This window comes from Lissotriton vulgaris, chromosome 4_1, assembly GCF_964263255.1.
Source record: "Lissotriton vulgaris chromosome 4_1, aLisVul1.2, whole genome shotgun sequence".
Lineage (NCBI taxonomy): Eukaryota > Metazoa > Chordata > Amphibia > Caudata > Salamandridae > Lissotriton > Lissotriton vulgaris.
The window spans coordinates 702,323,907-703,477,339 of NC_141691.1; the positions used below are offsets into that span (position 1 = coordinate 702,323,907).

General features: G+C 43.8%; 3 protein-coding genes and 1 non-coding gene across 4 annotated transcripts; 2 read left to right on the top strand and 2 right to left on the bottom strand.

Annotated features, from left to right (window-relative positions):
- Window positions 1–68,113: 68,113 nt before the first annotated feature.
- BMP6 (bone morphogenetic protein 6) lies at window positions 68,114–576,488 on the top strand. The gene is made up of 7 exons (XM_086965002.1): window positions 68,114–69,002; window positions 458,067–458,259; window positions 487,382–487,530; window positions 492,178–492,375; window positions 526,802–526,878; window positions 564,322–564,432; window positions 575,556–576,488. The coding sequence occupies exons 1-7, from the start codon at window positions 68,525–68,527 to the stop codon at window positions 575,703–575,705; spliced, it is 1,356 nt and encodes a 451-aa protein (XP_086821128.1). The 5' UTR covers window positions 68,114–68,524; the 3' UTR covers window positions 575,706–576,488.
- Window positions 121,804–121,877, bottom strand: TRNAN-GUU (transfer RNA asparagine (anticodon GUU)). The gene has a single exon. It is a non-coding gene; the product is annotated as a tRNA-Asn (tRNA).
- An 83,684-nt stretch (window positions 576,489–660,172) lies between the features above and the next one.
- On the bottom strand, window positions 660,173–722,160 carry TXNDC5 (thioredoxin domain containing 5). The gene is made up of 10 exons (XM_086965003.1): window positions 721,683–722,160; window positions 709,610–709,759; window positions 693,402–693,507; window positions 690,228–690,324; window positions 687,228–687,343; window positions 685,623–685,709; window positions 683,746–683,889; window positions 682,800–682,882; window positions 673,950–674,079; window positions 660,173–661,760 (listed from the first exon to the last, which is right to left on the bottom strand). The coding sequence occupies exons 1-10, from the start codon at window positions 721,877–721,879 to the stop codon at window positions 661,638–661,640; spliced, it is 1,233 nt and encodes a 410-aa protein (XP_086821129.1). The 5' UTR covers window positions 721,880–722,160; the 3' UTR covers window positions 660,173–661,637.
- A 1,623-nt stretch (window positions 722,161–723,783) lies between these two features.
- LOC147722476 (uncharacterized) lies at window positions 723,784–728,100 on the top strand. Its single transcript, XM_086966849.1, has 2 exons — window positions 723,784–725,023; window positions 728,078–728,100. Exons 1-2 carry the CDS (start codon window positions 723,784–723,786, stop codon window positions 728,098–728,100), a joined length of 1,263 nt encoding a protein of 420 aa, XP_086822975.1.
- The last annotated feature ends 425,333 nt before the right edge of the window (window positions 728,101–1,153,433 follow it).

The window sequence follows — 1,153,433 nt, forward strand, 5'->3', positions numbered from 1 at the left end:
AGGTGACTTTTAGCTGGATTTATTCTTAATCCATGGGAACCTAGGGTCTGAATAACTTGGAATAGGTGGGACAGATGTTGGTCCCATGTATCGCTGTAAATCACGATATCATCAATATAGGCACCGGCATACCTTTCATGGGGTCTCAATATTGTGTTCATAGCTCTTTGAAATGTGGCGGTGCACCCTGTAAGCCGAATGGAAGCATTTTGAAATGGTATAACCCATCGGGCGTTGAGAAGGCAGTTTTTTCTCTATCTTCTTTTTTTAAGGGTATTTGCCGGTACCCTTTACATAAATCCAGGGTACTGATATACTCCGCTCTTCCTATTCTCTCTATCATTTCATCTACCCGTGGAAGGGGATAGGTGTCAAACTCAGATATTTTGTTAACCTCCCAAAAATCTATACAAAATCTGACCGAACGATCTGGTTTTGGTACGAGTACAATGGGAGAATTCCATTCACCCTGAGATGGTTCTATAATATCCATCTCCATCATTTTTCTGACTTCTTCTTTTATGGTTTGGCGGCAAGACTCTGGTATACGATAAGGCCTCAACCGAACTCTTTTCCCTGGAGGTGTTTTGATAGTGTGTTCTACCAGAGTTGTTTTTCCAGGGACTGTGGAAAACACAGAGGTAAGGGTCTCTAAGGTCTTGATCAGGTTGTTTTTCAAATCTGGAGGAAGTTCATGAGCAATACACTGATGGAACAAAGGAGCTTGGGGTTCTACGCTATTTACCGACACAGATACCAGCCCTTCCCATTTTTTCAGTAAATTAACGTGATAAATCTGAGATAATGGCTTGTGGGGATCCATCTCAATTCGATAAGTAGTAGGGGTCACTTGTTGTATCACTTTATACGGACCCTGCCATTGTCCCAAAAGTTTCTGATCTGAGGAGGCCATCATAAGTAATACATGGTCCCCCACTTGGAAAGTCCTCTGCTTGGCTCCTTTGTCATATTGAGTCTTTTGGGCAGACTGAGCGTTCTCTAGGTTGTTACTAACTATCTCTCGGATTTGTCTCAAATGAGTTTTTAGGTTCGAGACATATTCTGGAAGGGTACGTGTATTGTCGGGTTCTTTCTCCCATTGTTCTTGGGCCATATCCAATAAAGTGTGGGGTTTATGTCCATAAAATAATTCAAAAGGGGAATATCCTGTACTTTTCTGCTCCTTACACCTGATGGCAAATAAGGCTAAGGGTAGTATATCCTCCCATTTTCTAGCTTCGAGAGCCAACAATTTTTTTAAAGTAGCCTTAATGGTGGCGTTATATCTTTCCACCAGTCCATTCATTTGGGGATGGTAGGCTGCGGTCCTGAGTTGTTTGATTCCTAACTGAGTGCAAATATCTCATCATTTTAGACACAAAGGGTGTCCCTTGATCAGTTAAGATCTCTTTAGGAAATCCTACTCTTGAAAACACACCAATCATTGCTTTAGAAATATTGGCAGTGTCTGGTCGACGAAAGGGTATGGCCTCAGGGAATCGTGTGACGTAATGCACTAATACTAGGACATATCTACATCCACTTCTGGAGGGTAGTAGAGGTCCAATGATATCCATGCCTACACGGTGAAAAGGTTCGTCAATGATAGGGATGGGGGGTAGGGGTACTCTGGGTGGCTGGTAACAACTATTCCTTTGACAAATAGGACATTACCTACAATATCTTTTGACCTGCTGATATATCCCTGGCCAATAAAACTTTTCCAAAATATCTTTCTCAGTTTTCTCAACCCCGAAGTGACCTCCCAGGAGATGGCTTTGTGCAAAATATAATACTTTCTCTCTGAATGGTTCAGGGATTAATAATTGCCCTTTCTGATTAGGATCTCCTTTCCTATATAACAGACCATTTTTAGTAAAGAAATGAGGACATACATGTTGTGGATCTTCCTCGCTGAAGGCCTTATTCCATGCTTCCTGAAGAACAGGGTCCTCTCGTTGTGCAGCGTGGAAGTTTCTGTCTGTTTCCCTTGGGTTTTCGATTGGTATAACTGGCATCGCCATGGTGTTTCTACCTCTCTCTGCCCTTCTCTGTCTGCGACTCTTCCGGGGTTTGGATGACGGCCATTCTCTATCAATATCGCGGGGAAAAAAGGGCGGTTGCTAGCCACTCCTCCTCAGGTAACCAGGATCCCTCTAACAACTGTGGCAGTTTAGGATAATCGTTTCCTAGAATAGCCTGTTCAGGTAGCTGTGGTATTAATCCTACAGTTAAAGAGGTCCCGGTATCGTGGGGATGTTGGATTTGTACCCGGGTAGTGGGATATGGTTTTATATCCCCATGAACACACTTGATGGCTACCACCCCGTCTATAGGACCGAGGTTGTTTCCAAGCTCTTGTGGCCTGACAACGCTATGCAGACAACCAGTGTCAGCTAAAGCAGTAACGGGCTGTCCGTTTACAGATACAGTACACCTATATGGTGGAGTCTTCCTTTCTGTGGGGGAGCAGTAAAAGTTACGGGCCATCCCTATCTCCATAGGTTCCTCTTTTTGTGGACAGAACTTGGCAATATGTCCCATTCCCCCATACTGATAACATTGAGGCCCCACTGAGGGTGGTCTGATAAATGGGACGGCGGGTAGAGGGCCACTTTGTTGTGGAAAAGTGACATTCAATTGCCATGTCACACCTTATAACCCTTGTGTAAAATGAACGTATTGCCAGGTCTCACCCCATATCACATGCACTGTGAATACGTGTATGTTCACTATGATATGCTGCAACACTAACCTTGCACTGTGTTTCTCTATTCTATATATGGGGTGAGACCTGGCAATACGTTCATTTTACACAAGCGTTATAAGGTGTGACATGACAATTGAATGTCACTTTTCCACAACAAAGTGGGAACGCGAAACGGTTTATTAATAATTTTGATGATGTTGACAATGTTGATGAGCTATTACGTGTTTGTATACCGAGGTGGTATTGTACCGACATATTACTATATTGTTTCAGAACAAAGTCCCCTGAGGAAGAGCAGTATTGCTTGAAATGCATCGGGCATTTAAGAAATGTGAAAAACATGTGATTCATTTGAAAAGTTAATGATTTAACAATTAACATGCTAACGGAAATTAAAAAAGAAGCAAGCATAAACAATATGTGAAGACAATTATTTCATAAAAATACAAAAAGTCAATTTTGAGTGCCTATGAGATTGTGGAGCTTGGGTTCAAGTAACGCGCATTTATACTTAAATTATCTCCCATGCTCAGTGGGAGTATCACATGAGGCACCAACTACAGTGCTGAACAGACTACAAACTTTAAACACCATAATCAAAAATCCACAGAGTGCGGAGCCACACCCCTAGTGGTTTTCGTGTCTAAATATATCTTGGCCATGATCCCATCCTTATCGGTAGTTGCGGGTTTTAGCCATCTATCTGCCATGTCATTCACCCTAAAATATAGAGCACAAGGGGTCTTTTGTGATCCTTCCTTCATGTGTCGTAACTTTATCCTATATGTTTCATCGTCTATTCCTAACCTTTCTAGAATACACTTCTTGAGATAGGCATAAGGTACTGTTCCTTGGAGAGTGGCTGCTTGATAAGCTGCTTGTAGGCCTCCAGATTATAGGGGACCCAGATATTGGCCCCATTTGTCTGCCGGCCAAGATGCCGCGGTGGCCATTCTCTCGAAATTGCTAAAAAAGAAATTGGGGTCTTCCCCAGCCACATAACGTTGCAAGACTACGGATGGCAAGGTGGTAGGTCCTCTTTGATAGGTAAGCTTATCTAAGGCTGCTCCTTGGGTTTGTCCCTGACCTGCTAATACTTTCTGGATTTTGTCACGGTCTTCTTCTACAACCGATAGAAAACGTTCCATAACTTTCCCTAGGTGTTCTTGATTCTCGGCCATCTTTGCTAGAGCAGCCTCCATTTTGCCTTTCAATCCCACTTCTGACACCACTTGTGGGAGAGCAGGTTTGATATACAGGCGAGGAGGCTTTAGAAGTGGTATTGAAGCAAGTGATTTATTGAATACAGATGAGGTTGGGGTTGGATAGTTAGGTAGTTCCTTTGGTTCTTCCTCGTCAGATGATTCTGCAGATGAGCTGGTTGTCTTGTTTTCCTTCTCCTGGTCTCCACGGTGATCGCCCCGGAGGCTCATAGGAGGGGAATGAGACAAAGAAGGGAACCGTAAGTATTCTGTTTTCTGATTTAGTTTCTTGGTTTCCTACACCACACCGTTGTGCTCACTATTGGGCTTAATTTGTGAGAAGAAGAAATGAAAGTAGGACTAAGGTTCCTGAGAGCCCAATAGAATTGAGTGGTTTATAAGGTTCAAGAAGGGAGGAAAAGGAGTGAGGGTTAGGGTCCTAATGTCGTGTTCAGGAACAAATATAGGTTCTCCAGTCCGGCATCAGTAACAATAGAACAATGGCATAACTAGTGGAGTAATTCAGCACAAAGTCAGGTGGTCGATAGTGGTCTTAGGGGTCATGCAGCGTTAACAAATACGTATAACCTTAATGCCTTTGTTTTCTGCTACGAAGCCCACCCGACACCACCTCCCGCTTCCCTCCCACTATCACAAACACATAGAACAAGATAACTTACAGGCCCCGCGGCAATAATAATAATAATAGGGGGTTTTGTAAAGCGCTTGGTGACGCACAGCGGCGTGTCCCCATGCTGTGGAGCGAGTGCTTGCCGGGAAACTGCAGGGGGGGCAGAACCTGTTACCGGCTGAATAGTATTGTTTTTAACTTGGCTCTAAAGATTGGTTCGGATGGCTCAAGACGCAACGCTGCAGGAAGTTTATTCCAGCTTAACGCAGCCAGATGCCTGAAAGATCTTTCGGCCATCCTTGCTTTAGACACCTTGGGCATGGACAGACGCCCCAGCCGGAAGATCTAAGGGAACGGGAAGGCTCGTATTGTGTCAGCAGTCCCTGCAAAGGAAGGGGTGCCCTACCATTGACGATTCGATGGCAAGTGCAGAGTGCTTTAAATTCCACCCTGCTTCTTACCGGGAGCCAGTGCAGGGTCTGAAGAGCCGCTTTAGAGGCGCCCTTCTGGGTAGTCTGAGCACCAATCGGGCAGCAGCGTTCTGCAAGACCTGCAGGCGGCTCAGATTCTTCTCTAAGGTCCCTAAATAGAGAAGGTTGCCATAGTCCATCTTAGATGTGACTAATGCATGCACTAGCGTTTGGCGTGCTTTGATGGGTAGAAATTTCAGCACCTTCCTAAGGCTCTTGAGAGTCCCGAAGCAGGATCCAACCACCCGATTGATCTGGGGGCCAAAGGTCAGGTTGGAATCAAACCAGATGCCCAAATTCCTCTCCTCCTGGCAGGGGGTAAGTGTTGGTCCCAGGCATGGCGGCCACAATGCCGATGTCCACGCCGCCTGGCCACCCCCTACGACCAGCACTTCAGTCTTGCCTCCGTTGAGCTTGAGGCAGTTGGCGGGCATCCAGACTGCAAGATCTTGCATGCACGATCTGAAGATGTCCGCCGCGAGACTGGGCGCACGTGACAGGGAGATGACCAGCTGTGTGTCGTCGGCATAAGACACCATGGGCAGGCCGTGACTCTCCACTATAGTGGCTACCGGAGCAACGTAGAGATTGAAGAGAGTTGGACTCAGGGATGAGCCCTGCGGCACCCCCTGGTCCAAAGCTACACGCTACGAATAGAAGTCCCCCTGCCTGACTTGAAAGCCTCGGCCAGATAGGAATGATTGGATCCATTTCAGCGCTGCGCCTCTCACCCCTCCTTTACTCAGACACTGTAGCAAGATGGAGTGTGCCACAGTGTCGAACGCAGCGCTGAGATCCAACAGTATCAAGGCCATAGTTTGACCCTCGTCTGCACCCTGCCTGATGGTTTCAGTTGCCATAAGGAGCGCTGACTCCGTGGAGTGACGTGGCCGAACCCCAAATTGGGTGGGATGAAGAAGATTGGTCTTCTCCACAAAGTGCATTAACTGCATATTGGCCAACTTTTCCGCCACTTTGGAAAAATAAGGTAGCAGGGAAATGGGACACAGATTGTCCAGCTTCTCAGGGCTTATGTTGGGATTCTTGCGGAGTGGGAGCACCACAGCCTGTTTCCAGTCCTCTGGCACAGAGCTGGACCGGAAGGAGACAATCAGCAGATGCCTGATGTAGGGTTCGAGTGGCAACTCTCCTCCGAGTTGCGGCCGCTCTTCAGCCTCCTCCGGGCACCACCAGTCTTCACACCAGCTCTCATCTCCGTCCTGGCTCCCTGGTATCCCGGCGTCCCGCCTATCGGTCTCCCGGTGCAGTATCGGGTCCTGCGTCTTCTCGGCGTCTCCTCTCTCCTTCCGCGCCACTGACGACATCCTCCCCTTGACCTCTGAGCCTTTTCATTGGTTCGAGGCCGCCGATTCCTGTTGATGTCGAGTCCACTGCCGGGTCACGCCGCCGGTCGCGTTCCTGTGGAAAAACAGTAGAGCATGGTGGAAGTCCCGTATGCTGTTTCCGTGCTAGTTCCCGAGTAAAAGGTGCTCCATCCAGTGTGTTATAGGTGAGCCCCGGGTCCTCCTCACAGTGCTTCTTCTCCTTCTTTAGAAATTTTATACTGAGGCAGTCTTGGCAAAGAAGCACTCTCCTTGACACTAATATGCACTGGCGGAATAACCATTTGCCCTACATCGGTGTCTGAAGTAGCCCACAAAGTACTAGGGAATGAAGCTAATGCAATGTCCTCTTGTAACAATACAGGATCTCTCAATCACAGGGCAGTTGTCATTCAAAATAACCCGTACTCCTTCCGGAGAAGATCGTATCGGAGCCCTGAAATATTTGAGCATATCAAGACCCACAATATTATCTGGTGTGTTTGGAGAGAGCAAAAACGGAAATGGAGAAGTAAAATAATCAACATGAAATTGAAATGGTTGTAACAATGGGCTAAGGGAAGTAGTTCAATCGAAACCTATCGATGTAATGTTTAAGCCAGACAGGGGCGCCCTGGGAACCAGTTGTTTAGACAAGGCGCTACAAGTAGCTCCTGTATCAACCAGAAACTGATCAGTAGAACCCAAAACATGTGCTGTAACATAGGGACCCCTCTGATCTACTGGAACTTCAACTGATTCCTTACCCCATCCTAGGCAATCCTATGCATAAGCAGAATCTTGTAAATCAGATGGCACATAGTCGGACATTTGATATTGGTTCCCTCTATCAAAAGTGTTAAACCCATCCTGCCCACGTGTATTTACATCAAACCTAGCACAATCATTCATGCTTCCTCTAGGCCCTGAATATCCTGAGCGATTTCTCATTTGTCCCCGACCACGTGGAAACTGCTGAGCACGCAGTACTGAACAATCAGAAAGCCAATGTACAATTTTCTTGCAGTACGCACACTGGTCAACAGATAAATTAGAACGAGTATAAGAAGGAAAAGACGAACCATAAAATCCACGTCCGCCTCTATCATTACCTCTAGAAGGCAGTCCATATGCTTGAGCTAACATAACCTTTGTTTTCAACTCTTTAACTTTTTATCATCATTAACTTTAGCTTCTAATTCTTGTTATTCATAATACTGAGCCATGGTTAGGAGAGAAACCGGAGAAGAGGTAGTCCATGAACTCTCACTGGCATTTAGGCAACTAGCTTTTCCTGGCAAAATGTTTGCAACATATTTATTGACAAACAGATGTCTACCCGTGTCATCTGTCAATGACTTGCCACTAAAATCGTGGAATGCTTCTTCAAAGCGTGTGAAGAAGTCAGAAACTGATTCATCTACCTTTTGCTTGCAAGAAACTAGCACTGTCCAATCTATCTTTTTAGGGGGAATAATCGTTTTCAACTTAACTAATATAGCTGCCGGAAGAAGTAAAATTAACTGACACGGTTTCTGTGCAGGTTCTCGATCTTCATCTAACTGCTCTAAATCTTTCCACAATGCTCCAAATGTTACACGATTATCAACTTTACGCACCGTTCTCAACATATCAGGCGGTAATATTAGTCCAAAAAACAAAATCAATATAAGGCAAAGTCATAGTACAAGAGCTAATGGCACCCTCAACTTCCTCATAAAAGGCTGCTGGATTCTTTTTGCGGATCAGGCAATGCATTTTAAGGGCCAAGAAGTGTAAACCCAATTATGAATAAAATATCCTTTAGCATCTACAGAAGTCTTGTCATCATTTGTGCCCGTTCCTTTAGGAGGAACATATAAAGGCGCGGCTTCCCGCATGGGTTTCACATTAATTACAACATTCTTATCTGTTTCAGAAGTAGAAGTTCGTGCCATGCTGATTCAGGATGTTTGTGCAGCTGCGTCTGCTGCCTTTTTCTCTTCTCCCAAACGGGCTGCTTTAACATGCAGTTTAACCAAGCATCTGATCGTGTCAGCCACCTGGAAGAAGACAAAAAGACCTTCACGTTGTTTTTTACAATCAGCTGCTACATCATCGAGCTCTATTTCTACCAAATATTTTCTAAACCGTTCGATAACCTCTGCGGCAAATGTATCGGTAAAATATATTTGCTCACTTTCCTGCCAATCTTTTATACTATCTAAAAGTTCAGAAGCAGTGGCAGTACTACGAACGGCTTTACGTGCAGCAGATCTAACCTGAGACGCACGTTCAGCAGATAACATCGAGCGAGTTTCTCTAGCTTTGTCCTGGTCTGTAGGAGAGTCCTCATCTGACTCATAAGGAGCAGAAGGAAGAGTATATGGAGGTGGACAACGATCTAATAAGAGAGAATAATCTTGGGGTTTATTAAGAATAGGATAAAGAGGTCTACAAACAGCGTATTGGCCTTTTACCTGTAAATGACGATCCCTATCTTCCCTCTCTTTAATTTCTTTCATTTCCCAATTTTATATTTCCAATGCTTTTGCATGAATACTCTTACGTTGTTCTTTTTCAATCAAGGCTTGTTCAGGTTTCATTCGTTCATGAACTTCTTTCTCCCACATTCGTACACAGTCAAACATATCTTGCCTAGCCTTTCGCTTAAACAACCGTTGCTCCACATACTGAATCTTTCGCAAATCAAATGACCCATGCGTAGGCCAGTGCAACTCAGGATCTTTACAAGTGTATTTATTCCATAACGTGCTGTAAATTATGGAAGAAATACCATACTTAACATACATGTCCCTATTAGGTGTCCTCTCCGGGGGGGCCAGTTGTGCTTCGTCAAGTCTCAAATTGGTACCACTAGAAAAGCAGCACATCCTACGAAGTGTGCTGGAAACAGGTATGCCAAAAATAGTGCAAAATATGCAGTATTATAATCAAAGTAGCGCTTAAGGTACTCTTCGTACGTTGCGCCGTTCAAACAAAGTTAAATAGAGAAAAATCTCCTCATTACCTGCCTATATGAATTGCAATACATATATAATTGTCAAACAGATTTCAATATTGGCCAATGGTACAAACAAAGTCGCAGTAAGTGTTACTAAACTACCTTACCAATCAAAGGCGTCAAACCAACAGCAAGTGCCGCAGAACAGCACTTACCAATCAAATGGTGTCCAGGTTCCAACTGCCAAGTTCTCAAATCAAATCGACCAAATGGTCACTGCACGGCGAATCAACAGAAGAGATCTCAGTCGAGGACCGGCGCCACCTGGATGGTCAGATCAGAAAGAAAGGAAAAATGCTGTGGGTGCCAAGACTCGGGTCTCCTCAGGCAGCGATCGCGTCCAAAGCGAGATTCCAATCCTTCGTCGCAACCAGTCCTTCGGGCATCCGAGTCGCCGATGAGCCCCACATTGGGGACCAATTTGTGATGGTGAGCCTCAGCAAGGCCTACCAGTGCTAGGGGTTCTCCCTTCTCTGCACAGAGTCCTCAGACCATTAGGAAGAAGTTGGCACAGTAACTGGATTAGGAAAGACAGAGTTTATTAAACCTCATGAGGTGTAACTACATTCACACAGCACCCTTCGGTTATTATTATTATTATAATTAAGCTTGTAAAGCGCTCAGCTACCCGTAGGTTTCCCGGCGCTAAAACCAAAGATGAGAGGGGAAGGCAGAAGAAGACTGTTAGATGTTAAATAACCAAGTTTTTGCCTGTCTGCGGAACCTAAGGTAATTGGGTTCAGTTCGTAACTGTAGAGGTAGAGAATTCCAGAGTGAGGGGGCAAGCCAGGCGAAAGAGCGGCCACCCATTCTGGCTTTTTTAATTCTGGGAACTGAAAATAAGTGTTGGCTAGATGATCGCAGATTGCGAGGAGGACAGTATTGTTGTACCAAGGAATTGAGGTAAGGTGGGGCTAGGCCAGCATTTATTCTGTGCATAATGCAGAGGGCCTTGAATTTTGTCCGGTTTTCAATACGGAGCCAATGCAGAGTGCGTAGGGAATTGGAGGTAGGGGATGTAGCGGGTAATTTGCAGAGTAGGCGCGCTGCCATGTGCTGGACAGTCTGCAGTTTACGAATCACCTCTTTACCGCAGACTGTCCAGAACATGGCAGCGCGCCTACTCTGCAAATTACCCGCTAATGCATGAAGTAGCACACTGACTGGAAGGAGCTTGGTCATTTTATACCCACACAGGGGCTCAAATGAAGGCGGTACAAGTACAGAATGGTGGGTTTAAATACATATAAGGTCATACAGAGAGTGTGCTGGCAACAAGTGGGAGGGGCTGACAGCTAATTCAGGTGGACACATCCTGACAGTTACAAGTTGGGGACAGCTGTAAGCTCAACTGAGCATGTGCGAAGCAGAAGAGGCTAAATATATCTCGTCTCTAGGCAGATTTCAAGAGCAGTTGACAGGAAGGTAGGACAGAGCACATGGCAAACAAAATGGCTGCCAGAAATACAAAATGGATTCCACACAACGGACAAGATAGTCTCTAAATACAAGATGTCTTCTGCTAATGCTTAACCTAATCGCTGCTAAATTACAACACCCCATTCACAGTAGTGGGCTTGCTTCCTCAAAGACAGAGCCAATCAGCACTTTTAGCAGAGTTCAGGATCCGCAAGCCTTGCCCTGTCTTGCCAGGGGAGCTGTAAGTCAGACACTCCAGCCCTGAGGCTCAGTAGATAATTTAGGCACACTTCCTTGGGCTTCCTTTCTTGATCACACATATCCAGGCATCTGGACCCAAGGTGTATCCCAGGCAGGCCGACGCAAATGTGAATTTCAGAACTCCTCTCGGTTTGATCAGACATTTAGCATGTGTGGGGAAGTTTTTCTGGTTTGTGGGTTGTTGGGGAGATTCACACAGATTGTCCTAGTCATCGTCTTTTGATGTGCAGAATCGGCAGGTAGAGGGGATTATGTTGTGTGTGCTGTGACAGGGGTTGTTATGCAAAGTTACGAAAGAGGGAGAGTTATTCCCCTCAGCAACTGTACAAAATTGTCTGCAGGGACACATTTGGGCAAAGGAATGTGAGAATGTGTCAGTAGCTGCCTTTCACTCCAAAGGATGGCCATTGATTCCCCTTACCCTCCAGCTGCTGGAGTCGGGCTCACTTCATAGAGACTTCCCTCCATCTAAAAATAGCATGAGCAGGTTCACATCTACTATGCTTTTTATCAGCCAACCTTATGCTCAAACTCCAAAATGGATTTTGTCGCCTTACAGTACAACACAACACTCACTCAACCCTCACTCATACTGGCAGAGTAAACATGTACCCAGAACCCAAGTGGATTGAGCGCAAGTCGCAGTTGAGGAGGACTAGTCTGAAGGAAGTAAGCCCAGTTGGTTTAGTAAGGACCTCTCTAGGCACTGACCCTGCTGTGATAATTAAATGCAGGATGAGCAAGTAAGTTGACAGTAGTGATTCTCAAAAGGAGCTGTGCAATTTGTATGCCACTTCTTGTCACAGAGCTATGCTCAGAGGTTTCAAGTGATAACATAGTAGGCACTCAATGGACAAGCATGATTGTCATTCCCTGAGGCAAAAATCCAAACTTACAGAGACTTGACATAGGCACATGGCAGGAGTGCACCCTCTCATGAGATGTGCAGTGGCCACTTCCGGCGCATTATGCACCACTGCATAAACACATTTTCTCCTGATAGCTCATCTCCCAGTGAGTGCCATTGAATGAGCAGACTTAGAGGGCTGGCGATTGGTGTGCAGCCTGCTTGTTGCAATGTGCTTGTTCTTCTGGGAATGTGGGCTTTCTGACAGTGACAAAGTCAGTAGTAGTGCTGCTTGTGCCATTGTGTATAGAACTCTGGAATCGTAGGTTTGATAGTCTGCTATACTTTGGTTAATATGATTAATATTTGATGTATTAGATTCCCAAGGTCTAGGATTGCCAACTATTATCTGTGCCGGAGAAGCAGAAACAATTATGGGTTAACTATGGCTCAATTTGGTTTAATGTATTTATTGATTGAAAAAGGTTCTCTGTGGTCATGTAGGTTCTTTGGAAGGTTATTAATAGCAGAACGCTTGTGATATGCTACAGCAGCTGGCCATCTTGCACCTTTCCTACTACTTTTTCCTAGATCCCTCCTATGTCAACAAAGACTGCCTACTCTAGAACTCTGCCTTAGGAAGAGTTGTTTTTAGGTCTCGCCTGCATTGCATTGCAGCGCTTGCGCTGCTTTGCCTTGGCGAGATCTATTGTTGTTGCTTTTGTGTCCGGCTTCTCTGGAAGCAGGGTTGGTGTTCGCCCTGTCTCCCTTAGGCCCCGCCTACCCTGACTGGATATTTTTCTCAAACGTGTGCGTGCTTATGGAAAAGCATTCTCGGCGTTCGTTGTTTGCATTTTTATACAATAACATGTATCTCTCTTGTGCGCATGCTTATGAAAAAGCATTCTCGGCGTTCATTGTTTTATTTTTATACAATAACATATATCTCTCCCTGTCTCCTGCTCGGAGTACTTGGCCGGACAGGAGATGTGCACGCATACTGTGTGCGTGCATGGCGCACTTTCACTTTCTTTTGCATTGTATTGCATCCGGAGTCTCACATCTCTTTTGATCATGGAATGCGCGCATGGCACACTTTCACTTTCTTGTAGACACAGATTCTCGTTTGCCCCTCGCTCGCTTCCTCCCCCGTCCCGCCTCTCCTTTCTCCATTGTGTGCTGGTCTTGTCTTTACGAGGGATACAAAATATTCAGTTAGGCAACGGGCTGATTTCCAATCAGCCTCTTGTGTGTACCCAGCTCCAGGCGGCTGCGGATAGACTCTGCAATGAGAGCTGCGAGGCTCGAGTCTCTGCACGTCACAGACGATCCCTGGGAGGAGGACACGCGAGGACACCACCAGGTAGGTTTGTCTGCGTGCAAAATGGCAGAGACGGCGGAGGTGAGGGGAGGTAGACCGACAGGGACGAGGGGGGCAAGACATCGCATCCATTTCACAAGGCTGAACAGAGTTACTTTTCTAGTTAGAGAGCAGTGAGAGTAATGGGCCACACATGGTAATACTTTGTAGAAACAAGTTTGTTTAAAGGTCACTGACAGCAGATTCAGCCGTGCTCTCGGGGGTGGTGGTATTTTCTTTGTAGACTCACTGTTCGAAGCCCAGGGATCCTTGGCTAGGATAGCACAGGGTGACGTTTCTCCTGTGCCCCCCATTCCCCTGCTCCCTGGGGTGCATACGTAATAACTCTGTATCCATTGGTCAGTCTTTGTGTCCGTCATGTTTCAGTGTGCCTCAGCATGCTGGATGGAGCTGTAGACTTCCGCAAACGGCTGACATCACTTTAAGTGATGTTACTGCTGATCTGCCCTTTCAGATGCACCACATCCCCACACACAATGTAATTCTCATCAGTGCCAGGAACTACATACACCCGCCTGCTGGCACTGGGCCCTCCAAACCCAAGCTTCATTCGAGCTTTGGAACAAATAAACATTACAGAAAGGTTATATACATTGGGTGGTGTAATACTTGAAGCTCTCAGAGCTATAAAGACACCAGTATACAGGTGTTTGTGGGGGTCGACGGGTTGCCAATGAGAGAGTGTCGTGGTTTGTGCTTCGGTGCGCCCTGTCCGACCCTCTGATGGTTAAACAAGAAGAATCCTACTCAGAGTGCACACCTCAGGGATGGGGGACACTCAGTGTTGTGAAAAATACCCCTCACACACCAACAGGCCCCTTGGTGTCATGCTTCATCATCGGGGTTTTCGCATCCCGCTGAAGGGATGCGGCGTGCTACGACCAGCGACTACGCGGGAGCACTGTCAAAGTTGACTATGTGTGGTGTGTGTTAAGTGCAAGTGATGGGATATTGAGAAATGTGAGTGAAGGGTGTGGTGAGAAATTAAAAAGTACCTGGCTAGTGGGTTCTGTGAAAAAACTTTATTTGAGACCCCTAGCTGGTGCTATTAAAAGAAGTGCAAAGTGAGGTCATTTGTCTTTATTATGGACACTACCTCTGGTGTGACAGTTCGTCAGTGTTACTATATGTGTCCTCGGTGCTATGGACGCACGTCACTGATTCTGAAACTCTGTGCATGGGTTCTTACCCCATGATTTACAGGTACTACTAGAACGTTTAAGCGCCTCGAAGTACTGGGGTCCCTGGCTCACCTCAGATGCAAGTGACCACAAAACTACTAAAAACGGCTTTATTCTGGAAAGGCTGCTGGCAGTTTTGTTATCCCAAGGCTGCTTGGTATCAAGTGGTCCTCCAGCCGCCTGCTGGCACTGGGCCCCTCAAACCCAAGCTACGTTCGAGCTTTGCAACTATGTACGCTAGTCGCACCGCATGGACTCTTATGGGGCCGTAGAACCCCCTCTGCAACAAGAGAGCGGGCTCCTGGAAATGATGGGCCTTCTCGTCGACGAAGGGTCCGAACTGTGGAGTAACATTAGCCCCAGCCGTGTTGGCGGGGGTGAGCTCTAGGGTCCGAGAGATGCGATGCGAAGACACCTCCGGTGAATGCAGGGACTGGAGCCCTTCCGGTACTGCAAGGACCTGGGGCACCTCCGGTGATATAGGGACTGGGGTTCTTCCGGTGATGTAGAGACTGGAGTCCTTCTGGTGATATAGGGACTGGGTCCTTCCGGTGATGCAGGGACTGCGGTCCTTCCGGTGATGTAGGGACTGGGGTCCTTCCGGTAATGCAGGAACTGGGGTCCCTCTGGTGATGCAGGGACTGGGGACACTCTCCGGTGAAGGGACAGGGTCTTCTGTGCGGGGGTTGTGGGGCCAGCACCCAGCCGGAGCCATGGGGCTGTGAGGTGCCTAAGGAGGACATAAAACGTGTGCAGGACTGGAGCGAGGTGGAGGGGCGCAGATGGTCACGGATCACTGTGAACCTGTGGGGCCGCGTTGTCCATGAGGTACGGTACTAGTGATTACATTAAACGTGTGCAAGACGAGGGGATGGGGGTTCAGCGGGTCACTGTGAGCCGATGGGGTGGTGGTGTCCATTGGGTACCAGTGATTAAATTAAACGTGTGCAGGACAGGAGTGCAGTGAATCACTATGAGCAGATGGGGTGGCGGTATCCACGGGGTACCTAAGAATGACATTAAACTTATGCGGGGCGCAGTAGGGTCACTGGTGAGGGTGAGGTTGTATGATGTTTCAACGCATGCTTTTACCACGCATGCCTTTACAACGCAGATATTACAATGCAAGTCGTTACAACGACTTGCGTTGGGGGCGCTGGATAGTGGAATAGTTTAATTTTCTATTCCAACTCCAATCCCTGTAGATAGTAGGGAAGGTGTTGGATAGAAAATTAAACTATTCCCTATCCAACAGCGCCCTCCAGCGAAAGTCGTTGTAACGAATTTCGTTGTAATTCCTGCGTTGTAATGGTAGTTGCTGGTAAAAGTTTTGTTGTAAACGATGTTCCCCCAGGGTGAGCCGATGGGGCGGCACTGTCCATTGGTTACTAGACGAGGGGGGCTCTTTTCAGACTTCTGTACGCATTCGAGACGCTCTGTAGGCGGAAGTATTGGGGTATTCCCCCAACAGCCTCAGCAGTGAAGGAATTGAGCTGCAAAGAGAGGGGCGCAGGTTTGGCAGAGCTGGCTAATGTGCCAAAACAGAGCCCGGGGGGGGGCAGTGCACACGGAACACATGGAATCTTACATTCTTGGCTAGGGAGTAGGTTTCAGTTACATGTAGTGTGTGTGTCTGTCTGTCTGTCTGTCTGTCTGTCTGTCTGTCTGTCTGACTGTCTGGATATAGAAGGGGTGTGTGCCGAAGAACCATCCTAGGGAGTATACGTTAAGTGGAGAAGTGTAGCTCAATGCTTAGAGCGGCAGACCTTGATGCAGAACGCTGGCCAGGGACCAGGGTTCGATTCCCGCCTCGGCGGGTTTCGGGCTTAAATTCCTCTGACCGGATATTCTCGCCTCAGTGCCGATTCTAAGCATGGGTCCCACGCTGCAACTCTGGGCAATAGCTTGCTTAGTCTCCACAAAGGCCCCCTGATACACAAGGGATGCCTGGTTTCACCATGGGATGCCCAGGAGTGGACACCCCACAAGGAAAAGCCAGGAGGGGTTCCCTTGTGGTAGGAGTACAAGCGCCGGGATGCCTCCGGGTCACTGTTCGCGCTATAAAAATACGCCACATTTACATTTACACATTTACAAATGAAAAGGATGTGGCATAATGCCCAGAGGTGCCGACTTTGGAACTGGGGAACCAGGTCTGAGTCTCGTCATTGGCTCAGCATCCTGTGATTCTGGGCAAATCCCTTAATATCTCCGTGCCTACCAAAAAAAAAAGCATTTGCAATACAATAGTTCTCACATTTACGCGAGTTTAAGCTGTTGGCTTTGTAAATGGCAATGCCTTTTATTTATGTTTTAAAAACCACAACATTAAAAAAGGCATTGTTATATACAATGCCAATAGCTCAAACTTGTTTAAGTGCGAGGCCTATTGCATTGCAAATGCTTGTTTACCATGGATTGGTTTGAGCTCGTCCTCAGTGCTAGTGCTTCCTCCATCCACATTTTACTTCCCCTTAAAGAATTTGGAGGCGTTGATCCCAGCCTGTGAAAAACGAGTGACTTTCTGAAAGGTAGCCAGTTTCTTGATGGTCTCAGTTTTTTTTAGATTCTAGGTTCCGTTGAAAAGAAATCTGCTGCTCTTCCTGCATTCAAACAGGAGCACCGTTAAGCTTGGACACTGCACTAAATTAATTAAATGGATGGTTATGGAATTTTTCAGACATTATTGTGTACATTCCTTTGCTCTGAAATCTACCTGCCTTGGTCCATGATCAACATGGACCATTGAGTGAATGATAAAACATCCAACTCGTCATGGCTAACCCTCAGGAGCTAGAAGTTTCCTAAATGTCACCCTACCCAAATACCACTGGCAAAGATATTCCTAGGGGCACGTATAACACAAGTAATGAGTCTCAAACTCTTTTACCACCTCACCCACATGAGAGCTTACTGGCCAGCAGGGTAACAAAATAATATGTGTTCACCAAAAACACTTCCTTTAAACCTGACACCCTTGGGTGGTAGCCCCCAAACCTATTGCATTTAGTCTTGCTGTTTGCTGAATTTGATTTTGGTGGCTTCAGGACTCTGTTCACTTTACCACTGCTAAACGGTGCTAAAGTGTGTTTGTGCTCTCCTTAAACCATGGCACATTGGCCTAAACCAAATTGGCACATTTCATTTACTTGTATGGCCCTAGTAAATGGTTCTCCACGTACCCAGGGCCAGTAAATCAAATACTACTAGTGGGCCTGCAGCACTCATTGTTCCGCCCACCAAAGTAGACTTTGAAAACATGTCTCAGGCCTGCCACTGCAGCCTGTAGTGCAGTTTTAAACTGTCATTTCGAACTTGCAAAATAAATGTTTTGCCAACCCTAAACCTCCCCTTTTAATACACATACTTTAACCCTAAGGAAAGCCCTAAGTAATTGTAGATGCATTGTATTTAAGAAGTAGGACATGTGGGTTTACGTTTTTTATGTCCTGGTAATGAAAAACGACTAAAGTAGTTTTTTTCACTATTGCTAAGCTTAACTATCCCTTAGGATAACATTAGATTACTTTATAACACTTAAAAAGTGATAACTTAAGTTTTGAGCATATAGGAAAATATATTTACACTCAAATGAATTGTAATTTAAAACCCTCTTTAATGGTAAAGTCGGATTTTAAGTCACAATTCTGAAAATACCACTTTTAGAAAGTTTCAAAAAAAGGGTACGTAACGTTGCACACCCATCCGTCGCACTGCTATGTGCAGGAATGTTTCCTCACGAGAAGTCATTCTTTGGTGATCAAATTTTATTCAAAAGTAAACCAGTAATTGTATCCATACTCCATTCCAAAATTAATCCCTGCTTTTAAATCACTGCAGTGACAGTTTGATTCAACATTGATGCTTTATTCAACATTTACAAATGACTCCTGCTATCCATCCGGACTTTCAACAGTGGCACATGTGCATAAAACGCACATATAGAGCAGGCTCATAACGTTCCACCCACTGCATTTCAAGCCCGAGGGCCCTTCGTCAAAGGTTACTGAAACAAATAAAAGAACCAACTGAGCAATACAGTTCCATACCTTTGTATAGTACTGTGACATATTGGGACAGTTCACAGAATCTGTTCACATGCAATAAAATGGTCTCATTACTACTATCACAACAAAAGTTAAAGGGAAGGTGTGCATTCTTATATCTATTTTTTACTTTTAGAAAGTTGCCATTTTGTTTTCCTAGCCATATATGCCTTCTGTCAGTAGCCTAGGCCACCTGACTGGGATTAGCTGAGCTGATGGCCTTTGTGTATTCCTTCCAGACAGTGAGTCACTGGGGACTAGTTGTTGGTAGGTTGGGCTATCCTGTCAGGATGGTTGGGGTGGAGCTGTTCCCTGCCCCACTTTCATTTCAGAGGGCTGTCTCCAGTACTCACCAAAAGGAGAATGACACCAGTCTTTGTCACCCAGACTTCTTAGAACCTTGACAAGGGAAGGGTAGAACTTTTTCAGACCCATATGTTGGGGTACTATAGGGAGTTCCCTCACTTCAAATGCTTGTACCAGGAGTAAATATTTGACTTCCTCACCCACTCATTGGTTAACTTCTGGCCCTGTGGAAGACTCAGAAGAAGGACTGTTCTGCTGTCCTGCTGCCTGAGGAAGGAAGCCTGGACCTGTTCCTTGAACCCAGGATTACTAGACTAACTCTAAGGGCTTGGTGACTGGCCTCCTGGTCTGAGCCACAGGGAGACAACAAGCTCCAGAGACCTCCATGCAACAGTCCAGCTGACCTGATGGACTGGACCTACCTGAGCCCTTCTGGCCTTTGCTGGAGTGTGTCCCTGATCCCAAAGAGGTGTCTTCCCTGATCCTTGACCCTTGCCTTACTGATGGTTCTATCAAATCTGATGCAAAGCCTCGCTGCATAGCTGAAAGCTTCATCGGAACCAACGCAGTGACGCAAAGCTCTGCAAAGTCTTTCAAAACATCCCTGCACTGCTGAGATCTTCATCTGAACTGAGACTGTGTGACCCAAAGCCTCGCCACACCACTGAAGGCTCATCAGAACCAAAGCGAAGTGATGCAAAGCCTCGCCACACAGCTCAAATCTTCATCGGAACTAACGCAAAGGCCCCCATAGCCTTACCACACAGCTAAAAGTTCCATTGGAACCAACGCAAAGCCTCGCCACGCTGACCTCACACGAAGGACATAAGGTATGACTCCTAATGGGTCAAACTTGGTCTTGTGCCTGGCTTGCGCTCCATCACAGTCTGACCTGAATTTGTTACTTTGTCCTGGTCAAGTGTGACCAAATACCCTCGGTTGCTGCTTTTTACTTTTAGGGGCTATATTTACTTAAATGTTTGTAATTTCATATCTCTGGATCTGCTGATTGGATTTTTGTCGTTCTGGTATCATTTATTTTTTACATTTCACTCTATTGCTCTAGATTGGTGTGGTATTTTTGTTGTGTTGTGGTTTCACTTTATTACAGTTTGTGTGCTGCATAAATACTTTCGTTATGTGGTTGTTATGTAAAAAGTTTTGTAAAAGTCTGATTTGTTGGTAAAAAAAATGTGTTTTTTGTATGTATAAATGTAAATTGTGTAATAAATAAATGTATGTTGTATATGTCTTTATACTGGTTCTGTAGCTGTGTGAAGGCCAGATTCCTTTTAGAAAAATGATGATAATTGGATAAAAAAAGAGGGTGATTAAATAACCCAATCACAAAAGGAATATAGCGTGCTTTTTTGCAAATAGAAATAATATGTGACAAGGATACCAGGTATTTATTTTTGTTTACAGCATAAATACTTTACACCTGGCCTTTAAGTTAAGCCTGACTGCTTTGTGCCAAGCTACCAGAGGGTTATGCAGAGGTTAATTTAGTGACTTTTGTGATTCACTGTGACAAGAATTGTAGTTGTTGCTTGAGCAGGGTTCTCATCCCATCCAAACAATAAGCCAGTTTCTCATAACTTCAAAAGTCACCCATCTTTACCTCTTGTCCAGAAATGTTTGGCAAAAACAAAGCAAGTGGTATTAGGCCCAACACACATAAGCTCTTATAAACAAATACACACACTCTCTTACACACTTAACTTTCCCTTCCAGGGCTCGGCTTACATGAATTCGGTACTAGGGCAAGAGCATCACAGTTCCTCTTTTTACCTGCTTTAAAATCAGAAATAAATGAGTGCCTCTAACCACAACTCACACCACTTGCCCTTCCCGAAGACATCCACTCCCGAAAAATAACCAAAAAAGGTATATTGGGGTACTCATTCCTGGACAGTTATGACTCACCCTGCTTCACTGATCATCGATTTTGGGAAAGGGGGTGGTGATGGACAGAGTTTCTGCATCATTCAGAAACTCTGTCCATCACCTTTTCCAAAATTGATTTTATCCACACTAAGTGTGGGAGGGGATACTCAGACGTGAGTCCCTAGCTCATTGCACCATCAGGATTCAAGCAAGCCGGGCCGACGACGGCTGAAATGCCAGAAACCGGTCCCCGGAAGCTTGTCTCCTTCCCAGTATAAGAATTGGCTTGGTAGTTTGGTTTGCCCTGTTCCCATCATGCACTGGGACAGGAACAGACTAATTTGCATATAGTCAGGTTCTAAGCTGGGATGGTGCAGTGAGCTAAAAAACGGTGATGGATCAAGCCCTGATCTCTTGACTGGGTAGGAGTATTCTGCATCATTCAGAAACTCTGTCCATCACCTTTTCCAAAATTGATTTTATCCACACTAAGTGTGGGAGGGTATACTCAGACGTGAGTCCCTAGCTCATTGCACCATCAGGATTCAAGCAAGCCGGGTCGACGACGGCGACGGCTGAAATGCCAGAAACCGGTCCCCGGAAGCTTGTCTCCTTCCCAGTATAAGAATTGGCTTGGTAGTTTGGTTTGCCCTGTTCCCATCATGCACTGGGACAGGAACAGACTAATTTGCATATAGCCAGGTTCTGAGCTGGGATGGTGCAGTGAGCTAAAAAATGGTGATGGATCAAGCCCTGATCTCTTGACTGGGTAGGAGTATTCTGCATCATTCAGAAACTCTGTCCATCACCTTTTCCAAAATTGATTTTATCCACACTAAGTGTGGGAGGGTATACTCAGACGTGAGTCCCTAGCTCATTGCACCATCAGGATTCAAGCAAGCCGGGCCGATGACGGCTGAAATGCCAGAAACCGGTCCCCGGAAGCTTGTCTCCTTCCCAGTATAAGAATTGGCTTGGTAGTTTGGTTTGCCCTGTTCCTATCATGCACTGGGACAGGAACAGACTAATTTGCATATAGCCAGGTTCTGAGCTGGGATGGTGCAGTGAGCTAAAAAACGGTGATGGATCAAGCCCTGATCTATTGATCGGGTAGGAGTATTCTGCATCATTCAGAAACTCTGTCCATCACCTTTTCCAAAATTGATTTTATCCACACTAAGTGTGGGAGGGTATACTCAGACGTGAGTCCCTAGCTCATTGCACCATCAGGATTCAAGCAAGCCGGGTCGACGACGGCTGAAATGCCAGAAACCGGTCCCCGGAAGCTTGTCTCCTTCCCAGTATAAGAATTGGCTTGGTAGTTTGGTTTGCCCTGTTCCCATCATGCACTGGGACAGGAACAGACTAATTTGCATATAGCCAGGTTCTGAGCTGGGATGGTGCAGTGAGCTAAAAGACGGTGATGGATCAAGCCCTGATCTCTTGACTGGGTAGGAGTATTCTGCATCATTCAGAAACTCTGTCCATCACCTTTTCCAAAATTGATTTTATTCACACTAAGTGTGGGAGGGTATACTCAGACGTGAGTCCCTAGCTCATTGCACCATCAGGATTCAAGCAAGCCGGGCCGATGACGGCTGAAATGCCAGAAACCGGTCCCCGGAAGCTTGTCTCCTTCCCAGTATAAGAATTGGCTTGGTAGTTTGGTTTGCCCTGTTCCTATCATGCACTGGGACAGGAACAGACTAATTTGCATATAGCCAGGTTCTGAGCTGGGATGGTGCAGTGAGCTAAAAAACGGTGATGGATCAAGCCCTGATCTATTGATTGGGTAGGAGTATTCTGCATCATTCAGAAACTCTGTCCATCACCTTTTCCAAAATTGATTTTATCCACACTAAGTGTGGGAGGGTATACTCAGACGTGAGTCCCTAGCTCATTGCACCATCAGGATTCAAGCAAGCCGGGTCGACGACGGCTGAAATGCCAGAAACCGGTCCCCGGAAGCTTGTCTCCTTCCCAGTATAAGAATTGGCTTGGTAGTTTGGTTTGCCCTGTTCCCATCATGCACTGGGACAGGAACAGACTAATTTGCATATAGTCAGGTTCTGAGCTGGGATGGTGCAGTGAGCTAAAAAACGGTGATGGATCAAGCCCTGATCTCTTGACTGGGTAGGAGTATTCTGCATCATTCAGAAACTATGTCCATCACCTTTTCCAAAATTTATACATACAAAATAACCATTTAGCAAAATGTTCTGGACCAACCATACATTTCAATTGTACTTCAGTTCGGTAGGTCAGAAGTCCTAATGTGTATGTCTGGTATATCAACTCTAGTTAGATCCAAAGTCACACCGTCCCGAGTTTCAATATACCGCATTCATGCAGATCAACATACAATGCGACTTTGGATCTATGTAGAGTTGATATACCAGACATTCACATTAGGACTTCTGACCTACCGAACTGCTGGAAAGTTGTAGCCCACATTGGGTACCCTGCGGTCCCTTTGTGCTTGGAGGAACCCTATGATGAAGCATGTCACCCTTGGGTGAGTGAAGGTTTTCGTCCATATAAAGGACATGCCCACCTCTATATGCTTTTTAATAAAGCTGTCCTACACACAGTGTGAGCTAAAAGGATAAATATGTGCAAGAGGAAAAAGGCAAGGAGACAAATAGAAGGTTGAAAATAGACTGGAGTTGGGCTGCTGAACAAGCGGGAATACGGACAAAAAGAGAAGAATAACAGCCTACCTAAGAAAGGATCAGGGTAGAGTCTGTAGAGATCAACATTTTCATTTGGTAGAGGAGAAGAAAATAGGAAATGTTACTGATGTGGAGGTAGGAGCAACGGTGCAGATGTAATTATTTTACATTCGAAAACATGCCTCCGCATGAGCGTACATTTGCAGTACAAAGGTGTTAACAAAAAGTCTGCAACAAAGAGGTATGGACGTACGTCTACCTACAACACATTTGTCTGTGCACATCCTTTCAGGAACATGTGTGCATAAACGAATGAACAGTCATTTTGAGCCTTCGAAATGTACATTTGTGGGAGGATGTCTGCTCTGCTGAATTTTATGTGCCTAAATATCCCCAGTCAGAAAAGATTTCCTACAAGGATCCATGTGCAAGTGTAGCGTGTAACAGTGTATCGCACCTCTTGTGAAAGGCCATGCAGAAAAGTCTGCCGCAGAGTATCCCCTGTATAAAACTCTCCAGACATCTGTTTCAATCACACCCACATGGGTCCAGTCATCTAGGCGCAAGTACAATCACCAAGTAGGGGTTGGACCATTCTTCCTGCTGCAGTCTCCGGTGTACTAGAAGGAAAGATACACCGTGTGAGAATTAAGGAGATAAAAGAAGAATGGAAGCAGTGAAGAAAAGTTTACTGATGCATGTGAAAGCTGCATTGCTTACTCTTTTGGAACAGCAGGTAATGCGCCTCATCCACCCAGACATGTGGCATGATCTCCACGTTCTAAAGACCCTCGAACTACAGCATGGGAGGTACCTAGTCTCCTTGGCCACTTTTTGCTATGTCTCCTTTGCTGCCAAGCACCCCCTTGTCGCCAAATACTCCTCATTTCAATGCCTTACTATATTAATCATCATACCCCCATTATCGCTAGGTCTTTCTTATTTCCATGTTCCCTCCCGCCCTTTCATCATCTAACAATTTCAGCCTTGTTCCCAGAATCCTTTGCTTTTGCTCCATGCCGCCTTGCCCCATGTCTTCAGTGTAGAACCGAGGCACAAGAAAACCCCCAAAAAGTTGCAAAAACGCGAAAAGGGGGCAGGGTAGTAACACCCTGACCCCCTAGGCCTGCTCAGTGGGTCCCACAAGGACCCCCAAGGCCCCCAAATTGTTTTGTAAACATTTTTTAAACAGGAGGATGTGCGCAGGATACACGCATCCAAAAAATGAAATCCGGTCTCCTGTGCTAAATATGCTAATTTGCAGCTCTGTGGCGCTTACTGGAGGAACCTGGTGGGCTAGATGGCCGCCAGGGGACCTCAGGATTCAAGGGGACTTAATCCCCCAACTTAAAACGCGTCACAGGGCGCATTTGCACAGTGGTGAAGGTAGGGGGCGGGGCCTGAGGTCATATGTGTGCAAACACGCCCTGAGGCACGTTTTAAGTTGGGGAATTAATTCCTCTTCAATTCAGAGGTACCCTGGGGGCCAACTTGCCCACCAGGTACCTCCACTAAGCGCCACAGAGCTGCGTTGCAGTATTGTAAAAAGGGGCGTGGCCTATTAACACCTCTCTGCAACGCAGCTCCCTGGCGCGTACTGAAGGTACCTGGTGGGCTAGTAGGTGCGAGAAAAGAGACAACAGTCATCAATCTCACGGATAGGTAGGACTTACAAATGTGTGATCGATGTTTACAATATTTGTGACAATAATAGTCTGTTTTTACTGTTTGTGGAAAGAACCCTGCAGGTGACATGAGAGTAACCAGTTAAAAATGGTGAAAACTTTGTGTTTTGAGGGTGAACAAGCCTGCTTTGCAGGTGAATCGCGTCCGGCATTTTGCTGTAACTGACGGAACAAAAACTTAGTTTTAAGCAAAGACAAGGCGTGTCAATCCTTTGTGTACGGAGGAGCTGTCCTATATTTTCGGACCGTGCCTGGTGGGTTCGTTGCGCCGACGTGCCCTCTGGTCTGGAGGCGGTGTGGGGAATCTGGCGAACGCGAAGGTTATATATATATATATATATATATATATATATATATATATATATATATATATATATATCACGCTCCCTGCCCCACTGGAAAGTCAGGGCACTCGCGGGCGGGTGCGGTTTGCGGTAATGGGTACCCGCATAAACACTCAGCTCGGCCTCAGAAATTGTATCATCCAAAGAACCGCACTCGTAGAGCCAAACGATTTAGCAGTGCTCACACCATAAGTTTAATCACAAACAGTTAACAGACGCGTTTCAGCATTACGCCTTCCTCAGTGTCAGTTACACTGTGAGGACATGCCTGGGATATAGCGGCAAAACAGTCATAGACATGGTAGACGGACTACCTCAGTTTAACGGGCGCGCCATCTTGGAACATGTCAATACAGTTCACAGTTAGGTGCACATTACCCCTGTATGGAAACAAATCAAATCTTGCCGTGAATCTTGCCGATCCACGGCAAGATTTGATTTGTTTCCATACAGGGGTAATGTGCACCTAACTGTGAACTGTATTGACATGTTCCAAGATGGCGCGCCCGTTAAACTGAGGTAGTCCGTCTACCATGTCTATGACTGTTTTGCCGCTATATCCCAGGCATGTCCTCACAGTGTAACTGACACTGAGGAAGGCGTAATGCTGAAACGCGTCTGTTAACTGTTTGTGATTAAACTTATGGTGTGAGCACTGCTAAATCGTTTGGCTCTACGAGTGCGGTTCTTTGGAGGATACAATTTCTGAGGCCGAGCTGAGAATATATATATATATATATATATATGTTTCCCAATGGCCCTAAAGCATTTAGAGCGCACTCGCTGCTTTTGATACCAAAGATTTATTATTGGCATACAACAGTACTTGAATTCGGTGAAGCGTTTCACGGCCGACGCATTTCGAGGACAACCTCTTCTTCCAGGGCCTGCTTCCCGTCTGTTTTACAGAGTTCTCTTTGTGGGACCTTGATATACTGCATGACAATTAACCCCGCCTTTACTAGGCATTCGTTATTTGATTAGAACATTGCATACTGGGTAACATAGTCCATTCCCACAAGATAATTTAGCCTTAGTAGGTTCTGTAATCAGTCTCTTTCCGCACATTTCTCTTCCTTCGTAGGACCTCCGATTTCAAACCGTTGTCATTAAAAGCCCAAAAGCATTGTCAACATTCGAAACCAGAAAGTGTTGCTTGTTTAAAAATTAGCTACCTGGAAGGGCCAAATCCCGGGGTCTAAAATATTACATTTGATGGGGATTTTGAGGGGCCCTGTAGTCCTGGGATCCCCATTCCTCGGTTTTACAAAATAAATGGGTGAGGGAGCTCAAAGGTCCGTCTAAGCCCCGGGGATTTATATTTTGGGAGGGGGGCTGCGTGGTCTGCATCTGGAGCAGTCAAAAGCCTTGGGGAACACCACCCCCTAGGAGCAGCTCCTGCTGTGTCTTGGGGGTGTCTAGCCCCGGGACACTGCTGTTTGCTGTGGCAGGGCGGGAGAAGAGGTTCCCGCTGTGTCATAGCAAACTTGAGGGCATATTAGCAAGTGCCATTTCGCCGCAATTTTTTTCAAAAAGGCAAAAATGCGGTGAAAATTATATCGCCCTATTTACTAGGGGCGCTAAGATCCATTAATTCATGTTAGCAGCCGGTTTGTTAAGGGTTCGGCTTGTATCTCCAATGAGTTGCAATGTAGCGTTCTCAGTGGCAAGATAGGTGTTCCTATGACAATATATAAAGGAAGAGGGAGGTATGACAACAACGTTGTATTTACAAGGCGGCGCTGGATTTGAGGACCGATAGCAAAATTCTCGCTAATTGCGTTTTATGTCGGATCCTAACATCTGTTCTGAAGTAGACTTAAGCATATTTAATATGTGAGGTGGATTGATATGTTAAGGCCACTGTCTTATATTAACAATCTTTTCACTAGAATTTTACAGTAAAAAAAAAAAAATAGCCAATTCATTTGTATTCTTCCTTGGGATCCCATCCCATGGGATACAACGTTGGGGACTGTGGGTGGAGGCCCTATGTCTCTACTGTCCCAGTTAGCTCCCTGCGTCCTTCCAAAGCCACCATTACTTTTGCACACGGGGACCTGCTAATATGCAGCTCCCCTTTGGAAAAAGCATTCTGCTTTGCATTTTAAAAGAGAGAGTAGGTTTTCGTGTTCTCTCTTTCAAAATGCAAACCAAGTTTCATATGGCAGGGTGAGAGCCTCGGCTCTCACCCTGCCATAGCAAACAGCAGTGTTGAAAAAATCTTCCGGTAAGATAACAAAGGGTTTTGAAGTCCATTATCGCCGTTTTGATTGCTGTTTGCTGCCGTTAAAGAGGCGATCATTTTAACGCCGTCTTTGTAAATATGCCCCTAAGTTTTGTAATGTCGACAATCCCGTCTCCCATTCAAATATGCACGAAGTATTTAGTGAAGTGCATTGTGAATCGTGAAACAACACTGTCCAATTGTGATCGATAAAGAATTCGAAGAGTTGTGTACTTCTTTTGCTCGTAATGTACATAGGGGCAGATTTACAAGTCCCTTGCGCCACTATTGCTTCACTTTTAACATTGGAAAAGTGGCGTGAAAGTGGTGCTAGGGGCTTGTAAATCTGCTCCACAGTTTTATGTTGTCTCAGTTTGCTTTCCCCTCTGTCATGCAGAGGATCCTGGGTAAACATAACGGTTTCTGTACAGCCACTACCTTTCAACCCTACCCCCAAACTGCTTACTGCCTGTTACCATAGTAACAGTTCATGGAACACTTAAGTGAGCACACAGGTCACACGTTCACCACACAATGTTGCTAATCTAAACAGTAACTGTGCTGGAGTTTTAAAAAAAATTCATGGGAACCGTTAATCGCAGCTACAAACTCTGGTAAAAAGTTAGCCTCAGTATTATACTTCTAGTTATAAAGATCATTTCTACTTTAATTGTTAAATCTTCTCTAAGCATATGATCACCACACTAAATAGTGAAATGTTGTCAGAAAAAGACCTATACACTTGTTTTTTTAGTTAACTTTTATTACAACAAAAATAAATAACTAGAAACGTAACTTTAACATAACAATATAATAAATAATTAGAAACGTAACTTTAACATAACAATATAATACACAAAATGTGAGATGGACTCCAATGGTAGGAGGTAGGTAACCTGCAAAACAAAAATTAAAATAAGAGTTTAGAATTAGATCTATGTGACTGAATGAGGTCAAAGATCACAAATTAACATAACACTTGGCAATATTTGGTCATTTGCTCGTCTGCAGTGTGCCTGATATATCCCACCCCTCTCATAGGCCTGCATTGAAGAGGTGCCTGTAGGGAAGTGCCTAGTGCGTCAGATCTACAGTATGGTCCAGCAGGTCTTTAAAATGATTCAGAGATGAGACAGAATTAGGTGAGAGATCACGTCATTATGCAGGACAATGTTGTTTATTAGCAACGCATTTAATTGGAGGCATTGTGTATCTAGGCCGCTCTGCTTACCTTTTGTAAACACTGTGTCGAACAGAGTGCACAACTTGAAGTCTGCTTTGTTTGTATACTGCAGACTGTATTAAATTCAGCCTTGATTTATTTATCTGCAGAGTGGACAGCAGCGTCCATAACTTGAAAAGAGAAAGAGAAACAATGTGAGAGAGAGAAATAGAGAAAAAACGAGATTGAACGTGTGAGAGAGAGAAAGTAATAGATGGAGCAGGAGAGGTAGTGTTAATAGTGGAAAAAATCTTCGTAGCTCACCTTTTTGCCTCTGTTGTGTGTCCAACAACGTGCCAGTTCATAGTGCACCCTCAAGTTTAGTGATCTGAAAGATAGTATAGATTTAGTAATAGCAGAGTACATACAACTGCACAAGTATATTTCTGAAATATGCCTTTGGACACTCTGGATACTTCCACTGCAAGGTGGTATCTGTGCACTCTTTTTCTCCCAGAGTACTATACCCATGCACTTCCACTGCATAGCGGTGAGTTCTCATTACTGCGTACCCAGACTGTTGCACCCAATTGACTCCCAGAGTCCGGAGATGAGTGTCTTTTTTTGCGCACCCAGACTGTTGCAACCTATCCATTCTCACTGCCCGGAGGTAATTGTACATTCCTACGCAGTCAAGCTGCTGCACACTACCCACTCTCTCCGCCCACAGGTGACTTCTCATTGCTTCGGAAACAAGCTTCTTTTCTCACCTTTTGCCATTGGCGTGATTCAAAGAGGGTGCACCACGTGTCGACGCAAATTCTCAGGCGTTGTTACGATGGCCATGCATCATCGCAGAATCCTCAAACGTTGACCTTTGGAGGTGTTGGGGGGGACGCCAATTTGTGAAACACAACCTGTTAGACAAGCATTTACAATGCAATGGTCTCGGCATTATTAAAGGTAGAGCTATTGGCATTGCTCATGACATTTTCTTTTCTTTTTTTTAAAAACATAAATAAATGGTATTGTCATTTACAATGGCAATAGGTGAGCAGTAGAGAGTATTCGCGGACACAGAGCCATTCACACAGACACAGACAGAGCCGTGCACACACACACACAGACAGAGCCACGCACACACACACAGACAGAGCCATGCACACACACACACACACACACACACAGACAGAGCCACGCGCACACACACAGACAGAGCCACTCGCACACACACAGACAGTGCCACGCACACACACAGACAGAGCCACCCACAGACAGAGCCAGGGACACAGACAGACAGAGCCACGCCCACACAAGGAGGGAGCTGAAAAACATGTTCTCTTGTGAAGTGCCTAATGAAAAAGGAAAATGTAATTCACTAAAAGAGCAGTGGACGGATACAGGTAAACCAATCAAAACCATGTTAACCCCTTGCGTGTGGGGCGTATTCCCCGCCTGTGCTGACTCCGCCTTGCGCGGGCGGAGTCATGACGGAACGGTTCCGTCATCAGCACAGCTCAACCGATGCTGATGACGGAACCGTTCCGTCATCAGCATGGAAGGAGTTAAAGAGGTTATTCTCAAGCAAGGAGTTGACAGCAAATTAAAATAACCCCCACTTTGATCCAAACCTCTGATGGTACCATGTAAGTAAAGCAAGTGAGCCTGACCCTCGATAGAAGAGCTTTCTTGACTCTTCCAAACAAGCAGATATCTAACTGTCCTTTCACCCTCCGACCCAGCACTAATAGCCACTTTTCCACTTTAGCCTTTCTGTCCATTCTTTCACCCTTTCCTTTTTTTCACTTGAATGTCCTTCACCTGTCTTTCCTTTCTTTATCCTTTCTTCCCATTCTTAGACCCTTCTGTTCCATCGCTCTCCTTTCCTTTCACCCTTCCTTGCTTTCAGCCTTCCTATATTACCTTTTCTGCCTACCCATGTTTATTTCTTCCTTGTCTCACTTGCTCTTCCAGAGAAGAGAGGGTGTGGCATAAGGGCCAGACCTGCTGACTTCGAGTCTCAGCATCCGAGCAAAACACTTAATCTCCCTGTGCCTACAGAAATGTATGTCAATTCACAACTTTATGTCAGTCTTCAAGAAAGTTTCATATAACACCAGTCTGGGATGCCAAACTACATCATTCTCCTGATTGCAGGCTCTTCAACGCCTGGCTTGCCCCTGACAGGCATGCGTCCACGATACTGGACAGAATAAACTCAACCATCAAAACCTTGGAACTTAAAAATACCTATGTTTCACCTCCACCTTGGGCGAGGAAAGAGGCTCTTCTGCGAAGCCCTCGCTCAGTGGCCGAAGTAGGGTGGACCTGGTGGTCCTGTCCGGAAGTCCCTCGTCTCCCATGTTCTCCTGTGTCCGTGCGCTGGTTCCCTGCCGTCAGAGCGCCTCCTCCACCGGGCAGCACAGAGTACCCGGCTGCGCCCACAGCATCCCCTGAAGTGACGGGCACCCGCCCGCCTTGCCGCGCCGGAGCACGCCGAGCAACTCTCGCTCTGTTAACAGACGCTCTCTGCCTGCAGCCGGGGAGCGCTGAGAGGTGCCCGCAGGGCTGACACTGTGCGCTGCAGCCCTGAGCCACCCACATGCGCCGCCCCTACTCCTGCCCATCGCAGAACCTGCAGGGCAGGCGCGCGGCTCTGGGACAGTGACACGCCCTGCCACCTGTGTCAGTGCTCAGGAAGCTGGGGTCTTCCCTGAGTGCACAGGTGCTGGGCAGTGTACTGAGGGATGACTCGCGCGCATTCGGAGGAAACGTCCCTTATCGAAACTTTCAAAAACTTTTTTTTCTGTCACTTACAGCTTGAAGCCAGCCCTATTATACTTTCATGGAAAGTTTAGATTGTAAATATTTCTAATATATGAGCTACAGATTTTAGAAGGCCCACCAGAGAATGGATTATTATTATTTTTTACTAAAATGAGAGTAATACCCTGAGAGGTTTTTGGGGGAATTCATGCTAGTTAACAAGAACAAACAAGGGATAGTTACCTCATGTCCTCGGTAGACGCTGCTCTCCTGGTTTTACCGAGCAGCAAAATGGCGGCCGCAAAGCTCTGAAAATTTCGGAATCGGGGGTGTATTTTTTGCGTTCTGAGTGACGGATGGCGTCACAGGGCGAAAGAACGTAAAAAGCACGCCCCCAAATCCGAAAGAGACGGGGCTTGAATGGAGTGATGCCCCTCTCCTCCAATGGCTGGCCTCCGTTTAGGAAGCCAGCCAATGGAGGAGAGGGGTGGGTTCAAGCCCCCCTAACCTAAAAACATAAAATCTTCGGACTCCGCCCACTGCTTCGCAGTGCGACGGTCCTCAACCTAATAAAAAGGAAGATAAGGTTGTGCACCATTTCTTTATCAAAGGAGAGAGAGAGAGTGACTGAAAGGAATATTCAAAGCTCATCTTTCTGTCACCGGTGTGTCTTCCACCACATGCCGGGACATAGTGCACCCTCAAGCTCTATATCTAAAAGATAGTAAAAGAAAGATGTTATGATTGGTAATTGTCACTATCTTAATGTGGAGTAGAATAACATCTCCCTTTCACACACCTTCCCCCCCCCGCATTTAAAATACAACTATTTATACAGTTCCAACTTGTTTAATGGGCTTCGATTTTTGAAGAATTAGTAGAGTAGAAATGTTTTCCATCCGGTTGTGAAAGCAAGTGGTTTGCAGTGATACACGTGGTTTCAATCATCATGAGCGACGGACATTTGACCAACTATAAAAACTTTCCTGCTACTGGAAAAAAAAATACAAATGCAGTAAGATACGGTATATAGGACTGCGTACGCCTAAATCGCTGCATCGCCTTTTTGTATCCAGTCTGATACACCCCATCTACTCCCTCCGCTGCGCACACAGGCCTCACTGCTCATCTTTTCATGGACAGGGTACATTCTACATCATGCAGTCCCGCACTGCCACCATGAAGTCTTAGATTTGGTGCTGAGTCTTGATATCACAATGGCAAAGGACATACTCGTGCACCTATCTTCATCGCAGGTTCCTCACCACTCAGTCCTTGCGGTACCACTAAGTCAGTGATGAAAGAGAGCACGCACGTGGTATTGGGCCCCCCTGTTCGGTAGTTCAGGCCTACAAGAGGCATTCGATCCACTAGGACGGGCCATCACAGCGCTTGCGATGGAAGCAACTCTAAAATGGCTTAGAGCACGTGCTCTCCGTCTTTTTTATTGGTAGGGTCACGTGTGTAGTGACGCATGTGCTGGATGGGTGTGGCGTGGGTGTATACCAGCCATGAGGGAGTGTGTGTGTGCCATTCTGACAACTAGACCTGGAAGTAAGAAATCACTGCAATGGAAATCTGGGCCATGTAGCATTGTTGTGTTTTCCTGGTAGCATAAGCTTGGTGGGCTGGCCTGACATATGCCAGTGCTGCGCGAGGCTGTGAACGATGACTCCAGAGCTATGGGCGTGGTTCCGTTGTGACCTATATGAGAAATCAACTGATTCGGGTGTCCGTGTTGTAGTGCTGCCGTCACCTGGGTCTTAAAAGCAAATGTCTCATTATGTCGGTAAAGTCCCACAGCATGGCCAACATGGAAGGTACGGGGTATCACTGACCCTGTATTCAACCATAGTTGCACACATAAAAGATGATGGACATGACGCATTTCTGTGAATATGAATGTTTGTTGTACATTCAGTGGAGTGTTGTAGCAGTAGTAATACAGGGCTGTGAAAGCTTTAGGTTGCAGTTTTTGGCACATGAAGGGCAGTTAATATATATACGTATGTACTCATTCAGGAACTTTGTGCTGGAGATCAGTGTTCGAGGTGTGTCCACATCCTGTTATTGTAGAGAAATGACGTAATCTATGCGTGCCTGAAAATGTAAATACGGTGCTCAGGTAAATTGCTGATATAGTTTTGGGTTGACTTTGCACTATATAAATATGCTAAACGAGAAATAGCACACACTTATAAATTTACTATACACTTTCTTTGCAGTATTGTAATGATCCAGTTTGTACGTTCGTATTTGTAGAATGAGCGAGAGAAAGTTGTATAATCAAAGTTTTTGTTATTGGCAGAGGTAAGATGGTTGCATACGCTGTTTACAGTACAATATATTGTGGTAGGGTGCAGGAGCAGCATTTTACAAACATAATAAATACTCAGACACAGATAGATAGTTGGAGTGGGTACGGGCACGTGTGCTCGACTCCATTTTATTACGTTGCTGTTGGTAACAAGTAGAATAGTATCATGATATCATACACAGATATTCAATCCTAAACGGTTTATAACTTCTGCTGTACAAAGGTAGGAGCACTATATTTGAAATAATACACAGAAGATTCTATCGTAAAGGTTTCATGAGTTGTGGTGCAATAAGGTAGGATTGGTTTTTTTGGAACCTGGGATGATGCGTGGTTCAGGCAGACCGCACTGGTAAGAATGTCTTTTAGCTAGTGAATTTTGCCTTAATAAGGCGATTATTTATGATGCACTGAGTTAGTGGTACGTATGGTGCTCAGCGTCTTGCCTACTGGACTGTATCATCTGTAATCACGATTGAAATAAAACATGAAACTTGTATTGAATACATTGTCGAAATATGTATTTTCAGGGACATTATAGTTCAAGTTGTGACCTGTGCTGTCCACAGTGTAGACCACCATTGAGTGTGCCTTTGCACTTGCAGCATGAATTTTGTTTTTCAACTAAACCTAGAACTGATATAAAAGAAGTTTTTGAAGGAAGGCTACTAAAGTGATATTGTGTAGGTTTGAGACACATTATACTTTGTTTGGTACTGCACTCTATAAATCATGAATGATGAGTCAGTTGAATTCTGCCTGAATACGGCCACGTGGTGATGAATTATGGTGCACTGAGTTAGTAGTACCTTTGGGACTGAGCGTGTACGTAACCTGGGATGAGGCGTGGTCATGACAGGCCGCACTGGGGATAATGATTTTTTACTACTGAATTTTGCCTTAATAAAGCCACGTGCGATGATTTATGGTGTACTGAGTTAGAGGTACGTCTGGTGTTTAGCGTGTGCTCACCCTACGATGATGCGTGGTCTGAACGGGTTGCACCAAAGGCATTGAATGTTGCATACTGGATTGCATGTACTTTGAGGGGGAGAAAAAAAACTACCATCGATGGTTTTCAATTGTTCTGCAAACTAGGTCTACTGATTGCTCCGCATAACAAATTAAATGATTGCACTTCACGCAGTGCATTGTAACTTTCTCAAAATGGGTATGTATGTCTGGTGGCGATGTTGCAGATTGGGAGCATTTGGTTTTCTTAACCGATTATAGTCTCTTACACAATATGCATCGGTACTAATCTTGAATTGTGAGCCCTACTGTTCACAATATAAACTGAATGCAGTTGTCAGAAAGAGCCCACAGCCCTGTGGAATTGACTTAATCTGTATAGAAGTAGTGGTAGGTGTGGCTCTCAGGGTCTACGCAGCCAGCAATGATGCGTGGTGTGGGCCAGCCACACTGGAGCAATGTTTTTTGCCTAGTGAATTTTGTCTTAATAAGGCCACAGGGAGATGGCTTGTGGTGCAGTGGGTTAGTGGTACCTGAAGAACCCAGCGTGTGCGCACCCTGCAATGATTCATAGTTCGGGCGAGTTGCACTGGTACAATGTCTCTTGCCTACTGGAATCCGTCATGTGCAATCGCCATTCCACCTGAATTGTGAGCCCTCACAAAGTAGATCGAAGGCAGTAGTCAACACAGACATTGAGGAATGTTTTTAACAAAATCTGAGGACATAGAGTACAATTGTCTCTGCCTTAAAGAAAGCAAGGCTGAATTTCATGCTGTCCGTAGTGTAGATCCAAAGCTGAATTCAAGTTGTGAACCCTGCTGTCCGCAGAGAAGATCGAAGGCAGTAGTCAGGACAGACATCGAGGAATGCTTTTTGTCATATCCTTTAACAAAATCTGAAGACATATTGCATTAAATAAAGAAAGGCTTAATTCAATGCTGTCCATAGTGTAGATGCAAAGCTGAATTCAAGTTGTGAACTCTGCTGTCCGCAATGTAGATCGAAGGCAGTAGTCAGCACAGTTACAGACGAATGCTTTCTGTCACATCCTTTTACAAAATCGGAAGGCATACAGTACAATTGTTTCTACCTTAAATAAAGCTAGGCTTGATTCAATGCTGTCCGTAGTGTTGATCCAAAGCTGAATTCGAGTTGTGAACAATGCTGTCCGTAGTGTATATTGAAGGCAGTAGTCAGCACAGTTATAGACAAATGCTTTTTGTGACATCCTTTTACAAAATCTGAAGACATATAGTACAATTGTCTCTTCCTTAAAAAAAGCAAGGCTAAATTCATTGCTGTCCGTAGTGTAGACCCAAAGCTGAATTCAAGTTGTGAACCCTGCTGTCTGCAGTGTAGATCGAAGGTAGTAGTCAGCACAGTTATAGACGAATGCTTTTTGTCACATCCTTTTACAAAATTGGAAGACATAGAGTACAATTGTCTCTACCTTAAATAAAGCAAGGGGTGATTCAATGCTGGCCATAGTGGAGATCCAAAGCTGAATTCAAGTTATGAACCCTGCTGTCCGCAGTGCAGATCGAAGGCAGTAGTCAGCACAGACATCAAGAAATTCTTTTTGTATTATCCTTTTACAAAATCTGAGGACATAGAGTACAATTATCTCTGCCTTAAATAAAACAAGGCTGAATTTCATGCTTTCCGTAGTGTACATCCAAAGCTGAATTCAAGTTGTGAACCCTGCTGTCCGCACTGTAGATGGAAAGCAGTAGTCAGCATAGATATCGACAAAGAATATTTGTCACTTATTTTAACAAAGTCTGAGGACACAGAGTACTATTGTCTCAGCCTTACATAAATCAAGGCTAACTTCAATGCTGTGCGTAGTGTAGATCCAAAGCTGAATTCAAGTTGTGAACTCTGCTGTCCGAAGTGTAGATCGAAGGCAGTAGTCGAAACAGACATAAGTCTGCGGTGCTGTGGCTGATGTCATCAGTGATGTCATTTGAGATATCATCAGTGATTTCACTGTCCATGTCATGAATGATTTAATATGTGACATCATCACCAGTGGATTGTGGGCGCGAGAGTTACAGTTAGTACAACTAACTATAACAGAGGAATTTCAATGGTTTTGTATGAGTCAAATGTCCTGTTAACTATAACACCCCTAAAACCTATGGTTTTTTCAATGAATTTCCAAGGTTTTTTAAATGATAATTCCTAACTACAACCTGCCTGAAACCTATGGTTTTTTCAGTGAATATACATATATATACATATATATATATGTATATATATTGTCATGGTACGTATATGTTGAGTTATATGTAGTAAAACTTTGCTTATCTATAGAAACTTACTTTCATGATATGTGTGTCCTCGATATTTTTGACACAATATTTTGACCCACAATATTTCTGTTTGCAATATTCTGTCTAAATAAATATAAACAAAATGTTATGCCCCTTCCACAAGGCCTAATTAGGAAAAATTAGGCAGACTGTGGTTCCTCGTGTTTCCATCTGCAAGAGTACTGTCTTTGCAGTTCATGCTGGACACTCCCTATTGGAGCAGGAACAAGATTGATTTGTACATCGCTGGTGTCTATCGAAAGTGACATAAAAGGTGAAAATGATCGTCTGAAATTAGACTTTGAGCAATAGCTAGTTGGTCCGATTAATTAAAACAATCCTTCCATTACTTTTATGTTTGTTTTAGTAAATGCCCTAAGTGCACTGGATATGCCCAGACGTGGGTCTTGTGCTCAATGTTCCACAGAATGGAAGTTGTACCTCACTAACAAAATCAAAAAAGGCCAAATCGGGTCCAGGGCTACTTGTGTTCCAAGTAGTTCGGGTCAGATTATGCCTATTGGAGCAGGAATGAGACTTATTTACATATGACTACTCTCTGATTAAAAGTGGCATATTGGGTGAAAAACAATCATTTAGAATGTACCCTCGAGTGATCCCCAATAGCTGAGATAAGTTAAGGCATTTGTTCCATCATTTTGTTGTTTAGAGCAGTACCCTCCTGTGAATTCTCGATGTTGAGGGCCCAGGGCGGGCCACGCAGGCCAAAGAACAGAGATTGGGATCACTATGCTACAATGTTCTGGGAGTGTGGTTCATCTGTTTCTGAGGATGGGGCTTCTTGTCATTTTCTGCAAGGTTTGCAACTCTTTGCTTTCAAGTTTGCCATTGTCTCCAGTCTGAACAATTCCAGTCTAGCTTTTCTGCCATAGGGTGGAAGTAATCTTTCAGCCCAAACAACGTGATTGCCTCCTCACAAGTGGTGATCATGTCAGGTTTCTCATTGCATCGGAAGAGACGTTGTGGCAGAAAATACCATCGGTATGGGTTTTTATGTTCCCTGAGATAGTCTGTAGCCATTTTGAGGGTTTTCCACATGGCAAGGGTCAGGTTGGAAACCTCTTCAAACAAAGTCAGGGTCGATCTGTGAAAAACTGATTGCCTCGCAGTCCTCATGAGCTCTTCTTTCTGTCGAAACTAATGGACCCTTGTCAGCACATTGGGTGTCAAGTTGTTTTTCACATGGTGTGCATTGTAGACTCTAAGGATCCGATCATGCTTGATGTCCATGTCCTCACCAGTGTGAGGTAATTAGCAGAACAGATTTTGTATATATTGGGTGAATTCCTTATCCACGACAGTATCCGTGACACCCCTGAAGTGCACAATATTTTGCCCAGATCGATTTACTCCATCTTCCAGCTTGTCCATCAATCACTGGCATTTCTTCCCGAATTTGTCTACTGGGACTGCTAGCTCATCTTTTTCCTGGGCCTCTTTGGATACTGCTACATTGACATGGTCAGTTCTAGAGTCCAAACTCTGAACTGTGTGATCTAGGTCCATGAGGGATTTCACGAAATCCTGATGTCCTAGCCTCATCTCAACTTTAAATGCAGCCCTATTCGGTGCTATATCTTTGTGGATGGCTGGGGCTTTGGCTATGTATTTTTCACTTCCCCCTGCATCAGGGGTGGGAGGCCCTCAGCAGCCATATGAGCTTGGGCCTTTGACCCTGGAAGAGGTCCTTGATTGAGGAGGATCCCACCCCCGTGACTTTGCCATTTGAGGCTGTAAGTTACTGGGGCCCTGGCTGTATACTAAAGGATTAAAGCGTCGAGCTGTCCAAAACGGCCTCTGACCACCAGACTCCGGGCAACTCTCATGGGGCCTGCTGCTTGCCACTCTTTGTCTGGGTCCCGACATGACCCGTCTGGCACCACCATCATGCTGTTGAAGTTGGGCTGCCTCTGCACCCTGCTGGGCTTAGTCATGCCCTGCTGTGCGGAATCCAGCCGCCGCTGCTGATCCGGCCCGGTCACTGTTCCAGCAATCACCACTTCTTCCTCTTCCAGGCCACTGCATCAGCACCCACGAGGTCTCCTCCCCACATGGGTCGTGCCTTTGCTGCTCCTATTCTCACTGTCTACTCCATAGCTGGTTCTCCCCCTTCTCCGTGAGGTCTTGGTTCCTCCACTCCGCTGGCACACTGTGACCCCACTGTCCACAGCTTTGCCGGGGCCAGTCAATGCAACGTGGCTGTTGACTCACCTTTAGGCCGAACCAGTGATTCCAGCTGCAATGGCTGCCATGTTAGTTACTCGAGTCAGAGTGGGGATCGTTCTTGGGGCAGCGTCGCGCCGCGCTGAACCATTAGATCATATCAACACACTCTGTGTTGATTCCAGCATATGATGCGGTGGGCTCAAGAATTCACCAGATGGACTTCACCTGTTACAGGCCTACAGAGCTCAGCGGGGACGCAACTACATGGGTCTTCATCTCGGCCTCGCCCCCTGCACTCCCCATCTTCATGCAACCCCTAGTGAACTAATTCAGAAGGTTGAATATAAACTGTATTCTTTCTTGCTGGATTTTAAATTAAGGAAATCCTACCTCCAGAATAACCTTAGACACCTTAATAAAGCTCTAGTTAATCAAAATTATAAATTAGGGGTGACTGTGATATAGTCACATGATTATATGTTTTAGTTATATTTTAATAAAAAATATTATTGGATTATTTTTTTCAATTAAAAATAGGATATTAAAATACTTTATAATTACATTTTTATGTTTTATATTTATTTTATTTTTATTCATTTATATATTTTCCACATTAAATTATGTTAACTTATATTTTTAACTATTTTAAATAATTTAATTTAACATTTTCTTTAAGCTTTTGTTTTAATTCTCTACCCTCTTTATTTTCTTAAGAAGAGTGTTGCAGTAACAGTGATTGGCTATGTGTGGTACTGGGTTTACTACCTCTTTTTTTGTATTAGTAACTTACACTCAGGTTTTGTGAATAAACAAAAAGAAGTACATTTACAGAACAGTGTCAATTACTCAAAAGTGTAAGTTACCTTTGTGTATCGGGCCGAAAGAATATAGAGCATGCATTGCTGCTGCAAGAATAAGATACCAAGGAAAATTGTGGGATTATTTATTGGCTACCATCAAAACTAAACACAAAAGAAAATTCTGGAATATAGTTGTCAGTGCTTATGGGAAATCACAATGTGGGGCTTACCTAGCTACTTGTGAGTTTGACTGGGGAATTTATATTCAGGAAGTATATGGCTTCCCTGATGTTTAAGAGGAGGGTTCTTAATGTACTGGCAGCCAGGTTAAATTAACAGCAGACATTAGGGTGGGAACTTTTTGAAAATATATATTTTTAATTATTAGTAATCTTAATTCTTTATTTATAATTTATTATGTACATTTTGTATTGTTAATTATTTATATAAATGGTTCTTAACCATTGGTCTGTGGATCCCTGGGGGGTCGGCTCCTACTCATGGAGTCTGCAACTATTTACACTTTTTGTGAGCAGAGCAGCTAAAGCACACAGTGTCGACAATGGGTGGCCGAAATTGAAGTGCAGACAAAAAGAGGGCATGCATTGGGAGCAAAAAAGAAAAGGTGATTTGCGGGGATACCACTTCATCTTTATTTATTTATTTATTTAATTTATTTTATTTTAAAGGTTTTAAATAGCGCTGGCTAGACCCGGAGTTATCAGAGCGCTTTACATGAGTATCAGATCAAAGTTACAGGTTACATCATTACAATAGTTACACAGTTCTTAGAGCATGGCAATTTAGGTCGAGATAAACAATAAGCACAAATAGTTAAGGGGAAAAGCAGGCGAGGGGAGAGATTCGAGGGATAGGAGCAGGGGAAGTAGACAGATAATGAAGGCGGGAAAGAGGAGGGGAGGATGAGAGACACAGCATGGGAAGAGGAGGGGAAAGGTGACGGGGACACAAACCGGTAGACGAGTCAAAGCAATGTCCAAAGTCCAGTAAGCTGTGATCCCAGGGGAAGTGGTATCACTTCCCTATCTCTGTTGTGAGAGGCTCCCTTTACGCAGTGGACTCTCTCAGGGGGGTCTCTGAGACTCCAAGGCCTACATACTAGATCCTTCCCCAAAAAGTGGAGTAGGAGTGCTTTGGCAAGGGGTGCCAGACCATTGCTCAAGCAAGTGTGAGTGGCTCCCTTGGCGCAGTGGACCCTCTCAGCGGGTTCGCTGAGACTCCAGAGTATAAGTATTGGATCTTTCCCCAACAAGGGGAGAAGGAGTGCTTAGTCAAAGGGCACAAAGGACAGGGGACTAGGCAAGGGGAGACATTCCGGGGACTGGTGATAGGAGCTAGGGAAGTAGACAAAGAGAGATAGATTACTAAATGGGAACATATTTAATTAATGGGTTTTGTATAGCGTTGGCTAGACCCGAAGGAATCAGAGCGCTTTACATGGGGAACAATAATGTTGCAATTTACATCAGTTAAGTGTTAGATAAGTATCAAGAAAAGCATTTAAAGGACATCGGGGACAAGGTGAATGGAGCGAGGAAGGGTAAGGGGATAGGGTAAAGGGGTGGGAGGAAAATAGGATGCAGAGACAAGGGGAAAATCTGCCCAATGTCCGGCTGGGTAGGAGACGGCGGGGGTTGGGGGTGCGAGTCCACAACCAATCTCCTCTTTTAGCTATCTGGTAGCTCCACCAGGCATCAGCCAAATCGCTTGGTCTCCACAGTCTGGGGTAAGTTCCGCAGGTTCAAAGTCCTGATGTGTAAGCAGGTTAAGGGATAGGTTCAAGGTCTGGTAAATGACAATTATTGTCCCAGGGATGTAAAACAAAGTGGAGGGGACCACTATGGCAGCCATCTTGGGGTCAGGCAAGGGACTATTGACCTTAGCGTTACATTCAGCCATCATACACTTTACAGTCTAGTCTTCAGTTTCTTGACTTCTTATCCTCCCGCAGTCTCCCCCATCAGGCTTCTGGGCTCACTTGGCGCTCCATTCTGCACATCAATCACTCTTCCCCCCCCATCTCACCACCTCCCGTGTTCGAAAACTCTTGGTGCATCTCTCTCTCTCGCTGGCCATAATTACCCGTATTTTCAAGACTTGTAGGCAGCCTTACTTGTGTGAGGATTATGAAACAAAAGTATGCGCTGCCCCTTGATCCCATTACACCAAAGCAGGGCGTCCCCTCCGCACCAGTTACACAGACGGTCATGTGCACGCAGCAAAGCCCCTCCCCGAACTCCTCCGGTCACGGGTTGCAGCTGCTCCAGAGTGATGCGAAACCTCCCGCACCCTACTCCTATGGAGATCACGGTGTGAGCGTGAATGCCTCAACTCCTTCCCTTCAGCTCCGGTAAGGCACCTGGGCATCAGTGGCTCCTCCGTGCCCCGAAAACGGCGGCCACCATTTTGCCTTGCGCTGCAGCAGCTCAATGCTCAATGCTCAAGCGCCCATGGAACGGCCGCCATTTAGAAAAACTCTAACCTTCTCATTCTTTCGGTTATTTTTTTATAATTTTTTGTTAATTAAATAAAATATTCATCCCCTGTGAATTTGTTTAATTTATAGTTGTTTATGTATTTTCATTTAATGTTTTGAGGTTTATATTGTGGAAATTATGTAGACCAGGGTCCCCAGCTTCCAGGAATAACTTTGTGGAGGGGGCTCCCTGAATTTTAGTAATCATTCCAGAGGTGGCCCTGGATACCAGTAGTGATTAGGTGGGTTCCACAGAACTCAAACCGTTAAGAGCAGCTTATTCAAATAATCTTTTTAATAATGATATTTGTTAAATGCATTTCAATTTGTTTAATTTAAGTAACATTTTCATTTAAAAATGTTTGGAATGTTTTGGTTATTTTGAGTTGTAGGGAAGAAAGTCAATATGTTTTATTTATTTTTTTAAATATTTTGAATTTTTGTTGTTGTTTATATTGTATGCGTTTTTTTCACATAAAATGTGAATTAAAAATAACTGCTCTGAAGTCAAACACTTTCCCTACTGCTACTTAGACCGGAGTGCACATAGTAAATGTTACCTCTCCGAAGTCCAACACTTTCCCTCCTGTTGCTTAAACTGGAGTGGAAATAGTAAATATAACCCCTCTGAAGTCCAACATACCACTGTTGTGTAAATTGGAGGAATACCAGTAAATCAAACCCCTTCGAATGCCACCAGTTTCCATAATGTTGATGAAAGTGAAATTATATTATTTTTATTGTTGTTGTTTCATCATCATAAAAAACTTTATCCTGGCTAGGTTAGATCATAAACATACATAATAACATCATTACATTCATCAAATAAAAAATAGCAAAGTACATCAACATTTTAAAACAAAGTGAATATTTAAAAAAAATACATGGTAACACAATCAGATAATGGGTAAGGACAATTCATTCCTAGACGATACAAGTCAAAAATCAGAACTTACATATTGTGCAAATTAGCCAAATATAGAAACCACCCTGGCAAATCATAGCCAATGTAGTACATTCTCAACAGAGACCCCATAAAACAGTATCACAAAAGCAGCAAATCACATTAAAGTGTGTGACATTTGGGTCCATCTGGCCTAATAGGGCACAAAACAGAGCGCCTTCCTCAGCCTCAGAGACTAGGCCAAGAAGCAGGCAACAGCATGATTTACGTGAACATCTGGGGGTAACTGAAGAAATATAAGAACATATATAAGAACAGGCTAAACCTGTACAAAATTCAGTAATTCCAACAAAGGTACTACAAAAAACCTTACTGGAAACATTATAAAAACCACAAAAAACATACAATGCACCAGGTCCTGAGCTAAAAAATGATCACATGCGCAGGGTCTCGACTGCGTTGTTGCAGTGATATGCCTCAGCAAGATCAACAGCGGATGAAATTGACAACTGAAATCTAGTGTAAAGAAACCGATGATAGCTGTTGGATACATTAAGCAAATAGGGTTCTATGACTATCCCTGTTAATATCTGTGCATGTCCTCGCACTGAGAGCATCTGGAGTTCTACACCATCTCTTGCTGCTTTCCACCATGCCAAAATATATATATATATATATATATATATATATATATATACATATATATATATAACTATATATTTAACATTAATATTATTTTTAACTAATTAACTATTTTAAATACATTTCTTTTACATCGAATTTTTTTATTAACTATATATTTAACATTAATATTATTTGTAACTAATTGACTATTTTAAATACATTTCTTTGACATAAATTTTTATTTTATGATATTCTTAGATTTTTCAGGTCGCTATTATTTTCCACAGTAGTTTTGACCATATTTTTTTGGCTGTTCCCATTAAAAGTATAGGAACACAATATTATGGTAAACAAAAATTTTGACACAATATTTGTGGTTCTCAATATTTTTGTTCACAATATTCTGTGGGATAACCACTGTTACACAGATTTTACAACAGCTTTTGACAATATCAACAAAAGCAGACCATGGAGGAAGTTTGATCCGCATTTTATATAGCTTATGAAGATTGTGCATGAGGAGATATGGAAGCAAGTATAAGTGGACCACTAAGATGGTGTTTCAAACAAGATAATAATTCATAATGGTTACATCCTTTCCCCTATCTTGTTTTTTTGCATACTGCATACCTTTGCGAATGTTTTCATTCCTTAGAATGCTTTTCTCTGAAGCTATGAGGGGCACATGTTTTTGTTTCAGCATTAGCTGATGTTCTTTTACTGGTGGACACCATCCCTGTTGGACTTCATCAGCCGATGCATTTTCTCTGTGAGTGGTAGTACAGTATTTAAATCTTCTTATCAAGAACCTAAAGACATAAATATTGGTCTGTGTAAGAGGCAACCGAGTTGTCTTGGTTTGTATATAAGAGTAACTTTTTTATAGGGTATGACCCTCTTGGAGTGTGAATGAAATCCTCTTTATCTCTGGCTATTATATGTGCTACATGTGGGCCTGGTATTAGGCAATTTCATTCTCTTTATGTCTCCATTTCTTGCCTATCTATAATAAAATAGTCTAGTAAATTCAATTTCATTCTGAGCCATTGTGCAGTAGTCCGTGCTGGCAACTGTAACTAGAAATTAATGCAGGGTGAATAGAGCAAACTTCGAAAGAATGCAAATCAAAGTGCAGAGTCTACCTTTTCTCTTCTTTACTTCATTAGATCAAACATAAAGTTTGCAGCATCCCAAAATCTGGGACAATTCTCTCTTGGATAAAGAAGGGAAAGCTGACAGGCTGTGCGCGTCTCCCTTCCCAGTACCTTCCACACCACTACCACACTCTGGACCTCATTACAAGTTTAGGACTAAATTCTAATCCCTGTGAAAGGAGAAGTTTGCACATGAATTGGAATTACAAGGTGTGTTATAATTTTGACAAACTCACACCTTTCCACATATTCTGGCAGATTAAATCTGCTGATATTTATGGAGGGGGGGCCTGTAAAAAATCAAAACAGGCAGAAATCGGTGTGTAAATATTGAGTCTGCAGGTTATATTTTATTTTGAAGTTAAAAACTCATAATAGGAGGCATTTGCCACGCATGCTTTTACATCGCAACTTTTACAACGCATGCCTTTACAACGCATAGTGTTGCGGGGTGCTGGATAGTGAATAGTTTAATTTACTATTCCAACTCCAGTCCCCGTGGATAGTAGGGAAGGTGTTGGATAGTAAATTAAATCTATTCCCTATCCTAGAGCGCCCCCCAGCGCAATGCGTTGTAATGGTTTGTGTTGTAAAAGTTGCGATGTAAAAGCACTGCGTGGTAAAAGTTGCGTTGTAAAGGATGTTTCCCATTTGCCACACATAGTAAATACCACACCCAGCGGCATTTCTCTTTAACATCCAATTTACAATAATGGCCTCTAAGTGCAACTCACTTGTCTATGGAAAAGAACGGTACTAAGATACATATGTTGTAGACCATGACAAACTTCAAAGTTACTGAATATTTGTCTTTTAAAACAAATCTTAATCTCCTCTTCTTCCATCTTTCTACTCGAGGTAGGGTGAGAAGCTTGACTAGCATTTGTTGGACCAGTTGTTAGAAGACTCCTATAAGCAGATCAAGGTTGCATCTCTGAAACAAAAATACCTACTTGAACCCTGTTCCTTACTTTTTTGTCACTGTTTCTCTAGTCATATTTATCCATTTAGTGTCATAATGGGGCGTATAAGACTGTCCATATACCCTTTCTAAGTGTTGAGCTATCTTAGCATCTATCAGAAACCTGCAGAAACAGTGATAATAAACATTGTACGTCAGGTGTAATGCACAATTTCCAGAACTTATCCTAGAGTTAGAGTGATGTCTAAATCCACATGGACAGCAGAACAGGGTGTCCAATGAAACACTGTTTTTTTTCTTTGCCGTCACCTAGCTGGTCAATCTTTTGGTATTGGAATGTTATGGGTTACGATGTCTGACTAACCTCATAGCTTTGGACTATGCAATCCAGTGTTGCTCTTGTGTCAGTTTCAGTACCTCACATTTGTGTCTTCCTCAACCCTCAAGTCCCTTATGCTCTGCTGTTTCAGTTGTGAAAGCTCTTTCAGAGTAAGGGTGGGCGTAGTTGTTGAAGTACTACTACGTAGAACTCCACGAAGTTGAACAAAAACTCTGTCCAATCCGTAACTTCGCTCCTCCAACAGAGACCTCATATATTTTTGGTAAAATAACAAGTATCTCTGTCTTTATATGCTAAATTGCATATAGTCATTTCACAAAAGTGAAAGTATTAATTTAGCAAGCAGTGAGAGAGGTGATGATGATTTTGGGATCGTCCCTAACCTAGGGAGAGAACCGAGCAGATGCCTTGAAAACAAAGAGCACATCTTGCTGAACGATTCAGTGATGGTCCCATCCTCTTAGGACCACCCCAAGCACAGTTATTATGGGCAAAAATACAATCCCAACCAAAGGCCCTACAAAGCACTATGGGACAAGATTAGCAGTGGGCAGTAAATATTATAGTATCCAATATCAAAATAATTCTACAAAGAACTGCATTTCAACTCGTCACTACTAGGTGTCCCTCACGAGTCAAATGCAAAAGCATTGAAATTTTTCATCAATCTGCAGTTCCACTAGTCGTTACTAGATGTCCCTCCCGAGTCAAATGCAAAAGCATTGAAACCCTGAACTGAGAGCTAATACTATAAATTCTATAAAGAGCTGAACTGCAGCTTCATGAAAGGGTTTCAATGCTTTTGTATTTGACTTGTGAGGGACATCTATAAACGCCTAGTGGCACTGCAGCTTGATTCAATGCTTCTCCATTTGACTTGTGAGGGACACCTAGTAACCACGAGTTGAACTGCAGCTCTTTGTAGAATTATGTTGATATTGGATACTATAATATTCACTTCCCACTGCTAATCTCATCCCATAATGCTTTGCAGGGGCTTTGGTTGGGATTGTATTTTTGCCCATAATAACTGTGCTTGGGGTGGTCCTAAGAGGATGAGACCACCACTGAATCGTTCAGCATGATATGCTCTTTGTGTTCAAAGCATCTGCTTGGTCCTCCCCCTAGGTTAGGAGGGACCCCAAAATCATCACCTCTCTCATTGCCTGATATTTTTCAATATCAAAGTTCACCTTTGTGTATTGGTTATATGCTTTTTAACACGTAAGATGCTTTATCAAGCATTTATGGGTGCAGTTTAGATGGTGGCTACACTACATGGTGGTTGAGTGAATTTTTTCCTTGACTACATGTTTTTCATGGAATGCTTTGTTAACAAATCTCTGCAAACTCCGAGAGCGGAGTGTAGTTCATTGCCCAGGGTTACTTCAGAGACTACCAAACAATACAGACAGACTTTAACCTGTAGCCAAAGAAAATGGAATTTAGGCTTCAGACCCTATCTCATTAAGACTTTCATGATCAGATCTTGCTTCTCTTCAAAAGAAACTCAACCCCAATATTCCAGTTAGAACCTTATTCCCCTCAGATTTTCTCCTCAAATTCTGAAGAGTTAGTGACTCTTTATATTAAGGATACCCGTATCTTGGAAGCTGTAGCAGAAGGGTCTGGTCTCCCCACTGCAGTGCACAGCAGTGAGTATGAAAGGTTGTCATATGTTTTGTCATGGAGACAGCCCTGTGTCTTGCACTAATTGTGGAGTATTCTTCTGCGTGTAACCAAGCCATGGAGAAGGGTGGCGGGTGACGCTCTTGTGGTGATGTGTTATGTGGCACAGTATACCTGCAGGAACCAGGTGATGGATTTGTGCGATTAACTATTGCTCCACTTGTGATATCTGTATGGGCATTTGAGTGTACGCATGAAAATCCACTCTCCCCATAGGTGTTTGGGTAATTTATGCAAGAAAATGTCATAGTAAATCCCAAATTTACCCTAGTTGGGAAGAACCACATCAAATCTCCCTTGGTACAGATGTATTCGCACAAGCTAATTCATGATTTGCGTCTCACTATTTTTAAAGTTGAGCAGCCGCCACTGTCTTAAACTGTTGACTACTAATTTGTGGTTGTATACCCGAAATTTCTGAATAAACCTCCACTTTTTATAAAGGTGAGCTCTACAAAACAAATGTAAGTAATTACTGAAAACCTTCCTTCTCCTAAAATAAACTGTCATTTGTTGTATGTTATAATCGCATATGCAGTTTCTTGCAAGTGCCATTAAACTCTCTGGTGTGCGAGCGCTATACAAAACAAACATAACATGAGGTAGATAAGTGTACCACATGATGTTGTATTAGACTGCATGGCCACGGCAGGCTTGCCATACTGCCTCCTAGGCATATCCCCAGAAGTTTGCAGACGAGGGGGCTGATTTCAGAACAAAATAGTTTGATACAACTTAACCATGCCTCAAGGGCACATTCTAGTATCTGGCTCCTGCAATGCGTGGCTGGTTTCAAAGGTTTTCCCAGGGCCTATTTTGGTTCCTAGTCCGGATCTGTGCATTACGTATTCTTAGAGATGCCACACCGCTTCTCAGTAGCCAAGTACAACAGGGAAGAATACAGCTGGATGTATTGCATATGAAAGGCTAGTGTCATATTGAGGTCAGCCTGAAACAGATCAGTATACGTTTGCTTCAAACAATTGAACAAATAGGCCCTAAGCAGGGCAAGCTGTGTGGTTTGAAACTCATGGGGGAGCAGTTGCAATTGTGCCTATTGTGTTTAGTATACATGTGAGATACATTTTGACATATCCGACCCTTTGTTCTCAGAAACCATAAAAGTGTCCCCCCCAGACCGTGGGTATCGCCAGTGCTCTTCAACACGTACCTGACACCTATCATGTACAGCATCACTAACAGCAAAACAAAATTCAATATGTGCATCAATGACATTCAAATTTGCATCACAATACCTAACAATCTGGGAAACGTGCTGCTGGAGAGCAGATGGTTGATTCCTGCCCACCAGGCCCCTCCATGGACGTCTCGCGGCATGAGTTCTGCCCACTTCTCATGCCGGAAGCTGGTTTACCCCGAGAAACTCCTGTTCCACCGATTCCTCTGAATTCCAATCTGATCGTGCACCATGCAGGCCGTTCTACCATAGTTATGGGCCGGGTGCCGCCATCTTGTCAACCAGGGGAGGAGAAATTCCTCCTTTCAAAGTGGCTGGAGGCTCCTCTATAGTCCGTAAAGGAGGCCCTCCAGAGCACTGCTCCCGCGTGTTCATCAGAGACTGTCATTCTCCCACCCATGTGTGGATGGCCAACATTGGCTTAGACTTAATGTAACAATAATAAAACAAATAAATATTATGAGCCCAAGTCACAAAGCTGTTTGAATACCTAAAGTCAGGTGCAAAAATAAATGTTTGTTGTGAGGGAAAAATCCTAATACTCAGTGGAAAAATCAAGATTGCCAGAACTTTTTCCTCACAAATGGCATTTGCAGATCGGGAATGTTCACCAATGAGGTGGAAGTTTCACTTTCACAAATTTAGGAGTAGATGTAGGTTTTATGGCATCTCGAGGAGACCCTTGCAGCAAATAGTTACTGGGGAGTTACCACCCCAAAATGTAACGCGAGAGGAGGAGAAACAAATCTCGTGCAAATTCACATTTGCATCAAAATTCCACATACTGAAATATCCTCCTGGTGGAAATGGAAATTCTGTATGCATATATTTCATAAGTGGTACTCCTGGAAAACTGCAACTGTTATAAGTTTGCATGGGTACGCCTGAAATTATTTGCTAATCCTACCGAATTTAGGTATGTATTCCTACCACAACAGCAATCTTACTGAAATGTGTCCGATTGTTCCTATCTCTTCCTTTTGTGAAGACCATATGGTTTTTGGCTGCAAGTCAGACACCCTTGGCGGCTCCCCTTGGTTAGGCCGGCATCCATTGGTGCCAATCCGAAGAGTGGCAATTTCAGTCTGCAAGCGTGGGGTCCTCATTGACCTTGATTGGTCTTTCACCCACAATGAATAATGTGAACATCCCACATTTACTGCCCTCGTTGCCTTTGCGATATTCTCTAATTCAGCTGACACCCCATCACATTGTCCGTGTGGTTGCAGATCACAAGAAATTCTGCGAAGGAGTCCACAATTGTCACTCACCAAAAAATGAGCAAACTCCACTGGAAGACATTTGTGGTACGTGCTCTGTAGGTGATAGGGGTTTATGCTTAGTTCCAATGGAAAATGATATTCCCCTAACATAGGAGTGTTGTTGTCATGTTCTATATATCATTCAAGGTGTTTTGAACATAAGTTCCAAATATTGGCAGCTGTACCTCCTTTTTTCTCTCCTTTGCCTTGCTGTGCCGGCTCCTTCACTAAATATCGTAGTTACTCTACTGCGGATGCTGCTACTTCTGTCTATATATGATGCTGTTGATCCAGCGTCACTATAGAAATTCTGTCTCACAAGCGTCACTATTCACTACCTAACACTCACCAAACTAATCAATAACTAGGCCCATGGTACTAAGACAGAAAATCATGAAGCTGAATCATGTGGCCTAATTAATCACTCTATAAACTTATATGTACACTATTTATAACTGCAGTAAACTTTATAAACATTATTAAGTAAAGAAACATACAATTAGACCACTGAGGCCAATGGAACAAACTGATGGTAACGACTAAAGCGTCACTATTCACTACCTAATACTCACCAAACTAATCAATAACTAGGCCCATGGTACTAAGACAGAAAATCATGAAGCTGAATCATGTGGCCTAATTAATCACTCTATAAACTTATATGTACACTATTTATAACTGCAGTAAACTTTATAAACATTATTAAGTAAAGAAACATACAATTAGACCACTGAGGCCAATGGAACAAACTGATGGTAACGACTAAATAATCAAGGCCAGCTTGACGTTTTAAGTCTTTTATTTTTAAAATGTCAAAGTTTCAAAATCTTTATTAGCTCATTTATTAATTTCAAGCATCTTTATTAAATCAGTTTTATTCAATAAATCATTGGCTCAAAAGGTCCGGCACTTTAAATGCACAGAAATGACAATTTAAAGAAAGAAAACATCAACCCTATTCCCTATGTTAGCTTTCTGACCTGTAAAGGAAAACAAATTTATTAAACAATCATGCCTTAAGTGTCCAAAGGAAAACGGACAGCACTTCGCCCTCAGGAAACAGTCAGCCCCGCTCCCCTCAAGAGGCCAGATTTTATACCTTTCTTACTCACTAATCTAACTAAAAACAATATTTTTTAGAGTAAGGAGCAACCTAATTAGTTGTCATCCATCAGACCACCGAGAGGCCAACGCATCAGTCTCTGTGACATCATTATGTCATTGTTCATTGACACGAAGCAACACTGGCTTCCCAAAGTTGCAACTTTTAACTAAAAAGTTCAGATCTTGTTTCCTCCAGGATTTTAGCCAGGCTCCCTCTACACGCTTCCTTGGCCTTGACGCTTATGCTTTCGGAGCTAGTTGTACTGAACGTCTATTGTTTGAGCTTTTGCACGTTTCCGTGGAAGTTTTCCAAAGACAACACCGTCACTGTTGAGCTCAGCTCCTTTTCGTCAGGCCAACCAACTTTCATTAGGACTAGGCCTCAAACCTTTCACTCGAGCTAGTATTTAAACAAACACAAAAAGGTGATTAATTCAAGTAAATAAACCCTTCTGTTACCCACCCTTCATGGCTCATAATTAACCCATTAATATATGTAATCTAGCAGAAGCAAACAAATAAAGCAGCACATTTAATATCTACCATTCTTCTCAATGTCCAGCTGGATTCTTTATATATCTGAAAGAGTAAAAAGATTGACAAACAAAACATAGATAGATAAACAGTCACAACATAAGACAAACACATAAGCACACATAATAAAAGCACATGCTATAAAATAATCAGCCACATTAATAGTGACAAGGACAATAGGACAAACAAGACAATATTAATCATGTGTTACATGACAAACTCGCAAATGCAACAAGAGCACATAACGTTAGTCCCACATGTTCGTGAATGTAATCTTACTCTAGGTTGAATTAATTAAACAAATCATGCAACAATTCATTAATAAATTAGTTCATGTTACAGGGAATAAACTTCGCGAGTCAGAATAAAATGAATTCTGAAACTCGCTCCATCAACTCCCTCATCTGGTGATTTAAAAATCACCAAACAACACCCAAAAATTTCAGAAAAATTTTGAACCCAATTTTGAGACATCACACTTTGAATTCTCTCAGTATTAGTCTCCCTAAACCCCTGTTTCTGCTGTATCCTCAACACTTTGAAACTGAGCTCTTCGCATCTCTTCTAACTCATATTCCTTCTCCTGTTCCTTCTTGAGTTTGTAAATCCTCCTCTTTTCCTTCTGATGCTTCTTCCTTTTGTGAATCATACAACTAATTTTTAGCAGCATTATCACTATAATGATGACAATTACTGGATAGAGCACTTTGCCAATGATTGAACTACCAACTTCCGAAAACCATTCCTTTATTGCCTCCATTCTCTTGCCCATTCGTTCTGTGAAACTTTCTTCTTCTTGGGGTTCTATTTCTTCGTGAAACTCAGTAATATTTTTAAAAGGCGACTCTATATTCCGACTCTTGTCAGGAATATAAGTACAGCAATGTTGGACATGTAAGACCCCACAGACCCCTCCCTCTTTTGCAAGCAGAATGTCTAATGCAAGACGATTCTGCATAACCATGCTTCTGGTAGCAACAAGTTCTGTATTAACTAATTGGAAACCACTTGCAGTATCTGTTGACAATCTATCTACGATTGTAGAAACCTTTCTGATTTTGATTGAATTCATGGTAATTCCTACCATAGGAATGACAGAACCAAAGATGTCTCCCAGGACTTCTGTAAAACTTTCTCTTTTGTACCTGTTCAGGTGTTCACCAAATTCAAAAGTACCCTTTTCATTTCTGTCAACATGAAAAAAAATTTGAAAAACTAAACCAAGATAACAAGTCCCATACCAATGGTCTGGGAGGCTAAAATAGGCCTTATTGCCACAAATAAAATAAATTCTAGGAAAAATTGGATCCTTACCACCTTTAAATCCCCATCCCCCTATGATACGATAAGTATCCTCACATTGACTAGCACCCACCAAAAAGTTATCATAAAGTGTGTTATCTCTTCTAATGCAAAATTTACCACTAACTGGTTCATCTATATGAATAGCTGCATTTGTGTTAACACCGTTAAGCTTAGCGTCCTCCATTTGCCAGTACTTTGACTTGGCATGTTTAAGCATCTCATTTCTCTTGTAAACAGCCCTTCTCTCCTCAACCATGTTCATGAAAATCTTTTCTTCTGTTCTCATTTTGCATGTTAAATTATTTCTATATGCATACTCATAGTTAAGTTCATTAGTAACTAAAAAGAATTCCCTCATCTGTTTCGCAGGTTTTACTTTGTTTAAGCTATTTACAACTTTAAGATTTGCAAAAACCTCATCAAAGTCTGAGTAATAATACTCCAGACGACCAGTTTGATAAAACAGGCTAGCAATTACACTGCAAGTGATGCCATAAGTGAGAGGTAACATATTATAAGTCACCCCCTCTGAAACAGAAGCAGGCAGCTTCACACAGACATAACAGTCTTTAACATTCATTACTTTAACATATTCAGACAGAAGCCTTGAAAATGAATTGCTTGAAAAATCTCCAACAGATCTATCTTGATGGATCTCTGGATTATGCTCAATAACTCTGCTAGACTTGCCAGCATGTTTCTCATGTTTAGTCTCTACCTTGCTTGTTATGTTAGTCTTGAGTTTTTGCTTGTCAATACCAAAAAGGTAAATTACAGCTAATATTAACCAAACTAAAATTAATAGAACCACACAAATCGAAGACATTTTGCAACATCTTGTCAAGATAGAACACCTTGAAGTATCTGACCTAGGCATTCTTGAAAAAGGATCAAAATTGAAAAAATATCAAATTTGAAAAACAAAAATTTAAAATATGTGAGTAAACCAAACTATATTTCCCACTTTTACATTTTTTTTTTATAAAGAAAACCTTTTTTTCGACCTTGCGTCACATGAATATGTGCTTTTCAGCTAAACACAATTTCTTTGACCTAAAGTCACCTAACACATTTTCTTCAGCCTTATGCCAGGAAACAAAAACCCTTATCTAAAATCTAAACAACATTAATCTTTGTCACTAGTTTCTTCCAAATCTTCTTGGCTACTGCTTTCCACCTCAACAATTGGCGGGATTATTATATAAGTCCACTCCGGAGACTTATACTTCTGATTTGGATTTATTACTCTTTTTGTCTTTCAGGTGATTACTTCAATCTTTTTATTCTCGTTTTTCTTATCAGAGTCACCTCCCTGACTAGATACTTCATTGATCTGCTCTTTTGATTTCTTCACCAGTTTGAATTTCAAATTATCTTCAGGCCAAATATCTCCTTTCCTCAGGATTTTCTTCTTTGGCACACTCTCATTACTTTCAGCTTTCCAAGCTCTTTTTTTGAATTTTCTTATTTCAGATTCTTCGTCACTTTCATCAGTATCTGTATCTGAGACTTCAAATCTATACCTAGGAACTTCTTTACTTGGCAACTTCACTCCATTAGGAACAACATCCTCCTTACAGCTGGTACTTGGTAATTCTTCCTCTTCTTCTGGAATCACCTTCAGCTTCCCAGTTTCAGGCTTCTTGCTCCTGGACACAGAGTTACTCTTTTGCTTTTCAATACTCTCCTGAATCAGATTTTTGTCTTGCTCAGAATTTTCTGCTCCTGAATCTCCTTTTTCTTCTTGAGATTCCTTTTCTAGCAGGTCTTCTTTAACACCTCGTTCACCAGTTTCGATATTCAGATCTTCTTCATTCAAGTTCTGATTCTCATCTAGATTTTCTTGATGTTGATTTTCTTGCTGATCATCAGACTCGGGATCTTATGGATCTCCTTCTGAATCTGAATCAGTTGTTGTCTCACTGTCCTCATCAGGATCCTCAGGAGGTGGTACACGAATTGTGTGGCTTGCATGCACCCACCTTTTCAGTCCTTTACATTTGACAGCATTTGTTGTAACCAAGATAATTTGTCTTGCCTTTTGCCACCTTGGTACTAAACAGTTTCTTCTTCGATGAACTTTAGTTCTCACCCAGTCACCAGGCAACAAACCATGCGCTTGCACTTTTTCTTTTGTGATAACATCTGTTCCCACCTGATGAAATACAGAATTAACTACATCAGAAAGATTCTGACAGTATTCAATGATCGCACTATCATTAATACACAATAATTTGCCAACTGGAACAAATGCTTGCCTCATTACTCTACCCATTACAATATCATGGGGACTAAGGCCTGTCTTTTTCTCTGGAGTACTTCTCATAGACATCAGAACAAGTGGAAGAGCATCTGTCCACTTCACTCCTGTGGCTAGACACATTTTTTAAACTCTGTTTTTGATAGTTCCATTTATCTGTTCAACAACACCTGATGCTTCTGGTCTGTATGCACAATGCAGCTTCTGTTCAATATTTAAGGCTTCACAAATCAGTTTCATCAGTCTGTTTTCAAAATGAGTTCCGCAATCACTTTCAATAGTCACTGGAAATCCGTACCTTGGTATGATCTCCCTCAAAAGTAATTTTGCCACAGTAACTGAGTCATTGTGACGAGTTAGGAAAGCTTCCACCCATCTTGAAAACAGACAAACAAACACCAACACATATTTTAACCTGTTGTGCATCGGCATCTCAATGAAATCCATCTGCAATCTGGTAAAAGGACCACCCTCCCGTCCTATGGTTCCCATGCTTACAACAGTTTTTCTATTAGGATTCATCTGTTGACAGGTCAAACATCTTTGGCAAAGTGACTCTGCAATGATTCTGAATTTTGGATTGAACCATGTTTCTCTGAATAATCTAATCATTGAATCTCTCCCTAAATGCCCTGAACCATGGTACATCCGTGCCATGTCAGCAATCATGCAGTTTGGCATTACAGGCCTTCCATCTTTGTAAACCCAAACTCCATCTTCTTCTCGCTGTCTGCATTCTGCCTTTAACCATGAATTTTTCTCCTCATCTTTTGCCTCATCTTGTAATTCTTTTACTTCCTGCCATGTTTCAACTACAGAAATTAGCATGAGAGAATTCAACATGTGACTTTTGTCTTTTTCCCGATTGATTGAATAATTGTTCTTTGCGCAGTATCTTGCGATTTCGTCTGCATATGCATTTCCTTTAGTGATGTAATCATCACCTTTTTTGTGAGCTGCACACTTGACAACAGCAATTTGCTCTGGTAACTGAATGCCATCAATCAATCTCTTGATCAATTTTGCATTTCTGATTGGTGTACCTGCAGAAGTTAGATAACCTCTTTGAGACCATATTTGTCCATAGTCATGAACTACGCCATATCCTTACTGACTATCATTCACTATGGTTACCTTTCTGCCAGCTGCTTTTTCACAAGCTCGTATTAGACCAATCAGCTCTGCAATTTGAGCAGAACGAATTCCATCAAGAGGTGAACCTTCAACAACATCTGAAACTGTACACACAGAATATGCTGCTCTCAGAATCCCTTCATCAGTTCTCAAGCAAGAACCATCAACAAATAAAACCAAATCTGATTCAGGCAAAGGAACATCTTTTATGTCCTGTCTAGGTTTTGTGCAGTAATCCACAACATCCAGGCATTCATGATCAATGTCATTTTCATTATTTACCTCAGTAACGACTCCATCTGGCAATAATGTGGAAGGATTCAGGTTCACGCATCTTGCAATCGAAACATTATCTGACCCCAGAATTGTTTCCTCATATTTTGTCAGCCTGCTACTTGTCAAATGTTGAGTCTTACTTCTGGTAAGAAGAATTTCGACTGAATGAGGTGCATATACTTTTACAGGAAATCCCATAATGATACCCTCACTCTGTTCAAGACTTACACTTGTTACAGCCACTGCTTTTAAGCAACCTGGCAAAGCTTTTGCAACAGGATCCAAAACAGCTGAGAAATATGCAATTGGCTTCCTCAGTTTTCCATGTCTCTGTATTAAAACTGATAATGCACATCCTTCCCTTTCACTGCAGTAGAGTTCAAATTCTTTCTCGTAATCTGGCATACCCAGAGCTGGAGCTTCACATAGGCTTCTTTTTAATTGTTCAAAAGCTTCCAGTTCAATTTTTGACAATCTGATTGGATCTTTTACGTCAGCTTTTGTTAATCTTTGGAGTGGTTTTCCAATCACTGAAAATCCACTAATCCATTGTCGACAGTAACCAACCATTCCCAGAAACATTCTGACCTGTCTTTGTATTGTCGGTGGTTGAATTGCTCGAATCATTTTAATTCTTTCAATTGTCACTTTTCTTGTTCCTTTTGCAATTCTGTGACCAAGATACTTTACTTCTTGTTTACAAAACTGCAATTTTGCAGGTGACACTTTATGTCCCTCATCTGCCAATCGATTTAAAAGAGTAATGGTATCAGTAACACAATTTTCTCGTGTTTTTGCTGCTACAAGCAAATCATCAATGTACTGAACCAGTGTAGAATTACCAGGCAATATCAGATCTTCCAGAGACTTCTTTAATAACTGATTAAAGATAGATGGACTCTCAGTATACCCGTGTGGGATACAACACCATGCTAGGATACGACTCTGGAACCTAAATGCGAAAATTTGCTGGCTTTCTGGATGCAATGGAACTGAAAAGAAGGCATTACACAGGTCAATGACCGTGTACCATTCTGCATCATGTGGAATCTGATAAAGAATTACCACAGGGTTTGGAACAATTGGGCAACATGGAACAACAATTTGGTTAATTTTCCTCAGGTCTTGAATAATTCTATATGTTCCGTTTGGCTTTTTAATACCCATAATCGGTGAATTACATGGGCTGCTCTCAATTTCTTTTAACACACCTTGACTTATGAATTTTTCAATCACTGGAATGACACCTTCAATTGTCTCAGCTTTCATCTTGTATTGAGGAACATTTGGAAAATCTATTCCCTGCTTCACAGTAATTTTTACTGGATAAACATTTTTCATAAGACCCATGTGATTCCCAGTTAGGTCCCAAATTTCTGGATTAACTGGCTTTTTGAGCTCTTCTGGCAAATCATTTTTATCAAAAACAGGAAACAGTAATGTTTTTTCTTCATCAACCATTAACATTGTTAATTTATAGAGCCCATCTTCTTCTGATGTTTGCATTTCAATGCCATCTGGTGAGCAATATATCTTGCAATTCATTTTGCATAATATATCACGACCCAACAGATTCACAGGACTGCTGTCACAAACTAGAAATCTGTGTTTATCGGAAATTACAAATGGACCAGACTGATCTACCTCAAGAGTAGGTCCAAGCACACACTCTTCTTCCTCTCTCAGGCACCGTCATGAGTAATCTTCTGATGAATCACTCTCTTCTTTATCTTTCAGCCAAAATTGAGAAGCATTTGTCATGTTAACTCTTGACACATTATTTACCTGATTACCTCCACAGAAACCTGTTTCAGGTGTAAACCTCTGAGCATTAGCACTATTAGGGAATGGTGCTTGTGGTACCTGACTCTGCTGAATTTGGCTCTGCTGTATCTGGTTCTGCTGAATCTGGCTCTGCTGATTTGCTACCTGTCGCTGTAGCTGTCGTTGCTGACTTAACTCGTTTAACTGTTGCTGTAGCTGTTGCTGCTGATTTAATTCACACTGCACCTGTGGATTTAATGAATTATTTTTAAAATTTCTGGGCGGGTTTTTACACTTGCGCTTCCAGTGTCCAATCTCACCGCAATTAAAACATGGGAGCTTTTGTTTTAGCTCTTCAACATTTACATTAAATTTAGGCTTGTTATTATTAATATAATTATTCTTAAATTTGCCTTGATTCTGCTGCTGCATAGATGCTAACTGCTGTTGTTGCTGCTCTGCTACTTTCACTTGTGCCCACATTGCTTTTTCCTTGAGGTTTTTCTGCTTTGCATCTATCTCGTCACTGCAATATTTTGCCTTTCTCAGGATGTCATCAACTGAAAGTGATTGCCAGCACACAATCCCGTTTTTAATCATTTCACCAATTTCAGGTCTCAGGCCATAAACAAATCTGCAAATAAAGTAGCTCATGTCCTTTTCACTTAATTTTTCATAGCCACTGTACTGTTTGAAGACTAACAGTAACCTTTCATAAAATGAATCTACTGATTCTTTTGGTTCCTGATTTGTTCTGTCAATTTTAACCCAGTCCACTTCTTTCGGAGGAATCTTTCCTTTCAGCCAATAGATTACTTTATTATAAATGTCCATAACATCTTTTGATGGGGCACCTGTAATTGTGTCTCGGGCAGGTTCTTCTTTTGGCCAATCCACAGAAATTTTGCATTCTGTCCAAAGATCTGATGGGACAACAATGTCAAAGAATCTATGCAGATCAATCCACAGAACTTTTGACACTTTTATAAATCTGTCTACCTGTCGGTACCATTCAACTGGCTTCTCTCTCAAACGAGGGAAGTCATTGGTAAACAGCAGAATATCCTGTCTGGACCAAGGAACATGCACATACCCTCCTCCTGCTATTTCCCTCATTGGAAATTCTGAAACCACTTCTTCATTTCTCAACCTTTTATCCTGCTGTTTTTCGTTTTCCACTGGATACTCTTACAAATAAAGAGGAGTTCATCATCCTGATACAATTTTAAATTGTCGGTACCAATTGTGCCAATGATTAATTCTTCTAAATCAGCTTTTAATTTTGCAACATCCAGTTTTTTATAATCAGGTGCTTCTGGAGACAATGCATTTTGAGTTAAATCTATTCTGTTTAAACTTCTCTCTAATGAACCTGAATCTGATTCTGACACAGATGGTGTTTGCGAACCTGACAGACTCCCATTTAAAGTTAAATTTGGCATCCTAGATTTTTCTCTATGTATCTCTGAAAGTTCCGAATAAAATCTTTCAGCCACTTTCTGAATTTCTGCATTTAATGGAACTGTCAAAGCAGAATGTCTATTTTCTCCCTGATCGAAAACTGGTACGACAGGACCAATAGTTACTGGTACTGTCACTGCTTCCATGCTTTTTGTCAATTGTTGAATTAAATCTTCCTTTGCTTTATTATAACTGGAAATTTCTGGCATGTCAGCAAGTATTCTTTCCTGATTTCTCACAAAATTATTTTCCTGTTGAGAAAATCTATTTTCTCTAGGTGTACTACAATTATTCATTGACCCTACTCTTTTAGGTAATTTTAAAAATCTGGGAGAACCTCCCTCAGCTTCTCTAGGAGGTGCACTTGGAGAAGTTCCTGTAGAAACTCTCAGGGTAGTTTGAGAACTTACTTGAAAAGGTGGCGGTTTGCGTTTAGTAGCATAAATGTCGTCTAAAACTGCATCATATAATTCTTCATCAAGTCTCTTTTGAGCTTTCTTTTGTTCTAGATCTTCAGTAATCATTATTCTCACTGGATACAGACCATCATACATGTCTGCCTTTCTCCAGCGTCTCACTTTGTCCTCATGTGTTTCTCTATTTAAAACATACTTAGAATTTCTAGGTGCCAAGCATTTGCTTTCACGCTCAAGTTCCATCATCTCAACCTCCCATTCAACCAATGCCTCAAATTGTGTAGGCCTAGGCTTCGGCACAAGATCCATCATTTTTCCTCTCAAGTGTCTCAAAACTTTCATATTAAATGACCCATCTTCCGGCCAGGCCAATACGCCATCATTTCTGGTATAATGCATCCAATTTTCAAACCAAATTACAGTATGAAAGCCATATTCGCCTTCCATATAGGCTGCGGGTGTTTTGTACTTATGAAGTAATTTACCACCACGTGTTTCAATTTTCTTGTCAGGTTTAAAATAATTTTTCACTTTCTGAAACCATAAAGGCTTCTTTATCTCACTATCGTTCCAATAATTCATGTTTTTAATCAAAATTGTTTATTCCGAAAGCTTCGAAATGTTCTCTTGGTGTTCCGCTATTCCAGCCAATCCATGCGTGAAAGACACCAACAAGCCAATCAGGTTAAGCCACGTCACCACCTTGCTCGACCAATAGAAATACAGTATTCAGAACTGACCAATCTGGTACCAGCTCGTCACTGTCACGTGAGCCAATCAGTGCGCTTTCTGTGACGTATATTAACCAATCACAGCGCGGACCGAAATGACGTACACTGCCGCTGCAGCTTCTCTGCGTGTTACTCCGTAAACTCACCCCTCCTTCACAAAAAATTTTCACGACGCCCTTTTAAACAATACTTTCCAATGTATTTTAATTAGTTACTACAAATAAACACACCACTTGTCTGTTTAGCTAACAAAGTGATAGTTTTACAAACATTCAGAACTTTCTCTCCATATAAAATAGACAACGCTATTTCTATACGATCATTCGCGCATTCATACGGAAATTCTAATCATACACATACGAAATCTTGGCAGGACTTGAACCAACCACAGAGAACGTCAAACGTTAATAAGAATAGACAACGCTATCTTACCCTTCTCTCAAGCTTAGATAAATCCTATTACTCTTTTCACAAAAAGTTTTAAAACAGGCTCCTCACCAGGTCCCTATGCTTAATGCTACGATTTCATAGGCAATCCTCACTATAACATTCAACCAGTCACATCTAAAGTCCCTAAACTTGTGTTGTACATCCACAACACGTGATATATTCTATACCACAATTTTGAAACAGAACAAATGCACTGTGTAACTCTTCCAGTCACACTACTCTTTGCCGGCAAATAACCAGGAATTTTTCACACTGCTGGAAAAAATCCTTTTGACTACATACAACAAGTGAAAAACCTAACAACAATTTTTAGACATGTATCCTATGTAATTTGCATGTAACATGTATGTTACCATAGGAACCGGAATCTGCTACCATAAGAATTGATCCAGCGTCACTATAGAAATTCTGTCTCACAAGCGTCACTATTCACTACCTAATACTCACCAAACTAATCAATAACTAGGCCCATGGTACTAAGACAGAAAATCATGAAGCTGAATCATGTGGCCTAATTAATCACTCTATAAACTTATATGTACACTATTTATAACTGCAGTAAACTTTATAAACATTATTAAGTAAATAAACATATAATTAGACCACTGAGGCCAATGGAACAAACTGATGGTAATGGCTAAATAATCAAGGCCAGCTTGAGGTTTTAAGTCTTTTATTTTTAAAATTTCAAAGTTTCAAAATCTTTATTAGCTCATTTATTAATTTCAAGCATCTTTATTAAATCAGTTTTATTCAATAAATCATTGGCTCAAAAGGTCAGGCACTTTAAATGTACAGAAATGACAATTTAAAGAAAGAAAAAATCAACCCTATTCCCTATGTTAGCTTTCTGACCTGTAAAGGAAAACAAATGTATTAAACAATCATGCCGTACGTGTCCAAAGGAAAACGGAGAGCACTTCGCCCTCAGGAAACAGTCAGCCCCGCTCTCCTCAAGATGCCAGATTTTATACCTTTCTTACTCACTAATCTAACTAAAAACGATATTTTTTAGGGAAAGAAGCAATTGGTTGTCATCCATCAGACCACCGAGAGGCCATTGCATCAGTCTCTGTGACATCATTATGTCATTGTTCATTGACACGAAGCAACACTGGCTTCCCAAAGTTGCAACTTTTAACTAAAAAGTACAGATCTTGTTTCCTCCAGGATTTTAGCCAGGCTGCCTCTACACGCTTCCTTGGCCTTGACGCTTATGCTTTCGGAGCTAGTTGTACTGAACGTCTATTGTTTGAGCTTTTGCACGTTTCCGTGGAAGTTTTCCAATGACAACACCGTCACTGTCGAGCTCAGCTCCTTTTCGTCAGGCCAACCAACTTTCATTAGGACTAGGCCTCAAACCTTTCACTCGAGCTAGTATTTAAACAAACACAAAAAGGTGATTAATTCATGTAAAATAAACCCTTCTGTTACCCTCCCTTCATGGCTAATAATTAACCCATTAATATATGTAATCTAGCAGAAGCAAACAAATAAAGCAGCACATTTAATATCTACCATTCTTCTCAATGTCCAGCCGGATTCTTTATATATCTGAAAGAGTAAAAAGATAAACAAACAAAACATAGATAGATAAACAGTCACAACATAAGACAAACACATAAGCACACATAATAAAAGCACATGCTATAAAATAATCAGCCGCATTAATAGTGACAAGGACAATAGGACAAACAAGACAATATTAATCATGTGTTACATGACAAACTCGCAAATGCAACAAGAGCACATAAAGTTAGTCCCACATGTTCGTGAATGTAATCTTACTCTAGGTTGAATTAATTAAACAAAATCATGCAACAATTCATTAATAAATTAGTTCATGTTACAGGGAATAAACTTCGCGAGTCAGAATAAAATGAATTCCGAAACTCGCTCCATCACTGTAAATGCCTCATCATACCTACCAACCTCATCCTCAGCTTAAGAGTATCTGACAAATCATCAGCATTGATGTCACTCTCTTGGCTGCTTTTAAAATGGCATTTTGAAATCAGCACTTGGCCACCGATTCTGATTACATGGGGAAAAGGTGAGGTGTTTATTGCACCTGATAAACCCATAAGCCCAGAATGAGCTATTTACCAAGAGCGGTAAATTGCTTTTATTCCATCTTTTTCGCATATAACTTTGACGTGGCATGCCTCCAGAAACAGTATTTAATGCATCAAATTCGGCATCTTTTTCTTTTATGCTGGGACTTTTCCCCTGATAAATGTCACCGGGTTTGACCTGCTGAAATCAGTCAGTGGAAAACAGCAGTGGTATGATAAATGTTGTGCAAATGCAAAGTCCAGTCGCTGTGCAAACTCCTGAGCAGACAGTGATCTAAATTCATCCCACAGCTTGTATTCAGGGGCTTATTGTTTTTTTATATAGCGTTCTGTCGGGTGGGTCTCTTGGTCGGACTAGGGAACCAAAAGCATCTCTGGTAAAAATGCTCAAACCGGCCTCACTCCCTTTGCCTCTTTGTGTGCTGTCTCTTTCTTTCTTTCCATCCACCCTTTCATGTTATCTCTCTCTCACACATTCACTCTGATCTCCCTCTCTCTATCCTTTCCCTCCCTCGCTCTTGAACCCTCCTATGCTTGCTGGAATTAACCTCGGGGAGAAGGAAAAAGCGACAGAGGCACCAGAAGTGGACCTGGGCTTTCAAAACCGGCCTCCCAGGGCTCCAGTCCACTGGGGAATTGCCAGGTGGAATAAAAGGCCTGACCTGCCCTGACTGTTCTCTGTTACCACCCAACCTGAGGCCTAAGACTTCACAGAACCACCTTTCTTTGGTTCCTACTAGATTCAAATGGTATGGGGAAGGTACCTTCAGGCTCGTGTTTCAATGCTTCGCAGCTCTTTGCCTGTGACTCTATGTCAGGCTGCCTTCTTCAAGCAGCAGGACCACCACTTCTTCCAAGCACTTGCATTTGACCCTTTCTGTCTTATTGTTCCCTCTCCTTCTTGGCTTCCTTGCCCTTTGAACTCTCTGAAGATTCTGTGTAGCAGTCCAAGCAGTATACAACACACAATAAAAATAATATAAGATGAGTGTCTGGACGTTCATGGTGTTCCTAACCAATTTGAAATGGATTTCCTTGTTAAAAAAGTAATATTGCAGGATACAAGATAGGACTGATATGTAAATATGCTATTTGGCAAATAAAATCTATCTTTGAAAACTGGAATTGTGTTTCTTAATGGCTTAGCAGATACAAAGTCTTTGGGAAAATGTTTACAAAAAGACAGTTCTGAATGGTATTTCATCCATACTGCACTCTTAATCCTAAAATGCATTATTAAGTTACCGCAGCTAGAATATCTTGCAGCTGGAAGTTGAAAATGCCTATACTCACTCAAGGGCCATCGAACCAAGTACAGAGTGCTACCAATAATTTCAGAGTGCTGTTTCCTGCAGTAATGAAAAACTCCTTTTGAAAAAGTTGAAATCAGGTCCTATAGTAATGCCTTTATCTCTCCAGGGCAAAAACACTGATCAATTGGTCTTTATGAATGCAAGTTTCTCACAGTGGCTGTCACTGTGTAATAAAGGTGTTCAGACCACGTGCACAACAAATCCCTGACCTCTCTCCAGCGGGAAAAGGTCGATGGTCACATATAGGTCAATTTTAATTATAGGAATGTGTTTGAAGGCGGCACACAGCTGTCAAAATATATAAAGCACCAAAGGAAAAGAAAACTCATTTGTTACAGGTCAGTGGGTGGGCTGTGTGTGTGTGTTGGTTGGTGAAGTGGAGGAGATGCAAGGAAGTACTGCGGAAGTGGAGAATGAAAAGACAGTTATGAAGAGGCAAAAAGTGATGTGTAAGAAATACAGATGCAGGATTTCAGGAGATTGTAGGGGGAAAAGGGGCTTATTTATTTGTTTATTCATTTATTTGTAAAATTTTATATAGCGCTTGTTAGACCCGGAGGTATCGGAGCGCTTTACATGAGGATCAGCGAGTTACAGGATGCATAGTTATATCATTTGAATCAGCGAGTTACAGGTTACATAGTTACATCAGTTTGAATCAAAGAAACACAGAGGGAGAAGAAGGGAGGGGGGGAGGAGACACAGACGGGGAGACGAGGAAAACAATGTCAGATGACTGGCTGGGTAGGTGACGGCCAAGGGGCCAGACTCCTCTATAGCTACATAGGACAGCTCCACCGGGCATCGGCCAAGGTTGCTCGGGCTCCGAGGTAGGTACAGACAGTTTTGGTAACCGCCAGGGGGTGTCGTCATAGTTCCATCAAGCCCACAGAGTACACGTAGAGAGCCCAGAAGAGCTACGGCTAAGGCTATGGCCATATTGAAAGAATGTAGAGGAAAGTGGTGCAAAGGGGAGAATAGGAGTGTTTGAGACCCTGTGGATACCACTAACTCTTGCACACGGCTCAGCAATAGTTAATGTACAGTCTCGTGCTTTAAGAATTTCAAACATTTTCAATTCTAATTAATCACAACTAAATCGTTAATCAAGTTGAAGTTTTTATTTCATGATTTGAAACTCTGAAGAGTTCAACATAAAACAAAACAATACGAAAATATAAAACACATGATCTGAAAACCATAAAACCAATTAAACTGCTTACCCCCTACAATATATTCGAATTAAGAATCTAAAAGCAGAATTCATGCTAAATCTTTAAATACAAGTTTAAGAAACATTTTAAAAATGTAACAATTTGGATAGAAAACATTTCATTTTGCGGGCTAAACGATAAATGCAGAGCCTTGGTCGTTGTTCGCACAGAAAATATCAAGAAAAGGGGTTTCAACATCCTTCGACATGTCAGCAAAGCAGTACAGATAAATAGAAGATGCAGAAGGTCCTGAACTCAGTTTTTGACAAAGATTACATACATTTGATAATCCATACTATTTGGACGTTAATGCATTAAATGGAACAATATGTATTAGCATTAGTGTATAGAAACATCTAGCCCCATGGGGCATGTTCAATGTCATGTATGGCTGAGATCTTTTCAAAATAATAATGAGCATTATTACTTCATAACTCCCTTTTTACTACAGGAATTGATGTCCAGACAAAGGCTTAGAATGAACGAAGCCTGTTTGAGACTCGCCTTTAATTGAGATACCAAACTTTGTCCATTTCAAGTTGTTCTTGTGCATTCTTTAAATCCTAAAAAGCATATTTTTTTCTTTTTTCAATTCAAATATATCCTTACATATAACAGGCCTTTGGGCATTACCGTCACTTCTCAAAAGGCAGTAAAATCGTAGCTCGTGTATTTGATTCTAGAAACAAGCATTGGTGAAGGCAATATGTCTAGTGTTTTATAGGCATCTGTCTGTTGTGTGTTTTTTTCTAGAATGGACGCATTGACAAAATTCAGAGAGACACCCAAATGCTAGTCTGGTGTCAAAATATAACGAACAACTTCTTGCTTCACGCGTTTTAAGCCACGCCCTTAATTACATAGGCCTTGTCCCCTTTTAGGGTACCCCACCCACACATCTTTTCAACCCACTTAATTAACTGGTAAGTTTATATATGTCAGGTAAGCTTCTTTGCCAGGAAGAAATAGGAGGTGTAATTCCTCTAATAGGCAGTAGGCAGCGGCCAAGAGCTTAGATGAAGTATGCCTCTACTAAACCCAGTGTGAGGGAGAGAAGAAGCGAGCCAGTGAATGTGGTGGAAAGAGAGAGGGCGCATACATCGCTGAAGTCCTGACTTTCCACTCGCTAAAGTTCTATGACCCCTAGAAAGAGGAGCTTGCTGTGGGATGTTTTTTTTTTCTCTTAGTGGAGTTGGAAGCTCACGTATTTATTTTTGCCTTTTTTAGAGCTGATATTTCGCTGCCGTCTTCACACAGCTCCTGGTTGTGGAGCGCTGCCCTTGAAGCGCGCGCGTCGGTGTGGGGAATCCTTTAAGTGCGCGGGGTCCCGGCAGATAATTAATGACCTGGTATCTGACGTCCAGCCCTAAGAAGCGGGCAGCGTTTGGATTGGACGAGTGGTGAACTGCGCAGGGCTCTTCGGGATACCCAGAATGATGCACCTACTGGCAGTGTGACCCACTCATGAAAGTGTGCTGGCGGGGGGGTCTTTGCGGGGATTTCCTTCACTTACAGCAGTAGCCTATGTCAAGAGGAAGCCTTCCCTCTTCCTTTCACCCCCTCCCCTTGGGGCTATATGGGTGGAAAGATGACATGCGCCCAAAAAAGGAGAAAGGGTTTAAATCCCCTAGCTGCTTGATGCCTTGGAGTTAAGGGGAAGGTTGAAGAAAAAAAGTTTTTAAATAAGTCCAGAAATAGCTCCTGGAGTCTCGGAATTAAGCGCTTTTCGTCCAGTTTCCTCATCCACTATCCGTGCTGCGGGGTGGTGTCCTCGGGGAGCATGGTGAGCACTGATCTTCGCTGGTGGGGGCTGTTCTGGTGTTCCTGCTCCTTGGTGCTGTCCTCTCGGGCCGGGGCTGGGTTCGGGGCAGTTGTGAACAGCAGCGGCGGCCCCAGGGGGGGCTCTAACAGGGAGGGCCAGGCCGGGGGCTTCGTGTACCGGCGCCTGAAGAGCCACGAGAAGCGGGAGATGCAGCGGGAGATCCTGTCCGTGCTGGGGCTGCCGCACAGGCCCAGGCCGCAGGGGGCGCAGCCGCCCCCCGCCAGGGGCGAGCAGAGGCAGCCGCCCAGGCTCAACTCCGCGCCGCTCTTCATGCTCGACCTCTACCACAGCCTGGAGCAGGGCGAGCCGGCGGGCTGGGCCCAGGGGGGACCCGCGCCCCGGGGCAAGCCCCTGCTCAGCGGCAGCCACCTCAGCAGCCCTCAGGATAGCGCCTACCTCAGCGACGCCGATATGGTGATGAGCTTCGTCAACCTGGGTGAGTCCCTCAAACTTTATTCTGTTTCTTTCACTGAAAACGCTCGTATATGTGAACCATGTTCTCTAAAGGCCTTTGTAACAGGTGTTATGGTTACCCACCTCGTTGACGCTCATGTTATCGACCTGTGAAGGATGGGGGACTGAATGGCCTTACCGATTCCGAAATGAGAACTTCATGTTATTCACAAGTCATGTGCCCTGCAGCCGAGGGCGTGAGCCTTCTTCGCTGTCCTGCCAGCTGTACCTGAGCAGGGTGGAGGACCACGGGGTGCTCTGGGTTAAAAGAGCAGCATTAGCCATGCTGGCTGTCTCTTTCTCATTCGGTGGGGGAGGGGGATGCATGGCGTGGCAAGGGTGCCAGGGACCCGTGATGACCAGTGGCGCAGCGAAGGCCCCTAATGCAAACAAGGCAAAACCCCTTCTATCAATTGGGTGGTAAAATACTGTTATAATGGCCTTCCTCACACATTGGTGCCACGGCACGGCTGCATTAATGATGGATACACCTGGTTGGGATGAGGACTGTTCCCTCCTTACGTTTAGGGGTGTTTTGTTCTTATATATGGAGGTGCCCCGCTCCGCCTCTGCTGCTTTGGTTCCTAAATTGTGAAGGGCGCACCTGTTCAATGATGCTGTGTGTTTGTGATGGGAGTTGTTGTGGGTAGGTACAACGCATTTGTGGGACTTTCAGTGGCTTAAAAAAACTCTCTATATTAACATTCACCCATAAACTGCGTTGCTGCACCACAGAGGTCTTTCAGATGTGTATTGGGAGGTTGTGGCGGGCGTAAAATCACCTACTCACCGCCCACTCGCATGACACTGCAAATGATATATGCAGATACAATGAATACGTAAATTGTTGAATATTGCGTTCGAGCTGATAAACACATAGCGGGGCCTGGGACATTTCCTGCACAGAACCTTGGCTCAAATTTGGTTACTGGTCGAATTTTTGTTTTTAATAAGAACTTAGCGTTAAGTAGAGCAAAGTGAATTGCACCCTCCATAAATGTACTTTGAAAACAAGGTATCAAAGGAAATGTGTGTTTATTTTTTGTTTTCAACACATCTTATCGGTTCTTTGTCATCTTACGTTCATGGTATTTCCCAGGAGCGGAATTTCCAGTTAACCATTTGCATATGGTTGCTACTGGACCCAGTTTATATGACTACTTCTTCATATTGGGCTGTGTGTGGCAGCAGAAAAACACAAAGGGGCGTTCTGCAAGCTGAAGTAAAACATGAAATAAAACGATGCGCTCCCATTAAGCACTATTGTAGACATTTAAAAATATCCCTTGCGAGCTCCGCTGCGCGGGTGCTGGTAACACAGCGTCGCCGGAAGGTGAGTGCGATAGTTCCCGTCTTTCACAGCTCCTGTCACCTCTGAGATGTGCGTTGCGCCTCCAGAGGTTTGCTCAACAGTGGGAATAGGCACGCTGTGCGCGTTGCGCCTGCGCAGATTAACCTGCACGCACCGGCGTCCATGGAGACCTCTTGGGGTCTACCTCTTTCTGTAAGTAGGTGGACGGCAGGGAAATCCCTGCTGTACACACAGCCCAATGAGCAAGGGCACCTTTTAGTCTTTTCAGTAGTCAACTTGCCGGTCTCCACATCTCAGTTGGGGGTGGCTCAGTAAGTTCCCATCGTGGTTTCTTCTGAATTCCATATAAGTACTGCCGTGCGCATGGATGTACGTCAGGGGTGGATGCTTGGTGTCCCGGCTCTACCTTTCCAATACCTGGGCTTGGGAGTATCAAAACAAAACAGTAAACAGTGCTACAGGAGCACTATTTGTGGTCCTTAGTTTCCACCAGACCACTTGCCCTTCAGGTCTAAGGGTGGGGCAAATGGTCATACGTATGGTGTCATCAGCTGTCAGAGGGTGGGTGACGCCACTTCCGCCACCGCTGGTATTTTTAGGCACCAACGTCCTTTATTTAACTTGGAACCATAGCACCTCTCATGTGACAGGTGTGTGCTTCTCGATTGGCAGGTGGATGTGGATGAACTGACTCCATCCTTTGAACGGTGGGAAGTACGCACGCCTGTTCAGGGCTGGCTGAGATGGGCTGAGCATGTCTAAGACATACAATCGTCACCCCTGTCGTGCTCGGAGACGTGTACTTCCATCACTATGCTGAAGCCTCCAACTCCCTCGCGCCCCCAACCGCCAAGGCTCTCTCGCAAACCACTTTCTTTCAGCAAATGGAGTGCACTCTCTGGACCTGCGCGTATCACAACTTATCGGGCCTGCGTCATGGTGTAATAGAGAAAGGGAGTGGGAAAGGGAGACAGAGAACGAAATACAGCCAACAAGGAAACATGATAGACGGAGTAAGAGGATTGGTGGAGAAAGAGAGAGAGAAAATAGCGATAAAAATAATATGAGAGTCCGAGAGAGAGAGAAAAGGGAAAAAGAAGAAAATGAAAGAAAAGCTGAAAGGAGTGTCAGAAATGTAGAGGGAGCATTGGAGAAAGGGAATGTGAGCTACGGGAGGGTCCCTAAGAGAGAGTAAGATATGGAATGAGAAGTCAGTCAAAGACAGATGGAGCAAAAAGGGAACCAGACAGAGAACCCCAGAGAGAAAATACAAAGTGGAGCACTGAAAGACGGACAGCGGAGAACTAGAGAGGGAGAAATTTAGAGAGAAATAGACCGAGAAAAAGACAAGACAGCATGAAAGGTGGACAAAGAACAAGAAACAGGCTTAGGACTGAGAGAGACACAAAATAAAGCAAAGAGAGTGAGAAAATGCTGAGGAGCGAAAGAGTTGGTGAGTTTGAAGAGAATGTGGACATAGAAACCCCATTTCATCCTGGAGGGAATCCGCTCTGAGTACACACAATCCAGACATCTCCGAGAGACTGTGTTGTTCAGGGTTCAGATGTGACCCTACACTTGCCTGTCTCCTTCTCTGCACTTTAGTTCAGAGTGTCAGCTGTAGCTAGCAGTCAAATTCTCTTTGGAGATTACAAACCGTCGGTAACTACATTGCCAAGAACTGCAAAAGGATAAGCAAAATAGCTCAGTAGGAGAATGTGCCTGCTCGAGTAATCTGCATGCATTCTGGGTGTAAAATGTAATGCAAAGCTGCGATGGGGCGTAAGATCGCCATTTGAACCGGAACCGCATGGCCAGGCTCACTGTTGTGATTTTAACATGGGGCCAGGATGCATTTAATGCATGTTTGGTTCATCTGGTAGTACATGGGCAAAGAGGGGTGTGCGAAATTCACGTAATTTGTTTTCGCTTGATTGCACAAACGTTCGGCAGAATTTAGTGAAATTAGTATAATTGATTGACACAACTCACTAGGACGAGTATTTGCTAGGCCAACAGGTCTTGCCTTCGGGACCTATTTGTTTTGCCAGTGGTTTTTAGTGATGCTGTACACTATGAATGCATCGAATATGTTCCCAGTGGCTAAAACGTGGGCCGCATTGATGCCAGTAGGGTGGGGGTCAGGTGAGAGGTGAGTTTAAGATGAGCGTTAGGTGGAGTGAAGCATGTACATAGTGTGGAATCTAAGTCGTGGAATTTTTTTAGGGGGTTTATAAACATAACACTTTCATTCCATACTGCCCTGTAAACTATGCCTCTAGTCATGAGATGAAGCAGGTATTTGCCTATACTGGGTTATGCTGTATCTTAGTCACTATCCATCAAAAGCATCCTGGGAGTAAGCCTTTCCTGCTTGCTATCACTACCTCTAGCGAGTCAAGTGTGCAATGGAAGTTACTTGATTATTGAGTTGACATTCTCCTTATTCTTTTAGTCACTTATCTGTAAAACATGAATGCTTAAAAAAAGAAACAGTTTAAATAACAAGTGCTATAAAAACTCTTTCACAAAGTCCCCCTGCTTTGTCTAGACTTGCACTATAAGTAAGTGTTGCTGGGTAAAAGCTGTGCTGTTATGTAGGCTTCAGCCAAAAAAACACACTTTGAAATGATGAAATTATGTGATGAGTAAACACAGCTTGTTGAACACTCAGGAAATCTGGTCCACAAGAAATCATTTGATATTTAATGAATTTTGCGAGCTGTTGCAACATACAACAGTTCATACAGGGAACTTTAGTGCCTGATGACCTATAGCATATACACGGTGTTTATTGAGAAGCCCAAAGGACAGACTGCTTACCAGAACAGCACATTCCAGCTCGCTGCTAATTGGATCATTTTGATCAAACTGACAAAGAACGGTATGCTTTATGGAACCACTACCTACAAGTAATTTACATTTTGCCAGATGTACACTGCTTGTCTGTGACTGACAATGTTCAATGCAGCCCTGCATCCACCTCTGCCATCAAAGGAATCAGTAGGTGTAGATTCCCAAAATGTATGCATTGAATCATCTGGATATTTTAGATTCAGTCAGTTTAATCACAGGTATTACAACGTGGAGAGTTTGAAGAAAAAGGAAACTATTTGAAAATTATTTGGAATTTTACATTTTCTATGGTCTTCAGGAATAGCTTTCCGGGTGACAGACTTAGGGCAGATGAGGTGATCAAAGTCTCCACGCCACAGACGATGGGAGACAGCACAACCCGTGTGAGAAGCCCATTGTTGCTAGGAGGGGGCCGTGAACCTGCAATGTGAGTCAGCCCCTGACCCATCGCCCCTCCGCTACACATGCCGCGGACCTTGCAACCTCTGTTTCCCCTGCCCCCTCATCCTCACTACGAGTGGGCCTGCCCACCCCTGGCATGAGGGGGGAGCGGGAGCTTCTTTGAGGACAGGGGAGGACTGACCCAGCAAAGAAGGTACCTGAGCCCAATCATTACTGGAGGGAGGATGCAAGCTGTGGTTGTGAATCGGCCACTCATTCTTCACCTTGAAGGTCCGTAGGCCTGCGCCTTTCCTGGCACCTCATCCTCATGATGGACCCTGCATTCCAGGGTTCTTGAGCCCCCTGCCTCCCTTCGGATCTCATACCCCTGGCTCTGTTGGGGGGTGCGTGATGGGGACGTGATGTGTAGCCCCCAGCAAGCACAATGGACAAACTACTATTCATGCGTACTTGTAGGTGCATGGCAGTGAGCCGCACGGTTGAGGCAGGGGCTTGTGGTACTGTGCCATTGGGAGGTGACTGTGGACTGTAGCGGTGAGTCGAACTTCTCTCCCACCTGCAGATGTGACTGCCAGATTCCTAGTTGGGGGTGAACAACTGCACTGGGGGTGATCCTGCCTGAGGGTGATACTTGGCAGACCCCATGCTTGATTGCCATCCTGCCCATGAGGGCCCACTGTTATTGGTGGTGCTCACACTGGAGAAGGGACCATTTGACCTCTGGGGCTCCATGAGGGGCTCTGCCTTTACCTAAACGCCGTTGCCGGCTTGGGTATGTACATTCTGATGCAGTGTGCAACCTTCTGCCTTTACCCAAGTAGGCTATGTGATGATTTGTGAGGTAGTCGCAGTCCCGTCAACTGGCATGCTAGGGGCCTAACTTCTCCTGTGGGGCAGTGCTGGCACGCAGTGAGGAGGTACGCTGCCACTGGTGGAAAGTAGCAAATGGCCTCATGTGTTTTTGTTCCTGTACTTCAGCTGCTTCTGTTGGCGTCATGATGGTGCAACCTAAAGGTTCCAATTTAGGGGACACCCAACAGAATCCTTCCCTGTCTGATACTGGGACTGCCCCAGCGGGGACATCCCTCAACACTGACCTTGTGTTAAAGGACTCCAGTACCAAGATTCGAGAACTTTTTGTTGTTGTGCATGGTCTACAGATTCCCATGTAGCAAACAACTACATGGGAAAAAATAAAACAATTGAGAAAGGAATATAAGAAACATGTCTGGCAGGAAGAGAGAAAAAACGACAGAAGAGTTTTGTATTAAGCTACTCTACAACTGAATATGATCAAATACCAAAGCCTCCTCAAAAATAATAAATGGCATAGGCAGGGAAGCAAAAATAACAAACTCATCAAACATCACTGAGAAAGATTGGGCAGATTATCTAACAAAAATCTTTTCTAATGAAGAGCAGCATCAACCCAACAAAACTAACAAAGTTATTGAGTCGGATGTAACAAATACCACGGAAACACTGTCCCATCCTGAGTACCTAACTCTTTTAGATCATGCAGCTTGTGCTCAATTAAGAGTGGAAAAAGTGATCAAAGCTGGCGGAAGTGACAGTGCACCGGGCCCAAAGAGTATTCTGCAGGCAATATACAAATGCTTTCCAAAATATTGGGCTAACCCAATAACGGCACTGTTCGAAGAGGTGGAAAATACAGGCATGGTTCCAGACAGCAGGAGGGGATCAATAATGAACCCAATCTTTAAGGGGGGTTACAGAACAAATCCTGTGAACTACAGATTAATATCACTTATTGACTCAGAGGCTAAATACTATGCTTCACCAATATTGGAAGATTTATTTGAATGGCCAAACACCAAGAAAACGATTCCACCTCAACAGACGGGCTTCCAGAAAGGGTACGGAACCACAATTAACATGTTAACAGTAACATCAATTGCGGAGAAGTGTAAACGTTTGAAGAAAAAACTACAGCTCTGCTTTATTGATCTGAAGGCAGCTTTCGATCGGATGGACCAAAACCTCTTATGGGCTAAATTAAGACGATGAAGCATTCAAGAATTTTTTTTGAGAGCGATTGAAATGTTATACACTAACATCTGGATTCAAATCAAGGTGGCAGATGGCACAAGAATATCTAGAAGACTACCAACTGCAAAGGGTCTTAAGCAAGGGTGTATGCTTGCTCCACATCTGTTCAATCTCTTTATGGCCGATTTATCCACCCATCTTGATCGAGTAAATTCACACGATCCGGGACTAGGTCCACTATCCATATCTCATCTGTCATATGCTGATGACATTGTGCTGCTGAGTCACATAGAGGTGGGAATTCAAAGATTAATAAAGGAAACTGCGGCATTCACAAAAGTTAATAAACTGGAAATTAATATCACAAAGACAAAAACCATGTCCATAGGAAATAATTCCAATGTTCCATCTAAAATTAAGCTAGGGAATGCAACTACAGAAGAAGTCAACACCTACAAATATCTAGGCTTCTACTTCGACACAAGCATTAATTTTCAGACACACCAGCAGTATATGGTTAGAAAAAGCAGTACCTTAATACATGTCTTTTGCACACTTGTAAAAAAACTGGAAGGACCCTCCTTTCAACCATTGCTCGCAGTAATCCATGCAAAATTGCTTCCCACGTTAACTTATGCGAGTATGACAATGCACGGTTAAGATAGTAAAATGTTGGACAGATTACAAATAACACATACAAACATGTTTTTGGTCTTCCTTGTAATGCTTCACCGGCACAAATTCGCTTGGAATTCGGATTGATGTAACAAGAAATAGCAAGAAGTTACCACACAATTAAATCCTGGCATATAATACGAAACAACAGGTCTAGCCCTATAGTCAGCACATTATGGCGGTCGCTGATTAACGATACAAATTCGAGCTATAACAAATATTTGCTATCTTCATTAGAAATAACTAATACAGTTGGCTTATGGGATCTAAATCTGTCACACTCCACTTTCTGCCATGCAATCAACACAGCAGGAAAAACTCACTCACTAGTGGAGGATAAAAATAAATTTTCACGGCGATCACATGCATGGATGACAATTCAAACATACGTCACCTTGCAACCAGCAGCATACCTTTTTTTAAAAAACTTATTCTGTGTATTTTAAGAAAAAGTTATTAGCTACATGCTTAGGAGACCTGCCATCCTTAGCAGACAAGCCCTCATGGAGATACTAAGGCCCAACAGCGTGCAGGTTATGCGACGCCCCCAGTGAGGTTTTTTTTGCATTTGGTCTGCAAATGTCCGACATTAAGGAAAGCACGCCTCATATTCTTCAGACAGCTGTTCAACGAGAGGGGGATCCATACCTGCAGATCAGCAATCATGAGGAGCCTTGATTCTACGGACCCTCCGCTAAACTGTAAACATTTACAATTTTTACCATCACATGATAATTTACTCGAACAGAACTCCCAGGGCGCAGCTCCAGTACGAGAAACCGGGTCCACCTAAGGTATAAATAAACACATGATTGTGAGTAAAAGACAACAATTTGACATTTATAAAACAATGGGACTCTAGTACCTTGCATGATTTAAAATTAGAATTTAATTTCTTATTCTGACGCTCATGTCACTTTATAATCCCCTTAGGGAAAAGACTGTGACACCAGAAGCTGGCACACTTCTAATTTGGAGAAACGTTCCCCCCTAGGCAGAGGTGCCCAGGCAGCCAACTGTGGGTGCACACAAAGCACAAGACCCCTCGGGTCCAGTCACGTTATCAACAACAGAGTACCTTGTGGCATGGGTCTGTGGAGAGAGAGCCAGCAACCTTGGACTGAGTCCGAAGTGTCAAACAGTGTTGTCCCCCCAATCTAGAGGCTGTAGTCAGTCCAGGCTAGCAGCTCGGGTACCACAGACTCAGCAAACATCCCTCAAAACCCCTTGGACACTAAACACTACGAAGGGTGGGCTAGCATAGGTTTCCGGTCACAAACTTAGGTTCCTCAGACTCAGCAAACTTCCTCAGCACTCTTCAAACTCCTCACATTTTAGCACCCAAGGTGGCCCGCTGATCTTTAAGAGCCCACGCCTCTGCACAGTGTGATTACTGTGAACATTGGGACGGTCCTTTTCCCAACCAACCATAACTTCCACCCGTCTCCACTGCACCCTGTGCGGTACGTACAATCTCGTGGAAATGGGGAGATCCTTTCTGTCCCTGGGATCTCATGGACAGGAGGCCAGCCAACCGGCCTTTGGAGAGTGCTTAGCGACCCAGGCCATGACAGTTGGCCATTAGCTGCAGGCCAGACACATCCAGGCAAATTCCAACTTGTGATAGCACCCTTCCTGGAGCACAACAGCCCCAGGCTACCCCAAGTCTGTGGATAATCCAGTTGTAGTCCCCCCTGCCCCCTGATCCAGTGGTTCCTCTTGTTGATATTTCCAGCGTCGAACCAGCGTAGTATGGCTTTAATCCCACAAGGGTCTCTAAACTCCTGAGTACCGAACACCAGAAGGTATACCCACAATCAGCCACGGCCGGCAGTGGGGGTACCTGCAGGGCAGTGACTTGGGGAGGGGGAGGGGCAGGGTGGGGGGTAGTAATTAATGAATTGCAGAGTTTTACAGGTAAGTAAACATTTAAATAAATAAAACGAATTTCGTTGTGCGCACTGCATCGCATTTGGGGATGCAGTGCACTCAACAAAATTCGTTTTATTTATTTAAATGTTTACTTACCTGGGAAGCTCTTTAATCCATACATTACTACACCCCACCCTGCCCCTCCCCCTCCCCACATCACCGTCCTGCAGGTACACCCACTGCCGGCCGCGGCTGCCCATAATGGCCTTTGACAATGAGATTATTTCAAAAGCCAGCTATGAAATGCACAGCCCTCTCTAAATCTAGTCCTGTCTGCTATTCTACCCTGGGAGTATTTTCGTAAACAATGGTCCTTATGGAAATAATTAAAAGGAAAAATAAGCAATAGACCTGAATGGGTGCTATGCATTTCCTGTGTCCAGCCGGACAAGGAGATTTAATAATGCAATGTTTTAAGAAATAACAGGAATTTATACAAGAGAACTGGACGCAATCCTGCACCCGATGTCAAGGGACGGGCAAAGAAACATACAATGAGGGGTTAAACAAAACAAGTTACAGGCAATAAAAAATTGAGCTTTGGTAGCTTGTCAATGACCTTATAATACAGCAAGCTAAACCAAATAGTAACCACAATAATTATACACTTTGAAACATGTGATACTACTTTGCATTGTCGACGACGTTTCGATCCCAAGCTCCGTGAATAAAGGGATCATCATCAGGACTAATTAATTAGGAGTGCCTTTTATGATTAAGGGTACCGCTATGGTAACGAAGCGTGCAGCATAGGAAACGGAGAAAAGTTTCTCCACGGGATTGTAGGTTCTGTGAGCAGTAGCGTCGCACAGTATCTGGAGGGCGGGTGTACCGGGGAGTTGAGAAGGATGGGAGCGCTGTTCACTGTAGGTGTGCGCTGTCTTTAGTGAAAAAGGAACGGAGTATCGAATGAAAGGAAACTCCTGTTCGTGGGCAACCGGCTTGGGTGTTGGACCTAAGTGATCTGGAGGCTGGCAGATCCTGTAGTTCCTGCCACGGTGCCGGAGAACTCATGGCACATTGTTGCCCCCTACATTGAAGCACCCGCCAGCCATTGGCAGCCTCCAGGACAGGAGTTGCCTTTCATTCGATACTCCGTTCCTTTTTCACTACATTGAAGCACCCGCCCGCCATTGCCAGCCTCCAGATCACTGAGGTCCAACACCCAAGCCGGTTGCTCCGTTTCCTATGCTGCACGCTTCGGCTGGACACAGAAAAAGCATAGTACCCATTCAGGTCTATAGCTTATTTTGACTTTTAATTATTTCCCTAAGGACCATTGTTTACGAAAATAATCAATACCCAGGTTACTCATCGGGTCCCCTTGTGTTTCTATAAAAAATTCTACCCTGGGAGGCTAGATCAATATCTTTAGTAGGGCCAAGGTCCTGCTCCTTGGGATGCAGGTGCTATTTCCACCCCCTCTTATCCATCCCAGGAAGGCCAAATAGAGTCAGAGATCTGCAGTTTCCCCTGAGTGCCCCTTGTTTATGGCCCCCTCACCCAGATGTGGATTGGAGACTGGCTGATAGGCACACAGAGAGCTACAAGCATAGAAATGCCCCTTTCCCCGAAATGGCATTTCCACATCAGAAATGTCAAATCCACTCTCACTACCAGAGAGGATATGCCATTACTAATCCATCGGTGCCAAGCCCCATACTGCGACTCTTCTGCATGTAGGAATTACAGCCCAATGTGATTATCCACCTAATGTTGATTAGGGGTGAACTCATTTAAACCAGGAAACAGAAAGGCTGAAGATAAGATGGGAGCACAACAAGACATTTAGTAGTACAACATTGTATCTATGAGGATTTATGAGATAACAACAGGAGCCAACACTGGGTGGATGACAACATTGGGATATTTATCAAGCTCTGATGAAGTCCCACTTGGACGAAACGTGTTGGCTGGGCCGAATGGATTGCTTCTGTCAAATTGGCATTTGTTGAATAACATTGAATTCAAAGCAACTTCCAAGACTCCTGAATAACTTTTATTCATCACCTCATGACTACTTTATCTATTGCTGGAGAACAGTTTACCCATCTGTTGATTTTGGAACAGATAATCTTGTATAGAATTGAACACTCCTTTTCATTTGTTATTTCTTGTACTTAAAGCAACTGCCTGTTTTCTGGTACAACAATGATCTCCCTGTTTGTTGTTGACAAGTACTATATGTTATCCTGGTCGGGTACTTTGGCCCTCCCGAGACCCCGGGTGAGGGGGAGCGAACGAACCCAGTACACAGTATTTGAAGGCCTAATGAACATGTAATATTGAAATGCATCTGTCTTACTTCCTCTGATATGTTGCATTGTTAATGTATGTCAGATGTGGTACCCTTACACATGCCAATGAAGCAAAAATGTACGAAAGATATTTACCAAAAAAAGGTTGTGGCTATATAAAGTGCCTTATATATACCTCAAAGAGGGAGATTGACTACAATTGACAACATCCGTCATGCTATTTAAGATTTGATGATGGGCTGCTTCTGCTTCCCTGGAGAAAGTCATTCAAACTGCATATTAATTGGGGCCAAGTTCGGTCGGGTAAGCTGATCGGAGGTGAATGGGGTTTTGTGGAGGGTAAGGGGTTAACGGGAGGGGGAGGAGAAAAAAATAAAATACCACTTACCTCATCTGCCAGTCTCGTCTTTGCCCCGCTTCTCCGGCGACAACGGCAAGTCCTGTAACCAGGAAGCACCCAGGCCGCCATAGCCAATCACAACACTGGAATGCCGAGTTGTGATTGGCTCCCCTAAACCAATCACAATGCTGCAATGCAGTTTTGTGATTGGTCTGAGCACCGTAGATCGGCGCTCAGATGGAGTCTGGGGGCCTTAGCACGTGCCCCACCAGGCTGTGTAATGCGTCCTGGTGGGGAAAATGCCAAGTGCGCATGACTGGCCGGCTGGCCAGAGAAGGCCGCCCAACCAGTCATGGACACTTGGAATGAGAAAACCACTCCTCCCCCTATGCTACAAGCCCCGCCCTAACCAAGCCCCGAACCTGCGAAAAATAACAGGATAACTATGTTGTTATCCCTTTTTTTCTGCTCAAAAAGCAGTGGGGCGACGCTCCTCCGCCTTAGTAGAGGAGCCATCCTTGATGTACAGATGCTCTCACAAAGGATACATACAAACAAAAATATTTCATTTCAACTGTTAGGAAATATATGTGGAAAGAGCAATTTTTGCTGATTCAGTGGTCTCATCAATGTCAACGGTGCTTCGAAATTTGACATCACAAGTGATGCCATTCCTGATGTAGTCTGTGTATAAAAGGCTAGATTCAGAAATTTACATGAACATTTAACTGCAAACTATCTTAACTTATGAGTGCAGATCCATCTTCCTAATTCCACAAAAAAAGGGTTTTTTCAGTAATAAGAGGATCCACACACAAACTGAAAATTACACCAGTTTGGTGGAATTTCGTTGTGAGCAGTTCTTCTCATAGAGTGGATTTGTATAAGGTTCCAAGGCTAGAGCGGCCGACCTTGGAATTGGGGTCCAGGTTCGAATCTGGCGGGAGGCTCAAACATCCCGTGATTCTGGGCAAATCCCTTCATCTCCCCGTGCCTAAAAATGAATGTGTCCGTTTGTAATGCAATTGGTGCTCATGTAAAGTGCTCTGATAGCCTCTAGTTGATTCGGGCTATATAACACTGCAAAAAACAAAATACTTGCAAAAAGTCATGAATACCCACTTACACACATGTTCATGGGCATTTCTAAACCATTTGCAAGCAGTTTCCCACAATGAACATGTTATCAGATCTACTTTTGTCAGGTGCAGTATTAAATACATTTTAGAGTGGTTTTGGGTAGAGAATTCCCCCAGAAATTCGTACATTTCTCAAAAGCTAAAATATTTTCCTGTGAGAAAACAAAACAAAAAGTTTAGAAGGTCAAATGTGCTTCTATGTTATATTTCCTCGTGACAACTCATGTGAACATGTGACTGTGCAAGCCTCCCAGTATTGCTTCTGGATTTTTTTTTAGAATTGTAATGAAAAATACAATGTAAACTGCGGCACACATACCCCTGATTGGTTTAATTTCTGACTGTGTGAATCAGGACCCCAGACCATACAGACTGCTGCAGTTGCATGCATTGGGCACTCCTTAGACTTAAATTGTTGCTGGAAGACTGCAATACTCTTTCAACTTATAGACGTCTTCTTCTTCGATTATTATAGAAACAACACTGTTTATTCAATTTCAGCCAAAAATTGTAGAACATACTAATTGCTTGCAACTACATTGATGTTATCAGTGTTGATGTGATATGTGATGCAACCAGTGATTGAATCAATTATGTCATCTGTGACATCATGCGTGTGGTCAAGGTCATTGCATCGGGAGCAGCTGTGGTTACATAGTGTAATCTCAATGGTGAATTTCAGTTTTTTTAAGGTTTTGCGTCATGCCTAATCAACTGAAGTCTTTTAATTATTTTTGTAACTTTTTTTAATAATACATGGACAACTGCAATCTAAGTATAAAACCTGTCTCTAATGTCCTTATCACTGTATCAAAATCAGGTTGTGAAGTCTCTAGTTCCCTGTAATAAGTAAATGGCATAGCTGTTGAAATGTATAAATTCAGTACAGTTGGGTTGTGATGTGATAATGGCTTCTGTGAGAAATAGCAGCGAAGTTGAACAACAGGCCAAGTAGCATCATCACAGTTTAAACGTTTTTGTTTCTTGACATCTGTTTTTCGAAATCAAAAGCGATCAGCACAAATGACAGATGTATGGGACATGTATTTTTTCTGGCTATAGTTGATTATGAGAAAGAAATATTCTCTCTGCGATTTATTACTCATTCTAGCTACAGTATTTTTCTAATTCGATTTGCATAAAACTGATTAAAAAATGTTTTTGGAACAAATTATTAACTGCTTTTTGGTGTGATTAATTTGGCAGTGTAGATTCTGCATGTCTGTAACCGCAGTAACTCGTTCATATGAAGCTGAAAGACACTGAGTATTTAAGAGGTTTGTGGGAAGGGTGATGTTGTGACCATGTATTTTATGGAATAAGCTGGCATCTGCTGACGACACGCAGATCTTCATACTTGGGAATGTAATATTCCTGGAGCCCAGGAACAGGTTTGTAGCGTGCCTGTCAGCGGTATTCCAGTGGATGTGTTAGAGCAATCTTAAATGGAACACCAGCAAAAACAAAATAGTTTTTGGCATTACTCATCCTTGGGAAGCTGAATTCAGGCCTAGTTCAGCTCATTCTTCTCCCACCCCTGCCAGTGTGGTACACAACTTTGGGGTAAAGCTTGACAATAAACTATCCTTCACCTCCCAGGTGGACAGTGTGGTACGAGTATGCTTTGGCCTTCTCAGATCTTTAAAAAAGTTTCTATTCCTGCCCCCTTCACACTGGCAGAAGACGGTAATTCATGCTCTTATAACCTCACAGCTGGATTATGCCAATGCTCTGTACTGGTGTCCCCTGGCGTTCCATCTCACAAGACTCCAGTTGGTGAGAGCCCTGCAGCCCGACTTCTTAGGGCTCCTGAAAAACAATCACATTTGTCTGCACCTTAACCCCTTCGATGCTTGTGACAAGGTCAACTCGTCATGGGTTTTACCTGCCCTGTGCTTATGACCAGGTGACCTTGTCACAAACAATGGGATTTTGAAAATTACAGCACACAGCAGGAATATTCACTAGCAATGATGTGGTTAAGGAATTGCACTGGCTGCAAATCCGTGAGAGAGATCATTTCGAGGGGCTTGTGCTTGTTTTATAAGTCAGGTTCCCACTATCTGGCTAATAAACCCGCACTATCTGGCTTTCGTGCCAAAAACCAAAAGATAGAAATCGGGCAGCTCCTCTTTCTCGTGTCTTGCCGCTTCTGGTTAGAATGCCCATCCCCTCTACCTGAGAGCCACCAAAGATGAAGTTTCCTTTAAACAGAGTCTCAAAACGTATCGGTTCAATCTCGCCTCCTAAATATTTTCTTCTTACTATTGGTGAACAAATCTTAGTGCCGAGACACTCATCTGAGTAGCTATTCACTCTGCCGCTCGAGAGTGAGACTCTGTCCCTTGGCCTGCTTTGCTCGCTACAGGAGTAGCTGGGAGCCAACGCGTCTTGTGAGGGCATTCTGCACTTGTCTAAAGGAGGACCCGGCCGCAGAGGAGGTGAGAGGCGCGGCGAGCGGGACTGCGAGGACCAGCATTCCTGAATAACACCGCCAGCTGGTTCCTCTTCCCGCCGCGCCGCGCCCCCTCCCAGTGCCATGCCCCCCCGCCTGAACGCTCATTACCTCTCGCGGCCCCCGCTTCGCGGGAGCCGCTCGAGAGTGAGACTCTGTCCCTTGGTCTGCTTTGCTCGCTACAGGAGTAGCTGGGAGCCAACGCGTCTTGCGAGGGCATTCTGTTCTTGTCTAAAGGAGGACCCGGCCTCAGAGGAGGTGAGAGGCGCGGCGAGCGGGACTGCGAGGACCAGCATTCCTGAATAACACCGCCAGCTGGTTCCTCTTCCCGCCGCCCCGCGCCGTCCCCCCTCCCAGTGCCACACCCCCCCGCCTGAACGCTCATTACCTCTCGCGGCCCCCGCTTCGCGGGAGCCGCTCGAGAGTGAGACTCTGTCCCTTGGTCTGCTTTGCTCGCTACAGGAGTAGCTGGGAGCCAACGCGTCTTGTGAGGGCATTCTGCACTTGTCTAAAGGAGGACCCGGCCGCAGAGGAGGTGAGAGGCGCGGCGAGCGGGACTGCGAGGACCAGCATTCCTGAATAACACCGCCAGCTGGTTCCTCTTCCCGCCGTGCCGCGCTCCCTCCCAGTGCCACGCCCCCCCGCCTGAACGCTCATTACCTCTCGCGGCCCCCGCTTCGCGGGAGCCGCTCGAGAGTGAGACTCTGTCCCTTGGTCTGCTTTGCTTGCTACAGTAGTAGCTGGGAGCCAACGCGTCTTGTGAGGGGATTCTGCACTTGTCTAAAGGAGGACCCGGCCGCAGAGGAGGTGAGAGGCGCGGCGAGCGGGACTGCGAGGACCAGCATTCCTGAATAACACCGCCAGCTGGTTCCTCTTCCCGCCGCGCCGCGCCCCCTCCCAGTGCCTCGCCCCCCCGCCTGAACGCTCATTACCTCTCGCGGCCCCCGCTTCGCGGGTGCTGCTCGAGAGTGAGACTCTGTCCCTTGGTCTGCTTTGCTCGCTACAGGAGTAGCTGGGAGCCAACGCGTCTTGTAAGGGCATTCTGCACTTGTCTAAAGGAGGACCCGGCCGCAGAGGAGGTGAGAGGCGCGGCGAGCGGGACTGCGAGGACCAGCATTCCTGAATAACACTGCCAGCTGGTTCCTCTTCCTGCCGCACCGCGCCCCCTCCCAGTGCCACGCCCCCCTGTCATACTTAGGAGCATTTGGGCACGCGCATCGCGGGACGCGCGCGGGGCGGAGAACGGGGCGAAGACCGGGCAAAGAGCGGGCCGTTCTAGGCCGTTAGAGGCCGGCAGAGACCGGACCGGGCCACCCCTCTGACGCTCCCTGTCCCTCAGCCCCTCTCCGCTTAACTCCAAAATGGCGACCAGGGCCTCAAGGAGTAAGCCTGCCCAACAGTGTTCTAGTACACTGGAAAAATTCTTCCCAAAGGCGAGTGCTCTACCCAACAAATGTCAGTCAGTCACGGAAACTCACCTGGAGCTGGGACCTGAAAGCGTGACTCTGGACCATGGGGATACTTTTTCTACTGATGTTAGTACGCCTATACTACTGGACGCCACCCATATGTCACTAATGGACAGTATTGATCAGACCATTGAGTCGGTTCTTCAGCAGTTAAGAACTCCATCAATCCCCCAGAGGGATAGTGACTTTCCCCGGCCATCTGGGATCACTGACCTCTCTACTATTCCGGCCAACATGGGAATAGACTCGCAGGAAGTGGGACAGGTTGCCCTGCTCACAGAGCCTGCAGGTAGTGGAGTGGAACAACCACCAAAAAGGAAAAGGTCCAGGAAACCAAAGAAGGCAAAAAGGGCCAAAGTTGATACAATTGAGTTAAATCTGGATGCCAGTACAGATATCTCGGCCTCCCCTGAGCTCATGTCACCACATGGGCTCTCCAGTATCCACGGCCTTACCATTGTACTCGGGTCCATTTATATTCAGTGGGGCAACTCCCAATAGCACTGACATGATAATCAACACACTTACAGACACCCTTAAGAACTTGCTAATCCCCATCTCAGACAAACTGGATGCCATAGAGACTAGACTCAAGGCTTTGGAAAACATTCACAATAGGAACAATCCTGGGTCAGCTACAAATGCCCTTTCAGTTCCCCGGTATCCATCTGGGAACAGACCGTCGTCTTCTGCACTGACCCAGGTTTCAAATTTGGTCCCGCTGAGTACAAACGGTGCACTTGCCCTTCAGACGCACCCTTTGCCATCCCCAGCGCCTAGGCCCCCTGTCCCGGCCCCTAGGAGATCTAAGCCACTTCCTGCTCCCTAACCGAGGGGAGTTGAGAATTCTACCAATGGTCCCATTGGTAACATCACTTCCCCCCATGATAGGCGTAGGGTGGTTAATTTGCCCCCAGAAGCAGTTCCGTACACGGCAATCATGGTGGGAGTACCTGAGCTAACTGGTGACACAAGGGAGCCCCAGGACTCTTTACGTAACAAGGTCATAAATTGGCTTAGCATCAATAGGCCGCTGCCCCCAAACCTGAAAGGTGAGGTCCTGATGGTCAGGAGGATCCCAGGGATTGGCCTTACCCCAAAGAATAGGGCAGGGGATTGTATCATTGTAAGTTTCAAAAGCCCACATATCGCCAACTACATTTGCAATTGGCTTGTAATGCCTGATAAGTCCAACATTGAATTAGTACCCCTCTCACACTTCTACCCAAATGTTTGCAATACGGAGGTGGGGAGGGAGAAGGGGTGGACTAGAGTAGGCTTTGCTGTAGATGGCTCACGATATAGATCAAGGCATTACTTACCACCTGTTCCGGCCAATTTCATACATCACAATAGATTCTCCTGCCTAGACCAGGTCGACTGACCACAAACTGGGGAGACTCTTCTTAGCCTTGGAAAGCTGGAGGGTGAGGCGCAAAGTTGGGTGGGATTGAGTTCTGCCCCTGTAACTGAATGCGGACCACAGGATACCGCTAGAGATAGAACGGTTATCCTGGATGATAGTCTGGGCCATCAGGGGCTTTCACCTAACATTGGTTCTGACCATAGTTTACAACCTGAGGAGGCGGAGGTGGATGGTCCTCCCGCCACCACGGTTTGTAACAATACTCTGTCAGACACTTATCCACCCATAGTCACCGCGCAACCTCCTACTGGAGGACAAGGTACACTACCGCCAGACCCAGGGTTGAGAATTCTCTCCTGGAATGTGGCAGGAATCGCAAATAAGGAAGGCACACCGGAGTGGGATCACCTACTAGGTAGCAGTGATATCCTCCTTTTTCAGGAAACATGGGCGAGGGAACCTCAAACCAGGAGAGGGTTCGAAACTTTTGAAATCCCTGCAAAATGGAGTGGGAGGGGGAGGCCGTCAGGAGGCTTGGCAATCTGGATTGCGAGTCACACTGGGTGCCAGGCGGAACAGGTGCATACGTTTTCGCAGGACATCCAGTTTGTAAGGCTCACATGGCCTGGAAAACCACCGTGGGCTATTGTTAATGTCTACCCCCCGACCAGTTGCCGCGCCAAACGAATCACCCACCCTAAACGATTTGTCCTCCTTCCTGGGACAACTGCCAGGAGACTTCAAGGTGGTGCTGGGAGGAGACATCAATTGCCACTTTGAACCCTTGGTAGGCCTACTGGAGGGTGCCCTTACTGCCGAGGATGACCACTGGGGGGTTCCACCCTCGTCTTCGCCCCACCCTAAAGCCTGGTCCCCACTAGCAATACAACTCATGTCCCTCACCTTGAACTTCGCACTGAGGGCTTGTAATGGTCGTACCCCTTCCGATACCCCCTCAGTGTGTACTTTCAACAGAAGGGGCCATGAGTCGAGGCTAGATTACATCATGATAGATATCACACTTTGGCCAAAAGTCCTCGACTTTAGGGTAATAAATAGGTCAGACAGTGACCACAATGCCCTTTGTTTAAACATCCAGCAGCCCCTGTCTCCAGCGGGCTTGTCCGCAGAAAATGGAGGTGAAGACATGGGGGAGCTGCTTCTTACAACAAATAGGCGCCGGGTTAAGTGGGGAAAGCTCGTGAGCTCAGAGGCTGCCATTAATAAGCTATACGAGTTGGCACTCCCAAGGTTTATGGAGGTGGATGTGCTTTTAAATGAACCAAGAACCCCAGAATATAACGAGAAACTGGGTAGTATACACCAGGAATTAGTGAGGGACTTGGCGGAGGTATTTCACCCGGTGGTGCCAACCCGAAAGAAAAAGACCCATGTTCCCACCTGGTACACCTCCTCCTGTAGGGCAGCCAAATCTGAGCTTATTGCCGCAATAAAAGAGGGGTCAAATAAGGCCAAGGTACGTGACCTTAGGAAGCAGTATAAATCAGTGACGGCAAATGCTAGGACCGAGTGGGACTGGAACCACTGGCAGGACCTTCACGATGCCCTAAAAGCTAGGGACTCCCGCAAATTCTGGGCCCTTGTAAATAATGGGACGGGGGAACTTAAGAAAGCAATTGAACCCAACATTGCCCCCGCGGTTTGGGAGGCTCACTTTGGGGCACTCTATCAAGACACTAACACCTGCCCTGTTATAGCCCTCTCAGTGCCCTTAGGCTCCCAGGACTCTGCCATGGAACTATCCCTAGGGGAGGTGGAGGCTGCTCTGGAGCACTTATCGTTGGGGAAGGCGCCCGGTTTGGATAAGTTACCCGGGGATCTTTTCAGGCTTCACCCGGACATCTGGGGTCCGTACCTCCTTATTCTTTTCAATGCCATTCTAGGAGGTATGGCAATTCCCGGGTCTTGGCTGGGAGCAGAGATTGTACCGATTCACAAGAAGGGATATACTCTGCTCCCGGCCAACTACAGGCCTATTAGCCTAATAGATGTACCCCAAAAGCTCTTTGCGCGCCTTATCCTTAACCATCTGCTGGATTGGGTGGAGGACAATGACATCATGAGCCCCCTCCAGGCTGGCTTCAGAAAGAACACGTCGACCATGGACCAGATCTTCCGCCTCCTCCTCCTTTATTGGAAGACGGTGACGTTAGAGGGGGGAAGACTGTACATGGTCTTCGTGGATCTGAGGTCAGCCTTCGATCTAGTCCCTCGAAGGAAATTATGGGAGGTTTTGCAAAAGCTAGGAGTACCCCCTCACCTACTCAGTATTATTAGCAGGTTGCATGAGAACAACTATGCACAAGTGAGGTGTGGGAGGGATGGCAAGCTCTCGTCCAGATTTCCGGTCCATCGAGGAGTCAGACAGGGCTGTGTCTTGGCGCCGACCCTGTTCTGTCTTTTCATTAATAGCGTCATACAACATCTTGATAACGTTAAGGACAATGATGCCCCGCTCCTGGCAGGCAGGAGGGTCCCGGCAATAATGTTTGCTGACGATACCCTCCTGCTTTCCAAATCCCCCATGGGGATCCAGAGGATTGTGAACGGTTTTGGCCTTTTCTGTCACCAACACGGGTTGGAGGTGAACACGGAAAAGACTAAGTTCATGATCTTCAATCCCCCCACTAAAACCAGACCCAATCCTACACTGGGGAAAGTTAGTCTTGAGAGGGTCTCGACCTTTATATATTTGGGGGTAACACTCCAGGAAAATCTCTCATGGGACTGCCAGATAGCGAGATCCAGGCTAAAACTGTCCCAGTTATCGGGTGCAATGCTGAAGGTGGCCAACAAATCCACTTTAAGCCTGTAAGCCCGGCCCTGGAAACATACAGGTCCCAAGCCAAGGCAGCAGCCATGTATGGCAGCGAGTTATGGGGACACAAAGCAGGGAAGGCTTTGGCAGGAGTGGAAAATAGATTTCTAAGACGCCTACTTGGTCTCCCGCAAGGCACGCCACTTCTGCCCCTAAGACTAGATTTGGGTCTTCCCTCCATCGCTGAAGATCTCCTGTCAAAACCCGTGAAGTTCTGGCACCGGATATGGACTACTGAGGAACTGCACCATTACAGACAGGACCTTATCCATGTAATGAGGCTGAATGGCAACAACAAAATTCCCTGGCTGGCTTTTATCAAGACCGAATTGTTTAGCATGAACTTGCCAGACTTATGGGATGACCCAGCTCAGGGTTGCCAAAGGATTACACGTAAAACTCTTGCCCAGCTGTACAAGAATAAAATCTTGTCTCACATGGAAAATGCTCATAATAGTGGCACCCTGACGGCACGTTTTATGGAATCCAAAAATTCTTATGTTTTCGAACCTTTTATGGATTTTATCTTTCCTGTACTGGCGAGGAAATTGTTTGTGCAATGGAGGTTCGGTACACTCCCCACCAAAGTATTTACCTGCAAATGGTCCATAGGGGGTGACAAGCTTTGCCCATGCTGTAAAGCCCAGGATGAAGATGACCTACACATAGTGTTTGTATGCCATGCTTACCAGAGACCCAGGAAGCGCTGGATAGCACCGCTCTGCCGGAACCTGGGGTTCAGGAAGTACTTACAGGCCTACAGGGTCATGAAAACTAATACTCTGGGCCACATTGTCTTTGCTGTTTCAAAGTTCTTAATGGCAGCGTGGATAATAAGGAAGAAAATGTCCCCCTGAACTGGTACTACCTTGCACCCCCTATTCCCCGCTGGTCCAGTAGAGTCTTTTTATATGTAATTACTGTGTTTTAAATGTATGTATTGTTTTTTACTGCATCTTTTATGGCCTATATGGCCGAAATAAAGAATTTTTGGAATTGGAAATCGGGCAGCTCCTCTTTCTCGTTTCTTGCCGCTTCTGGTTAGAATGCCCATCCCCTCTACCTGAGAGCCACCAAAGATGAAGTTTCCTTTAAACAGAGTCTCAAAACGTATCGGTTCAATCTCGCCTCCTAAATATTTTCTTCTGACTATTGGTGAACAAATCTTAGTGCCGAGACACTCATCTGAGTAGCTATTCACTCTACAAAAACCCGATAGCAATAATATTATGTTGAAAGGATATTACAAATCACCTTTGAGTTGCAATACTTTATAAAAGGATCTCAAACTAAAGACTCCTCGGGGTTTCTTTTGGTCCCACAGTCCAGCCCTGCTTCTAATGTATGTCAAGAGGTACTTTATCCCATATAATGTTGGGCACTAATTGTTCCTTGTAGGGATTCATAACTTAACTTAGGATAACTTGTATCAGTGATTTTTGGGGAATTTGTGGTGACATATTCGAACAAGGTAGCCAACAAAAGGTGGACTGAAAGCAGAAGAAAGAAGCCTGGAACCTTCAGTGCCCTGCCGGCAGTCGTCTGCTGACTTATAGGACAAGATAGGTAAATATTAGTTTGTGCTGGAAAGCCCTCAAAAACCTCAGTAAGAACCAAGGGGGAGGGGGTACGGGGGCTGCCATCAATTAGCCCATAGCTTTCCTGAACATTTTTTTGCTGAGCAACATCTATTAGATATGAAGAATTGGGAGCAAACCAGGGGTTGTCGATAAACATGTTTTGTAATTTAACTCCTACGTGTTTTATTATTTCCACCAAAAGGCAGCATTGGTGTTGCTGCCTGTGTGCTGGTAGACACTTTATTCCTGGTGTATGCCAATCACCAAGCAGTGTAGGCTACTATAGTCAGTCACTAGTGTAATGCTAAAATTGTACACATACACACATGCAATCTACACAACCAAAATTGAACATAATTATATGCTGTATGGTGGTGATTGCCTATACTTCCACAGACTGCTTTATAATAATATAAACAGCAGCAATATGGTACCTCCTAGTAGATAGTAGCACCAGCACTGGTTTAAAGGAAATAGTATCGGTTAAATCATTTGAGTTTGAAATATGTTGGTGTTTTGCTTCTGGTTTTCACAAAATTCTACAAACATGTCTAACATATGCCGAGATAAAAATAGTATAACAACAGCTGTACAAATCAATAAAATATTTAAAAGGCTGTAAAGGCCCTCAACATCAAAATGCTTCCCACACAGACCACACTGCAGTTCGGCACTATTCCAACCAAGCACTCCCCCACTATCTAGAGTGATACCCATCTCCTAAAGTGCTTCAGCACCTCACCAGGGGTATAAACTACTCACAAATGCCCCTACAATGCAGTACAGCCTAGAGCATACATAGGCATTGTAAAGCTTTCTTCATTTTCCTTACATTTATTTCTCAACTATTGTCTTTAGAAACCACTTTTCTAAATGTCGCAAAGACTGGACAGAAACATAACTAACATGCATAAATTCCTGATTTGCTAGTGTGCTTTGATTGCAAGTCAATATTTCATACTTGATTCCTACCTACACATTGATATTCCAAGGAGTATAGAAAAATCTCATTTTGAAAGTTAACACAAACATGGCAAACTCACCTGTAACATTTTTTTCAAATAAAATTTTTTCTGACATTGGTTGACTGGTGTATATACTGGGGGGAAACATGGTGAGCTGTAGACATGTGAAAAAGCAGTATCCCGTGTCAAATTCTTCAGTTCTATGTCCACTTCTTATTAAGTTTTCCAGTTGGCCGCTGGAGTGAGCGCTTTTGCCAGAAAATCAGTGCTTTCATTACAAGTGTTTTGGTTTTTGAAGCCTCTTTTGACCCAGAGCGTGATTCCAGTCTGGCCTCACTAAATCTGCAAACCTGTGTCCTGCTGAAGTGTGCAACCACCAGGACGTAAGCAGTGGCTCCAGTGTACATCATTGTGCTTATCCATAGGCATGTAGAGTTCCACTTATTTTTCCCTTTAACCACTTCGATGCTGATGACGAGCTCAGCTCGTCATGTAATGCGGTAATTTAAAAAATGCCGCACACAGCGGGAAAAGCCGCCGCAATGATGCGGATAAAGTGACCAGCTGCAAATCTGCGAGAGAGACAGATGGAGAGGCCGCCGCCCAGTGGATTCTATATTGCACAGCAAAAACGTTGTTTGATTGGCTTAAACACTTTTTTTGTTGATTTCTAGAGGAGTGTGCAAACAAGGTGTACACACTTTTTTCGTTGATTTCTATCTCTTTGGAGTGTGCAAACAAGGTGTACCTCTGTCCAAGGATACCTGTAAGGGCATATCTGTACCAGATTACCATTTAAAATAATTTGATTTTTTAGAGTGGCTAATTTGTGATAATTATATCACATTTCAAACATTTATGTGATATAAACATTGTTTTTTTAGGTATGCTAAGCATAGTTCGCAGCACCTTTTCAGTTTCATATGCACAATTTCATAAACTTATAAATATCTCTTAATAAAGGCACAATATTAACAGTATGAACGTTTTTGGATACTCTAATTTGTTGGACTACAGATATTTCACCAGTTCTTTGAGAGCACAGTGATATTTTTCAGAAATCTATAAGTGTGCCTAATTTAGATCTTGTGTGATGAAGTCTTATTATTAAGACTTGTCAACTGAGTGAAGCAGTCACTATTCTTTGTGTTATTGTCTGTTTCCAGACTCCATAGAGTTTTTGAATAAATCCCTTGCTGGCACTTTCCTCTTCAAACATAACGATTGCCCAAACCCGCAAGGGTCTATTGGGTTACCCACCCCTATAACCAGTAATTTAGATCTTAGCAGACAGGTTACTCTGAAACAACAGTGACTGATATCCCGCCTGCCGAAATATAAACCCCATAGGAAATAATGGGATTTATATTTCAGCAGACAGGCTATCTGACGAGATCTAAATCAGATACAGAGTCACAATTTACATTTTGGACAGTTAATTTCTATCTCACTTCTTTTTATCAAACTGTCTGTAGCCTTTAATACGGTCTTTTTGTGCACCCATACACACTATGGGCCTCATTATGATGTCAGGCGGATCACCACCGACAGGCCATCAGTCCGTCTGACATCTTAGGCTGCGGTCTGACCGCCGGATTAGGATACCAGTGATCGAAGCGCATCTGTCAGAAGGACCGACCAACACTTCTGACAGGCTCAAGGAGCCCGTGGGGCATCGGTCGTATCGTAATCCCTACAATGAAGGCGGCTCCGGTGAAGGCACCACCATAGGGATTACAATGTCCCTTTCTGCCAGACTTTCCATGGTGGTCCCACAATCATGGAAAGGCTGTTGGAAAGGGACTTTGGGGGGTCCTAGCAAGGCCCCTGTCCCCCGTGGGTCTCTGCTATGTGGCCCCCCACAAACATCCATTCACCGTGTGCCAGGCACCACATGGTGCCTGGCACACTGTGCATGGATGTTTGAAAAATGCTTTTTACTATTGCGGCTTGTGTAGCAGCCCTTTTCCTGGGCCACTGCTCAAGCCACAATAGTAAACAGCATTTTACGACCGCATCCACGACGGTCGCATCATAATTGGGTGGTCGGGACCGCTGACTCCTAGTTGGACGGTCCCGTGCCTGAAGCGATGGAGGTCAGTAATAAGACTCTCAGTATTTTTTTTCTGCTCGATTAGGGATATATAGGGGTGCAAACCCTGCATCAATGTCTCATTGCAGCCCGAAGATATAATTGAAAATGTGGAGTTATTTAATTTTTTTTAACACATTTGTTCAATGTGATGTTGCATCTCTTAATAAATCCCAGAACACTAAGCAAGGAAATATTGCCATGAATGTCTGGAGTTTGGAAATAACAAGTATTTTTGGATTTTCATACAGACTGTGGTCAGCACAATCAATCAAGTCATCATAATAGAGATCCCTAGGTTATGAATTATGGCTGAATCACTGTTTACAGTGCACTGTTCATAGGATGACAAAAATCTAACTTGGAACTATATTGAAGACATGAAAATTATATCTTTTCTAATTCTGCAAATGTATTAGTCTGATTTTTTCCAAACAATGTTAATTCACTTCAGTCTCCCTCACGCATGAAAATATCCCTGTCAAGGCTTGCCAGACGGACTTTCCTCAGCTGGTTGTTGCAATAAAGAGTAGAAATTGTGATTTTATTTTTACCCATGCTTTGACATTTCCAGGTCATTCTAGGTAATCACGTGGTGCAATCCATACAAGGCGGATGTATGACGGTACCACGCGTACTTTTACAACGCGTACCGTTACAACGCTACTTTTACCACGCAAGTCGTTACAACGACTTGCGTGGAGGGGCGCTGGATAGTAAATTTTTTAATTTACTATTCCAACTCCAGTCCCCGTGGACTCTAGGGAAGGAGTTGGATAGTAAATTAAACTATTTACTATCCTAGAGCGCCCTCCAGAGCAAGTCGTTGTAACGACTTGCGTGGTAAAAGTAGCGTGGTAACAGCACCGCGTTGTAAAAAATGCGGGCTAACCGACCAGCCCAGCCTGGATATTATCAACACCTGCAAAACCGTTCTCTGAGCTGCCGGTGGAATTAGCCAGAGGATTTTTAAACTCCATTTAAAAACAGCAAAGCAAGACTCTGTGACCTTGGACACCTGAGGTTTGAGGGAAAGATTTTTATCATTAATAAAACCCAGGTTTTTGACTTTGGAGAGAGTGGGAGGCAAAGGGCCCAGATTGTCAGGCCAATGCTTAATTCCCAAAAGCTGGGGGTTATTTCAAATGAACGAGCACCTCTGTTTTAGTGTCGTTTAGCTTCAGTACATTACTGCTCATCCGCGAGGAAACAATACTCAAGCCAAGCGGAAGCAGGGAGGGATCTTGATGCTGAGTGGTAGAGAGTGAAAAGATAATCTGTGTATCGTCAGCATAAGAAAAGATGGTCAATCCTGACTTCTCAACAATGTCCCTAGGGGGTGAACATAAATGTTAAAAAGCAAAGGCCTCAAAATTGATCCCTGAGGCACTCCAGAGGTTAAAGCTAGAGTATTTGGTCTAATGTCGTTCGAAAAGAACTGGAAGGTGTGGTCTTTTAAAAAAGAGAGCAACCACATCAAAGCCAAACCCTCAATGCCAGATTCTTCAAGATGGTCTATCAGAATAGAATGTGACACCGTGTCAAAATCTGCACTCAAGTCTATCAGAATGAGGGTGCCAGTACCATCGGAGGCGAGTTATTACCTTCGAGATATTCAGTGAACCTGAGAAGGCTAGATTCGGTACTATGGCCTGGTCTAAAACCAGACTGTGAAGGGTGCAGCAAATTACGAGTTGTGATAAGAGAGGAAAATTGAACATTAATATACCTTTCCAAATTGTAGAAAGCACGGATAAAAGAGATATAGGGTGAAAATAAGACCGACAGAGAGGATCAAGACCTTCCTTTTTTAATAGGGGAAGGACGAGCGCATGTTTGGGAAATGCGTTGAACATAACATTTGTCCGATTTTCAGAAAAGTTTGCCTAAAAAAATTGTAATTCCTTTCAGACATACTCACACAGGAAGATATAATTGCCATGGATTGACCTAATCTGTATTTCCACTATTTTCCTGAGCTGAGTTTTAGGGTAAGAAATATGTATTCGTTTTCAATGGTTTTGAGTAGAAAGCCACACACTAAAGATAGGAGACAGTTTTTGTTATGCGAACTTCCATAGCGGATGCCAACAGTATTTGGGCCAGCCAGCACCCACGTACACCTACCAATCACAGATTTGATAAAAAATAGGGACCCTTGGAATCCAGGAAAATGTGGCTTGTATGAATCCCAACACATGTGAGCAATTAAAATGTCCTGGAAATGTAAAAGAATGGGTAAAAATAACATTATAATGTTTACACTTTTCCGTGACAGAAAACTGAGGAACTAGCAAAAGCCTCACCAAGTGATACTCCTACATGTCTCCTGATAAAACAGTACCCCTATTGCACAGGGCGAGAATAGTCCAAAATGTTGACCTTGTGAACACCAAATTTACAGTACACAGACTTCACATGATTACCATTTTAGCCTATTCCGGTCGCTATGAGTCCACCCAAATATGAAGTACTGTTTGTAGCGAAAGAATTATGAGAATACTGGACAGTTTTTCTACTTAACACAAATTTCTCACAAAAACTTAAGGGAATTCTGTTTTTTTAACTAAAGTTTGACATTTGCTGGGCATTCGGGGTAAGCAAAGGTGTTAGCATTGACACAAGCCACACCATGGAGAACCCCCTAGGTTACATAAGCTTTCAGAAATTTCCTTAGGTGATGGCCCCAAACTTCAGCTACTCTCATCCCAAAAATCAACCGAACTCCAAGCTTTGATTTCTGCTCCCTGTATGGTCCCATTATTATTTTTTTGTCTCGGTTGATTTCATTGGTAGAAATGTGTGAATGCAAAAGGTATGACATTTGCTATCATCTGTTAAATTTCTGTATATTGGTGCCGCCTTACTGTAAGCTAGCGTCCTGAAAAACTCTTTAAAAACAATCCTCCTCAGAATTACTTCGCTTTATGGGTGGTCAATGATTTGGAGTGTTTTAAATAGGCCTTAATTATTTAACTTTGATGATTCTAGGTGACATTTCAAATGTGCATTGTTTATTTCACCCCCAATTTATATTTATTAGAGTTTTCCTTACTAGGTGATGGATAGTCATAGCACACTGAATGAGAACAGTAAACCACAGCACAATTGTTGTTTCTGGGCATTGCATGCTTTTTAACAAACTACAAACACTATGTTTGTGATACATAGTTGTGCTCCAAAGAAAGGAGCAAGAGACTGTATGGATTATTTGAACCTAAGTAAAATTTCAAACAGCATCTGGCTCTTTGCTGTGGCACACACACGCAAGACAGTGACCCACCAATGAGTCAGATGCTGTTTGGTTTGAATGGAGCCAGATGTTTATTGGATTTGTTCTTAGGCTAAGGAGAAATGCAAACAACATCTGGCTCCTTGATGGGGCATAGAAATGTGTCTGTGGCCAAGAAACGGCCAGATGCTCATTGGACTTTTTCGTTGGCTAAGAAAAAATCCATTGAGCATCTGGCTAGCTGATGGAGCACAGAAACACAGCTCCTTCATCTCAGAATGCTTCGCATGGACAGAGAAAAATTCTGAGATGAAGGAGGTGTGTGAAATGACCTAAGAAGGGAAAATGAGAAAATGTAAATGTAAATGTAAATGTGGGATACTTGTATAGCGCACAGTTACTCTACCCGAGTGTCCCGGCGCTGTAGACCGCTGGGGAACCCGTCCTGGTTTTCCCTGTGAGATGGTCCCTTTTCTGGGTATCTCCAGGGTGAAACCAGGCATCCCTGGCGTCTGTGGGGGGCCGTCGTAGAGATGAGGCAAGCTAATGCCCAGAGTTGCCGAGTGTGCTCCCCGGTCGGAGTAGGCACCGATGCGAGAATTATCAGTCCGCTGACCCTGGTCCAAGACCCTGCCGCGTCGGGAATCGAACCCTGGTCCCAGGCCGTTCTCTGCACTCGGGTCTGCCGCCTCTAACCAGTGAGCCACACCTCTCCTCTCAAAATAAGGGACCTAGAAGAATTTAGTCACTCCCTTTCTAATCTCCATCCCTTTATTCATTTAATCGCCAGGTGGGATTGGAGGGGTGGTTGAAAGCAGGGTTGATGGAATTGGGCTACTCCTCCCGCCTTCTCTCCAACATCTCTCACTCCTTCCTTCCTTCCCACCCTCCTTCCTTGCCTACTTCCAGAACAAAGTGAATTGAGCTGGTGGGCCTGACTAAGAGAAGCCCTCCAAGCTCCATCCAAAGTAAGTGATATCACTCATAACTTCACGTGCATACTAACGAGGCGGGCCAGTCATGAGGCTGCTTCATTTATGAGTTTGCAGATGCCCAGAATGGATCAGGCACTGGAAAATGTATTCTCATCATCCACAGCACTAGGAGGAATGTGTCCTCCATTAGAAGGAGGGCAGCATTTAAAAAAATAAAGTTACCAGGCCTGCGGAGGTCTTTGCAGAATTGATATATGTGTATGTGTGTGTGTGTGTATACATATGTCTGTGTATATATATACAAGTGTGTGTGTATATATCTATATATATGTCTATATATAAACTGTTCACTTCCCCCAAAGCGTCGGGACACTTTCACACGGGTGCACTACAGGGTCAGAGGTCACCCTTTAACTTCATAAGATTGCTCACCAAGTGCACAAAAATGCGCGAGTGCATTCCTTTCAGAGAAAATAACATGAATCCAAAATCAAGATGACAAAGAGTATGATTTTGGATTGATGTTAATTTCTCTGGAAGGAGTGCACTCGCGCATTTTTGTGCGCTTGGTGAGCAATCATATGTATATATATATATATATATGTGTGTGTGCGTGTGTGTATATATGTGTGGATAGATAGATAGATAGATAGATAGATAGATAGATAGATAGATAGATAGATAGATAGATAGATAGATAGATAGATAGATAGATAGATAGATAGATAGATGTCACACAGGGTGTCCTGGAGAGACAATCTTTTATGATATTTTATGGACATTTAATGACCCCTAGGACCTCAAGAACTTCCGTCCCATCTCCCTGCTCCCATTCTCCGCGAAGGTCATCGAGAAGCCCATCAACATCAAACTGACCCGCCACCTTGAGGAGAACAGCATCCTAGACCCATCCCAGTCCGGATTCCACAGAAACCACAGCACCGAAACTGCCCTCATTGCCGCCACCGATGACAGTAGGGCCCTGCTGGACAACGGAGAAACTGTGGCCCTCATCCTCCAGGACCTGTGAGCCGCCTTCGACACCCTCTGCCACCGCACCCTACGCACACGCCTCCACGACGCTGGGATCCGAGACAAGGATCTGGACTGGACCACCTCCTTCCTCTCTGGCAGAACCTATCTGCCTCCCCCTTTCCGCACCGAAGCTACCGAGATCACCTGCAAGCGTACCCCAGGGCTCAACCCCCAGCCCGGCGTTGTTCAACATCTACATGACACCGCTCGCCCACGTCGCCCGAATGCATGATCTCAACATCATCTCATATGCCGACGACACCCAGCTGATCCTCTCCCTCACCAAAGACCCCATCACCGCCAAATCCAACCTCCACGAGGGAATGAAAGACGTTGACGAGTGAATGAAGAACAGCCGACTGAAGAACTTGGACAAGATGGAAGTCCTCATCCTCGGCTCCACCCCCTCAGCCTGGGACGACTCCTGGTGGCCGACCGCACTGGGAACAGCTCCAACACCCACCGACCACGCACGCAACCAAGGGTTCATCCTCGACTCCATTCTCTCCATGACAAAGCAGGTCAATGCCATTGCGTCCTCCTGCTTCAACACCATCCGCATGCTCCACAAGATCTACAGGTGGAACCATACTGAAACAAGAAGAATGGTCACCCAGGCCTTCGTCAGCAGCAGGCTGGACTACGGAAACGCCCTCTATGCAGGAGCCTCGGCCAAACTCCTGAAATGACTGCAAAGCATACAAAACGCCTCTGCCCGCCTGATCCTCAACATCCCTCGCCGCAGCCACATCACACCCCACCTGAGAGACCTTCACTGGCTACCAGTCAACAAGAGGATCACCTGCAAGCTCCTCACCCACCCAAACAAGGCACTCCACAATACAGGTCTCACATACCTCAACAGGCGACTCAGCTTCTACACACCCAACTGCCAGCCCACTCTGCCAACCTCGCCCTCACCACAGTCCCCTGCTTCCGAAGGGCAACCTCCGGCGGCAGATCATTCTCCCACCTCTCTGCCAGGACCTGGAACGCCCTCCCCATCCTCCTACAGCAGAGCCAGTACCTGCTAACCTTCATAAAATTCCTCAAGACCTGGCTATTCAAGCAGTAGCAACACCCCTGCCCCCCCACACCCCTCCCAGCGCCTTGAGACCCTCACGGGTAAGTAGTGCACTTTCCAAATGTTCTGATTGATTGATTAATTGATTGATGGTCAATAGGGCAGCAAAAGGGTTAATACTAAGAATCACTATCCATTGGAACCCATTTGATCAACCTTAGAATAACGAAACACTGAGATAAAAAATACAAACTTTCAAATGTATGCCTTTAAGATTACATGCAACAGTGGGCACACACATAATCAATATATTTTACTCAGATTGTACTTTGCAACCTGCAGATAATACAAGGAACTCTTTATAAAAGCATAGTTCAATGACCAATCTTCTATACATTTCAGTTTTATGTATCTACCACTGAAAATTTAGGTGGCGTTTTCAAAGAAAATCACAACTTTGCATTTGTTAATATGTAGTTTCAAAAACTTATCTTGAACATACCTTTCCAACTTTTACAGCCTAATTGTTGGTTGATGGGAATTTATTCTAAAAATACTAGATCATTATTAGAGACATTATTTTCCTCTATCTCTAATAGTTTTATACTCATTTGGGCAGGAGATTTTAACATCCAATCCTGCCCTTCGTCTGCCGCATAGATTTGTGGGGTTACTGACCAGGCTGGGGATGGTTATTTACATTTCCCCCACAATGATTATGGGTGTACACTAAATTCTATAATTACCAAGCTGGATCTACATTTATTAAAATGTGCCTGTGCTACTAATAGAGTTCCGATATCAAATTTATAGGAAGGAAAGCCACAACCATCATTGATCATTTCTTCATTTCAGCCAATGCAAGTAAGTGGTGTACTAGCCCCAGGGTTGTTGAGCCTGACCCGAGTGACCATATTTGTATTGTATTGAGTGGCTTCTTTTGGGGCAAAGCCAGTAACGTCCCACCAAGTTCTATTACTGAGTAAGACCTAATGGGGTTTGCACTAAGTGGGATGGAGTTGATCCAACCAAAATTATACATGGCAATTTTTCCAAGGGCCTTACAGATATCCTTTATTGTCTGGAGGACGTAGGTACTCCCAATCAGTTACTTTCCAGTTTAATTAGTATTACTAATATAACCAACAACCTCATGACTCACCCGTGTAATCCAGGCCATGGCCAACACATAGGTTGGTATATTCATACATGTACTATAGCCTCCCAAAAATTGAAGTCGGCCCTCCATTGTCAACTCAGAGACAATATGTTGATCAAATCCCTTAGATTTAACTTTAAAAATGTCCTTTCTGTTAGGAAACAAGAGCTACAAGAGGATGCCTGGTCTAAATTGTCTCAGGCTGCAGATACAGCTTATAACAGACTTTTCTGGAATAATGTCAATTCACCTTTCTAAAGAGCAATCTTTCCCAGAGCTGATATCTCATGGTACATATGATGCCTGGGTTGCTCACTTTACAGAAATGTTTAGTTTACCTGCTGTAAGGAAGGAGGATATATCAAGGGAGAAACAGTACCCCTCGCCTCCCCTACCACATGACAGAAATTACCCTATTAGCACTGAAAGAAAGCATAGGAGGTAAAGCCCAGGACCCTATGGGGTGCCACTGGATGTTTATAAAACCGTTGTTGATTTGTGGGGTCGAATTTTAACTAGAGATTTTAATATGGCCGTGACCACTGTTATTCCACCTTCATGAGGAATGTCTATTATGGTACTGATCTATGAAAAGGGCAACAAATCAGAATCGAAGAACTCTTGCCCAATATCACTTTTAGATTCTTCAGCAAAAGTGATGAGTAAAGTGTTATTCTAGAGATTGGGAGAAGTGGGTATGCGAACACTCAATACTATCCCCGGCGCAGTTTGGTTTTAGACAAGGAGTGGGGACCATATAGCAATGTGTGAACTTATTAATAGGTAAATATTCACGTGTTAAAGGTGGTAGGTTGTATCTCTGCTTTGCAGATTTGAGTTGTGCCTTTGATTTAGTTAATCACTCTATTCTCTGGTCAACCCTGCTTTCCATTGGTGTGCCCAGATCAATTATTTTTCTCGCCAGGTGAGAAATTATCGAGTAAAGTATGTTTTGGTCCATGAGGTGAATGCACTGTGAATTTTAATGTAGAAAGGGGTTTTCGGCAAGGTTGCATTCTGCCCCCCCCCCCCTAATTTTTTTCATGTGTATTAATGGGGCGAATAAGGCCCTACAATCAATGCAAGCAGATGCCCCCCAGGTCACCCGCAATCGTATAACAATGCTATTATATGCAGATGATGTTGTTTTGCTGGCAAGGACCAAGGTGGGTTTACAGCAGTTAATCAACAGCTTTGATTATTTTATTGCAACAAGGAAACTGTTGGTTAACAAAAATAAAACCTATACAATGATTTGCGGTCCAAGCAAAAGAAATGTCAAACGTTTTTTATGGCTAATACCCCGGTAGCCACTGTTGTTACCTTTTGTTACTTGGGCATTACTTTTGCAGGTAATGGCTCATGGAAACATGAAACCACAAACGTTAGGGGCAAAATGAATAGAAGTGCCCATGAAATCTCTAGGTTATTAGTAAAGTTAGCAGGGTGCTAGCTACTGCCATATATGGGGCTGGTGGGTGGAGCCATTATAATAGTACGGTTCTTCAGATTGAGGAAAATTGTTTCCTCAAGCGCAAATTATGTCTACCCAACTCAGCCTCCACAAAGATAACACATAGAGAGGCGGGCCTACAGTATTTAGCAGATATAGTCACACCCTTTGCTGCTTTGGTGCTCTATTTGGATAAAAGATGAGACTAGTTTTACTAAGTCAATAATTTTAGATTGCCTGTCCATGGATAAAGCACTGTGTATCCCCAGGCTAAGTTATATCAATTACATCTATTTTGATTTTTTTCAAGATGCAAATTTAGCAAAGACCCTATTGGTAACAGCACTCACCATATGGTCTATTAAGGATAACTTTATGACCTATAAAAGGGAAGCTCGGGTAAGAAGTGGGGGGGGGGACCAACCATTATATTTTAATTTTCACTTGCGCTGAAGGAGGACTGCCAAAGCTATTTAACTTATGTTTCAAATGTAATGCACCCTTTTGTATTAACTAGATTTAGAATAGGGGTTGCCCACCATTTAGTTGTCTTCCCTCCATGAAATCGCGTTCTCCAGATACGACCCCCTGAAACTGTGATAACCAGAGCAAGCAAAGCACTAGGCACTTTAGGCTATTCAGTGATTTTTACTCTCATTTTAGGCGCCATTATTTAAAACCTCTTTTGCTTGCACAAAATATCAGATAGCATATGGTTGCCCTGAAATATATGCTTGAGTTAAACAATACTAGGGTTTGCCTTAACGTTGCACTTTTTTTTATTATAATAAAAGCAATCAGTAATCGTAAAAGTATTGTTTTGTGATGTCATAATTAATTTTATAGAAGCCTTTTAAGAAATGTGTAACTATGTACTTTTGGCATGGGTATTTATGATTAGAGTTGTGTCATTTCCTCGCTTTGATTTTTGATTATAATCTTGTTCTATTGTTTTTATTGTTAATTGCTTTTGTGGTTGTATTCACATCCCAAATAAAGATTTGAATTGGGTCCCAAGACTGAGACTGGCTTCATTCCTCTAAACACAGGCCGACTCCCGAGTCCACTGTACTAATTGCTGAGAACTTGGTGCCATGCCTGTCACCTTGATTTTCCTTTTCAGGTAATTATCTTTCTCCATGTTGCTATTAAATCCTCGCTGAGCACTGCGTTGGAGCCGAGAGCTCACCAGTGCTTAAACGCACCCTGGAAAAGAAGGAGCGCTCCTCACACTCTCAGGTAGCATGTTGCTGGATACCACCATGAGCTTGTGGTTAAGTGTCCTCGCCGCATGACAGCACTTGCATTTTCATGCTTGCAGTCACCCAGAAGGGGACTCCATAACCTGCATGAGACCCAAGGCATTAGGTGGTGTGACTAGATTCGAATTCAGCACTGGGCAAAGGATGTCAAACTTGAGTTTCTTCTTAGTGTGCCAAGTGGAGCTCAAGAGTTTCAGGAGAGGAGCATGGCTAAGACTTATAATCTGCATCTTTCAAAATGAAGGTGAATCTTTTCCTGTAATGTCATTTCCTTTTTTGAATTATACATTAAGAGTCAATAATTAGAGAACAATGCTATGCAGTGTGGCAATTTGCTATTAATTTCAGTATTAATCTTAGTATTAAATCAAGAGCTACAAGATGGACAAGGAGGATTTCTAACACTTTGTATTTTTTCCTCCTACCTGGGACTGTCTTTAGGAGACACTTGACACTTTTCTCATGTACTCTTCTGAGCATCATGGGTGCTGAAAGGAATTACCTTTTCCTCAGAGAAGGAAGAAGGGGGCTCATTAGATTTTCAGAGCATCCAGTCCTTGGCAGCTGCTGGGGAAGGCAGATTGTTGTGCTTATGACTGTCCCCTAGGGCCCTTTGTCTTTCTCTTTGAGGACCTGCCTGTGATCTTCAGGTGCTACTGCGTCCATGTCTTCATCATGCGGGCAGTACTAGACATAGGCAGCTCTAGCGTGTTAATTGAAATGTTGGCATATTTCCAGTGGTGTATTTGAGGTTCCCTATCTTATTTTTCCATTTATGGAACTTTGGTACCTTGGAGCATTTGAATTGGACTTTGCAGCATGTTCAGCTTGGCATATCTACACACACAAAGTCATGATCTTCTGTCAGACTGAGGAAAAGGGAAACCTTTTCCTTTTGTGCATGCACTGGTGCCCATGTCTATTGAATAATCCAAAACAAGATTGTTTTTTAGATTTGAAATGGATACGGCAAGTTACATTTCAAGCTATTTCATTTTAGGAAACTTATATAAATCAGATGGTTGTGATGTCATGTCCTACTGCTGGAACAAACTTTAGATAAAATGGTTGAAGTGAAGGTAAAGAAGGATCCATTTTAGGAAGGTTATTATTTTACCTGAATTAAAAGGTGGCTAAAGTGACACACACTATACTGAAACTCCTACTAGAGGTAGGACATCACGGACTATCAGATATTTGGTCTTATTATAGGCATCTCAATTAGTCTGCAGAGGTATGATACCCATCGGTTGGGGTTGATACTCACTTCATCAGCATTCAACAACGTTTTTAAAGTGCTTTTCCAGCACAAGAAAACATAATTCATCAACAATAGATTTATGGAAAAATCTATGCAGGGGTGTGTCAGAGTTTTGGGAATTACTAAGAGATGGTGGTATCCAAGAATATTATTGTGTGCTCTGTTACAGATATGGCCCTGTCTAAATGAGGAGACAAATGCTGCAAAGAAAACGGGGATCTAAATGATGGTCGTAGTCATAAAGGGTTCAGAGACATTTGCAATGGATGGTCACTAAATCTAGGTCCTCTTAAAGCATTTTCAGATAACGCTTGTAATATACAAGAAGTGAATAGGCCTCTCTATTTGACCACATCAATTTCATATGGTAAAAAGTACATGTGGCTTAAGAGAGGATAATAGAAGAGTATTTCAATCATATACTTTGATTGTGGCCCACATAATGAGAGACAATCATGAAGCCAGACAAAACTAAGACATAAGATGGAGACACTCTCATAGATATGGAGAGAAAGACTAGGTGCATCCGTACAAGAGACAGGCCTAAACATGACAAAAGAAGGTTTAAAACAACCAAGCATATGTGCTGAGGTTGTTCCCAGGAATGAAATGATGCAAACACGTCTGTGAGATTATTAGACTGACATTGATCTATGGAATGGAATGGCTAAGCCTAGAGATCTAAAAAGGATAGTTGGTTGGAATATCTAATAAAGTGTAGTACATTTAAAATGGCACTATAACATTTGTAATGGCAGGCAAGGAAAGGGAAGAAGGGCGAAGACATGGACATTATGCCTTGATTTTCTCTAACAAGAAATTGACCCAAGACAAATAAAGGAAGCAATTGTTCAAAACATTTACACTGTTCAATAAGTGTGGGAAAATAAATAGACCAGAAAACAAAGTTTGGGAAAATGTGTAGACCAGGAACCAGTGTAACATTGCCACAACCAGAGAGACACTTCCAAGAATGGAATGGAGAAGGCAGCCAGGCTTGTTAAGACTAGAGCATTTTGGATAGCCTATGCTGAGTGGAGTAGATAAATAAGTGAAGTGATCCTTGGCACTTCCCAATAATTCTTACAGTGTTATGATTTATGTACAGCGTTGTAATATTGTTTTGCAGATTCATAAAATTGCACAGTCTAGAGAAGAATTAGGCATGCATGCACAGATTTATGCATCCGTCATTTTATCCAGCTCAACATCTACTACTGATATAGTTGATTCTGTAAAGCTCAAAAAAGACAAATAACAAAGCCCATAAAAAGAACAGCCACTACATGAAAGACTAAACAATATGGCATAGATCAGGTGTCTTCAACGAGTAGTTTGTGAGTTACCAATAGCTCTCCAGCTACCTGTGAGCAGATCTCCTATGTACCTCCAGCCTACTAATTTGGAAGCTTTTACTTGGTTGAATTATTATATGTATACTAAAATTTAAAAGCTTGTTCTCAAGATGAAAATGCTTCTATTTTCAGAACTCATAAGCTGATGTTTGGCAAAAAAATTGTTGCGTTTTCAAAAAGAAATGTACGCTATTATTGAGTTTGGGAGGTGTATTACTCATATTGTTACCTTAGTGCCTTGGTGGTCGCAGCTAAGGCTTTTATATATTTTCCCTGTACAGTCATATTAAATTCTCAAAGGGTTTTTTAAAAAAGTGATGGAAACCCTTCTCATATGATCACTGCTAACAATCTTGGAAAGGGTAGTCACTATTGCACCACTAATATTAGTAGCGCAGGATGATTTCCATTGAAACATAAGTAGCTCTTATTACAGAAAGGGTTGGAGACCCATAATTTACACCCTGTATTAGGATATGAAGAGGATTTCCGAACAGATTGAAAATACCTAGTCCAAGATAGGAGGACTTGGTTTGAACTCGATATTAATCTATGAATCTTGGTAATTGGAACCTTATAGTTTGGCCATACCAGTTTGAAGTTTTTTCCAAACCCTGTCGTGCGTATGCACTTTATCTATGACATAAGTAACAGAAACTATTTTCTGATTTACATTTTAACAAGTCATAACTTTTGTACATTTCGAACATGGCAAGTATGTCAATGAATTGGATTTGATTAACTCCTGGCCTTAGCGTGGAAGGGGACAGTCGGAAACGTAACAGAGGAATTGCCGTGACTCCCAGCGGGATGGAGGTTGGTTGAGGCAGAGCTCTGACAGTGAACCCTTGATGCAAGGGGAGCAAAGCTTGTTGGGCCCATTCTGCTGCCAAAGGCAGATAAAGCAAGCCTGGAGCAGAGTTGAAGCCAGATGGCTGAATGCCTCTGATAGTGTAGCCGAGAGTTTGCAGCATTTTTACAGCACCACTAGTGTGAGCTGTTGGTACATTGAGGACAATTCCTCTAATAGTAAGAAACAAATTGAAACTGCATCATACGGCCCAGGACTTCAGGTGCAAGAATCCAGTGAAGCAGGGAGGTTGCTTGCCCTCATATTTAGTGCTTCGAGGGCACATATTGAGGGGACGCTGGCCGAGGCTCGGCCGGACCACCCCTGTTGACTGTTGCCTACGAGATTGCTGGTGAGTGGTCCCCTTTTTAGGTTGACCCTTGGTAGTGCATGCACTGCTCTGTGAGGTAAGCTGTATTCGAGTACAGCCTTGAAGCTCCACCCACTCTCCGCCCATATTTTTCATTGGCTTGTGTCAGTGTCCTTTGTAAATGCTGGCTTCTGATTCGTTAATAGGCTTGTTAGTTCCTCCTTAGTACCTCCTTGTCTTCATTTCTAACATCCTAAGAGGACTGGCCCTTTTACTTCTGTTGTTACAGGGTATGTCTTATTTAGTCTGTAAGCACTCATTTCTTTATTGAGATTCTCCTACTGCAGGCACGACATGCTTTTCCTGCAACATTCAGCATGCAATGCGCGCTTTCACTTTCTAAGCAGCCTGGGACAATGGCTGCTGTTTCTAGCATTTATAAGAGTTTGAGCTATTGGCATTGTAAATGACAATGCCTTTTATTTATGTGTTAATTATCAAAACAGATAAAAAAGGCATTGTCCTTTACAAAGCCAATAGCTTAAACTCTCGCAAATGCAAGACCTATTGCATTGAAAATGCTTGTTGTTTTTATACATGAACTGCGAGTGGGCCATTTCCTGACTGGCTTGCGAGGGCATCCTTGTAGGAGTATCTACAGGCTATTGTATCAGCATGTAAGAACCTACTTTTTGACTCAGGCAAAACGAGCATGGGGGAAAAAAAGGTGCCAGCTACAAGTCTCATGTCGCCGAGAGTGACCTCACGTACGTACTTCTTCTATTGACGGTTTTCAGGCATGTGCAGTGGGGTTAGTGACTAGAGGAATAGAGTTGGCTGAAAGCCACTCATCCTTGATGGGGGATAAACCTTTGCCATTACCGGGTTGTTCCTTCCTCCGACTGGCAGAATTTACCCCCCGAGCTGCACACAACTGGGAGGTGGAGTGCCTGATGGAGGATTCCCTGCTTGCTTCCGTTGTACTTACTGGAGTGTTGGAGAGGGTAGGCTCTTCCTTGGATTTGACTTGTAAGTCTGCACATAACGAGTGTAGCCCTGTTAAGAAATGGAGGAAAATGGCTGTGGCTCTAAAAAGAGGATTGCGTCTCATAAACATGGGCACACAAACGGAGAGCTCTGGTTCTCTCCCACCTCTTGAGTATACCCTGTATGATGCTTCAATGAAAGGACTTGTGGAGGCCTCTAAAGTCATGTTGGCCCCAATTTGTGCAAGGTTAGCACTTACGGAAGAAAAACTGGTTCTGCTGACGGAACACATGAATGCGGGGTGGTGGGGGTTCTGTCTGTTGAACCCAAATGAGGGTGTTTCGAGCAAATGTCATTCAGTCCACTATATATTGGGGCAGGCAAGCTGTGGCAGGCTGGCCCCCTCCCCCCAACACACATCAGTGCACCAGTTTGTCCATCCCAGGCCCTTGTGCCGCTGTTTCCACCTAAGTTTCCCTGATGGGCTCTGGCCTCCCTAAAGTGGGCGTATCATAATACCCTATTTCAGGAAATGTTAATAACTTACAGCTGGAAGCTACACCATATGGAGTGGTCCTAGGAAATGTGCCACCTTTGATTAACCCCACTTCGTACATTTTTATGATCTTAAAAATAAGGTAGTCCATTTGATAAATATCTACTCAAACTTGAGAGTGAAGCTATATGACCCTTTCAATATGGTACGAAGCGTGAGTTGGATAGGGCTTGATGTAAAGAGATGGGCTAGGGACTGTGTGATAATTAACTATAATAAACCCACCATTGCAGCTCATTTGTTGGCTACCATAGGCTCTCAGAGATCGAACAAACCTACTTATTCTTTTTTGTGGCTTTTTTTATAAGTCTGAACTGGTTCTCCCGAGAATAAGGAAGCGGGGTCTCTCAGCAGAGGCTATTCGGGTGAGGATCCCACCTGTCTTGCCAACTGCCCTGACCCTTACAACTAAGAATAGATTTGCCCCATTGAGCAAACTAGATTCCTGTGATTGACTTGTCCACTCTTCACTTGCACAATTTTGTGCGACCACCTAGCCTGTTGTAGATCCTGCTGTCATCCCTCCTGTTGTTTTGACCACCAGTTGCAATCAGTTTTGCCTGCTATCATGGAACATTGCAGGATTGTCATATAAGTTCAACAATCCTAATTGGGTTGCTTTTGTAATGCAATACCAGGTGACTTGCATTCAGGAAACATCATAAGAGTCAAATAACTTCTTCTTGGAAGGATATAAAACTTTCTTTGGGGCAGCAGCGGCCCAAAGGTTGAGCGGGCTAAAAGGGGCTTGATCACCTTAGTTTCTGTAGACATGTGTCAGAAAAATAAATATTTTCCTTGGGACTCACCATTATTACAAGAGTTGAAAGCACCTGTTCAGGGTCCGATGTCATTTGCGGTGGTCAGTTTTTATAATGTAAAAGTGTGGGTGGGGGATTCGACCCATTTTAGTACCTTGAGTTCTGTTATCGAAGCCCGTCCGGTTGTGAGGAAGTCAAGTAAATTTTAGCCGGGGATTTGAATAGTCACCTAATTGAGAAGACCTTGGATCCTATTGCTATAAGGCTTACATGTGCATTGGTGGAGGGCCTACATATTGACCATAGTAAGAAAGGTTCAGAGTTAAATATTATTTTAAACAACTGCAGCTTGGTCTACACTCTGGATAAACTAATTAACACCATTAATCCTAGAAGTTTACCTACCTTAGGGGGAGGGGTGTGCTTCCATATTTGCTTTTATTTTTGTGTCAGCCTATCTGTTTTCTTTAGTTGACAATTTTAGTATTACGCTCAGTGCTTTTAGTGACCAAACCTCACCTTTCAATAGTTTTAAGGGGGACATGGAGTGGCCTCAGAAGCCCATATGCGACGCAGGGGGTCTATACCCATAAAGACTAGGGGAGAAATGTTAGGTGGTCCCAGGTCGAGCCTACTCAGAGTGCAGACATCATATATGCACCTGCTTGGATTTAAATGCTCCCAGTGGATGAATTTTAAGCGCATTGGAGGCTATTTCAAAGAAGGTGTCCACACTATTTACAGTCCCTCTAAAACGGGGCAGACCGTGTGAGTCCAGATAGTTCAATAGGAAATGCACCAAGGCCTTATCTAATTTGAAGGAAGCACTAAAGATAGACCAGAGGGATGAAGATTTTATTGCTGCTTGCCATAGGGACTATAAAAAGGAGCTCCTCAATCATAAGGCAAAGCCAAGGGGGAGAGCCTGAGATGACTTAGTCCAGGCATGTGAACTGAGGGCCAGCTCATTGTTTTGGCAGGTAATAAATGGCCCTGATCTTGTTAGTAAGAATGATCCAGCCTTATGCCATCACATAACAGAGGGCTAATGGGTGGCACATTTTGATGGAAATTATAAAGGGGAGTTGGTGGGTGGGGCTACTGCCCTGGGTCTATCTTTTGGAGGATGGCAAGAGATTGTTTTAAAACATTAGGAGGAGACAAAGGGTATTCGGGCCCTACCACGTTATAAGTCTCTAGGGCCCAATAGTATCCCTCCGGATTTGTTTCCGGACGATACCGATCTGACAATGGTTCTTAATGCTGGAGTGGAAGTGGGCCAACCCCCAACATGGGCTACTGCAATAGTGGTAGCCATTTTCAAGAAGGGGAACAAAGATAACCCTCGTTGTTACTGGACCAACTTCGCGATAGATTTGGTGGTTAAGGTCATGGGCAAGGTGGTGCTTGATAGGTTGATGGAGTAGACAGATGAGCATAATATCATTTCTGATGTTCAATATGGCTTTAGGCAGGGTAGATCAACAACTGACGAATGCCGTTAACCTATATTTGTTAATTATTAAGTATACTGTTGGCAGGTCCGAATCCATACATCTTGCCTTTATGGACCTGACATCCTCATTTGACTGGGTGAACCACGTAAAACTTTGGGATTGTTACTTGAGTTAGGGATCAACAAAAATATAGTTCACCTGCCATGCGAGTTGCATGCCCACACAACTGCTTCAGTTCATTATTCCCAGGATTTTTTCACTACTATGGCACAAGCATAGGGGTGCGTCAGGGTTGTATTCTTGCACCCTTACTGTTCATACGGTATATTAATGGGTTGGAGCAAGCCCTCTTGTCCATCAGAGTAGACTGCCTGGTGGTGGGGTGAGATCGCTCCCTGTCCTAATATACGCAAACAATCCGGTCCTGATGGCAAGGACTGCAGTGTGTCTACAGTTGCTATTGGATACATTTGTAGACTTCATGGCTAGTTTGGATTCCACGGTTAACTTCATTTAATCGATTGTGATGTTTTTGGTACCGAGAAGTACAAGATCGAAAGCGTTTAAGGTGGGGTCGCATATATTAGCCAAAGTCCCTGTCTTTTCATTCCTCTGGGTCCTGTTTGACTGTCGTAGTAATTAGAAATCCCTCATTGAAAGCAAGAAACTGGAGCTCTTCAAGGCACCAGGTGCTGTCCTCAGATTTTCATGGAGATTAGAGCCACGCCCCCCTAGTGTATTAATTAAGGTTTATCAGGCCAAGTGTTCCTCCGTTCCCCTTTATATTGTGTATTGTGGTGCGGGGACACATGAGAGTGGATAATATTCAGTCAGTGTAAAACCTGTTTTTAATGCCAGTGCTTCAGGTTCCTCAATGCTCCATGGCACTCTATGTGCATGATGAACTTGGAGTCCAGTACATAGCCGATAAGATTGCCCTTAGGCCCTTGATATGCTGGATTAGGGTGTGGACGAAAAGGGAATATCAGCTGAATAGGCTGCTTGGCCCTGGATCATGTCATCAAGATGCCTTTTATTGCCTATGCCAAGGGGGCCCTCATTAGCCTGCGGAGGGAGGATTTATATCATAGCCCCGCACCCGCGAGTAACGCAGAGGTAAAATAGATCAGAGATTCATTTTTGGAACATAAGGCACTTCTCAGAGAACAGGCCAAATTACTGAGAGCTACAGTGAGGGGGCTTATGTTATTAAAAACTGTGCGACTTATGGAACCATACCTGATCAGTTTGAGGAATGATATTGACCGATTTTAACTGACCAGATTTAAATTTAACACGATTCACCATCATCCGCTTCCCGGAGGGGAGTCCTGTGGGCTCCTTGGGACCCTGTGGATGCGACCACCAGTATCCACAGGATACCCTTCATTTCACGTTGTTTTGTAGTTACTTTACAGGGCCAAGTAAATTGTTCATTGAGCACATTTTGAAGTCCATAAATTTTAGGCAAGCATGTCTGACCCTGCTGTTTTTCCATCTTTTATCTGAAGATCACATTGTTTTAAAGTATGTTGCTTTTTAAGAGCTGACTTGAGAACAAGAGATTCTATCCTTGGCTAAGTGTGCTGGTAGTGTCTGTTCCTATAGAATTAGAGGGTTGTTTTTTTTAGATCATGTTATTGATTTTATCTATCGACTTTGTAATATGTCTTTTAACTGATTTGTCAGCTGCTTCTTTATGTACTGTTTTATGTGTATCTGCTTTTATGGGTACTCCATAACCGAATAAAGTTTCTTTGATTGATTGAATCCGATTTCTTGTAAAACGTGCATTTTGAAAAGTAATTTTAATGATGGATTTTTTTTTGTTTGTCGGCCTGTGTTATTGTGCTGTCCTGTAATAATGTCATTTAGTTTATATATTAGTGTTTTTATGATATATTCAAATGTATGTATTGATGAAATGTAAAATGTAGGCTATATATCTTTTTGAAAATGTATTTCTCAGATATAAAAATTGTCGCCTGGCTGACTGACTGACTGAATAACCTTATAGCCCTTCTGCCTCGGACAATATTGGTTGTTAAAGGCCCTCTCTCTCGTTATTGCTCGGGTTCAGGGCCATAAACAACCGGTAAACCTCTCATCCTCAGGCTATATGGATGACTCAGAGCCACAAGAAAGTAAGATGAAAAGAGAAGAAAGGAGGAGATGAACTTTAGGGTCGAAATCATCGGGTGAGATGAAAGATGGATAGATAAAAGGGCGAAGGAGAAACAGAGAAGGCGGACCGTGGTAATAAAGAAAGGGGCGAAAGGATTATAGTGAAAATTTGACAATGCTGGACAAGACCAATTCTAATTAAAATGAGCCATTCTTCATTCATTTGGTGAAATACCCCATTTAATATATCCAATGGCAACTTTTTAATCTTGAATTGTCAAGTAGGTAAACAGTCATCACTCCAGAAGAAGTAGTCATTGAGACATTTCTCCTTTCTTGTATTATTGACTCAACATATCTCCCCATTCACTTAAATTCAAGCCCACATAATTTCTGGTTGACCCCATCCCAACTCCGCTTTTAAACACATTGTGCCCACTAAAGTAATGGTTTTTAAGTTGTTGCTGCAAGGGATCTCTTGCTATCACTGGTCCATCAGGGTGTCAAATCTCCACTCTCAATTACTACCATTTACAGATGTGGGAACTGCATTATATTATCTCAGCCCTCTCTTTCTTTTTTTATCATCCAGCTGTTGCAGTGTTATGTTTCAAATCCAATGTCCCTCGATCATGCACTTCAGACATTATGCAACAGACGTGTCTTTATGGGTCACACCCTAGACATCTGTACAAATGAGCGCATAATCACAGGAAACCGAAAAAAGAATACAAGAATTAAAAAAATCTTTATAATATTGTACAGGACATCAACCACTCTTCATAATTCAACCATACCTTGTTTTGCATGTCAAAGGTATTTTTCGCATGTGCACGTTTCATGGCCCTCAGCCAGTCAAACAAATCAGGGAGATGATTTTTTATCTAAAAAACACAAAATATTTGTCTCACCAACATTATTAATTATAACAATACCTTCTTGTCGGAGGTATGCAGAGGCATACAGTTTGGGGAGGTACAGTGTAACTAGAGAATCACTTACCACGATATATTAGAATAATAGAGGTTATACCATCACAGCTTTCACATATGTCTGAATAGACTGATGATGGATATATTTTGGGCAGGCCCATCTATTTCTTGCTTTATATTTTGCCAGCTTGGGTGGTGTCAACTATAACCTGCGAATCGTAAAGAAACCATCTTCCCGACATAGGCAGCATTCATAGTACTATAAAGTAGATCAGTAGATACTTGCCAGACATTTCCATTCATTTCTCCCATATCTTGGATGAATGCACCATGTATTCCTGTGCTGCATCACAAAGTAGACACCATGTAGCTATTTCATTTTCATACCCAGTAGGCAAGACCATTGATTCCGTACAAACACGTTAATTCTCTTCACCTTCCTCCTATTACCAAGCCTCTACATATGCTGCTAGTGAACATTTTTACATCTCGATTGGGTATTGCCTATTAAACCTCTCAGATTTTACCACGTGATTATGGATCCCTTTATCATTAAATCCCCCCCAGGTTGTTATTCTTGTTTCCCTAATGGTTTTACTTAAGTAGTGGTTTAAGCATTCTGGTGTACTTAGTTAATCTCATATTATTTTATAGTAACTGTAATAAGGAGTGCCTATCCCTCAAGCCCTCATTCCCAAACACCAACTCTGCCTATATGTCTGCCCCAATACAGGCAAAGACGGTATTGAGGGTGCACTGTGCTTTCTTCCTGGATATGGATTTGCCGGCAGTTGTACAGCCTCCTTCATGAAGCCCAGTCAATGGCATCCTGTTATAAGGAAAGTGGGTTGACTACCACTAGGCAGGTAGGGATCTCAATCAGGAGTCATTCATCCACAGATCCATTCCTCTCATGTGGAGGAACAGACAGGGTGCACTGGACCTACAGGCTGCATGTGAAATAGAAGAGGTTCCCCTTGTTTGACTGTGTGTGACTATGCAAGCATGCATGTGTGAGTGTTCGTATGTGAGTGAGTATCTAAGCACACAGGCCCACAAGTGTCTTTCGTATATGAACTCGAAAATCAGCGTATACATTAGTATCTGGACAACTGAACAGAGAATAGCAATAATTAGCCTATTATGGCATTGCTGGCGGAGGAATACCAATGGCACATCATGCAGTTGTGGAAGATGAACCTTTTTAATGAAAATTAGCCTCATGACAATGTAGAGCTGTGCCTTAATATTAACGAAGAAAATGCGTGCCAAAATAAAGGTAAGGAAAATGTGTTTTTATTTAAGGTGCAAAAAGTATCATTCTGCTTATTCTGCAGAAAGATCCCATTTCTATTGTGCTTTAACTGCTTGGCCTTATTTACCTTTTGTTCTTTCCTTTCCCTATAATAAATAAATGTATTTTCATAAATGTTGATTTAACGTCATAATTGAACTTCAGAACCTAACCTTTTCGTGTACCTTTGATGTGTGGCGTTTTGAGCTCCAGGTGAATTTTCCAGATTCGTGCCCTTATATAGGTACAATTCACATTGCCCTTATATAGGCATATAAATCAATCCCTTATTTAGAAATAGCCCATGCAGGCCAAATACAGGCATGGCTACTTCCACCCATACCAAACGTCACAACGATTTCTTGGAAAATCGGCTTAAGCAGTTAGGGAACTTCCCCTTGCTTGAATATTGATTTGTCCAAGAACTCATGTACTTTGCAAAGAACAACTATTCCCTAGGGGTTCTTTCCTGACGTTATTATGCCCGACTTTACATCAATCTTTGGCATTCCTAAACACCTTCATGGTATAACTATACCTTCACTTGCTATGCAAACTACGGTGGTTTGGAGCAGTTTGACTATCTACTTGCCCGACACAGCTCGCTACAGCAAGTGCCAAAGGAAGTCGACCCTCCAGCTGACGCACTGATTAAGAGGCTGCCCTTCTTTCGCCGAGAATCCAGCTCCAGTGTTTCCAAGTTCCCCTTGCTGAGTGTCGGGAAATCGAGTCCTGAGACAGAGATACCAGACCTCCTTCATTCTAAACTAAGGTATGGAGCTGATTAAAACCTAGCGAAACCTTTGGTAGATTCTTGGCAAAAACAACTAAACCTATGCTACACAATACTTACTACTTCCTACGTACTAGACTTAGGTTAGGTACATTGGGGTAGGTGTATTTTAGAAGCACCATTTGAGTATTTTAGTCAATGTTATTTATGTATGTATTTTTATATGGCTTAGAAACCATACAATGCTTTTACAATATAATTTTATAATACTATTCTCGCTGTACGCATTAAACTTTGCAGTCTGCTTAACGATTGTAGCAGTTCACTTCTCTTGCATGAGAAAAAAGACTGTTCAATAAACCTTTTTATTGAAAACACCTGTCTCTCTATTTCTCTGCAAACTCTGTTGAAACAAAGCATGCACGATTGACTATGTGAAATACTTATCTATTGTTTCCGCGACTCTAGAGATATATTTCTTATTCTTGGGAAACAAAGTTGTCATGTTTATACGGTTGTCAGAAACTAATCCCTTCTTGTGAATTTGAGAACGTTTCTAGTGACCTCTGAGCTAGCTGGCACTCACTATTAAGTTTAGTATATTCGAGACCTAGTCGACTTCAGTCCTACGTCTAATCTATAGACTCCAAATAGGCTCTGCGCATTCTAATAATATATTAATCCAATGCACAGAGCCTGTTGGGAATATAGGAACTGCACTACACCTTGTGACGCCTGCAAAATGTACTCCTTTACTCTCTTACACCATAGGATTTTTTTGTATTTTAGATCGTTTCTTATAATGAACAAATATATTTGTGAAAGAAAATACTTGCTATAGATTTGAGTCTCATGATCTACTTGATAATAATGTTTCATTTTACAATAGAACTCTGATCAGCTAACAGAGTAGGATTGCAAAGGTTCTCATGAGAATCTTCCTCGATGTAACTTTTAGCAGTACGCTGTAGCAACATTCAAATAACATCATGTCAACATGGACGTTTACCATGGGAATCAAGAGAGAAGACGAAAGACTATCAGAAGATACTATCCCATTGGCTAAAGATGTTTCATCATTCAAAGTTTGCCACACGTTTTGTGCATTTCTATATAGTACGTGGTTCTGGTTAGTGAGGAGAGCTTTTATGCTGCGATGCATTCTTTGCACATCTTCCCTGCCATGCCCTTTAGCACTTGACTGTGCTGTTCTTACCCGATTTTGCTGTGAGCTACTGCTAACAGTGATTTTCATTTTCCTGATGCTTTTTGGAAGACTTTCTATTTGCTGATCATAGCTACTGCTGTGAATATTCCCTTTTACTCATGTTGATGGCTGCTACTGCAGCTGTTACGGAACTTGGCTGAGTTTCCAGAGCTACTCTTTATGAGGAGTTTGACCTTTCATTGCTTTTAGACAAACTTCTCTTGCTGTTTTCCAAAAGAAATCTTTATGTTTTCCAAAAGAAATCTTTATGTGTTCTCGCTAGGGTAAATTAGGTCCTTTAGATTAGAATAGGGATTAAGTCCTTTATGGAACACACTGTTATTTTTTATGTCCCCTCTAACCAATATTTTTTTGATATTTCTGTAAACAGATGTATCTGAATAACTTGTATAAAAAGACAAAATACAGACTAATTCCTTAATGAGAAAATATTTTTTTTTAAACTACAGCAACCCTCTCTTCATTGACTGAACTTTAAAATGCTGTTAGTTAATGATGTATTTGAAAATGTATTTGGGTTATGCTCCATTCTAAAACGGTGGCAAAGATTCATCGACCTGGAGAAAATTGGTGTGGAAGTCCTTTTAGTACGTTTCGAAGTAGAGTGGTCTGCAAAATTTTTAGGAGTTTTCTGCACTCGCATAGTTGATGGGGGAATGGGCACAATGGGGATTGCATGACTATGGAGGTTAGGGTGATACATCATAGCACTTACTGGCTAAAGGAAAAAAGCAGTATGTCATAACTTTGAACAACAGAAGGGAAGTGGGAATAAAATGGCACTAGCAAGTGTGCGATTTATTTAAGCTTTGTTTTTACTGGCACTTTGATTCTGGGTACTGTGAGGCTGCAATTCAGTTTCAGAATGCGTCTGCTCTGTCCCTAAAATATGAAATAACATTTACTCTATTCCTTGCAAAGGAAGAGGCACAGAAGTTAAATGTCACATGGTGACTGCACATTACATTTACAGTATTCACATTTCTGAGTGGAAAAAAATGGCATCAAATCCACCATTGTGTTCTGATTGGCTACTGCTGAAGCACCACAGTTACACATCAGGGTAATGCTTTGGCATGTAGAATAGCCTTTATACAATCCGTAAGTCATAGCACTTAATGAAAAAAAAGTAGGACATGCTGAATATTTAGAAATTAATACCTACAATAACCAATGGAAAGTGTTCTTTCCTCTATTTAGGTATATTTAGCTTTATCCTGTGGAGAGACCTGTTTGTGATTAAAAGGTCATTTTACACAATTAAGATAAGAAAACAGCTGTAAAATGCATTCAGAGTTTGTTTCTAATATGTATCACTAATTTAATTCAATGGTGTATGTAAATATTTAATGGAAAACCCCACAAAAACTGAACCAGGCACTCACACCATCAGGCAGGCAAAACACTTAGAGGTCCAGTTCATTGCTTAAATTGTTTTTGCTTTATTTTTTCTCCTTCTTTGGATTGAGGACCAGGTAGTCGTGTACCATACAGTCATCTTTCCCAAATGCGTTACAGCCAGTCTTTTGGCTCAATAGCCCAAGCCAGTGCATCATGGTCACTGTAGTAAAACAAATGTATTGAGTGTAATTCCTGATACATATTATGTTCTTTTTGGATCTCCCTAAAGGAATGTAACACAGCTGGTCCCTGAGCAGCTCTGATTTAAATTTCTCAGAAATTGGCATGAGTACGTGTTCGTTAACAGCCTCTCGCAGGGGATCCTCTTCCACAGGTGCACGGTCATCTTTGTCCCTGAGAAGCCACAATGGAAAATCCCAAAAATAACAGAATGGGGTGTGCACAACAACAGGCCAGCTCATAACTTAAATATGCAGCTCATGATTTAAATAACCCTGTCTTTATTTCTAGTGTTGCTTCAAATTTTGGAACACATAGATCCAGTGGCGTAACGAAACATGAGAGCCCCCCCCTCCTGCAAAATACATGGCTGCAGGGGGCTTTGTTACACCACTGCATAGATCTGTATCTTAAATTTCTTATTTCCTAGCTTCATTATATCCTGTAGTTTGGCTCAGTAGCCCATACCAGTGCATTATGGTAATTGTAGTACAGTAAATAGATTGAGTGTTATTCCTAATATGTATTTTGCGCTTTTTGGAGATCCTCGTAGAAATGTCTAAAAGCAGTTCAAATTGAATTGTTTCACAAAATAGCATCAGTTGCAGCATCTGCAAGGGATCATCTTCCCCCAGTGTGCACCCACATTTTCCCCATAGAAAGTCACAACGAAAACTCAAAATCAGCAAATCAGTTACCATTGCTATGCTTAGCTTAAATAACCCTTTTTAGGTCTCGCGACCTATCAATGCGCGCAAGCGCATTGAGCGGAGCGAGAATTCAAGTCCTCAAAATCCTCGTCAAACCAAGGGCTTTTTGCTGCGGTTTTCTTTAAGTTCACGTGAATCACGTGACCAAACAAGCACGCGCATCAGCCTCCCTCCCTCCCTCCTAATTGCATTTTTTTCACGGCCGCCAAAACATCAAAGGGCTTCTCCCTTTGATGTGGTGGCGGCTTCTCCTCCCCTAATTATTCATGGCTGGCCGCTGGCCAGCCGTACTTTCAGTTTCCCTGCCGCTCTTGTCTATAATAATCCCTGCCATGGTTTCCCTTCTCTTTCATACTCTTCCCCTTGTTTTACTCGTGTACTTAATTGTCAATCTTATTTTTGCCGTGTTTTGTAATTATGCACTCATTAGCAGCCTTAACAGCTGCCAATTCCATACATGGCCTCGAGATGTCGCTGTGCTACACCCAATATGTAATGTCCCGAAAGCCCCTGCCTTGGAACGCCAGGCAATCTGCAAACAATAGACAGATCCAGATAACATCAGCTGTGCAACAGAACATTAGAGGCTTTACATAAAACTCACCGTTTGGGGGTTCCTGCTCATACTGTCACCATATGCCCCGTAATGCAATCAGGAGCTGTCACCCAGCTGTTTATTTCGTTTTTAATTTCCTCCTCGCGCAAATCACAGTGAATGAAGGAGTGGAATTCTTCCTTTTGCATCAATATGTGATTGCGCGAAATTTTACTTTCGTTTGTGTGGTTTTAAATGTAACTTGGAAATATAAAGAAACCACATTTGCATCTGAAGTTCAGGTGCGGTAAATTCAAACTCGTCCCTGAGTGGGCTCGAACCACCAACCTTTCGGTTAACAGCCAAACGCGCTAACCGATTGCGCCACAGAGACTGATGAGCAAACGCTCAACACCCTTTGGACTCAATGGGCTTCAGCATGTGGACATCTCAGGCCCAAACGTGTCTCTTTAGTCTCAGAGAAAGCATGGAATCCATGCACAATCACTAGAAATGGCCACAGGAGATGAGACTGGGGTGAAGGGTGTTGGTACTGGTAGTCCCTTTAATACTCCTTGGCTGTTGAAGTTTGGCTATACAGGAATGGGGGGGTAATGGGATTGATGGAGGGGCAGCCTTGCTGTCCTAATCATAAGGCCAGCATGTTGTGTGGTCAATGGGGAGGTCTGATTTCCTTAAGCAACTTTCCAGGGCTCTTCAACATTTCAAGAGAGGTTCATCTGTGCAGGATTCATTGCTCGCCCATCTAGATTAGCATATATTTAGCTGGACTTTCTGATAGGGGTAGGGGTGTTGCAGTGCCAGTGCAGTATTCGAAGGTGGGCAGAGCTGCACTGGAGTGCCAGAGCGTGGATAGCACCGCTGATCTTGGACAGGTTTCTGTCCCACACACTGACTAGTTTCTCAGCGAGTGGATTCAATTATAGGGGTGTGTAAAAATTGCATAATTTCAGACATTTCATTCAATAATGCATAATGTGAAATACCACACAGTATGTGAGATCATGCTGGTATAATAACATTTTTCCCCGAGCCTATTCAATTTACCACAAAATATATTGAGGATGGTGAAATGTTGATAGTCTTGATGGAACCAGGAGACAGGCAGTTAATCAGATATGTCAAAGTCCAGAACCTGAGGAAATTAAAACCTAAGGCTGTGCCCACATCGTGGGTGATGCTGATGTGTCATTAGAGCGACACCAAAGTTATCCATGGTATCAACTATTTCTTGGGAATAAGCGATACAGGATTCATCTTTCCAGGTGTGCAGGTGGCTCATGAAGGATAATAACTTGTAGATGGGCACTAAGCATTGCTATAAACCCATAAGCTTCTCAAGAAATGATGTGTGCACCTTTTTGGTAGAGCAAAAGAGGGTGCGTGCCCTGTGAATTAACATTTCTCATAGGTTCTCTTCGTTCTAGCTCTTTCAGGAAAAAAAACTTTATTTTTCCTGTCTCTGGCATAAATGGATGTTTCTAATGAATGTTGGCTCATGGTAGGTTTTCCAGGTGTGCTGGGCCCGAATTATGTCCATGCACGAATCGCTGACTAGATGAAACAACCAGTACCGTTACAATTGTAAGCTACTGCCTGGATCAAAGTACAGATTGCAGTCACTGAGCCAACACTGCCAAGTTTCAGAGGCAATAATGATGTCAAATAATTACAAAGAAAAACAAAACACGATAGCTGAGGTGATTGAATTAATGTCGGCCACTGGTAATTCCATATTTTATCGCTCACTGCATCCCTCCAAGGATGGAACCAAACTTGGGTAACAGGCCTTGGCCCTGCTCCATCAGGAACAATTCAGACCAAAGGACCAAGCCTCGACCCTCTGAAAGGTTCACGAACATCAGTGTTTGTTTTCAGCCTTGTTGGGCCTCATGAGTGAGGTACAGCTTTAGTCTGGGCAAACCCATCACATTTGGTGTGTTTCATTGAGAAAAATCACAAAGTGAAGGGTTGAATGTGTGAATTAAGCTCAGCCACTCTTACTTTGGGCCCTAATCCAGCACTTTGTGTGTTTTTGCTCACTGATCCACTCCAAACATGGACCAACCTCATGCAAACAACCCTGGTCCTGCTAAAATAAGAACAGTCCTGCTCAAACCAGCAGGCCACATCTGCTTAGCACTTGACCACAAGCCAACCTATTAGTGAGAAGCGTCTTGTGATATGGCACAACAGGCACAGGGCCTGCATCTGGATAAACTGGACCAGCTTCCTTCTGGGTGGACCACACCAGATGGAGCACTTTAAGTCCTGTGGTCCAATGAGCAACCATTGCCCTCATGACATGAGAGGCCACGAGGAGCAGAGTCAATGATAATGTGCCTATGGCCCACCAGCAGATTACTAATACACATTGATTCGTCTTTACACAGTATGTCTCTAAAGAAATCGACAATAAGGAAAGTATGATTGTAAGTTGCACCATTGTGCTTTATTTATTACAAACAGACTATGTTTTAAGATAGCTTTATGGGTTAAGGCACCTGGTCTATAATACTGTAAACAGATATCAGGTACTTACTGCAATAACCAGAGAGATGAATGTGTAATCGGTGGACATAAATGACAAAGCTATTAATTTCGCTATTTTCAAAACCAACACATAAATTAAAAAAGTGCAATTTACAATACCAATCGCTCAAACTTTCCTAATGCGAAAATTTAAAAGTATGGGCATTGTAAATCACAAAACAAAACAATAAAATGTCATTTAGAAAACCAATAGCTCAAACTTTCCTACTGCGAGACCCATTGGCAACGCCAGTGCTTGTTTTATTTCTCGCCTTGCTTTGGATTGGAGACCCAAAATGTAATTGAATGATTGAAAAATACTGAATATAATGAAGTTGGAAAAGTTGAGCCATATGAGACAGATCTCCATGGTCCATATTTGTGCACCAATGAAGTGTGGGAGGAGCGCATTTCCTTTCCTGCTCCTATACAGGTAAGTCCGAGCCTCAGATCATGACATAATATGTTAATATAAGGAAAAGGGTAGTTAATTTATAAGAAAAGAAAATCTAGTTCGAGTGTTCCATGCCAATGGCATGGTGCTCTCCTGTATTTATTTGCCAATACAGTGCCAAACAGCTGCAAAGTACCCTGGTTGGCCTGTTTTTTTGGGTGCAATACAACCTTTGAACCCTTGTCTCTGAAGCTATTTATTTCCAGAATTATTGATTTGTTATATATTAAATATACATTATCAAATTGATAAACAGTACAATTCCACTTTAGATAGACTGGCCACTATTGATGTTAAATCATTTTACACAAATTCAGAATAGGAGAAATCACTTGAGGTGTTGGAGAAATATTACTGTATTTGTTCGAATTGCCACTTTTCTAGAGAACTTCCAAATATAGTTTCAGCTTACCACGGCTATCACTTGTAACAAATTCAATAGGATAAATATACTACTGTATTTCAAGCAACTATGGGCCTTATTTACAAGCACATTGTGCCACTGGTGCATCACTTTTTTTGACGCATCAGTGGCGCAATGGGCTTGCCCTTATTTACAAGGCCACGTAAAGTCACCCTATCTGACATTTCATGGCCTTGTAAATATGGGCCCCATTCATGCATTACACTGCGTGAAAGGGGCATTACATTTTGTAAAACTGGAATTGCATTGGAATCTTATGCCTCTGCAGAGGCGGTGTAGGAATGACGCAACGAGGAGAAATACTTTTATTTTTTCATGTTTTTTCTCTTTCTACACGTGCTGCATTTTGCAGCAAGCATAGAAAGAAGAAATGCAATTAATGTTTGTTTTTGTGCAAGAAACAATCATCCCGGCAGTGCAGGCACCCTTGCAAAATGACACCAGGGTGCCTGCACTTGCGCTTGGCAGCCAATTGTGAACCAGCACAGGGGAAAGCCCAGGGATGCATTGTATTGTTGTTAATATGACGCATCCCTGTACTCTGAAAATTACACAGCACAGCACAGCTAAATGGCTTGTTGCACAGCGCTGCATATTTTTTGTGTAGATGAGGCCCTATGTTTCTGCCACTGCTATGGTACTTTACCTCGACTCTACTATTTGGTCCAAAGCATATTGGCATCTCTTTAGTGGACTTTCGGGCTCATGGTAATTGTGTACTTGGCTGTACTCACCTGTGTGTTTAATGTTTCAAAGTTTTAATTCCTCTCCCTTGCTGCATTTTAAAAACCTTTAAAGTTTTATTGTTCTAAAAGGGGTGAAAGGGCAGGAGGGGGTTTTGAGCACATTTGAGCTTAGCATTTTACTTTCTGGCTGTCTTCAGTACCGGTAGGCATTGCTCAGACAACTGGGGGGACCATTTTTGTTCGTTCTCCAGTTGCTCAAACCAGCCTCCTTACTTAATGGGGGTCGAGGTACGGACGCGTCATCTCTCAGGGTCATTCTAATTGTGTACTTGCACTACACTAGGCTGTACCCACCCCTTAGTTTAAGGTTTTAAAGTTTGAATTCCTGTTCCCTGCTGTATTTGAGAAGTTTTGAAGTTTTATTGGGCTTAAGGGAGGAGGGTGTTTTTCAGCACATTCGAGATTATCATTTTACTTTCTGTCCGTGTTCAGTGCAAGTAGCCATTGTTCAGACAAATGGAGGCACTATTTTTGTTAGCTCTCCAGTTGTTCAAACCGGCCTCCCTACTTAACGAGGGTAGGAGCGTGGACACGGGCAACGAGCGCGCCGCTGGCATGCCAAGGCAAGCCCAACTGCACCCGTCCATGTCCGGCCGGGGCAGGACCAGAATCCCTGCCCACTACCTAAAAAGAGGATTAGTTACTTATCTGAAGAACTCCACCATTTAAAGCACTCATTCAGTAAGGACTGCTACCACAGCCTCGACCCGGATGGTATTCCTTCTAAATGCAGGTCATGTTATCAGATAATAGGACAGCACACCTGACGTAATAGTGGCACTTCTTCAGGGCTTCTGTAAAGCCAGGTGCGATTGGCAAAACAATGCAGGAGGTGGGGTTGCGATAATCTTTAAAGAACATCTTAAAAGGAATTTAACCCTGAACACCATTCTGGGGTCTGCAATCAAGCTCTCCCCTAATTTTACCATTTGCTAGGCTTTTGGTATGTCGCTTGTGCGGTCCAGCTACCCAGTTTATTCATGCTTTGCAAGACATCTTGGCCAAACAAAGCCTTTTAAAAGCCAGTTTCACCCTGCTTGGTGATATACATTTAATTTTGACGACAACAACAATGGCTATGCAATAACATTTTTTGCACAATTTTGTTGCAATTTAGCTTTCTCAATAGGTAACACCCCCCACGTATAAAAAAGGACATCCTCTTGACCCAATTTTTACCAATGTCTCGACTATGAGATTGGAAGATTTTTATTTTTCATTTTTCCAGAGTTTTATATAGCGCAAACTTGACCCGAATGTATTGGGTATCTGAACACTTTACATGAGCACCAGTTGCGTTACACAAGGACACATTCATTTTTGTTAGGCTCAGGAGATTAGGTGATTTGCCAAGAAACACAGAATGTTGAGCGTCATTGCCAAGACTCGAACCCGGTTCCCCAGATTTGAGGTCGACCACCTGCTGCACCATTCAAATCAAGTCCTTTTTTAATAGCAAAGTTAGTGCAATTGTGACTGCCTGTCAAATATAGCATAGCTCTTTTATATTAACTTCGTTTTTACCGGTCTTTATTTTTTTATAACATTTAGAATTTGATCTAAATGGACAAATATATTACGTTGAAAATATCAACCCGATAATGCCTACAAAGTTCAAAGAAAGGTACTGAGGCATGAATAGGAAATGCCACAAAAAAATCCGAGGCTAAAGCATCTGCTTTACACAACTAAGTAATAAAAACCAAGCATTCCAGCATTCTGTTAGAAGCTGTCTGCCTTTTAGGTGGGAAGAGATCTTATCTTGACAGTGAATGGGGCCTAAGCAGTCTGAACAGCTTTAGTAGAAGGATCATAAATGCATGCAGCCAGGAACACTTACCAACAAAAATTCTACACAAAAGTGAATGAACACAGTAATTTGGCCATGGGAACTAATAAGAGCCCCCTTTCAGGATATATTAAATACAAGGCAAAACCTAAAAATTAGTTGCCTGAATGTGAGGATACAAGTCATCTAGTCAAAAAGTTGGTAAAGATGCTATGCTCCAGAGGAGGGACAAACACATGAAGAGGAGGAAAGTCATTGAATAAGAAGTAAGCAAATTAAATTGACAAGAAAGCCAGTGAATGGTAGGCAATTACCTGACCCAAAGTCCACTGTAATATTGGCATTGACTACAACAGGTCTTCAACAAGAGATAGCTGGTATCTGTCCTAAAACCAACAATAACATAAGGAAAGTAGGCACCAGTATAGGTGCCAAGTAGGCGAAACTGGGGCAAATACTCCATATGTTCTTGAAACAGTAATATAGGAGGCATTGCAATTACTGGAGATCACAGGTGCACTGTAATATGGGTACAAGCAGATACTGCTATATACTTATAGACTTTCATACGTTTAGGAAGGAAACTACTACGTGCGCCTCTTGACAACCTTGTTACTAAATGTGATCACACACACAATACTTTCTGTTAGCTTTTTGGTTTAGGATCGAAGGTTTTTCCATGTCTACTTCTTGGAATGTTTCTTTGGTTTCCTAGCGTGAGGTTTTTGAAAGTGAATTGGCGCCTCTGTGAAGTAAGCATTTCTACACTTGCAGTAGATATTGCTGTGAAGAAACTGACACATGGCAGCCTGTCCCTTAGTGCCTATCCCAAAGGACCCTTGGGTAGTTGCTTCTATATTAAAACAGAGTATTATGTTCTGCCAGTTTTCTCTATACCATGGTGCTTAACTAACCACCCAAGAGTTTTACATCTACAGAGCTTCTACTGTAGGTGTGAGTGAATATACGGTAATGGTGTGTTAAAATGGGCCTTTCAAATAAGTCATCAAGGACCTGATTTAGAGTTTGGTGGATAAGATACTCTCTCACAAACGCCGATGAATATCCTATCTGCCATATTAGAGAGGCAATACATCTTAAGGCACTTGTAATAAGGGGCGGAGGAACACATTTGTGACAGAGTATCTTAACTGAGAAACTCTAACTTAGGCTATGTGTGTGTTAAGATCACCTCTTAGGAGAATATGATGCATATAGTGCCTCCATTGGAGGATATAGGCAAGGGAAGGGTCGTATAAACTAGAGATGGAATTAGTCTCGAAGCTATTGACATACAATATAGCAGGATTCGGAGCAAAGTATGCTCCCACTCCCACAAAAACGCCTTTGACCTAAAGGTAACATTCCTGTCAAATTCAAAGCAATTCTTGGTTAAGACAGTGGACACTAGTGATGCAATTAAAATAGATGGCACTTCTAGGTGAGCTTGACATGTTTTTTCAGTCTCCGAGATTCCTTCTTCTTGTTGGATGTTGTGTATAGGGGCTGGTTATCCAAATACACTGATAGGTCAGTGTCTTGATTGTATGAGAATACTTCCATTTCATCAATGAGGTCAGAAGTGACCTTAGTAACGCCAATGAGAGACACACTAATACTAAGGAAGGCTTCACTCTGCTACAGATTAACTATGCCAGGTGAGGCATAGTATGACAATTATGGCAAGAATATGTCATAGGTGGACACTGTAGTTCCAACAAGAATCTTCATGTTAGAGGCATGCCCGCAATATAGCTTGTGATCTCCATACTGGTCACAATATGCCATGGCCAAAGTAGTCAAGAACCAGGGGCAGCCACTGTATCATCAAGAAGGTTGACCACTGGCACCACCTGCCAGGCTGAAGGGCTGAAATTGTGGACCATCTGGAGGCTGACAGGAGTGAGGAGATGAAGGCCAGGGCATGGACAGTCACAGACACCAATAGCTGGCACATATTCATTGTCTCACTTGGTTCCCTACCACCTCTTCGAATTATCTTCTGAAAGGCTCAGCCAATCAGAGAAGAAGATAGGATCTAGAGGTTAGACTGAGCTTCTTCCAGAACTTGGGAAGAGACTTTTTCTACCCATGAGCACTGGCAAAACTGCAGGCTTCGACAGATAGTCTCTACCTCCAAACGTGCTCTCTCTTTCCAGTCTCTTTCTACTGTCCCTTTCTCTCACCACACATCACCTTTGGGAGTTTGGGGCAAAATTGAAGGCACCATAACCTCGCATGCACAATGTGTGTGTCTTACTCTGCTATGGTCTTAATGTGACACTCAGCAGTTGGGGTGCTTAATAGCAGGCTGACCAACTCTTTCCTCTCTTCTGCTGCTGGGGATCTAACCTACACAGGACAAGCAGCAGCTGCTCCTCTTATGCAATACCGCTATATATAACGTTGTAAATAAATACATAAATAAATAAATAATGGGTCTAGCTTGACGTCAGGTGAACATTGCTGCTCTGTTACTGTGATGCAACACTGTAAAGAAGCACGCATACACACATAAAGCACCCGAAGCCCTGTATAATAAAGCCACATATAACACATCTCAATCCATCGAGGATGTTTACGTAAAGATGATCAGTTAAGAAGTCACTTCCTATTGGGCGTTGGTTTGTTTCATATTCTCTATATCAGGGATGTCCAACATAGCCTAGAGGAATACCAGATATTCATGATAGCTAAAGACGGTGTACATAATTCGCGTTGGCATTCTAAGTATGTCATTTTCTTTATAAAAACATTTTACCCTCGCTGTTATTTCTAGGCAATTCGAATGTTTAAAATATCTCAGTTTCGGCATAGGGTTAGGAAATAATTTGACCAAGTTCAAACATTTTGCTCAAGTGGGGTAGCCAGGATTAGAGCACATATTTTTCCGATCCAAAGTCAGGATCCTCTTGAATTATATTTCTGCCTGGCTTGAACAGCTGCATCGCGTTAGAGAGGCCTAGAAAATGTGCCTTTACACACTTGCCTCACTGGGCCCAGGCGAATGCCACATCACATGATGCACAGTATGTTGAAACATGCATCAAACCCACGATAAAAGCACCTCTGCTGTGTGGGCCTCAACAGACAGCTCCATTACATGCAGTGTGCCTTCAGGGATTGTTTATTGTGAGTTTAATTGGCTTTTATTGGGAGCCCGGCTCCCTGGCGTGCGTCAGATTATCCTGCCAAGCTGCCAGCATTGTTCCCGAGCTCCCAGTAACCAGAGCTGATAAGCATCTTCCGTACACACGACTCAAGGTTGTGTGCTTTGCGGTTCCCCTGACTTTAACTTGGGGAGTGCCTGCCCCTTGGTGATTTATGTCAGGATGCCAGAGTCAGACTGCTGGAAAAGGCCAACCCATAGAGTGATTTAAATGTTTGCGAACAAGGTAGGGGGTGCTCGGAGTATGGAAAAGGGAAGGAAGTCTGATAATAAAAGTATCTCGCTGTGAAAACAAGAATTTCCTTTTCCATGGCACTGACGGTTCATTTGGAGGATACAATGAATTATGAAAACACTCCCCCGTTTATTAACGATTTCAGTTTTCATAACGTCCCCTACATGACAATATACAAATGTCGCTGCAGTTGAAACTCTTAACAGTCTGAGAAATTATTTTTTAATACAATTAGTACTACATTCAAAAGTGCTGTTATCTTTACGGGGGATTTATTCATTTACACAACTAGGTCTCTTCAAGTTACTGTACTGTATTGGAAAATCTTATAAATAAAAAAATTAAAAAATTGAAAAAAAAAAACACACTCTCCATCAATAACCGAACCAATAACAAACTACAGCCTGTACAAATGAAGCTTTTTAGCATCATCACTCTCATACCGTTCTCACATTTAACTTGATTTCACAAATTTGAATGCAGCAAGTTAAAATGCCCAGCCTAGTTTTTGCTCGCCCCTCAACCAGCGTGTAATCGTTTCTGCATTAACTCCAAGCTATTCTATACAGATGAAGGCCAAGTTTTACTAAGCGTGACATTGTGTGAAAATTTGCAGTGCTGCTTTGCGTGAATAGGAAAACATTGTGCAGAACCATTGTAAGAAATTTGCCTTTTCCTCTATGGTCATTCCGGATTTTTCGCCTTTTGCTGGACCCTATGTTTTTGCTGGCCTTAGAGCTATCTGTACTTTACCCCTGCCAACCAATAATAGTAAAGTGCCTATGCTTCATCTGTTAACATGGTCAAATTCACATACTTCTAATTGGTATAATTAAACTTGCCTATAAGTCCCTGGTATATGGTACAAAATGTATCCATGACCAGGAAGTTAAATGCTACTAGTGGACTGCAGCAACTATTATGCCATCCACTATAGTGGTAGTGCTAAGCATTCAATGCATCCTGGCAAAATAAACCCCTTTGACAGGCAAATACTTATTTTTAAATAAAAAGAAGCCCCCTCTGTACAAATTGTGTAACCCACAATGCAGGGTGCATGGTATTTAAAAGTAGGACATGCAGAAATGTAATGTTAACATGCCCTTACAGGGGCTGGGGCGGAAAACGTACATATGAGGAGGACAAGAAAAGATGTAAACGCACAGGAGGTCCTGATAGACTGGGCAGAAATGACTGAGGCTTTGTTTGAACATACATATACACAACAGGAAGGTACACCAATGCAGCAGGGGGAGAGTGAATGAAAACAAAAGGTTAGTAAAAGTGATTTATGGTGCTCGTCAGGCACCTGGTTATTGTGGACTACTGTGACCTGAAAGAATCAGGTATTATGAACACTGAGGAATAAAATGTAATGTACCTATCAGGGAATCTCCGGGGAGGAGGGGGGTTTCTGTGGGGGGGGGGGAGTAGAGGGACATGGGTAAACATTGGCTTATTTAGTTGTTGTGAGATTGATTGGGGCACTTATCAGTCTGATTACTTTCATTGTTTAGGTTGGCAATAACTCATGCAAATTCTCGTCTGACATGTATATATCATGTTCTATCAACTAATAAAAAGAAATGTACAAACAAAACTTACAGTGACCAGCACCTAAAGGTTGGTGGGCCAATACAGAGCCACTGGGGAATTATATATATTATTACTGTACATCAGGAATTGGACCGGCTAGGAAAACAATGAAATAACTATTTTTATAGTTATTACAAAACCAATTCAATGGTGGAGTTAAGGTATTAATAAATATTATGGAGCAGTTACATTTCCCTGCCTGAAGTTCCTAGAGGCTAATTTGCATTGGTTCTCCAGTTTCTCCCATCTAGTAACTAGCCTTGAATTGATGTGAATAGGTGTGAAATGCTTTACTTCAGCAAACAATAGCCTGAAGTGAATGGGCAGAGATGACTCCTCTGAACTCTCGTAAATATGCATGGGGGGTACTGTTGATATGAGTTTTTTAGACTAGAGTGTAAATCCTGTTTGAGTGTCAAATTCTGCTTGACTGGTCTGTTGTTGTATACTTGTATAATTGCATACTTGTAAAGCGCACAGCTGCCCACACCGCGGGCGTCCCGGCGCTGTATACCGCTGGGGAACCCGTCCTGGCTTTCCCTGTGAGATGGTCCCTTCTGGGCACCCCCAAGGTGAGACCAGGCATCCCCTGCGTTGAAGGGGCCGTTGTGAAGATTAAGCAAGCTATTGCCCAGAGTTGCAGAGTGGAATCCAAGGTTAGAGTAGGCGCCGAGGTGAGAATTATCAGGCCCGCGGACATCCCTCCTGAGGCACAGCCGGGAGAGGAAACGCTGCTAATTTGCTGATTTGCACAGACTTAAAAAACTGCTTTTTAATTGATTTTAAACTTTGTATTCACCTGCTTTCCTCACTGAAGCATCCCCCAGAGCGGAGCTAGCGCTCAGAGGGAGTGCCTGAGAGAGCCCTCCTCAGCCGCCATCGGCCACGAGGAAGCGAGGGACACGCCCCCTCGAAGCCACGCCCACTTATCTCGCCATATATAGCGCGCTGACCCACAAGCGCACAGAATACCACATCCCTCCTGAGGCACAGCCGGGAGAGGAAACGCTGCTAATTTGCTGATTTGCACAGACTTAAAAAACTGCTTTTTAATTGATTTTAAACTTTGTATTCACCTGCTTTCCTCACTGAAGCATCCCCCAGAGCAGAGCTAGCGCTCAGAGGGAGTGCCTGAGAGAGCCCTCCTCAGCCGCCATCGGCCACGAGGAAGCGAGGGACACGCCCCCCTCGAAGCCACACCCACTTATCTCGCCATATATAGCGCGCTGACCCACAAGCGCACAGAATACCACATCCCTCCTGAGGCACAGCCGGGAGAGGAAACGCTGCTAATTTGCTGATTTGCACAGACTTAAAAAACTGCTTTTTAATTGATTTTAAACTTTGTATTCACCTGCTTTCCTCACTGAAGCATCCCCCAGAGCGGAGCTAGCGCTCAGAGGGAGTGCCTGAGAGAGCCCTCCTCAGCCGCCATCGGCCACGAGGAAGCGAGGGACACGCCCCCTCGAAGCCACGCCCACTTATCTCGCCATATATAGCGCGCTGACCCACAAGCGCACAGAATACCACATCCCTCCTGAGGCACAGCCGGGAGAGGAAACGCTGCTAATTTGCTGATTTGCACAGACTTAAAAAACTGCTTTTTAATTGATTTTAAACTTTGTATTCACCTGCTTTCCTCACTGAAGCATCCCCAGAGCGGAGCTAGCGCTCTGAGGGAGTGCCTGGTAGAGCCCTCCTCAGCCGCCATCGGCCACGAGGAAGCGAGGGACACGCCCCCCTCGAAGCCACGCCCACTTATCTCGCAATATATAGCGCGCTGACCCACAAGCGCACAGAATACCACATCCCTCATGAGGCACAGCCGGGAGAGGAAACGCTGCTAATTTGCTGATTTGCACAGACTTAAAAAACTGCTTTTTAATTGATTTTAAACTTTGTATTCACCTGCTTTCCTCACTGAAGCATCCCCCAGAGCGGAGCTAGCGCTCAGAGGGAGTGCCTGAGAGAGCCCTCCTCAGCCACCATCGGCCACGAGGAAGCGAGGGACACGCCTCCTAACCTCCCAATAAATATGTGCACGCACAGGAAACGCAGCGGACGAGCGCAGCGGGCGCGACGAATGCGCGCCGAAGGCGCGCATAAGGCAAGCTCGTCTGCGCTCATCCGCGCCGAGTCCGAGCCAAGGGCCAGAACCCCTGTGCCCCGAACAACCGATCGCATATTCTACAGTGCGGACCTCCTTCATAGTCTGAGGGCCCCCACGGACAATCACAGTTGTCACAGATACCCCGCTGACAACCTACCCCAACTCTGTCCAGAGTGCCACAAACCCCTCAAACCCACTACAACCCCCAAACCGCTTCACAATTTTCGGATGTTCTTGTTGAACTGCCGCTCCCTCCCCAAACATACAGCCGAAATAATGCTGTTAATAGAAGAACACTTACCTGACATTCTGTTCCTAACAGAAACCTGGCTCTCCCCGGAAGCCGATCCAGCCGTAACAGCTGCACTTCCTGCAGGTTTTTAAATCCTGCGCCAGGACCGGTCAAAAGGGAGGGGAGGAGGCCTAGCCATAATACATAAAGAACAGTTCAACTGCTGAGTGGTCGCCGAAACCATTCTAGACTGTGAAAGCCTAACTTTTAACATTAAACTGTCCCCTAATAAGTGACTTTCAGGCACCCTGATCTACCGACCTCCAGGCCCCCCTCGTCAGCCTACCCGCAAATGTATCTGAACGTATTAATTCCTCATCTAACTTCATCCTGTTAGGTGATTTTAACTTTCACTTTGACTCGTCCTCTGATCTCACTGCTTCGACTTTAACAGGCGACCTAGCAGCTCTGCTGCTCTCACAACGGGTCATCCTGCCCACACATGTAAAGGGCCATCTGCTTGACCCAGTTTTTAGCAACTGCACCGACCTCCTAACCAGTCCTCCCATCCCCCTCCCCTGGACGGATCATTTCCTGATCCCCATCAACTGGACTATCCCTATACCCCTCGAACTTACCCCCACTACAAGACTCAAGAGAGCCTGGTCCCATCTAATGATTGATAACTGGACTAATACACTTATAGAGAACCGACCCCTGATCACCGACAACCCCGATCCAGCCAACCAGGCTTACGTTAATTGGATCTCCCAATCTCTCGACATTGCCCTTCCGAAAAAGGAAATCACGCTTAAACGCTTCCATAAAACTGCCCGTGGTACACGGAGAATCTGAGAGTCAAAAAACGGTGCTGTAGGAAATGCGAAAGATGATGGCGAACTGACTACTCATCGGAACATAAAACACTCTACCGAGAAGCCATTAGCGACTACAAAAGTCTGATAAAAGAAGCCCAGGCCGCCTACTTCTCGGAGAAAATTGTTCTTGCAAAATCCAAAGCGAAGGAAATTTTCAAAATCATAAAACAACTAACTAAACTCCCGCCCAGCCTACCGATGGACAAACCCACCTCCCATTGCAACAAAGTTGCCGAATTTTTCCATCAGAAAATCAGTTCCATCTACTCGGCCTTCCCCCTGAACAATCCCCCTCCTCCTATTACATCCCCACACCCTACCGACTCAGTCCATAATCTACAGTCACCCACGCTGTCCCATTTTCCTCCACTAGAACTTGCCTTGCTGGAGTCTCTGGCACGCAAAGTCAAATCTGGTCCCCTAATGACCCAGCCCCCCCAGAGATAATAATGGCGGCCTCACAGACCACCCTACCCATATTAAGGGACGTCCTAAACACCTCCATCTCCACAGGCATAGTTCCTACAGTTTGGAAGCAAGCTATGGTGAAAGCCCTGCTGAAGAAGCCCAGCCTAGACCCCACGGATATGAGCAACTACCGCCCAATATCCCTGCTCCCCTGGACGAGCAAGGTCCTGGAGAAATACATAAATCTCCAACTTACCAACTTTCTAGAAATCCACCTTCTTCTGGACCCCACTCAAACTGGCTTTAGACCCAAACATGGGACCGAGACCGCCCTCCTCATGGTCACCGAGGAGGCGAGGAAAATCTTAGATCAGGGAGGATCAGTGGCAGTGCGGCCTTCGATACGGTCAGCCATGTCACCTTGCTGCACCGTATGTCCCAGGTCGGGATCAATGGTAAAGCGTGGACCTGGTTCCGATCATTCCTGGAAGACAGATCTTTCCAGGTGTTCGATGGTGATTCGGTCTCCACCAGGACTCCTCTGAACTCCGGCGTCCCCCAAGGATCCTCTCTGAGCCCGGCATTTTTTAACCTGTACATGAGACCACTGGCTGATGTCGTCCGTCCGGGATCAAGATCATTTCCTACGCGGACGACACGCAGCTAGTGGTCTCCCTGACACAGGAGACCAATCTACCTGTACAGAGCGGACTCAGAGAGTGTCTGGAGGAGGTAAAGACTTGGATGTCCCAATCATCCTTAAAATTAAATGGAGACAAAACCGAGCTTATGGTCCTCGGCAACTCGGTCCCTAGCTTCCCGGCCACCCTTTGGCCACCCAGCATGGGCCCTCCACCAACCCCCAAAAACAACATTAAAAGCCTGGGAATATGGATGGACAGATCTCTTTCCTTCGACGTACAAGCTACCAAACTCTCGGCCACCTGCTTTGGCATCATGAAAATGCTTAGGAAAATTCTCCCCCTCCTCCCTATGGAAGCCAAGCAAGCAGCGGTACAAGGCCTGATCCAATCCCGCCTTGACTTTAATAATGTCCTTTACCTCGGCGCCCCAGAATCCACCTTGAGAAGGCTGCAGATTGTGCAGAACTGCGCCGCACGTCTGTTACTTGACATCCCTCGCAGACAGTCAGTTAGGTCCGGGCTAGTCACTCTCCACTGGCTCCCGGTGCGCCAAAGAGTTTTGTTCAAAGCCATGTGCATAGCCCACCAGTCCTTCTGGAACTCTGGCCCCAGGATTACACAGGACCTAATCCATCATTACAGGCCCAACAGGAACCTAAGATCTAACCAGTCCTTCCTAGCAGTCATTCCGAGAGTAAGAAGATCCAGATCTGGAGGCAGGTCGTTCTCCCACAATGCTGCGAGGGCTTGGAACGCCCTCCCACTGCACTTAAGATCCAACTCTAATCTTACGACCTTCCGCAAACAATTAAAAACCTTCCTATTTCACCCAGTCTAAACTTCCCACCCTCCCTCTGTGTTTTTCCCCTGGTTGGACCCGGTATTCTTAGCGCTTGGACGCCTCCGGGCAGCAATTCGCGCTCTATAAATTCACATCCTATCCTATCCTATCCTATCCTATTTTGACCCAAGACCCTGCCGCGTTGGGAATCGAACCCTGGTCCCGGGCCGATCTCAGCTTTCGGGTCTGCCGCCTCTAACCATTGAGCCACACTTCACTGCTGGATTTACATATAACACTTGTGCATACTTGAAAAGGAAGAGAAAAGAGTGCAGTTACAGTGCTTGGGGATCCACTGTCTGGTTGGTGAAGGAGATTGCCTTTGTCCTTCCAAACTTCTGTCACTGAGTTTACATGTAACACTTAAAATGGGAGAGAGCAGGATGCCAAGGCAATTCATGTATATCCACTGTCTGGGTTTGTTGTGGGTACTTTGACTACCTTAAAGTAGATTTTAGTGTAGGTCTTGGAGGACACTAGGATTACCATAGTACATAGTACACTCCCCTCACACACCCTCAACCCTCAGATCCCAATCTTAGTGTGGCCAAAGACTTTCCCCATCTTGGTTAGGGCATGCCCAAGTGTCATTCCCACCCACTAACTTGTGCCAGGGATAAATGTGGCGCTGCCAGGCACTCACTACAGAACACTTCCTGTACCTATTGAAAATCATAAGATGACAACACCTTCTGTGTGTGATCTGAAAGGAGCCCTAAAGGACTGGACCTGCTTCCTCTTGTACCCCGGACAAGAAGTTGACTCCAAGGGTCATTCACTAGGCTGGTCTTCTGTGTGACTACTGGGAGACAAAAGGCTGCAAGAGGCATTTTCCTGGAAGTATCCAGCTGACCATTGACAACTGGACCTGTACTGAACACTGCTGTTGTGCCTGACTCTCTGTGAGTTTCTAAGTACCTCCCCTTAGGATCCGGAGGACTTTAGAGATGTACTCCTATGGTGGATTGGGACTTACAGGACTAGGTCAGAAGGTAAAATCTTTGACCAGGATCAATCTGGTTGGTATATCCAACCTGAATTCCATCTCGGTCAACCTCCTATTGTGCCTAGGTCCCAGTCTACTGCGACCATTGTCTATCATTAGTGCTTTGTGCTTTTTGGTGCTATGTCTGCTTAAAAATATTATAAATTCATATCTCTGGTTCCCCTTATTGAATGTTTGTCATTTTGGTGTAATCTTGTTTATAAAGGTTCACTCTTTATTGCAAATTCAATTTGGGATTGTTATTATATTGCATTCTGACCGCATTACTGTTTTGGTACTGCCTAAATAATTTACACCCTAAGTTAAGTCTTTCTGCTCTGTGCCATAGCTTCCAGGGGCTTGAGCTCAGGTTTATTTAATTACATATAGGGTTCACCCTGCCAAAGGTTGTGCTTATTCCTTAAAGCCGGTAGTCATTCACCCCAAATATTAATCACAGACTTCTTCATAAAGAAAAAATTGGATATCCAGTCTACTCAGGATCCCTCGTCCCAACCGTAAATAGATTTTACTACTCCTCGTCCAAAGCATGCATTTCTGTCTTCATTTTCCACTTTAAATGACAAGGAAGATGGCTTGTTGGTAGCTCAAAGTAAACCTTCTTGTTTACCTAAGGACTCCAACCCAGCTCCCCTGCGTAAGAAGTACTTCAAGCTTAATGTGAGCTTGACCAAAGCAATTATCAGCTACTCCTTTTGTGAACAATATGTGCTGGATATTTAACAAGTATTTACAATGCAATGGTCTCGGCATTCTTAAAGTTAGAGCTATTGGCATTGCTCATGACCTTATTTTTATTTATGTTTTTAAAAAAAAACAAATAAATAGCATTGTCATTTACAATGCCAATAGCAGGGCAGGAGAGCAAGCACAACGAACGAGGGTATTTACAACAAGGGGTGGTGAGGGACAGAGTCTCTGAATTAAGCAGAAAGCTCTCACCCAGTCAAGAGATCAGGGCTAGATCCAACACCGTTTTTTAGCTCACTGCACCATCCCAGTTTCAGAATCTGGCTGTATGCAAATTAGTCTGTTCCTGTCCCAGTGCATGATGGGAACAGGGCAAACCAAACTACAAAAGCCAATTCTTACACTGGGAAGGAAACAAGCTCCCGGGGACCGGTTTCTGGCATTACAGCCGTCTTCGGCCCGGTTTGCTTGAATCTTGATGGTGCAATGAGCAAGGGTCTCACATCTGAGAATACCCTTCCACGCTTAGGGTGAACAAAAATATTTACAACAAGGGGTGGTGAGGGACAGAGTCTCTGAATTAAGCAGAAAGCTCTCACCCAGTCAAGAGATCAGGGCTAGATCCAACACCGTTTTTTAGCTCACTGAACCTTTTCTAAATCGTTTTTGGCCACTATAGGTGTGACAGGGTATACTCAGACATGAGTCCCTTTCTCACTGCTCCATCAGGATTCAAGCAAGCCGGGCCGAAGAAGGCTGAAATGCCAGAAACCGGTCCCCGGTAGCTTGTCTCCTTTCTGGTGAAGAATTGGCTTGGTAGTTTAGTCTGCCCTGTTCCCATGATGCACTGGGCCAGGGACAGACTGATTTGCATATAGCCAGGTTCTAAGCTGGGATGGGGCAGTGAGATAAATAACAGTGATGGATCAAGCCCTGATCTTTGGACTGGGTAAGAGTGGTCTGCTTAACTCAGACACTCTGTTCATCACCACCCCCTTTTCTAAATCGTTTTTGGCCACTATAGGTGTGGCAGGGTATACTCAGACATGAGTCCCTTTCTCACTGCTCCATCAGGATTCAAGCAAGCCGGGCCGAAGAAGGCTGAAATGCCAGAAACCGGTCCCCGGTAGCTTGTCTCCTTTCTGGTGAAGAATTGGCTTGGTAGTTTAGTCTGCCCTGTTCCCATGATGCACTGGGCCAGGGACAGACTGATTTGCATATAGCCAGGTTCTAAGCTGGGATGGGGCAGTGAGATAAATAACGGTGATGGATCAAGCCCTGATCTTTGGACTGGGTAAGAGTGGTCTGCTTAACTCAGACACTCTGTTCATCACCACCCCCTTTTCTAAATCAACGAACGAGGGGGCAGGACAGCAAGCACAAGCAACGAGGGGGCAGGACAGCAAGCACAAGCAACTAGGGGGCAGGACAGCAGCACAAGCAACGAGGGGGGCAGGAGAGCAAGCACAAGCAACGAGGGGGCAGGACAGCAGTACAAGCAACGAGGGGGCAGGGCAGCAAGCACAAGCAACGAGAAGGTAAGACAGCAAGCACAAGCAACGAAGAGGCAAGACAGCAAGCACTAGCAACGAGGGGGCAGGACAGCAAGCATGAGGGGGCAGGACAGCAAGCCCAAGCAACGAGGGGGGGCAGGAGAGGAAGCACAAGCAACGAGGGGGCAGGGTAGCAAGCACAAGCAACGAGGGGGCAGGACAGCAAGCACAAGCAACGAGGGGGGCAGGACAGCAAGCACAAGTAACGAGGGGGCAGGGGAGCAAGCACAAGCAACGAGGGGGCAGGACAGCAAGCACAAGCAACAAGGGGGCAGGACAGCAAGCACGAGGGGGCAGGACAGCAAGCACAAGCAATGAGGGGGGCAGGAGAGCAAGCACAACCAGTGAGGGGGGGCAGAAGAGCAAGCACAATCAATGAGGGGGCAGGAGAGCAAGCACAAACAACGAGGAGGCAGGACAGCAAGCACAAGCAATGAGGGGACAGGACAGCAAGCACAAGGAACGAGGGGGCAGGACAGCAAGCACGAGCAACAAGGGGGCAGGAGTGCAAGCACAAGCAACAAGGGGAGCAGGAGAGGAAGCACAAGCAACAAGGGGGCAGGACAGTAAGTACAAGCAACGAGGGGGCAGGACAGTAAGCACAAGCAACAAGGGAGGGGGCAGGAGAGCAAGCACAAGCAATGAGGGGGGGCCGGAAAGCAAGCACAAGCAACGAGGGGGGGCAGGAGAGCAAGCACGAGCAACGAGGGGGCAGGACAGCAAGCACAAGCAACGAGGGGATAGGGGAGCAAGCACAAGCAATGAGGCGAGAAGGAGAGCAAGCACAAGCAACAAGGGGGGCAGGAGAGCAAGCACGAGCAATGAGGGGGCAGGACAGCAAGCACAAGCAACGAGGGGGCAGGACAGCAAGCACAAGCAACGAGGGGGGCAGGAGAGCAAGCACAAGCAATGAGGGGGGGCCAGAGAGCAAGCACTAGCAACGAGGGGGCAGGACAGCAAGCACAAGCAACGAGGGGGGGCAGGACAGCAAGCACAAACAACGAGGGGGGGCAGGATAGCAAGCACGAGCAACGAGGGGGGCAGGACAGCAAGCACAAGCAATGAGGGTGGGGCAGGACAGCAAGCACAAGCAACGAGGGGGGCAGGAGAGCAAGCACCAACAATGAGGGGGGGCAGGAGAGCAAGCACGAGCAATGAGGGGGCAGGACAGCAAGCACGAGCAACAAGGGGGGGCAGGACAGCAAGCACAAGCAACGAGGGGGCAGGACAGCAAGCACAAGCAACGAGGGGGCAGGACAGCAAGCACACGCAATGAGGGGGCAGGACAGCAAGCACAAGCAACGAGTGGGGGCAGGACAGCAAGCACAAGCAACGAGGGGGTGGCCGGACAGCAAGCACGATCAACGGGGGGCAGGGGAGCAAGAAGCACAAGCATCGAGGGGGAAGGACAGCAAGCACAAGCAACGAGGGGGGAGGACAGCAAGCACGAGCAACGAGGGGGGGCAGGACAGCAAGCACACGCAACGAGGGAGGGCAGCAATTCACACAGCAGCAGAGTCAGATCACCCACGCAGCCATGTTTGCCTGGTGTATCATGGCAGTGATTCACAACCAAGCAGGGTTATGCCGCACTGCAACGCTATCTATGCTCCAGCGCAGGCCGCTAGTTAATACCTTCTAAATAGCCCGCACCAGCAGGCGCCATGTGAGGCGAGCAATGGCTATTCACGTGCATTGCGATGGAAGCACAATCTATCCCTGCTTCACGAGCCACACAGCACCAGGCACAGCATTAGGCTCTATGGTGAGGGTCAGCCCGGCACACTCAAAGTCGGCAAGATGTTTCCAGTGATGCTCGTTGTGGCCCCAGTGTAGCACCCGCTTAGTATCCGATAAGGAGTCCGAGGGCGCTGCAAATGTGTGTTCTAGTGCCGGCGGTATCTATGGGACAGCACCGCTGCACTCTGCAGTAGACTATGCAGTCCTTACAGGGCGCCACAGGATAGCATCATTCTGCCCAGTGCTGCTAGAGCTGTCCTCAGCCAGCACACGTTCAGCCGCCTGCCACTCTCCCAACACACTGTTGCAGTCCGCTCACAATGCCCACTACCAGAGCGTGGTGCTTCTGTCCCCCATGGGTCGCAGCAGCGCTGACTCGAGTAGGATGGCCGCCAAGGCCTTGCCTCTGCAGGCGGGCAGATCGTCCGTTAATGTAGATAGCCCAGGCCGCTAGGCCCTCTGGCGCTGCTCATACCTGGACTTCCACACGCGCTCACTAAGCAGTTCTTCTGCTCCGGCGCCATCAGGAAGAGGCAGCACAATCTGCAGCGGCTCCGCCAGGCACACCCGGACAGTCAAAACGCCGGCCACACCGTACTCACTGAAACGCCAGGTGCCCGCCGGCTTCAGATGTGTCCCCACTGCTGCCGATGATGTCGCCATGGCACACACGAGTCTCGGGAGCACGAGAGGGCTTTGTTGGGTGCTGTACAGCAGGTTGCACTCCGAGCGCGCGCAACAGACACTCGCCAGCTTCCCCTGTCGGACTCCGTCTTGGCCTCAGCATGGATGATCCGCCATGTTGCGTCCGCCGCGAATCTCGCGGAAACCGGTGATAACACGCACCAAAGCCCTCGCTGGTTATATAAATGAAATCCATGTGTGCTGGTGAATCGAATATGTAGCAGTTTTCCACTGGATGGAGAGCAAGAAAAGACGAGCGCAGCTAGGGAACACGCGACCGGTCAGACAACGCCATGCACACCACCATGTTTCTCAGAGGCAAAGCAGAAATGCATCATTTTCGGATTCGGGGCGTGGTTTTCTTTCTCTCCTCTTCCCATTGGCTGGAAGGTAAAATTCCAGTCAATGAGAAGAGGAGGGAAAGAAAACAAGAAAGAAACGAAAAAACACGCCCCCGAATCTGAAAAAGACGGGGCTTGAACGGAGTGATGCCCCTCTCCTCCAATGGCTGGCCTCCGTTTAGGAAGCCAGCCAATGGAGAAGAGGGGCGGGTTCAAGTCCCACTCTAGGAGACATTGAATCTCGGAGCGAGACTGCGCAAGCACAGCCTACGGTCCGAGACCTAAAAAGGGCATGTGCAACCCCTGATTGAAGAAGCTCCCTTTGAATCCTCAGTAACTGTCTTATTGTAGACCTACCTCTCAATTGCCTTTCCTCAGGGTGTCATTGGAGAAAGACAGTTATCAACAACTTTGGAGCTTTGTGACCAAAAATGGGCGTTTACCTTTCTCCCAGTTTGGTTTCTGTGCAGGTAATAGCACTGAACTCACTATTGTTTCAATGTTTAATGACTTAAAACATGCTGCTGATGACGGATTCCCACTGCGTTGATCATTATGACTTCAACACCACCAGTCACTCTGTTTTTTTAACCAGGTTCTCTGAACTTGGCATCACTGCACTGGCTTCACTGGATTGCAAACATTCTGTCTCAGAGATTTTCAGGATGGCACGGGCCCCCTTCAAGTCCTTGGAAAGACTTTGCCTGTGCAGGGAGTCTCAAAGAATGTTTTTTTTTGCACTGTTTTTTAATCTTTATGTTATTCTCTTGTTCCATCTGATTTAGTGGTTTGGGTCTAACTCCTTTTTATATGCAGATCGTACCCACCTAATCGGCCCCTTGACTGTTGCGGCTAAATTGGATGATTGATTTCCTCTTCAATATGCAGTGCTGGATGAGTACAAATTCTCTCAAAGTTAATTGACTCAAGACCAATATTTTATGCTCACTCAAAATACCAGGAGCTTCTGAACATTCCCTACTGGCCTTCCTTACTGGGCCAAGGCAGTCTCCTGGTGAAAGTGGTAAATTTGGGAATAAACATTGATTCAGCACTAACTCGCGCAGACCAAGTTTCAGAGGTGGTGAACATTTGTCTTTTTCACCTACATAGTCTGAGTTGTATGCTCTTTCTTTGGCCCTGCCCAAAAAGATTCACATTTTTAACCCATTGATGTCCTCTTGCTTAAATTACTGTAATGACATCTACCTGGATTTGTAAATTATAGTTGATTCAGAAGAATGCAGCTAGGTCATCCATGAAGAATGACCCTATCTCCCACATGTATGCTGTTACTCTGTTTGGAAACATCTCTATTCCTGTTTATTGTATCATGACAATATCACCTGCAGTGTAAACTTGACAACATTATATATTACCATTGTAGAGTCCTTTGGGGCTGAATTCAATTAAAAAAACACACAAACACACAAACATCCTCAATCTTGAGGAACTTGAAGGAGAGTCCCTAAAGGCAGGCGATCATTCGACGGTCTGTTATCCCTGAGATTTTTTAAAATCTTTCTGAACCCCCCTGTCTCCGCCATAGGAAAGCATTCCAATCAACTGGAGTCTTCCTGAATTGAACAGAAAGCTGGAGCCCACAGCATTCCTAACAAGCACCCGAACTTTGAGAACTTGTTGAGAAAGGTGTATCAGACACTCCGCGGTCTTTTAAATGGTCTCTCTGCAACCACTTTTCCAAATCTGAGCTGCCACTTAGCAGAAAGAAACATCTCATTTATCAAACCTCTGCAGCCTGGCAGAACCGACGTCCCGCAGGCATGCGGACAAAAATATGAGAGGAAGAAATATAAAAATGCAAAATAATTTAACAGAAGACCTAACATACCGTTGTGAACATGTCAGACTGAATCAGAAGAGGAGTGATCCGTAATTGATTGAACATGTGTGAGATGTCTAGACATCAGAGTGTTGGCATGTTTAGAGCGGGCCCATCTGCTAGAGCTCAAGATGTGCAATATTCAACTACAGATATCAAGGAACACAGGCTTCAGACAAAATGACTTGATGCAATATGGAACAGAGCATAACATAAAATAACATTACTTTATTTTTTATGCTATGTAAAATAATTGTATGATCTTATAATGTGTTATCGTGTTACTTTACTATCAATTTTAAAGAATACTTTCTGCCTTTGGAGTGAGCTGATAGCACTTTCTAAAGTGTACGTTTTTTCCAACACAATTCCAAGGTTTCCATCTCTAACTGGTAGTGCTTAATTTGGACTGGTGGTTTCTGGTGCTCGCCACCGGCACTTAATTGTCAACACCGGGCTTGACACAAGGTGGTGCTGTCTGGATAATTTTGAGAGGACCATCACAACAGTTCATTATTAATTCAATATACATGAAGAACCCTGCCTAAACCCGTTCTTATAGCTTGGGAGGGAGGGGGGGCCTGAAATAGTCCGAATTGTCACAATTGTACGCATTGGATGGTTATTAGGTGGGTTGTTACTATGATCGGCAGCTGGGCAAGGACAATATGTGGTGCAAGGTGCAGTGGCTTCCTGACGAGTGCCCTGGCACTTATGTTTTTTTTCACAAATTAAGCACTGCTAACTGGCATCTGATTCAGCTTGTGTTCATATGTTGCAAGCTGTTGTTCTGGTTAGTGTCTTGGTTAGCTGGTTGTGGCTTCTTTGTATACCTGTGAGTGTATTGTCTTGGTGTTAGTGGCCTGGTATCAAAGAAAATGCCAATTCCTCACGCATCCTCCAAGTCAGTAGACAAGTCCATTGCGCTCGTCATGGTGTTGTATGTGTGGCGTTTCATAGTGGCAAGTCCTGGTACCATTGTTGCCAGAAATATCGCAGCCAGAGCTGTGTCGGATGTGCAATTAGGAGTTCTTCGTGAAGTCTCCAGTTGGAAGGTAAAATGCGGAGCGCCGTTGTGAAAAGTACTGTTGTATAAGGCATGATTTGCATGCAAACGGCATAGGAATTTCACGAAGGGCCCTGTAACTAAGTTTCTTCTATTTAGGGGGGTGTGAAATCCACGTACATTGCTTTCGTATAATTTCGGGAAAATTGCACGAACGTTCAGCAAAATTGTGTATAATTACTGTCATTTAGATCCATATTTCATCTCAGAATGCGCAGTCGAGTTAATTTTGATACGAGGATACATTTTGCAGGTAAAAAAACATGTTATACACAAGTGGCCAGAAGCCACAGCTGCTCACATTCGAGCTGTTCATGTTATTCCCAAACAATTTTGCTGCAAATGGCGCAGAATTATGTGGCATGTTAGTGCGATTTTGAGAATTTTGCATAAACTGCATAACACGAAATTCCTATAATAATGCAGATTGTACCAGCATATTTAAAATTGTGCCCAGACCCACTTCTATAGAAAGGAACAGAATATTCAGAAATACATTGTGTTACATCACTATCATGCTACATTTTATTGGTTGGTTCCGATGCCATGATTTTAAAATGAATTCTCGGGGTTAGTCAATTGGAAAAGCCACCACTCAGGTTAGCTCATTCCCTGCGCATACATTTATTGATCCAAATTATGCTTCCACAGCAAGGGAGTAGGTGAGTTCCCTTGCTTTGCACACATTGTACATAGACTTGTATCTGCGTGTCCTGGGGGCAAGTAAATATTAAACTTTGGAAAACATCCTGAGTTAAATTCGAAAATCTGAAACGAAAGCGAGCTCATTTTGATGCTAAAGCTTGCTGAAGAAACTCTTTAAATCTTTTCTTGGATTTTGTTTGTATCACTTTTTATTATATTTAATTATTTCTTTTCTTTCTTAAAATGTAATAAACTTATTGAACAAAAAAAAATCTTTTCTGATTGATGCAGCAATGAGATAAGAATGGTACAAGCATCTTTGGCGCCCCCTGCACTGCGGACACTACAGCTACTTTACACCACTTTAGGAAGGTGAGAGCTTTGCAATGGGAGCCTGTTGCTTAGCCTCACTGAGCCCTGTGCTTGGAGCAGTATGGCCCAGATACTGCTTATTCAAAACATGAGGCAAACTACATATGCCAAGGCCTGAACAACAAGGACATATATGTTTGAAGCAGTTAATGCCATCTGTGTGTAAATGCATGTACCCACAATATAACTTAGAGAGAGCATTTTCTCTGAATTCCTGATCCCTCAGTTATTTAATATGTGCAGGAATGTATTTAAAGACCAATGGCCTTATTACCACTAGGGCCGTCTTCTGGCGGACCCGCAAAGCCGCGGTGCTCCCACCCGCCGGATTGCGAGTGTAACCCTGGTCGGGCGGGCGGTGCTGTGGCAGTCTCACGGCTGTAGGAGAGCCTAACATGCAGACCGCCGCTGTGAGTGCGTCTGCAGTACGTTCCTGCACTGTGTGGCACTTCATGCCACACCGTGCAGGAAAAGGGCTGCAATTGCAGGAGGGCACAACAAGTGCCCCCTGCATGCATCACCAGGCCCAGGAGGGGCAGGGGACCCTGCTTGACCCCCCTAGTTGCCTCTCCACCACCCTTTTCATGGTGGGCTCACCGCCATGACAAGGGCGAAAGACAGAATTCAAAATATGCTCGGCGGTGCCGCTGTGGCACAACAGCATATTCCTGCCCCTGACAACTATCCAACCGCCACACTCTGAATACTGCGGGCGGGCCCGCAGTGTGACTGTATTCGGACCGCCTCTGCGAGTACAGCCGTACTCTTAATTAGCCCCCAAGTATGTGACTTTAAAAGAAAGAAAGAAACACATGCATCTAACAGAATTAAGTAAGTATGCTGTAGACATAGAATTTACTGCATTTTAAAATCAGACTTAGTAATATTTACGTTTTCTGCAGTTTATGCACCCTATTTCATTGGAGGTCGGCATAGAGGACTTTTCTGTATTCCAAAAGTATACTGATTATTTCACCCACCACCACCGACTGAATATTTAAAATACTGGCAATTGCATTACTCCCAGCGCAATCTTCCTCGTTAGTCTTTACTCGTTGACCAGTGTAACTGTGGAGAGCCGATGATTTAACTGTTGCTTCACCCAGACCAGGGCCAGCTTTAGGGCAGTGCGACTGGTATGGCCGCACTGGGCGCTAACCTGTGGCGGGGCGCTGACCTCAGGGCGAGGAGCTGTGTTTTGCAATAACTAATGATTGGAGAGGTAAGGGACACTTTTGCCCGGGCTTGCGGTGAGAGAATTCGAGGAGGAGATCATGGGGGTGGGGCGCCAAAAATGATTATCACACCGGGCGCCACCAGTGCTCAAGCCGGCCCTGACCCCGACTGGTCAAAGAATGGTTTACTGGGTGAAATCTGCATGACTAATTCAATATAGCAGTATAAGTGGTCATGCTGGCACTGGGCATGGCATGGCCAGACAAGAGCTGCTTCATCCTCTCTCCACTTCTTTGAATCCACCATCAAGTGCAGTTGAAGGGTAAGACCTTCAGTATTCCCATTATACCGAGCTTAGCCGAGCTTCCCAAATGAGATCTGCTGTCCTGCACTTATCCTAGCTTCGAAACCTTGGACATGTTCTATACTGTATTTTTTATTTGCCCTTTTCCTAGCTTTTAGCTGGCCCTTTTCAAAGCCCTCATAATGGACCACCCACCCAGGGCCATGTAGTAGTAAAACCAAGCCAAAGCTGGATGAGGGAGGGAAAGAGATTAATGAGATTGCTGATAAATAACTGAAACATTACTTCCTCCACCTCTTTCTTGTTCCAGGCGATGCTGAATGATTAGGGCCAAGCACATCACAGAATTGGCACGCCACCTATTAAAGGAACTCTGCTTTCCAAATAAAATCACAAAGTCGCCAAAGATGTTGCTTCTGCCTTGTAGAAATTGATTGTGGTACACGAAATATGATTCAAACAAACCACAGAAAGGGTTCTTGCACCAAAGTCCCTTGACTCTTAAATCTTGCATTGTGGGTGATTTTAAATCAGAAAAGTGGCTTGTATTCTCCAAGTGGCTGCCCTACAGATGTCCATCAAGGATGCCTTCAGCTTTTACCCGTAGTGTTGGCATGAGGCTGGTAGACTTCCTCTGGAGTTCTGCAGACAAGGTGACGCCCTGACATGTAAGCAACAAAAAAGACTGCCTAACCCCATTTACTTAAAAATGAGTGTTGAAAGGTTAATTCCCCATTTGGCTGGACCAGTTTAACAAAGAGGAAAATAGAATATCAGAAGTCTCTGACTCTTGCAAATCAGCGGTCGAATCTAGAGGAAGGAGCTTGAATATGTCAGGTGAATCAAGTCACTCTTACCTGTATGGCACTGTGCTCTTACCTGTAAGGTGCTTGACGGGTTTTGCAGAGACGCTATGAGCCAAACTCCCAGAAACCTATCCTACCTCTTGTGGTTTTTAGTATTACGCCAAGATGCTAGATAGCTAATAGGGAGAGTGGCCGGATCTGACGCTAATGCGAGTTCTTGTAGTCGACCTGCAAAGCAACAAGCTCACCTTTAGAATCTTGTCTACAACAGAGCTAACACTCTCCTACTTTAACTCTATGATACTCTTAAACTTTACTCTAGATTTAGGTATCCTACCTGCGATCTACTAAGAGAGGCTTCGCGTCCTGGAAGTGGTGTGGAGTCTGATCGGGTTAGCAGAGATGATGAAAAGATGACGTCCTTGATGTTAATTCAGCATAACATTCCGTTTCATTATTGCTAACTGTAATGTATTCCACCACTTCAACGTTTTCAGATGTCTTTGAATTACTGCTTCAAGAAATATGGAGATAAACATATAGCAAAAACTATAAACTGTTTCACAACAAACACATTAGTCCAAAAGTCTTTCTTTCCGTTTATTTTTCCCTCTTGTAAATTCAGAAGGAATGTTCCAAAAAGTGTTCTTGTCCCAAAACGAGTTGCTAGCGTTGGGCGCCTTTGAATAAAAGAATTTGTACTTAGCTTTCTTTATTCCGATGCTGCATTGTCCTGAATTGCTCCTTCAGCGAGTTTCACCAAAGCTGTGACCTTTGAAGGAATCCTGAAAGTCTTCAGAGGATGCGCGATGTCTTCCCGAAGAAGGCTGGAAGGCTAAGCGCTTTCCAGAAGCTCGGGTGTGGTTTTTATACATGAACCACACCCGAACGTCAAGACGCATGCGTGCAGTCTGCCGCTTGGTTTCTCTCTACGCGTAGAGAGAAAGATAAACAAACGCGTCTTTCCAGCTTTCAGCTGAAGCGGAGCACAAGTCTCAGAGTCTCAAAATCGAAGCATTACTTTGCATATTTCAAACATGACGAAGCACACCGCCAAGAGTCACTTCCAAATCAACAAATTATTAACAAGCTACACCGCCAAGAGTCACAAGAGAAAATAAGTGTAAAACAAGAAAATAATGCATGCACTTCCAAATCACGTTTAACACCATAATAAACGTATTTTCATATTCATAAACACAAGGAGTGCTGGATGCACGGGACAGGGGTGGGTTTCATAAACACAGAATAAGTTCTACTTTTAAATGTGCGTGTTGCTGATTTTTACTTCAATTGGAACTGAGGAAGCTGTGAGTGTGGATTCATGACAGTACCCCCCTCGTCGAATCCCTCCTAACACTGTAGGAACCGGTTTGGGCTTGTCAGGGTATTTAGCATGGAATACTTTCAGAATCTTAGGAGCATTTTGCAGATTCGCCAAAGGTTCCCAAGTTCTTTCCTCAGGACCGTAACCTTTCCAATCAACTAGGTAATGTAATTTACCTTTCACCCTTTTAGAATCTAGGGCAGCTTTTACTTCAAATTCTGGAACTCCGTCAATATCTATAGCCGGAGGATGTCCAAGACCTCTGGTTCTTGGATTACAAGGTTTAATCAAAGAGATGTGAAATACAGGATGAATGCGAAACCTGGCAGGTAACTTTAATTTCACACAAACTGGGTTGACCACTCTTTCTATAGGAAAGGGGCCAATGAACCTAGGGCGAAAAGTGTTGTGACATTTCAACCTAAGGTTTTTAGTTGCCAACCAAACCTTGTCTCCTACTGTGGAAAATAGAAAAATTGATGTACATAAGCAGCGTTCATTTCCCTTTTTCCCACTCCTCTCCCTGTATGCACCATGAATACCATAAAATATTGACCGTATCACTCCGCCAGTAAAAGCCCGTGCCCATATGTACATGACAGCCATTTTAGGCACCTTGGCCTCTTGCCCACTCATTAGAATCACTGGCTTCCCTCCTGCGCGCATTTGAGCACCCCCCTCCCACTCTCACATGCATAGACCATGAAACCCAGCACTCTGCGCGACCCTGCTATGAAAGGCAACCCTCCTGCTTGACCCAGGCACCCCCCCCATTTCCCTCTTGAAGAGGCATCCTTCGCCTCAGCTGACATAGCCCCCCAGCTGTATCTGACTGCCCCTGTTCTCTCATGTACGGGTCATAAGATCTCTCTCTCTCTCTGTGCGACTCTGACCCTGCGCGCACCCTGACCCCCTCCTTCTCCCTCACATGGACAAGTCATAAACCTTCTCCTTCTGCAAGACCCTGTCCTTGGGAGTCACGGCCGCGCCTGACCAACACCTCCTTTCCTTCCATGAATGCCCCTCTGTTGACAAGCCTTCCCTCCGCGCTCGATTGTCCACGCGGCATGAATACCACTCCTTTGATGACCCCTTCCCCCGAGTCCGACTGACCACACATGTCCGAGGCCATCGCCTAAGCCAGAGGATACCGTTTACTGCACTTTATTGTATGAAGTCACTCCTCTTCAAAGGACCCACTATTGATCCTGGTCTCCCCACCCCCTGGGCTACGATCAGGCGCACACATCCTAATAATCAGCGGAACATTCAGCTGCGTCATTGCCCCCTCTCTTATCAGCAGGTCAAGGGTCCCTATTGTGAACACATGTGGGGTAGGATTGACACGAGGATTATGGGGTTATCTTTTCTTTGTTTCACAATGCTGTGACTGTAATGCCAAGTGTTTTGTAAGGTATAAAAGGCTGAGTCTCAGCTCACTTGTTAGAGCACCTCGAGACGATACCTTGTTGTCTGATCTGATGTGTTCTGCTCTGTCGGAATAAACTTCTGTTTCCTGCCTTCTGGTCTCCGGCGCCTGCCTCATTGCTTGGTAATTTGAATGGTACAAGGGCGGTTAGCGCCGGGCAAATCTTGAGAAAGGTCCTAGCCCTACCTTTTTCTACAATTGGCGTCCCAAAGCGTGGGGCCCATCAGCGACACGTGGATCCAGTGGGAGAGGTCCCGACGACAGAGTGAACGACTGCAACGATCGGGAAGAGCTCATGTCCGATAGACCCTCGTCTGACAGCCGATCATCCGACCTTCACTAGTTCTGAACAGACCTCTCTCGAGTGATCTACGGTCCTGACTGGGAACCATCAGGAGTGCCACGGGCATCACGAAGAAGAGAGGACGATCGGGCGCTGGATCCAGAAGACAGGAAACCGTCCATGCGGTCCGGGTAAGGTCGTGTAAACACGACAAATTAAGAAAAGATTGTTTTGTTTGGATAATACTAGTATTACGCTTTGTTGAAACCTCTGGAGATTCACTGTCTGCAAACGGGGAAAAACAAACAGGCTCTCTCTTTGCAAGCAGTGAAGGATAGGTAACGCAGACTTTTGTCCCCGTTGTAATCCGTCGTGCCTATCTTCCTCCCCCACTGTTTCCCGAACTGTCGTTCGTGGATTATTGTCTGGAGATTCTTTGTCTGCAAACAGGGAAGAACAAGGTCTCTCTTTGCAGGTAGAGAAAGAGTGGGTAGCGATAACTTTTCGTGCCCACTTATTCTCCCCACTGAATTGTTTGATTGGCCGATTATTCGGTATTGGTTCGTTTGAGGTATTCACCGCCGGCAAACAACGGAGAATAGAAATATTCTGTCTAGTCTTTGCCAGCCGTGATAAGATAGGTAGTGCAGACTTTTTGTCCCCGGTGTAAACCGTCATGCCTGTCTTCTCCCCACTGGTTGGTAGCCTGTTTAGCCCGGACCGCTTATTAGAGATGAACCATCCAGCTCCACTGGAGGGCACCCCTAATAAGGACATGTTCACTAAGCATGGACTAGTCGCTATAGCTTATAATAGGTTATGGCATAAAAATACAAGAAAAGGAGTTGAGCGAAATTAGTAGGCCACTGAGGAGTTATCAACTTCGCTAAAAATAAAATAAGAAACGCTAGAAACAACCCGTAATAAGAAACATACAAATGGCGAGGGAGGACAAGTCTGACAGCAGGCAAGCCACGAGGTAGCTAGGTTCCGTTGCCTATTCCTGCCCTAAACATGTCTGCCTCATTGCCCACCACGCCCAAATAACGGTCACGTGAAATAGATACAAATCAATAGGTACCTACCCCCATCCCGGAAACTCCCGAAGTGCCACAGGTCCGCGGTTACGCCCATCCGGTAGGCGAGGCCTCGAGGCATGCGGGGCTCGCCTGGACGCAGTCTGAAGGGGAGGCTGTGGGGCGGACGGCCCAGAAAACCGTGATGGCCTCTCCTTCTCTCCTCCTCTGCTGCCCTGCAGGCCACGGGGGGGGGCTGTCTTGCCTCAGCCACCGACCCCCCCCCCCATCTTCAATAGCCAGCACGGCCAATATCGAAGCGGCGGAGCCGAGGAACGGCGCAGGGTCGCTGGAAGGGGGAGGTGACGCGAACGGGCCTCCCCCACCTCCCTCCAGGTGGAGGCTTCCAGCGACACCCCAACGCTCTTTACTTAAAGAGGGTCCACATCGAAAAGCGGTCTTTTGCCCGGGACGGGCACACGCCCCATGCCTTCTCTCCTCGACTTTGAAGATTCTATGAGAGCCGGGGGGGCCCCCGACCCCTCCGCATGGGTGCCCCCGTCCCCCTCACTGGGAACCGCGACCTCGACGCACTCCTGCCGGCGCCAGCCTCAGTTTGGAAATGGCTAAAACACAGCCAAGGTACAGACTTGTTCAGTTCCGGTGGAACACCAGAGTGACCCGGTAGGAAAATTGTTGCCGCCCTCCCCACTCTTTGACTGATGGTCCATATTGTTAGACTGTTACCACATTACGCAAAACTTTTTGAACTACCAACGGAAGGTTCTGGTCCAACCATGAGTCATTGAAGACATTCTGACTATACCGGAACCTGCCTGACCTCGCCCAAAATGGTGCCGATACACGAAACAAAACTTTCGAACTCCCTGTTCACCCGGATTGCTCGAATATTGATGCACTGAGATATGTATGCATTTTTTGGACAATGGAAGTCGATAAGATGGATAATGAGTATGTGTTTAAAGAAAGAAGCAATGTAAGACAGATATTGACCATGTGTTTGGACAATGAACTGATCTAGGGTGGGTACTAATTATGATTGGGAACAATGAAATGGTGTAATTTGGGAACCGAGTGAGCATCTGGATAATGAATTAATGAATTAATTGAGAACTGACTTCTTGACATGCATCATGCTTGCTCTGTAGGGAAGTTTGATACGATTTTATTGCACTGCTGCACTTTATGCAATGAACTGCCCCCAACTTCGTTCTTCTTATGTACAGTTCCAATCTGCTCCGTGGCCGGTCCACTGGGTTGTAGGCCTGTATTTATACATCAACACTTTTTTATTAAAAGTATTTTGAAAAAGAAAGCATAGTTGTAGCGGTTGCATTAATGAGTTTTGGATGATTTTACTACTATGAGCAAAGAATAAGTATGATGAAGGCTGAAGGTTAAAAAGGACCCGATATTTAACAGCTACATTATGTGTGACAGGCAGCCGGAAAAGTGTTTTAGACGCTTTTTAACGACACCACAGAAATGCCCCTGACCGCCACCCTTGCACGCAACCTAAAGGGGTCGCGACCAAGTAACTCATGTAGATACGCAGATCATCAATGACTATCTATCTGACGCTACTGGTCCCTCTGGGCTTAAACGCCGAGATGGCAAAGAAATGCACTACGTGGAGATAGGTCGAGTATGTGGTAGGTAAAAACATTTCCGGATTACTGCATGCTGATGAGGTTTGAATGCTGCCCCCCACCCCTTCTTTCTCCTCCCTTCTGCAGGTCGCGTTGGAACATCGGCTGAAGTATGGGAGAACGATGATCGAACAACCGACGAAAAAGGGAAGGAGGGAATATGAGCATAGTCCTTATGACAATAAGTTTTTAGAGACATAGACTTAAATATGACTGTTCCTCCATTAGAGCATAGCGACTGAGAAAATGGACTGACATAGAAACTCGACGGGTACTGTATGACGGAAATTGACTGGAAATTAGCACGTTAGAACGGCTGGGAGGATGGACTGACATAGAGACTTGACGGGTACTGTATGACGAAAATTGACTTGAGATAACACGTTAAAGAATGTAACTAGACGTTTGACTAGGTAGGGAAAGGACAGAAGAAAAATGCAAGAGTTAGGGTTACCAAGGCTGCTGCCGTCTGGGAAGTTAGAAATGTTGCTGATGTTCAAAAAATACTGCTCCCCCCCCCCCTTCTCACATTATAGATCTAGCCAAGCTGTCCGACTGTTCTCCCGATCAATACTTGCCGTTGCCTCAGCCTGGAGAACTTCCCACCAAAGAAAGAAACTGAAAAATGATTTAAGATCCAACCATGGGTAAATAGCGCGACCAGGTTAATTTCTGATCAACTAATCGAGGTGTAAGTATTGGCAAATGAGAAGGCTGGAAGAAATAACAAACGAAAAGGGAAATGAGAGGAAAAGGAGGAAAAAGGTAAAAAGAGCTCAGCACGTAGATAAATAGGATACTAAAGATGCGCAGCATGCAGAAGTTCTGTTTGGCCAATAACTGTTTTGTGTTTTGTCGTGAACTCTTTTGTATGTAACACATGTACTGTCTTCCCTTGTCTGAGTTTGTGTGTATGTAATGTACGGGTTTATGTCTTCCCTCTGTCTGCGTTTGCGTGTTACCTGACCTCTGTCGTTCTGTGTTGTGAGCACACTAAATGACCTATTTTCGTACACGTCTCTCTCTTTCTCTCTCTCTCTCTCTCTTTCTCTCTCTCTCCCTCTCTTTCTCTCTCTCTCCCTCTCTCTACATGTCATACGTGTACCGAATGGCTCGTTTAGGTTGCGGACGACTCTCACTCCCTACGAGAGTCCCCCTGTCCCATCCTTTTTGTATGGTAATATTGTGCCCCGTCGGCACCAGTCTGATTGGATACTTATTGAACGCGAAGGTGTTCAGCGAAATTGACCGAAACTAAAATGATTGTATCTCGCCATATTACTACCTCTCCTTTCTACAAAATGAATGAACTCGAATTGGCTGAGAAGGAAAGGACAGGTGAGACGACTAAGGTCCCCTAATCTGGCCCTCTTAAAAAGGGGACTATATGTCAATGGCATCCTAATTTTTATTGTTAGAGACAAGCGCCAAGGTCCAGATTGACCCCCAATGCCCAGATTGCCCCACCCCCTTTGCACCCAAGCGCGAATGCCCGAAGCGTCCCCGCCCCACTTGATTGACCCCAGCTACTGTCCCCGATATATATATCTGATGACCATGAGTAACTGCCGCCCCTCGAGAAAAACCTGTTTGACCCTGTCTTTCAATGATTGCACCCCCGCTCTGTTTGAAAGAGTTAGCCAGCTCTAAAGGGAAATGTAAGACTGTTAAGGCTCGGGTTAGAAGGACGAGTCTCCCCTGAATGTTGTCAATCTTGGGGTTTTTGTTGAAATACGCAGGTGATAAGAGACTGACCTCTGTCCATATATGTCATGAACGAACGCCGATTAGACTTGGTGCGAACGCAGTAGAAATACCCACCTACTTACTTCATGGTAATAGACTTCTGACTATGACCAATGAGCATAACGCCAGGTACTAGGATTGCGAGTGGAATTCAAATGTAAAAATCTCTTCTCCTGCCAGGTCTCTAAAACTTGTTTTTACCCATTTAAAGATACTCAATCACCGGAGGAGAAGGGCCGGACGTGACGCACAGCGTGGCTGCAGATCATGAGACACATGCGACCTCGACCAAAGGTGGAGCCGCAGCACAACAAGAAACGGGACGAGGCAGCACTCTCAAAGGCGGTAAAAGAAAGGATGAAGGGCTGTCCTGAAGCTCTCTGTCCGCCAACCCACGTGTGCCTGGAGCCTCCGTCCCTCTTTTCAAGCCCGATTGATGGACCCGCTTGCTTGTTATCCATTGCTCCCTTGGTCCCTTTGGTGTGTCCCAGGAAATCTGCCCCCACTCCGCCCTCTCACTCCCATCGACTATCGAAACAACACACCCTCTTTTCCATGCGACTCTCTGCTGAAAGGAAGAACAGCATCTAGATGGAAATGGGGTTACGCCACGGAAATATAGGTGCCAAACTTAAGGCGCCACTAAAAGGATTGGTTAGGGAACAGGACTGTGGTCTAACAGCAGAGGACTGACCGCACCCTGCAACGCGTAAGGATAGAACCGAGCTGGACCTATAGCTCCACCGCCGGTGCTCAACAGCGCCAACGAAAGGACACGGACTAGAGCCTACCAGTGATGGCTCACTACTAAAAAGACACTGTGACGAAGAGATCTTATTGGACTGAATTCCTCCCTCAACTACTTGGTCAAAATGTTCATTGGTCACATTAGTTTTTGAAAGTCAGAAGCATTTATGCTATGTAGTACGTTTACAAATGCAATTTCCTATGTATTGCATTTTGCCAATCGCACCAACTGTTCATGATTTTTATGCAATATGTTAGTATTGACAAATGCTATTTCATCAACCACATGTTTATATGTACGCCCCTTAACTAGGAAGGATAGGAAAATGAACTTCATTGTTTATATGTACCCCCATCAACTACAAAAATGAACTCTGTTATGTAAAAAGGGGCGACTGTGGAAAATAGAAAAATTGATGTACATAAGCAGCGTTCATTTCCCTTTTTCCCACTCCTCTCCCTGTATGCACCATGAATACCATAAAATATTGACCGTATCACTCCGCCAGTAAAAGCCCGTGCCCATATGTACATGACAGCCATTTTAGGCACCTTGGCCTCTTGCCCACTCATTAGAATCACTGGCTTCCCTCCTGCGCGCATTTGAGCACCCCCCTCCCACTCTCACATGCATAGACCATGAAACCCAGCACTCTGCGCGACCCTGCTATGAAAGGCAACCCTCCTGCTTGACCCAGGCACCCCCCCCATTTCCCTCTTGAAGAGGCATCCTTCGCCTCAGCTGACATAGCCCCCCAGCTGTATCTGACTGCCCCTGTTCTCTCATGTACGGGTCATAAGACCTCTCTCTCTCTCTGTGCGACTCTGACCCTGCGCGCACCCTGACCCCCTCCTTCTCCCTCACATGGACAAGTCATAAACCTTCTCCTTCTGCAAGACCCTGTCCTTGGGAGTCACGGCCGCGCCTGACCAACACCTCCTTTCCTTCCATGAATGCCCCTCTGTTGACAAGCCTTCCCTCCGCGCTCGATTGTCCACGCGGCATGAATACCACTCCTTTGATGACCCCTTCCCCCGAGTCCGACTGACCACACATGTCCGAGGCCATCGCCTAAGACAGAGGATACCGTTTACTGCACTTTATTGTATGAAGTCACTCCTCTTCAAAGGACCCACTATTGATCCTGGTCTCCCCACCCCCTGGGCTACGATCAGGCGCACACATCCTAATAATCAGCGGAACATTCAGCTGCGTCATTGCCCCCTCTCTTATCAGCAGGTCAAGGGTCCCTATTGTGAACACATGTGGGGTAGGATTGACACGAGGATTATGGGGTTATCTTTTCTTTGTTTCACAATGCTGTGACTGTAATGCCAAGTGTTTTGTAAGGTATAAAAGGCTGAGTCTCAGCTCACTTGTTAGAGCACCTCGAGACGATACCTTGTTGTCTGATCTGATGTGTTCTGCTCCGTCGGAATAAACTTCTGTTTCCTGCCTTCTGGTCTCCGGCGCCTGCCTCATTGCTTGGTAATTTGAATGGTACAAGGGCGGTTAGCGCCGGGCAAATCTTTAGAAAGGTCCTAGCCCTACCTTTTTCTACACTACTGAATACAGTGGTGACTTAGAACGATGTTTGTCAGCATACAATTTTTGGGTTTCCTTTGCTTGTGCCAGATGTTGTTGTGCTTCTTGTTGAATACCAACTAGATCTTTTACATAATCAAAAAGTGCCGGAACTAGAGTTGAACCCAAATCTGATCCTAGTATCTCCTTAGGGTGATAACCAAACGTGCAAAAGAATGGGGACATACCAATAGAAGAATGATCAGAATTATTGTATGCAAATTCTGCGGCCCAGAGAATCTCTGACCAATCCTGGTCATGAGTGACTAACATGCATCGTAACAGCTGCTCGACAGTTTGATTTGTGCGCTCTGTTAATCCATCAGTTTGTGGATGATAGCTAGTAGAGGTACGAACTTCCATATTTAAAGCCTTCCCCAAATTACGCCAAAAATGGGAAATAAACTGTGGACCTCTATCGGAAATTCAAACTGATGGTATTCCATGTAATTTTACAACCTCTTTCATGAATACTTGGGTTAATTCAGAAGCTGAAGGAAGCTTAGTAAGAGGTATAAAATGAGCATAGCGGGTGAAATGATCTACTACTGTGAGTATCGTAGTGTAGCCTGACTTAGAGCGAGGTAACTCAACAATAAAATCTAATGACACTGTGTGCCATGGTTGAGGTGGCAAGGTTAAAGGTAAAAGGAAACCACTAGGAGCATGATGTACAGGTTTGTTCTGACTACAAATGGTACAAGTGTCCACGTAATATTGTATGTCTTTGTACATTGAAGGCCACCAAAACTTTCTCTTGATCAACTGATACATTTTTGTTACTCCAGGATGTATAGACAGAGAAGTATCATGATACAATTGTAAAACACGTTTCTGAAGAGATTCAGTAGGTACAAAAACTTGATTATTCATGTATAATAAATTTTCTTTCCACTGTAACAATGGATAGACTTTGTTCCATTCTTCTTTTGATTGTGACTGAAAAGCTTCCTTAAGATCAAAAACTACATCAGACATCAGAGTCTACAAGGCCTACAAGACAACGTTCAGCAGGAATGATCGGAATTACAGGTCCTTGTTTTACATTCATATCATCACTACCTCCAATTCTTGATAAAGCGTCCGCTTTATTATTTTCTTTTCCAGGACGAAAGGTGATGATAAAGTCGAAATCATTAAAGAACAAAGTCCATCTTAACTGTCGAGCTGATAAAGCCTTTACAGATTTAAGTGGCTGCAGGTTTCTATGGTCAGTGTAAATTGTCACAGGATGTCTGGCCCCTAGCAAGTAGTGTCGCCATTCTTTGAAAACAGCTTTTATGGCTAATAATTCTCTATCTGCTATGGCATACTTTTGTTCCGTGGGATTTAATTTCCTAGAGTAATAAGCAATGGGATGCATTTGACCGGTACTTGTACTTCTTTGGGAAAGAATACCTCCAATAGCAAATTGAGAAGCGTCAGCCTCTACAATAAACGGTTGAGTAGGATCTGGGTGTTTTAGAATTGGAGCGGTTGTAAATTGAGATTTTAGCTTCTGAAAAGCTGTTTCAGCTTCTGAATCCCATTCAAATTTTGTGTTTTTTCTCAGTAATTTAGTAATCGGGGTGATGATTATTGAGAAATCCTTAATGAATCGCCTATAAAAATTTGGGAATCCCAAAAAGCTTTGGACTTGTTTAACACTATTTGGAATTGGCCAATCAATTATGGCTTGCACTTTCTTTTGATCCATTTCTATGCCAGAAGGACTGAGGATATACCCCAAGAAATCCACGGTGGTAACATGAAACAAGCTTTTCTCTAATTTAACAAATAAAGAATTCTGTAAAAGCTGTTTCAAGATGGCTCGTACTTGCTTCACATGCTCGGATGTATTTTTGGAATAAATGAGGATATCATCTATATAGACGATACAACATACATCAAGAAATTCCCTTAATACCTCATTTATGAAGAATTGAAATGCTGCTGGAGCATTACAGAGTCCGAAGGGCATGACTTGATACTCATAAAGTCCAAACTTCGTACGGAAAGCTGTTTTCCATTCATCATCCTCTCGGACTCTTACTAGATGATATGCTCCACGTAAATCTAACTTTGTGTACACTGCTGCATCTTTGATTTGGTCAAGTTAAGTCGGAATCAAGGGCAATGGATACCTATTCTTGACAGTCATGTTGTTAATTGCGCGATAATCGATGCAAGTGCGCAATTCTCCCCCTTTCTTCGGTATGAAAAATAAAGGGGATGAGACCGGAGACTTAGAATGTCTGATAAAACCGTTTGCAAGATATTCATCTAAGTATGCACGTAGGTGTTCATTTTCTTTCTCTGTAAGGGCATAAATTCTACTACATGGTAATGTAGCTCCAGGAATTAGATCAATTTGACAATCATAGTCTCTATGAGGTGGTAAGGTATTGGCCTTTGTTTTGTCGAATACATCCAGGAGATCATGATATTCTTCTGGAACCCCTGTAACCGTTAATACACTCTGAATCTTTTTAGGGAAATTATAGCCCTGAACTATAAGTTCTGTACCCGGATATTGCCGAAAACACCTTGCATGACAGTAGTCAGATTTAAATAGAATAGTTCTATTTACCCAGTCAATGTAAGGGTTGTGGAGTACTAACCAAGGAATACCTAAGATTAGACCAAACTGAGGGGCATCAATAATATCAAAGGTTATATCTTCACTGTGTTTAGTTGCACATGTCAAAGTCAAAATCTCAGTGTTGTATTGTATCGGACCAGAAGTCAATTCTTTTCCATCCACGGCCCTGACTATTTCTGGAGACTTTTTCTCAGTTCTTTGTAACCCTAATTTCACAAACAATTGAGTGTCAATAAAATTGCCTGTGGCTCCTGAATCTATTAAGGCATCTACAGACCATGAGCGATTCTCGTCCAACTGCGATTGTAGTAGAACTCTAATACTGAGATGGCTATGTGAGATGGTTGGAGCATTAGAGGCCAAACTAAGTTGCCTACCCGATAAACTGACCTCCTGATCTACCGAGTTTATTAGTTTTCCAACTGTGATATTGTGTTGACATCAGCTGACTGTGATTTTGGTCTTGAGGGTCGAGTTGGGCACTCCTTAACGAAGTGTCCTGTTTTTCCACAATACATACATTGATTCAATTTTCTTCTCTTCTCTCTTTCATCTTTAGACAAAGGCCCTCTAACTGTCCCTATTTGCATTGGCTCAACTGGATCTAATCTTGGTGTGGATTCATGTTTAAGATTTGTCTTGTCTTTTGATAGAAATATTTTGAAATCTGTTTTTCCCTTTTCTCCCTTCCTTTCTATGATGCGATGATTAAGTTTAACTACAAGATCGATAAATTCCTCACAGTCTGTGGGGGGGTCAAGAATTTGTGTTACCATATCTTTCAATTCGTCTCTCAACCCTCTATAGAACAAGGATACTCGTTTATCTTCTGGCCATTCTGCCTCAATAACTAATCTGTTAAAGGAAGAGATATAATGTAAAAGATCTGAGGACCCTTGTTTCAAGCTTAGCAGTTCGTAATCAGCCGACTGCACAAAGACATGTTTGGCGAATAATTTTTTCATGGTGTTTTTAAAATGCCTTAAATCATAGAGGATTGCATCATTTCTCTCTACATAAGGTACGGACCAAAGAGCTGCTTCACCACCCAAATATGAAAGAATAAAAGCTACTTTCGCAGAATCATCTGGAAATGCTGTGGGTTTGGCTACGAAATGTAGGTGGCATTGATTTAAGAATATAGCAAACTTGTTACTCTCGCCATAAAATCTCTCTGGAGGTGCAAGGGGTACAGGAACAGGAGTAACCACCTGAATTTGGGTATTTGTGGAAGGGGAACTCGATGCGTTACCACTATACAAAGTCTGCATCGCAGGTTGAAAGGTTGCTGGCTTAATAGGAGAAGTCCAAGAAGTTCTAGTAGTTTGTAAGTTAGTTTGTATTTCTGAAACATCCCTACGTAGTTCTGCGTTTTCGTGCCTTAACTCAGCTAACATAGCAGCTATATCTTGTAGAGACACCTGAGCTGTTTGGTCCATAGCGCCTGGGCAAAACTGTATCCGTGGGCTTAGCCTTCTGTCAGGTGAATCAAGTCACTCTTACCTGTATGGCAATGTGCTCTTACCTGTAAGGTGCTTGACGGGTTTTGCAGAGACGCTATGAGCCAAACTCCCAGAAACCTATCCTACCTCTTGTGGTTTTTAGTATTACGCCAAGATGCTAGATAGCTAATAGGGAGAGTGGCCGGATCTGACGCTAATGCGAGTTCTTGTAGTCGACCTGCAAAGCAACAAGCTCACCTTTAGAATCTTGTCTACAACAGAGCTAACACTCTCCTACTTTAACTCTATGATACTCTTAAACTTTATGCTAGATTTAGGTATCCTACCTGCGATCTACTAAGAGAGGCTTCGCGTCCTGGAAGTGGTGTGGAGTCTGATCGGGTTAGCAGAGATGATGAAAAGATGACGTCCTTGATGTTAATTCAGCATAACATTCCGTTTCATTATTGCTAACTGTAATGTATTCCACCACTTCCACGTTTTCAGATGTCTTTGAATTACTGCTTCAAGAAATATGGAGATAAACATATAGCAAAAACTATAAACTGTTTCACAACAAACACATTAGTCCAAAAGTCTTTCTTTCCGTTTATTTTTCCCTCTTGTAAATTCAGAAGGAATGTTCCAAAAATTGTTCTTGTCCCAAAACGAGTTGCTAGCGTTGGGCGCCTTTGAATAAAAGAATTTGTACTTAGCTTTCTTTATTCCAATGCTGCATTGTCCTGAATTGCTCCTTCAGCGAGTTTCACCAAAGCTGTGACCTTTGAAGGAATCCTGAAAGTCTTCAGAGGATGCGCGATGTCTTCCCGAAGAAGGCTGGAAGGCTAAGCGCTTTCCAGAAGCTCGGTGTGGTTTTTATACCTGAACCACACCCGAACGTCAAGACGCATGCGTGCAGTCTGCCGCTTGGTTTCTCTCTACGCATAGAGAGAAAGATAAACAACCGCGTCTTTCCAGCTTTCAGCTGAAGCAGAGCACAAGTCTCAGAGTCTCAAAATCGAAGCATTACTTTGCATATTTCAAACATGATGAAGCACACCGCCAAGAGTCACTTCCAAATCAACAAATTATTAACAAGCTACACCGCCAAGAGTCACAAGAGAAAATAAGTGTAAAACAAGAAAATAATGCATGCACTTCCAAATCACGTTTAACACCATAATAAACGTATTTTCATATTCATAAACACAAGGAGTGCTGGATGCACGGGACAGGGGTGGGTTTCATAAACACAGAATAAGTTCTACTTTTAAATGTGCGTGTTGCTGATTTTTACTTCAATTGGAACTGAGGAAGCTGTGAGTGTGGATTCATGACAGAATAGCCCAAATACAAAAGGGCTACTCCGGCCTTCACTTCTGTTTGGCATCTGAGCACATGACTGTGGCCAACAGCAGTTGGCCACCATCCGGGCTAGTCTTGCTCTTCCCCACAATCGCAGCTGAGGTGTCTCAAGCTTCTGCTGGGTGGGTCCATTTTTTCAGGATCTTCACCCATACTGGTATGTTCTGGCTTAGAAGAGGAAATGTGAGAAGAGAGGCCTCCTATCCTACCTATATGGGCCACCCTGCTGTCCACGGAGGCCACTCTTAGTCAGGGCCGGACTGGGGACCAATACCGGCCCTGGCAAAGTCCTTGGCCGCCCTCCCCCCACCCCGCCGAAGCTCTTTGCCGGGGCCGGTTTTCGGCCGATTTTGTTGCAGGGCCGATTTTGCAGCTATGCTGCAAAAACGGCCCCAAGGTGCCCCAAACAAGCCCCCCACCCGTGTAGCGCACCGGGGGATTGCCCGGTGCCCGCTACGGCCTGTCTGGCCCTGCTCTTAGTGCTGTTAGTTCTGCAGAATTTCACAGAATGAAAACCCTCGAGTTGATATACACCTCTCATAGATGACAGGGATGAGAACCGGATCCACTGGTTCACAAGCTGATACTGTGGGACACAAATGTTTGTGCATATTTGTTGTGTGGCATTTTGTTGTGGTTGTGATGTGTTGTGAATTTTTTTGTTTTTTGTGTTTATGCTTCCTTAGTGCAATCTAGTGTTGCTTTGGAAGACTGCAGTTGTGTTGCATTCTTTTTGACTGTTTTGTTGGCCCTTGTTATGCTTTATTTGTGTTGTTATGTTGCCTTGTGCATATTGTTATTTTGTGTTGTGTTTTGCTGTGTTCCGTTATGTTATGTTATTGTGAGGAAATGGGTTTTGTTAGATGGTAGGGTTGTGAAACCTCACTGTATAATATACTACCATCTTTCAAGGACCAGTCAGGGTTCGTTTATCAAACTTTAGCTCTACCCTGGATAGTTGTAGCTTCGATCAGTCCTGCTGTAACAAAGGCATAAGTGTAAAGTATTTGAACATTACCAAAACAATTAAAAAAGAAAGAAACTTGACACTCAAGAAAACCAACACCAATCTAAATAAATAGCTAATATTTTTATGAATCTGGGCACGAAAATGAAAATAAGATCGACCAGAGGGTTGCAGACTTATAGATTTTACAAGGAACAATAAATCAAAATGTTTCCCTTAACTGTGATCAAGCATTGGCAAACTCAAAAAACTTGAAACAAAATCTTTTTCAAGAAAACATTGTCAGTGTAGAATGTGTCTACTTAGAATTACTTTGGGTAACCATCTCTGCAGGGAGGCAGTCAAAGGGACCAGCAAGGTCTGAAGAAACAAGTACCTCAACAAGACAAGTAGTCTTCAGTCCAGTTCCAGTGTCAGGGGTCCCTTGCGATTGACTTCTACAGAGTGGTCCTGATGCAAGGGATACAATCTGCTGAAGATGCTCAAAGATGATGAAGATGCATTACAATCAACTGAGGTCTTCCTGGGATCAGTTCTTGGTCCATGGTCCTGGTGGGGGCTACTGGCCGCTGGGGTCAATGTCCCTCAAAATACTGTTTGAGTCAGCAAAAGTCCAGTTGCCACTGGACTACTGGTAACCAGAAACAACAATATCAGCAGTTTCCTTCTTATTGCGATAACTCTCGTTCTGAGTCATCAAGCTGCACTCCAATTACTCTGCTGGGTCCAGCAGACTCACAATCAACTTTTGAGTGCCAGGTCTTGGTCTCCCAGGTTCCACTGCGACGAGGAGCAATGACCCTGCGATCTGGGCTACCAACTCACCCAGGCAAGCTTCTTCAGTTTTTGTGGCCCTGTGCTGGGAACAGGAAGTCAGACAACCGTATCTTGGAGTCTCTGCTTCTGGCTGGGCTCGGGGGATGCCTTCTGTGTGACCAGGACACAGCAGGTACAGTCTTTTCTTTTGCTAGCCCAAGGAGCAGAAGGTAAAGTCCAACAACGGTGCAACCTCTACTTTGCTGGATCCACGTTCAACAGGGCAGTCCTTCTTTGCCCGTCTTATCTAGTCAAGCAAGATCTGAGTTCTGAGTGCCAGCGGTGCCCCCTTTATGCCCAGAAAGTGCACTCATGGAAGGTCATGGTCTCTAGCCATAGGGCTAAGAGATTGCCTTCCACCTGATGACAACTTCCTGTAAAGTGTGACATCTCTCTATCCCAGAGTGCTCTATTCTGCCCACTTCCAAGATGTTGGGACCCCTTGCTTGGTGTGTGAAGTTCAGTAGCCTACCCTAGAGTTGTGGCTATCTTAGAAATATACACTCAGGGAAAAAAAAGTCTTTCCAGTGTTTACCCTTCTCTGTCTGAAAAACCAACGTGTTTACCGTTCTCTGTCCCAGACTCTAACCTGTTTACTCAGACAAATGAGCAGCCCTTCTCGAGTATGGTTGTCATTTGGCTTCAAAGATGACTTCCCCTTTGAAGCTCGCCTTTTGTGCCAACACCCCTTACGGCTTCCTGCCAGGAGGAGGTAACACCTCCTCCATTGGCAGGCTTCTATTGTACCTGGCGTTGGAGCCGTTGACATGTCTCCCCAGGAGGGCAGACGGCTGTCTCATGGCCAGCCTCAGCAAATGGTCACTGGAAAACTGGGCTACAGAGTGTCACTTTCAAAAAGTTGCATGTGGCAAAAGAAACCATTAATTTCAATGTAGCAAAACAGTCTGGCTTAATGTAACAAGCTGTTTGATTCCTTGGAACTACCAACTTGGTAGTTCCATTCAAAAGTTAGTACAGCTGAGTTGTCACAGTGTAATGCCAATGGGGCTACCAGTCTCTCTTCCAGTAACAATGACAATTGCAGGTCTTTGCTGCTAGCACCTGTTAAGCACATGTTCTACTTTTTAATATGCTGCACCCTACCTTAGATACACCAACAAATAGGGTGTACCCCGCTTACTTTCATCAGAGCGAGCTAGGGTAACCGGTCTTAATATATCACCCAAAAATGCTCGCTGGATATCACATCATTTTTAAATGGGTTAAACAAAACACCCTGCCTTAGGACTTAATAGTCCTGCTGTATGTGTGACCGCGATCCTATTGGTTAAAATGGCAACGCTGAGTTAGCAGTTACAAATTGCATTACTAGTCTGCAGTGACAGACTAGGAATCACATTTTTTCCTTGCCCTGCTCAGGATGGTACAACAAGTGCTGCAGTCCCTGAACAGGACACTCTAACTTACAGGCCTGAGTACCCCATATACCATATACTAGAGATTTAGAAGTATGGTACCTTATGCCAATTTGGTATAAGCCAATCCATGTCCTCTGATTCTATAGGGAAGGGCAGATGGGTCAGGCCCTCTTAAAGAAGTCTCCTGGCCCACCCAGGGCCCCATTCACAAATTGTAGTGTCTCTGGTTGTTTTTTATGTTTCATGTATGCCGGTGGGGCTGCGCTGACCTGTGATGCTTTTTGACATTTAAAGTGTCTATGGGACACGAGTGGGTACAGGTTTGCTCTCTCTTTCAAGTTACATTTGGAAAGGAACTGCAAGTTGTGTATAAAATTGTATTTACATGTGTTTTAAACAATGTTGCAGACACCTTTGATGAGTTATCCAAATATCCTCAGAGAATTCCCCTAGGCAACTAAAAATTGTCCTATTTTTAGGTCTCACCTAGCGTTGCAGTGCGCATGCGATCCTCGCTTTTTGTGGCATGCAGTATACACTATTTATTTATTTATAAAGTTTTATATAACGCGAACAAAATCCCGGAGGATATCCGAGCGCTTTACATTAGGATAGTGTGGAAGCTTCATGGAAGCTCCGCCCACGTTTTTGATTGACTTAGGTGCTAAATGCTGCCTTCCCATTGGTTTTAGCCTTGTTAGTCCCTCGTCCTGACGGCCATGTCATTTATATACTTCCATGGCTACTGCCCCCAATACTTTAAAAACTAATTTGTTCCCGTGGCTCCCCCACTCCCCTCCCACAAGTTGTTACTTCTCAGTCCACCACCACCCCTTCCCATTCGAGACTTTTTGCCCGCCCGCACTCTTGTTTTAAATGCAATAGGACTCGCGCAAATGCGAGTTCTATTGCATTGCAAGGGCTTGTTTTTAAAGTAGTGCGCAGTCATTTACATTTGACATGCGCACAATGCCTGACATCACAGCCACCGCCCCTTCCCCCTCCTTCCGCACCACCTCTCTCTCTGCACCGGTATAGTGTCCTTGCAACCTCTATTCCAATGGAAAAGACAGTAAACCTATACAAGATGGCCACCATGTTTACCACATATAGCCGAACAAGTCAGAGCTAAAGACAGGAAACCAGAGCAGAGTGCACCTTCCCCCAAGCACTCTTCTAGAAACTGATCCCTGGAACAGGCTCCGGCACTACTCCCTGCGAGCACGGACAACGGGGGCCATGAAGCTGAGCCGGCAGGTGACTGTGCTGGGCAGTGCAATCTTCTGCATGGTGGTCTTCTCCCTCAACCTGATGCTCGACCGCAGCCAGTTTGACCAGTCAAGGAACCCACCAGCGGGAGTATAGCGGATTCCCTAAGTTGAGTGACAGTGGGATTCATAGGATCATGTTTACAGCCACATTGGTGGGTCTTGTTCCGGGGACAGTGCTGGCGGTGTCCCATTGAACAACTAAGTGTTCCTTTGATGGACAATTCGACAGATGCTCACCCCGTTTCTCCAAGCCCTGTCAAAGTTACTTTTGAGTAGAAATCATCTAACAGTAACGAGGTCTGCAACTGGTGTTTACATGGTGGCCAAGTGGGGGCAACAGCAGCAGCGCACTGCTCTGAAACAGGTTCTATTAATCTGGCACCCACTGGGAGATGTGTCCCTCTGCTACTGGAGTCTCTGTTAGTCCCCAGGTGAGAGTGGACTCCGTCCCCACAAGGTCGACCCAAGGTGCGCGGGGACTGAACAGTGTGTCCTTGGGTGAATGTTTATGTAGTTGCAGTTTTCTGAGAAGAACTCCTACAGTCCAACGTCAAGCTGGCAAAATCACCCCTTCTTTCTAAATGCTGCAGTTTGACCTGTGTAGGCAGCCTGTACGCTGACTGTCATGCAAATAGCTTCAGATGCAAAAAGATCGAGGGGTCGATTAGGATCGCGGATTTTCCGCATCCTCGGGGCCGGCGGTAGCCACCGCCGGCCCAGAGGATGCGGAAAAACCGCAGCGGACTGACCAAAGACCCACCGCCACATTAGGATGGCTGGTGGGTCCTGGTTTCCGTCCGCAGCTTTTCCTCCGCGGCTGGCTTACAACCGCGGCGGAAAAGCTCTAATATGGTGACGGTGTCTCTCAGACACCGTCAGCCAGATTAGGATGTGCATGGAAACATGCTTTTCCGCGGCGGCTTTTCCGCTGTGGAAAAGCATGTGTAACTCCACTGCGGGGGCCCGTTGCGGGCCCCCTAGGTGAAGGGGGGGTGGGGGGTGCACATGGGGGGTACCTATGGTACCCCCCTGCATTTGTATGCAGTAAGCGGCAGGCACCGCGCGGTGCCTGCCACTTTCTACATACACATGCAATGCGTGCGTTTTTAACATTGCTGCGGGTGCAGCTTGAAGCTCCACCCGCAGCAATGTTAAAAATAGAGGATGTGACCGCAACCCTTGCGGTCACATCCTAATTGCACAGGAGGGAACTCTGCATGCCATGCGGAGGTTCCCTCCTGCTCTGGGGTCGCGGACGGACGCAAGTCCGTCCGCGATCCTAATCGACCCCTAAGTGTGCACGCCAGGAGCTGATTTGTTGAAGTGTCTATGCTGGATGTTGCACGCGCTGCTTGCTCACAGTGACCAACCATTTGTAAATTTCACAGACTGCCCGTAATTTGGGCCTCTTCTCTATTGTCCGTGAAGGATTCTTTCACGGACAAAAGGCCTTTGTCCGTAATTTCAGCTGCCCCTGCAAGCAGTCTGAGAGTCCTGTAACTGTCACAGCAGGGGCAGCTCGCGCTCCTGCTGTGATCAGTGGCCTGCAGCAGCCACTCCCCGACCTGGCACAGACATTATCAGGCCCATTATCATTCTGTATGTTGGCCTTATTATCACATACAGAATGATAATGGGCCTCTGCACAGTGACACCATTTGCTAGGGATTTTCCCGGCAGAGCCCAGGGCATGGCAAACTGCTTTTTCTTTTTGCCCCCTTAGCGTTTATACGTCACATCCCCTGGGGATGATTGAGCAGATCAGGTTTTTTCTTTTTTCAGTGGGGGAGAGGAGGCATATAAGATCTGAGCCTACAACTCTTCCTAACATACCTTCATCACAGATTATTGACTCAGAGGCCCTGGGGTCCCTGTTTTGATTCACAAGTTTGTGAATCTTTTAAAGACTTGTTACTGTGAGGCTGAGGGCTCCTACACAGGCCCGGTTCTAGAGGGAGGGCCGGGTGGGCCAGGCCCACCCCAGAGAGCCCCTGGCCTTCCCAAGGTCTGTACTCAAGCACATAGTGTCTATTTGTTTTTTGATTTTTCGAGAGTCTGTGTGCCCTTACACTTTTTTTTAATCACCTCACTTGTATGATGTTTAGTTAGGCTCCTAAAAGTATCTGTAAGCATAGGTGTGAAAGTCAGCAGGCATGGATGTTGATGTTCCCCACACACAAAAGAACGCCAGGGTGTCTGACACTCACACTACAGCAAAATACAGTGATTGCAAGCGCCCATAGCAATTGGGAATCAGGCAGCGAAATGTCACATGTGTATACACACACGCTTGCTATCAGGGAGAACACTTAGAGAATATATATTTTAGTAATGGTTTCTTTCTTTTCATTCTATAGTAGGGCCTTTCCTAAATGAGAAAAATGTTGCGTTGTGACAGGTAATTAAAGAACATTTTATGGACAATTCGGGTTAGTTCACATAATATGAGTGTGAATTTAGATAGTTATAAGTGCAGTTTTGTGACTTTTGCTGGAGTCATGTGTAACCTGCAGGACTCTGTTTTGAACACCAACGTGGACTTCTCAGCATTTCATTCTTCTGAAGTTGATTGAATGGAAGTCACTGTTTAGACAAATGCAGATTCTTGTAATTTAGAATGCTTTATAATAGTACAATGTGGCTAAATATATTTTATGAAGGAATATATTAAGTCAAGCACTATCAGACACATTAGTATATTTGTACAATAAAAAATAAAACATATCAGTGTGAGTTGAAGTTAAAATGGAATGTAAACTGCAACACACAAAAAAGAACAAGTCTCAAAAGTACTACATCACATAATTGAAGATTTTCTTTTAAACATCTTAGTATTAACAACTACTGTAACTATTTCTGAATATTGCAGGAAGTCTCGGCTTATTGATAATTAATTCTGTATATCACTGTGTGTTTTTTTTGTCAAGATACAATTTATGTATGCCAATTCCTTTGAGGTATATTTTTACGTTGTAGCCTGCACATATTTCATCCTGAACTTCTGTTAAAAATTATGCATTAGATCATCCCAGTGACCAAGGTCCATGTAAGGAGTTGACCTTGAACACTGTGCCTGATCTTGGTAATTCAGGCATTAATACTGTGCACAAGCCTGAACAATACAGATCCTTACTTTAGCCTTTGAAAAACAGAATTGGGCAGTCATTTTTACCCATGCTAATAACATGAGGTACAGGCTCTGAATTATCCCTGTTGACAGTATAAGCTGCTAAATCTTAAATCCTGATTACCTGAGTCAAATTTATCAGCCATTGATTCCCAAATCAATTAATGAACAATCCCAATAGTATAGCTGATGGTGAACCAGGCAACGGTTTTCAGGTGGACGAGAGGAATGCTATCAGAGGAGGCTCTTCCACTTCAGGCAAAGGATGGGTGTGATGCAAAAGGAACAGCAAGATCATAATTTCTATTGCCCCATTTCTATACATACTTACATGATATTTAACTATGAAAGAGTGATTTGTAAACCTCACTAGAACTCTATGACTTTACGTTATGTACTTTTAACATCACGTTTTTGAAACATTAAAATATGCCTTGAAAACACTACATGTCACCACTTTAGTATACTACATTACACTAATTTCTGTTCTTATTATTGTTGATACCGTAATAAATATTAATAATATAGATAATAAAAAGAAATAATTAATCAGTATGACATTATTCCTGTGAAATATGAGTTTTGATATTGCTGCTGAAAGGATATTCAACTAATGATCTACACGCAAAAACGTTGCCATTCACAAGAGTATGGTCAGTAATGGTGACAGAGCACCTCCACCTTCGCAACCCATACATTTTAGTCATGCACTGTAGCCTAAAATCTCTTCCCTACTATTATGTCTAGGCATGGCTATGCTTAGTTGACCTTGAGCACGGTCACTACCCTTGCCCTCTAGCAAGTGCCATGAGCATCCAAACTGGCACTTCCTGCAGCAGTGCTCAGAGGGTATGGTTTGCAGCCATGCCTTATGCCCAGTACCGCTGCAAACAGTACAATTTGGGTACTGAGAAGGGCCAATATTCTGTTCAATTAGGCCAAACATTAGTAAACATTCATCTTTCACTTCACAGACTTGTGAAAAGTGGGCCTATATTGTCAGTGTCACAGAATGTGGAGCGTCCCTGCTGAGACTCAAACCCGGTTCCCCAGCTCAGAGGTTGACCGCCCTAGCTGTTTGAGTACATTCTCTCCCCGATGCTCACAATCTTCCTGAATGCTTTTATTTTTTGCCTCTACCACATCCATCATCTTGGCAAACCCATGTTTCTTCATGGCCCTCCCAGAGTCAGAATCTTGGAGCCGGGTCTGCTCCTACAGAGAGGAGCGGAAGGTCAGAGGCCACCTAACAGGGCGGGTGGTTTGGAAGGACATTGTTATCTCCCAGCTCGGAAACACAACAATGAATTTGCCTGACCATGGAGAGAACCAGCCTGGGATCGTGAGCGGTTGGTGCCCAAGATCTCACATGCCGTACATTTCCGGTGGCATCTGTTGGTACAAGCATCTCTGTGGGGCCGCAGAATGCCGCCGTTGGTATGAACAGAAGTATGGCTCAATGGTTAGAGCGGCAGACCCTGATGCAGAGGTCTGTCCCAGGACCAGGGTTCAATTCCCGCCTCGGCGAGTATTGGGCTCAATTTCCTTGGACCTGATAATTCTCTCCTCAGTGCCTATTCTAATCATGGGTCCCACTCTGCAACTCTGGGCAATAGCTTGCTTAATCTCCACAAGGGTCCCAACAGCGCTGGGATGCCTGGCTTCACCTTGGGGGTGCCCAGGAGTGGACATTTCACAGGGAAAAGCCAGGAAGGGTTCCACAGCGGTATGAGTTACAGCGCCAGAACACCCCAGGGTATTAGTGCGCTTTAAAAGTACAAATTACATTTACATGATGTTGGACACTCTGGAAAGGGGAAAACATTGTGATGAGAGTGTGAACATATTGTGCGAGCCAGATCAGTGACATTATTTGCTGGGCTTCCTCCTACCAGAGCCCAGGGCATGGCAAACTGCTTTTGTTTACGGGCTCCTGTCACCGCACTAGGGGCCAAGCTCTGGGGAGGTGGAGGTCTCATTTTGGCACGTGTTACCCAGGTGCATCCACTGTTAGCCTCTTAAACTATCACACAAGCAGTGATAATGGTACAAATGCAATTGTCCTTTATTATTTATTTATTTTTCTCCAATAGTGCAAAGTTTCTGCTTTTGTGCTTTTATTATTTTCATGTTTACCCTGGCCTTCCGAGCCCCTTTAGCGTTTTCACATCACATCCCCTTGGGATGACTGATCAGATCGGGTGGGTTTGTCCAGTGTTTCCAGTGGGGGAAAGGAGGGATGTAAGATCTGAGAAGCCTTCAGCTTTAATCAATTTCTTTTTTTTATTTGTAAAATGCAAACGCAGGTGTTTAAGTTTCACTCGCACACACAACAGATGCAGAGCAAAGTTCTCTCAACCTAATATAAACTTATTTTGAATTGTGCTTGTGTTGGTTGTCTATTTACTTATGTATATTATGCGACCTACTCTGTTGTGTCTGCAAAACGTACCCTTTGTCCCGAATTTTTGTCCTGAATTCTGACCTTCTGTCCTGGTATTTTGTTCTGAATTTTGACCCTTTGTCCTGAATTTTTACTCTCACTGTCCTGAATTTGCACCCATGCCAGTTGGTCACCCTATGCTTGCTACACGTATCTATCTTACAGACCGAAAAAAATAGCAAGCGTGTTTAGGGAAAATAAATGTCATGAGCCTAAATAGACCTGCCATAGAGATGTACCTGTCTGCATTTGTCCGTAGCAGTATTATTGAAGCTATCCAGGTGGTTGCTGTATAAAGTAAAACGTGCAAGGTGTAAAACAAATGTGACAGTAAAAGTGTAGACCTCTCGTTACCCAAACTTTTTTTAGAATTCTTTTTACTATGGTACTACAACCTACTGTTTCACTCAACATTTAATAGGGAAATCCGCAATAGAAAGAAACACTTAAGGAGTAGAAAATAAACACATTGCACCATGAAGAATCTTACTGTTTTGTGAGTTATCTAAACCCGAGTCCCGCCGAACCATTTTAAAAAATTTCATTTTTATTAGTAATTGGCCCCTTATTTCCTCTCTGCCTTATTTTAGGCACGATCTTCACGTTTGCTCAGCCATCTCCTCTCTTTGAAGAATGTTTATGCTGTGCTACTTTCCGTGTTTGCATATAACATCAGCAGCAGCTGCTACATGTTCATGTGGATTGCACAATAGCCACATCTGCCAGCGAAGTGGTTCTATGGGTATAAATTAGGAAAACATCTAGCATGTGCTGGTTATTATGGTGTGTAAGCGAGACTGAACCACTTCTCCTTGAAGATAGGGAACACTGAATGTGATCATTTTTTATTTATGCAGAGAGGAAGGAGGGTGTGAACAGAAAATAGATCATAGTATTTAAGGCATGGAAATGCTCACAGGCTTTTGACATTTTTAGAAATCATTGTGCATATGAATATCAATTCCATAAGCAAACTGATTTCTTCAGTGTTGTAATGTGTCAGGAGAAGGTAAATAAGTACCGTAAGATAACATTTTCTTTATTCGTCTTCCGTTTTTTTCTGCTTTGGCCTTGTTCAATGTGTTTAAATTTTGGCAGTTTAGGAGAATAGTCAAAATGTGTTGCACCCTATTTGGCAAGTATTGCCTGAGGCTTTTTCAAGGCCTGCTGCGTTTGCATCAGGTTTCGAGACCTGTGTGTTTGCGGTAAAGACTTTGGGGCATATTATCAAGGGGGTTTATCTCCGCTTTTTTGGCTTTAAAAGCCAAGAAAGCGGAGATAAAATTACCTCCCTATTACCTAGCTGCCGCTAACACCAGTTAGCGGCAGCTAGTAGGAGATAGCGACCATCTTGGGCCCCACTTTGCATGTCAGTGATATTTATCACTAATGAGATGCAAAGTGGGTGTGCCAAGATGTTAGAGACTGAAAACAGTCGCTAACATCGCTATCTCCTATTACCAACTTTTGGAGATATTCGCGCTAAGCGGGAATATCTCCAAAAGCTAACACCGGCCCTGAGCAGTTCTTAGCCATGTTATCCAATGGGAGGTGGATAACATGGCTAAGAGCATTAGCTCGCTAATGCATGAATATCGCGGACTTTTCAGCGATATTCATGCTTTGCGGCGATTTTTACCGCATTTGCGTTAAACCTTGGTAATACCAAGGTTTATTTGCGGTAAAAATCGCCGCAGCGCTGCAGTACATTTTTGTCTCTAACCAAGCAAAAGCGATAATTATCGCTATTGCTTGGTAATATGCCCCTTTATTCACAGACTGCGAGTTGCAGTCCGTACAGTTGGGCGCGTGTTCATCATGTGTGCTATCTCTTCCTTGATGTCACCTCCCCTCCAGCATGCATATACCATTTTTATAGTAGTCTAGCTATATTCCTTTTGTGTTTGATTTACTTGAGGACGAGGCTGTCCAGGCCTTTATCTTTTGCTCTTTCTTGTGTAGTATTTCTTATATTTTTTGCTAAATATTCTCTTTCCATTCATTTAAGATTATGAGTCTGCAGATTTCACACTATCTAGGGCTTTATGTATCCCTGAGATTGCCGTTTAGAGTGTTGGGTTGTATGCCAAGGTTTTGAAAGGTGCAAAGTTTCTTAACCCTGATGACTCAACCGTGGAGTTTGTGTTCCAATATCATCTTATTGTGTGTAACAGAAGCGTCCCCTTTCACATAAATTAAGAGCTTTTCTGACACTGCTAAATGCCAGATTTTGCTTTCAGTTTTTGTTTCTTGGCACAAGGTGCCCCATTAGGTGACTTTCTCGTGTGGGTTTGACTAGGTGTGGGAAAGAAGGAGGGTAGGGGCACATGGAAGCAAGGAAGTACTCGGGTCTACTGTGGGCTTGATGACAACAACAGAGTTGACAGGTTTTAGGCCCAAGGTACCATAAGCGTGTAGATGTTGAGGGGGTAGGGGGAGAAAGATCTGTGTGGCACCCTAGGACCTGCCAACCAGGCCCTGATCCTCCTCGACCTTTCCGCCGCATTCGACACGGTCGATCACAACATCTTTTTTTGAAAGCATCTAAAGACATGGTTGTTTTCTCAATGACTTGACCATTCGTAAAATACATAAAATACTGCTTCAGAGATCTACATTACTGGTATTAGACTTAGCTCACAGCGCCGAGACACCTATGGGTAATTGCAGCGCTTTAAAAATCGCATAAATAAAGAAATAAATCTTGATCGACCGTGTCCGCAGCGCTGGCGTTGGAGGTCAGGCCCTGAGGTGGATACGCTCCTTCCTGACGGACAGACATCAATCTGTCAGATTGGGCAATTTTTGCTCAAAAAAAGGCCGTCTCTCTTGCGGAGTCCCACAGGGCTCATCATTATCCCCCCTTTTATTCAACCTATACATGCAACCTTTAATATCGGCCCTGAAGGAAATGGGAGCCCTGGATTACAATTATGCAGATGACCTGCAACTCATCTTTAAATCCAACCTACGAGACTCTCTGAAATCAATCTACAGTCTACCATGACCTACATTAGTACTTGGATGAATACCCCGGCACATATAACCCATCTGGAACTGGGAGAACCCTATATCGAGGATAAAATCAAGATTCGACCTCTCATGGCCTGGATCAGGATATGGACAAACCCAGAAGCCAGCTTTAGTAGACAGATAATTATGGACTGTCTAAACTGGGACAAATGGGAACAAATCACGTGGTTAAAATACGTTAGGGATACCCTGGTCCGCATTGGCTGCAAAAACATGTTCACTGACCCAGAGCAGCTGACCACACAGAACAAAACACTGCTTAAAAATTCATTTGAAGCATGGTCAACTGATAGGAGGGCGCTCACCGAAAACAAAAAACCCTCGGTAGCGGCTCATGGACCAGTGGTAACCACAAATTTTAAAATGGAACCATATTTGGCTGTACTGTACAATGCGCAGGAAAGATTTTACATGACCAGGTTTCGTTTGAATTTATTACATCATTTATTGGCAAGTCCTGCTGGTTACACATCTACGGTAGAGGCGAAGGGCTCCTGCGGCTGCGACTCTAGGTCTCCGCAGGACACCCTTCACTTTGTTTTATTATGCCCCCGCTTTTCAGAACCCAGAAGGAAGTTTTTAGTAAGGATCTTGAAAAACCGAAAATTTAAGCACGCCAAAGATGCCATTTTATTTTTGCAAAGGGCACCAGATCCTCATACTTTGTTAAGTGTTATTAGCTTTATTAAATCTGCTATAAAATTGAGGAACATGAGGGAAATATCTGTAGACTCCACTTGAACGCAGACTGAAACCCCCATTACCTGAAAATGACAAACTGTACCTTTTTGTAGATATATATGAAATTTTTAATAATTTTTTTACTGTTTTTATATAAATTGTATGTATTTATTTGCTATGCACTTTAATGGTATCTTTTTAAGTACTGAATAAAGGAATTTAAATTTGAATTTGAATACCAACCAATTAAAACTTAACCCTGACTAGACAGAGTTGGTCCTGACACTCACGCCTTCTAACTCCTGGAATGCCAGCTTTTGGCCTCCCGCTTTGGGCTCTCCGCCCACCCCAGTTTCTTCGGCAAAAAGCTTGGGTGTCAAAATTAGAAGTGATCTTTCGATGAACCCTCAGATCAGTTCTGTGGTGTCAGCTTGCTTTCTCATGTTACGGAAAATAAAAAAAATAAAAAGATTTTTATCAATAGAAGCCCTTACTCTGGTCGTTCTTGCGCTCATCATCTCACGGCTGGATTATACCAACGCACTGTACGCTGGTATTCCTGCTTACCAGATGCATCGTTTGCAACTGATACAGAACCAGGCGGCCAGACTAATCTTCCAACTCCCGGCCCGCCATCACACAAAACCATTGCTCAAAAAACTGCACTGGCTTCCTGTGGAACAACGAAGCATCTTCAAGCTCAGTTGCATTACGCATAAAGCCCTATTAGACACAGTCCCTAGGTTCATCTCCAATCGGATAAAAAAATACATCCCCTCCCGTACCCTCCGTTCTACCGGTCAACATTTACTGACCGTCCCTAGATATAAGCGCCAAAAATATGGCGGCACCCGCTTTTCCACGCTTTCCCCCCAAATCTGGAATTCCCTCCCTCTTTCTATCCGTTCCACTGATTCGCATTTCCACTTTAGGAAGCTGCTTAAAACGTGGCTATTCCAGCATGCCTACTCCTCCTAAGCCACCAATCTATAGAGGTCTATCCCAGAAGCGCCAAGAAACCGACCAGGTGAACATCGCGCTATATAAATATTTTAACATAACATAACCAGGTGTGGGGCAGTAGAGAACCCTGTAACAAGGAACGAGGGGCATGGCTAAATGCTTATAAGGCCCCAAAGGCGAGACCGATTGCATTGCAAATGCTTGTTTTCCTTTTAGAATACATTTGTCCCATTGCTGTAAAAAGCTGCTTTTGCTGTTCATGTTTCCAAAATCGGTCAATGAGGAGCCGCTTAACTCCGTTTAAATATTTCTTTAAAATTTCTTAGCTTTTGTACAGTGACTGTCACAACGTGCTTTAACACCTTAGCAGCTATGGAACGTCCAGCTCCAGTGCTGGACATTCCATTGCGCAGGTGCAGTTGGAACGTTCAACGGCCGACGGCAGCACTCCCGAGGTAGTGGTGCCGTCGGCCACTGAACTTTCGAAGCACTTAAGGGGTTAAAATTCATTTGCTATTGATGCTCTAAAACAACTGGTAAGAGAACAACAATAGTACCAGCAGTAGTTCTTTAGGTCTTGTGGGCATGGCAGCGCAAAGCGCTGCTCCGCCTCTGCGAGAGATATTGTAAATACAACATTTGTAATAGGGAGTCTAAGCCACGCCCCTCTTTTCCATTGGGTAGCGTCAGAGTTTATGGTAAACACTGGCTTCTCATTGGAAAAGAAGGTTTCCGCTTTTCGGACTGCCCCTCCAGACACAATAGCCTGCTTGAGCGGCTGTCGTGACCATCTTTCTTATCTATAGGAGGCGTGACAGAAAGGTTCATCAATCTTTTTACCAATCAGCTTAGACCACGCGTGTGCGTGCTGTGCGCATGCATCCCGCGTACCCTCCATTTATAATTGAGCCGGGAAGAGGAGGCATGCGCTCTAGAGTCTGGAGGCTGCGGGCAGCTGGCGAGGACAGGATGTAGGCAGGTTTGGAGTGGCCGGCATAGGGGGCTCTCCTATCACTGCGCTACGTCTGAGCATCACACGCAGAAAGACTGACTGCACTCTAAAGGAATTTAAGAAAGATTAGAAACCTGCCTGTCTTCGGGGTGTCTGGTATTCTCCTTGCAAGTACTGAGGACGAGGCCCTGTTCATTGCTTTTGTGCCGGGGAGGAGAAAAAGAAGTAAACATGATTAATATCTTTATTTTTATAATGCTATCCGTCAGAACCTTGTAACCTCATAGCACTATAAACCAGGGGTACTGCTGCCTACCCGTATTTAAAGGTGTTTAATTTATCAGCCTCAGCAAGACGAACTACATGTACTATTATCAGGGGTATGCAGACTTTGCATCTACCTAATTATGTAACAATCTGGTAAAAAAAATTGGTGAAATGCAAAGCGGTATTTAATGCTACAAGTTAGCATGAAATGCATTTTCTGATCCGGTTTGGCGCTTTAATAGAAAATAGAGAAAAAAAGTGTTGTACGCAGACACTTACATTCTGGTGTGTAAGATGTTTCCGTGCCCCAGAGCTCATTTTTTGGGTGAAAACAGTGCCTAATTATGTAACACAAACATAACACAAAAAAATGCAAAAACGGTTAGTAAGCAGTGGTTGAAATGGAGTTAAAGAAGTGTAGGTACTCACTTCCCAGGAGAAGCCGTGTCTCCTGAGAAGTGCTGGGACTCTCTCCCACTGGAAGTATAGAATCCCCCCTGAAGAGGGCAGGTACTCGCCCTTTCAATCTGAAGGAGTGCAGGCCCACAGTGCCTGTGAGTACCTGCCCAATTAAAGTGCTGTTGATAAGCCGAACTACACTGGCCCCACTCAGATATATAGTTTCATCCCAAAATGTGTGCACACGTTTCTGCAGATGTTTGCCCATATTCAGATGTTCCAGTTGGCCCCTGTTGGCCCCTGTTGGCGCACTTCCCTTATCAAGGTCACGTTCTTCCGATTGCATTTTGGTATTGCAGCATTTCTACAGCGGTTTATACTAGTTATGTGGCTGGCGAAGCACGTAGCTATGCATTCATTGGGGGGCCGAGGGGCAGAGCACAGAGTGAAAGACCAGGGGCTCTGACACAAGGCAGAGCAAGAGCTCTCTACCTGAACCTATGATGCTTCTAGGCACTGTCCTAGGACAGAGTGAAAGACCGGGGGCTGGGACACGAGGCAGAGCAAGAGCGCTCTACCTGAACTATGATGCTACTGGCGCTGTCCTGGGCCCAGAGGCAGATGTTGGACTCTAGAGTCACTCTACCTCTAATAAAAGAGAGGGACCCCAGTAGCCAAAGGGGTAGGGTTCCAGAAGACAATAAGTCTCTAGAGTCACACTTCCCATTGAGAAGGTTTTGAATGGGGCTATGTGGCCCGATTTCCATACCCGTCACACAGCAGCTGCGGATGACGTGGGTGAGGTAATGTTGATAGAGCACGCAGGTCGCCCGACTCTTTATTTCACCGGATTACACACACTTTGGGCCCATGACGTGTTTATGACTATATTTTTATGAATCAGGCGAGTTTACACACCACCATCAGCAATTCTATGTGTTTACTTTACCACTAATACCAGGACACCTGACTTACCACAGGTACCTTTTTCCTGACGGATCAGGAGCTAGCAGTGGACAGAAGATAAGACTAACCACAATATTTTATACATTTTAATCATAACATATACCTTATATAATGACCACAGACACCTGAAGGGTTTTAAGGATTTTTATATATAAAAGTTTAAAATCAGAATGACATAAGGATAAGACTAATACAGATTAGAATATCAATAATCAGGATTATAACTATGGTATAGCTGTGAATGAAGGCAAGTACCATTGAGTACGAGTGAAAACTACAGGGTAAGGGTAACAGGGAACATGCTATTTAATTTCAGGCTTATACTAGGATAGGTGAGTTTATAACACATTAGTCCGTGAAATTTGCTAAAGTCCTACAAGTGATTCAACTGATCTTAATCTAACTGCTAATTCAAGCCTAGATTCTAAACACAAGTGAATTTAGATCACACTAATTAAGTAAAACAGTTTCAATAATGTCCTACAGGTAGGGGGAAAAATGGAACATACCTAATAATCAATAACATGAATATTTTGGAAAAGCAGAGGAAATAATACGGGCAAGAGTGCTTTATTAAAGTGGAAAGAATAGGAGATAGATAGACAGCCACCCATTATATATTTACCTAGGACTGGAATGAGAACTAACCCTGGCCACGGGTCAGTTCGGGAAAAGGCGAGGACAAGGACCCTCAAGGACTTAGGATGCCAGTAGGCGAGCAGGTACAGCTCATGGACAGTCAGGACAGGATACTCCTCAGGATTTGGATCAGGACTGGGCTCACCAAAGGGCACAACCAACACCTGCAGCTTCGGATGCAACGCCTGCGCTACTCCCTCTCTGCACGGAATCCGCCAATAACCCCGATTGGGTTCTCGAATCTCCCAGCAAAGTGCTTCACCAGCACTTAAGACTATTCCACCCCTTGGAGTTTGTGGAAATTACGTGCAGAGTGCTCCGCAGCCCTCTGTATCAATCACCTATAGAGTTCGTAGGGTCTGTGACAGGTCAGCTACTCGGACAAGTCGGACAATTTCTCTAGCTAAAACTAGGCTAGTTATACCATTTTCGGGTCCCTAGACCACCCACAAATGTTGCAAGTGACAGGATCCCCAACATTGGATTGGTCAGGAGAGGTGGTTAGGTCATTGTCACCACCTAAAATTCTAGGTTCACATGATTAATATTTATATTTCAGTACCCACCCCTTACATTCCAGTTCCCATGCCCTAAGCAGCAAGGAATACAATAGGACACACAGTGAAGTATCAATTTATTTCAAGTTCAGGTGTAGCTCGGCTCCTCTCGCTGGGTCATAGTTCAGTTTCTCATGAGCATCTCAGCTTCGGCAGCCAGTTGGCGGGGTTTTGCTTCTGCGCAGTTTGAATTCTCCCTCATCACATGATTGGGGTGTAATGGGTTTCAAAGATGGAGCGACTCCCCACTCCCAGGCCCACAGATACGCGGTACATGAAAAGCAAGCGAAAACAAATTAGAAACACAGAAAAAATGAATACACTGTACACCATGAATAGCTGCACTATATCCCTTACTTTATAATATCTAAAGCATTAGGATTTTAGGCAGAAATAGACAGCTGGGCAAAGCAGCAGGAGCAAGCGGAGTGCATGGTTAAAGACAAGCGGCCATATTAGCAACAATGCGCATGAGCGAAAAATCCCTCCAGAACTGCTAGTGCGTCACATCACATGGGTATGACCGACGCATGCGCAGACTGGGTTTCTGCGAAGCAACCATTCTGTAGTATGCAAGCTTCATTACGATTAATAGACACATAGGCAAGCATCTCTAGGACACCCGCGTGTAATGTAAAAGTGCAATATTAATGACAAACAGGTTGTTTAATGATATTACAAGTTAAACGAGGTTCTTGAATGTGAGCAAGGCGCTTTACGTGTGAATCCTTGCTCCATCAATGTCATTAGCGTGTAACTATAGTGACGCGTCACACATGCTTTTAGAGGTAGGCTGCACGGTGGCAGAAAAGCTATATTTGTCAAAAGCGATGCCTCATTGATACCTGTCCACTGGGTGTGTGCCCCATTTTATTTCCACAGCCTCTCCCCATCCCCACCTCGCACCGTTCCCGCCTAACATACAGCGACAAGGCGAGGGCAAGATCGGTCCACTGCAGGAAAGGACAAGCATTTGCAATGCAATAGGTCTCGCAGTTACGCGAGTTTTGAGCTATTGACATTGCAAATAACAATGCCTTTTATTGTTGTTTTTATTTTAAAAACATAAATAAAAGGCATTGTCATTTACAATGCCAATAGCTTAAACTTGCGTTACTGCGAGACCCTATTGCATTGCAAATGCTTGTTTTAGAAGGGTCCTTAACTATCCTTCAGAAAAGCCTGCTGAGGATAGATGTGAAGTCAGCAGTGATGTAAGCGGATGTTATCACATCCACCCCATCCACATTTGGCCAGCGGTACGTTGGTGCAATACCAATACAGCAAGAAACTGAATACAAGATCTCATTAGACGGTAGTTAAAAGTCAAGACTATGAAATGAGTGCTACAACTAGTTAGCTACAACCCGAGAAATATTTTGCCTTCCCCCAAAAAATCAATAAATAAATGTGCATACAAATATAGTATAAGTTAAAAGTGGTTAATTTTATTAAATGTCAGCAATAAATGAAAAATAAAATAACAAAAGGCATATTGTACCACGACAATGAGTTAAGTAAAAACATTCTATGAATGATTGTACTAAAATTAGTGTGATGTACATGGACATATGTTCCAATATTATGCCTGCTTCTGGGTTCTATGTGTAACTTGCAGGACACTGCCCTCGGTTCCAGTATGTGCATTACTGCATTTCATCGTTCTGATACTGATAAAATTGGGATCACTGAATTGACTAATAAGAACACTTGCTATTTGCATTGCTAGAAAACAATACAATGTGATTTAACAACCACAACTAAAAATATGTTATACAAAACAAAGGTTTCAAAGGAAGCTAAAGTTAAATCAAATATACACAACAAAACACAAGATAAAGCAGATCTCAAAAAGTCCTGCAACACATCCATTAAAATGCATTTATATTTAAAATAAAAAAAAATCATAGCACCATACTCTTCCCGAAAAATGCAGAAGTGATGTAGTGCAATGTCGATGGTCATTCTGGATTAGTGAGACATTTTATTTAGCACTATTATGTGTGCTTTCAAAATCAACCTGACTGGTGTGTTTTAGTACCCCTTGAGATATATTCTGAAGTGTTTGCAGACTGCACAACCTGTAGATTTACCTCTTCCTGAATACTTTGTAAAATCGAATATGACTATATAGACTTAGGTAGTGCACCATACAGAGATGTCAAATCAGAATATGTATTCTATCCATCTTTATTTATTAGCACACTTTCCATATATTTTTTGAAAGCACTTTGAAAAGTGCTCACTTAAAAAGTGTGAATCTGGTGAAGTCTTGAAAAATAAATAAACTGCGGAACAGAAGCTTGCAGCTGCTGCTTTGCCGGTGCCAGCTCCCTCCTGAAGCCTGCAGTGTGCCAACCGCGTCTAGCTGGCTGCCAGCAGTCGAAATATGTCTCCTGCCTTGATGTTGGAAGCGCCATGACGGAACTTCCAGCACCTTGGAAAGTGAGGAATGAGGCTGTTCTGGCAGCAGCTATTGCTTTTCCTCACTGTCAATCAGGGCTTAAGGTACTGAGAGACAGCAGAGCAGGAAAATTAATATTCCTGGATTTGGAAGGCTGGTGGAACCTCCAACTGTAGGAAATAGAAAACAACAGGGCTGATGCAAACCTAAGTGGGTGAAGTTTATAATTTGTGCAACCAGAGTTCCTTATTGCCAATGTGGGGTGCGTGTGACAAGTTAATCAAACATCAAAGATGAGACAGAGTGATTGGTAAGGGTCACCATAACTTCGGAACATATTATCTGTTATGCATATTTTGCATAGCATGTTTGTAAAATAGGAAAATGTGTATTGAAAACAGCACAACATACAATACATTTTAATATACTATTGTCCAGCTCTCTCATATCTTGAAAACCGTAATCCATATAGATAATGCAATTTTACAAATGACATTTGAAAATCATTTAGATGTGACATTATTCCTATGAAATGTGGGTTTTTAAACCCCTGCTAAAATACGATTATAAGGATGATCAAGAACCTAAAAACAATGACTTATATTTATGGTCGGCTATGCAAGCACAGCATCATTAAAATTCACATCTAATGAATTTCAGACATGCCCTAAGTCCAAAACACGTCTCCCTGTGGTAATATCTGGTCATTGCTGTGCCTATCGGGCACTAAACAGAGGTACTCTTCTGCCTATACATTGGGCATGGCCTTCAGGTGTTACTATTCAGGACTTCAGCAAGAAGTATGGTCTTTACTGCTGCCCAGTGTACAGTACACCTGCACACAATACATATGATTGGCCACTGAATATAGGGCACAGCCAATGGTGTTATCCATTAGACCCAACTTTATGAAAGATTTACAACTTTGCTTCTGGTAAAAACTGGACAGATGTTGCCATTGTCTCAAACAGCTGACTTTTCACAACCTTTTGTTGATTTTTGCCTTCTTGGCCATTAAACTCCTTGGCCCACCCATACTTCTTTATAGTTCACCCAAATCCTGACTCCTTAAGCCGGGCCAGAGCCAATCAAAAGTACACATTTAAGGAACAGCACACTGCCTGTGAGGTCAAGTTAGTACGCCTCAGTGCACTCTCAGAGTCGAAAAACCAGAAGCATCAGTCCAAAACTTTGGGGATGACCATGCAAAAAGAGGCATATCCATACTGTTATGTTTTGTTATATTATTAGGTAGAGCCTATTATACAGCGCATGTGCTATCTATTGTGAGGCTTATTGTGGCTTACCATGAACACAGAGGGGATTGGAGCCCAGCTACGACTTACCATTGGTTTGATTTCCTTATCACTCTCATTTGCCTGCTTCTTATTTGTATTCCAGCTTGTCAATGTTCTATTTCTCCCCCGATGGAGCATTGCCGCTTTACCATGTGAGTGTTTGTTTGGTGTCTGTGCTCGTTGTCAGGAAATGTCTTTTTTCTTTTCATATAAGCACTCACAGAGACTACATGTGTTTTTGGGATGTCTCCCTTGTGTACTGGTCTCTCCCTAGATCTGCTTCTCCTAGCCACCCTCCCTGTTGCGCTTGCCCGTGCGCTTCTTGTCATTGATAAATGTGTGCTTGCTTATGCCTGTAAAGTTATGCAGGCAGCCGTGCATTTGGTTTGTTTGTTTTACTTTAGCCACAATGCACAACATCAGTGATGCTGTGCAGCATGACTAAAAAACATTGGCTAAGCCAGTAGGTCACAAAGGCAAGACCTATTGTCTTTGCTAATGATTATTTGCTTTCAAGGTCTAAACAAATGCTCCTATATTTTCAGTCAAAAGCAGCACACTTTAAAAATTTTCCTGACAAGCAACCACTTACCACAGCATTAAGTGGTAAAATAGATATGCCCAGCTCTCCAACTAGTTAAAACACTAAGCTGTCCAAAACTGTGCCAGAGAATGTCTTAAATTAGTACTGGTAGTGCCCACTGACACAGCCCAGAAACTTTTGGAATTTCCAGTATTTCAGGTTTCTCTCTGGAATGCCCTTCCAGTTAACTTTTAGCAACAAAGAACCCCTGCTTTTTCAGAAAAAAAACCAATACCAGACTTATCCCTCACTAGTATCAACTTATTCTGATCTTTGCCCGGACGCTAGTATCGAGAAGCCGTGGAAACGAGGAATATGTGTACTCTGTAACACCAAAATAACGTAACACCCAAGTCATGGTGCTATGACTTCAGGATTGCATGCCTGGCTACAATTCAATGGTGAGGATGAGTATTCTGGTTCTGATAAGCTCTGTAGGCCTGCCACAGTTCTTTACCAACATGTCAGTGTCTCCTGTCATTAGGTGATGCAGAGTAATTAAATTATCGCTTAAGTAAAGCACATTTGTAAATCAAGGCAGGAAAACTTCTGACCGAATTACCAGAGTGTCAGAAATTCCACTTAAAACAAGCTTCAGTAGACGTTATGCCAATGTAAGCTTGAAGTGTGTAGGTCAGGCATGGATTGCAATGATGATGCATTTTCCTTCGCAATTTTAAGGCTAGAGCAGTACTTCAAATGGGTCAGTACTCACAAGTACAGAGTGCCAGCACTTTTTTATTTTCTCCTCTTGAGTACCGGAACTTTTCCTTGGACAAGGAGAGTACTGGTACGCATAGGGGCCTGGTTTAGAAGCAGGTGGTGCCGTGCTCATCAGCTCTACCCCGCAGCACGTCCTTTACAGCATGTTTTTAGGTCTCGCTATGAATGCAGCGCAGCTGCTTCTTATGCGAAGACTCTATTGCTGTGGCTTGGGTGCGCAAAGGAAGACAGGAGGTGGCACGCGCGGACAGAAGATGTGCACGCGTGCGGAGTGCACATCTTCTGTTGGCGCGTGCCAACTCCTGTCTCCCTTCCAGCAGAGAAACCAGCGGCACAGTGTGCGCATCGCACAGTTTCCCTTTCCCTCCCTCCCCTTCAAGAATTCTGACATTCCACGGCCACAACTTGTTATTATTCCGTCCGTTATTTTATAAGTCCCAGCAGAGTTTACAATGTGACTCACATGTCGACCACCGATTCAAGATTAGCAACGCTGAGTTCCCTCGTCCTACTTAGGTGTCTGGCTGTGACAAACTTGTGTCCTGCCTGCTCCCACGTTTCTGCAGCAGATGCGTGCAAACGACTGTTGACATAACTACTCCCAGGCAAGTGTCTGTTCCTGCAGGATGTGAATGGGGAGTGGGCCGCCTTTGTGTGAATCCCAGCTAACCTCCCCACCCTCTTCCGAGGACAGCCCAGAGTCAGCCCAAGCCTGCGAAGAGCTGCGCGAGGGGTTTGAGGTAAGCAAGGACAGGGCGCTCTAGCAGTGCAGAATTATAGTAATTTTTTACTATACGCCCAGCGCAGCGGCCTGCTCCACCCGCTGTCATGCAAGGCCTATCGGGGGAACAATTAATCACCATCCTGTGGGGCTTTTGGGGCCGTGCAGAAACACAAGCTTGTGGAAAGGGGCTGGTGGTGTCTGTTCTGTTTTCAACCCATGAGGAGGAGGCACTGGCGTAATGCAGTTTACTTGCTAGATCACATCCCATGTATTGTGATACCTTTTACAGCATGCTACGAAATTAACAGTGTATTATTCTTTCAGTTCACTCTGTCATGTTGTCTCGATGCCAATGGTAGTGGAAGTGACAACACGTAACCTTTCACCACTGATGACATCAGAGGTTTGACTCTGTGTCCTAACATATGCCACTCAACAGACTCCTGTTTGTTGCTGAGTGCTCAAGTAAAGGCCAAGTGTGGAAACTTTATTTCCATTTTCTCTCGCTGTTTCTTTGACCAATAAGATAAGCAGCAGTGACATCATTTCCAGAGGCACTGAAATACACAGTGGACGCCCATTGAATTGGTTAGGCAGGTGTATTCAGAGGACCTAAAATGTAATCCCACACTTGTAATCAACCGCAATATGTTCCCGTCTTCTATGCCTCTTTCTCCCTCCCATTGTGTCTCATGTGTGCGGTTTACCCCCAATGCTGGGGACATCCAATGCGCTATACTGTACATGTCTGTGTTATTAATTGAAAAATCAATAAAAGTACACGCACGCCTCTGTGTTCACGCTTTTAAGTTAGGAACTTCTTTCACCCACTATAAATGAAAGCAGTTTCTTTCAGTCTTCATGGTATTATTGGTCATCTGGTAATATTAATCCTTAGTGAATTCCAAAGAGAATTTGGGGCATGGCATGGGAGTCACTTTGAATAATGTAACAATGTGTTTGTCCCAAAAAACACTTAAACATCTTAGCACTGAACTCTTAAGCATTCATTGGTATGTTGAGTATATCTAGTGACATTCGTTAAAAGGCCAGTGGAGGTGTCCATTGTAGACTCTGTTTCTCACAGCTCGTTTATTTAGAAAGTTTTATATAGCGTTCGTTAATTCCAAGATATTTTTTATTTTGCAGGTTCTTGTTTTAAACAGTAGAGACCCATTAATTACACAGCTTCCACAGCACATATACTGTATGTAGGCTGAACTTTTACAAATGAAATATTTTACAGGCTCAGAGCATGAGAATGCGCGCGCACCTTACATTTGGTCGCCAGTCTTGCATGTTGAATCGGAACAATATCCACCCTGAAAGCTGCTTCTTTAGCATTTAGAGCTACATACCATGCACCTCTTCCTCCCAGGGAGCTTATTTCAGTGTACACAGATAGGGAGAGGGGCAAGAGCACTTTTGGGATAGTTTGTAGAGCTAGGAGGAGATGCTGGTGTTGGGCACCAGTGGGAGGGGTGACTCTGGCGGCAGCGGCGGGGAGGGTATTTCACCGGGGCTACCGCCCTTGCATCCTGCTGGTCAGCTTCCTTTTCACTGCTTGCTCTATGGTCATTGTAGTCACCAGCACCAAGGACCTGCTTCTGGGGAGACACATCATAGTGGGGCTCAGCATTGGTGAGTGTGCGTGCCCTGGTTGTAGCGCTGCTCTGTCTAGCGCCTATGTGACTTAATAAAAACTCACACATCTCTTTAGTGCACCTGCAATATTGTGTGCTTGCTTTCCATATAAAATCTGTGCTACTTGTTGTGGCGCTTCAATCTCCTGTGCTTTATTTTCAGTGCAGCATCTATGCCCAAAGTCCTGTGCACTTTGTAGTTACTAAAGTTCCTCGGATGTAGTGCTTCTCTGTAGCACATTTTACTAATATGTCCAATTGTAGGACAGCTGGACCTGCATTGTAGTACACCTGGTTTACAACACATCTTCCATCTCGCTGTAGCACCTTTGCAGTATAATGTCTCTATGCTTCTAAAACCCTAGTACCTTGCAGTAGTGTTCCTGCAGTGTAGCACCTCTACTTATATACTTTGGCATAGCGCTGATGCACCGTCAGTATAGTATGTCTACTGCATGACTGAACCGCCAACATCTCACCCTCTTACTGTTAGATCTGCAGTATAACACATCTGGTTCACTGTGGGTACCCCACGCCTACAAATCTAAGAATGCATGTGTTCCGAGTATGTTTGTGTACCGTGAAGGCAGCTGTATTGCACATTTTCGCAGAGGAGAGCATGTGCTGCTGACTGTTTCTCAAACCCTGCCTGTCACCTGGAAAGCGTTGTCGGAGTGCCGAAGCTGCGTGGGGAAAGCGCGGCTGTAAAGGAGGTCGGGACTGCGAGGCCCACCAGGCTGTGCGTGGAACACCTGGCACGCCTGCCGCCTCTTCCCGGGACTCCTCCCTTCTGCCTCCCGCCTTCATAACTCCTCGCGGCCCCCGCTCCGCTGGGGCCGCTCGCAGAGGAGAGCTTGTGCTGCTGACTGTTTCTCAAACCCTGTCTGTCACCTGGAAAGCGTTGTCGGAGTGCCGAAGCTGCGTGGGGGAAAGCGCGGCTGTAAAGGAGGTCGGGACTGCGAGGCCCACCAGGCTGTGCGTGGAACACCTGGCACGCCTGCCGCCTCTTCCCGGGACTCCTCCCCTTACTCCCCTTCCGGTATAAGATACAGTGTCTTAGCGCGTGAGCGGGACGCGTGTGCGGGACTCAGCCCGGGACAAAGCCCGGACTAAGGGCGGACCCTCTGAGACCCTCCGAGAACCGAGGAGACCGGACTGGGCATAAATCTTTGTCCTACAGGTACTGTTTGCTTTGTTTTGCCCCTTTCTTGCCTTGACCTATTTGCTAACCAAATTAGCTGTACAAATGTCTTCCCTAAATACGGACCAGCCCACGCATGACAGACAGGGAGCACTGTTAAATGGCACCTTGGACAATTATTTTTCCAAATCATCCCCTGATATCGCAAGGGAGATCGCCCTGGCGGAGCGGCGGGCGGATCGACGCCGTTCCGTGGAAAGTATAAAAAATGGGTCAGTTCTATTGCCATCACTTCCCACCACTGGTATCATCATCGACACTGACACTGAACTAATAGTTAATGAGTCGATAAACTTACTGGATAGCCAGCCTTTGGAAGCGAATGTGGTTGTGCTCACACCAAATCCTTTACCTAAGACAGATGCAAATGGGCTATCTTCAACTTCACATGCAAATAGTCCAAGTAGATTGAAGGGAGATGTTCTGCCTTTAACAAAAATACCCCGTAATAGGGCTAAAAAACTGACTCCCTTCCAAAAAACCTATGGACCACCGCCGAATAAAAAACAGCGGAAAAGGGGGGACCCGTTACAACCCAAGTTGAGTTGTCGTGATTTTGGCAAAAAAACGATCAATGTTGATAAGGAACCCAGTACTCCTCATATACATATTGAGGGGGACCATACATCAATACCATCTTTAGCCTTGTCAAATATTCCGACAGATAATGAGGACAGTATGGACACTAGTGTGGTTGTTAACGTACCAATTGAGATCAAGGGTCCTGTGTCACTACTTGATATCGAGAGTTTGATTAAATCTTACTCAGCGAGTATTTTGGAGAGGTTGATGGAGGTGGAATGTAGGCTGTGTAAAATTGAGCATGCACTGGGAAGCAAGGTCGTTGTAATGAACACCTGTCCAAATAATGTAACCAATACGGTTCCAGACAATGCATTAAAAAATACACCAACCCCAGCTCAACCACCCAAACCCACTCCTATTCCTATCTCTATCCCTCCCTCAATTGCATCTACCTCCAAAGCTCTAGGGAATACAGTGATAGCGACTGTTCAACACCACCCACCCCCTAAACAACCCCCTAAACCTCCCCAACAAAAAACTTCAGACCAACCATCGTCAAATGCTACCAACAAAACTATTGGTAATATATCCAATTCACTTCTGGGGAATCCAATAAGGGAGGCGGGGGAAATTAGACATGCCTGGGGGAAACCTAGAAGGACTCCTCTGCCTGAACTTCCACCAGAGGCAGTACCCTATGTGGTAGTCTTAACAGGGGTGCCAGTGCTTGGACAAAATAAGAGAGAGGGTTTCGCCCAATTAAAAGATAAGATTATGCATTGGCTGAGTATATATAGGCCAATTGCAAATCATATCAATGGTGAAATTGTCCATGTTCGCCGCCTTCAATGGTTGGGGGGTAGACCCAAAGATATCGATGGTGATGTGGTGGTGGTGAATTTTAGGGACCCAAATGCTGTCCAATTCATATTGAACTGGCAGACACTTAGTTCTAATAATATAATAATCCCCAAACCACTAACATCCTTCTATCCAAGGTCAGTGGTGTTTCCATCACAGCACCATCCGCCCCAGTTTCAGCCATCACAGCATATACCCCAAACCCAGCCAAATAACCATCCTATTGTACAGTCTGCTGGGAGCAATCAATATGCTTTGTATCCCCCTCCACCACAGAACATAAACAATATGCATTATGCTCCATGTCCTGTGGTAGCCCCAGACTCCATGGGATGGAACTATGTATCGGCTAAAACACACAACTCCCAGAAAGGAAGGATGGATAACCTAAAACCCTTCACACCTCTAGAAACCTTTAATAGGTATGACATCTTTAGCGGTCTAGACGATTGCGACTGATGCCATTTGATGCGGGGGAGAGAGGGGCTAGATACAACGAGCCTTGGTGATGTGGGCACTGACATTATGCCTGATGTACTGGTTAATACTGTGTCTTCTTGTGTGGTTAAAACTGTACCTCATGATGTAAATGTATTCCATGATGTAAACATTTCTGAAGAGCAGGTATTACCCATAACTTTTTTGAGTAACAACTCATCACTAGAGGCAATACCTTTGGTAATACAACCTGTGCTTCCCACTAATCATGAAGAATTGTCCAGGGCTCCTTCTGAGAGGCCACTCATCTTTGAGATGCCGATCAAAATGGTCTGTTGGAATATAGCTGGAGTTACTAAAAACTTGAGGGACCCGGAGTGGGCAAACTATATAGAGTCTTTTGACCTTTATTTTTTTCAGGAAACTTGGGCAGTGGAGACGCCCCATAGGGTGGGGTACAAGACTTTTGGGATTGGTGCGACACCTTCTAGAAGTGGAAGGCCATCAGGGGGTCTTTTGATGTGGGTGAAAATAAACTTAAGGGAAAAAATTGAGGAGATACCCACAAATTCTGCAGACATACTAGCTTTAAAGGTCACAGTTTGCAACGGGAAGAATGTATTGCTTGTCAATGTCTATAATAGGCCCCTACCCTCTTCAAGAGAATTGCCAACCATTGCTAAATTGGATTGCTTCTTGAGTAGATTGGACCTCAGGGAGGATTTCGTTATCCTGGCTGGCGATTTAAACTGTAACTTCGAGCCAGTATTGGGTCTTAGCGAGATCTTTGATGAGGAAGATCAGGCAAACAAAATCCCCATCCTGGAGAATGTCAAACCGGTCAAGTGTTCAACACTGGGTCTACAATTGATTAATTTATGTACGGAACACTCTCTTAGGGCTTGCAACGGACGTTTACCATCCGATAGCTCTAAGAAACCAACATTTACCAGGAACAATTATAAAAATAACCTAGATTTTGTGATTGCTTCTATTCCCCTCTGGCCACATCTCTTGGACCTTGAAGTAATGGAACGGTTTGAAAGCGATCATTTCCCCTTAAACTTGACGTTAGATGCCTCACTATTTAACGATATGGTCCAGCAATTTACATCTGAGGAAAGTGGTGTTGATAATTCTGAGATCCACATCAGTAACAACAGAAGATCTCTGAAATGGCCATTCATACTGGACCACAGTGACATCCTTAGTGAAATATATTCACTTCTTGCCAATACTTTTGATCCTCACTTAGCTGCAATGTTTGAGGATGAAACGAAAATGTCATTCCTCCCAACACACAAGAAATATTTTGCTGACCTAAGTTCATTAGTCACTAAAATGCCCAAAAAAAAACAGCAGAAGATCCAGAATCTGTCCCATAGTAAGCCGTGGTATGACAGATCCTGTAGAGAGGCAAAGAGGGATTTATTAATTGCAATAAAGACCAAATCTCCAACAGATGTAAAAAGAGCAAGGAGTAATTATAAATCTGTCCAAAGGGCCTCAAAGATAGCATGGGAGGAAGAGAAATGGGCCGATTTGTTACTAGCCGCCAGATCCCATGATAATGTGGCTTTCTGGAGGCTGGTTGCAAACGGGAACCATGTAGGTAGGGTGGCCAAAGATGTTTTTTAGGATGAGCAAACTTGGGTCACCCACTTTACGAATTTATATAAATCATATGATGACCCACTTACGAACACGAGTGCAGCAAACCATGAACCCCCTGCAGACCATTTGCTTTTTACTCTAGGGGAAACAGAGTTGGCAATAACACAAATAAAACCTGGAAAAGCCCCAGGTTTGGATAAAATCCCGGGGGACCTATACAAGCATGACCTCGGAGTATGGGCACCTTATATTAATTACTTGTGCAATACCTTTTCTTGCACTTTAGAATTCCCTGAAAGTTGGAAGGGAGCGGAAATTGTTTTAATTTTTAAAAAAGGAGATAGGATGGACCCATGTAATTATCGGCCAATAAGTCTAATGGACATCTTACAGAAAATGTACTCACGACACATTCTACTACGCGTGAGTAACTGGCTAGGTGATAATACATTCTTAAATAAATTCCAAGCCGGATTCAGACCCAAAGTCAGCACAATAGACCAAATCTTTAGATTCTGCTGCCTCTATTGGAAGTACGAAGTGATCAAAAGGTGCCATCTATATGTTGCCTTTGTTGATCTAAGGGCAGCATTTGATCTGGTGCCTCGCAATCTCCTATGGAAAACCTTGAGTGCAGCAGGCATGCCAAATAACCTTGTCGTTCAGATCAAAGAGTTACACGAAGGGAATTTTGCGAGAGTTAGATGGGGCCCAAATGGTGAATTAACTCAAAAAATACCCATCGAACGTGGAGTCCGGCAGGGCTGTGTCCTGGCTCCTACGCTCTTTTCCCTTTTTGTAAACGATATTCCGTCCTTTTTAGAGAGATGTAAAAATGACTCTCCTAAACTGAACGGCGATAAGGTGACATCCTTACTATTTGCTGATGATACCATTTTGATTTCCCAAACGAAAAATGGCGTACAGACATTATTAGACACCTTCAGTGAATATTGTGGCCAAAAGGGGCTGGAGATCAATGGTAAGAAGACCAAATGTATGGCCCTAAATCCGATTAAACTGGACAAGGGCTGTCTAATACTAAATGGAGTAAAGCTGGAATCAGTGCCTCATTTTTCATATTTAGGGGTGACCCTGGATTCAAACTTTACTTGGAAAGCCCAAATGGATAAAAGTAAACTAATCTTTGCCCAGAACGCCAAACCAATTCTTAGGGAGCAAAGTCTGAGTACCAGCAAAGCTGTGTCCCCAGTGATGGAACTATTTAAATTTAAGGTCCAATCATCAGTCCTCTATGGTGCTGAAATATGGGGTCCTGGGTCAAGGGAGACTTTTAGTGTCCTAGATAATAATTTTATGCGTAGTCTGGTAAGGGTCCCGAGAGGTACCCCACTAGTACCCTTGGAACTGGACCTAAACTTCAAAAGAACTAATCACCAAGTCCTGATTCGACCTTTAATGCTGTGGGTTAGATTATGGCATGTCCCTGAACTTCAAGATTACAGAGACGGGCTGAAGGAAATTATGATACTTGATAGTCAGACTACCACCCCATGGCTAAGGCACATCAAGACATGGCTGAATAATATAGGATTGAAACATTTTTGGGAGAACCCAGATCAATTACCCGTCAATCCCAAACTAATTCTAAAAAGGGCCTTTTGGAATTTCCTATTAAATAGGACTGTAAATAACCCAACTAGTGGGACCTTAGTTGCAAAGTTCCTAAATTTTAAGGACGAACCCTTTTATGAGATTTTCATGGATGAAATAGAGCCCCCTCTGGCCAAAACTTTATTTTTAAAATTTAGGTATGGAAATTTATTAATTAAAACCACTTTGGCTCGTTGGGCCAGGAATCGCGATTCATCGTCCCTAGCAATGGACGAAACTTGCCCTATGTGTGATCAAAATCAGATTGAAAACGAGCAGCATATACTCCTTTTCTGTCCTTTTTATGTCCAGGCAAGAAAGAGATGGATTAAACCAATATGCCTACTTTTGGGCTTGAGGTCTTGTTCACAGGCTCTGAGAATCCTAACAACAAACACATCTCAACAGATAATATTTAGCGTTAGTAGATTTTTACTTTCTATCTTTTATCAAAGAAAAAAAATGGGGCATCAATTGTAACTGAACTGATTGCTTGGAATTGACATGTTGGCCCATTCTATGATTTAAGAATGTATGTTTCCGCTCAAATTATCTTCCAACTTGAACTGTACTTTTTAACTACTGTGTTTTATGCTTTTATGTAGTGACATGTTTTTATCTACTAATGAAATTGTAATGTAAAGCATGCATTGTTCTTTTATGGCATTTAAGCCGAAATAAAGAATTTGAATGAATGAAAGTACATCTGGTTTACAACACATCTTCCATCTCGCTGTAGCACCTTTGCAGTATAATGTCTCTATGTTTCTAAAACCCTAGTACCTTGCAGTAGTGTTCCTGCAGTGTAGCACCTCTACTTATATACTTTGGCATAGCGCTGATGCACCGTCAGTATAGTATGTCTACTGCATGACTGAACCGCCAACATCTCACCCTCTTACTGTTAGATCTGCAGTATAACACATCTGGTTCACTGTGGGTACCCCACGCCTACGACTCTAACAATGCATGTGTTCCGAGTATGTTTGTGTACCGTGAAGGCAGCTGTATTGCACATTTTTTGTCTGAAAGCAACTTACATTCACAGGCCTTGTGCCTAAGTGGCGAGTAAAGTCCAGGAGTGGACTCGGACCAAGGCGTCTTGGTGACTGTGTCTAGAATGCCTAGGAATGCCACGAGCAGCGGTAGGCGGTCTTACACTGCTTTCTTTCTTGTGGCCAAAACACGCTCTGCCATACCATTTGCTTGAGGCCACACAGGCGTGATCATTCTGTGGTGAATTTCCATTTACGCCTGGAATCTAAATCCTCTATGCATTGCCGTTAGTTGCTTCTCTTGTTCCAGTGGTAATTCCTCATTTAAAGTCCACTAGACAGTGCTGCTTGTTGCTACTCTGACCCTGTTGATAGTTCCTGATTCTAAGTGCTCTACACAGTGATGCTACTTGCCTTTCTGGTATCAATTGTAATTCCTCATTATGAGTCTTCTAGACAGTGCTGCAGCTGTTTCTCTGATCCCGGTGGTAACTCCTCATTCTAAATCCTCTAGGCAGTGCTGCAGCTGCATCTTTGGTTCTGTAAGTCCTTCCTCATTCTAAGTCTTCCACACAGTGCTACTACCTGCTTCTCTGGTCCCATCTGTAATTCCTCATTCTAAATCATCTACACAGTGCTTCTAGCTGTTTCTCTAGTCTCATTGGTAATTCATCATTCTAAGTCCTCTAGACAGTGCTTCTAGCTGCTTCTCTGGTCCCAATGGCAATTCCTCATTCTAAGTCCTCTAGACAGTGCTGCAGCTGCTTCTCTGGTCCCAATGGCAATTCCTCATTCTGAGTCCTCTAGGCAGTGCTGCAGGTGTGTCTCCATTCATATATTAACTACACTCCAAATCAAAACACATAGATATAAGACATTGTCATTTGCAATGCCAATAGCTCTAACTCTGACAAATGCGAGACCTATTGCATTGCAAATGCTTGTTCAAACATGGAGGCAACCTGGCCGAGCTGGTTCAAGAGTGCCTGAACAGCTGCCCGTGTCTGCAGGGCACAACAATCTGCTGTGCCTCTGCAGATGGCATGAGAGGGGTGTTTTCCTTTAACCTTGCATTTCCTAGTAGGGTTAAAGAGTTATCGTGAAACATAATAGACGGGGGTGTTAGCCGCATTGGTCAGGGCAGTACAACTTTTTAGCATGTCCCTTGTGTTTTAAATGCCTGAAAATCATCACCCACCAGCATCTTAAATAAAATTTGTTTTTGTGAAAGGAAATACCTGCCCCCTCCACTACTTTCCTTAAAGAAATAGTGATTCTTCTGTAAACGTTTTGCAAGAGAGAATTTGAAAACAAGACAAATTTGATTAAAAAAAACTCCATTAAGGCTTGCTTAACTGATCACAACAGGCTGCATATCAAATATCATCTAGTCCAGTGTACAAACAATGGCACTTTAAGAACTCGGGTAGGTAATGCGCTTCATGGAAAGTTCTGTGTGCATTCTAATAAAAGTTTTAACTCAGCATAAAATTGCATGGAGGGCCTATGTGCCTTCTGGAAAGCACAGCATGAAAACATTCAGATCACAGATTTGTTTTTTATATAGATAGCTCAGTAGATTATTGTATTTTTGCAGAGATCCTGTATACCTTCCGACCACAAGATACCATTCTTGTCAAATAGATTGTGACTTATGATCTTGCATCAAGGAAATGCATGCAAACTACAAGGCATATTTTTAGAACTTTGCTGTTTTTTCTCAATATTTTGTTATTCTAACATTGCTGAGGAAGGATTACTTTGGTTAATAATAAATACTTATTAGTAAGTGCTATATAAATGGTTATTTGTGTAATAACTCATGTACAGAAATATCAGACATTCTTACAATGCATAAAGATTTCTTGCATACAAAGCTTATCAGGGTCAAAAACCTAGTTCGGTCCCACCCTTAGCATCACCCTTAATCGTGCCCCAAACTCCGTCCCCAGTCCACTGCTCCTTTTGGTGAGTACCTGCTCTTATTTTTTTCCATTTAAAGCACTCAGCTAGAGGGTCAGTAATTGGGACGTCATGCAAACCAGGAACAATTATTTGACTAAAAGGCACTACGAATAAAGACTTATTGTTTCCCTCTACCAGCGGCGGCTCCTCCATTATGGCGTATGAGCATAGCCTCATGCCAGCAGCTACAAACCTGAAAAATAAAATGATTTTATTATAACTTTATTTTTCTTTAGGAGCCGAGTCTTTGGGGCAGGGCCATCATGACGAGAGCACTGAAGAAGGAGTGGTGGGCACTGATATAAGTGCGCATGTCAGTTTGACTGCCTGTTTTAGAACATCCAAACCGACATGCGCATTGAGATCTCTCCAACCAGAGCTGTGCTGCCGGGTGGAGGAAACAGCAGGCCCAGGCTCCCAGTCTTATGGGAGCTTAAAACCAGCCCTCTCAGGCCAATCCCAGCAGTGCTGTCATGCTGGCTAATAGTATTACCAGTATGAGAACACCGTCAGGATTGGCCGTAGGGGAGTCTCGGAGACTGTGCACTAGTTGCAGAAGGTGGGGAGCGGCAGGTAAGTGCTTTTATTTATTGTTAGGGGGGACCCAGGGAGAGCCAGGCGCGAGCTGGCCTTTCCCTGGGCGTGTTCGCGCGAGAATCAGGTAAGCAGGTGGGGTTGATTGGGGGAAGGTATTAAAGGGAAGTCAGGCTGGCGGTTGGGCACGGCGTTAGAGGGAGGCAAGGGAAGGGAGGTTCTTTTTGCCCTGCTCGCTTACGGTTATCTGTCAGGGGGCCATGGAGGAGGCGGCGGAGGTCGGGCGGGCTGTCCAGACGCTTTGCGACGCCGGGTGCTAGGACCTCTGGCAGCCTGGGAGTGCCGGCGATAGGCGTGGGTTGGTTCGGCCGGCCCCTTTCCCCCCCGCCCCCCTCACAAGGCTGCTGAGGGCGGGCCGCGGGCGGCGTCTGATGGTGTCGCCTGACACGGACGACGATGGCGACGGAGAGGCCGCCATGCCGGCGGCTTTACAGATGCCGGCCCAGGTTACTGCGGACTCGGGGCCCCCGCCGGCGACCCGGGCGCCCACCAGCAGGTATGCCTTTGCCTTTGTGAAGTTGCTGGATTGTGTGGGGCGCCCGGGGGGGGAGCGGGCCGCTCCGTGGGCCGGCAGGCCCAGCGTATGTTTGGGTCATCTCCTGGCAAGACCAGGAAGCCTTATGTTGTTTATGGGGGCTCGGCGAGGGCGGAGTTTCGACCCTAAGTGCCGCACCAGGACACATGTTCCTGCTCCTTTCACCGGGGGCCCCTTACCCTTCAGTGCCTGGTTTGGCAGGCGGGGCTTTGCCCTATTTGGGTGATTGGGCAGCGCTACCTGCCGTCTCGCGCCACCCCTGTGCTTGGGCCAAGCTCTCCAACATTTTACCCAGCAATCTGGCCCAGGGCTGCCCAGAATTGCCCCCCCCCCCTTTTTTGCTGCACTGCTCATTTCCCCCCCCCCCGGCCCCCTGTTTCATGGTTTCTGGTTCCGCTGCCCCCCCCCCCCCTTTGTTTCCCACCAGCCTCAGGCCTATGGTGGGCGCCCCCTGTCACCAGCCAGGTGTTGTTCCCGGCTCCCCGCGGGATGCCTGCTGCCCCCCAGGGTGGGTTTGGCGCCCGGGTTGGGTGGTGCCTCTGGGTTGGCACCGGTTGCTGGGTCCTCTTGGGGTGTTTCCCTTGCCTCTGTGGGGGGGGAGGTAGTTTTTGCGGATTCTTCAGTCTGGTTTGAGCGGCCGCAGTTTTCGAGCTGTTCCTCCGGCTGAGCGGCTGAGGACTGGTTCTTCGGGCTTGGGAGCTGTCCCTACAGCTGTTTCCAGTGGTGGGAGCACGGGAGAGGGATCTGGAGCGGATCTCTCTTCTGGAAGTTTTTGCGCGCGCGGAGCTTTCATGATGTTGACTGGCAGTTTTCTGATGGGGGAATTGGTGATGGGGTGCTGCCAAGTGGCAGGGCAAAAGTTTCATTTTCTGGGAAGCTTTCTATTTGGATGTACAAGATGATGAATTGGAAGGAGGGGAGTTTGAGGGATAAGGGGATTGGGCTTTTGGCGGCACGGGCCCAGAGGGGTGGGCTGGGGCAACCCCCTGTTTCTCGTATTTTCGCAGGAGTCATGTGGGACCACGCGGCGGTACGTGAGACAGGGGGAGTAGGCTAGCTCAAATGGATGGTTCAGCAGCAGTCGGCACAGTTGCCGAGAGGTAAAGATGTTTGGTGGGCCGTGTGGAAACCTAGGGAGAGTCTCCCTGTTAAGAGTACCAGATCAATCGGTACAGGGGATGGGGTTATTGGTGAGCGAGTCGCTCTGGCACCGAGGCTTGAGCGGCTTGTGAGTTTTTTGAATGTTTCTGATGTGCAATCTACAAGGGATGTTTCTACAGTTGGGGATGGGGTGGCTGTTAAAAACTTGTCACGCAGCAGGGGAGAGTCTCCCTGTTAAGAGTATAAGATTAATTGGTGCGGGGGTGGGATTGTTGGTGAGCGAGTCGCTCTGACACTGAGGCTTGAGCGGCCCGTGTTTTTGAATGTTTCTACTATGCAACCTACGGGGGAAGTTTTCTACAGTTGGGGATGGCGTGGCTGTTCCAAACATGGTTACGGAGGATAGTATCCTGCCAAAACGATTGCCACGAGTGTGTGCAGTGTGGGGGGGGGGGGGCATGCTCTCACACAGTGTTTTCACGGACAGCGGGTTGCAGGCCAGGGGATGGGTTCAGGGGGTAGGTGACAACCTCCGCACTTTGCACATGAAGGCTCCTACTCCTATTACGCAGCACATTCTGATTTTGTGGTTGGTGGACTATCCTGACTTTGAGGCTGCTGCGATTTTGTTCTGGGGTTTTTTCAGGGTTGGGTTTCGGATTGGTTATCAGGGTCCCAGGGTGGGGTGGTGGTCTGACAATCTGAGGTCTGCGAGAGAGTGCTCTCAGGTTGTGCAGAAGAAGTTGGATGCTGAGGAATCGGTTTGCAGGTCCTTTTTCTGAGTTGTCCTCTCCCTGATTGGATCGTCTCTCCACTGGGGGGTGGTCCCCAAAAGGCGATGGGGGAGTTTTCACCTCATCCATCATCGGTCCTGGCCTGAGGGTGCATCCGTCACCGATTTCATTGACCCAGCTGCCTCAACCGTGCCATATGCTTCAGTGGATGACGCCTTACGGCTCGTTCGCGGGGCAGGCATTGGGGGTTTTTTGCTGGCAAAGAGTGACATTCAGTCGGCTTTCCGGCTCCTTCCTATCCATCAGTGGTTTTTGTTGGGTCTCTTTGGCATGCATTTTGGGGGATGTTTTTTATGTTAATAAAGTATTACCCATGGGCTGCTCGGTGTCATGTTCCCTCTTTGAGACCCTCAGTACCTTTCTGCAGTGGCGCTTCAATTTTGTCAGCGGCCGCGCTCTGGTCTGCCATTACCTTGATTACTTTCTTTTAAGGGGTGGGGGTCAGTCCGGGCAGTATCAAGCGGCTTTGGTACTCTTTCAGGCTATGACCAGGGTTTGGGCTTTCCTCTGGCGCCGGTTACGGCCGAAGGTCCCTGTACATCACTGAATTTCTTCGGGATTGAGATTGATACCGCGAATATGATGACGCGCTTGCCTGCTGCTACCGTGCGGGAGATGACTGATTTAATACGCTTGGTGTTGGGAGTCCACAAAGTGGGGCTGCGGAGAGTACAGAAACTTTTGGGGTGCCTCTTTTTTGCTTGTTGGGTTGTTCGGGCGGGTAGGACGTTTTTTGTCGACATCTGGGCCTCTCGATGTCCGGCGCCGGCATTCCTCATCATTCGTGTGCGCCTTACAACTGCTGTCCGTGCTGATTTGAATATCTGGTTGCATTTCCTGCAAGATGTCAGTGGCGTGTCCTTGGTTTTTGCGGATGAGGACATGGTGTGGCAGGTGGCAGCTTTTCACGGATGCATCAGGAGCTCACGGCTTCGGCATATTGGGAAGGTCGTTGGTGCGCGGCTGGCTGGCCAGTGCGCGGGAAAGACTAAGGTTGCAGCATTGCGTTTTTTGGAACTCTTCCCGTTGTTGGTTGCTCTGTGTATCTGGGGGGGGAATTCAGATTCGCTCCGTATTGTTTCACGTGGCCAATATGGCGGTAGTTGATCTTGTTAACAAACAAAGGGCCCGCGATTTGCGGGTGCTAAAGCTCCTGCGCGGCTTCATGTTGCGGTGTTTCTAAACTGAATATTGCCTTTCAAGCTCGGCATGCTCCAGGAGCCATTAGTTGTATCGCTGATTCTTTATTTCGCTTTCAAGGGTCCGTATTCCGCGAATGGGCTCCCGGGGCGGACCTGGAACTAACGGCAATCCCACGGTACGTATGGGACTTTGGGGATTGAGGGTCCACCATTTGGTCGCACATTCCGTAGCTGCCTCTGCACGGCGGAGTTCTTTGAAGGCCTGGCATGAGTTTTTTGCAGTTTGGTGGAGATGGCAGGTCCGGTCAGGGCTGGGTTAGCTGATGAACACTTTTTATTGCAGTTTGTTTTTACATTTAGCGAACAAAGGCCTCTCACTCACGATCATTCCAAGTTGGCAGGGGTGTCTTTTATGGTCAGCTTTGGTGGGAGAGGGATTTCGGTTGGGGGGGGGGTATTGTTTTGTACAGTTCTGAAAGGGTGGGTAGGCTCCGGGCTGGTGGTTAGAAGCTACGGCAGCCGCTGACCTTTGATTTGCTTCAGTTGCTTTTATCGCACTGGGAGATGTGCTGCTACGATGCTTTGGAGGGCCACAAAAATTTCGTTTGTGCTTTGTGTGGGTATTTTTCGGGGCATTTCGGGCCTCTGATCTGCTGGGTTTGAGGGGTTGAGTGGGGGAAGGGTCAGCGGCGAGGTGGTCGGGGGAACGTGTCAGGGTACGCCTGTGGCTGAGGATGTCCAACACTGATCAGATGGGGAGGGGTAGGTGGGTGTTTCTGGGTAGCAGCGGTGTGTATGCATGCTGCCCTGTGGGGGACTGGGAGGTTTTTGTGTCTTCTCCTCGTCGTATCTCGGGGGACCAATTTTTGTCATACTGATGGCGGTCCCATCCTTGTTTCTCAGTGTTAGCTGTCCTCCGCAAGGTTTTGTTGGGCCAGGGGACGGGATCCTTCTCATTTCGGCACTCATTCCTTCAGGTTTGGCGCGGCGACCGAGGCCGCCAGGTTGGGGTGGGGATTGGTCTCAAATTCGTCGTATTGGGCGTGGGCTTTCTGGAGGTTGTAGAAGTATGGGAGAAAGTAGTCCGCCTTTGCTTTGCCGGACATCTCTTTTCCCCTAGGTCTTTGGCCTCCAGTCGCTGGATAAATAAGGAGGGTGTGGATCCTGGGGCACTCTTTTGTTAAACGGGCTGCTGTAGACGCTGCGCGTCAGCTTTGTTGGAGATCTCTTGGTTTCAGCAGTCTGACACATGAAGTCTCCTGGCATGGCGCAGGGGGCATGCGTTTGGGCGGTATTTTTTCCTGCTTTGGCTTCTATGGTTTCAAAGGGTTGGGGGGGCCCTTCGGGTCAACTGGTGCTGCATGTTGGTGAACACGACTTAGTTTCTCTATCAGGTTTGACCTTGCTAAAGTTAATGTAACATGATCTCGTAGTCATCAAGAGCACATGGGTGAGCACCATGGTGATATGGACGGAGTTCGTGCCTCGATTGCAATGGACTGGGGCAAGGAGCTATTCCGCCAGGGAGAAGGCAGGACGCAATGTGAAGAGAACAATACGACGTTTTGTAATCATTTATGTATATACAGTTTGGCTCATCATAATTGAAAAATTTCAGAGAAGCATGTATTCTGTGAGGACGGGGTCCATCTATCTACATTAGGCAGTTCTTTTTCCTTCTGGAGCTTAGAGATTTAATTGCCACAGTTCTTCAGGTGCAGTTGTGGGGTGCTCCTTCCCTTCCTTCTTTGGGTGGGGCAGGAAAACGCTAAAGGTTTTCCTGGGTGGCGGTTTTGGCTAGTGGGGTGGGCAGCCTGGAGCGGGTTGGCCATCCTGAAGGGTAGCTCGTTGGGTAATCCTGGGGGTATTAGTCAAGAGTTAGTTTCGGGTTCTGTTAGGTAGGGAGTTTAGGCATAATGTGTAGATTGGAATTTTATGATATAAATAAATAATGAATGTGTTCAAGAAATGTATTATGCACCTGTCTTAAAATAAAGTGGCCTTTCTTGCTCCTTGAAGAAGTGTGGACAGTGATTTCTTGCGCGAGGGGGGACCCAGGGAGAGCCAGGCGCGAGCTTGTCTTTCCCTGGGCGTGTTCGCGCGAGAATCAGGTAAGCAGGTGGGGTTGATTGGGGGGAGGTCTTAAAGGGAAGTCAGGCTGGCGGTTGGGCACGGCGTTAGAGGGAGGCAAGGGAAGGGAGGTTCTTTTTGCCCCACCCACCCTCCCTTTATTCCTTAGTTAGGTTTTACTTGACGGTGCTCTAGGCGCTGCTCTGGTCTTCGGGCCTTGCCACTTTTAGGACAGGTGTCTTTGTTTGTTTTTAGGAGGCGGTTTTGGCTAGTGGGGTGGGCAGCCTGGAGCGGGTTGGCCATCCTGAAGGGTAGCTCGTTGGGTAATCCTGGGGGTATTAGTCAAGAGTTAGTTTCGGGTTCTGTTAGGTAGGGAGTTTAGGCATAATGTGTAGATTGGAATTTTATGATATAAATAAATAATGAATGTGTTCAAGAAATGTATTATGCACCTGTCTTAAAATAAAGTGGCCTTTCTTGCTCCTTACCAACATGCGCCCCATCTCGTTGCTACCTGTTCTGGGTAAGATCACGGAACAGTTAGTACACGAAGAGCTAAAAACTTTTGTAGAGGCACGTAACATTCTGCATCCTCTACAGTCGGGATTTCGTTCCGGTCATTCGACCGAAACGGCTTTAGTTGAACTAGCTGACTCCATCAAGTTCTTGCAGGATGGGGGCAAGCAGGTTGTCCTCATCCTGCTTGACCTAACAGCAGCTTTCGACACTATCTCACATGTCATCTTGATAAACAGACTGCGAGAGATCGGTGTGACAGACATAGCTTTGGGATGGGTTAAATCTTTCCTATCCAACAGGTGCCAAACTGTGTCCTTGGGTCCCTTTCTGTCCAGCGAGAAACCAATAACATCAGGTGTTCCTCAGGGGTCCATCTTAAGTCCTCTCTTCTTTAACATCTATATGGCACCCCTTCTCGCTGTGATAGAATCTCACGGGATCCTTGTCACGTCATACGCTGACGACACACAACTTGTCGTCACAATTGACAAAGAGTATGCGGGCGCAGAGTTGCGTTTCCAAAACTGTCTCTCGGACGTTTTCCAGTGGCTTAACAAAAACCACCTAAAATGTAACAGTGCCAAGACTGAAATCATCCCGCTGAGTAGAAACCTATCTTTTTGTCCGAAAGAGTGGTGGCCCGTAGGATCTGAGGTTCCCCCCAGTGCGGTACCTTCAGCACGGAACCTGGGCGTGCAATTCGACTCATCTCTTTCTTTCGATGACCACGTCAGGATCACTGCGGGACGTTGTTTCTCAATTATAAAATCCCTAAAAAAATTCTTTACTCTTCTCCCCACCGCAGCGCGAAAATCAGTCACGGTAGCTGTAATACTCTCCCGCCTTGACTACTGCAACGGACTAATGGCGGGAGTGAAAAAATCCACTCTAAAAAAAACTCCAAAGCATACAACACGCAGCGGCCAGACTGGTGCTGGGACTTCCTAGAAGGTCATCAGCTTCAGCGGCGCTGAATACCCTCCACTGGTTACCTTTACATAAAAGGATTCTTTTTAAACTTCTCCTTACTGTTTTTAAATCCCTGAAAAATACAGGACCTCATTATTTTGCAAAGCGTTTTATACGTTACAACCCCTCACGTTGCCTGAGATCTTCCGGTACAAATCTAATTACCATTCCACGATTCAAGTACAAAACCCGGGGTGGAAAAACTTTCACCGTACTGGCAGCAAGGGCATGGAACAACCTTCCAATAAATCTTAGGCTAATTGACAAGGAGAGCCTTTTTAGGAAACTCCTAAAGACATGGGTGTATCAACAACCAGACACCTCTGTATTGGCAGCCATCTAGTCTCAGTCTTTTTTTTCAGTACGTTTCACCCCCTGCACATCAGCTTAGCGCCAAGATGCTCCTTTGGAGCGATTGTTTGCGCTCTATAAATACTCATAAATATCAAATATCAAAATATCCTTGAAGAAGTGTGGACAGTGATTTCTTGCGCGATTGCCCCCCTCTCTCATCCAGCCTGCGATGCCCACTACTTTTGTCAGATAGCAGCCGTTACTGCCCTCTGCCTGGGCCAGCACGAGGAAGCTCACACTTTGAGTCAGGCGTTAGCTGACTCAGCCATTCCCTCTGCTAAGGAAATGCCGCCATATCAGGGGAATGCCGCCATGTCGTCCCTCGCAGACCTTTAGCCATTGGGACTTGTTGCCAGACGCCCTTTGACAGTGCGCTCGTGCAGGTCAGAGTACTCTCCGTTCCTTCCGCTCCGTTTCTACTGCTCACTGACCTCTCGCGCCAATTAGGCCATTTCCTGCTTTTCGTTTCGTAGCTGAAGTCAAATTTCATTCTAGTCTTATCTCTCGCCTCCTGGTGCGGTGACTAAAAATGCATTCTCGGCTAAAATTATAAAAATATACAGAGCGACAAATTTACTCAAGTTTTTTACGTCGCACATAATGTACATCCATAATTTTTGTAATCTCACCGCAATCGGGCGCAGTTCCATATGATTATTTATTTCCGAGACATTTTCGTTCACATTATAAAACTCGCTTCCTCGTCATTAATAGGCACGTCATATTTTGACGCACCCTGGGGGAGTTGGGATCCCTTGTACAAAGCCTGAAGTGCTTGCAGATGAACCTGGCAATTGAAAAGGGGAGGTAGAATGAAAGGGGGAAAAAGTGTCAGAGAGACGGAGCAATGGAAAGAAAGATGAAGCGAGAAAGAGAGTAAAGTAGTGAGAGCGAAATGAGAGATTTTTTCTGATGGAAGGTAAGGGAGAGTATTTGGACGTGATTCTAAAAGTATTTTCATCTTGGATGTCGAACATTTGCAATCGACAAGATAAGATTAACAAGCATTGGCAAACTGCGGAGAGGAGACTAGGGGAGATCTTGTATTGATGGATGATAAAGCATATTTTTGGACGTGATATCAGAACAGAAGTTTTTTCGTCTTGGGTGTCAAAATATTGCAATCAACATGATACGTTTAACAAGCGTTGGCAAACTGTGGAGAGGAGATCAGGGGAGGAGTCATTTTCAGCTTAGAAGATCCTGATCAGTACCTTGCTGAGAGCTCTGCAGTCAGGGTCGGACTGGGACAGAAAATAGAACCATATTAAAAGTGGCCTAATAAACTAATCAGATAGCTATAAAAATTATCCACATTTACAAATCAGAGCAGTTTTTTACCTGTGAAGACACGCTATATAGGTGTTTGTAAGGTATTTGAGACTATACATTTGTGCATGCTGCAGGCAATATTTGAGGTAGTTTCATAAAATCAACAATAAAAACCAACGCACAAGTCCATAAAAAAGCCCCGGATTCAGCCAAAAAAATCAGCCATGACACTGATATGTCAAACTAGCCCTCTGGCACTCAGCGGCGGCCACCCTTGACAAAGGGTGGTGAGGCAGATGTGGTCACGTGGGAGGCGTCGTGCAGGGGGAGTCTGAATACAATATTTAATAAAAAAAAAAATAAACATACCTTTTTCCGCCGGCAACAACCAGCATTGCGTCTCATTGTGGTACCTCTCCTTGTCTTCCTGGGTCACAGCAGCCCCTGGTACAGACTCCCTGTCCAATCCCCGTGCTGTAGAGCAGCGCAAGGATTGGTCTAAGCAGGCAGGAAAGACGCCCTGTTCAGACCATTGAGTCTGTGGTGTTTCTCCATGCCGGCTGATCAATGCAGCTGGGCTGGAGAAAAAGTAAGTGTGCATGTGTGTTTTGGTCGGCCTGGGACTGCTGGCCAAAAACACATGAGCACTTAGGGAGTGAAGTGCCCTAGCCCTCCTCCTCCCCCTCCCCAAGCCTCGGACCCCTTCGCTCCCCCCAACACTGCTGGTTAAGAACCGGCAAATGTAAAATAAGATGATGCAAGAACATCGTTTACTTTACATTTGCTGGTTCTGAGCCAGGCAGTGAGTTGACGCTCCTCCGCCATTGCAGAGGAGCCGCCACTGCTTGCACTTCTGCTAGTCCTCCTATCCGAACTTGGCAACTCCCTGCCCACCACATCACAAGTGCATTATAATCAACAGCACTATAAGTACAGCAATTGGGATGTCTGCAATGTACTGATGGAGTAAACTAGGTTCACTAAATTCAATATAGGGCCTTAAATCTATGACCTGTTATCAAGCCCTGTTTATCAACCTTACGCACATTCAAATTTACAATCAGTTTAGCGGAAAATCCAGCAAAGGTTCATCCGTGTATTAAAAACATTGCACGGGGAAAATGGGCTCCATTCTTTTCCGTGGAAACATGGCAATGCTATCTGCTGAATTCACCTGCTTCTTTCCTGTGATAGTTTCTTAATGTCAAAGTGCTGACTTCGTATCCTGTGCTCCTGTGGTCTATTCCTGCCTGCATCTATTTCCTGCAGTTTCAGCTGCTAATCTACATTTTCAGTTCAGCGGGTTTGATCAGTCCTGTGTGTTATTCTCATTTCTTTTCCATTTCCCCTTGTTACATCACTTGCCTTACATGCCCAGTTACAAGCTTCCACGCTGGCAATCTCAGCTGTATCTGTGGCATGTTGGAACCTTGTAATTACACTAGGTGCAGTGTAGACCAAACAACACTGTGCCCTTCACGCACTTCTTATGAGACTCTGTCTCTGATGGTAACTTTAGTGTAATCCGTTCAAATCAAATAATGTAATCAGCATCCACTTATCGTTGATCCAAACAATAATGCATTTATTTTCAAACATGTGTGAATCACTTCTTTGTAACATTCAAAAGTTATTGTTCAAGTATTCAATTTTAAATTTTCAATAAAATTAGATATCACTTCTTCATTTGATGTAGACTCAAATTGAGATGTGTACATCCCTATGCATTTCGGGACTCCTTCCCTTCATCAGGGGATTAACGTACAATCGCGTGCAAGTTCATGTTGAGTTCAATAGGGATCCACCGAAGATCTTTCGGAGCATGCGCAGTGTGTTGAAGCATGAGGATGAGATGGCGTTGACTTGCTTGGTCATCGTGAGAGAGGAGTCCAGGATGAATCCCTGATTGCGTGCGTGGTCCGTGGGTGTTGGTGCGGTGCCCAGTGCTGTGGGACACCAGGAGTCGTCCCAGGTGGATGGGGATGGTCAGAGGATGAGGATTTCTGTCTTGTCTGAGTTCAGTTTCAGACGGCTGAGTTTCATCTATTCCGCGTCGTTTTTCATTCCTTCCTGGAGGTTGAATTCGGCGGTGGCTGGGTCTTTGGTGAGGAAGAGTATCAGCTGGGTGTCGTCGGCGTATGAGATGATGTTGAGGTTGTGTTTGCGTGCGATGGCGGCGAGGGGGCTTATGTAGATATTGAAGAGGGCGGGCTGAGTGAAGAGCCTTGGGGTACGCCACAGATGATCTTGGTGGCCACAGAGTGGAAGGGAGGGAGGCAGACTCTCTGGGTTCTGTCGGAGAGGAATGAGGTGATCCAGTCCAGGGCTTTACCTTGGATCCCAGCGTTGTGGAGGCGGGTTATTAGTGTGCGATGGCAGACTGTATCGAAAGCGGCTGAGAGGTCTAGGAGGATGAGGGCAGTTGTTTCCCCGTTGTCAAGCAGGATCCTGATGTCGTCGTGGCTGCGCTGAGGGCAGTCTCAGTGCTGTGGTTGGCTCGGAATCTGAACTGGGATGGGTCGAGGGAGCCATTGGCCTCGAGGAATGCGGTCAGCTGTTTATTGACGGTCTTCTCAATGACTTTTGCAGGGCAGGGAAGAAGAGAGATGGGGCAAAAGTTCTTGAGGTCTTTAGGGTCCGCTGTGGGTTTCTTCAGTAGGACGCTGATCTCTGCATGCTTCCAGCTCTCTGGGAAGGTGGCGGACGTGAGGGAGTTGTTTATGACGTTCGGAGGTGGGGTGCGATGATGGTGTTGGCTTTGTTGAAGATGTGGTGAGAGCATGGGTCGGAAGGAGAGCCGGAGTGGATGGTGTTCATAACGTGGGTAGTGTCTTTAGTGCTGATGGGAGTCCAAGCGCTGAGGGTGGTGGTAGGGGGCGTTGTTTCAGTGGCTGGGGGGGGAGTCTGGGCACCGAAGCTGTCATGTATATCGGCGATCTTGCTGTGAAAGAACGTGGCGAGGGAGTTGCAAAAGTCTTGCGACGGTGTGATGTCATTGCTGCTGGCCCTGGGGTGGGAGAGCTCTTTTACGATGTTGAAGTGTTCCTTGCTGTTGTGTATGTTGTTGTCCAGCCGCTCTTTCAACGATTTCTTTTTGATGGTGCGGATCAGCTGGTGGTGTTTGCAAGTGGCGTTTTTGAGGGGTGTCAGATTGTCTGTTGTCTGTTCGTGGCGCCAGGTTTTCTCGAGGGTTCGGCAGGATTTCTTTGATTGTTTGAGGTCGTCGGTAAACCATGTGGCTCTCCTGTTGCCGGGCTTGTCTGGAGGGTTCTTCAGTGGTGCAAGGGCGTCGGCGCAGTTGATGATCCACTGTGTGAGGTTGCGGGCTGCGTCGTTGGTGTCAGCAGTGTTTATTGGTGGGTTCTGGCTCAGAGATGTGGTTAGCTGGTCTGTGGGGACTTTGCTCCAGCGTCTGCGGGGACCTGTTTCGGGTGGTGGTGGGATGTGGTTTTCTTAAAGGTGAAATGGATGCAGCTGTGGTTGGTCCAGTGTGGTCCGGTGAAGTGGCTGAGGGTAACGTGGCCGCTGGCAGAGAAGATGGTGTTGAGCGTGTGGCCGGCATAGTGGGTGGGGGTGTTCACCAGTTGCTTGAGTCCGAGGTTGGTGAGGTTGTTGAGCAGGGTGGTGGTGTTGTTGTCGTTGTTGTTCTCCAGGTGGAAGTTCAGGTCCCCTAGGAGGATGTAGTCTGATGAGGCGAGGGCATGCAGGCTGATGAAGTCGGCGATGGGTTCACTGAATTGTGTGCATGGGCCCGGGGGTCTGTAGATGAGGGTTCCTCTGAGGGTGGTCTAGGGGTCGGTGTGGATCTGGAAGTGTAGGTGTTTGGCGGTGGTGAGGGCATCTTCGGAGTTGGCCGTGACGCTGATGGTGTTCCTGTAGATGATGGCGATTCCTCCTCCGGTTTGGTTGACGCGGTCCTTTCAAGTGATCTTGTAGCCGTCCGGGATGGCTATGGCGATGTCGGGGGCTGAGGAGGCGTTCATCCAGGTTTCCGTAAGGAAGGCGACGTCTGGTGCTGTTGTGTCGAGGAGGTCCCAGAGTTCGACAGCGTGCTTGTGGACGGAGCGGGTGTTGAGCAGGATGCATTTGAGGTGGTTGTTGATGTTGTTGTTGTTGTTGTTGCCTGGTCCGGGCGGTCGGGTGTAGGTTCGGACGCAGGTGAATTTGCAGACTTGGCAGGAAAAGGGTCCGTGGGTGCACTTCGGGGTGACTCGGTAGCAGGCAGATGGTCGGCCGGCATTGAGTGCGTGGAGGGTGGTGGAGTCGTATCTCAGTCAGGTTTTTTGGTTTCGGTGGGGGCCAGGGGTTCTGGCACTGGGCGCGGTCCAGGCGCAGATGGGCGCTGGCGGGCTTGCCTTTGGCGCGCAAGCTGCGCTCGCGCTGCGCGCTCTCCATAAGAGGGGGTGTGGGAGGGAGGAGCAGCTGGGAGGCAAGAGCGGTGTGGCGAATGGGGAATCAGGAAAAATAAAACAGAATAAAACAAGCTCAGGAAAAACAAGCACAAGCACTCAGTCAAGACCGGCCGCGGAGCTGGAGGAGGCGGTCAGGACACAGCAGGTAGCGACAGCGGCACAGGAGGACTGTATGGCGGATGAGGGGGGCGACCTTCCTGGTGACAGGGTCAAGGGTAGCTCCCTTCACCACCGCGCGGCCTCCATAAGAGGGGCTGCGGGAGGGAGGAGCAGCTGGGAGGTGGGAGCGGGGCAGCGAATGGGGCACCAGGGGGGCGGGCGTGAGGGAAGTGGCGGCGGGAAAGCACGAGGGAGGGGAGCCGGTGGGGTGTGACGCCCAGGCAAAAGGGGGGCAAGGGGGGAGAGAGGGTACAAAAGGGTGCCGGAATGCAGCACCAACAGTAAACTAGTGGCAACAAAATTAAATGTGGGAATCAGGAAAAATAAAGCATAGAATAAAAAAAGCACAGGAAAAACAAGCACAGGCACTCAGGCAAGACCGGCTGCGGAGCTGGAGGAGGCGGTCAGGACACAGCGGGTAGCGGCAGCGGCACAGCGGCACAGGAGGACCGTGTGGCGGCTGAGGGGGCGATCTACCTGGTGACAGAAGCAGCAACATAGAAAAAACTCTATCCCCCTTCACATGCTTACCCCATTGTTCTTATTCCACTTTTGAATTCTCCTGTCCATTGATTTGGTGAACAGCACCCGTTTGGTGTTATTTTGCTTCCCTCCAAAGAAAACGCCTGACATTGTGGGTAAGAGCTCCTCTTTATTAGGATCGAAGTGGGCAGGAAAAGCAATTCTGTGCAAAATGTTCAAACCAGCCCTGTTCCCTTTCTCCCCTCTCACTATCTCTGTCTTTCCAACCATCCAGTCTGTCCCTTTCCATCTCTCTTCTCACTCTCTGATCTCTCCACCATCTCTCTTTCCTGAAACCCCCGCTGCATCCCCTGCCAGGAGGTGTGTCCTGTTACAGGAACCATCTTTGTAGGGATGATCTTCCCTTTCCTAACCTAGCTCTGCAATACAAATGTTGTCCTCCCCACACTTTCTGTCCTCTCTCCTTTCAGAAATTGAGGCATTAGCAGCAACTATGCCACAGGTCCCCCCAGTATGCACATTGATAGGCGAACCCCTGAACAACCATCATCCTTTGCAGGGATACCAACCTCTCTTTGGCATGGGCACTCTGCATCTGCCCACTCTGCCTCTGCAGCTGGTTGGTTGTTGCCAAACAGCATCCTTTGATCCTTCCTCAATGTTTCTTTCATGATCCATTAACCTGCCTGTGGCAGAGTAATCCCACATGTCACTAAAACTGCCAAAGCCTGCAAATGGTGAGTAGATAATTCTTGAACTCAACTCTTGGTACACATTCTTTGTCACTCTGTTATGAGTTTGCACAGTGTCCATCATGTTCTTCCAGTTGGCGGTCCCCTGCTATTGACCTTTTTATGTATCATCTATAAAATGTGATGCCCATGCACTTTTTTATCTCTCAACATAGAGCTTCTTTTGTTCTTGTTTCCTAATCACAGAGTCATGCTTCCTTATGCCTTTTTAACTCCTCAGATTGACAATGCAACAATCTCTTACCAACTTTTCTCCCAAATTGGTTTTGAGAAATTTGGTTACTAATTGAGGGGGTTGAAACCCAACGAAAGCAGCAACCACAATCCTTGTCAGAGTGAGGTACAAGCAATCCCCAATTGAATCTGTGCTCAAACCTCTGGTAGCTTGGCACAGAGCAGTCAGGCTTAACTCAGAGGCAATGTGTAAAGTATTTATGTAGCATTTCAAACAGTAATTAATTAAAAACACAACACAAGAACAATCCCACACAAATTTCGAAAAATAGAGTAACATTTTAAAGTTACCTTCTTTGTCTAGTGCAAAAAGTTCTGTTCCTGGTGGATGGGGCTCTGAGGTACAGAGAAGTTTCGCGGACGGTCATAAATGTAGTTAGAAGAGTAGGCCTGGCATCACAGACGGCCGTCGCTGCACCACAAAGATCCTGTTGTCATCGCAAGTGTGTGAGCTAGAGCTTCGCTGTAGTACTCCCCGCGAGCTGTCAATTCTGTAGTGTGAATAGTCAGGTTGATGGAGCTTTGCACTGGCAGGCTGTGCGATTGACAAGGTTTCGACCGTTTGCAGTTGCAAAGAGCCCAAAAGCTTCGATTCAGCCTCTCTGATGCCACACCAAGGGTTTAGGACCAAAGGGGCACCACTTGGGGGTCAGGGGCTTGCTCCAGCTGGATCTAGGTTCTGGTACAGGTGGTTTTGAGCCTGTTATGCCCATTTGGCTCTAAACAGGAGGCCAGAAGACTAGCCTTTGGAGACACTCTGGGACTCCTGGGTCCAGGTCCAAATACCTCTGTCTCAGGCAGGAAAGCAGCAGGGCAGCAATCCACAGACGTGTAATGAAGAGTTTGTGTTTGTGGTCCAATATTGATACATGGGTCTTGCTTTGAAGTGAGAAAAGCTTCTTGAGGTTTTAAAAAGTACATGACCCACGTTTTAAACAAACTGCACCCTGCCCTCGGGGCTCTCCAGGGCCAACCCTAGGGGTGACATATGTTTTAAAAAGAAAGGTTTGGGCCCGGCAAAAGGTTTTATTTTACAGGTCAAAATGGCAGTATAAAACTGTACACACAGGCTGCAATAGCAGACCGGAGACATGTTTATATGGAAACTTAAGCAAGTGGCATAATCAGTACTGCAGGCCCACTAGTAGCATTTAATTTACAGGCCCTAGGCACAGGTATTACCTCTTTATTAGGGACTTATATGTAAATTAACTATGCCAATCATGTATAAGCGATTTCAACCATGTTTTAAGGAGAAAGCACAAGCACTTTAGCACTGGTTAGCAGTGAGTGCACAGAGCCCAAAAGCCACCACAATCAAATCAGCAAGGCAGGACATTTGAAGGCAAAAAGTCTAACAGTCATTTGTTAGTTGCACTCCAGTAAGCTAATTTACTAATTGTTTTACAAAATATGGTGCAGCTGTGTTACACAGCAGAGAACCAGGGGCCCGATGTAGGTGGCCATTTACCGGCCGGTAACGGCCGAATTCGGCCCTTACCGACCGGTAAATGGGTTTTCAGATGTAGGGGGCCTATATTTTACCGATTCTGTAAATTTACCGAATCTGTAAATTTACAGAATCGGTAAAATACCGAATCGGTATATTTACCAATTCGGTAAATGCACATGTAGGTGGCATTCCAAAGAGTGCCACAGGCCCTTAAGAATCGGTATTTTACCACCCAATCCTATTGGGTGGTAAAATACCGAATTCAGGTGTGCATGCACATCTGTGTATGCACACCTGTGCAATGTGACACACAGACATGCCCTTAGGGCATTTATGTGTGCCACATGGCACACAAGTCCGGAATTGGGGTGCTAGAGGGTGTCAAAGTGACACCCCCTGCACCCTTGCTGAAATCGGTATTTACCGATTCTATAAATACCGATTCGGTAATGCCCATTGATTCCTATGGGCTTCAATGCCCTTTGGAATCAATGGGCATTACCGAATCGGTATTTACAGAATTGGTAAATACCGAATCTTAACGATTCGGTATTTAGCGAATCTGTATTACCTACATCCCCCCCCCCCGCCCTCTATTTTACCACTTCTTAAATACCGATTCGGTATCATTCGGTATTTAAGAAGTGGTAAAATTTAATTGCCTACATCGGGCCCCATATCTTCTAAGATTGGCCTGCTGCTGTTGTCACTCACTGAACCGGCACCCTAATTAATCTGCCCTGTTTGATGCAAATAATCACATCATGGCACAGAGGTGAGTGTTCACTGCCTGTATTAGGAATTGTACTAGAAGAATACCCTTACAGTTCAAATTCCTATGTCTAAACAAACTCAGAAGCATCTAATGCTTTGGATGCACGCTGTGCACTTCAGCACACATGCAATGCATAGATTTGTTTTGGGGAGAAATTAAAATATTTTCCCTTGTTAACTCCTCCTTCAATGCAGCTTTATTTTTTATGAAAAACCCACTGGGGCTAGCTTAATATATTGGGCTTTGCACCAAAGCCTATGGGTATTTGCACTGATCCGCCAAAGTAATGCCGTTGTGATGCTGCCTTGATGCTAGGCCATGCAAAGCAACACAAATCGCTTTTTAGGTCTCGCCTGGACATCGCATCCGAAGGATGCGTCCAGGCTGGAGACTTATAGTCGTCTGACACGGGGGAATGAGGGACACAAAACTGTGACGAGCGGCTGGATTGAGCTGCGTGCACGCGCGTCAACATTCACGCATGCGCACATCACAGCCACACGCATACACAGCACTCACGCATGCGCACATACACACGCATACACAGGCACACCCCCGTCACCTACACGCATACACAGAGACCCCTCCACACACACCAGCCCCTCTCCTCTCGGCTCCACACACACGCACACGCATTTACACTTACACAGACACGCAGGCACCCAGACAGGCAACCCCCCCCCCCCGTCACACACACGCATACACACAGACTCCAGGACACATACACATACACACACACATGCACGCTCACACACATACACAGTCCGCCGCCGCGCGCGCGCACACAGATGCCCCCCCCCCAACAAGGCGAAGCCCCACTCACCGGCATCCTCAGTGCAGCGGCTCCCACCGGCAGCAAGACTCTTCTTCCCTTCTTCGGCACCGGGGCGCAGGGTAGGCTCCTGCCTGCTCCGGTGCGCCAAACAATCGCAGCTCTTCCGTGGGAGGCGGGGTAGGCTCCCGCCCTCCTACTTCCGGTTGTCCCGCCCGGCCTGCCTGACTTCCTGTTCGCAGGCCGGCGGAAAACGAAAGCGGGAGTCCGCCGTAATTGCTTACCTTAGGGCAAAGGAGCGTGTGTGCGCGGCGGTTTCCTTTGCCGCGCGCGTTGATTGGTGAATGCGCAGTGAGTATTTTTTATAAAACTGTAAAATACTTGAATCAAATGCGCATCACGACGTCTGCGCATGTCCGTGACTTGGTATGATACAAGGAGGCAGGAGAGGAGAGTGTGCGAGCGGCCGGTTTCCTTTGCCGTGCATGTTGTTTTGCCAAGCGTGTTGTTCGTTGAGGGTGGAATGCGCAGTGAGTTTTTTATGAGAAAATTATTAGGTACAATTGCACGGACTTGATTCCTGGAGTACACCCTGTCCACGCACAGAGGACTCCTGAGCCGTGGATGGATCTGGTTTCCCAGGCGACCGATGGCCGGGTTGTGTGCCTGGCCCTCTCCATCAAGTCTTCGTCTGATCTGTTTTGATAAGGACGGGTCGGGTGGGTTCGTTGTTATGGGTGATTGATTTTTTTTTTTGTAAGTACATTCCTCCAAGATACAGTGAAGCGTTTAGTACTTTGGTATTGCGGGTACATTTTGTCTCTTACCTCGTAGCTTCTAATCTACGGCCTTGTGCTGTTGCAGGAACATATCATTTTGCCATTTTGTTCAGACATTGACCAAGCTTAGCTCCTCTGACATAAACCAGTGCACGCAGAAGAGGTACCCGTTTTATGCCACAAAAGGAACAGTAATGATGAGTGCAGAGTGAGTGCAGAGTGACAGTGAGTGCAGAGTGCATGCAGTGAGTGCAGAGTGACAGTGAGTGCAGAGTGCATGCAGAGTGACAGTGAGTGCAGAGTGACAGTGAGTGCAGAGTGACAGTGAGTGCAGAGTGACAGTGAGTGCAGAGTGACAGTGAGTGCAGAGTGAGTGCAGAGTGACAGTGAGTGCAGAGTGCATGCAGTGAGTGCAGAGTGACAGTGAGTGCAGAGTGCATGCAGAGTGACAGTGAGTGCAGAGTGACAGTGAGTGCAGAGTGACAGTGAGTGCGGAGTGACAGTGAGTGCAGAGTGACAGTGAGTGCAGAGTGACAGTGAGTGCAGAGTGCGTGCAGAGTGACAGTGAGTGCAGAGTGAGTGCAGAGTGACAGTGAGTGCAGAGTGACAGTGAGTGCGGAGTGACAGTGAGTGCGGAGTGACAGTGAGTGCGGAGTGACAGTGAGTGCGGAGTGACAGTGAGTGCGGAGTGACAGTGAGTGCAGAGTGACAGTGAGTGCAGAGTGACAGTGAGTGCGGAGTGACAGTGAGTGCGAAGTGACAGTGAGTGCGAAGTGACAGTGAGTGCAGAGTGACAGTGAGTGCAGAGTGACAGTGAGTGCAGAGTGACAGTGAGTGCAGAGTGACAGTGAGTGCAGAGTGACAGTGAGTGCGGAGTGACAGTGAGTGCGAAGTGACAGTGAGTGCAGAGTGACAGTGAGTGCAGAGTGACAGTGAGTGCAGAGTGACAGTGAGTGCAGAGTGACAGTGAGTGCAGAGTGACAGTGAGTGCAGAGTTACAGTGAGTGCAGAGTGACAGTGAGTGCAGAGTGCGTGCAGAGTGACAGTGAGTGCAGAGTGACAGTGAGTGCAGAGTGACAGTGAGTGCAGAGTGACAGTGAGTGCAGAGTGCATGCAGAGTGACAGTGAGTGCAGAGTGACAGTGAGTGCAGAGTGACAGTGAGTGCAGAGTGACAGTGAGTGCAGAGTGACAGTGAGTGCAGAGTGCGTGCAGAGTGACAGTGCGTGCAGAGTGACAGTGCGTGCAGAGTGACAGTGCGTGCAGAGTGACAGTGAGTGCAGAGTGACAGTGAGTACAGTCACTCAGCACCACCACATTATCAGTCAGAACCACCACAGCATCACTCAGAACCACCACAGCACCACTCAGCACCACCACAGCATCACTCAGCATCACTCAGCACCACCACAGCACCACCATAGCACCACTCAGCACCACCACTGCATCACTCAGCATCACCACAGCCCCATTCAGCACCACCACAGCATCACTCAGCACCACCACAGCACAAATATGTTCTCTCAATGTTTCAAGCTTTATTACAAATGTCACAAAAAGATGTTAATATTTCACTTCTGTTCTTGGATTTTGTTACAATAAAATACACTGAACATAATCTTCACAAAAGTTATTTACAAAAGTTTAAGCTATTGCCATTATAAATTACAATCACTTTTATTAAGTATTAAAAAAAATTAAAAGCCATTGTTATTTGTAATATCAATACATCTAAGTCACGTAAATACAAATGTTGCATTACAAATGCTATAGGTGTCACATTTGCGAAAGTTATAACTATTGGCATTGTAAATGACAAAGCTATTAATTTAGCTATTTTCAAAACCAACACATAAATGAACGTTTGGTGAATTTCCATTAAAATATTTGACTTTTTTACTAAGATATTATTATACTGTTTTATGCAAACAAAATTTAGATACTGCATAAATAACTTTAATAAAACATATTTTATATGAAGCTTTTTATGTAAAAAAAAAATATAGCATAAAGCAAAAAACAATTGCCATTTACAATGCTAATAGCTCAAACTTAAATAATGCGAGACCTATTGCATTGCAAATGCTTGTTGTATTGAGGAAAGGGCATCTATCCATCTGAAATGTGGGCACCCCTTGACAGACACCCAGGAACCTACGAACCCCCGTAAAGATGGCCAGACCCCACCTCCGACCAGCTACGTTTTTGATGCACAGCATAACGAAGCGACAAGCTGTCTCTACCCTCACCCCTTTCCTTTCCTTTTCTTTCGCCCTATTCTTTTCATCTCTTCATCTCCAGGTACAAGGGGGCAACATCTCATAGCATGCATACACAATCGAGCCTGCCAAGCCCGTTGTAACCCCTACGGAGCCCGCGAGGCAACGTTACCACTGTACTGTATGTATATATGAAAACATTTGTAATACCATCTGTTGAAATAATAAAAAAAAAACGTTTGTGCTAGCCAGAAAATAAACACTAGTGCGTCACTTTGAGTTACTTTTCGACACAACCTTAGTACATTTGGACCGGTGTATTCTGATGGTATCTTAACACTAGTAGTGTGCCAGAGACAATTATACTTACTCTGTATGATTTTCTGTAGTGACTGCATGCATCGTTCAACAAATCCATTAATCTCATGCCACAATGAAACGATTTTCCTTTTGCCAAATACCAAGTACAAATTCCTTGCCTTTGAAAGGTACTCAGTTTTTTTTACTTCAAAACAGCAGGTATCTTTGCAGCTGAAACATGTCTCTGTCTCGCTTATGCGGCTCTTCCGCAGCAGAGGAAAATGAATTGGGTATCAGAAAACAGGAGTAGCTACCAATTGAAATGTTATAAAAATGGCATTTATTATTTATTATTTATTTTTTTAGATCATTTTTACCAAAGCTTCATGGTGGGGATATAGGACAAACTAACATCAGCAGCATGAATATCCCACTAACATCTCAAATTGAATACATTCAAAACCGAGCTTCTAGTGAACCAATACAATCCTGACTTCATTCACTAAATATTGTCGATTACAAAGCTACTATCAAAATACTTAGGGGCAGATTTACAAGCCACATGCACCGCCGGTGCATCATGTTGCGTGACACACCGGTGGCGCAGCCTGCTAAGGGATATTTACAACCACTGGTAAAGTCACCCTGCTTCTCTTAACCTGTGCTTGTAAATATCACCCATGTTCACGCAGCACTTTGCATGTTAGGGGTGGGACATGGGTGTTGCTGTGGGTGTTCCTACCAACACGCATGTCCACTGATGCATTTCCAAATTTACGAGAAATCGTAAACCTGGAAATGCGTCAGTTTGCTGCGCCAACATGGGGTAGTGTAGCCAAGCGAAACGAGGAGAAATGTTTTCATTTCTCCTTGTTTTATCCTCTTTCAATGCGTGCTGCATTCTACAGCACGTATTGAAAGAGAAAAATGCCTGCAGTGATTGCTTTTGTGCAGGAAGGGGCCCCTTCCTTCACAAAAGCAATCTCCCCATGGCGCAGGCATCCATGCACCATGGTGCAAGGGTGCCTGCGCATGGCAGCTGTTTCTGCGCCAGCGCTGGGGAGAGCCCAGGAATGCGACTATCACTGTAGATATGTCACATTCCTGTGCTGTGAAAGTGCCGCAGCGTGGCGCAGCCAAAGGGCTTGCGGCGCTGCGGCACTTTCTTGCAGATCTGCCCCTAAATCTGTATACCAAATTTAACACCTTAGCCATAGGAGTACAACTTCAAATCAGACTCCTTTGTGGAATAAAATACGTGATCCCATCAGTGGGCTTTAAAAAAGAAAATATTTTAATAGGCTGATAGTGGCAATTCCTTACTTGATCGAATACATCAAATCCACCTTGTCCCTCTATTAGCAGCTCTTTCTTCTGCTGCTATACTTGTCTTCGAGCCTGCAGAATCTAACACATTACTACAGTCTTGATCACTTTTGAATGGTTCATAACGAAGCCAGGATATTATTGGGGCTGGGTGAAATGTTACACCATTATAATCTTGGGTAATTTCACAAATTTAGCATTACACTTGTGTGACGATTTGCTGTGACATATTTTTAGAACTAAGGGTCTGATGTACAAACATTAGGAATACTGATTTCCTAATTGTGATTTGTTCTGAATCACAAGTAGAAAATCGGTATTCCTAATCGATGAAGCTCTTTTGAGTATTAGTGATTCCTAGTGAGTCGCGAATAGACTTACCTCATGCAATTAGTGAGGTAGGTCAGTCTTTGTGGCCCATTAGGAATCGCTGCCACCACAGGGATGGTGGCCTGCTGCAGTCACCAGACCACCATGTATGTGATTGCTTTTTAATAAATAAATATTTTTTTCTCTAAATGTGCCCCATTTTCCATAATGGAAAACGAGATGTGTTTAAAAGAAATAAAATGAAGCTTTGCTGTTTCATTTTTTAAGAGTAGGCTGCCTTGTCTGGCAAAATATTTTTTAGCATTCTCAAATGGGAAAGGGTTGTCAAGGGACCCCTTCCCCTTTGCCAATGGGTTACCACCAGTCTTAAACAGGCGGTAAAGTATAACTGTTTTTCAACCGGAATTCGGTCACAAAACATTAATATATACCCTTCTGATTCGGTATTTGGAAGGGGCGCCCCTTCCAAATACCAAATTGGTATTTGGTTGCAACCCCAAATTGTGATGTGGTAACAAGTTACCGAATAAGAACTTGCCTTTTGTATATTCTAAAAAGCTTTTTTGCGATCGCAAACTGTTTGTGACTGCAAAAAAGCTTTGTTCATCTACCCTAAGTATTGTCAGCTTCTCATGTGGAATCTTCTAGGTGGGCTAAGGGGAGAATTCTGAGCTGTTGAAATTGGAAGTTGATTGTTCTTGGGAGGCTTACCATTAAACTCTTCACTCTGGCCTTGAAGTCCATTCTTTCCATGCTGGTATTCATCGACATTTTGAGAGAGCAATCTTGACACCCAACAACCTGGGTTTCACACTAGCATCGAGCAATGGTTAGCAGGACCACCCCAAACACGCAGCTACAATGTGGGCACATATGATTAGTGGCACTGAGGCCCATCTACCATGGAGTGTGTGTTTCTTGGAAAAGGTAGAGCCAGGAAATTTAATTTGACGGAGGAAACCCATTGACACAGTGGAAGGCATACACGTGCTTCAGTGACAAGTGTGCATTGTCTACGTCATTAAAGATTGCATTTGGAGAGAGTGAAATGTGTATCTGCATTTGACGGGCAGGTCTGCATAAAGTGCGTTACAGAGAACTGACGGTTTGAGAAATGTAAGGCCAAGGTCCAGCTCCCTCTAACGTTAAGAAGACATTCTGAGGCAAGGGATGCATGGCTGTGTGTTGGAGTAGTCATGAATTGGGCCTGGCTCCGTTCTTCAGCATCAAATCATCATTATACCCTTTTGAATAACAGTGACCCGGATAATTCACTGTGGTGATGGTGAGCACTCTATGAATAACCAAGAGGTAAGCTTTGTGGTAATTTGCCTGGGCGTCTCCACCTCACAAGACTTTTGGCGATTTTGGTGTGATACTGTAGTGCTATCTTGTAGACTATTCTATTTTTTTATTATTGGAACACAAAGGAAAGCATTAAGGGGCACATGGATCTAGCATTTTTGTCTTCGCAAATGGCCCGATTGTTAGAATTGGCGAACGCAAAAAATGCTTTTCAGATGCAGCAAACCCTATTTCCCGATTTGATAGGTAACCTGTTACCGAATCGCAAAATAGGTTTGAGATTCGCTATTAGGAAGGGGTATGCATGAATGTTTTGTGACCGAAATGCGGTGGCAAAACATTCGCATTTTACCACCTACTTCAAGTAGGTGGTAACCCATTCGCAAATGGGAAGGGGTCCCCAAGAAACCCCTTCCCCCTTGTAAATGTTTGTAAAAGCATTTTTGAGAGTAGGCAGTGGTCCCAAGGACCACCGCCTGGTCTTAAATAATTAAAGGAAAACTTTTCATTTTTATTTTTGTTAAACATCCCATTTTCCTTTAAGGGAAATGGACTGCTTTACAAAAAAAAGATTGCTTTATTTAAACCAATCACAAACATGGTGGTCTGCTCACCCCAGCAGGCCACCATCCCTGTGATTTTTGCGATTTCCAGGGGGTCGCAAATTGCGACCTTCTCATTAATATCCGTGAGATAGGTCATTTGCGATCCCTAATGAATTGCATAAAGTGTTCAACACACTTTCATGCATGCCATTTTGGAATTTCCTAATTGCGAATTGCAATAATTCACAAATAGGGAATCGCAAAACGGTGTGTTCATGCATCTGGCCGATAGTGTTGACCTCTTCAATGTGCATCTCTTTTGTGAATTTCTCAATGGTGATGGAAACACATTTTTGGGTCTGCCTTGGTGGAGGTGCACTCAGTCCTCCTACAAGGTGATGGGTAAACTATTATTTACTGTTATTTTGAGGGAGAAGTACATAAGAGAGAAGGTGGTTGCTTTGGTGTTAATGAGCGTATATTCCGTTGACTATCCTTTAGAGTAACCATCTAGGTTGTATTTATTTGTTTACATTTCCAAACATCAGGAACTCAGACATCCAGGTGAGCCTCTCATTAGATCAGGAAAACTGAAAAAAGTTTTCCCTACTTATGCATGTGTTTGGGAAGCCAGCATTGGAGGTTTAAAAAAAATGTATTTTTTTTTTATTGTACTTGTAGAGCGCAACATTCATCCCAGGTGATATCACAGCGCTAAGAATAGCTAAAACCAATTTTTTAAAAAGATATTTAGTTACAAAAGGCACCAGCAATTCAGTCTAAACAGCCATCAGCAAAGGCATCAGCAGTTAAGTCCTAAATAGCCACGTTTTCAGCTTCTTCCTAAACCTCATATGGTTGTCAGTGAGGCGAAGGTCGAAATGAAGTTCATTCCAATGTTCGGCCACCACATATGAGAAGGAGCGACCCCCAGCTCTGACCTTCTTTATGCGTCTAGTTTTAGCCAGAGTGTGATTGCAAGGCCTCATGAGGGGATATAAAATGTAACTTTGTCCAGCAGGAATCTGGGGGCGAGCTTGCATAAAGCTCTATGCGCATAACACAATAGTTTGAACTTGGCCCTTTGGTGCATAAGCAGCCAATGAAGCTCCTCCTAACACTCTGATGCTGAGCTGTACTTATTTTTGTTAAAGACCAGCTTAGCTGCTGCATACTGGGTTACTTGCAGTCGAGAAAATAGATAGTCAGCCATACCAACATATAGCGCATTCCAATAGTCCAGTTTGCTAGTCAATAAGCCTGGGTAATGGTTTTTCTCCAGTTCAATGGAATTCATATGAAAAGTCTCCATAGTAATTTTAGCATGGCAAAACATTTACTACACAGTACACTAACATGATCTTGCATGTTTAGCGCATTATCCACCAGGATTCCCAGATTTTTTACAACCTGCTTGGGTTCTGGAGAGATACCTAGTGACAAGGGCCACCAGGCTGCATCCCAGACTAGGTGTGCTCCTCCAAAAAGCAAAATCTCAGACTTTTCTGCATTTAACTTTAAACAATGATCTGTCATCCAATTTGCAGACAATTGATAAACTTACTTCTAGTGTCCTCATATCCTTCTTCTATAGCTATTAGCAGTTGTGTGTCATCCTTGTATTAACAAATATTGAAACCCAATTTCTTTCCAATCATGGTCAAAGGAGAGACATAAGCATTAACCCCTCCCATGCTGGTGACGAACCCCAGCCGTCACGCTCCGCAGTGCTCGTGTGCGGATGACGGCTGCGGTTCGTCACGGCCCGCCCTGTTCCTTTGTTTACCGCACAGCGGTAAAATCGCGGCCGCAGCGAAGGGGTTAAAAAGAATTGGACTCAATGAGGCTCCCTGAGGTACACCACACTTGATTGTTTTTGGGTTGGAGGAAAAGGAGCCCATTTGTACTCTTTGAGTTTTATTATGTAGGACTGAACTAAACCATTGAAGAGTTTTGGAGTGTAGTCCTTTTGTATGTAGGGTGTTCATCAGGAGGCTATTGGATACAGTATCAAAAGCCGCTGACAAGTTCAAAAGGATGAGGGCAGCAGCTTTACCCTGGTCCACCAATAGTCTGAAGTTATCCAATTCCGCCAGTAAAGTAGCCTCCGTACTATTCATTGACTTGAAGCCTGTCTGTGAAGGATCCAAGAGATCATTAGTCTCTAAATAGTCAACTAATTGTTTGTTGATACACCTTTCGAAAACCTTTGACAGGTAAGGAAGTTGAGAAATTGGTCTATAGTTTGCAAGGTTAGAGACATCCAAACCTGCTTTTTTTGCCAGTGGGAATACAAAAGCTTGTTTCAATGAATCCGGGAACACAGCAGCATCCAACGATTGATTCCAAATTTGCGTTACATAGGGGCATATAACCGGTATTAGCCAAGAGAAGATAAAGTGTGGGCATAGGTCTAGCAAAGATCCTGATTTAACATCTGTCATTGACTTCTCTGCTTGCACGTCCATAAAAAAGGCAAGGTTTACTAAGTGAAAGCGCGCTTCGGAGTGGGGTTCTAAAGCCTCCCAATTAATGTCCTCTAATGTTGTTTAACATTTAAATGCAGAGTATATTTGGGAAATGTATTTAAAGAAAAAGTTGCTAACTTTCTCACAGTTATCTTCTGAAGGAGTCAATCCTTGGGACATGCCGGCCGGCTTGCAAAGTTCCTTCACTATCTTAAATAACCCTTTGGTTGACTTACAATGTGCTCCAATTCTTTTTACAAAATATGATTGCTTATTGTGTTTAAGGGCTTTATGGCGCTTCTTTAGCTCCTCTTTGTATAATAGCCTATCACCATTCTCTTTGGGTTTTCTCCATTTATGTACCACTGGCTTGCATTTTCTTTTTAGCAGTCTATGTTCTGGCGAATGCCATTTTTTAGATGGTGATTTCTTATTTGGTTTGCTTTCTGTCCTGGGGCACATTGATCCAATGTATTGGATTATAGTTAACAGAAAGTTAGGTCTTTTGCCGCATTGTTTGTGTGCAGTGGGCCAAGAGATTTTAAAAGATTTTTTCTCTTTCGACAGACTCAAAAAAGCAGATGAATGTACTTGAAATTTGTTAAAAAAAAATAGATAACCAGTATCTTTCCAGGTTCTCCACCAATATGGAACACTGCCATTTTGTGGGCAGGGTTCATACCGAGTGAGAATCCACAGAAGACTATGTTACCACTTTGAGAAATTTGCAGAAACCTGTAAGTTTGTGTCTCAGACAGAGAAGAGACTCAGGGGCCAATAACTGTTGCACTGTCATTCGGAAAAAGTCTGAGAAGAATTATGGTTGAAACATGAGTCATCGTAGAGTGTGGTTTTAATTGTGTTGAAACAGATTGAGCATACGCAACAGTGTGTGCATGAGGTCAACAGCAAAAATGGTGACCATGGTGGCGCGAATGCAGTTTACTCTGTCTCGCAAGAGAAGAATATAGAGTCTGTATGGAAATTCAAGGGGCAATTTTGCAGGTATGGTCGAGTAGTTCATTTGGCCAGTAGAAAAAAATGTCCAGCGCCAAAATAATTTTTCCAGCTTAGTGGCCATCTCAAGAATTGCTGAAGCCTTGTGGAAAAGAAGCAAAAAAAGTTTTTTGTGAAGACATTGTGCTACTAGTAGGTGCTGGGTGTGCAGAGAATCAAACTGAAGGAGTGTTGAGTCATTGGCTTAATAGAAGATGGATGTTTGACTACTTTTGTAGGTTGACCATTGTTTCCAAATAGATTTATGAAAAGTTCTTTAAGACCAAGTATAAATTGATGAGCATGGATGTAATTCTTTTGGCATCGATGGCCAACATTTAAAATGCTTAAGTATTTTAATGCACTCATTGATTTGGAGGAAGGATGATCATGGGAAAAGTGTATGTATCAGTGTGTGGGGATAATATTTTGAGATGGTGGCATCAGAATGATCTTGGTGTTTTTTTAGACCACAATGCTATCCCGCAAGTTGGTTTGCTTTAGATGAAAGTAAAGAGCAAGTAGATGGCACACTGATGCAAATTAAAAGATTGCCATAATTGGTTTTCAGAAAGGAGTCGGGCTGCTTGCAGGGTTATGTACATAGGATCAAAAGAAAAGTCATGCCAAGTTTGTAGAATTGAAGGTAAGAAAGTTGGCAGTTGGCATGTTTGAACAGATTGAAGAAATTGTGTCACCTGAGTGTGATATTGCCTGTGGAAGTCACTGAGTCTTTGGCCCCATCATCGTGATGTAGAAGGCTAGCGGTGAAGTTAGACTGTGTGTTGACCTCGGGCACTCACTAAGAAAGTTATGTTTGAAATGTTTCCTCTGCCAAACATCACCAAAACTCTTTTTCTGTTGTCCAGAGCGAAATGTTTTGCAATTCTTGATTTAGCCTGCTTAGGCCACCAGATCCAATGTTATGAGGAGCCTTCTTAAAACTATACACCCATGGGAGCTTTCAAATTTGTCAGTATTCCTTTTGGTCTGGTGTTTGCGATGATGGTTTTCCAAAGAACCATGACACATCTGCTGAGGAGGTCTAACAGGGGTAAATGGGGATGTTCTAGTATACGGCTTATATTTAGGGCTTGGATTTCAGTGGCAGGTGTAAGACTTAAACAAGACTTGGTTTAGACTATTAAGAGTATAACAGAACCTGGTTGCAAAAAAAAAATTTAACATCATGGCATAGGCATGATTGAATTTGATTGAGGTTTATAAAGAATCTGACTGAATGAACAAATAGAATGAGAATTTGGTTAAAAAGTTGGGTTTGTGTAGGATGATGATTGCTCTCAAACCTGGCAAATATTGTATAGTGAAACTAAAGGGGATGATGGACGGAGTGTTGAACATTGCAAACACTCACCCCCAGTCAACTGATCTGGGTTTAATCTATCATCATTCTTTAGCTCACTCCGCCAGATATGGCCATATGCAAATTGGTCTAACCCTGAGCCATCATGGGAACAGTCCTGCCCAAACTGCCAAGCCATGTCTTCCCTGGACTGGAAACAAGCACCCTGGGACCGGTTTCTGGCTAATCAGCCGTCATCAGCCAGGCTAGCGTGAATCCAGAGGCAAAGTGAGCAAGGAACCCACATCTGGGCATACACTGCCAACTTAGGGCAAACAAAGTAAAACCAAAGGGGATGATGGATGGTGTGTTGAACATTGCAAACACTCACCCCCAGTCAACTGATCTGGGTTTAATCCATCATCATTCTTTAGTTCACTCTGCCACCCCAGTTCAGATATGGCCATATGCACATCAGTCTGACCCTGCGCCTCATGGGAAGAGTACAGCCCGAACTGCCAAGCCATGTCTTCCCAGGACCGGAAACAAGCATCCTGGGACCGGTTTCTGGCTAATCAGCCGTCATCAGCCAGGCTAGCTTGAATCCAGTGGCAAAGTGAGCAAGGGACCCACGTCTGGGCATACCCTGCCAACTTAGAGCGAACAAAGCAAAACCAAAGGGGAGGATGGATGGAGTGTTGAACAATGCAAACACTCACCCCCAGTCAACTGATCTGGGTTTAATCCATCATCATTCTTTAGCTCACTCCGCCACCCCAGTTCAGACATGGCCATATGCAAATCAGTCTGACCCTGTGCCTCATGGGAATAATCCAGCCCAAACTGCTAATATTGTATAGTGACCACTGAAGCCAATTCAATTGGCTTAGGGGCTGTTTTGATCCAAATAAACATGGTGAAGAAAATACTGTGGTGTTCGTCTCGAGAGCATTCAAGTAAGAAGAGTTAAATCACTCAGTAATTTGTACTTCCATCAGCAGCAGTAATTTAACAATGAAAAAGGATCAAGATTCTAAAGCCTTTGTGTGAGATCTTGGCAAAAGGGGTTGGACTCTGTCTCAACTAAAATAAGAAGATCGGTTGTGGGTTTACAAGAATACACTCTTCGGATTTGCTGTACTAAACAAGTACAAAAGAAACATCCTGATTGCTTGCTGAGATTGGCACACTCAGACTGTGGGGGTGATGCTGATGTGGAAGGTGAAGGAAACTTGATGGAAAAGTTTTGTGTGTCCCTACTCAGGGTGTGGCTTTGGAAGAAGAGTGGATGAGTGAACATGCTAGTTATCCTCAGTGGGTTTAAGTGTGATATTTTTCCATTTCAGGCAGTCCAAAAAAGAGATGTAGGGTAGAAAGTTTAAAATCTCATTGGGCTGTGAGAGAGGACTTGTCGGTGCAGAGTAGATTAATGGTCAGGTGTTCTAAATTGGTGGTTCCTAGAGATTTAAGGAACATGTTGATGAAGTTGGCACACAAAGGGCATCTGGGAGTTGTTAAGATGAAAGAAAGATCGGGAGTGGATTAATGGTGTCTTGGCTTATATCTTAAGGTGGAGAGAAAGATTAGAGAGTGCACTAAATAATGGGGTAGTGATGACGTTTTGAAATTCTATAGCTCACCTATATGTGCGCATGAGTCACCAGGTGGCTCATAGCAAGAAATGGCAAGGGATTTAGTTAAGCCTTTGTTGGGTGAATAGCTTTTCATTATCTGTTCTTGTTGATTTACACTCATGTTGGGCGGAGTTCATCAGTTCCAAGCAAATATGTATATCTTTGTTCCAAGCAAATATGTATATCTTTGTAGGTTCAAAGGTATCTTTCAGAGAGTAGGTTTTCCACAAGAGGCGTTGAGTGGCAACGGAGTACAATTCTGTTCTAAGGAATTTGAGATATTCTTAAAGTCATGTGGTATTGTACATCTCAAGTGTGCTCTTTACCATCTTGATTTTAATGGTGTGATGTAGAGATTGAACAGGACAAATATAAAAGGGATCCAATTAGTGGAGGTTAACGTTCATGGCTGGCAGAAACTTTCGCATCAAGGGTGGATTGCCAGGGTACCTCCTATCACTACATCAAACAACCTAGGGGCATATGTACAAGGAAATATTGCAGCAAGGTGCTGCAGCAAATTTTGCCACGCCACTCTGCAGCTTTTAAAAAATGCAGGGTTGCACCATATGTACAAGAATACGATGCTCCCCCGAGTTTTATCTTGTGCTTGTGCTAAAATTTCGCTGCCTAGCGTCAACGCAGACACCTGCAAGGGTGCCTGCATTGCAGGGATGATTGTTTATGTACAGGAAGGGGTCCCTTCCTGCACAAAAACAATCATTAAATAATGGTGATTTTCTACTTCGATGTGTGCTGCAGAACGCAGCACAAATAGAAGTAGCAAATCACCATTTTTTTAAAAATAGTTTTTGTGCAGGAAGAAACATCTTACTGGCACAAAAACAATAATTAATGGTGTTTTGCTCTTTCTATGTGGGCTGCAGAATGCAGGACACATAGAAAAAGGAAAAACAAGGAGAAATAAAATGTTTCTCCTCATTGCGCCACTCTAACGCCTGCTTTTGCATGATTTACACATCGTTGTAAATCTGAGGCAGCATCAAAAAGCAATGGGTGTTGTGGTGGAACGCCCAAAGCAACAGCCATTGCATGCCCCTTTCACGCAGATACCTCCAAGGAATGGTACCATATTTACAAAGCAGCGTTAAGCCATACACATTGACAGAATGCTGCTTTGTAAATATGGTGCAGGGCATTGCGACACTGAAACATTGAAAAAAGTCATGTTCCTGTGGCACAGTCCCCATGCACATATGCCACGGAACACCTTTTGAGTTGTTCATGGGAAAGAAAACGGACACTAAACTATTTCCCACATGATAAGTTTACCTGCCCTTTACAGGCTGTGAGACTGTTTCCCAACACTGTGAAGTTAGAGAATGCTAGGATCTGGAACTTGAGCAAAGCCATGGTGTGTGTGAAAACAGTTGATTTTAAAGAAAGTTCTCAGGGAATTATAAAGGACAACTCTGGTCAACTAGTTAAAAAAACAAGCATTGCATTAGCCAAGTGCCAGTCCTTGCTTTGTGAGACTAAGTTGGTAAAATAGTTCAGGGCGGGGCAGAGTTCGATTGGTTATTTCACACGATGTAGAGATAGTTACATTGGAAATGAAGCAGACAAGGTTCTTAGCTCAGGAGGTGAAGGCACGCCTAGGAGGTGATGTTTTAGCTGTGCATTTTGAATTTGTATTCAGTTTATATTGCTCAGCTACATAAGGTGCATCTGAATCCCCCTTGAGGTTTTAAGTTCACTTGTGTGAACACTTTGAGAACGTTATCACCCACAAGAATTTAAGGGCAGCCAGTACTTAGCTGCAGGTGGAGTCACGGAATTTAAGATGGGCCTCTCCACCTGCAGAAGGAGTTCTGTGCAGCTCATTCCCCACCCCCAGTCCTGGCGTGTAACCTCAGCGTGATTCTTTACATGGGATCAAAATAGGTACTGGCGTGTCCCCAGGTGGAGTTGTGTGCACCTCCTGCCTCTCAAACGCGAGGGAAACGGGTGCGATGGATGAATGTAGCGGATCAGTAAAGGGGGATGTGGGTAGACAGAGACTGGGCCGGTAGGGGGAGGGCCGACGCGCATCTCTCACCTGTAAGGGATCCAGTCCGAGTAGTCCTTCGAAGTCATCGCTCACTCGCCTGCAGCGGCAGGCCCCTGAGCAGGAGATGAGACGCCGTCGTTCCCCCCCTCGCACCTTTGGGACGCAGCCGCAGCATCCTCCGGGCAGGCCAGCCGACCGGGGTGAGGAGGGGAGAGGGCGGCTTCAACCTCGGCGAGGGGGCGATGTGCGCCCGGTGTAGCCTGAGCTGGCACCTGTCCTCCGCTCACAGGGCTTCCCTCATTGTGTCCCTTTTGTGTGGGCGGATCCCGGGGAGGGCGAGCCTGTTGTGCACAAAGCTCCGAGCTGGGCTGACGCGCAACGAGCTCAGCTCCCCATCAGCGCCAGCCAGCGTTGAGCACCAGGGGGGGGAGGGGTGCGCTCGCGTGTGTGTGCGTGTGTGTGTATGTGTGCGGTCGGGGGGGGAAGTCTCGGTATGTGTGCGTGCGTGTATGGGCGCTCGTGTGTGTGTCTGTGTGTCTGCCCATGCCTGTGTGTTTGCGCTTCCCAGGAGACAAGAGATGGCCACAGCGCGCGCGTTCGCGCGCGCGTGGCCCGCTCCAATCGCCTTCTTCAAGATGGGCGCAGCCAGCTCCTGTCTCCTGGAAAGCTGTGTCGCTGACTATAGGTCTCTGCAAGACCGCGCTTACGCGCGGTTACGCGAGACCTGATAAGGGGTGACGATGAAATCCAGTCACCTGATTTGAGAAGTTATGCTGGCTATTTTGTGACAACATCCGCTTATTTAAAGGTCTATTTGGTGAGCTAATTATCTGATTCAATGTTCTTATTTCTTTGTCTCCTCCATTCATGTACATTTTCTGCAAAGTTATGTAGGATCGTTGTTAAGACGTTTTGTTGAACATTCTCGTTTCTGCTACACAACTGCATATTTATTCCTGTGGTGTTTTTGTCTTCATCTCATTTCTTTGTGGTTCTTGATCCCCAATTTTAATATTCATTTCTTTGTAGTGAAAACTGGTATGTGGTGACGTGCTGTGACATAGTAAAATAAACTAAGCATTGTCAAGGTTCTGATGTGGAACATTCTGGGAGGGCTGAGGAGAGAGTTGTGAGTTGATTTTGGCTGGAGTGCTTACCATTAAACTCTACTTTCTTCAAAATCTTCAGTCTGACATTGAAGTCCATTATTTCCAAGCTGGTATTCATCTCCGTTCTGGGTGAGCAGTTTTGACACTGAGCAGCCTGGATTTCATAGCTTGTTACTTGAAATTCCAGAAATCAGACCATTACACCATGTGTCATAATTACACCACATTCACAGCAACATTCTAGTTCAGTGGCAACACGGATGACCAGAGCTCGAGCAGCTGTTATTCATGGCACTTAGTTTTTTGTGTGTGCATTTTTTGTGTGAAATGTGGCCCTGCGTTCATCACTTTGCTCTAGAATATAGTGTTAAGTGTCAAGTTTGCATTTCAGAGTAACTTTGCATCTTTTTTGCTGAAATATGCGTAATTACGCAAAAAACAAATGAGTCAAATTAAACACACCTCTAGACTTTATTGAAACTGACCAGTTAAATTAATTAAATACTTCACACTGTGACCACAAATTACCTACCCAAAAATTGTCTGTCGCTCTCTCCTTCTGAAGTACTGATACTCTTTGACTTGAAACTCCTATTTTCAGAAATCCAGCACTTCAAGGCAATTATTTTCAATGAACTCCATTTCCTCCACTATGAGGACACATCCCTCTGAAACTTTGCAAAAAATAACCTAATTGCCTACACTTCAAACGCATTTGAGTCTGTTACTTGCCATTAGTTGTCTTGGTACTGGCTATTGGCTCTGCATTAGAACATGTACTCGCCGGTGATTGGGATATTATGTACACATCCTATTGCTAGTATGTTACTAAATTTGGATCTGTGTGAGCAGATATCCTAACTCGACTTGCTAATAGGTTAATCTGAACTGTATGATACCAATGTCAGTGTTTTAGATGCCCTCTTTGATGATGTATAGTCATAAACTCGTGTCCTAGGAAAAACTGGTGAAAGACACAGTAACCACCAGAGAATTCAGCTTTGTGACAAATAGAATTATGGATCCTTCATTTTCGTGAAATGCACTGTTGAACATCTGTCTTTTACTATTAATGTTTTTGGCTCGGAATATGCACTTATTCCTTCCCTGGGAGACATTTATTTCGAAATACTTCTTCTTTCAAAAGCAACACATCTATAAATAACTTTTCAGTTATTAGTTCTAAAAATAAAAACTTTGAAAAGGGAACACTTCCCAAAGTGCTTATTCCCAAAATACATCGAAGTTAGGACACGGTGAAAGCGGTTAAGGGTTTAGGGTTATGGGTATAGAGGTTAAAGTATGGGTCCAGGAGTTACGAGTATACAACTGAATGTAAGGGGGTTAAGTGTTTGACATATGGATTAAGGGGTAGATGTTAGGGGTTAAGGGTTAGGAGTTAAAGGTATGTGATTAAAGGTATAGGGTTAATAGTATGGGTTTGGGTTAAGGGTACAGGGTTAAAAGCATAGGTTTTAGGGATATGGGGTTGAGAGCAAGGGGTTTAGGGAATAGGGTTAAAGGTTTAGGGTATAGAGACTAGGGGTATATAGGGTTAAGGTTACAGTGTATAGCTATAGGGGTCACAGGGGCAGGGTTAAGCTTATAGGTTTCCGCGGCTTGGATATAGAAATAAGAGTTTGACATCTAGGAGCAATGGTTTGGGGTTATAGTGTTTAGGGTTTGTGTAGTATGTGCTCAAAGAAGTATCTAGAGAAGAGGTTAAATGAAGAGTTTATTCTGCTCAAGAGAATAACAGCGACATCAGGCAGAAGCAGTGGTCACCTGCCATTCAGCCCACATTCTACAACAAAGCATAGAATGATCATGAAACAAGGTTCTACCTACAGGTGCCTGGAAGGCACAACACAGAGAATACTACATTATCCTCTTTCCTACAAAACAAAAGATAATAAAACCAAAGATAGATAGAAAATAGAAAAGAAAAGAAGAAAAGAAAACAAGGATGAGTAAGAAAAGAAAAGTAGCAAAATAAAGAACAAGAACACGGCAGAGAATAATTAACAGAGTACAAGAAGGTTACCTGAACCTGGCAGGAATCTTACAGACTCTCAGACTCCTACGAAGCTCTGGCACAAAGGTTACATCATTACAACTACCATTACCATTATTGGTATCAGAACTTGAACTTGACAAAAAGTTATTAGAGACAACATCGTCACTACCGACCTTAACAACTTTACAAATGTTCCACCAATTCTTGTTGTTCACCCGCACTGCATTTCCGCAAACCTTATCAACCACTAAAGGCTCGGAGAATTTGCTCCTTCCCTTGGTGACATGAACTGGATTTTTGATGCGAACAACATCACCAGCACAAATGTTATGAGGAACAGTCCTATTCCTTTCAGCAAAATAAACTTTTTGCTTTGCTTGTGCTCCAGTAACTTTGTCCTTCACAAAACCATCAATGCCATCCATTACATTCATCTTCACCCATTTTGACATCCAACCAGGACAAATTTTCGTAGCAGGTTTCCTCCCTCTTAAAAGTTCAAAAGGAGAAACTCCAGTTGATGAATGCGCAGTGGTACGGTAAAACCATAACATGGAACGCACAGCATTCTCAACTACACACTTGCTAGCAATAGCCCACTGCACACAGTTATTGAGCACTCGATTCATCCTTTCAACAAGGCCATTAGCCTGGGGGTGATAGAAGGAACTCTTCTTGTGAGTAACACCACCTTGTTTAAGAAAACATTTGAATTCAGAACTAATGAATTGTACACCATTGTCCGTCATGACAAACGAAGGAAAACCTTCTCTCAGGAAAATATCTTTTAAAAAGAGAATAACATTAGTAGAGGAAGGTTCGCTGATAAAACGAATCTCCGGCCATTTGGAGTAATAATCAATGGCAACAATGGCAAAACGTGAAGAAAAAGGTAAGAGATTGAAAGGACCAACTAAATCAACGCCAATCCTCTCCCACGCTCTCTCCGGAAATTGAATAAGTTCCAAAGGGGGTGTCCTTACCTTGTGACTTTTGTCGGAGGACTTGCAAATAACACGATTATCAACCAAAGTATCCACACAAACATCCATTTGCGGCCACCAAAACACATCCCTCAACCTACGTTTCGTGAAAGTCTTCCCTAAATGACCTTCATGTGCACCATCAATTAGACGTTTCCTCAAACTCTCAGGAGGAATAAGCCTTCCACACCGCAAAAGAATACCATCCTCAACAGTGAGCTCATCAGCAATCTTAACAAAGGTCTGGAATTGTCCAGAAACATTCTTTTCTTTTGGCCATCCGGATTTCAAATAATTAACGACTTGAACAAGTACTTCATCTTTTAACAACTCCCTTTTCCACTCAACTTCATCAACAGCACACATTCCCTCAAGATCCAAAGCAGCAACAAAACAATCCTCTTGATCATCTTCCTTTTCAAAATCAGAATCATTCCCAGTAATGGGAAAACGTGAAAAATAATCTGCCCTGACATTTTTCGTTCCAGGCAAATAAACGATGTCAAAATTGTACTGAAGTAACTTCGTCGACAACCTAGCAATCCTAGGAGTATGCTCCTTAATCTTCTCCCCAGACAAAATAGAGACCAAAGGACTACGGTCCGTTCGAATCACAAAATGACTACCCCAAAGAAAAGGCTTGAACTTCCTGACCGCCCACCAGCAAGCCAAAAGCTCTTTCTCAATGACAGAGAAATTCACCTCAGCCCCACGCAACACTCTCGAAGCATATGCAATGGTGTTATCACTTTGGCCATTCTTTTGAGTAAGCACAGCCCCAAGACCAAAACCACTAGCATCCACAGTCAAAACACATTCCTTATTAGGATCAAAAGGTTTAAGAATACTGTCACTCACTAACTGTAACTTAATCCATTGAAAAATTTCTTGACAGTTCTTGTCCCAAATAAATGGCACATTCTTCTTTAACATGTTTGTAAGAGGTTGAACTTTAGATGCATAATCTTTGATAAATCTGGAGTAAAATTCACTGAGACCAATGAAAGACTTCAAACCAGATTTATCGACAGGGGGAGAAGCATCTACGATGGCTTTCACCAAACCAGGACGTGGTTCCACCCCATCATGCGAGACCACATGTCCAAGGAATTCCATTTTTTCCTTTAGGAAAACACACTTCTCACTTTTAAGTACAATACCTTTATCTTGCATGATTTCTAAAACTTGATTCAATGAATTTTCATGATCCTCTTTGTTCTGGCCAAAAATCAAAACATCATCCTGGAAAACAATTACACCAGGAGTATCTTTAAACATTTGACTCATTAGTCTTTGGAAAACTGCTGCCGCCGACGCGAGACCGAACGGCATTCTGCAGTATTGAAACCTCCCGAAAGGAGAAACAAATGCCGTCAAATGTCTAGAGGATTGACTCAACACCACCTGATGGTAGGCGGAAGCTAAATCCAACTTTGTGAACCACCTTGCACCTCTAGTAAGAGACAACAAATCTGTAATTTTTGGCAAGGGGTGTGAATCAATCCAGATGTTTTATTGAGACTGCGCAAATCCACACAGACGCGCAAATCACCATTCCTTTTCCTGGCGACAACAAGAGGAGACAACTACAAGGACGACTCAATAGGTTCTATGACCCCTTTCTTGCAACTCACTCAACTCCTTTTCCAAACTATCACTTACGCTGAAAGGGACACTCCTGACCTTATGTTTAACAGGGATAGACCCATCTTTCACTCTTATCTCGTGGTTAAAACCTTTAATCATACCAAGACCCTTCCCAAAAACAGAAGGAAACTTGAAAATTAATTTCTCATTATAGTCATTTGACTCTACGACTGCTAATTTTTCGATATAGTCACAAGATTCTGCGACACTGACCTGTTCTTTTGTACCAGGTCTTAGAATCATCTTAAACAAACCCTGGTGAAACCACCCCAAAATGCTTAACCCCTTGATTGAAACATATATTTTTCCAAATATTTTCCTACCCCTGAACTGAATGATATCTTCAAAAAAAAACAAGCAGAGCTATCCTGCGTCCTTCATAAGAAACACGAGCTCTATCAGGTGGTTGGAGTTTCCTTTCAGGCCAAGTTTCATCAAACAATTCTTAGGTGATCATTGTTACTCTAGCGCCTGAATCTACTAACAAGGAAAGTACTTTGTCACCCACCCCAAAATCTTCATAAGTGTCAACACACTCTGAAGGGTCCCCAGTGATGACTCCATCATCCCGTACCACCACAACCATCTCCCTAAGGTCTTCTTGGATACTGTTGATAGGATCTGAGTCCCTTCCGGTACCCTCATAATATTCTGTGACATTTCCTACCCCATTTACATTGCTCTGCCTCTGAGACTTATTCATGAAGGTTGAATTTCCCTGTTTAGAAATTTGACAAATTTTCGCAAAATGACCAAATTTTCCACAATTACGACAGGTAGAATTCCTAGTGGGACAGAATTTGTTGGTCTTAATATGTGAAGGATTACCACATCTATAACAAATGTCACTCCTAGAAAAGGCATTTCTCTCAAAACGTTGTGAAGTGGGAAAATTGTTTTCCTCGAAACGTTGTTGATCAAAGGCCGCCTTATTATCCTTGTTCTCCTTAGTTCTAACTATGGAAATTGCTTCTTCACATTTCTTCTCAAGTTCCTTCACTTCCTTTTTAGACAACTCTATACTCTTGGCCGTACGGATAGTCTCTTCAAGTGTTGGGTTGCCCAAAGTAAGTAGTTTTTGTTGGATTGACTTGTCAGAACATTTACATACATATTGATCTCTAATTAATTGTTCTCTGAAACCCTCAAATTCGCATTCAGCACTCAGCTACCTTAAACTTGAAACATATGTCTCAACATCTTCCCCTGGTAGCTGTTCTGTTTTGAAGAATTTATGTCTAATTACAACAAGACTAGGCTTTACATCAAATCTCAACTCCAGTCTCATTCTTGTCTCGGTGTATTCATCAACATCTTCTTCGGCCTTGTTTCTTGTTTAAGGAGGTAAGTGTTTATAGATTCCTCTTCCCTCAAAACCTAATGAGTGTAATAAAAGACATTTCTTCCTCTCTGCGCGATATCTTGACGCGCCTATTGCACCTAAATAAGTCTCGAACGCATCGAACCATTTCTTCCAAATTATGGGTGGATTCCCTGGCGTCTCCAGAAAAGGAGGTGGAGGTGAGACTGACTGCATGCTGAGCAAAAAGAGTGCTTTATAACACAGTGTTTGTTAATCCCAAGACTTCATAGACCCGCCCTGTCGCTGTTCTTAAGAGATTTCAAATGAAGTGGGATAGATTTTATTCAATTTTCTCTTCCTTTTTGAACCACTGACAGTATCTATGTGTTCATGTTAACTCCGTAGAGTTACGAAGAACAACAGCGTCGCCTTCGTGTAAATGCCACCAGCGTTGCTAAGGTAACACGTTTACCAATGCGCGAAGAACAGAAAGCGTTTACTTCGTGGTTAAGATTACGGCGTTGTCAAGGTTACGCATGTGAAGAGAAGTCTCTAAATAGGCCGACACCTGCGTCTGTAACGTTGAATCGCGCTGCCAACCACACGCGTACTTCCCTTCCAATCACGACTAGCGCTGCAGACTGTCTGATTCTTTTATGCGCAGTTGCGCGGCCAACCACACGTGACCTTTGCCAATCAGAATACGCGCTAATGACGTCAATTTTTTTTACATGCGCTTAAGCCTTCTTTTGAACAATTAATGCCATAGACGCGCTAGAAATGTAGCGGAATGACTTATCTCGCTTATCCTTAGCGTCTGCTGGGTTATTGCTGTTTGGATAACAGCTTGTCTTCGTTCTCCCACAAAGCTTGAAGGTGAACACGTAAACTCGAGGTAGATCGAGGTAAGGCAGGTTCTTTACTTTCTCCTGAGCATCGTCGCCAACAATTTTGTAGTATGTGCTCAAAGAAGTATCCAGAGAAGAGGTTAAATGAAGAGTTTATTCTGCTCAAGAGAATAACAGCGACATCAGGCAGAAGCAGTGGTCAACTGCCATTCAGCCCACATTCTACAACAAAGCATAGAATGATCATGAAACAAGGTTCTACCTACAGGTGCCTGGAAGGCACAACACAGAGAATACTACAGTTTGGTTACTTGGTTAAGGTTTAAGGGTTGGGAGTATTTGGCGAATGATAAGGGGGTCTAGAGTTAAAGGTAAATGTGCTAAGGGTATTGGGTTAAGGACTGAGGTTAAGCGCTAGAGGGTTAGGCATAGAGAGTTTGGGTCGTATGGTTAAAGGTATGGTGTACAGGGTTTAGAGTATAAGGCTCAGCATAAAGGGTATAGGTTAGAGGTAGAGGGTGCAATGTTAAAAGTTGAGGGTAAAGAGATGTGGGTATTGAGTTGAGCATATAGGGCCTAATTACGATGTCGGGCAGAAAACCTCCGACAACTAAGCCATTATGTAGCTGGTGAACTCGTTGTGACCGGTGCCCAGTACATACCTTAAGATTCCATGTTCACTTGTACTATCAGTAATTGAACTGGGGCATGTCTGCTCATTCAGATGTGTCCTCACCTGTAATATAATGCACCCTGCTTAGGAATAAGGCCTGCTGTAGGGGTGACGTAAAAATATTACCAGCAGTGTTAGGGGAGCTGGCTCACAAGTGTGTGCCATGTAGTGTTGTCAATTTTTGGAGCACCTTGTCACACAGCCAGCAGTGGCAGCCTGTACGAGTTTGGTGCTGGGTCCCTTAGAGTACCTATGCCCTAGGTACCAGAGGGGCCACATACTAGGGCCTCACAGAGGAGCTAAAGGCCTGGTCACGTGGGGATCAAGTGACCAGTTATCTTGTTTTGGGTAAAGAACACTGGCAATGGGGATCGGTTTAGCAGGAACCTAGGGCACTTAGGTCAAAGTTGCATCAAATACCAGATAAAAACTCAGTTTCTTACAGTTACAACACAGGGCACTCCATTTAATTTCAAAGACAAACACTTTAATTTAGAAGTGATGCAATTAGAAGTCTTGAAACCACTTAGGGGCATGTTTACAAGGGAATGGCGAAGCGTGACATTGCTCTGCAATTCTGATAAAGCAGGGATGTGCCGTATTCACAAGAATGCAGTGTACCCCTGTGTTTGCCCTAGCCCTGGTGCTAAATCTAGCTGCCTGGCGCCTACGCAGGCACCCATGCACGGTAGTGCAAGGCTGTCTGTGTTAGTGAGGAATAATTGTTTATGTGCAGGAAGGTGCCCTTCCTGCATATAAACAATCCAGAATGCCATTCGTCATTTTTTTTAATGATTGTTTATGTGCAGGAAGGGACAATACAGCACACATAAAAACAGCAATTACCAGGAGAAATAAAGTATTTCTCCTAATTTTGCCATGATAAGATCAGGTTTCCCTGGTCTTCTGATGTGTGCGGCCTCCGGTTGGGGGTCGAGAGGACACCTATGGTGCTCCTCTGTTGATCCATTGTATTGCTACTGTATTGCTACTACCCACGATAACTCGAACTGCAGGGTAGTATAACATAATGGAAGACTGGGTGATGCTACAAATACATAAGATCTTCTTCCATCTCAGGCTTATTTTAGCTGAAATTCTGCAATTGCTTATTTTTTGGGGGGGGGGGTTTCTTTAGAACTTTCTCCATATTCACCTTTTCTACAGGTGTATTATTGAGCCAAGCCCGCGTATCTTTCACTGGGAAATCTCAGTCGTTTGAAGCACTTATCCAAATGAATTTACTGGGCTGATTACATTCCACTAGGATTGGTGAAATCCATTCTAGCTTCAACATGATTAATTCCTGCACAACCATCAAAGGTACTTTAGGATCACTCAATTGTCTGTCTCTCAGCCAAAGAGCATGAATCAAAGGTCTCCAGATTATATTGTAGTACAATTGCATTTATATAGTGTGCCTTATCCGTACATTCCTTGATAACACAGAATGGAACTATAGAACACCAAAATCATTTGTCCTTGAATGTGCGGAACTGGCATTAAAAGACAACTTTTTTGAATATGAGGGCTCTCTCTTTTTACAACAATACAGAACTTCAACGGGCAGCACATTCGTGCAGAGTGTGGCGGGACTGTGCGTATCACATTTTAAAGAACTACACATCCTGAACCCCCAGTCTCCATTCTGTAAAGATATCACATTCTATAAGAGATATATAGATGATGTCTTCCTCATTTGGACAAACACCGAAAATAGACTACAAGATTTTCTCACTTTGATCAACACCCTTGACCCCCACTTAAGATTCACGCATACGATAAGCAGAGAGAGCATCACCTTTCTGGATCTGGACATAGAAGCACTAAATGGTGGACTCACAAGCAAGACTCATTTCAAACCTACCGCAAAGAATTCCCTTTTGCACTTCGAAAGTTTTCACCCCAGACCATTGAGGATAAATGTACCTATGGTCAATATCTCAGATTAAAACGCAACTGCAGTGAAGTCAAAGACTTCAAGTCACAGGCAGAATTACTAACAGCAAAACTGAAGAACAGAGGCTATCGTAATAAAATCATCAAAAAAGTCCAAAAGCGAGCAAGAAACCAAAATCGTGAAAGTCTACTGGAAAATAAAAAGCACACAGACTCCACCACCCCCTTATGGCAACATATAACTCAATTTCAAACAAAGTTGCCAAAATAATCCAGAGCAATTGGAAAATCGTGACCTCAGGCAACCTAGAATGGGAAAAACCACTATTCTCTTATAAAAGATCACAAAACTTACGAGACAGCCTGGTATCTACACGCCCTAAGAAAGTTACAACAACCAACAATACAGTGCTCAATGCATGGAGCTTAACAAACGTCACCATCCACTTTCCATGTGGCAACTGCAGTGTCTGCCATTTAACCAATTCCACAAAAACCTTACATCTGGAACAAGACAAAACATGGAACATCCGGAGACACACCAACTGCAATTCAGCCAACATGATCTATCTAATCACATGCCCGTACCAACTGAGATATGTTGGCATGACCCGCCGCAAAATTAAGACCAGAATATGCGAAGACCGGAGCAACATTCGGTGTAAACAAAATACCACCAAACTAACCGACCATTAGCTAAAGGCTGGACATGCGCCAAATGACATGACCTGGGTAGTCATTGAACAACTAGACGCTCAGAGTGGAAACATACAAAACCAGCTTTTGGTGAAGGAGCAACGCTGGGTGTACAGACTACCCACTCACACAAATGGCTCAATGATAATGTGCCATGGAATAGCATACAACGAAAACAGTAACATCACTCCATCTGGTCGCCACCATGAAAAGACACTAGCCACAATAATACCCGCCCTAGACCATCCATTTGGGATAGCTAAATTGGGACCCAACGTAAACACCAAGCCAGAGTGCACATCACGAATACATCTTAGCCACAATCCCATTTTAACCTATAGGTATCTACCCCTAAATAGGGTGTACCAACCATCAATCATTAGTCTACGTATTAGCAATACACCTCCAATAGAAACTATTAATAGCCTACGGGTTAGCAACACCCCAAAAAATGCATACTTATGGGGCCCTAGCGTATAGGGAGCCAGTAACCCCACTAAACACGACTAACCCAGGTTACCTAAATAACGTGTGCAATGTAAATAATGAATATACACAATCAACCACTGCAGGTATCCCACCTAAGGACTCCATGAGTTATGAACCTGTGCCCAGTGTACTACTCATTCTGTTTTCATCACATATATTTAGTCAACACACTCAAAGAAGGTGCAGTTTGGATATGGAAAAACAATCAACCTTTGCAGGTATCCCACCAAAGCACGCCATGACCAGTGTATTATTTATAACATCTATTTAGGCAGCACCCTTCACAAAGGGCCTTGCTGCATGTGATAAACAGGCCCCAATACACTGACACGTAAACAACGACGCTTTAATACTAGCGCATATTATATTTTTCGAATTTACCCCATCACCTTATAATTGGAGGTAGTTTATTTTAATTGTTCAACAACATAAGATTAGGACGCTGCGACGCGCATGCGCCTTCAGCTACCACTAGGTTAGCGCTCTATTAGTACGGTGTACTATTTCGCCCACGTGACGGAATCAGCACACCAACAACACAGCGCGAACGGCGGGATCCTAACGAAGAGCGTAAGTCATATTGATTCCTTTACCACAACAAATGTAAGTACGAGCGCCCACAGGCGATTTTCCAAATGAACCACGATGCAATTCACATACTTTATTGCAACAGGTGTCCTGGCCCTTTGTTTCTACAGGGTCAGAACGGGGTAAAGCTTTATTCGAATGGATCCATGAGGCAATGTCCTTATTGAGTCAAAGTGAGGCTGCTTTTATGTTACATGTTGCCAGTTATTGTGATGTCTCAGTCTATGTTACATGTGTTCCTGCCTGATAAAAATCACGCGCTATCACTGGATACAATCGTTTTTTAACAGTTTTTTAATCTCCTTTTACATAATTTCACCAAATGTGCCACAACGCGCCATATCTCTGGACTATACCTAGTCCACCAACACCATAGAACGCATTAGTCTCTGTGTTCCTTTATTATTTCGACTTCATTCTAAGTAACCATCTCTGGGGCACATTGTAGCCACACAGGGTTATTTTAGAGACAGCCATCATGCATGCCTTTACACAGTCACATGCATGATACCATCATTTAAAGCATACAGGAGCGCTACAAAGTAATACAAAATAAGATATGCATGATAAACGACCTTGTCGTGCTGTGCCTGCACTTAACATTTTTTTCCTTTACAGTTACTCCACTCTGAGGATCTGTAAGTAATAACATCCCACCACACTCACAGCACACTTTAGGGTGTGTGCTGATACTTGCACCACTGTGGCTTTCCTTTTTCACCACACACTTATTTTGGTCCTGATGAAAGCCTCTTTAACAAACCAGAAGGCTGAAACTAGTAGACCTAAAATTGAAAGGGATACAAAGGTACATTTCAAACCTCACGTTGATCCTGATGATGTTTTTACCCATGTCCTAGGACCCTTCCATTAAAACTTTTATAAGGGTGATTCCTAGAGACATTTCTATCTTATAATTACACTTCACATAGCACTTCACTTTTGTCACATTAACAACAAGCTCCGCTGTAATTCAGGTGTTGAAGCACAGCTGGATTGCATTAGGTGATCCAGCTGGGCCATATGACGAAGCATGCCACCTACTAGGTAGGTGGGTGAGGGGTTTCCTAAAAACAACTTGTATTGTTTGCGCTCCTTTTTTATGAGGGTTTGAGCAAAGAACCACATAACCAAACCTGTTAAAGGACGTGTCCACATTGTTTATTGGGTTCCTATCAACACCTACACCAATGACAAAAGTGCACAAATAAGGGTTTAAAATGAGTCCTCCTCTTAAAGTGGGAAAACTGGCCTAGAAATTCTTTGGAAAATGTAACACAACCACCATTTTCTGCAAGATTCTTAAAGAACTCTATTGTATATCATCAGCTGGTCAACCTGAGCAACGTAGGATGTAGATTAGAATCCTAATTCAAATTCATTTCAAAATAAAACTGTGTCTCAAATGCTGAATCAAATTATTTCTCTGGCGCACTGTAAGCAGCAGATTCAGAAAAGAGAAACTGCAGCTTCAAGCAGCTGATCTACCTTCCACTTATGTGCTGCCCTGAAAGCAGGTATGAGTTCAGGGTTGCACATGGGACAGCACATTTACTGTAACGGGGTGCACTGTACTGGCGTGCACTCTGGTGCACCCAGTTAAAGGTGAGCCATGTCGCAGACCGAAATTATTGCGGCTAATGCGTTTAGACCAAACCGGTCTTTCTCAAAGCCAACAAACCAATAATAAAAGTGTCCTATTTCCAGTATTAACAGTACTCGACTGCAGTAGTTTCCAAAAATAGCATTATGCTATTAATCGTTTTCATTTTATTTTGTATTAATTGCGATGTATACCATCCTTACATTGGAAATATACATTTGCATAATTATCTGCATTATATCGAGTCAGCATCCATTGAAATGTATTGACTTAATGAATCTTTTTTCCCAGTGGGAGTTTCTTCACAGCATGACTAGTCCCATCAGTCTTTCTATTATCTTTATGTGTACACACTAACGTGAGTGCTTTGTTTTTACTGGAAATAGGGCCCTGTCATTGTTGGTTTGTTGGCCAGTTCGGGCGAAATGCATTAGCCGCAATAAATTCACTTATAACACCTCTCTGGTGTGCAGGCCTTACTTGCGATGCTGCTCGAGTATGCGAGAGTAAGCAGGGATTGTCTCATATATATATATATATATTCACTGAAAAAACCATAGTGAAATAAAACCAATAAAGTTAGAACACATATTTATTATAACACGAATATTACCAAAAAATTATTGACATAACAAATAATCAATTATATAATTTACATAATTATCAAGTAATCTTTTAAGTAACCCAAAAAACTCATTAGAAATAAGAACTAATACATTATATTTTCAATACATTCCTATCCTAATCCCCTACAAACCTAACATCCCACTACTAAATTACAAATTAGTTATTAAACTGTAAAAAAAAGAATTGCTGTTTAAATAGCAGAGCATACACTTTAATTAAGAAAATTACAATTAATCAATTGAATAATTAACATTGTTAGCTATCAAATAAATATTTAAAATCAAATCAAATAAACTTTATTCGGTTTCCCGTAACCATAAAAAATTCCAAACCATCCAAATTTCATTAAAATATGATACATTAAAATTGCATATGAAAACCGTTCTAACACCTGAAGACAAGGAGAGACCCAGTGCATTACCCCGCCTGAAGAAAATAGCAGTGGAGTACGCAGTCTAGATGAGAATGTGAAACACACAATAGATAAAATTACACTGTGCTGACACTGGTGGCCTGAGCATCATGAGCCTCGATGCCACATGTAATCAACAGATGGGTCACTAACTATCCAGACAGTTCCTGGTTCTCACCGTGGATTTCAAATAACCTACGATAAAAAAAGATACAATCAGCCTCCAGCAATTGAAGGAACAAAAGCGCAGATCGAGCCTGGTTAAAATTCAACTTATTTATTAAAGGAACTAGAAAGTATCTCCGGGGTACCTCATAAAACTTACAAAAAAACATAAAGTGTAGCAGATCCTGTGGAGACTCTCCATTGCAGCCACAGGGTGCTAACACATGACCTCTACTGCATCCTTTAGGAACAGCAAGCAGGAGGTAAAAAAGATCCAGGCGAAATCTGGACAATAAAAAACGCTTGTATATAGACAATATGCCCCAGGAGAAAAGGCTCAGTATATGGAGTTGTTTTTAACAACTACATTTTCCAGGCACTGGGTTTCCTTACTTCTCTCTCATCTCTTTCCAGCCTCCTTATACTACTGAAGGCTTTCTTAACTAACTCCACATCCTTTTTTATGATAAATTCAGGCTTCAAAAATAGCTTGGGGGCGCCCCACCTCGGCAAAGCAACGTTTAATGTAATTAAGCTATGGTATGCGAGACGTAAGTGACTGAGTGCTAGGTCTCTGTTCAGCCAGCACTTGAGCCAGAACACCAGGGGCGCAAAGCCAAGATGTTACTAAGGTAAGACACCCCCAATTCCTCGTGAGCCAACAGGTTTGACAAACCACTTTGCACTCCCAACAATAGCTTTAGCAAATTATTCTCAACCACCAGCAGGGCGTCAGTGGCAATGTGCCCCCAAATTTTACTACCATAACAGGCTATAGCTACGCCTTTTGCCTGATAGACTTTCATCATAGCTGCAATTGGACGCTTGCCTATCTTAGCAGCAAAATTAAAGATAGCAGCATTTACCCTCACCAGGTCCCCCTTTTTCTCCTGGATAAGTGGCCCCCAGTTCAAACGGCTATCCAGTAGCACCCCAAATATGAAAAAACAGTCATCAGGGGAACTTTCTTGGGGCCAACTTTGAATGAAAAACTTTTCTTCGGTCTCAACCCTACCTGAAATATATATGATTCTGAATTATTAGTTGCTAGATCTCGCTCCGACATAAAATTTAAAAAGGCGTCTAACAGAGATTGAAGACCCCTGGCAGTTCTGGCTATAAGAAAGGCGTCATCCGCATATAGTAGGACGGGAAGCCCCGTCGCCCTACATACGGAAAATATGCCCCTGTATCTATCAAAGCCCGATCCAGGTCATTTATGTAGAGGTTAAACAAAACGGGGCCAGGATACAGCCCTGCTGTACACCCCTCCTGATATCAAAATCCTTAGAAACATGAAGGTCCCCAGAAAATCTGACATGTGCAGATCCTCCAGAAAGTTAATAATACTGCTCTCAACCCCTATAGCCCTCAGGGACTGCCACAATTTGACCCGGTTGACACAATCAAAGGCAGACGATAAGTCCTTGAAAGCCAGAAAGATAGTTCCAGGGCGGGCAATTGTGTACTTACTAAGTATCATGTGTAGGTTGAGGCATTGGGCCAATGTAGGCCGCCCCAGGCGGAATTCAAATTGGATCCCATAAATGATCTCATGCTCCTCTGCCCAGGTAGATAATCTTTCTAGTAACACCCTGCCCATGACCTTTACCACTGAGTCAAGAAGGGAGATCGGTCTATAGCAAAAAGTGTTATTACGATCCCCCTTCTTGAACACAAGTACAATACTTGAGGTGGCCCAGAACTCAGGACATCGGTCCCTAGCAGCTGCATTAAACACAGCCAAGAGAACTGGCGCCCAAAAGCGTGGTTCTGATTTAAAAAGGATCCTGTGGGATACCGTCCGGCCCTGGAGCTTTGTTGCAGGTTAATCCAGCTATTCCTGCCTCCACCTCGTTCTGCTCAAAAACCACTGGTGGAGCATCATTAACCGGCCCAGTTAGATGGGTTCACTCCGCGAGACTTTGAAACATGGTTTTAAAATGGGTCACCCATTCCTCCTCAGTAATATGGGAACTCAAGTGCCCCCCTGCTTCTTGCTCACAAAGTGGTCTGTTGACAATATTCCAGAACCTTGCACTATCCCCAAGAGTGCTTGGCTCAAACAGCTCCCTCCATGCATCCTCCTTCAGGGCGCCCTTGTGTTTAGCCAGTGACTGTTTGTACTCATTGCGATGAGCACATATCAGGGATTGGTTTCTCTGGACAATTTTTAAAGCCTCCCTCAGCTTCCTTGCATCCTGGGAACAAGATGAATCAAACCATCTGGGAGTTGGGCTAACTTCTTTACGTGTCGAAGCACTTAGGAGTTCACCCACTTTGATAGAGATAGAATTAAAAGCGCTAAGGGGGTCCCCCACGGAAGAACCCGATGAGGAGCAAAGCGCTAGTTCTGCTGCACACACATGTCTTACTTTGCAATGAAAGACATCGGGGGAAACCTGGGACCACTTGAGCCGTCGCCTACCAACCGTTGGTCTCAGCGTACCCATTATCATCACCCTTGAATTACTAGATAATAGAGAGCTGCTGAATTGCACACAAAGCGAGTTGTGATCGCTATAAGAGCTTTCCATGATGGTGAACCCACAAAATGAAGACTGTAAGGTGGATGAAATAAAAATGTAGTCTATAAAGGAGCCACTACCTCTCCCTTTTGCAGGAGGGAATAAGGGCTTTACTATGCAGTTCAGTAAGAGACATAAGTGACATCAAATCATATTCATTTAATATGTTGTTCAGTAGTACCCCCTGGGTGAGGTGCTCAAAGTGGAACCCCCTCATCCGGGGGCAGCCCATATTAGCCATACATGTGGACCCGGGATCTCCACATGAATGGATATTAAAATCTCCCAACACCACAAGGTTATGTGATATAGATTCACAGGGCTGCCTTATAAATGAACCCAGCTGGGCGATGTAACACACTCCCTGCGTACAAGTCACCGTATTATAAAATTTTATCAGGCCCAAACTAGTGTTCCCCCGTTTTCATACTAAAGTCTGGAGCCCTAGGCTATTTGACAAGAGAATCTGAATCCGGCAATCCACCGCCAGTGATATGTAAATAACCAGACCACCCTTAGCTCTACCACATACCGACGGGGAAGCTGGAACAAAGAAAGCCTTAAAGCCCTCCAGGATTAAGCTGCAGTCCACCAATCACGTCTCTTGGGGACAAATCACAGAGAAGTGTTTTACAAACTGTACCCAAACAGGATCCTGAAACTTGTCGGCCAAACCTGCAATGTTCCACGAAAGAAAATTTTTAATATCTGTGCAGGGAACCCCCTCACTTTGCGCCATAGGGGCATTCTGCTGCGACTCTGTTTCCAAGGAGGTCTCTACAGGGACCCGAAGTCAATCACACTCTTCCAATCCGGATAATGTAGAATATCTATTAGATAGATCCAAGTTGGAAGCTATGTACTGGCTAGCTGCACGAATTGAACTGTATGCAGCTGAAGGGGGCCGTAGTGCCTTAACTGAGGAAAATCTTTGTTTCCACCCAACCTGGGAGGCGTCCATGTTACCCTTCCCAATAGAGTCTACTTTATAAAAAAACTCCAATGGTAAAACCTTTACAGAGGACAAAATTAGGGGGGACAGAGTTTGAATCCCTAAACTAGATTCTCTAAGCAAGATGTGAGCTGTTAAAATTCACAATAACACAGTGACCCCCAACAAGTTTCTGAGAGCTACCTATCCAATTGACTCGACGCACCATAATGATATTATGTGCTACCCTTGAGCCCACTGAAGTGTTGTTAGTTAACCAATGAAGTACTTTGTTTTTTAGTTGGCAAAAATCCTCTTTGGTACCCAAAAAATATTTAATTAACATAATAAATTAATTTACAATAAACAACGTGCAATTATGTTTCAAATAACTTTTCACTCTATTCCCCTACAAACCCAACAACCCGGTATTAAATTATAAATGACTAATAAAATGTAAAAGTCATGTAATTACACATTAAAACTTACAAATGATACTAAACAAATAAGACAAATATTATAATAATACTAATGCCTAAAAATATTTAATATACATAAAAAATGTATTTAAAACAATATTTAAAACAACTCTATTAACATAAGCGATACTACATGTAATAATATTTCAAAAAATTATCTTATATACATAAAAACCGATAATGTTGCACCACAATATTTTTTTAACTATATTTTGGTCATTCACCAAGCAAAAAATATCATGAGATAGATGGAAAAAAAATTGAAAGGTATGAGGTCAGTCAGTCAATTAGTTGTTTAATTAGACCGTGGCCTTTAAACATTACCATAAAAATATTCTAAAATCATAAAGATGATAAAAGTAGTTAAAAGAATGTATCAACATTGTACTTACAGCAGTATAAAAGGAAAGCACTTTGATGAAAGGTCTCGAATCACCCACTGTGTCTCTTACAAATTATCCAACAACCCTTTTAAAATATCCTCTGTTGCATTTAAAAATCTCCCAATTACACATACAGCATTTAAAAATCTCATATTTACCAACAAGCTAAGGGCTTGATTCTGATTAGTGATTGCATTGGTAATAAAAATAGGTCTTAAAAACACTTTCCGTTAGCCTAAAAACCATACACAATCCAATAAAAATGGACCCCCTTGCATTTTGCTTTTAACCTGCATGTGCACACGCCCTGCTCATCTCTCATTGCTGCTATTACCTCCATACCTGCATAACATGAGTTTATCCCAACCCTGAATTTTAACACATCAATCCTGAGCTTGGGATTTGGCAAGGCCTCAGTGTATGGAAACGTGTCATCATCACTTCAACCTTTGACTAGAAATAAAGCAGATCCTCCTCTCTAGCACTTTAGGTTAGAATGGTGCGTAGCACCTGCTTAGGGATCTGTAGTCCTTCCTTCCACTGAACCGACATCAGTGACAATTTGACACAGAGCTTACCTATGTTATGTTATGTTACATAAATTTGTAGCGGCACAGCTACTCATGAGTATCCTGGTGCGGTGCCTAGCAGGGTATGGAACATGAATCAGACAAAGAGATGTGTTTTTAGTTTCCTCTTAAAAACCACTGGATCCTGAATAATACGTAGTACAAGAGGAAGAGCATATATCTTTCCATGGAGGCCCAATTCAGTTTACTATTCTCTATCTCCATTTTACAGAGATGCAATATTTTGATAGTTTCTTCTCTATTTAATCTCTGCCAGAATTTCAGTGTATTTAGCATCCCAAAATAGCTCCAGACTGTAAACTGACATTCTACCCTGAAGGCTTGGATCATGGCTGAGGGTGTCAGTGCAAGGAGCCTTTTCATGCATCTACCTTCTTCTGGGTTCCAATCTAATTTGCCACCTAAGGTTAGCACTTCCACCCCACATTGGAATTGAGGATGAACTATTGCATTAAAGGCAGACAAAATAGGGCATATGGAGGGCCCGCCGTACGTTCGGCTGAACCGTATAGGCCCGTACTGAGGACATTACGGTTGTTTTTAGTTATTCAATGTGATCTCTCCAATTTAACTTGGTATCGAACCACATACCCAAGTATTTACATTTCTTGACCAGATCAACGTAATTCTCACCCATGTGCCAATTAAAATCTCCCTTTCTTATCCCCAACACCATTATCTTTATTCTGCCCAAGTAAACTGTAAGTCTTTCCCTTAAGCAATAGTCATGGTAGGTATCAAGTTTCTTTTGTAGACCCGCTTCCTTAAAGTCCACTATCACCAAATCATCGGCATACTGTAGTCAAAGGACATGGGTCATATCCATTTTGAGGCAACAGCCACTTTATTTATTGTATTTGGTGAGTCAGACAAGAATAAAGAGAATAATAGGGGAGCTAGGACACAACCCTGTTGTAGGCCATTCTTTAACTGTATTCTCTTGGGTACCTCAGATATCTAAGATCACTTGGGCCCAATTCTGACTATTAATAAGAGAGAACAGCACCTTGTTGATGCTGAGCCACCTCAGCATATTGCACAGCAACATACGGTCAGCCAGGTCAAAGGCGGCATGGAAATCACAAAACAAGAAAATAAATGGCCCGTCAACTCAATTGACTTCTTTGCCATTGCCCATAGACTAAGGCAACGGTCGATCGTTAAGTAGCCTTCCTTATAACCACCTTGCTCAACTGGTATTCAATTATTTTGTTCCATCCACATTTTTATTAAGCCTAGCAATACTTTGGAGAATACACTATCCCCAATGTACAGCAGGCTGATTAGGCGGTAATTCTTGGGCAGCGTGGCATCATCCTTCTTATATATTGTCCTAATTATTGCGCCTTTCCAACTCTCTGGAGTACCAAGTCCAAGGCCTTTTGAAAAAAGAAACTTGCCCACCAATCCACGTTCTTTTTTTATTAGAATTGCCGGGAAGTTATCTGGGCCCGCCACCTTTGTTAGTTTGAGAGACTGAATGGTTTCTTTTATCTTCTGAAACGAAAAATACAACCCGATATCCTTTTCAACCACAACATTATTCTATGGGTCTTCATCCACATCATTACTACCATGTAGATTACTCAAGTGGTTGACCCAGTTATCCTCTACTATTAGACACCTCATTCTCCCCTGCTCTCTTCCATCACGCACCAACTGCCAGAACTTCTTCATAATATTTGTGCCTATCACTTCCAACATAGCTTGCCAATCTTTACTGATAAACTCCTTTATCCTTTCCCTCAGCTTATTTTTGTATTTGAGTTTTGTCAAGGGGAGCTTGTCGTATATTTCTGGGTCAAGCTTTTCCTAAGTCATTTCGCTCATTTTCGTACCCTTAATTTTAACTTCATGCAATCATTATTAAACCAGCCATTTCTCTTGCCACCTGTATCATACTCTTGTACTTTATTCCGGGCTTCTGAGTTGAGTCTTACCCTCAAACAATTTTCAATCTGCTCTACCACTTGGTCATACCATGTTAGAGTGTCACTCTAGTTCTCTGGCATGATGAGTAACGCATAATCTATCATCAGATCATTAAGTATCTTTAAACTTTCCATGGTTTTATGGGTTGTTATACGTCTTGGTATTCTACTTGCAGAGGGGTGACGTAGTCTCTTTGCTCACACTGTCCTACACTAAACATTACCTGGACTGGTCTATGATCACTGCCCTCTGTGTACAGCACTTCAACCCCCCCCCCCCCCCCCCCCCACAGAGGAAAAGTGCCAGGGATCAATAAAAACACAATCAATTGGGCAGAGCTGATTGCCTACATGGAAAGTGTGGCCCTCGAGCGGTCTATATCTACTCGTCCATTCTCAGAGAACTACCCTATAGATCCTAGTAACTTCACTAGGACTCCATCTCATGCTGAGCTGCATGAGCTAGGGAAAGTAGCTGGTGGTACCTGTGTAGGGGTTAACAAATCTTTGTACATCTTATTGCTAGAGGATGGATCTGGCTTATGATTTTAAACCCCTAAAATCGATATCAGCTGAGTTGCCTTTGCCATGTAGATTTTCTCCATTTCTTCTAACAGTCCCAGCTGTGCCACATAGTCTCCTGCATTCCATGATTGGATATATATGTTAATTACAATTATGTATCTTTTTACCTGAGTGCGACTGTGGATCTCTATCTGGCCGGCCAATAGCCATTGACTTTTAATCTTCAGCATGGCTACTTTATTGAGTATTTTGGTCGTAATTAAGGCAAGCAGTCCCCCTAAGAGGGGACCTAGGCCCAGTTGTCTGACATCTTCAAAAAGCATTAAAAATCCATTTAATGGTTCAGATGCTTCAGACAGTTCAGGTCTCCTGTAAACACATATTTTCATACCTTCCCAACATTTCTTTGAAACAGTTTTGAGTTAAAGGTTTCATGTAACCCCCTATGTTGAAGAAAAGTCTGCTAGGCTGTGCGAGGTCTCCAGTGCCTACTCTAGACCGCTTATCACCCCCTTCTACTATCATCACAACTTAATGCTGATTCAGATAGACACTCAAATAGATTTCTCAGTGTTAGTCCCTTGTCTCCGCTTGCTATGGTCACTCTTAAGCTGCCTTCACTTAAATCATTAAATGTTCTTCTTGCTGATCCCTTGTAAACAGCTCCTTACTTGATCTATGGTTAAGTCTGCATGGCACGTCACAGACCTATCGCCCCTCCCCACCTCCTTCCCTAGCTCACCCATCAGTTCCAGTCTTATACCCTCCTTCTCTAGTTCTTCCTCTGCCCTCACCACCATCTGCTTTTTTTACACATTCTGAGTAAAAATGGGCCTTGTCACCTCTTTCCCTCTCGGTTTGTTGTGAACCCTATTTGCCTTATCTCACTGGATGCAATCTCAAACAGGCTAGGACATTTGACCAGTGCTTGCAGCAGATGCAAGTGGTTCAAGGGCTTGAGTTTCCTTTGATGTTTCCTACTTGTCCCTCCCTTGGGTTCTAGGAATACCCATAGACTGTCCCCTGTATTATACTCTTCTTTGGTCCCCTCGCTTCTAGTTTTACTAACACGCATTAAGGATACACTCTTCTCAGATTGTTCTAGAATGGCCTCTCCCCAGTGCTTACACCAGGTGCAACACCCTTCAGTTTGAATTTCTCCCTTCCAGTGACTGCACTATCCCTAACCTTTTTTACGGGTCTTCAGGGTTGTGTGCTTTCAGCCTGTGTGGGGTACCCCTTTTCCTGGAACTTTGGTTCCCCTCGAGATCCTACTTACCCTCTTTTTTTCCTATTTCACTTGCCTATCTGGGCTCTGGCCTTGGGGACTTTTGCTGTCCTTTCCTCCCCACTTTATTTTTGACCCCTTTCTTTTTTAACATCTTCTCTATCTTCCCTATTCTTCCTGTTTCGGGTATATAGTCCTTAGCCCCCGGGTACATCCACCGTTTTATTGCCAGCACAGGTTGTTTTGATTTATATATCAATGGGAGTCTTGCTGTATTTATGGGTCTGACTCACTATCATCAGCCAACATGTGTACCTTCTGGTCTCTTTTCTCTATCATGGGTCGCACTAGGGCAGGCATACAATTATTAATATGTTTCAACTCTTCTGCAATCCCCTGTAGTTGGTTTTTCAGAGTTTTCCTCAATCCGCTATTCACAGTCAGTGCTTCTAATATTGCCTGAAGAGTTTTTTGCATTAGAAGCATCACATCTATCAATGATGAGAAGGGCTTGCTGTTAGTGCCAATATCGGCCTCTAGCTCCAACCCTCTAACAACAATTTCTTCAATAACGGACACCACACAAAGTTTTGTTGGAGAAAGTTGTTGCAGCTTTATTTGCATAAACGATATGCCAACACATTGGATTAACTTACGGACAAACCAGGGTCAGGCCGCCCCTCGCGACCTGCCCACCTGATGTGCCATAAACCCCTGTGGTAATAACCGCAGGGGTGTTGTCAATGTTGGGGGACGGGCTATCTCCTCCCCCCGGCGGACCTCTAGTCCACCCCTTACTCATGCGCCTTCCCCTACGGGGGCTGAGCGTTGCAGGCAACCCCCGGTTGCTCAGGTCTACAACCGCCCGAAGGACTAACGGGGCGCCGTCACTCCTCCAGAATCCCACGAGGATCTCCCTGGGGATAATTGGCTCTCGCACCCTTACTGTGCTCCTGTAGAGGGTACCCTTCTGTACCTTCCAGCATTGGATCGCCCTGTAACTCTGCCTGCAACACAAACAAACAGAATATTAGATATTTGTCCCCCTCCCTTGCTGCTCGCCGCCAGGTTCGCGGTAGGAAGGGAAAACAGCGTTGGGCAGCACGAGTAGGAGGCCCACGAGGGGAGGGGTTCTGTCCACGAGGCTAGCAGGGTCAAAAGAGGGCGCCAAGCCCGCAACCCTGGCCCTTATACCCTCACCCCCCCCCCCCCCCGCCCACTGCCAGCCGGAAGTGACATCACTCGGGACCTACCGGGTCCCAACACTAGAACGCTCACCGGGCGCCACCATCATGTGGCACTAAGGGTGGCCGCCCACGTAGGTGGCCCGCTACGGTGGCCCGGGGCAGCCTGTCATATATCCAAGCCCAGGGAATGGCACTCTGCCATACACCCTAAACCTCCCAGCTCCCCAGCTGGGCTGAACGCGGTAGCTGTGGCGAGTGGATGGAAAACTGGGTGAGGCAATAGGGCAATATGGCGAGCACAACTCCAACACCGGTGCTCTGTTCTGAAATGCTGCTCCAAGAATGTGCTGAAAGGGCAGCTTCAGCCTCAAAAGCACAAATGCTCCAAGGGCAGCTTCATCCTCAAAAGCACAAATGCCCAGGCACCCGGATACATTGGCAGATTACACTGTGTCAAGCAGTGTTACTACCTACAAGCCTCCTCGGCTGTAGACGGCTGTGGCTAGCTAAAACCACCATAGCTGCGTTTTGATGTTTCGGCGTCGCAGCATCCTCGATAAGCAGCAGGAAGCAGACAAACTCGATGTGCGGACACCGACGAGAATGAGCACAGCGGCAGGCATGAGTACGGTAGCAACAGGGGTGGTAGGAGGTAACAAAATTGTTAATGTACCGATGAAACTCATGGAGGGAATGGTAGCCAACACTGTAGGGCAATCAAATGCATCAGCTGCAGATCTTTCAAGGAGAACGAAGATTTAACAGAAATCTTATATTGGTCAGAAGTGATGAAGTTCACTCCATGGCTCAGGGAACACAGAAATGTAGGGGGTTGAAAGACACTCACACTTTCTGTGTTCCTCAGCATTATCTGGCACAGTTTTTCATCACAAAGTATTGGGTTGAACTGGTCGGCGAACAGGTTGGCCTGGAACTAACCTCTGGCTGGAGAATCTTACCTTAGGGTGAGTCACTAGGTAAACTTTGGAGATGAGATATGGTTGAGATTGGTTGAGGAGTGGCCCTTTACTTCTTTAATTTGGAAGCCATTTCTTCTTCTGGCTGGGGTCAGAAATTGTGCCACGCAGGGTGTGGCGGGCGCTAAGTCTAGTGAAGCTATAGACAGGTCTAGGAGAAAACTCAACAGCGCCATGAAGAAATTCACCCTCCAGAGGGGCATGGGCTTCATCAGACATGAAATGATTCAGGACAAGATCAAAGGTTACTTTGAGTTGGATGGGGTTCACCTTTCACCTGTCGGGTTGGACTTGTTCCTCTTGGATTTACCTGAAGCTCTACAGAGCAAGGGTTGCAGGTAATTTAGGTAGCTAAGTAGTGGGGGGGCCCGGACGGCGACGGTGGCCGCCGGCCGGGCTGTGGCGGAGTAACAGGGCAATCTGGAAGCAGAGAGGCGCAGCACTGTACTTCAGCTGGCACATAGGGGTGCCAGAGCCTAAAACCTGGAACCTCATGGGAGGTCCGGGAACCCGTGTTGGCGCCCCAGTAGTCCTTTGGGTGGTTGTGTGTCTGTGCAACCGGGGGTTTGCCTAGATACGCGAGTAGATTTATTACCATAATGGTGCAGCATATGGGTGGTTCGCTGATAACCCACCATGATTACATAACGTTGTATGTAATAAACCTGCAGCAACTTTTCCCAAACTAACAATGGCGTCTTGTGTGTTATTTTGCGGGATGTTTGGTTATGTTGCGGGGCGGGGGGTTCTGTGGACATGATGTGAATAGTGAGCCTGACTACAAAGCATGCATTCAGGTTGTCAAAACTTTGTCAACTGGTGCAGAGGTGTCGCTTCCCAACATGAAAGTTATTGTTTCGTGGAATTTAAACTACTACTTCTTTTCTGAAATATTGCAGCAGGAAGTACAGGGTACACAGTGCATGAGTCTCACGCCAACGTTCTCAAGAGTTGTTATGCATAGAATGTTCTGTACATGCTTTCAACTTTAACCCACGTTTACTCACGACCGCCAAACATAGAATTTCCAGTTTGAGCACGGCATTTGTCTTTGGCCACTTTGGGGTTAAGCGAAGTATTACGTTTCTGGATCGTAGGAAATCTGACAGGCTGGCATATTTACAAATCTGGTAACTTTATTAACAACTGTATATTCACCACCACCTCACAGCTGTTTCCTAATCTGAGTGAAAATATTCTGTACCTTGAATAGACCTGAACAAGACAGTTTCTTGGGGAGTTTGTTTAAGAGCATTATGAGTAATAGAAAACACTCCTATTAGAGCCTCTTTGCCAACCCTAAGTTTGCAACGGAGCACAAGCCTGCTGCGCAGGCCAGTCTGGAGTAACAATCGGAAACTCCTGGGTTCTCATCAGGTGGCAGATTTATTCAGAATCAGGTTCCGCTTCCTTCCAACCACTGTCTCGACTTCATTTTCTTAACATTCGCCCTAGGACAGCTGGGGCCTTATTACCAGAGTGCCCCGGGGGCACAACGGGTGTTTGCCCCCACTTTGCGTGCCCCTGGGGCACTTTGGAGTTACAGAAAGGGCTGCAGACGCTTTTGAAAGGTGCGCCCAGCACTAACCAGAAAATGCGTTGCAGACTTAACACCTTAGATGCGCGCAAACATCCCTCCCCAGTGCTGCGCTGTCCATTGGAACTAGTGCTGAATGGACGTCCAATGGTCGTGCGCAGCACTGGGGAGGTAGTGCTGCCGTCGGCCAACGCCCCGACGCAGCACTTAAGAGGTTAATATGGCCCCAGGTCATTTCACACCATTGGTAACACATTTTGAGGGTTTATTTTGGGCAGCTTTGAGAACTGGCCTTTGTATTTGGACAGCAATGTTTGCTAATACCGTGAATTGGCCAGTATTAGTAATACATTACTGCTCGTATCTTCCTCAAAAAAACACTAGAAATTTGTTTTTGTGGTTTAACGTCATTTTCTGTGGTTTTTCTTCGTGACATAGCTTGTCATATGGAAACCGTGGACCGCCTATTACATATTATTATCGGTAGGAGCATGTCAACACATATCAACTAGACTTTAGTAGACCTGGGGGAAGATTTAGGAGCGAGTGGTATCATCAAATCACCTAGTTTGAGAGGAAAAGAGTTAGTCATCCAATCTGCCAATGGCAGACTTGCCACTACTGGCACCAGTTCTCAGATGTATGCTTTCAACCCACCTCTAAAATGGGCCGTTAAAGTGAACGAGAAAGCAGGGGGCACGTTAACACTTTGGTCCAAACTGCTGGAGATTTTTCAATAATATACAGAAGAATTTGATGCCAAGGCATACTGAAGGTAGTTACCTTATCGCAAACTATAAGGACTCACACAGTGGTAAAAGAAATTGGTGGAATTATTTGCTTCTCTTTTCTGTGGCATTTTCTAAATATTTGTGGATGCACTGCTCTTGCTGCATAATTTAAAGATTTCTAAAAAAAGTATTGTTTCTGGCTCGAATGGATCAAAATAGTCAGAGAATATGTCACTCAATGCAGTCTTAATTTGATTTTGATGCATAACGTTAGATAACCCTGCTGCATAATTTGCACACAGCATATAGCATCACTTAAGTCAGACACTGTGTTTAATTCTTGCTTGATTATCCCTGAGGAACCCCCCACTCGGGGCCAAAATTAAAGAAAGAAAGGAGAGAGAGAAAGAAAGAAAGAAAGAAAGAAAGGAGAGAGAGAAAGAAAGGAGAGAGAGAAAGAAAGAAAGAAAGAAAGAAAGAAAGAAAGAAAGAAAGAAAGAAAGAAAGAAAGAAAGAAAGAAAGAAAGAAAGAAAGAAAGAAAAACAGAGAGAAAGAAAGTTGTGATCCTGCAGGACTCCCACGGTATTTTGACTTTTACTTAAAAAAGAAAACACCTTCAGTGTTTTCTATAAAATAATTTATTACATTTGGGCAGGGGACGTGAGCGGGTCTACCTTTTCCGACTCAGGCAGGGCCTCGGGACTCTACCCCCGGAGCCAAATATAAATTGAATGGGAGGGGGTATGCAGGCCTCCTCTCGAGCAACTTATGGGCCCTGTGGACCTCATCCCCAGCCACAGGGTTGGCTGTTCGCATGCTAGGTCTGGGGCCAACCCTATCCCACTCGCTGTTGGTTGTCTGGCCGAAAGCTGTGCGTGGCGGAGGGTTGGCTGCCTGCGAGGGGTTAGATGCAGAGCTTCGCCAAAGGCCAAGCCCTGCAGCCAACCCCCCAGCCAGGCATGGCCAAAGCCAGGATTTCTTTTGTTCTGCCTGAAGTCCAGCATTTTTGGCCCGTTTGTCTCCTTGCTTGGGGTGCTTTTCTGCCATCTTGACCTACTGCTTGGATGTGTACAGAAGTGTATAGCAGTTCTTCATTTTGCACCACACAGTATGGCCACTGAACCATTTATTCGAGTGTGAGTGAATCGCGATATTCCTTTTTTGAGTTTTTAGAAATTTAGTTCAGGAGATTTGTAGAACACAGGCATATCAGAGAGAGGAGAGGAGAGGAGAGAGAGAGAGAGAGAGAGAGAGAGAGAGAGAGAGAGAGAGACACTTTGGCATGTTACTGTACTTTAAAAATGTTCACGAGGAAGAAACTGCTCATCCAGATAATAGCCTGTTTACAGTTACTAAAGCTATTTAGACAGTTTATGAAAGGAATAAACATACACGCCTGCCAACATGTCACTTTCTGTTCTGAAAGACTGAATGGTTGTTACTTCCTGCTGCTCCTGCCTCTGTTTCCCGTTTGCCATTTTGCTGAAGCAAAACTTGGAAATGAAGATTTTTTTCCTGTTTGTGATAAGATTCGCAAAGAGCTGATTTGAAGATCTAGCGTGGCTGTCACATTACAACGGGAATATGGTCAAACATGTATAAATGATTAAGAATTATTGTATACTTTTCAAAAGAGGTTATTCTTTCCTGGAAAGCATTTCTTATTTTGTAAGAAATGCATATGAGCTGTGTATGTAACATTATTTAAGCTCTGGTAAAGTGTACCTCTTGTATTTAAAGATTCAGTTCGTCCAAGGGTGCCAATGATCCCTGACAAAGTGCAATATTCTTTGGACTCGATATTACAAATGGCACTCATAGAAAGCATTGTGCTGTCTGCACTAAACAGCATTTAGGTTGTGATTCGCAAAGGCATGTAAGATTATTTAAAGGGCTACTCAGTAGTATTTTTTTATGTACTCTTGCATGGGGAGTTGGATATTTCAGGCCGATTCACAAAGGCATGTAAGAGTATGTAAAAGACTCCTCCTGTATTACTACTACCTCTACTCATAACCTCCCTGTATATTTGTGATCGGTTGTGAGGTTTTAGAAAGTCAACCTACATGAGACCCATGGCCGCTTCAAGAACATAGCCTGGAGCAAATGGCCGAAGTCTGCTATGGTTGTGGGATTCTGGAATCATGGCTAGTATTGGCAGGGTACTGGAACAGTGATTTGTGGAGCTAGAAAAACAATGGGCAACAGGCTGTAACACAGGTAAGCGCATAGGTCACAAAGGCTGGCTGTTCGAGCTAGGAAGTGAGGAGTTTTGCTGTGCTGGTGGTAGTCACCCGAAGTGGATAAGCTAAAAATATTGATATTTGAATTATGTCATCATTTCAACTGTGCAAAAAAAATCTTTGTTGCAAAAAATATCAGCAATCTAACACACCTATGTATTATGTCATTTGTCAATGTGCACATTAGCACATTTGAGCAGTTTAGGTAATGTATCCACAGTTCTGGATATATTTACTGCTGGAACCAAAAGGCCATTCAAGTCAGAATAAACTCATGTTCAGTCGGACCATTGCATCTGGTTTGTTACCTTCAACCGTGTTTAAATAATTCATATCTTGCAACCTTAATTGCGGCAAATCTATTAACAATTGAGGGGTTGGTCATCCAATGTCTTTAAACAATGTGGACAACAATGTATTCACAATCACCCTTAAGAAGCACCTGTTGAGGTTCATAAAGGTTTTATAAAAGTATGGGGTGTCCCGTTTGTACAGGCCAAATGGCCTGGTCGCCACAGGAGATGATATGTATACCTTTGGCTAGTCAGGGGTCTAAATGGGCTGAATTAACTCTTTCACATGGGGTTTGCAACTATGAGCAACAAGTATCTGATGTACAAATCACTAAATTCTAAGGAAATAATTACAAAACAAGGCAAGATAATGTGGCTGTGTATAAGTTTGATTATCAGGTGACAAAGATGTAAACTAAAACAGATTACTTTGGTAAAAAATATACAAATTTAATCTTATTTCATATACATTTCATTAATTCATCACGGTTAAAAACAACAATAAAAGCAAACATATAACTAATATTTTCACATAGTATCATACAGTACATATTTAATTAAAATGGGGTACAACGAATTTCAAGAATCACAGGTAAAGTCAGAATAAACTCATGTTTAGTCAGACCATTGCATCTGGTTTGTTACCTTTAACCATGTTTAAATAATTCATAACTTGTATCCTTAATTGCGGCAAATCTATTAACAATTGAGTTGTTGGTCATCCAATGTCTATAAACAATGTGGACAACAATGTATTCACAATCATCCTTAAGAAGCACCTGTTGAGGTTCATAAAGGGTTTATGCCTGGAAAATCTTTAAAACAATTCACTGAATAAGACTAAAGTAATTCTATGCCTTTGGCCAAGCAGTGGTAATAGTTCATACGGCAAATTAATTTCACTAATTGTGCTGGAGGTTCCATGGGTGACTGTGAAAGTGGGAAAAAAAAGTATATGGTTATGATTTAGCATTTGTATAAAGATATCAGGGCCCATATGAGAAACACAGAGAGGACTCCCTGAACCAGGTGTCTTCAACCAGTCGATCGCGAGCTACCAGTAGCTACCAGTAGCTGGCAGAAACCTTAACAGTAGCTCCCAGGCTTGAGTTTATTTTTACCTAAGAACAGTTATAAATAAGTGTTATGTTTTACTTTTAAGGTTAAGGAAAGTGTATACTTATGTTACATTATTACCAGGCTGCAGAAAGCAGAGCCTGACAATGATCATTGCTCCATTCAGATTTATGATCCAGGTGTGTCACAGAGGTTTAGGACTGAAGCATTCAGGTATTTAACTCTTAAATAAAATTTGTTCTGAACTCAATATTGGAGAATGAGAACAATGCTTTAAAATGAGGGAAAATGTAAATGAAGAGTTAACTTGATGGTTAAGTTAACTCTTCATTTTAATTTTCTCTCTTTTCAAAGTGTTGCCTTTACAAGCAGCAGGTATCTTGATTCCAAGTGGCTGGAAGACACAGTGCCATATGTATAACTGAACAATACAATCATTTTCTTTTAAATGGGAGACATTTAAATTACAGAATTGTTTTTCTACGGAGCACTGTTTTAAAGTGTTCTCTACTTTAATTAAGCAAATTAAGTCCTAATGTTTTATGAAGCATGTTTCTTCACTTTAAATTCCTCACATTTAAACACATGATAGTATTTTCCTGTTGCAAATATGGAACCATGTGCACAGGCCACTGGGAGAAAAATGCCTACTATTTGTAAACACACTTTGACAAGGGAGAGAATTAAAATGATGCGTTTTATGTAATGCGTATAAACATAAAGTTACGTTTTCAGTTGAATTTTCTCCAATTTCAAACTGTTGAATTTTCACTCAGCAAGCATCTTGCTCCCACTGGATGGTTGACACCATCCACCGACTTCACACCAGGATTGATAGGTTCTTAGGTTCTCACACTATTGCTACACAAATACAACAATCCACCTATTTAGCTGAGACATTCTCTGATCATAACCCCTGGGAACTCAAGCTCACAAGGGATAGAGGCCCCACCCCGGCCCCCACTTTGAAATGATGTCCTCACCTCTTGGAGGATGCCCCGTTCCGTAACACATTATCCACGACCATTTCAAATTATTTGTCAGAAAGTTCGAATACAGCCTCTTCCAACCTCATTAATTGGGATGCGCTTAAGGTAGTGGTGTGGGGATCTGCAATTGGGACCATAGTAGGGGCTAGACAAGAAATACACAAACGCCTTATTGATATAGAAACCCAAACACAGACCTGGAGCAAGCAGCAGTGACTGATCCAGCCAAAAGGGATTCCCTGCAGGACGCCTGCATTCGACATGCTGAGACTCTGGAAGATCTCCGTTTCATAGTCCATCGGGCCTTTATGCAGCGAAAGCATATAGAGGCCAACAAGTCTGGTACGTTATTAGCCCAGATTTTGCGGGACAGCCCAGAACCACCCATTATCAATTGCATACTGTCACCAACCAAGGGCCTTGTTCACACACAATTCTAGATAAACAAGGCCTTTTGTAATTACCTCAGTAAGCTCTATGCCGTTCCCATGCATACCAATGACACGCTACTACAAGACTTCTTAAATGAACTAACATTCCCCAGTATTAGAGATGACACACAGAAAGACCTTTCTAGCCCCATCACCCAGCATGAAATACGAGCTGTGATTAGGGGCCTAAACCACAATAAAGCCCCTGGGCTTGATGGCCTGCCCACAACGTTTTATGAAACTTACTCAGACACACTTGTCCCTAAACTAGAGGAACTATATAAGACAGCCCTAGATATCGGTCATCTACCACAATCCACCATGCAAGCCCTGGTTGTCTACCTCTCCAAACCGGGATGAGATGACACTGATTTATCTAGTTATCAACCCTTATCACTACTAGTGACTGAATACAAAATCCTCAGTAAGGCCTTAGCTACTCGCCTACTACCCGTCCTAAATACCCTTATCAACAGAGACCAACGCGGATTTCTCCCTGTAGGTAGCACTTCCCTAAACACTAGAATATTATACCATGTCATAGTGGCTACCCTGGCGGAATATACCAATGAGGGCTGTCCGGCATTGTATCTATGCCAGGCCTTTGACTCCATCACTTGGGGATATATGTTTGCAGCCTTACGAAGATTCGGCCTCCCTTCAGGTTATCTCCAATGGGTACGTCTGCTCTACACCAATCCCACTGCCAGAGCACGCCCCGAGAAGCATATTTACCGTGATTACACAATACATAGGGGCACTCAACAGGGGTGCCTTCTATCTCCCCTACTGTTTGTTGTGGCCCTAGAGCCCCTAGTGATAGGCATGAGGCAATCAGCTGAGAGATTGGGGATACCGATAGCTGGCACCACGCATTTAATTTCAATATATGCCGAGGACATCCTTATTTATCTACGTGACATGACAGCCGGAGCGGAACCACTTCCCAGTATATTCTCCACCTTCGAGCGTATCTCGGGCCTAGCCATCAAAGAGGGAAAATCAAACGCCTTTTATTATCGTGACAGACCATGTCCAGACATGCTCTCATTCGGCACCTACAACCTGCCTGTAGCACACAACACTTTTAAATATTTGGGAATCCAAGTATACAGGGCGCAATCTGATCAACTTGATGGTAATTTAGGGAGGGCAATCACCGCTATATGCTCAAGTGTATCTTTCTGGACATCCCTACCATTATCAGCAATGGGGCGGATTGCTATTTCTAAAATGGTGATGCTCCCCTGTCTTCTATATTTCTTTGTAAATGTACCCCTGATAGTCCCACAATCCATATTTTGTACATTAGACATACTTCTCCTAGAGCTTATAGGGTAAAGGGCTAACGTAGGGTTGGCCTCAAGAAATAACAACTAAACCCCCACAATGGCGGATTAGGGGTCCCAGACTTCATTACCTATTACTATGCATGCCAGCTGCAGTAGCTATCCTTCTGGACAGCAGGCAGGAACCTGCAGGAAATAGGCTACAAAACCCGTGACCTAGAGCGTGGAACCCTGCACAGGTTACTGCTCCCCAAAATAAAAATTCTGCCGGCTGGGCCACACTTGCAAAACCCCCCGCTTCATTGTTGGAAGAACGCCTTACACTATACCTCGGGGCGACCCCGTATGTGAGGAATATCCTGTTATTGGGAATACCACTTCCCGGGGGAGGGCTAACGAAGGTACGGCTACAGGATTGGGTGGAGGCTGGAGTGGAGGAGGTCGGATCGCTCTTCGGCGATGGCATGCTACTAAGACATGACACATTTGTGCAGTCTACGGGAGCACCAGATTGACATTATTTACTATATGCTGCAGTCGCCCACTACACTAGGGAGACATGGGCACCCCAGCGCATTGAACCTACACAAGTTGAGCTAGTACACTTGCTTTATTATATGGGGAAGGGCGGCCATCTAGTTAAAAGGCTTTACACTGGTATTAGGGCACAAGCATCTGTCACACTCACTGACCTCCGAGCAAAATGGGCAGAACGAACTGACATGGATATAACTGACAAAGCCTGGGTGAGCATCCTAGACCATCCCAAATGGTTCAAAAGGGGGTGGGGTCGCACACCACTCACTCACCAGCAGGGTCGCCCCTAAGGACTATGGTCAGTGTAGTTTTGTATTCCGCGATGTATCTTTCTTCGCCATCCCTGTACACGTGTTTCGGGGTATTTACCCCTCATCAGCAGGGAATAGGCCATCTTCTTATCTTCTGGGGTTGCCGGTGGCTGCCAAATATTGCCAGGTCTAGTACCACACGGGCGCGCAGGTGCGGGGTCCCAGGCTCGTCAGCCCACAGCTCGAGGGAGCTTAAACGTTTCAAAAGGGGGTGGGGTCGCACACCACTCACTCACCAGCAGGGTCGCCCCTAAGGACTATGGTCAGTGTAGTTGTGTATTCCACGATGTATCTTTCTTCGCCATCCCTGTACACGTGTTTCGGGGTATTTACCCCTCATCAGCAGGGAATAGGCCATCTTCTTATCTTCTGGGGTTGCCGGTGGCTGCCAAATATTGCCAGGTCTAGTACCACACGGGCGCGCAGGTGCGGGGTCCCAGGCTCGTCAGCCCACAGCTCGAGGGAGCTTAAACGTTTCAAAAGGGGGTGGGGTCGCACACCACTCACTCACCAGCAGGGTCGCCCCTAAGGACTATGGTCAGTGTAGTTTTGTATTCCGCGATGTATCTTTCTTCGCCATGCCTGTACACGTGTTTCGGTACACGTGTCCAGGGATGGCGAAGACAGCGAAGATAGCAAGATCGAAAGATGATGCATCGCGAACACTCTACTACAATGACCATAGTCCTATGGGGCAACTTCCGCCGGTGTGTGAGTAGTGTGCGACCCCACCCCTCTTTGTAACTTAAAGCTCCCTTGAGCAGCGGGCTGACGAGCCTGGGATCCCGCACCTACGCGCCGGAGTGGTACTATACCTGGCAGATATTGGCAGCCATCGACGACCCCAGAACACTGCCTATCCCTGCTGACGAGGGTTGAAAACCCGAAACACGTGTCCAGGGATGGCGAAGACAGCGAAGATAGCAAGATCGAAAGATGATGCATCGCGAACACTCTACTACAATGACCAGAGTCCTTAGGGGCAACTTCCGCCGGTGTGTGAGTAGTGTGCGACCCCACCCCTCTTTGTACCATCCCAAATGGGTTTCCTGTAATGCTAGACTTACATTTATACAAACATGGTACTACATAGGTCCTACTAACCCCAAAGAGAATAGAGCGTATGTTCCCAGAGGCCCAGCACTGCTGCCCTCGATGCAAAGCAGAGGAGGCGGGCTTTGACCATATGGTATTGGCTTGCCATCATCTCAGTTCCTACTGGGGAGAGATCCGGAGAGCACTCGGAGAGGCTTCACATTTTACAATCCATGACAACACTCTGGAATGTCTACTGGGTCTCCGCAAATGTGCTAGCGCCCTGAGGGTCCAATTGCTCTTCCTAGACCTCGCCCTTATATTAGCCATAAGAGAGATCACCATGATATGGAAATCTACTAGATGCCCCCCATTAACTACGTGGCAGGAAGATGTGATCTGATGGTGTGTGTCCGAGAGTGCAGCACTTAGACTTGAGGAGGCAAGAGGGCTAAGGAAACATCCAATTTCATGGAATGGGACTGCATGTTAGAGGATTTTAGAAAGATCGACCTTATACCCGTATACGTCACCCCTACTCCATAACGTATCCAATTCATTACATGAGAATAAGACTTCTTATGGGACATATCAGCACCCAAACCGCACACCACCAGCAACTGGTAGCAAAAGCTATCTAGGCAGATGTACTGTATTATGCTGAACGTCATACAAAAAACGGCGGACCAGGAGGGAGGGTGGAGGGAAGGAAGGGGGGGTTCTAGTTAACGGAACTGTTCAAAATGTATTTGAAAATGCAATAATTCCAAGCGATAATATTGCACCTTATAAGCACACACCACTTGTTTTACAATTGTATTGATTGTACCATGGTGTATTGACATCCACACCCAGACGAACTAGCCTGCAAACAAGATGATATTTGTTGAAGATAGTGAAACAAAAAACGAAAATGCCGTAATGTACCTGGCAAAAAACATTGTATTCACTTTTTGGTACTAAATAGGGGAAGTGACGGTAAAATGGTCCACCAATAACGGAAAAGATTGCCCTAGTTGTCAGGCCCCTGTGGAAAGCATTGCACACATCCTGTTTGCCTGTCCAGCATACAAACTGCAGCAGGAAAAATGGATGAGCCCGCTTTGCCGGCAGTTTGGAACATGGGATCACCATGCTGCACTTAGTATTCTTAAAACTGACACCGAACCTCTTATAACTTGTTGTATGGCAAAGTATTTGGGTCAAGCATGGCTGATACGAAGAAAAGCACTTGTAAAGAAGTTGTAGTAGTTTAAAACCCCTCAGCCATTAGCCAAATCTATAAACTTTTAACATGACTGCTGGAAACACTATCACGCACAATCACATTATTTCTACTTTTTAAACATTGGCAACCTCCCAAGTATCTTGAAACTTTTTCTATGCATTTTAAAGCTATGAATTATTATTAGTTTTAACTCAATTTTATGATGACCAATTGTATTTATGTCACTGCAATTTCTTGTGTTATTCTTGTTTATATGTTGCTTTCATGACTCTTGTGTCGAAATAAAGCTTGTGATGAATGGGTACTCAATAAAGCTTGTTAAAAAAAACCTAGAAGGACTCACACAGTGGTAAAAGACATTGATGGAAATATTTGATTGTTTCTGTGGCATTTTCTATTTAATTATGGATTTACTTCTCTTACTGCATAATTTGCAGATTTCTAAAAAAACATTGTTTCTGGGTCGAGTGGATCAAAATAATGATGTCAGAGAATATGTCACTCAATGCAGTCTTAACATGCCTATTATTGACACATCACGTTAGATAACCCTGCTACATAATTTGCATCTAACATAGCATCTCTTAAGTCAGACACTATGTTTCATTCTTGCTTGATTATCTCAGAGGGACCCCCCACCTTGGGCAGGAAAGAAAGAAAGAAAAAGAAAGAAAGAAAGTAACAAAGAAACAAAGAAAGAAAGAAAGTTGTGATCCTGTGGGACTCCTACAGTCTTGTGACTTTATTTAAAAAAGAAAACACTCCCAGTGTTTTCTTTAAAATAATTTGATTAAATTTGGGCAGGGGACGTGAGCGGGTCCACCTACCCCAAGCCAGGCAGGGCCCCGGGGACTCAACCCCCAGATCCAAATATAAATAGAAGGGGAGGGGGCATGCAGGCCCCCTCTCGAGCAACTTATGGGCCCGGGGGACCATATCCCCAGGCACAGGGTTGGCTGCTCGCATGCCAGTCTTTGGGCTAACCCTATACCACTCACAGTTGGTTGTTTGTCCAAAAGCTGTGCGCGGCGGAGGGTTGGCTACCAGCGAGGTTTAGATGCAGAGCTTGGCCACAGTCCAAGCCCTGTGGCCAACCCCCCAGCCACGCATGGCCAAATACATTTTTTTTTCTGCTTGAAGTCAAGCATTTTTGGCCCCTTTGTCTCCCTGGATGAGACGCTTTAATGCCATCTTGACATACTCCTGTTGCTTGGAAGTGTACAGAAGTTCTTCATTTTGCACCACACAGCACGGCCACTGAACCATTTATTCCAGTGTGAGTGAATCGTGATTTCCCTTCCCTTTGAGTTTTCAGGAATTTAGTTTAGGAGATTTGTAGAACACAGGCATGTCAGAGAGGAGAGAGGAGAGGAGAGAGAGAGAGAGAGAGAGAGAGACTTTGGCGCGTTTTTGTACTTTCAAAATTTTCACATGAAAGAGACAAGGAAGAAACTGCTCATCCAGATAATAGTCTGTTTACTAAAGCTATTTAGACAGTTTATGAAAGGAATAAACATATGCGCCTGCCAGCATGTCACTTTCTGTTCTGAAAGACTGAATGGTTGTTACGTTCTGCTGTTTCCCGTTTGCCATTTTGCTGATGCAAAACTTGGAAATAAAGATTTTTTTCTGTTTGTGATAAGATTCGCAAAGAGCTGATTTGAAGATCTAAGGAGACTGTCACATTACAATGGGAATATGGTCAAACATGGGTAAATGATTAAGAATTATTGTACACTTGTCCAAAGAGTTTTTTCTTTCCTGGAAAGTATTTCTTATTTTGTAAGAAACGCTTATGAGCTGTGTACGTAACATTATTCAAGCTCTGGTAAAGTGTACCTCTTGTGTTTCAAGATTATATTCTTCCAAAGGTGGCAATGATCCCTTACAATGTGCAATATTCTTTGGACTCAATATTACAAATGGCACTCATAGAAAGCATTGTGCTGTCTGCCCTAAACAGCATTGAGGTTGTGATTCACAAAGGCATGTAAGATTATTTAAAGGGCTACTCATGGAGTATTTGTTTATGTACTCCTACATGTCTTTGTAAATTAGCCCCAAAATATCTCAAATGCGAATAGCATGGGACTAGTCAGGGAATATTCATATGCAATTAGTACAAATAGAAAAAAGTGTGCCCTCTTTGCACTTTCACAATGGGGAGTTGGATGTTTCAGGCCGATTCACAAAGGCATGTAAGAGTATGTAAAAGACTCCTCCTGTATTACTGCTACCTCTACTCATAACCTCCCTGTATATTTGTGATCGGTTGTGAAGGTTTAGAAAGTCAACTTACATGAGACACATGACCGCTTCAAGAACATAGCCTGGAGCATATGGCCGAAGTCTGCTATGGTTGTGGGATTCTGGAATTGTGGCTGGTATTGACAGGGTACTGGAACAGTAAATTGTGGAGCTAGAAAAACAATGGGCAACAGGCAGTAACACAGGCAAGTGCATAGGTCACAAAGGCTGGCTGAACGTGCAAGGACGTGAGGGGTTTTGCTGTGCTGGTGGTAGTCACCCGAAGTGGATAACCTAAGAATATTGATATTTGTATTTTGTCATTATTTCAACTGTGGAAAAAAAATCTACATTGCAAAAAATAGCAGCAATCTAACACACCTGTGTATTATGTCGTGGTGCAAATTAGCACATTCGAGCAGTTTAGGTAATGTGTCTCCAGTACTAGATATATATTCTGCTGGAACCAAAAGGCCATTCAAGTCAGAATAAACTCATGTTTAGTCTGACCATTGCATCTGGTTTGTTACCTTTAACCATGTTTAAATAATTCATAACTTGTATCCTTAATTGCAGCAAATCTATTAACAATTGAGGGGTTGGTCATCCAATGTCTTTAAACAATGTGGACAACAATGTATTCACCCTTAAGAAGCACCTGTTGAGGTTCATAAAGATTTTATGCCTGGAAAATCTTTAAAACAATTCACTGAATGAGACTAAAGTAATTCTATGCCTTTGGCCAAGCAGTGGTCATAGTTCATACAGCAACTTCATTTCTCTAATTGTGCTGGAGGTTCCATGGGTGACTGTGGAAGTGTAAAAAAAGTATGGCTATGATTTAGCATTTGTATAATAAAGATATGAGGGCCCATATGAGAAACACAGAGAGGACTCCCTGAACCAGGTGTCTCCAACCAGTCGATCGCGAGCTACCCGTAGCTGGCAGAAACCTTTACAGTAGCTCACAGGCTTGACTTTATTTTCACCTAAGAACAGTTATACATAAGTGTTATGTTTTACTTTTAAGGTTAAGGAAAGTGTATACTTATGTTACATTATTACCAGGCTGCAGGAAGCAGAGCCTGACAATGAGCATTGCTCCATTAAGACTTATGATCCAGGTGTGCCACAGAGGTGCAGGACTGAAGCACTGAGGTTTTTAACTCTTTGTTCTGAATTCCATATTGGAGCATGAGAATAATGCTTTAACTTGAGGGAACATTTAAATGAAGAGTTAACTTGATGGTTAAGTTAACTCTTCATTTTAATTTTCTCTCTTTTCAAAGTGTTGCCTTTACAAGCAGCAGGTATCTTGATTCCAAGTGGCTGGAAGACACAGTGCCATATGCATAACTGAACAATACAATCATTGTCTTTTAAATGGGAGAAATTTAAATTACGGATTTTTTTCTCCTTGAAGCACTGTTTTAAAGTGTCCTCTACTTTAATTAAGCAAATTAAGTCCTAATGTTTTATGAAGCATGTTTCTTCACTTTAAATTCCTCACATTTAAACACATGACAGTATTTTCCTGTTGCAAATATGGAACCATGTGCACAGGCCACGGGGAGAAAAATGCCTACTATTTGTAAACACACTTTGACAAGTGAGAGAATTAAAATGATGCGTTTTATGTAATGCATATAAACATAAAGTTACGTTTTCAGTTGAATTTTCGCAAATTTCAAACTGTTGAATTTTCACACAGCAAGCATCTTGCTCCCACTGGATTGTTGACACACTGCAAAATTTATAACTGAAAATGCCAGCCATTTGTTTTAAATGTGAGAATTTTAAAGTGCAGAAAAATGCTCCAAGTGCAGAAAATTATTCCTTATTATGAACATTTTTGCAGAAAATTTTTCTGCCCTTTGAATTTCTCATAACAAAAATGGTTGTATGTTTGTGTTGAATGCATAACTGTGGCACTTATGGCGAAAGGTATGCCCTGTGCCATAAGTACATACAACACAGGTTTCAGTCACCCATACACATATATCCAATTCATTTAATAATACTGGATTTTATACAGCGCGAACAGCTACCTCACGAAGGAGGTGTCCCGGCGCTAGTAGAACGCAAATGACCTGGGCTAAAGATAGGAAAGCTAGCGTGGCTGGGTGAATAGCCAGGTCTTTAGTAGTTTCCTAAAGCAGGGTTCGGACGGGGTCTGTTGGATTGCTTGAGGCAGTGAGTTCCACAGAGCGAAGACGTTTGCTGAAAAGGTCCGACCGCCTAGTCAGGCCTTTTTTGCGCGCGGGACGGCCAGTTGGACACGGTCGTTGGACCGTAGTGCGCGACTTTGGAGGTATCTAGGGAGGCGTTTTTTCAGGTATTGTGGGCAGGAGCCATGCAGAGATCTGAACGCCAGCGTCAGAGCTTTGAATTTTATTCTGTTGGCTACTGGCAGCCAATGCAGGGTTCGAAGATGCGGAGAGACTGACTGCTTGAATGGGATTCGCAGTAGCAGTCTCGCAGCCGCATTTTGAACTACCTGAAGCTTGTGAGTCAGGTATTTTGGGAGGCCAAGGTATAAACCATTGGCATAATCCAGTCGGGAGGTGACCGTCGCGTGGATAACCGTTTTTCTGCAGCTCTCTGGTAGGAATCTTAGGATTTTTCGGAGGTTTCTCAGCTTGCTCAGGCAGCATCCGGCGACTTGTTGGATATGGGATGAAAAGGACATGTTATCATCCCATCTCACACCAAGATTTTTTGCCGAGTGACTGGGTGAAGGGGGCGGGCCCATCTCCATTGGCCACCATAGTTCTGGGGGGGGGAGGGACCCTGGCCGAAGAAGATGACTTCGGTTTTATTGGCATTAAGTTTTAATTTATTAGTGTTCATCCAGTGTGCTATATCCTGGAGACAGCCTTTGAAATTAGAGAAAGACTCCTGCGTCATCTCAGAGTATGGAAATACCAACTGGGTGTCGTCGGCATATGAGATTGCCTTGACGCCCCAGTTGGCAATTAGCGTAAAGAGAGGAGCCAGGTAGATGTTGAACAAAAGGGGGCTGAGGGCCGACCCCTGCGGGACTCCACAGCTGAGGGTTTTGGGTGTAGATTAAATCATTCCAAGTGCCACCTTCTGCGTTCTCTGAGATAGGTAGGAGTTTATCCACCCCAGCGCTCTGTCCTGAATACCTATCTCAGCCAGCCGGCTGAGTAGTCTGGCGTGGTCCACCGTATCGAAGGCGGCCGACAGATCCAGGAGTACCAGCATTGCTGAATTTCCTGCATCCATCGACCACCTCACAGACTCTGCAACTTCAATGAGCGCTGTTTTTGTGCTAAAGCAGGGACGGAAGCCAGATTGTGTTTCATGCAAAATGTTGTTAGTTTCTACAAATTTGCTCAGTTGGCGCTGTATAACTTTTTCCAGCATTTTTCCCGGGGCAGCTAATAGGTTATTGGGCGGAGATTCGTAAGGTCATCTGGGTCCCCATTAGGTTTTTTCTTTAGGGGTAGGAGAGTAGGGTGCTTCCAGACGTCCGGGAATATGCCCGACATGATGGAGGAGTTCCAGATACCTTGAAGTGTGGGGGCGACCGAGTCCGCTATGGCACTCCATAGTTTAGCTGGGCAGGGGTCGTCAGGGGAGCCGGATTTGCAGCGGATGAGTTCTTGCCTTACCTCATTCAGGGGGATATGCATGAACTGGGTGAGGATCTCACCTGGCCCACCATTATTCACTAGGTCCTGCTTCACCGTTTTTATTATTGGACCAAAAGAGTCATATACTTTTTTAATTTTTTGGTCAAAAAACTCTGAAATTTGTTCGCATAGCGTAGCTGTGGGTACAACCTCTCTTTCAATGCATTTTGGTTTGAAGAACGACTGTACCACTTTGAAGACCTGTTTGCTAGACTGTTCTGCCTGAAGAATCGAGTCCGCATAGAAACGCTTTTTACTTTTTCTGATTTACACACATGTTCATACATTGCCATAGACCATACAGTCACTGACGTACATGGCAGCCCTATCATAGTTCCCCTAGTTAAATATTTTATTCAAATCATAGTATCGGGCTTCAGGACAATGAAGCTGGGCAAAGGGGAATCTGGTAACAGTGTGTGAGTTACTTGGCCTTCAGTGGCTCACAACAATTTTCACTGATCAGAAGTAGCTCTCATTACAGGAAAGGTCGGAGATCCCTGTAATCTACACACTATTTATGAGCCTTGGAGAAACCATTAATCCGTAGGCTAAATGGAAGCTGAAGTACAATAGGCTTACATTAGCAAGCTTTTAAAAAGAACATTAATTACATTTCTGTAGATTACCATAGTTCAAGTCATGGCGATGTTCATCATTCGCATTTGGGCACTTTCTGAAGGACTTATTAAACGTCTTTCAATTTGAGCAAGATAAAGCATGGTAACTAAACGTATTTGTTTAAAATGATATGAGATCAAAAAGTGCTGTTTGGGTTAAACTTGTGACAAGTACGAGAAGTCTTCTTTTACTACTTTTCAGAAAAGCCTGGAGCATGACAAATATTTGTGATATAATGTCACATCAAATGTGGTGGAACTTGGTCACAGAATATGGAGTGAACCTCATGCAGTTGCATTGTTTGCCGAAGAAAGGATGAAATACTTTATAATTGAAGTATTTATGTAACTACTCTCTGTGACACACATATCATTCAGAAACAGTTACTTCACCATTTATCTTACTACTGGTGCATATCATCTTTGGAAAGAAGTGCACATTAAAGGTATCATAACATACAGGTGCTCATTCCCAGGCAATACATTATACATAAAAACAGAATGGGACTACTGTGATGTTTGAATCTAAAATATGGGTTTGTTTAATTGGGGTTATATTACTAGGAGGGAAAACATTCAGTCCCCAAAGTATGTTTTTTTTAAAAAAATTATGAAAAAAAACTTACATTGACATATAAACTGAAAATGGCGTTGAGAATGAACTATTATTATATTATTATATTTAACAAAAAATAAAGTCCTGTTAGTGTGATAATTCAGCTTTAGGCTGAAATTTCTTTAGGCTAGTGGGAATCTGGTGCTAATGATATCGGTCTTTGCAAAGCTCAAAATATACTGAAGGTAGGCAGATGACTTGTGTTGTACAGCCTTACAACTTGCAAATTTTACATACAATTCACGTTTCATCGTGTTTTCAGATTACATACTCATGGGTTCGGCACAAAAGTATGACTGCGATAAAATGTTTGCAAGTTTTTATATGAATTCTTAGTGAATTTTCGATTCCAAACGTGATCATTTATTTAATTGAGTATGCAAAGTATCTCTAGGTTCCAAGAGAAAAATAAATATTACAAAGAAGTGAGAATTCATATTTTGTTGTTGGGACCTTTTCTTAAATGTTATGGTTGTGGACTATTTTGTGGTTACTTATCCTGAACAAGTGTATTTGTTTTGTGATTGTTGGGTCCTGAGTGTTTCAGACACACTGGACAGCAACACCTTCATACTGTTCATTTAATTGGCCGATAATGATTACTTTTATACTGCGATATTGTAACAGATAATAAACTTTGTTCTGTACAATGAGATTCTGAAATCAGCTCCAGATCATTCATATGTATGCAACATGAATATATTGTTGAAAAGGTGATTGCATGTGGCAAAAGGCAATTTAGCAGTAAAAAAATGTACAAAGGGGTTACTACAAACAGGTGTTTTGGCTCCTCCAAAACCTGCAAATAGATTTTAAAGAAAATTGTAGCAGGGTATCTGGGTGTGCATTCAACTGCAATGGAGTATTCCAAAATACATCTTCCTCATGCCTCTATATTTGTAACTGCTGAGTGGCGGGCTTCTGTTTACCTTAAAGTATGAGGCACGAAATGTGCATGTCAGGAGTGCCCGCTCAATACTATTACAAAGCAGACACCGTTGGTGTATTGTGGAAGTATTACATAGGCAGAAGTCAAGAAAAATGGGCAGGTATAATTTGATGCAACGTCTGGTGCAATTTCAAGCGAGCGAAACATGCATGTACATTGCTTGACTTTGATCTGTCGGCACACTCTTTACTAAAATCCTGGAATCAGGCTTCACCAGGTTTCAATGTGTTTCTTCTTATTGTGATTCTGAGTGGAATGGTAGCTAGTCTACCAGTGATGCAAATTTTTGACTGTATAATATTGTAAGAGTTTGAAAAGGATTAGGAAGTAATGTTCTTATCCTAAACTCAGCACTGCAAGTTTTTGTCCAGCATAAACATTCGATGATGATACACCTTTATCACTTCAACTGGCAGGTGATGTTCAAGACAACAGTCATTTTGAAGCGGTACGGTTGCAGCATCACCTCAGAATTCCCTCAAAGACCATGTAGACCCCAGGAGATATATGGGATCATATGGAGGCAATGACTGCTGTGCGACAGCCTGGTGTTAGCATTACTTGCCTCCTAAAATACACTAAGCTAGTAAACATATTGGTTGCACTATGATCATGGTGGGTAGGACTCTCTAATGGTACAGTTGATCAATATGTTTGAAGGAGAGGGTAGAGAGACGCAGCAAATTTCTTGAGTTGTCATACCAATTGTGGATGAATGGCAATGCTTAAAGTCTGCACCAGCCTGGCATTTTTATGTCCTCTACCAAAGAATCAACAAATCAACAAATGTATCTTCTAGCTGTTAGATGTTGCTTTTCTACTAGTTGCGCTTTGCACGACCCATGCAGGAACAAACATCTGCATTGTGTTACATTACCACCACTGTGTAAGACTGTCATGATAAGCCATGTCTTATGACTCAGTGGAAAAATGCATCCACTACAAGGAAAAAGTTTGACTTCATGATAGCAGGTTTGCATCCCAGCACGTCCACTCGGCATTTCATACCTCTGAGGTCAATAAAATGAGTGCCTTTAAATTTTGTATTAATACAAATCTGTTCTTTCTGAGCCAAGATTCCCTTCAGGGTGAACGTGCACTTTGCAAATATGCGTTATGTAAGATACTTATTTTTTATCTTTGTGGATGTCATTTATCGCTGACACCTTCCCACTCCATTGGCATATGATCTGCTTAAGCTGAAATCAATCAATCAATCAACCAAGATTTCTAAAGCGCATCTAATGACCCTTGTGGGTATCCAGGCATTGAGTTCCAAGCTGCTCGGGTGGCATCAGTTGAATAGCCAGGTCTTCATCCCCTTCTGAGTTGCTGACAAGAGGATGAAGTCCGTAGATGGTGGAGGCTGTTTCAGGACTTTGCTGTGAGGCAGGAGAAGGAGTGTCCTCCACAGTTACTTCAGAAGATGCAGGGAGTGTGAGCAATGGAGAGGGAGGAAGATGGAGTAGTCTAGAGGGTTGGTGGAAATTGATGTATACTGGTCCTTGGTTGTGAAGGGCTTTGTAGGCGTGGGTCAGAATCTCGAATAGGCCTCTCTTGTGGATGTGGAGCCATTCGAGTTTCTTCAGGTGAGGGGTGATGTGGGCCCATCTACAGAGGTTGGGGATTAGTCTGGTTCTGAATGGTCTGCAGTATCTCCAGGAGGTGTGTGGTAATTTCTGGGCAGAGTGAATTGCCGTAGTTCAGGTGGCTGGTGACGAGGCCTTGAATGACGGTGCATCTGGTGGAGACTGGAAGTCATTTGAAGATCTCTCAGAGTATGTGCAGAGTCAGGAAGTAGGTGGAGGAGACTGTATTGATCTGGTTCTTCATGGTGAGATGCCGAGGGTCCAGGTGTGGTAGTGGGGAGGGGGGGGAGGGTCCTAGTTCCGCAGGCCACCAGGAGTCGTTCCACAGAGAGGTGTTGTTTCCAAAGATAAGTACTTCTGTCTTGTCTGTATTGAACTTGAGGCAGTTGTTTAGCATCCAGTCGGCAATGCTGGTCATCCACAGGTGGAAGTTGGAGCTCGTGGTGGATGGGTCTTCAGATAGGGAGTGGATGAGCTGGCTGTCATCTGCATAGGCGATAATGTTCAGTCCATGTTTTTTGGCGATGTTGGCCAGGCGTTGAACATTGTGGGGATGTGAGGGATGAACTTCGAGGGACGTCCCAAATGATGTTTTTAGGCTCGAAAGTGAATGGTGGATGGCGGATTCTCTGTGTTCTTTATGTAAGGAAAGGATGAGATCCATTTGAGGGTGTTCTCTTAGATTCTGATCTGATGAAGCCTCTTGATCAAGGTGTGATGAGACATAGTGTCAAGGCAGCCAAAAGGTTGAGAAGGATCAGGGCAGCAGCTTCTCCCCAGTCTAGGAGGACACTGATGGTGTCATTGGCTGTGATCAGGGTGGCTTCAGTGCTGAAAGGTATTCACACACAAGGATCTAGGAAACAATACCACACTTATTTGAAGCTGGGAATTATATTAGCATATGGTGCTCCGACCAACAGAGAGCCAGGCCCTTTTGATTCTCTTAGTCGTGAAAGAATCTTCCAAAACAGACAATTATATAAATATATGTGGCCCGCAGACACAAAAAACAGGAAAGTCCGTTCATTCAATGATGAATCCCACCTTTTGAAGGACTTCTTCAGGGCTATAGAAACAAATAATATAATTTTTTTTTTTTTTAATAAAAACCACATCATTATAAAAATACACCTAATTTCTTAACACATTATAGATGTGATTACTGTTTTGGTTATATTGAGTAATGAACAACACATCATTTGTGTCTTTCTTGTCATCATCATCATATATCTTTATTCGGTCATTTGTAAGAACCATCAACGTTTAGAGAGTATAAAACATAAATAGATCTACAATTAAAATAGTACTAAACCATTACAATAGCGAATACAAATGACATATCGAATCAATTTAAGAACATGAACACATGTACCATCAATCTTATGCTTAGGGAGGGGAGCAAAGCAACCAACAGACATAAAAAAGATAAACCATATGAATCAGTTTAAGGAAAAAAATACATGTATTTCATGAAAAAATAAAACAAGTAAGATTAAGACAGTGTCATAACTAACATGGAAGATTCTTAAAATAATGTCATAATTATCAAAGAAGTTTTTTATGAATCTTTCTTGTCATTTTTCTTTGTTTTGTTCAACAGAGTTTTCTTTCTATCCAATGATTTGGCTCTAGCCTCAGCTTTGTCAAGACAGGCTTGGTTGTATCCTCGATCCTTAAAGCTGCCTTTTATACCCTGAATGGTTTGATGGAAGGCCTCGTCTTCAATACAGTTTCTTCGGGCTCGAACCATCTCCCCATAGGGTATAGCGTTAATTGTGCTCTGAGGATGGAACTCGCAGCCTGCCACACACTGTTGCATGCTGACGGCTTCTTGAAGATTCTGCTCTCAATTTTACCATTCTTGGCATATTGACAGAGATCAAGGAAATCAATCTCTTCCCTACTGTGGCACATTGTTAAATTGACATTGAGTCTGTTATCATTGAGGTGGGCATGATATTATTGTAAACTCTCAACGCTCCCATTCCAAATAATTAGAATGTCGTCTATATAACGACCGTAACAAATTATCTTATCCATCCATTCTTGGGCTCCCCTCCCAAAGGTCCGCTCCACCTGATACAGACCCATAAAGAGGTTTGCATAAGATGGAGCGACCCTTAAGCCCATTGCAGTCCCTTGTTTTTGGAGGAACCATGTTCCATTGTGTAAAAAAACAATGTTGGTCAGTACTATGTCTGCCATTTCCATTAACATATGGGTGTGATCAAGATGGCTTGCGGTCCTTCTATATAGGAAAAACCTCAGAGCCTCCATACCCTCTCTTTGTTGTATACATGTATATAGACTCTCCACATCCATAGTCACGAAGAGAAGGTCATTGCTATCCCATAGAAAGTCCTCCAATTTATCTAGGACATCACAACCATCCTTCAGATAGAACGGGAGATTTTTTACATGGGGTTGGAGGTATTCATCAATATATTCTGCCAAACATTCTGTAGGTCCCCCATTGCCAGATATTATCGGTCTCCCAGGGGGACTTCTTAAGGTCTTGTGAATCTTTAGAAGACAATAAATACACGGGAACCTTGAGTTTTCTGCTCTTAAGTACATATGTTCCTAATCTGTTAGCAAGCAGGTTTCATGCCATTCCCTGAGATGCGCATTAATATTGTGTTCTATTTCGGGGATGGGATTCCACTTCATTTTTTCATAAAACATGTCATATCTCAACTGCCTGTTGATCTCACCCATGTAGTCATCACTGTTTAAAATAACAACATTCTCCCTTTGTCTGTTTCACATATTACAATGGTCGGGTCATTCTTCAAATTTGTTAAGACATCCCTTTCCTTTCTAGAAAGATCCGGGCATCGTGTATAAAGTTTATTTTTTCCATACTTGTCTTCCAATTTATGCAATTCCTTCATAACATTGTTATAAAACTTTTCAATAGCAGAGTCATTACATGTTAGTGGAATACATTTGGATGCAACCCTGCCCTAAAACCTAAAAACACCCCTGTACCCCAAAACCCAAACCCTGCCCTAAAACCTAAAAACACCCCTGTACCCCAAAACCCAAACCCTGCCCTAAAACCTAAAAACACCCCTGTACCCCAAAACCCAAACCCTACCCTAAAACCTAAAAACACCCCTGTACCCCAAAACCCAAACCCTACCCTAAAACCTAAAAACACCCCTGTACCCCAAAACCCAAACCCTACCCTAAAACCTAAAAACACCCCTGTACCCCAAAACCCAAACCCTGCCCTAAAACCTAAAAACACCCCTGTACCCCAAAACCCAAACCCTGCCCTAAAACCTAAAAACACCCCTGTACCCCAAAACCCAAACCCTGCCCTAAAACCTATAAATACCCAAACACCCCAAAACATATACCTCAGTACCCCAAACATATACTCCTATACTCATACTTATTTAAAAAATCACTTAAATTAATATATTTAATTTATATTTAAAAACAAAAATATTTTTTTTTATTATTAATAATTATTAAATCAATTAAATAATATTAAATAAAATTTTAAAAAATTAAATACTTACCAATACTTACGATGTAATAGTATGCGTTGTAATAGCATCTGCGATGTAATGCCATGCATTGTAATGACATCCGATGTAATGAATCCCGCGTTGTAAAATCTGCGTTGTAACGGAATGCTACGTAAAAGTTGCGTTGTAGGTGTAACATACCGTTAGGGACAGCTGGGTAATAGGGAGATAATTTTATCTCCGCTTTCTTGGCTTTTAAAGCCAAAAAAGCGGAGATAAACCCCCTTGATAATATGCCCCAATGTTATTCACACCTTTGACACATTTGACACAACTGTCATCATATTCTGGACGGTGTGGGAAACTCTATAAAAGGAGAACCGTCCTTTGCTGATCACTACATCATGTACACCACTTAATCCTTATTCATTTTAAGAAGGAAAGAGAAATAGATTGAACGATTTTGGATCATATTGTTACATCATCACAAAAATTATAACTCCAGAGCTCCACAACTGCCCGACCTGGACCTCCGTTTTGATGGTGAAAACCTTACAAGGACAGCGGCAGCCACCAGGGGGCTGGACCTTGGTTTGGACCCCAGCAGACCCCAAAATTGGCCTGCAGGAGATTACTGTGGAATTGAGTAAGTGCGAGAACCAACCAAAGCATCGCCCACCAGAGTGAAAAAAATGACGAACGTTAAAATAAACCACAAATACAAGCATGCTTAGGAAACTGAGCTTATCGCGGCGCCCACCAGGGTGCTGATACCGGATAAAAGACAATCAGCTGGTTTGCAGGATGTTAAAGCTTTTGAGATGCCTGTGTTCCACCCTTTGAGAAAGGCCATAGTGGCAGAAATGCACCCGGAAAGGGAATGCGTGACTTTACAATTAATTGCTAATTTCCACTGTAACGTGTGTGGCTCAAACCTCTTTCAGAGTGAGAGAGATCCTGTGTGATAATATATGGCGTGGTCCGGCCGTGAGCCACGCACCTCCAGGGAAAGAGCTTCACAACTGCCCGACATGGGCCTCCGTTTTGATGGTGAAAACCTTACAAGGGCAGCGGCAGCCACCAGGGACTGGACCTTAGTTTGGACCCCAGCAGACCACAAAATTGGCCTGCAGGGGATTACAGTGGAATTCAGTGAGTGCCAGAACCAACCAAAGCATCGCTCACCAGAGGGAAAAAAATGACGAACTTTAACCCTTAAAGTTCTGCCGTCGGCCAACGATCGTCACAAGCACTACCTTGCCAGTGCTGCGCACGACCGTTGGCCGACAGGTCAGCATTCGTTATTTGAACGTTCAGCACTGAGCGCTTAACGTTCGCCGCTCGGAAGGTGTTAAAATAAACCACAAATACTAGCATGCTTAGGAAACTGAGCTTATCGCGGTGCCCACCAGGGGGCTGATACTAAATAAAATACAATCAGCTGGTTTGCGGGATGTTAAAGCTTTTGAGATGCCTGTGTTCCACCCTTTGAGAAAGGCCATAGTTGTCGAAATGCATCAAGAAAGGGAAGGCGTGACTTTACAATAAATTGCTAATTTCCACTGTAACGTGTGTGGCTCAAACCTCTTTCCGAGTGAGGGAGAGCCTGTGTGATAATATACGGCGAGGTCCTGCCGGGAGCGACGCAACTCCAGGGAAAGAGCTCCACAACTGCCCGACCTTGACCTCTGTTTTGATGGTGAAAACCGTGGGAAACGGCCTCTACAACGAAGCCGTTTCCACGAAATCATTTACCACGCATGCACTACAACGCATGCGTGGTTACAACGAAAGGGTTTACCACGCATACCTTTACTACGAAATACGTAGTAAAGGCATGTGTGGTAAATAAAAAGAAAAACAAAGGGGGGTTTGGGGGGTCCCCCCCATAAAAAAATAAAGGTCTGGGATAAAAAGGGGAGCTGGGGGGGTCTCCCCCCCAAAAAACAAAACTAACCTGAGGAGCCGAAGAAAAGCCGAAACCGAAGCTGAAGCAATCAACGTCGTTAGGGAGGAAACGGAAAGTAACTTCCGCTTCCTCTTAACAACGTACGACCGACGTAACCAGAGAAGATGGGGGGAAGGCGAGTTAAAAGGTAAGGGGTATTTTAGAAAAATACATATATATATATATATATAGTAAGGGTTAAGGGTAAATATAAGGAGTGAGGCTGGGGGAATGTAAGTGGAGAGTTTTAACATTTATCAAGAGTATGCCCTCACCATGCATACATTTACAACAAAAAACGGTGTAAATGTATGCGTGGTAAAGGAATATTCGAGGTAAAGGTTAAGCGTGGAAAACGAATTCCGTTGTAACGCATGCTTGGTAAAGGCATGCGTTGCAACGGAATTCGTTGTAACGTCATACATTCGAAAACCGTACAAGGGAAGCGGCAGCCAGCCCAGCAGACACCAAAATTGCCCTGCAGGGGATTATAGTGGAACTCAGTGAGTGCCTTACACCTGTGAGGCAAAGGAGGGTGAGTGACCACGTGAGTAGGAGTGACCATGGTCTTCAACATCGACAATAGGGACCCCCTTGTGTTTGCCTGAGAAGGGGGATAAAGAACGGACTTACCTGCAATCGGCTACTGAGGCGTTGGACCCCCGGCCAACAATGTTTGGAGGCATCACTTGCTGCTTTGGTTATCCCCTCACTGTAGGGACTCCAACTGAAGCACTCAGTTGCCCAGCATGCATTGGTGTTGCAGAGAGCGCAAGGTGCCTTACACCTGTGAGGCAAAGGAGGGGTGAGTGACCACGTGAGTAGGAGTGGCCACGGTCTTTAACATCGACATAAGGGACCCCCATGGACCAGCGAGGCAACTGAAACGGGCACTGATGAGGCCATCAAAGGCTGAAACGCGTCTGCCCAGCGTTTCAGGGACATTTCATTGCCAGCACAGAAAAACAATAAATCTGCTGTTTTCCCCTGGAGCTGTGTCACACTCTTTTTTGAGTAAAAGGGTACGCCCACTGCAACACCCATTGTACGCCCTAAATGTTGGTTAATGTAAGGGCACTACAACTCCCACATGTCTCCACAAAGCCAAATTAAGGGAGGAGCCTTGCAAATATTATGGGAGTCAGCCCGCCATAGCACGAACTTTCCGCATAAGCCCTGGAAGAAGAGGACACTCGAAACGCGTCGGCGAAAGGCGAAAAGCTGCATTTCTTACCTACATGCTAAGCGAGTCCATACCTGTTGAAAATAAAGGCTGGTAACCTTGTGCCAGTTCGTGTGCGTCTTCAAGTGAGCTACCAGCGTTTACACAATATATATATATATATATATATATATATATATATATATATACATATATATATATATATATCTATATATATATATATATATATATTTATGCAAAGCAAAGCACAACTGCAATTCCGGAGCCCCAGAGACAGAAGGCAACACGAATCCCAAGAATCTAGGCAAATTCTTATTTATTTGGCAAAAAGCGGCAAACGAGACTATATATATATGTGTGTGTGTGTGTGTCATCAAGGTACATATTTGTACAGTTAGATATATAGATATGGAAAATCTCTCGAAACTTCGGCCTCAATGATCTGGTTATGATATTTCGTGCCATCAGAATTCCCATCGCGATATTCTGTGGCCACACTTTTTAGTTGTGTCCATGCTCTTGTGCTTCATGTGCGCTTTAGTCAGACAGTTGAGTCAGAGTGTAAGCACTTGCTTGAGTTCTAGAGTTACCTTGAGTTCATAAATGCAAATCCTGGCAGAATCGACTGGTGCTTCATTCTTCCTACGTCGATACATTAGGCAAAATCAAAATGAACAAGACCTGTTATTTATGGTACGATGAAGCAGATAAACTGTGATTGAAAGCGGCATACAAAAAATGTTTTGTTGACTGATTGTAGTTCTGATACAACTTTACTGTTCATGTGACTTGAAAAGTTTATGAATTTGTGGGTTTTGACTTCACATTTTAAGCTGCAATTTAGTGTTAAAGAGAATGAAACAAACTTCATTTTTAGCCGCTGAGTAATTCGGTGCTTAATTTGTGACGGTGTTTTCCGGTGCTCAACCCTGGCACTTATTTCAAAGCACCGGCACCTATTCATACGATTACACCACATGGTGGCACTGATTGTCTATTCTTCTGTCAAATTTATCAGTGCAGTGTTTATTTAAAGCTGATAAATTTGCCGCATATGTAATGCCGGTAATGGCATTCGGCAGCAGGAGCAGGGCTGTGGGTAGTGCCAGTCGTAGTGGTCTCTTATGAAGTGCCTTAGGCACTGGCACTTATTTTTTTTATACAAATTAAGCACTGTTGAGGATGTAACCAATGCAGCCAAACGGGTGCACATCAGCTGTACAGAAAGCATAAGAAAGATATGCTGGTGCACCCCACCGCCCCCTTCATTGTGTACATAGAAGTTTCAGTTTCCAGTATCAATAATCAACCACCTTCCAGAAACACCACATTTCCATTTTAAAACTGCAGAAATCCCAGAGCTGTGCTGATGTTTTGCCGGCTCTTTGACCGAGCAAATCAGCGATGATGACACATTTTACTAGTCCCGAAAACTTGACACGAAATCCCTGTTTATGTTTTTTTAGTTACGGAATCCCTTTTGGAATAATAAAAAAAAAAAGCAGCAACTGCTGTTTGATCTGGTCCATTTACACCTCATTTCTGGAGCTGCTCAGAAGTGCCCGCATGTGCAGCCGCGGTGGAACACCAATTTTTGATAATTGTGTTATTTCTGTCGGCGAGATCTAAAGCAGTGTCGGCGCAGGGGGGATCTGATGACGGAAAATATTTATGCAGTCAGGGCTAGACCGGAAGTGCCAGGTGGTCTCTGGCTGAAATGACTTAAAAGATGGTGGGCGGGGCCTGGAGGCAAGCTGAGCTGCAGCCTAAGAGCTGCCAGAGCGGTAACTGAGTAGCAGGTCCTCCTGACAGCGAAAGAAACATACAAAGTTTCATACTTGTGGTTTTCTGTACAATTAAACATGGGCTTTGCTTTAAATTGAAAGAATTATACTCCTGATGGGATTACATTTTGACCAAACTGTGGCTTTTCTTTGGGCATCAGTGAAAAATGAGCTCTTCAGACATATTCCTTTCTATAAATGTACGGTCTCAGTGACTGTGCATGCCAATGGTGGCCCAAATCAGTACTTTAAATGGAAATATAGGAGTGCAGGTACTCACTATTTAGAGTGCTGGTTTGCTTCTGAGAAGTGCTGGTACTCTCCCATTAGATGTATTGCAGTAATGCCGTGAAGTGCCAGTACTCTCACTTTCAAAGTCCCACAAGAGTATACGAATCACAGGACTCAACGCCAAGTCTGAAAATATTAAGTGCCCCCTTCGGGGGCGTTCTTCTTCTTCCTCTATGTCTTTTACCTTACTGTTTCCCATGTATATGTTCCATGTAAATATAATTTTTTCAATACAAATTTTACCGAAATAAAAAGAAATGCAGAGACTCAGTACAAGCTCATTTATAGCACTGGCCCAAACCGAGGCAGAATGAAAACTTTTCTGCTCAATTAAGCAGTGTGGAAACGGGAGAAACAGCAGTAATTGGAATTATGAGCATGGGCGTAAAGCAGGCCCCACTTCCACTGCGGTGCATGGATGGGCCCCCAGGTTCTTGGGGTGGTGGTACTCAACAGCTTGACATATTCTCCCTGAAAGGCCAAGGGGTATATTTACAAAAAAAATGTATAGCACAGTGCTGCTGCAAATTTGGCAACGCCGGGCTTTTAATTTTTTTTAATGCAGGGATCACTATATTCACAAGAGCACGGTGCACCCAGCGTCGGATTGGTAATGCGGGCATTCGAGCAATGCCCGAGGGGCCGGTGTCCGAGTGCTGCTATGGGCCTCTTTTTTTAGCAGTCTGGGGGGGCCATTTGGGCGCTGTCTCCATTGTTCGAATACAGCCAGCGGCCAAGTAGGTGTCTGAGTGGCCTTTCTAGAGGCAGATGGGCGCTCATTACCTCCGTTTAGCAACAGGCAAGAGGTGAAACTCCCTTTGTCTCGCTGGCCAGCCCATTAATGTGTGCACATACTGAGTGGGGGCAGGGGGCCTGAGTAGAAGTGGCCTAACTTGTTTCACCACTGTAAACTAACGCGTGCATTTTTCTTAACCCCCCTTCTAAAGTTTTTTTTATATGATTACGCCATAGCAGTGATTTGAGGAGTGATTATACAAATGTGGGGCGATTTTTTTTTTGGGCGTGCCCGGCCCGATTTTCAATCCCAATCCAACCCTGGGCGTACCCCTATGTGTCCCCTAGCGTGGTGCAAAAGAAGCTGCATAGTCCCAGCGCAGGAATCTTGCTGTCATGTTGCAAGTGTGCCTGCGCTGCAATAGCGATTGTTTATGTGCAGGAAGGGACATGTTCCTGCAATAAACAATCAATAATGGTGATTTGCTATTTCTATATGTGCTGCAGAGCACAGCAGACATAGAAAAAGCAAATTTCCTGGCATAAGTTTTTGGCGCTCTCTCAGCCTTGTAAATCTGGGGCAGCGTAAAGTAAGCAATGGTTGTTACAGTGGAACGCCCACTGTACGCCCTTTTGCCGCTGAGGACTGCGACAGAAAGCGGAATATTTACAAGGTGAGGTGGCGTTAAGCGGCTTTTCGCCACATTGTAAATATGGGAAATAGCGCTACGCCAGCAGAGCGTCAAAAAAAGTGCCGCTCCGGTGGCGAATGGGGCTTGTAAATATGCCCCCAAGTGTGAGCACACCGACACATACTTTGAAAGGGGTGGGATCATGTTTCATTAAGCTCTTTCGCATCAGAATTTTAAATTTAGGGGGGAACAATGTTGGTGAGTGGTAATAAATGGAAATATAATCTGCTGCAAGTATGCAAAATCTCCAGGTGGAGTCGTGGTGAAAATCATGTAGAAATAGGTACAGTAAATGCAATTCACCAAAAATGTATAAACCCCCATCCGAAATTATCAGGGTACTTGCTAATGGTAATTCCAAGGGGTAAAAATCCGGGGATTATAACAGGCCACTTTCAATGAGGCCCTATAGCTGGAAGTAATATCGAAAGATATTGCCCTCTTGCGGACTGTCTTAGAGCTCCACTGTAACCTAAATCAATGGTTAAAATATATTCCTTGCCAGCAGTTAGGTAATACTGCTAATACTGCCGAGGATAAATAGAGTTTTACCACATCAATGGGCAGGTTAAGTTATGTCATGCTCATGTAACTCATTTGCCATTACCACTCCCGAAATGCTGCTGGTACTGGAGGGGATAAAATGTTCTTAAATTCTTGACATTCAAGAGGGTAGATTTTCAAACATGTTGCGCCGGGTTAATGTTGCAAAAGTGACGCTAACAAGCACAGAATGTTTTTCTACAAATTTAATTTCCAGCGCAAAACTTGTTTTGCGTTTGAAAGTACCCTACAAATAACGCAAAGCAGCGCACAGGATTGCTTTACGTTACTTGGCGCCAAGGGGGCGTTACATGGGTGGTGCATGGGTGTTCCCATGCTTTTTGACGCAAAACCCTATCTGCAAACAAATGTAGACAGGGTTTAGCCCCAAAAGTTAATGCCAAACTAAAAAGACGCGTTAAGAGGAGAAATGTTTTCTTATCTCCTTTCTTTTCCTACTTTGCATGCATGCTGCACTGTGAGAAAAGTGTTTGAACCTGTCTAGGCATAGTATTTTGTAAGGGAAAGGTACCCTTCCTGTACAAAGCCTATGCTAGACTCGGGTTCTCATCTTAGTGCTATGGCACTAAGGTTTGTGCCTAGCGCCCGGACGCTGATATCAGCGCCTGCGCTATGGCGAAGGGGAGGAGAGAGCCATATCTTTGTAGATATGATGCTTTCCTGCTCCTTCCCTGTCACAGACCGCAGTGCAGCATTTTTTACTGTTGCGCTGCGTGACTTCTTTGAAAATCTGCCCCCAAGTTTCTGCATGTTATTACTAATTTGCCCACTGTAAATTTGTACACCAAAAGGTAATCCCTGTTATCATATAATTAGCACATGAGAGTATTACCTCAAAATGGGCGAGTTAGTTAGCTATATTTTAGCGAGTTAACATTAATTGAAGATTCAAGATTTTATACTGTTGGGGGGAAAACTGCAGTAATAAAGTTAACTCTTGTTCGATTGATTTTGGTTTTCATAAATCTTTTGCTTGGTGACACCATTCACTGTATTTCCATGAAGTATTGCTGCAAAAGTGCTTCCTATCTCTCCCTTGTCTCACATGGACAGTGCAGAGTGCTGCATGTCTGTTAATGTGCTTTGGTGCTTAGTCATGTGTCATTTACAAAAAACTTTTAGCCAGTATGGTGGTTGGTATTAGAAAAATCTAATCCCTGTTAAGAGGAAAGTACATAGCATGAAATAAATGCATGACAGAAATAAATATAATATATATTGTATGAGGAGGCATACTCTGTGTAATGAGTACAGAAAATCAGTGTTTTTTGTTTTGAATATTGGATTTGTTCAACACAATTAGCTTGATATATGATCACAAGGGGTCCAATTAAAACACCCTGGAGATCCGTGATCCATGCTTGTGGTTGACGACTAGCGGCAAATGTACTCAACTCAGCAGCGCCTCCTAGAATCGGAAATTGACTGACTGGTTTACCTATCCATTGGTATTTTGTTGGTAAATATTTTGTATTCAGCCTTAAAGCATTCACCTGGTTTTATTAAAAGGTTAGCTATTGTTGTTTCTGCAACACCTTGTCATGTAGATGGTCTCACGCACATGGTTTGGCGGCAGTTGTGTATGGTTATTGGACCCACTGGGCCCGATTCACAGAATTAACTTAAGACAAAATCCTAAACTTACTACATATGGCATTCACATAATGCACTAACTACTTTTGGTATTCACAGAATGCACTTACTACTTTTGGTATTCACAAAATGCACGTACTAATTTTGGTATATTTACAGAATGGATTTACGACTACTAACTTTACGTCCGCACTCAGGCCGGAGATTCCGGCTCGGAGGCAGAGATTCCAGCCCGGAGGGGTGACTTCCGGGCCGGAGGTAGAGATTTCAGCCATGGCTAAATCTCCGCCACTGGCCGGAAGTGCCACCTCCGGGCCGGAAGTGCCACCTCCGGACCGGAATTCCCACCTCCTGGCTGGAATTTCCGCCTCCGGGCCTGAATCTCTGGCCCAAGTGCGGATGTGAAGTTAGTAGTCGTAAATCCATTCTGTGAATACCAAAAGTAGTAAGTGCATTCTGTGAATACCAAAAGTAGTTAGTGCATTCTGTGAATGCCATATGTAGTACGTTTAGGATTTTGTCCTAAGTTAATTCTGTGAATCGGACCCCATGTGATTGAGTATCAATCCAATGATGATAGATAGATAAAAAATTCAAAATAAACAACACTGACTTATTGTACCCATTTCACAAGTTTAGCCTCCTCGTACTGTCATATGGATACTTCGTTACATATATTGCGTTAAGTTAGCATGAGTGCATTACACGTTTAAACAGCCTTTTTTCCTTCGGCTTCAGTTTTGCACACGACACATACTGGTTGTTGTCGCCTTCACCCTAGAAGCGGTGAGGTGGTTTATTTGAGAATAATATGTTATTTCTATGCTATCAGCTTTGCCTGGTACACTTGGTACAACTGTCTGCACACTGAGAGCTGCACACTCTGAAATTAACCTAACACAAGGTTGCTGGGAGGCTTGATCCTCGCACCACATTAGACATAACACAAATAATGTTGATGCCAACATTTTGGGCTCTACGCGGGTTTAAGATAGAGTTACACGGAATGAACGTAGACACTTGGTGCTGCGCATGAAGAGAGCTGGTAGCTGTTGATGTGAACTGCTCCTACTGACATTGAGAGGTATGGGGCCGCCCTGCTAAAGCCCGAATGAGACCTTCTTAGATATAATATAATATGCTAGATAGGGTGCGCGAAATATAGGTGATATAGATTTCTATAGAAATTGCATTATAACATGCTAGCACCTTTTGCTTACTATGGATTAGTGACTATGCTGCTGACTCTGATTTTTATAATCTGCATTTTGGTATTATACAAGATACTGCGTTTGAGAACTTTGCATTGAATAATAAATATTTCAAACTTGCACTTGTGTTCTTTGACTCTCAGTTTTGGTTTGAAATGATTATCTAACGAAAGAGTGTTCATGTGTTCCACGACTCCTGAGGTATTCTAAAGATCATGTTCTGGTTTGTCTAAGACATGGATCATTCCATAATGATCCATGAGACACTGTAGCTAGCTAGGTAAAGAGATTTCTGACACTGAGATGAGTTTTTGGATCATCCTAACTCACTGAGGTTCTAGATCTCTATGCACAGTTCTGTGGGAGAACGGAAACCCTGCTACATGGCGCCCAACGGATTGGTTGGCCGTATTTCATGACACTCGAGTAGTATATCATTCATACCTTGAAGCCTTCATTCCCGTTTCCGGTAAACGGCGGTGTCGGAAAACCTACCTGTTTTTGAAATAGGTCTTTTCAAGCTTGAATTCTTCTAAAAAAGGTTTCTTTGAATCACTACCCAGTTGTGCTACAAAGTGTTCTTTGTCTTTTTTTTTCTTCTTCCTGTGCTAACATGGCAGTGGAAATAGCGCAGCATAGCCGCGTCGCGGTTCGCGACCACTTGCGGGGTTATAATGTACCCGCGGAAGGCTTAGCTGTGGTTCTAGTAGTGAGTGCGGAACATGCGTACCCGTACGAATTGTTTTATTCCTGGGTGACATTTCTGGAAGTGGACGCTAATTCGGGTGTCTACCATTCATACACTGCCACGGATGTACCGGCGGCTTATGCTCCGTACAGAGCACTGGAAGTACCTATAGACGCTTGGCAGCACGGAGTTTGGTTTGGTGGCGCCCTACCCCATTCTTTAACGGCTCCGAGGTTAGGTCCCTTATCCATTCCGGGCACAAATTGGCCCGCTTTGGGTGGATTTACTCCTCATCCTAATCGCACCACTTGTAATGTAGCTGACCTGCTGCGTCTTCATGAGGTCGCGGTTGGAGTGATTAGAGCGCTTGTTCATTACATTGGTCGTAATATTCATGGCGCAGCCCCCGCAGGTGCGCAGCTTCCGGCAGAACAGGCTGGTTTGAAAATCAGTCCTGTCTTGGTGAATTCCGTTATGGGCAGAAAGCCAGACAATAAGGATGATTTTCCTTACTGGCTTGCCGAGAAATTCGACCAGCTGGAGGCTGTGTTTCCTAATACGACTCCGGGTGAAAAACACCGGATTCTTACGCTTAGTTTACCAAAAGATTTAGCCCCGGAACTTGTTGACTGTGAGACATGGGGTAAGACTTTTGCAGCGGTTTACTCGCGGTGCTTTGGCACACCGTCAGTGTCGAACCTGTCTGCGATCCTCAAACGTGTTCAGGATGATCACGGACCTGAGTCGGCGGTTGAGTTGGGTATGCGCCTGAACGGTTCATTTGAGACAGTTTGCGGTATTATCCATGCCAATGTAAAAGGGGATGCAGTGAACTTTCAAGTGGCCAATGGTCTGGCGTTAATTCCCGATGCCGAGAAACCCCGTCAGCTGGCAAGAATAATTGTGGCGGCTTATAAAATGGTTGGCCGCAATTCTAAGGGTGCGAAGGTTTTTCTTGAAAAAGAAAAGAAGCAGCCCCAGGGGCAGTCTTCGGAAACAGGTGGACAGCCCAGGTCCAAAAAACAAAATTGGCCTAAAAAGCAGAATCAGGGTAAGCAACAACAACAACAGACACAGGTCTCGAGTCCGGCGCCTTCACAACCTGCGCAGTCAGAGCGAGTTTATGAATTGCGCGATCGCGCTATGATTAAATCGCCTGACAGATATCAGGCATCTGACCAACGCTCTCCTCGTTCCTTTCAGGACTCATCGGCTCCGTCAACCGGTGGTGGAGGGGGCGGCAGGGGCGGGGTGGTCAGCAAGGACGTGGCCAGCCCCGCACGCGAAGTGAAGGGGACCAGCGGGACGACTCTACGCCAAAGAGACCGCAGTTTGCCAAGAAGAAAGTCGCAGCCTTAACGGCGCATCGATATGCCCCAGATAGTGAGAACGCGGCTTCGGAATCTGACGTGGGCTCTGACCTTGCTGGACAGCGCGGCGGAGATTACCATAGTGAGAGAGGCCCTCCGTCCACTGTTGAAGGTGACAGCGACTGACACTTATGTTGTAATCGAAACAGCTGATACACATGTTGCTCCCCCTGAAAGACTTTTTGAAATTGTCCTGTTAATTGAAGGTGACATGCAGCGAACTGTAAAAGGGGTATTTTGGGAGAATCTATCGGATACGTATGACATTTTGCTTTCGGAGGCTGACTGGCCCCCACCTTTTGTTCTCGCAGCTCCGCGAGGGGAGGAGGTAATCCTCCCCAGTTTCGCGCACACTGTGCCGAGAGTGGAAGCGCTGCATTTTGCAGAAGAGTGGGCTCTGGCGCTTGCGCCGGCTGTGTACCGGAATCAGTGTGGCTGGGATAAATTGTCCCCTAGCCATGAGATTCCGTTGCGGTCACAGCCGCAGCCACAACCCCGGTATCCCATACGGCGTGAAGCTAAGGCTTCGGTCGCGGCTATCCTTGAACAAGTGGAATATCAAGGTGTAATTGAAACGTGTGTGTCACCAATGAATAATCCCCTTTTTACTGTTAACAAGCCGGACGGCTCATATCGTCTGGTTTTGGATTACCGGCATTTGAACTCGCATTGCCGTAACTGTGCAGTACAGAATACTCACGGCTCTGCCCTAGTGAATAGTCTTGAGCGTAAACGGTTTAAAACCACGCTTGACATTTCCAATGGTTTTTATGCACATAGATTAGATGGTCTAAGTTCCCAATGGACCAGTTTTACTTGCGGCGGCGTACAAAAAATGTTTAAACGACTCCCAATGGGATATAAAAATAGTCCTGGAGTGTTTTCCGCCCGCATAGTCTCTCTTTTGGAGAGTTTCGATCCAGTTGCATGTTCGTATGTGGATGACATTTATCTCACAGACGATGAGCTTTGGGTGCATCTGTGTCGAGTGAACAGCATAATTTGTAACTTTGCAGACATGGGTTACAAGTTTAACTTTGCGAAATCACACATTGCGGAGTACACAGTGTTGTTTCTAGGTTATGAACTTAACCATGAAGGAAAGGGATTGGCTCCTCATTTCCTGGAGAAGTGCGCGCAGTTGCGCTCTCCGACAACGCTGAAAAAATTACAGTCTTTACTGGGTTTTTTAAATTTCGGGAGGACATACATTCCGGAATATGCCCAGCGTATCAAGCCTTTATATGCCTTCGTACAACCATCTTTTTCCAAATCATGCTGGCTGCCTGAGCATTCAGCCATTCTGCAGTCTTTGCAGGCTGATTTGCTCACTTCTGACTACTTACAGACCCGTGATAACCAGACCAACCTGGTGATAAGAATTATCCCTGGGACGGTGGGTTTCACGTACCTGACTTTTAATGAGGGGGATACTGTACCTATTGCTTACAAGTCACACTTGTACACTTCGGCTGAACTGCGTTTTTCCACTGTGGAGAAAGTTTTAACGGCTGTGCAGATGGCAATTCTTAAAGAACGTGCCCTGTCGCAGGGAAAGCGCATGTTGGTTGTTACCCCGTGTCCTGCCTTGGAGGCGGTCACGAAAGCCAGTGTACCGAATTCTAAAGCTTTGCACCCTCGGTGGATTCAGTGGGCTACATCCTTGACATCTCAGGATGTCACGTTTATTTTTGACGCCGCTTTACGGTCGCAGGAGTATTTACAGTATGAATTTGTTCATCCTGCTCCTTTAGCAATGCGGCCGTTGGAGGATTTCCACTGTATCATTTACACGGATGGTTCGGCGCAGGTTGCGCATGGCTCTAAACATGCCTACGTTTCCGCTTGCGCCATTGTGGTCGGTGCCATGGTGAACGATGAGTTCAAGTCCAGCGTCGTGCACACGCAGACGCTTGGGGACTGCACCGCACAATTAGCTGAGCTGCGTGCTCTGATGCTTGCATTGGAGTACGCTGATCCTTGTGTGACGACTTTAATAGTAAGTGATTCTTACTACTGTGTCCAGTCTTACAATGAGAACTTGTTCTTTTGGATTCAGAATGATTTTCGTGATTCCAAAGGTAGCACAATAAAACATAAAATGATCTGGGTCCGAGTGGCGGAGCTTAAAGAGAAACTGCCGCTCGTGTTTGTGATTCATACTCTCGGCCACCAGCGCGTGGGAGTCCATGCTGTTGGCAACTCGCTTGCTGATGAAGCAGCGAAGTCAGCGGTATCAAAATACTTAGTTGCAGCAGTCACGAGGTCCAAAAGCAAAATAGATGATGACATCTTGGCAGCTGTTGCTGCCACGGAGAAGGGAGGTAAATATCCTGCGGGGTTCCCTTCGAAGTACACATACCACTTAAGTCCCGATAAGGTTCCTTATGTGAAAATTCCTGAAGTTGGTGAGCGTCTAGTTCCCAACTCTGATCGCAGAGCTTCTCTGATTACAGCGGCTCATGAAGGTGTGGCGTCTGCGCATGCGGGCGTCTCAGCCACTGTATCTCAGCTACAACAGAGGTTCTGGTGGCGGGGACTGTATAAACAGACGCGCGATTATGTCCTTATGTGTGACATTTGTCAGCAGATTAAGCCTTCTACTGCTGCGCGTCCGCCTCAGACACAGTTGTACATCTCAAATAAACCATTTGGTTGTGTTTATTTGGATCACTGCGGTCCTTTTTCTTCTGATACTGCGTATAAATACATCTTAGTAGCAGTTGACTCATGCACACGCTTTGTGTGGTTATGGCCGCATCGCAGCGCTGATTCACGGACTGTCATTAAGGATTTGCGTGTCTTTGTGGGAATCTTTGCTTGTGGTGCTTTCCATTCGGACCAGGGTCCGGCTTTCGCCTCTAAGGCGTATAAGGATGCTATGGTTTCGTTGGGAGTACAGGTGAAGTTTTCAAGTCCCTACAGGCCTGAGGGCAATTCTGTGGTAGAAAGAATGAACCGCGACTTAAAGCAATCTTTGACAGCCCGAGTTATAGGCACTGGTAGAAACTGGCTGACCCACCTCTATGGCGTGCAGCGTGCGCTTAATAATCTCCCTAGAAGGTCTCTGGGTGGGCGGACCCCATACGAAATGCTCTTTGGTATCAAGATGTACGTCCCTGACCTTGATGGTGCAGACTGCGAGGCCCAGGCCGCGGCCTTTGACGTAGATGAACATTGCAATGTTTTACAGGATCTACAAAAGACCAGAGACAGTCTTGCAAAGGAACACTTGCCCTCCACGTCGGATGATGCGTTGCAGATCCCGGTAGTTGGCTGGCTACCCCAAGTTGGAGAACTGGTTCGAGAGAAGATCGATAACAAGAAAGAGTTTGGTCCCTCATATAGAGCGCCGGTTCGAGTCCTTGGAGTGAAGGGCACACGAACAGTCATTTTACCACCACTTCCAGGTCGTAAAGAAAACAGATTTATTTCTATTGACAATGTCAAGACACACAGGGTGGCCGATTCTTCATAGCATGACACCGGCTGTATCCTGTCCTTCCATGGTGAGGAACTCTGTGCTGGCTATTACATCTGGTGCAGATCAGGAGGTGTCCCTCGAGATGCCTGCTATATCAAGTCCTTTATTAAATACTATTCCTATTACTAACATTGATGAGCTGACCTATGCAGAACCTGCTGAGTTATCTATGTCCGATATACAAGCTCGTTTGGCTAACCAGTCCAGATTCTCTTTTGACTCTGATTCGGAACTTTCAAAGAAACCATCGACTATTGCAAAATATGCCACGTTGTTTAAAAAACATTTTTTAGTTCCACCTTGGACATACATTTGGCTGATACTATTTTCATTTTATCTTTTTATGTCAATTGGTTTTGTGTATTATTTTTTCCGTCTGATTGATGGCCATTATGTAAAAGAAAGAACAGGAATTCGGTACCTTAATGGAACATTGGCCCCTCTCTCCTCCTCACATTCCGCACACAGACTAAAGAGAGACTTGAAAACTGTAAAGATTACTGCTTGGCCTGTCCTTGATGGGATTGTGTGGGATGCGGTTAGGTTTCAGATACATGGCCCCACAGAAGTTATTAATGTTCCTAATGTGCTTAGAGTAAACATGGGAGATGTGATTAAGCAAAATATTCATTCTGATGATTGGGATCTTCAGGCCGTAGAAGCATTGTTCTCTGATTTAAAATATTATGCGGCCTTTGATGATGAGGATTTATATTTAAATTCTGTCAATTATGGTGATTTGTTTTGTTACCAACATTATGGCAATCATTTCTTGCACAAGACAAGTTCCAGGAGGGTTCCTGTGAATTACACTCAGTGGGAACATTGCCCTACTCCTTTACAGGGGAGCTCAAGTACGTTACTGGGGAAATATTCTTACTTTACAGATTTTAATCAATCAAATCCGGAGTCATTTTATTTTAAAGTGAACCAGAAATTCATGCCCAAAGTTAGATTAACTGACACAAAATTGTTGCATTCAAAGTCCTTTCTAGAAAGGTTATCTGTGGATGGCTATGAGTTATGGGAGGATGCTATTGACCTTAAATCAGTTTGGGGTACCAAAGATTGGCAGGTACAAGGCACTGAGGCTTTGCATCGTGCATGTCTCATCCCGAATCACATGTCGTTTTTAAATTCGACTGTTTCCCAAACAACATGTTTTGGATTGGCTACGTCTAAAAAATTAAATACCCCTACTATCCCTGATTTGGAAGAATATTCAGGTTGGAGTAATTTCACTACATTATCCATAGGTGAGATACAAGCACTTATGCAGAATTCCTCCTTTAATATTTCCAGTTTTGATCCAGTTGGGTGGCTTTTATGGCAAAGAAGCTCTGATTCTTGCCAACGTCGTTTTTTGGGTTTGTCTGAAGGTTTTACACACATCAGGCCAGATCCCAGGTTTGACACAGATCACACGGTTACAACTTATTCAGTAGGCAAATTGTGTCAGAACTGGTTACAACATTCCACTTTAGCTGCAGTTAAACTGCATCTGTCCCAGTTGAATGAGAATATAGAGCTAAATGATTTTATAAAAGGCCCGACTATGGGTAGGTCTAAACGCTTTATTTATGCTGTTTACAATGAAATTTGGAAGTTTTCACAAGTCGAAGCAGCTAAACGCCTGAGGGCTATTGATCAAGCCAATTTGGAAAAAGTGCTTGCAGTGGTCGATAACAGTATTAACACGCTTTCTTCCAGAATTTACACATTGGATAATATTGTTTCTTCTGTTGTTGATATTGTACATGATGAAGTGTCCACGTTATACCATGGTCAAAATCAATTGCGTTCTGTAATGCAGTTTGCCTGGACTCTACAGACAATTAAGGCTGGTCGAGTTCCCTGGACCTCATTGAACGTTTCATCCCTTTTCGCCCCTTTTAATCTTACTGAAAAACAGCGCATGCTTTCAATGCGTGATGCATCATTTTCTATGTTACATATTGAGAAGCTAGAATCCTTACCTTTCTCTGTTGCTGAAACCACTACTGCCACGTGGCTTATTCATGGTTTAATTACATTACCATTTCCTTTATATAAATTTACTAACTGTATGCGGTATATTGCTATAGGACGATATGAACCACTAGGCAATGCATTCCTACATGAGGCATGGTCATTACCATACACATACAGATGTCTAAAGGATGGGAAAGAAGTGAATCTTAATGGTGAGGAATGCACACAGTCACCTGACCATTCATTAATATGCAGACACATTCAGTTACACGGTTCTTGTAATCAGGACCGACCAAATTTAGCATGTGTTTTAAAAGGCACGCCAGTTCCAGCAGTGGTTCCCACATTCACTTTATTAGCTAATGGTAGTTATTTGCTTTTAAACAACGAATTATGTTGTGGTTTATTAATTGGTGTGGCATATGTGGTAACTGTATCAGAGCGTGTAGTGTGCTGCAAGAATGTTCTATACCCACCCACGCATGGTTCTTCAGATGTCTCCATCTGGCCACGGATTCCAACCTTGGAAGCAAAATTCAATGGTTTAAGCAGAATAAGGGCCCTTTTGTCTCAAAAACAAGTGACCCTGAGTTCGGCCCGGGAAACTTATGTCCTTCACATAGCCAACACCCGCACAGAGGTGCAGGCGCTTTTAAATACTGATTTGCCGTTTCATTTCTGCGAGCTGGTACACCAGATATTTAATGCTTCTTCAACGACTGGCCTTGCACATTTTTTCAAGTTAGTCAGCAGTGGCCTCGTGACTACGTTTGAAAAGGTTTTTGGTATCATTCCCACGTTTTTCCACACTATTTTTTCGAGTTTGTTTGGTGGATTACCTGTGTTACTGGCTGTAGCCGCAGGCATTCTGTTGGTGTTTTTCTTCATAAAACATGGATGCCCATCCTGCACAAGACGCCGTTCAACGCCTCCTGACACTGTGCCGTAATCGAATGCTCAATTACTATGGAACATTGCCACTTGCAGCATTAAGCACGGCCTATAGATTGTCATTTCGGTTCACCGACTTCACGTGTGTCCAACCTGTGTTTCACTGCCTGAGCTGCGAGTTCGATTGGGCCATTGATTTGTGCCTATGCTTGAGGACTGCTCCTGACGTCGATTTTGATCAGCTAATGCGTCCCGTGGTGGCTCATGAGTTGATCTGTTCTGGCGAGAGAGTTATGGCCTTGGCAGCAATAAATGGAGTTCTGGGCCAATGGGAGATCTCTGCAGCGGCGGATGCCTTTCTGACACACAGCGATCTGGTGAACCCACCGAGTTGTCCTCTGACGTTACATGAGGATCCGATGCTGGAGGAGCACGTATGTTCTTTCCCGTTGCTAAATTGGATTGCAGAACTGTTTTCGGATGATGGCAGTGATTTCATGCTGGAGGCGGTTGCAACTTTCTTTGCATATACTTTCCATTCATGACATGCCCGGGAGGAGTGCTTTGTTGTGAAATATGACTTTCCCCACGCTGACTTCGAGAGATGGAGTGTGTTCAGCTGATGGAGAATTCAATCACGTGATGTCGCTGAGGATTACGTCATTGTGGCACATGACTTTGGATATCGGATGAGTGCCTTGTTTTTTCTCTTACAGACATTTGGATTGATGCGGCCTGGTACTATTTTCATATTTTGAGACCTGGCGAATAACTTTTGGTTCGAAAGTTTTGTTTTTAGTTTTAGACTTGAGGCCACTGTAGGCATTCATACATATTCATTCATACATATTTTTAGCTTATTTTAGCTTGGGATTATTGAAATTTGCTTTCAATTTTTGAATCTGATTTAATATTGCCTTTTCCCGTATGTTTGACGGTGCTCGGACCAATGGGGGGGTGTCATATGGATACTTCGTTACATATATTGCGTTAAGTTAGCATGAGTGCATTACACGTTTAAACAGCCTTTTTTCCTTCGGCTTCAGTTTTGCACACGACACATACTGGTTGTTGTCGCCTTCACCCTAGAAGCGGTGAGGTGGTTTATTTGAGAATAATATGTTATTTCTATGCTATCAGCTTTGCCTGGTACACTTGGTACAACTGTCTGCACACTGAGAGCTGCACACTCTGAAATTAACCTAACACAAGGTTGCTGGGAGGCTTGATCCTCGCACCACATTAGACATAACACAAATAATGTTGATGCCAACATTTTGGGCTCTACGCGGGTTTAAGATAGAGTTACACGGAAGGAACGTAGACACTTGGTGCTGCGCATGAAGAGAGCTGGTAGCTGTTGATGTGAACTGCTCCTACTGACATTGAGAGGTATGGGGCCGCCCTGCTAAAGCCCGAATGAGACCTTCTTAGATATAATATAATATGCTAGATAGGGTGCGCGAAATATAGGTGATATAGATTTCTATAGAAATTGCATTATAACATGCTAGCACCTTTTGCTTACTATGGATTGGTGACTATGCTGCTGACTCTGATTTTTATAATCTGCATTTTGGTATTATACAAGATACTGCGTTTGAGAACTTTGCATTGAATAATAAATATTTCAAACTTGCACTTGTGTTCTTTGACTCTCAGTTTTGGTTTGAAATGATTATCTAACGAAAGAGTGTTCATGTGTTCCACGACTCCTGAGGTATTCTAAAGATCATGTTCTGGTTTGTCTAAGACATGGATCATTCCATAATGATCCATGAGACACTGTAGCTAGCTAGGTAAAGAGATTTCTGACACTGAGATGAGTTTTTGGATCATCCTAACTCACTGAGGTTCTAGATCTCTATGCACAGTTCTGTGGGAGAACGGAAACCCTGCTACAGTACAATGTATATTTTATGTATTTATCTCATATTACGTACTTTCATTGCTAACAGTATTTGGATTATTTCTGATACCAACCACCATACTAGCAAAAACGTTTTTTAAAATGACTCCTTCAGCATCCACGTGAGTCTGGATTTATAAATATACACAGGAGCGAGATTTATCATACTTTCGTGCAACGCAGCAAGACACCTTGCTGCACGGAAAGGAGAGGGCAGGAAAGCTCCATATTTAAGATTATATGGCGTGTTCCTGTTCTCTCCTTGAGCAGGTCCACAATGTGCTGCCTTGTGCCAACGCAGGCATCCGTGCACTGTGGTGCAAGGGTGCCTGCATTGTAGGCAGGTTTGTTTTTCTGAAAGAAGGGACACCTTCCTGCACAAAAACAATTCTCACAGACATTTCCATCTTTCTAAGACTGCTGCAGAATGGAACACACTTAGTAAGGGGAAACAAGGAAATAAAGATATTTCTCCTTATCACACCTCACCTGGGGGGCGTAGCATTTTGACACATTTCCAAGTTACCCGTCTTTGTACATCTAGGAGTGCACAAATATCGATGGGTGTATGCATGGGAACACCCAAGCTCCACCCATGGTCACCTCCCTGGGGCAGAGAAACAAAAGACAGCGACTTGTGCTGCATTGCTTTGCTCTAGATTTATCAAGCCATGCAGGGCCATGCAAAGGTGGCCTTGTATGGCTTGGTAAATCTTATTCTAGGATATGTGTCACTCTGCATCGCCTTGCACGGTACAAGGGCAATACAAAACCTTTCTAAATTTTGACCCCCGTTTCTTGGATAAATATTGGGTCGTCCTATTGTTCATAACAATAGTCAGGTGTATGAAAAGCTACATAAAGGCGATTAAAATACTATACAACATATTAGCACAAAACTATAAATCTGTGATAGCACCAAAACATATAATAGTTATTCTTGTTGATAGGCAGTTTAAAAGGTTCCAGGTGTAGTACACATGCCATTGCATATGTGTTACCGCTGCTCTTTTGCTGGGATTCTAAATCAAGGTGAGATACTACACTGTTTCTGGTGATATTTTTTCCACACATTGGTATATTGCCTCAGGACTGAGTGCCCCACTGAATGAGGGACATGGTGTTCTGTGAATCTTAAGGTGCCTCACTGGTCACAAGTATTGGGTTGTGTACATGGATGATTTAGCAGGATTTTGTTTAAAAAATAACGCCACCACCAGCAACAATAATAATAATAGTAATAATATTTATAGTATCACCATCATTACATGTTTGTCCAGATAAAAGTCTTTTAGTAGCAGAAGTCCTTCGTGTGACACAAGTATATATTGGCAGACAAGATGGCTCAGCGAGTTCAGTGCTCACTGCTGATATTGGTCCATATCCTGCTGGTAAAGTATTTTGGGGCTTATTCGCAAGCCCTTTGCACAACCAGTGCGTCACTTTTTCCATATTAAAAGTGACGCACTGGCGGCACAAGGCGCTTGTAAATCCGCTCCTTGGACTCTTGATGCTCAATGCTTCTATAGTAGCGAGAGCTTTATACTAACAACCAGTTGCTTAGTGCCGATGTGGCAGATAACTTATGAATGTATTTATTTATTTGAAAAGTTTTATAAAGCGCAAACAAGACCCGAAACGTGTATCAGAGCGTTGAACATCAGAACAGAGAAGGTACGGTCACTAAACAAATAAACATCCTAAACATTTGTAGCGAAACCAACCCAATACAATAAGAGCGTAAACAAAAAAGGAGAACCATGTAGCGAGAACATAAGTTGCAACCCGCAAGTGTCTCAAACAAAGGAGATAGCCATAATTTCTCTTGGGTATAACAAACGTAGTTATATTGACTTCGGGAGTATTGTTCCAGCTGGTTATTCAAGAGAAGATCTTTGACTTGTATTTTGAATGTTCCCTGGAGATTGCAAAGAGAAACCTAAAGAGTGACAGCTCACACAGTAAACAGGTGAATATTTATTTTCTAATGAGCACTATCCAAATCAAGACACGGCTGGATTCTTTCACCTGGTGCACCACAGAGACCCACACCCCATCAATTTAAATAACTTCTTATAAATATTAGCCATCCTTATTCACAGCTGTGGATTGGCAAGACAACCCTATAATGGTGATAGCGATGAGGATGATGAGGATTTTTTTGTTGACACTAATGACAATAATAACAACTAAAATTATTATGGTCAGAGACAAGAACAGAGACTGCCTCGAGCACTGAGGATTTTTTTATAATCTTAATGTCATATTTATTATTCTTTTGCTAGGGCTTTAATTAACTGGTGCAAATAAATGTAATCAAATTGAAATAATAATAGTAATCATCATCATTATGTTTGTAATGTTTAGAATAAACCATAAGAATTGTAAAAAGCGTTGGTGATTTTAATACCTAATTCTTTAAAATGAAATAATGACAGGCAACTGAAATACAAACAAATCGTTGTTCAGAATTCATAATAAAATGTACAAGACTTTGGGTCTCATTACAATGCCGGTCAGATATGCGTTTGACCTACATCATTTTGGAATGGAAACCCCCCAACTAGTAGTCGGAGGGTCCATCTGCCAAATTAGGATGCAACCGCCCCTGAGGGGGTCGGAAACATCTGTTTTTCCATTGTAGCTTGTGTTGTGGCTATAAAAGGGCCACAGCACAAGCCGCATTGGAATAATGGATGTTTTCAAACATCCATGTACCGTGTGCCAGGCACCATACCACCGATATTGAAAGGCTGTCTGAAACGGACATCGTAATCCCTACAGCGGTGTCTGAGCAGGCACCACTCTTTTGTAGGGTATTACATTCCGACCAATGGTCGAACGGACTCCATGAGCCCGTCATAAGCGTCGGATGGTCCCTCCACCAACTGCCTCGGACCATCGCTCTTCATAATGCGGCGGTCGAACTGCAGCATCAGATGTCAGTTGGACTGAAACTGGCGGCCTTTCCGTTGTGATATGACCAACATCGTAATGAGGCCCAATGTTGGGTTCTTTTCTTAAAATCAATGGAAAAGAGGCTTCAGTTGAATCTTACCTCATCCCCATTCTTTTGACCCCAGCAGTATTGCTACATATGGTTCAATAAATATGGGGGTTGAAATGAATAAAGGCAATCATTTTTTAATTAAGATTTTTTTAAAAAGCTGGTAAAAAAATGAACAAAAAGTGTAATAAATAACATAAGTTAAATATTTTTTGGAGTTGCAGAGACTAATAAAACAAGAGCACACTGTTCACTGTGTTAAGTATTGTGTTAAGATTCCCCTCAAGGGATGACTTTGAGAGGAGGTGAATGGCACCTATTGTTGAAAATAGGAGCACTTTCCAGGGAGTGACAGGAGCATCAATGAGGAGTAGAAGAAGCATATCAGGTTTATTTACCTGTGTTTGTGTTTACTGAGACAGAAATGTGATTTAAACAATTATTTTAACTGTAAATTATACTTTTACTGTTAAGTTCATGGCAACTATTTTCGTGTATGATTTTAATTAACTGAAGCGTGGGAAATATAGTTCTAATATCTACAGACGATTTGGGGGGCAGAAGTGCTCTATATCATGTCTGTAAAGCCTTTCTCAGCTGCTCCCGAGGCGCCTGTTAAGTGCTATTATCTAACCATAACTGTCCATGTTAGGTCTAGCTTCCCTGAAATGTATGAAATCACCCTAAAGCGTGCTGAGTTCCTTTTCCAATTTCATTTTAACACCATATATTTTGGCCATATGATCCTTAGTCCCCCCCCATCACTTCTTGGAATTCTTCCCATGTAATTGCCCTGGTAAATGAGGTTTTCCAGATCTTCCTAAAGCTGTGCATGCTCTGGGAATCCCAGGAACTTCAGTTTTTTCCTGTCTGGTCTGCCTTCTGCATCTCCTACTTTGTTGCCTAGTTTTTCAGCTAGGCTTGCAAGTATGGTCACTTTATCTTGCCGCTCTTGACTGTTCCCTTAGATGTTCTCCAGTGCTGAACATCAGTTTCTTTTGCTCACAGAAATCTTACTGATATCTTTTCTCAACAAATTAACTTTGATTAGGATTGTTACTCTTTTGACTTTAAGAGTTGGCCTTTATAGTCCTCGTGATGACAGGCTATGATTCCCCCATCCTGTGTATGCTGTCTCTGGGGGTGTTCTGTGGTGGTACAGCATGATCAGCATCAGTTGCCTCCATTTATTGTACTGTCTTGTCACCCTGGGCCAGCATGGACACCTTGATTCTCCTCATCATGCTTGTCCGACAGTGCCCAAGAACTGTATTTTTCTGTGTTCACTCATAATGTTGTTTGTATTATTTTATGGCCCTGTGCTCGCTGCAATATGATGCCCCACGAGCAAGGAGAGCATGTCTTTAGTATCAAGCACTTCACCGACCCTTTTTTCTAGTGTCCTTGCAAAAACCTCTATTCACGTATTCTCTTGACCCCACAATTAATCATACACCGCCTACCCAATATTAGCCAATTCCTTACTGCCAGTTAGTTTCTAGTGTGAGTGTGTTTCTTTTCTGCCCTTTAATTTCGCCTCACACCATGTCGTCTAGGCTGCGCGTCTTACTATGCATACCAGGCAGTCCACCTTGTTAACCCTCTCCTGTTCCCTTTAGCAGCCAGCCACCCATATCTACAGCTTTAACACCCCTGTCTTAACACTAAATGCATTATTTGTATCTTAGGACAATGAATTTTTCATGAGACCAATTTGGAAGGCAAACCACCAAGTCGGACCGTATCCTTTGCTATAGCTTTTTAGGTCTGTTGTTAGCCAATACCTTTTTTTATTAACATTATATATTTAATATACTTACATGAAGGGGCTTTCAGCCACCTCTCTTAATCCATTCATCTGATCTCATGACATTCATATTTTGTTTTCACCCACTATAGCATACATTATGGGGTAATGGGTCAGCCTACTTCAGCTACTGGCTAATTTCATTTTGAGCGACTGTATTTTGTCCTTTAACAAGGAGCACATCCGCACACACAGTAGTTCCTTTCAGCACCAGTGTTTTTGTTTCTAATTTGTTTATACTTTGTTATTACTTTAGTGTTGCCTTTGTGATAGATGTACACTTCCTAACAAATGAGAGCACACAGCATACCCCAGCTTTATCAGTTCCTGTCTCCCGCCAATGCTTTGTAAATTCTTTTCGAAGTGGCCTTTTACCTGACTGATGCTTTTTCACAACATACTAGCTAACATGAATTCACAATATAAGCTCATGAGGATGTTCTAACTTTGCAACAATTTGTGTCTGCCTTTCCTCCATCTTGTACTTCTTTCTGTCCATATTTACTTTTTTCTTTTCCTGTTTATTTCTTATGTCACACAAAGTAGTTCCATTCAGTGCCAGGGGGCACTATGGGAATGTGTACTGTTTTACATCAAAATAACATGTTTGCCTATAGGTCATGTTTTTGTTTAGATTCATGAGGGCTTGGCAGCTTCTTGAACACTAAAATTTCGCAAAAACCATGACAAAACAAGGCAAGAATTGCCAAAAGGCTGTCGGCCAACACTAGACCCATTGGCTTTGACAATGCTTGTTTTTTGTGATGTTATTCTCTGATTGGATTACTTCTATGAGACCTGAGATTCCCTTTTATTGACAATGCCCTAGCAAGTTGTCCATCCTGAGCAGGCTTCTTGAATCAGCAGTATTCAGACCCAGACCCAGGAACTTCTCTGTGCCTGGTCTGTGAGTGTACCTCCAGTTGTCAAGTGTTCCGGCAGGGTCTGGCCAGCAGCACATCCGCTTGTCAGCTGCACCACAAGGTCAGGGCCTCTCCTGCTTCACCCTCGTGCATGGACCAGCCTGCCACAGCAACTTCCCAGGCTACAGTGCTTTCTGACAGTAGGTGTACCGGCACCATATTGTGCCTCCTGTGCCGGGCTGCCTACACTCCACTAAAATGTCACCCGAGCTGTCTGATACACACAGGTGGTTCCAACTCAGTCTCAAGAGTGGCTCAGGACTTCTTTAGCACTGACACCAGACTGATGATTTTTTCACACATTGGGCCTAACCAAAGCACTCTTCCACAGTCCCACAAGGATGTGGCCTTAGCCAGAGCTGCCGACTTTGAAGCTGGGGAACCAGGTTTGAGTCTCGGCGTCAGCTCAACATCCTGTGATTCTGGCAAATCACTTAATCTCTCTGTGCCTACCCAAAAAATGAATGTATCCTTGTGTAATGTAACTGGTGCTCATGTAAAAGTGCTCCAATGCCTTTGGGTTGCGTTTGCGCTATATAAAACTCCAACAAAAAAAAGGTACCCTGACTCTGTCCTTCCCTGGTATACCACCCTCAGACGCACTGAGAGATAGGTTTACTATTAATTCAGATCCACTAGCTGCTTGCCCAGGCCCGGACTGGCCATAGCGGGCACCGGGCAATCCCCCGGTGCGCCGCAAGGGTGGGCGGTTTTGAGCCCCTGGGGGCCGAATTTGTTACAGGGCCGTTTTTGCAGCATAGCTGCAAAATCGGCCCTGCAACAAAAACGGCACTAGCAAAGAGCTCAGCGGCACCTCCAACCCCCCCTCCCCCCAGTGGGGAGGGGGGGCCGGCTGAGCACTTTGCCCCTGGGCTTGCCATGCTGTTGCAACAGTTATTGGGCACTGTTGTGTTGGCTGTAATAAGGGTTGTGTTTTATTTTGCAGGAGGATGGCAGAGCAGTGCTCTAGTGCGACTGTACGGCCATCTTGTTTGGACACGTCCTCCTTGGATAGATTTAAAGGGCTATAATAATATTGTTTACTCTTCACTACATTGTCCATCCTTCCTCTGGTACCCTTAACAAGGTTAATACTTTGCCCTTCTACTACCGCTCACAATTTCACCCACGTAGTGACCCTAACCAGCACAGCACAGATCTCACGCCCGCCACCCCCGTTTATAAACTATTACCCAATCCCACAGACTAATTTACGCCTCCTACTCCAAGAGAAGAAATATCTTGCCCGCTCCATGTTATGGAGTAAATAAACCCTATGTCTGAAGAGCCAATTTTTTTCTAGCAGACACGAATCTTATTGGAAGCAAATATAAACGGGTTCAGGCTTCTGATTGGCGGCAGAACTTCGGCTTTGACTTGGATGCTAATTGTTGTGAAGTCACTTAAACCTGGAGCCTAGAATTTGTTTTCGTTGATGGACTTTCTTGGAACCCAGAAGCATTTTCCGATTTTCCAGTAAAAGGGCTATAACTCATCTTGAGAGCAACAGCCGGAATCATCAGAAACAATTTCTGAGGGAAGGCTAAAAACTGTGACGCGCTTCTTTAATTTTATGTAACTTTAGAGTCCGCATTACTAAGGTTCGAAAATAAAAAAAAAAGAATATTAATAATTCACAGATCCGGCCAAGAAAAGCACTGACGGCCTCATCTGGGGAAAAAACAGACTCATCCCCACACGTCTCTCAAAAGTTCAACACGTAAAAGACGAAAAATACTGGACGAAAACACGTATTTTAAGCTTTAAGTCAAAATATGACCTCAAGGTAAATCGTGTAATTTATTTCATTTTAAACAATATTAATAACCTAATTAGTGCAGTGAAAAGTATTAGATAGCTTTGAGGACAGCTTTGGGTGGAATCCAAAAGAACCAGGCCAACGCGGACAGAAAAAAAAGTCTGTCAATTCCTGTCATTTTGCTGAGTAACATGACATGAAAGGCCCTCTGCTCGGGGTAGGCCTGCTTGCTAAGCAGGGCGCACGGTAGCTTTGCCCAGCTTGTTGTTTTCTTTCTGTGCTGGAGGCAATGACTCACCTTGCTGTTACCAACATGTTTCGGTGAAGTCATCCGTGAGTCATAGATCTGCATCATATACAACCTGTCTGACCCACAATCCAAACATTATGCCCACCGGCAGCAGGCCTTTAATGATGGCCCTTAAATGAGGTTTTCCAGCGGTGTGCTCCAGGAGAGAGAAATTGGCTGCGGCACAGGTATGGGTCTGCTGCCTTTTCTGTAAGTTGATGCTAAGATACTGGAAACAGAATTTTAAAACATATTGTATTGGACCCCAGAGAACGGTGGGATGAGTTATCGGCTCTCGAGGCCTGATTCTCAGATTATTATATTTTTACAAATATCCCAACAGGTGAAAAAAGTGCATTTTGCACACGTGCAAATTCACCAACTTTTTTGCTAAAAAATATGAAGCAAGAGTGGGAACTGCAGTACTCACATTCAACAGCTCCCTTTGCAAAATGGCCAGTTGGGTTTGGCCGGGCGTGTGGTATTTGAAGATGTGCGTGGATCTCGCATTGAAAGAGTAATGCACACATATCTTCAGATGCTCCCTTCCCCTGGTGTAGGGCACTCTTGAGGAAAGAATGATGCAGGCAACATGAGTTAATTCCAATTCCGCCCTACCCATCTCCCATGAAAGGCATGAGCACCACTGTAGAGGCATTGATTCCCATCTCTAGTATAGGCGTAGGAGTGTTGACCTCTTCATGTCCATGCACAAACTTTGAAGACCAATGCAAGCAAATGCGAATGTGGGTGGATGGACAGAGTGCCCGCTGAGATCCAAGTTGTTCGTGGGAGCTTGCAGTTTATGTTTTAAGAAGGGCTGCCCATGAAGTTGTTGTTTTCAGTTGGGACCTGCGTGCAATGGAACTTGCATTCACATTTGCGATTGGCAAACTGTGACTTGAGAATACGACTCACAAATGAGCATGTTTACTTTCCCGGCTTGCACTTTCTTTACATGATTTTTGCTTATCACTGACTGAGTTTGAGCTATTTTGTTTGCGTCTCTTTATTTGGATGCAGTTTGCATGCTTTAAAAGTATTGAAGCTTGTGGACTAGATCCCTCCAAATATTGCTTTATTTTGAACCCAACTTTGAAGTTATTGTTAAAGCATGTCAGCTGCATAACATGTCACAGTCTCAAACAGGGACAAGCTCCCATATGATCTGTTACAAAGTTTTAGAAAGTCGTGTATGATCATGAAACATCTGGCTTGGATCATGAAACATCTGGCTTGGATCATGCAACTGGCACTTATTACTGGTCATTACTTGAAAAGAATATCCCTACACAAGCAAACCTTGTCAAAATTTTGGCCAGCAATATTTTTTGCCACAATAGTGTGCTACCACAATACAAAGGTATTTTACTAGTGCTATCTTTACAACTGTGGAGTCTCCGCACATAAAAAGACAGGAAAGTCGTATCTTTTTATCTTGTGTCGTTCAGATCCTGCTTGATGTTTCATCTCTCCTGAATTCGCCACAGGACCAGAATTAAATAATTTAGAATAAGATTTGGGTTTTACTGCTACCCACTCCCTCAGCATACCTTTCCCCCAGTTCACAGGATGGTATTAGAGCTTCTTGCCAGCATTCACTCATAAAGCATAGCTGGAATTACCTTATCTAGTACTCCGTCTGCTGGTTCACTCTTAAACCTCTTCTCTGTGGGTCTGAGTCCTGCTTCTTCCATCTGTTCTATCCCATTGGACCTCTCCTTCGATCAGTGCCATTCCTTGTCGCTCTATATCTCTTTCTCTTTATCTTTGTTTTCTATTTTTCTCTTCTCTTTTTGTTTTCTATTTTTCTCTTCTCTATCTCTTTTGTTCTCTATCATGAAGTATACATTCTCTTTCCCTCCTTCTTTATTTCTCTTTAAATTTCTCTTGCTAATTCACCACTTACTTTAATAATTCTCTCTCTTTCCATATCTCTCTTTTACACTCTCTCTCATGGTTCTTCTGACATAGTTTTTCTCTCTATCTCACTGTCTCATTCTCTCTTGCCTCCTGTCTCCAAGTAGTTTCCTCTGTATTTCTCATCCTCTCTCACTTTGACCAATTCTATCGTGCCTCTCTCCGCACCGCGCCACAGGAAGACATCAGAAATGGCTGCTCTTGAAGTGCCTGGAGATCGTGACAATGTGATCGTGTATAGAAGGAACCGTGTACCACTTTGGGGTTTCTCACATGTATGATATTGGATATACCTTTATTTTTTTCTTACCCAAAGCAATTGCGACGCCCAACAGAATGCACTGTAGCTCTTGTCGACAAAACACAACCGACATTGATAAAACTAAAATACTAGCAGCCAATGCTACATTAATGGGCGGTGTCAATGCAAGTTTGTTTTATGCATCTCTGTGACACACATGACATTTTCAAGGAAGTGCGATCGTGCCCTACGTGTGCTTAAATGAAGTTCAATACGTATGCCGTGCTCCAGAAAATCGTTCCCCGCTCAGGAGCGATAATTTAAATCCAAGTAGCTCCTCCACGCCCGTGGAGGTGTCTCTCTGGGCACTGTAGCTTTAAGTGCTGTGAATCACAGCAAAATTAAACTGAAAAAGTTCTCCAAAGCAGATGTTGAAGTGTATGTTTTTAATCTTCAAAACATGTATGCATGAAAAGTCTTAATCGTAATTGTAGTTTTCATTCCAGATAAATCAATTAAAGTATAGAAGCATACATAATCAATGGATCCCATACAGACCTTCACAGTGATGGTCTCACTCAGTGGTCATTCCCCATCAGTTATGTTGTCTGTTCTTACATTTATCATAATTATTCCCCTGACGAAGGCCCAGCGCCGAAATGCATTGGGAAGGAATTCATGTACAAACGACATTGATTATGTATGCTTCTATACTTTAATTGATTTATCTGGAATGAAAACAACAATTAAGATTAAGGCTTTTCATGGATCTATGTTTTGAAGATTAAAAACATACACTTCAACATTTGCTTTGGAGAACTTTTTCAGTGTAATTTTGCTGTGATTCACAGCACTTAAAGCTACAGCGCCCAGAGAGACACCTCCACGGGTGTGGAGGTGCTACTTGGATTTACACATGACATTTTCACCACATATTGGACATGCTTTGCCTAGGAAGGACTCTTTATCCTCAAGTTCACTGCAGAAGCTGTGTAAATGAAATGTAGGCCCAGATTATTTAAGCCTTTGCGGGGATATGCAAAGACAATGCAGAGATTCCATCAATATTGCTGACCCTCCAACCCACTGGTATAGTAAACTCGCCCCGTCCTCTCTCAATTTGTGACCGTCTGGACTTTCTCCATAGCGGTCGCTCCCCTCGCTCACTGCCTCCCAACAGATGCTTTGCTCCCTGCTGCCTGCCTGCCCTGATAGAGCGCATTGAATTGAACACAGCGCCTGGTATCATTTGCTTCTCATTTAATTTTTAGCACATTGGCCTTGCATTGCGGCGAATTTAAAAGTGCCTGAAAAGTGTTTTGGGGAATTTCTGTGCAACTGTACCTTGACTCGCACTCCGGCTGTGCCCCAGTTTCGATTCAGGTACCGGGCAGACATTTTGTTGTGTGTTTACTTGTGGCCCGTGTCTCCTCCCAGCTGACCCTCCCACGCTCCGCCCCCCTCCACTCTCCATTTAAGACAGACGAACCAACGCGCAGCGGTCGCGCCGAAGGTGCGCCAAAGGTAAGCCCGTCTACGCCCGTCCGCGCCTGGACCGTGCCCAGCGCCAGACCCCCTGCTCTCCGCAAATCCCATTCCCCCCGCATTACTTATGACGCCGCCACCCTCTCAGCCCTTAACCCCGGCCGACTCCCAAACTGCTACCATGCCGCCCCAGCTCACACCCACGGACCCTTCGCCTACCACTCCTGCAAGTTCAACTGCATCAGGACCCACACCAAATCCACTAACTCCAACCAGAGCTCCGACACTAACCATCTAAAGTGCATCCTGATCAACACCCGCTCAGTCCACAGACACTCCATTGAACTTTGGAACCTACTCGACACTACATCGCCGGACGTCGCATTCCTCACAGAAACATGGATGAACGCCTCATCAGCGCCAGACATCGCCATAGCCATCCCGGACACCTACAAGATCATCCGAAAAGACCGCACCAACCAAATAGGAGGAGGCATCGCCATCGTCCATAAGAACACCATCTGCATCACAACCAGTTCCGACGACAACCTCGCTTCCGCCGAACACCTCCACTTCCAGATTCACACCGACCACAAAACCACACTCAGAGGCACCCTCATCTACAGACCGCCAGGACCCCGCACACAATTCAGCGAAGACATCGCTGACTTCATCAGCCCACATGCCCTCCCCTCCGAGAATTACATTCTACTGGGAGACCTAAACTTTCACCTGGAAAAGAACAACGACAGCAACACCTCCACCCTTCTGGATAACCTGGCCAATCTAGGACTCAAACAACTCGTAGACACCCCCACCCACAACGCCGGACACACGCTTGATCCTATCTTCACCTCCAGCAAGCACATCTCCTTCGATCACACCACAGCACTCCATTGGACGGCCCACAGCTGCGTTCACTTCAACTACAAAAAGTCCACGACCCACAACTCCCCACTACCTATTCCGTGAAGAAATTGGAACAAAATCACCACCGAACAACTCTTCACATCGCTTCACCAAAACACCCCCACCAAACTATCGGACACAAACCAAGCAGCCACTAAACTCACACAATGGATCACCCAGAGTGCTGACGAACTTGCACCCTTGAAAAACCATCTAATCAAGCAAGGTAGCAAAAAAGCCCCCTGGTTCAACGATGACCTTAAGAAATCCAAGAAGCTCTGTCGTACTCTCGAGAAAGCCTGGAGAAAAAACCCAACCACCGATAACCTAGCCACCTTCAAGAACGCCACCCGCAAACACCACCAACTAATCAGATCCACCAAGAAATCAGCATTCAAGGATCGACTTCACAACAATACCCAAAACAGCAAGGAACTATTCAACATCGTCAAAGAATTCACCAACCCCACCGCCGGCACCAACGACATCTCTCCCTCCCAAGACCTCTGCGACTCTCTATCCTCATTCTTCCACAACAAAATCGCCGAAATACATAACAGCATTGAAAACCAGGCTGAAGACCTGTCCACTCCACCCATCTCTGATCCAACACCGTCCTCTAACAACCTTTACGCCTAGAACCCAATCTCCACTGAAGACACCATCCGCCTGATGAACTCCATCCACTCAGGATCGCCAACCGACCCATGTCCCCACCACATTTTCAACAAAGCAGACTCCATCATCGCACCCCATCTCCGCGATGTCATCAATTGCTCTTCAACTCTGCCACCTTCCCGGAAATCTGGAAACATGCCGAACTCAGCGCCCTTCTGAAGAAACCCACAGCAGACCCCACCGAACTTAAGAACTACCGCCCCATCTCACTCCTCCCATTCCCCGTCAAAGTCATTGAAAAAGCCGTCAATAGCCAGCTAGCCGCCTTCCTCGAATCCAATAAATCCCTCGACCCTTCACAGTCCGGTTTTTAAGCCAAAAACACAACATCGAAACCGCTCTCATCGCAGCAACAGACGACATCCGTACACTACTGGACAACGGAGATACAGTTGCCCTCATCCTACTTGACCTCTCCGCTGCCTTCGACACAGTCTGTCATAGCACCCTCATACAACGACTCAGCAACGTCGGAATACAAGGAAAAGCACTGGAATGGATCATATTGTTCCTCGCCGGAAGAACCCAGAGAGTCCGCCTCCCTCCCTTCAAATCAGAGGCCACCAAAGTCATTTGCAGCGTACCACAAGGATCATCACTCAGTCCCACCCTCTTCAACATATACATGAGTCCCCTCGCATCCATCGCACGCCAACACAACCTCAACATCATCTCCTACGCAGACCACACCCAACTGATCCTCTCCCTCACCAAAGACCCGAACACCGCCAAAACCAACCTACACGAAGGAATGAAAGAAGTAGCCGAGTGGATGAAGAACAGCCGTTTAAAACTGAACTCGGACAAAACGGAAGTCCTCATCTTAGGCTCATCCCCCTCAGCCTGGGATGACTCTTGGTGTCCACCAGCCCTGGGAACCGCACCCACACCAACGGATCACACACGCAACCTGGGCTTCATCCTGGACTCCTCCCTCTCGATGACCAGACAAGCCAATGCCGTCTCATCATCCTGCTTCAACATCCTACGCATGCTCAAAAAAGTCTTCCGCTGGATCCCCACTGAAACAAGAAAGACGGTCACCCACGCACTGGTCACCAGCCGTCTGGATTACGGAAACACCCTCTACGCCGGAACCACAGCCAAACTACAGAAAAAACTCCAACGCATCCAAAACGCATCAGCCAGACTCATACTGGACATCCCTCGCCAAGCTCACATTTCCAACCACCTGAAAGATCTCCACTGGCTCCCCGTCAACAAGAGAATAACGTTCCGGCTCCTCACCCACGCACACAAAGCCCTCTATGACCTAGGACCCGAATGCCTCAATACTAGACTGTCCTCTTACACCCCCACCCGCCAACTTCGATCCTCCAATCAAGCCCTCGCCGCAATTCCGCGCATCCACAGATCCACCATGGGGGGAAGATCCTTCTCCTACTTAGCGGCCAAGACCTGGAATTCCCTCCCCACCCACCTCCGCCTTACTCAAAACCACTTCTCTTTCAGAAAGCAACTAAAAACTTGGATATTCGATAAGTAAATGCACCCGCCTCCCCAAGCGCCTTGAGACCCTCCGGGTGAGTAGTGCGCTATATAAATTTCTGAACTTGAACTTGAACTTGGAAAGAAATGTACGGCAACACATTGACTTGTGCCAGATTAGGTTAAATTTCAAGATGGGAGGAGTTTCATGGGTGGAACAGGTGTGTTACCTTGCATCCATACATGGAGTTGGGCACATTTTCAGATTTACTAAAGATAGTAAACCTATGAATGCATCAAAATACCCCGTCTTTCCCAGTGAAGCGTAATAAGAAGAAATATCTTTAGTTCTGCTGGTTATTTTTCTTTCTATGTGTGTCTCGTTCTGCAGCACACGTAGCAAGATGATAACGCTTCTAAGGATTGTTTTTGTGCAGGAAGGTGTCCCTTAAGGCAAGAAAATAATCTTGCTTGTAATGCAGGCACCTGTGAACTATGGTGAAAGGGTGCCTACATTTGAGCTACCAGCACACAGTGTACCAAAGAAAGCAGAGAACAGAAATGCTCCAAATCTTTGTAATTATGGAGCACTTCTACTGTCTCCCTTTTATGCAATGTGGCACAGCAACTTTAGTTGTTACCCTACGTTATGTGAAAGATTAGTAAACAAGCCTGAAGTGCCTTAAGAAACTAGACATCTCCATCTTAGATTAAATCCAAGTAGGCAGCGCAAGAGCAGCATGAGCGGGCAGCAGTTTCGGACATGGACCTGAAAAATGACCACACCTGGCACTAGCACAGTAAATACGAGTAATGCGAAAAAATATGAAATGTCACTTTACCTGCAATAAATAGAACTCCATGAAGTGCATAAACAGCAAAAACATTAATTACTACAGGGAAGAAAATCTGTTTATAGAAGGTGGAATGTTTCACACATTCTGTACATTTAGCAACTATATACTGTACATGGTGTATATCAGTAAACTGGGGCCTGTTTTGAAATAAAATGCAGTTTCTGTGAATTGTTCCGTAGCTCCCACTCCACAAAAAATAGTGCAAGACAAATGCTGTATACGAAAGGACCCATTGATGTTCTTGCTGACTGGTGGTGATGGGTGAGTTGTAATTACTTACAGCCTGGAGCAGAGAAAGCATTAATGATGATGTCTCAATTAGGTGTTTAGTGCACCAAGGGTGTAAAATATCATCCCTCCAAGACTAAAACACTCTGTTGCTTGCACCTCAGTGGGCTGATGGGCATGTACAGCCATGTTGCACTTAGAGCTGGAGATCACTGTGCCTGTGGAAAAACAACTCTTGATAGCGCTACTCAACCCCTTTAAGTGTTGATAAATTGAAAACTGGTGCCCTGCTGGCATAAAATGTTTCATGCACACCTGAAGAGAAAATAACACAGTGACAGATTTCTCTAAAAGTCATGGAACACAACACAGCAAGACAACTCGCCTACCAGCTCCCTATCTCTGGCTCAGGATACCCTTGATCCAAGGACTAAATTAGTGGATAACTCGTCAGGTGGTTTGTCGGGTCCCCCCTTTGTAAGGGAAGCAATCGGACAGCGCGGCCTGTGCTGTGGATGCTCACGCACACAAGGCATAAACACAAACTCTCCTAGACTTCCCATGATGAGGAGGGACACATCACGTGACTTTGTCTTCAGCCAGTAAGCCAAACAATCTGAGTTGGGAAAAACCTTGAGCCCTCCGGTGCCTACATAAAACATGATTCTATAAATGGACTGGACTTAATTCAACCCTTTTCTGGGCCTGTCTTGATATCTAGAGGAATCCTGAAAAGCCCTGGTAAATGAGACCACAAATGCCTCTTTCTGTGTGTTCCCAGGCATGCTTAATGCTAGGGGCATGATGCTGGCGGGCGGCGGCCCAGGGTACCCAACATGTACTGGAGCCTGGGACCATAATAGAAGCTGATGGGAGGTGGTGCAGAGATCTATTGATTATTCCAGGCCTTCCAACGTCTGCACTGCCCAGTGAGGCGTGGAATACAAAATGTGCCAGACCCCACCAGCCTACTGTGAGGGGAGCAGACACACAGGCTTCTCTGCTATGGAGCGGGGCAGGGATTCTGTATGTGGCCCAATTTTACACTTGGAATGCAAAGCTGGGCCATAGGAGGGACTTGGCACTCCACTAAGGAAGGCGGAAGGTCGGACCCTTCCTTTTAGGATGTACAAAATCAGTGGTTAATTTGTAAAAAAAGAGAAGTCAAGAGGCAGCTTTGACCAGCCCATTTCTCCTGTTAGCGCTGCCGAACACAGAACCAACCAACCAACAATACAAGTGGAGAGGGGATGTGTCTAATGGCCAGAGGTGCAGACCTCAGAGCTGGGGAACTAGGGGGCATATGTAGGAAGCCATTTACGATTTGCAAACGCCGGAATTTGCAGAATTCCGGTGTTTGCGATCGCAAAAGGCGTTTTGGTATGTATGGGCCACATAGCAAAATAAGGAATCGCAAAAATTGCGATACCTTATTTTGCTCAAGCCTTTAAGGAATCACAATTTTGCGATTCCATAAATGCTATGTAGGGGTGCCTTACAAATTGAGATTTTGGCTTAAGGAATCACAAAATACCACCTACTCCAAGTAGATGGTATTTAGCGATTTCCTGTTAAAATGCTTTTATCTTAAAAATTCAAAGTGCCATGTGGCGTACAGACATGCCCTTAGGGCAAATATGTGCGCCAGATGTACTTACATCACATTCCAGGGGTACAACAGGTGTCCTTTGGACACCCTGGCACCCTTGGAATTGCGATTCTCAAATTGCGATTTTCTCATAAAAAATCGCAATTTGAGAATGTATCCCCATTCATTCCTATGGGCCTCTTGGCCCATAGGAATGAATGGGACACTCATTCCTTAATTGCGATTCGCAATTTGCTAATCGCTATTAAGGAATTTTAGAGATTCGCAAAACAATTGCGATTTATTACATACATTCCATTTTGAAATTCTCAAATAGCGATTTCTTAAAAATCGCTATTTGAGAATCGCAAAATGTGAATTACCTACATATTTCCCTAGGTTCTATTCTCAGCGTTGGCTCAACATCCTGTGATTCTGGGCGAATCATTTAATATCCCTGTGCCCACCAAAAGTGAACGTGTCCTTAACTGGTGCTCAAGTGCGAGTGTTGATGATTAAGTACCTGTGCTGAGCACCGGAAACCACCGGCTCAAATTAAGCACTGTACGAAATACAACAATGAATAAATAAATGCCTCAGAAGCACACTTCTCCCTAAAGCCAGTCCAACATCTACAACCCTGTCATGCTTACTTTTCTCTTACCTCGGCTATATTTATATGTCCACAAACGTGCTACAATTTATATTGTCTAAGAAATGTATCTCACACCACGATAATGTGGCATTTCATGCACTGCTGTTTAAAGGGACAGATTAGACAGAAATGTAAATGTAGCGTAAATTATGATTGCCTGTTTTAACAATGTTCACTTGCTTCTGACGTTTGTTTCAAGTTTTCTCCCACGTTGTAAGTCTTGTGTGCGACTGTAGCGATCAGCCATATTGTGTGCCTTGTTTTGCTGATCACATTATCAATTTTCAGGCCCACAAAGGGTGAAGTTGCGTTGAGACAACAAACAATATTCAATATAATAACTTTTTACTCTTCATAGCCAAGCAAACCTTCTCTAAAAGGTCCTCACAAGGCACTGCGGGACATATTATTTTTCCGTCTAGCCTGCTTGTCCCCTTTCAAGGTTCTTTAGTCTGGGACATGGTTTATATATTTGAGGAGAGCGCTGGCACATCCAGTAAATATAAAACATCATTGGGTTCATTCATTTGTACAAATATTACTGGTAGACGGGCACTGGGAGCGGTCAGGTGGGTCACAATAATGTTGTTTATGTCTGTGGTGAAAACACCAAGTGCATGCACAGTAATTACTCAGCATCAAGGTTTACTCACTGCAAACATGTCACTCTCCTTGACACATGTCCGTTTATTGCAGCCAGTAAAAGATGACTCTGGCCTTGGTTGGCGGGAACTTCTATTTCTGCTAGTCCCGCCTTCTTGGCCGGCATTCAGTGGCAAGAATGTAAAAGGACAGCGCGGGCCACAGGCTTCATTGCGAGGAGCAGTGGGTGTGCCAGAAAACAGCTGGACGTGGCCCAGTCATTCTGTTGTTTATGTCAAGCCCTGTAAACAAACCCAGCTGCTGAGCGTGGGGTCATTGCTCTGAATGGTAAAAACCAGTGATGCTTTGCTGCTGGTGTCTGTTAGGGCAGTAACCTGGTGTGCAAATTTGAAATGTACCACTGGACTGTAATGTTCCAGTGAAGAACGCGCTTGATTAGAATACAAAGCAAGCATTAGCACAACCAAAAACTCCAGCATTCTTTTAGGGGAAAATTGTTAATTGCTTGGCGAGTTTGTGTGTGTTTGGATGGGTGAGTGGTTAAATGTGCGAACAGCCGCGGTCGGTAGTGGGAGTACCCACCTGGCGGTGACGTGGGGAGGGGGAGGGGAGTGGCAGGGTGGGGGGTTGTAATGTATGGATTACGGACCTTAACAGGTAAGTAAACATATAAATAAATAAAACGAATTTCGTTGCGCGCACTGTATCGCATTTGGTGATGCAGTGCACACAACGAAATTCGTTTTATTTATTTATATGTTTACTTGCCTGTTAAGGTCCGTAATCCATACATTACTACCCCCACCCTGCCCCTCTCCCTCCCCACGTCACCGCCCGGCAGGTACTCCCACTACCGGCCACGGCTGTGTGAGAATATAACGCAACTATGAACCACATGCCACAAGTGTAATGTTACAGGAGAGAGTACGGCTGTTGGTAATGACAATTTTTGGCACGTGATTCTCTCAGATTTTTGTCTTCTTTTGTTTTGTTGAACCACTGTTTATGGCCATAGCCCTCTGCACAGATTGGTCCTGCAAACTAGTAGTAAAGTGCTTCTGCTCTTCTTTCTAAACATGATAAAATTGGCATATCCCTAATTGCCACGTTATTAATTACTTGTAAGTCACTAGTATATGTACAACATGAACCCAGGGACTGTAAATGAAATGCTACTAATGGGCTGCAGGTCTCAACACCAAACAGAGACCTGACCCCAACCACCTAAAATGCATCCTGCTCAACACCCGCTCGGTCCACAGACATGCCATCGACCTTTGGAATCTACTAGACACCATCTCTCCGGACGTCACCTTCCTAACAGAAACATGGATGAACGCCTCCTCAGCCCCAGACATCACCATTGCCATCCCGGAAGGCTACAAAATCATCCGAAAAGACCGCACCTACCAAACAGGAGGAGGCATCGCCATCGTCCATAAGAATTCCATTCGCATCTCAACCAGCTCAGACGTCAACCTCGCTAGCGCCGAACACCTTCACTTCCAGATCCACACCGACCCCAAGACCACACTCAGAGGCACACTCCTCTACAGGCCACCAGGACCCCGGGCACAATTCAGTGAAGACATCACTGACTTTATCACCCCACACGCCCTCCCCTCCGAGGAATACATTCTATTGGGAGACCTCAATTTTCACCTGGAAAAGAGCAACGGCAGCAACGCCACCACCCTTCTGGACAATCTCGCCAACCTCGGACTCAAAAAACTTGTCAATACCCCCACTCACCACGCAGGTCACACACTCGACCCTATCTTCACCTCCAGCAAACATATCTCCTTCAGTCACACCTCATTTCTCCATTGGACGGACCACAGCTGCGTTCACTTTTACAAAAAGACCACAGCCCACAACCATCCTCAACCTACTCTGCGAAGAAACTGGAACAAAATCACCATCGACCAGATCTCCTCATCGCTTCTTCAAAACCCCTCTGCCCACTCCTCAAACCCCAACCAAGCAGCCATTAACCTCACCCATTGGCTAACCAACAGCGCCGACAACCTAGCACCTTTGAAGAAACGTCAAATCAAACTAGGCAGCAAAAACGCCCCCTAGTTCAACGATGATCTTAAGAATTCCAAGAAACTCTGTCGCTCCCTTGAGAAGGCCTGGAAAAAAGACCCAAACACCAGCACCAGGGACGCCTTCAAAAACGCCACCCGCATACACCACCAACTGATCCGGACTGCCAAGAAAGCCGCACTCAAAGACCGACTAGACAACAAAGCCAACAACAGCAAAGAATTACTCAACATCGTCAAAGAGTTTACCAACCCCACTGCCAACTCCAACGACATCACCCCATCTCAAACCCTTTGCGACTCCCTAGCTTCGTTCTTCCACAACAAAATCGCAGACATCCACAACAGCTTCGACAACCAACCCGGAGACCAGCCCACACAAACTTCTTCTGCACCTTCACCCCCCTTGAACATCCTTAATGACTGGAACCCAATCTCCACTGAGGACACCATCCGCCTGATGAACTCCATCCACTCTGGATCACCTACCGACCCATGCCCTCACCACATCTTCAACAAAGCGGACTCCATCATAGCACCACACCTCCGACAGGTCATCAACTGCTCCCTCAACTCCGCCACCTTCCCGGAAAGCTGGAAACACGCCGAACTCAGCGCCCTTCTGAAAAAACCCACAGCTGACCCCACCGAACTCAAAAACTACCGCCCCATCTCGCTCCTTCCATTCCCGGCCAAAGTCATCGAGAAAGCTGTCAACAACCAGCTTGCCGCCTTCCTCGAAACCAACAAATCCCTCGACTCCTCACAGTCCGGCTTCCGAGCCAAACACAGCACCGAGTCCGCCCTCATTGCAGCAACAGACGACATTCGAACTCTACTGGACAATGGTGACACAGTCGCCCTCATCCTCCTCGATCTCTCCGCAGCCTTCGACACAGTCTGTCACAGCACCCTGTGACAACGCCTCAGAAACATCGGAATACAAGGAAAAGCACTGGAATGGATCACCTCGTTCCTTACCGGCAGAACTCAGAGAGTCCGCCTCCCACCATTCAAGTCAGAGGCCACTGAAGTCATTTGTGGCGTACCACAAGGATCTTCACTCAGCCCCACCCTCTTCAACGTATACATGAGCCCCCTCGCGGCCATCGCACGCCAACACAACCTCAACATCATCTCCTACGCTGATGACACTCAACTGATCCTCTCACTCACCAAAGACCCCAACACCGCCAAAACCAACCTTCATGAAGGGATGAAAGAATTAGCTGAGTGGATGAAGCATAGCCGTCTGAAACTGAACTCAGACAAAACAGAAGTCCTTATCTTAGGTACTGCCCCCTCCGCCTGGGACTACTCTTGGTGGCCAGAGGCCCTTGGAAAAGCACCCATCCCGACGGACCACGCACGTAACCTGGGCGTCATCCTGGACTCTTCACTCTCGATGACCAGACAAGTCAACGCCGTTTCATCCTCTTGTTTCAACATTCTTCGAATGCTCAAAAAAACATTTCGCTGGATCCCCACCGAAACTAGAAAAACGGTCACCCACGCATTGGTTACAAGCCGCCTGGACTACGGAAACACCCTATACGCCGGAACCACCACAAAACTCCAGAAAAAACTCCAACGCATCCAGAATGCATCAGCCAGACTCATACTAGACATCCCGCGTAAAGACCACATTTCTGATCACCTGAAAAACCTCCACTGGCTTCCCATCAATAAGAGGATAACATTCCGCCTCCTAACTCACGCACACAAAGCACTCTACGAACTTGGACCCGAATGCCTCAACACACGACTTTCCTTCTACACCCCCTCCCGCCAGCTACGCTCTTCCAACCAAGCCCTTGCTGCTGTCACTCGCATCAACAAATCCACCATGGGAGGAAGATCCTTCTCATACCTGGCGGCTAAAACCTGGAACTCACTTCCCATTCACCTTCGCCTCACTCAGAACCACCTAGCATTCAGAAAGCAACTTAAAACCTGGATATTCGACAAGTAATTCCCCTCCCTTCCTCAAGCGCCTTGAGACCCTCTGGGTATGTAGCGCGCTATATAAATTACCGACTTGACTTGACTTGAATTTGCCCCCCACTAAAGTAGCACTGTAAAACATGTCTCAAGGCCTGCAATTTAAGCTTGGGCGTTCAGTTTTAAACTGCTATTTCAACCTGACAAAACATACTTTTTACCAGGCCTAGAACTACCTTTTGATCATCCCTAATGTAGGCCCTAACTGCCCTAAGGAAGCTACTGTGATCGAAAAAGACAAAAAAGAAAAAGAAAAGATTCACAAGCAGCAGGGGGGACTCAACAATAACACAGAACGAAGTGACAGTGATTGGAAATATTACTACGCTCCAATTATCAAAGGATAACGGTTCTGGTTACCGTTCATCAACAACAATAAACGAGTCCTTCTCCTTTTTATATTTGGTGACTAGTTCACAGCAGAGATCGGCTGGTCTCGCAATACAGAATAAGCTTTCTGGTCCTGATGAGAACACCGCAGTTGGAGGGGTTTGAAACGCATCGACCTTATTTTGTGGCCATTCAAGTATACTGAATTTTGAAAAACCGCAAATTTAGGAATTTTCAAATAGTTTTTTTCTGTTTGGCTTTGTTTGTGTTTGTACTAGGACTAATTGTTATAAGTAAATCATCTAAGCTGGGCAGGGTATGGGTGGGTGTTGCTGGTGAGAGTGAAGAATTGAATGAGGGAGTGACTGGACACATTGTGAGAGTGGGAGAAGGAAAGGGTGTGAATGAGAAGTGGTAGATGCAGGAAGGATAAATCCAAAAGACTAGGAGGGAGAAGGGAGTCTTTGGTAGTGTTCTAAGATTTTAATGTGGCTGTAATTGTGTTTTTCTAAAGTACAGATGTGATTTTGCTCAATAAACTTTGATTAAATCATACAGAACAAGTGGTATAGGGTGGCATTGTTTTATTTCAATGTACTGTACTAAGTTGTGAGTTGTGGATCAGCATTGGCATTTGGTTGTTTTTGGCTAACTGCCCAAAAAGGGCAAAGTGCAATACATTTATGGGCTTATTCATAAGAGAGTCACTTCACATTTGCACCACACAACATGGTATATGCGTGACGCAAACCTTTAAGTCAGATTTTGAAGCCTCAAAAAGCCGCAAATATGGAGTAATGCAACGCTGAAATCGCTGTGTTGCATTACTCAACCCTGGGAAGGCATTCCATGGTGTTGAATAGGTGTTCCCACACAACTCCCATGGATTTTGACATATCCCCAGATTTACAAGAACTTGGAAACCTGGGGATGTGCAAAAAATCTTACCCCTTCCAAGGGGAGACGTAACGAGGAGAAATTTCTCTATTTCTACTAATATCTTCCTCTTTCTTAAGCTGAATGGTGGGAAGACGGAGGTCCTTGTCCTGGGGCACAAATCTGACCTCTGGACTTCGAGACACTGGCCAGCCGAACTGGGCCCTCTTCCTGCACCGGTGGAACAGGTACGAAATCTGGGCGTCGCAATTGACAGGGACCTGACAATGCAATGCCAAGCCAAAAAGGTTACTTCCACATGTTTTACCATCATTCGCTGGTTGAGAACGATCTTGTGTATGCTGCCCAGCGGCACCCAGAGGTCGGTGGTGAATGCCTTGGTCACCTCCCGATTGGATTATGGCAGCATACTCTACCTGGGGGCGGCCAAGGCAGTCACTCAACACCTGCAGTTGTTGCAAAATGTGCAAAATGCTGCAGCACGTCTTCTCAGCGATTGCCGCAAAACCGACCATATATCAAGTCGCCTTCACTGGTTAAAGGTGGAAAACCGTGTGAAGTTCAAGGCACTCAGCTATATGCACAAGATAAGGTATAAGGTGTCACCTAGCTACCTACAGACCTTGGTGAAATTCTACTCCCCGACACGGTCCCTTCGCTCCTCCTCCCAAATCCTCTTCTCTGTGCCAAAGGTCAAACTCTCCAGAATGAGTGGCCGCTCCTTCGCCTATCTGGGACGTAAGTTATGGAATTCTCTTCCTCTGAACATCCGCTCCGAGGACAGCTATACTCGCTTTCGTAAAGCAGTAAAGACCTGGCTTTTCGACCAATAACTTATTCGGCCTGACCATCTGTACCGACCGGATTTTCGGACAAGATGGAATCAGCTCCTAGGAGCCCCTCTAACCCAATCGGAACGTAATCACCTCCCTCCTTAGAATATATTTACAATGGGTATGGATATAGGTATATACATCTCGTACCTAAGGATGGGGGGGGGGGAAATAGCAATAAACATGCATACGTTTTCTACAATATCCTATTCATACCAGCTAGTCTCGCGGCCACTTAGGCCCAGACTAATCTACCCTGGGGCAGATCTGATTATGTACCCTTACACAATCAATCAATCAATCAATCAGTGACACTTGTAAAGCGCGCTACATACCCGTAGGGTCTCAAGGCGCTTGGGGGGGGGGGGGGTGCCGCTACTGCTCGAACAGCCAGGTCTTCAGCTTCTTCCTGAAGGAGAGGTGGTCTTGGGTCAGGCGCAGGTCGGACGGGAGGGAGTTCCAGGTCTTGGCGGCCAGGTAGGAGAAGGACCTTCCTCCTGTAGTCGCTCTTCGGATGCGGGGGACGGCGGCGAGGGCGTGGTTGGCTGATCGGAGGTGGCGTTTGGGAGCGTAGAAGTTGACTCGGCTGTTGAGGTAGCTCGGGCCTTGGTCGTGTAGGGCTTTGTGTGCGTGGGTGAGGAGGCGGAAGGTGATTCTCTTGTTGATAGGGAGCCAGTGAAGGTCTCTCAGATGTCCGGAGATGTGGCTGGATCGTGGGATGTCGAGGATGAGTCTGGCTGAGGCGTTTTGGATCCGCTGGAGTCTCTTCTGGAGCTTGGCGGTGGTCCCGGCGTAGAGGGCGTTGCCGTAGTCCAGTCGGCTGGTGACGAGGGCCTGGGTGACGGTCTTCCTGGTCTCTGTGGGGATCCACCAGAAGATCTTTCGTAGCATGCGTAGGATGTTGAAGCACGCCGAGGAGACGCTGTTGACTTGCCTGGTCATGGAGAGGGAGGAGTCCAGGATGAAGCCCAGGTTTCGTGCATGGTCTGTCGGTTTGGGTGCGGTGCCCAGGGCGGGAGGCCACCAGGAGTCGTCCCAGGCGGAGGGTGAGGAGCCCAGGATGAGGACCTCCGTCTTGTCCGAGTTCAGTTTCAGGCGGCTGGTCGTCATCCACTCGGCTACCTCTCTCATCCCTTCGTGCAGGTTGGCTCTGGCGGCGGCGGGGTCGTTGGTCAGGGAGAGGATCAGCTGGGTGTCGTCGGCGTAGGAGATGATGCTGAGGTGGTGTTTGCGTACGATGGCCGCGAGGGGGCTCATGTAGACGTTGAAGAGGGTTGGGCTCAGGGATGATCCTTGGGGGACGCCGCAGATGACTTCGGAGGCCTCTGACTTGTACGGTGGTAGGCGGACTCGCTGTGTTCTTCCGTCGAGGAAGGAGATGATCCATTCCAGCGCCTTGTCCTGGATTCCGATGTTGCTGAGGCGCTGTATTAGGGTGCGGTGGCAGACCGTGTCGAATGCCGGGGAGAGGTCTAGGAGGATGAGGGCCGCTGTTTCTCCCTTGTCCATCAGGGCTCGGATGTCATCGGTGGCGGCGATGAGGGCGGTCTCGGTGCTGTGTTTGGCTCGGAAGCCGGACTGTGAGGGGTCGAGGGATCCGTTCGTCTCGAGGAAGGCGGCCATCTGCTTGTTGACGGTCTTCTCGATGACTTTGGCTGGAAACGGGAGAAGCGAGATGGGGCGGTAATTCTTGAGGTCGGTGGGGTCCGCTGTTGGTTTCCTGAGTAGAGCGCTGAGTTCGGCGTGTTTCCAGCTTTCGGGGAAGATGGCGGTGTCGAAGGATGTGTTGATGATTTCTCGCAGGTGGGGTGCGATGACAGTGTCGGCCTTGTTGAAGACGTGGTGAGGGCAGGGGTCGGTCGGTGATCCGGAGTGGATGGAGTTCATCGTGCGGATGGTGTCTTCGGTGCTGATCGGGGTCCAGGCGTGGAGGGTGGTGGTGGGGGGGGGTGGCTGGTCGGTCGTGGTGTGCGTTGGTTGGTTGTTGAAACTGCTGTGTATGTCCGTGATCTTGTTGTGGAAGTATGAGGCGAGGGAGTTGCAGAGGTCTTGCGATGGGGTGATGTCGTTGTTTCCTGCGCTGGGGTTGGAGAGCTCTTTCACGATGTTGAAGAGTTCCTTGCTGTTGTGTGCGTTGTTGTCCAACCGGTCCTTGTATGCTGTTCTCTTGGCGGCGCGGATCAGCTGGTGGTGTTTCCGGGTGGCAAGTTTGTAGGAGGTCCTGTTGTCCGGTGTCGGTTCCCTTTTCCAGACTTTCTCGAGGGCTCGGCAGTTCTTCTTGGAGCTCTTGAGTTCGTCGGTGAACCATGGGGCCTTCTTGCTGCCGGGTCTGCTAGGCGGGGTCCTCAGCGGGGCGAGTTCGTCCGCGCAGTTGCTGATCCACTTCGTGATGTTCTCGGCGATCTCTCTCAGTGCTCACTCGACACGCAATCCGGCGTGCCTACACACGGGCCTGCAGTCCCAGTGCTCTCATTCACTTATCCGGTCCACAATCCGGCAGACCTCCACACCGTATCCCCCCGGTGCTCTCATTCACTTACACACGATCCACAATCCGGCGGATCTCCACACCGTGTCCCCCCGGTGCTCTCATTAACGCCGCATACCAACGACGATCACTTTCCTATGAACACCTATGGAAGAAATCTCTCATTGTCTACTCAGGATAAAACTACGATAATAGAAATTAGTACGGCTTTCCAAATTGAAGTATGTACCTTCTGCTCTTGGCATCAAACGTTCCCTCTCTCCCTCATTGCTCAGTCATTTCTTACCTGATCGGGATTCGCATCCGTTCATGCAAACAATGTCTGACTAGAAGACCAGGTTACCCTGATTGAACAAGAATACAAGGCACATGTCGGTTCACTAAGAACTGGGGTATTTTTATTACAATAATTATAAACGCAACACTATACGAAAGCATATATTCTGCAAAGAAAAGTAAAAGGTTAGAATGTGCACTCTATAAGGGAAAGGGCGGAGGTCACCTTGTTAACGTGAAGTCGGGGTTCGGCAGTCATCTAGGTTCCCTTCTCGTCTGTGTCTTGGCTCGTCTCGGAATCACACCTTAGCAGTCACGGGTACACGTCTGCACCGCTATGCTCGATCTCCTCTGCTTCCCTCCAAGTCACTGGAACCTCTCTCGCTATTAACTGCTGTCTCTCTCTCTCTGTCTCTGTTTCAGTCTTTCTCAGAGAGTCTCAGTTTCATGATCGTTCTCGGACTTTAAAATGGCGACTGTCTGCCTGGAAATAATTAATGGCATAGATGCTAACGGCTAGCTGCCGCCTACGGACTGACTGACTCATTGCCTAACACTTTCGCTAATATGGAAGCTTGTCCTTTCATGGAAAGTTACGGCCAGTAACCTGCCGCCCACCAAATTCTTGTAGCTCCCCGTACCAAGGACACGTTCCCAGCCGGCCGGCCTGAAGTTGTGTCTTCGGAGTGGAGAAAAATACAGTCTTTCGATAAGGGCCAGCCTGAGCCGGTTCTCTCCAAGCGAACAACACCTCGAAACTAAAACATTACACTTGACCTAGAAAGCCTCTCAAGCTGCCGAGCAGAAAGCAAAATGGAGTCTGTCCCGTTTGGGGCCTACAAGGCCCGAAATAAGCATAACTCCATAGAAGGTATACTAACACTCTTGCAAAAGGGCGGATCATCACTAATACTAATGAATCTATCCCCTATCTTAAGTTTATAAGCCCTGATCTAAGGAAAAGGGTACGAAAATGCACTACTGTGCCTTATGGATAAGTCCTGTTTATAGTTCTAATCCCTGTACTAACAGGGTAATAGGCTGGAGTCATCTTTCATCATTCTTCCTCCAAAGAGGGCCGAAAAAGTCGGTCATTACACCATCCTCGACTAACTACATTATCATAGCACCGGGACACCCTTTCGGGTAGCTGTCGCGCTTTAAAAGCTCAAATAAAAAATAAATACATTTCAGTATGGGCCACATTCTGCAGCACACATAGAAAGTCTGAGGAATATGCCTCCCAGGATTGTTTTTGTGCATGAAGGTGCCCCTTCCTGCACAAAAACAATCATGCATGCAACACAGACACCCTTGTACAAGGGTGCCTGCGTTGGATCTAGGCTGTCAAAAGGGCGCCAGTGCAAGAGAAACAACAGGAATGCACCATGTTACCTTAAATACTGCACATTCCTGCTCTTTCCCTGTCGAGTGCAGGGCAGCGCAGCGCAGCAAGGTGACTTGTTGCACTGCACTGCGTGACTTTCCATTGAATGAGCCCCTTAATGGTTTGCATATTCTGACAATGAAAAACCTCCAAAGTCTTTATTCTCTGTGGCAAGGCTGGCCCTCCCGTAGGTAAGACTGGTTTACACTATCATCTTTAATAAGTATTAAATTCAGTTTGTGAGTAGCTAGAACAATAGTTAAAACACTCCTTTTTAATGATAATTTAAAATCCCACCTAATGGTTAAGTCATATTTTATATTGGCATTTTTAGAAAGATGTCATTTTCCTGTCTAAAACCGAAAGACTATCCTGCCGGTGTCCACTTGTCACCTAACCCCGATGGATCCCCTGTGTCGAGAGGTGTATTGCTCTAATACAGTGGGAAAGGGCCATGGGATTGGGGAGGTGGACAGATCATTGACATAATTTCGGAATTAACAATATCGTGTAACAGGAATATTGGGTCTAAAATATTGTCTACAAAAATATCGATTTCCTATCCTTATAATGGGAAATACAAAAATTTTAAAAAAATATCGCTTCACAATAATATTGTTAAAAACATACAAACATATTGTTTCTTAATATATATATTGTTTAAAGTAGCAAATCCTAAATATTTTAATATTTACCATTAATATATTGTAAATTAAATAAATCTCACAAATATGTAAAACTGTATATAAATATATACTTATATAAAGACATATATATGTGTGTGTGTATATTTATATATTTATGTGTGTGTATATATATATAATGTAACACAATTATTAAATACATATATTTTACATTATAATATTTGTTTTGTTACTTTTTAAAATGTGTGACTAAATGTATATTCAGGTAATTTATATATTTCATGAAACAGAAATTTTTACCAATTCAATTCCAAAATATTAAATAAAGTACCAAGCAAATACAATAAAAGAAATTAAAAAATACATTTGCAAATGTTTAATAAAAATGTAAAAACAAATTAAAATAATAACTAATGCTATAAAATAAAAATTATAATCAAATATTAATAAAAAATATATTTAACCAATATATGGAAATATGTTTTGAGTCTGGGAATAAAAGATGTACTATTCCCACTCCAGTTTACGCAACAGTACAAAAATTGTAGGGGTTAAATACATTATTACCAATCCATTGGATTTAGGAAGGGTTAATTTTACTAATACCACTCCAGTGTGTGCACCAGTATGGAAAGCATTGGACTTCTAGGGCTAATATTTGCTTTTCCCACTTCAGTCTGTGCAACAGTAGGGAAAGTGTTGGACTTTGAAAGAGTTACATTTACTATTCCCAATCCAGTCTTAGAAACATTAGGTAAACTACTTCACTTCATACATATTACATATTTGAATAACAAAATTAATTTAGAAAAGTAGCACACTTTAAATATAAACATATTGCTAAACATAAACAAATAAAATAAACAATAATTATTTAGTTTACAAAATTCACAAACAATGTATTAATTAATTTCCAATTCTAAAATAGTGGTTATTTCATTACTACTTATTTAACTTTCCACCCTATACCCCTACAAAACCAGCAACACATGCCTAAAACATAATGGAAAAAATAAGTACAACACAGTTAACATAATTGATAATCAATTACATAATGAATTTAAAATGAATAGTTAATCGTTAATTATTGTTTAATCAACTCTCCACCCTACAACCCAACAAATCCAGCAGCTCACATCTAAAATATACATAAAATATATAATTATTACACAATTATTAAAACTAATAATAAAAAATGAACAATCCAGGTTTAATCAGATAGTAAGCTGATTGTAGTTGGAACATATAACTCAGTTAGTACTGTTAGTAACATTGTTAGATGAACCTCCACAGTTAGGAGAGAAGAAACCACTAAGGGTTGTGAGAAACCTCATCAATTATAGTCCCACGGGCTAAATTCTCAAGTTCAGTTGTCTTTTATGAAACCAAATTTTGACAAAGCATTGCCCCAAAACCTTAATGAGAACACAACCAAATGAATGAGTGTCCAAGTAGTCCACAGCAAAACGTGAGATACCCCTGGACCTTGATAAGTCCAAAAGTGTACTGCTTCAAGTATGGTATGCCACAGCAAATTGGCCTCCACTTTGTAAGGACAGAAAGACCTTGATTGTCTATTTTTCACTATTTTACTTCTGGGATGCCAATACCCTCCTGGAGAGGGCTTTTAAAAAGTTCAAAGGACTGGATCAAACATGTGTCAGCTGAATCATCTGTTATTTGTCATTACTCGGCTTTATTATCTGCTTCTTGTCAATACTGGAATAACTGTATTGATTGTGTGATTGTATCAGGAAGAAGTAAAGATACGATCTACTATGAAAAATTCTGGACTTTTTGTTGAAGGATTGTACAAAGTTTGAAATCAATTTTGTATATGTGTAATATTCATATCTAACTGTTTGATTAATTGATTTGTTCATTTGTGTACTGAGTACTCCACTGCTATTCTTGATATAGTTTCAGTTAGGGTCAGGTGCTTTTTTTTCCAGGATCTTGCCATGACACGCTCTGGCAAAGGATTTGACGATAGTGTTGAGCACCATAAATTTTGAGATCACTAGGCTTTAAAGGTGGGGATGTGTGATACTCACACCACAGTTGCCTTTTTCTGTTTAACAGTTCCCAATTGACTTAGAGACTGATTTAGAGTTTGGCAGAAGAGTTACTACATAACAAACTTGGCGGTTATCCAGTTTGCCGTATTACAAGTGCCATATGATAAAATGCACTTACAGCCGATGGGATGTCTGTCACATTTGTGATAGAGTATGTTGTCTTCTGAATTCTTAATCAGGCCCACAGTCGTGAAACTTCAGTATCAGAGATGTGTTCGATGTAGAAACATGATAGACCTTCATCTTTCAGTTGGCGGAATGAGTCATCTTGATTGTGAGAACTCTGAAGTTGGAGTAGCAGAGTATCTGAAGAAGCATCAGGTTTTACCTTTGTAGGAAATCCTATATTCTCCTTGACATGATTCAAAATACCTGGAAGGACATCCTTTCCAATATATTTCGTCTCTGTTCTCTGATAGTTATCCATCAACACATCCTGATTCTGACACATCGGAATCTGCCATTAGATCTTCTCCTCTGACCAGAATCATGACTGGATTTCCTTATTAAAGCAGCAACTGTTTCCACAACACTGTGACAATATCTCTGCATCTAAATCTAAAAGATGACTCACCCCCTTGCTTTTGGTAACCCCGATCCGTCTATCCTTTCTTTTGTCACAGTTTGCCCTTCCACAACACAATCGATTTAAATAGCGAGTTAGTCACATCGGCCCCGATTTACAGATCAGATGTAAACTGTAACATATAAGTTATGCCTTGGCATAGCTGTAATTTAGGAGTTTCGCTGATCACAAACATTTCTCATTTACACATACATAATTTACACATTATGTTCACGTATACTTGCTTTCAGGGCCCTATTACTGCATACTGTATGAACTGCATAAAGAATACATACATACATTAGACTGGGGAATTAAACCTCAGTTTTAGTGCATATGTCTGGATCAAGGAATTTGAAAATGTTAGTGAATCTCAAAAACATTGAGACATTGCGGAGGTTCACATCATTTGTCTTCGATTTCTCTGAGCTGTCCCTTGACACCTGCTTGGGAATACAGACATGTGTGAACCTCATGCAAATACAGGCTTGTGTGGTGCATGTGCGAGTGTGTTCATTACTCACCCATATATATTGCACTCTTGTCAGAACGTATTTCAGGTGTAAGATCACACGTGGAAAAGCCTGCCCGCAAATTAAGGTCTTGAGTCTTTTCACTGTCTGGAGCTAACTTAGCACATGCCTCCAACTGCTTGTTCCGATGTACCGTGGAACCATTGCCTTTATAGCCTGCTCGGTGTGCCTCCGTGACCTCCAGACCACTGTTTACCTCATTCCTTTCCATATCAACTGTGTCCATGATGCACTACAACCATTGTAGGTCGCTGCCTCATGGTTCCATGAGAAATGACAGCAGACTGCAACAATAGTCTAAAAACGCAAGGGAACAAAGTACCCACAGAGCAAAATATAATTTTGTCCTTTCAATGGAGCGTCATATCAATTACAAATATAAGGCGGCATACTTGCACAAAATGTTTAAATATGATATTATATGTATGTGTGTTTATATCTCTATGCAGTGCTTAATTTGAGCCTGTGTTTGCCAGTGCTCGGCATCAGCGCTTCATTTTCAACACCAGCAGTTATGAAAGCTCACCACATGGTGGCAGTGTTTGTCTGTTTTTGAAGTGAACACACCAGTAGAGTATTTAGCAAATATACATTAAAAATGAATCCCAGCACGGCCAGTCCATTCTTGCAGCTTTGGGTGGCATGGAGTAGTCTAAGTTGTAGCAGTTGTTGGAGTGTGATGATTATTATTAGTAGTTGTGTTGGTACTGGAATTTAGCAGCAGTGGCAGTGACTGGGACAAACTGCAGGGGCCTCTTGAGAAATACCAACTTGCGTTCCAGCACTTACTCTTTAACTAATTGTACACTGCTGGATAGATATACACACAAGAAAGCACGCGAACAATCTTCATAAGTGCCCATTGCAGATGTCCTCACCAGGTTTATTTGTTACCCATGGTGGCTTCTGGCCCCCACCTAAAAATCACTTTCAGAGACTCCACTGCTCCCTCTACATGTGACCCCTTCGAACGCGCACATCTTCTTTAAGGAAGACTAAGGGGATAGAAACTGCCCTTCAATGCAGCTTGTTTCTGTTCCCCCCTCAGCTCATCAAAGCAAAGAGCACGCCTTAAAATGTTAGTCATGAGGCTTCAAAGTGTGTTTATAAAAAGCAGTAAACACAGGGGTGTGTTTACATTTCTAAAAGCAGGACTAAGTACAGAGAAACCTACACTTTGCTGTAGCCCTTGTGAAGATACGTTTGATCCAAAGAGTGAGTGAAACTGACAGATATGTTAGAATGGCACACCGTCGACGCCAACGTTATACTGCACAAGGTGGACCGAAATGCAAGGTGGCAAAATTATGCAGACCACCAGCCCAAAACATATTTCCCTGATTATTGTTCTGCTATCTTTTGCTAAACCCTTTAAATACACCGACTACTGCCTTCAGCCCTGAGTGTGTGGCGTTATTTTAAAATGCATGTGTAGAAGAGTTCAGCCAGATGAACGAGCAACTTTCAAGCAACCAGGAGCTGTTTGCATTTCTGTGTGACTGGGTGCAGTATTCTTTTCTCATTAGCTGGTGACACATACATGACGTGTGAGTGGACCATTTGAGTAGTTAGTAATCCAGCTGAATTGAGAGCTGGTCTCTAGAGAAAAAGAGGGGAGATTAAAGGCACTGCCCATTGAGCAGTCCTATTGTGGCTCTATCTTTCTGTGCCATGCAGCGGTGGGTCCAAGCTGGGGTGGCGTGGATTAAACCCAGATCTTTGTGACTAGGGGTGAATGTCTGCATTGTTCAGTATTCGGTCCATCATTTGTTCTTTTTGCCTTTGTCACCCTATGTGGGATGGGTATGCCCAGATCTGGTCCCATGCTCTCCATGCCACTGGTTTCAAGCTAGTCTGGCAGACGATGCGTTATATCCCAAAACTGGTCCCAGGATGCTAGTTTTTGGCCCCTGGAGGACCTGGCTTGGCAGTTCGGGCTGGACTGTTCGCATGAGGAGCAGGGTCAAGACTGATTTGTATAACAGTGGGTTCAAATTAGGGTGGCATAGCGAGCAAAATAAGGAAGGAATAAACCCAGATCTTTGTGACTGGGGCTGAATATCTGCATTGTTCAGCATTCTGTCCATCATTTCTTCTTTTTGCTTTTTCACGTGTGGCAAGGATCTGAAATCACACTTGAAGGGAGGGATGTTTTTGATAGGGCAGAATCCTTGACAGGAAGAAACACATCTGAGAGCAACCAAGAGCTGAGTGGCCAGGCACTAGGCCTTATAAACCACCAACGTGCAGATGTTCTGAAGCTGTCCCAGTCACAGAGCTCCACTGAACCAGGTGCCGAGGCACACAAGGTGGAGGGACGTTGGCAGATTTAGACCCACTGTTCCTTGTTGGGCTGAAAGTGTGAGATTCACAGTGCATCCCTAAGGGCTTCTAAGCCCTTGGGCATGTTAATGAGCAAAGGGGCAGCACAGAACAGAGGGTTTCTTTCCCACAGACACTTCCACACACATTTGCACTTCCCAGCATGGTATATTTCGCAGAGCCTGATATTTAGGTGGAGCAGAGAGAGACATTTTGGAATATATTCCCTACATCTACACGCATGAGGAGTAGTACCTTATTGCTCATTGATCACTAACTAGAGTAGGTGTCCTACACTTATAGGAGAGACTGTGCTGTTGTGTCTTTCGGCATGGTCCTGTGCTGCGAAATGGGCCGTAAATTAAGATCTAACTGTGGTATTCAACATCTTGTGATTGTGTTTCCTTGGGGAGATGCACTCACTTGAATTTATACTGCTTTGTCCTGTCTCTATTGCGTGTTTGACAATGGAATAGACAGCATTCTCACTTCTTTACCAGTAGTAACATCCAGACCCCCACAGAGAGCAGTGCCACCCAGGGAAGAATTTAAAATGTCTTTAGGCTGTAATTCCAAAGACCTTGTAGTCCCTGATTTGTCAGGAAACACGAGCAGGATTTCCCACTGTACCAAGGATACTTTGCCAACTCAAAGCTAAATACCTGTTGAAATTACAAGGGGCGACACATCCTGAAAATGGGGATTGCAGTGGGAATTGGGTGCTGTAATCTACTGTAATTCCACATTCCTGTAAGGGTTGTTCAGAGGCGAAGTCAGAATACCACAGTATTTCAGCCTCTGAAAGCAAAGCAAGGAAAGGAAACCATCAAGGCAAAAGTGAGCCAGGTTGTCATGGGAGAAAATGTTTGATAATTGAGCAAATGAGTATGCAACAATGTATTTATCAACTCAAGTGTAATGTCTGTATAGTGACGTTAGCAGTGCGAATAGACGGGATGCACTCCAGTTTATTCGGTATTCCAGTTTAATCCATCATTATATAGAGTGCGTGCAACTTGATGAAGTGCTTTGCCCTGGTTGCACTTATATTCAAACAAATATATAGTGATGAGGCAAGTTTGCGCCCCAAATCAAGTGCACTGCAGAAAAGTGCCATTTCGGCTCCAATTTTCCAAAAGTAATCCATCATTTTCTCATCTTTACAAATTACTCCATAATTTCAAATATACTACGTTTTTCACTCCTCTTTTTCCACTTTCTGAATCAGGCTCTACATGAGGGGTTTCTTACGGCAATTTCCCATGCTTCTTATGTATAAACTGTGCCCATCCAGGCCTCTAGCTTAAACAAGACAGATGCCAGGGTTCGTAACAAGCAGTGTTTATTTCTCTCCCAATGCATTTCGGGCGGGATACGCCCTTCGTCAGGGGACACTGTAATTTAACAATAGAAACAAGGCTGTATTATAAACTGATTGATGAATATTCTTGCTTTTATGAAAAACATATTAATAAAATGTAACATATATTCATGCATTTCAAACTGCATGTTCCAGTAGTAGTGTCTACACAATAAAACAAATTAATTACTGTGAATCATGATACCTCCTTATTGACATACATCATTATTCATGCTATGTTTATTCCTTCCATGCGCCTAAACAAAGCCTCTGTATCACGTCACATGAAAATGCCCTTGCTGGAAAATCTTTGTTTTACGGAGCTCTTGCACTAAACCCATACTCCAAACTATTGTCTCCCGCTGTATTTCTGCATTCAAACCTTCTCGCCTATTTCCCATCTGACCCGTGATTGGAGCGCGGCGCGATAACTAGGATTTGAGCACCAATCCCATAGCAGGAGGCCAGTCGTGCTAGATTTAAAATCACGCTGTACAACACAGGGTTAAAATTCTCGTTGTGAACCGTTAGAATGAAGCAATTGTAATCTCAGAAGCAGGTATGTGAGTGATTGCTGGATTTACTAATGTTTAAGAATGGGGAAAGAAGAGGTGAAGTACCGAATGTTATGCGCGGGGATTGTGGACATTATGAACCATTCTGAAGTGCGAGTTGCGCGCAGGTAAAAATTCAAAGGTACGTGGGAGGTGTTTAGTAATCACACTGTAGAGTGGAGGCAATCACGGGTCAGATGGGAAATAGGCGAGAAGGTTTGAATGCAGAAATACAGCGGGAGACAATAGTTTGGAGTATGGGTTTAGTGCAAGAGCTCCGTAAAACAAAGATTTTCCAGCATACTGAAATGAGTAAGTGTCTTCTGTGAATACCAAAATAAGTAAGTGCCTTTTGTGAATACGAAAATGGTAGTAAGTTTAGGATTTTGTCTTAAGTTAGTTCTGTGAATCAGGCCCACAGAGAGCAGTGGCATGAAGTACAGTGGTGCAGAGTATAACAGAGTGGCATAGAGTGCAGTGACGCAGAATAGAATAGAGTGGAGGAGAGTGCAGTGGCGTAGATTGATTTGATACAAAGTAAATTGACATAGAGTGCATTGGCTTTGAGTAAAGGGGTGTAGAGTGCATTGGCATAGAGTGCAGTGTTACAGAGTAGGGTGCATAGAAGTGAAGTGTTGTGGAGCGGTGTAGAGTGCAGTGGGGAAGAGTGGAGTGCAGTGTTACGGAATAGGGTGCATAGAGTGGAGTGTTGTGGAGTGGTGTAGAGTGCAGTGGTGAAGAGTTGAGTGGTACATTGTAGAGTAGTGTAGGGTAGATTGCATTAGCAAAGAGCAAAGTGGAGTGATGTAAAGTAGCGAGGCATAGAATGGAGTGGTGTAGAGAAGAGTGCAGTAGCACAGTTTGGAGTAGAGTGGCATAGTGTGGAGTGATGCAGAGTAGAGTGCAGTGGCATGGAGCGGTGCAGAGTAGAGTGGAGTCAGGTAACATGATGTATACATGGTATGGTAGTGTACTGCCATTACAGACAACCAGCCGCGGTCGCCTTTCGTTGCATGCACTGCATCCCCAAATGCAATGCAGTGCGCCCAACGAAATTCGTTTTATTTATTTATATGTTTACTTACCTGTAAAGCTCCATAATCCATAGATTACTAACCCCCACCCTGTCCCTCCCCACGTCACCGCCCGTCAGGTACTCCCACTACCGACCGCGGCTGCAGACAGCACATCTTCAATTGAAATGACCATTACTTTTGCACTCACATACAGTTTTACTGATAATAGTATAGAACGCACAGGCTGTAATGTGTGGAAATGTCATCACTCAGTGTTCAAAAAGGGGGCCTCTAGTTGGCAGAGGTAAGTACCTTTGTCCGAATAGGGACCCTTGCTTCTAGTCAGGGAAAGGGGGATACACTCCTAAAATAATCCCTGCTCATCCCCTTGGTAGCTTGGCACGAACAGACAGGCTTATCTCAGAGGCAGTGTGTGAAACATTTGTGAACACATACAGTAATACATTGAGAACACTACAATTGGACACCACATCAGTTTAGAAAAATAAGTAATCTTTATCTAAACAAGACCAAACAACAAAAATCCACAATAGAGTATCAGAAATATGACTCTCAAATGGTAGAACTAACTCAGTTCAATACAGATGGTAAATGCGACCTGTTTCTCTCAAAGTACCTTGGATGCGTTACGCAAAGCAAATAAAAATGGTCGCAGGGAAGGTGATGCACCGTTCCTTACACTCAGAGGAGTGGCTGTGTTGGTTCCTTACTGAAGCGCAGGGGAGGTGATGCGTCACTTCCTTACTGTGTGGGGAGGTGATGCACCTTTTTTCTTACTGCGTTCCATTGATGATGCAAAAAGATGGCGCCTCGATGCGATGCGACGATCCAGTGCGATGCGACAAAGATGGCGTCTTGATGTGGGGCGACAACTCTGTGCGATGCGTGCACACCCCGCGGCCTTGCATTGAATTCGGTTCGCCGGTCACGGTCTGTAGAGATCGAGGCACCCGCGTTGTGCGGCAACATCTCATGCCGCGACAAGCGCTGCGACACGCTTCTTCGGCGATGCGGCGGCAATAGCAGCAGTGGCGACAAGCCTCCTTTGCGGAGCGACGGCAGCTGCTGGGGTGACATTCTTCTTCAGCGGTGCGTCGGCAACAGCAGCGGTGGCGACACGCTTCCTTTGCGATGCGGCCGCGACAGCTGCGGTTGCAACACGCTTCCTTTGCGATGCGGCCGCGACAACTGCGGGGGTGACACGCTTCTTCCTCGATGCATCGACTTTCCAGCTCAGAGCGACAAACAGTCTCTAGAGGTCCTAAATAGCAGCAGGCACCTCTCTGCAGGATAGAATTCCCAGCAAGGAAATTCAGGGGAGCTGGTGGTGAAGTCCTTGTGTCTCTGAGACTTCAGAACAGGAGGCAAGCTCAGCTTCAAGCCCTTGGAGATCTTCCTCAAGATGGCAAAGCAAACACAGCAAAGTCTTTTTCTGCTTTCCTTGGCAATGAAGTAGCCACTGCAGGCCAACCCCAACAGCAAACAGCACAGGGGCAGTAATCTTCCTTCAGCTTCTCTGGCTCTTCTCCTTGGCAAAGGTTCTTCTTGATTTTTCAGAAGTGATCTAAAGTTCTGGGGTCTGGGTCCCCCTCGTTATACACACAAATCCTTTGTCTCTGAAGGAAGAGAGTGTCTGTACCCAGCCAAAACCAGTTCTGTCCTCTTTGGTGCAGCTTCTGAGTTCAGGCATACTAAACTTTATTTTATTATCTTGTTCCCAGGGTCAGTTATGCTTATAAGATGTTATAAGCAAACTGCCCAATGCACCCTGCCCACGGGGTACCTTGGGCCTACCTTAGGGGTGACTAACATGAAGAAAAGGGAAGGTGTAGGGACTGGCAACTATGTGCACTTGCAAAGTCGACATGGCAGTCCCAAGCTGCACACAGGCTCTGCAATGGCAAGCCTGAGCCACATTTTGAAAGCTGCTTCTGTGGGTGGCACAATTAGTGCTACAAGCCCACCAGCAGCAATTAATTTACAGCCCTGGGCACACATGGTGCACTGTACTAGAGTCTGGCAAGTAAATCAAATCAGCCAATCATGGAATCACTAATCCATTAACTCAATTTATAAAGAGAGCATATGCACTTCAGCACTGATCAGTAGTGGTAAAGTGCCCAGAATCATAAAACCACCAATAAAAGGTCAGAGAAAATACTGGAGGAAGGCAAAAGTTTCAGGGATGACCCTGCAGAAAGGGCCAAGTCCAACACTCGGTTTATTGATTTGATTGCCAGCACAATTAATTTACAAACATTTAATTTTATGTTGTGTGCTAGAAAAAGAGTAACATCTGTACAGCCTTCCTCATGCAGGCCCCCACAAGCCAGCATGATGTCACATAACTACTCTCGCTTTGAATTCAGAGAAAGGAAAAGAAAGACCAAGCTCCCTGGAAGAAGCAGCCTGACATTTGACATCTATCTTTGAATGCACAGCAAATGTGACAAGATAAGAACAAGATTTAAAAACCTGTTTGCAGTAGTGAGTCCCTCCCAGTGCCTAAGGTTTGGGTAAGGGGAGGGACAAATTTGACCTGGACAGCCTAAAGCAAATAAAGCCAGCAAATAGAAAGCCAGAACATGTGAGGTACTGATCACAAAGCTAATGGTAAGCAACAGGTGGAATGCATTCCTATGTCAACTTTCTGAATGGTAAATTGGGTTTCTTACCTGAGAGGGGCGGACAACATTTCCCTCCAAAACTCCCCAAGGAAATCATGTAATACCTTTCTTTGGAAATCTCTTGACAGCTATTTCACCACCACCAAACCCCTATAAACCTCTTGTATGTGAGATGTAATTTACACAACACATTTTTACTGTTTCATATCTGTAATTGCCCCACCATCTTTGCGGCAGGTAGTTTTGTATTTGCCTCCCCTCGCGATCGATTGAAGATTGTGGGGGTGCGATTGCTGCCCGGAAACGGCAGGTAAGAGCGGCGGAGGCTGCTGCCCCCAAAACTCCGCCCCCCTTGCTACTACGCCACTCCCTAAATGGCAGTTGATACCAGCTCCCAGGTCTCTATTTTCACTGACTGATCTGTAAAAGATATGTATGTAGTAATATATTTGCAACCATCAAACCATGTATGCTATACGGCCTGTATTTATTTACTTATTTTATTGCATTTTATTTATCTATTGTTATTTATTGTACTTTATTTTATTATCTCATTATCTGTGTAGGTGTATATTTGTAAATTTTACCCAGTCCGATTTTGATGTGATCCATCTTGGTTGGATATTGACTACTACTATTTAGTATCCTCTTATCAAATCTGTACATGTATACCAATGCTCGGATTTCCAATATGCATTTGCTGTATTGTTTTTACTCCCCTGTTCCTCTTGCTTTGAAAAAGGCTTCAATTAGATTTCTTTGAAATGAGAAAAAAAAACTTTGTGAATGTCCCCAAGATCTCTTCCGCAAACCAAACAGCTAAACCCAATTTATTAAATTCAGTAGATTGGGTTTAGTGTGAGAAAACTGCTCCCTTTTAAATTAGGCGCAAGGAAATCCTTCCTTTTCCGACTTTGCATGCATGCTGCACTGTGCAGCACGCATACTAAGTGGGAAAAACTTTGCCTCATGTCTATTAATGGTACTGTGTACAGGGCGGGTACCCTTCCTGTACAAAACCTATGCTACACTCACAAAGTCACTCTAGTGCCATGGCGCTAAGGTGTGTGCATGGCGCACAGCAGCTATAATCAGCGCCAGTGCAAGGAAAAGGGGAAGCGAGAGCCATATCTTTGAAAATATGGCGCTCTCCTGCTCCTTCCCTTTCGCGCAGCGCAGTCTCGCTGGGGCTGCTGCTGCGTTGCATAGAGATTTGCTAAATCTCCCCCAAAGAGTCGGAAAGATGCGAACGTAGCAATTTATGAAAATAAATACATAGATTAAAATTGAATAATTGCAAGAAATGTTTAGTGAGAGCAAAGGTTTTTTTTAAATACCTAAGCTAACCTGTCTTACATCAGTTGGAGTGAATACACTGGAGTGTATTTTCTTTCAGGATATTTATAAGGCATTTAATAATACAGACTTTACCCCGGTAAATAGTGGGGACCTGGCAGTACGCCTTGTCATATGGATTTTGCGAGCACGGACAGAAGTTTATTGCATTCTTGCACTGTTAGCACGCTATGAAAGGACAAGGCGACGTAGTTAGTGTAAGGGTGGGTAGGTTAGGGGGGCTAAATCATCGGGAGATGGATAGGGAAGTGTGGGGTTTTGATTTTTCTCCAGCAGGCGAGGGAAGGGGCAGCGAATATCACATAAGTTAGATCATTCCAGGACAGTGCGATGGAAGAAAATGCATGTTTTCTGTAATGTGGAGTGATGTCTTTATATTTCTTTTCTCTATAAATTAAGTGAACAACTGTGTGAAGTGATTTTATGGGCAGAATGAGTGTGGAATCAGAGAGGCCTGGTATTGCCGAGTGGTTTTGGGCATAGCAGGGGCTACTGTGGACTAGCCTCCAGGTGCAGAGTCATCGGTGTGTTCCCTGGGCTGGAATGGCACAGCTGCCTCCTTGACGTACCAAACAGCTTAAGGTAAATCCAGGTAATGGGCTAGAAAAAGTGGTTCCCAAACGTTTGACTCCTGAGCACCCCTATTAAATCATAACTGGAAGCCAGGGACCCCCAAGCAATTTGTATGAATTAAATGTCAAATATTGAAACAGTAATTCGAAAACAATACTCACACGTGTGCACACAAAACAAATACTCGAATTTCTAAGGATTTTAGTGTTTTATATTGAAAGAATTTTCAAAAAATGAAAAGTTTTAATGGGAAGGTTGGTACTGCATCTCTGTGACTAACGTTTAAATGGTTGGGTTTATTTTGCAGTACAAGGCTTCTGCTCCTTCCAGGGCCAGACTGAAAACCGAAAGCAGCCTTGGCAAATGTTTTCAGACCAGTCCCCATACCGTGCACACCAAGTTCAGTGAGTGAGCCTGACCACTACAAAGGGGGCTTTGGGAGACTCTCCCCCCAAGAAGAAACCTTTTTAGCAGCATCAGAACAATACTGTTTTTTAAAATGCATGGTACACTTTCTTTGCAGTAGGCATATTAACCCTCTGTGCTACATTAGAGAAGTCAAAGCTGCCACTGGACAATTCCCATGTCTCTCCAGCAGGTACATTAATCCCTGGCATTATCTTGACACTTTTATTTTTGCTCGAAAACTTCTAATTATACAAGGAACTTTGCACTGCTTTTCAGACCTCTGGGGTTCCGTGGACCACAGTTTGGGAAACACTGGTGTTTCTCAAACTGCAAAGATGCAGTACCAACCTTTCCATTAACATTTTTTATTTTTTGCAAATTATTTAAATATAAGATACTAAAATCCTTAGAAATGTATTTATTTTGTGTGCACATGTGTCTGTATTGTTTTCGAATTACTGTTTTAATATTTGAAATTTAAATCATACAAATTGCTTGGGGTTCCCCGGTTTCCAGTCATGACTCAATGGGGGTCCTCAGGAGTCAAAAGTTTGGGAACCACTGGGCTAGAAGGTTGTTTTCTGGCAGAGTCAATGTACATGGGCTGAGTTGTTGTGCCCGTGAATTACTGCTCGGGATGGGGCGCTTATATGGACCTTTTTAAAGCGCTTTATGTCATTTGAAAAGACAGAGGTTGCATCAGGACAGGGTTGGGATGCATTGGTAGATGAAGCACTGCAGGGAACTGTGATAAAGAACATACACTGTTTGATGTGATCATATGTCTATTCCATACATGGGGAGAGCAGGTAAACCATGTACAACTTCAACAAGTTCTCCACCAACTTTATCTCTCAACGGTTCTACCCCAACATTCTCTCCTCCACATTACACCATAGATCTGATTGATGTCACACTTACAACATCAATACAATACTTCACAGCACCACAGGAATGATTGGAGATTTTTGAATGAGCTGCATGCAGGTTTCAGTAGTGGAACTGCAAGGGGTAGCAGGTCAGGCTTGGAGAGAATAGGTAGGTTTTGGCAGGTCAACTGTGATTTACTTTGGTAGAATTGTGTGTCTGCGTCTCTGCTCATGGGGATTGCTGGTGTTATAGGTCATGCTTGAAGAATATTGGAATAGGTGTGTAAAGTACCCAATGCCAATGAAGAAATAAGGAAAGAAAGAAAGAAAGAAAGAAAGAAAGAAAGAAAGAAAGAAAGAAAGAAAGAAAGAAAGAAAGAAAGAAAGAAAGAAAGAAAGAAAGAAAGAAAAAAAGAAAGAAAGAAAGAAAGAAAGAAAGAAAGAAAGAAAGAAAGAAAAATGAAACAAGAAAGAAAAGTGTTACAAGTGCTACAAATTATAAACTATAAATACTGGTTGTCTTCCTGGGTAAAGTTTATTAAATAACCGTTGGTGAGCCTAGAATAAATGTGTTCTGAAGAATTGTTTTTTCATGAATTCACATGAATATTATTGAAGCTTTCGACAATTTAATACAGAACAGTACCAAATGGACGCAATATGTTATGTTGCGAAATTCCAGTAATCCGATAAAGGGCACTCCGAAAGGAATTTCCAACAGCATTGGCCAGAGACAGGAACTTATAAAGTGTGGAATATGGCCTGTGCCATCACCTGGCTCACTGGTATAAAATGTCCTGCGGTCACATCAGCCGCTAAACACCGTGGAAACATCAAAGTAACATACTAGAAACAAAAACATTGGCACAGAAGGGAACTGGATTTTCTCAATGCGGGCAGTTGCTACTGTGCATGGTGAGAAAGCTAATGCTCGAGTAGAAAATCTACTCAAGCAGAAGCAAAGAAGCAGCAACAAAGAAGCAGCAGCAATGAAGCAGCAGCCTCTGGTGTGCTGCATGGTGCCATTCATGCTGATTTTTCAGCGAGGAACAAGCTCCTGATGCTAAAAATCAAGATGAGCAGCATGACCTACCAATTTCTGCCCACTCGCAGAACTCTACGGAATCTTGCAGAGTTTTTATGTAACTCCTTGGAATTCACAGAGTGAAACTCCACGAGTTCCACCTACCCCTAGTTACAGCATTTAAGATACCCTGGCCCGTACTTGCACAAAACAAATTAATGGGAACCCACCAACTCTTCTACTCCAGGCACTACACAAGCATGTGACAGCCTGCTTCTGCAAAGTAGATGATTCATGAAGGTATGGCTGCTTATTTGAGAGGGGGAAAATGTCCGTCACAAACAGGCTGACATATTTCAGAGCCATGTGTGACTTGTGGGCTCAGGGAAGGCCAGGCAGTGAGACAAGTACTGTTTAGTTTGCGCATGTCAGAGAAGCAGATGTGTTCCTAGCGCTCTAATATACATTGGCTTCCAGGAGCCATATGGGAAAGTGCATGGCTCAGTTCTTTTGATGGTAACAGTCTCCAGCCACTATACCCATGTCAGCAACAGTGCCTTCTGTAGACCTTTAAGGGTCAGTACAGGTCAACTCACTATATTCCATGTCTTCCCCTAAGTTTTGGAGTAGAAATCTAGAGCCATATATATTTATGACCTGGTTTATGTCATTCTTGCAATACAAAACCGGGTGCAAGAGCGACGCAAACCGTAAGTTATATTTTTGAAGCAATGCAAAGCCACTTTGGCTGGCTTTGAGTGGCTCCATATATCTGCATTGAGTTACTGTAGTATGCTGTAAGTGCTTTATTTACTCTTTCCCTTTAAGATTTGTCCCATCTTGTCATACATTCTACTTAGAGTGTCTATGTATTCTTTTCCCTTCACATTCTGTTCCTCCCTCGTTAGATTGCTGTTGGTGTCTGTTAAATGGACAACCTCTGCCGTGGGCTCCCTTCATTTGTACTTAAAATTAAGTAATAAAATATTACTTATCAACTACTCTCTCAGATTGCTTTGGATTAATTCCTCCAACCTCCACGCTACAATTTGGTACCAGAAGTGGGGTCTTCCTTCAAGAGAACTATTTTCACTTCAATTTTCGCATCGTAATTACTTGGACAGGAGCGTCTCGTTTTTGCAAGGACTCGCTTTTTAAAGGTGCGTGATACAAGTTTCTCCAATTTTTTTTCAAGTTCATGTGCCTTCGTTTCTAACATCTTCAAGCAACTGCCATACTTCAACTTCATTTTGAATCGCTACTCACGCGATCGATGCTCGAGCCACCCGCAATATTCATTCTGCTTGTGACGTCTAGCTTGCAAAGCGCAGCTAAGGATTGTGGGATTGCACGTCATTACGTCATACGTCTGGCCGCCATTTTGAGTTCATTTCTCCGATGTTTACATCGCGATCGTTTTACGATCTTTCTACAGTTCTAAATTTTCTCAGGAAATACTAATTATTATTCAATTTCAACGCTTTAATTGTTTTTTAGCACAACCTACAGCGACGATCTTTAGAAGTTGTTTTTCTCATGGATTCACAATATTCGAACCACTTTCTGTAAGTTTTGTTTTCATTTCAGTTATTTATTTATTTATTTTTACTCTACTATTTTGTGTTATTCACTTGTTTTGGTCATGGCTTCAATACAAGGTGTCATACAACCATCAGCATTCTTACAAAAACCTGGCAAACCAGATTTAAAATGGTCTGAATGGATAAAAGACTTCGAAAATTATTTGACTGCTATTGATGCTGATGATTATGCTAACACTAGGAAATTAGCACTATTAGTAAATCATCTTGGGACTGCTGGTCGTAGAGTCTTTCAAAATCTTCCTCACTATCTCCCACCGGTGTCAGAAGATGCAGAGTGCAATGTATATCTTGAAGCAAAACTACGACTAGGGAAACAATATCCAGATGCTACTAGTGTAATCTTAGAAAGATTCAACTTTGCTATGTGCAAGCAGTCATCGGAAGAGTCTGTTGAAGACTATATTGCCAATTTAGGAGTTCTTGCTGAGAAATGTGACTTTGGCAATGGTGTTGATACTTATATTAGAGCCCAATTCATATTTCATTGTTACTCCAAAAAAGTCCAAGAACATTTACTTACTTCCATAAATCCAACTTTAACAGAGACCATCGATGTAGCTAAAAGCATTGAAAGGTCAATTGTCACGTCCAAAGTTTTAGCTACCAGTCAACAATCTGGAACTTGTGCTCACCATGACCTAACACAATCCATGAATTTGGTCTCTGAGGAAAATTCTATCTGTGCTATTACTCCTAAAGGACCTAATATAAGAATTTTCAGGGACCAGACTAATACTAAGCCTCAGTTGATTTGCTTTCGTTGTGGCTCGAATAATCATATTGGTAACAATCCTTCATGTCCAGCGCAAGGGAAAAAGTGCATCAATTGTCAGAAGTTTGGACATTTTTACAACGTTTGTAACAGAAGAACTCTGATCTCCAATTTTAAGAGCTATAGACCCCGAATTAATACCATTTCAGTTGATACATCTGAAACTTCAGACTGTTCTTCACAATTTGCAAACATGGTTGTTGCCATAGATGTTCCTGAGTTTTCTGACAAACCTATCAAGGGTCCATTTGTTGATATTATTGTTGATAATAAGGTCATTTCTACCATGGCCGATTCAGGTGCACCTGTTACAATCCTTGCTGATGTTACTTTTTATCAACTATGGCCTGATAAGTTCCCACTTCTTGCCCCTGACATAAATCCAAAAGCATTTGGAGAACAGGACATTAACTTAATAGGATATTTTTGGGACATACTTACTTGCCTAGGGAGATCAATCAAAACTAAGATTTATGTAGCCATTAAAGGAAGAAATATAGTTGGATGGAAAGATCTGGGTCTGTTAGGAATTATCCTGTGTCCTGGACAAGATCCTCCCATAGTTCTTGGTGAATTACCGCAAAATGTTTTAGCTATAACTAATGAGAATGCTATTGTTGATAATCTCACAGCAGATTTTCCTGAAGTTTTCAAAAGTACGGTTGGTAAAGTAAAGGGTTTTGAACATACTATAATATTGAAAGATAATGCTAACCCTATTGTTCACAAAGTCCGCCCTATCCCTATCAGTGTCAGAGAAGACCTTAAAAACCTTCTTTCTAATCTGCAAGCTGATGGCATTATTGCACCTATCAATGCTTCAGAATGGGTTTCTCCAGTAGTTTTGCGAAAGAAATCCAATGGGGATTTAAGGCTATGTGTAGACTTAAGATCTCTCAATCAAAATATATTGGTTGACTGCCACCCTAATGAGGTAATATGAATTTTTATGGTCAATTGTGTCCCCTAACGTAGACCCCAACGGCTCCATGTACGTGCTTCAAGTACATGTATGTTCCCTCCACAACCAGCTATGAAGACGCAAATACATTTGCGTCCAACGTTAACATGTCCTCTTTCAGATCCACCATGAATGGGTCGGATATTCAGTTCCTAAGTATGCCGTGCCACCGTCTTTACATGGTGCACTTTCACGTTTTTCTGGCTCTGGCGAGTTAGGCCCTGATTCCTGCCATCGAGCCCTTTCTGCCTTCTGTCTCTGAAAGCTGCAACCTGGATCTGCATCTATGACCCTTACCCTACTCCCTGCGCGGCTAGCGGTGCCTGGCTCGGCCTGCTTGCCTGCCAAGACTGTATTTTGCCTTCAAGTTATCTGCTCCGCTCCTCGAAAATACATTCCTGCCTAGTGTTTTAGGAAAAGATCTCCCCAGCTGCAGAGCGAAGGGCCCGGCCTTTCTGTCTCCGTACAAGTAATTCATTGCTCCTGTTACCATGGTAGGCCCATGGCCCCTCGCATCTCACGTAGACACGTAGACACATATGCACGCACTAGCAGTCAGTATAGAATAGCCTCTGCCCGAGAGACCTTTCCTTCTAGATAATACAGTTCCTCAAACACAAGATACTAGATATGATTTGGGTTTAGGTTGTTCTGACACGCCAGACTTCTGTCTCCACGTATGGTGCTAAATGTCAAGTCCCCTTCACCCTCCAGTTCCACGTCAATCACACGTCATGCTGCTGCGCGCGCATCTCTGTCATATATTTCTGCTGACACTGCAGGATTCCTCTATGGATCCACCTACCTGTGACACTTTCATGTGACGTTGTCTAGCACACACCTCCGTGTACGCCCTCGTGCACGCCTTCTGTTACGTACATGTGTTCTTATCTCTTTTCTCTCAGCTGTTACGCCTTCTGTATCCATCACCATTAAATGCATTTACTATATATATTGTATTCTGTTAATAAAGCATTGTCTATCCCTTCCTGAACCTTCGTGGTGATGGAACATGATACCTGGTTCGAACCAATTCCTTTTTAAGGAATAAAACCCTTATAAACTCAGATGCCACGGACTCTGCCTCTCATTTTTGATTGAGTTATTCTTATTGAACTTTACCGCATAGAAATTCAGCATAGGTAAATTATATTTACCACACTTTCCCACACATAAATGAAATGTTGGCCTCAATTGGTAAATCTAACTTTTTCTCGACCATAGATCTGCATTCAGCATACCATCAAATCCAATTATCACTTGAATCTCAACCTCTCACAGCTTTCGTGAGACCATTTGGGGCATTTAAATATCTAAGATTGCCTTTTGGCTTAGCTTCGGCCACAAGTGTGTTTCAGAAATTGATGGACAATCTTTTTAGTAATTTAAATCAAGTGCAGGCATTTCAAGATGATATATTGATACATACGGAAACTGAGGAAGAACATTTGGTTATTTTGAGACAGGTACTTTCTATCTTACGTGAGAAAGGTATGACAGTAAAAGCCAACAAATGTAAACTACTAGTTCGTGAGGTTGAGTATTTAGGACACATAATATCTAAAGATGGTATCAAACCTAAGTTTTGTAACATCGAAGCTATTCGCAATGCGCCCCCCTCCCTCAGCTAAAGATACCTTGAGGTCTTTTCTTGGCCTTTGAGAATACTACGCTAGATTTGTGCCTGGATATGCTCAAACCATTCAGCCACTCAGGAGTCTATTGAAGAAAGGCTGTAAGTTTGACTGGTCTTCTGTTCTTCAGGATATCTTTGAGAAGGTTAAACTCCTAGTTATCAATGCTCCTGCTTTGCAACCTTTTGTGCCCAGAGCTAAACATTTCGTTTCTGTAGATGCTAGCCAAAAGGGTTTGGGAGCAGCTTTTGGACAATGGATGGATCATAAAGAAAATACTATTGCCTTCGCTTCTCGTGCTCTGACCACAGCTGAATGTAGCTATAGCACGATTGAGCGAGAGGCACTGGCAATTGTGTGGGCTGTTCAAAAGTTTAAAACGTATTTTTGGGGTATCCCATGTGAAGTGTACACTGATCACAAACCGCTTGTATCTTTGTTATATGGCAATGGTTTGGGTAGAGCATCTGCCAGATTAGTGAGATTACTTTCCAAATTACAGGAGTACAATCTGACAGTGAAATACATTCAAGGGGGTTAAAATATACGTGCTGATTGTCTTTCCGGGCTGCCACTTCCTAGCAATGCTGAGGATGAAGATCACACTAGTTCTGATTGTGTTGTGGGTTTAATTGATGCTATTGCTTCATATTCTAACGCCATTTCTCAAAATGATTGGGTGGTTGCCATGGAAAATGATGAAACTTTAGAGAAAGTGGAGGTTTTCATCAGAACTAAATGGCCTAACAGTAAAAGTCTTAGTAGTGAGTTAAGACCCTTCGCACAAGTTAGTGAAGAGATTTCATTTGAAAACGGAATTTGTGTCAGGTTTGGCCTTTTTGTCCTTCCTACTTCACTAAGGTCCAAGATCATTGCTTTAGCTCACGAGGGTCATTTAGGCATTTCTGCTACGTGTAAGAAAATCAAAACTATTTATTGGTGGCTTAACATTGACAAGCATGTACATTCTTTTATTGACAAATGTTCTACATGCATTGTTTCAGATAAACATTGGAAGGTTAACAAACAACCTTTGTCTACAGTTCCATTTCTTGATCAACCTTGGGACAAAATTGCCGTTGATTTTTCAGGTCCTTTCATACTTCTCCCATCTGAAAGAAGGTATTGTATTATCGCCATTGATTATCACTCGAAATGGATTTACTATTCTTTTGTACAGAGTGCTAATTCTGATTCAGTTATCAGTTTTCTTCAGAATATTTTTATTAAAATTAAGTAATAAAATATTACTTATTAACTACTCTCTCGGATTGCTTTGGATTAATTCCTCCAACCTCCACGTTACAGTTACTCTGCCCTGGGTAGGCGTTCCATGAGGGTCCCCAAGCAACTCCCATGGTTTTTGATGCATTCCAAGATTTAAGAGACCATGTACACCTGGGAATGCGCCAAAAAGATACGGACTGCTCTGTCGAGGCATAATGATGAAAAATGTGTTTATTTCTCCTCGTTTTTTCCTCTTTTTGTGTGTGGTGCAAAATGCCTCTCAGGATTGTTTTTGTAGCGGAAGATGCCCCTTCATGCACAAAAACAATCCTGCCTACAACACAGGCACACTTACACCATAGTGCAAGAGTGCCTGCAATGGCGCTAGACTACTAAAACAGTGCCAGTGCAGGGGGAATGGAGAGGAATGCGCCGTATTGGATAAATAAGGAGCATTTCTGCCCTTTGCCTCGGACGCTGTGCAGTGCATTGCAGCAAAGTGACTTGCTATGCTGCCCTGCAACACTATACTCTTAAATATGGTCCTTAGACTCTTATGTACTAAAATATTTCCCAGTAGACACAGAATAGGTAGAACTTTTTATTACATCAGGCCCCTAATTATGTCCTTCACTACTCATTTCTTACATCCACAGTGTAGCACTTGGGGCCTGATATTCTGACAGCTGGCATTATTGTCCTTGTTCTACTTGGCACCGGAGATGACATAGTGTAGGGAAATAGTTTGTGTGGGAAGCTAACATCTCACTGCCTCCTTTTGTGAATAAAGGATACAGCAGTACATACCCTTTCTGTTCCGTTGCTCCACACAGAATCCTCAGTGCACATTTTGCATCTGGGACATTCAAGGTTTGAAAATGCAAATTATTCAACAGCACATTTTGAAAATACACAGATTAGATTTATGAATCAGTCCATGCTCCCGATGTAATTATTTTCTCCATCTATGCTACTGCCGCAGGTGAGGAAAAATGTGACTTGCTCACACATTGTCATTTTGCCACCATTATTCCTTCTACTTGAAGGTGAAACAAGATTGATGCCAGTATCTCCAAACGGACGCCCCACACATTGGGACATCTACATCTGCCGAGCTTCACTTTGTCCAAAATGCCCCTCTAATATGGACCTTCATTCCTAGATGGCCAGTAACTAGAGGAAATACAGGGCCCGGAGTTACCGATTTCGGCTGTTATCACCATGCAGTTATAGGTTATTACCAGAGATGTTTTAAGGCATGGGCAAAGTGGGCTCTGGCCCCGGACACCAGACGTTCAGGGGGCCCCCTGGTAGAGCCAGCTCTGTTCAGCAAGGAGTCTTGCCCAGGTGAACTTGAATAATTCTTAAATAGATTTTTTAGAATACAGTTTATTTTTTTATTTGGGTGATTTGCGAGTCTATTAGAGGCATTTTGCAGAGAAATGTTGTGTTTATGTTTCATACAACAGCTATAAAAAAATGTCTTTTAGATTAGAACAGGGCCTTGAATATGAAAATAAGAGTGTGTCACAGAGATTATTGCAGCAATATTAGTGAGCTGCTGCTGTTATACAGTATTTAAAACCAGTAGCGGCCGCCATAAACAAAGGGTTGTGGGGCAGGTGGGATGAAAAATACAATATTAAAAAACCCATACCTTTTGTCACCAGTCGCCTCCAGCGTTGCTTTGCGTCCACCACCTTTACTCTTTCTGGGTCCCAGTAGCCCTTTGGACAGACTCCCATCCAATCCCAGTGCTGCAGAGCAGCGCGGGATTGGTCTGAGCAGGCAGGAAAGAAGCCCTTCACAGACCAGGGAGTCTGTGGGGGTTTCTCCATGCTCAATGCAGCTGGGCTGGAAAAAACTTAAGTGTGCATGTGTGTTTTGGTCAGCCTGAGACAGCCGGCCAAACACACATGAGCACTTAGGAAGTGGAGTGCACTAGCACTCCTCCTCCCCTTCCCATGCCTGGCCCCGCTTTTCCCAACACTGCTGGCTAAGAGCCGGCAAATGTAAAATCAAACAATGCAAGAACGTGGTTTTATTTTATATTTGCTGGCTCTGAGCCAGGCAGTGGGGCAACGCTGCTCTGCCATTGCGGAGGAGCAGTCACTGTAATGAAAACACACTTTACTATCTCTAAAGATTAGATGTAAACAAGTTTAGAATTTGGATGAGTGCGTCTGTGCATTGTCACTGACCTGGCTAAAGAGGGAATGAAATAGCTGAAATTGGATCATAAATTTAAAGCTGTTCCTAATAGGGGCCCCAAAATAGGTTTCACCCAGGACCCCCAAAACCCTTAGGATGTACCTGGTTATTTCCAATGGCATAACGCAAAATGATGGGGCCCTCCTGCAGCATGTTAGGAGAGGGCCCAGAGTCTAACATCTCTTACAGATTTTCATGGACTTTGGGCTGAATGGGGCCCCACTGAAAAGCTGGGGGGCCTGAAGGGTTGATCTCTCCATGCCACAGGGACTGCAGGGGCCTGCGTTATGCCCCTGGTTATTATGCGCCCAGAGTGGGGAATAATGTGCAGGACTTCAAATTACTGGGTCCATTGCTTTATGCAGTTCTCGATGTCGGGCTCTTTTATTTGCACATTTTCTTCCTAATCTTATTAGGAAGAAAATGTGTGCATAAAAGCCTTAACTTTTTCAGTGTGTGTTGTTGCCCCTCATAAGATTCAGAATTGGGCTGGGTGGTACTTCAATTCACACTTTCAATGCCCCAGTAGGTTCAGGGACACTAGAATGAAAAAGCCTGCACACATGCTTGTAAAACATTTTTTCATATTTATTTAAATGTTTAAATGGTCCAACAGTAACCATCCCTCAGTTAATTGTAATACCACCTGGATGGTCATCACACACAACCTGGAAACATTTCCCACATAGGATCGAAGCAACCATACACCCTGCACTAGACCTTCCAACTCACACTGAGCAACCATGTGTCACACGATATCGCCTCTCTTCACACGGACACCCAGTGAGGAGACTCTACCACATGGTGTGCAAACAATTAGCTGGAAATCCCTGCTTAGAGCAGGTAACTCGCATAATTGTTTGGAAGATCTTCTCTGCCGATGGTCATTTTGAGGTGTGAAATCTCCCCAAGGACATCCCAGCCAGCCTCAAAACCTTTGTTTTTAGTGTTTGGGAATGTGGGGGCTAGGGTGAACAAATGGCATGGGTGCACATTTAGGATGGTGAGAGTAAAAATTCAGGACAAAGGGTCAAAATTCAGGACAGAAGGTAAAAATTCAGGACAAATCTTCGGGACAAAAGGTAAGTTTTACAGACACATCAGCACTATAGTGAGATGTAAAAGGGTACTCATTGGATGTAGGTAATTGGGACCTGAGTGCTGGACTAGAGTGCAGTCCTCCGAGTGGCTAGCTTTATGTGTCAGATTACTTCAGGTATTCCATGTCTGTTCAGCTAGTGATGAGTGGTTTAGGAGCTGGTTCAGTACTGAGTGATGGATAAGACCCATAGCGGACAGGTCTTGTGTAAGGGTAAGAGCATTAAGCAGGAAAGGAGGGTTGTTAATGAGCCTTCATGAGCTATAACTGGCTCCAGGCTGCTGAGTGTTATGGTATTATTGTCGGCCAGAACGGTTAGATGGGAGTTGACATTACTATATAATGCCCTGGATAGTCCTATATCACCCCTCCTTATTTTACCTGTATATGGGAAAATAGTATACTGCTTGGGCTGTTCCATTTCTGTGAGCTGTAAACTGCAGATTGGCATTGATGCACAGAAGTGTGCTACAGACTAGAAACTGTATACTTTGTTGAGGCTTTATTGCAGGTCAGAAGGAGGCACTGTCTTTTGTTTACAGAACATTTTCTATTGAATGGAAGCAAAATGCCAACATGCAGTTTTACTGATAAAACGATATAGCGCAGAAATACTACTGTGTGCGAAATGTGGTATCAGCAAATATGTATCATTTGAACATCACCAAGTAAAGTGTCTTGAATCTTTTGATCTGATTAAAACTCTGTGTCCAGCACACTTCTGAATTACAAAAAGTGGCCCATTTGTGGTTTCCTAACTGCTGATATGTTTTGAAACATTTGCAGATATTTAGAATATGTGTGTTACAAAAAAAGTGACAGCTTACAGTCCTTGTTTTCGCACCCCCAAGAAAATTTGAGAAAACATGGTGCATTCCGCAGAGTTGCAGACAAAAGAGGCCCATCAAGAACTTCACCCCTGCGGTAGTTCCTAAAGCAAGGGGCAGGCGGGGAAGGGTTCACTATGCCCCTGCACATAGACAATCTGAAAACTTTAAAGTCAATAGCCTTGTATCATGCACAGTGACAGGACGTGAGGTGAATGTGACATGGTGTTGTTTCCAGGGCTTTAAGTGGGTTGAAAAAACTTGGGGGTCTCTCCAAAGGTCGTGTCAGATGTAATTAAGGGTGTGGCTTAAAACACATAAGCTAAAAATCTGTACTTAGCATAGTGTGCTGCCCGACTGGTATTCTGCTACTTCTGTTATTGAATGCAGATATATTATACAAAAAGTAACATTATACCTACAACAAGACACATTATTGGCTTTGCCAATGATTAATAGTTGCATAAAATAAAAGAGCAGCAACTATGGCTTTGTTATATATAGTATTGAAACAGTTTAGAAGCTGTCTCTTAAACATAAAATGCTGGATGAACAAGAACTTCCTAAAATTAAACCCAAAAAAACTGAGGTGATCGAGTTTGGACATAACATCTCCATTTGGAGCCAACTCTGGTGGCCTCCTGAGGCAGGAAACTGTCCTGAGCCCGCACAAAAAGTTAAAAACCTAGGTTTTTGGCTAGACAAACACCTTGCTCTCACCGCACAAGTGAATCAAGTGACATCTGCTTGCTTCTTCACCAACAAAACCCTCAGGAAAATATTGCCTATGATCCCCTCCACATTGAGGAAGACAGTGGTCGGGGCCTTAGTTCTCTCCCGCATCAACTACTGCAACGCTCTATACCTGGGAATGGGTGAAAGGCAACTCACCAAATTACAATCACTCCAGAATGCGAGTTCTGTTAGACCTACCAAAGCGCCATCCTACTTCCAAAGCCATACGCCAACTCCATTGGCTACCAGTTCGGCAAAGAGTACAGTTCAAAGCCATCTGCCTAGTCCACAAAACAGTAGTAGGTGGAGGAGCAGAGGACCTGAAAGCTCTCTTTCCCTGTTACACCCCCAGCCGAACTCTCAGATCTATGGGCCAGGGCCTAATTACCACCGCAAGAATAAGGAAAGCACGCTGGGGTGGCAAGTCCTTCCCCCATCAGGCAGCGAAGCTATGGAACGCCCTGCCCGTTAAGCTTCGGCTACAACCAAATAAGAGCAGCTTCAGAAAGGCACTAAAGGCATGGCTGTTTACCATGCATTAGTTAACCAGCAGAAGCCTTACCCCTCTCGCAGCGCCAAGACGCCACGGCATAAGTGCGCTTAATAAATATTTCAGTCAGTCAGTCAGTCAAAATGCTTCAGTTCTAAACTGTGAAAGAACTCTAACCCCTTCTTTTTAACTTTTTTGCCTGGCTTCTTTTCATGAAATGGATTCTGTACATTTCTTCCAACTGGTGAAGTGCAACATTTTTCTTTATGTTGTTGAAACAGAATGCCCTGCCCTAGACTGAGGCAGGAGGAGACCAGCACAAACTGGCCCATTGTCATTCCGTATGTGACAATCAGCCGGCACACAGAATGACAATGGGCGGGGTGGGGCTCCTGTTGTGCTCAGAGGATAAGTGTAAGGTGGCCCCATCAGGTAGCTGAGGCTTCGTGCAGGGGAACAGAGTTGCTCCCTGCAATGCCCAATATTACGGACAAAAGGCATCGTAAAAGGGAACATTACGGTCAACGAACGTGAGATCCAAATCACAGACGATCCGTGAAATTTACAGACGGTTAGTCATCCTAGTTGGGGCATGGAAGCCATGAATTTAATAGTGCTTCAGGCTGTGCTATGCACTACGCCCCATCCCATCAAGGCCGTGCCCCCTCCTCACATGTGAAAAAGTATCAAGTTGGCAGGTCTGCTACAACGTGTAGTGTGCTAGCTATGTAGACAAGTACTTCATCACCCCACACAGGGGTAGTAAGCACTAACTGCTGAGTCAGGTGGTTTAGTGGACTAATGCGTCCACTGCCGGGCCTGTGTTTGACCTCATGGTCACAGATTCAAATCCCGGTGGGCCCACTCAGCCTTTAATCCTTCTGAGGTCGATAAAATAAGTACAATTGAGTTGGGTAACAATAAGCATCTGTTATTCAGCGCCAATATACCCTTTGGTGAACGTGCGCTTTACAAATTCATGGTATGTTATGTGGCTCTTGCAATGTAAAACAATACAATGCCATTCGGAAATGCTGCAAGCCTTAAAGTTGCTGAAAGTGCAATAATCGGGGTTGTGGAAGTATCGACAGAAATCGAGATGTCCCGGTTGACTGTGTGTGAATGCAGTGTTTATGCTCTCTGCCATAGTATCTCTCAGCCACGCTTCACTGCAGCGCCCGCGCTGTGCGCTGCCGACAGCCTCGGCTTCCTTAAATAAATGTTGATCAATCCTTGTAATTTCCTCTTTTCGAATAATTCACTGACACAACGGTATTTCCCTCTCCCAGAAGAGCATAGCCGCACACTTATCCATCACAGGCTGTATTGTTTTGCTGTGGGATTCTGGTGACAGCTCAGGGGTTCAAATATTTTAATTTTGCGTGAACAGCGGGATATTCAAATACCTTGTACTAACTCCAGCACCCCCCACGGTGAGTATGCAGCGCCCCGCGGGGTCCTCAAAGTTTAAGCCCCTGGAAGGGCTCAGACTGGATTAGGGCTGCGAGAATGCAAGGCACAGAACACCTTTCATGTGCTCTGCTGATATCAAACAGTTTATTGTTTATGAAGTGTCCCCAAACTATTACTTACGATATTGTTAATCTTATAATTGCTATTAATGTTGTTGTTATAATTGTTATTATTATTATGTATTTATAACAATTCTAAATTAGTATTATGCCAATGATGCATTAATGTTGAAAATCATATTAATGATAAAATAATAATAAACAAATAATAGTAATTACAACAGCAAGACTACTGTTAATAATAATACGATTTCAAACATCTAATGCAAATCACCTATCACCTCGAGGGAAACAGGACGCTGTACAAGGGAACAGCATTGAAGGTGACGAGGAAAGATACATTTAACAATACCAAATAAAAACAAAAGGCTGGAAGAAAAATAAAAAAATGCAGGGGGGGGGGGATAAAAATTTAACAATGAAAAAAGCAATAATATTGCCAGCTTAATTAGATGCCAAAAATCCAGGTAGGGTAAAATGCATCCCTAAAACCTTTTAGAAAGTGATAAGTTCAAAAACGTGTCCAATGTGCACATCTGCAAAGCAATGTGTGGCAATAATTCACAACAGGTTGGGGGATATTTGGTAGAGTTGATGCAAGTCTCCTGCCACTCCCCAGGTAGTCATTTGGGGTTTGGCAGAAGAGTGAATCCACCATATAATGGCAGATACACAGTTCTGCAAAGTGTATGGTTCCCCCCCATACCGTTTAGAAGTTGGGGAACTACTGCGTTTCTCCCAGAACAGTCTCAGCTAACTATGCTGGTAGAAACCCTTGACCCGGCCGCCATCCACCGCAGAGTATCTGGGCCATAGTAGCAACTGTCCTGCTCTACTTAGGGTGGAGCATCACTTGTATTCCATCCCCAGAACCACCATGCAAGATTTGGCATCAGCAAAATCATACATACATTCTCACTCACCTGCATGTGAAGGCCAATAATATTTTGGAAGAACAAACATCAATTTTTGGAATTTGTTCTTCAGAACCAAATAGTTGCTAAACAGGCACCAGTCACTTAGCAGCCACTTGGCAAACAAGCAGTGCCTTCAATGCAGTTACGACATCTAGCTGGTCCTCCTTGCATACCAGGGCTGTGGAAACCCCCTAACTTTCATAACATGCTTAGTGAATGAAGGTATAATGGCCCGCTAACTTTAGCATGCTGCGGCCCATCCACCGTGTAGCCCATAGGTGTACATAAATACTATTAGATTTATGTATAGGGGCCTTAAAGGCTACCTTGTTCTTCAGATCAAGATGACTGACTGGTAGGGAGCTGCCTCCAGAGGCTCCCGAGGGTAGGGATGACAATCTGCACAAGTCTCTATGAAACCTAGCACACCCAACACCATCCTGTCCTGAATCAGAGTGGTAACACTTCTATAATCGCTACAAGATGACAATATAGGAAAAATAAAACCTTGTACCTCCAGGGATGACTGAACACCCTGTGTGGATCCACCCATGGAAAGCGGAGACCATCAAAAGAGCCAGTGCGAGGAGACCACCGGAGACATCGGCATTCACCGCCCGGACCCAAGGGGCTGGGAAACAGACAAAAAAAAAAATTACTTTGGGGCATATTATCAAGACAGGCAATTAAATTATCGCCGCTGTAGCGGCAGAACATTGCTGCTAAAACGGCGATAATGGGCTTGATAATATGCTCAATGGAATTCCAATTGAAGCCTGTGTTAGATGTGAAGGACATCTAACATGGGCTTCAATTGGAATTTCATAGAACATATTATCAAGCCCATTATCGCCGTTTTAGCAGCAGTTTTCTGCCGCTAAAGCGGCGATAATTTAATCGCCTGTCTTGATAATATGCCCCTTTGTATCTCCATGCTTGGTTGAGGACCCAGCATTGATCCATACTTGACAGAGGAGTCCATCGAAGGGTCCGGGTGGAGGTGACCACTGAAGGTACTGGTTCCCACCGCACGCCGCCCAGGCCTGAGGGGCAGGGAGACTGCCACAGATCCAACACAGTTCTTGCCATGAGATCCAGCACTCTAGTCACGGTAAATGCACCCCAACCAAAATGGCAGCTGACTCTCCATGCTACAACTGCCACTCCTATTGAGGTAATGTGTGCCCCTTTCGCCTGACTCTGCCTAAATGCAACCGGCCTCCCACCCAGGTGCTAGCCCCTTTCTCCCCATGCCTACCTTTGATCCTGGGCCAGATCTACAGTGGGTGCTGCGGCACTCTGCCTCTCACCCTAGAAATGAGCCTCCACTTCTGAGATGCTGCCCACTGTCCTGCTCACTGCCAGGGCCTGAGAGATCGCAGCTGCGTAGGAGTGGCCAAAGTTCTACTCCTGAATTGAACTGCACACATGAATGGTGGCAGGGCCCTACATGATGGTAAGGCCTCTCCGGAACTCTCATTGAGGCAGAGAATGCCACTGCCCCCCTCTAAATGACTCACCCGGAACGTATAGCTTGCCCTATCCCTAGGTGCTGGCCCCTTCGCTTCAGACGTTCTGCTGTGGGTGCTGTGGCGCTTTTCTTGGGAAAAGCCTTCACATTTGTCCCTCTTTCCTGCCCTCGCTGCCCGGTTCTAAGGGGCCGAGACACCGCCACCTTGAGGGAGGGTCAGCAGTTCATGACTCTGCGGTGAGGAGTGACCACACCCCACAGCGCCAGGTGGGCTCCAGGGCCACAATACCTACAACTCCATTATCCCTACCTTGAGCCTGTGCAAGGTCTGCGCAAGTTGTTAAGACGACCTGCCTACCCTGAGCCTGGGAAGACCGGATATTAAGGCTCCACCGATCTCCACTCATCACCCTCTGCCTGGGCCTAGGGGTTAGTAGACCGTTGTCTCTGTCTCAAAGGAAGGGTCCCTTTCTACACAATGAGTAGGCCTGTTGACCCCGCGTGGTCTTAGCATCCACCTCTGCTCGCCCCCCTATGATCATGACCCTTGACATGTACGGTCAGACGGGCATCCATGCTCCCAAAACTGAAAAGGGCCCATCACCCATCTACAGACTGGTGACCATCCTACTCGCCAGGATAGGTGAGCTCCTGGCATACCTCCTCACCTGAACCTGGGAGTTCATGACCACCATGTGAAGTGCCCGGTACTCACCTGCAGCGCGCCATTGACTCTATTCAGCTTCTCAGGTGGGCAACCGGGCTGCATCTTTCCCGGACCGATATCTGGGGACCCTGCATAGCCTGCCAGCATAATCTGTAGACACTTCTGGTGCCGGCCCCCACACTAAGAATTGCCTCCACCCTCAATGCACATCTCAAGGGGAGGTAAGGCACCCATTTTACTTCCTGACCACGACTCTAGCCACCCACCTCAGCATGTGGGTTACCGACCCTTATCCTCCCTTGACCTGGGGGCTAGGATCCCTGCGCAGACCTGCAAGCATCACGCCCTGGGCTCTGGCTGAGAAGCACAACTAGGGCTAAATTGCCATCAACATAGCTTATCCCGAAGAGGAGAAGTCCACTTGTTACGGCTTAAGCCATTAATTCAACAGTGGGTGGGACTCTATCTCAGGATATCCTGAGGCCCTCGAACACTGTGTCCTCACGGGATGACACCTGGGAGCTGGTCTGAACTCCCTCCTTCTTCCCACCTCATCAGACAGATGTAATTCTCTGCGACCTACCTGGGCAACTGCTAACAGCCCCATCCCTGACGATCGATGCCCTGGGCCTGCGGGACAAGAGTAGATTGCACTCTTGCAAAGTTGCTACAGCCACCAACAGATGCATCTGAGACTCTCTGATAATAGCCACTGATGTACAACGGATCATGATTATATTGTTATTTTGCCTACTTCATTTCATGTGCACACTAAGACCCTGTTTTTACTGATGTCTACTAGTCTAGGTTTATATTGATACCCTATCTATTCTGTCTACGTAACCATTCGATACCTTGTTCCGGTCTATATGAATAGCCTAATACCCACCTTTCACTTTGTTTTCTATATGTTTCACTAACTTTAAAATCCATGCGAGCAAAGCCTGCTGTAAAAATCTCTCTCAACTAACCAACAAGAACCTCGCTAAGCACCAGTCCTCTGTCTGCCCTTCCTTTGCCCTCTAGGACTCTAAAAGATCAGCATACCCATCAGCGCTATTTGGCAATCAAGGCCCCCTTCGACTCTCAGGGATCCTACCAGATCACCATGTCAGCCTTCCCTCCTCACACTTCTGCCGTTGGTGCTCTATTCATCTTAAAAAATGCCCACTTTCCTTCCCCGTCCCCAAGCATCTCACCTTGATCTACCAGATATACTCTTACTCTTCTTATCCCTAACTCAATATGCCAACACCAACTCAGCCCCAACACCAATTTCAGGTATCAGGCAAGCATAAGAAAACGGTATAAATGAAAGAGAGGGGCTCGTAATGACCCGTAGGGAAATGGAGCACCAATATACTGAAAAGTAAAACAAGAAGTTTTTCCCTATGGGAGATATTATTTCCTGCTCCTAAATCAGGACTCAAACTAACAAACACAATCCACAACATTCATTTTATCTTGCAACCTGTTGAATGGGAGAACACTTACCAGAAAGGAACACAAACAATCTATTAAAAAAGTATACAATTTATTATAAATAAAAATACATAGGTATCAATGAGTAGTCAATTAAAAAACATGAAATACGCAAATAAAAATACACAAATAAAACCACCTAATGTGGGTGTGGAGAAAATTATCGAAAGAGACACTAGTATCTGTCTTTTTTTATGTCATTTCGGGCCCTTGTTTGGCAGCAATGGGGGAATAATATTCCTTTAGACCAAATTGTTTGTTGGCAACGCCGAATATGACTTGGCAAAATTGCGTCGACGCGTTTCGGAAGCTTAAATTGATAATGGCTTCCTTCCTCAGGACAGTCACTATAGGTTTTTTCCACAGAATTGTATCATACCTAATGCACAAATAAAATACAACTATTAGATCCTGACTTTATGATGACTAATTACACATCTTTTCTTATTCTAAACAAGACTAAATCCACTTCCATCTCTGAATTTGTTCCCAAATCTTAGACATGATTATAAAAACAAGTAAAGGGGGCTATCTGTAATCACAGAGAGTCTATGTGTAATGGACAATCCTTTGTATTGTTATACATTTCACCACAATGTCCAGGTTTTAGTCATAAAGAGTTGTAAAGAGTTGACATAAAGCAATTATGAAGCTTTCACGTCTTACTGAATATGCACTTATTTTAATGCCTTACATTTCTGAAAGCACCTACATATCAAAAGGTATTCAACATAAATCACAAAATTACTAAAACAATCATATATTCTCAATTAGATAGCCATCTATGTATATCAATAGTGTTCCCACTGTCCTAAAAACATTGTGCAGAAATTCTGAACCTTCTGGTTAGTGTTGTCCACATTCTCCCGACACACATACTAGGCACTCATACACCCATCATACAATATATTATTATTGCATTATTTTGATGCCTCCAAGCGAATCTTAATGCTGTATTAATACTGCAATGAAATTTAAGAGGAGCATTTTACTCATTTGGCGGGAGACATAAACTATCATTGTTGCCGAACTACATTTGTTTTAAAGTTTATTCCTTACCAATAGCCAACATTCAATGTTGTATCTTTCCTAATTACGTATAGGACTGTGGGAGCCTGTGACCATTAGAGGCGATCACCACTGAAATACTACACATCCTGTAGATTTCTTCTGGAAAAATAACCACAATGGTTAGTAACAATAATAATATATTGTATGATGGGTGTATGAGTGCCTAGTATGTGTGTCGGGAGAATGTGGACAACACTAACCAGAAGGTTCAGAATTTCTGCACAATGTTTTTAGGACAGTGGGAACACCATTGATATACATAGATGGCTATCTAATTGAGAATATATGATTGTTTTAGTAATTTTTGTGATTTATGTTGAATACCTTTTGATATGTAGGTGCTTTCAGAAATGTAAGGCATTAAAATAAGTGCATATTCAGTAAGACATGAAAGCTTCATAATTGCTTTATGTCAACTCTTTACAACTCTTTATGACTAAAACCTGGACATTGTGGTGAAATGTATAACAATACAAAGGATTGTCCATTACACATAGACTCTCTGTGATTACAGATAGGCCCCTTTACTTGTTTTTATAATCATGTCTAAGATTTGGGAACAAATTTAGAGATGGAAGAGGATTTAGTCTTGTTTAGAATAAGAAAAGATGTGTAATTAGTCATCATAAAGTCAGGATCTAATAGTTGTATTTTATTTGTGCATTAGGTATGATACAATTCTGTGGAGAAAACCTATAGTGACTGTCCTGAGGAAGGAAGCCATTATCAATTTAAGCTTCCGAAACGCGTCGACGCAATTTTGCCAAGTCATATTCGGCGTTGCAAACAAACAATTTGGTCTAAAGGAATATTATTCCCCCAGTGTTGCCAAACAAGGGCCCGAAATGACATAAAAAAAGACAGATACTAGTGTCTCTTTCGATAATTTTCTCCACACCCACATTAGGTGGTTTTATTTGTGTATTTTTATTTGCGTATTTCATGTTTTTTAATTGACTACTCATTGATACCTATATATTTTTATTTATAATAAATTGTATACTTTTTTAATAGATTGTTTGTGTTCTGGTAAGTGTTCTCCCATTCAACAGGTTGCAAGATAAAATGAATGTTGTGGATTGTGTTTGTTAGTTTGAGTCCTGATTTAGGAGCAGGAAATAATATCTCCCATAGGGAAAAACTTCTTGTTTTACTTTTAAGCATAAGAAATCTACATACTCACCTCCTCCGGAAGCCACCCGCAGACCCTCATGGTGACGCATCACTTTCTCGACATCCTATCAAGGCCTCACTCAGCCATTCCTTGGAAAGACATGGTCCTAACTCCTTCTGTATTCAATTCCAGCCAAATCTCTTCAAACATGCTTTGAAAAACTATAAACATAAGATTCTAAAAGAACACTCAGAAACACTAATACATTTAATCTATCACAGCCCACTGCATGGAGGCCTCATAACAGACCTCCTTTTCTACTCCAGAAACCCTGCCAAATGGAGAGCTAATTTCTTACAGAACCTAAACGTAACCAATGCCATCAACTTCCCACATGGATCCAAACTCGCCATATTCCCATCACATAAGTTGTTACTGAACTGTTCATAACCATCTACCAAAATGGAAACATCCTTATTCAAGCCACAGAACACAATTTTTCCATTTTCGATCACTACTTTGCTACCCTCCTCACCACCCTACCATCCACCGCCAAACCCACCACCCCTCTCCCCACCACTGAACGTTCCCACTTCCCCACTCTACTCACCATCCCACCCTCCAACCCTAAACACAATGCCCCTCTCACCAGAACTGAACCTTCCCTTCCCCTGCTTCCCCACGGAGTCAATCACATTACCATGAATCCCTGTGTGCAAACTCCCACCTCATCCCACACTTACCTACTCTATCCCGCTTAATACAACATCACCTCACACGATCCACCCTGCCCCATTACACCACACAACCCCTACACAAACAATCACAGAGGATTTTCCCTCCCACAACATCAGACTAGACCCAACCTCAGCCCTCTCTCTAGCCTAAGATGACCTCCAAGCCACCCCACCCACTGAACCAACTCCGGCCCTAATGATCTCCTCTATCACAGCCAGGAATTTAAAATTAATGCCATACTAGAAGGAATTACCTCATTACGAAAAGACCTCAAGCCTAATCCCTTTTTTTTCTTTCTTTTTATCACCCGAAGTTTATTCATCTCATCCCCTAGCTCTTCTCATAGTTTCCGTTGTTTAATGGAGTAGCTTAATGTTTGTCCACGAACCACTGACTTAAATGCATCCCACACCGTATGGCCAGGGGCAGATCCGCGATTATTTAAAAAAAAATTCTGCTATCCATTTAACCATTTGCTCACAATAGACTTGATCAACTAGTAGTTTGCATTCAAAAGTCCAGGCCCTTAAAGGAGATCTGTAACTAATATCTAGTTCCAAAATAATACGATTGTGGTCAGAAATTATTTTGGGCTGAATATCAAACCTAGCTTTATTAACCAATCCTGCACTAACAAAAAAATAATCTAGCCACACATGCTTTTGATGGGGTGTGGAGTAGAAGGTATTCCCTGGAGCTCCCATTCCTTTTGCCCACCATACATCTACCAGCCCAAATTCTTTGACAAGTCCTCTAGTGGCTTTAAAGAATTTATTTTTCTTCCCTTCATAGATATAGTCGCCTGTTATATCAGCATTCCCTGCCAAATGGAGATTAAAATCCCCACATAGAATCAATGGTGATGGCCATAGCGCAAGCTCAATGCTTAGATATTTCATCATATCTGGATCATCTAAATTGAGAGCATAGATTGAACAAACGGTCAATGAAAGGCCTTCCAAAGACAACTCGATAATCACCCATCGACCATAAGGATCTTCTTTTACATGCTTACACCCCCCAACCAAATCTTTTCAAAATTGCCACCCCTCTAGTAGTTGAACCTTGACGTGTGACGTGTACAGCCCATCAGTTCCATACCCAGGTCATTTAGCCACCTCCTATTATTCCATACAATATGGGTCTCCTATACACACAACAAGTCCACCCTCATGGAGTAAAGAATCTAGGCCATAATCTCTCTTTTTTTCCTCTCATTCAGGCCACAAATGTTCCAAGAGCAAACCGTAAATTTACCCATACTCACACAGAAGCTGTTTTAACTTAGCTAAGCCGTTAAGCCTAGCCGCAAGACTACTTAGAAATATTAATACAAAAAGTGCAATTGTGAAAACTTTATTTACCCAATCCTTGCTGCTGCACTGGTGCAAAAACACAGCTATACTATTCCTTGCCCCGCTACCCCACCCATCCTCCCCACCCTTACCACCTCCAAGACTGCCCCCACCCATACACCCACCCAAATGAGGCAAAGGGACTGTATAGTCCCCCTTAGCGATGAAGAGAAAGGGTTGAATGTCCTCCCCCAACCGCCCTTTTCCCCTGGCATAGCAAAGAAAAAAAAGGCCTTGCGAATTACCTACACAACAATCACAGTCACCCCACTAAATTGTGCCTAAAAATGCTTTGCAGAGATCTCAGATATAAAAAATAACGTTTTCTCCTTGTGAATAATTTTAAGCTTTGAGGGATTAAGTAAATAGGCCTGTAGTCCTTTGGCTTGAAACAGTGGAATGAGTTTCCGCAAATGCCATCTCGGCTGCACCGTGGCCTGACAATAGTCTGGACGTACGAAGAATTTACACCCCTTCCCCCTTCTCTTATGGTCCGGCCTAGCTAAATCATACACAGATTCATAGAGCAGAAAATTATTAAGCAAATCAGTATGGCTCTAGGTTTTCTGTCAGCCCCCCTAATACCATTCCGCATATGAAAGGGGAATCAGTGTTCTCTCTGCAGTTCAAGTTCCCACTTGCATTGAGTCAGTTCAGGAAAGGCTTCTGAGAATAAGTAAATAACGAATTGGCGAATGTCTTTACCAGCCGCCCCTTCCGGAACACCTAGTACTCGCAAATTGTTCCTCCTTGATCGATTCTCTAAATCAGTTAACTTCCAGTTTATAACATCCCGAAGAGCGTGTAGGGAAGACACGCCCATTTTCTGCTGTACCATTTTGTCCTCAATTAGGGAAATTCTGCCCTCCGGCTTCCCGATCCTAACAGACATTTCAGTACAAGTCTTGACGACTCGACGCACAGTGTTTTGAAGCTTGTGAACAGCGCCTTGCATCCGCAAGCCTTCTGCCTTTGTCTCCTTGCAGTGTGACATTACAGCTTGGTAGATAGTGGCTAAGGTGACCTCATTCTCTCTTGGTTCACCCGGGCAAGTAATCCCTCCATAAGCCCCTACAGAACAGTGTGCAGAGCCACCCCTGGAATTCCCCATTTCCCCAGGTTGTGGCTCAGAAGAAAAATAATGGCCCAGTACGGGGGGACCCATCATTACCAAGGCATTCCCTAGAAAAAGAGTTAGGTAATTCCTTTACTTCCTTTACCTTGAGTACAGTACTCTTTTCAGCAGCAATTACCAAGCTGTTTTCCTCATCGTCCAGCAGAACTGAGCTAGTCAGACTTCTTTCACCTGCCTGTCGCCTTCAGCGCTCTCAATGTTCGAGGTGTTAGATAGTCTGACATGGAGTAACATTTTCCACCTGAGTCCCCGGAGTCTGCCTCAATAGTCAACTCTGCTGGTCGCAGACCCTTGAGGAATTTTGCCATGGATAGCACTGGCCATTGTTGGAGATAGGGCCCTTTGAATACTCATTGCATTCTCTGCATCCCCTGAAGTCGACAGATGGGACACAGCATTTTCTATGGAGGTCTCTGCAGGCTCTTCCTCGCCCATACTATCAACATCATCATCCCCTGTTTCCCCCAAAGTCTCCTGCTCTTTCGGAGGAAAAGATGAATCTGAACTTATAAGGGATCGGGGTGTATCTGTTGTTGGTTCAGGAGTGCCACAAGCACTGTCATAAGGTTTGACACTTTGCGGGGTGGTTGCTGCGCCCGTCACTTGTTTAAGAGCAGAGGTCTTACCTTTGGCTTATGGTTTCTTTTAAAAGAGCGCAGGAATCTTTACCTTTGCCCCACCAGCCTCAATAATTCGGGTGTCTCCCGGAGAGCAAGCCGCGTTCTCCTGCGCAGCACCAGGAATGCCACCATCTCCATTGTTCACTGTGGCGTTTACAACCCCAGAATATCGAGGGGCCACCCCGTAGCGGTAGCCGCAGCACAAGTCTTTGGTCCTTTCGTATTGGTACTGGCGTTCTTAGGTGACATTGCTGCTTTCAAACTCCAGCCCAGGTCTTGTAGTTTACTCTCCGTTTGCTCCATTTGCTCCACTGCTGGTATGGTCCTCTATGCTTGGAACCGAGAGCCAGCAATGAACCTGCACTGCTGATAACCATGGTAGTTCACCAAGCACCAAACACGGCGACGTCCACACTGATACAATTGTATTCAATCCAGGAGTATTTCAGGTACTTCAAACAGCGTCTCCGACAGTATGCAACAGTATGCTCCGTTTTCCAGTAAGCCGCCAGGGGGGATAGGGGAGGTTACTGGTGGAAAGCACACATCACAAACTCGCACTGCCGATATCCCTGGTAGTTCATCAAGCACCAACCGCGTCTCCGACAGTATGCTCTGCTTTCCAAAAAGCCGCCGGGGGGGTATAGGGGTGGTTACCGGAGGAGAGCACACATCGCCAGCCTCACTCGGACACTGCCGTGCCCGCCATCTTGCCTTACCTCAAGTCTAATCCCAGCTCACTTCCTAATATGTTTACTGCAAACCCACCTCGGTCACTTCACACTCTACTTCCTTGCTAACTATCCCTCTCAAACAGTACCATCTCAAACCTAGATGTGCTTCACATAAAATGTCACATATTGAAATGGAAGCCCTGATTAGCACATATGTGTAGTAATTTGCAGGATACAAATATTTGATGTCTTGAGTAGATGTATTAAGTTACATGGAAAGAGAGCCAGTGTAGGAATCAACTGGCTCTAACAGTCACTAACTCAAGAATGCCCACAGGACATTCTAAGGTAACTAAGCACAAGTAGATACATTCCACAATCAACATGACAAGAATTAAAGTGAAAGCTTACTACATTACCTTCCCTTCTCAATAATAAAAAAGAAAAGCAAAACTTGTGAGAAAAAAAAACCAATACCGAAAATCTACTAAGTTAATAACATAAAACAAATAAGGATATACACCCCAAACATTCACAACATCATTATTTATTCTCTATATCTAAAAGGTCTAACAATAGAACGAGAACTCTTCCTAAGAACAATATTAGAAGCAGACTGATAATTACTCTTATCAGATTGCTTCTGGCTAGAACAATTAACTTTAGCAACTTTACTCAAGTTCCACCAAAACCCTCCTTCAACCTTAACAGCGTTTCCACTAATCTTGAGAACCTTGACAGGAGGACCAAATTTACACTCCCCTTTATTAACATGAGTGGATTTCCTAATTCTGACACAATCTCCAACATTCAAGGTGCACAATTTAGCCCCTTTCTTAATATCAAAGGTAGATTTTTGTTTCTCTTGAGTAATAGTTGCACTTTCTTTAGCAAAAGACATCAACTTTTCCACATCAGATTCATTTTTAACCCACTTTGACATCCAACCTGGACAAAAAGAAGTGTTCGGTTTCCTTCCCCTCATTAATTCAAAAGGGGAGACTTTTGTGGAGGAATGAGGAGTGGTCCTGTAAAACCAAAACATGCTCCTAAGGGATTTGACAACATCACAATTCCTATCCTTTGCCCATCTCACGCAATCGCCAACCACCCTATTCATCCTCTCCACAAGACCATTTCCTTGAGGATAATATAGGGAACTCTTACTATGCTTGACCCCAGAAGTAGACAAAAAATCTTCCAATTCTTTAGAGACAAACTATTTTCCATTATCAGAAACGAGAATTTCCGGAAAATCTTCTCTGCTCCAAACATCACTCAAGAAATCAATGACAACTTTCGAATCAACATCCTTGACTAACTTAAATTCTGGCCATTTTGACGCATAATCAATCATCACTAAAATAAACCTAGCACCACCACTGAGAGTCATATAGGGTCCCATCACATCAACTCCTACCTTTTGCCAAGGATGATCTGGACATTCAACCGGAATTAGTGGAGGAACACAAGTTTTTAGAGATTTGTCTGAAGATTTGCAGATACTACAATCCAAAACAAACTCATCGACCTCAGCATCCATACCTGGCCACCAAAAGGTATCACGAATGCGACGTTTAGTAAATGAACACCCTAAATGTCCCTCATGAGCCCTGACTATAATACCTTTTCTAAACACTTGTGGTGGAATTAATTTGTCATTGCGTAAAAGAAAATCATCTTCCACAGACAACTCGTCTTCGACCTTAGAAAAAGGTTGAAGAGAAAGTGAAAGAACTTTCTCTCTTGGCCAACCAGACCTAATAAAATTGCAAACTTCTTGAAGAACAGAATCATTAGCAAAAGCTTGCATCTACTCCTCCTCAGAACAAAATGTAAGTTCAGGGATATCAACACTGGCAACAAGACAGTCCTCGCAATCCTCATCAATAAGATCAGCAAAAGAAACATCGTCATCAAGTGAGTTTGGACCAGGAAACCGTGAAAAGAAATCTGCCCTTCCGTTCTTGCCACCGGGAATATGCTTAACATCAAAATGATATTGTAACAACCTGCTCACCATGCGCATAATCCTGGGGGTAGAACACTTGGTTATAGTCCCACTCAAGATGTTTATAAGAGGTTTGTGATCCGTTTGCAACAAAAATCGCTTACCCCACACATAAGAAAGAAACTTATCAATGGCCCATGCACACGCTAACAGTTCCTTTTCTATGACCGAATATTGCAATTCAGGGGCACGCAAAACTCTGGAAGCAAATCCAATTGTTCTTTCAACACCATTCTCTACCTGGGTCAAGGTGGCACCCAAACCCACCTGACTGGCATCAACCGTCAAATAACACGGTAAGCTAGGATCAAAAGGCTTCGAGATAGAACTTCCACTCAGACTGTCTTTGACTCTCCTAAAAGCAGAAACACATTCCTCACACCATTCAAATGTAATTCTTTAACAAATTGCTGATGGGGCAAACAATGGTGGCATAATGTGGTATGAATCTTGAATAGTATTCACAGAGACCCAAGAGAGATTTCACAACTGTTTTATCTGTGGGAGTAGCAGCATTAGAAATAGCCCCCAAGAGTCCCGGCCTAGGCTTGATTCCATCTTTGGTGAGAATATGCCCTAAATATTCCACTTCTGTACAACCAAATTTACACTTCTCTAGCTTAAGAACAACCCCATGTTCTTGAAAAAGACCCAAAACTTTATGCAAGATCATATCATGTGAACAAGAATCCTTTGCAAATATAAGTATGTCATATTGGAAAACTAGAACTCCATCTACCCCACTGAGAATGTTAGACATTACACGCTGAAATACCGAAGCAGCGGATGCTAATCCAAACGGCATACGTCGATACTGAAACGTTCCCAGGGGAGAGATAAATGCTGTAAGATGACGCGATTCTGGGTGCAGCTCGATCTGGTGATAAGCACTGGCCAGATCCAGCTTAGTAAAAATCTTAGCACCTTTCGTAGAAGCAAAGAGATCTTGGATCTTAGGCAAGGGATGTGAGTCGACCCAAATCTCTTTGTTCACAGACCTTAAATCTACACACACACGAAGTTTGCTGTCCCTTTTTCTGGCTACGACTAAAGGACTAAGGCAAAGAGAACTATCCGTAGGTTCAATAACCCCTTTCTCGCAGAGCATTTGTCATTCTTTGTCTAAATCTTCCCTTACACTATAGGGTACACTCCTTAGTTTATGCTTAACTGGCTGAGAACCATCTTTCACAATTATTTTGTGCTTAAATCCCTTTATTTTTCCAAGTTCCCCACCAAAAACTGATGGGAAAACCTTTTGTAGAGATAAAACTTCATCAGCACAATCAACAACAAGAATTTGTTCTTTAGCACCAGGCCTCAAAATCATCTTAAATAAACCCTGGTGGAACCAGCCCAAGATATCAAGCCCCTTGACAGCTACATACATTTTGCCCCTTATCTTACTTCCTTTGAAGCACAACTCATCTTCAAAATAACCTAGAAGATCAATCTTCCTGCCTTCATAAGACACTGGTGCACGGTCAAGAGGAAGAAGAGGTTGTGTACCTTCCCAAGTTTCGTCAAAAAGTTTTTGCGTTATCATAGTTACTTTTGCTCCAGAGTCAACTAAAAGTTTTACAGATTTTGAACAAATTTTAAAATCAGCTATGGGATCAACACAATCATTAGGATCTCCCACAACAACATCTTCAGTAACAACAGAAACAACTTCCCCATCAGAATCAATAATGCAAACAGTGGGTTTTTTAAAACTCTTCTGTCCTTGCCCCTTTAATTTGAGGCAAACTTTAGCGAAATGTCCAACCTTCTTACAATAATTACAGGTGACACCAGAAGCTGGACAATGAAAACCTTTAGGATGAGATGCATTGCCACATCTTATACACATATTAGCATCTGAAGTATTAGGCTTGGAAGATTTAAATGACTTCCCAGGATTGTTATAACCACCCCTAACAGATTTCTTAGAAAATTTAGAAGAATTGATTTTGATGGCATTCACAGGTTCAATAATCTTTTCTTCCAATTCCTTTAAAGAAACCATCGAAATTTCGATGCTCTTAGCGATCTTTATGGTTTCATCTAAGGAAGGATCCCCCAAAGAAAGTAACTTTTGTCTTATGCTTTTCTCTCTACAATGACACGCAAATTGGTCTCTGATAAGCTGGTCAGAAAAATTTTCAAACCTACAATCCCCAGCTAATTTCCTCAAAGCAGATATATAGGAATCAACATCTTCACAATCTAGTTGTTTCCTCTTAAAAAATTTATGTCTAAGAACCATGAGGCTAGGCTGCTTGTCAAAACGTAATTTAAGTTTTTGCACAGTTTCTAAATAAGCATCATTCAAAGGAGGATCCTGTACAGGAAGATCAGGAAGATGTTTAAATACTGACCTCCCTTCAAATCCCAAAGAATGTAGCAATAAACATTTTTTTCTTTCTGCAGCAAACCTGAACGCACCTATAGCCCCTAAATATGTTTCGAAGGCATCATGCCACACTTCCCACCTAATAGCAGGCTCACCAGGAATGTCTAAGAAAGATGGAGGAGGATTGACTGATTGCAAAGTACACATTTTCCCAATAAGAAAGTTGCAGGATTGGGTTAATAAATAATAAATGAGAACAATTGAAAAAGTGTATTCACAAATGCAATATCACTGAAATAGATGAAATAAATAAAATGAAACAAATAAACAACTTGTTAATCATGAGCAAAAACAGAGTATGAGGCAAGAGCTGTGTGCATCAGCGTGCACAACACAACAATAAACAAAATCCGTACGAATGTGTTCGTAAAATCAGGTGTGTCAACGTAGTATTCACTATACCACAGTAGAGAAAAAAAAATGCGGGGAAAGTTGAAGGCAACAGCACACTGAGTAATTCTGAAGACTCTCACTAAAATGTAGCTGTGCGCATCAGCGCGCTGAGTAACTTTTGTAAATTGCCAGAAATAAAGCTGTGCGCATCAGCGCGTTAAGTAAGGTAACTAAGCACAAGTAGATACGTTCCACAATCAACATGACAAGAATTAAAATGAAAGCTTACTACAATATGGCACTACCACCAGCTATTCCTCCTACCCCAAAATCCAAGTCATCCTCAGTAAAAACAGGATCCCCATCACCAATCACCCTCCAAGGCCACCAGCCCAACTCACCTTCATCCAACTCAGGCAATCTGCACTGAAAGTGGCAACAATACTAAATTAAATGCTCCTAAACTGGCAGTGTGGGGCTAAGCATGCCACTGGAATAGCGGAAACCATCCTACTTCACAACATCGACCTATGCTTTCTGATGGAAACTTTGCACTCAACAGCCATAATGGATCTTCTCACCCCACCAGGTTTCTCAATCATAAGTTGCGGCTGCATAGATCGTTCCAGGGATGGACTACTGATCATATACAATAACAGCCTCCTCCTAACACACTTCCACACAGCGGAATACTCAACCTTTGAATACTTAGGAGTCACCCTTCCTTCCAAAGGCCCACACCCCTTGAATCTCCACACCATCTTATCACCCTCTTGGTGATAGAAGTAAATTCCTAAAAGAAATAACAGACATGATTACATTGAACTCCCTGAAAGATACCGCAGATATTGTCCTACAAGACCTAAACTTACACCAGAATGATGCCAGTGACTGTACAGTAGCACTAGACGCCCTCCTAGAATCGAAAGATTTCACCCCACACTGTAAAAAGCAAACCCACAAGAAAGGTGCAACCCTTGACACTATCATCTCCAACTATGATGCCATATCCCTCAACTCTATCCTTCCCATCGACTGCTCTGACCATCATGGGATTTGTTTCTACATTAACCTCAAACAAACTAAGTACCCCACCCAAACCCATCTGCTGAAGTACTGGATAAGAAACATACACCAAATCCAGCTATAATACCTAATTAGTTCTCAAATTATTCCCCTACTAGAACTACCGATGAACTCACCTCTCACTATAACACAAAAATGAAGGACCTTCTGGACACCATTGCGAAATCCGCTTTTTTCAGAACCCATCTAAAACACTCCTGAAACTGCCCCAAAGACCTCTTCAAGATAATGATAAACAACCGTATTTCATTCCCAACATCCCATCGATGTGTCCATCAAACACTGTTAAGAGTTCGCAAAATTCTTCACAAATAAAATACCAGACATTGAACTCTTGCTGAGCCCACTCCCCCCCACTTCTCCTTCCACCAAAGTCCCCACCTCCAACAATGGCCCCCTGGGTCGACACTCACCAACTGTTGACGTTCTTAACAATCCCACCATCTCAGAATACCAGAACAGAAGCGTCAATCTCCCTCATCCAAAAAAAAAAACGCAGCCTGGTCCAAATTCGAAAATATTTCTGATAAGGAAGTCTGTGAAATATTATCATCCATAAAACGGACCTCACACCTCTCTGACTATCTCCCCTCTTCCCTTGGCAAAAATCTCAGACAAATCATCACTCCATCCTGTATGGATATCACCAACTCCTCCCTATCGAGCGGCTCCATGTCGGCCTCTCTTAAACTTGGCCAATTCACCCCCCTCGTAAAGAAGCCTGATGCTGACCCCAATGACCTCAGTAACTATAGACCCATTATCAACCTCCTCCTACTTTCTAAACCTTCGAAAAATGGGGCCTCTCTCAATTAAACAATCACATTGATAAATTAAACTTACACAACACATTCAAACCTGGCTTTAGGAAAGGCTGCAGCAAGGAGACTGCAATGCTGACGATCACTGATGACCTTCACAGATCCCTCGATGAGGTGGACGCCTGTCTCCTAATCCTTCTGGAACTCTCCCCGGCCTTTGATACTGTCAACTACAATGCTTTTCTTAACATCCTCTCCCAACGGGCTGGAATCAGCGGTACCGTCCTACAATGGTTTGCATCATACCTGAATGAAAGATCTAACCTAAAAAAATAAACAAGTCCACTTCGACAGTACCATCAGTTAACCAAGGACTCCCCCAAGGCTCAATCCTATCTCCCCCCTCTTCTATCTGTACATGGAACCTCTAACAATGATCCTGAAACAAGTCTAGATTGCCTACCATCTTTATGCAGATGGCACCCAATTCTATATCAAAATTGCTTCCTTCAAAAGACACCTAACACCTCAGACACATTCTCTCCCTGATACACACTTGGCTCAACATCAACCACCTTAAGTTAAACCCCAACAAAATTGAACTCCTCATCCAGCCTAAAAAAAATCCCCACCCCATCCATCACTATATATATATCCAACTCTGTCAAATCTCTTGGGAATACTTTTGACAAAAGCCTGACTATGAAAGAACATAGCAAAAAGTGCCCTCTACACCCTAAAGCACATTTAAAAAAATCAAACCATTTATTCCCTTCTGAGACCTAAAAACCATGATCCAATCACTTGTCCTCTCCAAACAGGACTATGGCAACGCTACAATCACTGGCACCCTAAAAATCAAACTTCTGCCAATGAAGTCCATGCTCAATGCAGCAGCCAGACTGGCCTCTGGCGAAAGGCAATTCAACCACATCATTCCCACTATCAGGAAACTCAACTGTTTACCAATTAAAGTGAGGAGTATATTCAAAATAGCCTGCATAAGACACAAAGCTCTCTGCTTTGGATATCTAACCTACTTCGCCAACAATTAACAAAAGCGGCCAAAAAAATCTTCATGAAGCTCCAAGACTCTTCTGATCGCTCTCAAATTTAAGACAACCAAATCTGTCACTTGATGCGTCTCCGGAAATGCCCCTAGAATTTGGAATGCCCTTCCTAAGGAACTGCATGAAAACCAATCCTACCTTCACTTCAGGAAAAACTTTAAACTGTCTCTTCTCAACAATTTCTTAAACTCTTCCACCTAAACCACCTTATGCGGCCTACCCAATACCTTGTCTATCAAACTCACTGCGCATTCTGACCCGTACCCCTCCTTCTCCCAGCTCCCCTCCCCACCATACACTGCATTAATTAATGCTCCCCAAATGTTTCTATCTCCTGTAAACGACCCCTGTTTATTGGTTGACTTTTCCCCTTCTCTTCCCCTACTACTATACCTCCTGTAAACGATGTAAATGATGTTCATGGAATCCTTGTAAAGCCTTATTCTATATGACTTTGTTCCTTCCCACTGTAATCGATGTATATGTAATTCATGTAAAGCGCTCTGATGTCCTCAGGTCAAGTTTGCGCTAAATAAAACTCAAAAGTAAATAAAGAAATAAATAAAGGCCCCATGCATGGATCCATGACAAGTGGATTTATTCGATTTCTAAACCTAAATTAGGTGTATAAATGCGATTGAATGCTGATCGTTTCTGGACTTACATGAGCAGAGGAGTAAAGGGGGCATGCAGTACCAGCAGTGACCAAGTCTGTCTACTGTCAGCCTTGTGAATACCAAAACGAACCTCTGCACCAGTTGGGCTGGGAAATGGCTCCTTTCTGACCTCTATTGCCTCCTATTGGAAATTGGTAAGCATGTTATGGCAAAGAACATTCTACAGGTCACTTTTATTTATTCCTCTTACTTCAATGAGCTAATCCATTCTGCTAAGATAAGAACAATAAATGTGTCCCCTATTAAAAAGCCCTGTGAAGCCTCTGCAGTCAAGCCCACCTATCCAGTGATGTCTCAAGGATGCCTTAGTCCCTAATGTAAACAAGGGCAATGGGACCACGTAGCCCAGTGTAGAGGCAGTTCGTGTTTCATATCAAATGTGGAGTTCAATGCTACCTAAAATGTTGGTGCACAAGGATAATGAGCAATCCTTGCTGATGTGTGAGGGCATGCAGTGGTAGGGCTGGAGGGCTCTTGCATGTTGCAGCCATGGTGGTTCATCAGTGTCCTGACCGCCTACATTGAAGGGCATACAGTGGCAGGCAGCCCAGAACCTTACAAGGAAGCATAAATATGCATGGACATGTTCTTTCCAGGCATATTTAGGGCTTCTGCCATCAGTAAAAGGCTAATCGCAGGGCTACGGAAAGAGAATCAGGAACATAGCATTCCCCTTCGATGGATCTTCTGAAGATAATCATGAATCCTTGGCTTCAAGGTGCTAGATCCTCTCCAGTCCACCAAAATGGTTGAGAAGGCATGTAACACTGGTGTGGTCATAATCTGCCTCTCAGTTGCCCTGAAGCTGGTGGTCACCGAAGTTCTTGCTTTCCTGGTGACAGAGTTCTTCTCTAAAACCCGCTGTGAAAAGTCTGCCTGTGCTCCGGGTGCTGAAGCAGGAACAGGTAGTGTCTGAAAGTGCCATAACGGGCAAATTTGTCTTGGTGTCTCTTGTTGCACTTCCGTGGCTTTATGCTGCAAACTTTCTCAAATGCAAAAAGAACAATTGATGGACAGAATGCTGAACAATACCATACATTCACCCCAGTACAGCGATCTGGGCCTAAATCCATCGTTTTCTCATAGAACATATCCAATATGTCCTGCACAAACACAAATAACTCTTTCTTTACCGGTCAAAGATTCCTGAATTCCTCATGCATCGAATTTTCTTTATCTGCTGCTGGGATCTCTTCACCAAACATAACAACTCTGTAAGAAGTTGAATCTCTTCACCAAACATAACAACTTTGCAAGAAGTTGAAGAAAACCGCAAAAACACCGACTCTCAACTAGCCAACTGTTCCAGCTTGAGCAAGAGTAGCCTCCAGCTCAAGAATGTTATAGATGTCATTTGGGGAATGTCACTGTCGGTTCCACGCAGGAATTCCACTTAAAGTTAGTTGGTGTGGCTGACTGGTGGGGAAGGACTGTTTGAGGCCGTTTTACATGGAGTAAACCTATACATATACAACAAGGCATTGGAGGGTTGGAGAGATTATTTCACAACATTTTGGAGACAAACTTTGCTCTCTGCAGCAGGCGTCAACTCCCTGAGCGGATTTATGGCTGAGGTGACATGGTGCTAGTGGATTGTTAAAGATTTAAGTAATTGAGCGAAAGTGGGTTTTGATCCAGGGTGTGCAGACCCTCCGCAAGTGCCCCTTAAAGTGTCAGGGCCTGCTATGGTAATGTATACTTTCTGAGACCCAAATTTATTTTTGCTCTTAGCCGATTTTTTATTTTTAGGTTGACAAGGCCTTGGGCTACCCCAACAAAAAAAGTGGCAAAACCGTGACAACTGAAAAAGATTTAACAAAGCCAAAAAGATAGCGAAAAAATGCCAGACGTATCTGATTAGCCAGTGCTTGGTTTTTTTAACAGGTGTCCAAAACTGCATGTCTCTAAATGAGGACCTAAGTCTGTTTACCATGACGCTTATAGTTTCACTAAATTTGCAGTTGTTTTTCCCCGTAGGTGATTAGTTAATCCCACATTGCACCACAGTTATATTTTGTTTCTTGTACTCAAAAAAATCCTCATCCTGCTTCCAAAGATTTTACACAGTTTAAATGTAGTTTTTCTCTGTCCAAATAAGAATTAGAACCTTATTTCCATTTATTGAAAAAAAATCTAAAAAAATACAGTACAAAGCAAAGTGCTCAAAATACTTGTAGGATATATATATACAGTGCATAATGTAGGGCGTGGCTTGGACGCCGATCGGGATGGCGGCGTGAGCTCGTAGCTCCGCGCGGATTCCCGCTAATTCTCCTGTTTTTCGGGACCCTAGGCGACCCGGAGACGACGCTCCTGCCCTCTGAAGTGTAAGGGGACAGCTGGACGTAATCGGTGAATCGCTGGGGGACTGCTGGCCCCGAGGAGATCGAGGAAGAGGCGGCTGAGGTGTAGACCGGGGTGTGAAGAAAATGGCGTCGAGGAGGTCGGACGGTCCGGAACCTCAGCTCTGAGTCCGGCTGTCGCCAAGCAGAGAGGGACCCTGCACCCGACTGCCCGACGCATTGGGATTGGCGGCACGAAGCCTTGAGATCGGGGGACGCTGCCCGATTCACCCAGGGGACAGGGGGCCCTCGGCGGCCGCCGTCCCGTGACTCATCCTCCCCCCACCGGCCTAGTGGGGGTGACGGAACGGAGCTCGTCCGCCTGGTCATTGCTCCTGAGACCCTTGGCGGTGACATTGTACTGCCTGGTGCCCGGCACTAGGCACGGGCCCACGAGAGCACCCACAGTACGGGTGGCCGGACTTGTGACGCAGCGCCCTGATATGGCGGCGATCGGAGGGCCGACGCCCGGGAGCCGCGGAGGGGACTCGGCGACATCGACCCAGCTGAGTGAGAGTCCCTCCCCGGAGCTTGACCAAGAACAGCGGCTGAACCGGCGCCTGGATGCCATCCTTGAGGCGATCACCTCCACCAAGGAGGCGTTACATAACGACATTGCCCAAGTGGCCACGGGCCTGGGGCTGCTACGTGCGGATCACGCGAAGCTGGCGGATCGGGTCAAGGATCATGACCAACTGTTGCTGGACCTGAAGCCCTCGGTGGTGACGGCGGAGCACAGGATTACAGACATTTTGGCCCGGCTGGACACTCTAGAGCGGAGGGCGGAGGATGCCGAAGGTCGAAATAGGCGGAACAATGTGCGGGTCGTAGGCCTGCCGGAACGGATTGAGGGGGAGGATGCGGTGGCCTACATGGAGAACTGGTTCCGCACTGTGGTGGCGCCGGAGGGGCTTACTCCATTTTTCACTCTGGAGCGGGCCCACCGGGTGCCCGCTCGCCCGCCGGGGCTTGGCCGCCCCCCCCGTCCAATGGTGGTGCGGCTCCTCCATTACAAAGACCGAGACCTTCTCATCCAGCGGGCCAGGATGTCGGGCCCTTACGGGGTGGAGAACAGCAAGGTGACGATATTTCCGGACTACACGCAGGCGGTCCAGAAGGACAGGGCATCGTTCCTTGCTGTGAAGAAGGAGCTCAGGGAGGAAGGCATTCAGTACTCCTTGCTCTACCCGGCCAAGCTGCGGATTATCATGGATGGCACCACACACTTTTTCCACACTCCGGACGAAGTTTGGCACTGGCTTGAGTTGTATAGAGCGGGGACGGACAGGACACACCAAAGTAGGCGAGACCAGCCCAAGCAGCCCCGGGTGCGGCAGTCACAACGTATCAGGTCCCGCAACAGGCGCCAGCGGGAGAAGCGGGAGGCCCAAATGTCGGCGGAGAAGAGGGACGCACTTGCGGCGACGGCGGCCATTACAGGGTCGCAACAGAATAGTGAACGAGCCGAAACGGACTCGGGAGGAGAGGGCAGCAGAACAGGAGAGGAACTTTCGGAGGCAGAGAGCCAGAAGGGGCCGACAGTGACCCCACAGACTTCGGATGATATTATCTGCGGCTAAGATAGACTTTGGTCTTGATCGGGACTTCATGGTAGGGTGATATCCTGTTGCTGGAGGGCGGGTTGCCGGGTGGGGGAGCGGAGTGTATCAGAGGGGATGAAGGGCGGACGCGGGCTCCGCTGGCTGGGGTCGGCGGCGACTCACCCCCCCTAGGCCCTTAAGGCCGACTGTGGTGGAGACCACAGGGTAAGTGTGCGAAAAGTTGGTTCAAGGTTTGGATGGGGGCGGCCATTGGGTTCGTGAGCTCTGTCCTGGGGAGTGGGGGTTGGGGAATGTTTCAGTTTTGGGGTTTCTGGGGTTGTTGGGGGGGGGGCAACTGCATTGGGGGGATCATGGACCGTTGGAATCTGAATTGGACTGTACGGACTTGGAATGGGGACATTACCTAATTTGAAATGCCTAACGTGGAATGTCCGGGGGCTGCGGACTATGGTGAAACGTCACAAAGTGCATGCATACCTGGTACGCAGGGGGGTTCAGATAGCTATGCTCCAGGAGACTCACCTCACTAAAAAAGAGTGCGCTGCCTTGCAGAAAAGATGGCGGGGCCAGGTTTTTGGCACCACTTATTCAGCGTATGCCAGGGGGGTCTTGATCTGGGTGAGGGCGGGGGTCCCCTTTCAGGTGCTGAATCAGGTAATAGATCCGGATGGCAGGTTTGTAGCGGTGGAGGGGAGATTGTATGGACGGGATGTGGTTTTATGTTGTGTTTATGCACCAAACACTGACCAGGGCCGATACTTTGATAGCCTCTCGGGGTCCTTGGCCTCTTTCCTGGCGGGTCCGATAGTACTAGGGGGGGACTTCAATTCAATTACGGATGTGGCTCTGGATAGGTCCCATCCCCCCCTGGTAGACTCTCCTGTGCGCAGGCTGGCCGCGCACAGGAAGGACTGGCAAGAACGATGGGGGTTGCTGGATGTCTGGAGGGAGAGGCACAGGGGAACCAGGGATTACTCCTTTTACTCCGCTTTACATGATTTACATGTTAGGATTGATGCGGTGCTTTGTGGGGGCTCCCTAGCACCTTTGATCACCCATGCTGAGTACCTTGCTAGGACGATATCTGACCATAACCCCCTGTTGGTGCATATTCAATGGCAGAGGGAGCGCTCTGTAATACCAACATGGCGGCTTCGGCCGGAGACGCTGGAGGATTCTGTGTTCGACGATGCGGTCCGGCAGGGCATTGATAGTTATTTCGGTGTGAACGAAGGGACGGCGACGAGCAGGTCTGTTGAATGGGATGCAATGAAGGTGGTGGTGAGAGGAGTGTGCCTGGGTAGGTTCTCGAATGCCCGAACGACTGTGCTGAATGACTTACTGAAAGCGGAGGAGACTCTGAGGGACCTGGAACGCCGCAGGCCAACTAGGCCAGATCTACAGGCCCAGTTATTGGACGCGAAGGAAGTGGTAGCCGCGGAGACGGAACGTTTGAGATGTTATGATTACAGGCAGTATATGATTAGGGCGCACGCAGAACGGGACAAGGTGGGTACCCTTTTGGCCAGGTTAGCGAGTCCGGAACTTAGGGGTTGCCCGATCCTCAGCATTACTGACGCACAGGGAGAGATGGTGTACTCTCAGGCAGCTGTAGTGGACCGCTTTCGGGGTTACTATGAGGAATTGTATCGAAGTCAACTGGGAGTGGGGGTGCAGGACATCGTGGAGTACCTGGGGGAGAGACCGCTTTCGGTCTTGGACGAGGACGACGCGAGGGACCTGGGTAGCCCGATCACGCTAACGGAAATTCGAGTGGCTATCGAACATATGGCCCGTAACAAGACACCCGGGGTGGACGGACTCCCAATCGAGTTCTACCAGCACTATGTAGACGCTCTGGCGCCCAGGCTGCTGGTGGTGTATACGGAGGCCTTCGAGAAGGGGGTGTTGCCTGCCTCCATGCGGGAGGCCTTGATAGTGCCACTCCTCAAGCCTGGCCGAGATGCCGCGGACGTGAGGTCTTATCGCCCACTGTCCATGTTGACGGTGGATTACAAGATCCTGAGTCGCATCCTAGCCACTAGATTGGCCCCGCACATGACGGGCCTGGTGCACAGGGACCAGGCCGGGTTTATACCCACGAGGAGCACGGCGATGAATATCCGCCGCCTAGTGGGGATAATGGACGCCATCTTGGAAGGGGAGGGGTCGCCGGCGGTATTGTCCGTGGATATTGAGAAGGCCTTCGATAGTTTGGAATGGCCTTTCCTGGATGGAGTGCTGGAGCGGTTTGGCATGGGCGATGGGTTTCGGAAGTGGACGAGGGTCCTGTACAACTCGGCGACGGCGAGGGTACGTTTGGGCGGCCTGGTATCCGCCGCGTATCCGGTGGGCAGGGGAACACGACAGGGATGCTCTCTCTCCCCTTTATTGTTTGCCCTGGCGATGGAACCCTTGGCGGTCCACGCGAGGTCCGGCGACCGTTACGCGGGAGTAATGGGGGATGGGCAATGGCATTATATATCGCTTTATGCGGATGACTTGCTCCTGTACCTAGCAGACACCTCAGGGGCACTGGCCGGAGCGATGGACCTGCTGTCCGAGTTCGGCCGACTATCGGGCCTTAAGGTCAATTGGGCAAAGACCTGCGTGTTTCCGCTGAGAGCGGGATCACCAACCCCTAGCTGCGACCTGGGTGTGACGTGGGAACCCTCTTGCATCGTCTACTTGGGTGTCCGTATTTACCATTCGGCTGCCGACCTCCTGGAGGGCAACATTGGCCGTTGTGTCCGGTCGCTGCGGGGTAGCCTGTCTTTCTGGTCGACCCTCCCGCTGACAGTACTGGGCAGGATAGCATTGTTGAAAATGGTGGCGCTCCCCCGCTTCCTTTATTATTTCCGAACGCTACCGGTTTGGATTCCCCAGGGTGTGTTTAGGGACCTGCGGTCAATGATTATTGGCTTTTTGTGGGGGCATGGTCGCCGCAGGGTAGCCTTGAGCACGTTACTTCGCCCTAAGCTGGAGGGGGGCATGGCCGTACCCGATCTTGAGCTATATTATTTAGCTGCGCAGTTGCAGGTCCTAACGCAGAACGTAGCTAGGGTGTTCCGGGGACCGGAGGTAGACCGGGGCCGGGGGATACAGCGCCACGTGCTGTCGTACATCATTCTGCAGCAACGGCTCGAATTACGGGCCCTCACTATGGAGGAGCGGACGCTCCGGCTGTGCTGGCAGAGGAGCCTTCGGAGAGCGAGAGTATCGCGGCCTTATGCCCCGGAGATCCCGATTGGGATGTTGACAGCTTTGCCGCACGGAGGGGACTGGTCCCCGCTGATGGATTGGGAGGACGCGGGGTTGCAGGTGGTGGGTGACTTATATATAGATGGGGCGTTGGCACCGTTCGACGTACTCCGGGACCAGTTCGGACTGCCTGACGGGGGCTTCCTATTGCACGCGGCTATAGTGGCTGCCGTGCAGAAGCACTGGAAAGAGGGGCTCCTGGAACCCGCCACGACTATGGCATGCCAATATGTGGTGATGGCGGCTGGCACATTCAAAGCGGTGACGTGCCTCCATAACAGGATGCTGAACGATGGGCTGGAACCCCTCCATGGGCTCAAGGCTAAATGGGAAGAGAGCGTTGGCCGGCCCATACCGGATGCGGCGTGGGGCCATATCCTGCGACGCACGTGGAAGGGCACTAGGAACGCGCGCTTTCAGCAGGTCCATTTTTATGTGCTCCACAGGGCCTATCTAACTCCAGAAAAACTACAGCGGCACTTTCGGGTGCCGGATGCCTGTTGCCCCCGGTGCTCGTCCCTAGGGGCAGACATGGACCACTTGTTTTGGGGGTGTCCGCAACTGGGGACTTATTGGGCGGAGGTAGGGGGACTCCTGAATGAAGTGACTGACAGGGAGGTAGACTTCGACATGGCGACATGTCTGTTGCTCTGGTTCCCGCATACTAAGAGCACGAAGGTGACCAGTAAATTTATAGATCTGGGTCTGATATTGGCACAAAGGGAAATATCGTGGCACTGGAAGGCCAGGGGGGGTCCCTCATTGCGTAGATGGAAGAATGAGTTGCTGCGATGGTCTGACTGCGAGAGCGTGCTCCGGATGAAGCAAGCAGTGAAGTTGGGGAATGAGAAGGCTCTGGATGCAGCGCGTGCGTGGGAGTTAGTGGTACAGGCTCTGCGTGATGCTTTGGTTGAGGATGAGGACGGCGAGGACTAAGCCGCTGGACACCGCGGGGCGAACACAGAAATATGACATCGCGCACTGTAGTGGAACCATCCAGTCTAGTAGAGCGAAGCACATACCTTAGCAGTTGCCAGGGGGGGGGGGTGTTGGGGGGGTTAGCTGTAGGGGGGTTTGGGGAGGGCCGGAAGCCGTTGGAGGGTTGTTGGTAGAGGCCTCGGACCTACAGGGACGGGGGTATTGAGTGGTGGGCGGATGGATTGGTTGGAACGGCCTGGCACGGAGGCCCGATTAACCTAGAGCAGGCCCCGAAGGGGGCGATTACGCGGAGACCTCGGAGATGGCTGATGGGACTGTTGTTGCGGGTGGGGGGGTAAAAGCAGATACGTAAAACGACCTTTCGCCAGGGTCCCAATGGGACGTACACTGTGTTGTGCTCCTCCGGAGCGATCTGATATGCCGCCCGGCCTCCGGGATGCGGGCTGAATGGCTGTGTACAAATGTGAACTGTTACTGGAAGGGGGGGGCCCACAAGTGTACTGGCTGATTACTTTTTTCCTGCTGTTTATAACTCTGCAATAAAAATATAATTTACAAAAAAACAGTGCATAATGTAATAAACGTATTAATACTCAGAATTTGATGGCTTCCTTATGCCAAGTAAAAGACCGCTGAAAGACTGAATTAAGTAAAGCCGTGCAGCTGCAGCACGAGGAGTGGGTGGATGGATGGAGCTTTCCACTCAGGCTGTTTTCCCGTAAAAATGTTCAATTCCAGCTGTTAACTCGTTGTTACCCTTCCCTCGCCATCATGTGCTCATCCCAGATAGATCTGCCCCTCTTCAAGGCAAATCTTTTGGGTCTAGTTGGATGGCAGACCATGGAAAGTTGTCACAGCGGAAAGAAGAATGGCCTCTCACAGAAACAAAGACAATCAAACACACACAAAATCGTTCGGACATAAATAACTGGAAGTTATACGGACTTGCTGTGTTACCAGATAACTCCATTCCATATAGACAGGCCCTCTGATATTAAGTGGCCAGGGAGGGCGAAACTATGTAGCAGGGTTGACTAAACTATTTGGCAAGACATGGCAAATTATGTGGCGTAATGATGCACATTTTGGGATAGTATTATTTATTATTTTGTAATTTATGAGCAATGCTTTCATCATATTAGAACCAGTTTAACACCCACATACAGCAATAAGCAACTGAAAGATAACCAATTAACCGTTGTGAAGGGCCTTCCTCTGCACAGGAACGCATGTTTCCATGTTCTTAAGCAACTTTTGATCTGTATGAATTGGAACCAAACATTGTTTTTGTTACAATATGCAGATTATGTAGTAGATGACCATTATGTGGCAAATGCAGCAAATCCATTCCTATGCAAAAACGCCAGAGCTGAAGAATTGCATAATTTCAGTGGCCCTTCACATCCTGGTGATTAGGCAGTCTGATTACTTAGCCTTTAAAATAAAAGATGTACAGTGCTTAATTTCAGTAGGTGGTTTCCGGTGTTCTGCGCCTGCGCTTAATTGTCTATAACAAACATATGACAGACTGCCACATGGTGGCGCTGCTCATCTAATTTAGAGATGCGCAGAAAAACATGGTTTATGAAAACAATATACATAAAAAATGACTAATACCTACCTCCCCAGCCATTCCTTTAGTTTGGGGGGTGACCTCAAATAAGCTGAACTCTCGCACTTACAGACGAAAGAGTTGTTTTGGTACCGTCATTGACAGCGACGACGGGCCATGGGTGGTGCAAACTGCAGTGGCCTCCAGGCCAGGGCGCTGGCATTATTTTAACAAATTAAGCACTGCATATGCATTTATCTTTGGTGTTTTATTAGCCCTTTCAGTTACAGCTCCTTGCCTCTTAAAATGTCACATACTTGAGGTTTTTTTCAGGATATATTGGCAAATTAACGGTATCATTGCCTGGTTTCGGAACGGAGACCAACGGTGAATAATGTCACTATCGCTGTTATTGGTGTAATGGCTATGCCGCAAACTGGGCAAATGACGAACACAGAAAACTTCTTTAAATAGCATACAGCAAGTTATGCACTATTAGCTGCATCTGGCCAGGAACAAATGAAATCTCTTGGTTTTTAACGGTAAACACTGTCGGTCAATAAGTAAACCTTGAAGCACTGGGCCGGAGTCCAGGATACGGCAACGCGGCCAGAAAAAAATAGATAGCATGCGTCATGACAGGACAGGAAGTGACATCGAGAAACGTCTGACACCGATGAAGCAAAAGAAAATAATGTCACATAAAGTCTACAAGCAATTACGTTGCAGATGAAACACAGAAATGATGTCAGCGGAATGTTTTAAAAATGTGCAAAACTAATAAATGAGCATCAGACTGTCACAGAAGTCCGGTCTATATTTCAGCCCAGTAGCCTGTTTTATCTCCCTCAAACCAAACTAATCTTTTTGTGATGTGCAATACCCTGACTCTAAAGCATTCACATCAGCACTAAGTAATTCATCCCATTTGTGTTCTCCTTTATTAGTAATTGTTTTCTTTCAGGGCCCCGGGCCATCATATTCTACTTCGACGTTCCCGAGTCTTTCCTCCTCTTCTTTTCAGAACATTATCTTTCTCTTAAGGCTTTATCCACGCATTCACCCTCCCCCAGTCAGTCTTTTCTTAGTCTTTATTCTTTGCTCACCTTCATACTTCTTGAACCAGCCCCTCTTTCTCCTAAGTTACAGTATTTTGATGCAATACATTTGTGGTTGTAAGCACTGTATGAAAAATACATTTTTTAACTTATCATTCTAAGCTACTCAACTGTTTTCCTTCCTCCTTGCAGCAGGTCTTCCTGTACAATTAATTCATCTCAACACAACCTTACTTCCACCATGACTCGTGAGCCCTAATAATTTTTCTCTCTGCCCTCATTTTTATCACTTTGGTCTTTTTCCTCCGCTCTGCTCTTCTCTTTCCTTTCCTTTCCCCTCTCAATCTGCCTTCCTCTGATTTTTCCCACTCACCTCTTCTCTTTCCTTTTCATCTAGTCCTCTATTCTTCTTTTTCCTCCCCTCTGCTCTTCACCTTCCTTTTCCTCCTTTTAGCCAGTTCTTGTGTTTTCATCCACACATCTCATCTTCCCTCTTCCTCTTCAAAGGGTTTAATATTTCTCCATGTAGAATTTTTCTCTCCCGTCTACACTTCCTTTTCCTCCCCTCCACCATTAAACCTCAATTTCCCTCAATGTCCTCTTGTCTGTCCTCCTCTGTCCTTTTTCTCTCCACTGCTCTGCTCCTTTGCACTTCCATAGACAAACACTCATCTGTCGCCTCTGTTACTCTCCACTCAACATTTCAAGAACCTCACACACGGTCTCCTTGCACAATGCAGCTCTTTGTTTACTTGGAAAGGTAAAGATGCCTTCAAGGGACTTTGTTCAATCTAAGTTTTGTTATTTAAAATTAATATGAGAAGAACCAATTTATCGTCCTTACAATGAGTGAATCAAAACTGATCAAATTGTGTTGTCAAGATGAAACATATAAACAAAGACACAGGGTGTATACGAAAAAAGTGTTTTTATCAAATAATTCATTAAGAAAAATCAGCTTCATATACAGACAAATAAGCGAATAAGATTTTAGGACTGTGGGTACACATAAAAATAAATTGCTAAGTGACTCAACAGAACCTAAAAGACACCTATCCCAAAACACATTGAGTAAAACAAAGCAAGGGATGAAGTGCAAAGTCGACGTTTCGGTTTCTTAGCAGTTATTTGATGAAACCATCCTCAGGACTGTAATCAGTTCAGATCTGTATAGAAATATTGTAGTCTGTTTGCGGATTATCGTCATCCGCAAGAAGATCTTGGAAGGATCACAATATCCTAGGGACCTGACTATCGAATGCGGAGATCGCTCATCCAAGTGGGATGTAGCGTCTGAACTTCACTCACATAGGGTTCGCGTATTCATACACAGTAGAATTCATCCAGTGTATGTTAGGTGAATTATTATCAAATTTCTGAGACAAATCAGGGGTCGATGCACATAATTTGCGCTTAAACGAGCCTGTGAGCAGTCAGAGATCCTGCAGTGTCTGTTTGCGGATTATCGTCATCCGCAAGAAGATCTTGGAAGGATCACAATATCCTAGGGACCTGACTATCGAATGCGGAGATCGCTCATCCAAGTGGGATGTAGCGTCTGAACTTCACTCACATAGGGTTCGCGTATTCATACACAGTAGAATTCATCCAGTGTATGTTAGGTGAATTATTATCAAATTTCTGAGACAAATCAGGGGTCGATGCACATAATTTGCGCTTAAACGAGCCTGTGAGCAGTCAGAGATCCTGCAGTGTCTTAAGATGCAGCGAGGTGAAGTCAATAACGCGTGTCATCAAAGTGAAGCCACTTTGATGACACGCGTGTCATCAAAGTGAAGCCACTTTGATGACACGCGTTATTGACTTCACCTCGCTGCATCTTAAGACACTGCAGGATCTCTGACTGCTCACAGGCTCGTTTAAGCGCAAATTATGTGCATCGACCCCTGATTTGTCTCAGAAATTTGATAATAATTCACCTAACATACACTGGATGAATTCTACTGTGTATGAATACGCGAACCCTATGTGAGTGAAGTTCAGACGCTACATCCCACTTGGATGAGCGATCTCCGCATTCGATAGTCAGGTCCCTAGGATATTGTGATCCTTCCAAGATCTTCTTGCGGATGACGATAATCCGCAAACAGACACTGCAGGATCTCTGACTGCTCACAGGCTCGTTTAAGCGCAAATTATGTGCATCGACCCCTGATTTGTCTCAGAAATTTGATAATAATTCACCTAACATACACTGGATGAATTCTACTGTGTATGAATACGCGAACCCTATGTGAGTGAAGTTCAGACGCTACATCCCACTTGGATGAGCGATCTCCGCATTCGATAGTCAGGTCCCTAGGATATTGTGATCCTTCCAAGATCTTCTTGCGGATGACGATAATCCGCAAACAGACTACAATATTTCTATACAGATCTGAACTGATTACAGTCCTGAGGATGGTTTCATCAAATAACTGCTAAGAAACCGAAACGTCGACTTTGCACTTCATCCCTTGCTTTGTTTTACTCAATGTGTTTTGGGATAGGTGTCTTTTAGGTTCTGTTGAGTCACTTAGCAATTTATTTTTATGTGTACCCACAGTCCTAAAATCTTATTCGCTTATTTGTCTGTATATGAAGCTGATTTTTCTTAATGAATTATTTGATAAAAACACTTTTTTCGTATACACCCTGTGTCTTTGTTTATATGTTTCATGTTGACAACACAATTTGATCAGTTTTGATTCACTCATTGTAAGGACGATAAATTGGTTCTTCTCATATTAATTTTAAATAACAAAACTTAGATTGAACAAAGTCCCTTGAAGGCATCTTTACCTTTCTATATTTACTTACCCAAGCCCTCAAGGGTATTCCGGGTTGCTCACTTCCTTAATAATTACTTTGTTTACTTGGGCACGTTTGACTATGATGAATCCCATGGCTGTGGTGATACCGTGCTACTGTAATTGTAACGGGTGCAAAACTGAGTTGGAAAGAAACATCACACTGTTGCATTTGCACCATCGACAGAGGCTGTGGACAGCGTGCATATGCGCTCATAATGAGTGGGCCGATCAATAAAATCAGACACTGAGGTTTTTCGAATTGATAGGTTGTGTTAATTATCGCCTATTTCATGTTTTTGGGCACAAATATGCTGGATTGGTGCTTTCTACCACCTCAATCTTCATATTCTGGTGATCACTCCTGTTTTCGTCGTCCTCGTCCCATTCATGACATGCGGAGCTTTATCATCTCCCAAACAGAAAAAGAACACAAGGAATGCTGAGTGCATATACAGTACTTACCAAGAGTTCATTCTGAACTACCAATTCCTCCAAGGAAGACCGGCCGTACAGGAGGGAGGGAGGAGTGTAATGAATGGGATGAGGAGATCGAACCAGGAGTAATGAAGATTACCGGTAAGTAATAGGACATTACCGCCGGGTCCCTAAGTCCTCCTCCTATTCATGACATATGGAGAATACCAAAGCCAGACACCTGGCCTTCGAAACCCAAAACAAAACACTCAGGACACCACACCTAAAGCAGCTCCCAAGTAAATGTATTCACGTAAGGTACAGAAAAAAACCCAGTTAGTAGCACACAGGCTACAACACTCCTAACCCACAACTGGCATCATCCCACAAAACTTCCTGGAGACAATAATGGCGAACAAAAGTATTGGAGGATGCCCACATCACTGCTCAACAAACCTCAGCAATGGACACCCCTCGCAATTCATTAATTTCAAAAGGAATGTCCAGGACAAGTTTCAATCCACAATTTGGAGCAATGTTAGGCGGGAGGGGAGGGGTGCTCCTAGCTGGGTGTGATGGGTTTTGCACGCCGCCTCTGGCTAAGGTGGGCTGGATGTACAGGCGTGCCTAACTCTAAATGTGTTGGTGGTCTCTGCACACCTGCGCTTCTGGCGGAGTTTAGGGGTGGGTGATTTAATGGCCTTAAAAGCCTTAGTAGCCACAGCAAGGCGTTTCTCAAACCCCTCCCACAAAAACTGTAAAAAAATCCATTAAGGAACATTCCAATGGAGACACCTGGAGGGAACCACAACGCCGAAAATTTCCCCAATGCCTCTGATAGGATTTAAGAGTGGAAGGCCTAAGGGACTGCTGGAGAGCAACCGCTAGGTGTAGAGGCAACCCACTGCTCTGCAACCCCCTCGTCTCAATTTCCAGATGAGGGACGGAGCCTTAGGAGTGCCAGAGACAGGACAGACCGTAGAAGACATGGGGAAGCACAGAACCATACACAGACCCAGAACAGCCTGAGACTTGGGAACCGCAACAGACGGGTCCAAAGGGGCCCAAAACTGGGGAACCAGAGCATTTGGAGGGAAGGCATACAACAGTCATTCGGTCCAAGGTAAACATCAGAGCATCCCCTCCCTAGGCTCGTACCTGAGGATCCCGACAATAAAACCAAGGAACCGGAGCATTCTGCCTGGTAGCAAAAAGATCCAGGAAAGGTGTACCAAACCTCCTGCACACCTGCCGAAAAAACCTCCCATGTAAGAGAAAGCTCATGAGAGGGAGGGAAGAACTGACTGAGGGCATCTGCCACCCCATTGTCACCCCCCAAATATGCACAGCTCACAGGGATTGAAGGTGCCGCTCCACCGTCAGGAACAAAGGCAGAGCCACAGCATTGAGGGACCTGGAACGGATCCCCTCCTAATTGTTCACATACGCCACAGTGACCTGGTTGTTGGAATGTACCAACAGGTTGTGATCCTCCAGCTGGTCCTGAATCCCCACAACAACCTGCGAGCAGCCATTAGCTCCAGCCAGTTGGAGGAACGCCGCCCCTCCCTCAGAGACCAGCAGGGTTGCAATGACCTGTCCCCAGTGTTCCCCTCAACCAAACAAGCTGGCATCCATTGTCAACACCAACGGGGGGACTGACAGCAAAGGCATCCCCTGCTCCAGATTGTCTAGTACAGTCCACCACTCCAACTGCTGGCACACTGCAGACGACAACAGACCACAAGATCAACGTTGCTGGAGCAAAGATCCCACACCGAAATCAGATACCGCGGACCCTTCGCCAACTCCATCACGGACATTATCTCCCCGCAGGCCATCGCATCCACCAACTACACCCTGCTGGGAGACCTCAACTTCCACCTCGACAATCAACTGGACCCCAACACCACATCCCTCCTGGACAACCTCCACAACATTGGACTCCGCCAGATCGTGACCAAGCCCACGCACTCAGTAGGACACACGCTCGACCCCCTCTTCACTACAGGAAACTCCATCACCTTCAGCCACACCACCAAACTCCCATGGACCGACCATCGTTGCGTCCACTTCACCTTCAGAACACCCACCATCCACAGACACCAGCACCTGCTTCCACAAAGAAACTGGACCAAAATCACCGATGACCAGCTCACCTCCTCACTCAACAACTCCACCCCAACCATCGCGGAAAACGACGACCCCAACACCGCAGCCCAAACCCTGCATAGATGGATCTCGGACAGCACCAACACCATAGCCCCCCTCAAGAAAAACAATACCCGTGCCAAGAAAGCCAGATGGTTTACCACCGAACTTCGAGAGTCCAGGCGCACATGCCGCCGCCTTGAAAAGGCCTGGAGAAACACCAAATCCACAGAAGCCCACAACAACTTCAGAGCCGCCACCAACGCCCACCATCAACTCATCAGAGAAACGAGGAAAAAAGCGATTGAAGACAGAATCTCCACCCACACACACAACAGCAAGGAACTCTTCAGCATCATCAAGGAGTTCGCCCAACCCACCAGCGAGTCTACCAACATCCCTCCCTCACAAGACCTCTGCGACAAACTCAGCATCTTTTTCCACCACAAAATCAAGAGCATCTACGACAACTTCGACGAAGACAACCAACACACTGAACCCTCACCAACCACCCCGACAGCCGGAAACCAGCGATTGATGACTGGACAGCCCTCACCACCGAAGACACACTGAAGACAATGAAGTCAATCCACTCAGGGGCCACCACGGACCCCTGCCCCCACCACATCTTCAACAGAGCCGCCAACACCATCGCACCCATGCTCCGCCAAACCATCAACCGCTACCTGGCAACCGCCTCGTTCCCCGACTCCCCCCTTTCCTCTCGGACCCCACACCGATCACCTGCAGAGTCCCCCAGGGCTCCTCACTCAGCCCGACGCTCTTCAACGTCTACATGGCTCCACTTGCCCCCATCGTCAGAACCTACGGACTCAACATCGTGTCATATGCAGACGACACCCAGCTCATCCTCTCCCTATCCAACGAGCCCAACACCGCCAGACGCAACTTTCGAGAAGGCATGGAAGCCGTCGCCAAATGGATGAAAAACAGCTGCCTTCAACTAAACACCAACAAAGCAGAAGTACTCATCATGGGCCCAAACCCCGACGCCTGGAGTGACACCTGGTGGCCCACCGCCCTCAGAGACCCGCCAACCCCCACAGACCACGCACGCAACCTGGGAATTATCCTGGACTCCGAGCTCAAAATGGACCGCCAGATCAACTCTGTCTCATCTTCCTGCTTCCACACCCTCCGCCTCCTTCGTAAGACCTTCAAATGGATCCCCTTTGAACACCGAAAGACAGTCACTCACGCCCTGGTCACCAGCAGACTCGACTACGGCAACGCACTCTACGCCGGAATAAACAAAAACCTCATCCGCAAGCTACAGAACATCCAGAACGCCGCCGCAAGACTGGTCCTCAACCTGCCAAAACACTGCCACATCTCCCAGCACCTGCGTACACTCCACTGGCTCCCCGTCGTGGCGAGAATCACCTTTAAGATGCTCACCCACGCACACAAGGCCCTCCACGGCACCGGACCAGCATAACTGAACAGCCGACTCAAACTCCACACACCCCAAAGGACCCTACGATCAGCCCAGCTTTCCTACGCTGTGGTCCCCCGCACCAGAAAGACCAGATCGGGAGGCCGCTCCTTCTCCTTCCTCGCGGCCAAAGCATGGAACGCCCTTCCGCTCCACCTCAGACAGACAACATCGCTCCCCATCTTCGCAAGAAACCTCAAAACCTGGCTCTTCGACAGACCCCCTCCTTGATGGAATGGAACCTGCACCCCCCCACCCCCCCCACCCCTAGCGCCTTGAGACCCTTACGGGTGAGTAGTCGCGCTTTAACAAACTCCTGATTGATTGATTGATACATCCACAGTGGGCAGAGGTGAAACTGGGCCCAAGGTACAAAAAACACTGCGGCTAACCACAGCCAGACAGACAGAGAAGACTTGCCGATCACCTCTCAGGCCAAGGACTAAAGTACCCAAATCCGTGGAGCAGGCAGGAACACCTTGTTGAGGTTGGTGCGAAACTGAGCCACAGTGAACGCCATATCCTGAGAGGGCACCAGCTGACACGTCTCCCAGTTCAGGAGAAATCCATGCGCTTTTTAGAGATGCACACAATCTGCTACAGAAGACCGGAGCAGTCAGAGACATCGTCCAGGGACCTGAACAGAGTGTTGAAATCCGTCAGCAATGATTGCGCCACAAAGGTAACATAGATCTCAGCACGAAGAGCCAAATAGGAATCGGAATACACCTTACAAAGGGAGGCATCCACCTTATTATTTACCCCATGCTGGATGACCGCATCCTCCGCCAAGGATGTCCACCCCACCAAACTGGCCACAAAAGAGTCAATAGGAATGGCATCAGGTAGGTCCTTTTGAATATCCTGCAAGGTATACAACTTTGCCATGAAACGTGGCCACCTATTCCTGTCCGATCCCTCCACTCCCGCTTGAGGACCTTAGAAATGTACTGATGTACTGGCACATCCAGCGGTGCCGTAATCTGGACTTGCCGCAGTAGGCCCCCAGAAGAAGTGGAAGGTATCCCCCCCGTCTGGGACACCCATATTAGGCTTCACATGCCTGATCAAATCCAGCAGCATGTCTTTGGAAATATACTTCCCCAGATCCTCTGGGCCTTGCCCCTCTTCGTCTGACCCAGATGAAGACAAAGAAGGAACTGGCCCCAGGCCTTTGGGTTTAGAGGAGTCCCCCATTTCCAAAAGAGTCTCTCTGATCAACCTCTTATACCTAGCATCCTCACACTCCGTGCAGCGCTTTGCTCCAGGAGGGGAAGCAGAAGAGAAAGAGGAACTGGATGAAGAAGAGGAAGACTCAGGCACATTTCTCTTTCTGGCAGGTTTCTCCATGACCACCACAGGCAGGCAGCGGCAGCGAACAGTACAAACACCAAGCACCAGCATTCTGTTCAGGAATAGTAATAAACCGCTATGCAGTACTCACCACGGGGCCCGCATAAATACTCTTTTACCCCATCAACCAATAATGAAAATGCCCACAGGACCGCCCTCTGTGACCGGTGCTCATGGACGTAGCACTCCGAGATACAGTAAGCCAGGCACACCAGGAGCATGCCCAGGCCTCCAGCCGCACTGTGCCATTCGCCACAATCCGTGCATCTTCCAATCAGGCCCAGCCATCAGAAGACGCGTCTGAGACCCGGAAACACCCCAGCCAACAAGGGTTGGACTTCCGCATCTCCGTGTTTCCCGGCTAGCCCTACAGTCAGGGAGACACACAGCAAATGTCTGTACACAACAGGATCCCACAAGTTAGCACTGTGAGACACCTTTCCTCCCACCCAGCAGGAACAGCCCAGCAAACCTCATCCCATTCTGTCGGCAGACACAAAAAAGAACAGAACGAATGCTGGGTTAGTACTGTGTATTTACTCCCGATGGGAGGGGTTGGGGTAGGCTGAACTAGCATTCCTTGTGTTCTTTTTTCTTTCCAGGAGATTATATATCTCCTTATGTCATGAATGGGAGGGGGACTTAGATACCTGGGGATAATGGGAGTTTCCATAGGAGCATTATTATGTCCAATGGGAATACTAGGGTAACTCACAAAATAGTCGTTTTGTGAAAAATTTCCAAACATCCCCAAAGTCATTACCCAGTCCAACTACATACATGATATCCTAAAAAGTTGAATTGAAAGAGCAATTAGAATGGCAAAGAGTACAAAGTAACACATTTTCAAGTTGTGTATAGGAATATATTTCTTCCAATAGATAAATATTTTCCAGCTGGAGAACAATTGTGGAAAAATATGGAAATGGGCATTTCTTCTATCTCTAAATCTGCAGGTTGTCCTCAAGCACACAATCCACAGGAGTGCAAATATTGGAAGGAGGAGCAAGTCGAGACATCTTTAAAATCCTGGCTTTCAGAGTGCACTAGCAAGTTTAAATAAATGTTATGCCTCAGCCCATTACTCATAGCTTTCCTCATGTTTTTGAGATTCTGCACAACTGTGATTATGAGATTCTGTAGAAACACATTCTAAGAAAATCTCTGCAAACATGAATAGTTCAATCTTCTCATGTCTTCTGATTTGTTAATTATTGCAAAAAACGAAGTGACTGAACTTTGACAGTGGTATTTGAAGTATGGTTTTGAAACATATTCTTGTTATAGATGCTGAAATAATATGTTCAAAACAGAGACCTCAAGTAATTGTTCATATTTAATCACATAGGAATGTGACAGTTGGGAATTGAAATGGAAAGATGAAAAATATGCCCCTCCCAGAGGTACATGTCTTCTCTTTAATATAAACAGTGCTTAATTTGAGTCAGTGCTTGTCGGGGAGGCCCACTGGCACTTATATCAGGGGATCAGCACTTATTTTTCTATATCTGACATTTACTGCGTGGAGGAGGGGGAAAAACAAAGAAAATGGAAAAGCAAGGAAGAGAATGATGGCAAAACCATTAAAATTGGAGAATTATTGAGAAAGCAGGATCCTGCAAGATAAAGGGGCAGGCAGTGTCTGGTAGTCATTCATTCATAAGTCTTTATTGCGATTCTTCATCATAAAAGACAGCAATTATAAAAATAGCACCATTTACATTTCATTCAGTAATACTACTCCAGTTTTTAAAATGTGAATTCACAATGTAACACCATCACAATAATAAATACTACCATATAAAATAGCAATATAATATTTAAAATCGGTTAAAAATATATTAAACAATTAACCCTACAAAAAGACTTAGGACGTGCAATGTTTGTCATAGACAATTTATGATATTAAAACCCGCTATAAAGTGCAATAGTAAAAAGTAAAGATTAATACCAGGATCTTACATAGTTACATTACCCCCCCTTTTGGCACGCAGCACCCAAGCCCAAGTCAAAAACTTGGCAACTCCTATAACTACATAATCGGAGGAGTCGAATTTCAGCAATCTCTTAGCCACCATGGCTGATCTGGTGCCAAAAAGTTTACAAACAGGTTTCAACCAGGTGCTTCTTGGATTATGGTAGACCGGGCATACAAATAGAAAATGATCAATATCTTCTATCTGGTCTTTGCAAAACTGGCACTTATTACTAGTAGAGGGATCCCACTTGCTTGAAAGCCACCTCAAGGTTAGGGTAGCATCCCTGAGCTGATGATATAACTTACAAACTAAATGTTTCGTAATAAGGTCTCAATAATCCTCCAAATAGGGCTCATCCCTAATGTCAAGGTAATCCCTTGTGAGTGAAGTAGTAACTTGGGTGGCAAATCTTTTTACTTTGATCAACTCCCAATATGCTGCTTTAAAAACCTTTTTTTGTGGGAATTCCGCAGTATCGGGGTGATCCCAAAGATTCCTCATCCCCATGTCTATTAACAATGATTTAATGCCAGAGAACCATGGGATCCTGTGGGAACGACTTAGCCCCCTAACTTCCAACAATGCCCTGGCATAAAAATTGAGCTCTGGTGTAGTCCAAATGCGCCTCCAGAAAGCCAATGGTCTGAAACGGGCGACATTCGGTGGTCAAGCAATTGCAGGCCCAGGCGACTGATCCTGAAGCCCGACTTGAATATTACGAAGGGCGCGCAAGAAGAAACAATGGGCCCGATTCACAGAACTGACTTAAGACAAAATCCTAAAATTACTACCATTTTGGTATTCACAGAAGGCACTTACTAATTTTGGTGTTCACAGAAGGTACTTACTCATTTCCGTATTCACAGAAGTTAGGAGTCCTAACTTTAGGACTCCTAAATGCCTTCTGTGAATACCGAAAATCTTAAAGTTAGGGTTTTTCTCAGTTTAGGAGTAGTAAAGTTAGGACTCCTAACTTTAGGACTCCTAAATGCCTTCTGTGAATACCGAAAGTCTTAAAGTTAGGATTTTTCTCTGTTTAGGAGTAGTAAATTTCTAATTTTAGGACTCCTAAACTGAGAAAAATCCTAACTTTAAGACTTTCGGTATTCACAGAAGGCATTTAGGAGTCCTAATGTTAGGACTCCTAACTTTACTACTCCTAAACTGAGAAAAAATCTAACTTTTAGGAGTCCTAAAGTTAGGACTCCTAACTTTACTACTCCTAAACTGAGAAAAATCCTAACTTTAAGACTTTCGATATTCACAGAAGGCATTTAGGAGTCCTAAAGTTAGGACTCCTAACTTCTGTGAATACCGAAATGTGTATGTGCCTTCTGTGAATACCAAAATGAGTAAGTGCCTTCCTTGAATGCCAAAATGGCAGTAAGTTTAGGATTTTGGCTTAAGTTAGTTCTGTGAATCGGTCCCAATGTGCGTATCTTGGGAGTTCCTGAACGGGCGGAGGGGCAGGCCAGCGACCTGTTTGTTGAGGACTTGATCCAAAATCATTTGCAACCGCGGTCCCTCTCCAAATAATTCTCCGTCGAACGTGCCCACAGAGGGCCTGGAGGCCCTCCGAGGCTGGGTGCTCCACCTCGTCCCATCCTGGCACGGATCTTCAACTTTCGTGACCGAGATATCATCCTCCAGGCCGCGAGGAGTGGACCACCCCTGAAATTCGAGAATTCAAGTATCACCTTTTTACCTTTTTCCTGGATTTTACCTACAAGGTGCAGCAGCGGCGCCGCTCCTTTCTGGAAGTAAAGCGTACTCTTAGGGGACACAATCTGAAATTTGCTATGCTCTTCCCTGCAAAGTTATGTGTGCAAGTGGACGGCAAGTTGCTCTTCTTCCATTTCCAGGAGGAGGCCTGGGATTGGCTGGAGGGGTGGGGCTCATCCACAGACCGAGACGGCGCTTACCCGGGATCACCCTCACGAATCCGAACGTCCTCGAGGAAAGATTGGCTGAGCTCATACGGTGCAGGTATTGACACACTCAACACAAACTGGGGCTCATTCCTTGTGTTTGGTGACTGGCTACGATATTGACTGTGATTCTCCTGGCCACAATCCTTGGTTGTGGTGCAGGGGGACCCTTGGTCAACGTATATATGTTCTTCTATAGATGAACATTCCAAGACACTTGTTTAATTGGGGACTGGCTTTTTGGGGGAAGAGAATGAGGGGACATGTTATCTGGAGTGATTGGGGTTACAGACATCCGGCTACCAGACCCTCTAAGACCTACTTTGGGCAACCACAATGCTTCTTTGGGGGGGAAGAGGGTCGAATCTTGGGATACGTTGGTTGTGTAGCGTTCCCCTCTAATTGGTTTTCTTTATGGGTATCCAAGCGCTCTGCAAATTGGAATGGTGGGCAGTTCTGTGTCCGCGTTGCAGGGAGGCAGGGTGGGGGGGGTGATCCAGGGTGTTTTATTAAGGTGTTTTTTGATTCATTTTTTGAGCAATATGTCTATGGTGATCATGCACACTTGTAAGGTGGTTATTGATAAACATATTGATTTCACTTGCATTTTTTCACTATGTATCCCATTGCTCACTATTGTTTTTTGGGCCCGGTGGGAGATGGGGCTCTTTGATCCTAATGAGTGACACTCCTGTAGTCTCTACCTCCCTCGGCCGACTCAAAATAATCACCTGGAATGTGAACAGGTTAGTCGATCGGATTAAAAGGGGGCTAGTCTTGCAGCACCTGAAGCACCACTCCCCTGAGCTCGTACTTCTTCAAGAAACACATATCCCTGGTACCACATACAATGCATTGAACCGCTGGGGCTACAAACTACTTGCTCATGCAGGGTACATTAGGAGGTCCAGAGGGGTAGGCATCCTTGCACGATCCTCCCTTCCCTTTCAGGTTAAGACAATTACACGCAATCCAGCTGGGCAATTAGTCACGGTATCCGGAGATTGGAAATGCCGTTCTCTCAATGTGACTTCATTGTACATAGCCCCCAAACTCCACTCCTCCACCCTGACCTCTCTAGGCCCTCATATATTGAACTTACGAGATGGGGACATCTGTTTTGGGGGGTGACTGTAACTCTTGTCAGACTTTTTAATGGCCCTGGGACTAATTGACACGTGGCACACACTCCACCCCTCAGATTGACAATATACCTTCCTTTCCGGGGTCCATGGGAGCATGTCACATATTGATTATCTTTTCTGCCAAGCCTCCTAACTTTCTAAGTTCAGTGACATAACCTTTTTACCTAGGGGCATATCTGACCACTTCCCGATCCTGGCCCATTATGGTGGTGTCCCTTCCCACTCTCATCAAGAGATGGCCCTCAACATCTCTGAGTCCTAAAGATATGAGACAAACCGATAAACGCCACATTGGATTATTTTGCAGAAAGTAAGGGCTCCGTTGACTCAAATCTAACGTTATGGGAGGCATATAAGATGGCGGTTCGAGGGTTTGGTGTGGCAGCGGTGGCAGGCCATCAAAAACAGAAACGTAAGCGACTAGAGGATATAGAACTGGAGGTGGATGATCTCGAACGAGACCTCATCGCGTCCGCCTCCCCAGACACTTCCCACAGGCTTGCAGTGAAGCAGAGGGAATATCATGATATAGCTAGAGAGGCGGCCCAGGCGCACTACCGCTCTTCTTAGTATCGGGTCTATGAAACAGGAGACAAGGCCAGTAAATTGTTGGCCTCGCTGGATAAGCGAGAATCTGCCAGTAGGCAGGTAGCTGAAATTGCGGCTCCTGGCGTAGAGAGGCGAACCGACCGAGATGGAATTGCAGAGATATTCGCTAACCATTTTGAGCGCCTCTATGTCCCTTCTTCCAATTCTAACCAGGAAGAGGCTGTCAAACTGATCTCTACCCTCCCTCAACCAAGGTTAGACCCCCAAGATGTAGCAGACTTTGACGCTCCACTTGATCCTGAGAAGGTGTCTAAGGCCATTGGGGCACTGCACAATGGGAAGGCCATGGGTCCTAGTGGCCTTCCAATTGATGTCTATAAAGCGGTCTCATCAGTTTTGGCTCCATACCTAGTACGAATGTATGATGAAAGCGCAGAACATGGGAGCTTGCCCGAGACACTGCGTCTGGCTAACATTGCATACAGTGAATATTATTATGTACACTGATAGACAAGGCATCACATACCTAATCATATTTCATTAACTTATTTATCACATCGCGGTCGTTTTCCTGCATTTGAAAACATTTTTTAAAAAGGCAATGACAGAGGGTACAACACATTCTGTTTCTAATTGTTGGAGAGCCACAAGTGCTGGTCAACAAGACCTCATACCAAATGCTTTTAAAACTGGGATGAGCCACATTTTTCTCTGTATGGAGTAAAATTTACAAAAAAATATCACATGTATAGTGGACTGGTCAGAAATGTCATCACACGGGCATTTACATAACAGTTTTGACCAGTCATTGACAATTGGAAAACTTAATGATCTATACAGAGTACCCAAGCGGAAACGCATCAATAAAAATCTATGATAGTCATTCGTTATCAGGCATAGGTATGGCTGCATTTTAAAGGTTGTTAGTGTGAGATTATGTGCTTCTACCGTGATTTTACAAATTTCAGCACAAAGTCTCTGTTCACTCAGATAGCTCAGACATTAATTCTTGAGATTTTTCCTGGACGGACGACGTGGCCATGGTGAGCGGATCATCATAAAATTCTCGATGGCCTAAATTACATAAAAACAGTTTAACATAATACAGCCATCTAATATATATCACCCCATGCAATCTTCTAAGCTCCCACGGCAAAACTTTGTTTCCTTTGTTGTCCATATCCTGTGCCACAACAGAACAGGCTGAATTTTTATAATGTCTTCCAAATATGTCAAACATAGTTCTGTGTGGCATATAAAGGAGGAGGTACCATTGGGGACCATTAGCAGAAATCTCAGAAACGTGTTTTCCGCTACCTGAAGGGAGCTTACATCCACATACCCCCATATACCCGCTCCATATGATGCTACAGTAACACATTTCGCTTTATAGATGTTTAATAATTCCATCGTGGGACGTCTGCCTAATTTCCTACTGAAAGTTGAGAGTGCAGATAATGTTTTTATATACAATATCTATTTGTATTTACTGCCTGCACCCATGACCCCGTACGGTCAAATAAAATTCCTAAGTAGGAAAATATATTTGTGCTTTCAATCCGTTTTCCATCAAATAAAAAATGATCTTGTCTTTATGCATCCTTCTCCCCAATTCATACTAAGAGTTTTGGTTGAATTGATAGTAAGGCCCCGTTCTGACATAAAGTTCGCTAAACTAGTTACCACTCTTTGCAGTCTGATTGGTGTACGGGCCATTAGGACTGTATCATCAGCGTATAACAATTCGGGAATGGGGCGTTTACCCGCCTCTGGTAGGTCCTTACATACGTGAACTAAAACCTCTTCAAGGTCATTTATATATAAGGTAAAAAGAAACGGGGCAAGGATGCAGCCTTGCCTCACGCCACGTCTCACATTAAAGTGGCAAGTACATTCCCCACCCGCCCCGAATCGTACCCTTGCCTTTGCCCCTAAATATAGCTCTCTTAAAAAAGAAATTAAAACTGGTTCGACACCCAACTCCTCTAAAATCAACCATAATTTATTATGTCTTAGCACTCAAACACCAAAGATAAATCGACGAAGGCTAAATACAGGGCTCCATTTTTTGCTTTTATGTATTTATTTAATGAAATATTTAAATTAAGGCCCTGCTCAATTGTGCCTAACTTCTTGCGAAAACCAAACTGCAAATCACTTATCACAGACCGGTCCTCCGCCTAATCCTGGAGTCTGTTCAATATCACCCGACCCACAATTTTCACTTTTGAATCCAACAGCGATATCTGACGATAGCAGGCAGGCTCAGACCTGTCCCCTTTTTAAAATATTGGTACCAGAATAGACTCATACCATGCCAAGACAAGGCCAGCTGAGATGCAAGCATTAAACACTTGTGTCAATATTGGGCCCCATAAGGAAATATTATATTTAAAGATGTCAACAGGGACACCATCCGGCCCTGCTGCCTTCCCACCCATACTTGCAGCAATGGCCAGATTGACCTCATTTAACTCGAAATGGAGCGATTTTCCTTGGTACCTGAAAAAAGTGCCTTGCTCCGACTCAATAATTGTACTATCATGTGACCCTAAAGATAGCTCATCATACAGAGTGGAGAAGTGCTCTATCCACTGAGGCTCTGGAAATGACACCTCAATTGTTGCTATATCATTATCCCTAAGAAATGGCGCATTAACTGCCTTCCAGTAGGCACTGGGATCTCTAGAACTAGAGGCTTCATGTAAGGCTATCCATGCATCTGCTGTTAGCATGTCCCTTCTCCCTTTTAGGGCGCACTTATACTCTCTCTGTGCCTCTCTGATCTTTTCCCTATCTTTTTCTTCCATATGTAAGGCATGCTTAAGTTCTCTATAGGCCTTAGTACAGTTTGTGTCAAATCACCCTTTATTCCTTTGATTTGTTTTCCTAGTATCTGCATTAACAGTAAGTGCCCTCTTAATGTAGTCTGTGATATGAATAAAACCATCAATAATTTCTTTGGGTGAGGTGTTATTATCCAAACAGGCCATAATATTGACATAGCAATTCATTTCAACATCGGCCATAAAATCTTTGGGTTCCACTTGATCTCAAATTAAAGTATAACCATTTTGTCTGGATAGAGATATATTCTCCATTATAATGTTGGGACTGTTAGTCTTACTCTTCTCTTGACTAAAAAGCAGGATACCCACACTCTGTGGGAAGTGATCACTCAGTGCAATCTGGTGGTTACAAAAGTTTACAATACTTGAACTATACCGGTTTGAAACCAGAATATAGTCTAAAATAGAAAAAGTTCCACGACCCTTAAAAGTAGGACAAAAGGGAACAGGGCTAGTACTTAAAGTATTAGCAAAACCCAGGTCAAATTGAAATATTATTTCATTTAGACTATCTCCATACCTTGTACGTGGAAAATGGGTACAGTACCTTCATAGAGTAAAGTATCACAGCAAATAGCCAAGAGCCGTGGCCCAGCCCAGCCTCTTCCGGGCGATGATGGGCCCGCCCTTGGTCTGGGCTTTGCCCGGGCGAGCACGCGCGCGTCCCTCACCGCGGGAGCCCTGATGCTGCTTTGAGCGCCGGCTGGCGCGAGAATGTTGCGCAGCTCCTGCCGCGAGAGTGTGGTGCCCCCTGGGGCTTGTGGTTCTGGCGGGTGGCAGCAAACAGGCAGGCAAGTGAATGAACAGGTTTATCACTTTCCTGGCTCTAGTAGATTTAGAGGTATATTTTGTGAATTCCAATGGTATTACTCCTTCTTAAATTTCCCAAAGTTCCATCTATTTTTGAGTAATTATTCCCCATTTTCCCACAACTCCACCTGGTACCTCAGAGAAATGAGTGCACTTACTTGTGCGGCGATCTCTGCCACCGTGACATAGGAAAACTCTGCCACCGTGACATAGGAAAAGTACGGGGGAAGGTCTCTGGCCACAGGTTTGTGAATTGCATTTTGTAGTACATGAATTACTGTTTGTAGTACTTTGCATACTACAAAATGTATTTCGTGAGTCGGACCAACAGTTTTTGGACAATTTCTCAGATCCCTGAATTTAATCTGTCTATAACTGACATATGGTTTTCCCTTTCTGACTTCACCGAAAATTCAGGGGAGAGTCAAATGTGAAATGCAGTTGGGGCCACTTAGCAACTTTTGGCCTTCTTGAAGACAGCGACAGAGGGAGAGAGAGAGAAGGGTAGAAATGAGAGAGAGAGAGAGAGAGAGAGAGGGAGAGAGAGAGACAGAGGGCATCTGTGTCATAAAATGAAATCACCTCTGTTTATCAACACATTATATCTAGCATGTGTTTGTAAAGAGCAAACTAAAATATTTCATGTAAGGCTGGCTCCTTTACAGCACAAAGAATGGAGATTTGATATTTCCATTTACTAAGCAAATCCAAAAGTGCACAGATCTCAGATTTTTTTCAAATGTGTATCATACAGTTAACAAATTTTGTATTTTTCGCTTAAATGGTTTGGGCATGTGCTCAGAATAGGAAGCCGTTTGTCACGTACTTTTGAAATGTGCCCACGCATGGCCATTATGACTGCTGCACTTGGCCATGGGTCATAGATCTGCTTTGATTTTAATTCCCCTATTGTTGGAGAATGTGCCTTTAAGGTTGTCGAAAGTTCTCGGTAGGGGAGGTAGGTGGGTGGCGTATGGCTTCATATTGGTTTTTCAGTTCCTCCGCACAACAGCTGTTTTTTCACTCCTAGGTCTGTGTTTCTTTACTTATGAGCTCCCCGGGGAGTATTTTCTGGTTATAGGCTTGGAACTGTTTCCTCAGCGAAAACTTTCAAATACCACACAGTAACAGGCCCAGAAAGAGCACCTGCTCCTTCTGTGGAGTTAGCGATTCAGCAGGTTGTTTTTTTACAAGAAAGACCGGGTCCTTTTTATTATTTTTTTGTACTTAATTTATTCCTGGTCTGCAGATGGGATGAGCCTTTGAGCTGTCACCCCTTTGTGGAATGCTTGAAGGCATTTCATACAATAAACTTAACTGCTTCAAGGCCGACTGAACAGTCTTGTCTGGATGGTCAAATACTCAATACCCCCTGTCACTCCTCCCCCTCACAGTATTTTCTTTTGTTTTATATTATTTTGTACTCATGCGCCGTCAAAGGGCCACGCCTCCTTCTCTGAGTTTCTACTTGTCCCTACTGTGGGTGGAACCAATGCTTAATTTGTAAATGCTGTACTTCCGGTGCCTGGAGAGCTAATTAGAATAGAAGCCTTTTGCCGGAGCAATTAAACATTGGGGCCGCCTTATACCAAAGCTGATAGTCTTAAATCCACCTCGTGCCTGGTAATCCACTGCCAGACGCTCCCTGTCCTCTTATCTCATGTCTGCGGGTCCCTGCTTTCTCCTTTTGTGATGTTTTTGCAATCTTTCTCATCGTCCGTCTTCCCGAACTATGGGCCATATTATCAAGCGCCGCTTTATCGGCAGGAAACTGCTGCTAAAGTGGCGATAATGGGCTTGATAATAGGCTCAATGGAATTCCAATCGAAGCTCGTGTTAGATGTCCTTCACATCTAACAAGGGATTCTCCTTAGAAAAATAAGTGCCGGTCCCCCAAAAAGTGCTGGTGCCCCCCCCCACCGGCAACCGGCGACTCAAATTAAGCACTGGATGGAACTGCTAAGGAACTCTCACTCTGGTTTTAACTGTAAGGGGAGTCGCTTGTGGCCTAATGGTTAATGGTTTAGACTCTCATTCTGAAGATTTAGGGTTCAAGTCCTTGTGTTTCAACGGATTACAAAAAGCATCAACGTTCAAAGAATATTGTGAAAGATTATTTTTGCTTATCCTGATTTGTGATAGGACGTTGTGTTTGGCATGTCTCTCTCATGTCATCCCGACCTCCCGCTAACGTGCCATAACATTGGTGGGGAGGGGCGGGGAGGGGGCGTGGGGGGTTGAAGACACTTGCTGATTCTGTACCATAGGTAGATTCCGTTGTAGTGGCCGATTTGGTGTGTGTGAGGGAGCAGGTTGGGCAAAGTTTTTCTTAAGCACTGAGTCTCATCTGACAAGATGAAATTCGATTGCTTGGAGACATAAATACAGGAAGTCCTTGTCACAGTGCGGCTAGTGGTGGGAAATATGGAAGTATCAGCAAAGACTGATACCACTGTTAGAACAGATTTATTAATAAAGATTAATGTTGCACTGCATGCACGATTTCTCTCATTCTGTGTTTTTCCTTTTCATAAATTGCTGAAATAGGCTGTATTCCGTGGTGCTGTGCTGAGATGGAAAACAATTCTTTCACTGCTTGAGAGGAAGCTGCATTCTAACTGTAGCTGCTTATGTAACAAGTCAAGAACATTTCCAGTTCCTCTGGATGTTTCTGATCAGGCCATTGTATTGAATATATGCACAGCTGTGGTGTCATTTTCTTGTATGTAGGTGAAGGGACATGTGTGATTATTAAGTTTAGGTGGGTTCCAAGTGAGACTGTTTTACTTAATGCAATGTTGATTGGTTTCTGTTAATGTATCTTTATTAGTACAACCCAGGGTGCCACTACACACCATGCAAACAGCATGGTTCTCTGCTCCTGTGAATCTATAAAAGGTGCTATTTCGTGGATATATGTCAGAATTTTCCTTGTTCTCTCTAGTGACAGACTGCATGTCAGCCTTCTTCTTGGTCTTATGCATAGATATTTATTTGCATTCATATCAAGCAGACTATGTGTCAGTTTGACATCCAGTTCTGTACCTAGACTATTTGTGATTGTGAAAGCTTTTTCTTTATTCTTACTGAGCAGTCCCTATGACAGTTTGCTCTATGATTCCACACTAAGACTATGTTTGAGGCTGACCTTATGTTATGCTCTATTGCAGTATGAATGATTTGAATTGCCTGACTAAGTTGTTTGCTTTCTGCAATGATTCTTATTTTTTAAATACACCTTCATGGTTTATACTTTGAATTTGGTCCTGTGTGGGCTTTAAGTGGAGGAGTTTCCATTATTGCCTAGGGCCTTCATCCTTTGGGACTCACATGGCCCAATCCGTCCAATCAGCCTCTAAATCAGTAACAAGTGCCAATACCACAAATGCTGGGGATGAAGGAATGTTGACATTATCTAGAGTAGACCTTAAATCCATGATTAAGGAGACTGCAGATGTAGCTTAGCAGATCCTCCTTCCAAAGTACAGAAAATACCTCAACCTGACAAGGATGAGCATTTTGGGAGAACAAAAGGGAAATATGAGCAAGGCCCACAACTTGAAGAACTATTGGAGCACATAGGGGAAATGCTGGGTTTTCAGCCTAAGGAGCTGGTCCAAAATTATTTCTGCTCTCAGTATAATGTTCCTCCCCCTGATGGCCTTCCAATACATGATGATATTGAACATATGATTTCAAAAGAATGGAAGGACATTGATAAGGAGAGTTCTCTAGATTGCTTTTCAATCGATATCTTTTTGAGGGTTGTGAAGAAAAATTCCTTCAGATGTCAACATTGAATACAGTTTTGGTTAGCATGGCTTCCACCTCTTAAATTGCCTCGGAAGATGCATTGCTGCCAGATGCTCTAGATAAAATGATGGAAGGGTCACTGAAGAGGGAGTATGCAGCTTGAATTTTGCTTTCCATTTGGGAACCTACACAGCTCATGCTACTTAACCCTTCCCCTGCTTATGACGGAACCTCTCCGTCATCAGCCGCGGTGGCGCTGTGCTGATGACAGAGCGGTTCCGTCATGGCCCACCCGACGCTCCTGCGCGGCGCGGATTCCGCGCCTGCGCTGGGTGTTCTCTTGAGCGGGCGGGGCCATGACGGAAACGCTCCATCGTAAGCACAGCGCAACCGACGCTGATACAGAGCGGTTCTGTCACCAGCATGCGCCCGCCGCTCGGCCGCCCTCCCCCCTTAGCACTGCGGCGGAGTAGCCACCGCAGTGAAGGTGTTAAATGCTGCTTAAGTACTTTCAGGCACCGTTTGATTGCCTTCAGAAAGGAACGGATCTTACTCAGGTTTTGGCAAATATGGAACTGTAATCACAGTTACTGTCGGATTTAGTCTTTGATTTCCTATAGTCATCAGCAGCATAAGCAGGTGCTTCGTTAGAAGTGAGGTTCCTTTTGTAGCTCAAGATGTGGAACTTGTATACAGCACAAAGAGTGTTAGTGCATCATTTCCCTTTCTTAGGAGATAAACTGATTTCTTCCCAGTTGGACAACTATTTCAAACAGTTGGCAGAAGAGAAGATAATTCTCCAGCCCTACAGACCCTACATTCCTAGCAAAAATGTGCATTCCAAGCGCTATAGGGGAGAAGACATCACTTTCAAGGCCATGCTCATGGTACAGGAGCTAAAGGAGCAGGGATAACCTGACCATAACAATTACAGCAGCAACCAGCAAAGCAATGACAATCACTGTGATATTGTGGGTGGAAGAATAAAGCACCTCTTCAACTACTGGCAAAAGGTGATTATGGACTAGTGGGTCCTTTTGATTATGAAAGACGACAACTGAGCTGGGCATTTGCGATTATTGTAGTGAGGAGCAATAATACAGGTACCAGAGTATCATTTCAATGCTTTTATTCAAACCTATTTTTAGTTCCAAAATCGTGAGGAATATTCCAACCTGTGTTAGAGCTCAAGAATGTGAACAAATATGTCAAAAAATATAACTAAAGATGGTAATATTACAAATGTTGATAGCTTTGGTTTTGCAAGAAGAATTTTAAATGACAATATCTGTAAGATGCCTATTTTCATGCCCCAATACATGCTAATTCCAATATGTACATGTGGTTCGCAGTAGCAGGGTATTTACAAAGGTACTGGCTCCTGTGGTTTCTTGTTTAAACGTACAAGGTATACAAATATTCCCCTATTTAGATGATTACCTTATTGTGCCATTTTTTTTCCAAAGGTGAAGCTATTGTGGAATTTGCGTGTAGCTCTTCAACATCTTTGTGTTTCCAACTGAATATTGAATAGTCGCAGCTCATTCCAACATAACAGGAGAATCTTATAGGGGCTCTGTTTGAGACTCAGAAAGCATGAGTATTTCTTCTGGAATCAAGCGGCATGTTTACAACAGAATGGCAGACCGCAGTGTTACGCGACAATTGGTAACGCCGTGCTGTCACATTCTGAAAATGCAGGGATGCACCATATTTACAAAAATACGGCACACCCCTGTGTTTTCCCTAGCGCTGGCACGAAATGTAGCTGCCTACAGCACTATAGTGAAAGGGTGCCTGCATTGCAGGGAATGATTGTTCATGTGCAGGAAGGTGTCCCTTCCTGCACATAAACAATCACTAATGGCGATTTGTAACTTCTATATGTGCTGCAGAATGCTGCACTTAGAAGTTGCAACTCATTATTATTTAATGATTGTTCATGTGCAAGAAGGTGTCCCTTTCTGCACATAAAAAATCACTAATGGCGACTTGTAACTTCTATGTGTGCTGCAGAATGCTGCACTTAGAAGTTGCAACTTGTCATTATTTAATGATTGTTTATGTGCGGGAACGGACACCTTCCTGCAAATGAACAATCACTATTGGCGATTTGCTCTTTCTATGTGTGCTGCAAAATATAGCATACATAGAAACAACAAAAGCTAGAAGAAATTTATAATTTCTCCTTGTTGTGCCAGTTTAAGACCAGGTTTTCCCTGGTTTTATTTTTGGCACTGCCCCATATTTATGCCAACCTTGAAAATAGGGGGCAGCATCAAAAAGCAATTGGTGTTGTGGCAGAACTCTCACTGCAAACTTATTGCCTGCCCCTTTCACTCTGCGTGAATATGGGAATTATTTAGAAGGCAGCATTAAGCCATGTTAAGAGGTTTAATGCCGCCTTGTAAACAAAGCGAAGGGGTTATCTCTACCTGAACATCAAAAAATGCGACATTCTGGTGGTGATAACCCCTTGTAAATAAGCCCCCCAGTGTCATCTGCTACAAGTTCTGAACTGTCAATAGGCCAGTGCGTGGCGGTTGTTGAGGATGCAGGAAATGATGAATGTGTGCACAGTACTAGTACTATGGTCACTCACACCATCATTTAAAGCCTTTGGTTCACTTCATTCTGTGTTGTTGGTCCCTGGTGTCTCAGAGATACAGCAACAAAGCTTTCTGTGTCTCAGGAATAATTCGGTTGATTTTGACCATTTTACAAAAATAGGTTCCCATTCAACAACCTCTTCCAGGAGTCCTCCCAACAGGGTCAGGGAAGATAGTCCCAATCGGAAAGTCTGCAGTCTCCCAATTGGAAGGAGCTAGCAGCCATCTGGAGTACGCTACAAAATCATTTGGGCTACTACAGTTAGGTTGATCTAGGGAGGATAGCTTTTGACAGCCAAGCTACTAGCAAGGAGTGAATATTGAAAGCATATAATAAACACTAGAAGCTATGATGTTCAAAAACAGTACAGATCTTAATGCAGGGGTAACCTTTAAGATCCTAGAATTCCTGAGGGAAGGTTTTATCAATGTTTATTCTCTTCTTCTCTTACATTGCAATGGGTGGCCATTACATCGCTCAGACAAATGAAGGAAAATTTGTCAGAGATTCTTCCATTGATGGTGAAGAGTTTTAGGCTGAGAAGGCCAGTGGTTTCCAATCCTATTCCTTTGGGGGACCTTCCATAGTCTTAGAAGGTTTTACAAAAGGAACATTTTGAGCCTGTTGAAGAGTTTGAACTATCAAGGGTGACAGCCAAGGTAATCTTTTTAGTGGGTATACCCTCGACAAGGAGTTTGGGAAAGTTAAATTCTTCATTAATGTCATATCCGTATCTGAAATGTTTTATAAGCAGCGTAGTCCTCAGTTCACATGCAAAATTAGGGCTAAAGGCACAGTCATGCTTTGGCTACTTATAGGAAAACATATTTTCAATGTGTTTTTCAGTCTTTGGCAGGAATGTTGTTCTGTTTTCTCTAAATATGAAAAGAACATTATAGGTTTATTTCGAACAAAAAAGGTTTTCTGGTCATTTCAGAGTTTGTTTTGTGTGGGGCAGCAAATAAAAGAAAGAAAGCTTCCCCAGCTCTTATAAGTAGGTGAATAAGGCAAGCATTATTCAGGCTTATGTCTCATCAAGGAAATAACTACAGGGGAAAAATTGGTAGATCAACAAGGGCAATGGCTACCTCCTGGGTGGAAGGAGGGGTGACGCCGCAGCCAGGGTGACTGACTTCGGAATCTGGGGATCACGGTTCGATCCCCAGGGCCGGCGGCAGATTAGCCCAGCACCATGTGACTCTGAGCAATAGCTTGCTTAATCTTCCCGACGGCCCCCAGCGCCTAGAGACCCTTACGGGTGATTGTGCGCTTTACAAATGTGGATTATTATTATTATTATTATTATTATTATTATTATTATTATTATTATTGCAGGAAATCTGCAGAGTGGCCTCATAGGTAACACAGAATACCTTTTTGTCCCATTATAGGTTTAATTTGTTTTCCAGTAATTATGAAAACATAAGGGCGTCGGTTTGGCACAGCAACAAAGTATTTTTTGAATAAATATGTTGCTTCATAGCAAAATATAACTGTGTCTCTGTGCTCATTGACTTTGGTAAATCCTCATGTGTAAGTTCTGTGACAAGGAGGACTGATGTTGGGTAATAAACCTATTACTTACTGGTAATTTCACAACCCTTAGGCTTGTCCTCCCCTTCACAGTATGAATCCCTCCCTAATTCCCACATCTAATAAACATTGGCGACTCAATCATTTTACACTCTTATATAGGCTCCATCAGGGCCATCCTTTGCAACGTCCACCACCTCACATTGAGACAACTCAATCCCCCCTAACTGTGGCTGCTGCCATCTTGATCCAGGAGCATCTGTGATTTTCTCAATCCCTGCATTTCCCAGCCCAGTGCCAGGACTTTTAAAACTACTTGGGAGCAGCACCTATCCTCAAATTCTCTCCAATGGCAACTGAAGGAGTCTGAGCTACTAATCTAGATCCTAAGCAAGCGGACTTCTGCAATGCTCCCTTTGGTCACTCATCCCTGACAGCCACCTTCTCAGGTGGGACAGTGCATTCCCATTAACCTGTGGCATCCAACATTTTAAAGCAGAAGTACTGAGCTTTTTCTTGACCCCTCTTCTCTGTGTTACCCCCTCACCTTGTACGTCCCTGCAGGGGTACACATAGAACAAGCAACATAATTAGGGGCACTATCTATTTGGTCCTGTTTGAGACTTTAAGGGCCATATGGAAAATACTCCTGCTCCCCACAAAAGAGCTAAATGTTCACATACATCCATCCTGCTCCCTGCTAAAGATATTAAAAATTAATAACATTTATTGTCACATTCTTTTTTACATTGAAAAAAGGGTTATTAAATATTTTATAGTTATATAATTCTTATGTACTATTTATATTTTTAACATTCATTTATATTTATTTATTTATTTAACTATTTTTGATAATTGAATTTAATTTATCATTTAGATGTTACTGTAAGTCCCTACCTCCATTACTTCCTATGTACACGTTGGTTATTGTGTGAATATCTGAAAAATCTGGCATGTCTCCTGTCTGCTGAGACTTGCAAAGTGTTTATCTCGAGAATAGAGCCTAGTGTAGTTCTTGATTATTGGCTATCAATCACTCAATCGATCAAGCAATTTCTGAAGAGCAACAGCTACTCAGAGAGAGTGTTCCAGTGCTAGTAATACTGCTGTACTAAGTAACATAAGGGGGATATTTACAATAAAATGTCGGAGCGCAGTGTTACTTCGAAAGTGGTAACAAAAATACGGTGCAGCCATGTGTTTCCCCTAGCGCCGGTGGTAGAAAAGTTGCCTAGCGCCAGTGCAGGCACCCTTGTGCATTGTTGTATTGGTGCTTGCGCTGCAGGGGAGATTGTTTAAATGCATGCAGGAAGGGTCACCTTTCTGCACGTAAACAATCTGCAAAGGCGATTTGCTGTTTCTATGTGTGCTGCTGAATGCAGCACAAGTAGAAATAGCAAAATATGAGGAGAAATTAATAATTCCTCCCCGTAACACTATCCTAAATCCAGGTTTTACCTGGTTTTAGTATTTAGCGACACCCCCATGTTTGTAAATATGAGGCAACGTCAAAAAGCAATGGGTGTTGTGGCGAAACGTCCACTGGAACATACATTGCCCGACCCTCTGTTGCAGCGTACTGCTAAGGTAAGGGGCATATTTACACGGTGGTGGCGCTAAGCCATGTTAAGTGGCTTAATGCCACCTTGTAAATATGGGGTACAGAGCAAAGCCACCAGAGCGTCAGAAAAATGTGATGCTCCAGTGGCATTAGGGGCTTGAAAATATGCTCCAATTTTTTTTTTCCCTCTGCCTCTCGCCGGGTGCAGTTTTCTCTTTCACAGATGTTCCCATTTCACAAGAATATTTTGAACCAAACAGCGCTGGTAACCTGTGTATGTTCAGTGCTAACGGGCAGGTTGTGCAGCTTTCCTTCAAGAATCACTCTGAATTCAAAGACAATCTCAAGTTGCATGGAACTTCACATTTGCATAATTTGTAGTTTTTGAGCTTTTTTAGTTTTTGAAATTCACAAAGGAACTTATAAGAAACCGGGCACCAATGGAATTAAGGTGGGGACATTTGTATGTAATGCCATTGGCGCGCAAATTAGCTAAACAAAACCTAGGACAATTTCTACTTCACATTCTTCACAGTTTTTTTATACAGTTTTTTATCCTGCTCAGGCGTGCTACTTACAGCTCCACGCTGTTCAATGAGTGGTTGGGTTCCGGTGGTTTGTTCTTTGTGTAAACGAGAGAAGAAACCAAAATAAAACGGGCATCAGTAATGACAATTTAATTTTCCTGATGTGCGGCACATTTTTCTTGCACTCTCCAGGTTTTCGGAAGATTAGCTGTGCTCAGCAGGAGCAGAAGGGCTGCCCAAAAGAATCAGGAAAAGAATGCACAGCATGAATGCTGTTTTTCTTTGTGGTCAGGTGCAGGCAGAAAAAGACGAGATGTGGTTTAAAAAAAATGACATTTAGACAACCACAGTAACCCACCAAGGACAGCGTGGAAAACATTTAATAGGAGAGACACAGCTGACCGCTGACCACAGTCCTCCCACTACCGGGCAGGAATTTTAAGCATCTGTAACGAAGGTTTGGACGCAGGTTTCTCATGTAAATCTACTTGTACGAGGCATTCGAGCAGAGTGCGTATTTGTGTAAACTTCAATATCAATATGCTGGCCAGGGGCTGGAGTTGCAGGGCTGCCCCACCTCATTGTTAATGGTGGACAGTCGTCCTTGAGGAATGTGCAAAACGAGATCAGGGCCTAGGTTTACTAAAATTTGGCGCAACACAATGCAGCAAGACAACTTTCTGTGCAGCGCCAAATTGGGAGACTGGGGGCCTCATTTATGAGGCCGTGCGTCACTTTTACGCCGTTGGTGCGCCACTTTTTGTGACGCACCAGCAGCGTAAAAAATGTGCCTTGTTGCACCATATTTACAAAGTGACGCATCTAGGTAGATGCGTCACTTTGTAAACCCCTGCACTACATTATACCTACGCCAGGTATAATGTATGCAGGGGGGGCGTTCTGACGCAAGAAAGGGTCATAGAAGTGACGCAGTGAAATCTATCAGATTTCACTGCGCCACTTTTAGGACACAAATGCGTCAATTTCTTGCGCCTGCCTCACAGTAGGCTTAAGACTGACGCAGGCCCTTTCACATGGGGCTTGCCCCATGTGAAAGGACACATTGCTGGAGTTGCGTCACTTTTGTGACACACTCCAGCAATGCGTCACTTTTGAGCCATACAGATACGTCAGAAATACTGATGTATCTGTAACTCCTTGCGACATGATGCGTCATACTGTAAATATGACGCATCATTGGTGTCGCAAGGAGGGCGCAGTGAAAAGTGACACATCGCTGTTTTCACGCAGCGATGCGTCACTTTTCATAAATGAGGCCCTGGGAATGGGCATATTTACTAATATATGGTGCAGTCCTTTCTCTGGCTTCGCTGGCACACTGTGTACTGCCTAATGCCAACGCAGGCACCCATGTGCCATGGTGATAGGGTGCCTGCATAACAGGCAGAATTTTTTGTGCAGGGAGGCACGAATACAATCCTCAGAGGTACTTTCCTCTTTCTGAGTGTGTTTCAGAATAGAACACATGTAGAAAGAGGAAATAACGCAGAGTCGAATGCTTATTCTCTGCTGGAATGGCATATCATTTTGACACATTCCCAGGTTTACTAGGCTTAGTACATTTGGGAATGCACTAAAATCCATGGGTGAATGGGTAGCAGCACCCACGCTCCACCCATGGAAGTCTTCCCAACACAGAGTGGCGCAAGGCAGAGACTTGTGTTACTTTGCGTTACTTCAGATTTACTAAGACACCCAGAGCCACACATGGCGGCTTTACGTGGCTTAGTAAATCTAACTTGATGACTTGCGTTGCCTTGCGTGGCACACCGGGGACTGAAGACTTTAGTACATCTGGGCCTAAGGGTATAGCTTATCCCTGCTGTCATCACTATCCCTCAAATCTTGGACAGATTCTGAGAAATGTACAGCTCCATTCTGCTAAACATTACTCCAGGGTGATCACTGCTGCTGAAAAGCAATACAAGATGCCTGCTGACACCGGCGATACCGTAGTCTATTTCAGATATTGCCTAATAGGACGGTATGATGCACACCTCAAGACAATGCTAAACCCCATTATTAGGGCTCCTGGGTTTATGGTATTTATGTTTTCTAGACATTTCCGTTGATATAACGCATATTTATTTTTTGCATTTATATCTGAGTTTATCTATCTATTTTGCGTTTTGTGAATTATTGAGCCTGAAGCTAATATATTACCATATTTATGTAATCAATAAAGGTGCACATACAAAGGGATGCCTCAGGTTTTAGTTATATAAGAAGCCATGATGCCACAGATAATGCATCACTCCTATGCAATACTCTCACATCTTTAGCATTTTAGAACGCATGCATCTGTTTAAAGCTTGATTAATAAAATACTGTTTATATAAGTCTGTATTGACGCTGATGTATTGTAACTGTTTTTTTAATCTGACTATGCCCACATTAGTACACACTGACAGATGAATTATGACTGTTATCTGATTTGTTCATAATTAAGTCTGCTGCTAAAGTGTCTTGGGATCAAATGTTTTTTAACTAGAATTTTTAAATCGTTGTTTTATGAGAAGTTTTTATTATTTGAAACTGTATTCCTTTTTGCAATGATCAAGCGATTGATCGAATAAATATTCTTCTTCACATGTGTTATTTTATAATTCGCCTGTCTGAAAGGTTGCACTGTTATTGGCCTAGCAGTCTTGATTAACAGCACCAAAGATCACTCAAAAAAGAGTTTTGGGGGGTATTTTCCAAATATAAAAATTAAGGAATAGGTGTTTTTCTGTTTTTATTGTTCTGTATAAAGAAGTAAACATGTAGCATTAGCTATAATGTAACATGCAACTCCAATCCCCACATTACTGCACAGGTTGGCAGCAAGTCACTGCCATGGAGACATCTGTGGTTATAATTCACACCTAAAAGGCAGAAGTGGCACATATGGAGAGCAACAGCAAAAACACACCCATGGACCCAAAACAAATAAGAGCAAGAAATACACACTGAACTGAATGGTATTAAATATCTCCAAAGCAGGAAGCACACATAAATTAGAGGTCTGAACTCAAAAATTCAGATTGAGGCTAGCAGTTGCAAAACCTAATCCCCACCATATCACCCATTTGTTTGGGCCAACACATCTTTATGCTCCTAAAGTCCAAATAGCCCAAGAGGCCTCTGGGAAGGTATATTGCGTTGTAAAAAAACCTCAAACATGTTTTAAAAAACTGTTTGTTATAGTGTCTTAAAACAACTAATTAAGGGCCCAGAAAGACTAGTGAAAAGCTATCTCCTATTTCAGATCAGCGTTTACCAGTGTCTCTTTCTGTCCATGTAGTAATTGCAAACTCAAGACCTGAATATTGTATCCTGCTAGTTGATTCCACCAAATCAACAGCCCTCAAAGTGGGACCCTGGTCCATTTACTAACATTATATTACTAGATGTGGGTGCGTGGATTGTTGTGGGCAATCATGCACACGAATAGCCAGAAAAAATAATCCCTACTTTTAACCACTGGATCAACGTATCAGAGCAAGCAAGAGAGCAAGCTACTATACATCTGCAGCATGATAAGGGGCAGATTCTACCACCTGATGTATTTTTAATGTGTCAAAATACGCAGTATACAGTACAATTTTCACCAAAAACGACATGCACAATACAGCTTGTTTAACTACTCCCTATAGTTGAGTAGAGAAATGGGTGCTGCTGTCCTCTACACCTCACATGCCAGTAGCTATTATCCTAGTTCACTTATCAATGTTCTACGTGAATGTTGATAGTGGCTAGCAATTCCATAAAAGTTTGTCCACTGAATGTTAAGAGTTTATGCCGGTCCATATGATACACAAATATTATGAGAACATTCAAAGACAAAGGAGTGAGCAATCGCTCTCCTACAAGTGACATATTCCATGGGAAGTACTCTGCATTCATTTCCTTAGTTGGAGACACACTTGCTCAGTGGCGGCTGGTGACATTTGAAAGTGGTAGGTGTAAAAGTTCTAGATGAGTGCATGGTGGTGAGCTAGCGTAGTGAGCAAGCGTGACAATCATAACAGGGTTTAAGGAGGGGTTCTCCCCCCAAGACTTTTTTGAAAAAAGAGTGAGCAAATAGTGCATTTTCAAGCATATTTGTGAAAGCAAGAAGTGACTTTGGCAAGCATGTGTGGCAAACACTGAGAAATTCATCTCCTAGTCCATCTGCTCCTAGAAACTGACCCTAAGTAAGTCAGTATGTGACCTAAAAATTCTTAATTTTGATCTTAAAAAAAAAGAAATCCCTGGCCTGGCAAAAATATCCTGCTGCTGCGTGAAGCAGCGAGAGGGGTCTGTCGCAGCTGGGGAAAACAGGCTGGCTTGGACTTGACGTCTTCATAGTGCATTATTCAGGGATATCTTATGTATTTTGGGGACCCTGATCCAAACATATATTGGAGGCCTCTCTTCAGGATAGCTTTGAATTTGTGATCCAATTTCAGCTCCTTCGTGCCTAGTTGGCCAGGCACTGGCAGTGCACAGGCACACTCATCCACATTCTAAATGTGTTTACATCATCAGGATGTTGTGCTGCAGTTTTGTGTCGGGGGGGCACAGTAGCAGGGTTACTCGGTAGAACCTCTTACCACGTTTCCGGAGCTCGGCGTAGAACTCTGTCAATTGACCGCCGTGGGGCTCCTAGTTGGTGTTTTAGTCCCCTTTGCCCGTAGATTAGGTCTGTTTTACCAGGCGCCACGTGCTCCACAGCGAATTGAAGGGAGGAAAGTGGAGTTGAGACCGAGAGGGCCTGTAGGGGCTTCAGGCCAGGTGCGTATGGGACGACTGCTGCTCAGGGGGATTTGCGGTTATTTCCTGGCGGATGGTGTATGATCTTCGGCCACTACGGATAATCAGGGTGCTATGCACGTCGGATTGGAGTTTCCAGCAGGAGAGATTGTGGGTGCACGGACGTATCAGTTGTCACACATTAAATTTATTTATGGCCGCTGCCGCCATTTATACCTTTTGTATGACATTGTTCTGCATTCTGTCCATCAACTGTTGTTTTGCATTTTGTCATCCTGAGTGGGATGGGTATACTCAGACGTGAGTCCCATGCTCTCCACACCACTGGAGTCAAGCTATCCTGGCCGAAGAGGGATAGCCAGAAACCAGTCCTAGGATGCTTGATTCCGGTCCAGGAAAGACATGGCTTGGCAGTTCGAGCTGGACTGTTCCCATGAGGCACAGGGTCAAGGCTGATTTGCATATGGCCATGTCTGATCTGGGGTGGTGTGGAGTGTAAAAAAACAATGGATTTAGGCCCAGATCTCTGTACTGGGGTGAATGTATGACATCGTTCTGCATTCTGTCCATCAACTGTTGTTTTGCATTTATACCGTTTGACATTGTTTTGGTTGCGAGCTCGAGTCCAGCAGGACCTTTGTGTGAGCTTAGACGCAGCGCGCGGTTCGAATGACATGTTCTAATTAGGTTTAGATTTAAAGATGTGACGTTCTTTTGCTTTATACACAAGGCAGTTAGAGCGCACTGTTAGTGATATATTAGGACTGCTAAAGGAACATTGCATGTTGATTTCAGTTTTGAGGGCTAATTATCCCTGATCAGGGCAATGCAGTGTTTGATGATGGAACGTTGTTAAGGTCGGAAAGAGCACTCCAATAGGTAATCATGGGACAGCCTTGTTCGCGCACGTTTATTTCACTGGACTTATTTTATAGTGTCAGAGCCCTTCACAATAGGACCAGAACTGATACATGGGAGCACTATAAGTGAACACAGTACATTAGCAAACGCTAAGTTACTTGAAGCAACGTGACTAACTTGAGCAAACAATACAAGAGGTAGCAATCGGTGCATTACAGGAGGAAAAAGTAACATGTGTGCATGTCAAGCAAGTGTACAAAGTACAAGTAGAGGTAAAATACTGCAATACATGGCAGACACTTAAACACAAGAACTAACGTTACATAGACAATGGTGGCACTTGTGCAAGTACCGGAAGCAAACACAATGTAAGAGTTAGCAAACATTGTGTTAGAAGAGGAAAGTGACGTGTGCATGTTACAATAGAGTTCCAAGCTCAGGTAGAAGGATAATTCTGCAATATAGGGCAGACTCTCAAACCACAAGAACACACTGGAAAGACACTTCCATAGTCAAGGAGAATAGAATTCTCTAAAATATAAGGTAGTCCTTCAGGAAATAGAATGGGCATGAATTACATTTGGAAGTGTCTTTGAAGGAGGAGAACTTTGAGGTCAGTTTTGAAGGCCTGGGAGGAGGCGGTGTTTCTGAGGAGAATAGTAAGGAGACAAGTTAAGAAGTGACTCTAAATCACACACCCCTAAGTGCAAGGGTCATTAGCAGACTTGGCATTTAGATATTTGACTTAGTTTCAAGACACTACACTTCTGCAGCAGGCGCTGGAGGTACGCACCTGCAGCCTGACTCCAAAAAGGAAGGGAGGGCGGTGTAGGCCAAGCAGGGGCTGGTCACAGCGTGCCAGCACAACTGGGACACATTCGCCTGCTTGGAGCAGTTTCCAGAGGGCAGGCTGTTGACCTCTCAGGGCACCTTTGGGGCAGCCCGGACTGTACACAAACCCTGGTGGAAGAAGTCATTACTCACCTTCTTGTTGACCGGGTGCTGGCTTCGGCCTAATGGGGCACTCTCTCCTCACCCGCCTGAGAGGAGTCTGGGGCAAAGGTCTGTCTGTAGGCCTCATTCAAGTGCTCTCAGCTGTAAAAAGCAATGCATTTTAAGCAAACCTTGGATTTTCAAAGCACCCGGACACATTTCTTTGTCCGAGAAGAACGTCAAACTATGCTTTTTACTGTAGCTGTCAACCTACATGACCCACTCATGTTTGCACAACTGTAGTATTTTCACGAGGATTAGCTGTGAGTAACTGCTTTTTACTAGGTTAGTGGCCTTCCATTACTGTTGCTTTACAACTGTTTTAAGATATTAGAGTTTCTCGTTCCTCAAAAGAATGTAATTTCTTATATTTAAATGTTTCCCTCATCTTCATTGCTTGATTTTGTTTGCGAGAAAATGTCACACATAATTGTTGAAATGTCACTCATAATTACACTGAAATTATGAAAACCTCACACATGGCAATCTGAAACCTTGGCAGCTATGATGGGTATGCGGATGCCGGAGGGCGTGGGAATAGGGTGGGCGTAGCCCCCCGTCCGTTGAAGGAAAGCGCCGCTGTACTTGCTAGTCACACTTAAAAATTAGCATCAGTATTTGCTTATGGCTGGGGTAAAGCATATTCAAGCCTTTTAAAAATAAGATGTAATTAATTGCTAATAATGAAAGTGAAAGTTTTCTGAGAGGATTTTCTAAAAGATCAGAATGACGCCTCCTTATGTAAACCTAAAAGAGCGAGGATCTGTGGGACCTAAGTAAACTATTGGGCTCACATGGATGGGTGAGGACGGATGGGTAACACGTGACAGGCTGAATAGCACGTGCGCTGTCAGGGCAGCTACCTACTCAGCTTGTGAAAAAGTCCCTTTATCTCATACCCTTGCATGTGCAGGTTGCTAGTCTGGCTAGGGTCTGAGCCATGACTAAGCATGGGCGGAAAATCCGTTTCGCTCGCGGATTTTGCGGATTTTCGGTAAATTCGCAATCCGCGAGATTCGCGAATCTCCTGCAAAATCCGCAAATCCGCGAGCAGCGGATTTTATGGCTTGCTCGCACTGTTCGCGTGAGTTCGCGGCTTCCCAGTACAACTTCGCGGCCCGCGAATAAGCGCAAAATTGCAGAAATACGATCTTAGCAAAACTGAAACTACTTACCAGGTTCAAAAGTTCAGGCTCATCATTAGTAGCCATTTTCTGTAGTGCTTCCTGAGGGGCCCCTCCAGAGTTCAGTTGCCAGTTGCAACTATTATGTGACCCTGCTCTGAACCTCAGAAAAGTTACACATATGCCACAAAGGTCCTGAATTACAGCTAAGGGAGACAAGCAGGAGCCAGGCTGGAAGTTCAAATCCATTAATCAGCCCCTAATTCATTATTGTCAGTTGGGGCAGGGCAGGTGTTGTAACTAATTTTGCAACAATGAAAGCACTTAGCAAGTGCAAAAGATCACTAATCAGGAAGCACTAAGGAAGCAGGTGCCAGCTAAAAAAATATTCTGTGACACATTAATCAGCCCCAAATTAATTCAGGTCACTTGAGGCAGGGAAGGTGTGCTTGCTTTGCCACAATAATGTACACTGACTGGACAACCAGAGGGTGCTGTGATGAAACAGAGGGTGGCATGGGTGGGCCAGAGGGTGGCATGAGTAGTCAGAGAGTGGCAGTGGTGACAGAGAGTGGCAGTGATGAAGAAGAGTGTCCCAAACAGGCTGGACACGTAGAAACAACAAGTTCACGAAACTTGCGACCCGACAGGTAAGTTCGCGTTTTGCGAAATTGTACAAAACCCTCGCGAACTGGCAGAAACCCGCGCGAACACAAAAAAAAATCCGCAAATTCGCGAGAATTCGCAGATTTTGCGGATTGCGAGTTCGCAAATCCGCAAAATTCGCGAACGCGAGATTCGCAAAATTCGCCCATGCTTAGCCATGACCCAACTATGGTTCACGTGACTGGAGCTTGGCTTCCTTTCTGAGCCTTGGGGAGCATGAGATGTTCTTGACACATGAAGCCCTGCTCAAAATGCTATCTTCCTTTGGCCTTCTAGGAGTACAGTCTAGAAGGAGTATGTGGAATCTGGGCCTTTTAATGTCTGGACAGTTTCTGCTTATGCTGTCAGCCTTGATTGCTTTTGCACTTCGTTTCTTTTTCATGAGATGTATTTATACCTCAGCAGGCAGAATCCCTGCCTTTGAAAATAAGTGCATTGGCTACTGCCATGTCACCAACTCATGTGGCATAATTTTAGTATTTTGACAGCATCTTTTTCTGGGATGTGGTGCCATATGGTTTACTGGGCCTTCTTTCATTACCCTGTTATTGGTGAACATGTACACTGCACCTAGTTGCCCCTTCAGCTGGTGCTGTGTAGCTGACTGTATGTTTTACCCCTAACTATGATTGCAGTTTGCACACCTATCTCTCACACCTCCTCCACCCCACACTGTTAGGCGCTGAACCCCAAGGTAAATTCAGAGCAAATCTCTGATAACTCATGCATGACACCAAACCACTTCCCACATTGATCACAACAAGTGTACAACACTCTGCCAACTAAGCACGCTCCTGTGGTGTAGCATGCCACCTTTCCTACGATGTGCTTCGGTTGCTTGACATAAAGATCTGAAGTGCTTTATAAATGCTGTGATGAAATACAATACAATGCAGAAGAGAGACCAGAATTTAACCAAGAGGAATATGATGCAAAATAGCTAAGAATGCCTATCTGAAAAACATATTATTAATGCAGATGTTATTGGAGGATTACAGACGATGCTGATACTACTAGTGGTATTAGCCACATTGTGTTTCTCTTGACTCCGAGTGGGCTATTTCTCGCGAAACCATGTTCACCCATGATGTGTTAAAACTACAGCAAAATTCCTTCTAGCACTGAGCAGAAATTGTGCATCCATGCACTTGCCCAGTAACTAAAGAAAATGCAGCTAACTTCACAGGTGTAGCCATATTTTTTGCAACCTGATAGATATTTTCCAGCAGCGATGTTCCCAAACAGTTGAGTGTGTATCAAATAAATGTAGGAAGCTCGAAGTTGAAATGTTTTGTGAAAAGGCTAGCTTGTAATATATTCCCTCACATTCCTAGTTTCAGCATTCGTGCAAACTGATACACCCCCCCCCCCTTCAAAACGACTGATCCCTTATGTCCTGATTCTAGCCTCAATTAAAACATGTATATCAAAACCAGTAATATTGTTACCCTCACACACCTGATAAAAATGGCAAAGTCTCCTAAATTGCCCAGACAGTTATACCATACCATCTCTGTAATCTTTTCCAGTCATTTAGTTGTTGACAGGGAATCATTTTAGATTTTAAATAAAAAGCAGGTCTGTCTTCGGTACCGCAGCTCCTTTCTTATTTGTCCTGCCGATATTGCCCTTTGCTGCCTCATACATGTTTCTCAAGGGCGTAACCCTGGCCCCTGCAGCACTTGTGGCATTGGGGGCCCAAACTTTTCAGGCACCTTTTGGATCATTAGAGAAGTAATTTAGCCTGGGTAGATATTGCTGATCCAGGCCGAATTTTTCTGGATGACATTTTTAAAAATGGTGGTTGTGTTGCACTGATGATGTAATATTTCAGGAACCATGATACCTATATACTTCATTTTGGTGTCAAAACCTAGGTTTTGAGGGTCAAGTAGTCATACAGAGACAGACAATAACTCCTCAGAGCAACCCATCTGCCATTCTCCAAAATGGCGGCTATATTAGAGGAAGAAGAGACATGTATTGTATTGCACTGTAATTGCATTTATATAGCGCTTACTACCCCTGACGAGGCGTTGAAGCACTTTTTCGGCGGGTAGCACACTACTCCGGGACCCATAAAGGATTAGTATTGAATTAGTATAATGAAACATGCAAGTACATTTTAAGTGGTGGATAGGTTAGTCAGTTATTTGGATTTGGAATGATAGCAGAAGGATAGAGGAGGAGAAAGGTTTGAATTTATGTATCGCTTGTTGACGCAGCTATTCAGGAAGCCTCTAAAGGATTAGTGGTGTATTAATATGGTGAATTATGAAATAATTTCAGTGGTGGATATTAGTCTGTTACTTGGAGTTAGAAGGATAGCGGAGGGATAAAAGGGGAAGAAAGATTTGCATTCATATAGCACTTGTTACCCCTGATGGGTGTTGAAGCGCTTTTCTGGCGAGTAGCACGCCACTCCGGAACCCATAAAGGATTAGTGTTGAAAATGAGTATAGTATAAATATAAGTAATTTGAGTAGTAGATATGTTATTCAGTTATTTGGGCAGTATATTACTATAGTTGAATATGGAATATGGAATTTGAGAAGTGAACATGTTAGTCTGTTAATGTTTATTGAAATGGATAGTGGAGGGATAAAAGAGTGAAGGATTTTTAAAATTTTTTTTTATGTCTTAGCAGTAGGAAGAGGTTTTTGGATGAGTAAAAAGGAGTTTTGGAGGGAAGGAGTCAGAGGGGAGAGTTTAGAAAGGTTTGTTTTAGGGGACCGGTGTAGTGAAAAGAGGTGTCAGATGATGCAAGGAGGGGTAGAGCAGGAGAGAGTCTAGAAAGGGTTATTTTGGCGATCATAGTAGTGGTATGGGGTTTGGGATAAATGAGAGAGTGGATGTAGAGGATATATTGATAGATGTATAGGATGAGAGATAGGGTAGTGCATTAGAAGGAGTAGTAGAAAGAAGTTTGAGATGAGTCAGAAGGTTGGGCTAGAAGATATATTGAGTGAAGTATAGGCTGAGAAATAGGCTAGTGCATTGGAAATGCTATATTAGAAGAAAGTGATAAATATATAGATCCATAAGTACATTGAAAGTATATAGATACAAAAAGGAAGTAAGTATATTTAGATTAAATATATTGATAGAGGCACAGGATGAGAAACAGGGTAGTGCATTAGATATGCTTTTTCAGGAGAAAAGTAGCAGACACACAGATCCAAATACATGGAAGGTACATAGATGCACAATGGAAGTATGTACATGTAGACCGAAAGATGATTTTTATTTACTGATGAATATTATTATTATTATTATTTTTTATTTTTTATTTTCTCTTAACAATATAATTATTTTACATGTTTTGTAAAGTAATACACAACGATAGGTACACATCTATAGTGAAAACAAATGCTTATATACAGAGGGATATGCTGTAAATTTCTGATCCGTATGGTGCTTATGTGGGGAAGAGCCAGATCTTGAGTAGTTTTCTGAGATAAGGTGGTTGTCGGTGGATCTTATGTTGGGGGGTAAAGAGTTCCATAGTTTGGCTGCTTGAACAGAGAAGGATGTGCCACCCATGGTTTTTTTCTTGTATGGTGGGATTTTGAGGCGAGATGCTCCTTTAGAGCAGAGGTTCCTTTGTTGAATGTGTTTGGTTATTTTGTTCCTGATGAAGAGTGGTCCTATTCCATGTATTGCTTTGTGGGTACTACAAAGCAGCTTGAACGTGGATCTTCTGGCAACCGGTAAACAATGCAGGGCTTTCGAGGCAGGGGAGATGTGGTCTCGTGGTTTGATATGCAAGAGTAGTCTGGCAGCCGAGTTCTGAATCCGTTGTAATCTTTTCATGGTCGTTAAAGGTGATCCGTGGTAGAGGCTATTGGCGTAATCGAGTTTGAATAGAACAAGGTAGATGGTAGCTTGGACCTTGTGTGGAAATCCCAAATGATGGAAAATTAGTTGCAGCGTTTTTATAGTAGCAAAGCTTGATCTTGCTAGTTTATCCACTTGGACATTCATCAACAGCTTGGAGTCCATGGTCATTCCGAGGTTTCTTACTTCCTTCGATACTTTAGGCAGTGATCCCAGTTCATCAGGCCATGCGGCAAGCGGGTTGTAATTTTTCCAATCGCCACACATCAGTATTTCAGTTTTTGAAGCATTCAATTTGAGATTGCTCCAAGTCATCCACTGATCCACGGCTCTGAGACAGCTGAAAATTGGTGATTTTCCAATGTCTTTGGGGCATTCCAGTTGAAGAAGTATTTGCGTGTCATCTGCATAGTTGTAGCACGTGAGGTGAAATGTATTGATCAGTACTGGTAAAGACTTCATGTAGATGTTGAAAAGCATGGGCGAGATGATAGAACCTTGAGGGACCCCTACTTTTGTGGAGTATGGTTTGGATGAGAAAGTGGGGTGTGGATGAGATTAGTTCTGTTTCGAAGGTATTACGCGATCCAGTCTAGAGCAGTTCCCTCTATGCCGGCTTCATAAAGTCTTTCTTTCAGAGTGTCATGGTCAATCGTGCCAAAGGCAGCTGAGAGGTCCAAGAGGAGTAGCGCAACAACCCCGTTGCGGTCAATTGTATTCTTTAGGTCATCCCAGATGGCAAGGAGGGCAAATTCAGTGCCTCTTCCTGGACGAAATCCTGTTTGGAAATCTGAAAGTATGTTATTCTCTTCAATGAATTGTGACATCTGGACGAACGCTGCTCTTTCTATCAGTTTGCCCAGGAAAGGTCCATTTGTAATGGGTCTGTAGTTGTCAGGGTTCAGCGGGTCCAAGTTTGTTTTCTTCAGTAAAGGGCGTATGTATGACTTTTTGAGTTCTTCTGGAAATATTCCAGTAGTTAAGGAATCGTTGATGATTCTTCTTACTGGAATGGCAGCAGAGGTTGTTAAAAGAATTGTCTTGAAAGTTTGTGGCGGACAGGGGTCAGAAGGGCTGCCGGCAGGCCTGCTTGCTTTGACCAGGTCAATAAATTCATTGTGTGAGATGTGTTGGAAGGAACAGAGAGGCTTGATTAGAGCATTCTTGGATAGTTGTTTTGTACAAGGGTTAGTGCTGGTGCTTTGTTTCTGATTTAAGTACGAGTCCAACGTGTCTGCTTTGTCCGTGTAATGATTTGCTAGTTTGTCTTTGAAATCTTGAGTAACAGGATGAGTTCCTTCTAGGCAATTTGGTTTTTGAAATTCATTGAGTATTTTATAGAATTCTTTATTTGCACATTTAGCATTTTGAATTCAGTCTGAATAGTACCTTTTCTTAGCTTTTTTGATAGCTGATTTATATAATCTGTTAATTTTTTGTAGGTGAAGTTTGTCTTGTTTGGCGTTTGTTTTGAGCCAGGTACGTTGCAGCTTTCTAATTTGTTGTTTTATGTCTTTTATTTCTATGTTTCTCCAAGGCGCTTTTTTTCATTTGTTCTGTTGTGTGGTTTTGAGTGGTATCAGGATGTCAAAAGCTTCCTGTAGCCACTCATATAGATTCTGAACAGAATGTATGGTTTCCAGATTTATACTGGATGTTAGTTGTGTTTCCAAGTGTTCCAAATTGAGTTTTTTCCACGGCCGATAGGTGGATGGATGTAAGGTAGTTTTAGGTGTGTTGCTTAGTGTTGCTTTATGTTGGAAAGCAAGCAAGTGGTGGTCTGACCATATGACTGGAGTTATAGTTTGAAAGGTAACTAGTTCAGTATTAGCAAAAATTACATCTAGGATATGTCCAGCGGTGTGTGTTGGATTGGGGACAATCTGATGCAGGTTCAATGTCTCCTGGCCGGTGATTATTGTTTATGGATGTGTCATATTGGTTTTATCAAACCAAATGTTAAGGTCACCCAGAACGCATGGGTTGGAGTGTATTGTTATCAGGTTTGAAACTGTGTCTAGAAGTGCGTCTGGGAATGTTGCCTTGCTAGGTGGAGGTCTGTAAAGGAGCAGGAAGTTACAGGTGGAAGACGGTATAGGATTGCATCTTGTTAGAAGAGCCTCACAATTCTTTATGGAGATGTTGTCAACTTTAGTGATATGTATTGTTTGCCTGAATACAACAGCTATACCACCTCCTTATTTGGCTATACGATTTTTGGTGATTATTTGATAGCCTAGAGGAATGGCTTCATGCAGGACTGGAGCCATATTCTCTCCCAACCATGATTCGGTTATGAATAGTATGTCTGGTTTTGCATTGGTGAAAAGGTCGTAGATGTGGTTCTTGTTTTTAGAGAGGGATCGAGCATTTATTAGTAGACAGTGTAGAGAGTGGCCTTTGGTGATAGTGGGACTTTGTTTTGTAGAAGAGTGATCAGTATTGTGTGGGTGTGTAGCAGGTGTGTTTTTATTGCTGGTATTAGCTGTATTAGGATAGCAATCGTGTAGCTGTTCTTTATCGTGTTCCTCATCCAGCATGCTAAGAAGACATTTTGATGGGTCTGCATGTGTATGTGTTGGAGATGGTGTTTGAGAGTGAGTTGAAATGCTGTGTTGCTTTTGTGGTGTAACATTGTTGTGAGGTAGACTTGTGGTACAGTTGCAGAATGTTGACCATTTGAGAAGAGCATATTGACAGTGTCATATCTCAGGTAGTTTATGCAATTGAATTCATGAAACACAGTAATCTATGACTCCACAGTCTTTAAGTGCAGCTCCCGATCACCTTCCCGATCAGCATGTACCAAGCTTTTCACTAGAGCTATCATTTGTAAAACATTCCCCCAGTACTTGCAAAGTTCTTAATTTTCTTCACATTTTTTGGCAAACTCTATGAACTTGGTTTTCAGGTTTTCTGATTTTGAACTGAATATATTGAACATTGCCTAGCTTTACATTATGTCTTTTGAAAGAAATGCACACTGTGCCTTGTTCATTTCGGAGATAAGATATGCAGAACCTATTTTGTCATTCTTCCAGAAAGCATTCCAACACAATGTTTCTATGGCCTCAGATATGATGAGCATACCTTGTAACGAACTAACATAATGATTTCCATTCAATACCGACTGGACAGTTTTGCTTTCAAAGATTTCAGCCTTAATAAGGCATTGTCTATGCCACGTCTATTGAGATTACTTCCTGCAATTCTCACCACAACTTTTGTCATGTGGAAAACGCTCACCATTGAATAAATTTCATCAAATTCTACTGGATTACTCATAAAAATCAGCTACAATACAGAAAACACCTTCATCTCAGAAAAATGGTTGGTCTTCAAGCTGAGCATGCATATTTTAGAAATTGTTTAGAACTGTGTCTACTGTTGAGTAGTTTGTGACTGGTGATGGTATTACTTGTAAAAACCCAACCTTCTTCAGTGGGATGGTATTCTGGGAGATAAGAGCATGAATTCCAGCCCACTGAGGTACTGGCTTTACTTCAGCATGCACCCCACACCGAATAAGCAATATAATAAATTCAGTTAAATCAGCTTTGCGGACCATAGCATTAGGTAGAAAAAGATCCATGTCCTTTCCTCAGTGACGTTGAAACTTTCTGGTAGACTGGGACATGTTGATGGCTTGTAGTGATTTTGCAACACATTGGCAAGGCAGTTGAGTTATAAGTTTGCAGCTTTGTTTATTTATGCCTACAGCTGACAAAGCTGGTTTTCCAGCAGCTACTTCATTGGTGCAGTCTTGAAAAAGCACCATGGCAGTATCATGTTTGCTGGATGTTCCAGACAAAGGAGTGCTGTCTTCAAAATTAACATTTGTAAATTCTTTCCTGGTAAAGTGATTTGGAAGTGGTGTGCTGTCGGATTTACAAGATTTTACAGCATGAGTTGCTAATAAGATCCTGTTCCGTACTATGTCACTATAACTTTTTGATACACCAATCCTATTCATTGAAGTGATTAGCGCTCTACTTTTGTACTTGTCATTGATTGCATAGGCAATCATATGTGTAGCAGAGTTTTTTCTTTCCGATGATGTGATTCATTAAAACACTTGGGAAAATCTTTAGTTTGGATCATTTTTGGTTTGCTGATACTAAACAATGATGTTAAGACAACATCAGGCATTTTGTTGGTTTGGGGAGCTCTGGGGCATCATACAAGTTTTCATTAATTCCGAAATCTAATATTTCAGGATGTTTCTTAAAATGGTTCCTGCTGATTTTACTGCATCATGTGATCTTATTTTGGCAGCAAGAACTTCAGTAGTTAATTCAGCTGAGAACACCATAAGTGGCTCATTCTTTTTGTTAGATTGACAAAAGTGAATTCTGTCATTGTACATTCTCACCAGAAAAATCTCAATTTCATTATTATGGATCAATACAGTTTCATCAATGTTGATTATTATTTCTCTGATCTCACTGAGTGTGACCCGTAGCCAGCACTCAAGAGTGGCTTTCAAACTTAATTTGCTTTTTCAAAGAGTGCAAACTTAACTGAAGGCTGGTGGTTACATTGCTGTTGGGAGCTCATTGTACATTCATATTTCCTAATGTACGCACAGATGGAGTTTGGGTGGGTATACAGATCTATTGCAAATACATTCACCTTGCTGTTCAGATCCGTTACTCAGCTCAAAACTTCATGTTGGAAGAAACAACAGCAGATAAAAACATGTTTGCCCTGTGAGAGCTATACCACAGATAGCACATTGAAGATCCTCTGCTTTCTGATCAGTTGTTGGACATGGATGAGGGGTAGCCATTGATCTTCTTAGTGGATGGTCATTGGGTTTGGTTGTCGTAGCCTACTCAAGAATACTCAGATTCTTTTTGTAATTCACGGGTTTCTGCAATTTGTTTACACATTTTTCCAGGCTTTTTTCCAATGTATACGACTTGTAGCACTTGTTACAATGATAAAATATTTGATCCTTTTCACCCATCAGTTTCAATCTTTTGTGATCTTTGTCTTGCTGTATTTCTGCAGCATCGCAAACTCTCTTCTGTCCAGCTGCAGTTGATAACTTGTCTGATTAGTTTGGCATATGACACACTATTCTTTGTTGCAGGAGTCCTCAGGTTTTGTAGTTAGCAACACTCTGTCAGGAGGTAAAGATCCTCTGCTATCACCTGCTTCACCCATGCTTAAGATTTAGAATCAAGGGAAAACCTGAAACAAAAACAATGGTACCAATATGATGGCTAAAACACATATTTATGGGTATGGGGGACACATATACAAGAAAAACAAGCAAGCGAAACCGCTTGCCCTCTGTGCACTGTTGCTAGTCCCTGTTGGGAATTGTAAAACAAACTAATCAAAAAAACTTCATAACAATCCACAAAATGTTCAACATTTAGTTTTGATCAAAGTTCTTTTACTGAAAGTTTATAGTCCATCAGAACATTATTATAATTCATAATATCCAAAGTGCATGTACGATACATTCCTTTGATAATCCAATACTTTTTTCAAGAAATGCTCAGATGCCCAATGCATTTCGGGCCCCACGGCCCTTCGTCAGGGGCTGTATCTGAAAAACATTAAATAATACATTCACTATACTAATCAAATCTCCCATGACATGGGTTACAGTCTAAAGCATCCTCATCACATATACAACATAATATCATCCATTGGTTATGTATAAACGAAAATTCTTTAGCACATGACTTATTTTTATAGTAAGAGGAAAGGAAAATAAAGTGATGACATAAACTGATGACATAAACTGAATCCGCTGAAAAGATTACTCACATGTGTGTGAAAACCCGTGATACTCAAGAAACGATGATCCTGACTTTTCAAAGTTATCCCGTACTAAATTGATGCCTAATTATTCAAAAAGAAAAACGGTCTCACTTCACTCTGTGCTAAAGAATAATGTTCTAATGGACTATAAACTTTCAGTAAAAGAACTTTGATCAAAACTAAATGTTGAACATTTTGTGGATTGTTATGAAGTTTTTTTGATTAGTTTGTTTTACAATTCCCAACAGGGACTAGCAACAGTGCACAGAGGGCAAGCGGTTTCGCTTGGTTGTTTTTCATGTTTCAGGCGCAATTGGGACATTGCGCGAACCTCAGTAGCACGCTTTGAGTATCTTTCCAGACAGTTCAGAAAAAGTGAAGTAACTCAGGAGTGCCCCTCCCTAAATCATTTCTGTTCGGACACATATACAAAACATCAAAACTTTTTCTGGCCCTCACTATCGCTGAGCGTGATATTGCTCAGCTGTGGAAAGGGACCTATCCTCGTTAGGGAAATGGTGAATAGAACTGAACAGAAGCATGGGTGCGAAGATTGCTTTTTTCAGGTGCGCAGCTACCCCCAGAAACATAGGAAAATATGGTCCCGAAGGGCTACATATTGGGGTATCGATCTCCCCCTCTTCCCTCCCAGACCCCTTGATGAATAAGTTCCCTCATATGTCCTCGGCCATGAGACACTGTACACTGCATGAGCAATGTTACTTACACAGGTTTCTCAAACACGCATTTCAACTACAAGGGGAATTGAACTGTCTGCGCAAGTTTTTGTTATATAGACTATTGGTAGTCGATATTGTTTATACACTTGGTATTTTGGCATTATCCTGTCTTCAACATGTACATGTCGGGTGCAGCCCAGATTGTGTCATAAAAAGTCATAATTTAAACTTTTAACTTTGTGATTCAAACAGTGCTTAAATTACACTTATGTATCGCCTGGGCACTGAGCACTTCATCCTCACCTCTCGGTTTGCTCACCTTACAGTAATATTTGTGTATATTGATTGATTTCCATTATTCATCAAAATAATTATAAATTAATTACTATTACGTGAGAATATTTCTTTTATAGAGACCACTGTGTTCTTAGAAATATTAGTTACCCCAGGTCCCTGTGGATTCTAGTTTCTCCCTTGGGCTTAAAACATATTTGTTCCTTTGGGGGATCTGCTATACAGCATCACTTTTGTCTTCTTGGTGTTGGTCTTTATAAAGTTCAACATTTTTTATTGATTCAGAGCTTCACAGAGTTTCTGTAAATCCAGAGTCCTATCCATTAATACTTTCATCAACATACACATCAGGTGTCAACAGGATCCCCAATCATTTAAAACCACAACAAGTGAATGGAGCCTAATATTTCTTTTAAATCCACAATTATAATGTGAAAAGAAGAGGGGCTAGAACATATCCTTGCCTCACCCGATACTTTTCTTTAACCCCATTCCTTCTGCCAATTCTCAAAAGTAATATGCTAGCCTCACCCAATCTTACCTTGATAAAGAATTGTGTTTGGAGAGGTAGACTTAGACATAGGAAGGGCTGTTCAATTCTGAAATGTCTGTGGGGCATATCAGCAAGGGCTGGGGATAATTATCGCTAAGCGCACTTAGCGCTAGGATAATTATTGCCGGCCAACTCTGAATTTTATCGCCGAGATAGCATGCTATCAGCAACGCTTATCTCCAAAGCGATAAAATTCAGAGCGCAAGCTACCAAATGTGCGATTATCGCTAGAAATCCAGCGATAATCACACAACTTTTGGTGATAGCTTGCTGATAGGGCTACACATACTTAGCCATGATATCCACCTTCCATAGGATACCATGGCTAAGTCAGTTTCAAAGCAGGCGTAAGGAAAGTAGCGATACAGAGGTTATCGCTACTTTTCTTGTCGCTATGTTTCTTTGCGTGAGGCTTGATAATAGGAGAAATGTCACTTAGCGACATTTCTCCCGTTGTCCTGGGGAGGAACGCCCACTTTGCATCTCATTAGAGATGCAAAGCTGGGCGTTAAGGGAAAGGGCAAAGAAGCATGGATTCACGCGTTAGCGTGTCCTTGCTAATAGGGCCTTAAAATGATAGCCGATTTTCGTCCGAAAAAGGACGCTAAAGCGCCGATAATTTTAACTCTGGCCCTTTCTGATATGCCCCTAAATTTGTCCAGCCCGATTTTTAATCTCAATCCAACCCTGAGTGGAACAGTGTGCCCAATCTGTGATATAGCTAGCTCCAGGTGTCACAGAACAATTAATGATACACTGAAGTTACCAACCTAATAGAAAGGATCCTAAGTTGTTTGATGAACTGAGAGAATGGATTACCAGCATAACTAAAGTGTATTCAGAGTGATGTTTGTGTGAAGAATACTCTGAAATAAAAAAAAAAGCTAGCTGTATGTGGCCACTAATGCGTGCAGTGATGCACCTAGGCGGCTTAAATGAAGATGTTAATGGAGACTGGAATAGAGGTTACAGGAAGGAGGTAGGTGGACTGGTTGTCAGGCTGCATGGATGTAGTGTGCCGGATCTAGTGGGAGCAATGCTCTTTTAAAATCTCCCACCACCTTCGCCTGTGGCCACATATACAGGAATATGAGTTCCAGTGGTAGAAGCAAGGAAAGGAATTGGAAAAGAGAGAAAGCAGAGACATGGGACTCCACCACTACTTCCTCCTAACTTCAGTTGAATTGTTGCGAAACCCTACAAGAGATATTTTAAGAGATTTGTCATTTAGAGACTAAGTATAATTCCAATTACAAATGGATATACCTGAGCAATGTTTCTGTATTACCAACTGTCTTTATTATGTTACGAAATTCACAATACCTGAAAACTAAAACATACAAAAATAAGTATCTAAAATATACATGTGCTCAATTTTTATTACAGTTTCTACTTGCTTTCTGTAGGACTGCAAAGTAATCAATAATCTTCTTGTTCCCTAATCTTAACAGTTGAATATGTTTAATGAAACTCTAATCTCTTGTACAAATATGTTCATATTTACATATGCAATAATACACCCTAAGAGTACTCACTGTTGTAGACTATAACCCCAGTGTTAACAGTTCAGATAAATGTTCAAGACTATAGTTCAAGTTTGTCTGCAGCAACACCACGACTTCAGGATACGTATCTGTAATCCAATTGTACACTCAAGCAATTGTTTAGGAAGTAATGTGTCTGTCAGAGAAAATTCGGAATCCATTTAGTGAGGTACTGGCTGCAGCAACATGGTAGTACGATTGCCTGACAAAGGAGGCCATGAACCACAAGGAGAATTACCCAATAATCCAAGATGCCTGAAATCATAGTTTGTTGCCAGTATACTGCTGCATAGTGCATGCTCTCCATCTTTATTGGTAACTCAAAAAAGTCAGCAGTACTTCCTACCATACTTCAGGGCTCGGATACCTGGAAGAATTCCACAAAGGGCTTTGATTCTACAGAAAGGACTGTCCTCATGCCGTGTGTGGAAAGATTTGTTCTATTTGCAGGTTAGAATTCTAGAATGTGTAAATAGTCTCCACCTTCCCTCCTTTCACTAATTCTACCTCCCACCCTTATTTAAGCCTGGGTAGGAAAACAACCATCACAAGAAAAGCTGGAAGTGGTTATGATGACTAGTGCCTAAATTCAAGTATTGATTGTGCTGAAGAAACACTGACTTAATTTACCCTGATCATTGCGGTAGACAGTGATTAATTACTGCAGTCAGTGAAAGTGGTACACTAGAATATTGCTTAGAGTTCTAGTGACATACAGAATGGCAAAAAACCCCGAAATATTTGGAAACAATGTACATTGTAAATTTCATTCTTGGTTTGGACCCCTGGCCCTATGACCAACCAGCATAGATATCTCATCACTTTTAAAGCAATGGGTTCAACAGCCCAATTTCACCGGGGGTAGGGGGTGGGCAGTAGAGGAGCCATAGGCCTGGGTACTGTCCAAGACGACAAAAACAGCAGTGATTAGTTTGAGCCTGTGGTTGCAGGTGGGGCGCACTGGCATTCATTCTTGGGGACCAGCATTATGTTTCCTCATCAGACTTTGACCCAGAGCAAGTGAGAGAAAAACACAAAAGTGGAAAAGAAGGAGTAGGAGAAAGATGGAAAAAAGAGGAAAATCAAGGTTGAAAAAGAATATGATAGAGTTGGATGAATAGGCAGAAAGTGTCTGGTGGTGGATGAAACAGGCATGAGGTGATATCAAGAGTACACCTCCTTGTTACCCAGCACTCCTAACATTCTACAATGCTGACTTCGGGCTTCTGACCCAAACACTGAGCACTGGTACTGATTATTTTACCAATTAAACACTAAAAGAGGTATATATTCTGTCATATGTATTTTCTCTGTCTGGCCCTTAAGACTGCAATGTGACTGCAGCTCTCCTGGAAGGTTCTTTATTGAGATAGGAATTGTACTTTTGACCTGCCCAAAATATGGCCTTTGAGCTTCATCTGCATCTTGGGTTAGCAGGAAAATATCAGTGCTTTGGCAGAAAATGTAATAGTGTCTGTTGGAAATAGTTGAGGTGATCCACCAGCTAAACTACTTTAGCCAACTATCTGGAGTTAAAAAAATCTGTCTTGCAAATTTGTGAATTATTTTTAAGGTATGTCCTTCAGCTACATTTTACCAATTGAAATTCCACCCCAGTGGTATGCAGCAAAGTCCCGGCATTTTTTCATTCCAAAAAAGTTTATTGTTTCAATGGAGCAAGTGAAACTGTCAGTTTTAAACAGAAGCTGCATAGTTTAATTCACATTATTCCAAACAGACTTCAGTGCCAGGATGGATATCTTATTTCCAGCAGATGGATAAAATCCTTCCAAGATTATTTCTAACTGTGTATACCCTGCTGGAATACTTCTGACCGGAACTATAAAAATGTGGCTAGTTGATCATACCTACTTGTTCCAAACTAGAGCAGGGTACTGTGTTGGAGAACTGCTAGTAAATACATTTTTGTGAAAAGCTATTGATGTGAGCAGAATGGCCTCTATTTATAATAAATTCTATTGTGGATGGGTCCTAACAGCATAATATTTACAGGTCACTTTTTTTCGTATTAATTCTTTTGAGTTTATGTCACATGTGACAATATGAACATGACACCAGGGATTCAACCTACATGACAGGTGAACCGGAAGAGGTAGGTAACTTCTGTGCATCAATAATTGTTCTGTGACACCTGGGGTCATATCACAGATTGGGCACACTGTGTCACTCTTCACCATTGCTGACTTTTAACTGGGTGTGCCTGGGCAGAGTGCACCCAATTACAGCAAATGTGCTGTTCACAGTGCCTGCAAGGAGAACAATATGTTAGAGTAAGGCGGACCCGGCTGTTTGAAGCCGCTGTTCTGCTTTTCAATACACCTAATTCTAAAGGGAAAGCAGGGATCAGCTGTGTGCAGTGTGTGATTGTACACAGATGCACATTGATGCCTGATGGACCCAGGGGCCCCTGTTCACACCTCTGTAGAGACGTGTTTTGTAGGGCACACAGCGTGTGTGCCACCTAATGTGTGATGCACAGCCAGTGTGCCTCTTGACAGCTTTCATGGACCGTACATGATCACGTTACTGACCGCGGCATACACGTGGTTGTACTTATGAACATCGAGTCCAAGAATATCGACTTGCAAGAATATTGTGGACAGAATATCGAGGGCCAAAATATTGAAAGGTAAGTGCATGAAGGGAAGTATAGATTTACTATTCCTAACTCAAGATCTACGTACCTTAAAGATACATGTATATTACCAAGTTGCATATGTGGAGTTAGGTATATCAAATCTCTACTTGCCTACCTTTTGATATTCTGAACTTGAAATGTTGTCCCCTATATGTGCAGGCTTTGATATTCTGGATTCAGTTTTCAGGTTGCCCACCTACACAAACAGAATAGCTGTTTTCAGGAATCCTGTCTTCTTTTTCTATGACTATGTTAGTGCACGTCAGGCCTCATCGAATTTGCACGCCAACTTGCCATAGAGGGGTGGAACAAGTGCAAGCTGTTGTACAACAGAAAACATCTCATCATTGTTTTGAAAATGGGAGATATTAAATAGCTTGAACAATTAAAACTTCTATAAGAGTTTGTTGTCTTACTTTATGTATTTGTGACTTTATTACTCAAGAATTTACCCAACAATTTGAGCTTCACGTTTTTCATAAAAAGACTTTGCTTGGGTTTCCTGTGGGTTGCCTGAAGAGCTCGGACAGCCTTAGGAGGGGGGGATTTATTCCTAATCACAAAGTTTTTGATGTTGGAGAATATTTCATCCAGTACTTCTAGATTACAGTCAGACGATGATCCAATTATATATGATGATGATGTGGTCTTGAACACACACCTCAACCCATCCCACCCATTGGCAAACATGACACAGAAGTAGACATACATACTCAGATATTTTAGTTTCAGTTTTATGAAGCATTGTTAAAAGGGATCTGGCTATCTCCAGGATGTCTCCCACACATAGACATGACTATCTCCACAAGCCTCACACACCCGCCTAACCTTCCTAAAGTAGCAAGTGTTTCCTCTGGCACCACTCTTGCTTATTGGGCAAAAGTCAGATTGTGAAATTCCTTTCTTTAAGAATAACATTCCTCTGATGCTGCTTATATGGTAACACTCCCCAAAAGCACTGAAAGGAGAACAAGTTTCTAGGTGTAGCAGCTGGCCAAATGTGTGGCCCTGAATACTTTGACCAAATCTTTCTAGAGCTCCGTGTCCTCCTCTGCAATCCCTTTGAAAAGCCTACAGGGGCCGGATCACAAAAGAGCATCATGTGGCTTACTCATGTAGCACTTCTGGTTTAATGAAGAATTTCAGGAGTAAGCCAGGAGTACTCCTGCCTTACTCTTCAAATTCATAAGTAACCCAGGAGTACCACAAGAGTAATACACACCTACTCATAGTAAAATCTTTGTGAATTCGGACCAACATGAATTGGGTTCCATGGGTGCAAATTTACAAAGATTTTACAGTCAGTATGTGACTTACTTTCATAGCATTACAGGTTTATATATGAATTTGATGAGCAAAGTACAAAAGTCACAAGAAAATCTTTTTGATTAATGCCCGGTTAATGCGATTCAGATTTTGCTATGAATATGTGGGGCTTACTCTTAGAGCAAGTGAGGGGTTGGAGGAGCACACCGTTTATACCTATTTATTCACTCTATTTTGAATCCAGCTGAATATTAGTGGTGCTACAGTGCTACACTTGCTGTCTGACCAAGTGTCTAATCAAAAGGATGCTACTACAAGTTAGATAACTTGTGTGCACTGTGCACTATTCACTGGGTTATTAACAAACCCTAACTTTTTGTTCAAAGGGAACCTGATAAAAATATTAATAATATTAATACTCAACACTGTGCCATTTGTTCCAGTTGAACTATTATTCGATTAGTATTTGACAATGTAATAAAATATAACAGAAACTTAAATGAGCATTATACAGTTAACATTTGTTATTTCATCAATACTACTGTACAATATACCCCATATAATGATTATTGTACAACAATCTTGTGAATGCCCAATGTATTTCGGGACGTAGCAGTCGCTTCCTCAGGGGCCAACCTCATTGATGGAATACTACTGCTTAGAAGCACAGTGCTGGTAAGACCTGAATATGCAAATGTCAAGCCTTGATGAGACGCCGTAATATTCAAGGACAAATCGCTGTAGATGAACGAAAAAAGATTCAACTCAAACTCAGTGATGTATTAGAGGCTTTAAGAGCTTGCTGAGTGGCCCGAATGCGGCGAAAGAAACCCAAAAAATGCTTCGTAGTATGGACGCTTTCTTTGGCGCGGTTGGCCTTAGGAACCACACCGAAGAAAGGGTCCATACTACGAAGCAAAGCTTAATCCTGACTTTGAGCAGTAGGAATTCAGGAGTAAGGCAGGAGTACTATAAGACCTACTTAAACAAATTAGTGAACTGGGCTCTAAGTGGCCCATTTCATATACCAAAGTGTAAAAATAATGTCACAGTACTGCAACTCAAGCTGAACATACATCTACACTTTTTTGTGAAAGTACAGAAATGTAAGTCTGGAGAGCCACATCTGGAGCAGGTTTCCAGGTGTACTATTATCCTTATCATGTGACTTTTTAAAGACTGTCTATTGCCCCTCTGTGGAAGTTTATAGCATAAACCTCTGCACAGTGGGAAGGGCTCCATATTGTTTGGTATTCACAAAGGTATTTACGAATAGTATCTTTATGGGTGCAGAATGTGCGCACATTAAAAAATAGACCTATCCTATCTTTTTATGTGTGGAAACTCCACACTCCGCACTCGTAAAGATACTACTTGTAAATCCCTTTGTGAATACCAAACAATCGTCAACTTACACAAAAGTGTAAGTTTACCTTTGTGAATCAGGCCCTATGTGTTTAAGTTTATATGCTAGTGATAAAAGCAATGGGCCTGATTCACAAAGATTTTGCTGACAGTAAGTGTGGCTTACTCTTGGAGTACTCCTGAATTATAGATGAATTTAGGGACTACGCTTGTTTTACTCCTGGCTCATTCCAGGAATTCATGAGAGCAAGGAAAACTAGCAGAGTAAGTCACCGCAAATTCCTTGTGAACGGAGTATGAAGATATGGGTGTTACCTAAATGTACTGGGGCATATACACAAAGATATTGTTGTGACTTACTCCTTTACTACACCTGCATTACTAACAGATTCCAGAAATTAACGTATACGTACTATGGCAAAAAGTCTGCTTAATGAATGGCAGACCTTTTCATGTGAATAAGCTGGTTTATGAACAGAAAACTCAACTTATTGAATGTGTGTCTCTGGAAATCCTGTTTTGCAAGCCTGTAGTTGATAGGCCTGTAGTTGATACCTACAAGTATAAAAGGTTTGAGCCCAATTGACATAGATTTTTCTATGACTTACTCTTGTAGTACTCTGGCTTACTCTTGGACTACAGTAGTCAGCTAGAAGTAAACCTGGAGTAATCATGGCTTACCCTTGGCATTTAGGAGTACGTCAAGTGCAACAAGACTAACTCACACTAACTCACAGCAAAAACGTAGTGAATCTCGCTCACATTTGTTTATTTTAACCTGCACATGTATGGAATCTACATTATCAACTTTCGCTATATCAATAAGGGGAGTAAACGTAGAGTTAGAGTAGTAAATCTTCTCTTCCGTATGTGTGCTTACCATTAAGATATAATGAGAGTCAATACTTTTTTTTGGTTTAAATTTGTTTATTGGGTTTTCTCTTTTATTTTTATTTTTGCATTCATCATGACAGTTATAGTTCGGTGCATTAGTGCAATGCTATGAAGACACAATACCAATAAAAACCAGGTATACATTCTCATACATGAGCATTGTGTTGTTCAACCGTGCTGAAACTGTTTGGTCCATTATTACATACGTCATATTCCTGCAACATCAGCGTCACACACCTTATGATAGTGAAGGCCTGTCTGAGGTAAGTGACCCATCACTCTTAGCACAATAGCGGCCCTGCGTTATTGAGTCGATAAATGTGGGGGTAGACATTTCTGCTTATGTTGTTTTGATATACAACTGTAAAGACAGAAACAGCCCTTGCACGACTGACTGGTGGGGGAATGTGCGAACACTTCTGCAAAAGAGCAACGAGAATACAGCATGGAAAGCAAAGCAAGGAAATGACAAGATGCTGAGGGTACAATGCATGAGAAAGTCGGAAAGAACAATAGGCAAATATGCCCTTATGTTCACGCAAGCACACGCATTGATATGCAAGTGAAAGACATGCACATCCACACAGCGCAACCGTCGAATTATGATTCTCTGAATTGAAACGATTAAGTGCATACGTCAAATAAGTTGCGTAGATGTAATAAGAGGCACAGAGAACCCCAGAGCAAAGTCAAATGATCTCTTGTAAAACTACCACCCATAAAAGAAGTGCAACCACAGGACATAACACAGACATTAGTATATTGACAGACGTTAGGAATGTTGTCTTCAAGGCACACAGTAACACAGTCACCTTTTCATAATGCAAGATACATGTGACCCATATAATAATAACTGACATGTATTCACAGAGCTGCAAATATATACAAATATAAACATAGCTAATAAAAAGTACGAAAAACATTGAAACTCCCTACACCCAAAAAGAGATGCAAAGGCAAACCTCACTCTTCGTTTATCCAGTCTCTACCTTGCACAAGCAGGCATGTGGCGTTGAGATCACCAGGTTGATGGATATGACTTGTCAGAAATGTCCTGACATGTCCTTGTACCTGCCAATTGGAAGGTGCTGACAGAGGGACGCCCAGGGCAGTAGGCAATGTCAGGCAACCCCACAGTCATCTGTGTTTTTTGGACAACTGCTGTTGCCAGACACCACCTGTAAAAACAAAATCAACTAAGATTCCATTTAAGCAGGAAAGTCATTTATGCTTTAGGAAGAGATGTACAAAATTTGAATTACACTAGCACAAATAGTCCAAATTGAAAAAATTGTGCTTTCATAAATTGAGAGAGCAATCACGGACTTTTTTCTGCAGCTATGCCTCTGGTAAAATTATACACAGAACCTTATTATCCAGTAAATTCAGGAAAAACTAAATAACGTGAATTTACACTATTTGTTCTTGAGACTTATAAATGAAAATTCATAGGCATTTTATACAGGTGTTCTCACTCATTTTGCAGTAATCCCAGGCAAAATAAAACAAGGTGTTACAGCTCTGAAGCATTACATTACTTTTTAAATTATAGTTAGGTTTATACCAGCAAAAGAAGTAAAAAGGGAAATAAAGGAATATAAATTGAAATTCCTGTCTTAGTTGCTTAGCATTAAAGATATATAATAATATCCACTGATGTTATTGGAAAGCAGAATGTGATTCGATACTCTGTTAAAAGTTTAACAATCATTGGAAAAGATAAGAGGCTTGGTCTAAGCAAGCTGGTGCAATGATTATTCTTATATATTTTTTTTGCAAGCCTGTACCAAAAAATAGAAAGAAATAAACATGCTGCCACCAACATGTTGCCTCTATATGAGTGAAATAAAAAATGTAAATGAAGAAATACTTAATGATATGGTCATTTTACTAGTGATGTTTTCTAAAAAACACAACTTGCAGTTCTGCTACGCATATTATTATTACTATTTGTAAAAACAACAACAATATATCACCACTCAACCTAACACTAAAATGAATGGCAGCTACAATGTCACTTACACACTTTATAACAGCAACTTCAAATGAAAGGTTGAAAATAAATCACCCAAAGTGCAGGGACAATAAATTGCCGGTACTATAGCCTTATATCCTGCCCAAGCAGGCTCTACCGGCTATTAAAGGTCCGCCCCAGTGTTTCGGCAAGGGCCTTAAACAAGGGAACAGGACTTTTATAGCGGGTATAGCCCAGCTACATAGGGCTATGAGGCTATTAGAACATCATGCCACTAGAGGGCAGATTGTTCTAACAAATAAAACAAAGGCTTTAGGGAGGGCAAGGGGATTGAAATCTCCTCTGGCTACCACAGCTGTGAACAAAGAAACATTGGAATGTTGGAGCTCCGGGCTTATACCAACTATTATAAGCCCGGAGCTCTCCATTGTTTTCAATGGAGCTTCCAACATTCCAATGTTTTAATTAAAGTTAAGTTAAAAATGAATCCATAAAGTGCATTTTAGACCACTTTTGTTACTGAAGAGAAATGAACGTTTTTTGCATGTGGGTATGAACACTGTGTGCATGCTTTGGCAGTCACTCATAGTGAAGGGAGGCAACCGGTAAGGAGGTTTGATACACTGCCCTATGCTGTATGCTGAGGTCGGCGGAGGCAAAAGGTGAATGTCAATCGGTGAAGCCGGCTGACCAAAAGACCCTCTGTATGTGTATTGCTGATGAGTTTGTTTGAAAAACAATCATCTGTAGTGACAGCTAAATCTGTCTCTAAGGCCAGATCCAAAAAAACAAATGTTTACTGACTTTAAAATATTGTTGGAGTTTTCCTGATCCTGGGAATAATTTAGAAAATTCCCCAGTTACACATTGTGAGTTTTTATCTTGTTTCTCATTGAATCTTCATCCCAATGTGTTTCACAACTAAGGAAGTATACATAATTAAAATGTTAAAGTCCTTATATAGCAAATACTGACTTTCCTCAAGACGATAACCGTCAGTCACTGCCTCCATAGCTGGGTTAAGCCTATTTCTAGGGCCAGCTCCTTTCGATGGTGAAGTCAACGTGCTGGGCCCCGTCGTTGAGTCTTATCGGAAGGTCTGGTGTGAAGTTTGGACCTATCAAACCACATCCAGAGTGAGAAGCTGGATAAAAAGGTCAACATCCCACCCCAAAGAAGCATATGCCAATAACATCTTGATTTTGAAAAAGACAGAACAATGTAAGAGAAGCAGAAAGAAAAAATCATAAATAAATATTCAGGATGTGATTCACAAACACTTGTAGTACTCAGAGCTTGCTCCCGAATTCCAGGAGGAAGCCAGGAAAATGCCAGCAGCACTTCTGCCTACCTCCTGGAATCCACTAGTAAACCAGGAGCAGTACATGAGTAAGACACACCTATTCATAGCGAAATCTTTGTGAATCGCGCCCATTAACCTGTTCCGAAAATCATGAACTGCAATATATATAAGTAAAGGTGGTTGCTCTATTGTGCTCTCGAAGGACATAGGATGAACCCTCATGCCCTTCAACCTTCACCCATAGTGTCTGCTTCTCCTACCAGTCAACACAGCACTGTGCCCACAGTAATGTACATGCTTTCTCGGATTTTAGACCAGCAGTTTGAGTGAGGAATGAAGGCTGATAATTTACATCCCTATCCATGCATCTCAAGGAATTAACAGTTTTATTAGGATTAGTCTTGCCAGATTGTATATGTGCATTACATTTATCCCTTTTTTTTAATTTCATGGATGCAACAATTCAGTGCTTAATTTGTAAAAAACATAAGTGCCAGGGCCCACTGCAGCTTGCACCGCCCATTGCCCCTCACAGCACTGCCAATGTCAGTAGCAACACATCTCCTAACCAACACACTCCTGCAAGAGTGACAATCGAGACTCTTACAGGCCCCAAAGTTATAAGAACGGTTTTAAACTTACTTAAACTTATAGCTTAGGGGGCCTGTACTAGTCTCAATTGTCACCCTTGTAGGAGTGCGTTGGAATGGCAAGCCATGCAGTGGGATCCATTGGACATTCACTGAGCCCTAAAGGAGGAGACAAGGGTCCTGTTACCACCATATCTGAGTTAGGATACCAAATTAGTCCATATAAATACTTCTCCAGGGGATTGCAAGTAATGCATGTAATGTGTGGTATTGGTGAAGGAATTCCCAAGATTTGAATTGTGAGGGGCTGTCTTGTGGCATTCCCGGGATTCCTCTGCTCTGTATGTAAGACGCTACCGCCACCCATTGACTCGAGAACGGGAGAGAGATACAGACGTTTGCTGTCATGCTCCTCAAGTGATCGCGGCTGCGGCACTTCAAACCCGAATTCGTCACCGGACGGTGATAAATTCTTTTACAGAGATACCACGATTAAATAGAAGAACAATCATCCTACAGAGGTTAAGAATAAGACACCTCCTCCTTTCAGGTTGTCCCCCTTCTTGTCCTGATGAAAACCCGATACGGTTGCAAATAAACCGGCACCATACCGCAGGGTCGAAACGTCGACGCTAATCCACCAATTGGTCCTCACTACATCTCAACAGAAAAATATGATTTGCAATACTGTTTGAGTAAATTGAAGTTACTGTTGGACCAGTGTATCTAAATTACATTTAACACCAACAGAAATTAGCAGTGAGTCAAAGGCTAGAACAGTCATGTATCCAACTGAAAATGAGAAAAGCTAACACTGTGAGCGAGTTCCCATCAGTCCACCATCGAGACCGCCCTTCATCATCTGGGATCTCTTACTCTGGATAACAAATGGTAACCCATAAACTACCGACTACAGATGTTACATAGCCAGGTAGAAAGGGTCCCAAATACATCAACTCAGATCATCTCAGGGAGTAGTCAATACTTTATACTACACCTTGCACTGTTTTTTATTAGTTTAGGAGTGGAAGGATATCTATTAAAGTTGTTTCTCCTCTCACTACCTAATTTTAGAGCTTTCTCTTTTCTTTCATCACTTGCACTTTTTTCATTCTAGCACTGCTATTCAGTTCCCACATTTTGACACACCCTGGTCACATCTGAGTTGATGTATTTGGGACCCTTTCTACCTGGCTATGTAACATCTGTAGTCGGTAGTTTATGGGTTACCATTTGTTATCCAGAGTAAGAGATCCCAGATGATGAAGGGCGGTCTCGATGGTGGACTGATGGGAACTCGCTCACAGTGTTAGCTTTTCTCATTTTCAGTTGGATACATGACTGTTCTAGCCTTTGACTCACTGCTAATTTCTGTTGGTGTTATTGATAGTTAAGGGGTTTAGCAGTTGGGTCATTAAAATATTCCCCTAGGACCTCCTTTTGTGTGTTAATCTAAATTACATTTGTCACGAAACTGTATCACCATAACAGTCACCACTTGTCACAGATCACATTTATTCACTGCTGCACTTATTTATTGTCGTTATATTCTCAATGTATATGGACAACCGCCTTTTAAATACTAAAGAAAACAAATGTTTTGCAAAGTGATTGAATAATTACAACTTTGCGAACCAGAAAAATAATCGTTTGGTGTGTGCTTTTTCCTTCAATGTTTTTTCATAAAAAATACATATGAGAAAATCTATGAGACAAGTAATTGTTTGAGTCAAAGAGATTGAGTACAATTCGACAGAACCACTTTTTGCATACCACGTAATACCCAGGTTCTGAGGGTCACTGGGTAACCCCATTATAATTAATGGCTGTCATGTATGTATGGCAGTGAAGAGGAGTCCCAGAGATTCCACAGGCCTTATCTACAAGAAAGTGATTAAGCGCAGCACCGCAAGCCATTTGCCTGCGCCGCACTGAGTCACTTTCAAAGCACAGGGATGCAACATATTTACAACAATATGTTGATCCCTGTGCTTTCCACTGCACTGGCACACAATTGGCTGTCACGCGCCAATGCATCCACCCTTGCACCATTATTTTTGTGTAGGAAGGGCAACTCACCTGCACAAAAACAATCACAAGAGGTGATTTCCTCTTTCTATGTGTGCTGCAGAATAGAAAATGAAAAATGTCTCCTCGTTATGCATCACAATGCCTCCCCTGGGGAGGCGTAGCATTCTGGCGCATTCCCAGGTTTACGAAAGGTTGTAAATCTGGGAATGCAACAGAAGCAATTGGTATTATTATTATTAAATGAAATTTGTAGAGCGCACTGACACCATGGGTTTCCTGGCGCTATTGGACAGAGGTGATACACAGACTGGGGTTTATGCAGGGTTTATGCAGGGTTAGCAGGGTGGTATTATGAGGGAACACCCACAGCAAAACCCATGGCACGCCCCTTTCACACAAAGTGCTGCGTGAAAAGGGGCCGTGTTTACAAAGACAATAAAAGCCATACAGGGTGGCTTTATGTGTCCTTGTAAATATGGGGCAGCAAAATACGCCACTGGTGCATCACAAAAAGTGATGTCCCGGCGGCGCAAGGGGCTTATAAATAAGCCCCACATGTCCAGGGGGTACGAGTGCCACAAAGTGCTGACAGCTCTATGTATTGCAAGGACAACCTGCAGGTCCATCAGGTGGGGTGGGAACATCAGCATGATAGCGTTTGCACCAATACATCATTGTCTGACCCACATCGGCCTGGCCCATGCTCAGATCGTCAATGTGGGCATGGCATTACTGAAACGTACGTAGAGGTGTTGCTCCTATTATATCTCACTATGGAACATAGAGTAATGTGAATATAGGGAACATTAGTTTCACTTTGTTACATTGCTACATTATCACTTGGAATCACCCTGAGAGATTTGAGACTTGCGAGTGATTGCACGAACCTCAATGTCTCCATGAGGTACATATAATCAGTTGGAGAGCTCAGATCTCAAAAAGCAAATTGAAAGAGCCTGAACATCATGGAAAAAGATTTGGTCAATGCATAGTGGGCAACTTCAATGATTTTTCAGGCAGAAAATTAAGCCACTTTTTGTGAGTTAGATATATCCTCCTTCTGGTATTATTGTGAAGGGACCATGCTGTTACCTGCAAAAAGAAGAACGGGGAGGGGCCGACCAAAGTCTCAGGAGCACATTTTACTCTTCAAGTAGGTACAAGCAGTGCTTTTTTGAGCAGGTGGTTTCCGGTGCTTGGCACCGGCACTTAATCGTCAACATCGGCGCTTATAGTATGAACTTAACCCAAAGGATTTGGAGTGCTTTTCATGAGCACCAATTAAGGACACATTCATTTATTGTAGACATAGGGGAGTTAAGTGATTTACCCAGAATTGCACAATGTTGAGCCTACACCAAGACTCAAACCTTGTTTCACATTTCCAAAGTCGGCCTCTCTGGACATTATGCCTCATCCTCTCCCCCTTGTAGGGTTTCATGGCTAGTAGTTAGTTCGGTTATAGGTGACTCTAATAGGGGCAAAGGGCTGGTGCAAGCAGCCTCCTGACGTGAGCCCTGACACTTATTTTTTCACAAATTAACCACTGGTACAGGAGTGGGATACTTATCCAGCATTGTCCATGACATAGTCTCCTGTACTGCACGGTAACAATGCTATTAGTACTAGATGGGGACGGACAAAAAGAAGCTACAGATTGAGTAATTCAAACCAGAACTATCTCTTGGCCAAGCAACAGGTTTGCTCTCATTGAGTTCCCTTTACCAACATGCACAGGGCAGTGGAAACAAAATCATGCCCACTTGCAACTGCAATTACATTATAAGGTGTCTCCTTGTCCCACCATTACTACTAAACAGGCTCCTGTTAGCTGCTGAGGAGCTGTTGGAAGACCATGAATTGAAACTACATAAAGCAGAGCGGGCTCTGGAAACTGAGATTACTTCCTGTTCCTGGTACTGACCTTATGATTCTGACAGCAGCAAGGTCAGTGCTACGGATGCCAGATGACGAGCTAACAGTGGTAACTCCCGACTACCCCTATTTGATGCCCATGTTTGCACAAACTAGATTACGATGGAGTAGCTGGCTTCCGACGGCTGCTATACATTTCTGATAGGGTTCATGGTAGTATTAAATTAAGTTCAAGGGATAGTTTCTGAGAAGTTGTAAAGTAAAAATCAGCCACAGCCTCGGCAGGTAAGAGTGGTGGAGCCGGGTAGGCGGGGGGGGTTCGACATACGACGACGAAAAATGTATTATTTATTTAATTTTCCCTCGTGGCCGTCTGTCGAATCCCCCCCACCTCCCTTCAACACGGCACCACCGCTCTTACCTGCATGGGCCGCGGCTGGTAAAAATGTAGGGTTATTAACCGCTTCGCTGCGGTGGTAATTCCCCCGCTGTGCTGGGGGCGAGGGGGGCGCGCACAGCGCCCGCATGCTCATGACGAGCTGAGCTCGTCACAGGTGCATTGGCTGCCGTGGAACACTCAGCACAGCAGAGAATTCTCCCCGCACCTGAGCGTTCCACGGCCCATGATGAGCTGAGCTCGTCATGAGCACCGGAGCACCGTGCCTCACGACGAGCTCAACTCGTCATGAGCAGGCAAGGTGTTAAAAAGGCTGAGCTCCAAAGAACTGCAAGACCTAGAATTTGCAAGCAATAGATATAACTCAATGTTAAATAACTCTCCCACCGAGGACCATCAAATCTACAACTGCGCATGGTTCATCAACAGATGAGTGTCACATCTATGATTTTAGGTGTCCCTCTCCTGGAGGGGTGATGAGCTTAAACGGAGGGATGGGTTGCAAAATGAGTTCCCGCTCAGCACTTGTCAAGTAAGTTTCTGCAGTGGAACATGTTAGAACAGGTGTAAACCTCATCTCAGTACAGGGTAGTAGACACCGGGATCTCATTTAGTATAAACCGTGCCGACCATCAAAATGGTGGTGATCAGGTGATTCTCATCTGATATATTTACCAATGACAGATCTTGTCTTGGAAAAGCGATCTATGACGGGTGCACCCACATGGAATATTTAATAGTTTAATCACTGCATGCAATAAAGTTCATGCCCCTATTAATTTTCAGCAGTTAACCCTCTAGGATTTAACAGTTGACAAATGTCCGGTTAATACTGGCACGTGCACATTTTGAGTAGTAGGGGCCAAAACCTACATGTTATGTCCTATTTCTAGAGTTAACTCGGAAGAGGTGATAATGATCACACCTCATACATTTCAAACACTTTAGTGTTGGATTTTTCCAGGTGTGCTAATTCTCACACCAGACCCCAGGGGCACACATGATTAACCCTAAAATGTCCATTATGTACAGCAATGCACAGTATTAAATATCCAGACTAGAACAAAGGCACCTTGAGGGTTCAGAAAGATTACCATTTTGATGAGAGGACTTCTATGTAAATCACATGAATCCCTCAGTGATATCCTCTATTGCCTGCTCAAATGCCTCTGCTCTTGTAAAGCTTTTAATTGATAAGATTAATACAATGCTTTCCCTGCTGAACAAACAAGACATCCTTTTCTGGTAAAGGATTACAGATTATGAATTAGTGAAACTTCATCAATACCAGGCACAAATAAGAAGGGCTAACTCTGGAAAGTGATTGGTGCACAGAAAGAGAGCAAACACATCCAAACATCAGCAATCCTCAAAGTACAAAACGCAGGGCTTTAAGTGATATGGGTCCTGCCGGTGCTCAGCACTGGTAGGTCTAAAAAGCAGGTGCTGGGACAGGTCCCTATCAGGCTCTCCATTTTTCCCTCAGCCTCAGGGTGGAAAAAAACATCTTAACTTTGCTGCAGTACCACCCTTAACTGTCTTTGATGAAGCTTCGAAGAGACTCGTTATAGTTTTTTCACAGTCTCATCATTTCAGAACTGAAGCATTTTCAGTATGCACTAATTGTTGCTTATTTATCTTATGCAATTAACAACCATTGACAAAGCCAATACTCCTGTCTTGTTGTAGGTATAATGTTACTTGTATTATATATCTGGATGCAATGAGAAACAGCAAAATGCCAGTCTGGGGGCACACTATACCATACTAAGCACAGATTTTTAGACACACCATTAATTATATCGGCCACGCTCTTTTGAGAGACCCCAAGTTTTTTCATTCCACTTAAAGCCCTGACAAAACCAAAACACTTGGAGACTTAGAGTGACATATTGCACAGATGACTTAACAAAATAGAGTTGAATGACCTGACCAAAGGTTCTGATGGAGATCTAACAAGAGCGTCTCATGGTCTGCTCATGAAACACACAGAGCATCCTGACCTCAGCTCAACAGCTTGTGATCCTGGGAAAATCACTTAACCGACTACATCCCAACACCCAGTGCCTTAACAAAAGAGTTAATAAAGTAATACTGTGCCGCTCACGTCAAGCCAGAACATGACATTAGAACTCCCCATTTGAAGTAATGTATTACAGAGTTTGGATTAGTAAAATAATATCAAAGTGAACACAGGATAACCAAAAACAATCCCTGGCATGTTTTCTTGTAAATTTGAAGCTCGTTGCCGGAATGTGGCTTTGAATAGACCAGAGTAAGGGGGAGCTCCATGTCTTAGTAAATCCAAGCCTCTCAAAAGCTTCGGGTGACATGGCACGTATGTGACTTTTAACACACAAGGCCGAATGGCCAGAACATATATGATGACGGATGTTTATGTTGAGCTGGTCATGCTATGCACCGAAGGTAGAAAGCATAACAACAGTAGCCAAAAGGATATTCCTCATATGTTTTATACGCATTCCTCCATAATAACCATAGTTATGACTTCAAGAAGTAGATCAAGCTTGTTCTTATGGTGCTAAAATAATATTTTTGTCTCTTTTGCTACAGTTGAGTATGACAAGGAATTTTCACCTCAGCATCGGCATCACAAAGAATTCAAGTTCAACCTGTCCCAGATTCCGGAGGGCGAGGCCGTAACAGCTGCCGAGTTTAGAATTTACAAGGACTGCGTCTCAGGGAATTTTGAAAACCAAACATTCATCATCACCGTCTACCAGGTTTTAAAGGAGAACCAATACAGGTAGCACTTTGACATTCTTTTTCCATACACTGGCTAAACAGTTTCACAATGTTCGGACTGTGCAAAATCCGTTGATAGTTAAAATGGTGAAGTTCCTTAAGATTATTCTATTTAAACAGTGTGTTCAGGTGGTAGCAGCACAGGAGCTGGCCTAGGTTTTAGATCCATATAGACAGGTATTTTAAAAGAGCTTGAACCAGGAGACCTTAGTTCGAATCCAAACTAGATCTCATTCTTTGGTCCTAGGAAAATCACTATCACTCACTCCTCCGACCAAAAATTGGATGCACCTATAGACAATTATGTTTGCAGTACATACGTGGAAGTAAATACTTTAATTAATGTATGAATGTATTTTCGGATTAAAAAAATGGAACCCAATTCTTCGACTTGATTAATCAGTAAATATGCATTGAAGTCGGTAGTGTGTGGGGTTCAATAAATCATATTTGATTTCTTGGGTAATAGGATTTGCAGGTAAATATAGTTGCCTTCATTTTGATTTTAACTTAATTTTCTAATTCATGTTTGTTTAATTGACTTTTCTTCTTTTGTTTGAGTTTTTCTCTCTGTTAGATTCAGGGGCACCCTGTTGTCATTTTTTAAGCGTAGGCGATTTCCATAGTTTATAGTTTTGCGGGCTTTATCTAACGTTTCAACAGGTCTTTACACTGATTGGTATTCCTAGTCTGATGTTCACGTCATTATTAGCTTTGTAACATTATGTTATTTTAAGGATACAAATAAAGATTGCAATGCTCAGAAGAGGTAAATCAAAGTCACATTAGGAAAATGTACTAAGATTTCATGCAACACAGCTAAGCAACCAAACTTGCTATGCTGCATTGCACCAAAGGGAGAGAGCAGAATAGAGCTACTGAGCTATGGTGCTGTTTCTCTCTCCTCCTTCACTGGTGCACTTAGGGCTGCCTGGCACCGCACACACCCACAGTAAACCATAGTGGAAGGGTGTGTGGATGATATCTAGCATATGTTTTGAATACAAAGGGTTCTTCAACATTACGCGTTCCTTGAGGCAGTGTAATTTGTTTATGAAAAGCTGTGTCTACCAATGTCAGTAGGTATGGATTTGCATCAAAATCTATGAGTGGTTGCATGGGAGCATCTTTTTACCACCCATGGAACTCCACCTTGACTCAATGTACTGTCAAGTAACATGACATTGTGCAAAGAGTTACTTCAGCTCTACTTACCAGCGTGAAATTAAATCCCAAATCTACACTTTGCTTCTGTTTGCGTCACTTTTGCAATGCGAACCTGGCACAAAATATAATTAAATATGGACCGAAGCATAGAGTATTCAAACCTATCACAAACATATGAAGGAATAAAGGTGTATATATACATATATATATATATATATATATATATATATATATATATATATATATATATATATATATATATATATATATATATATATATTCACTGAAAAAACCATAGGTTTTAGGCCTTATATAGTTAGGAATTAGCATTTAAAAAACCTTGAAAATTCACTGAAAAAACCATAGGTTTCAGGCCTTATATAGTTAGGAATTAACATATAAAAAACCATTGAAATTCCTCCTATATAGTTAGCTGGATATTTTATTGATATTAAACCGATGAAATTCAACATATAGTTAGTTGCACTAACTATATATTTCGCGCATCCGCAATCCAATGCTGATGATGTCACATATTACATCATTCATGACATGGTCAGTGACATCACTGATGACATCACTGATGACATCTCATTTAACATCAATGATCACACCACTGATGATATACTTCATGTGATAATACAATGCACCTCCTTACACTCTAATATAACTTCTGTTACACCTAGTGTAAAATACAGAGTATCATTATTTAAACTATTGACACACCAATACCATTTACTACATACGCACTCACTGATTCCTACGTCTACACACACATTCACTCATTCAGCCATACAATCACTCGTACATACAGTCACTCATTATTACAACACTATCATATGCACTCATACACCTATGCAGACACTCACACACTGCCACTCATCCATGGAGTTACTCACACACCTAGTCAGTCCTGTAAAGAATCATTCACACTTTGATTTCTTCATCTATACAGTTAAACACAGAACAGCTTACATTTTCACAGATATACTAACACATACTTACTCACTTATACAATCAAATCCTTCATCCATACTCTTATACATCCACTCATTCTTCAATATGTAAAACATATTTAAAATTTACAAAAACACACAGACACTGGATGATGTCATCAGTGATGTCATCAGTGATGTCATTGACCATGTCATGAATGATGTAATATGTGACATCATCAGCATTGGATTGCGGATGCGCGAAATATATAGTTAGTGCAACTAACTATATGTTGAATTTCATCGGTTTTATATCAATAAAATGTCCAGCTAACTATATAGGAGGAATTTCAATGGTTTTTTATATGTTAATTCCTAACTATATAAGGCCTGAAACCTATGGTTTTTTCAGTGAATTTTCAAGGTTTTTTAAATGCTAATTCCTAACTATATAAGGCCTAAAACCTATGGTTTTTTCAGTGAATTTCAAAGGTTTTTTAAATGCTAATTCCTAACTATATAAGGCCTAAAACCTATGGTTTTTTCAGTGAATTTCAAAGGTTTTTTAAATGCTAATTCCTAACTATATAAGGCCTAAAACCTATGGTTTTTTCAGTGTATATATATATATATATATATATATATATATATATATATATATATATATATATATAAAACTTATTTCACTGTATGCACTATTTGTTGCGCCCTAGGAGAAATTCCATTTGGCCTGCCCTTCCTACTTGCATCTTTGTCAGTGTCTTGGGAAAATAGGAGGGGTATGGGAGGTGAGAGGGGACAAGGAAAAGGAGAAAAACAGACTTCAGAACCCTGTTTACTACATATTTCTTTAAAGGCAGGTTTGTGAGAGACGGCTGCAGGCTACTACTGCGCCCATTAAGGTCTGGGCTCTGAGAATGGACCCAGCTCGCCAAGCTAAAGACCAACTCTGAGAACCAGGACACTCTACTGTGATTAACAAATGTCAATTATTCATTCATGAGTGAAATATTATTTGATGCTATTCTAGCTGTAGCCAGCAACCTTAACAGAAGATCCCTAGCAAAGGCTGCTGTGGAGCAACCCTGGGGGAGGAAAGGAGCCATGCTGCTCTCTGGTAATGAGAGTTACTGAAGGTCACCACTACTGGCAATCCCTCCCCTCCTTGCTGCTGTTGTGGATCTTAACCCGTTCCGTGCTCGTGACGGAACCACTCCGTCACGAGCCACGTGCGTGATGTGCTAATGACGGAGGGGTTCCGTCATTGCGGGGCCGCCCACGCTGCAGCAATTCCGCGCCTGCGCGATGGAATTAATGAGCGGGCAGGGCCGTGACGGAACCACTCCGTCATGAGCACAGTGCGCCCGTGGCTCGTGACGGAGTGGTTCCGTCACGAGCATGGTCCCGCCGCGCGCCCCCCCCCCCCGGCCCGCGGTAGAATTACCGCTGCGGCCAAGGGGTTAAAGGGGCCTTTTGTGTTTTCAGCTCAGGAGGCTGGTTACCTCAGTGAAGGCAAATCCCCCCTTCACCTGAATCACCTATTAGGATGCTAACTATTTATGTATAACTCTAACCACTAGTATATGTAGTAGACCTTTGTACTTACTACCATTCCTATGAGTTTAGAGTTCATCCGTTTGTATGTCTTCCTTGAGTGACTTTGCAACTTGTACATTTGCATTTTTTTTTCTGTGTGTATCTCTTCGTTGTGTGACTTTACAACTTGTACATTTGCAAATGTTTCCTGTTTGTATCTCCTATGTAACTTGCGTAATCCAAAGTCCTTATGTAACGCAACTGGTTCTTTTGCAAAGGGCTCTGACACCTTCGGGTAATGTTCGCGCTATATAAAATCGCATTAAATAAATAAATCAATTACAGGCGAGAGGCCACCCAAGGGGCGTGGGGGAAGAGATGGGATGAGGGGATGTAGGAAGACTAACGAAGAGAAACAAAATGTTTAGAGAAAATGGAGGCACTGGTGGACAGAAAAAAAGTTACCTAGGTCAGCTCAATATACACCACTCTAAATCTAGGCGTCCTGGCCCTCATCACCCATGCCCAAGGCCGGCCATACCCACTAGTTTCACATTCGTTACATTTGCTACTGTAACTCTTCACTTACACTCAATTCAATTTTATTAAGAATTTGGATCTATAATGAGGTCCACATAAAAAACACACACAATTATTATATAAATACAATTTAAAATACAAGCTGAATTCAATGCCATCATAAATAGGATAAAATATTAAACAAATTAAATTCCAGCGTAATCGTATCACCATATAACAACGGCAGTGTTAAATTCAAATTAGCCCATCATCAAAGAAATGAGCGAATGAGCTCCTTCATAGCCAGTTCACAAATCTCCATAACACAGAAAAATAGAAGGTCTACCAGCAAAGGAAAGCAATCAATAGCACCGGATGAGCAAGAGAAGACACAAATATTAATTAATCGACAAAGGAATTAAACTCAACAGCATATTACTTTTTTAACCTTTCATTTCTATATGTAAAGCGCACTAACGCGATTTAGGTAAAGCTAGCAGCGCTTTACCAAATGAAATACATAGGTAAAACTTGCTGAGCCCTTTTACCAACACAGACTTTGGCAAGAAAGCGCCGAGAGTAGACTTTCAGCCACTTACCATTCAATGGTATCATCTACAAACCGAAACAGATGTTAATCATCATGTATCTCTACGAGCACGACTCCCCCCCCTCCTACCGCCCAACCCCCCACGTTAATCTTCATTGAACCAAGCCAAGCGGCATCAGTCTACCAGCTGTCAACAAAGCACTGCCCCGGTAACGCGGCCACTGCAGCAGTTCAGAGGCGCTCCGAGTACCACTGAAAAGAATGAGTCAGCGGCTACATCGCCAGCAGCTCTTGGTCAAAACACATCATAATATGTTTCAAGTGCAATTGCGACGTGTTACCGACCTTGCTGTGTTCCTCCCTCCTTTGGTTCCCGTAAATGCTACAAGCAAGAGCAGGAATCCCCCTCCCCCCCTGCTCTGGATTTCGATGGACGCTTCCTAATTAAGGTTTTTCTTTTTGGAGGGATGCACACCAAATTCTCTGCCCACATCTTTCCACTCCCTATGACTAGCATTAAAGTAATCCTGATATTCTCCCCTTACTTCCAGGGTTTATATTTTTCTTACAAACCCTCAGTTCACTTCGTGTTTCCGTAATTACTCTACATGCCTCCCAGTTAAGTTTAGTCTGTGAACTTCAAAACCGTGCTATACTTAATCATTCACATATTTCTTTTTATCGCGCTGTTAACTCCAAACTTACTCATCCCCTCCCGCGCGTCTATTTTCTAAACAAGAAAAGCTGTATCCTTCGTACTTTACATTTCCGTAATTACTCTGCAAGCCTCCCAGTTGAGTTAAGTCTGTGAATTTCAAAAACCGTGCTATACTAAGTTATTCACATTTTTCCTTTTATCGCGCTGTTAACTTCAAAACTTACTCTTCCCCTCCCACGCGTCTATTTTCTCAACAAGAAAGCTGTATCCTTCGTACCTGCTGTGTTGGTTAACAAATGATTGCCGCCCACGCCATGATTGCTCCGACCAGTATAAAGCTCTCTATTCCCGCCTGTTCTTTTAAATCCCTCTACCCCCGCTATACCTCTCCCCATTGGCTCAAAAAATGCAGACACTTCCTGTTTCTTTCATGCCTCATTGTTCACGTAAACTACGTTACCCAAGGTGCATGACTTTCGTACATGAAGGAGTTTCAATAGTATATTAATGCAAAATTGTCACATTATTGTATCTGTCCATCTATACAGCTGTCAACAAAGCACTGCCCCGGTAACGCGGCCACTGCAGCAGTTCAGAGGTGCTCCGAGTACCACTGAAAAGAATGAGTCAGCAGCTACATCGCCAGCAGCTCTTGGTCAAAACACATCATAATATGTTTCAAGTGCAATTGCGACATGTTACCGACCTTGCTGTGTTCCTCCCTCCTTTGGTTCCCATAAATGCTACAAGCAAGAGCAGGAATCCCCCTCCCCCCCCTGCTCTGGATTTCGATGGACACTTCCTAATTAAGGGCACAACTTCGAAATGTTAGGCTAACACCCAAATCTAGGACTGGAAAGACTGCCCATAATAACCTGGAAGAAGGTGGTCGCACAGCAAAGGCTTCCCCCAGGCAGGGGGAAGCGGAAACCACGTCCTCCTGGCCCCGCCCACAACCAGGCGGCGGCCATCTTAAGGCAGCTCGGGCGGCGGCGGTGATCTCGGGGGCAAAACGAGGGGTGGGCACCCTCGAAATCAAATTAAAAACAATAAAATGAAAGAGAGAAGCCCCCCAAGCCCCCCCCAACCCCCCCCCCAAAAAAAAATCGCGAAAAATCGCGGGGTGCGCGCACGCGTGCGCACTTATAGATATATAATTGATTTCTCTTCTAATTTTCTCAGGAACTACTGGAGGGGTTTACACTATTTAACAAAAAGCGTGATCTGCGTACCAGACACTACCATTTCGACAAGTTTGGTGTAATTCCCTTCAGTGGTTCAAGCTGTAGCCGAGTCTAAAGGTCCTATGGAAATTAACATGGGGAAAACACGTTTTGGGACCCCCCTTTTTTCTCAGCCCCCACTTGACTAATCCCCCCCAAACTTTCAGGGAAGGAGAGGAGCGGAGCGAGCCATCTTCTTTGAGAAATTTGCGAAGATTCATCAACCAGCGCCAAAGTTATTCCCAATAGAATGTTGGGGATTTCCTATGGAAACTAGGTCCTAACTATATATACCTACTGGCTACCGCCAGTAGGTAATATATATATATATATATATATATATATATATATATATATATATATATATATATATATATATATATATATATATATATATCCCAACCAAAGAGTTGAGCCCTCTGTAGGAAGAAGCCACTCGGTAGGAAAAGATTATTTGCATCCATTTCTTTATTTTGAGCAGACGTAACAGGAGGCACAGCAGCACACAGTCATCTCCTTTCTTGTGGCCAGACCGGTTTCGGGAACATCATCCCTTCCTCAATGGCAGCTGGTCTCTATGAAGAACTTGCATGCACTTCGATAGTTAAGAACCTGCCTCAGTGGGCGTGTCCAAAAACGGCATTCTGGTTCTTGTGGTGCAGCTTCTGATAATAACTCAAGTGAGTTTCTTCACAAATACAGCGTGATCAAATAAAATAAACACCCCAGTGAGCTGAGGCGCTGTGGCGTTGGGCAGCCTGTTAAGTTCGTCGTCTTTTCAAGCATTCCGACCTCCCGTAGAGAAAAACGCCGGTTGGCTCTATCACGGGTCCGCCTTGCAGCGGCAGGCTTCCTTCCCGCGGCTGGACTCGAGCCGCAAAATATCCCAACCAAAGAGTTGAGCCCTCTGTAGGAAGAAGCCACTCGGTAGGAAAAGATTATTTGCATCCATTTCTTTATTTTGAGCAGACGTAACAGGAGGCACAGCAGCACACAGTCATCTCCTTTCTTGTGGCCAGACCGGTTTCGGGAACATCATCCCTTCCTCAATGGCAGCTGGTCTCTATGAAGAACTTGCATGCACTTCGATAGTTAAGAACCTGCCCCAGTGGGCGTGTCCAAAAACGGCATTCTGGTTCTTGTGGTGCAGCTTCTGATAATAACTCAAGTGAGTTTCTTCACAAATACAGCGTGATCAAATAAAATAAACACCCCAGTGGGCTGAGGCGCTGTGGCGTTGGGCAGCCTGTTAAGTTCGTCGTCTTTTCAAGCATTCCGACCTCCCGTAGAGAAAAACGCCGGTTGGCGCTATCACGGGTCCGCCTTGCAGCGGCAGGCTTCCTTCCCGCGGCTGGACTCGAGCCGCAAAATATCCCAACCAAAGAGTTGAGCCCTCTGTAGGAAGAAGCCACTCGGTAGGAAAAGATTATTTGCATCCATTTCTTTATTTTGAGCAGACGTAACAGGAGGCACAGCAGCACACAGTCATCTCCTTTCTTGTGGCCAGACCGGTTTCGGGAACATCATCCCTTCCTCAATGGCAGCTGGTCTCTATGAAGAACTTGCATGCACTTCGATAGTTAAGAACCTGCCCCAGTGGGCGTGTCCAAAAACGGCATTCTGGTTCTTGTGGTGCAGCTTCTGATAATAACTCAAGTGAGTTTCTTCACAAATACAGCGTGATCAAATAAAATAAACACCCCAGTGGGCTGAGGCGCTGTGGCGTTGGGCAGCCTGTTAAGTTCGTCGTCTTTTCAAGCATTCCGACCTCCCGTAGAGAAAAACGCCGGTTGGCGCTATCACGGGTCCGCCTTGCAGCGGCAGGCTTCCTTCCCGCGGCTGGACTCGAGCCGCAAAATATCCCAACCAAAGAGTTGAGCCCTCTGTAGGAAGAAGCCACTCGGTAGGAAAAGATTATTTGCATCCATTTCTTTATTTTGAGCAGACGTAACAGGAGGCACAGCAGCACACAGTCATCTCCTTTCTTGTGGCCAGACCGGTTTCGGGAACATCATCCCTTCCTCAATGGCAGCTGGTCTCTATGAAGAACTTGCATGCACTTCGATAGTTAAGAACCTGCCCCAGTGGGCGTGTCCAAAAACGGCATTCTGGTTCTTGTGGTGCAGCTTCTGATAATAACTCAAGTAAGTTTCTTCACAAATACAGCGTGATCAAATAAAATAAACACCCCAGTGGGCTGAGGCGCTGTGGCGTTGGGCAGCCTGTTAAGTTCGTCGTCTTTTCAAGCATTCCGACCTACCGAACGCACTATCGAAGTGCATGCAAGTTCTTCATAGAGACCAGCTGCCATTGAGGAAGGGATGATGTTCCCGAAACCGGTCTGGCCACAAGAAAGGAGATGACTGTGTGCTGCTGTGCCTCCTGTTACGTCTGCTCAAAATAAAGAAATGGATGCAAATAATCTTTTCCTACCGAGTGGCTTCTTCCTACAGAGGGCTCAACTCTTTGGTTGGGATATTTTGCGGCTCGAGTCCAGCCGCGGGAAGGAAGCCTGCCGCTGCAAGGCGGACCCGTGATAGCGCCAACCGGCGTTTTTCTCTACGGGAGGTCGGAATGCTTGAAAAGACGACGAACTTAACAGGCTGCCCAACGCCACAGCGCCTCAGCCCACTGGGGTGTTTATTTTATTTGATCACGCTGTATTTGTGAAGAAACTCACTAGAGTTATTATCAGAAGCTGCACCACAAGAACCAGAATGCCGTTTTTGGACACGCCCACTGGGGCAGGTTCTTAACTATCGAAGTGCATGCAAGTTCTTCATAGAGACCAGCTGCCATTGAGGAAGGGATGATGTTCCCGAAACCGGTCTGGCCACAAGAAAGGAGATGACTGTGTGCTGCTGTGCCTCCTGTTACGTCTGCTCAAAATAAAGAAATGGATGCAAATAATCTTTTCCTACCGAGTGGCTTCTTCCTACAGAGGGCTCAACTCTTTGGTTGGGATATTTTGCGGCTCGAGTCCAGCCGCGGGAAGGAAGCCTGCCGCTGCAAGGCGGACCCGTGATAGCGCCAACCGGCGTTTTTCTCTACGGGAGGTCGGAATGCTTGAAAAGACGACGAACTTAACAGGCTGCCCAACGCCACAGCGCCTCAGCCCACTGGGGTGTTTATTTTATTTGATCACGCTGTATTTGTGAAGAAACTCACTTGAGTTATTATCAGAAGCTGCACCACAAGAACCAGAATGCCGTTTTTGGACACGCCCACTGGGGCAGGTTCTTAACTATCGAAGTGCATGCAAGTTCTTCATAGAGACCAGCTGCCATTGAGGAAGGGATGATGTTCCCGAAACCGGTCTGGCCACAAGAAAGGAGATGACTGTGTGCTGCTGTGCCTCCTGTTACGTCTGCTCAAAATAAAGAAATGGATGCAAATAATCTTTTCCTACAGAGTGGCTTCTTCCTACAGAGGGCTCAACTCTTTGGTTGGGATATATATATATATATATATATATATATATATATATATATATATATATATATATATATATATATATATATATATATATATATATATATATATATATATATATATATATATAACTGTTGGCTCACTTGTATCTTTACCGGGCCCTGGGAGCTGGCAACTAGCAGAGATTCCCACAGGTGTTCACATACATGACCATATACACATACAGAAATGTGACATGGTAAAGGGGTGCAGCAGAGCAGTTGAAATTTAAAAATGTTTGTGTTTCTTCTCAGGAAAACATTTTTGTTGGTAAGTCCTTGCTCTTCGCTCTTACTTCCCCAGCCATTGCCCTCCCTATGCCCACCTTGAAAAAGATTTACTCCTGTTCTTGACAGGAGTACATCCAGAAGTGTGTTCAGCAAGGAAGAGTGACTACCTGCAAAACTTTATTGACTACCTGTAAACCTACTAGCTTGAGGATTTCCCCTAACTTCTATTCGTGGATTCACCCAGAAATAGCAATAAATCCACACCTGGGAAGATGATTTTGCCCAGTAAAATCCATTGTCTGGTGAAATTTCCATGTAAACTAAACTATTCCTGATTTTGTGAATCAGGAATGGGAATTCTTTCTAATAAATGAAGCTATTTGCATGTATTTGGGTGTGTAAGTAGGTTTGTGAACAGGACCCTCTCAGAGCAAAAATCACACTAGTGCTCAAGCATGTGAATTGCATTTGACATTGAATTCAAATAAAAGCAGAATGTCATAACAGCCAGGAAAAATAGATTAGATGGGTGGTAAACGTTGCACATGGTCTCTTACAGAACAGCTGTTTTAATTGAAATGTCAAGGTGAATTACACCGTGACTTCTAAAGCAAGGCTAAACACAGGTTGCAGAAATCCGCTCCTGGGAACATAGCACCTCTAGTGGCAACCAACCGATATTAGAACTTTCAGTCTCTAGACTTTGATGGGTGGGTGGAATTCTGAAGGACCTTATGAGGCCAGACAGGTCTGATGGTTTAATGAGAAATTAACCATGGTCCCTAAATTTATTTTCTTTGTAAATTTGAAAACCTAAGTGGCTTTGGAAAATCCACAGGAGTGGATATGTGTATTTGTGCATGCATACAACTTTAAAACAAGAAATCTCCACTTGTAAGATGCCTTTCCGCATGGAGAAGCACCTTCTTTTACATCCACAGTAAAATGTATAAGGGAATGTTGTCCCATATTTGTGCCAAACTCTTTCTTTTAGGAGTAACTTTTAGCGTGCAAATAAAACATTAAAAACATTGACAATGTTGGTAAATACCTACAAAAGTATGACTCTTTGGGGTATCCACTACCTTCAAACAATCTGTAAATCAAGTGCACTAATGACCATTAAAAAGCTGCAGATGGATTAATTTTCTGGCCAGAAGGTTTTGCCAGGCATGTGCCCTGTAGTACAGGAATATCCATTAATTAATTTCCCAAAAAATAAGTATAGAATTTAGCAGCCTATAGACCTATATATATATATTGCTGGCGGCTGCGTCTGCAGAATTGTTTGGGCTTCGAGGTATCTTGTTATTCCAATCATTTCAATTTTTCAATGATTGGAATAACAAGAATAAAAAGATTGAATGGAAATCAATTGTGGAATTTTTTGGCAATGCAACAGTGCTTCCGGATCGGGGGTGATTCCGTTCCCGACATATTGGTTTGTACTTTCATGTGGCCGATGGGCGGACCACATCTCCGGGATGCACACAATTTAAAATGATTCAAGTTTGAAAACAGCAAGTAAAAGGTGTGCACTTCAACCCGTCATTTAGTAATTTAACTGTTCAGGCCAATTTGAAGTAGCACCCACGGTGTACATGGCTCACTTTGAAAAAATGGATGGTCACTTGAAAACCTTGTTCGCCTCACCTTGGGGGAGCGAGTTTGAACTGCTCCAGTTGCAACAAACGTAACGGATGCTTGTGTTTTGATGCTTTTAAGCACTTCACTACAAAAAGTTCCGATAAGGAGCAGCTCATTATATAGACTTGAATTTTAAAAACAAATTGTAATTCTATTATATGTTTGCATTTTGTACAGCTTATGCTTCATGTAGACAGTTAAATCAGGCGTAGTAGGTAACATCGCAAGGGAGGGCAGGGTAAATTGGTGTAGGTGTCGTCATATGTTGAGCATTCACAGCCGTAACGGAAAGTTGATTCCGGTATCATTGAATAGAGGATTATGGGTCCTGTAGTGTAGCATGATGTAGAAGAGAGGGGGGAGGAACCTCACAGGTACTTAAAAGGGAAGCAGGTGTGAGAGAGCTGACATCTGGTTTTTGAAATAAAAAGGAGGAATAAGTCCAGGACATACAAAAACAGGTACAGGAGCGTTTTTATAACGTTTGGTTTGATGTGTATGCTTTAAACTTATAAATTCAGGCAGTGGGGCGACATTTCCACATAGTGTTAATATGGTTAACAACGTGAGACATAAAGGGAGAAGTAATGGGTTATTTTAAATTTAGGTCTTATGTTGTTGACTATTAGAGGGAAAACGCTGAGTGAAGCATTTTATAAATGCATATATAATGAGCATGTTACAAGCTTAGGATGTAAAGTGTTTTATAAATTTAAACATAATGTCTAAAGTTATTGCTTATATTTGTAGTGAACCCCTGAAGAAGGGCAAGTAAAATGCCCTAAATGCATTGGGAAAGACACACTAATGAGGATGAAATTTGTATACGTCCTGCTTTATGGAAAAGGCCTGGATGGGCATACCTTCAGCATCAGATGTATATACAAAATATGGATTTCAAGTTCTAAAACGAATTAAAAAATTGAAATGATTGGAATAACAAGAATAAAAAGATTGAATGGAAATCAATTGTGGATTTTTTTGGCAATGCAACAGTGCTTCCGGATTGGGGTGATTCCATTCCCGACATATTGGTTTGTACTTTCATGTGGCCGATGGGCGGACCACATCTCCCGGATGCACGCAATTTAAAATGATTCAAGTTTGAAAACAGCAAGTAAAAGGTGTGCACTTCAACCCGTCATTTAGTAGTTCCGAAATGCATTATGCCACATTCATTTCAATAAAGGTGTTTTCGACCAGTCGCCCCTGAGGCCTCTGCTCTTTCTTTTGGAGGAGGTGTTTGAGATATATATATCGTAGTGTTGACTAATAAATCACACTTGGAATAGAGGCCGCGGCTCCAATGTTTTTGTCGCCTTTGATAAGAGGAAGCACGCATTAGTGTTTGTCTTGGATTTAAGGGGTGGCTACCGGCTACCCCTGCCGTGAGCCTGCTGTGGAAGAGGCTCGGGATCAAGCCAACTTTGGATGTGGATATATATATCCAGTAACCATGTTCCCAAATGTTACATATTCCAACAGGAAAGAAAGGCTACAGAGTGCACGTCAGTGCAATAACTTCCGTTTTTTCACAACCGCTCCAGCTTGCCATGACGTGTTTCGGTCACCGCCGTGACCTTGATCACCTGTATATATTTATATGCATATATAGATTTGTCCTTCAAGCTTGTCATACACCAACAAGTGAAAGATATTAAAACTGTAATAAGTACATGCGCCAATAAACAAGGAAAAGAGCGCACACTTAGTGCATAATTTGTGCCCACGATTGCCAGTGGTGGCTTCTGATTTTTAGAGACCGGGACTGATTTTTCTTGATCAGGTTTTGACCTAAAGCGAGAGAGAGAGAAAGGCAAAAAAGCAATAAGGGCGGCATAACTGAAAGATAGTTGAACAGTTAGAAAAGAAGAAAGCAGGGATTAGGAGAAATCTGCAATATGAGATAAACAGTGTGGGGCAGATTTATGAGGCCGTTGCGCCTCTTTGCGCCGCAATTGCGTCACTTTATTTGACGCAACTGCGGCGCAAACAATGCACCCTATTTACAACGTGACGCATCTAGGAGATGCGTCACGTTGTAAAGCACTGCGCCATAAGGAGGCGTTCCTGCGCAGGGGGGGCGTTCCTGCGCAGGAACGCCTCCTGAAAGTGGCTGAGTGAAATCTATGAGATTTCACTCAGTCACTTTCAGGGCAATGCTGCATCAAAACCCTGCGCCTGCTTGAAGCAGGCGTAGGTCTTGACGCAGCATTGTGCAGATGGTGTACCCCCGAGCCTTGCTGGAGCTGCGTCACACTTGCGACGCAACTCCAGCAATGCGCCACATTTCCGGCACAGATGCGTCACGCATCTGTGCCGTTTTTGCACCATGGTGCGCCGTATTATAAATGCGGCGCACCATGGGTGGCGGAGCTGTGGCGAACTGTGGCGCACGTTAACTGGCGCATCCCTGGGGATGCGCCAGTTAACATAAATCTGCCCCTAAGTGTAAGATGGGGGGAGAAATATTCATGAGGTAGAATCAAGAGGCTACCTTGGTATTTGGCAACCCACACATTTAGCGGCTCCTAAAGCAACTGTAGGCCCCCTGCATGTTTTTTTCATAAATATGGTCAGTTCATGTACAAAGGAGACCTATCGATTCTACAAAGGTCTTTTCAGCGGAAACGACAGTTTACACAGTGAAACCTTCCATCGCGTGTTTTTTTAAGCTCTTGAATGGGCCAGTGACAGCAGTAATGGCGGCTGCCGCTTTGCAGCCAGTGCTGTAAAGAAAACACCAAACTCAAGTCCACTCAACGTCTCTTGGGGTTTTTCTTTGATGCTCCTGCTGATGGGGTCTGTTCTCTGGCAGGTCCTTTATCCATCTGCAGCTGATACCAATTGTCCAGAGGAAGAAAGAGTGCGCCTGTTAACAATATTTTTTGTTGACGACCCAAAAATTAACTTGTTGGAATATTTAGTTGATCTCCTGCCCCTCCTTTTAGATATGAACCGTGTTCAGAAATTGTTTGAAATTCCATCTGCAGAAACAAAAGCTTGCCCTACACGTTTATAATTATAACCCGAGAGCAGCCAAGTTAACCTTGAGTTTTTTGCTGTTAACTCCTCTTGTGTGACTAGTCAATCATTACAAGAACACGCAGGGCCTAGTGGGGATTTAATTACTGCTTTTATAATTTGTGTGTTGTTGATTCTGCCTGCGCATTGCTAGAAGCTTATGTAGTCGTTTCCCGGCGTTGTGTTTTAAGATGAGATCAGCGTCCAGTAGTGTTATTTTGGAAACAAAAAAGCTGCAAATACTGTCACATTTTCACGAATTTAGGCATTTATTCTTAAATTAGTTTTCATCGCTTTTTGGGAAAATACACGCACAGTGTGCCTCGTACATGAAATTTAGTTTAAAGTGCTTCGGCGCTTCTAAATACTCAATCTTTTAATATATGTCAATTAAAAAATGAAGTTTTAAGATTAAATCTCGGTGTATTTGTTATAGTAAAACAGATGGTTGACTCTGGCATGCATTAGCGAAAGGCTGTCCAATGTGCGTCAAGAAGTATCAGATCTATGCCAAACTTTCAGGGTACAGAGGACTTTGTAAATGAATTTGTTTACATTGATAGATGGGTGGATTTAGGACTGCGCTGGGCTAATCAGCCTCTCAGAGCATCACAAGCAGATGAGGTCCAATAGCAAAGCTGCACGTCCCCCATAAAGGGCCGAGGTATCAAAATATCACTTTACCTCGAGTTGCAAAAATTATTGAACCTTACCTAGCATAGCATCTTCTCCCCTTTGCATCTCTTTCCACTTCCTGTGACAGCAACATTATAAAGAGATAACTGCACTAACAAAGGGTCCTGATGTGGGCATTCACTTACTAGAACATTGTTAGAGTAAGGTAATATAGCTGTCCAGCATCCAGAAATGACAGATGAGATGGTCACAATAGATTAGTTATGTTTCATCTTTTATGGGCCTTGCTTGGTCTATTCCATTTTAGTAACACATGATCACCCATACAATACTAAAAAAGAAAAGGGTTAGACAACATAACAATGTGGGATGAAAATGAAACCCCTTGTATGCTGATGACGGAACCGCTCCGTCATCAGCTGCGGTGGTGCTGTGCTGATGACGGAGCGGTTCCGTCATAGCCCGCCCGCCGCTCATGCGTGGCGCAAATTCCGCGCCTGCGATGAGCGTTCTATTGAGCGGGCGGGGCCATGACGGAACCGCTCCGTCATAAGCACAGCCCAACCGACGCTGGTGACGGAGCGGTTCCGTCACCAGCATGCGTCCGCCGCTCTTCCGCCCCGCCCCCTTAGCACTGCGGCGGAATAGCCGCCGCAGTGAACGGGTTAAAGAGGACATCTCCAAAACATTGGAGTCTAAGGGGCTCTGTTTTCATCAACTGTTTCCTGGCACGAGCTTTCCCAGTTACTCACAGTTAACTAAAGGTTTATTCTGTCTGATTGGTTGACATAACTGGTGACCCCTCTGGTAGAAAATCAGCATACTCTCGAATAAAACCCATTTCATATCTCTTGTGCTTTACATAAGTTGATCACAGCATTTATGAAAAGTCAGTATGGGATTCTCAGAAACTAAATAAAGGACGCAAGGATTGTCATATTAAATAGGTCAATGGCATGTGAGTAAAAACTATCTTTCTCCATCTATCCCCACGGTCCTCTTCACACTATCAAAATTAATTAACTAGATGACCTCATTATTGAGCAAACAGGATGCAGTACAGCTGATGCGATGTCGTAAGCAACAGCAGAAGTATGCCACACAAAAACAAAGTAATATAAACTTCTAATGCAACGACTCTTAGTACCGCTAAGCATTGCTCTGGGTATCGACCCATTATAGTGTGTTAGATATCCATAAGATACAAATAAGATCAGTATGCATGTATGGTCAACTTTCCCTCCCAACTGGGCAGACTGGTAAAGACAACAACATGCAAATGAATGAGCCATCGTTCTATAGCCACTTAGAGCTCCTCTTTCTTGGTATTCCATTAAACTTCTTAAGTATCTGGTTCTTTAAATAAGCTAATCAACTTTAGATCATTCTTGGTCCACTCAAAGGAAATTGTTCAGCCTGAATCATTTGGCCGCATCCCATGTGCAAAAGAACGCATGTAAACCAACATAAATTTTGCCTCTTCTGAGATTTTATAAAATTCTGTTGTTATTAAGGAACTGAAGATTTCATGGATCTTTCAAAGGAGCAATACAGTTTGCTGTTTCTGAAGCCACAAAATATCTGGCCGTGGTGTATAACGAGTCTGCAAATAGAGGCCTACTCTCACAAAATGAGGGTACATGCGTACGATAGCTTCTCAAGAATTTAGAGGACAACAAAGTGTCTTTAATGCTGTTTTGGTTTAGAAAAATCTTATTCTTTCGTGTATGAAAGTATCTCACTTCCTTTTTGAAGTGACAAAACTTCCTTTAGAAATGTTAGGAACAAATAAACGGAACAGGGTGCTTCATTTTATTTATGAAACCTAATATTTACTTTGTTTACAGATGATTACCAAAAAGTGCTTTATGTAAGGCAAACACAACTAATTTGGAGGTGCAGGAAGTTATGAGACAAATTCACAGTCTTAATGGGAATTGTGGCTGAGCATCTATACAACAAAAACAACAAAATAGCTGATACGTGCACAGGTTTCTGTTAGGAATCCCTGAAGAACCCTAAGAAGCTTGGCATAAGTAGAAAAGCATTCCTCAGAAAAAGATGCATGTGGTACATACATATACAATCACACCAAAACGAGATTACAGATAGGAAATAAATAAGCTAAAATCTCTAAAGTAATTTATTTAAAGCATAAAAATGTTTTGATAAAATGGTCCCATCATAAACAAGATGTATGTCATATTAAGGAGTTACCCAAAAAATCTTCAGGAAACAATTGGAAAAAAACGAAATGTAAGTAATTCGGACGCAGTTGACTGGGAAATGGATACAATCCAAGGCCGACTGGCAATCGAATGTGGTTGAATGCAAGCTGTTGGTTCATACCAATAATGCATTATGCAGGACAAGGACCCTTGTTATCTGATCATTGATTAAGTGAGTCCAGGGAACATTGGTGGTTCATCCCCGTCAAATGTTTTATCTTTGGACTAATTATTGTTTTCAGAGAACAAACATAATCAGTGGGGAAAGAATGGAAGCTGTAGCCTGACAGGGCTGAACAAGGTCACACACACTTTTTTTCGCAGTCCTTCAGTAGTCTCATACTTTTTGGTGAAAAGGTCCAAGCAGGGCAAACTTGCAAAAAGTAGCATCGAGGTTGTTTCTTTTTTAGGCAGATGTGGCCTATTAATTCAGTAGCAAAGGTTTTGTAACCTTCCCCAGAGCTCCAAAATAGTCCAAACTTTCAAGAAAGTGTTCTTGGACGCTTGGTCATGAATTCAAGCCACTGGAAAGCATCCACGTCTCTGATGTCAGGTATACTGCCAAGCGCTTAGTTGTAAGTGGTTTACTGGGTCTCTTCCAGGCAGTCACCACTTCCTCTATCAACAGGACATCTGTTATTCAGGACCTTTTACACTCTCCCATATTCGAAGAGTTATTCCAATAGGTATGCAGACGCCCCTGGACAGAACCTGTACAACTTTGTCCTTCTGGGTCAGCAAAGCTCTTCAAGCAGTTGTACTGTCCCAAAAATACACGATGATGGTGGAGACAAATGTCTCCACAGTCTTCTATGAGGCAGACGATAATTCCTCCATAAAGTAGCACAAAAGATTTCCTCTTTTCTTCTTATCTAGTTTGCTATCACCATGAGACCCTCTGTAGCAGCTTTCTAAAAAGCAAACGTAGCTGTGACAAGCGACAACTTTAAAGCAAATCATATTACATTTCTCACAGTTTCCCCACCTAGGTTTTACAATAAGGTGGCCTATTTCCTGTTTTAGAAAAGTGGTTTCCTGTAAAAGCTACCTCAAAGTGCTGTGCATTTCAGAAAGTAAAAACAGCTGACCCATGCTTCCCCCTCATCTTCTCTCAAGCTCTCCCCAAAGTCCGCCAAGGTCTAATCACCCTTGCCTTGAAAGGATGTAAGAAATTCACCATGCATCCAGGTCACATCTGTTCTCCATCCCATACCAAGAAGGCCTACCTTGGGAGCGCAAAGTGAACAAATATTGACAGGGTGATGGTGCTTGGCTGTGGAGTAAGGGCCTTTCTCATGCCCATTGCACTGGAAGCCTTTGAAGCTGGGCAGCTGGCCACAATGCTTTTGGAATTATGAGTTGCAAAATGGGATAATTAGGCATTAGTCAGAGGGCGCTCTACCGTAGTAAAGGGATTGGGCCATTTGTTAACACAACATAGTATACAGCTAATATAACAACTAACAAAGTATAGTTAGACAACCGCGTCCTTACTTGCATTCAGAAAGCAAATAAAGACTTGGCTCTTTAAACAATAGTCACTATCTCCCTGCTAGCATACTCCATAGCGGCGAGACATGCATGGGTATTTGTGCGCTCAATAAATCTCATTAAAAAAAAAAAAAAAAAATATGCATGTATAAATAAAAGGGGCAGCAATAACGTTACTGTACATTTGGTTAGGTCAGAGCTTTTGTTAGAAATGCATTGTTTGTTTTCATAATATAGGCCTAATTTGTCAAATCTGCAAGAAACGTTTAAGTAAAGTACCTCCATTTTGGGTTATTCATGACAATTTTCATACAGCTCAATCAAGTGAGGTCCAAAATGAGGGGGTATCCAAAAGTGACATTTTCCATTTTGACTAAAAATGGTTTCTATCATGGGATTTGTGACTCCCAGACTCTCCCTGGGTCACACGAACTCCATGGGCTTGAGGGTTTGCAAATCCTGAAATAAAATTCGAAAAAAGAATTCAGCACACTATAGCTTCATTTGGCCAATGGCCACCTGCGGGTCTGTAGTGAAATTCCACCATGGATATGCTTACCTTCTACCCCAGCACAGCCTGTGAGATCAGAGTGTGGATCATCTCCAGCCACGAAATCTTGAGTGGGTAGAATGATGCTTTGAGCTGTGCTGGTCAGGGTGTGCAGTGGTGCATTGGTGTTCTCTTACGGCATTTCCATCACAGTGGAGAACGTTCCCTGAGGCCATGCTTGTTTTCTTTTTGATGCACAGTTAGTAGCTTGCTGGTCAAGTCTGGCTGATTTTCAAATAGCTTTCCATTGTAAAATCTTCATTTAAATTACTGACATTATGAAGCTTGATTGCAGCCATTTTTGAGTAGTTCTGTTTCAATCAGTATAATATTGTTTCCTAAAGTTCCATGCCTGGGTTGTCTATTGAGAAATGTAAATATTTCAAGAATTATTCCCATGGCAGTCCATACCTAGTATGAAGGAATTCTACTTCCTATCTGCATCACTTCCTGCACCAGGTTATTTTGGTGTTTGGCCTATGTAAAGGAGGAGGAGGAGAAAGGTGCATCACAACATTCTTCTACCTTTGGCTAGCCACATAAGGCTTTTTATTTTTCTGCTACAACCTGCTCATCAAGAATTTGCGATAGATCTGTCCGTACTCTTAGAGATTTTTGCTGGGTTCAGATTTGTTTCATCTAATGAGCCGAAGAATTGTTCAGGCTGCTTCCAAATACTATCTACAGTAATAACCCTGGAATCAGAGGAGTTGTTTGTTGTGGCAGACATTACTTTTAAGTCAAGAAAGCTCAAGAAGACTAGTCTTTGACAGTGTGTTGGCTTCAATGTTGGTTGGGCACAGGGCCTGACAGCAGGGCAGGCCCTGTGCCCTATTCCCTTTATGCATGGCCTTCGGCCATACAATGTGGGGTTGACTGTCTGAGGAGGGATTTGGGTGCTGTGACAGACACTTCAGCCAAACCCAGCTGTGCATCACCAAAGGCCGTGTACAGAAAGGATAGGGCATAGGGCCTGTACTGGTGCCAGACCCTGAACCCAACCCACATGTACAACCTCCTTTGCATCTGACCGAAGTCCATGTCCAGCAGGAGTTGGCAATCCATGGCAGGGGTTTGGCATCTGTGGTGGGTGTGGTGCAGGGCTTTACCACAGGCCACGGCCTAAAGCCATCCTCCATAATGTATGACTAAATGCCATTCACAGCAAATTTGATGGCCCACGCAAGGGGTTGACCGACTGTGGGTGAAGGGCCTAGTCACAGGTCTGACCCTAGGGCCAATCCCCGCTATGAACAGCCAAAGACCCGGTGTCATAGCACTGTGAGCAGCTGAGGTTAGCATCCTGCAATGGGTTTGGCACAGGGCTTTGCCATCGACCAGGTCCTGTGGCTCACCCTCCTCCACATGGCCAAGGGACACGAGAGGTGAATGTATGCTTTACAACTGCAGGTTATGGAATGTGTTAGAAATGTGGTTTCTAGTTTGCAAAGGTACGCAGCCTGTCCAAGCAGAAATCACAATCCTATCAGTGTAAGCTAGATGCACTCTAAAAGGTAACCTGTGCTCACTCACTGGTAGCTTGGCTCAGAAAACTCAGGCTTATCTAAAGAGGTAGGGGCATATTCTCAAGAACGTGTGATATTTACTGCAAAATTAGCTTAACGCAACTCTTTACATTGCAGTCTATCGCCGGAAAATAATGCTGTGTTAACGTTGTATTCCCAACACGATGGTACCATGCGATAGTCCCACGACAACGCGTCAAATGACGCGTAAAAGTTAACGCAACGCTGGAAAAATGTGAAACACAAACGCAAAAATAGTAGCGATGAGGCCAATCGCGGTACAAAAATCAGCGATAACCAGCGACAGGCCTGCAATTCCCACGCGTCATGCGGGAAAATGCACTATAAAAGCATCAACAAAAAATTAGAAAAAATAAACTGCGTAGCACCATTGATACACCCGGACCGAGTGCAGAGGCCAACGCGAACCCCACAGACCACCATCAAGGTAACCCAGGTTCTGGAAAGGCCAAGGAGAAGAGGAAGAGGAAGACAGGGTTCAGTCTGCAGGAAAAACGGATATTCGTCACGGAGGAGATAGAACACTAACAATAACTGTTTGTCACCTCCACTGTGTCATTGGCAACACAAACGGAAACATGCCAGTCCGTCATGGACAACGTGAATGCAGTTGAAGTGTTGAGGAGGGCAATGGAGGAGGCCAAGAGGCGCGGGCATGATGTAAAAAGCCAAACCAAGCAGGAACTCCGTGCCAACAGGAAGGCAGCCACGGCTACTGGAGGTGGGCGTCCTGCGACACAGGAGTAGCTGGAGGAAATGGTGGCCACAGTCATCAGTGTGGAGGCGGTGCAATGAGTTGGTAGTCCAGACACAGCTCTATATGACCTGACACAACATCAACAGGGTGAGTAATAACCAAGGACTGGGGATACAGGGGGAGATGGCACAATGGCACACATGCACAATCCCGTGTAGCCAACTACACACCCACAATGGCCCTGGATCATGTCCCTGATCCTCGTGGCACACTGCAGCACCCACACAAACACCAAGTACGCCCCGTCCACCATGTGCCCAAAGGGGTCCCACCACATACATCACCAATCTCACATCCAACACATGCACATGTGCGAAACACAGCAAAGAAGCGTATTTGTGAGCCACACTGGCAATGCAAGTGACACTACATGATGATCAGCATGGCTGCAGTACAATCATTCTGACATTGTGCACACCACAACACTGATATGGCTGAGTGTGGACCACATCTGTAAAGGAGCAGGTCACACTCTGACACATCCACGTGCACAAACAACCCCTGACGTATACAATACATCTGCAGACAAACAATGCACAAGAGTACAAAAACCGTCCAAGAGCACAAATGACCCATGTCGCCAATATCACAGCACCATAAAAGCACAAAAGCCAAAAGGAAACACTGCCTCAAAGTGATAAGGGGCTGCAAAATCACTGCTGCAGAGGTGAATCCCCCACATTGCAGCACATACACATAGCAATAACAGCACATCCACATTGACGACAATGTGGGACAAAGTGCAACACTTACACTGCAGTACAGAGGACACAGCTGGGCCCGCTTGTGAGTTAAAACTGCCCAATCACACCTGACGTAGCAGGAAACTGTGAGATGGAAATGTACGTGTACAACCTCACATCCGTGATGTAGTCCAAATGTCCAATGTACCTCACCAAATAGTCCGCTCCTCCAAAACAGTCACAATGTACATTGTCATGCAGTCTGTATGTAAACGTGGACAATGCGACAACATACATGTCAACAGGATGTCAAAATGCATCTCCCCTTCACATTGCAGAGGGACAAACAACCCCTCCAGCATAGCAGATCAGACAACTCATCAGTGATGCTGAAGAGGACCTCCACACCTTCGACACCGACGCCCTACAACAGTTCATGGACATCTCAGGCAAACCACCTCCAGAAGCAGGGCCGCCCAGCTGCATCGAGGAGACCCCACCCCCTACACAGACCACGCAGCTAGAAGCACCCACCACCACGGCTGGCTCCCAGCACCCAACCGAAGCACACATCGCACTCCAAGGCCAGGTGTCAGACTGACGGAAGGATGTGGCCGAACAGGTGCGGGTGGGGTCCGACCTCACGGAAGCTGAACTGGATCACATACGTGGGTGTCTAAGTCCCATCAGGGACCACTAACACATCCCAATTGAGACCCACACTGCAACAGACACATTCATCAGCACATTTCCAGTACTGAATCATGCCCAGAGCCCTGGGATAATCATTCACGCCCCCCACGCTGGACTTGCGTACGCCGCACCAGTCCACTCCTCTTACGTACTGAGTGGGGGACAACAAAGCTACATGTCCAAGGTCTTACCCGCTGCCTGTGGTGATATGTTTGCATCCGCTCTACACAGCACAATGTAACGTTGTAGGGCCCGTGGCCCTAATGCATACATTATGACAAAACAGACACACTCAGATAGTTTGTGGAACTGGCTTCGGGCACGTGCGCCCAGCACCTTTATTGCCAGGGTCACATATATAGTGACGCCTGTGCTGGATGTGTGTGGGGTGAGTGTAAGCCAGCCCGCATGGAGACGTAGGTGCTGGCAACAACTTGAACAGGGATCACAATTAAAGCGGAAACAGAAAACACCAGCATAACAGAAACAACTGCGAAGCATCATGGTGGTAGCCAGAGCAAGTCCAGAGATCACCCAATATGCAATCAGAAGGGTCTGTGAGTTGCAGTGCACTGAGTTATTGGCACCCAAAGAGCTGAGCAGGGTATCAAGCTGATGATGGCACCCACGACAGGTGTGAGCAACTCTATCTAAGATAGTCTGGCAGTAAGACTCTTCCGCCTCTGGCACTTGTTGTTTAGAGGTTGTCCTGGCGGTGGAGGCGTGCGCATCCTGACGTGATGATACATCCGAGCAGGTCAGGACTCGATTTGATGTGTGAGCCCAGGTGGACCACAGTTGAGGCCAGCAGCAAATCATTTTTTGGCCCGACAATTGTTTGTCTGTTAATATCGCATGTAAAAACGCCCCCTTTATAACTGCAAAGAGGAGAAAGGGTAATTTACATTATTATCCACAATAAATTTAATTGCCATGAAGAAAAGAATCATTAAACAAGCCTTCACGCATAGTCTTTCATTGATTTCAATGGGCCGATAGTTTTGGTCTTAAGCATGGCCCCGGAAAGCGACCAGTGATCCGGGACCAGAAGGGCAGCGTCAGCACAAGTCGTGCATGAGGAGTGAGCCGCAGGTAGCAGAGAAGCTACTCTCCCACCCACTGCAAAACCGTAAAGTATCTTTTATCCTCTTTTTGAAATGTGTTATCATTATTCACAGTAGGCTCCCTCGACCCCCTGGCACCCGTTGAAGCGCAACAACAGCGTAAGAGAGGTACGTTTAAAATCGAGCCTTTTGCGCATTCCACACGCAGTATTAAGATTGAATGCAATTAAAAGAAACGCGCTTTGGGCACAATTTGTAATGAATATCTTGGGGCAAAAAGTCTTTCTTATAAATTTTGCATATGTGTGCTTCTTTTTCTGCCAAACCCTTCTCTGCTACAAGTGAATATTGCTTATTTAAGCTGTTGAGTATTGTATATTCTATAAATTCGTATGCCACAGGAACCATTGTTCTTTGGATATATATATGTGAAACAGCGGCATACATACAATAGCGACTAAATAACGAGCCGCAAGACACAAGTAGCAAACTTACTCAAATGGCTACGCCCAGATATCAAGAACAGGCAAGCCTTTCTCTATATAAAAGCTTACTACAGGCAGACACTGTCTATGAACGAATGAGTTTGTTGATAAGAGCTCAAAATAAAAATTGTGGATGAGTGAATGCTGTGAGCCCAGTAAAAACGGCTAGTAAATTTGAATTTGCAAATATTGGACAGTCTAAATGATGACACATGTGGAGTGAAAAGAACGAATGACAAGTCATGATTAAGAGATCATATAACCAGCCATAATATGATGACAGAACATGATAAATGGAAAATAATGAGTAGGGAAATTTTGCCAACTACAAATACACAACTATCGTGGGTGAAAGCCGGAAAATGAGTGTGTGCCAATTGCCCGATGGGTGTGTGCTCCATAAAGTATTGCCATTTTCCAGTTGATAAATTTGTGGTAACTGAAGTGTTCTTAATGTCCCCCAACCCACTTTTCTCCCCTGGTTTTCTACACCATTTATTTTAACAGGTACTTTTGACCTCCCTGAAGTGAAGGACTACTACGTCACTTTGCTACACTTTTTATCATAGTAAGAAATTCTTATGTATGAGACACCATCACTTTTCACTTGGTCCTGAAGAAAGCCCGAATGACCTGACAAGGCAACTTAGGGCTGAAACATGTCAACCTTTTCTTTTTTTTTCACAACTGCAACATGTCGACCTTTTTGGAATCACAAAAATTGAGTGCGTAAGAATCCTAATTATTCCCCATAAGCACATCTATATGTTTTCAGACAACTTACTTGAATACAGAAACAATAAATAAAATAGTCTGGCTGTCCGAGTTTTTAAACAAATTCACCTACCACTTATCACTGATCACTACTGTTTTTAACCAAGGGTAAATACCTCCGGGTGGAGGTTGCATAACAACTAACCCAATGATTATGCAGTCACGTGAGTGAATAGCGGAGAACCAAGATATACCGCTAACTCGAACAACTTCACACGTGCATGAGGGTTTTTTATCTGGGGACATACACATCACCTGTATACCCAGGTTATGAGGGATAAAATTATCGCCACTTTGGTTGCGATAAAGTGAGAATATGCCCCGTAATGTGTAAAGTATTTGTGCAACACACACACACACAGCAGCGCAATAAATACACCACAAAAAGACTCCATACATGCTTATAAGTATAGGTTATTATATTATAAACAAAACAAGACCAAAACTATAAAAATCCAATGTATAGAAGATATGATATTGAATTTTCAAAGAATATATGCGGAAAAGTGCTTAGAAGAAAGTAGCGCTAAAAGGTTGCCTTAGCTCACTCTGGACTGAGTCAAAGTCAAAGTTCAGGCTGACCACATGAAAGGGCTGGCCGGCTACAGGATCCTCGCAGGCCCCGGTAAACAAAGTCCCTTTTCCTGGTCGCAAGCAATGAGATGCATCTATCTTCTCCACGCAGTAAAGGTGACAGGTCAGTTCCAAAAATATATGCCGGAGTTGAGAGGCATTGAGAGATGTGCTGCATTTTGCCACGCAGTCAATGGGGATGCGTTGATCTCACCAAAATGCAGCAGCAGTGTGTTAGACTTGGCTTTTTCAACGGGTACAACCCCAGACTTTTTTTTTTCTTTTCAGCCTCCTATTTTTTACCTGGTTTTGTTGTTTTTATTACTCTGGGCACTTTACAATTGCTGAACAGTGCTAAAGGGCATATGCTCTCCCTGTAAATTGTGTTTATATATTGACACTTCCATGATTTGCTTATTTGATTTACTAGTAAGTCCCTAGTACAGTGCACTGTGTGTGCCCAGGGCCTTTAAATCAAATGCTGCACTGATTGTGACACCCACACAAGCATCCGTTCAAAGAATACTCAGACCTGCCACTATAGTGTCTGCACACAGTGTTTACTGCCATGTCGACCTGGCATGTGCACTCACTTGCCAGGCCCTAACCTTCCTTTTTCTTACATGTAAGATACCCCTCAGGTAGGCCAAAGGTACCCCTAGGTGCAGGGTGCAGTGTATGTGAAAGGAGGACAAAACCTGGTGTGTGTGAGATACATGTTCTGATAGTAAAATACAATACATTTTGTGTTTCACTATTGAAAGGCTATCTATCCCATAGGATAGAATAGGAGTTTATTTATAACACCTTATAAGTATAACTTCCCATGGAGACAAGATCGAAAGATGGAGTTTAATATGCCTGAACTCCGAATATAAAAATGCAACTTTTAATAAATATGATTTTTATATTGTGTGTTTGAAAACTTTTAGAAAGTGGGTATTTTCTTGCGGAGCTATCCTTTGCGCCTCTGCTGGTTTGTGGATTGACTGTCAGGCTTTGGAATGACAGGGGTTGGGGATGTGCATTCTCTTCAGACAGCCACTGGGTGGGTTGAGGTGTACCTTGCCTTTCCTGGACGAGTCAGGACTCAGCTGAATAGACCTGGGCTGCATTTAGATTAGTGGGAGATTTCCTTGCACCTGAATAGGCCTTGTCTATCTTACACAAAGCTGTCTCCACGTCCTTCCAGGAAACTGGACCAGAGAGGACAGAACTGGTTTGGACTGAGCCAAGAGACACTCTGCCACAAGTTAACAAAGGAAAATGTGGTATAAATATTAGGGCCCAGACTCCAGAACCTTAGAATTTTCTAGGATCAAAGAACCTGCCAAGGATAAGAGTACTGTCCCTTTGCTGTTTTGTTGCTTTGCTGGGTTGGCCTGCAGTTGCTGCTTCTACCTTGGGCAGTGAAAGGACTGAATGGAACTTTTCTTTGCTTGTTGCTGAGTATCTCCAAGGGCTTGAGCTAGAGCTTGCCTCCTGTTCACGAAGTCTCAAGGACAGCAAAGACTTCACATACCGTTGGGCACCGCCTCTGGGACCACATGTCTCAGTTGCCACAGAGAGCAGTGGTGTTCAGCCAGGTCTCCGTCAATAAGGCGACGTCTGGGGCAGTGGAGTCAAGGAGGTCCCAGACGATGGCGTGTTTGCGAGCGGAGCGGGTGTTGAGGATGGATTGGAGGTGGTTGGGATCTTTACTTGACGGTTTAGCGGGCTGGACGCCGGTGAGGCTGCAGTTACGGCAGGAGAAAGGTCCATGGGTGCGCTTCAGTGTGGCCCGGTAGCAGGCGTGTTCTCATCCAGGGTTGAGTGTGTGGAGGGTGCTAGCGTCGTAGTGCAGTCGGGTGCGGGGGTGTCTTCGGGGTCCAGGGGTTCTGGCGCTGGGCGCGGTCCAGGCACGGACGGGCACAGATGGGGTTGCCTTCGGCGTGGCCGAAGGCAAGCCCAGAAGGGGAAGTGGGAGGGAGGAGCAGCTTGGTGGGGGGGAGGGCCAATGAGGCGGGGTGCAGGGCCGCAGGGGACTCAGTGGCGGGGAGTGGGATCGGCTAGGGAGCGGGCACAGAGAGGACAACAAGCACAGGCAAAGGCAGGGAACAAAGTGGCAGAAGCAAATAAGTCCCAAAGCAATACAATTCAAAGACAGAAGCAGATACAGTACAAAGCAATACCAGAACAAAACAACAGCGATCACAGTCAAAAATGCGAGCAGGCACAAGCAAACCTAAAGCCTACCACTGGCCACCAGGGATGAGGCGCAGGTGGTAGCCTGCGGGTGGAGGCGGGCCTCAAACACCTTCAGGAGCAGCGACTGGTCACAGGATAATTATGGATTTCTTAAATGAGCGTCTTTTCACCTTCCCAGCAGCCCCTGTGTGTATCCTAATGTGAGCAGACTGGCATGCCTTCTCTTTCTACCACTGGATTTCAGTTAGCGCTGGGACGCTCACGGGCAGCCATGCGCTCTATAAATCCCCTTCAAATTCAAATTCAAATTCAATTCTATACAGTAAAATAAAGCAATTAAACGTTGATACCAATGCCACCATCTCATTAGGTCCCCAGTTGGATAAAATGAAAGTTCTACTAAGGATAAATGACTACAATACTTAAAACATGTTTCTACATTTACATGAAGATAGGTCTTCCATTGACAATGTGTTAAATATTCATCTTTTGCAGAGACTCAGACCTTTTCTTGTTGGATACACACACAGTCTGGGCCTCCGATGAAGGCTGGCTGGAGTTTGACATCACAGCCACCAGCAACCTCTGGGTGATGAATCCTCAGCACAACTTGGGTCTTCAGCTGAGTGTGGAGACAAGTGGCGGTATGTCTGGCCATGAAGCTTTTGTTCCCTAATAGTACTAGTTGATATGTGATGAGAATGTTAGAGTGTGTAGGTTCCAATAAGAAATGTATTCAGAATTATCACAGAGATTCTCTACGATCCTCTACTGTTGTCCAATTACAACTGTTATAACAAAAAGAACAGTTGCAGCAAGGCACCATCCTCCAATTTACGCACTGTAAGACTTTCATCGACTTGTTCCATTGAGTTCATATAGCTGTGATCAGATGATAGGGTTACAGTACAATGGCCTCATTCACATATTGTATGTGTACGTTTTCTTTTGATATTCACAAACTACAAGTTAATAGTAAGTTTATGACTGCAGAGACTCTGCAGTCAGGGCAGAGAACTATACACATACAAATATAGGACAGGTCTATCTTTTTTATGTGTGGAGTTCTCCTCCCCGACCACGGAGTCTCCCCAGTTGGAAACTTACTATTAACTTGTTGTTTATGAATACCAAAAAAAGTCAACTTACACAAAAGTGTAAGTTCACCTTTGTGAATCCAGCCAACGTTCTGGAGTGAAGAAATAAGCACTTGCTTAGCTCAGTCTCTGTGAGTTTAAACACTGAGGAACACTATTATGCCTCGCAATGCGACGCAGCAATGGAACATGCTGTGCTATGTTGCGTGAAAGGGAGAGAACAGAAATGCTCCATATTTCCAAAGATATGGAGCATTTCAGCTCTCTTCTTGCACTAGTGCACTGTGTGCTGCCTAGTGCCTAGGCAAGCACCCTTGCGCAATAATGCAAGGGTGCCTGTTTTATGGGCAGGATCATTTCTGTGCAGGACGGGACACCTTCCTAAACAAAAACAATATTTAGAGGCATATACCTCTCTCGATGTGTGCTGCAGAATTAAGCACATATGGAAAGTGGAGGTTATGAGTAAAAATTAAGATATTTCTCCTGGTTCGCTCCTGCCGGGTAGGCACGCCATTCTGGAGCAAACCCAGGTTTACAAGTATTTATAAATCTGGATTTGCCCCAAAATACATCGGTGGATGCATGGAAACGCCAATGTTCCACCCATGTAACACCTTCCCGACACAAAGTAAACCGAGATAGCCCTATTCACTGCCCTGTGTTACTTTTTTTCCCCCAAACTATGCTAGGCTATATATAGTACTAGCTTTGCGTGGCTTAGTAAATGCCCAAAATTATTTTTCGTCTGGGCTTATGGCACAAAAATAATGCAGGTGTAATCAAAGGGGAATGAAACACTTATCCTGTGTGTTACCAGGGTCTGGAGTTCTGGTCGTCTTAAAAACCTTCATTCACGAATTAACCATGGGTGCGGTATATCTTGGTTCTCCGCTTGGTAGGTTATGTGAACAGCATCATCATCGGTCTTGGTTGTGCTTTCCTCCACCTGGAGGAAGACCGACTGGTATTTACAGTAGTGATTAGAAAAAGTGAGGGTGAGAGTGCAGTGTCATTAAAATTACCTTCATCTGTCGATTTTGGTTTTATTGGTTTTAAGCCATGCGGACTACTGTAACAGTCTGCTGATCTCCGCCAATGAGGCCTCGCTCAGCAGATTGCAGATTGTCCAGAACACGGCAGCACGATTGGTCCTTAATGTCCCTCTCAGGACTGCCTCTCGCCCTCTACTCTTGCAGCTTCACTGGCTCCCAATACAGCAACGGATAAGGTTCAAAGTTTGCTGTACCATCCATAAGGCGTTGTCTAATCTTTGTCCCACATATCTCTCTGAGAAATTTACACCATACCTACCTTTCAGGTCTCTCCGCTCGAGCTCCAAACATCTTCTTGTGGTCACCGAGTTAGGAAGGACAGATTAGGGGGAAAAGCCCTTTCCCATCTAGGCCCCCGCTATTGGAACGTGCTCCCTCTACATCTGAGACAATGCACTGACCATCTGCAATTTAGGAAGCTGCTCAAGACTACTCTTTTATGTCTCTGATTCAGCTGTAGTAGCACCACTTTCATGCTGCCCATCCGAAGCGCAGAGATACCCCTCTGGGGGTCGATTCAGGTGCTATATAAACAGATAAATAAATAAATTGTGTTGAGGATGGGGTAAAGGTAAAAGCAGGGTGGCAGTGCTGAAATAGAAGAGTTACTGTTCTATCACACCTGTTCAAAATCGTAGCTGGTCGACATGTTTCAACCCTTGGCTTTCTTCAGGACCAAGGGAATGCACATTGTTAGGTAGTAATGTGCAAGGGTAAGTTGTGCACTTACCCTATTTCTTAAGGGCGCCTGTTTGCACACTTAAGAGTTATAGATGAATTTGTGTCTAAAGCCCACTGACCCTCTTTCTGCAGTAGCCAATGAAGGTCCAGTGGAGATGGGTGCATCTTTGTGTGGCCATCGTGGGCCGCCTCAAGAGCATTGTGGATCCTGCACAGCAAGGCAGACACGTAGGTGAGCTGCCAGTCTGTGTTCTCCTCTGCACTGTTTCAATCTCATTCACTAACTCACTGGGATGCATCAGGTACTAGCGAGATCACTTTTATTTGGCAGTGGAGTTCCCAGCAATAGTCTGGGCCATTAACAGCCATTGCAAGTCTGCCACGAAACACGTTTGGGACTTTAAGAACCTTCTGTAACCTGCCCTGGTGATCTGCAGAACAATCATATTTACAGTGCTGAGACTACACTACTACAATCAGTGACAAACACCAGTATATCCAGCAGGTGCCAATTCCCCACAGCATAAAATGAATCATTAGCTGCAATATCGCCTCTTTAAAAGATTACCAGTGATGGATCTCCAGTTATATTTTGCCAATTGCCAACTATTATAATGTTTTTGTCAAAGCCTTATTCTGACTCTATCGCAATGTGCAACAAAGTGAACAATTTCAGACAGCACTTCAAAATCAACATGGCCTAATATAAATAGTTTTGCACTATACCCCCTCTAATAATATCCTTCAACGGTCAAATCTGCATTCATATGCATCCATCTAGCCATATCAAATCTAATTATTTTCTCAGTATACTACACTGCAAGTTGCCAAATGTATCTCTGGAGTTTGGGTCAAGCCGATGTCCTCCTTTCTTAAAGAAGAAAAAAACATTCTGTATGTTGTGGCAGTGTCCATTCCCCCTGCCATTCCATATCTTGTTTCTTATGCAGAAAGAGAAAGGTAAAGCAATTGCAACCTTGCTACCCATCGGATATATACTATGCTGGTATACTGGCACAGGCACATTTGTTTCCTTTATGTGGGAAACACATCTCTGTCAGAGCAAGTCCACACTGCATAACAGTGCATAAGAGGTCTGTGCTGGTCAGTTCAGCAAACTACTAAATCACTACTTTCCCAGAATCTAATTATTTTTATGAGGCGGGAGAGAGTTTTTTATTGGATTCAAAATACTGCCTATCGTTAGCAAATACTCTTTTCTCAGAGGACATCCTATGCTGATATGTGCTCAATCTCCATCTGGTGAACTACCGCTTCAACCAATGACTCTGAAGAGTTTTTTATTTGACCTTCACACACCCTACAGGTGTCCTGCTTCATCATCGGGTCTCATCCCGACCCCTATAAACTAGGATGGGCTCAACCATTTTCCAGGGAGCACTTTGGATATTTATCTCAGACGGAGTCTGATAATGAAGGAAAATATATAAAAATACCCAAAGACCACCCCAGTCTCTCTTTATTTTGTGTGCCTTTAGTATGGTTAAAATGTATGTTTGTGGGTGCTTGCACAGGATAAAGTCTCTTTTCACCCCAATGGAAGTTGACATAATTAGGCTACTATGGGGCTGGGGCTTTCATCAGGACCCTTGTAGATGCCTTGTAAGGTTATTTATGTTTCCTTAATGTTACGTCCATTTATGTCAGAGTCTTGGTAGGAAGATTGACATACAACATAAAACACAAAACCAGGCCTTCTTGCCTATACCTTTTGGTGGGCATATATTAATGGGGAACATCCTTTACGACGCGGATGTTACCCCGCGCTACCATTACGATGCGTCTCTTACAACGCAAGTCGTAACCACGACTTGCGCTGGAGGGCGCTCAAGGACAAGGAATAGTTCATTTACTATTCCAACACCTTCCCTACTATCCACGGAGACTGGTGTTGGAAAAGTAAATTAAACTATTCCTAAGTCCGCACCCTACAGCGCAAGTCGTGGTAACGACTTGCGTTGTAAAATACGCGTCGTAACGGTACGCGCGGTAATAGCCCGCGTCGTACCGTCATACATCGTATATTAATGCCCTTAATGGTAATGAAAAATACCCAACTAGGCTAGTCATGAGCATGCCCCTATAGTCAAATTCACTCCAAGGTACTGTGCTGCTGGTAATACCTATTTGCCCACTGAAATCCATGGGTAGATGCATGGGAAGGCCCATGCTCCACCCATGGAACACCATCTGAAAGCAGAGTAATGCAAGAAAGTGATTTGTGTTGCCTTGTGTTACCCTGGATTTACAAAGCCATGCAGAGCCACGCAAGGTGGCTTTGCGTGGCTTAGTAAATACCATTCATGGGCTTGCGTTGCCATACATCGCTGTGCGTGATGCTAAGGCAGCATAAGCCCTAGGTAAATCTGAGCCTGCATAGCAAATGTATTGACTGCCTTTGTGATAACGTTTTCTTCTCGTGTGCTCATCTTTCAAGGTCTCAACGCATATCCTAAAGAGGCTGGCTTGATAGGGAGAGATGGACCACATGACAAACAGCCATTCATGGTTGCCTTCTTTAAAGTGAGAGAGATTCACTTGAGGACAACACGATCAGCAGCAAGTAAGCGCAAGCAGCAGAATCGCAACCGTTCTACGCAGTCACAAGACGTTACAAGGGTCTCCAGCATTGCAGGTAATTTTACAGTCTTTGTCCAGAGTGCAGATTTGTGGCCATGCTCTATATCATCCTATTCACTAACTAGCTCTGGCTGAAATTGATCAAGTGTCTTGCAGGCACCAATGTTTGCTTATCTTTTTTGAATAAACTATTCAATTTACAAAATAATACCTTTTACAAAAGCCTCGCAGATTAGACATACTTAAGGTGTCAGAGGATAAAGGAACTATGCTCTGGTTTTCTGTTAGGATCCTTTGCAGGGACATGTGTTCATAATTTAGCATGGTTTCTCTATTTTCTTTCATTTTTAACGTACTTTGTGGTGACATTTGTTACTATAACCTTTAGGCTTTCAACATACTACCTTCCACAGCGTTTAGTGGAATGGAAACTGCAGTCCTATGATTTTTACGATCTTCATTTTCACTTTGAAATGGCAAATTTAATAGGGAATTGCCTCCACTTTGCCAATTGTTTTTCAAGCAAGTCTCTCAGGCAGGGGCAGCTCCTCCGCAATGGTGAGGAGTGTCACCCCACTGCCTCAGAGCCAGCAGCTGAAAAATAAAACCATATTTTATCATAGTCTTTTTTTAGCTGCTGGCTCAGCCAGCGTGTGTAGGGAGGGGCGGGCCGCAGCCATGAGACGGAGAGAGGAATGGTTGGTGCACTTCTTGGTGCGGATGTGTGTTTGGCCGGCCATCTTAGGCCGGCCCAACACACACATGCACACTTAGGTTTCTCCGACTCAGCTGTATTGCACAGCAGGGTGGGAGAAACAGCACAGGCTCTCTGTGCCTGAGCGAGCGTCAAACCAGCTCACTCAGGCCAATTCCATAGAATGAGAGCAGTGCGGGGATTGCAAAGGGAGTCTGTGGTGCTGTTGTACTGTCTGCTGGGACCAGGAAGAACAGAAAGACCAAGGCTCGATGCAGCCATCAGCTTAAGGTAAGTCTCTTTTTTAAAATTACTATTAAACATCACTGATGACATCATCCAGTGACTGTAAGTGTTTTAAAAACGTTTTTGAGTGTTAAATATATATACCAAGGTATATTGGTGAACTAGTGGGTAAATGAGTGCCAGTATGGATGATTCAATGGCTGTGTGACTGACTGTATAAGTGTGTGATTGGTGTCTCAGTGAATGTATAGGTGGGTGACTGGTTGTGTGAATGTCCGTATCAGTCAGCCAGTTGGTGTCAAAGTAGCTGTATTGGTGTGTGAGTGGGTGGGTGGCTGTATGGGTGAATGATTGGGTTGTCTGAGTACCTGTACTGGATAGATGTCTGGGTTTCAGTGTGGGTGAGTGAGGGGGTGTGTTAATGCCTGTATGAATGAGTGAGTGGGTGAGTCAGTGGCTGTATGGGTTAGTGATTGCATGTGTGATGGGCTGTGAGGGTGAGTGAGTGTGTGTATGGCTGTATGGGTGAGTGAGTGGATGTGTCAGTGGTATATGGGTGAGGAAGTGGGTATGTGCAAGGCAGTATAGGTTAGTCAAAGGGTTTACAAGTGACTGTATAAGTGAGTGAATGTGAGAATGGCTGTATAGGTGAGTGGGTACGTGTTAGTATCTAAGTGAATGGGTGTGTGTGTGACTATGGGTGAGTAAGTGGCTGTGTGACTGACTGTATGGGTAAGTGAGTAGGTGTGCGAGTAGCTCTATGGGTAACTGACTGAGTGTGTGAGTGGATATGTCAGCGGCTGTATTAGTCAGTGAGTGGGTGTATAAGTTGCAGTATAGGTGAGTGAGTGGATGCGTGTGTAGATCTATGAATCAGTGAGTGGGTCTGCAAGTACTGATATGGGTCTGTGAATGGGTTTGTGAATTGTTGTGTGGGAGTCGGTGTATGAAAGGTTCTATGGGGTGTGAGTGGGCATGTTAGACATTTTCTAGATAATGTCATCAGTGATGTCATTTGAGATGTTATCAGTGATGTAACTGACAATGTCATGAGTGATGTAATATGTGAGGTCATTAGCAGTGCATTGCAGGGCACAAGTTATAGTTAGCTAACCTAACTATAACTGCTGAATTTTACTGGTTTTGTATGAGGGAAGCCTGGGCCTAACTATAATGTCTCTGTAAACGTAGTTTTTTACAGTGAATTTCGAAGTTTTTTTTTACACCATTTACTAACTATAACTTCCCTGTAACCTTTGTTTTTTTTCAGTGAATTTTTATGCTTTTTTTAAATAGTAGTCACGTTTGCGGAGTGATGGAGAAAGGGGGCTGGGTCTCCCACCAGCTCTCAGGAATGTCGCTGTGTAGGACTTGTGTCCTAGGGAGTTTTGTATAAAGAAGTGCAGGAAGGGGCAGCCCCTCTCACCGAGCCAGTGATGGGCCCACGGGACCCAAACCCACAGGGCCAAATTAATCAAAAAGGGAAGGTGGCGCGACCCTTGTCCCTGAACCTCAAGAGGCCCTGGGGACCGCATCCCCAAGGCCAAAATTATATTAATAGGCAAGAAGAGCACACAGCTCCCCCTCCCTGAGTCTGTAGCAGCCCTGGAGACCACATTTGGGCTTTCATGTGCCTCCTACCCCAGAACGTAAGTCTTTGGACCCATGGGATGGGGCCCCCAGGCCAATAATGGCTTGGGTAGGATGGCCATGCACCTCCTCCCCTTTACTGAAAAAGAAGGCCCAAGGGAATGGGGTTCCCAGGCCCTGTAGAGGCTCCGGAGGGGGGGGACATATGCTCTACTCCACTAACATTAAGAATTTCATCCCTGGGGGATGTGGCCATAGACTACCCACACCCTTCGCCTTAATTAAATAAAAATGGTCCAGGGTAGGTTTCACAGGGCCGTAAAGGCTTGGGGAGGGAACAGTGCTCGGCCAAACTCACGCTGCACACAGCAGAAAGCTGTGCGCATTGGGGGTCACCTGCTTGTGGGGGGGTTGGTCGCAGAGACTGGTCACAAGCTAGGCGATGCGGCAAACGCCATGCTACGCACGCCGGAAGAAAACAAATGTTAAAAATCTAAAGGTATTGCGACATGTAATCCTTGGATCATCATTCTTTAGCTGGGAAAAATGCAAATAAACCTACTGCCTCTGAACCCCAAGAAAAAAGACTTTTGTTTGTATAAAAGTTAATACCATCAAAGTAAACAACACATTTGCAAGCTACACTATACTGTTACAAACTAACAAGGGAACACAGCTAAGAGGTGCAGCTACTGGAGTCCGCCGTTGGTTCTTTGTTATTGATTGAACATATTTGCAAGATTGAACCCAAGTTTATCTACTGTAGGCTCTTGTGTTGAGTGCATTCAATGTTCATGCGCAGCCCCAGGAGGGATCTGTTCGCTGGTTCTCCTAAAGCTGCACTACTTACAGAGCATACATTAACTCAGAAAGTCCACAAGTTCGTTTATTAGCAGTAGATAGCACACCTCGAAAGACATAAAGATTTTTCCACTGCTCTGCGTTTCCTAATTTGTGCTGGAGTCAGTGCAATTTCAGCCAAAACAGGTTCATGGACCCCTTCTGAGCTTGTTCCGATCATGAAGTTAGTTTACTTCATCAGATGTTTCACAGTGTAGCAGCACCGTTTGTAGTCAAAAAATGCCCTATAACTAAAAGTGGGCACGAACATTCCTTTTAGGGTTATTCCCTATGGCCAGGCAGAGCAGGTCCAGCAAAGAGCAGGGCAGTGTAACATCGAGCACCCCACCATATATATAGCATGTCCACATTAAAAAATCTTCTTTCAGCCAACCTTTGCCATTTGTCATGAGAATAGCTCAGGAGGAAGATGAGTTAAATGCCCACGCTAAATTTGTATCTGCTGCTATCAAATCTTAATGAGGTACAAACACTACTCTATCCATGGACATCCTTGACAAGGGATGGGGCTGGTCTCCTGATAAAAGGAGTTTGAGTGCTGGGAAATGAGACAGGCGTGGATTTATGAGAAATAATGAAAAGTTACTAGTTACAAGTACGAACGAATGTTATAATGAAGAGAATTAGAAGTAGCACAAAAAAGAGGAATGAACAGCAGAAATGAATGAGGGAAGGAATGAAATACATTTACATTTCTAATAGAACACAGGAAAAACAACATTCCTGTGATTTTTGTATCGAGAAAAAAGAGCAAAGTCTGATAACCACTGGTTGTTTTTATATTTTTTTTAAAACATTGGAAAACAGAGGGAAAAAAACTCCACCGTTATTTACAGCAAATAGAAACTGAAAACAGGAAAAGCCTATGTATAGATATGAGAAGTGGCAAACAGTACTTCCTCTAATCTCTTGAACGCTAGAAAGCATTGAGCAAGGCAGAAGACACACTGTGATTCCTACTGTCTAATTTACAGTCTCACATCTTAAAGAAGAGATAAAAGAATGCTGACCAATACTTGCAAGATTTTTATTTTAGAAGGCATGGAGTCAGCATTGCTGCTGTGTTCCCAGTCGAAACAAAACAATCACCAACTGGCTGGAAGTCTGTCAAGAATAGGGGGCCAGATGTACGACCATGTCATTTAGCAACTCGCAAATTGTGCTCAATTGCAAGTCGCAATTTGCGAGTCGCTAAATGACATGTACAACAGTGTCAGAGACACTGTTAGCGATTCAATATGGGATCGCAAATTGCATGCCTCATGCATATTAATGAGGCACTCGCAATCTGCTACCCCATTAGGAATGGCTGGCCCTCCCAGGTATGGTGGCCTGCTGGGCTCAGCAGACCTCCATGTCTGGGACTGCTTTTAAAAAAAGAAAAATGAAACGTTTTTGTTTCACTTTTTAAGGGCAGGTAGTGGTCCCTGGGACCACTTCCTGCCTCTAAAAAAAATATTTTACCATTCATTCACAAAGGGGAAGGGGTCTCCTGGGGACCCCTTCCCATTTGCGAGTGCTTTACCACCCTCTTGAAGAGGGCGGTAAATTGAAAGTGTTTTGCAAACTCTAAATGATGCACAGGGACCCAATAGCCTCTGCTATAAGTCGTCAGATTGGTACCACCAGAGAAGCATACGCCTATGTGTCCAAAGGTAGGAGGAAGCCTCACCCTCCTTCTTACTGGTGGGAATGATGGCAATCTGAGACACAATCAATAGCCAGTAATATTATTGTAAGTGCTTGATAGAAAATATCCGCTACAAGCCCCTACCTCAAGGGGCCCTAATCTCTTAGTGGTATCAGAAAGTCTCTGTCTCAAGAGAACTTTCCTAAGGGGACTACCAACAAGATTCACCCCTTGGATTCTGTCCATCTCCTCAAGTAAGCAGCCAGGGTACAGTGCCTGCATCTAATGGTGGGATGGACCAATAGAAGAGTTCTCAACCTTAGCTATGGATGTAGCTTCTGATACCCCTAATACTGAGGATAGTCCTTTGCACCAGTCTGGCAGCTAGTTGATCTCCCTGAGGCACACTTGGCATTCAGGCTGTCTCTGGGTGAGGATTTCTCAAACCTGAGATATCCCCTTTCCCAATTTATTCCATCCAGCTGATAGGATTCATCGTGAGCCGGCACATGGCCAGCCCCACCGTGCTGGACGTACTCTTCGTATCACCCAAGAGGCTTCACCTTGGATCGCCTTCTGGTAAGCCTTGAAGAACAGAAGCTACTATACCAGCCTCCTTCTCAATTTCAGGCCAAATTCACTTGTAATGGCACTGAGCATCAGCTCTAGTCTTTGTCTGAGCTTTGTCAAGCTTATGTTTCGGCTGGTTCTGGGGTTCCAGAGAATTTGCAAGGCCTCACTACCAGGTCAATTTCTTAGACGTGGGCAGAGTCAGAGGGGTGTCTCTACAGGAGATATGTTAAGCAGTCCCTTGTGTCACTCCTAATACTTTCCTCACACATTATAGATTGGAACTGAATAAAGATGATTCTTCGAGCTTTGCTGCATGAGTGTTACAAACTACAAACAATTATAAACAATCTGTTGTGAGTGAAATTGTTTATCTGAAATAATAGGGGTGATTTGGAAAATGTGCAGTTTTCATACTCGTTCTAACCGCTTCGGCTCTTCATTCCGGCCTCATTCATTAAATCGTGTTGTGATAGAAAAATCAACCCGGGGAAATAGCACGAGTTGTAGTGACAGAAATACCCTGAGGAGGGTGAAGATGTTATTGCACATTAATTGAGTGAAACTCATTCTGACGACTTTAGAGATATTAAACGAAAAAACCAAGGCAAATTAGAAAAACTATGACCACGTTTTGGCATAAGACAGGGAATGCAAATGAGGGAAACAGCCCCAAAGGAAGCAAGATTCCTGACTCAACCCGAAGGAGCAAAGGATTCTCAAGCTGCACATCAGTCACATTTCGCTGTTGAATGGCGGCAATCTGCCAATGATGTTGTTTGCGAGTGTACTGTTGCCGGAAATAAATATTGCTTATCTATTAGAGCGTCATGGAGCCGTAAAAAAATCCTTCCTGTTGGCGTGCTTGTGTCTGTGTGCAAAATATTATCTCTCCAAGGCATTCCTAGTTTTGCACGCCAACTTGAGTGTTTTGCAGATAGACATATTTGGGACATAACAATAGGGACATTTTGTACACAGTCTCAAGTGCATGATTCATGCCTTTTACGGTTTTCTGAATTAATTTAGTGAATTTGGAGGCTAATGAATTCCAGAAATGTATTGCTTTTTGAAATACTTGCTCATTGTAACAGCTTGCATTTTACAAAGGTTTCATTAAATATGTGCCTAGGAAACCCGTTTACGACCAGGCGCTTCCTCTGTTTGGTGCTCGATATCTTTTTGGTTATATTAACACGGACTTTGTTGCCAAGGAAGCAGTGGCTAACTTTCCTCGGTGTGAAAATGAACGCACAGAGACATCCCTAGTCCGAGATGGACCGGGCTGGCCCGAATCATCAGCTGGCAGGTGGCATTGCACTGCCCAACAGCTATGATGAAAGTTATTCCTTCCCAAGAGCTGGAAACTGGCAGTGTAAGAAGATCTATGCAGGCACTTTTCACAACTCTCTTTCCCTGTTCCACCAAACACACTTCAAGCTGAACCTGCGCTTTTGTTCTTGATCTCGCACCAGAGCAACTGCAATTATGAATTCCTTGGGGGTAGGTTAAAAGCGTGCTCATACCGCCACCTAGTGTCAACTAAAAAACGTGAACCGATAACAATAGGCATTATCTGTACAATTATTATTTTAAGTGCGTGATAGAAAATGTCCGCGTACAATATTGGCGACATTTGAACATTTCTGTTTATCCAACTCATAAACGAAAATAACATTCATGGGAGAAATTGTTTCCCGCGTTTTAAAAGCAGAGGTCGATGGAGAGCATTTAATTTGAATTCAATTAGGAGCTTCGTACTGTATCTAGTTTTGATTCTTCGGATCTCCACCAAAGACTGATAACCTGTCTGTTTGTAAAAGGGAGGGGATATATAGGGGTTGTGGGGAGGTTAAGCAGGAAAGGTGGAGGCAGAGAGAAGATGGCTCAGAATATTGACAGCATAGGGCTCTATTTAGAACGTTTTTTTTTTGCCTGCCTGTGCTCACCGTGTGCTGTAAGCAATATTTTCTTTTAATTTCAAAAGATTGTATTAGAATTTTTTTTTACATATACAGTACAGAGACAGTGAAAGCAATACTGGTCTCGTTATAACGCCGTTGCGGTTACAGTTGGCTTAGCAAAATTCAGTCTTGATTTATGGACTCAGGATTGGCTGCATTTTAGCTCTTCAAATGGGATGTTTGCACAGGGAAATTACGCCAGCAAATCCTAGGTGGGTGTGCCTGGGTCCACTAGCAAAGGCTGGTTCACAGTTGCAAGCTCTCAAGTTTGGTGGCATTCACCAAACATTTGCAGAACGTCTTGTAAGTGCCCAAGGACTGCAAAAACAGGGTACTATAACCAGACACCCCAATTTACTGTTTGGACCCTGGTAATCCAGATGGAACTTCACAGGTCGGATGGACCTTTGCCGCCGTGTTGCATATGGAGCAAGGACAAAGGCATACATCATAAATATCATTGACTGTCTGGGACAGTATTTTCAGTCAATGATGAGAAGTTGTAGAAGATCCAAAAAACATTATTTATCTTTAAAGGATTAGTATGGTTCTTCTCGTCTTCATTCCAGTTAGTCCATATTTGGATTAGTCACTAATCCTACCCTAATTTAGAGAACCCATGAAGAGTTTTTTTCCAGAAAAGAGCAAGTTTTTTGGAGCATAGATAAGTCTTGATCTTCCCATAAAGGGTCGTTCTGGAAACTCAGCCGAGCACACACAGCTGCAGTAGCAACCGTTAAAATATCAGTGATAGTGGAGTGATGGTTGCAGGAGCATTAAACAAGAAGAATCAGGACGGAAGAAACTAAAGGCACTGTCAGCAGTAGCATCCAGGAACGATGAGAAAAAAAGGCTTCAGGACAGAAGTAAAACAACCTCCAATTTCCCATTACATCTTCTCTAACTAGGAGCCCTCACATATAATAGAAAATCACACACTGATGTAACAAAAATTAGTGTGTGTGACGCTCATCCAACGAAGACCGCTCATCTGATGGTGTGTCAACATCTGTTGCTTCTCCTCCCTATTCCAATGATAAACATTCACACCAACATTTAGTTAAGCAAGTGTTGCAACTTTTGAAACATGAAGGAAAGTTCTCATGCGAACCTTCTTACCTAAGCTAATAGCTGATTTCAAAGCCCTATTGTGAATACAAAGGGCTTGTTAACTGCAATGAAAGAAATCTATCAACGATGTCCTGATTAAGCTTACAAAAATATCTACATTTTTCTTCATTCTAACAGTCTGTTCATTATCAATTTACAGCAAAGTTCATTGTTCAAGGAAGATGATCTAATATAGTGTGATAAAGCAAAAGAACGTAATCTTGAAGTCAGCACATTCTCTTCCAAGAAGCTGGTTCTAGGCAAAATTCTAAATAAATGCCTACTTAACTGTGAGCAAGAGTCGAGAGAAAATATGGCTTGGGACTAGTTGTAGAAGCACATTAAGAATGATAGCCTACTACAGTTGTCTTTTTCACTTTATTTTCCTACACATTGAAAGCGAACACATTTTCCCTATGTGTGTTTTAGTTGTGCATTCTTTTAGCAGAGTTAAAATACATTTTAACGTGATTCTTTACATGTTTAAATCGGACACATTTTCCCTACGTGTTATTTTTCTATGCGAAGTCTTTTCCGCAAAGGTTTAAACGCATTCTAAGGTGCAATTCTAATATGGTGTGCAAGTCAAAATTTGCTTTTAAAATGTATTTCTTACAAGCTCCCCCTCTGAACTCGCAGGTGAAGTTACTCCTTTTACGGACAACTATAAATGCACATTCAGAGTTGGGATAGGGAGGGAACACCACACAATTGGTAAGGGGGGTATATTGAAGGAAAAATACTTCTATCCCTTTCCACCATAAGGAGGAGAAACATAAGAAGTTTTCAAGTGTAAATGCACCTTAGACTCACATTTCGGAATACTGAATAGTATATTGAAAGGTATATCCCTGTGACCCTGCTTATTCATCTTTCTATCTTGAGAATACATTGAGTCCTGCTGTTGAATTACACAAGCTTGGGAGTCAAAGACCTCATTCTATGCAAGGCTTGAGACTCCAGGGGGGAAACATCCTTTACAACGCAACTTTTACCACGCAGTGCTTTTACATTGTAACTTTTACAACGCAAACCATTACAACGCATTGCGCTGGGGGGCGCTCTAGGATAGGGAATAGATTTAATTTACTATCCAACACCTTCCCTACTATCCACGGGGACTGGAGTTGGAATAGTAAATTAAACTATTCACTATTCAGCACCCCTCACCACTATGCGTTGTAAAGGCATGCGTTGTAAAAGTTGCGATGTAAAAGCCTCCAGGGTGTGCTTTTATCCATGACTGAGAATACATAGGCCACTTGCAGATATGAAAAGTGGGATTCAAGGCTCCACTGTGGAGGTCTCGAGAGTATCATTAACAAATTATGGAAGTACGAACCCGAGATCATTGATGAATGATCTTGCAACATGGAGGTGACTTGCAGATCTCACATCTAAGAAGAGCAGAGAGCTCTTTTATTTTAGGCAGTGTGCCAATGGAACTGCTAATCCACTGGATTTGGATCAGAAACATAATGTTATGCCCTTGGACAACTCGTAGAGTTCAGGAAATATGATTTCACTGTGTATTTGTTTACCCTATAAGGGTTTGTTAGGCTTGGGTCAATGCAGAGACAGGTGTGGTAGTTGCTTACAACAATAACACTACTGAATAAACTGCTTAATAATGTACTAAACTAAATACATGAACCCAAAAGAAAATGAAAAATCTTGCACATACCAAATACAGGTGTTCTGACCTTCATTCTGTTTTCCATTCAGATCACATTGCTTGCTCTTCCTTCAGTAAGATTAGGGGATTAAACAGGAAAGCCATGGATATATATTTTAACCTTTAAGTCGTAAAGACTTGACTGTTTGGAATGCTAGAACACTAAATATGTGCAGTTATAATTGTTCATGCATTGTACAAAGGGAAATCGTGTAAAATTGCATGAGCTCAGGCTTGGTCAATACACATGTTGCATCTAGGTTAATAAATAATAAAATCAATGTATATGCTAAACATGTATCGCTTTGGTAGGGTAGGCAGCAATATAAAACCAGAACATTTGAAATAAACCAATACTTTCTATATGTAGGCTAATACATGTAAGATAAAAATGTGATGTTAACCGTGTGAATAGTTATGCATTTAAGGAGCTGCGATGCTGGCCATTGGAGAGCACATGCTAATGGGTGGCCTCTTTCAGTGAACAGTGCAAACTGGCAAGCAGGGAGCCATTGGGAAGTATAAATATTTTGTTGTGTATAGTCCAAGTTTGGATGGTCTCCAATTAGTATGAGACTCTAATCCAATCTCAAGCTGGAAGAGAGGTTCCACCATATTGAAGAAGACAAATGTTTATCATCAGGATTGGAGGTACATTTGAGCCTTAGGTAGGGTGACCCTTCTAGGGATGACCACACCTTGTTTAAGATAAGTATTCTTCAAAGGAGCTAGAGGCTAAATAATGCTTAGAGCTACATCCGTCTAGGTATTACTCATCTCACTGCCAAATCACAATAAGGGGGAAAACTAGTAAAATGTGTATACAAAATAAAAGGGTGGACAGTGACCATGAACATCAACAGATATAACGAGGACAGGATTAGGTTCCATCATGCTGTATTTGTGCTCTATCATCCACCTCTGTGATATCATTGTAAGGATAAAATCCATAAAAATCGAAATTTAATACAACATTTCTTTTTTTTAAAGTAAAAAATCCATGACCACCTGCGAAATTCTGTCATCCATTACACTTACAGATCCCTGTTGTTCTTTTATTTTGGCAACAGTTTGGGTGGTCTCTAATTCAGAGGGACCCTGTCGTGTGCAAGGAGAGGTTAGCTTTGGTAGCTATGGCTCAAGTAATGAGCTTTCCTTAGAGAACATATGTTTAAAGCATTTAGCGTCACCAAAATTCAACTAAAGTAAAAAAAATGCATTTCTTAAAAAAATAAAAATGTAATTGTACTGATTAAAATAACATCAAAATGACATAGCAGATAGAAATAAATTGTGGGACATCATGAGACTTACAGGAGTGGATTCACCCCTATTGTATGTGTTAAAAAGTCTTCACCAAGACTCAAATATAAGAGTACGCTATTCCCAGTCAAGGGGCCAGACTCCCCCATCCAAGTTACCTGTGGGGTGAGACAAGGCTGTATCCTGGCACCATTTTTTTTCTTTTTTTAAATTAATGCCCTTGACTCCTTTATAATAGGCTATACCCCTGATGTCCTAAAAATTGGTTCGCGCCCAGTCCCTGTTTTATTCTACGTGGATGATTCTCTCCTCCTGGCCCACACCACAAATGGTCTGCAAGCTCTTTTAGATGGGTTTTATAGTTTTATGCAGGGATTAAACCTCAAGGTAAACATTGATAAATTACACATTTTAACATGCTGGAGAAAGACCACCCGCTCAAAGTTGTTTTTTAGTGACTATAAACCAATGAAGAAAACATTGGATTTTAGATATTCAAGCATTCTTTTTAGCGCCAATATGAAGTGGGACCGTCTGATTCTTCAAAACTCCCAGTCTTTGGAGGTGGCCTGCGAATCCTTGTTTAAATTCGCAAAAAAATTAGGATACTATCCCCCAATAGAACTGATAATGCTATGCAGAAGGAAATGCTTGTCGGTTGGTACATACGGTACGGAAGTCTGGGGACATACACCAGTAAAGACCCTTGAGGTAGCAGAAAACAATTTTTTTGCAAGGCTCTTAGGAATTCCCAGATATACACCAAACTTTATTATTCATAAAGAAATGGGCCTTGATTTTATAGAAGATAAGGTAGGCTTGGCAACTATTTTGTTGTGGGTTAAAATCTGGTTGACTCTGAAACTAAACGTCACTCGGGGAATATTAGAGGATTGTCTGAAACAGACTAACATGCTAGACAGCCCTTGGATCAAGTATATAAAAACACACTTCATGATTTAGGATTAACTAGTGCTTTTGAGAATACTAGCGAGATTAGCTCACTCATGAAGGCTCTGGTAAAGGAACCTTATTTATTATGGATAAAGACACCAGAACACTGATTTTATTTACCCCGCCTCCAAATAAAAATGATTCACTTCCTGATGGCTTTCCCCATCACTGGAAAATGATTTGCTTAATTACCCTGCTGCATATTTGATTCAGTGTCCATACAGTCCACCAAAAACGTTATGTTATTCTGCACTTTATACTCAGGTTTTAGAACCCGATATTTACGCCCATTGTTAGTAGGGAAATGTTTTTAAACTCATCAAGAAGGTTTACTGTTTTTACAACACTGTGAATCTCTTGCAATCTTACTGTGATTGAATAGGAACCCGATAAAGCCTATCTGGTCACCGATTCAACAATTGTACCTTCTAAATTAGTCTCTTTTTCGGAGTTGAAATGCCCATTGAATGAATTGTCCTTCACGGTACTAAGGGCCAGATATACAAAGGTTTTTTGCAGTTCTTAATGGCCTGAATAACAATGTTGGGCGATTAAGAAATGCTAAACAGCCTTTTCCAATGTGCAAAGACTTAAAAGAATCGCAAAATATGATTTTTACCCAGTAGAATTCGCATTTTGCAAATCCCTATGTACCAAATCGCATATAGGGATTTCTGATTTCTTAGCACATGTACAAAGCATTTCTTAAATGCAAAATGAGCATTTATGAATTGTAATTACCATTGTCTCAAAGTCGATGGTAACCATGTGCAATAAAAAAAAAACACCCCAAGATGCTTTTTTAAAAGTGCAGCAGAGCGAACAAGTGCCCATAGGGCATACGTGTGCTCTACATGTGCACCCCTATTTTTGGGGTGCACTACAGGGGTTCTTATACCTATAGCCCTCCTTCTTTGGGATAGCATTTCCAAAATAGCAATTTCCTAATAGGAAATCGCTATTTTGGAAATGTAAAACCGACCCGTTGGTACAAATGGCATGGTACTTCCTAATTGTGATTTCCTAAAAACAATTCCTTCTCTGAATTAATCACTGTTAGGAAATCAGTCATTTCATACAAATCATTTTGCATTTCCTAAATAGAGAATCCTATGGAGTCGCTGTTTAGGAAATGCAGAAACGCATTTTCATACATCTGACCCTAATGCATTTGCAGCAGAAGGGAACTCATCCGCAATTAATGCAAAAGAGATGAAAATGTGATTATAAATTACTGAGGTGAAGCATTATTGGAAATGAACGATGGATGTGGGGATTGGAGTCGAAAAGAGTTTAATTAGTACCTAATGTGTGTCTACATAAGTTAAAAGCTGCAAGCCCAAATCGATCATGGCGGCACAGCTGTACCACAATATCTAACACAATCGGCATCCTGCTTCGTGCAAGAAGCATCATTGCACCACAACCCTTTGAAGGTTGCAAGAAGTTGAAGTAGCCGGAAACACAGGGCCGGCGCTGGGAATGGGCAGTGTGGGCCTCTGCCCAGGGCACCGCAGTCAGCCCTTCAACTTGGGGCCTCGCACCAATGCGACACAGTCAGTCCACAGCATGAAAGGTGCCACCTTGCAAGTTCCCCACCTTAGAGGGCCCCCTCCCCTGGCCTCACTGCTATGGTGTTCAGAGACAAACCCGAGAGTGGGGGACAGTCCCAGTTGCATGAAGGAACTTTCCTCAGTTAAATCCTGCAACTAGGTCTCCTCCCCCCACCCACGCAGAGGCACAGTGGGAAAACTATTACCCGGCTGTTTAGCTCCCAGGCAGTCCCTTAACCTTCTCTGGAGATAAGCAGTCCTCACACCTTCAGCCCTTTATGAGCTCTTAAGAGGTGCTTGTAGGTGGCTGAGAGAGAGGGGCTGCAGCTTCAGGAGAAGGGGCATCTATTTAGATGCAGACATCCCTGAATGGGGCCAAGTCTATGCAAATTAGAGGGGCCTCGCACATTCCCCTTCTGCTCAGGGCCCCAAGAATCCTCGAACCGGCCCTGCTGACTCAACAGTAGCAGGAGGCGTCATTTGTGGCCGGAGCCATCTGCGGCATTAGACCGCCATTTTAGGAAACTGATGACATTTGTTTGAGAGAAGGGAGTCAGCATGGCAAGAGCTACATCTGAGGCAGATTGCGTTCCTTCACCTGACAGCAATAGGGAAGGAATAGTCATTGATAGGCTTTGGGCAAATGACCTAGTTGCCAAATATTCACGAATCAATCGATGTCTGATTGCAATAGAGTGAAGATGGGACATGAAGACAGAGCAAATTCAACATGTGGTATTGTTTATCTGTTAAATGTAATAAATAAGCCTAGCTATAATAGAAAAGGGTACTTGGGGGGGACTTCAGGGTGGCCTGAATTTCCGTTTCGTTTGCCTACCCTTACTTCCACTGCCTTCAGCTTTTGCTGCTCAGAAATAATCATGGTGTACTGTTCTAAAATGCTTAAAACCTGCCTTCCAGCCAGGCTCTGTTCCTTATCTGCCTGAACATCACGTGCTCTTTCTGCCTCTCATATCTAATCGTCATCTTATTTCCCTCGCCCACACACAGTCCCATAATCTCACTGCAAACCCAGCCTCGTGCACTATGAAAAATGCGTTATCAGAGAGCTTCTTGTGGTGTGTGGACTTTTAGCAGTTCTTTCATCCAAATATCGCCATCATGCACTTCTCGTAAATTATAAGAATTTTTTATGGCAAATACCTTCTATCTGTGACATCATGGAACACCATGGAGCACTCTTCCATTTATTGAAGTTCATAGGATTATAATTAATAATAACTTTGCTTTACCGTAGACACGGTAAAACATTAAATCCCACTCTGTTTTTTTCCACCATCTGGACAGTGGACTGTACTTTTATACTTGTGTAGAGTTTATGTGTGTTAGTTTTGAAGATTAGATTTAATAACACTGGGCTTATTCTATTTATTGCGGCTATTGTCACGACCCCGCCACCCCCTTATATTTTAGCCTCCATTATTTTGCAGCTGTGGTGATGAAATGCATGATGGATGCTAAGCTCCAGCAGTCCCAGTTTTTGCAATCAGAAAAATAACTTAAAACAAGTCATCTTTACTTACCTTACTCCATTTCTAACAGAGTAAGGGACACAATGTATTGGTCCAGTGATGGAAATTAGGGTCGTACCTCTTCAAAGTTGAAAATCACACATGGGGCATGATTGCGAAATTTACTTTTGCTTGATTTTATGCCAGTCTGCCACTCCCCAACATGAGCACAATATTAAACAGTTGAAAACTTACTATAAAGGGATAAATAAAAATGTTGCTGTGTATCAGGGTGTGGACACATCAATGGGGAATATCTCCTTAAAATGAGTGTGGGAAATATTCAAAGAAAGTGACATACCTATAAAATAAGTCATGCTGCAGGAAGGGAAATTGATAATAGGAAATACCTGCTACTACTAAAGTAGTTTTATAAACCAGGCAGGTTAATAGTTACACCTCTAAGCCTTGGAGTAATTGCACAGCACACTTAGCCTCACTACTGGTACTGCAATGGAATCATTCATTAATAATGAACTGATGTAGGACATAACACTACTAGGACAAAGAAAATACTGACTACGTAGGCTCGCCACTGGAACTGCAATGGAATCACTCAATAACGGATGCAGGAAATATCACTACCACGACAAATGAAATTCAGACCATGTGAAATAAAACCTAAAAATAACAAAAGCCACTCAAAGCCACTGCCATCACAATACCAACTCATCCGCACAGGAGGGCCACCATACAAATGAAGTTAATGTCATTTAAAAATGAATAGTATAACACAATAAGTTGTAAATGTGACATGTTCTGTGAATCCCAATACAACACATTCCAGAAGCTGTATGAAGAAAGAATATACAAATGTTGCACCAACATCCGAAAATTACTTTGCAAAGCTTATGCAAAAAGATACAAAAATCTGTGGGAAAGGTAATTAAAAACTTCCAGACACAAAATGGTCCTAGCACACAGGTTCACCGGTGGAACTGCAATGGAATCACTCAAAAATGTATTCATGCAGGAAACAACACTACTACGACAAAGGAAATACAGATCATGTGAAATAAAAGGTCAAAATACCAGCAGTCAGACAGAGCTTTTGCCATCACAAAACCAATTCATCCCCACAGGAGTTCCACCATACAAATGAAGTTAAGGTTACTTAAAAATAAATAGAATAACACAGTCAGTTAAAAAAGTGTTGTGCTCTGTCAATCCCAATAAAACACATGCCAGAAACCGTATGAAAATAAAAAAATACAAATATTAGACCAATACCCATAAAAACAATGCTAAAGAAATAAAAACAAGCTGCAGAAAAGGCAATTAAAGCATCCATACACACAATGGCCAATCTAAAGTGGGCGGGGATTATTGAGAATATCTCCGTTACACTGCACCCCAGAGCTGGTAATCCTCAAACCAGCAACTAACACAGAGTTCAGCACCAAAATAAAGTCAGTCACAAGCACAACAACTTTTTCAAAGTGACAGGGTCAGGGTTTGTCCACTGCCCGTTATCCTGAGGAATATCTACTAGAGTAGGAGAGAATGGATATAGAATCAACCACTCATTTGACTTTTCCTGAAGAAGGAGCATTGGTAAGATACATGTTCCATCCACAAGTGATCCTGGACATGCTTAAAGAATAAGAAAAGCAGCTAACCTCACTAACAGCCTGCTTCAAAGCCACACCTGCACGGGATTCACTGTACATCCTAGCCACTGGACAATGAAAGTAAAGTATGGCATGTTACAGGTCAGCAAGTCCAGGTCTTGCACCAATAACTGAGATGCATTGCCAATTATATGCAACAAAATCTCACCAGGCTGCAGTCACAGCAGGTCCAGGAATGATTGGCGAGGTAGTTCTTGCAGTAGCAGCCACTACTAACCATGGGTGGTAAGGCGGGGGGTCAAAGAGGGGGGAATAAAACAAATAAAAATAAGCGACTTACCTGGGTCCTGCCAGATGCTGTCACCTCTGCACCATCTCCTCTGCTCTGTAAAAGGAAGCTCCAGCTTCCCAGAATCCCCTGTCCAATTAGTCTGAGAGCCGTACTGCAGCCTGGTGGGGAAGATGCAAAGTGCAGTGCAGTTTGACAGGGCATCCTGGGCCGGTCAAACTGTCATGAACACTTTAGAGTGTACTGTACACTCCTCCCCTGCCCCCTGCACCTGCCAGCCTGGCCCACACCCAAGCAGGAAGAAAAACTAAAATGATAATACCATTAGTTAATATCGTTTTAGTTTTTCTTTTTACACTGCTCGTAGAGCAGTGGGGCGACGCTCCTCCACCTTAGCGGAGAAGCCACCCCAGTTTCCCATGGTGCTTGGTGGGTTCAACAGCATCAATGTGGCACTTCAACAAACCTAATCAGACTGCACACAACCTAACTCCTTGCTATGACTGTGAATCTTCTCCATTTCTACACGCCTCACTCCACCTCCCCAGATGTTGTGTTCGAGATCACTATCCATACAACATATGCCATCACCCACTGCCCCAGTTCTCTTCTGCTTCTGGAGTTGTCTGGCCTGCTTCCATTGTTGCCATGCCCTCTGATAATCCTCTGTAAAAAATGACTTTTCAAAGATTTTCATTTTTGATTTGTCTTTTTTGATCATAGAAAGTACTTTTGCTTAGGTAGCTATTGCTGATCCAGACCAAATTTTTCTGCATTACCTTTTTAACAATGGCAGATAGGTTGCAGTGATGTTGTAATAGTTCAGGAACCATGAGACCTATTTACTTAATTTTTGTGTCAAAACATGAGTTTTGGGGAGTAAGTAGTCCTATAAAGACAGAAAAAACCTCCTCAAATCAACCCTTCCGCCATTTTCCAAAATAGCGACTATTATAGAGGAAGAAGAGATATATATAGAAAAGAAAAAAATAATAATGGTTTTTAATCTTTTTATGTATACACCAAACAATGTTTATGATCTAAATATGAAAAAAATCATGTTTATCGTTCATGTTTTAGACACATTTTCATAGTTCACTTTATTTATTTGTTTTGGCAATCAATCATGCTACATTTTAAGAATGTTGAACATTTCAGAAAAGCATCTCGACAGAGACATCTTTTGTAGCACAGGTTTAGCAAGTACATGTATGCGTAAGTTGTGAGGGCAGAAGCTTTATAAATTTGGTAAGTTTTAGTACATATCAATATCTTCCCAACCAAATTCACACAGATCTTTCTAAACATATGTATGATCCAAAACATTTATACATCTTCTGATCAAGTAGAACCCTCTTTTAATGTGTCCACACACAGTATAGGACGTTGGTGGAAAGTCACTTAGTGGCACCGATCTCGTGAGTCACTGTACGGAAGTTCGTCAAATGTGTGACAGTCAGAACTTGTTTTCCTACGTGCACAAGGTATTTTTCTATGTCTTTAAAGTCACATTCTTCTCCTGCCTCAGAAAATCCTTTTATAAACTTCACAGGTTCAGCATTTAAAGCTCCAAGTTTTGTTCCAATTGTGCTCCCAGTGTCATCACTTGTAAGATTATGTGTATTGAACACTGGTCATCTCTGGGTCAAGTTTCTTGTATAGAATATGAAGCAGAATTAAGTGTTTTTTCTTGCCTGTTCTATAACGTATCCATAACTGTGACAATCCTTGACATATACACATTGCAACAAATCTAAGTAGAGCAAAAACAACATCTGTTTCATTAGACAGTGCAATGATTTGATTGGAACCATTTCCAACAGCCCACTCAACATGTGGTACAACGTGAAGGTCAGCTTCCTCCAGTTCGCTGTCAAGTTCTAGAACAATATGACCTTTACCTTTTGAACATATCTCAGCAGGCACCAATTCCTCATCAACAATCATTCCACTTGCAATAATTGGAAATTAAGTGTTTACTGAAGCACCAACAATGTTTTGATGAGTTAACATCTCCAAGTTAATCTTGTTCACGGTTCATGACCATAATTTATCAAGTTGCACTGGTATAGCTTTCCAATTTTTGATGTAGGCAAGTTCAAATGTTCCACTTGTATGCATTCATCTGATTCTCTCACGTTCTTTGACAGATAGTTTAAGATATCTGTCAAAGACAATGTGCAGTTCTTGCAAGGTGCACAATTACTTTTATATCTGTAGAACAGTCTGAATGACCTTTCCGATGTTTTGCATGGATGAAATCCTGACCATTCGCAATTGTGACATATAGTCCACAACAACAGCAGTTTTTACTGAGGACACCTTTTTGAATTGACATTTTTCTGGTGAAAGGTTTTTCTGAGCTTATGCACAAGTTTGTGCGTCACTAGTTTGGTTGCAGCATCTACATCAAATGATGCATTTGTTAGAAGGAGATCATGCAAGAGAATGTCCTTGATAAATTCACCCTTTTTCTCTCTCTGTGTGCTTGCAAAAGTTACTTTTTTTGGAACCTGTTTTGTAGTGGCTGATTGGACGGAACTCTTCCTATGGCAAATAAAGCGTGAAAGTTTAACTTTAGTGATTATGTCAAACAGTTTTTTCTCTTTCAATAGAAATCTCTCTTGCTTCAGTTCTGAGTATAGTTTCGATCCATGTTCCAGGACATCTAGTAGATGTGCCTTTATATGATCATCCACATATTGTTTGGTTGTGAAGTTGTGTAGTTGCACAGGCTCAGTCCTTTCAAAGGGGTTTCCTGGCTGCTGCAGGAAATGAAGAAGGCTATCAACATCTTCGTGGTGAGGAACAGTTTCATGATGGTCCACTCACTTTGAATGTTTCATCTCTCTGAAAACATTGCAAATAGAAAAGACTTCATAGTAAATTAGCTGCAGTTGAGCAACATATTCACTTTCATGTGTCTAATCAACAATTCCCTTGGAGTTTTTTTGTAATCTCTGGATCCTCTATTCCAGTTTCATATCTGTAGCCACACTATTGAACCTTCCCTCGCTGTCTAACACCACAAAATGTATTTGGATGAATTTTCCTTGGAGGTATGGTTTTTCCACCTCTATCTTCTTCACTCTTTTCCTATACCAGGACCCATATCTCAGGTAGTTTAGGAAATCAAATTCAGGAAACACAGTAATTAATGACTCCACATTCTTCACATGCAGCTCCCAGTCCCCTTCCCATTCAGCATGTACCAACTAGAGCTATCATGTGTAAAACACTTCCCCAGTACTTTCAAAGTTCAGAATTTTCTTCACATTCTTTGACAAACTCTACAAACTTGGTTTTCAGGTTTCTGATTTTGAACTGAGTGTATTGAACATTGCCTAGCTTTGCCATATGTCTTTTGAATGAAATGCACCCAGTGCCTCGTTCACTTTTGAGATAAGATAGGCAAAACCTAATTTGTCATTTTTGTTTCAGAAAGCATTCCAACGCAATGTGTCCATAGCCTCAGATATGATGAGCATACCTTGTAACAAACAAAAATAATGAGTTCTGCTAAATACTGACTGGACATTTTTGCTTCCATAAATGTCAGCCTCCATAAGTGCATTGTATATGCCACATCCACTAAGATAACTTCCTGCACACCGCAATGCAACATTTGTCAAGTGGAAAACGCTCATCATTGGATAATGATCATCAAATTCTACTTGATTGCTCATAAAAATGTCAGCTATAATGCGGTAAACGCCTTCATTGCAGAAAATTGGCAGGATAGGCGGGTCTTCAAGTTGCGCATGTGCATTTTGGAAACTATTTAGAGCTGTGAATACTGTTGCTTAGTTTGTGACTGGAGATGGTATTACTGGTAAAAACCCAATCTTCTTCAGTGCGACAGTGTTCTGGGAGACCAGAGCATGACTTCAAGCCCACAGAGAAACTGGCTTTTCTTTATCTTTCTGTCCACTCCAAACAAGTGATATAATAATTTCAGTTAAATCAGATTTGCAGACCACAGTATCAGGTAGAAGAAGATCTATGTCCCTAGCCACTTTCAAACTTTGTGTTATACTGGGATGTGTTGATGGTATGGTAGTGATTTTGCACATATTGGCAAGGCAGTTGGCTTATAAGTTTGCAGCTTCATTCGTTTATGTCTAGAGCTGACACCGCTTGTTTTCCTGCAGCTTCTTCATTGGTACAGTCTTGAAAAAGCACCATGTCAGTATCATGTGGGCTCGAAGTGCTAGACAAAGAAGAGCTGTCTTCTACATCAAAATTATCAAGAGCACCAATTGTAAATCTTTTCCTGGTAAAGTGACTTGGAAGTGGTGTACTGTCGAATTCAAAAGATTTTACAGCATTAGCTGTTAACAAGTTCCTGCTCCGCTCTATGTCATTATAACTTGTTGCTACACCAATCCAATTCACTGAAGTGAGCAGCTCTCTATTTTTGCACTGTCATAGATTGCGTGAGCAGTCACCATGTGTAGCAGAGTTTTCTTTTTGCCGTGATGTAATTAATTGAACATGATTTGTAAAAGACAGTACATTTGCACAGCATAAGCATTTCGGTTCATGGGATTGTCTTCCATGTCTTCGCTTATATCTTCAAAGCCATCATCAATGTTGTTGGTTTCTGTTCTGATCTCAAGAACTTTACTTTGTAAAAGTTTTGCTTTACTGATATTAAACAAGGAAGGAGGAAGGAGACGAAGTACTGGGAGACGCCAAGAAGCAGGAAGAATCCCAGAGGCCAAGAGAGACCCGGGAATCCCAGGAGACCGCAAGTCAGGAGGACGCTGTCGCAGATGACGAGTGGTGGGCGTGGAGTGAAGACTGGTGGACGCCCCCAGGAGACACAAGTTTGCCGCCATAACTCAGGAGAGTTGCGGTTTTGGCGAGGGACAATCAAAACCTCCTGCAGAGCAGCCCAAACCTCTCTTCTCTGATGACGAAGAGGACCATCACAGCTTCGACTCCGACGCCATCCAACAGCTCGTGGAGAGCCTCTGCACCCCACCTCCAGGAGCAGGGTAGCCCAGCTGCTACGAGGAGAACCCACCCCCTGCACAGACCACGGAGCAGGCAGCACCCACCACCACAGCTGCCTCCCAGGACCCCCACGAAGAACACATGCCCTTCTAACACTGTGGAAGGGCAGATTGTCTGGAATGCCCTCCCAAAGGAATTGCGTGCAACCCCTTCTACATTGCCTTAAAAAAAGACCTTAAACTGCACCTACTCGGCAAATACTGGGGTCCTTAAGTCATACCTTTGACCGCTGATGACCCTATCCTCCTCTACTTCACTCCCTCCCCTCACCTCTCCCCTCCCCACTTCTATCCCTCCCATCCTATGTAAACATGTATGTAAATTAATCTGCTCTTGCTATGTCTTTGTTTATTAGACCTCAATGTAACATTTGTTTTTATTTATTTTTCACACTTCACACTGTGCTTTTTGAGCAACTCCTGTAATCTTGTTTTTTGCACATGTAAAGCGCTCTGAACCCCCCGGGTCTAGCCAGCGCTATATAAAACCTTTCAAATAAATAAATGAATAAATGATTAAAAAATATATTAAGACAACATCAGGCATTCTAGTTGACTTCCATGATTTTTGGGGCTCTGGGGGCTCTGGGGCATCACAAGGTTTAACATAAAGTCCAAAGTCTAAACCTTTCAGAACATTTATTAAAATATTTCGTCCTGATTTTACTGCATCCTTTGATCTTATTTTGGCAGCAAAAAATTCCGGAGTCAAATCAGCTGAGAGCACCATAAGTGGCTCATTCTTTTAGTTAGACTGATAAAAACGAATCCTGTCATTATACAGTCTCACTAGAAAAATCTTAATTTCATTATTATGGATCAATACAGTTAGCCAGAACTCAAGAGTGGCTTTAAAACTTAATTTGCTTTTTCAAAGAGTACAAAGTTAACGGAAGGCTGGTGGTTATGTTGCTGCTCGGAGCTCATTGAATATTCCTATTTTTGAATGTATGCACGCATGCAGTTCGGGTGGGGCTACAAATCTGCTGCAAATACATTCACTTCGCTGTTTAGATCAGCTACTTAGCTGAAAACATCATCTTGGAAGAAACAAGCTGTGGATAAAAACATGTTTGCTCTTTGAGACTCACATACTCTGTACTTTGGTCTTTCATCAGTCTCTTTAGCCCTTGTTCTGGCTAAACCACAGATAATACATTAAAGATCCTCTGCTTTGTGATCCGTTGTTGTAGGTGGATTGATCGTTTAATTGGATAGGCACTGGGTTTAGTTGTCATTGCTTTCTCAGAAGACTGAGGGGCAGATTTACAATAACAGGCTCATCCCTGCATATCAGCAGGGATGCGCCAGCTATTGTGCGCCACTCTTCCACCACCATGGATGCGCCGTATTTACAATGCGCTGCACCATCGGGCAAAAACGTCACAGATGCATAATGCATCTGTGCCATAAAGGCGGCACATTGCTGAAGTTGCGTTCCAAGCGTGACACAGCTCCAACAATGCTCTGGGGGACCCTATTTTTACAATGCTGTGTCAATCCTTATGCCTGCTTCAAGCAGGCGCAGGGTTTTGATGCAACATGGGCTCAAAAGTGACTGAGTAAAATCTTGTAGATTTCACTCAGCCACTTTAAGGAGGCATTCCTGCACCGGAACACCCCACCCCCCTCTCCACCTGCGCAGGAAGGCTTCTTTCTGACGCAGGGTATTACAATGTGACGCATCTCCCAGATGCATCATTTTGTAAATACCCCACAGCATGGCACATCTATTGGGCCTCCACTGCGTCACAAAAGTAACGCATCAGTGGCGTAAAAGAGGCGCAAGGGGCTTCTAAATCTACCCCAGATTCTTGTTGTGATTAACTGGTTTCACTTTTTTTTACCATTTCTTTCCAAGCTTTTTTTCCATTGTGTAGGACTTGTAGCACTTGTTGTTAAAATATTTGATTCTCTTCATCCATTAGTTTCAATCTTTTGTGAACTTTGTCTTGATGTATTTCTGCAGCATCTCAAACTCTCTTCTGTCCAGCCGCAGTTGCTGTTAGCTTTTCTTTCAGATTAGTTTGGCATATGACACATTTTTCTTTGTTGAAGGAGTCCTCATATTTTGCAGTTATCAACACATTGTCAGGAGGTAAAGATCCTCTGCTACCACCTGCTTTACTCATGTTTATGAATCTAAATCAACTGATAACCTGATACAGAAACAATATGTAAATAAATTACCAATATGAGGTTAAAACCCATCATTATGGAGCCACCATTTCCGCACATGGTGGAATGGTTGCTCTGAGGAGTTATTTTCTTTCTCTATAAAAGTTCATGACCTCCAAACCCTATGTTTTGATACCAAAATGAAGCAAATAGGTCTCTTGGCTCCTGAAATATTGCATCATCACTGCAACACATCCGGAATTTTAAAAAATGTCATCCAGAAAAATTTGGTCCAGATTAGTGATTTGTACCCAAGTTAAATTACTTCTCTAATGGTACACAAAACAAATAAAAAATGAAAATCACTGGATAACAGTTTTTTTTACGGAGGTATATCAAGGGGCCAGGACTATGTCTGCACTGAAAGGTGTGTAGTCTATCATGGTGGAATGTGCAGAGTTAGAACAGGGTGACCACAAACTCCTGCTCTCAAGCCAGGAACCTACCAGATCTGGTTTGAGGTTATGACATTGTTACCACCTGGATTTGTGTAGCCTTAATTTTTCAGTTGACCTTTTATTGAAAAATATTTTTGGACATTTCATTACACAGGATTTTTGTTTTGGGAGGACTTTAATTTGCATTGTTTGATCTGAACAATTCTGATTTACTGGTACAATTTCTGTAATGTTTTTTTTTACCTTCGCTCACCAAGGTTCTACATTCTTGACAAAGGCCTTATGTTTTTTGAACTATGACATTCTTTCACAGACCAAATCCTCACCTCAGTCAGAATTCCCTTTTAAGGTTTGACTGTCACCTTCCAACACAAGTTTAATGAATATTCATACAAATATTTGGTTTACTAAACGTTTTCTTGATCCTTTTGTGTGTGATGTTAAAAATGGCTATTGATGTGGGCACAGATGTGTTGGATGGATTTGTTGCATTTTATGAGCACTGGTGTTGAATGAACTCTTATGTGAGTGTGGGGGAAGGGAATAATACGGTGGTACTTGCAGGGTGGGTGAGGTGTTAGGTGAGCCCTGCATAGCTCAGACAAACATCTGTGACCGTATTCCACACACTGTGAACAAGCAACCAAGAAGAGTCTAAGGTAAAAGGAGCAGTCACCTGCAGTGTGCCCAGGAAGCCTTGGTTGTTGGATGCCGACTTGGTGGTAGGTAGAAGAGCCTCTGTGTCCTGCATCAGAATCACAACCCTCTCATCCTTATGCCTGGTAAGAGTAGCTGTGTGGCCTACAGGTGACACGCTCTCAGAATTGTATAGAGAGCCACCACATGTTGGAGCGTCATTGTGAAGCTTCTCTCCTAAAGGTTCCTGTCCATGAAAGAGACACACTTGTTACTCAGTGAGCATGTGTGGTGTAAAGATGCTAACATTGTAGTAAATCATCACAAAAAACAGCAGTACAAAAAACAGGATGCATCACCCACAACAAAATGCTACACAACAAACATACACAAGCAATCTTGCCCATAATGTCGCATATTACCAGGACATGAAACAACACCAGTCAAAAATGTTTTGTGCTCTGGCATCCGGTGTTCACTTTATGGTTCAAATATCTTTATTGAATTTAAACATGTACGCACTTCCATGTACAATTAGCTGTCTTCAAACAAGATCGAAACAGTACAACCGGACAATGCCAGCCGAAAGCATGAAGACAGCCTGTTTTCACTTTAAATGTATTTTCGGTAAATTCAGCACACTTCCTGTGTTTTTTTGGTAAGGGTCGGCTGAATACAGAGATGGAGAGTGAGTTTGCAATCAAAGTGATCAGCTCACCTTTATCCTTTTGAGATTTTCTCTTCTATGAATACATCTCTTTTCTTAGCTCTAATTTAAAATCTGCTGTTATATGTAAATAGCAATTGATTGGCGGCATTGATCACACTTAGTGCTAAACATTCACTAGCATGAGTCACGAGACAGACATGAAGCAAACTCTCATCGCATCAACACCACAAAAGTGGAAAAAGTTAAATACCTTAAAATAAGTGTTTTCCTACCTACAATTTTTAAGCTTTTGCAGGTCAACTTGGAGCTTCAGCAGTACCACGAAATCAATGTATCCAGCCCTGCAGGGCTACGCCTTTTCTCCTTGTCCTTCCCTTGTGGTTTGTGAACTTCAGAAACATGATTTAGTACTGAAATAATATTTTGAACAGGATGAACGGAGGGTTTGTACCCAACTTCATTTCATTGCTGATTAAATACAGATCCCCATTCGATCTCTGGCGAGATGTGTCTAGAACCTGGTCAAAGAGCTCCACTGGATAACATTTATGTATTTTTCAAATATTTTAAATAACCATTTTCCAATGAATTTTTATAAGTTCTAATCCCTTTGAACATTTTTGTCATGTTGACGTCTGTGTATAATTAATATGTGTGGTTCTTAATAACTAAACAGATTTGGGAATTTAAGGTAGTTATTTTTTCACTGTAATGTTTTTGAATGATGTTGTGCATGTGCCCCTACACTTTTCTCTGAGGAAGGTGTTGCTCCTTGCACTATACTAGCAAATAAAGCCTCTTTTTTCCTTTTTGATCCCAAACATTTTGGAGCCACGACCCACTTTTTTAGAATGAAGAACATTTGCAACTCACCTACTTTTTATGGAAATGAGAATGTGCAATTTGTGAAAATAACGAAAGCATCATGTATTAGCGCATTGTCATTTATAGACAGTACATTTTCCATTGAAATGACCACAAACCTTTCACAGTCATTCAGTTTTACTGATACAACTATATAGCCTTTTAGCCCGGAGTAGCGGGCTACACCAGCTATTAAAGGCCCGCTCCCACATTAAAGGCCCGAGCCAAAAAATTCATCTCTCGCTCAATCAAAGCCATAATAGACATTTACAAAGCACGGATATGTTCCATTGCTTTGTATGGTGCTGGAGTATGGGGCTTTACCAAAACTTTGGGGCTTCAGAGAGCGGAAAATATGATGTTTAAACGCATATTGACATTACCGAAAAGCACTCCAGCCACTATGTGTCACAACGAACTAGGTGTAACACCGTTAACCTTTTATATTTAAATGCCCTCGAGCTCCGCAAACATTGGAATGTTGCTCTGTGGGCCTTTACCGCCCCATAGAAGCAGGGAGCAATCCATTGTCTAATGGAGCTCCCAACATTCCAATGTTCTAATATAGCACTCAAAAGATAATGTGGTGAGATCAGGTGTCTTTGAATATTTGTCACTTGTGCATCACCAACTTAAGAGTCTTGATTTGTTTTGATCCTATTAAAGTCTCTGTTTCCGGCACACTTCAGAATTACTAGCAAATGTGCTTTATTTCTACTTTTATAACTGCTGAATGCATACCGTTCATTTAAAGGTATTCATATTTTGTTGTGTGTTGCAAACAAATTACATTCTGCAGCCTTTCCTTTCTCACTTTATGTGCTCCAGCACGATTGTCACATAATTCACCTTAAAAACACCTCTCACTTTGCAGTCAGAGAGAGGAAAGTCAACACCTATTCCATGTTAAAAGAATAGGCATGAATTTGTCAGAATACATGGCTGACATTTGACCTCTGATTTTGAAGCACTGGCAAATGTGATACGATAAACACAAAATTTAAAGGCATTTTTATTTAATTCTCAGACTTTCCCAACCAACCAAAAATCAGTTGGCAACCACCCACAGTTTGGGAAACACTGTGCTAGATAGTTTTGACTTTGTGTGAGCTGAGCTAGAGCTCATAACAAGATGGTGGCCTCTCAACCACATAGTCTAAGCATCTGCGTTCATACATCCATATTTCAAGGGACTAACAACACTGTGAGGACCTCCCTGTCATGTCTGAGTCACAATGACCCCAAACTTTCTTCCCATTCTTCAAATAATTCTGCAGCCTGGCATGGTGTATAAGTGTCACGAGAAAAGTATCAATCACACAGATGTTAAAACTCTACCTTTTTTAATTACAATTATTAATTTGAATATTGGGAGTTGTCCAAAATATTTGGCATCTACACAGTTATCCTCTAATTCAACAATATGCACATCAGTTGAACAGTCACATAGGGATATTCCCATTAGGTTCAAGAAAAGGTACAGACACAATGAAATCACCAACTTTAAGTCATTTGTGTTTCTATGCAGTAAGATCAAACTTTACAAACAGAAACTACTAATTAGACAATCAATCAACTTCTTTAGTCGGCAAAATTGACAAAAAAGCACATAAAAAAAAGAATTCAATAAAACCATTTAAACTCATTTCCGGAAATTGATTTTACAATAAAAGAGAAATCCATATATTAGCAGCATAACTATAAAGTGCAAACATTGTCCATAATACTAGCTAAGTTCATAAAGCACATAAAATACATCAACTCTGCTAAGAATCCTAAGATCACAGTGGAGCATGCGCATAAAATTCATTCAGTGACAGCCTGTTCAGATATGTACCAGCATAGTCAGCATTATAATCCCCCCTTCATAGCCTAAAATGCATTTCACCTTAATAACCATTGTACAGCTTCATGATGCTAACTCAGTATCCAGCCGCCGCAGCATTCAAGGGGCTACATTTTTTTGTCTGTATCTCCACATATATAACAGGAAACAGGAAACAAAAAATACGATTGGCTGTGCTGTGTCAGTTCTTAGTATCCTGGAAGCTGCCCTAAAGTCGGTAGCACCAATATTGCAGCACATATCCATTTCCTCCGGTGGGCGTGATAATGGAGGCAGAAGAAGACAACATAATCAATACTTTCTTTTACATCGGGACATAAGAGACAAGTCATGTCTAGTTCAGAAAAGGGACATTGCGATTTGGCAGTGACTGTGCAAAGTGGCAAGATCCCAAGTTACTGGAATGGGTGCTGTCAGTTCCCCAAGGGAGTCGCATCTGACCTGTGCATAGTTATTCAAATGGAGCCTACTGATAACATCTACAAGGTATTTAGGAGCTCCCAGGTCAGTAAGAGCCCTTCACAGGGCCCTCCCTTGGGACAAGGTCAAAGGCCAACCCAAGATCGACGAAGGCCACGTAAAGACAGCCAACCCCTATTGTGGCATATTTCCAGCAAATTAGTTGAAATCAAAACACTTGGTCAGTGGTCCTAGACCCCACCCTGAAGCTGGCTTGTAAGGTGATCAACAGGCCCATGTCCTGTCCAGCATTATCCAGCTAAAAAGCTTTTGAGAGTTATCAATAAGGCTAATAGGCAGGTAGTTAGAGCAACCACAGCACCGAAACTGCCCTCATTGCCGCCACCGACGACATCAGGATCCTGCTCGACAATGGAGAAACCGCGGCCCTCATCCTTCTGGACCTGTCAGCCGCTTTCGACACAGTCTGCCACAACACACTAAGAGCACGCCTCCACGACGCCGGAATCCAAGAGAAGGGCCTGGACTGGACCACCTCTTTCCTCACCGGGAGAATCCAGAGCTTCTGCCTCCCCCCTTCCTCTCCGAAGCCATCGAGATCATCTGCGGCGTACCCCAAGGCTCATCCCTCAGCCCACCATTGTTCAGCGTCTACATGGCAACGCTCGCCCACGTCGCCCGACAGCACGACCAAAACATCATCTCCTATGCCGACGACACCCAGCTGATCCTCTCCCTCACCAAGGACCCCCACACCGCCGAAACCAACCTCCACGACGGCATGAAGGCCGTCGCCGACTGGATGAGGAACAGCCGACTGAAGCTGAACTCGGGCAAGACGGAGGTCCTCATCCTCGGATCCACCCCCTCGGCGTGGGATGACTCCTGGTGGCCGTCTGCACTAGGAACACCCCCAACACCCACCGACCACGCACGTAACCTAGGGGTCATCCTCGACTCCACACTCTCCATGACAAAGCAGATCAACGCCGTCTCCTCCTCCTGCTTCTACACCCTTCACATGCTTTGCAGGATCTTCAAGTGGATCCCCACCGAAACTAGAAGGACTGTCACCCAGGCCCTCATCAGGAGTAGACTGGACTACGGCAATGCACTCTACGCAGGAGCCCCGGCCAAACACATGAAACGACTCCAGCGCAACCAGAACGCCTCCGCACGCCTGATCCTCGACATCCCCGCCACAGCCACATCACACCCCACCTGAAGGACCTGCACTGGCTCCCCATCAACAAGAGGATAACCTTCAAGCTCCTCACCCATGCACACAAGGCACTCCACGACACCCGACCAGCGTACCTCAACAGCCGACTCAGCCGCTACACCCCCGCCCGCCAGCTCCGCTCCGCAGACCGCGCCCTCGCCACCTTCCCCTGCATCCGAAGAGTGACCGCCGGCGGCAGATCATTCTCCCACCTCGCCGCCAAGACGTAGAACACCCTCCCCATCCACCTATGGCAGACCGAAGACCTCCTGACCGTCAGGAAACTCCTCAAGACCTGGCTTTTCGAACAGTAGCAGCATTCCCTCCCCTCTTGCTAGCGCCTTGAGACCCTCACGAGTGTGTAGTGCGCTTTACAAATGCAATGATTGATTGATTGATTGGTTAGAGAGAAGGGACCGTAAGCCCGTCTTAAAAATCTGGATAATCTCAGCCCCTGCCCACGTAGGGGACATAGGTAGCCCATGCAGGATCCAATTTAAATACTGGGCAAAATAGGGGCTCCAGATATCCTTATCGGTTTTGAACAAGTCCCCCGGTACCTTGTCCAGCCCTGGTGATTTCTCTGGTGTAATCCAATCAATCACATAAGCAACTTCACTGACAGTAATGGGACAAACATCAGAGTCATCCTGCCTAAATGGGGCTACCTCATAAAGAACAATTTCCACTCGACTATCCCCTACCGGTTCCACTGTCACAGCTGAGAAGCATTCATCACAAGACAAATCCACATCTCTGGACTCCACAGTTATGCTTACAACACTTCCTGTGGCTTGGGTTTCCTTCATTTCACATTATTGGGGATCCTCATTATTGGGGATCCTCCCAAGTCACGTGCATTCAGTCCTGAAAAGTGGTTAACCCAAGCAGCAGTAGAATTATTCATTGGAGAGATGGATTCTAGACACCTGCTGGGCAGGGGTCTGGAATCCAAAAGAAGCATTGGTGTTTCCCTTTTACCACTGTTAATAGGCCTTCACATTTAGCCATCTCATACTCATTTTGATACTGTAGCTTTATAAGAGGCCCTGGCTTCCTGTATTAGGTCTCGGGACCCACCTTTGATTGCAACCATCAAGGCATGACTTGCTAGCCTACAAGCCCTAATATACGAAGGAACCACTTTGGTACTTTCAGGGAGAGACCTAGACTCCACCATAAAAAGCTCCTTTAAAGAGCAAAATAGAGAATTGTGAATGGCATTATAATCCACCCAAGAGCCAAATAGAAAGTTTGTTCCCTCCCAGGGCCAACACAACTTCCAGGGCAAAAGCAAGCACCTCATAAATCTGCATCTGAATGGCCAGAGTGGCAGCAACAACACTCTATTTCAATGTGCAACAGTTACTAGTAGGTGTATGCCTCCTGTCAAATGGTTCACTATTATAGGTTGGAATACTGGAACCCACTGGACTCAGGGTAAGGTCCAGAGCATTGCGGTTGCTGTCCTGCCATGGATCACTCCATATCTACTACTTGCGGCCACAACCTAATGTCCATCAATATATAATCAATTAGACCAGTGCCTCCCTGACAATTGAAGGTGTTCCTCCCCTCCTTGTCTGATGGTGTTCTCCCAGTACAGGCTTTCAGTCCATTGATAATTGCAAAAACATTTAGTTGTAGGGCAGCAGCGGACCATTTTCTGATGAGCGAAAGCGATAGCCCATGCACTGTCCATGTTTCATCCTCTTCTCCACTAAGGGTGTCAGTGACTTTGCAAAGGGGTTTGAAATTATAATTGAAGTTGCCTGTTACTAATACATATACCTGTCCCTATTCCACTCCCCCACCTCCCATTTTTCTCAGTAATGTTGAATCAAACATTTCTTCCTCTAGCTGAAGAAATAGCTTCTTATCCCACTATCATTGGCTCAAAAAACAAAGGACTTTTGAAAGTACAAAGTAAAAATAGTTTTTGTTTTATAGAGCACGAAACGTGGCTGGGTTAACCTTGCACAACGCCAACTTTTAATAGTAGGTCCTAAAGTAAGTTGCTCCAGGGAACAAGGGAAAAACGGCCACTTACGTCCCCAAAACTCCTCTGTGTGAACACAAAGAATACAAGAAAAAGGAATTATTGTCCCCGAGCACAACGCAGCAAATATTAGATCTTAAGAGAAAAGAGAAACCAAATCATATTCTTTCCATGTCATAAGTTCATTAAATCAGTTCATTTTCTTTTCTTTTCTTTTCTCTTCACAAACGTGAGATTTTCATCACACAGTCAGTCTTTATACAATATTCATTGGGCTCGCCACAACTTTAGAAACTTAATAGATGACGACGGGAGTACTCTCCCAGAAATTTCTATACAATTCCTTTTGAGTCATTACAGATTCTTGAACTGCGTGGAGATGTTGACCGTATTTATGATGGATGGAGACCGGACTACTTGAAGAGAATACGACTTTAGCTAGTCTTATAAAGTATTGGACCATAGACAGGTCATACCTGGAATGTGGTGCCCAACTTCGTGAGGAGTCTCTTATGCCCTAAAGAAGTCATTGGGTGATTGTTTCCCGTGACAAAACATGTGTTGGCTTTGCTTTTTTGGCTACATTTTATACAAATCCAATGAATATTGTATGAAGACTGACAGTGTGATTGAAATCTCACGTTTGTGAAGGGAAAAATAAAATAAAAGGAACTGATTAAATTAACTTATGACATAGAAAGGATATGATTTGGTTTCTCTTTTCTCTTAAGATCTAATATTTGCTGTGTTGTGCTCGGGGAAAATAATTCTTTTTTTTTTAAAATAGTTCTTGCCACTTTTAATAAAACAAAAGCAGCAGGGATGTCCTGGAACCCAGACAACAAATAGTTATATAACTCCCCTCCCCTTTTCAAACATATGAAATGGCTAACAGAAGGTTAAGGTCTAAGGTGTACTCCGTTCTTCTGCAATAAGTCTCATGATTTAGGGATCAGCATTGTTAAAGATAGTGCAGTATATGTAGGTAGGCTGATGCCAAATTACAGAGTTCTCGGAGTGTAGTAGTAAGGTGTCAACAATGGGTACCGAAATTGAAAACTTGTTTTTTAAAGCACCTTCAAGTTCCATAAAGGAAACAGGGCTGCTTTGAAAACAGTTTTCAATTTTGAAAAACTTAAGTGAGGATTGGCCCATGGCCTATTACCCTTGAAGCTGTCACCCCAATTCCCAAAGAGAAAGGAACCCCAAAGGGGCCCCTTCCCCTGTGAATATCCGTTACCACCTCAACTTGGAGTCAGTAAATTATAAATGGTTTCCAAGTGGATTTATGGTCACATATCATTGAAATATATGGTACCAAATCATAATTTGGAAGGGACATCCAAAACACACCACTTCCAAATTGAAATTCGGTAACCATGTGTAAACCATTTCAGTAGTCAGTACAATTTACTGACTCCTAAAATTGGGTTAGTATATAAGGAATACCTTTTTCACATTTGCAAACCTTCTGATTTATTGAATCAGGAAGTTTGTGACTACTAAATAAATTTAGTACATCTTGCCTTTTATTTTCTAATATTTCAAAATGCATATTTTTGATTTGGCCAGGAAACATCTGCACTGTACACATTAAAATAATACTCTGTTTGGCTCCTAGGTTAGCTGTAAAAAGTGAACATGAAAGACCAAGTGAATACTGAGAAAGAAGAGTAAAATATAATGTCCTCCATTTATTGAAATTTATTTTTTGTTTTTCTCCAACAGATTACAACAGCAGTGATCTTAAAACATCTTGTCGGAAGCATGAACTTTATGTTAGTTTTCAAGATTTGGGATGGCAGGTGAGCAAAACATACAATTCAATGTGTGCTGCATGTATCACTTTGCCTAATATTGTCCAGGTAGACATCATATCAAAAATCCATCACAATGAAAGAATTTCTACCACCGATTTTACAATTCTGTAATTCCCAGATTCTGGGAACGAGGAGTAATTTGAATCTAGAAAAAATCTCTTTTCTATGTACCTTCATTTTTAAATGTGTTACCTGAAAGTCGGGAGGAGGTCTCATTTCAAGATCTATGGGGTCTATTAGGATGGAGTCCGCCCACCACACTAGCGGTGCTGGGACAGGCCGCCAGTGGTGCGGCGGTCCCGCCCTGCCTATTAGGATGTGACTGCCACCCTGGCGGTCTCATCCCACATATATTGCATTGAGGAGGGCAGTGCTGTAAGCAGCACCCGCCACAATGCAATATATGCATGTTGTGCATTGGCATGCACAACGTGAAAGGCACCATGCGGTGCCTGCCACCTTGTGTATGCCAATGTGGAGGGGTACTATGGGTACCCCCCAAGTGCATCCCCCAACCCCCTAATCCTCTGGGGGCCGCAACGGTCCCCCAAAGGAAACACTGCATACCTTTCCATGGCAGAGTCTCCGCCTTGGAAAGGCATTACCTAAAAGGCACCGCCACCATATTGCCGGCCTTTCCCGCTGGTAGGCAATCGTGACGAACCGCCGCAGTACCCCCGCCATGCTATAGTGGCGGGGTAAAGGGCCGTCCAGCGGGGTTTTCTGGCGGGCGGATCGCCACTGCCGGTGGGGCGGTGGCAATCAGCCCGCCATCCTAATAGACCCTTATATTTTAAAGTTCACTTTGTTCAAGATGTAACTTGAGATCCTCTCCCATTGCCTTTTTTATACATTGATATTTTTTTATTTTATGCCACCTTACTGATTGAGAGGAATTCAATTTAATCTTTGCAAACACTACCATGTTTCAAAAGTTTAAAATACCATTCAGTATTGTGGAGAAAATTTTATATCTTGATGTGTCAGCACTCTGTTTGGTCTTGACTACAAGCTAGGGATGAAATTCCAACAGGATTGGAGGTTGTGCAGAGGTTAAAATTCAGGATTGTGTGATAATTGCCATATGTTCGCTGTTTCCTGCTGACAGTTTTCAGCAGGTGAAACCTGTCAAAATTTATTGATGGGAAATTAGTGGAAAAAAGGCAAAATATGCAAAATTGGGTGCTTTATGAGCCAATTTCGCATGGTATCCCTCATTTCCAATTGGTGAATAATCATTATGAAATAAAGTATTATTGAATATACAAATAGCAATATGTAAATATTGAAAAAAGAACTCGCCAAGAAATCTTCATGATGTAGCCTGAAAACAGTAACATGAGCCGTGATAGGCAAAACCTCAAAAAGTCTCTCTTTACAATGTTACTAGACATATAGGGCTATATGTGTTTTTTCTACATTAGCAGGGAATGTTTTCTACTTCTGTCACTCTAAAAGTGGAGTTCTTACAGGGCAGAGAAAAGTCCTGGTTTGACCAAAATATGTGATTGTTTCTTGGGAGGCTATGTGATGCTTTCTTATTACAAGATATCTGCAGCTTGACTGTTTAGTATTCGTGTGCAGGCTGCGCTTTAGACAGCTAACAAAGGTCCCACTGTATGTATATGTATATGTATATGTATATATATATATATATATATATATATATATATATATATATATATGTATATATATATATATATATTCCAAAGGTAATCCGGCAGCAAGGCAGGCTTCACTCTACTTGAAAACACGGACCCAAATTCGGTGCAAAGTGATTTAATCGGTGTTAGTTTTCCCAGCCATCATGACGCGTTTCGCGCTACACAGAGCGCTTGATCACATGACACAGGTAAGTTTACGCCATTGGTTTATAAACTGATGACATTGCAAGTCTTGGCCTACAAAATGCATAGACATGAAGAAAATCCTCGTTATATATATATATATATATATATATATATATATATATATATATATATATATATATATATCCTACTGGCGGTTGTCAGTAGGTAGTTATAGTTAGGACCTATTTTCCATAGGAAATCCACAACATTCTATTTGGAATAACTTTTGAGCCGGTTGACGAATCTTTGCGAAATTTCCAAAACTGGTGGGGCACTCCGGTTCGCTCCTATCCTGAAAGTTTCGGGGTGATTCGTGAAGAGGGGGCTGAGAAAAAAGGGGGGTCCCAAAACATGTTTTCCCCATGCAATTTTCCTTAGGAATAGTTCATCACAGCTACAGTCCGAACGGTTGAACGGTTGAACGGAATTATACTAAATTTGGCAAAGAGGTAATCCTCTGTTCAGACTCGTGCCTTTTGCTTAAATGGTGTAAATACATTTAGTAGTTTCTGAGAAAATTACAAGTAAAAGTACATATATATCTATGGCCTGGGTGGATGGGCGTATCATGCGGGCACACTAAACACATGGTCCCGATCACGCGCTGAATGCTGATTGGCTGTCAAGCGGTTGTCAAAATTCAAAACCAGGAAGTGTTGGCAGCCATTTTATGCGTCGGTAGAAGCGAGGTTGAAGAAGTCAGTGGAAAATATAATAAAAATAATAGTGGGGGCTCGCTGGGGCCTCCGCAGTCCCGGGGCTTCAGTTATGTTGAGAGGGGGGTTCAGTAGGCTCTGGAAATTGGTCCCGGGGGGTTTTTGTTAAACAAATAATAGCAGGGGTTCACTGGGGCCCCCACAGTCCCGGGACTTCACTCATGTTGGGGGGGTGCAGTAGGCTGTGGAAATTATATCGGGATAACAACAATGCAGCGTATTGCGGCTTTTCTTTAATATAATGTGGAATAATGTTTATTTATTAGACAGTGTTCACTTTTGCTACGGATAGAGTGACTTTGTAACAGGAAATGTATTAATATGTGGGAGGGTGTGTTCTGTATGTGTACGTGGAACAAAATGAACGTTTAATTGGCTGAGGTGTTCCAACAACAAGCTTAATGTTGATTGGGTGCGAACCATCGAAAGTAGAAGTGTTTTCTGCAATTCACTTCTGCTCCGGAGAGTAGCAAGGATATCTAATTGGCTTACATGTTGTAAGGAGGACCCTCCTGAGCTTTATGTTGGTTGGTTGCGAACTATTGAAAGTAGAAGTGTTGCCAGCCATTCACTTCCTCTCCGCGGAGTAGGAGGGACATCTTCTTTGCTGACGTGTTCCAAGGAGGACGTTCCCAAGCTTAATGTTGATTGGCTGTAAACCGTTGAAAGTAGAAGTGTCGTCAGCAATTCCTTCCCTCTTCGCGGAGTATTAGGGACATTTCATTGGGTAACGTGTTTCAAGCAGGACCTTACGAAGCTTAATGTTCATTGGATGTGAAGCATTAAAAGTAGATGTGTTGGCAGTCATTCCTTCCTCCTCTGCCGAACAACATGGACATTTTATTGCCTAAAGTATTCCGAGCACAAGTTTGCTCCTTATTGGGTGGGAACGGTTCACTGTTGACCGTCATTTTGTGATACACTTCCAAAGGAGTATGGGAAAAGAAAGTAGTAGAGGGGAGGTAGGGAACACTATTAACTCTGTACAGTGGTCACAAGGTGGTGGACAGGGATTGTGAAGGTAACAATTGTTTTTCTATGTTTTAAGGGCCATTTATATAATTGCCGTGGGGTGTACAAATCACGGCGGAAAAATGACAGTGTCTTGCGGTGTTTTTTTTAATGAAGTTTGCGGGTGGGATACTTCCCATAAGCACTATTTACTTATATTGTCGTGTTTACTTTTCTGATGGGGAGGTGTGGTTGCGTAGCAAAAATTTCAGCCTAGGTTTGAAACAGTTTTTATTTAGCAATTACAAATAAACTTTCTTCAGAAACTGACGATGTACATATGAAAGGAGAGACAAATAAAAATTGAATTTCATAAAATATCAGTTAAGCGTGGCCATACCCTCCTTTTTTCTGCTATAGTTTGTAAAAGTGTTGCCCCATATTCTTGATAATGTAAGAGGGCATCAGCTTCTTTTAGACAAAGTAGAATAGAAGTGCTACAACAATCACTCCCGCACTACATAATCTGAGGTCAGGAGAACAAGTAAAAAACTGTTAAATACAAGTGGCTTTATATTACATAGAAATGTATGCTTTATTATTTTTCAAATTTGTATTTTGTAGAATTCAGGAACGTTCTGTCGTAGTGCTTAGAGGTCGCTCACTGTTCCGCTAACAAATCACAAATCACATACTCACTTAAGAATATCTATTATATTATAATATACAGTACTGGTCCTATATATTCTATAGGGAGAAGGTGAATAGGAACTGCAGCTGAGAAGAATAGAAATTAGAAAATAACATTCAGAAATGTAGGGTTTATCAAATATTTAAAGTAACAAACTATGTATGAAAGCTATATTTTTTTATTCTGCAATTTCGTAAAATATGCTCACTGAAAAAATACATGATTAAGTACGTTCTAATGTTTAGTAAGCTGTATAACAGATGGCGCCGACAAATCTCCTATTCCTCTTCTGTAGCAATAGGACAATCTATTACAATATAACTAATGACACAATTGTGACAGTAAAAAGAAAAGGAAAATAAAGTTATCTATAGAACAGAAGATCCATAACAAAATTCTTTCGAGCAGTAATTATTTTCTGAGCTTCTTTTGTCCAGGACTTCGAAAAGTTTGTTCTTCATGGTGATGGGTCATAAACTCCTCTGAGATCATTATGACTGTGCAAATTATAATATACATATTCACAGTATATGATCAAAAGGGGGAACAGACTAAAAACCAGAAGCTGGTGACGTTGCTTATATATCTTTACTCTTTGTGCCGACGGGTCATGAACTCCACTGAGATCAGCATAACTGTTAATATTATAATATACATATTAACAGTTTATGATCCCTAGGGGAAAACACACTAAGAACTGGAAGGTGGTGGCGTTGATTGTAAATGTTTAGGGTTTGCGCCGATGGGTCACCAACACCTCTGAAGCGAAGTACAGTGTCAATATTATAATATAGAAAGTCACAATATATAAGCTGAAAGGAGCCAGAAAAGGAGCAATGTTTGTTGTAATCTATCTGTTTCTGACAACAAGCTGCTGACGTTACCGAAAAAAAGGGAAAAACATGCACTAACACTTTTTTCTAGATATAAATGTTTAAATATTGACAAATAGCCACAAATTATAAATATCTACTATGCCATATTGAAACAACTTACAACTCCGGAGTATGTTTTGTTGACAAAACAAGAATCCGATGCTAGAAAAGGGAACCTACATCACAGATTTGCGACGGAGAAATAACTCGCGAAAACGCACAACAGGTGTGGTTTATATAGTTTTTGGTTGTTTAGTAGTCTATGGAAGGAAGATGCGGCTCCGCCGATTTAGATATCACGTTTTACAGTTTACAAGTGTTCATGTTTTAACTGTTTTACTTGTGCAAGTGTTGGGAAAAGTTACAAACTCATAGTAACACGTATAAGGTCCTTATTATCTACATACATTGGAGAGTTTAAAGTGTTACCCGGTAAACTATGTCCTTTGCAATCTCATGATTAAAAACATCTAAATAAAAGACATAAAAAAATATTGTTTACAATAGAAGAAAACAAACGTGCTAATATTTCTCATCACTATGCTGTTAAATTGAAAAAATGCCAGCATTTGTAAAGCATAAAGCTACCTCCGGAAAGGTGTGCCGGCGCTTAGGGTGTTAGGAAGATTAAGCAAGGTGTTACCTATAGTGAAATAGTGGTGGGTTAAGATGCTGATGGACTTTTGAATCAAACTTTGAACGCTGCGTCATACTTTTACCACACTTATATGTTAATTACTGCTAATTACGTTGAAAACATTCTTAAATTATAAGTAGGGCTCCTTGTTTTATGTTTTTAATGATTTTTACAGATAAATACAGACAGAAAAGTATTTATTTTCCTCTCTGTATTTATTTTAAAGTGTGGATAAATACGGATATTGGGTTATTTTTTGAGCGATTCTAAATGCTGTCAATGATGAGTACTAGGCCAATAGGTCTGTCATTCTGAAAGTAAAAGGGTAAAAACAATAAAAGACTTTTAGTAAAGAGCCTTAAAGAGCAATATATATGCTCGTATAAGAAAACTTGCATATTTTTAGGTCTCGGCTTCGAGACCTATTGCAGCCAAGATGGGTCTGAAGGGACGTAGACTGGGGGACGAGCGCCGATTGCCCATCGTGAACGCGCACGCCGAGCCTCCTGGAGCCGTGCACATCTCTTGCTCCACATTCACACTCACGGAAGCACACACTCACCTCACACATGCACGCACACACACACACACACACACACCCTCCCTCTCTGCCGACCCCCCTCTACCCCCACTCACTGGGCTCTTTCCCTCGCAGCGGGTCACTCATGGCAGCAGGCAGACTCGGTGTCTTCTTCGGCGATCTTCAGCTGATGTGCACGCCCACGCTGCGTCTCGTGCGCGCCCACCACGCTGTTTCGCGCCCGTTGATCCTTAGCTTGTGATTATGCTCTTTGATGTTTGCGAGGGAGGAGGTTTTCGGTTCGGGAGTTACAGGACTGCTGCTGTGAGAACCTCAGACGTTTAAAACCGAAATAAAAGGCCACTGCTGTGCTCCTGCTGCGGCAGCAGGTTTGGTCTACACTTGTGACAGAATCTCCCGCGCGGTCATGTTGTGAGAGACTGGATGAAAGCTGCTATGCCTGGAAGCGAGCATTCAGGAGGGCCGGGGGCATTCCAGCCAAGTCTGCAACTGATCGCCCAGGAGGACATTTACTCTCTTCTCCCACCAGGTCGGGCACAGGTGAATAATACTGCCATTTTGCCTGCTCCTCTGCATTTGATTCCCCATTTTATTAACTACGCTTTAAATCGTGCGTTTCCTCATTTCTAAACACTTTGCTATAGAATCTCACACCCGACCCCAGGTCTGCCCAGTAGAACGGCGCTCACTTCATCCCTCTGTGAGGCAGAAGGTGAGTGCGAGTGCAGAGTGCGCAGAGTGTGAAGTAGTGAGTGTAGAGTGAGTGTGCATAGTGTGAGTGCAGAGTGCAGAGTAGTGAGTGCAGAGTAGTGAGTGCAGAGTAGTGAGTGCAGAGTAGTGAGTGCAGAGTGCAGAGTAGTGAGTAGTGAGTGCAGAGTAGTGAGTAGTGAGTGCAGAGTAGTGAGTGCAGAGTAGTGAGTGCAGAGTAGTGATTGCAGAGTAGTGAGTGCATAGTAGTGAGTGCAGAGTAGTGAGTAGTGAGTGCTGAGTAGTGAGTGGTGAGTAGTGAGTAGTGAGTGGTGAGTGGTGAGTGGTGAGTAGTGAGTAGTGAGTAGTGAGTGCAGAGTAGTGAGTAGTGAGTGCAGAGTAGTGAGTGCAGAGTAGTGAGTAGTGAGTGCAGAGTAGTGAGTGCAGAGTAGTGAGTGCAGAGTAGTGAGTAGTGAGTGGTGAGTAGTGAGTAGTGAGTGCAGAGTAGTGAGTGGTGAGTAGTGAGTGCAGAGTAGTGAGTGCAGAGTAGTGAGTAGTGAGTGCAGAGTAGTGAGTAGTGAGTGCAGAGTAGTGAGTAGTGAGTGCAGACTAGTGAGTGCAGAGTAGTGAGTAGTGAGTGCAGAGTGCAGAGTAGTGAGTTCAGAGTAGTGAGTGCAGAGTAGTGAGTGTACAGTAGTGAGTGAAGAGTAGTGAGTAGTGAGTAGTGAGTGCAGAGTAGTGAGTAGTGAGTAGTGAGTGCAGAGTAGTGAGTAGTGAGTGCAGAGTTGTGAGTGCAGAGTTGTGAGTAGTGAGTGCAGAGTAGTGAGTAGTGAGTAGTGAGTAGTGAGTGCAGAGTAGTGAGTAGTGAGTGCAGAGTAGTGAGTGCAGAGTAGTGAGTGCAGAGTGGTGAGTAGTGAGTGCAGAGTAGTGAGTGCAGAGTAGTGAGTGCAGAGTGGTGAGTAGTGAGTACAGAGTAGTGAGTGCAGAGTAGTGAGTGCAGAGTAGTGAGTGCAGAGTAGTGAGGGCAGAGTAGTGAGTAGTGAGTGCAGAGTAGTGAGTAGTGAGTAGTGAGTGCAGAGTAGTGAGTAGTGAGTGCAGAGTAGTGAGTAGTGAGTAGTGAGTGCAGAGTAGTGAGTAGTGAGTGCAGAGTAGTGAGTAGTGAGTGCAGAGTAGTGAGTGCAGAATAGTGAGTAGTGAGTAGTGAGTGCAGAGTAGTGAGTGGTGAGTAGTGAGTGGTGAGTAGTGAGTGGTGAGTAGTGAGTGCAGAGTAGTGAGTAGTGAGTGCAAAGTAGTGAGTGCAGAGTAGTGAGTGGTGAGTAGTGAGTGCAGAGTAGTGAGTAGTGAGTGCAGAGTAGTGAGTAGTGAGTGCAGAGTAGTGAGTAGTAGTGAGTAGTGAGTAGTGAGTGGTGAGTAGTGAGTAGTGAGTGCAGAGTAGTGAGTGCAGAGTAGTGAGTAGTGAGTGCAGAGTAGTGAGTGCAGAGTAGTGAGTGCAGAGTAGTGAGTAGTGAGTGCAGAGTAGTGAGTAGCGAGTGCGGAGTAGTGAGTGCAGAGTAGTGAGTAGTGAGTGCAGAGTAGTGAGTGCAGAGTAGTGAGTAGTGAGTGCAGAGTAGTGAGTGGTGAGTAGTGAGTGGTGAGTAGTGAGTAGTGAGTAGTGAGTGCAGAGTAGTGAGTAGTGAGTAGTGAGTATTGAGTGCAGAGTAGTGAGTGGTGAGTAGTGAGTGCAGAGTAGTGAGTAGTGAGTAGTGAGTGCAGTGTAGTGAGTAGTGAGTGCAGAGTAGTGAGTGCAGAGTAGTGAGTAGTGCGTGCAGAGTAGTGAGTAGTGAGTAGTAGTGAGTAGTGAGTAGTGAGTGCAGAGTAGTGAGTAGTGAGTGGTGAGTAGTGAGTGCAGAGTAGTGAGTAGTGAGTAGTGAGTGCAGAGTAGTGAGTAGTGAGTGCAGAGTAGTGAGTAGTGAGTAGTGAGTGCAGAGTAGTGAGTGCAGAGTAGTGAGTGCAGAGTCGTGAGTGCAGAGTAGTGAGTGTAGAGTAGTGAGTACTGATTGCAGAGTAGTGAGTGCAGAGTAGTGAGTGCAGAGTAGTGAGTAGTGAGTAGTGAGTGCAGAGTAGTGTGTAGTGAGTAGTGAGTGCAGAGTAGTGAGTGCAGAGTAGTGAGTGCAGAGTAGTGAGTGCAGAGTAGTGAGTAGTGAGTAGTGAGTGGTGAGTGCAGAGTAGTGAGTAGTGAGTGCAGAGTAGTGAGTAGTGAGTGCAGAGTAGTGAGTGCAGAGTAGTGAGTGCAGAGTAGTGAGTGCAGAGTAGTGAGTGTAGAGTAGTGAGTACTGATTGCAGAGTAGTGAGTAGTGAGTGCAGAGTAGTGAGTAGTGAGTAGTGAGTAGTGAGTGCAGAGTAGTGAGTAGTGAGTAGTAGTGAGTAGTGAGTAGTGAGTGCAAGTAGTGAGTGCAGAGTAGTGAGTAGTGAGTGCAGAGTAGTGAGTAGTGAGTGGTGAGTAGTGAGTGCAGAGTAGTGAGTGCAGAGTAGTGAGTAGTGAGTAGTGAGTGCAGAGTAGTGAGTAGTGAGTGTAGAGTAGTGAGTAGTGAGTGCAGAGTAGTGAGTGTACAGTAGTGAGAAGTGAGTGCAGAGTAGTGAGTAGTGAGTAGTGAGTGCAGAGTAGTGAGTAGGGAGTGCAGAGTAGTGAGTAGTGAGTAGTGAGTAGTGAGTGCAGAGTAGTGAGTAGTGAGTGCAGAGTAGTGAGTAGTGAGTGCAGAGTAGTGAGTAGTGAGTGCAGAGTAGTGAGTGCAGAGTGCAGAGTAGTGAGTGCCGAGTAGTGAGTGCAGAGTAGTGAGTGCAGAGTAGTGATTGTAGATTAGTGAGTACTGATTGCAGAGTAGTGAGTAGTGAGTGCAGAGTAGTGAGTGCAGAGTAGTGAGTGCAGAGTAGTGAGTGCAGAGTAGTGAGTGTAGAGTAGTGAGTACTGATTGCAGAGTAGTGAGTGCAGAGTAGTGAGTGCAGAGTAGTGAGTAGTGAGTGCAGAGTAGTGAGTGCAGAGTAGTGAGTAGTGAGTGCAGAGTAGTGAGTAGTGAGTAGTGAGTGCAGAGTAGTGAGTAGTGAGTGCAGAGTAGTGAGTGCAGAGTAGTGAGTAGTGAGTGCAGAGTAGTGAGTAGTGAGTAGTGAGTGCAGAGTAGTAAGTGCAGAGTAGTGAGTGCAGAGTGCAGAGTAGTGAGTGCAGAGTGCAGAGTAGTGAGTAGTGAGTGCAGAGTAGTGAGTGCAGAGTAGTGAGTAGTGAGTAGTGAGTGCAGAGTAGTGAGTAGTGAGTGCAGAGTAGTGAGTGCAGAGTAGTGAGCAGTGAGTGCAGAGTAGTGAGTGCAGAGTAGTGAGTGCAGAGTGCAGAGTAGTGAGTGCAGAGTGCAGAGTAGTGAGTAATGAGTGCAGAGTAGTGAGTAGTGAGTGCAGAGTAGTGAGTAGTGAGTGCAGAGTAGTGAGTAGTGAGTGCAGAGTAGTGAGTAGTGAGTGCAGAGTAGTGAGTGCAGAGTAGTGAGTAGTGAGTGCAGAGTAGTGAGTGCAGAGTAGTGAGTGCAGAGTAGTGAGTAGTGAGTGGTGAGTGGTGAGTAGTGAGTAGTGAGTGCAGAGTAGTGAGTGGTGAGTAGTGAGTGCAGAGTAGTGAGTGCAGAGTAGTGAGTAGTGAGTGCAGAGTAGTGAGTAGTGAGTGCAGAGTAGTGAGTAGTGAGTGCAGAGTAGTGAGTGCAGAGTAGTGAGTAGTGAGTGCAGAGTGCAGAGTAGTGAGTTCAGAGTAGTGAGTGCAGAGTAGTGAGTGTACAGTAGTGAGTGCAGAGTAGTGAGTAGTGAGTAGTGAGTGCAGAGTAGTGAGTAGTGAGTAGTGAGTGCAGAGTAGTGAGTAGTGAGTGCAGAGTAGTGAGTGCAGAGTTGTGAGTGCAGAGTTGTGAGTAGCGAGTGCAGAGTAGTGAGTAGTGAGTAGTGAGTAGTGAGTGCAGAGTAGTGAGTAGTGAGTGCAGAGTAGTGAGTGCAGAGTAGTGAGTGCAGAGTGGTGAGTAGTGAGTGCAGAGTAGTGAGTGCAGAGTAGTGAGTGCAGAGTGGTGAGTAGTGAGTACAGAGTAGTGAGTGCAGAGTAGTGAGTGCAGAGTAGTGAGTGCAGAGTAGTGAGGGCAGAGTAGTGAGTAGTGAGTGCAGAGTAGTGAGTAGTGAGTAGTGAGTGCAGAGTAGTGAGTAGTGAGTGCAGAGTAGTGAGTAGTGAGTAGTGAGTGCAGAGTAGTGAGTAGTGAGTGCAGAGTAGTGAGTAGTGAGTGCAGAGTAGTGAGTGCAGAATAGTGAGTAGTGAGTAGTGAGTGCAGAGTAGTGAGTAGTGAGTGGTGAGTAGTGAGTGGTGAGTAGTGAGTGCAGAGTAGTGAGTAGTGAGTGCAAAGTAGTGAGTGCAGAGTAGTGAGTGGTGAGTAGTGAGTGCAGAGTAGTGAGTAGTGAGTGCAGAGTAGTGAGTAGTAAGTGCAGAGTAGTGAGTAGTAGTGAGTAGTGAGTAGTGAGTGGTGAGTAGTGAGTAGTGAGTGCAGAGTAGTGAGTGCAGAGTAGTGAGTAGTGAGTGCAGAGTAGTGAGTGCAGAGTAGTGAGTGCAGAGTAGTGAGTAGTGAGTGCAGAGTAGTGAGTAGCGAGTGCGGAGTAGTGAGTGCAGAGTAGTGAGTAGTGAGTGCAGAGTAGTGAGTGCAGAGTAGTGAGTAGTGAGTGCAGAGTAGTGAGTAGTGAGTAGTGAGTGGTGAGTGGTGAGTAGTGAGTAGTGAGTAGTGAGTGCAGAGTAGTGAGTAGTGAGTAGTGAGTGGTGAGTAGTGAGTGGTGAGTAGTGAGTGAAGAGTAGTGAGTATTGAGTGCAGAGTAGTGAGTGGTGAGTAGTGAGTGCAGAGTAGTGAGTAGTGAGTAGTGAGTGCAGTGTAGTGAGTAGTGAGTGCAGAGTAGTGAGTGCAGAGTAGTGAGTGCAGAGTAGTGAGTAGTGAGTGCAGAGTAGTGAGTAGTGAGTAGTAGTGAGTAGTGAGTAGTGAGTAGTGAGTGCAGAGTAGTGAGTAGTGAGTGGTGAGTAGTGAGTGCAGAGTAGTGAGTAGTGAGTGCAGAGTAGTGAGTAGTGAGTGCAGAGTAGTGAGTAGTGAGTAGTGAGTGCAGAGTAGTGAGTGCAGAGTAGTGAGTGCAGAGTCGTGAGTGCAGAGTCGTGAGTGCAGAGTAGTGAGTGCAGAGTAGTGAGTAGTGAGTAGTGAGTGGTGAGTGCAGAGTAGTGAGTAGTGAGTGCAGAGTAGTGAGTGCAGAGTAGTGAGTGCAGAGTAGTGAGTGCAGAGTAGTGAGTGCAGAGTAGTGAGTGCAGAGTAGTGAGTGCAGAGTAGTGAGTGCAGAGTAGTGAGTGTAGAGTAGTGAGTACTGATTGCAGAGTAGTGAGTAGTGAGTGCAGAGTAGTGAGTGCAGAGTAGTGAGTAGTGAGTGCAGAGTAGTGTGTAGTGAGTAGTGAGTGCAGAGTAGTGAGTGCAGAGTAGTGAGTGCAGAGTAGTGAGTGCAGAGTAGTGAGTAGTGAGTAGTGAGTGGTGAGTGCAGAGTAGTGAGTAGTGAGTGCAGAGTAGTGAGTGCAGAGTAGTGAGTGCAGAGTAGTGAGTGCAGAGTAGTGAGTGTAGAGTAGTGAGTACTGATTGCAGAGTAGTGAGTAGTGAGTGCAGAGTAGTGAGTAGTGAGTAGTGAGTAGTGAGTGCAGAGTAGTGAGTAGTGAGTAGTAGTGAGTAGTGAGTAGTGAGTGCAAGTAGTGAGTGTAGAGTAGTGAGTAGTGAGTGCAGAGTAGTGAGTAGTGAGTGGTGAGTAGTGAGTGCAGAGTAGTGAGTAGTGAGTGCAGAGTAGTGAGTAGTAAGTGCAGAGTAGTGAGTAGTAGTGAGTAGTGAGTAGTGAGTGGTGAGTAGTGAGTAGTGAGTGCAGAGTAGTGAGTGCAGAGTAGTGAGTAGTGAGTGCAGAGTAGTGAGTGCAGAGTAGTGAGTGCAGAGTAGTGAGTAGTGAGTGCAGAGTAGTGAGTAGCGAGTGCGGAGTAGTGAGTGCAGAGTAGTGAGTAGTGAGTGCAGAGTAGTGAGTGCAGAGTAGTGAGTAGTGAGTGCAGAGTAGTGAGTAGTGAGTAGTGAGTGGTGAGTGGTGAGTAGTGAGTAGTGAGTAGTGAGTGCAGAGTAGTGAGTAGTGAGTAGTGAGTGGTGAGTAGTGAGTGGTGAGTAGTGAGTGAAGAGTAGTGAGTATTGAGTGCAGAGTAGTGAGTGGTGAGTAGTGAGTGCAGAGTAGTGAGTAGTGAGTAGTGAGTGCAGTGTAGTGAGTAGTGAGTGCAGAGTAGTGAGTGCAGAGTAGTGAGTAGTGAGTGCAGAGTAGTGAGTAGTGAGTAGTAGTGAGTAGTGAGTAGTGAGTAGTGAGTGCAGAGTAGTGAGTAGTGAGTGGTGAGTAGTGAGTGCAGAGTAGTGAGTAGTGAGTGCAGAGTAGTGAGTAGTGAGTGCAGAGTAGTGAGTAGTGAGTAGTGAGTGCAGAGTAGTGAGTGCAGAGTAGTGAGTGCAGAGTCGTGAGTGCAGAGTCGTGAGTGCAGAGTAGTGAGTGCAGAGTAGTGAGTAGTGAGTAGTGAGTGGTGAGTGCAGAGTAGTGAGTAGTGAGTGCAGAGTAGTGAGTGCAGAGTAGTGAGTGCAGAGTAGTGAGTGCAGAGTAGTGAGTGCAGAGTAGTGAGTGCAGAGTAGTGAGTGCAGAGTAGTGAGTGCAGAGTAGTGAGTGTAGAGTAGTGAGTACTGATTGCAGAGTAGTGAGTAGTGAGTGCAGAGTAGTGAGTGCAGAGTAGTGAGTAGTGAGTGCAGAGTAGTGTGTAGTGAGTAGTGAGTGCAGAGTAGTGAGTGCAGAGTAGTGAGTGCAGAGTAGTGAGTGCAGAGTAGTGAGTAGTGAGTAGTGAGTGGTGAGTGCAGAGTAGTGAGTAGTGAGTGCAGAGTAGTGAGTGCAGAGTAGTGAGTGCAGAGTAGTGAGTGCAGAGTAGTGAGTGTAGAGTAGTGAGTACTGATTGCAGAGTAGTGAGTAGTGAGTGCAGAGTAGTGAGTAGTGAGTAGTGAGTAGTGAGTGCAGAGTAGTGAGTAGTGAGTAGTAGTGAGTAGTGAGTAGTGAGTGCAAGTAGTGAGTGTAGAGTAGTGAGTAGTGAGTGCAGAGTAGTGAGTAGTGAGTGGTGAGTAGTGAGTGCAGAGTAGTGAGTGCAGAGTAGTGAGTAGTGAGTAGTGAGTGCAGAGTAGTGAGTAGTGAGTGTAGAGTAGTGAGTAGTGAGTGCAGAGTAGTGAGTGTACAGTAGTGAGAAGTGAGTGCAGAGTAGTGAGTAGTGAGTAGTGAGTGCAGAGTAGTGAGTAGGGAGTGCAGAGTAGTGAGTAGTGAGTAGTGAGTAGTGAGTGCAGAGTAGTGAGTAGTGAGTGCAGAGTAGTGAGTACTGATTGCAGAGTAGTGAGTAGTGAGTGCAGAGTAGTGAGTGCAGAGTAGTGAGTGCAGAATAGTGAGTAGTGAGTAGTGAGTAGTGAGTGCAGAGTAGTGAGTAGTGAGTAGTAGTGAGTAGTGAGTAGTGAGTGCAAGTAGTGAGTGCAGAGTAGTGAGTAGTGAGTGCAGAGTAGTGAGTAGTGAGTGGTGAGTAGTGAGTGCAGAGTAGTGAGTGCAGAGTAGTGAGTAGTGAGTAGTGAGTGCAGAGTAGTGAGTAGTGAGTGTAGAGTAGTGAGTAGTGAGTGCAGAGTAGTGAGTGTACAGTAGTGAGAAGTGAGTGCAGAGTAGTGAGTAGTGAGTAGTGAGTGCAGAGTAGTGAGTAGGGAGTGCAGAGTAGTGAGTAGTGAGTAGTGAGTGCAGAGTAGTGAGTAGTGAGTGCAGAGTAGTGAGTAGTGAGTGCAGAGTAGTGAGTAGTGAGTGCAGAGTAGTGAGTAGTGAGTGCAGAGTAGTGAGTGCAGAGTGCAGAGTAGTGAGTGCCGAGTAGTGAGTGCAGAGTAGTGAGTGCAGAGTAGTGATTGTAGATTAGTGAGTACTGATTGCAGAGTAGTGAGTAGTGAGTGCAGAGTAGTGAGTGCAGAGTAGTGAGTGCAGAGTAGTGAGTGCAGAGTAGTGAGTGTAGAGTAGTGAGTACTGATTGCAGAGTAGTGAGTGCAGAGTAGTGAGTGCAGAGTAGTGAGTAGTGAGTGCAGAGTAGTGAGTGCAGAGTAGTGAGTAGTGAGTGCAGAGTAGTGAGTAGTGAGTAGTGAGTGCAGAGTAGTGAGTAGTGAGTGCAGAGTAGTGAGTGCAGAGTAGTGAGTAGTGAGTGCAGAGTAGTGAGTAGTGAGTAGTGAGTGCAGAGTAGTAAGTGCAGAGTAGTGAGTGCAGAGTGCAGAGTAGTGAGTGCAGAGTGCAGAGTAGTGAGTAGTGAGTGCAGAGTAGTGAGTGCAGAGTAGTGAGTAGTGAGTAGTGAGTGCAGAGTAGTGAGTAGTGAGTGCAGAGTAGTGAGTGCAGAGTAGTGAGTGCAGAGTAGTGAGCAGTGAGTGCAGAGTAGTGAGTGCAGAGTAGTGAGTGCAGAGTGCAGAGTAGTGAGTGCAGAGTGCAGAGTAGTGAGTAATGAGTGCAGAGTAGTGAGTAGTGAGTGCAGAGTAGTGAGTAGTGAGTGCAGAGTAGTGAGTAGTGAGTGCAGAGTAGTGAGTAGTGAGTGCAGAGTAGTGAGTGCAGAGTAGTGAGTGCAGAGTAGTGAGTAGTGAGTGCAGAGTAGTGAGTAGTGAGTGCAGAGTAGTGAGTGCAGACTAGTGAGTAGTGAGTGCAGAGTAGTGCTGTTGAGTGCAGAGTAGTGCTGTTGAGTGCAGAGTAGTGAGTGCAGAGTAGTGCTGTTGAGTGCAGAGTAGTTAGTGCAGAGTAGTGCTGTTGAGTGCAGAGTAGTGAGTGCAGAGTAGTGCTGTTGAGTGCAGAGTAGTGTGTGCTGTTGAGTGCAGAGTAGTGTGTGCTGTTGAGTGCAGAGTAGTGTGTGCTGTTGAGTGCAGAGTGCTGTGTATTGGCAATGTAAATGACAATGCCATTTATTTATGATTGAAAGAAAAAAAAATGTCATGAGCAATGCCAATAGCTCTACCTTTAATGATGCCGAGACCATTGCATTGTAAATGCTTGTTATATAAAGGATGTGTATAGTTTATCATCTAACAGTGTTTACATGAGTGGAAACGGTCAGTCTTTCAGCCATGAGTGCATATTTATCAGTAAAATAAATGTGGAAATATACTAATTTCAGATTCATTTTATTACACAACCCGAAATATATATGGGTAAATACAGATACAATTATTTTAAAAAAATATGGATAAATACACATGGAAATGTCCCAAAAATAAATACCATAAAACCAGGAGCTATAATTATGAGTTATAAATAGGGCTCCCGGTTTTATGGTATATATTTTTTTCACATTTCCGTCTGTATTTATCCATATTTATTTTTGGGTCATTTTATCTGTATTTATCCACATTTATTTTTGACGTAAGAAAAAAAAACGCTAAAGCTAGTATTTGTTCACATTTATTTAAGTTGGCATGCACACTTGCACTAGGTTGTTAAACCTTGTTAAAGCACATTAACCTTGCAGAATTATATCTCATGGATGCATCCAGATCACTTCTGGGCCTCTCTCTGTCTCCATGGCACCACACTTCCTCTGCAGCTGTTTCACTTTTGGAACAATGCTCCCTGAAGCTTTCTCTCCCATTGCACTTCACCCACTGCACCTCTCTCTCCCAAAACACATCATTGCTTGCAACAAACCCAGCCTCTGGGGACATTCTAGCCAGCAGATGTCTCTACCAAGTCACCTCATACATGCAGTTCTCTATCTCTGCCCACATACCAGCAAGCATGCCTCTCACTCCTCCACTGAGCACAACACCGCCTTCAGCTTTCTCCCATACCAGCCCCTCCATCCTCCATCAAGGAGCAAATTGCTGTCTCTGAACGACCCTCCCCGAATCCTATTACTGCTTTTAGCTCTCGCTCTTGTGTCATATTCACCTTGCACAACTCTCTCCAACTATTTAGCACAACAGTGCATATTTCCCAAGACATGTTTTGCAAATTGCTCCCAGTGCACATCGCAGTTCCTAAGATTCTCTTGCTTACGGCATATGTAAACCCCTGTGTATTTTTTTCCCCTGGCATATTCCCCCTTGCGGCTCTAGCTCCCAATCTCTGCGTCAAACGGCGAAGCCCTAACTTTGCTCTTCCCTGCCTCTACTTCCCATGTGCCACGACACTTCCCTTATGTCCCCAGGCCTCCGTTTACATGTGATCCTCCTTTCTTATGTTTAAATGCAGTGCCCCTCCCTAGCATCGACTACACCCAGGGCCCCTCCTTCAAAAATCGTCCTGCCTTTCATTAATCAACCTACCCTTCTCACCGGCCCACTCCGATTTGTGGCAAAATACTCCCAATTCCAGTTGTGCCCTCAATCCCCCACACGCAGTGGCAGCTGGTGACATTTGAAAGTGGTGTGGCGAAAACTAAACTGAAAATCTGTGCTTAGCATAGTGTGCCCTCCGCCTGGTGTTTTACTACTTCTGTCATCGCATCCAGTTACATAATACAACAAGTAACAAGCCAGGACTATTGGCTTTGTCAATGGTAGTTAGTTGCATTAAATAACTAAGCAACAACTATGGCTTCGTTGCATATTTTGAAAATGCATCAGCTCTGAAATTATGAGGTTATTTATTGTTTTGTAAAGATACGCAAATGAAAAAAAGATTCATATTTCCAATGTTTATTTAAATGCTTGATGTGAATAAAAGTGCCAGCAGAGTTTATTTTTTAATTTACGTGTGAAACAAGCATTTTTTTATGGAGTAACTGACTTTGAAAATTTTTAAAACGTAGCCGAGAAGTGAGTAATTCTCGGATTTTAGTAAACAGCAAGCACACTTTGTATGCTGGGGTTTGGAAACTGTTAACAGCAAAACTACATGCCCCGCAATGCACCAAGCTGGTGTTTTGAAGGGGAAAAGAAACAATGATGAATCCTCGGTCCTAAGAAAGAGGCGAGCTGGGAAATGCAAACTAAGCCTAGTGGGGGAGAGGGCAGATATCCTTTGCAGTCCAGATACATGTGAGGCTCTCGCTGTTAATGGGCTCCTATAAGACTCTTCACGGAGCCTGCAATGTGCGTCATTTACCAAAAAAATGCCGCAGCAGTTCAATGTGTCTAAAATCACTCAGACAGGAAATATGTCCTCTCAACACTACTCAAAAATGTTCTCAGCTCAGAACGTGGTGGGATTAAGGTGGCGTGGGATGTTTGCAGCACAACAGTGACGCCAACGTGAGACCTAAAAAAACAAAAGGTTGCTGGAGCTGCAGCCGATGTCATGTGGTGTTTTCACACCTCTTAATCCGCTTGTGGTGACATTATGCACGCAAGCCAGTATCGCGCTACAGAGGCCCCCGCTTTGCATGTTGGCCCGGCCCCTCGCTGGCTGCTGCTCCGGCAGGTTTGTGTGTCTTCCAAGTTATTGGATTGGATTTGGCCCGCCCTCGAGTTTGGGACTACATAAGGCGGTTGTATTGAAGTATTCCACTTCAAGCCGGGCGGGATGCATTGCCATACCTGCCCCCGCTCCATTGAATCCTGAGTTTGGAGGCTGAAGCGGTTTTGGGGACCCGAGAAGGCACTTTTCATTACACTCTACAGGATACAGGCAGCACGAACATCCATCCCTGCATTCCGCAATCCACTTGGGACAACAGCATATCAGAGCCCGGCGTCACTTACCTGGGAGGGAGATGCATCCTGGGAACTGCAGTCCACTAGACTCTCGCAGACTGAGTTTGGTGAGCTTATATTTGAGGGGCGAAGCGGACGCTCACTTTTGGTGATCAGCAGGATGCAATTGGTGTTAGAGTGAAGCACCCTGAACTTTATGGCGCTGACGAGGGCCGGAAAGGCCGAAATGCATTCTCCATTTAACAAATAAAGATGCTTCTAAATCTCCCCTACGAGGCCTCTGTTCGTTCTTTTGAAGGAGGATTGTGGTGACATTATGCACGCAAGCCAGTATCTCACTACAGAGGCCCCCGCTTTCCAAGTTGGCCCGGCCCCTCGCTGGCTGCTACTCCGGCAGGTTGTGTGTCTTCCAAGTGATTGGATTGGACTGGGCCTGCCCTCGAGCTTGGGACTACATAAAATGGTTGAATTGAAGTATTCCACTTCAAGCCGGGCGGGATGCATTGCCATACCTGCCCCCGCTCCAATGAATCCTGAGTTTGGAGGCTGAAGCGGTTTTGGGGACCCGAGGAGGCACTTTTCATTACACTCTACAGGGTAAATTAAAATTAAATTAAAATTAAACTACAGTCTACTATTCTTGAGGACTGTGTTTGGTGAGCTTCTATTTGAGGGGCGAAGCAGACGCTCACTTTTGGTGATCAGCAGGATGCAATTGGTGTTAGAGTGAAGCACCCTGAACTTTATGGCGCTGACGAGGGCCGGAAAGGCCAAAATGCATTCGCAATTTAACGAATAAAGATGCTTCCAAATCTCCGCTATGAGGCCTCTGCTCGTTCTTTTGAAGGAGGATTGTGGTTTCTTTAAATAACTATAACTGCGGAATTGCTATGATTTTGTGAGTATAAAACTTAATTGTCCCTGTATATTTTTTTTTCAGTGAATATATATATATATGTATATATATAGTTAAGTATGAGGGAACTCGGAGAAGGCTGCATGACTGGGGCTTTTCACTTGATATCCACATCAATATTTTTATTGCATTTGTGGTAATTCTTTGCTGTTAGTCCACATCTACTCAGAGAGTTAAAAACTATTTGGAGACACGAGCACACTCATCTTTGATGGTGTTTACTTGTCTCTGCAACTACAAAGATCAGAATCAAGTCTGACAGTCGCCCTCTGAGGTGGGCTGCGGTGACTTAGGACAATGATACCATCTGACATTCTTAACACATATTCTGCATGTAGTGAACTCTAGAATGTGCTTTGAGTATGTAACAGAGGCACAGCAGAAAAGTACCCTTGAAAGGCACACCCCGGTAACTCAGATACACATCAGCTGTGAAAGAAGCGCCCACATTCTTAAATCCTGCTTGTCACATTTGAAGGCCCTATGTTAAGAACAGCAGGGGCATGCCCCTGAAGTCCCTGTGATGCGGGTGGGGGGGCAACACATCAGGGGGCCCTCAACCTTTCAGGAGGCCTCCATTCAACCCAATGCTAATTAATATCTATGAAATACAGAAGACTCAAGGGGCCCTCATAACGTTCTGCAAGTCGCCCAGCCTCTTTGTATTATGACACTGACATACACACATCAGGGATTGTGAATAATGAAGGCCTGCGACTTTTCTTTCATTTGCCACTTACAAGACAGACTAGCTAGAAGAGGCATTCATGCGTTTTTCCTGGAAGGGTGGGGGGTGGGGCAAGTCTTGCTTCAGGGCATTATTTTTGAACGCACTGCAGAGTTCTTTGTACATTCAACAGTTTTCAGGCAACAATAAAATTGCCAAGATAACTTTGATGCTTAATGTACCTGCTGACTGACATGATTGTCAGCAGGGCAACAGGCAGCAACACAAGTGCGCATGAGTGGGGACAGAGGGCTCATTTTTTACCCGTGCCCACTCAGGCGCACTTGCGTTTGCGCATTTTTGGGTAGGCCCATTAGGAGCCCTTCGGTCTCTTAATGGGCGTGCTGCAGGCCAAGAGTAACCTGTGCCCCAAGCCAATCCTGGCGCTGCTGGCAGCACCAGGATTGTCTGAGAGGGGCTGGCAATCCACTTCGTTGGTGAAGGCACCAAGGGGAGCAGAGGTGGCCGGACCCCAACCGGCGGTGATGAGGTAAGTTCTGCTTTTGTTGTTTTATATTTAATTCCCCCCCCCGCGTAACATTCCCCCCGCTCCACCCCCCGCGTGCCGCGACTGTTTGGTGTTTTAAATGGGTGGGAAGGGGTCTTGTTCAATGACCGAGCTGTGTCAGCGGCTGAGCAGAAGCTATGCGCATTGGGCATGAGGAGCATTGGCAGAGCTGAGGCAGCCAGCCCCAGAGAAGCAGGTATTTACGGGTGTTGATTCAGAGCTCTTGTAGAGCTCTCTCAGTCTCTTGGTGGCACAGCAGCAAGGCCCGGGAGGGGGAGGGGGCGGGGCGCGGGGGCTAACGCTTGTAAGGGTCGAGAAGCTTTGGCAGAGCCGGTTCTCTGTGCCCATCGGAACTGAGGGAAGTGACATAGTGTTTCCACTACTATGATAGTAGGGTCTTTAGCAGGTATCTTAGAGGCAGGCTGGTAGAGCTGGTTCCATATCAGAGTAGCAGGTAGACAGCGCGGATCTGCCTAGAACGGGTCCCGCGGGCTTGGCTCGAGGATGAGGAGCATTGATCGAGCTATTTGAATGTCTGCATTATACCGAGTCACGTGGATCTAAAGTAAAGTGACAATTGATAGAGCTGCACTGTTTCCTTGTTACCTGTGCTCTGCAGGTCAAGATGCGAGGAGCATACTGAGCGGACTAGGCATTGAGAGGTCATGCAGTCTTGCGAATGGGGTGCAAAGAGACGTCAGCGAGGCTTAGTTAATGAAGTGCACTGCCAGTTGTGTGATAATACTGTACTGCAACCACAAGAGGGGATTTCAGCTTAAACTGAGCTGCATTGCTGGAGCTGTATAATGAGTCGAATCTAAGATATCAAACTGGAGAGAGTAATAGCGCTGTCTGGGCTTCTGGGCGCAGCACTGAGCGCCACAGGCCAATGAGAGTTGTGGCAGACTAGACCGAAAGCGCCTCTAATCAAGATTGAGATGCATTGATCATGCACTGCACGAGCCGCATAATGTGCCATTGCTGGTCTGGAATTACCAGATAATTCCACGTCACTAAGGGCAATTAACAATTTGCTTTTCAAAATTGAGTTTTTTTCTTTTTACGATTATTGTTTCTGTGTGTGTTTGTTCAATTGGATTGAATGGACAAGGAAGTAAGCTTTCAGAATGCAGTACGTGATTAAATGAAAGCTCGGACTGAACCACTTGGTTTTTAGAGACAACGGGTTCTGTTATACAAGGCTATGACTAACATACAGTGAGAGGAAGGGGGGAGGGTGTCACAGCTTACCTGTGTGCACATTGTAAATTATATTGTCTGGGATCAAATCATATATTGCTCATGCCCGTGTCTGGGTGTAGTCGCAACTTCAAGAGCTTCTGACACCGCTACCAGTGACTACCAAACCTGCCTGGCGGTGATAGTACAGCTAGGGTGACCAACCGTCCGTAAATTTCACGGACAGTCCGTCATTTTAGTATGATGTCCACAAGGCGTCCGTAATTTGGGGATCCCAAATTACGAACGCCTTACAGACATCATACTGAAATTGAAATGAGAAATCTCAGTAAGGAATGCTGTCCCATGCGAGGGGCCCCGTGAGTTAAAAAGATTTCACTCGGGCCTCTTGCTCTTATCTTTTAAACTGAAGAGGCTCCCTGCAGCCGCCCTTCCCGGACCTCCCTCGTGCAGACTGTGAAGTGGACCATTGTCAGTCTGAGACTGCAGCTGATTGTCATTCTGTAAGTGCTAATGGGCCCAATTGTAGTGACAGCATGTGGGGTGCCTTCTCCTGCATGGGACTAGGGCAAGCACTCTGATTTTGTCTTGGCGCCATGCTGGAGAAAATACAAATAAAATAACTAACACCGTTTTCACTGTACATTAAAAAGACAGATTTCAACATACAAATAAAAAATACTATTTATTAATGTTTATTGTTACTAGCGCAAATCTTGATTGCAGAAAGGGCACGATTGGATCAACCTTATATAAGCTTATTTTGACTTGTATTTATTTTGGTTGTGTATTTACTTACTTATATATTATTGTACCACCTCCTCTGATATGTCTGTAAAACTTATGTTTCGTCCCAAATTTCTGTCCTGAATTTTGACCTTCTGTCCTGAATTTTTATCCTGAATTTTGACCCTTTGTCCTGAATTTTTACACTGACCATCCTGAATTTGCACCCTGCCAGTTGGTAACCCTAAGTACAGCAGACTCTGCACAGTAATCATTGGGCCGTGGCTGGCGAGTGCACTGCTGCTCTGAAGGAGGGCTGTCCGAGCAATGCGGGCCAGGCGTTGGGCTGCAGCTGTGATGATGGGTATGAACGTGAAAAAGCTCATTCATTAACAGAAATAAATTTAAACAAGTATGGTTAATGGTTAATCCATAGAGCAGCTGATTGGGTCTGCAGCCTGCTGCCTGGGCGCGAGGGCTGCCGTGACAATAGGGAAGAACAATGTTTGTGATTGACCCGGCGCAGAGCACTGCCTAGAAAATTAAAACTGCTGAAGAGAGGGAAAGCAAAGCGAGACGTCGAGTAATATATCTGATGATGGGTCTGTGTTAAGAATCTTGATTTGGCAAAATAGAAAAAACTCTCCCATGCTCATCAATCTTCTGCAAACGTGCTTTGCTAGACTGCTAATGGAATGCAGCTGCACTTTTACTTTAGTTTCTCAACACAAATTTGATAAAGAGTTTTTTAAATGGTGCTTGGAACTGGAGTTGTGAGAGATTTGTTTGCATATTGAGTAAGCACTTGATAGTAGACAAGTAAAGAATAATCTGAAATGTTCCTGTAAATGTTATTTTATGACTGCCAGTAAATGTCCATGATGTTCTTTTCAGAGCACACCACAGTGTTGACTTTTTCCCTGCTATTCTCTTCAATGGACAATCTACAGCAGGGCTGTTTCAAATATGTTAAACATGCTTAGTTTTAGCAGAGATGTTTATTATTCAAGGGCATGATTGACAATTCATATTTGTTTATTTGAGTGCTTACTCAATTGGATTGGGTGTTATTATGGGCCACACTCCTAAAACAAGACAGAGTTGGACTGGTCGCGTAATTGTTTATATAGCCCTTTACAAAGTGTTTCAAAGTATACGCTTTTAACAGTCTACATGCAATTCCTGTCACTCACTGTTGCTATTACTTACAGGCAAAAGGCTGGAGAGTATATGGCTCATTTAAATGGCATAAGAAAAGAGTATTAGGATGTATTGTATCGCTCCGTATAGCTTCTTGCCAACAAACAGTTTTACGGGATTTCAAAGGGATCTTGGTATGTAAGTCAAAGAGGCCACAAGAATCAAATAATAAGAACGTGGTGGTATGTCCTAATTCAAGATGGTGAATTTCCTTCATGCTCTGACCTATGCTTCCCTGGTAAAGATGGTCACAGCCTACCTCTACAGAATTTTCCATGTCAGAAATGGAAGCCTATGTAAAAGAGAACAAACATTTTAAGCAGCACACCACCTAGCAACTATGCATCTAGTTGAATGTCTCGCATACCTTCAGTCCGTCACTGATCTTCCTCCCAAGAACACACTCTACCACTTTGCTCTCCCTCCGCAAACTCTCCAAACGGAGCGGAGTTCACCACCCAGGCCTACTTTTGGGTTCCCTCCTGGATTATCCATAATTGCTGGTACCCATGCAAAGATTTACCTTCTTGCTAGTCCTCTTCACTTCCATGACAGTTTTTTTTGGAATTCGATCTGGCTTACAGTATAGCTCAAGAGTACCTGTAACGTACAGAGGCGACAGTAAAATTGTGCTAGCTGTTATATGCTATTATATTAATTTACATTATTCACATTGACATTTAATAACATCCGTGCTTGTATTTGTCTACTAGATAATGGTATTCTGTCTGGGGTGTTGGCGATATCCCCCCTTTCCTTTTTCATCTTATCTGTTTCTCCTGGATATGAATTATCGTACTTGATCATCCTACTTTGGCTGCAGGCATCCGCAATGCTATTCACAGACCATTGGTCCCTAAGAATGGTGTTGAGTGATAGGTTGGAATCCAATGCACCGCTGAATTTAGAAGATATGTTAATGGAGAACCCACTTGCCTAATTTAGATGCTTTTACTTGGGTATTCGGACAAAATATTGAGTAAAAATGATTGAGATGCAGAAATATCAAACTTTTATTATCATGATCCGCAAATATTGTGATATGTTATGTTACGTTATGTTATGTTATGTTACTGAAACTCATACAGTGCACTAAACCTAAGGGTGTCAAAGCACTAGCGGAGAGCACCCAGCTCTGGCAAAAAACAGCAAACCCTATGATTAAGGAAGATAGAGGGTGAAAAGCCAAGTTTTCAGCAGTTTTTTAAATACAGTAAAAAAGTTGGCTTCTGAGATGCAAATAGGCAAGGTGTTCCACAATTTGGCAGCCGTCACTGAGATATACTGGCCTCCACATCTGACTGTGCCACCTCTAGGAACTAACACCTGCCTACGAGAGGAAGATCTGAGGGACCTGCTTTGGGAAATCCACTAAAAAAGAGAGTTAAGCTGGGGAGAGCCTTTCTAATGCAAAGCTAAGAAAACCACACAGAGAGACGTGATGCAGGAATATCAATGACAGAAATATAAATTTGCTAAGGTAAGTAATATCGATGTTGTTAAAAAATTTTACAAAAATATCTATGTTGTTAATATTGTTGTTATAAATATGTTGTTAATATTGATTACAAAAATAACTGTTAATATTGTTTTTTAATTATGTTAATGTATTTTAGAATCTGTTTTAATATTATATGTTACACATTGTTTGTATGATTATAGTTTATGTTTTTTAATATAGTTTTTAATTTTTGTATTCATTTACTTTAATTGTTTATTTTAATTTTCAGTGTCATAGTGGGTTGTGAGTTTTGGAGGGGTATAGGGTGGAAAGTAATTTAATTATGATTATTTATTAACTATTTGTTATTTCATTGACATTTAATTGTAGGCTATGTTTGTGGAAATATAGTGTGCTGTTTAAATATATTTATTAATAATTGTGTTAATTGAAAATAATTATTCACAATTGTAATATTTGTTATTTTTTTATTTTTGTAAAAATTGAGAGATTTAGGGCCATATTACAATGCTGGTCTATTGTAGCAAAAACAGGACCGCCTGACAAGGAGTCGGTGGTCCCACCCAGTACCATGATTTTGATGCGACTGGCTTCACGCAAGTCAAAAAGTATATCACAAACCACAATAGGAAATATACACTTTTAAAACATCCATGCATGGATGTTCAGAGGGGCACAACAGGTGAACCCCAGGGCCAATAGTGGAGGGCCACAGGGGACAGGGGCCCTGCTAGGTGCACCATAAGACCTTTTCCGCCAGCCTTTTCATGTTGGAAGAACCAACATGAGAAGGCTGCTGTAAAGGTGCATCATAATCCCCACGGCGGCAGGGGCGTGACCTAACCAAGGACTGAAATGGCAGCTTGATCGTGTAGCTCCAGAGCGGCCGCACTGATCTAACTGCCTTTCTCCACCCGAAGGTGCAATCTTTACTGCTGGTGGCAATCACGCACCACTGACAAGGGCGGCGTGTGCGGAGACCAGCAGGGGCACAGGGACCAGCATTGCACACAGCAGAGGGCCCAGCGGCAGCCTGACGAAGCCTCCAGAGGCCCTGCGGCGACAGGGGCCATGGGTTAGCCTGGAGGAGGTCAGCACAGCACAGCTTCCTTGAGCAACTGTGGCTGGGGATCTTGGGCCTGACATGGTGCTGAGACGTCCATTTCCCTGAGCCCCCGGGGTGGGGCCAAGTCAGTGAGTAACGTACTGGGCTCCCCTGCAGCCGATCGTACCTTCTGCTGCCACTCTGGCGATGCACAGAGATGGGATGCCGGCGCTGATCCTCGACTCCTGCGTGACGCTGCATCTCGTTGAATTCGGCACGCCAACGATCTGCGCGGTGGGCCCATCAGGGCTCATATCTAAACACTGTTTCCCTAGCAGTTACACTGGAGGCAACATAGACACAGCTATCACTACCTTCGAGGCCCTTCCACAGCGCGTTACCATTGTGGGGTGTTCACCACTACACCTTTAACTATCAATCCCTTTTCTGATCTGGGAGTGGCCAGGCTTTACCTTCTGGATCTATCACGGCCTGCGCCATAGCTCCTCAGCTGGTTGTGATCCTGCCTAGTACCCCTTCCACCCTTGTTCACCTGGTGACTGGGATTCAGGACTGCTGCCAACTCTTACCTGCCTCACTATGGGTCGGGGGACCCTAAGCAGCGGCAGCTGCCGTTTGAGCCACTAAAACTCCTAGGCGGCAGGGCGGCAAACCTGCGGGGACACTGCGGCACGGGGGATCCCCGGACCACGCTGATCCACCAGAGGGAAGCAGCTGCATATGGAGGGGACGGTGGCCATAATTGCGGAGCTGCATGCTGGCTTTTCAGCCATCGACGTGCGTTTTGATAATCTGGTGGCGCGCCTTGACACAATGCATGGCCGCCCGGAACAACGAGGCCTGCATGGAAGTCGTAAGAAAAGCGTGTTTTTGATACGTAGGATGCACAGACAGCTATGAACAAACATCTGGACCTTGTGGAATGTCTGGACAGACATAGAATGTGAGGGGTATTTTGAATCCACGAAAAGGGGGGGCAGGTCTTGGCCTATCCAACCCGGCCCAAGACGCATATAGCGCTATTGCAGGAGACTCACTATGCACCACTTTCTGATAATCGTTTTGGGACTAACTGGCATATCAACAGGTTCTTTGCCAGTTACAGTACCTACTCCCGTGGTATGTGCATTTTGATTCACAAAGCACTGCCATTTCAGTCCCACACAGTAATTAAAGACCCTGATCAAAGATATTTGCTGGTGGCGTGCAGCCTTGATGCAAAACAGATATTCATAATCAATATCCACTCCCCTAATGTTGATGCACCTGTTTTTTTTTGCAGGCTTATCTTCCCACGTTTCTGGCATTCCCATATACTACTCTATCATATTGGGGGGTACTTCAACCTGACCTTGCAGCCCTTCCTTGACAACACTGGCGCAGGCCGCATTACTAAACTGCAGACGAGATTCTGCACCTGCTGCAACAGCACTTACTGACTGATGCCTGGCAGCACCAGCACCCGACTAATACAGAGTTCTCTTTTATTCTGCGTTACATGGTACATGGTCTCGTATAGATCACTGGCATTTAAATCCTGACCTTTTGATAAATTCTCAGGTGACAGATTATTTGCCCCGCTCGTTGTCTGACCACTCACCGGCAATGTTAACACTGACTCTGCCAAGTATTGCTCGTTCACATAGATTATGGTGGTTCCCGCAGATGCGCTGCTTAATGCGGTGTTTGAGAGTGAAGTGCGAGAGACGATTGTAGAATACTTCAAGATTAATACGGGCTCAGTGTCCCAATATGCTACTGTATGGGAAGGCTTCAAAGTATTCATTTAAGGAATCTGTATCACTAAACAGGCAGAAGTTTTACGCACTGCATGTCAGGACCTAGGTGTCACAGAGAGGGCACTGCAGGAACTCAATGCTCATGCAGCCTCGGGGGCTTGCTGCCTCCGCTGCATCAGAGCGCAAGGTTTCTGGAGTAGTTGCAAGAGCTCGCCACTCGTGAGACGGCTTATATGGGAAAGTACACGCGTGCCCGGGTGTATAGAGAGGGAGAGATATCCGGGCGGACTCCAGCTAGATTGCTCAGACCCCGGCAACAGGCCGCATACATCACACAACTGCAATTAGATGATTGCACCCAGATCACTCAAGGCGAGGAGAAACGCACTGCTTTCCTCTCCTACTACGCCCGACTCTACGCATTAATTTTCCCACTGGTCAATCATTCCCTCTCTGACTACTTGGAGGAGGCCGCTATGGTGTGGATTGAGTGCAGTGAGCAGCAATCCTTAGCCTCTACTATCAACGATGATGAGATATCCCAGGCCATAGATTACCTTGATGGATCACGCACCACTGGTACAGACGGACTTACGGGTGTATTCTATAAGACTTATAAAACCTTGCCTGTTCCCCATGTCCTGGAGGTTTATTCTGAGGCTATAGAGGTGGGAACACCCTCATCCACTATACGTGAGGCTATTGCATCATCGCTGCCCAATCTCGGTAAACCGCCTGACAGGAGTGCCTCTTATAGGCCCCTTTCCCTGTGAAATCAAGATTAAAAAATCCTGGCAAAAGTGCTTGCGACACGTATATCGCTCCTAATGAACCAGACAATATTCCTGCTTCAGACGGGATTAGTCCCCAACCGATTGACCATAGTTAATTTGTGCACGACATTTTCAGTCATCAACCAGATGAACCCAGAGCTCCCGGCCGCGGTGATATTGCTGGATGCCGAAATGGCTTTTCATTCTCTGGAGTGGCCTTTTTTGTATGCAACACTCAAAAAACTGGGTTTTCCTGGTAACATCAGTGCCCTGGTCCACCTTCGGTACACCCATCTTGTGGCGCACCTCCGTCTCAATGGAGCTGTTGCGGGATACCAGGCACGGATGCCCTCTCTTGCCACTTTTATTTATAATTGCCATGGATCCTCTAGTGAGACACCCGAAGGAACGCCATCTCCAGCGGGAAATTAGATTTCATCAGGGTCCCCTTCTGGCCTTGTTGTATGTGGATGACATTCTACTTTTTGGGCATGACTCGGCTGTTAATCTTTCTCCAATAATAAAAAGAAGTGATCATTTTTGGAGCTTTCTCTGGACTCGTCATTAACTGGGCTAAATTAGAGGGCTTCCCATCGACTGATGCTACCCTGCCTCTTGCCCTTGACTTCCCGCCAAACTGGTACAACGAACCCCCACAGATATCTCCGTATCCTGCGCATGGATTCTGAAGTGATCCGTATTAATTACGGCCCTGCATGGACCGCTTATCCACACAAATCGACCATTGGATAATGTTTCCGTTGTCAATTGCTGCCAGGATAGCCATTTTCAAGATTGTTGTTTTTCCGCGACTGCTTTATCGATTTTTAAATATCCCCATTCTGCTTACCACTATGTTTTTTGTGACATTTAGAGGCTTGTTGACTCGGCTGGTTTGGGCTGGGCCCAGGTGGGGTGGCAGACACTCACAATGCCTCACAAGGCGGTTTTGGAGTACCTGATTTTTACCTGTATCATCTCATTGCACAGGCACACTATGCCTATTTTGGCACCACTCTAATGCGTGACTGCAGTATCTAAAGCCTGAGCTCTCTCAAGCTCGCCCCTGCTCCTCTCTGCTGTCTTACCGAAGGGCCTCACAACCAATGGAAATCCACACATTACAAAATACTCTCTGGGCCTGGAAGAGACTTCATCAATATTTGAAGGCTGACTGCCTGTACTCCCCGCACTTGCCATTATCAAACAGTCAGTGGGTATCCCCGAACAAAAAAACTTAACACAACACGCACTCTCATGTTGCCAAATTCCAGTGGTTATTTAAGGAGGGTCGGGTGCGATCGGTCACGGACATGGTGGAGAATCGCCACATATTCATTCTGGACACATTTACAATACACAGGACTAGGGCCTCTTTAATTGCTGCAATATGCCCGTCAGTGCTGGAACCGCAGGATTTCCCTTCCTTATCCACAATAGTTACATCGCCCGATAGCACGCACTTGGGGCCCAATTCACAGAACTAACTTAAGACAAAATCCTAAACTTACTACCATTTTGGTATTCACAGAAGGCACTTACTCGTTTTGGTATTCACAGAAGGCACTTACTCATTTTGGCATTCACAGAAGGCACTTACTCATCAATGAGCAAGTGCCTTCTGTGAACACCAATGTTGGTATTCACAGAAGGCACTTACTCATCAATGAGTAAGTGTCTTCTGTGAATATCAAAATGAGTAAGTGCTTCTGTGAATACCAAAATGGTAGTAAGTTTAGGATTTTACCTTGAGTTATATCTGTGAATCGGGCCCTTGGTCTCCCGGCTATACCACCTTGCCCCGACTTTTTTATGGCAAATGTGCTCTTTGCTGTTGTATTTGAGAAATACCAATTAAAAAAAAAATAATAATAATAATCCAGAAAGCTGTGCATGAACAGGCACCACCTCAATTTTGTGAAATACTATCCGACTGCCACGCCGATGGGCTCCTTGATGCTGTCAGAGGCGGAGCAGATTCCCCATGCAGGCATCAGTCGGACCGCCTCGATCATTTAACGGCGGTCACACAGATGCCTCAGATGTCAGGCAAATCTCCATCAACGAGCTGTCGGATAGCCTCCTGCTCAACATCGTAATGAGACCCTAAATTTATATGTAGAATCTTATAATCTTAATCTTATAATATTGGGCATTTAATAAAGTTGGTAAAATATGTTTTTTGTTTGATGTGAGGTTCTCTGTCGGTACTGTACCAGTGAATGGAGTGGGAATAATACATTTTGCATCTTCTGAGTCTAACGCTTTTCCGACTGTTGCATTAACTGGAGAGAGAATAGTAAATTTGACCTCTCCTGAGCATCAACGTCATTTGGAGGTAGTCACTGCTACACCTGTCACTTCTATTGTGACACCTAGCCTCAAAGGATGCAAAACATTTTTGACCAGTGGTCGCAAATGATGTGTCAGGAGTAGCCAGGAGAAAGCTTGAGGTCACAACTGCAACCCCCGACTACCTCCAAATTACGTCCATCTTCTTGAGTCCCTACTGTTGAACTGACTGATGTGACACCAGTAAATGTAACCCCTTCTAAGTCCAATGCTTTACCTAATGTTGCACACACTGGAGTGGGAATAGTAAATCTTACCCCTCCTAAGTCTAACGCTTTCTCTACTGTTTCGCACAATGGTGTGGGAATAGTACATGTTATCCCTACTGAATCCAACTCTTAACCTACTTTTGCATCCACTGGTGTGGGAATAGTAAATGTTGCCCCCTCTGAGTCCAACAGTTTCCCTTCTGTTCCACTGACTAGAGTAGGAATAGTAAATGTTACTTTTCCCGAGTTCAACAATTTCCCTGCTGTTGGACAGACTGGAGAGGGAATAGTACATGTAACCCTTCCTGGTACTTTCCCCTACTGTTGTATATACTGGAGTGGGGATATTCAATGTTACCCATCCCGAGTCCAACACTTTCTCCACTGTTGCACACAGTGGAATGGAAGTAGTACATTTTACCCCTCCAAAGTCCTACATTTTCCCTACTGTTGCACACACTGGAGTGGGAATAGTAAATGCTACCCCTCCTGAGTCTTACAATTTCCGTACTGTTGCGCACATTGCAGTAGGTATAGTACATTTTACCCCTTCGGTATCCAATGCTTTCCCTACAATTGCACATACTGAAGTGGGAATTGTATATTTATTATTCTTGGAGTTTAATAGTTTTTTTTATTGTTTACATATTTATTATTATCAGGTGTTTATGTATTTATATATATATAAATGTATGCAATTTGGAACGTATTTTAAGTAAAACACATTTTTTATATTATTTACTGTGTTGGGAATATTTAAATTTTGCAGTTTGTTAAATTGAATAATTATTTGTATATGTGTATGCTATTATATATATATGTTTGTGTGTGTGTTTTATATTGGTACATTTAAAAACATTAGAAAATGTAAATATACATTATAATTTTTATTAAATACTTTTATATTATATACATTCATATATATGTGGGTGTGGTTGTTTAAATACGTTTGTATTTATATATATGTTTAAATATGACATACATTTATTTATTTGACATTATATTAATGTTACGTTAACATATTTCATAGTTACTGTGTTTGACTATTATAAAAATGATATTATTGGAAATATTTTTCTGATATTAATGTAAAACAATATTTTTTACTCTATATTTTTGCACTTACCATTCATTGTATGTATCGAAAAAACTGTATTTTTGTGATCAATATCTTTGACACTATTTCTGTGTCCCATTATTTTTGGTTTCGATATTGTGTCAGTAATCCCTTTCCATTGAAAATCCATATTAGAGACGGTCAAATTTCGACCTACCTTATAAATATTCATAGGGTAGATTGCAAATTACAACTCACTCTAATTGGTGGCAATCACAGGTAGGTATGGTGGTCGGCAAGGGTCAGCAGATCACCATGACTGTGATTGCTTTTGAATAAAGATATTTTTTTTGCAAACTGATTTCATTAAAGAAAACGAGGCTGCTTACAAAAAAAGCTTTATTTAAAAAAAATATTTAAGCATTACACTAACTGAACCACTGCCTACTACCTCTGAAACCTGTTCCACAGGAGGAAGGGGCCCAAAAGGGACCCCTTCACTTTTGAGAATGTGTTACTATCCTAACCTGGGAGACAGTAACTTTTCAATTGTTTGCATCACAAATCAGGTCACAAATCATTGGTACATAAGATACCAATTTGTAATTTGGAAGGAACATATACAACACACCTTTTTTAAAGTGTGATTCAGTAACCATTTGGAGTCCGTAAAAGTTTACATAGGCACAATTAGTACCACGTTATTAGGGAGTTACTGGTAAATTAAATTTGACAATTGGGTGTAAGCTGGATTCACCATATTGAAAGAGAGCAGACGCACTTTCGCACTCAATAGCAGAGGTAAAGAACACTGAGTCCTACAAGCCAATAAAAATGGGTTCAGAAAACAAGAGGGTGTAGGCAAAACTTTGGGGATTACCCTGCATAGAGGGCTAAGTCAAGTACTAGTTTAGTAAACATTTAGGTAGAGTCTATGAAGACGAGAACAGTATGAACCATACCAAAAGCAAATGTCTGGTAGCTACTGAGGGCCATCATTAAAGGTTTTCTGTTTAGGACGGTTTCTCTGTGATGAAGTGGGAGATATTTTGTAATATACAAATTGTGTATGAAGGACTGATGGTTCTCAAAATGAAATAATAAACTGACTCATTGATATTAAAAAAAATCAAATAATTCATGGCTCTCTCTGTTCAATCTTTCTTTGCACCCCAGTTAAGTTTTTGCTATACAAGTACCATTACATACATATATACAAACTGAATCATCTGTCACTTCTCTGTTCAGGTGCCCCAGCCACTCCAGCCTCCAAGTTGGAAGTTTTAGGGCCTTTTTAGGACTTTGGCAGTCCTCCTGCGGAGCACCACGCCAGCGCTCTGCAGGAGGACCACCAAAGCCCTGCACACACTGACCGTTGGATTCCGAGTTGAATCCTTGGCAGGCTGCCTTGGTCCTATGGAGGTGCCTTTTTAAAAGCTGATAGGAGAGTCTTAGACAGGCACCGCCATGGGACCGCTGCAGCAAATTCCTGCACGGGAAGGAATACACCATGTCAGTCATTCCTTCCTGTGCAGGAACTGAGGTTGCAAAAATACTGGCGGGCACAGCATGTGCCACCCTGCATGCACCCCCAGGCGGTGAGGCCGCAGGGCCCCCTCAGTTGCCTCACCACCATCCTTTCCATGGCGGGCTCACTGCAGTGGAAAGGGTGGAGGTGAGGCAACTCGTAATTTGCTTGGCAATGCTGCAGCGTCACCGCCAGCATATTGCACCCCCTGACCGCTGCCCAACAGCCGCAGGATCATGGATCCATGCCGGCCACAGCGGTCCTGTTGCGGTCAGACTGCAGCACTCCTAATATGGCACGCAATGCCACAGCGGAGATAGTGGCTGACTGCCGAACTCATAATAAGGCCCTTACAGCCTGATTCATCATAGTGCCGTTTTGCGAGTTTGAAATAGCGAATCATAAGGAATCGCTATTCCAGACTCGCAAAACGGCATTCATGTAGGAATCGCAAAAACAAAAGCAATTCCTACATATTCCTTATTTGCGATTAGCAAATTGCTCGTCGCAAATAAGGAATAACTCCCCATTCATTCCTATGGGCCAAAAGGCCCATAGGAATGAATGGGGAGTATTCCTAATTTGCGATTAGCAATTTGCTAATCGCAAATAAGATAGCGATTTAAAGGGTGCCAGGGGTGTCCAAAGGACACCCTGTAGCACCCCTTAAAAGTAAATACGAACAGGTGTTGCGCACACACATGTCCAAAGGACATGTGTGTTTGCAACATGCAACTTAGAAAAATGCTTTTAAAAGCATTTTTCTAAGTTTTCGCTATTTACCACGAGGTTTGACCTCGCGGTAAATAGCGGACCTAAATTGCGAATTCGCAATTTAAAAATGGATGATGAATTGCATTTAAGGAATCTCAAATAGAGATTCCTTAAATGTAATTCCTCGCAAATTTGCGAATTCGCTATTACCGATTTTTGCATTTGGGATGATGAATCCCAAATGCAAAAATCGCACTCGCAAAGGGCCAGATTCTCAGAATCTGGCCCTTTGCGAGCGCAAATCAGCTTGATGAATGAGGCTGATAGTTTCATCCTCACGTCACAATAGACAAATGTGGTAATGCAATCTGCGTTTGCAGCATAAATGTGGGTGTACTTGTAAAGCACACTGTGACCCCATGGAGTATCCTGGCGCTGAAGACCACTGGGGAACCCGTCCTGGTTTTCCCTGTGAGATGGTCCCTTTCTGGGTATCTCCAAGGTGAAACCAGGCATCCCCGGTGTCTGTGGGGGGCCGTTGTAGAGATGAGGCAAGCTTAATGCCCAGAGTTGCCGAGTGTGTTCCCTGGTTAGAGTAGGCACCGAGGCGAGAATTATCAAGTCCGTTTTGACCCTGGTCCATGACCCTGCCGCGTCGGGAATTGAACCCTGGTCCCGGGCCGTTCTCTGCTTATGGGTCTGCCGCCTCTAACCAGTGAGCCACACCACTCCACTCCACATGCTTGAAACTTTCCTTAATGTCCTCACTCGCAGAGTCAATTCCAAGCTCACCCTGTGCCTTGGTATGGAATTTCTTCCCCTCAGTAGCAAGAGTTTCCAGCTACCTCTGTTGACTCCCTACCTCATGATGTCAGCATATGGTAGTGTCTTTAACTGTGGCAGTCTGCTACTCCACTGGCGCTGATAACACTGCTGATACAGCATTCCACTCTCAGCTCTAAGAGCTCGGCTTTAGGCCGTGCCTACGTGAAACTTCTCGTAGTTGTGTTCTGTTGCATTTATACTCGGTCTCCATTTGTCACGGCCATCTTAAATGCATGCAGTAGAAGTTGTTATGTTGCGACGCGAGGCAAGTACTGATAGACAGGCGTTGTTGGTTCCTATCATGAAGAAAGTTGGGAGAAAAGCCCAGGTGTACCACTTGTTTAAGACTCACATGAGAAAAAGTTGCACAAACAACACTGTCGATCAACTTTCCTTTGTGAAATATAGTTAGCCCCGTAAAGTTGAGCAAAACACCAAACAGGTTTTATTTACCTGGCTCCAAACCTCTGGCAATGAATGGAAAGTGTGCATAACAAGGCAGGAACAGAAGAAACACCCATAAGATTTCACATAAATCCAAGAACTACAAAAGTAGTTCAACCTGTTCTTGCATACAATCCTAGTGCCGAAACAAACCAGGTTAAAACAATGGGCACGCAGACATTCCCTTACTTACATTTGAAGAAATTACACATTTTACCGGGCATACCCGTGATTTGATGTCATCGTATAGAAATCTGGACTGGACAGTATGTATACCTTGATCCATACTGCGCGTAAGACCATGCCCACCTTTGCTTTCTGGGTAACATTTTAAATCTCGCTAGCACAGCATTTTTGTATGAACCTCGCCTATGACAGCATTGGATCACTTCTTTTTGTAAATATAAACACAGGCCTGCAGATTTTCAAGCAGTACATTTGGGTAAAAGTACTTGATTACTTGATGTGTCATAATTATTTATTCAATGAGTGTGGAATTTTAAACATCTCCCTGTTGAGATTCTCCCTTGATATGTTTTCTTCGAATTCCAATTCAATTGAATACTAACCAAAGAAAGCATATTACTTTATAATGCTAACTTTCTCGATTATTTCATTTTTTTTTAAAGGCAGCTTATTTGAAGCGGGGCTTCCAAAATGTACAAATAACAGTTGCAGCTCAGAGAATATTTAGAGAATACAATTTACTGAGTGTAAGCATATATACCAGGTACCTTGGGCCTACCATAGGAATGCCCTATATGTAAGAAAAGGGAAAGTTAGGGCCTGGCAAGTGGGTACACTTGCCAGGTCGACATGGCAGTTAACAAACTGTGTGCAGGCACTGCGGTGGCAGGCCTGAGACATCATTTCAGGGTTACTCATGTGGGTAGCACAATCAGTGCTGCAAGCTCACTAGTAGCATTTGATTTACCAGCCCTGGCACACTCTACTAGGGACCTACTGGTAAATCAAATTTGCCAATCATGGTGAACCAATCACAATACCAATTTACACAGAGAGCATATGCACTTTAGCACTGATCAGCAGTGTTAAATTGCCCAGACCCCTATAGCCAACAAACACAGGTCAGAAACAAAAATAGGAGGAAGAAGCAAAAAGTCTGGGGATAACCCTGCAAAAAGGGCCGTTTCCAACAATAAATTATGTAAACATTGTCCATGTTATGAACTTTTTTATTGCTTACTACCAATTGCATTGTTTACCTATCTATAATCTGGTTATCCTAAGATTCTAAATAACTTGCTGAGTTAGTCTTCTGGTCACCTGTGTCCTAATTGCTGGTTTATATTTTCTAATTTGCAAATCATGTAGGACTGGATAATTGCACCAAAAGGGTATGCTGCAAATTACTGTGATGGCGAATGTTCTTTCCCGCTAAATGCCCACATGAATGCTACAAACCACGCCATAGTCCAAACTCTGGTAAGTGCAACATTTCTAATTTCTTTGCTTTGAGAGTTTTTTATAATCACATTTTGAATTAATCGGAAATAACCTATGAATATTAAGAATGACGCTTTGTGTGTTTTTGTCATTGCCTCAATTTCCATATGTGAGTGCCATTTGTATACCTGAAAATATCCAAAAATGTTTGGAGTGCTGTACAGTGTCAATTTATTGTGGGTTACAGCCATACACTCAATGGACTAGATTCATGCAGTAGGCTCACTTTATTTGAGCTAATATAGATTTATTTCAGTTATTCCTTGTCTACATTTACAATCAAAAAAGGTAGGGTACGCACACCAAAGACTTTCAATGGTTCTTGAAACGTTGCCGCGTGCTCCTGGGGTGTCGTAATAACAATGGATAAGCAGCAACACTGAATTCAGAGGTGGCCCACTGGGCACAGTGTAAAAGTACACAGCAATGTGTGTTATCTGTTTAAAGCAAAATATATTGAAAGTTCCAATCTTTATGAAATATTTAAAAGAGAACAACATCTTGAACCAAACATCGTGGATGTCACATGCGACCACCTTTCTGAGATGCATTGATGACATTTTTGTTGTGTGGAGTGGCCCTTTACAGTCATTGCTAGAAGCGTTGGAAGCGCTCAATCGCATCAATGAACGGATTCAATTTACTTATGAGTACCATGCACACTCCATAACCTTTTTGGACGTTCAGATAATTCGCCACAACACCATCCTTGAAACTAATCTATTTAGAAAATCTACAGATCAAAATAATCTATTGCACTATCAAAGTTTCCACCAGACTTCCTTGAAAACCCATTTACCCTATTCCCAACTGTTACGTGTGAAAAGAATTGTATCTGATCCTGCTAAATATGAACAACAAGCCTTAGCAATGTTGAACAGATTCCAAGAAAGAGGGTATCCACCAGACATTCTAGAATCAGCCATGGAAAGGTGTAACAAGATCAAGACATCTGATCGTCTTACTTTCACACATAAACCCATATCCAAACGTCCAGTAGTAGTGCCTAAATTCTCCACCATCAGTTACGCGTACAAGAAGTCTATTAGAAAACATTGGCCCATTATCGCATCCGAACCTGATTTCAGGGATATTTTTGAAGGTCCACCTGTTTTTGCATTTAACCGTGGAAAGAACATAAAAGATACCATCACTAACACTCCCATACCCACCATGCCGATAATCTATAAAGGAAATGTATCATGTTACAGTTGTAACAATTGCAATATTATCATCAAAGGACCCACCATCAATCATCCAATGAAAGGCACCAAGATCCAACTCAAATTGAACGCTACATGCGACACCAAAATTGTCATATACATCTTGAAATGCCCGTGTGGGCTGATCTATACTGGAAAACAGAAAGAAAATTTAAAACACGTGTCAATGAACACAAAAGCAACATTCGAACTGGCAAAATACCAAATCTGTCATTGCACTGCATTATAAGGAGTAAGCATGGGCGAATTTTGCGAATTCGCGATCCGCGAATTAGCGGATTTGCGAATTCGCGATCCGCAAAATTCGCAAATTTGTGCGGATTTGCGGATTTTTGTTTTTTTGCGTGTTCGCGGGGTTTTTTTGCGTGTTCGCGGGTTTTTTGCGTGTTCGCAGGGCTTTTTGCATCTTCGCGAGCCGCTTGCATAGCGAAGTTACCCATGCAGTCGTTTATGAGAGAGGGAGAGAGAGAGAGAGAGAGATAGATAGATAGATAGAAAGAGAGAGAAAGAGAGGGAAAGAGAGAGGGAGAGAGAGAACGAGAGAAAGAAAGAGAGGCCGGATCTCTGAAGGGCCAGATTCCTGAGTTGAACCTACAGAACATACAGCTTTTTATTTTTAGCAAAATGCATATGAAAATTGTGCTGTAAAGGTCTCTTTTAGTTTAACCCCTCCTGACAACTCAAAATGGGTGTATTTGCCATCCTCTCCCTTCTTCCTGTTTTTTATATCTGTAAGTGCTTCCTGATGAGGTTTAATTCCTTGGACAGGTGCCTTGTTGCCTACTTGTAACTATTCTCTGACCCTGCTTCAAGGGTCAGAGCAGGGTCAGAGAATAGTTGCAAGTAGGCAACGAGGCGCCAGGAAGCAATTAGCAGCAGGTGTCCAAGTTGAAGTTAATTTGTTTGTAACCCTTTTGTAAAAGGTTACAAAGAAATTAGGTTCAACTTTTGCACCTGCTGCTGTAACCCTTGCTTGGCTGAAAATTCGTCCCCGCTGATTCGCGGATTTTACCGCGATTTCGCGAGATTCGCGGATCGCGAAATCGCGGAAAATCCGCAAATTCGCCCGCGAAACTGATTTTACGCCCACCCTTAATAAGGAGCATCGACATAACATCAGCCAACTGCAGTTTGCAGTTATTGAAGTCGTGGAGAAACGAGAAAGCCGCAACAACAGCAACTTTCTCTTACAACGAGAGAACTTTTGGATCAAACATTTGAACTGAATGAAACCCAACGGTCTCAATGATCGGATGGAGTTACCTTGTTACCTTTAGTCTTTTATCTTTCATGCTACTGAGATCTATCTTCACACTCATTCACACCAGCTTTTCTCACCACTTCGCCACTTTTTTCATTTTGTTCGCTTTGTAATTTTTTCAGCTATGATATATTTTCTCTATTGTAACTTCATCTACTGTTTACTTACTCCTATGTACATCTTTTCTTTTTCTCACTGTCATGTATTTACCATCTACACTCCATCTCTCATTTCATTTACTGTTTAGTTATTCCTGTGTACATCTTTTCCTTTTTTCACTGTCGTGTATTAACCATCTACACTCCTAGGTTCCTCTCATTTATTTATTTGAACTTCCTATTTATTATTTCATTGTTGTAAAATGGCGACCATTTTCTCAGCGGTTTTGTTCTCGTTTTTTTAAGTCTGATTTCACCGTTGCATAACGGCGACTATGTTTCCAGCAGTTTGTTCCCGTTCACTAGAGTCCGTTTTTAGTTTCCCACCATGATGGATACATATACCTCTATATTCGGCCACCTGCCCACCTACTAACTTTTCACTCCGGAGACTCCTGCGATCATTTTTCACCTTCGCGAACTATAAGTGCAGAATACCACGAATGCCGTTGATATGGTTTGTTTTCACCGCATGCTTCACTGTTATTTTACTGTACACCGCATCAGTTTTTTAATCTGAGCACTTCTCTCCGGAATGGTGCACTCATGCCATTTTTGATGTATGAACACTAGTTCTTGGACAAGTCGCTATCGTCTTTCACACACATGGATGTTTATTTGTTTCTAGACACTTTACAACGTTTACTCATCCGTTGCTGTTCTGAAACCTTTTCCACTTTTTAAATTGCACACTTGTTTATGTTATGACTAGGCACCCAAACTCCGTAGGATATTTTACAACGACTTAACAGAGACATTGTTTCGTCTAACATTGAGATTTTTCTATCATTATATTTCTGATTTGACAGTTTTCTTACCAATAAGAAAAAGCATACATTGCTTGTTTATCGGTGTGTGTTTATGTTTAGGCATCATATGCTGTTTTTGCTTTCAGATTAATCCCCTGATGAAGGGCGTTCTGACCGAAATGCTTAGGGAATGGATATTATTGTGAAGATGCTGTGATTACGATGATTTGATCATTCGCATTGAAGGAGTATTTTGTGGATTATGAAAATTGACAGCCATGAATAAATGCTTTTGATTTGGTACAACCATTGATAGAGTGGAACTTTCAATCTTTTTTGCTTTAAACCGATAACACACATTGCTGTGTACTTTTACGCTGTGCCAAGGGGGCCGCCGATGAATTCAGTGTCGCTGCTTATCCATTGTCTACAAAAGTCCTAGCTAAGCCACTGCCTCACATCAAGCAAGTCAATGAAGAGTATAGATCCACTATATAGTATTTTTTAAATCACCCTCTTTCCTATTTCCATGTGTTGGCATGCAGGGTTGGACTGGACTATAGGGCAAACAGGCAGTGCCCGATGGTCTGGTCTGTCAGGTCAGTGTGTGGGCTAGTGTTGTGGCTGGTTTTGGGTCAGTTTTTATAGTCTGCTGGGCTGGTTTTTACTGTTCAAGTCCCTGATATCAACACAAATATTGGCTGCAGCAAGTTCAAATCCATGCAGTCTTTCATACCTTGCAAAAGACTCATACAGCATTCCTTTACAAATTCAAAGCTGCCCCAGTTTGCAACGATGGGCCACTTTCTTTAGCTATCTAACTTGAAAAGGGCCGCTTCTATTTTGGTGTTGGGGCCTATTTTCTGTCCTAGTCCGACACTGTTGCATGCATGGCTACAGCACCTTTTAGCTCATTTAGATTCCTGTCCTATACATAGGCAATCCAGCTATGCGGTATGAAAATCACCACTTTCCAGAGGTGTGTTTCTACCCATGGTTGTAGAGACAAATATTTAATAACGTAGTACTGTAGGTGCAGCTACCACACAGTCTCTATTAACAAGAGCTACTGGATTCTTTTTGCTGTGTATTACAACCATCCTTTATTGTGAAATTTTCCAGGAACTAATGGGGTTCCGATGAATAAGTCATTATCAACAGCAATGGTAGAAATGTACCTTCAGAAGATTTATACATCCATATTTATTTCCGTGTTGCTGTATATGCTGGCAGCTTTCACAGTAAATGTTGACACTTTTTAAAGACATTGAACCCCTTTATGGCCCTGATTACGAGTTTGGCAGTCCACGGGCACCAGACTTGTGGGGGCGCAGCGGTGGTGGTCTCCCAACCTCCCTTTTACAATATGGGAGGTGGGACTGCCACAGCCCTGCTGCAGTTGCCGGGAACCGCAGTTTCCTGGTGGTGTGGCGACAGTCAGGAGGCAGTCAGTAATATGCTTGACGGGACTGCGGCAGTCCTGCCAAGCATATCACAAGTTTCCTCTCTGCCATGGTTTTCATGGCAGTTCCAATGCCATGAAACCCGTGGCGGAGAGGAACAAAAAGGGCCTTACAGGGCCCCCTGCTGCCTGGGGCACTGTGGATGCTTGACGCAGCATACATAGAAGTTGCAAAACAGCATTATTTTATAAATGATTATTTATGTGCAGGAAGGGGGACCTTCCTGCACATAAACAAGCTGTTTCTATGTAGTGTTTTGCTGTTTCTATGTGGCGATTTGCTGTTTCTATGTGTGCTGCACAACACAGCTCACATGGAAACAGCAAAAACGAGGAGAAATAAAGCATTTCTCCTTGTTTTGCCTGTTTAAGACCTGGTCTTAATTTTGGCGCTGCTCTTGTAAATCAATGGTTGTGGCGGCGTAAAGCCCACCACAACACCCATTGCCCGCCCGTTTCACACTAAGTTTAGCATGAAAGGGGGCCTTATTTACAAGGCAGCGTTAAGCCATGTTAAGTGGCTTAACTCTGCCTTGTAAATGAGGCAAAGCCTCTATCGCCAACCACAACGTCATGAAATGTCACGTTGTGCGGGCGATAGGGGCTTGTAAATATGCCCCTTAGTGTCTTATAATTACACTTAGACACACTGTATGGTGTGTGTTCAGAAGAGTATAATGATCACACTGGTACCCAGTGGTTTCGTTTTCAGCAGACTAAATGATGTCAAAAACTACCATGAACAATTGTTTAAAAGAGATTTATTAAAAAAGTAAGAAAACAACATATTTTTTAAATATTATGTACTAAGATTACCAAACGAGACACTCAAAGAGGGCAACAAATATATTAAAACCTTAGTAATAGTCAGTACAAACATTTTGACAAAGCAATTTGTACATGCTAGTGCTTGGTTAATTAAATTGTACACACAAGCACGTACTCCCTTTTAAAAAAAATATACAAATGCTGTTATTTAAGTATTACAGTGAGAAGATATATCCAATCACTGGCTCACATTAAGATGAGAGGAAACTTTTAAAATGATCAGTCACTTATCACAGGCTCATTTCACCCATTGGTAAAAGGTAATGAAATGAGGTTCCGCTGGAATATAATGGCCTCCTATTCAGGTGTGTAAATTTGACTGTCCAGGAAGTGTACATGGGTGAGTCCACAGAAGTGGTGTTGATCAAAGAGGAAGATAGTAATGTCCATGACAAATAGAAGGGGGAACACCAACAACTAGAAAAAAGCTCAATGGTTGGACTACTTCATCGGAAAGAGCATTTCCTAACTGAAGGTAAACAATTTGAAAGGTTACAATGGCAGATGCACCAATCAATATGAAATGAGGGCACAGATGAATTATATTTGTTAATTTTAGAGAGTTCACATGATGATCATTAACAAGAGGCAAAGTGATATGGGGATCTCAAAAGTGAATTTTACCATGTTACTTCCCATAGAAGAAAAATGTAATTCAGTGAGTGTAACTTTAGACAGATTTTCACCAAACATGGATGAGGCAAAACAACCTTGTCCATTTTGAAATGCTTTGTTGGTCTTCATGAAAACGTGGAACATGTTTTTTGAAAGAAGCAAAAAAACAAAATAATTAGTAGGGGTCATGTGAGGTGAAAACATTTATAGTTCTTTCAAACAATTAAACTTAACCCATTAGACTTAAAAGTAACTAGAAAATGCACTTTCTGGTTTGCTACAAACTTTGGTGCTGATGAAACTGCACAAAATCTGGCAGACGATAAGCACGTACGGTTTAGTTTTGGTATGGCAACATTTATGCATACCCATGAAAGTAAAGGCAAAGTTACAGGGGGTCATGCAGAGGTCTACAAATTAACTCCTATAGGTATTTTGTGTCAATGCTACAGCAAGAAGTTCTGACAGTATTATAGCAATATGCCAAAAACATAGAGCTTTATTCAGATTAGGACCTTTTGTGTTTTTTAAAGAATTTTCTCAGATGTGTTTGGGATATTTTTGTCTCAAACGGTGACTGGTGTATTTCATATGTTAATTATTTGTACATCATAACTATTAATTCACAAATTATTTGTGGCTATAGATCCTAGGAGGATCTGAGGTTAATAGATACAAAAAGACCTATGGAATACAAACTAAGCTGATTGAATGAGAGAGCTTTTTTCCCATCCGCTATTGTGGAATCCAGACTGCAACTTTAGATCTGTGCGATACAATAGGCTGACCATGACAAAAAAATCGTATTGCTCCTGTCAGTTCACAATGTGAGTGATCCACAAATGTTCACGGATCCTAGGGGTAAGAATGGTGGAAGGGGTAGTGGGGAGGCGATATTATAGGATGCATGTCTTGATCCCAGGGAGAACGTGAATTCCTGAAGGATAGGTGCTGCTCTCAAAGAAGGCCAAGTTTTGGAATCGGTGGAGGTACTTGAAACACTCATGGATACTGCATCTGCTGTTTTCTTAACAGATTTGTAGATACATAGACTTGATGATGCAGAAAAATAGTGTGGAAGGAATGACATAAAACTCATCCGGACTGACTCCATTTTCAATGTGTCCTGACACCATCTCATGTATTGGGAGCCACCACATTCCCACCTTTATGCAGAATCATTGCCATGTCTGCCACTGTCACAGACGTTCTCTGACCATATCTTTTTAAGAGTGGTGAAAGTGTTGAGTCATACAGCCAATGACATAAGATATAACACCTGGTGTGACATCAGTCTGGGGCAAATGTCAATTTATCTTAATGTCAAGGTCAAATTAGAACAAATACAGACATATAGCCAAAATAGTGTTGTGCGAGTTGACATCCGTTCACCATATATGTTCATAAGGCACTATTACTTCTTCCTAACAAACTGTAGACTTCGAATTGCTCTGCTCTTCATGCTCTCCTAGTGTAGAGCATAGAAGTAGGTTTTATGGGGTTTGGTTTTAGATGACATTTTAACCATGTTAGGAATGTTCATTTTAATCTCATTGTTCAGAACAATATTTTTGCTGTTTTTATAATATCCTGTTATGTATTTTAGATGTGCTGAGAAACAGGTTTGCCCTGTTGCGATAAATGTTTTTAGTTAAAAGTGTCTATTCTTCTTACAGCAATGTGTGTGTGATATGTGTGGTTCTGTTACAACAGTGCCCCATATCCCATTGCAGAGACTGTTAGTAACCCAAATGCAATAACTCTACTTCAGCTATGTATTGAGTGGGGATCTGTGGGGCTACAATAACCCGTCTTTCACAATCAGCACTTGAGTTCACCTGTGTCATTCATGGATGGGAAACCAAACCTTGTAGAACTACACTAGAGTAGTAGTTTATGCAACAAGAGGTATATACAGGGCAACAAGCACTGCCCGACCATAGAATAAATGTAGTAGGGGACAAGAAAATATAGAATCTGCTCTTAGAAAAAGATCATAGTACAGGATCCAGTTTTCCAAATGCTGTACTATGGACCCCAAATATCTGTGAGAGAAAACGATTCCTCAGCACCATTTTGGAAATGCAATGCTCCTCTGTTTAAAAAAAAAAGTTTTTCGACAGAGCAACTGCACAGGACCAAAAGCTTTGTGCAATGATAGTTAATTGGCTATGGAGGCTTGGTGGAAATCCTGTCTAGACCTTGGCCCCAGGAATCTGCTGTATATATATCCATACACAGCTCAGTCCATAGCTATGAAGGCAGCCATACAACTTAGCTAAATGCCACACCATCCATGCAACCAAATGCTGTGTACAGTTGATTCTTTATTTGCTTTTTTTGTTTTTTTATTTGCAAAGTTTTATATAGCGCTGGCTAGACCCGGAGGTATCAGAGCGCTTTACATGAGGATTAGCAAATTACAGGATACATAGTTATATCAGTTGAGTCAGAGAGTTACAGGTTACATAGTTACATAGTTACAACTGTTTAAATCAAAGAATCACAGAGGGAGGGGGAGTGAAGGAGACACGAACGGGCAGAAGAGGAAAACAATGTCAGATGACCGGTTGGGTAGGTGACAGCCAAGGAGCCAGACTCCTCTATTGCTGTATAGGACAGCTCCACCGGGTATCGGCCAAGGTTGCTTGGGCTCAGCGGTAGGTGAGAAGAGTTTTGGTATCCGCCCAGGGGGAGTTGTCATAGTTCCATAGAAGGGGGAGGGAAAGAGACATAGACTGGGAGACAAGGATAAAAACAATGTCAGATGACCGGCTGGGTAGGTGACAGCCAAGGGGCCAGACTCCTCTATAGCTGCATGGGACAGCTCCACCGGGCATCGGCCAAGGTTGCTCGGTCTCCGCGGTGGGTAGAAACAGTTTTGGTATCTGCCCAGGAGGTGTCGTCATTGTTCCATCGGAGGGGGAGAGAAGGAGACATGTAACGGGGAGATGAGGAAAAACAATGTCAGATGACCGGCTGAGTAGGTGACGGCCAAGGGGCCAGACTCCTCTATGGCTGCATAGCCAGCTCCACCGGGCATCAGCCAAGGTTGCTCAGGCTCCGTGGTAGGTACAAACAGTTTTGTAATTTACATCAGTTGAATAAGCGAGTCACAGGTTACATAGTTACATCAATTTGAATCAAAGGATAAACAGAGAGAGGGGGAGGGAAGGAGACACAAACGGGGAGATGAGGAAAAGAATGTCCGAAGACCAGATGTGTAGTTGACAGCAAAGGGGCCAGCCTCTTCTATAGCTGTATAGGACAGCTCCACCGGGCATCGGCCAAGGTTGCTCGGGCTCCACGGTAGGTAAAAACAGTTTTTGGATGCAGCCAGGGGGAGTCATCATAGTTCCATCGAAAGCATCCAGTGTTCCTGACTGCTGGGTTGAAGTGTGAGATGAGCAGTGGGAGCTGAGACGCAGAGCTGTTTAAAGGACATCTTTGGTCAAGGCTACACACTTCTGTCAGTCCCCATTGTGCATGGCTTTGCACATGTTCAAAGTCCATGCTTAATATGCTTTGTGGACAGGGGGACTGGGTTGAGGAAGTTAAATGCCATGCAAAAAGTGGGCAGTGGACACAGGGGTGCAAGCAAGCCATGGAAGAAGGGCACGCCGTCTGCCCAAAGTCCACTTGTGCACTGCCAAAGGCCGTGAGCTGTTGTTATTTTCTTTGGCAAAAGGTGTAGCATTAGAAAATTGAAGAAATTACCTGAAAAAACATTTGCCAGAGGAGATGTATCGTTAAATACTCAGAAGGCAAATTTTCCTAATCAAAATCATGGAAAGTTCCTTAAACACCTTCAGTTGAAAATACTATAATTACCAGTCAATACAACATGGTTAAAGCACTTTGTGGCATTCAAAATGTACCTGTTATGACTATCCTGTTTTCCTTCTGACTCTCCATCCTCCAGTGGGTACAGAAACTACAAGTAGAATAGCCTATACCAAGGGAAGCGTACATGTAAGCTGAATAAAGGAATAAACACTTGAGGTGTCCAGAAGGATTAATCCCACGATTCAGCATTACTGAACTGACAGTCAAATTATTAGCAAAAACAATTTTGAACATTTGTATTATGGATGGAAATAGTGAATGAAAATTCATAAGTCAGATATGTAGGGATTTTATTGTTGTACAATGGAATGTGTTATATTTTAACTGAAATATACCAATCAAATACAAATTTTCAAGCAGACTGATTAGCATCAACTAAAACAAGATCAACACTAATGCGAAGGAGCAGAAAAAAAACTTAAATATGAGTATGCAGTTGCTCTTAGAAATATGATCAAAAGCACAACGAATTAAAAACTAGCAGGTCATGCTTTTGAGATGGAATCGGAGAGTAAAATTGAATGTAATTGTCCAACAAACACAGTTGTGCATTGAGTAAAGTCGGTAGAGCATGTGTGGCCCATTCTATTCCACTGATACTGGGTCAGGAAGACAGACACAGGCTTGGAGACATGAAAAGTAGGGCAGGAAGACTTAGGAAGAGTAGCAAGGAGAAATGGAGCAGAGGAATAGTAAACTCCACATGAACTCTGGGAAAGGTACAGTAAGGCAGTAAGACAGGTACAGGGGAACACAAACCGTATTCTTCAGGTGTGGATACTGGGATAGAGACACACCGATGCCATTATATTAAACATTTGTACATTTTGTTTGGAGGCTCTTTGTAGCTCCTTTGAAGTAAGTAATGTTTCAAGCCATCTCATTTGCATACTAAAAAAAAAATTTAATTTAATATTTTATTAATTGCCATTGTTATTTTCTCCTGCTGCCTTGAAACAGGTGCATCTCATGAACCCAGACTTCGTCCCAAAACCATGCTGTGCACCAACTAAACTCAATGCCATCTCTGTCCTTTACTTCGATGACAACTCCAACGTCATTTTGAAAAAATATAGGAACATGGTGGTGAGAGCTTGTGGATGCCACTGACATATGTCCGCCAAACAAGATACACATTCTTTTTCCATGAAAATACTGCGATTCAACTCCCAACTTCCAAGGTGAAATGTCTCAGGAGAAAAGCACCTTTGATGCTGTTCAAGATCAGTCAACATATTTTGATCAGCTGCACTTAAGCCAGAAGGCAACACCAGAGAACATCCTTTGCATTCCATTTAAGGACATAAGCAGTGGTGGTTGTTTTGCAGTTATGGTGAAAATACAGAGGATGATGATAGCGAAGACTACTTTTATGGCTTGAATGCAAAATGTCTGCCACAAAAGGGTTATTCTCAGTTGGCTTGGATCAAGCTAAATGTGGACTACTTTGCATTTACCAAAACTTGAGGATAAAGGGTCTTGATGTTAGCACTAGTGCAATAATATCGGCTACTCCTGCAAGACGCAAGCAAACTACTCAAGTGACTGATGGTAGAAAATGACTAAGATGTTCAACAAGTATTTAATTGTCAATTAATTGTGCCACAGTAAGTATATACTGGACTAGTATGTGGCATTGCCACTCCAAGTTGTCTAAGCAAATAATATTTGGTGGTATATGGTCTCCCACTTGATTTTTGATTTCCACATAAAATCCAGGAGTCTCTAAAATATTTTTTGATACAGGATCCGGATCAAAAGCTTGTCAGCCCATTAAGTATCATGTCAGTGGAAATATTGATTATTGAAGTATCTATATTTTATTTACGTTCCAATCGCACTAGACTGACATTGTCACATGGGGAAAATAAAGCTGTTTGCACCAATAATAAACTATTGTATTGTATTTATTTAGTTATTTATTTGGAAAACCACAGTAAGGAGACATTGGTCTCCAAAGTACACTGAATACTAAATTTAAAGTAGGAGCATTGATTTAGAAAGAGAACTTATAAGAAAATTGAATTATTGAAACATCATTTTAACAGTTAATAATCCACTCTGTTGCAGGCTTGCCTCCTTTATTGGCTCAATAATCAAGAGCATCACCAGCAGTATGAACTGGGAGATGCTTTGGTTAAAGCATTTGTTTTATTTAAAATATTTTTTATTCTAACATTTAAATAGTAACCATAACAATTTTCAATTTGAAATGCCAATAATTAACTATAGAATTATAAAAACCATATCATAGGAAGAAAAGTGGTTTATAAATGCATAATTGTCTGGGAATTATAGGAATAGAAAGAAGGAAAGAGAAAAAGATACAGAATTAAAAAGGAAGAGATACAGACTCATATCAATGAGGGTGAAATGTTATATTTAATAAAATATTAATACAAAAAATAGAAATAGAAAGAGTAAAGTAAGAGATTTAATCGAAAGATTATAAACTAAGAAGGAGATTCATTTAGAAAAGTAAAGAAAGGTCACCAAAAATAACTTTCTTAATTTTACCAGACAATTGAAGAGTAGAAAAAGTATCACCAGGCTAAAAAGAATAGTTTAGTTCAATCCTTCAACCACCAAGTAATATGTTTAAATGCACTGGTAATAAGTGAATGAAAAATGGATACATTTATTTAATTTATCACTCTCAATAAAAAGCAAATGATTGTAGAATGTGTTTGATACATTTGAATTCTAGTATTTTAAATTAAATTACATTTATCCTACACATTTTTCTATTATAATGTAGAATATTTACCTTCAAAGAGCTCTTTCACATCTTTACAAGACCAACACATGCCTTTTTCATATTCCACAAATTTACATAACATGGTTGATTTAAAAAGCATCCTGTTATAAAAAAAAATAATGTGATGCTAATTGATTTGGAAACTTAAAATATGTTTGACCAAATGCGATTCCATAACAGAATATCCCAATAAACGTTTAAATCATGCTCCCATTCTAACTCACACAAGATTTAGGGTCTAATGTCCAAAGGAATAAACATGTCTGCATAAATGTGAGCATCCTTGGGAACAGATTCTTGCCAAAAGAAATCAGAAAGGTTATGACAATTAATTTGATCTTGGAGATAAAGGGTAATAATTATATTCACAGCTCTAGAAATCGTTTGTCAAAGAAGAGAATATTCTTTAATATAGGATGGAGGAAGTGACTAACTTGATCGAAGCTCTTCAACTGAAATTAAATTGAACCCATCAAAAATGTGACTAATACAAGATATTCCATTATTTCGCCATTTAGACTAACAGAAAGGTATATTCTTATTTTTGTATGTTCACTATTCTAAATAATGGAAGAATTAAAGTTACTCTTTGAAATATTAGATCGGAATAACAAATATTGTGTTGTAATAGTAGAATATGTCATGAGTTTATTCATCCTTAGCCAATTAGACATATATAAGAGTTCTTTAAGACAGAATCTAGGGGCATATTATCAAGGGATTTATCTCTACTTTTTTGGTTTAAAAGCCAAGAAAGCGGAGATAAAATTATCTCCCTATCAGCAACAGGGTGCTAACACGCAAATTCGCATGTTAGCACCCTTTTTCTCTACGCTTCCCCTTTGCATGAGATGCAAAGGGGGCGTTCCAGAGAAAAATAATAGGAGAAATGTTGTTAAGAGACATTTCTCCTTTTATCAAGGATTTGGAAATATTTGCGCTAAGCGCGAATATCTTCAAAAGCTAACACCTGCCCTGAGCTGTTCTTAGCCATGTTATCCAATGGAAGGTGTATAACATTGCTAAGAGCATTAGCTCGGTAATGCATGAATATCGCTGATTTTTCAGCGATATTCATGCATTGCGGCTGATTTTTATCGCTTTTGCGATAAACCTTGATAAAAGCAAGGTTTATCTGCGATAATTTCTGGCGATGCTTAGCGTTATAAAATTCGTTGCTAAGCATCGTTAGCGACAAATATCGCTTAGCGTTGGTAATATGCCCCCTAGATAGTAACATTTTTTAAAGGTGCTTCATGAACTCAGTGGAATACATCAAAACCATGTGTGAAGGAAAACGCTTGCCAAATTTAAAAGGCAGTATGACATGTTTTAAAATCTGGAAAGCTAACACCGCCATTAACGTTATCTTGTGTAAGTTTTGTAAGAGCTATTCTTGGTGTCTTATTCTTTAATAGGATTGTTTGGCAAATGGAATCCATTTGTTTACAATAGCGAATATATATTTTAAAACAAAGCAAGCACAATATGCAAAGAACATTTGGAACAACTGCAAATTTTATGGTATCCAAATGTCCCCATCAGGGTAGAATTAAAGGAGACAAGGAGGACAATAAATGTTTCATTATACGTTCACAGCAGAAAAAATCAATCAAGTACATCATTAATGCTAGCGAAAAACATTCAACAAATATTTTTGTTTTTGGGAGAGACCATTTAATCTCAATATTACCTGAATTGAACTCCTTAATTGATGTTTTACTCATTAGACATTTCAAAAAGGACTCACGGACCAGGATTTAAATTGAAGGAGAACATGGACAACCTTGTCTAGTACTACGACCCAGTTGGAAATGCGATGAGGATGAACAATTAGTAAGCACACAGGCTTGAGTACAAAATTCTTATAAAAAGAATACATTCATCACCAAAACAAACTAAGAAAGTATTTTAAACATAATGCTCCCATTAACCCTATCAAACGATTTTTCAGCATCAAGAAAGGTAAATACATTGTCTTCCTACACACAACTGCTCAGATTTTATTTTACTTTAGTGCAGCCGTGTGTGAATGTCTGCAGTACTAAACTGCATAGATGATAAATTGTCATTTGAACAAAGTTGCACGTGGTAGTTGCCATTATGCAATGCTCAAGAAGAAAAAGGCATTTTAGCTCAACGCTTAGAGTTTGACCTAAGTGCAATAGCCAACTTGAGCTACATTGCATGAGATTTGTACTTCAGGCACACATTCTAATGCAGATTTTATCATCCAATGGGAAACTGCAAACACCTGTGTAATTTCAAAGAAATTACAAGCTGCATGTAGGACTGTCACAAGATATTCTGCTTGTACCTTGTTAGGACACAATTTATTTTGAAGCTGGGATTCCACACCAAGCCGTGTCATGCTACTTTAGTAGACCTGGCTTTGTTTGAAAACCTGTAGAGTTTTCCAATATTCCTGTCCAGTTACTGACATTTGCATAGATAATGGAAGGTTCGAGAAAGGGTTAGTATTCCATAATATGAAGGGATTCTGGCACTATGCTCACATCAAGTTTCTGTGCATGACAACTTGTCAATCAGCTCTGCCATTTATGCCGTGGAGCTCCTCTTAGCATTACGTGAATGCCCATGAAAAAGTTCAGTAAATATGGGCCATAATATCCTGCACACTATTTCAGATTATTTACCCATTCTGCGATGCTGTGATGTGAGAACCTGCTTCATTGTTTTCGATACTGCCCTCGATGAGAGATTTGTAATGTGAGGGTCTGTGTAGCTTCACACAACAGTGGTTCAGATTCGGGCTGCGAGGTCGATGCTGAGTCCTTGAGTTGGGGAAACCCTCACAGCAGAGGTTAAGCATCGGTTCTGCTCGGGATTGTACCATTCAGCAGAGGAGATGCATTGGTTCTGCTTAATCCACAGATTAGCTGGCAGAGCACCTTCATGCGTCAAAGGATCCAGGACTAGGATGGCACCAATTGGCAAGGTAGGTCTCACAGATGGCAGAGTCCAGAGGCTAAATTCACGATTGTTGGAGCCTTCTGTGCCTGAGGCTCTAGTCAGGAGACCAGCCCGGTCAAGAGATGCAGGTCCAGTCCTGCTCACCCAGGCATGAAGGCAGCAGGTCAGACATGCAAGGCAGCAGAACTTCAGAATGGTAGTCCTTTAAGAAACACATCTGTCCTTCTGCCTCGCAGAATATACACAAGTCCTGAAATTTACCAAAGGGTTGGTGTCTGGGGTCCAATATTTATACCTAGGCCTTCCATTGAAGTGAGAGAAGCTTCTAGTTTATTCCCTTTGAAGTTAACAGGCATCCTGCCTTCCCTGCCCTGGCTCCAGAATAACTACATCGGGGTATGCAGCCCTTTGTGTGGAGCCAGAGCACAGCCTATTCAAGTTCAAGTAGAGCCATGCCCAGTTCCGATCTCCCATCCTACCAGATCCAAACACACGTATGCTCTCTGTTTTGTGTGGCTGTCTAGGAGGAATATACAAAACCCAACTGTCGGCTACACCCAGTCATTTGATCCAGACCTGCAGGCCCTAAAGTAAATGAAAAGAGGCAGATTTTCAAAACTTTTCCACTGGTTTAGAGTCACAAAAGTGATACTAACCAGTGCAAATTTTTGCTTTGCTATGTTCTTTCCAGCCCAAAGCCTGTAATACCCTGTAAGAGCGCAAAGCAGCGCCAAGCACTGATTTGCGTTACTTTGCACCGAGGGGGCTTGACATGGGTAGTACATGGGCGTTCCCATGCAACCACCCATGCCTTTTGACGCAAAACCATATTTACAAAGATTTATAAACACGGTTTCGCGCCAAACGTTAACACCCCTTCAAAGGACGTGCTAATAGGAGAAATGCTTTCATTTCTCCATGCTTTTCTGACTTTCCATGCGTGCTGCACTATGCAGCACATATGCAAAGTGGGAAAAGCTTTGCATTGTGCCTTGCATAGTGTTTTGTACAGGAAGTATACCCTTCCTGTACAAAACCTATGCTACACTCATGCACACACCCTAGCGCTGCGGCACTAAGGTCTGTGCATAGTGCACAGCACCTGAAATCAGCGCTGGTGCAAGGGAAAGGGGAGGAGAGAACCATATATCTGAAGATATGACTCTCCTCCTCCCTCCCTGTTTCGCAACGCGGCGCAGCCTCATGTGGGGTTGCGCTACATTGCGTGACTTTTTGAAAAATCTCCCTATCTTTCTAAAAGTGCATTTTCAAAATTGTTATTTAAAATCTTACTTTATCATGAGAGAGGATTTTTCATTACAATTCCAAAGACACCAAACATCAACCAATCAGTCAACTCGGATTTGTAAAGCACTGCTAATCATCTGAAAGTGTATTCAGGCGCTAGGTTCTTGCTGGGATCAGTCAAAAAGTCAGGTCTTGGGAACCTTGCTGAATTCCGGGAAAGAAGATGATGTTCGGAGGGGAAGGCCATTCCAGGACTTGGCGGTGAGGTAGGAGAAGGATCATCCTCCACTGAAGCGTCAGCGGATGCGGGGAGTGTGTATTAGGACAAAAGAGACAGAGCCCATGTTTTCAGCAGGTTGGTGGCTGATGTTTGCTGGTCTGCGTCAACATCTTGAATTGGTATCTTTTCTTGATGAGGAGCAAGTGGAGGTTCCTGAGGTGGGGTGATCTGGGTCTATTTGGAGAGGTCAAGGATGAGTCTGGCAGCTGAGTTCTGAATTTTCTGGAGCCTCTTTAGGAGTTAGGTGGTTATTCCAGTGTAGAACGTGTTGCCTTAGCCCTGTCAGCTGGTGACTAGGGCTTGAGTGACTGTATATCTGGTGCTGATGGGGAGCCATCTGAAGATTTTTCAGGCACTTGTGGAGGGTGTATAAGCAGCTGGAAGAGACTGCGTTTATCTGGCGTTTTATGGTGAATTTGCTGCCCAGGATGATGGTAAGTTTGCAGATGTGGTCTGTTGTGTGAGTCAGGGTTCGAGTTCAAAGGGCCACTAGGTGTCGTTCCACAGGGAGGCGTTATTCCCAAAAATCAACATTTACGTTTTGTCCACGTTGAGCTTTAGGAAATTGGTCTTCATCCAATTGGTGACAATCATCATGCAGTTGTGAGAGTTGACCCTAGTTGTGGAGGGGTCCTCTGAGAGCGAGAGCATGAACTGGATGTCGTCTGTGCAGAACATGATGATGAGGCCATGGGTTCTGACGATCTCGACCAGAGACGTTTGTAAGTGTTGAACAGGGTGGGGCTGAGGGATGAACCTTGCGGGACGCCGCAATTGGTGCTCTTGGGTTTCGAAGCGAAGGGTGGTAGAAAGTTTCTCTGGGTTCATCCTGTGAGAAAGGGTGCTATCCATTTGAGGGCATCTCCCTTGATCCCGATGTGGTGGAGTCTCTTGATGGGTGTGTGGTGGGATACGGTGTTGAACACTGCTGAGAAGTTGAGGAGGATCAGGGCCAAGGAGGGTTATGATTTCATCTTGACCTGATTGCCTCCTCTCATTTTTAAATTATCACTTGCATGTAATAAGGTTACTCCAATGTTAGCCTATGCGAGAGGTAGGCCTTGCAGTAGTAAAAAATGAATGTAAGAGTTTTTCACTGCCAGGACAAGTAAAACTAAAAAGTACATGGCCTATATATTAAATACACTGCATTGCACCCTCTGGCCGGTCCAAGGCCTACCCCTAGGGGGTGACTTGTATGCATTAAAAAGGAAGGTTTGGTTAAAGGTTCATTTTGCCAGGTCGACATAGCAGTTGAAAAACTGCACACACAGGCTTCAATGGCAGCCCTGAGGCATTTTTTAAGTTTACTTAAGTGGGTGGCATGATCCGTGCTGCAGGTCTACCAGTAGCATTTAATTTACAGGGCCAGGGTACATATAGTACCACTTGACTAGGCACTTACAAGTAAAGTAAATATGCCAGTAGGGTATAAGCCAATCCTGCCAAGTTTTAAGGAGAGAGCACAAGCACTTTAGCACTGATTAGCAGTGGTAAAGTGTGCAGAGTCCTAACAGCCAACAAAAACAGGTTTAGAAAACATGAGGGTGAAGGTAAAAAGTTTGAGGATGTCCCTGGAGAAGGGGCCAAATACAACAGCGAGCAATGCATACTTGTCAATATGTCAATCCAAACTATCTGCACACTGGAGTGCCCAATATTGTACAAGGATCAATGCACACCACAGACAATCTACGTTCTACAATTGCACTTCCCACATTATAAAATGCACATATTGCATGTTTTTTTTAGGAATATGTATTGCACTTCACACATAGTATCATTCACACCCTTTTATTCACACAGTACATAGTACAGTTTCCTCATAAGAGGTGCATGTAGCATGCAAACAGTGGTCTTTGCAATTTCGGAAATCTGTCTAATTTTAACTTTAATTCTTCTGGGATATTTCAAAAATAATAAGCAAGATATAATTAAACAGATCTTGGTACAACATGTTTGAGAAAAAATAATGTGTATAAGTAAATGAACATTTAAACAGTCGAAGGATGCAGTGCTACCCAAGCAATATATCACACCAAACTAAATCTAAACTGTCTGTGTTTACTTGTGGATGTTTTTGTCTTTAAATAGTATTTACGGAAAAAACAATGACACAACAGTGTTTGCGGATGGTATATGCGTGTCTTCCTCTGGGATTTAGTGACAGGCTCCAGAATCCCCTTGGGCTGTTCATGGAGGGATCTTTGTCTATAGCAAGTGCAGATGTTGGTGAAAGGTTTTTACACAGAAACAGGTAGCAACCTTTAGAGAAACTAGTGACTGCAGTGGACCAGATCTAGAGCTCACTGGTCTGAGGCAATTGTGCCCATTGCTTCTAAAATGCTAACATCTTCGCTCCAATGGGCCTGGAGAGGTACATATAGGATATGAGACCATCAGGTTTTCAATGTGGTTCCTCTTGCTTGGACTGTCAGTCTTTCGTGACTATTGCTTGGATTGAGAGGAAGATTCAGAATGTTGCTGAGGGAGGTAGTACTAAAAATAGGGTCCCAGTTGAAGCTGCTGGTGCTGAAAACACTTAGTTATAACCACCCCTATAAGATGACACTCCTCTGCTCCTGGCCCTTGAAATGGCACCTGCTTTATATACTGCAAAGATAACAGGTAGAACTATGCTGTATTTTAGAGACTATTGGGCTTGTCCATATGCGGAGTAAATGGGTTTTTATGATCAAATAACATATCTAAAAAGCGGTGTTGTGCACCCGGAAGAAAAGATATGAATCGCAGCCAAACTTAGGGCTTCAACACTGCTACCTTGGTAATGTAGCCGAGACCTCTGGAAGCAAAATCCATTAATTCAGATATAATTACTGCTGAATCCTTCTTGCCTTCCAATAGAATGGTGTGTGGTTGCTTCTTGTTATATGTAACTTGCTAGAGGTGTCCAGCGAGGAAATGAGAAAGCTTAACAACTGGAGGTCATAAACATTAGACCCAATTTTGCATACATTGCAAAATTATGAAGAGCACAATCGCAGGAGGGAGGGTAGTGAAGAAATTGCTGGAACAATTACTATATATTTCAGAAATCTTACTAAAGACAACATTCTACTGAAGGATACCTCTTCACACTCATCCCAAGCCCTATCAATGAACACAAAGCAATACTTCCTCCCTTGCCCATGTCCCTCTACCACCTCTATGGCATTTGGGACTAAGTAGCTCGAATTATTGTAGAAAATCATGCACACAGTGTGGCAAAGTCATCCTGGGCCCTGTGCACCCCCCAACATTTTGCTGACTGGTATTGGTGGTAACTGGCCCTGGGCTCTGCCTAACCAGGCCCAGGGCCAGTGCTATACTGAAAGAGACACATTTAGATTACAGTGAAAACACCTACATACAATAGGGTACACTATGGTATGGGGTACCCCTGTGATTGGCATGACCTACCCGATAGGGCCCTAGTACATATTAAGGCAGGGGGATTGAAACTACCTATCAGTCCCTAGTATAAATAGGGCATGGCAGTTTAGAGGCCAGCAGACCTTTCTGCACTTGCATGTGTGCACTGCTAAAGCCTGAAAGGGGTTGGTTTCAGTCCCTTTGAGTTGTTGTTTGGACAACCTGTGAGGGGTCCATTGAGCCTGCTGAGTCTTTAGAGAAGCCTCTTAAAGAAGCAAAGGACAATGTGCTTGACTATGTGATAGACCCTAGATCAAGAATGGCAGAGTACCTGTACAAGGCAAACAGAAAACTGGAGGCCAGCCAGGAGCTCAGGTATCATGAAAAGGCTGCTCTGTCCGAGTATACTCCAGGACAATTGGTGTGGGTGTTGGAACCTGTGGCTCCCAGGACCCTCCATGACGAGTGGGCCCTATTCAATCTTAGAAAAGAAGGGTGAGGTTACCTATTTGGTTGACCTTGGCACCCCCCAGGAACCCTCATAGGGTCCTGCATGTGAATAGATTGAAACCTCACCATGACAGGGCAGACATGATCATGTTACTGGTAACTGATGAAGGTGTGGGGGAGGAAACTGAGCCTGGGCCCCACCTCCTCTCCACTAATGTGCAATATGAGTCTGTGGAGGAACTGGTACTCTCTCCTAAGTTGACAGACCATCAGCACAGAGACTCTAAGCAAGTGCTGGAGCAGTTTGCTGAGCTGTTCTGTTTGACCCCAGGCATCACTGAGTGGGTTGTGCACCACATTCACACTGGTGACAGCCTACCTGTCAAAAATAAACTGTACATTTTGTCTGACCATGTCAGAGCCAGGTTGCTAAGATGCTGAAATTGGGGGTAATTGAACCATCAGAGAGTCCATGGGCCAGTCCAGTGGTGCTGGTACCTAAATCTAATTCTCAGGGGGGACTGAAGGAGTTAAGGTTCTGTGTGGACTACAGAGGATTGAATGCAGTCACAAACACTGATGCTTACTCCATACCTAGAGCTGATGAGCTTATTGACAGGTTAGGGATTGCTAAGTGCTGGATTTCTTTTGATTTGACTTCAGGTTACTGGCAGGTTGCCCTCACTGATGGAGCAAAGGAGAGGGCAGCATTATCCACACCAGAGGGACATTATCAGTTCAAGGTAATGCCCTTTGGCTTAAAGAATGCACCTGCCACCTTCCAAAGGTTGGTGAACAGAGTCTTGTCTGGGTTGGAACATGCAGCTTACCTGGATGATATAGCTGTATACAGTTCTACCTGGGGGGATCACTTAAGCCACCTAAGGGTAGTGCTTCAGGCCATGCAGCAGGCAGGCCTGACTATTAGGGCAAGTAAGTGCCAAATAGGGCAGAGTTCTGTGGTGTACATGTGCCACCTGGTAGGCAGGGGCCATGTACAGCCTCTCCAAGCGAAAATCCAAACTATTTTGGATTGGACTGCTCCTGTTACCCAGACTCAGGTCAGGGCATTCCTTGGACTAACAGGGTATTATAGAAGGTCTGTTCAAAATTATGGAACAAATGTGGGCCCCTGACTGAACTCACTTCTAAGAAGAGGCCCAAAAAGGTGTATTGGACCCAAGAGTTTCAAAAGACTTTTGACACTCTGAAAGTTGCTATGTGTTTAGCACCAGTGTTGCTGGCCCCGACTGCACAAAACAATTTGTGTTCAGACAGATGCTTCAGAACAAAGGATTGGGACAGTGTTGTCACAGCTAAATGAAGAGGGCCTTGATCAGCCAGTTGCCTTTATTAGCAGGAGGCTTCTTCTCAGAAAGCAGAGGTGGAGTGCCATTGAGAGAAAAGCTTTTGCTGTGGTTTGGTGCCTGAAAAAGTGGAGACCATATTTGTTTGGAACTCACTTTCGTATTCAAACTGACGACAGGCCTCTCAGATGGCTCATGCGAGGGGAGAATCACAAGCTGTTAAGGTGGTCCATTTACCTACAGGGAATGGACTTTATAGTGGAACACAGAAATGCGGATAGACTTTCCAGGTTTTTCCACTTAGCTGATGGAGACTACCCGGGTGTAGGTTAGTAACCCATCACCTTTCGTTGGGGGGGGCGGCTATGTTGCAAAGTCATCCTGTGCCCTGTACACCCCCCAACTTTTTTGCTGACTGGTACTGGTGGTAACTGACTTTGATTGACCCTGGGCTCTGCCTAACTAGGCCCAGGGGCAGTGCTATGCTGAAAGAGACACATTTAGATTACATTGAAAACACCTACATACACTAGGGTACACTGTGGCATGGGGTACCCCTGTGATTGGCATGACCTACCCCATAGGGCCCCAGTACATATTAGGGAAGGGGGATTGAAACTACCTATCAGTCCCTAGTATAAATAGGGCATGGCAGTTTAGAGGCCAGCAGACCTTTTTGCACTTGCATGTGTGCACTACTGAAGCCTGAGTTATTTTTAAAAGTCGCTCTGTGTGGCAGGAATACTTTTAAAAAGTGAATTGTACCTAAACTCGATTTTCGTGTTTCGGGCACATTAAAATGGATACCTAAAATGATTTGGCATATTAGGAACCACCAGAGCCTCTCCTAGGTGTCCTAGGGGTGGGGTGTCAGGTGTTTATAAGGTGGACCCTTATAAAATGAGTTTTATTTGCCCTGGGTTAAGTGAAATTTCATATTTCACTCCCCACATTGTGATAAAATGCTCCCCAAATTCGATGTTGATGCTAGGAGCACTGTGGAGGGAGGATCTGCAATATTTCTACATATTCAGAACTCGTTAAGTCTCAACTAGGAGTGCCTGTAGATATATGTAGCATACTTACAAAATATGTTTTTATAAGCACAGGTGCTGGAAAAATGGCCCAAGCCAGTTTTCGCATTGCAAATCCCATGCCACATAGGTTAACATGGCAAGAGGTTATTAACTAATAACTCCTGATAGAACTCAAAGACTTTCCAGAATAGTAGTGATAAATCCAACAATATGATATTGTTGAATTTCTCCTACAATACCCAAACAAGAAGTTTTAAGACTTACTTGTTTGTAGGTCCAGATTCAGCCTTCCAGTGGTCTGTCCTGATTGGTCAGAGTTAAGTGGGTGAGCCTGGCTGCTTTGAAGAGGTGATAAAGATCCCCTGCGTTAACCAGCTCTTCTGGGAGGGCAGTGTGCTGCTACACAGGAATGCCAGAGCAGGGGGAGGAGTCGTAAACCAAGGTCTTCAAAGGAAAGGAGAGGCCTCAGTCTCATTTACAACTCTGCTTGTTTGGCTCCAAGCCAGAGCTAGGCTTATGGAAGGAATGAACAGATGCAGGGGGAGAGGCTATGGAAAGTAGCCATCCTAGGGGTGTGTTTAGCCAGCTCTTACCTCCCAGCTGGAAAATGAGCCATTATGAATTTGGAGGATTTGGTGCACTCCGGGACAAAATAATCCCACACTCTGCAGGATGTGGTCATATCCTTGGGGAGTTGCCCTGCTCCCATTGGGCAGGAGTGACCTCCTGCTTGACCCAGAGAACTTGGAATAAGTATCTGAGAGGGGCAGAGTCTCTCAGATCTGCTGCTTGAAACTTAAGAAAGCAAGACGTTGCCATGCTGAGAAGTTGGGGTGAAAATTCTAAAGACTGCCCTCTGAAGACTGCACCAGCTGAAAATATAGCCCTGTGGATTACCTTGCTGTAAAAGAACTGGAGGACTTTCTGCAACCTACAGGTTAACAGAGCTCACCTGGAACATCACCCCCAAGGATCCTCAACCTGGAGAATTACCAGTGGATTTGTAAGGGTTTTGTCCAAGTGTATTGCAGGAACTGAAGTCCTCAACTTTCAAGCACCATCTTGGAGCTTCCAGACCCTTGGAGTGAGTTTGGGGCACTTTGGGACCCTTGGGGAACTTCAGGAAGAAGTTCCAGAAGTTTGGAGACCTTTGGAGCAACTTTGGAAAAAAAAGCTTCATAGGGGGACCGACTCAATCTGGCCAGCAAAGCCCACTGTCTTAAACCGCAAGCCGGCCAAGCCATCCAGGTTCGTCCCACTGAAAGCTTCGTATATCCGACTTCCAGAGTTTGACTGGGAGTAGAAGAAATCCGAGGCCGGCAAACCCTCACCAAATCCGGCCGGGTGAAGAGCATCGAGGGACCACACAAGAAAAAAGCTCCAGAAAAGTTTCTAAGTCCAAAGGTAAAAACTGAGACCAGGACCTACCGCAAGGGGTAGGCCCTCAGAGCTCCATCTTATTCGACTAAAACTTTGACTTTGAGCCGGTCTATCGTGACCATATACCCCAATATGGTGCTATAAGTTCTAAATGCTATATAATGCTAAATCTTTGAAAATTCATGTCTCTGGTTCCCTACATTGGCTTTTTGGCGTTTTGGTGTCATTTTAAAGACACAAATATTTTCTATTTTTATAAATTCGTGTTGGATTTTTATTATGCATTGTGTCTTAATTGTTGTTTTTAAATGCTTTACATACCTGTCTATGAAGTTAAGCCTGCCTGCTCGCAGCCAAGCTACCCAGGGTTGAGCATGAGAATAATTTTCTAAGACCTATTCTGAGCCCTATACTGTGTTAGCGGCCTTATTTTCAGTGGCAGACCTACATTTGCCCCTACCAATAATCCACTTTGCAACACACAGGTTTTGTGAAACAGCCATAAGTGCATCGCTCTGCTGTCAGACAGTAGTATTTTGGATAGGTATACAGCAAATATCAAATGGCTGCTTGGTAAAGACCAGCCACTGGGACATATGGCAAGTGTAGTAGAAACTGCTATGGCACAAATGCCAGCGGGAGGGTATTTTTTGTCCAAGGAGACCTTACTGGAAACACTAACCCAACATTAAATAGCATGCCTGGTCATAACTTTGCCCTCAATGGCTTCAGCAAAACTTACAAAGACCTAAACATCCGCTCTGTCTTATCCTGTATGTCAATAAAGTGGGAAACAACAAGCCTAGGGTACAATCTGTGTAACCTTTGAGAAAATGAAGATCTAAAAGTTACAAATTGGCTCATGAGTCATGGGAAACGTGGACCCAACTTTTGGTACTAAGAATGGACAAGTATGAGACATCATTTATTAAGCACGTAGCTACCCAGGGGCATCCCAGCTCTGATAGCAGTAAACTGAGAAACATCACAACATTACTAAGAGAAGAGCCAAGTTTTTTGCAATTTCCAAAAGGCCAGATGGCTGGATTCCATCCGTAGGTGCAGAGGAAGAGTGTGCCTCAGCCTAGCAGCATTTTAAGAGAATAGGCGACTGCCACTTCTGGCCTTGTTAATCCTGGGAACTACGTCAAGATACAAGTCATTTGAGCGCAGCCGTCTATACGCCAGGTAAGGCCGGGCAATGGAAGGGTTGATCGCTGGTCCATTCCCTGCGAACGTCTTGTGGACAATACACAGGGCCCCAAAGTTGACTGTCTCCTGGACGGGGAGCCAGTGGAGAGACTTCAAGGGAGGTTTTGCAGATTGCCGATTCGAGGTCCCCACAAGAATCATCGCTGTTCAGCTTTGCATTGTTTGGAGTTTTGAGAAGGTCAAGCCAGGGACTCCAAGGTAAAGGGCATTCCCGTAGTTTAGGCGAGAGAGAATGAGTCCCTGAACCATGAGCCTTCTTGCCTGAAAGGGAAGAAGGGGAAGCACTCTGCGGAGCATCCATAGGATGCCATGGTAGGACGCTGCAACATTCCGCGCCTGGACCATAAAGCAAAGATCTTGATCCAGCCAGATGACTAGACTTTTCATCTGGGTCTTGGGGGCAGAGACGTTTCCCATACAGGCTGGCCACAATACTTCTGCTTTGAGGAGAGAGGGATTGCCTAAGAGCATTATCTCGTCTTATCTCTATTCAATTTTAAATACAAATGGTTCATCCACTAAGCTACCTCTTCTAAACGGAGACAAAGGCAGATAGAGGTATTATCAGAGTGGCTGAGTGCTACGACCAGTTGGGTATCATCAACGTAGGTCACTGGATGAACCCTAAAAGGGAGCACAATCTCCGCATGTGGGCTCATATAGACATTAAATAAGAAGGGACTCGGGGACAATCCCTAAGGGATTCCGCAGAGGAAAGGCATGGGTTTTGAAGAGACATCACCCTCAAAAACCTGGAAGGATCGATCTTCTAAGAATGATAGCATCAATGCTTTCGCTGCTCTGGTCACCCCCAAACTTCTAAGTCAATGGACCAAAATGTGGTGGTTGACCGTGTTGAAGGCTGCACTGAGGTCTAAGAGGATAACAGCTGTGGAGCCTCCTGCATCAAGAATTTTTTTAGACTCTTCAACAAATACTATAAGAGCAGTTTCAGTTCCTTGACGTGGGGGAAAGCCGGTTTGAGAGGGGTTAAGGAGGTTGTGAGATTCAAAAAATGCAGAAAGCGCTGAATTGACGTGTTTCTCCGCTATTTTACTGATCCCTGTGAGAAGTGAGATGGAATGGTAATTACCCAACAAGTCCGGGTCCAGACTTGTTTTTTTTTTTAAGTGACTTTACCATCGCTCATTTTCACAGAGGTGGGACCACTCCAGTGAAAATGAAATGAAATGAAAAATTATATTTATATAGCGCGTACCTACCCTAAGGCCTCGCAGCGCTTGAACTGAATAATGTGGTGAGCGAGTAGCAAGGTTTAGCACATTTTGGCGAACAGGTAAGTTTTTAATGTTTTCCTAAAGACCATCCGGTTGCTAATTTCCCGCATATTCGGCGGGAGCGAGTTCCACATCTTAGCCGCTAAGTGTGAAAACGCCCGGCCTCCCCAGCGAGCCTTATTGACTTTAGTTGTCGTGGCAAGATGCAGAACGCTGGAACGAAGGGTTCTCGATGGAATGTAAGGTACAACCAAAGAGCGCAGGATAGCTGGGCCTGTTCGGTGGAATGCTTTGTGCACAATGCACATAGCTTTAAAGTGCATTCTGGCAGCTATTGGGAGCCAGTGGAGTTCTTTTAAGGCCTTCCTTGCTGATTGCCCGCGAGGGATGCCAAACAAGAGTCGAGCAGCACAGTTTTGTGTAACTTGGAGTCTGTTGATCACTGCTGCCGGGGCTCCCAGATATAACGCATTTCCATAATCCAGGCGGGAGAGTATCAAGGCCTGAACCATGATTCTCCTCGCCTGGAAAGGAAGCAATGGGAGAATCTTCCGGAGCATTCTCAACAGTCCAATACAGGTGGAAGCAGTTTTGGTGGCCTGCACAGAAAAATCCAATGCTTTATCAAGCCAGACTCCAAGGCTCTTAATGTGGGGTTTCGGTGAGGGAGGAGCACCAAGACATGCGGGCCAGATGGAAACCAGAGTGGTCGGTGCGGGATTGCCCAGTAGCATAATCTCAGTCTTCTCCCCGTTGAGTCTGAGACATGAGGAATGCATCCACTTGGCTACTGCCTCTAGACAGGGCCCCAAGGTGTTGGATGAACCCTCTGTGTGATCCAAAGAGAGCACCAGTTGGGTATCATCCGCGTAGGTGATAATACGCACACCGAAGGGCTGTACTATCCCTGCCAGAGGACTCATGTAGACATTAAAGAGCGTGGGGCTCAGTGGAAATGGAGCCATTGATCAACCCCAAAATAATAGGGGAAACCATTCCAGACGCTTGCTTCAAAATATTAAGAGGAGCTGGGTCTCTAGGCGACCCGCTCTTCACGAGTGCCGAGAAAGTATGGAATGACACAGAATCCATCAGGGGAAATGCCTCCAAGGAGTGTTCCCTGCTATGCGGACCAATATCTTCTGTGAGGGAGTTGTTGTGGTTGTCTACAGAGGGCAATAACGAGTAGATGGTTTGAATTTTGTCGTAAAAGTAATTTGCAATTTCATTGCAGCGTCGGCAGTTGTCATCAGGTATATCTGATGGTAAGAGGGCTTTAAGCAGTTTTTTCGCTATGCGAAAAATTTCGCGAGGGGAGTTGGCTGCCAAGGAAATTCTTTCCTCATAACATGAGGCCTTGGCCAATTTAATTCCTGCTTTATATGTGTTTATGGCCTCCCTGTATTCCAATTTCTTATATATAGAGAAATCCTTTCTCCAAGCTCTTTCGAGTTTCTTGCAGATTTATGTTAGTTCCCAGTGCTTGGGGGAATACCATGCCATTCTGTTGGACCCAACTTTCCTCTGGGTTATTTTCTTTAGGAGAACCCGATCTAAAGTGCTCTCAATCCAGTTGTTAAACTTTTCATTGGCGACAATTGGGTCGATATCAGGGATCGGCTTAGTATTTTCTAACTCCAATATCCACTGTTCTGAAGGAATTTCAGGCCAAAGACATGACATCGTTCTTATTGGCCTGGTTAAAGGAGTAACACTGGTGAGGGTCCAAGAAAAAGCAATCAAGAAATGATCAGACCAGGATATTGGGATGGGTTCCTGTAAGATCCTGGTTATTGATAAGGATGCAGCTGACACAGGATTGGATTGAGAAGAAGCTCAGGTTTATTGGAGATAAAGGAGACACATCCAGATCTCACCCAAGCTCAAAGTAAAACAGTCCACAGCTTGTAAAGATACATTCTAGTAGCTATGGTAACCAAATAGAATACATGACATCATACAGTGTGAATCAGAGAGGATGCTACACATCTTCCCCCCATAAAAAAAAAAAAAAAAACTAGCAAAAGAAAGAACACCTAAAATTGTAAAACAATAGCTAAACAATCAAGCTTACATCAAGAAACATAGTCTTTTAAATGAGAAGGTCTCTTGGTGGTCCTGGAAGAATGTCGACACACCTTAGGAACTTCATGATTGGTGTCAAGTCGGGAGCCATCAGCATCCATTTTAAGCTCAGGAGCAGGAGACTCGTGATTGCCAGATAAGACACAAATTCTATTTAAGTTCCATATTCTATGGTCTAAAGTCCTCACAGCATTCTTAAAGACTTTTATAACTTTTATTGGTTCAGAGAATTTGATTTTTTTACCAGGAAGTTTAACAACTACCATGTCACCAACCTTCACAGGCGTTGCTTTAACAGCATGCTTGGAATCAAAATAGAGCTTTCTGTTGGAGGATTTCAAAATCTCTTTCTCTCGCCAATTAAGTTCATTACTCGAATCACCATCTTTTGAACAACTAGCAATTTCATCACTCAAATCTCTTACCCATGTTGGTTCTAACAAAGTACAAGGGGACCTACCCCTAAAAAGGACAAAGGGCGATTTACCAGTTGAGGAGTGAGGAGTGAATCTATAATTTTCAACCTTTTTAAGAACTTGTTCTTTCCAATTGAGGCCCACCCCTTTAGCCCAGGAGATGGTTTCTTTGAGTACTTTGTTAAATCTCTCCACCACGCCATTGGTTTCTGGGTGGTAAAGAGCACATTTTTTATGAATTATACCACATCTGAGTAAGAAAGACTCCATTTCCCTGGAAACTAATTGAACCCCATTATCAGTGAGTAACGAATGTGGGAATCCTTCCCTGGCAAAGAGGGACTCTAGGAATCTTATAACACTGCTAGTCTCAATGTTTGAAGTGAGGTGTATCTCAGGCCATCTGGAAAATAAATCCATTAATACGAAAATGAAAGTTTGCTGCCCATCAGTGTAAATGGGGCCAAGGATATCAAATGAGACCTCTTTCCACGGCCCACACGGGAGATCTCTAATGATCATGGGTTGTACTCTTACAACTTTGGATTTATCACTCAGGTTACAAACCACACAATCTCTGATAATACGCTCAATGTGCAAGTCCATGCCTGGCCACCAGTAGGATGAGCGAACTCTTTCCTTAGTTTTTGTCATACCAGAGTGTGACTCATGAGCCAGATCAATGATGTTTTTGCGTAATTCAGAGGGAGGAACCAATCTAGTCCCACGAACCAACAAATCATTGCAAACAGCCAATTCGTCTTTCACCCCCCAGAATTTCGCACACTCAGCACATCCCTGTTTCTTGGAATGCCAACCCTTCTCTAAGAGAGACATCACCTCAGAGAGAACGGGATCAGATGATAATTTAGAACGCCACTCAGATTCATCAATGACTTCAACAGATACTGGGCAAACTTGATATTTATCTTCCTCACAGTCATCATCTAAAGGTACGTCCTTTGAATGTCAACCAGCCTTGACAAGGTGTCAGCCACACAATTCTGAACACCTGGTATGTATTTTATAGTAAAATCAAATTCCTGAAGTGCAATAACCCATCTGGTTATTCTACTGGATACTAAATCAATACCTTTTTTTGAGAAAATCTCGCATAGAGGCTTGTGATCAGTCTTGATTATGAACCTACTTCCCCACAAAAATTTCTTGAATTTTTTGACAGACCAATATACAGCCAGAGCCTCTCGTTCAATAACGGAATAACGAGTTTCAGGGTCCTTAAGACCACGTGAGGCAAACATAATGGTATCTAAGACTCCGTCATTCTCCTGTTGGAGAACAGAACCAAGTCCTTTGAGACTGGCATCGGTAGTAAGAACAGAAATCTTTTGAGGGTCAAAGCTTCGAAGATTAGGAGCTTTCTCAAGTCCCTTTTTTAACGTCTGAAATTCAGACTCACAAGTGTCATCCCAAATGAATTCAGACCCCTTTTTTAACAAACTTCTTAGGCCTACACACTGACTGGCAAAATCTTTAACAAACTTATTGTAATATTCTACCATACCAAAGAATTTCATCAATTCTTCTCTGGAGGAAGGGGGGGGCATCTTAACAATTGTATCCACCAAGTTGGCCTTAGGCGCAATACCATCTTTTGAAATTGTGTGACCTAAATAATGAATTGATGAGACACCAAAATGACACTTCTCAATCTTGATGGTGAGGTTGGCTCTTTCAAGTCTACTAAGTACATCAAACAGGATAGATTCATGCATAATGCTAAGTTGAAGTCTTATATAAGAATAAAGTCATTTTGAAAAAACCAATCAAAGCAGGAGTAGATGTCCAAAAGACAGGAAGTTCAATTGAAAGATTCTTAAATTAATCCTGAATACAGCCGCTGGTGCAATCAAAGCACTATAAATATTAACAGCCGCTGAAGTATTGAAGAATGTCAAAAAGACATAGAGTTCCGTAACAAGGTTAATTAATTAATCCTGAATACAGCCGCTGGTGCAATTGACGCACTTTTATTATTAACAGCCGCTGGTGCAATCATAAGCACAGAATAAATAAAAGAAAATGGTACCTTGAAATTGAAGGAACTTGAAGGAACTGTTCTGTTGTTGAGATAGTTGAGTCTCCCTTCTCTTCAGCTGCCGACTACGCCAATGTAAGATCCTGGTTATTGATAAGGATGCAGCTGACACAGGATTGAATTGAGAAGAAGCTCAGGTTTATTGGAGATAAAGGAGACACATCCAGATCTCACCCAAGCTCAAAGTAAAACAGTCCACAGCTTGTAAAGATACATTCTAGTAGCTATGGTAACCAAATAGAATACATGACATCATACAGTGTGAATCAGAGAGGATGCTACAGTTCCCTTCCTGTTAATTCATCCAAATTGGAGAATATAGGATCTAGTAGATAGCCCTTCATATGGGTAGCATTGGTGACTTTCATATTGAGCTGGTACGCTGCAAGATCCTGAACAAGAATGGAGAACTAGTTTATGTGGGTAGAAAACAAAACGGCAGTGTGAGCCAATGGGAACTGTAACTCGCTGACCTCACATGTTGAAGTAATCACTATCAGAAATACACACAACTGAACATTGAATTTGAACAGTTTTGCCCTGTGAAAGGTTTACATGACATCTAAATCTCATTGCGGAATTTGGTCAGGAAGATGCAAACAAAAAGACAATGTAAAAAGGACCACTAAATACCATTTTCCAGTGGAATTTGCCAACTCAAGGAAACACATTAAGAGTAAAACATCAGAAAAGTGAGACTCATAGGGATTTAAGCCTCAAGACTCACACTAAGAGATGAACTTGATCCAGCGGCCAACAGAGACCTTGTATTTGGGTTATAACCTCCGGCAGCAAGCAGGAGATATCTAACTGACACTGCTCGATTTTCGTGCCTGTAAGAAAAGCGCCTGGGGATTTGGGTGGAAACCCCGTCCCATTCTGCTATATAATCAGCTCTTTTCAGGGTGATAGGCTAGAGGAAGAGGGGACCGAATTCCAAGTTCCAAAAAATAGGCATACCAAATACTCCTCTTCTATTCAAGAATAATCTGAACCATTTGGATTTAAACCTTTTGCACTTTCTACAAGATCTTTGAAAACAGAGGTCTTTGGAGATAACAAATAGAGCAGACCTATGAACTATGGTGAACCTGAAGTGTCCCTCAAAGAACCATGTGAACCTGAAGTGTCCCTCAAAGAACCATGTGTTGGAAGGTTAAGGGCTCAGTGCAGGCTCATTTCGTTTTCAGAGCTGTGGCAAAGAAGTTCAGGCGAGGTGTCCCAATATGGACACATCATGTTTGTTATTTCTAAGCAGAACTCTCATTTATGATTGTTAAGATACAGGTGGCTCAGGGAATCTATCTTCAAGTTCAATGTGCCTGCCAAGTGAGTTTCCAACATTGCAAAGCTGTGCCACAAGTACATGGTCTAACAGCACAGAGTCAAAGGGCCCACACCACCATTCCGGTAGATACAATATGCAATGGTAGCATTGTTTCAAACTACTTGCACATGACCTCCCAGATAGAGAAAAAAGAACATTGTCAGTAAAAGGTTGACTGCCCTCAACTGTGGGGAATTAATGGACATGTGTTGTTTCAATTGGGACCAAAGGCTTTACACATTTATCTTCACAGGACAAGGGGGAGGTGCCCATAAAAACAGAGGCCTCCAACTGTGAAGCACTCAGGTTGGAAGACATCCACCACTAAAGGTCTGGAAGGACAGACCACAAAAACTCAATGTGAGCAAAGATTCCCAATGTTGGGCCTATGGTCTACTCGGGCCCTGCTTAATCTCATTTGCCAACTTATGTGAGGCAGCAGCTGGATGCACAAGGCCTTATCAAGTTCAACATGCAAAGGACCTGCAGTAAAGTATTGGATTTAACCCCAAACCCCAGAATCATATTACCAATATCCGAGATCCTACGAGGCGGAGGAAAAGCTCTCTTACAGGCCATGTGCAGGATCGCTCGGAGGAAGTTCAGGCTTTGAGCAAATGCAAAATGGAACGTTTGAAAGTAGATGGAGATGGAGAAGCCTAGTTAGAAAGGGTCATGCTGATGATTGTCTGTGATCAATGCAAATAACCCTGCCTTCACCAGCCTGACATACAATTATAGTGAATAACAAGAAACTCCTGAAGGAAATATTTGAAATCAGTTTTTGTTCTAACTTTTAGATTGGTCATTCAGGAGCCAATCAAGCCTACTCATTTGAATATTGTTTATGTAAAAGAATGTTTTTAAGGCATAGATATAAGATAGGTTAGTGTTCAGTGCTACCATATATAAAATGAATAGTCTTAATAATAACAGGAAAACATGTTTATGTACATTTATTACAAGACAAGGAAGTACAAACAAATAAATGAAAGGTCACATATATACAAACATCCACCAGATAATACTTACAAGTGTCTGATATATTTGAATTCACAACAAGCCCTATATGGTGAACCATACAAACTCAGCCTAAAAACTGACATCTTAAGAGTAAATAGTTCTACGTTACATGGGCTGATGTGTGTACATTTTCAACACTATTCTCTCTAAACCGTAAACATCCATGAGACTATCTTTAGGACTATATTTGTTTTAAAGGGCCATCTAAGGAATAGGGAATTTCATGTAGACAATACCTACAAATCCAATGCGACATACTTTCAATTTATAAATCTACTTTTGTAGTGCTGAATTTGCATCAAGATACTGCAGATGTTTCGATCTCTAAAGGGTAAACATTCACGAGACCATCGTCAGGACTATATTTTTTTAGAATGAACCTTAAAAAGAAAAGTTGAATAACCATTTATTCAAGATTTCTTAAAATCAATCACTGCACCAAAAAAACATGTCCCCACTGCGTCACTGCAACTACACCAGGCAACCCACATCATAAAACGTGGGTTAAGTGAAGTGTTTAGTATCACAAAGGTCATGCACTTGTGGATGCTTTTCAAAGGAGAGTTATTGTATTATGGGTGGTAAGCAAACATCTGACCAACTATAGGTATACCTACATGTGTTAATTTGCTTTTATCCATACTCTGCTGGCATCCAATATATGCAAAAAGAACAATTGATGGACAGAATGCAGAACAATGTCATACATTCACCCCAGTACAGAGATCTGGGCCTAAATCCATCGTTTTTTTGCTCACCATGCCATTCCAGTTTGGACCCAGCCATATGAAAATCAGTCTTAAACCTGCACCCATTGGGAACAGTCCAGCCTGACCTGCCAGGCCAGGTCCTCCCTGCACTGGAAACAAGCATCCGATGACCGGTTTTGTGCTTTCAGCCCTCATCAGCCAAGATAGCATGACTCCAGTGGCATGGAGAGCATGGGACCCACGTCTGGGCATACCCATCCCATTTTGGATGACAAATGCAAATAGAACAATTGATGGACAGAATGCAGAACAATGTCATACATTCAGCCCAGTACAGAGATCTGGGCCTAAATCTATAGTTTTTCTTCCTCACCATGCCATTCCAGTTTGGACCAAGCCATATGCAAATCAGTCTTGATCCTGCGCCCAATGAGTGAACAGCACTGGATTCAAGCTAGCCTGGCTGATGTAAGGTGATATCCTGAAACCGGTCCCAGGATGCTTGTTTCCAGTCGAGGGAGGACTTAGCTTGGCAGTTCAGGCTGGACTGTTCCTACAAGGAACAGGGTCAAGACTGATTTGCATATGGCTGGGTCCAAACTGGGGTGGTAAAGTGAGCAAAAGAATGATGGTTTTAACCCAAATCCTTGTGACTGGGGGTGAATGTTGGCATTGTCCACTATTCCGTCCTTCAATTATTTCTTTTTCATATGTCGCCCTAAGTGAGAAGGGTATGCCCAGTTTGCATTCCAGTTTGGACCATGCCAATTGCAAATCAGTCTTGACCCTAAGTGAGAAGGGTATGCCCAGTTTGCATTCCAGTTTGGACCATGCCAATTGCAAATCAGTCTTGACCCTGTGCCCAATGGGAACAGTCCAGCCCGAACTGCCGGGCAGTCCAACAGAGTTTGAATTCAGTGAACAGCACTGGATTCAAGCTAGCCTGGCTGATGTAGGGTGATGTCCTGAAACCAGTCCCAGGATGCTTGTTTCCGGTCGAGGGAGGACTTGGCTTGGCAGTTCAGGCTGGACTGTTCCTACAAGGAACAGGGTCAAGACTGATATGCATATAGCTGGGTCCAAACTGGGGTGGGGTGGTGAGCAAAGGAATCATGGATTTAACCCAGATCCTTGTGACCAGGGGTGAATGTTTGCATTGTCTAGCTTTCTGTCCATCAGTTGTTTCTTTTGCAGGCATCCAATATATAGCTACCATTTTATATTGCATTTTGGGATTTGTATAAAATTCCACAGTGATAGAATGGATGTTATATATTAAACCCCAGCATCTAGTGAACAAGAACTTCCATGTAGACAATATCTACAAGCCAAATGTAGTGGACTTTAAATCTGTAAATTGATGAAGTATGAAAAATATATGTAAACTAATGCTTCCACAGGTAAATAAATGCATCGGTCTGGGCTTACCAAGAAGTAAAGTAATACCTAATTTCGTAGTGGAGAATTTGTGTGGTGATACTGTAGTTAATATATAAATTAAATGTGTGGGCAGTCCCCAACTTAAGTAATGATTCATGACAACAAACATACCTAAAAAATGCATAAAAAAATAAAGAAATACAGACTACAACATCTGACCTAATGTAAAAATGAGCATAGCGAAAGAAGCAAGGCATATAAATCCCCCTATCTGCAATTGTGGCAGTCGAAAGGAAGTGAATGCAAACAACATCAAGACTACAACAGTGTATACACAAAAGTGAATCATGGAAAGAGGAAGCTAATATAATTTATAAAATGCTGATAGCTCAACAGCCTTGAAAGCGTGTGTATCCCTAATCAAAAGCTCTATGATATTCCACCAAAATAATCTTGTAAAAATACACAGGTAAACTGAATCTAAAAATCTAATCACAAACCAAAATGCCCTTAGACAGAGCAAAAATGGAATACATTCCTGGGAATACATCCTTGTGTAGACGACCAATAAAAGAAAGTGAATAACTAGTGCAGCCATATTGAAGTAGTGACATCTCCGGAAATTAAAAAAAGGTGTCAGAAAGACAAAAGGAAGAATTATTGAGGAGTAAATACCCAGTATGGGAGATAAAACACTAATTAACATAAGAGGACCATAGCCTCGTTAAGGCAGCCATATATAAACCACAAGTGTTGTCACCACAGATCTAAATTGTAGCAAAAGATAATTGCAGTAGAACAAGTAAATGCCACTCTACTGAAGCACTAAGGCCATATGTATGAAATTTTGTTTTTGCGATTCTCAAATAGTGATTTTTTGAGAATCGCTATTTGAGAATCGCAAAACGCTATGTATGTAGGATTTGCGAATAATTTTGCTAATCATACATATTCCTTAATTGCGAATTGAAAATTGCGATTAGGGAATACCTCCCCATTCATTCCTATGGGCCTAGAGGCCCATAGGAATGAATGGGAAAACATTCTCAATTTGCGATTCTCAATCAGAGAATCGCAAATTGAGAATGCAATTTCAAGGGTGCCAAGGTGTCAAAAGGACACCCTGTTGCATACCTGAAATGTGCATGTGTGCACACATACATGCCCTAAGGGCATGTTTGTGCACCACATGGCACTTTGAAAAATGCTAAAAAGTGCATATTTCAAAGAAATCGCAAATTACCACCAACTTGAAGTTGGTGGTAATTTGCGATTCCTTATAGCCAAATTGCACTTTTTCTGGGCCTCTTACATTGCATTTAAGGAATCGTAATTTGTGATTCCTTAAATGCAATCGCAAAACAGAAAATCGCAAATTTGCGATTCCTTATTTTGCGAAGCTGTTTTCCTTTCATACATCCCACTTAGCTAAATTGCGATCGCAAATGCCAAAATACTGAAAATTTCTGTGTTTAGGATCGCAATTTTAAATGATACATATGGCCCAAAGTCCTTTAGAGTAAGTGCCTGCAAAATCCATTTGTTCTCTTAAAGTGTCAGAAGGCAATCCACATCACAGTGTGAAACATTTGATGACTTCAAGCATGCATCATTTCATTCCATTGATGACCGCGTGCTTTCTAATGTTCATCAAGAGGTGTATTTTCCTTGTTGCACTGGATCCTAGATTGATGTTGTAGTATTCTGCACCGAAATTCCTGCATTGTTGTTTATATGTATGAAGAACCACAAAGGCATTCTATACAATACACTATAATTTTAGTTGCACATTTAGACATGTGTCTTAGGGCCTTATGTATCAAAGTCCTCATTTGCGATTCTCAAATAGCGATTTTTTGCGAATCGCTATTTGAGAATCACAAAATGCTATGTATGTAGGATTTGCAATACATTTTGTGAATCCTACATATTCCTTAATTGTGAATCTCAAATTGGGATTCGCAATTAAGGAATACCTCCCCATTCATTCCTATAGGCCCATAGGAATGAATGGGAAGACATTCTCAATTTGCGAATAGCAATTAAAGAATCGCAAATTGAGAATGCAATTTCAAGGGTGCCAGGGTGTCAAAAGGACACCCTGTTGCACCCCTGAAATAAGCATGGGTGCAGATGTGGCGCACATACATGCCCTAAGGGCATGTTTGTGAGTCACATAGCACTTTGACAAATACATAAAAGTGCATTTTACAAAGAAATCGCAAATTACCACCAACTTGAAGTTGGTGATAATTTGCAATTCCTTAAGTCCAAATTGCACTTTTTTTGTGCTTCTTACATTGCGTTTAAGGAATCGCAAAATTTGCGATTCCTTAAATGCAATCGCAAAATAAGGAATCGCAAATATAGCGATACCTTATTTTGCACGTAGATTTGCCTCATACATACCATTTGGCAAAATTGCGATCGCAATTTTGCTTGATACATATGGCCCTTAGTTCCCACCTCCTGCCATTATTAGTACATGTTTTGTATAACAAGATATGTTGCAAGCAGAACAACTACCACATATGTAATGACCAATCAATGGTTGTAAACCCAACACAGTGCTGATAGTTGTTTTTGTGGGTTCTTTGTAGTCTTTAACCAGACAATCTCTTAGATTACGACTGCTTTTGAATACAAAGAGAGGTTTGCTGATTTGAAACTTTCCATTAAGTATTAGGTGCCATCTTTTCAGTGCAATTCTTTAGAATTTTTGGGTTAACATAGTGACACATGTGAGGTCCACTTTTTTGGTTTATTTTTGACTTATAATAGGCAGTCATGATTGTATTATCAAGCTCTTAAAAAGGACTGTTTGACTAATCTGTTGGGATACCGTTTTACAATTGATCTGTTTTTTAAAATGTTAGCTTCTCTGAAAAAATCCTCTTACTGCAGTTGCAACAGATTCTTAAAAATTGGTCAAATGGTAAGTTGTCGGGTAAATTGTGAGGACGGTGACTTTCTTATTTCAACAGGGTGTTGCAACATATAGATTTTGTATATAGTCTTCTGCATAGACAACTAGGTTACTCATAGCTACTGAGGTCAAGAAATGTTATCTGGGGATTAGAACTATCAAGGGTACATTTTAAATAAGTGTTTTGTGATTTGAGCCATGTATAGAAATTCTCAAGGGCTGATGCAGCTCCTTGCAAGATTATTAGCATATCATCAATATAATATAACTGTTTCCACATATTCAGCATGTATGGTTTGGTAGTGTTATAAATAAAATTGCCTTCAAAATCCGCCACAAGGAAGTTGGCTGTGTCTGGAGCAAAAAATAGTTCCCATCGCAATATCCTTTACTTGTTCAAAGAATGTGTCTTTATCAATAAAGTTGTTCTGTCTTAATGCTATGCTAGCACACTCTATAAGAAATTCTGTCACTTCCTGATGGTGTCTGATGCGAGTATTCATAATTTTATCAATGATGTACAAAGCTTCTGTTTGTGAAATGTTAGTATACAAGCTTTCAATGTCTAGTGTTACCAATAAGCCAATACAACTGTCAAATAGACAACCTTCTATTTCATTGATAACAGCTACGCTTTCTTTAATGAAGGAACATGTCTTAAGAGCATATGTTTGTATCAAAAAATCAACACACTCTGCTTAAGGACTGAGTCAAATCAGTCAACAATGGGTCTGCCAGGAGGTTTGGTGCTGCTCTTATGAATTTTTGCGATACTGGGATGGAGAAATCAGATTTAAGATATGCAAACTCTTAGGTACATCCCCATCCTTTGTCGAGTCCACTGCTAATCAAATCAAGTATTGCTTTAGTATATAATTTGTGGGGCCTGTGGATAATGTTCTATAGTGAGCTGGATTATGATGCTGGTTTAAAAGTTTCTGATCATAATCTATAATATTTTGATGACTGTGCCTCCACCCCAATCTGCTGGCTTTATAACAATTGTTTCAAGTCTGGATGTCTGTGATGTATTGTGTTCATCTCTTGGCAAATTAAATTGGAAATGTTTGGGGAATATAAGAGAATTTTAGGTGCCAAAAACAACATTCTCAAAAGTAATAATCTCTTTAGACATTGTAGGATGGAGGAAAAATGTTGAAGGAACGTGTAATCCAGTGACATATAGGATCCCAATTTTAAACCTCTCAGACTATTCACTTAGAGCACTATAGGTTGAAGTCCAGAATAAAGGGCTGTCTTTTGTAGCCATGCACAAAAATATTTTTTTTACTACCCACACTGAAATCTATAATTTCTTTAGCTCTATTTGTCTGAAAGTGTTCTTCTCCACATTAGAAATCAACCAAAAATTGGATGTCACTGAATTACTCTTTCCATCTATGTTTTTTCCTCCAACCTCTACAATGTCTAAAGAGATTATTACTTTTCAAAAGACAAAGTTACTTACATGTGATAAGGATCTTTCTGGTGCATACTCAATCTACCTGCAAATTCCTCACTTGTAGAACAATCCTAGGCGTCAGTCTGGATCCGGAAAACTTCAAAGCAATGATGTCACCGGTAGAGGGCACTGTGACAAGCCGGCGCCAAAGTGACATTGGGTGACTTCACTGAGGCCATAAAGCACCCACCACAGAGCACTTATATCAGCTGCCCTCCATTTTTTTCTAGTACATTATACGATTAGTTCTAGTAGCGGATTCTTTAAAAACGACAAAACATTAAGGAAATAAAACACATAATAAACCAACATGTTGTATACTTTAGGAGTCCAATGTTATTTAATCACACTGAACTCTATTTTAACTTTGTTGTAAAAGATTGTACCAAAACAATGCAATTAACAAGTGCCCCTCCGAAGGGGGAAAAAGGGAAAGGGTGTCTGATAAAGAGGATTTGGTGATCTGAGTGAGGATCAAGGGGTATATAGAGAAAGTACAGTGTGAATCACATATTTCACTACATGCGAGAAAGGCTAATCCTTAAGTCACATGAATACAAACAGACATCACAAAATCACATAGCCATGATTGTAATCAGTAACACAGTGAAGAATCGCTGTTGGACCAACTGGCAAACAATATAAATGTTGATGTTTCGACCCCAAAAAAGAAGTAGGATCCTTAGTTCCTTACTGGGGGTCTTCCTCGGGTCAAGAATAAAGGAGAGAACGGGGCACCCGGGGATTAAACATAAACATAACCTTACTCAAGGACAAGTGTGAAAGGCAATTTGTAGAAAGGGAAGGGAGAAGTCCATAAATTAAGCATAAATGTACCATGTGCAATCCCGATCAGGGGATGTAGATTGATGGGCGCGTAGGGTACAACAGGGGCAAAGAGCGACAGTCAGGCATCTGAAACAATATTAACAAAGTACAGGCTGTCAATACAGCCTCCATGCAGAAAAGGGAGTGGTGAGACTAGGAATGGGGGAAAAAATAATAAATCTACTTACTCAAAAACGGTTAAACGCAAGTCCGTCCCTTGCTATGAGTTGACCTGACCAAACCAAACCAATTAGATAGATGTATCGTGTCTCCCAAGAGGAATTAATCTGGAAGAAAGAAAGTGAAACCCACTTCGTAAAGAGACCGTGAAAACGACCTTAAAACTGTTAAAATCCGATTGAAAATACCTTGAGGCTCCTGGTGCACAGTAACTGGCCGCTCGGTCGACAATCTACAAACAAGCATTAAAATGCAATAGGTCTCGCCTTTCATTAAGTTAAAGCCATTTGCTTTGCTATACAATACCATTAGCAAAGCAAATGGCTTTAACTTAATCAAAGGCAAGACCTATTTCATTTTCAATGCTTGTTTTATGTGTATGTACTGGTTTCCAGCAAGTCATGGTGAGACTGTGGGCAAAAGTTAAGGCCTTTTTCCAGTACCTGTATTTTATCACTTCTTAATTCATGTTGGAATATATTTATTGCTATTTATTTTGTATTGTTCTTTTTTTATGTTGTCTCGTTTCTCTTCTCCATTCTTGTTGCCCACTCATTCTTTCGTTTCCTTATTCCTGTTCTCCTCTTGTTTTTCCTTTCCAATTTGTTCCTCTTTTTTTCTATATGTAATAAACATTTTGTCTAAAAAAATACACCTTGATACAAGTGCACACCCCAGAAGAAGATTGCAAAAAAAAGAGGGAAAAATAATTGAACAAGAATGCAGATATGCTCAATCAAACAAAGGCACTTGATTAGCAACATAAAATAATCGTCATATAAAAACACATTTGAAATGTATTGTGAGCAGTATTAAAAGATTTAAAAACACACTAAAGGAATGTGTAGAAAGATATATATTCCAAAAAAAAAAGAAAATATATAAAGCCAATGGAAAGAATGATGAAAAGACCGAATTGGTAACGGTTGCCTAATCATAAAATCAAATGAAGTTGTGATAAGGGTATGAACTGAACTACGGAACCAACTATTCATTGGGATATTAGTGGAAAAGTTAGAATACAAACTATAACAAGAATTTGCTAACTTTCCTCCCTCCTCATTGCACAGTACTACAGAAAGGAGAACAAAAAAAAGTAGGTGTTTTGAAAACCTGCAACGTGTGCTGCAACCCACTGTCACTACGGCCTGTCCCTGCCATGGTGTCGGCTAGAACATATACTTGCCTCATTTCGAGGCAGTCAGAGTGCGAGCTACTCCAATTTAAAGTCCTCATACGACTCTTACATCATGAAGGCATCCGTATTATACCAGCAGCCTTAAATTTACAACATCAGAGAATTCTGGAAATTGTAGTGTTCATTTGCCTCAATTAACCCCTTTACTGCTAAGGCTATTTTACTCCTCTCATATAATTTCCATTGAAATCAATGGAAAGTCCATGACGAGTTACCCTTGTCATTAGCAGCCATAAAACCAGTTGATTTTTACACCAGAAAACAATGATTTGTACAAGTCATGTTGTGGAAAAGGTGCGTACTCGTGAGATGGTGTCATTTAGTAGCCTCTCCCTACATGCCTCTCTCTGAATGTGCCTATAGGTGCCTGTCCCTTTTACTTGTTGGTGCGATCAGCTTACATCTATTGCTTTTAATGTGGCTGAACTAGTTACTATACTGGCCTGATACTATGCCATCTTCTCTTTAAGTTTGTTCTCTACTGGTGCTTCTTCTGCAACTGAGCCTTTCTCCACAAGCTTGAGTACAACTGCGCTTTTCCTTAATGTTCTTGCATGTCGTATCTACTGTTCCCTGTTTGTGAACCCATTTTTTCTGCATCCCCAAATTTTGGTAGAATCTTACCTTGCGTAAAGCGCTATAGAAATAAGCAATAAAATGCAACATTCCTACTTGGAACGGGATGCGGCTGTGTGCTCATGCATGAAGCTGTGCATATTACTCCAAGCGCCTGCATGTAGGTGTCTGGTCCTCCATGTGCTTTTCTCTATAATTCCTCTTTGCGCTGCTCCTTCGTGTACTGGTTTGTAAATGACTGTGTGCAGTAGAGGCACTTGCTAGTGCACGTATTGATTTTGTAACACTGTGCCACTGTTCTACAAAGGTGGGGGGCATAGGAGTGGCAGATCTGCATGCTCCAATCACATTGGCACACAATGCAACCTTCAGAAACCCAATCAAGAACTGTAGTTAGATTGAGAACTAAATAATTATGTTCACTAGGGCTGCAGTAGTGACTCCAGGAACATGCACCAACTACACAAGAAAGAGCACACACCCCATTCTTTGGGAGACCCCGCCTCCCATACACATGCTAAGGAAGCACAGGGCATTTTATTTTTTATATAAAGATTTTGTTCCTTTGGTTAACTAAAGGGGCTTCTGACCCAAAAAAAAGAAGCACTTGCAAAGTGGTGGCAAGCAACATAAATGACATGCCAGAGGGGGTTGGAAGGGATGGAGGCAAGCAACACCAACGCAATACAGGAAATGGTGGATGGTACAGTGGCAAGGAACAACAATGGATGCAGGAGGCTGTAAGCAACAACACAAGACAGGAAGTAGGGGAGAGAAGGCTTGAAAACACATGCACTCTTATGGAGCACTGCAATGAAAATAACTAAAATAAATTTGAAAAGAAGTACATGCGACAGTCAGGGAACGACAGTAATAAAGAAATAAATCAGTACTTGGTCCATGCTCCATCAAAGGGAGAAACACAGGCAGAGGAACTGAAGTAGATAGCCCATGACCAATAAGAAGCAAGCAAATGAGAGTGATAATGAAGCCAGCCAATGGTAGGCAAACGGTGGGATCTAAGCCCCCTGTATGTATAGAGAATGTCTCAGAAGTGACAGACCTAAAAAAGGTTTTCTAGGAATAGGTTACTCCGGGCTTAAGTGGCTTTCCCTCATGAATTTCGAAAACTAAAACAAGTTTATTCTAAGGTTATGAGTAAACCGGTCTTTCAACGAAAAATGCTCAGTTTAGACGGAAGCCACAAACGACCGGTCCTTAATCTCGGAAATCAGAAAACACTGGACACTCGAAGCGGCAACCGTGATAATGGAGGTCTTGAAATCTCGTGGTGCTAAGACTTAAGGAGCAACAGAGCAGATTTCCCTCCACGGTTTCAGCATTCCACTGAACTACCAGATTAATGTTCCCATCTCTCCATTGAATGATTGAAGAAAGGCCATTTTCACTAGGAGATAATATCAGTTCTGCTGACTGCTCATTTCTAAGCAGTTTCAATGCAAGCAGAAAGGGGAACGCAGCGCAACAAAGCGTGGGTTTCCCAAGTATTTTACAATGGAGTAGAAGGGATTATAATCAGGGCCACTAGAATTATGTGACGGAGAGGGCTTCTGACCCAAAAAAAAGAAGCACTTGCAAAGTGGTGGCAAGCAACATAAATGACATGCCATAGGGGGTTGGAAGGGATGGAGGCAAGCAACACCAACGCAATACAGGAGAAAGTGGATGGTACAGTGGCAAGGAACAACAATGGATGCAGGAGGCTGTAAGCAACAACACAAGACAGGAAGTAGGGGAGAGATGGCTTGATAACACATGCACTCTTATGGAGCGCTGCAATGAAATTAACTAAAATAAATTTGAAAAGAAGTACATGCGACAGTCAGGGAACGACAGTAATAAAGGAATAAATCAGTAATTGGTCCATGCTCCATCAAAGGGAGAAACACAGGCAGAGGAACTGAAGTAGATAGCCCATGACCAATAAGAAGCAAGCAAATGAGAGTGATAATGAAGCCAGCCAATGGTAGGCAAAGGGTGGGATCTAAGCCCCCTGTATGTATAGAGAATGTCTCAGAAGTGACAGACCTAAAAAAGGTTTTCTAGGAATAGGTTGCTCCGGGCTTAAGTGGCTTTCACTCATGAATTTCGAAAACTAAAACAAGTTTATTCTAAGGTTATAAGTAAACCGGTTTTACAACGAAAAATGCTCAGTTTAGACGGAAGCCACAAACGACCGGTCCTTAATCTCCGAAATCAGACAACACTGGACACTCGAAGCAGCAACCGTGATAATGGAGGTCTTGAAATCTCGTGGTGCTAAGACTTAAGGAACAACAGAGCAGATTTCCCTTCACGATTTCAGCATTCCACTGAACTACCAGATTAATGTTCCCATCTCTCCATTAAATGATTGAAGAAAGGCCATTTTCACTAGGAGATAATATCAGTTCTGCTGACTGCTCATTTCTAAGCAGTTTCAATGCAAGCAGAAAGGGGAACGCAGCGCAACAAAGCGTGGGTTTCCCGAGTATTTTACAATTGAGTAGAAGGGATTATAATCAGGGCCACTAGAATTATGTGACAAAGAGGGCCAAATTATTGGGCAGGGTTGACTCAATAACGTGGCATGGAAAGGCAAATTATATGTTTTAAAGTGACACATCTAGTCACAGTATCACTGCAATATTTTGCCTTGTTCACACTCGATAACACTGTCTAGAAAATATTCCACATCATTAGTAACAGTTTCACACTCAAAAATAGTAAGAAGCAATTAAAAGTTAACAAGCTGACTTCTGTCAAAGGCTTATCACGGCAGGGCAGCACGTGTTGCACCATTTTTAGAAACTTTTGATCCGTTTTAACTGTATCCATTTTTTAGGTAAAATCTGCAAATTATACAAATAGATGATGGATTATGCGGCAAAAGCACTAAATACATAATTATCCAGAAAACCCGCCATCCAACAGAGCACACTTTCTCAAAAAGTGTGGGTATTCTGTGGTGAATGACACAGCAGATATGCAAACGAAGGTTTTCAATTTGCTCACACTTTAGTATCTCAAAAAAAGGAGGGAAACAGCTCGCGGGCTGCATCTCACAGTAGTTGGCCATCCTTCATTCGACCTGCAGATTCTGGGACTGCAGCAAGAAAATGAGAATTGAACCCGTGGCACCAGCCCCGCAGTAACAGAAGCACTTTGATCGCAAGTATTGAGTGTGGGTGTCAGACCCCAGGGGAAGAGTTCAAGGGCTTCTCACGTCTCAATGTCCTTTTGAAGGTGGCAGAACGGATTAGTTCCTGTGTGTCAATATAGTTACCAATTACTTGATATTGACCAAAAGACAAAATAAATAGGCTATAGAACTTTAAAAAAAGAAAGTTACACAAACACCTCTGAAGTTTTAAAATACAATTGTGGTAAGCAGCTTACCTCGATTCAGGAAGGCTCGGTTTAGCCCTCCTACTTGGCAACTATTGATATATTTACAGTACAGGAAGAGACACCGCGTTAACAATGCAAAGCACAGAACCAGTTTCTTCGACGGTTATCAAAACAACGTACTAATGCTGCATTGTCCATGAACACTGTGTTTCACGTTTTAAGCTTCATTTAAAGGCCTGTCAAGGACATGTGAAAAACTCACCTTTTACTCTGTGCATCTAAAAATAAAAGAGCATGTTTGATCGACCTACCACAGCAATTTTTGCAGCGGCGCAGTAACCTCCACACTATAACAAGTCGGCTTGGAACGCTCCTTGGAAGAGACGCGGTAAGGCAGGAGCGTGACGTCGTGAGCGTGCACGTTGTCGTGCCCTGCTTCTCGCACGATCACAGACCGGTGTCTGCTCGTGCACCGGTCTGCATCACTTGGGGAGGCAACACGACAACAATAAGGGTCGCAAGCGGCAGCGCTTCGCGCTGCAACTCCAGGCGAGCCCAAATAAAGGAAACGGGCGGCTTAGGATAAACTCATAATGTAACTCGGAAACATTCACGAGTTATTCAAAAAGAGAGAGCTGAACAAAAGTTCTGCCGGAACTCATCGCTATTCCGAAGAACGTCATCTCTGATGCAAAGGAAACCGGATTGAGGATCCACCTGTCAGTTAAGCACAGGGGCTCGGTAACCTCGAGCACGGCATGACGTGTTAAGCGCAGACGCTCGATGCTTGTCAAATTGGCAAGTCATCGCACTGAAGGAAGAGAGACTATGCGGGGCCCATGGATCTTGAAAATACAGATGAGAGGAAAGAATCGAAAGCCTAACAGTGCTGAAATTTGGGCAAATACAATTCCCAGAGTGTGAACAGCTGTAAATAGAATTATTTGAAAATACAGACACGTACCACTCTAGCAAGAGAGTATGGTGTCAGAACAATCAAAACACAAAGGGGCATATTACCAAGGGTGGCGATATTGAATTTTCGCTGCTTTTTTTGGCCGCTAAGCGACGATAATTCCATTGCCCTATTACCAAGCTGTCGCTAACACCAGTTAGTGACAGCTTGTAGGCGATAGCGAGCGGTTTGGGGCCCGCTTTGCATGTCAGCGATATTTATCGCTGATGACATGCAAAGTGGGCGTACCCAACCCGTTAGCGACTGACAGCAGTCGCTAACATCGCTATCGCCTATTTCCAAGAAAGGCGAAGCGATGGAAATATTTGCGGTGAGGGCGAATATCACCAAACGCTAACGCCTGCAAATACCAGTTCTTAGCCATGTTATCCAACGGGAGGTGGATAACATGGCTAACTGCATTTGCACGCTAATGCGTGAACACCGCGGGTTTTCCAGCGATATTCACGCTAACGCCGGCAATATTATTGCTTTTGAGATAAACGTTGGTAAGAGGACGTTATCTCAGTGATAATATTGGGCGAAGCGCGGCATTAAAAAAACTAACTCTAAGCTCAGTTAGCGATAGATATCGCTAACTGTTGGTAATATGCCCCAAAGTCTCTATGGATAATTATACATTTTGGTTACAAATCTATGCACAGAGGTAAAAATGAAACGTATGCAGTTTGTAACAATGGCATTAAGTTTAGATTTGATTATAAATGCTGGAGAGGCCGTTTAGAAAGTATTCATACAAGCATGCGAAGTTTACAGAAAGACATTGGCAGTCATTCATGCTCGGTTGTGAGTGTAATTTGAGCAAAACAGTATTGATACTTACACTTGCGTGATGAATCACGTCAAACCCAGCAATGATGTTGCCCGTAGAGGGCACTGTGACAAGCCGACGCCGAAGTGACATTGAGCGACATCACGGAGGCCATAAAGTGCCCGCCACAAAGCGCTTATATCAGCTGCCCTCCATTTTTTTTTAATCCTTCAAGGTAAGAAGGCAGATAGACATTGATGAAGTATTTACAGTACTAGAAAAATACAATATGGGATCTTCTTAACTTTCACAATAACATATCCATTAAACGGGGAGGCAGGCCAGTCAATGAGGAATCATCAGGTTGATACCAGAGTATCCCCCGGAAAGAACATTACAGTATTTAAGTAACTTTTTCTTCGGACAGATAATTCAACCTGTAGAATGCTCACTTGTAGAAGAGATTTTACAGCAAAACCCTGCCCAGGAGGAGGGTTGTGGGATGATTAGACATGCAAATCCTGCAAGTCAGACCTGGTAAAGTGGCCACCCCTGCGCACCTCTAAATCCATAGAGTATTGTTTCACAAATGGCAGCCCCATGTCCTTAGTCGTCGCGCCAAGAATGCGGCAGCCGCAGCCTGGACATTTTCATTGTCCGTTCACTGAAACCATAAGCACAAAAAAAACAAGACTTCTCCGTATAAATGTAATTAACATGATCAGCTTGCTGCCTGAATAAGGGAAAGTGAAAGAGAGACAAGCACGCGTTGTAGGTGAGCCGTGAGCGTGCACATTGGCGTGGTCTGCGGCTCGTGCCCAGTGGCGGCGCCTGCAGACTTCGCCGTACTCCAATGGGTGCTGCGCAGCTCGTGCAGGCCAGGGAGGGGGCCGCCACAGCAAAAACACATGGCATGCAGCGGTTTGGAGAGGACTCGGAGGTAAGAACCTCAGAGGTGCTGCTACTGTGATCAGGGGTGTTGTGGGGACTTGTGAAAGATGCCACGGTGTGCTGTGATTGCTGGAGAGGAGCACTTCGGTACGCGTTGATAGGCCGGCAACGGGAGGCTACCATATCATAGAGACCAATTTGAAAAGCTGTCTCCATGGAACCTACCTGGGGTGCGGGGGAGGGGGGTGTCAGTGCACGGTGTCATCTCTCTTGATGCTGTCCGGCAGCACCGGGTTGTCGTGCAGTCGCAGCCCCTTGCGGAACCAATGCACCGCGTTGACCACCATAGTGGGGGGCAGCGAGGGCTCCGAGCATCTAGGGTCTGTACGGTGTCCTGCAACCTCTCAGTCCCTCTGCCCGCTGCTGTGCCGGTGGTTGCGCAAGCAGCAGTTCACTGCTGTTGGGATGCGGAGATGGGCAGTGGGGGGCTCGTCCTCAGCACAAAGGTGATGAAGAGAAGGGGCATGGGGACCTGGGACGTGGTGGTATAGGACAGCGAGGGAAGTGGTGAGTGCAGAGATGGGCAGTGGCGCTATCAGGCAGCGAAGCAGAGTAAGCACGATTTGTTATATCACCCAAAAATGAATGTCAAATGGAGCTTCTACCACATGGCGCCAGTGACACATCTGCTCACCAAACAGAAAGTAATTATCTCAGCATGCCTCCAGGCGCCTCACATGCTGCTGAATGCTACTGCGTCTTCCGGAGCGCGTTCAAACTGACTCAACCCTAATTAACACGCACCAGCTGTACACATTTTGTAACAAGCGCGTTCACAGACCACAATCGGCGCGTGCCCCAGTCTGTACCACTTGGCAGGCAAGTCGATAACAATAGATCTCCCTGGCAACAGCACTTCGCACTACGTCGCCAGGAGCGAGACCTAAATATCACAGAGGAGGACGTGAGGCCATTGCAGTAAAATCAGACACCAGACCCAGATAATTTCCTCTTGAATAGTATAAAAAGTTCAAAGATTTATTGTCCCTGCACTTACAAAACACGTTCAGGGATTCAGTGCCATTAGCAACTCTGCCATCCAGCCTCAACTTCCAACAACCGTCATATTTCTAAAAGCAGGTTGTGCCAACAGGATGTCCGGGCATGCGAACACCCGCTCTCTCTGATCACCAAACACATTTGAAACTGGATGCATGCGTCTTGTTACTACAGGTTGATGCCCACTACGGTTATGTGCTGTGCTACACCTTTTGATGGCCCTCAACACACACTGCTGACTTTTCTGGCACGTGGGTTTATGGATGATTCATTCCCCGCAGTGCTTTCTTTTTTCAAGGAGCACATTACCTTCGTTTGCACAGTGACTGTCACTTCCTAGGTGTTTCCAGACCCTCTATGCAGCTGTGTCTTGTTTTCTTGAGGTTTATGGATTACTAATTCGCCGCATGTCTGTGAATGTCACTTCACAGGTGTTTCCGGTCCCTCTATTTAGCTTTTATGCTGTTCCACCATGGTTTTTGCTCATAATACAATGCTCATAACACAATTAATCATGTACAAAATAAACATTACTTACTTACAATGCCCAGGCGGTTTTAATTTTCTAGGTTATTCTTCTGGTGGCCCATTACTTTTTTCCTCCAAGGTTCTTGCTTTGGTAATAACAGCTTTTCCTTTCATAGGTCATTTATGTCCAAATTGGGAAATATTGGGTTTTGTTATCTAAACATTGCATTGGCGCATGTTCCTTTTAGGGTCAGGTGAGAAGCAGTAGGATGTTATTCACCTGAAGTCCTTTCCTTTTTCTTTAATATTCTGACGATTCCTAGATCTCTTTCTAGGATGCTACAACTTTGCCCTGAGGAAGACCCCGTTAAGTGATGATAGGGATCGAAAAGTCAACTTTTCAATCTCAACCATATTTGCATTGATTCCCAATTTGTTTTTCTGTGAGATTCCATTCTGTAATTGATGTCCTGATGGCTAAGACACTTCTTGATTATGCGCAACAAAGGTTTGTTTTTTATTTGCTCATTCTTCACTTATTTTCACTCCCACGGCGCGGTCACCTATTGCACCTTTTCACGCATTCGAATGGTCTCTTTTCTCTTGTAATGTACAGAGAAATTACATTTAGGAACTCATTTAAAAAAATGTATTGTGATAGCAGGGTCACCGAACGGGATAATTCTTGCCATAAAAAGGCATGTCCTTTAAGGCAGCCGGACATCACCTGAAAACCTGTGCAACACATCCAGGGGTGCCTGTGGAAAGTGATGACTGTATCCCTAGATCAGGCCATAGCATCAGCAGAACCCAAGCTACATTCAAGAATCTGTTTGGAGGCATCCACACAGTCACTCACCAATTTCAAGAAAAGTTACTTCAAGCGGTCAGGAAGGCTCACCCGTAATTAATTCATCAACCCTTTATGTCACAATATAATATCACACTGTTATAAAACAAGAATCTTCCATTGTCAATATTCTCTTTTTTTTATTATTTTATTTTTATTGATTTCCTGGTAAAAACCATTAGGAAAAACATACGATTACAATAAGACCACTATACACGTATCACATAGTTAAAAACAAGACAGATATAAATATAAATAAGTTCCTAAACCACGGTATACATATACATACTCAATCCAACAGTTTATCTTAGTCTGAAATAAATATAACAACCATAAGATCGGGTAAGACATCCTAGAATTCCAATTCATATTATAAGCAAGATTCTCTCCAGATTTTTAACGGGGCCCATAGGTTTTTCCCTAGTTCTCTCATTCTCCTACCCCTTCCCCTATATAGGGCGGGCTCAATATTATGGACCCCTAGCAGGCGAGAGAGCCACATCTGAAAGGAGGGAGCTGATATATCCTTCCAGCCTGCTGCCAACATAATCCGGAGGATAGCCACAGACAAACACAAACGCTTCTTCCTCCTTATTCAGACTTAGTTTACTGTCATGCCCTAGGATCATAAGGGTAAGGGATAGGATGATCTTAATGCCTAGCAGCCCCACCCAGAATTTATGGATATTAATAAAAATCTCTGATAGTTTGTTACAGTAGTAGAATATATGGGCAAGATCAGCTGGCCCCTCAGAGCATCTAGGGCACTTTTCGTCTTCCCTCTTACCCAACCCAAATAGCTTAGCCGGGGTAAAATAAAGATTATAACTGTCTTATAATGCTGGGCTCTCAAATTCGTAGAGAGAAACCATTTCCCAGCTAATTCGAGGGCCTTATCTAGATCAACATCTGGATCCCCTAATTTCCCCATCCAGGATGTTACCATTTTATTCACATCATCTTGGAGAGTTGAAATTAGAATTTTGTAGATTGGGTTGATTTTGACACCCCCACACAACACATAATCCACCACCTTGTTTTTACCCCCTGGAGTGCTGGGTAGTCTAATCCTTAATAGCGTTTGATGTATCTGCAGGAATTTAAAACCTTGCGAATCAGGAATTCAATATTTTCTCTGAATCTCATTAAAACTCATCATTGTGTTTCCACTAAACAAATCTCCCAATCTTCTTATTTCTTGACCCTCCCACAATCTCCAAAGTCTATCCATACTAAGATAAGGAAGCAAGCTAGACTTCCAAAGTAAGGTATAATAATTAATTTTCAGGATTCCCAGATGCTTCTGGATGGATTTCCAGACCTTCCAAACACTTTCCAAAATCTTGTATTGTTTTGTATTATAATAACATTTGTCTGTTTTACGCAGCAAGACACCAGTGGTTTCTTTACCTAGCAGGAGCTCAAAAATGGATGGGGGGTATTTTAACCCTAGAGAAGAGTCAGACCTATTTGATATGCCATCCAATAAGATTACCATCTGACTAAAAAGACAGCTCAACATATAAAATCTTATATTAGGACCCACTAACCCCCCTTGTCCAATGGGAGGGAGAGATATTTCATAGACCGTCTAATTTTCCCATATTGCCAGATAAAATTTGCAAAGGCTGCCTCTATAGATTTTAGCACTTCCTCCCCGACCACCAGTGGGATAGTACAAAAAAAGTACAGTATTTTGGGAAACATGGACATTTTAATAACATTCACTCTGCCTATTGTAGATAGATGTAAACAATCAATTCTTTTTAGCTCTGCTGTAATTGTCTTAAGTACTGGTGCAAACCTTTCCTCAACAATTGAGTGTACCTTGGAGTTGAGCCTAACCCTCAAATATACTGCTGATTCCAGATATCTATCATCCCTCTTTGGAATATTATTTAAACAAATTATCTGGGTTTTTGATTCATTAAGAAGGTATCCTGAATAATGTCCAAATTCCGAAGTGATCCCTATAAGGGCCGCCATAGCCTGCTCTGGGTCTGGCGTGGTTATAGCCAGGTCGTCTGCATATGCCAATAATTTGGTTTCATACCCATTGCACACCAACAGATTGATATTCACACAGTCTAAGATCTTTCTGACCAGAGGATCGATATATAGAGCAAATAGAATTGGCGAGCAGGGGCACCCCTGTCTGGTCCCTCACGATATGTTGATTTCCTCAGAGCTATCACCCATTAGGTTGACTTTTGCTACTGGCTCGACATAAATGGCTTTAATATCCCTCAAGACTTTAGGGCCAAAGCCCCTTTGCTCCAATATCCCCCACAAATAGCTCCAGGTGACTGGGTCGAAGGCCTTTTCAGCATCCAGGAGGATCATGGTGATCCGACACCCCACCGCAGCCTGGGCATTGAATAACGTAATCGCCCGCCTGATGTGATCCGTGGTGTCACGACCCGGTACAAACCCTTGCTGCCATGGTGAGACTAGACCGCCAGTCATGCCTCCCAGCCTCTTGGCCAAGACCTTTGCATAACTTTTGGTGTCAGCATTTATGAGGGATATTGGGCGATAGGCGCCTAGTTCTTCCTTGTCCTTACCCTTCTTATGAAAGACAACAATATTGGTGCTTTTCCAAGAGACAGGAACAGCTCCCGAGCACATTACACCATTAAATAGATCCAGCATAAATGGGGCCAGCACATCCTGCAGGCACTTGTATACCTCAATAGGGATATTATAAGGCCCTGTAGCCTTCCCAGCCGCCAGATCTTGCAGAGCGTCTTCCACTTCACTTATTGTCATGTCGGCCTCGAGCGTTAATTTGTCCTGATCTGATATCTTATGACCAAAATTACCCTGCTCCAGACCTGCCCGTCCTACCGATGTTGCCCTATCCTCCTCGCTATACAGATGTCGATAGAAGTTTTTAATCACCCTATGGATACCTGCTGGCTGTACAAACTCCTGATCTCCTTCACGGATTTTTAAAATAACATTCCTACTGCTTTGCTGCTTAATTTTCAATGCCAGAAGCTTCCCGGCCTGCTCACCCGTTTCGTACATTTCACTCCTGTGCACCTGATATTCATCTGCATTTTTTTGTACTATCCATTTGTTAAGGTCAGCCTTAATGGACACAATTTTTAGAAGGCTTTGATCTGAATCATTTCCCACTATATTATCACTTATATGTAACTCCTCGGCCTTCATGAACTGCCCAACCAGATCCTCATGTTCTTTCTGGTCTGCTTTCCTCTGCATAGCAGAGAAGCTATACGTCTCGCCCCTTAAACCTGCTTTAAAAGTGTCCCAGACGCAATTGCGGGAGGCACTAAACCTATTTGCATCGAAAAACTCTCCAACCCATATTTTTAAGTGGACTCTAAATTTAGGATTAGCCAGAAGTCTCCTCTCAAATGTCCATCTGGAACTAACCTTCGGGGCTTTTCTGCTTCGCAAAATAAGAAGAAAGGATTGTGGTCCGAGATAAGTTTCGGAAGTTTTTTAATCCCCACTCTAGACAATTCTGAAAATGAGATAAGAAAAAATATAATTTAGTGCATTTCTTGTGCGGGTATGAGATATATGTAAACCCTGGGTCATGTTGCTCTTTATGCCCCCAAACATCGATTAAACTATGCGACCCAATCAAAGAGCACACAGCTTTATAGACCCTGGGCTTACTTCCCTTATAGATACTGGTCCCATCCCTATCACTTAAATCTGAAGCGATGTTAAAGTCCCCGCAGCAGATAAAGGGAGATGTCCAATTCGCTAATTCTATTTCTAGCTTGTCGATCAGCTCCGGGTCATCCTGGTTGGATCCATAAATTACACTCAACGTAAGCCCCATCATAAGTTCAACGATTGCCCATCGCCCTCATGGATCTACTAGGGAGCGGCCAATGCCTCCCAAACGTGGTTTCCCCAGGATTGCCACCCCTCTTATAGTAGATGTCTGGGAGGAACATGCCTACAGATCAAACCCTTTGATATTTAATAGAAGTTTTTTTGCCCACAGTAGGTGGGTCTCCTGTAGGCAAATTATATCTAACTGATTTTCTCTTGCAAAATACCCCAATCTTTGCCTCTTGGACCAATCATTCAGACCTCCTACATTAATGGAGCATATCTTAAGCCTCCCCATTGCTTCTTGGTATAGAACTACCTAACAACTGTCTCCTTTCAAAACAATATGATATTGACACTGATGGAGCAAGATGAAGAACAAAATTTTGTTCTGACTTGCAAAATTAACCTCTCCTAAGAAATGTAATATTATTAATAAGTTTGTGGTGTGATTAATAATCAACTTAGTTTAAGATGCATTCATCATGGGTTTACAAACGGGATTAACATGCTTTGTGCTGCAACTGCAAAAAGAAAAATAATAAAAGTAACCTTGTCTATTGTCCTTGTCAGTATTAAATGTGGCATTTTTATAATACTGGCATGTGCTTATTTTATGTTGCTTATGTTATGTCTTTTGTGATAAAACGCTCAAAGAGTTCCAGAATCGTTAAGGAAAAGTAAGTATAAAGCTGCCTTTTTGTGCTCGCTAGGTAACATAACATAACCATGTTAATTAGCAAAGGGGGAGGGTAACAGAATGGGTCTCAATTCTTTAATTAATTGATGTCTTGTGTTTGTTTAATAAATAGTTTCTGAAGTAAGGCCTAAGTTGGCTCTGAAAAAATATGGCTGACAGAGACGCAGAGGAGAAACCTTGTCCAGAGCGGAGCCCTGCATTACACAGTGGTGAAGATATTTGTTGTACAAACATTAACAATGAATAGAATATGCTCATGGAGAGAAGGCCCAAGGACAGGAAGAAAGTGTCTGCCAAGATTAGGAAGTAATGCTCTGAACTCGTACGAAAAGTAACATTTTGAAGGAAGCCGAATGTCATGGAAGGAAAAGACAATGGAGCTTATGTAAAGCTTGAACGTGGTCAGGAGCTGTATGACCTAATGTGGACTGACCTGGATCATCCAATGAGGACTGAGATTTTCGAGAAGAAATGTAAAAATGTAGAAAGATAAACTAGTGAAAAAGGTATAAAGTCTGACATTGCGTTTATGGAAAAAACTCTTGCTTTCTGATTCCTGAGACGGTGTTATGCTGTTGGACCTTTTGGCGCACGTAAGGACAGCTGATATATTCTTCCCTTTTAGGTGAAGTTTGAGTTAGACAGGAGAATAGTTTGAAGGAAATGGAAACGTTCCTTTCTTAATAATTCATGTTTGTGTGCTTCTTTCTGAATGTCAGTTCTAATTTTGTTTCTCTAATAAAATGCTACTTTCCTATTTGCTTTTGAAATAAAATCTTAAATCATTCTAATTGCCTTTCTTTTATAAGAATAAAGTTAATAAAAATTAGATTTGAAGCGACAAGCTGGTCTTGTTTATTCATGGTCTAGTTACTATTAGTTGATTCCATCCACCTAATGAGGCTTGATTTAAACCGCAGTATGTAAATATAAATGTAAATATTTTGTGAATAGTTCTTTAAATCAAACCACCTGATTCAGTCGCTCTAAACTGTCTCATTGGTGTTATGGGCCTGGATTTTATGTGTTTAGAAATATATGGTGAGTATTGAGGTGACCGATGGTGTTTGTGAGACAGTTTTTCAATAGGAGCGCTGGATCAATTCCTTGGTAGCAGAGTTACGGTTTCTATGGTAACTGACATGCTACATGGTAATTACATAGCATTACATGTCTAAAACATGTTAAGTTTTATTTCGTTGTTATATGTAGTCGAAAGGTTTTTTCCAGCAGTGTGAAAATTCCTAGAATATATGCCGGCATGCATGAGTAGTGTGACAAGTGAAGTTACACAGTGCATTTGTTCTGTTTCAAAATAGTGGTATTCTTGTATATCACTAGTGTTGTGGTCGTACAGCACAAGTTTAGGGAATTTAGGTGTGAAAGGTAGAATGCGTAGTGAGGGTTGTCTATGAAATTGTAGCTTTTGCGTATAGGAATTACTTTTGTTCCATTCTAAAACTCACTGTGAAGAGAGCAGTAGAATTTTATTCGAGCTTGAGTGAAGGTTAAGGAAGTGTTGTCTACCTCACTGGCGAATCAGGATTTCTTTTGGTAGGTTAGAGTCCTGCTAAAGTTTCATATATGTGTGGTTAGGGGTTCCGTATGAAAGTGCGTAAATGAATTTGTAATATTTGATCAAGTGAAACTCTAAGTTGTCTCTAAGGAGGTGTAAAAATCTCTGTATGTGCATTTGGAGGGAAACGAGTTTGATATTACCTGCTAGAAGGGTAGGGTAGGGTTACTTACTTTATCGGCGAATAAAATATTCTGTGAGAATAGCGTTGTCTATTTCACGCAAAGAATACCTGTGTGTTTGAGAAAATTATCACTTTATTTTAGCAAACACATGGTTTGTTATTTGTGAAGTTATTAACCGAATGACATCGAAAGTTTTGTAAATATAGCGTTGTGAAAATTTTTTGTAAAGGAGGGGTCAGAGTAAGGAGCGAGAGACAGAGCAGCTTCTCTACAGCGGTAGCATACGTCATCAGTGCCGCACTGTGATTGGCTCATGTGATTAAACAATCTCGTAGCTGATTGGTTATTCTAGAAAAATAGTAAATTCTATTGGTTGAGGAAAGCACTGACGAAGCTTAACCTGATTGGCTTGTTAGTGAGTTTCGCGCACGGATTGGTTGGTGTTGCGGAAATACAACTTCCTTGTTACAATCTTTTCGGAAGTAAAGGAAATCGTTTAGAAGCATGGAATATTATTATATGAAACAGAAAAAGAAGCCTACATGGTTTCAGAAACTGAAAAATAAATTTTAATCTGACAAGAACAAAACACCTGCAGCCTATATGTTTGGTGAATATGGTTATCATACTTGTCTCTGGATTGAGAATTGGATGGAATATACAAAAAACGATGGTGTATTGGCATGGCCAGAAGATGGTTCATTTAATAATAATAATAATGATACAGATGCTTATAGAGCGCGAACAGCTACCTCTCAAGGAGGTGTCCCGGCGCTAGGAGAGTGCTATCAGCTGGGAGGAAGCTAGGTGAGATGGTATAAGTTTATTGCACAAAAAGCCAGGTCTTTAGGAGCTTCTTGAAGTTTGCTTCTGTTGAGGCAGATTGGATAGCCAAAGGCAGGGCGTTCCAAAATTTCGCCGTGCCAGCGGAGAAAGATCTGCCCCCGAGTCTGGCCTTCCTAACTCGTGGAATAGTTAGCTGAAGCCGAGAGTTAGAGCGTAGATGTCTTTCCTGATGGTAGCAGGGGAGTCTGAGTTTTAAGTAGGTAGGGCAGGTACCTATCAAAGCTCTAAACGCTAAGGTAAGAACTTTGAATTTAACTCTGCTTGCTACTGGAAGCCAGTGCAGTTCGCGCAGATGCGGAGAGATATGATGTCTGAAAGGGATTGGTTTTATTAATCTCGCAGCCGCATTCTGCACGATCTGTAAGCGCTGCACCAAATATTTGGGCAGGCCAAGGAAAAGGCCGTTAGCATAGTCCAGTCTGGACGTGATTGTCGCATGTACAACCATTTTGCGGCATTCAGTAGGTAGAAGAGACAGAAATTTCCGGAGGTTCCTGAGTTTGTGAAAACATCCAGTAGTAACCTGCTGAACGTGCGAGGAGAAAGAGAGATTCACGTCCCATCTTACTCCCAGGTTCTTCGTGTTGGTTCCAGGGGCTGGGGCAGGACCCATTTCGGAGGGCCACCATAGGTCTGATGGAGGATGCATATTTTTCCCAAAAAATAGAACCTCTGTTTTGGATGCATTCAGCTGTAGTTTGTTGGTATTCATCCACTTGGCCACGTCTTGAAGGCAGCCTCTTATTTGGCTAAAAGCTGCCTCTGATACCTCAACATAGGGGAAAACTAGTTGTGTATCGTCGGCATATGAGATTGCCTTGACCCCCCATTTGGCGAGCAGGGTGAAAAGAGGGGCAAGATAGACGTTAAAAAGGAGCGGGCTGAGTGCCGACCCCTGGGGGACGCCACACCACAGGCATTTTGGTTTGGAGGAGAAGGCACCTAATGCGACTTTCTGAGAGCGATCTGTTAGATAGGATTGAAGCCAACATAGTGCCTTGTCCTCCAGGCCCGTGTCCTGCATCCTTGCCATTAGTCTTACGTGGTCCACCGTATCGAATGCGGCCGATAGATCCAGGAGCACCATCATAGCTGATGCCCCTGAGTCTAAAGACCATCTAATCGACTCGGCAACCTCAATGAGGGCCGTTTCGGTGCTGAACCCAGTCCTGAAACCGGATTGTGTTTCGTGTAAGGTTCCGTTTTTCTCAATAAAACTGTTCAGTTGACGCTGAATCAGTTTTTCGAGCATTTTTCCAGGGACAGCCAGCAGGGAGATGGGACGGAGGTTGCTCAAGTCGTCGGAGGCACCACCAGGCTTTTCTTTTAGCGGGAGAAGTGTGGCATGTTTCCAGCAATCTGGGAACGTGCCAGTTACAATGGATGTGTTCCATATATGAAGGAGTGGATCTACAATCACGTCCGACATAATTTTCCAGAGTTTTGGTGGGCAGGGATCGTCAGGGGCTCCTGATTTGCATTTATTTAATTCGTTCAGCGCCTCATCACGAGAGATAAGATGGAATTGGGTTAGGGGGAGGGGGAGTGAGACTTTTATTCCTGTGTCTGCCATTGCTGTGTGCACCGGGGTAGAGAAGGACTCATAAACCTAAGCAATTTTTTTATCAAAAAAATCTGAGATGTCCTCACAGAGTCTCTCTGATGGGGTAATCTCAGTCTCGATGGCCCTCGGTTTGAAGAAGGATTGAACAATCTTAAATACTTCCTTACTAGATTGTTCAGCTTGTTGAATAGAGGTCGCATAAAATTATTTTTTCGCTTTTTTTATGGATCGATGTAGACCTCGGAGGGCTTTTTTGTAGCAAATTTTAGCCGCTTCACAATAGTTTGTCCTCCAAAGGCGCTCCAGCTTTTTGCAATTACTTTTTATTGCCATCAGCTCAGTGGAGAACCAGGGGGCGGTAGGAGATTCTCTTCGAGATGTAGCAATTTTGGCAGGAGCAATGAATTCCACTGTGCTAGCTATCCAGTGGTTCAGCATCATTGCATCAGAGTTAGCGTCTGAAGTCAAATGGGGGGAAACAGCTGCAAGCGCCGGGCATAGGGTATCTGCAGATATTTTATCCCATTTCCTACGCATGTACGAGCGTTTGCCTGTTTTCTGAGAGTGGGATGGGAGGGAGATGGAGAAGGGGATTAGGAAGTGATCCGTCCAAACTAATGGTAGTGGTGGAAGAGTTGTAGAGTCCTGTGTGTTGGAGAAAATTAGGTCTAGCATATGGCCAGCCCGGTGCGTCGGTCCTGAGGTAATCTGGGTAAGATTGGCCGCTTGTAGCGTTGTAATAAGTTGAGTGGTCTGGGGGCAGTCAGGCCTATCAGCATGCACATTGAAGTCACCCACTACAATGAAGTGTGGGTGAGCTAGGGAGCTTAGGGTTATTAAATCCAAAAGTTCATCGATGCGTGAAGAGGGACAATCCGGGGGTCTATAGATAATCAAGCCAGCTAGAGATATCTGGGGGTTAATTTGAAAGCAGAAGTGTAGCCCCTCTACACCAGGAATGGTGGTAGGAGCCGAGGACGTTAAGGTGAATATGTCCTTGAAAATAATTGCCACTCCGCCACCTCTTCTGTCATCCTCTCTGTTTGAGAAACGTAGTTTATAGCCCGGAGGTGTTGCCATAGGGATCGAGGCCATGTTATCTATGTTTAGCCAAGTTTCTGTAAGGAACAAGGCATCCCATTCAGACTCCATAATTAGTAGGCTAATATCATTGGCATGCTTGGGGAGAGATCTGCAGTTCAGCACTGCTGATCTGAACAGAATGCGGGGGGATTTCTAACAGTCGGGCGAAATGATGTTTTGGTGCATGTCTTTGATAGAGGTGGGGCGATGTCCAGTAAATTGCCACACCTCCAACAGGAGGATGGTAGATCTGACTGAGCCAGATCGAATCTGGTCGCCTGACAAGGTTTCGCCGTGTCCAGCGCCATTAGTTGCGCACTGGTCATGACTATCCTTTTTGTGTGGGGCATTATACCGGCAGCGTGGCTGGCGCTGTGCGCAGTCGGGTCGCGGACGGGCGCAGACGGGCTTGCCTTAGGCGCGCCTTCGGCGCGCAAACGGTGCGCCCGCTGCGCTCGTCCGCTGCGCTTCCGGAAGATACACATTTTATATGTTGTGGAGGGGGCGTGGCCTAAGGTTGGTGGGCGTGGTCGCAGTGATTCCCCTCCGATGGCGGCAGCCTAGGAGTGCACTGCGCGAGTAGTCAGTAGGATCCTTACTTCGTTAAAAACACAGTATCACACAAAATACAGGTTTAAAAGTATTTTAAAAGCACAACAAGTTCAAAATTATTTCTCCCGGCTTTCCGCCTCAGGAGATGAGCAGTACTCTGTTCGTGCTAGCGAGTCAGCGCGCCTAAATACTGGGTGGAGGGTGTGTGGCCTAAGGTTGGTGGGCGTGGCCTCAGTGATTCCCCTCCGATGGCGGTAGCCTAGGAGTGCACTGGGCGAGTGGCCAGTAGGATCCTTACTTCGTTAAAAACACAGTATCACACAAAATACAGGTTTAAAAGTATTTTAAAAGCACAACAAGTTCGAAATGATTTCTCCCGGCTTTCCGCCTCAGGAGATGAGAAGTACTCTGTTCGCGCTAGCAAGTCAGCGCGCCTAAATACTGGGTGGAGGGGGCGTGGCCTAAGGTTGGTGGGCGTGGCCGCAGTGATTCCCCTCCGATGGTGGCAGCCTAGGAGTGCACTGGGCGAGTGGTCAGTAGGATCCTTACTTCGTTAAAAACACAGTATCACACAAAATACAGGTTTAAAAGTATATTAAAAGCACAACAAGTTCGAAATGATTTCTCTTGGCTTTCCGCCTCAGGAGATTAGCAGTACTATGGTAGTTTTGAAAAACTTGAGAGAAAGAATGATGGATCTTGTACCAAGCCCTAGACCAACACAATTTGAAGCCTTAGTTGAATGGGAAGATGAGATGCATGAATTGGAACGAGAAAATAGGGGAATTCCAAAAAGAATAAATTCAGAAACACATCCGGATAGAATGAGTCGTTGGCGAAAAGCAGATATGTGTGATGGCTTGTACCCAAAGAGACTAATTGAAGAGGCTTCTGGAAAAAAGCATACCCAAAGGAAAAATAATACTAGAGAAGAGAGTGATTCAGAAGATGCAGTTGTAGAAGATATTTACACACAGAAACCATCACCTTATCGTCCAGCTTGTACATGGACTTCCCCAACTGCTCCGACTTCCCCAACAGCCCCGACTTCCCCAACTGCCCTAACTTCCCCAACTATCCCAACTTCCCCAAGTGCCCCACCCAGAGACATAATTGATGAACAATCTCCTGAAACAAATCAAGGTAAAACTCCTGAAAGAAGCAAATCTCCCGAAAGAGTAGAAACAGAACGAAACTCAAGTGTATCTCCAGTAAATAGTAATTTTACTGAAACTCCTGTTCAAAGAAATGAAACCCCGAGAAGTGAATTCAGAACAGAAAGGTGTGAGGGATTGCCGTTATCAAATGCTTCAGAAGGCAAGCCGTCTGCAACCGTCCGCGACCGACCCGGACCTGGGGCAACAGACTATGTCCAAAGACACAGTTATTCGGCGGGAAAACTTATCTCCCTTAGGCCTCCACCTCACCTCTGTCCTTCTATTGCTCCTCATATACGGAGACGTACGGCCATGTATGGCATTTCTCAGAACACACCAGCTTATTCAAACGCCACACTCCGTAACATCCCATTGGTTAATGACTCTCAATTAAAACTTCGGTGCCTATATCTTAACACCAGATCTATGGTCAAGCATCAAACTGACATTTTCTTATTGCTTTCCACTGAAAAACTGGACATTCTCCTGGTCACCGAGACCTGGCTTTCCCAGGACTCACTACCGGACATTCTTGCAGCGCTTCCATCTGGGTATTACATCATAGCTGAGAATCGCCCGGTAGGTAAAAGAGGGGGGGGTGGCAGCTATTATTCGTAAAGAGCATACATTTATACAACTGCCCTCTCTGACCCTGTGTGACACAGAGAATATTGTAATAAAAATGGATACAGCTGGTGGGGCTTTATTGCTCGTCCTGCTCTATTGACCTCCCCAAACCATGACCACCTTTCCAATGTCGTTAGCAGAACAGATGGCACTTCTTGTGACCAAATATTCAAAAATACTCTTGGTCGGGGATCTAAATTACTGGTTTGATAATCCTACCAGTGACCCTCAGGCGCTGGAACTCTCAGAACTACTCTGTAACATTAATCTAACTCAGCACATACATGTGGCCACGCATGAAAAAGGTCATACGCTAGACCAAATTTGGTCGCTTAACCTCTCTTGCTCATTATCATCTATTATGCCCTGCACCTGGTCTGACCACTCTTTTATCCAATTTGCGTTAACCATTGGTGGATATATTAAAATCCCACCTCTGGCGGGCGGAGAAACTAGGAAATGGAAAGCCATTAATATACCTACCTTTATTAATACATTGACATCCACGATTCCAGTATTTAATAAGGAGGTAAACCTCATGGAAGAGGAGATCTCACACTGGCTCTTAAAGGCTACAGACTCCCATGTGCCTTAACAAAATTTACTCGGGGACGCACTAGGGATACACATAAGTGGTTCACATCGGATCTTAAGAACTTAAAACTCGAGGTACGTCAGAAACAGAGAAAGCGGAGAGCAAAATATAAACCCCAAGATAAGGAGGAATATACTGCAGCTCGCAGAAATTATTTCAAGATCATTCTCCAAAGCAAAATTAATTATTTCTCCGAGAAAATTGTAAACTCTCAAAATAAAACCAAAGACACTTTCAACATTGTGGAGAAGCGTGGCTCAGTGGTTAGAGGCGGCAGACCCAGAAGCTGAGATCGGCCGTGGACCAGGGTTCGATTCCCCGCCTCGGCGGGTCTCGGGCTCAAAAATTCCACGGAGTCGACAATTCTCGCTCTGGTGCCTACTCGACTCACGGGGTCACACTCTGCGACTCTGGGCAATAGCTTGCTTAATCTCCACTACGGCCCCTCGCGGCGGGATGCCTGGCTTTCACCTTGTGGATACCCGGCCGGGGATCTCACAGGGGAATACCAGGACGGGTTCCCTAAGCAAGCGCCTTGAGGCCCCTGGGTTAAAGCGCGCTATATAAATCGAAACACATTTACATTGTAAATGACATATGTAATAGCGAAAGAACTTTGCTTCCTATGACGTCCTCGCAGGAGCTTTGTGACTCTTTAAATGACTTCTTGATAGATAAAATTGTCAATATAAAAAAGAATATTCAAAATCTCCCTGGAGGAGAGCCTATTGAAGATATCTATTATAACTTAGCCACTTTAACTCCTATTGATGAGAAGATCTTCGCAGAACTTCTTATGCATGTCAAGTCGGGCTCGCCCCTTGATAGCTGCCCCCCCATATCTTGAAGGAGGTGTGTCTCGCTCTTCCATCAGGAATTCTCCCTCTCCTGAATGAATCACTCGGACAGGGTAGGGTTCCTGATAAGTTTAAAAACGCCACGATGATCCCATTACTGAAAAAACCTGGAGCCGATCCCCTAGTTTTAGCCAACTATAGGCTCATTTACCTTCTTCCTTTTTTCTCTAAACTCCTGGAGGCACATGTATCCAGGTGCCTTTCTAATTTTATCAAAAGTTCAGATTACTTAGAACCTAACCAAGCGGGATTCCGACCATCTCACTCAACGGAAACTGTCATCTTGGCCGTCCAGGACAAGTTAAGATCTAATGCTGATAAGGGGATTCATCAAGCTTTGGTGCTCCTTGATTTGTCGGCCGCGTTCGACACGGTTGACCATAATATCCTGATCAACCGTGTCGAGCAGGCCGGCCTCAGGGGCCCCGCATTGAACTGGATTGCCTCCTTCATTACTAATCGCACACAGTCAGTGAGACTAGGTTCTTTTACTGCCTCCAAGATGTCATCTAGCTGTGGCGTTCCTCAAGGCTCGTCACTTTCCCCTTTATTATTTAACCTTTATCTTCGCCCACTTATTTACTCTTTAAAAAATTACAAACTTACCATATACAATTATGCTGATGATCTTCACTTAATCATCCCTCTAAACTCCCAGGATTCGGCCACCGAATGTTCAGCTGTAATGTCACATATACAGAGATGGATGACATTAAACCATCTTAAACTTAACCCAGGCAAGACAGAATTGATCTTGCCTGGGGAAAGTGGACTGAGCTGGGGTCGTCAGTTTTGGCCAACCGATATGGGTACTCCTCATACAAAGACTCAATCAGTCCAAAGCTTAGGGATAACACTCAATGAGGATCTAACTCTGAAAGGACAGGTGGGAATGGTGGTTTCCTCTAGTTTTTTTCAACTCAGGAAGATCGGGAAAATTGCCCACCTTTTAACACACTCTGCACACATTCAAATGGTGATCGCCCTTGTTCTCTCCCGGTTAGACTTCTCCAACACTCTCTACTTGGGTCTTCCAATTGGCCTATTGAAATGTCTTCAGATGGTTCAAAACCACGCGGCAAGGCTCATCTGGAAGCAACCAAAGTGGTAATCAATTAGAGCCGGGCTGAAAAACTTCACTGGCTGCCAGTAGCCCAGCGTATTGCCTTCAAAGCAGGATGCATCACTTTCAGGGCGCTCCACGATAATGGCCCTATTTTCATTAGGCAGTCCATCACCAACTATACACCTCAACGCAACTTACGCTCTACACATCTAAGGCTTGCAAATGTCTCTTCATTTAAGAAGAAGCAGCAGGGTGGCAGCTGCTTTCACCACCTGGCTGCTTCTTTCTGGAATGCTCTTCCACTCTGTATTAGACAGAGCAATGATCTCTTGACATTTCGAAAGTCTTTAAAAACGTGGCTCTTCCAACAGGCCTATGCTTAAGATCTGTGTCTAGTGTCATGAACCTACAGCGCCAAGAAACCCAAGGGTGTACGTGCGCTTAAGAAATTGTTACTAACATAACATAACATAACAGTAAATTACAGCTGTACAGGGTTTTTTGGAAAATTTCAGATAGTAAGGGCGCTCTGCCTTAAATTCAACGTTATGGAGTACTTAATGATTTGGTAAATGAGTGGTGCGTAACAGAGCGAACGGAAAAGCCCTTAACCGTTCAGAAGAAAATCAACGGACTTTCACATCACATAAAGGCAGCAATGCTCTCGCACACACAACTAGGTGTAAGACTAATAGTTCATGTGTAACATAACAGAATACTAAAATAACAAAAATAGACAGATGCAGATTCTTGGGTGTTTTTCTTTAAGGTGGGTTGTTTAATGAGTCCACAACCATAGGAATGGTCCACAGTCAGCCGACATGTGTTTCGTCTTGTGAGGGTAAGTCAACACGACTCTTCAGGGCTGACAATAGAAAATAACGTGTGTATAGAGTTTATCAAAACATACAACACATTTCCTTAAATTGGATTGGTGATTGAAGGTGATTCACATGTACACCTCTAAAGTACCGTTAACTTCCCACAAAAATTGTGATTGTGATGAGTGTGGGTTCTTACAAATTTGAGCAAACTTCCTCAATATTATTTATGAACACATTTGGTCAATGACATATTGGTGACAAAACACAAGGTTGTGACTCTGGATAAAGTGACATAACTTGTGCCATGCGCACGACGATCCTTCACGAGAAAATCTCAAAGTGAAAAAGTGCTGCTAATGTGTTTAATTCAAAGTATGAATTGGTTTGTGATTTCATACTGGTCTAGGGAGCGTGCACTAAGAGAAAGATTAAGATTAAGGGAAGAAATCACAAAGAGAAAGGGAAAGTGCATACCTTGTGGCACAACCAGCGTATCGGCAGGTCAAAATTGGAAAAGGTTTTTTCGAGTAGAATGTTCTGTTTAGGAAAAAAGGGAAGCATAAGAAAGGGGCAAAGTGCTTAAAATTCCCATGTGGTTGGGAAAGAGGATTGAAAATGTGGGCTTACCCGTATTTCGATGTTTGTCAGTAATTGGCAAAAATTGTAGCAATCGTCTTTGGTCCGAGGAACATGGGTGTGTTCCGGTGGGAATGTTCAACCCACCAGGTAGAGCGGGCGTTCACAAAGTTTAGGCTGTGTAAAAAGAACCGAGTGTTACAGTGCACTCGATGCATAGTTCGAGATGTATTTTCTTGCTGTGACAACGGTTAGTCTATAGAGAAGCTAAGAGAATAACTGTACCTTAATACGTGTATGTATTATGCGGTACCGGGAGGGGATCCACCTCTTGACACAGCAAAACAGTTGCGTTTATCGTCCAGACGAGTTCATCTGTGTCAAAAAGAAGATCAATCCTAAACTTGGCATGTTAGCCATGAACAAAATACTATCAAACAGATCAGCGTCATTGTGGGCACACACCAAGATGCTGTTACACATGATGGACCTTATTCTAAAGAATAACTTCTTCATCTTTGATTGAAAATGGTATCGTCAAAAAAAGGGAGTGGCCATGGGTTCAAAATTTTCACCCTCCTTTGCTAATCTCTTTATGGGGGCCCTGGAGGCAGACTTGATCTGGGGTATCAAAGGAGCACAATATATCGACTCTATAGTTTTCTGGGGTCGATATATTGACGACTGCTTTCTACTATGGTCTGGCACCGAAGAATTACTTTTTTCCTTTTTTGATCATCTGAATAAAAACACATGGGAAATAAGTTTCACTATGCAACACAGCCAAAACAAGATGGAATTCTTAGATCTTGAATTTTATGTCAAGGATAACGAACTACATAGCAAGCTTTACAGGAAACCCACCTCTTGTAATTCCATCCTTCACGCTTCCAGTTCTCACCCAGTACATCAGATACGTTCAATTCCTTATGGAGAATACCTTAGAGCCAGGCGTAACTGCAGTGAATCAACTGAATTTGAGAACTGTATTGCTAATATGAAGGACAGATTCCTCAATAGAGGATACTCTTTAGAATCCATAAATAAAGCAGAGAAAAGGGCTAGACGCACCTCAAGACCTGATTGTTTAAAGACACGCACGGAGCCTGATTCCTCCAACCAAAATATAAGACTAATCACAGAATTCAATGCTTTAACCCCTTCGAGGCTGATGACGAGCTGGGCTCGTCATGGTGTAGCCTCCTCAAACACTGATGACGAGCCCAGCTCGTCATGAACAATGGGTTTTTTAAAAAGTCAGCATTCCAGGAGAATGAGCACAGCGCGCATGTGGTTAAATCATACCATCAGGAAAAGTTTCAACAAACATTGGAACCTCCTGACAGGGGATCCTGTTCTCAAAGAATGGATTCCCGAGAGACCAGCCATCACATACAGAAAGGGCTTTCCCTTGAAGAATAAACTCAGCCCCACTGTTCCACCTAACACCACAGCCCTTGACTGGCTCACAACACGGAGCTTAGGATTCCACAAATGTGGATTCTGCTCTATGTGCATATGAGTCAAACATGGAATGAAAACTTAAGGGGTTCGACGGAACCACTTACAGAATTAGACACAACATCACGTGCATAACCAAATTCGTGGTCTATGTCATTGAATGCCAATGTGGCAAGATTTACGTAGGCAGCACGATTAGGGCCCTGAAAGACAGACTAGCTGAGCACATGAGAGCCATACAAAGAAGAGATCCCAAGTACCCGGTGGCCCTACATGTTGCAGAATGCCAACCTATGGAGGATGACATCAAAGTGCGTTTCTTCGGGATAGATATGATTCCTCTCAATATTAGAGGGGGCAATCGAGAACTTACACTAAGGCGTAGGGAAGCCACGTGGATCATGCGCTTACAATGCGTGGAACACGGGCTTAACTATGACCCAGAACTGCAATTTTTCTTGGGTGATTAAAGCAACCTCCTCTTTCCTCCTTAAGGGATCCACTTATTACTGAACAAACTCCACATTCCTTCATATAGCCACATAGCAGACCTTAATGTGATCTATCTGTTTTTTCCAAATTGTTTTGATCTACCATTGCCTTTGTAAAGTTATGCAATACTGTGTGCACCAATTTTTAACATATGGCATCTTTTACATATATGAAATTGAAATGTACTTAGTTTAATAATTTTGGGACCGATACGATCGTGGTCAAATATAATTACTACAATCCTATTTATGTATCAAGTCACAAATTTGGCATGTACACGGGGCACCCTCACCCGAGGTCAACACCTCTGTACAGGCCACACCCACTACGGCTCACAGGCTCACCAAGCGTTTCACAAATCCGACTCTTCTTCCTCGCCCCTAAAATGTTTATACTTTATCAAGATATTATTTACCTCCAATTTACTAGGATCATTAGCGTTTACGGGCGACATATGACTTGTCGACCATGTATTCATCTAAAAATGTTAACAATCGATAATACCATTGTGACACTAACTGAAGCATATTTTGTTTAATTTCAACACACAATTTAAAACACAAATATATATATATATTTTTCTCCCGTTTTTCTTTTCAACTGTTTTTTTCGATCTACGGTACTCTTTCGCAGAGGGGCTGACTACCACAGGAAGTTACTTAACTTCCCAGCATGGATAACTACACAACCTTGGTCACGGTCTAGTCTTTAACAGACCTTGTGCTTAAATACACTTCCCCCTTCCGGTCACGTGTCCGTCTCTCGGAACACGGCGACCAGGAAACACAAGAGGAGGGATGCCACTTATCTGGTGAGTCTAAATAACCATATCTGTGGTGTTTAACAATGGTAGATAAGGAGATCGTCTTCACACGATCCTACTAATCTAGACAAAGCATTTAATAAGCTGGTCTAATCTTCGCCTTTTTACTTACCCCCCCCTCTTTTATTTTCTTCTTTTTGACACAGATGAACTCGTCTGGACGATAAACGCAACTGTTTCGCTGTGTCAAGAGGTGGATCCCCTCCCGGTACCGCATAATACATACACGTATTAAGGTACAGTTATTCTCTTAGCTTCTCTATAGACTAACCGTTGTCACAGCAAGAAAATCCATCTCGAACTATGCATCGAGTGCACTGTAACACTCGGTTCTTTTTACACAGCCTAAACTTTGTGAACGCCCGCTCTACCTGGTGGGTTGAACATTCCCACCGGAACACACCCATGTTCCTAGGACCAAAGACGATTGCTACAATTTTGGCCAATTACTGACAAACATTGAAATACGGGTAAGCCCACATTTTCAATCCTCTTTCCCAACCACATGGGAATTTTAAACACTTTGCCCCTTTCTTATGCTTCCCTTTTTTCCTAAACAGAACATTCTACTCGAAAAAAACCTTTTCCAATTTTGACCTGCCGATACGCTGGTTGTGCCACAAGGTATGCACTTTCCCTTTCTCTTTTCTTCACTTAATCTTAATCTTTCTCTTAGTGCACGCTCCCTAGACCAATATGAAATCACAAACCAATTCATACTTTGAATTGAAATGAAACACATTAGCGGCACTTTTTCACTTTGAGATTTTCTCGTGAAGGATCGTCGTGAGCATGGCACAAGTTATATCACTTTATCCAGAGTCACAACCTTGTGTTTTGTCACCAATATGTCATTGACCAAATGTGTTCATAAATAATATTGAGGAAGTTTGCTCAAATTTGTAAGAAAAAGTGTTTTCTTATCTGCGCACTCCCTTATCTAGTACAAATTTACAATTAATCAAATGTTTGTACACTGTTTGTGTGCTGCTTGGTTGTAAGGCAGCCAGCCCAAAATAACAATCAACCTCTGGTGGAAAATTCCACTAGTTTACCAAGCGCACTCCTGTATATTTAAAGTATAACCAATATAAGCAATCGATAACCTGTGATAATTCAATTAATCACTCAAAGAGAAAATTCTTCTTCCAAACATGGATTTATGTAATCTTTTGCATATAAATCCTATTTGTTTCAACATGTCACTTTTGAAATCAATACAACATTAGAAAATTAACAACTTAATATCACCAGAATACAAAGTTACTATAATGACTCTAATGCTGAGAACTTTTTGATGTAGATGAAAACATAGTTGAGAAATAGGCCCAATGCATTTCGGGGGGTTCCCTTCTTCAGGGGCACTGCAAAAATAAAACAATGTATCAATAAATCACATTAACATTCCTTTTGTTTAACAGGAACTTCAACTAACAGCTCATTAAATAGTGTGCGAAGGCAGGTCATAAAAAACAATGGTAGTAAATATCTTTGTTCAGACATCTAGTTTAAACAATTGATTTCATGAATGATATAGACTGCGGACATCTTATCCAGGTCAAAAATAGTAAGAAAAGAAAGATAAACTTGAGAAAAATCCTCTGCCGCTATGGGTAGGTATTACGATACAATGTTATTTACAAAAGTCAGAAAGCAACAAATTATAAACTCGATGTTAATGGCATCAATATGCCACCATGCTGTGTGTATTATAAAGGCGAGCTTGTAGCTTTTGTACTCACATCTCAACTACTCGGTGTTATTTAGAAGAATTCCGGAACTCCGACATGTAGAGTTATCAAATATCAATCTTTCAGCTAAGAACGAAAACAACAAGATACGTATGTGTCAGCGCCTTGACATCAATGTATTCAGAGGCCAGATGGAGAATCTACTCCTCTAAGTATACACTTACTTGGTGCTATAGTAGCTGTGACTGAAAAAAGTTGAACTAAATGGGGTGATGTCAGGAGACACTATTCACTCGTGCATGAGCGCTGAAGCCATCTATGCTCAAGCGTACACCAACCTCTGCGGGGAATGATTCTTGGTACTTTACTTTCTGTAGTACAAAGAAGCAAAGGCACATGAGAAACTTCCCTTACAACCAGAAAAATTAATGTTCTGGGAAATTCGTGACTGAATAAGACAGCAGAAAGTTTTTTCCATCACAAGTGTCAACAACATCATTCTTAAATACTATCTAACTGGACCAACATGTAACCATAAAGGTAAGTATATTCCACTGTAGTGTCTTAATTGCACACCTTAACACTAGCTGCTGCCCAAAATGGACTAAGACGCCTCCTGCTACTTCAAAAGATCTAATTCCCACTTGTCTCGGTAACCATTTTGCTGTTATGTCCTCTTTACACATAGATCTACTAAGCGTGAAATATAACACTAAATCAAGTGCTAAAGCCCCTTTATGTATATACGCTCACCAGAGTTACGTGATCCTCACCAGTAGGAATCTAAGCTTCTTAGTTTCAATCTGCAAAGAAAGCAAATCTACTTGTAAAATTTAAAGTTACACGAACTCTGTGCTAATGCTAACTCAACCGGACATCGACTCACCTCTAGCTGCACGAATTGACACCTATTATACTTCCAAACTCCACCACGAATTAAAATTCTAGCAGCGTGCTGCGGTGTTATATACCCGCGTTTGTTTGGTAAACAGAGAAACAAGACTACTTAGTGTCGTCTGCTTATGTGCTCCCACGTGAGCATCATTGGCAGAGTAATAAGACTAGAAATGATCATCCATCTAGGAATGGTAAAACATCGAAAGCGTACGGCAAGCTTCTGCCCATAGTAGTTTATTAAGCATTAGAGCTAAACTGTGTGCTGTGATCCACTATTTCGCGTAAAAAGCGTGGAAATAGATAGAAGAACGCAGTCATTCGTCTTAGAGTAGTGAAGTGTCTTATTCTTATCAAGTTCACCCTAAACTGCAACTCAGATCGTTGTGTATCCACTCCATAAACCTTCCGAGAGGAAAATTCAGAAACAATCTCCAACAAGAATTAATTTATCCTAATGTAAATATAGAGAGGGATAAAATTGTACCCGAATAAGGAATAATTAAAAGGAAATCAGAAAAGACAGAAGAATACGTGAAATGTGAATGTTAAAGAGCATGATGACTATTGTTTGACCTGTGTAAGAGCCCGTAACAAAATCAAGTTAAACAACATGCTAGGTATTATACACTCAGAACAAATGGCATTGCAGATATCATATAAATCATTAGGTATTATTCAAGTATAGTGCAGTTATAAAAAACACTAATTCAATCCTGTCATTAAGACCACTCGGTACCATGGTCTGCAAATATTTTGTCCACCAAGCTTCCCTTTGAGCTAGTTGTATTGGATGATTTTGGTCTGGTTTCACTGTGACAATTTCTAGGATTGTGAACCTGAGCTGTGCATTGGTGTGTTGATGTTCTAACCAATGTGTGGCAAAGAAAGATTTGGTAGATTTTGTTCTGAAAGTGCTTTTGTGTTCAGAAATGCGTACCTTAATTTTCCTTGAGGTTTTGCCTACGTAAAGCAGACCGCATGGGCATCTAATAGTGTAAATTACATTCAAACTGTTACAGTCTCCATTATATCTTAATGAAATGCTTTTCCCCGATTGTGGGTGGTGAATGACATTCCCTGTTATTACATTGTTACAATGTACACAATTGTAACATTTTCGCATTCCATTAAATAGTGGTTGATCTGCAAGAACTGTAGTAGTCAAAATCTCCTTAAGATTCTTACTTCTTGTGAACGCGAATAGAGGCTCTTCATCATACAATCCCTTAAAATCCGGCTCTTGTTTCAGCAATTCCCATCTTGATTTGATAATGTGTTTAATTGCTTGAGATCTTGATGAATATTTAGACACGAACACATGTCTATTAGTTTTCTGTTTTAACTTGGTGGTAAGCAACTCCTCACGGTGTTTGGCTTCAGTCTTATTCAAAGCTGTCTCCAGGACTTCTACAATCCAGCGGATCTACAAGAAGCCTTAGAGCAACAATCAGAGAAATTCAAACTAAGAGGCTACCCTGTAGAAGTCCTGGAGACAGCTTTGTATAAGACTGAAGCCAAACACCGTGAGGAGTTGCTTACCACCAAGTTAAAACAGAAAACTAATAGACATGTGTTCGTGTCTAAATATTCATCAAGATCTCAAGCAATTAAACACAATAGTCATCATGCTCTTTAACATTCACATTTCACGTATTCTTCTGTCTTTTCTGATTTCCTTTTAATTATTCCTTATTCGGGTACAATTTTATCTCTCTCTATATTTACATTAGGATAAATTAATTTTTGTTGGAGCTTGTTTCTGAATTTTCCTCTCGGAAGGTTTATGGAGTGGATACACAACGATCTGAGTTGCAGTTTAGGGTGAACTTGATAAGAATAAGACACTTCACTACTCTAAGACGAATGACTGCGTTCTTCTATCTATTTCCACGCTTTTTACGCGAAATAGTGGATCACAGCACACAGTTTAGTTCTAATGCTTAATAAACTACTATGGGCAGAAGCTTGCCGTACGCTTTCGATGTTTTACCATTCCAAGATGGATGATCATTTCTAGTCTTATTACTCTGCCAATGGTGCTCACGTGGGAGCACATAAGCAGACGACACTAAGTAGTCTTGTTTCTCTGTTTACCAAACAAACGCGGGTATATAACACCGCAGCACGCTGCTAGAATTTTAATTCGTGGTGGAGTTTGGAAGTATAATAGGTGTCAATTCGTGCAGCTAGAGGTGAGTCGATGTCCGGTTGAGTTAGCATTATCACAGAGTTCGTGTAACTTTAAATTTTACAAGTAGATTTGCTTTCTTTGCAGATTGAAACTAAGAAGCTTAGATTCCTACTGGTGAGGATCACGTAACTCTGGTGAGCGTATATACATAAAGGGGCTTTAGCACTTGATTTAGTGTTATATTTCACGCTTAGTAGATCTATGTGTAAAGAGGACATAACAGCAAAATGGTTACCGAGACAAGTGGAAATTAGATCTTTTGAAGTAACAGGAGGCGTCTTAGTCCATTTTGGGCAGCAGCTAGTGTTAAGGTGTGCAATTAAGACACTACAGTGGAATATACTTACCTTTATGGTTACATGTTGGTCCAGTTAGATAGTATTTAAGAATGATGTTGTTGACACTTGTGATGGAAAAAACTTTCTGCTGTCTTATTCAGTCACGGATTTCCCAGAACATTAATTCTTCTGGTTGTAAGGGAAGTTTCTCATGTGCCTTTGCTTCTTTGTACTACAGAAAGTTAAGTACCAAGAATCATTCCCCGCAGAGGTTGGTGTACGCTTGAGCATAGATGGCTTCAGCGCTCATGCACGAGTGAATACTGTCTCCTGACATCACCCCATTTAGTTCAACTTTTTTCAGTCACAGCTACTATAGCACCAAGTATGTGTATACTTAGAGGAGTAGATTCTCCATCTGGCCTCTGAATACATTGATGTCAAGGTGCTGACACATACGTATCTTGTTGTTTTCGTTCTTAGCTGAAAGATTGATATTTGATAACTCTACATGTCGGAGTTCCGGAATTCTTCTAAATAACACCGAGTAGTTGAGATGTGAGTACAAAAGCTACAAGCTCGCCTTTATAATACACACAGCATGGTGGCATATTCATGCCATTAACATCGAGTTTATAATTTGTTGCTTTCTGACCTTTGTAAATAACATTGTATCGTAATTCCTACCCATAGCGGCAGAGGATTTTTCTCAAGTTTATCTTTCTTTTCTTACTATTTTTGACCTGGATAAGATGTCCGCAGTCTATATCATTCATGAAATCAATTGTTTAAACTAGATGTCTGAACAAAGATATTTACTACCATTGTTTTTTATGACCTGCCTTCGCACACTATTTAATGAGCTGTTAGTTGAAGTTCCTGTTAAACAAAAGGAATGTTAATGTGAATTATTGATACATTGTTTTATTTTTGCAGTGCCCCTGAAGAAGGGAACCCCCCGAAATGCATTGGGCCTATTTCTCAACTATGTTTTCATCTACATCAAAAAGTTCTCAGCATTAGAGTCATTATAGTAACTTTGTATTCTGGTGATATTAAGTTGTTAATTTTCTAATTTTGTATTGATTTCAAAATTGACATGTTGAAACAAATAAGATTTACATGCAAAAGATTACATAAATCCATGTTTGGAAGAAGAATTTTCTCTTTGAGTGATTAATTGAAATATCACAGGTTATCGATTGCTTATATAGGTTATACTTTAAATATACAGGAGTGCACTTGGTAAACTAGTGGAATTTTCCACCAGAGGTTGATTATTCAAATTTGTAAGAACCCACACTCATCACAATCACAATTTTTGTGGGAAGTTAACGGTACTTTAGAGGTGTACATGTGAATCACCTTCAATCACCAATCCAATTTAAGGAAATGTGTTGTATGTTTTGATAAACTCTATACACAGGTTATTTTCTATTGTCAGCCCTGAAGAGTCGTGTTGACTTACCCTCACACGACGAAACACATGTCGGCTGACTGTGGACCATTCCTATGGTTGTGGACTCATTAAACAACCCACCTTAAAGAAAAACACCCAAGAATCTGCATCTGTCTATTTTTGTTATTTTAGTATTCTGTTATGTTACACATGAACTATTAGTCTTACACCTAGTTGTGTGTGCGAGAGCATTGCTGCCTTAACATAACATAACATTTGTTCTGCAAATGAATTAATACAGCAGTTAACTAAAAGCATGGAAGCAGTTACAGTGCCAGTAACGATTGGACCTGTTCTTCCAGTTTTTGACCAAAAAGAAATTAGAAATTCAGCTTTAACAGTCACATTAAATACTGAAATACAGAGGGTGACTGAAAATTTTTATTCAGATTTAACAGAGTTGCATCGAGAGAAAATTATGCCTGACTTAACTTTTAATCAAAGCCTGTCATATAAAAGCCTAACTGGTGCAGAATCTGATCCTGGAACCCCAGAAAAGAGTTCTCCAGAATGTAAATTACTTGATGTTGGTAAATTAAAAACAGACTTAGAAGAATTAATAATTGATACAATTTGAACTGCCAGTCTGAAGGCATACCAGGATGATGAATTGTTAATTATTTGTAAAAGCATAACATGGAAAACAAAAAATAGATATGAAAAATTAGAAGAAATTGCTTTTGAACTTGATGTAGATTTAAGTAAACAAAAGAATTTGCAGAAACATTACAGAGTGGATTTCTCTGATAAAGACATTAAAAATTTGAACAAATCAGGAAGGATTACACACATAAAAGATGTAATTGCAGTTTTGAGAAAATAGGTTGATCTAAGTAAATGGAGAGCAAAATGGACAAAGAAAAGAGATGAAGATAGAGTAAGTCTAAATTATTTTGTAAAAAAAAAAAGAAAAGGTAACAAATGAATTTCCAATGAGGGAAATAGCAGGTGGAGGTTTTGTGCATGTTCCTTGGACAAGACAGGACATTCTATTGTTCACAAATGATTTTCCCTGATTGAGAGAAAAACCCGTAGAATGGTATCGACAGGAAGAAAGATTTGTGAAGGTCTCAAAAGTTCTGTGGATAGATTTAGATGGATTATTTGACATAATTGTTCCATCAGATCTCTGGACAGAATGTAAAATTTCTATAGATTGGCCTAGAGAGGAGCCACAACGAGACAAGGTAACAGGTGCTCCTTCACCAGATGTAATGAAAATGTATGATAAAGTAATTGTGTTCCTGAAAAACAAGATTCCCCCAAAAGAAGTAGATTGGGTTAAAATTGACAGAACAATCCAGGAAACAAGAGTAAGTACATTCATTCTATGAAAGGTTACTGCTGATATTCAAACAATACAGTGGTTATGAGCATCTGAGTGAGAAGGATATGAGCCATTTTATATACAGATTTGTATATGGCTTGAGACCTGAAATCAGTGAAATGATAAGAACAGGAATAGTTGGTTGGCAATCAAATACAGTTGATGAAATCCTGAGAAAGGCAAAATACTGCAGTGATGAGATAGAAGCTAAACAAAAGAAGTTAAAAGAAAAAGCAATGTGGGCACAAGTGAAAGTAGCTGAGCAACAAATGCCAAATCTGGTAAACAAAAACGCTGATCAGAATCAGGGGAAATTTAAAGGTAATTATAATAAGCCAAAGTTGACTAGAAATATAGAGGAGTTAAAACAGAAACTCCCATGTTTTAATTGCGGCGAAATTGGACACTGGAAGCGCGAATGTAAGAATCCGCCCGGAAATTTTGTTAAAAATCAATCATTAAATCCACAGATGCAGAATGAGATAAATCAGCAGCACCAGCTACAGCGACAGGTAGTGATTCAGCAAAGTCACTTACCACAACAGATACCACAGCCGCCACTTCCAAACTGTGTACATTTGCAGAGATACAATACAGGATCAGGATTCAGCAGAGGTGAGCAGGTAAACAGATCACAAAGAGTGAATGTGTCGAATGTTTCTCAACAATGTTGGCTGAAAGAAGATAGAGGAAGTGAATCTGATGATTACTTATGACAGTGCATGATAGAGGAAGAAGAGTGCGTTATTGGAGCCACTCTTGAGGTAGATCAATCTGGTCCATTTGTAAATGGTAAAGTGAATGATGTAGAAAATAGTAGGTGTAGCTAATCAGCATATCGGAACAGATTTAACTGAACCAGTTGAAGTTGAAATTGGTAAATTTAAAGACATGCATAGATTTGTAGTTTGTGATAGCAGTCCTGTAAATCTGTTAGGCAGGGATATATTGTGCAAGATGAATTGCGCAATTTATTGTTCACCGGATGGTATAGAGCTGCAAACCTCAGAGGAAGATGGTTTTTATAAATTAACAAGGTCAATGGTTGAGGCAGAAGAAAATCGATTGTTTCCTGGGTTTGATAAAAATAGTTTGCCTGAAGAATTAAAAGACACTGTGAATATTAAAATGTGGGATTTCACTGGTGATGAAATGGGTTTGATGAAAAATGTAGACTCAGTACAAATTACAGTAAAACAAGGAGCAGATTACCCAAACATTCCACAGTATAAAATGAAAGCGGATGTGATTATAGGAGTTATTCCTGTTATTGAGAAATTCATAAAACAAGGTGTTCTAAAAGAAATCGAGAGCAGCCCATGTAATTCACCGACTATGGGAATCAAAAAGCCAAACGGAACTTACAGAACAGTTCAGGACCCGAGAAAAGTGAACAAAATTGTTGTTCCATGTTGCCCAGTTGTTCCAAACCCTGAGGTAATTTTATATCAAATTCCGCATGAGGCAGAATGGTACACGGTTATTGATTTATGCAGTACATTCTTTACCGTTCCTTTGCATCCAGAAAGCCAAAAAATGTTTGCGTTCAGATTCCTAGACCGTATTCTAGCATGGTGTAGAATCCCTCAAGGGTACACCGAAAGTCCATCTATTTTTAATCAGTTGTTAAAGAAATCATTGGAAAATTTGGATTTACCTGGAAAATCTACGTTAGTGCAGTATATTGATGATCTCCTTGTTGCTGCAAAAATGAGAGATAATTGTGTAACAGATACCATTATTCTTTTAAATCATCTGGCAGAAGAATGTCATACAGTATCTCCTGCGAAATTACAGTTTTGCAAACAAGAGGTAAAATATCTTGGTCACAGAATTGCAAAAGGATCCAGACAAGTGACAACAGAAAGAATAAAAATGATCCAAGCAATGCAACCCCCAAAAACACAGAAACAGGTCAGAATGTTTCTAGGAATGGTTGGCTATTGTCGCCAATGGATTAATGGTTTTTCAGTAATTGCAAAACCATTGCAGAGACTAACAAAAGCAGACATAAAGGATCCAATTGTTCTAACAAAAACTGAATTAGAAGCTTTTGAGCAATTAAAAAGAAGTTTGTGTGAAGCTCCAGCATTGGGAAGGCCAGATTATGAGAAGGAATTTGAACTGTATTGCAGTGAAAGAGAAGGTTGTGCATTGTCAGTTTTGATTCAAAGGCATGGAAGAATGAGAAAGCCAATAGCTTATTTCTCAGCAGTTCTTGACCCTGTTGCAAAAGCGTTACCAGGTTCCTTAAAAGCAGTCGCTGCAACCAGTGTAAGTTTGGAACAAAGTGAAGGAATAATAATGGGATTTCCAGTGAAAGTATACGTGCCCCATTCAGTAGAAATTCTGCTTACCAGAAGCAAGACACAACATTTGGCAAGTAACAGATTGACCAAATATGATAAAATTATTCTTGGATCAGATACTGTTTCTATTGCAAGATGTGTAAATTTAAATCCTTCTACATTGTTACCTGACACTCCTGAGACAGCAATCAGAGATGAGATTGCTGATCATGAATGCCTGGATGTATTAGAGTATTGCACCAAAACAAGGTAGGACATTAAGGATGTTCCGTTGCCTGTGTCAGACTATGTTCTGTTTGTTGATGGATCATGCTTGAGAACAGACGAGGGTGTTCTGTGTGCAGCATATTCTGTTTGTACAGTTGCAGATGTGATTGAAGCTTCCAGTCTGAGAAGAATTCGTTCAGCTCAAGTAGCAGAATGGATTGCTTTGATTCCAGCATGTGAATGGGGAAAAGGAAAAAAGATTACCATAGTGACTGATAGTCAGTATGGCTATGGCGTAGTCCATGACTATGGCCAGCTTTGGTCTCAAAGAGGTTTTTTAACTTTTACGGGATCACCAATAAGAAATGCTAAACTGATCAAAAGACTGATTGATGGGATCCAATTACCAGAACAAATTGCTGTGGTAAAGTGCACAGCCCACAAGAAGGGAAATGATTATGTGACAAAAGGAAATTCATATGCTGATGAAATTGCTAAATTTTGTGCAAGACACAATGCTATAGTCAATCGGGAAAAAGAAAATGAACATGTTTTGAACTCATGTATGCTAATATCTGTAGTTGAAACTTGGCAGGGAGTAAAACAGTTACAAGATGAGGCAAGTGAAGAGGAAAAAGACACTTGGTTAAAAGCAGGATGCAGACAGAGAAGAGGATGACATCTGGGTTTACAAAGATGACAGAGCAGTAATGCCAGACAGCATGATTTCAGACATGGCAAGAATGTATCATGGTCCAGGACACATAGGCAGAGATTCAATGATCAGATTATTTAGGCAGACATGGTACAACCCAAAATTCAGAATAATTGCAGAATCCTTTTGGCCAGAGATGTTTGATCTGCCAGCAAATCAACCCAAACAGAAAAACCTATGTAAGCATGGGAACCATAGGACGGGAGGGTGGTCCTTTTACAAGAATACAGATTGATTTCATTGACATGCCACGTCACAATGGACTGAGATATGTTTTGGTTATTATCTGTCTGTTTTGGAGATGGGTGGAAGCATTTCCAACTCGTCACAATGATTCAATCAATGTGGCAAAATTGCTATTGAGAGAGTTCATACCAAGATACGGTTTTCCAGTGACTGTGGAAACAGATCGCGGCACACATTTTGAAAACAGACTGCTGAAACTAATTTGTGAAGCATTAGGCATTAAACAAAAATTGCATTGCGCCTACAGACCAGAGGCATCAGGTGTTGTTGAGCAGGTTAACGGTACAATAAAAAACAGAATAAGCAAAATGTGTTTGGCAACTGGAATGAAATGGACAGATGCACTCCCACTTGTTTTGATGACTTTGAGAAGCATTCCAGATAGAAAAACAGGTGTGAGCCCTCATGAAATATTAATGGGCAAGGTCATGAGGCAAGCTTACTTTCCAGTTGAAAAGCTACTAACCATTAATGATAGTATCAATATGGACTACTGCAAAAACCTATCTGACGTGGTGACTTCTGTGTTCCATCATGTAGGAACTGAAGTGCTCACAAAAGAGAAAGAACAAGCTCATGATCGGTTACCTGGAGATTGGGTCAGGACAAAAGTTCATCGAAGAAGAAATTGCCTAGTACCAAGGTGGCAAAAGGCAAGACAGGTGACCTTGGTCACTACAAATGCAGTTAAATATAAGGGACTGAAAAGGTGGATTCATGCAAGTCATACCATAAGAGTACCACCACCTGAGAATCCTGACTAAGAAGGTGATACTACAGCTGATTCAGATTCAGAAGAAGAGCCTGAAAGAAATCCAGATCCTGAAGATCGACAAGATAGTCGATATCTGGAAGATTCAAATGCGAATGAAGAAAATGATGGAATTGTGATACAATACTCTGAAGAAGAAAATGACAAAGATCAGTTGAATCAAGAAGCAGAAAAAGAAACTGATCAAGAGGTGATTCAAGATCAAGATCAGGAGAGTATTGAAAAGCAGTCTGGAAACTTTGGAAGAAGGAACGAAGATTCTGAAACTGGTGAATCAGAAGTGATTGAAGAAGAAGAAATTCCAAGTACCAGCTATAAGGATGCAGTTCCTAACAAAGTGAAGCTGCCGAGTAAAGAAAGAATACCGGAATCTGATGAAGAATCTGACTCAGAAAAACTGATCATTGATGAATCAGCAACTGAAACAGATGACAGTGAAGATGAATCAAATTTGAAGAAAAGAAGAAAAAGAGCTTGGAGAGTTGAATATAATTTGAGAGAACCAAAAAAGAAGCTGACAAGAAAAGGAGGTAATTGGCTGAAAGAAATTGAAGGCATACAATTCACATTAGTAAACAAAGCAAAAGAGCAAAATTTCAAGTAAAAAAGAAGAAGACTTGGATAAGGAAAAACAAGCAGGAAAGAAAATAGAAGTTATAAGTACCAGAGCAAAAAGAGTAATTAGACAAAATCAAAAATATAAGTCACCAGAGTGTGCCTACATAGTTAATCCATCAATTTTAGAGATTAATAGTGGTCACGGGAATTTTGATTTTTAGTTGTTTTCTTTCTCTGAAAAGAAGAAATGGCTTACTCATATACTAGTAAAAATTCGAGTTGCTCTATTCTCAAGAGGTGTTGCAAAATGTCTTCAATATGTGTGGTACTAATTATTCTAGTTTGGTTAATTCTGGCAGTCATTTTTCCTTTAGGTGTTGATAAAGAAATGTATAAAGCTAACATGACAAGTAAAGTTGAGGTCAAACTTGATAGTACTGACAAATCTAGCAAAATTATTGATCATAAACCAGAGATTCTTCAAGATAGATCTGTTGGAGATTTTTTTAGTAATACCTTTTCTAGACCTTTATCCAAGTATGTTAAAGTAATGGATGCCAAAGATTGTTATGTTTGCGTAAAATTACCTGCTTCGGTTTGAGGGAATAACCTATAACATGCTCCCTCTTACATATGGTGTGACATGTAGCGTAATAGCTAGTTTGTTTTATAAAACTGGTTGTATAGAATATTATTATTCTGACTTTGATAAGATTTTTGCAAATTTAAAAGTTGAAAATCACTTTAATAAAGTGAAACCTGCTAAACAGATGAGGGAATTTTTCTTAGTAACTAGGGAACTTACTTATGAGTACACTTATAGAAATAATTTAACATGCAAATTGAGAGCAGTGGAGAAATTCTTCTTGAATTTGGTGGAAGAGAGAAAGGCAATTTACAAACAAAATGAGGTGATGAAAACTGCTAAATCCAAGTTTTGGCAAATCGAGGATGAAAAGCTCAATGGTAGAAATGTAAATGTTGCAATTCACATAGATAAACCTGTTAGTGGAAAATTTTGTATAAGAAGAGATTACATGTTGTATGATAACTATTTTGTAGGAGCAAGTCATTGTGAAGATACTTATCGGATTATAGGGGGATGGGGTTACAAGGGAGGCAAAGATCCAATTTTTCCTGGAATTTATTTTGTTTGTGGGGATAAAGCATATTACAGCCTTCCTGACCATTGGTACAGGACCTGCTATGTAGGTTTAGTTTTTCCTAAGATTTTTCATGTAGATAGAAATGCAAAAGGTTCATTTGAAATTAGCAAACATGTAAAAAGATACAAAAGAGAATGTTTTTCAGAAATTCTGGGAGATATATTTGGTGCATTAATACCTATGGTAGGAATAACCCTGAATGCAAATAGAATCAGAAAAATTTCAACAATTGTAGATAGACTGTTAACTGACACTGCAAGTGGATTCCAATTAGTAAATACCAAACATATTGCCATGAGAACTATGGTAATGCAAGATCGTCTTGCACTTGATATCCTGTTAGCTAAGGAGGGAGGAGTTAGTGGAATTTTACAAGTTCAACATTGTTGCACATACATTCCTGACAAAAGCAAGAATATAGAGATGTACATTAAAAACATTACTGAGTTACACCAAGAGGTAGAACCTTTAGAAGATGAGTTTTTCAGAACGTCTTAGTAAAAGATTTACAGCAATTAAGCACTGGTTTCAAGAGTTAGGTAGTTCAATTAAAGGTAAAATAGTTTTCCTTTAATAATTATAGCTTTAGTGATACTTTTGCTGAAAATCAGTTGTATATTACACAAGAGAAGAAAGCATGTCACAGAAAAGAAGATAATTTACAAGCTAAGAAAGGAGAGAGAAAAAGAAATAGAGTTAGAAGAGTTTCGTAGAGCTCAATATGATAGTTGCAGAAGAACAGCTGAATCTAAAGTTTAGAAATACTAATAATAATAAAGTGCAAAACATGTTCAAAGGTAGAAAATTTATAGAATCATACATTTTTGGGTATAGTTTGGTGATTTGGAAATCACCAGATGAGGGAGTTGATGGAGCAAGATGATGAAAAAAATGTTGTTCTGACTTGCAAAATTAACCTCTCCTAATAAATGTAATATTATTAATACGTTTGTGGTGTGATTAATAATCAACTTAGTTTAAGATGCATTCATCATGGGTTTACACGCGGGATTAACATGCTTTGTGTTGCAACTGCAAAAAGAAAAATAATAAAACTAACCTTGTCTATTGTCCTCGTCAGTATTAAATGCAGCATTTTTATAATAATGGCATGTGCCTATATTATGTTGCTTATGTTATGTCTTTTGTGATAAAACGCTCAAAGAGTTCCAGAATCGTTAAGGAAAAGTAAGTATAAAGCTGCCTTTTTGTGCTCGCTAGGTAACAAAATTAACCAGGTTAATTAGCAAAGGGGGAGGGTAACAGAATGGGTCTCAATTTTTTAATTAATTGATGTCCTGTGTTTGTTTAATAAATAGTTTCCGAAGTAAGGCCTAAGTTGGCTCTGAAAAAATATGGCTGACAGAGACGCAGACGAGAAACCTTGTCCAGAGCGGAGCCTTGAATTACACAGTGGTCAAGATATTTGTTGTACAAACGTTAACAATGAATAGAATATGCTCATGGAGAGAAGGCCCAAGGACAGGAAGAAAGTGTCTACCAAGATTAGGAAGTAATGTTCTGAACTCATACGAAAAGTAACATTTTGAAGGAAGCCGAATGTCACGGAAGGAAAAGACAATGGAGCTTATGTAAAGCTTGAACGTGGTCATGAGCTGTATGACCTAATGTGGACTTACCTGGATCAGCCAATGAGGACTGAGATTTTCGAGAAGAAATGTAAAAATAAGGAAAGATAAGCTCGTGAAAAAGGTATAAAGTCTGACATTGCGTTTATGGAAAAAACTCTTGCTTTCCCATTCCTGAGACGGTGTTATGTTGTTGGACCTTTTGGCGCACGTAAGGACAGCTGATATATTCTTCTCTTTTAGGTGAAGTTTGAGTTACACAGGCGAATAGTTTGAAGGAAATGGAAACATGCTTTTATTAATAATTCATGTTTCTGAGCTTCTTTCTGAAAGTCAGTTCTAATTTTATTTCTCGAATAAAATGCTGCTTTCCCATTTGCTTATGAAATAAAATCTTAAATCATTCTAAATGCCTTTCTTTTATAAGAATAAAGTTAATAAAAATTACATTTGAAGCGACAAGCTAGTCTGGTTTATTCATGGTCTAGTTACTATTAGTTGATCCATCCACCTTATGTGGCTTGATTTAAACTGCAGTATGTAAATATAAATGTAAATATTTTGTGAATAGTTCTTTAAATCAAACCACCCGATTCAGTCGCTTTAAATTGTCTCATTGGTGTTGGGGGCCTGGATTTTATGTGTTTAAAAATATATGGTGAGTATTGAGGTGACCGATGGTGTTTGTGAGACAGTTTTTCTATAGGAGCGCTGGATCAATTCCTTGGTAGCAGAGGAGGTGACCGATGGTGTTTGTGAGACAGTTTTTCTATAGGAGCGCTGGATCAACACAAAGCATAGTGGTCAAAAAATATAAACCATATTACCAGGTAATCTTTTTCCCCTTGGGAGAGCTCTCCAACTCCCCTCCAACCCTCCCACCACCCCTACCCCCACACACCCTCCCTAGCTTAAAACGCCCTTCCACCCCCCTGGGACGCTCAGACAATAGTCTGTGCATGTGATGTAAGCTATGAGATGGCATATTGTAATGACAGTTGAGGGATACTGTCACAGAGTTGTGGGAGGAAGCTATTGAGGCAGTTCGGTGACTAATAAAATCTTCATGCCAGAAAAAAGAAAATGTGGAAGTTATTTTATACAGAAGATAAAGGCATAGAGGTTCCAGATTTAGCCCAGCACAGATGAGGAGGCCTCAAAATTGCCACCGAGGTTGATGGCGACTTTGGCTCACCTCCTCCATTAGCACAAAAAATCCGGTAACGTGGAGGGATGGCCATGGCAAGGTCAGGGTTGGAACCTTCCTGCAGCCAGGTTTCAGTAAGAAATATGAAGTCCAAGGTGTTATCAGATAGCAGAAGCAATATATGTCAGACAAGTGTTTTGAAAGGGGCCTGCAATTATTAAGGTAGGCCTTATAATCGACAGATCCATGCAACACCTCAGGGAGCAAGGGGTAAAAGTCACCAGTTATAGCTCAAGTAGAATTAAGAGTGAAGCTGCATGTCTTGCATGCATAGTCGGAGTCCTCATCGCAGTGATCACATGGCTTAGGTATAGGACAAGGGCCACAGTAGAAAGACAGTTTCCTTTTAAGGGAAGCACTATTAACTCATGAAAAAGGAGAACGGGCAGCAATGCTGGCACCGGACGCAGTCCAGGCACAGACAGGCTTGCCATTGGCACGTCTGCGGCATGGGTCTCCTTAAATACCCGAGTGGGAGCTGGACAAAAGTCCACTCACCAATCAAAAAAGAAGTCCTAGCAATGGCCCCAGGAGTGGGAAGAAAAATGGCGCTCCGCTCCAATTTAAAGTGTAGGAAATGTCTCCAAAATTAGTCAAGTAAGCACTTCAGATGCCCCCGAATAAAGTGCAATTTACCTAAACGCAGAATTTCTTTAAATAGCAGCAATTTTCTTCACACAGCAGCAATTTCCCTCACATCGCTCATTAAGTGTCAGAACATCAAATGCCACAAATTGTTTTTGAACACACTTTACACCAATTTAAAAACGGGAAAGCACTCAAAGTCCAGGTCAGGTATGTCAATAGCACCAGGGTGTGAAACGAAAAGATATTTAATTCAATCAAATATCTGGGCTCTTGACAGAGGGTCTTCAAGAGGCTTTTCCTCCAAGGAAGGGTTTACCTTTTCTATGTTATATTAAACTTTTTCTGCGGTCTTTGAGGACTGAGAATGTGCAAAAAGCTGCTTGTGAATCTGCACCAGTAACATCATAATCTGAACTGAGTTTATTCCAGTCAGCATCTTCATCGGCAAAGTCTTCCTTAGTGACAATACTGAAGCCAGAGCCTGTGGAATCACTAAGTTAGGTGGTTCCAAGGCAAGGGACGCCAAGCCCACACAACTGGGCTTAACTTTGGGGAATGGCCCAGTCTGACAAGAAGGCAGGTCAGCACGGCCCTGCTGAAAGGCCTAACCAGTGACTGGTAGGCAGACCGAGCCAGAAAGTTTCTTTAGAACCATGTAATAAAGGCTTAGGAAATAGGAAACAGGAAACTGTGCTGCCTAATATCAAAATGGTAATGAGAGAGAGGCAATTCCCACAAGGCAGAAGAGGGCTTTTTCTTTTTAGTGTTCGTGTTTAAGGGAAGAACTTGTGGTACGGCTCTCTTTCTGGTGACATACCTTAAGGAGGGGACAGGACCATTTAAGGATCCAAGTAAAAAATTGGCTGGCTTTCCACAACTTGACTGCCCGAGTCCAAGGACAGGAGTCTGAAAGAAAGTTCTTAAAATACAAAATAGTTTGTCACATGCCCAATGTGAACAGGCAACTTATATTGAAATGACAAGACATTAAAATGTGTGAAGCATGTGTGCGGGCATACCTATTCATACTAGGCTTCAAAATGTCCAAGCAAGCTTCATTTTACATGCTACTAAACAAAATGTGCTGAGATGTGCTCAAACTGCTTAAAAGTTCACCTTACCCAGAGAAGCCTTTAATAAAAGCTTCACATCACATTGCAGAATGTTCCTGATTAACAATAACTTGTTGAAATGTTTTGCTAGAAACACTATTGTTGAATATAAAATTCTTATTTCACATGCTAAATATAATGCAATAGAAAATGTTGATCTTTTAACATAGTTTCCTGTTTTAGAATGAAGATGTGATGCTGAATAATATTTGTGGCAGCAGATGTTCCTATTTCACATAGCCTTTTGCTTAGCTAACATAACATTTATTTAATTAGAATGTTAAGAATGTGGTCATTCCCATGGGAAAGGAGGTCTAAGATTTGAAAGTCCTGATATGTAGACATTTTTAATGTTTCATGCTTCATTATAATTTTTTGAAAGTTCATTGTGTGGAATCATGATAAAAGAAGGAGTGTTCTCATAAAAAAAAAAAAAAAATGAAAGCCGATTGGACTGGAGAAGATTTAACACTAACTGCAACATTTCTTTTTGACTGTTTATATTAATTAGTACGTTTCTCTAGAGTAGGTAAACTTCACTACCGAGATACTTTTCCACATCCTTTTTTCAGACCCTTGCTTTATACGCTTCCCATTACCTATATGCTGGATGCGAAAGGTTTTATGCTGAACGCTGAATTGCCATCCCTTTCCGACAAGATTGCAGTTTCTAATGTATGATTATTTTTGCTTTATTATTGAGACTGAGTTTGGTGAACCTCTCTTTATGGGAAGTTCAGCTGTTATGGACAATTAACTGAGATGTTCAGCTGTTATGGACAATTAACTGAGATTTTTGCTCTCAATCTAGTCTCTCGAACTTGAACTCTTTAAGGTTACCTTCTCACACCGTTTTCACCCCTTTCTTTAGAACAGGGATTTTTTCCTTTATGGAACGCCCCGATTACATTATTAGTTATGATTTGTTGTAATGATTTTTTTTATTATAAATCCTGCCTTTTGACTGATACTTTAACTATTTGAAGAAAAAGAAATCTTACTAAACCTTTTAACCCTTTGGATACTCATGACGGAATGGTTCCGTCACGCGCATCAGTGCTCCTGTGCTTATGACGGAACCATTCAGTCATGAGCACATGCTCAGAAAATCCCTCTGCTGCAGACAGCAGAGGGCTTTCCCATTTTTTTTGCCTGGGGAGGTAGGGGGGAAGAGCTTCCCAAACCTCCCCAGGCCTGTTTTGTGATTTCCTTACAATGACGATGGCGCGCATGGCACGCCATCGTCATTGCAACGAAACCAAACTGAAACTTAGTTTCTCAGATTCGGTACTTGTGGGGCTATCTCCGCCCACGAGCACCAAAACAGATGGGAGAGGTATTGTTGGGAAGGAGAGAATCTCCCCATTGCAATGGTATCCTTCCCTATTGGATCCCTGCTTGGGGGATCACCCTAGGAGGGCGATCCCCAAGCAGGGATCACCGACTAGCCACAAGGGAGGGGGGAGTGGCCCCTTGGTCAATGGCCTTTGCTCCTCACCCATTCACTTTTCCAAGACAGCCTTTCTGCCCAGAAAGCACCCTAGACGCCAGGGATACATTTATTTGTATACGCCTCTAAGAAGGAATAAGACTCCCATTGCAAAACCAGGTTGTTTTGCGATGGGTCCTTTTGATGTCTCTTCAATACATTTTGGGCCCTTGCCTGTCGCAGGTACTTGACCCACCCATGCTAGTGAGGTACCATTTTTATATGGTGACCTGGGGGAACGCGGGGTGGTAGGAAATTTGTGGCTGTACGAAGATTCCAGAACTTTCCACCCCAGAAATGTGAGAAAAAGGTCTTTTTTTTTTTTTAACAAAGTTTGATATTTGCAAGGGATTCTGGATAACAGAACCGGGTGAGAGCCAGACAAGTCACCCCATCCTGGATTCCCATAGGTGTCTAGTTTTCAAAAATGTATAGGTTTGCTAGGTTTCCCTTGATGCCGGCAGAGCTGGGGTTCATAATTTACAGGTAGGCACTTTGCAAAAAAGGGTCAGTTTTCACTGAGAAAAATGGTGTGTCCATGTTGCATTTTGGGCCGTTTCCTGTCGCACGCACTAGACCTACCCACACAAGTGAGGTACCTAGTTTTCAAAAATGTATAGGTTTGCTAGGGTTTCCCTATGAGCCAGCAGAGCTAGAGTTAAAAATATACAGCTAGGCACTTTGTAAAAAATGTGTCAGTTTTCACTGTGAAAATGTGGTGTATCCACGTTGCATTTTGGGCTTTTCCTGTCGCGGGCACTAGGCCTACCCACACAAGTGAGGTACCATTTTTATCGGGAGTCTTAGGGTAACACAGAATTGTGGAGAAACTTATTACGTATTGACTTTCGATGCATTTCTGCCTTCCAAATGAAAGACCATGTGTAAAAAAAGTCACTTTAAAAAACGTCCTATAATTCTCATGCTAGTTTGGGTACTAACAATTTAGAAAATGTGCAAATATCTGTTTCCAAACTATATTTTGTTCTAATTTTAGAAATACATAGGTGACTTTCATACCGATTTTACCATGTACATATAATCCCAAATTAATTGCTATATACCCGGTACATAATAAAAAACCATTGCAAGCCGCTGCTCAGTTATTGGCTCTGGGTTCATCGGGTTCTTGGTGAACCTAAAAGTACTATACATCCCCACAACCAGAAATATCCAGCGGATGAAACAGTATATTGCTTTCAAACAGCTGTCATATTTAGAAGTTACAGGTGAAAATGTTGGCACAAACGGCTGTTTTAACAAACTTTCAATTATTCCTATATTCAGCGGTTAGTTTCTATAAAGAAACCTTGAAGGATCTACACAAATTACCCCTAACTGAATGCAGAATTGTGTCCACTTTTCCAAAATGTATAGCTTGCCAGGATCCATTATTGCATTCATATCCATTTCTACCACTAACTGGAAGAAGGTTGAAAGCACAAAAAATAGAAAAAATAGGCTATGTCCCAGTAAAATGCCAAAACTGTGTAAAGAATGTTGGTTTTCTGACAAAAGTCTGTCAGTCCCTAAAGGCTGAGAAAATTGTGATTTCAGCCCCACAAACCGTTTGTTGATAGCATTTGCAGGGAAAAAACTTGATGCTTCCATTTGCAGCACATTTTTCCCATTTTTCAAAAAAAAAAAAGCTGTATTTTGGCTCATTTTTGGATTCCCTCTAGGGGAATCCACAAACCCTGGGTACCTTTAGAATCCCCATGATGTTGGAAGAAAAGGACGCAAACTTGGTGAGGATACCTATGTGGTCAAAAAGTTACTGGGGCCTAAGCGCAAACTACCCCAAACAGCCCAAAAAAAAAAAAGGCTTAGCACAAGGAGGTAAAAGGCCTAGCAGCAAAGAGGTTAATGAAAAAAACATCCATAAAAAAGAAATTTCGAAAACCTTTCATTATTGACTGATCTTAGTAATACTATTGTGATATCATTTTTGAGATGCTTAGCTCCTGATCTTCATATACAACAGCAAACTGTAGCAGAGGAAAAAAAAAAAAAAAAAGGGAAAACTCAGCAAGTAGGGGATCAATGCTGTTGGTGTGAGATAGAGATGTTGAAGAGTTTCTATTTAAATTGAGTCCCACTCCAGCAAGTCAAAGGATGAAGGATCAGGTTAGAACCAGAAACATCATAATCGGATGTTGTGTAGATGCAACAAAGCCATCTAAATTGGTCATCAATGGGGTTTGAACTATGAAACTTTAGGAGGTATTATTTGACCTAGCCAGTGCCTAAGCTTTTGCAAGGAATTGCAGTAAAAACACAGAAAAGCTCTGGGCAAGAACTGGTATGGTGCAGAAAACAGGAAAGGACAGAGCACTAGGCAGCGACTTATACAGGTCAACGTTGTAACATTCTGGACAAATTAAATAGTAATTGGAATCAAATGGCACCCTTTAGTAGCACTAGTGGGCTACTGCTCATGATAACATTTTGTAAGAGTTATTCATGAGGTGAGGAATCTGCTGTAACCAGATTATATCAGACTGTAAAATGTAATGTCCATTCTTTTCTCGTACACTTCAAATGCGTGCCTATCTTTCAAAAGTAAGGCATTTAGTTTTACGTTGTGCCTTTATGCATTTATTAACAAGACTAAGACAACTTTTTTTTTGCTCCTCACAGCACACAAAAACACCAGAATTTGCACTTAAAACACACCCTTTTTTCAATATAATCTCCAAGTACAACAGGTTAAATGTGTTGATGTTGTTCTAAGTGCTCACATCTGCTTCTGTACTGCTAAAGGAAACTGTGGCCAATTTGCAAGAATCGCATAGTTTCTCACCTGTTGGTATAACACGTGGTTTTACGCTTTGAAGACTTTTCTGGAATAACAAGGTGGGCATTATTCTGCCATCTAGTGACTGGATCTGAATTTCTCTACACTTTTGTAGTCCTTTCTCAATTTATTGTTGTTGGGCATCGACGGACCCCCATTTGGTGTCTCTTGTGACTTTGCACTGCTTCTCCCGGAAGCTCCCCTCTTTGGTTGTCATCTTCAGATATTTTTTTTTCCTCTGGTATTTTGATTCTCCCTTCCATCTTCTTGGTGGAGGTAGGTGGGTCGCTTGTGAACCCAGAAAATACTCCAAGCTGGAAAACCTCACCTAAAAGGTAAGAAACTATACTTTTTGCAGCGTGCATCTTTTCTGGAATCACATTCTGTGCATCGATTTTGTAGGGGTTTATTAATTTTGCGGTGGTTGTGTTGAAAATGGGCATAGATTGGTAAAAATACGTTTTAAGGCCTTTTGTTACACTTTCACTTTCTTCTTCATCTGTATGTCTATACAATAGTGTTTTGTGATTGTGTGAACAGATAACCATGCTGTTGTCATACTACGTTCCTGCAAGGAAATTTTCAAGAAATGCAATGCTTGCTCCCTTCTCTCTTATAGAATAGGCTTTAGGTGTTGAACTCAATTTCTCTAGCAAACGTGTGGCACAGCTGAATAATCTGTGCTATCCAACTTGCAACTGAGTCTTTAGTTACTGGTCTGACCAGAAAAAGGTTTGCAAATGTGAATAGTTGCTTAGTCTTTGTTTAGTTTTATTTTTTCAATATAAGAATTATGGTGCGTCTTGCGTCTTGTGTGTGCAGTGTTCTTTCTGCGGGTCTCTCTGGATTGTGAAAACAACCTAGAAATTTGTGTGCTTCGATTCATAGGGAATTGTGAAATTACCTTCGGCAAGAACTGAGGGCCTGTTCTAATGACAATCCTGTCCTTGTGAACCTGAAAGTATAGTTCCTGTAGTGCAAGTGCCTGCATTTCAATCACCCTGCGCAGAAAAGTAATACCCAATGGAAATGCAGTCTTTTAAGGTAAGCATTTGTAATGAGGCCTCGTACTAAGATTTGAAGGGTGCCTTCATTAACTGTGTGAGAACCACATTTAGATTCCATGTGGGTGCAGGCATCTTTCTGGGTGGTGCAATCCTCTTCGCTCTAAGAACCTCTATATTACTGGTGCTGTGAAAAAACGTGTTCAAATATGGCTTCATATGTAAGCAACTATTGCTCCTAGGTGTACCCTCCAGGATGCATATATTCGCTTGCCCAGAGCATACGTGAAGATATTTTAACACAATCTTATCTTGTGTTGTGTTGTGTTTTTTCCCCATAATCCTTTTTAAAGACACCATAGCGAATAGCTCTTCCACTTCGCCATATTAGCACTTCCTTGTTTTTGGCTTTCTTGCTTCTCTTAGAACAACCATTGTGCTTTTCTGCAATTTTAGTTATTTGAATTCCAAGTCTTCAAGAGTCATGCTGCTAGGCTCAAATAATCTGGGTATAATAGCCTTCCTTCTTCAATTGACAACAGATCCTGCTGAGCTGGTAATTTTTTAAGTTCACTTGTGCTAATTCTATTAACTCTGAGAACCATGTCTGCTTGGCCAACTGTGGTGCAATTAGTATCATCTTGCTTATTCTGCATTCGCTAATCACCTTGTGTAATCGTGGTATCAACCAAATGTCCCGGACCAGTTGATCATTCAGTGCTTTCCCCAGGGGTTGGCTAGGAAGTTGTCGGAGGCAAAGCTTAGAAATTTAGCATTCAGCGATGTTGCAAACAGATCTGTTCCTGGTGTTCCCCATTGCTGAAAGATCTCTTATTGCACTTCGGTTTAGTTCTATCTTCCTCTGAATTGCCCACTTCCAGACTTCTTGGGCTAGCTTTGACAGGGGTAAGGTATGCATACCTACCTGTTTTTCAATGTAAAACATGGTAGTGGTATTGTCCGTTTAGGATCAATATTTCTTTCTTCAATAGCTCTTTCTGAAAGGCTCTTACTGCTAGGAACACTGTTTTTAATTCCAGGATGTTGATATGTTTTCATATGTTTATTTCAGGGGTGTACTGCACATTGTGCCTTCCAGACTTCTCGTACCTTGAGGTTGCCCATGTAAGCCTCCCACAACCCATATCGGAGGAGTCTCGTGTTGGAGAGCCTTCAGCAAGCATCCAGACTTAACAGTGGGAAAAAAAGAAGAATCTGAAGATTGTGACCAAAGGTGGGAACTTCTGGTGGAAGCAGTACGATGTCTCAATAGACACCAAATGAGGGGTCTGGTGAAGACCACAAAGAATACCAAAGTGGAGATTTCCGGACCCAACCACTAGATGGCAGAACAATGCACAGCAGGTGAATCCCAAAAAGATACAAGTTACAAAAATCTTGTTTACATGTCCTGTACTTTTAGATAATACAGCAGATTCTCCACAATGCTCATTTCACATTAGTATTGGAATGGTTTATGAACATGATTAAACAGAAGACATGTTTTTTCTTAAAAAGTGTTTATTTCGAAATTCATTGTGTAAACAAATGTACCACTTTCAAATATATGCCCTACCCAACCCCAAAAAATACAGCTACCGAGGCAGTTGTAAGGCCATGTGCATATCTTCTAAATACAATGAAATCACAATCCATAACGCATAAGAGTCCATCAACATTTTAACAGTGGTTTCAGGTCCACTAAATTAGATCCTTTAAGACATCCCATGAATTGCACACCTGCCCCATTCAGTTATACCTGAATCCTTCATCAGTAACTAAAACACATATTGGGCATCGTACAAAACCATAAGGATGGAGTCCTTGGCATGTGGCTAAATTAGAAGAGCTTGGAAGGACTTTTAAAAGAAATACATAATTAACTTTGGAAAATACTTCTCACCGCTTTTAAGTGAAACCAATACTTGTTGAAAAGCCCACGTGTTCTTGAATTAAATAAAAGTCCACGTGCAACAACTACTACTTCTGGGTACAGCACAAGTAATTAGTCTCTTATGACCAGTCTTCCAATTGGCTTTCAGACATGAAAGATGTATGGAACTTAAACTCTCCCAGCTGTTGTTGGGCTTTAAATTATTTGGCTTTGAGCTAATTAAATGCCAACCCCACAACTTAAAAAAAGAAAATCAAATGAATGGATTACAGGCTATAGTAATGCAATGGATAACAACGCAGTAGGATCAATGAACCCACCTCTGACGTCACTAGTAACACATTATGCCCTAGAATACAAACATTCTTCTGCTTAAACTGAATTGTTTTTCGAATGGTAAAAGGAAAACAAAACTGACACTTCTGTCTACTCTGCCTTTTGTTGAGATATTTTGTTAGGCTTCAACAAGGAGACTGACTTGTATTTCTACAGCACACACATTCGGGCATAGATTATTAAGTAGTGTCCGAGTCAGTTTTGTCAAAACAATGAAGTATCAAAAAATTTGCTAAAATAAGAATGGTGATAATAGGATGACTTACTTTCGTTTTCCCATAGACTAACTGAAATAACAATGTATTCCCTTCAAAAATATTTCAAATGTAATGGCCCCCATCTAGCATGACTCTGGACAACATCTAGGAATGTTCATCATTTTGATATTCAAGCACTTGGAGACCAACACCTTCACAGCACAAATGAACATAAAATGATAAGCAACATTTGGGTTTCTGAAGATTTGTTGTTACAAAGAGTTTAGGTTCATGGAGGCTTACAAATTAAAGAATCTTACAGGGCCCTATACCATAATTCACACATTTTCATATTTACGTCAATGAGATTTTGTGCGCAAAGTAATAAGAAAAATAATCTCAAGTTAAACCCCTGGTCGCTAGCAATAACCCACACAAAGATGTCCATTCTGTAACCGATTCACATGATTGAGATAAATATACAAAAGATTTGTAGGGACCAAGAAGAGTCCGTTTTTTGTTTTTAACAGTTTTAGTTTTTTCACAGTTCATCTCTGGCCTGACGTATTATAAAGCTGTGTAACGTTTCCAAGTCTCGAGCTCCGTTGTGCTCTTCCACTTTTTCTCCTGCACGGAATAGCAACAGTGATGGGTATCCACGGACCTAAAACACGGAATAAAGAACAAGGTTCAGTAACGGGATCAGATGTGCATCCTCACAAACCCCTCAGTAAAAGCAACAAAAACCATACCCACTTGATCAATAAAGGCAGTTGGCACTGAACATGCACTGACTTGATGCAATTCACTGAGGAAACTGGGCGCACATGAAATTCCATAGACACCATTCTTAAAGAAAAGAAGCCTGTGGATACATTTTTACACCGAAATATATTTTTAAATTCAGTAAGTAGGGTAGCGATTAATACAACGATAGTGCCGTTTATGGGAGTAGAACTGGCTGCCAGGATTGGACCAGGTTATACATGTTCACACAAGATGCAAGGACAACCTTGAAATCACAGCCAACTTGTACGCTTAATTCTGTAAGATGCAGAAGGTAACTATCTTTACAGTAGCACCAAGAGTAAGCTGCAAAACCACAATAAATTGCAACACTTGCTTTTCTCCTGTGCCACTTTGTATCTTCTTTCAACTGTCATTTTGGCACCATGGCAAGATCTAAATCACACTTCCTCCTAGGTCCCCTAGAGTGCCTCCAATACAACTGGTTAACATGTATGTTGGTATCAGCAGTACTAGCAAGCAGTGGAATAATCTATAGGTCATACTTTTATAATGAGTGCAAATGTATTGGCTTAGTCAGTGGTAGTTTGTAAAGCACGGGAAAACCAAAAAAGTAGAAAACAAAACACTTCAATGAAAAGCAAACACAATTATGTGGTTTCTTTATACTGTATATTCAATTCAATATTTTCGATCTTTATAAAAAGGCCAGTTAATTTATCAAATACCCTGCGTAGGAAACTGAACAAAATTTGAAAAGACTAAGAAAGTGTCAGAATTTAAATGAAAAAGCATCCCAAGGCCCAAATTACTTGATTACTTTCTATACGACTCGGACAGGAAACCGTGCTATAGCCATTTGGTGCTAAGCAGCAGCCAGTGTAGCAGATGTATGGCCCTTGAGAAGAGACAACTTTCTAGTAACTCAGAGTACAACTTTCTGCCCCAAATGTCAACTAAATGAGAGCAGCAGCCCACCAGTCTCCAGCGGCATAAATGCTGCCTTAGTCGGCCACGGCTTGGGCTTTAATGCAACATACAGAATGCAGGAGATAAACTCAATAAAGACTGCTCTTTAGTCAATCGTTAGAAAAAATATAACTATTGCGGTGCTTTAAAATAATAAGTAGGGAAGTGTGGGGAGCTACACGGAAAGCACCAGGGATGGGAATGTAATGGGGGAGCCGCACATGAAAAAAAGGGCAGAAAAACATGACATTTTATGTCATGTTGAAAGACAAGAATAAAGTAACGGATATATTCCAATGGAAGATATAGACCATCCACTCAAGAAGATGGCAAAGACACTATGCTTCACGGGAGGGATCAAGCAAAAACAAGAAGTGGAAGGAAAGCTGTTGAATGAAATACCGGTAAATGAGATGGACAAGAAAGGCAACCAATCATAAGCAACGGGTTGATCCAAAATCCTCTGCGAACATTGGTATTGTACACAATAGGCAAGACCTTAAAATCTTTTTTTTTACATAACATTATGCACCTCATTTGTCAGTGAATCCATATTTCATAAGGCAAAAGGCTGCCCTAGTAAAACCTGGGATACATCTGACCTAGGTGACAAGACTAGTTCAGCCCCTCTCACTTTAACCACTGATGGTTTTCAATACTTGCCCCACCGCTTACTGTGCATTGGCAAAGAGAGCAGCAAGGAAAAAGATAGCAAACAGCAGACTGGAGAGGAGAAGTAGAACAACCTCTGCTGCGCGTCAAACTGGGATCCATAACCCATACCTCTTGTGCCTCTAACAGAAGATCACTTTCTTCCCCAAAACGTGCAGAACTCCTTAACACACAAAAACCATTAAAGAGACTTTGGGCTGCGAAGTAAATTTCCATAAGAAAGAGAAAATTGGAAGAGTATCTCTTATGTAAGAGAATTTTGGCACTGCTACTCTTATGGTGCAAAGCAATATCTCCAATTCCAGAAAGCAAACCAGTGTCAATACAGTGGGTCGTAAAGATATATTTGGGACATCAAGTCCCGTTACGAACACATGGATATAACTGATCAGTTTGCAGTTATCTGATACAGAATATATCCGAATTATGTACCATCGCTTTCTTAGGAAACAGCAAGAGTAAAGCCTTTTGCTGTTTTATGACCGCAGTAGTCTTTCATACAAGCTAATTTCATGGACTTTGCAGGTGAGATGTTTGCTTAAGAGCTTTAAACCTAAGACCATTTTTGTTTAACTTTGTTTTTAATGATTTTACAACAACTTTGCAGTTTACAGTGCATTATTTTCGTTTCTCTGCTTTGATCAACATTGTTAATACAAGACAGAGCATGGCTTTACAGATATAGCTCGCTCAGTATCTACATACACAGCAGACTATATTATCGGTTATAGTGATCTTCGTCCAGCAATCGACTTGACATCACAGTGTACTGTTATCAATTTACTTAATGCTTAGTCAACAACAACAACCTACACCTGGACCACTTACAGTGAACTTATATATGCCCACCTGTGTTGCACCCGCAATTCCCCCACAACACACCATTTCGTCTATGGATCTTATTTGCGTAGTCTCCATTCCTCCTAGTACATAATACATACCAGGCATATGGTATACCCAGCAGTGTGTGGGCTTAATATATATCTAAGAGGGGAAGCCAACAATGTATGTGTGCGCCCATGCAGTATGGCCATCTTCACTTGCAGGTCAGTTGTCAATTGCAGGCATTCCCGGTGGCGACTGCAGGCGGTCCCGCCAGGCTACGAGAAAGTCCAATAGTATTGCGTCCCGCGCCACAGCTAGCGGCTGCTTATGCAGCCCTAGAGCGTCCTCCCGTTTAAGAGTCACGCTTTCCGCCTGCGCCCAGCACAGTAGTGATTGGAGACTTCCAACTGCGCATGAGCAGCCTCTTGGCGACTTAAGTCTATGTACCTGGAGGTTACTTTGTGTTTGTGGGTCTGGGGTAAAGCCCCAAGATACCTTGATCCCATGTCCAGTCCATTTCCCGTTCCGTGCACAGAGCCAAGCAACTGGTGACCGCGCCCCAGTATGTACGGATGGCAACACATGACCACAACATATGCAGCAGGTCTGCTCCTATTTAGTCGCAGCTCGCACATTTGGCATCAGTGCGATCAAAATATCTATTTATGCACTCCGTGTTAGATAAGCTCTGTGAATGATACAATATTGTAGGAGGTGGAATCGAACATTCCAAGGTATTCGCAGCGGCCCTCGAGAATACTTTCCCAGTCCCGATCAGTGGCGGGCCCTTCAAGTCCGCGTCCCATCGAGCTCGGAGGGAGAGAAGCTGCAGAGCCGTATGTGTGCGGAGGGAATCCGCAAACCACTTGGTTAAGTGCCTGCCTGTGCCCAGCTCGTGCAGATGCTGTATAGTTAAGTGGGTGGCAGGTTCCTGCGTCACCTCGCCCCACAGTGTGCCAAGTGAGCGAACTATTTCAGTATGTAGGAGGAATTGCCCCTGTGGCAGGTCCGAACCCTCATTTCTGCAAACGGGAGGAGCCGTCCATCCCTATACAAGTCAGACAGCGTCTGTACGCCGCATCTTCCCAGCACGTGAGCTCTACACTGGTTATTGCCCAGAGTCTTCTGGGTGTACCCAGGATCGGGAGTGATGGCGCATACGGCTTGACCTTTCGCATGATGTAGAGACTGCGCCGGTAACATCGATATGCTACTCCTATCAAAAGCTGTGTAGGCGCACTGCCTGCCCGGCCGAAACTGTGTCACTATCTGAGCATGTGTGAGCTCAGGTTCCTGTGTCCGACAGCTGGTGTGCGCCTATCCAAAGCGCTACCCATTGGAGCTGCGCCGCCAAGGAATATTGTTCCAGATTTAGCAGTGAGAGTCACCCTGGTTGGACAGCTGGTACATTTTAGCTAGTGACACTCTTCTGCGAGCCCTATGCCATATGAATTGCTGTATGACTGAATCCAGAGTTTTAAAAAAATGGTGGTCTAAGGTGTAACAGCAAGTTTGTGAAATAGCAAAGAAGGCGCGGCAGCACCACCACTTTTAGTAGCGCAATCCTGCCTATCACTGCCAGTGGCAAGGTAGACCAGAAAGCCATCTGCGCCCGTATCGCTGTAAGAGCTCAGGTCCGGCTTCCCTCCAGAAAGTCCTGTGTGTCTATAGATCAGGATCTCCAGATACAGGTACGCCTCGGTCTGCCAGTGGACAACTCTGCCATTGATGACCAGGTGTGGGATGGGAGTGGCTACTGCGAAATGGTATAAGCACAACTTCTCCCAGTTGTTCACCCTCAGACCAGACACTAAAGCGAACTCAAGGAGTTTGGCTTCAACTGTTTCATGTCCCTGCCCCACGTCCCTAAGATAGATCAATAGGTAGTCTGCATATAAGGAGATGGCATGTATACTGTCCCCTAGTGGTATAACCCATTCAGCCTGCGTGGAGCAAAATGCCACCGCCAATGGTTTAATGGCGAGCGCAAATAGCAGGGGGTAGAGCAAACAGCCCTGTCTCGTACCCAGTTCAATGGAGACATGCCCCGAGACATACAGGTCTGTCTGGACTCTGGCCGTGGAACATGTGTAGAGCAACTTGACCAGATTCAAAAAGGCACCCCCAGGCTGGAGCGACGCATTGCAGCGAACAGAAACTCCCACTCCAGGGTGTCAAAAGCCTCCTCGAGGTCTAACACAAGGCACCCAGCATGTGGCCAGCCATTCTCCGAATATTGCGCCACACGAAAGAACCGCAACAGATTTAACGCGGTATTGCCCGCCGGCACAAACTCATTCTGGTCCACATGTACTAACTGCGGCACCAGGGGGGCCAACCTACTCGCAAGTATTTTTGCGAGAATCTTATATCAGATTCTAGTAGCGCTAGCGGGCGATAGGACCTCATGAGCTCTGCATCTCTGTGCAGCTTGCACAAAGAAACTAGCAGGGACTCGCAAAGTGTGCCTGGAAGCATACCTTTCTCCTGGGCGTTTTGGTATATTGCCAGTAAGCGTGGCACAAGGGCCTGTGTACAGGCTTTATAATATTCAGCCGGGTAGCCGTCCGGCCCCGGTGACTTGCCAGTGGCTAATAAGCGGATGGCAATTTGCACTACCAACAGTGTGAGCAGTTCACTTAACTCAGCACTTTGGTCATCTGTGACCTGACCCAATGGTAGAGGGGCAAGGAATGCATCTATGTCAGCTATTGTTGCGCAGTTAATCGATTCGTATATTCTGGTATAGTGGCTGGTGAATGCACCATGTAGGTCTTGCTGTGTACCAAGTAGCATCCCCTCCGCAGACCGAAGCCTCAGTATAGGCGACCGTGTGGTTTCCTGCCTAATCATGCCTGCAAATAGCATGCCTGCCCTGTCCACCGCTGCATATGTGCAAGCAGCAAGTGAAGCATAATTCAGGCAGCTTAATTGCTTCATCACCTCAGCATGTTGAGCACGCTGTGCCTCTGTTGCATTGCACATCATTGCCGTGCGCTAAGTCAGCTTCCAGACGAGTCAAGGTTTCTTCAATACGCTTTACTTCGTCATCCAGCTGCTTCCTAATGGTCCAACTCAACCCAATGCTATGGCTTCTTACCACTGGCTTTGCCGGCATCCCGCTAGGTGCCCACATCCTCAACAGACCCTTCATTGGTGGGGAAATAGGTTTCCAGCGCTGCACTTATTGCCTCTCTAAATGGTGTGTCTTCCAAGGACAGTGGTTGCAGTTGCAACAGGAGAGCAATGGGTCGCCCTGCCTCTCCCTGTAGCGTCAGCAGGTTATGGTCAGAGTGTGTCTTGCAGAGATATTCTTCCTTAGTGCATTTCGGGAGTAGCGGCGCGCTTGCATCATAGCGATCAATGAGTACGTGCAGTCTGTGTGGATGCGAGTAGTATGAGTATCTGCGTGTCTGTGGATGGAGAGCCCTCCATACGTCTGTTAAGTCCCACCTGCTCAGCCACTCCCCCGAAATTCTGGCATTTGTATTTGCAACTGTCTGCGCCAGCGGCGGAAATGACCGGTCCCGTGTTCGGTCCAGGACTGCATTAAAGTCTCCTCCCAGGAGCCAGGGAATGTCGCACCAGCTTGACAGTAAGCCAGTCAACGTCTGCCAAAAGGGGCCCTACTCAGTGTTCGGGGTATAGCTGGAGCGCAGTATTACTTGTACGCCATTCAAACGACCTTTTACAAGCACATATCAGCCATATAGGTCTATGTCAGTGTCTTCAGATATGAAGTGAGGGCCTGGGCGTATCCACACTAGGGCTCCTCTGGCATATGCTGAGTAGCCTGTGGCAAAGATCTGTCCTAGCCACCTTTGCTGCAGCTTGCGAATTTCTGGCTGTGAGAATGGAGTTTCCCGAAGGAGCACCACGTGCGCAGCGTGCCACTTAAGGTATACATACGTGCCGTACCTGCAGGCAGGCGTGTGAAGCTCCCTAACATTCCAAGTGACAAGATGATAACTGCTCTTGTACAATATTTACCATACAGCTATCTTGCCGGGTGGAAAGAGTCATGATGACCACACCTTATCAATGCTAGACAGTGGAGAAGGAGGATTCCCGGCTTTCTTTGTTGGATGTTTTTCAACTACTCCAGGAAGACATTGTAACCTCCATCTCTAGTTGTTGTCTTTATCAGAGTGGATATAGAGAGTTTTGAAAGCTGAATAGTGCTGCTGTTCGATGTACTCTTTCCACGAGCTGCCGCTGCACATGGGCTTGCAACCTTTGAGGGTAATTTAATTTATTTTCATTTTGTAGACTTCATCCTTCTTTCTGGAGTCATATCAAAGTGGCATTTTTGCGTTGACATCGACAAATGTTTGACATTTCTTCATTCCTTACAGCAGCATACCATCATGACATTTCTTTATTGCAAATTGACCTGAAGTGTTTATCAAAATGCCTTAAAAGAATGCTGCTAGAAGGAAGGAAACAGCTTTTGTTTCCTGGTTGCAGCTACACAAGTAACACTTATGAGGATACTGGAGGCACATTCACTCCATCTCCGACAGAAGGATTTAACCAAAGGTCTTTCAACCTCCTTGTGGCATTTGGCATCAGTAGCCAGATGTACCCCACGGTTCTCCAATGCTACATGTTGAGGTTAATAAGATCATTCTGTGGCACCTTCCTTAACTAGTCCGGTGTAAAAAGTGAATCCGGTATTGCACCACAAGCGACCAAGTTTAAGGAGTCAATGCTTTCCCTCCAAGAGGTGCGACCGGAGGATGCTCTTCCTCAGCGGTCATGGAGCAATTCCTTCATAGAGACATGGGGGCCAAAAGACAACCTTCTGTCCAGTAGCAGCAATATGCATTGCTGCTCTGGTGACCTTGAGCAAAGTCTAATACTTGTACCTAAATGCACCAGGCCTTGTTCTAGTACATGCCCCTTCTGGGATATTTTATTAAGAGACAGGCACAAAATGAGGAAATGGTCTCCAAATTGCAGTTTAATCGAGATGAAACAGGCTTTCAGTGGGTCATTTCCCCCCTCCCCCCCCCCAAACTGCTTGCTGCATCCAAAGCACTACTGAATGTCTGTTGTGAATACCATACGTGGCAAGCAGAGGGATCTTTTTCAGTCAACTAGTGGCAATAAAATAAAACCACATTCACTCAGTAGAAAAAGAGCAACCCCATCAAACAAGGAAAGGGGAACTTGCTTAAAAACATCTTTTTGTGTTCTACATTAGAAGTCTGAGACAAAAATTCTGAGACAAAAAAAAAAGAAAGTGGACAGCGATACAGCTCGAGTGCCAACGGACACTTGATAAGGAGGACGGGGATTATAGAGCATTTAATATGATCGCATTCGGCTTTAAGAAGCTTTAAGCCATACTGGTCGACAGCGGTTAACTCTAAACCAGATAGGAAGGCAGGACATCAAAATAACTTGAGTGGACACGGACTTATAAATAAAGGCATTCATGATAATCACTGGTACTGTGCTTTCTTCTTGGAGAAGCCGGTACTGTGCTTTCTTCTTGGAAAAGCTGGGTGTTAAGTCCTAGTTAAAATAGGAAAGCCTTTGGTCTTGCAGCAATACTATTTAACTACAGAGTGGTCCTTGAAGCACTTTTGGGTCAGAAGGCATTTTAAAATACGGTGAAAGATAGTAGGTTAGTTGTGTCTTGCTCTTATTTGATGCATAGGACCTTCAACATCTAGCTCCTGAGCCATGCGCGGTGCAGTTGAAGCCCACCACCAGGCAAAATGCGTTAATAACTAGCATGACAATGATATGCCCCTCTATGCCCCCAGGAGGAGAAGACGTAATGGCACGGTTTCGTTTAACAGCCCACGTGGTTGACAAAACAGGTGGTAGATGGACACGGGGTAATGGAGAATATGAATGTGTCCTTTGTTTTTGTTAGCCTGGCGTGTAGGAAGGCAGTGGGGCACTTTCCTCTTAAGGGTATCAGGAATGCTTCTAAGAAAGCCTATTGTGCTGTGAATAAATACTCTAAAGTTAATGAATGTTAACAAAGATCTCATTATAGAAAATATAAGCTGCTGTGAATGTCCTTCCTTTTTCCTTTTTAAGGAGTATATCTGTTTTTGGAATAGATTATTTATGAGGAGTCAAGCTCATAGTACTGAAAGTTTGGGCTCCACGGTATTTTACTTGCTGGGTCACTCAGTTTGCTATACGATGGGCTGCATGTAGCAGATCAAAACCCACAAACGCCCTGTTACACGTAAAATGGTCCAAAGTGGTGTAATGTAGAGACTCTCCTCTGGTAACAAAAGCCGGTGTGATGTGGACACTCTGGTCTACCATTCAAAAAACAAGCATTCGTTTATCTATCAGTCCTAGAAGGACTGGTTTAAAAGCCAGTAGTGGTTTACGCAGTTACCACCAGAATTATTGTTATCAAAAGGTAATGAATGAGCCCAAAGCAATACCCTACAAGAGGTAAGCATAGTGCAGATCATGCCATATAATCATACTCCACTGCACAGCCAAAGAGGAAACAGTGTTTACATCGCAGTCAGAACAATGCAGTGCCATTACAATGCAGGGACTGCAACGATCGAGCTGTTACCACGCGTTCCATTACAATGACTTGCTGTAGGGAATTCACTGTTGGATTTTAAATACAACACCTTCCCTAGTGTTGCACAGACTGGAGTTGGAGTAGTTAAATATACTATTCCAAACTTCAGCTCTTCCCTAATGCAAGTTGTTGTGATGGAACGCGTGGTAACATGTTTGTTGTATTGTCTGCACTTAAAAGGCTTGTGTTGTACTGGCAAGTGTGAATACGTCATACATCCCAGCCAAAGTGTCCCTGCTTGATAGAGAAGTCTGGCAGTAGTGCTTCGTAAAAGTAAGCAAGAAGGATCACATGGCTACACAGGCGAGGTCTTCTACAGGATCCCCTCTGGTGAGAGCAATAGAAGCTGCCCTTGCCCTAGTGAACTAGGCACCAATGCTCTCTGAAGGATCATTTTTGACCAGGGCATTGCAGATCTACATATTGAGGATAAAGCAATTAAAACTGCTGCACTTGGTCACTGCCTTGCTCTTTTTGGCTCAGCAAAGCCACACAAAGAAGTGATCATCTGCTCTGTACTGTGGAGTGGTCTGTGGAATACGATCATGCAAGTCTGGGGTCCAGTCAAAACAGCCGCTCCTTTTCTTTGCAGGTCCTTCTCATTGTGGGTATGATGAGGGAGAAATATTTTTATTTTATTTTTTTAGAGTGATGGACTGGCCAATGGGAAAAGTAGCTACCCCTTTTGGAACCTGCAAGTACAACCACTGGCTGGAAAATTCCCCACCACTGTGCTCAGTGCCACATATCAATCATCACTCAAAACAGGGTCAATAAAACGCACACACCTTGGCTGTTCATATAATGGACAGCAGTGGTGGTAAATCACAGAATCTGAATAGAGGTCAAAGGTAAGTGAAGGGAGAAGTGCCTTCATGACAAAAGGGACTGCCAACAGCTTCAGCACGTTTATTTGAAGGCACTGCTCCGATGCAGACTCCATACCAAATAGGCACCCCAGACCAGTGTGACTGAAACAGCCTGTACCTGTAGAAGGTTGATTCACAAAAAGGTTGGAGGAGCTCCATTTACCAGGACAGATCCTGATGTAACGACTAAAACATGCACCCCAGTAGAGGCACTTTTACGTTGGGGCTGTTTTCTCAGGCACCACAATGGGGCCCTCATCCGCTATCGGCACCAATAAGATGCATGCTGCAATAAGGGCCCACGAAGTGAAGAGCATTCTCCCAGATGCACATTTCTAGGGCCCTAGAGGCAGAACTTCTGCCTCTAAAATCAAAGTGTATGTCTGACAGCACATCCTGATGAAGAAGAGTGTGTTCTAGATGTGAGGAAAGAAATGGGAAAGCATAGCCCGTGCAAATTAGCTTGGAGGATACTATGATCCATTGAGATGGTTTCCCAAATGCTGTAAAAGTGGAAGATGCTCCCCGCCACAGCCAGATGGTAGTGTAAAGCAGTGGGAGCTCACAGATTTGAGATCGCCGAACTGGCAGAGTATTGGGGTGTACTGGATCTACTGCTGGTGCTTGAATCCCTAGATTCATCCTTCCTCCAAAAATAATTGTACATATGTTGTAGTGTTTGGGGTGGCTGCAAAAGTTGGTTCTGCTGGGAGGATTGTGTTCTGAGCAGCCTCAATACTTTCATATTGTTGATGGAACTGCTTGACTGTAAGGCCACCCCCAGCTTGCAATAGCTGGTTATCTGGACCTCTCCTAAGAAGCCTTTGTAACGCATCTAAGCCTGGCAGCACAGAGTGATGGCTATGCTCACGGACTGACTGAGCCACAGTGTTCCAAGCCCAGTCTGCACTACAAGAGCGGTTTAAAGGCATCTCGACGGTCCTAGACTAGATAAGAACTTTTCAGTCCGATTAGTAGGATAATGCTTACATTTATTGCCAGTTCCCACTAAGTGTGAGAAGCCCAGGAGATAGATGACCTTTTTCTGTAAAAAGGACTTTGTCAGCTGTCAAATCTACTCCTCTGGTGGCTGAGGTCAGTTTATTAAACTTCGTCCGGAAATGCAGGGGGAAAGGCATTAAACTTGGACCATAAGAGTTTCTGGGGATGGCTTGAACTACCACAAATGTAAATCACCTGGGCCAGAACTGCGTTGTCTAGTAATGGGTCTATGGGGTGCAGGGGCAAAAAGGGTTTGTCCCATGCATCCGGAACCAGTTCCAGAAAAACCTCGACCAATGAGAGCAAGGGCTCTGTAACTGTGGAGGATGACAACCTTCAAAAAGGTTAGATGATGCCTCCTCTGTGGGTTACTCCAAAGTGCCTGTTGGTATCCTACCATTGTAAACGATGACGAGTATTCAGGCTTGCATTTTGTACGTCATAGAAGCAGGCATCCATATTATAGAGGGAGTCTATGCTCTGTACAGATGTATTGCTCAGACATGGCAAGGGCCTCTGAGTCCGAGCGAAATAATTATTCCATCCAGCCGAATCCGAGGCTTAGAAAGAAGGGTTGTCTTGAAGATTAGGACGTCCACTTCCGTACTTTTTAAAGCTTATCTTCAAACACCAGCAGTGATCACAAAGGACTTCTTCCATGTTTCCATCTCTCTCTTTGAATGACGATTATAGCACTGAAAGAGCTCCCCTTGCACAGGCCTCATAGTTTAAGGGAAAAATAGAAACAAAATCCACATAGCAAATCTAATCCTTAACAGATATGTTTTTTTAACCGTTTCCACTTTTTAAAAGTGACGGAAGGCCATTAGGGAAGTCAAAACAAGGTGTATAGTTCAGAACAATACATTAATTATTTTATCCAATATAAACTTGATGCCAATCAGCAAGGTATCTCATTCTCGGTGCTCGCTTTGGCTGCACATATACTAACATATAATAAAATATACTATGGTACATCATTCCCTCTCTAGCAGAAATTCATTAACTAATCTTTTTTCAACATCAATGCAATTGAAATCCTTACAGTGGTGATGGATGAGTGTGGTGCAACAAAAACAAACGAATTCCAAAATTCCGCTATGTGCAATCAAGCACGCAATTGCCAATCATGTAAAACAATTAGCCAGCCGGATGGATGGATGGGCATCTTTCACTACCGGTCGCCTGGCAGACTTACAGAGAACTTGTTGCACAGGTTACGCTCTGCAGTGCAGTCCACTTTTGCAATCTTGACGTCAGTTAAGCCAGGGAACTCTTTTTTGGAAAGATCCTCCCACGTGGGTGCTAGATGCTTACAGTGCCCACACCTGGAAACAAATGAAGAAAGAGGTTCGGTTTTTACACCTGCACAGGCAAGTCCACGCTTTATATTGTCATCACAATAGCAAAGTGGCTAATCTTCTAGCATGCCTTCGTTATAGTTGGTACTCAAATAGGAGTGCAATAACATTTGAATGCTTTACAAAGTCTTTTAGGCTAACTAGATCTTGTTCAGCTGCCCTTAGTTCTTTGGGTTGATCAGTCAATGCCTTTCTAGGTTGACCAATGTACTATGGGTTCTTGTGTTGCACCATGGGGGGATGTCAATTTAGATAAGAAAAGTGAATATGGTTGACCGTTTGTTAGTATGTCAGAAGCATTCAGAAGTAGTCTGCATTACAATATGCATCACCTCTTAGCAATGGTGGAGTGAGAATGAGTGTTACAGATGCTTCAAAGATATGTTATGTTCTATGCCAACTTCACTGCAGCATTAGTGTTTGGGGGAAGTGTGTGGATCGCCTACTTGCCAACAGACACTTTCAAGGTGCAAACCTTGCCAGCAAAGTTGCACTGTACATAAACTGATAGTAGATAAAGCCTACAAAAAAAATAAACATCAGTAAGAAACTGAATGTGCCAATTTGCAGAGGAACCACGCAAGTTCTCCATTATCTGAAGAAACCCATAGACCTGACATGCCTCCTCTACAGCTACAGAGGAGAGAACATGTAATACTAAAAAGACTTATGCAGCTTTCACAGGTACGCAAGCAGTAAAATACCAAGTTGATAAGTGCCATGCTTTAATTACTTCATACTCTTCTAGGCAAAATTCAATGAACAACAATTTTAAAACAATTCTGAAGTACCTACAATGGAGCATCATGGACTATAAACCTGAAGAAATTAAAATGGTTTTTCTACTCTCATTTAGAACAAGCTCTATTTATTTGGAGGTGACAAGTGTTTCAAGGACTCTGTATTGTGGGTGCAATGTTATAGCCCAGTACTGCATTTCAAGATGATTGTGGGGTATTTTCGTATTACTTATTACACCTCAGTAAAGAAAATACTGGAGGTAGTACTAGAATTGGAAGTCTGAAATTATTCCGCAGACATCTGCACAACGAAGGAGTGGGTGACTTTATGAATTGAGCCCGAGCTCAAATATCCTAAGGTTCATGTGATACAATGGCAATGCCCTGCAAACCAAAGAACCACCAACGACCCAGAGCAAAACAAAAGGTTTCACACATCTAACAATCCCAAGACCAAATGCAACTAAATTTTGGATCCACAGGAATGATTGCATAGGCATTCTGGAAAGATTTACCCAAGACCTACGCAGCATTATGCTTTAAAGTAGAGGTAAAGACAGGTCTGTGACGAACTTAATGAGACAAAGCCAGGTACTACTGATTTGAACAGCATGACAAACATGCACCTTTGTCTTGGAACCTCTGCAACTAGTCAAGTTTCCCCAAACTGCTTTGTGCATGGAGCAAATCTAAGATGAACCCTGGGGCCAATGCTAGCTGCATAACATAGTCCTGTGAACAACAGTACCTTAGTCTAACACGTGCTGCAGGAAACTCTAAAATGAGAACCTAACTGTTGCTGCACAAATGTTTAAGCCGATGGAGTGTAGATTGCCTAAACAATAAATGTCCATTGTTTGAAGCACATAAAGTGTGATCATTCTGATTTTTAAAATAACTTTTTAAAAATGAAGAGTAGACAACCTAAACTGCTTCTCATGAAGATAAGAGTGCTTGTTTAATTGTTTGTATAATGCTTGCTAAGCAAAATTCCCGAAATTATGCCATTATACCCTTTGTGTAATTACGAGATGTTAGAGGTAAAAATGTATAGCAAACTCACAACTTGCAGTAAAGGCTTACCACAATTGCGGGAACAGAACTCAAGCAGCTGTTTTCTATATTTTGTTTAAATGGGCCCTCACAGCTAAAATTGATGCAAGGACACTTTATGCTAAAACGAGGCATAGAATAAAGGATTTGCATTTCATGTAATTTTGCCATAAGTCCATTTATTTAGGAGACTTTTGCACAAGACTACTCAGTTTTTGTTCAAAAGAGTTAAGTTGTACTTCGCCTCTTTTTTAAGGATTGACATAAGCAGTCAAATTTCAATGAAATTAGTATTTTATAAATATAGGTAGGATATCCTCAATGGAAGAAATAGTGGGTCCATTGCTTTCACTTATCTTCAGTCAAAGCAGACAGGAGGTATGGATTCACGGTCTCCAATTTCAGAACACGTTTGGGCTGGTTCTTCTTCAAGTACCTTTTCCAGGCAACTCTCTAGATAAAACATTTGCATACAGGGATGCTGCTAACAAGGGGTAGGCTCCAGCCTGGTGTACCCACAACAGAGAGACAGGTGTGGACTTTCTGCATAGGGCCATCATAAGCAACAGTGATCATGTGAAGAACATAGGGGAACCATTTAGGTGTGGCCAGCCTCTCACCCTAAGCAAGAGATTGCAGTGCCAGAATTCATCCTCACTATCTACCAAACGTCAGTGCTACAGGAAGATTAATTAGCAGCGCCTCATGGGAAAAGGCATAACCGAATTACTAAAAAAAAGCTGGTCTCCTTTGTCCCCCTGTCAGTGCCTAGATCTCTTCCTTCCAGCTACAGAAATGTCAGCAATAAGTTTCCCTTGTTTATGGGGGAGAGGGCAGCTCACCGCCATCTTGTGCAAAGAACAGGGGGATCCACAATGCAAGTACCATATGTGCCATATACAAACTAGGTTCCGAGTTAGGACATAGAAGCAGAACTTACATTAAGAGGCCCAGTAGGCCTCCACTCGAGTGACAAAAATGAAACGGTCTGGTCACAACTATCAATCTACAAAATAGGGTAATTCCCACCATCGCTCTACAGGATACATCCCTGGTAGGAACAGTTGTACACGGTCAGCAACAAGGGGGCACGCCAGAAATGGTTCTATATCTAGAATTGGGGCAAGGATCCCTTGCTGAAGAACCCATTTCCAAGAATACACCAATTTTAACAAGGAGAGTAGTTTAATGTTTAGTAAGAAAAAGTAACTGCCTACTGTTTGTTATTCTCGGTTCTCATTTTAGTTTCTCCGACCTACTGGGCAGATGTGTCATGCCACATGGATGAGACTATACCTTTCCCTTTACACCTCTGACTGTTTTACCTCCTGCCTCTTTCTGAAAAGTCCAAAGCCCCTGTAATCCTTAACCAGTCTCCTTCGTGCTCTCCTAATTTCTAACACCGTAACCCCGTCTTATTGGCTACATACTCCAATCAAGGAAGAGCACCTTGTGTGCCTTTTCCTCTTGGAGTTTGATTAACCTAATGCCCATCACTTGTTGTACGCCATTAAGCAATTCCTAAGAGCAGCCTCTGGTCAGCACCCATACATAATACTGCTAAAATTTAATTTATGGATGGTTTGGAGGGTAATGTACAGGAATTTTACATAGCGCAAATCACCAACCGGTCTCTAAGCGCTTACTTAGGGAACCCGTCCTGGTATTGCCTTGTGAGATAACCCCGGCAGGGTATCCGCAAGGTGAAAGCCAGGCATCCCGCCGCGAGGGGCCGTTGTGGAGATTAAGCAAGCTATTGCCCAGAGTCGCAGAGTTTGAACCCGTGAATCGAGTAGGCACCGTAGCGAGAATTGTCGAGTCCATGGACATTTTAGGACTCAAGACCCCGCCGAGCCGGGAATTGAACCCTGGTCCCAGGCTGACCTCTGCTTCCAGGTCTGCCTCCTCTAACCAGTGAGCCACACTTCTCCACTAAGTGCCGAGAGAGACTTAACACCGGTTGGTAGGATTCACATATATAACTTGTATTCCCACCACAATACTTATGGGCTTTTAGCACCTACAGTAGGAAACAGGATAAGGGTAGCTCTTAATGGCACTCTATTTTAGAGACTCATGGGGGACATCTATTTGATTAACACTCACTCATCCACAGAATAGCGTAGCTGCTCCTACAGATTTGAAATATGCTGCTGATTTATGTATTATATATATATATATATATATATATATATATATATATATATATATATATATAGCATTGCAAAAACCTCTTCAAAAGGCAGCGGAGCACAGTAAATGGTCAAAGGCAAAGTTATAATCAGCAAGTAGTAGGAGAGGGAGCAGAGTTGAGGATGTTTAATTCCTTGCAATGTAGTGTTCTTCAAAAGGAGAGTCTACAAATCTTTCCTAAATTGAAGCAATGTTGGGGCGGTCCGGATGGATACAGGATGATCATCCAGGCCCATTGTCTTGTTTGTTAATTTTTTTACTTTAACAATGCTCAGTCTGCTGTCAAATGGTGCCCTGGCTGTGGGTGAGCCGTAAACCACCAGAGATGGTGAATTGTCTGCAAGATAAGCAGGGGTGATGGTTGTTATGGCTTTGTAAAGGGTGCAGCTAGGTTTGAAAATCATGCATGCCAGCAAGGGGTACCAATGGAGATCCAACAGGATGAAAGGTGCTGTGGTCTTATTTAAAGCCCTGGATGAGAGGAGCCAGTGTGGAGTCTGGGAGACATACTGTAGAGCATTACCACCATCCAGACCTACTGTTCGAGCCCTTGTACTCTTGCATCTGATGTCCATTTCTGGAAGAAAAACGTTTGTCTTTCTTTAGAAGAGAGCTGGTACCAAGTCTTCTTGTGTTTTTGACATCAGGTTCTTGAGGAAGCGGTGGTGTTCAGCGTGAATCCAAGTAGTATGGCATTTGGTGAAAGATGGGGTTCAAAACAGTCAAGATGTGTAATTGAGCCAGGCTTGTACAGTATTTATTATATTGGTTTGCCTGGTGGTGCAAACATTTTACCTCAACAATACTTAATATTGAAGGTTAATATTAGGAAAACCTTCAATCCTGTCTAGAAGGCTAAGGCCCTGGAAGACATGTTATTCACTGGCACGTGGAAGAAGAAAGACGCCTCAAAAAGACGTATGATAAAAAGTTGTAACAAACAAAATGCACTTTTATAGAAGAAAATAAAAGAAACAATATTGCCAAATCCAACTATTACCTTCTTGACATGTCCTTAGATCACTCTGCTTCTCTTAAAAATAAATGAAGAATTGCTTTTAATTGAAAGCACAGAATCTTTTCAAGGAAGGACTCTTTGCATCCTTCAGCATTTTCCTTCAGCCAGGAGGGAGATTTATGTATACGCTCAGAGACAGAAGGCTCTGGTGAAGGATCTTTCCAGACACTTTGGAGAAAAGATGGAAAAGGAGAAGAATTCTGGGATACTATCAAAGACATGGCCAATTAGGAGCAATGAAGATAATCCTCAATGTGACTTTCTTCAATCCGACTACTATAGATGCACACCTGCCAGAAAAGCGAACCAATATGCAAGTTTCAGACCACGGGGACATAGAAGCACAATCACAACTGTATCGGTTTATTTTCTTGCAACAGAAAAACGGCTGACATCTAGTGTCTCACCCTAGGAATTAATGGCCAAGTACTCTGTACTTCATCACATACTCATGATGTCAGGAGAGGTGCCTGTTTAGCATGTGTGGTTTGGTGCTATACAGTCAAGGTAGGCAAACCGCCTCGATGTGGAGATTTTCCAACACAATCCACTACTACATTTCAATAGTACTTGATTTCTTTCCTTCAGTTTAAGATAATGCATTACAGTAGTTGTACAAGTCTGTAATAAAATGGTGCCTGGTGTTAGTGGGCACCAGAGGGAGGTGCAAGCTAGATGGACCAGTCTAAGTTCCAGCATATTTCCATGGTACAATTGGTTCCTGGTTGACCCTTTTCATTGCACTGTACACTGCCCCATAGGAAAACCCTAACCAGCAACAAAGCTTATATCAGACCCCAGTGGGGACACTGGGCCTCCTACGATGGAATGCTACTTTTGATCAAGAGGAGCACATTCCTTCATTCTTGTTTCTGAACTTTTTAGAACATTTGCGTTATCAAAGCTGAACTTCTCAATCTTTCGAGCCTTCCTCACATTATCCATCACCTATGCCGAGCTGAAATATTGTTGGAGTAGGCTTTATTTCAGATGGGTGCAAAGGGGCTGTTGGCACCTTTCTCTGATGATTTCAGATTTCCTTGGCTCTTCGAATGAGTCTGCCTTTGGAGGTAAAGGCCAGCTTGAAGTGTTGATGCTGCTTTTGGGGTTGCTGGCTCCTTCCTGATGGGTTGTGAGACTGCTGTTGAATGACACTCTTCCCATAGTTCCTAAGCTGGACTGTTGAACACTTTCGCCTGCTCTGCAAACTAAACCAATTTTGTCTCTTTATCTTCTCATTTACAATAGCGCCACAGAATCTGCTTCTAGGGACATGGACATGGTCTATCTCCTGCTGCGCTTTTGGAGTATTTTAATTGAGAAACAACTAACCATGAAGGCCACACGATCCTTAGACAAGAACATATCCCTTCAGGTTATCCTCCTTTACTGTGGATCTCACAAACATTCCTTGGCATCATCAATATGAACAGAGAGCATCATGATGGTCATTAAAAAAGGCTGTGCTACTCACGCCTTATGTTATATCACTGCCATTTGGTGCACCTTATTGCCTGAAGAGTCCAAATGCTCTCCCCTTCTTAGACTGGAGGGGCTGATGTTGAGGAAGAAAAAAAACTTTAACTGAAACAAAAAGAATGCCCCTCCGAGTACCCTCTCTTAAGAACAAGAAAGGTTTGTCTGGAGATTTGAATTTCCCATCCTTCCTATTCTTCACAATTCTTCAAGAATTATCGCATGGGTGAATTCATGTGTGAAACCTTTGAACGGTTTGTTGAATTTGGAATATCTGCATTTGCACAAGAGAAATCTCAATATTTAGTTCTCACCATCCCATGTTGAGACCCTCACTAACTGCACATCAACTGGAGAGATTACAGACAAGTCGACCCTAGAATCAAAAACTTTGCTGTCTGTACTCACAGCTAAGTGGCAAGATCATGGTGCCATACAGGAAGCCTGAATCAATGGAAAGAGCGGTCTATAGAAGCCTGCTCCTCCATGTTTTTTTGTCCTTGGGAGGTACAGCCGAGGCATGAGTATGCCTACATCGTTGAGGCAGTCTACTGATGGTCATTGCCATGGCTGCACTACTTGAGCCGAACACTGGGGTTGTTAAGATACACAGGACTGTACTGTTTGAAGAAGAGGCCAAGCAACTGCAGTCTCTGTGGTGGGTTTCTAATGCCCGGATAACTGAGATACCATCTTCTTCACACACCGAGTTCAAGACACTGCTGTGCTAGATGCCTAGGCTGTTGACTCAAGTGATGGCTGGACAGCAAAGGCTTATCAATGTGAAGAATGATATGGCACAGTCGAAGTTGACGAAGTTTCGCAACTTTGAGAAAGGGCTTGATGGCACAAGGGGTCTTAACATGCAGATTGGGAACTTTGACGTCTCTCTTCAAGTGAGCTCCATCTCCAATATGCCTCCTTTTCACGCATGCCGTGACCCCGCATGCAATTACAACGCAGTGGTTACAACAACCATGTTGTAAAAACGCATAGCATTACCCCGCAAGTCAGAACAAGACTTGCGGAGAGGGGTGCTGGATGTTGGAATAGTATAATTTATTATTCCAACTCCAGTCTGTGAGGACAGTAGGGAAGGTGTTCTATTTTAAAACCAACACCATCTCCCCCTCCGCAAGTAGTCCGTTTCAACTTGCGAGGTACTGGTATGCATTGTAACAACCGCTTTGTAATTGCATGCGGGGTGACTGCTTTGTTGTGAGGGCTGTTTACCCCCCATCTTCAGCCTTTTTAGAATTATCTGTCTGATATACGTCTGACATCTAAATAACATGTGCATCTAAAATGCAACCTCACAATCCATGTTTCTCTTTTTTAAGACTTCTTTCCAGCACAGAAAGAACGTATTGCAAAAAGAGACGCAGAGTCAGTTAAAGGAGAGCTCAGGACAGACTCTCCTTGATTAAAAAAAAAAAGTTAAGGAAATAAATGTTCTAACCCAGATGAGTCAAGAGCTGTGTTAAGGGATCCGTTCCTCAACAAGCAAAAAAACAACCTGCCAAGTTGCGCTGCTCTGCATACTGTGATAGTGCTTTCATTTTTGCATCCAAGTACTGCACTATCGAAATCCTGCTAAGTACACAATGCCTAAGTGCCAAATTTCTGATTAGTTTCATTTATCTGCGGTGAAGGAGTAATTAGCTTGGCCTTTTCAGTCACATTTTTTTTTTTAGGTTGAATATGACAGACAGCTTAGCTGTCTGACTGCAAAAGACTTCTGGTCAGCTTACCAGATTTTACACTGGGCATAAAGCCTGGCCCTTGATTACCACTCGTTGGCGTGATTGTCACTCATTTTCTTGCTTCATATTCAATGGCTTGCCTGGTCAGTCTTGGATCTGCCCCTCCCTTGAAGCATAGCCTCTTTATTGGTTTGTTTTCGCTGCTCACTTTTAGGAAAGTATTTTTTTTTTTGCTTAATCACCGACTGTCCGCGGGTTTTCCAACGGTCTCTCGTACGTTTGTCTCATTAGTGTTGCTTTTCCGCATTAGTGTATGTCAACCCCTGCCTTCTGTATTGCTTCCACCACCTGTGTCCTCCGTGTAGCCCGCTCCCACCCCTAAATGCCCTGCATGTAGTTTCCTTCCCACACCTTACAGCACAGCAGACTATGTTGGCATGCTTTAAAGATGCGGCACTTCTAGCTCCACCACAGAACTGTAAAAAAAAAAATGTAAACACTTACCATGGGGCATAAAACTTTATGAAAGTAAGGCCTTTAGCAACTGTCTGGTCAAAGTCAGCTTCAGAAAGAGTCAGCACCTTAGACTGTTGAGAAAAGCAAAAACAATACGGTTGATAAGAAGTCTCTTGACAATGCAATCTCTTGATAATGCAACCTTCGTAGATAAAAAAGGAAGCAGGGTACTTGGGATTTTCACAACTGTATGAAGGAGTTAATTTGAAGGGGAAAAAATGAGCTAGTTTACTGAACTCTAGGTACAGCAGTTGTCACTGTAGTTATGCAATGCAAATTATTTAGCAAATTCCTTTGTTGATCAGCCAAGACTACTTTGGGCATAATCCTCATTTCTGAATTGTTTTGCTGTTTTTTTTTTTTATGATAGCAGTAAGCTACTCTATTTTCAAGCATTATAGATACTTACTAATAAATATATGTAATTGTGCGTCTATGGTAGACTCTTAATATATCCGTACAACTTCAGAGATACTTCCATAAGGTTTGTAAGACTTCAGTGTAAAGTGAATACAGGACTGGTCAGAACGCCTTCACATAACATTACATTGTATTGCATTATCTTTAAGCAGATCAATGCTGAATAACAGCAGATCGTTTTGAAGGGCTGCAGTAGGTTACCTTCGCCATTATTTATAGTTCAGTATGTTCCGGGAGGGGCACCTTTATAAAGGGCTGCAGAGCAAGACAGCAATTTGATACCTGTATCACAACACCATATGTTACACAGGAGCAGGGTTTTGCAACAGCAGTAATGCTGAGCAGGCTTGGCTTTATGGTCAAGCAATGCCCCAATGGAGATGACAATTACATGGCATATTGATGGGTGAATCAACATAATTCTTCGAGAGGGCAACTAGTGGAGTTTTTTCTTACATGGTGTGCTTAGAATACACAGAGAAACTTAAATCTGGCAGATAGTCACTGCACATACCTCCTCTTGAACAGGTTCCGCCTCCTGCTTTGGCTCAGCAGCCTGCTCGTCAACTATCTCCACGACCTCTTCAGGAACCTTTGTCTGGGAATCAATATATTCTTTAAGAGAATCTAAATCTCTCTTCCCTTTGTACTGGTCCACCTATAAAAAGATTGTAATTAGAGTGAACATATTCAGCCCTCAAACTCGAAAATGTGTTACAAATAACAGGTTCAAATACTTATGCAGAGCAAACCACAAAGAAGCAGAAACTTGCGGTTAAGAAAATGAATGGCATGCATGGAGCCAACAGGTCCGTAGGTGGTGTGACAAATTTGTGTAATTTCCCTTTGCCTATTTAGTCAAAATTCTCGAAATTTTATGTGAACTGCACAGAGCAATTAGCCAGATTTTCTAGCACACAATGCATTCTCGCGTCCATGATGAGAGCTGCAGCACCTTACATTCTATTCATTCATTCATTCTTTGTGCTCTCGTAATAAGAGGTCTTACACCCCCCTACCCCCAACAGATGGAAAATCTACGTGATGTGCAATGATGGTTTAACTTCATTTTACGCAAAATGGCAGAAATTGTCAAAGATTATAGCAGTTTGCAATAAATTATGCAAACAAACTACATCAAAAGCAAAAAAAACCTTTATCAAATGTAAAACATGTTTATCTTGCCATGAAATACAAATAAGAAACTTGGTTTTCAGATCTGCCTACAGATTAGTTCATAAGTCAATAAAGGAAATGATAGAATGTCGAAGTTCAAATAAAGTGGATTCTTAATCCTTTCTTTCAAGTAACCTACAGTTTTCAGCAGGCCATGGCAATGTGAATGACTGAAATATTGTCACCATGGTCCAGGCAGGCAAACGCGCAATTATATCCATTAATAAGTTTTCATGTTAGCCTAGGGGTCTTGAATGGGCTCAAGTGAAAGCTAGATCAACAAAAAAGTTTACGTAGCAGTACACACAACACTTCTGTCACTCACAACAGCGATAAATAACCAGTGCTACTATCAACCAAATTAAGAATACTTAATTTAACGACATTTGAAAAGGTGAGTGTTCAACTCCCTGAGCCATTCTTTGTCCATATTGCCATCTCCCCTCCTCAGCCAATATGTAATTAATATGCTGGCACAGTTAACTGCTTTGGAGAGGTCACAAGAATGTTTCACAGTTTAGTGCGAAGCAATGGTATGGTGGACACAGGCAGACTACGAATACAAATGGTAGTTAGAAATGTGAACAGTGGTGACGTCTCTAGTTTATTTTGTAATATCGATTTTTAGAATATTTTGAGATGGGAAGAATTCAGTCTGAACCTCAAATTAAAAATCTGTGCAACAAAAACCCACACAGTGTATAATCGATAATAGAATAATAAGACAAACATTACTTAAATTCATGAATAGTATTTCTAATTAGTCTTTCAGAAAAATTCAGAGACAATATGGCGGTAACTGTGGTTGATAAGCATAAACCTTTTGAGCAATTTGTGATTGACAGGGAGTACCAAGTGTAATTGTAACCATTAATAAAACATAAGATATGAGGATCAAGAGCTAAAAACAAATCCCTTTTTAGATGTTGCAGTATTGGCACATGCCCGTGAGAGCCACATTTGAGGAATTTATATATTTTGCAAATATGCAGGAATGCTATGAAATAAATACTAAAAATAATATTTTTAACAATGTCAAGAGGGCAGTTTTGTGATGGCGATATGTAATATAGACTCCATACCCTCAGTGCTAGTCAATGAAAAAAATCAGTACTTCTAAAAAAGTGCGCAACTACCTACAGAAGGAAAGCGATGTATTGAACATTTTAATTAGTGCATAAACTTTTGTTGCCATCTACTTATTTAAGTCTTTACCTTTTCTCCATTCTTAAACCAGAGGAGGGTTGGATAGCCACGGACCTGGTTCCCAGTGCAGAGTTCATAGTGTTGGGTACAGTCCACCTAGGAATAATCATGAAAAACAATATATCAATAACAATACGCAATGTACCACTTGGGCCAAAACAGTCGCAGGATTGCAATATGCATCAATTAATTTTTTTTTTTAAATATGCATTTTACTTTATATTAATAAAGTTTCATAAACGCAATCATACACTCTCCGAACACATTTATATGCGGATGGCCTCTTGGTGCTCAAAGAAGATAGGAGTTTAGCATACGATTATTTTTGGGGAAAGCAAAATTAATAGAATTACTTACACGAGCTTTTAGAATTTAGAAATGGACCCAATATGCAAACAAGAAGTATTCTTGGTGTACAAAGAAGGTGGCAAACACCAATCACACATCTATAGCTTTATATATCTAGAATTTATTGGGAGTCTATTTTTGGAAACACGGACATGCCATGATCATGTAGCTGTATGGTTCATGTTTTGGCTTAAGATTCAAGTATCTGGGGAGGAGTTGCAGTAGAATAGAGGGGGCACACTTCCTGAACTATTTAAAGCAATATGCATGCCAACAGTGCTGCAGCAAAACTAAAGTCACCAAAACAGGTATAGGAAAATGAAAGTGGGCATATGGCAGAGAGACTTGAAACCACAGGCCATGCTTGCATAGAATGTAATGGACTGGATAGTTGTAACGGTGTACATGTTATTTAACTGTTCTACATACTCCTATAATTCTTGCAAACTAACAGACCTCATTGAAGAATTTGCAAAGCACTGTTATGTGATCCCAAGAGTGCAGATGTAGAAGGAAGAAAAAAAAAATTGTTGCAAAGTTATAAATCCTTTGTAGTCTTGTAGAAAATGCACCGGTGGACCACGGTAGAGTACAATGGCATACTAAAGATGGTAAAACAAGAGACCAATGGTGGCCTTCCAGACGCAAGATGTTTTAGGTAAGGGAATGGCAGTTGTGATATGGTGTTAAGGCGAGGTCAGTAAATAGGATTAGTTTAAAGCCCCCAATAGAGTTGGATGGTCCAGTTTAGACACTAGGATTGGTAGACCACCTTAAAAATAGAAAAAGGCAGCAGACTCGCAGTTTTAACAGCATTCTGTGTGATGGTGTTCCTGGTCAGCCATTCCTTCTGGTTCATCGCATGTAGCTAGTCCTTCAGCCAATCATAAGCCGATAATGGGCTTTGGAGTTCTTACACGGGACAGAAATAAAATTGAGGCGTGGACTCCACTACAGTGAAGGAACCGCTGGAGCTCTCCTGCTGTATTTTAAAATTTGCTGATCTGAACTAGTCACACAACAACCTGTGCAGCAATGGCCTGTGAGGGGAGACCAAAAGGGAAGAAGCGGTTTGAGGTCAAAGGGATGGGTATCAGAGGGTCTACAGCCATCTCAATGCCAGCACAAACCTTGGGGTAGGGGCTAGGAAGTTGTGTGCTGGCAGGTGCAAGGGCTATTAGACCATAATCACCATCAACCTGGTCATCGCATAAGCTAGCAGAGAAAAGTGATACCAGTCTACTAGAAAAATATTTTGTTACCTACCTTGCCAATCTTTACAGCCTCAGAATTTTCATATGAAGTTGCAAGCTGTTCCCATGTAGGAGCCAAAGCCTTGCAGTGGCCACACCATGGAGCAAAGAATTTGATTAGATGGCTGCCTGGAAAACAATACAATGGTTTCATAAAAGCTCAGCTGAACTTTAAGAAAAATTCCTACATGTTTAGAAATGCAGATAATACAACATGAACACAAAGTCCTGGGTTTACACACAATTCAAGAGACACTATGGCTAGTTCCCATCAACATTACATCCCAGGTTTCCAAAATTATTCTACTGCAAATCCATTTAAAGTAACTCAGAAAAGATGTGGACTCTAAACCTATGTTTGGGACATGAACAAGGTCTAATCTGATTTTTCACTAGCATAGGCAAACTCGGTTGTAGAACTGAATTCATTGTGTGAGCTGCACTTAAAACAAACTGACATGTACATTTTGCGTGAAGGCTCCAACCTTACAAGCAGAATGTGGTGCTCATCTCAAGTAAAGAACACATCAAGGTGGTAGATGCATTTGATCAAAGTTCAACCAGTCACAGGTGCAATTATTTGTAAGCAACTTCCATAAGACACATGAAACACCCCATTGGGAACATGACTGGAGCTCAATCCTCTAATGAGCTATCTAAGTTACCTCTGGTGGACTACTCCCATACATTTCACAACATCACACTCTAGAAATTGACTTCACAAAAGCAAGACAGAAACAGAACTAAAGTAAAAAAACAAAAATAATAAAAATTAAAAAAAAACACCCACAGAAACTCAAAACTAATTGCAAAAGTAGATTTAGTGCCAGGCGCCAATGCCTTTGTAGAATCCAGTCTCCAGCTAATGATGCAGAGGTTTTCTACAAATTTACAAAACCAAACATTAGCAGTTAATATTCTTAGCAGTTGAAAGTAGTCTACGATGGTCCACTTTCTAAACTACCTGGCAAGATTTCGCAGCAATCAAAAGGGTACATTCCCAATTGATTCTGCAGGCAAACTGAAACCAAGGTCACAGCAAACGTGGTCAATAGAATTGACCCAACCCCCTCTCTGAACCCTAATAACCTGCACATACACAATGGTCTCACTCCCTTCTCACGTAGCGCAGTTTTTTCACTCCACATTTAAAGCCCAAACAGAGCATTTGAATCAAAGAAGTTTGTGTGTGATCTTTTGCCTACTTTGTCTAAGCAAAACTTTTGAAACGTGCCATAATCACATTGATTTTTGACAACCATAAAAGCGCTGTTCAATTTCCAACAACCTTGGTAAACGTCTGTTAAGATCGTGCGAGATGATGGGGAATGTTCATTCTTTGAAGTGTGATGTTAATAATAAAGAACTGAGGGAACAGCACAGAGAAGCCATTTACCTCTGCCCAGCCAAGGAGAAATCTGATCACACTTTTACTTAAAGGGAGATGGAAAGGAATCAGTGGGTGGAGAGTTTCACCTTGGGGAGTAGACAACTGCTTGAGGAGTTTTTGCTTGTATTTATGTAGGAGATCAGGAGTTGTTGCAATAGTTATTCCCACAAAGCTACTTTGAGCTAACAAATGTGAGAGTGTCCACTGATTTCTTAATGTAGAAGAGGGATTTGCTGTCCTCTGCGTGAACCATCACCACCCTGGCTTTCAGCTCTGGTTGACAAGCCAAGATTACCTCAGTTCCACCACATATAAACTCAAACACAGAGATAAATAGAGAGTTGCCACATTGTGGTCCATCCGTATAACTTTGAATAGTCAGCAGTAGATAAACAAGAATAGGAGGGGTGAGGCAGAGTACTCTATGCATCCATAAAGTCTTACGTGCCATGGATCACTGACTGGGTGGCAATCACTTTGACACATGCACACTGTGACAATCATAGGGGCAGAGAAGAATCATGTGAGGGCCCACGCTGCCACACTGGACCTGAGACAGACTAACCAAAGGAGCCAGGCTGGACTCGAGAAGAGTCCCTAGAGAAGGCAGAGGCTGGGATCCCCTGGTCCACATAGATCACTAAGAGACACTTCTGCGTGATCCGAATAATCTGTAACACTGCACGCCCAAGGAGAGACATGCATTGAGGCCCCAAGCCACTGCTGTACCGAGGGATTAAGCCAAACGGAATGCTGGAAGCAACTCAATGTATTGAAAGTAGGAAGCGCACGAAGTGGGGAAATCGGGAGGGGGTGGGAAGAAAAAGCACTGAGCACAAAAAGGAGAGTCTGATATAGACTGCTTGGTGGAAAAAGGGAAGTATTTAGGGCATGCATTAGAACAGTGATGGGGGCTGGCCACCTACAGCACAGGCCTGCATATACTGTATCAGTGTGCAAAGCTCTTTAGGAGGCAGACACCTTCAGATTGAAATTGGAAAAAAGTCAAGACTGGCAAGTGCAACCTATATTAAAAAGCAACAAAGTACTGTTTAACCTTGAGAAATGTACTAAACAAGCGCCGGCCCAACAGGGATCTTCCCTACAATGAAGCATGACACGCCTCAGGGTGTGTGAGGGCCCTGGCTTCTTATTGGAGCTATCCCCGTGCAATCACGCATTGTCTATAACACCTGTTCTTAACTAACACAGCTTTCCTTGCCCGTCACCCCAGTTTTTCTTTACGTGTTTCTCCCCCCCCCCCCCCCCCCCTCGCTTCTTTCTCCTCTCCTCCATGGGAACAGCTTACTTACTCGTTTTACCACAAATTCCAAAAAGTAACTTTATGAAGCAGTCTTAAAATGTTGCCCGCATACAAAGAGTTCTGCAGTTCAATCTAGGAGCTCAAAAGGGTTTACGATTGGGCCATCTCAATTTCTACAGAAGAAACAACTGAAGAAAGGGAGCAAAATACTAAACCCCCACATACTGGGATTAAAAAGACTGCGATTCACAAGAAATAGAAAGCTACAAAGTTAAACGATGGGCATAAAAACGTTTGATTAACTGTTTCTACTTAAATGACAACACTTGCAAACAAAAGTTAGAGATCTATAAAGTTACCTTCTGCAATGTGCATCTTGAAGTTGGCTGCCGTAAGATCATACAAGCCTTGTTTTGCTTCAGGAGCCTTGGCTTGCTCCAGTTCAGGCTCTGGTTGCTGTAGAGAGAAAAAGGATGGTTGTATTACACAAAACTGGTAACGAATACAAGCCGAAATCTGAAACCTTACTACAAAGGATTACAAAACTAAGTTAAATCCTTAAAATACACACCGAATGAGAGTAAAACAAGCAACGATTTACTAAAAACAGAGGTTAATGCAGAATCCGTACAACAGGACAGCTCAGGCATACCTCATATTTTGCTCCGGTACTGAACCAATTATTCACCCTCTCCAATCATTACTGTAAAATAACTGAACATATTCATGTGCGGTTAGGAGTACAATCCTACAACGTGTCCCAGAATCCCTGTAGAGACATTTCACTCCGATGTCACATGCAGCTTTGCCACTATTGCCAGGGGAAGCTGTTTTCGTAGGACATACGGACATCTTTGGACTGTATCGTTTTCCCCAAATTCTCAAAGTTTCCTCCTCCAGTCACTACGCTAGCGTCTTTGTTTGTGGCCTTAATCAAAAGGGAAACCATTGTCAAGTGTATGGGTATCTACCCGAGAAGTAATACTGTGCCCCGTCACCAGCTCACAAGAAACTCGTCCAGTGTCTAGCAACTAGAGAGGAAACGGTTTCTCAATTTGCATGTCGAAGTAGTTTCTGCATAGGTCAAGGATATTTAGATGAAAATGGCAATTCATACTAAACTTTCATCACCATGGTCAAAAACCTTACACTAAATGAATCACTGCAATGCCCACAAAAAAAAAAAAAAAAATACCCACACCACATACATGTTTTTTTTTTTTTAGATTGTAAAAAGCTGGAAACTAGAAAGAAAGCTAAAGGCAAGCATGGTACGCTACATATATGATATCAGAATAGATTAAATTTGGCAAGCTCTGGAATAAAATACTCGTTCAGTTATTGTTAAAGCAAACAATGTAGCTCCAGTTTGGATGCCATCTCCTCCCTGCATGCCACATCATGTCCCCCATCGCCAGAGAAGTGCTAACTAGAACTGGTTGTTCTCGTAAGAACACAAATCCTGGCTGCCTCGTTCTTGTGGTTATCAAACATTTAGGGAAAAACTGATCCAATGGCCAGAAAATATAATCCGAATTCCAGTCCACTAGCCCCTGTGAAATGCCATTTTACCACCATTCACCCAGCTACAAGAGGCATACGAATTATTGTAATGGGACCACAGAGCCTCAGGGGAGGTTTACTGTCTGGCAACAAATACAAATATAGCCTGTGATCCAGAAGGCTCACCACAATATGGCACAAAGGATCTAAGTGCCATATGAGATGATGAAGCTACCCATACTTAACCCAGTGTGCAGCAGGAAGCAAGTGACCTACCAATGGCAGAAACTTCTTCAGTTCCTTCAGTGGCCTCAAAGATTTAATGCAGCCTAAAACAGAATAAAGTGACAGCTGTGACAGCCAAGCCCTAACTGGTCCTAACAATCGCTTGTTTGATCACGATACTTAATGAAACACTGTACTGGGCACCGAGTTCAAAGCTACTTGGCATACCAACATCTGTTAAACTCACTGACCCAAGCAACGGGACAAAGACAACGTGGCAATGGCACACAATGATCTCCTGCAAATATGTCAAGCAAAATTCTATAATGGTAAACTTTGTAGTGAGGTTTTTGCTCTACTAGTATTACAAGGGAGGAGAGTAGTGCACAATTGCATCCACTCCTCACAATCGTTGAACACTGCATTACTCCACATATCAATTTAGCCGTCAAATTTACAACTTTACAATTCCATCCTCTTCCTGTTAGTGCCCAGGACCCCAACAGCTGGATGTCTTAAGGAACTCCTGGAAATGCAGGTCAACAGCCTATTTTTAAACACTGAGCGTCTCAGCACAAATCCAAAAACGACAACCTCCAGTTCTAAACCCCAACAGTTGTTCGAACAACATAAACCTCAATTCACAACTAACCAGAGCTGAAAAGGACCCCTGGGCAACCAGACTGATGTATATTTTTTTGTAGTCAAATCTCTTTGAGACATTTAGAAAAGCAAAACTCTTGTTAGAGTGCTGGAGAACGATGAGTTGGATCCACTTTCCCTTCTTCCCACCCTTCGAAATTCTGTTGCCTTGGAAATGCAAAGAAGATGGGGAAAAGTGTACATCACTAAAGAAAAGGGTGCCCGCCCCCACGCCTCTTTACCAGTCACTAGCAAATAATATACACATTTTTATAGATTGTATAACGACTAATAAACTCAGGAGATGCATACAAATGAAAGAAACAAGTTTTAAATAAATAGGGATTTCAATATTCCTGTATACAAGTGGGCGAGTAGGTAACGCAAAAAGGCTCGCACATACCAACTTTGCCCTTTTCTGGCCAACTAAGCAGAGTGCAGTAAAAACAGGCACAGGAAGCAGTCACAGTGTAACCAATGTCATAATCCACTGTATGCAAGTTAGCAAATACTAAAAGATCTACAGCAAGGGAAATGGGTGGTAGATGCAGTCAACACATATCCCACGTCAAAAGAAATTGCTCCAATTTAAAAAGGAATGCAACTTATTTACTGGCATCTCTTCAATTGGTTTATGGATGGAAGTTATGTTAGCAGATGGAATTACAACGTAACCGACGACATTAGGAAATTAGTATGCATTATTGATTATGATAACTCTGCAAAGAGCGATTAATAAAAATATGAGTAAAGATATATTTGGCAATGAGACATTCAACATCTCCAAGAAAACTAGAGGACGAACTTTCATTTCATTGGTTTTTTTTTTAAATGGAACTTTACATTTAGAAACGAGATGTAGGAAAACCGCAGCACAACGGGTGTAGAGCTCTGAAAGCAATCTGGGTACTGGTATGCAAATAAGCACCTGCTGCCAATAAACATCTGGTCAATCATGAATTACTACACAAATCTATATACTTTTGTTTTATTATTAAGGGCAACTTTAAGACAGCTAGTAAACGTAAGATGTCTGTGTGAGGGAGGCAAAGAGGGAGAAAGATAGAAGGGAGCATTTACTATATTTCACACAGATCTTCTTTGCTCTGAAAAATGACTGAATGGAGAAAGGGAGTATTAAAAAAGAACAAACAAACACTTACAGCAGGTTCTTCATTCACCATCTGCAACATCCAACGTTCTAGAGTCTGGTAATCCCTAGGGCCCTGATACTTCACAGCTTCTTGGCCATGTTTGAAGAACTTCAATCTGAAAGTATGTATTATTAAGAAATCGATCATTTGTGAGCATTTAGAAGCATATCAATTCACGTGCATTACTTAACACCACATCTGCTTGGTATTGAGGAAATAGTGAATAAAACAAGTGCCATTTAGGCATCATACAAATGAACATATTCCTAATGTAATTTGTGTTTTTAAAAGATTTTGGATGGCTCTATAAAACCTTTACAGGAACACCAAGGAACAGTCGATTAAAAGAAAAAAGCATTAATAATACATTAAAATGGTTCTAAAAATCTAACATTTGAAATCAAATGAGGGTTAATTAACAATTGACGAATAGCGCCGCTTTCAATTTACTATCCCACTTACACTAAGCACCCCACTCATGGATTAAACGACCTGTACAACACAGTTCTCGATCAATAGGAACTTTACAATACATTTGCAATGCAATATTGCAGTTTTAACTTGATTTGTTTTTGCACATTTTGAATGCTTCTTTCAGGCTAGCCCTACTATCCTTCAAAATGGGTCTCCACCAGCTACTACAGCAGGAATCTGTAACTAAGACAAATAAATTAGAATGTAAATTCACCCTCCTGGCTTTGACAGCTGCATATACAAAGGAAGGCATGATTGGTCCCCGTTTTGTCAATAATAATATAGAGTGGTAAAATCCTCAACCTAAACCTTATGTAAAGATATTGTGGATATGAGAAGTCTGGCCAGTCAACGCAGAGCTCCCTTCCTGGGAAATATTTATAAAGGGTGTACTTTAAAACCAACCTGAATGCAGTATTTATAACACTTACAAATGTATTGATTTCTTCAAAGCATTTCAATCAGAAATGCTGCACATACTCTACAGATGGCACAAACAGCAAGGGCTGACTGATTGGTTTACAAAGGTTTACCATTAATCGGACATGGTGAGGATTGGGATGCTGTTTGACAGAACAGTAAAGTTGGGCAATTGACAAACATGCTAATTTCTAAATTATACACATGAACAAATATATGCATTTGCAGAGACAGAGGATATTGATGAACGGTAATCATTCCTTGCTTTCTAGTTGCAGGAAACTACTTCAGGGCTTGCTTCGATGTCAGCAGGAACTGAACTTCACTGGAAGCTTACTAGTAGGTATAAGAAACTGAACCAGGATGCAGTGCATTGAGCTTGGGGTGAAATTATAAGGTTCTGATTAGTAGAGTCAAGAAGGTAAACTAGTGATATGGGGGAGAGAGCTTTAAACAACAATGCAAATAAGCAGAGTGCACAGTTAGCACAGAGGACTTGACGATGGAGTGAGGTAAGAGTCTTTTGCAAGGCTGCACTTCACTTGGTGAAATTGAGCATTTGCTGCACAGTGGTCGGAAACAGTATCCAGGTCGGCCTTCTAGTAATCTGCTGTATCAGTCTATTTACTGAGTTATCAGCGACTTGATCACTTCTTTCCGTTCAATGAATGGAACGTGCAGGCAGAATTATTGTATATTTAGGGCTTCGTAGCTCTTCAGTGACTCACAGTGGGATTGAACAGAGCATCAAGATGTCGGCAAATGAACACAAAAAAAAATTAATGAAGGAAGCGGAAAGGGCAAGGACAAAAGTGCAGGTGAAGGAAGAAAGATACAGAGCCGCATTTTTTGAAAAGTTTCATGCAATGGGAATTAAGTCCCAACCAGAAGCAAACAGCAGTGAAACGGTTGGATAGTGCAACTAGAGGAGATTGAGGCAGGAATGAGAAAGGATTTAGTCACCATGAGCGTATAGAAGGTAAGAAGCATGGACATAAAAAAATAATAATAATGATGATGAAGAGGAGCAGTCATCCCAAAGGTCGGGTACAGGGGAGGGAAAAAAAAAAAGGGGGGGGGTACAGAGGGCGCAGAACTGATCTTGAATAGATTCCAACAGATAGAGTAACAGGTGTGGATAGCTTGAGTCTCACCCAACAGAGAAAAAGTGTTCAAGAGGTAGGAGAAAAACAAATGGGGGCTGAGCAAGTGAAGCTCACAGTAGAAGCAACATCAGGAAGAGTGGTCATCAGCATGAAAATAGAGCGCGAGGATAGCAGAGAAGTGATTATGCTGAGCAGCTGTGCTGTAGCTTACAAAACACGTGAAAGTAATTTTGGTTGAGTGAAGAGAACAGAAACAATTTTAAAAAAAATTCAAGATGAACAAGTTGTTGGGTTAAAGGTATTTGGCGTGTTGATGGCTGGATCAACTCCCAAAACAGAACTTTACCAAATGCCGTTCCAATTTTACAAATTCCTCTGGTTTGGGTCGAAAGAGACTGTTCGAGACCCAACAAGACATCTTTTACATGTGTTGGCCAGTGAAAAGGCAATTTGTGGTTTAATATGTTGCAAAACCCTTTTTTGCAGCCATAGAGGTGGACCCTAGTCTCACACAGAGCAGCCAGGCTAAAACACAGCACTATACATTACATTTTTTAAACCCAAGTCACTCAACAGCATAACGGAAGCAGATTGAGGCAGGGTTCTAAATTTTGTGAGAAATGTGTTTCTTGGGATCAATGGTTGAAGTTCAGAACCCTTAAAGTTCTGTGCCAAAGAATGGAGAAGCCTGTTTTTTGCTTGTATGGCTAATATAAATGTCGAAATTGGGCCACCACGAGTTTTAAAGAGGTAGATCAATACGAATGAAGATGCACTGTCTAAAGAAAAGGAACCCTTTGCTACATGGGTTACTCATATTCAATTTTCAAAACAAGAAATGTCAGCGTATAGGAAACATGCAAAAAGCGTGCGACCCCGTATAGAAACCGCCTTTGCTATTAGCCAGGGAAGCAACCAGGTTGGCTTTCAATATATTACAGGGGGTTCAGACAATTGTACACTCCAATCTAACCCCTATTGTGCCTTAATCTGTCTTTGCCCTCACCAGGAGTAAAGTTTGTGACCAAGGCTATATTCTTTATGGGCATCAAAAATAGTAACAGTATCAGTTCCTTGTCGATTTTAAGTTTATTCATTTTGTTTCCAACGCCGCCACCTGATCTGACACAGTACATGGGCCCAACGAATGAGGGAAGAGATGGCCTTCAATCAAAGTGGAGGCTCAAAATATAGTGCAATCGAAGGAGACTATTTAAATACTAATACGGAGGCTCTGTGAAGATCTTTTAGCAATTTATACTCAGTAGGCGGATACCAAAGAATTTCAGAGTCCTAATACTGAGTGGGCGACTTGGTTGCGGTGTAGCAACAGAGGTGTTCACCCAAGAAATCGCAAGAGGATTTCGTACCTCTGGAGAACATCACCTATTGGCAGGGCTAACCCCCTTTATAAAGAAACTAAAGGGACCGTGGTACTAAACATCACGGAAACAAGCACAGCAGGGACCGATTTTTGCAATTGAATCCGAGGATTCACTAGGGTCTTGAAAAAGGTGTTTAATATAGGGCTTATACCACCGAAACGCAGCGACACCTGGAAATAGACCAAATTGTATGGATACAGGAGCATATTGAAAATATATCTATATATTTTTTTTTTTAAAGTATATGCCAGTGGTAATCCGGTAAAATCAATTGGTCATTATACACAAACAATTTAGAAATTGTTGTGGTTGCCCTTTGTTCATTTTATAAATTTCTCTCATCCTCTTTTGTCTTTCCGCTTTTGACTCCTATATCGTTCTGCTTCTCATCTAGCTGGGGGGCATTGAATGAGCAATTTTTAAGAACTTGGATTGTGATTTTGCATTGTGATGAATATTAGAGTATTATGTTAGAGTATTAGGTCAGGATATTATGAATCTTTAAACTCATGTACAGTGAGTTGATTTTATGTATGTAAAGAAAATATACAATATTTTAGCAAGCGAACTAAAGCAAATAAGTTTTTATAATAGAAAAAAATGTATTTTTGGTTTATTTCATATGGTATTGTGAACACTATTTGGGTTTAGACTTTGAAACATCTGAATGAATGGAGGAGTGGATTTGACTGTGTGAAATATGCCCAAAGGGAATTTTTTTTTACATTGTTCTAATGAGAGACCAGTCTATGTTGTTGAAAGCTGCTCCGTTTTCTGTTGCCAGTAGCTGGAGTCTTGTTCTATAGACACTAGAGAGCATAGAGCCTATGCAAGAATCCTTGACTGACTAGCTTTGATCTAGGAAGCCATTAAATCTGTTGCTAAGGACTAAAATTCAGCGTGCCGGTGCTATCCAGTAAAGACACTTGGTGGTAATTTAATAACATTTTACCTCTTTTGCATAGTAATAGAATTCCTGTCTAGATGTAGGGAGTCGGCTGGTCTTTAAAATGTGATTAAAATACGTAACGGAGATCTCACAGTGGTTCCCCCAGCTGCTGTGTCTGATGAGGTGCGTGACGCCCTGGATCTCCCCCTGACGGCTGAGGAGCTTGGGGAAGCGTTGGGTCAGCTGAATGTGGGCAAGGCACCGGGACCGAGCGGCTTTCCCAGTGAATTCTATAAGAAATTTCATCTACAGCTTGGGCCGCACTACTTGCGTGCCCTGGAGCTGGCGCGAGAGCAGGGCCGCCTCCCACCGGACTGGCGTCATGCCGAAATCGTCGTGTTCCAGAAGCCGGGAAGCCCACCGGACCGCCATGACTCTTACGGCCCCATCTCTCTTATTAACTTCGAGGCCAAGCTTCTGGCAAAAGCGCTCGCGAATCGCTTGCTTCCCCATATCTCTGCCCTTGTTCACCCTGATCAGGCTGGCTTTATGCCACGCCGGGCGACGTGGCACAATATACGACGGGCACAGGCGGCGATTGATGCGATCGGGGTTTCGGAGGATCAGGCGGCGTTATTGCTAGCTGACATTGATAGCGCCTTTGATTCAGTCAGCTGGACTTTCCTCTTCACCCTTCTACCGCTGCTGAACCTCGGCCCGGTCTTCATCTCCTACGTCCGCCTGCTTTACACTGAGGTCACGGCCTCGGTGCGGGTCTCGGGGGCGGTCTCGGCTCGATTCCCAGTGACTCGGGGCACGCGACAGGGGTGTCCGCTCTCCCCCTACCTCTTTGCGCTGGCCATGGAGCCGCTAGCCGCCAGGGTCCGCAATGATGCGCTTTATCGTGGCTTTGTCTGGAGAGCGGATCATGCGGACCGCATTGCTTTGTATGCGGACGATGTGCTGTTCTTCATGACCGACCTGCAGCATACGGGCCCGCGGGTGCTGGAATTGATGCATGGCTTTGGTCAAGCGTCGGGGCTCTTCCTTAACCCGCACAAGTCGACCCTATGGGTGCTGGGAGGTGGCACGGTGGAGTTCCCATGGGCTGCATCCCTTCGGATCGCAGTGGAGGGAGTGAAATACCTGGGAGTTTTTCTCTCTGCCTCGCCCACGGAGGCGTGGAGCCGGAACATTCAACCGGTTTGGGACCGGGTCCAGCTGGACATCAAGACGTGGACGCGTATGCCTCCTAACATTTACGGTCGATCGGCCATCTTTAAGATGGTGGCCTTGCCCCGTCTACTTTACCAACTGCAGAATCATCCCTACCCGATTGATCCGCAGTGGTTTTGCAGTGTTGACTCCGTGTTGGGCAGGTTCCTGTGGGCTGGAGGTGACTCCAGGGTGGCGCTCCGTACGTGCTTCCTCTCTACTTACTGCGGCGGCTTGGCTACCGCGGATATGTTGTCCTACTATCAGGCCTCCCATCTCCTGGTGCTCAACGAGTGGTGGTATGGGGACCGCTGTGACCCGGCCTATGCCCTGGAGCACTCTCTAATGGGCGACGCCTCCCTTCATACGTTGTTGTATTCGGCCAGGAGGAGGCGGCTGCTCCCGCGAGTCACCCAGGTGGTTTTCGCTGTCTGGCGGAGGGCCCTGCACCGCATGGGCTGGTGGGGTAAACTGACGGCGGAGACTCCGTTGTGGCGTAATGGCCTGCTGCCGGCGCTGGCGTCGCTGCGAGGCTTCGACGGCTGGGACGCAATAGGGGTCTCGTCCCTAGGGCATGTCCTCTCCGGCACCACTCTTAAATCCTTTCAGGATCTTAGTACTGAATTCAACATGCCCAGGTCTCAGTTCTTTCGTTACCTTCAATTTCGCCACGCTCTTACTCCTAGCCTGGTGGGGCTGGAACAGCTCCCGGACTTCAGTCCCATAGAGGCGAAACTGTTTATGGGAGATTTGGGTGACAAAAAAGTCTCCCAGATTTACCGCTCCTTGGTCACGCACTGCTCCCCCTCGCTCTCGACACTGAGGCCCTGCGGGAGGCCGATATCGGTCCCTTGGATGAAGACGACTGGCGCGAGGCCCTTGAATTCCCCCGTGGGGCTGCTATTGCGGTCCGCTTTATTCAGTTCAAATATCTACATCGGGCGTATTTCACAAGGGACCGTTTGTGGCGGGCAGGCCTAATTGCAACCCCGGAATGCCTGAGATGTGGTTCGGAGAGAGGCACCCTCTTTCACACTGTGTGGTCTTGTGTGCGGTTGACTCGGTTCAGGGCTGGGGTCTGGGACTGCCTGTCCGAGGTGTTGGGGTGGGATCTGCCCCGTACCCCTAGGTTGGGCCTTCTTCATGTCTTAGAAAATGTTGGGGGTAACATCTACAAGCGCCATTTGTTGTTGCTGGGGCTGGTGGTAGCGAAGAGGGACTTGGCACAGGCCTGGAAGAGCGAGCGAGCCCCCCCCCCCCCCCTCAGTGCCTGGAGGGCGGGCCTGGACTTCATTATGGGTTTGGAACAGCCGGTTTTTGAGGCTCGGGGATGCCCCCGCAAACATTTCAAAATATGGAAACGGTGGGCAGACTATAGGGGTCTGACTCTCGACCCTCCTATGGACGATGCACTGCCACAGGATGTTGACCCTGCACCCTAGGCCGTTGGCCGGCTCCACCTTTGTACACCTTCTCTTATGGTTGACTTATGATCACGTGCACAGGGTTAGGGTGGGATAAGGAGGGGGGTAGTGGACGGGGTTGGTGGGAGTTTAGGGGTAGGTGGGTGGGAGTAGTTTGACAAAATTCGCTTTATGCACTGGGTTCGATGCTATGACAATGATGTGTCTTTTCATATTTACTGTTGACAGTTTCCTCCTGACTGTGGAGGGCTGTGCTTACACCTGATTGAACTCCTAATAAAAATGGTTTTGAAAAAAAAAAAAAATACGTAACGGAGACAGCTCCCAAATCGGGATAATGTGAAATCATGCCCAAGTGCCTTCATTTTTTTTCTCTCAGTGCAAAACTTCTGGCAATTCTTTGAACGTGAAAATAGTCTGCAGTCAAGAGTAACAAACTCGTTTCTAAGCCCTGCATCATAGGGATTTGCACCAATTTAGGTGTTCAGGTTTAAACTTGAATAGCAGCTAAACCAGTGTTCCTCTACAACAGGAGTTCTTAACCTGGGGTCTGCGGCACCTAGTTAGGGGGTCTGCAAAGATTTTGAAAATTAAATTGCATTAATAAAGTAAATATACATAAAGTAAAATTGAAAATGTGAAAAGTTTTTGTAAATGTAAAGGAATGTGACATTGGAGGCCAAAAATGAAGGCGTTACCTTTAGCTTGATTTGCGGGAGTAGCCAAGTACAGCATCCAATATGGATAATTAAGCATGGATATGGATCTATACAAATAGAGCATGCAATATCACCCCAAAAAGTAGCATGCTAAATTCTAGCATGATGCATCACCTTTTAGAAATAAAATCTAATTTCCATTTTTTTTGTATTAATTTCGTAGAACCGTTCATAATATGTAAATTTGCTTAATGTATACTTGTTTTTGTATTTTAGGTTCAAATCAAAGAAACAGCTTTGGTCGTTTTTCCCGACTGTCAGTAGTGATTAGTGGGACCCCATAGAAGTCAAAAGTTTGCTAATAGGTGCTTTAAAGAATAGATGCTCTAAAATACAACAATTAACAGTAAAGGCAGAGGATCTGATGCCTACTGCTACCCGTTTCTAAACTTCTTCCATTTCGTCAGATATAGCAGACACCTCGGCTTACAGCCAATACTAGCATCGATATACTTTCTAACAGTGATGAGTTCTTTCGATTCCTCCCTTGGCATACCAAGCAGAGGAAAATGAATATTATTCCAGCTAAGGGTCTAAAGCAAGGATTTCTTGGCATCTCTACATGTCTTATTGAACAAGCTTTAATTGGTGTCGTACAGGTCGCCCTTTTAGGTTTTGTAAATTCAATGTGACAGCAAGCAAGGATTGCAAAAAAAATGTATAAACAGATCAGTCTTTCCGCCTAGGTCTTGGAGGTTTAGGATTGAATTTGTTTGCAAATGGCGCAGCTTGGATATTGACAACTCAAGCCAGCCCGGTGTTCGCTGGTATTCGTGGATCCTTTGTAATTTGGAAGTTACTCCGATACATCTGAAAACATTGCCACTGCCAAATTGAATTATTTTATCAAAGAGGGCTTATTATGATTCATGGTGATAAAGTCACGTTCTGAATGAAGCCCACCTCTCTATTTGAATCATTGTGTAACCTAGCCTTGACATTACTTTTGGTGTGACTGAATCTGTGAGCAATTCAGCCAAACTCATGTTAGACCTTAGTGGGGCTTCCTAATTGGCTGAATATTTGTGGGGGGCTGCCTAATTAAACTCCCCCTTTTGGCAATATTGCAAGGGGGGGGGTCTTGGGAACTACCACCTTCTGAAGTGCTACTGTTCGACATAGAATCCACAGAGTGAGTTGACCTACCTCGCATAAGGTATGAAATTCTCTTTTTGAGGGGCAAGTGAGCAAGTCCGCTGCAAACAAATAGATACCTTTAGCTAGACTAATCAATAGCCAGAATACACTTGATAGCAATTCATGCAAAATGGCAGAGAATTAACAGATTGTCAAACTAATCGACCATTCGCAGAGGGGCTACCTACAAGTTCTTTACACAGCAGGATATACGCTGCAGAAAAACCTTGCTTGGGAGCACTACTTTGGCACGAAGTGAGGCAAAATTAAATGACATAACTGGTAATGTCAATACACGTTTTCCAATGTAGTAAGTAGCCAGCTTCATTTCAACACACTGTACAAATATGCTACTTCTTTGACAGTATCTACCACTCCGAATCCTCAGTCAAACGACCTCTTCTTGAATGGTTACAACAGAATTCAAATTTGCCATTTTTACCTCTCCAGCCACCATCAGGGGAGCTTGCATCAAAGAATGGGCGTTTATAGCGCGGTCATGAGTTGCACCTCAACCAAGTCCTGGCAGCATTCCCCTAACATAGGGAACTTTTCATTTCCAGCAAGAGGACCTTTTTTACCCCTCATTTGCTCAACTAGGGGGATCATATAAGGGGTTCCTTTGATCTAGAGTTGCTGCCAGTAGCAAATGTTCTTCAAACCTGTAAATTCACACTTCTCACAAATCAGAATTCTTCACGCACTGACAGACAAAGTCCACAATCTCAACTAGGTCACATGTTTTCGAAAGACAGTTTGCCAATAGAACTTACCCTGTGGGATGGCTGCAGTTTTTGGTCTTTGAAGCAGGAATTCCTACGTAGGAAAGTCTTGTGTTATTGGCCCAGGTAGCACCTTCCTGGACCCACCGGGCAGTCTAGATTTCTGCCGAGTTGGGAGTTTGCAGGTTTCCCTGGGGACTTCGGGTAAAGGACGGCTAATATACTATTCAATGAAAAATTGTGTGCGTCTATAAAAAAAATTAAACTAAACTAGAGTCGTTTTGGTCAATTGAATCCTGCTATGGTCTGGCCAGCCACACACATGCTACGATTTAGACAGAATGAAATGTGGGATAACAGGATAGGGAGACAGAAGGGAGGCAGGCAACTGGCAAGCACCTACAAATAAGACAAGAGCCAGCTCTCACAAAATACTCAGAATTAGAAAAATAAATTCTTTCGGTTTGTTGAGCATCTGCTCTTCTATAGAAGGCGGATTAAAACAGATATGCGAATGGTAAGTGGATACAACAACAAAGATCTCACGTTCCCTACGGTTTCATTTCTCCCCAGTTGCAAAAAAAAAATATCCCTGAAATCCGGTGGTATTTCATGTCCACCCAGGGAGAAGTTCGATCTACTATCCAACAGATGAAATGTTGATACCATCAACATCTAGCACCAAATAATTTGGTTTGTTGGTGGCGATGGAGATATTTATAGAGTGTGGTAGTGACCCACAACACATACTGAAAAGGCTCAGATATTATTGCGATTTTTCATAAGCTAGAACTACCCGATTCAGGTCATTCTCTTACGATGCTCAATGTACAGGGATGCCCAGTCGACAGATTATCAGAGATTTGCTGATGAAAGGGAAGATCAGACTGCAAAACTAGGTCATGTAGAACACTGTGTATTGAATTTAATGAAACAAAGCCCAACAGAATGCTACAGAGTTATGTTACATTACAGTTCTTATAGGGTGTGCAGCTTCAAAAGGAGGCTTTATGATGCCACACAAAGAGTTGTAGTCTCCAGGAGAATAGTAGCTTCAGATACTCCCCGTAGGCTGGGTAACCTTGTACAAAGAGTCAAGTCTTCCATTAGGAGAGAAAATGCAGTTGTGGGTCACAAAGTGAAAAACTTCTACAGCGTGGATGTCAAAAATACAACAAACCACAATTTGCTTCCTCTTTCTCCCATCTGTGTTTCTGGCGTCTAGCAGTTTGTAGGAGGATGAATCTTGACATTCCAACTTCTGTTGGGATAACTATATTATCAACATGAATTCAGAAAAAGAATTGGCTACACAAAAAGACCAATGGCAAATGTCCAGAATCTCGATTTCTCCCCAAAAAGCAACTGTGAGCCCATGCAAAATTAGCGGAACCAGTCAGTAGCAACCCAATAATGCGCCAGGAGACTGGAGTAAAATATTGTATTAACAAAAGGAAATGCAGAGCAGCAACAAAATTAAAATTGAATTTTGTTGCCAACCAAAGATAAGAAAAGTGCATTCCAGCCCATATGGAGCTCATTGAGAATACAGTGTGGGAGGTCTAACTGCAAAGAATTGCCACAGTGTAGTCAGATACCAATGATAATCAAAGATGGAACTCTTTCGACAATCACAAGTCAGGCAAGAATAGACTATTGAAACCACGGATTAAATCAGCAGGATAAGAGCACTATCTCGGTAAGAAAAGCGAGAATTGATCCTCAAGTTAATGTCTCACTTTGCTGAATAGGGCGAGTACAATGGTCAAAATTAGGTGCAAGAAAGCAGCCTCTTTTTAGTGTTAAAAATAAGCAAATTGTGCACAATCCAGTTGCAGATCAAGATCACTGAGGTGATGTCATATTAGCAAATCGAACCCTTTACAGCTCTTCTGAAGTGTGCAAACACGCTAGACTTGACTTGCCTCTTTTTACCATATGCCATGATGCTCATTTACATGTCATGCTTCTGGACTAGACTGCATAGTACTGTGAAATGGATGCAGAGTCGTTAATCGTCAACACAAGTTTTTTGTTTTTTTTTTGTTTTTTTTTAACCATAGCTCATTAAGTCATATGGAAAAACAATTAAGGAAAATCTAAAACAAAGTATTGTGTGCACATTATAAGCTTGCTGAACCACCCAATTAGCACATATAACGACATGCAAATGAAACTCCTTTGATATTGCCAGCTACAATTAGACTAAATGAAAGCAATTTGCTGTCAACTTTGAAAGCCAATTGAGACACAATATGATCAACTCAGTATTTATCAAGTTACTATATTTGCGTAATTGTCTATGTATCAGTTCCCAAGCTTACCACAGATCGTTGGCACTGCAAACAGATTTTCTCTGTACGATGCATCTTGCAGAACTAAGTAAGCCACTTTAATCAACTCAACCATTTCCTTTCAACTCAGTGGGATAACCACCCACTATGAAGTGCTTTGTAATGAGGGTAAAAGAAAAAGATACACATTTACTAATTTTAGAGTCACCCAAAAATGCTTACACAAAGGTCATCTATTTTTAGTAGATGCTTAGCTTGCCTTTTGTCAAAGAAAATAAACCCCCCTCCAAAGTTAAGTAGTAGTAGTAATCTTCCATCTGACAGAATTGAATCAGAGCCAATTTAAATATCGACTAAGACAACCATGAGATATACTAGAGAGACACAATAAGCAACTTCTAAAATGACTGTCTCACAGAAACTAATATTCAGGAAAATCCCACATGCAATTAGTTTTAGCTTCCCGACAGCTCTTTCACATAGCAAACCATACCAGTACTCCAGCTTTCCTTAAAGCAGTGACCTTGTGTACAGGTAGGTAATAAGCAACGGCCGCGGAATTCATCCATGGCAAAAAAGATCTGAAGGTAACAATAACCTGAATGTGTCCCTAGTGTTTTCGATCCCAAGAGTAATCTAGTCTGCGCAATGTTTTCAACAGCTTTATGGCAAATACATGCCCCACAAAACTCAATGCTGAAAGTAAATCTAAAATGTCATTTAATAAAATAAAAAATAAAAGTCGAAATCATTGCTCATTTATACTCAACTATGCCCTAAAGCTAGCAGATTACCATTTTCATGTATATAGATGTTGGACCTGGCTCTGTTTGCCGGGGTAGCCCGAAATCTGCTGCCTTGTTTTTACTGCCCTGTTTTAGTTTGCTTTAGGACCCTGGGCACTTTACCACTGCTGATCAACGCTACAATGCATATGCTCTCTGATCTAAATTGTAATGGGGATTGGTTTGTCCACAATTGCATTTTGATTTACTGGCAATTCCCTAGTAAAGTGCACTCTGGGTGCCCAAGGCCTGCAAAAACAAAAGCTACTAGGGGGCCTGTAGCACAGATTGTGCCACCCACCTGGGTAGCCCTGCAATCATGTCTCGGACCTGCCACTTCAGTGTCTGAGTGCAGTTTTAAACTGCCATATCGACTTGGCAAGTGCACCCATTTGCCAGACCCAAACCCCCTTTACTACATGTAAGGCACCCCTAAGGTAGGCCCCTGGTAGCCCCATGGGCAGGGTGCAGTGCATTTGAAAGGTAGGACTTATACTGGTGTGTCTTACATGCCCATACAGTGAAATACAGCTAATTTACTTTTTCACTATTGCAAGGGCTATCTCTCCCATAGATTATCATTGGAAGTGCCTTGTAACTTCTTACAAGGCAAACTTCCAATTGGGAATAGATATAGATGTGGGGTCCCTTAAGTCACAATTTAAAAATTGGTCTTTTAGTGAAGTTTGTTTTTAAAATTGTGTGCTTGAAAATGCCACTTTTAGAAAGTGAGCATTTTTTTGCCTTAATATTCTGTGCCTCTGCCAGCTTGTGGAATCCACATCTAAGGGAGGATAACAGCTGGGCTGTTTATGCATTCACTCTAGTCACACAAAAGGTAGCTGAGCTGTGCCCTGCATATCCTGAATAATTAAACAACAGGGGGTGGTGATGGACAGAGTTTCTGAATTAAGCAGAATACTCTCACCAAGTCAAGAGATCAGGGCTTAATCCAACACTGTTTTTTAGCTCACTGCACCATCCCAGCTCAGAACCTGGCTATATGCAAATTAGTGTGTCCCTGGCCCAGTGTATCATGGGAACAGGGCAAACCAAACTACCAAGCCAATTCTTTCACTGGAAAGGAAACAAGCTACCGGGGACCGGTTTCTGGCATTTCAGCCGTCTTCGGCCCGGCTTGCTTGAATCCTGATGGTGCAATGAGCAAGGGACTCACGTCTGAGTATACCCTTCCACGCTTATGGTGGACAAAATAATTAAACAACAGGGGGTGGTGATGGATATCACCTGGCTGATGTGTCTTCCTGAGCTCTAGCGGCAAGAGGAGATGTCAATGAGACCTGAAAAGGGCTGCACCAGTCCTCACACAACGGTGTATTTACCCCCTGTACTGTGTCTGGAGCCAGGTCAGGAAAAGGCAGGGTCTTATGCACTACAAATACTTTCCTTTCAAGTGTTCCTACTTCAAAGGCAGAAAGAGGTACAAACATTGGACCTGTGACTCCAAAACTTCTGGACTAAGAGGAGATTCCACCAAGAAGAAGACCTGAAGAAGCTCTAGGAGGGGGAACTGCCACTCTACTTGTTGCTGTGGTGGGCTGGGCTGCTGCTTCTGTCTTAAGCAGTGAAATGACTGGCTTTTGCTTTCTGTATCCTGCTTGCCACAGTTCTCCAAGGGCTTGGTGTGCTTACCTCCTGTTAAGTCTCAGGGCCATCAAAGACTTCAGCTGCAGCCCCTATAATCCTCTGCTGGGAGTTCTGACCTGCCAACTGGTGCCAAATACCAGTTCTGGGCCCTTGGAGGTGGTTTTGCTGCAAAGGACTCAAGAAAATCAATGCATCCACCTCCAGCACCAGTTTTTCCTGACGCACCACCACAGTGCAGTTGAAAATCCAATACAACGCCACGGTGCAGCATCGATGCAGCGTCAATTTCACTACCTCATCGACCCAGTGTGTCCGGATTTTCTACGCATCACACCAGTGCGCCGAGTTCATTAACGTAGTCCAGCAGGAGAAAAAGCAGCCACGTGTCCAGAAACAAACGCATCACCTCCCCTGCGCTGCAGTATGGAAGCGACGCATCACCTAGTCTGGGAGTAAATATTCAACGCAACGTTTTGCTTTTCTGGCTCCTCACCTCCACTGCGCCCGTTTTAGTCTTTGATTTTGACGCATCACTGGCACTTTGTGATAAAAGTGACGCATCTTAAGTTTTCAATGACAACCATTTTAAACCTTTTAAAAGTGATATCTTTGCTTATGTATGTTGGATTGTATTTGTTTTTGTCTTATGATCAAGATTGGTTATTTTTCTAAACTGGTGTGGTGACCTTTTGTAGTGTTTTCACTGTGTTAATGTGCGTTTACATACAAATGCTTTACATACTGCGTCGGATATGAGCCAGACTGCTGGTGCCAAGCTACCAAGGGGATGAGCAGGGGTTATTCTTTGCTTTGTAATCCCCTTACCCAGACTTGAAGAAAGGGTCCATCCCTGGACAAAGTGCAAGCCACTGCCAACTAGAGGACCCCATTTCTAACAGCATATATGCAACAAAAAAACCACGCAGAACACTCTGTTAGTAGTTACCAAGTTTAATGGCGAGCAGCTCCTGTATAGAGCATCCTATAACACCGGCGACACTGAATTTGGTCACTTCAAAGGTCTGCTTTTCTATTTAAAAAAAAAGTATAAGATAAGCACAGTGCCATCCACCAGATACAGGAAGGGACAAAATCGTATGCCATTTATAAAGCAAAGTCTTTAAGCTTAGGATTGACAGTGCCATCCGAGCTGCAAAATTACAAAAGCCAGTTACCACTCCAGGCACAGTATTACAGCTCTGTATTGGTAAAATACCATCCACAATCAACCCCAGACACGAGTTTCATTATCATTATAGCTCAAAGAAGGACAAACAAGTAAGGGTTCACTAAGGGAATGAAGGGAGGCCTGTAGTATTTCACATCCCAGAGTTGTGTGAACCCAGTTTACCTTCCTACACGGGCCCAGCTACTCCCTCTGAACCCTTTTATGGGTTTAGTATTCTGGAAGTATTTCCAAAAAAGCCAAGTGTCTGCTCTGGTGCTCAGAGGGAATAAACAATAATTGACAGATAGTAGTTCCTGCACTGTTGACCTATTAACTTTGCTAAAGATTTTTGCAGATGCACCAGAGTATACGCACACCTACAGAATGATGCGTGTACCATTTTATTATTTGTTTTTTACTGTTCCAAGATGGCAGACGCCACTTAGAGTAGTAAATAAAAGAAAATAAATGTGTTACTTGCGCAAAAATGCTCTGACAGCAATAGGTCTTTCATTAACAGACAGCTAAAAGCGGTTTGCAGAAGTGGCCCAAAATGCTCCGATTTGCTGGTGTTCTGTTAAGGGTTGAAAACGCACCATCAAAAATTCCCTCCTCTGTGGATAATGCGAGAACTAAAATGCTGTTGGCTTCACTGAATTACTCTAGGTGTATGGAAGGGATAGTGTAACACCCTTCGACCAACAAGTATTTCTGCCTTCTTCCTTAATGCAGCCTGAGGTTTTAAAATAAAAACAAAAAGCAAAAAAATTAAACAACGATTCAAGTCAAAACCGGTGTGGATTGTGTAATATGAAGGAAGACAAACAGTTTTAAAAAAATTAAACATTGCTCCGTATCCTTCTGTACTTACGTGGGGTACCCTCGAACACCTTGCTCCGTGCATACCGCACTGTCCTGAGTGCAATCCACTTTTGCAACGTAAACCCGGGCTTCCGGCATGGAGTTGTACTTGTCACCCATTTCATTCCAAGTTGGCTGCAGACGCTGACAATGTCCACACCTTTGAGTAGAAGACCACACAATTAGGGCTGCAAATGGCTTTACAGCATACAATCTCTTTAATGAAACACATTACTAGCATGAACTATTGAAGACCACGGCGCCGATAAGATTGTAAGCATTTACTTGGGAGAGCAGAGTAAGCAGTAGCTCATTTTGTTCAATATTGTCCCAAACAGTTTGTGAAACCAAAAATACCCACCGGAGACTTTTCAGCAGTTTTGTTCCGCGAGTGGTCATGCTGTTTAACTATTCAAAACGTTTTGGATCTAAACTGTTAAGGTTTTGATCGGAGGGGAAAATGGCACCTAGAAGAGGCGATTTATCTGGAGATAAAGTTGTGAAAACTTAACACACCAATAAAAGAAAAAACACACACGATCAAGAGTTTGAGATTGTAAGCGCTATACAGAGAATATTGAGAAATAATGTATGTTTAATTAAATTTCTCATTTAAGCCCAGTGGAGTAAGCAAAACAACGTTATGCAATATTGTTTTGTCCAGGGGTCAGAGGAGGACTTATTTTTGGGTGGAGTAAGGAAAGCTTCAAAAGCCATGACACAAGATACATGCCTGATTTAGCAGTGATTATTACAAGTGTTCAAACTAAGCTATAACTTCCACCACCAAAACAAATACAAACAGGGTTTCAATGTTAAACCCAGTTAAACACAAAGTCGATTTGTGGCTTAGCTGGCATTTTAACCCCACTCCGTCACTTACTTACGCCCTTCAACCACTACTGAAGGGGCAGATAGGAGTAATATTATAGTGTATAACACATTAATGCGGAGTCTGAATTCTTCCTGCTGGGAATCCTATTAAAACGCTGCAAACAGGAAACAGCGCATTTTTTTCTGTATTGAAAAGCACAGATTGGCATTGAAGCCTCTAGTATTAAGGGAACTGTTTTGTGGGTTGATGTGTTCCTTGTGGAAGGGCAGATTGCTGTCACTCAAAGAGAAGTACACCAATGGCTGAAGTTGGCCGACCAAGTGCCCAAGCTCTAGTGGGCAGAAATAAAATGGGAATGTCAAACCAACAAGATGACCAGGGCTGTCTGAAAGTACCCGCAGAGTAAGAATATTTTTATTAATTTTAAAAGTTTTTTTTATTGTGCTAGCTTGACCCGTGGGTTATCAGAGCGCTTAACATATACACAGGAGAAAAAGGTTGCATAACATGATCTAAGATAGCAAAAAGTATATAAGCAAAAGCATAATTAGTCAAAAACAGTGAGATAAAGGTTGCATTATATAGCATGAACCAAGGAAGCAAGAAAATAGAAGCAAAAAAATATAACAAACATAATTAGGCAAACGGTGTTGGGGGGACAAAATAAAGTAGGTGGTTGGGACAGTTCAGTAACCACCTATCCTGGATGGTCAAGTTTGGGAGAGTCAACTAGGTTATCAGAGTCTACGTTGGTTGACCTTGGTCAGTAAAGAATTTGTTGAGGAGAGGGAGTTTCAAATCCCTTTTGAAGCAGGAATTGCATCTGAGGTCTCTAGGGAGTGAGTTCAACCTCCTGGGTACGTTACCAGAGAAGGATCGACATGGAGTGGTTTTCCTTTTCACTTTCGGAGGGATGGGAAGAAGTGAGTTGGAGCTTCTCAGAGTTCTGGATTGTCCAGCTTGTACTAGTTTGCTGTTATGGTAGTTGGGGGAAAGTGAGTGAAGGGTTATGTGTGTGATGCAGGCCAGTTTGTAAACACATCTACCTTCCATGGGAAGCCAGTTGAGAGCTGGTGTGATGCGATCAAATCTTTTTGCACCAGTAAGAGTTGGGCTGCTATGTTGAGGACTGACCTTAGTGAGGCTAGGTAAGCTTTCGGTGTTCCTGTTAGGATGGCGTTCCCATAGTCCTGTAAGGATGGCATTCCCATAGTCCAGTTTGGAGAGGACTAGGGATTGTACTATTGTCTTGAGGTCAACTTGGAAATAAAAAGGTTTAATTTTCTTGAGGTGCTTAAGTGAATAAAGTGCACCTTTTGCAGAGTTTTTGATGTGGTCTTTCATTGATAAGTTCTTGTCCAGGGTAATGCCTAGTGACTTAACCGAGTCGGATAGGACGAGGGAGCAGTTTAGAGCATCATGATTCTTGAGCCAGTCTTGGATTGGTCGGTGATTCGATTTTGTCTGGATTCGGCTTTAAGTGATTTGCATTGCACCAACATTGGATCTTGCTTAGTGTGATATTGAGGTGACTGATGTTGCTGGAAGATTTGATTTTGTAGTAAATTTGAGTGTCATCTGCATGTAGGTGGTAGATAACTCCTGCTTGTTTCAGAATGATTGCCAGGGGTTCCATGAAGAGATTGAAGAGGGTAGGTGAGAGGGTTGATGCTTGCGGGACCCCAAGTGTGACTTGTGTTGGCCTCGAGAGACAGGAGTTGATTTTAATTTGCTGTGAACAGTGCTGAAGGAAGAAAGTGAACACTTTCAGTAAAATCAAAAAGGTGTAGGCAAATGCTAGACCCAGAGTGTAAATGTGAAAGACTGCTTGGGAGCGATACACAAAAAAGGGCCGTAGGGGAGGAGCTTGGTAGAAGCAGACTACAATTTAGATGTCTACAAGTTCCTTGTGAGCATACATTAACTTCTAAAAGAATCAAGTGCAATTACGAAATGTAAAAGATACTCTTTAGCCGACAAACGTAAAGCAAAACACCACAAGAGACAATGGTAGAAAAAATTTGGCAGAAATATAAAACAGTAGAAACAAACTTATTAGAACTCCGATAAAGTGTTTCCCATTCGATTTGGCCTCAATGAACTTCCAAAGCGAATTCAACGCTTGGGTGTTTATTTCCCAGTAAAATCAGATAAGCAGCTGGCAGAGCTATACAACTTCCTTATTCTGGAGGACTAATCTAACAAGTATACACCCAGGCTGGCATTAAGCCACTTACAAGTTGGCATTTTCTGATACATACGAGATATTTTATATCCAATCTAAGTGAAGTAATCTGTGGGGCTTTATGCTACAAATTGATCCTATGCAATCATAATGAGGTCACTCAACACTGATGGATACGGACTACAATAAACCACTTTCTGCAAAAGTAGGCACTAGGACTACACTAAACTATGGGATAATTAATACAGTCCTCTAAAATAGACATTATCCGAATAACAATGTGTCCATTTCTACACAAAAGGTACTGCTTAAGGTTGCTCACATAGTGTCTTTCACAAGCAGCAACTGCAATACTTCAGAGTACAGGGCTTTCAAAATATAGCACTCTTGAAAGGTAATGCTTTTATCACTTCCTTCCTAATGGTGCACCAAACAAAGCAAGTTACATACCGTCTAGAGTTGAAGCCACGAGGGAAAGAGCATTGAAATTAATACCGAGGCTGAGGCAATCGGAACCTCCTGATCAGAGGTGCCAACTAAGTACGGATTAGGAATGCCTCAGCGGTTGGGGGGGGTGGGTTGGGGGGAGGTACTTTACCACACCTGGTAAAAGCGATACCCCAGGATTCAGAATTTACCTGGGGAGCTACGCTCTAATTATTTTTTGAGTTTTGGGTGAAATATTCTGTGAAGTACTCTTTTCCCCAGTTAAATTCCATAGGTTTGACCTGCTCAAATGCAACAAAGGGTGCACACTTTATGGATAAGCTCTGCACAACTTGAAATGCAAACCCATGCGCGAAGGTCCGAAAACTCCAGCCCACTCATAATTAGGATCTTAGTAAAGGTGAGGACTATCCCGAAGTTCCTTAAACAAAGATAACAGGCTTTCTGACGACAAATTTAAGCAGTAAAATAATTTGCCCAAAAAAAATGTATGCCAATTTAACTCGACAACCCCTCCTTCCTATGGCCTTGACACCAAGCCACCCTTTCCAGAAACTTGGCAAATTGCCCGTAAATGCCCTTCTTCACAATGGCCCAGCACACAGATCACTCTTCTTCGTTTTGACTTCACTTTGCCTTCTCTTTTGCTCATAGTTATAGTTGTCCTAAGCAGGAATCAGCACCGGAGGGCTTTACATCCTAGAAACATTAGCGCAAAAAGCCTCCTTTGTGGAGGCTCATACTTGGTACTCTCTGAACTAACCTACACTCAACACCCAAGCGTTTACCCGCATATGCTTTGTAGACCAATAATGCTCTGAACCGAGAGCTCCATCTCATGCCTAGAGCAACAGTGTCCCCACTCCCACTGGTTCTTGGATCCACTCTTATAACATCGGACCACAGCTTTAGTCATCACACGCAGCAACACCGAAACATTCCCATATGGTCTCACTGCACATCCTACAGAGTAGCACACTAACCAGTCACAAAGCACATTAGCAGCCCATGAGAAGTATTAAGAACTCTTGTGTATAGGAGAGTTCTTCCTACTTCTCACACACACGAAGAAATATAAATACACATGCAATTACAATACCACTTTTATGGATGCAGCTATGCCTCATGAGGCATAATGCACAAAAAGTCTAAATAGCTACTGGTTTATAACTTTTAAGGGTCTAAATGCAAGCGACTGCAGCTTATTAGGAGAAAAACAGGTTTACTGAGATAAAGGCTATTTGTGTTGAGTCTAGGTGCGCGCCTTTGAGACGGGAGCGAGGACAGGAAAAAGAAATAGACCTTTTCCCTTGAGAACACGATGAGAACGCTTCAAAGCCGGGAAGCATTCTCAAGTGCGTCGGTATTCCACATTCAGACACCTCCTTGTGTAAACAACTGCTAATATAAGGCTGCGTATCCTGCTGTTTTATGCCAACAGCCCTGTGATGCACAGTTTACCAAGTGTAAACAACTATAGGACTTCCTCCACTCTAGATGCGGTATCAAGATGTTTCCTCGGTTTGCACATTTCATGACCCAAACAGATATTGTCATTTCCAACAGATGTGCGGCTTTTTATTTGTTTCAAGGAACGCAATTTCAGAAAGAAAGCCTGCTTTTACCAAAATGTGGACTGATACAAAAAACGTTTATTCCTGCAAAATGTTTGATAATGGATGTAATCTAAGTTGGAGTATAAAAATTAAGCAACAAGAAACAATGACTTAGGCCACGGTAGGAAGGCTAATGCCGGGGTTGTGCGAAATGTGTATTTTTTTCATACATTAAAAAAGCAATTTGCACAAAACTTCACGAAATACATTTCGCGGATGCAGAGTACACTCTTTGTCGGTGTTCGATGCTTCAGCCTGCATTAAGTTCTGGGCCAGGAGGTACTAGGACCAGTCTCTCTTGGGAAAATGTGGCTCACAAATGCATCTCCCACATGTTTGTGTCCAATAGGATGAACACTGCCTACCCAAATACTTGGCCCTTTAGAGAAGTTAAGAAATATGAGTATCCGGGGCCAGCAAGGCCACACTAGGGACCCGATTTAGATGTCGGCGGAAGGGTTACTCCGTCTCAATTGTGAGAATATCCAATCAGCGAAATTTAAGTCCCATATGCTATAATGGGATTTATATTTCGGCAGACAGGATATCAGTCACTGTTGTGACGACATCAGTAGATCCTCCGCTAAGGCAAAGAAGCGTTGCCCCACCTCCCACTGCCAGGAGCCTAAAAAAAATGGAAAATAAAACGATACTATAAACAGGTTTATTATCTTTATTTTACAACTTCTTAGTGCAGAGAGTCTTGGGAGCGGGGACATTGCGGGAGCAGGGACCGCAATCAAGGTGAATATCGGTTTGGCCGTCCGTCTTAAGATGATGAGTGGGGTGTAAGCAGCAACACGGATGAAAGAAAAAAAAAAAAAATAGTACCTGAATCACAGCGAGCAGTGGATGGACATGGAAAGACACTAATCAAATCAAGTCAAGGTCCACTTTATTCGATTAATTAAAATCATAAAAGTATTCTACAGCATATATCATACATTCATATATCTTAAAAACAGTTAATACAGTATTAAACATTAAGTGGAATTAAAAAGCAAGTTAAAAAGGCATTATTTACACAAAATTCATTACAGTTTGCGCTCAACAATACAGTAGACATGGATTTAAGTATCTGTCCTCAATTGTAATTCCAATCTTAACCTTGATCTCTTGCATCTAACAGATGCAGCCAAAAAACTAGCAGTGCAATACATAATTACAGGAGAATTCATCATCTGTAAATATAACAGCGCAGGCTTGTACTGCGTAAAACCCAACTCCTTCAGAATTGATTTTAAATATCGAATTCGAGGTTCACGATAAAAAGAACAGAAGAACAAAAAATGTGCATTATCCTGGGTGGAAAAACCATCGCATTTGCATGGGGACGACTCCTCAAGCTTACACCAGTCTTTCTCGTCCCGCAGAACCATATAAATTTGATTAAAGCGGAATTTAGACAGTAACCACCTATGAAAAGAATTAGTGACCACTGCCAAGTAAGGAGCCAACTCAAATGATGGGGTTATCATTACATGTGCCCTCACAGAGGGTTTACATAGCTCATCCGCTTCTCGCTCGGCCATACGTAACCTGATGAAATTAGTCTTCACCCACAATAAATCAGCTTTACACAGGGATTCTGGGCTATCGAAGATTTCAGGGCGTCCCAGTTTTGCGGCCATGGACTCAACATATGACAACCACTGAATATCCCTCCTGTGATCTAATATAAGACAGTCTTTGATGATCCTGTGGTTAAGGCTAAGGTTCGGATTAAGCCAGAGCTTGATCCACATCAGAAGCGGAGCTAGATTAATTATATCTAGAATATAACCCAGCTCAAGGTGTAAAGAATGAGTAGCAGTTGACTGGGGTAGTCCCAACAGAGAACGAAGAAATTTGTTTTCCTCTGTCTGAATGCATTTAGACTTAGCATAACCCAGACTGCAGCCCCGTATCTAGCAATCGCGGCGGTCTTGGCTTTGTAAACGGCCAGGATAGCCTCGATTGGTTTTTCCCCCCCAATCTCTTTGTGAACCCCAGGATTGCAGAATATGAGCTTCTCACCGCGTTCGCTTTTGATGTTAACTGCGGTGTCCAAGTTCCCCTTTGATCAAAAATCACTCCCAAGTAAGTAAAAACTTTAACACTTGTGATCACCTCTCCATCGCAAAAGAAGGTTTTTTCTTTAAATTTGCCGCATCCTGCTGACATAGTGTGCGATTTATTCTTATTAACCACCAGGTCAAGACTGGACATAAAGTTACCGAATGAGTCGAGTAACTTTTGCAGGGCAATTGGGGTCCTGGCTATTAGCACCGCATCATCGGCATAGAGGAGCACCGGAATTGGTGCACCCCCCATGCTCGGAATATCCTTTGTGGCTGCCATTAAGTCATCCTCCAAAGAGTTCACGTATAACGTGAACAACATTGGCGCCAGTATACATCCCTGACGGACCCCTCTAGTTGATCTAAAGCTCTCCGTACACTTTCCGTCAGTTGTCATTCTGATGCGGGCTCTCAGATCTTTATGGAGCTCCGCCAGAAAGTGTACCAAGGAGCTATCGAGGCCCATCTTCAGGAGCATTGCCCACAGCCTAGATCTATTAACAAGATCAAAGGCTGTGGACAAGTCCATGAAGCCAAGGAATATACTTCCCCCTTTTGCTCTAGTATATTTAGAAATTATGAGGTGGAGATTGAGGCATTGATCCTCTGTACTCCTCCCTGACCTAAATCCATATTGTGCCTCGGACAGAATATTATTCCCCTTGGCCCACGCGGCTATTCTCGCCAGGACAACCTTCACTAGGATTTTTACCGAGGAGTCCAACAACGATATTGGTCTGTAGCATCTTGGGTCTCCTCTCTGCCCTTTTTTAAATATTGGAACTGTAATGAATTTTGTGTTGTAATGAATTTTGTGTAAATAATGCCTTTTTAACTTGCTTTTTAATTCCACTTAATGTTTAATACTGTATTAACTGTTTTTAAGATATATGAATGTATGATATATGCTGTAGAATACTTTTACGATTTTAATTAATCGAATAAAGTGGACTTTGACACTAATCAAATCAAAACGTACAGTACTTAGTTCATGCCCCAAAGGATAGAACAAAAATTGACATTGGCAAGTGTTAAGTTAATTTCTTGAGCACACGTATGCCCAAAGGGGTTTTGGCTCTAGCTCAACTGAAACCTAGTAGCTTCCAGCCCAGGAACGAATCAAGGATTAAAGAGAAAGTTTTGAATTTTCTTAAAATGGAGTAGATTGTTGATGGCTTTTAAATAGAGGTAGAGGTCATTCCACGTTTTAGAGGCACTGTTGACAAAGCTTCTTCCTCCCCAGGTGGCCAACTCAAATCTTGAGATAGAGATATGTTTTCTAGTCGAGGATCTTAGGGTCATCCGACTGCAAGTACCACTTCAATTTCTTATTTAAATAGACCGGTCCTATACCATGTAAGGACTTAAACGTGATGAAAAGAGCGTTAAAGATGACTGTCTGGAAGGCAGCCAGTGCAACTATCTAAGTGCTCGTGAGAGACTGGAAATTTGGAATGCCCAATAGCAGTCGGGCAGCAGCATTATGAAGACTTAGCTGTTCATTCACATGGTGTTGCATATTCATGCATAGAGCACTGCAGTAGTCAATTTCTGGAAGGATCACACGATGTCACTACTGTTTTTTGAAGCTCAGGCTCTATAAAAGGCTGAACTTTATTTCAAGTGCTGGCCAATCAAGAGAATGGTAAGCTATGGGGAGGGGGGGGGGGGGGGGTCGGACCCCTCACAGTAAACAATATGTCTCAGAGTGGCACTCGTAACAGTTTCCAGAGTTTGCCAGACATTCTGTAGTTTAGCCACCTTCCACACCAACCCTTTCAATGCTCATTCAAAGCAAACCCAAAAGATCCAATATTGGCAATGTGATGGTTAATCTTTTCTTTCAATGTTTTGCTATTTAACCATATGCCACAAAAAAATAAAAAATATGCTACCACCTATACATGGTGGCCAGATGCTAGCAATAAAACAAAGGGTTAAAAAAAATGATAAACATAAAATATAAAACATTTTCATAGAATAGTATGGAGACTTCCTAAACAGGTTTAGAAACCCTTTTTCGTTTTAAAGCAATCACAAGATAATATCACGCAAAGAAAAAGGTACTACTGACTTAAACACTGCAACCTGAGAGCAGGTTACTTGACAGGTTGAACTTTAAACAGACAATGATGGGTAAAAAAAAATGTCTGCTAACAAAGTAAAGGGAAAAAAGCATTGGCAAAGTAAAATATTGGCCCACTGAAGCAAACTTTTTAGGCTGATGGGCACATGTGATAAGGTAAAATGCCATCTCTACCACTACTAGAGCTGTTGTGTGATGACCAACTGTGCCATGCAGTATGCAGCAGTGGGCAGTAGCAAAACGTGAATACCAGATGAACAAACAAACTGATGAAGATTGTTACCTTATAATTTAGACAGAGAGCCACAATTAAAGCAAGACATAAAAACTCATGTCCTGAGATGCCCCTGCTCGTTTCACGTGGAAGCATGCCCATGCATTGCTGGAAATCCTACCAGATATATGGTACACAGTCCAATCAAGATCTACTTGATAATTTATACTACACTTATCTGGGGTTTACTAGAAACACCAGGTCAACACATATGCGCAGCATATCACTGCAGATGTTGACCTTTCAAAATTGTAATTGGGGCAATTTCACATTTAAAAAAGCATTGGCAATGCCAATCATTTCTAATGCTGTATGTAAGGGAAAAAAACGTGTGCGCTCGTTTAATAAACAGAAGAGGTAGCACAAGGTAAAAATAGGGGGATCTTCGTTTACCAAACATAGGAAATTTGCACTGGCACTGCAAAGGTCACTGGTCAGAAAACTCTGTATGAGGAAGAACACACACAGTCACCTGTCCTATCCTGTTTCCTCTAAGACGTTTAAGCTTTGTGAACAGCTTGTCACTAATCAAAACCCAAAATGATTGGTAGCATCAAGGGCAGTTTATAATTTGATCCAGTGGTTGCAGAAGGGGCCCACCAGCTCTCATGTTTGGGAACAGGAACTTACTTTTCCTCATTAGACTTTGACCCAGCGCAAGAAAGAAAAAAAACAAGAAGGCGGGACGGAGGAGGAAGAGAATAACGAAGTTCACTGTGAAGTGGAGAAAGAAGAAGGGATGCGGCAGAACCAGAATGGGTGCCATAAAGGGGCATGAATTATGTTGCAGTGGAAGAAAGAGGCAGGAGGTGGAATGAAGACTGAATCGTTGGTATTCAGCAAGACTGGCATTCATCAGCATTGTTTGCGGGCAATTTTACAAACCAAACACTGATCGGGGGAATATCCATTGCGCACACTGAACAAGCACTGTACATACAACAGCAAATGTTCGCCCCTACCACAAAACCGTTACATGAGGTCTCCTCTGATACAGATGCCAAATGGGCATCAGTACAGAAAGTTTCCGATGGGCATAGAATGTGTAGCATGAACGTATTACATACAAGCTGCCCTCACATACGAAAGAAAGAAATCGTAGGTGTGTGTTTGGTGGGGGGGCAGGTACAATCTGGAGTAGGTAGTCGGACACACAAAGAAGACAATCACTACATTAGATGCAGTCAAAGGCAGCTGGTCCAATCCGAGCTGGGAGGTATCTACCGGTAAGACAGGAAACTTCCTGGTGGAAGCCACAGAGGAAGGCCTGCCAGTTTGCCTCACTTAAAATTGCCCAACGCAACAGGATGCACTTCGACCGCATGGACAAAACGTAAATACTCTAGTAACTGTATTCCTCAACTTGAATCCTGAAATACCACTCCAGAAACAAAGGACAAAAACGGAAAAATTCATCACAACCTGTTACTTCCATGTTTTTACGAGTCACTGCTTTTTATTTCTATTTGACCTCAAAACATTGGGTAAAATAGTTCCGAGTTGCCCTCTGTGGTTCGGCAGTATATTAAGATCTCCTTTGATAAACGCATTAACGTATAATATGCATGTTGGCTATGTTAACGTACACGGCAGTAGCATGGTGCAGAGATTTCTAAACTCACTTAAAACATCCCACACCTTAGATCGGTCTCGATGTCATTCGAAGCTAGGACAACTTTTTCACTGTGTCCCGTTTCACAAATCTCGACAGCCGTACACGACCAGTTTATCGTACCATATTTGCTTCAGTGCATGATTTTATGTTTCTGTGGCACTTTGCACAAGGAAAGTCTCCACATTGAAGGTGTATAACGCCCTGTTTTAAATGCGATTGTTCAATGGCAATTCATAACTGTACTTGGCTTTTCTTGCGAAAACTACTAGGCCTCTGAAATCATACCCTGGACAAAGTTATTAAATCCCACTGCTGCACTCTTGAATCTTGAGATGCTTGCAAAAGGTGGGTGTGAGAGGTGTTTGCAGTACTGAAAGTGTGAAAAGTATTTGGCTTGCGTTGGGGGATATTTTAGCAGAGAAAGTTGAAATAAGGTTGAGAAATATCTAAGTCAGGCAAAAATGAAGTCTCTTCCGGCTTAACAGGGAATGTTGTGACGTGGAGGTGTGCGCGTGGACTTGGACCAAAGTATTCATCATAGTGCGATGGTCTAGGGAGCATTTTCGACGCGCACTCAGACCCCAGTCCCCCTTTGGCATGAGGAGGAAGTGACTGTGGTGCCGCCACGTCAGCAGCCAATGCCCGAAACCCCGCAGGGGTGTAGCTCCTGGCTTAACGACTAACACTACACCTTGGTTCGCCTGTGAGCCCTACAATCAGACAGTTATATGCTTTGCAATTATTTTTCTAGTTTACCAAGTAGTTAAAGACAACTCGAAATCAACTTAATTTAGTGATAAATCGAGGGGACTTGTTCTTACTTCAGACATTGCAATTCGGCTGAAATTTTGCGAGCGACTTTCAAAGACGTCACGTTAGTTAAGGAATGCATGTACTTTGCAGTCAGCAACCCTGCTTGGGAGATTAGTGCTATTCTTCGCATCAAAGTATCTGTTCATATTTACCAGGGCGCGAAGAACATGATGAAATGCGGCGCCTCGGTAATGGCGTGAGTGAACATCTCGCCGTTGTAGAGGTGCTTTCCGTGGGGGTCCTCCTCATCCTCCTTGGCCAGGTCGGAGTCCTCGGGCTCCCCCCGGGCTGGCAGCAGCGCCGGGGAGAGGCAGAGCAGGAGCAGCAGGCACCCGCGGGGGAGAAACATGGCAGCCGGGGGTGAGGGCCGAGGAAAGAGAGACCAGCAGAGGAGGAGAGCGACAGGGAGGCAGTCAGCTGAGCGGGCAAGGGCGGCTGACAGCGGGCCTGTCTGCTCTCTCTCCTGGGCCTGGCCGGCAGTGGTGCTCCTCGTGCAGTCAGCGGCGTTTCATTTTACTGCAGCTGCCGCAAAGCGCCGTCCTGGATTGGAGCCAGAGGGAGGCGGAGCCCGCGCTGACGTGTGTCTAGAGTAAGCACACACAACCCGGTAGCTCACACACTCTGCTGTCTGCTTCCAGCTCTTCTACGACCACTGTTACATCTTTTTTTTAAATACATTTATGCAATTGAAAAAGGGCATTTGCGGACATTTCGTTGACATGCATGTTTAAATTACGCCAGCAATTGCGTACACCTACCACTGAGAAGGCTAATTTAAGTTTGAAAAAGTCAGTGTTCTTTATAAGAGTGTAGTAATAGTGAATGTGGCGTACCAAGCCAGGAATGTGGCGTAACAAGCAGCGCTGCCAACTTTGGAACTGGGGAACAGGATTGGAGTCTGGCGTCCGCTCAACATCATGTGATTCTAAGCAAATCACTACAAAAAAAGAAAACATATATTTCCTTGTGCGATGTGACTAGTGTTTATGATAGCGATTCAATGCCGTCGAGTCCGCACTGCATTAAAAAAACAAGCATTTGCAATGCAATAGGTCTCGCATTAGTGAAAGTTTGAGCTATTGGCATTGCAAATGAAAAAGTACCAGTACTGCACATTAATTGGCACACTCATATGACATGCCTGCAAATAAGCACTAAACTTGCACATTATAACAAATGCCTGTAAAGTAGCAGTAACACAGACACTACAAATTAAGGAAGTGCAGTGCTAAATTGAACAATGGATTCTTCCGGAATGGGAAGCAATGGTGTCCCTAGTGTCATGAGAATGGACGTTTGTCTGGTGGCAGTGCATCAGAAACAAATAACATCTCATAGCGTAAGTAAATTGTAGTTGGCCAGTGCTCCTTGGCATACACCGGAAATGTTGTATCAGGAGCACCAACCTATAGGTAGACAGGAAAGAAGAGCAACGCAGGAATTAACCAATAGCGAGCAGCAGGCGGTATTACACTCCGTACGAGTGATTCTATGTCAGTCCACGGAGGCTCTGATTATGCTTCTCTTATCTTTACTGACCAAAACAGCAGCCAATAAACAACTTTAAACTTGCATAACCCCGGAAGGACAACCCCCTCCATAAGTCTGCACCAATCACAGTCCAGTCCAGTACAATAACAGTCTATGCAAAACCGGAACCTTCCTCTTTCTTTGCTGCTGCAGCAGCGAGTTAAGTGCCTTTCCCTTATTTGTGTGTGAATGAGGGTTTATGGTGTGACTTATCTGTATTCTTGCATGGTGTATGCGCGAATGCGCGACTGATTGTAGCGCGTCTACAATTATTTTTGTTTGAGGCTTACGAGCGTTTTCACCGTCGGATTTGTGCCCGGTCCGCCGTCCGGCGACGCGCGCTGTGTGTCTGAGCGCGTTAGGGGGCGGTGGAGCAGGAGGAGGCAGACGCGGCTTGCCGCGCACAGAGAGCAGTTGAGTGTGTGCCACCAGCGTTACGCGCATGCGCGAGGAGCCGAGTTTCGTTTTGTGATTCCCGGCTCCTCGCGATCTGCGCGCTTAAGACTGCATAAATCCCTGGCCTCATTTGAACGCTGACCGGAGCGTGTCCGGTATAAGAGCTTGCTCTAGGGGAGCATTTGGTAGTGCAAGGGGTCTCCTTCCACCTGATATTGGCCTGCATCTGTGGTGTGTTGGCAACTGGGGTTGCTTAGAGTGTGTGTTGAGGCAAAACCCCTGGGCTGCTCCCCCCTATTAATCTCCTCCTCACCTCCTTGCTAGGATATGGCGTATTACGCCGAGGAGGGCGACCAGTGGGTTGAATTTAATGATTATGAACAGTATGAGCCTGAGGAAGAACAACTGGAGGAGAATCTAGGTGAAGCCCTGGCTACCCACGACCAGAGCTCTGTTAGTAAAGCCCTGATTAAGGCGTTAAAACCTTTTACCAAGTCCCATCATCCATCGGGCAAGAGGAAGTTTAAATCCTCACGAAAGGGGGATACTTCTGATCAGTCCCAAGACCACAAGATAGCGCAGATGGCCAGGTCAGTGATGAGGGACCATGGCTCTATGGCTTATCAGACCTCGGGAGAATCCTCCTCGACATCGCCTGATACTTCAGACTCGGAGGCGGAGTCTTTAGTTTCTAAGAAGAAGTTTAAGAAAACTAAACACACGGCTTTCAAGGCCGATGATAGTCAGGTCCCTAGGAACCTTCTATTTGACCCCAATAATATAATTCACCCTAGATCCACGGAGTGGGTGCCTTGTGCCGAGGTTGCGCATTATGTCACCAATAACTTGCGCCAAGGCTTTGAGAGTGGGGTTCGAGCCACTCTGAGGTCGGAATGTCCAAGACCGTCGGTGACGGGGAAGGTGGCGGATACTCCGGACCTTGACCCTACCATGACAGCGTTCATGAGGAAGTTTGCTAAAGACCCCAAAAAAGGACTGGATAAGGCTTGGCGGGGGTGCCAGGACAAGTTACTGGATGTCTCTGGACCCCTCACTAAGATTCTGGAGGCCGCTGTCAAGGCTAAGGAACAGGGCGTGCCTATGGACACGTCTGACGTCATGGAATGGGCCCAACGCGCGATGTGCTTTCTGGGAAACGCAAATGTGGCGCTGTCCACAGAGCGGAGACGCTCTTTTCTTATGCGAATAGACTCCCAATTAGCGGAGATGGCCTCCAACGAACCTGGTTCTCTGGCTAACGGCATGCTCTTCGGAGACAAGTTTGTTAAAGAAATGGGCAAGTACGTTGCCACCTTTTCCGCGCTGGACAAGGCGCAGACCACAATTAAGAGGGTGCTTCACACCGGTGTTTTTGACAGGGCCGGACGCCAGCGAGGTCGAGGGTCCGGCCGAGGTTTTAATCAGACCTCACGCGGAGGTGAGCAGAGAGGCAGAGGCTACCAACGCCCCAACTTCTACCCCTCCCGTAATCGAGGAGGTCGTGGCAGAGGACAGAAAGGAAGCTACAGAGGACAGCATAATAACTCAGGAGACAACTCCTACTCAGGTACGAATTCTTTGTGCAACGGAACACATGGTGGGGGGCAGGTTTGCCTTGTTTATCCACAGGTGGCGAGATCTGACAACAGATCCCTGGGTGTTACAATCCGTCCAAGGGTATCACATAGAGTTTTATGCATCCCCCGCGCAGCGACAAGCGCCCGCGCCACTACATTTTTCCCTTCAAGAACAGAGTTTCATAGACGCAGAAGTGCGGGCTTTGCTCAGGAAAGGGGCAATTGTGGAAACTTTGCCGCACGATCACGGCTTTACAAGCACAATCTTCGTGGTCCCAAAGAAGGACCAGGGCTTTCGGTTAGTTTTAAACCTCAGGGATTTCAACGCATGGGTGGTGTATCGACACTTCAAAATGGAAGGCATACACCTACTGCGAGACATCCTGTTAGAACAAGATTGGATGGTAAGTCTGGATTTGAAGGACGCTTACCTAACGGTGCCCATTTTTCCACAGCATCGGCGGTTTCTTCAATTTCAGTGGCGCAACACATGGTTCGAGTTTGCCGCCATGCCCTTTGGCCTCTCGTCCGCTCCCTGGTGTTTCACCAAACTGATGAAACCGATAGTTCAGTGTCTGAGGGAGAGAGGCGTAAGATTGATCATCTACCTCGACGACATCCTGATCTTTCGATGCTCTCCGGAGATTGTTTCGCTCCACTTGTCGTGGACGGTTCACCTCCTTCAGGACCTGGGTTTCCTTTTGAACTTGCAGAAGTCCATTCTGGTACCTTCACAGGTTATGGAATTTCTGGGATTCCAAGTCGACTCTGTGAAAGCCCAGTTGCTCCTACCGCTCAAGAAGAGGGTGGCAATCAAGAAGGAGTTGAGGAAAGCACTTGTCTCTCCGACAATTTCATTGAGGACCTTGGCTCGCCTGGTGGGGCTTTTGGCCTCCTCCATCCAAGCGATCTTCCCGGGTCCCTTGCACTACAGAGCGATGCAACGCTTGAAGGCCTTACACCTTCGCAAGGGCGTGACTTACGCCCAACAGGTAGTGTTATCGACGGACGCGCGCACGGAGATGAACTGGTGGTTGGAGCATTTGGAAGCCTGGAACGGCAGAGCCATTTTTGAGGCCACCCCAGAGGTTGTGATAGAGTCGGATGCGAGCTGGTGGGGTTGGGGAGCCCGTTGCGGCTCGGTGGAGACCGGGGGCCGATGGTCCCGCGAAGAATTGAAACTCCACATCAATTGTCTGGAGCTCCTGGCGGGTTCTTTTGCGGTGCGGACTCTATCCCCTCAGAAGGTCTCGTGTTGTATTCTCCTACGCATGGACAATGTGTCCGCGGTACGGTACATAAATCGCCTCGGGGGCACCAGATCTCGTCTCCTAGCGGAGATTGCCAAGGACTTTTGGCACTATTGCCTGGCCCATCAGATATCGGTGACGGCGGAGTACATTCCGGGGTCTGTCAACGTGACGGCGGATTGGAACTCACGTTATTTGAGGGATGCCAGCGATTGGAGGTTGCATCCCAGGATTTTCAGGGCCTAGGACCGCTTGTGGGGTCCATGTTTAATAGATCTTTTTGCCTCTCGACTCAACCGACAGTTGCCCCATTTTTTCAGTTGGCGTCCGGATCCGTTGGCGATCAGCTCGGACGCCTTTCTTCAATCATTGACGACGGGCATTCTGTATGCCTTCCCCCCGTTCATCATGATCCCGAGGGTTCTGGCTCAGATTCGGAGACAGAAGGCAGAGGTGATTTTGATCTCTCCATGTTGGAAAACCCAAGCGTGGTTTCCGGTCGCGATGAGCCTGGCATGCGCATCTCCGGTGCGAATCTCATCGTTCCCAGACCTGCTGACAGACCCTGTGGGCCTTCAACATCCGCTGGTCCTTCTGGATCAGTTGTCTCTCATGGCGTGGAGACTTTCAGGAGACGCTGGCAAGTGCCAGGAGTTTCTCAAGACACTCTCTTCTTCTTGTCACAGGCATGGGCACCTTCCACCCACAAGCGTTATGAGTCGGCTTGGAGACGCTGGGTTGGTTGGTGTAACGAGCGACAGGGAGATCTGGTGGGATCACATGTCTCTGTGATTGCGAATTTCTTGTCTGATTTGGCTCGGTCAGGCTTGGCATACAGGTCGGTGAACACTTTCCGATCGGCCATTTCGGCGGGGCATCCGCATGTGGATGGCAGACCTGTCGGGGAACATCAACTGGTGTGTAAGGTGGTCAGGGGGATCCAGATGGTGAAACCCCCTCAGCCTAAGTATACGGAGCTTTGGGACGTTTCTGTTGTCCTACGTTTTTTATCGGCTTGGCCGGCAAATGAGGGTCTGTCTAGGAAACAGCTCTCAGTGAAGCTTACGATTTTGCTATGCTTGATCTCCTGCAGAAGAGTCTCGGACATTCGAGCACTGGATTTAGCAGGTAGAGTATTTACTCCTACGGGAGTTTCCTTCACGATTTCAAAACGTACTAAAACACATTCAAAATGTATTTCTTATCCACAGTAAATTGTGTGGAGTAAAATGTCTGAAGGTATATGAGGACTGTACTAGAGAGTTTAGGAATGATTTTGGTCAGTTGTTGATTTCTCTACAGAGACCTTTCCGCCCAGTCACCAATGCTACTCTGGCCAGGTGGGTCTCCTGGTTGTTGAGTCTGGCGGGCATTGGTTCCTCCAAGTTTGGAGCTCATTCTGTTAGAGGGGCTATGGCCTCAAAATCCTTTGGTGCCGGGTCTCGGCTTCAAGACATCATGACTGCGGCTGATTGGTCATCTGAATCTACTTTTAAAACGTTTTATCATAAACCTATTGTTGATGTGGCCTCGGTGGTGGTGGAGAAACTTTAAACTAGCATAATCAGAGCCTCAGTGGACTGACATAGAATGAAAAATTGTCTAGCATTCGCGACAAAGAATTTTCAATTCTATTAAGGACACGGAGGCGAGGATTATCCCACCCGAGTTGCCAGTAATGTACTTGGTATATCGATTTGCAGATGTGATGTATTTTACCCACCCGAATGATGTTATGGCTTGTTGTATTCCTTGATGTTGGAATAGCCATTACGACATGTTTTCTTGTTTCAGGTGATCAGCACAAACAGACCTGAGTACGACTCCTGCGGACTGAGCTGGGTCTCAGCTGAGGAGCAGTTTTCCCCTTCGGACAAGAGGATGCGATAGTTGCCACGTTGGGCTCCAGTCTTGGTTGGACTGCGGAAGGACATCGCAAAGAAAGAGGAAGGTTCCGGTTTTGCATAGACTGTTATTGTACTGGACTGGACTGTGATTGGTGCAGACTTATGGAAGGGGTTGTCCTTCCGGGGTTATGCAAGTTTAAAGTTGTTTATTGGCTGCTGTTTTGGTCAGTAAAGATAAGAGAAGCATAATCCTCGCCTCCGTGTCCTTAATAGAATTGAAAATTCTTTGTTGCGAATGCTAGACAATTTTTCATTACCCCAGGTCTTGCAGACAGCTCATGCGTGCTGATGCTCGATGTACAAATGCAAACATACAGATTTATGGTATACTTGGTCTATGGAATTCTTATATCTGTCTTTTGGAGGGAACGCTCACACACATATAAGTATCACACATATTTTAGGGCTGCTTTTTTTTAAAGTCTATTTAAACGTTTAAACTGTCTATTTGCCAAAAATCTGTGACCCCAAAAAAATTGGAATTTTTGAATACCTCAAAACACTAATCAGCGCACTGATGCCGTTACTGGAAATGACATCATAGGCCCCTGGAAATTACTATGATGCCTGTCCTAAGTGGAATTATGAGATATAAAAGACATAAAGTAAATGAATAAGCTGTTATCACTGTGGCCAGCCTTAACCTTTCATACACTGGGACTGTTTAACAAAAACTTTGCTTAAATTTACAATTTATTTCCCTATTCAAAGAGGTATTTTACGAGTAGTATCCTTAATGACTGTGAAGTCTCCCCACTAATGACAGCGCTCCACAGATAAAAAGATAGGACTGTCCTATCTTTTCTGTGCGAAGTCTCCACTAGGAATGCAGAGACTCTGCAGTCATAAGGATAATACTTGTAATATACCTTTGTGAAAAGGAAAATATCATAAACATACATATAAGTGGAAGTTAACCTTCTTGAATCAGACCCCAGTGTCATAACACAGCAAACAGTAACACTGGAATACATGCAATAAATAGTTCAGGCATGCTACTTCCTTTCTTTCCTATTTTTGAACAACCTTCTTGAAATGAGTCATCGCCCAATTGCAGCTAGCTTTACCTGCCTTTACTTTATCTGCCTTTGGGACCAGAGCACGGGAGACGGAGGAGCGGACCTGGTGTGGAGCGGGAGTAAGAACTACACTCCCCAAGTTTCCAGGGGCTCCCGCTGCGCGGGACGCACAATTGCCGCTAGCTTTACCTGCCTTCACCTTTACCTGCCTTTGGGACCAGAGCATGGGAGACCGAGGAGCGGACCTGGTGTGGAGCGGGAGTAAGAACTACACTCCCCAGGGTCCTTTGTGGTGCCCAGCTCCTTCGCACAGCCGCCTGCATCACCAGAGTGCCAGGAGGCGCAGTAAAAAGTTTCCAGGGGCTCCCGCAGCGCGGGATGTCCTATTGCAGCTAGCTTTACCTGCCTTTACTGTTGCAAGGATCCTGCTCATACACAGAACTGCCCACAGAGACCTAGGACATCAGTGAATTGTGGTGTACCAGAAACTCACCTCAGTACCTAGAAAACCCCCAACCAGCTAGCATCAGTGTCACATTAGCTCTTCGTCCTATAGCAAAGTAACCAATGATTAGACAACCTAGAACATGCGACTAAGGACCATCTCAGGAACGGTGGGAAGTGAGAACACTCTTTTGTTATACTCATACCAGTCCACAACAGGAGTAAAGAAGAGACACTGTAAGGTTAAAATATTTATTTTAATGACATGATCTCATGGGCAGTATCTTGGCCAACATAAGCAGACATATGATTAAAAATAATATGGTCAGCATGGTTACAATTCCATAAAATACAAAAGGAGAAATCATACTACAATGATGGTGAAAACAGGTCCTATAGCGCCTAGTTTTAACACCCTTCCTATATAGGAACTATGTATTATAAACTAAAGAAGGTCCCTTATGCTTGTTTTGGGGGACCCCATTACATTTCCGCTCAGTAAGAGTAAATTACATCTGAATCAGCATAGACTCTCTGCATCCCTGGAAACGGAAATCTTCCAAGTGCCTGAAATCATGGCTAGTGTGTGATAATAAGAACGCCATAATCTTACTTGGCTCACAGCTGCCAAAATGTTGTGTCTAGAAAATTTTACCCGAACATGTTGAAAAACAACGAACATGTTTTGATAACCTTGACGGCTTTAGCACTCACTGTGCAGACTAGTGGCACAAAGTAAGTCTAGAGATGTTGAAAACAAACCTTTTCTCATGTGTAGACCTTTGTGAAGAGTACCTTACAAAAACAGCTATGCAGTGTTGTGTGCAAAAATAGCAAAAGGTGAAATGGCGTTTAAACTTCTAATAAGCCATCCTAACATAACATGCATGCAAAGTAGGCCGTAGGCCATACTACATTACCTTTACCTGCCTTTGGGACCAGAGCACGGGAGACAAAGGATCGGACCTGGTGTGGAGCGGGAGTAAGAACTATACTCCCCAGGGTCCTTTGCGGTGCCCAGCACCGTTGGGCAGCCGCCAGCATCACCAGAGCACCGGGAGGCGCCATTAAAACTTTCCAGGGGCTCCCGGAGCACGGGACGCGGGCGGGCCCGTCAGAGGCCGAAGGAGGCCGAGCAGGGCTATATCATTGATCAAAGTGAATGGAGATTTATCGCTGGGCCCTACTAATGAGGTACTGTTGTAAGAGTTGCCCTGACTCACTTAGGGGTTTCTCCATTTTGGCACTTTAACATGAGTAAAAAGGCAATAACAGGGAAAGGGGTAGCGAGGACCCTGAATGCTTTCCTCTTAAAGGCTGAATCTGTCCTAATTCATGAGATTGAATTTACTGAAAGGAGATTATCTCTGGATCCCCACTGCTCACTCAGGCGAAATGCCCTTCCCACCACGTTGCCATCATCTAGTGTGGAGGAGATTGAGGAGACGCTGCCCCTCACAAATGGACTGGATGTTATGGGCTCGGGGCCAGTGGTTGTGACGGTACTGGTTATCAGTGAGACGATGCATAGGTCTCCAGTCACTACTAGGGGCCAGAAGGCTAAGACTGCACATGGTCATACTCTTGTGACCCATCCAAGAAAAGGAAAGGGCAGGGTAGTTATAAACCAGCTCAGTCCACAATGAAACACACATGCCAGAAACCCTGTCTATCCAAAAGAGAGCAGACCCAAGGCAAGATACCGGCCCTGATTGAGGGGCCAGCGTGGAATCATCACATAATCTGATAAAAGAGGATCTTCTATGTAAGCTGGAACTAATGTTATCCGTTCTTTTAGATCCCGTAGTTCAAAAAACTCACCCATATTGAAGCCAGGTTAGCTAGCCTTGAAAAGATTATATCGACTCCCTCGCAACTATCGTTGGAGAACCCTGGGAGGAGGAGTGAGGAATACTTCGCTTAGTAGTCAACCAGGGAGTAGTGGATTCAATAAGGGTCAACCAATTTCTAATCTAGGCTTCTCTCTCAGGTCCTCTGGACCCAATATTCCCGTTACAGTTCTTGGCAACATGTAGAATGGAAGTGCAGTGTCCTCTTCGTCCATGGGTGGTGTAGCACAGGGACATGTCTTATCCTTACAGAAACCATCGAGTCATAATGTAAGTATGGATATTTGTACTCAATCTGAGAGAGGCCAGCTCTTGAACCCGATGAGGAGAAAGTACCCTGTCCGTGTGGTCGCCCAGAATCCAGTTACAAATAAACATCTGTCCCCAGAATTAACCCCGTATACCGTGGTGTTGGAAAATGTCCCTATGATGCCAACTAGTAATAACGAGTACTGGTCAACTCTGTGGAATAAATCTCTCAATTTTCGTAGTGCTAGGACTGGGATCAATATCAATTCTTTATTCTCTGAATATAAGATGGCATGTAGAAATTAATAAACTCATTAATGGTGCCGGCCCGGCCACCCTGAAAGACCTTGTTGCCCCCTACAAAGCCTCAAGATCACTGCGCTCGGACGACGAGCGTCTGGCCATCGTCCCTAAATTTAAGAAGGCTCGTACCGGCGGCCGTCGCTTCTCGGTCAAAGCCTCTTCAGGGTGGAACGCACTGCCTCGCCACTTGCGTCTGGAACCCTCCCACGCCCTCTTCCGGAAAAAACTAAAGACTTTCTTATTCCCTAAATAGCCTTCCGGTCCCCCCCTCCTCTTGGATATCGCAATTCTATAGCGCGGGGATGCCTCCGGGTCACCAGGCGCTTTATAAATTTATAAATAATAAATAAATAATAATAAATAATAATAATTGGTTGGGTGGGTCAATCCAGGTAGTTACTCAAAGGGGATTGTATTGTCTTATCATTTAGGTCCCGGACTTTGTCCACTTAATATTAGACGGGGCGGGTAAAGGGCCAGATAGATCAGATGAGCTAGCAATATTACCCCTGCGGTATTTCTATCCTCCATCTATTTATCCATGGCAAGTCTCTTGGGAGAAGGAGTATACCCATGGTAGCCAGTCAAGATATGCAGTCCCAATTAGCAATCATTTTGTTATCTTTAACACACTGGACGATATTGACTGACTACCCCATGAAAGAAATTATCAAATTCCTACTGATGGGCAAGTTGGGCAGCTGAGAGATATGGCCTTAACGCAAGTAAATAGACCTCAAATACTAGCAGAGGAGCCAAATCCTATATTCCCCAGGGAATGTAATGTGGATGAAGCCCAGGAAAATGTTTTTTTTGTCCCCGGGCTCAGACCTCATCCTTGTATTTGCTAATTGCACATACCACAGGAATAAGGCCAAACTTAGTGGCTCCACTCCTCGGGCCCAGATATTACCACAAGTATCACCTAACTTACGGTTTAAAGCACAGCAGCAGAGTAGTTATGAAGCTAGCAATTCCCCTGATCTGGGGGTAGCCAGCTCTTCCTCTATTAACGCGAATACTGGGTGTAGTCTCGTATCTTTGAACATATCAGGTTTACTAACCAAGATCAGCAATCCCCAATGGTCTGAATATACATTAAAATATGAAATTATTTGTCTACAGGAAACATGGCTGAAGGAGTCAATTCATATGAATGGCTATAGGACATTTAACACCCAAGCGGTAGGGGGTTCTCATGGCAGAGCCAAAGGTGGGCTCTGTATACACGTATCTAATAAGTTCAATTTTGTTAAGATTGAGTCTCACCTTGAGTCGCCCTATTATCAATTGCTAACTCTGTATTTAACTCTTTCCATCAGGACCCCACCTGCTACAGGCCCATTTCTTTATTATATGCCAAGGTTGTGGGACGTATCATCTTGGAACGCCTACAGCTTTGGACCGAGGAAAATAACACATTTTCTGATATCCAATACGGTTTTCGTGAAGGACTAGGGACTGTGGAGCAGAGCCTAAATCTAGCGAGTTTTATGGGGAAGTATATCAGGACCAAAAAGGGAAATTTGTATCTAGTCTTTATCGATCTCACAGCTGCTTTTGATTGTGTGAGGCACTCAAAGCTCTGGGAGATCTTATAGTCGCTGGGGGTCGATAAAAATATTATTTATTTTATCCACCGCTTCTACAATGGAGCAAAATCACGTGTGCGATTTGGCCTGGGAGGAGACTGCACTGCCTATTTCCTTATCAGGAGGGGGGGTTAGGCAAGGCTGTGTCCTAGCCCCCTTTCTTGTTAACCTTTATATTAATGGGTTAGGACAGGCACTCCTTAAAGATGCCCAAGATTTCCCGCAAATAGGTAATCGTCCCATTCCAGCATTGCTTTATGCGGACGATGCTGTGATTATGTCTCGTACTCAGATTGGCCTACAAAAGACCTTAAACAATTTCTTTAATTTTATTAAGGATCTGGATCCCAGAATTAACATCTCAAATACCTTTATAATGAGATGTGGTCGTGGGAACCAGAAGTGCAGGGATATTTTTGTGGAGGTAAATCCAATAGCCCCGACTAACAGCTTCTCATATTTAGGCATTTTGTTTAGCCATAAAGACACCTGGGCTCAAACAGTTGCAGCTAAAAAGCTGGCATTAATTAGAATAACGACTGCCCTTGCCAGCTTTTCTACAAAAATTGGGACATAAACCACCATTGGAACTTCTGAAAATTTACAAAGCAAAATGTGTTTCAACTGTTATTTATGGGGCTGGGAGTTGGGGTTTTGCCAACACAAATTCAATTCAATTAGTTGAGAATTCTTTTTAAAATATATTATGTCAGCATCCTCTATTACCTCCACCTAGGCCTGTCATGCCGAGTTGGGTCTCCGATATATATCAGACCTCATAAAATTGGAGCCAATTCTTCTTTGGCACAGGATTTGGTCAAGGGACAAGACTAAATTAAACAGGGTCCTATTACAGGACAGTCTCAGGCTGGATGGTGCACAAAAAATACCATGGGTTAAGTTTATTCAAGATTTTACTAAAGACATGGGCAACCCGGAATATTTTACTAACCCAAGCACTATCACCTTGATTTCCAGGAAAAATCTTAGAAAACAGGCCCTTTCTTTCCTGGATAGCCTAAGACTATCGGGGAAAATCATTAAGCCTAGCGTTCTACAGCACCAGATGGTTCTCACAACTTTTAGTTTGCAGCCATATTTAATATTCTTACCTTGTGGCTTTGATAGGTTTCCATTAATAAGATTTAGATTGGGGACAATACATAGATTTGTCTCTTTCATCAACACAAATGACTGGGCAAGTGAGTTACAATCATGTCCATGTGATAACTCGTCAGCACAATCCTCATTACACTTAGTTTTATTTTGCAGATTTTATACGGAGCTAAAAAGATCTGGATAGTTCTGATTTTATAGAAATGGGGATTGAGACGATGCCGCCCTGCTTTTATTAAGCTCCAGCTTTTAGAAAATGCACATGTAGCTTGGAGGATGCCTATGTTTTAAAAAAAAATCTTTATCAGAGAAAGAGCATTGTTATCTAGGATCGAGGAGGTGGCCCATTTTAGACGCATTCTTCATTAATTCTTACCAGTTTTAAGTTATGTAAATATACATGAATTATATTTTAAAACGAAATACTTTTATTTGGATATTGCATCTAAATCTTTTGATGAAAATTCTTGTATTAATCATGTATTTTATCTCTGCTTTTTATGATTGTTATATCACAATCGAAATAAAGCTTTGTTTGATTGATTGAGTCATCTGTAAAATAAACAATGGATGCGCTAGGGCAAGGGGATCAAAACACATTTACCAGTATTCTGGGATGTCTTTCTGACTTACAAGTGCCACTCAGAGTTAGCGACTAAGGTGAAAAAGGCCTGGGTTATTGTGTGGTGAAGCAGTTTTAATGAAAGTGCATATTTTGTATTAACATTGTGTGATTAACATATATTGAAATCAAAATATTCTGTTGAGAAGTTGAGTTTATTTTAGCATGGATAATGTAGTCCTTAATTTCAAGGTGGTTGTTGGAATCCTCTGCCATCTTCCCACTGCACACAGTCATCTTCTGTCTCTTCCCCCACCCATGGACTCAGCACCCACTTGTTAATTTCTAAGTAATGTTTGTCACACCATGTCATTCTCTCAAGTACATGAATAAAGCTGGACTAACGCACTCCAAATTGGTTATGGTTGGTACGCTGATTCTTATCTGGTTGTAGTAAGTTGTTTAAGCATGGGCGGAAAATCCGTTTCGCTCGCGGATTTTGCGGATTTTCGGTAAATTCGCAATCCGCGAGATTCGCGAATCTCCCGCAAAATCCGCAAATCCGCGAGCAGCGGATTTTATGGCTTGCTCGCACTGTTCGCGTGAGTTCGCGGCTTCCCAGTACAACTTCGCGTCCCGCGAATAAGCGCAAAATTGCAGAAATACGATCTGAGCAAAACTGAAACTACTTACCAGGTTCAAAAGTTCAGGCTCATCATTAGTAGCCATTTCCTGTAGTGCTTCCTGAGGGGCCCCTCCAGAGTTCAGTTGCCAGTTGCAACTATTATGTGACCCTGCTCTGAACCTCAGAATAGTTACACATATGCCACAAAGGTCCTGAATTACAGCTAAGGGAGACAAGCAGGAGCCAGGCTGGAAGTTCAAATCCATTAATCAGCCCCTAATTCATTATTGTCAGTTGGGGCAGGGCAGGTGTTGTAACTAATTTTGCAACAATGAAAGCACTTAGCAAGTGCAAAAGATCACTAATCAGGAAGCACTAAGGAAGCAGGTGCCAGCTAAAAAAATATTCTGTGACACATTAATCTGCCCCAAATTCATTCAGGTCACTTGAGGCAGGGAAGGTGTGCTTGCTTTGCCACAATAATGTACACTGACTGGACAACCAGAGGGTGCTGTGATGAAACAGAGGGTGGCATGGGTGGGCCAGAGGGTGGCATGAGTAGTCAGAGAGTGGCAGTGGTGACAGAGAGTGGCAGTGATGAAGAAGAGTGTCCCAAACAGGCTGGACACGTAGAAGCAACAAGTTCGCGAAACTTGCGACCCGACAGGTAAGTTCGCGTTTGCGAAATTGTACAAAACCCTCGCGAACTGGCAGAAACCCGCGCCAACACACAAAAAAAAAATCTGCAAATTCGCGAGAATTCGCGGATTTTGCAAATTGCGAGTTCGCAAATCCGCAAAATTCGCGAACGCGAGATTCGCAAAATTCGCCCATGCTTAAAGTTGTTGTTTTGCAGGAAGGTATCGCCTTCTGATCATAGGCACTTGTGAATGCATAAACATTGCGCTTCCCTCACGGTGGAGCATCCCTTGCATTGAGGTTCTGTAAAATCTGCCTTGTCGTTTTATGTTATGGTTCCGTCACGATATTGGTGATGTTGTACCGTATTTAGCAAGTACGGCTAATATGGAGTGAATTCGTCATGTTAACTAGCGAGTTCATTACGTATTCAGAGACTTTGTCTTGAATATGGGTTCCATTTTGTTCGAGCCTCCATTTTGGTGTTGCCATCACGTAGGCCCATGGAGGTAACTAGATGAACGAAGTTGCATGGGCTTAGTTGTTCATGCACTTATTAACTAAGCCTTTTCTTGACTCTAAGGTGCATTGTAAGGAACTGACCTCTTTATCTGAAACTGACCCTTTTCGAGGCCAATTTCCTTGGTTGATTGCTATCTGAGATTGCAAGTCAAAGTTCAGGACATCGTTAGTTTTTAGCTTTTCTACACATGCCTTATCTTGCTCATTATCTATCATTGTTTCTTTTTTATGTTCCTTCGTTACATGCATTGTGCTTTCAATTATGGGTTTGCCCGGCTTGTGGAAATTGAATTTGGGACATCCTAATAATTAACTTGTGTGGTTGGTACAATGTAAAGTGAACCTTTTTGGAATGTGATAATGTATAGAAATGTTTTTCTATTGGTCAGAATTTGCTGCAGTTGGTGTCCATTTGTAATGTGAATATTGTGTATAAATACTGATGTCTTGCTCTACAAAATTGAGCAGTTTCTTGAGTTGTACACCGTGTTGTGTTGCTGGGATTACTGCTACTAGCTGCAGCTAATAAATTTGATCTCTGACGCCACCTAGAAGTATTCCGTGTCTCTGTTTGCCAAGACAGGAGAACCCGAAGACTTTGGGCGTGTCCTTGGCGCCGCTGGGTTCTAAAAGCACGGTTCTTCAGCGTGCAATGCCAGAATACCCAATGGAGGATAATATTCACTTTCAGTCTTTATTAGATATGAACTTTATTCAGGTTTAAGTTTTCAAAATTTGTTACTCTTTTTTTCATACATCCGCAATGCATTTCTGGCTCACATATGCCCTTCGTCAGGGGGTAACTTCGGGAACTCGTTTGCTCGAGACCTTGCATCCTGTTCAGTAACCATCCTGATATTGAATAGTATTGATTGATGTATCTACAAAAATATTTCTGTATTGGATATACATGTAATGCTACATTTGGATAAATAACCTCAAAAAAGAAAGAGGAACACATTTTGAAATTTTTAACATGAATAAAGTTGATATCTACTAAAGACTGAAAGAGAATATTGTCCTCCATTGGGAATTCTGGCAGTGGACACAAAGGACGCTCCCCCGTGAGGAAAGTGGAACGTTTATGCATTCGCTCAAGTACAACTTGATGCTTCATTCTCAAGCTTCATTGTAATACTGTGTTAGCAAAGGGAATGTTTCTCAAGGTCTCACCAATGAGGACCACAATGTGATTCTCATGAGAAATTAACCTTGACTATAATAAAATTTGTACTAACTATAAGGGCGCACAGGAGCACCGTGGATGTGAACTACATTACACAAATCTGTGGGACATTGTTAACTAATGTGATTTTAACTTGTATCTATCTTTCTTTAACCTCTTTGGATATATTTAGACACTCATTGACACCTTGACTATTAAGGGGGGTTTTTGGTTCTGATGTATCACTCTCCGGGTACATGTCCTTCTCTCCTTGAGTATTACCTCCATGATACCTTTGGGTGACCGAGCGCTCTGTAAATTCCTAAACCATAACATGATTGGGTGGGGGTTTTGGGTCTTTGCACATTCACACCAAATGTATAATTTCATTGTATTTTATGCAATGAAATTAGTCTCACCAAAGGTGGGGATGGGCTCAACCACCCTCTAATTTTTAGGAGGCGACACTATCAGTCAGTCCTCTGATTTTTACTTTGATTCATTTTCCTAGAACAACACTCTGCTAGATGCTGTTCATCCATTTTCTGCATTTCAAGCCACATTATTGACTTAAATGACTTACTGATTGATTCTAACAGTTGATTTCTTGTCTTCTGTATGTTTTAAGCCATTAATAAACCTTCATGGTTTTGAGTTTAATACTTGTCTATTTTTGTTGTGAAGCTGATGAAGCTGATGGAGCATTGTGCAATTCCGGTACCTATATGCGCTCTCCAATGAATCTTAGTTCCCAAATCGGGCTACCCATCAAAATCAAAACAATTCAATAACGTGAAGCACTTTCGGCTCCACATGGAAGACAGAGGGTGCTTGAGTTTCAAACAATAAAGGGATTAGCAAGGGTATAAATTCAAATAATGAAATTAGTTTTTAATCAATGAATGCATTAGTCAATGTGTAGTTTAAAAGAATCCAAATGTCCTGAAAGCAAAGACGAACTATGATAAAGTTGTTTCAAAAAGTAAAGGTGCATAAAATCAGTTCTCCCTACTGAGCTACGTCCGCTAGTAAATCAGGAAAGATGAGTTCTGGTCTCTCATCTCCATTGCAATAGCTTAAAATCGCACAAATGTAACATTTGATACACCTACACATGGTTCCCATAAAACTAACCAATCAGGTTAGGGAACACACAGATTGCATAAACTCATTCTTGTTTCCTGCTTCAACACAATGAGTCTTCTCTAAGCATACTTCCAACTTACAATTATCCACAACATAATGGGATTCATTGGACCAAGTTGTGCATTGCTGCATTACAACATATTGTACCTTGTAGACAAAAACATTTCACATGGGAACGGAAAACCAATGGCACAACCAAATGGTAAGTGTGGAGTCAGCTTCTTATAGAATAAAGATAAATACTTGATATGAGACAAGATGGCAACCAGAAATTAGACATCTATATTTTCCTATAATAATCCTTTGTGTTCCAGAGTAGTGTACTACTCGACCAACAGTGCTTCAAGGCCTCGTCCGGGGTTGTAAGCGATGTATAAATACAATTACATTTGCAATTTAAGAATGCAGACCTACATTAGCTATAGCCAGTCTAATCGTGGATAATACATAATCAGTATATTTGCATGTTACTTGTTAATATTGATATATAAATAGAAAACACTTAATAAGAAACATTTCTCCACCAAAGTCTAATGTGACTCTGAAGTACTTTCTGTTGGCACAACTGTTCATCAGAAAAACACAGGACTAAAGTCTAATCCTTGATCAGTGACAGTTATAACATCAAGGTTGTAGTGAGGGCCCGGAGTATAAACACACAAGAAGGGCTGGAATAGATCACAGAGAAGAAATTGGGGAAAAGTCTATAATCTTTGAAGGTGGGGATATTTGGTCCTGTTTACTACTGTAGGAGGTTTAGTACGCACCAACCAGATATCAAGTACTTAGCCTAGTTATTCAACTTGTTAGAAGTTCGAAGAAGATCTCAGAACCTTTATGGAGACATCGGGGGTCCGGAGTAGCTGTGCAGTAGCGAGCAAGGAGGAAGACGGCGAGGTAGCGTATGCCACGGGAACCACCAGTTCGGATGGATCTTAAGGAGACTGGAGCGCTTCTTGGTTCCGGCAGGATTCTTCAGATGAGTGGGAAAAGTAATGCATTTTCTACAGGGAGCGAGGCCAAGCCACGATTCAGGTGGGGGTTATATACTCTCTTGAAGGCTATGAATGTAGCTAGATCACGTGCAGCACTAGGGCACATGGCCCTCTGGAAGGATCTTGAAACCTGGGGAAAACACGTGTTAGTACACTCTCTATGCCCTTACAGAATGGGCAGGTGCAACTTGTTGATCGGAGCCAAATAACAGGAAACAAATGTATTGCATTCACTCAAATGTGCATAGTGGAAAACAATACCAAGACCCAGGTAACAGCAAGAGAAAGGCATGCCATTGGCTCATGTGATTCTGAGGGAAGCATGCAGGGATTTAATGGAAAACCATGCCAATGTCCTAGGAACAGCAAGAGTAGTTAATTCATTGGTTCACAGGATAAGGGGAACGTGTGCAGGGGTTCAAGCATTAAGGAAATTGAGGGTGCTGGAGAAGCATCAGTAGTGAGGGCACGGGACAAACACCAGCCATCAGGAATGCTGGGGAGGCATCAGTCATGAGGGGGATGGGGGAACACTAGTAATGAGGAATGCTGGGGGAACATCAGTCATGAGGGTGCATGTGGAACATCAGTTATGAGGATGCTGTGGAAGCATCAGTCATAAGGGGAGTTGGGGGGACATGGGTCGTGAGGATGCTAGGGATGCATCAGTTAGCAATATCATACTGTGCATAAGGCGCCATAGGGGTAGGGCAACATGAGCCCTGTGCACTAGACCACTACATAAAGCTACATGAGCCATGCGCACTAGACCACTATGCATAGGATGCAAGAGGGGGTGGTGACAGAGAGGGATCAGGAGGGGGTTAAGACATATGCCTGCCACTCACTGTAGTAGAACTGAATTCTAGGTCAGAAGACACCAGACAATGCATTCTGCCACTTAGAAGTGGAGTGGAGGCAGGATTGCTGACCTTGCTCCAAAGATAAGAATATTGTTTGTGGTCATCAGTTTGCTTTGGCTCTAAGGGAGAGTGCACTAGAGTCTGTAAGTCAGAAGAAAAGTACATCAAGGGTGTGTTGTGGCACATTTCCTTTTTTGCTGTACAGTAATGGACGGGAGAAGTGCCTTGTCACAGCTCCCTATAACCCACCTATGATTGCAAAGAGATGCTACCTCTTGTTGCTTTAAACAGACAACTATGTTTTGATATTGAAGACAGAGGTTGGCTTTGAGCATTTAGTGAACAAAATATATACAATCCCTGGAACACTGCTTGAAAACAAATGTGGCTAAATCTAAGCCAATGTCCCAGGGACCAAAAAAGGGAAAGTGAAGTCAATTAAAAAGAATGCAATGTCTTTACAAATGATACATTCGCTCACCTACTTAAAAATTACATTTGATGCTAACTTAGTTGTGGCACCTCTGTTATCTGCTAATCTTTACATTTTTCAAAAACCAATGGCGGCATCCTCGACTTTGCAAGAACAAGGGAGTGGTGTGTGTGCACATTCTGTAAATGCCTAAAGTCTATGCAGGAAAGAATATAGTTGTTGCTCTGTATGGATCTGGTTACTGGGGATATGATAAAATCTTTCCAAAAAGATAAAAATGTATTCCTGCATCAGACTCTAGGTCTGCTCCATTCAGACACTACATGTTCAGTACATCAGTAGCTTGTGGATTATCTGGTGGATGTTCCACTAATGCTGTGGGTCTCTACGTGGTGGAGCCACTTTGCTGAGACAATCAGATATTTTCTGACAGATATTCTCATGATAATTACCCGTATTTCATGGTTGTATTATGTTCAAATTATGCTAGAGAAAATTGGGTGTGGAGATATTTTTAGGCATGCTGAAAAAATATTTCCATCTTAAAAGTAGGAAAGCTGTTACATTATTCCATACTGTAAGTTTGCATGAGCGGGAGATGGCTGATTCAAGTAACCCATCTAGGAAGGCTCACATACATCTTAAGACCTGTTCAGGGTTGGAGCAGTATTTAGGTTGGGTCGCTTTTCAGATGAGAGAGTACCTTCTTATACGCTTCAATTTTGCCCTTTTTCTAAGAAATGTTGAGTCTCCTTCAGGTAGAACTGCGGAGAAAATGTGCATACTATGTCCTTATGAAGAACCTTTACTAATTCCTACATTTGTATAAAGTCCAAAGGAAGAAGTCTTTAAAATCAGTACTATTGAAGTTGGACAATTGTAACTGTACATCTGCATTTTTGAAGCGATTGACAATCAATTTTCCCATGGTCAACTCTGCAGTTTCTAAATTTATCATGGAGGCAATTAAGACTTGAGCAAAATTGGGAATGTTGAAAGCTCCATTGAAGACAATGGAGTGCTCCAGGCTCCAAATGGCTAGTAGAAGCCTGGAACTCCAACATTCCAATGTTTGTTCAGAGCTGTTGCTGTGAACAAAGGCCTCATGGTGCCTAAGGGGATCTCAACCCCCACAGGCTTGTGAGGCCTTTGTTTTACAAATTAGAATGTTCTGCCCTCTGGGGCCAGAATGTTCTAATAGCCATAGAGCCCTCTGTAGCGGGCTCTACCAGCCATTAAAGTCCTGCGCTGCCGAAATGGCCGATAGAGCCCACTACATCAGGCTCGAATGCTTTATTAAAATATTGGAATGTTGAGAGCTCCATTGACAATGGAGTAGCTCCGGGCTTATAATGGCTGATATACTATACACTCAGACCTCCACCATTCCAATGTTTGTTTTCACGTTTCTCCCTTTTTAATTTAGAACATCCTACCCTTAGTGGTTGGAATGTTCTAATAGCCATATTGGCCTTCTGCCAATGCCATTGCCAGTTGTTAAAGGCCCTCTCCCTCATTATATAACTCGGGTTCAGGGCCTTTAACAACCAATATAGTCCTCAGCAGCGGTCTATAAGACTAGATTATGTATGAATACATAGTAGGTGTGCAGCACATAGCAGTGATTTAAGTTGTCTGAATGTCAGATAATGTTGAAAGTTTTTGTCTAGTTAAGGTTTTTTAATCTAAATAGACAGTTTTTACCAACGGGAAAGACAATTATAAACAACAATTTGATGTCTGTAATGTGGGTATGTTTGGAAGTTTAACACTTCTTGACACCTTATCTCTTCAGGTTCCTATTGAATTAGTAAACATAAATAAAGTAAACATCAATTAAATATGAATTTTTAATTTAAATTAAGCTTATTACATAAAGTGTAGCCGTCACCTATCCAATCACATCCTATGTCTACATAAAATGTTGTATTGGCAATATCAACCTCAAATATTGAGGAGCAGTCACAACGTCCGGCACAGTCCCAAATGCTGTGGTGCAGTCTCAAATGACCAATTATACCCTTGAATATCCAGACAAAAATGTAAATGGCCAGCGAGTGATCCGAAGGTCCAGAAAGAGCTCTGTAAACTGTGAGACCTATCAATGCAGAGGCAGAGCTCTAAATGCCCATCCAGTGAGTGACATCACGAGGCGCAATACCAAATGTGGGGCAATTGGCTAATTTGCCAGATACAACCATAGTTGCCCAGGTACAAGCTCAGCTCCCTAAACACAGCCCCAAATGGCCAAGTATATCCATCACACGTAGTGCCAGCTTTAGGGCGGTGCAACCGGTGCTGTCGAACCAGGAGCCAAGGTCAGTGGGCGCTGTCTTCTGAAATATTTTATGGGTTTAAAATAAGCTGCTTCAGAGCGCTTTGTGATGCCAGCTATTTCAAGGCTGTAATAAATCTGTCAGGATAACCCTGGTGATTAATGTACCTGCTTGTGAGATTCAAGATTTGTCTAACAGCAGTTTTGACTCATCATAAGGTAGTGCAGAAGGTGTAACATGTAGATCACAGACTTGTATTTTCTGAAGCTAGCTCATTGGGTTACTGCTTTTGTCACCGAGATACCTTTGTTGCTTGCAGTTCATAAGGTACAAACCTCCTAATATATCACAGTGAGCTACGAACTGGCATCAAAGTGCTGCTTGCAAACTGCTCAGCCTGAGAGTAGAATTTCATGATTTTCACCAGTCTTTTGTTATCCTAAGGTTGCTAAAAAGAGTTTGTTTGGGTAGAAATCAATTATTATTAGTAAAGCCAATGGCAACCTCTGTCTTGTGTTTTAAATCTTGAGTTTGTACTTCTCCAGACCAAGCACTTTTGAAATGTACTGCCTATCGGTATGGATGACGTGACTTCTACACCTTGTAGTCTTTATTGTCTTATATAACATTTCCTATACATTGATATTACACACTTGTATAATGTGAGTTTGATGTAAAGTGCTAGATAGGGTTGAGTAGATTAATACAATAAATTAAATACATGTGAGAGTGGGGCTATGGGAAGGTGAGGGGAACCCTTGGAAGATGTTAGAGAGGGGATCTGTGGAGAAGAAGGGGGGTGCCAACATTGTTTGTCACACAGGGGTGCCACCGGCACTAAAGCCGGCCCACAATGCCTATTCTAGTCTCTATGTGTGCATGTTATCACTGGTGTAGCCCTGCAGTGCCACAGATTCGCCTCAAAAGCTGTGTCCCAACCAGGTTAACTTCAATAACCAGTCAAGTCTCCATGTGTTCAGATTCAGCCCCATAACTCCAGACAGCTTCAAACTCCCAGGTAAAGGTGCAGTTCCTTAGTGTAACCCCCACACGGACAGTCATAGAATTAAAGGCCTGATTCACAAACTATAGTTTGGAGCACTTTTTATAGTACTACAAAACGGACAACAAAGTTAAGTGTGCAAACTACGTGTAGAGTTTTAAGCCTCCACATTGCCTATACTTATGTGTTCGGAGTTCTTGGCCCAGACTGTGTAGCCTCCACACATTTAAGTGTACATTTGTTTGTTAATATGGGTGGGGCTGGAGGAGTAGGTGGGAAAAGGGGCAGACTTTCTACAAAGAGGGTATGGGATTAGAGAGGACTAAGGGGTTTAGGGAGGGTCAGGGATTCACCCAGCCACACAAGTGTAAGCCAATTGCATTACTCAAGGGGTGGAGACAAGACACTTATACTTTTGTAGTCAGTTTACACTCGGAGATTGTGAATACCGAAATTAGGAAACTCACTCCAAAGTGTAAACGTACTAAAGCATGTCACCTATGTAAATCAGGCCCACTGTGTCCTAATTGTGTCCTCATGCCCAGTTAAGGCATGCAAAATGCCCAGTGCTGCTTTTCAGTACATACTTGCATTCTCAAATACTTAACTCCAAATTACCCGATTTGGCCTTGAATGCGCTTGTGCAGCCTCCCCATTCAAAGCATACGCAGGAGGTCGGTGTAGCTTTCCCTAGGACACATATAGCCTGAAATTCCCATTAGTGAATAAAAATAGCCAATCAGACCCACCCAGGTAAAGGTATTGCTAGAAAAATTCCACTACATCCTGCTTATTGGGTAGCGATCCAAATACTCAGTCCAGCCTCCCATGTGCAGTTATAGCTGCAAAATGCTTCATGCCGCCTCATGGGTGCAGGCATAGCTACAAAGTGCCAAGTGCAGTTTTCATATGCACAGATATGTCCTCCTGCACCATATGTTGTTGCATCCTCAGATTTGGAGGCATTGGATGTATGCCTCAGATATGGAGGCATTGAATGTATGAATCTCAAAATATGCGTGAGCAGGAAGTACTGGGTTTCTGAGTATATACATAGACTTCTATGGTATGTGAGGCAAAATGTTGGCATACACCGGCTTCAACTGATCAGGGCAGCTTACCCACATGTGTTCAATGGCCCACTGTTACACCCCAGAATCCTCATTTCACAACAGATGCCATTGACCCATCCAGTTTCGCAGCCCAAGGATTATGCCTCACATGTTCTTTGCAGTTCACAAAAACCCACCACTTGTGCCCATTTTACTTTAAGGCATGACTCCAATTCTTGTAGGTCAGCAGTGGGAGACTGAGGCAGATGCAGGCTGAGGCATCTGGGTGATGGAAAGTGGTGTTGGCGAGTGTCTATCTTCTGCCACACCTTGTCCTCTGCAAGGTCCTCACACAGTATGATGGCAGGGAAAGTAAGACGAAGTGAGAGCATCAAAACAGTACATGATTCTAGAGTGAACGGATTTTCAAAACCGAGACAGTGTGAACATAGAAGGACAATGTTTACCATCAACTTTAACAAGCATTGGTAATGCATCGGTTTCGCATATGTGATGAATAAAGTACTATTTTCGTTCAATTATCGTCCAGGAGAAGGAGAGAGCTCCTTGACAAATAACGCAGGAGTGGAGAGGATGTGGTGCAGCAGCCAGAGCTGCTGACTCGAGTGCTGGGGATCCCGGTATGAGCCCCAGCTGCAGCAACATCCTGTGATTCTATACACATCCCTTAATCTCCCTGGTGATAAAATTGGTATATAAATATGCTGCAAGAGTAAAAAAGCGAAACGAGGCAAAACTGTATGAAAAAATTGTTCCACTAAAGCGTATAGTAACAGTATTTCGGTGACAAACTGCTAAGAGAAGCAGATGAGGAACAAGCATTGGTAAATGCAGGAAAATATGCCACTGACAATGGAAATGGAGGAAAAGTAAGTAGCACACACAGGAACCAATGAGAAGCCAGAAAAGAGAGAAGGCAGGATCGAAGTCTCTTTCAAGTTTATATAAAAAACAATAGATTTCTCAAGCACAGCGCAAGCGCAGTGCAGGCAAAACCTAAAAATGACTACACTTTTCCAAATTATATTGAACAAAAGATCTATAAAAAATCTCCTTTTTCCTAGCTGCAGTGTGCCTTATATGCCCTCTCAGCCACCCCTATGCGCAGCGGCTTTAAGCATACCAGGGTTATCTTTGCTGCCTACTTTGATTTATTAATGACTGGATGACTTGCAGGTACTCATTGTTAACAAGCATTTGGCAAAGCCAATGGGTTTTGCCTTGATGCAGCATTAACTTGTCAATGTTTTTTAGTGTTGTAGTTGTAGAGCAGTATGGCAGAAACTTTTTTTAATTGCTATGATGGAGCTAGCTTTGACCACCTCTTAGTACTTTTTTGTATTGCGGGAGGCAGTACGAAGAACAGCAGGTTTGGATCAAAAGCTCAATGACGTGGTCAGCACTGCTTGCATCACAGTACTTTTTTAATTGCAGAGTGGGAGGCAATGCCACATGGAAGGGGGAGGCAACACAGAGGGCAGGTGAGGATTAACAAGGAGAATGGACATGTGAGGGAAAATTGCTATTACTTGGCCATCGTTGTCCGTATTGTGGCACTTTTTTTGTTAGGGTGGGTGGGGGGGGTAACACAGACTAGGCAGGAAGGGACAACATGAACAAATGGAGTGAATGGTTCAAGCAACACGGATAATGGAGGGATGGAGGGAGGGCAGGATGGAGCACGCAGTGCAGACAATGGTTAGGGGCAAGCAACACAGACAATGGTAGGAGGAAGGCCTGGGAGGGGGCAAGCAACATGAACAACAGAAGACAGGTGAGCAGGGGAGGGCAAAAAAAACACACAACAGAGGGACAGAAACCGGGAGGGGGCAAGCAGCACAGACAATGCAAGGAGGGAGGTTGGAAGTAACACAGAGGGAGATGAAGTACTGAAAGGAAACAGCTGAAAAATATGCACTCTCTTAGAGTGCTTAAACACAAATTAAAAAATAGTGCCTAAAACAATGAGCAGTGGAAGGACACAGGTAATGCATCCATGCTCCAGGGGAAAAACAAACACACGAAGAGGACACCAACAACAGCTGACTTATAAGAAGCAAGGAAATAACAGTGACAATCAAGAAAATCAAAGGTAAGCAATGTGCAGCCTCTCCACCTACTGTTAGAAAATAATACGTTTTGCAAGAGACAGTGCATGCGCTGCTGTGGTGAGATCTAGAAATAACATAAAAACACAGGTAAGATGAAAATACAGCCATTATATGGATTTCTAACAGTTAGGCTCTTGGGCCATTGCTACTACTATGCATCTTAAGCATGGCATTGTATTCAGTGGTGGCTGGCATCTACAGGTAGGTGGCGAGCATGCACAAAATACAATTATAACAAGCATTGGCATAGCCAATAGGTCTTGCCTTTGGGACCTTATGGGTTTAGCCAGAACATTTGGTTGTGGCTGCTGCGCATCATGTTGAAAAGTTAGAATAAAAAGTGTTAAGCATTTTTGTTAGCTTTATACAAACTAAGATGACATTATATACAACTGAACAACCGGATTAAAAAAAGATCTTAACATAAAATATGTCTTCTAGTTTTTTTCTACTTGCACTGTTGGCAACTTCTTCCTGCCTGTTCTCATGCTTGTTTGTTATAAAAAAAAATGTATGGGCGAGCGGGACATAAATAACGGGGGAGTGGAGGTTGCAAAACAGTAATTTAATTAGAACAAGAGCATACTAGGGGAGAATCAACAGATGCCAGATTCAGATGGCAAACTGAAGTGATGATTAGGAGATGTTTAAGTGATGCGTAGGTGGTGCACTGATGCAAAATGGTGGTGGTAAATGATGTTTGGTGCTCAGGTGATGCCACTATATGGTGTGGATTGGATGTACGTTGTGGATTGTGGAGTTGAAATATGTTGTTTGGTGTGTAATTATGTGGTGTGTATTGGAAATGTGTGGAGTTGAATTGTGTGGCCTGGATACTGTGGTGTTGAGTGAAATTATGCTTAGTGAAATTGTGTCATGGTGTGGAGTGCTTTTATGTTGATTGGTGGCATGTGGCATACAGTGCATTTATGTGGAGTGTATTTATATTGCACTGAGTAGGGTGTAAGTATGTGGCTTGTAATTATGTGGCACTGAGTAGTATTATGTGGAGTGTATTTTTGTTCCACTGAGTCAAGTGTATTTATGTGGTTTATAATTATGTGGTACTGAGTGGTATGTGGGGTGTATTTATGTTGCATTGAGTAGAGTTTAATTGTGTGTCGTGTAACTATGTCACACTGAGTGGTATTATGTGGAGTGTATTTATATTGCATTCAGTAGTGTGTAATTATGTGGTGTGCAATTATGTGGCATGGTGTTATTATGTGGAGTGTATTTATGTTGCATTGAAATGAGTGAAATTATGTGACGTGTAATTATGTGGAACTGAGTGGTATTATGTGGAGTGTATGTACGTTGCATTTGAGTCGAGTGTAATTAGGTGGTTTGTAATTTTGTGGCACTGAGCGGTATTATGTGCAGTGTATATATGTTGCATTGAGTAGAGTGTTAATATGTGGTGTGTAATTATGTGGCACATTGTGGTATTATGTGTTGTGTATATTGCATTCAGTAGAGTGTAATTATGTAGCGTGTAATTATGTGACACTGAGTGGTATTATTTGGTGTGTATGTTGCATTGAGTGCAGTGTAATTATGTAGCACATAATTATGTGGCAGTGAGGGGTATTATGTGGAATGTATTTATGTTGCATTGAGTAGAGTGTAATTATGTGGCGTGTAATTGTGTGGCACTGAGTGGTATCTAAAGTGTATTTATGTTGCATTGAGTAGAGTGTAATTATGTGGCGTGTAATTATGTGGTACTGAGTGGTATCTGGAGTGTATTTATGTTACATTGAGTAGGGTGTCTTTATGTGGCATGTAACTATGTCGCACTGAGTGGTATTATGTGGAGCGTATGTTGCATCCAGTGAATGTAATTATGCGGCATGTAAATATGTGGCACTGAGTGGTATTTTTTGGTGTGTATGTTGCATTGAGTGTAGTGTAATTATTTAGCATATAATTATATGGCAGTGAGGGGTATTATGTGGAATGTATTTATGTTGCATTGAGTAGAGTGTAATTATGTGGCATTTAATTATGTGGCACTGAGTAGTATTATGTGGAGTGTATTTATATTGCATTGATTAGAGTGTAATTATGTGGTGTGTTATTACGTGGCACTGAGTGGTATTATGTGCAGTGTATTTATGTTGCATTGAGTAGAGTGTAAATATGTGATGTGTAAGTATGTGGCAATGAATGGTATTATGTGGAGTGTATGTTGCATCCAGTAGAGTGTAATTATGTGGCATGTAATTATGTGGCACTGAGTGGTATTATTTGGTGTTTATGTTGCATTGAGTGCAGTGTAATTATGTAGCATATAATTATGTGGTATTATGTAGAGTGTAGTTATGTTGCATTGAGTAGAGTGTAATTATGTGTCGTGTAACTATGTCACGCTGATTGGTATTATGTGGAGTGTATTTATGTTGCATTCAGTAGTGTGTAATTATGTGGTGTGCAATTATGTGGAACGGTGTTATTATGTGGATTGTATTTATGTTGCATTGAAAAGAGTGAAATTATGTTACGTGTAATTATGTGGAACTAAGTGGTATTATGTGAAGTGTGTGTATGTTGCATTTGAGTCGAGTGTAATTAGGTGGTGTGTATTTATGTGGCACTGAGTGGTATTATGTGCAGTGTATATATGTTGCATTCAGTAGAGTGTAAATATGTGGTGTGTAATTATGTGGCACATAGTGGTATTATGTGTTGTGTATATTGCATTCAGTAGAGTGTAATTATGCTCTATCGTATTTGTTGTGCTAGGCATCTTCTTCTCCTGTCTCGGACCACTCGCCAGTCCAGACCTGTCTGTACAACTGAGCATCTTCTTGCATGTGCGCCAGCCATTTTGTGGATAGCAGTGGAGGTAGGTATGCTTTGATGGATCTGGCCTGCAGCCTTTTCCATACCTTTCTTCTCCTTGTCAAGTTATTCCGGGTGCAACTCAGGATCGCTGTGGGAGGTGAGGGCCTTCTTTCTTTTGCCCCAGTGGCAGTCTGCGATTGGGGAATGTGCGACTCCCCTCATTCCTGTAATGGGCCGATGTGTGACTCAGTCTTAAGGAGTGTGGGGCAGTCCCTGAATAGTCTTTGACCCACTGTGGGGCAGTGCTAGTGCAGTTAGGGTATATATGCTCTTATTCCTGCATTCAGGTAATGCTAGTCCTTTCCTCCCCTCTTGTCTTTGTGGAGGGCTGGTGATGCTGGGTGTGTGTGGTGGGGCAGATGGCAGTCAGTTCCTTATTTGTCTTGTGGTGGGAAGCATTGCCTGGCTTCCTCCTCATGGCACCAGCGGCAGCATCTTTCTTTCAGGCATCTGGTAGGCAACCAGGCCTTTTCTATGAGTGACATTTTCTCAGGGTCCCCTCAGCTGTCTCCCTGTGTTCCTGCTCTACTGTCTGGGCACCAGGGATGTACGTGTTCTCCGCCCTTTTTCTTGAGAAAGACAGACAGTTTTCCCTGTTGGAGTCAATATTTCCTGGTCAAGACAATCATCTACAACAAAAGCAAAAGAGACAGTCTTTACGTGAACAATAAGGAAAATTACCTCACGCATGTGCAAGCCAGGAAAACAAGCGCAGCTACTGGTAAAAGACTTGCTAGACAATGGTATGCTGAGTAATTCTTTAGGAATTGAGGTTAGAGCGGCAGCCAAAGTCATTCACAACAAAAAGGCCACATAAATTCAGCCAGAAGAGAAGAACTAAGAGAACCGTGAAGGCAAGGCGCCCCTCTGAACTTTAAGAGCTGGAAAGGCAGGGTGAAGAGTCGACAAAAGAGGTAATTGATTAAAAGGGAACACACACTTGTACGGTTTTGAGTAACTAACCCTGAGTCTAACTCACTCCTTGTGTCTTTAGGGAACAACAAAACTACAAACCATCATTTGGGATGGAGATACATGATTATCAGCCACTCTACTTACTGACACTCTTTGATTTGATTTGATTTTGGGTTTATATATCGCTCGAATGCCCGGAGGCGTCTTGGCGCTGGAACGGCCAGGTGAGGCAAGGCCCTGACGGATGGTAGTTACTGATTATTGGCGTGTGAACAGCCAGGTTTTAACTTGCTTCCGAAAACTCAGAAAGTCAGAATACTTTTTAATGGCTAGGGTAGGGCGGTCCAAAGTGTGGCAGCCTTCGGAGAGAAACTCCGACCACCCCAGGCAATACGCTTAACTCTGGTGGTGGATATCAACCTCACTTCAGAGGATCTGAGCTTTCTGCTTGGGGAATGCCAGGCCAACTTACCACGAAAATAACTGGGTGCAGAGTTATGCAGTGCTTTAAAGGTTATGCACAGTGTCTTAAACACTAGACGTTTTGTTATGGGTAACCAGTGCAAATTGACCAAAATTTGGGCTGCTGACTTATACCTGGAGATTCCAGCAAGAAGTCAGGCTGCCGGATTTTGTAATGTTTGTAATTTCTGTAGTGACTTTTCGCGGATACCAATAAAGAGCGTATTTTCATAGTCCAGCTTGGTCAAGAATAGGTAACGACCGTTCTTAGGAGTTCATTCGGGATATAAGGTCTAATTTTCTTTATCAGTTTTAGTGTATAAAATACTGAAGATGATAGAGCATTAACTTGATGATCAAAGTGGAGCTTATCATCAAAGATTACTTCAAAGTTTCATCCTTTTTGAGCAGGTGTTAGTAGGGGTCCCATGTTCTGTGGCCACAAACTTGTGGGCATATTATCAAGAACAGCAGTAAAAATTATCGCCGGTTTAGCGGCAGAAAACTGCAGCTAAAATGGCGATAATGGGCTTGATAATATGCCCTTGTGAATTCCCATAGAGGTCCAGGTTCTGGTGTCAACCTGGGCTTCTATTGGAATTCTCCAGGGCATATTATCAAGCCCATTATCGCCGTTTTAGCAGCAGTTTTCTGCCGCTAAACCGGCGATAATTGTAACGTCGTTCTTGATAATATGCCCCTAGGTGACCAAACAGACCTATCGTTTCCAAACAGTAACACCTCTGATTTGCCAGAGTTTAGCTTTAGGCAGTTTGTTTTTATTCAGCGATCAACTTGCGTCATAAAACAGCTGAACCTATGTCCCACCTCTTTCTGATCTTTGGGGATCGACACCACAATTTGTGTGTCATCGACGTAAGACACTCCCGAAAACCCCAGGGACAATTTAACCAGAGGGGCGACGTACAAATTGAAAAGGGTGGAGCTTAATGAGAGGCCCTGCGGCACCCCACATGGCAAGCTGAATTGTTCAGATGTACAGTTGCCCAAAACAACATATTTTCTTCTTTTTGTTGGGAAATCTTTCAGTAGGGTCGAAACAATGCCTCTTATTCCCATATCCCTTAGTTAGTTGATCAGGATGGTGTGGTTACCGTGTCAAATGCCGCGAAGAAATCGAGTAATATCAGGACAGCTTGATCATCTTCATCCAAGGTCCATATGATCTTTTCGGAGGCGGCGAGCGAAGCAGTGTCTGTGCTATGCACCTTTCTGAAACTGTATTGTGAGGGGTCCAGCAGGTTATTTTTGTCTATACAGGCCATCAGTTCATTGTTTAATGCATTTTCAAGTAGTTTGGCTGGGAAGGGAAGTCTGGAGATGGCTCTATATCTACTGGGTTCATGGGGGTCCAGGTTGCTTTTTTTCTGTATAGGGAGAATAGATGCCATCTTCTAATCAGTGGGAATGTGTCCTGTGCTAAGCACTTTATTGAGGATTTGAGCGAGTAGTTCCTTGAACATCCTCAGAGATAAATATATGATTTTGGGGGGACAGGGGTCTAGTGGGGATCCTGATTTGCAGGATGTAATTAGTTTCATAGCCTGCTCTCTGTCAAGGGGAGATCTCCAGGATTATATTTGGATCTCCAATTTAGTTCTAATCTCCTACAAGTTTGTTTCTTCGACTTTAATGTCTCAGAGAACCAAAGTTTGGATGAGGTGCTGCGCTTGTATTTCTGCTTTTTTTCCGGTGCTAGGCGGTCCAGGGCCTCTTTTATTCAAATAGTGTACACACTGCTACAGAAGAAGTAATTAGGAGCCCCAACACTCCATCCCTCATAGAGACACGGTACACAACTGGGAAGTGGGGGTCAGGTGGAACCTGGTGGGACAGGGTAGTAGTTAAGGAGTATAACCTTTCTTCTACTTCCTCTTAACAGAAGGGATCCTCAGCTCCACTAAAGGTGCAACCTCGGAGATTGGCGACCAAGAAAGTCAGACAACACCCGCCCAATTTGTAGAGGAAGTCAGACAAATCTCTTTTTTTTCTCTTTCCCTACCCCCTTTCCCTTAGGGTTGGCTCCCTGTACACATTTGTCGGTGCAGTATGCATGGTGCCAGCCTTTGGGGGGATTTGTGGTCTCAGCTACGCTCCAGCAGACTCCTGGAACAATTCAGGTTAATGTTTTCCTGGTCCTGGCAACTACCCTCTTAAGCGCTGCCGACGGCCAACAGTCGTCACGAGCGCTACCTCCCCAGTGCTGCGCACGACCATTGGACGTCCATTCAGCACTAGTTCCAATGGACAGCGCAGCACTGGGAGGGATATTTGCGCCGCAGCTAAGGTGCTACTGTAGAAGTTATGTTATGTTATGTTATTTCTATTTATAACGCGTGAAGCTACTCCAAAGAGTGTCCCGGCACGAGCCTACGAGCGAGTGAGCACTAGATTAAATGAAGAGAAATGTTTCAGTTTTTTTTTAAACAGAATGGGATCATGAATACATCAGAGAGCAAACGGCAGCGAGTTCCAGGCTAGGGCACCTTTCAGAGTAAGGGAGCTGCCACCCAACCTTTGCAGCCGAAAACTCGGAACATGCAAAGGTTGGGTGGCAGCTCCCTTGCTCTGAAAGACACCCTAGCCTGGAAGTAGATCCTGATTAACAGAAATCTGTCATCTGAATCCATTTTCTCATTGTGTAATCAATGCATACATGGTATTCATCATCACTACAGTTTAGAGATCACTAGGCTATAACACCTCCTTCTTTGCAGACATCCTGAATGTCAGTTTACATCTATAAACTCTCTTCAACAAAGTCTTAACTTTATGGGCAACTTTATCCTGTGGGTGGACTCTGCATTCACTGTAACCTAGCCATAACAATACAAGACATGGACCCAGCAGGCTTAGTGTAACTAGTCGTCACATCCATCCAAAGAGCTGGCAACACCCTGGAGCAAATATTTTCTTGGAAAAAGCAACTAACATTATTATCATCCTAGTCAAATGTCAAAGGCTTTTGTATAGCGCAACAATTCACCAGAAGAGATCTCAGGGTCTAGTGTCTTGCTTTGATCACTGCCTGGTACAAACTCAATCCAAATTCCCAATTACATGCACGTTCAGCACAACTCCAACTTCACGGCACAAATTCCTCTCAGACCATTGAATAAAGTCAGACAACTTGAGGTCCATCAAATGTTCACTGAATTAAGTAAAGTACTGACTCCAATGACTAGCCCAATGAAATGCTCAACCAACTTTCAGGCACATCTAAACAATGTTTGACACACCTGTCTCAATTTGAGGAGATATGACACATCATTTAAGTTAAATCAGCTGAAACGAAAACAATGGGATGCAACCTTGAATGAGTAAGGAGAAATTCCAAATTGCAGTCTCACAAAAACAAATGGAAAGTCCACAAGATAGATTATCATAAAGTATTAAAAAAGGGGCAACAAAAGTTTTACCACTCAGTGTATTCCCTTCTTCCTTATTAAGATATTTAGAAAAATCATATCCCAGTTAATCTGTCTAATGAAACCATGCTATCATTACATTTTTGCAACTATATACTTTCACTCTTTGAGGAAAACATATCCATAATTTAGGAGAATATACTCGAAAAACTCGAAACCTCCTAGTCACCCATCTCTGTCTCCCCTGGCTATCACTAAACTTTGCAAATGATTGTATATAAGCCTGAAGCAAGTGGGAGACCCAGAAGCGAAGATTAAAGCTCCAAACTTCCCGACATCGACAACCATGAAACACGCAAGATCATGAACTCCATCCACTCAGGAGATCCGTCAGACCCGTGCCCTCGCCACGTATTCAACAAAGCAGATGCAATCATCGCACCCCAAGTACAAAAGGTCATCAACTCCTCCTTCGAAACAGCGAGATTCCTGGTAAGCTGGAACCACACCAAAATCAGCATTTAAGAAGCCCAAGGCGGACTCCAAGGACCTCAAAAACATCCGGCCCATCTCACTACTCCCGTTCCCGGCGAAGGTCATCGAAAAAATAGTCAACATACAACTGGCCCACCACCTCGAGGACAACAAAATCTTAGACCCCTCCCAGTCCGGATTCAGACGAAACCTCAGCACTGAGACAGCCCTCATCGCCGCCACAGACGACATCAGGCGCCAACTAGACAATGGTGAAACTTCAGCCCTCATCCTCATCGACATGTCAATCACCTTCGACACGGTCCGCCACCGCACTATAAAGACACGCCTCCAAGAAGCCAGGTTCCAAGAAAAGGCCCTCGACTGGACCACGTCCTTCCTCTCCGGCAGAACCCGGAGCGTCCGCCACCCCCCCTTCCGATCCGAAGCCACCGACATCATCTGAGGCGTCCCCCAAGGCTCATCCATCAGCCCGACGCTGTTTATCATCTACAAGGCCCCCCTCGCACAAGTGGCCGGCCAACACGACCTCAACATCATCTCCTACGCCGACGACACCCAGCTCATCCTCTCCCTCACCGAAGACCCGCACACCGCCAAAACCAACCTCCACAAGGGAACAAAGGCCACCGCCGACTGGATGAGGAGCAGCTGTCTGAAGCTGAACTCGGACAAGATGGAGGTCCTCATCCTCGGACCCACCCCCTCAGCCTGGAACGACTCCTGGTGGCCGACCACACTGGAAACAGCACCGACACCCACTGACCACGCATGCAACCTAGGATTCATCCTCGACTCCTCCCTCTCCATGTCTAAGCAGGTCAGTGCCGTCTCCTCCTCCTGCTTCAACACCCTCCACATGCTCCGCAGGTTCTACAAGTGGATCCCCACCAAAACTAGAAGAACAGTGACACAGGCTTTCGTCAGCAGCAGGCTGGACTACGGCAACGCGCTCTTCGCAGGAATCCCAGCCAAACACCTTCGTCGACTACAAAGCATCCAAAACGCCTCCGCCCGACTGACCCTCAACGTCCCCTGCCGCAACCACATCACCCCCCACCTGAAAGACCTACAATGGCTCCCCGTCGACAAGAGGATCACCTTCAAGCTCCTAACCCACACACACAAAGCCATCCACAACACCGTACCAGCCTACCCGAACAGTAGACTCAGCTTCTACACCCCCACCCGCCAGCTCCGCTCCGCCGGCCTCGCCCTCGCCACCGTCCCCCGCATCCAACGAACGACCTTCGGCGGCACATCTTTCTCCTACCTTGCCGCCAAGACCTGGAACACCCTCCCCACCTACCTCCGGCAGACCCAAGACCTACTCACCTTCAGAAGACTCCTCAAGACCTGGCTATTCGAGCAGTAGCAGCACCCCCGCTCCCCTCACCTCAGCGTCTTGGGACCACCGTGGGTGTGTAGTGCGCTCTACAAATGCTCTGATTGATTGATTGATTGACATCAATACATTTTTGAACAACTGGTGCCATATGTAACTAAGGTGGTCAATGCCTCTATCAAACTAGTCTTAATTCCAACTGTTTCACCTTAAAGTGGATCTATATTGATTCTGTCCAGAAAAAGTAACATTAGTAAGGACGGGCCAATAATCAGTCAGCATACATGTTGGTCAATGTCAGGGGGCTCAAAAAAATAGAACATGGGTTTTATGAAGGAGTCTCTGGCTTAAATTTCAACTGCGTTCTTGACCATTTTTAATTTAAGAGAAATTGGTGCAGGAGCACAAATTCTTTCTTAAAATTCCACTGCTGGTGCTGCCGATTAATCAAGACTACCCAGTCTTAACTCCATCGCATGCCTCTTTTTTGAACCACCCCACATTTCATGCCTATTTGTGTCAGTTGTGCAGGTTTTGTTCGTTCCTGCTGTCTCCTTTTGTCACTTTTTCCATATCTTTCTCTTCCTTCTTACTTCTCCCTTTTCTGCTTCCTCTCTCTTGCTTTGGGTCAAAGTCTACTGATAAAAAATAAGTCCTGGTCTGCAAAAATGAGCTTTGGTCCTCCGCATCTCTAACCACCTGCACACATTCAGTGCTGCTTTTTGTAACATAGATCTTTATGTAAACACTATTGCAAGTTATATCACTGGATGAAAGTGATGCTGTAGAAGGAGCAGAGTGCATGTTGTAAGAAAGTGGATAAGGATTATTGTGTTGATAGCTGCTGGGTCCAGGAACTGACAATTGATCTAGAATCAGAAGGAGGAAAAGTCAGACAAAAACCTTGACACTTTAAAAAGCGTGAATTGAATTAGAAATAACAGGAGGAAAAGTCAGAGCGAAATTTTGGTCTAGTAGGGTAAGGAGTTTTTTAATGATGAGTGTACATATCCCAGTGTTTTAGTTCTTCTAACACATTAGTACTCTGCAACCTGATAGAAGATGTGTATCATCTGTCTGGACTCAAAGTAACAACAAATAATAACCCTGAATATTTCACATATGTATGAGTTAAAAAGCAACCAGATTATACCTGTATTGCATTTATATAGTGCTTCTTACTTTCAATAACCCAAGATTAGTGGTTAATTCATTGGTTGTTGATTATTGGGATGTCTTTTGCTCTCAAGGATACCATGTCATGCATGTACTCATCTTAAATTAGCAGGAGTTATGAGTAATCATTAGTGGGCATATGTTAGTTCACGCAGATGATAGATGAGATTAGAAGAGGAGCTGCGGGATATTCGGTATTGCTAGGTTGTAGGGAATGAATTTCAAAGATAGGCAGATTGTGGCCATTGAGATCAGGTGTGGGCAATTTGCAGAAATGCATAATATAGATTAAGGCAAACATGCACAAAAGTTGTCCCCAGCAAAAGGAGGCGTGCAGAGCATGGAAGGGAAGGAGAGGGTCGTTCAAAGAAAAATGGAGAGGTGACATTCAGAAGTCTTAAGATAAGGTCAGATTTTTATGCAAGGGTTTAGGAACATAGGGGCACACGCATCAAGCCATTTTGCGATCGCAAACCTTGCGAATCGCAAAAAAAGGCCATTTGCGATCTCAAAATAGCCAAATGCAATGCATGAAACAAATGTACAGAATCGGCATCAAATTTGCAAAATGTTGCGAATAGCTAATCTGAAATAGCAAATCTGTAACAGGTAATCGCTAATTGAGAATCGCTAAAACTATACATGAAAATGTCTCTATTTGAGAATTTCAAAAAAATCGCAGTTCGCATTTCTTAAATAAGAACAAATGAAACCAGGTGGTAACCATTACAAATTGAACAAATCATGTGGCAATCATCAGCAAACTACTTAAACAGGACCAGAATGCATCAGAATGTTCCACAATGGCAGCGCTCTACGTTATGGCGGGGAGGATGAGGCTACAAGCAGCAGCACAGAGAAGAAGGAGGATACAGGAGCTTATTTTCAGAGTGCGCGTTACTTTGCTAGGGCAGACAGAGGAGGAGATCTATGATAAATATAGGCTGAATGCAGACACAATCACTGATCGCATAGCTGAATTTGATCCACTACTGCAGCATCAGACTCGCAGGACACATGCCATCCCCACTCATGTGCAGGTCCCATGTTTCCTGCACCACCTAGCATCAAGGAGCTTCCAGGGAGTAATTGCCACAGCTGAAGGTGTCTCTCAAAGTGCACTATCGCGCTTTTTTACGGCATTCCTTAATGCCATGTTGCAGAGGATACACCACCACATTAGGTACCCCACACCACAGGAATTGCAACAAACTAAAATTCAATTCTATCAAATAGCACAATTTCCCCACTTACTTGGTTGCATTGATGGGACGCATTTAGCCATTTGTTCCCCCTCAGTGAATGAGTACATTTACAGGAACCGAAAGTTATGCCATTCATTGAACATACAAGTCATCTGCAATTCCAAACACGTCATCACAGACATAGTGGTAAGTTACCCTGGAAGTGCACATGACTCCTACATCTTCAGACACAGTGGCATACACAAACGTCTCCTTGCGGGTGAATTTGGAGAAGGATATTTGCTTGGTAAACAGATGTTATACTGTCTTCCAGACTAGTCCAACATAGTGACACATAGCAGTGTGTAATGTTCTTGTTTATTTCCCTGTAGTTGATAGCGCAAAAGCTGTGCGCTCCTTTATACTGATTCCATACCTGAATCCAAGTACCCCAAGTGAGCAGCGATATAAAGCAGCACATATCTCCACACGCAACGTAATTGAGCGAACATTTGGTATACTCAAATCTAGGTTCTGCTGCCGCCACAAAACTGCTGGTGCATTGCAGTACAGGCCTGAAATCTGCTGCAAAATTGTCGCAACATGTGCCATGCTGCACAACATAGCCACTAATAGGGGCATTACCCTATAACACTGTGACAGCGAGACTGAGGTAGACATCCAGCCAAGACAACCACCACAAGCGGCATGCGGTCCAAGTGCAGCAGAGGGGAGACGGAGATGTGCAAAAATCACCCCACATTACTTTTAAGGTAGGTAATCACGAGACAACACAGTAGGTGCTCAACAGTTTAATGTAACAATATTGTGGTAGTGTTAATGCACACATTCCAGGTGCAGACAAGTGTAGTGTGAATAATGTAAATTGTATGACATTGCATTGGCACTTAAACGTCAGTGGGAACAATGTACATGCTGCTGGTTACCTCACCAGAATAGTACGTGTCCATGTTATCACTGTTTCCGCCCACGCACTCCCGGGGGCCTCTCAGTAGGCTCAGCCACATCCCTTGTTGAGCCTTCTGTGCCAGTGTTGCTCGTAGTACTGCGGCTCCTGGGATTTGTTACAGGTGCCAGTAGGCTTTTGAGGCTGGAGGCCTCCTCCCTATCCCCCCCTCCAAGAACGTTGTTGCCACCAGCTGCAGGAGTCTGGAGTTGGTTCACTGCATTAATGACATGGATGAATGCCCTGGCCACATCCCTGCAGCAGTGGCTCATCTCCACTTGCATTCAGACAGCACTATGGGAAAGCTGAGCTGTTGTTGTGCTCAGCCTATTGATGGCCCTGGGGTAACCGTCTAGGTGCCCCATCAAATTGTTATGCCTCCTACTGATAGCGCGCGCAGGTCACCCGACTCTTTATTTTACCAAACGTACACTCTTGGGCCCATGACGTGTTTCATATATATAATTTAAAACCGGGTAACCTACACGCTGCTGATCAGCAATCGAGTTTCTCCTTTTCTATATATTTCGTGTACCCAACTTACCAATCCCTATCACAGGTACCTCTGATCACGACAGATCAGGAGCTAGCAGGGCTAAGCAGATAATTCTAAACATGATATCTTGTACATTAGAATAAGGATGTATATCTTTCAATAACCACAAACACAGGAAGTTTTAAAAGTTTTATCTAATCATCAAAATTATTCTTCATATGCCATGAGACTAAGGTTTACACAGATCAGGCTATCAATGATTAAGATTAAAAGCAAGGTGTAACTATGTATCACAACAAGTAGCATTTGAGATTTACAAGAATCTAAAGTTAGGAAATAGGGAACATGCTGTTATGTACTATAGACTTTTCAGTGATACTAAAGGCGGGTAAAGAAAGGGAACATACTAATCCAGGTGATCTCTAAAATGCTATGGGCCTAAGGGACAACGTCACTCCTAAGAGTCTCTATTCCAACTAGTGCTTATTCTCTAAAGGAGGGGAAAATAAGGAACATACTAGTAAACGCTTTGCATGAAATCAACTTTATATGTAGACAGTAAAAATAACATTGGCAAGATTGCTTTATTAAAAGGAATAAGAAGAGAAGAGTATAGATAGACGAACACCCACAGATATATATTTACCTAGGACGGGAATGAAGACTAACCCTGGCCACGGGTCAGTTTGGGAAAAACGAGGAGAAGGACCCTCAAGGACTTAGGATGCCAGTAGGCGAGCAGGTACAGCTCATGGACAGTCAGGACAGGATACCCCTCAGGATTTGGATCAGGACTGGGCTCACCAAAGGGTACGACCAACACCTGCAGCTTCGGATGCAACGCCTGCGCTACTCCCTCTCTACACGGAATCTGCCAATAACCCCAATTGGGTTGTTGAATCTCCCAGCAAAATGCTTCGCCAGCACTTAAGAATATTCCACCCCTGTGAGTTTGTGGAAATTTACGGACAGAGTGCTCCGCAGCTCTCTGTATCAATCACCTATAGAGTTCGTAGGGTCAGCGACAGGTCAGCTACTCGGACAAGTCGGACAATTTCTCTAGCTAAACCTAGACTAGTTATACGGTTTTCGGGTCAGTGGACCACCCACAAATGTTGCAAATGACAGGATCCCCAACTTTGGATTGGACAAGAGAGGTGGTTAGGTCATTGTCACCACCTAGAATTTTGTGTTCCCGCAATTAATATTTATTTTTCGTACCCACCCCTTACATTCCAGTTCCCATGGCATACGTGTGAAAGAGAACAATAGGACACGCAGTGGACTAACAAATTTGTATCATTTTCAGGTGCATTTCAGCTTCTTCTCGCTGGGTCAGAGTGAAGGTTCCCAGGAGCTTCTCAGCTTCGGCAGCCAGCTATCTGGGTTCCACTGATGCAAGACTTGGTTCTCTTGTCACGTGGTCAGTTCCACTCAGACTTCTAAGATGGAGAGGCCCCCCACTCCCAGGCCCACATATACGCGGTACATGAAAAGTAAGCGAAAACAAATTAGAATCACAGAAAACATGAATACACTGTATACCATGATTAGCTTCACTGCACCCCTTACTTTATAATATCTGTAGCATTAGAGGTTATGCAGAAATAGACATTTGTGCAATAGCAGCGGTAGCAAGCAAGATGCATGTAAAAAACAAGAGCGGCCATGTTTGCAATAATGCGCATGAGCAAGAAATCCCTCCAGAACTACGAGTGCGTCACATCACATGGGTATGACCGACGCATGCGCAGACTGAAATCCCGCATAGCAGCGACCAGTCAATGTGCAAGCTTTGTTAGGATTAGAAAACACTTAGGCAAGCATCTCTGGGACACCCGCGTGTTGTGTAAAGTGCGATATTAATACCAGAACAGATTGATTAATAACTGATTATGGGAGGTTTTTGAATTCGAGCAAGTCGCGTAACGTGCGAATCCTTGCTCCATCAATCCCCTCTTTGATGATATTTACTATCATCACTATTAATGGAAACAGATGCCAACTTTCCCTTTCACATCCCATTCATTTCAATCTCAACAAACCTGTTATTGAGCCTCTTCTCTGCATCCTTATTAGGATGGGAATTTTTGGCCCTTTTATAAATCTGATTTCTCAGCTCTTCTAATTCAAGTTCATCAACATTCCTTTTCACTCCTCTTTTGTTCACCGCATACTTCTTTCTGCATTTTTGACATTTGCAGCAAATTATTATGATCAACACAATTAAACTTATTCCAGCTATTGGCATCAGTATTTTACTCACAAGACTTTTACCTATGTTAGAAAACCAACTACCTACAGAGGAGAGACCATCAGTTAGTCTTTTCCAGGCACTGTCAACCTCCAGTGGTTTGAGTTCCTTTTCCAAATCAGTTATGTTTCTCACATCTTTCTTAATTTCAACACTCTTATCTGGAATGTAAGTGCAACAATGTTGCGCTTTCAACATTCTACAGACTCCGCCCTCTTTTGCCAATAAGGTATCAAGAGCGAGGCGATTTTGTAAAACCATTGATCTGATCGCAACTAATTCGGTATTGACCAGCAGGAATCCAGCAGCAGTGTCAGTTGATAACCGATCCACTACAGTAGACAATTTGCAAATTCGATGAGTATTCAGAACCACTCCCACTCCAGGTATCAATGCACTAAATATATCACCTATTATTTCTCATACACTTTCTCTTCTACTACGCACTAAACCATTAGTGTTTTCATTGCTTCCAGCAGCGTTATCCACATGGTATATTTTCGGGAAGACAATACCAAAATAGCAGCTTCCATACCAGTGATCTGGCAATTTGAAATAAGCCTTGTTTCCACATATATAATAAATGCCGGGAAACACAGGTTCTGATCCATTTTTGAAACCCCAACCTCCAATTACCTTATAATTATGTTCGCATTCACTGGAACCGATGAATACATTGTTATAATAGCTAGTCTTCTCTCTATGAAGGCACAGTTTCCCCTTCCTTTCGAAATCCAGTAACAACACAGGATTTGCTTCACCATTTGAGGTGCTTTCCATGTTTTCTGCCCATTTAGGAGTTCTCTGTCTTTGTCATTTGCCTTTTTTTGGAAACTGTCCCTTCTCTTTTCTGCCATTTTCAAAAACATTTTCTCTTGTTCATGTAATGAACAGGTCAAATTATTTCTGTGTGCTTCATTTAAATCTATGTCACCTATAGTCAGAAAATATTCTCCCATATAACGAGTCACATCACTTTTAATATGTACAATATTCAGGTTTCCCCGAATAGAAAGTTCTGAAAAAATTACGTCAGAGTTTGAATAGTAATACTGTAGGGTGCTTCTGTAAAATAGGCTTGCTAAAACACTACAGGAAATTCCATAGGTTAGGGGTAAATGGTGATAGGTCACACCTTCAGCTACAGAAGTGGGTAGCTTCATGCAAACATAACAGCCTTCTATTTCCATAGCTTCTACATAGTGTACTAAAAGGTTTGCAAATACATTTAAATGTGTTCTGTTTTTGATTCTGTGATAATGTAGTCCTCCCTCATCTGATGCATCTAAGTCAGGTTTAGTTTGTTTCAGGCTAAATGTCTTCTCACGTTCTTCTACACTCCGTGGTGTTTCTTCTGTTTGGAGAATTTCTAAGTCCTTTGTCACTTGTGGAGTAGGGTACAGGTTAGAGTCTTTGCTTATCATAAAAGGTATTAAGACTGTTAGTCCTATCCATATTATCAATACTATTGCTACACTACATAAGCATATTTTACAGCATGTTTTACAGCAATTCTGTCTAGGTCTTCCATTCACACTTGAATCAGACATTGTGGCTTAAAAGAAGTTTTCCAACCCCTCTTTGTTCCTTTACACAGGTAGCTTACGCAAGTTAACCTTCAGGTTGGGTCTTCTTCTTCGGAACCCTGATCAGTGACCAATTCTTCGTCACTTTCGTCACTTATTTCGAGGTCTTCAAATTCTTCAAGCACTAAGTAAGTCCATTCGGGACCTCGATAGTTCTCGTTTTGTCTTTTTATTCTGCTACTCCTTCTTTTAGGTTGGACTCCAGCTCTTTCTCTTTCACTGGCAGCCTTTTTCCGGTCTTCTAGTTTTTCCTCTACAGTCTTCAATTTTAGTTTCAGTCTTCTTATGTACCTGGGTACACTTTTCTTCCTCTTGAGTCTCTTATTTGGCACTGTGATCTGGCTCTCTTCACGTGCTCTTTTATTTTCATTCAGTTGTGGCACATTTGTTTCAACAGTATCTTCGTCCATTCCTGTCTGACTAGTTCCAGGTCTTACTTCAGTTTCTTCTGCCTGGTCTCTAAACTGGCCTTGTTCAGGTGTATGCTGATTTTGATTTTGACTTTCAACTGTTTCAGACTTTGTCTCCTGAACACGTCCGTCTATTTCTATCTGTTCCTGTTCATGCACTTCGAGCCCTGGCTTTTCTTCCGCATGAACTTCAGCCCTAATTACTATCTGTCCCTTTTCAGTTTCTGGAGTCTTTGGAGGTGTGTCGATGACTTGGTCTGTCCCTATCTGACCTTGTTCTTCAGCAGGTCTGACATGGATTTCGATGACCTGATTATCTCCGTCTACTCCTGTCTCGTCCTCACTATCCCACTCTCTATCTAGGTAGGAGTACTTTCTGGTTCTTATTGGATCAAGAATCAGACCGTTCGCTGGGAACCATTCGTCTTGACTGGTGCTCGGTTGTTCAACATCAGCTAGTTCCGGACCCTCATCTGGAGACCCCTCAGCTGCACAACCTTCAGCCTCAGTCGTTTCTTCTTCAGTCTCCCGCTTGGTATGACTGGCATGGATCCACTTTGGCACTCCTGCACACTTTACTGCAGTGGTGGTGACAAGAATCACTTGTCTGCGTTTTCCCCACTTCGGTGCAAGGCAACTCTTCCGGGTGTGTTTCTTTAACACCACCCAATCACCTGGTTTCAGATTATGGACTGGAGTTGTGGGCCAGGCGACGGCGTCCTCCCCAATCTGGTGAGAGATAGAACGCACTTGGTCACCCAGCTGCTTGCAGTATTCTAATACCAAATCATCAGAAATACTTAGCAGTTTGTGTCCTGGTACTCATGCCTGCCGCATCACTCTTCCCATTAGTATCTCATGGGGACTCAGGCCTGTCTTTCGGTCTGGAATGCTTCTCAATCTCATCAGGACAAGGGGTAAAGCGTCTATCCAGTTTAGTCCTGTTGAGTTACACATTTTTCCCAAGCTTGACTTTATAGTGCCAATCACCTGTTCGACTACTCCAGAAGCCTCTGGATGATATGCACAGTGCAGTTTTTGGGTAATTTTGAATGCTTTATAAAGTTCGGTTAATATGTCATTGGCAAAATGCCCACCTCTGTCCGATTCAATAGTGACTGGAAAACCAACCTAGGTATCAGTTCCCTTAGTAACAACTTGGCTACAGTAATAGCATCATTTTTCTTTGCTGGGTAGGCCTCCACCCATCTTGAGAACAGGCAGACTATTACCAAAACGTACCTATATCCCTTGCACATGGGTAACTGAATAAAGTCAGCCTGCAGTCTGATAAAAGGACCCTCTGCTTTTCCAATTGTACTTTGTAACGCTACAGTTTTCTTCCTAGGGTTAAACTGCTGACAAGTTAAGCACCTCTGGCAAAGTGCCTCTGCAATGTTCCTGAACTTTGAATTGTACCATACTTCTTTGAAAACACGGACCATCGCATCTCTCCCCATGTGTGTGTCTCCGTGTATTAGTCTGGCCATAGGAGCAACCATACTGTCTGGCAACACAGGCGTACCATCACGACAAGCAATGACACCATCTCTATCTCTGGGTTGACAGCCATCTTTCTCCCATCTTTCCTTTTCTTCTGGTTCTGCTGCCATTTGCAACCCTTTCAGTTCCTCCCAAGTAGATACACTCTCAAACACCCTAAGTTGGCAGCTGTTTCCGCCTCCCCACAATATGATGTTTAATTACATTTTGTGTCGTGCACAATATTGGGCTATTTGGTCAGCATATCTATTTCCAGGTGTCACATCGTCATTACCAGATTTGTGAGCAGCACACTTGACCACTGCCAATTCTTTGGGTAACTGGATTGCTTCCAGTAAGTTCTGTACCACTTTTCCATTTCTGATAGGGGTACCTGAGGAAGTCATGAATTCTCTTTGCAGCCATAACTGGCCGAAGTCATGCACAACCCCGTAACCATACTGGCTATCAGTATATATGGTTACTCTTTTGTTTTTCCCTTGTTTACAAGCTCTTGCCAATGCAATCAATTCAGCTACTTGTGCAGATTTTATTTCACTTAAATAGGAGGCTTCTAGTGTCTTTTCCAGAGTGACTACAGCATAGGCAGCACTCAGACCTCCATCCGTATGTCTTAAACAGGAGCCATCCACAAACATCTCAAGATCTTCTACTGGCAAGGCTGTTTCTTTTATATCAGGACGTGGTTTAGTGCTAAATTCAGTTAGGTCAATGCAATTATACTCAATTTCTCCCTCAATTTCTGCACCCTGTGTATTTGGCAGCAAGGTAGCTGGATTCAGTATGTTACATCGAGAAATTATCACATTTTCTGCACCTACAAGGATTCTCTCATACTTAGTCAGCCGACTGGGTGTGAGATACTGAGTCTTGGTTCTGGTCAGCAGAATCACCACTGAATGTGGAACATATACAGTTACAGGATGTCCCATAACAATGCATTCACTTTGTTCTAGACTTGTGCAAGTTGCAGCTACTGCTTTCAGGCATCCAGGCAATCCAGCAGCCACTGGATCTAAAGTAGCGGAAAAATAGGCCACCGGACGTCTGGTCAGACCATGTTCCTGTGTTAGGACTGAAAGTGCACAATTGTCTCGCGTGTCACAAAACAGGTCAAAGTTTTTAGACTAGTCAGGCATTCCTAATGCAGGAGCTGAACACAGACAGTTTCGTAATTTTATCCAGGATGTCATACTTTCATCATCCCATTCAACTGGATCTTTTGCCCCTTTCTTGGTCATCTTTATTAATGGTTTTGCTAGAACAGCAAATCCCACAATCCACTGTCTGCAGTATCCTACAACTCATAGGAACATTCTAACTTCTTTTTGGGTTCTGGGTAACACCATGTCTCGAATTATTCTAATTCTTTCTGAAGTGACCTTCCGGATACCTTTTTCTATCTGGTGCCCCAGATACTTCACTGAGTTTTTACAGAACTGTAATTTGTCAGGTGATACTTTATGTCCTCCTTTGCCTAAATGATTCAACAATGCAATGGTATCAGTGACACAGTCATTCCGACTTTTAGACGCCACTAGGAGGTCGTCTATGTACTGGACCAAAACTGATTCTCTAGGCAAGATTAGTGATTCAAGGCATCTTTTTAAAATCTGGTTGAAAATTGAAGGACTCTCTGTGTACCCTTGAGGAACACGATTCCAGACCTAGACATGACTGTCGAACTCAAATGAGAAAAGAAATTTGCTGTCTGGATGCAATGGGATGGAAAAGAATGCGTGACATAAGTCAATAACGGTAAACCATTCCGCATTCCATGGAATTTGGTACAATATCACTGCAGGGTTTGGCACAATAGGACAGCAAGGTACAACAATCTGGTTTACCTTTCTCAGGTCCTGCACTACCCTGTACTTTCCACTAGGCTTTTTAATTCCAATAATGGATGAATTACAAGGACTGCTCATTACTTCCTGTAGCAATCTTTTTACTTCTATGGCCACTCCGGCTTTCACTTCTGCATTCATTTTATACTGTTTGATATTTGGGTAAACTGCATTTGCTTTGATGGCTATTTGAACTGGGTCGACATTTGCCATTAACCCCACATCTCTCCCAGTGAAATCCCACACATCTGGTATCACTTTCTGTTGGAGTTCTTCAGGTAGGTCCTGTATTGTCAGTCTCTTTATTTCTGAGTCAGGCCTTAGTAACATTAATTTGTAAAGTCCATCTTCATCTGGGGTTTGGATTTTGACGCCTTTTGGTGTGCAAAAGATGGTACAGTTCATTTTGCACAACAAATCACGTCTCAGCAAATTCCCAGGACTTGAGTCACAGACGACAAATCTGTGCATCTCTTTAAAATTCCCTATAGAAATCTCCATTGGTTCAGTTACAGGAGTTCTAATTATCTGATTTGACACGCCCACTACTTGGATAGCTTCTCCCGAGAGAGGTAGGTTTGGAACGTCTGCTGTTCTTACAGTAGAACGGGTAGCACCAGTGTCCAATAGAAAGGTGAATCATTTCCTTCTACCTTTCCTTCAATGTATGGTCCTGTCTGGTCTACCGGTAAGAAGGGGCCAAGCACGCACTCCTCGTCCTCTCCCCTCAGGCCCCGTCAGTATGGTTCATCACAGAGGAATGTATCATTTAGCAGGAATTGCGAGGTTGCTGCATTTCTATCCTCCCTTCGTTCCCATACCTCAACCTCCTCATTCTGCTGAGCCTTGTGCTTAAAATTTTGCCTAGGTGCACGAGGCAACTGATTCTGTTTTACCTGTTGCTGGGTTTTTCGTGGCCCCTCATTCTGCACCTGTGGATTTAAATCATTAATTTTCATGTTACCATGCTGCAACATTGGACATTCGTCTCTCCAGTGCCCTATCTGACCTCACCCATGGCAGGGGAACTTCTTCTTGGCCTCTTCGCGACTCATTTTTACTCGGGGTTTCCCTACTCCCCCAGAGTTTGTATTTGGGTTATTATTATTCACATTACTTAACTGTTTTTCCTGTTGTTCGGCCAATTTCACTTGTGCCCACATTACCTTCCCCTTAAGGGCTTTCCTTTCTTTCTCCATCTCATCCTCACAGTACTTTGCGTACTTTAGGACCTCATTTATGGAGTTTCCCTGCCAACAGATTTTATTATCTCTGATCCACTGTGATATTTCAGGCCTCAGCCCCAGCACGAATCGGTAAATGAAATGGGTCATATCTTTCATTTCAATGTTATCGATTCCACTGTAGGTTTTGAATACCTGTAGCAGTCGCAAATAGTAGGAGTGAACAGTTTCATCACGATTTTGGGTAGTTCTATCTATTCGGGTCCAATCAGTTTCTTTTGCTGGCACTTTCTCTTTTAAGTATTGTATTACTTTATCATATTTTCTCATTACCTCCGGTGAGGGAGCTCCGGTTCTGGAGTCTCTCTCATACTCTTCACTGGGCCAATCAACTGCAATTTTGCATTCTGTCCATAAATCTACAGGTACTACAATGTCAAAGAACCCATCCAGGTCCTTCAGGAGACATTTTTGGACCTTAACAAATCGCTCAACCTGCCTATACCATTCTACAGGTTTCTTTCTTAATCTTGGGAAATCGTTTGTGAATGACACAATATCCTGTCGGGACCATGGAACATGTACATATTTCCCACCTGGTACTTCTCTCATGGGATATCATTTTTCTGCCTTGTCAACTTCTTGTAGAACATATTCAGAAGTCTTTGGTCTGGCCTTACTATCTTCCTTTTTCTTTGCCCACCTGGTTTTCCATTTTTCTAAGTCCCCCCATTTCTGCAACAAATTCAACAATTCTTTTATCTGTACCTTTTTCCCTGACACATTCATGTTCTCCAGGTCTTTATCTGAAAATTCGGTTCTGTAAGGCTTTTGCAAGACTTTGGATTTGCTAACATCTATTCCCATATTGGCTGCAGTGTCCATTAGTTTCTCATGGAACACTCTGGTGTTTCGGGTAAGGCTTTTGCTTATAAACAGTAACTCCTCCTCACTAAGAGTGTTTAACCTGTCTAATCCCACATTTCCAGCTATAAGTTCCTCCATTTCTATTCTTAGTTTGTAGATATCTAAAGGTTTGGGCTGGGGAGTTTCTTTTTCTATTTCTCGGTTCCATCGGTCTAATTCCTCCGGAGTCACTACTGTGCACTCCGGGTCCCTGAAGCTGTTTCAATCAGGACTTCCTTTGCCCTAGTCTGAGGCCTCGTCCGGGGTATACTATTTTCCGGTTCCCTTATGGGCAGATCCATTAGGGAAATTACAGATTCACATTCGCTTGCCTGGTCATCAACGATGAGAGGCTCCTTCCTGGGCTGCGCTACAGCAGGAGAAATAACTGGAGTTCTCGTACTAGCCTGTCTATCCCCATAAAGAGGGACAACGGGATCAATAGTTACTGGAATTGTCAGAGCTTCAGGACTGGGATTTATCTGTGCTATTGTCTGAATGAGTTCATTTCGCTGTTTAATTAAGGCTTCTTTTTCCCTTTCGTGCAAAACCTTTTCAATGGATGTGTCATGTAATACTTGCTGAACCAAAGGTGGAAACAGACTCGGGGCCGTTGGGACTGTCATAACTGGTCTTTCATCACCAAATGGTCTATAATTTGGGACAGTGGTATCAGGTCTACAAAACCCGTCCCTATTGGTTTGCCTATTACCTATACCTGTCGTATCTGTTTCACTGGCTCTTCTACTTCTAGGACGTCTGAAAAATGGGTTTTTGGTACTTAGGGACCTTGACTCCTCATCATAAGGAGGTGGATTTTTCATAAATAAATCCTCCAGATACTCATCTTCTCAATCACCTGCAGCCATCAGGTGTCGGTTTTTCTCTGTGCATTTTCCTCCCATGGGTTCCTCTACCCCAAATACTGGAAATAGTCCCTCAACCATCATATTCTGTCTCCACTGTTTCATCTTTTTCTCCTTGGTTTCTCGCTGCAATTTCGGATACCATTTGCTTTCTCCCTTATCCATTCGGGGTCTGTCCCGCTCTAGAGCCTCAATCTCCCATTCCTCTAAAGCCTCATATTGTGTTAATCTAGGTCTGAGGTGTAGGTCATTCATTCCGGTCCTCAAGTTAAACAGGATTCTACTATTAAAAGTACCATCGAGAGAAAACGCTAGGATTCCGTCATCTTCGGTATACTTTACCCAATTCTCCAACCATACACAGGTATGATACCCTTTGTGAAACATCATAAAGGATGCGGGAGTATTAGGTGGTGGAATGATTACACCCTCCCTAGTTCTGATGGGCTTGTCTTTCTTAAAGTAATTTTTGATCTTATCAGCAAATGACAATTTTCTCTTGCTTCCGTACATATTGTAAGGTCTGCCTCTTAGCATCTGATCCTTGCAAAACCCTAAATGTTGTGGATCAGGTAAGAATTCAGGATACCACATAGACGGTGTGACCAGAAGCTCCGTGGTCAACTACGTCTTTTTGTTTACAAATCCTCTTCATATACCAGCACGTCTCTCAACAGTTGTAACAACCAATCAACACTGGAATTGCAAATAATTCCGACCAATGGGTGCGCTGCTTTTTCGCGAGACGCGGTCTCATGCTCCGGCACTCACCCCTCCTTTACAATACTAGCTTCGTTACACGCCCGCTGTTTCAGCCAATACCAGCGCGGCACGGAGTGACGTCAGCGCAGCTTTGCGATCGACTCCCTCCTTCAAAAGGTAACGGAAACTTTGAATTTTTCTAAAAGTGCAAGTGCTCAATTTAGTTAACAACGTATAACATTCGCTACTGTGCTCGAGTGTCTAAAGAAAGAAAGTTTCACTGCAAGTAAACCTCTTCTGTCTACTTTTCATACACTACAGATAGACCCTTCTGCCTACCCTTCACACAAGCATTAGAGAACCTGTTACTTCTTCGACTCATCCACTCTTTCCGGGATATATACTAAGTCTAAAGTTTCACCAAGGTACTCCTTTGCTATCATTCAAGCTCCAATGAACCTACTACTCCTTCCTCGTGTGACCCTTACTAGGCAAAGTTTCATTAGCGGACTCGTTGCTATCATTTATTCAACTATTCACTCAGAAAATCCTAATTAGCGCTTCCGGTTCTTCCTAACCATGCACTAATCTTCCTCGCAGCCAATGACCTCACAGCTTAAGTGGATTCTGCTCACCACCCGCTATACTATTCCCCGGGGATTCTAGACAACATAGAACAATCACTAACAATTTGTTAATCACATATAATAATACAGCAGCATTTCATATAATTTCAAAACATTTTATAACATTCTTAAAGCTAAAATAAAATTTTATTTTTAGCAGCAATAACATTTTAGCAGCACATTGTTATAGATTCACGGTTTATTCATAAAACATCTTATCTGCCTATCTTAACTAGTCCTAACCATAGCTCTGCTACCAGAAAATTACTGATAGCGCGCGCAGGTCACCCGACTCTTTAATTTACCAAACGTACACTCTTGGGCCCATGACGTGTTTCATATATATAATTTAAAACCGGGTAACCTACATGCTGCTGATCAGCAATCGAGTTTCTCCTTTTCTATATATTTTGTGTACCCAACTTACCAATCCCTATCACAGGTACCTCTGATCACGACAGATCAGGAGCTAGCAGGGCTAAGCAGATAATTCTAAACATGATATCTTGTACATTAGAATAATGATGTATATCTTTCAATAACCACAAACACAGGAAGTTTTAAAAGTTTTATCTAATCATCAAAATTATTCTTCATATGCCATGAGACTAAGGTTTACACAGATCAGGCTATCAATGATTAAGATTAAAAGCAAGGTGTAACTATGTATCACAACAAGTAGCATTTGAGATTTACAAGAATCTAAAGTTAGGAAATAGGGAACATGCTATTATGTACTATAGACTTTTCAGTGATATTAAAGGTGGGTAAAGAAAGGGAACATACTAATCCAGGTGATCTCTAATATGCTATGGGCCTAAGGAACAACGTCACTCCTAAGAGTCTCTATTCCAACTAGTGCTTATTCTCTAAAGGGGGGAAAATAAGGAACATACTAGTAAACGCTTTGCATGAAATCAACTTTATATGTAGACAGTAAAAATAACATCAGCAAGATTGCTTTATTAAAAGGAATAAGAGAAGAGTATAGATAGACGAACACCCACGGATATATATTTACCTAGGACGGGAATGAAGACTAACCCTGACCACGGGTCAGTTTGGGAAAAACGAGGAGAAGGATCCTCAAGACTTAGGATGCCAGTAGGCGAGCAGGTACAGCTCATGGACAGTCAGGACAGGATACCCCTCAGGATTTGGATCAGGACTGGGCTCACCAAAGGGTACGACCAACACCTGCAGCTTCGGATGCAATGCCTACGCTACTCCCTCTCTGCAGAGAATATGCCAATAACCCCGATTGGGTTGTCGAATCTCCCAGCAAAGTGCTTCGCCAGCACTTAAGAATATTCCACCCCTGTGAGTTTGTGGAAATTTACGGACAGAGTGCTCCGCAGCTCTCTGTATCAATCACCTATAGAGTTCGTAGGGTCGGTGACAGGTCAGCTACTCGGACAAGTCGGACAATTTCTCTAGCTAAACCTAGACTTGTTATACGGTTTTCGGGTCAGTGGACCACCCACAAATGTTGCAAATGACAGGATCCCCAACTTTGGATTGGACAAGAGAGGTGGTTAGGTCATTGTCACCACCTAGAATTTTGTGTTCCCACAATTAATATTTATTTTTCGTACCCACCCCTTACATTCCAGTTCCCATGGCATACGTGTAAAAGAGAACAATAGGACACACAGTGGACTAACAAATTTGTATCATTTTCAGGTGCATTTCAGCTTCTTCTCGCTGGGTCAGAGTGCCGGTTCCCAGGAGCGTCTCAGCTTCGGCAGCCAGCTGGCTGGGTTCCACTGATGCAAGACTTGGTTCTCTTGTCACGTGGTCAGTTCCACTCAGACTTCTAAGATGGAGAGGCTCCCCACTCCCAGGCCCACATATACGCGGTACATGAAAAGTAAGCGAAAACAAATTAGAATCACAGAAAAAATGAATACACTGTATACCATGATTAGCTTCACTGCACCCCTTACTTTATAATATCTATAGCATTAGAGGTTATGCAGAAATAGACATTTGTGCAATAGCAGCGGTAGCAAGCAAGATGCATGTAAAAAACAAAGCGGCCATGTTTGCAATAATGAGCATGAGCAAGAAATCCCTCCAGAACTACGAGTGCATCACATCACATGGGTATGACCGACGCATGCGCAGACGGAAATCCCGCATAGCAGCGACCAGTCAATGTGCAAGCTTTGTTATGATTAGAAAACACATAGGCAAGCATCTCTGGGACACCCGCGTGTTGTGTAAAGTGCGATATTAATAACAGAACAGATTGATTAATAACGTTACTGATTACGCGAGGTTTTTGAATTCGAGCAAGTCGCATAACGCGCGAATCCTTGCTCCATCCCTACCATGGGAGGCATGGTCATCCTGGATGGCCCTGCACATGTCATGCATAGCTGTTATAACATTGACCACGTTTTCAGTGTTTGCCCTTTGCCCTTCCACAACAGCAGTGGTGAGCTCTCTCAGGCAGTCACTGATGTCCCCCATGTGTGTTGCCATTGTCCCCAATTGGCCCTGCATACTTCTCATGTTTTTGAAATGCAGGCGCTGGACCCTGAGCATCCTACCCTCCAGCCCACTCCAGTCAGCTGCCCCATTGTCTTCTGCATCTGTCAGGATTGCCCTGGCCCTTCGCCTGCAGAAATGGATGGACCTGCCCCGCATTGGTACATCTGTTGTTGGTGGGGGTGTGTGGGCAGCCTGCTGTGTGGGAATTTCTGTTTGGCTCTCTTCTTTACTCTCCAAATCAGGCAGTGGTGGGACTTTTCGCCTGCGTTGAGTGGTAGCAGGTATGGGTGAGGGTGCTGGCACTTCTGGTTCCTCCTCAGACTGTACATCTGGTTCCTGTGACTCGTGGACATCAGCCACGTCACTCTCCTGCGCAGCTGCATCTATGATTTTAAACAGTGCAAGTTCAGTAATTATTTTTGTGCACATGTTTGTGACATAGCGCATGCCAATGTCTAATAACATAACTTTTGTTATGGACAAAGTCTGCTTTAGTCACTTCCTTGCTGTACTCTGCTGCACTAAAGATGTTTTGGTCCCTCCTTGCCTTGCCCTTACATTTGTCTATATAATACTCCCATAATGCATTTGGGTGTTGCAAGTAAAACGTGGACTGACTCAGTGGTACTACACTACGCAGGATCTGCATTAGGGGCTAATTTAGGTACATTTAACATTTAAAGATATTTAGCAGTGGTCTTACCTTGTGAGGTACTGGCCTGTTCAGAGGTGTCAATCTGGGCTATGCCGACAACTGCCTCTGGCTGTAGTGTGGATTCTACCATGTCCTCCAGGGGTGTGTTGGCATGTTCCGCAGATGGTCCCCTCTGATGATCATTACTCTGTCAAATATTTTGGAGGTATATGTTGGTGGCGGAGAGAGAGTAGTCTCCGCCGCCAACATACTGTAGGTCAGCCAGACTCTAAATGAGGACGGCGGACCTTCATTTTGGTGGAAAGGGTACTCAGTGGCCATTGCCACTGAGTACCCTCTTCGCCAAACTCTAATCCCGGGCCTATATGTTTTTGGGGCACAGGGGATTATATCAAAGTGACTTGACTGCACAGATTATGAGGGTGAGAACACTTCATTCAAGTGTCACCCAACTAAATCCCATTTGCTGCCTTTATGTAAGCTAATATTCCATATTTTATATGAATGTGCAAGGCATTCTAGTTCAGGTCCAACTGCTATAAGATGTATTTGTATTCTATATATACCCATCAAGCAGTACACTGAAAAACTAAAGAGGCGTTAAGCAAATGAAACCTATGGAAGGAGGACAGCAGGTCCACATTCACTGAGGATTCAACCCTATGTACACACAACCAGATGGCTGTACTAAAAAGGCAGACCGAGAACCCTAATTTTGCAGCCAACAGAATCACTCAATGACTCGCTTGTCACTTTGCACTGCTTTTTGGGTTGTCAACGCGTTATGGTCACGAGATAAGAATTCAGGGACATTTGAGCTGTTTATGACTCATTACATTGCAAACTTGTATAAGTACATTCTGCCGACTAGGAGGGCACTAGGGCATGGAGCACTAGTAGCTGGGTGCACTGCAAATGCTACGAGTGCATGGGGATGTGGCCATCAGTACACCTGAATGCACTGCATATAGTGCATAACACTGCGGACAGTCCTGCTCTTTTAAATCGAACAAGCAATGCTTATTTACTACACATTTAAATTGTAGTTGATTTTTTTTCTTTTTACTACTAATGTAATTTCTACAATTTTTCAACAAGATTGCCTTGATGAGCCACCAAAATAATACTGGTTGAAGATCGAATCAAGATGCACTAGCTAGAGCCCATCCGTGCTCATAAATCCAAGTTGATTAGGACACAGACACCAGTAAAAGAACTGGGTAATGATTCAAAGAGCTAATGTTTAAATACACTCAAAAAGGAATAGGAGATTAAAAAGGTGAAATCGAGGGTAGCCATTTTGGGTCGTGAAGTGACACGATTTTTATACTATATACTTCAACCGGTTGTCTACGTCATAAGTGGCTCAGCAGGGCAGTTTTAGAAATTTAATTAAAGCAGCATGCTTACCCAACGTAACAAAGGGAAACAAGAATGCGTTTTTACTATGTTTCCTCACATGCAAACCAAGAAGATTTAGTGGGAGAGCTTCACTGGGTCTTAAAGTGAGCATAACTTGAAGAAAAAAAACTAACATGAAGACATGGTCATACCCCACAGGCTCCCTTCAAATTCTTGAAATTCTGCAAGCAAGACACAAGATGACTAATAAGCGGCCACAGGGACCGGCACTGCCTAATCATGTGATGGCACTATCCGTTTGACCTCATCCATGCGTGCCTCCTAGGCAGGATACTGGTGCCAACAGCCCTGCGAACACAGTACTGGGACCAGCATGGATTACATGCTTTGCTTCACTGACTATGGCCCACAGAGTATGCGTGTACCTGCCCAGGAAACAAGCTGCATATATGGACCTAAGGACCAGGCGTGCCGAAGAAAACATTCTTTTCCCAAAAACATCCATCCTTTAGGATTCCTTTTCAGGAGGATTGGTCATAAGGGAATTAGAATTAAACCTCCTATTCGAGGCCTGCACAATGAGGTTCTCAGGTGTAGTATCAGGCTCCGCTTTCCGTCTTCCTCGGGGCAGTGCTGAGAGTCCGATACCCGCTCCCTCTGAACTATCTCCGAGTCTGAATGCAACAATACAGACAACCGAGACAATGCAGATGTCGCGGGAAAGGAAGGGGACAGCGGGGAGGGAGATCTGAAATGACAAATAACAGGGAATTAGAACACCCTACCTCCCTAATCTACAAGTGTCACCTTCCTTATGCCCTCTACAAGATAACCCCAAAGGTGAGTAGGCTATACCTGTAAAGGAAAATACAACGGACCAAATCCAATTGGAGACAGTTGCTTGAGGTGGTATCTTGGAACTATACCCAACTGTGGACGTAAAACAAAACACATTCAAGGTTGTGTGCTAAGCAGCCACAAGTCCAAACTCATATGTGAGGGTATCTAACACATACCATTTACTATGCATCAATTCTCTTAGTATGGGTACTCCACTGTTCCAATACTGCAATACCCCTACTGTCTCCTGAATAATTGAGATAAGAAAAGAATAATGAACCCTGCGTACAATCAGAAGCCACAAGGAGAATGCAGGTTTGTAAAATCCTTCGTGTTAGTGCTTTGAAAATACGTCACACAAAGGTTTACTTCCCCCTGTGTAACATGAACACACAATAGTTCGATATGCTCATGTTCCGAGTTTTATGCTGAACTGCGAGGCTCTGTGTTAATCTCACACCCAAGAGTCCTATCGCACCACTCTTCTCCTTTGTTCCATATAGTAAACAAATATAATACTTTAGGGCACAAGGGGTTATCACAGGGTGTTGCCACAAACACTAGGGTCTATATCCCTGTGGCCGAAGTTGCCCCAACAACCCCTCTGTTGACTCCAAAGCAACGTCTGGTGTAATGTGTCCCTCTCAGCAGAGAGAAACACCAAGAATAACCATCAGGTGAGGTGCGCTGTTGGGATCGATAGAACCAACGCCTCGCACCTCCAAACACAGAACACAGTACTCACGAAGTCGTCGGACTTGGGAAAAACAAGTCAGGAATCCTACCACAGCTGCTCCAGATCAGGAAAGAATTATCGGCGTTTCCCCGCTGCTCACAACATCCCTTTATTTCCTGGCATGCGCGCGCATCCCACGTTGTTACGTGACGTATGCACAGCATGCCGGGAAATGTAGTTTAAAGTGCGGAATGCCCGTGTTTTCCGACGGCCCCACGCCACCGCTGCTGCAGACCTTGACAGTACATCCCCCTTCACAAGAGGGGCTGAAGTCGCTCGCGGCTGATCCGGAAACAATCGGTGAAACTGGGCCACCAATCTAGGAGCCCGAACAGCCCCTGCAGGCTCCCAGGAATCTTCTTCCGGTCCATACCCCTTCCAGGAGAGCAAGTATTGTAGATGACCCCTTACCCATCTAGAGTCTAGAATCCGGCTCACCTCATACTCACTATCCTGCTGCACCCAAATAGGCAAAGGAGCCCTACGAACAGGACACCTGGAGGGCTTCAAGAGGGAAACGTGGAAGACAGGATGTATGCGCAACTGCGCAGGTAACCGCAGCCGAACTGCCACAGGATTTACGTGTCCCAACACACGGTAAGGTCCAATAAACCGGGGATTGAACACGCTATGCTTCCTGAACCTGATATGTTTGGTGGACAACCACACCAGATCCCCCTTTTTATACACTGGATTGGGTCTCCGATGCTTATCAGCTTGGAGTTTGTACCTCGCTTTGGCCTGCACCAGATTCCTGCGCGTATCCAAAAGTACTTTGCGTACCCGCAACAATCTGTCCCTCACCTCTGGCAGCTTCACGTTGTCACTCGGCAACAGCATAGGGGTAAATCTAGGGTGATGCCCATAGGAGCAAAAGAATGGTGAGTGTTGGGTGGATGCGTGTTGCGTGCTATTATAGGCTATTTCTGCCACCCACAACCAGTTTACCCAAGAGTCACTGCTGTCCTGCACATAACAGCGGAGATGTTGTTTCAGTGATTGGTTCAGCCTCTCCGTCTGCCCATCTGTTTGCGGGTGGAAACTGGTGGACACTGAAGATGTTATGCGTAAGGCTGCACACCAGGTTTTCCAAAAGCGAGCAGTGAATTGTGCCCCCCGGTCCGATACAATGTCCCTTGAAGGCCGTGTAGTCTCACAATATTCACAAGGAGCAGATGAGCTAACTGACCAGCGGTGGGCACCTGCTTGCAAGCGATAAAATGGCCCATCTTGGTCAAGAAATCCACAACCACTACAATGGCGGTCTGGCCTTGGTCTTTCGGAAGTCCCACTATGAAATCCACTGAAAACCTCTCCCATGGATGCTCTGGAGTGGGCAGAGGTTGCAGTAATCCCTGAGGCTTTTGTCTATCCGTCTTCATTCGATTGCAGGTAACACATTCTGCCACCCAACGACTTAAATCAGGTCTGATGGAAGGCCACCAGAATTGTCTCTGGGTTTTCTCCAGTGTTTTGATAAATCCCATGTGTCCGGCGCTTGGAACTTCATGACACCATGAGAACACCGTTTTCCGTAGCTTGAATGAGGGTATTAAGACCTGTTTTCCTCTCATTGGTACACCGTCTCTTAGCCTCCATTCCGGATGATGTCGAAGCCATGTGCGCCAAACACAGGTTTGTGCTCCTCTTTTGACTCCCATCAAAAAATGACTGGTTTGAGTGGCTCCTATGACGTTGGTCGGTTCTACAATGGAACGGATGGGTTTCTCTGTGGGAAGTAGAAGATTTTCTCTGCGTGTGAGCGCGTCCGCCTTTCTATTGTTAGAACCAGGCCGGAAGGTAACCACAAAGTGGAACTCCTCAAAAAACATCATCCAACGGAGTTGCCGGGGAGTCAAATGTCTGGCGGCCCGTAGAAACTGTAAATTGCGATGATCAGTGTAGACCGTGACCAGGTGCTTCGCTCCCATCAGCCAGTGTCTCCATTCCACAAATGCATCTCGAATGGCCAACAGCTCCTTTTCCGCGATCGTATAGTTAATCTCTGCTGGGCTTAGCTTGCGCGACATGTAGGCTATGGGATGGAGCGTTCCAGTAGAGACATCTTTTTGCGATAGCACAGCCCCTAGCGCTATTTCTGACGCATCCGCTTCGACGATGAAAGGGAGGTCGGGATTGGCGTGTGTTAACACCGGTGCGGTGGAGAACGCGTTCTTGAGCTTGTCAAAAGCGGTCTGTGCTTAGTCATCCCACACAAACCACACGTTTTTTCTCGTGAGCCGAGTGAGTGGTGCAACCATTCCAGAAAACCCAGATATAAATCTTCTGTAAAAGTTGGCAAACCCCAACAGGCTCTGGATATCTTTGACGTTGTTTGGACGAGGCCACCCCACAATGGCCTGCACCTTTCTCTCAGCCATCACCTGCCCAGACGGAGTAAGCATAACCCCAAGAAATTCCACTGTTGTAACATGAAACTCACACTTGGTGATTTTGCAGAAGAGGTGATGTTTCTGTAACGCGTGCAATACCGTTTTCACATGCGTGATGTGTTCCTCGGTTGAATTGGAATATATAAGGATGTCGTCAATATAAACAACAACATGATGGTCCAAATATTCACGAAGCACTTCATTCAAGAAGAATTGAAACGCGGCCGGGGCGTTACAGAGCCCAAAGGGCATTACTCGATACTCATAGAGCCCATACCGCGTCTTAAAGGCAGTCTTCCATTCATCACCCCTTCTGATACGAACAAGGTGATATGCACCACGCAAATCAAGCTTGGTGTAAATGCGCGCATCTCGAACCTGTTCCAGTAATACTGGGATCAAAGGTAGTGGATACTGATTTTTAACGGTGATGGAATTCAACGCTCTGTAGTCGATGCAGCATCTCTTTTCACCATTGGCCTTTGGGATGAAAAACAACGGAGATGCTGCTGGGGAACGAGAAGGTCTGATGTATCCAAGAGCCAGGTACTTATCCAGATAGGCTCGCAGTGTTTCGTTTTCGGGTATGGTCAAAGCATATATTCTCCCATTGGGAATTACAGATCCTGGTATGAGGTCAATGCGGCAGTCATATGATTGATGCGTGGGAAGAACCTCAGCCTCTTTATCGCTGAATACTGCTTCATATTCAGCGTAACACTGGGGAAGAGACACTTCTTTTTCTGCGGCTGTGGCTATGGTATGCAATGAAGACAACGCTTGAGCCGGGCTCCAGACCCCCGAAAGACAGTGTTCCAAGCAATAGGGAGAAAGGAACCGAATCGTCTTTGTGGTCCATCGTATCTCAGGGTCATGTTTTTGCAGCCACGGTAGTCCTAATATGATCCCATATTGTGGTGCTTCGATAATGTTGAATTCCAAGTATTCATGGTGGGTGTGATCATGAGTAACCTCATACTCCAGAGTATGGCAGGTGATGGGTCCCGCTTGTAGTTCGTTCCCATCAACCGCGTAGACTGTTTCAGGGCTTTCTTTGGGAACTAGTTGCACTCCCAGTCGACGGGCCTCGTTGATATCCATGAAACAGCCAGTTGCCCCAGAATCAACCATTGCACAAATGTCTTGTTTCACCTCACCAATCAAAATTGTCATGTCCATAAAGAGGTGCTTCTTCTCATATTCCGATTTTGGGGTAAACAAAGGGATAATATGTGTGCTTGAGTGCCTCCCTTCATTTGCCTTCAAGCTTTGGAGTTTTCCGTCTCCTTCTCATTGATTCCTGCAAGGTTTTGTCCTCCCCGAAACCTGTTGGCTTTGGGTTTCACAGGACATTCACATAAGAAATGTCCTTTTTCCCCGCAGTATAAACATAGTCCTTGTTTGCGTCTATGTTCCCTTTCACTGGCGGTTAGAGAGGCTCGCACTGCTCCTATATCCATAGGCTCAGGGGATGTAACCATCTTTTCCCCACTGCTCGTCTGTTCGTATGGCATAACAGTTCTTTCTTTCTTCTTATGTTCCCCTTTCCTTTCCTTCATTCTATGATCCAAACGGAGGGCAAGGTCTATCAGGGCCGAGCATGTACGGGGTTGGGGATCTATTTGGGCCAGAACATCTTTCATCTCTTCACTAAGGCCTTGGTAAAAGATGGCTGATCTCTTGGCTTCTGGCCAATCCGTTTCAGCCACTAGCCGTCTGAAGTTGTTTAAATAGGTAACCAGATCAGCATCTCCCTGTTTAAGTTTTTTTTTTTCACAACCAATTTTATTGAGCAAATGAGCAGTGAGAACGTGGCGTCCCCAAGATCGAAGATCACCACGACAATATCAATACAGCAAATCACGTAGGCAGCAAGTGATGAAACAGACTTAAGAATAGGCGCAGTATAGAAACCCCCCATTTGCCCACCCTATCCCACAACTCCGACCCCCCCAGCCCCAAAACTCCCCTCCCAACCCCCCCAACCACACGTGTACATAAAGCAATAGAATAAAATGTGCAGGTGTAGTGCAACCAGAGCGTCGCTGCTTCGGGCCAGCAATGTCACTGTAGTCAAATGTCCTCCTCTCGCTCCGCCGGGGGATCCAAGGACAGACCCCGGTAGTCGGCCCATCGCTTCCATATTTTGTAGTGTTTGCGCGGGCAGCCCCTCGCTTCAAAGATCGGCCTCTCCAGACCCATGAAATAATCTAGCCCAGCCTTCCATGCAGACAGGGGGGGGGGCCCTCACCGCTTTCCACGCCCGGGCCAGATCCCGCTTAGCCACAACAAGCCCCAAGAGCAACAAGTGGCACTTATATATGTTTCCCCCAACCCCCTCCATGATGTGCAGTAATCCTAGTCGGTGGGTACGGGGAAGGTCCCAGCCCAGGACCTCGGACAGACAACTCCACACACCCCTCCAGAACCCAGCCAGCCGGCCACACGTCCACACAGTGTGCATCAGGGACCCAGGCACCGCCCCACAGCGCAAGCATTCCGGAGATGCAATCAACCCAGCTTTCCACAGCCATTCACGCGTATAGTAGGCGCGATGCAAGTATTTAAATTGGATGAGTCGGAGCCGGACAGCAATGGCGGTTCCACGTGGGGATTCTAACGCCTCCCTCCAATCGTCCTCATCGAGAGGGCCAATGTCCACCTCCCACGCCGCCCGAAGAGAGTGCAGGGTAGAGGAGCAGTGGATGACCAACGTCTGATATATCCTGGAAACCTTTCTGTCCCCCAGATCCCCCATAAACACCTTAGCCTCCACCGGGCTGAACTCCGGCAGGGAATCCAGACCAGCGATGCTCGGGGTGAGGGCATGTCGCAGCTGCAGGTAGCGGAAGAACTGGGACTGAGGCATTTGGAACTCTGCGCGGAGTTCCTCAAAGGATTTGAGGGTGGTGCCGGACATGACCTGGCCCAATTGTGTAACACCTATGGCTTCCCAGCCCTCAAAGCCGGTCAGGGCCGCCAGCTCCGGGAGTAGACCATTATGCCAAAGTGGCGTCTCGGCCATTAATCTGCCCCACCAGCCCATGCGGCGCAGGGTCTGCCGCCACACAGCAAAGACCACTCTGGTAACCGATGGCAACACACGGCGCAGGCGAGGTGAATATAAAATGGTGTGAAGCGTATGATCACCCATGAGCGAGCGTTCCAGGGCGTATGCCGGATCCCCCCTATCGCCGTACCACCATTCGTTAAGAACAAGTAGTTGGGAAGCCTGGTAGTAGGAGAGGAGGTCCGAGGTGGCCAGGCCACCACAGTACGTGGACAAAAAGCATGTCTTCAACGCCACCCTGGCCGCACCGCCATCCCACAGGAAACGGCCCAACACAGAGTTAACTTGACGGAACCACTGCTGGCCAACGGGGTACGGGAAATTCTGAAGTTGGTACAGGAGACGTGGAAGCACCACCATCTTAAAGATGGCCGATCTCCCAAAGATAGTAAGCGGCATCCTGGACCAAGTCTTGACATCAGCCTGGACTCGTTCCCACACTGGCAGGACACCACGAGCCCAAGCCACCACGCGCGACTCCGATAGGAAAATGCCCAGATATTTCAGGCCATCCGTTGCCACCCGCAGTCCCTCAGCCCAGGGGTCAGTGACAACTCCGCCGCCCAGCACCCACAGGGTCGATTTATTAAGGTTGAGTCGGAGACCCGAGATCTCACCAAACACGCGCATGACCTCCAGAACCCGGGGACCCGAGAGTTGTAGGTCGGTGAGAAAGAAGAGAACATCATCCGCATACAGCGCAATCCTATCCACCAGGTCCTCGTTCCAGACAAAACCGCGCAGCTGGGCATCCGCCCACACCAGCGACGCCAGGGGCTCCATGGCAAGGGCGAACAGGTACGGGGACAGAGGGCAGCCCTGTCGAGTACCCCGACCTATATGGAAGCGCCCAGAGGTAGCCCCGGCCAATCGGACCGAGGCCGTAACGTTGGTGTAGAGCAAGCGTACGTACGACAAGAACACTGGGCCCAGGTTGAGGCGGGCCAACAAAGTAAACAGGTATGCCCAGCTCACAGAGTCAAAAGCTCTGTCCATATCCGCCAGTAGGAGTGCCGCCTGCTCATCCCGAGTACCCATGGCATCAACCGCCGCCTGTGCCCGTCGGATATTATGTCGAGTGGCCCTACGGGGCATGAATCCGGCCTGGTCGGGGTGGACCAGGTCAGCAATGTGGGGCAACAATCGGTTCGCCAAGGCCTTAGCCAGAATTTTGGCCTCGATGTTTAAAAGGGAAATGGGCCGGTATGAGTCGTGCCTGTCCGGCGCCCTGCCCGGCTTCAAGAAAACCACGATCTCGGCATGGCGCCAGTCCGGCGGCAGTTCCCCTTGGGTTCGCGCCGCCTCCAGTGCGCGCCGATAATGAGGCCCCAGCTGGAGGTGGAACTTTTTATAGAATTCGCATGGGTAGCCGCTCGGGCCCGGCGCCTTTCCAGTATTCAATTGACCTAGGGCCTCCCCGAGTTCCTCAGCTGTAAGCGGGGCGTCTAGAGCGGCCCTGGTCTCGTCGGTGACGGCCTGCGGTAGCAGGTCGAGATAGGCGGAGATCTCACCCGTCTCCAGGTGGTCACGGGGGGCGTACTGCGTCTCATAGTAGTGGGCAAAGCTAGCCGCGAGCATGTCTGGGTCTGTCATAACCGAGCCGTCTTCCGCTGTAAGACCCGGTAACACAAGGGGCTGGAAGGTCGCCTGGCACAACCTGTGAAGCATGGTACAGGACTTTTTGCCCCACTGATACACCCTGCTACGCGTGGCGAGCCACGCCTGCCTGGCCTCGTCGTAGAGGACTGAGGCGTACGACTGTTGGGCCTGCAGGAGCTGCCGTACTGTGTCGTCGTCGCCCCCATCCCGGCCACGCTGCTCTAACTCCTCCACGCGGGCGGCGGCGGTCACAATGGCCTCCCGATGCTTCCGCCGAGCAGCCACGCACCAAGCTATATCGACACCCCGCAACGTGGGTTTCAGCGCCTCCCACACCACCATTGCATCCACATCGCCCACTAGGTTCTCTCGCCAATAATGATCAATCGCCTCACGCAGGTGATGCACATACTCAGGCTGCTGCAACTGCCAAGACGACTTCCGTCATCGAAACGGCTGTCTCTTCGAGGGGAGGGCTATGGTAGCTGTAACTGGGGAGTGATCAGACAGACCTCTGGGGAGTATCACAGCATCACTGACTCGGCTCAGACAGGCACCCGGCACAAACAAATAATCAAGTTTCGAGAAGGACCCATGCACCGCCGACACATATGTGAATTCACGCGCAGCAGGATGAAAATGGCGCCAAACATCAACCCAACCCAGGCTATCCACCGTTGCACGTAGTCTAGTGGGAGCAGCAGCAGAGGGGGGATCCACAACAACTGGCACCCGCCTCTGGCGATCCAAGCCCGCATCCATAACCTCGTTCCAATCACCCCCTACCAGGGTCAGCACATCCGGAATCTCGTCCCATAACGCAAACAGTCGCTCAGACAAGGCCCACTGCAGGGGGGGGGGGGGGGCATACACGCTACCAAAAACCACCTGCTCGGTACCCAGCAGGCCCTTAATGAAAATGTAGCGGCCCTGAGGATCAATCCATTGCTTTTCATGTACATACGCCATCCTGCGATGGACCAAGATAGCCACCCCCGTGAGCCCCTCGTAAAGCCCGCATGGTACACCTGCTGGAAGCCGAATCTTTGGAGGCTAAGGACCTTGGAACCCAGCATGTGGGTCTCCTGAAGCAGTAGCACATCCACCATCTCTCTTTTCCCCCAGCGTAACACAGCCCCACGCTTGATTTTATCCAGAATCCCTCTCACATTCCACGTCACAACCCGAAGGGCCTTATGAGGAGACACAGTCGTACGATCAGCCATCATCAAAACAGTACCCGTCACCCGGCCCTCCGCACCACCCCGGCGCCCCCCACCAACCAACGAACTTAATAGCAATATACACGTGTGGTCCCACCCCCCCAACCCCAACACTCAGCAGACCATCCCAGGCCCAAGCCCCCCCAAACATCAGCAACAGAACAACACCCCCCCTCGCCCCGCTCCCCCCACCCCAATACCTCATAGAACAGTGAAGTATCTGTCGCGGCATGGAGAGACCCGGGTCCAAAACGGAGGACCCAGGGCCCGCCATACCAATGGATCCCAACACCCCGATCAGCACACACTCACCTCCCCCCCCACAACACCCACAACCGTGAGGGTCTGAGGCCCAAACAAGGTGCCTCCCGAGCCCCACAGCGTTCCCGCCAAGAGTCACAGGATACCTCAGACGTGTATTGACTGGCATGAATAAAGTCACATTAGAACAGTCTCACCAGCCGACGTAGGGCAACACATTACCCGGCAAACAAGGTCCAGTCCCCATCAATGTTCAGCTGCCTGTATCAGAGTGTTCCGAGTCCCTCGCGCCATCAGTCTGCGATGCACTGGCGGAGGCCGACCGCTTCCGCGATCGAGACCTCCGGTGTCGTCCCTTTCGGTTCGGGCGGTTCGTCCGCTCCGGCGACGATCCCTGGGACCTGCCCGGGTCCAGCCCCGGCTGGGCATGCGGCCTGAGTCTTACTGCTTCGTCGGTCCAACGGAACACCTCCTCGGGCGAATCAAAGAAATGTGTCCGGGATTGGTACACCACTCGCAAGCGGGCCGGATACAGGAGGGAGTATTGGAGCTTCAGGCCCCGCAACTTGGCCTTAGCGGCCACAAAGGAGTGTCTCTGCTGCTGCACCAGCTTCGTGTAATCAGGAAAGATCATGATGGTATGATTGTCATAGGTGAGCGAGCCTTTCTTCCTCGCCTCCCGCAGTATGACATCGCGGTCGTGGTAGTTCAGCAGACGGGCGATAACAGGCCGAGGACACTCACCCTCCGGCGGCCGCTGGGCCAGGGCCCTGTGCGCCCTCTCGATCACAAAGCACGTGGACAGTGCCCCTTCGGGGAGCCAGCTCTCCAGCCACCGGGTCAAGAACCTCTCCATGCCGTCCTTCTCGCACCGCTCCGGAAAACCGACGAAGCGGAGGTTGTTCCTCCATGCGCGCCCTTCTGCATCCTCCACCCGGGCCGCCAGTGTCTTCTGGACACACTCCACCTCCGCCATCCTCTTCTTCAGGGCACTAATGTCTGTTTCGGTCACCGTGATTCGGGATTCGGTCTCGGTGATCCGCTCCACCGCATTGAGGAGGTCCTGGCGCAGCAGTGTAACGTCCGCTCCTACTGCCCCAATTTTAGCATCAAGCATGTCCCGGGATTGGGTGATGGCCGCAAGTATCGTTGCATTGTCCGGCCCAGGTCCGCCGCTGCCACCAGCCGCCCCGGAGCCACCACTAGGCCCCGTGAATTTATCGATAGGGCCATGCTTAGGCGGGCCGCCTCCACCAGCCCTGGTCATGGCCGATCTCGGACCCGTCGGGACCACACACCGGGCGGGGCGGGCACCACCCACGACGAGTCTCAGTTACCCCTCCGGAGCTGCTACGAGCGCTGGAGGCCCCAGGCCTCGGAATGGAACGTCGGCGCAGGAGCCCCCAAGGAGGAAGAGGGCAGGCCGGCGCAGACCCGAAGTCGCGAAACTCGAGTTCGCGGCTTCACAAGGGCGGGACAGGCCTCCACCACGCCTCGTCGCCTACGAGTGTCCGCCCAAGGCGTAGGAATGAATGGCTCCTCCGTGATCCGTGGGCAGCTGTAGCTGCAGAGCTGGGCCAAAGGCTGCGCGGTGGACGCCACCACCACCCGCGCGCCCGCAACCGCCACGGGGTGTCTCGAAGCTCGAGGTCCCCGGTCCCCAGCCGGTCACCAGGCCGCACGTCGCCGTCGCCAATTCTGGGTCTCAGGAGAAATGAGAGCGCAGGATCAAGACACCGGAGCAGGCAGGGGACTCCCCTGAATCGATGCCAGTCACCAGGTACCAACTGCGGGCTCGGGGGCCAGGATAAATGAACGGATTAAGTCCGGGCCGGCGGGAGCTCTACAAGGCTGCGACCGCCATCTTCGCCCGCCAAGCCACGCCCGTCTCCCTGTTTAAAATTTAGCAATTCCCTATCTGCCGTGAAGGTTTCTGCTCGCCTATCAAAAGTTTTCTCAAATTCCTCTCTGAAATTATCCCAGTGATATAAGAGTGGGTCGTCCCTTCTAACTATCGGAACCGCCCACTGTGCTGCCTCCCCCCCTAGATATGAAATAAGGAAAGCAACCTTCGCTTGGTGTGTGGAAAACATCTTAGGTTTGCACATAAAGTGTAACTGGACCTGAGTCATAAAGACTTGTACCTTTTTGTTATCCCCATAGAATCGTTCAGGGGGAGCAAGAGGGATTTGTGCCGGCATCTCAACCACCACAGAGGTAGTAGGAGACGAGCTGCTTGATGCCCCCTCCTGTGCTGCAGTGGTAGTAGGTAATCTATCCACCCTGGCTCGTAATTGTGCATTCTCAGCCCTTGAGGCAGCTACCTCTCTATTGGAAGCTGCCAGCTCCACCTGAACTAAGGCCAAAGCAGCCAAGACATCCTCTAGGGTAGTCATGGCGGAATCACAGCACTGCCAAGAAGAGGCAAAATTCTTGAGCCGATAATTCTATCAGGCTCCGCTTTCCGTCTTCCTCGGGGCAGTGCTGAGAGTCCGATACCCGCTCCCTCTGAACTATCTCCGAGTCTGAATGCAACAATACAAACAACCGAGACAATGCAGATGTCGCGGGAAAGGAAGGGGACAGCGGGGAGGGAGATCTGAAATGACAAATAACAGGGAATTAGAACACCCTACCTCCCTAATCTACAAGTGTCACCTTCCTTATGCCCTCTACAAGATAACCCCAAAGGTGAGTAGGCTATACCTGTAAAGGAAAATACAACGGACCAAATCCAATTGGAGACAGTTGCTTGAGGTGGTATCTTGGAACTATACCCAACTGTGGAAGTAAAACAAAACACATTCAAGGTTGTGTGCTAAGCAGCCACACGTCCAAACTCATATGTGAGGGTATCTAACACATACCATTTACTATGCATCAATTCTCTTAGTATGGGTACTCCACTGTTCCAATACTGCAATACCCCTCCTGTCTCCTGAATAATTGAGATAAGAAAAGAATAATGAACCCTGCGTACAATCAGAAGCCACAAGGAGAATGCAGGTTTGTAAAATCCTTCGTGTTAGTGCTTTGAAAATACGTCACACAAAGGTTTACTTCCCCCTGTGTAACATGAACACACAATAGTTCGATATGCTCATGTTCCGAGTTTTATGCTGAACTGCGAGGCTCTGTGTTAATCTCACACCCAAGAGTCCTATCGCACCACTCTTCTCCTTTGTTCCATATAGTAAACAAATATAATACTTTAGGGCACAAGGGGTTATCACAGGGTGTTGCCACAAACACTAGGGTCTATATCCCTGTGGCCGAAGTTGCCCCAACAACCCCTCTGTTGACTCCAACGCAACGTCTGGTGTAATGTGTCCCTCTCAGCCGAGAGAAACACCAAGAATAACCATCAGGTGAGGTGCGCTGTTGGGATCCATAGAACCAACGCCTCGCACCTCCAAACACAGAACACAGTACTCACGAAGTCGTCGGACTTGGGAAAAACAAGTCAGGAATCCTACCACAGCTGTTCCAGACCAGGAAAGAATTATCGGCGTTTCCCCGCTGCTCACAACATCCCTTTATTTCCTGGCATGCGCGCGCATCCCACGTTGTTACGTGACGTATGCACAGCATGCCGGGAAATGTAGTTTAAAGTGCGGAATGCCCGTGTTTTCCGACGGCCCCACGCCACCGCTGCTGCAGACCTTGACATGTAGGATGCTTAGTTAGGAGGTTGGATCGCCAAGCGCAGTTCTATGTTGCTATTGGCCGGCTGTCTGGTGGCTGGTGGCCAAGTAGCAGGGTTGGACCATGTGGCCATCAAAGCATCAATGAGGGTATAATTTAATGGTAGCAAGGGACACTAAGACATTGTACCTGGTTGAAGAATTTCAGTCATAATGTTAGTTTTTGTCTCTGTGGAGGACAACTATAGATCTAGCTTCTCAACTACCTTCCAGACCATTGCTGCTAAAGAGTCACTTTTATCTGCTGTTGGCCCATGTAGCGAGGTATCCAACCAACTAGCATTTTGTACATCAAAGTACAGTCCATCATCTGTCATAGTAATGGAGTAGCAACCCATCATCATCCTCTTCATCATTAGTTCCCTGAAAATCCTTTGTGTTTCTTGTAGAGGGTCAGAGTGGGAGACAAAAAATGAATAGAACCTCTGCTGTTAGTTGTGTTGTGGAAGATGCTCAGGTTTAGTCAGGCTGCATAAGAACTAGCTATATTTTTGGATTTCAAAGCGTAACATCGGTTGAGCTTGTACAAATGTCGGTTGAGGGTCACTCATGGTGGCAGGACTAGAGCAGTCTGCGAGAAGTGGGTAAAGAAAAACTAAAATCATAATAACCAGCGTTATTATCAGTTCAGTTTTCTGTTTCCTGGTGTGGGCGGGCCAGACTGCCAGGGCAGGGGCCAGGAGGAGTGGTTGCTACACTCTAAAGTGTGCATAACTGTTTGGCCGGCGCTCTCTGGCCGATGCTAACAGTCATGTGCACTTTGTATGCTCTGCACCCAGGATGCTCTCTAGCCTGGGTGCAGGACATGCCCAGGCCCCCATTCCCCATCTGAGCGCCGAACCATGGCGCTCAGACCAGTCACAATGCTGCATTGCATGTGGCTGGCCTGAAGGTAAGTGTTTTATTCTTTTAATTTACACCCTCCTCCCCCCACCGCCCCACCCCGGTAAATAGCGGGCTCAACTGTTCGATTGGACTGAAGGAGCACCACAGGGAGCCAGAATAGCAATAGAGATATACAGCATGGCCTCCTTGAAGGTGTTTGTCAGCTGACAGGTCGACAATAACCCGTGGATCTCAGGGTGTGGAGAGGCCAGCTGAGGAATTTGTTCTGAAGCAGGGGATTTCGAAGGGGTGCAATATTTCTCTTGATGCCCTTGCATCTGTTCTTTACCGCTAGAGTGGCGACAAAGAGTAAAGTCTTAATTCGCCATTTGTGTTTGCACTTGGACTTCGATTTAATCAAAGATTGTGATTGGAAAATGGACCATTCACAGGAAAAGCCTCTTGACCTAGACCAAGGCCAGGCCCACAACTTGTTGCTTCGACCAGGGCCTTTTCTTTTGTTTGGTGATGCAGCGGTTCAGCTCCATGACTTAGATCACTTTTGAGTGCATAAGGGCACATATGTTGCTCATCTTGAAGTCACGTTCAGAGCCCAGGCTCCAAGACACTCCTCATGCAGGGAGGAGGATCCCATATGATGAAGCATGTCACCTTCGGGTGAGTGAGGGTTCTAGTCCTTAAGGGATAATTCCCCCCTTTTTGGTTGTATTCATCCACAAATTTCTGAGAGAGTCCACACATTCATCACACATGGTTCTCGTGCTAATATTCAGACCCGAGGTAGCATTGTGTTATTGATTATGTTTAGGGGAAGTTTTCCTCGTTGGTCTTTAAACTAGATTCCCTGGGATCCCACCCAACTGTTCTTGTTGTTACTCTTCCTGCAGACCCATGACTGAAATCTGCTTTGTGCCGTCTCAGATAGCTGATGCTTAGTTTTTATGAATACAACATTCATCACAGCGCAGCATAATTACACTAGCAACTATATTTAGGCCTAGGCACGAAAACTACTGTTCTCTCAGGCGGGAAGAGATCATGACCCTTACTTGCTTGGCAGGGATCTCTCTTGTTTGCTGTAGGCCACCATGTTTAAAGCGCCCTCTTAGTGAGCTTTTTATGTTCAGAACAATCAAACTCCTAAAGCAGGAGTTTGCTTTTTCCTGAATAAAAAGTAAAAGATTCTGATGTTCAAGGAAATTCTTTCTTAAAGCTCAAAGGTCCCCTCAACATGCTACTAGTAAACAAACTTAGAGGCCTACTAGGATGGTGGACGGACCTGTGTTTGTCCGCCACCCCCGAGGTGGAGGGACCGTCCGCAGGAGCAGCGTCGGTCTCTCCACACCAATTAGAATGTGACCGCCACCCTAGCGGTCACATCCCGTATCTTTAACCTTGCAAGGTTAAAAATGCATGCTTTGCATTTACATGCACAACGCGGCAGGCACTGCGGGGTACCTGCCGCTTTGTGCATGTAAATGCAGGGGGGTACCATAGGTACCCCCCATGTGCACCCCCCACCCCCCGACACCCTGGGGGCCCGCAACGGGCCCCCAAACACAAAAGACCACATGCTTTTCCACGGCAGAAAAGCCGCTGTGGAAAAGCATGTTTACGCCTGCAACCTAATATGGCTGGAGTTGTCTTGCATACACCGCCACCATATGTGTGTGCATTCACCGCGGATCAGCGGCGGACGGACTTGCCGTCCGCCGCTGATCCCACCGGCATCCTAATGTTGCGGTGGGTGTTTGCAATGTCCGCGGTGGTGAATCCGCATCCTCAGGGCCGGCGGTGGCTTCCACCGGCCCGGAGGATGCGGATTCACCGCCAACATAATTGACCCCATAGTTAGTACAATTGTGAGTGAAAGAAATAAACACTGTTCATCCTCTGCTTTGTGTGGTTCCAGGATTTATTGTCCTTGTTGTGCATTCCTTCGTACAAAGCCTTAGCCTAGCCAACATGTGTTTCGTCGCTACCATGCAGTACACAGCGACTTCTTCAGGGATTAATTCCTATGATTGTGGTCATTATTGTCGGTTGTACTTCAGTCCCGAAGGTATATAGATGGTCTCATGAGTACCAGAGACTAAAGTTCCATTTCCTGATTACACATACATCCCACCTCTCTTCCAGGTGAGAGAATTAAAGTTTTCTCAAAAGGCAGATACGCTATTTTGTGATGCAAGGCGAGTATTCAAAATATGCAGCTCCAAATTAGTGTGAAAACCCTATTCGTAAGGATGTGGCTGTCAGCACTAGTTGTGTCGCCGCTGGTCACCCGATCCGGTAGTCAGCTGGTTAAACCTTCCCCGTGGGAAAGGGACGGCGTTATTCTTTCTTAAACGAGTGGGTCATTCAAGTTGTCTCTGCCTGAGTGATGGTAGTCCCTCCCTCCACAGGTTGGGTAGCTTTTACTGTGACCTAGTGGTCTTGTGGTAGAAGGACCCCTGTGTCACAGAGTTACTGCTATGAGAGCAAACAGGTTCTGCTGATGTTAGATTAGTAGCAGTTTCCGGAGCAGGGAACCCGTGGGTTTGGTGGGGCAGGATGACCGCCAGTATACCACTTTTCTCCCTCTCCATCAAACCCTAAATAAGGCCCTCATCATATAATAAGGCAAAGGAAGATGAAGACATTGGCACAGGTAAAGAGATAATAGAACATTTACCAAAGAAATAATCCATATATTTTACAAAGGCAGGGAGCAGAAATAAATAGAATCAATATGTAGAATGGGTAGGAGATGTGCATTCTGCCTCAAGACATATCATGGGACCAAAACCAAGACATTTAAATTTCACTAGCTGCAGAATACCATCACGGGTGCAAGTAAGACTTGAGTTTAACATCGCTAAACAGTTTTGAGCCATAGACAATTGCTTCTTAAAGTTCTGTCACTGGCTTGGACCTGCACCTGCAAGACTCTATGCATGGCCTAATTTGGCGTGAACTAGAGGGCGTTGGCTTAACCTCGTCCTACAGACAATACCTAGATGATACATTCATTAAATGTGCACTCACCGTGGCCTGGGACAAGCATCTCTCTCACCCAGTCATCATAAAACTCACGGCAGCCACAGCAAAAAAACTGTCAAAAGTAGAGGATATGGTTACACTGAGTTAGCGCTCCCATGCATGGTCAATAATCAACTCCTACACCTCCAGCAAACAACTGAACTATATTACTTGCACATACCTCTGTGGATAAAGGCCAGGTTAGAGGCAATAAGACTGGGAGAGTGGAATATGCGAGCTGACCTCCCAGCATGGCACCACCCAGAACCCTACAAAATATGGACTCTGAGGCCAGAAAAAGGAAACCTTAATTCACATTTTATGCAACTGTCCTTCCCTATTTCAGCAAAGAAAAATTCTCTTCCACAATAAGTGTGTTTGAGCAATGGCCAATCGGAATCCTACCAACACCATATTAAATGTAAAATCTGTTAAGTTTATCCGGATGGCAACGGCAAAATGGCGAGACGCTAAGTGCTGCAACGTAACTACACTTCTTACCTGATATAGCCCATTGCATTTTTTCCATCAGCACATTGCCTCCCGGCATGGCACCACCCAGAACCCTACAAAATATGGACTCTGAGGCCAGGAAAAGGAAACCTTAGGTCACATTTTATGCATCTGTCCTTCCCTATTTCAGCAAAGAAAAAAATTCTTCCGCAATAAATGTGTTTGAGCAATGGCCAGTCTGAATCCTACCAACACCATATTAAATGTAAAATCTGTTAAGTTTCTCGGATGGCAACGGCTAAATTGCGAGACGCTAAGTGCTGCAACGTAACTACACTTCTTACCTGATATAGCCCATTGCACTTTTTCCTTCAGCACATTGCAAAGAAAACTTTTAATACTTCATGTAATCAGATACTGCCTGTTTTTTTAGGTGGGCTGTCTTGTGCTGAAAAACGACCCTAACTATATGACACAGAGTAAAAATCATGTTTTGAATATGGCTCTCTGTATTGTACCAGGTGCTTTAAAATTGTCCGGTGTGCTTTAAAACAGGCCGGTTCTTGTACTTCATTATCACGCATTACACACTGCTCTCTTGAGCGAGCCAAAAAGACTGCCCTGACCTACGTGGCACCTTATACTGTTATTATGTTTTATTTGCTTTCACATTGTGTCATCATTCAACCTTGCTCTGTTGCACTCTGTATTTAATATTGAATTGTCTTCTCTTATAATGAGTTAGTCCGGGAGCTGGTAAGCTTTGTTTTGCACTTAGCCCTTTCAAGTGTACTGCGTGTTTTAAATGGGTTCGTTCTGGCCTTGGAAGGCAAATGTTATACTCCTGGTTTACTATGTTATTGCGTGTCGTCATTTTTCTTCTGATTGAGCTAGAAAGTCTCCCCCGACTTACATGGGGCCGATTATAAATGCTGTTTTACACTTGGTATTTTTTGGTGGTCTGTCAGTCTTACAATGGACTGTTTTAATATTTGTGTGCTGAATATTGTTCTGTATGTCCTAATATGGGGCTGTTTTAAGTCTTGTGTGCTCAATACCTGTACCAGCAATATGTAGGAAGGGTTGGGGATGTGCAAACTGCCTCAAGCCTTATCATGAGACTAAGGCAAGACATTTAAATTACACCCGCTGCAGAATAGGCAATTGGTGCAGGTGGCAACAACAAGCCTCAGAAATATCATCGAACCTCTGCAATGTATGTGCCAACTGTATGGCAAAGTTCGGTATCCTATCAAATGTTTGACTGGCATTCATCCTGCAGATGCAGAACCTGAAGCTACAAGAGTAGAGTTTGGCTGCAAGAGCAGGAGACCTTCTTACATATGGATTCACTTGTTTCACTTTTCTGATGATTCCAATACCTTAAGAGACTTCCAGGATTCTATAACAGTGCATTTGGCCTTTCGTCCAGCGCAATGTGCATGGGGGTTGTCTTAAGTAATTATTGGCTCCATTACTGAAGCTGCCTTGGCCTAGGCTTGATGCTAGACTAGCGACAGCAAGAGATACTACTTTCTAGTTATATTAAAACAATCCTACTTGAATGTTCTGAGATTGAATTTTCAGTCAAAGAGGTAGTCTGTGATATCCACCAAGAAAACAAGGATGCATAGTTCTAATTTACTCAGCTTTGGCAACTAGCCGCCAGGATGACATAGATTGAGAGGACTTAATTTGGCACTGTTTTAAATAGGTCTCAAAGTAAAAATGAAGGGCAAACATGTCCTTAACCCCCACCCTTCTACTCTAGCTGAGCTCATTGACTTGGTACTGCAGATGGAACACCACCTCCAAGAAAGGACGCCCAAGAACCAGGATTCCCAGAGCCAATAAGCTGAAATGGGAACGAACAACTGACAGGACGATGCACTGCGGTAGATATTATAGCTCGAGTTATTCAATAAGACCATAGAGACATTTGGAAAATATAAGGGCCTTTTCCCTATATTGTATCCCTTATGTTAGGTCTTCCCATACAAGAGCTGCCTCTGGCACACAGCTGTTGTGTTACCTGTAACACAGCATATAGATGGAGAGACCATGAGCGCTGTCTGCGTCTTCCTCCACTGTGGGGCCAAGGGTATGTACCCTGAGGATAATGTGGTTAGGAAACATCCCATTCCTATGCATTCCAGAATACCTGCAGACAGTGGCTAGAGCACCACTGTGTACTGGACTTATCAAAGAAATGTCAGTACCTTTATTTGATTAATTTGGATGTCACAAGAAACACTCTCATTTGACATCACAGACTCACTTAACTACATTGTCATATTTGACGTGCATTGACCTGTATGGCATTATCTGTATATTAAGGGAGCCTCCTGTCCCTTTTCACTACTCTTACCCTTTTTCAGGATAATTGTTTGTATTAGGATATGTTCGGCCCCCACTGAAGATCATTCAGCAGAAATAGGAACTTGTAAAAGTTTCGCCAGTTTGTTATTGGTACCCAGACAATATCAGACCTTGCCGATTTGCTAAAAAAAACAGCAGCCTTTGTCTTACGTCCTCAGAAGGAGTATGCCTGAGCTGTACCAATGGTTCTGGACACACTGTTTTCTTTCGGCTACATCACTTTCTATGAAATTGAGGAACACAAATGCTGAAGGAGTACTTCGAAGCAAATCTACAGAAGAATGTGATTGTCCATTCAATATCTATGGCAGGGGCATCTATATTTTTTTTGTCTCTAAGAAAATAATGATTCTCATACCCTGCAATGATTATCATGGTTGGAAAAAGGAGACCATCAGGGAATGCTAACCCTTACCAGTCCATTCGAAGAGCCATGATCTTCACAAATTAGACCTTTGTGAAGCATAACATCTACTCCACATTAAAATGGGGGTGAGTGGAAAACCATCTTCTGCACACCTTTTGGGCATTACGAACATCACAATGTCCCTTGAAGAGTACAGGAAACAAATAAAGCACCATATTCTACCGCCTATGAAAGCATTGCTGGTTATGGAACTCCAAAAAAGTAAATTTGAAAAGGAAAAAGGAAAAAAGATGTGACCTGTCTGCATGAAAGAGTCTGAATTTTTCTTATTATTCAGCAACTTTTGTGGCAATTCATTGTTGGGTTTGCCCATTGAACCTATAATATAACTTGTTTTTTTTTTCAAATGACATTTATTAAGGACAAGATTTGTCAACCAAACATGAATATTAGCAGCATGTATACACGACAGTACAGTACAGAAATATACGTCAGGCTGCGTAATATGTGCTAGAGACATTTAGTGCACAATATTTTTCCCACCTCTCGCTGTCACCCTCCCCTTTTACATACAGGTATATTCTCCGTTGTACAGTCTAAAACTGAAAAAAGAAAACGCGTTAGTAGTAAGTGGTTCATCATTGCAAGCCCTTACATCCTAGACCAAAAGAGCCAGTTGCTTCCTAGCCCCACTCAGGCATGGGTGTATCACAATCACGAATGTGACCTGGTCACCAAACATTCACCCCCATCATTAAGGCCCAGGTACACCCTAATGGCCCCCAGATGTCTCCAGGGCGCATTTGTGGTGGAGTAAGTATCCACAAGAAATCTAATTGTTCCTGACTGTATGCAGCAGCCAATATTTGACAGTGGACAGTGCATCACCACCCTTCATCTGACCTATAACATGACTTGAGTCCTAAAACATGAGAAAATGCTGAAGGGATTTGTTTGGGATGGGCTATTTGAACAAGTATTTACTATTTACTAAACCGAATAGGCTTTCACACAAGCTCCTCTATCAGGTGCGGCCAGCACAAGTAAGAGCGGTCAGCCGGTGGGCAGTGGTGCGGGGTGGGGAAGGGTGGGCGTGGACAGATGATGGGATAGATAACATTAAATAAATAAAATCCCTTACCTTGCTGCGGCAAGCGCAAGGTAAGTGGTCTTATTTATTTCTTTAATTTGATTTTACCAATCTGTCGTCTGTCAATTGCCTCCAACCCCTCCCTGCCCGCCCCACCGCTCTTACCTGTGCCGGCTCCGCCTGTCCTCTATCAAGATACCTAGAACCGTAACAGTCCATTATGGAAACCTATGCATTGAAAAGGGATATGGGTGTACATCTATTACAATGGTAAAACAATGACGGATTAGGTCACTCAATTTTCTTTTTATTACATGTCCTGATTTCATGTGAACTGAACTTTTCAGTTATGGGGAGAGAACTATTGGCTACAAAACAAGTGTGTTTGGAGGAGAGCCATCTACTAATGGATCACTGTCACAATATTGTTTGTATTGTTTGACACAAATATTGTATCAAAAATATCATTTGCCAAAATATCATGTCCCTATACTTATAATGGTCCGTGTAAAAATATCGGAAATAATATGGTTGATACTAATATCAGCAACCAATATACAACAATTACGATTTTTACGTACAAGTACAGTTTAAAATGGTAAATTTAAAAAAATATATATATATATACATTTAGTATAATGTACAATAAACATATTCCAATATTTAATATGATATATAGATATATAATTAGATAAATACACAAACAAATATATGTGTGTATATGTGTTTGTGTTTATATAGCTATGTATAGTGTAACATAATTAATACAATTATTCCTTTTACATTATATATTTTTAAAAAATGTAAAATGTATAACTATGAAAATAAAACATATATATATATATATATTCACTGAACAAACCATAGGTTTCACACCAGTTATAGTTAGGAATTAGCATTTAAAAAACCTATTAAATTCACTAAAAAAACCATAGGTTTCACATCAGTTATAGTTAGCTGGAAATTTTACTGACATAAAACCAATGAAATTCCACGTTATAGTTAGTTGGACTCACTATAACTTGCGCGCCTGCAATGCACTGCTGATGACGTCACATATTACATCACTCATGACATGGTCAGTGACATCACTCAGGACATCACTGATGACACCATCCAGTGAATGTGTGTCTTTATGAAAAATAAATATGTTTTATATTTGTATTTGTAAAGGACGATGGAAGAATAAATGGTTAAATAAGTGTGTAAATGGATGTTTTTTTTTAAAAGAATTGATTGGTTAACTGCCTTATTAAGTGTATCTTAATGAATACATATATTAACGAGTAATTGTTAAATATTTAAATATATGTATCAGTGTTTCACTTTGTGTATAAGTGGCTGCATGGGTTGGTGACTGACTCACTGTTTGTATGTGTTTTGAAGACAGCATATGTGCAGGACTGTATGGTTGGATGAGTGTGTATATGTGTGTGTTAGTGAGTGAATGCCTGTCTCACTAGTGTCTTTATGAGTAACTACATATGTTTTAATCTTGTATATATGAGCATTGATGTATATAAGTCAGTATATGTGAGAGTGAGAGATTGATAGAGTTCCTTTTTAAATAAGTATGTGTTTCTATAAGTGATTGTTTAAGAGAGTAAGTATGTGTAAGTTTCCTTCTAAGTAATGTGCTAATGTATGTATAGCTGTATATGCAAATAAATGGATGTTCAATAGTTTATTTGCATGTGTGAGTATGTGTGTGAGTAACTTTTGTAAGACTGTCGGTGTGTAACAGGATGTATATGTGTATCACTATATATGATGAGTGAGAATATGTATGAGTGACTATATAAAACTGTTGGTGTATGAGTGGATGTGTATATAGATGGTGGAATTACTGAATTGGTTTTTGTAACTGGTATGGGTATCTCCATTTTTTTTGAAAATGTTAGTTTCTATTGTTTGAATATGTGTTTCAATGGTTACATTACACTGAAAGGAGGTCTATCAGTCTGTCACAAGGATGGTGTCATCAGTGATGTCATGAGTGATGTCACTGACCATGTCATGAGTGATGTAATATGTGACGTCATCAGCAGTGCATTGCAGGCGCGCAAGTTATAGTGAGTCCAACTAACTATAACGTGGAATTTCATTGGTTTTATGTCAGTAAAATTTCCAGCTAACTATAACTGATGTGAAACCTATGGTTTTTTTAGTGAATTTAATAGGTTTTTTAACTGCTAATTCCTAACTATAACTGGTGTCAAACCTATGGTTTTTTCAGTGAATTTCATTGGTTTTTTAAATGCTAATTCCTAACTATAACTGGTGTGAAACCTATGTTTTTTTCAGTGAATTTCAAACGTTTTTTAAATTCTAATTCCTAACTATAAGTCTCACTTTATAAATAAGACTGTTAGCACTCTAGTTGTTCTTTAGAACACTCTGGTACATTCTGTCATTGGGCTACAGTTGGGCTACATCTAGCTGATATTTGGGCTACATTTGGATTTTTTGGTCTCTGGTGGCCATCTTTGGGCTACATTGGGCTACATTTGGGCTACATTTTGGCATATATATAGCCCAATGTAGCACAATATATATTTTTTCAAAGTTAATTTTCGTAAAAACCACTTAAGATTAGGGCTACCAGTCCCTACAATTTTTCCCAATTTTCATTTTTTATTTTTTGCTTTGGAGCGCTCCCGGTGCGCTTCCCGGGAAGCGCCCCGAAAAGCGTACTTTTATAAAGCGCCCCCGGGCGTGCTCCGGGGAGCGTCCCGTAAGCGCCAATATCGCGAGCGAAAACATGATCGTGACGTATCGCGTAGCCGCGTCCGCGTGATACGCACGGCATAAGCGCACCCGGAAGTACTCGAGCGAATACGATCGCGCAACGTAAACATCCGACGCGCTTACGCTACGCGACCCGGAGCGCCCCCGGGCGCGCCCGGGGGAGCGTAGCGTAAGCGCGTCGGGTCATGTGACCTGAAAATAACACTTTTCATTGGTTCATAACAGTTTTAGTTTCATAATGATGAAGCCCCTGGTCTTGTGACCTGAAAATAACACTTCTCATTGGTTCAGGACAGTTTTTTTTCCAAATGATGAAAGACCCCACCTTTTTTCCTTATTCTGACTTTGTCCTTTGACTGAGGAAGACCTGTTTGTACATCTCTGTACCTTTTTGATCTTAATAATGGCTTCAGTAGCAGCAGCAGCTGGTGCATCTGCCCCACCACCACCACCACCACCACCAACAGGACCAGCACCAGATTATATTGGTGGTCAAGAAGAGGAGGAGGAGGAAGAGGAAGAGGAGGAGGGGAGGAGAAGATGGCTGCCTGAAGAAAATACCCCATACAAACCCAAGCCACACATTGTATGGGAGTTTTTTTCAATCCCAGAGGGCAAGAAAAAAGTGAATGCGGCCAAGGTAACTTGCCTAATCTGCAATGAAGAACTTTCACGGGGCAACCCAAACAAAAAATATTCATTTGGTAACTATACCATGATTCGTCATATGACCCGAAAGCACCCAAACAACTACTCTCGTGCAGAGCTCAGGGAACTGGCCAGTAACCTCCCCTAGTCGTCAAGGACCACCTCCCAAAGAAACCAACCCACTTCATCGGGACCAGAAACATCAGAGATGATGCCTTGTATTCAGCCAAGATTTGCTGATTTTAAAATCACTTGTTCTGCATGTGGCAAGCTTATCGCCTATGGTGAAAAAAGCGTAAAGCTCATCGTCCTTGCAGGTGATAATCACAAGTGCCCCAAAAAGAAGTAATTTTTTGGGTTTTTTGTTTTTTTGCTCCAGTTGAGCCAGTTTCAATTCCCTTTTTTTGTTTCTCCCCCTAAAAAAATAAAAAAACAATATAAAACTGTTTTGAAAAGCCAAAAAAAGTACAAAATGTTCAAAAAACACAAAAAAATATAAAACAACAAAAAGAAGAAAAAAAAAGTTCTTTTTAGAACTACCTCCAATTTCTAAATAAAGGCTTTTTTTTTTAAAAACTCTGTCATCTTTTTCCCTCATAGTACGCTCCCCGGGCCGCTCCCCGGTGCGCGTACCGGGCGCTTCCCCCGCGCAAAACGAAAAAAAAAAATATTTTAAATGCCCCGCGGGGCCCTTTTATAGCCCCCACATCAAACCTAGGGGGTCAAGGGGGGGTCTACTCTGCCCCCTTATGGTCATTTCCCTCTTTGTTTTGGCCACCTCTCGTGTCTCGATCCTACCGAGACACAAGATGGCGGCCGCTCCAGACTGTTTCGAATGTTTACAGACACCCGAGAGCCAATCAGCTTTCCGTGCGCACCTCGCGTGGCGCGCCCGGTGCGCGTACCGGTGCACGTACCGGAGCGCGGCTATAGATATATATATTTTCTTGAACCTTAATTACTCAAAATCCACTGGAGCACATATCTTGAGACATAGCAAAGGCACATCGGGATACCAGTCCCTACAATTTTGCCAAGTTTGGTGGAAATCCATTCAGCCGTTCGGGCTAAAAGTGAAATCGACCGCCCTATAGAAATTAACATGGGGAAAACGCGTTTTGGGACCCCCCTTTTATCTCGGCTCCCGCTTGACGAATCCCCCCCAAACTTTCAGGGAAGGACCGGAATGCCGCAAGGCCATTTTCAGGAAATTTTGAGGCAGATTCGTCAACCGGCGCCAACGTTATTCCAAATAGAATTTTGAGATTTAACATTGAAAAAAATCCTAACTATAACTACCTACTGGCGACCGCCAGTAGGTGATATATATATATATATATATATATATATATATATATATATATATATATATATATATATATATATATATATATGTGTGTGTGATCACGAAACGTGTCATGGCGGATTGCTGGCACGATTTTGCACAAATAAAGCACTAAGGATTTTAGCACGAAATGGTGGTTTCACTCTACGTTATTCTGTCTCTGCGGGAGTAGGAGATATGGTGAATGGCGTTTACCTGCATATATATATATATATACATATATTTATATATATATATATATATATATATATATATAAATGTTTCCAAAAGTGCCCTGCAGTTAAGAACGCACTCCAAGGCAGAGGATTTTCCAAATCATTTACTGAACAGAAACTGGCATTAAATCCCGAGTTTGCTTCTCCTTCTGCCAATGCGTATCAAGGCCTCTCGCCTCTTCTTCATGGGCAATCCACATTTGCACAAATGAGTTGGCTCCCACAATCCTCTGCATGCTAAAATATTTGTATTGGCCTCAGGTGTGCCGCCTTTAATGGAATCACTATTTTGGTGCTTGCTGGGAAATGCAGTTCTTTTCAGTGCCAATTTTTCCCCTCCAGTGGGTTTGTGCAGTCCAGAAAATTAAAAGGATATTAATTAAGCCCTCCAGTGGGCCTCAGGATGCAGCGCCGGTTTCACAATGTTTTTTCTGGCAAGCCGTGCCAGGATTCAAGCATTTTTCACTTCCTGACGGCCCGTTATTGTTCTTTGGGGGCTGCAGCTCTCCATGGCCGGAACCGCAGTGTATCATGTTTCAAATAGTGCCCCGCAGTTAAGAACGCACTCCAAGGCAGAGGATTTTCAAAATCATTTGTTGAACAGAAACCGGCATTACATCCCGAGTTTGCTTCTCCTTTTGCCAACGCGTTTCAAGGCTTCTAGCCTCTTCTTCATGGGCAATCCAAATTTGCACAAATGACCTTGCTCCCACAATCCTCCTCATGCTAAAATACTTTTATTGGCCTCAGGTGTGCCGCCTTTAATGAAATCACTCTTTTGGTGCTTGCTGGGAAATATGGTTCTTTTTAGTGCCGCTTTTTACCCTACAGTGGGTTTTTGCAGTCCAGAAAATTAAAAGGAATATATATATATATATCACCGCTTCATTGCACCTTGCCAGCGCACTCTCGGACGGGTGCTTTGATCGCGGAGGTGGGTCCACAAAAATAAATGACCAATCAGTTTTCATGAAAAATGTATCCAAGAAAGAAGCACTCATGGGCGTTCTTTATCAGTATCCATCAATGTTTATTACTCTGATGTTTGAATAGCGCGCCAAAAAGCAGTGCAATCTTTAAAGAACAACAATTAGATACATGGTGTGTTGCGATGTAATCATCAAAAACGGACTACCCATGATGTTAATTCTATTTGCCACAGTCAACACCTTCTTGGTACGTATACCTTCACCATATTGCTAACAGGCATATTTGACAACATAGAGTGTCCTGATTTTTCTCCTCATTTAAACCGTATAGATTAAGTGATTACATCAACATTTCCAATATTGCACTGCAACTGAGCCTTTGTACATCACAATGACAGCATAAACGTTATCCCTGCTCCGCAATCGTAAAAACATATCACACCTTATATATAATACATCAGGGCTGTAAAAAACAAAGATATGTTCTACGCTACAGCCAATCATATGGCATTCCGTCAAAAAAGTGATTGGAAAGCCATGTCATATTATGGGATTCACATGGTGAAACTAGAAGAACGTGGCAGGAACAGACAGAAAAAATTGAGACAAACGGAATCCCATTTCATAATCAGGCTAAAAACAAAAACGCCAAGAGGTATGAATAACGATGAGGAACTCTATGTACATCTTGAGTAAAGTATTGACTGATAACAGAACAAGCATCAAAAACATCAGATGACAAGTACAACAATTGTGTACGGAGCAGTGAACAGCAAAATATTTGACATCGTGAACTTTCATGGTATCTAAGAAGCGGTGTATAAGGGTACTAGACCCGGAAAATATATATGAAATAGTGAAACTGTGCCCATTAGAACAATCTAATCAAAGCAGGTATGACTATTCAGAGTGAGCAGTAAATGGTGTAACATTGGACATTATGAACTTCCATGTTATGTAATAGGCGATATACAAGGATAATATATCCAGAATGCATTAGGTAACCCTGGGCAAAGCACTACGCTATGCTCGTGCAAACTTCGCACTACGCAAACTGCACGTAGCACAGTGCAAGCACGCGTAGCGTAGCATAGTGTTAATTTTTTGCTTGCTCGCGGTCCTCAACGTCATGTTGGCGACTGCGAGCAAGCAAAATGACATCCCAGGAAGACTTTTTCCTCGTTTGCGATCAGCAACATCGAGTTGCCTATCACGAGCATGGAAAATAAACCTCCAGGCGAGATTCTCAACGCGGGGACGTCAGGTTTCTCATTGCGTGTGGTCGCGTATGCTTGCGACCACTAGTAATGAGAAACTGCCAGTCAGCGTTGCGAAAGCTGCCGCTCGACTAAATATCTACTCGAGCGGCAGAAAACTACAGCTTGCACTGTGCAAGATGCCGTTTTCAATGATTGCACAGTGCCGGATGCTTGTACGCACTGTGCAATCATTGAAAACGGCATCTTGCACAGTGCGAACTGAAGTACTACAAAAAATACCATATAGGGCTATACCTACCAATAGCCCCAATATCATTTACCCAATAACCAGTCAGTTGGCAGTGAAGAAAGTTCAATCATTTATTAATCGAAATACTCTATAGAGGAGCCTCTCCAATCGTCACCCATGAGGTGTGCGGAGAAGACTGCTGGCTTACGGTCAAAACAGAACATATATACTTTCAGATCCACACATGAAGTCATCGTAAATGGAAAACAAACACTTGGCTTTTAGGTCCAGAGGAAGGACCATATATGGCACACATGATTGGTTCAAAGCTTTACTTAGTTACTACTGGGAAGGTCAGGAGGGGTGACTCCCTTTCGTCCTGGTGCCCGGGAGTGTAGGCACGGCGCCTCCAGGAATGCGCTTATCGCACCCGAAGCCAGATGCAACCTTGAGTCTGTTATGTTATGTTATGTTATGTTAAAGTGCATTTTTATAGCGCTCGGCTACTCTAAAGGAGTGTCCCGGCGCTTTCCACAGGCAGCTACAGTGTATAATAACATAACAGAAAAAAAGCCGAACCCAAAAGCAAAAGAAAGAAGCCCACCTAAACAGAATGATTAAAAAGCCAAGTCTTCAAATTCTTCCTGAATTGAAGCAAGTTGGAAGTGCTGCGGAGTGCCAGTGGAAGCGAGTTCCACAGCTGGGAGGCCTTGAGGCTGAAAGAGCGTCCCCCAATGCGGGCCTTCCTCACGCGTGGGACCACAGCAGTAAAAAGGAATTCCGAGTGCAGTGAGCGAGCAGGGCGATAGAAAGCCAGTCTTTTCTGCAGATATCCTGCGCCTGAGCCAAGCAAAGCTTTGTGCGCCAGCGTCAGGGATTTAAAAATAATCCGCTTCCGGATCGGCAGCCAATGAAGCATCTGCAGTAGCCCAGAAGCCTGTGCTCGTCTATGCAAACCAAAGATCGCACGGGCTGCAGAGTTCTGTACCACCTGCAGACGCTGGACCAAGTAGTCCGGAAGGCCTAGGAAAAGAGCATTGGCATAGTCTAGCCTAGATCCGATGAGCGCCTGCACCGTAATCCGTCTGTGCTCCGCAGACAATAGAGGAAGAAATTTGCGGAGCATTTTCAGGATGCCGAAACAGGTGCCGGACAGGCCAATGACAAGCGCTCTCAAAGAGAGCTTGTTATCAAGCTTCACACCAAGGTTCTTGGCAACCAAGGAGGATTGTGCCGGAGGGCACATGGCGGCCGGCCACCACTGCCGCCACTCGGGATCGATGGCACAGCCGAAGAATAAAACCTCCGACTTACTGGAGTTGGCCTTCAGGCTATTCCGCTGGAACCAGCCGAAGACCCTGTCCAGGCAGTCCCGAATTCTCTCCCCATCAAATGTCTGATCTTTTCCACATGTGAAGAGGAGTTGCGTGTCATCGGCGTAGGACACGATCTGGGCTCCGTAAGCCTCAACCGCAGCCACCAAGGGGGACATAAAGATGTTGAACAATGTCGGGCTCAACACAGAACCCTGTGGAACCCCAACTCCCATCTTGGCGGAGCTCTGGGAAACCCAGACCGTCTGGCGGCGGCCCTCCAGAAAGGATGTAAACCATCTGAACACCGTCCCCCTTAGGCCGATGTCATAAAGCCTGGCGAGAAGCGCCTCATGGGGGACGGTGTCGAAGGCCGCCGACAAGTCCAACATGACTAACATGGCCTTGCCACCCACATCCAAGGTCTCCCTGATGATCTCAGAGACCTCCACCAACGCCGTTTCCGTGCTAAAATTCGTCCGGAAACCGGATTGGGATGGACGGAGCAGATTGTTGGACTCTAGAAAGCTCGACAAGACGCCATGAACATATTTCTCAGTGATCTTAGCCAAAGCCGGGAGAAGTGAAATTGGCCTGTAATTGGCCAAGACCTCGGCATCAAGACCAGGCTTTTTCAGGAGGGGGATCACCATCGCCCTTTTCCAGGTGCGTGGGACACTCCCCTCCCTCAAGGAGGCATTGAGGATTGGGTTGACCAGAGGATTCACCACTGCCGCCATCCCAGCCAAAAATTTGGCGGGGCAGGGGTCAAGTGGGGAGCCAGATTTGAGATTGGCCAGCAGAGTCCGGGACATGTCACTGGAGACAGGAGGAAAGTCCTCCAGGATAGCCGTAGGCATGGACGATGTTCCAAGTCCTGCCCCGGAGTCACAGCAACCCTCCACCACGCTCTCCAAGAAGGAGGCCTGAATTGCCTTAATCTTGTCGGTGAAGAAAGTGGCAAGATCACGCGCCCACGCATCAGATGGTAGAGGCGGGACAAAGGGAGAACAGTTTACTTTCAGCTGCCCTCAGTAACTCAACTGAACTTGGACCTGACAGCTACTGGAGAATAACACGTGATCACCGTTTGAGTCTGACACTAAAATATAAGATGGCGTCTATGTGGTTCTCGTCCTCCTATATTAGTAGGTATACAATTGAAAGAACTCCTACTCACTAAAGCACATAAAAACGTGTGAGGTCTGTGGCATAAATATATGAACACAAAGCTATATAGATACATCATGCTAACACAATATATATTTGTTTGATGCATCTCGTATAGGGAAAATCTAACTTCCATCCTTCAGAACGACCCCTTTAACTAACAAAACAGTTCAATCTTCAAATATCCCTTCATCTATCTGCATCATGTCCTGTATTTCTTGTTGCACCAATTGGGCTTTAACTGCAGCTGGGGAAGGACCGGCCACAGAGGAGGTGAGTTTAGTAGCACAGTAAGAGCAACATGCTGGCCCACATTGTATGCAAAGGCAGCAGGTAAATATGATACCGGCTATACCTGCCTGTACCATCAGGATTTTCCATCCCCAAGTGGATAACAGGCCCCAGAACCAACCAGAGAGGGACCAGGTACCAGTTTCTGCATGCACTTCAGATGCCAACCGATGTAGCTTCTGGATGGCCAAATGAATGGAGGGGGCAGAGTCAGGAATATATACGCAGCAGGAACTGCCGATCACTCGACATGCTCCTTCTCGATCAGCCAAGATGACGTCTAAAACCATTCTGTTCTGAAGCGAGACGAGTCTCGTGGCTTGAAGCTCTACTGTTATATTGGTCAATATACCTGCTGTGGTGTTGATCACTCTCTCAACTACTCTGGACAAACGCTGTACTTCCTTACTAGTAATGATTGGTCCCCAGATAGGAAATACCCCCTTCACAATGTCCGTGAAATGCTGTTCAGGAGTATCTGTTTGATCTATGTCAGTGGTATCAATCTCTCTTCTATTTCAGAGAAACGACAGGCTTCGCTTATTCAAACTATGATCCTTATGATAATTGGAAGGGGCTATATAAACTGGAGGGAACAAGAATGACAGATAGCAATGGCCAGCCCATCCTCGGGGTAGCCAAGTATAAGCATTTTCTCCACAAACAAAATATACATTAGGTGGAGTCAACAAGGGCGGGCTACTAAAGGTATGTAACCGGTAGGTGTAATTGCATTGACTTTCTCAACCAAGAAGGACCATGCTCCCTGAACACAAAATGCAGAGGTACTGTTTATTATAGGTACAGGAATAGCCCTATCATCAGTAACCTTTCTTTCCTTAAACTGTTGGAAATACTGGGTGAAATTGAATTTTGCAAAATCCAGGATTTCATGTTCTAACCAGGTGACGTTTTCATATTCAGTATACACATTGATACATGCACTCGGATCTAAGAATCCATCCCCATCATTTCCCTTAGGGTCAAATCCTTGGTGTACTTCTACATATGCCAAAATCATCTCATAATCTTTCTCCGAGTATCTTTGAGTATCTACCGTATAATGCATATACATCATGGAGAATAATTTAAACCAAGCTTCACAGCTTCCTAAATAAGAAAGGGCTAGGAATATAAATAAATCATGCTTATGCATCACAAAGGGTAAAAGGCTGCAAACCCAACAATTTGTAGTATTAGTAGCACTGTGCGCTTGATGAAGCATTTCCACAAATACATTTTTCGTGTAAGTCTGACGATGCCTTTCCTTATGCGGGGCTAAAGTATAAAATACATGTTCCGGAGGCGGGGCAGTAGTACCTAAGACAGTATGTATGGGGTGACAAAATTCTTAGTATACAAACACACTCATTTATATTATTAGCAAGATTGCTATAGTGACAACAAAAGCAATTTTAATACGTTGTGTCCAACTAGAAAAAACAGGCATATTTACAGGATAATGACGTGGTGCAAAAGAACTCTCCTTTTCGGGTGCGAAACGGGCAAAGGGGTACATACTAGCTAAAAGTCCAAAAATAAATTTGGGCTAAACTTGGGCAATGCAGTCCACCCTGCCAGAGGGTGCTTCTTTCATGTGTCCGTCTAGAGCCTCACAGGCAGGCTTCTATCGTTCATCATAAGCAAAATTTCTCACGTTGGAGCTATGTTCTCACACAACCCTTGAAGAAACACAATCTGGGTCCCTTATTTCAAAGAATTCACTCTTTATTTCTGAACAGAGCAAACAAGTGTTCAAGGCTCTCAGCGCGTTCAGTCCAGTGTCTCGCTCGGTACCCCAGAAGAGTATCTCACAAAACCTATCACTCAAGTCTCTCACTATCTCCTGTCATCTTCACCTAGGGTACTGTGTTGTTTTCTGGGCCGCAGATTGTATCGAACATGGCCAGGCGTTTCCTGATCAGGGAACAAAACAGAGGAGGATGAATCTGTTGCAACAGGAATATCACGAACCTCTTGTTCAACTGCAGGGGCAACAGAATCCGGGGCAATCACTTGTGCAGATGACAAAAACCTTTTCTGGCTTGAAGCTCCTTTTCCTCGCCCTTCTCCAACTTCCAGGGCATCAGAAAAAGGGACAAAACAAGGGGCCCGTTCACTCTCCTGGGTCAAAATTCCTTCCTCGTTTCGCTGATCATAAGGAAGGGGCAGAGGCAGCTTTTTAACGTGGGATGACATGGATCCAATGTCTCTTTCCGTTCACCTTCACCGCTGTCCGCGTGGCCAGTAGGATCTAATGAGGCTTGGACCAACGAGGGTCCAGACTGGATTTCCATTGATAGTTGCGGACCAAGACCCACTGTCCTGGCTCCAAATGATGTCCGGGACCCTCCAGCAGGGGCTGCAACATGGTGGAGACCTGTTGATGAATGGAACGAAGATCTTTAGTCAAAGCATACAGATAATCTGTCATCATAGGATATTCAATATCACGGAATGCCCTGGGTCTCGCAACGCCCCAGACATTGGCAGGGCGCCCAAAGATCACCGCATAAGTGGATAGGCCAGTCCGAGAATGTAGGGTAACTCGTATCAACATTAATGCTAATGGTAGGGCATCGGGCCACTTTAACCCAGTACCCTCTTGAATCTTTGCCAGTTTGAGTTTCAGTATTCCATTTTACTTCTTGACTAAGCCAGCTGACTGGGGGTGTCGGGCCGCATGGATTTTGTCCTTAATTTGCAACCCATTACAGACATGACTGATAAGATCTGCATCAGTGCCCCCGTTATCACTCCAGACCACCCGGGGCAATCCATAGCGTGGGAAGTATTCCTTTATCAGAGCCTTTGCTGTTGCTAGGGCAGTGTTTTCCTCAGTCGGGTAAGCCTCTACCCATTTACTAAAAGCATACACCACGACCAGAACATACTTTAAATTGTTCACACACTCCAGCTGGATATAATCCATTTGAAGCACTGCAAAAGGCAAAGATGGTGTTGCAAAATTCCCACTCAGAACAGATTCCCTACCTCCAGGATTATGTCGTAAACAAACCATGCAGTATTGAACCACATGGGCAGCAGTTCTTGGAATGTTAGGGTCTAAAAGAGCACAAATACCTTTCGCCCCAATATATGCTGAACCATGCGCCATAATCACTACAGCATTTACTAATGAATTGGGCAACAACCATCGCTGTTTCTCAGTTAAATCAATCCAGCAATCGTTTACATCTAGTCTCACCACTTCCTTTTCCCAGTGTGCCAGTTCGGTGGGGGTAGCTTCTTTCGGTATCTCTCGGACACTCTCCATAGTGTTATCAAACATTTCCGTTTCCACCACCCTCCTAGCAGAAGTAGTCACGAACATCGAGGACATTGTAGATTTGGCAGTTTCTTTAGCTGTCTGATCGGCAAAGGCATTAACCTCACCTACTGCATCCACCACTGTCTTATGTGCACTGCATTTTACTACAGCCACCTGTTCTGGTAATGTTAGCACAGTCAACAATCGTAGGACCAAAGGACCATGTTGTATTCTCTGACCATGGGAAGTGAGGAAACCCCTTTCCGCCGATAGTCAGACAAAACTGTGAGCCACGCCGAAGGCGTATTGGCTATCGGTGTAAATATTTACTCTCAATCCTTCACTCAACTCACAGGCCCGTAGTAATGCCACTAACTCAGCTGCCTGTGCTGACTGATAGGGAACTCGAGCAACCTCAACTACAGTGTGAAGAGTCGTAATCGCATATGCAGCAGTTGTCGTGCCATCTGGTAACTTGAAACAAGAGCCATCCACATACAATTACCCTTGAGGGTCAGATAGAGGAATGTCTGTGAGATTTAACCGACCCTTCGTCTCTTCCTCTGTCGGAAATATACAATCATGTACATCAGTGTCTGTCTCGTCCGAAGGGAGGGGTAGTAACGTGGCATGATTGAGAGTGGCACACCATTTAATGCTAATACGTGGAGCAAACAAAGTCAATTTGTATCCAGTAAGACGCACACTCGTAAGGTGCTGAGTCTTCGTTTTGTTCAATAATGTATCCACAGCGTGCGGTACCATCACTGTGAGATCAGTATTCAGAACGAGCCCTTCCGACTGTCGAATGGCCACCGTTACCGCAGCAGTTGCCCTTTAAGAGCTCGGAAGTGCTCTGGCAACATTATCCAATACTGCTGAAAAATAAGCATAAGGTCTCTGCTTACCACCAAATCCTTGTGTTAACACAGAAAGCAAACAACCGTCCACCTCATGTACATAGAGCACAACAGGTTTTCGGTGGTCAGGAGTACCCAAGACGTGTGCAGAGCAAAGCGCAGATTTCAAAGAGTCAAAAGCTTTCTGACACTCATCAGTCCAAGGTAGGGGTTCATGCACATCTTTAGTAGTTAGATGCAGGAGGGGTTTAGAGAGAAGAGAGAAATTAGGAATCCATTGGCGACAGTAAGAAGTTATGCCAAGAAATGCAGGAACATCACGCTGAGTACGAGGTACAGGCATGTTAGAAATGGTAGTCACACGCTCAGGGGTTAGTCTCCTCCCCTCTTTTGACAGTAGATGAACCAGATAAGTCACCTCCTGTCGACAATATTGGAATTTGGAAAGGGATACCTTATTGCTATGGGCTGCCAAATGAGACAATAGTCGGACAGTGGCCTCTTTACAACCGTCTTTAGTATCAGAAGCCACCAACAAATCATCAACGTAATGCAAGAACACATTACCAGGGGGTAGAGTCAAATCATCCAATAATGTTTTCAGAGCTTGACTATAGATACTAGGACTCTCAGTGTATCCCTGGGGAGCACAGCAAAACCGGAAGCTGCAACCAGATAAGGAGAAGCCAAACATTTGACGGCTATCAGGGTGAATTGGAATGCTAAAGAAAGCATTCTTCACATCTATGACAGAAAAATACTTAGCAGTGGGAGGAATCATTTGAAGAATAGTAGTTATGTCAGAAACTACAGTGTATTGCGGCACCTCTATTTTATTGACTTCCCGCAGGTCAATCACAAAGCGGCATATATCAACATGGTCAGGATCGCTTCCAATAGGGGCATTATTTAAAATCGGGAGAATAGGACTGTTGCATATGTTGGCTGCTGTTTCCTCCACAATGCCCTTATCGATCAAATCTTGTATGATAGAGAGTAAAGCTTTCTCACCTGCAGGTGAGATTTTGTATTGAGGTATACGTGGTAAACGAGCATTACGTTTAATAAAAACAGGCGGAATCTTTAACAGTCCAACATCAGCATCTCCGGTGGCTCATAGCGTCGCTGGGCTAGCAGCGAGCTCAGGAGGAATGGGTTAGTTTTTAGAAAAACACTGCAAAGTATGTTTACCAGGGGATTGTATAGTCACATTAACACCATCAGGAGAACAATGAATCTTTGCATGCAACTTTTTTAATAAATCCAACCCTAACAGATTCTCCCCGCAATGTGACGTAATCAAAAATGGGGAGTCCACTGTAACACCGGACCTATGGTAAACGGAATAGGTTTAGAGATGGGGCTCACCACCGGGATTCCAGAAAATCCCACCGAAACATTATTCTGCCCGGACAGAGATAGAACTATTCATCGCACCCGTATCAACTAGGAAGTTGTCAGATGTCCCCATCAACCACCCCGCACATAAGGACCTTGGTGATCGACGGGTATTGTCACCTAGTCCCCACTCTGTCCTTGGCTGTCCTATGTGTAAGCATAAGCTTCGGTCCTGTCAAACACACAGTCTTCATTATAGTACTGCCTACCTCTCGGATTATCAAAATAATTATTTTCGGATTCACCGCATGTTGCCTCCTCACTTCGATCCACGCCACCTCGACCTCTTCCTCTCCCTCTCACTGCCCCATTCTGAGCCAACAACAGTGGACACTGAGATCGCCAATGCCCTTCCTGTTTACAATAGGCACATTGTTTTTTTCCGAAAGCAACAGCTGGTCCTCCGGCTCGTCCGGTTCCTGCCTCTCGGGACAAACCCTCTACCGCCCCTCTCCCTGCCTTGTCCCCGGATGACTTGTTGTAACAACACTCGTGTCTTAAGATCCTTGCTTTCTATTCTGTTTTATCCTTACTCTCATTTTCCAAGTGTTCGTAATACTGTGCCATACTCAGTATAATCGAAGGTGTGGAAGTGGTCCAAGTACTTTCAGCGGCTTCTAGCCGCGCAGAGACTTCCGGCAACAGATTTGTCACAAAGCGATTAACATATAACGGTATATCACCCTCCACTGACAAGTCCTGTCCACTAAAATCAATGAATACGCCTTCAAATCTAGTGAAGAAATCTGAAACACTTTCATCCTTTTTCTGCTTATATGCTGTCAGCTTGTCCCAATCTACTTTACGGGCTGGAACTAAGGAATGCATATAGGTAATAATCCGTCCGAGTAAAGCCAATAATTCGGGTTTCGGTTTATCACCAGGTTTTCTGTCCTTGTCCCAATCTTTAATCTGATCCCAAGTTCCACCCAACTCTGCGGCATGGTCCTGATCATGCACGCCACACATCAACAGGGACTAGCAGGCCAAAAAATAGCTCTATGTCAGCTAATGTCATAACAGCTGATGAGGCAGCCTCTGTGAGCTCCTTATAGTAAGCCGTAGGGGGTCAGGGGGTCAGGGAGTTGCGACTTTAGTGAAAGGACTTCACTCCTTTTCCAAGGGTTATAAACCCATTGCTCTTGGAATCGCGCTTTCACGCCGGGTCTAGTCACTATATTCTGATCGTTTCTCAATTCCGATATTTCAGGATGGTAGATAGGATGGACTTCCCGCATTGGGTGCTGAGAATCCCAAGTCGGGCATTTCACGTGCATCCGCCCTCGATAATTTAATAAAACCTCGACGTTCCTATATACGTCCTCTACTCCTAATTCAAAATGTGAGCCCTGTCCTGAATGTCATACATCACCTGTGGGGCCCTTCCTGAGAAACATTGTTCCCCTTGGGAAATAAGACGTATAGCCATATATTCTAGGGCATGCTGCTGCATGACAGGCTCATAATCTCGAAGTGTACTCCATATATCAGCTAAAGTATAAATAGGATTGCGCATCCACTGGGATGACTGATTCGCAGTCATAAGCTTTTCTTCTGGTCCTACTGCAGAACGAGTAAACAATCTTTGTGCGCCAAGATCCCCTAGAGCACGGGAGGTAGTAGGATCAGCTAGGGTTGGGGTCGTGCTCGAAGACTGGGGAGCCCAAGCGGGAGTTGGGGGAGATAAAACAACTGTGGTCACAGTGGGGGATGGCAATGCATTGGACCACAAAGTAGCCTATTCAAATGATGAAGGAGACAAAACGGAGGACGTTCCCGGAGGGGCGGGGGAAGAGGACACAACAGGCGCAGAGGCCATGGGAAACGGAGATGGGTTTCAAGGTACCGCAGGATATATGCGTTGTGGAGCATAAGGAGGAGGAGGACGCACATCCAATAAATCCTCTATCTCGTCCTCTGGCTTAGCCCTAGTTACATACCTTTTATCCACTTGTAATCTAAATTGTCTATCTGTGCAAACAATTCCCTTCTCGGTTTGCTCTTTATTATATGCTATGGCTTTCTGTGTAATCGTCTGACCCCCTTTCATTTTACTTAACTTCTCTTCCCTTATTCGTCTACACTTCGCTTCTTTCTGCCACATGTTTAGAGAATCAAACATTGCCTGTCGACTTCATTTAGAGAACAATCGATCCTGCAGGAAATATATTTTTTTCTCATCGAAAGACCCAGTTAAAGGCCATTACAATTCCACATTGTCTTTAGTATATTTATGCCATAGCGTATTAAACAAAATGGGCGAAATACCATGTTTAACATACATATCATGATTGGGCTGCCTTCTGGCGGGGCAAGCTGTTTTTCCTCCAATCATGTGCTTTTTCGGCGACAACAGCATCCGAAACATAATTTACTAAAACACGGCATTATTACTGTTTATCAGTTCAGATTTTGTTCAGAACAGCAGTCATTCAAACATGGCCATGTTCACGCATTCTCAACATTTTCACTAATTTCTGAAGTCAAATATGAACAGGAAAATACACACAAATATTTTACAAAAACAAGGTTTTCAAAATGACATGTCATTTCCAAACAAAGGACCGGAGCCCGTCGACTTCTCGTTCATGTACACTGAATAATAACACTAAAATATAAGATGGCGTCTATGTGGTTCTCGGCCTACTCTATTAACAGGTATACAATCGAAAGAACTCCTACTCGCTAAAGCACATAAAAACGAGTGAGGTCTGTGGCACAAATATATGAACACAAAGATATATAGATACATCATGCTAACACAATATATATTTGTCTGATGCATCTCGTATAGGGAAAATCTAACTTTCATCCCTTAGAACATGGTACTACGCAGTTCGCGTAGTGCTACGCATAGCTCGCGTAGTGCGAAGTGCATTTCTCGTAGCTACGAGTAGCGCTACTTCGCGAACTACTAGGTACACAATAATGCACCTAATAGAAACAACCAATCAAGATAGATATAATCATTGATAATGACAACCTGCTATCGATACAAATCGCTATGTACAACAAGCTTTGCGTGTATAACATATGGGTACTATACCATGTAACTGAATTTGTAAATAGCATCGCTGACCTGTACATTTCCTTACAGAGGTCAAAATACTATGCTAACGCCTGATGCACTAGAAATTGTAAATATGTAAATTTCACAAAAACAAGGTTTTCAAAATGACATGTCATTTCCAAACAAAGGCACGGAGCCCGTCGACTTCTCGTTCATGTAGAACTAATCAGTTCAGATTCCAGACCAACAGATACCAAAACCAAGCAGTCCAAAGTCTACCAAGAGACCGTCGGACTGGTATAACCATAGACTGACCTACAGCCAATAAATCTTTTGTTGTGAACATTGACTTGGAGTGCCGTCTAATTTCACTTGGAGATCATGAGTGTGTGGCAATCATATATATATATATATATATATATTTGTTTCACCACAAAACTCCTTCCGGGTCCCTTGACCCATGAAAGGTGGCGTGGACGTCGGCGGAGTGAATCCGACACAGAAATGTTCAATAACCAAAGTCCAATACCCACGCTCTCAGGAAACAACACGGAGACACCAAAATAAAGCCAGTGCTGTTTAATCCACAACGCGTTTCGCCGACAAACGGCTTGATCACGTGGATTGGCGTTACCGTATCAGTGCCATATATCTCAAAAACAGTGGAAATGAAAAGAGGACTGGAATGGCAAAACATTGTTAAAGTAAAGTTTCCTAATACAATACTGTCGTAAAACTCACTTATACATTTTCAAAACAGTGTGAGAAAAATGTTGAGTAATCACATGTTTTCCACAACAAATAAGCATTAAAGTGAAACACAGTATTTGCGCAAACATACAAATTAATACATTAATATGTCAGCAGCTGAAACGCGGCAATTACCGCAATGAAAAAGGCATATTAGACCCTGTGGATCTCCTTCCTCATGCACCAACACCTCACCCTTAATGTACGCCCATAGCGTGAGAAAAAGGGGGGGGGCTCACTCAGTGCTGCAGGCGTCAGAAAGTTAATGTGCGCCTGCGCACACGGACAATAAATCAAGTACTTGTGCCCATGCTGGAATGTCTCAGAATAAAACGAGGGAGGTGCAAGGAGAGAAATAATCTTAGTGGCAAGTGCCCAAACCATACTCGCAATCAAGTAATCAGTCCAGTCAAACTCCAAGTCTTAGTGATGGCAGATCCTTAACGCCAAGGTGCTCATGTGACAAGAACCGGATTAGGGGAGGGGTCCCGTGAAGTGAAGTGACGGTGAACTGGGCCCCTTATCTCGGTCCTACAACAAAACAGATAGACAAAACTAGTTAAAAACAATTTCATTACATTGAAAAGTTACATGAAGCTAAAATATAATCATCAGACAGTTAAACATGGTAAAAGAAGAAGAACGCTATATGACAGTTACATTATTCCTTTAGGTGTACGGCTAGCTCCTCATCTTGGTTAAGACCCCCCGGGGTCTTGGTTTGGAAGTCTATGATGAGTTTGGACTCCCTTTGGCGTAATTTCAGTACCCTGTTGCCCCCTCTGGGATTCTTTCCTATCTGTTCCAAGTGAGTATGGTTTGTATGTTTGCGCAAATACTGTGTTTCACTTTAATGCTTATTTGTTGTGGAAAACATGTGATTACTCAACATTTTTCTCACACTGTTTTGAAAATGTATAAGTGAGTTTTACGACAGTATTGTATTAGGAAACTTTACTTTAACAATGTTTTGCCATTCCAGTCCTCTTTTCATTTCCACTGTTTTTGAGATATATGGCACTGATACGGTAACGCCAATCCACGTGATCAAGCCGTTTGTCGGTGAAACGCGTTGTGGATTAAACAGCACTGGCTTTATTTTGGTGTCTCCGTGTTGTTTCCTGAGAGCGTGGGTATTGGACTTTGGTTATTGAACATATATATATATATATATATATATATATATATATATATATATATATATATATATATATATATATATATATATATATATACATATCCGAAGATAATCCCAACCATTTCCAGAGAGCCCCTGGCGAGGAAGGAGACTCAGGCCTCTGCAGCAAAGTTTTCAGGAAAGAAATGCTTTATTAATCACACCTCACGACGACGCGTTTCGACCTGTGCAGCCCTTGATCACATTCAGCTTAAACTGCGCCATTTTTTTCTTTATATACATATAGTGAAAGTGCACACCTGGGTTGCATTAAAGAAACAGTTACCGGGTCAAACGGCAGTGTGAAAAGACTTAAAGAGCACGGTGTGAAAAGTATTTCTTCAATACCTGACACAGATACATGCTTATACGCTATACATTAATTAAAAATGTTTGTGTATTTCGCACACAACATTAATTTTAACAAATGTAGCGATTTCAACAACTATAGTTATTGCGATACAAATATAAATTGTACATGAATGCACAAAAATTTCTCTCTGGATGAATCCATAAATTATCGGCGTTGTGTTATGACATTTCACTCATGCACTGCCCATGTGCATTGCAATTTTAACCGGATAAATCCAGGCAACCAAAGTACCCAATAAAAAGTGCTTAGTGCAAAAAGGTCCTAAAATAGGAACTAACAAGACAGTGCAAAAAACATTTGTGTGCAAAATAGCATAAAAAAGTGCAGTGCAATATTAAATTTATTAAGACCTTGATTAATATTATAAAATACAATATACATAGTTGATAGCAAGCACGGATTATAATCCATCATTAATAAAATACTCCATCCAGGATAAAATATTAAAAATTGATAAAATTATTACAAAAATTGACATAATGCTAAAAAACCATTACATTGTAAAAACAATAATCAAGGCGAGGTCAAGAAAAGGTTTCAGCTGACTATTTGGAAACTCTAATATATCTACGTTGGTATCAGTAAATTACAAGACACACAAATTGTAACCATTGCGATTATCAACACAACAAACCATATTATATCCTTACAGAAAGGTGTGCATATCTTCTGTGTTGTTTAATCCCTGTGGCCACTTACTGTCAAACTCTAATATAAATTTTGTTTCAAGTTGCCTGAGCTGGCGCTCTCTATTGCCACCCCTCTTAGATTTCGGAATGGCACTAATGACATAATATGATAGACAATTAATGTCTTTACCATGGCAACTGGCTAAGTGTCTGGCCACAGGATAAGCAGGATCGTTGTGTAGTATTGCCCTTATGTGCTGCAATATTCCCATAGCAGAGATAATGGGCTGCATGAACATGGGCTCAAAGGCTTTTACCCCTGTGGCCATTGCAAGGCCTGTAAATACAGCAAATACAGGGGGTCTGTTGAATACGGAGGCATAACTAAAAAACTTACTCAGTCCTTCACTTGTAGTACCACCTTTGTGATTTATGCCATAGAATGTACCTGTAAATTATGGTACATAGGCAGTACTAGTTGTGCTGCCAAAAAACGGATACTTGAGCATCAGAGAGCCATTGTTAATCACGATCCCAAATATCCCGTGGCACGCCACTTTGAGGAAAGACATTTTTCCAATATTTCAGAATTTAACTTCTTCGTATTGGAACATGTTCCCAGAAACCCCAGGGGTGGTGACAGGGTTTTGAGCCTTAGACAACGCGAGTCTAGACTCATAATCAAGTTCCAGACCAAATACCCGGGTGGGCTCAACATGGATGAGGAATTGGCCAGTCACCTAAGAGAGTTATGATTTACCTGACTACAGAGTCTGTGCTGTTTGATACTAGTGGTCTTTGTTGTTATGACTATATTGGGCCGCCTATGATATGATATGTATAACCTTGATTTTTCTTCTGTCTTATGTCTCATGACATAATTTTATTATGTAGTGGATTTTATATACTTTATTTATTTATTTTTTTTGCTCCACAGGAGGAAAGGTTGGGTCTATCAATGAATTCACCAGCACAGACTCAGTCTCCCTTTGCACTCCTGGAATCACTTTTCTTGCACCATGGGACTCACGATTTGTAGATTAATTTTCCTCCGGTCAGCTAGCGCACTTTATTCTGTATTTTTCCACCATGCATAATAAGAATTTGTGTACTATCTTGGCGACATGTCCTAGACTAACATGATACTGAGGTTCCATGACACTATTTTCTTGCTACTCGCTACAATAGGTGACTCCGAACTGTGTATTTTACATAGATTGTTATGCTTTATTCAAGTTTTTACTGTGCAACTTTATTTTGTCTGAGATAGCTGTGCATGGCCAGCCAAAGTCACATGTCTACCTCATACCATGACGTGATGAGCTTATTTATCTAATAATTTAATAACCGGAACCGATGTCATGTATTTTACATTGATTGTCATGCACAGCATTTTCTGTGATTTTCTTGTACAATATTTTCATGTACTTAAGAAGCGCGACGGCGACAGTACCATCTTAACATGTCCGCCAAATGTTTCATAACTTTGTGGAGTTACAATATTGCAAGACTGTCACTTTTGTTGTTTGATATCGCGCGTAAACTTTTCTGCTCAAAACTTTGTTGCCCATTATCTGAACGGGCTATAACACACTGTGATTATGTTGTATAATAATTTTTATCTTCATATAAATGAGATCTGTAGCTAACTCTCAGATGTTTAGTGCACCATTATACCTTTCCAACATGTCTGCCATTCTACTTCCTCATATGGGGATTAGTCCTATGCTTATGTTGTTGGTTTGATTTTGCGCGAAAACTCATGTTTAAATACCGGAGTCACTTGTGTTGAGGTTACACGTGAACAAGGCTTCTATGCTGAAACGCGTTGTGTAATAAACTGCTATTATTACACTTTGGATTCGCTTTGTCTTTTTCCTGAGAGCGCAACGTTAACCTTTTTTCCATTGGATTATATATATATATATATATATATATATATATATATATATATATATATATATATATATATATATATATATATATATATATATATATATATATATATATATATATATATATATATATATATATATGTCCAAAAATGTGCTCAGAGTTAAGGTCGCACTCCGTTGTAGATTAATCAGGCAAGTATTTATTTAAGGTATGCCGCTTCTCCCCCAGTGTCAATAGTTTTCCAGGCCTTACGCGTTTCGAAGGTATTGTCCTTCTCTTCAGAGGCCACCCATGCAGCAAGCAGTTTTGTCGACGCTACACCCCCTGCTGCCTGATTTAAACTGCTCTGATGAGCCTTCGGTATGCTCGTCATCTCACTTTTAACAAAATTGCAGTCTGGGTGATGTAGTTTCTGTCGTGTTTCATCCCTTCATTAGGTTGCTGGCTGCACAAATTTTTCAACGAAATGTTTTTCACCCTCCAATGGGTCTTAGGCGGGATTGTGCATACCGCTGTTTTAACCAGTATCTGCAACGCCATTCTCGAAGGGGTTCTGTTCCCCTCCGCCGGGTCGTCACTTCTTTCAAGGCTGGTGCGTGACCTCCACGGCCGGAGCCGCCGTGATTAAAAGTCCAAAAATGTGCTCAGAGTTAAGGTCGCACTCCGTTGTAGATTAATCAGGCAAGTATTTATTTAAGGTATGCCGCTTCTCCCCCAGTGTCAATAGTTTTCCAGGCCTTACGCGTTTCGAAGGTATTGTCCTTCTCTTCAGAGGCCACCCATGCAGCAAGCAGTTTTGTCGACGCTACACCCCCTGCTGCCTGATTTAAACTGCTCTGATGAGCCTTCGGTATGCTCGTCATCTCACTTTTAACAAAATTGCAGTCTGGGTGATGTAGTTTCTGTCGTGTTTCATCCCTTCATTAGGTTGCTGGCTGCACGAATTTTTCAACGAAATGTTTTTCACCCTCCAATGGGTCTTAGGCGGGATTGTGCATACCGCTGTTTTAACCAGTATCTGCAACGCCATTCTCGAAGGGGTTCTGTTCCCCTCCGCCGGGTCCTCACTTCTTTCAAGGCTGGTGCGTGACCTCCACGGCCGGAGCCGCCGTGATTAAATGTCCAAAAATGTGCTCAGAGTTAAGGTCGCACTCCGTTGTAGATTAATCAGGCAAGTATTTATTTAAGGTATGCCGCTTCTCCCCCAGTGTCAATAGTTTTCCAGGCCTTACGCGTTTCGAAGGTATTGTCCTTCTCTTCAGAGGCCACCCATGCAGCAAGCAGTTTTGTCGACGCTACACCCCCTGCTGCCTGATTTAAACTGCTCTGATGAGCCTTCGGTATGCTCGTCATCTCACTTTTAACAAAATTGCAGTCTGGGTGATGTAGTTTCTGTCGTGTTTCATCCCTTCATTAGGTTGCTGGCTGCACGAATTTTTCAACGAAATGTTTTTCACCCTCCAATGGGTCTTAGGCGGGATTGTGCATACCGCTGTTTTAACCAGTATCTGCAACGCCATTCTCGAAGGGGTTCTGTTCCCCTCCGCCGGGTCCTCACTTCTTTCAAGGCTGGTGCGTGACCTCCACGGCCGGAGCCGCCGTGATTAAATGTCCAAAAATGTGCTCAGAGTTAAGGTCGCACTCCGTTGTAGATTAATCAGGCAAGTATTTATTTAAGGTATGCCGCTTCTCCCCCAGTGTCAATAGTTTTCCAGGCCTTACGCGTTTCGAAGGTATTGTCCTTCTCTTCAGAGGCCACCCATGCAGCAAGCAGTTTTGTCGACGCTACACCCCCTGCTGCCTGATTTAAACTGCTCTGATGAGCCTTCGGTATGCTCGTCATCTCACTTTTAACAAAATTGCAGTCTGGGTGATGTAGTTTCTGTCGTGTTTCATCCCTTCATTAGGTTGCTGGCTGCACGAATTTTTCAACGAAATGTTTTTCACCCTCCAATGGGTCTTAGGCGGGATTGTGCATACCGCTGTTTTAACCAGTATCTGCAACGCCATTCTCGAAGGGGTTCTGTTCCCCTCCGCCGGGTCCTCACTTCTTTCAAGGCTGGTGCGTGACCTCCACGGCCGGAGCCGCCGTGATTAAATGTCCAAAAATGTGCTCAGAGTTAAGGTCGCACTCCGTTGTAGATTAATCAGGCAAGTATTTATTTAAGGTATGCCGCTTCTCCCCCAGTGTCAATAGTTTTCCAGGCCTTACGCGTTTCAAAGGTATTGTCCTTCTCTTCAGAGGCCACCCATGCAGCTGTTTTAACCAGTATCTGCAACGCCATTCTCGAAGGGGTTCTGTTCCCCTCCGCCGGGTCCTCACTTCTTTCAAGGCTGGTGCGTGACCTCCACGGCCGAAACTATTGACACTGGGGGAGAAGCGGCATACCTTAAATATATACTTGCCTGATTAATCTACAACGGAGTGCGACCTTAACTCTGAGCACATTTTTGGACATTTAATCACGGCGGCTCCGGCCGTGGAGGTCACGCACCAGCCTTGAAAAGAAGTGAGGACCCGGCGGAGGGGAACAGAACCCCTTCGAGAATGGCGTTGCAGATACTGGTTAAAACAGCGGTATGCACAATCCCGCCTAAGACCCATTGGAGGGTGAAAAACATTTCGTTGAAAAATTCGTGCAGCCAGCAACCTAATGAAGGGATGAAACACGACAGAAACTACATCACCCAGACTGCAATTTTGTTAAAAGTGAGATGACGAGCATACCGAAGGCTCATCAGAGCAGTTTAAATCAGGCAGCAGGGGGTGTAGCGTCGACAAAACTGCTTGCTGCATGGGTGGCCTCTGAAGAGAAGGACAATACCTTCGAAACGCGTAAGGCCTGGAAAACTATTGACACTGGGGGAGAAGCGGCATACCTTAAATAAATACTTGCCTGATTAATCTACAACGGAGTGCGACCTTAACTCTGAGCACATTTTTGGACATTTAATCACGGCGGCTCCGGCCGTGGAGGTCACGCACCAGCCTTGAAAGAAGTGAGGACCCGGCGGAGGGGAACAGAACCCCTTCGAGAATGGCGTTGCAGATACTGGTTAAAACAGCGGTATGCACAATCCCGCCTAAGACCCATTGGAGGGTGAAAAACATTTCGTTGAAAAATTCGTGCAGCCAGCAACCTAATGAAGGGATGAAACACGACAGAAACTACATCACCCAGACTGCAATTTTGTTAAAAGTGAGATGACGAGCATACCGAAGGCTCATCAGAGCAGTTTAAATCAGGCAGCAGGGGGTGTAGCGTCGACAAAGCTGCTTGCTGCATGGGTGGCCTCTGAAGAGAAGGACAATACCTTCGAAACGCGTAAGGCCTGGAAAACTATTGACACTGGGGGAGAAGCGGCATACCTTAAATAAATACTTGCCTGATTAATCTACAACTGAGTGCGACCTTAACTCTGAGCACATTTTTGGACATTTAATCACGGCGGCTCTGGCCGTGGAGGTAACGCACCAGCCTTGAAAGAAGTGAGGACCCGGCGGAGGGGAACAGAACCCCTTCGAGAATGGCGTTGCAGATACTGGTTAAAACAGCGGTATGCACAATCCCGCCTAAGACCCATTGGAGGGTGAAAAACATTTCGTTGAAAAATTTGTGCAGCCAGCAACCTAATGAAGGGATGAAACACGACAGAAACTACATCACCCAGACTGCAATTTTGTTAAAAGTGAGATGACGAGCATACCGAAGGCTCATCAGAGCAGTTTAAATCAGGCAGCAGGGGGTGTAGCGTCGACAAAACTGCTTGCTGCATGGGTGGCCTCTGAAGAGAAGGACAATACCTTCGAAACGCGTAAGGCCTGGAAAACTATTGACACTGGGGGAGAAGCGGCATACCTTAAATAAATACTTGCCTGATTAATCTACAACGGAGTGCGACCTTAACTCTGAGCACATTTTTGGACATATATATATATATATATATACAATAAACCCATAAAATATAATAAATTCAATAGTTCAATAGCAAAAAATACCCATTAATTTGGACAATAACATAAATAGTATAAATGTAAAAAACCCCAAATCACACATTTACTAAAAATACTATAAGAGTAAGAAAAGTGTAAGACTTTGGAGGGATTAAATTTACTATTCTCACTCCAGTCTGTACAACAGTAGTGGAAGCGTTGAATTTCAGAAGGTTTATATTTACTATTCCCTCTCCAGTGTGTGCAGCAGTAGGGAAAGCATTGGACTTCAGAGGGGTAACGTTTGTAATTCCCACTCCAGTCTGTGCAGCAGTAGGGAAAAAGTTGGACTTTGGAGGGGTAAGATTTACTATTCCCACTCCAGTCTGTATGACAGTAGGGAAAGCATTGGACCTCGAAGAGATTACATTTACTATTCCCACTCCAATCTTTGCAACAGTAAGGATGGAGTTAGACTTCAGAGGGCTAAGATTTACTATTTCCACTTCAGTCTGTGGAATAGTAGGGAAAGCATCGGACTTCGAAGGGATAAAATGTACTATTCCAACTCCAGTCTGTGTAACTGCAGGGAAAGCATTGGACTTCGAAGGGAGGAAGGTGCACTATTCCCACTCCAGTCAAATCAAAACCAATAAATCAAACTTTATAGTATTAAGTTAATAAAACCATCACAATGTTACCATACACACACAACTACACAAAAACACATAAAATCTTAGGGACCTGTAGTTCGTAATTACTAATGGCTTCATAAAATTGTAGACACAACATGGTCTGAAACATCCTGATTGGTTACTAGGACTTGAACAATTGGGCTTCATATTCTTTATTTCCTAACAATAGAATAAATAAAACATCAAATGGTCATGTTGTGCTTAAGTTAACTGCCATTGCAATCAGCCACAATTAAAATTGTGTGTAGGGTTCGTAAAATAATGGTCACATCGAGGTCCAACCCTACTTATTTTAATGTAATATCAGACCATCAATCTTCCTACTTATAAAGCCATAGGATTATTGACTTCTGGACCACTGAGAGGTATATTAGTCTGTAAAGTGCCACGGGACTGGTAAACATACAATACTTATCAATCATCTAAGATTGTTAGCGGATTACATTCAAATACCCCTGGTATTGGAATATGTTTCTGGAAATACATATTTTGTTTCTTAATTTCCCCTATAAACCAGGACTATAATCAAGTTACAGTTAACCTAAGGGAGCGATGGATTAAGTGCTGTGGAATTAGTAACATCTACACTAATAAGAGGTGTAGTCGTTTGCAAAGTGCTGCACTTCTGATAAAATCATCTGTGATTGTTGGTGGATTAATTCACCTACACCTAACATTTTAAGATTTGTTTCCAGAAATAAATACTTAATTTAAATAATTTTTCATATAAAACCAGGAATTTTGTTAATTTACAGTTAATCTGAGGATCAGATGAACTTCGGGGGGGAAGATTTACTACTCCCACTCCAGTCTATTCAACAGTAGCGAAAGCACTGACTTCGGTGGGGTAAGATTTACTATTCCCACTCAGGTCTATGCTACAGTAGGGAAAGTGTTGGACTTCAGAGGGTTTACATTTACTATTCCCATTTCAGTCTGTGCAAAAGTAGTTAAAGCATTGGACTTCAGAGGAATATCATTTACTGCTCCCACTCCAGACTGTGCAACAATAGGAAAAGCATTGCACTTTGGGAGGGGATAGATTTACTATTCCCACTCCAGTTTATTCAATAGGAAAAGAGTTGGACTTTAGAAAGGTAAGACTTACAATTCTCACTATAGTCTGTGCAACAGTAGGGAAAACGTTGGAGTTTGGAGAGGTAAAATGTACTATTCCCACTTCAGTCTGTGCAACAGTATTGAAAGTGCTGGACTTCGGAGGGGGGAAGATTTTCTATTCCTATTCCGGTATATGCAACAGTAGGGAAAACATTTACTTCAGAGGGGTTACATTTATTATGCCCACTCCAGTCTGTATTACAATAGTAGAGTATGGAAAGCATTGGACTTAGGAGGCGTAAGATTTACTATTGCCACTCAGTCTGTGCTACAGTAGGGAAAGTGTTGGGCTTCAGAGGGGTAAGATTTAAAGTACCCACTCTAGTCTGTGCTACAGTAGGGAAAATGATGGACTTTGGAAGGTTTCACTTTACTATTCCTAGTCAAGCCTGTGCAACAGTAGGGAAAGTGCTTCACTTCAAACACATTACATATTTAAATAACCCTAATAATGTTTTTAAGCTCTTAATATAAACAATATTATTTGCATAAAATATATACAAAAAACAATTAAACAATTGACATGTTTAATAAACATTTTAATCATTAATTATCAATTAACACACCCTATGCCTCGACAAACCTAGCAGCCCACATCTAAAATATTTCTAAAACAAATAAGTATAACGTAATTTACATAATCAATATTCAACTAAATGATTATTTTTCAATAATTATTTGCTTATTACTTAATAAACATTCCATCTCATACCCCTACAAATCCAGCAGCCCAGGCTGAAAATTTACTTAAAATATATTATTATTACACAATATACATAATTACTCATCAATTAAAATATTAATGAAAAATATTAATTAATTATATTCAATTATTACTTAACTAACATCCTGCCCTATACCCCTACAAACCAAGCAAACCGCACCTAAAATAAATAAAAAATTGAAAATAAATATAATTCACAAACCCACTTAAAAATTAATCATTGATTAATAATTAATTATTACTCAATTAATTTCCCACACTATCCTCCCACAAAACCAAGAACCCGCTACAACACTATGAATTACTATAAGCAATTAAATAAAAAAATGGAAATCACTTAAAATTATGAACTATATTTAAAAGAGGTTATAGCAGTTATACAAACAATATTAACACATGAAATTAATATATACACTAACACACATTAAAATGATCAAGTATGATATTTTTAACAACATTGAAAATTATATTGAAAACAACTACATTCCTGCCAATGATATTACTTCCCTAAAAAACTATATTTTCGATAATGATATATCTGTATCACAATATTTTTGTATCACAATATTTTTTTGCCGATATTTCTGTCTTCCGATATTAATAACACAATATTTTCTAGAAATACCCTTCCGATAAGTTCTGGGAGCTTTTTGAAGTTTGGAACAATTATAGAAGTATGTAATGTCTAAAAACATGCAATGTTGGAACAGTTGGCAAGCATGTTAGGCCTATTTTCTGCTCAGTATGATTTTTTTGTATATCACAGATAAATCTGCCATAGAGAACATGTTAGCCAATGTCCTTTCTCATCGATATACTGAGCAACATGAAAGATAGGAACTTGCAATGTTTCCAAAGCTCATTGCTGGGGTACAATCACTCTTAGAAAGAGCTGAAGAAACCCATATACAGATGGAGCAGCTACATCATTTTCAACAAAAAGGTTTATTAATCCCAAACAAATAACTATGAGTATAATGGGAATGTGTCATAATTCTGCTGTTGTTGGACAGTGGGTGTTAGATCTAGTTGTCAATTTTTTGGTGGACTTCTGTAAATGTGGGTGCTGAGAGATGTGTAACAACTTGCCTTGTGGTGTGTGCCTAAGGATATTCACTACATAAGACACTTTTGGGGTATTAGAAAATGTTACCTGAATATCATCAGACTTGTGAGACCATATCAACTGATATATTGCGGCCCTCTCCCTTCAGATGACTATGAGATATTCTTGATTACTGAGGACACATTCAGGAAATCACACTTTTTACTCCATTAAAGTTGATATAATAACATGACAAGGCATTTCATTGATGATATATTCTGTTTATGAGGGATGCCTCGTACCATCATTTTGGATTGTGGTAGTAAGTACATATCTTATTTTTAAAAGAAACTCTGCAATACTTTAGCAATTAATCAAGCTCTCTCTTGGGATACCATCCACAAACTAACAGGTAGAGAAAGTACACCATCTTGAACAATATTTAAGCTGTTATTGTAATGACGTATAAAGCAATTTATCCACCAACTTCTCTTTAGCTGAATATTTTTACAACATAACTCAGGTTTCACAGTTCTACTGCTAACAAGGATTCCCGCCTAACTCCATTGGTTGCTCACCACATGTTGTACCTATGATTTGAGCAGCAACACTCGACAAGAACCACTAACAAGACGAGAGACAATTCATCCTTCAAAAGCCGCAATACACCAACACCGATATGAAAAAAGGACAGATCAAAAAGAAGTGCTGCCTTTCTTTATATACCCCAGTGGACAACTCCTGGTTACCATCCCTTTTTTCCCTTGCCCTTCTTCCATCTGTCGAAATTAGGCCTCAAAATCAACTCCACATGCATGCTATGTACTTTGACAATGTATATATCTTAAAGGTACATGGATTTACGAATAATAAATCTTTACTAGCCTATATATGCTTACCCTCAAGATATTATGATAGTTGATATTTTAGTTCTGAGATTCTGGGTGGATGATATTTTGTCCATGGAGATATAGAACTATCTTTGCCTATTGGAATGTTTTTCTTTCATTGGAAGAGCTACAGGTGCCCCGCACTTTTCCACTTTATGGGTCGCATGTGTGTGTAGTGTTGCCTCTGGTTAGCAGGGGTACTAGAGTTTTAGTTCACTTGTTCTAGGGCTTTGTGTGAAATGTTAGCAGGTGCATTAGAACTCAATGGCACTCATTATGAGGGGCCTATTAAAATCCATATTCCTTCCCCTTCCTAAAATTGAAGGGGGTCCTGGTAATTCTGAGGATGGGGTAATAATGGGGATGCCATGTTTTTGGGCAACAGCATGCAGAAATCTGTGTTTCTGTGCCAATTCCCACAAGCTTTCACATGGAGATTTTGGCTGTTACCAGTCTGTTTGTGAAAAAACAAAACTCATAATTTGATGGGAATGTAACTCCTGTTTCTGGGTCCATCCGTATATATGGGGCTCTCATCATGACGCCCTACATGTGACATACCCTTCAAATTAGATTGACTTGAAGTCATGAGTGTGTGTAGGATGAACTCCGTAAAATACAACAAGTACTTATATTGGAATTGCATACAGATGGGGTGTCCTAGGTGTTAAATGAGTCATACGTCATGCCTCATTGGGGTTGGTAAACTCTCTTATTTATGGATGGAGAAAATAAACTTCTGATGGTGTAAAATTGCTGGTGGTTGGTGGTAGCACCTTTTCTTGGCATCCAGTGATGAAGGTGTATGTTTCAAGTTGTTTGAAAGGGTATCACAAAGCAGTCCATAAATTAGCATTGTGATGCGCAGGTTACTGTTTATTTTATAATATATTGTAGAACAAACCAAATGGCAGATTGTGGGGGTATCAATCTGCTGTTTACAATGAGGTGTGTGAATGGTGGTTGCAGATTTGCGGCTTGTGTGATTTTCTTTCTAAGACTCCATTTTCTCTGTAGATGCGTCTCATATTGGGCCACATGTCTCCCCTATGTGTGGTTTTGTGCCCTGGAAGTCTGAGCTGAAGAGAAGGGGGACCTGTGTTGCAATTTATTTTCTGGTAATGTGACTAGTGTGACAATGTAATGTGTGTGTTGGTGTATTTGGAGTTCAATTTAGGTTTGGCAGAATGAGAACAGTCTGTCAGGGTGGTGGAGGACATTAGCTCCACTACCTTGACGGACTACTGTCCACCAGATTTAGAGATGACTGCCAGCCCAGTGGTCATCCCATGCACATTGAAAGGAACCGCCATCATCAATTTGTTTCCTTTCCCTCACCACCAGGATTTTGTTGGTGGTAACGTAAAGGAAAAAAGGGCATTGCATCTTCCACCCCAAATAGGTCGGTTTAATGTCTTTTCTCAATGGCCTCTACTCCATTGAGCCGTCAGAGGACGTTTTCCTTTGAGGGAGCTATTGAGGCTCTGTTGACAGAAAAATTCAGATTTCCCCCTTATCAAACTCAGACAGATGAGCAGTGGCGTCACTAGGGTTGGTGTCACCCAGTGCGAGTAACTCATGGTGTCACCCCCCCCATGACTTACCCCCATGGATCTCGTCTGTGACAGAGCCAAAGCCACCTTGTCCGGCACGCCTTCCTGTTGGTCATCCTGCTACCGCGTCCTCCTTCGTGTTGTCCTCCTCTGCTCTCACCTAGGCATGGGCGGAAAATCCGTTCCGCTCGCGGATTTTGCGGATTTTCGGGAAATCCGCAATCCGCGAGATTTGCGAATTTCCTGAAAAATCCGCAAATCCGCGAGCAGCGGATTTTGCTCGCACTGCTCGCACTGTTCGCGTGAGTTCGCGCCCCGCGAATAAGTGCGAAATTGCAGAAATACGATTTTAGCAAAACTGAAAGTAACTACTTACCAGGTTCAAAAGTTCAGGCTCATCATTAGTAGCCATTTCCTGTAGTGCTTCCTGAGGGGCCCCTCCAGAGTTCAGTTGCCAGTTGCAACTATTATGTGACCCTGCTCTGAACCTCAGAATAGTTACACATATGCCACAAAGGTCCTGAATTACAGCTAAGGGAGACAAGCAGGAGCCAGGCTGGAAGTTAAAATCCATTAATCAGCCCCTAATTCATTATTGTCAGTTGGGGCAGGGCAGGTGTTGTAACTAATTTTGCAACAATGAAAGCACTTAGCAAGTGCAAAAGATCACTAATCAGGGCGCACTAAGGAAGCAGGTGCCAGCTAAAAAAATATTCTGTGACACATTAATCAGCCCCAAATTAATTCAGGTCACTTGAGGCAGGGAAGGTGTGCTTTGCTTTGCCAAAAATAATGTACACTGGACAACCAGAGGGTGTGGTGATGAAACAGAGGGTGGCATGGGTGGGCCAGAGGGTGGCATGAGTAGTCAGAGAGTGGCAGTGGTGACAGAGAGTGGCAGTGATGAAGAAGAGTGTCCCAAACAGGTTGGACACGTAGAAACAACAAGTTCGCAAAACTTGCGACCCGACAGGTAAGTTCGCAAATTGCGAAATTGTAAAAACCCTCGCGAACTGGCAGAAACACGGGCGAACACAAAAAAAAAAAAAATCCGCAAATTCGCGGGAATTCGCGGATTTTGCGGATTGCGAGTTTGCAAATCCGCAAATTCGCGGATTGCCAATCCGCAAAATCCGCTCATGCTTACTCTCACCTCCTTGCATCCGAGTTCCCCTCCACAGTCCCGGGCCATTGGTATATACAGTCCCTCCTTCCCCTTACACCAACAGCAGAGGAAGAGACCAGGAAGCAGGACTCTTTGGTGCCCCCGGGGCTCCCGCACAAGCCCCCAAGGCCTTTTTCTTACAGTACTCCCCTACCAGGCTTGGCCGATCGGGCAGTACTGCAAACGCACAAAGCGGGCAAAACTACATTTTGCAGTGGAATGAATTCCATGGAAACAGACGGTACATCCCTCAGCAGTGTTCGGCTGAAGCACACCATGACAGAATTGCTTTGCTCCGCTGATGTAAAATGCCGGTTCAGCTGCTCGTAACTTTACTTTACAAGGCCCGCTCGTGAAGGCAATTTGCTGTCCATTTTTGATTTTTTAACATTAAATAATATGTGTCCGTATTGTCACTACTTCCGGGTCGACAGAGAGCCAGTTATATGGCGAAACATATTCTAGGAGTGAGTGAGACTCGTAATGTGTAAAGTGATCTGGGACCTCAACCAACCTAAACTCGTTGTGCCGCATACCGAAGTGCTGATTGGCTGCAGAGTCCACTCTTAACAGTGATTCTGGGGAAGGGAGGGGGCAGAAGGGTTGTTAAATTGCGGGGCGCGAGTCTTTCACGCAGTTCTGTCACAGCTGAGCAAAGACGTGTTGCTGTATGTTTTTTTATTTGAACAGAACACGCTTTTTCAGCTCCATGCATGGCCTAGGTTTTAAATTGCTTATGTATGACTTGTTCATAATTTCAGTGTAATCTAGTGACATTTCAACGACTATGAGTGACACTATCGCTACTCTGTCACCACTGACTAGAGTGCAACTTCAACTATGCAGCTTGGCGCAGGGAACCTGAAAAGTACTGTGTACAGCGCAAGTCAGGGCGCTGGTAGGCAGCTTTTATTTTATTTTAAAAGTTTTATATAGCGCTAGCTTGACCCGTAGGTATTAGAGCGCTTTACATACATACAGCAAAAAACAGAAAGACATTACATTACATAGTAGGCCGGCAGTAAGGAAGCACACCACAGGGAAAAAATACAGCATGGGAAATACATATGCAGTGAAAGTGCTCTCATTCGTGATAAAGAAGAAAAAGCGGCTCACCAAATTAAATATATATTAAAATATTTGCCCTGAATTGCATAAATGTAAGCCAATTAATGGGTCAATAGCATTATAATCGGGTGGAGTAGATCATTTGAGTCACTACACCTGCAGGTCTAGTGACTTATTTTTCAAGGCCCAAGATCCTGTTACACACAAGCAGCCAATAACCAGTCACTAACATCTTTGAATCTGCACGAAAATACTGCAGTTAGAAATCCGAGATACTGCTTGCTCCAAAATACTACAGAAGTCTAATAGACCTTTAGACTGAAGTAAACAACACGTCACTGTTGCCTCTGGACACAGTAAAAGACAAAACCAGAATTTAGCAAAAATACACAAAAATGTAATTTAGTGCTATGCGTTAGTGAGAAACGCATCCTCGCATACATTTTCGATCCAAGCGCATTTTGCTCTTAAATACAAATAGCGCAAAGAAACACAGTGATACAAACAACAACCAGTCGTGTTCTGGTCATTCGCAGTCTCCCCCTACCCCGGTGCCAAAAGGTTGCCAGAAAAGCAACACAGGTTTAGACCTGGTTCACAAGAGGCGTCTTTTAACGTGAATGTTTTGGCCATGAGCGGGCTGGGCTCCACGTTTTACATCCAGTTTGCCGTTCGATTCCATTTGAAAGCACACGCAATGAAACAGCCAAGTATATGTGTAAAGAAAGATCCCATGAATAAACCACCACAATGTGAAGCAATACTGCAGGATCCCGCACAATACTAACATCCTCAGTTCCCTGTGGCTATAAATCATTCTCAAAATCCAAACTGCACAACGTGCACGATTCCTCTCGGACTCGTCTCGAACAATAAGACTAGCTTTCCCAAACAGCAAGTATCATGACTGAGCTTAGACCGCTACTATTATAAACCATCACCAATCAAATTTAGCAGATACTGGGCGAGATTATATACCCTAAAGTAATCAAAGTACAGTCCACCGGAGCGCGAGAGAGGAAGTCTACTGAAAGTACTGGAGGGCCCATTTAATGGCAGAGGCGCCGCGAGGCTGCAAAGTTTGGCCAGCAGCCAACACAGCGTAACCAGATTGGTGTCACCCCTGTGCTGGTGTCACCCGGTGCGGTCCGCACCCTCCGCACCCCCCTAGTGACGCCACTGCAGATGAGCCTGGGGTTAGGCACAGAGGGTACTCGGTTATGTGTGTTATGGAAAACACTATCCGTCATACTCTAAGGCCCATAAACAACTCAACCATGTGTGGACACAGGGGGGCGCTAGAGGGCGCGCTTGCGGAATGGCTGCCTAGACCTGCAGCTCCCGCTCCATGGACATTAATCCTGCCTTAATCCTTCGCCACGGGGTGCTGCATTGCCCCCAGGAGACCGGGTCCCGCATCCGGGGGGTGCTCCCTACACTCGACCCCAGTTTGAAGTGGCTGCGACCCTCGGAGCCGGAGATACGGGCTCCTGAAACCTGCCCGGCGCCTGCTCTGGAACTACAGGAGGCGGGCGATCGGCCGCTGCACCTACGCGACCCCGGGGACTGCCACAAGGAGCCCGGGCCGCACTGAGACCTCGCCTCCCTAAACCTTCTGAGACGGCGAGCGGCGGGGACGGTGCAGGTAGGCGACGGCTGCAAACCCGCCAAGGGTCTCCCCCCAACCGGCGCACCGCTGACACAGAGGGAGGGCTGCGCCTGACGGGACGCCTGCTGCCACGGCCCTGCCAGATCGCCGTGCCTGTCATTAATAGCGCAGCAGGCCCGGACTTGCGTGGCGCTATCCACTGGGTACATAGGCAGTGGACCGGGACTGCCCCATTTTGCACGATCCCCCTGCCGCTTCCCGCTTTACTCGCCTGCAGCGCACTGCACGACACTGGGCACTGGGTGCACTGGAGGCTACACTCGAGGAGATTGGCTGCCATGCTTGAAAACATCGTCCGGTGAGTCGTGCCCCACCCGGTGGTGTCTGGAGGGACCTGCTTCCCTGGATTTGACCCTGCGGCCTGTTGAAGCGGCCGGGGACTTGATTTTTCACATTCCCTGGGTACTGCATGGAAGATGCCCGATGCTGCGGCCTCGGCGCCCTAGACTGGACAGAAGGCCACTACCATCGAGCAGTTGGTAATCACGTAGCGCTACTAGTGGCGCCGGCCATATTGTGAGGCATTGCAGCGCTCCTGAGCCTGAGGCCCTTCTGCCCTGCGGCTGGCTGTTTCTCACCCGCATTGCTCTTCCATCCTTCCTTACTCTGTTTTTGAACTCTCCCTTACCACTGGTCACCACCATGGGACGACCTGATACTCGCCAGCCTAAGCTAAGCTTCGACAACTCTCGCAAGGGCACTACATCGGCACAGATGAACCCGGGTCCCAGCGTGCCGCCTCCACAGCCTGCCCCGCCTATCGCTCCTGCTGCAGACATTACCAACCTGCTACAGGAGATGCGACAGGGATTCGCCACCGTGGTGGAGAAGGTGGACGGTGTCACAGCCCGGCTGGACGCCCTGGTCCATAAAGTGGATCGCCATGAGGAACGCCTCACAACTGCGGAACAAAGAATCTCCGACAACACCGACGCCACCGCGTCCCACGCTACACAGCTGGCGAGAATGGATAACCTGCTCCGCATTATTGCGGCAAAGAATGAGGACTTGGAAGCACGAAGCCGCCGCAACAACATTCGCATTACGAACGTGCCGGAGTCCACTGCCACGGGCCGGATGGAACTCTATGTGGAGAAATTGCTCAAGGGCTCAATCAGAGAGGAGGCTTTTTCGTCCCAGTTCATCGTGGAGAGGGCCCATCGCTCCCTGGCGCCTATGCCCCAACCTGGACTGCCACCGAGACCTATTATTGCTCGCCTTCTGAATTATCGTGATTGCGACACGGCCCTCCAGGCTGCCCGGACACAGAGATCACTGAGGTTTGAGGGCATCACATTCTCCATCTATCCTGACTTCACGCCGATGGTTCAGGACGAGCAGCACAAATTCCTCCCAGTGAAGAAGAAACTACGAGAGGCTCAAATAGACTATGCCCTTTTGTACCCTGCGAAGCTTAGAGTTACCCACCAGGGCAAACAACGCTTTTTTACCAATCCACAGAAGGCCGAGGATTTCCTTAAGTCGATCCGGAGAGCGCGCAGGGACGACCATGCACCTGCAGACGACCTAGAGAACGATGACCTACCTCCGGAGCGCCACGGAGACTAATGGCCCCCACATGCTTCGAACTCTGACTGCATCGTACCTACTCACTGGCTGGCGTCGACTCATCATTTGTGATCTGGAGAGATACCTGAGCGGTGACCTTTCTGGACATTGCACCCCAGTGGTAACGTATACCAAGGACCACTCTCTCGGCCCTAGACTCCACCAAGGGCGGTACAGATTGGAGCTGCAGGCCGGATAGTGGCAGCGCGCACTCTCAAATGTACCCCTGTCGGGTGTTCCCCACTGACTTAATGTTTGTTTGGCTGTTTGCCTCTCTGAAGTTGGGGGGGAGGGATAAGGGGGGGTTTCGTTTTAGGGGGACTCATGGCTGCTGGCATGTTTGGGATGCTGGGGTGGGTGGGGGGAGGGTGGATTTCGAGAGGTTACCATTGCATAGACTGTATATATGTTTACTAGCCTGGTGTGTGATCTGGTTCTTCGGAGGCGGATGTGGAGTCATGATTTGGCCCTCTTGGGCACCTTCGTTTTACTATCGCTATATCTATGGCTGCTGTTAACACGGCTGCGCGACTGACGTGCCTTTCATGGAATATTCGGGAGCTGAACGATGCTAGGAAATGCAGGAATGTTATTGCATATTTAAATAGACATCATATACAAGTTGCCTTGCTGCAAGAGACACACATGCCCATACGTAGTGACACCCCATTTGGACTGAAGTGGGCAGGCACCCGCGCATTCTCCTCCTATTCATCATATGCTAGGGGTGTAGCGATTCTTGTTGCCCGTGGCGTGCCGTTCCACCACCTCGGAGAGGAGGTTGACAGGGAGGGGCGGTATGTGTTGCTGTGGGGCAGGGTGGGACATGACACCTATCTATTTGTATCAATGTATGCACCGAATATTGACTCACCTGTTTTTTTTCCACACTGTGGGGTAGAATTGTTTCCGTTGGAGCACGACATGTCATTTGGGGTGGGGATTTTAATCTGGCGCTGGCGCCCCCCCTGGACAGGGCGGATGGTGTTGGCTCCTACAAACCCCGAGCCAGAAAGGTTTTGGAGGGAGTGCTGGAGGAGGGTGGTTTGTTCGATGCCTGGAGACAACTACACCCCCTCCGACGGGAGGGCACACACTTCACGCCTCACACCGGGACATGGGCGCGCTTGGATTACTTCTTGGTAACCCGAGACATCACTAAGGAGTTAATAGGAGTTGACCACTTGCCCAGAACCTTTTCAGATCACAGCCCTGTTAGACTGCAGTTCCGGACTCCCGGATGGGATAGTCCGCGACCACAGTGGAGGCTAGGCCCCGATATGCTCCTTGACGAGCTCTTTCGTACAGAGCTAGGTGAAGAGATCAGAGATTTCTTCCCTAGGAACAAAGACTCAGTGGAATCAGTGGAACACATATGGGAAGCTTTCGAGGTCACTATAAGGGGGTTCTGCATTTCCAAAAGCCATGGGGTCCTACGAGATATTCTGCACACCATCACCACACTAGAGGGGGAGCTGCGGACGCTAGAGATCCAAATGGCGGCGAGTAATGACCCACACCTGCAGGTAGCCTTTAGAGACACACTATCCAAATATGAGGAGGAGGCTGCCAGAGAGGCGAAATATCGAGGCAAACACTGGGTGGCTAGAAGATACTGCGAAGGGGATAGGCCTGGTAAAGTGCTGGCAACACTCACGCGTGCACCACGAAAACATAACATCATATTGGAGCTCACTGATGAGACTGGTGCTATCACTAGAGAATCGGATACGATACTCACTACCTTCACGACCCACTACTCGACACTATACACGTCCAAGGCGGAGACGGACGCTTCATACGCTGACTATTTGAACGAAGTGGCGCTCTGCTGGCTTAGCGATGGCGATAGGGAGTTCCTTGCGGCGCCTTTCGAACTTGACGAAGTTCGCGAGGCCATTATGTCCCTCAAAAACGGGAAGGCCCTGGGGCTCGATGGCATCCCAGCCGAATTCTACAAAGCTTATATAGATATCATGGCGCCCGTGCTTAGTGAAGTCTTCACCGAATCATTAGCTGATGGGATACTGCCCCGCTCCATGCGCGAGGTGGTTATCACCTCTCTCCTGAAACCAGGTAAGGAACCCACCTCTTGTGACTCTTACCGCCCACTCTCCCTTCTGAACTGTGATGTAAAGATCCTTGCCAAGATACTAGCCACGCGACTCTCGCTGCTCATGACCAGAATTGTCCTACCCGACCAATCTGGCTTCGTGGCGGGTAGGTCTACATCCCACAATCTCCGCACCCTTTTCTCCCTGCTTCGCACGGTTCATCCTGATGTCCCTGTGGCGGCGGTATTCCTGGACGCTACCAAGGCGTTCGACTCAGTCGAATGGCCCTACCTTTTCTCGGTCCTGGCCAGCATGGGCTTCCCTAAACTGTTCTTGGCCTGGGTACGCCTCCTGTACACGGATCCCACGGCAAGAGTACTGATAAATGGGAAACTGTCACCACCCATCAACCTTACGAGGGGTACCCGCCAGGGATGCCCGCTCTCACCTCTATTATTCGCTATTGCGGTCGAACCACTAGCATGCCGCCTGCGCCAATTACACCGTGCGGGAGCAGTACAATGCCTGCAGCGGCAAATCGATGTGTCCCTCTATGCGGATGACATCACACTGTACGTAAAATTCCCGGATCTACACCTTAATCCCCTGCTTCGTGAGTTCGTCCTTTTTGGAGGAATGTCAGGTGTTCACATTAACTGGTCTAAATCGCAATTTTTTCCCCTTACGGATGCGGTAAGCGACTTCCCACTAGATTACCCATTGGAATGGTGTCGAGATGATCTTCGATATCTGGGTATCCGGGTTGCTCGAGATAAAGACGAGACACTCCGCTCCAATTATGGAGTAGCCATAACCAAGTTGACTGCCTCCGTTGATAGATGGATCACGTTGCCTCTCTCCATGGCTGGCAGGGCCTCCCTCATAAAAATGGTAATATTGCCCCGTTTCCTGTACCTATTCCTCAATATTCCCTACTACCCTGGTGCTTTCTTTTTCAAGACACTCCGCACGGAGCTGCGCAGACTTTTTTGGGGTGGCAAATCTCCCCGTTTAAAATGGTCCACACTGACCCTTCCCTATGACCAAGGCGGGTTCGACATCCCTGATTTTGAGACATACTATCTGTGCGCACAGGCGCATTTTGCCTACCACTGGATGGCTCCTACTCCCTTTATGCCACACATAGCGGTGGAGGACTGGATAGTACACCCGCTCCCGTTGAACGGCCTGATACACTGTCCCGAGGCTTCCATCACCACTTCGAATACCTCGGTCTCCTGCACACTGGACGCGTGGCGGCGCATCGCACGGCGGCTGCTCTGCACACTGCCATACTCCCCCAGACTGCCTCTCACCTATCACCCACAGCTTGCCTTATTATCGGAACAGGGGTTCCGACAACTCTGTGACAAGCTCCATATCACCTGCTGGGGAGATCTGTTTCACGACAGACTTTTCAAATCGGCTGATCTATTTTTTAAAACGCATGCATACACGCCCCTTGAACTCTTTTACTATCTTCGACTGCGTGCCGGGATGCGGGATATCCTTCCCGACTACCCTGAAGAGCCTGCTATCCTGCCCCCGCTACACTACCTTTTGGAGTCAAAGGATGGGACACATTTGGTCTCTGGGCTCTACCGACAGTATCGTGGAGCTGCCCCCTTACCAATCTCTGCTGCTCGATCGCAATGGTCAGCGGAACTCGGTACTGATATCTCGGACGACCAGTGGAAGCACTGCTGCACATTGACTTCCCGCATCTCTGCCAGCTGCAGATTGAAAATTATACATTATAAATTTCTGCAGAGGATATACTACACACCGGTCCGAAAATACAGATTCGGACTGGCCGGTAATGACCGCTGTGAACGCTGTCGAGCCGAACATGCTGACTTCCTCCACTTGGCATGGTCCTGCCCCCAGATCGCTGACTACTGGCGACAGGTCATCAAGGCCGTTGCAGAAATGCTGGATGAGGAGATTCCTTCGGACCCTCTGGTTGCCATCCTTGGATATACCAAGCACTTACCTAAGGGCTGCAGAAAATTCGCCGACATAGCATTACTCTTGGCCAAGCGACGGGTTGCTTGCCGTTGGGGTAGGGGCAGAGCGCCCAAGTTCAAAGATTGGCTAACTGACTTGACATATTGCCAAGACCAACACACTACCTTTTCTGAACTGTTACCTCTCTCATGTAGACCTAGGAACATTTGGGATCCACTGGTACACTACTTGCTTAAACGCTCAAATGATGATACTCAGTCAGGCGACGAGCCTGCCACCTCCCAACCACAATGACATATTTTCTACATTTTGATCCGTGACCTTGGAGGGAACGTGCTGCCCTCCTCCACTTGACGGGCCTCCCTGCCTCTGCTGTTTCCTCGAAGAGCAAATGGCCCCTGCCTAAGCAGCGCTACCCCCTCACACCCTTTTTGTGCCTACGCTCCCTCCCTGCTATACATAGACGAAGGGCCCTCCCCTTGTCGGGAGTAGTATCCCTCATACTCCGCAGATTCTGGCACTGACACCCCCACGAACTGCAATTATACTAGAGATTGAGCCGGAGATAGTCACCTCCCCACATGACGCCACCTGTTAGGGCCATCACGCTACACCATTGCTATACATTATCACCACACAGTCATGCACTACCTCTTTGTTGTAACCTCGTTGGGATGTTCTTTGGTTCTTGTTTTACGTACTACAAAACAGCAGTGAGACTCCTCTCTCGCTCAAAAAAACCTGTTCGACTGCTGCTCATCCTTACTTGGACTGCTTCACCGAACACCACTATGACGCTACATACCTATGTAATGTGCCGCCGGGCCCCCGGGATGCCGGCTACCAGGCTGTGTATTATTGAATCCTCTATTGCTGCCGGCCTCCGGGTTGTGGGCGACCCAAGCTGTGTATCCTACTGCATCTTTCTCAATAAAGCTGGTTTGAACACCAAAAAAAAAAAAAAAAAAAAAACATGTGTGGACACAAATTACAAGCTAGTGCAATGTTTGACATTTTTTTGGCCATGTGTACATATCTGCCTATGAGGTGGTATCCTGGATGAGGGTTTGGTTTGTTCAGTGTGATGGTATTGAAGAAGTATTGTTTTCATATTATACATCATTTCAGAGCACAATGATTAGGAGTCCACAGCTTCACATTGTGTTTTTGAACTTTGCTATTTTTATAATCCCATTGTGTCCGGAGTATTCTTGTCATTGATTGATTGATTGATGTCAATGTGTCAATGTATATTGCATGCAGATGGGCACGCTGTTTGGTACTGCATGTACTGTCAAAGAATCATAGTACAGAGCAACGTGGGCCTCGAGTTAAAGTGATCTTCATATGTACTTCACAAGACTTTGTTCTCCACAATATCGACTAATACAAATCAGATTTTGGTCTTGAGTTTCAGTTTGGCAAAGATATTTTTGTGACCACCGATGGTCTTCCTCAAGCTCAGTGTGTGTTAAAAAGTGCAAGAGTTCAAACTGTTTGTAGCACATTAGCAAAAAGAGTCATTGGCAAAAAAGGCACCTCAAGTATTACCTAAAAATATAAAGACACGCAAGGCATGTTTTAAAACAGGCCAGGTGGAAAGTGTGCTGCACAGCTCAATGCACAAAAACAATTGTCCTACAGCATAAGAACTGCACTGAATTACAGATGAAGTATTACCCAAGCTTCTTACATCAATAGGTTACTAATAAATATAGGATAAAGTAGCAGCTGCTGAACATTATAAAGATATTGCAAGTCACAAGGCAGTACCGTGACAATATAAAGGAACCGGGCGTAAAGCTGAGTTCCCTTATAAGATCCTGAAACTCTGAGGTGATTTGCAATATCTTTATAATGTGCAGTAGGGGTTAATTTATTCCATATAATACGTGGGCACGCCATTGCCCTTCCCACAAAAGGCTTAAATCCTCGGTGCGTTGTTTTTTCATGTGAAAAACATAGAATGTTCGTAAACATGAAGAATGAAATTAGAATCTCTGGTGCAAAATTCAACTCACCATTAAACAGTTATATATTTGGTGCAGAAAGATATTAGAACCAGTTTATTGAATCAGATTTTTAAAAAACTCTGTATCTCAGAATATGTAGAAACATACCGAGAAATTCTATCTTTCCTATAATTAGCTAAAGCATGGGAAAATAAACATGTTGATATCAATATCTCCCTTATGCTTATCACTGGAGAGAATGTGGAATTAGGGCCAGAGCTGCCCACTTTGGGACTGGGGAACCAGTTCGAGTCTTGGCATCAGCTCACAATGTTAAGTTTCTGCGCGAATTTAGGGGCATTTTACCAAGGGGGGGCGATAGGCAATTATTTGCCGATTTAGCGGCCGTTTTCGGCCGCTAAGCGGCGATAATTCTATCGCCCTATTAGCAGTTGCTAACTGATGTTAGCGACAGCTTTTAGGCGATAGCGAGCGGTTTGGGGCCTGCTTTGCATTAGCGATATTTATCGCTAATGACATGCAAAGTGGGCGTACCCAACTAGTTAGCTACTGAAAGCAGTCGCTAACGTCGCTATCGCCTATTAGCAAGGCAGGCGTAGCGTTGGAAATATTAGCCCTAAGCGCGAATATCTATAAATACTAACACCTGCCCAGACCAGTTCTAAGCCATGTTATCCAATGGGAGGTGGATAACATGGCTAAGAGCATTTTGTCGCTAACGCGTGAATATCGCTGTATTCTCAGCGATATCCATGCATTTCGCCACTATCGCTGGATATTTTAGCACAATGGAAAAAAACGTTGCTAATAGCATGTTTTCTCCGCTAACATATCCAGCGATAGGCAGCGATAAAAAAAAACGTTGCTAAGCCTATTTAGCGATAAATATCGCTACATGTTGGTTTAATCTCCCATAGACTAAAAAATGATGGTGATATTATTTGATGTAAATGGCGCTCATGTAAAGCACCCCAGTACCTTCCGGCCAAGTTTGTGCTACATAAAGCTGTAAGAAAAACAGGGGAAAGGCAGGTTTCGTTTACGTTTTTGAAACTGTATCTTAAAATATGCCCTGTGACATGCCTTTCCCCTTGGCTGTAATTTGTTACAGCGAAACCGTTGCTACTTTATTTCTCTATTACAGACAACTAGGTGCATCACAAGTTACCTGTAATAATGAAATTAGAAATGGACTTGTTACACCTTCTCGTGATTAACTGGCTTTATGTATTTACCTTTTATATGTTGTTCTCAATAAGTATAGGTTTAATATTTGGTTCATGCGCTTGTGCATCTGGTTGCTGTGCTCGTATTGTCCTCCACCATCTTGTTCCAAGTTTCGTTTCGGGTCACTGGAGTTGAAGGACGGCACCAGATGTGCTGATGCAATACTGGCTCCTTTATATTTCAAATAAAGTTGAAGCATTTAAATGTAATTGCTTGGGAGGTTTCATTGAAAGTACATGGCTCAACAGGACCTTTATACTGGAATGACCGGCTTCCATAGGCTGCAGTGCACCCCATTCAATCTCGCACAGAACCGTCCCTCCTCTCCATCACTCTGCCTGTCATCATCCCACTCTGCCCATGACAGCAAGGGGGTCATGAACCCCCTGCTTTAGCAGCTTCAGGGGGTGGGGTTCTTTATCGGCCTCTTTTATCTGCAACTTAAAAGATAAAAGCTCATAATAATGCTAAATGCAAGAAAGAAAGATGGGTTGATAGAAAAGGAAAGTACTATGGACAATTGGACGCATGAGGGTGTGATAGGATGGATAGGTGGATGGATGAAGAATGGATGGATGAGTGGGTGAAAGGATGAATGGGTGGAAGGTGGGGTGGGTAAAAGGATAGATGGATGCGTGGGTGAAAGGATGGATGGGTGAAAGGATGGACTGATGTTTGAAACGATGGATGGATGGGTGACAGTATAGAAGGATGAGTGCGTGAAGGATGGGTGGATAAGTGGGTAAGCCCTTGGGTTGATGAGTGGGTGAGAGGATGGGTGGGTGAAATGATGGGTGAATGAGTCGGTGAGAGCTGCGTGGATGGGTGGATGCAAGGAAGGGAGAGTAAATGACAATCAGGGAAGGTGGATGGATGGGTGGAGGAAACGATGGCAGAGTACATGTAAAGTATGGAGTGATGGCTGGATGGATGAGTAAATGGAAATATGTGAAAATGGATGGATCAGTGGGTGAAAGGATGGCAGAGAAAAGGGAAATCGGAGAGCATGGATGGATGGGAAAGTAAATATAAATCTGAGAGGATGGAGGGAATGGTCAATGGATGAATGTTATAGTGAAATATTAAATGATGGATGAAAGAATGAATGAATGACAGAATGTAAAAGTGAAATGGTGGATATCAGCGAGTGGATGGAAGGGTGAAAAGATGAATAAATAGATGCTTGGATTTAAGAAACAAAAGCGCTCCGGAAGGGAGGTTCGGTATTACTAGCTTTGCTTTCTTGGTGCCAACATGTCTTTGGTTCAATGTGTGTGGGGGGTATTTTATTTTTCTGGCTACTCCCTTGCCTGGGTGCGATATAGTAGCAAACATTTTAATGTGATGCGTGTGCAAACAGCTGTTTGTGCAGAGGACACAATTTCACGGCCAATATCTGTGAGGACAATGACAAAAGTTACAATTAGTGCAAAGATCTTCTCCTTTTGCTTAGTTTAGCTCCAGTATAGCACGGTGTAACAAATAGTTTTCTGTGAGGTAATGGCTCAGCAGACCGTCTTATACAATATCCTATTTTATTGTGTAACACTTCATTAGACTGAATGAAAACAAAAACACGCTGACTATTTGCGGAAACAGGCAGGTAAAAATCACATTCGCATGAATAAGGTTATACAGTAAGGTACACTGTTTGGAAGAACTAATTACGGACTTCTAGGTTCTAACCTAATCCCTGTATGATTTAAGAGAAACATGGTTCTAATTATATTTTAATCATAACTTTCTCTCTCGGTTGACCTTTGCCCTTTCAGTGTTCATGACTCGTGCACTAAAACCTCGAGTCAGAGGCAGGTGATACTTGGATGTTTTCGTTTGCATTGCTAGCCATAACTCCACTCAGCAAGCAGACTGCGTTGCCTCTCCCTCACCTCGTCCTATACCCCTCCCCCCCCCCCCCCCCCGCCCCCTGGCCCTCCTCAACCCGTCTCCCAGCAGAACGCTTAACTCCGCCCCTACCCAGCCGAGTCACACAAGCGTTGCATGCCATAATTCCACTAGACATGGCCTCGTTACCTAATGTTTACACTACACTTTAAAAATGTCACATATTATTCCAGCGTTTCAACCTGCAGACGTAATAAGTTTTTTGCTGCTTGAAATATTTTTAATAAATGAGTAATCACAGCTAATATTTTTAGCGTGCCTTGCTCTTTCTTGATTCATATGTTGCCGGGGAGTGTAGTACTTAGGGAACGTCAAGATGTGTTTTGCCCCATTAGTTTAGATCACTGAAAGGTGTGAGATCAGGAGTCCTGTTAAAATGTATTGGAAAAGGCGTGACGCTCATAGTCACTTACCGTCTACCAGCTGTTCTGAGGGCACACAGGATTTACAAAGAGAAGCAGCTGCTTCTCTGCACAGCTGGGATTACTAACCATAGAAGGAGAAGGTCACAACACACACACACGCACACACACACACCACACACACACATATATATATTCACTGAAAAAAACACATGCTGTCCTCAAAACACATACAAACAGTGAGTCACTCATTCATGCATTTATGCACTAAGTAATATCCCCCACCGAACCATATAGACACTCAGACACTCATAATGATACTCCAAAAAAATAATAACCTATATAGACACTCATGTAGCTACTCACCAACCCATGCAGCCACTTATTCAAAAAATGTGTGAGACTGATACAGATATTTACATATTTAAACATTACTCACTAACCCATGTATTCACTAAGATACAATTAATCAGTCAGTTATACAATTAATTGTACAAAAAAACATCCATTTAGACACGTATATACCCATTTATTCTTCCATCGACCTTGAGATATACATATATAAAACATAGTTAAATTTCAGAAAAACACACAATTACTGGATGATGTCATCAGTGATGTCATTTGAGATGTCATCAGTGATGTCATGAGTGATGTCACTGACCATGTCATGAGTGATGTAGTATGTGACGTCATCAGCAGTGCATTGCGGGCGCGTGAGTTATAGTTAGCTGAACTAACTATAACGGGGGAATTTCAATGGTTTTATATGAGTGAAATTTCCAGCTAACTATAACATGTGTGAAACCTATGGTTTTTTTCATTGAATTTCTAAGGTTTTTTAAATGCTAATTCCTAACCATAACGTGTGTGAAACCTATGGTTTTTTTCAGTGAATTTCAAAGGCATTGTAAATGATAATTATTAAATGTATTAATTATTATATTTATTTCTTTTTATACTAATTTCTTTATTTTTTAAATTATATTTCATATTCTTAATATAAAATAGTAACAAAACGACATTCAAATTTTTATTTATTCATTAATTATTTTTTTCAATATATTAAAATTAAATTCTATATAATTCCTTTTTCCTTTTTGTTTTTTTGGGTAATCGCACCGTACGCGTACGGGGATCGCACCATACTTTGTACGGTAAATCGTCCTCTGCGCGTACCCACGCACACGTTATGGTTACGCTTTGACGTTGCGCGTCGCATCAACGCTTCCCTGTGACGTCATGTACGGCGCTGTCGCTGTGAGACGGACGGAGTGGTGATCCAGAACGATGACTGGAAGTGGGGTATGCCGAGGAGTGACACCGGCGCCAACCAGGAAGCAGTTGACGGTCTAGTTGTTGTTCGTGCCGGGCGGTCCCGGACAGAGAGGTGGGATAATAAAAGCCTTCCCCAATTGGAGGACGGGCGGCGTAGGCAGGAAGAGGTATCCTGGAGCCCGGAGGAAGACGGAGAAACCGAAGGAGCAGAGCCCAGCAGTCTGGGCGGCGGAGAGGAGCCCAGCAGTCTCGGCGGCGGACAGGAGCCCAGCAGTCTCGGCGACGCAGAGGAGCCCAGCTGTCCCGGCGGTGGAGAGGAGCCCAGCTGTACCATCGGCAGAGAGGAGCCTAGCAGTTCGGGAGGAGGAGCGAAGAGAGGAGAGAGCAGGTTCGGCGTAGACCAGTACCCAGGCGAGAACCCGTCTCCTAACTACAAGGCGTATACACCCGGTGGCCCAAGGAAGGGAACAACCGCCCGGGTCCGGACGCCACGGCCCTGTGGACGGGCCGTGGCCCAAGGCAACTACCGCTAAGAGGTGCTTTCTGGTGGGGGTGGTGGGGTGGCGAGGGGTAGTTTAAACAAAGGCACGTCGGCCCTTTCCTTCACAAACCCTCCCCCCCCCCCTTTCCTTCACTACGCAAGGTGGTGGTTGCACTAGTGTTATTGATGAGAAACGTATGTGACTAATCCTGGCCCTATCCTTTTCTTTCTTCCCTTCTGAGGAGTCCCAAGGAGCCACATCCAGAGAAGACCAAACCAAGGGTGACGCCGAAAACTGTACGGGGAACATTCGCTTCTACATGTTGTGTTTTGTCCTTTCATTTTGTTTTTCACTTTTAACCCTGACCCACGACTAAACAGTCTACTTAAACCTTTAAGACTGAGAATAAAGACACTTGAAACCAAAATAACCCCAGAAATCCCTTGCCTCATTGTCACCTACCCGGACCAACCATACAGGCGCAAACGTTTTTAATTGTTCAAAAACATATATTTATGTATTTAATGTACATATTAAGGGAGGACATTATCTAGGATAATCATGAAGCTATTTTTTTTTCAATTTTAATAAGCGTATATTACTTTTAAAAGCTATTTAGCAATTCGCGGCGGTACGTTGTACATACTCGCAGCGTAAGAGCACCGTAAGCACACCGTAAACGTACGCAAAGCCATGTCAGAGATTTGATTGGTTCATTACACTTCCTATTCCAACTGTTGAAAGACTCCTCCTATTTTAATCATTCTACTTTGACTTTCTAAGAAGAAGCATCTCTTCTCTGAAGCCTGTCATATTAGAAGCATGACAACACCTATGGACTCGTCTTCCAGCCACTCCTCTGATGGAGAATTGGTTGCAGAAGCACCTCAGAGGAAGAAAAAAGAGGTACTTATTTGGAAGTTTTTTACTTTACCTGAAGGGGAAAAAAGGTCAATGCTCCACTTGTGACCTGTAAAATTTGCCAAACAACGCTTTCCAGGGGCAATCCTGCAAAAAAATATTAATTTGGCACTTGAAGTATGGTGCCGCACGTGAAGAACTTGCACCCCAACAATTTTGCGAGACCTGCAACACAGAGGTTGCAAGAGGACCCACCTGCTGCTCCAGCAAGTACATCAAGGGCACTACCACCACCTGTGGGAAGCAGTCCACACTCACAGATCGAACCTGATTTTGGTGAACTGAAAATCCTCTGCATTTATTGTGACAAAATTTTATGTTACGGGGAACAGTCTATCGACCTGATAAAACGCAGGAAGCAGGAGCATCGCTGTCCTCATCATTGTTTTTTTTTCACATTCCATTTTGTTCCTGTTGGACACTTTTTGGGTTCCAGTTCAATTTTTTTGGTTTAAAAAAAGTTTGTTGAAAAAATATAAAAAAAATAGAAAACTAAAAACACAAAAAAAAACAGTTCTTTTTAGAACTATCTTCACTGGTTAAAGAAAGAACTATATTTCTATGTTAGTGTGTGAAAGTTTGTCAGAATGAATGTGTAGTTCATAAATGAATGAACGAATACATTACTAGTGTATGGTGAATGTGAAAGTGCAGAACTATAAGTAAGTGCTACAGCGTAAATCTATAAGGTGTTTACCAATAGTATACTGTAGTTCCTCCGAAGCACTTGAATGTAACATATGCACATAAATATGTTACAAGTCTATGCTTCAACTTGCACTGCTGGTGAAACTGCCTGGATGAATTTATTTGTGTTAGGGGCGGATTTACAACCCCCTTGTGCCTCTTTACACAGTCGTTGCGTCACTTTTGTGACGCAGCGGTGGTGCAAAAGATGTTCCAGGGTGTGTGGTATTTATAATGTGACACATCAGGAAGGTGCCTCACATTGTAAAGCCCTGCGCCATAAGGAGACTTTCCTGCGCAGGGAGGGGGGGTGTTCTGGCACAGGAATGCCTCCTAAAAGTGACTGTGTGAAATCTATAAGATTTCCTTCAGTCACTTGTTGGCTTATGCTGCGTCAAAACCCTGCACCTGCTTGAAGCAGGTGTAAGGATTGACACAGCATTATGAGCATAGGGCTCCAAGAGCATTGCTCGAGCTGTGTTGCGCTTATCAACCAATGCGCCGCCTTCACAGCACAGATACATCACATATCTGTGCCGGTTTTGCCCCATAGTGCACCGCATTGTAAATACAGTGCATCCATGGTGGTGATGTCATAGTACACAATAACTGGCATATCTCTGGGGATGTACCACTTATTGTACATCTGCTGATTAGTGTTTTAATGTAGTGAATGGATTCTTTTAGAACAGTGTAAAGATAAGCACATAGGGCCAGATGTAGGTAAGTAACATTTACCGAATCTTAATTACCGAATTTTACCGATTCGGTAATTAAGATTCGGTAAATGTGAGGGGTTGGTATGTAGGAAATCCAGATGTTCCCTTTTACCGAATCGGTAAAATTCGGTATTTACCGATTCGGTAAATACCGACCGGTAATGCTCCATTCATTCCTATGGGCTTTGAAGCCCATAGGAATGAATGGGGCATTACCGGTCGGTATTTACCGAATCGGTAAATACCGATTTTGACAAGGGTGCAGGGGGTGTCACTTTGACACCCTCTAGCACCCCCAAAAAAGGTTCGGGTGCCATGTGGCAGGCATACCTGCCCTAAGGGCAGGTCTGCCTGTCATATGGCACAGGTGTGCATGCACACATGTGCATGCACACTGGAATCGGTATTTTACCATCAAATAGAATTTGATGGTAAAATACAGATTCTGTAATGCTTGTGGGACTCAGAAGAGTCCCACCTACATATCAATTTTACCGAATCTGATCAAATACCGATTCGGTATTTTACAGAATCGGTAAATTTACCGATCGGTAAATTTACCGATTCTGTAAAATACAGGGCCCTACATCTCAAATTGCATTTACCGGTCGGTAACGGCCGAAATCGGCCGTTACCGGCCGGTAAATGGCCACCTACATCTGGCCCATAGTGCTGTAAGGCTCACTACAATACTGAAACAGACGTGTGATAGTGTTTGCTGGGAGTGTAAGGATACAGACTGGGGAATTGAAGATATAAAAGACAAGTTTGCCAATGCATAGAACACTGCATGCATAGTCTATAGGGGTTTGAAGCAGTCCATGCCCTGAGGCCCACTTTGCACCATAAGTACTTGGGTACTGGCTGAATGATTACAATTCTGCAAGGAGAGTGTGTGGCTGAATGTATAGCAGCTTTACTTTTACAACAGTGTATAGATAAGCACATACTGCTGTATCGTTCATTACAATACTGAAACAGTAGTGTGAGAGTGTTTGGTGAAAGTGTAACAATACAGACTGGGCAATTGAAGGTATAAAAGGCAAGTTTGCTGGTGTATAGAACAGTAAATGCATAGTCTATAGGGATTTGAAGCAGTCCATGCCCTAAGGCCTACTTTGGTGCATGACTACTTGGAAACCGACTGAATGCTTACACTTCTACAAAGAGATTGTGTAGCTGAATATATAGCACCTTTAGTTTTAGAACAGTGCATGCATAAGAACATACTGATGTATAACTCATTACAATACTAAAATAGCAGTAGCAAAATGTTTGGAGGAAGTGTCAGGATACGGACTGGCCAATTCAAACTTTAAAAGCCAAGTTTTCAGAAGTTTAGAAAAGAGCATTTATTATCTATAGGTGTTTGAAGCAGTCCATGCCCTTAGGCCTACTACTACTTGGGTAGTAGCAGAATGATTACACTTCTCCAAGGAGAGTGTAGAGCTGAATGTATAACTGCTACACTTTTTGTACAGTGTCTAGATAAGAATATATTGCTATACGGCTCACTACAATATTGAAACAGTAGTGGCAACATGTTTGGAGGGAGTATAAGGATAGACACTGGGTGATTAAAAGTTTAAAAGACAAGCTTTCAAGTGCATAGAAGAGTACATGCATAGTAAATAGGAGTTTGAAGCAGTCCATATATTAAGGCCTACTTTGCTACATGAATATTTGGGTACTGACTGGATGATAAGAGTTCTGCAAGCAGTTTCAAGCTGAATATGTAACTGCTTTACTTTTAGAACAGTGTATAGATAAGCAGATACTGTTGTATGGTTCACTACAATACTGAAACAGTAGTGTGAAAGTGTTTGGTGAAAGTGTACCGATACAGACAGGGACATTCAAGGTATAAAAGGCAAGTTTGCAGGTGCATAGAAGACTACACGCTAAGTCTATAGGGGTTTAAAGAAGTCCATGGCCTAAGGCCTACTTTGCTCCATGATTACTTGGGTACTGACTGGATGATTACAGTTCTGCAAGGAGAGTGACTAACTAAATTTATAAGAGCTTCAGTTTTAGCACGCTGCATACATAAGGACATTCTGCTGAATACCTCAGTAGAATACTTAATCAGCAATCACAGAGTGTTTGCTGGAAGTGTAAGGATAGAGACTGGGGAATTGAAGTTATAAAACACAAGTTTGCCAGGGCATAGAACAGTGCATGCATAGTCTATAGGGGTTTTAAGCAGTCCATGCCCTAAGGCTCACTTTACCCCATGAGTACTTGGGTACTGGCTGAATGATTATAATTCTGCAAGGAGACTGTCTGGCTGAATGTATAGCAGCTTCACTTTTAGAACAGTGTATAGATAAGCACATAGTGCTGTGTGGCTCAATATAATACTGAAACAGTAGTGTGATAGTGTTTGCTGGAAGGGTAAGGATACAGACTAGGGAATTGAAGGTATAAAAAACAAGTTTACCGGTGCTTAAAAGACTGCATGCAAAGTGTATATAACAGTTTGAAGCAGTCTATGACCTAAGGCCTATTTTAATGCATGAGTACTTAGATATGGAGTGGATGATTACAGTTCTGCAAAGAAAGTGCCTGACTGAATTTATAACAGCTTCAGTTTTACCACAGTACATATATAAGGAAATACTGCTGAATGGCTCACTACAATATTGAAACGGTAGAGTGAGACTGATTGGTGAAAGTCTAATAATACAGACTGGGGAATTGAAGGTATAAAAAAACAAGTTTGCAGGTACATAGAAGACTGCATGTATAGTCTATTCGGGTTTAAAACAGTCCATGGCCTAAGGCCTACTTTGCTTCATGATTACTTGGGTACTGACTGGATAATTACATTTCTGCAAGGAGAGTGTCTGACTGAATTTAAAAGAGCTTCATTTTTAGTACAGTGCATAGATGAGGACATTCTGCTGAATAGCTCAGTACAATACTGAATCAGCAATCACAGAGAGTTTGCTGGAAGTGTAAGGGTATGGACTGGGAAATAGAAGCTATAAAAGACAAGTTGCCGGTGCTAGAAGAGTGCATGCATAGTCTATAGGGGTTTGCAGCAGTCCATGCCCTAAGGCCCACTTTGCACCAAGAGTGTCTCAAACCATTATTATTATATAATAATACATTTATTCTTATAACATCTCATAATTTAATAGAGCTTCTAAAATAATTTCATCAGGTATTTCATTTTCTTGGTTATCAATTTCAAAAGTCATATGATCATACTCGATGTCATCTAATGCTTCCACAAAATCAGCATTCAAGGTTTCGTCTAGGAAATCACAGCTTATATCTGCAGCATTCATTTCTTCCTCTTCATTCTCGCTACTTGTAAAAGGTATGATCATCTCTTCTATGACACTGTTACTAATTTCGAAACCGTCTTCCAAATTGTTTTGTTGATTTTCCATACTGAATTTCTTATGTTGTAGGTCCTTGTACAAAAACATAAACACTTCATTTTATCATTTTTCCTAATACATAACACAAAACTAGCTTTATCAACTATTTTGCCCTTTAAAGAATATTATACAAATACCATTCTCAACTACTTTATAAGATTATATAAATATATTATAGCCTTATAACCTGCAGTTGAGGGCTATACCGGCTATTAAAGGCCCTCTCCAGCATTAAAGGCCCGAGACGAAGGCGAGGGCCTTTAACAAGGGACTTTAATAGCCGGTATAGCCCAGCTACGAAGGGCTATAAGGCTATTAGAACATCATGCCACTTGAGGGCAGAATGTTCTAACAAAAAAGAACAAAGCCTTATGGGAGCGTGAGGGGATTGGAATCCCCTCAGGCTCCCTGAAGCCACAGCTGTGAACAAAGAAACATTGGAAAGTTGGAGCTTCAGGCTTATACCAGCCATTATAAGCCCAGAGCACTCCATTGTTTTCAATGGAGCTCACAACATTCCAATGTTCTAAATATTTGCATGAATGTTCAGTTTTTAAATTTTCTTACATTTCAAACCAGTCACTCCTTATCACTATAAGAAAAAACTTAGGCTGTTATAATAAAATGCAGTACTAAAAAAGTACAATATATCTATTCACCTTACCTGTTCCAAACTGGTAGATGTGTTGTAGTAAACTGCAAAGAATACTGGTACTCTCAGTATATATATATACATTTTTCAAATGTCTTTAAAAGATACAAACCATCTTTACACACTTATGAACTCCATCCATGTTTTGTTACTTCAGCTCTGTAGATGCACATTCCATTGACCATTTTTAACAGTTACTTATACTTACCTTAAACATAATAAGTAATAAAAAAGGATATATTATAAAATTAGCATCTGTGGAAGACAAAAAAAAATAGTTACAATATATATTTTACAGCACAAGAACATTTTTAAAGCATTTCATTTCATTTGTCTATTTTGCTGTTCTCAGAATATATTGAATTTCGCTAGAAACAGTGACTTCAATAGTACTCATCACATGACAGCGGCCAAAAAAAAGACAATCAATAAGATTATCTTAAAAAACCCATTCAACTTTCTCAATAACAATCTAAAAAATAGAAATAAAACATATGTTAAATGTTTTTTTCTAATAGCAATTTCTTACATAACTATGACATATCTCAAACAATCTCAAAATAACAAAACACTATCATTAATTTTTATACACTGCAAATAAATGTATTTATAAATATATGCTGACAAAATATACAACAAATAGTCCTTAATGGTTTTATATACTTTTCCTCATGGCCACATAGTATATCTCAAATTCTTAGTTCTTCAATACTAATCCTCAGCATCCTCAGCATCCGTCTCCCACCTTTCTGATCCAAAATCACCGACATCATTTGCAACGTCCCCCAGGGCTCATCCCTCAACTCGACGCCATTCAACATCTACAGGGCTCCCTCACACAAGTGGTCCGCCATCACAACCTGAACATTATCTGCTAAGAGAACGACACCCAACTCATCTTCTCCCTCACCAAGGATCAAAATAGCTCCGAAAGACGTTGCCAACTGCATAAGGATCAACTCTCTAAATCTTAACTCGGACAAACACCTACAACGACTACAATGAATCCAAAACACCTCCGCTCGGCTGATCATCAATGTCCCCTGCGGCAGTCACATCACCCACCAGCTGCGAGACCTACACTGGCTCCACGTTGACAAGAGGATAACCTTCAAGCTCCTCACCCTCACATACAAAGTACTCTACAACATCAGACCAACCTACCTTAACAGCAGTAATCCTGAAAGGCCAAATTTTGTTCCTAAAATTTTGCCTTAAAAAATATAAGGTAAGAATTTGGTAACTATTTAGGCAAATGTTGTTTAAAAACCAATTGACTATCATTACAATGCATCCAACCTTTCAGACATTTTAAATAAACAGTGTAATGTCCAGATGTTGTAGAAGGTCCATCATGAAAAATAATTGCTACAGCTACAAAAGTCCTTCCTGGTATTGATAGTTGAGTAGCTACAATATTTTTAATTAAAGTTTCCAATTTTCTTCCATCAGCTCTACAACGTTGCAACATTAAAATTACATACTGTCCATTTTTTGGTATAAATAATGTTGATGACATTTCTAATTTACATTGGCTACACTCCATGTTTTGACTTGCTCCTCTGTGTTCCTGATGAATCTACCCCGTGTAGCTGTGATAACTTCTCCGAGCAAACCCTCATGCATTTCATTATGTTTTGTAGCCACTACAAAGCGAGTAGGTCGAGGTTCTTGGCACCCATTTTAAGAGATGCAGGTTTTGTTCAGGTGCGGCCTGCTTTACTCTACCTTCAGCTATTAGGCAGCACCAGGACAATCCTCGGGGTTGCTAGCTTTCTGGTCGCTGCTATGCGTATTAGGACCAGGATGCTATCCCCGAGACAATTGGAAGGGTGATTTTACCACTATGATTTCCGGTTTGCTTTTAACCTCCATGAATTTTACTGAATTGTTCTGCCTTTGTAACTCACATGAATTTTATCAAATTGTAATGAATTTTATCAAATTGGAATTAATTTTTAAATACATGTTGTTTTGTTGCTTTTATGATTTTAAATGTAATCGAATAAAGCTTGTTTTGACTGACTGACTGACTTGCTCCTCTAACTAGATTGTTAAAAGACACTGATTCACAGTCAGGTAAAGTCAAATATTTGAATCGTTCAGTGTCTATTTTAGTGCTACATGTAAACACACAATTTTCACAGTCATGTTGCCATTTATAAGAAAGGCCAAAAAGGTTTTCAATATCTATACCTTCATCTTCCAATACAACAAGCATATACATTAGAAATTCCATACAATCTTGCTGAATATTCTGCGTAAATTGAGTAGAACCAGAACATAGGTCCAAAACATTTTGAATGTCAGAAACACTTTGTATTTTACTTTTATCACTACTACATTTCTCATAAACAGAATACAACAATGAAAAGAATCTTTCTTCCCGATTTTCAACAATTTGCTGATGTAAACTTTCAAGAAAAAAAACAACATTAACAACTACATTAGCATAGCAGTTGACGCCAGAACTATTTTCAAACTGAAAACCAGCATTCTCTTCAACACTGTCCATTTTCTTTTTCCTTGCAATCACAACTTCATCTTGTTTTTTTTTCTTTTTCTACAGCTTCACTACAGATATTGTCAAATCTTCTTTTTCTACCTACCACACGCTTTTCAAATACTGGATATTGACCTAAATTGGGTGCATATTTTCTTTCACACAATTTGCATCTGCACTAATCTTTGTCTCATTAAAATCAATCAAGTACAATCCAGATAAAGTTCTCCTTCGAGACAAAGCAACATATGCCATACCCTCTTTAAAGACAGTACTTCCAATATTCACTAAAGCACCATCTACACTTAAACCTTGAGATTTATGAATGGTCACCGCATACGCCAAATAAATAGGAAACTGTTTTCTGCGTACATACAAATCTTTTACAAGCAAAAACCGAGCTAAACTTCTGCAATTTCATCAAATTTGATTTTTAAAAATTCAATACCATCTCCATTTACATAATTACCGAAATCAATAATTTTACCCATTGCTCCATTTACTAAACCTTTTTCCAGATTCAAATTATATCTTAAAATTACCCTACAGTTTACACATGCATATTTTACTTATCAATTCCTCTAAAGAATCCAATTTCCTCTTCAACTTTTCAGTCAAAATAATAGTGATTCCTTCATGGTCTATTTTATCAATAGCTTCCAATTTTATAATTTCTTCATTTTCCAACTTTAACATTTCTTCATTGAATTTAGGACATTCACGCAGTGTTGGCATTAAGCAGATTACAGATTTGTTTTACGCAATTCTCATATATATTTTCTCAGGAACAATATTTTCATTTGAACACAAATTGGAAAGTAATCGTCTCTGTAAAGCTTCTTTGCCATGTCTGGTCACTTTTTGAATTCTTATATCCTGAAGAATAGTTCCATAGTCAGCATTATTTGCATGTCGCATATTTGTAATAAGTTTCCTATACTCAAAATATGACCAAATGTTAACATTTCCAATGCTCCCCAAAGACTTTCTGGTATCATCATGCGCCAATGTTTTAAACACTGGTTGTCCTTTTACAGGAGTAAGTTGTAGTAGATCTCTAAAAACTATGACGTGTTTTCCTCCAAATAATACGTCACACTCTGTTTTAAGAACTTGCTGTATTCTTAAATGCACAAAGGTAAGCATTAAGTTTGATCCCATGCTTACCTCATCAATAATGAGAAGTTTCATTTTCTTCAAGACTCTTGAAACTTCACAACAAGCTTCTCCAGATAGCTTGGGGTATTCCAATTTGTTTTTATGCTCTACTGGTAGCATTAATAAACAATGTAAAGTAATTCCTTTAATATTGTGTGCTGCCAATCCAGTTGGAGCAGCGACAACACAAGACAAATGCGACTCAGTTGTTTTCTGTAGAAAAGTTGTGATTACTTTAATTAAAAAACATTTGCTGGTTCCAGCTTGTCCACTCACGTACATTCGGATAGGTTGAAATGATGAGCAACAACACTGTTTCTTCTCATGAAGTAATCCATGATGAATCTGTTCTCTCACTTGCTCATATATTTGTTTCTGCTAAACATTTAGTTGTTTTTTCAAGTTTCCTAAGTTTGTTACATCTTCTTGAGCTTGATACATTGCTGTTTCCACCTCTTCCATAGCAGTTGCTGCTTCATTTTGAACAATTGGTTCTCCTAGTGGATCCTGACTCAACGGAGCAGAAGTTTGACTGTCCTGAGAGCTGTCTCTAGCAATCTCAGCTGCAGTTGTAGCTTCTTGCTCAATTTCGTTGTTCAACATTTTCACATAATTAGCAAAAACAGGACATTCTATAGTATCTTTACTTGGGTTGAACGAATCTTCATAGCTCTCAAAACCTCCAAGTAATTCAAATTCTGAACGCCACAGCTTGAAAAGTTGCATAAGAGATAAATAGTAAAATTCCCTTTGTCAGGAGTTTCACAACTCAGTTTACGGTGATTAATCAAATGTCCTTTTCTTTGTTTCCCCAAACATCCTTCAGAACCAATCAGGGGCATATATACCGTTATTGATGTTTTCGGTAACATTCCGTTTAAAAATATAGTTTTGCAGCACTTCATATAGACACATGCTCTCTAGGTTGTTAGCCTTCTATTTGGATAATATGTATCCAACATATTTGTTTTCACAATATCTGTACTTTCTGGCTCTTTTACAGCTAAATATTCAATTACTTGTTTAGATTTAAGTACTCGATTTCGTGTTGCAGCAAGACCTAGACTAACCCAAATGATTCTTCTAGATTTGGAGTATACACTTGCAGATGATAAGCGAGCCGAACATTCATACGCTCCAATTTCTCGATGAGATAAGATCTTCAAACTGTAACTATATAATTTCTTACTTAGACTCTTCTCGTGGGAAATCTCTTTCCACATTTCCTTCAATTCTGTCTTTTCTGATTTGGTTATGTAGGATGTTACATATAGATCTAGAGCAATGGAATTGTCTGCAAAGTATTGAATATCCATGTTAGCATTCCACATGAACAAAATGACTGGGTTGTAGTCATTTATGCATTTTGACTCTTCATTTCTTCTTAAGTTGTAGGTATTTTTTGGAGACTTTCTTGTGATAGTATGTCGCAAGGATGACATAAAACTGTTCACTCTTCCTTTTAATATTACAGGACGTGGTAATCCAAAACGACATGTGGTGCAGAACTTGTCCTTAGATTTGTACTTTCGACGACAGTATTTCCCACAACAATGGCTTTGGAATCGTAAGACTTGTTGTCTTAAGTCCTTATCTAGTGTACTTTTGGGTATATCACATGAAGCATATTATTCAATAAAAGACAACACATCATCATCTGAGTCTGTTCCAAATTTGGGAGCAACTTTGATTTATATTAGCATATGTATGTGAGGAGCACCTCTCGCTTGATACTCCTTTCTCCAAAAGAAATCCAAAACCTCTCTAAGAGGAGGATTTTTTTATTGGTGATAAAAGACATCATAGCTTCAAATCTATGATTGAAATACCTGCATACATTAACTGGATCCAAAGAGCACAATTCTTCAGGTGTCTTGTATTCAATATTTGGTATATTTGGATTTGCCTCTCGAAGAAATTGAAGTAAATCACCCCAAGCATATTCAGCACAGCTTCGAGTAAGGAACCATGTAGGAGTTCCTAAGTTCCTTAACATACATTTAAGTTCTCCATGACGACGTTACCAGTACTCTTTAGTACCACGCTGACATGACATGAGATTAATTAGCTGAGATTCCGAAACATTATCTTTCTGCAGTACTTTATCCATAAATTCCTTTGCCCAAACATTTTGCAGATGTACACCTGTTTTCAATATATGGTTTACTGCATAAGAAAGTCCAGACAAATCACTCTCCAACAAAAGATGAAACAAATACGGAATACATTGTCGAAATGTTGGATCTTCTGCATACAATCTTGATGTCCGGTATTCAGATGCAGGAATCTGCACAGGTCGGTCATCATATCGTCCTCCTTTTCCTGTGAGAAACAACTGAGGGAAACAACGAGCTTCCAAGCTTTTTTCCCATACACTAATGGGACTTCCCTTTGCTTATTTCATTTGGAATAACTCTATAGTATTCCTCATCACTTCTTTAGAATGAAATGGATGAACACTGTAATGTTCGTAGATTTCTTCAGTTCTGGACACATCCACTTTTTCAATTTGTCAAGATGACGAGTCACTATCTTCTTCTACAGTTATTTTTTCTTCTCTCACATACATATTTTTATAATATTGATTATTTTTTACCAGATACAACGTTGCCTTTTTCACTTTCCTAACATCCACTAATTCTTGCCAGATGTTCTTACTCCTAGTAGGAACGCCATTAACTAGAATAACTAAAGGTTCATCTTCTACATTTTCTACACCAATTGTTTCAATATGTTTCTTTAAATCTAGAGGCAAATATACAACTCTTCCCTTTAAACCTCTTTGCAAATCTGAAGGAGGCAATTTTCCTGTCTTAGGCTCCATACAAACAATAGCCTGAAATGGATGCACACATTGAATAAGTATAGACTCATAAGTATTTAAATCCATCAGTTCAGAAGGAATATTTACCAACTCAAGATTATTATGCACAGCTCTAGCAGGCATTTTGTTCTCATCTAATTTGTTATAACAATATTTACAAATACGTTGATCAGAACTCAAATCAAAACAATTCTCTACCAACAAATAAGTTGCAAATTCCATCCACTCATTATTATTTTCCTTTTCACTTTTTAAATACAGATCAACAGTCCTGGTCTGATTTTTATAATGAGTTCGTCGACAACAAATACAAGAATAATTTGGCCTTTCACCTGAAATCACCTTAAACTTTGCAATTTCTTGCTCAAACTTTTCTGTACTACAATGTTGTACATTCTTTTCTACATTTCCTTCTATTAATATATCAATTTCTGCACTGTCTTCCTCAGGACCAAAATAACTAACCTGAATTTCTTCACATCTTATACAGATCCACGCAAAAGAGCACTGTTCAACTTTTTTAGCATTAGTGCTGGACTTTTTGCATAATACAATCTTCTGACTAATTTCCTCATTTCAGTATGATGTACTGCTAACATCCTGAAATGGTGAAAAACACTTCAACTTACTTTTTTAGAAAGACAAGCCAGAGAATGACCTTGCAAACCAGTATTTTCTCTCACTCTGCAAGGGTCTAGTCCTTGCAACATCTTAATCTTTTGTTTAACACTTTTTTTAGTATAGTTACGAAAGAAATTGCGTAAAAAATCAATAGATTCCTGCCGTACACTACACATACTACTGCAATTCCAAGTGTATACTAGAGCTTTAGGACGTCTACCTAAAACTTCATCAGCTAACACCTCTTCTGCATTTCTAGGAACAATTTTCTCTTTCTCAGTAGGACAACCATTTGTAACCTGATAAGCACGACCACTGGTGTCAACTTCATGCAACAAATCATTACTCTGAAGATAACTCTCTTCATTAAAAAAAGGCTCAGAACTTGAACTATGTTTCCATTCACAAAAACAAAACATCAGAAAAATTACTTCTATTAATTACTCTTCTCCACTTACTTTGGCCTTCATTAAATGGATTGGCTTATCTAGTGATCGAATTCGATTGATTAGTAAAACAAATAATTTCTTTTTCAATCCCATAGCTTTCTCAACTACATTTTCTATATGTTTCCTCTTCTTATAAAATGCTATTATTTTTTACATTTCTTAACTTCCTTAATCAAATTTGACAAAACTCTATTATAAAACATTCTTTTTCTAATTTCTTCAAATTGATTCTTCCTCCTTTTACTGTACACTATTTTATTTTTTCACAAGATGATTTTCCATGGTTGTTCTCTTTTCTCTTAGTTGCAGATACACTAATAGCATTTTTGACTTTGTGCACACTACTCTTAGGGCTCCATTAGGATATCGGGCGGATTGACTCCGCCAGGGTGGCGGTGGCCACTGCCACCCAGGCGGAGGCAATCCGCCCGACAACCACTCTCGTTTTCCCCTTCGCCTGATTAGGATGGCGGAGGGGACAATGGCGGACGGAAAGACCGTCGTCCGCTTTACCGCCACGGTCGCCTTGCGAACGTGGTGGTAATAGATTAATATGGTGGCGGTGCCAGCCATATTACGATGGCTTAATTTAGGGGCCTTTCCATGGCGGCAATGCCGCCACGGAAAGGCAGGCGGTGATTGCTGCGGGGCCCCCTGTGGGCCGTCAGAGTGACGGCCATAGGGGGGTGGCTCACGGGGGGTACCTGTGGTACCCCCCTGCATTTGCATAATCGCAGCGGCAGGCACCGCGCGTTGCCTGACGCTTCGATTATGCAAATGCGTGCATTTGTATTTCACATTGTGGCGGGCGGTGCAGTGAGCACCGCCTGCCACAATGTAAACTTGAGGAATGCGCCCGCCACTGTGGCGGGCGCATCCTAATGCCAATGTCGGGACCCCCGCCCTTTTGGCGGGCGGTCCCGATCTCCGTTAGGGTTGCGGGCGGACTGAGTCCGCCCGCCATCCTAAAGGGGCCCTTAGTGTTTAATCATTTCCTCAGAAAAGTCTTCGTTCTCTTACCAGGACTTTTATTCTTTTTGTTAACACATTGTTCTTCAGGTAAATCTTGTGGATGACTTCTCTTTAAATAAACAGCTTTCTTTCTTTGTTTCCTCTTTTCGGTTTTTGTAGGCATGATGAATTTTTTTCAGTGTTAATAAATAGAATCTATTATAAAAATATATATAACATTACAAAAATAAATATATGAAATATACTATTATATTACTTATAACAAGAGAGGGGGATTATGAGGACAAACGTGGGAGTATGAAAATAGAAGGACTTACAACAAGAGAAGGAGGAGTATGAGACAAGGGAAAATATGAGGAGAAAGGGGAGTATAAGCAGACACTGCAGTATAAGGGGATAAAGGGAGTATGAAGAGACTGGAAAGTATGAAGAGATAAGGGGGAGTATGAGGAGAAAAGTGGGAGTATGAGGAGAGAAGGGAGAGTATAAGATAAAGAGAGAGAGTGTGAGGAGAGAGGGGGGCAGTATAAGAAGAGAGAGAAGGATTGTAAAGAGAAAACAAGAAATATGTGGAAAGAGGCACTAGTATAAGGACAAAAAAATATATATAAGGAAAGAGGGGTATGTATTAGGAGGGAGAGGAGAGTACCAGAAGAGAGCAGGGAGAATGTGAGGCAAAGTGGAGCATAAGGAGAAAAGGGGTGTACAAGAACAGAGGATACAGTATGAGGAGAAAGGAAGGAGTATAAACAGATGGGGATTATGAAGAGTGAAAGGATTATGAGGAAAGAGGGAGGAGTATGACAAGAGAAACAAATATAAAGAGAGAGGTCAGTATGAAAAGACGGGGAGTATGAAGAAAGTGCTGCAGAGTGTACGCAGGGAGGCAAGGAGGAGTAAGTGAAGAGAACAGGTAGTATGAACAGAAAGGGAATGTATAGAGAGAGAGCAGAGAAAATGAAAAGAGAAAAGGAATATGAAGAGAGACAGGAGAAGATGAACACAGAGAGAAGGAGTATAGGACAAACGGGAATATAAGAAAAAGGGAGTAGTATGTGGAGACAGGGAGAGGTAAGAGGAAAGAGAGGAGAATATGAAAACAGGGGGGAGTATGAGGACAGGGGGAGAATGATGAGAGGAAGGTGACAATAAGAAAAGAGGGGAATATCAGGACAGAGTGGGGAGTATAACAAAAGAGAGGAGAAGTGTGAGAAGAGAGAGGGGAGTATGAGAAGAGAAAAAAGTATGAGAAAAGAATAGGGAGTATGTGCAAAGAAGAGCGAGAATAAGAAGAAAGGGAGAATATAAGGAGAGAAGAGTATGTATGAGGAAAGAGGAAGGAATATAAAGAGAGAGAGACAAAATGTGGAGAAAAGACAAACATAAGGGAAGACTGAGTGTATAAGGAGAGAGGGAGTACTATGAGGAGACATAAGAACTATGAGGACAGGGGTGAATAAGAAGACAGGAGAGAATATGAAGAGTAGGGAAAGTATGCAAAAAGAGGGGCAAGTATGAAGAGAAAAGAGAAGTATAAGGAGAGAGGAGAATATAAGAAAAAGGAGGTAGTATGATGAGAGAGGAAGGAGTAAGAGGAGAGAGGAGGGAGTATGACAAGAGAGTGTAGAAAATATGGAAAAAGGGGGAAATATAATTCCTTAATTTACACAGACGCACAGTGTGATATTAGACAAAAAAATATGACACCATGCATTTTACCAAAAGACATTTACTACTGTAAAACGGTTAAGTGACTGTACACGTTACATGTATATAACTACTACAATTCAGAGAACAACCCTGACTCATTTTAAAAATACATATGCAATTTACAACATTATTTTTGCCAACATTAAATCAAAAAAAGTGACACAATAAAACAACAAAGAAGCGCAAGGAGCTTGTAAATCTGCCTAGAGTGTACACAGAGAGAGAGAAAGGAGCAAGAGGAGAGAACAGGGAGTATGAAGAGAAAGATGAAGTATGAAGAGAGAGGGAAGAAAATGAGGAGACAGCCGGAATATGAGGAGAGACAGGGAAAATAAACACAAAGAAGGGCAGTGTGAGGACAGAGCAGAATATAAGAAAAAGGGGGTAGTATCAGGAGAGAGGAAGGAGTAATAAGAGAAAGGAGGGAGTATGACAATAGAGGGTAGAAAATATGGAAAAAGGGGCGAATATAATTCCTTAACGTACACAGACGCACAGTGTGATATTAGACAGAAAAAATGACACCATACATTATACCAAAACACATTTACTGCTGTAAAACGTTTAAGTGACTATACACATTCCATGTATATAACTACTACATTTCAGTGAACAACCCTGACTCATTTTGCAAATACATACGGAATTTACTACGTTATTTCTGCCAACATTATATCAAAAAAAGTGACAAAATACAACAACAAAAAGACAAAAGGGGCTTATAAATCTGCCAAAAGTGTATGCAGCAGTGTATGTATACTGACTGCAAAATTGTAGATTTAGAAGACAAGCCTAATTGCAAACAAGCAACACTATTAACACTGTTAAAAAAAGTGACTGCACCCATTCTACATTTTTTAGTACTGCACTTTAGTGCACAAAGGTGACTCACTAAACAAATTAACTTACAAAATGATTTTATCACAATCGTTATCCAAATGTAGAGAAAGTCAGAATATAATTCTACACTCTTTAGAAGGATGAACACATTACTCTTACTAAAAACAAAATGTACCACATACATTCCCTTACAACTTATCAACTCACCTTTGAAATTGATTTCTAGATCAAGAAGAATGCCACTCACACAGCAGATATTCTTAGACAAAATCGCTCTACCTCAGTGTTTGCAGCAGAACCAAGAAATGGCACATTTTACCTCTCAATTTACACATATATACATGTAAATGACAAATCAAAATCCTTCACACATTAATTTAAAACCAAACACAAATTTCTATTGGGCTGACATAACATTCCACCCTACCCCCAACAGATCATGCAAAAGTCAACTGTCAACAAAGGTCAAAAGTTCAGCACTCTATAAAACACTGCTCCTCAACAAGTTTAGACTATGCATTAGTACTTACTTATAAGTACCAATAAAAAGAAAAGGTCTCATAAGAACCAACCAACATATAAACACATAAACTTGATAGATATCTGTAAAAATATTTTTTTAATAGATTTTTTCTTACTTTGGTACGCTTACGGTACAACTTACAAACTTTTCACTGTATGTCGTATGTACGTGCATGGTACGCGTACGGTAAATCTACTCTAAAAAAAAATAGCCTCTATCACTAATTTTTTATAATCCCCGGGGACCCAATCCCCCGGGGCTCAAATATAACGCTGGGGACCGTGGGGGGGGGGGCCAAGGCCCCCACGGTCCCAGCCGGATTTCCGCGTCCTTCGGGAGCCGGCATTGCTTTTTGTCAGAGAGATTAACAAAAAGTGAGCGACCCAAAAATACCCTTGAGGGCTTGGGTAGTTAAATAGAAAGGTAAGGATGCCTTCAAGGGGATTTATTTTGAACGTATTCGGTAATTTAAAGTGATTTTAGAAGGATGAATTAATATTCCTTATCAGCAACCAATTGGACATAGTAAAATTCGAATTCAATATAGAAACTCTATTTCGTCAAGACACAACATATAAACAACAACACAAGGTGCATTAGAAAAATATAGTTTTATCAAAAAATCATTTAGATGAATTATTTCATATACAGATAAGTGAACAAACAAAACTTAGGACTTTGGGTACACACACAAGTAAATTAATACGTGACTCAACAGAACCTAAGAACACCTATCCCAAATCACACTGAATAAAACAAGACAGGGATAAGATGAAAGGTCGACGTTTCGGTTTCCTAAGAGTTAATTGTAGAAACCATCTTCAGGACTGATGTCAATTACAGATTCCAATTCCCTGTCTTGTTTTATTCAGTGTGATTTGGGATAGGTGTTCTTAGGTTCTGTTGAGTCACGTATTAATTTACTTGTGTGTGTACCCACAGTCCTAAGTTTTGTTTGATCACTTATCTGTATATGAAATAATTCATCTAAATGATTTTTTGATAAAACTATATTTTTCTAATACACCTTGTGTTGTTGTTTATATGTTGTGTCTTGACGAAATAGAGTTTCTATATCGAATCAGAATTTTACTATGTCCAATTGGTTGCTGATTAGGATTATTAATTCATCCTTCTAAAATCACTTTAAATTACCGAATACGTTCAAAACAAATCCCCTTGAAGGCATCCTTACCTTTCTATTTTGTCAGAGAGAGCATCTTACATGCTGTTCTCTCTGACGAAAAGCAATCTGCTTTCCTACTTGAAAGAGAGAGCAGGTTAACCTGCTCTCTCTTTTAAATAGGAAAGCGGTTTGCTGTGGTAGGGTGGGAGCCGCGAGGCTCCTGCCCTTCCTTAGCAAACAGGTGTCCTGGGGGTAGGCACCCGAGACACTGCAGGAGCCGGCCCTGGGAGGTGGTGGTCCCCAGGGCCATCAAAGGCTCCAGGAGGGGGGGCCGCGTGGCACCCCTCCCAACATTCAAAAGACCCGGGGGTGGGCATCCCCGGGCCTGGGGGTCCATCACAGACCCCCCTATTTTCTATATTAGAACCCAGGGGAGGTGGTGGTCCCCGGGGTGTGTGGGGGGGGCTTAAGCCCCTCCCACACAGGTGTTTTTTTATTTTTGGTTTAAAAACAAAGAAGAAGGCCCGGGGGATGGGGTCCCCGGGGATTATAAAAATTACTGATAGAGGCTATTTTTTTTTCACGGTAGATTTACCGTGAGCGTACCTTGAACGTATGTACGACGTACATTGCAAAGTCTGTAAGTCGTCCAGTAAGCGTACCTAAGCAAGAACAAATACAAGATTTTGACCTTGGGGATCATTGTACAACCCCCTAAGCAGCCCTAGGGGGTCAGGAAGTCCTTTGGAAAATAGCAAACTTTTCCTGTCAATCTACACACTCAATCTACACACAAATACAAATAAATAAAAAATCACATTTATTCCCACATTAAATCAAAATAAAACACACTTTTCTATTGCTTGAACTTTTGAAACCTTTCCAACTAACAAAACTTTCAACCCTTCCCCCATTCCACATTCTGCCAGTTACCATAGAAACACTTCAGGGAACACCTAACTGAGCACACAGGTGAAAAGTTCATCATACATTGTTGCAAATCAAAACAGCAAGTGTGCTTGACTTGACTTATACCAGCTTATCTTATGTAACGTTCTTTTCTATCAGTTTTTCTTAACCAATAAAAAACAGGCTTTTAGAAAACAGAAATTTGCACCCTAGTTTTCTGTGTAGAATGTTGTCAAACAACCAATAATTTCTTTTCTTTTAGAAAAATCTTACTTTTCAAACTGCCATTTCATTTACACAGACCATCTGAGTGCATCCAGACCTCTCTTTAAGATGCTTACAGTGTGGATTGTGGGACACAGCTATATTTTCTGGAGCCAAAGGTATGCAGAACAGAAAGGAACTCACAAAGACCTAGGTTTACGAAATGTAGACATTAAATGGATTGGACAGAGAGGGTTAAAGTGGCCATTGGTGAAATCCTTTTTACATATCCAACACCCTGACCTCATAATTGTGCACTGTGGTGGCAATCACCTAGGCACTTTGACTGGGGTAGGTCTGGAAATGCTTATGAAGGACACCTTTGAAAAATTGATGACACTTTCCCCCAAAAGTGCCTTTGTCTATTCTAATATATGCCAAAGGCAGAAATGGAACTGGTACAACCCCTATTGTCCACAGATTGAGAAAGCTAGGAAACGTGTGAATAAATCGGTTACTGCCTTTCTACTATAGAATGGGGTTCATCTACCAAAACAATCTGCGTTTCAATATGCATGACATCTATAGGATAGACGGTGTACATTTTACAGATGAGGGGAACAGAGTCCTACTCTTGAACTTTAGACTCTGCATTGGTACTTACTTGTAGGTACTAAAATCTCCCAATAAACACAAGGGCTCTTTTTAGAGCCACCCAACATCTAAACACATACACTTCATAAATATCTGGAAAATATTTTTATTTTTGTTGCTTAGGTACGCTTACGGGACGACTTACAAACTTCGCACCGTACGTCGTACGTACGTGCATGGTACGCGTACAGTAAATCCACCGTAAAAAAACTAGCCTTTATCACTAATTTTTTTATAATCCCCGGGGACCCCATCCCTCGGGGCTCAAATATAAAGTTGGGGACTGTGGGTGGAGCCTCAATACCCCCACGGTCCCAGCCGGCTCCCCGCGTCCTTCGGGAGCCGGCATTGCTTTTCATCAGAGAGAGCAGCTTACATGCTGCTCTCCCTAATGAAAAGCAATCTGCTTTCCTACTTGAAAGAGAGAGCAGGTTTCCTGCTCTCTCTTTCAAACAGGAAAGCAGTTTGCTAAGGTAGGGCGGGAGCCGCGAGGCTCCCGCCCTACCATAGCAAATAGCAGTGTCCCGGGGGTAGGCACCCTGGGACACTGCAGGAGCAGACCCTGGAGAGTCGCGGTCCCCAGGGTCTGCTCCTAAGATACACTTAATAAGTCAGTTAACCAATCAATTTTACAAAACAAAACAACAATTTAGACACTTATTTACCCATTTATTCTTCCAATGACCTTTAGATATACATATATAAAAAATATTTATTTTTCAGAAAGACACACATTCACTGGATGATGTCATCAGTGATGTCATCAGTGATGTCATTTGAGATGTCATGAGTGATGTCATGAGTGATGTCACTGACCATGTCATGAGTGATTTAATATGTGACGTCATCAGCAGTGCATTGCGGGCGCGCGAGTTATAGTTAGCTGATCTAACTATAACGGGGGAATTTCAAAGGTTTTGTATGAGTGAAATGTCCTGCTAACTATAACCTGTGTGAAACCTATGTTTTTTTCAATGAATATATATATATATTCAATGAAAAAACCATTGGTTATAGAACATATATAGTTAGGAATTTGCATTTACAAAACCTTATTTTACTCGCATAAAACCATTGAAATTCCATATATAGTTAGATGCGCTAACTATATATCGCGCACCCGCAATCCACTGCTGATGATGTCACATATTACATCATTCATGACATGGTCAGTGACATCACTGATGACATCACTGATGACATCTCAAATGACATCACTGATGACATCACTGATGACAACACCCAGTGACTGTATGTTTCTGTAAAGTTAAAATATGTCTCACATATTGAAGAATGAGTGGATGTATAAATGTCTGGATGAAGGATTTAGTAGGTGCATGACTGATTTTATGAGAGAGTGATTAAATGTGTCTCACTGAGTGCATGGGTTAGTGATTAAACTGTATTAATTTGTGCATCATTATATCTGTTGTTCTGTAAACTGCTGCATGTGTTGATCAGTAGCTATATGAGTAACTATATGGGTTATTGATTGGTTGCCCGAGTATTTGTATGGGAGACTGAGTATGTGTGTGAGTGGCTGGGAGGTGTGTGACTCTGTGCATAGATGTGTGAACAGCTGATTCACTAGATGTATGGGTTCAAAACTGCATGTGGAAACAACTGTATGGGTGGTTGACTGTGTGCATGAGTGTATTGGTGAGTGAATGGATATCTCAGTGCTACATGTCAAAGTAAGTACATATGTAAAAGATAGTACATGTGAGAGTTGACATATATAAATAACTGTGCATAAGAGCCAGTGAATGTGTGAGTGGCTGTATGGATCATTGTGAACTTGTATCAGGGATTGTATAAGAGAGAAAATATGTGTTAGTATATATTTGAATAAGTAAAGTTTGTATAACTGTATAGTTGAGGAAATGGAGGTGTGATTGATTGTTTGCATGACTGACTAGTTGTGTGAGTAACTCCATGGATGAGTGACAGTCTGTGAGTGTCTGTTTACACTGATTGTATCTAAGGTTATATTAGAGTCTGAAGAGGTTCATTGTATTATCACATGAATGATATCATGAGTGATGTCACCAGTGATGTCATTTGAGATGTCATCAGTGATGTCATCAGTGATGTCATTTGATATGTCATCAGTGATGTCATCAGTGATGTCATTTGAGATGTCATCAGTGATGTCATCAGTGATGTCACTGACCATGTCATGAATGATGTAATATGTGACATCCTCAGCAGTGGATTGCGGGTGCGCGATATATAGTTAGCGCATCTAACTATATATGGAATTTCAATGGTTTTATGCGAGTAAAATAAGGTTTTGTAAATGCAAATTCCCAACTATATAGGTTCTATAACCAATGGTTTTTTCATTGAATTTTCAAGGTTTTGTAAATGCAAATTCCTAACTATATATGGACTATAACCTATGGTTTTTTCTGTGAATTTCAATGGTTTTTTAATAGCAAATATCAAAAGCTGTCAAATGTGAAGTACGTGATAGGTAAAAACGTTTTCGTGTTTATGCACGCTGATGTGCTTTGAACGCTGCCCCCCCCCTCCCTTCTTTTCTCTTAGTAGTACTCTCTCTTTGCAGATAGTGAACGGTAGTTAACGCAGACCTTTACCCCCGTTGTAATCCGTCGTACCTGCTTGTCTCTCCATTTGATTGATTGTTATCCAAGCATTTACTGTTTTAGAATTGGTTCTCTTTGGATCATTCTCTATTTACAAACAAGCACAAAGTCGCAATACTCTGTTTAGTCTTTGCAGATAGTGAAAAATCGTGTAAAAAAATAAAAGTAATCGAGCAAAATCAGTAGACCACTAATTCGATCTCTTTTTGACCTCGGTAAAATACAAACATTAGGAACAACCCTTCATGAGAAATACGAAAATAGTGAGATGAACTGAGCTCCACACCATGAGGGCTGCAAGACAGCTCGACTCCGCCACCCACCCCGCCCAAAATAACGACAAACCCTATGCAAATATTATAAATATAGACAACACACCAGCAAAGAAACAGGGTAAAACATTTTATTAAATAACTATTTACATAACTATTTTATCCTTTTTATTGCCCGATCCGGCTAGCTCAATCGATCGAGCATGAAACTCATGCACTGATAGCAAGCATTGAGAGTTTGTAGAACGATGGCTTCAGATTTTCCACATACGGTGTAGTGGCGCGAACTGGGAGGGGGCGTTTGGATCCTGCCCCTTCCCCAAATAAGATTTTCATACGTGAATGTTCGTTCATGCTTTTGGTCCCTGAGTTGCTTCGATGTCACTGCCTTACACAAATGGCATAAGTCCTGGATGTTGAGTGCCATACTTCAGAGTTCTAAGCAGCGCTTGTAACACTGTTTAAACCTTATTTGCACCTGCTGCAGCTTCACTATTCAAAGTAAGTGGGGTCCGTTTGTGGACCTGACTGCATTGGAAAACAATGTGATACGGTGCCTCCCTAAACCGCTTGACGGAGGCCCCCGAGGGGCGGTGAGATGGCGCGGACTGAGAGGGGGCGCTTGGCTCCTGCCCCCTCCCCAAGTCGTGTTGCCCTGGTGTGGCCTGAGATCGCCCCCGACATAGGCGGCCGGCTCCCGGGGTCCGGCGGAATTCTTTCCCTTTTGATGACTCTTCCATTCTGGACCTTGTCCCACAATCCGTTTGACCTGAAGACACGCTGTAGTGGGGCGCCCCTTTACCGTTTTAGTTGCCATTCCGCCCGCTTTTGGTACTCTGTGCCTCTTCCGCCATTCAGCTGTTTACCGCCCGCTCTTGCGACTACAGCATCTCGCTCACCATGTAGTTGAGTTGCTCCCGCTCTTAAAATTTAACCGAACTTTTTGGACTGCTGAAAGCGGTTGTATTCCGACCGCTGGTTGGTGGAGACATTTTGACTATATTCTGGACCTGCGTTCTCGCGTAATGCGTCATATGACGCGCCGCGTTAGCGCACCCGGAAGTGCTCCGGTGCGCAAGGCACAGCTTCCCGGAAACGATCCAGAGCGCGCCGCGCAGCGCGTAACGTAAGCATAACAGGTCATGTGACTTGTTAATAAAACTTTTCATTGGTTCATTTTACTTTTGTTTTCCTAATGATGTAAGACTAGGTCATGTGACCTAAAAATAACACTTTTCATTGGATTAAAACATTTTTTTTCCCAAACGATGAAAGCCCCACCTTGTTTCTGGATGTTTCAGACTGAAGCTGGCGTCACCATGAGAGCACCACCATCTCGTAGCTCCGTCGTGGCCATTCCGCAAGCAATCATGGCAGCCGCTCCCCACCGGAAGCCTGCGGGAGTCGAGGACCCCCAAGACTTTTGTACAATCTTCAAGGCTGAGGGGACGCTTTCGAGAATGGAACCCAAGCCCTGGCAGACAAGCGTCCGAGTTCCAAGGTGTCCCAGGGCCATTTTACTGGACCAGGCCCAAATCCGAAGAGCCAGCCGCCATTTTAAGAGTCCTGTGGCAGCCGCCTATCGCTGCACCGCAAGAGTGGAAGCAACTCAACTACATGGTGAGCGAGACGCTGTAGCCGTAAAAGCGGGCGGTAAACAGCTGAATGGCGGAAAAGGCGCAGTGTAGCAAAAGCGGGCGGAATGGCGACTGAAACGATAAAGGGGCGCCCCACTACAGCAGAAGAGCCTCCGCCATGTGCTTCAAAACTGCATACGTATCTTGTGATATCAAGGTTGGGCAACCAGTACACAACAAGCAGTTACGAGTCCCATTTACACCGGCGCCATTTTGGGCGCGGCCGGGCAGGTCCAGGATCTAGTCAAACATAACAAATGAGGCTGACGTCTCTGAAGCACTTGACGCACAGCAGGACATAGCAAATAAACATGAAGTCTCTAAAGCTGTTAACTCACTGCAGGACAAAACAAGTGAACCTGAAACCTCTGGAATAATTGACGCTCAGAAGAACAACACACAAAACTCTGTAGTGTCTGAGGAAAGTAAAACAAAAGGGCACTGTAGTTTCAGACACACTTAACACTAATGACTAAACAAAGATATCGTCTGTTTATGAAGCAGTTATGATGTTCACAGAATTGACAAAGAAGTGTGCAGACACCAATGCTATTAAGAAACACAAGGAAATCCCTAACGCATCAGCATTCTCGGAAGAGGTTGACACAGATAACATCTTAAGGAACAAAGAAAGACAAAATAAGGATGAGGAAGTTATCACTTTAGTTTTTTCATCAGCTAGCGACAGGAAGAAACATATTGTAATGGAGATTAGAGAGGCTACGGATGGATAAATAAATTATCAAAAGAAATAGCGACTCCCCCCCTTTAGAAAATTAGCTAAATCTTTGCCTAGTTTGGACATTAAAGTTATATTATTGTTGTTGTTGTTGTTATGGTTATAGTTTCCTTTTAAGTATAATTCACCAATAGTTTTGTTTGTAGATGTTTTCCCATTAACAATCCCAGTTCCATCACCCGCCCAGGATATCACCACTGTTCCCCATGTCATAAAACCTTAGGATGTTCAATAACTGAAACAGCTAATATGGGTTTACTTACAGGGGACATCTTTTGTTCTGTTTTGTAAAGTAAAATTATTGTGAACGCAAGTATTATACATAGTAAGTGTTTAATATAGCATTTGTCAGTCATTGGTTAAGCAGCTAGGACCTGTTCACTCTTGACACCCCAGGTGCTGTGTATGTTGCACTATAGTGCTGCATCGGGAATACGGACAACCCTATTGATGTTGATTTTTCATTATTGATTATTGTAAAGAAATGGCGACTCCCCCCTTTAGCAGATTAGCTAAATGTTTGCGTAATTTAGGCATAAAAGTTATATTATTGTTGTTGTTGTTGTTGTTATCGTTATAGTTCTAGTTAATTTCCATTCAGAGTGCCCTACTGTAACGGGGTGCCCCTGGCGCCCCCTGGGGTCGAAGTAACCTGTGGACCCCCCTTTGTGTTTCCACAGCCCAGCCTGGAAGCGCCGTGTTGGCACCAAGTGGATGAAGCCTACAGTGGAGACGAAGAGGATCTGAGCTGCGGCCCCTTTAACTGGTCTCCAGGTGATGAAGGGGAGTGGCCAAACTACCCTAGAAAAGACGCAGGTGAGCCAGAAGAGGTGTGTCTGTACACCGGCGGAGCGGAGTGTCGGAGGAGAGGAGCAGAGCGAAGCCGAGACGAGTGGTGGGACGAGGACTCCACGGACTGGAGATTACAGCGACGGATCCAGACCAGGGAACCTACGGAGGAGGCAGAGAACAACGAGGGACTCCAGCGGATGCAGGACGATCCCCCGGACTATCGACAGGACGACCACGCCGAGCCTGAGCAGAGCCCTTCGGACATCAGCCCCGCAGAGGAGAGGCGGTCGGGGAGACTCGAGAGAGACGGCGAAGAGGACGCCCATAGATACGAGGAGGAGAGAGCGGATCGAGCGGAGCCCCGCCGAGACGAGAGCCTGCCAGCGGCATCCGGAGGACCAGCGGAGCTAGGAACGGAGCCTGGAGGCCACCGACACCGCGATCCGCCCAGCCACTCCCCTGGAGGGGCGTGGCTTCACGAGGTACGTGAACGAATAGCGGCTTGGATCGGGAAACGGGCAAGGCGCTAGAGCGCTGACACGGGAAAGGGGGAAGGGTGCGGATTGGTCACTACTGCCCTTGGAAGACTCACAGTTTCACGGGGGTACCGTCCACCAAAGTTTGGGAGCACTTTACCCAAGTCACCTCACTCCTTTTTCCCCCCCCCCCCCCTCACAGGTGAATGGGATTCTAAAAGAGAAAGGCCGTGACAGTAACGCGCTTTTTCTCCCTTCCTTTGCATAACTCCTGGATGAGAAAGCGACACGACGGAGCAGGACGGAGCAGAACGAAGGCGGACCTTAAAGACAAGGCGAACCGAGGGTGTCCTGTCAAAGAGTCGGGCTGAAAGGAGCCGGTCACCCAGGAAGCACCCGGGCAGGCTCAAAAGCACCGACCAACTTTTGTCATCAATAAAAGCTTTTCCTTTGATTACTAAGACCCGCCTACTGCCTCTTCCTGTGGTCCCGCTTACAGTGGTGGAGAATGCGGGCAACCTGACCATCTGCGACACCAAGATGGATGAGGTGGTGCAGTCATTGGTAAAAGGACAAGAGAGATTGGAGTGGGCCATTCAACAGCAGATCATCACGTCAGCTGCAGACCGAGAGGCCATGAAAAATGCGGTGGCCGCCAGAGCTATGGAGAATCCAGTGCTTACCGACCCAGCCACCGCGTCGGCCACTACCCCTCATATCAGCGGCGTATCCCTCCAAAAGTATCAGCCAGGAGAGGACCCGGACGCCTTCCTGCTCAATTTTGAAAGGGCAGCCCGGGCATGTGGGTGGCCCGTGCCCAAGTGGCCGTTCTTTTTGGCACCCCTCCTGGTAGGAGAAGCCCAGGCTGCCTATCAGGTGGCCAACCCCACGGGCGATACTACTTACGCTGATGTAAAGAGGATCATCCTAGATCACTTGGGCCTAGACCAGGTGGCCTACAGAATCCGGTTCCGTAAGGAGAGAGGAGCCCCAGGAGAGTCCCCAAAAACCCTGTTCGTGAGGCTCAAGATGGCCGCGGACAAATGGCTAACGCCATCCGTATGTACAAGGGAAGAGATCATGGACAGGATCTACTTAGAACAGTTCTTAGAGGCCCTGCCCTACGCCACCCAGAGGTGGCTACGACAACACCACCACCTCACTATAGAGAAAGCCGTGGACATGGCAACGACCTTCTCGAGAGTCCAACCTAGGATTGCTCAAACCTGGGAGAGTGAGAAACACAAAATCCCGATGAAAACCGAAAGGAAACCAGTGAAACCTACGGAAATCCCTAGGCCAAGAACCTGGAGGACCGAAGGACTTCTGCCTACCGGGCCACAATGTTTTGAATGTGGCACCTGGGGACACATCGCCAGACTCTGCCCCCGTAGGAAGCCTCAGGAAGAACCCATGGAGGTCGGATACCTTCCCAAGGCGGTGATGTTCTCCAGCGAAATGGGTCAGGCGTTCAGGGTAAGTGTTGGGGTAAACGGCACCTCCCTCCAGGCCCTGTTAGACTCGGGCTGTCGCCAGTCCGTGGTACACGCTCGGCTGGTTCTGCCCTCCCAGATCCTCTCACAAACCCAGGTAAACATACGATGTGTACACGGAGATGTCAAGGCCTATCCAGTAGCTATGTTGCCCATTGTACCAAGGGGGAAGTGTCCACATACCCTAAGGGTGGGGGTTCTAGCCACTCTCCCAGAGGACCTCATTATAGGGACAGATAACCCCGATTTTCTAGACATGTTTAAGTATAGCCTAACCGCCACTGACCCCCCCCCCAGAGACGGGAAACGAGGAGAGAAACGTCCCTGCCTTAATATCAGACGAACCGTGGGTGCTTGACCGTAGTTTTCGATTCTCTCAGGTAAATGACGCGTCCCTCTCTAACGCATGGGACGCAGCGGAACGAGATCAGAACCAGTTTCCCTTACAATATCCAAGGTTTATGGTCAAAAACGATTTACTGTATAGGCAGGCACGAAAAGATGATCCCGAGCAACTGCTTGTACCCCTATCCTTCAGGGAGCAGGTGTTATTCTACTCCCATGCACATTTGGTAGCTGGTCATGTAGGGGCAGAGAAGACAACGCAAAACCTGCTCCGCCACTTCTATTGGCCCGGGATATACAAAGACACTATGAGATACTGTCAGGAGTGCGAGGTCTGTCAGAAAAAGAACATGACCCGCCCTCCGGCCGTTCCTCTACAACCTCTGCCCATAATAGGCACCCCCTTTGAACGGATTGGCATGGACATAATAGGACCCCTCCCTAAAACTAGAAGGGGATATCAGTACGTATTGGTGATTGTGGACTATGCCACTCGGTTCCCCGAAGCCTATCCATTGACGGTCACTACAACCAAACTCATTGCAGACCGGATGATTGAAATGTTTTCAAGAGTAGGATTCCCGAAGGAGATCTTAACCGATCAGGGCACGCCCTTTGTATCAAGGCTCATGAAAGAGGTGTGTCAACTGCTAAGAATACATCAGATCAGAACGGCGGTCTACCACCCCCAAACTGACGGCCTCGTGGAACGTTACAACAGGACCCTGAAAACCACCCTCAGAAAGATGCTAGAAATCAACGGAGCCGAGTGGGATCAGGTACTGCCCCTTGCCTTGTACGTTTTAAGAGGCCAAAAACAGAGCAGTTTGGGTTTTTCATCATTTGAATTGTTATACGGACGACAACCCCTCTCCCTCCTCGAAATGACCAAAGAAGCATGGGAGAAAGAAACACCAGAGGAAACCCTGAAGACCCTTGAATACGCTCGTAATCTCAGATCCAAAATTGGAAAATTAAGAGAACTCGCGTATGCCAATCTGGAGAAAAACCAACAGCGTCAGAAAACCATATACGATAAAGGAAAGAAATGGAGAAGGATGGCCGTGGGGGACTGGGCTTTGGTACTTCTGCCCTCCTCCTCCCAAAAGTTTAAAGCAGAATGGGGAGGCCCTTACAAGATCATAAGTACTATAGGTAACACCAGTTACAAGCTACAGATAACCCCGAGGAAGAATCAAGTCTTTCACATCAACTTGTTGAAGAAGTGGCTCGGACCCCCCCCTACCGGGGTACATTTGACGGACGACCTTCCCCGGCCGTCCTCCAGCACGTTAGACCACCTGGTCGTGAACGATGACCTGATGGATAAAGACAGACGAGATCTGATGAACACATTAAAGAAGAACGAAGGGGTCTTCTCGGATGTTCCCGGAAGGACCTCGCTGGCCACTCACAGGATACGTACCGAGCCAGGTAAAATCGTGAAAATCAGGCCATATCGAGTCCCAGAATCCCGACGCCAAGGGATAAGGCAGGAAATCCAGGATATGTTGAAGCTGGGAGTGATACGCCCCTCAAAGAGCAACTGGTCCAGCCCTATAGTGTTGATTCCAAAACCCGACGGAACAAGAAGATTCTGCATGGACTTCCGCGCCCTTAATGAAGTATCTCTGTTTGACGCCTATCCGATTCCTCGCATCGATGAGCTGATCGAGAAGTTAGGAGAGGCCAAGTTTATTAGCACCATCGACCTGACTAAGGGGTACTGGCAGGTACCCCTCCACGAGGAGGATAGACATAAAACAGCGTTCTCAACCGAGGACGGTCACTATGAATTTACCGTACTCCCTTTCGGTCTTCACGGCGCCCCTGCCACGTTTCAGCGATTGATGAATACGGTATTGAAAGACTTGTCTATGTTCACCTCGGCATACCTCGACGATATTGTCGTCTTTAGTCCCGACTGGGAAACCCACCTGGAACATCTACAGAAGGTATTAGATACGCTGCAACAAGCTGGTTTAAAAATCAACGCCAAGAAATCAAGGATGGCCTATCAAAAAGTTAAATACCTGGGCTATGTTCTAGGGCACGGCATGATAGAACCTCAGATCGAGAAAGTCAGAGCCATTTCAGAGACCCCGTTCCCCAAAACAAGAAAAGACATGAGAGCATTCTTGGGATTGATAGGCTATTATCGTAGGTTTATTCCGATGTTCTCACAGATATCAGCCCCCCTATCGGACACCCTAAAACACCGGATCCCTGAGAAAACGCTACTCCACCCCACTAGAGAGATGGAAGAGGCTTTTTCCAGCTTGAAATCCTGTATTACTTCCTCCCCGGTTTTGACTTCCCCTGACTTTTCAAAACCTTTCTTTTTACACACAGACGCTTCGGATTACGGGATAGGGGCAGTCCTCTCCCAAAAATCCGAGGAAGGAACAGACCACCCCATACTATACGTTAGCCGAAAACTGTTTCCCCGAGAACTGAAGTATGCAACGGTAGAAAAGGAATGTTTAGCAATAAGGTGGGCGGTTGATAAATTGTCCTATTACCTGGAGGGCAGACCGTTTACCCTGTATACTGACCACGCCCCCCTGCAATGGATGGCCCGTAATAAAGCGAACAACGCCAGGGTGATGCGCTGGTTCCTAGCCCTGCAGCCTTACTCCTTTGCGGTTGTACATAAACGTGGAACTGACAATGTGGGAGCGGACTTTCTTTCTCGCTATCCCCTTCCCGAACGGAAGGGTTCAGGGGGGGAGGAATGTAACGGGGTGCCCCTGGCGCCCCCTGGGGTCGAAGTAACCTGTGGACCCCCCTTTGTGTTTCCACAGCCCAGCCTGGAAGCGCCGTGTTGGCACCAAGTGGATGAAGCCTACAGTGGAGACGAAGAGGATCTGAGCTGCGGCCCCTTTAACTGGTCTCCAGGTGATGAAGGGGAGTGGCCAAACTACCCTAGAAAAGACGCAGGTGAGCCAGAAGAGGTGTGTCTGTACACCGGCGGAGCGGAGTGTCGGAGGAGAGGAGCAGAGCGAAGCCGAGACGAGTGGTGGGACGAGGACTCCACGGACTGGAGATTACAGCGACGGATCCAGACCAGGGAACCTACGGAGGAGGCAGAGAACAACGAGGGACTCCAGCGGATGCAGGACGATCCCCCGGACTATCGACAGGACGACCACGCCGAGCCTGAGCAGAGCCCTTCGGACATCAGCCCCGCAGAGGAGAGGCGGTCGGGGAGACTCGAGAGAGACGGCGAAGAGGACGCCCATAGATACGAGGAGGAGAGAGCGGATCGAGCGGAGCCCCGCCGAGACGAGAGCCTGCCAGCGGCATCCGGAGGACCAGCGGAGCTAGGAACGGAGCCTGGAGGCCACCGACACCGCGATCCGCCCAGCCACTCCCCTGGAGGGGCGTGGCTTCACGAGGTACGTGAACGAATAGCGGCTTGGATCGGGAAACGGGCAAGGCGCTAGAGCGCTGACACGGGAAAGGGGGAAGGGTGCGGATTGGTCACTACTGCCCTTGGAAGACTCACAGTTTCACGGGGGTACCGTCCACCAAAGTTTGGGAGCACTTTACCCAAGTCACCTCACTCCTTTTTCCCCCCCCCCCCCCTCACAGGTGAATGGGATTCTAAAAGAGAAAGGCCGTGACAGTAACGCGCTTTTTCTCCCTTCCTTTGCATAACTCCTGGATGAGAAAGCGACACGACGGAGCAGGACGGAGCAGAACGAAGGCGGACCTTAAAGACAAGGCGAACCGAGGGTGTCCTGTCAAAGAGTCGGGCTGAAAGGAGCCGGTCACCCAGGAAGCACCCGGGCAGGCTCAAAAGCACCGACCAACTTTTGTCATCAATAAAAGCTTTTCCTTTGATTACTAAGACCCGCCTACTGCCTCTTCCTGTGGTCCCGCTTACACCTACACAGCACCACTGTAGGTAAACACTACTTTATGTAAAACCTGGGACATAGCACTCATTGAAACTATAGTTGGTCACCATGGGGTTTAAAGAAGGGATGGTTCTTCACCTGGGTGCCTTCCACAACTCAGCACGTTGTGCTGCCCTGGAACTATTCGCACAAAAGACAGCTTCTGACCATTGTTGTTTTTTTTGATCAAAAAATGTTTAAATATATTTACAGTTTTTGTTGCGTTCGTTATATTTAAAAGTTAATAAAGTTTTATAATCCAACTGTCTTGGAGTACTATATTTTTTTTAAAAATCGGGTGAATGGGGCCTTGAATCGGGTTATTGTCATGTGTGGGCTTTGCAAGTGTACTGCTACAGGATCGGACATTTCAAACTCAAATGCACGTTCTTTTTCTTACCTTTCCGAAGCATGGAGCGCAATAGCAGGCAGAGAAAGGGTGATGCACGTGTTGAACACTGCCTGGCCTGGCAAGTTGCTGGCATTGCCCCCCCACCCGCTCTTGAAAGAGGGCACACACACACCGCCGCCCCGAGTACTTCACAAATCTTTAAAAGACCATGCGCTTGTTCATGAGGCTTAAATGGTTTATCACCCCTTCTAGAACCCCTGAATCGACCCTCTGACGTTTCCTGGAAGAATTAGCACGTAACACAATACCAAACCCTGTCAGCTGAAACCCCCGAGGAATCGTGGGGCATATTATCAAGGGGGTTTATTTCCGCTTTTTTGGCTTTAAAAGCCAAAAAAAGGAGATAAAATTATCTCCCTATTACCAAGCTGTCGCTAACACCAGTTAGTGACAGCTAAAAGGAGAAAGCGACCATCTTGGGCCCCGCTTTGCATGTCAGTGATATTTATCACTAATGACATGCAAAGTGGGCGTGCCAAGATGTTAGCGACTGGAAACAGTCCCTAACCATCGCTATCTCCTATTACCAACTTTTGAAGATATTTGCGCTAAGCGCGAATATCTCCAAAAGCTAACACCTGCCCTGAGCAGTTTTTAGCCATGTTATCCAATGGGAGGTGGATAACATGGCTAAGAGCATTTGATGGATAATGCATGAATATCGCTGACTTTTCAGCGATATTCATGCATTGCGGCCGTTTTTTATCGCATTTGCGATAAACCTTGCTAATAGCAAGGTTTATCTGCGATAAAATTCGCCGATGTGCGGCGATAATTTTTGTCTCTAAACAAGTTGGAGATAAAAATTATCGCTAGTTGTTGGTAATATGCCCCCGGGTTTTTCCTTGCAGGAATCGGGAAGCGGAAGACTAGCACTGAAATCAGTAGTCTCACGCCTGAATCGGGGGATTGGTATGTCTGGATTGTCTACAGCTGGAGCCATAAACTACATCCACAGGGCTAGGTGATAGCCTGGGTCCGGCCTGGACAATCGGACACAGAGGAAGAGGAGTGTCAGAGGGTGCGGTAGTGAATAGGGTGAAAGGGAGGTGTCGGGTGGGCACAGGGTGTGATTCTCAGGGAACAGCAGCGCAGATGGGGGGAAGTATATGGCCCATGCATGAGAGAGAGAGCGGGGGTGACCAGTGTGTGGAGGAGATGCTTGCGAGGGTAGGGAGCCGTGCTGAGAATCGACGGCGTGCAGAGAGTGGGTCTGGTCAAGGCATCTAAAATGGCTGCCGTGCACGACAAAATTGTGGCATTGGACAAAAAGGCAAGATGGCGCAGACAATGTTTATCAATAAGGATTCATTTATAACAAAATATTTACTCGCAGTGACAAAATGGTGGTCAACACTTCCTGATTCCCATCGAATCGAACGTTAACAGACGTCACGCAGCAAAAAAAAAAAAAAAGCTCACGCACAGCCGCTGAAAGACATGTATCAACATATTCAGAAAACATAAGGGGTCAGGATACGTCTCCCGCACCCCCTTATACCTAGTAATTTAATTAAAACGAAACACAAAATGGCGAATTACCGTTTCGCTACCAGTTTGCGGCCCAGTTCGCGGCTCGGGAAGCGCTTCTACCGTGAAAAATATATATTTTTTTATTTTCCCCACGAGACCCTTTAATAACCCCAACATCATTCCTAGGGGGTCAAGAGAGGTATACCTTGCCCCCTTTCATTAAATTCCCCCTTCGTTTTTCACCTCTTCTTCTCTCTCGATCCTACCGAGAGATAAGATGGCGGCCGCTCCGGACTGTTTAGAATGTTGACAGACACCGGAGGGCCAATCAGCTTCGCATCGCAAAGTTCCGATACGCGAAAAGTTCGCTAACCGGATCGCTGCCCGGAGCGCTGTTACAGATATATATCTTGATTTAAACGTTAAGTTCTCAAAATCCACTGAAGCACATATATTGAGACCTAGCAAAGGCACATCGAGCTAACAGTCCCTACAATTTTGCCAAGTTTCGTGGAAATCCATTCAGCCGTTCGAGCTAAAAGTGAGGCCAACCGCCCTATGGAAATTAACATGGGAAAAACGCGTTTTGGGACCCCCCTTTTTTCTCGGCCCCCCCTTGACGGAACCCCCCCAAATTTCCAGGAGCTGCTCAGAAACAAAATGTGCCATTTTCCTGAAAATTTCAGCCGATTCCGTCCACAAACGCCAAAGTTATTAGACATAGAATTTTCAAAAATCCCATAGGGAATAAATCCTAACTATATATACCTACTGGCGAGACGCCAGTAGGTTATATATATATATATATATATATATATATATATATATATATATATATATATATATATATATATATATATATATATATATATATATATATATATATATGCTGCAAGAACTCGTCTCAGTCTCCCAACGAAACCAACAGCCAGACAAGCAAAGACGAGGTAGACCCGATTCTGTGCTTCTTCTTTTTTATTTAATTTTAAAGTGCAACCACATCAGCCATGACGCGTTTCGGCAGATCCCTGCCTTGATCACATGACAACAGTGTCGTGGGATGCACCTCCTTTTAAAGTGCAAGTGCGTGAATGGACATAGAAAATATACTATTTACAGCTTTCTTTCATTATTTTCTTAGTGTGGTACGTAAAATACAGGAAATATTTGTAAAATACATTTGCTGAAAGTTATGTATGAGGGTTCAGTCTCAAAAAATATTTCGGTATAATACAATAGGTTATTGTTAACTGTATTCCAAATATCCATTCACTGAATACTATAGTGCATCACCGTGAATCTAAATAAAGAGAAATTGAAACTAAAACATTTTTCAAAACGTGATAGAGAAAAACCTCTTTTTTCCAATAGACAAAAATGATAACCTATGTGAACAAAAAAAAGTATTATTGTGTTTACACACACTAGTACCTTACCAAAAAACAATTCGAAAAACAATTTCTATTCTTCTTAAAGATAAATACAAGGGAGAAATTATACACATATCTCTATTTCATAAGGGGTTCTTCCAAATAAATGCAACTAAATATAACTGTCTAAACGAGTGATTCCCACAATTGACCAACCTCTACCAAAATTGATAGATAATTATTGTTGTTCAATCCACTCATAGCTCGATTAAAATTGCATAAATAGTTAAAAACCCTTTTGAAGTATCAAAAATATATATATAAATATTTATCTTTATCACCATGTAAAATCCATTATTTACAATACAAAACAAGTTCATGAGGTATTTACATCTTGAAAGTAATGGATAATTCAAACTATACATCCTGTTGCATTAAATTGATGAAGACTGTATAAACTATATGGTACATGATGTAAGCAATAACTTCCCAACACTCATTCTAAAAATGTGTATAGATCTTCAGTCATATTGAGACCTTTTGGCTGCTTGGTATCCAAGGTCAAGATATAATGTGTCTCAAGCCTTCGCAGCATGCCTTCCCTATCCCCATATGTATATATATATATATATATATATATGAAGTAAACAGTCCAGGTTCCTAAAGGTGCAGGAACCAACGGTCGGGACCTCGCAAAACCTCGCAACCAGCAATCCAATGGAGCCTTCACAAAAGTAGAACCACAATGGGTAACAGGGAAAACGTATTTAATAGAAATGACGCGTTTCGCTCTACGAGAGAGCTTGATCACACCATATATATTCCAGTACTCTATCTTAGCAGAATCCAGTCAGCAAACCAGGGACTCAGATAGACAACGCGGACCCGTATTCTTCGTGCTATTCTTTTTATTTAGATTTTCTTTCGCCCCGCATCAGTATGCCGCCATGACGCGTTTCGGTCCGACCTGGACCTTGATCACATGACGCGTTACTCACGGACCAGTGCCAAATTTAAAGTGCAAGGTAACACAAAGTGGAAACAGCTGTGACATTACATGAATAGAACTGAAAATCAGACTATGTAACGCACAATGTATATATAACGGACTGCAAAGGGAATATATGAAACATACAGTGGTCTGTACAAGTAAAATCATACTTATATACAAATTATTTCATATATGTACATCTTCATATTGATAAAAAATATATATCTATACATCTCAGTATAAAAATATATATATATATATATATATATCCCACAATAAATAAAGACATTTAAAATGCATGGCTCCTTAATCCATTTACGGGGCACATACCACATAGTAATAATCTGTGGTAAAACCACTGATCACACTCTCTGCGTGCGTCTTCCCACAGTCCGTAATATGCTGTTTACATTAATATTGCCCAAGTGGGCAAGCACTTTAACAAAATTAGGCATCATGATCCTGAAAATACATGATCGAATTTATCAGCTACCTGAAATGTATAGGCGTTAAATTCAGTGATAAATTAATAGTGAATCAGTGAAAACAAAAATATAAATCCTGACCAAAGCAATTATATTTAATACAACATATATGCACCCTTGTGTAATGTGAGTTTAAAAGAGATAATGCTTAGATTCATCATTTAGCGTGGATGTCAATAAAGAGAGACATTTAAGGAGGCATTTGTATAGTAAATGAATGGAGACAGTTGGCAGTACTGTAGCAATATACTATTCCAAACATAGATGCCCAATCATAAAGGTAAAGCAAAGCTAGCCAAATAAGCTGATTCAGACTACAGGGACAGTAAGGCAAGAACTATATACAAGTGTATAGATCATCCGTGGTATTCAGACCGTTCGGTACCTTGGAATCTAATTCCAAAATATATCTGGTCTCCAACACCCTCAAGGCACTGTCCCTGTTGCCCCCCTTGCGAGAAGATGGAATACAATCAATGGCAAAGTACTGAAGCAAATTGTTGTCGCTACCATGTTTTGCTTCAAAATGCCGTGCTACCGGGTATGCATGGTCCTTGTTGTTTATGGCCCGGAGATGTTGGAGAATTCTCATATGCACGGGGAGTTTAGTACTGCCAACATAGCGCATGGCGCACGGACATTCCAACACATAAACCATGTATTCGGTTTTACAAGTAATACGTCGTTTGATTTTCACAGGTTGGGGCAAAAAAGGAGTATTATGTTCCTTAACATTTTTGGCATACCTACAAGCTTTACAATGAGAACATTTGAAAAAGCCCTTTTGTTTGGAAAGCCAGTTAGTGGGGGGCCTGATTTCAGGATTACACTTATCCAAACAATTCCCCATGGATCTGGCTTTGCGAAAAGTTATTAGAGGGGTAGGATTGTCTCTAAGTAAGTCATTACCAATCATGGGGTCCTTCAATAATAAATCCCAATGCCTTCTGAGAATTTTTCTAATGGCCGCCTGTTGTTTATTGTAGGTGACAATAACCCTCACCTTTTTGCTGGCACCACTAGCTATGACAGGGATTTTGGGAGATAGAGCACTCTCACGGTTAAGAGACTCAGTTTTGTGGATAGCTTTCTCTATAACCGCCGGGCTATATCCTCTTTGAAGGAACCGTTCCTTACAGCTTTTCTGAGCCAGCTTACACTCTTCCTCATCACTACAAATACGTTTGATCCGCAGCATCTCCCCATAGGGGATGCTGTTGATCAAATGCTGGGGATGGTGGCTGGAGGCATGGAGAACCGAGTTTCCAGCGGTTGGCTTACGATGTAGTCTAGTACATATACCGTTGTTTTTGATATATACTTCTACATCCAAAAAGACTACAGAAGTCTTGCTCATGTGAGCAGTAAACCGCAAGTTCAGTAGGTTGTCATTTAAACTGTCAATGAATTCCCTGGCTGCTACCTCTGACCCTCTCCACAGAATAAAGAGGTCATCGATATATCTCAGCCAAAGGGGGACATGAGTTTTCAAGATGGTTTTGTGTTCTCTTTTTAGGACCTGCTCCTCCCACCAGCCCATATGAAGGCAGGCGTAGCTCGGGGAGAAACAGGCCCCCATTGCTACCCCTCTTATTTGTTGGAAAATGGTGTTGTCAAAAGTAAAGTAGTTATGTTCCAAACATACTTTAACCATATCCACCAACATCTTATTGTGGAGAGAAAAGCAAGCAGGCCTACGATTGAGATAGTATTCAATCGCCCTAATGCCATCCTGATGACTGATGGAGGTGTAAAGGGATGTAACATCCATGGTAATCAAAATTAGATCATCAGACCATTCATTGTCATTAATTTTTCTTAAGAAATCTGAGGTGTCCCTAACATAAGATGGCAATGAGAGCACCCATTCTTGTAAGAAAAAATCTACGTATTTTGAGGTGTTTTCAGTAAGGCTCCCAATGCCCGAGATTATGGGCCTACCGGGAGGTTTTTCCAAATTCTTATGCACCTTGGGAAGAAAATATATCGAAGGTACTGTAGGGTAATCATTATGCAAAAACAGATATTCATCATTGCTGATTAATCCACTACTTTTCCAAGCTAGTAATTTGCCATAATAATCCAACCAAGATGATTTCATAATTTGTAGGTTGCTACGTTTATAACAAGAAACATCATTAAGTTGGCTGTATGCCTCGTCCATATACATAAGTCTAGGCCATAAAACGATGTTTCCCCCTTTATCAGAGTGTTTTATAACAAGTTCCTCATTGGCCTGCAACCTTTTCATCAGTTCAATGTAGCACATATGTTTACAGTTCATTTTAGTATTACATTGATTAGTGACTCTGTAAAGATCCTTCAAATCCGAGGCAACAAGTTCATGAAACCGATCTAAATTATCATGCAACATAATTGGCAAAAAAATCGATTTTGGTTTAAAAGGAGTTTTGATAGTACAACCAGAATCCATACCTTCCAACCCCAAAGCGTCAGTGGGTTCAGTTTGTTCCTCCTGGAGCTGCTGTAAATCAAAGAAAAGGTTAACATCCCCGGCCGAAATTAAAGGGGGGCTGGTGGCATATAGAGGAGTCTTGACGCTGTCCTTATTGGATTTTGTCTTATGAAATTTTTGCAATCTTAATTTCCGAATAAATCTAAATACATCCATTCGAGTTTCTGAATAATTAAAATTGCTCTCAGGACTGAACGAAAGGCCAAGAGAAAGTATCTGACATTCAGCTTTGTTTAATGCAATATCAGAGAGGTTGATGACAGTATTTGCAGTGTCCTCAAGGTTCATTTTCTGTTCCATCTGCCCTTCGTTGTTTTTTTCGGAGGCTTGCTTCCGTTTGTGTTGCCTGTTGCGCTGCCTCCTGATCCCCCGCTTGGCATTTGCGCGCCTTTTTGTTGCTGCGGTTTCTTCCGCGGTCTTAGCTTGTCTCTCCAGTCTTGGCAAAGGACATTCATTTCCTCTGCCCGGGACATAATTAAAATTCCTTCTTTTGGCTGGTTCGATGGACCGCTTTCCTCTTCGTTTTCGCTACCGCTAACAGCACTTTGTTCTGAAGTGGAAGTAAGCAAGGGTGTGCTGTCACTGGCGGTACCTTGTTTTTTGTGCTGCGTGGCAACATTGCTTTTATTTTTTGCTGCGCCATACCTCCGGGCAAATGTGAAGACGTTACCATTTTGGTAATCTAGTTTATCTCTGTTGAATTTGAAAGCTTTGCGCTTTTTTATCGCGTCCTCATCCTTTCGGAGTCTGGTCAGCATATCCTCTCTCATTTTTTTGATACTTTCAGTCTCTTCAATGGCAGCTATTTCTACATGTAATGCATCAATCTGAGCTTGTAGTTTTAATCTATCGCTCGCTGCATATTTCACCAGTATCCTTATTAGCTTGGCTGATGATTCGAGATTTGCATCCGCCCATTCACCAAGCATGGCGGGGTCAGGGTTCTCATACCTAGGCGCCAGAGTAATCCGCAACCCTCTGGGTACCCTGCCCACCTCCAAGTAGCGAGTCAATGACTTCTCCTCCCACCACTTGGACTGCTCGGCACGCATCAACTTCTCCAGACGCCTGAATAAGTCTCTCACGCTAGTATTCACTGAAGGTGCAGTGTTCTGTTCTTGCACCGTCACTGTTGACCCCCCAGCCGGGGAATCATCAAAAATATCGATCGCCGCCGCTTCTCGGCTACGTAACGCCTCCGCGGCCATGATGCAATAACGGGCGATTTAAATTAAACAGCGGGAGTTTTAATCATACTTGTCACTCCACACCAAGCACACTCCTTACTGAATAGTCCGATAATGTTTCCACCTCACCAGATATCTTCAGGTAGCTCGGATTCAAGCACTCCGGCCACCTCGATTCCGGGACAGCAGGCAGGAACTTCTCCACGGTATCCAGGGGCTTCCGTGCGGCGCGCTACACACCAGAGCAAATGAGTACGTCCCGCCAAGACGAGACCAGCTGCTTCCAATGCCGCAATGCCCAAAACAAGGAGGGGTTATCCGCTCGTGTCAAAGAAGCAAATTGACACCAAAGTATTCCAGTACTCTATCTTAGCAGAATCCAGTCAGCAAACCAGGGACTCAGATAGACAACGTGGACCCGTATTCTTCGTGCTATTCTTTTTTATTTAGATTTTCTTTCTCCCCGCATCAGTATGCCGCCATGACGCGTTTCGGTCCGACCTGGACCTTGATCACATGACGCGTTACTCACGGACCAGTGCCAAATTTAAAGTGCAAGGTAACACAAAGTGGAAACAGCTGTGACATTACAAGAATAGAACTGAAAAACAGACTATGTAACGCACAATGTATATATAACGGACTGCAAAGGGAATATATGAAACATACAGTGGTCTGTACAAGTAAAATCATACTTATATACACATTATTTCATATATGTACATCTTCATATTGATAAAAAATATATATCTATACATCTCAGTATAAAAATATATATATATATATATATCCCACAATAAATAAAGACATTTAAAATGCATGGCTCCTTAATCCATTTACGGGGCACATACCACATAGTAATAATCTGTGGTAAAACCACTGATCACACTCTCTGCGTGCGTCTTCCCACAGTCCGTAATATGCTGTTTACATTAATATTGCCCAATACGCTTACGGGACGACTTACAAACTTCGCACAGTACGTCGTACGTACGTGCATGGTACGCGTACAGTAAATCTACCGTAAAAAAACTAGCCTTTATCCCTAATTTTTTTATAATCCCCGGGGACCCCATCCCTCGGGGCTCAAATATAAAGTTGGGGACTGTGGGTGGGGCCTCAATACCCCCACGGTCCCAGCCGGCTCCCCGCGTCCTTCGGGAGCCGGCATTGCTTTTCATCAGAGAGAGCAGCTTACATGCTGCTCTCCCTAATGAAAAGCAATCTGCTTTCCTACTTGAAAGAGAGAGCAGGTTTCCTGCTCTCTCTTTCAAATAGGAAAGCAGTTTGCTATGGTAGGGCGGGAGCCGTGAGGCTCCCGCCCTACCATAGCAAATAGCAGTGTCCCGGGGGTAGGCACCCTGGGACACTGCAGGAGCAGACCCTGGAGAGTCGCGGTCCCCAGGGTCTGCTCCTAAGATACACTTAATAAGTCAGTTAACCAATCAATTTTACAAAACAAAACAACAATTTAGACACTTATTTACCCATTTATTCTTCCAATGACCTTTAGATATACATATATAAAAAATATTTATTTTTCAGAAAGACACACATTCACTGGATGATGTCATCAGTGATGTCATCAGTGATGTCATTTGAGATGTCATCAGTGATGTCATGAGTGATGTCACTGACCATGTCATGAGGGATTTAATATGTGACGTCATCAGCAGTGCATTGCGGGCGCGCGAGTTATAGTTAGCTGATCTAACTATAACGGGGGAATTTCAAAGGTTTTGTATGAGTGAAATGTCCTGCTAACTATAACCTGTGTGAAACCTATGTTTTTTTCAATGAATATATATATATATATATATATATATATATATATATATATATATATATATATATATATATATATATATATATATATATATATATCCGCACTGCACTTTTCACTGCGACAGGCTCCAATAACCGACCACCACACAGGAAAGAACACGGAAGACGGGATTCTTCTTCTTTCTAAAATAATGGCTGCGACAACGGGAGGGGGGATGTCTTGCACATGCCACCGACCCCCCCCCCCCCCCTCTTATCGCCTGGTCCGGACATCACGGATATCAACGCCAGATGTCGGCGTGTGGTGCGCTGGGAGGGAGAGGCGCGGGGAACAAGCCTCTCCCACCCCCACAGGTGGGGGCCCCTCAGCTGCACCCCCAACGCTCCACTCACCCAACAAAAGGGTCGTCGCATAAGGTGGACCAGGAGAGGAGCCGAGGCCGACGGTATCTTCTTCTTTTTTCAATAATGGCTGTGACAACACTGGGGGGGGATGTCTTGCACATGCCACCGACCCCCCCCCCTCCCCTCGTATCTCCTGGTCTGGCCCCGGCTTGGTATGAGCTCCCCGTTCGGTCCTGAAGCGGCGCCCTGCAGGCCACGGGGGGGGATGTCTTGCCTCTGCCTCCGACCCCCCCCCTTATCGCCTGGTCCGGACATCACGGATATCAACACCAGGTGTCGGCGTGGGGTGCGCTGGGAGGGAGAGGCGGCGCGAACGAGCCTCTCCCACCCGCCCAGGTGGGGGCCCCTCAGCTGCACCCCCAACGCTCCACTCACTCGACAAGGGTTCCTCCACTCTTGCGATGCAGCGGCGCTCCACTCACCCGACAAAAGGTCTCGTCCACTATTACGAGGCAATGATGCTCCGCTCACCCAGCGGGGGTCTCGTCCACTGTTGCGGTGCAACGGTGCTTCTGAGTTCAACTAGAAAATGAGTCCTGCGTCCAGAAACGTTCTCCTCAACTTTGAAGATTCTATAAGAGCCACGGGGGCCCCCGACCCCCGCAGACACCCCCGATGGGGAATGACTGCCTTGATCACCCACGAACGACCACGACGCTCATGCCGGCGCCGGCCTCAGTCTTGAAATGACCAAAATCCTGCAAGACTACCAACTTGATCAGTTCCGGTGGGACACCAGTATGACCCGGTAGGAGAGATTGTTGCCTCCCACCCCACTTTGACTGATGGTTCATGTCGGCAGTCCCCTCTGCTACCCTTCAACGAAAACTTTTGGACTGCCGAAAGAGGTCCCGGTCCAACCACGAGTTGGTGGAGACATTTTGACTATACTTGGACCTTCCTGACCTCACCCAAAATGGCGCCGGTACAAATGAAACTCTCAACTCCTTGTTGTGCCCCGATTGCTCAGCCTTGATATCATGAGATATGTATGCAGTTTTTAGCACATGAATTGATATGGGATAAGACTGATTATATGTTCGGACAATGAATTGATCCAGGATGGGTATTGATTATACGTTCGAACAATGAATTGACATGGGACGGGTACTGATTACACGTTCGAACAATGAATTGATATTAAGTTCTAATGCATCATTGATTACTGTATTTATTATTGAAGGTTCGAATTGTCGACACTTTTGGTACTTGCTCACAATGAATTGTCGATATGATTTTGTTGCACTTGTCGCACTTTTTACTATGAAATCAACGACCACTGACTCTCTGTTATGTTTTCCACAAATAAATACCCCCCCCCCCCCCATTTACAGTTCCAGCCTGCTCCGTGGCCGGCCCACGGGGTTGTAGGCCCGTATTTGGGCACCAACATTTTTATTAAAGGTTTTTGAAAAAGCAAACGTAGTTGTAACGCATAGATTGGTAAGTGTCGAATAAATGGCCACTGTTTCCGTTTTCTTTTTTTTTTTTAAAAAGCAGGTGAAATGAAGCAGCTCAATTAGTTAAGGGTTAAAAAGTATAGTACGCAGAAACATTGAAAATATGAATGGTCCAGGTTTGTTGTATGTGTTTTTCATTTTTGTACAGCATAAAGCAATCGGGCATTGCGGGCGCGCGAGTTATAGTTAGCTGATCTAACTATAACGGGGGAATTTCAAAGGTTTTGTATGAGTGAAATGTCCTGCTAACTATAACCTGTGTGAAACCTATGTTTTTTTCAATGAATATATATATATATATATATATATATATATATATATATATATATATATATATATATATATATATATATATATCCGCAATGCACTTTTCACTGCGACAGGCTCCAATAACCGACCACCACACAGGAAAGAACACGGAAGACGGGATTCTTCTTCTTTCTAAAATAATGGCTGCGACAACGGGAGGGGGGATGTCTTGCACATGCCACCGACCCCCCCCCCCCCCTCTTATCGCCTGGTCCGGACATCACGGATATCAACGCCAGATGTCGGCGTGTGGTGCGCTGGGAGGGAGAGGCGCGGGGAACAAGCCTCTCCCACCCCCACAGGTGGGGGCCCCTCAGCTGCACCCCCAACGCTCCACTCACCCAACAAAAGGGTCGTCGCATAAGGTGGACCAGGAGAGGAGCCGAGGCCGACGGTATCTTCTTCTTTTTTCAATAATGGCTGTGACAACACTGGGGGGGGATGTCTTGCACATGCCACCGACCCCCCCCCCTCCCCTCGTATCTCCTGGTCTGGCCCCGGCTTGGTATGAGCTCCCCGTTCGGTCCTGAAGCGGCGCCCTGCAGGCCACGGGGGGGGATGTCTTGCCTCTGCCTCCGACCCCCCCCCTTATCGCCTGGTCCGGACATCACGGATATCAACACCAGGTGTCGGCGTGGGGTGCGCTGGGAGGGAGAGGCGGCGCGAACGAGCCTCTCCCACCCGCCCAGGTGGGGGCCCCTCAGCTGCACCCCCAACGCTCCACTCACTCGACAAGGGTTCCTCCACTCTTGCGATGCAGCGGCGCTCCACTCACCCGACAAAAGGTCTCGTCCACTATTACGAGGCAATGATGCTCCGCTCACCCAGCGGGGGTCTCGTCCACTGTTGCGGTGCAACGGTGCTTCTGAGTTCAACTAGAAAATGAGTCCTGCGTCCAGAAACGTTCTCCTCAACTTTGAAGATTCTATAAGAGCCACGGGGGCCCCCGACCCCCGCAGACACCCCCGATGGGGAATGACTGCCTTGATCACCCACGAACGACCACGACGCTCATGCCGGCGCCGGCCTCAGTCTTGAAATGACCAAAATCCTGCAAGACTACCAACTTGATCAGTTCCGGTGGGACACCAGTATGACCCGGTAGGAGAGATTGTTGCCTCCCACCCCACTTTGACTGATGGTTCATGTCGGCAGTCCCCTCTGCTACCCTTCAACGAAAACTTTTGGACTGCCGAAAGAGGTCTCGGTCCAACCACGAGTTGGTGGAGACATTTTGACTATACTTGGACCTTCCTGACCTCACCCAAAATGGCGCCGGTACAAATGAAACTCTCAACTCCTTGTTGTGCCCCGATTGCTCAGCCTTGATATCATGAGATATGTATGCAGTTTTTAGCACATGAATTGATATGGGATAAGACTGATTATATGTTCGGACAATGAATTGATCCAGGATGGGTATTGATTATACGTTCGAACAATGAATTGACATGGGACGGGTACTGATTACACGTTCGAACAATGAATTGATATTAAGTTCTAATGCATCATTGATTACTGTATTTATTATTGAAGGTTCGAATTGTCGACACTTTTGGTACTTGCTCACAATGAATTGTCGATATGATTTTGTTGCACTTGTCGCACTTTTTACTATGAAATCAACGACCACTGACTCTCTGTTATGTTTTCCACAAATAAATACCCCCCCCCCCCCCATTTACAGTTCCAGCCTGCTCCGTGGCCGGCCCACGGGGTTGTAGGCCCGTATTTGGGCACCAACATTTTTATTAAAGGTTTTTGAAAAAGCAAACGTAGTTGTAACGCATAGATTGGTAAGTGTCGAATAAATGGCCACTGTTTCCGTTTTCTTTTTTTTTTTTAAAAAGCAGGTGAAATGAAGCAGCTCAATTAGTTAAGGGTTAAAAAGTATAGTACGCAGAAACATTGAAAATATGAATGGTCCAGGTTTGTTGTATGTGTTTTTCATTTTTGTACAGCATAAAGCAATCGATAAAGATCCTGGTATTTAGTATCTACTTTATATGCTACCTGTATCAGGGAAGTTGTTTTAAATGCCCCTAAGCCACCCCGAAGGAATGTCACCTGGCCCCCCTAGTACGAACGAAAACGACCCCGTACCACTGTAGGTTATCTCTCTTCCTCAAAAATGACAAAAATTACTTTCTAGGACGTTTTGGACATTGATGATTTTCATATGATCTATTTATTAAAGTAATACTCATCTCTCCGCATGAAATTAATTTTCCACATGCTACACAAGTCAATCTCATCTGCCCAAAGTTCTTTTGCAGATTTGGGACCGTTTCCCTTGCCTCTGACTCAGTTATTGCTAAGTCATTGGTGGATGTTTTTGCCGGTCGGGGGTTATCCACCAAATCTCGAAGTTGTGCTTTAGAATAATTAAGAGGGTGCCACCTCTCCATGTGCCAATGCATGGTATGATTACCATAGCTATATTTTTTTTCGGTCCCTCTCGAGAGTTTTTTTTTTGCAGATGAGGCAGGTAACGAACCTGGCATTAACTTTCTTTTCATGAGAAGGAAAAGAAAAAAATTGCCAGATAAAATTCACTTTCACATGGGACGTTCTTGGCATTTCTTTCAGAAACTTTTACATCACTGTGTCATTTCTTTGTCAATCCTGGTTAAAGCAATGTCATGTAAATAGTTGTATAAAAAGTTTTTTTTTAACGTGTTTACTTTGTTGGAGCGTTGTATATATTTATAAGTTATTAAAGTGTTATAATCCTACTACTTTGTTGGAGTACTATATATTTTTAATGTGACACATAATTGTGAAGACTTTGATGTACAAAAAGGCATCCCTGGAATCTTCCGCTTCAGGCTCGGTCCCACACACCCTTACAGTGAGAATCTCCTCCTCAATCACAATACAGGATCGTTATCAGATAGTAGGAACGCGTGTGGTGTGACGGATCTCATGAGCTGGGGGCCTTGATCTACTGTAACTCCTTTGAACAGGGGTGATTCTTTACAGTTGGGGCCATAAACTACATCCACAGGGCTAGGTGATAGCCTGGGACCGGCCTGGACAATCAGACACAGAGGAAGAGGAGTGTCAGAGGGTGCGGTAGTGAATAGGGTCAAAGGAAGGTGTCGGGCGGGCACAGGGTGTGATACTCAGGGAAGAGCAGCGCAGATGGGGGAGGTTTATGGCCCATGCATGAGAGAGAGAGTAGGGGTGACCAGTGCGTGGGGGAGATGCTTGCGAGGGTGGGGAGCCATGCTGAGGATCGGCGGCGTGCAGAGAGTGGGTCTGGTCAAGGCATCTAAAATGGCTGCCGTGCACGACAAAAGTGTGGCATTGGAAAAAAAGCAAGATGGCGCAGACAATGTTTATCAATACGGATTAATTTATAACACCTATTTTTAACAATATATTTACTCGCAGTGTCAAAAAGGCGGTCAACACTTCCTGATTTCCTTCGAATCGAACGTTAACAGAAGTCAAGCAGCAAAAAAAAAAAAAAAACGCTCACGCGCAACCGCTGGAAGACAAGTATCAACATATATGAGCCTCCTCAACCACCCTCAGAAAACATAGGGGGTCAGGATACGTCTCCCATACCCCCTTATACCCAATACTCACATTGCTTTTCCTCCATCTTGTAATTTAATTAAATCGAAACACAAAATGGCGAATTCACGTTTCGCTACCAGTTTGCGACCCGGTTCGCGAACCGAGAAGCGCTTCTACCGCGAAAAATCAAATTTTTTTTATTTGCCCCACGGGACCATTTAATAACCCTAACATCATTCCTAGGGGGTCAAGAGGAGTCTACCTTGCCCCCTTTCATTAAATTCCCCCTTCGTTTTTCTACTCCTCTTGTCTCTCGATCCTACCGAGAGACAAGATGGCGGCCGCACCGGACTGTTTAGAATGTTGACAGACACCGGAGAGCCAATCAGCTTCGCTTCGCAAAGCTCCGTTACGCGAAAAGTACGCGATCTGGAGCGCTATCCGGGACGCTGTCACAGATATATCTGTTTTTTTAAACGTTAATTTCTCAAAATCCACTGGAGCACATATATTGAGACCCAGCAAAGGCACATCGGGCTAACAGTCCCTACAATTTTGCCAAGTTTCGTGTAAATCCATTCAGCCGTTCGAGCTAAAAGTGAGGCCAAACGCCCTATGGAAAAATGAATGGGAAAAATGCGTTTTGGGACCCCCCTTTTTTCTCGGCCCCCCCCTTGACAAAAGGGGCTGCTCAGAAACAAACATGTGCCATTTTCCTGAAAATTTCAGCCGATTCCGTCCACAAACGCCAAAGTTCTTAGACATAGAATTTTCAAAAGTTCCATAGAGAAAAAATCCTAACTATATATACCTACTGGCGACCGCCAGTAGGTTATATATATATATATATATATATATATATATATATATATATATATATATATATATATATATATATATATATATATATATACATATATATACATATATATATATATCCACTGTATAATTATAGCTAAGACCATGTTTGGCATTTTTAACTTTGACGTTGTTTGATGAATCTTCGCAAAACCTCCCCCATCCCTCCACCACCCACACTCCAAGTAAAGAATTATCAACCTCAGCTCCTTCCTGGAATGTTTTGGTGTGATCCGTCAAGGGGGAGGCTGAAAAAAACAAGGGAGGGGGTGTCCCAAAACATATTTTTCCCAGTCAGTTTTCAATGGGAAAATTAGACACAGCTACAACCAGAAGGCCTGAACAGAATTTACACCAAATTTGGAAGAAAGCTAGCTTTTACTCCAGAAAATACTTTCAGTAGTTGTATGTATATTTTACACCGGATCTGATTGACGGTCACCATATCAACAAAGATGCGATGGCAGCCATTGTAGGACTCAAGGACGACATATAGGGGGGCAGGTAGGGATATCCTGGCCCCTCTGCTTGGTGGGAAGTAGGAACTCCCAGAGGGAAACATAAGTATTTTTTTAAGCTACAGATCCATGGAGACTATGCAGCCTTCTTCCCCGAGCCTATTGTGGCCCGGGACCCCATTCGCCGGGGCCTCTCTTAATTATAGGTGGGTACCGTAGTGTCCACCCATGGTACTCACCAAGCAGCACATTGGGGGGTTGCGGGGTAGCCCCCGGGCCCTGCAGCTCCAGCTGGCTCCCCACATGGGGCTTTAGCCAGCATTGCTCCTGACACAGAGGGAGCAGCAGTTTACGCTTGGTCCCTACTGGCAGCAGCAATATCTGTTTTCCTGCTCCCAGAAGTGCAGGCAGGCAAACAGAAGTCTGCTGTCACTGAGTAGGAGAATGTTTCAAATCTCCAGCCAGCCGGAAGCAGGTTTGTCTGCCCTGTACGCACTCCTGCAGGCAGGGAAGGCATCTTTGCTCTCGCCTGGCACGAGATTTAAAAATACTCCCACTAGGCAGGGTTAAACATATATTTCCTTGCCCGCCTTTGAGCAGGCAGGGAAACTACTGTGTCCAGGGAGTGAGCTCCCTGTGAGACAGTAACTGATCCAGCCCCAGGGGATGGGGTCTACATTACACCACATTAACTCTAACTCAGGCTTTCTCTAGGCTCTTGTTACACACTTTCATATTAGTTTACTTTTAGCATTTGTAATCATAGATTTCGTAAAAACTCTCATGTCATCTAAAATTACGTGATGTGAGATCACAGTGCATGGCATGGTGCTGTGGCATATTAGTTAATGTAGTGTGGAAAGTTAGGTGACAGTAGTGTGGAAGGAGGTGCACTATTTATATTAATTAGTAGTTGTTGGGTAATTATGAATTAGTTTTATAACTTTATAATTTTTAGGTCTCGGACTCGAAGGCTGCGCTTGCGCAGTCTCGCTCCGAGACTTTATGTCTACAGTATGGGGGCTTGAACCCGCCCCTCTTCTCCATTGGCTGGCTTCCTAAACGGAGGAGGAGGGGTGTCACTCCGTTGAAGACTGGATTCGGGGGGTGTTTTTTACTTTCTTTCTGTTTTCTTTCTCTCCTCTTCCCATTGGCTGGAATTTTACCTTCCAGCCAATGGGAAAAGGATAGAACGAAAAACACACCCCTCAATCACAAAAATTACGTGCGTTTCTCAGAGGCATTTCTTCTTCGCCTCAGAGAAAGATGGTTGGTGTTAAGGGGTGGTCTGCTTTCCAGCCAGGGGGGGGCACTTCGAACGATCATAACAGCCCGCACAAGACGTCCCCGCCCACCTTTGCGATGGCCAGGTTTATACAATCCGTAGCAGAGTATCCCAAAAAACTTTGCTTTCTGCAAGGCACCCGTCTTGCCGTCAAGGAGTGTCCATCCCTTACCTACTTTTGCCGGCGAGCGATGGATCGCACTTATTACCTTTACAATCTTCATTTTAAAACGAGTAGAAAGACACCGTGTATTACCGAGGGTAGAGTTCACGAAGCCGCTCCGGCTGTACACATAATGGCTCCTCCGCAAACTTGGCTCACGGATTATCGCCCGCCCCTCCTAAAGCTGCTTTCTGCGTGTCGAGAGCATGCAAGGAAATGTAGTCCTGGCAGCCCACCGCATCTGCCCGCCTGCCCGCTGATTCACTTTCCCCTGGACTTCTTCCACCGGCATGCTTAGGGAGAAGAGGAGGTAAATTTCCAGTGAACGCTGCACATGTCACACACACACCCTCCTCCTCCAGGGATATTGCTCAATCTGAAAGGGGATGTAGGAATTAGGCTTTCCCGTCCCTTGCTCGCACAACCCTGTAGCGGATTTTATCCCGTCTGCAGCTGGAGGCGATCCAAAGAACCCTTATTTTTTTTTCACACCCACCTTCCTCCTCCAGGGCTATTGCTCAACCTGAAAGGGGGAGTTGGAATTAGGCTTTCCCGTCCCTTGCTCGCACTACCCTGTAGCGGATTTTATCCCGTCTGCACCTGGAGGCGATCCAAAGAACCCTTATCTTTTTTAACAGTACTGGGGGGGGGGTTGGCAGTCCTTTAAAAGCATTGTATTGTGTATTGTAATCTTTCAAGTTTCTACCCCATGATAAGAAAAGGCACAGCACGCCACCCCCGGTTCCGGGCGGATCCCTTTAACTGATGAAGAGGGGGCGCAAATCTCTCCCCCACACACTCCCTGGGGAGCGTTGTGGATTATGGGCCGTGCACAGCCAGGCGACAGCAGGCTCCACAATAAGGACATTATCCGCCTCTTGTAGAGGCCCTCCACCCTGGGCGTCGCCTGCACCCCCTTCCAGTACAGATACTACTCATCTGGCCAGATACCAAAGACTACCGACCCCCATAGCTCAGGCGCGCTCATTAGCATCTTAGATAAACAAGGCTAAAAACAGACAGATACGCACCCCCGGAGATCAGGCACAGCGCGACAGCCGCAAGGCACTGCACAGCCCAATAACCTAGTACACTCCATCTGCGACCTTCACGGTGCACGGCCTGGTGCTTCACCAAACCCAAAGGGGGAAAAAAGCCACTTACGCAAGCTCTGAACACATCCAAGCGCAGCGTCAGCCGCAGATAAGGCGGTCCAGTGGAGGCCATCTGGCCCTCAACAAAACCACCCCATATTACCCTGAACCAACCAAGCCTGTCCTTACAACGAACCGACTTAAGCCATCCCCCAACTAATATCTGCCAACTCTCCATATTCTACAAAACCAACCTCGCATCTGCGAAAAAAATAACTGACGACGCCTTCAGGAAAACAACCGCTCCCTAACTCCAACACACAGGCTAATCTAGGCCAAAACCCTCCTTAAAACCCGGCCTACTCACCTCTCCCTAGACATGACTTTGCACCCCCCCTCCTTCTAAATCCAAACCTCGTCCTAAAACAGGACTCTAAAAAAATAAACTCGGGTCAACGCCCCCTTGCCCCAACACACAAAAAATTAACTGTTAACCACCCACACTTTTCTCTGCCAAAACTAACCTCAGTCAACACCTTCTCCCACACAAAGCGAGTGCCGCTGGCGACAAGGAGAGTGGTCTAACTCCAGACCCTTTCACCGATGTGGTTTCCCACGGTTAAAGCTGCCCATAACTTTTTTTTTAACTGCACCCATCCCTCGCTGCACCCACCCATGAAGGCGGCTGTAAAGTTTAATGTCTCTGTTGCTCTCCCCCATCAGCCATGCTTTCCTCAGAGAGAAAGCGCTTCCACTCCCACTCGCCCTCACTCGATCATCAATACCCAGAGCCGGCACAGGGCAGCGCCGCTCCCAGGTGTAGTGCTGACAGGGTAGTTTACATGTTTAAGGCACAAATGCAGAGATCAGCGTGTAATGTGCTAGTCACAGTGCCGAATCCCCCCTCTCCACCTCTGCTCTCACCACCACCTCCACTCCCCCCTCCCTCCCGCACCTTTACTCCTACCTCCACTGCCACACCTCCTCTCCCCCTCCATCCACTTCCACTTAAGCATGGGCGAATTTTGCGGATCTCGCGTTCGCGAATTTTGCGGATTTGCGAACTCGCAATCCGCAAAATCCGCGAATTCCCGCGAATTTGCGGATTTTTTTTTTTTGTGTTCGCCCGTGTTTCTGCCAGTTCGCGAGGGTTTTTACAATTTCGCAATTTGCGAACTTACCTGTCGGGTCGCAAGTTTTGCGAACTTGTTGTTTCTACGTGTCCAGCCTGTTTGGGACACTCTTCTTCATCACTGCCACTCTCTGTCACCACTGCCACTCTCTGACTACTCATGCCACCCTCTGGCCCACCCATGCCACCCTCTGTTTCATCACCACACCCTCTGGTTGTCCAGTGTACATTATTTTCGGCAAAGCAAAGCACACCTTCCCTGCCTCAAGTGACCTGAATTAATTTGGGGCTGATTAATGTGTCACAGAATATTTTTTTAGCTGGCACCTGCTTCCTTAGTGCGCCCTGATTAGTGATCTTTTGCACTTGCTAAGTGCTTTCATTGTTGCAAAATTAGTTACAACACCTGCCCTGCCCCAACTGACAATAATGAATTAGGGGCTGATTAATGGATTTTAACTTCCAGCCTGGCTCCTGCTTGTCTCCCTTAGCTGTAATTCAGGACCTTTGTGGCATATGTGTAACTATTCTGAGGTTCAGAGCAGGGTCACATAATAGTTGCAACTGGCAACTGAACTCTGGAGGGGCCCCTCAGGAAGCACTACAGGAAATGGCTACTAATGATGAGCCTGAACTTTTGAACCTGGCAAGTAGTTTCAGTTTTGCTAAGATCGTATTTCTGCAATTTAGCACTTATTCGCGGGGCGCGAAGTTGTACTGGAAAGCCGCGAACTCACGCGAACAGTGCGAGCAGTGCGAGCAAAATCCGCTGCTCGCGGATTTGCGGATTTTGCGGGAGATTCGCGAATCTCGCGGATTGCGGATTTCCCGAAAATCCGCAAAATCCGCGAGCGAAACGGATTTTCCGCCCATACCTACTTCCACTCTGACCTCCACTCCCTCTACCCCCTCCACCTCCACTCCTGTTTCCCTTCCCTCCACCTCCACTCCCACCACCACCTCCACTCCCCCTCCCTCCCAGCACCTTTACTCCCACCTCCACTCCCTCCTCCTTCATTGCACCTCCTCACCCCCTCCCTCTACTTCCATTCCCACCTTCCTCCACTTCCACTCCCACCTCCCTCCACTTCTACTCCCACCTCCCTCCACCTCCCTCCCTCCTCCCTCAACCTCCAATCTCCCACCTTCACTTCCTCCTCAATCCATCCACCACACTCACTCACCCCCTCCCTCCACCTGCACTCCACCCTCCCTCCCTGCACCTCCACTCCACTCCCCCCCCCTCCCCCCACGGCCCCCTTCCTTGCATAAACAATGAAATTAGAACACATTTGTGGTATTAATTCTGGTTTTTATTAGGATACGTCAAATGTATATAATGTTTTCTAGGTTATATATAAAGTGACAAATGGGTATAACACTTTCTTAATTATACCTTATAACTTTTAAACATGCTGCACAACATTCACAATGCTCTGCAACACATTAACACCACCACAACCACCACCACATCCACCACCACCTCATCCAACACCACATCCGCCACATCCACCACCGCCAGATCAACCACCACCACCACATCCACCACCACACCCATCGAAACCACCACATCCAGCACCACATCCACCAGCACCACATCCACCAGCACCACATCCACCACCACATCCAAGACCACCATATCCACCACCACAACATCCAACACCACCCTATCCACCACATCCACAAGATCCACCACATCTGTGTGGCTCTGTGTGTGTGTTGGGCTCTGTGTGTCAAGTCAAGTCAAGTCAATTAATTTATATAGCGCGCTACATACCCAGAGGGTCTCAAGGTGCTTGAAGAAGGGTGGGGAATTACTTGTCGAATATCCAGGTTTTAAGTTGCTTTCTGAATGCTAGGTGGTTCTGAGTGAGGCGAAGGTGAATGGGAAGTGAGTTCCAGGTTTTAGCCGCCAGGTAGGAGAAGGATCTTCCTCCCATGGTGGTTTTGTTGATGCGAGGAACAGCAGCAAGGGCTTGGTTGGAAGATCGTAGCTGGCGGGAGGGGGTGTAGAAGGAAAGTCGTGTGTTGAGGCATTCGGGTCCAAGTTCGTAAAGTGCTTTGTGTGTGTGGATTAGGAGGCGGAATGTTATCCTCTTATTGGCGGGGAGCCAGTGGAGGTTTTTCAGGTGACCAGAAATGTGGTCTTTACGCGGGATGTCTAGTATGAGTCTGGCTGAAGCGTTCTGGATGCGTTGGAGTTTTTTCTGAAGTTTTGCGGTGGTACCGGCGTATAGGGTGTTTCCGTAGTCCAGGCGGCTAGTAACCAGTGCGTGGGTGACCGTTTTTCTAGTTTCGGTGGGGATCCAGCGAAATGTTTTTTGAGTATGCGAAGAATGTTGAAGCAAGATGATGAAACGGCGTTGACTTGTCTGGTCATCAAGAGTGAGGAGTCCAGGATGACGCCCAGGTTCCGTGCGTGGTCCGTCGGGATGGGTGCTTTTCCAAGGGCCTCTGGCCACCAAGAGTCGTCCCAGGCGGAGGGGGAGGTACCTAAGATAAGGACTTCTGTTTTGTCTGAATTCAGTTTCAGACGGCTGTGCTTCATCCACTCGGCTTCTTCTTTCATTCCTTCATGTAGGTTGGTTTTGGCGGTGTTAGGGTCTTTGGTGAGTGAGAGGATCAGTTGAGTGTCATCAGCGTAGGAGATGATGTTGAGGTTGTGTTGGCGTGCAATGGCCGCGAGGGGGCTCATGTATACGTTGAAGAGGGTGGGGCTGAGTGAAGATCCTTGTGGCACGCCGCAAATGACTTCAGTGGCCTCTGACTTGAATGGTGGGAGGCGGACTCTCTGAGTTCTTCCGGCAAGAAACGAGGTGATCCTTTCCAGTGCTTTTCCTTGGATTCCGATGTTTCTGAGGCGTTGTAACAGGGTGCTATGACAGACTGTGTCGAAGGCTGCTGAGAGGTCGAGGAGGATGAGGGCGACTGTGTCTCCATTGTCCAGTAGAGTTCGAATGTCGTCTGTTGCTGCGATGAGTGCGGTCTCAGTGCTGTGTTTGGCTCGGAAGCCGGACTGTGAGGAGTCGAGGGATTTGTTGGTTTCGAGGAAGGCGGCGAACTGGTTGTTGACAGCTTTCTCGATGACTTTGGCCGGGAATGGAAGGAGCGAGATGGGGCGGTAGTTTTTGAGTTCGGTGGGGTCAGCTGTGGATTTTTTCAGAAGGGCGCTGAGTTTGGCGTGTTTCCAGCTTTCCGGGAAGGTGGCGGAGTTGAGGGAGCAGTTGATGACGTCTCGGAGGTGTGGTGCTATGATGGAGTCTGCTTTGTTGAAGATGTGGTGAGGGCATGGGTCTGTGGGGGATCCTGAGTGGATGGAGTTCATCAGGCGGATGGTGTCCTCAGTGGAGATTGGGTTCCAGTCATTAAGGATGTTCAAGGGGGGTGAAGGTACGGCAGAAGGTTGGGTGGGTTGGTCTCCGGGTTGGTTGTCGAAGCTGTTGTGGATGTCTGCGATTTTGTCGTGGAAGAACGAAGCTAGGGAGTCGCAAAGGGTTTGAGAGGGAGTGATGTTGTTGGAGTTGGCAGTGGGTTTGGTAAACTCTTTGACGATGTTGAATAATTCCTTGCTGTTGTGGGCGTTGTTGTCTAGTCGGTCTTTGAATGCGGCTTTCTTGGCAGTCCGGATCAGTTGGTGGTGTATGCGGGTGGCGTTTTTGAAGGCGTCCCTGGTGCTGGTGTTTGGGTATTTTTTCCAGGCCTTCTCAATGGAGCGACAGAGTTTCTTGGATTTCTTAAGATCATCGTTGAACCAGGGGGCGTTTTTGCTGCCTAGTTTGATTTGACGTTTTTTCAAAGGTGCTAGGTTGTCGGCGCTGTTGGTTAGCCATTGAGTGAGGTTAATGGCTGCTTCGTTGGGGTTCGATGAGTGGGCAGGGGGGTTTTGAAGAAGCGATGAGGAGATCTGGTCGATGGTGATTTTGTTCCAGTTTCTTCGCAGAGTAGGTTGAGGATGGTTGTGGGTTGTGGTCTTTTTGTGGACAAAGTGAACGCAGCTGTGGTCCGTCCAATGGAGAACTGTGGTGTGACTGAAGGAGATATGTTTGCTGGAGGTGAAGATAGGGTTGAGTGTGTGACCTGCATAGTGTGTGGGGGTATTAACAAGTTGTTTGAGTCCGAGGTTGGCGACATTGTCCAGAAGGGTGGTGGTGTTGCTGTTGTTGCTCTTTTCCAGGTGAAAATTGAGGTCTCCCAATAGAATGTAGTCCTCGGAGGGGAGGGCGTGTGGGGTGATAAAGTCAGTGATGTCTTCACTGAATTGTGCATGGGGTCCTGGTGGCCTGTAGAAGAGGGTGCCTCTGAGTGTGGTCTTGGGGTCGGTGTGGATATGGAAGTGAAGGTGTTCGGCGCTAGCGAGGTTGACGTCTGAGCTGGTTGAGATGCGGATGGAATTCTTATGGACGATAGCGATGCCTCCTCCTGTTTGGTAGGTGCGGTCTTTTCGGATGATTTTGTAGCCTTCCGGGATGGCAATGGTGATGTCTGGGGCTGAGGAGGCGTTCATTCATGTTTCTGTTAGGAAGGTGACGTCCGAAGAGATGGTGTCTAGTAGATTCCAAAGGTCGATGGCGTGTCTGTGGACCGAGCGGGTGTTGAGCAGGATGCATTTTAGGTGGTTGGTGTCAGATCTCAGTCTGGTGTTAGTGGATGAGGAGTTGGTCTTGGTGCCGTCATACTTGCAGGAGTTGTATGTGAAGGGTCCATGGGTGTGTCCAGGTGCGGCTTGGGCTCTGTGTGTGTGTTGGGCTCTGTGTGTGTGTTGGGCTCTGTGTGTGTGTTGGGTTCTGTGTGTGTGTGGCTCTGTGTGTGTGTGGCTCTGTGTGTGTTTGGCTCTGTGTGGGTGGCTCTGTGTGGGTGGCTCTGTGTGGGTGGCTCTGTGTGGGTGGCTCTGTATGTGTGTGTGGGTGGCTTTGTGTGTGTGGCTCTGTGTGTGGGTGCAAATGCAATAGGTCTCGCATTTGCGAGCGATTAAGCTATTGGCATTGTAAATGACAATGCCATTTATTTATATGTTTTAAAAACAAAAACATAAATAAAAATAATGTCATGAGCAATGCCAATAGCTCTAACTTTAACAATGCCGAGACCATTTCATTGTAAATGCTTGTTAATGTTGGTGTAGTTTATAGTGGTTTTGATGACAAACAACAAATATACTTTTCCTAACTATAAATTTTCTGTAACGTTTGTTTTTTTCATTGAATTTCAATGGATTTAAAAATGTCTTGCGTATATATGTGTTGTATGAAATATTTATTTCAATTGGATTTTCAAAGAATCTAATTAAAAAACTGTTAGAAACGTCTTTGAGGGTATAACAAGTTAAACAGACTTTGTGTAACAGTTTCAAATATAAATGAAGGCATTTCTTTTCTTTTTTTAACACATGGTCAATTGTGTTGGTTTATATTTTAACAAATATGTTAATTGTATGTACCTTGTAATGTTGTGTGTGTATATATATATATATAAAGTGTTTGTATAGTTGGGGTACAGATCAGAATTATTGGAATATCTTTTCAGCCTTAAGTGAAATGCTTTTGTAATAATACAGTTATTATGTGTGCAAAATATTAATATGATTTCCAAATACCATATGTAGGTACGGCTGTACTTTCTAGATAGTACTGCAGTAGTACTATTATACTTTGTGATTGTTAGAAAGATTTTCATTGGTTGAAAACTGTTTTGTATTGGACAAATAGGAAGCACCAATCTATTTTTCTTAATTTCTGCTGTGTTGGAGAGAGGTGGAGCATCAGTATTTGATTGCATCTTAATATCTTGTTACTTGGGCTGGCTCCTGTGCAATTCCAGTTCTCTGACAAAATGGCACAAGGCTGGGAAGATCTTGTGCAGCAGGAGGAGTAGAATGAGCAGGATGAGAAGGCAATTGTGCTGGAAGTGCAGGAGTTGGAGAGGCTGCAATGTTTACTTTGCCGAGTGCCTAGAAGAATGTTAATGCCAGTCATGTAACAAATAATCTGTGCCATCAGGTTATTTCTCTGGGAAATGGCCAGCAGTACTTTCTGGGCACCTCAGGCATGCACAAGCACCTGCAGGCCATGTCTCTCCTCATCTGGCACAGGCAGAAAGGAGGCAACAGATCGAGGTAGATGAACTGCCTGGCGCCATCCCACTGGAAAATCTTGCAATCAACACTACAAGATCTTCGACCTCCAGCATGTCTGTTGCAGTAACCGGAACTTGAAGTGGATCCACTGCACCTTCAGTTTCACCACCTGGTTCTGCCATCTCAGAACACCACTTAAAGCAGGAGTGCTGTGTGGTAGACCAGTACGCCAGTACTGCTACGTACTTCTTCTTGTGCCACACTGTCACTGTGTCAGGCAAGAATGACTGAACACTACAGAAGCTGGTAATGGCTCACAAGTGCCCTCTACAAAATTCCTAGTTATTTTGTTTCTGTTATCCTCCTTTCTGTTTCCTTTTTTTACTTCTCAGGTTTTTTATTTTATAGTTGGTTTAATTGACCTGCTGTTTGGAAATAAAAAACACAAATTTGTTTTACATTTCAAAAAGAATAACAAAAAAGTTCTGTACAGAGCTAACTACATATGTCTAATACTAAAGGGCTGGTGTTTGTACTTATTTTTACATGTGTATTCCATATAGAATGTGATGATACAGTGGACAGATAGATAAGTGAAAGCTAAGATTTATAACATAGGTAAAATGTTTGTAGATGTATGAAATTGAATAGATGGGTGGCAGAAGACATTGGACATATTGGTACGGCTAAGGTGAGATTTGTAAAAGCTGTAGAAATATGTGCAGATGTGTGAAGTTGAGTATATGGGTGTAGCAATGGGTGATATTAGAGTGTGAACAGAGATAATATAGTAGTGTTGTTGATCATTAACATAAATATGTCCTAAGGGGTATTTTTTGTGCTTCTCATTCTCAGACTGGAGAAATATGAATCTTATAGATGTATGTCATCACTTAGCTCCTACCGAGATAACCACTGCAGACATATCCCTGTGACACTTTGGGAGGCCATAAAAGTGATCCCCTGGGAGAAGATAATTGCATTCCTAGCTGGTAGGAAGAGAGATATGGAGACTGAAACTCAGGCATTGGAAGGAAAAGTGGGAGAGATTGAAAGACTTTATGTCCAGTCGTGGGAGGAGGACGACCCCTGTTGCCTTGAGGCGGCAAGAGAGGCCTTTAAACAGAATTTACTGTGAGGAACTAAAACAACCCTAACAGATATGCAGAATAGACTATATGAATTTGGGGACAAAACAGAAAAGTTGAGCCACAGACTGGCAACTAAATCTCTGGACAGCAGGTTTGTCCCACAGATATATACGCAGTCAGGAGAGGTGTCTCCTGACGCATCCGAAATAGCTGACTCCATCACGCAGTACTATGAGCATCTGTATAGATTTACCTTACCGGGCCCGGCAGAGTTACAAAACACCATAGCTTCAGATCTAGTGCTGCCACAGCGTTCCCCGGCGATCAGGGCCAACCTAGATAGGCCCCTGACAGAGGATGAGCTCTTCACGGCCTGGCAGACTTTTCTTCACAGCCTAGCGCATCTTCCCTAGCTGGCACACCTAGCTCGATGATGGCCAAGATGTGTATCCTGTGACATTGGCTTTCCCTGCAGCTGCCAACACATGAGAAATAGCTCTCTGCCATATATAAAACCACCACTTGTGAAAGAATAATCCACAGTTTGATGGACAAAGTTGACTTGTTTCTCCTTATATGGTCCCCTTTCCTGAGGCAGGACTGACCATGCCCTGGCTCCAACCTCGGTTACTTTGGGTTCCCTCGTCCGCCCTGCTTCCCTCCCAACCCCTCTTCCTCCCTGGTACTCTCCTTGCCACCAGGCCACCTGAGGATGCTGCCTAATCCCACAGCTCACCGTCCTTTGTCACCCTGAGTCCCCCCTCTCTCCACTTATTTCGTACCACTTTCTTCTCTCCTTCATCTTTCCTCTCTACTCCCTCTCTCTCGTCCTCTCTGGTTCTGTTCTGTCCCTTTTCCATTCCTACCCCGTGTCATCCCCACTTGGCTATATTTGTTGCACTCCCCATTTTTGGGTAAGCATGCCTTGCTATCAATGAGCATCCATCTCTTCTGTACCCATGAAGGACCTATATGACATTGTCTCCGTTGTTCTTTTGGCATCTTTTTCATACCAATAAAAATAATTGCAAAAAAGAAGACATAGGGTAAGATCCTTGTGGCCCTGCAGGTAATGCAATTGGTGAAAGCACCATGCCCAAACGGCTTGCCCAAGGAATTCCTGAAACCTCGGAATGACCATGGACTCCAAGCTGTTGATGAATGCCCAAGTGGATAAACTAGCAAGATCAAGCTTTGCTACTAAAAAAACGCTGCAATGAATTTTCCCTCATTTGGGATTTCCACACAAGGTCCAAGATACCATCTCCCTTGTTCTGTCCACACTCAATTACGCCAATAGCCTCTACCATGGATCACCTTTAACGACCATGAAAAGGCTACAATGGATTCAGAACTCGGCTGCCAGACTATTCTTCCATATCAAACCACGAGACCACATCTCCCCTGCCTAGAAAGCCCTGCATTGGTTACCGGTTGCCAGAAGATCCATGTTGAAGCTGCTTTGTATCACCCATAAAGCAATACATCGACGGGGACCACTCTTCATCAGGAATAAAATCACCAAACACATTCAACAAAGGAACCTCCTCCTCAAAATCCCACCATACAAGAAAAATACCATGGGTGGCACATACTTCTCTGTTCAAACAGCCAAACTATGGAACTCTTTACCCCCCAACATAAGATCCACCGACATCCACCTTATCTTCAGAAGTACTTGCATGTTTCACTATAGTAATTCAACACTAATCCTCTATGGGTCCCGGAGTAGCGTGCTACTTGCCGAAAAATCGTTTTAACGCCTCGTCAGGGGTAGTAAGCGCTATATAAATGCAATTATAATCAAATACAATACAATACCTTAGTCCTGCTTCTTCTTGCCATGACAAAAGGGGCTGGGAAAGAGACACTTCCATCGGCTATCCGGGGTGCCTCTGTGGTGGTCCTGCCCAAACTGGACAGGCCACCCACGGAGTGCACATCATATAGACAAATCTCATTTTTTAATATGAAGCCTAAGCTGATTGTGAAGACTCTAGCAAACCACTTGCTGACAGAGATGCACTACGATCAGAATTTTTTTGCAAATCAGAGTCACCTGGCATTACCGTAGCAGATTGAACTTGGTATTGACCCACTTGGATTCTGTCTCCAAGCCCAAGGCCCTAATAAAGCTAGGCTTTGAATAGGCCATCGACTCTGTCGAATGGCCTGTCCCCAATGCAATATTGAAGAGAACTAATTTTGGAGCAACATTTCCAGCATGTGAAGTTGTTCTACCTCGATCCATGGGCAAGAGTCTGAGTCAATGGCACCATGTCTCTGCACTTTGGTATAAGTAGGGGAACCCAGGAAGGCTGTCCCTTCTCACCCCTCCTATTTACCCTGGAACTGGATCTACTTGTGGAATGGATTTGGAGGGACGCCCAAAAATGGGGAGTGAAATGAGAGGGAGATAATGAGGATCTGAATTTCCTGATATGCGGACAACATCCTGCTATATATCCAACTCCCTAGTCAATTAATTCCACTGTTGAGACACATGCTGGAGATATATGGGGAGGCTGCCGGCCTGAGATTAAACTGGGCCAAGTTGGCCATAATCCCTCAGTGGATGCCCTCACAGAGAGGGCCCTGCAATGCGAGAAACTCCAGTTTGTAACAGGATAATTTAAATACCTGTTGATGCATATTAACAGAGATCACAGGGCATATTGGGAAAGTAACATCACTTCTTTGCTCTGGTTAAGAAGGTGATGGGGCTACTATATTACTCAGACTTGGCCCAAATATGGGATTCACCTGATACCCCAAAATGGTTGAAAGATGGTTTGAGTCGCCTATTGTCGAAAGCAGATTTTAAAAACTTGTAGGAACTTAGAGATGGTGAGACTCGAATCTCCTGGTTCGATCTCTATGTGCAAACAGGTGTGGAGGTAGCAAAGTTTAAGTTCTTCCAGCTCTGCTCATGGTGGTCAACAGAGGGTATGTCTAAGGGGGAAAATGGTAATATGAAGCCTTGTTCAGGGAGAACAAAGAGATTAGAAAAGAAGTATGTCTATGCTTTTGGGATGTGGTTACAGCCGAGGACAAGACAAGATCGAAGACACACCAGATTTGGATGAAGGACCTGCTGGAGCTCCTGTGTCAATGCTTATGACAAGTATCTTTTAACCTTCTCTAAAAAATCTGTAAAACCATTTTTGGTGAAGCTTAACCACATTTCTACGCTTCACAGAGCCTATTGGATCCCCCTGAGTATGGCCAAGATCACAAAAGGTCCTTCAAGGTGTAAGAGCTGCAATGCCCTGGGAGCATATGACAAACATAAGCTTGTGGAGTGCCAGGAATTAGCCCTTTACTGGAATGAGGTCAGTGGTGTTCTGGGACGAATTTTGGTTGCAGAAGTTAAGGTAAGTCATTCCCTAATCTTATTTGGGATAGACTCAGCAAGGAATAATTGGACCAAATGGCAAAAGGACTTCTTTTTAATATTGATACTAATAGCAAGAAGAGAAGTATGTAAGAAGTTGGTCTCGCCTGAACCACCTTGGAGTTAGGACTAGGTCAAGGCAGCCAGCCTTATTAGTAAATCTGGCATGGCATGTGACAAGGGGAATGGTGTGAGAAGATGGCATGCATTTGAGCTATGGCGAAAACGAGCTTCAATGGTCCAACGATTACTGCACTGTTCTGCGGAGTGAACCAAAGGACTCGATAGACACTTCCTCTTCAATCAATTAATCAATCAATCAATCAGAGCATTTGTAAAGCACACTACTACCCGTGAGGGTCTCAAGGCGCTAAGGGGTGGGGGAATGCTGCCACTGTTCGAAGAGCTAGGTCTTGAGGAGTCTTCTGATGGTCAGTAGGTCTCGGGTTTGCCGGATGATGTCATAAAAATACCTAACAGCCATATATGACCTGCATAAATGACAATTCTTTCTCTATTAACTACTTGTGCATGTGTTTGACAAATATAAGCAGCAAGCCAGGGCACTGCCGGAGTAGTCACCTAGAAGCTAGACTTACTATGACATCAACAGAGGGGAAGCCACCTCAGGTTTAAATAGGACTCTGGTGTTCAACATCCCGGACCCGATGATCAGGGCAAGGGTGTAATGTGAATCCGACCTGGACACCTGGTGGAAGAGGAGTGGATGGAGGATAAAATGGCAGGTCAGGAGTTTGTGATCCTGGTGCGTCTGAGGTTGGTTCAATTTAGGTCCTTCCATAGGACTTACTATACCGCAGAGAGGTTGTGAGGAAACTGGGATTTGGAAATGGCTCCGAATGCCCCTGTTGGCATGTTAATGCACATCATATGGAATGCAGTGTAGTTCCTATTTTCCCAATAGGCTCTGCGCATTGGAATAACATAAACGATAGCTTAGACGTAGGACTGAGGTCGACTAGGTCTCTATTGAATATGTTAGACTTGATTGTGTGTGCCAGCTAGCTCAGAGGTCACTAGAAACTTTCTTGTGTAAACAAGTAGGTGTTTAGCTTTCCTGAATAGCCAAGAAGGGATTAGCTTCTGACAACCTTATCACATGACAACTTTGTTCCCCCTGCAATAAGGAATATATCTCTAGAGTCGCGGAAACAATAGATAGCTATTTTACTCAGTCAATCGTGCATGCTTCGTTTCACCAGAAATGCAGAGAAATAGAGAGACGGGCGTTTTCAATAAAAAGGGTTATTTATTAAGCAGTCTTCTTTCTCATGCAAGAGAAATGAATTGCCACAATTGCAATACTTGTCACAAAGTAAAGTGCGTACAGTAAAAGGAGTATTGTGAAATAATACTGTAAAAGCATTTATATGGTTTCTAAGCCATAAGATACTTAAAATGGATAAAATACATACAATGATAAAATAATGACTAAACGTACTCAACTGGTGTTTCTAAGATACGCCTACCCCAGTGTACCTAACCTAAGCCTAGTACAGGGAAGGAGTAAATGAGTTACAGTTTTTGCCAAGAATCTGAATCAAGAATTCTCTAGGGGTCTAATCAGTTCCGTACCTTGGGTATAGAATGAAGGAGGTCTTGTACCTCTCTCTCAGGACTCGATCTCCCAGAAACCCGCAAGGGTATCAGGAAAACACAGAGCTGGAATTTCTCGGCAGGAGAAAAGACAGCGTCTCTCTCAGTGCGTCAGCAGGGAGGGTCGGCTTCCTACGGCACTCGCATCAGCTGGGCGTCGGGCAAGTAGATAGCCGATCTGCTCCAAACCACTGTGTGTCTGCTTAAGGCAGATGCTGGTATATTTATACCTGGAAGGTGCCGAGTTTGACGTAAGGTTGGACATAAGACATCACTAAGAACTGGCAGTTCTTTCAGGACTCTCAGGAGTTCTAGGTCAAATCAAAACAGAAGCAGGGGAAATTCTCGGGCTGCTGGAGGCTTGGTTTGTTTAAGAACGCGTTATACTTTCTAGGAGTCTATGGGAGTAGCCTTGCCATATTTGGACTATATTGGATATGACTTAATATGGATATGATTCTTATGCCTTTATAGGGATATGATTTATTATAACCACACAAGGGCATAAATCAGGAATATCTAATTAGGGTCCTAGATGCATTCACAATACCCACTCCACGTATAATGTCCATCATTGCTAAATACTAATCAATACTAAACATATAGCGATGCATGTGTTTTTCAGCCCACCCCAAAATACATAGTTTGCATTTGAAATGGTGTATACACGAAAAATGAGTATAATACTGTACCTTTTCAAGCAGTGGTATCATTCAGAAAATGCATATTTTGTTCATTTTAGAATGTTGGCTGAATGAATCACGAAAATTACATTCATGAAATGTCTCTTAATACAGAGGAGAAGGTTGTGACCATTTCATCACATATTTATACAAGACTGTACATGCTCTAGAGGCTAAGTCATAATATTGTCTCTAGGTATTTTAAAAATAGAAATCTTGTTCTCTAAGAATAGTTCTACTTTAAGCAGAGTATCATGTGCCAAAAAAAGTAAATATTTTGGGAATTGGGAAAAAATAATTTCGCTTTCGGGAAGAAAAATAGTCCCAATGTTTTTAGAAGTTCTGTTAATCAAAACTGAAGGCCGAATTCAAAGTTCAGGGGACGATGTGTGCTAGCTATTTCAAATATTATTCCCGTTGTTAGGGGAGAACATTATCTCAGATAGGCCGGCAAAAAATTAGTCTACGACAGTAGGTGAAAGTTCGGCCAACTCCGAAAAATTGGAAATAGTGCATACATGCGATGCATTGCCATCATCGGTGTTTAGATCAGCAATGGTCACGGAAGGTTGTACCTGTGTGCCGCTTTCATCTCGTACCTCACCGCCACCTAATCGTAATGGTGAGGTCTTAACGAATGCCGTCATCAGAATGGGTAGCCGTGGGGACAACACGTTGCATGAGCCGTTACCAAACCAAGCAAAGTATCGACATCCATAGGTACTGCTGATGGAAGTGTGAGACAGACGTCCAACAAGCATTTTTCTCCGCAAAGCAAGCATCTTAATACAGGTAGGATGCAATCTTGCCAGATTGGTCTGAATGAAAGAAACCAGGTAGTATTCAGATCTCTTAGCCGAGCCAAGCCGAGGACTTTAGTGATCCGCTCTCCGTATTGTACTGCTAGGATCGTGTCTTCCATTGTAGCCTGAGTTTTGTCTGTGACTGGACTTGCCATATCGGAGCAGAAGGAACAAAAATAAGATTCCTGCTACGAGTCCCAAGATGAGAAGCAGGCCGTTGAACACAGAATGCACAAAATCCGGGAAGATGCCAAGAACTGCTTCGAAGGGTGTTAGCAGTCCCGAAAAAATTGTCTTAAATACATGTGCGATGCCGCTGGTATCAGACATGTTTAAGATTTGACTTAACATTTCTACGAAATGTACGGGGCAATTTGTTGATAATAATGCATGTATCTCAGCTGCTGTCCGTGCAACTTGCAGATCATACGTTTCTCTAAACGAGCTTAAAGGCACAGTTGTCTGTAAAAGAATAGACTTAATTCTGCTCAAAGTATCAATTTGAATAGAAGAGATATTCAAAGAAGGCCATATTGCCGCCTTCAGGTCTGGTTTGCTGTTTGGATACAGTAATTGCATACAACAAGTGACCATGGAAGTAATGCTCACGAGATAGGCTTTTCCTGGAACCATGCCACAACAGCTGTGGTCACTTATTATAACGTAGCTGCCATTGGAAAGCTGTCTGAAAAAAGGCTCTATCTGTGTAGCAGTGGTGCCTTGCTGGTGACATGAAAGGTTATTTGAAGAACCTTCGCAGGCTCCATGCAAGTTAATTCCTTGACACAGAAGTGTACCGCTTAGTGACTTTTTACAGTTATTACCACTAAGAAATACTTCTTTCTTGCCCCCACTCCAACACCTATGTGTATAAGGTAAATTCCAGGTTGTCTTGATGCATCCTTTACCCAACCTTTCATACAGGCCTGCTGGTATATACTTTTGGCAGTATTGAAACTGAAAAGTTGTTATCTGGATTGTAATTGTGCCATGTATGATCCATTCAATGACCGGTCGTTCTGACATTGTCAATGGTAATTTTTCTAGTTTTTCAATGCTCAGCACCATATAGTCTGCCCCTCTCTTTGCCAAAGAGATTTGTCTATCAGTAAGGTTATAGATAGAAAATAATGACGTTGTGTTGATTAGACGCCATGGCACGTTGCCTGAACGCAAATTTTGTAATGTCCAGCCCAACTGTACAATAGAACGTAATTGGGACTGGCCATGTTGTAACATTAGCATATCCTGTTCTATTATATCAATAGCAGAAGATACAATGCTGTCCAGTGAAAAAATACTGGAGAACAGAGTCGTTAACCCATTGTCCACTACAGAAAGTGATTTTTCCAAATTTATACGATCAATTTCTCGTATTTTTTCTGCAGTTTCAATTTGTGTTATTTTCCAAGCTTCATTGTAAGCTGCATATATACCGGCGTATATAAAACGTTTTTGACGCTGTTTGCGAGGTCCCAGTAAGAAATCTCGCAAGTCAGCACCTTCTTTAAGTAAAGTTAAGTGTTGCTTAATTTCGGGAAGTGTGGATCTCTGTTGCCATTCGAGGCATAGTTTTCCTACACTGTATATTGTAACCATCCCTGGATGTTGTCTCTGGGAATATCTTGGGTCTGGCCTATTCTGTTTGAACCCCTGCATTTTGTTCAGGAATCTATCTTGACAGTTATTAGTGTCTGTGGGCCAGATCAACCATTTGTTCCAAATAGGATTTGTTCTCTTTTATCTTGGCTAGGCCAAGACAGCTTGTTTGTTGGATGGTGTCATTCAGGAACATTATTTGTTCTGGGATCATTCAGGCTCTGAACAATGATTCTAAACCTTGTACCTGCCATTCTTTTGTACCCCAGACAGTTTTTGTCTCAATGTTGCTTTTCCGAAATTCAAACCCAAATGTAGACATTTTTTCATAAAATTTTTCAGAATAAATCCGTTTAGTGTTTGTCAACATGTTTTTCATCCCTGTCTTATTCATAATTTTAAAATAAAACGTTTCTGGATCAGTGACATTAAACCCTGAGAAGTATGGGAATTTTTCATAAAATGTTTTAGAACTACCTTTTGGCGGAGTTGGACAATGTTCCCATTGATTATGACTGAACACATTTCTAGGATTAGCAGATTTATGCAAATAATGATGCCCAAAATGATTGAAGCAATACATTTCTTCATAATTCAATGAACCCTGTAAATAATCATGTTCTGTAAATTTTGCTGACATTTCTAAATCTGACATCATATTATTAATATTTTCAAAGTCCCAATCATCAGAGAAAGTACTAGGTGATACAAAGTCACTTAAAGAAATCTTGAACTGATGTGGATATTTCAAGAGCTCAACCGGGCCATAGATTTCGTAATCAGTATTGTCCCATGATACACCACCAGGTATAGGAATGGCTGTGATGTTCACTGATGATAGTTCTCTTTTCTCAACATGAGAGGATCTGTGAGGTTTTAGAACCAAGTTGATGTTCTGACTTGCTGTGTCCATTGTACTTTATTTTCCATCAATCATTCTTCCCAGGCCTAAAACTAAGATGAGCCAGATCAGGAGGAAAAGTACACCTAACACAATCCACAGTTCAATCCATGGTGAAATCAGATGTGTGTTTCCAAGTTGATGAAAGAGTTCTGTAATTTTGTCTTTGAAAGTTTTGTTTGCTGGCTTGTCTCCATGTTCACTTGGATCATCGGAAAAGTCATTGAAATTGATAAAGTAGCCAGATGCAGTTCTGTCAATTGTTTGGATGGCATCAGGATTGTTATTAATCTTTGCAGTTGCTTCTTCCTTTTTCATGTTAGAATAGTCCGAGGCTACATCATTGTAGACAGGTGTTTCTTGACGAACTGTTGCTATTTGGGTTTCAAGAGGCACAAGTTCCATGGCTTTGTTGCATAGTCCTTTTTTATTCACTGCAGGTTTATCAAATGTGATTAGTCTCTCAGTTTTAACCTCTTGGATTGTAGCAAGGTTTGGTCTTCTGCTCCTTCTTGGGAGTCCACTGGGCCTACTACTTATTATTGGCCACATGGTTGTGGTTTTACCAGGTCGATTGATACAACTCGGTTCTCCTTTTTACCAGCAAGGGGCGGTAGTACCACTGATCTTGTTCTGCTGATAGCTAAGACAGGTACTGCTTTTCTGTAAGAAGGCCCAAATTCCTTCTTCATCGCGATTTTTTCTCTGACCAGATCCCCAATCTTTGGAATCCAGACAGGTCTTGCTGGGACAGGTGGTTTCTCTTCAGTGGTTGTTGGCTTTAGTTTTGTGTTACCTAGACTTCTTCTTGTTTCATTCAAGTTCTGTAAAACAGCCAAACGATCTTTGATGTCAAATGTTTTTTGTTCTACCACTGAAGTCTGACTGTCGAGGTCTTCGATAATCATTCTTATACCAAACAAAAGTTCATACGCAGTGATTCCACCCAGAGAATTTCTTGGCAGATTGTTAAGACTACGTTGGACACTTATTAGATGTTTGACCCACCCATCACCCGAACCTAACCCTTGCTGTTATAGATCACTATATGTCTTGGGTTTTTCCCTCCACTACCGTTCTACCCTCAGGCTGGAAGTGGATTAGAGTACCGCAATGCAATGCCCATGCTGGTCATTGCCTCTTTGTAAGCTCGAGAGCTAAACGCAGGACCCTGGTCAGAATGTAGCATGCCAATTACGTATATGCCATAATAGACTTGTAGATCATTTGATAACAGTTCTTGCGTCAGCCGAGTGCTGGGGTCACATCTAATTGAATCTTGTCCTAGTATTTGTGGACGGCATACTTCCGTTGGAATGCATGCGTGTAGACAGTCAAATGCTGTCTAACAGAGGTGTCTTGGCTGGACTGACTGTGCTATTGTCAATCTCCTGGTTCGGTTCATGACTGCGATCTCTATTGCAGTCCTGACAATCCATTGCAAAGTTATAAATTTGCACGCTCATTCCCGGCCACCAGTATTGTGATTGCAATTCTATTAGAGATCGCAGGAGTTCTTGGTGCCTCCGACCCAATCCCATGTGTGCTTCTTGAATCAAGAAGACTCTCCGGTTCGTGTTTGGAATTACTCTATCCCCCACTCCAGGGATTTGAGCAAATGTAACGGAGTTCGCATCAATTATGTATGTATTTCAGAGTGGATAGTTTAGAGGTAACACCGCATAATTGCCTTCCATTGAGGCTTTTACTCAAGCAGCATTTCGCCATCTATTTCTTTTTTAGAATGCTTTTTTGTAGCTATGGAAGCCGAGTGATCAGCTGCGGCTGTGGCTTTATCAGCCAATTAATTCCCTGCAACGTGAACGCCATCACATTGAAGACTCTGCGTATGTATCACGTGAGTCTTTTGTAGTTCTTTCTGTAAAAGAACTACTTGTTCCCATAGTTTTTTATATTTTATTGTGCCACCTTTTTCATCTTTGTAACCATTTTTAATTCAGATCTGTATGGACTTATTGTAAGATTTGACGCAGTAATGCGAGTCGGACACTATTAGTGTGGGGAATTCGCGATCTGCATTTTCAAGCGCCATCTTTAAAGTTCGTAGTTCAGCTCGCTGAGCTGTACAGTTTCCAATTGATTCAGTTTTAGTGGCCATTGGTCTGCATTTACCTAAGTGGCAGCGACATTTAACAATCACACAAGCTGAATTGTAAACCTTTTTATCCACAACGTAATGTTGTGCAACTCTATCTGCGTATATTACGCAGGTGTTCTGTTCTAGAGGTAGAATTTCGATCGACAGAGGACATTCTTTTTCGTATTCTAGATGTTCTAGCTTTTTCATTCTGGGATCAAATCCGTATACTACGTCTGGTGCAGCAAGAAAATTTACCCATTGTATCCATCTCGGATGTAATGCTTTAGCATCTGGAATGCTTGCTCTTGTTACTGCTTCTAAAGCAGGTACAGGTGTAACAATTATTATATGTTTACCTTGTGTGAGGGCTCTTTCTTTTGCTACAGCAGTTTGTACTGCAGTTAGAATTTTTCCAGTAGAACTGAATTTCATTTCAGCTTGTGTGTACAAGTGTGATTTGTAAGCTATTGGTACCGTTTCTCACTCATTGGAGGTCAGGTATGTAAATCTGCATCTTCCTGGAATGACTCGGATTACAAGGTTGCGTTCGTTTGCACGTGTTTGCAGTTTTGTTTTAGTTAACATGTCTGTTTGTAATGATCTTAAAATTTCTGTGTGTTTCTGAGTCCAATTGGTTGGTTTAAAATCAAGTTTTATTAATTCGTAGAGTGGTTTAACCCTCTCTGCATAATTTAGAATGTAAGTTCTTCTGAAGTTCAGGAAACCTAGAATTGATTGTAAGTTTTTCAGCGTTTTTGGAGCTTGGAGTACTGCACACTTTTCTAAGAAGTTGTCTGCTAGGCTTTTGCCTTCACTTGATAATTTGTATCCTAAAAATAGGGCTGTCTGGTGGGCAGTTCGTGATTTTTTAAAGTTAAATTTGTACCCTTCAGATGCGAACCCAAGTATGATGGTGTTCACTCTTTTCAAGTGTGTCTCCAGGTCATTGTCTGTAAGATAGATGTCATCGACATAGAATATTGCCTCATCATCAAATATTTGTAGTAACTCTGGTACCCTAGCTGAAAATAATCCTGGGCTGTTCTTGAATCCTTCCTCTGGTCTGAAAATGTCTTTCTCTGGGATTTGTTCGCTTATTACCCTCCCAGTTCTTTTTTTTGAGAATTAGGATTATTTTTAATGAAAGTCTTTTCAGGATTTTCAGTTAGTTGCGGTTTTAGTGGTTTCCCACCCAAACTGTCTCTACCTAATTCTTCATAGGATTTTTCAATTATCCTGGCAAGTTCAAAAGGTTGGTCTGCTATATCTGTTTCTTTTAGTTTTTGGAGGAAGGTTGTACCGTCCACTGTCATTTGAACTAGTTGCCTATATGCATTTGTTAATTCTTTTATTCGAACTAAATGTTCTTCGCTAGACATTTTTTCAATGTCAGGATCTGGTGTATAGCTGGCTAGAACCGGCCATGTGGCTCCTGGTCTACCTAGTGGACCGAGCCTGTTAATGTGATTTTGAAGTTTTAGGGCGCCATTGAACTAGAGCTCATGCTCTTGGTAAGTTATTGGAATTTCAATTTCCTCGAAAGGAGTGTATTCCGCTGGAGGTTCCCCTACTTTGTAGTAGTGGAACTTGTGTGTTACAGCATTTGCTGCTGGAAAAGTTATCCATGAATAGAATACCTCTGTCTTCCGATATTCATGGGCCTCGACAACAAATATGACTGTACCACCTCTTGATGATACACCATTTACTATAAGTTTTAAAGTTAAGGTTTTCCTTACATTTACCAGGATGAGTATTGCATCCGGTTCATCTTGTTGGAGACTTGTGTCTTCCGTCAAAAGTTGAGCTGCTAGTCTAGCTCTATTCCTTTCGTCGTCACTCTCTGTCATTTTGCTGACAGAAAGTTTGCAGAATAAGTTTCAAGGAATCAAAGATTAGGTGCACAATATTTTGGAACACTGTATCCTTCAACGTTGACTAAACCAAAAACTAATACATAGGAATCTCTTCCTACTAAGTTTTGGTGGATATTAGCCTTTTACCCACTCCAGACGTCTATTGGAGTTTTTACGGGAAAAGGGGTCTGTGTGAAAAGCACGGCTGAGTTACTCTAGTATCTAGCGTTAAATTATCGCCTTACCAAACGTTGGGCGCCATGTAGTGTAGTTCCTATTTTCCCAATAGGCTCCGCGCATTGGAATAACATAAACGATAGCTTAGACGTAGGACTGAGGTCGACTAGGTCTCTATTGAATATGTTAGACTTAATTGTGTGTGCCAGCTAGCTCAGAGGTCACTAGAAACTTTCTGGAGTAAACAAGAAGGTGTTTAGCTTTCCTGAATAGACAAGAAGGGTTTAGCTTCTGACCACCATATCACATGACAACTTTGTTCCCCCTGCAATAAGGAATATATCTCTAGAGTTGCGGAAACAATAGATAGCTATTTTACTCAGTCAATCGTGCATGCTTCGTTTCACCAGAAATCCAGAGAAATAGAGAGACGGGCGTTTTCAATAAAAAGGGTTATTTATTGAGCAGTCTTCTTTCTCATGCAAGAGAAATGAATTGCCACAATCGCAATACTTGTCATAAAGTAAAGTACGTACAGTAAAAAGAGTATTATGAAATAATACTGTAAAAGCATTTATATGGTTTCTAAGCCATAAGATACTTAAAATGGATAAAATACATACAATGATAAAATAATGACTAAACGTACTGAACTGGTGTTTCTAAGATACGCTTACCCCAGTGTACCTAACCTAAGCCTAGTACAGGGAAGGAGTAGATGAGTTACAGTTTTTGCCAAGAATCTGAATCAAGAATTCGCTATGGGTCTAATCAGTTCCGTACCTTGGGTATAGAATGAAGGAGGTCTTGTATCTCTCTCTCAGGACTCGATCTCCCAGAAACCCGCGAGTGTGTCAGGGAAACACTGGAGCTGGATTTTCTCGGCAGGAGAAAAGACAGCGTCTCTCTCAGTGCGTTAGCAGGGAGCGTCGGCTTCCTCCGGCACTTGCATCAGCTGGGCGTCGGGCAAGTAGATTGCCGATCTGCTCCAAACCACTGTGTGTATGCTTAAGGCAGATGCTGGTATATTTATACCTGGAAGGTGACGAGTTTGACGTAAGGTTGGACATAAGACGTCACTAAGAACCAGCAGTTCTTTCAGGACTCTCAGGATTTCTAGGACAAATCAAAACAGAAGCAGGGGAAATTCCCGGGGCTGCTGGAGGCTTGGTTTGTTTAAGAACGCGTTGTACTTTCTAGGAGTCTATGGGAGTAGCCTTGCCGTATTTGGACTATATTGGCTATGACTTAATATGGATATGATTCTTATGTCTTTATAGAGATATGATTTATTATAACCACACAAGGGCATAAATCGGGAATATCTAATTAGGGTCCTAGATGCATTCATAACAGGAAATGCTGGGACCTGATATTTGGTGTACTGGAAGCAGTGACCAGAATCCCAATGGAGAAAGACTACAAACTGGCAATTCTAGAAGTGTTCCCTGGTTGGGATGGAAACAGGGGCCAAAATATATTGGTTGGAATCGGGTGCATGCGGAAAAGTGGGATATTGAGGGTCACTGAAGATCCATGGAGGCCCCTTAGAAGGTGAAATGGCTCATTGACTGAAGAGGTGGTATAACATCTAGAGGCTGCCCCCAAAAATACCTCAAAATTTGGGGGCAATGGAGGCAATGACATGATATTCCATAATTGACATAGGGGATGGGCAGCCCCACGGGCGTAAGGGTAAGACAACACACGTGACATCGGGCAAATGAGGAGTGCAGAGGGCAAAACTCAGATGCCTAAAGTTCCCCAGCGTGGAATGTTGCAGGCGGGGAGTAAGGAATGAAGGGGTGGGGGGCATGAGAGGTGCTGTAACATCAGGGATTTGATCGACAGTTTTGTTTGGTTTTCAAAATGCACAATAAAGAGAAGTATTAAAAAACAACAAGTTTACCTGTAGTATTTTACTCCAAGTCAAATTGCTGAAATCTCTTTCAATATGTAGGCTTATAGATACAGTTTTCCTGTAATACACCAGTCACCAGTGCATTTAATAGCATAAGGCTATCTTTGTAGCTCACTTTTAGATGTCATCCAATGACAAAGTTTGTTACTTATTAACAATATTAGTAATGTAGCTTCCTATTTGAGTTTCATATCGTGTGTTCAAAAGTAAACAATGCCTGTGACGTAGTTCTATGAAAGAATCAATCATATCTGTTAACTGCAGTATTACCTTCTATTACCATTTTCAATTGGTTTTCATTGTCATGTGGCCTTCAATATGTGTGCAACTTCTGCAACTCCTATGTTATCTTAATCAAGTATGCAGTCTAGTTTATTTCCCTGTGTTTGTTTAGTAGTATTTGGACTACATCAATAGCCCAAGGCACAGCTTAGACAATCATTCTGTGTCTTTGTAAAATACCAGATGATAGGATGAAAACTGCTGGTCAATTTTGTATACCAGTATGCATGTATATTGACTGTTTGAGTTTTTTACAAAATTATTTTCCAGATTATTGTCAAGAAAGTTTGTGTTTGGATCTTTGTATACAGTTGTATTTTTTGGGCCAGGGAATATGCAAAAAAATATTGGGTTTGAGAGTGATTTAGGTGTGAAAGGAGTAGAAGTTACATGGATTGTGGAAAGAGGTTTGAATTGGAATAAAGTACTCCCTATACTTTCCAGTCTTAGTGCATGTGACCATCCACAGTATTGGATCATTCATTGTGAAGGGAATGATATAGGACAATGTTAGACCTAGCATGTTTTGGCGTGTTTCCCCTGTCTTTTTGCTTTCGGACCTCCTGGTTTTGACTCTGTTTTTGCTGGTTTAGTGTCTGTGCACTTTCTCACTGCTGTTCAGTGTTAAAATGCAAGTGCTCCCACTGTAAATTATGTTATGGCTTGGTGTTTCCCTGATTGGCATGTTTGATTTAGTTGTAAGTCCCTAGTAAGGTGTACTGATAGTGCCAGCTCATGTAAATCAAATGCTACTGGTTGGTCTGCAGCACTGATTTTGCCACCCACAGAAGTATCCCTGTGAAGGTTTCTCAGACCTGCCACTGCAGTTTATGCCTGTAGTTTTACTGCCATGTCGACTTGGTAAGCTACACGCAGCACCGCCCCATCCCACATCACAGACACAGCCTATCGACATCAGCTCCATCAACCACTGATCTTCGCAGGCCCCCGAAGCTTGCACCATGACCGTCAGCACCGCTCCGCTTCGCACCTCAGCCCTGATATCACCAACACCGCTGGACGAACGCCATTGAGCCGCTGTCGGCCAGAACAAAAGGTACAGTTTACAAATCTTCTGACACCAGTGCCGTTCCTAACTGACGTGGTCGACCGACACTGCGGTATTTGATTGTTTTCAACACTGCAGTAGCACCAGATGGAGCTACTTTATTTTAAGGAATTGAATGTTTAAGGTTATTCTTTCAAAGTGCCTATTTTGAATATTGTATGTTCGATTTTTATCATTTTGGTTTTGTTTTACACAGATAAATATTGGATATTTTTCTAAACTGGGGTGGTGTACTTTTGTAGTGTTTTCACTGTATTACTGTATGATATGTGCAAAAGCCTGACTGCCCGTGCCAAGCTACCAATGGGGTGAGCAGGGGTTATTTCAGTAGTGTAACCCCTTACCCTAAGAAGGATGATGGGGCCCTAATTGGACAGCGTTACAACCTGACAAATAGAGACCCCCATTTCTAAAAGCCAACTAACATCAGTAACACTGGAAATAGAAATCGTAAATAAATAAATAAATTGTAAATCATACATTCTTATATAGCGCCTTTCACCGTAAGGTCTCAAGGCGCTTGCTTTGGGAACCCGTCCTGGCCTTTCCCTGTAAGATTACCCCTACTGGGCATCCCCAAGGTGAAGACCAGGCATCTCATCGCGGCGGGGCAGTAGTGGAGATTCAGAAAGCTATTGCCCAGAGTTGCAGAGTGTGAACCCACGATTCGAGTCGGCACCGAGGTGAGAATTATCGAGTCCGTGGACATTTTGAGCTCAGGCCCTGCCGCGTCGGGTATTGAACCCTGGTCCCGGGTCTGACCTCTGCATCAGGGACTGCCTTCTCTAACCAGTGAGCCACACTTCTCCGCCTAACCATTTAAGCCTGCCTCTGCGAGGTTGTGTATTCCTTCGTCTGGGTTTGTGAGTGACAGGGCTGGGGGATTCCAGTAGACAGGCTGGGGCAGCCCAGTGGTGAATAGGGAGATCTACATCTAGATGGGAGGGAGGAGTTGCACCTGGGACCAGAAATGAAGGTGACTTTTCAAATATTAATGAGTATGTCTTCCAACACCCATTTTTTTTCCAAATATTTGCCAGAGACAAACGTGGAAATACTCAAGTATAAATGCTGCTAAGTTTAAAAAAACACACAGAGGTGAACAGGACTGTGTCTGTAAACCGCAGAGTTTACACCATGTCTTCTATTCACCATTTGAACATTGTTTTTTCAAACACAGTACTCTGTTGTTGCAATAGCGTCCCTTTTTCCGACCATGGCACTAAAGTGTTCTTAGTAACAAAACATGTATAATCTTATATTGTACACATGAAATGAAAGGCTGTTTTAAGAGACAACCTTCAGTGTAGGTCAAGTGTGTTTAAAAATGTGTGTGAATTATTTAAAAAGCTTTTTATAGTACTGTAATACTACCTAGACACTAATGCAGTAGTACTGCTGTATTCTGTGGCATTTAAAAAAATGGCCACACATAAAATGTCAGATCCCTACTAATACTAATCTTATGTGGGCAATGGAAAGACAACTTAATATAAATGTATGATGTCTTTGCCTCTAGTTGGCATAATTTTCTAAAGCACACTACCATCACTAGGTTTTGATGTTACTGCGTTTCTACAGCAACAAAAGATATCACTAACTTTATTTGCTTTATAACTTACTGTTAGACCTGGCACCATTGGTGTGGATCTCACTTCCATTTTTTCTGTTGCTTCATGTGTTTTTGCTGGTGTTAGATGCTTTGGGCACCGTGCCACTGCTGTCCAGTGCCACAGTGCGAGTGCGACCTACCGTAAATTGATGTATTGATTAGTGGTTCCATGATTGGATGTTTGGTTTACTTGTCAGACCCTAGTACAGTGCACTGAGTGTGCCCAGGGCGTGTACATCCAAATGCCGCTAGTGGGCTTGCTGCTCTGGTTGTACCACCCATAGAAGTGGCCTTGTAAAATTTGTCTACGGTCTGCCATTGCAGAGCCTGCTTGCAGTCTGGTACTGTCATGTTGACTGGGCAAGTGCACCCACTTGCCAGTCCCTAAACCTTCCCTTGTCTTCATATTAGTCACCCATATGGTAAGCCATTGTAAGTATAAGGAAGGACAAGCCCTGATGTGTGTGGCATGTCCTAATAGTGAATTACAGCCATTGTCGTTTTTCACTATTGCAAGGCTACTTGTTCTCCATAGGCCAGAATGGGCTGCTAGATTATTACATGTTTATAATCTTAACAGACTCAGAGAACATGGTAGAAATTCGAGTTTGTATGCTTTGAATCAGAATAATAAAATACATCTTTTAGTGAAGTTTATTTTAATATTCTGTGTTTGCAAATACCCCTTTTAGAAAGGAGGTAATTCTTGCCTAACCATTTATGCCTGCCTCTGCGAGATTGTGTATTCCTTTGTCTGGGTTTGTGAGTGACAGGGCTGGGGGATTCCAGTAGACAGGCTGGGGCATCCCGGTGGTGAATAGGGGGATCTACATCTAGATGGGAGGGAGGAGTTGCACCTGGGACCTGAATACGACTGTGCCCGCCCCCACAGTGCTGGCTCCGCCCCCTGTGGTGCGTCTGATGTCTCTGCCCTGCACACTGAAAGAAGAGAAGGAAGACTGTCAACAAAGTGCTCCAGGACTGTACTTGTCTTCCGCAATGCTGGCTCCACCTCCTGTGGGGCGTCTGATGTGCCTGCCCTGCGCTGTGAAAGGAAAGGAGAAGTCTGGTAAACAGAGTGCTTCCGAACTGGTTTGGACTGGGCACAGGCCCCTATCCCCTCAGAGAACAAAGGATTTTGGGGTATAAATATTGAGACCCTGATCCCAAGAAATTAGAACACTTCTGGGCATACAAGACAAAACCTCTGCTGAGGAGGAGGAACTTGAAGAAACTGAGGAGAGACTATTCCCAAGCTTAAGTGCTGCTTGGGGGATTGGGCTGCAGTGGTTGCCTGACTGCCAAAGAGAGGAGAAAGAACTTTGTGGACTTTACTTTCAACTTGTACAAAGATCTCCAAGGGCTTGGAACAGAGCTTGCCCCTTGACCGAAGTCCCAGGACCAGTGGACTTCACCAGCCTTTGTGAACTGCTGCTGGAAACAAGTGGCTACAGAGGTAGGGAGCTGTGACCGACTCTCACGACTGGCCCGGTGTCCTGTAGGCACCGCATCAAGCAACGTCCACCTCGAACAACGCAAGCTCTGCGCTCACCGACTCCGTCCTGACGCCGTCACTGAGCAGTAGCCTGCACCGCGACTGAAAGGACACCGGGACGTGCAAAGCCTCGCTACACCGAATCAAACTGGTCTGACCGACGCAAACACTGCTGCTGACTTCGAGTCCTGTGACTGCACCGGAGCTGGGCACCGCCTCGCACGCTTTGCGACGCACCGCCCGACTCGCACCGCTGTCCGGACTGATCGGCTTCAGCTCGCGAACTCCGGCTCGTTAGCCAAGCTGCAAGCACCGCATCGTAGCACCGTCTCGCCCTGCAACGTAAGCCTTGGATCCACCGCCTCTGTCAACGGGCTGCTGCCTGCACCGCATCAAGGGACAATGCGTCCTGGAACACATCCTTTCGGCACAGCAACGATCACCGGGACCGGCTCGCGCATCAGTGCCTTCCGCCCCAAGTAAAAAAGTAATGTGACTAAGTCTGTCGACCATTTTAGTGGACCCGTACCGACGCGGTCTGCTGGATTTGCTAAACTTTGATTTAAGCCTTTTTAACAAGAACTCTTAGTACTGTTTGTCGTTTATTGGTCTTGTGGTAACTCTATATAAAATATACTTATTTTTGATATAAACCTTGTGTGGTATCCATTTGTAGTGTTGTCACTGGGTTACTGTATGTGGTCACAAATGCTTAACTTACACTGCCTCAGAAATAAGTCTTGACTGCTTGCGCCACGCTACCTAGAGGGTGAGCAGGGGTTACTTTAGGAGTGTAATCCACCTTACTCTGACTAGAGGGGTGGGTACCTATTTGTCACATGTACCTACCTGTTCCAACAAGAGACCCCCAATTCAAACATTGGTAGTCAGCGGAAGGGGTTCCGAATTGGCATTTGTGACTCATGTACAGTGATTGGTGAACACTACTTAGTGAATGCAGACCATAATGCAACCACATACTTTGAATACTTGTTTTTGCCAGAGATCTCCATTTATTTAAATAATGCCTGATTCAGTCTTCATGGAGGAGACAGGCTCCATTGCATCTGTTGACTGGGATTGGGAGGAAGAGAATCTAGAAAGCTACACCAACAAGCAGCTCAGGAGCTTCTGCAAAAAGTTTTAAATTCCCCTGACCGGAATCACCAGGAAGGAGCAGTATCACAAGGCGCTGCGGGCCTGGATGGCGGCAAGGAATGCCCCTGGTTATTTAGTGGATTATGAGGATGCAGAGCAGCAGCTTGGTGGGCCACTGGGTCCTGAGAAGAGGGTGCGCCCTCCCCAGTGGGTAGTAGTGTTTCTGCCCGAGGTCTGTCCCCAGAAGAGTTGGCAGACAGGAAAGAAAACAGGATGCATGAAATGGAGATGGCCAAGCTCAAATTGAATGGGCAACTGGAGCTAGAAAGCAAGAAGATGGCTCTAGAGGAAAAGAGATTGCAATTGGAGCATGACAAAGTTTTGAGGGAGTTGGATCTGAAAGCCAGGAGTCTGGAGATTGCTCCCTCTGGAAGCAGCACAACACCAGCACCTGGGGAAGGTAGACTGTACATCCCCAAAGATGTGATAAAGGAGTTCTTCAAGAATGATGATATTGGGCAGTGGTTCAGAGCCAATGAGGTAGCCTTGTCTTCCCACCGGGTCCCTGAGAGAGATTGGGGAGCGGGGTTGTGGGCAAGGTTCCTTAGTGAGGAGCGGGACACACTGTTGGACTTGCCTTCTGAAGTCCATAATTCCTATAACCACATGAAAGAGGCACTCATTACTAGGTATGGGTTGACCCCTGAACTCTATAGGCAGAGGTTCAGGAAGTGCAAGAAGATAGAAAATAGTACCTGGGTAGTGTATGCCACTTTCTTTTGCAGAGCATTGGATGGTTGGGTGAAGGGCAGCAAAGTTAATGATTTTCAAGGTCTCTTGGATCTGATTGCATGGAAACACTTGTCTGATAATTGTTTTCCAGAGCTGCGCCAGCACCTGATTGATATCAAGCTGACTAACCCTAGAAAGCTTGCTGAGGAGGCGGACCGCTGGATCAGTACCAGGGTCCACAAGGGTCACGCAGGAGACTCAGCCAAAGGTGGGCAGGGTCCCAAGCAGAAGAGTAGGGGGGACAGGGGATAATAGAGGTAGTTCCGCAGAGGGCCCAAAGTAATTCCCAAGGGAACCAAGAGAAAGGTTCCCAGCCTTCCCCTGAGAAAAAGCCATTGGCCCCGACAGGTAATCCTGTTCCACAGGGACCCCTGAAATGTTACTGATGTGGAGACCTGGGTCATAAGGTGAATGATACCAGGTGACGCCTGTTTGGTAAACCAGCACCCACTGGTGCTCCACCCTGGCAGATGGCTAGTGTAGCCTTTGGGGAGGAGGTGGAAGTCCAAGGTGGGTGGGGTACTGCAGAAATGTCCCTTGTCTCTTTAGGAGACTGTGAGGCGGTCCCAGAAAAACAACTGCCCAGTAACACTGAGAAATATGGGCAGTGGGTGACCATCAATGGCCAAAAGGTGGAGGCTCTTAGAGACACAGGAGCCAGTGTGACAGCTGTCATGTGTCACCTGGTGTCTCAAGAGCAGGTTGCTCCACATGCATTCTGCTGAGTTGTTAACACCGACAACACAGAGAGCCATTGTCCAATGGCTCTGGTTCCCTTTGAGTGGGGGGGGGAACTCTGGTACTCTTCAGGTAGCTGTGAGGCCCGCCATGCCTGTTGACTGTTTGTTGGGAAACGATTTGGAGAGCTCACCTTGGGAGAAGGTGGATCTGCCTGACTGGGCGTGCGTGACCACCCGGTCAATGGCAGCAAGTAGGGGTGCTCAAGAGTACCTGGAGCCTGAGAGGGAGACCCAGGAACCTGCCTTAGAGAGAAGAGGCAAGGGGTGCGGGAAAACGGCCCCCAAAGTTCCCACGGCCCAGGAGGAGGTAGACCCTGAGGGGGATGCCCTGGACCCTACCGGGGAATAGGTAGCTGAACTGGGGGACCTGCCTGAGCTGACCCATTGGAAGCAAGAAGGAGGCCCACCAGGGAAGAATTCTGCAGGGAGCAGAGAGAATGCCCTTCTCTTGAGGGCCTGCGGCAACAATCTGCAAGCCAGGCAGCAGGTGATCAGTCTGGGTCACATTTGATCTACTGGTAGAATGGTCTCCTCTATACTGAGCCTATGGTTGCTGAGCCTGGGTCAGCCTGTGTGCTGGTGGTACCCCGGCGCATCAGAGCCTTCCTACTGGGGCTGGCTCATGATGTGCCATTGGCAGGACATTTGGGGCAGGACAAGACCTTTGAGAGGCTTGTCACCCACTTTTATTGGCCCCAAATGTGCAAGAGTTTAGACACTCATTGCAGGACCTGTCAGACTTGCCAGGCAAGTGGAAAGAGTGGGAGGAAGCAGAAGACTCCTCTCCAGCCATTCCCTGTGGTCAGTACCCCCTTTGAACGGGTGGGGATTGACATTGTGGGGCCACTGGACCCCAAGACAGCCATGGGCAACAGGTACATCCTGGTCTTGGTGAACCATGCCACCTGGTACCCGGAAGCCATTCCTCTGAGGACAGTGACGGCGCCTGTGGTGGGAAGAGTACTGATGGGAATTTTCACACGAGTAGGATTCCCTCGAGAAATTGTGTCTGACCGGGGCACCAACTTCATTTCTAAGTATATGAAGTCCCTTTGGCAGGAGTGTGGGGTAACTTACAAGTTCACCACTCCTTACCACCCGCAAGGAAATGGGTTGGTTGAAAGGTTCAACCGAACCCTAGATGGCATGATTATGGGTCTTGAGGTACCCATGAGGCACAAGTGGGATGTCCTCTTACCATGCCTGCTCTTTGCATACCGGAAGGTGCCACAGAAATCTCTAGGGTACAGTCCCTTTGAGCTTCTCTATGGACACCCGGTCAGAGGACCTCTGAGTCTGGTCAAGGAAGGCTGGGAGCAATCTCCCAGGAAACCTCCCCAGGATGTATATAGCTACATGCTGGCCTTCAGGAACCAGACTAGGCGTTTAAGGCAACTCGCTGGGGCGAATCTGGAAGCCAGCGAGGAGAAGATGAAGCGGTGGTACGGCCAGAATGCCACTCTGGTAGAGCTTCAACCTGGTCAGAAAGTGTGGGTCATGGCCCCAGTGGAGCCCTGTGCGCTCCAAGATAAGTGGACCGGACCATTTGAGGTTGTGGAGCGCATGAGTCCAGTTACATACTTGTTGGACTTGCGGTCTCCCAGGAACCCCTTGAGGGTTCTGCATGTCAACCGCCTTAAGCCCCACTTAGAGAGGTCTGAAGTGGGCATGCTCTTGGCGACCGATGCTGGAATGGTAGAGGATACTGAGCCTCTTCCTGACCTCATGTCAGCCTCAGAGCAAGATGGGTCAGTGGATGCTGTTAACCTCTCTTCGACCCTGACCCCTGAGCAACACAGTGTTACAACCTGCCAACTAGAGACCCCCATTTCTAAAAGCCAAGTAACATCAGTAACACTGGAAATAGAAATGAAGGTGGCTTTTCAAATATTAATGAGTATGTCTTCCAACACCCATATTGTTTTTCCAAATATTTGCCAGAGACAAAAGTGGAAATACTCAAGTATAAATGATGCTAAGTTTAAAAGAACACATATAACTGAACAGGACTGTGTCTGTAAACCACAGAGTTTACACCATGTCTTCTATTCCCCATTTGAACATTGTTTTTTCAAACACAGTAATCTGTTATTGCAAAAGCGTCCCTTTTTCCGGCCATGATACTAAAGTGTTCTTAGTAACAAAACATGTATAATCTTACATTGTACACATGAAATCAAAGGCTGTTTTAAGAGACAACCTTCAGTGTAGGTCAAGTGTGTTTAAAAATGTGTGTGAATTATTTTAAAAGCTTTTTATAGTACAATAATACTACCTAGACACTAATGCAGTAGTACTGCTGTATTCTGTGGCATTTAAAAAAATGACCACACATAAAATGTCACATCCCTACTGCTACTAATCTTATGTGGTCACTGGAAAGACAACTTAATATAAATGTATGAGGTCTGTGCCTCTAGTTGGCATAATTTTCTACAGCACACTACCATCACTAGGTGTTGATGTTATTGCGGTTCTACAGCAACAAAAGATATCACTAACTTTTTTGCTTTATAACTTACCAACCACTAAACCTATTTGATTGGCACATAAAAAAGGATCAGCTGCATACTATATTTTATATCCCTGTAAATGTTTGTGGAAATCCGTGTTGCCATTTTTGTGCTATGTCCAACACAAAAAGTCTATGTAAAATGCATTGGGATCAAAATCTGTTTACGAAACCCCTTCTAACTATGCACCTCCTTGACTAATCCATGAGAAATAGTCCACCATCTGCATACATAAAGCGCACAAGAAGTCTGGAATTTATCGTGCTGATTCATCAAATGGCTGCAAAGTTATTCAGGTAAAAAACGTATGAAATCTGTATTTCTGGCAACCTTAACTATTCTGCCACTCTGTAATAGATACATTTACACACATATTTACACACAGACAATTTGTTGAACCCCCAAGCCAAAAAACATTAATGGAAGACTGAGAGGAGTCTTCCCTCCGTGCTACACTGAACACATTGGTGAAGGAGGGAGTATTGTTTGGAGTATGTGTGGTTGGTATGAATGTGAAAATGGTTGGGGGTTGTTCTGTTTAAATTCATTCCCCATTGAGTTTGATGAAAATGTATTTTTTATGTATTTTTGGAAGAAGTCATTTTATTGAATGTACATATCAATGAAGTTTCCTAATGTTACTGTGAGAGGCTGGCCAGGTTCATGATGTACACTTATGTATTGGACAACCTGCACCCGTCCAGACAACCCTTATGTGATTTAGGAGGTCTTAGCCAACCATAGAAAGCTCTCTAAGTGGCAGCTGTGGATAGCAACCTTCAAGCTTATTCCAGAAGGAGTGTAAAGCAGCTTTTATTTTTACCAGAATGCATATTAAATGAATAAGAACCACACAAGGTATCTATAAAAATATTTATTCATTATATAATACTCACTAACACATTTAGATATCTCCTACCCGGAGGTATGCACAATCCATTCAATACTTTGCATACAAATCATATAAATAGCACAGAATACACAGTCAACCGGAGGGGGGAACCAAACCATATACCAGAAAGTGGTATAAAAACCACAACTACTGTCAAGACAATGTCCAGAGGACGTAGAAGTACCTGGGACCCAAGGAACAACCCATGGTGAGTGACTAGGACCCCCATGGAGATCATGTACAGTGTGGGAACACAATGGCATTCTCCATACAAATCAACGTGTAAGCTGTGGTTGCAATTTTTAACATTAAGGACCCTTCCCAGTGGACCCTGAAGACACCCTGTGGCCGACAGAAGGTTATCCTAGTACCCACGTTACCTACACCAGGGAAGCCGGGTGCATAGGTGTGATGTACTGTCGGAAACTGCTGTCGTACTCAATGGAGCACTTCAGGCAAGTGCCGCTGCTGGAGAAGGAGGAAGTGTTCGGTGGAATCCGAAGGTGGATTCAAGTTGAAGAGTACCTGCAAGCATAGGGGACAGAGTCTATGTCACTCAGGAGTGACCCGGAGACCTGGAAGACGGATGTCCACCGATGTCAGGTGTTGCAGGAGAGTTGACGTGAACTTGACTCTGAAGCTGGGAGGACCAGATAACACTGAGGAAGACCAGGAGCCATGCATGAGCTGTCCCACATCAGATGTTGAGAGTTGAGGGGTCGGTGTCTGTCAGAAGTACCAACAAGCCCTGGCTACTTCAAAGAACAACATGGATGTCGAAGAAGGTATGATACCAGGACGAGCAAGGTCCAGGGGACTCACCAAAAGCAAGGGAGACAGGACGGGGCCCGAGCAATCAGGGGAGCCCAAAAGAAACAATGGTGACCGTCAACAGGACCCACAGACAGGAGGTACTGGAGTTGCAAGAGCACCTCGAGCAGCTCACAGAAGGATGCAGGCCACGATGCAGTCGATGTGGTGTGGATGAAGATTCTGGTCACTGGAGATTCTTGAGGTTGGGGCTACATGTGCCCGAAGATCTTGAAGGAAGGAAGCCAATAAGCCTATGCAACGGCACGTTGATGTGGTGCACAGGGGTTTGTTTACTGCGGCTCCCATAAGGGATAATGGCCTAAATTTGGTAAGAGGGAAGGGCAGGCCTCGAGAGCTGTGTTGTTGAACCTTTCAGACCGGTCAGCTTGGGTATGGTGCGTGTAAGTGCAGGGAAGTGACTCCTTCACTTCAAGGGAAATTCCTTAAAGTGTCTCTGATGCCAACAGACCATGAAAAGTACCTGTATGGTGCACAGGCACAGAATCTGCAGCAGACTGAAAGGGGGGTGAAGTCAAGCCAAAACAAAGTCCAGCAAAGCCCAGACTGTCCAGATGGTAGAAGTTGAAGTGGTGTCTGAATTGAATAGTGCCCCACGACGAATCTAGGGACCCACCCACAGATAAGCCCTTAAGTACCCTAAGGAAAGGGTTGGGATGATTCAGGGAACCCTCCCAAGGGAGAGGATACTCTCATGTCCTTTGTCCAGTTTCACGTCAGAGCAGGAGCCAAAGGTTCCCAGCGGTGGTTTGAACTGGACTATGCAAGGAGGCACCAAATGTGCCCCTCATGCAGAGTTAGTGGAGCTGGCAAGCACACCCACCCAGCCCCGATACACCAAATCCTGTCTGGGAGGTGATCACACCTCTTTGTGAAAGGATACCTATTGTTCTGCCTTCCTCACCTCGAGCTTGGCTCAGCAGCAGGAGGACAGAATCGTGTCTCTGGTCAGCAGCAGCCATGTTGTGCTGGCCGGGTCTAGAAGACTGCTATCACAAGCACTGAAAGCCTAACGGAGGGCTCTTCCAGTGCTTGGAATCATACCTCCCACACCGTTTACGATGTGGGGGTATGATTCCAACATGTTTGAAACCAAACATGATAGGATTCGTTGCAGCCAATTCCGGTATGGTCATCGTGTAATTATGCGACCCAGGAGAATGGACTCCGTAGGCTGTAGGGGTGTCCTGCTCATGCAGGGGCACCTTCACACTTAGAACCAAGCACCCTGCCTCAAAGGACTGCTATAGTGGGGAATTATAGGTTTTAGTTGCAGAGACCCTAGATATAGGAAACCTATATCTTTCGTAAGTGGTGCTAGTACCAGCTTACACAGGCTGTAATGTCAGACCTATAGTTATTATTTGAATGGTCTCCCATGGGTGATATAATACATGCTTCAGCCCATGGGGTATCTCTGGGGTAACTATGCCATGGGTACCTTAGTACCATATACTAGGGACTGATATTTGTACCCTAGTATCCAATCTGGGATGTACCTAAGTACCGAACATAACAATTTGAGGGAAAAAGCAGAGAGGCTGGGATCTTGATTAGCAGGATCCCAGTCACACTAGTCAAAAACAGCTTAGCACCTGGAAAAAGTAGGTGTTACCATAAAAGAGATCCTACTTTTCTACAGTTACTGTCTGGAATTTTCCATGAACAATCAAAGCTAATGAAAAAATGCAAGAGTTATTTGGAGTAGCTGTGGGTTAGTAATGATTGTAGGCCTGGCTTCTGTCTACCTCAGCTGTGCTAACATGATCTCACATATTACATCACTCATGACGTTAAATGTTATCTTTGATGATATCATTGATGATCTCATCCAATGATTGGGACAGCATTCTATAGGCTTTGTGGACTGGCAGTAAGTCATGATGCTGTCACCATTCAAGGGATAACCGACATAACTTTTGGCCAAATGCAGGAAACAGCACATCCGTCAAATAACCCCATTTGGTGAATGTCAAAATAGTGTATAATTGTGCTCCCTGAAAACAAAATGTTATTGGTTTGTACATTTCTTTATTTCGGCTTAAAAAAATCCATTAAAATACAGCTAAGATACATAGACTCATCATCTATAAAAACGTATCATAAAAGCCACTTTAAAAGAGGGATATTTTAAAAAATCATTAAACTCATGCAATTTTAAAAGATTTTTTTAATAAAGTGCATTGCTTTATTATTATTTTAAAACTAGATGAACTTTCTCCTGGGTACTCAGGTAATGTAAAAATTATAAGTAACAACAGAAACTTTTCCAAAACAAATGAATTAGTTCATAGCAGTACGTCCATGATGCATAAACTGTTCGAATACAGACCAGTGGTTTTTAATGTTTCTTAGTCAAAGGTATAACAATGTATTTATTAAGTGTTTTTCTTTTTATATACATATATATTTATTATGCATAAATACTGTAAGACAGAAACATATATGAGAATATGTGCATGTGATATCTTCAGGAGCACCTACCAACAACACTATAAGAAAGCACTGACTACGAGACGCTATAAGCTCGATTTTTGGAGTCTCATGATGAGGACCCAGTCATCGGAGGGGATTTTAATCTAATCTCCAATGCGGAGCTGGATAGGTCGAGGCTACGGATGGGTCACACAGGCTCGATCTCTGACATGATGCTTTCGAGACTAAGCAAGGCGGGTCTCACAGAAGCCTGGCACCATCGTTTCCCGACAGCACAGTACAACTTTTTCTCTGCGACCCATCAGACGTCTGCTTGCATTGACCTTTTTGGGACTTTCCCCAGTGTCACAGCGTCCACCGATGACGTATCTATTGGGGTCGCGGCATTCTCGGACCATTCCCCTGTCGCCTTGACATTGCTTCTCCCTGGCGGCACCTCGCGGCAGAGTTTGTGGCACTTAAACAGCAAGCTACTCACGTACGACACCAATATTACAGAATTACATGGCACTATCAAGACGTACCTGAAAGTGAATGACGTGAGCTCGGTGGAAATCGATATGCTTTGGGACGCTCTGAAGGCTGTCATCCGCGGCGCTGTATCTCTATCACGGCGGGCCGGAATTAGGACCGCAAGGCCAAGAGGGAGGAATTTGAGGGCCAAATCCGGAAGCTCTAGGGGGTGCACCGTCGACCGGCGGTGGTCCAAACTCATGGCATTGGACCTCAACAGCGCCAAATATGCTGTGCTCCACACCAAACAGCGCTATTATGAAGGGGGAACAAGGCGGGGAGAATCCTCGCAAATGCTCTGTGGGCTGAGATGGTGGCGCGTTGAGTCACGGAAATCATGACCGAAAGGAGGGAGACCATCCATGCAGATGGGTACATAGTGTCCGAATTTGAGGCCTTCTATAAGGCTCTCTATTCAGCCGATAGTCTAGATCCTACTGTGGCCAGGGACTATGCACAATAGGAACCAGTGACCCCACTGGTGGGCACGGTCGCAACTAGTTTGGACGTGGAAACCAGCACTGAAGAAGTTTTACAGGCTATCCATGGACGTTCGGTTGGTAAGGCGCCGGGAGAGGATGGCATCACCGTCGACTTTTATAAAACTTTTGCGTCTGACCTCGCTCCCCTTCTGGCGAGACTGTGCATCACCCTTAGCACCTCTGGGAAACTCACTCCGTCGATTTCAATCACGCAGGTAGTGGTCATTCCCAAACCGGGAAAGGACCCATGCGAGTGTGCCTCATACCACCCCATTTCCCTGCTCAATGTGGACCTGAAATCTTCACTAGTATTTTGGCCTCCAGACTCGCTCCCCGCATGCAGGGTCTGGTGGACCCCGACCAGTCGGGATTTATCCCAGATCACAATTGCGGGGATGGGACTTGTAGCCAGATCCCAGCGATGCTTCTCTCAGTGGACGCCGAAAAGGCATTTGACCGGGTCCACTGGACGTATTTGCAACAGGTCCTCTGTCGCTTCAGACTCGGTGACAAGTTCCGGAGATGGGTGAATTGTGTCTATCACAGCCCACAGGCCCGCATCCGGGTTAATGGAATGGCATCTTGTCCCTTCAAGATCGGACGGGGCATGCAGCTGGGGTGTCCTCTCTCCCCCCTTCTTTTCATGTTCTATATGGAGACATTCACTGAAAGAGTCTGCCAACTCCCCTCGGTCACTGGGATCCGGATGGAGGGCAGGGACCATAAGATCTCCGTATACGCGGCTGACATGCTTTTTTTCTTAACACATCCGTTGCTCTCTCTTCCCCCTCTGCTGGCAGGTTTTAAAATCAACTTGAAAAAGACTCAGGCTTTGAGCCTCACCCTCCTAAGGCGGATCAACACCAATTGTTGCTTCACTTCCCATTTTCTTGGGCGGCTACTGATAGCACCCATCTGGGGTTACAGGTTTTCTCTACCACCACAAAGACTGCCATGGGGAACTACACGGAGGCTCTGAAAAAAATGCGACTCGAACTGAACAGCGGGAAAAAGCATACCCTCTCTTGGTTAGGCAAGAATGCCGCCATCAAAATGACAATTTTGCCCCGTCTTCTTTACATAATGCAGATGCTCCCCTTATATGTCCGCCACCCACGACACTAGCTCAAATGCAGCAACTCATTAACAGCTTCATCTGGGGGGTATGGCGCAACATCTCCCTTAACTGAAGCAGGACGAGGGTGGCCTAAGTATCCCGCATCTCAGGCGCTACTATGACACGGCACAACTGCAATGGATGGTTGAGTGGTATCAGCTAGAGTCTGAAAAACATTGGTGTTACCTAAAATGGCAAGAGGAAAACCGTAAGCATATAGGCAACCTCTTCAACAAGCGGGGAATCCTGGATTGCCCCAGGCTAGTGGCAGATTATAGGATCCCCAAAAACGCATACTGGCAGTACCTGGCGCTGCGCCATTGGATCACACAGCCCCAAGTCCGTTCGCATGCTGGTCGGCTCCTCACAAATTTTAAGATTTGGTACATCACCTGCACCTCCAACAAACGTCTTTTGTCAGATATTTATGGCTTCCTCAACAAGGCGGGAACCCAGGCCAGAACCCCGGCACAGCGTAGGTGGGAGGCGGAATTGAGCCAGGAATACTCCCCTAAGGAGTGGGCGGATATTATTCACAGGGCCCAGGAATCCTCATGCAGTACTTCAGGGAAGGAGATGCTACTAAAAATTGCATGGTATTGGTATTATACCCTGGTGAGGGTTGCTAAATGGAAGCCCTGTTGCAGCAATCTCTGTTGGTGCAAATGCGGGGAGGAGGGTACACTGTCCCATATCCTATGGCATTGCCCTAAGATACGGGCATTCTCGGAAACCATTTTGCCCCTAGTCGATCAGATATACCAGACGGAACTCCCCCGATTTCTTAGTTACATAATGCTGGGGCTACCCAACCCTCTCACATACTCTCTCTGGTCTTGTGGGGGTAGGGCAATCACTTTAGAACAAGGGGCAGCCAAGCAGGACCTCCTGGCAAAGTGGGGCACGACTGACATCCCAACCAAGTTAGATTGGCTACACAAAATGTGGGAGGTTGTGGGGATGGAGCTGATTAAATCAGGGATCAACCACACACTTCCTAAATTCGTTAAGACCTGGGGGTCCATGGTGGCTTATTTATCTTCTGAATCTATAGAGCTTTCCTGCCCTTGCTACCTCCATGTCCTGTGATTCCCTACAACACACAAAAAGAACCAACAGCCACCTCCGAAGGTCACTCAACCCTAGACCCTACCCCGCCATACCATAATCCTCTATCTTCTCTGGTTTCCTTAGTCTTTTCTTTGCTCTCTTTCAGCTTCTCTTTGTTTCTTCCCTTTTCTCTTTAATAAAGTTTACTTTTGAATAATACGTTTCCCGCCGGCTAGTGGTTGTAGTTGGGCGTACTGTATACGATTGCAGCATACTTAATAAAAAGATTTAAACCATAATAAAGCACTGACACACAAAACATGGAGTGTAACACAGAGTACATGAAGCAACTGACAACTCATCTGGAAACTAAAACAATACAAAAGCAGGTAAACAATAAACAACCATTACAAGAAAAAAATACATTCACAGAAAACACAGACAACAATTGTTCATTATATACTTTATATTGGAATTAATCAAATGTTCATCGATGCATATTTCAACAGAAGTGCGCCAACGCACATTTCTGAAGTGTCTGGAAGATGGACATATCCTTCATCAGGGCGCATCGTATTCAGTGGCAAGGGGCCATCTGTGTAGAATACACTCTCACCAGTTGACTTATTGTGCAGGGTGCTCAATCTCAAACACACAACCAATGGTTTGAGGAACAGAGAAAATGGATAAGGTTGGAAATAAGATCAATTCTGATAAAGTAAAAAGGAGCTGGAGCCACGACAGACAAAGAAAAGAAAACTAGTATATCACCAACATAGTGTATAAATAAGAAGAGAAAGGCTGATGTTTACAAATAGTCATGTAATGTAATCATATTCATAAATCCAAAGCTATCATCATTACATTCCTATTTAATAGTTACAGATCATTGGTACGTATCTCAAAACATTTTCATGCCCAATATAAGTACTGAGAGACAACAAACACAATTTGCTCTGTTGTGTCACACCTTAAAATTCTTAGCACCTCCCAGTACTGCTTCGCACCCAAATTCTTGCAGAGAGCTATGATCCATTTCTTACACGGCAAAAGAAAAAGAAATGTGACTCTGTTTCTGTACGCCTTGTGCAATGGGGAAAAAGCTTTGTGGATTGCCCTGTGTAGTAATTAACAACACTACATAAAAGGATGAAAGGTTCTTTATTCTTAAGTAAACACAAGGATGTCGTCAGTTGTCCTCTGTGAGTGGCGCTGCTCTGTCAACATTCTAGAGCGAGCGCCTGTTGACACATGGGGTGTACCAAGTGCAGCTGTAAGGGAGGGGGGAATGGGCACAAGGGTGAAGGGCCATGCCAAGGGGCAAGTTACAACACATCATCCTCCCTATAGAAACAGATAACAGAAGATGAGAACATATGCAGAGCAAGAAAGGAATCCTAAAAGAGCTATCTCATTAGAAACTGTTTTTGCCATTGGGGGGCGTGCCTTTGCCTACCACTTCTCCTGTCCAATCTTGTCTCCCTTCTGACGTCTCCACCCTCAGACCTAGTGGTGTGTGACCTGGAAACTTCCCTTCCTGCTGGCACTACCCTGTCCTGGCTCCACATTCTTCCATCTTCCGTGACTACGGAATTCTTGTTAAGTGTCTTGATCGTGCTGGGGGCATAGAATTTGTCTCCTCCTATTCTCAGTCTCTCCGGCTTCTTTACATAAACTCTTTGTCCTTGCTGGAATCCTCTCTCCTTAGCTCCCCACTTCTTGTCATACCACTCTTTGTATTTGCGTTGATTGGCTTCAATTTTCCTCTTGATCTCCTGGGGGTTGGCTTCCACAATTTGACTTCTTCCCATCCAACTGGGTTTGAGTTTAGTGCCCGCTTTTCTTCCTCTCAGTAGCTCGAAAGGTGTGCATCCTGTGGTAGACTTAGGCGTGGTATGGTAGGCCCACAGCATGTCCCTTAACGCTTCCTCGATGTTCCGTCCCGCTTGTTTTGCCAGCTGTATGCACTCTTTCACCATGTGGTTTACTCTTTCCACCTTGCCGTTAGCTTTGGGGCAGTACAGTGGCGTGCGGACATGTGCAATGGAACAGTCCTTGAGGAATTCCTTCATTTCTTCAGATATAAGCTGTACGCCATTATCTCTCACCAGAGTCTCAGGCACTCCTTCTCTTGAGAACACCTCTCTCATGAACTCGATGATCGTTCGGGTGTTCACGTTGTGGACTACCTTGTAGGTCACCCAACTAGAATAGTAGTCCACCATGACTATAAGGTACCAGTCTTGAGGCCCCCTACCATGTATCGGCCCAGTTATGTCCAAACCAAGCTTGTTCCACGGAGCTTCAGGTACCTCCACAGGTGACAAGGGTGCTCTTCTCACGGTCTTGGACTTGTCGCTCAAGCTGCACGCGTAGCAATCACGCACTTTGTCCTCCATCTCACTGTCCATCATTGGGAACCAGTAGTCCGTACGAAGTCTAGCCTTGCTCAGGCTTCTTCCCAAGTGACCTTCGTGAGCTAGCTCCACTATTTGGTTTCTCAATGCTTCTGGAGGGACCAGTTTCCCGGATTTCAATATTAAATCTCCCTCCACTGATAGATCCTCTCTCACGTTCCAATATGGCTGGATCTCTGTCTCCATGTCTTTACACTTCTTCGGCCATCCCGTGAGTATAAACCTCCTTACTTTCTTCAGTGTCTCATCCTGACCCATTTGAATTTCCCATGTATCCTTTTCTATGGCTGCTAGCCGCAACTCCAGAATTGGGTCACTTCTCATCTTCTCCTCCACCTCTTCCTCCGCCGGCGCTCTCGACAGGAAATCAGCTACCCTATTCTGCTGTCCAGGAATGTAAGACACTCTGAAATTGTAGGCTTGTAATCCGACTGCCCATTTGGCTATTCGTGGCGTCATGCTTTCCATATCTTTTTTTGTGAACAAAGAGACCAATGGTTTGTGGTCAGTCTGCACTTCGAAAGGAGTTCCCCAGATGAAAAATTTGTAGTGGCAGACTGCCCAGTAGACCGCTAGTGCTTCTTTCTCTATAGTAGAGTAGTTTTTTTCTGATGCCGTGAGAGTCCTGGATGCAAAGGCCACCACCTTGATTTTGCTCCCTTCTCTTTGTGCTAGGGTGGCCCCTAACCCACGGTTGCTGGCATCCGTTGAGATGATGGTCTCTCCATTAGGGTCAAACTTCCCAATGAATGGGGCTTCAATGATGGCCTTCTTTGATGTCTTTCATTGCCATCTCTTGTTCCTTGCCCCAATTGAAAACACTGTCTTTTTTAATCAAGTCTCTTAGAGGCTGTGACACCATAGCAAAATCTTTTATGAACTTGGCCATGTATTCAGCAAGACCCAGAAATGACAGAATGTCCTCTTTTGACTTTGGAGTAGGAGCGTCTCTCACCGCCCTGATCAGATCACTCTTCGGCTTGATCCCTTCTTCCGAGAGGGTGTGCCCTAGGTAGTCTACAGCGCACACTCCTAACTTACATTTTGAAGGTTTAGTGGTGAATCCCACGTCTCTCAATTTTCTCAATACCTCCTTTGCCATTTCGTTGTGCTCCGCTTCATTGCCCCCGTAGATTAGTATGTCATCTTGGAAGCAAAGGGTGTTCATGCAGTCCTTTAATACATGTTGCATAACTCTTTGGAAGGCCGCAGCCGCAGACGCCAAACCAAATGGCATGCGCAAGAACTTAAAGTTTCCAAACGGGGTTGTGAATGCAGTGAGCAGTTGAGAATCCGGGTGAAGCCTAATCTGATATTAGGCTGATGATAAGTCCAGCACACTGAAATACTTTGCTCCTTTAATCGTGCTCAACATTTTGCCTATTCTGGGAAGGGGATATCTGTCCACCAGGATGTTGGCGTTGAGGCCTCTCAGGTCCACACAGAGCCTAATGGTATTCCCTCCATCTTTTGCCGTGACAACAATCGGGGCCAACCAAGCAGAACTTTCTATTTCTTCGATAACTCCCTGACTGATCAGTCTCTGAAGTTCCTGCTCAAGAGGCTCTCTCATGCGCAAGGGTATGGATCTAGTCTTGTGCACTACAGGTTCTGCCCCCTCCTTGAGGATGATCTTGTGCATATAATTCTTAAACACCCCTAGATTGTCACTGAACACTTCTTTAAACTCTTCCGTAAGGTTTCATGCTATGCCCAAGGGGTCAATTAACAACACTTGTTCTGTGTTATTTGGGTCTAAGGTGATACCTAACTGTTTCTGATGCTTCCAGCCCAGCAGTGTTGAGCCCCTGGAGGATACATACACCTTTCCCACCGTGTGTCTATCCTTAAAGGAAATCCTCATCGTCACCATGCCCTCCAGTGGTATTCTCCCTTCATTGTACCCCTTGGGATTGATGTCAGGTTGCAACAATTTTACAGGGTGATTAGCAAACTTTTCCTCAAAAACATTTTTATCCACCAGGGTGTAGGGGGAGCAGGAATCAGCATACATACTAAATTTAACTCCATCTAGGAGAACATCACATTTTGGATACGAGATCACGTCATCTTCCTCATCCCCACTCACTTGAAAAACATATGATCTTTCTTCTTCCTCCCCTTGAGTGGTTTCTTCAATGACATTCACAGTTTTGCCTGGCGTTTTACACACTTTAGAGAAGTGTCCCCACCTGTTGCACTTCCTACACTGTACATTCCTAGCAGGACACTTCCAGTTACTTGCCAAATGGTTGGGACTACCACATTTGAAACACACAATGGGGCCTGACTTACTACGTACCCCTTCTTTGTTTTTGTCCCCTACTTTACAGACGGTTTCTCCCTCAGTACTAGACTTATTTTCTGTCCTCTCTTTACTTGCCCCCTCTGGTGATTTCATTTCCCTAATGCATCTCGCGGTATGTTCCAGACCCTTGGCTATGTTAATAGCTTCTTCTAGGTTAGGATTCTTGGTGAGTAACTCCTCCTGAGTCTTAGTGTCATTAGTGCACCGCACCAGTTGATCTCTGATCAAAGAGTCGGTGAGTTGCCCAAATTCGCATGTGGCAGACAACCCTCTCAGTACCGCTATGTAATTGCTCACTTTTTCTTCCCTCTTCTGCACCCTCTTAAAAAACTTGTGCCTTTCCATTACCACATTTATCTTCTCCTTAAAATGAGCTCCCAGTTCCCTGAGTGTGCTTTCATATACATTGACACCTTCCTCCACTTCCTCTTGGTCGTCTTCCACTAACCTCCCTGTTATGTCTTCATAGATCTTTCTCCCATGAGTACCCAAGTTGTGGAGTAGTATGTGTTGCTTGCGTATATTGGTATAATTACTACCGCCTATGGCAATCAGATACGATTTGAAAATGCCTTCCCACCTCCTCCATGGAATGTCAGGTTCTCCTAATTCATTTAGAAAGGGGGAGGTTGACTCATGCCCGCCCCCGCCATTGCCATGCAGGTGTTAAACTACCTGAAAAAGACCTTGCCTGCAAGGCAGACCAAAGAAGTAGCTAAGGTGCAGGGGAAACCTTTACTTTAAATATAAAGACACTGCAACTAATCCCTGTGTGACCCCAATAATTATTAATATCATTCTTCTTTGAAATCAACAAAAGTATAAGAGAGAACAATATTTGAGGAAGTAGTGGTAGTCCCCTTTCTACTTCCACAAAATGCCACTCCACAGACCAATGGGGTTACTGGCCCCCTCCCACTGGCAGGACCTTCCTGTTGAGGTGACTTCCCCTCACACAATCTCCTCTAGTCACATCAGAAAAACTCGTGGAATCTCGAGGTGAAGACAGGTGAGCTTCTCCACAAAATATGTTCGTTGCTCTCTCTTGCACAGGCTCTGGGGTGAGAGTTAAGTCAGTCAGTGCAGCACAATGTGAGACGATCTCGAGGCATTTGAAACGTGTTATCCTGGTGCACACAAAGTTAATCAAATTTTCTACCAGTCAAATTTATCTATTTAGATTAGCGCTGCTCGGGTCACAAGGCGTCCTGCCCTTGTCTTCAAGTAACTCAAAACGTGGAGTAGGAGGGGGACTCCCTCCTACAACTGAGCGCGCTGTTTTGCAACGAAACTCATAGGTTTCTTCTCTGTATTTTACATCAGTTCATACATAAACTGTGCCATGTATCATAAATCAATAGTCCATAGTTAATCTCCGTAGTATAGTGCTTTTATTTCCAATTTCAAGCAGATAATTATACCAGGTTTAGAAATACATCTTGCAAACCCAATGCATTTCGGGTCTATCCAACAGACCCTTCGTCAGGGGACTATGGATTGAAAAGAAACAGGACCTGTTAATTCACATTGCCAATAGACACGAAAATGTAAAACGAAAATATAAACGTGTAAACCGAAACATACATTAGTGTCATGATTGAACTCATTTACATGATACCACTCTAACATAAAGACTGTCTCCTGAATTATACACTACATGCACAGCGCAAATGTCATGTCAATCGTTAATTCCTATAAACGCAATGCTAAAAAGCGATATGTAATTGTACACTCTCGATTCTGGGTTACTTACATAAGACCGTCCGGTCTGATGCCTGAATTTGGCGTCTCAGTGTTTCGCGCCAAAGCTAAGCATCTATTATGAAATGCAGTTCCGTGCACGTGATCGGAAAGCCTTCCAATCACGGCAGAGTGACCCTCGTCATGTGACCTGTTCCATTGCGGCTTCTAGGAAGTGTAGGGATTAATTACGCTAAGGCAAATCTTAATGTAAATGCGGTAACCAGGAAGTATAAGTGGTATCTGCACATAAAATGGTGACAATAACAATAATGTGACAGGTATTCAATTGCAAATAATATGAAAAAACAATACATTCACACAAATGGATTGTGGAACCTTAATGAACACATCAAGGGTCTCGGATATAGTTCAAACCCATGACTGTGGTGCTTATAAAAAACATGAATGTTCAATTCTATCATTGAGCCCAATCGGGTGGCTTGAATTAAGTTTTTTAATCCAATAGTATTCACATCTAAGTCTTTGCTTAGACGGATCCATGTCGTTGCGTGGAAGGATTCTCTCCAAGACCGTATATCTTAACTGGGAAATTTGATGGCGTGCTTCAAGCCAGTGACATGCCACTGTGGATTTTGAGTTCATGAGTCTGATATTACTCTTATGTTCAGTTATGCGTTTTTTCACTTTCCTTTCAGTCTGTCCTACATAGGTTTTTCCACACGGACATTTAATGGCGTACACGCAATTCATTGTATCACATGTACTGTTATGTTTCAATTCAATTTGATATCCTTTTGTAGGGTGAGTGAATTGATTTCCAATGATTACATTGCTGCAGTGGGTACAATTTTGACATTTTTGCATGCCTCGATAGGTCATAGTTAGTTTCTTTGGTGTATTCAACATTTCTTTAATGTTCTTTGATCTTTGAAAAGCAAAAGTTATATTTTCTTGATACAGACCTTTTAGATCGGGTTCTTGTTGAATAAGTCCCCAGTGTTTATTCACTATTCTTTTGATTTTGGTTGCATCCGTAGAAAATTTCAATACACAAACTGTTTTGGTTTCTTGTGTTTTAGCCACTTCTTTCAACATGCTGACACGAGATTGTTTAGCCACTTTGTTTAACGATGTTTGCAGTACATCATTCGGATAGCCTCTTGCTTGATACTTTTTTGTTTGTTCTTGGAAATTTTGTGACAACTCTACTTCATTGGAAGTGATTCTTTTTATTCTTATGAATTGCGAAGTAGGCAAATGCTTTTTCAGTGTCATAGGGTGGAAACTTTGAAACAGTAGTGAAGAATTTTTGTCAGTTTTCTTGATATGAACATTAGTAGTGATGATATTCTTTGCTATAGACACTTTCACATCGAGGAATGATATGTTTTGCTCTTCTATAGTGTGGGTGAATTTTATCCTTTCATTACAAGCGTTGAGAGCAATGATGTTGTTTTCCAAATCTACTCTAGCTCCTCTCCATATTATAAATAGGTCATCTATATACCTTTTGTACATCATCAAGTGATCTGTCCATGATGGATTCTCAAGAATGTGATCAGTTTCAAATTTGCTCATGAAAATGTTAGCATATGAGGGCGCCCCCCCAAAGCCCATAGATGTTCCACTGCTTTGGTTGTAGTATTTCCCATTCCATTCAAAGTAGCTGCAAAATAATGCAAATTGCATGAGTTGTATAATTAGCAATTTTTGTTCTTCCTGTAGATTGCTTTTAGCCAGGCTCCATTCTAATGCCTCTATGCCCTCGTTGTGGGGAATAGAGGTATATAGGGCGGTTACATCTATAGTGCATAGTAGATATGTTTCATCAATCTTCAGCACTAGCTTATCCAACATGTTCAAGAAAGCTGTCGTGTCTTTAATGTACGTGGCTGAGTTTTGTACAATAGGTTGTAAAAACCTGTCAATGAATTTCCCTATGGGCTCAGAGATAGACCCACACGCAGAGACGATGGGTCTAAATGGCGGATTAGTCAAATTTTTGTGTATCTTGGGTGTCATATACAGCTTTGGTCTTCTACAACCCCCATAGACAACATAGGAGAAAAACCTTCCACCAGCAATGTCACTCCCCAAGTGAGTTTTTTAGAGATCAGCCCTGCGGCAAACGCTCCACCAATAAGTACAAACCAACAAGACGTGGAAACAGAAACAGAAAAAAGCATAGCAGAGAGAACAAGGAGCCAGAAAACGAAAACCAATTAATAGTGAATATTTCATCAAAACAACTTACACAAGCTGAAACTGATCTTCTCAATAAAGGGATGACATTTGTACCTACATATCGTTCGAATGCAGCCGAAACAGATATAGCACTGTTCAAATTTTTCAGATCACTGAAATTAAGATATTTCTTTAAAGATTCGACTGATGCTCAAGCTGAAACAAATTGGGAAAAAGAATTTCGCCCCAAAAGTTCATTTTGTGCTCCATTTACCCACAAAACCATTGAAGCTTTCGAGAGATCAGTTCTCACTGAGATACAACAGATAACGTACAGTAAACCTAAAAGAAGTAACCTCACATCTAGAGAATGGAACACGTTAAAAAATTTAACCAATAACAAACACCTGACATTCCAAAAGGCAGACAAGGGAGGAGCCCTTGTGGTTATGGACACGGACTTTTACACTAAAAATGTGAATGATCATGTGAATAACCCGGATATATATCTTCCACTGGAATCGGATCCCACTCAAGAATACCAACAAATTCTTAAAAAGATCATTAATGATGCCCATGATAATAAGTGGATAAACGACAAAACCAAACAGTTTCTAGAAATGAAACACCCTAGAAGACCAAAGCTGTATATGACACCCAAGATACACAAAAATTTGACTAATCCGCCATTTAGACCCATCGTCTCTGCGTGTGGGTCTATCTCTGAGCCCATAGGGAAATTCATTGACAGGTTTTTACAACCTATTGTACAAAACTCAGCCACGTACATTAAAGACACGACAGCTTTCTTGAACATGTTGGATAAGCTAGTGCTGAAGATTGATGAAACATATCTACTATGCACTATAGATGTAACCGCCCTATATACCTCTATTCCCCACAACGAGGGCATAGAGGCATTAGAATGGAGCCTGGCTAAAAGCAATCTACAGGAAGAACAAAAATTGCTAATTATACAACTCATGCAATTTGCATTATTTTGCAGCTACTTTGAATGGAATGGGAAATACTACAACCAAAGCAGTGGAACATCTATGGGCTTTGGGGGGGCGCCCTCATATGCTAACATTTTCATGAGCAAATTTGAAACTGATCACATTCTTGAGAATCCATCATGGACAGATCACTTGATGATGTACAAAAGGTATATAGATGACCTATTTATAATATGGAGAGGAGCTAGAGTAGATTTGGAAAACAACATCATTGCTCTCAACGCTTGTAATGAAAGGATAAAATTCACCCACACTATAGAAGAGCAAAACATAGCATTCCTCGATGTGAAAGTGTCTATAGCAAAGAATATCATCACTACTAATGTTCATATCAAGAAAACTGACAAAAATTCTTCACTACTGTTTCAAAGTTTCCACCCTATGACACTGAAAAAGCATTTGCCTACTTCGCAATTCATAAGAATAAAAAGAATCACTTCCAATGAAGTAGAGTTGTCACAAAATTTCCAAGAACAAACAAAAAAGTATCAAGCAAGAGGCTATCCGAATGATGTACTGCAAACATCGTTAAACAAAGTGGCTAAACAATCTCGTGTCAGCATGTTGAAAGAAGTGGCTAAAACACAAGAAACCAAAACAGTTTGTGTATTGAAATTTTCTACGGATGCAACCAAAATCAAAAGAATAGTGAATAAACACTGGGGACTTATTCAACAAGAACCCGATCTAAAAGGTCTGTATCAAGAAAATATAACTTTTGCTTTTCAAAGATCAAAGAACATTAAAGAAATGTTGAATACACCAAAGAAACTAACTATGACCTATCGAGGCATGCAAAAATGTCAAAATTGTACCCACTGCAGCAATGTAATCATTGGAAATCAATTCACTCACCCTACAAAAGGATATCAAATTGAATTGAAACATAACAGTACATGTGATACAATGAATTGCGTGTACGCCATTAAATGTCCGTGTGGAAAAACCTATGTAGGACAGACTGAAAGGAAAGTGAAAAAACGCATAACTGAACATAAGAGTAATATCAGACTCATGAACTCAAAATCCACAGTGGCATGTCACTGGCTTGAAGCACGCCATCAAATTTCCCAGTTAAGATATACGGTCTTGGAGAGAATCCTTCCACGCAACGACATGGATCCGTCTAAGCAAAGACTTAGATGTGAATACTATTGGATTAAAAAACTTAATTCAAGCCACCCGATTGGGCTCAATGATAGAATTGAACATTCATGTTTTTTATAAGCACCACAGTCATGGGTTTGAACTATATCCGAGACCCTTGATGTGTTCATTAAGGTTCCACAATCCATTTGTGTGAATGTATTGTTTTTTTCATATTATTTGCAATTGAATACCTGTCACATTATTGTTATTGTCACCATTTTATGTGCAGATACCACTTATACTTCCTGGTTACCGCATTTACATTAAGATTTGCCTTAGCGTAATTAATCCCTACACTTCCTAGAAGCCGCAATGGAACAGGTCACATGACGAGGGTTACTCTGCCGTGATTGGAAGGCTTTCCGATCACGTGCACGGAACTGCATTTCATAATAGATGCTTAGCTTTGGCGCGAAACACTGAGACGCCAAATTCAGGCATCAGACCGGACGGTCTTATGTAAGTAACCCAGAATCGAGAGTGTACAATTACATATCGCTTTTTAGCATTGCGTTTATAGGAATTAACGATTGACATGACATTTGCGCTGTGCATGTAGTGTATAATTCAGGAGACAGTCTTTATGTTAGAGTGGTATCATGTAAATGAGTTCAATCATGACACTAATGTATGTTTCGGTTTACACGTTTATATTTTCGTTTTACATTTTCGTGTCTATTGGCAATGTGAATTAACAGGTCCTGTTTCTTTTCAATCCATAGTCCCCTGACGAAGGGTCTGTTGGATAGACCCGAAATGCATTGGGTTTGCAAGATGTATTTCTAAACCTGGTATAATTATCTGCTTGAAATTGGAAATAAAAGCACTATACTACGGAGATTAACTATGGACTATTGATTTATGATACATGGCACAGTTTATGTATGAACTGATGTAAAATACAGAGAAGAAACCTATGAGTTTCGTTGCAAAACAGCGCGCTCAGTTGTAGGAGGGAGTCCCCCTCCTACTCCACGTTTTGACGATCTTGAGGCAAACACGCTGCCTCACATCGTAGACCTGACGGAACGTTTAGCTTTCACTTTCCGCTTCGCGCCACAGTTACACTGACCCAGTGAAGCGCAGAATGCAGCGCGTCGCTTAGTTTGCTATATTCTTTTTTCCTCACGCCGCCTGCTGAAAATGAGCGATTCCTCTCAGAAGCCGTTAATTTCTTCGCGCTCAGCCAGCGCGCTTAACTGTGCCCGGAATGACACACGACTTTTCCCCAAGCGCGCTGATGACAGGAGCCACGCTAGACTGGGTGAAAGGAAGTCCCGGTGCCCGGCCCGACACCCGATGATGGTTCCCACCACCCTTATCACACAGTGGGCTGAATCACAGGGGAATAGACGCAGTAAGGTTACGACCTCTTACTTGAAGTTCATTGGAGTCAGCTCCTTACACGCTCGCGCTGCCTCATTCTTTTGCTCCGACGCTTGACTCCGTTTATTTTTCTTATCGTATCACTTCAGACTCGCCTCATGAAAACGTCATCAACTTTTCTTGACAGCAATAACTTCACCAGGGGGACGACATCCGCTGTCCCTGGCACAGCTTATCCCACCCTCGTCGCCAAAGAATGTAGTAATTAACAACACTACATAAAAGGATGAAAGGTTCTTTATTATTAAGTAAACACAAGGATGTCGTCAGCTGTCCTCTGTGAGTGGCACTGCTCTGTCAACATTCTAGAGCGAGCGCCTGTTGACACATGGGGTGTACCAAGTGCAGCTGTAAGGGAGGGGGGAATGGGCACAAGGGTGAAGGGCCATGCCAAGGGGCAAGTTACAACACCCTGTTTTAACCACTTTGCAGTAAAAGATCTAAACTGCATGGTGCAACTTCTAAATTGCACATACAGGTGTTAAGCTGAAAGTGGGAGGCTCCTGACCATATAAGGTTTGAATCTCAGAATGAATTAATAAAGTAGAAACTCACCTAATGCACTCACTTGTTCATTCCCAATCTGGGTCCACCTAGTCTCCCAATAATTTTTCATCAATTCCAAAGTGATTCCTTTTGTTTTTTTTGTTGGTGATTCCCAAAGTTCCCCCATCTTAATCTTTCCACAAGGATTTCTTACGTACTTCAACCCCAGGTATGAGCTTCTTTGTCGCATGAGATTAATTCCACAAGAGATTCTCTGTAAATGGACAGCTCTTCCGTTGACCAGAGAAACACCCAATATAGCAGTGGCTTTAGACTAAAGAGACTACCAGGTGTATGCTGTTGAGTGACAGATCAAATCTCAGTGGTAGCAGAGGGGTACTTATTGGTAGATTACAAAAATTCCTTATACGTTTTCTACCATTGTTAGTGCAGCTGCATCAGCGTACTCCCAACTCTCGGCCCATTGGAGGCTGCTGGAAGGGCCTTAGTCCTGTAGACCTTGAGGCCAGGTGACACAGATCCTCCGGATGTAGCTTCTAACTCCCTTATAATTGCCAGTGCTCTTTGGTTGGGAATGATTTCTGCCAGTTGGGAGCTCCAGGACAGGGTGTCAATCAGCCTGACTCCCAGATAGTCAAAGTTTTTAACCTGCTCTATCTGGGAGCCCTTGATTGACATCCTGCCTCTAAAAGAACGGTGTGGGTTTATTATATTATCTGCTGGCAAATGTCACATTTAAGGACAAAATCCTCAACCTGTTATTAAAGGCCCAGCCACCAGTAGAATTGCTGCATTAATGAAATTGTAGCCTCCACTCATGTGTGAGCATATGCTAGACCCTCTTGTGCTGCTAGGATCTGTCCTAACCTGCAATTTGAATGAGGTATTACTCTATCCCCCACTCCGGGGAATATGAGCAAATTGAATATTTTGTGCACTTAACTGGTAGGAGTATTTTAGTGGGAAACCTTTCATTAAGAGGCTGCTGTTGCAAGCAGCATTGATAGCCGTCATGGTGGCTCCATCTATTCTCATACTAGAATGAGTAATTGCGGTGACTGCAACAGATTGCATTGTTGCTTTTGCAACTTTGTCAGCCTTTAAATTCTCTGCAACGTGTATTCCTACACATTTGTGGCTCAGTATGTGTCTGACATCCATGGCAAACTGGCTTTATGTTTAGCCACTTGTCCCCAAAACATTTTATGCTTGGTCATGTACCCTTTGGAGGGCCGTATTTACAAAGGTAAAGTGAGATGAAAGTCTAACTTTACGACTTTTGGTATTTGCAAAGGCATTTACTACTCATAAATGACCTTTGTGAATACCTAAAATCAGATGTTAGACTTTCGTCTCACTTTACCTTTGTGAATCTGGCCCAGAGTCTCTGAATCCATTCTGGCTCCAGTAGCATAAATACTCATTGTAGGAGTGGACACACTAATAGGAATCGCACACTATAAGTGTGGGGAACTCCGTATCTGTATTCTCAAGGGCCAGAATTAGAGCTTTCAGTTCAGCCAGCTGTGTAGTGCAATCACTGAGTGACTGCATGTATAAATTATGAGATTGGAATTCTCCACCCCTTATTTTACCCTTTACGGCTGCTCAAGCGGATAAGTATTGGTGTTTTGTACCTTCTGAAGGCTGGGCAGAACCATCAGTGTAGATTATAAAATCATACTGATTCTTGAGGGATTATTTCATTGGGGAGAGGATATTTGTGTTCGTATTGAAAGTTTGCGTGTGTTTGTAGTGTAGAGTCAAAGACATAATCTACATCTGTTGCTGTGATTGAGTTAGCCTTTTGTATCCGTCTTGGATGTAAAGCTTTTTGGTTGGGAATGCTGGCCTTTGTAACAGCAGTTAAGGCTGGAATCGGAGTCACAACAATTATTCCTTTTCCCTGAGCCAATTGTCTTACTTTCACTACAGCCATCTGTGGGAAACCTTTACAACACGGTCATTACACCGAGATACCTTTACAATGCGTTGTTGCAATGACCGCGTGTTACAAAGCAGTACCATTTCAACACAAGTCCTGACAACGACTTGCTCTAGATGGTGCTCTAAACTAAGGAATAGTATAATTTACTATTCCAACACCTTCCCTACTGTTGCACACACTGGAGTTGGAATAGTAAATTATACTATTCCTAAGTCCAGCGTGCCATCTAGAGCAAGTCCTTGTAACGACTTACCTTGTAATGGAACTGGTGGATATCCAGAAACCCGTCCTAGGATGCTTGATTCCGGTCCAGGGAAGACATGGCTTGGCAGTTCGGGCTGGACTGTTCCCATGAGGCACAGGGTCAAGGCTGATTTGCATATGGCCATGTCTGAACTGGGGTGGCTTGGTGAGCAAAATAACGATGGATTAAACCCAGATCTGTGACTGGGGGTGAATTTTTTGCCATTGTGCAACATTCCGTCCATCATATTGTGTGTTTTGCTGTTCACCCAATGTGGGAAGGGTATGCCCAGATGTGGGTCCCATGCTCACTACGCCACTGGTGTCAAGTTATCCTGGCTGAAAACTGCTGATAGCCAGAAACTGGTCCTAGGATGCTTGATTCCGGTCCAGGGAAGATATGCTTGGCAGTTCGGGCTGGACTGTTCCCATGAGGCACAGGGTCAAGGCTGATTTGCATATGGCCATGTCTGAACTGGGGTGGCTTGGTGAGCAAAATAACGATGGATTAAACCCAGATCTGTGACTGGGGTGAATGTTTTGCCATTGTGCAACATTCCGTCCATCATCTTGTGTGTTTTGCTGTTCACCCTATGTGGGAAGGGTATGCCCAGACGTGGGTCCCGTGCTCACTACGTCGCTGGAGTCAAACTATTCTGGTGGAAGACGGCTGATAGCCAGAATCCGGTCCTAGGATGCTTGATTCCGGTCCAGGGAAGACATGGCTTGGCAGTTCGGGCTTGACTGTTCCCATGAGGCACAGGGTCAAGGCTGATTTGCATATGGCCATGTCTGAACTGGGGTGGCTTGGTGAGCAAAATAATGATGGATTAAACCCAGATCTGTGACTGGGGGTGAACGTTTTGCCATTGTGCAACATTACATCCATCCTCTTGTGTGTTTTGCTGTTCACCCTATGTGGGAAGGGTATGCCCAGACGTGGGTCCCGTGCTCACTACGCCACTGGAGTCAAGCTACCCTGGCTGAAGACGGCTGATAGCCGGAAACGGGTCCTAGGATGCTTGATTCCGGTCCAGAGAAGACATGGCTTGGCAGTTCGGGATGGACTGTTCCCATGAGGCACAGGGTCAAGGCTGATTTGCATATGGCCATGTTTGAACTGGGGTGGCTTAGTGAGCAAAATAACGATGGATTAAACCCAGATCTGTGACTGGGGGTGAATGTTTTGCCATTGTGCAACATTCCGTCTATCATCTTGTGTGTTTTGCTGGTATAAACTGCAGCAAAGACTGTGCCCCAAGTGATGCAGTCTTCCATCAGAGAGCCATCCCCATTGGCAGGCATATTATGAGAATTCAATGTTTTTCTTGGGGTCTTGTATGGGGACTCACTGCTTAAAGCTGAATAGTTTTTTGTGCAATCCAAAATGGAATCTCATCTCATCTGCTGGGAGCATTGCCCATTATTGCATTAATGGTTATTGGACTAATTCCAGGCATAGCAAATTGTCGCTGTGCAGCTTGACTAGCCCTTTGTACGATAGCTGTTATGATTTGCTTACCAAATTGTTCTAGAAGCCTATAGAGTGTAACTAAATCGCTGTATAGTTCTTCAAGCTCAACAACTGCAATGTTTGCTTTATCTGGCTATGTTGTGTAACCGGTTAAGACTGGCCATGTTTCTCCCTCATTGCTGAGAGGACCTAGTCCGACATTTTCCAATGTAAGTGGTAGGGCACCTAGGAACCAGTTCATATGTTCCTGAAAAGTGAAAAGGATTTCAAAATCCTCATATGCTCTGTATTGGTTAGGTACTGCTACTTCAGTGTACATGTGAAAATTCGCTGAATTGGCATTTACTGCCTGGAATGTGAATCATAACCAGAATACCTCTGTTTTTTATGCTTTGTGGGACTGTACCACAAAGGTAACATTCCCTCTCGTTCTTGGGAGCTCAAATTGTAGTAACATTGTGTTAGTGCATGTATGCATTTAAGTGGTAGCACAACCTGTCCTGGATTAGCCATTGAAGTATGTGGAATATATAGAATTCGGAGGGGGTACCTCTTTGGGATGATCCTTTCAAGGTTAAAGCTAGAACAACCTACAGCCAGGAGTTCTCTAATTAGCTGAGGAGGATTTTTTCCTAACACCATGGACGTCTCCAGTTAGTTGGTGATTAGGGACTTTGGTCACACAAAAAAAACTACTCTGGAGACCCATTAAATAAGCACCCAAGCTAGAATGTTGGTGGTGCCATGTCACATGGTTCATACTTTCTCAGTAAAACTGTGTTTGTTGGACAACATAAATGTCAAAACTGTGCGCCACTGAGTCCATGAACACCATCAGGATATGTTAGCCTTAGTCCTGACTAGCTCACAGTTCACAACATGACAACCCTGACTCTCCAAGGAAATCGGGGAAATAGATCTAAAGGCCTTTTGTTTGGTAAATCATTCATGCCCAAAGGGAGATACAAGAAATTCTCGAATTGGTATTTCAAATATTTATTAAACAAATTTGATTCTTCTGTAAAATATGTGTGCTGCAATTATCAATAGAAGGAAACAAAGCAGAGTAATCAGCATCACAAAAATGGTAAAGAAAAAGAACAGTTCAACCATTGTGCTGTTACACAGAATATATGTTTGAATAAAAGTATAGCTATATTTATGATCCTACTTAGGGCTCTGTGAACGTGGGAGGAGTGCGGGCCGGAAAGACAGGTGTGGAGGCCGTATCAGGTGAGCAATGTTATCAATGCTTTATTCAGGTAAATACAGAAAAGGTAGGGGAGAGGAACAAAGAGTCGGCGTTCTGAGAGGCCAAGTTCCGGATCTTCTTCCTGGGATCAGTTCTGCCCACGCTTGTTTCGCCCACGTCTCCTTCCAGGTATAACGACTCCGGATAGTCCGTGGAGGGCATGTGGGAGATAAAGTAAGGAGTCGTTAGTCCAGTCGGACTATACAAACTGAGTACCTGCTCACCGAAACCCGGATGGTGATGGATTTATGAGAGAGCGATGGTGAGGGCAGGGGGGTTAAGGAGGACAATAGAAGAGGAAGGGGAAAGAAGAGTAAAAAGATATCTACCACTTAGGTGTGAGAACCGTGCTTGGGGTTTTCTATAGAGTGCGTGCAGGACGGAAAATGGAAAGGGTAGTGAGGCTTTGAGGAGGTGCTATACAATGAGTCGAGTGCAAGGTGAAACACTATTCGGGTGAATTATCTATTTACAATGTGGTGGTCGCCTCCCCTGATACCGTGCTACAGTGCTTGCCCCGGTGTTATGTGTACTCACCGACTCTGCCGTAGCTCTCCTGAGCTAGGGCCGCTCCCCAGCCACCTCCTTTGGATACCACCACTTCTCGCTCCACTCATCCTCTCCTTCTTCTGTCTCCGTCTCTCGACCTCTTGCTCCGTCAGCCTGGATCTCCTGCCACTCCTTCGCTCCTCCAGCAGTCGTTCCGTCTTCTTGCTTGCGGCTTCCGTTTTTCAGTTCCTGGAGGCATGGACTTCCGGGGTAGGCTCGGGTCACTTCCGGTTTTTCTCTGACGAGTATTGGTTCCTGGAACGATAGAGGACACGGGGGCAGAGTCCTGGTTACTACGGACGATTCCGAGTCCGTTCTCGGGGAATGGCGACATTGTGGGGCCCTCGGGGAAGGGCGACATTGCGGGGCAAGTAAGGGGGCCAGATCACATCCCTTTCCCCTAGCCATCTTTCTTGTACGAGTGGGTGAGGAGGGATAGCGGGACAGAAAATTGACGTTCCCTTGTTCGGTCCCTTTTCTGTGGAAAGTCTGAAACCTATAAGGCTGCAACGCCAAGAACCATCGGGGGACCCTATCATTATGTCCTTTGTTGCGAGCCATCCATTCCAGGGGGCATGGTCAGTAAGGAGGGTAAATTTGCGACCCTCTAAATAATAACGAAGGCTTTCTATAGCCCACTTGATGGCTAGTGCCTCCTTTTCTATTACTGCATAATTCCTTTCCCGTGGAAATAGTTTCCGGCTGAGGTATAAAATAGGTCTTTCATCACCGTTGGCATCAGTTTGTGAGAGAATAGCTCCTAAGCCCTGGTCTGAGGCGTCTGTCTGGAGAACAAAGGGGCGTGCATAGTCTGGGCTAGCCAAAACAGGTTTACAGGTAAGAGAGGATTTGAGTCCCTCAAAGGCCTGCCATAGCTGGGTTGTGGGATTTTTTAAGATTTCCTCGGTTTTTACAGTTTTCCGCAGGAGATCTGTGAGGGGAGCCGCCCTCTGGGAAAAGTTGGGGATAAATCTGCGATAATATCCCAAAAGTCCTAGGAAGGCGCAGAGGTCTTTTCCGAATTGTGGGAAGGGAAGGGCTTGTATAGCGACGATTTTGTTATCTTGAGGGCGAATAACGCCTTCACCCAGGAGGCTTCACGGTTTGGGCGGCTAGGGTACTTTTAGCCAGGTTGATGGTAAAGTGAAAGGACCCTAAGGACTGCACAACCTGATATAGGTGAGAAAGATGTTCTTCCCACGTGTCGCTGTATATGACAATATCATCTAGATAGGCCCCAGCCTATTGAGCGTGGGGGTTGCAGAACAAAGTTCATGGCCCTTTGGAAAGTTGCTGGAGCCCCATGGAGCCCAAAGGGCAGTACCCTAAACTGGAACAAACCCTCGTGTGTGGAGAAAGCTGTCTTTTTTTGTCTTGCTCTCTTAAGGGGATCTGCCAGTAGCCCTTACACAGGTCGAGAGTAGTGATGTACTTGGCCTTTCCTACACGTTCTATCATCTCGTCAACTCGGGGAAGAGGATACGTGTCAAAGCTTGAGATTTTATTCACTTTGCGGAAGTCTATGCAGAAGCGTATTGAGCCGTTTTGGAACCAGTACAATGGGAGAATTCCAATCACTAGTGGATGGCTCAATGATTTCCAGTTTTATCATCTGTTCTATTTCCCTTTTTATGACTGGCCTGCGGGCTTCCGGTATCCGGTAGGGCCGTAGCCGCGCGGTCTTCCCAGGATCGGTGTGGATGGCATGCTCTACGATGACAGTATGTCCAGGCAGATCGGAAAAGACATGTCGCAGGGGCAGAAGGGCTTCTCGGAGATCTTGCCTCTGCGAATCAGTCAGCTCTGAATCAAAACATGGGTACAATTGGGGTCTAGAAGACAGGGACTCCCCTAGGAACACGGGACCAGGCCCCTCCCACTTTTTGAGGAGATTTTATGATATATTTGGGTCGTTCCTCGGTTACGATCCAACTCCAGTTTATACGTAACCGGAGTTACCTTCTGGGGGATCGTATAAGGTCCTTGCCATTGACCCAGAAGCTTTTGGTCGGAGGAAGGCATCATTAAGAGCACCAGATCACCTACAGAGAAGCTCCTGGGTTTGGTGCCCTTGTCATATTGTCCTTTTTGAGTGGCTTGGGCGGTCGCCAGGTTCTGCCGCACAATATCCCTTATTTGACCCAAATGTGTCTTGAGGTTATCTACATACTCAGGGAGTGTTCGGGTCCAGTCTGTTTCCGCCTCCCAGGTTTCTTTGACCATATCTAGCAGGGTTCGGGGGGGGTGCCCATACAGGAGCTCAAATGGGGAGTAACCTGTGCTGCTCTGTACCTTACATCTGATAGCAAAGAGGGCTAGGGGTAACATCTCCTCCCCCCTTTTGGACTCCAGAGCCAGCAACTTTTTCAGGGTCATTTTTAGAGTAGCGTTGTAGCGCTCTACCAACCCGTCAGTTTACGGGTGGTAGGCGGAGGTACAGATCTGTTTGATCCCCATGTCAAGTCTTTGCCAGAATGTTAGCAGCCCAAAATAGAAACGCATATGCCACTAATCTTTTTGTTTCTAAAAAGCCAGCAGGGACCAAGGCTTGAAGAGGAGCCTCCCAGTTCCCTTAAGCGCAAACCTCCCCAGTGTGGTAGACACAGCTAGGATAGGCTGCTCCGTGGGGAAAAGGGAAGGGGACAAAATAAGAAAGAACACAGCCGAAATGGCACACGTCTAGGTCTGGTCTGCGGGGTTAGACTCTTCTTGACGCAGGAAGAACTATCAGGTTACAAATGAGAGTTGATTACATGGGCAACAAAGGAACACATAAACACTAGACCGAACCTTCTGTTTGTGCACTTACTTGATGCCCAAAACGTGTTGTCTTTAAACTGCCCAGGAATCCGAGGAAAGAAGTACTAATACCCTGTAACTGTCTTCAGCTGTTTAGTTCACAGCTCGATGTCAGGTTCCTGGGCTCGGGTAATCACTTTTGGGCTTACGTTTTATTGTGTAGCCTGTAGTTAGCTTCACTACAGGGGATTAATCATAACTTGGGGTACTTTCCTTCTTGACCAGCAGAGTAAAAAGTATTAACCGGCAACTCGAGGTAACAGGGTTTGGGGTTTGATAGCGCAGCCGCGCTATCACATGAAGTGGAACAAGCTTTATCCTACCTGCGAAGCGGGAAAGAGAGCGTCCTCGCAACACTGCCCCCGGTGTCCACCACAGCGGGAAAGAAAGCGTCCGTGCAACACTGCCCCCGGCGTCCACCACAGCGGGAAAGAAAGCGTCCGCGCAACACTACCCCCGGCGTCCACCACAGTGGGAAATAAAGCGTCTGCGCAACACTGCAGGTCTCGAAGATGTAACGTCCGGCTTCGTCAAGGAATCAGGAATGATTGACAAGCACAGTCCCTTTCAATGGTAGGTGCTTATATGCAGGCCGCCGTCTGCAACTTCCTTACCGCCAGGCCCCAGGGCGGTTCCCAGATGACCCATAACGATGTCCTTTTGCACTGGGATCTATCAGACCTAGAATCGCTACACCCCAGTTGAGAACACACCTGTCGCATGAGGGCTGAAACGATGGGGGTCCCTTGATCAGTTAAGATCTCCCTAGGGAACCTCACTCGCGCAAATATGGAGATCATGGCTATGGCTATGTTTTGAGAGGTGGGGTGACGTAGGGCTACGGCCTCCAGAAAACGGGTGGTATAATCAACTAATACTAAAGCATAACAACACCCGCTCCATGAGGGTAGTAGAGGGCCGATGATATCCATTCCCACCCGGCTGAAAGGGACGATTCATGCTATTTCGTTGGCAGACTGGGCATTCGCAGCAATAGGTCCGTACTTGCTGGTAAACCCCTGGTCAATAGAACTTCTCCACTATGGCCCGTTCTGTTTTCTCATTGCTGAAATGCCCCCCTAACAGGTGACTGTGAGCCAGAAACAGTACTTTATCACGAAAGAGACCAGGTATCAGTAGCTGGGGCTGTTGGTTGGGTCCACCTTTTCGATATAGCATTCCGTTTTTCTTAAAGAAATAGGGACCTACTTGTAAGGGGTCTTCGTTATCCTGGGCTTTCTCCCTCATTCTTGCAAAACTGGATCTTCCCTCTGGGAAGCTCTGAATTCACGGTCTGTTTCCCAGGGATGTTCTTCTGTCCTCACCGGGCAGACCGTGACATATTGTCATTTTTCTTTACTCTTTTGATTGCGGGACTTCCGTTCTTTGGAGGTGTACTCCTGAGGATTGGTATCCTGAGAAAAGGGAGCCTCAGTCCACCAGTGGGTTAGAGCATTGGTTGAGTCTTTTATGAGATTAGGGAGACCAAGATAGTCGCTTCCCAGAATAACCTGTTCTGGCAGCCTGGGGATTAGGCCCACCGTCAGGTCGGTTCCAGGATCCGAGGGATGTTGGATATGCACCTTCGTGGTCGGGGACTGCTTTGTGTCACCATGGACACACTGTATAGCGACGGTACCGGTGAGGGCCGGTGTACCAGAGTCCTGGGGTCGCAGTACACTTTGTCGACATCCTGTGTCGGCTAGGGCTAACACCTGTTGTCGTCAACGGTCACTTCACACCGGTATGGTGGGGGAATCATACTGGGGTTGACACATACATAGTTCTTTGCTAGGCCCACCTCCATGGGCTCTTCTCTTTGTGGATACATTCTGGCTATGTGTCCGTAGACCTTACAATTGTAATATTGCGGTCCGGGATTAGGGGGTCTGATGACAATAGGAGCTGACAATAAGGGTACAGGCTCTGGTTTTCGAGGAATGGGGCCACAATGGGGTCTATGACTGCTTGGGGTACCCGGTCTGAGGGTATGGTCTTCGTTTCCTCTCTGGATGTCCTGGGCTTGACTGAACGCACTGGTGATGTCAACAGCAGAGTCTAACGTGAGGTGGGCATGCTGTCTCACCGACCTCTGTGTGGCAGGATGCAGGGAGGTTATGAACTGCTCCAGGTAGATTTTTGACATAATCTCCTCCTTTGTGGATGTGGCGGGACGGAGCCATCGACCCGTCAAGTCCCTGATGCGGAAGGATAATGCCCTTGGCGTCTCTTGTGGTCCTTCTTTCGCTTGTCTTAGCCTTATCCTGTACGTTTCATCATCAATTCCCAAACGCTCAAGGATGCAGCGTTTGATGTCTTCGTAAGGGGTGGTTCCTTGTACATTCGCTTGCTGATAGGCGGACTGGAGTTCGTCTGTCAATAGAGGCCCCAGGTATTGGCCCCAACGCTCTATCGGCCAGGAGGCGGCTTGAGCCATTCGCTCGAAGTTAGTAAAAATAATAGTCTGGGTCCTCCCCGGATACATATTTTTGCAATACGACCGAGGGAAGGGAATTAACAGGCCTGTGTTGTCCCATCGCATCAGAGAGCTTACCGAGTGCCAGATCATGTGACTCCCCTTGGCCCTTAATTACATCATGTAGTTGTCCCCGGTCCTTCTCTGCCGCCTTAAGGAATCTTTAAATTATTCGTCCCAGTTGTTCCTGGGTGTCCGCCATTTTCGTGAACTCGGCCTCCATGCTTCCGGCAAATCCCACTTCTGACACCACCTGTGAACGTGGGGGGAGTGCGGGCCGGAAAGACAGGCGTGGAGGCCGTATCAGGTGAGCAATGTTATCAATGTTTTATTCAGGTAAATACAGAAAAGGTAGGGGGGAGGAACAAAGAGTCGGCATTCTGGAGAGGCCAAGTTCCGGATCTTCTTCCTGGGATCAGCTCTGCCCCCGCTTGTTTCGCCCACGTCTCCTTCCAGGTTTAACGACTCCGGATAGTCCGTGGAGGGCATGTGGTGATAAAGAAAGGAGTCGTTAGTCCGGTCGGACTATATAAACCTAGTACCTGCGCACCGAAACCCGGATGGTGATGGATTTATGAGAGAGCGACTGTGAGGGCAGGGGGGTTAAGGAGGGTGATAGAAGGGGAAGGGGAAAGAAGAGTAAAAAGATATCTACCACTTAGGTGTGAGAACCGTGCTTGGGGTTTCCTATTGAGTGCGTGCAGGACGGGAAATGGAAAGGATAGTGAGGCTTTGAGAAGGTGCTATATAATGAGTCGAGTGCAAGGTGAAACATTATTCGGGTGAATTATCTATTTACAATGTGGTGCTCGCCTCCCCTGATACCGTGATACAGTGCTTGCCCCGGTGTTACGTGTACTCACCGACTCTGCCTACGGACGCTCCCCAGCCGCCTCCTTTGGGCACCACCACCCCTCGCTCCACTCGTCCTCTCCTTCTTCTGTCTCCGTCTCTCGACCTCTTGCTCCTTCAGCCTGGATCTTCTGCCACTCCTTCGCTCCTCCTGCAGTCCTTCCGTCTTCTTGCTTGCGGCTTCCAACTTTCAGTTCCTGGAGGGATGGACTTCCGGGGTAGGCTCGGGTCACTTCCGGTTTCTATCTGACGGGTATTGGTTCCTGGAACGATAGAGGACACGGGGGCGGAGTCCTGGTTTCTACGGACGCTTCCGAGTCCGTCCTCGGGGAATGGCGACATTGCGCGGCCCTCGGGGAAGGGCGACATTGCGGGGCAGGTAAGTGGGCCGGATCACAGGCTCCCTATCCTAGTGTGCCTAGGGTGGGTGATGTTTACCAGAATCCCTTAGGGTGATCTAACTCCCCAGGTATCTGTGGGTATGTTTCATCTGGGAGGCCGTCTTGGTGTAGAGATGGGAACCATTCCTTTCAGGAGGTAAACACGATTCAGTTGGGCTGGAATTCCAGCATGGAGCGGCCCTAACAGTGTCAGCGAAATGCTCCTCTCACTAAACAAAGGAGTGATGTATTTCTATAATAAACTTCACCCATGTTGCCATGCGGAAGTCCCAGACATGTTGTCATTATTAATTCTATCCTTGCAGAGCTGTCACCAAGCGAACAATAACAAATATCAACACTTTGCGCAGTGAAGGTAGCCCTTTGAACAGAATTTTCAATGTTATGATAATATGCCTATGAAGTAAGTTAAATGTAAGCAAAGTCACTTCAGAAAATATTGCCCCATACAGGCACGTGAACAAATGTGTGTCAAGTGTCAATGTTCGAGAAAGAGGTCAACTTTAAATGTGAGTATGTAAAATGGTGACCACATAACATAGCTAAGTCAAGTAAAAGGAAATGTTGCCAGGAATAAGGTACCTTACGCCACTGCAACCACGAACAAGCATTGGAGAAGTTAATTGTTCTGTCTTTTAGTTGGGAATTATGCATACAGCATTTGTGCATGCCTGTGTTCGCATATAAAAGTAAGACATTTTGGCATTGTGTATGATATATGAAGCGCTCCAGCAGTCAAAATGAGAGTCCTAATTAAAACATTAAAAAGATCATGCTGCAGAGAAAACACAAAATGAAAAAGAATTGCTCATTTTATTCAATGCATACATTACAACAAATTTAATCGGTGATGTTTCAGAGTACTTTTGAGATGTAAAATAGTTTATAATGCGCTGCAGTGCAAACACTCAATAGGAGGTGGAATGAATCATCAGTCATTACCATGAGGTGAGAGAGAAATCCTCCCTTTCGAGTGGAGCCAAGGCCGACCCAATTAATATTTTAAAGAATTCATAGGAATAGATTTTAAAGACAGCTGCCCTGACCTAAAAAAAACAGAACTATCCTTAATAATCTTCATGCTCACCAATCACTTACATTTTGAATGACTTCATGGATCGTGCATTGAAAAACAAAAAGTTGCAAAGTTTTGTCGCAACAATAATAGATAATCAGTTAAAAAACTTTATTTCGATTAAAAATCACAAAAGTATGATATAAGAGTGGTGAAATAAAAAACACTTTAAAAAACAATGCATAACAATTAATAATTAATCATCAATTTCTACAATTTAGACAATTGGTCAAAATATAAATAAATATACACATGACACATTAAAACCATATTAAAACAAAGAAGAACCCTAATATGTAAACCGTTTACGACATTTAGTTCCAACAGGCAGCAATCCACAAATACTACAAATACTACATTCAAAGGGCACAGTGCAAATATTATAAAGTGCAAAATGCAAAGAACAGTTACAAGACAAAACTTATCATGGGATATTAGATTTTAAACAAATAACCCACACCCATCCCAAAAACTTAGCGACAGCGATCACTATCAGCTCTTCCAGTGATGTAGATAGAATCCTAACAGCCTCATTGCTCGACCTGGTTCCCATATTCTGACAAACAGGTTTCAACCATCTTTGCCTAGGTTTTTGATAGGCTGGACAAGCAATTAAAATGTGAATCACTGTCTCTACCACATCTAAGCAATGGGAACAGGCACTGGTTAAGTCATTCCGTTTCATTGTAAATGCCTCAGTAAGTAGAGAGCCCACCCTAAACTGGTGGTATAATTTTCTTTCATTGGGGGTGGTAATTAGATTCCAGTAGCCTTCATACTTAGCTTCATGTTTTAGGTCAAGAAATGCTCAAGACAGAGAAGGCCTATCAGAAGACACGTAGCGCCTAGTTACAACCATGTTCCAGTACGCTGCCTTGAACTCTGCCTTGAACGGAAAAACAATATCCCCTGGGTTGGTACATAATCTACTCATACCCATCTCACTGAGTGTATTCCTCACACACCTTAGCCATGAAAGTTTGTTTGAGACATCCGAATTCTTGACATCATTTAGTGGAGAGTGCATAGTGTTTTAACTCGGTAATCACCCAAATCCTCCTCTAATAAGCAATTGGCCTGAACTTTGCCACATCCCTAATGGAGTAGCAGCCCAAATCCAAAAACAATGGTAGCAATGGAGTGGACTGTGGTAGCCCAACAGATAATCACTCAGTAATCATTGTAAAGTCTACTACTGAAACAAATATGCGCCAATCAGACGGCAATCAGACGGCAAAAAAAATCCACATGTACGTTTGAAAGCAGAAGACGAAAGAGTACTTGTTTTACTAGAATCACAAACTCTTGAGCTGTGCTGATGTTGTGTTAGGTGAGATTCTTAAAAACAAGGAAGGTATGGAACATTCTTCAATTCCAACATTTCCGCTTAGAGGAGCGTACCAAAATGAGAACGATGTGAAAAAAGGCAAGCTTAATGTTCTGATTTGTTACCTTTGCCTCAAATCGTAAAGCGCTCTGATATCCTTCGGGATCAAGTTTGCGCTATATAAAACTTTATAAATAAATAAATAAATCTGAATGCAAATTACGTTTGAAGCAAGCACTGGCAAAGCCAATATGTCGGTATGGTTTTTATAAAATATTATTGTTATGGCCGCTGCCAGACACACGCCAATATATAAAAATAATTATTAAGAGCAATATAATATATAGGGCTCAACAAGCACACATTGTCATAGTAGTCTTTGGCACTGAAGAGTTGTGCACTAATTTGCTCCTTGTGAAAGAGCAGACTGTCATCACTCACAGTGAAGTTAACCAATAGCATTGCCCTGTGTTACTTTCTGTAGTGGGCAGAAGGAAAATGTGAAAGACACAACAGTGGGCGAGTAGACATAGTGGACTTGCTGAAAGCCCAAAAAAGTATATTTTATTGTACAATTTTAGTAAAATGAAAAGGTCTTGGCTACTGCCAGAACTAAATGTATCCGGAAACTGAGCAAAGTGAGACGCTCCTCCGTCTAGGCAAGGGTCAGTCACAGCAAACTAATATGAGGATATATTTACATTCCCAACATTTTCAGAATGCTTTATAGTTGGAGAAAGAATGAAAGTGGCAAAAAAAGACATAGCAAAATGAGAAAGTCTGAAGAAAATATAAACCTCTGACCTCTAAATACAATTGGCATCTAGCAGGCTTTGGCAGAGTACACCACCAAGTACACCACCGGGTAACCAGGTACTGGGGTACAGGGGTTCCCAATAACTTCTCCATGAAAGTCTCCTCCACATTTTCATCATTTTCCACATTCTTGTTGGGTCCTTCCTGCAACCGCACTGCACTAGATTATATGGTTATAACATTTGGATAATGTAATTATGTTATTCAAAATATACATAAATATGTTGATATATCCATGCTCCTAAGCTGACAATCACAGTGTGGACAGAAGCACTATACATATAAAACATGGGGCCAGTTTCACTAACTGCATTTTGTAGTGTTTTGTTGTACTACAAAACATACTATAAAATGCAATTCCCAAACTACATGGTTTTACGACTCCGCACTCCCCATATGTATGTGCGTGAAGATCTGCAGGCAAGGAGAACTCCGCACACAAAAGTATAGGGAATGCAGAGTCGTAAAACTCTGCATGTAGTTTGTGAATACCTAAAATTTGCAAACTGACACAAAAGTGTAAGTTTACCTTTGTCAATCAGGCCCAGTACATTTTGTCCCAAAATGTGGTCTTGGATAAATAACGTGAGTTTAATGGCTGCACAGCTCACTATTATAGCCTTCCAAAAGATAGTTCCCTAGCTAGATACCTTGAATATATATATGGTCACCTTCATACTACTTGCCACATACCCCTATATGGAAATATATTCAGCCATGAACTACAACCGCACACATCATCTCAGCCTGCCCGCTACTAAACCAAATTTACCTTCATCTGGACATGTGGTTAGCAAAACCTCTGCAGAATAATATGCCTATTATCTTTACAGCTAAGGGTAATCAAATACCATTCAAGTCTAGGAACTGGACTAGAATAACATATAGAAATCCCAACCAACAACACCACTTCAACACCTGCTTCGATAAAAGCCTAAATAGCATGCTGAAAATGCCCAGTCACATTTCTGAAATCACGAAAATCTAAGGATAACATTTAGCAATTGAAAGTAATGGGGCACCTGCCAAAACTTGGCATATGCCTTGTTTGCTCTCTTTCACATCCCTTGATTCATTGGGAGATTGAGGATGACATTATTTTGTGACGTGAACAATTGCCTGTTTTGTCATTGGGAAATTCCTGCAGCAAACTTAATGTTGACCCACATGGAACAAGATGGACTACTCTATTTAAACGGCCATTGCAACATAATGTCATCTCCTCTATTTTTCTCTGCGATAACTATACAGCACCAGGCTCTCCCGCATTCTGGTAAAAAAATCAACTTTGCAGAGAGTGAGGGGCATTGCATTTTTATTTCCCAAAAACAGTCCACTGGGGATGGGCTCCAGGAACTACAAAAAAAAAATCCGACCAGTAACCCTGGAATAGCAGACCAGCTGGTATTCATTTTTTTGCCAAAACAGCTCTTACGAGCTCACCTCAAGCAGTTTCAGTGAAAAGTAACTGACTCCTGACATTTACGTCTAAATACGATGGGCTGGGCACCGATAGGCCGTCGGAGGCAGTGCCTCTGTTACTTCTGACTTGTGGACGCTTGTCCGCCAGGCTCTAAATGAGGCTGTAAACCTTCAAGCATCTGCTAATCATGGGGACTTGTTCAGCACTCTCAAACACTATTGGGTGAAGTTTGTGCTCTATAAAAAGCAAAACAAATACATACACCTTGGTGCATTAGGGAAAACTGGTTGGTCTGACCATGAAATCATTCTATAGAGGACCATGCCAATTGCCTTTCAGGTACATGGCTGGAGGTTTTGCTTACCCCTTGAAACTTTGCACAGTATTCCAAACCCACACTCGCTGAGGCGTTCTCTAGAAAAGAAAGTCTGGTGGCTCGAGCAGAGTGTTGCTATCATCCGTCGTGAGGTGTACAATGAGAACGGACTATGTAATATTATCCCAAAAATAAACCACATTTCCAACCAGGCTATGAACTCTCATGTATTCTGGTCATGTGGCATCAATCTTGAATATTTGGGTATAACTTCCCATGTGGCCGGTGGCATATTTACAAAGCACTCATGATACAATGTTGCTGCAGCCAGGATGTTGCTCACGGATCTAGGATTGCCTTTGCAAAAAACAGTTGGTTCCTTGGATTAGATTGAAGGACATTGGCAAAACAGCAGCATTTCAGAACATCGCGTTTCTTAGAAGAACACACTTTGAAATATTTGAACTTTTTTGCAAACTCCTCTTAGGCTGAGGATTGTTGCATTTCACTTAGGGGTTGTCCCATGATGGAACTTGCTCATGATTTATATGAATTTGAAAGTGATCCAGCGCTACACTTTATCAGGGATCACTACTCACTAATATTTCATACAAATGGCCCATACACATTCACCCAACTCATAAATCCCTGTTGTGCTGGGGTCAAGTTTTAAAGACGTGAACATTGTTTCCTTCACAGGTTCATGTTTAAAATTCCTAAATACATAACTAGATCTATATATATCAACACTCTTTCCTCTTGGTCGTTGGACCAATTAGTTGAGTAGTTGATGGTAATAATAGCACTATCTAACTAGATAAAGAATCACAGACTCTCGGTAAGATTAATAAAGTTTATCTCAAATGTTTGTGAATAATTAACTCTCATTGCGTACAGGTTACAAATGCAAACAAAGAATCTCACAAAGGAAGAGAAAAACAATCAGCAAATGCAAACAGTGTCATACTCGTCATCAATTAACAACATACAGATGACAGAGTGGATAGATGAAGAGACATACGTTTCAGACACAAATATACATTTGCAAATAATTATGCAAAGTATGATAAAAAAATAATACAAACCCAGAGGATCTGTGAAATACCACCCCCCTGGCCACGGAGCTGGTGGGGTCTTCTGAAATAGAGTCAGGGGACAAAGTTTCCAGGAATCAGGAATGGGAAAAGGACAGGAACAACTAGGCCTTTCTGCAAACCGACGGACAGTCACAAAATCACCCCTCTCTCCTCTGCACTCGATCAGATCAAAGCTAAGCATAAACCACACTCCCAAAGGCACCCCAGCTATACTCTAAAACCTACATGTCCAACCCACATTAGTTGAAACAATTCACAGGATTCGACTTTTCATTGGTCGGATTGGGAGGTGGTGTCTCACACCACCGTGATTTCATTAACATTTCTACATTCTCATTATTCTACATCCTTTCTCATTACATAAAATTTTGACCAGTTTATTCAATTTAGTACTTGTTACATTTCATTATTTTCACATTCATTTCTCAGCCGCGTCCGTGAAAGTCGTCTTGGGTCCCACAGCCAGTCTCATCTTTTGGTAGGCGAACGAGGTTCTTTGAGCTGAACAACCTTGGACTTTTGGTCTTTCTTTGCAGCGTTTCTGTCTGTTTTGTCAGATCATTTTTGCTCATTTTCCAGCCCCTCATCTATCCAGTCAATGTAAGAAAGTGCAGGGCCATTCAGCTTACTGTGACGAATTAAAACATACACATTAATTAATTAAATGGAAATGCACTTTACACTGTTTACCATCCCCCTTTGCACGTATCCCCTGTTAATATTTTCTTAGCAGAAACTTAAAGCAAATGCGGCATTATTTAATATTATTTTTAAAGCAAGATGCGTAATGCGGCCTAGACATGCACCGATTTTATTTCTTTTAAAATGCAATTGTAAAATGCGGCCTAGTTCTTTTATGCATTGATTCACATTAGTGCACACATGCACAAAGCGATTCCCCATGTGTTTCATGTGATTTGCATGTTAGTCTTTACTGCATACTGTTAGTATGTATTACGGGGGTGTTATTTCGAGCAGATTTCTTTTTGCGAAATTCTGCTCCATCAAAAGCATAAAGTATGTGAGCTCTAGTACATTAACACAAATTACTAAGATAACAAATAGCAACTTAATAATGTTTGTTAATTACCATGTAGTGCCACAAAGTCTAGTTCACATTTTAACTCATCTTTCAAAGAAAGTGCATAATGACAATGCTGGTCGTAGTTATTAGTAAACATATATATTTGATGTACTCATTTCCTGTTTAATTAGCTTCAAGAATTACAAGGTCCACATCAAGGTACAGAGAGTTGGTTACGCAGAGCGCTCACAAAGGTATATCCATTCACTGTTACAGGTAAGTGCAAAATCTTCTTGGGTATAAATAATATCTTTCTGCTTTTACATATCCACTAAATACTGAAGACAACAATTCCCAGAAGAAGTGATGAGTCAGGGTGTAATCCAGTTTTTTTGTTTTCTCTCTCATCCCATTCCACTTTCCCTGTGTTCCACCCAAGCTGCAGTCACATTCTGCTTTAGGGGTAGGTCCCGAGGTGTTCACAAGCCCCTCTAGACACATCCATCCACATCCCTTCGAGAGTGATACGGATCACGTAATAGGTTTTGCATGACACTTGGTATATGTATGGGTGGTATTTGATGTGGTCTGGAGGTGCATATTTTTGGTATCCCCAGGAATGGAGGGAGGTTACCTCCGATATCTGCTTTATTTCATCCTTGCACTTCCGTAATGGGTGAGATCTCACAAGATTATGTGCAACCGGAGGTGAAACAGGCAGAAACAGCAGACAATTTGGCCCTTACCGCAGACACAGTCACTACTCCTACCATGCTTGATCTGGCTAACGCCTTGACCACTATTCAGGCTGAAATACAGGTTCAGAGGCAGGAAAACCAGACCCTTAAGAGTGAGCTACAAGAACAAGGGATCTCTAAGGGCATCCTTCTGGGGTGCTTCCTAAAACCCAGGAACCTGTCTTACAACCAGCTACATTCCAATATGACAGAACTCAAGCGACTGGTGTAAACCTGCCCATGAATTTCACTGTGGTGACCCCAGTGCCTGTTCCATTGGCTCCTTCAGAAAGATTCAATGAAAAAAGCAACAGATATAGTATTTTTATGAATCAATGTCAGTTTACAGTTATTATGTAGGCCCTCTTCTTTCCCGGATTACGTTGCTAAAGTACCTTTTATCATCTATTATTTGGTTGGTATCACAGCTAACTGGTCCATACCCTTGGTGGGAAATTATGATTTACTTCTGTACAGTTGTCCCGCCTTCAAAGAACAAAAGAGGTGGTTGTTCACTAAACATACTTTCATGCAGGCCAGCAACACTCAACTCTTAAACTTCAGGGAAGGGAAACATGATCTTCTGATCAGACATAATCAATTTCAATAGGTTAGTGGCTGAAACATGTTGGCCCCCAGAGAAGAGTACCTCCTTGTTTTATCGAGGGCTTAGGGACGAACTGCAAGACATCTTGTCACACATCGTCGATCCTCCAGATGAATGTGTGAATTTCATTGATTTAGCGGTTAAACAGGACCATCGGCTAAATGAATGCCGGGGAGAAAAAAGGAGATATGAGACACCCCCTGCGTTTATGTATTCAAAGGTGATAAGAAAGAGAAAACTAAGGTGACAAACTCCCCACAGTCCATGCAAATAAGGGGAATCAGAGGGCCACTAACTAAGGAAGAAAAAGATAAGCAGCATGTCTTGAATCTTTGTCTGTATTGTGGTAAAGGGGGACAGTATGCTTGTGAATGCCCCTCCAAACCTAAAACACAGAACACCAGGAAATCCATTGCACTCATCAACTATGTGGGTTACTCTATGAATTCTCCTGAAATGGTATTCCTTTTATTCCTACTACTAAGGTAACACCGGTCCATAGACATTTTACCATAACAATAACCATGGTCATATCAAACACCAATCGAAAAGTCATTCAGTTTTTGTTGGATTCAGGAGCAACAGATGTTGATGTGAGTGGACAGGGTACTTGGCAATTGCGACAGAGTAACCTCTACCCCAAACTCTGAAAAAGGCCATAACTGTGGTTTCAGGAATACATTTTTAGTAATGCTAACTTAAAAGTTGTTCCTCTTTTTCAGCCAGTGATAATATTCTGCTCTTCTATAATCAAACTTCACTATGGTCCATTATCTTGGCCTTTGCTCAAGTTCTATGGGCTCCCCTCCTGGGGATTTGAAAAAGTAATCACTTAGGCAGGGTATTCACATCATGGCATGGTGCTTGTTTTGCCTTGAAGGCTTTTGTATGGTTACGCAAGAAATGCAAGATTCCTGCTATGGATTTGTTACCCACCCAGCATAATACTCCTCTCCCTCCCTTCCACTGTTTTACTTGATAAAGTATGTATGAAAGGGAACCTTTCCTTTCTAAGTAGAGTGTCTTCATGGTAAATGCCCTAGATGCCCCCGACGTTCTCTGTTTGCCTGGCTTGGTACCTGATTTGAATAAGGAAGCAAGGTGTTTTCTAAGCAAACTATGTTAAAGCAGAATATCAGTGTTATTCCCACAAGTAACGTGTAATTATTGTAAAATTACACATTATTCATGACTTACACAAGGAAGGAAATTATTGTGTAGAAAGTAGAAGTACAAATCTCATGCAGGACACCACTGGCTCACTTCTATGCTGCAGCAAAACACTTAGGATCTTGATAAAATTCCATTGTTAACAAGAATGTGTCTGATGGCGTAGTCAGCATGCAAATATTATTAAATATGGTACCAAGTATTTTTTTACCTGTTTTCACTATGCAGCATTGCAGATTATCGGGCCATGCTGCACAGCCCAACATTTAGTACATCTGGGTCTTGGTAGGCCATTTTAAGGGCAACTGGAATGGTTTGAGCATTGAGTTTTCAATAAGTCATCTTTTCCCGAAGCTCCTTTTGCTTTCTAGTGGCCATCAACTGCAATCAGAGTCCTGGCAAATCATGTTGTCTTGTGAATAGATTTCCCCCCTACAAAAGCTTTCAGCAAGGTTGACTATCAGGCCAGATCCGGGGTCAATTGGCAAAGTAGGTTACTAGTAGTAAAGTTTATACCAGAGACAGAATGTTTTCCTGGAGGTGTCCACAGGGTTTTATGGATTTTTGGAAGAACATAAAACACAGAAGTCTGTGGACCTAGTTAATCAGCAAATCTGCTTCATTTTTCGTGATCCATTTTTGGTCCAGGACACCTTCCATCATCCGTTTGATCAATACATTTAACTCTGAAGTTGAATCCTTCATCAAAGGGGTGTAGTTGTTTCTCACTCCCAAATGGCGATTCACTTCAGCATCAAAGACAGAAGTATCCATAATCACAATGGTGCCGTCCTTGTCAGTCAGTCTAAAAGCAATCTGGGCATTGGACTGTAGACTCTTAATCGTGTTCCTTTCATCTTGCGTGATATTCTGAAAGTAGTTAGTTTTAGATTTCTCCAATGACGCGACCTTCTCCAAAACTGGCTGTTCAAATACAGCTACCTCAGGACCTACAGCTGACATGGGGTACAAAAGTAAAAGATTTTTGGAGATCGATGAAAAAAACCGAAGGTGGGTGTCTAGGTTTATAATGGAATAACTTCTGTTATTTTATCTTTCGCATAGTCTCCTGGAACTCTCCTTAGAGGGCAGCACAGCGAGCCTCTCAGCAGCAGCTTGTATTGCATTGCTATTGCTCTTTTTTGAATGAGGTGCTTGCCAAAATGAAGGAGTATGTTCGGGAAGAGTCCATTAGAATGGTGTCAGCTAGCAGGCAAACCATCAGCATGATGGCTGGTGATCTTCCTGTGCAAGTGTGTGGCGATGAACCACTATAAAAATCAAGTAGGACTAAGTTATTGTCTGTTGACTGCTCCTTTGTGACTCAGACAACTTTTATTAGAGTGCTAATGAATGTTCAGCTTTCACCATTAGTGCACGGTCATCCTATATTACTATGGTGATGCTGAATGTCTACCGCTTTAGGGTAGCTCTAGAATTCCTTGCCTTGTTAAAAAGAGGAACTGTCAGTCTCCAGTTCTCTAGGGGTCGATCATGTGAGCAGCAAAGATTTTCCCGAATCTTGGGATCAAGGCCTCTACTAAGGTGGTTTTGAGTATTTCCATTTCAGGGTATCTTAAAAATTATCCACTACCACCATCAACAATCTTGTTTACTGCAGAAGTCTGGACTCAGCTTCTATTAGAAATGTTCACAAAACGTTTGGTTTCATAGCTTGACACAAAATACATGGGTTATTTGTTTCTACAAAAGCACATCCACTCATGGGAACACTTGAGCACACTGTACTGTACCGTTAATAAGTAACCAAGGCATCACAAATTGTGATCCTATTCGAAGAAGCTCTTTCTCAGAAACTGCTGCAATACCCATTGGACAGGAATGGTGACAACCAGTTACCTCCTGTTAACCCATTGTTGTGAGCTTCCAGCATGTCCTTCCACCTGTCCTTGCTGTGTGCTGTGATAATTATGCACACTCCTTTGTGTTCTGCAGTGGCCTGGATTAATCCCTCAATACTGATTTTGATATTGATAGTTTTGGATCAAGCCCGTTGGGTCTCCATTCTGGAATGTTCCTTTGTTGTTTTCAGGTTCTCCTGATCCACTACCACCATCAGCAATCTTTTTTTAAGTTCAAAAAGAAATTTATTATTGAAAAAGCAAGGTGGCAATACAGAGTATAAAAGCAAGTCAAAAGGGAAACATTAACAATCAAGCAAAACATCATGTCTAAAGAAATACGAAATAATTAAAACTGTAAGGAAAACAGGCTTTTGTATAGGAAAAACAGAGAGTTTACAATGATTATAGACTACCCAGAAAAATGTGAGTAAAGGAAAAAGGGATGCAGGTATGAAAAATTACATTAATCTGGGACCAAACTTGTAACCAGAACTCACGAACAACCTTGCATGAAAATAACATATGAAATAGGGTAGCAGATGGGGAAGAGCAAGTCCAACAAAGGTCTGGAGTCGAGAAAAACCTTTTGTGAAGATCATATGGTGTGAAAAGAAGTCTATTATAAATGAAAAACAGAGATTGTGTCAGGGTGGCTGCTCTAGATGATTTGCAAATTTTAGTCCAGATCTTAGACCAAAGAGATAATGGCCAAGATGTGGCGAAGTCACATTCCCATTGTTCTTCCACCTTAGTTTTAGGCCTAATGGAATCTGTGGTATGTAGGTATTTGTAGATAGCAGAGGCTTTGGGTGTAGCTCGCAAAAAAGAATGGAGCTGATCGACGAGATTAGAGGGTGCGGAGGGGGTACAGGAATGCGAGAGTCGTGCATAAGTTGACATGACAGCTTCCTTAAGTAAAAGATATTTGCTAGCAAAGGAGGAAGGTAAGTCAAAAGATTGGCTAAGTGTAGAGAAAGATAGAAATGTGGATTTAGAGAACAGTTGAGAAACCCAGAGCAACCCTTTTTGCCTCCAGGACGGGAAACATCCTAAACCACGATGATTGAACCACGACTCACCTGAACAACGAGGAGAGAATAACGAAGACTGCTGAACAACGTCGGCCGGAACAACGAAAGGCTGAACAACGAAGTATAACGTATCCTGTATAACGTCACTTGTCAGAATTAAGGGAAGATTAGGGGGGTTGGGGGGTCTCCCCCCCCCTCAAAAAAAGGATAAATTAAAAAAAATAATAATAATGGTATGCGTTGTCAAAGCATACTAACAAAGAACATTTAGATCAGTTTTTTTAAAAAGTGGTTCACGCAAGAAGAATTGCCAGTACAATAGTGCCATCTGATGGCCAAACACGAGATGTTTAATTTCGTGGTTTAGGAAGTCGTGCTAAAAAAGGTAGTGGTTAAAAATAGATCGTGGTTAGACTTTCGTGGTTAAGGCAGTCGTGGTTTAGGCAGTAGATGTTTAGACATACAACCCTCCAGGACTTCCAATAAAAGGGCTTATTTTTAATTAGTAAATGCGTGTTATGCCAAATGGTAGAGCTAAGGAAATCAGCAATTGTAGTGAGAGAAGGAGGTGGAGAAGAGAGAAACAAATTGGTGGTGAACTTATGTAAGGGAGTGGAGAGCGAGGGTGGTTTGCGAGAAAAAGATAAGTATTCAGTAAAAGAGAAGGGAGATAATGTAAGACGCTCAACCGTGACCCACAAAGGACAAGGATCAGCAGGATCTTGTAGCCAAAAAGAAGCCTGCCTTAAGAGAAAAGCTTTCTGATAGGCTAGAAAATCCGGAAAATTAACTCCACCTACCAATTTTGGTCTTTTTTGTCTGGCAAGAGACATCCGAGGCTTCTTACCATTCCAAAGAAAGGAAGATAAAATTGAATTTATTTTCTTAAAAAACTTCGAGGGGATGGCCACTGGGATATTGGATATGGTGTAGAGAACTATGGGGGATAACATCATATTAATCGTATCGAGCCGGCCTCACCATGACAAATAAAGGGGATGCCATCTGGACGTTAAATCCGATAATTTCTGAATGCACTTGTTCAAGCAGATAGACTGTGTCCGAGATGGAAGGGGTAACATGCAGGCCTAAATATTTAATGTGAGAGGAACTCCAAGTAAAATTAGAAGGGCTAAAGTCAGGTTTGAAGGTATACTTTGTTAAAGGCAAAATCTCACATTTGTCGTTGTTGAGTTTATAGCCCAAAATGAGAGAATATTCACGTACCACATCAAGAAAGGCAGGTATGGATTCAGTGGGGTTAGATATAAAAAGCAAAATGTCGTCAGCATATGCAGCCAATTTGATGTGAGAATGTGGTGTTTGGAAGCCATGAATGTTAGGGTGTTGACGAAGTTTGGAAAGGAAAGGCTCCAGAGCTAAATTAAAAAGAAATGGGAACAGGGGGCAGCCTTGACAAACCCCTCTACCTAGGTCAAAAAAGAAAGACACTAGGCCATTGGCACAAACAGCCGCACGTGGGTTAGAATAGAGAAGGGAAACTAAAGAAATTAATTTGGGGCCACACCATTCAAGGGTTGAGAAGAGATAGGTCCATTCAACCCTATCAAATGCCTTCTCGGCATCCAATGCAATCGCTGCAAGAGAGTGCTGTGAGTGCGAGGACTTCGACAGGACATTTAATAGAAGTCTAGTGTTATTGGTGATATAGCGTCCCTTAACGAAGCCAGACTGTTCAGCTCCTAATAGGTCAGGTAATAGGAGATCTAATCTGGCTGCAAGCGATTTAGCGAAGATTTTGCAATTGATGTTAACTAAAGAAATCGGTCTGTAATTCTTGCAATTTTGGGTATCCTTCCCTTCCTTGGGAATGAGGCAGATGTGAGGGTCAGAAAAAGAACCTGAAAACTGCCTAAAGTAACAAATGTGTGAAGCAGGGAGTGTAGTTTTGATATGAGAAATTTCTAGAAATGGAGGTAAAATTCAACTGTGAAACCGTCCGGTCCAGGAGCCTTGTCCTTTTTAAGGTGTTGGAGTGCAGAAAGTAATTCTTGCTGGGATAAATCTGATTCTAAAGAGGTGAGATCAAGAGGAAAATGTTGAGATTTATGTATACCGGAGAAAAAATGTGATAAGGATTGGGGAGAGGGTTGAGTTTCAGAGGAGTAAAGGGTGTTATAAAAGAGTGAAAAGTCAGTTAAAATATCCGCATCCTTGTGTTTAAGGTCCGAGTTATTATCATAAATAGATTCAATGTTCAACTTGTTATGCTTAACTTTCAAATAATTAGCCAAAATCTTCTCAGCCTTGTTTCGACCCCCATAAAATTTCGCACTTGACTTCAGTAAATATAGGGAAGCATCTTCGGTAGATTTTTTGTTAAATTGCATTTTGGCCTGAACAAGAGCTGTCAAACTGTCTTGGGAGTGCGAAGTGTAATAGGTGTGTTCCAATCTCTTAATTTTCTGGAGAAGATCTTCAGTGAAATTGTGAGCATCTTTCCTCTTCTGAGCGACATATGCAATAACAAAATCTCTTGCGGAAGCTTTAAAAGCATCCCATATAGTGTGTTTGGCTATGGAATGAGTATCATTAATCTAAAAAACTCAGTAAAAAAATCGGTAAAGGAAGTAGTGAACTTGGGGTCTAAGAGAAGAGAATTGTTAAAGCGCCACCTCCTAGGTCCAGCAGTTTTAGGGATGATGATATTCATTAAAATAGGGGCATGATCTGATAATAAAATGGGGCCAATTTCAGCATTGGTAAGAGTTTGGGCAATGTTATGCGAGACAAAGATATAATCAATCCGCGACTGAGAATGGTGTGAAGGGGAATAAAAAGTAAACTCTTTCGTCGTCGGATTGCAAAGGCGCCAAGCATCAATTAGCTTGTGTTGTGAGATTGCTTGAGCAAACATTTTGTGGACTTATCTGAAACAAAGGGAACCTTAGAGTTCCGGTCAAGGAAAGGGTCAAGAGGCTGCTTACAATCCCCTGCTAATATAAAATTGTCGTCCACAAATTTAGTGACGTGCGTAGAGAACTCACGCCAAAAAGCAGGGTCGCCACCAGTAGGGGCATAAACGTTGAGAAGAGAGATTGGAATACCTCTTAAAGATAGTTTGACATGGACCCATCTGCCCTCCGTATCTGAGTCTTGTGTTACTAAAGAATGAGAGAGAGATTTTCAACATAAAATGATAACCCCATTACGCTTGCCATCACCAGGAGAATAATATACCTCACCTACCCAACCCCGGTTAAGTTTGGCAGACTCTACATCTGAGGGATGAGTTTCTTGTAGAAATGCAAGATCAACATTCAACTTGGCAAGATGAGAAAAAATTCTTTGTCTTTTGGTAGGAGAATTAATACCCTTAACATTCCATGTAACAACTTTTAACAACATATAATAAAAAACTGATTACGACAAACAACTTGAACAAATGCATGAAAAAAGCCCAAGAAGAGAAGATATAAATCAGACATGATATCTACTAGAAAAAGAAGAACAAAGTGAAGAAAAAAAAGAAGGAACAAGTAATTATATATTGAAGAGCAAAAGATACGACAAACAAGTGGAGTAAAATAACAAAGAAAAATTACACAATGAGATGAGCTCAGAAGGAGAAGGAATACATAATTAGAAGAAAATGAGAAGAAAAAGAAGAGTACACGAAAAGATAATACATTTCCAAAAAGAGTGAATAGAATCAAAGAAGTAGGGGGAGAAGAATCAAAGGGTAATAAGAATATACCAAGGAAGAAGAACGACAACGTCAGTGAAAAGATCACATGAAAAAAGGAAGATAAAGAAAGAGAAGATGGAGAAGATAAACCTTAAGAAACACCTGTATAAGACAAGAAGCAAAGGAAGAAGAGGAAGGGGAAAAAGGCATACCAGAGAAATGACATGTGGAAGGAACGAAGAGTAAACATACCTACATCAGGGTAAAATGAGGGATCACAACCAGGAACACAACAGAGTCGAGGGGAGGGGGTGTGGAACCACATAGAGCAGGCAGGGCATCCAGGGCCAGCCTGGCGCACAACCGGGAGGACACCACAAGACGTTGGTCTGACCTATGGGGAACATGAGGAAAAAGGTGAGCGAAGAATGTAGAAGGGTACAGGAAGGAATACTAACATAATCAAAGCAGTAAAAAATGGAAGTAATAAACAAAACACAGGAAACCGGAATCACTGTGTAAACACTTCAATATTGGTCAACAAGTATGAGAAAAAAAAACGATACAAGGAAGAACCGTGAACTACATCAGGGGAATTGGGGAGCATGCATAGGGAAATAAAGTGAAAGAGAACCACAAAAGAAAGACATAAGACTCAGGGAGGAAAGGTGGAAAGGAGGAAGAAGCATTGGAAAGATCCATGTCAGCCGTTCTGCAGGAGTTCAGGATACTTTGAAGACTAACAGGATCCTCGTACGCTGTTGTCTTGTTGTTGTAGGTGACTTTGAAAAGACAGGGATGAAATAGTCCATATCTAGCTCCTATGGCTCTTAGATCAGCTCGCATGTCCAGAAAAGCCTTTCGTCGGTTCGCTGTGGCCTTAGCATAGTCCTGCGCAAAGTACAAGAAGATCCGGACCAAGTAAGTCGAGGAGAAGCTCTGGCTGCTGACAAAACTTTCAAGAGATCTGTATATTCAAGGAAATACATGATAACTCCTCTTGGTCGTGATGGAGTGGTATTGGTAGACGGAAGAGAGCCCAGTCTGTGAGCTCGTTGGATATTGAGCACAGTGGCCTCTGGTAGATGCAAAACCTTAGGGAGAAAAGACTTAAATAAGGCAATGGGATCGTTCCCCTCACAACCCTCCACCAGGCCATAAATACGCAAATTATTGCGTCTGTTGCGGTTTTCAAGCTCCTCCACCTGCTTCTGAAGTGAAGAAACCTGCAAATGTAAGTGAGACACTTTAGTAGACGTTTCTTTAAAAGAGGAAATGCCCTGCTCCACAGATGAAACTCTCGCATCCATTTGCGACCAGTTGTCTGTCAGGACTTGTAATTTGGTATTGGAGAGCCCTTATTTCCTCTAAGAGATGCTACATGGAGACTGATGACACCAACTTAGGTGGAGAGGGTGGATCCTCTTTTAGTCTTTTGGAAGTTGCTTTCAAGAAGATTGCTGGCACTGAAGATTCCATCGCAGACTGCTTAACCGGAATCGAGGGCAGCTGAAGAGCATCAAACTTGGCAAAAAGAGTAAATAGTTTAGAATTCTTAATGAAAGCGTGCCTTGAGGTAGTAGAGTTAGAGCGTGACACAGTTCTGCTCATAGAGTGAAAGAACCAAAGAAAGTAAATCACGATGTGAGAAAAACAGACAGCAGAAGTAAACAAGGTCAATACTGTCCGTCCTATGCCATAGAAAATAAGCTGCGCAGTAGAAAAGACTAGTTCACAGGAAAGGCATTCATAAATTGTCCATTAGCAGTGTCCATGCAGATAAAAAGAAGGAAACGCTGCATCAAAAACAAGAAACAGCAAAAAAAGTTAACCTGAGGCGAAAGCGTCTTAAAATGGCCGCCACATCTGAGGAGCTACTGAGCATCACGAAGTCGCTGGGAAAAGCAGCCTGGAGAGAGTAATTTAGCATGGGTAGAGAAGCTCAGGTATTGAATAAGTAGAGAGGTGTGGCTCACTGGTTAGAGGCGGCAGACCCGGAGGCTGAGAACGGCCCGGGACCAGGGTTCGATTCCCGACGCGGCAGGGTCGAGGACCAGGGTCAGCGGACTGATAATTCTCGCCTCGGTGCCCACTTTGGGCAGTGATCACACTCGGTAACTCTGGGCATTAAGCTTGCCTCATCTCTACAACGGCCCCCCACAGACGCCGGGGATGCCTGGCTTCACCTTGGAGATACCCAGCATGGGACCATCTCACAGGGAAAGCCAGGACGGGTTCCCCAGCGGTCATTCGCGCCAGGATACTCCGGTAGTAATTGAGCGCGCTACAAAACACCTTACATTACATTACAAAACACCTTACATTACATTACATTACATTACAATAATGCCTGTGAGGCCTTTAAATGCAGCAAACCGCCATATGTTATAGCAGGAATCAAGGGAGCCAGTTCAAGCGTTTTACGGGAAATTGTGGAGAGAGAGAGAAAAAAAAATGGCTGCCGCGACCGTCACAGAATCGTGGTCGAACTTACTTTGACGAAATAGGAGTGTTAAATGCCGCAGCAGGAGTTAAAGAGGTTATCCCAGCATACTCGACCCCTTCTGACAGCAGGACCCATTCTCGGTGGCAGGAGAGAAGTTCTCAAAGCGCGATGTGTCTCCCAAGCCGGCGGAGCACTCACCCCAGCGCCGCCATGCTCATCGGGTGCCCAGCCACACCCCCCATCAGCAATCTTTCCCCGTGTATGAATGTCGTATGTATGTTAATTTTCTTTCAAGTCTCTATTCCTACTTGTTAGTACATGTTAACGAGAGGTTGATTTGGGCAAGTTTCTTTTCTTTAAATCCTTGCTCCATCAATCCCCCTCTGATGGCATTTTTGAGCCATCATAAAATACCTATCATTGCCAATTTGATTTTTGTGTCTACATTTGTTTTTATATTTTCTTTCTTTCCTTTATATTCATCACTTTCATTCTACCAAGCAGATTGTCTACCATACAGATTGTCTGTCATTTCTTCTAATTCAATTTCCTCCCATTTTCTCTTTCTTCCCATTCTTTTGTTCTTCATTTCAATCATTGACTTTGTCTTTAATTTTCTCTCGCAACATTTATAGGTCATTACTATCATAAATATCACTAATCCTATTGCAATCATTGGTATTACTATTTTCCCTAATACCTATTTCCAATGGTGGAAAACCAATTACCTAATTTAGAAAGACTTTTACTAAATCTTTCCCATGCACCGTCAACCTCCAGTTGGGTCAAATCATTATGAATCTTCGAAATATTCTTGATATATGCCTCAATACCTTTACTTTTATCTGTGATATATGTACAGCAGTGTTGAATTTTCAACATGCCACAGAATCCACCCTCTTTGGCCAAAAGAATATCAAGGGCAAGTTTATTTTGTAGAACCATAGATCTGATCGCAACCATTTCAGTATTGATCATTAAGAATCCCCCAGCAGTATCAGTTGATAATCGGTCAACTACAGTGGACAACAGACGTATTTTAATAGAATTTAATGTGACTCCAACAGACGGTATCAATGCACCAAATATATCACCTACTATTATGGTAAAATGTGCTCTTTTATTTCTTGTTAGTCCTTTACTTATATCACTCATTTCATTGTTGTTTGTTAGTAATGTGATATACCTTCGGGAACACAATGGCAATGTAACAACTGCCATACCATCTTGCAGGTAACCTGTAATAGGCATTTTTCCCGCACACATAATACATTCCTGGAAATATAGGATCAGTTTCTCCTTTTAGTCCTCATCCCCCCATTATTAGGAAGGTATGTTTACATTCACTAGTACCAATGAATATACTATGATACTCAATTCGTAATCTTTGAAGACCGAATTTCCCCATTTTTGGCAAGTCCAGGGACATTGCAGCATGAGCCTCGCCTTTCTTATATTCTCCTTCTAAAGATACCCATGGAGGTACATTAGAATTTTGATCAACTACTTTCTTTTGAAAATCTTGCCTTCTTTCTCCCACTAAATTCTGAAAATGTTTTTCTTCATCTCGCAAAAGGCATGTTAAATTATTTCTATGTGAGTATGTTATATCTATGGGGTTTGTAGTTAAAACGAATTCCCCCATTAACTCTGCATTTCTAGCACTAAGTACTGTATTCATATTTCTTCTAATGGGAATTTCAGAAAAGACCAAATCCATGTTACTATAAAAATATTGCAACTTACCAATAACATAAAACAAACTTGTTACAACACTACAAGAGACAACATAAGTTAACAGAAGATGGCGATAGGTTACACTTTCCCGAGACAGAAGTAGGAAGTTTCATACAAACATAACAATCACTCACATTCATTGTCTCCAGGTAGTGGTAGAGAAGTTTAGTGAACACATTTAATGACGAAACTAGTTCTAAATGTATTTTCTTTATAATAAGCAAGTAAATCCTTTGTGTGATCCCACACTTCAAAAACTTTCCGCCTTTGCCTTTCTTTCAGAGTCCTTGTTCAATGTCTTTAGTAGAATTTGCCTTTTGTAGAAAGAAATAAGTCTTTAAGGTGATATTAATTACCTTTCATCAGACCCTACAAAATTTCCACTTTTTGGTTCTTTATTTTCAAAATTTTCAAGAATAATGTATGTCCACTCTGGAGCCTTGTATTTTCTATTTGGAACGTTTACTCTCTTTGATTAACTTAATGTTCTTCTTCTTGATTGTTCGTGGTTAAACTGACTTGACACTTCATTTACTTGTTCTAGTTCTTTCCCTGGCTTTCTTCTTAGAATTTATCTCAGTCTTTTCACTCCACTTGGCCAGCAATCTTCTTTTCTAACTCTTTTTTTTCCGTATTGCCCTTTCACATTACTTGCCTATTTCAAGTGTCCTTTTATTTTCTCTTTCTTTTTGTTTGTTTTGCCCTGAATTCCCTATTTCTTCTTCTTCTGTTGTTTGTTCTTTTTCTTGACTTTCTACTCTCCTTTCTTCTTCTTCTGACTTACTCTGATCTAAATTTTCTTCAGCTAATTCTTTCCCTTCTTCTAACTTGGCTGAATTCGAATTTTTAGTATCAATCTTCCCTACTTTTTCTTCTTGTAACTGAACCTGATCTAAGTCTTCTGCAATGTGTTCTTCTATTTCTGCCACAGATTCTTTTGGATTTTTCTCACTTCGTTTTGGTCTTTCAAGTTCAAGCTCTCTTCTGGTCTTTACAGAAGTTTCTTCAGTCTCAGTAACTGGTGCCCACTCTATTTGACACGTACTGGGTTCTTCAGAGTCAATGCATTCTTCAGAGTCTGATTCTCTGATTTCTTTGACTTCACAACTCTCAGCTTCTGGTTCTTTACTTTGTTCTACCAGTTGCTCCTTTGGTCGATCAAGTAGGCTTGGGACTCTTTCTGTATGACTTGCATGAATCCAATTCGGAATGCCAGCGCACTTTACTGCTGTTGTCGTGACCAATATGACTTGATGTGGTCCCTTCCACCTGGGTTCCAAGCATGATTTCCCTGTATGTTTCTTTATCACGACCCAGTCTCAAGGGCACAAATCATGAGCTTGATTTGGCTTTGCGGCGTTTGGATCTTCTCTCACCTTGTGAGACACAGAACATATCCAATCAGCCAGCCCTTTGCAATAGTTCAATATTAAATCATCTGTTATATTCTTCAGTTTGTTTCCAGTTATAAATGCTTGTCTCATTGCTCTTCCCATGAGGATTTCGTGAGGACTCAATCCTGTTCTTCGATCAGGAATGCTTCTAAGGCTCATCAATACAATAGGCAAAGCAGCAGGCCATTTCAGTGAAGTGAATGCACACACTTTTCCTAACCTGGATTTTATTGTGCAATTGAGCTGCTCGACCACTCGAGAGGCTTCTGGTCAGAAGGCACAATGTAACTTCTGCTCAATTTGGAAAACTTCACAAATTAGATTAATTATCTCATTATTGAAATGAGGTCTTCTGTCTGATTCTAAAGTAACTGGAAATCCAAAACTGGGTATCAGCTCTCTTAACAATAGTTTAGCAACTGTTAAGCTGTCATTTCTTCTCATTGGATAGGCTTCCACCCATCGAGAAAACAGACAATGTCAAGAACATATTTTAACCAGTTGCAAGGTGGCGACTCGACGAAGTCTAGTTGCAATCTTGTGAATGGTCTTTCTGCTTTCCAAATTTTACCCCAACTAACCACAGTTTTCCTTCCTGTGTTTTACAATAGGCAAGTTAAGCACCTTTGGCAGAGGCTTTCTGCAACTTCCTGAACTTGGGATTAAACCACATTTGTCTAAACTGTCTGCTCATGGCATCCCTCCCAATGTGTGCAACCCCATGATACACCCTAGCCATTTGTGACAACAAGCTATCTGGAATTATTGGTCTACCATCTGGGCACACCCATACTTCATCATCAGCCCTTCTTGTGCAGCCTGCTTTGATCCATTGTCCCTTCTCTTTCATGTCTGCCTCATCCTGTAATTGTCTAACTTAATCCCATGTTTCAAAAGCAGAGAAAAACATTTGTTGGTAATTGGTAACTTCCCTTTCCATCTCTCTGTTCAAAGACATTGTATTTCTTGCACAAAATTGTGTTACTTGGTCTGCATACCTATTACCTAATGTCACATAATCATTTCCTGACTTATGTGTGGTACATTTGACCACTGCAATTTCTTTTGGCAATTGTAGTGCTTCCAATAGTTATTTAACATCGTAGCCATTTCGTATAGGAGATCCTGGGGAAGTCAGAAATCCCCTTTGTAGCCACAATTGGCCAAAATCATGTACCACCCCTGAAACCATATTGACCGTCCATAAATATGGTTACTCTCAATTTGTTTCCAACTGTGCATGCCCTCGTCAATGCAAACAATGTAGCAATTTGAGCAGATTTGACTCCTGTCACACATGAAGCATCTATAATACCTGACACAGTACATATAGCATAACCGGACATCAGTTCTCCATTTTCTCTTCTCAGACATGACCCATCCACAAACAGCGCAAAATCGGATTCTTCTAGGGGAACGTCAAGAAGGTCAAGCCTGGGCTTGGTACACGTCTCTGTCACATCCAAACAATCATGATCCACTTCTTTTTTCACTTCTTCACAATAAAAATCAGGCAACTAAGTTGCTGGAGTTACCATGGTACATCTTATCACACTTACTTTCTCAGAACCCAAGATTACTCTTTCATACTTAGTCAGCCGACTAGGGGTCAAATGTTGAGTATGAGTCCTTGTTTAAAGGATCTCAACTGAATGTGGTACATACACTTTTACGGGATGTCCCATCACAATCGATTCACTTTACTTCAAGCACACACAAGTAGCAGCTACTGCTTGCAAACAGCCAGGTGATGCTGCAGCCACTGGGTCAAGGGTAGCAGAAAATTATGTTACGGGACGTCAAGACAATCCATGTCTCTGGTTTAACACTGAAAGTGTACACCCTTCTCTTTCACAGCAAAATAATGCAAATGAATTTGTGTAGTCTGGCATTCCTAAGGCTGGGGCCTGACACAAGCAACTTTTCAGTTTTATGAATGCCTCTTCACTTTCATCATCCCACTCAATCGGATCTGTCATCTCTTTTTGGGTTAACCTTATTAAAGGTTTGGCCAATAATGAAAATCCACTTATCCATTGGCGATAATATCCAACCATTCCCAAAAACATTTGCACTTCTTTCTTAGTTTTAGGCATACTCATTTGTCAATCACTTTTATTCTATTTGGTGTCACCATTCTGACTCCCTTCTCAATCTTATGTTGAAGATATTGAAACCTCTTGTTTACAAAATTGTAATTTGTCCGGGGACACCTTGTGTCCTCCTTCTGCCAAGTGGTTCAGTAAAGCTATTGTGTCAGTGACACAAGCTTCTTTTGTCTTCGAGGCTACCAATAGGTCATCAATGTACTGAACCAAAACTGAATTTCCTGGCATCACCAACGTCTCTAACTACTTTTTCAAAATTTGATTGAATATCGAGGGACTTTCTGTGTACCCTTGAGGAACTCTGCACCATGCCAAAACTCGGTCCTCAAACCGGAAAGCAAAAAGATATTGGGTATCCGGCCTTGTGCAGTGGAATTGAGAAGTATGCCAATGAGCATCCCATGGCATCTGATAAAGAATCACTGCTGGGTTTAGTACTACAGGACAACATAGTATCACTATTTTATTAATTTTCCTCAAATCCTGTACTATTCTATATTTTCGACTAGGCTAAGTCCCATGATTGGCGAATTACAAGGACTGCCAAATATTTCTTTTAAGATTCCTTGTTCAATCATCTGATCAATTACTTGGGCTACTCCTGCTTTCACTTCAGGGCTTATTTTATATTGTGGGGAGTTTGGATATATTGCACCTTCCTTTACCATAACTTTGACAGGGTCTACCTTAACCACTAGACCAATGTATTTTCCTGCAAATTCCACACACCTGACCTCACTGTATCTCTCAGCTCATCAGGCAAGTCTCTTTCAGTAAGAAGTGAAAACATCTCATCCACTTCTGTTCCCTGATTAGCTAGCATCATTTTAAATGCTACATCCTCATCCGCTGTTTGGAATGCTACACCATCAGGCTTACAAAAGATGGTGCAATTCATTTTGCACAATAAGTCCCTACCTAACAGGTTTACTGGACTCGAATCACATACCACAAATCAATGCATGTCTCAGAAATTTCGAATATTCACTTCTATTGGTTTCGTGATCTGGGTCCTAATCTACTTATTTGAAACTCCTACAAGTTGGATAGTTTCTCCCAAGAGAGGTAGGTTTGGGATTTCTGCTGTTCTCACAGTGGAACGGGTAGCACCAGTGTCCACTAGAAAAGTGATATCATTGCCCTCAACCTTCCCATCAACAAATGGACCTGACTGATCTACTGCCAAGAATGTGCCAAGCACGCACTCTTCCTCCCCACTCATGCCCCGTCATTGTGCTATTCCCAATTCATCCGCATCACTCTGCATCCAAAACTGTTGAACAGTCTGTGCATTCTTACCACTTTCTTCTCGTAATCCGGTGTTCACACTGGATCTCTGCACCTGAGCATTCGCATTGTTGGGCAAAGCGGCTTGAGGCACCTGGAACTGAGGAGTAACTATCTGCTGCCGTTGTTGTTGGTTCACAACCACCCCATTCTGCATCTGTGGATTTAAAATGTAATTTTCCCCATTATTCTGTTGAAGGTTTCTACACTTATTCTTCCAATGTCTAAGCTTTCCAAACCCATGACAAGGATATTTCTTTCCCGCTTCTTCTCTACTCATTCTTTCCTATTCCTTTACTTTCATTCACAATTTGACCACTCTGATTCTGTCTGTTCCTCTGATTATCAATCTAGAATTTGAATTTGCTTCTTGGCGTTCTGCCATCTTCACTTGAGCCCACATCATTTCTTCACATAACTTTTTATGCTTTGCATCAATGTCATCACTGCAGTATTTTGCATACTTCAGAATGTCATTGATCGTCTTGCTTTGCCAACAAAGCATATGCTGCTGAATCGTCTGGCTTATTTCTGTTCTTAATCCGTATATAAATCTATATACAAAATGTCCATGTCTTTATCACCGATGTCCTCAAATCCACTATATTGTTTAAATACCTGCAGTAACCTTTCGTAGTAGCCATACACTGACTCTTTATGTTCTTTTTCTTTTTTTTTAAATATCTTTTTATTAATTTTTGATAACATAAACAAAATTTCGGCATATCACATGGAAAGAAACAAAAGTACTAGTTCATACCGCAATTATTCTGGGAATCTAGGTAATTACAATAATACTTCACATGGGTTGGGATGCGCATCAAGGGGACAAAGATTCATCTTCAACGTGGGCTGTTGGTGCGACACAAATATCTACCCTGTAGGTGTGTCACACCTAACGAACACCGAACCGGCATGTGATCCTCAGGCGTGAGGCGAGCATGATTGAAGCGTCTTGTTTCACACCCCAAAAACTACAACTCCCATGATTCCTGCTTCCGGGTAGGCGTGCATGTGCCATGATGACGCGCCTACCCAGAAGCCTCTTAATCTGGGCGGTGATGCGATGCTGTGAATTCTGACATTACAAGACGCCGAAGAGACTGAGAACCATGCTGGAAGTAATCCTTGGAATTCAGACGCTCACTTTTAGGGCGGTAAGGGTGACGTTGTCACCACTCATGGCATGTACTGTTACTTCACGTGGAATTGATCTGGGAACACTTTGCTCAGTATTTGTGACTATGACAATGAGGTGGGGGGAACCTTAAATACCTCCAACTTTTACACTATATGTAATATCAGTTCATGTTCATTAAGCAGGGGAAGTGATTCATTATTGGAATCTCCACTCATGACATTTGCTGTGATTAAACAGCCAAAGAGTGCTAGGCATGAGAGGTCAATGCTGGTACAGGTTATTTTCGTTTATGGTGATGTGTATTACTGAAGTGTTTAAGTGGCTCTTGTAATTTTTTTTCCTAGCAGGGGCATATGGTGTGAGTGGAGTATCAACCCCCCATGTGACACAAGTTCCAACAATCATTGTGGTGGGTAATGTATGACGTGAGAGTAGTGTGTGAGTTGTGTATGCCCATGGTGTGTTTGATACTAATGGAATGGTGTATTTTTTCCTTTTGCATATAAAGAGCCTTCCTCAGATACGATACCTACATCAAATATTGATTCACAAGAATGCTAGTTCTTTTTTCTTTACAGGTAGTTACCACTTAGTATATGTTTAGTATTTTAAGACATTTGCTCAAGGAAGTGGAACATGCCTTTAACTGTGTTTTTTGTGTTGTAGGTCTCCAACCCCGCTGTTCCCATCCTTTCCTTCCCTTGCTTAATCATTCCTACCCTCTGCACTTTTATAGCATCAGAGGGTGGAGCAATTGAGAGGTGGACCCATTTGAGCAACATACCGATCCTGGGAGTTTGGAATAAAACCTTGACCAAATTCGCAGCCCAAGAATTTATTCTCTCCTGATCGGTGGTGTGTTGATGATGGCCACCTTAGAAGATGTAATGACAGCCTTGGTTATAGTCCAACAGGAAATACGTGCCTTTAGAGCAGAAACAGCGGTCTTACAAGACCGTGTTGATAAATTACAGAGAAATCGGTTTGATGTGAGTGCAGGGAAAGGGGGGGTGTTGCTACTTGGTCTTCGGGTACCTTTGCAGGAGCGGCACCACCGTTGTCGGTGGAATTTCCCACATCTATACCCTTGGCAGCCCCTGAAAGGTTTACAGGGTACGAGAACAAAGTACAGGTCTTTATGACACAGGTGTTGTTGCACTTTACCTGTAAACCCCGGGCATTTCCTCCTAATCAAGTTAGAATACCCTTCCTTATTTCTTATTTGTCTGGAGATGCAGCTTTGTGGGTGGTACCGTTGGTACGTAATGACGATCCTCTGTTGTATGATTAGGATGGATTTAGAAAAGAGTTTCAGAATATTTTCGATAGACGATCCCATAGTCTCTCAGCCAATAGGGAGTTATTGGAAATAAGGCAAGGCAATAAAGATTTAGTAGTATATTTAAATACGTTTCAGCAGTTAATATCAGAGACTGGATGGCCTGAGGATAAGAGAGCAGCTTTGTTTCACTAGGGATTATGAGATGAGCTCAAATATGTGATAGCCCAGGTACATCCTCAACCAGCCATGTGTACTGATCTTAATAATTTGGCCTTGCGGTTAGGCAGTAGGATAAACGATCGCAGGACCAATAGGAGAAGAGCTGATAATTCCTTTTCGAGATAAGAAAAACCTAGGTTTCCTAAATCTAGCACGGCCAGAGAGCCAGAACCCATGGAGATAGGAACTGTTAGAGCTTCTTTATCGCAGGAGGAACGAGAGCAAAGGCGTAAGAATGGGCTATAATCGTATTGTGGCAAGAAAGGCCATTTTGTACAGGATTGCCTGGCTAAATCCAAGAATAAACCAGGGTTTGGTAGCGTGAGTGCACCCGTGCTCCTAAGTCAGAAAACTAGAATGCTCAAAGGTAACAGGAGGGGGCTTTTTGAAGAGTTTAGTAATCCCTTCAACACAAGACATACAGGCGATCAAATCTGGACATTTTAGATCCCTATCCATATTCAATTGCCAGAAGGGTGGAGAGAGCTGAAAGCTATGATAGACTCAGGGGCAACTGGGTTGTTTATGGATGAGGATTTGGCTGCTGACTTACAGTTGTCATTAGTTAAGAAAGATGTGCCTGAAACAGTTTGGCCATAGATGGGAGAGAGTTGATCTCGGGACAAATTAGTCTCTTCACAAGTGTATTATTAGTACGCAGTGCACCTTAACATTTGGAGTCCCTATGTTTCAATATAATACGAGCACCACAGTATGGCATTATTCTGGGGTTACCCTGGTTGATCAAGCACATTCCTTCCATAGATTGGGTTACCAAGTCTGTTCTTTTTAACAGTCCAGGATGCAAAGAACATTGCGGTCATGAACACAGTGTTCTTCCAGTGAACGCCTTAGCCTCCCTTCTTCACATCGCTACCACAGCTGAGCAGGACATTACCTTACCCGAGGAATATGAACAATACAGGGATGTGTTCAGTGAAAAACAACCCAATGTGTTACCCCCTCATAAGTCTTATGACTGTCAAATTGACCTGGTGCCCAGAGCCGTAGTGCCATGTCGCAGAATCTATCCTCTCACTGACACGGAAAATGAGCATCTCAAATCATATTTGGATCAGTATCTGACAAATGGGTTTATAAGACAGTTTAACCCCTTAAGTGCTGCTGACGGCCAATGGTCGTCAGCAGCGCTACCTCCCCAGTGCTGCGCACGACCATTGAACGTCCATTCAGCACTAGTTCTAATGGACAGCGCAGCACTGGGGAGAAATGTTTACACGCAGCTAAGGTGTTAAGCCTCCTGCAGCATCCCCTTTGTTTTTCATACCGAAAGCAAATGGGGAAAAGTGCGTGTGCACAGACTTCAGGGCCTTGAACCACATTGCCATTAAGAACAGGTACCCCTTACGTCTAATCCCAGTTCTATTAGACCAGGTGAAAACTGCTCAAATGTACTCACGTTTGGACATAAAAGGGGCTTATCACCTGGTCCGGGAGAGGAAGGGAGATGAGTGGAAAACAACGTTTTGTACTCATTTTGGGTTATTTGAGTATACAGTGATTCCCTTTAGGCTGTGCAACGCTCCCGCTGCTTTTCAATTCTTTTTGAACGAGGTGTTGCAGGAGTATCTGGATGTCTTTACAGTGGTATATATTGGTGATATTTTGATATATTCTGATTCAATGGGCCAGCATTTTCAGCATGTGTGTTTGGTCCTGCAAGTCTTCGCGACAATGGATTATTTTGCAAGCTAAGTAAATGCGAATTCCATGTCCAGGGGGTGGAGCTTTTAGGAGTGATTATACCATCTAAAGGATTGGAAACGCCTGATCGTAAGATAAAAGCTGTAAAAGATTGGCCACAACCAGTCAATGTGAAGAAGGTCCAATGTTTCTTGGGCTTCTCTAATTTTTATTGAAGGTTTTTACCCCAGTTTTCGAGGGTGGTAACACCGATAACAAGATTGTTAAGGAAAAACGTTCCGTTTGAATGGTCTGATAAAACTGAAGCCTCCTTTTCTCAGCTGAAATGAGCCTTTACATCAGCCCCTATTTTGGCCCACCCAGATCCTGAGAAGCCGTTTGTAGTTAAAGCTGATGCTTCAGACAGGGCGCTCAGTGAAATTTTGTCTCAAAGGAATGAGAAAACAGGACATCTCCATCCTGTTGCTTACATGTCTTGCAAGCCAAATGAGGCTTCCCATGCGAACCAACGGAGGCCCGGTGACATAAGTTCTGTGAAGAATATTCTTATTGAACCAGGCACAGACGCGCGGAGATTGCCACCTCACGGGGGAAGGCAACCATTTCTTGACACTCTTCATAGTCAAGCACTGAGCCGTCCCTCCCCCAAGACTCATGCAGTTTATCAAGGGGAACCGGTGTGTTATTGATCAGCTTTTTGTAAGTTACTGATAAGGCCTTCTGTGGAAGCAACCCATCCAATAACCTGTCTTCTAGTGGGGAGTACTCAGGAGGGAGGAAACCTTCTTTAAGGTTGTGACCAGTGCATGGCTGACCTGCAGGTAGCGTAAAAAACTTGGGACATATTATCAAGAAACGCCGTTAAAATTATCGCTGCTTTAGCGGCAGGAAACTGCAGCTAAAACGGTGATAATGGGCTTGATAATATGCCCTTGTGTATTCCCGTAGAAGCCCATGTTCTGGTGTAAACACGGGCTTCTATTGGAATTCTAAAAGGCATATTATCAAGCCCATTATCGCCGCTTAGGCAGCAGTTTCCTGCCGCTAAAGCAGCGATAATTTTAATGCCGTTCTTGATAATATGCCCCCTTGTGTTCGTGAGCTCGAACTGCTGTTGTAGCTTGTCAAAACTAATCATGTCACCCTTCACCCAGAGGTCACCTATACGAATGATACCGATGAGGTCCCACTTGTCAAAGCCATCAGAGGAATGTAGGCTACTGAGCTGCTCCGAATCCCATAAGAGGGTTACCAGCGTCAGTCTATGGTCCCAGACTCCTGTTTACCGTATGCCAAATATGGACAGAGTGTCATGATTCCACTTACCCCTAACACACACGTCCTAAAACATGTGCTGATATCCCCCTTTGAAAACCCACCCCTGTCCCGTGCTCCACGCACGCTTCTTGTCAGTGTGATTGGGTGCTTACATTTATAAGTGCTTTATTACATGATGGTCACCTTCTTAAGGTTTGCTGCTCTTGACTTTGCATATGCCCCTTTTTGCTTGTACATTGAGGTATTGTTTTATATGCTTGTCGAAGTTCTGGAGCTCATTTAATGTGCTTGGTAGGCTCCGTTTGTGGCTCCGTGAAAGACAACGCCCTCGCGAAGGTCTTTCTGATTTCTCCCCGCATCCCTACACGCTGCCTTTTGGTGCGCGCTAGAACTGGGACTGCATTCAGCGTCCCCGCGCACGTTAGCAGAACGTGACAGGGAGCGGCTGGGTGCGGCCAGGTATTTAAACCGCACCCAGCCTTCTGGAAGGCGCTTTGCCTTCAGGTTTCCCTCGGAGAAGGTCGCGTCAGAGGAACTCACCTGAAGGAGAATTCTATCCTGGCAGGACTCCACGGCGGTGCTTCTTATTTCCTGGAGATTGAAGTCTTTGGAACTAACTTTGAAAGCTAAGTACTTTTGCTACATTTAAGGCGCCCTTCGCAAGAAAGGTTAATTTTTGGAACATTTACTTTGTGAAAGCCTTCATGAAGAAGAGACTTCGGACATTCAAGGCCTAACAGAATTTTGAGGATTATTTGCCAAATCATTATGTTTATTAGAAAGTGAAGAGAATTACAAAGAGCTTTATATTTGTTAATTTGTGAAGAGAATTACAAAGAGCTTTATATTTGTTAATTTGTGAAGAGAATTACAAAGAACTTCTGTTTGTAAAATTGTGACGTGATTTACAAGGAACTTTTAGATTTGGTTTAAGAAACGTGGGATTTAAGAAAGATACCTAGGATTTGGTGTGTCTTGTTTAAAGCTTATTTTTTAGCTCCATTAACAAAAAGGAACAGAAACCCCGAGACAAAGAAGCAAAGGCTAATACCAAGTAAGTGTTAGGAAAGAGACAGAAAGAATGCAAAGGGCTTCTTAAAAATAGTAATTAATCCTTCCTTTCTTTTATGAACATTTACAGACGAACAAGCTGACTTAACATCGGACAACCAACTATCCTAGAGGACATCTGACAACTTTATCACCACAACCCTACATCCCCGCAAAGACATACTGGGCGAGGGCCTTCAACTTGCTGATTGCAGGTAGGGGGATTTTCGAACAACTTAACTAGGTTATAGGAGTTCCGTTTAGTTAGAGATTGTGGTGAAGGAGGCTAAGGAGGTTAGGAAAGCAGACTCCTAAAACTGAATACTAAAATCTTGGTGCTTGTTGCTTCGCAGGTCGACAGCAAGAATCAAAGTCTCCTCTTCAACGCCCAGTACCGGCCCTCCTCCCTAATTCCTAGTTTAAAATCTTGCTGTTAATATTTAACTCAGTAAGTTTTAGTTAGTGATTTGGGAAGTTGGTCCCTTGCGTCCCTGCGAAATCATCCACGTCGTCCAAGAGAACTTCAGTCAAGACAAGGTAAGGGACGACGTGGTTAGCTCTGACAGAAGGCAAAGCCCACGTTGATAATTTCGCCCGGACGCAATGGATCAAGTAAATATGCAGGATTTGGCAGCAGTTTTAGAAGCTATTCGGCAGGATAATGCAGCCTTACGTAGAGATTTATCCTCTCTACAAGACTCTATTCAGCAAAAACCAACCACTTTTCTGAGTCCCTCATCCAGTACAGATACCACAACCCAGATCCAAGTGGTAACCCCGTTCCCCACTCCTTTAGCCCCACCAGAAAGATTTTATGGGGATTGTAATAAGTTTTCTGTATTTTTACAGCAATGTCATCTACATTTTATTGCCAAGACTACAGCCTTCCCAGACGATTCTTCTAAAGTAGCTTTTATGTTATCCTATATGGGTGGAGATGCTGCTCTTTGGTCAGTCCCATTAGTAGAAAAGGACGACCGAATTTTGTATAACTTTAAAGATTTCGAGAGGGCTTTAAAGAAAATGTTTGCAAAACATCTCTTCGTTCAATCTGCAGACAATGAGCTTCTAAGTTTAAAGCAGGGATCTTCGGATCTAATACATTACATATCCACCTTTAATCGTCTGGTTTTAGAGGCTGACTGGCCATACGACAAGAGAGTTTCCATCTTTTACAGAGGTCTAAGAGAAGAATTAAAGGACATGATTACTCAGATTCTTGAACCCCCAGAAGACATAAGTGAGTTTATTGACTTAGTGGTAAAACTTAATCATCGTATTTCCGAACGAAAGGGAGAAAGAGGGAAGACTGAGCATAAAGTAGTTTTCTTTAAGGAAAGGTCAACCCCAAATCGAGAATCAGGTCCAAAATCTGATTCCGTCGAACCCATGCAAATTGGTTCGATCCGTGGACCCTTAACTAAGGAGGAGAAAGATAAAAGACGACGTTTAAACCAGTGTTTATATTGCGGAAAGGCAGGACACTTCGTGAAAGAATGTCCTACTCGACCTAACAAGTTTAAAACCAAGACTTCCGATGTAGCCATCACACAGGAAAAGTCGGAAAACTAATACACTCGGTAAAGGGAGAGGTCAGTTTATCGGGTGGTCTTTCTAGTTTGGCCTCGACTCTTCCCCCTGCAGGTTTCAGACACTTTTCAATCTTAGTAGAACTCCGGGATTTGCTTCCTAAATCTAACACAAGAAAAGTGGAAGCTATTATAGATTCTGGGGCTACAGGTAATTTTATTGATTCCAAATTTTTCTTACAGTTGGGTTTTCAGTCTGTGTTAAAAGATCATCCTGAAACAGTCAGAGCGGTTGATGGCAAGGAATTAACTTCAGGGCTGGTAAACAGACAAACCGAACTGTTAGAGATGGATTGTTCTCCCATACATCGAGAAAGAATTCAATTTGACATTATTGATGCCCCTCAATTCAAGATGATTTTAGGAATACCTTGGTTAATAAAACATAACCCAATCATAGATTGGGTAACCAGGTTAATCACCTTTAAGTCCACCTTTTGTACTGAGCAGTGCTTCCTAATCAATAGGTCCCAGGACATAGTTCAAGGTTTTGATTTCGGAATTGAATCACCCAATGTCCTGCTTTTGGAAGGGGTTCCATCGGTGTATAGCGACTTATCTGATGTATTTGACAAAAGAAAAGCCAATACTCTACCTCCACATAGAGATTTCGACTGTAGAATAGATCTCGTCCCTGGAGCAACCTTACCCTGCAGTCGCATTTATGCTCTTACGGAAGCTGAAAACGTTCACCTGAGAGCATACCTTGACGAGTACCTTGCAAATGGGTTCATTAGGCACTCTAAATCTCCAGTATCTTCAGCTCTTTTTTTTATTCCAAAGAAGGGAGGGGAATTGCGCACGTGCATTGATTATAGGCAATTGAACAATGTCACCATCAAGAACAGGTACCCTTTACCCTTGATCCCAACACTTTTGGATCAAATTAAGAAAGCTAAGATTTATACAAAACTAGACTTGCGAGGAGCTTACCATTTAGTCAGGGTAAGAAAAGGAGACGAATGGAAGACGGCTTTCCGCACTAAGTTCGGTCTCTTTGAATACCAAGTCATGCCTTTTGGACTGTGTAACGCTCCTGCCGCCTTCCAGTTTTTTATAAACGAAGTGTTGCATGAATTTATTGACATCTGTTGCGTGGTATATATTGATGACATTCTCATCTACTCAGACACTGAGGAAGAACATGTACAACAGGTCCGCGCCATTCTTCAAAGACTACTCTCCAACTCTCTTTATGTAAAATTGGAAAAAAGTCTGTTTCATACCTCCAAAGTGGACTTTCTGGGTTATATAATCAGTCCCGAAGGTATTGAAATGGATCCCAAAAAAGTTGAAGCGGTAACAACCTGGCCCAGTCCAACTTCTGTGAAGCAGATCCAAAGCTTCCTAGGCTTTGCAAACTTTTACCGTAGATTCATCCAGAACTTTTCTCAAATAATTACACCTATAACCAAGTTGTTGAGAAAAGGAGTGAAATTCTTGTGGAACTCTGATGCTGAAGAAGCCTTCCAAATTTTAAAGAAAAGATTTACTATGGCCCCAATCTTGTGTCATCCTGACCCCAATCTACCGTTTATTGTAGAAGCAGATGCATCTCAATATGCATTGGGAGGGATTCTTTCACAACGAAATTCCGATACAGGCCAAATGCACCCCATAGCTTACTTTTCCAGGAAAATGTCCGAAGCAGAACAGAACTATGCCATTGCCGATAAGGAATTATTAGCAATTAAGGCAGTTTTTGAGGAATGGCGCCACTACCTGTTAGGGGCTCGACATCCTGTAACAATTTATACTGATCACCGTAATCTTCAAGCTCTAAGATCTGTGAAGGCTTTGACTGCTAGACAGTTACGTTGGTCTCTGTTCTTCAATGACTATACCTTTGTGATAACTTATCGCCCTGGAAAAGAGAACTTGAAAGCGGACGCTTTATCTAGAATTGGTGATAAAGACCCAGAAAAAACTGAAGTTATCCATCCTGTAATCCCGACTTCTTGTTTTCAGGGAAGTTTAACCACTAGTAACATCATTAATGATATTAAGGAGGCCTTGAAAGATAAGGATGTTGAGATGTTGAAAAGAGATCATCCTTATCTCCTGGAGAAAGATGATTTGATGATGGTACATGGTTTGATTTACGTTCCTACTGAAAAAATTCAAAAATCCATAATTCAGCTTCACCACGATACAATGTTATCTGCCCATCCTAGCATCTTGAAGACCATGGAACTAATAAGACGAACCTTTTGGTGGCCTTTGATGTTCAAAGACATTCAGTTGTTTGTAGAAACTTGTAGTGTTTGCATACAACATAAGACTTCTCATCAAGCTCCTAGTGGTTTGTTAATGCCTCTTCCTATCCCACCTCAACCCTGGCATACTATATCGCTAGACTTCATAGTTGAACTACCTGAAACCAAGAAGGGATTTAATACAATTTTAACTGTAGTGGATCAGTTCACAAGAATGGCCCATTTCATTCCCTTAAAGAAACTTCCCACTGCCTTAGAGCTGGCTCATTTAATTATGTCACACGTGATCAGATTACACGGAATCCCATCTGTGGTCATTTCAGACAGAGGCTCCCAATTTATCTCTAAGGTTTGGCAAAAGTTGGGTACATTGTTACAAATGGACGTTCGTTTGTCTTCTAGTTACCATCCCCAAACAGATGGTTTAACTGAGAGAACTAATCAGACAATCGAACAATATCTCCGATGTATGTTACCCAATGTTCCTGAAGAATGGTCTGACCTTTTGAGCCCCCTAGAGTTCGCTTATAATAACTCAGAACATTCATCTATCAAAATGTCTCCGTTCTTTTGCAATTTCGGATTCCATCCCAAAAGCATTCCTGAGAATTCTTTAAGCTCTGATTCTGTACCTGCAATTTCTGACTATGTATCCAAAGTGTTTTTTATCCAAGAAGAGGCCAAATTCAACTTGGCAAAGGCGAAAGAATCTCAGAAAGAGGCCAAGGACAGACACCGATCTGAACAACCGCAATACCAAGTAGGTGAAAAAGTATGGTTGAGTACAAGAAATCTGAAACTCAAAGGAAATCGGAAATTCAATCCAAAATTCATTGGTCCCTTTCCTATTGAGAAGATAATTAACCCGGTATGTGTAAGGCTGAATCTCCCTGATAAGTATTTGATACACCCGGTCTTTCATGTCTCCCTGGTTAAGCCATTCCATCCCCAGACCCGCATCTCCAAATCCCCATCCCCCATCATGATTGATGATCACCCGGAATTCGAGGTAAAAACTATCCTAGATTCCAAAAGAGTTCGAGGAAAACTGTTTTACCTCATAGATTGGAAAGGTTATGGTCCAGAGGAAAGGTCTTGGGAACCTTTAGACCATCTAAAAAACTCCCCTAGATTGATCCGACTTTTCCATCTAAGGCATCCTGAGAAACCAAAGCCCATTTCAACCGTTCTGGGAGGGATCTTGAGGAGGGAGTACTGTCATGATTCCACTTACCCCTAACACACACGTCCTAAAACGTGTGCTGATATCCCCCTTTGAAAACCCACCCCTGTCCCGTGCTCCACGCACGCTTCTTGTCAGTGTGATTGGGTGCTTACATTTATAAGTGCTTTATTACATGATGGTCACCTTCTTAAGGTTTGCTGCTCTTGACTTTGCATATGCCCCTTTTTGCTTGTACATTGAGGTATTGTTTTATATGCTTGTCGAAGTTCTGGAGCTCATTTAATGTGCTTGGTAGGCTCCGTTTGTGGCTCCGTGAAAGACAACGCCCTCGCGAAGGTCTTTCTGATTTCTCCCCGCATCCCTACACGCTGCCTTTTGGTGCGCGCTAGAACTGGGACTGCATTCAGCGTCCCCGCGCACGTTAGCAGAACGTGACAGGGAGCGGCTGGGTGCGGCCAGGTATTTAAACCGCACCCAGCCTTCTGGAAGGCGCTTTGCCTTCAGGTTTCCCTCGGAGAAGGTCGCGTCAGAGGAACTCACCTGAAGGAGAATTCTATCCTGGCAGGACTCCACGGCGGTGCTTCTTATTTCCTGGAGATTGAAGTCTTTGGAACTAACTTTGAAAGCTAAGTACTTTTGCTACATTTAAGGCGCCCTTCGCAAGAAAGGTTAATTTTTGGAACATTTACTTTGTGAAAGCCTTCATGAAGAAGAGACTTCGGACATTCAAGGCCTAACAGAATTTTGAGGATTATTTGCCAAATCATTATGTTTATTAGAAAGTGAAGAGAATTACAAAGAGCTTTATATTTGTTAATTTGTGAAGAGAATTACAAAGAGCTTTATATTTGTTAATTTGTGAAGAGAATTACAAAGAACTTCTGTTTGTAAAATTGTGACGTGATTTACAAGGAACTTTTAGATTTGGTTTAAGAAACGTGGGATTTAAGAAAGATACCTAGGATTTGGTGTGTCTTGTTTAAAGCTTATTTTTTAGCTCCATTAACAAAAAGGAACAGAAACCCCGAGACAAAGAAGCAAAGGCTAATACCAAGTAAGTGTTAGGAAAGAGACAGAAAGAATGCAAAGGGCTTCTTAAAAATAGTAATTAATCCTTCCTTTCTTTTATGAACATTTACAGACGAACAAGCTGACTTAACATCGGACAACCAACTATCCTAGAGGACATCTGACAACTTTATCACCACAACCCTACATCCCCGCAAAGACATACTGGGCGAGGGCCTTCAACTTGCTGATTGCAGGTAGGGGGATTTTCGAACAACTTAACTAGGTTATAGGAGTTCCGTTTAGTTAGAGATTGTGGTGAAGGAGGCTAAGGAGGTTAGGAAAGCAGACTCCTAAAACTGAATACTAAAATCTTGGTGCTTGTTGCTTCGCAGGTCGACAGCAAGAATCAAAGTCTCCTCTTCAACGCCCAGTACCGGCCCTCCTCCCTAATTCCTAGTTTAAAATCTTGCTGTTAATATTTAACTCAGTAAGTTTTAGTTAGTGATTTGGGAAGTTGGTCCCTTGCGTCCCTGCGAAATCATCCACGTCGTCCAAGAGAACTTCAGTCAAGACAAGGTAAGGGACGACGTGGTTAGCTCTGACACAGAGTGCCTGGTGGGCCCAGTTAAGGGGCGTTTCCAGGAATTGGCATTCAGGGCTCTGTTGTATTTCCCATCCATATTTACAACAAGGGGTGGTGAGGGACAGAGTCTCTGAATTAAGCAGAAAGCTCTCACCCAGTCAAGAGATCAGGGCTAGATCCAACACCGTTTTTTAGCTCACTGCACCATCCCAGTTTCAGAACCTGGCTGTATGCAAATTAGTCTGTTCCTGTCCCAGTGCATGATGGGAACAAGGCAAACCAAACTACAAAAGCCAATTCTTACACTGGGAAGGAAACAAGCTCCCGGGGACCGGTTTCTGGCATTACAGCCGTCTTCGGCCCGGTTTGCTTGAATCCTGATGGTGCAATGAGCAAGGGTCTCACATCTGAGAATACCCTTCCACGCTTAGGGTGGACAAAAATATTTACAACAAGGGGTGGTGAGGGACAGAGTCTCTGAATTAAGCAGAAAGCTCTCACCCAGTCAAGAGATCAGGGCTAGATCCAACACCGTTTTTTAGCTCACTGCACCATCCCAGTTTCAGAACCTGGCTGTATGCAAATTAGTCTGTTCCTGTCCCAGTGCATGATGGGAACAAGGCAAACCAAACTACAAAAGCCAATTCTTACACTGGGAAGGAAACAAGCTCCCGGGGACCGGTTTCTGGCATTACAGCCGTCTTCGGCCCGGTTTGCTTGAATCCTGATGGTGCAATGAGCAAGGGTCTCACATCTGAGAATACCCTTCCACGCTTAGGGTGGACAAAAATATTTACAACAAGGGGTGGTGAGGGACAGAGTCTCTGAATTAAGCAGAAAGCTCTCACCCAGTCAAGAGATCAGGGCTAGATCCGACACCGTTTTTTAGCTCACTGCACCATCCCAGTTTCAGAACCTGGCTGTATGCAAATTAGTCTGTTCCTGTCCCAGTGCATGATGGGAACAAGGCAAACCAAACTACAAAAGCCAATTCTTACACTGGGAAGGAAACAAGCTCCCGGGGACCGGTTTCTGGCATTACAGCTGTCTTCGGCCCGGTTTGCTTGAATCCTGATGGTGCAATGAGCAAGGGTCTCACATCTGAGAATACCCTTCCACGCTTAGGGTGGACAAAAATATTTACAACAAGGGGTGGTGAGGGACAGAGTCTCTGAATTAAGCAGAAAACTCTCACCCAGTCAAGAGATCAGGGCTAGATCCAACACCGTTTTTTAGCTCACTGCACCATCCCAGTTTCAGAACCTGGCTGTATGCAAATTAGTCTGTTCCTGTCCCAGTGCATGATGGGAACAAGGCAAACCAAACTACAAAAGCCAATTCTTACACTGGGAAGGAAACACGCTCCCGGGGACCGGTTTCTGGCATTACAGCTGTCTTCGGCCCGGTTTGCTTGAATCCTGATGGTGCAATGAGCAAGGGTCTCACATCTGAGAATACCCTTCCACGCTTAGGGTGGACAAAAATATTTACAACAAGGGGTGGTGAGGGACAGAGTCTCTGAATTAAGCAGAAAGCTCTCACCCAGTCAAGAGATCAGGGCTAGATCCAACACCGTTTTTTAGCTCACTGCACCCTTTTTCTGAATCGATTTTGGCCACTAAAGGTGTGGCAGGGTATACTCAGACATGAGTCCCTTTCTCACTGCTCCATCAGATTCAAGCAAGCCGGGCCGAAGACGGCTGAAATGCCAGAAACCGGTCCCCGGTAGCTTGTCTCCTTTCTGGTGAAGAATTGGCTTGGTAGTTTAGTCTGCCCTGTTCCCATGATGCACTGGGCCAGGGACAGACTGATTTGCATATAGCCAGGTTCTGAGCTGGGATGGGGCAGTGAGATAAATAACGGTGATGGATCAAGCCCTGATCTTTGGACTGGGTAAGAGTGGTCTGCTCAATTCAGACACTCTGTTCATCACCACCCCCTTTTTCTGAATCGATTTTGGCCACTATAGGTGTGGCAGGGTATACTCAGACATGAGTCCCTTTCTCACTGCTCCATCAGGATTCAAGCAAGCCGGGCCGAAGACGGCTGAAATGCCAGAAACCGGTCCCCGGTAGCTTGTCTCCTTTCTGGTGAAGAATTGGCTTGGTAGTTTAGTCTGCCCTGTTCCCATGATGCACTGGGCCAGGGACAGACTGATTTGCATATTGTAAATTGTTGTAAATTGTTGTGTCTTGTAAAGCGCACTGCTACCCGGAGGCCTCGTAGCGCTATAGACCGCTGGGGAACCCGTCCTGGCTTTCCCTGTGAGATAGTCCCTCCTGGGGGTCTCCAAGGTGAAACCAGGCATCCCCGGCGTTTGTGTGGGGCCGTTGTGGAGATGAGGCAAGCTAATGCCCAGAGTTGCCGAGTGTGCTCCCTGGTCGGAGTAGGCACCGATGCGAGAATTATCAGTCCGCTGATCCTGGTTCAAGACCCTGCCGCGTCGGGAATCGAACCCTGGTCCCGGGCCGTTCTCTGCACTCGGGTCTGCCGCCTCTAACCAGTGAGCCACACCTCTCCACATATAGCCAGGTTCTGAGCTGGGATGGGGCAGTGAGATAAATAACGGTGATGGATCAAGCCCTGATCTTTGGACTGGGTAAGAGTGGTCTGCTCAATTCAGACACTCTGTTCATCACCACCCCCTTTTTCTGAATCGTATTTCCCATCCGGCAGCAGCCACCTGTCCATGGCAAAGCCCTGATCACCCGGTGTACGGTATGTGCCTTGATTGATGGGGGCAAGGTGGGCTGCCCCATAGAATTTTTTTAATGTCAGGGAGACTTCTACCACCATCGTACCAGTTGAGAACAAATTTGTTGAGTGCTATTCTTGGTGTCCCATGCCATAACAACGTCCTCTGTAAGCCTTCAATTTCTTTAAAATATTGCGCGGGGACTGGGGCAGGATAGTTTTGTAGGGTACAGAGGAAGCGGGCAGGGACATCATCTTAAAAAGGGCAGGTCGGCTGAGGAGCGAGAGAGGGAGTGCCCTCCAGTTAGCAACATCATGCCGCAGGCGTTGCAAGGGCGGGAGCAGATTCTTCTCGTAGCAGAGCTTGGGGTCGGTGGTGACAAAGATCCCTAGATAGGGAAACCCATCTGTCACCACTTATATTGGACAATCTCTGGGGAAAGACAGAGCATCGCCGGCCAGTGTGTAGTGGAGAGATTTATTCCTATTGAGTAGCTAGAAAATCTGCAGAAGGATGTGAAGATGTCTAAAACACATCTGAGGTACTTCTTGGGGAAGGCCAAATAAAGGAGAATATAATCAGCGTAAAGCAAAATGCAATCCGACCACTCCGCTGACCACCGCAGACCACGTATGACCGGGTCACGCCTAATCCAGGCAGCGAGAGGCTCCATTGAAAGGGTGAAGAGTAAGGGTGACAGCGGACACCCCTGTCTGGTACCCCAACTTAGACCAAAGGAGTCAGACCGTTTGTTATTTACTATTTACTTGAGCCAGAGGTCCCGAATAGAGGAGTCTGACCCTTGGTATAAATTCCGGTCCAAACCCCAACTTGGAAAGGACAGCAAAGAGGTAAGGCCATTCAATAGCATCAAACGTCATGGAGGCGTCCAGAGACAAAATCACAGCGGCCTCCTGGATGGTATCTGCCCTTCCCAGTACTCCATGCACTCATTACAAATTCAGGGCCGTATTGCGCTGGGGCATAAAGCCTGACTGGTCCGGGTGTACCAAGGCACTAATTGCCAGCGACATGCGAGTGGCCAAGAGTTTGGCAAGGATTTTTGACTCTGCATTAAGCAGGGAGATGGGTCGGTAGGAGGCGCATCTATCTCCAGGCTTCCTCTCCTTTGGGATGATCACTGTCAATGCCAGACGTTGGTCAGGCAACAACGCTTCCACTCTCCTACTCTCTTCAAACATAGCCCTCAGATACGGGGAAATTTTATCGGGACATAGTTTGTAGAGCTCGATAGGTAGCCCATTAGGACCCAGCGCCTTTCCCGGTCAGAGGTTTCTGATTGCCTGCGTGATCTCGTCATTGGTGATGTCACTGTCCAAAAAGCTCCTATCGTCCTCAGAGAGGACTGGGAGTTGGATAGCTTGAAGGAGGTCAGGAGAGACAGTTTCAAGAAGGAGCGATTGTGTATGATACACTGCGCTATAGTGCTCAGGAAACTCCCAAGCAATTTGAATGGGATCCGTCATCTTTATACCCGTGTTGACCGTCAGTTCGGGAACAAGTCTGGAGGAAGACCACATCTGGTGAGTGGCGCTTTAGGTATTGCAGGACGAGGGTACGTTTCACCTTGTCTCCGAGCCCATCCACATTCCAACCTATTAAGGTAAAACTTTTATCCCAGTGCATTTCCATAACAGTGGATCATACGGGAGTCCTCCTCCCAGAGCCATATTAATCAGTGATGCAGATTGAACAAAAACAAACAAATAGTTCCCCCCAACCCCAACCCAAAACCCCCCTCCCTGCCCCCTGCACTCTGGGCATGAACCAGCCCATTGAACAAACAGTGCAGAGTGCCTGTCGCCCCAAAAAAGATACCAACAGTAGTTAAATGCGGGGAAGAAGCTCTGACCCCCTGCACCTTCACCCACCCCCTAGAAAAGAAGAAAAAGTTATTCACCAAGTGAGGCCACCACCAGTGTTTAAACAAACAAGAGAAATGTGTCGCTGGTCCCAATGTGTACAGTTCCACACGAAAGCATTGCCAACAGAACTTTTGACCTCAACTATCAGTGTGGATAAAAACTAAGGTTAGGGCCAGTCAAAACAAGAACATACACGTTGTATGTGAGACCAGGCAGGACAAGACTCAGTGTGGTTTGTGCTCCCCGGCATCTCTCCAACCCTCAAGCCAGTCCGCCACCGCCTCCGGATTCTCAGAAAAACAGGCCCTTCTATTCGCCTCTACCCACAGTCGAGTGGGGAAGAGCATTGCGCAATTCATCCCTTTGTCTCTCAGGGTCTTTTTAACGGCTAGGAAAGACTGTCTCTGCTTCTGTACGGCCTGTGTGAAATCCGGGAAGAAAGAGACAGTGGAATTTTCATATTTGAGCGGCACTGAGCTTCTGGCACTCTGCAATATCACATCCCGGTCCCTGAAGTTTAGGAGTCTGGCCAAAATAGGACAAGGAGGAGCCCCGGGCATTGGGCGCCCACCTTGGGCCCTGTGGGCCCTCTCCACCACAAATAATTTAGAGAGGCCTTTAAGACCAAGATGGTTGAGGATAAGGTCTTCAACAAACAGATCTGGAGTCTGCCCCTCCAACTTTTCTGGTACACCAATGATGCGGACGTTGTTGCACTGGGAGCGCTCTTCGTAGTCATACAGCTTATCTTCAGCAAATTTCCTGAAGGTTTGGAGGACTTGAACCTCTTTCTGGAGCTGCAAGACGTCGTATACAAGGCTTTTGGTCCTTACTTTCAAATGCTTGACCTTTTCAGGTGTTTTGGTGAGGTCTGTCCTAATCAATGTCATTTCTACCGTGATGGCATCGGTACATTGCTCCATTGAAGTCTGCACCCCAGGGATATCTTCCATCACATCTTTTAGGGTCAGTTCGGGATCTCACCTTCTGACCCACTTGCAGACGGAAGGGGCGCTCCGGGACAGAAGCCCTGGGGCAGGTGTACCTGTTCAGCTTGCTCTGCTGCGTCACCTTAGGGCTGTTGCAGCCCGACATCATGCCCTCACTGAGCAGGGTTGGGCAGCCTTGTGTCTCTCTCTGCTACAAGGGCCCTGCCAGCTGCCTCACAAGGTATCCAGACAATTCCAAATGGGTGTGGGCACCCACACTGGCAGGGAGTTTTCACCACCCAATTCTAGGTGGTACAGCAGAGTGGGGATTTGGCCCCCCCTCGGTCTCACCAGTGTCTGGTCACACCACCGCCAAGATGGACGCACCCGGAGGGGCACCGGTGAGCTGTAGGCGCCTTCCCCCTCAGAACCCACTGTCTCCTGCTGCCAGCACTGTCTCTTTGGAGGGGGAGGCAGACCACACAACTGCAGGGGGGACAAACTCACCACAACAGGATTAAAGCACTGCAGGTCCTCGGGGGAAGAGAGAGCACTCTTGCGTCTGTCTTCGTCAGGTCCACAACTTGCAGACGGGGCCGCAAGGTGTGGTGTATATTTACTGCTCACCCCCCCCCCCGTTGACGTGGCCTCCGCGACCTCAGGATTCACTTGAGGTTGCGGCCTCTAGCAGCGGGCAGGCCCCAAGTTCCGGCGGGCAGCGCTCTGTTGGCCCGAGCTCGGCTGGTCAAGGAAGCAGCTCGGTCAGGTCCTGAGCACTTCGGGCAGCAGTCCCAATCTTCGGGACACGGATTAGTGAGGCGGATCAGTGGATTTCGGATGACGGGTCCGGAGCTGTCTTAAAAAGTGGCCATCACACTGCCGCGCGTAACCACGCCCCAACTCTTTAGGTTCTTGAGTTCTGTCTATTTTAACACAATCTGTTTTCTTAGAGGGGATTTTCCCTTTCAGAAAAGTGATCTCCTAATTGTACTTTTTCATTACCTCCTATTGAAGGTGCTCCTGTTCTCGCATCTCTAGGATATTCTTCGGTGGGCCAATCAACTGTAGTCTTACATTCCTTCCACAAATCTGTTGGTACCACTCTATCAAACAAACCATCCAAATCTTTCAACAAATCCTTTGATACTTTAACAAATCTCTCCTCCTGTTTGTACCATTCAACAGGTTTCTCTCTCAATCTCGGGAAGTCATTTGTAAAAGACAAAATATCCTGTCTGCTCCATGGAACATGAACATATCCACCACCTGGAACTTCTCTCATAGGACACATCCTTTCAACCTGCTCCACTTCTCTGATCAGAAATGTAGATAACTCCTTAGCAATCGCGTCCTCTCTTTTCTTAGTCCAACTACTTCTCCAATGATCTACATCTCCCCTTTTCTTCAAAAGGTGTATCAAGTGCTTTATTTGCAATCTCCTTCCTGGCACATTTAAGCTCTCTAAATCCTTTTCAGTAACTTATGCTCTAAAGTGCTTCTGCAGTACCTTTGATTTTTCTATTTCTATTCCAAATTCTAAGGCCACTTCCACTATCTTTTCATGCAAATTATTTGCCCTTCAGGTTATACTTTTACATAGGAAGAACAACTCTTCATCTTCATATGAAGCCACTCTATCAAGACCAATAGTACCAATGATCTTTTCTTCCAAATCCACCCTTAACTTACTTACATCTATAGTTTTGGGTTTCTTCTTTTCTAATCCTTTAGCCCATTCCTCTAGATCTTCAGGAGAAAATCCAGCTGAACCTCCTGCCACTGGAGTGACAGTTGTACTTTCCCTCTCACAATCGTGGGTGAAATTCTTTTTGGGGTTTCTGTCACAGCTTTAATATTTGGGAGATCCATTAATGAAACATTCGACTCACACTCACTAACTTGATCGTCTATCATAACTATCTCTTTTCTGGCCTTATTCAGCGAAGAAGTTGCAGTTTGGGATTTTGGTGTACCTCGTTTGTCTCCATACAATGGAATAACAGGACCAATAGTTACTGGCACTGTCAAAGCTTCGGCATTTAAACCTAACTGATTTATTTTCTGAATTATCTCTTCTTTTGTTTTATTCAAACCATCACTTTATTTTTTTTTCTTGTGAGGCTCGAATAGCTGTTGGATCATATAGAACTTGTGGAACCAATGGTGTTCCCATCATCGGGGCACGTGGAGTGGTATCTCTAGGACTTTCCTGATAAGGCGGAGTTCTCTTTATTAATATGTTCTCTAATAACTCATCATCAGATTCATTACACCCTATCCCTGTCGTAGCCATATGCTTCGTCTTTTCCTTACATTTACTCCCTTCTTGATCATCAGCCATTGATAGGGGATATAAACCCTTAGTAACTACAGCCCTTATTCATCTTTTCATCTGTTCTCCTCGAGTGCCAAATGGGTATGTTGGTAAAAATCCTCTGTTGATTCTCATACCTCCTCTATATTTCTCCCGCTCAAATGCCTCAACTTTCCATTCTTCCAACGCCTCATACTGTGTTAACCTAGGATTTGGTTCCAAGGAATTCATCCTGTTTCTTAAATTCTGTAAAACTCTTACATTAAATGACCATGTTCGAGGAAAGCTAAAGCACCATTATCCTTCGTATACTCTACCCAATTTTCCAGCCATACACACGCATGATATCCACTTTCCATCATCATATAGGAAGCCGGTGTATTAGGAGGTGGCATAAGAATTCCTTCCCTAGTTATTACGTGCTTATCCTTCTTAAAGGACTTCAGTTTTCTTTGTTCTCTTCTTTTATTCACTTGTCAAAATCAAAAAACTCTTCCGTATTTTACTAAATCTATTATTCAACACTGGTCCAATACCTGCACGACTCAAACAAACCAATCGGAGCTTACTACGTATTTTCTTCCCCACCCAATACCAACACTCTACCGGTCTATGGACCAATCAGACCTTCCAACACACCCACTTGTCTGACCAATGCCAGCGAGGCTTTTGTTACGTCAGTATTACTCAGTCTATTGACCCCCTTTACAATCTGCAGTTTTCTCACGCCAGCTGTTTCAACCAATACCAGCGCGGCTCTCTGTGATGTTAGTACGGCTCCTGCTACTGACCCTCCCTTCACAAGGTAATACAACAATGTCTGTTTTTGTCTTTCGTTATAAAAATCTTGTTAGTAACAACGTAAAAACAGCACTACTCTGTCTGCTCCATTAAACCAAAGCTAGTTTCTTCACTCGCTACTAAGAAAAAATTCCTTCCTGTCACTACGAGCAAAAACCACTGTTTACTCTTAACTCAAGCTCAGGTAGGACCTGTTACTCCTGTAGGGATAATCCTCCTTCGGGTAAGACCAAAGTTTCACAGGCGGGCCCTCTTCTATAAATCACACTCTACTTTTGTACGAAATAGTCCCTACTGTAATACTGCCAGCCCTCCGTAGCGTCTCAGTATTACGACAACAGACGAGTAACCTTCTGCAGTGTGATTTCCATTTACCACCCACTTCTACATTCCATTCCCGGGATTCCCCGGTATCTCTGTACCTATGCTTCTAGACAACATAAAACAGCACACTAACTCTTAGTGTTAACATATAGTCAATTTGTCAGAACAATAGCCAATTATCAATGATCAATATTTACCAAACTAATCGATAATAACCATGATTCTGCTACCAGAAAAACTGATCCAGCAAAAGGCCAGGATAAACTTTTCACACATCAACGTATCACTTACAATGGGCCCATATACGCATTTCAACACTCTTCCTTTGGTCAATGGACCTTTAGTCGAGTAGTGAAAAATTCACTTATCAAATAACATACACAATGCATTCAACAATTTCACAGCATTAGGAGTGATAGATGAAGAGACAAAAGGACATAGTATCTAATATTCTGCAATGAAAATTTAAATTCACGACAGAATTCTATTTACCTAATAGAAGAATGGGAAACCCAACCCCTGCCCAGAAGGGTTAGTGGAGGTCACCTGATGAAGTCAGGAGACAAAGACTGTAGGACATGTGCAGGATAGGTTTATACTTACTACACTTCTCTAGTACCCGACGCACCAGAGCACATCCCTCTCTCACACTCTCTCCCTCCTCGATATTTTTACGCAAATCTTCAATCTAATCAGGCTGTCTTTCAGTATTGAATCTTCCCAGTCTGTTTTTCTGGGTATCAGTTCTCACTTACTCCTTACTCAGCATGAACGACTCTTCTTAGCAGCAGCAGCTCAGCTCTCTATCTTAACCTTAAGTCACTTAAATTATATCCTTTAATTTTTCATGTCCGACCATCAAAGGTTGCAAATGTCTGTGAATCCTGTACTGTGATTGGGCCGTGGCAGGGAAGTTGTCATCACCTCATGAGATCATCCCAAAATCCTTAACTAATTCTGTATTTAGTAAACCCTTCCCACATTTAAGTTATTTAATTCTCATGACACTTCCTTTTCACATACATCTCACACAATAGAGATACAATTTTTATATAATTTCTTCAGTTGAGGATCTTTTCCCAAGCACTCGTCCTTGGACTTTTGCAGACGATCAATGTCCCGGTCAGCGGGTCATTCCAGTGTCCTAATGCGCAGACTCAACTTCCGTTACATTTCACCTGCCATCTTTTCTTTCGGTTAAGCATATCAGGCCCAAAACATTTACTATTAACGAAAGAATCATAAACAGATATTAATTTCTCAAATATGTTATTACCACTGTTACCTCCCCCATCTACTCTATACCATGTTATTTTCTTCCTTGTTAAGCAAAGCGTTAACAGCGAAAAACTTCTTTAAAAATCTAGGCGAGCATATGGCAGGCATGCGGTACTACGAGACCTACAGTTAGCAACTCTTTGTGCATGCGTGAGAGTTTTCCTCTCACATGGGTTAATCACGTGGTTAGTTACGCAGGATGGGTTCGCACATGCGCAAAGCGATTTTCTGTTTCAAGCAGGATTTTAGTTATGCAGCAAACTATTCTTCGTAATTAAAGAAAGTAAAAGCCTTGTAGCAGGGTTTCCGTTCTCCCACAGAACTGTGCACAGAGATCTAGAACCTCGGTGAATTAGGGTGACCCAAAACCCACCTTAGTATCCAAAATCCCCTTACCGAACTAGCTACAGTGTCTCATTGGTCATAACAAACTCCCAATGACTTAGACAAACCAGAACATGAACTTGGGTTACCTCAGGTATCGTGGAACACATGAACACTCTTTTGCTCTATAATCATTTCAAACCAGAACGGGGAGTAAAAGAAGGCACGTGCAAGTTTGAAATATTTATTTTTCAATGCAATGTTCTTAAACGCAGTATCTTATATAATACCAGAATACATATTATAAAAATCAGAGTTATCAGCAAAGTCACTAATCCATAGTAAGTGAACGGTGAGAGCATATTACAATGCAAAAATCAATAGAAATCTGTATCACCTATATTTCGCGCACCCTATTTAGCATACTATATTATATCTAAGAAGGTCTCATTTGGGTTTTAGCAGGGCGGGCCCATACCTCTAAATGTCAGTAGAAGAAGATCACATCATCAGCTACCAGCTCTCTGCATGCGAAGCACCATCAAGTGTGTTTTTGCATTCTCAGTAACTCTATCTTAAACCCGCTTAGAGCCCAATGTTGGCAGCAACTTTATTTGTGTTATGTCTAATGCGGTGCGAGGATCAGGCCTCCAAGCAACCTTGTGTTAGGTTATTCTTAGAGGGTTCAGCTCTCAGTGTGCAGACAGTGTACCAAGTGTACCAAGCACAACTGATGTCAGAACAATAACATATTATTCTCAAATAAATCACATCTTTCGTCTAGGTTGAAAGCTACAATAACAATTATGTGTCGTGTGCAAACTGAAGCCGAAGGAAAATATGTTGTTTAAACATTTAATAAACTCATGCTAACTTAACACAATATATAGAAAAGCAGTAACTATATGACACCCCCCAATGATCCGAGGACGGTCAAAAAAAAACAAGCCAATAATATAATAAAGGCATAACATGAAAGCAGAGTTCAACAATATTGAGCCAAGCTAAATGTATGTAGATGTATATAAAAAATAACAATACAAAAATATGTATGAATGCCTATAGTGGCCAAACAAAATGTAATAAAAGTCTTGAACTTGAGGCCAAATATAAAATCATAGGCCTAGAACATATGAAGTTGAATGTCGTAAGAAAAAGGCACCATTCAGAATTACTAAAAAGTCACGTGCCATAATAATGAAAGTCTCCAAAGCAATTCATGGGTGGATAGAATATGCAAAATAGGTAGCAACAGCTTCCAACATGAAATCACTGTCATCATCCGAAAACATTTCAGCCATCCAATTAAGTAATGGGAAAGAACATACATGCTCCTCCAGCACCGGACCCTCTAGCAACATCAGAGGACAACTCGGTGGGTTCTCAAGAACGCTATGTGCCAGAAACTCATGCGCCGCTGCGGGTATGTCCCACTGACACATTAGTCCATGCATCGCTGCCAAGGCCATAATCCTTTCGCCAGAACAAACCAACTCGTGAGCAACTACGGGGCCCATCAGGTGATTAAAATCGACTTCAGGAGATAATGGCAAGCAGAGACACAAATCAATGGCCCAGTCAAAATCTCAGCTCAGGCAATGAAACACAGGCTGGACACATGTGAAATAGGAAAATCGAAACGATAATCCAAATCCCGTGCTTAAGGTCGCAAGCGGCAGGGTGCCATAGTAATCAAGCATCCGGTTGCGAAACAGTGTCAGAAGGGGCTGAGCGGCTTCTTGCGCAGGATGGGCATCCATGTTTTAGGAAGCAGAATAATATCAAAACGCCTGCAGCTAAAGCCAGCAAAACAGGGAATCCTCCAAACAAACTCGAAAATATTGAATGAAAGAAAGCAGGGATGACACCAAAAATCTTTTCAAATGTAGTCACGAGACCACTGCTAACCAATTTAAAAAAATGAGCTAAGCCAGACGTGGAGGAGGCATTAAAGATTTGATGAACTAATTCGCAGAAATGAAACGGCAAGTCAGTATTTAAAAGTGCCTGGACCTCTGTGCGTGTGTTAGCTATGTGAAGGACATAAGTTTCACGGGCCGAGCTCAGGGCCACTTCCTTTTGAGACAAAAGACCCCTTATTCTGCTCATACCATTGAACTCCGCTTTCAAGGTTTGGATGCGCGGCTAGATGGAAACATCTGAATTCCCATGCGTGGGTGGATGTAACACGTTCTTGCAACACACCACACGTTCTGATACAGTAACCACATAGGCGATACCGACCATTAACCCACAACACTCCTCGTTATTCAAAAGTAAATAACTACAGTTTGTCAATAAAGTGAATGTGGGAACTATTGCAGGAACTGGTGTGCCTTTTAAAACACAGGCTAAATTAGGCCGGTCCTGATTACAAGAACCATGCAACTGGATGTGTCTGCATATCAGTGAACGGTCAGGCGACTGTGTGCATTCTTCACCATTCAGATTCACTTCCTTTCCATCCTTCAGGCATCTGTACGTGTATGGTAAAGACCATGCCTCATGGAGGAAAGCACTGCCTAGTGGTTCATATCGCCCTATTGCAATATACCGCATACAATTAGTACATTTGTACAAAGCAAATGGTAACGTAATAACACCATGGATAAGCCATGTAGCAGCAGCTGCCTCAGCTACAGAAAAGGGCAAAGATTCTAACTTTTCAATGTGTAACATAGAAAATGATGCATCTGGCATGGAAAGCATGCGCTGCTTGTCAGTCAAAATAAATGGGGCAAATAGGGATGACACGTTCATGTAACTCCAGGGCACGCGACCCGCCTTAAGAGTCTGTAGTGTCCATGCAAACTGCATCTCAGAGCGCAATTGATTTTGTCCATGGTACAATACAGACACCTCATCATTCACAATGTCAACTACAGAAGAGACAATATTGTTCAACGTGTAAATTCGGGAAGAAAGCATGTTAATACTGTTATCGACAACTGCAAGCACTTTTTCCAAATTTGCTTGGTCAATCGCCCTTAGGCGCTTAGCAGCCTCAATTTGCGAAAATTTCCAAATTTCATTGTAAACTGCATAAATCCACCGTTTAGACCTACCCTTAGCCGGGCCTTTTATAAAATCATTTAAATCCACATTATCAGTCAACTGAGACAGATGTAGTTTAACTGCAGCTAAAGTGGAATGTTGTAACCAATTCTGACACAGTTTCCCCACAGAGTAAGTGGTGACAGTATAATCAGTTTCAAAACGGGGATCAGGTCTGACTTGTGTGAACCCGTCAGCCAAAAACCAGAAAACGACGTTGGCAAGAATCAGCACTTCTTTGCCACATCAGCCAACCCTTCGGATCCAAACTGGATACATTAAAGGATGAATTGTGTAATAGAGTTTGTAACTCACGAATAGACAATTGAGTAACATTACCCCAACCTGAATATTCTTCCAATTCGGGGATAATTGGTGTATTTAATTTTTTTAGAAGTAGCCAATCCAAAGCATGTTGTTTGGGAAATAGTAGAATTTAGAAACAACATGTGATTCGGGATGAGACATGCACGGTGCAAATCCTCAGTGCCTTGTACCTGCCAATCTTTGGTACCCCAAACCGATTTAAGGTCAATCGTTCCTTTCCAGAACTCGTAGCCATCTACAGCTAATTTGTCTAGAAAGGACTTCGAATACAGCAATTTTGTATCGGTAAGTCTAATTTTGGACATGGGCTTTTGTGTCATTTTGAAATAAAACGACTCAGATTTTGATTGATTAAAGTCTGTAAAATAAGTGTATTTTTTCAGAAATGTACTGGAGCTGCCTCCTAATGGAGCTGGGCAGTGTTCCCACTGTGTGTAATTTACAGCAACCCTCCTGGAATTCGTCTTATGCAGAAAATGATTACCATAATGTTGGAAGCAAAACAAATCACCATAATTAACAGAATCTAAATATAAATCCTCAGCATCAAAAGCTGCATAATATTTCAAATCAGAGAATAATGCTTCTACGGCCTGAATATCCCAATCATCAGAACGTATATTTTGTTTAATCACATCCCCCATGTTTACTCTAAGCACATTCGGAACATTAATCACTTCAGTGGGCCCATGTATCTGAAATCTAACCGCATCCCACACAATCCCATCAAGGACAGGCCAAGCAGTAATGTTGACTGTATTCAAGTCTCGTTTCAGTCTGTGTGCTGAATGTGAAGAGGAAAGAGGGGCCAATGTTCCATTAAGGTACCGAATTCCTGTTCTTTCTTTGACATAGTGGCCATCGATCAGGAGGAAAAAATAAAACACAAAACCAATCAACATAAAAAGGTAAAATGAAAATAGAATCAACCAAATGTATGTCCAAGGAGGAATTAAAAAATGTTTTTTAAATAGAGTGGCACATTTTGCAATAGTTGAGGGTTTCTTTGAAAGTTCCGAAACAGAGTCAAAAGAGAATCTGGACTGGTCGGCCAAACGAGTCTGCAAACCTGGCATTGATAAATCAGCAGGATAGGTGTAGTTCAGCTCATCAATGTTAGTAACAGGAATAGTATTTAATAAAGGACTGGATATAGCAGGCATCTCGAGGGACACCTCTGGTTCTGCACCAGAAGTAATAGCCAGCACAGAATGCCTCACCATGGAAGGACAGGATACAGCCGGTGTCATGCTATGAAGAATCGGCCACCCTGTGTGTCTTGACATTGTCAATAGAGATAAATCTGTTTTCCTTATGACCTGGAAGTGGTGGTAATATGACTGTTCTCGTGCCCTTCACTCCAAGAACTCGAACCGGTGCACGATATGAGGGACCAAACTCTTTCTTGTTATCGATCTTCTCTCGAACCAGTTCTCCAACTCGGGGTAGCCAGCCAACTACCGGGATCTGCAACGCATCATCCGATGTGGAGGGCAAATGTTCCTTTGCTAAACTGTCTCTGGTCTTTTGTAGATCCTGCAAAACATTGCAATGTTCATCTACGTCAAAGGCCGTGGCCTGGGCCTTGCAGTCTAGACCGTCGAGGTCAGGGACGTACATCTTGATACCAAAGAGCATTTCGTATGGGGTCCGCCCACCCAGAGACCTTCTAGGGAGGTTATTAAGCGCACGCTGCACGCCATTGAGGTGGGCTAACCAGTTTCTGCCAGTGCCTATAACTCGTGCGGTCAAAGATTGCTTTAAGTCACGGTTCATTCGTTCCACTACACTGTTTCCCTCGGGTCTGTATGGAGACGAAAACTTGACTTGGACTCCCAACGAAACCATAGCATCCTTATACGCCTTAGAGGCAAAAGCCGGACCCTGGTCCGAATGGAAGGTACCACAGGCAAAAATCCCTACAAAGACTCGCAAATCCTTAATGACAGTCCGTGAATCAGCGCTCCGATGGGGCCATACCCACACAAAGCGTGTGCATGAATCAACTGCTACTAAGATGTACTTATATGCAGTATCAGAAGAAAAAGGACCGCAGTAATCTAAATAAACGCACCCCAGTGGTTTATTAGAAATGTACAACTGTGTCTGAGGTGGACGCGCAGCAGTTGAAGGTTTAATCTGCTGGCAAATGTCACATTGAAGGACATAATCGCTCGTCTGTTTGTACAGTCCTCGCCACCAGAACCTCTGTTGTAGCTGAGTTACAGTGGCCGAGACGCCCGCATGCGCAGACGCCACACCTTCATGAGCCGCTGTAATCAAAGAAGCTCTGCGATCCGAGTTGGGAATTAAACGTTCGCCAACTCCAGGAATTTTCACATAAGGAACCTTATCGGGACTTAAGTGGCATGTGTACTTCGAAGGGAACCCCGCAGGATATTTACCTCCCTTCTCAGTGGCAGCAACAGCCGCCAAGATGTCATCATCTATCTTACTTTTGGACCTCGTGACTGCTGCAACTAAGTATTTAGATACTGCTGACTTCGCTGCTTCATCAGCAAGCAAATTACCGACAGCGTGGACTCCCACGCGCTGATGGCCAAGAGTATGAATCACAAACACGGTTGGCAACTTTTGTTTGAGTTCCGCCACTCGCACCCAGATCATTTTATGTTTTATTCTGCTACCTTTGGAATCACGAAATTCATTCTGAACTTAAAAGAACAAGTTCTCATTGTAAGACTGGACACAGTAGTAAGAGTCACTTACGATCAAAGTCGTCACACTAGGATCCGCGTACTCAAATGCAAGCATCAGAGCACGAAGCTCTGCCAATTGTGCGGTGCAGTCCCCAAGCGTCTGCGTGTGCACGACACTGGACTTGAACTCATCGTTCACCATGGCACCGACCACAATGGCGCAAGCGGAAATGTAGGCATGTTTAGAGCCATGCGCAACCTGCGCCGAACTATCAGTGTAAATGATGCAATGGAAATCCTCCAATGGCCGCATTGCTAAAGGAGCAGGATGAACAAATTCATACTGTAAGTACTCCTGCGACCGTAAAGTGGCGTCAAAAATAAACGTGACATCCTGGGATGACAAGGATGCAGCCCATTGAATCCACCGAGGGTGCAAAGCTTTAGAATTTGGTACACTGGCTTTCGTAACTGCCTCCAAGGCAGGACACGGGGTAACAACCAACATGCGTTTTCCCTGTGACAGGGCACGTTCCTTGAGAATTGCCATCTGCACAGCCGTCAAAACTTTCTCCACAGTGGAAAAGCGCATTTCAGCCGAAGTGTACAAGTGTGACTTGTAAGCCATAGGTACTGTATCTCCTTCATTAAAAGTTAGGTACGTGAAACCTACCGTCCCCGGGACAATTCTTATCACCAGGTTGGTCTGGTTATCACGAGTCTGTAAGTATTCAGTAGCGAGCAAATCAGCTTGCAAAGACTGCAGAATAGCCGAATGCTCAGGCAGCCAGCATGATTTGGAAAAAGATGGTTGTATCAAAGCATACAAAGGCTTGATACGCTGGGCATATTCCGGAATGTATCTTCTTCCGAAATTCAAAAAGCCCAGTAAAGACTGTAATTTTTTCAGTGTTGTCGGAGAGCGCAACTGTGCGCATTTCTCCAGGAAGTGAGGAGCCAAGCCTTTTCCTTCATTGGTTAGTTCATAGCCTAGAAACAACACTGTGTACTCTGCAATGTGCGATTTGCAAAATTAAACTTGTAACCCATGTCTGCAAAGTTACAAATAATACTGTTCACTCGACACAGATGCTCCCAAAGTTCGTTGTCTGTGAGATAGATATCATCCACATAGGAACAAGCATCTGGGTCGACCCTCTCCAACAGAGAGACAATGCGCGCGGAAAATACACCAGGACTATTCTTATAGCCCATTGGGAGACGCCGAACCATTTTTGGACACCGCCGCATGTGAAAGAAGTCCATTGGGAACTTAGACCGTCCAATGAATGGACATAAAAACCATTGGAAATGTCAAGCGTGGTTTTGAACCGCTTACGCACAAGACTATTTACAAGGGCAGAGCCGTGAGTATTCTGAACTGCACAGTTATGGCAATGCGAGTTTAAATGCCGGTAATCCAAAACCAAACGGTAAGAACCGTCCGGCTTGTTTACAGTAAAAAGGGGGTTATTCATCGGCAACACACATGTTTCAATTACACCTTGATATTCCAATTGTTCAAGGATCGCTGCGACCGAAGCTTTAGCCTCACGTCGTATGGGATATTGAGGTTGAGGCTGCGGCTGAGACCGTAAAGGAATCACGTGGCTCGGGGACAATTTATCCCAGCCACACTGATTGCGGTACACAGCCGGTGCAAGCGCCAGAGCCCACTCTTCTGCAAAGTGCAGTGCTTCCATTCTCGAAAAAGTGTTCGCGAAACTGGGGAGGATTACCTCCTCCCCACGTGGAGCTGCGAGCACAAAAGGTGGGGGCCAGTCAGCCTCCGAAAGCAAAATGTCATACGTAGACGAAAGATTTTCCCAAAATACCCCTTTTATGGTACGCTGTATGTCACCTTCAATTAACAGGACAATTTCAAAAAGTCTATCAGCAACTCTTGTATCAGCTGTTTCAATCACAACATAAGTGTCAGTCGCTGTCACCTTCGGTAGTGGACGGAGGGCCTCTCTCACTATGGTAATCTCCGCCGCGCTGTCCAGCAAGGTCAGAGCCCAAGTCAGATTCCGAAGCCGCGTTCTCACAATCTGGGGCATATCGATGCGCCGTTAAGGCTGCAACTTTCTTCTTGGCAAACTGCGGTCTCTGAGGCGTAGAGCCCTCCTGCTTGTCTGCACCGTTGCACGGGCGGGGCTGACCACGTCCTTGCTGGCCACCCCGGCCCCTGTCGCCCCCTCCACCACTGGTTGACGGAGCCGATGAGTCCTGAAAGGAACGAGGAGAGCGTTGGTCAGAAGCCTGAAAACGTTCAGGTGATTTAATCATCACGCGGTCACGCAAATCATAAACACGTTCCGACTGCGCAGGCAACGGAGACGCAGGACGCGAAACCTGTGTTTGTTGTTGTTGCTGTTGCTTACCCTGATTCTGTTTTTTAGGCCAATTTTGTTTCTTGGACTTGGGTTGAACGTCAGTTTCCGAAGCCTGTCCCTGGGTCTGCTTCTTCTCCTTAGTAGAAAAAGGCTTATTACCCTTACTATTGCGACCCACGGTTTTATAAGCCGCCACAATTATCCTCGCTAACTGTCGGGGTTTCTCGGCATTGGGAACCAGCGCCAAAGCGTTAGCCACCTGAAAGTTCACTGCATCCCCCTTGACATTCGCAAGGATCAGATCGCAAACCACATCAAAGGAGCCACATAGGCGCATACCCAACTCAACAGCCGATTCCGGCCCGTGATCATCTTGAACATGTTTAAGGACCGTAGACAGATTGGACATAGACAGGGAGCCAAAGCAACTCGAATAGACAGCCGCAAAAGTCTTACCCCAGGTCTCACAGTCAACAAGTTCAGGGGCCAAATCTTTCGGCAAACTAAGCGTAAGAATCCGGTGTTTTTCACCAGTGAAGTAGTGTGGCTCACTGGTTAGAGGCGGCAGACCCGAGAGCAGAGGACGGCCCTGGACCAGGGTTCGATTCCCGGCGCGGCAGGTTTCTGGACCAGGGTCAGCGGACTCGATAATTCTCTCGCCTCGGTGCCCACTCTGATCAGCGATCACACTCGGCAACTCTGGGCATTAGCTTGCCTCATCTTCACTAACGGCCCCACCAGACCGCCGGGGATGCCTGGTCTCACCCTGGAGATACCCATTAAGGGACCATCTCTCAGGGAAGCCAGGAAGGGTTTCGCAGGGGTCGAAGCGCCTTTGGACCCTACGGGTAAGTAGTGCGCTATATAAATGCCTATACATTTACATACATTTACACACACACCAGGAGTCATATTAGAAAACACCGCCTCCAGCTGGTCAAATTTCTCGGCAAGCCAGAAAGGAAAATCATCCTTATCTAGGGGCTTCTTGCCCATAACGGAATTCACCATGACAGGACTGATTTTCAAACCAGCCTGCCCTGCCGGAAGTGCTGCACCTCTAGGGGCTGCCCCATGAACATTACGACTTGTGTAATGCACAAGGGCTCTAATCACGGCAATGGCGACTACATGAAGTCGCCTAAGTTACAAGTGGCGTGATTAGGGTGAGGAGTAAATCCAGCCAAAGCGGGCCAATTTGTGCCCGGAATGGACAAAGGACCTAATCTCGGAGCGGTTAAAGAGTGGGGTAGTGCGCCACCAAACCAAACTCCATGCTGCCAAACATCAGTAGGCACTTCCTGTGCTCTGTACGGAGCATATTCAGCAGGTACAGGTGAAGCAGTGTACGAGTGGAACACACCAGAATTTGCGTCCACTGCCGGAAATTTCACCCACGAATAAAACAGTTCGGACGGGTAAGCATGTTCCGCACTCACCACCAGAACCACAGCCAAGCCTTCAGCAGGTACATCATAAGTCCGCAAATGATCACGCACCACAATGCGACTATGCAGCGGGATGTCCGCGGCTTGTGCCATGATTGTACAGGAACGTGAAAAAACAAAGATTACTTTGTAGCACAACTGGGTAGTAATTCAAGGAAACCGTTTTAGATAGATTCAAGCTTGAAAAGACCTATTTCAAAAATAGGTAGGTTTTTCCGACACCACCGTTTTCCGGAAACGGGAATGAAGGGGTTAAGGTTTGAATGATATACTACTCGAGTGTCATGATATAAGGCCAACAACGTTGGGCGCCATGTAGCAGGGTTTCCGTTCTCCCACAGAACTGTGCACAGAGATCTAGAACCTCGGTGAATTAGGGTGACCCAAAACCCACCTTAGTATCCAAAATCCCCTTACCGAACTAGCTACAGTGTCTCATTGGTCATAACAAACTCCCAATGACTTAGACAAACCAGAACATGAACTTGGGTTACCTCAGGTATCGTGGAACACATGAACACTCTTTCGCTCTATAATCATTTCAAATCAGAACGGGGAGTAAAAGGAGACACGTGCAAGTTTGAAATATTCATTTTTCAATGCAAGGTTCTTAAACGCAGTATCTTATATAATACCAGAATACATATTATAAAAATCAGAGTTATCAGCATAGTCACTAATCCATAGTAAGCGAACGGTGAGAGCATATTATAATGCAAAAATCAATAGAAATCTGTATCACCTATATTTCGCGCACCCTATTTAGCATACTATATTATATCTAAGAAGGTCTCATTTGGGTTTTAGCAGGGCGGGCCCATACCTCTACATGTCAGTAGAAGAAGATCACATCATCAGCTACCAGCTCTCTGCATGCGAAGCACCATCAAGTGTGTTTTTGCATTCTCAGTAACTCTATCTTAAACCCGCTTAGAGCCCAATGTTGGCAGCAACTTTATTTGTGTTATGTCTAATGTGGTGCGAGGATCAGGCCTGCCAGCAACCTTGTGTTAGGATATTCTTAGAGGGTTCAGCTCTCAGTGTGCAGACAGTGTACCAAGTGTACCAAGCACAACTGATATCAGAGCAATAACATATTATTCTCAAATAAATCACATCTTTCGTCTAGGTTGAAAGCTACAATAACAATTATGTGTTGTGTGCAAACTGAAGCCGAAGGAAAATATGTCGTTTAAACATTTAATGAACTCATGCTAACTTAACACAATATATAGAAAAGCAGTAACTATATGACAGCCTTTTAACCGCGTATTACTTTAGTATGTATGTTCATTTTCTTTTAAGTCTCTATTCCTGAGTTAGTACATGTTAATGAGAGGTTGATTTGAGCAAGTTTATTATCTTTGAATCCTTGCTCCATCACTATGATGAGGCTAATTATTAAAGCCAGCTAAGTGGCATAATACAAAAGGAGCGGGCCAGTGTACTAAAATGGCTTGCTATGCTTGCACCTCCGAGAATTAAAAAAAAAAGTAATAAAACAATCTTTTTAGGGTCCATTGTCGGGATTCTGATAGCAGCCGGGAATCGCTCAAGCTCTGTGTATGTTCTGGACCATGTGGTCTCACCTTGAAGTATAAAAAACGCACTAGCTGCCTGCTGGAAGCCGCACATGGATCAATTTGAGACGATGCCGGTCTTGCCTTGTTTTCTGTCACTGCATGTCGAGGAGATCAGTTGCCATTTGCACAGTTAGACAGTGAGTGGCAGCAAATCAATCAAAGAGGTAGAACTTCCCATAAAGAGTAGTTCATGAAACTAAATAGAGTCTCAGCAATTAGGCAAACAACCGTACAGTAGAAAGCTGTAATTTAAAATCAAGTATTAATAGTAATATCAGGATGAGTAGCAGCAGGAGCCACAGCTGTGAGTCGAGGGCAAGGGATTGGAATGGAAAATGGTGGAAGAAGGATGTGGAAAATTGGAGTGGTGGAGTGGAGTGTGTGAAAATGTTTGCTTTACATTAGGAACATTCCCTAATATAAAAAGCATAAAGAAAGTTTCAAATGTGTTGCAGACTTCTCCTCTTCGATCCAGCCTGTCAGCAGCATTCATCTGAGAGTTAGTTCAGCTCCTTCCTTTCCCACGAAATAACCTGAAGCTTGTAAAGTTTTGTCATGGATGTTGTTACAGATATTCAGCATATGAGGTCTTTTTGAGTCATAAACCTGCTTTTCCACAGGCAACGATCACATTCTTACCTTCTAATGTACTAGATATCATAGTGCTAACAATGAAATATGTAAAAGAAGAACATCAGCTTGTATTATAATATTTAGCAATGCATTTCATTTATACAAACAAGAAATAATTGTTTTAAATAAACAGATCTTCTGTTTAAAGACTTGTGTGTGGTGTATGAGAACTAGGAAGGCTTGTTATCACAATAAAGTGTTTCTTTAGCAAAATATTGAATGGTTGTTTAATAAGAACATTATACAGATTTGGCAAATATTTCTAAATATGTCAAAATAAGGACAATCTTTTCTATTGTGCACATTTAGGCATGTCAAGTTAATTTCTAGTTAACAAGAAACCTTCCTTAAACATTTCTAATCTTAGTTCTAAGGAGTATCACTGCTTAGCATATTGTATATGTTTAAACTGCATGTCATTTCATTTTAAGTTACACGTTAATCATTACAAATAAAGCTGTTATTTATTAAATTTGCATTTTAATGAATTAGTTCTCTCACGCGTTACCCACTCCCTTTCACAATCAGTGCTCATTGTGCAGGAAGATTTCAACAAAACAAAGTACCTCTGACACCATAGATCACACTGAATTATCTCACAAAAGTCCCTTTTATTGACTGTGATTATTTAGTTATTTTTTTGTAATTATTTATACTTTTCACATCTAAGTATTCCTTTCACTTTGTACACAACACTATTTTCAATATTCTGGAAAAACTTTTACATTTATACAAAAAACATAAAAACTTGATGGTGCTCTCACGCTTCAATTACAATACAACAATACATGTGAATACCTTCGAATATTTGAAAGTTCGTGAAAGTTACACTTCCATTTAGTCACTTCATAAAACACCAAACATTTAATGCTATTGTTGGCTGACAAATGTACAATATAAATTCCTACAGGTTAGTCCTGTCCTACTGTTATCGAATGTGTCAACTCCATAAGAAATGTTAGTCATGTACACATATCTTGTCTTGTGGTCCTTTCTGGGTGGTCTGAAATCAATTTACAGTTTATATGGAGGTGGAATTATGTTGTCATTGTGCAGAAAGGCCGCCAGTTCTTTGGTTGCAGGATGTTGTTGTTCCAGGCGCAATGATTTGCCTGTAGCATTTCATAATGTAGAGCAATATCTGTCTCCAGCCTTTAATACAATCTACTGACAATCTACCCATGAAGGCCTATTGGTGTTAACAAATGCTTATAACAATAAATTGGTCCGACTCACTGTCTGTTTCATAACATTTCATGATAAACATATCAGAACTATGACATCTTATATAACATTTCCGAAAGACTATTTAGACCTATCGCCTTCATCACTGACTGTCAACAGCTCAGACACCTGAATTCATCATAAGCTTTCCCAGAAGGCAACCATGAGGCATCTTATTTCACAACAAATAAGTCAGGCCTACTGCGTTTGTCATAGGTTTTCATATGAAAAATTAGACCTATCGCCTTTTACATTTAACTTTTTCTGATGAACCAATTATAACAAGGATTACCAAGGATTCTCAAAGTACAAATCGTCTATACTAGGAATTATCACGAGGTAACCAACACAAAAATCCTTATGTACTACACTAATCTGCGAGAGTCCCTATAGCAAATTACCTGTCTACAAGGTTCAGCACTGTGTAATGACAATCCACCTTAAAGGTCTATTGGTTTTTAGATATACTTTTTACAAATCAATAAGTCAGGCTTGCTGCATTTGCTGTAACATTTCATATAAAACAATAAAACAAGTCAGGCCTATAACCTTGATCAATGACTTGCCACCATAACCACTCAGTCCTTCTGAGTTAAGCTTAAGCTTTCCCACAAGGGAAACACTGTAATGAAGCACTCTTTTCAGTAGAAGCACACAACTTCTGTCCAATCAAAATCTATACTCAGAGGAATCAATATTTGGGCAGTACCACAGCCCCTCTCTGTAGTACTCCTGAAAGCTTTTTTGTTGTTGTTCACAGAAGGACAGTCAACACCTGTGCTGTAAAGTCAAAATATCACTAGTAGATAACAATTGAATGAATGAATGTGTGAATTACTTGAACTAAATTTGACTCACTGCGCACAGTGGGACACGTTGACTAAGTTTTAATGCAGTGCAGCATACCAACCACAATTGCTGTGGACTTTAATTTCGACGGGTGAAAGAAAAACAGCGCCATATCTAGTAAGATTCCCCAGGGCTGACACACTTTAGGCTGCCATGCACCAATCCACAGAATCTTACACAATAGTTCAGTTCATAATCTTTATTTCGTTCACCAAGATCATAAAAGAGCATTCGCATAAATACATAAAACATATTGTGAAAAAGAAAAGCACCAATGTTTTTCCATAAAACTAAGCGTATGTACATATTTACAATATGATGATCGACTATTGCAGGATCAAAGTTATTTGAAAAAAGTGTTAATAAGACAATTGAAGTGTATCTTTGTTCATTTAAAAAAAAGAAATACATTTGGCGCATGTCTAGTTGAAGGAATGTCATATTTTAGTCCGCTGGATTGACTGGTGATGGGTTGTGATTTGTTCAATAAGGTGCAGAATGGGCTGCATGGTGTAACTCTTACTAGTCGTCGGCTACCAAATAGCATGGATGCATGTTACTGTGCAGATTATCTATGTACATCCATTACTTCCACACGTAATTGTAAAAGAAAACTGGAGAGGTGTTAATCATTACTAACCAGTCAATAATAAGCCAGCTGGTTGAGCGCTATCCTGGTTGCTTTGTAGGCTACTAGTTTGTGTGGCCACGGGCATAATTAGCATTTTTGCTGCGTATTATCCACATCCAACTCAGAAATTTTCCAATTGATAATACACACAACTTGCTTGTGTTTGAATGCAGTATTCTTAAAGCAGTAGTCCTGCTCCTAATGCCCACATTTTTACATAGAGGTTTTAGCCCTTTTTTCTGATGGGCCCAGTAGGCAGGGCAGACAAAAAGGATGTGTGAGCAGGTCTCCACTGGTTCTACGCACAGGTGGCATCTACTGTCATCAGTATTGTACCATTTATGGGTAAAGTATTTTAGTGGTAGAGTGTCCACCCAAAATTGAAAGTATACTCTTCTGTCTATAGGCTTGGAGATAAAATTCCAATACGGTTTATACAGGGGGCAAGGCTTGAACTCAAGGGGGCAGATTTACAAGCCCCTTGTGCCATTTTGCGCCCCAGTTGCTTCCCTTTTTGTGATGCAGCAGCAGCATAAAAATGCGGCCCTTTTACAACCTGAGGCATCTAGGGAGATGCGTCATGTTGTAAAGCCCTGCGACACATTATACCTGCATCAGGTATAATGTATGGAGGGTAGGCGTTCCAACGGAAAAAAGCCTCGTAGAAGTGATGCGGTGAAATCTACACTGTGCCACTTCTGGGACGCCACTGCGTCAAATTCTTACACCTGCTTGAAGCAGGTGTAAGGAGTGACGCAGCACAATTTGGATAGGCCTCCCCCTGCATTGCTGGAGTTGCGTCGTGCTTGCGACATGACTCCAGCAATGCGTGACTTTTGCGTCAACAGATGCGTCAGAATTTCTGACATATCTGTCAATCCTTTTGTGGAAAATAAAACACCCAGGCAACATGTAAATACTGGCATAGTTCAGGTAACAAATTAGTGATGAATGAAAAAAAATAATAACGCACTAAGTTAGCACAGAAAATTCAATTTAATAAATTGTATAAAAATATCACAAGATGAATCATTGATATATTGATTAAAAAACAGTAAAAAAGGTTTCTCTCAGTAAATAATTGAAAGAGGCATATTGTTTAAATAATACAATGAAGAGATGGTTTCCGTCTACGCATTTCGACACGTTCAAAGTGTCTTCCTCAGGACACTACCATCTTGTTACTGTATTGTATGCTGCGTTGTGAGCCGGAAAAGCAAAATTTGACGAGCGATATCTCATAAGATCCGTCAAGATAAATATGACTGGTTTTCTTTAAATACTCCGCACTATGAGAGTTGCTGGGCCGTTGCTCAAATGCTGTTGGCAAATGTTGAAAGAAATGTGTGGCACTGCTCTGCTCTCGATATAGCACTGATAGGTTAATGGTGTTAAAATCCGTGATTATCACATCCGATTAGGGAGGGTGAAATTACTGGTTGTCTATTTTAAAAAACCGCGTGGTTAACCGGAGCAGCGTAGTCTGGCGTCTACTGTCTCGTGGAAAGAGTTGTATCTGTCAATCCTTGCACCATGGTGCGCTGTATTGTAAATACGGTGCATCCATAGTGGTGCAAGGGTTTCTCAAAGTGGTGCAGGGAAAGTAACGCATCTTCACAGATGCCTGTTAGTGATGAGTGTTCAGTGGTTCTTGTGGTGTTGGTTACAGTCATGGACCATACAGCTCTTTCATTTCCCATTTAACCACATGGCTGCTGCAGAGTTTCCCCTGCTGTGCTGCAGGCCCTTAAATCCCATTGTTCATGACGAGCTCAGCTCGTCATAAGCACGGGAGCAGTGTACTGCATGAGGAGCTGAGCTCGTCATGAGCATGGAAGGTGTTGGCCCATAGGGTCTTCCCAGAGTTGTCTCAAGCTCATATTGACCAATGTGGTTTTAACCTTTCATAACCAAGTGATCCCACGTGATGGTTCAGCTTCCTGGAGATCCTTGAGTGCTGCAGCATAATGTGTTAGCTAGGTCTGCAACAGTATGCTATCGGGCAGAACCTTGCAACCTTATCCAATACACTATATCCTAAATCATGACAAAGGGGCCTTAAAGGGGTATTTTGAGGAATACCAGTGATGCCTCTTAAAAATGTATTTTGGGCTAAAACTAATGGTGTCAAGTTTTCAAAGCCCCATACTTCTGAGCCATAGAGTATTGGGGCTATAACTTTGGTATTATAGATCTTCAAGGGCAGGGCTTATGGGCTTGGTTAGTGATGTTTTTTGTTCTCTTGCCAATGCTCCTGCCAGTTGGGGATGTTTTAAGTCCATGGTCTCAATCTGAGGTTTCCCCATTAGTTTTTTTGCAAGGGTGAGCCCTAAATAATTAAAAACATCACTGTTCAAGGGACTCATTGTTTAGCAATACACCGCCCTTGATTGCCCGATGCCTGTGTAGGACCATGAATTAAGTTTTGCTGGCGTTTATCACAAGACCATGGTCCTTGCAAAAATCATCTAGGCGTTTGACTTTTCCCTGTAATCCGCTATGTGTTTTTTTGAGATGACAAGCGAGTCATCTGAGAACATAAGTATGGGTATTTTGGTGCCTGCAAGGGTGGGTGCATCTGTTGGGTGAGAGGAGCATAAATTAACATCCCATTTCTGAAATAACTTAAATAATGTACGGGGCCATAACACACCCTGGGCGAATCCCTTTCGAAACAGAAAATCGGTTTGTGATGTTACCCTGCAAAGTTGCCCTCGTGTAGTCTCACAACTTTAGATATTAGATCTAATGGCATCCCTAGATCTATTAAGACCAACCAGAGGTTTGTTTTTTGGGAGGTCAAATCAAACTTGAACTTCAAATCCACAAAGGCAGTGTAAATTGTGCCTTCCGCAATCACTACAGTGCACCAATATATTAATATAGAACGAAATATCTGGTCGATGGTGCTAACGTGGGCACAAAAACCTGCCTGTAATGGTGTTAGTATGTTGTTATCTAAGATGCCGCCTGGATTCTTGCCCCAACCTTTTGTATCAAATTGATTAAGCTTATTGGCCTATAGTTACTTGGACTAGATCGGTCACCTTTATTTATAAATTGGTAAAATCTCAGCACCTCCCCGGGATCCGGGAATAGGATCTCCACGAACTATTGCCTTTGCTAGCAACTGTATGTATCTTTGCCAGATATCCCTGTTGTACCAATAAAAAACTATGCAATAATACTTTGCCCACCTTGTATGTGTGCTATACAATGCAGTACTTAAGAAAAGTTGATAAAATGTGGATATTTTTTAAACTTTCGAGAAACAGCAAATTCTTTGGTACAAATCCATATCTTCAAATGTTAGTAGATAGGGATTTACCTCAAAACTGATGGGTAGTTACATAGGAATGCTCATGTACCACCCATGGTAAGCCCCCTTGAGGTAAAGTAGCACAAAGTAGTGCATAGCCAAGGCAAATCATGACTCGGTACTACACAATTTAATTCATTATAAATGGCGGTACCTCAGATCATGATTTTCTTGTGGGCACTACACACCTTGCTCCATCCGTGCTCTCTTCCAATCTGGTAACTCCAGTTGGATCTGTTCCTCAGCAAAACTATGGTAGAAGCAGTAGTAGTACAAGCTTTATTCGAGATAACTTCTCATAAAAGCACAACATAAAATCAAATACAGTACAATTTAAAAACAATTCATTTTACATATACATATTCTTAAAAACAGTTGTGCGGGCTCATACAGTACCAAAGAGTGAAAAATTACAGACAATATAACCAATTACATTTAGAATTTCATTCAAAAAACATATACATCGGGTTAACTAAACCTACCCATCAGCCTCCGCCTGATTGCCCAAGCCCACCCCAGATATTTGGCCACTCCAAGAACTATCGACTCCTGAGTAGATGTACATAGGATTCTCATAGCCACTGCACTGTGTCATGTCCCAAGATTTTTACAAACTGGAGTTAGCCATACCCTCCTTGGTGACGAATAAGCTTCGCAGACAAATAAAAAATGACCTAGGCTTTCTGTAGCAACTTCACACGCTGGTCAACACAAAGAGGTCGATCTCTGCCATCCTGCAGTTAATTTTTTTAGCGGGAGGGATCCAGACCTTAACTGGAAGACTAACTTCCTGTCCAATGGGACTGTAATACTGTCCCAGTAGTTTTCTAGAATGGGACAGATTTTGACTTCCAGGAAGCGACCGGCCATAGAATCAGATCTCGTACTTCTCAGAAGGCTGCTATCTACCCAATCCCAATATTGAGACTTGAGGGCTTCTTTGCTTGGAAAGACTTCCCCTTGCGGATTGGACCAGAGATTAGAAAGGCCCAATTTAATTAACATGGCCCTTAGGTTTTTTAGCCAGTTAATCTTGTGAAGATTATCTTCCTTAATTATTGCCAGGAAACCATCTGCGGAATGCTTAATCTCTGGAGTTGTCCAAAGGCGTCTCCAGTAGAGAATGGGGCGCAGTCGCGCTCTATCACTAATTGATCGTCTACCCAGATCAAGAAACAGTGGAATTAGGGGGGTGCTCTGGGGGAGACCTGTGATTCCTCTAAGGAACCTGTTTTCTGATATCTGTAAGGTCGATAGCTTTTCCCATGCCCATAACTCTGCGCCGTATAGGGCCGCACCTAGAACCTTCGCATCATACACTATGAGGACAGGCTTAATGGGTTTTGTCTTAGATTTTCTGTGTTCCCCCCGCAATGCCCCTGATATTTGCTGGTGCTTTAGTGCCGTTTTTTCCAGGTGATGTGACCAACCCAGGCCCTCTGCTATTTGGACCCCCAGGTAAGTGAACTCCCTAACCACCTCTAACTTAGTGTTATTCAAGAATACCCTAGGGTGAATTTTACGGCGCGGGGAGAAGACCATTAGTTTCGTCTTGCCCACATTTGCTTCAAGACCGTGCTCTTTACAAAAAACATCGAATATGTTTAGTGCACGCTGTAAACCTACAGGAGTCTTTGACATGATTAGGGTATCGTCAGCGAACATCAGGATCGGGACCCTGACGCCCGCTAACGAAGGTGCATCTACACCCACATCTAACATCCGCTCCACAATCCCATTGATAAATAGTGAGAAAAGTAGGGGTGCCATTGCACAGCCTTGTCGGACCCCCCTTTCTACCGGGAAATCCGGTGTGGACTCTCCATTCCCTCCCCACTGGACTCTTGCGAAATTGCATTCATGCAATCGCATGATTAGGGTGAGCAGTTCAGCCGGAATCCCTAGTTTGTGCAGGACTAGCCATAACTTGTGCCTAGGGACCAAATCAAAGGCTGCCCGTAGGTCGACAAATGCAACATACAGACAGCCCTTGCCAAGCAATACTGTCCTCCACCGCAATATGGTGAAGCGGAAAACCTGGTCAATTGTGCTGGTAGCCCGCCTAAATCCTGCCTGATAGGGGGAAAGAGCTTTATTGTCATCCACCCAGTCCATAAGCTGATTTACAACCATTTTCCCCATGACTTTTTGTATGGTTGCTATCAAGCTTATTGGCCTGTAATTGGCTGGGAGAGACCGATCTCCTTTTTTGTAAATGGGTATGATAATTGCACCTTGCCAAAGCTCAGGGACCGCCCCTCCCTTGGCGATGGCAATTCCCAACAGAAAAATATACCTCGCCCATCTCTTCATGTCGTGTTTAAAGACATCCGAGGGTATCCCGTCTAACCCTGGTGCCCTCCCACCTTGGACAGAGCAAATTGCTTTTCGACCTCCTTAAGGGAAAACAGATTATCAGTAGCAAAAACTGGCGATGTAACCTCCCCCATCCCAGCATTCTTTATTTCTGCATATTGTGGTCTGAAGTACTCAACCCAGGCTTCTTCAGCTACATTGTTGTCAGGCCTTGCAGGGGTACCTCCCCTACCCCACTTTATAATCTTCCAAAAATGCCTGGAGTCCTTACTACTGGAAGCCTCCTTTAACTCTGCCCAATGATCTTCATCCCATTTCCTCTTTGCCTGGGAAATGCTTGCTTTATACAATTTCCTGGCAGCACTAATTGCAGCCCTGTCTCTTTCTCTAATAGCTTGACCCAGTGCCAATCGGGTAGACCTACACTGGCTGTTAAACCACCTAGCAACTTGCGGGGGTCTTTTTCCTTTGTTGCTTTGTGATTGCATAAAGTATGGTTTTAGGAGGGAAAAAAACTTGTTATGGATATCTGTAATATCCCTGGAGCCAGGGACTATAGATTCTACAGCTTCCAAAGAGGTAAGAGCCTTATCCACCTCAACATTAATAAAGGTCATTGTTCCTTCATTTGCTAGTACCCTTGGCCATTTTAGCCTTCGCATATCATTGGCCATTACTGGGATATGGTCATTTCTTGTGTGCATGTTTTGGGGTCCAACATTCCACCATTTGTGGGTCACACAAAGGGGATTATGATCGCTTTCCAATCTACCCTTAATGACCATATCAAGAACTCCCTGCCAGAGCGGAAGACTACATATTACATAATCTATTCTGCTCCTGCTATGGCCATTATCAAAGGTACAACCACCCTCCTTGTCCCCTGGTGTCCTGCCATTTAGGGCTCTTAGGCCATGCTCCATACACATGGCATTTAGTAGCAGTATATCCTTCGTCCACCGCTTGACAGGATCTATACACAAAGATGGTACTCCCCAGAGAGTGTCCTCATCCTGTCCTAGGGGGTCATTTGTACTGTCAAGTGGTTCGAAGGTCCTATTTAGATCCCCAGCTACTACTACCCTGTTGCCTTGGGACTTAGTTTCTAGGAAGGCGGACAGCGCCTCTAAGGTGGAAGAACTTGCTGAATTGGTACCTCTTGCGTAGATGTTGTACAGATCAATCACATCCCCCTTTTTTGATGAAAATCTTAACATTTGTAAATCACTAATACCCAAATCCAACACTTTAATAGAAATTTCCAGGTCCTGCTTTATCCATACCGTAAGCCCTCCCATTGGCCGACCCCTAACCCCTCTAGAGGCTGGGATTGAAAAATTTAAGTAGCCACGGAGGAAAACAGGGTCACAAGCCCATGTTTCTTGAAAGCAACACACGTCAAACCCATTGATAAAATCTACCCAAATTTGTGATTCTAACTTGCTTCCCAGCCCAGCAATATTCCAGGATAAAAACTTTCCAGAGCTAGGCCTGTCCCCACATGCTGCATTTGTTTTAGAACATGGTTGGGGGATCATTGAGCTTGCATCATTCCCAGCAAGACTCTCGGTTTTCCTCATACAACCACCATCTGTGTCATTATCATCATTTGGAGTTAATGTGGGTAAATCCCCCGCTCTATCATTGGCACTTTCTTCTCCACCACCTTCCACCATAATCATACTCTCGTTGCCAATATTTCTGACTTTTAGCGTTGAGCCAGCATTTACATTTAATACATCACAGTCCCCTTGTTGATTCCTACTATTTCCTCCCCTACTAGTAAACATGTGATGAAGGGTTTGTCAGCATCCCCACCCTAGATCTTGCCATCCAACCGGGGGATTATAATTCGGGCCAGTGATATAGTTTTGGCACTGTGGCAGTGGAACCGGTGTGGGAATCCTTAGCCTTGGGAAGTTGGGAGGGCCATTATGCTCATTAAGCAGGCTAGTCGAAACACTAGTTGGACGTGGGTAGAAGAAAGTAAGGTCAACAATTCCAATTCCTCCATTGTTTATGCCCCATCCCTGTCTAGTTATCCATCGTGCCACCGTTGGATCTTGAAAGTTAACCACAATACAATCCCCCCCCAGGCTTTTGCTTCTATAGCCTATCCAATCTATTCTCCTTACCCCCAAGATTAAACCATTAACTTCTCCTGGTAGAGGTCGGTTCACCCTTAGCCAGTGCATAACCTTATTTTTAAGCATCTGGAAGGTTTCTCTCTGTCCCGCTGATAGTGGTGGGACTTTTATGAGGACTGCTACAAAGGGGAAGGAATCTGGGGTAAGGTTCATGGGGGGTTTCTTTTGGGGTGGCTTTATCGGGGGTGGTGGGATCGGTTTGGAAGCTATAGGAACAGGGCGGGGTGCAGGTTTGTTTGTTATAGTCTGAATATTAATTAGTGAAGCAGGTGTTGAAGCAGTACCTACTGTAGGACACACGTTACCCACTGTTCCAACAGAAAGCAGAGGGTTTAAACTAGGCGCCGGTTGTTGCGCCGCAATCGGAGCTGGAGTTACAATATTAGTGGAATTTACAGCAGGTCCCGGTGGTGCTAAATCAGCAGGCTTGGAAGGTCTGTTCGCAGCCGCAGTACCTGACTTGGGTGGCAATGGAGAATCAGTTTGTTGCCTTCGTCCCTTGTTCTGCGTTGCACAGTGGGTGTTATTCTGGGGCTTACTACTTCCGTCCAACCTTACTTGAGTTTTTATCAGCGTTTTTGTTAAGTAGAAATTATCTAGTGTTACCTGCTCAAAATGGTCTAGCCGGTCAGAGAGCTTGCTAATTCGTTCCTCTAAGGGGGACAGAATTGATCGAAGCAACCTTTCTAAGTCGGGAATCAGGTTACAAAGGGGTGGTAGCTTGCCATCTATTGGCAAACCCGTCTCTGAAGAATTAATAGTACTAGGATCTGGGCTGTCTAATAGCACAACATCCCCATCTTGTATAGTTCCCATGCTACGGGTTACTTCAGTGACAGCCTTCCTAGGGCACGTACTTTTACTTACTTTTCTATGTTTGTGTGGGGGTTTAGCAGAGTAACATTTTCTTAATGCAGTAGTCCTTTTTCTTTTCGATCCAATTTTGGGTTGGGGCAAGGAGACCTGGGCACATGATTCTACTGTGCATGTCATAGAGTCAGTATGGCTCACGCAAGAAAAGGTCATTTCAGTTGAAGTACCCTTGTTTACCTCATTAGTGGTTATATCATGAATTTCGGCTACAACAGGCAGACTTACTGAAGATAGAGGTGTTACCAGTGCAGGATAAATTTGTGCCGAGCGCTTGTCTACAGGATTTTTAAGAAGTTCGATAGACAGTCTACGCTCAGCACGCTTCTCTGCAAGTGTTAACTCTTTATCAATATTTTGGGTTGGGCGGTTAAAAAAGAATTTATCTAATGGACCAATTACAAGAGGTCCAGCCTCAGCCGGTGGGGTAGTCAGAAAAATATTACTTGGGGATACAGGCATTATTGTAATCACCAACCTTGTAATACACTATTAGGCACTTATCTGTCGCTTGATGCTATAAGTTCCGTTAAGGGCAATATCAGAGGGCTGGCCCAGCCCGGCCTCCCTCGGCCCCTGACGGCCACAGACGGTCCCGCCCTTGTCCCGGGCTTCTCCCGGCGCCCTCCCGCGCGCTCCCGCGCAGCGGTGGTGTGGTCCACTTAAAAGGTTATTTGGACAAATAGGAATGGGTCTTTTGATCACCCGGTGCTCAGGGGGGCGGGCTAGCAGGGAGAGCGGCCAGGTGTGCTCAATCGGCCGGCAGGGACTCCTGGAACATTGAGTCCCTGCACTTACTCGCAGCCCTGCTTGGCCCTTTCTGCGCCCTGAGTAGTCCTTGGCGCTTCCTTGGTCCTGGCAGCGAAGCGGGTCCCGCGGAGTGGGAACCGCGAGGTGTTGAGGCAAAAATCCGGGGTTTGATGAGCTGGACACAGAGAGCAGACCAGCGGCAACAGACAGCTCGAAAGACAGAGGGTCCCGCTGAAAGAAGGAAGAGGTGGGTCTTTTGATCACCCGGTGCTCAGGGGGGCGGGGCTAGCAGGGAGAGCGGCCAGGTGTGCTCAATCGGCCGGCAGGGACTCCTGGAACATTGAGTCCCTGCACTTACTCGCAGCCCTGCTTGGCCCTTTCTGCGCCCTGAGTAGTCCTTGGCGCTTCCTTGGTCCTGGCAGCGAAGCGGGTCCCGCGGAGTGGGAACCGCGAGGTGTTGAGGCAAAAATCCGGGGTTTGATGAGCTGGACACAGAGAGCAGACCAGCGGCACCAGACAGCTCGAAAGACAGAGGGTAGAAGCATAAATAAAGGTCGATTGCAGTTTTGCGGTTTCCCATAAGTTAAATACGCAACCAGTCACTGTTTACTCATTTTCTTACCTCCAGTGTTGTAGTGGGTAGGAAATCAGTCTTTAGTCCTTGGGCAGGAAATCAGGGCCAGATATATCATAGGATTACGTTGCCCTTGCGTCACGCTAGGCAACACAACAGAAACCTTGCTTGGCCCTTTGTAGCTTGATAAATCAGGAGGAATGCAAGGCAGCGCAAATTGCTGCTGTGTGTTACTCTGCACCTTATAGGCATTACACAGATGGAACATAGGTGTTACCACACATCCACCCATGTGTTTTGGTGCATTCCCCAATTTACCAAGACCGGTAAACACGGTATGCCTTCCTGATAGAAGCACAATAGGGAGAAATATCCTTATTTCTCCTCGCTTTTTCCTTTTTTTAAGGATGCCTAGAAGTGCACCCTTAGAAAGAGGAAAAAGCCTCTGAAGATTGTTTTTGTGCAGGAAGGTGTCCCTTCTTGCGCAAAAACAACCCTGCCTGCATGACAGACACTCCTAGGTATATGTCATACAGATATGGTGCATACTGCCCTCTCCATTTGATGCAGCACAGCAAGTTGTCTTACTGTATAGCGCTACATCAATGTTTGATAAATCTGGACCTCAATCTTTATTCCTAATCAATCATTAGTGATCAGTGGTCAACAGACACACATGCAGGTTCAGTGACAACCGCCAAGGGAGTTGGGAACGGCGTGTGTCTACTCGAAGCATGGTCACGCGAGATGGTCTGGCATAGATCAGCAGGACCTGGGACCCCTGTGCAAGCGCTCTGCTTCTGGGGTGACACATGGCAGTTAGGTCCCGAACCTAGACAGATTTGCACACGGAGGCACTTGCAGTCCACCCCATGCCAGTATGCACAGAGTCAGGAATTGCAACTTGCCCCGGGCCCGGACACACTGCATGGCAGATACAGCCTCAACCTAAGCTGAAACATGCAGCAATGTAGATGTAGCCCAATCTCAGGCCATTTGCTGATGCACATAGACGTTTGTGGTTCTCATTATGAACCATGGCGAGTTTGGGAGACCATTTGCACCAGGAATCACTCCTGGCTTCATTCTTCCAGACAGTCTGTTTTTTCTGGGTACTCCTCAGGCCAGGAACACACTGGTCTCCTTCTCTTGTTCAGCCTCTTCGCAAGCAGGGCAAGGCAGACTCCTTCCCTCTATCAGCAGTCGGTTAGGCTTTCAGGCATAAGGCAAACCATCAGCTCCCCCTGCAGAAAGTGCAGAATTCAGGTGATGTTCACCTCTGGGAGACTAGCTGTCAGGAAGACACCATGCCTGGTCACCCAGCAGTACTTGAAGTACTCTGCTGAGGACTCCCTTCCTTGGTCACAAAGAGCTTGGAACTGGAACCAAGTGGATTAGTACTAGAAATGGGGTTCCTGGTTGGCTAGGGTATGCACTAAAGCCAGGCAGAGCCCACCACTCTAATCAGGGTAAGTAAGTTACACACCAAAGAAAACCTGTGCTCACCCTCTGATAACTTGGTGCAGAGCAGGCAGGCTTATCATCAGAGGCAATGTGTAAAGCATTAGCACAACACACTCACAAAGAACCACAATGAATACACTACAAAATATTAGAAAACAAAAAGATCCACCTCTAGGTGGGTCAGGGGTGAATGGAAAAGTGAAATTAAAAAATACCTGGCCCTATGTATTTAAAAAATGTTATTAGTCATAGGCTGGTATTATTAAAAAGGGTGTATCGGAGAAACAAAGCTTTAATGTGCTGGTTCTCCTGGTGATGTCAACATGTTTCGAGGCTTTGCATGCCTCTTCGTCAGGACGGAGTTAGATCCCTCTGTCACTCACTTAGTTGCTATCAATATGTGCAAAGTATATGTACAAGTGAAATAAAATACAATACCTATGTGGTATGAAAGTATGTCTAGTTATAGCCCTGTCAGTATTTCTGAATAATGTGCTGAAAAAGAAAGGAGTCAGTGCCCCATGAGCCGTCCAGGTCGAGAGGTAAATGAAACTCTCAATTTTTAAATTCATAAGGCCAGGTATTTTTTAATTTCACTTTTTCCATTCACCCCTGACCCTACTTCTCTCACTCAAATACACCTCACATAGCACTTACAAATGAAAAGTGCTCCAGCCTAGTCACCAATCGAAGCACGCCCCGTCCCGTCCCGCAGCGGGGCGGGAAGACCCCGATGATGAAGCATGACACCAAGGGCCCTTTTGGTGTGTGAGGGGTATTTTAACGAATACTGTGTATGCCTTTTATTCCTTGGCTCACAGTAAACCTCCTAGTGGTGGATCTTTTTGTTTTCTAATACCATTGCATGGAGGAGGGTGCATCAACCACAGTGCTCTCCAGCACTACCTCTTCACTCCCTCTTTTTTGATTTTTGACTACACTACAAAATAGACACCACACAGACATATACAAAAATATAGTGTATATTGTACATAACACATGACCAAAACAACATGAATCACAAGTACTCTGCATATCATGCAATTACTGAACTAGTAATAATTATCCTGTCAAGGCAAGAACCAAAACGACATACATTATAATATCAGGACATGAAATGCAGCAGTTAGATTTAGGAGACACATAAATCACCAACTTTCCCCACAAGCACATCAGTAACAATAAGAAGGTAACATGAATCCCAGAACACCGGTATGCTTTCCACGTTGGGCACATTTTAAAGAACACAAGATCAGGAACCAGAGGGCTTGTAAGGCAAAGTACTTAGTGTGAATCATCATACAACCATAAACACTTGGCGGGTGACAACACCTCAGCATAACAATTAAACAGCACCCCACTGACAGTAGGTACACACAGGTACAAGAACCCCTGCACTCCTAGTAGCAGGATTGCGCTTTCCCCGCGGTTTGACTAACATGAGGGCATTTAAAAAGTAAGACGCCGATGCACTTGCATGCCTACATGTAGAAGTACGGTAATTTCAAAGCATGTTCCTGAATCAACAACATGGGAGCCTCCATCGAGGTCTCACCCCGTCCTGCAAACAAAATAGTGTCCCCTGGTATGTGCCAGCACGGGGGCACACACCCGCTGGTATGAGGCACCGCATTGTAGAATGGCCTCCATTTGCAGCGCCCAACATGTGCTGGCTTTCTGAGAGAGAGAGAGGCACTCCCAGTTGCCAATGTCAGCGCTCACCATGCACTGATTGGAACACAATGCCCCATCTTCAGTAATCCTCCCCAGCACATGGGGATTACTCCAGAGCCACTGGTCGGTGCTGCGATGTTGCTTAGTGGCGGCGCGGCGCAGGCACACCTACAGACTACCCAAGGTGCAAGTCCAGAAGGGGCATGTCGGCCACAATACTTGTATGGCACCAACCAAAAGGGACTCACCAGTCCTTGGGGAGCTAAAATGAAGCACTCACCATACGCTAAGTTGCAGAAACCATGGGCACATAACAGCACTTGCCAAGTGTTGCTTGAAGCCACACTCTCCACACGCTGAGTTGTTCACAAAGCCCTGTCCTGGACTCAGAAGTCCCACGGCTGGTTTCAGGCTGTTTTGGGTTGAATCCTTTTTGCTCTCTAGGATTTCAAGCCCCTTGAGATCACTGGGGGCACAAAAGCAGGAAGCAGGCAGTAGGGCAGTACAAAGAAGCAGTTTGAGAAATGGCAGTTTCTCCAGCATCCTAGCAGGCAAACATACCTACACAACAAAGCAATAGTCCCAATGGCAGTTCCTCCTGGCAACGCTGCAATCCTCTGGCAAAGAGCAGATTGTAAAGCCAGCAGCGTCTAGTTACAAGTCCCACCCAGTGTCTAAAAGTATGGGGTCAGAGGCCTTGTACTTATACTCCAAAATGTCTTTGAGATAGGGGTGACCTAAAAAAACATTAGAAGTGCACAACATTCCCTTTCAACCCCAGCCGTGGTTCCACACATCAGTTGGGGTAAATCAGCTCTTTGTGTGAGGGCAGGACACCCTCCCTCTCTCCCAGCCTGGATGACCATCAGTAGGCAGATGTCACATTAAACCTTTCCTGTGGGATGGCTGTCTGGAAAGTATGCACAAAGTGTACCTGTCGACCAGGCCCAGACGTGGATTGGAGACAGGCTGTAAAGCACACAGAGTTATAAGCATAGAGAAATGCCCACTTTCTAAAAATGTAACTGCAACAAATGATGGACGGAATGCTGAAGCTAGCCTGGCTGATGAAGGGTAATACCCAGAAACAGGTCCCAGGATGCTTGTTACCGGTTCAGGGAGGACCTGGCTTGGAAGTTCGGTCTGGACAGTTCCCATGAGGCACAGGGTCAAGACTGATTTGGATATGGCTGGGTCTAAACTGGGGTGGCATGGTGAGCAAACGAACAATGTATTAAACCCAGATCTCTTGAGTGGGGGTGAATGTATGATTTATTCAGCATTCCGTCTATCATTTGTTTGTGTAGAACTTTTCACCCTAAGTGGGATAGGTACACCCAGATTTGGGTCCATTGCTCACTATGCCACTGGATTCAACCTAGCCTGGCTGATGAAGGTTAATACCCAGAAACCCGTCTCACAATGCTTGTTTTCGGTCCAGGGAAGACCTGGCTTGGCAGTTCGGTCTGGACTGTTCCCATGAGGCACAGGGTCAAGACTGATTTCCCTATGGCTCAGTCTAAACTGGGGTGTCATGGTGAGCAAAAGAATGATGGATTAAACCCAGTTCTCTTGACTGGGGGTGAATGTATGATTTATGCAGTATTCCGTCCATCATTTATTTGCATAGCACTTACTAAAAATGTAATTTCCAAAATAATAATGTAAAATCGATATGCACCAGTGAGCATGATTCATCACTACCACTCTAAACAAACCAAACATGGCAATGCTACTATTTTCAGATCAGGAATTACCACTTAAATACATATAAGGGAATTGTGATTCTCCTATTAACATGACCAAGAATCTGGATTTCATTAAAGAAACGGAGGCTAACATTATGCATTAATCCTTTTAATGCAACTCACAAGCAGCCGCTTACATCACAGAAAGAAGAATTAGAATGCAGTGACAGCCTGACAATATAAGGCATGAGCAAGAACAAAGCTGCCTCTTTTAAATGCAATGAAGCAGGGAGAGATTCGGGAAGCTCAAGGTGAAGCTTGGACTGGAGAGCGATGAAGTAGGGAAACATAGAGAAGAGCAGGAAGATTCCATTAGGTCGAGTTATCTGAAAAGAAAGAGAAAAATTAAAAGGGCTGAAAGAACCTTTGCTAAAAATATTGTAAACAACAACAAGACCAAAATTAAACAGTATATGAATGTAAGTAGTCAACAGCATGAGAATATATAAATATATGAATGTAAGTAGTCAACAGCATGAGAATATATATACTCCGTCCAAGGGAGGGACGGGTGGGATAATGTTAGCCTCTGTGTCTTTAATGAAATCCAGATTCTCTGGTCATGTTAATTGGGGAATCGCAATTTCATTACAAGACAGGAGGCTATATTATGCATGTTGGTAGCCTTGAAGAACAACGTTGGACATGTGTTCAATAGGTTTACAATAATGACAAGCAAAAGTGGGGGCATTGGACTAATCAGCAGCTTTAAGGATAACATCTAACTTACCACCAAACCAAAAAGACTTGCTAGCCATAGCACCTCTGAGAGAAGGGGCTTGAAATTTAGAATGGTCAATGCTAGAAAAGCTCATAGCCAACTTAACCCATCTGGCGATAGAACAGGAATAGATAGGTTTAAAAGGTTTGACAAAGGAAATGAGAAGTAGATTGGCATCCTGAGGGCGAAGGTATTTCATTCTGGAATCGTACTCTTTCATACAATCAACAACACAAAGTTTTTTGCAGTAGTCAAAACGAGGGTAAAAGATAGAATCTGACATGGTTTTAGTTCTCCTAAGGATTTCAAACTTAACACCGAACATGTCATAACATCTATTAGAAATATCTAAAGATCAGATACCCTGCGACAAGAAATCAAACATAAAAGAGTAGCAAGTTTAATGGAAAGACACTTCTTGTTAAGAAGAGAATTATCAGGCCATGAGCAAAAAAGGTCAAGGATAAGTTTAACGTCCCACAAAGATTGGTATTTAGGCCTAGGAGGTCTTCTTAGTCTAATGCTCTTTAAAACTCTACAAATAATAACATTCTTACCTACTGTCTTACCGTTGACAAGAGAATGACCAGCGGACATAGATGATCTGTAACAATTAATGGATCTATAGGAGAGGCCATTGTCAAATAATTCAACAAGAAAATTAACTATATTGACAATAGCAGCCTCCACGGGATCCAAGTTCCTCTCCATTCACCAACAAAACCATTTTCTCCAAATGGTATTGTATCTGTAGTGAGTCCCTGGTGCCCAAGACTCTCCAAGGAGAGTGAGAGCTGATGACGAAAGTCCAGACAACTTGTTAGATTTTCTGACACTTTCTAAGCGAGAAGGTTCAAGCTCCCTGAAAGTACTAGGTGGTGATCTTCTCCGTTTGCGTTTGAAACCAGACCTTTCATTGCAGGGATTAGGAAGGGGATGTCGCAGGACAGTTCCAAAATTGTGAAAAGGAACTGGGTTTTTGCATAACAGCATAATTTTGCAAGAGACGGGTCAGTACCTTGTCTTTTCATTGACACTGATAAAACGATCTGATCAACTGTATGAGATAATAAAACATGGTATACTGCCACCACCACCTTTTTTGCTAAAAACAAGACAAGGGTAGTAGTCCTCTGTCCCACTCTGATGGTATGCTTGGTTCTCCCCTTCAAGTCACAGGACACGTCCTGAATCTCATATTGCTATGGACAGATCTAGGCTTCTGCACACAAGCTAGAATAGTGTGGCGTAAGGATAAAAAATGGAAGTCAAGATCCCAGATACACTGGTAGCTCATCACTCAGGGCAAGTGTACACAGCCATAAACCATGCAGGGGACATTCTTGTACCAACAAGGCATGTAGATCATGGAGTTTCAAACTACTGACACCACTAAGGTGTCAAGAAAGAAAAAATATAGGGGCATATTATCAAGGGGGTTTATCTCCGCTTTTTTGGCTTTAAAAGCCAAGATAGCGGAGATAAAATTATCTCCCTATAACCTAGCTGTCGCTAACACCAGTTAGCGACAGCTAGTAGGAGATAGCGACCATCTTGGGCCCCACTTTGCATGTCAGTGATATTTATCACTAATGACATGCAAAGTGGGCGTGCCAAGATGTTAGCGACTGGAAACAGTCGCTAACATCGCTATCTCCTATTACCAACTTTTGGAGATATTCGCGCTAAGCGCGAATATCTCCAAAAGCTAACACCTGCCCTGAGCAGTTCTTAGCCATGTTATCCAATGGGAGGTGGATAACATGGCTAAGAGCATTAGCTCGGGAATGCATGAATATCGCTGACTTTTCGGCGATATTCATGCATTGCAGGCCGATTTTTATCGCATTTGCGATAAAAATCGCCACAGCTCAGCGGTAAATTTTTGTCTCTAACCAAGCAATAGCGATAATTATCGCTATTGCTTGGTAATATGCCCCATATAACCTGTGTAAGATATTGGGTAAGTGTTTGAGGAGAGTGGAGTGAAACCCTACTCAAGCAACAACCACAATTCTTGTAAGGGTAAAACACAAGAAAACCCCAAATTAACCTGTGCTTAACCCTCTGGTAGTTTGGCAAAAAGCAGTCAGGCTTAACTTAGAGGCAATGTGTAAAGTATTTATGCAGCACTTCCAACAGTAATGAAGTAAAGTAATAAGGTAAAGACACAGCACAAGTAAACTCCCACCCTAATTTAGAAAAATAGAATATATTTGAATACATTTCTTTATATGAAAATAACAAACATTCAATTAGTAGCACCAGAGATATGTAAAGGTTTAGGTAAAGATAGTGCCTAAAAGCACAAAGCATCAGCAGGGATTAATAGATCGGACTGGGACAAAATCACAAGTTCAGGCAGACGGCGATGGATAGCAGGCCAGATAAAGGGACCAGGTCAGGCCCACTGAACAAAGTACTTTGAATCCTGGTTGTGGAGTGTTGCACCACACAGCGGCGGTTCCGGACGGTGATGCGAGATCCTGCATCGAGGATGCATCACCGCGTGGCAGTTCCAATGGGGGAGGGCTGTTATAAGAAGTCCTGCTTCAGAGATGCTGCGGTTGTGATGTGAGGTCCTGTGTCGGAGATGCATCGCACAGCAGTGGTGCTGAGGCTGTGATGCAAGGTCATGTCATGGGAAGGTGTCACGCATCAGCGGTTCCGATGTGGGGCTGGGAGGAGTTGCTTTGCGCTATGTTGGTTCTGGAAGAGACCCCAGCTAGGTTGGCTCAGAACCTTCAGGCCCATTTCCAAGGATCCAGGACTGGGGTTGAGGCTCTACCCATGGAGTCACTCTGGTGGACTTGAGTTCAAGATGGAAGTCGAGTCCTTCTCACTCAGGCAGCAGGGCAGCAGAGTAGCAAGGCAGCAAAGTAACAGTCCTTCTTGCCGCAGAGCAGCACAGCTGTCCTTCCTCTGAGTCTTCCACAGGTCCATATGTGTACTGGATCAAAGGGTCCAATATGTATACCTGGTGCCAGCTTTGAAATAGGAGTTGTTTCTAGGGGCTTCCACCCTCTGAGGTGTCTGAAGCTTACTCCCTCCCTACCCAGCCCCCAGCTTGTTGGGGGCATAAAAGAATAAAGTGGTGTATCCCAGCATACAGGGAAATATGCTATATGTAGCGCTCTAGTGCTCCGAGGGTCTCAGGCTGAGCCCCGGAAGCACTACCCACAAATGTATCACCTTCTGGCCAGGCGTGGCCAGAAGGCTTTAAATAAAGGGACGGAGGTTGCACGGCACTTCCTGTCCACACCAGTATAGCAAGAGTGTGTGTGTCTATTATTTTGCCTACGCAAGCGACGCAGCGCTGTAGGCCTTGCCAGGCCCCTTGCACCCCCACTCTGGCGACGAGAGTGGGATCTGCCTAAATCGAGCAGCGCCAGCCAGCAGCGCTACCGGCCCGATCAATAACTGCCCGAACACTCCGGCCGCAGCACCGGAGCGGAGCGAAGACGACGACGAAAACAAAGCCAGCCACCCAAGGCAAGAATCCACCTACCGGTAAGCAGCAGATGCAAGGAGCTGCGTGTGGCACCGGCGACGGCAGCGGCAGGACGGCCCAAGCGAGGAAGCGCGCCGAGAAGAGCGACCCGGCAGCAGGCCCGGCAGTGCGCACATGCGCAGACGGTGAGGCGCCAACGCAAGTGAAAGAGGCCCTGGGAGAGCGCGAGACAGGAGAGGCGCCTCGAACCAAGCAAGCGCGAGGCCCCGAGCGCACGCAGGTACCCCGCCGGAAAGAGGAGAAGATATCTCCCGCTAATGAGGCTGCACGCCACGCCACAAGGGAGGAAATAAGAAACAAGCACAAGCACGTGCAAACACACAAAGTCACCCTAGAGACACCAAACACCAGTGCCAAACGTACCTGCCTCAACAAGCATAGGCAAACACAATCTGCGAGGCAAGGAGAGACATCCAGTAAAAGAGCGCCAAACCCCCGCCCAACATCAGAATGTCCACAAACACAGGGGGAGCAACAGGTGGAGCGCAGCAAGTAGCCGACCCGGCACAGCGAGCAGGACCCCAAGCACAGGCTACAGCCCCCGGGACGCAACCACCAGCACCGTCAGTCCACTCCCAAATCCAAGCATTACCACCTTTCAGTGAACTAATAGACCCAGGCACAGCCGCGCCTAGATGAGCCGTGTGGCTAGGACAGCTAAACAACTACTTCACTGCCACGAGGGAGAAGGACAACGAAGTAAAAAGATCCCTGTTACTACATTTTGGAGGCACAGAGCTATACAAGCTATTCAAACACCTGCCAGATACGGGGGCCGACACCGACTATGACGCAGCAGTCAATGCGCTAAACGCACATTTTGACCCCCAATTAAACCCGCACTATAAACGCTTCAAATTCCGCCAGTCCAAACAGAGAGAAGGAGAAACTATGGACGCATTTCATGCGCGCCTGAGGGACCTCATAAGCACGTGCACAGATGATGACGAAAAGAAAGAAGTAACCGCGCAGCTCATCCAAGGTTGTCGCAACAAGCACCTGAGGACGCTGATTCTAAGGCAACCGCGCATAACACTCGAAGAAATACTGATTCTTGCCAGGTCCCACGAGCTGTCAGATGCACGTGCGACCGCGATGGAAGCAGCCCTGAATCCACGGGCAGAAGCGGGAACCACTGTGAAGACAGAGAGAGTAGACGCAGTCCGCGGCACCAGTCGGGGAAGCAGAGGAAGATGGCCGACCAGGACGCCGCGCCAAACACCATGCGGATACTGTGGCAGAGAGGAACACAACCAAGATGGCTGCCCAGCACGAGGCAAGACATGCTCGAAATGCGGAATACCCAACCACTTCGCAAGCGTGTGCAGAGGTGGCTTCCGGGGAAGAGGAGCGTCAGGAAGAAAATCAATCACCGAAGCCGTGAGGCAGTTGTCACTAGACGACGCAGCGTCGTCCCGATCAAGCAAGTCGCCGAGGCAAGCGCAATTCGACGAATCATCCACAGAGGACGAAGATGAATGTTACTACGTATCATTCGTAAGTGAACTAAAGAGACGGCGAAGGCCCCAGCCAAAATGCCAAATACACATCGACGGGTCACCAGTGACCGGCGTCATCGACACGGGAGCCACCGTGAATGTCATGGGCATCCAACACTATAAAGCACTGAAGCCGAGACCCAAGCTGGTCCCCTCAAAAGCACGAATACTGACCTACGGCAGCCAAGAACCCCTCCCGCTGCGAGGGAAAATGGTAGTTCAAGTTAAAGTGGAAGACAATGAAGTAATGACGACCTTCCATGTCATAGACAAAGAGGCAGACCTACTCGTGGGAAGCAATACGGCAGAAGATCTCCGCCTCATCGCGTTTGCGAACGCCGTCAAAGCACTCCAGACTGAGGACATCCTGCAAATGTTCCCCACGCTATTTGAAGGCCTTGGAACCATCAAGCGACCGCCGATCAAACTACACATCGACCCCGCCATACAACCAGTGGCGCTGAGGCACCGAAGGATACTGTTTCACCTGCGCACCACGGTGGAGAAAGAACTAAACCAACTAGAAGCACAGGGAGTGATTGAGAAAGTGTCGGGGCCAACACCGTGGGTGTCCCCGATGGTAATAGCCGAGAAGCCATGCCAGCCAGGCAAGATCCGCATCTGCATAGATATGAGGGTCCCGAACAAAGCCATACGACGGGAGCGACACCTCACTCCAACAGTAGACGACATCCTGACAGACTTAAATGGGGCCCAATGGTTCTCTAAGCTGGACCTTAACGCAGGATATCATCAGCTGAGGCTAGCGGAAGAGAGCCGCTACATAACAACCTTTTCAACACACCTAGGGCTGAGATGATACAAGCGACTGAATTTCGGCATATCGTCCGCAGCCGAGATCTTTCAAAATACAATTAAAGAAATATTATCAGGACTTGAAGGGGTGTTGAACGTAAGCGACGACATCCTGATACACGCCAAAACGAGTGAGGAACATCACCAAAGACTAAAAGCCACCCTGCAGAGACTCGCACAATATGGCGTCACCCTGCACAAAGATAAATGCCAATTCTTCAGAAAATCAATAGCATTCTTTGGATACGTGTTTTACTCAGACGGAGTTAAGGTGGACCCACGCAAATCTCACGCCATCAAGAACGCTCCAGCACCCACAACCGCGTCCGAAGTGAGGAGTTTCTTAGGGATGGCACAATACTGTGCAAGGTTTATACCCAATCTAGCCACAATCGCAGAGCCCTTAAGAAACCTGACGAAGAAAGACAGTTCGTGGAAGTGGACAGACACCGAGGACAAAGCATTTCACCAAATCAAGGAGGCACTACTAGACAGCACCACGATGGCATACTTCAACACTGCGAGACCCACAGAGATATTGGTTGATGCCAGCCCAGTGGGCCTGGGAGCCCTACTGTCACAAGAAGCCGAACCCGGGGTGTGGGCCCCGCTGGCATTTGCAAGCAAAGCCTTGACAGCGACAGAGTCGAGATACTCGCAAATTGAAAGAGAAGCATTGGCCGTAAAATGGGCCTGCGCCCATTTTCACCTCTACATATCTGGTCACCCATTCAGAATGGTGACGGACCACCAACCGTTAATTCCTCTATTCCGAGGCACAGCACCGCACCCACCACCGAGAATTGAACGCTGGGCCATCCAAGTTCAACAGTATCAAATGGACCTTGTTTATAGACCTGGGGCGAAAAACCCGGCAGATTTTCTGTCACGTCACCCTTTCACAGAAGGAACCCACAATGCAGAACAAGAAAGTCAGACCGAAGAATTCATCAATATGATATCAACAGGAGCATGCCTCAGGGCTCTGACTGCAGACACCATCATTTCCCATTATGACAATGACACAGTCATCCAACGGGCGAAAGAAGCAATACAATCAGGATCCTGGGCAAACTTCCTGAAAGACGTCAGTGGGTGGAACGAGGTGGACAAAACACGCCTGCACCAATTCTGGAAAATCCACAACGACCTCAGCTGCGCTGACAACGGACTGATACTGAGAGGAGCCCGTGTAGTCATCCCCAAGACTTTACAAGAGAGGGCGACCACCCTAGCACACGAAGGACACCAAGGCACCCGCAGGATGAAAGCTAGGATGCGAGAGAAGATATGGTTCCCCAAGCAGGAAGAGAGCGTTGACGCCACCGTACGAGAGTGCCGAGCATGCCAAATAACCAGCAGCCCTGAAGTACCTGCCCCAGTAATCTTGGAAGACCATGCCCCGTCGCCGTGGGCATGGCTAAGTCTAGACTTTGTGAGTTTCCCGGATGGGAAGATCACGGTAGTACTGATTGACAGTTACACTAAGTACCCCATAGTAGAAACAGCAGTATCAACCAGTTTCGCGAACATTCGCCCAATCCTCAGCAAAGCATTCGCGATGTTCGGCATCCCGCTTGTCATCAAGACGGACAATGGACCCCCGTTCCAAGGGAGCGAGTTCAAAGAATTTCTACAGAATCTGGGAATAAAACATCACCGAATCACTCCCCAATGGCCACAGGCCAACGGCGAGGTGGAACGGTTTATGAGGACAGTGAACAAAGTTCTGCGAATATCATCTGCAGAGGGGAGTGACCCAGAAGAAGCACTGCAAGCTTTCCTAAGGGAATACAGGAGCACACCGCACAGTACCACCCTACAATCACCATGGGCATTGATGTTGGCTGGACCACGGAGAGACCTGCTACCTATGGCCGACAATTGGGCTCCTGCACCATATTCGCCAGCAGGCACCCAAGAACGGAGAAGAAGGACCAATGAGAAAGCAAGTCTCAAAAGGAGAGCCCAAACAAGGACCCTAAACCCGGGAGAGACAGTATTGATCCGAACAAGGAGGCCAGGAGGAAAGTTCAAAACACCGTTCGAACCAGAACCCTGGGTCATCAAGGAGACCAGAGGGACAGCAATCATGGTCAGCCGAGACGGAGAAGAAGTGACTCGAAACATATCATGGTTCAAACAAATACCACCACCGAGAGAACAAAACTCCGACCATGACTCATCTGCAGCGAGGGAAGAAGAAGGGAACACAGCCACAACCAGCACATGCCTTCCCCCAGACACCGCAGAAGAATCATCTCTGCCATCACCAAGACCCGCTCGAGACCAGACACCTCTGAGAGGCAAGTGGCAATACAATCTTAGACCCAATCCAAGGCCTAACCACAGACTGGCAGACTTTGCATGTTGGACTGTTTAATTTCGTTTATTTTCAAAATCCAAGTTGGGAAGGGATGTAGCGCTCTAGTGCTCCGAGGGTCTCAGGCTGAGCCCCGGAAGCACTACCCACAAATGTATCACCTTCTGGCCAGGCGTGGCCAGAAGGCTTTAAATAAAGGGACGGAGGTGGCACGGCACTTCCTGTCCACACCAGTATAGCAAGAGTGTGTGTGTCTATTATTTTGCCTACGCAAGCGACGCAGCGCTGTAGGCCTTGCCAGGCCCCTTGCACCCCCACACTATACATTATGTGAATATTGCAAGTCACCGAGTAGTTGCACGACCGTATATAGTAAAGTGGTTGAAGAGCAGGTTCCTTTATATGACCGTAGATCTTTCAGGTGACTTGCAATATCCTTTTACCATGGAATGAGGGTATGTTGTTCCTTATAATACAAAGTCACACCATTACTCCAGCCCCCAAAAAAGGCCAAGTCCTTGGCCTCTAACTCTTTCAAATAAACAAGAACTGCTGCAAATATGTAGAATAAATGTAATGAGAAATGAAACACCAATTTACAACTAGTAATTGGTTGGCAAAACATATTGGTGTAACATACTTCAAAACAGCTATCATTCATAATGCGTGGTAACATGGCGAAAGATCACTTCTTTTGAGTAATGAACTACAGATGTGCAAATATAAACATGCTGTAATAAATGGCTCCTTTCTGCTAATGATTTTTAAATTTATTAAACACTTCAGAAGGTCTGAAAAGCCATTTCTCGTTTTCACAGACTTGCTCTTCACATACTGTTTGCTGATACTGGCAGCAGCGATTTCAAAACTCAAATGCAGCTAGGTAATTTTCTTATTACAGTTGACTAATGATGTCACTACACTGAAATATCTTCTGAAACTCCAGACATGTAGTGTAGTAGTATTAGTAGTAGACAAATTAATTATGGAAAGTACGTATTTCATTTGCTAAGTGGATTCAATATAGTGGATGGGCACGAATATATTGAAATATAACGGAGCATCAGTCATGCGAACGGCTGACTGCCATCTAGTGGCAACGAATATGAATCGACCTCTTTGGAGAAAGGATAAGAAATGAATGCAGACATGATGGTTCATAATAAAAGCAATTCACATTGTAGGGAGGTAGTTTTCTAACCACCCTGTGGAAGATGAAATAAAGATATAAAATGAAACATATGCTGCTAATACACATGTAGGCCTCACCATGGTTTTGAATATATTACACATAGCTCTTTATTAAACAACACTATGCTTAGGTTAAAGGAACCAAATTGTGTCTTGAAGAAGTAATGGCAATGGAATCAACATTTAAATTGCAACTATGGTGTATTCAAAAATAATTACATGAAGCTGAACCCTCTGGTGTCACCAGGGGCGGCTCCTCCATTAGGGCGGAGGAGTGTCGCCCCACTACTTTCTTGCAGTGCGAGAAGCAGACACATAAAATGGTATTTTAAAAACCATTCTATGTTTCTGCTTCTCACACTGCGAGAAAGCTTAAGACAGGGTATGCCTGGGAGGGGCAAGGGGGAGGGTTTTCCTGGTTTGGGGCGGGTGTGCCTGGTTGAAGGCAGGCGCATGGGCGGGTCCGGGAGGAGTGGCTTGCCCACTGTTGTGGGCCCTGACTGTTTGGTCGGCCCTCTGGGGCCGACCAAACCAGTCATGTGCACTCTACATTTTCTCTATCTAGGCTGAATGCAGCCTAGATAGAACAAGCATGGGCATAGCCAATAGGTCTCGCCTTTGGGACCTTATAAGTGTTTAGCCTTGCAGCACATCATCACCCACTGGGCAGATTTCTGTAATGGAACTAGTCCTTATGTAAAGTGCTTTGATACCTTTATTCGCACTAAATAATGCAAAAAATAAAAAGGAATGAAAGGAGAAGTGCTTGCAGATTTCTGAGGTGGGGGAGCGAAAAGATGCACTCTGTAGAGTTACGCTGTGCCTACCTGTTGTAGATGTTTGGCTTTTCTCCATAACAGTTAGGGTAAAATGCTGATTTTTAACGTTCTTCTCTTTTGTTGAACCAGAAGCATGATCATCCGGTCAACAAATGGTTAAGCATCACAATGTAGCTATTTACTGAAACCCCACGAGGATCGTTCCCCTCCTCCCCAAGACATGAGTGGCCTTTAAGGAGCGTATACTACTGTAGCATCAACTTGTTGCCTTCCAGGGTAGGCTTGTTGGCCAAGGCCCGCTCATTAGACGGTGCTGACGATTCCGCTGAAAAGTAAGATGTCACCGTAATTGATTTAGTTTCTGTTCCTTTGTGTTTTAGAGAAAATGCTCCGGGTGAGGGGGGACACCAGCCTTTGCCGCGTGGTGTAATGAACGTAGCAGTCATCCAGCCCTTGGCTAATGGCTCCTTTTCGGGGACAGGGCTCGCAGTGGCCCTTCCCTCTCACGTGTACCCCCTGGCCTGGCCGATCAAGCCCTCGGCGGGCTCTTGCGACCCCTGCTGAATATAGGGCGTGCTTGAGCCCGCCCCACAGCAGACACTCCTGACTGATAGCGCTGGTTTAACATTTCATCATTCCAGCGCCTACATGAGGGGGTGGTGGTGGCAGCATGGAACTTATGGGCACTGATTGACAACCTAGTCGTTAAAGGGCTCGTCTGGTGCGTTACGTAATGCTAGAAAAGAAAGAAGCTGGCCTGTCCCCTGAAGCCCCGTTTAACGTGGGTCTAGTAGTAGGTTTCGTTGTGTGCCCATATGTATTCTTTGTAGGCGCGTGTTCGTGGAAATAAATACCAGTTATAATAATTATACTAGTATATTTTGCAGCGCTTTTACAAAAGCAGTACTGTAAATGGGTATTAAAATACATCTACGCTAAACAATGACCCCAATCTCTAACATATATGTATACCACTCGCATTACCACTAGATAAATAATGCAGTTGCCCACAACCCTTACTCTTTGTCTTGAGACTTGCATTTCTGGATACATAAACACATTCCCGCTCAATGTACTTCATGACGTTAAACACATAGCGGCGAGCGTTGCGTGCCCAGAGCAACCCTTGTGTCAAACACGCAGCGCTCGCCGCACAGTGTGTTAGCCACGCAGGACACCCGTATTTTTAACAAGCCACGCACGGTGCACCCGTGTGTTAAACTCCTGCTTTCAGTGCACCTCGTGAGCTGGAAACGTAGCCCCCAGAGCTCCCCGTGTCTAACACGCAGTGCTCGGTGCACGATGTGTTCAATACGCAGTGCTCAGTGCACCCCATATGTCACTCACTCTGCGCTAGCTGCACCCCGTGTATGCGCTCAGTGCACCTCGTGGTTAAACACTCAGCGCTCAGAGTACCCAGTGCATCAAGGCGCTGCCCTCTGTGCTCCCCGTGGGTTAACACGAAGTTCAGTGAATCCCATGTAAAAGACGGGACACTTAATGCGCCTCGTGGCCTCAGCGAGGCGCCGGTTGCGAATGTGGCTGTATTCGCTCAAGATTGTAATTGTCGCCCCACACCTCCCAGCAGAGAAGACTCTTAACTCGCCCCGGGAGGTAGAGGGCGTTAGAAGTATAAAACTGGGTGCCGAGGAGACGGTGGAGACCATCACCACCTCTGTCTGCTGGTATAGTGCTTAGAGTCGTGAATACCTAGTGCACGCTAGGCGCAGTCAGTCACACACACGGCGAGGGAGTGTTGGGAGATTTATGTATGTAAGTACACTTCCATAAATTCATATATGAGCACGCACACTCATGCGTAGCCAAACGAAAACACATTAACGCGCTTTGTTAGTTGAAACAAGTTTGCGCCGTCAAAGTCGTGCTCCCACGCACAAACATGTATCTATCTGTGCAGTTTTATATAGCGCCAGCACTACCTGAAGTCACTGGAGCGCGTTACATGAACACCAGTTACACCAGGACGCGACAATCATGTTTTTTAGGCACGGCAGGATTAGGTGAATTGCCGAGAATCACAGAATGTGGAGACCAGATCCATCGAACGATCTATCGATCTATCGATCTATCGATCTATCTATCTATCTATCTATCTATCTATCTATCTATCTATCTATCTATCTATCTATCTATCTATCTATCTATCTATCTATCTATCTATCTATCTTATCCCACATGAAAGAAAGACAAGAAACAGATAGATCCACGTCCGCAGGCGCAGTATTTCCACCTTGAAATGTTGCACACAAATTATTTTTATAACCCAATGAAAGTCATTATTTAATTCAATCAAATGCTATATGTTACTACATCTTAAATGCGCATTCGCTCGAATGAAAGCATTCGTGATTGGAAAGAGTTTTTAAGTGAATAATAGAAAAATGTATGTTTCAGAGATTATGTAAATTGAACGAATGTGCATTTTTCAGTGGCATTAATATGTCATCAAAACTACCACAATCAACTTGTGTCTCTAGTCTGCCAAGCTGCCACCCACCCCTTGTAGTTTTTGGCTGCCTGTACATCCATCCATCCAAGTGCCCGTCCACGGCTCTGGCTGGCTGTGCACCGCCCATCTATGGATCTGATGCCTACAGTACTCGGCACTGAGCCATACATGGCTCTGACTTTCTGTACACCCATCCATGTATCCTCAGCTCTTTTGACGTATTTGCGTCTCTCTCCTTTGATCTGTCTCTCAGGGTCGAACCATGGCCCCTGTGAGGCTTGGTGTCTGATTGATGTACGCAGCAGCGGAAACACCGCCTTCCTGATTCTGAGTCGAAATTACCATTTATCAACGCCACGTGACTCTACTAGAACACTTATAGGACACGCTGTGCTGGAAATATTTGTAGGCGAAGTGTTGTCCATGACACCTTCCCACGGACGGACATAGCTCGGCGCTGCCTGTGACCTTTGCAACAACACACAGGCCTTGCCTTTAATTCATCTTGTGTGTTTAGTGCTGCATTTGATGAAACGGCCTATCGGATTCGGGCCTTTTCTAGTAGATAAACGTGTTCCACAGAGCAGGATTCGCCTCTGAGACAAGGGTCACTCAGCGTCATGTTCACAACATTGCAAACACGTCCGCCACACCACACAATGTGAGATTCAGAGCGGAGATCGGGTGCCCACATCGGATCGTAGGGCAACAACCCCCTCCGGTGAGCATACCACAGCTCACCACAACTCGATGAAAAGGGGATTCAACCGTCCCCCCCACACACTACCGTCACACTACCACCCCCGCCGTAGGCCCCCTCATCCGTTCCACTGCAGAAAGGTCCTGGTGTGCGACGGCTGCAGTGGAGATCCTCTCCGGGCCAGGCGGTGACGCTGGTAGGCCGGAATGCAGGGGCGTGCTGGAGCGGTGTTGCTGCTGGGAGCGGACCTGTGTGGCAGAGCTGTTGTGAGCCACGCATGGTGCAGTACTTTAGGCCCTGCTGAGTGTAGTGTGAGCTGAAGTGTGGAGGGGCCGCAGCGGTGATGCAAGCAGGCCTTCGTGACAGAGGAGAGAGTATCAGGGACTTCAGTGTGAATAGCTGCTGTGTGTGGTCGGCTCATTGAAGGTCGCATGGCCAGGCCGGGCCTGCCTTCAGTGCTGGGGAGGGGGGGGGAGCGGGAACAGACACACACGGACACACTGACAGCGGAGGGGGGGGGGGAACAGACACAAGGCAAAAAAAACAAAGCACTCACGCAAGCAGGAAGGCGGGTGCCGGCTCAATGCTGGACCAGATTCGGGGGCGTTCCCGGCTTTTGGCTGACGTCGCGTGACGTCGCCAAAAGCCAAAAATTCTCGGGAACGCCCCCGAATCTGGTCCGAGATTGACGGACGGAGCCCTCTCCCAATGGCTAGCCTCCATTTATGGAGCTAGCCAATGAGAGGAGAGGGCGTATTCCCGACCCCACACACACACATCAAAAGGTTTTTTTGCGCATGCGTACTGAAGTACGCATCTCCAGTCAAAACCTAAAAAGGTGCCCTTTGGAGAATGCTGAATTCTCATTGGATGGAGACGAGAGCAGGCCACATGTTTTTACAACATGAATTACTGTCTTTTTAAAGGCATTCCTAGTTTAGGATCTCAGTTTGCAGCAGAGCAGGGGAGATATAGATGGGTTCAGAGCTGCAGCTGATGAGAGCAGATGAGGGGGAATTGCAGCAGATGAGTTCAGGAGACAGAGAGCAGCTGATGGGGTCAGAGCAGATCAGAGGAGAGAAGTCAGGCTAAGCCTTTTTTTTTACATTACCCAAGCTATATACATACCTAACTAATTGGCTTTTGCCAATGCTTATTTACCCTATGCTGTTTTAAGATTCTACTGAATCTTTTGAGCCTTTCTTTATGCGAAAGTTCTTCAATTATTCATCTCACTTTAGCCTTTACTTTTGAACTCTTCACGGGTTCTGACTGACATAATTTTTGCCCCCTTCTTAGAATAGAGCACTCTTTCCTTTACGGAACACGTTGAATGCATTATTTTAATATGATCTGCTGCACCAACCATATTTTTCTATTTTTCAATTCTGTAAGCTGATTGATATTTGATTAATGAATAAAGACACAGAATTTCTAACCTTTCATCAGAAAATAAAACCCTTTAAAACTACTCACAACTCTCATTATTGACAGAAATTTGGAATTGCATTTAACATTTCTTGTAATGATGAAATAGCCCTTTTGATCAAAATACGTTGGCAAAGATCCATCACCCAAAAGAGTAGAAATTGGAGCGGGAACGGGTCCTGATGGTGATTGAAAGGTTGCGCCACATTTATAAATCTGGCCCAAAAATTCTGTGCTCGCACATGCTTTTACGCTTGCAGCCCCTCTAGTCTGGCACCCCCATGCCCATCTTTAGGCCCCTGGTAAGCCCATTTTCCTTTCCCACTTCTTACTTGCGGTACACATGGGAAGTCACTGTCCTACCTAGAACAGTGGCTGGACTGTGTCACTAGGGGTAGAGGGTCAGTATTCAGGCTGCCACGGCTCCTCCTTTGGTTTTGTAGATCTTTGCTTCCCTCGTTCCTGGGACAGCATTAGCTGCCATAACCTCCATGGCTTGCAACACGTTGTGATCCAGGTTGGGTTCTCCTCACACAGCTCGCTGTTATTCCAATGCCCTTCAGAGTGTCCACTGTCTCTCAGCAGGCATCCTGGTCTTCAGCAAGTTCCTCAGCGGTAAGGCATCCTCAGTTGAGGATGTATTAGAGAGGTGAGGTTCCGTGATTCTGAACCCGTTCAATAAAAGTCGTCGTATCTAGACGATTTTGGTATCAGCGGACCGCAAATGACGAGTGCGGTATGTACGAGTGTTTTTGTCATAATCGATCAATGGAAACACTGTGTATTCAGGGATTTTGTTCGAACCTTTGGGTTCCATTTTGTGAACGGCAGCCATTTTGTGGTTGCCCTCACATAGGCCGATGGCTACGGCCGAACGAGTCCTTGGGACACGTACACCTTTAGCTGACTTTTGTGTGACCTGAACGAGCTGACTCCCTTGCCCGAGGCTGACCTCGTTGAGCCAGTTCCTTGTGAGGCAGCTGGTCAGATAGAGATCAAAGAGCAGGACATTGCTGAGTTTATGGTACATGCACACACCCTTCTATCTTGCTTCTCATCTGTTTCTGTTCCTTCCTTTATGGCTTAATTTCTGATATGAGTTGAGGTCCTTTTATTATGTGTTCGTCCGGCCTGTCCGAGCAGGAATGTTGGATTTTGCCTAGTCATTTCTGGTGTGTGCTGTTAAAACACGGGTTAACCCAAAAAGTCACTGGGACCTGGGTAAATGGTTGATACAAACAAAGGGGTCCCAGATGGCAAAACAAATAAATCAAAAGTAACTTAAAATAAATACAAGAAGAATTATAGCACCATTGTTTTTAATCACAACGTGTCTTTAAAAAAACAATTATTCATAAAATAGATCATAGTAAATCACATATAATGCCACTAAAGGGTAGGACAGGGAAGGGTAGTGATGGGATAGTGAAGGTATAGGAATTATAACACTGGTCGATTAGACCTGAGTACACCAGAAATAATAATAGGTTAACACAATGTAAAAAACATTCCATCAATTAATTCAACAAACATGCCCCAAATGTGTTTTGCATTAGTCATTTCTGGTGGGCTGGACAACGGAAAGTGGGTTTGTTGTCATGCGTTATGTTTGAAATGTCATCATATGATTGGTCAGTTTGTATGTAACTGATGCTAGCCAAGAATGTAATTTTTAGCATAAAAGACGATGCTGCGCTCTATGAATTTGTGCAGTCTCTAGCGAACCACCCGTGTTGTGCTTCGTAGACCTCTGTTCCTGGTTGCAGCCAATACATTTGGTCTTTGACGTCACTGAGAAGTATCCCGTGTCTTTGTATTCTAAGACAGGTGAACCCGAAGACATCGGCGTTTCCCCTGGCGCCGCTGGGTTCTAAAACCCGGTTCTTCAGTTGGCGCCCATGTGGGGCGACTTCAGCGGTACCGTTCCAAGCCTGAAGATCGCGAGGAGCTTCGTGTGAAAATTCTGGAGGAAGGCCTGCCACTTCATTGACCCCTGTATGTCGTCGTGGTCCGAAAGTCTTTGCTGCGAGGTTCCCCGCTTTCCGACAGCTACGAAGGACTGCTGCCCTGACTGACGCCCTGTCTTGGAGCCACTAGACGATTTGTAGTGCGAGACAATAGACGGGTCTTCTGGCGACGCCATCAACATTTCAGTTAAGTATGAGTGGAGCGTCTCCCAGTCCTTAGTTTTGTTTTGGGTATCCCCTTGGGATTCTTTGATTTGGTACCTGCAGGCCCCAAAGCCGAGGGACTTGTGTATTCGCAAGACTATAGTTTTTGATATTCCCTTGAAGTTTGAAGCTAGACTAGTGAGCGAAGATGCCTGGTCTTAGCAGACTTGGAAAGATATTTTGCTGTGGTTGTAATAGGGATTCCCGATTGGAGGAATCGTGTCCGGTTCCTCCGATTGGAACTACGACCTATAAGCTCTATGTAAAACACGGTGTGGGCCCTATCGCGTATAATGAAATATGGATTAGGTATACCAGGAAAGATGGTGTACTACAGTGGCTCCGATATGGTAGCTTTGAAACTGAGATTTTAGACAATCTCGAAGTTAAACTGTTCAAGAAGAAAGTCCGGCCGGCGATGTTTGACTCTTTCCGCTTATGGCGAAAGGAATCCAAACAGAAAGAAATTAAGTTAGCGAAGACAAAATAAACGAAAACGAGGTATGTCAATGGTGCAAGCTGCTATACAGTTTAGGGATAACGAAGAAGAACAAGAGAGCGAACAGTTGCTTAGGCAACGTAAAATGGCGATAGACAAGTGCTATCCAGCTTTGCCACTTCAGCAGCAAGATGAAAAGAAAGACCTTGAGAAAGATCCTTTGATGGCACATTTGTTGAGTTCGCCACCCCCTTATGTGCAGAGTGCTACAGCACCTCCGCCACCTTTAGTTGAGCAACCTCCGGTTGCTTTGCCTCCAGTGGTTCCTCAGCAACCAGCTCCTCTTCAGTTGGCTCCTACTCCTTTGGCGCAGCCTTGTCAAGGGCCGCCGACTTTGCTACTTCCTTCGTCTGCTACTCCTACGCCTGTATTGTCTACTCCTTCTGCTACTGCTTCTATGCATGCTTCTGCTCATCCTGTTTTTCCTCCTGTTCTGTTGTCAACTTCTCCTTCCGTTCGACAGAGAATGACTGATACTGTTGCTGGTTTCTTTTCTCCTCTTCTTGGGTCGTTAGGTATGACCCCTATTGCAGAGCGTAAACAATTGCGTAGTCAATTGCCTGGTCCTGATGAACGTTCAGTGTTGGATCACTTAGCGCGTAAATGGGTTACTTACCCTTTGCACTATAGTCTTGAGTGTGTCATGGATGTTTTCCGTCAATGGGAAGCACCGACACAGAGATATGTTTTTGGGACAATGTGTGCGTTCCTTCGTGAAGAATGGGAAGATGGTGAGTTAGGACGAGCTCCGCCTGAGTTGTTCCGTATACAGTCTGAGTTTGCGAAGGGAACTATAGTAGGTTTTGATGTTGAGAAAGCAGTTGCGACATTGTTGTCGTTTAGGAGTGAGTCTCCTGCTAGGTCGTTGTTTGAGTCTGATTCTTCAATTAGGAGAAAGGCGCGACAATATCTGATGAGAGAGGTTCCCCGGTTTGGAGACCGGGTGATGCAAATGCTGTTCCACCTCTTCAGCTACATTTCCAGCGGGTTTGGGTACATGTTCCATGGAAGCGAGTTGAAGTTTTGGCCCTTCAGCAGTCTTTGCCTGATCCACGTAAAAATCCTGCAGGGTACTATAAGGAATTAGCACAGACTGCGGGTTCGTGTATTATGAATCTGGCCGACATAGACTTGTTGTTTGGGAATGTTGTTCCATAGCCTATATGGGGAATGATTCGTCATACGGATCATGCGCAAGAGTTAGGTGACACATGGAATAATATTAGAGCCGCAGATGCTAGACAAGTAGGTGGTGCTAAACCAGAGGATTTAGTTGCAGACCTCCCTGGTAGGATTGTTGATTACATGAAGACTTTAATGCCCGCCCGTTAATTGGGACAAGTTGTCTGCATGTAAGCAGAAGAAAGACGAAAGTGTGTCCGACTTTTTCACTAGGTTTGAAGAGACGTTTGTCGACCATAGTGGTCAAGATATGAGTACGGAAGTTGGTCAACGGTTGTTCGTTGACAAGTTTGTGCATAATTTGCTTCCCGAGTTGTGCAATAAGTTGAAGGATTCTGAGAGTGCTTGGGCTGGTTCTTCGTCAGCACAGATTTTGGCTACTGCCCAGTACTACGAGAATAGGGATAAGGATGAGAAAAAGAAAGCGGATGAAAAGGCTAAAGAATTAAAGACTAAGGTTCTTTTACAGCAAGCGTATCCGCCTCATAATAATCAGCGTGATTATCAGCAACCTCAGCAATATCAGAGAAACTCGCAAAGGTTCGAGTCTTCTCAATAGCGTTTTCCTGTAGGCCCTAATCAGTGTGCGTATTGTAAAGAAGAGGGTCATTTCAAGAGTAGTTGTCCGGTTCTGTTACAGCGTACAAATGGTGCTTCTGGTGTGAGAGGTCGAGGTGTTCAGCAAGCTCCTAGAGGTAGAGGTCGTGGTCAGAATGCGCGTCCTTTGCTTCCACAGAATTCTATGAATAGCTTTGATCAGCAGAATGGTGCGTCTGGTAGGACAGCTCAGTACTATACGGACGATTACTATGTCGAAGGTGAGAATATGGATGGTAATGATTGCTAGGACAGCCATAGACAAAGAGAGGGAGTTGTTTCAGTTCCAGTAGATCAGAATGGACCTTATGTTGAAGTGATTGCATCAGGTGTGTCAGAGCTTTTTCTGTTGGATACTGGTGCTGCAAAGAGTTCTATCATGCACTCTAAACTCCCTGGCGCACCTTTGTCTGGCTTAACAAATGTTTCAGTAGGTTTTTCTGGCGCCCCGGTTACGAATCCGATTTCCAGTCCGTTGTCTATTTCTGTTGGACCTTGTGAATTCGAAGCACCCCTCATTCTGACGACAGGTTGGGGTGAGAACTTTTTGGGATTAGACTTGTTGAAAAGATTGTATGCGACACTACATTTTTCTCCTTCAGGAGTACAGCTTACATTAGGTAAGAGAGTGATCTCTCCGATGTACTTGTCTAAAGATCGACTTCCATCTGAATTGTCTTCTCTCCCTGATTCTCTTTGGGCTACTGGTCCGAACGATGTGGGTCTTTTGGAGATTCCGCCATATGGTGTGACGTTGAAAGCGAATGCTAGATTGCCACGTATTCCCCAATATCGAATTTCCAGTGATGGTGAACGAGCACTTTTGGCGATCATCTATGATCTGATTGAGAAAGGTGTGATTGAGGAAATGAGAGGTAATGTGTGCAATAGTCCTGTTTTGCCTGTTCTGAAAAGAACTGATTCGTCACAGCCTCCTGTATATAGGTTTGTGATCGATCTTCGCGAGGTGAATAAGATTGTTGTTCCTCAATTTCCTGTTGTACCTGATATCACCGCTTTATTGACTTTGATTCCGGCTACAGCCACATAGTTTTCAGTGATTGACTTGAAGAATGCTTTCTCCAGCATCCTGATTGCCGTGGAGAGTAGAGATATTTTTGGCTTCTCTTTAGGAGGACGAAGTTTCAGGTTTAAGCGCGCTCCTCAAGGTTATTGTGAGAGTCCATCGATCTATAGTCAGGCTTTGAAAACACAACTTGATTCGATTGTTTTACCTGATGGTGCTGCTCTTATTCAGTATGTTGACGGTTTGTTGGTTGCGGTAGACAGTGAAGAGATCTGTAAAGAGGCTACTTTGTCGTTACGTCATTTGTCTGATTTCTATCATAAGGTTTCTCTTTCGAAGGTTCAATATTGTCGACAAGAAGTTACCTACTTAGGTCACCTCTTATCGAAGGAGGGAAGGAAATTGACCCCAGAAAGAATTCAAGCGATTGCGAAAATGAGTGTGCTTACGACACAGAGAGAAGTGCGTGCTTTTCTGGGTATTACATCATACTGTAGACAGTGGATCCCTAATTTTTCATTGCTTGCGAAGCCTTTGATAGCTCTTACTGTTAAGGACACTCCAAATCCTATTCCATGGACTGACGAATGTCAAAAAAGCTTTTCAGAATTGCGTGATGCGTTGTGTTTGGCTCCTGTGTTGGGTACTCCCGACTACAGTAAGCCGTTTACATTGTATGTCCACGAGAGAGAGGGATGTGCATTGTCAGTTTTGACAAAGCAGTTTGGCGATAAGCAACGTCCATATGCTTATTTTTCGTCGACTTTGGATCCGGTAGCTAGAGCGTTGCCGAGTTGTTTGAGAGCTACAGCAGCAGCGGATGTTTTGATTCAACAGTCTGCTGGCTTAGTGATGGACAATACATTGATTGTGATGGTTCCACATGCAGTGGATACCTTGTTGAATTGCACCAAGACACAGCACTTAACTAGTGCTCGGTTGTCAGGTTATGAATTGACACTCTTGGCGAGTCATGTGCATATAAAGAGATGCAACACGTTAAATCCAGCTACGTTGTTGCCGATTTCAGTTGATACAGATGTTTCTTAACAGCATGATTGTTTCCTTAGGACAGAGGAAGAAACAAAAGGGAGGATAGACCTTAGGGATACTCCTCTTCCAGAGTGTGATGGTACCTTATGGGTTGATGGTTCGTGCTTTAAGCTTCCGAATGGTGATACGACTGCGGCATATGCTGTTACGACTTTGCATACGATTGTTGAAGCTGCACGTATCCCACATAATTCAGCGCAAGCAGCAGAGTTGATTGCATTAACAAGAGCGTGTGTGTTGTCGAAAGGAAAACGAGTGACTGTGTATATGTGTATACCGAAAGCCAGTACGCGTTTGGTGTGGCTCATAGTTTTGGACGTTTGTGGAAAGAACGTGGGTTCCTGACTTCGCATGGAACTAAGATTCAGAATGTTCAGTTGGTGAATGAACTTCTTGAATCTCTTACTTTGCCGTTGCAAGTTGCGATTTTGAAATGCAGTGCGCATAAGAAAGTTACTGATGATGTTGGTCGTGGTAATGCGTTTGCAGATGAAGTTGCAAAAGAAACCGCGAGAGATGTGATGAGTCGAATGTATGTTGCGGGTCCGGCGAGATGGGTTCCGGATAGAAGTATGTGTGAAGATACGAGTGAGAGTGTGAAATCCATCCAAACTGAAGCTACAGAGAAAGAGTTGAATGAATGGAGAGAGAGCAAGGGTAAATTGGATTCGAATGGCTGTTGGATTGAGTTGTCAGAGCATCCGCGATGGTTGTTACCTGATGCGTATGTACTTCCAGTGGTTACGATGGCTCATGGAATGGCTCATATTAGCGTGAAAGGGATTTGCAAGTTGTTAGCTCCAGTATGGCAGAATGCTGGAATTCCTAAGTGTGCAGAGAATCTGGTTAAGAATTGTATGGTGTGTTTGATGTACAATCCTGGTAAGGGAATTCCGACTCCAGCTGGTCATTTTGCTCCTCCAACGTATCCGTTCGAGGCTTTGCAGCTAGATTTCATCCACATGGAGAGGTGCAACAACCTGAAATATGTGTTAGTGGTTGTTTGCTCTTTTTAGAGATGGGTGGAAGCCTACCCTTTGAAAGATAACACTGCCTTGTCCACAGCGAAAGCCCTTATTAAGGAATTTTTCCCTAGGTATGGTTTGCAGAGAATGATCTGGAGTGACAATGGGAGCGAATTTGTGGGTCAAGTGATGAAGAGAGTGTGTGATGGGTTAGGAATAAGGCAAAAATTCCACGCTGCAAATCATCCCCAATCAGCTGGTCTAGTTGAGTGCTATAATGGCACCCTTAAGCTAAAACTACCCAAGATTCAGGCGAGCTCTGGTTTACAATGGCCAGATGCCTTGCCATTAGCCCTTCTGTCCACAAGATTGACTGTACATTCGCGAATGGGACTTAGTCCTTATGAAATTGTGTTTGGTCGCCCGGCAAATATTTGGGCAGTGCCGCGGCCGACAAAATTTAGTGAGATAGAACATCCTGTATTGCTTGATTACCTGTACGAATTGACGGCTAAATTGCGTGTTTTGCACCAACAGGTTCATGATACACTGCCACAAGCTTCTGAAGATCCAGGGCACGCTATCGAACCTGGATCATGGGTCCTAATTAAAAATTTCCAGTGGACCAAGAACGAGCAGCCCCTCTGGATCGGCCCCTACTTGGTACTTCTGTCCACATGTTCCGCAGTACGAGTGCACGGTAAAAAGAACTGGATCCACGGCGTACATTGTAAGAGGGCCCCTTTGCCTCTACCGTATGACCGGTGGGTCCAGGAAGGACTTCCTGACTCTGAGACTGAAACCGTGCCTCGTTTTCTGCCTTTTAGCAATGCCCGTTTGATTGGAACGAACACTGAACGAGAAAGTGACGATCTTTTGCAAGAAGCTGTGCCTCCGTCGAATCGTTTGGACACTTCTGAACCTGAGCTCTTGTTCCGAGACAGACATTGCCTGGCAAAGAGCGTTATAATTTGCGACCAAGAGTCGTGGGACTAATAAAGAAATAAAATCTTTCTTTTCTGACTTTTAAGGTTAAGCTCTCCTCCGAGGAACTATTTTGATTTTTGTTTTTCGAACCACCATCCGGGTTCAGCTGTAGGGTCGCGGTGTCAAGTCTTTGGAGTGCAAGGTTGGTCTAAGGGCATTCCCTGGACTGACAGACGCATTCCTTAGCACGGAACACCCTACCGCCGCGAGCAGCACGATTAGAGGATGGAGTTTTTCGAGATGGAGAGACCTGTTGAAAGAATGAGCTTCAAGAGCAAAATATGTAAATTAATGAGCAGAAAATGTTTTTTAATATTGTGTTTGTTTATGATGTTTAGTTTAATGATGTTTTTAATTGGATATGTGACATTCTCTTTTCAAGTGACGTTCTTGCCCACTACACAACCTATGCCTCCTCCTACTGTTTCTTCACATTCTTTTCACCCACTACCCGAACATGAAACTGTTAGAAGACTGGAATTTACTAACAATTCCTTTGTTCAACTTTTGCACCAACACCAGCTAGTAATGAACACGAACCATTGTTGGGTGTGTGGCCTTATGCCTCATACTACCGATAAAGGTATTCCTTACCTGGTTTTGCCTTTTAGCTACAATGGTTCTGTCTGGGCAGAACAATGTTCATTTATGCTCACTCATGGAGTCTATCCCCAACGTTCTGTGAAAGATAGTCCGAAGACTAGTGCTCTGGTCAAGGGTATAGTCGACATGATTAGAGGAATTAGTTCCTATGAGACTATCCCGAGAGATGAGACATAAGCATACATTGGTTGGAACGTTACTGGATATGGAGTTAGTCTGAGTGTTAACCAGCGGGCGAAAAGATCCCCTCCGATTTGGATAGTGCCCCAGCAGGGTCATTATTGTCTGCAAGGTAATGGCAAGAATCCGAGAGCTCAGTTAGGGAAGAGTGTTTGCCCTGAGACGTATGTTTTTTCGTCCCAGGCTTCCCCAGCGTTCCTAGCAGCTAAGGGTACCTATTTCATCTGTTATGATAAAGCGTATACATGGTTGCCCCCTGATTTTTTCAGGCACATGTTTTGTCTCGTTCCTGTTGCCTCCCACGTTTACAGCTGCGGCAGATTACCATAAGACAAGAGTTGTTAGAGGTGTCTTCAGTAAGGAAGATTCTGCAGGACAAGAATTGGGAGATTTCTTGAAGGGTTTTCTGCCGTTCTGGGGACGTATGGCTAATAGCAGGAACATTCGACAGTTGACGAGAGTGGTTGAGTCCACCATAGTCGAAACTGCTAGTGCCCTTAGTAACTTGACTGCTGAGCTCCAGTCGGATCGCCTTATGACTCTTCAGAGCAGAGTTGCGTTAGACGTCATACTTGCAGATAGAGGAGGGGTGTGTAAATTGATTCAATCGAGCTGCTGCGTTTTCATTCCAGACAACGCTCCGACAGTTTTCCAAGCCATTTCCAAGCTACATAAGATCTCCGAGTCTGTACATATAGACGAAGGAGATTGGTCGTTGATGGGATGGTTTGGGGGATTGTTATCCACCTGGGGATGGAAGATTTTGATGGTCATTGGGATGATCTTAGCTATGCTTTTCCTGTTCTGTCTCTGTGTACAGTGTGCTCCTGCTATATGCGGCCTTTGTGCTACTTTGTGTGCGAGGAGACCTGTTCAGAGAGAGTTGCTAAGTACTAGGATGATGCTACAGCAATATCTTGATGATCTGATGAATATAGACCTGGATTCAGACTGACATGGGTTTGGGTTTGTTGCCTAAGTAAGGGCAAAAGGAGGGTCTGAGGTTCCGTGATTCTGAACCCGTTCAATAAAAGTCGTCATATCTAGACGATTTTGGTATCAGCGGACCGCAAATGACAAGTGCGGTATGTACGAGTGTTTTCGTCATAATCGATCAATGGAAACACTGTGTATTCAGGGATTTTGTTTGAACCTTCAGGTTCCATTTTGTGTACGGCAGCCATTTTGTCATTGCCCTCACATAGGCCGATGACTACGGCCGAACGAGTCCTTGGGACACGTACAACTTTAGCTGACTTTTGTGTGACCTGAACGAGCTGACTCCCTTGCCCGAGGCTGACCTTGTTGAGCCAGTTCCTTGTTAGGCAGCTAGTCAGATAGAGATCAAAGAGCAGGACATTGCTGAGTTTATGGTACATACACACACCCTTCTATCTTGCTTCTCATCTGTTTCTGTTCCTTCCTTTATGGCTTAATTTCTGATATGGGTTGAGGTCCTTTTATTATGTGTTCGTCCGGCCTGTCCGAGCAGAAATGTTGGATTTTACCTAGTCATTTCTGGTGGGCTAGACAACGGAAAGTGGGTTTGTCGTCATGCGATATGTTTGAAATGTCATCATCTGATTGGCCAGTTTGTATGTAACTGATGCTAGCCAGGAATGTGAGTTTTAGCATAAAAGACGATGCTTCGCTCTATGAATTTGTGCAGTCTCTACCGAACCACCCGTGTTGTGCTTCGTAGACCTCTGTTCCTGCTTGCAGCCAATAAATTTGGTCTTTGACGTCACCGAGAATTATCCCGTGTCTCTGTATTCTAAGACAGGTGAACCCGAAGACATCAGGCGTTTCCCCTGGCGCCGCTGGGTTCTAAAACCCGGTTCTTCAGAGGAAGTTTGTTTCCGGTGAGGTTTCTTTTTAGTCCTTCATCTCTACTCGTTAGATCTTTTCCATCTTTCCTCTCTTTGCCTTCCTAGCCTTTTCTTGATTTCAGGTTGTATCAGAAGTCTTACTTGCTTACTTAACGCTCTTTCTGTTTTCATTTTTCAAGCTTTTATTTTCTACGCAGATGATGCAGGCATTGTGGAAACCTCACAATTCCAGGAGGACAGTACTTCTGGCCACATACCATTTATTTTCAATCACATCATTAGGTGTCGCTGTCCGACAGATTTAGCTGTGGTTGGCACTCTCAGACATAAAAGCATGGAGTAATGGGCCAGCCCATTTCAACCACTAGGCGCCTTGAGCTGTGAGTCGTGGCATTTTGCTTGATAACTTATGCATATCTGCCTTAAAAGAGGGTCTCTTTAATGCTAGGAATGGTGAGCAAATGATTTACTTTTCCAATGCTTTTTTCTTTCCATTTTGTATCCCTTTTTATATTTTGGCTATACTTGTGTGTTTAAACTATGCCTTCAGGGTTTCTATTCCTGTTGTTAGTACAGTACACTTGCCTGCTGGGAAGATCCAAACTTTCCTATTAAAATTATATGTGATTGTTATTTGTTTGTTTTTTTGTTTAAAATTGAAAGTTTATGAAGCTAAATATAGGCAGGTGTCCTTTTTCCTTTTCTTTTTATGGCATATCCTTGCAGCAACAAAAAATAAAATATCTAGCCAGCTTGTCAAGGACAGACGAAATGGCTTTGTCAATGCTTATTTTTCATGTAGTCTCAATAAGTTTAAAACATGTATAATGTTTCATTTCTTTATTTTAGTATATTTTAGAAAGAGTGGTACACTACTGAATGCATATATTTTACTTTATAGAAATTGCAATGTCCCAGATTGCTGTTGCAAAAAGTAGTAATTGCTCATTAGGTCACTGTTTATCTTCTTTTCTTGCAAACGTTTGTCTCAAGTATGACAATATTGTTTAGCAAATGTGGAATATTATATTATAAAGTAAAACATGTCATGTATTGTTATCCTACTTTCCAGGCATATCAATTAGACTTAAAATGTTTTGTGTCCCTTCTTTGTTGGTAAATCTGCCACGGTTCCTTGGCTGTGCTGGTATTATAAATACAATTGTAAGAAAGAAAAAAGCGAGAATTGTTTAAGAACTGCTGATCTGTTCTGTCTTTAAGTCACTTTTGGGAATATCAGCTAGAAAATAAGAGAACCACAAATCCATGTAACTTTCTCAATGCTTTCCAGAAAGATAACATTAACTGTTGATTCATTGTTCAAGAAACTAATCTCTGAAATGTCCTGAAGCTGAATGACATGTTTATTAAATAATGTGAAATTTGCATTGTTGTTTGCATTTCAATGGAAGAAAATGAGAAATCTTGATATATGCCTATGCTAATTTCTAGGAGGGTGAATGCTACTGATAACGTAAAAGAAACAACATACTACGTACGAGAACTATGGGATTTTCAGAGCTCTATTAAACAAGGTGAAGTGGCTAAGGGCCAATAATTTCTGGAACAGATTTCTTCTCCATAATTCCAAATCATGTTTTCAGTTTCTTTTAGAGCATTCTTCCCTCAGTGGGTACAAACTTCTAATAGGATTATAGCCCTCCTGCCTTGAGCTACACGGTTGTTAAAGGACCACTACTGCATTATGTACAGCCCCACGACTTAAGCTTGGGCTTCTAATTAGATAAGAGGTCTTTATCAACCATTAAATGCCCTGTCAGTGGGTATTACTGCTATATTAGTGGTATGCCAAAGAAGGGTGGGGTAGTTATGGCTTGAAAGAAAAATTGGTTCAGCCTATAGATGCTTGGGTCTCTAACACACTTAACACATTGACTAATGTCTTCATTATTTCTTTCTGCCAGTCTCTCAAAATGTGAAATGTTCTGCCACTGTACTGTTCCAAACGCTTTATTTTTGGATTCAATTGTAGACCTGGACAACGATTGGCCGTTCATTATACAAAATCCTCAGTCATTTATATATGTCCTATGAGACAGAGGAGGGGGGGATACAACTATCTACCTGCACGACCAGTATGCAACACTGTTTTGTCTTGGTAAGACTGAGATGTGGCATTGTGCACCTCCTAGTGGCTTTCCCAACTATGAAGTCTTGTCCTTCTGATCAGACCCCATGTCCATGTGACGAATGAAGTAAACAAAGCATAATGCACTTTCTATTGTTTTGTCAATTTTACAAGTATGTTAGGAGTTTTAATCTTAAACATGTATTTGTTAGATGTAATATCAGATCGTATAAAGCTGCTATGAAATATTTGATTGCACTATGCGAACCCTTTGTGTGTTACAGTGTGGCCCTTTTTATCCTGAAAGCTATTCATCTATGTAAAAGCTTTTTGTATTAGCTAGCCCTTGATCCTAAACTATCTTTTGTATGGTTTTAATCAAATGGATATAAAATGGATCTATTTTATTGAGATGTAATTTTTATTAGGACTATTTTATGTAACTATTCTTTTATGGCTTTTTTCAACTAGCCGAATAAAGTTCATGAACTAAACCGATTGAATTGTAGGAAGTTTCAAATGTACATCTGAAGTAGCAAATATTATTCTTTTTCTGGAGTATTTTGACTACATATCACAATACTACATTTGTGGTTGGCTTGACGTTTGCTTGGATTTCGTGAAAAATGTGATTATTTCTTTGCCCTTCTGTTTTTGTTTCAGTTTTCATTTGAAATTTTATGAATATTCACTCTTGTTTTTTTCTTATTTGTAGTCAGGTATTGGCTTTGCATGGTTTTATTAATATATTTTAAACTACGTGTACAATACTCAATCAACCTTCAAGTTGCTATCAGTACTATGTACACGTTTTGAAGCAATTTTTTACTCAAGAAATTCCGACGTCATACAATGACCCACAAAACCACAAGTACGCAGTAAAAGCCCCAGTATCTCACACCACAGAACACAATCCCTTTATTAAAAGAACACCTCATGCGTAACATTTATATAGTTCAACACATTATTTATTTCCAGTAGTACTCCTTTTCTTGTCAGGAAAAAATCATCAGGGGAAAGGGGGGAGGCAGTGTCCTAGATAACAATCCTCAGATCTTCCTGCTCTGAATCATGCATCTCCAAGCTTCTATCAGGCATCCAATATACTTGTCTTAGAAAGGGCAGCTCCTTCTCAGCCTTGGATCACGCATTGGTGACACCACCCTTCACAACTGGCAGGCGTTCATCTGCCTCGACTGCGAACGGGACACCCAAAATCCATAGGTGGGCTCCCGACCTTGCATCATCCCGCGTCTTCAGTCTCATCTATTCTGAGGACACTCTTCACAACACTGTTCTTAAACTCACCCACCTCAGCCAATGCTTCATCCACCTTTTGTTGGCAGGTTCAGTGTCCTAGTCTGAGGCCCTAATTTAGTTTTGGCCTGTCAGGTATCCCGTCCACGGTATTACAAACATCAAAGGCAATAATGAACCTGCAGATAGGACATCCACCATGTTTGTGACTGAGTATCCTATCCACCAAACTCTAAATGAGGGCCAGAATTTCTACTGCTGTAAGGCTTTGCTCAACCTGTGCCACTCATTCTTGGGAAGGAGATGTGGCCTAGGAGCTCGACCTGCTACCTTTGTAACCCGGGGACCTAGGTTCAAATTCCAGCCTCAGCGCTAGACTCAACATCGTGTGATTCTGGGCAGAGCCGAAATGTGTGTAAAATGTTTTTGTGTAATCCTCTTTTGATGTACACGATCTTGTCGATTTTCTCCTGACCCCTCGGGTAATGTAGAGCGCTCTATTGCTTCACAGCTAGGTTTGTGCTATAAAAATACGAATACATACATTAGCTGTCCGAGAAAAATGTGCAAGGCTCATCTCTGTGCTCTTGACTGACATTTATCGAGTCTGAGGGCTCACTAAGACCAGTAAGATCTCTTTAATAGACAACAAGAGTGACCTCCCACCCAGTGTGCCTACAGAGCCCATTGGAAGAGTTGTAGGATAAAGAAGGCAAACAAAGTCTGTGCTCATCCAGGGCACACTTGAGCTGCAGAGTCCAGCAGGCTCAATCAACGCACCCTGCTTGCTGGAGCCAGCATTCCGATAAGCTGAATTAGAAGTTGCCAAGGACAGGAAATTGCAACTATTGGATACTAATGTTCAAGATCAAAGGCCTCTTGTTAGGTGTGAGAGCATAGTTACTGAGGGGGAAGAGGAGAATGGGAAGGGAACCTGATAGAGGAGATCTGAACAAAGGTTAACTTGTAGAAAATTATTTAAAATATGTTTTTTTCGCCATGCTCATAGGTCAGAGAGTATATGGCTAACATGTGGGGACATATATAAAAGATGTTTTACCCAAGGCCCACAGTACAGACAGAGCTGAGCTAAGTTTGAAGTTCCTAATCTGTGCCAGGCTGCTGTCCTCACTGAAACAAAGGAAGCAGGGTACATATATTTTTGACATGTCCCTTTTTTAGTCAAATGTCATTCACTAGTAATAGTAAATGTAGAAGCTGTCCGTCAAGAAATTTTAGAAGTTAAGGAGGATGCCTCCTTAGGTAAAGTAGAAAGAGCAAAGGTCTATGGGATCTAATAAAAGTATAAGGCTTTCAGGGGTAATGGCAGAAGGATAACATGAGGCAGGCGGATCTGCCCTTTGATGTCAGTGCAGCAACCAACCAACTATTTTGTCTCTCACACAGGGTTCCAATCTGGCTGTGGGTTGAGCTACGTCCCACCTGGGGCTTGCCCAACTGGTGTAGTAATAGGTGAAATCTAAGATTGTATAGTTGCTTATCAGGTTGCCAGGCTTGAGCACTTTTCCACTTACTACCCCATTCACTGGCTGTATTGTTCAGCAGTAAGCGATGCCCTTGCCTATAAAAAAAGAAATTGCTTAGCTACTGCTCATACCACCAGTTCCAATTCTTGAACTTTTTGCACCCTTTTAGTCATTCGATTCCTTCGCTGCCTAGTGTATGTTGCCATATGGATTACTCAGCTTTTTCAGATTACCCCTCTTTTTTGTGTACTTATATACAGAAAGCACCCAGCTGCCCTTATGGCCAGTTTGGATCTGTGTAGCTTCCTTATATTTTTTGTCCTTATTACAATTATAAGTTGTGCATATCACTCAGATACCCTCACCTGTCACACCCCCAGGTGATGCATCCCATCATATAATCGCACCTCATGGTCATAAAGCACAACATGAAAACACTTCCCTAGGCCCCTTATAGCTCCTGACACCAAGCTGGAGCTGGCCAGCCACAATGCCTAAATAATTAAGTACCCTCCCTATTTAACCAAAAATGCTTCCAAGAGCTTAAAGCACAGACTTTTTATATCTCATCTAGAAACTCAAAATTCTGACCCGACTTCTGCTCAAAAAATGAAGTGTTTTAAGTGATGTTATCTTCTATAAGAAAAGAAGAGCATAATGGAGGAATGCCATGAACTAACTGCTTTTGATCACTACATCCAGGAAAATACCACATGGGCTAAGACTCTCTCGGTAGCCCTCTCACTTACTTGCAATCATCACCATATATAACAATTGGATCATCGTCTGACTGTAATCTAGAAGTATTGGATGAAATATTCTCCACCATCAAAAATCTTGTGACTAGAAATGAATCCCCCCCCCCCTCCCAAGGCTGTCCGAGCTCTTCATGCAACCCACAGGAAACCCAAGCAATTTCCTAAACACGCTTGCCTCATTAAGTACTCCACCCCTTTACCCCCTTTATCCCTCCACAATGAACAACATACACAATACCATTTCTACTCCAATTCTTGCTGGGTTCTAGTCCCCCTCCATGATCCGACAATCGAGTCTGTGCCCATGCCTTACCACTGGAGCATCAGTCACTGAGTAACACAGCAACCAAAGTAACTCTATCACCCCGACTCTATCCTTGATCTCTGATACTACTTGCTTGCCTACATCACTCCCATGGCTCATTGGATGGCACTCTGAAAGTGCGAACTCCCAGGCCCAAACAGCAACATAACCCATATAACCCCTGCGCTCCTACTCAGTAAGCTCACTAGCTCTACACCTCCTCCCCTCAAGTTGAACTCCATCTCTAAACTGCCCTCCTCTCCATTGGCTCTCTCTAGCCAGCAGTACTCTAACACCACAGTGCTGAACACTGCCCCCACCTCCCAGCCCCCTGATCCGACCCTCAAGACCTATTCCTATAACTCACTAGAATCCAGACTAGATGAGATCACACTGGACTTACATCAACTTAACCATGAACAACAAGCGAGAGAGGGTTTTAAGGTTATCTGGAAGGAACACTCTTGGCCCCCCCATGCAATACAATCAAAAACAACGAAAGAGAGAGGAGGAGTGGAAAAAGAATCACAGTTGATTCTTTAGAAGGCCCTCACTCACCAACCTGGTTGGTGACATGCGTCATCATCGGGCCTCACCAGGAAGGTCTAAAACCAACCCGGTATGCTTCGCCGCTAGAATTACTGAGGAGCTGGTTAATTTGTGTGTGTGTGACAAGTGATGTGAATTAAAAGTGCTTTTTTGGTGGCCTAGTATAAACTAGGTCTGAACCGGGAGCTCTCACTATTGTGTCCCTAAGGTTTCAGAGTGTGTTTATACAGTTAATGAAGTTCAAATCAATAATAATTCAATAGACTCATTCAACAAATTTTTAAGGTTAAAAGGCTTATTTAGTAAGCATTGTTTCAATACCTTATTTCAGAAATATTGACAAAAATAACATGGGTTCAAATGTCCATAAAGTAATTCAATTCTTATCCACAACAAATACAGTAAACAAAATTACACATTTCCCAATGCATTTCGGGTCTAACTTGACCCTTCTTCAGGGGAATTTCAAAAAGTAGCAATAAGTTCTGTAAACCGTGTCAAACACTTCAGTCCGATTTCAGGCACTGCAAAGTTAATAAGAAACAATTGTATTTTTTTTACAATGAAATTCATTATGTACAAGATGAAAATAGAATTAACACTAATTTCCGCTTTGTGTTGTGCATTCTGACATGCAAGTGATCAATTATACTGGTTGTGTATAGCACAGTGAGCCAAAACAATGAAGGTGATCATTATGAACTATAAGTGATACCCACTAAATTGCCCTCTCAAGTAGTGTGAGTTTACACAGCTCCCTCGTGACCCAAGGGAATGACTTATACGATGTAAACAAGGGGGGCTCTCTAGATATACTGTATGCCAAAAGCTACCTGTTTGGTGCTCCTAACAGTCCTTAAATGAGGTAAGCCGATTCTGCAGAGTCCAGTACAAAGTCTGCAAATATAATATGTCCATTATTTAGCGGGGGTATCAAGTTGTCTTAAAGGTGGTGAATACTAAGTAAAAGGTCGCCGCCTTACCCATGAATTCACTCGCTATGTTGAAAATTTGTCGTTGGGTGACACGTGGTTATAATTACTCGGGCAGTGTCCCGCTGTTGAAACACTCTTGCCTCCAAAGTCTGAGAAAGAATAGCAGCGCTCGTTATTTAAGTACCCTCCGAGTTAATCATGACTGCAAAAGCCGTTAATGACCCGTGCTTACCGCTCGTTCGTGAGTGAAGACGTGTCTTTAAACTCCCTTTCTTCGTAAATGGAACCCTTCTCAATCTCCAACCTAACGTGAAATAAGTAAAGGAAAATGATTCCTCACTCGATCTTATTTCTTGATTGCTCACTGGGTGCGCACCTAAACGGCGCGATGCACTCACCTTCTCTCTCGCGTTCAATGACCTCTGACTCCTCATCCACTTCCGGTGTCAACATCCGGTTAAGGGATGCGTGTTTAAATACCCATACCTAACATTAGGAGAATGTCATGGAAACTGACAGTGATTAAATGAGCTTGTACTGGGGATCGCGTAACCGTGGGTTGATGTGTCCTATGCTACAGACTTACTCGTAGAAAAAAGGTTGTGAGCACCTCGTGCTGAACGTCGGTTAAATTCTATGTTGAATTACAAAGCGCTACTCGAAAGTATTGCGCGCCACTTGTTTATAGGTGATTCTGGTGTTGCATAAAATAAAGGAAAAATCTATCCATAATAAATAAAAGCATGCAAGAGATGTTTTGTAAGGGCCATGTTCATGTCTGCCCAATAAAACGTGATAAAATAATTATGAAAGTTAAACACTGTCGGTAATAGTGTCAATCCTGTACAGAAAATAAAACATCATTGCTTTTTGAAATACAGACATATTATTCAATACATATCATGTAGTGTGGTGATGTTGCTATAGGTTATAGTTATTTATAAAAAGCAAATCATTTCACACTGGTCATTGAGCCCACCTGGGATAAGTGTGCCAAGCATTTTTATCCAAAATGTTTCTCTGCGAGCCAAAGCTACCTTTTGATCTACTCCCTTGCGTTTATCTACCACTTCAAGTATAGTGTATCGGAGCTGTGGTATGGAATGATTGGATTTTGTCCGATGTGTTGCTAGGCAAGATGTTGTTGACTTATTCCGTATGGTACTCTTATGCTGGATGATTCGAGTTTTGACTTTTCTGGAAGTTCTTCCCACGTAGGTTAATCCACAAGGACATGTGATGGCATAGATTACTCCCACTGTATTGCAATCTCCACTGAATTTCAATTGTATTGCTATACCGCTGTGGGGATGCTTGAATTCTTTTCCTATGGATACATTGTTACACTGACCACAATTGTAACACTTTCTCATGCCTTTATGATTGTCTGTAGGATGAGTAGAAGGAGATTTCAATATCTCTCTCATGTTTTTTGCTCTTGTATGTGCTATTAATAGTAGTGTTTTGAATAAGTTGACGAAATCGGGTTCATTGGCTATGATTTCCCATCTTTTCCTTAGTATCTGTTTGATTCGTTGTGACTGTGTCGAGTGTTTCATGACAAATACTATGCGGTCATTGATGGATTTCTCCGTCTTTTTCAACAAGTCTTTTCTTTCCATCCTGGAAACCCTCTGTACTGAAGTCTCTAGTACCTCTGTTGGGTAACCCCTGGCGATGTATCTTTCCACTTGTGCTTCAATCATGTTGTTACTATTCGTTGAATCTGAGGATATCCTTTTAATCCTGATAAATTGGGAGGTTGGGAGGTGATCTTTGAGGTTTTTAGGGTGAGCACTTGTATAATGCAATGCATTATTTACATCAGTAGGTTTACGGTAGATGTTGGTTGTGATACCATCAGGGGATTTACAAATCTCAATGTCCAGAAAGGGACACAATAGTGAGAGCTCCCGGTTCAGACCTAGTTTATACTAGGCCTCCAAAAAAGCAGTTTAACTACAGTTGTGGGCACAACTGACCCACTGGGTAGCTCCCAAAACACAAACAATAAATTGTTTAAAATAGATTAACATTAGTTAAAATCAAGGTGTGCAGGCTAGATTCTTTCAGTGAATTAAAAGTGACCAGCTTGTGTCCCAAATACATTTTTATTCACAGGCCAACCTGGCACGGTTAAAAAGAAAAGTGGGCAGTTGGAAAGCTGGATTGATGTGTCAGCTATGCTACGGCTAAGTGAGGTCAACATGTTTCTGCCTATCAAGTTGCAAGTCGCTAGGCATTCATCAGGACCAATGTGTAGACCCCAGAGGTATGAGCACGCTAAGGCTCACCCTGACCTGGTGGTCATAGTGTGAAAAAAGTACAAAAAGTAGGAAAAATATTAAGAACCTGTTGTGAGCAGGGTACAGGCAAAATTTCGGCACCCAGCAGCTATATGAGGTGCGAACGCTAAACGCACCATGGGTCTCAGGAGGGGGTGGTGGCTAGTAGGCACACCGCCAGCAAACCTGCAGGTTCCAAGTGGGTGCCTGGATTTCTACAGCTTGTTCTACAGCCCACCCCCTTTCCAGCATGGCAGGCAAGGCATATTAAGGGCACCACAGAGTGTAGTGTGAGAAACAATGCAGTAGAAGAGTGAAGACTACTTCCCTCCCCCACACTCACACTGCTTGTCTCTAATTGGGGATAGGGGGCCCAGTCTGTCCCACTGACAGGTCACCACAGCTGTTCCTGAACACCCCCCTCCAACTCTGCCCCCACCAGACATGCTGTCGCTTTAAAAAAGATTTTTAAAGTACAGAGTTGATGCACACACACCTGCTAGATGTGGGTCTGCAGTTTAGGGCTCTGCTCCACGCTCTCCTCTCGTGCAGAGATGAGACACTCAGCTGTGGGGTGCGTGTGCTTGTCTCACTGGATAACAGACATGAGAGGACATTGTTTGTTTACACTAGACCAAGTAATGGTCACCCCTGAGGTAATAATTGATAAATACAAACTATGTGTGGAGGGTCAAGGGGAATATTTAACGACCTGTCTGCTCCCCTGAGGTAATGCCTGTGTCTGGCGGGGGCAGCTGCGGGGGAGGGCAGGGTTACCTTGGGGCAGACATCTTGCAGAGTGTATGTGGGGTTGTCAGGGGGCCCTACACGGCACAGTCTGTAGGACTCTGATCGCTTCCACATGTGACAGCCTGGGAGCTGTGTTAAGAGTGTAAACGTCTTTACTAATCCCAGTCAGGCCAGGATCAAACTGTTGAGGTGAGGGTAGGCCAGGCTGCATCTTGACGTCTCTGAAAAGACCAAAGAGAACCGTGTGCTGTGATGTGGGGTGAACGCATTATCACATGTGCTGCAGAAGACCCTCTCTGATTCCACACGGACAAAACGTCTCTGTACTTCTCAGTTGGTCTGTACAGTGCTATGGGGCAGCAAAGCGCTTTGAAGGCACACTGGAGGCAATCGGAGAGAAAGAGCAGCTTTAGTACGAGACATGCAACATTACTGCTTATTTTTTATCAAGCAGTTTTACAGCACAAACCACAACCGCGGTTTAGCGCAGTGCTGTTATATGTGGGAAACTTTCACTTGATGTATAAAATAAATAGGGAGACACCCTTTATGCTGAAAAGGGAACGGGTATATAGACTACAAAAAACAGAGGTTTCCCTTTTCTTGGTTATAGGTGGTAGGAAGGACTGCAGATAAGCAGTCCTACTACCCAAGCGTAATATTAAGCTACAGCAGGAGGTATAATCAAATATAGGGCGCACCACACAATAACAAATTTACATTTCGTCTCTAATCAGTATGAGTTAGGTTCTTATCGCCCACCCAGTTTGAAACACATTACACAGATATGTAGATGGTCAAACGAAGAATAATGATCAGTATGAGTAAGGTTCTTATCTCCCACCCAATTTGAAGCTGCCAGCAGGCAGAGACCCAAATTTGAGGGACTGGATGATGCAATATAGTAGACTGTTAGAGCATGCCTCTCGATGGACTCTAGTCAAAAGAGGGGCATTGAGGACTGCAGGAGGGACAACAGTCATTGGATGTCTACGAGGTGTCTGACCACAGTAACAGGTGGAATTATGACAGATGACTGGAGGCGCTATTCCTCTGAGGAGCAATAATTCATGGCAGTAACAGGAGGGGAGGTTATGTCTATGCACTCCGAGGGTGTATTGTGCTGGGTCCTTGTTTTCTCTGCAGACTTCACGGCCGGGCTTTGCTCCGCCGCAGCGCCACACCAGCTGCAAAGGGCCGGGCCTTGCTCCGCCTGTCTCCCGGCCGGGCTTGGCTCCGCCGGGCCACACCCACCACCAGTGACGCCCACAACAGCGCCAAGAGGCGCATAAAGGCAGCGCCAGGGCCAAGTCCAGTGGGGGTCCTTGTTTTCTCTGCAGACTTCAAGGCCGGGCTTTGCTCCGCCGCAGTGCCAAACCAGCCGCAAAGGGCCGGGCCTTGCTCCGCCTGTCTCCCGGCCGGGCTTGGCTCCGCCTGTCTCCCGGCCGGGCTTGGCTCCGCCGGGCCACACCCACCACCAGTGACACCCACAACAGCGCCAGGAGGCGCATAAAGGCAGCGCCAGGGCCAAGTCCAGTGAGGGTCCTTGTTTTCTCTGCAGACTTCACGGCCGGGCTTTGCTCCGCCGCAGCGCCACACCAGCCGCAAAGGGCCGGGCCTTGCTCCGCCTGTCTCCCGGCCGGGCTTGGCTCCACTGGGCCACACCCACCACCAGTGACGCCCACAACAGCGCCAAGAGGCGCATAAAGGCAGCGCCAGGGCCAAGTCCAGTGGGGGTCCTTGCTGCAGACTTCACGGCCGGGCTTTGCTCCGCCGCATCGCCACACCAGCCGCAAAGGGCCGGGCCTTGCTCCGCCTGTCTCCCGGCTGGGCTTGGCTCCGCCGGCCCACACCCACCACCAGTGACGCCCACAACAGCGCCAGGAGACGCATAAAGGCAGCGCCAGGGCCAAGTCCAGTGGGGGTCCTTGTTTTCTCTGCAGACTTCCAGGCCGGGCTTTGCTCCGCCGCAGCGCCACACCAGCCGCAAAGGGCCGGGCCTTGCTCCGCCTGTCTCCCGGCTGGGCTTGGCTCCGCCGGCCCACACCCACCACCAGTGACGCCCACAACAGCGCCAGGAGACGCATAAAGGCAGCGCCAGGGCCAAGTCCAGTGGGGGTCCTTGTTTTCTCTGCAGACTTCCAGGCCGGGCTTTGCTCCGCCGCAGCGCCACACCAGCCGCAAAGGGCCGGGCCTTGCTCCGCCTGTCTCCCGGCCGGGCTTGGCTCCGCCGGGCCACACCCACCACCAGTGACGCCCACAACAGCGCCAGGAGGCGCACAAAGGCAGCGCCAGGGCCAAGTCCAGTGGGGGTCCTTGTTTTCTCTGCAGACTTCACGGCCAGACTTTGCCCCGCCGCAGCGCCACACCAGCCGCAAAGGGCCGGGCCTTGCTCCGCCTGTCTCCCTGCCGGGCTTGGCTCCGCCGGGCCACACCCACCACCAGTGACGCCCACAACAGCGCCAGGAGGCGCATAAAGGCAGCGCCAGGGCCAAGTCCAGTGGGGGTCCTTGTTTTCTCTGCAGACTTCACAGCCGGGCTTTGCTCCGCCGCCGCGCCACACCAGCCGCAAAGGGCCGGGCCTTGATCCGCCTATCTCCCGGCCGGGCTTGGCTCCGCCGGGCCACACTCATCACCAGTGACGCCCACAACAGCGCCAGGAGGCGCATAAAGGCAACGCCAGTCCCTCGTCCCGCGGGACGCCCCGGGCGAAGCCTGGGCAAAGGGTGGGCCGTCTGTGGCCGTCCGGGGCTGAAGGAGGCTGGGCTGCGCCACCCCGCTAACATCTACCACTTCAAATGGGTAAGAGGAAGAAAAATCTGACTATGGAGGAGGGGGGTAAGAACGCAAAGGTACCAAGACATTCTAACTCTATTATGTCATACCTTTCCTCTGCTGTGGGGGCCCTAACTAAGGAGATTGCCAATGCTGAGCAAGAACTGGGTATTGCACCGACCTCCCCGCGAACTTTGGTACTAGCTCAATTACTGGAGGTTGTTGCGCCAGGTCCTACCAATATATCTAGTCTTCCCCTGGAACCACTTGTCACTATCGTAAATCCCCCCCCCCCCTCAGGGTCGAGCGATTAATGACACCGCTCCTACCCTATCTGTTATACCCCCGAACGTGTCTCCTCCGTTGGCGCCTCAAACTAATAAACGTAAAAAAGGGAAAAAGGTGAACACGATGCCACACATTACCGATAATTCGGACAGTTTGGAAGACAAACTTGAGGAACTTTTTGTGGCCAGGATTGAACCCCTCTTGGTGGGAATTGCTAAAGACATTGTGGACACTCTAAACACGTGCCTGGAAGGCCTTTTAAAGAAATGTTCCCTTATTGACAGACTTGTAAGCTCCCTATCTTCCAATACCGCTCTAACAAGCAAAAGTTTACCTGAGGAAGTGGGCGGGGTCATGGCATCAGCAGGCAATATGATAAATATACTCCCTACAAGTAGCACTATGTATAACAAGGCCAGGCCTCAGGTTTCAAATTTAGTTCCCCCCCAGCAGACGGCCAAGGTTCCCACCTTGGGGGTCCAGCCATCGGCCTTACCCCAGATTTCACCGCGCCAGAGGAGGGTCACTCCAAGTTCATACAAACTTAACCTCCCCCCAGAGGCGTCTCCTCTGGTAGCAGTGTTTATTGGGGTAGACCCCCTTATGGAAGGGGAGAGGGAATCAACCAGGGATCTTATGGCCAAAGTGAAAATGTGGTGCTCTGAGAAATGTTGTGGGGAGAATATGGCAGATATGATAATCCATGCAAGGAGGGTGGGCTGGATCGGTAAACAACCGAAAACGACACACGGTGACTGCGTGGTAATTAATTTTTGTAGGGCCGATGTAGCTGATAGGCTGTTCTGGGACGGATCGGCGATCTCCACTAGGGACCATCTGAGACCCGTTCCCCTAGGCTTCTTTTACCAACCTCCAGGCCACTTTATACCTAAAATTAACTACCAAGCTAGATGGCAGGGCATGAGGTCAGTAGCAGTACGCAGAAATGCTAACGCTGGCACAAAGACACAATCAGCAATAATCCCTAATGCCCCTCTGTTAATCCGCCCACAGGATCCCCAAGATTTAATAGAGGATGGCGGGCTGAGCTTGAGTAACCATTATGCCCCCCTGTCTGGCATGGACGAAACAGATTGACTACAAAATGCTGAGTTAACATCGAATAGGGGAAAATAGGCCAAATGGTGCAGCGGGATGCAAAATCCTCAGTTGGAATGTCGCAGGTATTAGATCTAAAACGAACAACACTAATTGGGTTAGCTTTATTTCAAAACATAATGTTATTGCTCTTCAGGAAACCTGGGATACCTCATCCAGCTTTTGGTTGGATGGTTTCGTAGGTTTTGCTGTAGCTGCAAGCCCAAGTAATGCTGGTAGAGCTAGGGGGGGCCTTTTGACTCTTTTTTCACTTGATCTTAAAGGGTCACTGAAACAGATTAATTATGAGTCTCCGAATTGCCTGATTGTAGAAAGGGAAATTAGCCCTTCTAAGAGCACCCTGTTTATTAATTTTTATAACTCTGGCAATAAGGATCATGGTGGCGACAATATTGCTGCACTAGATTTGTTTTTAAACTCAGTCAGTCTTAATACTCATACTAACTATGAATATGTGTTAATGGGTGATTTTAATATTCATCCCTGTGATTACGGTTGTGGCTTATCTGATTGCATGGAGATTACGGGATTGGAGGGGCCTCACTTTGAGCACACTAAAGCAGGTGAAGAACTGGAAGAATTCTTGGCCAACTTCAATTTCTTTGAACTAGGGAATAGGGAGGGGGAGTCTAGAATACCCACCTTCAAGGGGATAATGCCTGGAACAATTATCGATTACATTTTTGTGACCCCAGCCATTCTTAGCCAAACTATTTCTTATTGCACTGTTCCTTACCCCCTTAGTGACCATAATCCCGTCCTTTTGGTGGTGGGATGGGGGGACTTTATGGGATCTAAGCCGGGAGAGGTTACTCCTGGACCTGCCCTACCCTCAATTGACCTGGGTAGACGGTTGAAGTGGGCAAACATGGTCCCTGGTGATTTTTATGCTGACATTGGTCCGCAGATAAATTACCAGATCATGATTTGCCACAATCCATCCTCGCAAGGTCATGACATCATGGATGCCTTTCAAACGATCTGCAGTAAAGTTTCTTCTAACCTCATGGTTAAACTGAGGAAGGGAGAAGCTAAACACTGCCGATGGTTTGATGCCCCCTGCTCAAAAGCCCACTCAAAGCAAACCCTAGGGACATGACACTGGTTGCAACTCTAAGAAAAGATTATAAAAGAGCTATTATGAACAGACAGGATAAGATCAAAAATGAGGCTTGGGAGAATTTAATCTCTATCGATATCCTGTGGGACAGTAGACAATTCTGGGCCGTAATCAATCAGCCTTACTTCTCTGACTCATCTAACTTAGATACGGACTGTGTCATCCCCGATGATAGGTGGTTGGCACATTTTAGTTCAGTTTATGGAGACAATGGTACCACCACCCAACCACCTAACACGACCTTCCCTGAGGCTACTCCTTTGCATTTCACCAGGGCAGAGGTCGAGAAAGCAATCCGCGCCACCTCTAGGAATAAAGCCCCTGGCCCGGATGGGGTACCGGCTGACTTTTATATACATTCACCAGAACTATGGGCCGGTATTCTCGCAAATGTATTTACAGCTGCAAACAGCACCCCTCCCCCAACTACATGGGCAACTTCCACGATAGTCCCCATATTTAAAAAGGGGCAAAGGGATGACCCGGGGTGCTACCGGCCCATATCCCTTTTGGACTCTGCTATAAAGATCTTGGGTAGAGTCCTTTTGGCTAGGCTAAGGGATAGTCTGGAAGGCTGTGGTGGTTTGGCCGACATCCAGTATGGGTTCAGGGAGAAAAGAGGCACGATTGAGCAGTGCTCTAACTTGCACCTGCTGATCTCGAAATACACGGTGGCCAAGGAGGGGTCACTGTACCTAGCATTCATGGACCTCTCCTCGGCCTTCGATTTGGTCAATAGGTCCAAGTTATGGGACACTCTCTTGAGGATAGAGATTGATGAGGCTCTGGTCAGGTTTATGGCCTCACTCCATCAAGAGCTTTTTGCTGTGGTGAGGGTCACTAAAGAAGGCAGATGTATGTCCCGCTTTAATTCGAAGCTGGGTGTTAGGCATGGTTGCATATGAGCACCCCTGCTATTCATAATTTACATCAACGGCCTAGGTAACCATTTAGAGGGGGCTGCGAGAGACGTTCCGCGTGTAGGAGAAGTTAAGATCCCTGTCTCCTATACGCGGACGGCGCAGTACTTATAGCTCGAACTGGCGTCTGTCTTCAACAGCTGTTGGATGCATTTGGCACCTGCATGGACCAACTTGACCTGAAGGTTAACTCAACTAAATCGTATACTATGGTTGTTGGCCCGCAAAAGAAAAGAGCCATGGTAAAAACATTTAGATGTAAAGGTGAGATAGTCTCTAGAGTACCCGTTTTTCCCTACCTGGGTGTGCTTTTTGATAATAAGGGTACCTGGGGACCCCAGGTAAGAGCCAATAGCCTAGCGGTGACAAGGACATCAACGGCCCTCCTGGGCTTTGCCAAAAGGTTAGTCCACAGACCGATGGAAGCCATCTTAAAGGTATATAATAGTAAATGCTTCTCTGTGGCACTATATGGCGCGCCTTTATAGGGCTATGTACGTTTGGAAAATATCCAGAAGGCAGAAAATAGATTTTTACGTTCTCTTTTATGCCTGCCCCAATCGACTCCGACCTTTTCTATCCATGCGGAGGTTGGAATGGACTATGTCCAAGATAGGTTAAAACTGGCGCCGTTAATATATTGGCTCAAGACATGAATTAACCCTTAACCACCTGATCATGAAAGATGTCATGTGTTTGGAGCATAGTAGTGCAATCCCATGGTTGGCCTATCTAAAAAAAAACTTTTTGGACCTGGGACGGCCAGATTTATATACTGACCCTTCTGGCATAACAAACCAAGATGTGGATACCATAAAAAAAACTATTTATGTTAAGGGCAAGAATGAGCCGAGAAGAAACTGAATTGATAAAACCTACAGTTAGACGCCACTATATGTTAGTTCACTCACCTGCACTTGAACCTTATTTATGTTTTGTCACTAATTCATTTCACAGGTTTCTTTTAACTAAATTTAGGTTCAATCTTATTCATTTTTTATTTGGGCAGTTTTAACACTTGGATAAAACCAGAGTTAGCTCCACCTTGCTCTTGTGATAATTTTTCTGTACAAGACACCATGCACTTTATTATGTTTTGCGATTTCTTTTCTGAACAGAGAAAAAAACATTTGTTACCTGTTCTAAGGGAAGCTGGTTTCTCCCAGGTGAGACCAGCCACGTTTTATTTACAATCATTGAAAAATATCCGCATTACACTTTGCATGGCAAATTTCTTAGTGGCGGCAGCTAGAGCAAGTACACGCAAGAATTTAGCAAATTCCCATGTATAAATTGCCTTTATAGATTTTTAAATTCTGTTTTTTACTGTAACACCCTGTCACATTGAATTCAATGAAATGACATTTTTTAATAGTATTTTACTTGTAAATATTATGTTTTTATGCTCTTTGTATGATTTTTAACTAAATCGAATAAAGATAATTTGACTGACTGACTGACTGTATTGTGCTGTACCAATACAATGTCACCTGAGTACAGTAACACTTTCGGAAACCATTGTCACTCATTAAGTAATTACTCAATGTAACACCCCTAATCAGTGCAGCTATATATCTATCTTGCATCTGAAGAAATCAGCACTCTGACAAAGGTAAGAGTTACCAATACACCTAGGTCACAGGAGTTACTGGACCTTCACAATTAACCTTTTTGCTTTTTATTCCGGTATGTATGCTGCTGAAAGTAGCTTTTAACGCCATGTGAAAGTTTAGAAGAAAACAAGTAGAAATCAGCCTGGAAACAGACTCCTGCATGTTATTCCTTTATTATTTACTGATCGTTATTTCCATTCCCCCAACATCAAAACAGCAATGAAATCGGGCACATCAGAGCTGTGGTGTCATCGTATTGGAATCTTAGATCCTCCATGCAGAGCGGCCGTTTTTGCACATCGCTCCCCACAGGGAGGTGGAGGTTATCCTGTGTCACAACATCACCAACTACAGAGTTCCATTGCCCTTCTCAAGCCCCTAGCTCCTATCAGGGACCAATCCTTGCAGATGTTGCACTCAAAGTGGCTGACATTGCAGGGCTGCCGGTGCATGGCGCGCGCCTGCAACAAATCCTCGCGATGCCTAACTTTATGGACACACTACAAAATACGTCAAAATGTTGTGGGAATAGAAAGGGACATTCATTACAGGACTACCACACAGGCAGCTGTACTGCATAACAACATTTACTCCATTGCTTTTAGGAGACAGGGAAGCACCAGAAAACAGACAGCGGCCACATGGAAATAATACTATACCAGCATTGGTTAGCAGCACTGCTACCCGAGGAGGCACGATGCCTGTTATGCGTGATTTTGCGTTTCATTGCGGTGATGCGGATCACCACACTGAAATGCGTTAGTCCAACGCCAGATGCGTGATGCTTGGCAGGGCTGAATTAGGTGGCGTGGATTTGGACAAGCTGTGCACTGTAAGGCTTTAAGTCATGGGGTATAAAGTGGACGTTTGTCTATTTTTCTTTATTTTAAATAATATGGGCTGTTTCTTTACCTTCTGGTGCATTTCTGAACAATTTGTTAAGCTAAATTGTATTGTTGCATTGTGTGCACATGCAGCGAAGAAAAAGTGTCCGGCAGACATGCAGGAAATCATCCTATGTCTCAGTATTAACTTCCACACTTCTAAGCAGTAATTTTAATCCTAGAATAAGTTACCTGTTTACTTTACCACAACAGTTAGTAAAACAAGTAAGTGCTTTGCAAGCCTTTATAAGTAGCAACGGTGTTAAAGGTACTTGTTTTCGTGCAAGGTATTGCTTTTCCCAGTTTACGTAAGGGATAAAAAATATCTCCAGATAATAATAGGATTGACAGGATGGTGCAATAGCAGAATATTGATGTGTGTGGATCTGGTGAGGATTGCGGGCAGCAAGTGCTTAATACGCTATTTGCATAAGAAAGCACTATATATATTTTTGGTTATCCTTCATTAGTTATTAGTAAAGAAGGGGGAAAAGAAGCATTCACCTAAAGCATTTCGTTAGTCTTAGGGAGACAAAGAATGCTGTGGTCTGAGGTAGATGCTGTCCAGAAGTCATAGGTATATGTAGTAGGAGCTGCCTTTGAAAGGAAGTGGAAATGCACTTTGGATGTTGCCTGTATTGATGGCTACTGTGCGATTGCAGACTTCGCTGGGCTGACAGTGGGTGTGGAAATACTACGTTGTCACTGTAGGTTTAATTACATGAATCATGCATTCTCTCTGGTGTTTATCCTTGGGGTACTTGCTGACTGGTGCTACACATGGGATCAGGTTTGCCTTTGACAGGAGGTTTGGTTTAGTGGGGTACATAGTGTAAATTAATGTTGGTGTGAGGTAGCAAAAATCTGACTCTTTGTACATTAAATATTATTGTGTGCATAATTCAGAGGATGAAAAGTAGCAGGAACCGCTTTGATGCTGTAGAGGCTACAGGAAGAACTGTTTTGGAGTGGTCAGTTGAAAAGATTGTTTAACATGTTTTAAACTACTACAGTGGCATTGGGGATGCAGCAGCTGAAAGGCTCTGTCTTTACTGGTAGGCAGTGGTTAGATGGGGACCGGTCATCAGTCTTTCTGTCAGTGGTGGACAGAGGAGCAGTGGGCTTTGGTCACTGGTTCACAGTGACATCCGAGGGGTAGTTTTAAAGGCGGGCGTAAAAGCATAGCTGCGGGTTTTTTAGGGGTGAGAGTATAGTTAATGGCTGCATTAGTAGCAAGCATGAAGACAGTGGCCTGTGTTTGGAGGGGTAAACACAGGCCACAAAACGTTTACCACAAAACGTTTTCCCTGCAGGGAATTTCAACGCGATCGGTACAATGACCGCGTTTTCATTCTGCATACCATTACTCCACAAGTCGGAACAATGGCTTGCGGAGGGGGGAGAAGGTGTTGGATTCAAAAATCCAACACCTTCCCTACTGTCCGCACAGAACTTAAACAACATAAGAAAAACCTAGATGGAATATACAAAGTGCAGGACACTAAGTACAAAAGGCCTGGGAAGGAGCAGAGGGGTATTGTCCAGGAGAAACAAATGGGATATGATAGAAGATACTATAGTTGTGATAGTAGAGATCATCCCGCATATAGCAAAAGCTAACAGGCTGCAAAACAAAAGTGCAGCAATTGTGGCATAATATCTCACATTCCAAAAGTGTGTAAAAGAAGGAAGCAAATTGTCAAATGCATCTTGAAAGTCAACAACCCTAGAGAGAGTGGTGCTGAAGAAGAAGGTATGAAGCCAGACAGTGTCAAGAGTTTGCTGGGGACATTTGTGCTTAATATTCGAGGGCTGTTGTAAAAGCAAACCAGTGCGTGATATGTGAATAGGTGGGCCCCCATCAAAATATACGCAGGCTAGAGATCGCCATATACTATTGTGATGAAGAGATGTGGAATAACACATTTTGTAAGGGATTTGGCTCACATTTGTTACCATCTGACATTAGTCCCAAAGGTTTTACGGGTGAAGGATTGATATTTTAGGGTTCAGGTGGTTATCTTCCCCTTCAAGCCAGGCACACAAGAGGAAAAATATATGTAGCAACACAGAGACCATCGATCCTGGGATAGGTGGACCATGAGACCTACTCATCATCCTGGATACAAATAGTGTGGAAAAACGTTTTGGTGGTGGATGATGGGAATGTGGTAGGCAAAACCTTGGCAGACAAGTTTTCCAAGGTATTCAGCAGTGATTTAGGATTGATGAAGTGGTTTGAGAATAATATTGTGCTCTAAAGTGACACCACTTACATAAAGTGAGAGTGGTTCCTATAATGATAAGAGAGCAGGTGTCAAAAGAGTTGGTTAAGCTGGTGGACATGGATGTAATTAAACCAATTGAAAGTTTGGATTTGATTTCACCAGTGCTAGCGGCACACAAGAGGAATGGGAAGATCTGCCTTTGTGTGGATTTGCGCTACTTGAACAGCAATATTGTCATTGATCGGTTCCCTCTTCCCACAATCACAGAAATGATTTCATCTGTAAAAGGTGCTAAGTAGTTTGCTGCATTCCATCAGGTTTTTCTCATGCCAGAGTCGAGAAAAAGCCATTTGGATGCTACTAGTTTAAGCAAATGATATTCAGCCTGGCGTCCGCACCTGTCGTTCTCCAGTGATTGATGCACAAACTGTTCAGAAAGGAATGCGAAGTGATGTTCTTCCAGGACGATATTCTTGTATTTGATGTGGATCAAGAGAAGACTGACAAGAGATTACGGAGTGTTTTGAGTGTTTTGGAGAGGTGGGGCTAACTGTGGAGCTGAGTAAGTGTATGTTTGCAGAGAAAATTGTGACATTTTTGGGTCACGTGATTAGCGAGGAAGGGATCAAACCTAAACCTTCCTTAGTGAATGCCATCATTGTATTCTCTGCTCCTATCACCAAGGATGAGGTAAGATAGTTTTGGGAATGACGGAATATTGCAGCAAGTTTATTCCCAATTTTGCTTGTAAGGTGTATAATATTAATCAGTTGCTGAAAAAAATGTAAAGGTTGTGTTGGACTCGCAGTGTAAAAAAGAATTTTGCAGAGTGAAGGATGATTTGGGGAAGTGCCTGCCTTAAGTAGTTTTTATCCTAGTTTGGGTTGTTGGTTAACAACGGATGCCAGGTAGAAAGGGCTTGGAGCTGTGTTATCGCAGAAAGATTCCAAGGGTAAGGAAAAGATAATTCTGGTTGCATCTAGATCACTATCACCAGTGGAGGAAAAGCACACTGTTATAGAGGCGGTATTAGCTTCTGCATGGGCTTTCGAGCATTTTTGCACTTTTGTCTGGGGCAAGTCGGTGGCCGTATGATGTGTTCATAAGCCCTTGATTAAACTGCTGACTGCTGAAGTGAGTGTGTTTGCCTCTGCCAGAATTGCAAGGCTATTTATGCAAATTAAAAACTATGTGTACAGTATGGTGTGTGTTCCAGGGAGGAAAAATGTGCTATTAAACAAACAAATGGAGGAGTACCCCCCGGAAGTGCCTTTATGCCTCCGTCAAAAGAATAGAGGTGCACAAAAATGCCTGAAAGGACAGATTCATCCTTTGTTAGAAGACCCCTCACTCACCACTGGTCTGTGCAACCCGACGCCCATGAGGTATACTAGTATAGCGTTTCAAGTCTTTTTTGTTTCTAGTACCCTGGAGAAAGAAACTCTTCAACCACTTAACAATTTTTTTGTGGTTTTGTTCACGTAGTCAAGGGCAGGGTACACCTTAGCGAGTGTATACCACCCGGACTACCACCACTGGTCCTGACGAAAACCCGATATTCATAGTAGCTGTTGAAACATGTAGACCATTTTTATTTTCACTACCTAATCCTTGACATCATAGTCCTACCTAATCTGGCATGGTGTCCAGTTTATAATTTTTTTTATTGTTGCCCAGACACTCCAGAATAAAGTTTTGATAGTGAGTAGCTTGCTGGACAATTTTTTTATCACCAACCATTTTTTACTCTCACAAGAAAGTCCAAAAAACCAAAAAGCCCACTCAACTGTAGTCAGGTGTCGCAGCACACCCGGATGGCACTCAGCTGTCCGAGTGGGACCCCGATGATGAAGCATGTCACCAACTAGGTTGGTGAGTGAGGGGTCTTCTAACAAAGGATGAATCTGTCCTTTCAGGCATTTTTGTGCACCTCTATTCTTTTGAAGGAGGCATAAAGGCACTTCCGGGGGGGTACTCCTCCATTTGTTTGTTTATTATTGATCTAGGGGAATAGGAGTATTACCTTTACATCTATATACACAAAATCCTTTCTCTCTCACTGCTTTCCCGAGGAAAAATGTGCTGCCAGACTACCTTACAAGAATGCCTTCTCCATTGGAGGAGTGTGTAGATGGTCCATAGAGTGACTTCAAATTTGATACATGTCGCAGGCAAACCGGCCATTAAAAAGGAGGAGTGGGAGACAGAACAAAGGAAGGATATGGTTTTACAGAAAGGTATGGAGCCTATGTATGAGGGTTGGAAGGAAGGAACAAGTGATGGAGCTGTTGAGGCCTTTTTGGGAAGTGAGGTCGGAATTATCTGTGGAAAAAGATTTGGTCATTAGATGTAAACATATTCCTCCAGGTGGTTTGCTGGACATGATTTTAGAGCTGTGCCACGAAAGGCATTTTCGTATTGTGAGGACCAAAGCGGTGGTCAAGGAAGAGTTCTGGTGGACAGGGGTTCATAAGGAAGGTTGTGGAGAGATTGTGAGATCATGTGGAGAGTGTCCTTCCACTGAGAAGTCGTTACGGACATTGAAACCACCCACGAGTAAGTGTTTAAGTCCGAAGCAACTGTGGGAGTGTGTAGTAGTGGATTTGTTAGGTCCTGTGGGTAAATTACAGGAAAATGTACTTGTGTTGATGGCTCTTTCCTCTAAGTGGCCAGTGGTTGAGATTGTTGAGAGGGCAAATACCACTACTGTGTTGGATTTTTTAGATAGAACCTTTGTATCTGAAGGTATTCCAGCCAGTTTGGTAAGTGATAATGCAGTGCAATTCACTTCTAATGCAGCAAATAGCTCTTTGGAGAGGGTATGTGTGAAGCACAGAACAAAGCTGTGCTATAATCCCAGTGGTTATAACAGTGTAGAGATTTAACTGCATTGTTAAAGGTGTCATTCAAGGTGCAGTTAGCAAGATGAATGATTGGCGTGTGGAAGTGAAGAAGGCTCTTTGAGCCTAAAGAGTAACTACCAATGAATCTACTGGCTGTTCTCCGATTGTGGTAATGAGAGGTAGAACACCCACGTGTAAATTCACTCCTGTATAGTTACGGGACAGGGAGGTGTAGCAGTGGTCGCTCAGGTTGGTAAAGGGAAAGTTGGAAGAGACACATTGGAAAAGTAAATCATACTATAACAAGACCCAGAGTGTTAAACTGGTTCAGGTGAAATTTGGTGATTGGGTGTGGGTGAGGAAACTGGTTAAAGTCCAAAATTACGCCTTAGTAACAACAATTTCTAACCCTGGTAAGAACCTGGCCATTGATATTAAATCTGGTTAACCTGGATTTAGCAGACCGGCATGCCATAATATGTGACTTAATGTAGTTAGTTACTAAATCAAGATTACTCATAAAAAGGACAAAACAGTCCACCAGTAATCTCTGAGCATTGGGAGTTCACTTAAAGGACCAAACCATCAGTGTAGAATAGCACAGGCACCTGCATGCTTGTGATCCTTTGGGTTATCTACCGGGTTAAAGATCAAGTAAGGGGATAAACTGTTTATATACAAGATAAAAGGCAAGGGTGCCAATATACAATGTTGGCACACCCCCATTTCAGAAAAAATCAGGAGCAGTGTACAAGTTTATTAAAGCCATGTAAATTGAAGAGCGCCGGCCGTGGGTATTTTTGCTTCTTAGCAAGCTCAAATTTAGGAATTTCTCCACTGTACCCAATCAGGGGTGAAAACCGTATTGAAAGGGTGAAAGAATGTTGTTATCACTAGCCCAGGTGACTAAACAATTACAGACAGCTCTCCCAATGATGTTATTCGTGCTGTCTTAAGTGAAATGTGTTGGTAATATTTAGGAGACAAACAGTGAGCCTTTTTAATCAAGGGAACAGTAGTAAAAGAGGTCCAGGACTGAGGAATATTCGACATTAGGCAGCTGTTAAAAATATTTGTAATCAGACGCCCCCCATAAATAAGGCTTGCTTTTTATGAGATCAATTGGGACTCCATATGGCCGGGTGTTTTCCCACCCGGGGTCTGCAGTATGGCTAGCTGAACTTCCTGAAGAACTTCCTGAAGGGTGATAAGAAAGGGTGGTGAATGCTGCAGTCTTCTTTGTAAGGCAAGCACCAAGCCCTGGTCTTCATCAATATGGTATAGAGCAGTGAAGTATGATACTCGGTCAGAGGCTATGATGTTACACTGCAAGGATTTTCAGAGACCTTTCTGAAACTAATTTCCTTTATTAGATCTCAAAATACTAGCTATTTTTCACTGCTGGTACTAATTCGAAGAGTTCCCAATATTTTTTATAAAGGTCTTTTATTTTCCGGATTTAATAGCAGTTTTATATTCACAGCCTGCCTCCCAGACTTCGGGCCAAACCCTTGGAGAGGCAGGCAGTGTCTTCCTCATTCTAACCAGTGTGGGGCCCCATTGTCTGGACATATGGGATTAATTAAGGTATGTTTAACACATTGAGTTAAACTGTTATAGTGAGTTGTCTTCTCATTGCTGCCAGCATCAGTTAAACAGCTGAGGAACAGACCCTAATTCCATTTGTCTACCAGTGTCAGGGTTCGAATTGGATTTTTAAGCCACCAAATAAGCCAAAGGCTATCTGTTGAGAGTTAAGTATTGGGGATCAAGTTCGTTTTGCGCTGGAGTCTGCTCACCAGCAATTGAGCTGATGTGCATAGTGTACTATGATCACCCCACTCAGTTACTAGTACTTTCCCATTAAGAAACCATGGCATAAAGTTAGTATCAACAAATATATAATGAATGGTTAAGGCAAGGCCTATGCCTCAAAAAGTTGGGGTTAGGGCTGCCTCCCATCAAAAGGTCTCAAAAGGTCTCAATGAAATCTATTAAGTCATGTGTTGCCAAATGCCTGTTCAGCTCAGTACCCCTGTCATCTTGAGATGTTCCACAACCCTCCATGTGTGCTCCTGTCTTGTGCGCACCCCATTAACTTGGTATTAAAATCGCCACATACAAAATAAAAAACTGTCTTAGTTTGTTAACTTCCTGGGATTGTAATTTGAATAAAAAAAATTAAACAGATCTTTAAAATGAGTGCAAACAGAATTAGTAAAATCAATGTTATAAAAATTGACCAAATAAAATAAAAAGGTTGTCGATCCATCACTTATTTTTAACACAAAGAAGGCTGGTGATTCTAATTTTACTACAGTTATGTCTATACATAAATTTATACTATCCCATTCTACAAGACCTCCCATGGCCATGCATCTAATAGACCCAGTTTAGAGGCAACCATATGCAAATCAGTCTTGACCCTGCTCCTAATGGGAATAGTCCAGTCCGAACCGCCAGAAGCAAGTATCCTGGGACTGGTTTCGGGGTATTACCTCTCATCAGCCAGGCTAACTGGGTTTAAACTAACGGAGGGACCAGATATCAGGAAAACCTGAATAAAATATAATGGAATAAAGATGTAAGAGAAAGTTAAATGTTACGGTAAAGCATACAATTGATGCATCTAAAGCACTGAGGGCAAGAATTATGAATGTCTGCTAGATTTTAACCAGGGATTGTTATACTATTTTAAGGTGTTGATATTTAATCATAAATACACACTCATCGATGCTTTTCCAATATACAGAAAGGAAATGGTCGGTTGAACCTGATGACCCCAAACAAAAATACTGTCCTGATGAAGGTGTGACCATATCCACGGGCTAAAACACCGAAACGCATCGACGCACTTTTTCGTACAGAATTCATAAAAACCCAGGGGATCCTAGAGATATAGTATTGAAAAATACTGGAAATCCCCATGCATTATGTGAAGGTTATTGAATCAATCAATCTGTAGCAATATCAAAGGCTCTATTGAAACTAGGGGGTTATGTTGTATGTTTTGTCTCATTAACTGATGATATATTGTATGATTATCCTTGTGGTTTGAAATTAATGTATTTTGCTTCCAATTGTTAAATGTGTTATATATATGTGTTGTCTTTTTGAATATGGTATACAAACGTAATTGTATTATGCTTTGTTTTTAAACATTGTTTTCTTATATATTATGAGATGTCTCTAATTAGATGTAGTCAGTAGTTTGACAGAATTCTCACTGATTTTTTAACAAGTATATATTTTAAATAAAAAAGACTGTAATACGTTACGTTCTAGTCTGTGACCAGTGATTTAGACGAGTTATTCGGTGTGTGTGGTGAGCAAGTGAGAATAGAGTACGACATTTAGGAAGTAGCTCCTTTGTCTACGAACCTTTCCAGGGATAGCCCTTTGACTTTAAATCTCCATGCCACTGGAGTCTAGCTAGTCTGTCTGATGAAACCGACCCCAGAATGCTTGTTTCTGGTCCAGGGAGGACCTGGCCTGCTAGTTTTGGCTGAACTGTTCCCATGGGGAGCAGGGTCGAGAATGATTTGCATATGGCTGGGTATAAACTGGGAGCATAACAAATGATGGATTTATTCCCAGAACTCTGTACTGGGGTGAATGTTTGTCCTTCAATTCCTATTTTTGCATTCGTCACCCCGAGTGGGATAGATGTGGAAATTAGCCTTTTTGACGGGCCCACCGGTGCAGGGGTTCACCCTTATCTGTCTACTGGTTCTTAAACCAACAAAAAAGAGATTGGCATAGAAGCTGTAAAATCAAAGAAATAGATTTGTTAACCACTCATGAGTGGGACTACATCTATACAACACCCTCGGGCACTATATGAGGTAGTCAATAGAATACAGAGGCAATGGGCCTTATATACCCAGTTAACAGCTGAGTAAGCATGGAGACTCAAAGAGGAGGTAAAGGCATATACAGGAATAGTTATTGACTAACATGGGCATACAAATATGTCTTGGTCTGCAAAGTGGGAGGGGAGACATTTCTGCTTACATCAGTTAAAACAGCCTGGTAGTTACAGTCTGACAGGTGCATTCTAGCAGCTACAGGCCTTTCTTAGCATGTGCAGTGCTCTGGCTCAGTACTGAAAGAGTTAACTATAGTTGATGACTCAAGCAGAATAGAAAAGCAGGCAACAGTGAAGATGGAAGAAGCACATGGCTAACACACGGCTAACTAAAATGGATGCCACAAACAAAATGGCTTCAGCTTATGCTAACATTAATTTCTGCGATTTCCACAGATGGCCGTTTTAGCATTAGCTGAAGGCATCTGCTATGAATTAATAGAAGCATGGAAGTTATCCTGCACATCTATCTTCATAAATTCATTAATATCCTGACCCATTCCTAGGTGGGCATTTATATTCTAAACATTTTGTTTAACTGGCGATATACAAGTAGAAATACATAGGGAACAGAGCATTGGGTCATATGAACACACGGATAGCAGCAGAAAATAATGGCTATTATCACAAACAAAACTGTCCATATTTTCATACCCCAAGCAGAAAGTAAATTCCAAAACCACCCAATCCAATTCCAAGTTTCAGGGTTCCAATGTAGGAAGGCTAGAGTGCCAATGATATGTTCGGGGGGCAAAGTAGTATTTATCAAAGTGTGCACAAAATATTTTTCTTGCAGGCAAAATAATATTCCAAAGGCAAATATTAAAGCAAATATACACATTGTCACAAAACAATCTTTGTTTTAGGGGGCAAGGAGGACCAAACTTGGCCATGGGAACTAGGACTAGGAGCCGCAAAGAGCTGCTCCTCCTCAAAAATGGGACAACCAAAGGGGTACATTGCTAGAAAGTACTTGGAGAATAGAAGCCACTGTACAACAAGCCAGAGGTGAGTCTTCTCCCTTTGTCCATCTGAACCTCACAGGGAGGCTCCTATTGTTTCTCAAATGTTCACTTCTCCCACGGTGGAGCTGCACAACTTGCAACCCAGAGAAACATTAAAGGCCTAAGCTGAGGTTAAACACTTTCTATCAGGATAGGGCAATCACCTTCCAGGGCAAATACCCTCAACGATCCTGTCCAGTGTCTCAGGCAGTGCACCAGTATTCTTCACTTTAATCTAACAGGCACCAGAGACACAGCACCTGTACCCTGAACTCAAGTCCTTCCCTAACTTCTTTGTTGCTCCGCTGGCGCACTGCTCTTTTGTCGGGGCCGCAGATTGTACCTAGTGTACCCAGGCACCTATTGATCAACACACAAAGGTGCAGACTTGCTTCTACTTGGGGACCGGAACTCAGAGGCTTGATGCACAGATCCAAAGCAACCCTTGTTTCAGAGGGGGTCACTCAAGCAAAAACCTCCTTGCTCTTGTCATCAGTCTGTGCCTCTCGCAGGAACAAAGCAAGGAGTTAGCTCTCCATCCTGATTTGTGACCTCGTCTTTTGCCCAAGAGTCGTATGGCAGTGGCAGGGGTACATGCTTCTTTCGGTCTTCCACCTTCACTGCTGTAATAGTTGCCAGCAACGCCTGTGCTGGTTCCCTATACCTTGGCTCCAAGCTGGACTGGCGCTGACTCCCCAGGCTGGATCTGATGTCCGGGCCCCTCTGGCAATGGTTGTAAGGCTGCAGATATCTGTTATTGAACAGAACAGAAATCTTTAGACACCAAACAAATAATCAATCAAAAGAGGATATTCTATTTCAGAAACACCCCTATAATATTTTTCTGAAGAACCGCAAGGAAAAGGAATTTCAAAACAATTATTTTTTTTTAACAAACTTGGACTTGCAAGTCATCACAATACAGCTTTTACTTTGTGAACCTTCACTACTGTGCACAACTGCAGACACCTCTAAAATTATTTTCCTTGCATAGGAACACCATGTTTTGCCCTTTATGACCATGCTCTCATATTTTAGGTGTAGCGGGAAACTCTAGAATTAAGAATGTAACAGAGATCTATATTACCTGCATAACTGATCAATTAATCCAACATAGTAAGTACATAAATCGATCCAGAAGAACTTGTTGTGGCAAACAAACTCCTATAAGGCTATATTTTTCTTCAAGATATTTGCTAAGGATTACATGAGCATTTTCCCTAGCATTGTGAAACATAGGCATCATATATTTTTCATGATCTAGGCCATGTAATATCACATTCAGGGGAGAAACCTGTTCACTAGCTCTAGCTAGGGTGTCAGCCTAATTACAGAGACTAACTTATGAGGGACTAGTGATGCCTCTGCGACTTAGGTAGTGCTGTAATAACATCAACAATAATGGTGTTGCCACCTGGGAATTTTAGAACAAAAACTACTAACATATAGTTCCCCTTAAAGGTCAAAAAAGGGAACACCAGTCTATTCTATTCATCCTTTCATTCTTATCCAGTTCAATATTACATCAGTTTACAGAGAGGAGGGGCAGTAACAAGGCGTATTCATTTATTAATTTTGTTAATTCTAACAATTTGTTCAAACTGTATTACTTGATAGCCAATTAGACATGCACTGGTGAGGTGCTTTTGTCTCTTTTTATTTAAGAACACATTCACAGCATCTTGTGAAATGAATGACTAAAAGCGAGCTCAACCAATTGTCTCCTGGCAGTTCCTAGACAGCTTACACAGGCTCAAGAGAGAGAGAGCACAACAACAAGCTGCCCTGCGTACTTTCCACCCAGAATAACTCACAATAATACACATAATAGTCACAACAACCAAGAAAAAGGACAATGTGTGACTTAATTTTGCTTATCCTAAATTTGCCCAGGAGCTAGTCTCCTACCCCCCTTCAACATTAGGTAACCTAAGCAGGTGACCTCCTGTCGACAATACACACCCCTTTTATCAGCTGGGCACGGACAGTCTTGTAGGAGATAGATAACTAGGAGAAACCACACCAAAGAGGCAATGTACAATACTATTGGACAGTATGACTTTCTAAATTTTGTTGTACAAGCACATTGGGCTAACTAGAAAACATGAATCCAATAACCAACTACCAGTTCCTTTAGCTTATTGAGCTGTGTAACATAATAGCGCATTAATGCAAACTTTATTTCATGGCCTTTTTATCTGCCCGTAGCACAACAATTTCTAAGTGGAAACCATTATTTCTGTATGCACGGCAGAGCTATTCTCTGCACATGGCCCACAGACTCTCCTGCCCCTTGATTATGTTATTCAATAGGATAAACCCCACCCTGCATATCTCCTTCACTGGTATTATTTCTCAAGAAAACAGTGATATCCCCATCTGCTCCTAACAGAATATGCAATATTTCCTTTAGCTAATGTTACTTAAAACAGATCTGTGGTGTTCAATCCTGTTCCAGGAAGGCTTAATCAAGGCCATAAGTTCATTGAAACAACTAAGTAAATTCTTCCATTTCTTAAATGCAGTGAAATTACTAATGACAATCTCCTAAATATTATGAACATGAATTGAGAAATGATTTGACTATATATTTTCCTAGACACATTATAGCCTCAAACATTATTAGAGCAAAGTTTGCATTACCTGTAGTGTTTTATCCTACAATGCTAGAATCAGGAAAGTTACTTAATACAAAGGAATTCATTTGTTAAACTACTCTTCAACAGTACCAGCAGGTATTATATGTATATTTTACTATTTAGAACAAATGGCACTGAAGTGTGTGTTTGCTTAACATGTGTTATTTGCTGTAGACCAAAATAGAAGCAAATCTGCTGAAAAAGAATATTTCCCCGCTCAATGAAATACAGCTTTGTTTATTTATTTATTTGTATTATTACTACAAGGGCTATATACTAAATGTACAACTTGCATTACACAATCATATATGTAAATGTACACATCAGGAAACACTGTGATGCTTTCATAGTGTAATGTAGGCCCCTGAAAGTGGAAATCATACACTGTCACAGTGGCTAACCTCAGATAACAAAATGCTCCAAAACTCCCTGCGTGGATATTTTGCTTTCAGTAGTGGTAGTCAGTTCTAAATACAGAACTTGGCCTCCGACCCTTAAACCTGTTGTCCCCTGTCTGAGCAAGGCTATTCCTATGCGGCCTTTACAATTCAAAGTAATTCTCGAGAAGCATGACTGAAGGGCATCCCTGCTCTGTGCCTGCATGCTGATATTTTTAAAGGTAGGATGCAACTTTTACTCTTTATATGTTTGTTTTAGCCTTGTGCACTGTGCTTTTCTAGCGCCTAAAAAATTGGCTAAAGATTTCAGTTTACAGAATGCCATAATGCGCCCAAAACTATTGTGCATTAAGGCGCGCAATGTAATTCACATGTCTCTAAAGCTACTCTTGCAAAAACAACAATTGATGGACAGAATGCTGAACAATGTCATACATTCACCCCAGTACAGAGATCTGGATCTAAATCCATCATTTTTTTGCACTCCACACCACCCCAGTTCAGACAGGGCCATATGCAAATCAGCCTTGACCCTGTTCCTCATGGGAACAGTCCAGCCCGAAATGCCAAGCCATGTCTTTCCTGGACCGGAATCAAGCATCCTAGGACCGGTTTCTGGCTATCAGCTGTCTTCAGCCAGGATAGCTTGACTCGAGTAGTGTGGAGAGCATGGGACTCACGTCTGAGCATACCCATCCCAATCGGGGTGACAAATGCAAAAACAAATATTGATGGACAGAATTCAGAGCAATGTCATACATTTACCCCAGTACAGAGATCTGGGCCTAAATCCATCGTTTTTTTGGACTCCACACCACCCCAGTTCGGACACGGCCATATGCAAATCAGCCATGACCCTGTGCCTCATGGGAACAGTCCAGCCCGAACTGCCAAGCCATGTCTTTCCTGGACTGGAATCAAGCATCCTAGGACCGGTTTCTGGCTATCAGCCGTCTTCAGCCAGGATAGCTTGACTCCAGTGGTGTGGAGAGCATGGGACTCACGTTTGAGCATACCCATACCACTCGGGGTGACAAATGCAAAAACAACAATTGATGGACAGAATGCAGAACAATGTCATACATTCACCCCAGTACAGAGATCTGGGCCTAAATCCTACTCTTTGCATGACTTTTAATAGCCTTTGTATTTGACACTGCAGCCATTAGGCCATACTATATTTTAAGTTTGTCACTAAGAGAAAGTAATATTGGTGTTGTTAGATAAGCTAGTATTAAACCTTTTAATGTGGTGCAACAACATATTTTAACCAGTTGGAGATGGAAATCTTAATGTGCACATTGAAATCTGAATACATACTTTGCACAGGGTAATTTTCTACAGTGTTAAATATTATGACATTTTCTCAGTAGTGTTATTAGACATTATAAAGATCATGATAATGCGAAAACGATTTTAGTGCAATGATTTTTAATAATGTTTTTCATGTTGTAATATTTTTTAAATAATGGTCACTAACCCTTTTGTTTTTTTCTACATATGAAAAGCAAGCCCTTTTCCTTGCCGTCTGTCTTTAAATGCATTTATTTATGAAACTTACAAAACTTCCTTTGAAACTAAGCACAGAAGCTTTACTGAAACAGAAAATGTGTTTAACTTTGTCTTTTAAAAAAGCAGTAATTATTTAGCATCAGAACCACAGATGTGCTTTTTAGGAAAGCAACATGAAAGAAAGTCCTTACTTTTATCCTTTCTCTTTTATCCACAATAATGAAGCTGTATTTCTAGCTTTCAAAATTAGTAGTCTTTAATGAACGTACTTTTAAGCCATTCTGTACTAGCTTAAAACCTAGATGCGACAGTGTTTATATGTAGTTTGTGCCTGAGCAAGGCCTGTGTTATTTGTTCAGCTGTGTTTTATGACCTCTGCTCTGACAGACAGATTCCTTCAGACAGACAACTTGAGCAGCTGTTGAAAGCTCTCTTTCCGGTGCTAGGAATGATAGGTTAAAAACCAGGCATTCCAAGCCAGTCAAAATCTATTGTTGGCAGTGTGGTAAAAGAAAAAAACTTTTATTTTAGCAGCAACCAAATACTCATAGAATGTGAATGTCTTTTAATATTTAATATAATGTAGCTAAGGGTAATGCTGTAACATTTTGAGTCTTAGTTGTGTAAAACACACAAATTCGTTTTTTTCTGTGATGCCTACTTTTTCTTATTGAGTTTTAATTCTAATTTTTAACCATTGTGGTAAAATAATAATTGAATGTTCACACATCTATACTTTGTTACTGCTTATACTTTCTAAAGTAGAGTGCAGCTGTGAACATATTTGATATAATTAATTCTTTGAAATTTAAAGTGTAATTCTTCCAATCGCATCTGCAGAACATAATGACAATAACAAACCAAAATTAGCTCATTCCAGACATTTTCAGGAAGGGGCCACACACTCATAACACACAACACAGATTGCTGAGGTAAGCCAAAGAGCACAGTCGCCACACATTCAAGCAAGTACTTCACAAGAATCACCACTGGTGTCAGTCAACAATCCTCAGAGACACTCAAACACACAATCAACCCACAAATCAACACTAGGACAAAAACAAGAGGCAGCCCACAGATTGTACTCAAACCAAACCAATTGTAAATCATATTTAGAAACAAAAGAGCTCTGAAAGCAGTCCAGAGACTGCACCAAGACAAGTAAACAGCCCAAAGTCTGTTCCATGTTACAAATAACATAAGGTATTTTCTCGTATATTTGTTCCACAGTGTACTATACATTATAGAAGAAATACCGAAATTAATATACATAAACCTATTAAGGGTCCCCCATAGGGGAGCCGGCTGACTATTGTCTAGATCCATATTGGTACCTCCAAGACAGCAATACTTTCTACGAAGTGTGCTAGTGCAGGCATGTCAAAAATATTATAGCAGAATATAATATTATAATCAAATAGTATCTAATTTAAGTATTATGCTAACGGTAATTTCTGCGATTTCCACATAGGTATAATCAGACATGGGTCCCATGAACTCCATGTCACTGGAGTCAAGCTAGCCTGGCTGTTGAGGGGTGATACCCTAAAACTGGTCCCAGGATGCTTGTTTTTGGTCCAGGGCAGATCTAGCCTGGCATTTGCATATGGCTGGGATTAAACTGGAATGAAATGGGGAGCAAAAAATGAATTTGGGCCTAAATCCCAATAATGGGGGAATGTTTGGCATTGTTCAACATTCTGTCAATCAATTGTTCTTTTTGCATTTACTTTTCCAGGGTCTCACCCTAATTTGTACCTGGTACAGAAATCTGCAGTTAGATTAATTTTTTCAGGGAAAGGGAGGATACACCTAGTATTACACATCTGCAGAATTTTTCTTACTAACACAGAGACAGGGACTCCTCTGGCATTTTTGATAGATGGGACTCCTAAAAATCAGGTGGAAGTTATTTTAAACCTCTGCGGAATCACATCTTTGGCTGAAACTTAATAAATAAGTGCAAGGAGGATATTTGCCAGAAATCACTGTGTAAGCGGTTACTAAATATTGGGCCTCGCAAAACAAACCATTTTCCACCTATGGACATCAGTTTTGCCAGAGGAATATCCGTGTAAGTACCCTTTATTGGGATGAAAAGTTAATATGATGTCACATAATGTCCTGCCATGAGGAGTCAAAGATTATGTTAAGTCACTTTGACTAACTCTACAATTTTGGTGAAATTATGCCAAGGCCCGCTCCTCATTTTATTCATGACATATTAGATCATGAATGGTGAGATAAGCAGGCTTATCAGGAAGATTCAGGCCTCTCCATTACATATTTCCAGCAGTACTTAATTTCCTTATTGGGCATCCTCTAATACATGCCTTGCCCCAAGTGTACTGGAGCTGGTCTTTCTCAAAAGCCACACAGCACTACCAGTTCCTCCACGCCTTCCAATTAAGCAGTGATAAACTATCCACATAGTCCACTCTGCCAGCTGTTCTTGGCAGTCTCACTGGGAAGGATAGGACGGATCATGCACAGATGCTGCTGCCTTTAGTGTGGTTCATTCCGTCTCTGCTTGTTTGGCGGAAAACCCTTACTGCAAGAAAACAAGCAACCTCAATCTATGACTCCAACTATTAATACATTTTTAAATGCAAGCCAGTCTTAAAAAAATGAAAACTTTTTTGGGATGCCATTCTGTTTGACTTTTGCACTCGGACAATGTTTTATCTCATTTAGCAGCCTTCCTGTGGTATCAAGCAGCAGTAGTAATGGACCCATTGTTTAGACTATGACCTGCAAAGCGGGATATCCTTCAGCCGTAATAAAAGCAGTGGTTGGCACATGGCTCACTAATATGTGAGCCAAAAAAAGGATAATGACCATTGATGTTTGTGAGTCACACATAAGACGCACTTGTTTACTAACTGGTCAAATATTGTTCTTAAACATTATTGCATGGATTAGCATGAAAAACCCATGAGAGCCAATGGCTGAAGGAGATTGTGCACTCTCTGCCTGTAGTTCTTCATATTGTATGTTTTTTGAGGTTTTGAGAAGAGGTTCTTCGCCAAACTAAAGCACAGTGGGCCTCATTTATGAAAAGTGACGCATCGCTGCGTGAAAACAGCAATGCGTCACTTTTCACTGCACACTCCTTGCGACACCAATGATGCGTCATATTTAATGTATGACGCATCATGTCGCAAGGACTTACAGATACGTCAGTATTTCTGACGCATCTGTAAGCGCAAAAGTGACGCATTGCTGGAGTGTGTCACAAAAGTGACGCAACTCCAGCAATGCGTCCTTTCACATGGGGAAAGCCCCATGTGAAAGGGCTTGCGTCAGTCTTACGCCTGCTGTGAGGCAGGCGCAAGATTTTGACGCAACAGCATCCTAAAAGTGACGCAGTGAAATCTCATTGATTTCACTGCGTCACTATTACGAGGCTTTTTGCGGGGGAACGCCCCCTCTGCATACATTATACCTGACGCAGATATGATGTGACGCAGGGGTTTATAAAGTGACGCATCTACCTAGATGCGTCACTTATTAAATATGGCGCAACAAGGCGCATTTTGTACGCCGCTGGTGCGTCACAAAAAGTGACGCACCGGTGGCGCAAAACTGACGCAAGGCCTCATAAATAAGGGCCAGTGAATTGTGTGCTACAGCTGCATGAATCTCTACCTAAGCTCTGGACAGTTCCAGGGCCGGATTGTGATGGGTGTTATTGGCGCATCGCAGAGTCCAGCGCCCTGAGACCTTTTTGGTGAATTGTGCGCTACACAAAAGCATTTGACTTTGACTTTGACTTTTATGCGCCTGCAGGGCCTCATTTATGAGGACCCTAGCCGCACTTTTACACTGACAGAGTGTATCTATTCTGACAATCCGATGGCACAATGTGCAGCAGCATGTTTACACGGCCACGCAAAGCCAATTCAAGTGGCTTTTCAAGGCCTTGCAAATATGGGTCCCTTTTACGTAGAACACTACGTAAAAGGGGCATATCATGGGTGTTGCTGTCAGTGTTCCAGTGCAATACTCATGGCATCAGAAACATTCTTAGATTAATGAGGAATTGTAAACCTGGGAATGTGGCAGATTCTAACTCCACCCCAGGGGAGGCGCAACGAGAAGAAATGTTTTAATTTCTCCTCGTTTTTTTCCTCTTTCTATGTGTGCTGCATTCTGCAGCACACATGGAAAGAGGAAACCGCCTTGATTGATATTGTGCAGAAAGTTTTCCCTTCTTGCACAAAATCAATCAGCCCCGCCACGCAGACACCCTTGCACCATGGCGCAAGGGTGGCTGCTTTAGTGCATGGCAGTCCATTATGCCCCAGCATAGGAGAAAAGGACAGGAATGCATTGTATCTCATAGACAGGGCACACTCCTGCCCTTTTCTTTTGACACAGGGCAGCTCAGCAAGATTCCTTGCTGCGCTGACCTGCTTGTGCTGCCCTGCACAAAACCTAGTAAATGAGTCCTACAGTGTGTAAAGTAAATTACCTTAGACTGTGTGGCTTTAAAACAGAAAGAGGCTAAACGAACTCACAGTTTCCAAGCTGTATTATCTAAAAATAAAGTCCTAACTGAGAGAATTATCGAGCACCAAAAAATAAGAACATCAAAATTACTGATGCACAATTACTGTTTTTTTAAATATGTGTCCAATAGCTTCCCTAATCACAGTTCCTATATTTTTAAGTTCATATCTTCTTTGAATTATTTGTGCTTTTGGAAATTAGAGCAAGGGCGGCTCCTCCGCAATGGCATGGCAGCATCGCCCCACTGGCTCAGAGGCAGCAGCCAAAAAATAAAACGATATTTCATTATTGCTTTATTTTTAATCCGCTGGCTCAGCTAGCGAGTTCATGGAGGGGTGGGGTTAGGAATGGGAGGGGGGATGAGGAGTGCTACGTGCACTCCCTAAAAGCTCATATGTGTTTGGCCGGCCGTTTCAGGCCATCCAAAACACACATGCGCACTTAGGTTTCTCTAACCTGGCTCTATTGAACAGCAAGGTTAGAGAAACCCCACAGACTCCCTGACCTGAGCAGAGCATCATACCAGCCCGCTCAGGCCAATCCCTGTGCTGCTCTGCATTGTCACAGTGTCTGCTGGGATACGGAAGACCCAGCACTGAGGCGCGATGACAGCGGCAGCCGACAGCAGTATGTTTAATTTTCGGGAAGAAATATATTATTATTACAGTCCCTTGCCCCCCTCCCTTGTGCCCCAGCGCTCCCCCCCAGCCCACCCTCCCCTTGCCACACCACCTTTTGTATGTGGCAGCCGCCACTGAGTTAGAGCAACTCCATCTAGAGGTAATTACAGATATGGTACACTTTGCATCAAAACATTTTTAATTTTTTAATTCTTTCTTCTCTTTCTTACTGCATATTCATGTTCCACCTTATTTCATTTCATTTCATAAAGCTTTATTTGGTACATATCAAAAATGACCATAAAAGCACAGAGTAACATACACGTATAGACAATATTGCAGGGGTAATCAATAAAACACACATGATTTAAAACATCATACTTTTCCTGGCATGAATTGATTTATAAAGGAAGGTGTTAGTAAAAAACCAAAAATCAGAATTATGCATATTAAAAATCAATTTCATTGCATCATTTACAGAGCGGGCTCCATATTTTAAGAACATCAGTTTTAGATAGACAGTACGAAAATTCTTATAAAGGTTGCTTAAGAGAAGAAAGTGCAGTGTGCTTTGTTTGGAGTGACCGTCGCACGGACAAGGGCCAACTGGGTGCTTTTTAAGAAGTGGAAAAGACACCAGATGGTGTACAACCCCGAGCCTAAGCCTGGTCAGGTCAAATCTATGCGAAGATCTTGTCACCTGGCTACGGTATAATTGGAACCCCTCTGTTTCTGCAAATTTATTATAGAACAAACCGGTAGACAGTAAATTATTGCTGATCGCCCGCCTCTTAGCTCTGTAGGACATAAACATGATCTTCATTTCAGGTTTTGAGATTGCTACAGCAGCATGCGGGTCAGTCAAAATATTAATATCAAAGATTTCCTGAAGAGAGACGGCCGAGGTAACTGAGCCCGTATTTTCAGCAAAATACAGCTCAATGGACTTAGCTAGGAGGTCACGGGTCTTGGGGTTGCGAAAATACCAGGGGTTGATAGGCGCCACCCTAGCTGCCGCAATTATACCAAAGTCGAAAGACACCCAAACCGGAGAGTGGTCTGAGATGCCCCTGGCCATAAGGCGAGCGCTAGAAACCGACTGCACCTTACCCGCGGGGGTCAAAATATAATCGATACGGGAGAGACTACCATGAGCCCCTGAATGGAAGGTGTATTGTTGCTGGGCGGGATGCAGGAGTCGCCAACAATCAACCATGCCCATGGTGTTCATGAAATCCGGGAGCCACGACTGTGCACTACGAAGATCTCTGGACGGGAAACGATCCAAATCACCGAAAACCACAGAATTGAAGTCCCCACCCAGAATCAGCAGTCCCTCCGGGAGACCCAAGATGGCGCCACTAAGGTCTTGGAAGGTGGTTGTTTGCAGCCCCGGGGGGACATAAACCGAAACCAATACCAGAGTGCGCTCCTCCCACCTGCACACCACGGCCACGTAGCGGCCCCTGTCATCCACCAACGTAGACTCCACCTCTAGGGGAAGGGACATGCCCACCATGATGCCCACCCCTCAGGACCCCGTAGAGAACCCGGAGTGGGCCACCATTTTAAACCCTCTCCTGTTCAGAGCCTTACAGGTGTTACCAACAAGATGAGTTTCCTGTAAAAGAACATCTGGAGCACAGCGTTTAAGCAATTGTATCACAACACCACGTTTAATACGGTCCCCCAACCCATTTACGTTCCAACTCAACACATTCAACGACTTACCCCCCATCATCAAAGACGTCCCACCCCAGCAACCCCCCCCCCGGAATGCAGCCAACAAACCGATAGTACCAGAACAGTAGAATCCCAGCCATGAAGAGAGTAGAAAGAAAGAAACAGGTAGAAAACACACGCCCCACCACCCCCCACCCTGCACCCCTGCATTAGACTAGAAGCCACCCCAACTAGCAGTGTGCCTGTCGCCCCGGAAACTAACCTACAAGAAGCCCCCAGAGGAGAAAGGAGACATCCTATCCCCCCGTTACCCTCCTTATTAAGAAGTTCAGAAGTAATAAGAAAAAAGAATCAATGTTCAAGTTTGATGCCAACCACGGCTGCCCCCCCAGATAGAAAGTCGCAGGCAAAAAGTTCATTCCTGGTAACCTGGACCTCCTGCTGCACCTTCTGTCTGGTCCTCCGGTTCGGTCCGACGTTGAGGCAAAGTGTCCAACCAGTCCCCTGCCGCATCCGGAAGATCAAAAAACATTGTCCGGTTGCCATGCTCGATTCGGAGTTTTGCAGGATAAAGCATGGAGTATCGCATCCCCATCTCCCTAAGCCACCGCTTCACACCCATAAAACTTTGCCGGCGTTTCTGAACAGCCTGTGTGAAGTCAGGGAAAAAGTTAATATCAGCGTTCTGGAATCGCAGTGGGCCAGCGCTCCTCGACGCCTGCAAAATGGCGTCTCGGTCTCGATAGTTAAAAAGTCTCGCAATGATGGGGCGAGGGGATGCACCCGACTTTGGTGGACCACCCGGCAGCCTGTGTGCTCTCTCGACTGTAAAGAACTTGCTCAATCCGCCCGGTGCCAAGTTCTTAACCACCAGTTCTTCCACGAACAAGTCCACTGACTCATCCTCGGCTCCCTCCGGCACACCCGTAATGCGGACGTTCTGGCGCCGGGCCCGTCCCTCGAAATCGTCAAGCCGGCGAGCAAGTACCCCATTAGTCGCCTTCAGGTCCCGTACCTCGGTCTGTACATCCGACATGTCGTTAGTCAAGCTCGACGTTTTGATGTCGAGCGACTTCACTCTGTCGTTCGTCTTGCCGAGGTCGGCTCTAATGAGATTGAGTTCGATCTTAAGGGTATCCACTTTGCTGGACAGCGCCTCGTGTTGGCTATGCATCTCAGCCTTCACACCAGCAATGGCTCCCATCACGTCCCGGAGTGTGAATTCAGGATCTTCAGGGGACATATCTCGTTGCGATTCTTTAGTGTGGCCCGCCGTGCTCGGCGATCCCTTTGAATGGGAAAACCGTTCCGGGATAGTAGATTGGGACTGAGTCCGCTTCCTGCTGACCCTCGGAGGTTTCCCTTTGTCCGGATCCCCTCTGCCCGCCATGTTGAAAGGATGTCAATATAGAAAACAGTGGTCCTGGTTAGGTTTCAATTTGTATGCAATGTTCAGTATCTAACACATCAAAATAGCACCCACCAAAAATTCATTTATCATACTTAAGAAACTGAAAATGATATGTATACATTTAGACCAAGTGTATATTTTGTATGCATTTATTTATGCATAGTTCATATCAAAGCTCTATTACTTTTACGAGCTTTGAGCATATATCCAATAACATGAATAACACATAAAAACTAAAATGCAATTATATAGTCATTACATTTCAAGTGTGCTCTCAGAAGAAAAAGGAAGGGGAAATGTGCAAGTTGTGAGGGACCGGGTAAAGGTGGTGTGACTGGTTCAAGAACATCACGTAGAAATCAAGATGCCTTTACACTCATTATATACATGGTTCCAAAAATGCATCCGACATAGGTTAAAATTCATTAATTTCTTTATATCCTATGCTGTGCTAGTGTAGCGCGGTCTACGTTTCGACCCCCAAAGAACGCTGTACGGGTGATTATTGCCTCATGATGGGGTCTTCATCAGGACTGAGAGTTGTGAGAGCCTACAAAATAATAGAGGAATTCATTACCTATTTAGAATAAAATGGGTGGGTGGGCTGAGTGCAATTAGTATTGAGTGGCAAATTACGTACATCATCAAGACGGTAGAAATCTTTTCCGTCTGGGAGAGGGCCTGGTTGCGCTCCTGGGAAGTCTGTAAAAGAATTAAGACTGAGAATCAGTCACTAGCTAGCTAAGGCTGCTAGATGAAAGAAGGCTCATGGCTGAAATGGGGACTTACTTGTGGAACTGCTCCTGAAAGTTATATGCAGGTTGCTCCAGGCTTACGTCCTGTTATTCTTTATTAGGTGCGCTGTGTAGAAAGACATTCATAAAATGAATGAATACCCACACTGGTAGTTAACTGTTATTAATTCACAAGAAAAGACAAATGGCATTTAAATGCCCTGGGAAAACGTTCCAGAGCGTTAGGTTACTGTGCAATCTAATTTGAAAACCCAATTGTTACAGAGCGCCTAGACGCGCTGAGTCTATGTCGGTTGGAAACATAGGTAGTTAACTGTTATTAATTCCCAAGAAAAGACAAATGGCATTTAAATTCCCTGGGAAAACATCGCAGAGCGTTGGGTTAATATGCAATCTAGTTTAAAAACCCAATGGATGCAGAGCGTCTGGACGCGCTGAGTCCATGTCGATTAAAAACGGGTCAGATTTAGTTTAAATAAATCACACGGAAGTGTCATCTGGTATTTTACAAAGAAGTGGAGTGAACGGGTTAATATCAGGCATGCCCGCTGGTAAGTTAATTAAACGGAGGCAGCAGCTTGACTTACTTAAAACGCGCCGTCCGTGGTCCGACCTCTGGGGTTCTGGGCTTGGAATGAACAACTCGCGGTGCAGCCGCTGGATTGCAATCAAGTTGGAGGCTCGACTTCAAAGGGCCAATCGTTTACAGAGACGGGGCGTGAAATGCCGGTTTTATCTAACGCGTCCTGCGTGGGCGAGGGACTCTCTACAAAGAGTATTATGTAGAGCGAACTACGGAGGGTCTGTAAAGTGTATCATTCAGTAGTGGTGAAGCTATTATCGTGGTAAAACCCATATTGACAAATGGGTGTCTGCCAACACGGGCTGATTGTAATGTGACTGCATTTTATAAAAATAACAACAAGTAATACGTTAGCTAATAACCAAAAAAATAAATCCAATATATACATGTGGAAATCATTTTTCATTATTCAATGGCATTCAGAACACAGTTAAAAATATCCTTTTTCATTGAATGATGTTAGTATACTAAGTTGCCACTAAATGCTGTCCCAGTGTTAGCAGCCACTATGGGATTTTACCAATTTATCTTATACAGAGATGGAATTTATGGCCATGGAATCACATAACGGAACATGATTGGTTATGCGGGATTTTTGGCAGGAGGTAGGAGGTCAGTCTGGATTTAGTCCGGCCATTTGTGCATAGTTGGCATCCATCTCATTGAGTCCATGGCTCACCGTTTTGAATAGGTGCATCCATTTGCATTCCCTAATGTTCATTATAGAGTTCACATTGCCCCCACGTGGTCCCAAGGAGATTTTTTCTAGGACTAACCATCTCATTGATTCGGGGGTGTGGTTGTGTTCCTTGAAGTGATCCACAAGAGGTGCTCCAACTGTAGAGCATCGGATTCTGCTGGAGTGCTGGAAGATTCGATTCTTAACTTTCTGTTTGGTCTGGCCGACGTACATCTGCTGGGAAACTAAACAACTGATGTACAACGATCTAACCATAGATCTCAAATCTTTCACGAATTGTAACACAAGCGGAGTCATTTACGCCATTCTGTGCCCCTGCAATTTGATGTACGTCGGCCAGACCAAACAGAAAGTTAAGAATCGAATCTTCCAGCACTCCAGCAGAATCCGATGCTCTACAGTTGGAGCACCTCTTGTGGATCACTTCAAGGAACACAACCACACCCCCGAATCAATGAGATGGTTAGTCCTAGAAAAAATCTCCTTGGGACCACGTGGGGGCAATGTGAACTCTATAATGAACATTAGGGAATGCAAATGGATGCACCTATTCAAAACGGTGAGCCATGGACTCAATGAGATGGATGCCAACTATGCACAAATGGCCGGACTAAATCCAGACTGACCTCCTACCTCCTGCCAAAAATCCCGCATAACCAATCATGTTCCGTTATGTGATTCCATGGCCATAAATTCCATCTCTGTATAAGATAAATTGGTAAAATCCCATAGTGGCTGCTAACACTGGGACAGCATTTAGTGGCAACTTAGTATACTAACATCATTCAATGAAAAAGGATATTTTTAACTGTGTTCTGAATGCCATTGAATAATGAAAAATGATTTCCACATGTATATATTGGATTTATTTTTTTGGTTATTAGCTAACGTATTACTTGTTGTTATTTTTATAAAATGCAGTCACATTACAATCAGCCCGTGTTGGCAGACACCCATTTGTCAATATGGGTTTTACCACGATAATAGCTTCACCACTACTGAATGATACACTTTACAGACCCTCCGTAGTTCGCTCTACATAATACTCTTTGTAGAGAGTCCCTCGCCCACGCAGGACGCGTTAGATAAAACCGGCATTTCACGCCCCGTCTCTGTAAACGATTGGCCCTTTGAAGTCGAGCCTCCAACTTGATTGCAATCCAGCGGCTGCACCGCGAGTTGTTCATTCCAAGCCCAGAACCCCAGAGGTCGGACCACGGACGGCGCGTTTTAAGTAAGTCAAGCTGCTGCCTCCGTTTAATTAACTTACCAGCGGGCATGCCTGATATTAACCCGTTCACTCCACTTCTTTGTAAAATACCAGATGACACTTCCGTGTGATTTATTTAAACTAAATCTGACCCGTTTTTAATCGACATGGACTCAGCGCGTCCAGACGCTCTGCATCCATTGGGTTTTTAAACTAGATTGCATATTAACCCAACGCTCTGCGATGTTTTCCCAGGGAATTTAAATGCCATTTGTCTTTTCTTGGGAATTAATAACAGTTAACTACCTATGTTTCCAACCGACATAGACTCAGCGCGTCTAGGCGCTCTGTAACAATTGGGTTTTCAAATTAGATTGCACAGTAACCTAACGCTCTGGAACGTTTTCCCAGGGCATTTAAATGCCATTTGTCTTTTCTTGTGAATTAATAACAGTTAACTACCAGTGTGGGTATTCATTCATTTTATGAATGTCTTTCTACACAGCGCACCTAATAAAGAATAACAGGACGTAAGCCTGGAGCAACCTGCATATAACTTTCAGGAGCAGTTCCACAAGTAAGTCCCCATTTCAGCCATGAGCCTTCTTTCATCTAGCAGCCTTAGCTAGCTAGTGACTGATTCTCAGTCTTAATTCTTTTACAGACTTCCCAGGAGCGCAACCAGGCCCTCTCCCAGACGGAAAAGATTTCTACCGTCTTGATGATGTACGTAATTTGCCACTCAATACTAATTGCACTCAGCCCACCCACCCATTTTATTCTAAATAGGTAATGAATTCCTCTATTATTTTGTAGGCTCTCACAACTCTCAGTCCTGATGAAGACCCCATCATGAGGCAATAATCACCCGTACAGCGTTCTTTGGGGGTCGAAACGTAGACCGCGCTACACTAGCACAGCATAGGATATAAAGAAATTAATGAATTTTAACCTATGTCGGATGCATTTTTGGAACCATGTATATAATGAGTGTAAAGGCATCTTGATTTCTACGTGATGTTCTTGAACCAGTCACACCACCTTTACCCGGTCCCTCACAACTTGCACATTTCCCCTTCCTTTTTCTTCTGAGAGCACACTTGAAATGTAATGACTATATAATTGCATTTTAGTTTTTATGTGTTATTCATGTTATTGGATATATGCTCAAAGCTCGTAAAAGTAATAGAGCGTTGATATGAACTATGCATAAATAAATGCATACAAAATATACACTTGGTCTAAATGTATACATATCATTTTCAGTTTCTTAAGTATGATAAATGAATTTTTGGTGGGTGCTATTTTGATGTGTTAGATACTGAACATTGCATACAAATTGAAACCTAACCAGGACCACTGTTTTCTATATTGACATTTCCGGACCCAGGTCCTGGAGTTTGTAGGGTCAACCCCTTTCTCACTCCTACATGTTGAAAGGATGGGCAGGATAGTCCAAGGGAGGGGCAGGCCACCAATAACACCTCCAGTCAGTGCGAGACACACAATACTGAGCGCCCCCAATACAACAAGAGGAAAGTTATGAAGGAGACCGCCCAGGCCAGCTGGTCCAACAAGTGTGGCAGGCCCGCGCGGGGTGTCCCGAAGCAGGCCACTTCTCGGCCCCAACAATACCAGTCAATGACGTAGGTAGTGCCCGCCAACTTCACGACGGCATAATTCGGTCCAGGAAGCTCGGATCTTCAGGCTGAGACCGGGCGCCGCTTCAGCATCGACTTAGCCGTCGATTCCCATCACCGTGGGACAGGATAGATAGCAGGATCAGTGCGGAGGATCGGAAGGTCTTCGGAGCTCCGAGCTCACGCGGTCATCTTGGTTGCCCGCGAAGCTCCTCCTCCCGGCCCGGCTTTCTTGAATCCTGATGGTGCAGTGAGCAAGGGACTCATGTCTGAGCATACCCTTCCACGCTTATGGTGGACAAAACGATTCAGAAAAGGGGGGTGGTGATGGACAGAGTATCTGAATTAAGCAGAACACTCCTACCCAGTCAACAGATCAGGGCTTGAACCATCACCATTTTTTAGCTCACTGCACTATCCCAGCTCAGAACCTGGCTACATGCAAATTAGTCTGTTCCTGGCCCAGTGCATCATGGGAACAGGGCAGACCAAACTACCAAGCCAATTCTTATACTGGAAAGGAAACAAGCTTCCGGGGTCCGGTTTCTGGCATTACAGCCGCCTTCGGCCCGGCTTGCTTGAATCCTGATGGTGCAGTGAGCAAGGGACTCATGTCTGAGCATACCCTTCCACGCTTATGGTGGACAAAACGATTCAGAAAAGGGGGGTGGTGATGGACAGAGTATCTGAATTAAGCAGAACACTCCTACCCAGTCAACAGATCAGGGCTTAATCCATCACCGTTTTTTAGCTCACTGCACCATCCCAGCTCAGAACCTGCCTACATGCAAATTAGTCTGTTCCTGGCCCAGTGCATCATGGGAACAGGGCAGACCAAACTACCAAGCCAATTCTTATACTGGAAAGGAAACAAGCTTCCGGGGACCGGTTTCTGGCATTACAGCCGTCTTCGGCCCGGCTTGCTTGAATCCTGATGGTGCAGTGAGCAAGGGACTCATGTCTGAGCATACTCTGATCTCTTGACTGGGTATGAGTGTTCTGTTTAATTCGGATACTCTGTCCGTCACCACCCCCTTTTCTGAATTATATTTCCCAATAAGCAGATCTAAGTTTAAACACTGATCTAGTGTTCCACGCCCTTTTCTAAAGCCATACTGGGTGTTTGCCGGGATCCCGTTGTCCTCTGCCTATTCTTCCAGCCTTACCAGTAGTAACCTGCTCATAATTTTGACAGAGGAATCCAATAAGGAAATAGGGCGGTAATTTTTAACATCCGCCCTAGCTCCCTTCTTAAGAATCTGGATTATTATGGATTCTCCCCCAAGTCGGCGGAACACCACTTCTAACAGCTGCATTAAATACCATTGTCAACAAGGGGCTCCACAGCTTCGGGGCAGCTTTATAGACATCAATGGGAACCCCGTCCGGCCCCTGAGCCTTCCCCCCCTTACTGGCACTAATTCCTTGTTCAACCTCAGCAACTGTAAAATCTAGAGGCACTATATGCCAAGATCTATAATTAGCACCGTTGGGGTAATCAGATTTTAAAATGGTGGAGAAATGGGTTACCCAGGCCTCACTGGTTACATTGCTCGTGAGCTCTGGAATCGAAGCATCTTTTAAAAAAGGGGAGTTAACCGTTGACAAAATAGTGCTCAGTTGGACATTTCCGCTGCCTGTGTCAGCTTTTCCCAGGCCTCTTGTTGTAGCTCTACCTTCCTATGCTTAACTGCTATCTTGTAGTCAGATCGTAATTGGGCTACCACTTTCTTATCCCTCGGCCTGGCTGCTAAAGCCTGCTCTAGTTCAGTAAGCAATGCAGTGCAGGTGTGATCAAACCAACCCTTATTATGGGCGGTTTTCCCCTTACCAAGCTTAGTAAACATTGTATCTATAACATTGTTTATACTTATAAATTCTTTAAAATGCCTTCTGAGTCATTATCGGTGTTCAGGATGCCATTGATTTCCACAATGCACCCTTTAACAATGGATTTTAATACAGCCTCAGATTTTTCTCCCTTTCATCTTAATCTCACCCCATTAGATCTGTGTGGTTCAATATTCTCCACAGTTCGCGTAATGGGTATCATCCCAAATTATAGTTACTAAAATTATGCAGTTGTGATCACTCAGTGAGGTTACTTCAATCCTTGGGGCCATGCAAAGCGAAGTAATATATGATGATACAACTACATGGTCAATAACAGAATTAGACTTCCTTCCCGTATATGTAGGGATAGTATGGCCATGTTCATCGTTAACATAAACCAAAATTTCCATGTCATAATCTGCCATTACTTTGTTTAAAGACTCACCATAGGGATCATGTGGGAAGTGCAAATCATCTTTGCCTAAATTACTTTTAACCCCACATACCCCAAGGGTAGACATAGAACAAGTAGGAATGTTAAAATCACTCACCCAAATAAAATCAAAAATAAAATTTTCCTCTGCAATCAATTTTTCTACAGCGACCTCTAGATCCTTCACAACTAGGTGCCACGTGTTGTCAAATACGTTGTTATAATAATTAATTAAAAAAACATTACGGGCTTGCTTCTCGTTTAACCAAAGAATCTGTGAATGGGCCCCAACAGTCAAATACCTTTTCACAATACTGGAAAGATTAATGGAGACCAGTATCAAGAGGCCTCCCTTAGCTCTTTCAGACACCGAGCCCTGCGCTGGTAGGTTATAGGAAACAAGTCCATCATAACTGACCAAATCCTTGCACCAGGTTTCTTGAAAGCAGATAATGTTGTGTGATTTAATAAACTCCGACCAACCCTTTTGAGGCCAGCCCAGCAATATTCCTGCTAACAATAGAGCAATGGAAAGATTGTTTCCCTTTAATGTCAGAAATGACGGTCTGTTCCTGAATCAGATCTCCTGACCGGTCATCCTCCACCCATTGCTCAGTTATTTGGTCAGCCCTTGAGTCTATAGCGAAACCTGGGAATGTGGCAGATTCTAACTCCACCCCAGGGGAGGCGCAACAAGAAGAAATGTTTTCATTTCTCCTCGTTTTTTCCTCTTTCTATGTGTGCTGTATTCTGCAGCACCCATGGAAAGAGGAAACCGCCTTGATTGATATTGTGCAGAAAGTTTTCCCTTCTTGCACAAAATCAATCAGCCCCGCCACGCAGACACCCTTGCACCATGGCGCAAGGGTGGCTGCTTTAGTGCATGGCAGTCCATTATGCCCCAGCATAGGAGAAAAGGACAGGAATGCATTGTATCTCATAGACAGGGCACACTCCTGCCCTTTTCTTTTGACACAGGGCAGCTCGGAAAGATTCCTTGCTGCGCTGACCTGCTTGTGCTGCCCTGCACAAAACCTAGTAAATGAGTCATACAGTGTGTAAAGTAAATTAACTTAGACTGCGTGGCTTTAAAACAGTAAGAGGCAAAACTTACTCACTTTTTTCCAAGCTGTACTATCTGAAAATAAAGTCCTAACTGAGAGAATTATCGAGCACCAAAAAATAAGAACATCAAAATTACTGATGCACAATTACTGTTTTTTTTAAATATGTGTCCAATAGCTTCCCTAATCACAGTCCCTATATTTGTAAGTTCATATCTTCTTTGAATTATTTGTGCTTTTGGAAGTTAGAGCAAGGGTGGCTCCTCCGCAATGGCATGGGAGCATCACCCCACTGGCTCAGAGGCAGCAGCAAAAAAATAAAACGATATTTCATTATTGCTTTATTTTTAATCAGCTGGCTCAGCTAGCGAGTTCATGGAGGGGTGGGGTTAGGAATGGGAGGGGGGATGAGGAGTGCTACGTGCACTCCCTAAGTGCTCATATGTGTTTGGCCGGCCGTTTCAGGCCATCCAAAACACACATGCACACTTAGGTTTCTCTAACCTGGCTGTATTGAACAGTTAGGTTAGAGAAACCCCACAGACTCCCTGACCTGAGCAGAGCATCTTTCCAGCCCGCTCACGCCAATCCCCGTGCTGCTCTGCATTGCCACAGTGTCTGCTGGGATACGGAAGACCCAGCACTGAGGCGCGATGCCAGAGGCAGCCGACAGCAGTAAGTTTAATTTTCGGGAAAAAAAAACTATTATTACAGTCCCTTGTCCCCCCTCCCCTGTGCCCCAGTGCTCTGCCCCAGTGCACCCCCCCAGCACACCCTCCCCTTGCCACACCACTTTTTGTATGTGGCAGCCGCCACTAAGTTAGAGCAACTCCATCTAGCGGTAATTACAGATATGGTACACTTTGCATCAAAACATTTTTAATGTTTTAATTCTTTCTTCTCTTTCTTACTGCATATCCATGTTCCACCTTATTTCATTTAATTTCATAAAGCTTTATTCGGTACATATCAAAAATGACCATAAAAGCACAGAGTAGCATACACGTATAGACAATATTGCAGGGGTACTCAATAAAACATACATGAGTTAAAACATCATACTTTTCCTGGCATGAATTGATTTATAAAGGAAGGTGGCAGTAAAAAAACAAATATCAGAATTATGCATATTTAAAATCAATTTAATTGCATCATTTACAGAGCGAGCTCCATATTTTAAGAACATCAGTTTTAGATAGACAGTACGAAAATTCTTATAAAGGTTACATAATAGAAGAAAGTGCAGTGTGCTTTGTTTGGAGTGACCGTCGCATGGACAAAGGCCAACCGGGTGCTTTTTAAGAAGTGGAAAAGACACCAGATGGTGTGCAACCCCGAGCCTAAGCCTGGTCAGGACAAATCTATGCAAAGGTCTTGTCACCTGGCTAAGGTATAATTGAAACCCCTCTGTTTCTGCAAATTTATTATAGAACAAACAGGTAGATAGTAAACCATTGCTGATCGCCCGCCTCTTAGCTCTGTAGGACATAAACATGATCTTCATTTCAGGTTTTGAGATTGCTACAGCAGCATGCGGGTCAGTCAAAATATTAATATCAAAGATTTCCTGATAAGTGTATACTACATATTTTAACCAAGGGATCCTGAGATAATTATCCAGTGTGAGACAGTCATTTATTATAAGTCTATTAAAGGCTGTCTCATCCTTTTGCCAGATGGAACGCAAGATCATTAGCGGCCTTAGGGACATCAAATCTAACAGATAATTTATCCCTAGTTCTCTGTGGGTTAAATCAGTTGGGGCTGAGGTTGGGAGACACAATAATGTTTTTGAGGAAAATACTTTCCGCAATTTTTGTCCCCACACCCCGGCCCCATAAATGCGATAGACACACATCTGGATTGGTAGATCTGCATCATATCCCTGATGCGTCTGTCGCCTATCTTTGCCGCGAATCTAAAAACCCCATGGGCACTTTTGGCCATCCTTGCACGAACATTGGTAATTTCGTGCGACCATGTTCGATCTCTGGACGAAGGTGATTCCTAAATAGCAAAATTTACCAACTTGCAACACTCTCTCACCCTCAATGAAAAAGGTGTGCGACCTCTTACGGCCTACCCCACAAATCATAGTGTGGGTTTTAGTCTTATTGATAAGCAATTTCCTGTCCCTGATAAAAAACAGAGAACCGATCTATTAAATGCTGAAGGCCGATGGGGGTCCTAGATAGTAACACAGCATCGTCTACATAAAACAATACCGGTACATCAAGCCCATTTGCCTGAGGAGCATCGGCACTGATTGTTTTTAAAACTTCATCTATCTCATTTATAAAAAGTGTAAAAAGTAGGGGAGCAAGGACACAACCTTGTCTAATGCCGCTCCTAACATTAAATTTAGGGGTACACTCCCCCTACTCCATAACGAACACTGCTTTGGAGATTTGCATATAACCGTGCTAGAAAGAAAATTATACCTTCCGGGGCCCCAAGCTCTAGCAGCTTCGTCCAGAGGGTGAAATGATCCACCAGGTCGAAGGCACTACTTAGGTCTGCAAAGCAAAGATAAAGAGAACCCTTTTTAGCCTGGGAATATTTCCCAATAAGCAGATCTAAGTTTAAACACTGATCTAGTGTTCCACGCCCTTTTCCAAAGCCATACTGGGTGTTTGCCAGGATCCTGTTGTCCTCTGCCCATTCTTCCAGCCTTACCAGTAGTACCCTGCTCTTAATTTTGACAGAGGAATCCAATAAGGAAATAGGGCGGTAATTTTAACATCCGCCCTATCTCCCTTCTTATGAATCGGGATTTTTATGGATTCTCCCCCAAGTCGGCGGAACACCACTTCTAACAGCTGCATTAAATACAATGGTCAACAAGGGGCTCCACAGCTTCGGGCAGCTTCATAGACATCAATGGGAGCCCCGTCCGGCCCCTGAGCCTTCCCCCCCTTACTGGCACTAATATCTTGTTCAACCTCAGCAACTGTAAAATCTAGAGGCACTATAGGCCAAGATCTATAATTAGCACCGTAGGGGTAATCAGATTTTAAAATGGTGGAGAAATGGGTTACCCAGGCCTCACTAGTAACATTGCTCATGAGCTCTGGAATCGAATCATCTTTAAAAAAGGGGAATTAACCGTTGCCCAAAATAGTGCGCAGTTGGACATTTCCGCTGCCTGTGTCAGCTTTTCCCAGGCCTCTTGTTGTAGCTCTACCTTCCTATGCTTAACTGCTAACTTGTAGTCAGGTCATAATTGGGCTACCACTTTCTTATCCCTTGGCCTGGCCGCTAAAGCCTGCCTTATTTCAGTAAGCAATGCAGTGCAGGTGTGATCAACCCAACCCTTATTATGGGCGGTTTTCCCCTTACCAAGCTTAGTAAACATTGTACCTATAACATTGGTTTATACTTATAAATTCTTTAAAATGCCTTCTGAGTCATTATCGGTGTTCAGGATGCCTTTGATTTCCACAATGCACCCTTTAACAATGTATTTTATTACAGCCTCAGATTTTTCTCCCTTCCATCTTAATCTCACCCCATTAGATCTGTGGGGTTCAATATTCTCCACAGTTCGCGTAATGGGTATGAACCTACCATCCCAAATTATAGTTACTAAAATAATGCAGTTGTGATCACTCAGTGAGGTTACTTCAATCCTTGGGGCCATGCAAAGTGAAGTAATATTTGATGATACAACGACATGGTCAATAACAGAATTAGATTTCCTCCCCGGATAGTATGACCATGTTCATCGTTAACATAAGCCAAAATTTCCATGTCATAATCTGCCATTACTTTGTTTAAAGACTCACCATAGGGATCATGTGGGAAGTGCAAATCATCTTCCTCTAAATTACTTTTAACCCCACGTACCCCAAGGGTAGACATAGAACAAGTAGGAATGTTAAAATCACCCACCCAAATAAAATCAAAAATAACATTTTCCTCTGCAATCAATTTTTCTACAGCGACCTCTAGATCCTTCACAACTAGGTGCCGCCTGTTGTCAAATACGTTGTTATAATAATTAATTAAAAGAACATTACGGGCTTGCTTCTCGTTTAACCAAAGAATCTGTGAATGGGCCCCAACAGTCAAATACCTTTTCACAATAATGGAAAGATTAATGGAGACTAGTATCAAGAGGCCTCCCTTAGCTCTTCCAGACAACGAGCCCTGCGCTGGTAGGTTATAGGAAACAAATCCATCATAACTGACCAAATCCTTGCACCAAGTTTCTTGAAAGCAGATAATGTCGTGTGATTTATTAAACTCCGACCAACCCAGTGTATCCCTTTTTGAGGCCAGCCCAGTAATATTCCAGCTAACAATAGAGCAATGGAAAGATTGTTTCCCTTTAATATCATAAATGACGGTCTGTTCCTGAATCGGATCTCCTGACCGGTCATCCTCCACTCATTGCTCAGTTATTTGGTCAGTCCTTGAGTCTATAGCGATACTAGATTTGCCCACCAACATTACCCCCAGGTCACCCGGATTTTCACCCTCTTTGTCATCACATCTGGGGAGTACCGCCACTTCCATTACAGGGCGGTCTTGGTTATGTCAATCATTTACATCCAGAGTGCTTAGGGCTTGAAACCGGTTAGATATGGGTACCTCAAACATCCGGTTTATATCGGGGGGAGGGAAGAAATCTCTTTTTACTTTATCATTGGTTTGGTGCATTAGATGTCTATAAAAATAGCCAAGTGGGCGTAATGTAATCCCTTGTTCGGTGTATGGCAGAGATGTAGCTCTTATCAGGGAGGTTGTAGCAAAAGGGGGATTTTTAAAATTTGTAATAATACAATCTCCCTTGATACGTTTGTTAGACTTTCCAATCCAATTGACCCTTCTCGTGGTAAGGATCTGATTGGATTGTGCCACTGGATACCCACATTGGTGGTTAAGCCAAAATACCGTTTTGTTTTTAAGTGATTTGTGGGTCTCCGACTGATTTTGGATCAGATTTTCGCTCAGGGGTGGGACATTTGTTAAAACAGCCACGTACGGAGCACACTCAGGGGGTAAATTTATGGTATTGCTACGCTTGGCTTTATAGGTTAACTTTTCTCCCCTGAGTTCTGGTACTGACTGTCTCTTATCGCTACTTGGGATTTGTCTATTTGGTTCAGCTGTAGATGCCTTAGCCCCCTCACTGCTGCATTGAACCTCAGGTTTGGATGTTTCCTTAGTAACCATTCTAGCCCTACAGTCTTCCATAGCTTTCATTTGGGTTTTTAGTAGTTCGTTTTGGAGAGATATCTCTCCACCTATCCTTCTGATCTCACTAGCAGCCAAAACATGGAACTCCCTCCCCGCACACCTACGACTGACCCAGAACCATCTCACCTTCAGGAAACTCCTCAAGACCTGGCTATTCGAGCAGTAGCAGCACACCCTCCCCCCCCAGCGCCTTGAGACCCTCACGGGTGAGTAGCGCGCTCTATAAATGGACTGATTGATTGATTGACTGGACAAATTATGTAATCTATCAGTTAGGGGTTTAATAGACCCTTCGATCTTGGCAACAAAAGTATTTATTAGTTGCTCGACCTGCGCATCATTTAAAACAACTGTGCTAGTGTTGCCCAGATGATCGTCTTTACTAATTATGCTTCCAGGTAGCATTTTGACGCCCTTGCCCGTATTAATAGGACCCCGCTTAGTTTGGGTTTTCCTACATCCACTTCTAGCTCTCAGGGCAGGCGACCTTTGAGATGATGAGTTTGGGGTAATAGCCAATATTGGTGGTGATTGAACTAGACCAATATGTTGTATAGTATCTGGTCTGCTTAACTCCCTATTCTCTATATGGGGTACTGGCGGGGCTATTATAGGCGATGCTGTTGCGCTACCTAAATCCAGCGAAAGTCGTCGTTCTGCTCTGACAATTTGATCGTTAATTACACTCACAGCTCTCACAAGGTAAGTGTCAAGGGTTGAGCTTGCATGGTCGACAGGAGTTTTACATCCCTTTCGCCAAGACATTACAAAGATAAAATCAAGGTTTGCTAAAAAGCCAATAAAATGAACCACAGATACAAAACTTGTAACATTAAAAAAGGGTGCCGCACAAAGACACTTAATCAATCAAGTCCATAGCTGGGCTTTCAGTTAGTCCTTACCCACAAGATGGAATTTAATAGTCTTTATTGCGGCCTGGGCAATGTCTCTGCACAGTAGGAGAAAAAACAAAACCAAGAGCTCTGGCCCAGCCCAGCCTCGGCCCTTTGCCCGGGCTTCCCCCGCGCGCGTCCCGTGAAGCGGGGGCGTATCCAAGGTTATAGGCAATTGCCGGCAATGGGAGGGACAAAAGGCAGCAGAGGTGGTAAGAGTTGCTTCCCTCTACGTCAGGCAGGCAGCAGGGACCCGGCACACAAGACCGCTGCGAGCGGCTCCCTCGGAGCGGGGGCCGCGAGCAGTGAAGAAGGCTGAGTGGGAGGGGCAAAAGGCAGCACAGGTGGTAAGAGTTGCTTCCCTCTACGTCAGGCAGGCAGCAGGGACCCGGCACACAAGACCGCTGCGAGCGGCATCCACCCTATTAAGATGTGTTGTAAAATAGTGAACATTCACTGCAGAGTTTAGTGCATGAAGCAAGTTTTTGTGAAAAGAAATAAAATTAGTGAAAAATAAGAAGAAGAAAGCATTTGATTAGATTTTGAATGAAATACAACAAATGTATTTTTTTTTTTTATTGATTTGAAAATCAGGGCAAAATTACATTCATAAGATATATATGAGTGGCTGCAATCAGAGCAAGACATCAAATCAACGCTGCACATTCCCACATCAACAGTTTGGAAAGAACAATACATATGGCCCTCCTCCCCGACCCCTCCGGCATTACAGTCCTTTTATGGGGATACATCATCTGCTTCTAGGTCTGGTGGGTCACAGATATATCCTCTGAATTTTGTTCCATGCTCCCCATACCTTCTCCCATTTTCGGGGACAACCAGGGTGAATAAAGACCGCCTTTTCGGCTGCCATTGCCTCGTTCATATCCTTGCACCATTTCCGGAGCGTAGGCGTTTCATCTGACCCCCACAACATGAAATACAACAATTTTAACAGACCTCCCCAACTCTACAATCTGTACTGATGTTTCCTCCAGTCTGTTTAATGGTGCTTGACATTTTTTTGATTGGATCAGTTAATTTGAAACAAAAGTTCTTTCTTTCTATATTCCTTTCAGTGGACCCACACCATATGTATTAAGGTTGACAAATGGGAATGTATGACACCTGGAGTTCGTAGCAGATGGCCAGCAGAATCTTGTACAATCTTTCTGGTTCTATTGTTTTTGCTATGATATATAATTGCTTCTGTATTGTTGAACTTTGCCCTTTTTGCAGGGTCATCCCTGAACTTCCTGCCTTCCTCCTGGTATTTTTTGTGACCTGGTGTTTTGGTGGTTTTAGGACTCTGAGCACTTTTCACTGCTGTCCAGTGTGAAGTGCATGTGCTCTCTATGGCAAACGTGGTAAGATTGGTCTGCACCTGTTTGGTGTATTTATTTTACCTATCAGTCTCTTGTAAAGTGGTATCTCATATACGCAGGGCCGGCAAATTAAATGCTACTGGTGGGCTTGCAGCGCTGATTGCGCCACCCACCAAAGTAGCCTTTCAAACCTGTCTCAGGCCTCTGCCATTGCAGGGCCTAAGGGGCAGTTTACTGCCGTTGTGACGTGGCACATAAAGAGGGTGCCACGTCTGTGACTCCCCTTTTACCTCATATCAGTCACCCCTAAGGTAGGCTCTAGCTAGCCCCATGGGCAGGGTGCACTGTAGGTAAAAGGTAGGACATGTGCCTTAACTGTGTAGTGACAAACAGCCATTTTGGTTTCTCAGTACAGTGAGGCTGCCCTCTCAGAGGAATGCATTGGGGATTCCCTGATATGTGTTTCAGTGGTAATTCCTGATATGAGAGGAGTAGCGTGCTCAAGTTTGGTATGTTTGGACTAGTGTTAATAAATGCTGCGTAATTGTTTACACAAATTTATTATAACTATTTTAGAAATTACACTTTTAGAAGTGGGCATCTCTGTGTGTTATGTGTCTTTGTGCCTGCCTGATGTGTATTGCATGTCTGGCTCTGGGGTGACAGGGGTTGGGGAGGTGCAGTGGCTCCAGAGGGGCTGGGTGACTCAGGGCTAGGCTGCACAGGCTGATCTGCATTTGGAGTAGTGGGAGGAGGAGCACCTGGGCCTGAATAGGACTGTGCCTGCCTTCCAGAATGCTGGCTCTGCCCCCCCCTGTAGTGTGTCTGGGGCCAAAGCCTACACTAACAAAAGAGGTTGTTATGCACTTGTTAAGTACCCCTAGAACTGGTTTGGACTAGGCAGAGAGCCCTATGCTGGAGGGGGGGACAAAGACCTAGCTGGTATAAGTATTGTGGCTGTGTCCCCATGAAAGGTGTGCTGCTTGGTGCTTACTTGAGGCCTGCAGGCTGCTGGACTGCTAGGAGGAACCGCCACCGGGGTACTGACCTGCTGCCCTGCTTGGCAGCTGAAGGATCTACTATTCTGTCCAGGGAAACATGGTGTGCTGGCCTGACTGTACACTTCTGGGAGAGAAGTGCTGCCTGCTCCCTACTGGAGTCTGCAGAGGGGAGACCAGCTGAATGCTGCTGGGGCCACCGGTGGCGTGGGGAGCGATGTGGCCAGATCTACTACTGTTGCAGGGCATGTGAGGGGGCGCATGGAGAGCTTCGATCGTTTTCATTTCGTGCTCACGAGCGCTGTGCCCTGTGGTAATCGGCCCGCAAAACTGGAAGTAAGGCTGAGCCTAATTGTGAACGGAGAGAGGAAACCAGGCGAGGACTGAGCCTGGTGGAAACCTAGGAGAAGGGATGCTGTTGTGCCAATGGTCAGGCTGGAGCCCACTCAGCATTGCTGTGTCCTGCGGTGATCTGAGGAGGAGGGCGGGACCAGCAGAGACTTTGAACCGTGATCCCTGTGGCCAGAGTCAGGCAAGTCGGCACCTGTCTGTAGTTGGGGCTCCTGGGGTGAAAGGGAGAGCCCCGTTTGTTGCCTGGAGCCCCCGGGAGAGGAGAAGAGGAAGTTAGGCGACAGATGCCTGGTTGTGGACGAGGCAAACAGAGGCTTCCCTCCGTGCCCGACTGCCCGTGTGGCCATTTGCTGATTGTTCAATGAAGAGGAGCCCTGGTGGGGGGGGCTCACAAGGCACACTGTTGGTGCCCGCTTGTGCTGATCGTCCTATGAGGAGGAGCCCCGGTGAGTGGGGTTCCCTAGGCACACTGTTGGTGCCTACTTGTTGCCATCTGTACTGCCAGATGGCGGGCAGCTGCAACGTGGGGGAGGCCTTTTGATGTCCACAATGAGACACGGGTGACTTGCACCCGTGCCCACATTTGTATCCGGCCCCTTGGGAACAGTACTCTGCTGCATCAGCAGCCTGGTTGCTAATAAAAGGCCCTGACTTTGGGACAGAGGGCATTACGGGACAGCCCAAGATGGGCCCCCGAGGAAGGCCAGTTGGCCTGGAGGTCACCTTGTGTTCTGGTTGGGCTTAAGGCTCTAAGGTGATGTGGGCACCTCATGAGGGTTACTGTGGTGCCCTGGTAATTTAGGATGCATGCCTAAGATGTGACGCATAATGTGTTTATGCTACATGCAATGTTACTGGTAGTTACTGGTTGTGATTTTCACTACTTGTGTGTACAAATGGTGACAACAGTGGCCCGACTGGCCCTGTAATGTATATAATCCCCTGTACAGTACAACCTAGTGTCAGGTGGCACAGTGTATGTATGTGATTGTGCTCTAATGTTATTTATGAGTAATAAAAGGCTATTTTTATATAACCTTGTGTGGAGTTTCTTTTGTGGTGTGCCTAGTGTGTCACTGCTGTGTGTGTTTGTGTGTGTGTGTTGTGCAAACGCTTTACACATTGCCTCTGGGATAAGGCTGACTGCTCGTGCCAAGCTATCAAGGGGATGAGCAAGGGTTATCTTCAGCGTGTAACTCCCTTGCCCTGACTAGAGTGGTGGTTTCTGCCTGGCATAGGCGCATGCCCTAGGCAACCAGAAATCCCATTTATAACTGGTATCACCAATGAAAAGCCACTTGTTTCCTCTCATAATAGATTAGCTGAATTGCCAGAAAATCAGAAATCAAATTCAAGTTTTTCTATACAGGTGTCCCAAGTAGGTATTTCCCAGGGCCCCAAAAACCCTTAACATGACACTGTGGCCCTGATTACGATGTGAGTCGGAGTTGCCTCCAATCTACACAGTTTCGGTGGAGTAAATGCCCGACCATAGGTCGGCAGTTCCGCACACCAAATTTAGATCCAACCGCACTCCTATTTCTCAATGGGAGCTTGTGCGGTGGTCAGAAACCGCCCACAGCACAAGCTCACATTGAGAAATGAGAGTTTGTGAAAATCCCTGCACCGTGTGACAGGCACCACGGTGCAGGGATTTTCAGGGGGCATCTTAGGTGTCCCCCAGATGCGGAGGGCCAGTGGGAAGGGGGCCTGCTATTGGCCCCCACTGTCGCTCTCTGACAGCCTTTCCATGCCAGCAAGGCCGACATGGAAAGTCTGTCCGAAACTGACATCATAATCCCGACTGCAGTAACGCCGTCGTTAAAGGATTATGAGGCGTTGGTCAGTCCCTCGAACTGCTGCCTCTGACCCCATGCATCCTAATGCGCCAGTTGGACTGAAGCAGTGGATGCTGTTCGGACTGCAACAGACAAGCCATTGGTTGCGGTCCGAACCGCTTCGTAATGAGGGCCAGTGTTTCTTCTTTAGTATCACAATTAAAATCCATTTTAATCCTTTGATTATTGCGTAGTGCGCACCTTCTGGAAGCAAACTGGTATTGGCTGGATAATATTATCAAATGTATCTTTCAATATGCACCTTCAATATTCCACCAAGTATCACACTCTCTGAGGTCAGTTATATATAATGAACGTGTATCCCTTGGTTATAGTGCATTACTCTAAACCTGAACCTAATGGCTTTGTCATCAATTAGCAAGTTATAACTTTTTAGTCAAAGGTTTATAAAGTCGATAAGTACGCATAGGATCGTTGTGTAAAATACAAATAATTGAACACGTAAGAGAGTGAGTTTTCATAAAACTACGGGGCATATTATCAAGCCTGGGTGATAAAATTATCGCCGCTTTATCGGCAGGAAACTGCCGATAAAGTGGAGATAATGAGCTTGATAATATGCTCTATGAAATTCCAATCAAAGCTCATGTTAGATGTCCTTCACATTTAACATGAGCTTCGATTGGAATTCCATAGAGCATATTATCAAGCCCATTATCGCAACTTAATCGGCAGTTTCCTGCCGATAAAGCGGCGATCTTGATAATATGCCCCTAAATTTATATGTTTTTTATGGTGCTCAATGTGAGTTCCTGATGCATTTATCACCACTATTATTGTTTGTCCACGTGAATCCTGAAGCAAAGAAAATTCAGCCTATTTCATGTGGATGCAAAGCAATTTTTACAACGTTAGGAAAATGTATTAAAATAATGTGCTCATAAAAAAATAACCATTAAAAATGGACCAATAGAATTGGCCGGACATTCATTTACATCATATAACTGCATTGCAGTTATACAGGTTTAGGAAAATGTGTACACAAATAGAGAAGATGGTCACGAAATATTCCTAAAATGTTCCCTCCCATCTTTCTCAAGGTGTTTCACCTCTCCCAGCCCCTATATGTCACGTTTAGTATCTTCCTCAATGCCCCCATCTATACAATGGCTCGTCCACAGTAGACAAGGGCATTGGTAAGTTTGCTTTGAGTATAATAAGTCTTTAGCGCTCTGTGGTTGTGACTTCAAGCCAGGTCAACTAATACTTAGCAGAGGGCACCATCTGTTGGGCTCCCGTTGGAATCAGCTGCATGTTTATGCCATGGTATCAAATTAAAGTATAGATAAAAGTGATGGGTAGATGCTTGAATCAATCTCAGCCACTGGTAATTACTAGGGGCCACATCACATCCCTGTCCATCCTCATTCTGCAAACAATACCACCTCAGTTAGGACCCAGCCATATGCCAATCAACAGTGACCCTGCTCCAATGGGAACAGCCCAGTCAGAACTTCCGGGCCAGGTTCTCCCTGAATCGGAACACAAGCAAACTAGGATCGGTTTCGCCCTATATAGGGCTTGTCCGCCAGATATAGCTTGGTTCTAGTGACACACTGTGCACAGGACCCATGTTTGCGCATAATGGTCCCACTTAGTGCAACTCACTAAAGTATACAAGCAAATGGTATTACATTTGGCATTTAAGTATCTTTTGTGATCGAGATGTAGTTTTCTCATGCCAGCAGGTACCTGTTTCAACTCCTGCATGTGCCTAATAGCCTTTCCGCAGGGGGTCTACACTTTGTTGGAATAATACAGGTATACGCTGTGTATATACAGACAAACGAGGAGCTTATTCCTAATCCAAAAATAATATTCATTATTTTCCAAAGTGTCAAAACGTAAGCAATGTTAGGCCTTGAGGGTTGATTCCAAGTGAAGCAAACACTACTTTCAGCACATACTTTCCAGAACATTCCTTTGTGGATTTATTTTTTCCGGATTCATGGGGAAGTTGAAAATCCTTAAAGAACGTCAGAAATTGGTGTAGCCTGCATGCTGTATGGATAATTGCTTCCCTACAGTAAAGTTTCCGGAAATAACTGGAACGCAACATTGTTCCTGCCAAGGGTCAGCAAAGTTGAATGTGGCGCTTATTGAAAATAAATCAAGAATTCTGATGGCCCGGTTAAAAGCAGGTCTGGAGTATTTAATTCCTGTGACATGGACTTATCTGGGATCATTAAGCGAACATCATATCAAAGAAGTATTGGCATACTCAATAGGTCTGGTGTTGGCTGCTAACCTTTGGCTTCGCCAATGTTTGAGAATGTTTTTGTAAAACTGTTCAAGAGGACTACTTTTTGTGTGAGTGTACATTGTGCAAGAGCTGAATGCCATCAATCACAGAGAAGTACGCCAATGGCTGAAGTGGGTTGCCCTAGGATCTCATGCCGATTTTGTGGTGGGTGGAAATATTGTAAATGATGCACTAAAGGACCAATGGATGAACAGAGCTGACTAACTATTTTAAATATATAATTTAATTAAAATCAAAAGGTCTTGGCTAACACCAGACCTAACAAGCGGTGCAATGATAGGATCTGCTTGTCGTGTATGACAAAGGACTATAGACTGTGGCGTTAAAGGTATGAACATTGAGAACATTGAGAATAGAAGAGTTGCGGGTTCGGGTAAAAAAAGAGCTGCACAAGTGTGAATCAGTTGTGTGCGTGAATCCAGGACAACCATGAGTAGCAGTTGCTGCTCCATTTGCTATCCCTAGCACTGCTATTGTTAGCTCTGGTCTCAGAGGTCATGTATGCAGTCACTGGGACATTAAGTTAAGGAAGCTTTTAGAGCCATGTTTACTTTCGGTAGTTTCTTGTCCTTCCTTTAAATCTTCAAGAGCAAAAACAAGAGGACATGAAGGTGTGATGAGCCCTGGTGGGGGGGGCTCACAAGGCACACTGTTGGTGCCCGCTTGTGCTGATCGTCCTATGAGGAGGAGCCCCGGTGAGTGGGGTTCCCTAGGCACACTGTTGGTGCCTACTTGTTGCCATCTGTACTGCCAGATGGCGGGCAGCTGCAACGTGGGGGAGGCCTTTTGATGTCCACAATGAGACACGGGTGACTTGCACCCGTGCCCACATTTGTATCCGGCCCCTTGGGAACAGTACTCTGCTGCATCAGCAGCCTGGTTGCTAATAAAAGGCCCTGACTTTGGGACAGATGGGCCCCCGAGGAAGGCCAGTTGGCCTGGAGGTCACCTTGTGTTCTGGTTGGGTTTAAGGCCCTAAGGTGATGTGGGCACCTCATGAGGGTTACTGTGGTGCCCTGGTAATTTAGGATGCATGCCTAAGATGTGACGCATAATGTGTTTATGCTACATGCAATGTTACTGGTAGTTACTGGTTGTGATTTTCACTACTTGTGTGTACAAATGGTGACAACAGTGGCCCGACTGGCCCTGTAATGTATATAATCCCCTGTACAGTACAACCTAGTGTCAGGTGGCACAGTGTATATATGTGATTGTGCTCTAATGTGATTTATGAGTAATAAAAGGCTATTTTTATATAACCTTGTGTGGAGTTTCTTTTGTGGTGTGCCTAGTGTGTCACTGCTGTGTGTGTTTGTGTGTGTGTGTTGTGCAAACGCTTTACACATTGCCTCTGGGATAAGGCTGACTGCTCGTGCCAAGCTATCAAGGGGATGAGCAGGGGTTATCTTCAGCGTGTAACTCCCTTGCCCTGACTAGAGTGGTGGTTTCTGCCTGGCATAGGCGCATGCCCTAGGCAACCAGAAATCCCATTTATAGCTGGTATCACCAATGAAAAGCCACTTGTTTCCTCTCATAATAGATTAGCTGAATTGCCAGAAAATCAGAAATCAAATTCAAGTTTTTCTATACAGGTGTCCCAAGTAGGTATTTCCCAGGGCCCCAAAAACCCTTAACATGACACTGTGGCCCTGATTACGATGTGAGTCGGAGTTGCCTCCAATCTACACAGTTTCGGTGGAGTAAATGCCCGACCATAGGTCGGCAGTTCCGCACACCAAATTTAGATCCAACCGCACTCCGATTTCTCAATGGGAGCTTGTGCGGTGGTCAGAAACCGCCCACAGCACAAGCTCACATTGAGAAATGAGAGTTTGTGAAAATCCCTGCACCGTGTGACAGGCACCACGGTGCAGGGATTTTCAGGGGGGCATCTTAGGTGTCCCCCAGATGCGGAGGGCCAGTGGGAAGGGGGCCTGCTATTGGCCCCCACTGTCGCTCTCTGACAGCCTTTCCATGCCAGCAAGGCCGACATGGAAAGTCTGTCCGAAACTGACATCATAATCCCGACTGCAGTAACGCCGTCGTTAAAGGATTATGAGGCGTTGGTCAGTCCCTCGAACTGCTGCCTCTGACCCCATGCATCCTAATGCGCCAGTTGGACTGAAGCAGTGGATGCTGTTCGGACTGCAACAGACAAGCCATTGGTTGCGGTCCGAACCGCTTCGTAATGAGGGCCAGTGTTTCTTCTTTAGTATCACAATTAAAATCCATTTTAATCCTTTGATTATTGCGTAGTGCGCACCTTCTTGAAGCAAACTGGTATTGGCTGGATAATATCATCAAATGTATCTTTCAATATGCACCTTCAATATTCCACCAAGTATCACACTCTCTGAGGTCAGTTATATATAATGAACGTGTATCCCTTGGTTATAGTGCATTACTCTAAACCTGAACCTAATGGCTTTGTCATCGATTAGCAAGTTATAACTTTTTAGTCAAAGGTTTATAAAGTCGATAAGTACGCATAGGATCGTTGTGTAAAATACAAATAATTGAACACGTAAGAGAGTGAGTTTTCATAAAACTACGGGGCATATTATCAAGCCTGGGTGATAAAATTATCGCCGCTTTATCGGCAGGAAACTGCCGATAAAGTGGAGATAATGAGCTTGATAATATGCCCTATGAAATTCCAATCGAAGCTCATGTTAGATGTCCTTCACATTTAACATGAGCTTCGATTGGAATTCCATAGAGCATATTATCAAGCCCATTATCGCAACTTAATCGGCAGTTTCCTGCCGATAAAGCGGCGATCTTGATAATATGCCCCTAAATTTATATGTTTTTTATGGTGCTCAATGTGAGTTCCTGATGCATTTATCACCACTATTATTGTTTGTCCACGTGAATCCTGAAGCAAAGAAAATTCAGCCTATTTCATGTGGATGCAAAGCAATTTTTACAACGTTAGGAAAATGTATTAAAATAATGTGCTCATAAAAAAATAACCATTAAAAATGGACCAATAGAATTGGCCGGACATTCATTTACATCATATAACTGCATTGCAGTTATACAGGTTTAGGAAAATGTGTACACAAATAGAGAAGATGGTCACGAAATATTCCTAAAATGTTCCCTCCCATCTTTCTCAAGGTGTTTCACCTCTCCCAGCCCCTATATGTCACGTTTAGTATCTTCCTCAATGCCCCCATCTATACAATGGCTCGTCCACAGTAGACAAGGGCATTGGTAAGTTTGCTTTGAGTATAATAAGTCTTTAGCGCTCTGTGGTTGTGACTTCAAGCCAGGTCAACTAATACTTAGCAGAGGGCACCATCTGTTGGGCTCCTGTTGGAATCAGCTGCATGTTTATGCCACAGTATCAAATTAAAGTATAGAAAAAAGTGATGGGTAGATGCTTGAATCAATCTCAGCCACTGGTAATTACTAGGGGCCACATCCCTGTCCATCCTCATTCTGCAAACAATACCACCTCAGTTAGGACCCAGCCATATGCCAATCAATAGTGACCTTGCTCCAATGGGAAAAGCCCAGTCAAAACTTCCGGGCCAGGTTCTCCCTGAATCGGAACACAAGCAAACTAGGATCGGTTTCGCCCTATATAGGGCTCGTCCGCCAGATATAGCTTGGTTCCAGTGACACACTGTGCACAGGACCCATGTTTGCGCATAATGGTCCCACTTAGGGCGACTCACTAAAGTACGCAAACAAATGGTATTAAATTCGGCACTTAAGTATCTTTTGTGTTCGAGATGTAATTTTCTCATGCCAGCAGGTGCCTGTTTCAACTGCTGCATGTCCCTAATAGCCTTTCCGCAGGGGGTCCACACTTTGTTGGAATAATACAGGTATACGCTGTGTATATACAGACAACCGAGGAGCTTATTTCTAATCCAAAAATAATATTCATTATTTTCCAAAGTGTCAAAACGTAAGCAATGTTAGGCCTTGAGGGTTGATGCCAAGTGAAGCAAACACTACTTTCAGCACATGCTTTCCAGAACATTCCTTTGTGGATTTATTTTTTCCGGATTCCTGGGGAAGTCGAAAATCCGTGAAGAACGTCAGGCATTGGTGTAGCCTGCATGCTGTATGGATAATTGCTTCCCTACAGTAAAGTTTCCGGAAATAATGGCAACGCAACATTGTTCCTGCCAAGGGTCAGCAAAGTTGAATATGGCGCTTATTGAAGATAAATCAAGAATTCTGATGGCCCGGTTAAAAGCAGGTCTGGAGTATTTAATTCCTGTGACATGGACTTATCTGGGATCATTAAGCGAACATCATAACAAAGAAGTATTGGCATACTCAATAGGTCTGGTGTTGGCTGCTAACCTTTGGCTTTGCCAATGTTTGAGAATGTTTTTGTAAAACTGTTCAAGAGGACTACTTTTTGTGTGAGTGTACATTGTGCAAGAGCTGAATGCCATCAATCACAGAGAAGTAAGCCAATGGCTGAAGTGGGTTGCCCTAGGATCTCATGCTGCATTTTGTGGTGGGTGGAAATATTGTAAATGATGCACTAAAGGACCAATGGATGAACAGAGCTGACTAACTATTTTAAATATATAATTTAATTAAAATCAAAAGGTCTTGGCTAACACCAGACCTAACAAGCGGTGCAATGATAGGATCTGCTTGTCGTGTATGCCACAGGACTATAGACTGTGGCATTCAAGGTATGAACATTGAGAACATTGAGAATAGAAGAGTTGCGGGTTGGGGTAAAAAAAGAGCTGCACAAGTGTGAATCAGCCGTGGGCGTGAATCCAGGACAACCATGAGTAGCAGTTGCTGCTCCATTTGCTCTCCCTAGCACTTCTATTGTTAGCTCTGGTCTCAGAGGTCATGTATGCAGTCACTGGGACATTAAGTTAAGGAAGCTTTTAGAGCCATGTTTACTTTCTGTAGTTTCCACTCCAGTTTTCTTGTCCTTCCCTTAAATCTTCAAGAGCAAAAACAAGAGGACATGAAGGTGTGATGGGCGTGAGCTGTTGATTTCACTACTACTGGCATTTTGGTGAGTTCACAGAAATAGGGCAGTAGCCTTCAAGGCAATTGACTGCAGAAACTTCAATACAAAAAATAAAATGTCACTGAATACTAGGGTGCTTAATCTATGCAGCACTAGAAGTCCTTCTTGCTACCACTGAATTCCACATCCATCGAGAAGAAGTATGTGAAGGTGATAGCATTCACAAAAGTATATCTCAAGATCATTTCGACAAGACTGATACCATTGGCAGGATTGTGCTTCTTTGGTTAGTTAGTGACTACTCATAGCTGGTATTGAGGAGTCACAATAATAAGTACTACATTAAAAGTCAAAGCCACATTGCGTTTGGGGGTAACATGGCATGGTGACATTGGGAGCTAAGCAGGGTGGAATGCCAGCAGAGGCTTCTCAGTGCTAACATTATTTGCTTCTTCACTGGTGTGTTTTTATCCCTCATCATCTCTCTGCCATTTCCTCAGGTGGCATTGGGTGTAAGGGTTGCACTCTTCTGAGCCCTGTACCTTATTGGCCTCCAGCTCCTAAGATATATTTTGCAACTCAGGCTCTTCCTCCTGAAGCAGCTTCTAGCTATGGGACAGGCAGCTGGAAACACCGACAGGGCTTCACCCAGCTGTGCGCTCTTTTACTGACACTGACTAAACCCTGCCGTTTGCATTTCTCCCTCTTCCCACTCACTGACCTCCTATCTCTTCTGTAAGAAGTTGTGTTATGAATTAGGAAAGGAGGAGCCTTGTTGACCAAACACAGTCTGGTCATAGATAATCTCTGCTCAAACCTTGTTAGCCATGGCACAAGCAGTGGGCAATCACAGAGAAGCGGGTGTTAAGTTCAAGCAGTACCAACAATTTTGAAGTTATTGAAGGAACATAATAAAATTCACAACCGATTCAAAAGCATAAATTAAGCTGTAAGAAGCATAAACACACCAACATTTTCAAAATAAGATAAGGGGAACCGGAGATATACATTTAAACAAGCATTTGCAATGCAATAGGTCTCGCATTAGGAAAGTTTGAGCTATTGGTCTTGTAAATGACACATTTTTTATTTATGTGTTGGTTTTGAAAATAGCGAAATTAATAGCTTTGTCATTTACAATGCCAATACTTTTATCTTTTGCAAATGTGACACCTATAGCATTTGTAATGCAACATGTTTTGTATTTACGTGACTTAGATGTATTGATATTACAAATAACAATGGCTTTTATTTTTTTTAAATAATTAATACTTACATAAAAGTTATTGTAATTTATAATGGCAATAGCTTAAAGTTTTGTAAATAATTTTCGTGAAGATTATGTTCAGTGTGTTTTATTGTGACCAAAATCCAAGAACAGAAGTGAAATACTACCATCTTTTTGTGACATTTGTAATAAAGCTTGAAACATTGAGAGAACATATTTGAACCAGTTGTTGAATGGTTGCACAGATTGATACTGTGGTGGCGCTGAGTGATGTTGTGGTGGCGACGAGTGATGCTGTTGCGTTCAGTGATGCTGTGGTAGTGCATAGTGATGTTGTGGTGCCCCTGAGTGATGCTGTGGTGCCCCTGGGTGATGCTGTGGTGGTGCCATAGATTGAGTGAGGGCGATAGATAGCTAGAGGGAGGGCGAAAGATAGATAGAGTGAGGGCGAAAGATAGATAGAGTGAGGGCGAAAGATAGATAGAGTGAGGGTGATAGATAGATAGAGTGAGGGCGATAGATAGATAGAGTGAGGGCGATAGATAGATAGAGGGAGGTCGATAGATAGATAGAGGGAGGGCGAGAGATAGAGGGAGGGCGATAGATAGAGGGAGGGTGATAGATAGATAGAGGGAGGGCAATAGATAGATAGAGGGAGGGCGATAGATAGATAGATAGAGGGAGGGCGATAGATAGATAGAGGAAGGGCGATAGATAGAGGGAGGGCGATAGATAGATAGGAGGGCAATAGATAGATAGAGGGAGGGCGATAGATAGATAGAGTGAGGGCAATAGATAGATAGAGGGAGGGCAATAGATAGAGGGAGGGCGATAGGGTGTGGGTGTGTGAGGGTGTGAGGGAGGGTGAGGGTGTGAGTGTGAGGATGTGAGGGTGTGTGATGGTGAAGAGGTGTGAGGGTGAGTGAGGATGAGGGGGAGGGTGTGAGGGTGTGAAAGTGGGTGAGGGTGTGAGGGTGTGTGAGGGTGTGTGAGGATGAGGGGGTGAGGGTGTGAGGGTGAAGGGGTGTGGGTGTGTGAGGGTGGGTGAGGGTGTGAGGGTGTGTGATGGTGAGGGTGAGTGAGGGTGAGTGAGGGTGAGTGAGGGTGAGTGAGGGTGGGTGAGGGTGTGAGGGTGAGTGAGGGTGAGGGTGTGAGGGTGAGGGGGTGTGAGGGTGAGTGATGGTGTGAGGGTGAGTGATGGTGTGTGAGGGTGAGGGTGTGAGGGTGTGTGAGGGTGTGTGAGGGGTGAAGGTGAGTGAGGGTGTGATGGTGAGTGAGGGTGAGGGGGTGAGAGTGTGAGGGTGAGTAAGGGTGTGTGAGGTTGATGGTGTGTTAGGGGTGAAGGTGTGTGAGGGGTGAAGGTGAGTGAGGGTGTGAGGGTGAGTGAGGGTGTGAGGGTTGTGAGGGTGTGAGGGTGAGTGAGGGTGTGAGGTAGAGGGGGTGTGAGGGTGAGTGATGGTGTGTGAGGGTGTGAGGGTGAGTGAGGGTGTGTGAGTGTGAGGGTGTGTGAGGGGTGAAGGTGCGTGAGGGTGTGAGGGTGAGTGAGGGTGTGAGGGGGTGAGGGTGTGAGGGTGAGTGAGGGTGTGTGAGGGTGATGGTGTGTGAGGGGTGAAGGTGTGTGAGGGGTGAAGGTGAGTGATGGTGTGAGGGTGAGTGAGGGTGTGAGGGTTGTGAGGGTGTGAGGATGAGTGAGGGTGTGTGAGGATGATGTGGTGATGGTGTGAGGGTGAGGGGGTGTGAGGGTGTTAAGGTGAGTGAGGGTGTGTGAGGATGTGACGGTGGGTGAGGGTGAGGGTGTGAGTGAGGGTGGGTGAGGGTGAGAGGGTGTGTGAGGGTGAGGGTGAGTGAGGGTTGGTGAGGGTGTGAGGGTGAGTGATGTGTGTGAGGGTGAGGGTGTGAGAGTGAGTGAGGTTGTGTGAGGGTGAGGGTGCGAGAGGGGTGAAGGTGAGTGAGGGTGAGTGCGGGTGTGAGGGTGTGAGGGTGTGTGAGGATGAGGGGGTGAGGGGGTGTGAGGGTGTGAAGGTGAGTGATGGTGTGTGAGGGTGGGTGAGGGTGTGAGGGTGGGTGAGGGTGTGAGTGAGGGTGTGAGGATGTGAGGGTGTGTGATGGTGAGGAGGTGTGAGGGTGAGTGAGGATGAGGGTGTGAGGGTGAGGGGGTGTGAAGGTGAGTGAGGGTGTGTGAGGGTGGGTGATGGTGAGGGGGTGTGAGGGTGAGTGATGGTCTGTGAGGGGGTGGGGGGGTGTGAGGGTGAGGGTGTGTGAGGGGTGAAGGTGGGTGTGAGGGTTGTGAGGGTGAGGGAGGTGAGGGTGTGAGGGTGAGTGAGGGTGTGTGAGGATGAGGGGGTGAGGGTGTGAGGGTGAATGGGTGTGAGGGTGTGAAGGTGAGTGAGGGTGTGTGAGGGTGGGTGAGGGTGTGAGGGTGAGTGAGGGTGAGGGTGTGAGGGTGAGTGAGGGTGTGAGGCCTGCAGTTTTGGCCTGCAGCTGGTGATAGGCGACCACGTCCAGGAATTAGTTTCACATCACAGGAGGGGGATAAAAGTTTGCGGCATTTAAAAACCAGTGCCTTACATAATGTTATCGACTTTCACTTAAAATAGTCACTCTCAGTGAGAGACGGTTAGATTCCATGTGCGTCAAGAGGGCCTGTAAGCTGACATCACAGGGTGTGGATAGAGGGGAAGGTGTAAGCAGGGAGGTAGAGCGAGAGCAGGGAGATGAGAGAAGAGTTGAAGAGAAAGGCAGAAGGGAAAAGAAATGGTATTGAGAGGCGGTCGATATAAAGCAGAGAAGAGAGAAACAAAGGGGCAATATGTAGGAAAGAGGGGTGGGGGGAGAGAGCGCGTAACAGCGAGAGCCTGACTAAAAGTAGAGAAAGGGAGTAGGTGGGAGAGACAGGGTCTGAATGTAAAAGAGCATGGTGGCGAGGGAGAAAGTCTGGGACAGATCGGTAGAGGAAATGGGGCGAAGTGAGGGGCATGAGCGAGGCTAGAGAGAGTGGTAGGGAGAGACCGGATAAAGAGGCTGCAGTATGGAGGGGTTGGCGGTACAGGAAGGGGGGTAGTTTGAGTACCAGGAGGAAAATAACTGCATGGGCAATCCGGAGTGTATTGCCAATGTGTTTGATACGTTCATGTCTGGAGAGTGTCGCTCTGTGTTTATTTATAGCGCTGCGAAGATGAACCAAACATAGGCGCATAATAAGTTTCTGGCGTTTTGTTTGGGGGTGGTGGGCGAGCGTTGCCCTCAGACAGCTGGTTCAGTCCCGGAGACCCTTTGATTGGCGCCTCTACCTCAAACCCAGCAAGGAGAGGCCCGGGCTGCCGTGTGTTCACAAGAGCCGATCTGGCCGTGTAGTGTGAAGCAGTGGGCGGGGGAGAGTTGAAGAGAAAGGCAGAGGGGAAAAGAAATGGTATTGAGAGGCAGTCGATATAAAGCAGAGAAGAGAGAAACAAAGGGGCAATATGTAGGAAAGAGGGGAGGTGGGAGAGAGCGCGTAACAGCGAGAGCCTGACTAAAAGTAGAGAAAGGGAGTAGGTGGGAGAGACAGGGTCTGAATGTAAAAGAGAGGATGGTGGCGAGGGAAAAAGTCTGGGGCAGATCGGTAGAGGAAATGGGGCGAAGTGAGGGGCGTGAGCGAGGCTAGAGAGAGTGGTAGGGAGAGACCGGATAAAGAGGCTGCAGAATGGAGGGGTTGGCGGTACAGGAAGGGGGGTAGGGTGAGTACCAGGAGGAAAATAACTGCATGGGCAATCCGGAGTGTATTGCCAATGTGTTTGATATGTTCATGTCTGGAGAGTGTCGCTCCGTGTTTATTTACAGCGCTGCGAAGATGAACCAAACATAGGCGCATAATACGTTTCTGGCGTTTTGTTTGGGAGGTGGTGGGCGAGCATTGCCCTCAGACAGCTGGTTCAGTCCCGGAGACCCTTTGAGTGGCATGTAGGTGGGAGAGACAAGGTCTGAATGTAAAAGATAGGATGGTGGCAAGGGAAAAAGTCTGGGACAGATCGGTAGAGGAAATGGGGCGAAGTGAGGGGCATGAGCGAGGCTAGAGAGAGTGGTAGGGAGAGACCGGATAAAGAGGCTGCAGAATGGAGGGGTTGGCGGTACAGGAAGGGGGGTAGGGAGTGTACCAGGAGGAAAATAACTGCATGGGCAATCCGGAGTTTATTGCCAATGTGTTTGATATGTTCATGTCTGGAGAGTGTCGCTCCGTGTTTATTTACAGCGCTGCGAAGATGAACCAAACATAGGCGCATAATAAGTTTCTGGCGTTTTGTTTGGGGGGTGGTGGGCGAGCGTTGCCCTCAGACAGCTGGTTCAGTCCTGGAGACCCTTTGATTGGCGCCTCTACCTCAAACCCAGCAAGGGGAGGCCTGGGCTGCCGTGTGTTCACAAGAGCCGATCCGGCCGTGAAGTGTGAAGCAGTGAGCGGGTGAGAGTTGAAGAGAAAGGCAGAGGGGAAAAGAAATGGTATTGAGAGGCAGTCGATATAAAGCAGAGAAGAGAGAAACAAAGGGGCAATATGTAGGAAAGAGGGGCGGGGGGAGATAGCGCGTAACAGCGAGAGCCTGACTAAAAGTAGAGAAAGGGAGTAGGTGGGAGAGACAGGGTCTGTATGAACATCGCGGACAGAAGCTTTTAGGGGCGGGGGAGCAGATCCCTTTGAAGCACGGCCTCGCGGCCGTGAAAGAAGTGTGTGTTAATTAGGTGGAGGAGAAGTGAGGCCGAGTGCGCTGGTGAAGCAACAGATGGCTTTAATTTGAAGCCCAGGAGCAAATGGGTTTAAGCATGCTGGGGAAGCCTGTAGGGGAAATGCGCGTGCTTGTGTGGTCACGTGATTCGCGTGAACTGTTGAAAATCCGCTTGAGAGTCTTTTGAGAGCCTTGGAAGAGCCTTTGGTGAGCCTTTGGTTTAAGTAGTGGTTTAGCTGCATTAGACTCGCATATTCATTCCTTGCGGAATGGAATAGGCGAGACCTAAAAATGTTAAGACAAAAAGCACTAAGAAAAAAAAGGGTTATTATAAACTATCAGTTTGCAGTTGACCCGGATATAGGGCACAAAATCAGGCAGACCCTGATGGAGTGAATTTTGGAAACACCAAGTGCGTCATCTCGGTCAAGATGTTTACTTTTGGATTTAACCTATTTTCTGGAGGTCAAATTCTTTCAGTGGTGCAAAGTCCAAGGCTGTATGCAGTCAACAAGGGTCCCATCAAGGGTTGCCGTCAAGCTACTCCTGAAGTCATCGGTTTTGGCACAAAAAAATTCTAGGCGCAATAGTGCTGGATTTTGTAGCTGCCATTTTGCTGCGTCACTGAAATGTAATTGCTGCCTCACCATGGTTCAAGGTTTTCACTTTTTTGGTGCTAAAATTCTTCCAACTGTGCAAAACTGGAAGTCTCATAGGGTCAGATGTACATAGATTTCCGTTTGTGATTTCCTAATAGCATAATTTTGCAATTTTCTATTAGGAAATCGCAAAAAGCTATGTACAACAATATGTTTGAGGCTGTTTGCGATTCCCAATGGGTCGCAAGTGGCCTGCCTCATTACTATTCATGAGGCAGTTTGCAATATGCGACCCAGTAGGAATGGGCAATAACACTGGGATGGTGGACAGCTAGGGACAGCAGACAACCATTTCTGTGTTTGCTGTTTGAATAAAGCAGCTTTAATTTTTTCAAATGTAGCCCGTTTTCCTCAAAGGAAAATGAGATGTGTTCAAAGAAAAAAGTATTCTTTTCATTTTTTTAAGGGCAGGCAATGATCAGTGAGACCACTGCCTACTCTGAAAAAATGTTGGTCCACCCATTCACAGAGGGGACGGGGTGCCTTGGGGACCCCTTCTAGTTTGCAAATGGGTTACCACCAACTTGAATTTCGTGGTAACTGCGAATGATTTGCGACCACATTCCCGGTCACAAAACATTCCTAGATACCAATGCAACTCGGTTTTAGGAGGGGACGCCCTTGGCACGCCCTTTCTAATAACAACTTCTAAACCCAATTTGTGATTCAGTAATAGCTTACTGAATCGCAGATCGGGATTAGTACACTAAAAAATGCTTTTTTTAGGTCGCAAATGTTTGCAAGCTGAAAATGGCTTTGTACATCTGGCCCATAATGTCCATATGACCATGCATATAACCTTGATGCATCAGATCAGTCCAGTGTACGTATAGCTTTTTAATGCATCAGTATATTAATAGCAGTAAGCTGTAGGACAAGCAATGATAAGCCTGTGTATTTGTGAGTTCCAAAGGGGGAACCATCATTATTAGCCTCCTCTTGAGTTTTACTACTTATACCGGTGACTGTGCAGTTCCATGAACAATGGGACTCCTTTACTCCATTTAAAGATCTTGTCACAGAATGACTTCTTAAACAGCCTTCGTTGATCGGGCAATACTTTTTTAAGCCTTTAGCAAGACCAAGGGATGAACACATAATGGCTGGTGGATGTACAGTTTTTCATCAACATATCAGAAAGAACATTTGTAGTCTCAATTAAACAGTTAAAGGAGGAACATATACTACTTGTTTGAAATGGGATTCATGGTTGGCTAAAGTATGCAGCCAGGTCAGACAGGGACCAACGCTCTACTCAGGGTAAGCTAAGTACACGCTAAAAGATAACCTGTGCTTGTCACAGAGAAGTCAGGCTTATCTGAAGAGGCATTGTGTAAAGTATATGTGCAACACACACACACACACACACACAGTAACATAATGAATGCACTACAAAGGAACCCCACACAGGTTTATACAAATAGGTTATTATATTCAAATAGGTTATTATGTTAGGAACAAAACAAGACCAAAGCAACAAAAATCCAATGTTTAGAAGTTGAGATATTGAGTTTTAAAGGAATAAATGCAGTAAAGCATTTAGAAGCAAGTAGCGCTAAAAAGGGTACTTTAGGTCGCACTGGACGAGGGCCAAGTCAAAGTTCGTGCCGACCGCGATGGAGCTCTGGCATGCTACAGGACCCATGCAGGCCCAATGAAAAAAGTACCTTTCCTATTTGCCAAACAGCTAAATGTGTCACTGTTGAGGCCCGCAAATGCAGGATATGTCAATCTTTTCCATGCAGGGAAGGCGATGCATCATTTCTGAAGATGGGTGTGGAGTCGAGAAGCATTGAATAATATGCCGGATTCTGCCATGCAGTTGAGGGGATGCGTCGATCTCACCAAGCTGCAGCACCGGTGTTAAGCTGTCCGATGCGTCGATCTTTGGAGGCAAAGTGCTGGTTCCCATGTGATGCGCCGATTTTACTCCCACAACCGGGTTAATGCACCGGTTCTGCTACAAGCAGAAAAGAGAAGCAAATCCATAGTCAAAGTATCTGGACCACTTCTGGTGAGCCAGGCACAGGACCACGGGTAGAGACTTTGACATCCCTGAGTCTCAATCAACAGTAGATAACCCAACAAGCCCTTGGAGAACTCTTTGAATGAAGGCAGAGTCCAGCTGTCCATTAGCAGAGTCAGACAGCAGGAAGCAGCAGGACAATAAACATATAAGCAGGCCTTCCAGTTCAGCAGTCGGGTTGAGTCCTTTAAGCAGCAGGGTAGTTCTTCTGTCCAGTAGAGTCTGATTTTAGGGGGTCACAGACCCTGTACTTATACTCAAAAGTGCCTTTGATGTAGAGGTGACCCTGAAAACTAGCCCTGAACCCCTCCAGCCCAGAAAACTATCCCCGACACTCCAGCCCTGAAAACGAATCCAACCCCCAGCCCATAAATACACTCAACCCCCACCCAGAAAACTACCCGACCACCCTAGCTCATAAAACTACCCCTGACCACCTGCCCAGCCCAGAAAACTGCCCCTGACCCCCAACCCAGAAAACCACCCGACGCACCCCCAACCAAGAAAACTACCCCGAGCCCCTACCCAGCCCAGAAAACTACCTGACCCCGAGCCCAGAAAACTAACCCCAGCCCAGGAAACTACAGCCTAGCCCCACTTACCTCATCGCAGATCTCTTCCTGGAAAGTTCTTCCTGCTTCCATCTCCAGCAGCTAAATGCTAAACTGCGCACTGCCTTAACCACGCATCTGTGCGGTTAAGGCATATGCATGGTTAAGGCAAGCGTGATTGTGCTTGCGTAGTCGGAACACACTTGGTTAAGACCGCAGTGTTTCGACTGTTTCCCAAGTTTAACATCTACCAATCCACACTCCCATTTTTTGGGGGATAGCGCACATTTCCTAAAAGCAATTCAGGTTGCTTCCCATCCCTCAAGAATGTCAAAAAAGCTGGCTGAAATGCTTAAAGTAATTAATGTGGTATAGCATATGGGAAGTTTTTAAATGTATAGAGCAGGAGGGGGATAGAGATCATCTTATATAATGCTCCCCATCCTTCTATATTTAGGGAACAAGGACCATAATTCCATGTCTTGTTGGGTCTGGGCACATTAGGCTCTCTATTCAGCTCTGGCGTTTTTTTTTCTGTCAATGCACTCTCAATACCCAGATTTTTAAAGTGATCAGTGTCCAATTGTAAGCTGGTTATTCTCTTGCCGTGTTTATGATCGCCTGCTATTGGAACATATATTTCTCCGGTTGACCGCATGCCCAGTGGCATCTTCGTAGATTTGCAGTGTTTGCTTCAGTCTAAGGAACTAAGGTTTCAGGATTTTGAATGTAAAGTAATATATCATCAGTATAATGGGATATTTGGTCCTCTTCTGCCATGTGTATCTGAATCCACTCTCGGGCACATCCCTCCAAGTACACTCAGTAAGTGGTTTTATGGCTAATGTGAAGAGAAGGGGTGAGGGGACAGTATTGGCATGTATCTCAATGAATTTTGGGTGGGAAGGCTACAGAGCCGTTAACCCTGACCTTCGCCCATGGTTTGGTATAAAGGATTTGAACATATCGTCTGAAAAGTGGGCCAAAATCCATTTGCTCCAACAGCCAAAACTTATATGACAAATGTATTGAATCAAGCCAGTTGGTGGTTTCTTGCGTTTGAAGATCACTGTAATACCAGACCTCCCAGATCATATGAAAGGGAGCCCACAACAAGGGCTTACTTGTACTTTGCCAGGAGAGGAGGGGTGAGGTGTGAGGTGTATTTTTTAACAAATTCAAATGGGAACCCATTGGGGCCAGGGGTCTTTTCTGTGGGGATGGCATTACGTGCTTCCACTATTTAATCTTCATACATGGTCTCATTCAGTCTCAGCAGTCAATATCTGATAATCTAGGGATTGACGGTTCCTAGGGAGCTCTGACCCTGGTCGCTGCCCACGCTGCTGCACGGCTCTGCCTGCATTATTTTTGCCTAATCTTGTATTTTTCCCCTGTGCCTGAACTTGCTTTCTTTTTTTTCTTTTTTTAGTCCTCATAAATCTTTAAATATGCTTTAAATTCAAAGATGGAAGTTTTCCGTCTATCACAAGTAGCCGGGTGTTTAGGGGGGGCTCCAGGTCACTCCTTATGGAGAGGTGGAATGTCCTAAGACTCCGGAAGAACATCCCTTCGGCTTTGCTGTGAGAGGGCCCAACCCAATCTTAATTTTTGAAGGGTGCTTGCGCCACTAATATCCCCAATCTTTGGGGTCTAGTTACAGCATATTTTGTAATCATTGGACCAGACAACACAAAATAATCTGCACCGTAAAATTAACAACCGTGGCTATAATATTTGGGATTCTGCCAAGGGATCTAACTAAGATTTTTTTAACAAAAAAACATAGAACATTGTTTTTCACTCTAATACTTCTGGCACGAAGAGAATTGCACATTAAATGGATCTTAGCATGTCCTCCGACTGAAGATGAATGGATACTTTCCATCCAAAGGGTAGCAAAATTGGATCAAGCTGATACAAAGCGAAAGAAAACTATTATTTGTGAAATCTAGGATAATTGGGTGGAGAGGTGTTCTGGGACTTAGGTTGAAATTTCCTGGTCAGGGGCCTTACACTAGTTAAGGTATTATAACATTTTGAAATATAGATTTATGGTTTTTCTGTACTTGCTTTCTTGCCAGACTTGTTTTTATTCCCTGTGCCTGTACTTGCTTTCTTGCCCAGACTTGTTTTTATTCCTCTGTGCCTAGCTTGCTTTTTTGCCCAGACTTGATTTTATTCCCCTGTGCCTGTACTTCCTTTCTTGCCCAGACTTGTTTTTATTCCCCTGTGCCTAACTTGCTTTCTTAGCAGGCTTATGTGAAGCACGCATTTGAGGAAATTGGCCTTGGTCAAGCTTTTTTTTATATCGCAACCCGTACATTACCTGGGAAGAACCAAGTTCAGGCCCTCCTGTTAGCATAATAGACTCTGCCACCCACGAGACTGGCAACACAAGATTTGCCCTTGACATTAGAGATTAACAGCTGCAGCAAATGTAAATGTACAGGAATTTATATAGCGCAAATCACCGACCGGTTTCTAAGCGCTTGCTTAGGGAACCCGTCCTGGTATTCCCCTGTGAGATAACCCCAGCAGGGTATCCGCAAGGTGAAAGCCAGGCATTCCGTCGCGAGGGGCCGTTGTGGAGATTAAGCAAGCTATTGGCCAGAGTCGCAGAGTATGAACCCGTGAATCGAGTAGGCACCGCAGCGAGAATTGTTGAGTCCATGGACATTTTAGGACTCAAGACCCCGCCGAGCCGGGAATTGAACCCTGGTCCTGGGCTGACCTCTGCTTCCAGGTCTGCCTCCTCTAACCAGTGAGCCACACTTCTCCACTCCGCAAAGGAGCATGATTTAGAGAAGGATGATGAAATGGATCAGTGGATGAATTGGATGACAAGGAGGATGAAATAGAGGTGGAGGAGGATAACTTTGCAATAGCTCAGGGCTAGATAAAGAGGAGAATCTTTTGCTTTGCACCTTGCACCAGAACCAGAGGGGAGTGAGAGACCCAAAGGTGCAAGGTCCATTATGGGGTCCAGCACAAGAAGCAGTGTGACCTCCCACCCCCTGTCCCCTGAGGAACTGGAGGACAGGAAAGATGAAAATGAGTTCTTGGTACAGTTGGCCAGCTAGAACTGGCTGCAAAAGTGACAAAGGCGAAGACAGGGAGAGTTCAGGAATGGGGCATGGAGGAGGGAAAACTAGCTCTGAAGAAAAAGAAACATTTGTCCAGTCGAGACACATGGCTCTATATATCCAAAGATAAGGTGCCTAGATATGAGCAGGGGGTGAAATTGATAGATGGTTTGCGCCACATGAGGTAGCCCTAAGAATACATAGTGTCCTAGATGGGTTTGGGGGTGTTAGTCTGTGGAGGCACTGGGTAGCTATTGGGAGGGATACCCTGTTACCGAAGAGGTGGCTGGCCAGATGACCTATGCCCAATGAAAACAGCTTGTCACAAAGATTTCTCACCCCAGAGCAATACCACTTAAAGTTTAGTTGCATTCACAAACTGACAGTTTTTGGTATATTTTATGTGCTTCTCCAGTAAGGCACTGAATGGTTGGGTGAAGGACAGCAAGGTGATTGTATGGA

Coding starts and splice junctions, on each gene's coding strand:
- BMP6 (XM_086965002.1), top strand. CDS start 68,525: ATGGTGAGCACTGATCTTCGCTGGTGGGGGCTGTTCTGGTGTTCCTGC. Junction 69,003..458,066: donor GATGAGCTTCGTCAACCTGG/GTGAGTCCCTCA, acceptor CTTTTGCTACAG/TTGAGTATGACAAGGAATTT. Junction 564,433..575,555: donor ACGCCATAGTCCAAACTCTG/GTAAGTGCAACA, acceptor GCCTTGAAACAG/GTGCATCTCATGAACCCAGA.
- LOC147722476 (XM_086966849.1), top strand. CDS start 723,784: ATGGCGTATTACGCCGAGGAGGGCGACCAGTGGGTTGAATTTAATGAT. Junction 725,024..728,077: donor AGGAGACAACTCCTACTCAG/GTACGAATTCTT, acceptor TTCTTGTTTCAG/GTGATCAGCACAAACAGACC.
- TXNDC5 (XM_086965003.1), bottom strand. CDS start 721,879: ATGTTTCTCCCCCGCGGGTGCCTGCTGCTCCTGCTCTGCCTCTCCCCG. Junction 687,344..690,227: donor CAAGATGCACATTGCAGAAG/GTAACTTTATAG, acceptor ATTGTTTTCCAG/GCAGCCATCTAATCAAATTC. Junction 683,890..685,622: donor GGTTTAAGAATGGAGAAAAG/GTAAAGACTTAA, acceptor ATCTTTTTATAG/GTGGACCAGTACAAAGGGAA.